At 36.4% G+C, this 1,153,433-nt stretch overlaps 2 protein-coding genes, 3 long non-coding RNA genes, 2 other non-coding genes and 2 pseudogenes across 14 annotated transcripts; 5 read left to right on the top strand and 4 right to left on the bottom strand.

The window, feature by feature from the left end:
* The first annotated feature begins 82,656 nt into the window (after positions 1-82,656).
* Positions 82,657-82,763, top strand: LOC123282759 (U6 spliceosomal RNA). The gene has a single exon (XR_006523000.1). It is a non-coding gene; the product is annotated as a U6 spliceosomal RNA (small nuclear RNA).
* Positions 82,764-94,658: 11,895 nt separating this feature from the next.
* LOC123282761 (U6 spliceosomal RNA) lies at positions 94,659-94,761 on the top strand. Its single transcript, XR_006523002.1, has one exon. It is a non-coding gene; the product is annotated as a U6 spliceosomal RNA (small nuclear RNA).
* Positions 94,762-184,974: 90,213 nt separating this feature from the next.
* Positions 184,975-220,464, bottom strand: LOC139042671 (uncharacterized). The gene is made up of 4 exons (XR_011499665.1): positions 220,332-220,464; positions 216,701-216,920; positions 210,615-210,752; positions 184,975-187,532 (listed from the first exon to the last, which is right to left on the bottom strand). It is a non-coding gene; the product is annotated as an uncharacterized lncRNA (long non-coding RNA).
* A 7,542-nt stretch (positions 220,465-228,006) lies between these two features.
* On the top strand, positions 228,007-293,708 carry LOC139042712 (uncharacterized). The gene is made up of 4 exons (XR_011499772.1): positions 228,007-228,045; positions 278,290-278,490; positions 285,271-285,426; positions 289,555-293,708. It is a non-coding gene; the product is annotated as an uncharacterized lncRNA (long non-coding RNA).
* Positions 293,709-306,528: 12,820 nt separating this feature from the next.
* Positions 306,529-350,061, bottom strand: FAM133A (family with sequence similarity 133 member A). Of its 7 annotated transcripts, XM_044763697.2 has the most exons (5): positions 349,949-350,061; positions 349,111-349,180; positions 345,761-345,821; positions 342,436-342,481; positions 306,536-309,516 (listed from the first exon to the last, which is right to left on the bottom strand). In XM_044763697.2, the coding sequence occupies exon 5, from the start codon at positions 309,411-309,413 to the stop codon at positions 308,664-308,666; it is 750 nt and encodes a 249-aa protein (XP_044619632.1). In that variant the 5' UTR covers positions 309,414-309,516; positions 342,436-342,481; positions 345,761-345,821; positions 349,111-349,180; positions 349,949-350,061; the 3' UTR covers positions 306,536-308,663. The 7 variants fall into 7 exon arrangements, with proteins under 7 accessions (XP_014707546.1, XP_044619632.1, XP_070358508.1 ...); XM_070502407.1 differs by lacking the exon at positions 342,436-342,481; XM_070502408.1 differs by lacking the exon at positions 345,761-345,821.
* Positions 350,062-350,157: 96 nt separating this feature from the next.
* Positions 350,158-352,767, top strand: NAP1L3 (nucleosome assembly protein 1 like 3). The gene has a single exon (XM_014852061.3). The coding sequence runs from the start codon at positions 350,518-350,520 to the stop codon at positions 351,925-351,927; it is 1,410 nt and encodes a 469-aa protein (XP_014707547.1). The 5' UTR covers positions 350,158-350,517; the 3' UTR covers positions 351,928-352,767.
* A 1,697-nt stretch (positions 352,768-354,464) lies between these two features.
* On the top strand, positions 354,465-980,521 carry LOC123282487 (uncharacterized). 2 transcript variants are annotated; one of them, XR_011499681.1, is made up of 6 exons: positions 354,465-354,724; positions 356,978-357,065; positions 491,815-491,887; positions 954,672-954,753; positions 962,062-962,150; positions 970,089-980,521. It is a non-coding gene; the product is annotated as an uncharacterized lncRNA (long non-coding RNA). The 2 variants fall into 2 exon arrangements; XR_011499680.1 differs by lacking the exon at positions 491,815-491,887 and having other exon boundaries at positions 354,497-354,724; positions 970,089-980,519.
* Positions 802,146-808,237, bottom strand: LOC139042705 (DNA polymerase epsilon subunit 3 pseudogene; annotated as a pseudogene).
* LOC139042727 (splicing factor U2AF 35 kDa subunit-like) lies at positions 935,642-937,378 on the bottom strand (annotated as a pseudogene).
* Positions 980,522-1,153,433: the final 172,912 nt, after the last annotated feature.

Here is a 1,153,433-nt window from a genome sequence, read left to right as displayed (position 1 = left end):
AATTTCCTAGGGAGAATCAAGGTTTCCCTTCACCTCTACATACACGCAACTATTCTCTCTCTCTCGGCCTGCCTTCCACCCTTCCTGCCTCCTCATCGGTCTTTCTCTTTCCCTGGGAAATTATCTTATAGGTTGCATTGGTAAGGATTACTTTCAAGATAAGCTAATAAAAAAATCTGACAAATAATGTGTTATATATGTAAACATTTATTATTTGCACTTAAAAAGATATCCATCCGTAAGTAAGCAGTCCAAGGCTAGTAATGTGGCCCCACTATGTCAAGTGTCTTCTCTTTTTCTGCTGTTAACTCTAGGCAGGACAAAAGGGGACGGGCAAAATACTCATTGCAGCTGAGTCTCTCTCTCTATTTTTATCAGAAAAACAATAGCTGCCCTAGAAGCCTCACAGGTAAAATCCACTTATATCTCTCTGACCGGAACAAACTTACATGGCATGCCTAGTGGCAAGTGGGTCTTGTAAATGTAGCTTTCCCTCATGAAAACGAAAAAGGCACTATGCCACTTCCTTCCAAAATTAGGGCTCTCTTAGTAAGGAAGAATAGGAGAACAGATGAGATGGCCCTGCCCTTGATTAAATTAGAAGACCCAAGTGAAAAATCAGTGAAAGAAAGCATGAAATGAGCAACTTATCCTAGATATTAGGGAAGAAGCGCATGTCTTATTTGCTTTTTTTAATCCTACCTCTGGAAAATGTGAGCGAGACTCAAGGATAGCCCATGGAAAAAGGGAGACACATCTCAAATTAGTCTGTGTGCTAAACAGATAGATGAGAGCTCATGAAATGGGAGATGACAAGATTGAGATTCAGAGCCCTAACCATTGGCCTATGCTATTCTTGGTGTATAACACTCTGAACAACTAAGCAGATTAAATAGTAAACATGGATGTTACCATTTTAAATTTTATGATTTGGATATCTCATCTAAGCCACGTTTAATATAACTAACAATGGGAACTGTAGGAGGAGATAAACCACCACTTCCCAATATAGTTTTCTGATTATTGTGTTCCTTACTTCAAGTTATGGCCAATTTATAAATAATATGAATATTTTCTTTAAAATTCTCTAATTTGGCCATGACTGGCCATTAGCAACATGGACGAGGGGACCTTACACTGACTTCAAAGATGAATAGGCCCATGGTATGAAGAGACCAGGAAACAGTGCAGGAAATGGCTTCATAAAGGGTCCACACTTACAGAAGGCCTTGGATTTTCTGATTTCACGTTTTTTTGGTATCTGATTTTATCCATGAAAATGTGAAAACTGACAGAATATTGAGTTAGCCTGACATTCTCTTACATCAACATGCATGGGACTCTAAGCATTCTTACCGAAATGATGCTGTGGCTTTAATCAAAGAGTGATGCGATAGAAAAGAAAGAAAATGTAAATGTCACAAGCCAATCCAGAAGCCAAAGCATCATCATTCCTTTGCAGCGGGCGGCGTTCATGGCTGCACTGCCACCTGAGGCAGTCCCCAAGTCGACAGGTGCTGCATGAAATCAAAAGAGCTAATATCCCTGCCGTTTCCTGTTCCCATTAAAGTGACTGAGGACGAATTCGTTCTCGATAACTACTCTTCTCTGCTTATCACAATTTATGGTCCATCATTAATTGAATATTTTTATAGTTGACCTTTCGAATATTTTGCATTTAGAATGACTGGTCATTTCACCTGCTCCCCATGGGTTAGTGAGAGTAGGCACTCTGGAAAAACTCGCATGGAGGTGCTATATCAGAACATTGAAAAGGTTAATGATTTAGTTGTTGATATTTTCTACAGAATATAATTCTCACATATTTTTAATGGGTGATAGAGCATTTAGTGATTAATGTTAAATACCTAATAATAATGATTAGGACTGCTGGGTTAAATTATGAACAATTCACTTATCTGGGAACAAAGCACTAAGGAGACATCAAGAGTACAATGCAAAAGCAATGGCCTATAATGGCCTCCAGCATTGCATACCTGTGGGAGAAAAGTAAGGTTGTGTGGCAAATTTATAGAATACTAAGATTTGAAGAAGCAGTTTGATTTGTATCAAACCACTCCAAACTCTCCGAAGTGAAATGACAATATGGCAGACTTCAGCATTTTGGCAGCTTTCATGGTAGAATAACCTGTCAGTAGGACTGATTAATTCATTCATTATTAAACAAACATTTAGTGCCTATTGTGTGTAGGACATTGTACTCACTAATTTGGAGTAATGGGTGTGAGGTGGTGGTGACATACCTAGTGGTGTGACTGGGGATAAGGATGAGGTGAGACATGGCTACATACAGAGGTTTGTTAATGGTGTCACACAGAATGTGCTGTGGCACAACTCAGATCCCAATGAGCATAAGTCCCCTCAGTCTTTCAGCCCAAAAGTGTTTGGGCTGAACACCTCCCATCACCATAGTACTAAAACACTGATGAGATACAGAATGTAGACACAATACAAAGTGCTCAGTTAGACAGAGCCACAGCAGAACTGCCATTTATGGGTAAATAAATAGAATTGGGCACAGCATGTTGGATGGAAGCAGAGCCTTAGGTAGAAGTAATTGGATAAAGATTTGATTTGGAGAAAGCTTTATGCAAATCTGTAGATAGAAACTCAGATTAAAGACAGCAATACAAGAACAAAACAATCCCAGTGTGATAAGAAGGGCACGCAACTCAGTAAAAATCATCAGTTCTTAGAAAAGAAGAACTAGACACAAGGAGACTAGAAATTATTGCATTCATCACCTGGCTAATATATCTCAAAAAATACTTAGCATGGAGAATGATATAATACACATGGAGACAAGCTCAATTTAACAATTCTTTTGTCTTCAAAAAAACACATATATATTATTGGTTTAGATAAAAGAAGTCTAGATAGTATTCATAGAGACAGCAAAACTCAAACTGTTCTTTTCTCTTCAAAATGGTCCTACAAGTTTTTGGTGTGGTGGAGTCAGAGGCTGGGTTGAGCTTCCTTTTACAGGCAAGGTTCTGGTTCCCAGGACTAGCAAAACAAGATAAGGAATATCTCTTACAGATTCTGTCATCATGGGGCTAATTTTTGTCTGAGTGTGATAAATATTAGACTAGGTTCTATGCAAAAATTCTTTAAAAAAATTTTTGGGGGGCCGACCATTTGGCCCAGCAGTGTACTTCTGAGAAGTACACTGGGAAGACAGATTCTAAGAATCTGTCCTGCTCCTGCATATGTGCACTATTATATATACATACAGATTCGTGCATTTTTTTTTTCCTGGTAGTATTTGCAATAGGGATAGACTGAGAATAGCCTGAATGCATATCAATAAGAAATGGTTAAATATTTTATAGTCTATCCGTACTTTTGTTTAATACGTAGATTTAAAAGATAATTCAGTAAATCCATATGTATAAAATAATAAGATTCCAAAGGTACATTACTAAGTGAAAATACCAAAATACCAAGTAGCAGAACAAATATTCTTTCTCTCTCTCTCTCTCTCTCTCTCTCACGCACACACACACACACACACACACACACCCTTAATCTGAGAGAAAGAGATCTGGAAGGATACACACCAAACCACAAACAATAACTACTTCTGGAAAAGAAAATAGGGTGGGGGGAGATGACAGATGACTTTCATATTTTTTGTTTCATGAATTTGTTCTGTGAATTATTTTAATTGAATCGTGTATTGATTTTGTAACTAAAATTATTTAACCAACAGAAGTTATTTGGAAATATCCCAATAAATGATTCATTTTTATGTGGTTTTTTCATTGGTCTCTAAGGCAGTGTATATCCTCATGGGTATAGCTTTATATGTGTTTACATATATGCATGTTTCACACAGCCTAAGCTCAATAAACCTATGCAAATGTGCATAAATATATAACAGAAATACTCAAGGATAGGACCAAAGAAGGAACAAAATCTTCAGAATTGTTGTTCTCAGTTAATGAGTTAAAACACAGAATCCATTATTTTGTTTTCCCAAGTAGTACAATAACCTTCAATACATGAATATTCTATCAAACAATAAAAAACAAAACCAAAAAATCTTCTCTTTTTTGTTCGGGAGTATTTCCTTGAATTTTCAATGGAGCATTTAGAGCTATTGATGAAGATATGCTTATATGCTTATTTTGTTTCTGAATGTTACAAGGTGTCTATTACTCCTTTAAGCAAAATGGCACATAAAAATTATTTTTATCACAGACGTTTTATTCTCTTTAAGAGAAAAAACCCACTTATTACTGTTCCCACTGTCTCACATAGTTATAAATCTTCTGAACAAATGACTTTTGGATTCTCGGTTCTCTTCTGGGTTGTGGATATAGTAAATGGCGTAATATTAATGGGGCCTAACTGAGAGTAAGTTGAATCATTTGCCTAGCACATTTCATCATTAGGCCAGTAGCATTCGTTGCTAATATCCATTCTCTATGCCTGTATCATCGGGCACTAATTAAAACAAAATGTTCTATGGGTAGGTAAGATTTCATTTTATCTCCCAGTTTCTGCCTCAGAAACTTATCTGAACGTATTTCTAAAATGCATGGTTTTAAAACACCATGATTTCAACCCATTCTTACTCAAAGACTTCTAATCATCTGTTTTGATATTTGCAAGTTTCTCGTACTACAAAAATGCTGTCACTTTGGGCTCTTCCAGCTATTCAGCTTTTCTTCCTCTATGTGTCTCACTTCTGCTTATCTGTAGAAACCACTATACATGAAAATGAAGGCATATTTAAACCCAATACATTAAGAATATCAATGAAGCAAATATTGCTTTTATGGAGTAAAATTATTTAATTAATATATCTTACTGTATGGAAATGGTCATCGTCATTCAAGTATACAGAACATCACTATTTTTTTCTATTTCTTTTCTTCAAGGTTAAAACAGGAGTAGAAATAAAATATGACAGTCCAATTCTGAGCAAAATTTTGGCATACTAATTGGTTTATCTGCATGTGAATATTTTATCCTCACCCTTTCTCAGTACAGTCATGGTGCAAACACGGAAAGAGTTTACTGCTCTGAGTTGCTACGCTATATTCTAAGCTATTATGTGAAAGATCCATATAACAGTACAGTCGGAGGGACAGTATGTCTGGTCTGAAAGCCATTTGCCTGCCGACTGTTTCATTTTGTTCAGAGGCTCTAAAACAGGGATAATGATGGAGAAGATCATGAATTTTTCTAGTTACATTTACACATTTATTGGAGGAGTTCAGATTTTTCAATTTGTATAGGATTTCCATAGCATTTTTATTTCTAAGATGTTTATAGGAAAGACTTTTACTTGAGGAATTTATTCATTGACAGGAACCTTTCAGAAAAGGCAAGTGACTAAAAAACCAAAAGAATGGCTTTAATTATAAAGCACAGTGTTCAAAAGAGGAGAGCCGGGGGAGGAGTGGCAAAAGAGGAGGAGAGGGAGCTTGTTTGCGCTTCATGTACCAAACACAACCAGGGAACAAGGAGGCCGTCAGAAATGCTCCTTGCTGCCGGCTCTCTGACCTCTCGTTTTCCCAGGAGCATATTCAGTATACTTCTAATGCACAAGGTAGATTTTTTTTATCTTGTTCACAGTAAAAATACAAGCAAGCAGGGTATACGAAGAGAAGGAAATGGGCACAAAGACCAATTTCTGAAGGGAGCAATCGTGCCCTTCACTTAATATATGCCAAGTAGCCAAGGACCGTTGATGTCCTTTGTTTTACCCTCACTCCCTCAGCGACAATAGATTGATTATTTTTTAAAGTATGAGTTGTTAGTTTTTGTACACATGTTCAGGGATGATTTATATGTATTTTAGAGCAGTTAAATTTTGAAAAAAATACATTCTGATTTCTTCTATTGTTTATTTTCTGGAACCTTTTCTGCTTTAAAATGGATGCCAGGACCATCCACAACATTCTGAAAATGCAGAAATTCCCTACACACATACAACTGTGCTTCTGGGAGTTTTTTTTAAAGTAATTTAAACATGTAAGTGATTGGAAAGGAGAGGCCAGGTGTTGCTCTGGATGACCCCTAAAATTCTTATTCAGTTCTATCGAACCCTCATTTTGCCTTTATCTTTAGAAAGCAGTTTACAGATTTCTCAGCCAGCCAACAGATGGCAGCAAAGACTTGTAGACGGCCACATAAATTTTATTTGCACAAGTAATTATCCCCAAGCAGCAATTAAATGTCTAAAGGCAGAGCTGTCATTTTTAAGCCTAGCAACCCTGGAAATCTTTAAAGTCTTTTTTCAGGCAAAAATTAATAATAAAAATTCTCTTTGTTCTTTAAGCATCAAGCCCAGCTTTGGTTTCGTGCTTATAATCTCCTTTTTGTGCATTTATGTAAGATTTACCAAAAATTATGAACATATCCATACCCTTTTTCTCATTTGCCAATTGAAACAAGAACCAAAATACGCAAGATTTCAGCAAGCCTCATATTTCTATTTAAGTTAAAACTTCAAAAAGTGCTATCGTAATGGGAGTTAGTTTTCAGTTCGTTTTCCTAAAGCTAAATAGTACTACATTTGCCAGAAGGTTCACATTAGAGTGTAATGCTAAAAAATCTGACTTCAGGCATACAACGATTACTGATACTTTTAACATACTCAGAGATGAACTCCTTAGAATAAAGATTAGTAAAAAACTTAATTTCCATTATTCATTCTTAATTTTCACCTCAGTTTATTGTACTCAATGAGTCTCAGCTGAAACACATTTGCAAGGAGGGGGAAAAAGTCACCTCCCAAAGACGCTAATATATTTCATGTCAGCTCTGCAAGGGGAACCTTGCCATTAGTCTCCAGTACTACTTCATGTCAAAAATATATATTATGCGCAGCTCTCAATTATTCAGAAACGTATTATCCAGGCCTTTTGTCTGAACTTCTTTACCTTTCTGCTGCCTATCAAATGAGTATTTTACTTTCCTTAGCTACTAAAATATCTGAAGGTGCTGGAGTCTCACCTCCCCACTTCCTCATAGTCCTTCACTACTTCCTCCGAGCTACTTCTGTCGCTTGTATTTCTGTTAGGCCCCTTAACAAGTTGATTGGATTTATTTACATATTTGTCTCCCCACCCTCAAACTGTGAGTTCCTGGAGAGATGGTGTCTTATCGGTCTCTATATTGCCAGTGCTAAGCACATGGTTAAAACTAAGAAATGATAGAGCGAAAGTGATCTCAAGCAACCTGACTGCTTTTCAGTACTGTTATTAAATGTTCATCACATTTAAAAAGCACTTTACTAGGAACTTTGGAAAGATGCGAAAGAAATGAAAAATTATCTCTGATCTAAAGATGACAATGGTCCTTAAAATACAGGCTTACTTAAGGAAAGGTACAAAAATCAACTCAAGGACAAATTAATGTGGTCCAAATAAATATGCCATGCCATGCGAAGAGCTGCAACATGTTTAGAGTAAGCCAGCTATTTGGGACAAGAGTCAATGATCAAGGCCGAAGTTTAGATTGTGGTTGACAGGTGGTAGTTTAGACCTTTTTGAGAGATGAAATCTCTGAAGTATTAAAAGATCAAAGATTAAACTGTGAAGGATATCCAGAATTAAAGGGCAGAAGAAGGAAAAGAGGCTAGCAGACATCAGAATGCACCAGACTGAGAAACAGAAGAACAAGACAACAGAATCCTAGAAGCAACTGATGGCAAGAATTTTTAAAGAAGGTATGGTAGCAGAGAGATCAAGAAGAATTGAAACTAACTAAAAAGAAAGAAAGAAAAAAGCATAATTGGCTAAGATAAGCTCCCTAGTGGATTTAGAGCAGCTTGTGGTAATTTGTGAAGAAAAGATAGTCACGTAGCAGGGAGCTGACACAAATTTTTTTACCTTTTTTATTTTGGAAGATTAGCCCTGAGCTAACATCTGCTGCCAATCCTCCTCTTTTTGCCGAGGAAGACTGGCCCTGAGCTAACGTCCGTGCCCAACTTGCTCTACTTTATATGTGGGAGGCCTGCCACAGCATGGCTTGCCAAGTGGTGCATAGGTCTGCACCTGGGATCCAAACTGGCAAACCCTGGGCCACTGAAGCAGAATCTGCACACTTAATCACTGCGTCACCAGGCCAGCCCTACCGTTTTTTTGTTTCTGTTTCTGGAGTATTTTGTTTGTTTGTTTTCCTGTTTTGCTTTGTTTTAGAGGAATTTTATTTAGACAACTAAAAACAATTAGATGCTCTGAAGCAGTGTACATTAAAGAAAAATCAAACCAGTTACTTCATCATGCATGCCCTTTTTACAACTAAAGCAAAAAATGGGCTTTCTATTTTAAGGTAAAAGACAGAAAAATTAGACTTGGCGTTTTTTTTCTTTTTAATATCATAAACAACTACAAGAATTTTAATTAAAATAAGAGAAACTGGATGTCGGTTTGCGCGTGTTCATTCAAAAACACAGTAGGCCATTGTGCTATAAAAGAGCATAGCAACTCCACCCAGCTTCTTCAGGTACCATGAAGTTTTCACTTATAGACAACACCAAGGTTGTTCCAGTGCACATAATTATGTGTGTGTGTGTGTGTATTATTTGTTTTGCATTTGTAGAAATTTAAGTATATGGTTAAAATAAGTCTTAGTGGTTTCTATTAATGTTGTTCATTTATAATAAAAATTTGGTCTATAAAAAATTAAAATATCTACACAACTTTTAACATACTTTTTGTAAGATATAGAAAAAGAAGAAACGAAAGTAATTATTTTTAGTTTTTTGAAAGACCCAATAAGAGTAAGTAACAATGTCTCCTTCTGGTCCCATCCCCATCTTTTGTGGAAGCTCTAAGTTTTTCCACTTCCTCCCAGCTAAATCTGAGAGTTCTCAGAGGGCATCTCATGTGCATTTATGAAATAATCCTCTTGTCTACCAGTCATCACTAGCCATTTGCTTCCTCTTTTCTGTGGCTGCCAACTTCCAATGCTATGACCACAGCCGCTGCAGTGCAATGGCCTATCCTACTTCTCTGGTTCAATGCCCTACTCAGACGAAGGGGCCCAATTCCATGCCTCCAAGTGCAGACGTCCCAAGAGAGTACTCTGCCTTTAGCTCCCACTTGTGCTTCTCTCAATGCTGTACTGTAGCTTGTGAGCTCACTTCCTACAAAGATGTTAGGAAAGCAAGTCCTTTAGAATTGACTCTCTTTTTATTTATTTATTTATTTATTGCCCTCTCTGTGAGAATTGGGCATGAATTTGGATGAACTGAGCTGGAGGACAATTTGAGTGCAGATGTCATGCTTCACTCAAAATCCTCTTCCCCTCTCACAATGGGCAATTCTCCTTGAGCATATGGCAGAGTTCTCAAGGCTTTGCTTTTGAGGGGAATGAGTTCTTTCTTAGGAAGTCCCCCCCCCCTTACTTCATGCAAATAAATCCCTCGTGATGATCCTATTGGCTCTGAAGGGCCAGATATGTCTTCATCCTGGACTGAACACAACTTAGTCTATCAATCTGGGATAACCACCACCGTATTATCTACAATTACTAGGACTCACTTTCATTCCTAAAATCTTCCTTTCTTTGGTTTTGAGTGGAAATTTCATATGTAAAACAAATCCAAAATAAGGTGTGGAGATTCACTATGCAGACAAAATAAAATTTTACCGATACAACTGAGCATGTGTCCTTTAGAAAACTGTATTTAAGTAAATTTATCATTAAGTAATAGTGAAATTGCTAAAGTGAAGACCTTCAATAGGAAAATCAGTACTTGTTCGCTGGAACAAAGTAGAAGTTATTCAAAAAGTTACTGTCTATTTTGTACAAAACTAAGAAAATACTAAAACATATTATTAAATGGAGATGTTTTCTTAGACCTGGAAATACTGAATAAGCTAAAGCTTGCCCTTCCAATGAAGGGACTTGAAGTCTGAAGCTTCAGCACATGACAACAGGGCGGTAACTGTGAACAGACATGTGAATCTGGAGCTGAGAAGAAAAAGCTAGGCAGAAGACATTCATCGTTGCACAAATGGTAGATGAAGCCGTGGACATGATGGTGATTGCCCAAGCAAAATGTGTAAGAGGAGAGAAAATGGCCAAGTACGGAACATCAGTATTAAAAAGATGTGAATTTATGTCCCGCTGAGCTTATTAAAATTTGCCTGCATACTTTCATGTAACAATGAATTTGGGGGATAAAAGCAAGTCAGTCAAGTATCTTTTATAACATATAAAAATATAGTTTACCTAACTGGGTGGGATGATCTTCAGCTTAAAGGCATTATAACACAGTGGTTAAGAATACAGACTCTGAAGCCAGATTGTCTGAGTCCACAGCTCAGCTCTACTACTTAGTAGCTGTGTAACCCTGAGAAAACCAGCCTCTCTGTGCCTCAGTTTCCTCATCTATAAAATTGGCATGATAGTGTTACCTGCCTCATGAAGGTCATTGTGAAAATTGAATAATGAATGATTGTAGAGTACTCAGAAAAGTGCTTGACAGATGTAATAAATATGTTAGCACAATACTAAGTACTAAAGACACAGTGCTAAATTAACAGAGTACTTTAATAAAGATAAATGAAATAAAAAATGGAAATCTTTGTCAACCAAATTTCCAACTGGGTTATTTTTTTCCCTCTGGAATTTAATTATTACATTAAACTTTTGTGAAGGAAGGCCTGGGTTATCAGTCTCTGTGTATTAATCCAGAAAGTAATTAATTCACTTTACACATATGATTTCAGGTACATTTTATATGATAGCAACATATACTACTTAAAACAAGCAGTTTCTGCCATGATAGAATATTCTCCAATACCAAATTTTTTCAACAAAGCTGTATGTACTTTGTCGATGTTTCTAAATTGGAATATGTACACCTTTTTAAAACATCCTTCCAATAAATACAATTGATTGTTTCTACTCATGGCTCATCAATTTTTATTCATGCAGTGAATGTTGCGATTGAAAAGTATGTGCTATAATAAGTTGCTGCAAAATAAACAAGCACAAGGTAATTTGGAGAAGAAAATACTAAATCCACTTTTAAAAAGACATCCGTTTTGATATGATAACGTTCTTTTCTGCAAATGAATAGTATTTTTATCCAAACTTTCTGTCTATTTTTTCCTGTTAAAAGCCAGAGGCTTCACCTGACATTTCATTTATGTGAAAGTCCAAGAATGTTAGAAATCATTCATTGGTTGGACTCATGCTGTCAAGAACAAATATTATGAAGGAAGATATTTTGAAAGTTTTGTGAATACTTTGAGAAACGTTATGGGTAAACATGTAATGAGTGACAAGAAAGTTATGAAAACAGCTTTTCAAACAAAACGGTTTTAAGAAGAAAGCATCTGATACCTGTGAAGGAAGATTAGTGAAATTCTGTCATTGAGGTTCTGATGGGGCCAAGCAATTAAAAATAAATTGATTTGGCTGAAAAATTATTTGAAATCTTATGTTGACATTCTTGTGTCATTAAAACCCTTTTCTGCCACACATTCTCCACGTAAATTTTGGAATATTTCTTTTGCATGGAGAGCATAACACATACAGTGTCAATAGTATGCTTTGTTTTTTTGCTATGGTAAAATTATATGTAACAAGCATCACTTACTGACAAATGTAGGAAAATTTAAGCTATAGTAAACTTCAAATCCATTGCCATTTAATCACTTTAAGATGTAGTAGCATTATGTGAAAATATTGAGAAAATCTGTGCTTTCAGAAAATCCTCAGAAATAGACAATTAAAAGTTACTGAAATGTGAAACAACTTGTCATATAGGAGTCCACAGTTTCTATGTTTTCATAATAAAATTTAGTTATAAATGTTCTCAGTGACTTTTAGAAAATAATTAAAAAATTGAAAAACCTATTTACTATGCTTAGTTCTTATTTTCTCATGCCTGCCAGTGCTACAAAAAGAAAGTAGATCCCACAACTAGAAGGACCTGCAGCTAAGATATGCAACTGTACGGGGGCGGGGGGCGGTTGGGGAGATAAAGCAGGAAAAAAAAAAAAAGAAAGTAGAGATAATCATGCATGTGCTTATGCCAACTTTCTTTCCCTATACCTCATGGGATTGCTAAATTCATTGAAAAATCTTACGTCCTTTCCTGTCCCAATGGACAACGTCCCCCTTGTTTACCAAGACAAACTCTTCCACATTATTCCTCATCTCATCGTCTCCCACACACTACAAAATTTATTTTCTCTTTATCTTCCTCTTTTCTGTCTCTTTTCGCTTTGTATTCAAACATGCTCAAGTATCTTTATCTTAAAACAAAACAAAACAATAACAGCAAAGTCTTTCTTCAACTCTGTTTCTCTGTCATACTTCTTAATACCATACCACCAAGCTTTTTGAAATAGAAGCCTACCTCTCACTCATCAACCGCAGGAATCTGACTGCCTGCCCCCTTCACAGCTCTACGGAAACCACTGATGTGGTATCCAAATTAAACGGTCTCTTTCTAGTACTCTTTCTACTTTATCGCTCTCAGCATTTAATGCTGTTGACTTTGTTTTCTTTAGAATAACTTTTTTTCCTTGGCTTCCATGAGACCACTGGATCATGGTTCTCCTTATACCTTTGTAATCAATTCCTTCATCTCCTTAATTTATTTTTCTTCCTCTTACTGCTTCCTAAGAGCTTCAGTACCCCAAGGGTCCATCCTCACACCTCTTCTCTCCTAATTCTATAAATCTCTCTGCGACCTCACCCATGTCTATAACTGGAACTATCTATACACCAATGACTCTTAAATTTCTAACCTTTACATTTCTCTGTGAAACTCAAGACTAGACCCACATATACCAATACCAACAAGACAGACATCTCTGCCTGTCTTACAGGCACCTCAAAGTAAGTCCAAAACCAAATCCATTATCTTCTGTTAACAAATGTTCTCCTCTTTACTCCTGCTACAGACTGAATGTTTGTGTCCACCTAAAATTCTTATGTTGAACTCCTAACCCCTAAGACAGTGGTATTAGGAAGTGGTACCTTTGGGAGGTGATGAAGTCATGAGGGCAGAGCCCTCCTGAATGGAATTAATGCCCTTATAAAAGAGATATCAGAGATAAAGGCCCTCTGTTCCTTCTACCATGTGAGGGTTCAGCTAGAAGACACAGTCTATGAACTGGGAAGCAGGTCCTCACCAGACACTGAATCTGCAGATGCTTTGATCTTGAACTTCCAGTTTTCAGAACTGTGAGAAATAAATTTCTGCTGTTTATTAGCTCCTCGGTCTCCGGTATTTTGTTATAGTAGCTTTAACAGACAAAGACAATTCCATATCTTAATGTGATCTCCATCTACACAGTTACCCAAATTAGAAACCTCAAAACCAGCCTTGTTTTCATTCTTTGCCTCACAATACATTCATTGTTGTAAGATTATTAACTTACCTGAGTTTCCTAAAGAAGAGAGACTATGCTTTATTTATCTTTTCTTTCCCTCCAGGTTAGTTCAGGAATCATAGAAGGCTCTTATTAAATGTTTGTTGGACTGAATTGCTGAAATTTTAAATATCATTCAAAAGGCTCCACTCAAAATAATGAGAACAGAGTCTCTAAGGATTGGGCAAAATTTGAAAATACCTTAGTGACTTAGGATACAGAACAAAGTGGAAATTTTTGCCTTAAAATTTGGGGGCTAATCTAACCAACAACAAAATTAAGATAATGTCCCAAGTCCCGAGGTGGAACAAAACTCAGACTGACTCAAGGGAGATCAAGTAGTGACCTCCTAATGAGAAATGGACCTGCCTTTTAATTCAGTTTTCATGAACATCTGCAAAAGTGTGTATGTGTATATGTCTTTGTGTGTGTGTGTGTGTGTGTGTGTGTGTTATAAGAGAAAGATGGTGTGGAGAGATGAAAGAGGAGAGATGAAATAAAGAGTGAAATGGGTGGGGAATAATAAGTTCAACCAAGAAAATTAAATCATTACTCATTTTAGTCCATGTTTTAGCCTCTTTCCCCATAGCCAATGCTATCTACCAACAGCAAAACCAACTTCTCTGAGTGGTACCATCTTTACTTTGGTCACTCTGAATACCCTTACGTCTCTGTTTACTCCACTATCCGCAGGTACACAAACACAACATTTAATAAGTAAATGCTGCTCTACATATTTTATTCTCTGTTCATCCTGCTTTTCTTTGAATCAAGATGCCCTGTTTCACTTGTCTCAGTCCTCCATTCCTCTTCCCTAGAGTCACTTCCAAAAATAAACTACCTGCACAAAAAGCCCATGGCACACACAGTGTCGGCTAAAGCAGGTCTCAAATCACAGCAACCAACTTTTGGAGAGAGTGAAAAAATAAACTGAGGCTAAACTGTCAAGTTATATAGTCCTGCTTCTAGAATTCACAGACCTAAAGCTTCTAAAGAAAGTGAGTCTTCAGAAAGGGAGATAGATAGATAGATGATAATAAATATAAAGATATAGGGATATCCATACACACACACCTGCATTCTAGCATTTAATAAGAACCTCTTTTTTTTATATTTTTTTTTCAGAAATGCACACCAGTTGTAGAGCCTCACTATAATATTTGGGCTTGGGCTGTATCTTTCAGAAACATAAGAAATTCATTCAATACGTTTATTAACTGCCTATTACATGTCAGGCATTATGTTAATGTTGGCAAAAAAAGTGATGAGCAAGAAACACAGGGTGCCTGGTCTCATGGATCTTTTAAGTAGGAGGCCAAATTACTGAGCCTAAATTCCAATAAACTTTGTCCTTGTTCTTCAGCAAGTGGTGATGACAATCTCCAAGGCGAATAAAAGTGGCTGAGAGTGGTTGTACACCAGTAAGCAGCTGCTCACATGACAGGGTCTGTTGTATTCAGGGGTGAAAACACATTACCCCAGGGGAAATATAGAATGGGTATTAATAAGCGTCATAATTTCTAAAAAGTAAACAATAGGGGAGAAAAAAGAGGAAAAGAGGAAACTGACATTTAAGTAATTGTTTGTACCAGGTTAACGTGGCAAGATAAATGCCTGATATGTCTTCTCTGATTTTCCCCTTCAAATACTTATGTAGATACAGAGAAAAAAAAGGTTAGCACAATTACAATGCTGCCATTGAACTCATCGAGGGATTTATAGCAGCACCAAGGAACCTGGATTAATGTTTCCTCCACATGTTCTACCTTCTGTCTCAGAACAACAGGGTAATTTTAGAAATGGCAGGGGGAGGTTTTAGCCTGCCCCTACAGGAAGCAAACCCCAGAGACGATAACCCTAGAAAGCCATACCAGTCAGAAAACCTGACCGCCACTTCCTTATTGAAGAGGAGCTACTTCTAAAAGAATAGGGGCATGTTCTTCTTCCTTACTCCCATCAATGCCTCTTTTTTCATGTCCAGGCCGAGACACCATCTCCTGTAGTCTATCACTGACCTACAGATGGCACGTCCTTATAAAAATGATATTTCTACGGGTCACTCTTTCCCTACTTTGCCCTCAGAGAAAGAAGCTGATCAGAAATAATACAGTTTTCAAAAAATTGGCTATAGAAGGAAACGAGAAGTTACTGGAGAAAAATGCCAGAGGCAAAATGCCCAGAAGGAACAAGAAATATCATTGTATAGGAAGGGCGGGATGACACCTGTCAGAGAGACACCTGCCATTGCACGCCAATGGCAGAATGGAGATGGGTTTCATTTGCACTTGGTTTTTAAGTGCCAACCCTCAGACAATGATGGGCAGAATCCAGGAAATTGACAGTAGGCACCAAATGTTACGTACTTCGAGAAAACGTGTTTCTGTATTTGTCTGGCTAAACAACTGATCCTCCTATATAACACATTTTAATTTCATACAAGTTGTGGTTTCTAGGGGAAAAAAATGTGTTTTCTATATATTTGAAAGGTGGGCCACAGGAATAGTGTCACTTGGGAAATCCTTTTTATGGTCAAGAGAGAAAGAAACACAGACAATGTGTTGCATAAGGAAACTGCCTGGAGGCACTCTGTGTGGGCTGCAGGCTCACGGTAGACCAGTTTAAGATCAAAGGTGTCAAGGTGATGGAGAATAAAACTCACTTGGTGCAGTCACCCTGGGAAGAGGGCAAACAGCCAGCGGCACCTAATCCTGGTTCTTTCCTTGACTTTTCAAATTCATATTTGCCACACATCAAATGCAGTAGCTGTTGTTCACGCGCATTAGTTCCACCGGAAAAGCTCCATGTGTTTTTTTTCTTTTCTTTTCTTTTGTCTCTGGTATTTAGATGTGACTCAGAGACGAGAGAGGCCAGAAAAGCCATTTTATTGTTGCAACCACCTCTTTCTCAGTAGAATTCAGAAGCCGGAACTAAGTTTTATAAAAAAATGGCAAACAAAATTCTCAAATTGCTTTGCTTTGGTACCTGCCAAAGTTGACTTACAAATGTATTTAGAGTTTACTTTATTGCATTGACACACAAAATTATGTTCTTTATTTTCTTTCTTAGTGCCTGTTTTTCTCAAGATTATGCACTATCTTAATAGTGCTTCCAATACAATCTTACTTTCTCAAAGTGTTTTTACAATCACATCATATGATCTTAGGTAAGGCAAAGATAATTGTTTTCTCTTTTATAAATGAGAAAACAAGCTCAGAGGTGGTGTATGGCTTGTAAAAGAATGCATGACAAATAACAAAGCTGGGGCTAGCACCAGGGTTTCTGACTCATAGTTCAATACAATTTTTAAACAGCTAAAGTGTGTTTCTGATTTAACAGCTATATAGTGTCTATGTAGATAGAGAACTGTGTGCCCTATTATTAAAGTGACACCATCGCTAAGATGATATGGAAGCTGACAGCCGCAACGTAAATTTAGGAAGTTATTTCCTAAAGAAAATTTCCTAAGGCCCCGCTCATTGAAACTAATTTCATTCTCCCTCTTAGATTGCTGAGGTTTACAAGTTTATTCTTGTTTGACCATCATAGACAGCTTATTGACTGCAAGAAATAGCCTTGAAGGACCTTGTAATGGCATTAAGGAAACTAATAACAGCTATGTTTTTAAAGCACCAAATAACTGCTAACATTTATCAAGCATGTACTGTGTGTCAAGCATTATACTAAAGGCTTTAATGCAGTATGTCAGTTAATCCTCAAAACAAATCATAAGTTTAGGTAGAATTTCCATCTCCATTCCACAGATGGGGAATGCAAAGCTGAGAGGTTAGGAAACCTCCCCAAGCTCATACAGCTTCTAAGTGGAAGACACAGAATTTGAGCTCAAGCAGTCTTTCAACATTCAATCACTAAAACACACGTGCTATGTGCCAAGTATTTTATAAGCATTTACTATCTCATCAAATACTCGCAATAACCCCGCATGTTAGGTATTTATATGGTATTTATATTCCAGTTTCACAGATGGGAAAACAGACTCAGAGACACTCAAGAGTATCATTTGCTTCAAGGCCACATTGGTAGTCAGTAGGAACATAGGAACTGAAACTCGGCTCTGTCTGACCTACCACACTTCTATTCACACCTGAGCAATTCACCCAATGTAGAAAGAGATTACTGGAAATCGTTTATCCTTTTCTGCATGAAAATAGTTTATTTAAAGATTACCACTCACAGTGATTGGTCAAAAATAGAAAACCCAAAAGACACGGTGGACCTGCAGCCAAAACTGAAGTTTCAGTTTCCTTTCTTGTCCCTTTCCAGTCACTTTCCCTTCCTGGTGTCTTCACCTCCAAGTACCCACTGTCCTCATTTATTCAAGTGTCCTGATTGTCCAGAGCCAAGTAAAGTACATCTCTCAAGCTTCTCTCCAAAATAAGTGGTCCACACCCCATAAATTCATTTGCCTGCACTACCCTCCACCTCCACTCACCCCATCTTAACCATTAAAATTTCTTTTTCTCAGGGGCCGGCCTGGTGGCGCAGCTGTTAAGTTTGCACGTTCTGCTTCTTGGTGGCCCAGGTTTCACCGGTTCAGATCCCAGGTGTGGACATGGCACCACTTGGCAAAAGCCGTGCTGTGGTGGGCATCCCACATATAAAGTAGAGGAAGATGGGCATGAATGTTAGCTCAGGGCCAGTCTTCCTCAGCAAAAAGAGGAGGATTGGCAGTAGTTAGCTCAGGGCTAATCTTCCTCAAAAAAAAAAAAATTCCTTTTCTTAGTACCCAGTTCTGAGAATGGTACTAGCAAGAAAAACTAATTCACAATAAATTGTGTATGACTAATAAACACCTAATGTTATTATTCCCTGCAATATTCATACTTTGGAAGACTCAGTCTGTCTTCAACCAAAAGAATGAATTCTGAATGTTGAAATCACAGAGGTGTGGCTAGTATGTGCATTCTTTATTAAAAGGCTTTCTAGAACTCCTCTACTCACATTAACTAGCTGCAATCGGTTCAGGATAATCCCCCCAAATCTAACTCACCTAAATATTTTAAATTTAAAATGAAAATTAGTATTAAATTAGTCTTTTCAGACTAAAGTTGATGGAGTTTTGATTTCCAAGAACTTCCTCTGCCTCAGTTGTCTCATCTTTCAAACTGGGGCTCCCTGGTAGACCAGGACCACTACTTCTCTCTAAATCTCAGGCCTTGTTGTTGAGTCTGACTAGCTTGGCCAGACTCTTTATTCTCCTTTCATTCATCAAACATTTATTGAGCATTCACTGTATGCCAGACATTCTTCTAGGAGTTGGGGAAAGTATCAGCGATCAAAACAAAGATATCTGCCTCATGGTACTTACATTCTAGAGAGGAGAGATGGGAAATGAAAGTAAACAATGAATAAGTCAATTACTAATATTTTAGTAGATGAGCACTATGGAAAAAATAGAGCAGAGTAAAGGAGGTTGGGAGTGAAGGCAGGGTTTGTATGTTTCTATTTTAAATAAAATGATTGTGGTAGTCCCCAATGAGAAGGTGGCATTTGAGCAAAGGCCTAAAGGAGGTGAGGGAGGGAGCCACGCTGATATCTACAGGAAGAGTGTTCCAAGAAGAAGGGATAGCCGTGCCAAGGGTCCTGAGGCAAGAGTGTTAGAGGAACAGCCATTGTTTCTGGAGCCAAGTGACCCAGTGATCCCCAGTCCAAGGATCAGTATATTTTTTTTTTTCTGTAAAGAGCAAGATAGGAAATATTTTAAGCTCATGGCCATACAGACTGTGTCACTACTCAACTCTATCACCGTACTGTGAAAGCAGCCATAGACAACATGAAAATGAATGAGAATAGCTCATTCATAATAAATTCATAAATAAGAGAGCATTTATAGACACTGAAGTTTGCATTTTATGTAATTTCACAAGTCACTAGATATTTTTTGTTTCATTATTTTCAATTATTTTAAAATATGAAAACCATTCTTAGCTCATGGGCTGTACAAAAGCATACTACCAGCTGGATTTGGTCAGAAGGCAGTATGTTGCTGACCCCAGATTCAGGAGATGAGCTCAGAGACATAAGGGCACAGAGAGAAGGGGAGGCAGCATGGACAGAAGGTGTCAGGTTGTGTAAGACCTTGTAAATCCATTGTAAAGACCACGGCCTTTACTCTGAGTGAGATGAAAAGGAACATCATCATCTGGCTAATATCTCTTGAAGCAACCTGGCCTCTCTCATCTCCATTGCCAAGCTTCTTGCCCAACACCATCAAAAAGAGAATGATAAGATGTGATTTTCAGGCAAAGAGACAGGGTTCAAATCCTGACTTTGCCTTTTTCTCACAGAGTGACTTGGAAAAAGTCATATGCCTCTTTGAAATGACAATTCTTGATTTGGGATTAATAATGACTAATCCACAGAGGTGCTTTGAGATTCAAAGAGATGATACGTATAAATCTCTTGGCACTGAGGCTGGACATAGTAAATAATACTTAGTAAATATTAGCTATAATTTTCATTTTTAAAATTATTTCTCCTTTGTTTCTCTTCTCCCTGCTTAACTTCATCTCTCATCATTCTTTATTTTTCTGTTCTTCCTTTTCTGCTAATTTTTATCTATCTTTCTGTCCTGGCCAATCCCAAATAAAATATAAAAGAAACTCTTGGATGCCTTAGTAAGCCTGTCACTTTAAACAAAAGTTGGAATATGAATTGATTTTTCTCTTTGATTTATTGTTCTTCCATATTCGCATGTGCATTTAGTCTCATTTTGTTCGGGACAGGTCAAAACTTATGCGTTAACTTATCAAATGTATGTAGCCCATTCTTTAAACATGAATTCCTGCCAATATCTTTCCCAGTAAATTATTTTTATGCATCACTTTATTTTCCTTTACTTAGGTGTCCATCTTTGTAAACCAACAGCTCTAAACTTTTCCACTATGTGAATCACCATTAAGTTCACTGTCAATCTTTTTTGTTTTCTGATTTTCACTGTAGCCTCCCCTTAATATCCAAACATTATCTTTTCAATCTTCATTACACTTATTAAATAATTCTATTTAACTACTTTGCCATTTTAATAACTAGCACCTTGGGACAGCCAGCCCTTAAGATGGCCCCCAGTTATTCTCATCTCCTGGTATTCACCCCCGCAATGTTGTCCCCTCCCACAGTAAATAGAGCTGACTTGTGGGTGGCAGCCGTGAGAATATCTCCTACAGTAGGAGCATAACTGACCAAGGTCCACAGTTGCCGTGCTCTGAAATCCAGGTTTGCCTAAGTCACACCTCGCACAAGCTGCTCCCAAGCAATGATTGAGCACAGCAGGGCTACTGACGCAGACCCATTCCTGGGAGATATGGAGCATCTCTGATGGGCTACTTTGGCTCAAGGACTCCCAGACAGCCTTGCCGAACTTTTCTTAGAACTGAACTGCAGCCTAAGATGCTTCCACCTGACTTCCTTCTTTCCATTCCTTTCCCCTTCTCTTGGAGGTCAGATTTGCATCCTGGTTTAATGGCTCTCTGAGCTTCCCCCAGCTCCTTCCTCATTTTCCCTCACAGGTATTTATCCTAACAAAATGCATTTCACATGTAATCCTGTTTTGACATTTCCTTTCAAAGGACCCAAACTAACAAAGGTAGGACCAGGAGTGGGCCAAGACAGCAAGTAGTAAAATAGGGATTTGGAACTGTTTTATCAACCATTTAGGAGCAAAGAGAATATCCAGTAGGCAAGCAGATCACATATAGTCACTGGCACAAGGCAATGACTGAACTGATAAATATTTTACCATGATTTGCTTAAAAAAATGTCCCAGTGGAGCAGAATGCAATGGCAGGGGCAACAATGTAAGCATTTGAAAAGTATGGCACAAATAATGCTATCTTAGTTCATTTGTGCTGCTATAACAAAGTATCAAAGACTGAGTAGCTTGTAAACAACAGAAATTTAATTCTCACGGTTTGGGAGGCTGGAAGTTCAAGATAGGCGTGCAGGCATGGTAGGGCAAGGGCCCTGTTCCAGGCTGCAGACTTCTTATTGCATCCTCACACGGTGGAAGGAGCAAGAGAACTTTCTTAGGACTCTTTTTAGGGCATTAATCTCATTCTTGAGGGCTCCACCTTCATGACCTCATCACCTCTCAAATGCCTCATCTCCTAATACCATAACATCGGGCATTAGGATTTCAACGTAAATTTTGAGGGAACACACACATTCAGACCAAAGCAAACACCTACAAAGACAGCAGAACTGGCTGGTTGATGTTAAGGCATACTGACACCTTGGAAAAGAAAAATAAGAGACTAAGGGCCATTAAGGAGTAGTTAATGGCTAAGTGTTACTGTCACATGGCTTCTGTGGGGGTTTTCCAGCGCTTAGCTCCTGCAGTAGAAGAGAAGACACAGCTGAGTGGCAGACTGAAGGTCTAACTGTTCTAGTCACAGAACTTTCATTGAAGGCAGGTCGGTTATGTAAAGGTCAAGACCCTGGTAGAAAAACCTGAAATCTTTGAACCTTGAGATGGGGGTATCTGAATGTATGCCTCCCAGTATGTTGGCTCTGCAGTCACTGCCTACCATATCCTGTGGGCCTGCAGACATGACCCCCCCATTCTTTAGTAAAGCTTAGCACTTCCTCTGTGCTAGAAGATGCTGATGAAAACTATTTCCCTTAAAGCAACAGCGACTCCTCTCAGAAACTGCCCACATCTTCTCTCCTTGCTGCCAGGCTGATAACTGGAATTGAGTCCCAGCATAATTCAGCTGAGAACACATTGAGCCTTCAAAGGAAGAGAAGAGATTATAAAGAGTTACAAAAATTATCTGTCGTGTACTGCAAAAGTGCTCCTGGGATTGGATTTTGAGGGTGTTTTATCCAAAGAGGCTGGAATGTAAGACTGGATATGTTAGAACAAATTGACTTGTGGGCACTTCCTTGGGACATGGAAGCAAATATCCCAGGGAATGGGGAGAGCTCTTTTCTAAGGGTGGTTCTTAAAAGCATGGAGAAAGCAGTGGCCTTTGCTGAAGAAGTGGAAATGACTGAGGTTCACTGGCATAAAATAGATCAAGAAATACAAAGTCTCAGGGAGGTGGACTGGCTGAAATGACTAGATTCTGAGAGGCCAGAAGACCTAGGTGAGGATAATGTTCCACAGAGTGGCTCAGAAGATACACCATTCATCGAGGTCATCAGGAATATGCTGGTGAGAGGGGAACCAGCATCACTAAGAAGTTCACTGGTGGCTCTCCTATGCAGACCAGGGATGATGGTAGGAGAGGTGGTAACAGAGCTGGGCTCGTTAATATCCATGGGAATGATAGGGCCCTGAAGTAACAGAACGGGGTAGGGCTTAACTGCCAAAAGCCAAGAGGCCACAATTACTGTAACAACCAGTTAAACAGGCAACAGAGGAAGCGTTACTCACAGGGAGTTTTGAATTTGATTAACAGAGGCAGATGGATGAATATATGGGTGAAGACACAGAGTGTGAAGATTTTTGAATTACGCATTAGTGCTTACCAGAAATCATCCACCACAGAGAGGCAATGAATAACCAAGTACTCAAAATGACTATACCAGTTGATATTAACTAGCATTCATCATCAGCCAGCCCAGAACTGGCACCATGGGTACATAAACATAGAGACCACAGTGGCATAAACTGCATATGGACCTAACAGCATGGACTCCCACTTACCAAAGCTAATCCAACTACTGCTGCCTCTGAATGTCCAACCGGCCAGTAACAGGAACCAATATGGAAGCCCCTATATGGCACTATTCCTCAAGGAAACTAAATTGAATACATCAGGCCCCTTCCAACTTGGAAGGGCCAGCAGTTCATCTTCACAGGAATAGATAGCTATTGTGGATATGAGTATGCCTTTCTTGCTCACAGAGCCTCAGCCTGCACCACTATTCAGGGGCTCTACAAAATACCTGCTCCACAGGCAAGAAATCCCATATGCCACAGCATCTGACTAGAGGACTAACTTCAAGGTGAAAGAGGTATAGCAGTGTGATCAACATACCACACCATCCAAAAGCAGCTAACCTCAGAATTCTGAACGGGGTTTATAAAGATGCAACACAAAGCATGAAATCAAACTGAAAGAATGGGGCACCATCCTTCAAGAGGCACTGTATTCATTAAATCAGAAACCATTTATGTCCCCGTTAGGAAGAATACACGGGTCCCAGAGCCAAAGGATAGAATTAGGAGTGGCCTCAGTTACCATCAATCCCAATGACCCATTAGGGGACTTTCTGATTCTTGTCCCCACAACTCTAGGCTCTGCAGGGTTGGAGACCCTGGTCACAAACGAAGGCATTCTCTTGCCAGGGGACACAGTAAATGTTCCATTGGACTACAAGTTGCAGCTGCTACTAGGGCTCATTTATTTGCACCCAGAGAACATCAGGCAGGAAGAGGAGTCACTATCTTGGCAAATGTCATTGAGTTTAAACAACAGAACTTCTTTTACAGAATGGGTATGAGGAGGAATACAGGAGGAAAGCAGATGACTCACTAAATTCCGCTTTTCACATCCTTGACCCATCATAACAGTGAACAGACAAGTACAGAGACTGAAGGCCGAGGAGTATGATCATCAAAGGTTCAGACTCCTTGAGAATGAAGGTTTGGATACCACCACTAAGACCTGCCAAATTGATAGCTCAGGGTGAAGTGAATTTAGAATGGATAGTGGAGGAGGGAGACAATGAGTTCCAGTTGTAGCCCCAGGATCAACTGCAGAGTTGGGCACCGTAGTTCCTTTCACTAACATGTGTATTCTGTTTCTCATCAGAAACAGAGGCCCATAGGAACCACAGATGAGCGACTTCCCAGAAGTGCGTGGAGAAATAAAGCTGTGTGGGTCAAGGGATTGACTGTGGTAGCCATGAGAATACATGTTGTAGACCTCTTACTATCGGGTGCATTATTGACTGAAAGCTCCAGCTTCTGTGCCCTGAAATCTATCACTGTGATTAGGCCAAAGTTACATTTCCCACGGGCTGTTCCCAGCCAGTGACTGAGTGCGGATGAAATATTAAAGCAGGCCTTTTCCTGGGAAATGTGGGATGCTTCTAACAGGCTGCTTTGGCATCAGGATTTCTTCACAGCTTTGCAGAACTTTCCTTAGAACTGCATTGGTGTTGAAGATGCGTCCACCCGACCTCTCTTCCTTCCTTGCCTCTTTCTTTCACTCAGAGTCAGAGTTGCATAGTCTGTCAGTTTTCCTATGGATGGTCAGTTCTCCCAGCCTCTCCCAGCTCCCTTCCCATTTTTGCTAAGAGGTGTTTCCCCTGATAAATTTCTTGCATGTTTGATTGCATCTTGGTGTCAATTTCTAGGAGGACAAGCAGTAACATATGACGTAATCAATAGGATCTTGCAGACGTGATGGAGTGTGACATCTGACAGTAGGCCAAAACAGGCATTGTGGCTTCCACCTTGCTCTCTCTTGGATCATTTACTCTAAAGAATCCACTTGCTGTATCATGAGGATACCCTAACAGCCTTAAAAGAGATCCATGTGGGAAGGAACTAAAGCCTCTGGTCCAAAGCTAACATTGATTTTCCAGCCATGTGAGTAAGCCATCTTGGAAAAGGATCCTGCAGTCCTAGTCAAGCCTTCAGATGACTGTAGCTCCAGCTGACATCGTGACTGCAGCTTCATGAGAGATCCTGAGCCAAGAAAGACCCGGTTAAACCACTCCCAAATTCCTGACCCGTAGAAACTGTGTGCAACAATATTTTCATTATTTTAAGCAGCTAAATTTAGGAATCATCTGTTTTGTATTCAATAAGTAACTAATATACTCCTGACATGAGATACTCCTTTTAAAAGTGATATAAATCAATGATCATATCCAAAAACAAATGGCCATGAGTGTATTTTCTTTTTCATGACTATAGAGGAGAGAAGATGAGTTCAAGGTTACACTGTGGTATGAGTTAAAGTCCATAGGCTAATTCCAAATTCAGTACTCCATTAATGACTTAGTTCTATGAGTGCTGTTAAAATGGTCTCAGGTAAAACTTAAATATTAGAATTGTGGATGTTTTTCAAATCTTAATGAAGGATAATGTTATAAGCACTCCTATATATAATTTCCCATCAGGCCTCAGGCCCTGTTACCTTACAATTATTCAAAGAGTATACTCTGAATTTCTAGTAATGATCATGTATTATTGATTTCTCAGGAACCAATGCCCGATCAGTAAAACATGTCAGTAAGAAATGATAGTTTAAAGAAGAAGGCATATTATATAGCCTTAGGATAGTAGAGTGAGAGAGAGTGAAACTAATGACTTCTTTGTATTCCTCAGACAGCCAGAGGAAAGCTGGAAAATGGATTTCAGCAGTCTTTTCCACTAATCTTTGGTTGGGATGCCTTAGTTCCAATTCTCTCTAACTATCACACAAAACCTTTTATATGCCCATGGAAAAAAAGTCACATTTCTTACTCAGAACTGATTGGTGTTATCCAGAAAAAACAGTGAAAGTATAAGCAACATTGCAAAACTCCTAAATTTAAAAAATCACGATTTTAACACAATTGATATATAAATTAGTGATATTTTAATGAATTCTTTAAAATAGAATTCTGAATGATTAGGGGTCATTACCAATTTATGGAAGCTGTGCTACTTTTATTCTTAAGCTGGCCATTTCACCTTAAGCAGTAGTTCTCAGTGGGGAGAGGGCATTTTGTCTCCTAGAGACATTTGTTAATATCTGGAGACATGTTTTGGCTGTCAGAGCTGGGAAGGAAATGCTACCAACGTCTAGTAGGTAGAAGCTAGGGATGCTTATAAACATCCTACAATGCACAAGACAGTCCTTCCACAACAAAGAATTATCTGGCCTAAAATGTCAACAGTCCCCAGATTGAGAGACCCTGAATTAGCGTCTGAATACTTTCTTTACGCTGTTTTGGAAAGCAAGTCCAAAGGCAAAGTTTACTCTCAATTGAGCATTATTAATTTAGCTGACAAGTATTCCATAGATTAAAAGGGCAAACAAAATTTCCACTACTAAAACTGTTAGATAAAAATGTTCAACTCCCTGGCAGAAGTTGAAAGACATGTTAAGTGAATGAAGAACTAAAATGAAAAGAAAATATCAGCTGTTTTTGGTTGTTTTAACATATCCGTATTAGTTTACCACAAACTTGGTGGCTTAAAGCAACATAAATTTATGTCTTACAGTTCTATAGTTCAGAAGTTTGGCCCAGGTCTCACTGTGCTAAAATCAAGGTGTTGGCAGGGTTGTAGTCCTTTCTGGAAGCTCTAGAGAAAAATCTATCCTTGCGGGTTCCAGCTTCTAGAGACCTTGGCTCATCACCCTCTTCCTCCATCTTCAAAGCCAGCAAAGGCAAGTCAAGTCTTCTCACACAGCATCACTCTGATCACTTCTTCTGCCTTTCCCATCCACTCGTGATAACATTGGGCTCACCCAGAGGACCCTTAATTCCCCTTTGCCATGTAACGTCGCATATTCACAGGTTCAGGGGATTAGGACGTGGACATATTTGGAGGGGACATTCTTCTGACTACCACAATATCTATCGAAAAGTGAAATATTAGAAGGTTCGGCATTTACCAATGAGTGTAAGACAACGGCAGTCTGTGTTCAACAAACTCGGGCTTAATTAGCTGTTTTGATATTACAGTCAAATACCAATGTATCATCCTTGATCTGATTAACTCCTTGGTTATAAATCCCATCAACTCTTTCTCACAGGGAGACGTACCCTGTAAGTTATGCACTAAGTCCTAATGAAGGAATAGTGCAGATCCAGGCACTATATCATTTTGCAATTAGAAACTATCTTCAACTTTTGAATTTAGTCCTCTATTTTGCTCTACAATTTGCTACTGCTGTTATAATTTTTTCTCTATCTCTATCATATCAGCTTGTCTAAGTTCATCACATTAGAGAGGTTGATACCACCTGAAAAATCCCTCTGACCTGCCTTATATTTCTGGAAATAATCCCTGTAACGTCTCTTTCTGTGATATTGGTCTCTGTGGACCTGAAAATATAACAAAGGCATCTTTGCTAAGGGAAAAAAGTCATCTGTTACTGACTGATGTCTGTAATTATAAATAAAAATATCAGAGGGGGGGCCAGCCAGGTGGCGCAGCAGTTAAGTTTACATGTTCCACTTCGACGGCCCGGGGTTCGCTGGTTTGGATCCCAGGTGCAGACCCACACACTACTTGTCAAGCCATACTGTAGCAAGCGTCCCACATATAAAGTAGAGGACTATGGGCATATAAAGTAGAGGATGATGGGCATGGATGTTAACTCAGGGCCAATCTTCCTCAGCAAAAAGAGGATTGGCAGCAGATGTTAGCTCAGGGCTACTCGTCCTCAAAAAAAATTTATATATATATATATATATATATATCAGAGAGGTAAAGAAGTGTCTGTGGTGTAAAAATGACTATAATTTCTACCAAGTTCTAGGTCTATATGCAATTACCTCCTTCTTACACATCAGGTAATCTAACACCAGATGGCTCAGGATGGTCATTATTGGTAGGTTATTGAGTGATCTCAGTACAAAAATTAGCGTACAAAAAACAAATTTCCTAGGTCCAGGAGAGAGAAAAGTTCTTAGGTGCTAATCGCCCTGCTACTCAGAGTCACTGCAAAATGGATAAAGTGACAGTTCTTACCATTTAACCATGTGTCTGTCTGAAAGGATGACTCAGACTTTTAAGGATGACTTCTTGACTTTAAATATCATAAGCAACAATCAATAAAAAGAGTTTTCATGTGTTCTTCTGTAAACTACTTTGAGTCTTATGGAATAAAAATGATTGTCCAAAAAAACCAGGTGCTGTCATAAACTCAGCCCAAAATAGACTTATCATCAGCAGAGACATAAAGCAAACAGAGACATATTTGGCATGCATCACCACACATCTCTTAATTCACTCATATTAGTAAAGAGACATATTCCTCATAAAAGCTTATGACATGATTTACATCCATATATAGGGCACTTGATGGCTAGACTTTCTCTATAACAGAGAATACTCGACAAGGCATAAATGCTAATACTGATAGATACTTTTATAGCATCTGCCTCTGTGTACATACACTGAATGCGGTGATTAGGAACGTGTTGGAAGAAAACATGCACACTTCATTATCTAATATAATTGGTGTTGGGCGTACGACCTAAGCTAGTTTTTATCATACTGTCAAAGCCAATGAATATCTAAGGCAGTTTCAAACTGAAATAAATGCGCTCTAGCAATAACTGCTTCAGGAGACTGTGACTTTATGTAATTCGATATTTCTATCTTGGAACAATTATGTTAGCAGCAACTTGTTCTTACCTTGGCTAGACAGGATGACATTGGTGTCATCCATTCTGTCAGAGCGACCTTCTGGAGATATTAGTTGGTTTGTCAAGGCCATTTGAGTGATCCACTTCTGACCTCTCTGGAAGAAGTCTTCACTGAACCAAATCATTTCTGTAATCATTGGTATTAGCTCAGAGAAAGGTTTAAGGCTAAGGGCCAGAAATTTATGAGATAGTCTCCATTTTAGGAAATAAATCTGCAATTCCCAAATGGCACTGCCTGCCAACTTCCTTCAATAGCAATTGGCCAATTACCAGTACCCTCTTATTAGGACCTTGTAAAAAAGACAGAACAAGGGACCAATACCATTGCCTGAATAGGTCTGATTTTGACATAATTTCTGTGGGATATATCCATTAAAAAAGCAGGTTAATATTATTTTCACCTTATTTCATTTTTGCTGCTTTATCAAAAAGATGAACTATAATGGGAAAAAATCTTGATATTTCATTGATTTAATGGTTTCCATTTAGTCATCTATGATTTCTCCAGTAAGTATTTGTATTTAGTTACTTTTCCCCTTAACTACCGATATGTGATAAGATTATATTAGAAAATTGGATTGCTATTTAAATATTCATGTATTCTTAAAAAGAGACTTTGAAAGATTCAGATCAGAGGAAAAGATTGGAATTTTTGTTTTCCTAGCTATCTTTTCTTGGCACATAGGCCAGTATCAATTTATGTTTCATATTGACATTACCCAATATTTATTTCAACTCTCCTCATTATGGTGCCCATTTTGCTCATTAAAATATAAAACGTATATAAACACAGATAGTTCCCACTATAACACCTGACATAGTAGGTGATCAACAAATTTTACCTATTTTTATACATCTATATATACCCTTAAATTAGACATGGCTTACTAGATAATTCATATAGAGAGTAAATGCCTTGTAACATTACCATATTATTTACCCTTAAACACTGCATCCATATCATTTTGCCAAATGTATCTAGAAAGGGTATTTTGAATGGAAGTAGGAAATAACAAAGCACTAGCATTTATTAAGTGCTTACTCTGTCAAGCATCATGGTAAGCCCTTCATATTCTGCTATAGATTGAATGTTTGTATCCCCCCAAAATTTGTATATTGAGACCTTAATCCCCAATGTGATGGCATTTGGGGATGGGCCCTTTAGGAGGTAATTAGGTCATGAGGGTGGAGCCTTCATGGTGGGATTAGTGCCTTTATAAGAACAGACAGAAGAAGGCTTGTTTCCTCTCTCTCTGTTCTCCGCCACCTGAGGATACAAAGAGAAGATGGCCTTCTGCACACCAAGAGGAGAGCTTCTATCAGATACAGGATCTGCTGGTACCTTGATGTTGGACTTCCCAGCTTTCAGAATTGTGAGAAATAAATGTTTGTTGTTTAAGCCACTCAGATTATGGTGATTCTGTTATAGCAGCCCAAACTGACTAAGACACATATATTATGTCATTTAGTACTCACAACAAAATTCTATGAGTTTGGTCTTATTATTAATGCCATTTTACGAAACTGAAGCACAGAGAACTTTAATAGCATGCCGAGGATCACACTATTTGATCACCAGGCTGAACGTGTGACATGAACTCTTGCCCATATGACCTCTGAATGAAGCCTATCCAAGAAGAAAGTCTAACAACCATAGACGCCTTTTGCAAATCATGTCTGATGAATTCTATTATAATCTACAGTGACAATCACTCCCAACTTCTCCACCAAGTTAGGATAACATTAAAGTTGAAATAAAAGGGCAAGTCAGAGCATGTCTTTTGTTTTTAATATGCCCTGGTTGTCCCTAGTGGGGTGGTTTTTACACACAAGAGTTTCAATAAGTTTGTGTGTCTGATGTCTTTTAGGGCAGAAGCAGGTTCTATCAGACAGACAAAACAATGTATTGAGCACTCACTCTATTCACAGCCCTATAATCAACCCCATAGGAAGGAATAAGGAAAGTACAAGCACAGTTTGCATCTGTTTGTATAAACCCAACCAATTTGACTGAATGAAAACTGTTGGAAACATTTCCCAAATATTTGTTTACTTTTAAGGCACTAAAAATGTGCTATCCAATATGGTAGCCACTAAGAACATCTGGCTATTGAGCACTTGAAATGTGGCTAGTGGCACTGTCGAAATAGTAATGTTTTGGATATATTAGCTTTAATAAAGTATATTCTTAAAGTTAATTTCACCAGTTTCTTTTTATGTTTTTTAAAGTGGCTACTAGAAATGCTAAAATTACATATGTGATCATGTCATATTTCCACTGGAAAGTACTATGACTAAAACATGATATGCAGCATGCAGAATTTTATTTTTGATGTTAGCGGGGTGGTAATTTCAAGACCAGTGCTTTCCTGGCTTGTTTTGCTAACTCTAAGCCTGTGTGGGCATGACTGGATGATATTCATTAGTATTGCTTACGCATTTTGCAATAACTTTATACTCTTCATCATGTGCTACTTTCCAGAGGATTAGTCTTCTCTTCTGTTTGTGGGATGCTCAAATGCCACTAATCAGGAAAAGCAAGGCAGGAAGGCATGTGTCTTAACTACTTCAATCAGGTACTGCAGATTTTTAACAGAGAGGCTGAAATCTTACACTCACTTCACTACAGAACAGTCCTGATCCCTAAGCCAGCCTTGGTTTTGCTAATTTATGACAGAGAATTGATTGTTCTTTCAGTTATGCCATGATCAAGTCATGCTGTTTTGCCTGATTATAAATAGAACATAGTAATTATGAAAGGGAGGGAGCAATTGTTTTTAACTGAATCATTATTCTCTTGCTTTCTCAATAGGGATACAACGTACAACATAACTGAGCAGTTTAATCTTCTATATGTTATTTTTAATTCTATTACCATCGGGACAATAGTCATTTATATTCGTTATGTTGAAGGGTATAACTTAGTTTAATAGAAGTCTCAAAATATGGGGGCACCATATCATCAAACGTTATATTTATTGAGAACTCTGAAAGTGCCAGGGCCAAACGACAGAAAGGAACATACCAGGATGTTTGAAATTTGGAGTGTATGTGTAAATTCAGTAAAGACAGAAATATGAGTAGAAACCTCAATAAAATGCACAACTCCATGAAAGAGTGCAGGGTAGCGGTTGGAAGCATAGACTTTGAAGTCAAAATATTTGAGTTTTAATGCAGGCTCCACCACCTCCTGTCTGACCTTTGGCAAGTTACTTATCTATGAAATGTGCTTCAAGTTGCTTGTCTGTCAAATCATGTAAATAATAGGACCTATCTCCAAAGATTACTGTAAGATTAAATGAGACGATAAATATAATAAGGCATACAAAGCATAGCACCTGGCCAAAATGTATTCCTTACTAAGTGATAGCTATTATTATTATTAATATTGTTATTATTAAGTGAAAAGAAACATGAACATAGTACATTTCAAACTACATATAATGTGATCAGATCAGGACTGTAACTGGTTAGCAAGAAATAGCTTCACTTTGAAAAAATATATCTAAAACAATTCTCAGAATTCTTATATCTTGTAGATCCTGAACTATACAACCCATGACCTGATTATTCACTGACTTGCATTGTTCTCTACTTGTTTAATTTATGTGTGTCTTTTTTCCAGTCAGTAAGAAGCATCTTGAGAAACATGCTGGGAACACAACAGAGGCATCGCCACCAGTCTCCTCTGATTAACCTCCTGAATTTGATTGGAAAGGGTAAAGCTTTTTAGCCCAACTCTTAACTTCCTAAATGGATCTCCTCTAGTCCTCCAACATGCCTGCACACCCGTCTTACGGTAAACATCTCCAACGTGAGGAATCTGACAACCTCATTTACAAGCTTACAAGCTTGTTCAGTGTTTGAGCTCCCTGCCATTCAAGATGGTCCTTCTGTTTTATTAAAATCTATACTTGAAGATAAAATATATCATTTAATCATCTTTCTTTCCATCCAAATATCTCAAGTCTTTTCCTTACTCTTTTTCCTGCTGTGCTCCTTTTAATACATTTTCTAACTACTTTCCTTATGGTTGCTTTTTGATCTTCTACTACCTAAAACTCCTTATTGGATTTTATTCATTTTTCATTTGTTTTTGACAGAGTTAACATATTTTTGAGGATTATTTTATATTTGGATTTTTGGCTACTGGGCAAATCTGACAGCAGCTACACACTTAATAAATATTTTTTCTTTTATCCATTCTTCTACTTTATGAATTATAGACAAGAGCCTCATGAATGCATAAACCTAAATTATTGAAGCAGTGGTCTCATGTTTTAGTGTGCGTGTAAACTACCTGGAAATCTGGATAAAATGCAGATTCCTGGTCTCAAGCCCCAAGGATTTTGACTCAAGTTTAGGCTCAGTTTCCAGAAATCTTCATTTTAATAGGCAGCCCCCAAATGATTTTAATGCAGAGAAGTAGTTAACACAAGGAAGACATTTTGAGAAATCATACTTTAAAAAGCATGATTTCCTAAAACATGTCAAATTCAAGAAAGCAAACACACACACACACACACACACACACACATTAGTCTTATAAGCCTTTCTTTCTCATGCTTTTGCTTACACTATACTCCCCTAGAATTCATTGGCAACTACTTTAGTGTATGAAGGAATCCACGCTTCTCCACCACCCTGGTTTTTCTTGTATCTGAAAGAAAAAGAAAATAAAAAAATATCACAAAGGATCTTGATTGATTTGGGGATTTTGGTTTTTTTTAGCTTTGGTTTAGGCTTTCGGTTTTGTGTTTTTGTTTGTTTGGCTAACATTTAATGATGACTTACTATTTGCAAGGCATCCTGTTGGGTCACTGACTACATACATTATCACATTTAATCTTTGCAACTATCTTATAGAGTGTGCGCTCCTACAAGCCCTGTTTTACAGATGAGAACTAAGTTTAAGCTTACCTTACCCTACCTGAACACCCCAAAGTTTCAAGCCACAAAATTGTCTAGAAATGTGTCTTTTACCAGAAACATCATGATACCCAATATCCTTCAGTCTTAAATCAATGAAAGTAAATTTCCAGTACATTTCAGGATTTCAGTAGAGGAATGGGAGAGTAAAATAAAATAAACAATGAGACAAAACCAGCTATTTAATAGGATATTTGCTAAATCTGGTGTGTAAAAACTCAGTTTGAGAATAGTCATAGCTGTGTAAAAAGAAAGTTTGTTTCTTTAGGGTTCGAAAGCAACAAACTGAGAGGAACTTGGTTTCAAGCCAAATTAATAAATTATTTTTTTTCCCAATGCACAGGTCAAATCCATGTAAAAATAACTCTGACTATTCAAACTTTTTAAATTATATTGTAATTTTTCGGCATTGAACATAGTTTGCAACAAGCAGGCTAATGTGAGAATCTTATCTAGTACATTGTGTGGAAAACTTTCCTTGGTTGTAGTTATTTATGTAATAATGGTATTTAAGCTATATCTTTGGTTGTGACTAAGAAATGCAAAATGTTTCTATTAAACTCAGATTAAATCAGAAATGTTAATCTATGGGCTTTAAGCTCAGATGAATAAATGACCAGTCATATTAAAACATACAGTGAAAATTTTGTTCCCATCAGCTTTGTATGGTTTTGATGAAAAAAATCAAAATAAAACAATGTTCATCTAACATAAAGACTGCATCACTGTTCCCTTATATGTCATTTATCTTGAAATTGTAACCTATTATTTTCGTTAAATGGAATAATAATGTTTCAAGATGCTAAATTGGTCTCAGTAGCCCCAGCAGGTTGAATCTTTATCAGGTAATTATCAATGGCAATTTTCCACTGAGAAATCAGTCCAGTCCTAGTATTTGCAGCATACAAAAAAATGATTAGCAGTTTGTTCCATATTCATTAAGAGAATACCTGGATTCTTTACTATTTCTTTCTTTGATACATTTTAACGTTATCTAGTTGAGCGGTCAGAGTAAGTGATGCTATGACCTTTCAGACACGATTTTTTTTAACCAAAAATATTTTTCTGTTGAATAGAAATGTTTCTAGGGCATTGGTAACATTTGATGTTTTAAATAGCTGGAAGACATCATTGTAATTTATTGTGTGTATTTGGTGGTTATTCATTATGAAAAGCTAGTAATTATAAAAAGTATGATCAACATATCTGTATTTCATCATCAGTTGTATTATAACAAGTCATACATTCCCAGGTTTGTTAAAGAAGGAAACAATTATTTTGAATCCTCATTGATGATGACTAGTGAGTAGTTCAGACTGGAACAGCACTGTCAACTGTAATACATACGGCACTACCAATATATATTGTTGATGCTTGGGCTCCGGGGCGCAGGTACACCAAATCTCATTCACACAAAATACATATTTTTTCTACTTTTTCTAAAAATTAAAGGATGGTTATTATCCTTTCATGCTATACATTTAGGAAAATGTGTTTTTGTAAATATTTTGCCACAGAAAAATTAAATTCTAAGCCTAGAATTTGCTATCTGAAGCAGAGACATCTGCAACGTTGCTTAAACAGACATTGAACCGTCATGGTGGATGCTCTGTATCGTTTTCCAGGTTAACAAAAAATCATCAAAATGAGGGCACACTAAGCTAAAATGAAGGTCTCAACATATCAACATTTTTTGAATGGTTACTATAAACATTTGGGAAAATCAAGTGTCAAAATCAAGGGTTCTTGAGCCTGCCTTATCTTCAAGAGCGTTTAATACTCAGTAGAGCTCTGAAGGGAAAGAGTTCCTCTTTCAGAGGATCTGGTGGTTATTATGAGTTATTATAATTAAGTTGACTTTAATTTGTGGAAATAATTGTCAATATTTTCCTATGGAGAAAAAGTAGCCAAATACATTAATCAAAATAACTTTATTATTGAATTTTGACACTGCAGACTAGTGGCATGAAAATACAAAGGAAACTAGGAATCTTTTGTGTGGGAGCGAAACTGGGCATTGAACTAGATGAAAGACCTTTGCAGAGGAAATTTTAAATTCAAATCATTTCTGCAAAGGAGTGAAGAAGAATAATTTTCTGTTGTTTAACAAGTTCTCCATTGTAGTTATTTATAGTCATGCTTACTCTCCTCATATGTTAACCAAATCTGTCATCAAGTCACAGTTCTTTGTTAAGTACATCCCTTCATGAAATGTTACCCTTTATAATCTTTTTATACATCCACCTGCTTGGTTACCTTTAAAATTACATGTAGCAGGGTGTTTAGGTACATAAGACATCTTGAAGCACACTTTGAAGTGAATATAACAGAGAATGAGAACAGTTATCCTAACTATTCTCTTCACTCTTTTGCTTACACTATACTCCTCAAAAATTCATCGGCTCCTGCTTCAGTGTATTAGGGTATACATGCTCCTCCATATCCATGGAAGGAAGAAGAATGAAGAGACCAAACAGGAGAGCTTAGGGTTTTTGTTTGTTGTTTATTAACTTTGGCTTTGCTTTAGACCTTGGGTTTTTGTTTTTTTGGTTTTTTTTTTTTTGGCTATCATTTAATAATTATGTCTTACTTACAAGGCACCACACTAGGCCCTTGACTACACACATTATCATATTTAATCCTCACGAATATCCTATGAGGTATGTGCTGTTATAAGCCCCATTTTATAGATGAGAACTGTGTTTAAGCTTGCCCTACCCTTTCCAAACATCCCAAAGACCTAAAACATAAAATTATCTAGAAATGTGTCATTTATCCCAAACATCCTAATTCTCAATATCCTTCAATCCTAAATCGATGGAAAGTACATTTCCAGTACATTTTAGCATTTCATTATAGCATGTACTCTCAGGTTTGTCTAACCCTCTATGCTTTCCAACATCCACCATAAAAATAAAATTATAATTGTAGCTTTCAAATAAGCAAACAAACAAAACAACGTGAAAACTTGCTACTTCATATGACAGTCGTATGAGTAAAGGCAGACCTGCTTCGTTTGGTTTTCATCTTTGTGATCATTAAAGGCAAAGCAAACTTTTAAATTTAACTTTAGTAATCTTTAGTATCCCTGATTGAAATAGACCTCTCTAACATACATCAAATCCTAAAAGTAATAATTACTAAGATCCTCTCTATGCATGGCTCAGGTCAGCCTTCAGATATTAATGCTGGATCAAACTTGAGGTAACTTGTGCCCACCAGGAATTAGCCATTGGTGTTGCTATCTCAGTTCTTACTCAGTGCCATCCTCAGTCACCTTCTTCTTCCCTGCTGGGACCCCAAAGCATGTTGCGCATCAAAGATCTCTCTAGTGTCCATATATATAGACTGTAGGACCTTGGGAAAATTACTTGGCGGTTCTGTGCCTCAATTTCCTCATCTGTAAAATAGGCATAATAATCATTCCTACTTCCTACAGCTGTTGTGACAAATTAGATAATAAATCTGAAAGCATCCAGCAAGCTGCCTAGAAAACATTGTACTCAAGTCTGATCTATTAGGGAATAATCTTACCCAAAATTTGTGTAACACCCAACAATGGGAATTCTAAGAGAATAATTCACCGAGGTTAAACCATAGCACAACATTGCATTCTTAACATTATTCTTCCTTGCCACCTCTTCACTCAATCAAAATGCCTGTTTAACGAGCAATAGGATACCCATAAAATTCTCTCTTATGTTCAGGAGAGCAGGAACATTAGGTGACTCCTCTCCTGTAATTGCTGCGGTCAGTGAAAAACTGGTGCTTGGTTCACATTCTCCAGAGAAGATTCAGACAAGAACTAAGCACCAGGTATCTCTAGAGCAGTATTTTTCCAAGGATCGTTATTGGACTCCCTGTTTCAAAATCACCTGAGGTACTTGTAAAAACATACAGATCCCTGGCCTCACCCACTTACGGAAACCACCTCTTGGAGTTGGGTCTGGACAGATATATACATATTTCACAAGCCCTCAGGTGATTCTCACGCACAATATTTTTTGGAACCATTTCTCTAGAGAATATTTTTAACCAGAGGACAGAACCAGGATCAATGGTGGTAAGCTCCGTTTCAGGAAGGGAACTTTCAAACATAGATAGCTCTCTATGTGAAGTTTCTAATGAATTTATTGCAGTCAAATCAGACCTGAAAGAAATTACCTGCTATGGGTCCATCTGCACTCTGGTCTTTGTAAATCATAAGCACTATAATTTCAATTATGTAAAATTTTAGAGAAGTCTAAAACTTGTGGTTTAAGAAATGAGAAAAAAGTTAATAAAGCAGTGTCTAGAAGGCATTGATTGCATTGTTCATCTCAACTTGAGGTTGGATGGAGATGGCTTAGGCAAGTCTGAAGACATTTGCACTTTGATAATTCAATGAGACTAATTCCCGCCATTTAGACTTGGAATGATGTTCTCACCTCTGGGAAACCTAGCAAGTGTTATTGAACGATCTACTCCTACAACATGCCTCAGCGCATCCTTAAGAGAGTGAACCTTTCTTAGTCTAATGTTGGGGCTATACAGCTTAATGGTAAGGACTTAAATAAAGTCTCTAGTCACAAATGTTCTTAAACTCAACAGAGATAACAGAGTCCCACTATCAGAAACAAAGATATGTACAGTCTATGTGTTTTAACTAGTATGAAAATGTACTCGTAGCAGGTATGTGAGATAGGGTTATGAGCAGTTTGAACCACTTTAAGCAGGCTACAAAAATCCAAAAAATTCTTCCCTGGATATTGTTCTACAAAATTGGTATTAATTCCTTGTTGTTTTGACTCTCCAGCACTCATTCACTCTCATTCCAGTAACTATAGCTTAATTTTACTCCATGTAAAAACTCTGTTCTCAGTCCTCATTATTCCAGTGGATTTGGTTCCCTCCTTGGCTTTAGGGTTTGCATGTTACACAGTACTGTCCAACAAGATCTTCCTATACCCCTGGCCAGTGTTATTGGTTCAGATATGACGATGAAATTCCATCAAAGTCAATGAGATTTTTGTTAGGACTTCTAAGACAAAGTGGGCTCTTTGCCCACAAGATTTGAAGCTGGGAGAATATAGGTAGGTCCTGGAACTGTTGGCGGCTATCTTGCTACCACATGAAACCTGAGACTGATGCCCACAGACAAAGCTGGATTGGAAAGGAATTCAATGTTAATTACAATGCTTGAACCCTACACTCAGCCTTGCCTGTCTGAGCCAACAAATTCCTGAAATTTCAGCTACATTAGTCAATACATCCCCTTTTTATCTAAAACACTCACAGATTCTATAAAGCTTCACCTATTGTTAATCTTTACTAATAGCACAACTGAAGCTATGAGTCAATATGAAGGCTGACGTTGTGAAAAAGCAATTTACCCAACAAACATCTATTGAATGCTTACTCTCTACCAATGGGTTTGAAGGTAACTTATTTGAGCACACCAGTGACTTTCATGCTGGATTCCACATCGGAGTTCTTGCAATGTTTTATTCTAATACATTTTTTTAAATAATATTTTGTTCATTTGAAAACTATACTAAAAAGCACACTTGAATGAATTGTTTGCATATACCCGATTTGAATGCACTAGAAGTTACCAGTGCATTAATAATGCTGGTTGGTCAATTCATTTTTGTCCCCTTTACTGTCACTTGGAATATATTAAAAAGTCTTATAAACATGTTATTAGTTAGGAGGGTGATAACTGTGCAAATGTCTTTTCTCCTAAATTCAGTCCCTGCCTATCCATTCACCATAAAATTGTTCAAGCAGGTGCACTCTTACAGCATATGGACACCATACACAGTTAAATGCCAGGCAAGGCTCAGTTCATCTGTTTTGGGCACAGAGTACATGCTCTCATTACATATATTGTTGTGTAATTAAAAACAAATGTAAAACATATAATAATGCTATATTAAACAGTTTTAGCTCATAAGTTGTTTTGAGGTGGTTTGTAGCCAAAATAAATATGATAAGAAGTGAAAGTTATTATTATACCTACTAATGACAATGATAACATCAAGGGTTTATTATGTATCAGGTACTACCTTGAGTAATTTACATGGATTATTCATTATACTCTTACAACATCATGAAGCATATACTATTTTCATTTCTATGTTGCAGTTGAAAAAACAGACTTGCGGAAGTTAAGTGACCCTTGATTGTAGAGATGGCAAGTAACAGAGTTATGGTTGAGTTTAAATCCATTTAATCACCATGCTAAAATGTCCATGCTCTTAAAAACTCTGCTATTCTATCTTTAAATAGTTAGTGATTCAACTTTGAAATCTTTAAGTTTCTAGATCATTTTAAATGGTTTCAAAAATTGTCAACAAATTTTCGAAGGTTAAGTTCTCTTCAGCACCAACAAGTATTGTTCTGAAATGTACAATGTAACAAAAAATTGTTAACAATGTGTTAACAATTCCTACAACTTATATGTGTAAATGAGGATTGTCTAGCTAACTTTTTTTTTAAGATTTTATTTTTTCCTTTTTCTCCCCAAAGCCCCCCAGTACATAGTTGTATATTCGTCGTTGTGGATCCTTCTAGTTGCGGCATGTGGGACGCTGCCTCAGCGTGGTTTGATGAGTAGTGCGGTGTCCGCGCCCAGGATTCGAACCAACGAAACACTGGGCCGCCTGCAGCGGAGCACGCGAACTTAACCACTCAGCCACAGGGCCAGCCCCTAGATAACTGTGAAAAAAAAGAAAATATACACAAATAAACTGGAAGCTAACACTCATATAAGACTGCTACCATCACCCATAGGTTTGGATTTAAAATTTTGGTGTGCGTAATGATAGCATCAATGTTTATATTGATTGACTTTCTAATAGGTGTATGTTGTCAATTTGAACTTTAAAAGTGTAGCAAATTAAAATTCCACCGTGTACATTTTCTTGTATTGATTTAATATTTTACTTTTAAAAGGTATTTTAGTTTTAAAGTGCCAATTTTTCTGCATCTTAAGTGACTAGCACAGTTGGCACACAAAGCAAAACCAAAATAAGTGTTGAATGCAAGAAAGAGCGATGCAAGTTCTGGTTTACAATGCTGTATGAAAAAGTCAAGATCACTTCAGAAGTAATAAGAGTGTTTACAGGAGTTTATGGACTTCTTTCTAATGGAATTTGAATACTTTCAGTTGATAAAATGGTCCTTTCTCTTGCAGAATCAGCATTACACATCTCTGAATCTGTAGACTAGACCTGGGCATAATCTTCTACATTTGACGCAAGAGGAATGTGCCTCAACTTCTCTGGAGTGTTTCCTATATTGTGTTGCCCTCGATAGCAAAGTGATCTCTACCTATAGTGGACAGTTTTTGTATTAGAAACAAGCTTTTGTTCTTTTACTATAATGATGCAATGTCACTGGTTAGGTCATTCTCATAGGCCATTGCACATTTCAGAACAATGCTTGTTGGTGATGAAGAGAACTTCACCTTCAAAAATCTTGATAAGTTCATTGTATACTCTAATTTTAGACAAAGTAGATATGCTGAAAGACATTATTTTTATACATGTCCAGGCCCCATAAATTGCCAGGAGGACAGCATGCCATTAGTTAACTAATGCTGCATTTTGTCATTATAATTCAGTTAGGTGGCTTTTATTCTATGCTTCCCGTCTTTCCTTTCTACCCTTTTATTTTGCAGAAATACTTTCAGGGCCAGCCCTGTGGCCGAGTGGTTATGTTTGTGCACTCTGCTTCGGCAGCCCAGGGTTTTGCTGGTTCGGATCCTGGGCATGGACATGGCACCACTCATCAAACCACGTTGAGGAGGCGTCCAACATGCCACAACTAGCACGACCCACAACTAAAAAATATACAACTATGTACTGGGGGATTTGGGGAGAAAAATCAGAAGAAAAAAAAAGAAAGACTTTCTCTCATTTTGAATTTCATGGAGTCAAAACTTTACTAAACATTTAGTTTACCAAAGAAAGACATTAATAACTATCTTAGTATGTCTATAGACAAGACACTGGATGATTCTTAAGCAACAGCCCAAATGATGAAATGTTTGCACAAATACAGTATAATCGCCATTTGGTATTTATTTCTGCAAATACCAAAGACTGAATCAATATTTTGACTTTCTATTTTATTTGTTTTTAAAATTTTCCCATGAGTGAGGAAATATAGTATGCTATGTTTACAAAACTTAATTATCTCTCTTTCTTATTGTGCTATCTGGACATTTCAGTGAATTAATGCACATGGTTTAAACACATTTGCATTAATTTTAATAACATGCTCATTGTAAACGATTTATAGAATGCAGAGGAGTAAAAGAAGAAAATCACCCAATCTCACCATCCAAAGATAAGCATTATTATATATTTTGGTATAAATTCTAATCTTTATTCCTATAAGTTTGGGGTCATTTTTAAAATTTTGCATACAGCTTTAGAACTTAAGATTTTTAAGCATTTTATGTTAATCAATATCCTTATATTCATCAAAAAAACATAATACTCAATGATTGGATATAATTCTACCATTTAGACTTCAGGGGAAAAACACAGAACTTACAGTGTATAAAGATTCAAAGATAAAAGAAGTTTAATTTCATTGACAAAAAAGTACAAGGTGGATGTTCCTAATTAATGGTATGGTTTTAGGGACCCTGGCTCCTACTGTCTTGTGGCTCTGCCGTGTCAAGTACACAGCTCCCAATGTTACCCTGGGTGCTCCCATCACAATAAGCCAAAAGAGGAAAAGATTAAGGAAGGAAAAGTGTTTATAGGCTAAGCAACGCTTATGTAAAACAAAATGTATGCAAATAAACTGGGTATTGACACTGACATAAGACTGCTACTATCCCCTATAGGTTTGGATTTTAAGAGACAAACATCATTTCTGCTCACATTACATAGAAGAAAACTTAGTCACATGACCATACCTAACTTCAGAGCATGCTGGGAATGTAATCTAGCTTCATGCTCAAGAAAAAAAGGGAAACAGTCTTTGGTCAACAGCTAGCAATGGTTTTAGGTATTTTCGCCATAAGAATCTTTGCCATAAGCAGTTTTGCCACCAACATTTTCACCACACAACTAATTGGCTATAAAGGCAATATTTCCATAAAAGATAAAATAACTAGTTGATTGATGGTTTTGGTCTCATTATGGTTTCATTTGGTTACAAATGGTTTTCATTTCATTTCATTTGGTTTATAAAGTTTTCATTTGGTTACAAATATGCATCCTGGTATTTGGATGAAACTGATACTTCTGTTAATACAGAAAGACACTTTAGCAAAAAAAAGGAAAAAAAATGAGATGTCGAAGGAGGAGACAAATCAACAAGCAAAAAAAAAAAGTACAATGCTATGAATGAAAGACTTGGAAGACAAAGTGCTTAGGATGTAACAATCCACAAAATAAAATCAGATTTTTGCACAGTATTGCCATGAATACACACAGATTTAAATATTCAAATATTTGTATTCAAATGTTTTTTATTTTCATTTTTTGTAGTCAAGTGTTTTTAATTTTGTTATTCATTTTTCATGCTTCATTATGAAAACCATCTGTAACCAAATGAAACCAAAACTGTCAGCCAATTATTTTATCTTTCATGGCACGATTCCCTTACTGCCGATTAGTTGTGCAGTGAAACTTCTTGCAGCAAAGATGCTTATGGCAAAAATTCCAGACACAAAACCAGACATAGCTAAGCAATATCTTCCATAACTACTGAAGTGAAGAATTTCTCTATGTTTGTTACTTAGTTAGATGTCTTATTTTGTTCATGATCTTACTCCCATGTTATCTAATGATGTATTTATCTTTTAGGTATGTATTGGGATATTAACAATTTATCTGTCTTATAAGTAGCAAATATTTCCATTTTTAATACCATTTCATTTTCCCTTATTCTCACAAATAATAGCTTCAAATATTTAAATTACAATTCTAGCAATATTTTGCTTTGTTTTTATTCTCAGGAATCCCATCTCTCTCTCTCAAGATGAGATAATAGTCACCTATATATTGTTATTTTATGTTTTCATTTTTTTAGATTTAAACCTTCAATTCATGTATAATACAGTATGAAATATAAGTATAACTACATTGCTTCCTCTCTATGTAACCATTCCTATATTGCCATTTCTTTCCCCCACTGATTTAAATTGCTGTCTAAACTTTTATATATTCTCCAGTTCTGCAAGGATATGGCACTGAAAATGAGGAGGGAAAGTAGTGGTCAGATTTCGGTGACATTTCAGGTAGAAGACACAGGAATTGGTGATGAGAGTAGGATGAAAGAAAGCAGAGTGGAGGTTAATCTGATGTTTGTAGCTTGTGAGACAATGGATGGGTGACACTATTAATCAAGTTTGTTAATATACGAAGAAGGTCATATTTGGGATAGAAGATAATTTCTGTGGTTTTAGACATTAAGTCAAGATGTCTTTTGAAATACTTAGTTTTAGATGTAAGGTAGGCAGTTGGATATAAGGTCTAGAACTTAGTATGGGGTGTGAGCTGGTGCTTGGAGAGCCATCAGCTTGTTTTATCTATGAGAACAGTTTGGATAACCTGAATTGAGCATGTATACATAATCAAAGAATCTAGTAATGAATCCTGGGAAACTCCAAAAGCTGGGGAATTGGCAATGAAAAATAACAAGCAAAGTTAATTGAATGGTAAGGTCAGAGTGATCAGAGGAAAACCAAAAATGGTATCATATATGGAAACTGAGGGGAGATTTTATTGAAGGGAGAGAGAATGAACAATGTTAAATGCTGCAGAGATGTCAAGTTGAAGGAGGAATAAAAATAAACCACTGGCTTTCAGAATTAGCAGGTACCGATGACCTTCTTAAGAACAGTTTACATACAGTAGTGGAGGAAGAAGCCATATTCTAATCATCATATAGATATTAATACGGGTAAGTCTCATATATCATGTGCCTGAAGTGTGCCCACTCAAATACATATTCATAACAGATCTATGAGTTGTATTACTAACAGCACTTTACAGATATTGAAAATCAGCTTCAAGAAATTAAAAAAAAATTCAAAAGAGGTCACTCAGTTAGGGAGTAGCAGGGCCAAACCAATTTATTTATTGAGGAAATCTCGCTTATATTCACAAACATCAGTCTATTTTTATCCTTCTGATAAAAGTATGAGGAATAAACTCATACTTTTTCTCTTTCAATCCCTCTTTCTGGCTTCAAAAATTATGTCCTTTCCATTTCACCACATTGTGTTTCTGGCAGACTGCTTTTTCAAGACCCTTTGGACTGGTGCTGAGATGGGGAGGGTAGTAGTTTGAAAGAAATGTAGGCTCATGGGAAAGTTTAAGATGAAGACTTAAGCACATTGGTAAATTTAGATTGGGGAGAAAGAAGCAATGGATCCAACTGAATATACAGGAATAAGGAGATTATTGATGGAGAGTGCAGAAAGCTGTGGAACGTGGAGTACAAGCTGACTCAGTTTTAGATGAAAGGATACATCATTTTTCGTCTGAGGCCGGAGAGAAAACGTCAGATAAGGGGATTACCTATATTATAGTCAAATTCAGAAGTAGAGAGAAGTTGACGTGGTTCCCTACTGAGCAACTATACTTTGTCTGTGATATAGGGGGCTTGCTGCTGTATATTGCGAGTGAGAGACGTAGAGAGAAGTTAAGGGAGAATGGTAAAGCTTTGGACCAGCTGCCATGGGATGTGTGATCAGGAGCTCTCTAGGAATAAGCAAAAGGATCATTAAGCAGCAGGGGAAAATTAGTGGAGTTTAGAGACCACCAATTTATAGTGGTTCCAATTTTGAGAACTGTGACAAACTGCAAAAAATGGTCCCTAACCTCCATTCCTCGCTATATCCCCTCCTTTGCAATGTGATATTGCAGCTCCTCCCTTCAAAAAGGGGAGTTCATGTTTCCACTTTCTGCATCTTTACTGACTTTGTGATTTGTTTTGGCTAATAGGATGTGGCATAAATGACATTGGGTCAGTTCTGAGTTTAGGTTTCAAGACTTCCACTCTCCCTCCGGGAACCCTGCAGCCACCATGGGAACAAGCCCAGGCTGCTGTAATGGATGATGACAGACATGAGATCTAGTCGCCCTCCATCTCCCCTTTACTCCAGCTGAGAGCCAGCCAACCCTCAGAAGCAGAGGCATCTTACTGACCTGAAGCTGACTTCAGATGCATGCGACAGCCCAGCCAAGGACAGAAGAAGCTCTCAGCTGAGCTGAGACTAACTTGTCAATACTCAGAATCATGAATTAAATAAAAGGTCCTTGTTATAAGTCATTGAGTTTGGGCATGTTTTTTAATACAATAAATAGCAAATAATTCAAAGGTATGTGATTTCCCCCCAAAATACTTAGAAGTCTTGAAGCAGGACTGGCAAATAAGTAGCCAAATTTATTGAGTCAGCATCTTGGACTCTCCCAGAAGGTGAGCAACAGGACAAAGGGACAAGAAAATTAAAGGAGCTTCAGAGAGTGTTTGTAAACTGATCAACCAGGGGGGCCAGATGGGCAAGGGATGGAAATGAAGCCATGAATCGGCTAATAGAATGGACTAAAATTGGGGGAGGGGAAGGAGGTAAGGGACTAGAGTCACAAACATATGCCTTGATTTTTCAGACATGCCCTGAATAAAAATACTGGATAAAAACAAACCTTCATTCTAAATCAAAACTGCCCGTTATTTATTAACAATCACTTTAGTTGCAAACAAGTGCTGAATTTGACTTATGTGTCTGAACATTGTAACAAGAATTCCTAAAAGAAATGGATGGTTTTTAAAAGATACATTACACTTGAAGAATTAGTGACATACTAAATGTATTCAAGTTAGCATTTATAATGAAAATGCCATTCATTCAAATGCAATTTTCAGGAAACATATTAATTAGTTCTAGCTTGCCTTGAAAATAATACACTACTGCTTTACGAAAATAGGAAAAAAATAGCATATGTGCCATTTGATGAAATTCTTTGGTCCAAACATGAGAAAGAAGTCAAAGGATTCATAATTTGCTCTCCATAAGCTTCTGAAAACGTTACAACCTCTGAAATATATTGAAATTAACAGTTCTTACCCACCACAGCTGGCTGTCAGTAAGCACATTTGTACGTTTATTTGCTGCATAAGAAGCACACGTTCACCAGAATTACTGAAAATCATGCACTGTACTTCCAAAATGCACTTCCAAAAATGGAAGGAAATGTAACTTTCAGTGAATGCCCTACATGATTCTCTCTGCTAACTCCCAGTCATGTCGTCTCTCTGGGCAGACTGGCATGGCCAAGACATTACAACGAGGATAAGGAAAGGTCCCTGGTGCCTTACAGCTAGTACGCAAACCTCCATCCTATATGCACAACAGAAAACTATTTTGGCAGCCACAAAATTCGTCTCCTGAGAACTGGCTGATTTTCACATTGTGAATGAGCCAGATTCATTTCCTTACTGAGAAAGTCCTCTTTATGTCCACAGGTACCCATCTAATTCTATTTCTTCTAGAAATAGACTAGGGGTGCTCTCAATGTCTCTGTAACACAGTAATTGTCTCAAGCTCTATCTCCATCTATTTCTCTTTATCTCCAAGTCAATCTCTTGCTGCCTCAATCTCTCTGGCCCAATTGCTCTACACACAAACACTCACACACACACACACACACACACACACACACACACAGTGGTTTGCAGCACAAAAGGTAATTATCAAATGAAACTCACAAATATGTCAGTTTGAACAACAAAGTCCCCTCAGACCATATGTTAACCTGAAGAGTTTTATAAAACATACAGACTCCTTGGTCCTACTCCTAGAGATATCAATCGAATACATCTGGAATTAGTTGCCAGTAATCTTATCTTTAGTTTTCCACATGATTTTCATGGTCAATCAGGATTGCAATTCACGTCTTGTTGGTATAAAGAGGCCGCTCACATCCTTTGCTACACTTTTGGAATATCAGCTCCCTCAGATATCTCTCTCCATGTCTGGATGGTTACTAAGAGAAGAGGTCAACAAATGGGAACTCTACATTCTGCTCCTCTTTGGGAGAACCTATCTTCTGAGGAAAAATAAGCCCCTCCCACAGATATACCCTTGGCAAAAGAAAAGAAACATAGAGTCTACTTCACTATGTATGTGCAAATACTTGCCTATCTACGCCATCCTTTCAATATAAAATAGGAAAAGAAAAGGGGAAAAGGAGGTAACATTTACTGAGCACTCACAAATTTGCCAAAAAATAGGCTAGAAGCGTTTGCACAATCTCATTTTATTTTTCTAACAAGCTTACACATTAGATATGAGCAACCCCAACTTACGGATGCGGAAACTGATGCTCAAAGAGGAGAAGGAGTCCACTCACAATTCCACAGCTAACAAGGAGCAGAACAGAGATTCAAAGAACGTTTCATTGACCTAGATTTAGGAGCACAGCCTGTTACTCAGAGCCTCTGAACCACATACACATGCACGCTCAACACGTATTTCTTTTCTTTCCCTAAACAGCGCATGCTGTAGTGGAAAGAACACTGAAATAAGACTACCGAACTCAGGCTTCCAGCTCTAGTTCTTCCCCTAATTAGCTCTTGTGACCTTTGTGAACATTCTGAAATTTTCCGGGCCTCATATTTCTCATCTATTAAATAAGGATGGGATATGATGTGATTTCTAAGTCTCTCGTCACACTAAAATGTCCTCGCTGCCTCTATTATCCTTAAACATTGCGAGCCCAGTATGGACTCTACTGCGTGCACTACCCGGCATTTTCAGAACCTGATCTTCCTAATCACAGAATAACTCTGAGATAGTAAATATTCATCTCCCCTTATATATTGGAAATCTTTTTGTCTTACATCCTGTTGTCCCTCATACAAACTCACCACCTCTAAAATATCTCAGCCCACTCACCCGTTTCAGGATGCATTCCAATTCTGACATCTATTGCTTACTTTGTGTTTGTAATGCACTTGACGGGCAAGTTATTGTAGAGTTTCTGCTTATAGAACCACTCTTTGGAGAAAGAGCTTTGTTTTTTTTGCAAGACTGTCAATGATGCAGAGCAGTGCATTGGGAGAAGGCCTCCACATCAAAAGGTATATTCTAAGCAGGAGTTTGAGCATCTGGAAAGGAAATACATTATGAACACACAAGTGAAATACACAGAAGTGTTTGATCAGAACGAGCACTGGGTCCTGAACTTGAGTTCAAATCCAGCTATTACCTAGATGTTTAATCTTGGATAAGACATTTGACCTTTCAGGCTTTCATTTCACCTCTATAAAACGATTCTCCAAAGACAATGAAATATTTTGCACAAAATAGGAGCACTTGAACAGCTCTGCAATCTTCTAGGTTTCCCCAGACTGTTCATTGTCCTTCTCTCCTCTCTACTCAAATCTCTAACACCTCTTCTTCACCTTCTATTTCATTAAGAAAACAACAATTAGAAGAAAATATCTGCAGCCTTCCCACACCACATCTCCTCATCTGCCTGCATCCGTGCTCATATACTCTGACTTCCTTCCTATTACAGTGAAAGATACAATTCCCAAAGAAGATCAACTACTCCATTGGTGCCCTGGATCCTGAGCCCCTGGTACTTAAGGACTCTGGTCCTGCAACTATCCTTTTCTCTCCTGTATCACATCTTTCTCCCTCCTCCTGGATCATTCTCATCAGAAAGCTGGTTCTCATGTTTTAGGACCTCTCCTCTTAAATTGAAAAATAAAAACATTTAAAATACAAACACTTTTGGCCCCATGTCCCTGTCTATATACCTCCCAATTATCTTTACAGCAAAGCTTTTCCAAAGAGTAGTCTATATTTTCCTCCAATCCCTTCTCAGTTGACTCAATGGTCATGTTTTCGTCCTTTAATTATTTCACCTCTTACCAGCATTTGACAGAGTGGACCACTCCATCCTTCTCTGGCTTTCTGACATGACCCTATTCTGATTTCCCTCCTATTTCAGTGGTTCCTCCATCTCAGAGCTCAATACTCTATTTATTTAACTCTACTCCCATGATGCTAAACACCATCAGTGTCCTAACAACTCGCAAATTTACATCTTCAATTCCAACTTCTTCTGTGAACACTGGACTCATACATCCACCTACCTACTCAATATGTGGAAAGGCATCATAGTGTAGTGCTGCACAATATGGGCTTCCTAGGCAGGCCCCAGCCAAAAACTGAACATGACAGTGATACAAGAACTCATCATTTCTGACCAGCTGACCAGTGCAGAGCCCCTCTGTGAGCAACCTTTGTGCTAGAGCTCCCTGTGGGGCTGGTCAAGTACTTTCTCAGAGCTTCACCCAAGTCTGTCAGCCAAATGTGCTCCCATAGCCAGTACTCTCTTGAAGGGAGACTTGATTGACTCACTTTCACGGCTCACATAAAGGCTACAACTTTGAGCTCAGAGACACCAATGCTGGCAGAGAAGCGCCTCTTCCTTAGAAGTCTGAATTTTAGTTGTGGGGGGATCCTCCTCTAAGCTTTGAGGTTTTAATCATTCAGCCTCTTTCCTTTTGTTCCACCAGTCCAAGAGGTGATAGCTACTTCCTTTATTCGCTACTTCCCTAGAATTCTCTTTTGATCCTTTCAGGCAATTTACCTGGTTAATAACTTTATACTTAGTTTTAAAAAAAATTGTCTTAAATTCTTTCTGATCAGATAAATGGTATTTCTCTTTCCTGATTTGACCCCGCCTGATGTCAGCATTATCTAATGACTTTCTCTTTTGGATGGTGAATATTCAACTTTCTTCAACCAATCCTGTACCACACCTCCTACATATAAGCATATTTCTCCTTAGTCTCCAACATTAGTTACATTCTATCATACATCAGTTCAATGTTAAAGTTATTTTGACTTTGCTAAAAGTAGTCTCAGCTTAACCTTATAGTCTATTCTTTGGTTATGTTTCCCTCCCTGATAAGAAGGTTTTGGGTTTTGTTTGAGTTAATGATTGTCTTGAATTCTATATATTATAATTTTCTTCACCTCAACCAACACCCTTCCTCAATTATATAAATATATTCTCAAAACATTCATACACATTTTGTATTTTATTATTATCATCCAAAGACTTATCTCTATACTCCATAATCAATCTATAAATCAAAATTGAGGTGAATTTATTATGCACTAATTTGAGGACTATAGCCCAGGAGGACTTTTCCAGCAAGGAAGGAAGCTCTCTGAAGAAGTGGGGTGTACAGAGTGGTTCTAGACCATCTTGGAACAAAGAGCATCCATCACATGTGACAGGAACATCTCTTTTACTACTGTCACGAGATGTTTTGCTAGCGCAGCAGGTCAGTGGTCACAAGGTGAGCACAGCAAGTTGGTGGTCAGCAGGTCAGTGGTCATGAGATGAGTTAAAGCAAGTCGGAAATTAATCTTTAGATTCTGGGAAGAAATGCTTATCCTCAAAGAAATGCTGATATGGAGGAGGCAACATTATCTTTAAGGGCACCATTCTTGGCTTTGGGACATTGTAAATGTTTGAAGCAGATGTACAACGCATGGTCAACAGGCTGCATCAGGCCTTTCTGGAAAAAAAAGGTCAAGCCGAATTAGTTTTAAACCCAATGTCTTCCTCATATACTCCAGTATATCCCATTGCTTTTCATTTATTCATCATCTCCCAGAGCCTTTCGGTCTCCTCCAGGAATTCTAGCTGTTCCCTGGGCTGCTGTTTAGCGGTTGTCTGGGAATTCCTGTCACTGGATCCCATCACCCTGAAGATTCTCGTAGACACCTTTTTATATTTTGCATCTCCTGTTTACACCTGCTTCTAAATAGACCAATCTCTAATGCAGAATCCAGCAGCTGATTAACAGGACCCGTCAGTATCATAAATTTTAAGGCTAAAAAAAATGAAGATGAAGTATGTAAAGATTTCAGCTGAAGTAATGAGAAAGTCAAGGCAGGCAAACCATACTAACAAAATGATAGATTATGATGTGATTTTTGGATCCCTGTACATATTCCATCTTCTTCAATGTCTGGTCCACAGGTGCCTGAATAACAGGAAGAATTTGCCAGGTGTTCACTCACTAGAAAAGCCATTTCAAAGAAACTGAGATGTCCATTTGGATTATGTGCCCAGATTATTTTCAGAGTAGCAATGCCACCATTAAATAAGAATGTTTTTAATTGTGCCTCATTATCTTGAATCTGCAGAAAATGTAACGGACCAGAAACCTGCATTTGTATGTATCTGTTTCTCTTTGGAAATTCAGATGTTGTCAGGGCCATGACAAATGTAACTAGAACACGAAATGTCTGCTACTTTAATAACTGACCTAACTTGGCCCAATTGATTTGGAAACTCATTTTAAAATATGTTCACATAGAAGTACATTCTAGAGCCAAAGTAAAAAGAAAACAAACAAAACAAGCAAAAAAAGACATGGGGAGCTGACCCAGTGGCATAGTGGTTAAGTTTGCCCACTCTGCTTCAGCGGCCCAGGTTCTCTGGTTCGGATCCCAAGGGTAGACCTATGTACTGCTCATCAAGCCATGCTGTGGCAGGCATCCCACATATAAAGTAGAGGAAGATGGGCACGGATGTTAGCTCAGGGCCAGTCTCCAACAGCAAAAAGAGGAGAATTGGTGGCAGACGTTAGCTCAGGGCCAATCTTCCTCAAAAAAAAAAAAGAAAGAAAGAAAGGAAAAAAGAGGAGGAAAAGAAAAGGCAAAAATGCCAACGAGAAAGGTATAATATCAATTCAGTTCACTCAAAAAATGATATTATGTCATGAAAGACAAAGACAAAATTAAACTAATCGCTTCAGATTGATTACAACAAAGGTTTGATTGGTTTGCTTCTTGATGAGAAAAGAGGAAAGAACCATCAGCTGCTTTGACCAGGAGAGAGGAATTATATACTTTAAACCACTGACCTGAGTTTGTGATACAATCATATTGAAATTAAAATGAAGCTTAAATAATAGTGCCAACTGGAAAATCATATTAGGACTTAAAAGTTACCTTTTCAAGGGAGCTGGCCCTGTGGCCGATTGGTTAAGTTCGCGCGCTCTGCTGCAGGCGGCCCAGTGTTTCATTGGTTCGAATCCTGGGCGCGGACATGGCACTGCTCATCAAACCATGCTGAGGCAGTGTCCCACATGCCACAACTAGAAGGACTCACAACAAAGAATATACAACTATGTACCGGGGGGCTTTGGGGAGAAAAAGGAAAAAAATAAAATTTAAAAAAAAAAAGTTACCCTTTCAAAACTAAACATTCTTCTCCAAAAATGGCTAGACAAGCTGCATCACTTTCTGTTATTTTAAAAGTTACCACGAGGGGGCGATATCTCCAGGCCTCACTGTGGCTTCCCTCCCACTCAAAGCCTCAGACCGTCAAGGTTTTTTCAGACAACCCTCCGGAGCTAGTTCAGATTTTTCCGCAGTGCAAGTGAGTCTGCGCGGCCTTAAAGCCCGCAATTAGGCAGCATCCACTGACGTCCAAAACTTACATAATGCTGTGTGTGCGTTATTGCAGCGGTTCTCAGCCCTGACTCTGCATTAGCGTCATCCGGAGTGCTTTAAGAAAAAACAAATCAGATGCCCACGGCATGTCTCAGGATGGGGCCAGAATCAGTACACTGTAAAACCTTCCACAGTGAGGCTGTCACAGAGGAGAACACCGTGCAGCCCAGTCTCAGGGTATCAGAAAACAGTGGGTATTGAGGCGTTTGAGGATTTCACATTTGTGTGACTGCCCGTTCCTTGTCTATAATACCATTGTTTCAGGGGACCTTATATTGAGGGAGACGTTTGAATCATCTTTCTATGACTATTCGTTTTATTCAGCCCAATATTTAAGATTAAGCTGCCTATAGCAGTCTACCTTTTATGATGTTTATTCTCATCTGGAAAGTTGAATACTTTTTAAAGGGGGCAATGCCATTTTATTATTAATGCTACTAAATTATAGCCAGGCAACCTTTGGCAGAGTACACTTTGCAAACTGTCATTTCAGCTCAATGCCGCAGAAATGGCTTTAATGTAAGAAGCATAGATGTGGATCCTCATACGAGCAATGACCGAGTTAATAAGGGGGCATCTGCTCTGATTAACGCGGATCCCATCACTTCAATTCTAACTTCAGGCACACCACAAAACGAAAATGCATTGGAACTCAGAGTGAGTCAAAACTTTTTGTAAAGAGTTAAAGGTTTGTCTTCAAAGCCATTAAAAACAAAATCTGAAAACCAGATTTTGGCATCCAGGAAAAAGAGAGGCATACCAAGGTTCTATTCCTATAGGTTGGGCGAAAATGACAGTCTGGTTTACCTAGGTTATCTATTGTACTACTGGTAAGTACTGCATGGTCAAAAGAGTCTCTGTACTCAGACAAAGGTCCTTTAAAATCCTAATTTTATAAATTGCTTACTATGCAGCATAGGCAAAAGACTTAACCTCTCTGAGCCTCTGTTGTCTTATGTTTAATAATAGGGACAATCACTATGTCACAGAGTCGTGTGAATGAAATGCGGCAACGAATGTAGAGAAAACGCCATGTTCATAGGTTGCTCAATACAAGGCAGCTGGTATTAGAGACTGTTTTGGTAACTGACATTTCAATTCTGGGACGTTCCATCGCCGCTGCAACTGCCACGGCTGCTGTCAACTGCTTGCTCCCTAGGTATGTCCAGGGAGGTTAATGCCGGATCTCAAGCCTCACCCTCACTATTTGGTATTTCCCACTTGGCTGCTATTCGCAGTACCCCCACAAGCCGCCCTTCACCAGGGCTTAATCATCATGCGTCAGGGAAACTACAGCCAGAGGACTGGAGAAAAAAAAAACCAGTGAAATAAAGTCATGTTGAAATGTTAATGGGGTCATGTTCAGCATTTGCACATCTCTTGGAATTCTTTAGCAAATGGATTTTCAATTAACATTTCACTGTCACATTGGGATGGGTCTGTCTTATAGTATCCTGTGACCCTTTCTCCTCCAGAAGCCAGGAGAGCAGCAGTATAAAATAGGAAGTGTAAATTATATTACATTGAAATTATATGTTTATCTTAATATTTACTAACTTGCATTTAAGTTAACTGGATAAGCTCCTCACAAGCAGAGACAGGTCTAATTCATCTTTGCATTCGGATCAAGCTCAAGAACTAGTACCAAAGAAATGCAAATTAAAATAAGGTTATCCATCCATCAAGTTGGCAAAGCCTGAAAGGCATGGAAATACCCAATGCTGGCTACAATCCAAACCTTTCTGGACTCAGCAATATGTTCAAGCAGCCTTAAAAATGTCCATGCCCTTCGACGTGGCAATTTCATTCCTGGTAATTTGATGTAAAGGGAGATTTAAGAAGTGTTCAAAGTTGTAGTTTCAGTGTTCACGTAGTGTTGCTTATAGTACAGAAAAATAAAATAGGACATCCCCAGAAAAATCTTGTCATGACACAGCTCATGGTTTTAACCTAAGAAACGAGGTTTGATTCATAATAACTTTCCTACTCTAAATGATAGGAATCTATTTAATAACCTAATAACAAAGCAAAATGAGAACTGCCCTCAGCCCTCCAGTTTCAATTCTACCCCGATCTCACTCCCATTCTCACTACAGTTTTAAAGCCCAGTGTCACATTCAATTCTTGTCGAGTTTCTTAACATTTTTGTTTTTCTCACATATGGCATTACCTCTCACACCATACCTAGATCTACCTGGCCTCTTAGATCAAGTCAGCACGTATCACTTAAAGCCTTAAAAGAGGTGGATGGGTGGCAATGAGTTGAGAGGGAAATGAAAAGTAATGGAGGAAGTGTTGATCACTTTGATCATTTTCACAGAGGTAGCCTGAGGATTGCTGAGTCTGTATGAAATAACTTTCAAAAAACTGCCGTAAGATGTGAAGTTATTTAAACAAGAGAGTATTAATTCTTTATTGACTTAATTTAAAGAAACCATACTTTAGACTCATAAAAATAGGGAAAAAAATGTTTTTACCCTAAACTCAGGCACTGTAGAATTGAACAGCCTTTTCCTTCTTTTTATAGTTTTTAAAGACAGACAAAGACGTGAATGTGGGAATTTGCTTTTAGGCTTTATCAACTATGATGTTATGTTCTAGTCAATTAGGATAATCTTGTAAAGAAATAAAGTTTGGGTGTCTGCTGTTGGCCTAAAGTGACAAAGTGTTTACTCCTATTTAGTCATCAACTATCACATTAGATAATATGTAATGATGAGTTATCTATCACCGAGCTGTTATGCAGCAAGATTAACATTTATACCTGTGAGGCCTAAAAATCTTGCATGTTAAAGTAATTCTTTTTATGGTAAGGGATGGTGAATGACTTTATCCCACAGCCTTTTCATTGTTCCAAGGAGCATTATAAGCTATAGTTTCAATATGTATGTTTCATGTTTTTTATTTAAAGACACACTTCTTTACAACAGTTAGTAGAAATCTGAACTGAGAATGAGATTTCTCATTCCAGTTTCTTCAGTATGTTTTTATAGTTTATTGAATCTCAAATTATGAAACTTACACTTTTTCAGTTGACTAAAGAATCGTTATCTTATAGAGGTTAAGAGAACAGACATTGAAACTAGCTTGCCTGGTACTGAATCACAGGTCTGCCTCTTTGCTGTGTGACCTTGGAGAACTTATTTAACCTTTCCTTGCCTTAAGCTACTCATCTGCAAAATGGGGTTAATGATAACATCTACTTCTAGGGTTGCTAAGTGAGTTAATAAGCACAAAACTTTGAATGTGGCACAGAGTGAGTGCTACATAAGTATTAGCAGTAGTAGGTGTGCTCTCCAATGACAGTCTTGGTTTCTGAAATTCCTTTAAAGAAATCCTAATTCTCAAGTGTGGGAGTTTCCAGAGTGGAATGATTTCAGACGTAGGTTTTCCACAGTTTTGATACTTTTTGATTTTGTGTTTTCTTTTCTTTCTTTCTTTTTTTGGGGGTATGTTTTGTTATTTGATTTACTCGTAGGTCAAAATGACCAACAAGGTCTGGAAATTTGTTCTTTAAGCCATTTTTAGTTGAAGAGTAAAATTTGCATGGATTTTCTCTTGTGAGAACAGTGTTATTAGTTGAATTTGTTAGCAGGAATGCTAGACACTAAATTGCCATTCGCGTTGCTTATTTTCTCTTGCTAGCTTCTGGATCATTTCCATTGCTATGCCTATGTTCTTCACCACGAATTTGCCTCCGTTCCAACACTTACAATTTTGCCTTGACATTTAGTTCTTCTGGAATTTTCTCATTCACAGCTGTCAGAATTTAATCTCACTGTCAAAAACACAAAGAAAATTTAATCTGCATTGCAGAAGATTCAAAAATATAAGATGTTCAGAAAAAGTAGAGAAGTTCTTAACAACATGTCTTCTTCTTAATACGTCTAAGCTTGACGCTCTTCTACTTGGATTGTGAAGGCCCACTTAAGATGCAAGGCAAGGCCAAAACAAGCTGCCTACAAATCTTAGAGGAACACCCACACAGTTTGATTTTTCATTTGCTTCTTTCTCACTGATGACCCTTTTCCTACTACTTGTTAAAGCTGGGAAAGAGTTGGAGAAACAAGAAAGATCCCTTTTACGTGACCCCTTTTGATCCTTGAATATCTCCTGTTTTTAAGTTCAACTGAAATCATAATAATATTATTAGCTATTTATTTATGTACATACAAGAAAGCAAGCACTGTGCTAGATAAATACTTCGCATATTTCAAAAAAGTTATTCTTGTTTTACAGAGGTCAAAACTAAGGCTCTAGAAGTTAAATAACTTGCCCAAAGTCATGTACCCTTGTAAGTAGCAGAAGCGTAATTCAATCACTGGCTGTGTTCTCTCCAGTTCACTGAGTAATGGTGACAGAGAAATTTAGAAAACGTGACCTGGATCTCAGACAATTTTAGTCAATTTTTCTCACGTGCACACACAGACACAAATAGCTACACATGCCTCACGTGAGTTTACTGCTACCATTTCCCTACAGAAATAGCTCTCTTCACCTAATCAAATTTTTAATTTTAAGTTTCAACCCATTATTTGTAGATTTTTTCAAAATATAGTGATAAGACAGTAAGACAGACTATACAAAGACTATATATATCTCTGTGTGTGTGTGTGTGTGTGTGCACTCCTCACACCCACCTCTCCCCATCTCCCGGCAGAAGACACAGAACACTAAACACTTCCCTTGAACATTCTTTGTTCTGGAACACAAGTGTGATTTTCTGTCTTTGTTTAGAGTTGAGAAAACTGAAACAAAGCAAGGTTATATAACTATTCAAAGGCCAAACAATGGTCAAACAAAATCTAAGAGTTTTTTTTCCCCTTTTGGCAGGGAAAGTTTCACCCTGAGCTAACATCTGTTGCCAGTCTTCCTCTTTTTTTCCCTCTTCAAAGCCCCAGTGCATGGTTGTATATCCTTGTTGTAAGTTGTTCTAGTTCTTCTATGGGAGCCCCTGCCACATTATGGCAACTGCCAGACGAGTGGTGTGGTTCCACGACCAGGAAGCAAACCCAGGCCTCCGAAGCAGTGATAGCACTGAACTTTAACCACTAGGCCACCAGGGCTGGCTCTAAATCTAAGAATCTTAATGCTCATAAGTCCAGTAGCAAACCTTTATATCCAAACCTTCATATCATCCATTTTTTCTAGTATAAACATATGATGCACTTTTTCCTTAATAAAGAAGTATATCTACAGTGTAGCTAGACTATAACAAAAATGGTAATAGCTTATAAGTTTGAACAAATATGTAACGGCATATAGGCATCATTATAATATCATACAGTGTATTTTCACTGCCTTAAAGATCGTCTGGGCCCTGATTATTCGTCCCTCCCCCAACAAACACCCTTGGCAACCACTGATCATTTTATTCTCTCCATAGTTTGCCTTTTCCAGGATATCATATGGTTAGAAACGTACAGTAGGTAGCCTTTTTAGATTGGCTTCTTTCACTTAGTAATATGTATTTAAGTTTCCTCCATGTCTTTTCATGGCTTTATAGCTTATTTTTTTTTAGTGGTGAATAATATTCCATTGTCTGGATGTTTTACAGTTTATTTATCCATTCACCTACCTAGGGACATCTTGGTTGCTTCCAAGAATGCACAACACCAAGAGTGAACCTTAAGGTAAACGGTGGACTTTGGGTGGTTATGATGTGTAAATGTAGGTTCATCCTTGGTTAAAAAAAAGTACCAATCTAGTGAGTGATGTTAATAATGGGGGGAGGCTATGCATGTGTCGGGGCACGAGGTATATGGGGAGTCTCTGTATGTTCCTCTCAATTTTGTTGCAAACCTAAAACTGCTCTAAAAATAAAACTTTTATAAAAAAGGTAAAATCTTTGGGAAAACAGATATACAACTGATTTAATGATTTAATGTTGAACAGGAAAATGATTTCAAATATAAATAACTACATAAAATAACGTCTTTAAAATATTAATAAGTCAATTTCATAGAAGCAAAAGTAATATCAAGATGTGAATGATGAACAAAGGAGACATACAAATGTGAACAGAAAAAAATTTAACCTCTGAAACCAAAATGAGATCTATTTAGTAACCAGTCAAGCGTGGCACATAAATTATTGCAACTAATAACAAGGGTAATTTACGCTCCTGACATTAATTTCAATTACGATATATTGAGGTATGACGATAGATTACGTGAGAGAGAGAGAGAGATGGGGGGATTGTTTGTTTTGTCTGTTGCAAGAGCAGGGGAAGAGGAGAGAAGAGTTCAGGAAGTAGAGATTGTTCCAGAAGCCTAAAGGTCATCAGTGAGCCATTTGAGGCTACCCACATACACATTTGGTAAGATAAACACATCCAGCTACAGTGCCCAGCAGATCTCATTAGTGATTTTTGGAGGGATTAGATATGAATCATCACCTCTATCTGCTTCCTGCAGAACACGGTCTGCCTGATACAATCTGCATGACTCATAGCGTGCTTGAGTCTTAGGTAAAATATGAAAGAAAATATATTTATGTATGGAAGTCAAGCTCATCCATATAGAAGGGCTCTCAGTTTATGGCTTTTATTATCATTATCACCATAGGGAGTTACTGCAAACACCTCCATCTGTTGACTGTAGAATGACTGAACAATATATCATGCGCTTTGATTTAAGAAAACTAGGGCATATAAAGTTATTACATAGGAGATTAAATCCTAAACAATAAATCTTCTAAATGGATAAATTTTAGCTAAATGTAAGCCAAATTTTCTGACAAATTTATGTTTCCAATGACAGGTTACAAGCGGTTTGTTACTTTGGTCCAGTCCGCAAATTTTGAGAACTATTTCTTTTCCTGTAAGAAATCTGGGTCTATAGCTAAAGTAATCCCCACTCCTCAGTGGGCTGCCAAAGCCACACAGACTTCTTACCATGCAGGGCTTATTTCGAGCACAGGAAAGACACAACCAACAACAGAGGCTGTCAGAAAACCAGCAGGGGAGAAACCACAATGGAAACATGTTTAAAATCATAAACACCCCCTATCACTATACAGTTGACAGTAAACTGTCCCCTGCAGGGAACAAGATTATTTGAAGTGTGGTCTTCCAAAAAAAAAAAATGGGTAGAGATCATTCCCTGTTGTACTGCTAGTGTTCGAAAATTGATTGCAACCGCTTACTTGTTGGGTAGAGATTGAATTAGGCAGTTGCAATCAAGCTTGCCAAACATCTTATAGCATATTAAACAGAAAAATGGAAGTCGTAAATTTTAAAATGAAGGAAAGAAAGAAAACCGGAGAGAAAGATAACCCGCCAGGGACATATGAGCTGCTTTTTGCTTTGTGTGATAAGGACAAGCTATTCGACTACTGTAAAAACAAGAGGAATAAAGAAAATAAAACTTAAAGATGGTAAATATACAACCAATCACCTCAATCTGTCAGCCAAATCAGTTGTGCATTACTTGCACACTAAGAAACAAATCAGGAAAGATTCGGGGATTTAAGAGGAATTGTTGGATGAAAAGGCATAGTGGGGGACTTTCTTGGAGCTGTTTTTGCATAATCAATGCTCTCTTTTACTTATACTGTCTGTTCAGTGTTGAATGCTGCCACTTAATTCTATATTACAGATCAATAAAAATAGAAAAGATTTATAAAGATACTTTTACTTATTTATTTATTTATTTATTTATTTATTTTGAGGAAGATTAGCCCTGAGCTAACTGCTGCCAATCCTCCTGTTTTTGCTGAGGAAGACTGGCCCTGAGCTAACATCTGTGCCCATCTTCCTCTACTTTATATGTGGGACACCTACCACAGCATGGTGTGTCAAGTGGTGCCATGTCCACACCCGGGATCCGAACCGGCAAACCCCAGGCTGCCGAAGCGGAACCTGCACTTAACCTCTGTGCAACTGGGCCAGCCCCAAAGATACTTTTATTAACACTCAACTTATGTTTGAAAAGAATAGCTATACTCATTTTCAAGGAGAACCCCAAAGGATAACTTGGGAGGAGGGTGTTAGTCAAAGTATCTTCTACCACAATCTATCTTCGATAAAAAAAACAAGGATAAGATGAAAACTAATGGCCAATTGTCAATTTTTCTATTGCTTTAACTTTACTGTTCTTCTATATACAAGTTTGTTTTTCTGATTTAACAACATGGACATTCATTTCATTCAACCAATATAAGCATTACATATAAATATTATATATTATATTGTGTATATATAGTCTGTTCTGCTACAATGCTATAACAAGGTTTACGTATTGCAAAAATCACTGCACTATACAAATGTGCAATAAAAACTGAAGGACTCATGGGGAAAATGGAGTTAGGATGAAGTTTTTTTTTTTTTTTTTGTTTCATTTTTGTGAGGAAGATTGGCCCTGAGCTGACATCTGTTGCTAATCTTCCCCTTTTGGCTTGAGGAAGATTGTCGCTGAGCTAACATCTGTGTCAATCTCCCTCTATTTTATGTGAGATGCTGCCTCAGCACGGCTTGAAGAACAGCATTAGGTCCATGCCCGGGACCCGAACCTGTGAACCCTGGGCCGCAGACGTGGAGCACACAAACTTAACCACTATGCCACCAGGCCGACACCAGGATGAAGTTTTCAAGTGTCGTGTGCCTATCCTTATTTTTTCCATGAGCCTTGTAGTTTTTACTGTATTATATGTATAGCACAGTGATTTTTAGGACTACATATGTATTAGAAGAAATTCATATTTTCAAAATAAGCATTATAGCAAAAACTCCTGGATATGTACATAATATATCCAACCTAGGAAGAAAGCTCTCCTTTCCCACCCCAGGACTCTAAACTTAACATGCTCATTTATGCATTAATCGCTTTATTGAAATGATAATCATCACAGTTTTGAGTGAACACCAAGGTCACTTTTTTCTTATAACCAGAGTACCCAGATGGCTAGTAAATAGATAGTATCTTTAAAGTAGAATGACCCAAATGTTTCTCTTCTGATTTATTACCAAATAAGTGATCTTCTGTTGACACAGAATGGTATATACCTTAATCCAAATTGTTCTACTGGGACTCTGAAATACAAGAAAATAGGAAAGAAAGTCTCAGAAAAATATAGATTGTGAAAGGTCGGTTCTTATTTTATATACAGCTTTTTCTTAATATATACTGTTATTCCATCAGCTGGGCTTAAAATTATACATGGATCTTGCATCATACTAAGCATATTTAGAATGAAATTAGCTCAGCTCTAACACCCCTGATTATAGTCTCACAGGGGATGAGAGGATGAAAGACCTGAATGCTCATGCACAAGATGTGAGCAAATGATAACATTACCTTTAAAAGCTTAAATTACACAGGGTGAGAGAAAACAAGTACCGGATCAACGTGCATAGTTTGTGACAGGAGTTAACAGAATTTGTTTAGTTATATCTTTGCAGCTATTTTCCCTAAAAGGAAGGATGGTTTTTTAGAAAAAGTATTATGATGAAAGTTAACGTGCTGACTAATTGCTAAGATGTGAAGCAGCAGGAACCATAAGACGTTGCCGGTGGGTGTGTAAAAACAGACAATCACTTCGGAAAACTGACTGGCAGCTTGCAATAAAATAAACATACGTCTACTCTATGATTCAACAATTCTACTCCTAAGTTTATAGTCAAGAAAAGAGGAAATCTATGCCTGCCAAAAAGAAAAAAAGTTTGTACAAGATTGTTCATAGCAGGTTTATTCATAATAGCCAAAAACTAAAAATAATACAAACATCATTATATGGGAAAATGGGTAAAAATTGTGGCATATTCATGCCATGGATTACTCCTCAGCAATAACAAGAAATGAGGAACACAAAGTAACATGAATCTTGTAGATATTATGTTGAGCAAACCAAGCCAGATACAAGAGAGTACATACCATACAATTACATTTATATGAAGTTGAGAAGCAGGTAAAACTAATCTATGGTGTAGAAATTAGAATAGTGGTTGCCGCTGCTATGTGACAATAAATTACTATAACCCAGCAATCTATTATATAATGTAAACATGTGATGTGAGGTAGAGAAAAGAGTCTATAGATTCATGAGAAGTTGAAGGCCTCAAAAGCAGTCAGAAGTGACCATTCCAACAAAAACTTAAGCCATGTGGTATGGCAGGAATTGCATCTGGAAAAGAAAAGAAAGATGGCAACCTTGAGACGAAGTAGTTAAGGCATCCTTTTTCTCTTCAGAAAATATGTCTCTGGGTGCTCTATATTTGATCTCTGGATTTCAAGGTAATTAAGGGAGACCTTTGAGTAACCCACCTATCTCAGCAGTCTCAGAAGGGCAGGAAGTAAATAACCTATGAGGCTGAAGATAAAAATGGTTGAATGTCAAAAGTCCACACTTCAGGGGTAGTGCAGTCCCAGTGGAATGACACCTCTTGTCTTTAGCTATTATAAGTGAGATGGAGGGCATTTAAAAGACCAGGAATCTGGCAGGCAAGTGATGAGGTCTTGCCAATTTCATATGCTAGAAACAAACATGATATGGTAATATATTACTTTAATTAAATTTCTTAATCTAACTTCATGCCATAATGATCACAAGGTAGAAGGAGTGGAAAAAGAATGCTAACTGGTTCACTATAAGAGATATTTTCAGGAATACTATATGCAAGACAAAGTGAAATATTAATAATCCTTTCATAATAAAATTACAGAGCAATGAACCAACTGGGAAAATATTTACAACATATACTATAGATAGTGTGTAAATATCCCTACTCTACAAAGAACTATTAAAATTCAGTAAGCAAAGTATGAATATCGAGATAGAACAATGGATTAAGAGCATTGACAAGCAATTCACAGAAAAGGAAATATAAAGACCAATAAATATATGAAAAGTATTCAGATTAACTAGTGATTAAATAAACGATGAATGAAAACTTAAAGACCAATAATATTCTATTTTTATTTCTTGAAATTATATTTATAAAATTATCAAACAGCCATGCAATATAATTCTATAAAAATATTAAATATTTTTGTTTTAGAAAAATATTTGATGTCATGGGAAAATGTTTGTGATATATTGTAAAATGGAAGGGAGATTTTCAAGACATTAGGTACAATATGAACAAATTTCATATTTTCAAAAGTGGAAATATTCATAGGAAAGGATGCAGGCAAAATAATGTAAGGAATATTTTTGGGCTGGAGATAACTCTTTATACTTTGCGATTCAACTGTTTATACTTTGCATCAATTTCTAATGATCTCTTTTGATTTATTAAGAAACAACTATTATTAAAATATGTAAGAATAGTAATCTGGAATTTTTGAGGTGCCAATAGGCAGCACTGATTTTACATGTGAAATCACATAATCATTCCTACTTACTTAACCAGAACGTTTTGAAGAAAAATAAAATACAATCCCTGCCTCATAGCCTTTGGTAATGTTATGAGCTGAATTTTGTTCCCTCAAGATTCATTATGTTGAAGACCCAAACTCCAGTGACTGTATTTGAAAATAAGGTCTTTAAAGAGGTGATTACATTAAAATGAGGTCATTAGAGGGGGGTCCTAACCCAATATGGCTGGTGTTTTAATAAAACAAAGAGACACCAGGAGCGCCTGTGCACAGAGAAACTACCGTGCAAAGGAGCAGCAAGAGAGTGGCCAGCACAAGCCAAGGAGAGAGGCCTCAGAGGAAACCAACCCTGCTGGTACATAGATCTTGGACTTCCAGCCTCCGTAAGTGTGAAAACATAAATTTCTTTTGTTTACACCACCAAGTCTGTGCTATTGTGTTATGGCAGCCTTAGGAAATGATACAGGTAATATATGTAAGATAGACATAAGAATTGAGTATAGTTCATCTTTTGAGATTGAAGATTAAAACCGAGTGTCTTCTGTGCCCTTCAGTTGAGTGGAGAAATCAGAGGCCTTCTGAGAAAGAGAATATTGATTCTTCAGAAAACAGTTTAAATAGCATTTAGAAAATTGTATAATTCCAAGTATAGAGATCTCCTTTCTTTCATAATATTTCTTACTCAGATGTCATCCCTACAAATTGATAAATAGCAAGTTTACAAGTAAAACAAGCATTCCTAAAATGATTAAAGTTGAAACAAATATCAATTCTAACCAAAGTCTTGAGACCCCTAACTAAACAAACAAATACGGAAAAACTAGTTTGGAACAAATAGCTAATAAGCTTTTAAAGTCAATGCAATATTGCTATGCCTAACTTGGCAAGGATCCTTTTAAAATAAAAATTGCTAAATTGGGACGACAGAGAAAGTGAAATTAAAATGAGGAATTATTTGTAACTTTCCCAGAAGTCCCCTGTGTCTAGAAAACCAGTAGGCTGACAGGGTATTGGAAGGCCCAGAGAGAATTCTAAATCCTCTGTTCACTGCAAGTTCAGACACATGTTGGGTATTTCTAGCTGGAGGGTCAACCTGTCATGGTTATTTGTTTGTAGGAGGGACTGAGCGTGGGCTTCATGGGAGCAAGAATACCCAGACATATTGAAGTAGAAAGCCAGTCTCTCAAAACTGTGATCCTTAAACTCTTGCGGAATAAAAACTCTCTCTTGTCGCCCATCTTGTCTCCTTCACAGGACATATGATGGATAAAGGAACTGGCCCTGAGGGGAGAGAGTAGTGGGGACGCAAACTTTATCAAGAACAATGGTTTGTGGACAGTGGGGCAGTATGACTTGGAACATGTAAGAGCTTGTATTCTCCAGTTCACAGGGGCTTGTTGTCAGAGACTAGGGAATGTGAAGAGGGATTTCAAAGGAGGACAATAGAAAAAAGTATTGATCATTTGTGGCCTAATAATATAAGAAAAACTTCAAATTAACAGCATGCATTGACTGAGCACCTGCTGTGTACCAGGCATCTTGCAAGGTGCTGTGTATACCAAGACCAAGAAGGCAGAGTTTCTGGCTTTATCCCTTGAAACAGATCTAACATGACTTTCCTTAAGAGACATCGAATAAAGATAACCATAAACTATTGAGTCCCTTGATCTTTCCATCTATTGTCCTAGCCGCTGGGCACTTCAAGAAAACTTCAATTTTATCAGTAAACAGTAAAGGAAGTAAGGAGCCAGTGAAGTTTCAGAGATCTTTCAAAAGATACATCCAAGATACATCAATACTACACTCTTCCCTTTGTACTCTGTTAATCCAAGCCACCTGTAGCATTCATTTATTCATTCAATAGTCATCTATTGGGCTCAATTGTATGGTCAGGCACTGTGCTGGGTGCTGAGGATATAACAGAGGACATAATGGAGCTTATAGTCGAGATTAAAAGCAAAAGAAGTCAATGACAACAGCCAAATCAAGGCATCGTCTATATGTATAATACAAAATTAGTAACCCTTGGCTGTTAAAACTTTAAATTTCAATTTTAAAACTTGATTACATTACCCCAACAGATTTTGTTTGAGGTATATTCTATGGAAATGAATGATTCCTTTAAAAAGAAACACAGTAGCTGAAATCAGAACTGTTCATTGAACCAGCTGTTAGATAATCAAATTGCTCACCACTATTCAATTCCTCGCCTGTAACAGAGTCGTACGCTCCCATGCTCACCGTGTAACTTGCAAGGCCCACTTGCAGGTGAAGTGCATGTTGCCCTCAGTTATCGGGGTTGGCCATGCGACTTGCTTTGCAATGTGAGTAGACATGATTTATATCATATCCTAGAAGAGGCTTTAAATGTGATCACATGTTTGGCTCTGCCTCTTGCCGTGAGAATGGCATGTATGAGTTAGGGGCGGCTCAGCTAAGGTCTGAGAACTAGAAACACGTGCAGCAGCATGAAGCAGAGCCACAGCTCATCTACAGCCAACACATAACACGAACAAGAAATAAATGTTTACTATCGTAAGCCCCTGCACTTTGGGGGTGTTTATTACTACAGTAAAGCTGACTAATACCTGACTTTTCCTTAAATTTCACTTGACATAAACCATAGTAGTTTCACAAGTGAACATGCTAAAGTAGAGGTAGAGAGGGGAGAAAGCCTCATTCTTTTTCCAAAAGGACCAGCAGATTAGAAAGTTTATATTTAAAATGGTTGTGTGATCCATGGTAATCAAGGTCTTTAAATAAGATTATTAATAGGAATAAATAAATAGTTACTTAATGATTTTTAGCTTTCCAAATTATACTGTTTCCTTAAAAATTTAGTATTTAGGCAATTTGTAGTAAATGATGTAGGTCTAGTTTTAAATGTTTAATTTTGCTACTTTAATAGAGCTTTAAAAAAATAATTTTATATCCATTATAGAGAGCCTGTAAGTCCATTGACCACAGCAGTGTTTCTCAGTGTATGGTTGAAAGACCACCGACATAGGAATCACTGGAGAGGCTTATGAAAAATGCACCTTCACAGGCGCCCCTCCCCTCAGACTTGTTCAATCAGAATCTGGCAGTGAGTGGGCAGAAAGCTACATTCTTAAGAAGCTCTCCAGTATTTCTGATGCAAACTAGAGTCTGAAAATCACTGTTTTAATTTTCCTTTTATTGTTCCGATCAGTATTAGTGAATTCAACTATCCCCTGACTTCACCCTAAGTGCAGTTTCAGTTGTTTTGACTAGAAAACGTCTTGAGAGTTGAATCAGCACACAAAGTGTTGGAAAACATAATGTTCTGCTTATAGACAGAAATTGTGGGGCTTGTAATGCTATTAATAATCACTTGAGGGGTGAAAAAGGAACAGTTCTGGGAAGCTTGCGACAGAAGGAGAGACCCGCAATTCTTTGAATGGTTTGTGGAAAAGCGGAACCATTAAATTACATAGATATGCACATAAAGTCTTATTCATTTTAATGATGTAGCAAAAGTGCACTATGAGCCCTGCCAAATTAAGTCTTCATTCCCTGAAAGTGCCTTCTTGTTGATTTGTGAGATATTTCATTATTTCTTTAATGAGCAAATATAACTCATTCTTCAAATGCACTGCCCTCCTAAATTATAGTCAGGGACCTAGGCTTGCAGAATTTTGAAATAAGAAGGGACCTTAGAGATCATCTAGCTCAACGATTTCATCTAATAGATGAACAAACTGAGATTTGGAGAGACTACGTGATAGCTTAACTGTAGACAAGCTACCAAATTATTCACCGCAATCTGAATAACATTGGGAATATTTTTATCGCAAAGCACTAGAAATGAAATCCAGGATCTCTAGATCACAGAATTCTAAAAAGCTCTATTCCGCAAGATAAAATCGGGAATCTGAATTCATTCTACAAACAAATATTGAGCTTCTACTCTGGGCCAGGTACCTTGTTAATCCCATAGCACGCAAAGATAAATAAAAGATAATTCCTGCCCTCTGAGAACTCCAAGTTGTCTGGAGAATAACAGTTAATACTCAGTGAGTGTTTTCCATGTGCCAAACACTATTCCAAAACACTTACGTGTATTAATTCATGTAATACAAATAACAACCCCACAGGGCAGGGACTATTATTATTCCCTTTTTACAGATAAAGAAACTGAAGCATAGAGAGGTTATGCAACTCACCTGAAGTTGCACAGCTAGTAAGGGATTGTATTAGTTGGCTAGCACTGCTGTAACAAAGTACCACAAACTGGGTAGTACTGACTTAGAACAACAAAAATGTATTGTCTCACAGTTTTACAGGTTAGATGTCCAAGATGGAGGTATCAGCAGGATTGGTTCCTTCTGAGAACTGTGAGGAAAAAGTCTGTTCTATCGCTCTCTCCTAGCATCTTGTGGTTTGCTGATCATCTTTGACATTCCTTGGCTTCTGCTGCAACACCCCAATTTCTGCCTTCATCCTCACACGCTGTTCTCCCTGTGTGCATGTCTATGTCCAAATTTCCCCTTTTTTATAAGGACACTAATCATATTAGATTAGGGGCTGTTGGTTCACAATCTCAGGAGTTCCACAAGTGAAATTCAAAACGGTCCCCCAAACACAGAGGGCAAGGTGAGACGGAAGAAAGAGGCAGACCACTCTAGATTGGTAGGTGGCAGTATGAACAAGCAAGGCAACTTACATACGTGGCTTGTCTTAGGAGGCCACAAGACGAGTAAATCTCTCCACTTGCCTGCCGGAATCTTAAAAGTTTATATAAAGGCCTTAATGGGGTTCAGTCACATGCCCAGTGGTGGTCTCAAGAACACATTACTCTCTCAAGGCTGTGTCTTTGAAAGTGCTCCTGGTGAGCATGGGCAGAACGTAGATTCCAACAACAGGGGAAGGGGTAACCAGCCTCTGATTGCCTGGGTCCAGCTCCTCAGTCAAACAGCGGTCACGTCCTCTTGATGGCGACCTCCAATAGGGGCCCATCCTATTTCAGTATGACCTCATCTTAACTAACTACATCTGCAAAGGCTCTATTACCAAATAAGTTCGCATTCTCAGGTACTACGAGATAGGACTTCAAATTTGGGGGGCACAATTTAACTCATAACAATCCATCCTCTAGCCCTCAAACACTCGTCCTTTTCACATGCAAAATACATTCACCACATTTCTACAACCCCCAAAGTTTTAATCATTCCAGTATCAACTGGAAGTTGAAAAACTCATCCAAATATCATCTAAATCAAATAGGAGTGAGATCTGGGGTATGACTCATCCTGGGGCAAAATTCCTCTCCATCTGTGAACCTGTAAAACCAGATAAGTTGTTAATTCCCAAAATACAATGGTGGAACAGACACAGGATAGACCTTCCCTTTCCTACAGGGAAAAATCTGAAGGAAAAAAGGGGCCACAGATCCCCAGCAAGTCTGAACACTAGCACGGTAAATGCCATTAGATTTTAAGGCTTGATAATAATTCTCTTTGGGTTGATGCTCTGTCCTCTGGACCCGCTAGGGTTGCAGCCCTGACCTCTGAAACCAAGGAGGAGCTAGTCTCTGAACCACCTTTGGGATCTTTCCTCCTTTTGTTGAAGATAATACAGTTTTCAGCTGAATATCTCTATAGACTCATTCCTATAGTATCTCAGAAGTCCAACGACCTTCCTTCATTTCCTTCCATTTCTGTCACCTTCAGTCCAAGCTGGCAACATTTCTCCTGGGATGATGATTAGATACACAAATCATATGCCTACTCTCTTTAGCAAATGGTTATCCAGCCATGCCATTTACTGTAGTTTCCACAGTATACTTTCTCATTTTTTGGTAATATGGATAGGCTGAGAATTTTTCAAATCCTCAAGTTCTGGTTCCTTCTTGCTTAATATTTCCTGCTTCAATCTCTCTTCTCTCTCTCTCTCTCTTTTTTTTTTTTTTTTTTGAGGAAGATTCGCCCTGAGCTAAGATCTGCCACCAATCCTCCTGTTTTTGCTGAGGAAGACTGGCCCTGCACTAACATCTGTGCCCATCTTCCTCTACTTTCTATGTGGGACGCCTACCACAGCATGGCTTGCCAAGCAATGCCATGTCTGCACCCAGGATCTGAACTGGTGAACCCCAGGCTGCCGAAGTGGAACGTGCGCAGTTAACCTCTACGCCACCAGGCCAGCCCCTCTCTTCTCTCTTATTTTACTATAAGTGGCAAGGAGAAATCAGGTACACCTTCAACACTTTGCTTAGAAATCCCATCAGCTAAATATCTAAGTTTATCATTTTTAAGTGCTACATTCCATCCAATAAAACAAAATTCAGCCAAGTTCTTTGCCATTTTATGTTAAGGATTGCCTTTCCCCCGGTATTCAATAACATGTTTCTCATTTCTGTCTGAGATCTCACCAGAAGCACCTTTAACATTCATATTTCCAGCAGCATTCTGTTCATGATGATATATGTATTCTCTAAGATGATAGGAGCTCTCTCTACAAATCTCTTTTGTTTCTAAGTCCTCACCAGAATCTCCCTTAACATACGTACTTCTATCAACAATCTCTTCAAGGCAATCTAAGATTTTTCTATCAAGCGCCTCAAAACTCATATCTTCTACCCATCACCCAGTTCTAAAGCCACTCCCACAGTTTTAGATATTTGTCACAGTAGCACTCTACTCCAATACCAAAATCTATTAGTTTGCTAGAGCTGTAGTTACCAAATACTACAAAATGGTCACTTAGAACAACAGACATTTATTGTTTCACAGTTCTGGAGGCTAAAAGTGTGAGGTCAAAGTGTTGTTGGGATTGGTTCTTTCTGTGGGCTGTGAGGGAGAAATCGGTTCCATGCTGTTCTCTTAGCTATCGGTGGTCTGCTGGCAATCTTTGCATTCCTTAGTGTTTAGGAGCATCACCCCAATCTCTGCCTTCATCTTCACATAGTGCTCCCTCTGTGAGCATGCCTTTGTCCAAATTTCCTCTTTTTTTAGAAGGACACCAGTCATATTGGATTAGGGGCCCACCCTACTGCAGTATGACTTTACTTAAGTAATTATTTCTGCAATGACACTATTACCAAATAACATCACAATCTGTGGTACTGGGGAGTTGGAATTTCAACATATGACTTTTGAGGTGACAATTCAACTTACAATAGGGGTACAGACAGGATTTCCTTTCAAACAATCTGGCTCCAAAGTTTTTACATGTTACCACTCTGCTAGGTATGCGGTATAATAAAGGTCATAAGAAAAATCGTATGAACCCAGATAAGGAAGCAATTAATTTTGTCTGATAGAGCATGGTTGGGAATTGGAGGAGGCTTTCCATAGAAGTAATGGTTGAGTTGAATTTTAAATTATGAATCAGGGTTCACCAGATAGAAAGAGCTGAGTGAGCAAGTGCACAGAAGTGAGAAGGTATCTGGTATGCCACCACCTCTCACCCATATTACTGCAGCAGCCTACTAATTGGTCTCCTTGCTATTGTCTTTGCTCCCCTGTGATCAATTATCCATCAACTGCCAATAATCTTTTTCACAAAGGCAAGTCAGATCATGTGATTTACCTGCTCTCAACTCTCTAATAGTTTCTCATTATACTTAGAGCAGTACAAAGTATTTACCGGACCTTCAGGACCTACCTGATCTGATCTTTCCTAACTTTCCAACATCACTTCCTACCATTCTTGCCCCGATTTTTAAGCCATGGTTACACTGGCCTCTCCCCTGGCTGTTCCACATTTCGGAATATTTTTCTTCTAGATTTTCACATGACTAGTTCCTTCTCATCATTCAGCAGTCAGCTCAAATGCCATCATCTCAAAGAGGCCTTCTCTGATCATTGGATCTAAGTGGCCAACCCCCAGGCATCCTCTATCACATCTTATGTTATTTTTCCCCTCGTGGCACTTGGCTGTGGCACACAAATAAATCATTGTGTATTTATTTGTTTACTTGTTTATTGTCTGGCTCCCTCTTCAGAAGATAAACTCAGTGAAAGCAGAGATTTTGTCTTATTCATGGCTCTATTCCCAGTACCTAAAAAGTACCTGAGACTTTATAAATAATTGTTAAATAAACATCTCTATTCAAGAGCGTTTTTGATGCAGTGATAATGGCAGAAACCACAATGCAATAAGATGAGGCGTGAATAGGGGTAGAGAAGTAGAATAGTGGGCATAGACCACTTTTCCAGGTAATCTGTGTGTTGCAGAAGAGAAATTGGGGATTAGGGGAGGTTTTATGTTTGGTCTGTGGTTATGATTGTCATCGCAGATAAGCACACACACAGGCTGACTAGAACAAAATGGAGAGAGAAAGAGAGAGAGTGGGAGGCAGAGAGAGAAGAAAGAAGGAGGAGATAAGAGAGATAGGGAGAGAAAGATTAGATAAATGGGAAAAACTGGGTAATTGATAATAAAGTCTCAGTGGAAATGGAGGGTAGGAGATCAAGAGCACCATGGATAGGTTATCTTTGGAAAAAAGCGAGGGCACATCTTCCTCTAAGACAAAATTAAGCAAGGCAGGGATAAGTGAACGTACAGACATGTCTGAAGGCTGAGGGAAGGGATGTTGAAGAATATCACTGAGGTAAGCTGCTAAACCCTCTGCCAAAAGGAAGGCCTGAAACGTCAGGGATCTTAATGAGATTGGTAAGGTTTAGAATGGCTACTGCAGGGTTCAGGAAAGGGAACCACTTAGGGGTGAGTAAAAGAATGGTTGAGCTGTGTTGACAGCTGAGGTCGGAGATCATAAATTTGTAACGGATCCAGTCTAAAAGGATATGTGCTTTTTCTCCAGTAGAACTCTACAGCCCTGAAGCAGAAGTGGGGAAAAAATGAATGTTGCAGAGTTGGTGATTGGCAGGGCAAGTTCAGCCGAAGATTAAGACAGCTGGAAATAATATAGGTGAAGAGTTACCATTTTAACTAGTTAGAGAAAGAAGCAGAGCTAGGAGGACGCTAACCATCAGGAGACCAGCGAGATGGTATTGAAAGCTGAAAGTAAGGGACTGGGGAAGACGGTGTGTTATGGTCATAAAATTGGAGTTCAGAGTTTAAAAAAAGGAAACAAAGGTGAGCTGAGGGAAGGATGGATTTCAAAGAAATAGAATTTTGGAGAGGATATTAGAAATGCTCTCTATCTCGATAGTGGTGGTGGTTTTATGGCTGTATTACAGCTGTCAAAACTCATTAGATTGTACATTTTAAATGGATGTGGTTTATTGTACGTAAGTCAATCCTCAATCTACTTGATAAGAAAAAAGTTTTTATTTTTTTAATTGAAAGAATTTTAGGTAATGGCAAAGTTCAGCTTGCAGCAGTGTTGCTAAACTGTAATGTTGGTAAAGGTCACTAGAAAAGAAATGTAGAAATTGTAGGACCAGGTATTCGCAGTAGCCAAAGATGAGTGAGGGTACTGGATGAGCCAGACTCAGTCCTCAATGCCTACTTAGTAACCTGGAAGCAGGGTTGTTGAAGAAAACATTTTAATCATTCATTTATCATGTTATTATTTTTCGTTTGGTGTTGGTTTACTTCCAATTGACAAGTAACTATTTTTAAGTCCAGATTATCTAACTGCAATACTGTCAAATTTACTCAAGGAATTCCAAATATTGCCAATAAAGGCTCGGGTTAAATGTGAAGTATTAAAATCAGGATTATTATCACCCATTGAAAAAACTGAAGTCATTCTATGAATCGATACAAAATACCATTTACATGACTATATTCCTTGGAACAAAAATTCTCTGTCTCTGGGCCGTTGTGGTTTCTAATCCTGCTGCTATTTTAGGTCTTACCTTTAATACCCATGTTCCTAACAAAATAAAAATGAAAATCGCACTCTTTCTCAGAACACTAAGCTTCCTCAATTCATTCTCATAATGGATTGAAAAGAAATAGTGTGAAATTTGGAATACAAAGAGAAGGAAATTAGTTGCCAAAAATAGAACTTTGTCTTTTTTTTTAAAACCATATCATGTTTCTTGCCAGAAAATACCAGATTTTTAATGCATTTCAATAAGATACCTGTCTTATAATTGGCAATACTTTTTAAAATAATAGTATTTCCCCCCAAGGAATAAAAACCTAAAAGCTGCCTTCCAGATATAAAAATCAGATGCTATTATTTTGATTAAAATGTACATACACACAAATACACACATTTCACAATGAGGAAATACCAGATATAGTATAAGAAGGAAATGAAGTGGTCATTTAATAAGGATTTGTTAAAACTGAAAGAAGAACCTCACTCCAGTCTCAATTTAATTGCATATCACAAAGTTTGAATATTTACCTAAAGGATTTTTCCCTCTTCCTACTCCTCCTACACACACACACACACACACACACACACACATGCGTGTGCACACACTTTTTTTCACCAAACTACTCTAAAAGCAACCCTTTTGAAAGAGATCATCTAGGCAGAAGCACCTAGGCATAAAAACTGTACAAAATTAAAATGTATCTTCATACTGTATACATTTGCTTTACATTATCTATATGAACATAAAGAGGAAAAAACGACGACACGATAGAAAAAAAGGAATTTAAGCTTATTGGGATCATTTAAATTCTTTTGCAGCAATTGTTAACTCAGCCTGTATTAACTTAAAAAATAAGATTTTAGAAACCACATATTTATGGGTAGCTATGATAAGTTAAAATGCTCTGAAACGATCAAGAAAAAATTAAGTGAACTTATTGCTAAAACCAGGTACAGTTTCCTAAACCAACCCTGAACTATGTCTTTAAACAGAATAAAAATATTGTAATTTAGAGATTCATTGTAATCTAATATAAAAACAGGGCTCAACAGTAAAATTGGCCTTAATATTCATACATTCATTCTTTCACTCACTAATTCATTGATCCATTGGTTAAACATTTGTTAAGCATCTACCATATGCGACTCTGTATCCACAGAGATGAATAAACCAAGTTCAAAATTCAGTAGGAGGACAGTCAAGGAAACAAACAACTGCAATAAAATGTGATGTGCACAATAAACTGGAAAGGTTTGCACACACTTTGAAAATTTTGATTCTCTCTTTCTAAGGCAAAGAAAAAGGAACAACGCAGGCTTTAATGCATTTTGAATTGTATATTCTGATTACAATATTAATTTTTTAAAAAAGACATAATGAAGAAAAGTCACCTGTAATGCTGCAACCCAGAGACAGTTTATGTATATCTACTTCCTATCATTCAATGGGATATATATACATATACATATATGTAGCATATAAGGTATATTATATATGTACAAAAAATGTATTATAGAAAATTGGAATCATACAGTACATAATTTTTGCAATTTTATTTTTTAAATTATTTTTATTTTGTAAGCATTTTCCATGTTATTAAATACTTTCTTAAAATGGCCGCATAGGATTTTATGATATGGATGTATTATAAGCTATTTAGCCATGCCCTGTGTTAGACATGTAGATTCTTTCAAATTTTCTGCTAGCATAAACAAGACTTAGATAAATATTCATCTACTTTTTTTTGTTTTTGAGGAAGATTAGCCCTGAGCTAACATCTGCTGCCAATCCTCCTCTTTTTGCTGAGGAAGACTGGCCCTGAGCTAACATCTGTGCCCACCTTCCTCTACTTTATATGTGGAACGCTTGCCACAGCATGGCTTGCCAAGCCGTGCCATGTCCGCACCTGGGATCCAAACCAGCAAACCCCAGGCTGCTGAAGTAGAATGTGTGAACTTAACCGCTGCACCACCAGGCCAGCTCCTCATCTACATTTTTATGCATAGCTCTGATTATTTAGCATAACTTCCTAGAAATATAATTTAAGGGACAAAGCAATAAGGAAGATTTTAGGTACATACTGTCAAATTGCTTTCCAGGAAGTTTAAACCAGTCTACATTATCACAAGTAGTATATGAAAGTTCCCATTTTCTCCATCTCATTGATACTACTTATTAAAATTTACTACTCTTTTACTACATGAAAATGGTATTGAGTTATTTAATTAACATTTGTATCATTATTAGTGACTTTAACTTATTTTTCATGTTTATTCATTTTTCTATTTTCATACCAATTTTCCATATTTCCATGTTTTCATATTGTTATTAATTTATAAAAGCTCTTTATATATTAAAATATATTAAGACGGTCACTATTTGTCATATATATTTGTCTGGCCATTTTTTACCACTTTTTTTCATTTGCCTTTCAATTCTGTTTGTGCTTTAAAAAAACATAAAAACTTTAATTTTTCATTATGCTAAATCCATTAGTATTTTCCTTTTGTTTTCTTTTTTATAAAGGATTTCTTTAACTGGCAATCAGATAAATCTTCTCTTATTATTTATATCTATTTGTACATAGCTTGATTTATTACACCTAATTAATTAATCCAGCTGCAATTCATTTTGATGCATGATATGAAGCAGGGACCTATTTATTTTCCCAGAATCATAATTATCCAATCACTACCTATGAAATTACTCCTACTCTCCTAGTAGTTTGAAATACCATCTTTATCGTGTATAAATTTTTATAGCTCTCAGTTATTTTGCTGGTTTTCCTTTTCAAGTAAATTGTTCTAGCACCAGGACTGTATCATTTAATTATTGTAATGCTACAGTACATTTTAACGTGTTGAACAGCAACCTCTCTCAATTACTTTCGATTTTTCAGATTTTTTCCTCATTATTTACCCAGCTTTATTTTTTCAGGTGAACTTAGAATAAGTCATCTTCTTTTTCATATCAACCATTTTATGGGAAAGAAGTTTGTAGGCCTGTCATCTTTCCTATTACAGTATTTTGACATCAAAAATAAAACGTTGAGCAGAGAAAGCAAGTCACAGAAGAATACATACAGTTTGAGTCCACTTACACAAAGCTCAAAACAAATGATACATTGTTCAGGGATACACATACCTATGGCAAATTTATAAGAAAAGTAAGGAAATGACTGGCTCAGGTCTAAGGATAATGATTTCCTCTATTCCAGGAAGTGAGATCAAATCCAGCACAGACACAGTAGGAGTGCCAAAGGTATTGATGAAGTTCTACTCCCAGAGCTGTGTGATAGGTACGTGGGTGGTTTATTATGATTATTATCATTAGTAACATTCTAGTTAGTTGTTATATTTCTTGGAAACTGCAATATTTTAATATGAAAACATTGAATTGACAAAACTAAATAAATCCAGGAAAATCAACACCTTTCCTTTGTACTACCATTAATCAGGAAAATATAAATTAAAATCATTACATTAATAGTAGCAATTCTACATATGACATACCTAGCAATAAACTTAATAAGATATATGTAGAAACTATTTAAATTTTATGAAGAAATCCATATGCTCTACTGAGAGAAATTAAAAAAAAAAACTTGCATTAATGAAGAGACATAACATGTTCTTCAAACTACTCTATAAATTTAATGCAATCCCAATTACAATCTCTACATAATTTTTTTTCTTTGAGGAAGATTAGCCCTGAGCTAACTGCTGCCAATCCTCCTCTTTTTGCTGAGGAAGACTGGCCCTGAGCTAACATCCATGCCCATCTTCCTCTACTTTATATGTGGGATGCCTACCACAGCATAGAGTGCCAAGCGGTGCCATGTCCGCACCCGGGATCCAGGCTGGCGGACCCCGGGCCCCCGAGAAGCAGAATGTGCGAACTTAACCGCTGCACCACTGGGCCGGCCCCTCTACACAATTTTTAAACTAAACTAAATGTCTCTAAATTTTGTCTCAAAAAATGATTATTAGATTTGCCTACCAAGAAAATCTTGGAAGAAATTATTAGTGAAGAGGGACTTGACCCACCTGATAGATATTACACCCTATTGAAAAGCTGCAACTATTAATACAATGGGACGCAACTGTCAGAAGAGATTGAGAACATTAATAGCATTTGGTGATTTGTAAGTACTTGCTACAAACTGTATATTCCTTTAACTCCTTTACATTCATTATGTCTTTTAATCCTCACAATTATTTCAGGTAGATAATGCTATTACTTCAATTTTTACAAAAGAAAAATCTAGCGTGGCTGACCATCCTGGTTTGCTCGCGACTGTTCCAATTTTAGCACTTAAAATCCAGAATCCCTGGACACATCTCAATCCCCCGCAAACTGGGATGGTTATGCACCCTAGAATTGAACTGGAGAGCTTATGTAATTTACTCAGAATATCACAACAGGTCACTGGTGGAGCTGAAATTTCAATCCCCCTCAGATTCCAAAGCCCGTGTTTTGACATTGCATACACTCATATGATTAAGGTGGCAATGTAAATGACCGCGGCAGAACATTGTGGAGCAACTGGCTAACCACAGACAAAACACTTAGACCAACACCTCACCCTTTACGCTAGAAAAAATTATCGACAAATAAATAATTTAAATTTAAACATAAATTGTGGATGAAAATATAAATGAATAGATGTGTAATCTTGGAGTAAAGATGGACATTCTAAACATGACACAAAAGCTAGAAACCGGAAATGAAAAGATGAATAAATATGTTTGCATTAAAAAACATATCTACAACTTAAAACATCACAACAAATTTTTCTTTAAAAAGGATACATAGGGAAAATATTTGTAACACAGATGATAAATACTTAATGACCTAAATATATAAAAATCCTCAAAACTTATTAGGAAATATCTAAACTACACAATAGGAAACTGGGCAAAGGACATTAGTAAGCACTTCAGAAAAGAAGTACGAATGACTAAAAACATGAGTAAAATGTCATACCTCGAATGGTGACAAAATAATGCAAAATTTAAAAAAATGCTATTTTTCCTGAAGCAGATTAACAAAGATTAAAAAGAATTAATAATACCTAATGTTGATGATTGCATGTAGGCCTTCCATACATATGTGGTTGGTAGGAATGTAAAACAGTAAAACATGTGAAGGCATTTTGACAATATGAATCAAAAGCCTTAAAATGCATACCTTTTTTTTGGTGAGAGATTGTCACTGAGCTAACATCTGTGTCAATCTTCCTCTATTTTGTATGTGGGACACCACCACAACATGGCTTGATGAACGGTGTGTAGGCCCGGGATCCAAACCTGTGAAGCCCACGCTGCTAAAGCAGAATGCGTGAAATTAACCACTATGCCAGGCTGAGAGAGGTTAACAGAAGGACCTAGACCCATATTTATTTATATGCTGGGCTTAACTTCCCCCAAGTAGACATATGTCAAAGATTCAACTACAGGGAATATTCAAATTTGTTTCAAGACATGTTTAATATGTGCTATAATCAGTCAAGCTCCTTATGATCTGTCTTAGAGATCAGAGCACACATGCCAGTCAAAAAATGTCTTTCCAAAATAACAGAGAATTCAGTCTCTACCCTGTAATTAACAGAGCTATCACCACCGAAGTCTGCCTGAATATTCAGACCGTGTGAGTTCTGCTCTGCCACAGCTCTCTCTGGACTACGCATTGACCACCTGCTCAGATTCTTCACCTTGTTTCTCTCTATATATTGATTTTTGATTACTTTCAAGGCATCTACTTCTAGTGTACTGAAAGATGAAATTGCTGATATTCAACCATTTTTGACCAACTAAAATGACAATTTCACATGTTCAACTTACTATTAAAAAAAACACAGTTCCTCCATGTCTGTATCCTGAACTACTTTGTTTGACCAGCCAAGACAAATGTCTGCCCCTCTGCTGCCCACATTGCAGGTGCTGTCAATGAACCATGAGCTGACAACGTTAATAGACTCCACTTACAACCCTCATGGCTCACCTACATATTTTCTTCTAAAGTCTGACATTTAAAATAACATGCTAGAATTTTACACTTTATTTTCATGATATCATTTATCTAGATGGCCGTCCTATAAGGAAGAGGATGGGAGGAGAGTATACTCAGCTGAATATTATTCAAGAAAGATCTATTTCTTTCAGTCACTTTTTTGGGGAGAACACTAATTAACTGTGTGAATTTCAAAGGTATTTGCCATGACCTCTGCCTCAATCTAGAAAATGAAGGGGCATTCATCAAATTTATTGTCCAAAATGTAGTATTTATAGACACTGCAGCATAGCTTAGCCACTACTGCTACAAACTTTGGAGTCTGACAAGCTCAAATGTTTGAACAAATTTGTGAGTCAGTGTCCTCATCTGCAAAAGAGGGGTAGGAATTAGACCTACCTCATAGGACTATTAGGATAATTAGATGAGCTAACACATGTAAAATGTACTCAGTACAGACAGATACATAATAAATGCTTAATTAAAAGTAGTTTTATGGCCTCTTAAAAATTTTCTTATGCTTTTAGCCTAATTCCCTAATCATGAGCTAGAACCAGGTCACCAGATTTGCAAAACAGTCTGCAATATGGGGTGAGAAAAAGCAGAGAAAATGCCTTACTGTAGATTCTCTATGAAGGAGCCCAGCGATTCCTCATTTGGCCGACACTTCTACTTGCCCTTCAGTTCCACTCATTACACAGCCAATTAAGGTAGGGAGTGAATGATAGGGTAGAGGAGAGTTCCCTCACCCCCAAATTGCATTCAGGGAACATAATTTTCTGTGTGCAGAGGAGAAACATTTAGCATTATTCTTAGTGGATTTTATATCACAGTTTATAAATAGAACTTTAAGATTGAAAAAAAATGCATCCCTCCCCCAGCAAGTTGGCCTTGAAAATACAGAGTGGATACAACTACAGTTGAAGCCACTTCTCTGGGCTTACCACAGATACCAGTAACTTATCCTGACCAGCTGAAAGGCAGGGGGCAGAAATTCGGGCTTTGGTTATCCTCAGCTAAGGCCAGACAGATGCTCAGCGGCCATCTAAAGCTACTGCTCAGCAGCCAAATAAGGGTACGCCCACATAGCAAACAGAGGACAAACTTGACAACTCTGCTTTCTACATGAGAATCCAAGATGTCAATCGCTAAGCCGGGTCAGCAAAACCCTCTGAACTCTGAGAAGTTTTTCCCTGAAAAGACTTCCAAGTATTTGTTCCGGAGTCCTAAGTGCAGGCATAGCCGGCGGCACCTGCAGCTGCCAAGGGCCCTTCATTCAAGGGATGCTAAAGGCCTAGTCTGACCACTTTGGGTACCAGAATGTTAACTGCAATTATCATTTTAGAAACTTTTTTCTTAATATCTGATCAACTTCTTCACAAAGACAGGAAAGATTATATTTCCCTGAGTCTACATCCTGTCAAGATTCTGCTTTTCTTAACTAATTCTGAAATTGTCCCCTAACCCTGACAGCTGGTCAATATAGCCCAGAAGAAAATAATCACATGCAGCAGGGATCAGATCCCAACTCTGCACTTACAAAGGATATGACATTGGGCGAGTTGTCTTGGTTTAAAAATCTGTAAAGTTGGGTCAGCCTGGTGGCGTAGTGGTTAAGTTTGTGCACTCTGCATTGGCGGCCCAGGGTTCACAGGTTCAGATCCCAAGCGTGGACCTACACACAGCTCATCAAGCCATGCTGTGGCAGCATCCCATACACAAAATAGAGGAAGATTGGCACAGATGTTAGCTCAGCAACAATCTTCCTCAAGCAAAAAGATGAGGATTGGCAAGAGATGTTACTTGGTGCTAAATCTTCCTCAGCAAAAAAAAAAAAAATCTGTACAGTAAATATAATAACAATACCTACTACATAGAGTTGTTGTGACAATAAATTATATATACTTATATATATAACTTATATACTTATATTATATTATATATATAACTTAATGAAGTGTCTGGCCCTATAACGCCACTTAATAAATATTGGCTCTTTTTATTACCTTTAAATTATTTTTTACTTGATCCCATCCAGATCCCCTCTTCTATCACCCAGCTCTGCATCATTCCTTGTCCTTTGCTGAATCCTACTGCAGTCCACGTTAATTACAGTCAGCAGAGAATTATAGCTTTGCGCACAGTCGCTCAAAGATTAGAGTCTTTGTTAACTCTACCACTCTGGCCATTTACATTCCCATTAGCTAGTGAACAGATTCACATATTGCTGGAACTTTAGGCGATGATGTGGCTCCGCTCCAATCAGCACTCTGGAAAGAAGAAAGCCTGCTGCTGTCCAGAAAAATCTTGTCTCCCTTTCAACTCCTCAGGAAAGAGGAGTTTTATGGTCTGCCCTGTCTTTGGCTACATGCCACCTAAAAGCATTCATCCATTATCAAACTAAAAATGCCTTCATGGTGCTCACTTCAACAGCATGTATACTGTAATCGGAATGATTCAGAGAAGATTAACATGGCCTCTGTGCTAGAATGGCACGCCAATTCACAAAGCATTTCATAATTTTGAAACAGGCACTTTTATATATTGTGCTGAAAGTGAAACTGGTAGAACCTCCAGCATGGTGAATCCAGCAATATCTTCCAAAATTACAAATGTATTTACCCCTTGATCTAGCAATCCCAAGTCTAGAAATTTGTCCTTCAGCTAAACTTTCACGCATATGAAATTATGTATTTACACCATCTTTCATTGGGCTTTGTTTGTGATTGCAAAGGATTAGAAAAATATAAGAGTCTATCAAATGGAGACTGATTAAATAAACTCTGTTACATCCATACAATGGGTTATAATGCTGACAGAAAAAATGAGGACATTCTCTATGTATTGATATAGAAAAATATGCAAAATATACAATAAAAAGTACTGTTTTAAGGTATGCAACAGTGGTATATCTTAGGTTAACTTTTGTATATGAAAGGGAGCATGAGAATATACACTCACATTTGCTTGTATTTGCATAAATAAACAAAATAAACTAATAAAAATGATTACCTAGAGCAGGGATAGAAAATTATGGCCAGCAAACCGGCTGCCTAGTTTTATAAACAAAGTTTCATCGGAACACAGCCATACCATTTGTTTCTGCATTGTCTGTGGCTGCTTTTGCACCACAATGGCAGAATTGGGTAACTGCAACAGAGACCAATTGGCCTGCAAGCCTAAAATATTTATTACTTGGCCCTTTACAGAAAAAGTTTGCCAACGCCTCACCTCTGGGCTAGGGGACGTGGATAGGGACAGGGATGGAGACAAGACTTCTCAATGTATACCCTCTTTTGTATGGCTTTGGGTTTTGAACTTCTGAATGAACGTACTGCCTTTTTATAAAAATAAAATAAAAAACAAAATCAACGAAATCTTGTTTGAATCTTCCGGGTAGAAAACAGACAGCAGTAAACCTAGAGCAAGGATTGGTGTTTGTGCTTGGAGTAACCCTATTTATTTCTGAACATATATGTGTGAAATTAAAAATAATCAACTTATAAAATTCATTTTAAAGGAAAAAATTGCATTATGGTTCCTTCCTGTGTTGCACTCTCAAAAATCCCCCACATAGAGAGTCGCCTGAAGTCTTGTTCCTCTTTGCCTACTTCATACATGTGTATGAAGCCTACTAAGTGCCAGGCACTGTGCTAGGCAGATAGTGAGAATTATAATTGTTGTATTATGATGAGATGATTTCAATCTAAAATATATTGAGTTTCATTATGTGTCACATATAGTTTTTGGTGCTTTATATACATTGACTTTAATCCTCACAACATCCCAAACTTATAACTTCAGCCCAGTCTTCTTTCCTGAACTCCAGACTCATATAACTGACTGTCTACTCAACTTTTCTACTTGAATATCTAATAAACATCTCAAACTCAATTCCTCCCAAAACTAAGCTCTTGATCCTTCTCCACACACATACACCTGCTCCATCCACAGCTTCCCCCATCTCACTGGATAGCAATTTCATCCTTCTAGTTGCTTGGGCAAAAATACTCAGAATCTTCCTTCATTGTCTCTTCTTCTCACATGGCATATCTTATCCTCCACTTGTAAAATTACCTAGAATCTGACAACTTCTCACCGTCTCCACTACCACCACCCTGTTCTGAGGTTCTGAGCCACTGTCATCCTTCCCTAGATCACCATAACAGCCTCCTCGCTTATTTCCTTGTTTCTCCTCTTGCCCCCTTATAATCTATTTCCAACATAGCAGCCAGAATTATCCCTTTAAATGTAAAGTTGGCCATGTCACTCCTCTTCACAGTAACCCACAGTGGGTCCCTTTCTCACTCCAAGTAAAGACCATTGTCCAACTCTTTATTCATCTGAGGCCTACCCTGACCATTGTAGGGAAGCAAAATTTGCCACCCCAAAATATGTCTCTTTGGCATGAGGATTATTTTAGGCTGATTATTTTTAAGAAACAGAAGACTCAGGAAGGTTTTCTTTTTACCTCCCTCTGAACTGCCTAAAATAATTTAGATAGAGGGTCTATTCCAGGAAGGAGAGCTATCACCAAAGATAATTGCAAAGAATATGAGATAGGTGTGGTAAACTGAGGGGAAGGCAAGGCCTGTTTTTTCACATTCCTCTCTTTGTCCCTTTGTCTCTGCACGGCATAGCAAACATTTCTTTACCATGCGTTTCCTCTTCTCATTTCCCTGTGAAATATCTTCCTCACCTTTGAAGTCCCAGACCCCTACTCCTTCTCCTTAGCTCAGGAGAGGCATATAAACCTCAATTGTCTGACTACCTTTCAGCCTCACATTCTTATGGAGCCTCTATACCTATGAAATTAAATTTGATTTTCTCCTGTTAATCAGTCTCATGTCAATTTAATTCTTAGACCAACCAGAAGAACCTAGAAGGGTGGAGAAAAAATTTTCCTCCCCAACACCATTTTATTTTTAAAAAAAGGTCTGTCCTCCCAACTCTTACCCCAGCACTATCCATCCGCTTACACTATTCTACAGTTTTTTCTATACTATTTCCTTACTTATGTCTTTTTGCTTATTATTCATCCATGTGGTAAAAAGTAGATTCAAATATTTGTTGAATTGATGAACAACTTCTTGGGATGTAGGTATTATTTCTTCCCCAATTGTACAGAAGAGGAAACAAAGGTTCAGCCAGGTTAACTGATTTTCACCAGGGTCAGAAAATTAATCAGGCACGGGGCAGGGAATTGAACCCAGATACCTCTGACTCTAAAGCTCATAGTCTTAACCACTCAACAACCTCATGCAATTTACAATATAGTGCAGGCCATGCTAACCTGTGTGTCTATCACTCAGACACAAAGGTAGTTGCAAAGCAGGAACAGCGATTGTCATGGAACTTGAACATAGCTCTCCAGAGAATAAAGCAGGCAAGTTGAAAAAGCACATGGGTGATGAAATGGTGCCATTCAGGTTGACAGTTTCTGATATAGCTTTACCTGGATAATGGGTGAAAGGCATACTTGAAGGGTTTTACCATCAACCTACATTTTCTTCTTCACTTACTCTGCACAATTGTGTTAATGATACTTAGGCCAAGTCAAATAAAACATTTCCAACTGCCTGAGTTAGAGTCATTTCATGAGTAAATATCCATTAAAGTTTCATGCCAAGGTATGGTGGGAGTGTTTAGGCAGGGTCCTTTGGGCAAAAGAGCCCCAGGAAGTGGAAACCTTTGTTAAAATGTGAATTGAGACTAATCCTTCAGCACCTCCCTTCAAGTGGGCTCCGACTTCTAATGCAGCCTAAGGGGCACAGAGTACACTGAAAGAATTCACAGTTTCCACAGAATTACTGTGACCTAGTAATTCTGCTCTCTTACAAATGCCTACTAAATGTTTTGTTTTGCTTAGTAAAAGCATTTAGAGGATGGTGGCACTCAGAATATGCTTATAGTGCAGTTCCTCCTGAGATAAGGCGCTGGTGGGCTCTAGGCAAATTTGCCCTTCATAGTTCTATGTAATTTGCCATTGTCTGCTCAACGCTCAGTGGGAGCAAACTAGGCCAGAGCCTTCTAAACTGGGTCCTAGCACCCCTATAGAGCTTAGTAAATTAATCATGATAGTTTACAGGTGAACTTAAGACTACAGATGATTTTATAAAAGTACTGATTTTTTAAAAAATAACATTTTGTGATTGCTGGTTCTATATACATTTTTTCCCTCACCTTAATATTATAGTCTTTTCTTTTCCCTGTAGTGCAAGCACTAGAATATAGTGGCATAGAAAACTGATCCTAGAGCCGGAATGCCCAGATTCAAATCCCGACTCTGCCATTTACTGTAAGTTCTTGGGCTTATTAATCATTAGTTAACCTCATTAACCTGTTCACTCGTTGGTAAAATGGGCTATTTTGAGGATTCAATGGGATTATGTAGCCAAAATGTTTAGTAGAATACTGACATATAGTGCTCTTATTTTCATATGCTCCCAAGTAGGAGACTCTGTGACGGAGGTGGTGCAGTGCAGTGAGAGGAAATGTAGACTTGGCGTCAGCAGGCCTGGTTCTAGAATCCCAGCTTTGCCACGGACCACTGTGAAACTTCAAGTTAAGCAACTTAATTTCACCCCACAAGTTTCTTTTATTATAAAGTGAGAGGACTGAACTAAGTTATCTCTAAAGTCTCTTCCAATTCTAACACTGAATAATGTTCTATAATATTCTATAGTAAAGACCAATCCAGAAAAAAGTTATAATGCAATAGTTTTCAATTCTAGACCTAAAATATATTTTTACTTCATAAAGAATACTGTGAAACGAAAAGAGAAATTTTATTATAACGCACATAAGATCTATTCCTAATTTTAGCCCCTTAATATTTGCCTTCTTATTGCAGATTATACCCTCCCCTTGAAATGGTTCATTGGTTACAACCAACATGGATTTTGTTTCATCACAATTTGCTTCATAAAAAGAGATGCACTACCAAACTTTACAACTCATAGTTCAACACATTTTTCTCTACAATATAAAGGTTATTTCACACACAAAAAAAGTACAGATCTCTGGGGGCTGGCCCAGTGATGTAGTGGTTAAGTTCGATGCTCCACTTCAGTGGCCCAGGGATGGTAGGTTCAGATCCCACTCGTCAAGCCACACTGTGGCGGCATCCCACATAAAATAGTGGAAGATTGGCACAGATGTTAGCTCAGCAACAATCTTCCTCAAGCAAAGAGAGGAAGACTGTCAACAGATGTTAGCTCAGGGCCAATCTTCCTCACAAAAAGAAGCGCAAGTCTCTGAATTCGAAAACAAATGAGTGATGTCTTATACTGTCTCGCTGTGATAAAGAATTTACCATATATTGAGAGCTTGGGAAGAAACCGAAGTTGGGTTGAAGCATTGCTCATTTCACTTAGTGAAAGTGATCCAACTAGAGACAAAAATGGGGAGAAGAATATCCTTCTGTGAAGATCTAAATGCCCAAACTCTTCAGAACTAGTCAGCTTTAAGAATGAAAAGCTCTGTATTAGTTGGCTTTGCTGTGGCCACAAATGATCCAAGAATCTCAGCAATTTACAATGACAAAGATTTATTTTTCACTTGCATTGCATGTTAGCTACAGGTTGGCAGCAACTCTGGTGCTGCTCCACGTGACTTCTTCCTTCCTAGAGCCAGGCTGAGAAGCAGCTCCCAATCTGGACCTACTACTCTCATGGCGGGGGGATGGCAAGAGAATTTACAAAACCACTTGATGGCTCTTAGAGCTTTTCGTTAGGACTGGCATGATGTCAGTTGTGCTTGTATTTGTTTATCCAAAGCAAACCACATGGCCCAACCTGATGTCAACAGGGCAAGGAAGTATGCTTCCTCCACAGAAATGTATTGCAAGTCACATGGAAATGACTGGGGATATAAACTCCTCTTTCAAGGAAGGGGCCAGAGAGGAATTGGGGACAGTGCTACTAACTACCACAATCTGCCTTCTGAATCAGAAATGTTTATCTTTCTTTTTTCCACATGCGAAATATTCTCATAAATTTTCATGTCTTCTCTTTGCTACCTTGGTAGGCTCCGTGAGGATAAAACCATGTCTATTTTACTAACCTGTCCTCAGCACTATACTTAAAACATAGTAGCTGCTCAAAAAATAATGTTTAATCGATGAATAAAGGAATAAATTGAAATAGCATATTTATGTTTTGTTTGGAAGAGTAAGGAGAAAGTACTCAGGATTTGGTGAAAGGCTCCATAAAGCTGACGCAGGGCTAGAAGTGGATTAAATGACGTGAGCCTAACAGAAGGCACTCGGAATTGATATGGCTGCTTCCTGTAGAGCTGTGGAGAAATCAACTTGATTAGAATGAAGCTTACATTTTGCAGTGATATTTATAGCTGGTTAACAATTAACCCCTCTCATCAGAAACATAATACCCCAAAGTTCTTTCCTGTGTTGCAAATAAGTCCCCATGGAGTCAGCTGACACTCCTTGAGGAAACGAGAAGGGGGAAGGCTTTCTAGGCCCATGATCCCTCGTTAAACTTCAGTATCCACCCCCTAAAAGAGAAAACTTTGAAATTAGCATTTGAGAGTTTTAGATTTTCAAGTCTTGATGCTTTTATGTAAAAAAATAAAATTTTATCCACAAGATGAAAACAAACTACCATTATTTCAAGAGAAACACTGCCTTTGTTATACCTTGAATTGTAAGGCATTTTCCTCCCACTTTTTTTGAGCTGTTGAATATGTATTAACCATCAATATATCCAAGGAGGCAGGAATCATTATGTCTTTTGTAATGATGATAATGCCAAGGGGACAAAATGACTTGCTGAGGGCAGAGCGAGTCAGTGAGTCAACAGCTGAGATAAAAACAAAGTCCTGGATTCCTAATTAGCAGGCTGGCAGTCTGACTGCCCAGGCTCATGGCTTAATCTCATGTCCCCTGGCGCTGTTGGCGCAGCTCGGATAAGGTGATCTTATTATTCTGCATTGCTGCAGCTCCAGTGGGCCCCTTTCGCCTAAATGTATTTGCTAACTATAATTACATATTAGTAATCTTGAAAACTAGCAAATGGGAGGGTGAGCATGAAGTCATGCAGATGCATATTCATATAATCAGTTGCCATGTCATTATAGCTCCTTTGAGCACACAAGCTGTGAAGGCAGCACCTAGCCAGAGCACGTATGCTGCAACTGCCATGTAGCATGAAAAGCCAGTGTGTGAGGGGCAAGGAAAACAGAGAGCTACAAAATGTTCATTCATCTTCTCCTCCTCTCCCTACTTTTTTTAAAAAAATTTTCTTTCTCTTCATACATGAGGACAGTTGAAACACAAAGAAAGTTGCTCTTGGCCATTTTGACCAAGCCAGAAATGCCTTTCTCCTATTAGTATGCTATAATAATGAGTTCATTCCCACTTTGCCCCATGGCTGTTCAATCCTGAATGAAGGAAAGAAAATTTGTAGTGGAAAATAGAAGACTCTTTTTGCATTCTTATTACAGAGCAGAGAAACGAGTGTCATGTTTTCTCCATCATCAATTTCTCTCTCTCTACTGGATTTTTCTGGCCAATATCTAAACATGTTTTTATTTCTCTCAAAAGCAAGCAAGTATAATGGTGGAAGAACTATTCCTCTACCCTCTAGGTCCTTCTGGCTGCTCTAAGAATTAAATTGATGTGAGACAGAATAACAGGAGAAAATCAAAGTTTAATAACATGTTTATATGGGAGAAACCCAGGAAAACTGGGTAACTCACCGAAATGGCTGAAACCACCACCTTAAATACTATCATCAGCTAAGGACAAAGGAGGATGTTGAGGGTAGTGGTTTGGGACTTCAAAGGGAAGGAAGGCAATTTACATGGAGACAGAAAAGCAAATGTTTGGTAAATAAATGTTTGCTGGGCCGTCTATAGACAATGTGACTGGAGAGAGAACTTGATGAAGATGGGCCTAGGGAGGTTCCTCCCAGTCTACCACACCTAGAGTTGTCTAAGGGGATAACTCCTTCCTGGGAGAGGGCGTCTATCTTAAATTCTTTTTGGCAGTTAGGGGAAAAGTCAAAGTTTATCTCTGAGTCTTTTGTTCTTAAAAATGATCAAGCCAAAGAGATACATTTTGAAATGGCAAATTCTGATCCCCCACACTAGCCAGAAAAAAGGAAAAGACCTATGTTGACCCCACTTCCTTCTCCAACTATGTCTCATCTTTCTCTTTCATTTTACATCAAAACTCCTCAAAAGTGTTAGCTATACCAGCTGTTTCCAATTTCTTTTTATTTTATCTTGAGTCCACTTCAGGCAGGCTTTGCCATGATCTCTTCATTAAATTGGCTGTGTCAAGGTTACTAAGAAGACCCATAGTGCTAAATTCAGTGATCAATGCTCACTGCTCATCTTAGTTGACGTTTCAGCAGCATTTGACACAGTTGATAGTCCATCCTCCTCTAAATACTGTTTTTCTGTTTGTTTTCAGGATGCCATATACTTTTAATTTTTTTCCTACCTCACAGATCACTCCTTCTCAGTCTACTTCGCTTATTCTTCCTCATCACCCAGACCTTAAAACGGCGAAGTGCAAAGGGCTCAATACTTGGTCCTCTTCTCCTCTCTAAACTCATGTCTTTAAAAACATTCCATATATTGAATAACTCCAAAATGAGTTATCTCCAGCCCAGACCTCTCCTGTGAAATTCAGGCTAATATAATCAGCTGTATACTCTATGCCTCTATCTAGATATTTAGTGGACAATCTCAAACTCAATATATCCAAAACCAACGGTAAACTCCCCTAAACCTGATATTTCAGAAGTCTTCCTCATTTAAATTAATGGCAATGCCATTCTTCTAGTTTCTTAGACCAAATCCTTAGAGTCATCTTCTACCCTGTTTCTTTCACACACCAAATCCAAATCCATCAGGAAGCAAATCCTCTCAGCTCTACCTCCAAAATATAGAGTATCCAGGATCTTACCACCTTTCATCACCTTCACTGCCAGTCCTCTGGTGTTTCATCATTGCTACAGCATCTTAACTGATATTTCTGCTTCCACTCTTGTTTCCATTCAGTCTCTTCTCAGCACAGAAGTCAGAATGACCCTGTCAAAACTGAATCCAACTCATATCATGGCCCTTCTTCAGAATCTTCCAGTGAAAGAGGAAAAACTAAAAAACATTTTCAAAGGCTTCTAATAGTACTCCAAGTAAAAGTCAAAGTAAATTGATACAGGATCTAGTCCCCTGTTAGCTATCTGACATCGTCTCCTACTACTTTCCCCATTGCTCACTCAACTCCAAGTGTTCCCAAAAATGTGCTCCAGGTATGGATCTGCCTAATGGCTTTGCACTTATTATTATCTCTACCTGGGAAACTATCCATCTAAATATCCACATAATTTACTCCAATACTTCATCCATATCTATATTCAACAGTCAACTTCTCAGTGAGGCCTTCTCTGACCACCTGATATGTAATTATAAACTTTACCGTGAAACTTCTAAAAGAAAACATAGGCAGCATGCTCTTTGACATTAGTCTTAACAGCATATTTTCAAGTACCATGTCTGACCAGGCAAGGGAAATAATAGAAAAAAATAAACAAATGGGATTACATCAAACTAAAGAGCTTCTACGCAGCAAAGGAAACCATCAACAAGACAACTTAACAATTGGAAGAAGATATTTGCGAACCATATATCTGATAAGGGGTTAATATCCAAAATATACAAAGAACTCATACATCTCAACAACAAAAAAACTAACAACCCAATTAAAAAATGGGCAAAACATCCGAACAGACACTTCTCCAAAGAAATGTACAGATGGCCAACAGGTACATGAAAAGACGTTCAACATCATTATCAGGGAAATGCAAATCAAAACTAAATGAGATATCACCTCACTCTGGTAAGAATGGCTATAATTAACAAGATAGGAATCAATAAGTGTTGGAGCAGATGTGGAGAGAAGGGAACCCTCATACACTGCTGGTGGGAGCGTAAACTGGTGCAGCCACTATGGAAAACAGTATGAAGACTCCCCCCAAAATTAGTAGCTCTACCATATGATCCAGCTATTCCACTGCTGGATATTTATCCAAACAACATGAAAGCATGGATGTGTAAAGGTACATGCACCCCTATGTTCATCACAGCATTATTCACAATTATTCACAATAGCCAAGACTTGGAAGCAACCTAGGTGCCCATCAAAGGACGAATGGATAAAGAAGATGTGGTATACCTACACAATGGAATACTACTCAGCTGTAAGAAATTATGAAATCCGGCCATCTGTGACAACATGGATGGACCTTGAGGGTATAATGCTAAGTGAACTAAGTCAGAGGGAGAAAGTCAAATACTGTACGATCTCACTCATAAGTAGAAGATAAGAATAACAACAAACAAACACATAGCAACAGAGATTGGATTGGTGGTTACCAGAGGGGAAGGGGGGAGGGAGGAGGAGGAAAGGAGTGATTAAGCACATGTGTGTGGTGATGGATGGTAATTAGTCTTTGGGTGGTGAACACAATGTAATCTACACAGGAATCAAAATATATAAGGATGTACACCTGAAATTTACATGATGCTAATAAACCAATGTTACCACAATTAAAAAAAAAAAACTTTACTTTTTCCCTTTGCACTTATTACCACCTAGAATATTATATATTTTAATTATATGTTGCTTATTTTCTGTCTCTCTCCACTAATCTCAGAAATATAGAAATATTGCTTTTGTTTTTTCCACTGCTGGCACATACAAGTGTTTATTCATATTAGTTGAAAGAGTCGGTGAATGAATGAATTTGGGGGGTAATAAACTAATATTTTATATAATGTAGCAATTAGCTCCTCCTGAATATTAAACCACCCCAAAAGTTGGTGGTTTAGAACAATAACTATTTATTTAGCTCATGATTTATGAATCAACGATTTTGTCTGAACTCAAACTAGACAGTTCTTCCTGTCTTGACTGGGCTAACTAATGTATTGTAGTGAGCTGTAGGTCAGCTAGGTAGTTTTACTTCTTAAATTTAGCTTGCTGTCAGCGAAGGAAACATTGGCAACTAGGCCACATCCCTGTCATCATTGAGATGGCTAGTCTGAACTGTTCACCGGGTACCTAAACAGGGTTCTAAGAGAGAGCAGCAGTGTACAAGACCTCTCAAGACCTCGGCTCAGAACAGTCACAACATCATTTCAGCCACATTCTGCTGCTTAAAGTCTAATAACCAAGATTCAAGGGATGAGGAAATAAACTCCTCCTCTTAAACGAGGGAGTTGCCAAGTCACATTGCAAAGGGGCATGGATCCAGTGAGGAGAATGACTTCAACTATTTTTGCAAATAATCTACAACTGCAGGCTACCAAGGAAAGATCAGAAATATTCTCCAGATAGCTTTCTGGAATAGAAACAGATGGCCAACTCGCCTGAGTGGTTTAGCTTTCTAAAACAAGAATTATTAATCTCTTACCATCCATGAATCTTTTGATGAGACAATACTTTCCATTCAAGTAATCTGATCTTCCACTTTTTGTCATTTATGACCCTAGATCAATATTGTGAAACAGCATAATAGAGTGGAATAAGAATGGTGATTTTTAACACTGAGGATTGCATTTTTAAATTCATCTCTTACCGCACGAATTTATGTGGGAAACAATTCTCCATGAGTCTCCAATGTCTCTGCGTGTCTTCTGAGCAGAGGCACTATCAGCTTTTGCTCTCTCCCATATTTTCAAATATATTTATATAGCAGCTGGCTTTGGAAGATAAAGATGCTGACTCCCTTCGGGGCAAAGAGCAGGTTTGTTTATTCTCCAGTGTACTAAAGATAATATCTCCTAGGGCAAAGTTCAGGCAGGTTTGTTTACAGACCATTGTAAAAGATTCTGGTTCCCTGAGCTCAGTGTTCTTCAGCTGTTATACAAATCCAGTACATGTGCAGAATTCACATAGGACCACTCCATGTCACCCCCATGGGACTTGGGGCAAAGGCAACTGACAGAAGCGTGAAGATCATGCTGGCTACTGTGCTGTAAATAATAAAGTCATTTGACTCTGACCCAGTAGTCTTTTGTTTTCTGCCAGTATCCATGAAATAGCAAGATAACTGGTTAGTATACAAGTATGGAAAATCCCAGAACCTTCACAATTCTTAATATTTTTTTATAATTTGCATCACTTAAATAATTATACATGTATTATTTTAATCACATGGGCACCCACTAGGTTGTTTACAAATATAGTGATAAAGACATCACCACTTTTTTTGAGTATCTATGATACAATCTGTTATTGTGGTTTGGCTACTTAGGGGAAAAAACATCTTACATGAAAGTGAACTGTTGTGGATTTTGCTTTACGTAGTGTATTGTCCAAAATAATGTCCACTTTTTTAAATCACAAAGTTACACTAAATCAAAACTTCTAGTTTAAAAAATGCCATTTTCACTCTAGCAGTACACATACTAAAGTTAATATGATACAGAGAAGATTAACAAGGTCTGTACTCAAAGATGACATGAAAATTCATGAAATGTTTCATATTTTGAGAAGAAAAGGAATAAGAGAATGTATTTGACTAGTATAAAAGAAGACAAGAATGCAGAGAAAAAGCAAGATGAAATAGTTGGGATAAATATAAAACTAATAATAAGATGGTAGATAGAAGCCACATATATCAATAATCACTTTAAATGCAACTGATAATCTAACTAAAAGACTACAATTGTCAGAGTGGATTAAAAAGTATATGTTCTTTAAGTAGAAATTGAAGGGCACTTATAAGGACACAGATGTTTGAAAATAAAAAAAGACGGTAAAAGACATACCTTGTAAGCAATAATCAAAAGAAAATTGGTATGGCTACACTATTATGAGACAAAAAAGATTTTATGGCTCGAAACATTACTGTAGAAATAAATTGGCATTACATAATAAGAAGAAGGCATCCCCAAACCCCACTCGAGGGGCATTCTGTAAATACCTGACCAGTACTCCTCAGAATTGTCAAGTTCATCAAAAACAAGAAAAGTGTGAGAAACTGTTATACTCAAAAGGAGTCTAAGGAGGTATAATGACTATCTTCTCAATTTTTCTAATTTAAATTATTTTAAAATGAAAATTTTATTGAAAAAATGATATATAACACAAATATACAATATTAGCAAAAACTCCTAAAAATCTATAAAGAAAGAGCAGACAAAAAAATAAAAATGAACAAAATACTTGAATAAATATTCACAAGTGGGACATCCAAGGGGAAAAAAACACATGAAAACTTTCCCTATTTCATTTGTCCTTCAGGTTATCTAAATCAAAATCACAGTGTGATACCACCATACACCCATGAGAATGGCTAAAATGAAAAAGACAGATAATACCAAGTAACTGTTTGAAAGTGTTGGAGCAACTAGAACTTTCATACATTGCTGTAGGAGTGTAAATTGGTGCACTTTGGAAAGCGTTTACTAAAACTGAACATATACCTACTCTGTGATATAGTAATTCTACTCCCAGATATATACCACCCGGAATGCTGACATATACTCACCAAAAGACGCACATGAGGATGTTCACAGCAGCACTATTTGTAATAACCCAAAATCGGAAGCTATCCTTTGATTCTGACTTTCAGCACACCCAACTTTGGCTAGAGAACCTGCCTGACTTTTTTTGGTCCTGATATTACTTTCTGTTTACAATCTCTGTTTAACTCTGGATCTTCATTCAAGTGTCTCCAAACCCCGCCTAAGAATGTTCCCTTAACTCAAAGGATAATCAGGGAACTCCTTTGGCTAAATTAGATGAGTTACCTTGAGGCACTGCCACAAAAAATAGGTTCAGGAGATTTCTTCAACTAAGTAGAAAATCTGCACTATGGATGATGTCAGAAGGGAAGACAAAACCAATACAAATCTTGTCTGCCTTAGAGAACTTTTGTGTAAGGCTAGGAATGTAGGCTAGTCATTTTGCTTTCACTCTTTCTTCAGGCATTGTTTCAAAAACAGCAAGGACAGTAATAAAAGCCTAACACCACGTAATGATATATAATGTCATGTGTTCACTTCATGTATACTTGGCTATAATTCTCCCAAATAACACATTATGAATGCAAATGAACCATTTTAATTTGTAGTGAAGTGGTAAACAGTGAATAGCACGTTTATGTCATGCTCTGTGGGACCTAACATGGGGAAAGAATGAAAAAAGGAAAAAGTTCTCCAGTGCCTACTGCAGTGTTTGGTATAGGGGGGTGATTAAGAAACGTATGTTGAAAAAAGGGGACTGGAAGAATCCTCTACCTATTTGTACAAGGAGAAAAGAGGCACCACCTGGTGAAAGAGTTCTTTTTTTTATGGACAGACTGCTGACAGCAACTGATCGCTAGTCTCTTCAAAGTACATTCTTTTGGATAGGTAAATCAAACATTTATAAAACGGCACCCTGCTTATTCCCTCTAAAGGATGATTAAAAGCAAACTCCCTCTTTTCAAGGTGTAATTATGTATAATTGTCAAAACTTCTGCTGCAACTATAATTCGTAATTCATATTTAAATTTTAATGTTAAGCCAGTGGAAGTTGCTACTTAAAATAATAGCAAAAGTTTGTTAGGGCTGTGAATAAATTTCTTCCTCCTGCACCATTACTAAAAGGTCGAGTTTAACCTTGACTAGTAAATACTCAATTTTCTTTTGCTTTCAGAGACTATAACAATGAACTTATCTGAAAATACTGATTGAGAATATATTAATTGCATCGTTTTTAGATCCATAGAATATTTTTGGGGGAGAATTACTCATTTTCTTCCAACTAGTATTACTAGATTAATTATACATCTGAAAAATTAGTATGCTTATTTGTTCCTGTGGTTGATCATAAAAGTTAGAAATATCCATGCCAAAAGGAAATCTCTTCTAGCGTGCATATTTATATTGGACTCAGTGATACAGTATTTAGCTGTTAATTTTATTTTATGTATGTATTGTTCTATAACTGCGACTCAAATGTGCATTATATCCATGTCAATAGGTAGCAATTACTTGTCTACCAAGTTTATTGTAGAGGCATCTAAAATGCAAAAGAGATTAAATCATAAATTCATGTTTCCCTAGAACCTAGTGAACCATAAAAATCTTGCAAAGTTTGCCAGACATCAACATTTAAAATTAAGCTCGACATTTCTGTCTTTTACTCATTAAATTTCCGGCCATGCATTTCATATGGTATATACAGCGAGTCATTGTGAAGTATCAAGCCAAATATAAAAGCTGTAATAGTCTTCCGAAGTGAAAAAACTTCAATCTCCCATGGAAAAGAATAAAATAGGATGCCCCAAAAATAGATAAAATAGAAAAGAGCCCACAATACAGATTGTAATTAATTTGGTGCTCTGCCAAGTTCAGTGAAAGAACCAATAGGAAAATATCAAAAATCCCAAAGTAAAGATAAGCATACAATAGATTGGGCTTTATTCTAAAAGATACATTGGATTCCTTAATTTAATTTCAAAAGAAAAAAATGTATCGATTAGGGTTGCAAATTATGATTCTATCATTAACTCTTTTTTTTTCTTTGTGGAAGGAAAGATATGCTATTGAAATTAAATCTAATATTCACATTAAGAAAGCAGGTCTGTGTTTTTAAACTATATTATTTATTTATTTCTTCCTATATTACCATAGGATCTTTCCTCCTCAAAATCCAAGTTCCCTTGGTTGTGCTAACATCATTGATGATCAAAAAATAAATATGCTTACTAAATGAATATGTTAGGAAGCACTTTTTTTGTCCAGATCACAATCTATTGCTGATGTCAATAAATGTCATAGATTAAAATAATGTCAAGCCACTTGACAATCCTGTGAGGAAATAAACTTAATTTTGAATTGAAATTTCCTCTGTCAGAGAAAATGTTCTTTCATGTGAGGTAAGAGTAAAAAATAAATAAATGTGTTTATTTCCATTCCCTTCCCCCAAAATAGTAGCAACTCTCCTAACCACCACCACCACTACAGAAACAAGAAAGGCAAATAGATGTTGATCCTTCTATAGTGGCCAAGGTGGGTGTTAAATGCTTATTTATTCACTGTGTGGATTTGGAAGATTTCTCCATGTAGACACACAAGGTATTAGGGAAGGGCCTCCAGTAAGACACTATGAAAGTGCAGCTCTTATGGGGAGCCATATGTAAATTTTATTTCCCCAGCTTAAGCATAAGCTTTAGTGAAGATATCCAGAATGGAAATGTCCAGTGAAGGAAGTTTCTGCTTTGGCAAACGTGTAACCCAGTGGCAAAGAGTGAGATAAACTTGCTACACCAAAAAAAAGAAAAGAAAAGAAAAATAGTATAATGTCTAAGATTTACAACAACTTTTAGACTTCCATTGTTAAATTAATGCAGTCTGTCCTATATTTTAAAGCTCCACCTGTGCCAAATAATGAAAGATGAAAGGTACAGAATGGGGAAGAGCAGTGATCTTGAGCTATAGCATCAAAACGTGGCTAATAAATCAATACATTCTTTTTCTTTTTCTTATGTGTCATCTCAAACTGCACACTGAGTCAGAGCATCTGGGCTGTGATCCAAATCAGATAGTTAGACAGCCCAAAACACCAGATCAACAGATTTCTGAACTAGTGTTATTCATCATATAGACATAATCGTTAGACCAACAAGATATGAAGCTTGTATTTACAGAATGATAAACTTCCAGATGAAAGCTGGAAAAATTCAGTCTGACTCACAGATGTTTTGCCTATTTGATGATACACATCTGGGTATTTGGAAACATCCAGATGATTAACTATATTCTTTAGTTTCCTTGCAACCGTTCTGTGTCATATAAACAATCTTCAAGCCTTCCTTAAGTTAAGACATTCCCTATAATTCACAAATATTATGCATTTATATATATGCACACAGAAAATAGGAAAACAGGAGCAATAGCCTCCCAGGGGACATCTGGCAATGTCTGGAGAAATTTAAATTGTCATATCTGGAGGATGCTACTGGCTTTGAGTAACAGAAGCCAGGGATGCTGATAAATATCCTACAATGCACAGGACATCCCCTTACAACACAGAATATTAGCTGAGTAGCTGGTGATTTAAAATTAATTGATCACTCTTTATCTAGATGTTTTCAGATTATAAATCCAAGTGCAAACTATGGAGAATAAGCGCAACTGTTGTTCGGCAGCCTCAGCATTAAATTAAACAATTATAAAAACCCAGATGAATCAAAGACCGGGTTGTGCTCGGGTTAGGACAAGTGGTGTGCTGCAGGCAGCTGGTGCTGGCTTGAGACGACTTTTAAATTTTCAGGAATTTTGCAAGCCAATTGATGTCATACTGATATTCTGAAATTGTCCATGTTAAGAGTATTTACATGGTGGAAATCGGCAAACACTACAATCAGGATTTTGCCCTACCCCGCCAAAGAGACAGTTGTCAATCATTTGCCAGCACACCACTGGTTAGGATACAGAGCACTGGTGATTTTGTAATACTATCTACCATCTACTTTACTCTATGAAAAACCATTTTTACTGGCCAATTTTAAATACTATTTTTCAGTATTTTTAAAATAATCTGTCCTAATGATGCTTTATATTTACATGTAGAACATCAATGTATTCCTTTTGACAATGCCAACCTCCAATTATACTATCACTCCTAACAGAAACTTTAATTGACCACTTTTTGCAAAATAAGGCTAATGAAAATATTCTGCAGTTTATTACCCAAAGGCTAATTGTATAAATGCATGCCATTAACTGAGATGATCAGTCTTGAAAAAGTGAAGATAAATTTTAGTTAAAAAAAGATTAGTTATTCTTTAAAAGCTCAAAGTTGACAGATTCAAGATTTAAATGGGGCTTTGATGTAGCTAAATTAATTTTCTCCCTAAAAGAAAGGTCAGCAGCATTAGAATGCCGATTTTGCTCAAGAAATTAAAGCTCCAGTTATCTTGGTTGGGGATGAATAGAGAATCATAACTTTCTCTCCTATTTTACCATATTAGCTCCTTTTGTTTCAGGCAGATATTAATTTCCAAATCCCACAGCGCGTCTGTGAAATACCAAGGCATCATTCTTTAAACTGACTTTGGTAGGTTTCACATATCTTTTTGAGAACTTGTTGCAGAGCACTCACCTGATCAGATAGTCCATTTTTGAGCCAAAAATATTTTGCTTTTCCTAATTTAACTTGGCACTTTGAGGTGGAAAGAGCAGTTTCATAATCACCTTCATTATTCTCATAGAATGTGAAATAAAAAGGATTATCTTCAACAGCCTAACTTTTCACTGCTCAAGATTAAAAGTGAATTGAAAAATCTTAGTTCTAAATGAATTTCAAAATGTCCTGTGAAAGAATCAAGATGCTACATAACTTCTAAACTGAATAATTTTAACCCTCACCACCACCCACAAAACATGGAACAAGTCCCTGGCCCACTGGTACACACTAGTCCTTAAAACGTGGTAACTATATATATCATCAATGACTTGTGATAATCTTAGTGACAACATAGCAAATCCGCTTGATTTGTGGATTTCCTTTTGTTAGCTTTAACAGTCTGTCTCTATATAGCTAAGAGATCTCTTGGATCATAAACTGAACGCTGTGCACAAAGATCAAATGTTGATCCAGGGGCCGGCCCCGGGCGGAGTGGTTAAGCTCACACGCTCTGCTGCAGCAGCCCACGGCTTCGCTGGTTCGGATCCTGGGTGCGGACATGGCACCGCTGATCAGGCCACGATGAGGCAGCGTCCCACATGCCACAACTAGAAAGACCTGCAACTAAGATATATAATTATGTACGGGGGGATTTGGGGAGATAAAGCATAAAAAAAAAAAAGTTGATCCAATCAGGTCACTGAGACCACAGATGCTTAACGGTAGTTGTGAGGAGGTAGGCAGAGGGGTTGATATTTCTGCATTTCTCTAAAACTGAAGCTCTACTGTAGTTAATTTTATTGCCTACCATAAAGGAAGGACAAGTCATAACAAAATTAGAAATCAAGCAAGACAACTATCAGCAGTATAGCGTAGTGGTTAGGGGTTTGGATTTGAATATTGCATCTGTCTGAGTTTGAATATTATCTTTACCCTTTATCATATGCCATATTTAATACGCCATCCATTTCAAGATGCATCATTATTTTATGTAGCACCAAGAAAAAGGAATAAAATGGGCAATTATACTTTTGGAAGCCAAAGATTTTAACGACGTATCCCAATTTCAGAGACTAAAATATTGTTTTAAAAAAGTATCTTGCAATCAATGAAAAATAGTCCTCATTGTGTGACCCTATGTGACCTGAACTTGGCCTCAGTTTCATCAGCTGTAAAATAGAGCAGGTAATACCTAACCTCATGGGGTTGTTTTGAGGATTAAATCAGATAATGTATGGAAAATGCCTGCCAACAAGTAGGAGCTCACTTTAGCAGGGCAAAAGATTTACTGCCTTGCAGGTACTTTTCATTATATTTTATTCAGTGCTCTGAATGCAAATACAAAATTATGAATTACAGTGAGGTCCACTGGCAGTTAAGAAACTATTTGAAATATTAATATCAGTATATCACTTTTTGACCTTAAACAAATCGACAGCCAGTTATTTCTCCAGCAAAAATGGGTTTATTCAGGATCAGCAAAGAATCGCAATTTAGGGTCTGCAATCATGGGGAACCACGTGCAAGTCCTGGGCAGCAAGCAGAGTGGAAACTCTTATAGAGGGAAGGAGGAAGTTGGGAGGGATATCATAAACAAAGCGTCCATTGGAGGAGACTGGGAGTTCCAGTGTAGTGGCTTTTCATTGGCTGAGTTGTGACAGACTCTCACTGCTTGAGCTTCCTGTTCTCAAGAAGAGGAAAGACTTTCTTCTTCCTGTTGGGTTCTGCTATCAACATAGGGTGTGAGAATTCCCCTCTTTGGCCTCCAGACTCCATTTTAATGAGGTTTCTGTTTACTATTTTCCACAACTTCAAGCCAATAGGTTTTGATTTGACAAATATTGAACATCTACTATCAGTGAGAGACAATATAGTGTAGTGGTCTGTCTATGAATCTTGACATCTTTACTTACTAGACATGAATTTGGACAAGTTAACTCATTTTACATCATTTTTCCATATCTCTAAAGTAGAAATGATAATAGTTGTGGGGATTAAATGAGTTAATGAATGCAAAAGATTTAGAAAAGTACCTGACACCTCCTAAGCACTCCATAAATGATAAATTTTATTTTACTATGTTTCAAGCACTGTTTGGAGGGATAGAAATACAGCAGTGAACAAAAAAGACATAATCACTGCTGAGTGGATTCTACAGGATAGTGAGGAAGGACGGTATATAGAGAGATTTAGAATAACAGGCAGTGTTATGTGCTATGAAGAAAAGTAAAGCATGATAGGGGATAGAGAGCGGTAGAAATGCTAATCTTAGAGTAGTCAGAAAAGGAATCTTAGAAGAGGTGGATATTTGTATAAAGGCCTAATAAAGCAAAGGAGCGAGCCATGGGCGATCTTGGGACCGGGCATTGCACCCAGGAGTAGGAGTAAATGCAAAGGCCTTTAGGAAAGAATGAAACTGGCACATTGGAGAAAGAGCAAGATCAGTGTAGCTGTGGGAGAGGAAACTAGGAGGAGAGTGGTTTTATGGACAGTTGAATACAGAATATTTTTTATGATTTTATTTTCAGCTAGACGTGGATCTTTTCCTTAGAGGTAGTTTTCATATTACTCAGATAATATTAAAACATTCCATTATGGAAGGAGCATTAAAGCAATGCCATATTTAAATGCAAAGAGGCTTTAAATGACATTCATTTTACTGAGCACCTGATTCAGAAGTAACATTTCTAATACGGGAAGAGCCGCAAAGCTCTTCATGTTCATTGGGGAAAGAAAGAGGCGTTGCACAGTGTCAACCTTTTTTTAAATGTTCACTGTAGGAAAGGTCCCCATAGCTCTTTTTGTCATGGTCTGACAGTTTGACTAATTCAATTTTATGTCATCATTGACTTTGAACTTCCTCTTATTTCTTCAGTTCTCTTTTGCTCCTCCTCATTCCTCTAGGCTCTTTCTAACTTTCCTGGCTCTTATCAAAAAGTAAGATACACTGATAATTCAAAAACATTCTTTCAGTAAATTGTTTTCCTTTCTTCCCCACCAAGGATTGTGCAGGGGCTAATATAAAGCAAAAACAAAACAAAACAAAACAAGACTGACTAAGGTTTGAAGTGGAAAAGTTCTAAGCAGTGAAATGGCCAAAAGTTCAGAAACAGTAATAAGCTAGAATATTAGAACCACAAGAATCATTCCTGATAAAGCAAATATTTAGCTATAAATTTAGTGATTTCCAAAGATTTGTCAGGTAAGTATAAACATACTAGATCATCTTTTACCTTTCCCTTCTTAACACCTCTAAACGAGGCTTTTCTTTTTAATTCCTTAGCTCACAAACATATTTATTACTCCTCCCTTCTTGGTCTAACCTCCTCCTCCCTAATTTTACATATTCAAAATGACACTTCCAATACTTAGGCAGGAGCCATCATATCAGAAGAGGACCTCCAGCCAAATGCATGAGCCAATTAGTATGGAGAATTCTATAGCTACTCGGGCCATAAGCATTTCTAAGGTCTTTCACTGATGAAGTTTTACAAGATTGGTTTTCTACCACAACTGGAAACCTGCTTATTGCCCCATTTCCATGGTGCAACTGCTATACCTCTGTAAGCTGAACGTATTTCCTGATCTCTAGGTCATCAAGTAGCTCATTTTCTTTACTTTGTATAGTTAAAGCTTGTTTTAGCTTGTTTTAAATTTCTCTCATCCAATGTGTTTTGTATGAAGATATGGAATCTTAGCTGAAGAACTTTGTATTTAAGTATTTTAAGAAAATGTTTTTCATTTAAACTTTTTAAAGAAATATTCATTCTATATTAGGTCATGTTTAGAAAGATCCTCCAAATGTATCTTTCGATCTAGGCAGAGGTTGACAGAATTACCTAACAAAAGAATTATTTATTTAGTGGCAAGCAATTGATAAATACTTGCCCAAATGCAAGAATATCATTTGGTCAAATGCAGGTGCAAAATTCTCTCTTATTGCTTATTGGTTAGTTAGTTAGTTGCATTTTTGTACAGACATTCCTGTAATTGAATTTCCATGTGAAGGTTGTTTGTTATAGCACTATTTGTAAGAGAAAAGCCTGAAAATGACTCAAATAGTTGTCAACAAAGTGGGAGTTGAAGAAACTATGCTAAACCACACAATGGAGTACTATGCAGCTGTAAAAAGTAGTGAAGAATATCTCAGTATACACTTATGGAGCAATCTCCAGGATATAATGTTGCATTTTTTAAAAATTACTATATATAGCATAACCACAGTTCCCAAAACATCCTTTATTCCACACAGAGCATTCCACATCCTTGTTGTTGCCACCTCTTTCCTCTGTTGCATGTATTTTGTTGTTGCTTTTGTTCTGTTGTGGTACAGGCAGAGAATCACACTCTACCCTCTCACCACTTTTTAGTCCCTCAACATCTTTCCTGTTAAAGATCATGGTACAATAACGCATTGATAAAATAAAGTATAAATGATGTTGACCAGGGCTGGTCCTGTGGCCGAGTGGTTAAGTTCACACACTCTGCTTCGGTGGCCTGGGGTTTCACCAGTTTGAATCCTGGGTGCGGATGTGGCACCGCTCATCAGGCCATGCTGAGGCGGCATCCCACATGCCACAACTAGAACCACCCACAACTAAAACTATACAACTATGTACCGGGGGGCTTTGGGGAGAAAAAGGAAAAAATAAAAAGAAAATCTTAAAAAAAAATAATGTTGACTAATAAATATGGTCTACCATGTACTCGACAATGTGCTATACACTGGGAAAAGAGAGGAATATAACATAGACTCTGCATCAAGAAACTCACAAACCAGTAGGAGAAGCAGTCGTGTTAACCAATAAATTGTCTTTTAGTGCAATATGTATAATATAGGCATTAGATAAAGGTTTCAGAAATATCCAAAATAGAGGCTAATTAATTCTGATGGTGAAAGGCAGTGAGAATGATTATGGGAGTCCTCCTGGAAATGACATTTGAGCTATGCTGTAAAGGATGAGTACAGTGGTGTGCTGGTAAATGTTTAACAGTTAACTCAGTGTAGGGAGAGGTGGGGACAAAACAAACAAACACGTGACTTGTATTGCTTGCTAATTTCTGTTGTACTCCTACCGTGGCTGATTTCAAACTACCATTGTGAAATAACTGAGAGGAAATGCACACAATTGGCTCAGGCGAGCCAGGGCAAGCCAACTCTAGTAGACTACAGGATGAATGGGATTTTCCTAGTGAACTAGTGGGTAACGGTACTCCAGAACAAGGGGATATGATGAAATATCAAGAGCTGGAGTATACAGTGTAGAGAAGCAAAGGTGAGTAATAAGGCCGAAGAGTTAGTCTGGCTATCATTCTATGAGTTGCTCAAGAGTTTGAACTTTTTCTTCCACAAGTAGTAGAGAGTGAGTAAAGAATATCAAAGAGTTCAGGGACAAGCTTAGATATTTTTTACGAAGATCAAGAGTAGAGAATACGGTTTATAGAGAAAAAGATTAATGGTTGGTAAATTAATTAAGACACTATATGATAGTGTAGGAGAGAGACGTAGAAGGCCATATCTAAGAGAGTAGTAGTGCGAATGGGAATGGAGAGGAAAAAACAAATTTGAGAAATATTTGGAAGGCAGATTTAAAAGGACGTTGCGTCCCTATGCACGTGGCAATGAGGGAGAGAAAGGAGCTAAGGATAAGCTTCCAGTTTCTGAGTGGATGATTGCTTGTAATCTTTTAATACTGTAGTAATGATTTGATTGAGCTTCATCTGAGATGACCCAGTTTAATCTAATTTGACCCAAGTTAACGTATGTATACTGGTTTGCTCCTATAAACAGGAATCAGCAAGTAGAAGATAACTAATTTGTTATTGTTTATTCACCTTTGAACCAGAAGATATTCCTCAATGTTTGGTGGTTGACTGAGGAATGCCCACATTCCTGGGCAGGGTAAAGGAGCCTGAAGAGGAGCGTGCAGAGAGGTGGAAGGAGAAAAAGAAGAGAGCAGAGTCATGAAAATCAACTGATGAGAGAATTTCCAGGAGCAGGGAGTAGTCATGCAGGCCAAAATATGCATTTGTTCAAGTAAATTAAGAAGTAAAAAGTGCTCATTTTTGGTTCAGAATCCAGTAATCATAAGTAACTGTACTAAGAGTAGTTTTAAGGGAGTAAGAAAGACAGAAGCTGCGTCATGCTGAGTTTTGGAGAGAACAGATGAGGTGGAGACAGATTAGTTCTAATATTAATAACTCTATAGGTGCCTGATAGTCAATTAAGGGGGTCTGGGAGCTTTGATAAATTTTCTCCCAATTCCTACTATTTGACATTTTAATTGTCTGATAGTTTCATAATGGCTTCATGGTTTTCCTTTGTTCTTATCAATTAAGGTAAAATGTCTACATTAGGGGCTGGAAAAATATTTGCTTAGAGTAAGTTATAAAACCCACAAAACCCACAGCCCCACCAACACAACACACACACACACACACACACACACACACACAGAACATTATAGATGAGGAAAGTGAAGAATAAGAATTTTCATTCTTGTCGCACATCATGTGGTGGTGGTGGTTTGCTTTGGCCTGGGGCACTAAGGAATCTGGTCACAGTCTACTTGTGTTATCTAAGGATGTGTTATCTAAGGACCAGGCAAGGCAGAGATCCCTCAGGACTAAAGGCAGAGGTTGTTTATAGCAAGGGACTAATTTATTGTTTGTCTAAAATGTTTCCTCTCTGTCCTTTTCCCCCTGTGGGTGGCCTAAGAGGTAGTGTTAAGGGGTGATGTATGGAAAGACAATTTTAGAAAGTTATTGGAGCACATTTAACCTGTAAGAAAGTCTCTCTCTGAGTCAGGTCTGGGCCAGGACATTCCCTGACTTCCACAGGATATCTCTATGCCATATGTCCAATAAAATATAAAATTCTGCCTGCCAAATAGTTTATGTTTTAATATACACGACTTCAAGCCCCCAGGAACTATGTGGAGAATAGAGAATGCATTTTGGCTGCTGTCAAAATAAGGTGTAGATGAGTGGGCAGGTAGTACTAGAGAGTGGACTGGGAGCCTGGCTGAATCTATGGGGTCAGTGAGCAGCATTGGATGTGTGGAGTTCCCACAGATGGGACTTGCTAAATGCTCTCTTTGACTTTGGTGTCTTTCGTGGATGCCTTATTGAAAAGTGATTTCAGTTCCTGAGGGAAGGGTCCTCCCAGGATTCCCAGGATGGATAGGAAGGATCTGAGGGTCTGTGACTCTGAACTCCAAATGCTCATGGCCCAAAAAGCTTTGATGGGTCAGTACAAACCTGGAAGTGTGTGTGTGCCTGTGAGTGTGTGAATGTGTTTGTATTGGGGAAGGGGTATTCAGGGCATCCTGTGGATTATCTTTTAATTCTAGTATGGAGGAGGGGACCCACCCCCAAATACAACAGGTGAACAAAATAGTTTGTGAAGCAATTATATCAACTGTGCTCTCACCTGAAATAAGTGACTATGGCAGTCTCTCACCCCTGGGAATAAGAGACAAGAGACTCTGTGTTTACATAGGCGTGAATTAGTCAAAGAGACAGAGGTTTTGGGAGTTCTGAGAACTTCAGTTTAGCTTAAAGACTGGCAAGCTGATGCAGAGGAAAAACACATAAAGATGAGTGTTATTAATAAATCTGATTTAAAATAAAAAAAACTGCTGGGGTCACTTGAGAATAGAAATAATGCCCCAGGTCTGAGCATTGTGAATTGGGCTCATCACAAATTGTACACTGAGCCTATACACACGTGCCAAAACGTTTTCCTTTACAAGTTATAGAGGAACCTTGAAAAATCTTTCTAGGAGGTGGGGGGCGGGGTAGAATAAACTTGAAAATTTGTATTTGGCTGAAATGTAAAGATATAGTCTATCCTTGGGCATTTAAAATGGCTTATTTGTAGACTTAATTCATGCCTTAAATAATCATATCTTTAAATTGGAAAAAGCAGCTCTAATTTTGCAAACCTTCAGAAACACATAGGAATATATATTTCAAAGGTGAAAATAATTGTAAAATATTCTTTCATCAGTGGCTAGTTTCCTAATTTGGGGGAGTTATAATGTGTGCCATTTGGATATCGTGAAGTAGGTTGTTATTAGGATGAAAAGCTATTACTACATTTTTTATGTCATACAAGAAAGTAAAAGGGACACAGGTTTTGAATGGGAAATGTTCAGTCCTGTGTAGGTTTGCATTGAATTCTTTTTAAAGAAATATTACTTTTAAAACTAATTTTGTGCAAGTCCATTGCCCTTTTTTTTTTTTGCTATTGAGCTGTAGGAGTTCCTTACATATTTTGGATATTAATCCCTTATCAGATATATGGTTTGCAAATATTTCCTCCCATTATGTAGGTTGCTTTTTCACTCTGTCGATTGTTTCCTTTACTCTCCAGGAACTACATCTCTCCAAAGAAGACATAGAAAGAGCCAACGAGTATATGAAAAAATGTTCAACATCCCTAATCAGGGAAATGCTAATCAAAACTACAATGAGATATCACCTCACACTTGTTAGGATGGCTGTTATCAAAGAAACAAAAGATAAAACATGCTGGTGAGGATGTGGAGAAATTGGAACCCTTGTACACTGTTGGAGAAAATCTAAAATGGTGCAGCTGTTATGGTAAAAAGTATGGAAGTTTCTCAAAAAATTAAAAATAGAATTGCTCTATGTTCCTGCAATCTCACTTCCGGGTATATAGCCGAAAGAAACAAAATCACTATCTTGAAGGGTAGCTGCCTCCCCATGTACACTGCAACCTTATTTACAATAGTCAAGACAGGGAAACAACCAAGTGTCCATCGACAGATGAATGGATAGGGAAAATGTAGTGCACATATAAAATGGAATTTTTTCAGCCATCAAAAAGAAGAAAATCCTGCCATTTGCGACAACAAGGATGGACTTGAGGGCATTATGCTAAGTGAAATGTAAGACAGAGAAAGACAAATACTGTATGATCTTAATTATATGTGAAATCTAAAGAAAATGAAGCCATGGAGACAGAGAGAAGATTGGTGGTTGCCAGAGGCAGGCAGTGAAGTGTGGGGAAAATGGTTGAAGGTGGTCACAATGTACAAGCTTCTAGTTATAAGATTAATGATTCTGGAAACGTAATGTACAACATGGTGACTGTAGTTAAGAATACTGTATTGCAGATATGAAAGTTGCCAGGACAGTACATCTTAAAAGTTCTCATCACAAGAAAAAACTGTAACTATGTGAGGTGATAGATGATAAAGAAACATTGTGGTTGTCATTTCACAATATGTACATATATCAAATCATTATGTTATACACCTTAAACTAATATGATGTTATATGTCAATTATATCTCAATAAAACTGGGAAAAAATAAATAAAGTTGATCTAGGGGGCTCTATGGGGGACCGGAGAGCCCAATACTGAAAATATGAATTTTTTTGTGTGTATCATTGCCCAATATTTAAACCTTGGTTACTGATTAAATTGGTAAAACACTCTGCAGGCCAAACAAAGTGGATTTTCTGGCCACATTTACCAATCCAGCTGCCTGTTTATAACCTGTTGGTTAAAATGGATGAAACAGCCACTAAAAGCTACCTGAAGGTCAGGATGAGAAGAGCAATGCTTAGATTTTAAATGAAAATTAAACTGTCAAAAAGATTTGGCTGACACTTTGGAAACTGAGTTATAAATTTTTGATTTGTCGATTCATATAAAAAGTGAAGATGAATACCTAGTATAATGAGAAACAATATTTTTCAGTCGTGAGTGGGTTTTTTTGTTTTTGTTTTTTGTTAACCTGGCAATCCTAATTAGAACAGAGAGAAACTTGTTTTGAGGTTATTTTAATTATTGGTATTTTTCAATGATGGACTCAAAAATCACTAAAAGTAGCATGGTGTCAATCTCTGGCATATTTTTTAATCCATACGAAAATTCAGCAATTTGCACTGAAACTGAAATAACTGCAACTTTTTGAATTTTCAGTGTTACTTTTAATCAGAAAAACTGGAACTAAAACAAAGATAACTGAGAATGAGTTATAAAGGCATGGAGACAAGAGCGTCTATGGAATTGCAAATTAGATTCCCTGTAATCAGCAAGATACAGCACAGGAACTGCCCTGAAATGAGCAATGAGACTCAGGAAAGAAAATATGTAGGAGAAGGAAATAAATTCTTTTTGTGGGCTTCAGATTGAGCAGCTTAAGTTCAGAATTTGGTCCAGAGAAAAGAGCCCTAGGATTTTATACAAAATCTCAAAAGCTAGTAGGAGTAAAAATTTATGAGGGCTCCTTGTGACTCTGTGAGCCTAAGCTATATAATGACTTCAAATTTCCTAGTATTGACTACAGTAAAGTAGACTTTGTGTTTCTTCCAGATATCCAATATTCTGCTGAGATGATGCACATGACGATGCATCTAGACTCAGTTGTAGAAAATCTTCAGCAATAGTCACGAAGTAGCAAGGTGGCGTCACCACACTGTTCTTGAGGTCTGCCCTATCTATGAACTATTGTCAATTATAAAGCATGCTAAGACATTAGCCCCCGCTGAAGCTTTGAGTAGGGCTAGGGGAATAAATAACACAGCAAAAGAGATGGCTTTCAGTGCAAAGGCCACTTGTTAGTAAAGGTGTGAAAAAGGGAGCATCTACTATGAGGAAACGAAGGCGATGTGAGATATGGAGAGGCTGAAGTAAAGACATTACCAATAACTAGAGGCTTTATAATAATTATAAAGAGTTTTGAGGAGTCTGCCAACGTATTCTAATCCCTATTCGCTGACCTTTAAGACAGAATGGTTTTGAGTGGCCAGGCATCTGTATAATGGATGTCCTTTGTTCCTTTCATTTACGGTAAAAAGTTTACTTGTGTTAAGTTCTGGAAAAAGGGGGAAACATTTGCTTAGAATCCATTACAACTCCCATCTACATCCTTCAACACACACACACAGAGCAACACAAATTATATAAATGTAAGAATTTTGAGATTTGGCTCAAGGCACCGAGGAGTGTGGTTATGAACAATCTGAAAAATCCAAGAATGAGTCAAGACTACGAAGATCAAGGACCTGGAAGCTCCCAAGACAAAGGGCATCAGTTGCAGCAACAAACTCCTTCACCCTATCTCTCCTTCTAAATCTCCCTCTGCTGCCTCCTCTGCAGGTGGTTAAGATACAGTATTGTGTGAGTGGGAGGAACTGGGAAATTGAGTAAGTTATTATACTTAAAGCTCTCTATAATGCTTATAAAAGTTTCTTTCTCTGTGGCTAATATGAACTAGAACATTGCTGTATTCCCACAGCTTATGGTTTGCACAATAAGTTTTCTCAGCTTCTGCTAGGCAACCTGTCTCTGTCTTAAATCACCCTAGTAGATAAGGAAAAGAGGAAGAGCTTTATCAGTTAAATGGCTAAGGCAGTATAGGGTAGAGAGAAAACAAGGATTACAAAAATAGTACTACCTTGTGTTTAGAAAACTCTCTGACACTTAATAAGTACTATGGATACACTTTATAAATAAAAATCATACTTAATGGACATCTTAAGTATAGACTATTATTTCTAGAATTCTAGCAAGGAAAGGAGAGAGAGAGGGATTTTGGGGATGGGAGTCGGGAAAGTTACAGGAATTAAGTTCTATTTTATTTTTTGTTTGATTTGACTTCAAGATTGGCTATATAAATATATTTATAAGCCAGAGTGAATGTCAGTGGACAGAGGTACAGACTCCTAGGCCCCACTCAGATATACTAAATTTGAAATTCTGAAGACGAGTCCACAGTTCTTATATATGATTCTGAGGACTTACTAAAGCCCACCCTGACTATATTGCTCTTCCCACAACACTTTCAACCCCTCTTGTCCTCTTTTTTAAAAAATTTTTAAGAAAGGCCTACTGCCACATGCAGTGCTTCATTTGGATGTGTCTCCAGTCTTAGAAGCTTCTCTATCCTATGTTCTCCTACAAATGGACCTTGAGAGCTTGTTTGGAGGTTCTAGCAGGGGAGCACAACTACTGGTATACTCTTGACCAAAGAATGGTACTCCTCTATCAGGGAAGGGAAGGTCATCCTCTTCGACCGAGCATGTAGCTTCCAGAAGGGCAGACATGGAGTGGTGAAAGAAGAAGGGGACACTTGCCTAGCCAGCCTGATCAGCCAAGTCAACTCTGGAGATCAATGAGGTGATAGATGTTATAGCAAGATCGCCCTCATATCCCTATTCTCTTCATTTTTAGCATAGAACCTATCACTTTCTAACATAATGCTATGGACTGAACGTTTGTGCCCCCAAAATTCATATGTTGAAGCCTAATCCGCAATGTGATGATATCTGGAGGTGAGGTTTTTGGGAAGTAATTAGGTCATGAGGATGGAGCCCTCATGAATGGGATGGCGGCCTTATAAGAAGAGACTGAAGACTGAAGAGAGCTTGCTGCTTCCCTCTCTCTCTGCCATATGAGGATACAATGAGAAGACAGCCGTCTGTGAACCGGAAGGAGGGCCCTCACCAAGAACTTGACCTGACTGGCACCCTGACCTCAGACTTCCAGCCTCCAGAACTATTAGAAATAAATTTCTATTTTTTAAGCCACCCTTCTATGGATTTTTGCTATAGCAGCTCAAGCTGACTAAGAGACACACCATGTAGTTTATTCATTTATTGTTTTTAGTTTATTAATCTGTCTCCTACCACTAGTATGCAAGCATCATGAAAGCATGTATTTTTTTTCAATGCTTTATCCTCAACACCTAAAATATTGCTTACTTATAGTAGGTGCTCAATAAATATCTGTTGAATATTTATTCCCATATCAGATAGGTGTGGGAACCACTATGCCAATGGATGTAGAAAGACAGAAGCCTAAAATGATGCTAGGGAGGAGGAACTGGAAAGCAAGACTCTGGCCATTTCAGAAATGGGCACTGTGTCACAGAGAAGTGGCTGCCTAGTTTTCTGGTCAATGGAGCAACCCTGGATCTAGACTGACAGTGGGAGGGAGGCTAAGTCTTTTCTTAACTTCTTTTTGCTTTAATGTATTATTCTGCTTCCAAATGTGGAGGGGCCTTTTTTTTCCCCTCATTTCAACGCCATTTACCATGTTAACTCCCTCCCTCATATTTTTCCTCCTGTCATTATTTTCATTATATGTTTGATGTTTTGGTCTCTTTGCATATCTACTTCAGTAATTTAGTGGAGAGTGGAAGAGGCATATCTGGGACTGATATCATGCTGTAAAGTTCATCTGGAAATACGAGGGGCTAAGTAAAAGGAATACATATTTTATGAGTACAATTATTTGTAAGCCCGTTTAGGATTCTCAAAGATACCTTAATTGATTTAAGTAATTTAATCTACTTTACATTTTACCATTTTTTTCCAAATTGCATCTAATCCAACTGGGTGAGATCTCAGGAAACGGTAAAGAAGTGTAAATTCGTAAAAAGTATTATCTGGATCAAACCAGAATGAATGAAAGCAAAACAGTAATTAAATCTCAATGATGTAATCTGGACAAAACAAACAATAATATGAAGATTAATAAGCCACTTGTCATCTGTTTTAAATAAGAAAAAAAAATAGTTTGTAGCTTTTTCTATACTGCTGAAAATTTAGACATAACACCTAAATAAGGTAACTTAGTAGAAGCATAGTGACAGTGAAAACAGAGGAATAGGTAAATTAGCATGTGTATTTAGAGAGCAGATCCATGAACAGTGCAATTCATGATTTGGAATAAATCTATTTTGAAATAGAGCCTTTTGTCTATCCATAGTATCCAGCCATTGTGGAATATTATTGTAACAGGTAGACATCTGTGATGGTTAATTTTGTGAATTTGGTTAGCCTGTGGTGATCAGTTGTTCAGTCAAACACTAGTGTAAATGCTGCTGTAAAGGTATCTTTATATGTGATTAATATTTACAAGAAGTTACTTTAGGTAAAGCAGATTACCCTCCATAATGTAGGTGAGCCTCATCTAATCAGCTGAAGGCCTTAAGAACCAAAGTTTCCTGAAGAAGAAGGAATTCTGCCTCCAGACTGCAATATAGAAATTCTCCCTGAGTTTCCAATCTTCAGACTCAAGACTATCACATCAACTCTTACCTGAATTTCTAGCCTATTATCTTGTCCTATAGATTTCAGACTTGCCAGTCCCTTACAATTACATGGACTAATTCCTTGAAGTCTGTCTCTTTTTCTCTCTCTCATTGTCTCTCTCTCCACATATATATATACACACACATCCATAATAAATGAATATATAAATTGTGCATAATATATTTATATATTAATACAATAGCAGTAATATTAATACATTAATAGCATTATATAATTATTAATATAGCAATTGATATATATAATTGATTATATATAATATTAACATATACAGAGAGAAAGAAAGAGACAGAGAGAGCAAGAGAGAACCCTAATACAGCATCTTAATATAATTTAATTTAAAAAACAAAACTTAGCTGAATATGACTATGTACGAGATACTGTGCTATACACCTGGGATGTGGTGATGATGAATAAAAATGCAGGCTCTGTGGCGGTAGGGCTTTTGGTCTGTTTCGTCCCCTGATGTATTCCTGGTACCTGCAATAGTACATGGGACACACTAGGCCCCTAATGGATATTTCTTGGAAACATAAATACAGTTCTTGCCTTCAAGGAGCTGGGAAATAACTGAAGAGCCAGAGAAGTAAATAAATAATCAAAATAAATAATCATATTGCATGATATGTGCAACATATAGTTATAGTATAATTCTGCTTTCCCTTTAAAAACAAGCACAAACCCATTTATAGATCACTCTGGAAGAAACCATGACAGCACTTGCTCCTAAGGGAAGGACCTAGATGACTAGGCATTAGGAGTGGGAGGAAAACTTTTCAATAGTATCCCTTGGTAAGCTTTGACCACAGCAAGTATTAGTTTTTTCCAAATTTATTTTTTTAAATTATAGATGAATTTGTTCAAAATTAAGGTTTTCTGTAGCTATATATTACAAAGAAAATACCTGAAAAGAAACAATCTAACAATTTGTGACTAAAGTAATTCACAATAGCTGAAAGTAAATGGGTTTTATTAACATATTCCCTAAAATAAAAATTGTTTAGTTAGATGCCACATAATTTCAGAGGCTATGTGGATCAAAATTCTTTAGTCAATAATTATTCTACTCACTTTGAAGGGAAAAGAAAGAAACTAACAGATATACTCATTTATGCCTTGTTGTTTTTCAGCATTTCAAACAAAATCTAATTCCGAAATCCAGCTTTTGGCATGAGTTTTAACCAATCTAGTGTACAAAAGGAGCACAGCTGCTTTTAAAGCACCACCCTACATCATTTACTAACTTTGGAAAATTAAACCTAAGTACACTGCATTTCTGAATGGAAATTAATTGGAAATATCAATGTTGCTTCAGTTTTGTGACATTCTAAAATCATCAAGCTGAATACTGTATTATTTTTTTCCAATCAAGCAATCACTTTTGTTCACTAAATATTTATGCAAATGTTCAGTAGAAGTTATCACATTAAATAAGTAGTGCTTTATACTTCATACTAACATTTCACTTTTTCAATGTCATTGAAAAAAAGCTGGGTGCAAATTGACAGTTTATAACTGGCTCTCTTTAATTATTCTTCAGCAGTAGTTAGGATCAGAATTATTTTCACAGGATTGAATAACTTCAGCTTTTTATGATAACCCATGAAAAAGAGGTTAATGATTTGGGAAAGTAAAAATAGAATTAAGCACATCAGATGGAGGAAAATGTACCATCAATGTTAAGTCACTAATAATCATATCTAATTGGCTTCTTTGGGCTCCCAAGGAATTCAGAATTCTGCATCATTGTCTATGGATGATTGGTTGTCCGATATAGGCTCACACTAGTCTTGCGAGATGTCAAAGGGTAAGAAGTAAATGAGCCCTCAAAGTGAGGAGAGCAGTAGATAATGCAGAACTTGGGCTACTGTTTTAGGGTTATTTTCTGCCAAGAGTCTAGGTATTCTAATCTCCTAAATGAAAATTTATTGGATATCCTTTATAAAGTGTCCATTTTTTAACAAATATAAATTTGAAATTCTTTTCTGTTTTAACCATCCCCATGTTTGAACACTGTTTGGTTTCAGCACGCCTCCACTACCTTAGAAAAGAGTCCTCAAATAGTAGGTGGCTGGTTGCCTCGTGTTTACTGGTTGGTACAGCTTTAGTGGCCTTGAGCTGGTTGGAAGAGAGGCAGAAAACCAAAGTGTGACCCTTAAATGATCTACTTCAGGCTAGTTATGTTCTTCCAGTTCAGAAATCATTACTTTTAAATGACATGAAAAAATGCGTACTCTTGCTTATAACCAAAGAAGTGGCCATTGAACTAAAAATAGATAGCATATCTATCAAATTAGTATACTTTTTAAATAAAAACTACCTAGAGCTGACAAGGATGTGAAGAGACAGTCACTCTCATTTACTGCTGGTAAGAGTGGAAAATTAAACAACCTTCCTGAAAGCAACTTGTCAAAATATATTGTCTTAAAAATATTCATATTCTCTGACCCAATAATCTCTCTTCTGCAAACTTTAAAGGACTCAGAGATTATCTAAAACAATTAGGACAAAAGATGTTGGTAGCAATGATATCAGTCATAATAAAGAAAAACCTTTTCTTTTTTATCTGATTCATACTTTGCTGTCTTTTCCAAATATCATACAAGTAGATATTATCCTGAGATTTTGAGAAAGTAAGCACATGAGCAAAAAAAGTCTTTCAGTTCTCTCTGAAAAAGAAGAAAATATTTTAACTGCTATTATCCTAAAGAGGGGGATATGATGATACTGAAATAGAGAAAGTACCAACATTATCCTCATGGTAGTTGCTCACAAGGACATCAAATTCTCAATGAAAGGATGTGTTAGACTAAAACAAAGCATAGTTTCCAAAAGAACATTCTTTTCTCTCATTCAATTATTTAAAAACTTACGTATTATATTGAATACATGAGGTTTATGTATTCTATTTGGCAAATAATATGGTGGACCAGCTTGGTCCCCACACTGACACAGCTACCCGCAAATCACCTTTGTTGTATCCAATCCTTCTTCATATCACTAGGTATTGCTTACTAATCACTACATATTAAAGGTTATCAGAAGTCCTATAGTAAGGAAACACGTTTGATGCTGTTTAACACAGCAGTTCCCAAACTTTATGACGTTGTGTCATTTCCCTTTCCTCCTCAAAAATCAGTAGTCCTAAGAATTAAACTTCTATGGAACACAGTTTTGGAAACATGGCACTTGGTTAATGATTCAAGTCCCTTTCTACAGTAAATGTAGCTTGACTGCGTCTCTTTGAGATATCTTTTCAAACAATCCCTTTATTGAAGTTGTGTCATAGCTTAAAAAATTCTTACTAAAATTATTTTAAAAAATTTTAGTAAAAAATTTAGCTTGTTTAGTAACAAAGAAAGGGAGCTTCTTCCTACTAATGGCATGTCCAGAAAGCATTTTGATGATTCACAGAGAATTTGGAACAATAATCCAGGGATGAAACAATAGATAACATGTACATTGGGAAAGATGGGTATAGCCTACTTAAAAAATTCAATCTCCAATTTGGCCAAATATTGGAAGATAGAAAAAAATATAATGGTTTCACAATTTCCAAAAATGAGTGGCAAAGTTTGTATTTATACCATGATATTATAAGCCCACTTTGACTTTAAATATTTGGAGACCTTTTGATGCTGTGGTAAACAGATGATTCACAGCTCTCCACAAACAGAAATTGCCTTGGAATTCAAGCAAAAACAAGAAAAAGTAAATACTACAGTTTATTCTAGACCTACTTTCAATCTCACTAGGCCTGCCCTGGTTTCATTTTGGCTCTTTGCTCGTGGGCCTGTGATTATTTCTATGTCTTGTATAGTAGCATCTCTTATTTAGACTACTGAAGCCACTAATCAGTGCTGTGAACATGAAAGTACTGCAACACAAACAATATGTTGTCACTCCTTTTTCCTTAGCTAAAGCAGAAAATAATATAGTGTGTTGGTAGGTAGCACAGCCCCTCCCTCCCTCCTTTCTTTCTTTCTGTCCTTTCATCTTTTCTTCTGTCTCTCTTTTTGAGGTTGCTAGCAATTTCTCACATAATTTTTATATTTTGTTTTTAAATAAAATTTCCATTTCTAAATGTAACATTAAAATTAGACACAGTGAATGAATATGCTCATCTGTTTCTTTTGTGATCATTTCAGCTCTTGCACTAAAATTCTCAAAGTGTATTCTGTAGCACCTTAGTCCTGTGAGATGCTTCTGGCCAATGATACCCAATCCCATTTGGAGATTCTCAATGCACATGAGTACTTGAATAGCTCTAAAAAGTTCTATAGTAAACAAACAAAAGAAATCTAACCAAGCTTCTCACAAATCAATTTGACCATGGACTCCAATCCACTCTTTTTTCTTCTAAATCTAACTGAACATGTCACCTACTAATGTGGAAAGAAACAACTATTCCACAAACTATCCTTTGAGAAACATCGATATGCACTATTTTCTCTGGAAATCTGGGAAAGCAGATTTGCTGTTCAGCAAGCCATCGCTGAAGAAATGGCTCACTGGGCAATCTTAAGATTTCTTTTATCAATACTTAAAATAATTCCCACGTCAGATATATCCATGGATACTAAATATCTTCAATGAGAAATATAAATTCTGTGGTTTGAAATTAGGAAGATTATATCCAAGGACCAAGTCCCTGCTAAGCCAAATTCACTACTTGATTAGTCTCCCCAAAACATCTCCAGAACAATCTCATTTGGTAAAATACTCACAAAACTCACCCAAAACACAAAGAACAGTGTTGCAATATTTTTAGGAGAAACATAAAGCTGAATAAGTGTGACATATGCACATGACCACGTATACACACAGCTATGATCGGAGCTGCTGTGAAGCAGTGGAGTTCAAAGGCTTTTGAGATTTGTAGATCTTGTCAAACTGCCTGCTCCTGGCAATCCTCAGTCACTAAAGTTTCTCACATTTCGCTTCGACATTTCGAATGACCTCATTCTCTAACTAAAAGCATTTGTGGGACATTTTTCAGTGGCTTGGAAATAAATAATGAATAAATTGAAAATGACCAGCATCAAAATCTCACAAACAGCTGATATTAGTTACCCTAAACTTTAAAAAATTTATTGGAGAATTAATAAAAAATTGAATTAGAATTGGTTAATTAACAAATTTTAATTGAAAACTCCTGTAAATTATGAAGGCCTGTTTAATGTTTCCTGCTAATGTATTTACAATAGAAAGAGAACATTCTGATGATTACGTTTTGGTTCAACGTTTAATAAAAAATACGTAAAACTTTGCAATCCTTGGATCTCTTTTGCAAACAATTAAATCTCCAACTTCAGCTGTGCCCATACATACTGAATTTGCTAGGCTCCTGTGCAGTAAGTACAGTGTTCATCATCCATCCTTGTAGAAAAATAATAACAAGGACGGAAACAAATATTTGGAGCAGCACCGTCCAACAGAAATTCCTGCTGTGATGGAAATGTGTTATATCTCTGCTGTTCAGTCAGGTAACCACTAGACATGTGTGTCTTACGGGCATTTAAAATGTGGCTAATGTGATTAAGGAACAAAATGTTGAAATTTTAATTAATTTTAATTTAAATAGCCACATATGGCTAAAGTGTACCATATTGGACAGCCAAGATTCAGAAACAACTTAATGTTGTGTTGTTGCAAACTAATCATGTTATCAAAATGTTTTAACCAATCGGAGCAAAACTAAGAGATCAAAAATCTTTTAGGAAATTAAAACAATGTTTACTTCTTAAACGCTACACAGAACCAATACGCTGATGCTAAATGCACAAAGATTAGAGAGTCTCCAACTTGGGCTTTTGGAGCTTGTAGACCAGTAATGTCCTCTATAAAGAGAAGAGAAGCTGTGTACTCAGGTTTCAGTTTCCATTCACCAATGAAGAGAAATAAAGAGTGGGATCTTTATTTCTATAGCTGCAGAAAAGACAAAAGGTTGTCACTCTTAATACTCTCATGATCCAGAACCCAGGCCACATTTTTACAGTGACATGGAGAAGCAGTCTGAAGAAGGAAATGCGTACCACCTTTGTTATAAGATGAAATGTACGTATTTCAAAGGCTTACACTACAGAATAGAGGCTTTGGAAATGGATGTTTTATGTCTAGGTAATCTTTATTTTGGTACCTCTAAATTTTCCCATTGGGTCTGTCTCATTCTTTATTCTCTTTGATTTTATTACAGCATTCGACAAGTTTAACCATCTCCTCCCTGAAGTCCTTCACTTGGCTTCCATGACACTGGTCTTTCCTCCTTTTAAATTTCTGTTTCTTCTTTATTATTTTTGAAAACCACTCTTCCCCACTTAGTCCTGTTTTCTACTTTCTGATTATTATTCATAGGACTGCCATTCTGCATGTCACAATAGGTCTACCTGTCTCTTCCCTTCCAATTCTCATTTCACAATGCCGCTAGAATAATCTTCCCAAAGAAAAGCTGCCAACCTCCCTTTACATCCCTATATGCTTTCCATCAGTGTATCTCAAACTGTGGCCCAGGAACAATTTGCATCAAAAAGCAGATTCCTGGTCTATGCTACTGGTACAGAATCTCTCTGAGTGAAGCCTGAGAATCTAAGTTTAACAAGCTTTCCAGGTGATTTGGATGCATTGTAACGTTTGAAACCTGCACTCTGTCTATTCTCTTCAACAGAAATTAGCCTGTTTGTTCACCCAGAGTAATTGGTAGTACAATTAGGTAAAACTTTAAGTCAGAATTTATTTTTTTTCGCTTTTTATTTATTTATTTATAGTGCAGTAACATTGGTTTATAACATTATGTAAATTTCAGGTGCACATTGTTACATATTTCAATTTCTGTGTAAATTACATCATATTCACCACCCAAAGACTAATTATAATCCATCATCATACACATGTGCTTAATCACCCTTTTTGCCCTCCTCCCTCCTCACTTCCCCTCCCGTAACCACCAATCCAATCTCTTTTGCTATGTGTTTATTTGTCATTGTTTTTATCTTCTACTTATGAGTGAGATCATACGGTATTTGGCTTTCTCCCTCTGCAAGTCAGAATTTCTTAAGCTGCTAATGACAAGATGAATAGAGGACGGTAATGAAACAAGCTCAATAAGAAAGATGGCAAGCCTTTGGCTTTTTTGGCAATAGATTCTAAAGTAAACTTTATTATAAAGATTAAAATGGAAGAGTTGGAAGGGGCCAAGAGAGGAGAAAACTCTCAGGAGAGTAAACTATTCTAACTGGTGATTTTGCATGTCTGTTCCTCATTCTCTTTCTTTTCTTTCTAATTCAACTAAAGCCATTGGGGGCAGATCTTGTTTATATAAAAGCAGTTGACTTTATGGGAGTCAGTCATAAATATGTTAATTTCAAGGAATTGCCACAGCTTAAATTAAATTGGCAGGGTTGATGAGAACAGAGAAGACATTTTTGAGCGGGAATAAAGGAACTGTCTGTCTTCCCATCAGAATAGAGATCAATGTGGGTTAGTAACTAGCAATTTCATTTTTCTAAGTGGCCCTTTATCCCTCAGGGTTCTGTAAAAATAGCCTTTGGTAGTGGGGTATGCGTTAGTTGATTACATTTCCCATTAGCTACTTTTATTTTACCAAAAGAAATAGACTTTAAAAATATATATGAAAAATATATTGGGGCCGGCCCGGTGGTATAGTGGTTAAGTTCATGTGCTCCACTTTGGCATCCCGGGCTTCACAGATTCAGATCCCGGGTGCGGATCTAGCACCCCTCATCAAGCCATGCTGTTGTGGCATCCCACATAAAATAGAGGAAGATTGGCACAGATGTTAGCTCAGGGCCAATCTTCCTCACACACACACTCATATATATATATGAGTTAGGGTCTTTTTCTTTAAGTATATTTAAGGACATCACAAATGACCAAGAATAAAACATATGTATTTTACGATACCAGTTGGATTGTACATCACCTACAAATAAAAATAAGAACATAGAATATACATCATGTATTCAAATGTTGAGATATCCCTTGAAATTAATGTTATGCACCATCTGCTCCCTGCCCAGCCCACTCTCCACCACCAAGTTTGTGAATTGCATCTGATAAGTAAATTTGGTCTTTCTCTTTTGAAATAAAATGCCACTCTCCTTAGGGTTACCGTGCCTAGTCAGTATGCAAATGTTAGTCAAACAGGTAAGAATCAAGAAAAACACATCCTTTACTTTCATAATATAATTTCTACAAATATGCTGGCTAGAAAGACGTTCACGTCATAAACAAGGCCATTAGTTACTAATGATTTCTCATGTCACTTATGAATTTTGGAATTCCTTTTAATTAAAATTGTTATACCAACCATAAAGATATAATTTGATAGCTCAACCTGAGTATTTGAGGAAAGTTAAAAAAGAAAGCTATTGATACAGAAAAAATTTATTTTTCTTAGCAGAATAGAAAACACACTTTCTTTACAGTTATAGTCTGGGCTGGTGTGTTTTGGAGATTTAAGACTTATTGTCTTCTAAATTTTTTGGTGGGAGGTGGGAGGCTGGAGAAGAGTGAAGTACGGAGAATAAAAAGTCCAGGCTGCATCCCTGCCCACATAACCTAAATGACCTGACCCAAGTTTGAGCATAGAATTCCTTTCAATGTTTTCAGCAGGGTTTGGGAGGAAAGCATGCTATAATAAAGGCTTTCGTAACAGAGATAGTACTTACCAGCTCATTACTTTCTTAGCTTCTTAACTGCCACTCTCCATTTTAACCACCCTCCCACTCACACTAGACATCACCACCACCACCACATCCACCACATCCACCACCTCTGGACTGCTTTGGTTATATACTTTTCTCTCAAATCCTTTAAAATTGTAAAAGTGTATTTTTTTCTGTGTGTTTGTGTGTGTGTGTGTGTGTGTGCACTAGGCTTATATCCAAGAGAAGTGATATTTATGTCTGTCCACACAAAAACTTATACATGAATATTCATAGCATCATTATGCATGATAGGCAATTTTGGAAATGACTCAAATGTCCATCAACTGATGACTGGATAAACACAATATATCCATATAATGGGATATTATAAGGCAATAAAAAGAAGTCAAACACTTATATGTGATTACAACATGGATGAACCTTGCAAACACTATGTTAAATGAAAAAAAAAGAGACAAAAAGCCACATATTGTATGTTTCCTTTTGTATGAAATAGCCCAATAGGGAAATCTATAGAGACAGAAAGTACATTAGTAGCTGTCTAGGGCCTGGAGGGAATGAAGAGTTGGAGGGATGATCGGTAAGGGGTCTTCAATTTCTTTTTGAGGTGGTAAAAATGTTCTAAAATTGATTGTTGTTATAGCAGTACAAATATGTGAATAAATGAAAAGCAATTAACTTGTACACTTTAAATGAGTGAATTCTATGATATGTAAATTACGTCTCAATAAAGCTATTTAAAATACATGCACGTGTGTGTGTGTGTGTATATCTATATCTATATCTATATATATATATATATATATATATATATATATATATATATATATTGTAGGGACCAGGAATTGGCCACCCCAAGATATGTCTCTTTGGCATCAGGATTATTTGAGGCTGATTGCTTTTGATAAACTGGGACAGGGAAGGAGGCTCTGAGGAATGGAACTTGCCCTTCCTTAGGACACATTTACATTTGTAAGGTAAATCTCTATCTGTAAAAGGTGCCTCCCTCTCTGTACCAGGAAGAAGAAAGGAGATGACCTTCTCTCTAGAAACTCTTAATCAATACCAAAGGCAAGGACTTAAATCTGCATTTTATTGTGCTTGTCTGGTAACCTCCTGTAACTGACTTCCCTCCCCCTCCCAACATTGGCATTTCTTTAAGGATTAAGCATCTTTCCTTAGGGAAGGAACTGATTGCTGTGCTCACCTGTGACTGCCCAGCTCCAGGCAATCCACTTGCCTCCTGCTACGCCCACCGAGATAGCAGACCCACTACCTGCTGTGTCCATCAAGCAATGTGCCGACAGGGCAATCTTGTGACTATTGTGGGAGGGACATTTGAATCACATGTGAAACACCCTGTTTGGGGGTATATAACCACTCTGTGCACCCCACTACTTCGGTGCCCTTTCTTCCCGAAGGAAGAAAGGCCCCGGGCCATGGTTCCTCATAAAGCTTTGTTTAATTTTCTCTTGCTATTCTGTCTCATGTGAATTTAATTCGTTCTCTGGCCAGACGAACCCACATTTGGGAAGAGGAAATGTCTTCCTCCCATACAATATACATATATTATATACATATATATATATGTGTGTAATCTGATTAAACCCAGGAAAATTGGAAATGCCTTTTGACATGCCATAACATTAACGCCAACACCATTTCACAATCTTTTCAACCTATGAAACTCCACTTAGTGGTTACCGCCTTCATCTCCTGAGCACAAGGGCCAAAATAGTTGGTTGGTTGGTAGGTTGGCTTCCTTAATAAACAGCTGACTGGTCTGTTTAAGCTGGATTTCCATCTTAGGTATCGTATAACTTTGAATTCTCTCTCTCTGGTAATTATTTTGAAATTTGAGAATACATGTTTCTTTCCTTTAGGCCGGTGCATTACCACAGGGGAATAAGGTGAGCTCTGGTAGAGAATGCAGGTCAAAGGGTTAGTGGATGTTCTATTTTCTGTGCTCAGGAACAATAATTCCCCCAAACATATGGAGACAATATGGTAGGTTTTCAGTTAAAATCGTAGGAAATTATCTCCGTAGGGCATACTGAGATCCAGAATATGACTGGTATGTACATGCCTTTAATTGTTTTGTGTGAACTCTATTAGCTTTTTCTTATCCCTACACCATGTACAGTGCATAACTCATCAAACAACTGTTGAATGATTTTCCAGGTGCCAATTGCAAGCAATTTGATCATCAAGTCTATTTATTTATGCTCTCCATTCTCTTAAGGACTTGAAGTGGCTCACTAGGTGAAGTCATAGAAAATAATAATGGTAAAATATAAATATGAATAAAGAAGCATGGCCAGAAATTTATCAATGAGATAAAAACTCAAAGCACTACACTGCACTGTTAAATGCAATGGTCAGCTCTCAGTTCTCTCCTAACGGACCTCTCATCAGCTTTTTCCCATTCACCATTTCCTCTTTCTTGGAACATTTTCTTCACTTGGCTTTCAGAACACTACCCTTATTTTCCTTCACTAGCCGCTGTTTCACCAGCCACTTCTACTCAAGCAACTTTGATGGTTTCTCTTCTTCCCAACCGAAAAATAATGAAGTGCCTCAAGGCTCAGTCTTGGGCCTCTTCTCTTTTATAAAGGCACTCCTATCCAGGTGATCTCATTCAAACGTGTGGCTCTAAATACCGTAAATATGCTGATGACTCCCAGGTGTATGTTCCCAGCCCAGAACTACTTCCTGCACTTCAGACTTGTATAACCAACTGCTTAGTCAATATCACCACTTGGCTCTCTAATAGTCTTTTGAAACATAATCTCTAAAGTTAAACTTTTAATTTCATCCTCCTCTTACCCTCAAAACCTGCTACTCTCCTAATCGTCCCCATCTTAGGAAATAGCACCACCATTCACTCAGTTGCTCACGCCTAAAACCTTAAGAGTTTTCCTTGATTTATTTCTCTCTCATCCCATATGCCTCAGCAATTCCTATTAGCTCTACCTTCAAAACTTATCCTGAATCTGACTTTCTGACCACCATCGCTTTTACTACCCTGGTCTCATTCACTGCCAGCTCTTGCCTAAATTTGGCAATATCTCTGTTTCTACTCTTGTCTCCTGCAATCTGTTCTCTTCATAGTAGCTGGAGTAGCCACAGAAGCTAGAGCCTCAGTTATATCATGTCACTTCCTGCTTTAAAACCTCTAAACATTTATCATCACTTATAAAGTAACACCCCAAGACCTTATCATGCCTGACAAGTCCCAGGCCACCTACGTCTCTGACCTCACGTCTCTTCACTCATTCACACTGTTTACTCATTCAGCCATACTAGTCTTCTTTGCTGTTTCTGGAACAGGCAAGCAAGATCCTGCCTCAGGGTCGTTGTACTTGCTCTTCTCCATGTTTGGAAAACTCTGCCCAGAGAGACTTTGGCTAGTTCCCTTAACTCATTTAGGTCTCTGCTCAAATATTGCCTCCTCAGAGAGGCCTTGCCTGACTATTCCATCTGAAAGAGCACTCCTGTCCCTCTCTATCCTCTTATCCTACTTCATTTTCCTTCATAGCAAATACGAATATCATGTATTTGTTTATTGTTTGCTCTCCACCGGAAATAAGTTCAATGAAGACAAGGATTCTATGTTCACTGCTATAACCTGTTACCTACAATGGTACTTAGCACATAGTACGTACCCTAAAATATTTTTTGAAGAAATAAATTAAGATGTCGCAAGCTGTTTACTAGTTTTTAGAAGCAGGGAATATATTGATTATAAATAAATAAACAAATAAAATATTGTCCCTAGCATTTTCTTGGTAATTAATTATTAGTAACTTATGACAAAATCTGCCATTTAATTTTTTCTTGTGTTCATTACATGTCTCTTCATCCAGATTTTAAGTTCCTTGAGGACAAAACCATATCATACTTTTTTGTGTTTATATTACTGGGTGCCTTGAATACAGGAGACACACTACTTTTACTGTATTTCCTGAATTCTACCATGTCATTGATTTTGAAATGCTCCACATTGATTTAATACTACCATTTTTTTGGCGTGGACATGAATGAGGATGAAGCGCTACTCTATATCAACTTTAAGTTATATCCAGATTGCAGAAGCTTTAAAGTGAAAGTCCTAGCAATAAGGAAATATAGTAATGGTTGATTAACTGGTAACTTAAGTGTACATATTTTATTTTCTTATTCAATAGAGTGAGTGACTGCGGGGCAGTAAAGATCTTTATTAAACATTTATGTTTTTAAGATATGTGGGGGCTGACCTGGTGACATAGTGGTTGAGTTCGGGTTCTCCACTTTGGTGGCCCGGGATTCATGGGTTGGGATCCCGGGAGCAGACTTGCATACCATTTGTCAAGCCGTGCTGTGGCAGGGTTCCATATGCAAAGTGGAGGAGGATTGGCAGCAATGTTGCGTGGGGACAATCTTCCTCAAGCAAAAAAAAGAGGAAGATTGGCAACAGATGTTAGCTCAGGGCCAATCTTCTTCACCAAAAAAATAGACATGTCTGTTCTCTTATGGGAATAAACATGTGTTTGTCTATTTGCGTGTGTAGATACATCCAGAGGGGGAATATGACAGCAGCACTGCATCTAATTCATTGGAGGCTGTATTATATATCCTTTCCCTAAATTCAGAAGTTTGTCATAAGCTTTCATAGGCAGGAGACGGGTGTGGGAAATGTGCGATCTGTCTTGATACTTACAGAGTCACTGAATACACTATTCAAACCATTGAATTATTTGTATTTGAATTTCCATTGTTAACATAAAGGAAACAAGATTTCAAAGCTTTGCACTTGTCATACTGTTGGTACTATCCTAACTGAGCAGGAATATTAGGTTGGTGACAACAAAGAGGATCAAAATTGGGACTGATAAATAGAAACTGAGGAAACTTTTTGAGTAGATGATGTCTTATCTGAATTCTGATTAACATCTGCTGTATGATTCAGCTGAAAACGGGACCTAAAATCTCTGAAGAGAATATATGACGATGATTTAGATAACCAACATCTGGATGTTCTACATAAATATAGCTGAATGGATATTTTCTTAGCAGCTTCAATCCTGACTAATAAAGTAAGCAGTTTGAGTGTTAAGCTTCAGGTGGCTCATTATGGCCCTATTGACAACCTGAATACATACATATAATATATATAAAATTTCCCGCATCTCATATCCATGATGATAAAACATGTAACACTCTTTATGCTGTAAGCACTGTGGATGTTCACTCATTATCAGCTTTATTCGATTTTTTAAACTTAAGACAATAAAATAACAGTTGCTAACCCTCAAAGTTTATTATTAGCATACCCTATGCTGAAAAGTATTGCTTCTAGTTTAGAAACAAGCTATTATATTAGAATAATAATTAAAAGCCTGTGGTACTGACAGAGAAACTGACAAATAGACCAATGGAACGGATTTGGGAGTACCAAAACATACGCTCATAATAAATGAGAAATTGGTATATTGGTTCAAATCAGTGGGGAAAATAATTTATAAATGGTGCTAATATAATTGCCTTACAACAGAGAAAAACAGACTAAGATCCATACCTTTTACAATATATAAAATAAACTCCAGATGGAGTACAGGCTATACTGTGAAAGATAAAACTATGAAATTTTTAGAATAAAATAGGTGAATATGTTTTTAATGGCATGGAAAATCATTTCTTAAATAAGATGTAAAAAGCATAAACCTTTGTAGGGAGATTTAATGGATTTAACATAAAAATGAAATATTTCTGTTTAATGCAAAACACCATAAGACAAAGTTCATAGGCAGATGAAAAGACTAGAAAAAGATATTATTCAAATATTTAGCAAATAAAATCATAATCTTTAGAATATATAAGGGACAAATCAGCAAGAAGACAGGAATCCCAATAAAAATGTGCAAACAATATGAATAGGCGATTCCCAACAGCAGAAACTCAAATGGCTAATAAAGAAGAGGAGTTGCTCAACTTCACAAGTAATCAAAGAAATGCAACTTAAAACAGTGAGAGAGCACTCTGATACCATCATATAACAACAACTGAACGTTCAGGTATTGTCAAGTATCGATGAAAACGTGAGGAACAAGGAATCTTTATGTATTGACGGTGGGAGTCTAAATTAATGCAGTCATTCTGGGGAGCAATCTGTAAGCATTTAGGGAAATTAAGCTTGCATATAATATTCCTAAGTATATATCCAAGAGAAACTCTTATAGAAAAGTATCAGAGAGAGGCACCAGTGAGGATATTCATCATTGCACTGTTTGTAATAACAAAAAGTTAGCAACAACTGAATTGTTAATGGACAATTAATAATTATGTTTTTATCTTTCTTTTTTTGCTCATTTCTCATAAACAATCCTGGGTAATATCCTCTTGACCCTCTGGACTCTCTTCTTGTACACGGCTTACATGAGCAGCCTCTCACCTGTCTATCCATGTCTTGGACAAAAATCTATAAAGGAAATTAGGCTGACACACTGCCCACTATCTCCTGCAAGATCTTTACACTTCAAAACTGAAAAAGGCACCCAGTCCTAGGCACAGAAACATGCCTATGCAGTATTCTGGGAGTGCTTTACAACAGCGTAACTCTGAACTAATATATAACCACCAGTCCTCCAAAATCAACAGAAATGGCAGATACACTTGCTGAAAAGTAAGGACTCTTTTTGGATTGTCTCTGTGTGTGTGCGTGTGTGTGAGTGCATGTATGCATATATGTGTGTTTATCAAGTTGATAACTCAGATTATGACTGAAAATGGCGAAAGCATCTGCGCAGGTTGGCTCTTTACCGCAATTAGGCTGTTTAACAAACCATCCCCAAACTCAGTATTTTAAAACAAAAATATTTTATTCCCATGGATCTGCAAGTCATCTTAGTTGGCCTTTGCTTCAGTCTGTGATGGCCAAGACAACTCTGCTGATCTCAGCTGGGTTCTTGCACATATCTGTGGGTCAGCTGAGAGTTAGCTGATCTAGGTGGGGATTGGCTGGGCTCAATGGGGTAGCTCTTCTTTAAGCTGCAGTTTACCAGGACCATTATGCAACTCTGACCCAAATGTCCCTCATCTTCCTTGGATCGGTAGGTTAGGTGGGGCATGTTCTCTTCATGGTGTTGAAGAGGCATACGAATATATACTGAATCATGCAAATACATTCCAAACTCTTGCTTGCACCACACATTCTAACATCAAAGCAAGTCATGAGGTCAGGCCCAAAATCAAGTGGCAGGAAAACACACTGCAGCCACACAGTAAACTGATGGCCAAGATGTAGATGCAGGGGTGGGTGAAGAACTGGATCCAACAATTCAATCTTCCACAGCATGCCATATCTGCTAAGTCAAAAGGTGACAGAAACAAAGAATAATACATAGTACATAATAGCTACCAGTTCTGGAATGACTTATACATCGAGTACATTACACAAATGATCTAATTTAACTCATACAAGGATCCTTCAAGATAGACAAGACTATATTCATTTCATTATTGGATTTGAATCTAGGTCTGTCTGACACTAAACTCTAGGCATGTTTCTCACTCTACCATGCTGCCTTTCTAATACACAAAATTGCAACAGCACCAAACACATGAATCCAACTGCTTGGAAGTGTTATGAGGTGCACGGAGCACCTGTATTGCAGGATATTTATTGGATGCATTTATTTGTCCTGAATGAATAGAATAGACAATTGGTTTCCAAACCTGTTATGCATCAAAATCACCTGGAGTGGTACATTTGTCTCTTTCTTTCTTATAAAGCAGGATTCCTTGACCTCAATACAGACCTATTGAATTAAAGTATCTGAGGGTGGAGCCCAGGAAGGTATTTATAACAAGCTTCAGTTGATCTTCATGCAGCCGTCTCAGCACCACTATTTGAGAACAGTTGTAATGGCTCATTTCGAAATGGTAATTACCTAGCAAATGTTCGTATCTGCACCTATACTGCTTCTGGCCAGCTCAGGAAGTAACCCCATATAAGAAGCTAAAAATTAGAGATATCCAAACAGAATATTTCTCCAAAGGTTCCAGGGAATTAGATGGAAACATGAATTGAAGATTTCAGAACTGATCCTCAGATGAGAAAGGGGCCAAGGCCTAAGTAGGGATCAAAGGAAAATATAAAATACAGACAGACAGATTGAAATGTGAGATAGAGTGGTGCTGTGGGTAAGGAGGAAAAAGGGTGAAAATCATAGGAAAATAAATACGTACCCCAAATATAACAGCTGCCATTATGTGTTAAATGTTTATCATGTGTGCATGCATTATCTCATTTTATTCCTTACAACTCCCAGCCCTGGTGGTCTAGCGATTAAAATTTGGCAATCTCTCCACCACGGCCCGGGTTTGGGTTGGTTTCCCCATCAGAGAGCCACACTACCCGTCTGTTGGTTGTCATACTGTGGTGGCCACATGTTGCTGTGATGCTGAAAGCTATGCTGCCGGTATTTCAAATACCTGCAGGGTCCTCCATGGTGGACAAGTTTCAGCAGAGCTTCCAGACTAAAACAAACCAGGGAGAAGGACCTAACCACCCACTTCCAAAAAACCTCGACGTGAAAACCCTATGAATAGCAGCAGAGCGTTGTCTAATACAGCGCTGGAACGTGAAAAGATGGTGCAAAAAGACTGGGCAGGGTTCCACTCTGCTGTACACAGTGTCGCTAGCAGTCGGAATTGACTTGTCAGCACTAACAACTCCTTACAACAGTCCTACGAGGTTGCTAATCTTATCCCTAATTCCCTAATTTAAAAACGGAGGAACAGAGGCTCTTAAAGGTTCTATAACAAGGTCACAGTACTAGTAAAAGCTGGGATTGAAATCAGGCCTCTCTGTCTCCAAAGTTTGTGCACTGAACCAGTGGTCAAGGTCACTTAAAGGAAGGAAAGGAAAAGAATGCATTCAGAAGATGTGAGAGAAATAAACAGCACTGCTTCAAGTAGCTGTTTCACTCAAAAAAGATCAAGAATTTTTTTTACATCTATGTGACTCATACAAATGTTAACTTTGTACTGGTATACTTTATACTCATATTGAAACATAAATATTGCCTTTGCCTCACTTCAAGATTATCTCATATGCTTAAATGGTTTCCCTCAGAATCATTTCTGAAAATAGCACTTCGGTTTCTCTTATGACCTTACCTGCAGTGATTTATTCATGCCTGCATTCAGTTACTCATTTATGCATTCCAAAAAATCTATGATCACTTATTATGAGCCAGGCATTGAGATGCCAAATTTTTCTTAGCAATATATCAGATGGTAAAATAAAGATAGCATTGGTACCCTCTAAAATTTTCCAAATATAGCAGAGCACATTACTGAAGAAAAGAGAGTTTGAAATGTGCTCCCTCAAAATACCAACTATAACAGGCAAGAATAAAAGACAGTAAAAACTGTCATCTGATATACAGTACTGAAATCATATTATAAAATATTGATATGTATAGAATAAGATCATCAAAGTCAGGAAAGAGAAACAAGAAGAAGAAAAATAATTTAACTTACTGAGGTATTTTAAATTCATCATTTTCTAAAGTGTGTGCATTTATCTTATTTATACATACTTCTTCAAGTTTTGCCACAAATGCCAACTTTCTTTGTTTTCCTCTTCTTATAATAAAGTACTATTCTAAGGCATTTTAATGGCTTTTTAACAGTTTTTGGGTTTAAGAAGCCTAATGAAAATATGTCTTGAAGGACCTTTTTAATGTAGTCTCTTTCAGAAACTACGTGGAGTATTTCTACAGTTTCCTCAGTAAAGGAAAGGAAATTTAAACCAAGTGGTGAATAATAGTCCTATGACTCAAACCTTAAATTAAGCCATTTCAGTGTGTATGTGTGCAGTCTTGAAATTCAGTGTTTATTTATTTTTTTTGGTTTGGCTGTCCTAATCCTTTTCATTTCTTTCTTTTTTTGTGGGGGTGGGGGGGTGAGGAAGATTGGCCCTGAGCTAACGTCTGTTGTCAATCTTCCTCTTTTTTTTTTTTTTTTCTCGTCAAAGCCCCAGCACATAGTTGTAGATCATTACGGTTCCTCTATTTGGGATGCCACTACAGCATGGCTTGATGAGTGGTGCATAGGTCCGTGCCCAGGATCTGAACTGGCAAATGCTGGGCTGCCAAAGAGGAGTGCGTGAACTTAACCACTCAGCCACGGGGCCAGCCCCTCAGTGTTTATTAATATAGTCTTTCTCTAGCCAATGTGGAATACATAAATGTGACCGGACTTTAGCTCAATAACATCTGATTTAAAGAGTTACACAAAAACAACTTTGAGAGATAGCCAGCAAAAAATTAGGTGTTTAAACATGTTTTCTGTTATCTTCTTCTGGGTCTGCTTGTGCTTTCGGAGCCTTCTCCTAAGGCCATGCAAGCCAGTCCCATTGTTATGATCTTGCGTAGTTCTGGGCCCCATTTCAGTGTACGGAAACAAAGAGGATGCCTCAGAAACCTCTCCAATATAACGCTGTTCCTGGAGAAGTGTCCTTTGTTTGTTTTGGATTGTTTTTTCCTGTATACCAATATAGTAGTCTACCATGGAAAACTGGCGCTATTGCCTTCAGAGATAATGTAATCACTGTGATGTCCTTGGTAAGTCCATTGTTGTGAATGTTAGCCTTGCTATGGTGACAAACATTTTCAACTCATCTTTGTTCTGTGAAGAATAAACAGCATGAAATAGCAGGTTCCCAAATGTCAGTGGTTATGATTTTTCTCACTCAAACCTTTTTAATATGTATTTTTTTTAGATCCATCATTCCAAAGCCACAAAAATGTAACTAGTTCTTAAATGTTAATTGGTGGTCAAAATCTTTTTGTTATAATTATTTCATGGTAGCATCCTTGAGGCCTCAGTTATAGTTTTTAAAAACACAAGACTACATGATTTAATTTCAGTGATTTCTACCAGTAAAAATATCATAAACATCTGACATCGTGAACTTTACTCCAAGCACTTACAATTGACATTTATTAATAAAAACATCTCACATATAACTTTAACTAGTCAAAGCTAGTTTAAATACTGGAGGAAGAATAGGAAGCTTTAGTACAGCACCTGACTTATGACTACTAAAACGTTGTTTTATCGCTGTTGATTGTTAAGGATGGTGATATTTAAAAATGCTTGCTTTGGCAATTGACTCTCATTTTTCCTCTGTGAGAATATATGGAGGGTGTGGACATAAAAAGGAAGGGTAACTGGCTAAAATTCAAAACTGAATTTAGTCATTAGGGAAATGCACATCAAAACCACATTGAACTCATATTGCAATATACAAAGAACTCAAAACTCAATGATAAGAAAGCAAAGGACCCGATAAAGAAATGAGCAAAAGGTGTGGATATGTCACCAAAGAATATATACAGGTGGCAGAGAAGCACACGAAAATATGTTCCACATCATATGTCATCAAAGAACTGAAAATTAACACAACAACATGGTACCACTATCTAGTAGAGTGGCTAAAATCTTAACCACCTATAAATACTGGTGAGGATGTAGAAGAAAGGAACACACATTCATTGCTGTGGGAATACAAAAAGGTACAGCTGTTTTGGAAGACATTTTGGCAGTTTCTCACAAAACTAAACATCCTCTTACCATATGATCCAGCAATCTCACTCCTTGGTATTTCCCCAGATGAGTCGAAAAGTTATGTCCTCAAAAAACCTGTACACAGATGCTTATAGCAGCTTTATTCATAATTGCCAAAACTTGGAAGCAACCAGCGTTCAATAGTTGAATGCATAAAAAAGTGGTACATCCATACAACAGAATATTACACAGTGATTTAAAAAAATTAGTATTAAGCCACAAAAAGACACAGAGGAACAGTCAAAGCATATTGCCAGGGGAAAGAAGCCAATCTGAAAAGGCTATATACTATATGATTTCAACTATACGACATTCTGGAAAAGATAAAACTATGGAGACAGTAAAAAGATCTATAGTTACCAGAGGTTCGGGGGGAGAGAGGGATGAATAGCTGGAGCACAGGGGATTTTTAGGGCAGTGGAGCTAGTCTGTATGACACAGTTGTGACGGAAACACATCATTACACATTTGTCAAAACACAGAATGGGCAGCACAAAGCATTACTCTAATGTAAACTATGGATTTTAGTTAATAATAATGTATCATTATTGGTTGCATCAATGACATCAACTTAGAGACAATGTTACCACACTTTTGACAAATTTACACAAGATGTAAATAATAGGGGAAACTGGGAGGAAGAGGAAATGTGTGGGAACTCTCTGCACTTCCCAATCAATTTTTCTGTAAACCTAAATCTGCTCTAAAATAATTGTCTACCAATTTTTTTAAAAGGTAGGGCAAAGTAGAGAGAATACACGAATGAAAATCAAGAAGCCTTATTTAAATCACACTAATGAGCTATATGATCTTGGACAAGTACTAATCTCCACGACCTTGTGCTTTCTTAGCCCCAAAATGAGACTAATCTAACTGATATCTTAGTTCTCCTTAAACCATGAAATCATCTCCCTCTAAGAAGTAAAGTGCTAATAGCCTCAAGAAGGTGAAAGGGTGAACTGTAAATTTCAGGCATAAATGCAGAACAACTCAAGCCCTAAAATCATCACAAAATCGAATTGCAAACATTTTGAATTAAATAAAGAGTAATGAGTAACAAATCAGGTGACTTTGTGAAAAAAAAAAAAAAGAAAAAAAAAGCCTAGGATAAGAAATGAAATGGACCTTGCCTCCAATTTTAGTTCAACCACCAATTAGCTGTGGGATTTTGGGGAAGTCACTTAGCCTTTCTGAACCTCAAATTTCTCATCTCTAAAACAAAGATGATAATCCTTTCCCTATTTCACAATCAACTGAGATGACAATGATAAAAGTGCTTTGTGAGTCTTAAAGTGCTATATAAATGAACACTATTAAATCATTCTTTACCAGTTCTTTAAATACGTGTTCACATTTACTGTGGTTGCATTGTCGAGAAATTGATTGGGCTGGGTGTAAATGTGATGTGTTCCTGGTTATTACAGTATTATATCATTTTATATTATATTGTAGTTCAGAGAGAATAGGTGTATTGAGCAAAGTCTTCATCAAATGTTGGAAAGAAACGATATGAAACACCTAGTGGAGTGTTTTTTCTGTTTTGGATTCTTTGACTATAGGGCTTTCCTGAAGGCAGGGAGAGGGACTAGCATACACATGCAATAACAATGTAAATATAAAAAGTATTAACCATAAAAATAATTAAATGAAAATATTATTTGATATTTGAATCTGATCTTGAAATGGGAAAGTCTCCTATAAAAAAGTAAAGAAAGAACACATAAAGTTATATATGTGTGCACATATGACTTTGCTGTAAATGCTGTCGAGTGATTCTGACTCCTAGAGACCCTGTGGACAGCAGAGCGGAACCCTGCCTGGTCTTGTTGCGCCATCCTCTCACCTTCCAGCGCTACATCACACGATGCTCTGCTGCTATTCGTAGGGTTTTCATGGCCAATTTTTTTGGAAGTGGGTGGCCAGGTCCTTCTTCCTAGTCTGTGTTAGTCTGGAAGCTCTGCTGAAACCTGGCCACCAAGGGTGATCCTGCTGGTGCCTGAAATACTGGTGGCATAGCTTTCAGCATCACAGCAACTTGCAGCCATTAACACCATGAGTTACAACCCAAATAATAGATTAGGATGAATTGTGTGTAATAGACAAAATGGTAAATACACTTGTAGAAGAAAAGCTCTTATTATCACTAAAATTATCTTTTTTTTTTAATTAGGAAAGGGCATGACCAGGTAATTCATTAAAGAGGAAACAAAAATGATCAATAAACATATAAAAATATTCAACTCTTACTGGGATTATAAAATGCTTATTATAACAGCCATGAGGCTATTTTATATAATCTCATTGTATTATATAATTGTTATAATAGCAGTCATATAGATAATTAGAAAATATATTTTTTAATTATAACATCTAAGGTTAATGAGAGTGCAAGGAAATAGGTATGTTCCTATACTGCTGACAGAGTGTAAATTAGTATAAATTACAGGAATTCATGTTGACAATATCTGTCTCAATTAAAACTGGGCATGAAATTTTACCCAGTAATTTCACTTCTGGCGTTTTTTTCAAGACAAATCTCCAAACTAATTAGAGCTCTACATAGCTTTAGACAGACGCACACATACGCAGATGTTTATCTGGCTTAGAGTATCAAAAAATTAGAAATCTTTAAAAATAATAAAGCTCATAATATATTTTATTATAAAAGGCAGGTTATACTCTATATAATAATAGCCCAATTTTTCAATTAAATTATTTATATATGTGTAGGCAAAAGACTGTCTAAACCTACATCAAAATGTTAATATTGGTTATATCTGGATGGTGGGATTCTAAGTTCTTTTCATTTTCTTCTTCATGTTTTCATTTGTATTTCTTAATTTTAGACAATGTTCATGCAGTATTTCTATAATTTGAAAATGGTTATTTAAAAAAGGAATAAAAAATTTTTATTGGACCTTTATGTTCTTTTTCTTAATGTGGTCTGCTTATACTCCATAGGTGTTATTTGAGTGTCTTTTGTGTGCCCAGTACCATGGTAAACACCTAGAAACATTTAATGTACAAACAGTATTTTATTTCCCCTCTCTCCCTCATTCCCATCCTGTCATTCTCATTTCGTTTCTTTCTTCCTTCCTCCCTTCTTTCCTTTCTTCCCAGCTCTATGCCTGAGACTGTGCAAGGTACTAGAAATACAAAAGAGAATAATCCTGAAGTTCTCTGCTCTCCTGTAACTCACCATCCAGGAAGGTAACAAACACCTAAATAGACATTTATAATATGGTATGCAGGTGGTATCTGAAAGCATGATGGAGACTGACATTGCTCCAGTAATGAGTGAAGGACTCAGAGAAGAAAGCTAAGGATATACATAAGTAATGGAGCATCTCTTCTGCATCAGGCAATGTACTAAATGCTTTACATGCATTTAAATTAAGCCTCAAAAACAGAACTCTCTGAGTTTTCCCCATCTCAGTAAATGGAACCACTATCTACCTGATTCAAACCGCACTAGAAGATTTCCCTTAATTTCTCTTTTCTCCTTATACCTCTCACTTCCTGCTTCACATACACTTCATCAGCAATGTTATCAACCTGACTTTTAAAATATAACCCAGGGCCGGCCTGGTGGCATAGTGTTTAAGTTCACACACTCTGCTTCAGCAGCTTGGGGTTTGTGCATTTGTATCTCAGGTGTGGACCAACATTCTGCTCATCAAGCCATGCTGTGGCAGCACCCCACATACAAAATAGAGGAAGATTGGCATGGATGTTACCTCAGGGACAATCTTCCTCACCAAAAAATAAATGAATAAAATAAAATATAACCCACATCCATCCCCTTCTCTCCACTGCAATGACTACCACTCTAGTCTGAGATGTCATCCTCTTTCATCTGGATTACTATAGTATCTCCCATCTGGTCTCACTGATTCCACTCCTTACCCTCTTCCAATTCAGTCTTCATATAGTAGCCAGAGTCATCTTTTAAAATGCAAAGTGGATCATGTCCTTTCCTGCTTGAAATCCCTCTAACGACTTTCCATTATACCACATGACCTGGACTCAACCTACCTCTTCAACCTCAGATTCTTCCATTAACCCCTTAGTTCACACATCTCCAACCACACTGGTCTTCTTCCTGTTCCTTAGATAGATTTTTCCACTTTAGGCCCTTGGCAACTACTGTTACTTCTTCCTGGAATGCTGTGCCCGATGATTTTATCACATTAGGGTTTCTTCTTCTCACTAAGGATCAGCTCAAATGACACTTTCTTCTGAGGCCTTGTCTAGTCTGCCTCAAATATAAGCTGCTCAATTGCATCCCAGTAACTCTGTAGAACATTACGGTTTCCTTTCTTTTTAGCACTTGTTTCAATCTGAATTTATTTTATACAGTTGCTTACTTATTTCCTGTTTTCCCACACTGGAATATAAGTTTCTTGAGGGAAAAGAAAGATCATAGCTACCTTCCTAACCACCTTATTGTCTGTATCCAGAGCAATTTAAGGCACATAGTAAGTGCTCAATAAATATTTGTTAAAATAACTCATAGATAAACAATACTCATAAGAAATTTTGGAGGCGGGCACCATTAGATACCCATTTTGCAGATGAAGAAGCAAAGGTTCAGGGAGGTTAAATAACTTGCCCAAGCTTATCAAACTTGTAAGTGGCAGAGCCAAGATATTAACTCAGATTTGTCTTGATACTAATGTGAAAACGGTGGAAGAATAGGAGGCTTCAAGAAAGATGGATAAATAACTCACAAAGTAGGAAATGGATCAGGAAAAAGCGGTTTAATGAGAACCAAGGAAGGAGAACTAGAGGAGTTTCAAAAAGGAAAGGTATTAATAGCATGCGATGTCACAGAGAAGTGAAGAAAGGGGAGGAACAATAATACTTAATGTTTATTGAGCCAGGAACTGGGTCAAGTCCGGGACGTACATTATTACGTTTAATCCTCACATCAACCCTATGAAGTAGGTACCATTATTATCACCATTTTACAAAAAGCAGCTAGGTTGCCAAAGATCATAAAGCTAATGCACGGTGGAGCAGATTAAATCTGGATGTCACTTCAATAGCCAATTAAATGATCATCAGTGACCTTATTACCAAGAGCAGTTTCAGAGGGGCAACAGCCAGACTGAAGTGGGTTAAGGAACGGATGATAAAAAAAAAAAAAACAACAAAAAACACGAAGTGCAGACTGCAGATTGTATACTACTCATCCTAGTTCACTGGTTTGAGGGGAAGGCAAGGTAACTGGAAATGGATACACGCTCAAAGATTTTTTTTCAATATGGAAGAAACTAGAGCATGCCGTGGTTAAATCAAATGTGGCTTAAATTTCTTAATTCTACATTTTTTGGTTGCTGCTTCCACAGTTTATATATTTTCTTTTTCTCTTTCATAAGTTGTAAAAAGAATAGTTAGTATTTTGTGTTTATCATTACAAACACAATGTAAGAAATCCAAGCCATTGGAGATTCCCCACACTAAACATTCATCTGCTTCCGTGTTATGTACAGTAGGAGCTCCTCCAGCTAGAGCAATGAAGGAGATCACTCCGTCTACCTTGAGTGACCATCATCATGAAAAGGTATTACAAAAAGACATTTCATTCCCTTCTTTCTTAGAGAAACCTTTTGTTTTTGTTTTCTCTGAGGGCATTGTAACATATGAAAATGAAGTAAAAACAAAACAAAACAAAACAAACATTTAAATTAAGGGAATAATTAGTTTACTAAGCCATAGAATATTACTGAAAATGCTCACCAAAATTCTACTTCTTTTGGTTATCTGCAGTTTGTAGGGGAAAAAAAATCAACAAGATTTCACGTGGAAAAATAAGCAATCTGAGACTTACTTCCCTCCTCACTGCCAGGGTCAATCAACTCTACCTTGTCCCAAGTTCCCGTATCACAAGTTGGGAGAGTGGTAGAGAGGGGCTGGAACTTTTGGCAGAAAAAGGAAAGGATAATGAAAGCAGTGGTCTAGAAAAGCATGAGTGGTTCCATAGATTGCTTCAGGGAAATAGGAGATCAAAGACCTTTAAATCTCATAAGCTAGACAAGAGGTCCTAGAGGAGGTAGGGCAAGGTCTAGACAAGGAGAAAAGAGGGAGTTGCTTAGTCACCACTTTCTTCAGCCTCTCAGCTCAGTGGAGAGAAATAAGTTGGGACATTTCCTCATGGTCGTTCCAACCAGCACAGCAGGAAAGGAAGGAAGGAAAGGGGACTACTCATTTTCACTCATGAATAGCAAGGAAAGAACAATGGGTACATTGCTCTTGATTTTTTTCTGAAGAGATACTACACTTTGGGAGATCAATGATGAAAGTAGGGCATGACATGCATGGAGAATCTACTGGTTGGACAAACTCAATTTTAATATTGAAAAGAAAATTTATAATAAAGAGCTAATATTTATTTTAAAGTTTTCACAAATGATTTTTTTCACTTTTTATTTAAGTACCAAAAAGTCATATCACTATTTTGTAAGAAAATTATAAACAGACATATGGAATCTGTGATACACTGAAAAAGATTCTGGCTTTTTAAAAAATGTGTAAATATGTGTCTGATACAAAAAATACACACAATATTGTGAAATTATAGCCCCCCCCCACTGAAAGCTTAAAGCTTCAATTCTTTAAAAATGTCATTAAAAATCAAAATCTAGGGGCGGCCGGCTCCATGACCGAGTGGTTAAGTTCGCGCGCTCCGCTGCGGCGGCCCAGGGTTCGGATCCTGGGCGCGGACATGGAACTGCTCGTCAGGCCACGTTGAGGCGGCATCCCACATCCCACGACTAGAAGGACCTGCAACTAAGATATACAACTGTGTCCGGGGGCGGGGGGGGGGGGGGGGGGGGGGCGGGGAGATAAAGCAGAAAAAAAAAAAGATTGGCAACAGTTGTTAGCCCAGGTGCCAATCTTTAAAAAAAAAAAAAAATCAAAATCTATAACTATCCACCTAGCTCTGGAAATTAAACTGCCACATCATTATAAGAAGAGTATATAATATAAATAAAATTCCAAGTATAATTTGAACAAGGTTGAAGTAACAGTCTAACTAAAGAGTTAAAGAATGTCAACAACCCAGATATTCCTACATGTATTAATTATTAAAGCTGATTTAGGATCTGTCACACCTTACATACTCAGAATTAAAGCGACATCTGTGCAAGAGTAAAACACATATTGAAAAGGAATTAACAGGTAGACGTGGATACATTCATTCGTGTTTTAACATGAGATTTTCCTAAATTAAATAAAACTTTTTATCAAAAGTTTGCTTCTTCTATGTTGAGATAGGTGCATGTGTTCTTAATTCTAGTTGTCCGTAATGGTCTCGCTAATTTCAGACGAGCATTCTCCTTCACCTCTTCACAGCTAAAGTGTACACAGGCTAAAATGGAAGAAACAAAAATCTTAAAACTAAATATTTTAGATGTCTGTCAATAATGACCAGGGTCTAGGGCTAAGTCTGAGAACAAGTTTATGACTCCGTCTGCCTCCAGGGGCTAGAAACTCAAGCTTTGGCCAGGAGCGCAGTGAAGCTAACTAGCCCTCCTGGGAACTGCATCCTCAACTTCTCCTTCGTTAAAATAAAACTCAAACCATGAACTAACCAGCCCCTGCAAAACGTTCAGTCTCAATGAACAAATTCATTTTAAATTTGGAAAGTGCTAGCGGAGCAGTCTATGTATGAAATGCACAGATGAGCTTAAATCAAGCTGTTCAGAATGAGCCAAGAGAGAATCTCAAAGGAGCCTGAGAAGTTAGAAATATGGTCAGAAAATAACTAAAATTCATCCTGAACCAAGGCCAGATAACCATATACATCTGCAGCCAAATACTTCCAGACAGAGACAATCGGGAAATGGGAGGCTTTTGGAGAACCGCAAAACCCAGGGAGACGGAGGGGCAGGAGTTTTCAGTGAATATGCAGGGATATATTAAGGGCCTGGAGGAGGCTCTGTATTTGAGGATAAGTGCAAGGACAGTACATTCGTCTGAGGATTGAGAGGTTCAAATACAGCAGATTTCACATTAAAGATAAATAAAGGAAAATAATATTGCATTGTCAAAAAGGCACAAAGTAAACCATTCACCCAAATTGTTATTATTGTTCTTATTATTTTTATTATTATCTTAAAAAGCACAATAATGAGTACTTGCTATGTGCCAGGCGCTTCAATAAAGCTTTGCCTGGATTAATCCTCAGAACAATCCCGCAAGGTAGGCACTATTTTGATCCCATTTTACTAATGAAACTGAAGCACAGAGAGATGAGACACAGAAAAAATGGAAGTAATTCTTTTTTGTTAATATAAGAATAAATTTATCCTTGGTGGAGCATTTATTCAAATTAAGTAAATTTACTCACTTAATATAAGAAATGTCTTTTAAATTTTTATGTCTGCAAAGCCATTGAGAATTTCTGTGAATTCAGGCTTCTCTTCCCACCGCTCAATAATTGTTTTGAAAACATCAGAGCTTTCAAAACAACTGAAATTGTCAAAGTGATCTTAAAAGCAGAGAGGAAGAGATGTCAAATGGGGACTCAGGTGACACAGTAGGCCGGGTTCATTCATGGGCATGAAACTTCTTGCTGCCAACAACGAATAATCGAAACTTCTAAAGCTTCCTTCCAAAAGCTCACCCTCCAGCTCACCCTCCCCACACTGGACCTCCCATTGTACTCCTAGAGGTCCCCATTCTTCCATTTGTAAAGTACAGCTTTCAGAAGTATTCAGCAAACTGAATAAATGAAGAAAAATATGACCCCAATTTTTCCATTCCACCTTCTAGCTTGAGTCACCATTTTATAATTTCTCCAACAATTTTAATACATTCTATCAGCTTAAAATTTCTCATGCTATTGAAAATGTAACACTGATTCTAGGAAAATACTAATCAAATATGAACATCCTATTTTAGTTAGCTATAAATGTATATTAATGAACAACTTTTCAGTAGGGTGACAAAATTGCCAAGGATGATACTTTTCTACTGAAGCATGTTCAATACTGACAATACATATTTCTCATACATATTTTCATAGTTATTTTGTTTGAATGCAACGACTTGGTATCCAGAGTGTTTGACAAAATAAATGCAAAAGTTATAATAGTAGAAGAGTATTGCTCTTCCCACCACTACCTAAGGTCAAATATTCTACTTAATTTGGCCTTACCTACGTTGCAATGCATTGAAATTTTTTATTTTATAGTATTTGATGTGAACTGTATAATATGTAGAGGAATCACCAAAATTTCAGGATATATCCTCGTTACAAAGAATGTTCACTTATAAATAACCGAGTTATTTCGTCTTATCAAGTAACAAGAACAGAATAAAGGTAGAGTGTAAAGAAATACTAAAAATGAAATGCAATATACATGCTGAAGGGACATTCATGTCAATTTTCATTCAGAGATGTGCACTTCCTATTGACTTGAGTGGGTTGCAGATGAATATATACAAAAGAATACATCTGTTCCACATGGTCATATTTGCTACAAAGAATATGGCAAATATGCAGGGCTCATCTAGAGGAACACAAACAACCTCACAAGGGATCTAATTTACAATTTCATTTCTTGACACTCAAGAATCACAAAGTAAATTTCTGCTTCAGAATTTTCCGTGATAAAGTACAAGTATATTTACCAACATACCTAATGTTTCCGTCAGCTTACTCATTCTGTTAGAAGCATGCTGATAGGAAATACATTGATATCAATTATATATGCCAGGCAAATGAAGCAATCACCCAGGTTCATTTCAATAAATATTTATGTAGAGCCTAATATAGGCATCACATTGCTCTACACAAAGAAAGGCAAAACACAGTCCATTTCAGAGGACTCTGGAATTACATACAGTGCTTGAGTTCAAGTCCTGACACTGCTAATTACCAGATGACTGAACTTGGGTAAATTGCAAAATCTCTTTCAGCCTCAGTTTCATCATTTGTAAAATGGTGACAATAATAGGGCCTACCTAAGAGAAATTTGATGAAATTAAGTAAAATAATCCATGAAAAGCTCTCAGTACAGTGCCTGGTACATACTAACTGCCCAATAAATGTAATTTATTGTTATTGTTATTCTTTTTAGTAAAATACAAATACAAAGTAGAATATGATAAGTGCTGCTAAAAATATACGTAGTTCTAGGGAATTCAAAAGAAAAAGAGTTGTGACCAGTTGTAGGATGGAAAGAAAGCAGTTTTTTTAATTTTTCATACATGAAATTCATATTTTAATTCCATATAATCCATTTGAGATGTAGAGGAGTCTAGCAGGTGGTATAAGGAACAAGAATGATCAGAATTCAGAAGTGATATATGCATAGTATAAGTGGGAAGTAATAAATGTTCCATTTTGGTTGGATTCCTGGGTAATAATGGGAGTCGGAAAGGACAAAGCAGAAGAGGTGGAGTGGGTCAATATTGTGCAGTGACTTTAATTCAAATTTCAGGCATCTATGCTTAATTTGGTATGCAATGGGGGAGCTACAGAAGAGTGCTGAGCAACGGAGTCTCATGATCAATACAACAATTGGTGAGGTAGATGAAAAGTGGGAGATCATGTAGGAAGCTATTGCAATGGTCTATTGAAGAAAAGATACAAGAGTCTGACCAACAAAATTGGTAGTGGGAATGAAAAGTACCAGAAAGTTAAGATGGACTTTGTTAAGGTAAACTCTGCAAGACTTGGCAACTTATATGGTAGACATGAGACAAAAGGAGAAGGGAGAGAAGTCCAAAAATTTCCTCATTTCCTCAGTTATGTCTAAGGCTGGTCTCAGCATCATTGGGAGAAATATCAACCAAGTTGTATGGAACTTGACATGAAAAGAGAAACCAGGGTCAAAAATGAGAACTGTAGCCCATTAAAGAGAAGGTGCTTTGTCTTACTGACCCAAACCAGGCAAACATACAAAACTATAAGAAACGGGCTTGGAAATAAACACAATATCTGTATTGTCGCTGTTAGCACACAGAGATGTTTCTTATTCTTCAGGAAACTATATTTGCCTTATAAACGTTTTTATTAAACCATCATTTTCAATAAATTAATTAGTGGTCTTCTCTTACTTCTCCTTTGTATAGCTGTTTCTTGACTGAATAGAGATCCTTTGGCAATATGTTAGTAACAAATAGTGGGTCCAAATGTCATCAGGCTCCAAGATTACTGGATCAATGGGCAAGATGTGTCAACATTCATATCTAGTGAGTTTTAGCCACCATAACACTTTGCCTTCTCTGTAATTCCATGGGGAAAATTGAAATAGAAAAAAAAAGGAAAAATTATTTCCAATGTTTCGATAGAAATTATTTCCCAAGAACTAGAAAAAAATGTTATCTCTATTAGATGGTGATACCATTTGGAAGGCATTATCAGGGAAAATTTTACTTTTAAAATATATTTCTGTAACCTTTTCCATTCGTAAGGCAAATGGCACATGTACAATAAAATCCTACAATGTGTGACCACAGTTAACTATGAAACTTCACATTCTTTTCAAATAAGAGTTGCAAAGCAGATTCCAATGACTGCTGTGAGTACTGTGTCCAACAGAAAAGTGACTGAGAGCCATTTCTAAATTAAATTATAAATACCTCTATTCAATATGTCATCTTTAATTTATTTTTTGCGAGATAGCTATCTTCTTAATAACTAAACCTTAAGTTATTAAACAGGAGTCAAATACAAACTTAGTCACCTTCATTGGGTTGTTTATGATTTAAAAAACACTCAAATTAAAATCAAAGGAAATGTTAACCAGATCAAATAGAATTTCAATATAGCTATATAAATATTATCTGAAGAGTCACGGTCCCTTATTGAAAAAAGTATAGTGAATTAATATTTAACTGCCCAAATACATTTTCCCATCATATGGGGATCATTAATATATTATTCAAAACTTACATTTTTAAAATTAGCATATGTTCATACAATAACATTGCATTTTTAAAGTCAATAACACTACAGCTTTTGCAAAGCTAACGTACGAAGAGAGGTGAATCTAAAATTTTCCAGTTTTGCAGAACTCTAGATTTAAGATCAATAATTAACTGTGCAAGTGGTGATTAAAATTTAAGACCACCATTTGGGTGGCTCTATAGTTAATCCACCAACTTATTTTCTTTTTCCTGGAGCATTCATTTTGGTTCACATAAGTTCCAACTTTTGACTCCCTACTAAGGTGGACAGAAAAGCATCTTTAGTTGTCAAAACTGTGTATATATTCTTCTCTTGCTTTTACTCTAAGGATTCTATGTTTCCATTCTGTACCAGAGGCTTCTGTTCCGTATTCTTTTTCCACGAGCCATAAAACCTATGTTTGCTTCTGAGGATATGACATTTCTCAGGCAGGCTGTCTGTTAGACAAATAGGTGCAGTAGAGAATTGAGTTAGCTATCGAAGTATCATTGTAATCCTATCCAGATAAGTGCCCATATTCCTCCCACACTTTCAGGGTCTCTTTCAAGTTCTTCTGGCTGGTTCTTCAGCTAAGCAGAAACAATAGTTCGATTCATCTCAATTAATAAACTTTATTTTATATTTCATCAAAATGACCCATTCCACCTGGCCATGATTTCACTGTTTCACTAAGATAGCTTCAACGATAATCTAGTCACTCTGTAGTCAATTCTAGTTCTTGTAGAGAGGTTTATCCAGGGGAATACTGATCACTGTAATGTAACTTAGGTGCCATCAGTAATTTTTAATACTTTCTTACTGGTCATATGGGTAGAATACATAATACATTTAATGTTTTATTGATTCATTTGAAACTTAATTTGGGATTGATATGTAGCTCATTATAACTGAAAACTGTGCAGATGTATCTTTTTCAGAATCAATGGCACATTGGTTTATGGCTGATATTAGATACATTATTCACTTAAATATAGACCTAAGACATGCAAGACTATAAGGAAATGGATACCATGTAAAGCCAAATAAAACAAATAGAAAACAGAATTATGTAGCCCTCCAAATGTCAAATAAGTGCACAAGTGTACATTAAAACTGATGGCTGTCACCCTTGATAGAAACTTCTATATTTTTGCTATTATGTTTAAGTTGCAGCTCTAATATAAAAATGTATTAAATTTAGCCATTTCTTCTAGATTATCCAATTTGTTCATCTATAATTGTTTATAGTAGTTTCTTATGATCCTTTGTATTTCTGTGATAGTTGTAATGTCTCTTCGTTCATTTATAATTTTATTTATTTGAACGTTCTCCCTTTTTTTCTTAGACTTAGTTAAGGGTTTGTCAATTTTGTTCATCTTTTCAAAAAAACTTAGTTCTGTTGATCTTTTCTATTATCTTTCTGGTTGTGTATTTCATTTGTTTCTCCTCTAATCTTTATTATTTTCTTCCTTCTGCTAAGTTTGAGCTTAATTTGCTCTCCTTTTTTTATCTTCATAGGCATATGCAAATTACACATACCATTAATTCATTTTTTTTTAAATGTTTTAAACATATTTTTTATTGCAGTAACATTGGATTATAACATTATATAACTTTAAGGTGTACATCATAATATATTTCAAATTCTGTGTAGATTACATCATGTTCTCCACCCAAAGACTAATTATAATCCATCACCACACATGTGCCTAATCACCCTTTTCGCCCTCCTCCCTCCCTGCTTCCCTTCTGGTAACCAACAATCCAATCTCTGTTGTTACATGTTTGTTGTTGTTTTTATCTTCTACTTATGAGTGAGATCATATGGTATTTAACTTTCTCCCTCTGACTTATTTCACTTAGCATAGTGCCTTCAAGGTCCATCCATGTTGTCACAAGTGGCCAGATTTCATCATTTCTTATGGATGAGTAGTATTCTATTGTGTATATATACCACACCTTCTTTATCCATTCGTCCCTTGATGGGCGCCTAGGTTACTTCCAAGACTTGGCTATTGTGTATAATGATGAGATGAACATAGGGGTGCAGGTATCTTTATGCCTTTGTGCTTTCAAGTTCTTTGGATAAATACCCAGCAGTGGAATAGCTGGATTGTATGGTAGATCTATTCTTAATTTTCTGAGGAAACTCCATACTGCTCTCGCTCTTCTTTTTCTAGTTCAATGAGGGGTAAAGTTAGGTTGTTTAATTGAGGATTTTTTTTTCCTTAATGTAGGTATTCATTGCTATAAACTTCCCTCTTAGAACTGCCTTGGTGAATCTCATAAGTTTTGATATATTGTGTTTCCATTTTCGTTTGTCTCAAGATATGTTATTTCTTTTTTAAAAATTTATTTCTTTGAGCCATTGGTTGTTCAGGGGTGTGCTGTTTAACTTCCACATATTTGTGAATATTCCAATTTTCCTCTTGCTGTTGACAGCCCACATGAGCCTCTGAAAACAGCACACAGATATAAGCAGGCAGGTCAACTCTGCTGGATTAGAAGGCACACAGCCTTGAACACTTTGGGCACTGCCCTGAAGACAGCAACACTTTAGGTTGTTACTTTTAGCACCCAAACTGGCTTTGCAGGATTAAGAGAAGGCACACAATCCTGCCAATCGCAACAACATGGAAGAACCTGGAGGACGTTAAGCTGAGTGAAATAAGCCAGACACGGAAAGATAAATACTGTATGATCTCACTTATATGTGGAATCTAAAATAGTCAAACTCATAGAAGCAGAGAGTAGAATGGTGGTTTCCAGGGACTGAGGGGAGGGAGAAATGGGGAGTTGATTGTCAAAGGCTACAAAGTTTCAGTGATGCAAGATAAATGAATTCTGGAGATATACCCTACAGCAGAGTGCCCATAGCGAACAATACTGTGATGGATACTTAAAATTTGCTGAGAGTAAATCTTATGTTAAAAGTTCTTAACATGCACAGACACAAATAAAAATAAAAAGGGTGGGAGGAAACTTTGGGAAGTAATGGCTATGTCTGTAGCCTTGATACTGGCGATGGTTTCATGGGTATATACGCATGCTCAAACTCACCAAGTTGCATACAATAAATACGTACAGCTTTTTATGTATCAATCACAACTCAATAAAGTGGTTTAAAAAATAAGATAAAACTGGAAAAGCTTTACTAAAATAAATCTCAAAATATTTCATTAACAAGTTTTGTCATGAAAAAGTAATGCACTTGGCAGAAAAATGCAAACAGAACACAGACTATACGTTAAAAAAAAAATTCTGCCCTTCTCCCTCTCTTTCCCCGGAGAAATCTACTGTAAACAATTTGCATTTGTATCATGTTAGATAATATATGTATACCAAAAATATAGATCATACATGGTGCAGATAAAAATTAGACTATTGGTGGTGAGCACGATGCAGTCTATACAGAAAATGATAAATAATAACATACACCTGAAATTACACAATGTTATAAACCAATATGACTTCAACAAAATAATTACCAAAAAAAGATACAAATAAATACATGTCACCTGCAAATATACAAGATATATAAACAGATTTGTACAACAGACTTGTACAAACAGGACTGTACCATTCATATTATTATATAAACTGATGTTTTCATATAATATATTGTGGACATTTTTCTGCAAAAGCGTATATAGATCATTCTAATTCTTTTCAAAGGATTTTAGTATTCATTTTTACGAGTATATTATAATTTATGTAATCAATCATCCGTTTTCAGACAAGTTATTTACAGCTTTTATTATTACAAATAATGGAATAATACTTGCACACGTATATTGATGTATATTTGTGAGTTTATCTCACAATGATAAACCAGAGCAACTGTGTAATTGTGGAAATGATAGGAAAAATTTGAATTTGAATTGACATATATTCACAAATTACCCTCTAAAGTTGAACCAATAATAATTCTACAAACAGAATATGAGTGCCTGTTTACATATATCCTCAGCAAAAATTGGGTGTTAAGTTTTCTTTATCACTTAGAAATAAAAACAGTATCTCATCATTGGTTTTAATTTGATTTTATTTATTAGTGATTGATGTTGAGCAAATTTTCAAATATTTATTTTCTATTGGTATTTATTTTTCTATAACTCTCTGAACATACCCTTTGCCCCATTTGTTTTTGATTGTATTATTCATATTGTTGGGGTTTTTCGCTTACTGGAGTTCTTTGTTCATTCAGAAAACTTTATTGTAAACCACAAATATTTTTCAGTTTTCCATTTGACACTTTAATAGTATTTTTCAATTAAATAAGTTTTTAGGTTTTTTTAGTCAATTTTATAGCATTTTATTTACGGCTTCTGAATCTTATCATATCATCCTTTATGCCAAGTTAAAAAAGAAAATGCCTGTGTATATTTCTAGTACTGCTTCTTTGTTTTGCTTTAACAGTGTTGTGAAGGTATAATTTAACTATGACAAACGACAATTTTAAAAGTGTACACTTTGATAAGGTTTGAAATATGTATACACCTGTGAAACCATCCTCACAACCAGGATAGTGAACATATCCATCACTCATAAAAGTTCCCTAGTGCCCTGTGGTGATACCTCCTTCCCACCCCGTCACCTCCCGTTCACAGGGAAATAACTACATGTTTTCTGTCATGATAGGTTAGTTTGCATTTTCTAGAATTTTATATAAAGAAAAACATTCAACATGTATTTTTTTTTTGCCTAGATACTTTCAGTCAGCACAATTATTTTGAGATTCATCCATATTGTTGTGTGTTGCAATAATTCATTCCTTTGTATTGCTGAGTTGTATTCCATTACATCGGTATAAAACAATTGGATTATCCATCAACCTGTTGATGCACATTTGGGTTCTTTCCAAGTTTTGGTTATTACAGATAAAGCTGTACAAATGGACAAGTATTTTTATAAACATATACTGTCATTTCTTTCAGGTAAATACCTAAAATAGGAATGGGAGAATCATAATGTAGGTAAATGTTTAACATTTAAGAAACTGCCAAAATGTTTTCCAAAGTTGTTGCACCATTTTATATCCCAACTATTAGAGTATGAGAGTTCTGGTTGCTCCACATCCTCACTAGCATTTGGTATGCTCACTCACCATTTTAGCCATGCTGGTATGAGTTTAGTAGAATCACACTGTGGATTTAATTTGCATTTCTCTAAAGAATAATGATATTGAGATTCTTTTCATCTGCATATTACAGGTGCATATTATCATCTTTAATGAGATATGTTAAAATATTGTGCCCATTATTTTAAAAACTTGGTAGTTTTCTTGTTTTATTTATTAATTGCAGTAACATTGGATTATAACATTATATAGCTTTCAGATGTACATCATAATATATTTTGAATTCTGTGTAGATTACATCATGTTCTGCACCCAAAATCTAATTATAGTCCATCACCTCACATGTGAGCCTACTCACCCCTTTTGCCCTCCCCCCCGCTTCCCCTATGGTAACCACCAGTCCAATCTCCAATGCTATGTGTTTGTTTGTCGTTGTTTTTGTCTTCTACTTATGAGTGAGATCATACGGTCTTTGACTTTCTCCCTCTGACTAATTCCACTCAACATAACAACCTCAAGGACCATTCATGTTGTCACAAATGGCCAGATTTCATCATTTCTCATGGCTGAGTAGTATTCCGTTGTGTATATATACCACATCTTCTTTACCCATTTGTCCGTTGATGGGCACCTAAGTTGCTTCCAAGTCTTGGCTATTGTGTATAATGTTGCAATGAACATAGGGGCGCAGATATGTTTATGACTTTGTGTTTTCAAGTTCTTTGGATAAATATGCAGCAGAGGGATAGCTGGATCATATGGTAGATCTATCCTTAATTTTCTGAGGATACTCCGTACTGCTTTCCATAGTGACTGCACCAGTTTGCACTCCCACACCAGTGTACCAGGGTTCCCTTCTCTCCACATCCTCTTCAACACTTGTTATTTCCTGTCTTGTTGATTATAGCTGTTCTGACCAGAGTGAGGTGATACCTCATTGTAGTTTTGATTTGTATTTCCCTGATAGCTAATGGTATTGAGCATCTTTTCGTATGCCTGTTGGCCATCCGTATATCTTCTTAGGAAACATCTCTTTTCAGATCTTTTGCCCATTTTGTAATTGGGTTGTTGGTTTTATTTTTTTTGTTGAGCTGTATGAGTTCTTTGTATATTTTGAATATTAACCCCTTATCTGATATATGGCTTGCAAATATCTACTCCCAAGTGTTATGTTGTCTTTTCGTTTTGTTGATGGTTTCCTTTGCTGTTCAGAAGCTTTTTAGTTTGATGTAGTCCCATTTTTTCTTTTGTTTTCCTGACCTGGTCAGACATGGTACTTGAAGATATGCTGCTAAGACTGATGTCAAAGAACGTACTGCCTATGTTTTCTTCTAGAAGTTTCATGCTTTCAGTACTTACATTCAAGTCTTTAATCCATTTTGAGTTGATTTTTGTGCATGGTGTAAGGGAATGGTCTACTTTCATTCTTTTGCATGTGCCTGTCCAGTTTTCCCAACACCATTTATTGAAGAGACTCTCCTTTCTCCATCATATGCTCTTGGCTCCCTTGTCGAATATTAGCTGTCCATAAATGTGTGGGTTTATTTCTGGGCTCTCGATTCAGTTCCACTGATCTGTGTGTCTGCTTTTGTGCCAGGACCATGCTGTTTTGGTTACTATGGCTGTGTAGTATATTCTGAAATCCGAGAGTGTGACAACTGTAGCTTTGTTCTTTTTTCTCAGGAGTCCTTTGGCTATTTGGAGTCTTTTGTTGTTCCATATAAATTTTAGGACTCTTTGTTCTATTTCTGTGATAAATGTTGTTGGAACTTTGAGAAAGATTGCGTTGAAGCTATAGATTGCCTTAGGAAGTATGGACAGTTTAACTATGTTAATTCCTCCAGTCCAAGAGCATGGAATATCTTTCCATTACTTTGTATCTTCTTCGATTTCTTTCAACAATGTTTTATAGTTTTCAGTGTACAGATCTTTCACCTCTGTGGTTAAGTTTATTCCTAGGTATTTTATTCTTTTTGTTGCAATTGTAAATGGGATTTTAGTCTTAATTTCTCTGTCTGCTACTTTGTTGTTAGTGTATAGAAATGCAACCAATTTTTATACATTGATTTTGTATCACACCACTTGACTGTATTCATTTATTGGTTCTAAAAGTGTTTTTAGTGGATTCTTTAGGGTTTTCTATATATAAAATCATGTAGTCTCGAAAGAGTGACAATTTCACTTCTTCTTTTCCCATATGGAACCCTTTTATTTCTTTTTCTTGCCTGATTGCTCTGGCTAGGACTTTCAATACTATGTTAAATAAGAGTGGTGACAGTGGACATCCTTGTCTGGTTCCTGTTCTTAGAGGGACAGATTTCAGTTTTTCTCCATTGAGAATGATATTGGCTGTGGGTTTGTCATATATGGCGTTTATTATGTTGAGGTATTTTCCTTCTATGCCCATTTTATTTAGGGTTTTTATCATAAATGGATGCTGTATCTTGTCAAATGCTTTCTCTGCATCTATTGAGATGATCATGTGATTTTTATTCTTCATTTTGTTAATGTGGTGTATTACGTTGATAGATTTGAGGATGCTGAACCATCCCTGCATCCCTGGAATGAAACCCACTTGATCATGTTGTATGATCTTTTTAATGTATTGTTGTATTCGATTTGCTAGTATTTTGTTGAGGATTTTTGCATTGATGTTCATCAGTGATATTGGCCTGTAATTGTCTTTTTTTGTGTTGTCCTTGTCTGGTTTTGGTATCAGGATAATGTTGGCTTCGTAGAATGAGTTAGGAAGCCTCCCCTCATCTTCAATGTTTTGGAAGAGTTTGAGAAGGATAGGTATTAAGTCTTCTTTGAATGTTTGGTAGAATTCACCAGGGAAGCTATCTGGTCCTGGACTTTTATTTTTTGGGAAGTTTTTGATGGCTGTTTTAATCTCCTTACTGGTGATTGGTCTATTCAAATTCTGTACTTCTTGGTCTAGTTTTGGAAGGTTGTATGTTTCTAAGAGTCTATCCATTTCTTCTAGATTATCCAATTTATTGGCGTATAGCTTTTCATAGTATTCTGTTATTAGCTATTGTATTTCTGAGGTGTCTGTTGTAATTTCCCCTCTTTCATTTCTAATTTTATGTATTGGAGCCTTCTCTCTTTTTTTCTTGGTGAGTCTAGCTAAGGGTTTGTCAATTTTGTTTATCTTTTCAAAGTACCAGCTCTTGGTTTCATTAATTTTTCTATTATTTTTTAGTCTCTATTTCATTTATTTCTGCTCTGATTTTTATTACTTCCTTCCTTCTGCTGATTTTGGGCTCTGTTTGTTCTTTTTCAAGTACCTTTAGATGCACTGTTAGATTGTTTATTTGGGATTTTTCTTCTTTGTTGAGGTAGGCCTGAATTGCTGTAAACTTCCATCTTAGAGCTGCTTTTGATGTATCCCATAGGTTTTGGCATGTCGGATTTGCATCTTCATTTGTCTCCAGGAACTTTTTGATTTCTTCATTGACCCAATCATTGTTCAGTAGCATTTTGTTTAATCTCCACATTTTTGTGGCTTTCTGGTTTTCTTCCTGTAGTTGATTTCTAGTTTCACACCTTTGTGGTCAGAAAAGATGCTTCGTATTATTTTGATCTTCTTAAATTTATTGAGTCTTGTTTTGTGGCCTAATATGTGATCAATCCTAGAGAATGTTCCATGTGTATTTGAAAAGAATGTGTATTCTGTGGTTTTTGGATGGAATGTTCTATATATATCTACTAAGTCCATTTGTCTAATGTGCCCTTTAAGGCCAGTGTTTCCTTATTGATCTACTATTTGGATGATCTATCCATTGGTGTAAGTGGAGTGTTACAGTCCTCTACTATTGTTGTGTTACTGTCTATTTCTCCTTTTATGTCTGTTAATAATTGTTTTATATATTTAGGTGCTCCTATGTTGGGTGCATAGATATTAACAAGTGTTGTTGGATTGTTCCCTTTATCATTATGTAGTGCCCATCTTCGTCTCCTGTTACAGTTTTTGTTTAAAGTCTATTTTGTCTGAATTAAGTATTGCTACCCCTGCTTTCTTTTCTTTGCCATTTGCATGAAATATCTTTTTCCATCCTTTCACTTTCAGTTTGTGAGGGTCCTTAGGTCTGAAGTGTGTCTCTTGTATGCAGCATATACATGGGTCTTGTTTTTTTATCCAATTGGCCACCCTATCTCTTTTGATTGGAGCATTTAGTCCATTGACATTTGAAGTAGCTATTGATAAACATGTATTTATTGCCATTTTGTTACCTTTTTTTTCTGGGTGATTTAGTAGTTCTTCTCTGTTCCTTTCTTTTTCTCTTGCTCTCTTCCCTTGTGGTTTGATGGCTTTCTTTAATAATATGTTTGACTTCTTTTGTCTTACTTATTTGCTTGCTTATTATAGGATTCTGATTTGTGATTACTGTGAGGATCCTATACAATATTCTATGTATATAACAGTCTATATCAAAAGGATAGACTCTTTAGCTTGATTTCTTTCTAAAAGCTCTTTTTCCCTCCCCTCCTCCCACATTTTATGTTTTTGAAATCATATATAATCTCTTGTTTAGTGTGTGTTGATCCATTACCCTCTTATCATTGAAATCGATAATTTTAGTACATTTGTCTTTTAACCTTCATATTATCTTAACAGGTGGTTGATCTGCCACCTTTACTATATTTTTACCTTTACCAGTTATTTTATTGCTTGGGTTTTTTTGGATAATTTTTTTATCCCTATTTGTGGTCATCACTTTCCCACTTAAGTCCCTCCAGCATTTCTTGTAGAACTGGTTTCTTGTTGACAAACTCCTTTAATTTTTGCTTGTCTGGGAAGCTCTTTATCTCTCCTTCCATTGTGAATGACAACCTTGATGGAGAGAGTATTCTTGGCTGTAGGTTTTTTCCTTTTAGCACTTTAAATGTGTCATGCCATTCTCCTCTCATCTGTAGGGTTTCAGCTGAGAAGTCCGCTGATAGCCTTATGGGCTTTCTTTTGTATGTCACTTGTGGCCTTTCTCTTGCTGCTTTTAGGATTCTCTCTTTATCTTTAATTTTGGACATTTTAATTAAAATGTGTCTTGGTGTGGGCCTCTTTGGGCTTATCTTGTTTGGAGCTCCCTGTGCTTCCTGCACTTGGATGTCTGTTTCCTTCCTTACGTTAGGAAAATTTTCATCTATTATTTCTTCAAAAGAATTTTCTGCCACTTTGTCTCCCTCCTCTTCTTCTGGGACTATAATATGAATGTTAGCACGCTTGATATTGTCCCGGAGTTCTCTTAGACTGTTCTCATTCTGTCTAATTCTTTTTTCTTTTTTCTGTTCAGCTTGGGTGATTTCCTCTAGTCTTTTGTCTAGCTCGCTGATCCATTCTTCTGAATCCTCTACTCTGCTATTGAGTCCCTCGAGTGAAGTTTTCATTTGCAGTATTGTATTCTTCATTTCTGATTGGCTCTTTTTTATATTTTCCAGTTCTTTGCTGATGAGCTCACTGTGTACATCCAGTCTTCTCCCAATATCTGTGAGCATCCTTGTGAGATTTTGTTTGATCTCTTTGTCAGGTAGGTTGCTTATTTCTGTTTCATTTAGTCCTTTTTCTGGGGTTTTGTCCTGTTCCCTTGCTTGGAAAGTATTCCTTTGCCTCCTCATTATGCCTCTTTCTCTGTGCCTATTTCTATGTATTAGGTGAGTTGGCTATGTCTCCTGATCTTGGAGAAGTGGCCTTATGTAAGAGATGCCTTATGAGGCCCAGCAGTGTTTTTCCCTCTTGTCACCAGTCCAAATGACCCAGGAGTGACCCCTTTGTGGGCTACTTGTGTCTTTCTGCTGTGATAGGGTTGTTCTTAATGCAAGTACCCAGGGAGTCTAGTTTTTCCTTCCCTGGCCAGCTGTTTGTACATCTGGTTTGGGGAGCCTCAGCACCATTGGCTACAAAGTCTGACAGCACATTCCTGTTGCAGTTTTCCTCTTAATTGGGTAGGTACTAAGTGTAGCTGGTTGCTAGGTTCAGGGGCTACAGTTGTGATAGGCCTCAGGCGTACAAGGCTTCTTGTCAGTTCTCTTAGGAGTGCAGCTGAGTGGGGCTGGCCTTAGGCATGGGAGCACTAAATGATTTCAGGCTTTGGAAGGTGATGCTGATCCTTTTTATGGCTATTTGTGAAGCACAGGTCTTCTGCCTCTGATAAGCCTCATCCCCCACAGGACCACACACACCGTCAACACAGTCCTGGTCCATGCACACTTCCCAGTCCCCTGGAGTGTACCCCGATGCCACACTGCAGAGGCCCCCACCTCTCCACCAATGCCCCCAACAGTTCATCTGGTCCTCACACACGCCCTGCCCCACAGTGGCAGACACACTTGCCTGCCAGTAGAGGATCAAGGCACCCAGTCAATGCAGGCCAACAATTAGCCTGAGGGTTTGCTGTTGGGTGGGGCTGGTCTCTAGGATGGGCTGCCTGCCCTGGCTGAACTGGATTAAATCTGTGCCCTAGTCGGTGTGGCAGATCCTTGGGCTAACAGGGCAAGGGAAGAACCTCAATGGCTTCCACTGAGGTCTGTGTCAGCATGCCTGGACCAGTTCAGAACAATGGACCCCACCAATGTTTCAGTCTCTGGAGAGGTCCCTCCTCTCAGTGAGATTCCCCCAGAGCCCACCAGGTAAGTCTCTGGTCACCAAAGGACTGTCAGCCTTCTCTCTGGTGATTTTAGGTTGCTGAGACAGGTGAGTTTGTGCGTGGGCCCTTTAAGATCTGGGTCTTTTTGGCTTTCGTTGGATAGCTTTTCTAGGGGTATCCTCTCTGCAGTTAATAGCCAGTAAAGCCAGATAGTAAGACCCTCATCTCAGTTGTGCTGAGTCTGAAGGGTGCTTATAGCAGTATGGGCTCCCACTCTGGACGTCACTCCTCCAGGGAGAGCTGTGTACCATAGGGTGGCTCCCACCTGGCCAGCTGATAAACTCCGCTGCTCCCGAAGGTGGCGTTTTTCCTCTATAGCAGGAATTTCTGCTTCTTTCACCTTAGTCAAGACTGTCCCTTGTTGTGGGGTTCTTTTTATCCAGTTTTCAGTTTTGTATCCAGGGTAATTTTTCCAAAAATAGTTGTAACCTGGTTGTGTTCGTGGGAGGAGATGCGTTCAGAGTTTGCTTACACTGCCATCTTGATGAGATCCAGTAATTTTCTTATTATTAAATTTTGAGAGGCCTTTATGTATTCTGTATACAAGTCCTTTATTAGCTATGTGATTCGCAACTACTTTCGCCCAATCCACAATTTGTATTTTCATTCTCTTAACTTTGTCTTTCAAAGAGCAGAAGATCTCAGTTTTGATCAAGTTCAATTTATCATTTTTTTCTTTTATGGATTGTGCATTTAGTGTCATAGTTAAGAAATTTTTGCTTAACTCAGTATCACAAAGATTTTCTCAAATGTTTTCTTTTAGAAGTTTTAAGTGTTAAGCTTTAGATTTAGATCTATAATTCATTTTAAGTTAATTTTTGTTTATACTATGAGGTATGGATTGAAGTTTTGTTTGCTTGGTTTTTTTACATTTTGTAAATGAATCTTAATTTGTTCCACCATCATTTGCTGAAAAGCCTATGTTTTCTCTACTGAATTCACTTTGCAGGTGGTTTAAATCTACCTTCTTGCTAATTTCTATTTGTCTCATCTTTTCCTTTGTTCTTTTTTCTTTTTTGCTTTTTTTTTTTAACTGAGTAACTGTTATGATTCTACTTTTTATCCTTTGTTAGCTTATTAATATGATTCTTTCTTTTGTTATTTTAGGGGTCACTTTAGCTTTTATGTGATGCTACTTTAACTGACCATACTCTATGTTCAAGAGGTATTATACTACTTCAGTGATTAGCCTGTTCATGGCAGACATTCAATAAATATTTGCTGAGCTGAAGAAAAAAAGAAACTTTTCTTTTAGTACTTTAAATATTTCTTCCACTGTCTTTTGATTGCATTGTTTGATGAGATATCTGCTACCCACCCCACCCACCCGACGGCAGCTGTTAAGATTTTTTTTCCTTATCACTGCTTCTAAGCAATTTGATTTTGATGCCTTGGTGTTTTCTTCATGTTTCTTGTGTTTGGAGTTTTTTGACATTCTTTAATCTTTGGGATTAGAATTTTCATAAAATTTGCAAACATTTAATTCTTCAAATATATATTTTTTTGCCCTACCTCCTTTGAGGACTACATTTGTACATTTATTTGGCTGCTTGAAATTGTGCCACAGCTCGCTCATGCTGTGTTGTTTCCATCTTTTTTTCTCTCTGTCTCATTTGCAATAGCTTTTATTGCAATGTTTTCAGGTTCGCTAATATTTTCTTCTGAATATCTAATCTGCTATTAACCCATTCAACATATTTTTCATTTCATACATTGTAGTTTTTATCACTAGCAGGTCAATTTGGGACTTTTAAAACCATATCTTTGATGTCCCTACTTAACAGATATAGTCTTTCCTCTAACTTCTTGAACATATGGAATACAGCCATGTTAAACGAATATTCCTGTCTAGTAATATTATCATGAGTCACTTCTGATGTGGAATTGATTTGTCTCCTAATTACAGGTTATATTTTCATACTTCTTACATGCCTGGTATTTATTTATTAGATGCCAGACATTGTAAATTTTTCCTTTTAGAGTGATGTATATTTTTGTATTTCTATAAATATTCTTGAGCTTTTGTCTGGGATAATTAAATTACTTGGACATAGTTGATTCTCTCAGGTCTTACTTTTAAGCTTACTTAAGAATTGCATTTATTTAGTTTGGGGTTATGTCTTTTCCAAGTACTACACAAGTCCCTTCTTAGTATTCTAACCAATGTGCCATGAGTTATGAGCTTTTCCACTCTGGCTGGTAGAAACCATCACTAGCTAGGCCATTCATGGTAATGGAATGATATGGTCAGACACACCATATGGGAAACACCAGTACTCAGTGAGTCTGGACTCAAAGTCACAAACCAGAAGCCCTGGAGCTCAATGCAGCTCAGAGATGTGTTTTGCTTGATCCACAAAAGATTTATTTTCTTTTCTGAATTCATTGACAATATTTTTAAATTGTAGATTTCAACTTAAAAAATATGTCTTCTCTTGAAAAATATAAGAATGTATAACAGTTAATTCACTTTACTATAGAGCAATATTTGGGCAGGGCATCTCATTTCAATTTATTGATTCTTGTTTCCTTCCTGGCCTTTATAAGCATTTGAGTTTCTTACCACTGGTCTAGAAAAGAAAAGTGCGTTAATCATGATGGTAGTGCAGAATAGTTGGAAATAAGACTGTAAAGGCATGATTGACTTCGAGCATAAAGGGGTACATATAGGGGAAAGGTAGCTTAGCATGTATTGAGTGCCTATTATGTGCCAGGTGTTGCAAAATTTAGTCATCCCAACACATTATAACTTAAATATAATTATCGCCTTGTGGAGATAAGAAGAGTGAGACATGTAGTGGTCAGATAACTTATACAAGGCCTCTCAGGTAGCAAGTTGCTAAAGCAGGATTTAAACACTTGTATAACAACCCCAAAACTCTTCCCCTTTTGATGGATTCCCAAATCTGGTTACGGCAACAGATTCATCTGCTGGACTATAAAAATGCTGATTTCCAAGCACTGCCCCAGAGTCCGATTCAGTAATTCAGTAGCCCTCGCTAGAATCTGCCTTTTACAAAGCTTCATAGATGATTCCGATGCAGCTAGTCTACAGACTAGCATTTGGGAAACATTTCATGTTTCAAGTATTTGGCAGAACCTTTCATGAAGGAATCTGATTGCCAGACATTCTTTGAACTTAATCCTGTAGGTTTTGAAGAAGTAAAAGAGATTTTTAAGCAGGTGAGTGGTATTTACAAATCTGTTTTTCAGAAATATCACCCTAGCAGCAGCCGACTGGAGGATAGATTAGAGGCCTGATACTGGAAACAAGCTCAGTAATAAGATTACTGCAGTAGTCCAAGCAAGAAATGATGAGGCTTGAAAGAAAGCATTGGCAGAAGGCTTCATTCTAGTCCTATCCTAAGGATTTATGTCATCAGAGACAAAATTGTGTTCTGGCAAGATCCTGTTGATACTCCACTTTAAAAAAATTAAGCCAGTAGTGCACCGGCGATGTCTCGCATCAGCTTGTGAGAGCCCAATTGCACATGTCTTCTCAACTCTGTTTTCTGTGACAGGATGTTGGTGGTTTGAAATCAGCCATGGTGGAGGTATTTACACCATGGAAATCAGTAAACGCTACAAATAACTTTTTTTTGGAGAAACAGCTGGTTGTTCAGTATTTATCAATACACCTCTGAATTTAAACTCCCTTGAACAGGCGCCAAAGTAAATTTGGGGATATTAAATCTTCAACTACAAGGAATCATGTTCTAATGTGGCTCAAATACTCTCTTCAATAAAAATATCATTTATGTTGAAAGTCCATTATGTACAAAATTATTAATTTTCATATATTTAAGATATTTTATGCATTTACTTTTATGTGCCATCATTCAAGAGCTAGATTCATTCTCATTTTTCTTTAACGCAATTTTTATTTTCCCATAGATTTATAAGGCACTGGAAGCTTGTAGTTTTTAATATTATAGATAATGTTTTGTCCAAAGAAACTTGGAAAAGTTTTTATTTTTCACTTTTTTTCTGTATCTGTTCTGAAACAGCACATCCAAGAGTAGCAGGGATACGACTCTACTACAACATTAGGATAGGGCTCTCCTACATTACAGAAGAGGGCAGGCTGTTCAAAATTAACGCTATACAAACATTTTCAGTTGAAAGAGCAATCACTGCAAATAGTAGCTTTTGTAAGTGAAATAACAGAGTAGTGTGGGGTTGTCATGAAATGTCTGTAAAATTGGCAAATACTGCCAGTTCACTTCCGGGGAGTTAATAACAAACTTTCTTTAACAGCATCTGCACTTCTTTGTAAACTATACCTTCTGAAAAATGATGTTTACCATTTCTTAGTTTTGCTGTGTAAACGTGCTGCTATCTCAAAAGTAAGTGAGATTTGTTACTTTTTGTTCTTCCTGTTGAACAAAATCTTTCTAAATGGTGTAAGTTAGGAATGAATAGCTCGAGGGATTATATATAATAGGATATCCAACTTCTTTCACACCAGGCTCGTTTTATTTTTCCCTTTAGAACAAGGTGACTGAGAATCCTAACTGTCTGAAAGGTGTTAGGTGATGGCAAAAGTTGCTGTTTTCAGCATATTTTCTATTAGAAAGTCCTACAATACCGTTCTTTATTAGCAGACCACATTCCTGGAAAAACATCACTTTTTCCAACCTTTGAAATTGCTACCTGCCTGTGAGTAAGAGTTTCTGCTTAGCAAATAGTAAAGGAAGCTATATGTTCCTTATTTTGGCTACCACTGTTGATACTCAGGAAAACAGGTTGCTAGCCACATTGGTAGATAGAAGGGTTTTAGGAACTCTTTGGCTAGGCTCTCCTCCTCACAAATATTAAAAGAAAAAATGACATTGATGATAAGACAGTAGGTTCTTGCTTCTCTCATTAAAAAATCTATCTCTAGGGGCTGGCCCCGTGGCCGAGTGGTTAAGTTCGCGCGCTCCGCTGTAGGCGGCCCAGTGTTTCGTCAGTTCGAATCCTAGGCGCGGACATGGCACTGCTCATCAGACCACGCTGAGGCAGCGTCCCACATGCCACAACTAGAAGAACCCACAACGAAGAATACACAACAATGTACCGGGGGGCTTTGGGGAGAAAAAGGAAAAAATAAAATCTTTAAAAAAAAAAAAATCTATCTCTAGCCAAGTCCATCCCTATAAAATACCAAGGATAAGATGAGATCATTCAAAGAAGTTTTAGTGAATTTAACATTTAAAAAATTATACACATTTTAAAATGTAGAATCAAAACTTACTTCAACAGTAGTAGTCACATTTTAAGTAGAATACTTTTCACTGAATTGTCTCCTAATATCTCAAAAGGGTGTCATCAATGTCAACCCATAAACACATATTACTGGTATAAATTTTCAAGACAACACAAGATCAAATATTAAATCTGCATTCCCTGGGTTATAACACTATTTTCCAGTGTTAATTATACCTCCTTACCTAAAAACATCATTCTCTTGTGGAATGGATATGACATAGAAGTATGTTAATCAGCTTTATGATACACTATACTATTCAGAATAAAGTATTATTATATTGCCTATACTCAATCATACAAAATGAAAAGACCACAAAATTAGTGTACATGAATTATGCACAGATCTGGATTTGAAGCCCAACTCTGCCTCCATTTAGGGGTATAATCTTGAGCTAGTCACTTTACCTCTCTGTATTCTCAGAGCTAGGTGCCTGAATTGCAATCTTGGCTCTTCTGTTTACTAGCTGTGTGTGATCCTTTTCTGTGCCTTTGTTTCATCAGCATAATTGTATTTAACACAAATAATTATTGTGAAGACTGAATGTGTCGTCATGTAAAATAGTAATATGCCTGGCACATAGTAAGTACTCAAAAGTCTCAAAATCTTCAAAAGTGGAACATTATTTTATTCAGAATAGCTAAAGTGTATCATAAAGCTGATTAACATACATTTATGATACAGAAGTTCCTAAATGGAATATTGGTTTTAGGTAAGTAGTATTTTGGTAAGTATTATTAATAGTAGATTATAGTTGTTATTATTATCTGAATTAGCTTGGCAAAACAAAGTTCTCCTTCTTGTTTTTGTGGACCATTCCTCTTCTTCATCCCTGTTCATTGGGGGTCAGATATACCAAAATGACAGTTCTGCCTAGGCTTTGTGAGATATTTGTAATTTACACAAATACCTGTGGCCTGTGGACAGGATCTAGTTTCAGAAGTGTTAGTAGGAGTTGGGTGGTTTAACTGGGCTCACTTCCAGGCTGGAGAAAAGGCCCAAGACCAAGCAGGGGACTAGAATTTCAGGTAACTGGGTAGACTTTATAGGTTCGAGTCTGAAGACAGCTAGCTTTATTAACTGAGTCAAAATAAGAGTGGAACAAAAGTGCTGACATTTAGGGACTATACAAATAACTAAGCATCACTCCTCATGGACTCCATATCCCAGGTACTAGTTGGCAGCTAAAACATTCAGGGGATGGGGATGGTAAACGAAGGTTGGAAAGCACGGGGGTCCAACACCTATGATTGGACCACAAGATCCTGAGGTTTATTCAATGGTGGGGCTAAAGCTATTTACATACTTTCTGTCTAGGTACTGGCAACAGATAGGACCACTCAACAAATATATTTAGAGAAGAAAATAAAGACAAGATAAATAAGATAGCAATTTGAAAATCCATTTCCTGGATCTCTTTGGCATGAGTTTACATACACAAGGGACCCATGAGATGCCACTTAATATATTCAAAATCCTATCTCTTATTCCCCAAAATGATGCTATCCCATTGTTTTATCCTATTTGGCCTATTTAAGGGTAAGTTGTTTCCTAAACAGCAATATTTTATGACCATACCTTTCTAGGTTTTCATCAAAAAATATTGTGCTGAATGAATTTAAACAAATGGAATCATTCATTCTCACTTGTCTATGTGGATCTCTGTGGACAGAAATTAAATTGGTTTGATATGATTGGCTTTTCACAAAGCTTGGTCAGTTTTTCCATAGGCCAAAGAATGTTAAAAAGGAAAAAGTACTAGTCCTTTTGCTAAGTGGTCCATCATAAGTGCAACAACCAGTGCAACAACTAAGACAAGCAAAGTTCCTCAGTCACGTGTAATTCAGTCATAATCACATCACTGAAGATATAGAGAAGATTCATAGGTGATAAAATCTTTAAGACTTTGGATTTGAAGTCTTTCTTAGTATTGTGATTTACATCTCAACTATATCTAAAAGTCAGATGGTACTTCTTAATGAACTATCTTTAATTTATAAGGCATTTACTAAAGGTAGAAAAATGAAAAGCATTTTAAATTATTTAATTAAAATATTGTCATTCCAATATATTTCATTAGGTGAAGATTCATGCATAATTTATATAGATAATTATGTGTATAAGAAAATATTCTTGACTTGTAATGAAGAAAATATTTTAAACCAATATTATATTAGATTAAATTTAATATGCTGAAATGATCTTATTGCTGTTTTACCTTTCCCTCAAAACCTGTTTTCTAAACAGACTCAAGCATTCTATTTCTAGCCAAGAAGGAAATTAAATATAAATCAAGACTCATACTTCCCCGAGATGGAGTAACAGAAAACAGATTTACCCACTCATCTGAAACAATCAAAAAGTTAGACAAAATATATGAAACAACAGTTTTCAAGGAAGTGGACATCAAGCAAAAAAGGACAATGATACTTGAGAGACATGAAACAAATGAGAGCTATAATTGTCTCAGCTTATTGTCTTGAGAGACTCTCCAGGTCATGCTACAAAGAAGGGGAACCCAGACAGAGTCCAGGAGACCCTCTGATTTGAGGATACATTGTTGAAGGCAAAGAAGACAAGGTGGCTAGAGCTCATAGGACAGACCAGAGAGGAGAGATTGGTACATAGGGAGAACTCTGGAAATATTCATAGGGATCTCCTCAAAAATCCAGTAGATGTGTATATGGTGATTAGTATATATGTGTGAGGAAACTACCTATGTCCAGGGAAAGAATCATCAGAAAAAAATAGATGTAATGATGTCTGGCACTCACAGAGAGCTGACAATACTAACTATTCCCATCAGTCAAATTGGAAAACCTCAAAACTCATGGAGCATTGGGTAAACTGCCCAAAATGATCTTGTCTCATTGTTGGGAAATAATTAGACTTAACCTAAATATTATTCTGGTCACATTCAACAAATCTTAAAAGCAAGACCCAAGATAATCAAACTGATTCCAAGTAACTTAAATGTGACCAAGAACAAAGCTCTAGAAGATTTACAGGAACACAAAAATCTACAACCCAATAAAGTCTTACAATGTATGGCATCTCATCAAAAATTACAAGGCAAGCAAAGAGCAGGAAAATATAAACCCATAATGAGGAAAAAAATAATCTGACCACAGCCTGACACAGATGTTGGAATTAGGTTAAAAGTACATTAAAGCAGTTACATCTGTATTCCATATGTTCAAAAAGTTAAATAGAGACAAGGAAGATTTTAAAAACACCTAAATTGAGCTTCTAAGGATGAAAGTTACAATATAGGAGATGAAAAATACACTGATGGGATTGAAAACAGATTAGATACTGCAGAAGAAAGATTAGTGACTTTGCAGGCATAGCAATAGAAACCACCCAAGATGAAACACAAAAAGAGCATTTAAAAAAAATTAAACAGATTATTTGTGAGCTGTGGGACAACATCAATCAGACATATATGTGTGATTGGAGTACCTGAAAGAAAGGAGAGAAATGAGGGGCAGGAAAAATATTTAAAATATAATAGCTGAAAATTCTGCAACTTAAATGACAATTATTAGATTAGTTTGCTAAGACTGTTTCTTAGCCTGTTCGGACTGCTATAACAAAAACATGACAGACCAGGTGGTTTAAAGAACAAATATTTATTTCTCACAGTTCTAGAGGCTGGAAGACCAAGATCAAGGCAGCAGCAGATTAGGTGTCTGGTGGGGGTCCACTTCCTGATTCACAGATGGCCGTCTTCTTCCTGTGTCCTCACATGGTGGAAGGGCGGAAGAGCTCTCTGGGGTCCCTTTTATAGAAGCACTAATCCCATTCATGAGGGCTCTACTCTCATAGTCAGATAACCTCCTAAAGGTCCTACCTACTAATATCATCACATTGGGAGTTAAGATTTCAACATGTGAATTTTAGGGGGACACAAACATTTAATGCATAACATTCTGCCCCTGGTCAAAGTTCTCCAGAGAAACAGGACCAATAAGATATATATATATACAGAGAGAGAGAGAGAGAGAGAGAGATTGATTATGAGGAACAGGTTCACACAATTATGGAGGCTGAGAAGTCCCACAATCTGCTGTCTGCAAGCTGGAGATCCAGAAAACTGGTGGTGTAATTCAGTCTGACACTGAAGGCCTGAGAATTAATGGAACCGACAGTATAAATCCCAATCTAAGGGCAGTAGAAGATCAGATAAGATGTCCCAGCTCACGCAGTGAGGCAGGACAAAAGGGGTGAATTTCTCCTTCATCCATCTTTTGTTCTATTTAGGCCTTCAGTGGATTAGATGATGCCCATCCACACTGGGGAGGGCAATGTACTTTGCTGAGTACACTAATTCAAAAGTTAATCTCATCCAGAAGCACCTTCACAGATACACTCAGAAATAATGTTTAATCTAGGCTCCCCATGGCCAGTCTAGCAGGCACATAGAATTAACCATCGCAAGCTGCCATAACAAAATACCACAGACTGGGTGGTTTAAACAACAGAAATTTATTTTCTCACAATCATGGATGCTAGAAGCCTAAGATCAGGCTTGGTTTCTCCTGAGGCCTCTCTTCTTGGTCTGGCAATGACCGCCTTCTCACTTTATCCTCACATGGTCTTTCTCCTGTGAGCACACATCCCTGGTATCTCTTTGTATCTCCAAGTTTCCACTTATGAGGACACCAATCAGATTGGATTAAGACCCACTCAAACAGCCTCATTTTAACTTAATCATCTCTTTAAAGGCCTTAGCTCCAAAAAGATTCTGAGGTGCTGGTGTCTGGGGCTTCAATATATGATCTTAGAGGACATAATTTAGACCACAACAACTATAAACCCACAGATCTAAGTTCAATGAAACAAACACACAAAAAAATGAAGAAAACTACACCAAGGCAAATAATAATTATACTGCTCAAAACTTGTGATAAATAGAAAATGTTCAAAGTTGTCACTAACAAGAAAAACCTTACACCTAGAGGGAAAAAAACAGAAAAGGGCAATGGCAAATTTATTGTTGGAAGCAACAGAAACAAAAAGACATTGGAGCAAGATCATTAAAGTAATAAAACAAAAATACAGTTAGCATAGAACGCTATGACCAAAGAAAATATCTTTCAGAAGCAAAGGTAAAATAATGACTTTTTCAGGCATAAAAAAGGTGAACGAATTCATCACCAGCAAATCTATACTACAAGTATAGTAGAAGGAATGCTTTTGTGCAAAAGGAAAATGATACCACAGGAAAATATGGATCTACACAAAATCTGAAGAGCACTGGAAATGGTAACCTCATAGGTGACTATATAAGACTTTTTCAAAATTATTGAACTCTATTCAAATATAATACATTCTCTAAACAAAAATCACAGTAATGTAGTACGAGGTTTATAACCCAGGTAAAAGTCAAATGTATGACAAAAATAGCATAATATACCTTAAGTTGTGTAATATCACTTAAAGTTAAATTGTGGTAAGTTAAATATAAATAGAATAAACTCTATAGAAACTGTTAAAATGCCAAAACAACTAATTATATGTAATAAGCCAAAATAAGGGGAAAAATAGAATCATAAAAAATACTTAATCTGAATAAGAAAAATGGAAAAAGTGAACAAAGAACTAGCAAGAAGGCAGAAAACAAATACCAAGAAGGGAGTTTTAAACCCAACCATAGCAACAAACACACTAAATAAAAACGGTCTAAACACCCCAAATAAAAGTCAGCAAGTGTCAGTTTGGACAAAAAGGGAGCACCCAATTATATGCTGCCTATGTCTACAAGAAACCGATTTTAAATAAAAACATACAAATAGGTTAAAAGTAAATGGGGGGGAATAGATGAACCATGCTAACACTAATCAAAAGAAACCTAGAGTGGCTAATTAACAACAGATAAAGCAGATTTGATAACTTTAGCTTTATAATAATTCTTGAAATCAGGTAGTATTACCCTTCCAACTTGGTTCTTCTCTTTTGAAGTTGTTTTGGCTATTCTAGGTCATTTGCAATTCCAAGTAATTTAGAATCAGCTTGTCGTTTTCTATTTAAAAACAGAAAACAAAGAATATTATAAGAGATAAAGAATGTGATGCCAAATGATAAAAGAGTCAAATCATCCAAGAGGACATAATTCTAAACATTTACACAACTAATAAAAGCGCTTCAAAAGACATGAGTTAAAACTTATAGAACTTGCAAGAGAATTAGAAAAATCCACAATTATAGTCAGACATTTCAATATCCCTCTCTCAATAATTGGTGTAATGTCTATATAGACAATCAGATGAGATCTACAGAAAAGCTACAACAACTAGTAAATGAGTTTAACCAATGTTAAAGTATACAAGATCAGTATACAAAAATCAACTATCTATATATTAGCAACAAATAATTGGAAATTGATATTAAAAATAATACCATTTGTTGGCGCCGGCCCTGTGGCCCGGGGTTTCACCAGTTCGAATCTTGGGCGTGGACATGGCACCACTCATCAAGCCACGCTGAGGTGGCATCCCACATGCCACAACTAGAAGGACCCACAACTAAAAATTACACAACTATGTACCAGGGGGTTTTGGGGAGAAAAAGGAAAAATAAAATCTTAAAAATAAATAAATAAATAATACCACTTGCAATAGCATCCAAAAATATGAAGTGCTTATGGACTAATCTGACAAAAAATTTAAGATATGTACACTATAAACCATAAAACATACTGAGAAAGATTACAGAAGAACTAATTAAATGGGAAGATATACCTTCCTTATGGGTGGGAAAACACATTTTTAAGATGTCAATCCTCCCCACAACGATCTATAGATTCAACGCAATCCTCAAAAACATTTCAGCAGACTTTTTCGTAGAAATTGCCAAACTGATTATAAATGCAAAGGACCTATAATAGCCAAAGCATCTTTGAAAAAGAAGAAAGTTAGAATACAAATATTATCAAATTTCAAAAACTATTATGAAGCTATGGTAATAAAGACAGTGTACATTTAGCATAAAGATATACAAGTAGATCAATGGAACCAAATAAAGTCCAGATAGATGCACACATATATGGAAAACTGATTTTTTACAAAGGTGCAAAGAGAATTCAGCAGAGAAACACTAGTCTTTTCATTAAATGGTGCTGGAACAATCATGTATCAATATACCAAAAAAACCCCAATAACTTTAATTCATATCTTGCACCACATACAAAAATTAACTCAAAATGGATCATAGAACAAAATGCAAAATCTTAAACTATAAAACTTCTAAAAGAAAAAAAAGGAGAAAATATTTTTGACCTTCAGTTAGGCAAAGACTTCTTATAGATGGTACCAAAAGGATAATTCGTAAGAGAGAAGAAAAATTATTGGACTTCATCAGAACTAAGAATGTCTACTGTTCAAATGACACGGTTAAGAGAATAAAAAGACAGGCCACAGACTGAGAAAAAATATTTGCAAATTACATCTGATAAAGGACTCGAATTTAGAATATGTAAAGAACCCACAAAACCCAAAAATAAGAAAATAAATGGGCTGGCCCAGTGGCACAGTGGTTAAGTTTGCACGCTCCACTTTGGCGGCCCAGGGTTTGCAGGTTCAGATCCCGGGCGTGGACCTACACACTGCTTATCAAGCCATGCTGTGGTGGTGTCCTACATACAAAATAAAGGAAGATTGGCAGAGATGTTAGATCAGCAGCAGTTTTCCTCAAGCAAAAGGAGGAAGATTAGCAACAGATGTTAACTCAGGGCCAATCTTCCTCACTAAATAAGTAGATAGATAGCTAGCTAGCTAGCTAGATAAATAAGTACACAGCCCAATAGTAAAATGAGCTAAAGATTTGAACAGACATTTTAGCAAAGATTTATGGATGGGAAATAAGCTCATAATAAGATACTCAAGATAATTCATTACCAGGCAAATATATATTAATATATATTAATACCAAAATGAGGTATACACATATTAGAATGACCAATATTAAAAAGACTGACTAACTGACTATACTAAGTGTTGGTGAGGCAGTGAAGGAACTGGATCCCTCAAACCCTGCTTCTGGGAATGTAAAATGATACAACCACTTTGAAAAACAATTTGGTAGTTTCTTAAAGAGTTAATGACTTATCTACCACATGATCCAGTCATTCCATAGCTAAGTACTCGAGAATAAGTACTTAAGTACTAAGAAGAAGAATAAAAGCCTATGTCCATACAAATACTTATAAATATTCATTCAGTTTTATTTGTAATAACCTAAAACGTGAAACAACCCTTATATCCTTCAACAAGTGAAGGGATAAATGGTATAAATCTATAATAGATACTACTCAGCAATAAAAGGTAATGAATTATTGATACACAGTATAACATGGATGAATCTCAAAATCATTTTGCTGAGTGAAATGAGGCAAAAAGAATATATACTATATGATTACATTTATAGAAAATTCTAGAATATGAAAACCAATCTATAGTGTCAGAAAGCAGTTCAGTGGTTACCTGGGCATGAGAGATGGGGGGGACAGGAAGGGATTGCCAAGGGGCATCTGGACACTTTCTGGGGAGAGATAAATATGTTCACTATATGGATTGTAGTTATGGTCTCACGGGTGTAAACATACATCAAATTTATCAAATTGACTACTTCATATATGTGTAGGTATTGTATGCCACATTATGCCTCAATAAAGATACATATAATATATATGTATATATGTATATACATCCGCACAAGTACAAGGCTATAAACATACTTGAGAAAGTAATTCACTATTTTTCTAAATGGCAAAATAAAATGACTAATTTAGAATTAGTAATGATTTCAGTTTTAGCTAACCTAATGACAAACATATCTCTATATGAAATCTTTTTATTTTGCCATTAATTAATCTAATGCTAAAAATATATTTATTTTCTAAGGATTTTTGAAAAGTAAAAATCACTCTCCTGCTGTGACAGACTTAAAAAATTCTCCAAGAGAAAAAAATGTGATTTTAATTTGTTTCATCTTAAAACTCTAGAGAACTTAATAAAAACAGTTATTCCTAAAAACAACACTTTATTGCTATATTGTTTTACTAGATCAGAATATTTTAGATTAATCCTTTAAAACACCTTTCGCAACCTGTTGAGCACCTTCACTTTAAACTTTATTTCCACTCACAAGAACTCAGAATTAGTTAAAAAACAAATAAATCAAACAAAAAACATACTATATCTCAGGTAATACAAGTTCGTGTGCATCTATCCAGCTATGAATAATACTATATTTTAAGAGTTACTAGCTTAAATAGAAATGGAGTATCTTGCACATCATTTCTCCTTCATATATACATTCAAGCAAAGTAAAACAATGATCCAGATACATTTAAATAAGATTTCATTAAAATTCTATAGCTAAACGATAATTTCTGGCTTTCATTCTTTAATGTATTCCTAGCCAACTATTTACTCAGGCATTGCACTCTGGAAAACCATTACAAGCGTGGATTCTACTTGGTTTCAAGTATTGCTTTCTAGTCAAGTATTATATATGAAATAACATAACTGATATTGGACACGAATGTTATTTTATAATCTTCTAAGCTACTTTGGCTCAACAGAAAGAAAGAAAAACACTCCCCTATCCGTACTGGAAAATAAACATGAAATATTCTGATTGGTTATCATACAGGACTCTTTTGCTTGGTAGTCTTCTAAAAGAGAATTGTTAAGGGTGGGCATAAAGACAACAATACTTCATACTCATATATAATAAGCCCTTATGATAGCCATGATTATATGATAACATAAGTTATGATTTTAAAAACATCCAGCTGTTTATCTACATTTTCCAGTGAGTGTATTTACTTTAAAGTATTTTCGGCCTCCAATATAACCAATGTTAAGTAACCAAAATGTTTAATGTGCACTCATGATGAGTACATGTACACTAGATTCTGGCATATTTGTCATGGTTTGGGTGATGCTTTGAGTTGGTAAGGAAGGTTAATGATATTTAACAAGGACAGCATGGGAACCAAGATTTGCTACAGAAACCTTAAGCCTGTATTAGGAGGTCTGTAACTACAAGGTACAAAGTTCTATCACACTGAATAATATATGAAAGACACTTTATCATACATTCTAAACAGGGGTGCTCTTTCCCTCAAGGGGGCAAAAATTGGTTCTTGGGTGACAAAAAATATTTGATATCACAATAGTTCGTGGCTCTCTAAAGGGCCACAGCACATAAACAGATATACAGTACATCTGTGGTATTAAAATTTCATGGGGGATGGTAATTATGAAAAAAAGTGTAAATATCTCCTTGGAGGGACATAACGAAAAAAAAAAGTTGAGAAATACTGCATTATAGATGGAAAGTCCAGTTTCTGGTACAAGAAATAAGAACATGACCACCACGTCTGTGTGAGTATTCCTTTTTGTAGTAGACGGTGAAATTGGGTATTTCATTTGGTATGGCTATCTTTATGGTTATGCTTATGCTTATGGTTACCTTTATCACTCTCCACTGAGGTGGATGAGGGATGAGGGAAAGGAGCAGAACTAAGGATCCCTGAAACTTGAAGTATTAGATGAATAATTTCCACGTCATCTATCCACCTCCACATCTTTCTCTGCACCACTATATTGAAGTCACATGACTGATTATTTGTAGTCACATAGAACTTTTCAATTTTTGCCTAGTACAAGAATATAGAATTAACTGACATAAATTCCCAAAGGCAAGGTAAATGATAAGACACTAAGAAAAATTCAGAAAAAGCTAAGAAAATTCTGCAATACAATGTCAATGTCAAAGATCTGAATTACTTATTTACTAAGGGTCATTCTCCAAGTAGTATTGTCACAGGGTTTTTTATGTGCTCAAAATTGACCAGGAAAGTTATAGGTGCAAGCTATTTGGATGGTTTATTAATGAGCCAGCTCTTCTTGAAGAAGACCTATGCTGTTGCAGTTGTAGACTTCGGCTCCGTTGATTAATCTGTATAAAATTCCTGTCCCAGGCCCCATAGTTGCCGATCCTCATGTTACAGTGTCTTACAGAACAAACAAGAGTTGAAACACATAGAAAAAGAAATAGGGTAAGGCATAGTCATTTTTTTTCTTCTTAGGACATAGTATATTAATGATATGCAGGTAATGGTTGCCAAAGGCAAATTATAAATAACAGAACAGCAAATAGCTAGGCTTTTAAGAAATGGTTTCAAATAGACTTCAACAGCATTCATGGTTGATTCAGGGAAACGACAATGGTTGGGTAGATTGAAAATGATTTTAAAAGCATTGGAGTGCAAACTCTGATATGAATGATCACTGGTAGTTGTACTCTAAGTGGAAAAAGCAGTTCAATACAGACTCAGTAAATTCATGATTATTCATGATAGGGCTATTTACATTAATAATTATCAACCCTTAGTACTCTTTCTCCTGGTTTCCCTACTTCTGGTCATTTCCCTTTTTATCTTTACCTTCACTACAGGTGAAGAGGGAGCACAAAAAAGTGGCGAAACACAATTCCATCCATTTTACTACTTATTAACAGAATACCCTAAAACAATAGCTAAGCAGTAGCTGAAGATTTTTATACATTCCCCTTTATCATGAACTTTTAAAAACCGTTTATGTATTGGGTTTTATCTGGATAAGTGAATTTTGTACTCCACATTGCTTATGAAAAGAAAATGATAAAAAGTAAACTTTTCTTTTTTTTAAAAAAGATTTTTTTTTCCTTTTTCTCCCTAAAGCCCCCCAGTACATAGTTGTATATTCTTAGTTGTGGGTCCTTCTAGTTGTGGCATGTGGGATGCTGCCTCAGCGTGGCTTGATGAGCGGTGCCATGTCCGCGCCCAGGATGCGAACCAATGATACACCGGGCCGCCTACAGCAGGGCGTGCGAACCCAACTACTTGACCATGGGGCCGGCCCCAGTAAACCTATTTCTAATCAGAATATAAATATACTGATGTCATATTAGTAACATCACCTTTGCTAAGGATCAAAACACATAGAATGGTGTCTTTAACAGCTATGTATAATATTAGATTAAGATAAACTAAGAAAGATTTTCCTTTCATTGGGTGGTGACATAAACACAGTTTGTTAAGAAAATAGTATAATTTTAGTAATCCTTTGCACAAGACCTGTGAAATTATCAAATATAATAACGTATCAAAACTAATATATTCAATTTGAAATGTGAAAATGTTCGTTAAGCCCTTAGTTTTTAATCTCACATCAATGAATTAAAATTGCACTGCCCTTTGAGAAAAGATTAGGCATTCTTCTTATAATACAAGATCATGGCTTGATAATAAATTATTCAAACACTGACAACCGTTCAAAAGAAACTTGGAGGTGGTTTAGGAGTATGTAGTATTTATAGATAACACTATGTTTAGTCCTGTGGCACTGCCGAACAGTTTAAATTGACTTCTTCATCTTATTAAAATCTAAAATTCATATCTTACTCTACGTCACGGTAGAAGGTTGTACTAGTTACCTCTTGCTGTATAAAAACTTGTCCTAAAACTTAGTGGCTTAAACAACAAATATTTCGTATCTCTCAGTTTCTGTGGGTCAAGAATCTGGGCATGACATCTCTGAGTCCTTTGGTTCAGGGTCGCTCCCAAGGCTGCAAATAACAGTGTGGGCAGGGGTTGAAGGCATCTCGAGGCTGGACCGGGGTGGTTTGGGGGAATCTGCTGCCAAGTTTAATCACGTGGTTGGTAGCAGAATTCAGTTCTTCTGGAGTTGCTAGACTAAGGGGCCAAGTTTCTTCCTGGCAGTTGGCCAAAGGACTCCGTGAGTTTCTTCATATATTGGCCTCTTCATAGAGCAGCTCAAAAGATGGTGCCTGGGTTCATCAGAGCAAAAGTGAGAGAGCAGTAAAGTGATAACAAGAGAAAAGGAAACTAGAGTCTTTTTGTAATCTACTCTCAGAAGTGACATCTCTTTTGTCATATTCTATTCATCAGAAGCAAGTCACAAGATCCAGCCCACACTCAAGGGGAGGGGGATACACAAGGGCCTGAACACCAGGAGGGAGGAATCATTGGAAGCTCTTTTGGAAGTTGCCTTCCACAAACTGATACAAAAATGATGTGAACTTCTATTTAAGAAAAAATTAATCAAATAATAACACAACTGCCTTAGTAGTTCTAGATGCCTTGCTCATAAATAAATAAATAAATAAAAGTTAAAGCTTCTGGTGAAAGTTTGTAGTTCAGTACAAAACATTGGATACCATCTTGTTTTCAGAATGATCTAAAGGTTGAGAAGAGCCAAAACCTTCAATGTTTTAATAGGAAAATGTCTAAAGCTTGCCTGCTTAAAATTTCTGGAGCCAATAATGTTTATTGAATTTCCAAAATGAATTGTTTATGAAAATTTCAATGATCTGAAGCAAATACAGCAAGTATTTGTGGATTTTGCGTATTTTATTCTCTGTACTTTTATGATATTTGAAATATTTCATCATAAAATATCTGATTCCTCAGTTCAGGTAAGTAAAATGACCATGGGGGAGTAAGTAGCTTCCAAAGAGGAATCTGGATACTGTGGTGACACATGGGCAAAGTAAATGACCTATCCCTGACTTTCCCTTCCTTTATCAAGGTACTAATTCACTAGCCCATTTTCAATTAGTTGAATTTGCAATACTGTTGATGAGTTATACTAATACATTCACAATTTCTTCTGTTTCCTTTTGTCTCTAATAGGACACATTTATGAGGATGGAGTTTATAACAGAGTTTGTGTTTATTGAATAAAGTTTCCCTTAGAAACTAATTGGTCCAAATGAGAATAGGAAGCTTTAGTAGTTTCTAAGAGATTCCCAAAGTTTCTGGTTTCATGCTACCCATAGTATCTCAGTAATTTCTTGATAACTCCTTTAGGCAAAAAGAAATGTCTCATAATTCTGCTTATTAAGAATATATATATGATATAATATATATGTAAAAGGTATTTATATTAAAGATATATATGTAAAGAGAGTCATATTATATTTTAGTAAAGAGTATTTTTATCCTAAAATCTTAGTAGCCATTTAAAACAAGACACATAAATTGAAAGAATTTATATTTTTATTTCATTCTGAAATAACCACAATTACTTACTAATAGGATGTGTTTGCCTGTTGGGCACAGCACAACTTCTCAGATCTTGGAATTGGATTGGTCACTGCCACCTTCATTTCCTGTTCCACATTGATTTTTGCGTGGTACTTGCTATTTATCAGAACAACCACTGAAATCCCAGCTTGTAAAAGATGTGACATCATAACAAGGAATGTAGTGATCTACTGTTGAAATGGTGAACTACTTCAAGCAGGTAGTTCACACAGCGTCAGACTGATGTTGAGTTTTGCTGTGTTTCTCTTGAAAATTTAAAACATCTTGCAGCACTACTATGAGCTTGCTGTTTTGCTCTGGGGTGTTTTGGTGCACACTCTGGGACTGGTGGGTCCAAAATAAAAGTTTCAAATAGCTCTTGTGACTATGAACAACTCTAATAGCCCCTCCAGAGTATCCCAAATCATCAGAAAAAATCGCATAAATCTATATGAAGCTTTATGGGAGTGATCTCAGAAGTGAATCACAGACATCAAAGAGAACATGGCTTGGGATATGACAAAGGTGCCCACTGAGTGGTGCAAGTATAGCTCTCAAAATTGCACTTGTAGACATCCAAAGACCTAGACAACTCTAGATCAACCCTGGGTTGTACATCAGACAGCCTTGTGGAGCTTTGGAAAAGCAAAGGTGCATGGATTTCATCCAAAATCAACTGAATCAGCTTCTCCAGGAGTGAAGATTGGATACCAATATTTTTAAACAGTGGTCTTCGATGTGCCTTCAAGATTGCTAACCACTGCTAGACACATGTGGCCAAGAACTCATCCTTCTAGCTGACCCTTGCCGAGCTTTTTCTGCCATACTAGTTGTTATCCTCTTGTACTTTATGCTCTACTAATCACTAATATGTTCTCCCTATAATTCCGTGAGCTCCAGTTCCTGGAATAATGGAATCTATGAAGAAGGTTTGCAAGCATGCTAACTATATCCCACACGTAGTTCAGGAAGCAATCTCTGGAAGCCCTTTTATACACGCTACTGCTATATCAATGCTTGAGTGATATGAATAATTGGTATTAGGTGTTTAAGAGCGTAGACTTTGGAGTTAAACTTGAGCTTGGATATTTCAGATCTATCACCCATTAGCTGTTGACCACAGGCAAGTTATGCACTCTCTCTGAGCCTTTACTTCCTCATGGAAATCATTTGTATCTACAATTGATTCTCATTATTCACAGATTCCATATCTGCAAATTCACCCATTCACTAACATGTTTTTTAACCCCAAAATCAAGACTCACGGTACTTTCCTGGTCATTTTTGGACATGTGAAGAGTGGTGAAAAATTTGACTCACCTGATGTGCATGTTCCCAGCTGAGGTTGATCAAGATGACCATTTGCCTTTTTGTTTCAACTCACACCATGTAAACGTGTCCTTTTCGTGGTCTGTTTAGTGCCATATTTTTCACTTCTGTATGCTGTTTGTGATTTTTCTATTTAAAATGCCCCCAAGTATAGTGCTGAAGTGATGTCCAGTGTTCCTAAGCACAAGAAACCTGTAATATGTACCAATTTGGGAGAAAATACCGTATTAGATAAGCTTCGTTCAGACATGACTTGCAGTGCTGTTGGCCATGAGATTAATGTTAATAAATCAACCATGTATACTAAATAAGCTGTCTTTAAACAAAAACACACATAAAACAAGACGATGTATTGATCCATTGATGAAATTTTGTGACCAGGAGTCTAACCCTGTATTTTGCCTAGGAATGACAGTTCAGTATTCACTAATTCGGTGTTTGCAGTGACATTAAAGAACATAACCACTAGAAATAATGAGAATCAACTGTATTTCCAAAGGTTATTGCTAGTATTAAAGGAAATAATATGTGCAAAATACTTAGCATGATATTATATTTTTGTATTAATACTTTGAGTATTAATAATGTGAACTTTGCAGACTAAACTTTTCACACAGTGCAGAAATCTTTCAGTTCATTGGAAAGGCATGTTCCTACTTCAATGCACTAAATGACTCCTTCTTGCCTCAGGCAATACGAGAATGTGGCTCAATAGCCCATGCATAGAAATAGCATTATACCAAGCAGCGACCTACTCAAAAAGAAATATTTCAAGTGCAATGCAAATTGTTGTCCCTTGTCAATTCTTGTCCTAAATAACACGTCCTGCAAATTCCATTGGATAGCTTTTCCTTTAGATGCATTTATTTTTCTGACAAATTTCTGTGGCCCTTTTATATTTTCTAATGTCTCTATGAGCTTGTCTTTAAGCCTTAGCAATGGAAGAGACTCAGGCTAATTTAAGTCTCATTCCTAACATCATAATTTAAAATAATATACTATTTATCTATCAATTCTTCCAGACTGCAAAAATACCTATTAAATACAAAGACAAAGTCAAAATAACTGATTAAAAGCAAGCCTTGTGTATATGTGAATGAGTGTGTGGGTATGTGTGCATAAAATTATTTTAGTGATTTATCTAACTGCTATAAGGAAATGTCATTTTTGAATTTTGAGAGATTAATGATTTATATAGATGTATGTAACAGACTGCTGCCAAGATAATTGTCAAAATTCTGCTTCAGACACGCATTTTTTGACAGCTGAAAACTCAGAACTTATTTTTACTGCTTTACTAGTTTGCAACATTTTATCGCTGACATTCATTAACTGCTTTGTTATATATTTTTAGTGCCAGAGCAAGACTTAAAAAGCAATGCTCTTTTGAAAGGCCATAAAATAATGACTTCTACTACTAAAAGCTAAATGCTGCCCATATTTTAGAACAAAAGTTGAAATCTCCATTTGAGCCTGGAAATCATGTATATAAGGTTTTGATTTTGTGCCTCACTCCCACCTGAATTCTAAGAACTACTAGTTTAATTTATTCTAGACATGCTGAGTGTCTTTCTCAAATATCTTAGAATATTGCTTTGAATCTAGCCATGGCAACTAACTGTGAAAATGAAAAACAAAAAGCTAGCTTGCTTACCAATTTTTAAGCTTTCAAACTCAGAGAAATCTTAAATAATTAGTGCAGATATTTAAAACACAAAGTACTTGGCACTTGATTTAATTCTGTTAAGCAGTCCAAGTCTAGGATTACTTGAATGTTAACCACAGTTTCTACTGATCTTAAGCAAATACTCAGTTATGTCTCCAGCAAAAATGGGTTTATTCTGGATCAGCAAAGAATTGCAATTCCACATCTGCAAGGCCGCCAGCCAGGTGCAAGACCCCAGCAACAAGGGGAGGAGAAACTCTTTTCATAGACCGGAGGAAGTTGGAGGGCTATTGTAAACAAAGGGTCCATTGGAGAAGACTAGGAGTGTCGTGCCTTTTCATTGGCTAAGTTGTGACAGTCTCTCATTGGCTGAGCTGTTGCTGGGCAGGAAAAGGAAGTCTTTCTTCCTCCTGTTGGACGCTGCAATCTTTGTAGGGGGTGAGAGCTCCTCCTTCTGGCCTTCTGACTCCAGTTTAAATGAGGTTTCTGTTTATTAATTTTCACATTTCTAAATCATACTTGAAGATGGACAGCAAAGCATATCCTAATTAACATTAAAATCAAGTCAAATTTATATTCTGCCTCATTCCTTTCTATTTTTGGAATCCTTCCCCATCCACCAAATGCCCAATGTCACTATGCTGCACCTATCCCTATTTAGGACTCTCCAGGTAATCCCACCAAGCTGAATAAACACGTATCTCAAAATATGGAAAACTGAACTCAATTATACGATTTGTCCTCTAAGTGACAGGTTCAGGGGTCACATGACTATGTTTGAATTTGTATATTTTACACAGAGAAAAATGAGAAAATAAGGGTGATATAGTGAGCATCAACATAAAGCTGTGTATTCAATTTAAAGAAATATGTTTTTTCTGAAGTAATATTCTTTGTACGTTTTTAGTGCTCGAAGATCCTTTCTTTGTGAAATTCGTGATAGTAAATGACATTTTAAAAATATAATTACTTGGAAAAATAAAAATTGGACAACTCTACATGAAATATAAACATCTGGGTACCCCTGCTCCATGAGACACCAAAATGACCAGGGGAAAACACACACACACAACCCACACACATACTCAACAAAAAGGATTAGGCCCACTGGCTGTTTAACATCATAGAAACAAAACCAACTGGTTAATAGACTTTTTGCCTATTTCTAAAGGCAGTAAATAAACACAACACAATATAAGTATTCCTTACCTTAACTACTGTGCAAAACAATAAAAATTTTAAGCCAAAGTTATGATTTCATCAACACAGATAATGATGTTCCTCTAAAAATCGCCTCTATTCTGGTGTTCAGTTGCACAATGCTTAGTTGAGCTGACATTGTAGTGTGGATGTTTAAAAAGAAAAGGCTAATATATATCCTAAAATAATAAAACAAAGAGTTACATGTAATGAGCCAACAAAAGAAATATGATGGAATCATTAAAATATTCAATTAATCCAAAATAAATCAGAAAAAGAGGAAAATGGGAACGAAGAACACATGATACAAATAAAACACAAATGGCAACAGGATAGATTTAACCCCACACATATCAATAATTACTTTAAATGCAACAGTCTAAATGCCTCAATTAAAAGTCAGAGATTCTCATATTGGATAAATAAAGCAAAACCTAACTGTATACTGCCTAATTGGAACCTACTGTAAATATAAATACACAACATACATTAAAAGTAACAGGATGCACATTAGTTTGCTGAAGTGTCTGTAAAAAAGTACCAAAATTAGAGTGGCTTAAAACACCAAATTTATTATCTTATAGTTCTGAAGGCTAGACGTCTTTAAACAAGGTGTTAGCATGGCAATGCTCCCTCTGAGATTCTGGGAACAATTCTTCCTTGCCTCTTCCTAGCTTCTCGTGGTGGCTAGAAACATTTGGCATTCCTTGGCTTACAGCTACATCAGACCAATCTCTGTTTCCATCCTCACATGGCATTCTCCCTGTGTCTGTGTCTTCACATCATCTTTTCTCTGTACATATCTGTCTCTGTGTCCAAATTTCTCTTTTTTATAAGGACACTGATCATATCGGACTAGGGCCCGCTATAAGGACCTCATTTTAACTCTGTAAAGACCCTATTTCCAAAGATCACACTCTGATGTTCTGGGCTTTGGGAGTTCAACGTATCTTTTTGGGAGGACACAATTCAACCCATAACATATGGAAAAAGATATACCATGCCAACGTTAACCAAAAGAAAGCTCAAGTGGCTAAATTAACATAAGCCAAAGTAGATTTCAAAGCAAAGGATATTACCAAAGATAAAGAAGGTAATTTTATAATATTAAAGTCATCAATACATAATGAGGACATAACATTACTAAACATTTATATATATAATAACAGGTGCCAAATACATGAAGCAAAAACTGATAGAACAGGAAGAGAAATAGATCCATAATTATAGCCAGAGATTCTAATACTGATCTCCTGGTAATTGACAGAACAAGTAGAAAGTCAGCAAGGATATAGTAGATGAACAACACTATCAAGCAATTTGACCCTATTGACATTTACAATACACTCCACACAACAACAGTAGAATATACATTATCTTAAAATGCACATGGAATGTTGACCAAGATAGATCATATTCTTGGCCGTAATAAAAAGTCTCAATGAATTTAAAAGGATTCAAGTAATATTAAGTATGTTCTCTGATCACATGGAATTAAATTAGAAATCAATAACATAAAAATTTTCTGTAAAATCCTGAAGTATTTACAAACTGTAGAGGAGGAGAAAGTTTTCTTCAGCCCTCTTAGGGTCCCTCACTGGTCTGAAAATTAAACTCGCAAGGACAGATTAATAGGAGAAAAGTATACATATCTTATTAAATTTTTACATGTACATGGGAGCCTTCACAAGAGAATGAAGACCTGAAGAAGTGACCAGAGTAGGAAGTTTTTATACCTTTTAGACAAAGAAACAATAAATTTGTGAAGAATGACAAAACAAAGGGGTTTGGGCTAGGCTTAATAAATGGTGAATAAGTAACTAGGAAGATAAGGCTTAGCTCAACAAGGTTTGTTTATACAGCTTGTTTTGGCCCCAAATTGCCTGTCTCTTGTGACAAAAATGTCTCCCTTCCTTCACCTGGGAGATTTATCTCCTCCTTTCAGGGAAGAAGAGCGAGGTGTGGGGGTGAAGTCAAAGTGACCTTTCTTCTGCTGTTTTTCTCAAACTCCTTCAGCTTAAGATATTCAATATGCCAAGGCGCCGTATTTTGAGGTAATGTGTCCTGAACTCCATCAAAACTAAACACCATGCGTCTAAATAATCCATGGGCAAACACTGATTTCAACAGTTACATTAGAAGAGATCGTGAATTAGGTGAAATTGAAAATACAACATACCAGTATTTGCGGGATGCCACTAAATCAGTGCTTGGGGGAAATTTGTAGCACTAGATGCTTATACTACAAAAGAAGAAAAGTCGCCACTGAAGGACCTCTGCTTCCACCTTTGGTAACTAGAAAAAGAAGAGTGAATTAACCCCAAAGTAGGTATAAAAGTGAAATATATTAAGATCAACATGGAAACCAATATGATAGAACAAAGAAAAACAATAGACATGAAAGACCAGTATAGCAAAAGCTTCGATATATCCCTGAGAGAAGTTAAAGAACTAAATAAACAGAGAGGTACATCATGTTCATAGGTTGAAACACTCAGAATTGTTAAGATTGTTAATAATACTGCTAACAATACTTAATGATAAGATTGTTGATATTCTCCCAAAATAAATCTATAGATTCCACATAATCCCAATTAAAATCTCTGTTAGCCTTTTGTATAAATTGACAAGCTGATTCTGAAATTCATATAGAAATTAAAGGAATCCATAATAGCCAAAACAACTTTGAAAAAGAAGAACAAAATTGGAATACTAATGCTATTTTATTTCAAGTCTTACAAGGCTACTGTAATTAAGACAATATCTGATTGACATAAAACAGGATAGAGTTCAGATATAAACTCACACATATACAGACAACTTAATTTTGACAAACATGCTTTGTCAATTCATTGGAGAAAGGACAGTCTTTTCAGGAAATGGTGCAGAAACAAGAAGCTTTACATATCTTAAAAAGTTAAACATATTCCTTCCATATGGTTCAGCCATTTCACTCCTAAGTTTTTATCAAAGAGTAATGAAAGTATATGTTCATACAGAGACTTGTACACAAATATTCATATAGCTTTATTTGTAATCCAAAACCTGGAAACAAATGTGCAGTGAGTGGATAAACAAACTTTGAAATGCATACAATGGAATACTACTCAGCAATAAAAATTAACAAACTGTAAATGTAGGTTACAACATAGAGGAATCTCAAAATAATTATGCTTAGGGAAAGAAGACATAAAAAGCATAAATACTGCATTATTTCATTTATTTAAAACTCTAGAAAATGCAAAATATTCTGTAATGGCAGAAAGTGGGTCAATGGTTGCCTGTGAAGGTTTAAGGGTGAGGATTACAAAGGGGTACTAGGGAGCTTTTTTGGCTAGGTGGATATATTCATTATGTTAATTTTGGTGATGGTTTCACCATTATAAATATATGTTAAGACCGTCAAACTATATATTTTAAATACGTGCAATTTATTTACATCAATTATACCTCAATAAAACTGTTAACATTTAAAAAAATATTACAGTCATTATTTTTAACAGCTCCTCAGATGGTTCTAATATGTACACAGGTTTGAGAACCAGAGAGCTACCTATTTCACCCCAAGGTGGAATACAGTTGATTGCCCAGACATCTACATACCATCGGTCCCTTTTTCTGTCTTCTATTTTTGCAATTATTTGCTTAAGAAGATTTAAGCTATTTTTCAGTTCAGCTAGATAAGGACCCAGTTTGAAAACAGGTATATTTTCAGTAATTTTTAACTCCCAGAAGTATTGTCTGTGATGTTGCTATAAATCATGGAATGTTAAAGGAAGAGACAAGCCTGTGGATCATCTTTCCTCAATCTTTTGTTAGCTGATGGGACAGAGTGAACTTTTAGGGAGACTGAAGAAGATACTATAATATTGGAATTAAAACAGTCTCTTTAAGTTTTCCTCTCTGAACCAGCCACAGACCAATAGAGGACAGATAACTAATAAAATATCCTAAGCTTCTTTGGGGGAAAAATATACCGTAGAGATCAAGTAATGCTGCGTACAATACTTTGGTCAAATTACGTATTAGGATTGTGTCCAACTCTGAACATCAGTTTTATGGAAAAAAATCCAGAGGAAGTCCAAACGGATGCTTAAAAATAAAGAAACCAAGGAATTGTCAAAGGAACTATGGCCATTTACCCTATGGAAGAGAAGACTTTGGTTGGACAAGGAGCATGATGTCTATTAAAATTTGAAAGAAAGTGAGGAGCATCTTCTATGATGAGGGTAATACCAATATCCCTGAAGCAGCAACCAAAAGGTGACTCTAGAGGAAATATTTTCATGTTATTATTTTTGTTTCATAATTGCATTTATGCAATGTGAGCCTAGGGAAGGACAATTTGTACACACTCCTACTTATATCCTTTCCCAAGGAGCTTGAGATCACCATGCATTCCTCCACATCATAATCACACAATTGACGTGTCTTGAAGCTGGGCTATGACCATGCAGTATAACTCCTCCACAAGAAAATCCCATTAGGAAATAACTCAAAAACCTCTTCGGAAAGAGTCACATGTTCCTACTTCCTAATTGAGAATAAGGACCCAAGTCATTTACACTTTTAGATTAGCCAGGCTTAACTGAAACTCCCAATAGGTTGCCATGCTGATTCAAGGTTACTATTCAGGCTCAGGCATTAACGTCTCAAGTACAGATGCCTTATTTTTGGTGAGAAATTTGACTTTGCAATCTATGATATATTTATATACACATAAAAGAAAACACTGATTTTGCCTAAATTACCCTTGTTATTTGTGTTCATTCACTAGAGAATCCTAATTCACCAAATCCAAAGATTCACTTTTTTTCTGGAGGCTTATCACACAAACCAATCTCAAATAAATCAAGTAAATGTATTCCTTTTGGAATCAAAAAATGGAGTTGATAGAAAATAATGAGTAACAGAGTATTCCAGATGATTAACTCTTGTGTTTAACTGTTATATACCATTAATGAATAGTAAATATATAAACATAAGAATTTTAATATCATGAAATATACTTTTCTGAAACTAAAATGGGAATGCCTGTTTGTTTTATTTTAGAATGTATCTGAATACCTAAAAGGTTATTGTTATGAACAGCAACAATTGTTCTATACACTTGTAAACTAAATTCTGGTTATTTCATTATTTTGGTGTTTTGGATTCTGGGTAAATGGAATTATACTATATTGGGCTCAGAATGCATGGATCTCTTCTATTCTCTTGGAGCTTGAGGATAGCATTATTCAGAAATTCAGGGAGATTATACACACACGCGTACATATATATGCATATGCACACAAAATATACTTTATCTGCACTGTTCGTAGGTTTCATGGAAACAAAGCTTTTAGAACTTCATGACTTTCTCCCATTTCTAAAGATGATTGGAAATGTCCTGTTTCTTTGACTGTCGTTCAGCATACACATATCCAGCATCTGACCAGGAATGTGTCTTGACATCTCCTGCCAAGGTAGTAATATTGCTTGTAATTGATCTCAGCTGGGCTTTCAATTCTCTGCGATAGGCAGGAACATCAACGAGGTCAACTCATTTATCCACAGCGGCAGTGGCACCAGCCTATTATAAGAGTACATGAGAATAGATGTACTTTAGAAACTTTAGGCTTTAGAGATAATGTTAAAACGAAGTGAAGTAAGAAAAAAATTAAAGTGCCAAAGGCTTTCTTTCAATAATTTTAAACCTGTTACTTACGATGAAAACAAATCAGAACACATAAATGGAAATTATTCTAATGGGTTTTCCAAGAAAGGAAACAGTATAGTGCAAAGTTCAGAGCATGGACTTTGACTCAGTTTATTCATCTGCTAAATGAGGTAACCATTTCTAATACCAGAGTGTGGTAAGAACTGAATTAGATATCACATATTAAGTGCTTAGCACAGGGCCTGTCATATAGTTATGATTGTGTATATTGAAGCTATTATAATTTAGAACAGGGGTGGTCTTCAAGCTTTTGCTTCCAGAGACCCAAACAAGGTGTCCTCATGTCAAGTTTTATTTACCTGGAAAGTATTTTAAACTATATTTTATTGGACAATACTTTGGAAGAAAGTATGGAAGTAGCATCATTCTTTGTTGAACCAATTGCCCTAAATATTTATTCATAATTAATTGAAGGTGCCTATATATGTACCATTTCCATTGCAAAATAAGTTCTAAGTATATTCATTTTATGCCTTGTCATAGAGTACATTTGTGTTTGTGTATACATGTGACACTGAAGTCTCTGTGTAGGGTAGAGTATCTTCATAAGTTAGTTGCCAGATATTTCTCCCTTTTGAACATATGTGATGTGAATGTACATGTGAGTGCAAACATATATGGACCTGTGTGTGTGTTTAAAGGCAAAAATCATGTAACTGGGGCCAGGTAAATGTTTGTATCAGAAACTAGAGAAAAATATGTCCAATATAACTATGTAATTGCTATAATAAGTGGCTATAAAGCCACCCTGCCCTTATGCATTGAGGCTCAGAAACATGAATAGCTTATTGATGTATTCTGCCTATCAGAAAATATACAAATATAACACATTAATTCCATGCCAAAAAAATAATTTATAGGATTCTACTGCCTCTGGGAGCCAGGAGAAGCTAATTCTCACATTGCCTTCATCTGCCTTTTGGTTAAAAGGAGTATTTCCCTGTCAGTATAACAGGTAGAGAAATTCCATTTCATTGCCAATTCTGATCCATTGTTTATGAAGTTCACCAACTTCCATAGAAAGATATTGAATATAACTTCTCTTCATCACTTTATTCTGAATAATTCTTTTTCACATAAAGGAATATAGCATACATCATTGGATTGATCTGTTTTTATGCTATTTATTCAACACTGAGCCTCTGGGCTGCCATTTCAAACTACCTTAATAAACCTAACACTACCTTTATAGTGATTCCTTGCTTAGAAGACTGGATACCACCAATGTCAGTTCAATAAACATAGCCTAAAGAGTCACTTTCTTCACAAACAATTCAAACAAAGTGTCAAGTAGAAACATCCTATATTGGACAACACCAAGCAAAATTATTCCAGGACTGAAAATGTCTGAGATGCTGATTGGCTTTGACTGAGTGATGAAAATGTGTACAGATCTGTTGCCCAAAAGCAATAGTGCTGATAATGAACTGCGAAGATTTTCATCCACAGTATTCTTAATAGTGATTCAGTGGATGTACACAGTGCCAGATGTCTAAAAGCAAAGAGTTGAAATGCCTTTCTGGCATTTTATGCATTATCTGTTACAAATTTCAACATAACCATTCTCGTAGATCCGGTCATTCAACATTAAGGCTGTTCTCCACAGAATGCAGGGGATATGACTTTTGTCTAACAATAGTCAAAATTCCTGCAACAATCGTTTCAATTTTCCGCTATCACTTACCGAATCTGTACTCTTGACAAAATAAAGAGAAACACTGGCTACCAAACATCTCTTCTTCCACTAAGATTAGTATTTTCATTAATTATATTTTAAGACATGTTATTGCATATACAGAAGTCTCGATTCTAGGCAAGGGCAGCATTACAATTATGGCCTTTAAAAAAACAATCAAATATTTAGTGAGCATCTACTGTGTATCCAGTGCTATGAAAATATTAAAGAGAATAAGGCTTTTCCTGATCTTATAATGTAGTTGAAGGGAAGAGGCTAACACTTTTCATCATTTAATAAGCATTAACTGAGCAACAACTATACACTAGGCCCACTGCAGGGATAGTAGAGCAACTACAGTACTATAATCCTGGTATGCTCAAGGTACTATGGCAGGACAAAGAAGAGACATCCAACTGAGAATGGTGGTGGAAAACATCAGAAAAGACTCTCAGGAGAGGTAAAGGTTGAGCTGAGCCATGAAGAATGATTAGGGATTCAGCTGACAAATTAGGATAGAAAAGAATACATGTTGAGAAATGAAAGGTGAGTTAAGAGAATTGAAATGGGTAATAAAGTCTGATGTTAAATGATGAATCCAAGATTTCCAACCTAGAAGACCAAGAAATTTGTGCAATCAACAGGACAAGCACAGTTTTAATATATGCTGCTTAGGAGAACAATAATGGGTTCCTTTTAGAGTGGTCTGTATTTGAAGTGATGTCAAAATTTCGTTAGAAAATGAAAATAAATGAAAGAAACACAGGTGGACAATCAGGCCTAGATTTGGAAGTTTTGTGAATACAATCAAATAGAAATAACTCATCATGCCTTTTTGTGTGCCAGATCAGCTATTTCAATTCACCAAATAATTTCACTATTATTTATTGAACTCATGCTTCTAGGTACCATACCAATGAGGCTCTTTAGTTGCAACTCTCATATAGGCCTGGTGTTTTCATAATCTCCAGATATAAAATACTCAAAGCAAATTTTGTAGTATAACATAATATTCCTCATCAATAGCTAAGTCTATGTGGCAAATATGCTTTTCTCTGACCAACCTACTATAGCTCTAGGAGAGGCAGATATCATGGAAATTAGTGTCTCTGTCGTTTTGTGAGTCTCAAGAAAACTAACCCATCAAGCATTTCACATTAGTCTAATGTTGGATTGGTTTTGTAAACAAAGTGTCAGCAAAAATTAGTGAAATTAACTGCATAGCAGAAGCAAAAATACTTTTAAAAAAGCTCTCAATTACCTGACACAATAATCACTGGAGCGCAAAATGATGCTCCAGAGTCACTGCAAGATGCTTCATGCAGTCCCTACAAAAAGACGAAATTGTGAGCAGCATTATTTTGGTTCTGTGAACTCCTTTACAGTTCCATTTTCTGAAGTTAAATCCATGTATGTCATATGTGATACCATCCTATAGCCTGAAATTGCACCCAAATATTCTTAGTGATAGAGCATAAAACACTTAAGCACTTCCTCTCCATGTCAGATAAGACCACTAATCGAACTAATATTTTACAAAGGAGGAAAAAAACACAATAAGTCTTCTCATATACAGGGAAATATATATACTTTTATAGATATTTTTGAAAAATATTCATTTGGTTAAGTTGAAAATATGAAAGTGATTAGTTCTTCCTCAACTTATTTTTGTCATCAAAGCCCTGAATTTAAACAGCTCTTTCACTCAAAGCTTTCTTTGTGAGCATCTGATGCTTTATTTCTTTTATCTAAAATCCCTCGCTTTAAATTGACACAAAGATCTAGTACCTGAATCTGTGTTTATTCTTTTTTAAAAAAAATATGAAAAGGACAGGCCTGGGTGTCATGCAGGCAAAAGCGCAGGCTATATTTAAGCTCAGAAGAGGTTCCATATCCAAGAAAGATATTGGAATTGGGAACAGCATAGTACATAATATAGTCAGAATAGGCAGCATAAATGAGTTTAAGGCTAAGATGGATATACGCTTGGAATCAATACAGTTGGATACGCTTGCTGAATAGCAAGATGCACCTGCTGAAAGGCAGCAGGATAACTAGATTGATACTGGCTCTTTCCAACAATAAATTTTGTGTTTCAGAGTAATATTTCATGGCTGGCAATTGGAACAGTGGTGGCACAGTTGGATTGATTGGCACTGAACACAAGGTTTTATTTGTCAACAAATGTGTTTCATGATTCATCTTGGACTCCCTGATTGATTGGATACTGACTGCATAGAAAAAAATTTTATAAGTCTATCACAGAAGGTTTTTGGAAATACATCAACAACACTGACTCATCAGCACAACACAGTCACATACTGAAGAATGCAAATGTTTCCTGGTACTCATTGCTATTCAGGATGGAGATTAGTAAATAGATTCGCATGCAGTAAATGCGAGGTACAAGCATCTCATTGATGGTACATCACTTTTGCTCTTAATGTCAAACTCTTCACCACCTTTTTTTTGTTCCTTATGACTCATCCAAGCACCAGTGGATACCAGAGGGCCATGGAAAGTCACCTAACTCACCTTTAATACATCAAGGTGGCCTTGGCCTTACTGTACTTGTGGTACATCAAAACAACTACAGTATAATGGGTAACAATGCTGGATTTGGAGTCAGACGAACTTGAGTTGAAAAAACCTCACCTTGTTACGAGATATCTCTGTAACGGGAACAAGTTATTTAATCACTCTAAGGTTCACTTTCTTAGTCTGTAAAATGAAAATAATAACCTATATTGCAAAGATTAAATAATACAACCACTCAAAAATATTAGCTACCATTCAGCAGTTTTGTTCATACATTAGGCAGTTTAGTCCACAGCTACTCATAGGTCATGATGCCCTAAACCAAGTAGCTATCCCCAGCAGCTCAAAAACAGTGTTATGCAATGCCAAGCCATCTTTGCACCTCTCAGCCATTTCCTGACTCATTAGGGAGGTGACTGGTCATTTCTTCGCCCAAACAAGGAGGCTACCGCTCACAAGAATTGGACAGTTTGACTTCTTAACCCTTCATCCTTTTATTTAAAGGTCAGTCAATTGATCCATCTGTCAATATCTCATTAATAAGAAAGTTTCAAAACTTTCTAATTTATCAGAATGATCAACAGAAACAGGCCCTCTATGGATATGTGCAAAATGCATGTTTGCTTAAGGTGCTGTCATTTGTGAAAATCTATACAAAACACAACAAAACCTGGGGGGAAATGGAGAAAAAAATTGCATAAAGCCACACCAGGGAGCAGCAATAGCCCAAAGTGGTGCACAGCCGTTTCCTCAAAAGTGTGGCAGACAGCAATCTACTGCCATTGATTTAAGGTATACAGATTTTTCAGTGCATTCTTCTACCCATACTGTTAAAGTAAAGGAACCAATCTTTAATTCTTACTTGGATAATGCCCTAGGATTTAAAATTCAATGAATAAAACAAGGAAAAAAGTTTTTTGTTGTTGATTAATTAAAACTATATCCACAAAAATCAGTACGAATTCATAAGTTTTCATCAATTAGATACTATCATTCATACCCAGTCTCCTGACCACTTTGTCATCACCCTTAGATTGGCCAGCCCCTTAAGTTTTCACAAAGAAATAAGGATCAGTCTTCTGGGTTGCTGTGCTGAGCTGGCCCTGGACCTATTTTACTTCCTATCTCCCAGGTTCTATGGTAGACTTCAGCTCTGAGTACTCAGTAAGTACCTCCTGGCTTTGACCTCTGGTTGCTCCCTACCTCCCAACTGTTCGCTTACCCCTAGTTTTTTTCTTATTCTTGACATACTGTTTAAGTCCTAGATCACAGGCTTGAGGCTGACTTGCAAACTTCCAAGAATATAAAGAGAATTCAGATGTATACACACACACACACACACACACAGAAGTAAAAAATAAAACTTCCACATGCTTTGTATGAATTATCCAAAAATTTGAGAACAAATAGGGTTTTAGATAAATCATTGGATTAGATCTCTAGGATATCTAAACTCACTACATGCGTTGCCAACCCTTTACTGGCATCCCTGTTGGAAGGATATAAAATTACAATTCTGGAATAATTCAACCCATTACGATGATAGGTTTCTAGTTTCTTGTGTTAAAAAAAATATGGATTCTCCTAAAGACTCAACCAAAAAACAGATCTAATCAATGACTCCAGTAAAGTTGTAGGATGGAAAATTAACACAGAAAAATCAGTAGCATTTCTATACACTAACAACAAATTTTCTGAAAAAGAAATCAATCCCATTTACAACAGCATCACAAACAAAATACTTAGGAATAAATTTAACTATGGAGGTGAAAGATCTCTACTCTGAAAACTACAAGACATTGATGAAAGAAATTGAATAAGACACAAATAGAAAGGTATCCCGGGTCCATGGATTGGAAGAGTTAATATTGTTAAAATATGAGTAGTACTCAAAGCAATCCCTTTCAAGATTTCAATGTCTTTTTTTTTTTTTTACGGAAGTAGAAAAAACACTCCTAAAATGTATACGGAACCACTAAAGACCCTGGCTAGTCAAAGGAATCCTGAGAAGAAAAACAAAGCAGGAGGCATCACACTTCTTGATTTCAAGCTATATTATAAAGCTATAGTCATCAAAACAGTATGGTACTGGCATAAAAACAGACAAATAGACCAATGGAACAGAATTGAGAGCCCAGAAATAAGCCAAAGCATATACAGCCAACTAATATTTGACAAGAGATCCAAGAATGTTCAACGGAGAAAAGACATTCTTGTCAATAATGGTGCTGGGATGATTGCATAGTCACATGCAAAATAATGAAACTGGACCCATATCTTATACCATTCACAAAAATTAACTGAAAATGGATTAAAGACTTAAAGGTAAGACCTGAAACAGTGAAACTCCCAGAAGAAAACACAGGAAATAAAGTTCCTTGACACAGGCCTTGGTAATAATTTTTTGGATATGATACCTAAAGCATAAGCAACAAAATAAAAAATAAATAAGTGGTAATACATCAAACTAAAAAGTTTCTGCACAGCAAAAGAAATCATCAATAAAGCAAAAAGAAAACCTGCAGAATGAGAAAAAATATTTACAAACCATATATCTGATAAGGGGTTAATATCCAAAATATACAAAGAACTCATACATCTCTAAAGCAAAAAACCCAATTTAAAAAAGGGCAAAGAGGGGCTGGCCTGAAGGTGTAGTGGTCAAGTTCGCATGCTCCCCTCCAGCAGCCCAGGGTTCATGGATTCGGATCCCCAGGGGCAGACCTACACACTGCTCATTAAGCCATGCCGTGGCAGCATCTGATAAACAAAAAATAGTGGAAGATTGGAGCAGCTGTTAGCTCAGAGACAACCTTCCTCAAGCAAAAAGGAAGATTGGCAACTGATGTTAGCTCAAGGCCAATCAATCTTCCTCACTCAAAAAAAAAAAAGGCCAAAGGATCTGAATAGACATTTTTCCAAAGAAGATATATGAAACGCCAACAGGTATATGAAAAGATGCTCAACATCACTAGTCATTAGGGAAATATAAATTAAAGCCACAATGAGATGTCACCTCACATCTCTTAGAATGGCCATCATCAAAAACACAAGAGATAACAAATGTTGGCGAGGATGTGGAGAAAAGGAACATTTGTGCACTATTGGTGGGAATGCAAATTGGTATGCCCGTTATGGAAAAGAGTATGGAAGTTCCTCAAAAAGTTACTACCATAGGACCAAGTAACCAAGTAATCCCACTTCTGGGTATATATCCAAAGGAAACAAAATTATTAACTTGAAAAGATATCTGCATGCCTATGTTCATTGCATCATTATTCACAATAGTAAAGATTTGGAAACAACCTAAGTTCCCATCAAAGGATGAATGGGTAAAGAAGTTGTGGTATGTATATATATATATATATATATATATATATATATATATACACCATGGAATATTTTTCAGCCATAGAAATAGTGAAATCTTGCCATTTGTGACAACATGGATGGACCTTGAGGGCATTATGCTAAATAAAACAAGTCAGACAAAGAAAGAAAAATACTATATGATCTCACTTATATGTGGAATCTTAAAAAAAATCGAAACTCATAGAAAAAGAGATCAGACTTGCTGTTACCAAAGGTAGAGTGTGGGAGAAGGGGGAATTGGAAGGAAATGGTCAAAAGGTACAAACTTCCAGTTATATGATAAATAAGTACTAGGGATGCAATGTACAACATGATGACTATAGCTAACAATGCTGCATGATATACAAGAAGTTGTTAAGAGAGTAAATCTTAAGAGTTCTCATCACAAGGAAAAATGTCCTTTTCTTCATTCTTTTATTTTTATTGTATCCATAGGAGAAGATGGATGTTAGTTGAACCTATTGTGGTAATCATTTCACAATATATGTAAATCAAACCATCATGCTGTATGCCTCAAACTTGTAAGTGATGTATGTCAATTATTTCTCAATAAAATTGGGAAAAAATAAAAGAAAAAAGTGATTTTTGTCATCAAAAAAATATATACAGAAATTCTAAAAACACAGAAAACATTAGCTTCCTTGTAATTTGTCATAAGGAATTTTCTAAGCTGGGGATTTTCTATCCAGGTGGGTCTATGTATCATAATCACCCTGGGAGGCTTCTCAAATTGCATATTGCCCATCCCCCACTCCAGGTCCCAACCTAAATTCTGACCTCCATCTCTTAGGACATACCTTACTCTCTACTTGAGAATTTCTTCTCAACCCTCTGTTGCTGATGAGAGTTTGGAATATCCTTCCAAGGTTCTTGGGCAGGGAAAATGTTGAGAATTGACTTAGGATTGCCATTTATTGCCATTTTTTGTTCATTCAACCAACATTTATTGAATGCCTACATGGTGACACACTTTTTAAACAAAATACAAAAAAAGAAATATAGAAACTAAGTGTTCATTACTCTCATAAAATATTAGTAGATTTCTCCTTTTTGTCCCATCCTCCTACTTCTACTCACAACAAATGAAGTCAAATTTCATGAGCTGATGAAAGTGAGTAATTATATAATTTATTCTTTGGCTGAAATAAACCATTTTATCCTATCCACTATGGAATATTGAGTATTCAAGAGTAATGCCCTTAATATTTCACTATCAGTTTGTGAATAATTGTAGAAAAAAATTAAAATAATTCATACTTTTTATAAATTACTGGTAAGATGATACAGTTACAAAGGGATTCAAAATCAAAATAGATGTATTGCAAAAATTGAAAAATTATTCCTTTTATTAACCCTTAATTTTATCAAAATATTGCTATTTATATTCACAATTCATATTTTATATACCCCTTTACATACAAAATAAATACTTTTCTATTATGGGCATGAGACCATTGTATGCTGACACAACAATTAAATATTTCACATTTCTTGTTTCACATTTCACATGGTATTTCAGATATTTTAATTATCTTACAAATTATGTTAAGACGTATCAAGCACAGAATTCTTTAATTCCAGGATTCAACTAGCATATGCTTCCTTTGATTTCTCTGAGAAGGAGATTTGGGGGCCTTGCATTCAAGGCCCAACTAAGAGTTATTAATTACCAAGAGGCTAAATTTGGTCATGTAGACATCTATCACAAACCACAGAGTCAATATGTACTGAGGTCACATATCAGTGATAATTTATGTAACTAAAAGGGTGAACAATGCAATCACCAAATAAATAGACATTTTTACTGTATACCTGACTGCTTAATGGCTCTTATTTTAATTGGGGTACTGGCATTTTCAAAACGATTTCTTTTGCTCCCTCTGTCTTTTTTATTGGTCTGTTTCTTCCACATCAGCTAGGAATTGCTTATCAAGTTAAATTTTCCTTCTCTCCTATTAGACACAACATATCCTCCAGTGATAATTGGTCTTCTTTCAAAAACTCAACCTTAACTAAAAACTGAACAAAATATCCTTTAAATCCCATAGAACACAACCCTGAAATATCTTTTCCTGTTTCTTCCTAATTTACACAGCAAAGAAATACATGCTTCTATTTCCCTCAGAGTTAAAGGTGAGGCAACACTTTCAAGGGCTGCAATAGGGGATACTGGACAGACAAGGACTAAGAACAAAGGATAACAAGAAGTCTGCCAAAAAATAGTGTTGAGGGGAGTGCTGTCTAGCCACTTACATTTTACATCATTGCCAAAGGTGGGCTCTGATTCTACTATGTAAAATGCGAAGTGACTGCTCCTTTGCACAGCTACCAAAAGCACAGGGCCCTCTTCTCTTGATTGGGTAGAGAAAGTGTCACTACCTCAACTCCAAATGCTTAAATCTAAGATAATAATTCTTCATTACATTAAAACCCAGAAGTCAAAAATTTAAAAAGTCAATATCTCCTTTGTTTGAATTCAAGCTTTGACCCTCAATTTGTTCTCGATAAATAATTCTTGAAAGACATAAATGACTGTATATATGCCTAGGCTGGAATAACACCTAGGTGTTCTGTGTTGGGTTAGTGTCCTCAGTGAAAGGGCCATACTGAAGACTTCCTGTGCTCAACTGCACATTTAGTCAGTTTTAAGGTAGTCAGATTTAAAGAGAAGGTTTTATAAAGGTTGCTGGGATATAAAAAGCAGCTAGTTGGTACTGCTGAGTAGCGAAATGACTAAATTGAGGCTTGGGAGTCACAGAGTCCCTTATTAGCTGCACCTGTAAAATTCAGGTAATACTGTGTCAGAGGGGAGTTCTGTGAGTGGATGAGATCATGCATGTGATAAATGTGCAAAGTGTAAAGCATAGAACTCTATATGACTCCACTCATAGGTGGAAGTTAGTATATTGATAAGGAGATCTGATCGGTGGTTACCAGGGAAAAGGGGGGGTGGGGGGAGGGCACAGAGGGGGAAGTGGTGTACCCACAACATGATTAACAAAAATGTACAACTGAAATCTCACAAGGTTGTAATCTATCATAACATTAATAAAAAAATTTAAAAAAAATAGTGCTTTATTATGTTTGCCAAGGTTCAATTACATTTGCTCTTGTTCTTGCTCTCACACTTTCCCTCTCCCCCAAGCTAAGTGCAGTCCAGCCCCTACTCTCGCCTTGGAAATCCCATCCACTCCCATGAATGTGTCTTCCAAATCTCTATGGCTAACTCTACCTTTTCTTCTGGTACTAGCTTTGTGTCTCTATATGCACATTTCCCACAAGATGTCCTGCTTGCACTGTTGACTGGGCTCATCCTCTCCTCTTCCAAAGAGCCTTTTCTTCCTGATTTTCCTATTTATGTTAATAGTCAGTCAGATTTAAAATCTGGAAGTCCTTTTTGGTTCCAACTTCTCCATCACCCCACAGGAAGACACGTGCCAAGTAATGATGGTTTTTTACCTCTGCTGCATCTGTCAACCTTATCACCTCTCTTCTATTCCCACTATCCCTAATTACCTCATGCTTCTGCTACTCTGATAGCTTCAGAACTGGTCTCTCCACTTTCTACCTCTCTATGAGTTCTGTTGCATCCTATACACTGCTTTTCACTTAAGATTCCTAAAGTGAAGTGAGACCTGGTTATTGATAAATAAATGAAAAGCAATAGGATATATTGGAGTATATGAAAAAGCCATTTGGTATAAAACTAATTTGGCCTGATCTTATTTTTCCAAAAGGGCCAGATGGGGCCTGTTGAGCATGCATTGTACATCTGCTTTAAACATTTAGTATGTCCCAAAGACAAGAAAGATGCCCTTAAAGATAGGGGTATAGCTTTCTCCCATATCAACATTTCTTTAAGGATAAACATCTCTTCCTAGAAACTAAGGATTAATTACTGACATGCTGTGCTCACCTTGCGACCACTGACCTGCTGACCATTGACTTTCTTTGCCAACTAAGCATCTTGTGACGGTAGTAAAAGAGATATTCCTGTCATATGTGATGTATGCTCTTTGTTACAAAATTCTCTAGCCTTTAAAACCCTCCAGCACAAATTACACTCTTCTTATACCACTTCTTATTAATTTCTGGTCGGTATCAGAGTTTCTTGTACTTGTAGCAGTTGTACCAAATTACTCACTATTTTGTACCTCTACAAGCCCCAACTTCACATTATAAAACAAGAGAAACAAAGAAAAAAAGATATAAGATCCACAGGCAACAGAGAATGTGGAAAGCACTGAAAAATCAGGAGACCTGCGTTCTAATTCTAGCTTTTCCCCCAATTTAAACAATATTATAAGCAAGTCATTTGACCTATATGGAGTACATCAGTTCCCTTCCACATAAATGACTACTAAGGTACTGTATGCTTCTAAGAGTATAAACAGCAACAATTAGTAGTTCTACCAATTGCTGTGTGGTCTTGGACTAATTACTTAGCCTCTCAAGGCCTCAATTTTCATATATGAAATAATAGTTCCTACTTGTATGACTGCTGTGAAGATTAAATGAGTTAATAGATTTAACTTTATTAGAACAATTCCTGGCACAATAAGGCCTCAATAAACATTAACTGTTATTATCATTCTGTGAAGCCTGGGGCATTTTTTTCTGTCTGGCATATTTCTGAAGTGGTTCTTGAATAGTGTGAGCATTCTGCAAATTAACCACAATCATTCAACAGTGTGTTTATACTCAATAACCAGTGGAGAGCGAACCACTGCTATAGTAACAATTGCCAGGACCAGATGTATGTGTATTAAAAAAATAAAATTCAACTGAGTAAATTAGAAGATCTGATCGGATTTATTGAACTTTTCATGAATTGAGCAGCATCCCATTTAGCAAGTAGAGAGGAGCTCCAAAGGACTACAGCAAGGGGAAGGCTCTTAAAGGCAGGACAAGGAAGTTATGAATGGAAAAAAACGATGATTTTAGATTAGATCATTTTCCTTTGAGAAGTGGAAAGGGCCCATGTGACAGATTACCTCATTGGTGTTAACCAGAAAATTTCATACTGAGTAGTTAAGACTAGATTTCTGGGGGTTATAACTGCAATTAGGTCAAGTATTCAGCTCTTGTTTGGTAATATGGCCAGAATAAGTAACTCCATTTTGGACCTGTGGTTTCCTTTTTAACATGTGAGGAAACTGCAGGGTTTTCTCACTCAAAAATACCATTTATCGCCTCTACCATCACTCCAATAAACACACACACACACACTTTCCTCTACAGTGCCTGAGATCACATGATCATAAAGTCAATCTTTTGTGTTAAGCACTGTTCTTTTTAGTAGATTTTCTATGAAAATGCAAATTCCCCAAGGAGAATTAACACATTAAGTGATTTACACCTTAATGTGACTGAACTTGTCAGTTTTTGTTTTCTCAGACTGAGAAAGGTTCTGCTGAATGAGGCTCCTGCATTGCTGGTGGGAAGTCACCATCTCAACATAAACTTTACTGCTTCAAAATTTGGCCAGGGGTTGACTAGCCCTGATACATGCTGCTATTTTTTTCATATGAGAAAATGCCCTTGCAGAAGTGGTATTTTCCAGGTTGTTTTTTCATATGCATTGAGGCAGAAAGAATAGATTTGCAAATCCATACTTGATGTTGCTGGAAAGTTTTCTTGAACAAAACTAATTGAGAACTTTGTTGGGAATGGTTCATACTTACATAAAGATTAACTTTCCTTTCTTGCCAAAAATCACCCAGACATTTTGTTATCTGCCAAGAAAGTGCTCAGAGGCGTCTTTAACTTGCATAGCTGTTTCCAGCTTTAATTCTGAATTGACATTTGCTCTTTAATTGCAATAAATCTCTTCACAAACCCATTTGCTTTGAACGTTTCTTGGATACGTAACCTGTCATTCTTTAAGTGAGGTTACTTTGTTCTTGCCTCAGCATAAGCACAGTAAAATTGAAATAGCTTTCTTCCACAGCACAGAAATTATCATCTGAAAAGGCATTGTTGGGGATGGCCAAGGGAAAGAAGAAAAAGAATATATAAAGCCCCAAGACAAGTGACACTTTGTGCCTCATCCTCCATCCTGATTCTGGCCAACACTTTTAGACAGATGAAATCAGAATATCAAGAACACGTCAGTCTGAGGGGAAAGGAGGAGAGGGAAGAGAAAGGAAAAAAGGGGGAATGGGAAAAATTATAGCTTTCACACCTGCCATTGCCTCCCACTGGAAGGGAAAAAATCTTGCTCTGTTGCCAGTCACGGCAGTAATATAGGTTCACTCACCACCACCACATCCAAATTCAGGCCCTAGACAGAAGTGACTCAATTTTCTATAATTTGAGAATATCTCTGGACATTGTTATTATGCCACTCTTTTTCCTCTGTGTCCATTTATTTCAGGATCCACCTAAGTGTAAACTTTTCCTTAGACTCTTTGTAAGTCATCTTTACAAGCTTGGGCAAGTCATCAACCATTTTTCCATTTACTCATCTGTAAATGTGGCCTAACGTTCTCCAGTGTTCCCCAGACTTCAGTCATGTGAATAGTATCTTCATAATTTCTGCCATATCTCTACACTATCTTATTACACTCTCATATATGTCATATATTTTATACTATATTATTACTAATACTTTTTCTTTAACAAGACTAACTATTATAACCTCATACTTATCCTAAGAAATGATATAAGCAAAATATCAAGTGTAATATGCTAGCTATATCTTTCCAACATACTTTAAAATAAATACATAACTTTTAAAATAAAAACTTTCCATAGATCACTTGAACTCATCTAATGCACTGTCACCCTTTGTGACACTCTTTTACTGTCAAAATGCTACCAAGAGTTGAAATCAGACAAGTCTAATTTCAAAAACTGGCTCTGTCCCCTAATACGTAATCTTGGCAAGCACCAATGCCTACCACATAAGTTGTAAAGAGGGTTAATTGAGAAAATGTATGTTTAGGGTTGGCACCAACAAATGCTGTTTTTGCTTTGTACCTCAGTTGTCATATCTATGAAATGCAACCTAGTATAAATGGAATGAGAATGGGCTTTGGAATCTGGCCCACTGGATTAAAATCCCAGCTCCAGTTACTTAAACTTTTTGAGTCTCAGTTGTCTCTTTTGTAACTGGAGATGATACCAGCTAAATTACATTGGGTCATTGTCATCAAGATCAAAGATAATACATATAAAATGCTTAAATCATGAAGCACTCTGTAAATGGTAACCATAAATATTATCAATATTGTCCTCTTCAGTGCCCTACCTACAACACAGGCAAAATGGAAGTAGATATTATTCATTGAAAAAGTAGAAAACAACCCCATTATCTTCTATCTCATATTATGCCCCTCTTCCTTTTCTGCCTGATAATTTCCTTGGTAAACAGTCAGGGATCTATCACTCAAGCTATTGCTGGAACCTAAGAGTGTCAATACCAGAATAAGAATGAGATGCAAAGTCAAGCAAGGTACTTCAAAATAAGGCTTAAGAGTTAATATTTGTAAGTGCTAAGAATAGAGCCTCACAGAGTATGCACTCTGTGTTAAATGCGCCACCTAAGGGCTAAATAAATTAACTAAAAATAACTGTGGAAATATAAGAAAGAGAAAAAGAGAAAAATGATGCAATTATTGAATAATCAGGACATACCATGACCCCAGATCAAAAGATTTATGTGTCATTGGGTGAGAAATGAGGTTAATGGAGAGGAGGTAGCGAGACAAAAGGAAACAGGAGTCCCCTGGCATTAAAGATTAAAAGGTAAACTCACACAGGCAAACTAGCCTGGATGAATCTTTGGATGCTTTTTAGCAAAGGAAAAACAAGCAAAACCAAATAAAAATAAAATAGGGCCTCACAAAGGGATGCCTCTTCCCACTCAGAGGTGAGAGTGCAGTAACTCAGAGGGCTACAACAGATGTAGTAATGAGCAATAACGTCATCCTTTAATTGCTCAATCTTAGTAGCAGCCATTGATGGAAAAAAATCATCCTATTTTTTTTCCTGAACCACATATCTTGCTATTATGAGTTGCTTTATTTTTGTTCCAGTGTAACGTCAGTGGGCTTACTATATGCAAATGATGAAAGCAAGCCTAGCTAATTAAAGAGAGGCTTAAAATCAAATGTAAAAGTAGCAAAGTATTTTTGTTAATAACGAACTGGTTCCCTAAGTATAAAATATCAAACAGCTTGATATAGTACAGCTTATTTTTTAAGGAAAAAAGAAAAATTCTGAAATTCATAAAAATATTTGTTTTGAAGTAAAAAAATACTTAAAAGAAAAGCCCTTTTGATTTTAGTGAGCAAATGTAGACATTATAAAGTCATTAGTGAAAAACACACTAATTAAAATGTAGCTTCATGAAGAAAATGAATGAGTAGGCAGAAAAGAGTTCACAGTAGTCTTTCAAAGCCCAAAACTACATTGCTTCTAAGAAACAACTTACATGAGATCAGTCATCACTAATCATCACACAGCAAATGGAATTCTGTTCTGAAAATGCATTAAGAAAAATTACTTCAAATATCATTTGGTAATAATGAGCTACCTAAATAATGATGTTAAAATATTTGGTTCATTTCTTTACTTTATGTTTTCCTTTTCCTGTTATTTTATTTTACTTTTTCTCTTATTGACTTCCTATTGAGTCTCTTTTTAGCTTTCTTTTCATTTTCCTCGTTTTTTATTCACCATGTAGAATTCGTTCCCTTCTGCTTGTTTCCTTATTTATAGCTGCACCTGCACCTCCTCCACCTGTGTTCATACTCCCTATTCCTTCATTGAATGCAAGAGCAGTACAATAAAGAAGGCAGAGAACGAAGCTCAAAAGTCCAATTTTCTGTAACTTGCTCTGCAGGATAATCTTAAAGCACAGAGCTTTATGACAAACCCTGGTAAATTGGTTCAACCTTTAAAAGCTCCAGTACAGTTTGCCCATGGTCATACTGATATAGATTTAGCATACAAGCGGCACAAGCTAGATCTACACAATCAAAATAAGGTAAGAGATTTGGGGGAATTATTGTACTGGTGCCAGACAAAAAGTCCATCACCAACTCCTCCTTTTGACTGAAATTCTTCCCAAAGTCACTCTAAGATTACATAGTAAATCAATAATATTTGAAGGCTTCAGACACTCACATTGAAGAGAGAATGAACAAATAAAATTTTATATGTGTTGTCTTATTTACTTTTGGCTTTAATAACAATAAAAATGAGTAATTTGTATGCATTATGTTATAGACCTTCATTAAGCCCTTGTCCGTTACTTTATTTTAACAAGGCCAGGCCATGAGTTAAGCAGTATCAATACAAATTCAACTTTTCTGCTAGAGGAAAGAAAAGCTCTGTGAAAACACATTAGAAATAACTTCAGTGTTCATCTTCAATAGAGAAATTGAGAAAAAGATACACTGATTCAACAAGTTCAGCCATGAAAATGTATGGTTATAGTTACAGTATCAATATAGAAACACTCTTATGATATATACTGGTAATACCTGGTGTTTATATATTGTGTGAAATACTTAAATATCACCTATTTTTGACCACAATTATAACTCATTCAAATACCTGAAAGGTTTCAACGAGGTTAAGGTACCATAACCTTGAAGATGAGTAGTACAGGAGCAAACTAAGAAGAAAATATGAGAAAATGATAATTGTGTTACAAAGGTAAAGTTATACTTTATTTCTATTTTAAAATTTTATTTTAAATTCTTTTCATATAGTCCATGCAGAGAAGGAAAAAATGTTCCTCTACCCTTCTAGATTCTTCTGGCTGGTCTAAGAATTAAATTGACTTGAGGCAGATTAACAGGAGCAAATCAAACAAAATTTAATAGCAGGTATACATAGGAGAAACCCAGGAAAACTGAGTAACTCGCCAAAATGACTGAAGCCACCACCTTAAATATCACCTTCAGCTAAAGACAAAAGAGCACGTTGTGGGTAGAGGTTTGGGACTTCAAAGGCAACAAAGGTAATTCACATGGAGATGGAAAAGCAAATGTTTGGCAAACAAATGTTTTCCTTGGCTTGTAGAGACAATGGGACATGGAGAGAACTCTGATCAAATGGGCCTTCCTAGGTTCTTCCTTGTCTACCCCACCTAGTTCATATTATACTGGAGTTATCTATGTGGATAGCTCCTTCCTGAAACAGGTCTCCTATCTTAAATTCTTTTAGGCAGTTAGGAGGAAGATCAAAGTTTCTTCCTGAGTCTTTTGTTCTTAAAAATAATCAAGCCAAACAGATACATTTTGGGGTGGCAAATTCTGGTCCCCTATATCTGTGAAGTGGTTAGATTCCATTTATAAATAATAAAATAAAATATATCCCAAATGTTTGAATAATAGTATGCTAGTTACTACATAGTCATTTCACTCCTTGAAATTTTAGGAGGATTATTAGATAACCAGAAATATTATAGATTGGGAGAAAAATTAATGACCAACATTTCATTCTAAACTGATTTGACCATCTTAACTGCCCCACAAGGCCTATGACTTTTGCTACAATGAAAACTCATTTGTCCCAAAAGCAAAACAAATATTTACTTTGAAAATCACTTTCTGAATCTAAAGAGTAAAATTCTGAAATTTGTATATATTGTAACAAATGTTTTATTTAGAAAATGCTTTTATTCTGCTATACTATCCATATTTACGTGCTTGAATATTTAGTTTATCTTAAAATAAAATATTTTAATTGCTTTATAATATTTGTATTACCTAAACTAAATCTACCAGAATTTACTATTATAAGTTCTATTAAAAAAAATAACAATAGAGCCACTGTCCTTTACAAATTTTCAATATGTTTAAAGATTAAGAGTTGTTGATTAATACCACAATGAGACAGCATTACACACTCACCAGATATGCAAAATAAGTCTGACAATACACGTGTTGATAAGAATGTGAGCAATGAAACTCGCATACACTGTGGATGGACAGGAACACTCATTCACTGAAGTTGAAAGTGTAAATGAATACAACCAGTTAGGAAATGAGTTTGTGAGGCCAAAGCTATACATAGCCCACCACCCCACTATTCCTCTCCTATGTGTACACACTTGTATATGAGAGGACACATGACATTCATAGCAACATTGTTACATAATATCTCCCGACTGAAAACAGCCCAATTTTCAATCAGTAGTGAAATGGATAAAAGAAAAATGTGTATTTATACGATGGAACACTGTACAGTAATAAAATGACAAACTATGGTCACTTGTAGATGAATCTCACAAACATACAAGAAGCAAACCAAGAAAAACGAGGTGGAGAAGGAGAAGGGAAAAAAAGGAATGCATTAAGTATGGTTCCATTTATCTAATGTTCAAAAATAAGCTATCCTGTTTAGGAGGGGCAGACAAAGACTTCTGGGGTGTTGTCTATGTTCTTGACCTGGGTGGTGGTTATGCAGACCTTTGCTTTAAAATTCTTCTTTAAACCAGGGATCAGCAAACTATGGCATATGAGCCTAATCTACGTCACTACCCGTTTTTACAAATAAAGTTACCGGAATACACACACAAGCACACAGAGTTGCTCATAAGAAATGAAGGAAAATAAAGATAAGAGCATATGCTTGTACAGGATATCACAGTTTAAAGAACCCAGTGAGGTCAGTATTTTTTAAATCCTTCCTCTTATTTTCTATAGATAAGTATATGAAAGTCACAGATTAAATAACTTGTCAAGATCACATAGATAGCCAGCAGCAGCACCACAACTTGAATGCACACTATCTGGATTCTATTTTGCTCTTGAATATATACAAGATACCCTTTGTACAAGTTTCCAAAAGAGAGCATTTTATTTAGGGCAAATTGTTTAGCACAGGATATATTGTAGTTCAGACTAAACTAAAATTTATGGGACATCTACTAAATAAACAATGCACTGTCTATAAATTCTAAATGACTTCAGTATGTCATGAACTTCACTAGCTCATTTAATCAGAGACATTGGTGAAGTCTTAATTAAGAAAATGCAACTTGAAATGGGTCTGGAAGGGTTTCACAATTGGTGTGGGGAGTTTTACATTTCATTTAGATTCAGATGAAGAGACAAGCAGAATTGAACAAAGGAAAAGCAACACTGTGTCCCTGGATAGGAAGACTCAATTTAGTGAAGATGAAAATTCTCCCTAGATTCGTTTATACATTTAACATAATTGAAATAAAAATCCCAATGAGATTTCTTTTGGAATTTAACATGTGATTTTGAAATGCATTTGGAAAAACAAACAGTTCATATTAGCCAGGTAAATATTAGAAAGAATAGTACTAAGGGTGCAGTTACTTTACAAGAGATACAATAAATTAAAGTAGTATGGATATGGCAAGGAGCAGACAGATAGAGAAATTGAACAGAATAGAAAAGACCCACATCTCTATTATAAATTCATATATAATAAAATTGACATTTCAGATCAGTAGGATGAGGATCAATTATTCAATAAATAGTTATGGGAAAAAAACTAGCTGGCCATTGAAAAAATACATACAGTGAACCTCTCTAATTTATAAATTCTAGATGAATTAAAAATGTATATGTTAGGGGTCAGCCTGGTGACATAGTGGTTAAGTTAGCACATTCTGCTTCAGCAGCCTGGGGTTCGCAGGTTTGGATATCAGGCATGGACCTAGCACCACTTGTTGGACCACGCTGTGGTGGTATCCCACATAAAATAGAGGAAGATTGGCACAGATGTTATCTCAGAGCCAATGTTCCTCAATCAAAAAAAAGAGGAAGAATGGCAACAGGTGTTTTAGCTCAGGGCCAATCTTCCTCACCAAAAAAAAAAAATATATATATATATATATATAATATGTTAAAAATTAAACTGTCAAATAAATATAAGGAAATATAAGGAGATCTATATCTATATCTATATCTATATCTGTCTATCTATATACATACACATCTTGGAATGGGAAAGGCAATTCTAAGCATAGCATTAAAGGCAGAATCCATAAAGGAAATGCAATAGTTATGGTTATATTATTTTAAAATGTTTCTATGTGAAAGAATTATAAACAAAAATAAAAGGAAATTACAAACCAGGAAAAGAAAATTGCAACATATATGACAAAGTTTAATAACCTAAATATATAAACAACTCCTAAAAGTCAGTAAAATGAAAATATAAAAAATAAATGAAAAGGTGATGCGAAAAAGAAGTGATACATGAAATAACAAGAGCCAATGTCTATTTAATCCTTATGATATGCCAAATATTGTGCTAAGAACTTTACAAGAATTTTCTTATTTGGTCCTTACAACAATCCTATGAAGAATATATTATAATTACCTACATTTGACATATGAGTAAACTGAGCCTCAGAAAGGTTAATTCACTTGCCTGGATCATAAAGCGTTGGTACTTTAGCCCAGTTCTCCCTTATTCCTGAGCTGTAGCTTTTAATCACTATAGTATATTGCATTTCCAATTGAAGAATAAAATTATGTTCAGCTGCACTAGAAATCAGATAAATGTAAACACCTAGTACCACCACTCACCTACCAAGTAGGCATTTTAAAGAAAAATTAAAATATACAAATATAGCCCTGGATGGGGGGAAATGGACACTCTTGTAAACTGTGTGTTGGAAGATAAACTGGTACAACTTTTCTCCAGGGTGGTTTGATAATAGATTGTAAGTAATAACAGTGTAGGAAACTGCAGCAGCTCAGGGTGACCCAGAATAAGCAAAGAAATGTGAAAATAAATTAAAAAAGAAACCCACGGCCCTTGTGCATGCTTGAGATATTGTTGTGTGAGAGGTTTAAAGGTAGAAGAATACATTTCCTTCTCCGTGGTCTCAAAATGGGAGGTGAGAAGCTGTGTAAATGCGGTAAATTGTCACCTTTCACCGTGGAGAGTCAAAATAGGGCGTCCAAAACTGATATACTGAGAAATAGATATTAAAATATATTATTTAAATTTACAATTGTTACAATTTGTAAAAGTAAAACACAGAAACTGTTTAAAAGTGTTTACCTCTGGGGAGTAGGCAAGTGTGAAGACTTTTACTTTTAGATTATTAATATGATTTGAGTTCTGCTTAATTTTTAATAATGTACAGGTACTATTTTAACTGTAAAAATCTACCTTAAAACAAAAAGAAAGGCAGCCACATTAATAGAAGATTAGATATATAAATTTAGTATACCTATACAATGGAATACTATGATGTCATTGGAAAGAATGAAATAAGAGCCTATGTAATTACATGAAAAAATAACAATAATGAAAAATAGCTAAATCATTTATCAAGCACTTACTCACTAAAACATTTATTGAGCACTTATTGAGTGACTTTTCAGTCACTGTTATAAGCTCTCCATGTGTATTCTAATTTAGTAATCTCTCAACTGCTCTATAAGAAATGTCAGACAGAGAGAGGCTAAGTAAATTGCTCAAGGTCACACAGGTAGCAAATGGCAGAGCCTGGATTAAAACAGTGCGTCTCCATAGCCTATACTTTAAGTGCTACACTCTACTGTTTAAATGGGAAGTGAAGAAGTAATTGCAAAACGTGTTTTTAAAAGCCATGTATGTATGTGTGTGTGTGCAAGCACACAGGTGTGGTGTGTAGAGGCTTTGTGGCATGTGTAGAGTATGTATGGAGTGTGCATGGTTTGTGATCTGTGTTTGTGTGTGCGTATACGTGTGCGTGCGTGCATGCATGTGTACAGAAGGCATAAGCAAATAGAATTTGGAAGGGTATACACCAAAGTGTTGTAGATGACATGAGGGAAAATATTTCTCTATTACATTCTACATTTTTGTGGTATTCTACTTTTCCCTCTGACTTTATATAATTTTGTGATGAAAGAATTAATTGTATCTTTAAAGATGCCCCAACGCTTAAACCAAATAGTTTCATTTCTATGAAGTGATTTTAAGGGGAAAAATCAAATATATGGGGAAAGGTGCATATACAAAAATTAATCACACTCTCCATTTCTTAAGTGCAGGCTGTGCAGAGTGGCTTCCTTCCAAAGAGTATAATATGGAAAGATGGGAAAGATGAGCAATTTTAGGGAGATATCATCATGGTGGTATGAGAGGATCCTTTTGTCTCTCCCCTTCAATCTACAGTGAATAAAACATCCATAACCCAACAAAGGCTACAGTGTACAACACACATTGGTACATACAAAGGTAGGTGAATTGAAGCACATAGAGGAGGTTAAATGGGGGAATAGCAGAGGCAGAGCCAAGAATCCTGGATCCCCAGCCACCATGACTGAGCCAGCTGCCCTCAACCCCAAAGAACTTGGTGGGCAGCAGTAGAGGCACATGTATGACTCCAGCCAGCCAGCTGAGGTGTCACTTACAGCAGCACCTGTGGTCACAAGAAGCAGAGCAGCAGCAGAGGCAGAGCCCTGTGATCCTGGGAACCCCGGCCTTGGCTCAGAGCTTGGTAGCAGCAGCGGAGGTACTCACAAACTCCAACATCCTGATCGCAGCAGCACCTATGATCACAAGGTAATGGGCAGCAGATGAGACAGTGCCCCACATACCAGGCTCCTTCCCCACAGTCCCACTTCCTCCAACCACAGTAGTGGAGATTCTGACCCAGGTGATCCTGGATGTGGCTAAGATATCAGTCATACCTGTGCCCACAGTGGCAAAGCCAGTGACCACAGCAACTCCAGCAATAGTAAGGCATCAGTGACCCTCAGAAGCTTAAGCAACAACAACAAGTGTTACTGGCAACACCCCAAATAGAGGTAGTGGAGGGTGGAGTATGCAGATTCTCAAACATAGCCAGAGGCAGCTCAGGTAAGAGACAGCCAAAAACTAGTGCTATAACACCACCTACTGAAAAACCATGAAGGGCCTCTAATCTAACAACCAGTTAAAAAGTTTGAATCAAAATGAAGCTATACCTAAATAAAAAATATTTGCTACAACAAATGCACCAGCAAAAAATTAACTCAGGAATCACCACAAAAAAAGCATAGTACCATGGCACTACAAAAAGAAAACAATTTTATCCAGAAACCAATGATAAAATCATGGAAGATTGTGATCTATCTGATAAAGAATCCAAAATAGCTGTTATGAGAAAACTTAATGAGCTATAAGAGAACACAGAAAGCTGGTTCAATGAGCTCAGGAATAAAATCAATGAACAGAAGGAATACTTCATCAAAGAGATTAAAACTCTAAAAAAGAATGAAACAGAAATTCTGTAGCTGAAGAACTCAAAAAACGAGATGAAGAATGCATTAGAAAGCATTGGAAATAGAGCAGAACACATGGAAGAGAGAATTAGCTGGCTCAAAGATAGAAAACTAGAAATAATGTAGACAAAAGAGGAGAGAAAACTAAGACTTAAAAAAAAGTAGAAATTCTACAAGAATTATCCAACTTCATTTGAAAGGACAGCATAAGGGTGATGGATATCCCAGAAGGAGAAAAGAAAGAGAAGGGAGCAGAGAGCATACTTAAAGAAACAATAGATGAGAACTTCCCAAATCTGGAGAAGGAACTGGATATACAAATCCATGAAGATAATAGAAAACCCAATTATCTCACTGTATAAAGACCTTCTCCAAAACTTGTGATAATAAAACTGAAAAATAAGTGAAAAAGAAAGAATATTTAAAGAAGCCAGGCAGAAAAAAACAGCCTACAAAAAAATCTCCATTAGACTATGAGCAGTTTCTCAGTTGAAATTCTGTAGGCCAGCACAGACTGGAAAGATATATTCAAAATATTGAAAGATAAAAACTGTCAAGCAAGAATATTCTATCCAGAAAGGTTATCTTTCAGATATGATGGAGAAATAAAAGCTTTCCCAGAGAAAAAAAAGCTGAGGGAGTTCATTGCCACTAGACCTGCCTTACAAGAAATGTTGAAAGGAGCCCTCCTACCTGAAACAAAAAGGCAAAGGTATGCAAAGCTTTGAACAATGTGATAAATAGACAGCATCAGAAAATGACAACTCTATATCAGAAATGGGATAGTATATATTTAATTTTAACATAAAAGTTAAAGGGAAAGGAATCATTAATAATAACTATAACCACATCAATTTGGTTATATATTCACAATGTAAATAGGGATAATTTGTGATAACAAGAACATAGAAGGGGAAGAAGAAAAGGATGGAACCTGAATGGGCAAATGAAGATAAAATGCTATCAGCAGAAAAAGAACTATCATATCTATGAGAAACTTTTATACAAACCACATGGTAGCCACAAAAAAAAAATTCAGAGCAGAATCACAAAACATAAAAACAGAGGAAACTGGAAAAAACATCACAGAAATCCACCAAACTGAAATCGCAGATGAAAACACAAAAAAAAGAAACATGGAAATATAGAGCAACCAGAAAACAAAAGATAAAATGGCAGTATTAAGACCTCAAGTATCAATAATCACCCTAAATAGAAATGGATTGAATTCACCAATCAAAAGACACAAAGTGGCTGGATGGATTAAAAAACAAGACCCAACAGTGTGCTGCCTCCAGGAGACCCATCTCAGCTCTAAAGACAAACATAGGCTCAAAGTGAAGGGACTGAGGATAATACTCCTAGCAAATGGCAACCAAAAGAAAGGAGGTGTAGTCATACTTATTTCAGACAAAATGGACTTCAAACCAAAAAAGGTAATAAGAGACTAAGATGGACATTATATAATGACAAAGAGGACAATCCATCCAGAAGACATAACATTTATTAACATATATGTACCTAATATAGGAGCACCAAAATATATAAAGCAATTATTAACAGACCTAAAGGGAGAAATTGACAGCAACACAATAGTAGTAAGGGACTTCAATACCCACTTACATCAATGGATAGAGCATCCAGACAGAAAGTCAACAAGGAAACATCAGCCTTAAATGAAACATTACAGAAAATGGACTTAATACATAGAGATGGAGCATTCCATCCAAAAGCAGCAGAATACACATTCTTCAGAAGTATACATGGAACATTCTCAAAGATAGACTATATGCTGGGAAACAAAACAAGTGTCAGTAAATTTAAGAAGATTGAAATCATATCAAGCATCTTTTCCAAACACAATGATATGAAACTAGAAATGAACTACAAAAAAAAGCTGGAAAAGTCACAAATATGTGGAGAATAAACAACATGATACTAAACAACTATTGGATCAATGAAGAAATAAAAGGAGAAATCAAAAAATACCTGGAGACAAATGGAAATGAAAACACAACATATTAAAATCTATGGGATAAAGCAAAGGTAGTACTAATTTTCTAGGGGGATTTTATAGCAATACAGGCCTACCTCAAAAAACAATAAAAATCTGAAATAAACAATCTAACATTACATGTAAAGGAACTAGAAAAAGAACAAACAAAGGCAAAAATCAGTAGAAGGAAGGTAATAATAAAAATCAGAGTGGAAACATATGAAATAGGGACTAAAAAGATAATAGAAAAGATCAATGAAACTAAGAGCTAGTTCTCTAAAAAGATTTAAAAAATTGACAAGTCTTTATTTGGACTTACAAAGAAAAAAAGAGAGAAGGCTCAAATTAAAAAATCAGAAACAGAAGAGTAGAAATTACGATGGATACCACAGAAATAAAAAAGGTTATAAGAGAATACTATGAAAAGGTATATTCCAACAAATTGGATAACCTAGAAGAAATGGATAAGTTCCTAGAATCATAAAACCCTCCAAAACTGAATCAAGAAGAAATAGAGAATCTACTTAGATGGGTCACTTGTAAGGAGATTGAAACAGTAATCAAGAATCTTCCAAAAAACAAAAGTCCAGGACCAGATGGCTTCTCTGGTGAGTTCTACCGAACATTCAAAGGAGATTTAAGACCTATCCTTCTGAAACTAATCTACAAATTGAAGAAAAGGGGATACTTCCTAACTCATTTTACAAGGCCAACCTTACCCTTATACCAAAATCAGACAAAGATGACACAAAAAAAGAAAATTACAGGCCAATATCGCTGATGAACATAGATGTAAAAATCCTCAAGAAAATGTTAGCAAATCAAATAAAATAATACATTAAAAGGATTATACACCATGATCACCTGGGATTTATTTCAGGGATGTAAGGATAGTTCAACATCTACAAATCAATCAACAATACACCACATTAACAAAGTGAAGAATAAAAATCACATGATCATCTCAATAGATGCAGAGAAAGCATTTGATAAGATTCAGCACCCATTTATGTTAAAAACTCTCAATAAAATGGGTATAAAAGGAAAATTCATCAACATAATAAAGGGCATATATGACAAACTCACAACTAACATCATACTCAATGGTGAAAAATTGAAAGCTATGCCCGTAAGATGAGGAATAAGACAATGATGTCCACTCTCGCCAAGCTTATTCAACATAGTATTGGAAGCCCTAGCCAGAGTAATTAGGCAAGAAAAAGAAATAAAAGGGATCCAGATTGGATAGGAAGAAGTAAAACTCTCACTATTTGCAGATGACATGATTTTATATACAGAAACCCTAAAGAATCCACCTAAAAAAGCATTAGAAATAATAAATCAATACAGTAAAGTTGCAGGGTACAAAATTGACATACAGAGATCAGTTGCATTTTATACACTAACAACGAGGCAGCAGAAAGAGAAATCAAGAACACAATCCCATTTACAATCGCAACAAAAAGGATAATATACTTAGGAATAAACTTAACCAAGGAGGCGAAAGACGTGTACCCTGAAAACTATAAGGCATTGCTGTAAGAAATGGAGGAAGACACCAAGAAGTGGAAAGATGTTCTGTGCTCATGGGTTGGAAAAATAAAAATAATTAAAATGTCCATATTGCTTAAAGCAATCTAAATATTCAATGCAATCCCCATCAAAATCTCAATGACATTTTTCACAGAAATAGAACAAAGAATCCTAAAATTTATATGGAACAACAAAAGACCCCGAATAGCTAAATGAACTCTGAGAAAAAATAACAAAGCTAGATGTATCACACTCACTGAATTTAAATTATACTACAAAGCTATAGTAATCAAAACAGTATGGTACTGGCACAAAAACAAACACACAAATAAATGAAATGGAATTGGAAGCCCAGAAATAAAACCACACATCTATGGACAGCTAATCCTTGACAAAGGAGCCAAGAACATACAATGGAGAAAGGAAAGTCTCTTCAACAAATGGTGCTGGGAAAACTATACAGCCACATGCAAAAGAGTGAAAGTAGACCATTATTGTACACCACACACAAAAATTAACTCAAAATGGATTAAAGACTTGAATGTAAAGCCTGAAACCATTAAACTCCCAGAAGAAAACACAGGCAGTATACTCTTTAAGATCAGTCTTATCAGTATCTTTTTGAATATGTCTCTTCAGGCAACAGAAACAAAAGAAAAAATAAAGGGGATTACATCAAACTAAAAAGCTTCTGCACAGCAAACGAAACCATCAACAAAATGGAAAAACAACCTACCAACTGGGAAAAGATATTTGCAAATCATATATCCAATAAGGGTTAATATCCAAAATATATGAAGAACTCATACAACTTAACAACAACAAAAACAGCCCAATGATAAAACGGGCAGAGGGTTTGAACAGACATTTTTCTAAAGTAGATTACAGATGGCCAAGAGGCAGATGAAAAGATGTTCAACATCACTAATTATTAGGGAAATACAAATCAAAACCCCAATGACATATCACCTCATACCCACCAGAATGGCTATTTTTAAAAAGATAAATAACTAGTGTTGGAGAGGATGTGGAGAAAACAGAACCCTTGTACATTGCTGGTGCGAATATAAATGGCATAGCCACTATGTTAGACAGTATGGAGATTTCTCAAAAAATTAAGAATAGAACTACCATATGATCCAGTTATTCCACTTCTGGATGTTTATTCAAAGAACAAGAAAACACTAATTTGAAAAGATATATGCACCCCTATCTTCACTGCAGCATTATCACAATCGCCAAGACTAGGAAACAACCTAAGTGCCCATTGACCTTAAGGGTATTATGCTAAGTGGAATAAGTCTGACAGAGAAAGACAAATACCATATGATCTCATTCATATGTGGAAGATAAACAATGAGACAAACAAATACATAGATACAGAGAACAGATTGGTAGTTACCAGAGGGGAAGGGAGGTAGGGGGAGGGAGGAAAGGGTAAAGCAGCACATTGGTATGGTGATGGAGGACAAGTAGATTTTTGGTGGTGAACATGATGCAGTCTATGCAGAAGTTGAAATATAATGATGTATATCTGAAATTTATACAATGTTATAAATCAATGCTACTTCACAATAGAGTAATTTTACAGTGGAGAAGCCTGACAAATATTACTTCAGCCACGTGATTAAGGTCAACATTAATAATCACAAATCATATTGATAGTATGGACCCTTGATATTATGTGATGATAGTGGCAACTTACCTCTGTAATCTTTCTCCCAAGAGAGCACAACTCCAGTCTGACTATGAGAAAGACATCAGACATCCTAATAGAGGGACATTCTACAAAATATCTGACCAGTAGTCCACAAACTTTCAAAATGTATCATCAAAAACAAGGAAAGTCTGAGAATCTATCACAGCTTATAGCAGCCTAAGGATAACTTGATGACTAAATGTAATGTGGTATTCTGGATGGGATCCTGAAATAGAAAAAGAACATTAGGGAAAAAAACAGGAAATCTGAATAAAATACAGACTTTACTTAATAAAAATGTATCATGATTGGTTCATTAACTGAGACAAATGTACCATTCTAATGTAAGATGATAATGATAGGTGAAACTGTGGGGTATATAGTAATTCTTTGTATCATCTTCACATTTTTTAATAAATATAAAACTGTTTTAAAAGTAAAGTTTATTTAAAAGTTAATCACACCATTATTTATAATGGCAAAAATAGATAAGTAAAAGGAGTAACCCAAATGTATAAAAATCAAGACATGGTAAAATAAATGCTAGAATATCCATATGATGGAATACAATGTAACCATTAAAAAGCATGCCAGAGTAGAAGCTTTATTAATTTAGGAAAACAACATATTGCTACATGCAAATTTTGGGTTACAGAAGAGTGTATATAGTCTGATGCTTTTTTAAGTGAAAAAGGTATGTCTATATAAGCAAAGGAAAACATAATTAAAGACAACGTAATAATTGTATACAGTTATTATTTTAGGACATTGAGATGATGGGCATTATTTTCCTTGTGTGCTTTTCTGTGTTTTCCAAATTATCTTCACTGAACATATATTACATTTGGAACATTTTTTAAATGTTTCAAAAACATATCAAAATCAGTTTGGAAAAAAATTAAGTTTCAACCTCTTATTCAGACCATACATAAAAAATAAACTCAAAATGGATCACAGACCATAAAAGCAAGCTGTAAATCTTCTAGAAGAAAATATAGAAAAAAACTTCAACACTTTGGATTAGGAAAAGGACAAAGAAAGTACTAACCACAAAACAAAATAATAATAATAAGCTGGACTTAAGCGAAATTTTAAAACATCTGTTATTTGAAAGATATTGTTAGGAAAATGAAAGAGACAAGCTAGAGATTGGGGGGGATATGTGCGCTACATATCTGACAAAGGACTATATCAAAATATATAAATAACTTATAAAACTCAATAAGAAGGGGACAAACAACCCAATTAAAAAGACACCTCATCTAAGCAAATACATGAATGACCAATTAGTACATGAAAATATGTTGAGAATCTATTAATCCATGGAATATCAACTTAAAACCACAATGAGGTACCACTAAACACCCCCGGAATGGATAAAATGAAAAAAAAATAAACTGGCAATACCAAGTGTTTGCAAGGATATAGAGCAACTGGAACTCTCATTCAAAGCTCAGGAGAGTATGCAATGGTACAATCACTTCGGAAAATAGCTTTGGCATTTGTTGTAAGTTAAACATGCACTTATCCTATGACCTGACAATTCTACTTTTAGATATTTACCCCCTAAAATGCAAACATATGTCCACAGAAAGACTTTTAAAAGAAATGTTTACAGCAACTTTAATCATAGTAGTCAAAATCTGAAACAACCAAATGTTCATCAACAGGAAAATAGAAAAATTGTGGCTTAGCCATATAATGATATACTATTCAGCAATAAAAAGGAATGAGCTACCAATACAAACAACAGCATGGATAATGCTCAAAAACAGTATGCTGAGTGAAAGAAGACAGAGACCAGAGTATACACTATACGAGTCCCACTTATATTGCGGTCTAGAAGAGGTAAAACTAATCTAGATAAACTGTTGCCTGGGGCAGGGGTGGGGGATTGATTGCAAGGAATCTTGAGGGAAGTTTTAGAAGCGATGCAAATATTCTATATTATGACTGGGATGGTAGTTACATGGGTGAATACATTTGTCAGAGCACATTAAACAGTATCTTTAAAATGGGTGCCTTTTATTGTATGTAAATTGTATCTCCATAAAGTTGATATTTAAAGTAATAGATGTGAATATACTACATCTTTTCTTGGAATTATGAAATCTAATTATTAAATTCAGGGAGACAGTGTTATTATTCAATCCACCGTTTCTAGTGGATAGAAATAGCTTCCCAGGAACACCTAATTATTGTGTGGTGACAGTCATTAAAATTAGAAACAAGGGAAAAACAATTTTAAAGACAAAGATGGTAGATTTAATTACTGTACAGTCCTTTGGTACTATAGCAAATGGGTCAAAAATCCATGGCTACAATAGCTATCTCTGGAAAAGAACAAATGAAGGAAGGAGCAATCTATTAGCCAGAAGAGGTCTCTACACTGCCCTTTACCAACAGAGATCCTGCACTGACCTGGCTACATGCCCATTTAATAATCCTACAACTCAATAGGGAAGCTACAGCACAGGCAGCATGCGTACGAAGGGACTGCTGAGTCATTCTCTGGGCAGAAAGCACAAGACGATTGATTTTTACATTCAGATTTTCACTCTGGTTAGGCTCAAGATCCTACAAACCTTATTGTGGTCAAATCTCATTATACAAGATATTCTTGCATGATTTTCGCATTAAAACAATGAAAAACAATTCTCAGCATTGGAATTTGCCCATGGGCATCTGATCGATTATGTTGATCTCTATTGTACTTATATTAAAGATAAGGTCCTGAAAAAAAATTTTAGGCTGTGAATATTAAATTCTGCCCAACTAGAAATAAGGCTAGAATAGGGGAACTCAAAAAAAGGTCAACTTGGTTATTATTCTCATGCAAGTGTTGCATTGTACAATAGCCTGGATGTGTTTCAAAGGGACTGTCTGCAGCTGACAATTCAAAAAAGCAACAACAGCAGAAAAACCACCAACAAAACAGACTCCAAAACCAGCTGCAAATGATCTTTGTTTGCCCTTGAACAACTTTAGCTTTTAGTTCCTAGTTTTGATAAACATACAGCTACATTACAAGCGTTATCCAATTTCATTTCCTGCACATTCAATTTTCTTTTGCATTTACATACTGTATGCTAAACATACCTACAATATTTTGCACTTTCAAAACCTTTAAATAAACTGAAAGGAGCAAGTCTGTTTCAGTGAAATAAGAAGAATGAGATTTCAGAGAGAGGGGTACAGAGGAAGGAGGGGGAAAGGCTGCATCATATTCATAAAGATGAAAAAAGAAGTCCACATCCTTAGGATGCCAAGTGGTGCAGTGCAGGCTGTGTCAAAATAAAAGCTCTCACAGCAAAGATCACTGTCGGATCCATTTATCCACCCCCAAAACCAACAACAACAAAAGAATTGTTGAAACAGCGTGTAACATATTAATATAATGACTTACATGAAACTAATTACAAATTTCCATTAAGAAAAAATATTTCCCTTCTTTAAGTTTTCTCCTTTCAGCAGACAAATGAATGAATAAAAAAGTCAAAAGCAAGGTTTCAGCTCATGCTAAAACATAAAGAGAAATCAAATGAATCATTTTGCTTAGCTTGCCTATTCCCCATCCTAACCTCTTCTAATCCCAGCAGATGGATTTATTTTTCTTCCCAAAACAATTCAGTCCTACCTCAGCACTTGAGCTCCTATTTGGAAAGATCTCTGACTCAGCTTCAGGTCACTGTGGCTGCTGCCTTTCTCTATGCCTAGTGAGCTTGGCTCTCAGTCCTTTGTGCCTCTGCCTTTCAAGGGCTGCATTTCTGCATCTCTGGGCTGGATTTTTATCCTCTGTAGCTCAGCCTCTCAATGACTGACAGCTAATCTCAGTGGATTCTAATTCTAGCTGACTTTAAGAGTTCTTGGGATCCTTTCCACCACTCCCTTTCTTCTCCCTAAGATTCTCAGATAATGTTTGGGGCAGGCCCTGGGAATCTATATATGTGTAAAGCTTTCCAAATGATTATGATTTGCATAAGTGTTTTGGAAATACTGTGTCTAAGTAGCTCAGCTGTCTATAGCTGGGTCTCTCACACCTACTTTCCAAGCAAGCTCTGCCCATTTACCTCTTTTCAATCTACCTAACGTGTACCTCTACGCCATTTGCCATTCATTTGGATCTTGTCTTGCCACTGGCTCTATACCTTCTGTATATAACTTCTGGACTCAAACTTGGCTTACTGGCATAGGCAGTTTTTCTCAATATGTGGTCCCTGGCATACCTGCATGAGATTTCATGAGGTGGGATGGTGGTTTTTGCTAAAATGCAGATTCCTGGAATCTCCCACAAATCTACTGAATCGGAATCTTTTCAGATGGGGCTCAGTAATTTGCGTGTTAAACAAACACCCTAGATACCTACTATGCACACTAATATTGAAGAACCACTAGCTTAGTCTTTCATGACCTAGTAAAATAAGGTCATATAGCAAAAAGATCTAGGAACAAGTCTCTTTCTTCTGTTATCTTGAGTGATTTGCTTAACTTTTTTCTTTTCTTGGCTTAATAACTGGTGATAATAATACCACATAGTTCCCAGGATAGTTGATGCCCATTTTAATATGGACAATTTAAATAGATTCAGCCCACCCATAAAAAAATGCAATCAGGAGAAACAATCTCAACAGAAAGATCCAATGAAGATCAATATCCCCCAATCTTTAGTTTCCATCCCACTAATATTTACCTCTCCAACCTCATCTCCCCTCACTCACTGCACTCCAGCCACACTGGCCCCTCCTTGCTTTTGCTCAAATGCCCCAAGAACGCTATAGTTTCAAAGCCTCTACAGATGTCTCTGCGTTGGGAATTGGCTCAGAAGGTTTTACTCACAGGTGTGATTAATTCTATCACTTCATTCAGCTCTTTGTTCAAATCTTATCTCTTAGAAAGGCCATCCCTAATCACCCCGTCTAAAATAGCACACCAATTTTTTTCATTCTATACCCCCTTACCCTGCTTTACGATATTTATGACTGTGACATTATTTTATTGGATGTGTATTTGCATTTTTATTGCCAATTTCACCCACTAATAATTCCCATGAATTCAGAGACTTTGACAGGTTGGTTCTTTGTGTATACACAGTGCTTAGATCAGTGCACAGCATATAGATGATGCTCAATAAATAGCTGACAAATTAAATAAGTGAACTATCAAAAACATAAAGTTCTTTTGCTCACCATCAGCTTTTTGACTACATTAGAACTACAAGCATCTACGCATCAAAATACACCATAAGCTAAGCTAAAAGAGAAAACACAGTCTAGAAGGTATCTGCAACACATATAACTGACAATAACAATAGTATCCATAATATGTAAAGAACTGAAATCATAAAAGACAAACTACTCATAGAAAAATGAACAAAAAAATTCTCAAAAGAGGAAACCATATTGGCCAATACATTCCTTTAAAAATGCACAACTTCACTAGGAATCAGGGAAATGAAATGGAGCCAGATATCAGTTTACAGTCATCAAATTGGGAAAAATGTAAAATGACTGACAACACCAGGTGTTCATGACTATGTAGGGAAAGGGGAATTCTTATACATTGCTGATGGGATTGTAAATTGTTATGGCCACTTTGAAGGATATTTTGGCTATATCTAATAAAGTTAGAAACATAGTAACTTATGACCTGGCAAGTCCACTTCTAGATATATACACTAGAGAAATTTCACCCATTTGTACAAGGTCGCATGTATAAGGGTTTTCACTGCAATACTTTTTAATGCAAATAACTGAAATGTTTATTAATAGAAAAATGGATAAAGTATGGTATAGTCATGCAATGGAATATTGTTTAACAGTTAAAATGAATCACACAACCAGAAGGACCTACAACTAGAATATAAAACTATGTACTGGGGGGCTTTGGGGAGAAGAAGAAGAAGAAGACGAAAAAAAGAACATTGGCAACAGATGTTAGCCCAGGTGCCAATCTTCAGAAAAAAAATGAATCGATTAGATCTATATGTATCAAGATGGACAATCTTTTAAAAGACATAACATTGAATAGAAAATTTGAATTTCAAAAGGATATGCACAGTGTGATACCATTTTTGTAAATTTTAAAAACACAAAACATATCATTTATGAATACATACATATACAGTAAAAGTATAAAAACACAGAAAGTATGCAAATCAATGTCGAGATGGTTATTACTGGGCAGAAAGAGGGAGGGGAGTAGTTTGGGCAGTGCTGTTAATCTCTTTGGTGAAATGTTATTTCTTTTTTAAAAAATTTGATGTTATGGCAAATGGTTAACGTTTATTATAACTGGTTGGTTGAATATACGGATATTTGTCATATTATCCTCTATAGTTTCCTACATGTTTAGAATATTTCCTTCAAAATAAAGAAAAAAGACCACCAGGAAATATGGGGGAACAAAGACCTATTATATCTCTAAGGTGTGAGATATGCTTTTTATTATTTTCTTCTATTTCTGCATATTCTTTATACTTAGCCAATTTCCCATACTAACCCTATAGATTGCACTTATCCTTAGGAAAAACTAAGTTAAAAACTAGATGAAATATACAACAAATTTTAATGCGTACAGAGATTTTCGCCCATTTATCTTGTGTGTATTATATTTCTTCCCTAAGTGTATAAATCTAAGTAACTGAAACATTAATTTTTAAAGAACAGCAGGGAACACAAGCAAGACATGCCTGTGTATATTACAGGTAATAAGGATGTCATCAGGGAACTAGTTCAATTTTGCATTCCTTAGCCAGGAGAAATGCATCCACCCAAACCTATGTGCTCCACAGCCTCTTTCAACAGAGGCTACTGCTTCTGACCGAAATAGTTTGCCATAATGCTTGTTCTTCATTATTCCCCCAGCATAGTTCTGCAGTCTTCACTTTAAAATTTATTCCCAGGTCGGCCCCGTGGCTGAGTGGTTAAGTTCGCACACTCCACTTCAGCAGCCCAGGGTTTCACTGGTTCGGATCCTGGGCGCGGACATGGCACCGCTCATCAGACCATGCTGAGGCAGCATCCCACATGCCACAGCTAGAAGGACCCACAGCTAAAATATGCAACTATGTACTTGGGGGATTTGGGGAGAAAAAGCAGAAAAAAAAGAAGATTGACAACAGATCTTAGTTCAGGTGCCAATCTTTAAAAAAATAAATAAATAAAATAAAATGTATTCCCTTTTGAAGTTTTAGCCGTATTTTAAAATCACTTCCCTATTTCATATTATATTCATCTATCAGACTCTAAGATGCTCTTCCATCCTCTTCACTGACCTTAGCATCTCATGGTCCTCAGAGAAACCTATCCTTCTCTTACCTATGTCATCACAGATTCCAACAGGTATAACAATGACACCTTGTGTTCCGCCACATGCCTATTTGGGTGAGCAGTCTGGGATAGGTTGCCGAGAGACCAAAGAAAAGACCTGGAGACAGAGAACAAGACATATGGGTTTATTGGGAGTTACTTACAGGGAAGGTCCAGTGGCGGCCAGCTGGACAGCAGTGTACACCCGCTACTGCCCCCTGAGAGAAGCTTGCTTAAGTAGGCAGAGGAACAAAGGCTGCATGCTTGCCAAGGGGAATCATCCCTGTATCACCTGTATTCCAAGGACCAGAGACCCCTCACACCCCAGAGGGCCTCTGTGTTCCCTCAGACTGTGAGGGTCTTGGTGCTAACTCTCTCACGAGAAAGCAACTGGGTTGGCCAAGCCCAGGACTGTTATCATCGTGAATGCTGGCACGTAGCCCAGACAGGAGCCTCAAGGACACATGGCTTTTAAAGGGGCACACCAGCTAATGCCCCTACACCTTGGCTCCTCAACTTCCACAATCTCATCTATTCCAATCAGTTGCCCAATAACACCACTATATAATTGCTCTCCTCATAATTGAATACTGCTCCACTTTGAAAATTATAAATATTGAAATACCCTTCTCCTATTATAAATTCCTGTCACACCTGTTCCATTCTCAAGAACAAATCTAATTGGCTTCCACTCTCAGGATAATTTACAGTTAATTGACTCCTCCCACTTTTCATAATCAACCACTGAAATTCACCATCAAATGATTGTGATGACTTGGGACAACTGAAACTACCTTTTGCTTCTAATTATGATGCCAACGGGTGGTAATTTTCTTAAAGTAACATTTATAAAAAGGAAAAGAATTTAAAGCCTTTGGCCAAAATTTTCATGAAATTTTTTTCACTAGTAATTAAACTTTAGATTTTCCCCACCTCCTTTCAATCTTTCAGTTTTGTCTAATATTTCAGACACCAAATCCTTGGCCAACTTTGTGTTTTCTTGAGGTTTCTATTCTAAAATGGAGCCAGGTTCTAACATTGCTGTGTCAGTTATACTATGGACTTTTGAAGCCAAGTGTAACACTTTCAAAAAGTCAGCATGTCTTTATTCCTGGAAATGGGCACCAGTCCAGAAAAAAGTTCAGTGGAAAAACTCTCATCTTATTGCAGAGTATAAGATGATGGGTTTTTGCTCATCTTAATTGTTGCTAGACATATTACTTTGAGAGGTGAATCCTAAAGCCCTCTAGGAAGGTCAGGAAAAAGCATATACTAGATCTGACTGAGCTTAAGTCCCATTTATGGCTCTTCCTTTCAACTGAGGTCTAGCATGGCCTGTCCTAACACCTAGGTGTTTTTACAATGAGCTTCTGGGATTCACACTACAAAATGATTCTTATCTACCTGCAGATTCGGTCATCCTTAAATCCATCTAGTCTAACTCTGACTGCTGATATCTGGGAAGCACATATGACTAAATGATAATTTTTGTGATTCACATCTTCACGTGTTTTATAGCCCTGTTTAAAAATGTTATTTCCACTTTAAGTACCAAGGCCTAAAGTGAAACTATGTTATATTTAACCTACTTTTTAATGCATAATACTGTCTCATTCACATCTGGCCAGATGGGTAAATTTTCTAGGTACTGAAGATGACCCATTCAAGTGAAAAACCCTGTATTTATTTAAAAATCTTTTAGTATTTCTATAGTTATCTGTCTATATAACATTATAAAATATATTTTGCATGTCTTTGCCTTATACAAAAGTTATTAAACATTATATCCAATTTTTCTTTTGGATAACTCAGGGTTATCATCATAAACATTCAGTATTGTACGCTACTATAACACACGACCATATTCTATGTCTGCTTTTTCACAGTACTATTTCTCTATAAGCTGCTAAAACTCACTACTCTCATATTGCTCGTCTCTATCATTTCTCTATATATTCTAAATTGGTTACTTCTAGTCTAGTAGGAAAAGAGATAATAGAGTTCACTTAAACTATGGTTTTGTTTTTTTAAAAGTAGGCATGAAATGATATCATGTGTGGAATTTGTTTTAAAATACTCCAGCAACACAAGCATGCCAACATAAAAAGGTAAATGAAACAACAATGGAAAAATGTTAATAGCTATTGAGGCTGGGTGATGAGTACATGGGAGTTTGTTATATTATTCCATTTTGTATATCTTTGTAAATTTCTTTAATGAGAATGTTCTTAAAAGGAAAGTTTCTTTAAAGAAAAATGCTAGCTAATAAATATGAAAGGAATAACGGAATTAGATAATCACCATTTTGCAACCATAATGTAATGAGGAATTCAGGCAAGGATCATGCTAATGATCCTATAGGCATGTTAAAGCCATTGGGTGAAAGTGCTTTGGGGAACAAGATATTTACATGGTCTCAAAGTATCACCTCATAGTTTACTTATTAATTTCTAAGGGAAAGGTACCTTTACAGGGGATAAAGGTATCTTTAGAGGCAGATATTATCTAAGTGATCAATCAAATTCAGCATCATCAATAATTGGTCAAATTGTCACTATGTGTTTTCTGATATTATGCAAATACGTAATATCGTCTATGTAGTAATCTTACCAAAACTATTTAATCTGAATTTAATAATGAGGAAACAATCAGACAAATCCAGTTTGTACTATTTTTACAAAATAATTGGCTTTAAAAATGTTAATGTTTTGGTTCAATATTGAATCAGTCAAAAGCAATACCTATAAAGACAATTAGGATAATTAGGGACATTTGATTGTGGTTGGCATAGTAGATTATAGTTTGTACACATCGAAATTTCTTGGGTGTGGTAATAATTTTGTGGATATGTAGGAGAAAGTTCATGTTCTTTGGAGGTACATGATGCTAAAGTACTTAGGGCTAAAGTGTCATGATGTCACCAACTTACTTTGAAAGGGTTCCAAAAATGTGTGTGTGTGTGTGTGTGTGTGTGTGTGTGTGTGTGTCTGCCTGTCTGTCTCTATCTAAACAGAGAAAAAGAGAAAGCAAATGTGACAAAATGCTAATTGGTGAATCTAGATGAAAGGCATTATATGGGTACTCATTATTCCGTTCTTTCAACTTTTCTATAGGTTTGGAGTTTTTCAAATCAAAAGGTTGGGGAAATGTATAAAAAGAATAAATAGTCAAAAAATAAGTAGGTTTATGAGAACACAGTATTTCCTTTGAAAAGTAAAGTGTATGGAGGCCATTTCCTAGTTACTTATAATTCTATCCTTTAGATGTGAAATTGCCGAAAATAAGTTGGATATTACTATATTTAAAAATCATGACAAATTTTACTTAAGCTCCAGTAAAAAAAAATGTAATTTCCTTTAATATACATCATAAAATTAAAATTAACAAGTTATTAAAATCATAGTTTCAATAATGAAGTTAGTCAATTGCTTTGCTATCTGATATCCATGTTATGCTTTTATTATTTTTCTTAAACTATTGTGGCTAGAAGGACTATAGAAATTCATCACCTAATCCTGCTCTTTGATTTTAAAGATTAGGAAACAGAACATATGAGTTTATATGACTTCTGAAGAAATTAAATTCCATTTTTTCAGGGGGTGAAGAAAAAGAAATGGCAATGGCATTAGACATATTTGAGAATGTTTTTCCTTTGGGATTAAAAATAGTTACAGAGTAATGTGAGCATTAAGAAAAAGTGAAAGCTATTAAATTTTTACTAAAAGTAAGAAAACAATTGAAAAATTGTAGCCCAATGCATATTTGGAATGAAATTTAGCTTCCTATTGGAGCACCCAAAGTACTAATAATAAAAAAAGGAATTAATACCTGAGTCCTCAGGAAGGAAATTATATATACATGCAGTTGATAGTCCTCAAACAAATATTTAATCTGGAAAGTTTTCCAGGTCATTTACTTCAGGGACTATTTCCTGAGTCAGGGACTCGAGTTACACATTAAATGAGAAAATCTGAAGTGTAACAGGTTTGTTATATAAAAGTTGTGGGAGAAAACAGACTGAAAGTAAAAGAGAAGACGTGTAAGGTAGGAAACTTGTTAATAAATGCTAAAGTGCAGTTAGAATCAGATAATAACATTAAAATGGTCCTCATTTTGCACTGATTTTCTTTCATTGATTTGATTTCACTCTATTTTTTTCCTGCCATTTAGTAGTATAAAAACATTTTATTCTAATTAATGTGTTAAGAGAGATTTAAAATTGGCCTAAATTACTTCTCTATCTTACTTCATTTATGTATTGGATTCTAATATAACAAATATTCTGATATGAGATTTCAATATTTCTGATGATATATCACACATACAGGAATTGTTGAATTTTCATAGAGCTGAAGATATTTTAAAAGAAAAGGTATGGATGATTTTCATTCTGAATAGTTGAAATGAGAACTAAAAAGGGGCCAGATTCTTATAGAGTAAGGACATTTTCAAAGCTTCTTTTATTGAGGATTAGCATAACGTGTCATTTGTTCTAGTGAAAACTGCGGGGTTTGATTCTTCCCACATCTGAAGAGTGTGTGTGATGAAGCCCACAGGGATGCGGAGGGAAAAATGTGATTTACACTAAAATGTAGTGACTAGCAGGTGCTACATCACCACTGCCTCAGGCAGTCCTGTGTTGATAACATTTTACATCTATCAGAATAAGGAAAAAAGAAGCACCCTCTTCATGACGTATTTTAGTTTCAAACTGATAAACCCAGCAGAACCAAAGAATTGTCATAAAGCATTTTGATAACATTTCTTCATAAAATATTCTACCCCTTTGGGAAATGGGGAGCTGCTTTTTGAGTCTGTATAATAATTTATTTCTGATAAAAGTTGCAAGTATTCAAATGCCTTCACTTTGGATATTCAGAGATGAACAGCTAAGCTAAAGAATAAAGATAGGAAAAGAGACCTCATTTTTTAAAAGTGAGTATGTCTAAATTTGGTCTCAGAATCTGAATATTTCATGATGCCAGTGTGAAGCCCTTGCAGTAATGTACAGAAGTTCCAAATTGTATAGAAAATAGAACCAGAAAAATACTTATTTCAAAATGTTCATGCATTACTTTGAATATATATATATAGCCCTAGGAACACTGGTCAACGAATGTAGGCATTCAGTAAATGGTACTTGCTCTTATTAGACTATTTCTATTTGTTATAACTTTTTATTTTAATTGTTCTCAAGTTTTTTGTAAACATAAGCAATTGTGTCTCTAGGTGGATATCCATTCACCCAAATGCATTGAAAATCATTGCAATAAATAAGATTGTGCTGGAAAGTTTAGGTGAAATCAAATAATAAATTCAGAGAATTTTTTGTTTGCTTTTAACTTGGTCCTAGAATCACTATCAACACAACCCTAATGTAGTAAGCGTTAGAAAATGTAGAAGATAAGCTAAATAATCTAGTATGGTTGGAAAACGCTTGCCACAGTGCCTCAGCTTGTGTCCCCATGGAAATTCTGATTTAATCGTTTGGACTAAAACCACTAGTAACAACCAGCTCAGCTGCAGCACACATTCAAAAGAAACGAACTTTTTTAAAGTCGACCTTTCAAGATGCTGAAGAAGTTTGACATGCTGGTTATTCTGAGCTGCAAATTGTGGAGACCTAAGTATATAGCCGAGGGATGATAAAGTACTTGCTACAGAACAGAGAGAAATGTAAGTTAGCAAACAAGTAAACAAATGGGCTTGTCTTCTTTACAGGGAATAACATTTCATCTTTAATGAAAACATTCTGAGGTGCTAATTGTCAAATCCACCCGTTCCAATATTCGTTTCATTTCCAAAACTGTTTTAATCTTATGTTGACATGGTAGACAGTCTCCATGTTTGGAGGAAGGGATGAAATGAGAAGTGTGAATATACAGATGTATATATCTCTTCCTAAGCATTATATAGAGTTTGTACTTTTTCCTTTTTGTGTCCATCACTGTGTTAGACATGTTACATGGTTTCCCTGATTAAATCCTCACAAAAACTTTGTGAAATAGGTATGATACCTATTTTAAATATGAAAGACTGGATTCTGAACCTCAGAGTGTTTAACTGAGTTTAGAAAAATCACATAGCTAGTTATTTGAAGAGTTGAACCTAGAAAACAGGTGTATCCAAGGTGTCTAGTAAATAGTGGATCTAGGATCTAAACCCAGATCTGTCACTTTTAAGGACCCCATGCTGCCTGGAAGGCCATCAAGTTTAGGCAAAGATTTGGATACTCAGAGAAAGAATTTCCAGATAATTTGTTAATGGCGAAACCAACTTTAGAACTCTAAGCTCTGTACTCATTATCCTAGATGGTAATGGATCTGAATTTACTTACAATAAATAAGGGATTCTAGGTAGCATGTGGACATTTAAAGTTTACACTGGATGGTCAGAAACCTTGGTTCACAGTCCCAACTTGCCTACTTACTAGCTTTCCTATCTTGAGAAAGTAACCCAATGGCTCCAGATTTTCGGTACCTTGTTTTTAAAAATGAAGATAACAACTAATTGGCACATATTCTCAAACAAGTTGTTTTAGCAATCACATTAGAAAAATGAAAACATTTGGAAAACTGTTTGTCAGTTCCAGTAAAGTTTAAACATAGTTATCACTTAAGCCAGCATTTCTACTTCTAGGTATATACCCAAAGGAAATGAAAATATACGTCCACAGAAAAGTGTGTACTTGGAAGTTCATACCAGCATTGTTCAAAATAACCCAAAAATGAAAACAACCCAAAATGTCCATCAACTACAATGGAATACTTTCAACAATAAAAAGGAATGAAGTATCAATACATGCTATAATATAGATGACACATGAAAACATGCTCACTGAAAGAAGCCAGTCACAAAAGGTCTCATATTGTATGATTTCATTTATGTAAAATGTCCAGAATGTACAAATCCATAGAGACAAAAAAGCAGACTAGCATTTGCCAAGGAATGGTGAGAGGGAGAATTGGGAGGTACAGGGTTTGTTTTTGGGGTGATAGAAATGTTCTGGAAGTAGATAGTGGGGATGGTTGCACAACTCTGTGAATATAATTAAAAACCATTGAACTGTACACTTTAAAAGGGTAAATTGTATGGTGTGTGACTTATATCTCAATAAAGCTGTTAAAAAAAGAAAAGTCAAAACAATCTGTGAACTAGAAATAGCTGTAAATTTCAACAATGATAGACAGATATAAAGTCAAACTATCTCTGCTCTTTTAATGTCATCTGGATTTTAACCTCCACTGCTAGTATTCAATCCTCAATCCTCCCTAAATACTTTTTACCAGCTGAAGCTCATCCTGCAAATCACTGTTGAGAACTTATTTCCTACTGCTCAGTAATGAAACTGACTACAACAAAGCACATATATGACCCATAGGCATAGCTTCACTATCAAGGAGGCAGCTGCTTAGTTATGAATCCAAATGGTTATGTATATAAAGAAAATAGACACATTTCAAAACACATCAATTTGGTAGGACTAAAAGTGCGAAGGCATAGATTGTGTAATCAGCCTCTCTAAAACCAAGGAAAATTGGGTTGAGTGTTAATTATAGCAGTATTTCTGAGAATGTTTAGTAGGGTTTGACCGTGTGTGTGGAGTAGAAGCTTAAAACTTTAAATCCAGGAGAGGGGCAGAGCAAAATGGCGGGGTGAGCTGACCTGGGATTCTCTCCCCTCCAAAATACAACAAAAGATTGGAAGAACTGAATTTCAGAGAATAAACATAATGCCAGCTCGTTAGAGACCTACAATACCAAGAAGGCGGAGATCATAAACCTAGCTTTACCCCTTTGGAGGCGCTGGAACGGTAGGAGAGAACATCGCTCCCTCCCCTAGAGTCTGCGATCGCTGCGGCGCGGGTCGGGAAGGAGCGGGGGAGGGGCTGCGCGACCAGGGGATCATCCAGGACTCCTGCCGCTGGTTCAGTGGAAACCTGCTGACGGGGGCAAAGCTTCCGTCCGCGGGGACCCTATAAATCAAGGGCCTTGGGAGACCAGAGAACAGAACTGATCTGAACCCAGACCGGTGCGTGCGAGTAACAGCCCCTCCCCCCTAACAAAGCCAGTGGGCGCAGCCATCTTGCCCTGAAGGCGGAGAGCTAACACGCCGCTCTCGACCCCCATCTAGTGGTGACAGGCTGTAACTGCAACTGAATTCTACCACCATGAGAAAAAACCACTCCTCTACCATCCAGCAATTTATAAAAGCCCCAGACCAGAAGGAAAACAATAAAAACACAGAATTAAGTCCTGAGGACTTGGAATTAGGTAAACTAAGTGATAATGAATTCAGAGCAGCTATAATCAAAAAACTCAATGAGGTAGAGAGAAAGATAGAGAAACAAGCCGAGTTCTGGAGTTACTTCACAAAAGAGATTGAAATCATAAAGAAGAATCAAACAGAATTACTTGAGATGAAAAACACAATGGACCAGATAAAACAGAATACGGATTCCCTGAATGCCCGTGTAGACAACCTAGAGGAGCAAATCAGCATAATCGAGGACAGACAGGCTGAATGGTGCCAGACAGAGGAAGAAAGAGAACTAAGAATTAAAAAAAATGAGGAAAATCTCTGAGAGATAATGGATTCAATGAGGAGTAAGAACATAAGGATCATAGGAATTCCTGAGAATATGGAAAAGGAAAATGGAGCAGAAAGTGTGCTTTATGAAATTATTGAAGAGAATTTCCCAAATCTAGGGATCAACGGAGAAATGTGTGTAGAGGAGGGTTTTAGATCTCCTAGATTTGTCAATGTAAAAAGACCCACCGCATGGCACATAATAGCAAAGTTGGCAAATAGGAATGATAAGGAAAGAATACTCAGGGAAGTAAGGAAAAAAAAGAGAATAACCTATAAAGGAGCCCCTATCAGACTGTCAGCGGATTTCTCTACAGAAACCCTACAAGCTAGGAGAGAATGGAGTGATATATTCAAAGCTTTAAAGGATAAAAACCTTCAGCCAAGAATACTCTATCCAGCAAGAATTTCCTTCAGATATGAGGGAGAAATTAAATCTTTTCCAGACAAACAAAAGTTAAGGGAATTTGCCTCCATTACAAGAAATCCTCAAGAAGGCTCTCATACTTGAAAAAAGAAAAAAGGGAGAAAGGGGACACAAGCCACAGACTAGGGAGACCGATGGATAGAACCAGAACAGGATAGCAAATATTCAACTATAGCATTAGGGTAAAAATAAGGAAACTACCAAAACAAGGACGATCTTAGCACTCTAACTACAAATTAATAAGATGAGTTGGAATAAAAAATGAAAATAATTATTTAGGAGGGGAAGAGCAAAGGGTCTAAATCAGTATTGGTCGAGTAAGTAAGAGACCACCAGAGAATAGACTATATTATACACGAGATTCTAAATACAAACTTCAAGGTAGACACTAAAATAAAGTACAGAACAGAGTCACAAATCATAGATAAGGAAAAATCTAAGAAACCCAGCATAAGAAATTGCAGTATTAAATGGGTAGTCTAAAGCACACAGGAAAAGAAACACAGGAAAACAAGATAATGAGCGACAGATTGACAGCATTAAGTCCACATGCATCAATAATCACTCTCAATGTGAACGGATTGAATTCTCCAATAAAAAGACACAGAGTGGCAAAATGGATTAAAGAACAAGATCCAACAATTTGTTGCCTCCAGGAAACACACCTCAGCCCCAAGGACAAACACAGACTCAGGGTGAAGGGGTGGAGGACAATACTTCAAGCAAATAGCAAGGACAAAAAGGCAGGTGTTGCAATTCTCATATCAGACCAAGTGGATTTCAAAATAAGACAGGTAAAGAGAGACACAGAGGGACAATATATAATGATCAAAGGGACACTTCATCAAGAAGAAATAATGCTTATAAATATCTATGCACCCAACACAGGAGCACCAAGATTCATAAAGCAACTATTAACAGACCTGAAGGAAGATGTTAAAAACAACACAATAATAGTAGGGGACCTCAACACCCCACTCACATCAATGGACAGCTCATCCAGACAGAAAATCAACAAGGAAATAGTGGAGCTGAATGAAAAACTAAAACAATTGGACTTAATAGACATATATAGATCACTCCACCCTGAAGGAGCTGAATACACATTCTTCTCAAGTGCACATGGAACATTCTCTAGGATAGACCATATGTTGGGAAACAAGGCAAGCCCCTACAAATTTAAAAAAATTGAAATAATAACAAGCATCTTCTCAGATCATAGTGCTATAAGGCTAGAAATTAATTACAAGAAAAAAGCTGAGAAAGGCACAAAGATGTGGAGACTAAACAACACACTACTGAACAAGCAATGGATCATTGAAGAAATTAAATAAGAAATAAAAAAATACCTGGAAACAAATGAAAATGATAGCATGCCATACCAACTCATATGGGATACAGCAAAAGCTGTATTAAGAGGAAAATTCATCACAATACAGGCACATCTTAACAAACAAGAAAAATCCCAAATAAGCAACCTTAAAGCACACCTAACTGAACTAGAGAAAAAAGAACAAATGAAGCCCAAAGTCAGCAGAAGGAGAGAAATAATAAAAATCAGAGCAGAAATAAATACTATTGAAACGAAAAAGGCAGTAGAAAGGATCAATGAGACAAAGAGATGGTTTTTTGAGAAGATAAATAAAATTGACAAACCACTAGCCAGACTTACAAAGAAAAAAAGGGAGAAAGCTCAAATAAACAAAATCAGAAATGAGCGAGGAGAAATAACAGCAGACTCTGCAGAAATACAACAGATTATAAGAGAATACTACAAAAAACTATATGCCAACAGAATGGATAAGCTAGAGGAAATGGATAAATTCCTGGACTCCTACAATCTCCCAAAGCTCACTCAAGAAGAGGCAGACAATTTGAACAGACCAATCACAAGGAAAGAGATTGAAACAGCAATCAAAAGCATCCCAAAGAATAAAACCCCAGGACCAGATGGCTTTCCTGGGGAATTCTACCAAACTTTCAGAGAGGATTTAATACCTATCCTTTTCAAGCTATTCCAAAAAGTTAGGGAAGATGGAACACTTCCTAACACATTCTATGAGGGCAACATCACGCTGATACCAAAACCTGACAAGGACACCACGAAAAAAGAGAACTACAGGCCAATATCACTGATGAACATAGATGCAGAAGTTCTAAACAAAATTTTGGCAACCAGAATTCAGCAATTCATCAAAAGAATCATACATCAGGATCAGGTGGGATTCATACCAGGGACACAGGGATGGTTCAACAGCCACAAATCAATCAACGTGATACACCACGTCAACAAACTGAGGAATAAAAACCACATGATCATCTCAATAGATGCAGAGAAGGCATTTGACAAGATCCAACAGCCATTTATGATAAAAACTCTGAACAAAATGGGCATAGAAGGAAACTACCTCAACATAATAAAGGCCATATACGACAAACCCATAGCCAACATCATACTCAATGGGCAAAAACTGAACCCCATCCCCCTGAAAACAGGAACAAGACAAGGATGCCCTCTATCACCACTCTTATTTAACATAGTACTGGAGGTCCTGGCCAGAGCAATCAGGCAAGAAAAAGGAATAAAAGGAATCCAAATAGGGAAGGAAGAAGTGAAACTCTCGCTGTTTGCAGACGACATGATCTTATATATAGAAAACCCCAAAGAATCCATTGGAAAACTGTTAGAAATAATCAACAACTACAGCAAAGTTGCAGGGTATAAAATCAATTTGCATAAATCAGTAGCATTTCTATACTCCAGTAATGAACCAAAAGAAAAAGAACTCAAGAATACAATACCATTCACAATCGCAACAAAAAAAATAAAATACCTTGGGGTAAATTTAACTAAGGAAGTGAAGGACTTATATAATGAAAATTACAAGGCCTTTCTGAGAGAATTGGATGACGACATAAGGAGATGGAAAGACATTCCATGTACATGGATTGGAAGAATAAACATAGTTAAAATGTCTATTCTACCTAAAGCAATCTACAGATTCAACGCCATCCCAATCAGAATCCCAATGACATTCTTTACAGAATTAGAACAAAGAATCCTAAAATTCATATGGGGCAACAAAAGACCCCGAATTGCTAAAGCAATCCTGAGAAAAAAGAACAAAACGGGAGGCATCACAATCCCTGACTTCAAAACATACTGCAAAGCTACAGTAATCAAAACAGCATGGTACTGGTACAAAAACAGGTGCACAGATCAATGGAACAAAATTGAAAGCCCAGAAATAAAACCACACATCTATGGACAGCTTATTTTTGACAAAGGAGCTGAGGGCATACAATGGAGAAAAGAAAGTCTTTTCAACAAATGGTGCTGGGAAAACTGGAAAGCCACATGTAAAAGAATGAAAATTGACCATTCTTTTTCACCATTCACCAAAATAAACTCAAAATGGATCAAAGACCTAAAGGTGAGACCTGAAACCATAAGGCTTCTGGAAGAAAACGTAGGCAGTACACTCTTTGACATCAGTATTAAAAGGATCTTTTCGGACACCATGCCTTCTCAGAGAAGGGAAACAATAGAAACAATAAACAAATGGGACCTCATCAGATTAAAGAGCTTCTTCAAGGCAAATGAAAACAGGATTGAAACAAAAAAACAACCCACTAACTGGGAAAAAAAATTTGCAAGTCATATATCTGACAAAGGCTTAATATCCTTAATATATAAAGAACTCTCGCAACTCAACCACAAAACATCAAACAACCCAATCAAAAAATGGGCTGGAGACATGAACAGACATTTCTCCAAAGAAGATATACTGATGGCCAATAGGCACATGAAAATATGCTCATCATCGCTGATCATCAGGGAAATGCAAATCAAAACTACACTAAGATATCACCTTACACCCGTTAGAATGACAAAAATATCTAAAACTAATAGCAACAAATGTTGGAGAGGTTGCGGAGAAAAAGGAACCCTCATACACTGCTGGTGGGAATGCAAACTGGTGCAGCCACTATGGAAAACAGTATGGAGATTCCTCAAAAAACTAAAAATAGAACTGCCATACGATCCAGCCATCCCACTACTGGGTATCTATCCAAAGAGCCTGAAGTCAGCAATCCCAAAAATCCTGTGCACCCCAATGTTCATTGCAGCACTGTTTACAATAGCCAAGACGTGGAAGCAACCTAAGTGCCCATCAACAGATGAATGGATAAAGAAGATGTGGTACATATATACAATGGAATACTACTCAGCTGCAAAACAGAACAAAATCATTCCATTTGCAATAACATGGATGGACCTTGAGAGAATTATGTTAAGTGAAATAAGCCAGCAAGAGACAGATAATCTGTGTATGACTCCACTCATATGAGGAATTTAAAACTATGGACCAAGAACAGTTTAGTGGATACCAGGGGAAAGGTGGGGTGGGGGGTGGGCACAAAGGGTGAAGTGGTGCACCTACAACATGACTGACAAACATTAATGTACAATTGAAATTTCACAAGATTGTAACCTATCAATAACTCAATAAAAAAAAAAAAAAACTTTAAATCCAGTCACTAAGCCAAGCCAAAAAAATTTAGGGTTAGGTGGGTTGCTTCTAGTGCTTCCAGTTCTCATGACAAGGAACAGCTGGCTCACAGGTTGGACTACAACCCCTCCGGGCTAGTAAACCACACATGCATAATAGGACATTAACTGCAGTGCTAATCTGTTCCTCTGGGCTGAAAAATCATAAAGTTCAGTTTTGTAGAGCAGTTAATCAAAAGGTAATAGAAAAGTAATCAAGGGCCGGTATGCTTTTAATTGACCAGACTGTTTCTCAGCAGCAGTGCGCTTCCTCTTTACCGCATTAGAATTTTCTGACTCTTCATGTGGTCATTCTTTGCTGGTTTTATTGATATTATTCCCTCATATTAAATTCACTAGCCCTTCTACTCTCAATATTAAAAGGTTTCATCTCTGAGGTTAACATCAAATGATCCCCAATTGCAGTAAATTGTAACAAAGTCATACTTTCTCTATTTAAGGAGAAAAGAAAAACCTGCTGAATACGAATGTCAATATTCATGAAGCCATTTAGGCAGTTTGTCCAGCTAAGCATAACCAAAATATATTATGCATTCAACCCCTTTTATTTCCAAAGGCAGAGTAAAATTTAAAAAGAAAATCAACACCACAGTCTCATAAAGGATAGCAAATAATTGAAAAACTCAACTTATTGTGACAAACAGGAAAATACAAAACTTTTTAAAATTGTCAACATAAATGTATGTTCTAAGGTCATAGTGATGATAATGACAACAAAATTATACAAAAATATTTTACTGCTTCTGAGAATCTGCATGTTATATGAAGTAAAGAAAAAGCAGCACAGGTCATAAACACATAAAGCTCCAGGAAAATGCAAAAAAATTTCCACAATTGAGCGAATCGAGTGGCTCAATTATTTTGTTTCTTAGATGAATCTTAGAAAGACTATATTTTATTAAGTTAAAATAACATAATAATAGTTACAATGCTTACTATGTGCCAAGCATTGTTCTAAATGTTTTCTAAATATCAATTAATTTAATCTTACAACAAATTGATGAGGTAAATACTATTTTAAAAATAAGGAAATTGATACACAGAGAGGTAAAGTAATTTACCAAGGTCACACAGCCAGAGAACCATAATTCAAATCTTGACCATTATGCTACACTGCCACTACAGTGCTAGATAACAGCTGACAAATGCTCTTTCCTGTCTCTACTATATCACTGAGTTAAGTCTGAAATTTAAAAATGTTCCAATGGCATATGGTAGTTTTTTACTTTATACGGATGGTAGTCAAGAATGGAACCTGTACCGTCAATGATTGCTGGCTTAGCTATAAATATGATATTTAGATGACATGTGAGACAATTCCCTGAGTTAAACTGCTGTGATTGGCAGACTTTATTCTCCTCTTCCTAATGGATTGCTGTACCATTCAGCTCTCACCAGATTCAGTTGGCTTCACCGGAAAACATGAGACTATTGATCACACACTTACCCACTGCCAACCATGTTTTTTCACATTCAATAAATCACGTGCTATCTGAGAGATGCTAGAATAATTCCTTTATTTTCAATATGCCCATTAGTATAGATTTTAAAACGCATGCTCATTGGAATATCAGGAGATCTAGACTTTTTGTACTGGCGCTAAAAGCAGAGTCCAGGCATGTCTGTGAGGGTGGTGACTGAGCTGGTTCATCTTTACTTTAACTCTATCTAAATTCTGATGGACCCAAAGAATGTAGAAGGACTCAGCAGCTAGTTGGTGATGTGAGATTAGCAATCTTTTATTGCAATACTTTATTCAGAATATTTTGAAAATAACACTGAATTGTAAAGCACAGTTGACTAAAAAGGTCAAAAGCATTAGTACGTTTCTCAGACAAAATCTGAAAATCCCCGAGGCCTGTATATTCTGCTATATTTGGATCTCTCTTCCTTCCGTCCTCCATTCTGTATATAATAAGCAGTACAGTGCCCTGGATAAGGGCAATAGTTTATAGAGTCAGCCTATCCAACTTCAAATTCTTAACAGCTCTGTGACCTTGAACAAGCTACTTAATCTATTTGTGTCCCCATTTCCTGAAATGCTAATGCCAATATTATATGTCTCATTCCTGGGGTTATAAACATTAAATAATATTTCAAAAATTATCAACACAGTACATGGCACATGGCATGGGCTCAATAAAGTTAGCTACAATTACTACTATTGTATGTGGTCACAGATGGTTTGTATGAACATGCACAAGGGTAATCCAGGATTCCTGGCCTTCCTAACACGTCAGGACAGATATACCACTAAGGTTCTCAAAGAGATGTTGTGTATGACACACTCAGGGAGATGTACAACACCAAGCGTAGACACTGGTGACTAGGAATGAGGGAAGATACATTCTGGGTGCTACCTTCTTGACCATCCCTACGAAAGAAAGCATAGTGCCATGGAAAACAGCGTGAGCCAAATTGCGTTAAAATCCAAGGTCTGAAACTCACATAGTGGTATGATGCTGATCAAATCACTTAAATTATCGAAGCTTCAGTTAATGGAAGATAGTAATATCTACTTCACAAAGTTGTTGTGAGAATGATATAACATATGTAAAATGCCTAGTACAGTGCTCAGCACCTAGTAGTACTCAGAAAATAGTCACTTTTTCTCATTTCATAGATAGCTATGGTCTGACTATAGAGATGTTTCTCTCCAGCCTACTGGAAGTGAGGGTTATTGATTCTGTAAGAGGTATACCTTCTTCCCTCCTCGCCAATATATCCTATCCCCCTGAACTAAAATATCCTTGAAGTAAAAACTGGAAAATCAGTGAGTAATTTCTTTACCCACAGAAGAAGTGAGAAAAGCATAAGTCTAGCTCATCACTAGGGTTGAACGACTGCAAGTCCAGAGCTGTTTGTAAATTAAAGACATTTCTTAATCTCCCACTGCTATCAATTCCCCAACCTTGGTAAGCCTTCCACTCAGAGGCTAAGAAAAAAGAAGGGATAAAAAGAAAACCTTTGATTCCTTTTGAACAGCAAAGAACACAGCATCAGCTTAAAAGAAAGAAACTGTTCTTTCACTCTACGAAAAGAAAAAAAAAGACTCTGATACTATGATGGACAAAAATGTCAAATAAAATTAGACCAAACCGTAGAGTTAAACCCAAAGGGAAACCTTTCTTCTAAATTACTGCATTTCTCTCTAGCTATCAGAGACTTTTTCCGTGGTCATTGCTAATGATCTGAATCAAAAGAAAAAAGCAATTTGAAAGCACATTGGAAAGTGTGTGCGTACGTGTGTGTGTGTGTGTTTGAAATCTCAGTACATCTTAGGCATTAGGTTCTAGGAGGGGAAAGGGTTTCGTGTACTACAAAGCAAATCTTTAAAGAATGTGAAAGGAGAAATGTTGCCTTTATGGTAGAGAAGGTTACCTTTTTATCTCAAGACTGTTAAAGAAATATTTTGTCCTTTATAACTGATATTTAGACACTTTCATCCTTTTGGCAGAAGAGCTTCTGAACCAGTGGAATTTAAAGTTAATGTTAAGGTATAGGTTTAATGGAAACTCTTTGAGCAAGGTGGTTTGGAGTTGATATGACACTATGCAGGCGGTTGTGTCTGATAACCTAGAAAAAAAATGTGTTCACAGAGTACTTTCACAAAGATATATTTCTGGTGTTCTCCAAAATTATATGGCATTACTGACATTTTAAATTCTAGAATCAAAGAATAAAGTAACTCCTAACATATCTTTCTCACCCCTCACTGAGTACACCTTCCTTTCCTCCAATTATATGGATTCACTATGCTTTTAGGAGATAATCATAACAATAAAAAATTTACCAGAATGAACCTAGACTTTTCAGAAGGCTACAGAAAGAAATGCCACATTCACAGGGAGAACTACACTAGGTTCGCCCATATGGGTGGTAGTAGAGAATTAGGTTTCTAGGATCAAGTAGGCCAAGTTTCTGGTGGTACCACATTCTACAACCTAAGCTCTAACTCCACAAGTACTTGAAACGGTATTTTCATTTAAGACAAAAGGTTGCTGAGGGCAAATAGTTTCCATACAACATTTTCCTCCAAAACGACCTCTTCTTTAAAATCATGTGATGACTTCTTATTGCACTTCAAATAAGGTCCAAACACATCCCTATGTAATCTGTCCATCACCTCCTTTTCCGACTTTATATCCTACCGTTCACCCTCTTGCCCACCATGCCCCAGTCACACTGCCCTTCTGCTGCACGAACACATCAAATTGATCTCTGCCTCAGAGCCTTTGCTCCATTAACCTAGAATGCTCTCCTCACTTTTCATCATTCAGAGCTCAGGTCAAATATCACTTCTTCCAAGAGGCCATCCCAAACCATCCTATCTAAAATAACCTGCAGTCCTATCCCCACCCCCACCATTCTCTGTCCCATTACCTTATTTTCTTCCTAACAGAAGATTCTCAATAAATATTTGTGGAATAAAGGAACACCTCATATAGTAGTTCTTGAAGTGCCATCACTTCTGATAACTGTGCGGAGGTCTCAGACTAAAGCAGAATCTACCAGGATAAGAAGGACGAAGGCAAGTCAATAATTTATATGTTCCAAAATCTTGGAATATGTAGTATCAAAAAGAAAAAAATTCCAGATCACTAGTTGATTGATTGTTTTTACTTTTATCCAATAGATATGATGGCAAAAACTCTGTCGTGATTCTTACAGAGAACTGTCTTCCTTTGGGAATAGGATAGGAAAGGAAAGGAAATCAAGCCTCCTCCCTTGAGATGTGACTTACCTGTCAGATTGCAATGATATTTCATCTGCTTGGCACTTACGAGTTGAATTACACTGAATGGACAGAGGACATAGGTTCTGCCACTAAATGGCTGGCGAACTTGAACAAATCACTTTAGGGTTTCCATCTGTTACATGGGAATGAGAGTTTCTGTTTTGTCTCACTCACAGGCCTATCGTGAACTTCAAATTAAATATGCTCGTGAGAGTACTTTATGCTGTCAAGCACCATAGAAATGTAAATTATGGTTTTTACAAAAGTTTTGAATTTTCTCAAAAGTAGAACTAGAATATTTTTGCATAATATTCCAAGTATTTCTAGAAAACAAGTGCCTTGGTTCACTATTAACATTCAAACCCAGTCAAGATTCCACCCTGCCATGTCTTTAGTGCCCTCTCTAGATCCATATAGACATATAAAAGAATTATTTTGCAATAGTAAGAACAAATTGGAATTGCTCCCCTTGTGTATAGCAGATCATAAATTCCCCTACTAAGATTATGCTGGATTCATGGGCTAAAAGACAGGACTAGCAATGAAGGATACCAAATAGTTGAACAGAGTCAGTCTTAAAACAGAGGCTATGTAATATGATTGAGGAAACAACGAAGGCTCTAAAAACATCTTCACCAGACTACCACATTGCCTTAAATTTCCACCATTAGAAGAAGCACTTTTCAAGTATCTGAGTATATTTTAATTTAATCGAGGCATTCATTATCTTCTGTGAGTAGAACAACCCACGGGCTCATTAACACTGTAGCAGAGACTAATGTATCTGATTAACCCACTCCTACCCACTGCCATTTAGTGAAAAGCTCTAATGGAGTCTCTGAGGAAACCAGAAGCAGAGGAGTAGGTAAATTTTCCTTGGGTAAAACAGATGAGGAACATGGTGTTCTGATTTGAAATTTGAGGCTTTAAAATGGGCCCCAGAAGCCAAGAGATACCAAGGAGGGTACCTAAGGGGGACATGGAAAGTCAATTTGGCCACACAACCAGCAGAAACTCAAAAAATTCAAAAGTAGAAGCCACTCAACCCAAACTTCCATGTAGCCAGACTTCAGTTTAACTAGAAGTTCATTAAAGCTAAAAAGGTTCTTGAGCCTCTTTTGCTCTATCACGTTTTGACCCCATTTACACATGAAGTGTCTTTTTTTTTTTTTATGAGGAAAATTGGCCCTGAGCTAACATCTGTTTCCAATCTTCCTCTTTTTAGCTTGAGGAAGATTGGCCCTGAGCTAACATCTGTGCCAGTCCTCCTCTATTTTGTATGTGGGATGCTGCCACAGCATGGCTTGATGAGCAGTATGTAGGTCCATGCTTGGGATCCAAACCTGCAAACCCTGGGCTGCCAAAGCAGAGCATGTGAACTTAACCAGTATGCCACCGGGCCGGCCCCAGAGTGTTTTTTTAAAAATTATCTTAACTTGATCTTCACTAAAACAAAAAAAATTGTCCCTACTTATGCTTGATAGATACAAGTATATCTTTGTCTTTTGCTAAAGAAAATATTCTTGATATTGTCTACTTCCATAAATTATGGATAATTCCAATTTAATAAAGAATAAAAGTTACAGTATGAATCCAATTGATCCAAATGCCCATTAATCATCAGAGAAATAAGCCAAATGTGATTCTTTTAAAATCTGACTCTAATTTCATCCCAGTTGATGGTTCACTGAAAACAATCTTATTGATTATTTTTGCCTGTCTTTTGAAAGAAATTTTTTTCTACATAAACTAACTTCAAGATGGCCTACTTTTTATTATAAAACACATCTTGAGGGTCTAATGAGGGTATAATTCTCCCAAACTTCATGATTTTCTAGCAATAATATTACAAAGGGCAAAGGTCTTGCCTGCCGTCTGATAGAGAAAGATGGTGCAAAACTGTTGAGCTTCCCTGGGTGACTATACTTTGTTTATTCATCAATATTTCAAATATCTTCTGCCATAAACCATCACTACTGTTTCTTTGTTGGCTTAGCTTGTTATAGAGGGTGTAGTAATGCATATGGATGATTATGAGCCAAGGTAATCACTAAACAGATATAAAACAGAGAGAATTTCTCTGACGGTTTTCTTTAATACCAGCAGTGAGTGCTGGAAGACCAGGGTGGAAAGAGAGGATAGTCCAGGGTAGGAAAGGAAGGTATCAGTGTGTGTCACCCTTAGTGGTCAGAAATGGATTGTATCAAAAGTTCATATCCAGGAATGCAGCAACAAACAGCTAACTGATATATAACAATTCTTGAAATGGCAAGGGGATGTTTTACAGGAATGACAATGCAAGCATAATAGAGAGGACCTAGATGAAGGATAAGACTGTTTTTCTGGTGGCACTTCCTAGAAACCAGTCCTTTCCCATCCAAATCATAATATTTCTTCCATATAGAGTCAGATTCCAAAAAAAGGAATGCAAGTATAGAAATAACAAAGAGAGTACTTGAATGCAAGAGCCCAAAACATGAAGAATATTCAGTAATAAAGTGGAAAACACAGCAAATTTGTGGTGAATGTGGAGACAGATAACGTAAAGAGGGAGCACACAATTTAGGCAGCAGAAGAAGCAAAGATAATATGTGAGATACATAAAAGAAAAAGCCCAAGAAGGATGGGGAAAAATGTACTAAGAGGAAGACTAGTTAATTATTACCAAAAATTTATTAAGATATTATTTATGATTAATTGAATTCGTTCATAACTTTTTCTAAATTGTTAAATATATGTATGTCAAAAATGCCATGATAAGGGGACACCCAGCGGCATAGTGGTTAAGTTCAGCCACTCTGCTTTGGCAGCCCGGAGTTCACAGGTTTGGATCCTGGGCACAGACCTAGCACCACTCATCAAGCCATGCTGTGGCAGCACCCCACATAAAATAGAGGAAGACTGGGACAGGTGTTGGCTCAGTGACAATCTTCCTCAAGCAAAAAGAGGAATATTGGCAACAGATGTTAGCTCAGGGCCAATTTCCTTCACACACACAAAAATATCATGATAAAAGATTAAAAGACAGGGGGCCGGCATGGTGGCGCAGCAGTTAAGTTCGCATGTTCTGCTTCTTGGCGGCCTGGGGTTCACTGGTTCAGATCACGGATGTGGACATGGCACCACTTGGCAAAAGCCATGCTGTGACAGGTGTCCCACGTATAAAGTATAGGAAGATGGGCATGGATGTTAGCTCAGGGCTAGTCTTCCTCAGCAAAAAGAGGAGGATTGGCAGTAGTTAGCTCAGGGCTAATCTTCCTCAAAAAAAAAAAAAAAACAGATTAAAAGACAAACTAGGAAAATATTTATAAATTTATGACAAAGATTTTCTATCCTTATATATAATACACCACTACAGATTTTTGAGAAATGGATGAATCTCCATTTATGCCCATGTTCAAATGGCATGAATAAGCAGTTCAAAAAGAGAAACCCAAATGAGAATAAATACATGATAATCAAAGAATGTAAGTCAAAATAAATTGGTAAGGTTGTGTGAAATTCCCCTGGACAAACAAACTAGTTTCTTCCTTAGCTAAACTGCACAGGGCATGGGAATATTGAAGAGGAAGAATTCATGGATTGAAAGAAATATAAGAGAACATCAAGCAGCTGCAAGATGTGGGTCATCTCTGTATCTCTCAAAAACACAAACTGTAAGAAAAAATAAAGTCACTTATGAGGCATCTGGGAAAATGTGAATACTGCCACGATATGTGAAATATGAAGGAATCATTGTGGTAACAGTGTTGTGGTTGTATATATTTTTAAGAATCTTTATCTTTTTGAGATTTTCTGAAGTATTTATAGGTGAAATTATACAATGCTTGGGATTTGCTTTAAAATGATACATTCGGGGCAGGAGATTAAAAGTGGGTAATGGTGAAACAAGATTGAAATGGTGATGACATCACACTTAAAAGGATATTTTAGAACACCATGTCTACTCAGACAAGGGAAACAAATGAAAAAATAAACAAGTGGGACTTCATCTGACTAAAGAGCTTCTGGAAGGCAAAGGAAACAAGATCAAAATGAAAAAGCAACCCACCAAATGGGAGAAAATATTTGCAAATTATATATCCGGTAAGGGGTTAATCTCCATAATATATAAAGAACTCACACAAAAGAACTACAAAAAAACCAAACAACCCAATCAAACAGTGGACAGAGGATAGGAACAGACATTTTTCCAAAGAAGATATACACGTCGACGAAAATAATCCATAAGCAATCTATAAATGAAAATTTGGATGAGTTTATTCTGAGCCAAAATGTGAGGACCATGGCCTGGGGCCTTTCTTCCCTAAGGAGAAAAGGGCACCAAAGAAGTGGGGTGTACAGAGTGGTTATATACCCTCAAAGAGGATGTTTCACATATGATTGAAATGTCCCTTTTACAACAGTCATGAGACTGCTCTGTCAGCACAGCCATTGATGGACACAGCAGGTAGCAGGTCTGCTATCTCAGTGGACATAGCAGGGTGGCAGTTCTGTTGTCTCGAGCTGGGTGGTCACAGGTGAGCACAGGAATCAGTTCCTAGCCTAAGGAAAGATGCTTATCCTTAAGGAAATGCCAATGTCAGGGGAAGTTGCACCTTTATCTTAAGAGCATTTGCTCTTGCCATAGTAAATGTTTAAAGCAGATATACAATGCTTGCTCGATGGCTATGTCAGGTCCTTTTGGAAAAACAAAGTCAGGCCAAATTAGGTTTACATTAAATGGCTTCCTCATATACTCCAATATATCTTATTGCTTGCCATTTCTATTTGTCATACAGAGGACCAAGAGGCACATGAAAAGACGCTCAGCATCACTAATCATCAGGGAAATGCAAATCAAAACTACACTTAGATATCATCTTAAGCCTGTTAGAATGGCTATAATCACCAAGACAAAAAACAACAAATGTTGGAGAGGTTGTGGAGAAAAGGCAACCCTCATCCACTGCTGGAGGGAATGCAAACTGGTGCAGCCACTGTGGAAAACAGTATGGAGATTTCTCAAAAAATTAAAAATAGAAATATCATACAACCCAGCTATCCCACTACTGGGTATTTACCCAAAAAGCATGAAATCAACAATACAAAGAAACTTATGCACCCTTATGTTCATTGCATTATTCACAATAGCCAAGACATGGAAGCAACCCAAGTGCCCATCGACTGATGATTCAATAAAGAAGATATATATATACACACACACAATGGAATACTACTCAGCCACAAAAAAAAGATAAAATCATCCCATTCGCAACCACATGGATGGACCTGGAGGGTATTATGTTAAGCAAAATAAGCCAGACAGAGAAAGACAAACACTGTATGATTTCACTCATATGTGGAAGATAAACAAACTTACTGACAAAGGGAACAATTTAGTGGTTACCAGGGGGAAGGGAGATGGAGGGTGGGCACAAGGGGTGAAGGGGCACACTTATATGGTGTCTGACAAATATTAATGTACAACTGAAATTTATCAATGTTATAAACTATTATGACCACAATAAAAATTAATTAATTAATTAATTAAATAAAAGATTGAAATGGTGAAACAAAATTGCCAATGTGTTAATAATTGTTGCAACACAAAGATAGATTCATGGGGTAAGAGGGTCATCATATGATTCTCCTTACTTTTGTATATGTTTAAATTTTTCTGTAATAAAAAGTTAAGATAAATTACTGTAATCTTTGTTTATGGAAGCTTGAAAATATATATTGAAAGGAATTTATTACAAGAAAATATTCAGATAAGTGTGAAAATATGTATGAAGCAAGATGCTTGTTCCACCATTGTTGATAATAGTGAAAAAGTAGAAATGACCTAAATATCTATCAAAAAGGAATGGGTTAAATAAATTACACCATGTTCATACAATGAAAGGGTATGTATCCATCTAAACTTATGACCAAGATATATATTTATTAAACAGAAAAGATGTTCATGATGTATTATTAGGAAAAAAAGCCCACATGATTGTTGGAAGATTAGCATAGCCCTTCTGAAAGAAAAAACAAGCAAATTAGTAAAGGATTTTAGGGCTCTTTTTTGTTCGAGAGCAATTTGGCAGTATCTACCAAAATGTAAAGATAATTAAAGGTAATGCAGTAAATAAATCTTTCTTATAATAGTTAAAAACTAGAAACAGCTTCAATGGCCATCAAAAGGAAAGTGATTTTATACAATGGAATACTAATACAGTTATCAAAAAGTCAAAGATAAACAATTTAATAAAAATAGACAAAATATTTAAACAGGCACTTCAAAAAACAAAGTATGTAAAAGACCAATAAGCACATGGAAAGATCTTCAAGGTCACTAGTCTTCTAAAAATACAAATTAAAACTCCAGTGAGACACACAGACCCACCTACTAGAATGCTCAAAATTAAAAAGACTAAAAATACCAAATTTTTGCTAAGATGTGGAGAAGCTGGAACTCTTATGCATTACTGTTGGAAATGGCAAATGCTACAACCACTATGAAATGTATGGCAACACCATATAAAGGTAAGCATACTACCCAGCAATTCCACTCCTTTGTATTTACCAAAGAAAATAAAAACTTATGTCCACACAACAACCTGTATATGAATGTTCATAGCATTATTTATAATAGCGAAAAAGTGGAAGCTACCCAAATGAACCTCAACTGGTGAACAGATAAACAAATTGTGGTATATTCATACCATGGAATACTGCTCGGTAACAAAAATAATGAAATGTCAGTAGTTGAAAGAACCTGGATGAATCTCAAAATCATTACACAAAGTGAAAGAAGTCAAACAGAAAAGACTATGATTCCATTTATGTGAAATCCTACAAAAGGTAAAAGTATAGTGACCGAAAACAAGTCAATGGTTAGCAGGGTGGGGGTGGGGAGGATGTAGCAGAATGGGATTTAGAAGTGAAAAGAGGCACCTGGAAACCTCTTAAAGCGAAGGAAAAGTTCTATAGTCTAATCATCATGGTAGTTACATATTTGCATACACTTACCAAAAATTATCAAATTATATAGTTAAAATTGGTGAATTCCATTGTAGGTATATAATAATTTAATAAACCATGAAACAGTAAAAAACAAAACAAAAGTTAGAGGTAGTTTCCCAACCTCTTGCCCCTAGTGGGGCTGAAGGAAGCAAAGGTAAAAATCCCAGGATCAACCCTGTGTCTCTGATTCAGGATGTGGAGGACAATGAATCCTCCAGGGCTTCTTTCCCCCAGCATCAAAACTTTCCAGTGAAGCTGTATGTTGTTTATTTGGCTAAAAGCAATTTTTAAAAAGAATTACTCCTCTAAATACATGGCTCTCTCTTGGTTTGTAGCATGCAGGCTTGTTTTACCAAATAGAAGAAAAAGAAAGAACTTTTGAATCTGTGGAAAATAGAATAAGTTAGCCTGGTGGTTCACTACAAAACTAGAGGAATTCCAAAGATATTTCAGCTAAGTCATAAGATTAAAAATTTGGTTATTTGACCAGATAGGGAAAATCAAAGTTGCTTGATGTTTATTAAGATAACAGCCTCCTGATTATTGACAAAATATCTTGTAAGGTTGCAGATCAAAGGGATTATTTCTAGATGTAGTCCATCAAAATCATCTTCACACAGCTATGAAACCTTATCAATGGTGTGTTTTAGCATTGGAACTGTTCTAGGTAGTAAGACAACACAAAAAGAAACCAAAAAGTGAAAAAAAAGTTCCTTTCAAAGCAGCAAGTTTGGAGACTAAAGATGTGCCTCTATTTTGAAAAGTTCTTGGTAATCTAATTAGAGTATCCCCAAAGACTGCAAAAAAAAAAAAAAACACCTGGGACGATCCAGTATTCGACAGTCACAGCATCAACACCACTTAGGATTATTAGAAATTAGAACTGCTTCAGATATGAATAAAGATTATTCAAAAGAGAATGAGGTATCATCAAACTTTATTTGTAAGACAGACCCCTTCTCCCCTAGAGAGTATTTAAAGATCAATACAGAGAACAGAGTCTGAAACATACTGAAGAGAAGACTTCAGGCCTTGGTAGTCCTCGTTCTCTTATGGCAGCAGGACTATAAGCAGGGAACTCTTTTCTGAAAAGTCTAACCTAGGTATGACTAATATTTCAAGCCAGATACCCTCTGCTCACTCTTCCCTGAAAAATGGTTAGGGTTTCACTCTCAGCCACCCACTTCCCATGTTTAAAAACAAAACAAAAGTATAACCAGGATCGCACTAAATGGAATAAACCAGGGGTCCTCTTTCCACTCACTTACAGCAACAATTGCAAGGCCAGTTTTGGAAAAACCAGCTATACGGATGCTATTTTACAGTCTCAGTTTTCATTTTAGTCATATTCTAATAATTTACCTAAGCAAGATATTTTATGGAAGAAAATCCCACTCAATGCCCTTATCAGGCTTTTGCACTCTTGCTTATTAAGAATATCTGTAGTTCTGACTAAGGAAGGTTTGCTTCAGAAGGTTCCAACATACCATTTCAGCTACTGCCAGAGACTCTGGTTTTACACAGAATAACACTTAAGATTTTTTAAGCTTTTATTATGGGAGTTTCCAAACACACATAGAAGTAGAACCAAGATTATGACGAACCCCCACAAATCCAACACTCAGCTTCAAAATTTATCAGCTCCTCCTGTTCAATCTTGTTACATCTGTGCTCCCTTTTTCCTTTGCTGAATTATTTAAAGTAAATCCTAGATATTGCATCATTTGCTGATAAATACTTTAATGCTCATGAGTTTTTTAATTCAGTTTTTGCTGTTATTAGTGCCATGGAGTTGATTCCAACTCTTAGTGACCCTGTTTTCAGCAGAGTGGAACCCTGCCCAATCTTTTTGAGCCATCCTGTCACCTTCGAGAGCCATATGAGACAATGCTCCACATACACATGGAATAATAATTTAAATATAAAAAGTATTAACCATAAAAATAATTAAATGAAAATATTATTTGATATTTGAATCTGATCTTGAAATGGGAAAGTCTCCCACAAAACAGTAAAGAAAGAACACATAAAGTTATATATGTGTGCACGTATGACTTTGCTGTAAATGCTGTTGAGTGATTCTGACTCCTAGAGACCCTGTGGACAGCAGAGCGGAACCCTGCCCGGTCTTGTTTCGCCATCCTTTCACCTTCCAGCGCTACATCACATGATGCTCTGCTGCTATTCATAGGGTTTTCATGGCCAATATTTTTGGAAGTGGGTGGCCAGGTCCTTCTTCCTAGTCTATCTTAGTCTGGAAGCTCTACTGAAAACTGTCCACCATGGGTTACTCTGCTGGTATTTGAAATACTGGTGGTATAGCCTTCAGCATCACAGCAACATGCAGCTGCCACAGTATGACAACTGACAGACAGGTGATGTGGTTCCCTGATGGGGAAACAATCTGGGCCTCAGCAGTGGGAGCACCAAATCTTAACCACTAGACCACCAGGACTGGCTTGTTTCTTAGAACAACTTAAAGAAGACACAACAAAAATAAATAAAATTTGAAAGATTAAACACATAACTTGCAGCAGAAAATTCATCATATATTTACATTACCAGAGAATAATGATATCACTAGTTTGGAATTTGAGGTTCAGTACTACATCATATGTAAAGTAAGTGGGGCAATCATTCCCCAAATAAAACAGTTTAATGAGCTCTCCTTTGACATTCCATAAAGGGGAAAAAAACTCAACACTGCCTCCTTGGTAAATTTAAGGTCCTCTAAATCTTTTCTTTGGGGCAAAAGAACTAGAATATTCCTAACAGAAGTGAATCCAGAAGTGCTTTTGTCATGCATAAATTTAACTGACTATGCAGAGTTCTTATTCTTCATCTAAAATATTATAGCTTAAATGTGACTTTCGCACTTTACAGAGTCTGGCCAGAAAGTCATCATTCCAAGATATTAGATTCTAACATTACATTGCATTCAAAATATAAAGCTGCCTTTTACCTCTGGGAGTGCACATAGTTCAGGATCTTGACCACCAAAAGCCTCTCACATGGTGAATACCTTCACTATTACCCTTTCGCACAGTCAAGGAAATCTAACTTCAAATCCCAGAGTTGCGTGGCTTTAGGGATTGATCCAAAGAATAAGAACGAGTTTACTAAAATCCATCTGGCCCTTAGCCAGAGTCTATGTGAAATGTCAAACAGAGCAGCAGCAGAAAAACCTGGGAAAAAGATTGCAATATGAAGAATAGAGTCCGACAAATTTATATTATAAAACAGAATTGAATGAAATGAGCAAGGATGAACATGCAGCAGCCATTTTAGATGAGAGAGAGAAGTCTCACCGTTTGGGCAGTGAAGATGATGATGAACCTGCTAGCAGCCCAGATATAGAATTTCCAGAGACTTATTTTCAAGTAATGCCTAAAAATCTAGAACTTATGAAACTGAGGAGCCCCAAGCAGTCACTGAGCCAGATCCAGACAGTTTGAATGAGACAAAGATTTTGATAAGGGTAAAGTAAAAAAGGGCATCAGGGAGAGAGTGACAGTACCAGGAGAAAGACTTAGAATAAGAGAAAATAGGGTAAGCACTTTAACAAGCACTTGGCTCAAAGCCCTCAGGAGTAAGAAAGATGATAACACCAAAATTGCTACAGAATATGCCTACAAATATGTTCACCAACTCTTTTCTGAGGTCTTTGGGTTCTGATGCGATCTCTGAATATTTATATTTAGATATAGTAAACAAAGACGAGCTGAGAAACAGAAACAAAAATCTGAAACTAGACGTTTTCCTTATTCCTACTGGCTTCTCAGTGTTGTCAACCATTGATTCTTCCTCTTCAGGTCATTATATCAGTAATGCATACAACATTTAGAAGCAGCCATGGTTCAATTATAATGATCCAGAGGTATCTAACATTCAAGAGGTCTCAGCGCAGAGTAATTGAGATGGGCGGTTATAACTTCCTTTACATGCACAAGGAGATATTTGGTGCACTGCTGAAAATAAAATTATTCATCCCTTATAAAGTAAGTGCATAGGTCTAATCATTAGGCCTTGTGACAAACAAAATCCTAGGTTTGTTTTATGTGTGCACTGAAATTTCCCTCTTATTTGTCCCCCTCCAACACACACACACACACACACACACACACACATACTTCCTTCACACGAGGATAACTCTGAATTCTATCTGATATATGAATAATGACCAGGTCAAGTCCAAACAAAGAATAAAAGAACAATCGTGGGCTTTTATTTTGAGCTCACACTTTTAACTCATTGATCTCCTTTCCTCCTACTTGACTAGAGTGGCACATTCTATTGTTCTGGGACTGTGTGGTGCACGTAGGTGTAGATGTGAGTGTAGATAGAGAGATAGAGGAAAACAGAATCTTAAAGAGTTAGGAATATGCACGCTAAAGACTAATAGCACAGTAGTATAGAGAATAAATGAAATAAGTAGAAGTAAGATAAAGCCCATTCATTAAGGAAATGCATGAAATTCACAGTCATTTGGCTTTCTGTCTTTATTTTCCTCAAACAGTTTAAGTAATAATTATTCTTATAATTTTCCTGCGTGTTTCTCATTAATTTTTTGAAATCACTACTCTCCATGTTACATCTATGACAGTTTGTCCTACTTAGAGAATTTTTTTGGTCACTTAAGGAGTGTAAATTACTTTTCCATGAGTTTTTAAGTCTTTTCTTGCTTATATATAATCCCAGAGAATGAGTATTGGTACTTTGTGAGGCTGAGGAGAGACTAAGGAAAATGGATTATGTTCAAAGAACTCTCATTTTGATTTAAAATTCTAATCGTAATTCTAAATTAAAATTGCTTGTATCAGAATGACCTGAATATGGGTGAACGTAAACAATGATCTGGTTACTACAGAGGTGTTTAGAGAGGGATAGATTATCCCTCATTAGCCATAACTTTACCCCTAGTAGACAGTAGAAAGGAGGGTGGAAGGATTTTGGATTTATCTTCTAAATAGCAATGGTTTTAAATAGGACATATTATAGACATGGTGGGTAATGTACTAATCCAAAATTTGAACATGAAAAAGACAATAAGGTTGACTAATAGTTTATGATTTACAACCTTGTGTATTACACTTGGACACTAGTTATGTCTCAATATTCAACAGTCACAACTGCATTTTCACTTCCCAAGAGGTCTTTTTTGTTATGACACAAATAATCTTCCAAATGTAAGATCAGGCAAAGAGACCAGAAACCCACATGTAGAAATTTGCTCAAACATTCTCGTGAACCTGCATTATCGAATGGGCTGCATGACTTGTTGATTATCAAGGATTGAGTGATCACCTCTTTTGCACAATAATCAGTGACATTTTCTTGCCTCGCTTGCTTTTTTTGACCTCTAAACTATTCTAAAATTATGAACCTGGGAGAAGAAAAGAAGGAAAAATGAGACAGTTCTGTTTCCTTTTAATAACTGTGGTAATTTTGCCAAATATGTATGTTGAAAATAGTGTTCAAAAACAAGAGTTTGAATAGGTCATTCATAGATTTCACTCCTCCATGTCCTTTTCCTCGAAAATATTAAAAGTTGAGAAACTAATTTAGAGCCATGGAATTTTAATCTGCTTTGGGTTTTGCATCTTTTATGGAATTTTCCTAAACCACTTATATTAGAAGATTGATCGTGAAAGAAGTAACTAGGAGCCCATTCTCTAAAGTGAAAATTGAATGGACATTTAATGCACAGAATTGCCCATATTTGATATCAATTTCCATTGCTGCCAATATTCCAGAGCAACAATCATGAAAGATTTACTTTGTCTTTTGATGTGAATGAGTGTGTGTTGTGTGTCTGTGTGTATATTGGGGGGAGGAGGGTGGATAGTGAGTGGGGTACAGGCCTAAGGTTTGCTTATTGAGCTGGTGGGTATTCTGTGGATATGTTCCACTTAGTCTCTAGCAATCTTTTGCCTTCTTGATGTTCACTTTGTGGCATTCTCAGTATCCCAGGCCTGGGTCATTCCTTCCTCTCTCTTCCCCAAAATAATCCTCTTGGGATCCTTGGAGTGATTTAATGCGAGAAATATACAAAATGAGTCTCAAACAATGTGTTGACAAGAAAGCAAGGAAACTACTCCTTGGGTCTTTCAGAAGCCAACTTGAAAGGGGTCTCACTGACCAAAATGGGACAATTTGAGCATTAACACTATTACCTACAACAGATTGAAACACATCAAATATGTTAAAAGTCCATGACTTCATAATTATATATTTTTTTAAAAAACTGACTTTCACTTCTAACCATAATCAAGTAACAGGGACTAGATTTACCCTCCTGCCAGAAATAACCAAAACACAAACAAAATATATGAAACAATGGTTTTCACCGAGAGACAGAAAACAAACAAGGTAATCCCTACAAGTGTCCAAGCTTATTGCCTTCAGTGAGTGAGTTTCCAGGCCATGTGCAGTGAAGGGGAACCCAGGTAGACCTCAGTGACTTTCTTGAGTCGAGCCAGTGGAGTTTAGAGACTGGGGACACCAATATGGCTAATTTCCACCAAGCTGGCTAAATTCCACAGAATAAAGTACTGGAGAGGAGAGAGCTTCATAGAGGGAGAACTCCAGACATGTAGAGGTCCCCTTCTTTGAGAATCCATATATATACTGATCATGCACGTAAGGAAATTACCCAAGTCTAGAGAAAGAGCCATCTGAGTAGAGGGAACAGTACCCATTGTTCACACATGGTGGGGAATGGTTCCTGTTCCTACCACCTAGATTGCAAAAACCTCAAGATTTCAGGGCATTGGAAACAATATCAGATGGGTCTTGCTGTAGTAGTGGGGAATCATTAGGCTAGACTGAGCACTATCTGGCCTGACCTAACAAATTTGAAAAGCAAAATATGAAGAGATCAAATTATTTCCAAGTAAATTAACCGTGTTCCAGAACAAAACTCAAGAATATTTGTAGGAATACAAAAAAAAAAAAAAATCAGCACATAACAGGGTAAATTTCAAAATGTCTGGCATTTGATCAAAGATTATCAGGTATGCAAAGAAGCAAGAAAACATGACCCATAATGAGGAGAAAAAATCAATCTATTGAAATGGACCCAGAACTGACTCAGATCCTGGAACGAGCCAACAAGGGCATGAAAACAAGTTATTATAACTGTATTTCATATACTTAAGTTAGTAAAGACATAGCAGATGTTAAAAAAAAAAGACCCAAATCAAACTTTTAAAGACAAAGACTACAATGTCAGATGAAAAGTACACTGGATGGGATTAATAATAGATTAGATATTGCAAAAGAAAATACTAGAGAACTGGAAGGCATAACAACAGAAACTATCCAAAATAAAACATAGAGGAGAAAAAAATAAATGAACAAAGCATCACTGAGCTGTGGACCAGCTTCAGGTAGTTGGAGTCTCCAAAGGAAAGGGATGGGGGACAGAAAAAAATATTTGAAGAAATAATGACTGAAGATTTTCCAAATTCGATGAAAATGATAAATCAATAGATCCAGAATCTCAATGAAATTCAAACACAAGAAACAGGAGGAAAACGACATCATAATCACATTGTCCAAATCACTGATAAGGAGAAAAATATTTTTAAAACAGCCAGAGGAAAAGAGATACATATGTACAGAGGAACAAAGATGAGAGCAATAGCAGATTTTTCATTGCGCACAATACAAGTGAGAAGACACTGGAGCAAAATCTTTAAAGTATTGAAAGTAAAAACAAAGGTCAACTTAGAATTGTGCACCCAGTAAAAATATCTTTCAAAAGTAAAGGCAAAATAAAGACGTTTTCAGACACACAAAAGCTGAAAGAATTCATCACCAGCAGACCTGCACTACAAGAAATGATAAAGGAAGTCCTTCAGGTAGAAGGCAAATGATACCGGAGGGAAATTGCATCTGTACAAAGGAATGAAAAGAACTGGAAATGGTAACTATGTGGGTAAATATATGAAGTTTTTAATTTAAATCTCCTTTTAAAAACTGATTGCTCCTCTTTGAATGATGCAAGAAAATGAATTAGTTATTCTAAAGACTGGTAAAAAAAGAGAAATCAAGCATTTATCCTGACTTTCTTTGATGACCTGTACATCAGGTAACCAAATAGTTGATAGGAAAGTTTTCTTTAAAAGAACATCTTAAGACTATTGTTTGAAGAATGACAGTTAATAAACAAAGTCATCATAGACTCAGAATGTCACCAATTTGAATCCCCTCATAAAATAACGAAAAGCTGATGAAAATCTTTAAACGCAGGGATCAACACCTGATTTCAATGATCAATCCTGACACGACTAAAAGAGAGCTAACTAGATGTTATATACCTTCCAACTGATACAACAAGAAAGTTAAAATATCACCAATTAAGTATTGTTAATAAACAAACAAGCCAAATAAACCTGAATCTGTTGAAGCTTCTAGATTAAATTCTCAGTTTACATGCAATATAGGGGATAGGGGGACATGTTTTTTGTTTTGTCTTTTGATACCACAAGACTGCAATTGGTAAAATCCAGAATGTCAGGAACTCTATGAGACAAAAACCCTAATTTTTTCAATAAATGAAAAGCAAGGGAAGAAAAAGTGGGAAATGAAATTTATAGACTAAAAGAGACTTAAGAGACCCGTAAAACAAATGCAATGTTTAAATAGACTTGTTTGAATCTTGATTCAAACAACTATAAAAAAAGTCTAAAACATTTGGGAAAATTTGAACATCAATTGTTTATTTTATATCAAGTAATTCATTGATTTTGTTTTACCAGTGTTATTGGTATTGAAATGTTTTTTTGACAAAAATTTCCTTTGTTTAGAGATTTATGCTGAAAATTTTATGGATAAATTAATGTGATGGTTGAGATTTTCTTCAATATAATCCAAGCAGGGGAAGGGTAGAATTACAGGTGAAACAAGATTGGCTATTAGTTAATAATGGTTGTGGCTGTGTGAGGTATACACGGGGGTTCATTATGCTATACTCCCTACTTTTGCACGTAATTGAAATTTTCCATGATTAACAAAATACCCTGTTTCATTTCAGCACTAGGTCATAGACTTCAGAGGGCAGTGAGTATAAGGAAATGAGCAACAAGAAGATTAGTGTTCCGATAGAAAATTTACTTCACTTATAAACAACAGAAAGAATAAGAAATTCAAGCGCAATGGCTTTAGAAGCTTGATTAGCTTATTTTGAACTATTATCTGATGCATATTCTGTAAGGGACTAAACTTTAATTCCATAAGGCTTTGACAATAAATACAAGTTTACCTATGCATAAATCACTACCTTAGCCAATTCAGTTCTGAAAGTCCATGAAGAATACTTCTAAGGTTTAAGAATTGCAATAGTCAAATAGTGTTATTTGATCAAGTAAAGTCTATGATAAAAACAGAAAGGAAGTTTCTGACAGCCACACTATAGTAAATTAGAAATCAATGAGAATTGGCTTGTTTTGAGCTAAATGTATGCCTTTTTGCTATACTACTTTTTTCTTTCTTTTGTCTTAATGCTTTTTTTCTGATATTTCATTACAGATCTGGAATGTAGTGCAGAATTACGTAGGCCATGCCTTCAGAATATAGCGCGAGAAACAATGTGTTGAGAAACTAAAATCAATGGGGAAATATTAGTTAAATTTTAGCTCACTTACCAGAGTCAATCCTTTCCAAAGCTGTTTCCATTTGGTCTCCCTGATACAAGGCTATATTTGGTGAAACTACAAAATGGAAAAAACAGGAAATTTCTGTCACTGTTTAAGCTATCTTAAATCAGGCTTAGATAGAAGCCTGGATATACCAGTCTAGACAAGAGCAGCAGCCAGAATTTGGCCTGAGGAGAGAAGAGCACTAAAGCATATGAGGGCCGTATACATTAGTGCTGCCTTCCATCCAGCCACAGTGCCAAACAAGCACACGAAGAATAAAAATTTCAGTTTGATCTCACAACAAAAAACATTCAGATATTTCAAAGGCTTTGCAATTTTCACTTTGCAGGAAGATATTAGGTTTACTCAGCTATAACAATATGATTCTATAGATAAGTCCAGAAGTCTATGATTTTATGCAATTTGTTTAGCTGTCATGCCATGTATCTAAGTGACAGCTTTTATCACTAGAAATGCCTTGTGCCCATGATTATTTTTTGAAAGCAGTGGAGCTTAGCAGGGATTTACAAAGAAGTAAATAGCCTCTATTTGAAAATAGAGATCCAGAACAGGGAGCAACAGAAAGAACACTGAAATGGCAGTCAAGACATATGGAATTTGGCCATAATTCTGGCACTTACTAGTTGTGCAATCATAAGCATGTCACTTTACCTCTTAACCCTGGTTAATATATTATTAAAATAAACCAGTTGAATTAGATTATGTGCATGATACTTTCCAGTTGTAATTTGTTCATTCAACACATATTTATTAACTGCCTACTATTTAAGGGTACAATATAGTAAAGAACATGTTTCCAAAATCACAATACCTAGGTTTGAATCCTGTATCCATCCTTTATTAGGTGTGTGTCAACAGACAAGATGTTTGAACTTCTCTGTGCTTCAGTGTCCTCATCTATAAAATGAGGATAATAATAGCACCTACCTCATAGAGTTTTTGTAAGAATTAAAGGGAAATGGTATATTTAAAGAATTTAGAACAGAGCCTGGCATTCAATGAGTGTCAGTTATTATTATTATGAGCTAAGCATTGGAGATACAATGGGGAATAAGAATGAAATAGTCTTTGTTCTCAGCGAGCATCCAGAAAACAAGGGGAAAAAAAAGAAATGGCAAACATGCATAAAGCTATGACAGCGGAAGTAGTTGCTAAGGAGAAACATAGCAAGAAGCAGCAGGGGGTCCTTAATGTAACTTGTATGGAAAGCTTAAACTGAGAAAAAATGGATAAATGAAAAACAACTAGTTAAGGAAGAGGGGAGGAATATGTTCTGGCAAAGGCAATGGCATGAGCTAAGGCTGTGGTTCAATAATTCCTATGGGCTAAGACATAGTATTTTCATGTAAGTGTAATCCATAAAGCAATTATTATACATTTAAAATGTACCATGACTTTCCTTCTTTTTACCAAAACATACCGTTAAGGGAGTAAAAAGATAAATGATTGAGTGAGAGAAAATATCTGTAGCATATATATCTGTCCTAGGACTCACCCAGAGTCTATAAAGAATAGACAACCCAGTAGAAAAATGAGCAAAAGACTTGGCCAACAGTTACCTTATAAAGATGCTATCCATATGGCCAATAAAGATACAAAAAAGTGTTCAACTGCATTAGTCACTGAGATAATATATCTTAAAACCACAATTCAGTACCACCACACATCCATGAGAATGGCTAAAATGAAAAAAGAAAGTCAAGTATTGACAAGATTGTAGAGAAATCTGGACTTCTTTTTTTTTTTTAAAAGTTTGGCACCTGAGCTAACAACTGTTGCCAATCTTCTTTTTTTTTTTTTCTGCTTTCTCTCCCCAAATCCCCCCAGTACATAGTTGTATATTTTAGTTGTGGGTCCTGCTAGTTGTGGAATGTTGGATGCCACCTCAGCTTGGCCTGACGAGTAGTGCCATGTCCATGCCCAGGATCCGAACCAGCGAAACCCTGGGCCACCGAAGCAGAGCATGCGAACTTAACCACTTGGCTACAGGGCCGGCCCCAATCTGGACTTTTATACACTGATGGTGGGAATGTAAATTTGTACAAACACTTTGGCACTATCTATTAAAGATAAACATGTGGATATTTTATGATCCTGCTACCGTACTCCTAGGTATATACTCCATAGAAATGTGGACATAAGTTCCCCAAAAGATATCTACTGTAATGGTCCTAGCAACATTATGTGTAATAGTTAAAAAACTGAAAATCTGAGTGTCCATCAGCAGTAGAACAGATAATTAAATCATAGTATATTCACACAATGAGATGCTATAGAGTAATGACAATGAGTGATCTACGACTAAATCCAAAAATATGAATTCTCACAAACACAATGCTGAGTGGAAAAATACAGACACACACAAAAATTAAATGATTCCATTTTATATAAAATATAAAACTGAAAAAATATACTATGCTATTAGATATTAGAGTAGAGGTTACTCTGAAGGAGAAAGTAATGACTTGAAGAGAATGGATGGGTAGTCACTAGGTTGCTGGTAATATTCTGTCATCTGATAAAAGTGCTGGTAAAGCAATCTAGGAATCATACTTGAGTCTTCCTATTTTAAAGTGGATTGGCAATGTCTGTTAATTGGAAACAGAATTGATATTCTTCTTGCAGATTTTCACCAGAGAAGAGATGATCATAGCAATTCCAAGAATTGCATAATTTGCACTTCCCTCTCCCTTATGAATCTAGGATGATGATGTTTTCAAATCCAGAATCATAATTAAAAAGTAATAAAATATTGAGGGAAGTCTGACCATGTTGTGTAATTTACAATAATGAAACTAATACAGCAAGGTGACCGCTGACATGTCAGATGTTATAAATGATAGCTTGGGCATTTTCCTTATGAAAATAATTTTATATTCTATACATCTATTAATTTATTCACTCATGAAAGCATTAATGTTGGTGATATTATCCTCCTTGTGACGCTCAACTCATGTTCCCCCGACCCTAGTTTACCCAATCTCAGGCAGGGACAGGAGTCTCTTCATTCTCCATGGGTAAATGCGAGAATCACACCAGATTTCTTTTACTTAAATTTGAGAGGATGGGGCTCTTCGAAAAGCTTTTGTAGTTCATAAATTTTCAACCAAATTAAAAGCCCAATGTAGTAGACTGAATAATGGTCACCCAAAGATATCAGGTCCTAATCCTCGGAACCTAAAGATCTTGACATAGTAATATTATTTTGGATTATCCAGATGGGCCCTAAATTCAATCACAAGTTTCTTTATAAGAGTGATGCAGAGGTAAGAGAGTGAGAGAAACAAAGAAGAGAAGGTCATGTGAAGACAGGCAGAAATTAGAATGATGTGGCCACAAGGCAAGAAACACCAAGGAATGCTGGCACCCACAAGAAGCTGGAAATGGCAAGAAATAGATTCGCTCCTAGAATCTCCAGAAGGAGTACAGCCCTGCCGACACACCACCTTGATTTCACTTTAGTGAAACTGATATGGGACTTTTGGATTCCAAAACTGTGAGAGAATAAATTCCTGTTGTTTAAAGTCACCAAGTTTGTGGTAATTTGTTACTGCAGCCACAAGAAACTAATACACTAACCCTCACAAATAAGGGGAAAATATATATACCATATTATGAATATGTGTGCGTAAGAAAGAGATAAATGGGCAGAAATTGAATATGGGTATATGCCACTCCTTTCTACCCTTTGGGAAAGCTGTTAGCTGGCCACAGAGATGAAGAGGTGCTATACATTACCCACCTCCCTGAATCCCAACGCCCAGCACCGTGGGTATACACTAAAGCTGTATACACTAGTTTGTTTTGGAGTAAATGAATGACCAGAAAGAGTATTGTGCATTTCTCTGACATCTTTAGGCATGTTATTCTCTAAATTGAAATTTCTAACATATTAAAAGTTTAGACACAAACCAAAAAAAAAAAAAAATGTGACCTTGCTAATCAAAGTGTGATCTGATGAACCAGTAGCATAAGCATCACCTGGGAGCTTGCCAGAAATACAGAATCTGAAGCTCCACCCTAGAGCTACTGAATCAGAATCTGCCTTTTAAGAAGATCCCCTGATGGGGCTGGCCCCATGGCAGTGTAGTGGTTAAGCTCAGTGCTTTCCATTTTGGCGGCCCTGGGTTCAGGTTTGCAGTTTCAGATCCCGGGCATGGACCTACACCATTTGTCCACCATGCTGAGGTGGCAACCCACATATAAAGTGGAGGAAGATCGGCACAGATGTTAGCTCAGGGTTAATCTTCCACCAGCAAAAACAAAGAGGAGGATTGGCAACAGATGTTAGCTCAGGGCTAATCTTCCTCAGCAAAAACAAACAAAAAAAAAGAGATCTTCTGATGATTCCTGTGCACATTAACATTTGAGAAGCACTTATCTGAGATAATCAAGGGAATCTGAAAAGATTATTTGATAATATTATGAATTACTGTTAACTTTTTCAGGTGTGATAATGGCATTGAGTTAAGAGAGTCCTTTTAGAGATACACACTGAAATATTTATGGATGTATTTATACGATGTCTGGGATTTACTTCAAATCATTCTTGGGATGGGGATGGGACATAGATGAGGGTATACAAAGAACCAGTTTGGCCATGAAAAGATAATTATTGAGGCTGAGTGATATATATATGGAGGTTAATTATACTATTCTCTCTACTTCTGGATATATTTGAAATATTCTATAATAGAAAAGTTTTAAAAATGTTTAAGTGTTGGGTGAGTCATTTTATCCCCCATAGATCTTATATGTGTTCACTGGTATTCTTCCCTAACAGAAACTGTCCAATAACTCAACTATAATTTAGATACAATTGATTCAAGAAAAAATGCACCGTAGTGATTTTATGTTTCTCTCTACTCTTACTGCAACCTGTTATCTTGGATGCAGAGTTAGGGAGCAGGGGCAGATACAAAGGACCTTGGAGAATGTGCTCATAAAGGATTCTGGAGAATTATGTGGCCTTCCTGGGCCTGGGTACAGAGCCTTTTCAATGCCCAAAACACATAATCTGAGCAGACAGTCTTCCAGACGCTGTATACAACCAGAATGCTTGATTAGGGAGTAAAGAACTCTAACTGGACAATCTTCAAGGGATAGATATTACAGCTGAAGGATAAGGAAAGGGATTTTCTGATATCCCTTTAAGGGATGGTGAGTGTGAAATCAAGCTAAGTAATAGCAAAAGGGATCCATTTTGTTGGCATTACTTTGGCATTATCACAGAGCAAGTATTTGTTTCAGTGATAAATATTACACGTCTACCACCTCACAGTCAGGAGTCTGAAAATGTGCGTCAAGTATCTTATTTAGCTCCATTCTCTTCTTTGGGGTTTTCAACAGTAATTACCATTCAACTATTTTACTCACCTGCCTCTGTTGCTACTGTGGGAAAGAGGCAACAGCAGCTCCTCCTGCGATGATTGGTCGGCAAGTGTGCTGAATTTCCATCTAGCTGCAGCAACACGTTAAGCCTCCCCTTTGCTAGGCAACAATGCCATCATCATTACTGAAGCTTCAATTCATCTTCCAGTTATAATTGGAAAATTAATTCAATTAAAATCAGTTTGCCTACAGAAAACCAGAAGATTTTATCCCTTTCCCCACAGCATTTCCTGAATACCTTAGTCTTATTGAGAAAGTGTAAATATTAACGTTCTTTTAAAAGGATGCTTAATTCTTCTGTCTACTTAGGACTCCTTCTTCTTGATAAATAATCAGGTCACATCCAAATTGGAAGCCTAAAAGAACTGACTGATAAATTGGGTTGAACAACATGATTGTGACAGAATTTATCTCCATCCAGCTGCTTTAGGAGCCTAGGAGTGTGTGGGTGGGTGGTGAGGAGTTGGGAGTTTCTATAGCAACATAAGTACATCAGGTACATCTTTCAGTTAAATAGCATTCGTTTTTGAAATTAAATTAATGAAATTGGCTTTGTAGTCTTTCGAATGTGAAATCTCTTTATCTCTTAAATGCACTATATGTTTTAAGCTTTGGGCTCAGTTTGTAGGAACTTCAAGTTCAAAGTAAATCTTTGTTATACCAGTATTTAGCTAAAAACTGAGATCAGTTACTGCAGAAGGAGATCTGTGGATCCTAACAGTGATGCCAGGCAAGATCCCAAGCAGATCCTTTACAGTGCGGAAGAGTCAGGCTGAGGCCAAATGAAATTTATTGGCCAGAAGTTCTGTATTATCAATTGCTGACTGGTATCTAAAGGGACAGATCCTGAGAGGAATTTCAATCCTTTCCTAACAATTCTCAGGCTCTCCAATTCCCACAACAAAAGGGTAAGGTAGATATTATTGTGCTCATTTTACAGATTAGGGAATTGAAGCACAGAGACCAAGTGACCAAAACACTCTTTGAAACTTCTATTCTAATTCACCTGTTGGGTACTCCTACATTATTTAGCCCAGTTTTCTTCAAAGTGGAGCATGTATACTCCCGATAATACATAAAGACTTTCCAAGGAATGCACAGGCATGGATTGTTTTAAAAAAATCTTTGTCAAAATCTCCATTTCCATATGTATTTTTTCCTGTCTTAATAGCGATCATTTGCCAAGTTCCCTTTTGCCATCACGCTTCTCCCATTTTACAGAAGAAAAGCATACATGTTCCGCATATCAGGTTCCATCCAGAACCTGATTTATGGTGATTGTCCCATACAATCTTCAGAGCATACAACCTTCAAGGAATGCTACCATATGGAGGAACTTAAAAAGACATTTTGCTCAGTTAAAGAAGCCTAACACAAAATACTACTTACTGTATGATTACAGTTACATAAACTTTCCAGAAAAGATAAATCCATACAGGCAAAACGCAGAACTGTAGCTGCCTGGGCCTGGGGTTAGGAGCAGTGATCAACTGCATACAGGCATGAGCAAAAATCTAGAGGATGACAAAAATGTTCTAAAACTAGATTGTGGTGATGGTTGCACAACTCTATAAATTTACTAAAAATCATTGTATTGTACACTGACAATGGGTAGATATTTGATACATAAATTATGCCTCCATAAAGCTGTTCGGAGCCAGTCCTGGTGGTCTAGTGGTTAAGATTCAGCTCTCTCGCTGCCCTGGCCCTGGTTCATTTCCCTGTCAGTAAAGCACACCATCCGTCTGTTGGTTGTCATAATGGGGCGGCTGTGTGATGCTGTGATGCTGAAAGCTGTGCCACTGGTTTATCAAATACCGGCAGGGCTGCCCATAGTGGACAGGTTTCAGCGGAGCTTCCAGAATAAGACAGACTAGGAAGAGGGACCTGACCACCCACTTCTGAAAAAGTTGGCCATGAAAACTCTATGAATAGCAGTGGAGCATTGATATAGTGTGGGAAGGTGAGAAGATGATGCAAAAAGACCAGGCAGGGTTCTGCTTTGCTGTACCCCAGGTCACTAGGAGTCAGAATCAACTCGACAGCACTAACAACAAACAAAAGCTGCTGGGAAAGAAAAAACTCCAAGGAGCCAAACAAAGGGACAATTAGAAATATCGGTGGCTAGTTGGACTGTAACGTTTGGGAACAAATGCATTTGCAATCTAGGTGATTTCTAATTGTTTGTTTTCACCAAAAGTGAGAGTACTCAATTCAATTATCAGCGGGTAGGTCATTAAAAAATAATTCTTGAAGATAGATCACCATGCTATTTTTGGCATATAATGTTGAAGGAAGTCAAAGAATTGAATGATGTCACTATAACAAATCTTGCATTATCATCTACTGAGTAAATTCTCTCGTTATTTACATTTATAAAAACAACAAAAGAGATATAGGTTTGATGATGAACTGTCTCATTATACCAGTAAGTATATTAATGCATATACATAAATTAATGACAAAAATTCATTACCTTTAGAAATGCATTTCAAATTACATATTTAGTTTTAATGTTTAATAATTAGTAATCAAAAGTTATATATTTTAGATTGTTTTGATCAATGTTCTGTGAACAATAATGATGATAATAACCCAATCTAGAAAAAAAGGTTTTAACATAGAGCCTTATAATGAGAGGATACATAAAAAATTAAATGTTGGGTGCCAGCCCTGGTGGCCTAGTGGTTTAGTTTAGGATGCTCCACTTCAGCAGCCCAGATTTGGTTCCTGGGCGCAGACCTATACCACTCATCAGCGGCCATGCTGTGGCAGTGACCTACATACAAAAAAGAGGAAGACTGGCACAGATGTTAGCTCGGGGTGAATCTTCCTCAAGCAAAAAGAGGAAGATTGGCAACAGATGTTAGCTTAAGGTGAATCTTCCTCAGCAAAAAAACCCAAAAAAACAAAAATCATAAAAATAAAAAATTGAATGTCAGCATATTTACATATATCTATTGCACAGAATTATGATAGTGTAATCAAAAAAAGCCTTTTCAACATAAAAGTATAATGTAATAACATTTGAATTAAATTCTCTGGGGGTAAGAGTACAGAAGTAAAAGTTCAAGGAGAAAAAGAAACTATGTAGAATTTTCAACTATTAAGAGCTTTTTGATGAATTTTAAATGGGTAATAATGGGTTTCATTCCAGTATTTAGCTTCTATTTGGAACATCGGTAATACTGATACACTACTTACGGACTGTTGTACATGTAGTTCAAGAATAGGCGAAACTAATCCTTTGTGATAAATCTCAAAACAGTGGTTACTCTGGTGTGTTTTGACTGGGGCCTTCAAAGAGTATGGAAATGCCCTAAATAAGCGGATCTGCAGGACTACAAAGCAGTATGCATATTCATCCAGCAGCATATTTAAGATCTTTGGACTTGATTTATTTATTTATACCTCAACAAATAAATTAAAAGACAATAGTGTATTTACAGAACCCTGGAAATTACATCCTTTGCAACTATTTAAACTCATGATAAAAAAAAAAATCAAGAGGCCACTTCAAAATGTGCAAAGGGATATATAGATTTTTGCAGTTTTTGTAGGAATCATGTGAGCAAAAAGTGTGAGGACCATTGAATCAAACTTCCTGACCCAAAGAGCTGTAGCCACCTCTTCCATTGTGCAGGTGCAGCTGTCTGTAACAGTGGTTTCATTCCCATCTCCATAGCTGCCCCCACCTCCATCTCTAACCTGAGCCCCCCAAGCAGTTGGGAGCTCACTGTTCACCTTCATTCTGGGACTACACTTCCCAGTAATGCAACCTGACTCCTGGGGGAAGTTTACATTTCTCACATTGCATTCTGGACTGTGAAGTCATAAATTCAATCGCAGGAAAGGGTAGAAATGATTTGGGAGCTTTGCTCTCTGGGAGCTGTAGTTTTCAGTGTGCACATTCTGGCCAGGAAAGAACTACATACTGTTTCAAATCTCCAGTGGTGGGGGGAAAAAAGCCAACCTCTGCCTAAAGAGAGAACCAGGCACAGCAGGAATAGAGACATGTTAAGTAAATCTCAGTAGACTCCAGCAACTTGGCTAAAGACTATGAACTACAACTGGCATCACGAGATTAAAAACTAAACAGAATATTAAAAACTAACTATTGTTTCTGGTTATAAAGGAAATGCTTACTCATGGTAGAAAATATTGAAAAGCTTGTCTATGAAAACAAAAACAACAGGCAATCATAACACTCAGAAACATGCATTTATATCATTTTACACACTGGAGTCTGTTTTGCCAAGTTCTAACAGATGCAATTAAACTCTGCATTACTATTGAAATGGAGAGGTGATCCTATTGAAAATGAAGAGACAAAATTGTTTGCAGATGATCTTACAGTATACCTAGAAAATCCATGATCATCAGTTGAAAAACAATCAGTCCTAATAAGAGAGTTTAGCAAGGTGGTTGCATATAAAATGCAAAAAAGCAAACAAACAAAAAAATAGCTTTCTTATTTGCCACAAATAGACATTTAAAAATTATAATGCGGGGGGTGGAGGGGGGTGGCGGCAGGATTCCATTCACAAAATACTAGAATTTGACAAGAAATATATAGTCTTATATGAAGACACACCATAATTAATTGAAAGTCATTAATGGGGAAGAACGCCATGTTATTAAATTGAAATTTTGAAATTTAAAAAATGTCAATTTTTCCCCAAATAAGTTTGCTTAAATATATCTTCTGTGCTTTGTGGAGTCTCACCGCCAATTTAACTCTCACACCTTTTTGTGTCTGATCCTAATAAACACAGTAATTTTTTTAAAAATTTTATTTTATTCTTCCTATCTCTTCCTTTTCTTTAAGCTTGGGAAAGGAAGAATGTTGTAAAAGGAGGAGAGGGAAAACGAAACTAACATGTGTTGGGCATCTACTATACACTAGGCACACTCAGGAAATTTACATACTTTACCTGCTTTAATCCCTACACCAATCTTATAAAATAGATACAAACTCCATTTTATAGATGATAAACTTAAGACTCAGAGCTCTAAATTAAGTGAAAGTTATGCAAAGTCTCATCACTAATAAATGCTAGAGGCAAGACTCAAACCTAGGTCTTAAATAAACCCATGTTCTTTCTACTGAGGCCTAGTCTTTTCACATGCTGGCTTTGTAGGGTTGCATGCGTTACTTATGTGTCTCAGTTTCCTCCCATTTGGAATGGAGATAAGAATATTATTATCCGTACCCCATAGAGTTGTTGTGAGGATGGGGTGATCTGATGCATGTAATAAGTACCTGGGACATAATCGGTTTTCAATACACGATTGCTATTAATATTATTATTATTATTATACTTATTGCTACTGAAAACACGTTGGGAGAACGAAGTCAATTTATTTTTTTAGATATCCATCAGTGCTACAGAGTGAGGTAGTGTGTAACTATTTTGTTTAATAAATAGTAACTGAGTATTTTCTTTGTGCCAACATTGTTCTAGGCACTTTTACATATGCCATTGATAAAATATAGAAATGAAAAGAAGTGAGGTTGGAGATCATTTACATAACCAGATGACTACTATACACCGGTAACTTATTGAAGCTACATGAAATGTCTACCTATTCACATGACCATGTGTCTAAATAGCACATGAACTCAAAATTCCTATTTTTTTCACTTCCATTTGGTAACAATCATTTTATTCATTTATCTGAAACATTTCAGAATCTATCTCCTAAGGAGGTGTTCATCCAAGTGCATAAATTTTTCATATGGAAAACTGAGATTGTTTATGAAATTTTTCTCATAAGAGAAATAATCTGTAATTAGCTTCATTGTGTTTTCGCTGCTTGTTTCGTGAGCTGGCTTAGGAAAATACATCTTATATGCATGAGAAATCTCCTGGCAAGTACTTGAATTTTAATTAAAAGCATTTAGTAATAAGGTGGTAAGGGAAGATGTCACACAATTGGTTTGGTGCCAACAGTTCATAAACAACAAATAATCTATAATAAGTTGCAAGAAGACCAAGTTCAACATACAGAAGTAGAAATTCATGCACCTTGTGAGTAATAAAAGTGGCAGCTAGGCAAGAGTTGAATATCCACTATCTCAGAATCTGATTCCAGCACTCCCTTTTGAATAATTTTAAGAAACATTTGTCAGAAAAGCATTAAAATATATTATTTATGGTAAAATTGTGTTCCTTTACAATTCCATAAAGATATTGCTTTTAAAAACCTCATCTGAAAATTGTCCTATATGAAATTGATCTGACTTTTCAGAAATCTCTTACCTACTTTTAAATAGTTTTATCATCTTCTGTGAGTGAAAAGCTAATTATCTAGTTTATTTTTTGTTTGATTGACTAGTATCTGTTTGCTAACATGCTCATGACCAAGACTAGCCTCTGTGACAGCAGGGTCTTTGTCATGTTCAATAACACATAAGCCTAGAATACTGCTTAGCAACAGTAGGAACTCAATACCTACTTGTTGAAGGAATTAATTGCATGCCAACCTACTTGGAATGTTTCACTTTCTAAAACGCAATATTTCAGGGGCTGGCCCCATTTCATAGCAGTTAAGTTCATGTGCTCGCCTTCGGCTGCTTGGGGTTCACAGGTGTGGATCCCTGGCGAGGATCTTGTCAATCCATGCTGTGGCAGCATCCCACGTAAAACAGAGGAAGATTGGCACAGATGTTGGCTCAGGGCCAATCTTCCTCACTGCAAAAAATAAATAAATAAAATACAATATTTCACCCAAACTTGTACTAAATGCCAATACTCAATTATTCTATTATTAGCCTGCATATCATAGTGTTTCAAAACACTTGGACACCTTGGGTTTTCCTTTGTGACTTGTCATTGCTCTTTTGGGATGGGAAGATCTGATAAAAGACTCATCTTGAAGATACTGGAAAGAATACAGGACTGGAAGTTCACAGATCATGATTTTAGTTCTGATTCCACTCACTGCATGACTTTAGGCAAGTTACTTTGCCTCTGTGCCTTAGTTTGCTCATCTGTAAAGCTGGTAGAACAAAAGCTTTTCTAACAACTTCTCTTGATGTCTGTGGAGATCGATGAAAATATGAGAGAGCACCCGTATGTGATTAGCATTGTGTCTGACACACAATAGGCACTTAAAATTCTCTTCCTCCCATCCTTCTTCCACCTTTCCTTCCTATGTACGATACGATTAATTCTCAGTGCAACATTGTAAATATGTTGATATTTAATTGACATTTGCAACAATCTGGCAGGGTTTGTGATGCATTTTTAACCCATCAAGTTGTCATTATCCATAGAAATAAACTTTTTTATTCTTATGTAGATTTGGAGGAGGAGGAGGGTAAAATGCATACTTACTCCCTCCTTTGGAGCCATAAAAATACTGGTTTCAGGTCCTCAACAAATAAAATAAAGCCTTGTTGATATTAGTCTTTTCATCTTCACAATCAAATATCCTTTAGAAATGCTGTACAGGACACTGAAAACGTGTACTACATTGTTATTTCAATAATCCTAATTTGACTTTAGTCGGCCATTTGCTGGCCATATGACTGGACAAATCAGTAAACTTCGATGAGCCTCACTTTCTTCCTCTGAAAAATGGAGATTATGTCATATGTCTAGCTAGCCTCTCTCACCAGAGAGATAATAAGATAACGCACGTGAAATCATTATCGTGCCATATAGATGGAAGATATTAATCTGAATATATCTCTGTTCAGCAGTGAATTTATGCAATATTTCTCTTACTAATGCATCTTTGCATATAATGTTTCTTTGGCTCTTGTCACTGTCTACACTTCACCTGTGTCAAAGACTATACTACTTGATTGAAGGGATTTTAATTTTGAATGCATAAACTCACTATATATCCCAATCTGGCTCTCTGGGAGTATCACAAGTGATCAACTAATTGTTCCAAAACAGGTAGCATTTACTTGTTCTAATAGATAAAATTTTTAAAACATTTCAACTAATATATGTATTAATATATTTCTTATAATGTATGCAAATATTGATATATTTATTAGTATATTTATAGGCTGAATTAAACAAACTAAGTTTCAGGGAATTCTCTCTGTCATAGACTATAAATACTACATTTCAAGATATAATAGTGAGCCATCTGTTTATCAGAAAATATATCTCAAGAAGGAAATATTACCAAATTCTACATAAGATATATCCATTTGAAAACATAATCCATTTGAAAATATATTTATTGCCATTTTGTTTTAAACAAAAACTATCAGTTAAACTTGTGGTGTTTCCTGCACCCATATCACATGCAATTTGGTCAAAATCTGTCCAATATTTAAAAATAGGAAAGGTCATAGAACAGATAAAAGCAAACTCCCAAGAGGTTGAGTTCAAAAATCAGTCTCACTTTGTTCAGTTTAATGAGTCCATATTTATCTATTATGGCAATTTTCTTCATATAAATTGTGGGTGTTAGTCATTATTAATGTCACTTTGTAAATTGCTAAGCTTTATTTATAAATCAACGAATATTACCATCAAGCTGTCTTTGAATAAAAAAACTGGAATATGAAATACTGGTTTGCAGTCTTTCATTCTCTGTGAAATAATTATGCAAATGTTGCTACATCTTTCTAATATAGTGAATAAAAATCTCATGATAAGTAATTCCATGAAGATCTATTAATATAATTTGGATTTCAGAGAGATTTTAAGAAATATGTGGAGGAACTATGGAATAATTTTACTGTAGAAAAGAACCAGCACAGAGCATCACATTTCTACTTTTCTGTTTCAGCATTTATTATGATATTATTTGCTTGTTTGCTGGAGAAAGTAAGAGACACTCAATTATTAGTAATGATTTCCTTAGTTGAAAAATCTAAAATGATTGAAACATTTGGCAGAGTTCTTAAATAGGAATTTGCATATTATTGATTCACTTTGCCCTAACATTTTAATGACACATACACAGTTAATATTCAAAGCATGGTTAATTATAATTATACTCCACAGATGTTCAGGAAAAAACAAAAACTGTAGTGATTTGAGGTTGAGTTGACATGCAAAGATTCTAATTGTTTGACTCCCTACCTTGTTCTTAAAAATAAATATCTAGTTTAGTATTTAGATGTCCAAATGCTTGGGCAATATGATATCTTACCTAAATCCTAAATATATAAATAGACTTATTGAAATCTGGCTATAAATATACAGAAACATAATATGTCAAAAAAACATTTAATTAATTTCTACTGAGTGACCATAGTAGCACTACTCATACAGTAACGTACATATGAATCAACTGGATCTTGTTAAATTGCAGTTCTGTTTCAGCCTGGGATGGGTCCTGGGATTCTGCATTTCTAACAAATTCCCAAGTGATGCAGATGCTGCTGATCCTGACTACACTTTGACAAAGAGCCAAAGGGTACCATTATATTAAATGTTGTGAAGGCAAATGTAGGCCATCACACAAGCATCTGGACAAAAAGTGAGACAATCATCCATATACTCACTGGATTTTGTATCATAGACAACGCAGAGGTGGGCTTGCTTCCAAGTGGATTGGATATTTTAGTTTCATGCCTTTCCTTTAGGGGAGTAATGAAATACAATCTCCAAACAAAGATGGATGAACCAAGCCTTCACAAGAGGGCCCACAGGAATAGAAAACTGTGTGGGAATTTTGGAACCCAAAGGACCTAGGTTAGAATTCTGGTTCTGATTACCAGCCAGGTGGCCTTGTGCAAGCCAATGTTTTCTGAACCTCTGATTTTTATCTCTAAAGTGGAGATAATAATAGCAGCTAACTGAGTGCTTCTAGGTTCCAGGCACAGATCTAAGTATTTTAAAGGTCTTATTTCATTTCATCTGCACAACTGTATGAGATAGGTACTCTTATATCTCCATTTTATATATTAGGAAATTAAAGGACAAAAAAGTGAAGTAAAATGCTCAAAATCACAATGCTAGTATATGGTATAAGTAGCGTTGAAAGTCTGGCAGTTTAACTCAACAGCATGCTCTTAACCACTATGCCATGTTGCCCTTGCAGGGCTGCTGTCAGCATCAGAACTAATTAAGAAATAGAGGCAGAGAGATGCAGCAGATGAACATTAAACGACCCCCTTTATAACTTATAAGACTGATATTGGAGAATACAGCCTTCACGAGAGGAAAACAATGGTTCTTAACACTGAACCCTGAATTAGGCAGACTTATCTGCCCAGGTAGTAGGCAGCCATGGAATAGCTAGGCCTTGTACATGGCGGCTTGGCCTTTACTGCAAAGCAGATGCAGACAGAACCCAAAGAGGATGAGTGAGGTAAGCACTGAACTACACACATGATCAGTTCCTTCTTGCAAACTCATCATTCAGGAAAGTCACTAATGGAGTTCCCCCTGCATAGAAGAAAGCAAAAGGGGTAGAGAACAAATGTTCTCCCCCAACAGTAAGATTCTGTCTTTAATATCCAGCTAAAAATTATACAAATGACATTTATTATACATTTACCTTATTAAATATCTGAGAATCTCAAATAAGACTTGCTATACTCCTTTCTACTACTAATTAGTCAGCCATTCATTTTGAACAATCAAGAGAGAGAACCGATCCTGAGAAGGATACAAAATGTTAGCAGGAAAAGAAACCTGTCTAATGTTATATATAATAAAATAATCTGCTCGATTTTAAAATTCAGAAAGGAAGATCTATTAGTAAAATCTTTTTCACTTAAGGACTATTAGAAGCGGCATTGATATCATTAATTAACATTCCTACAACACGTTTCTAAGTTTTTATATATAGCTCCGAATTTGAGAAAAAAATTCCTATTAATAGCATTTGTATAAATATTTATCCAATTAGAAAATAGTAAAAGTATATGAATTGGTAAATAGGAGTCTCAAATCAATGTGAAGAAACCAAGAAAGAGTAAGGTAATATAATACTAAATTGTATGTTTTGTGAATCAAGTTTATTTACCTATTGGTTGCCATACATGGGACCATACAATTGTTCAGGGCTGCCTCACTGAAAACCGACCTACCAACATCACTTTTGTCATTATTTCCTTATTCCCACTATATTTGTCTTTGAGGTTATCTAGGTCTCTAGTCCCTTCATCCTTTCCCTTTTCCTCATGTTATCAGCCCCCTTCTAATTTCACTTTCCTCCCTAGTTAACTCTCATGCTACAATCCATCTCTTCAACTACTATCTTGTTAGCATTCTCCACTCCCTTGTCTCTGTGTATTTGCACTGATATTGACCTGCAAATTCCAAAACCTGATTCAATCCAACGTACTAACTCCCTCACTCCCATCTTAGGTCATTGAGATTGGTCACCCCCCCACCCAAATATGAATATTAGTACAACCATAAATTTACAGATTCTAATCACAGCTGAGCTCTTAGCAAAGCAGGGTAATTTGTTCAAGTGTCCCTTGGAGAATCCTTTTTCCATCTCCCACATCATCTATTCTTCACAATTCTCTACTCATCTCAGAGGAGAATAGAAATCTTCACAATTCTCTATTCATCTCAGAGAATAGATGTCTTCAGGCAAAAACTACTGCAATTTCCTGTTCCCAACCTGCAAACTTATCTCTATATATAATCTTATTTCTATTGGTTCAGTCTCTTTCTTTCCAAGATGAATGTTTCTGCCAGTGCTCTGGGTTACATCTTTTCTTGTCTCCTCTGAAATCTTGTTCTAACACTAGTTTTTCCCTTTACTGTATCTTCAATCTATGCTTCTCTATTTTTCAGCTGGTTCACTTTGGCCTATACATATTTTAAAGTCTCCTGCACATTAAAAATATTAAGCTCTTGACCCCTCTAGATCCCCTTCTAGCTACTAGTTCCTCTCTTCACTTTCCTTAACTATTAACCTTAAAAGGATTTTCTATACTCACTATTTCTATTCCCTCACCTTTCATTTGCTTTACAGTTCCATCTAGTCTAGCTTTTGTCCCCACTACTACATCAAAACTGCACCAACCATCACCAATGTATCAGTCAGGGCCCCAGCAGGAAAGAGATGGCATCCTAAAATTTGGCGATCTAATGACAACTTAATAAAGGGATTATTTATAAAGATATGGGCAGAGGTGTAGGGAAACAATTGCAGAATCCTAGGACTAGTAACAGTGAGGTTGCTTTGCCACCCTCCAACCTGAAGGAGAAAGAGAAGAAAGCAGTTCCTAGAACCTAGAAATAGAGAAAGCTGTCCAGAGATGGACACTGGAAAGAAGCTGTGACTTTCTGTCATAGAAAAATCTAGCATATGCAGACAAAAGGAGGGAGTAAGGTGAATAAATATCTAAATCTCACTCTCCTCCTTCCCTCAGATCTCCTGAAAGGGCTTCCCAACACTTGAACCTAAATCAAAGTCCACTGATGAAGTTCATACACACCAGCAGCCCAGGCACAGATCAGAGTGGAGTGGAGAAAGGTGAAGAATAGCTCTGTAGAGGCCAACAGAGGATATTCAGCACATCCATGTTGCCAGATCCAATGATGACCTTGCAATTCTTACTTGATATATGCAACATTTGACACTGTAGGTTCCTCTGACCACCTTCAAATTCTCCCCTCCAATGATTTATGCATTTTTGCCCTTTAATATTTCTCTGACCTCCCTGATTGCTCTTTGTTTTTTTGTCACCTTTTCTTCCTCTACTTCCCTACCTCTTATATATAGGTGTGTCCCAGGATTTTTCTCTCACCCTATTTATCTCAAAACAGTGGTCCTTAGTTTGATCCCAATTACATCTAATATTTCATATTTCAACCTGTGTGCTGACAAATCTCAAATCTATTTCTAGAGGTCTATTTTTTTGTCAGAGCAGCAACCTATATTTTAAATTGTCCACCGGACATCTTTTTCCAGATGTCCCACAGATAACTCGATTTCAACATATCCAAAATATAACTTTCATCTTTACCCAAGTAAAGCTATTCCTTTACAAACCTACTCCCCTTTCTGTGTTCCCTATTTCACTCAGTGAAAACAATTATTCCACAATCTGTCCACGCCTGAAATCTGGGTGACATCCTTGTCAGTTCCATCTCCCTTACCCACATATCCAAACAACCCTCAGGTCATTTCAACACTACCTAGTTAAAATACTTTATTTTCTCATCTCTGTCCTACTGCTACTTTTTTATATTAAGTCTTTATTTCTCCCCTGGACTATTTCTGTAATATCCTAACTGATTTTCTTGGCCTCAAAGGTCAGTCTCCATTAACTGTGCTGCAGAATTAGCTTTTAAAAAGGCAAATATATTTATAAGATTCCTCTTTGGGAGCAAAGTGGACAGGGTCTTTTCTGATTTGACCATTGCCTATCAATATAACCTCATCATCCTTCTCTATGCAGATGTTCAGTAAAGATTTATGTAATAAGTATATAATCGACTGCATTCAGTTGTTTATAATAATTGTTACCACGTATAGAGGAATTACTAGGTGTTACACGCTGTGCACAATGCCAAGCGTGAGGTTTATTTCACTTAAACCTTATGAGAATTCTGTGATCCAGTTATTGTTTCCACTGTTTTACAGAGGAGGAAATGCAGCTCAGTAAGGTTATCTGCCTAAAGTAACAAGGCCAGTAATTGACAGTGGCTGCATTTTAATCTAGAGCTGTCTGAACTCAAAGCTTATGCATCTAGCAGTACACACAGGCCTATAGACTCAGAGCCCTGGAGTCAAACTACCTAAATTTGGTTCTCCATTGAGAAACTTACTAATAGTTATGATGATGAGAAGAAACTATGTCGAATACTTACAAAGTGCCTGGCACTTGATAAGTACGCCAAAAATGTTAGCTACTACTATTAGATGCTAGGCTTTAAGGCTTTCTGGGACCTGAAAGCGTTCATTGCTTTCTAAAACCTCTACATTGACTGCTCTTCTTCCCTCACCCTCAATTGCTTTTCTATAGGAAACTTGAACAAGAAATGGTGCTGATCCTCATTCTGCATACGAGGCAGGTTTTGCCTGAAAAAGAACTGCAGCGTTTTCTCATTAGGAATTCAAGACCACATTTGCCTGCAGCCTCACAGAGAGAACTCATCTTTTTGAGCAGTCACTTTGCAAGACAACCTGAAAGGCACAAGTCCAGATACAGTCACTCATTTTGTAGGTATGAGGGTGAGGGATTGTCGTTGTTGTTTGTCTATTTGTTTGTCTTTGGCAGAAAGGTAAACGAGGAACCAAACTGCCTTTCTGAGGGGAGAAAAGTATAACACATCTGTATTAGATCAATGTGTGTGGGTGGTATTGGCTTTATGGCAAACACACACCCACACCCACCCACCCACCCACACGCACCCCCTTCCTTTCTTTCTCCTAGCCCACTCTCTGTCCGTACAGCATGAGTGAATCATTCAGCACATGCCTACACAATAAAAAAACAGCAGTACTTTGTGTCCCTTCTGTCACTGCCAGCAGCCCTGGACCCCAGTGCTCTCTTGGCCTGCCACCTGCTGAGAAGGCAGCACAGTTGAATGACCCCTGAATTTGCTTTTTACCTGCATGTTCCTTTTCAACGTCTTGTCCTAGAGCTTCCTGAAAAACAGTGCACTTCAGTTTGTACTGGTGAAATAAATTAACCACGCATACTCTTCCTTCCATTTTTTTGTTTTTTGTTTTGTTTTGGGGATTTTTGGCTAAGAAATAGAATAGTTCTCTTTTCCATGACAGTTTTTCACTAGAAATGACTTCTCTGGCCGTAACTCACTTTTTAGATATCACCATCTCTTTTTATCCCTTTGTCCCTCTGTAAGGTCATATAAAGTAGTTAAAGCAGTTAATTCAAAAACATTTCTTGCTCCCTTCCACTCTGCCAGACACTGTACTGGGCACTGAGCATTCAGAGAGGGATCAGATCTACTCCCTGCCCTGAAAGAGCTTACACTTCAGGAAAACACGTTGCCATTTCTTAGATCGGTTTATATCATGGCATCAGTGAATTTGGTCATCTTGAAGTCATTTAAAGACAGGTATCCCCAGAAGAATACATTATGAGAAAGCTTTACTTTTAATTCAGGAGATAAGCATCAATCCAATCCAATAATAGCATAAAGTTTTCATAAATAGAATCAATGTGATTATAATAAACCAGAAACAAAGTTTTTGTTTGTTTGATTAGAAATTCTAACAATTTTTATTCCATGCCAGCATAATGATTATTTTCACTTAAAGAAAAGAGTGAAAGAGAGTGATGTGCTAATACATATTGTGGTGTCCATCAGAAAATTTTGATCCAATTCAATGTTTAATCATGAGGAAGCTCATTCTTCTCCTGCAATGGGAATGTGTTCCTTTTCATATACAGAGAGGGGGTGGTTATAGACCGTTCAGAGTGACTCCCAAGGGGATGAGGGGGATGGAGGTTAGACAGAGGTGCACGATACTCTACTCATGTCCAATTCCCTCTGTAATCAAAACCAGATATTTTTGTTTAAAGATAGCCAGTTGAGCCACAGCAAAGGTCACTAGGTCATTAGGAAAATAAATTGAACAGCCTCTAGAACAGCCTCTGGATAAAAATATAAATTATGTGACAGTGACCTTTGATGCAGCCTATCTTATCATCTCAAAATATTTGCCAGACTTCTTATTTCTCTTGTCTCTTAGATATCAAGTGCCTTCCTGCTACATGTTTTTTGTTCCTAGTTTTGTGTTTTCTGGAATCTCATATAAAGGGAATCATGCAGTGTGCAGTCTTTTATGTCTGGATGTTGTTACTTAACATAATACTTTTTTTTTTTGAGAAAGATTAGCCCTGAGCTAACTACTGCCAATCCTCCTCTTTTCGCTGAGGAAGACTGGCCCTGAGCTAACATCCGTGGCCATCTTCCTCTAAGTTATATGTGGGATGCCTACCACAGCATGGTGTGGCAAGCGGTGCCGTGTCCACACCAGGGATCTGAACTGGCAAACCCCGGGCCGCCAAGAAGTGGAATGTGCGCACTTAACCTCTGTGCCACCGAGCAAGCCCCAAGCATAATACTTTTAAGATTCATTTATGTTGTTGCATATTATTGCTGACAGGTACTACATTGTATGGCTATAACTCAATTTTTTAATTCACTGTCCGTTTCTATTGATGGACAGCTGGGCTATTTCCAGTTTTTGGTTGTTATAAATAATGCTGCTATGAACATTCGCATAAGGTCTCAGTATAGACATATGTTTTCTTGTGTAATTACTTAGGAGTTGGATGGATCATATGATAGGTGTATGCTTAACAATTTAAGAAAGAATTTAAGAAACAAAGTGTTTATCACAGCGAATGTACCATTTTTCATTCTGACTAGCAATGAATGAGGGTTCTAATTGCTTCACATCCTTGCCAAAACTTGGCATTTCTGTCCTTTTTAATTTTAGCCATTCTAGTTGGGCGTAGTGCTATCTCATTGGGAGGTGTGTCTTGTTTTTATAATAGTATTTGAGAAAGAAAAAATAATTAAGCATATACACCATAATTGTCCTATTTAAATCATTGAAGGCATTCATTCTAGTACAAGAGCTAGCCAGACATCAGAGCATACTGCTAAAACATTTTTCCAAATCTCTCTCTCCTTATGATGCAATGGGTCTGAAGCCCTAACTATACATTGATTTTCAATACATCTCCTTTGTGAACACTGCAGTGATATATCTAAATATTTGGCAGGTGTACAATTCAAACCTTCAATCCGCTATTTCAGAATGTGAGGTTTTGTTTTTTTCTTTAATATTTGACAGGTTTGAGCATGTAAGAGGGAATAGATCACAAACCTAAGTCCAAAGAAATTAAAACAAAACCACAATAACAAAATTAAACACTAAAGCAAAATTAGAACCCAATAGTTCTATTTTCTGATGAAAATACTGTCTAAATTGAGAAGGTTTAGGATTGGGGGAATCAAACAAAATGAGATTGGAAAGCAAGGTTAGGGCCAAAATGGTGCTTGATTTTAAATGCTATGCCAAGCAACCAAAATATTAAATGACTTTTACTTGTTTGCATGTGTGTGTGTGCATTCTACTTCATGCGTTGCTCTCCATTTATTTGTCTGTTACTTCTTTTACTCATCTAATAAGAATTTATTTAGTAAAATCTTCTATTGAAAATTCTACTCTCTCTCTAATCCCTTTATGCAGCTACCTTCTACTCACTATTTTGACCTTATCTGTGCTGTTTGTCTCAGCTCAGACATTACTTCCTCTCGGAAGCCATTCTTGACCCAGCCCCCATTTTGAGTTAGGTGGCCCTCCTCTGTGATCCTATAGCCACCTATACTTAGCCCATCACCCCTATACACTGCTCAACTTGCATTGTAATGGCACGTTTACTTGTCCATTTCTTCCACCAGACTAGAAATTTCTTGAAGTCAGAGAGCCAGTTCTGTTCATTGTTCCACCAACCATACCAGGCACAGCACCTGTTGCATAGTGGGTACTCAATAAATATTTGGTTAATGAATTCACGATTTCTACTCCTATCTGGCTCATGCATTTTAACAGGATCTTCGATGTCTTGCAAAGAAGTGTCTAATACTGAAATTTTAATCAGGCCATGAGTTGAGATATTCTTTCAGTAAGATGTCAGCTTTCTTCTTATCAAAGTGTAGTCCTGCCTCCACATGCTCCCCTACTCCCTCTAATGTTTGCCTTAGTGTTTTAAGTATCCATAAAGTACTTCAATATTATCCTTAACTCAGTCTCAGAGAGAGAGGAGCCTGATCCAAGGATTCTGCAAACCTGGCATTAGGCACCCCTAAAGGCTCCAGAATACCATCCTTAACTAAGGTCTTGCTTTCCTCTATATTCATCTATTTCTCCAGGTGTTATTTTAAGATGCATTTGTCTTCCCCTTTGTGTCTCTAAATTCATTTTATCTGTCTGTATAATGTCTCCCCAACTTAGTGCTAGCAGCTTGACATTAAAGGAAGCACGAATGCAAATTTTTTAGCCTCCTCCTATATCTCCTATGTCTGCATATTTGGCACACAACAAAAGTCATTGTCTAATTATGCGAACTCTCCTTGAGAACTGCTCCTCTGGTTTCAGCAGAATCTTCCTTCTTGCATAGTGTCCTCCTTGCCCAAATGATAGTCAAACTGCACAGAATCCTGGAGCTGAGAGAATTTAGATAAATGTGTTCTTACAAAGACAAAACAAATAAGACAGGCAAATAACATCCTGAAATTTAGATAATTAAGGAGAAAATTTAGAACATCATTTTTTTTTCTTCAAAAATTGTTAAACAATGTCGCTTCCATTCATTCAGGGAACTGATGAAATAAATGGCCAGAAAGAAAACTTATGATTCTAAGCCTCAGTCAATTGCAGCTATCAATTGGTTCTAACAAGGACGTTTCATAATTTGTTGCTCTTAAAATATTTTTCTTTTGTTAACATAGCTACATAAGAAGCAGAACTGATTTCCTCTTCCAAATGATTACATCTGAAGCAAAATTTGCTGCTGATATGAACATAGTTAAGAAACTCTGCTTGTTATGGGTTTCAACACTCCAGGTGGTTGCATTCTAAAGTATCAGTCAGAAAAATAAGGAAATAGTTGTTAAGCTAAATAGAAACAGATAAATAGCTAAGATGAGGATTTTTTATATCTGTATGGCATAATGAGCAAAAGAATAAATATCTCAGCAACTGAATATAGAAAACAAACTTAGAGAAAGCTGGAGTCCAACAGAGCTAAAGGCTTATGTGTGTGTGTGAGTGTGTGAATACTGTCAAGAGCAAGAAAAGAAGAAAAGCCCATAGATTAATGCTAAGAGGAAATGGTCTAAAGAGAAGCATGTTCGGAGGGGAGATTCAGGGAACAGAGCCTAGATTGGATAATCCAAGTCTCCTATTGTTATCAAGATAAAAGGTGGTATCTAAATAAAGGGCTGTGGGAGAAACAATTATTCAGAATACCTGCTTCTTACATTGTCTAGGCATAGATGTGAGTTACTCCTACATACAGAAGCTTAAATCCAGAAGCAAAGCCCAATACAGTGTGAGGATGAGGAAACACAAGGAACTTCTCACCCACAAAAAAAGGTACAATTTTAGAGAATGGCTTCTAGCTCTTCACCCGCATTTCAGAAAGTAAGAAACAGGCTCAGATGGAAAAAGTAACTTGCAAAGGACCATAGAGTGGCATAACTGGGATGCCACCAAGTCTGGCTCAAAGTTTATGTACTTGGCCCACTTTACATCATTGCCTCTTGGGAAGTACAGAAATGTTTTTTTCAATGGCATACTTAATAAATTTCATGTGTTTGCCTATGTTTATTTTAAGAAAGAAGAATTCAGACAGTGGATTATAGAATTGCGACGGAAAAACCATAACTGAGGTTGACTCAAAGAAGGGATAAAACTGAGGCACAAAAAGAAAAAACTGAGGGGAAGAGATCCACACTGAGAACAAGAGGAAAAGTACATTACAAAGTCTGTTTGTCAAGGGTGCTGAGGAGCCATGTGAAAAAGCCTGCTGTTTTTGTGTCCTTCAAAATATTAAAGATCTGCCTAAATAACCTGGTTTTCTTTTATAATGAAGGTTATGTCTGACCCTTTTAGAGCCCATTCCTTTATATACGATGAGGACCATTATCACCGCCTGTTAGAGAAGGAGGGAACAATTTATATCCCAAAGACAAAGGAGAAATGTACTTTTTCTTTGTTTTGAACATATAAAATGTTAAATATTTTATTCAACTGCTAATTATCTCAGATTTTAAAGGGCTGTCAGAAAAACTCTTTTTGAGCTAGCAACCAATTTATGAAATACAATATTAAAAATCAAAAGGAGAACTGATGTTAATTCTAGAGTGGTTAAAGGAATTTCATTCCTCCCCCATTGGCTCAGATTCTTTAAGGTATCTGCTTAAATGTCACTCAGCAGAGAGACCTTGCCTGACTATCCTGCCTATAAAAGCACCCCATCACATTCTATCCCCTTAGCCTGCTTGTATTTTCTACATGGCAATTTTGATAACTGATATTATATTTCTGTCTATTTCCCACATTATACTATAAGTTCCATGAGGGCACATACCTTATTTTTGTTTACCACTGCACCCCCAACACCCAAGATGGTGCCTGGAAGATAGTTTGCACAATTTTTTTGTTAGATCAGTGATGTCCAAAGTGTGGTCTCTGAATTAGCCTCAGCAGCGCCACCCTGAAACTTGTTAAAAATGCAAGTTATTGGGCCCCACCCCAGAACAACTGAATCAGAAATGCTGTGAGTGAAGACCAACAATCTGTGTTTTAATATGCCTTCCAGGATTCTCATCCATGCCTATGTTTGAAAATACCGTGTTAGAAAAATAAAGGGAGTGATGAATTTAAGGTCTAATTGCTTTGAATGGGCAGACATCTGCGTAATGACTTATCTTCTTTCCTTTAATTCACAATTAATTTAGAACACCACTCACATCCACCTATAAAGAAGGCTAAATATTAGGAAAAATGGATAAATATAGGACTTTCAATAGCTGGCTTGGGACTCCTAGATGTCTGGTCATGGCCTAGCTGGAATATCAAAGGACAAGGGGAAGCCTTTGAATAAGATAGGATTTCATATCTTCTTGGGATGATGGGGGAAATATGCTAATTGATTATCTTCACTCATGGAAGTAAGTTCCTGCTACTGTCTCCCTACCCCAGTGTCACATGGATGATGAGCATTATGTTGGAGGAGAGGTAGAACTGGGAGGGTACTTGGAACTGCTTATAACATTCATTCATTCAACAGACATTTAGTGGGTATCTACTGTGTACAAGGCACTGTTCTAGGAGCTTGTAATACATCCATGACCAAAACAAAGCAAAGCAAAATCCCTGCTTTCATAAAATGTACCTTCTAGTGGATCTTGGTAAAAACATATGTCTTTCCTTTTTGTCTCTCTCTCTCTTTCAGCATCAGTCGCGCTTGAACTAGAACCTTGCCTATGGCATTGAAGAAACTACGAAATCAAGAAAATATTTTAACATTGTGTTTGCCAAGAGTCTTTTCTAAGTTACCTGCAAAGTTCCAAAATGTCATGACTGAGGTGGAGGATAGGTCCTGCTGGTGGTATGTTTTCTTCTAGGTGCCAGATAAGTCTGCTTTTGCAACAGCCTGTGCCCTAAAGACACATAATCAGACTTAACTTCCTGCTTATTATTGTTGCTGGCTGCAGTAATAATAACTAGCACAGTGCTCACTATGTTGCAGGTACTATTCTAAGTTTCTACATTTAATCATTTAATCCTCACAATAACCTAATGAAGCAGATTACTATTATTAACCATCCCATTTTACAGATCAGGGCACTGAGGCACAGAGAGGTTAAGCAACTTGCCCAAGTATTCACAGATGGTTTGCAGGCAGAATTCAAATCTAGTCCATCTATCTCCTAAAACTGGGCTCTTCACCAGTGTACCAGTATTTCTTTGTCACGTCAAGGAGCATCATTACCTAAGAACTCAATACCAAAGAAATCTTCCTGAAGCACTCGTTACAAACAGTGGCAGTTTTCTCTTACAATATTGAGAATAGAATGGCTAATTCCTTCTGTGAACTGTTAATCAAATAACTAGCACTGTCTCTTTTACACTATTGACTCTGCAACTAAAGCCACTACCTTAGCCTTGGAAGAATTTCTCACATGTTCATTCAATTTCTCACTCTTTTCTTCCATCTCATTCTTTCTCTCCTACTTCTTTTCTCTAATATATATTTGTAAATTCCTTTTTGAATGTGTGCACTCTTCCTTTTAGCGCTCATTCTCCCCCCAAATTTTCACCCTCAAACTCACAAATAACCTTTCAGAAATGCTGAAATAAGGTTGTTTCTATAACAGCAGTTTTCAAATAACTTTGATTTTTTTTCTAATTGGTACAGACTTTTAAGTTCAATCAGAAAATTAAATTAGCTATTTCTGAATATGCTGATATTTCAAGAGCTGCATTGTTCTTATTCTGATGAACTTCTATTAATGAACTAAAGCTATGGGAGGACAGCGTCAAATAACTTTTAGAAAAATAGTTCTTCAGAAAAGGAATGTAGCTCAAATTTCCTGAATCTCAGAATTTAATGAGCTTTTATTCTTCGCTGAAAAGACTATCAGTTCTCTAAGGTCAGGAACAACATGCTATAATTTTCGCCTGGTATCTCACAATGCCAAGTGCATACAAGTAACTCAATGAACACTTATTTTTAATTAATTAATTAAAAATCAAAGATTAGTGATGAGGATTTTTAGGCTGCTTAATTTTAAAACGGTTTATGATGAGGATTTTTAGGCTGGTTAATTTTAAAACTACAGATGAGAGGCAGGCTCCGAGGAGTGGAATTTGCTTGCCCCTTTGTTGGGAAACATTTACACTTCCAAGGGAAACCTCTATCTGTAAAGATGCCTCCCTCTCTGTGCCAGGAAGAAGGGGGATGACCTTATCTCTAGAAACTCTTAATGCCATAGGCAAGAACTTAAGTTGGTTGCTGTCTGGCAATCTCACGTAACTGATTTAGGGTGGTGGCTTCTGACCTTTACTTAATCCGATTTGATTCTTGTCTAAAAGTCATGGGATCACCCAATGACCAGACCCCACCTGCACTGATACCATTTTAACTTTTTTTCATGTTCTTTCCTTTGTCTTGTGAAGAGATGACTTACATACCCATGCCTTATAAAATTAGCCCTAAGCCTCAACTCGGGGCAGCAGCAGGAGCTCTGACTGCCTGTGGGTCCTGTCCCCATGCACCAGCTCTGCCTGCCCATGGGTCCTATTCCCATACCAGCAGGGGGCAGCAGCAGTGGCTCTGCCTGCCCATGGGTCCTGTCCCCATGCCAGCAGGGGGCAGCAGCAGCGGCTCTGCCTGCCTATGGGTCCTGTCCCCATGCCAGCGGGGCAGCAAAAGCGGCAGCAGCAGGAGCTCTGACTGCCCGTGGGTCCTGTCCCCATGCACCAGCTCTGCCTGCCCATGGGTCCTGTCCCCATGCCAGCGGAGGCAGCAGAAGCGGCAGCAGCAGCAGCTCTGACTGACCATGGGCCCTGTCCCCATGCTATTCCACACTATTCTCTAAATAAAAGAGCACTACTGCCAGATCTTGAGAGTCCAAGAAATCTTTCTTTCAACTCCTCGGCTCACTGACCCCGCATCAGTTAGGACTTCTGGTGCCAGCCAAGATAGAATAAGTCAACTACAGCCTATCTCTCCCACTGATTACAACTAAAACCTCTGGGCAAAATGTAAAAATCAACTACCAGAAGGTAAATACATTAGTCTATTTTTTCTCCTGTTAACTTATTTAAAATATTGAGATGGATAGAATGCCCTCCCCAAATATCCATGCACTAATCCTAGGAACCTGTGAATATGTTATGTTACATGGCAAAAGGGACAGTGCAGATGTAATTAAGGTCATGGCTTGAGTCAGAGTCAGTGGAAAGAGAAGTCAGAGAGATTCAAAGTGCAGAGAGGGACTCAATGTGCCATTGCGGGGGGGGAGGCACATGGAAAGTATGAGAAGGAATGTGGGCAGCTTCTAGAAGCAAATATTGGCCCAGCTGACAGTCAGCAAGGAACTGGGGACATTAGTGCTCCAGAGGCAAGAAAATGTATTCGGCCAACAACTAAACAAGCTTGGAAGCAGATTCTTCCCCAGATCCTTCAACAAGGAATGAAGCTCTGCTGACACCTTGATTTAGGTTTTGCGAGGCCTTGAGCAGAGGACCCAGTTGAGCCATGTTGTGCCTGGGCTTCTGATCCACAGAACTGTGAGATAACAAATGAGTGTTGCTTTAGGATGTTAAATTTGTGGTAATTTTTTATGGCAGCAGTAGAAAAATAATGCATATTTTGGTACCAGAAGTGGAGTGATTATATAACAAATACCAAAAAATGTCTAAATAGGTTTGGAATCTGGTAGTAGGTGGTGGCTGGAAGAATTTTGATGAGCACAATTTTTAAAAAGCCCACATTGCCTTGAACATACTTTCAGTAGAACTATGGATGCTGTTTGTGAGGGCTCAGAAAAAAGAGAGGGGAATTTAAGAGAAATCGTAAATCACTTTAGAGAAAGACTACATCACCATGAAATCTGGACTTGGAGGATAATACTGGTGAAGCCTCAGAAAGAAGTGAGGAAGGTGTTTTTAGAAACCGGAGGAAGGGGGACCCTTGTCATACATTGGCAGACAGTTTAGTGGAATTCTGTCCTGCAGTTACATAGAAAGCTAAATTTGTAAATGAAAGTCTTAGTCATTTAGATGAGATTTCCAAGCAAAGTGTTAAAGGTGCAGTCTGGTTTCTTCCTATTGTTTATAGCAGAATGCAAGAAGAGAGAGAGAAATTAAGGGAAGTACAGTGAAACAAAAAGGAACCAGGTCTTAAGGATTTGGGAAATTTTCGGCCTATTCAGATGCCAAAAGGTCAGAGTATTCAGTCAAAGAAAATGCTCTTTGAAGAGATTAAACTTGCGACTCAGATCTCCTCAAACTAGTTCGGGAGCCTCTTGGAATTTTAAGGGTATTATCCCTTAGACATCTCAGCAGAAGCCAAAAGTAGAGAAGGAATCATCTCAGAAAAATTTATAGACCTAACTTCTGTCTGACAAATAAAAATGGCAAGCAATAGGATATTGGAGTATATGAGGAAGCCATTTGGTGTAAAACTAATTCGGCCTGACCTTGTCTTTCCAAAAGGGCCTGACCGTGGCTGTTGCGCATGCATCGTATATCTGCTTTAGATATTCCCTATGGCAAGAACAAAAGCCCTTGAGATAAAGGTGCAACTTCCCTCCCCCTCCCAACGTTGGCATTTCCTTAAGGATTAAGCATCTTTCCTTAGGCTAGGAACTGATTGCTGTGCTCACCTGTGACCACCCAGCTGGAGACAATAGGCTTGCCTCCTGCTACGCCCTCTGAGATAGCAGACCCACTACCTGCTGTGTCCATCAAGCGCTGTGGCAACAGGGCGATCTTGTGACTATTGTGGGAGGGACATTTCAATCATATGTGAAACATCCTCTTTGGGGGTATATAACCACTCTGTATACCTCACTTCTTTGGTGCCCTTTCTTCCTTCGGGAAGAAAGGCCCTGGGCCATGGTCCTCAGATTTCAGCTCAGAATAAACTCTCCCAAATTTTCATTTATAGATTGGTTATGGATTATTTTCGTCGACATGTCTAATGGCTGAATCCTTGTAACATCCACAGGAAACCCACATGGTTCTTGAAATTTTATGTCAGCAGAAACACTGCCAGCTTGGATTGAAAAGGACAGAGAGAGTACAGAATGAAAGAAGGTTGCTGAACCTCCAAAATGCTACTGGGCAGTAAGCAGACTGATAAAACTACTCGGCTGCAAACATGTGCTACCTCTCATGAAAAAGGAAAGATGCCTCGGAGGGCAGAGCCAAAAGTCGAGAAAGAAGAGCTTAAAGTACAGAGGGCAGAGCTGAGAGCCACAGAAATTTATTGCCAGGTATTGGACCATAAGGGAGCATGAATGGCTGGATTTCAAAACTGTTTTGGACTGGTGACTCTTTTTTACTATCCAATATCTTCTTTTGGAAATGGAATTTCTATATCTATATTGGAAGCAGAGAACTTGTTTGTTTAATTTCACAAGTCCACAGATGGAGAGGAACTGTGCTCTAAGAGTTGAATTAAATGGATTACAGCCAGAACCTCATCCACACATGATTTAGATGATGAGATTTGGGATTACTGAGCTGATGAGATTTATATGAGATTTTTGGACTTGGAGTGATGTGTAGTGGCATAAAAACTTAAGGACCTTTGGATGAGGTGAATATATTTTTCATTCGGGAGGGACATGGATCTTAGTGGACCAGATGTAGATTGTGTCAGATAGAATATCCCCCAAATTATCCACAATCCTAATCCCAGGAATTTATTAATATGTTACATTACATGGCAAAAGGGAATTTGCAGATATAATAAATGTCACCAACATTAAGATACAGAGATTATCCTTGATTATCTACGTGGACCCAATGTAAGTACATGAGCCCTTAAATGCACAGAAGTTTTTCATCTGAAGTCAGAGAGATGTGGCATAAGGGAATGTCAGAAAGATTAAAAGAATGAGAGGAATTTAACTCACTGTTGCAGAAAGGAGATACATGGAAAGCATGAGAATTAGTATAGGTGTCCTCTAGGAGCAAAGACTTGCCCTAGCAATCAGTCAATAAGAAAACAGAGACCTCAGTCCTGCAAGCACAATTGGATATCCATATGCAAATAAATAAACAAACTGTGATCTAACCTGGCAGTAAAGTAGAACAATTATCACAAGGAATGTAAGTGGCCTACATTCATCGATTAATCATAAAACACCTCAGACTGAATTAGAAATGAAATACAATAATATGTTGCTTACAAGAGACATGCTTTGAGCAAAAAGATAAAGAAAGGTGAAAATATATGAAGTGATAGTAGTTAAAAAATACTAGAAACAAAGAGAAATTGAGAAAAACAAAATTGTAGCATGATATGTTTAACTCATCAATCTACAACAGATAACACAAAACAAAAATTAAATAGCACAGAATGCATTAAATTAAATGACTAAAATAGAATTAAGACATGCTTTGAATTCTATCATCCACTAATTGAGATTATACCTTCTTTTCAAAGCTTTTCTCTTTCTATACCAAAATTTACAATATATCAAGTTATCAAGAAATTTTGAATAAAGTCAATTGTACAGAAATATCACAGGCTATCCTTTGATAACAAAACAAAATAAAATTAGTAATATCAAAAAATACCAAATGCTTAGAAACAAAAATGGTGCACTCCTAAATAACGACTTGGTCATCCACTCTATTAAAAATATCTGATCAGTGGCTGGCCCCGTGGCCGAGTGGTTAAGTTCACGTGCTCCGCTGCAGGCAGCCCAGTGTTTCATTGGTTCGAATCCTGGGCGGGGACATGGCACTGCTCATCAAACCACGCCGAGGCAGTGTCCCACATGCCACAACTAGAAGGAGCCACAACGAAGAACATACAACTATGTACTGGGGTCTTTTGGGAGAAAAAGGCAATAAATAAAATCTTTAAAAAATATATTAAAAAAAAATCTGATCATCTAAAAATAATATTTAGAAAATAACTATACATATGTAGCCCTTACTATACATAAGGCATTGTTCCAAGATCTTTACATATATATTAAGCTTTTTGTTCCTCTCCATGACCCTATGTGATGTATGTGTGTATAGTTTTAATTATTATAACAATTCTCATTTTATAAAAAATTATACAGGCAAAGAAGTAATCAAAAGTAAATTAATTAACTTTAGAGGCTTCTTTTACAGTCAACATAAGGCAACTATTGACTGCCCAGCTAGAACTCATCAAGTTGAGACCTACAAAAATTTGTGTAGGGCTATAATGAGTTCAGTCAGGGCATCGTGAATTAGAAGTGCCTGAGACTATGAAAATGAAGTTATCCAGCAGAGGTTTGGATATATAGTCTGAAGCGGAGGAAAGAGAGATCATGGCAGGAGTTGTAAAACTGGGGAACTTCAGCCCCTAGTTAATAGCTGAAGCAATTTACCTTGCTATGTTAAATCAATCTCTTTACATATATGTCTATTAAAACTAGACTCTGAGCTCCTTCAGGGTAAAGATTGTGTCATATTCATAAAGAGATATGATTCCTCAGGTAGAGAGTAAAGAGTGAGAAGGAACAAAAGCAAGACTCTCCAAAGACAGATAAATTTGAGGATGAATAAGAATGGAAATTGAGGTGCTTCATGCCTAAAGGTGTAGTTGACAAGATATCTAGGCTAGAATGGGAAAGAAGTGAAACCTGGAGACGCCTGGCAGACCAGGAGAATTGGGAAGTATCAAAGGCCTGCACAGAAGGTTGAAGAGTGGGAAAAGAGAAAGTGGAAGAAGTAGAAAGACGTGGGAATGTGATAAGAGAGAATAGTTTCAAAATTTAAGAATTCAGAGCCTGCACTCTTCCAGATATTTACAGGGCCTAGGGTGTCACCATGAGAAGGAATTATAGGCAAGTAGGTGAGAATCTTTGATGGAGTATAAGATAGATATCAGCACTGTGAAGCTAAGTTGTTAGATGAGTTATCACCATGAGTTTGAATTTGCTGAGAACAAATTTTCTCAAGATGACAAGAGAATAAATGAATGGGAAACAGTGAATGAAGTGCCAAATCCTTCCCTGGAGATGGGGAGTGCCCAAGATATTAGTTTTAAAAAATTGAGTCTAGGAGAAAAAGGTGGCAGCTTCAAAGAAGGAGAGGTTACAGAGCAAAAGTGGTAGGAAAATTGTCTAGAACTTATAAGCATTTTAGCTTCACTCTTCTACAAGCCAAGCATCCCCCAACATGTTCCATTCATTCCTGTGGTTTGGAATGCACGTACCTCAAACACCTCTCCCTTCACTGAGTCATCTTCTACCTATTCTTTAAGATTTAGCTCAGGTATCCAAAAAGACCCTGTTGACTTCCTCAGTCTGGGTTAGGTACCTCTCTTTTGTGCCTATCAGTATAAATTCATCAATCAAAATTTATTATAATGATCATCCTGCATATCTATCTCCTCCACTAAGACCATGTCATAATAATCACTCTATCTCTAGTTCCTAGCAGTGTCTGATACATAGTAGGGACTCTATAAATAGGTGTTGAATGAGTGTTATGCCTAGTCAAGTTCAATTTTATTAAGGTTTTGCTTCACTCACTCTCATGTAAAAACCCCAACATATAACAAACATTACCACTAATTTCCTTTTTATCTCATAACTACTTCTCAGTTAGAAGTCATTGTTTAAGTTTTGGCCTAGAAGTTTGTTAAAAATGAAGAATCTCAGGTCTACACCTGGAAAGTTTAATTCAGATTGTCTAGTATGAGGCTCAGAAATCTATTTTTAACAAGCACCTCATGTGATTCTGATATGTGTAATCTGAGCATCACATTTTGAAAAATATTTCCTTAAATGAAATGTTTGAGATAAATCTAGGTTAATGATGTATAAAGAATGTCCTGAAGGACATATTTGGAATGAGTGTTTTAGAATTTTTTATCTCTGACATGGATTTTGTCACAATTAACCATGATCTAGTCATGTCAAAGTTAGTTTTATAAGAATGGTTCATAAGTATCTATATACGGGTTGGGTAGTTGATAGCATAGTGTGTCATGCACACAATAATAGCCATAATTTACAACAAAAGTCCAACATGGTTGGATTTTGATTTCTTCAACAACTTTATCCAAGCATCAGTGGAAAAAGTTAGTTTGTTAATCAGCAAAATATTAAAAATTTTGTTCAACAGCTTATAAAGACAATTACTTAAATAAAGGGTTTTTCATGATTTCAGTTCTCGTTTATTATTATGTAATATGTTAGATATATAAAAAGGTAAGGGAACAGTACATACATACCCCAGTACCACCACTCACCGGAAGAAATAAACCACTACAAATACAGTTATATCCTGGGATACTACTCTCCAATCAACTTTCCCTCCTCACACTCAGAAGTAGTCAATATCCTGCATTTGGTGGTTATGCACGCATAACTTTCTAATTTCATCAGAAATGTATTTATCCATAAGCAAAACATGGAATTGTTTATACTATTTTATTGTATGCCTTACTACAATTTATTTTCCCTTTCTCCTGTTAATGTTACAGTTTCTTATTTCAATTGAGTTTTTTTTTTTAAAAGATTGGCACCTGAACTAACAACTGTTGCCAATCTTTTTTTTTTTTTCTGCTTTTTTTCTCCCCAAATCCCCCCAGCACATAGTTGTGTATTTTCAGTTGTAGGTCCTTCTAGTTGTGGGACGTGGGACACCGCCTCAACGTGGCCTGACGAGTGCCGTGCCCAGGATCCAAACCAGCGAAACCCTGGGCTGCAGGAAGCTGAGCACGCGAACTTAACCACTCGACCACGGGGCTGGCCCCTCAATTTAGAGTTTTAAGGTCTCCAGTTTTAACTTCCCAGCTCCAACATCTTTTTAGTGCTCCTAATTTGTCTAGTTTCCTTTTGATACACTTGAGAGGCTCAAATTCTTCCTGCTCTCTATGGCCACCATCAATTTTTCTTAGTTCTTTCTCTTTTTTCCTTTTTTTTTTTTTTGAGGAAGATTAGCCTGAGCTAACCGCTGCCAATCCTCCTCTTTTTTCCAAGGAAGACTGGCCTGGAGCTAACATCTGTGCCCAACTTCCTCCACTTTATATGTGGGACGTCTACCACAGCATGGCTTGCCAAGCGGTGCCATGTCCGCATCCAGGATCCGAACCAGCGAACCCTGGGCCACCAAAGCAGAACGTGCACACTTAACCACTGTGCCACTAGGCCAGCCTCTCTTAGCTCTTTCTAATTCCTAATTTATCTGAAGCCTTTTTGACAAGTGAGTGTTCAAAGTAGACATGCAAATGATTTTTCTATACATCAAAGTTGAGATTATCCTTAATTTCTGTTCATGGAAACTTCTTTGAATATACCTGGGATAAAGGGAACATCTGTGTTTGTAGGCAGACAGGGTGACTCTGCACTTCCAGGAGGTAAACAAGTGAAATCTTATCTTGTGTTTGGGAGGAGAACCATAAATATCTATTTAATAGCATTAATGACTACCAAACCAAGAAAAGTCCATTGGAAACTGGTAGGTTGAAAGAGTTTACAGAATCCATCAAGTAGTGAAGTGACAATATGTCAAGTGAGATTTAGGACCTAGGCAACAAGATGCACAAGATTTGAGAGCAGTCTGGAGAGGAGACCAAGTAGGGCTCAAGTTTCCACAGGAATAGACTGATCATCAACAAATGGATCGCTGTGCTCAATATATATTTGCCCCATCAACTCCACTCTCCACCCTTCTTCACCCTTTGCTTTCTATCCTGGGATTCTAACCATTATGGATTACATCAATAGGCTCCCATGCTCTCTGGCTTCCAGTTGGGTTTGGCTAAAAGGGAGCCCTGGAAAGAGATAGCAGAGAAGAGGCCAAGTGAGTCCCTAGTATTTATTCCCCTGACTATCCCTGTGAGGTCAGCTCAGGCTTCCTGTGTCCCTTAATCTCTCTTGCCAGCAGAGGCAAGATCTCTGCCTAAAACACATCCAGTGGTAGCACGAGGAAGGGTTGCCTCACAAACTGGAATTGTTCCTCCTTGTGAGTTACCACCTATCAGTGTCTTCAGGACCATAAAAGAGAGTGGAGGGCATGTATGGGAGTTGATTATAAAAATGTTAAACCAAAGTGGATAAAATTTAACACTCAAAGGACTGAATGCATTGACATGGGTGTATATACCTAGGATTCAGCATTTAATATGCTGGCTCAAGAACCTGGGAATAGTATTAACAGTCTTCTAGATTGACTAATTGAATTCTGGACTCAACAATGGCCTACAGTTAATGAGGTTAAAATGCTAGTATTTTCCTTGCATACACTGGAGCAGTGGTTCTCAAAAAGTAGTCCCTAGACCAGGATCATCAGCCTAATCTGGGAACTTGCTATAATTGCAAATTCTTGGGGACCACCCTAAAATTACTTAATTAGAAACTCTTGGTGTAGGACCCAGCAATGTGCGGTTTAACAAATCATCCAGGTGATTCTGATGAACACTGATGCTTGAGAACGACTGCACTAGAGGAAAGAGGCCAAAGGCCCAGGGAAATGAGAATGTTGGAATGGATTCATTATATGTAATCTTCTCAACGCTGTAGTGGCTGAACTTTGTAAGTCAGAGGTAACAAGAGGGGATGTTGTGGTGGATTAGGGTTCCCTGATGTCAATGGAAATAATGGGATCCTGGTGTGGTAGAGGTCAAGTAGCAGTATTTAACTATCGGAGACAAAGTGTGTGTAATTTCCCAATAAGCCCAGGAATGTAATGATAATCAGAGTATTTTTACCTAGAGCGAACTGTGGTTATGGCCAATTGATCACCAAGTCCCTAGAAATTAAATAGATTGGCAACTAGCCAATCAACTAAGTTGCTAATAAAGGTGGAAAAATTCCAAATCAAGTTAGAAGCCTAACTTGAGTCATCATAGTAGGAATCCATGACCTCTTCTCCAAATCCTCAGCTTTGATTGAGTCAAAGCCCTTCAACTGAGGGGCAAACTGTGAACCTTTGAGGAGAGACCCTGCAATGTGAGCACAGGCTTACAACATGAACCCTCCCTCAATCCTTCTCCAGTAAGACCTCCAGCCATTAACCCAAGGACTGTGCACTGAAGGAAGAAAAATATCCTGACCTTCTGGGGATTAATAGATACTTACCTGGGATTTAGGTTGATGCCTAGAGACAAATGTGCCACTGTAGTCTGTAGTCCACTGGTCAAAGAAGGGGCTTAGTGAAATCAGGTGACATATGGATTCTTGGCCCACATTCATTTCACAGTACATCCATTTGGAATGTAGACCTGCTCTGTCATTTTCCTTGTTGCAGAGTATATAGTGGGAATAGATATATTAAGTAACTGGCAGAATTTCACAGTGGCTCCTTGTCTCATAGAATTAAGTTGAAATACTTTATAGAATTGATCGAGTTGTGAAGTGATGATATGTCAAGTGGGAGGGCTATTATGGTGGAAAAATAGCCTCATGGAGGGCTATTATGGTAGAAAAAGTGAAGTGGGGGCCTCTTCCAAGATAACAAGCCAACAACTCTGGAGAATTTGCAGTGATTAGTGTTACCATCAAAGATTTTAGAGATGCAGGGGAAATGATTCCTATAACACTCTCATTTATCGTGCTTGTTTGGCTGGTGAAAAAGCCAGACGGATCATGGAAAACAACAGTAGATTATTGCAAATAATCAGGAGGTGACGCCAATTGCAGCTGTGGTTTCAAATGTGGCATATTTACTGGAGCAAATCAAAACAGCCCCTGAAATCTAGTATGCAGCTACTGACCTGTAAAATGCTTTCCTTTACCTACTAATCAGTAAGGAATATCAGAAACAGTTTACATTTACATGGCATGGATAATGATATATTATATAGTTTCACATCAGGACTGTGACTCTCCTGCTCTCAGTCATAATATAGTCCAGAGGGACTCTGGTCCTCTTGACATCCTGCAGAATATCATTTTGGCTCATTAGATTGTTGATATTATGCTAATTGGACCACTGAGTAGGAAGTAGCAAGTACCCTAGATCAATTCCTAGAAACTTCACTGGTGAAGGATCATTTCTTTATTTTTTTTCATTTCATCAGACTGATATATTTGTAAAATATAAATATGAATTACTAGAAAAATATTTATGCAAGTGCATGTTGCAAGTATGTCAAATTGCTATATAAGTTTTCAAACATTTCTATCAATTTTCATATTTATCTTGTTTCAGACTAACAACAAACAGTTTAGGAGCTGACACAGTCCATGGACCATACTTTGAGCAGCACTGCCATAGATGCCTTAGTATGACATATGAATGCCAGAGAGCAGGAGATGAACTATGCAAAATTTCAGGACCTGCCATGGTAGTCAAGCTTCTAGGAGTCCAGTGGTCTTGGGTATATTGGGCTATCTCCTTCCAAAATGAGAGACAAGTTACGTCACCTTTTACTACTGACCATAAAAAAACAGGCACAATGCTTGGTGGTCCTCTTTTGGATTTGGGAGGCAACATAAAACACATGTGTGCTGCTCTGACAGATCCACTGGTAGTCTGTGAAACTTCTAATTTCAAGTGGGTTCTAGAAAAGAACAGGCTCTCCATCAGTTCCAGGCTGCGGTACAAAATGCTTCACTACTGAGGCTTGACGAACCAGAGGTCCCAAAGTTATGGGAAGCTTCTGTGGCAGAAAGAGGCATTATATGGAGCCTCTGGCAAACCCCACTGGAAGGATAATAGCACAGAGCCCTTTGATTTAGGAGAAAACTCTTACCCTACTCTATTCTCCATTTAAAAAATGGCTCCTGGCTTAGGAATGGGTTCTAGAAAAGACTGTATTGTTCACCGTGAACTGGTGCTATCTGATTCACACAACCGTGAATTTGGATGTGCATGGCAGCATTTCATTATAAAATGGAAGTGGTATCTACCTGGACTAAACAGATCTGGAGGAAAAGGTGAAAAGTATGAGCAAATGATCCAGTAATTATGCTCCTTGGTATTTAACCAAGTGAATTGAAAATTTATGTCTACACAAAAACTTGCACATGGATGATTAGCAGCTTTATTCATAATGCCAAAACTTGGAACAACCAAGATGTCCTTCAGTAAGTGAATGGGTAAATATACTGTGGTACATCCAGAAAATTATTTCAGAATGTTATTCAGCACTAGAAACAAATGAGCTGTCAAGCCATAAAAAGACATGGAGGAAACTTAAAATGCATATTACTAAGTGAAAAAAGCCAATCTGGAAATTCTACATACAGTATGTTTCCAATTTTATGGCATTTTGGAAAAGGCAAAACTACAGAGACAGTAAAAAAATCAGTGATTACCAGGGGATAGGGGGAGGGAGGAATAAATAGGCAGAGCACAGAAGACTTTTAGGGCAGTGAAACTATTTTGTATAATATTATAATGGTGGATATATGTTATTACACATGTGTCGAGATCCACAGACTGTACAACACCAAGAGAGTACTCTAATGTAAACTATGGGTGATAATAATGTGTCAATGTAGATTTATCAATTGTAACAAATGTACTCCTCTGGTGCTTGATGTTGATAGTGGGGGAAGCTGTGTTTGGGGTGGGGGAGGAGTATATGTGAATTCTTTGTTCTTCTACTCAATTTTGCTGTGAACGTAAAACTTCTCTACAGATAAAGTCTATTAAAAATTATAAGAGATAGCTCAGATTCTCATGGTACCTGGTTTATACTGCTTTACCACGTCTCCCTCAAACACACCTATCACCTTATGAGGAGTTCCTTATGAGTAGCTAATGAGGAAAAAAAAAAAGCATGGGCCTGATTTACAGATGGACCTGCATGGTATGCCAATACCACCTAGAAAGAATAGCTGTGAAAGTCACCAGTGAAGGGAAATCCTTCCAGTGGGCAGATATTTGGTAGTATCTATGACTTTGCACATCAGTGGAAGGAGAGATTGTCTGAAGTATATATCTAGATCAATTCATGAGCAAAGGCTAACAGGTCTGTTAGGGATTTAGAAAGATCAGAAGTGAGCAATAAGTGACAAGGAAGTCCCAGGGGGAAGTATTTGGATAGACCTCTTAAAATGAGCTAAGAGTGTGAAGACACTCATAATCTATGCAAATACCAACCAGAGGGCATCCATGTTAGAGAAGGCTCTCAACAATTAGATGGACAAGATGCTCTTTTGGTTAGTCAACCTCTTTCCCCAGTCACCCTGATACTTATTCAATAGCCCCCCACACAAAGTATACACGGTGATAGGGATAGAGATTATGCATGGGTTCAACAATATAGTCTTTCCATTGCCAGACCTGACTTGGTTACCACCACTTCTGAGTGCCCAACCTGCTCACAGCAGAGGCCAACATTGAGCCCCTAATAATGGTATTTCAATGGACCAGCAGGCTATCTGATATCAGATTGATTACATTGGACCTTTCCTTTTTATGGAGGAGGCAACACTTTCTCCTTGATGGGATAGACATATATTCTGGATATGGATTTTCTTTCTTTATCTGGTAAGATTGTGCCTGCGCCACTGTTAACGGACTTAGAGAATGCCTTTATCGATTGCCATGGTATCTCATACAATATTAGCTCTAACCAGGGGACATAGTGTATAGCAAAGGGCTCACACCTATAGAATTCACTGGTTTTATTATGTGCCTTATGTGGGCTGCTGAAGATTCACTTGTTATGACAAATAGGAGAAAACAACATGCAGGTTTAGGATGCTGCTCTAAAGAATGTAATGTATGCACTACACCAGTGGCCAATAAATGGTACAATTTCTCCCATAACCAGGAACTAAGTGCTGGGTGGGAGTGGCCTTTCCTACTACCACAGCTCATAACATACTTGAAGAATTTTTGCTTCCATTCTCACAATCTTGGGCTTTGTGGGTTTGGAAATCCTAGTGTACAAGGGAGGAATACTTCCACCAGGAAACAAGGTATTGGGTTTGATGGTTGGGAAGCTGAGACTACTTCACAGCCTTTCTTGAGCTCTTCATGCCACTAAACCAATAGGCAAAGAAGGGAGTCACTGTACTGGACTAGGTTATTGATTCTAATTTTAGGGGCAAACTGAATTGTCACTACACAATGGGACAAAGAGGATTATGTTTGAAATCCAGGGGCTTCTCAGTTGGGCAAGGGAGTAACAAGAGCTACCCCCTCTTGTTACTCCCTTGCCCAATGGCAACAATCTGATAATGCAGGACAACAGGGCTCAGATCCTTCAGGAATGAAGGTTTGTTACACCCAACCAGGTAAAGAACCTCATCCACCTAGCTGCTGACAGAGGGTAAGGAGAGCATGGAATGGGAGAGTAAAGGCGGCTATGGTTACCAATTTAGTGTCATGAATAGCTACAGGGGAGAAAAATGTAGCACTATGCTTTATGTTCCTTTTTTCTCCTCCCCCACATTCTACCACTACTTTAATGAATTATGTCAGTAGTGGCTAATATTTTAGGTGGAGTATGATCAAAATGAAATCACTCTGCAGTGATATGGTAACTTGTGTGACTTCATGCAACCCCTTGAGGGGAGACACGAAATTTTCGCTCAGATGAAGGACAAGAATAGCGGCTGAGGTGCAAAAGGGGTGGGCAGTGCTGGGTATCTTTTATTTGCCCCACCAGTTCTACTCTCCACCCTTCTTGAACCTGCTCTGTGCCCCAGGAGGCTGACTTACATGGTCTATATCGATGAGATCCCATGACCTTTGATTTCCAGTTGGGTTCAGCTAATGGGGAATCAGACAAGAGAAGAAAGGAGGAACGTGAGATCAGGATATTTGTCCTCTGAACTGTCAGCTCAGGCTGACTGTGACCATGCTCAAGGTCCCCTTCTATACACAACTCTCACCTTCATCGTTCTAGTCCCTTCAGGCCTAGAAGTAGTAATAGGTCATTGTTACTAGCCTCGGGTTACTGCACTACCCCATGTGGTTCTCCTACATTCTGCCAACATCTTTGTAAATAGTCCTTTTGTAAATAAACCCTTTCAGATTATCCTAACTTGTGTGTGCCATCTGTTAAATGACTGCATCTCTGATTGATACAACCCTCTGGGCAGCGCTCTTGGTACAGCCTACTATCTATGATTGGGTGGGTATGTACCAGATGTCTATAGGCAGTCTTCACATGCACATATATGCACATTGGGGGTAATCAAATTTTCTCCCCTTACTTGATTGCAATTGTCTTTTAGAATTTGGTTGTTAAAGATTTATGCAATATTACAAGGGACTATTGGGCTTAGAGAAATCATTCATATGGGATTCTTGGTTAGGTCTAGAAATATATGGCCATCAGGCAGGAGCAGTGACTGCTTAATGGCCATAATATGCCTTTTTGTAAAGTTTCACATTTTTTGGTTGATATTTTTCTATTTTTATCTTGTTTTTACGTACTGAAATATTATGGAGGTTGTTTTCAGTTATACTAGGTCATGGATTTTATTCACTGGTTTCCTTCATGTTTGTGATAGATGTAATAGGGTTTTAATTATGGTTCCTCACTTTCTATTAAGCTTGTTGTACTCACAAAATCTTTATCTGAGTAAAGAGGCCACAATAAAGGAAAACATGTTCTTATGGATTATATCTGAAGATCTAGATAAATTAATTCTGTGAAGGTTGAGTTAGGAAGTAAACGGGATACATCTTAAAAACATATTTAGGTAAACTAATTGAATAAAGATTAGAATGTGAGGTGGATGGTTTGAAAATGAGATATATTGATAATTAAATAATTAAGCTATTTTGTTTCAGGGCACTAAAGACAAAAAGAGCATTATAATTACCTCTGTAAAAGGAGACAAATAATCTGCATCATAAAAACAAGACAGGAGAAAATGAAGTCTCAAAAAATACAGAAAATTTGTTTTACTATTTGCACTTTGGTGATAGATCACTGTAGACACATACACACATATGTAAGAATGGGGCAGGGTGGGTTGTGATATTGGGATGCAAGGGATGTCTGTTGCATTTGAAATGGAATAGATAGGAGTGGTTGAAAAGCTAGAGAGTTTTAACGCCTAAATATTTTCCACAGATTAACTCATTTAATTGTAGGGCTGCTGTGGAGCAGTCTGTCACCAAGGCCTGCACACTTAATCTCCACACTGTACTGCCTCTAAATTTGGCAGTAAGTGTTTTCACCTAAGTTTGCAAATTAAGTTTATGGCAAAAGCTGCAACATGGAGTAATCAAAACCAAATAACTTACACCAAGACCCTGTTTCACAGCATTTAACGTCAACTATATAATAACTGTGCTTAGGTAAAATGATTGGCAGCTAAGATCTGGCCTAGGTTCTGAGTTGGGATGGGAAAGAGGTAGTCTCATGGCTATCAATGGGCAGCTGCAATTGTCTATGTATAGGAAAGGCTTAGTACTACCCATATGAAAAGGAATTTCCAAGCCCAGAGACAAGGAAATATACATAAATACTTACTTTAAAAATATGCAGAAACAATCCTGCCAGGAGGTTGAGGAGGAGAGAATACAAAGTTCCTTTGTTTGGTGTGAGACTTGATTGCCTACAGTAGTTCTTCAGAGAGTAGGGGAGTCCTCTGGCCACACTAATGTATTTGATCCTCTAGGTTGATACAATGTTGTCAAAGGACAGGGGATGGGTAACAGGTGCAAAACCTTTAATTTTTAGTATAAGCTAAAAGTTTTTGGAGATAGCCTTTCAATTATTTCTGTGAAAAAGTTTTTTTGTGAAAGTAGTATGTAGTCAGACTGCTTAAGTAAAAAAATAAATAAAAGCTTCCTTGAGTTGTCGGTATTATTGTCTAAAGCTCTTTGATGCAATTTCATGGAGTCTAAAACTATCAGGGGATAGTCTGAATAGAGGGAACACTAACCTCATAGTCTGCAAGCCTGTCACACAGCAGGATGTACAAACCAAATGCAGAGACTCTCAAAGTATTCAGATTTTCCTTGTGTGGAGAATAAACTGGCTTTCACAAGGCCATGTTTTCACTGGCTATTTTTATTATTATTATTATTGTGTGTGTTCGTGAGGAAGATTGGCCTTGAGCTAATACCTGTTGCCAATCTTCCTCTTTTTGCTTGAGGAAGATGGTGGCTGAGGTAACATCTGTGCCAATCGTCCTCTATTTTATGTGGGATGCCACCACAGCATGGCTTGGTGAGCTGTGCTATGTCTGTGCCCAAGATCTGATCCCACGAACCCTGGGCCGCCAAAGTGGAGCACATGCACTTAAGTACTATGCCACCGGGCCAGCCCTTCACTGGCTATTTTTAGATAGTATTATTACTAAAAATATTTGGTCAAGATTTTTTGAAAAATGAAGTCCATCCAAATATTTTATGACTTAATATAACCATTTTAAGTACACAAATGGTTATTTTAATGGTTTAATAAGTTGGCTTCTATTTGTATTTCATAAGTTTCCATAGAGCTAAAGCATTTTGAGTTCTCAGGAAGATAGCAGAATGGGTGATCGTTTTGCAGTATATAAAATAATTCTGTAAACTTCATTTCAGCTCAAATTTAAGGAAAAAATAAAAAATATACTTCTTCTACATGAGCAACAGGATGCTAAAAATAACCAGCAATAAGATCATTTATGATGGCAATGTTATTAATAATGATAATCATTTGACTCTAGTAAACAGCTTCTGGGAAAAAGACATCTGAAAATACCATACAGAGTCCTTGATTATACCATTCAAAGTAGTAGCTTATTGGAGGGAATATTAGCATATCCATGCTCTCCCTAAAACAGTTCTACTCTTGTCAAGTTTCTGAGCACAAACTCATACTCATGTTGTGCTAATGTTATCAGCCTTCATCATAAAAATTGATCTGATTTCCTCTTATGAATCCTTATTTGAACATTTTACATCTATAAAATATAATCCTCCAAATATCCTGCTGTATAATCAGGAGTTTTAAAGCAGTGCAAGTCAGATTAATCATGCCCAGAATATCTAAGTATGGAAGGTGGTGTTTCTCCTGGTTCTAGCAGAAATTTGGTAAGACGCACTAGATTTTCTGTCATTTTATCTTGGTATAAACATTCTTGATACATGCTACAAATACATGACTCTTGAAAATATTATGCTAAGTGAAAGAAGCCAGCCACAAGAGACCACATACTATATAATTCCACTTATATGAAATGTCCAGAACAGGGAAATTGATAGAGACAGAAAATATGTGGGTAGTTGCTTAGGGCTGGGGAGGCTGGGAGGTGGAAAAGAGGATAGGATATGGAGTTTCTTTCTGAGGTGATTAAAATACCCTAACATTGATTGTGATTATGCTTGCAAATATCTGTGAGTATACTAAACAACACTGAACTGTATACTTTTAAAAGGTGAATTTTATGGTACGTGAATTATATCTCAATAAAGTTAAAAAAAGTGAGGCAGGGGCTTATACATAGCATTGGTACATTGCATGCATTCAGATTCTCCTTTGTCCCAGGGCCTGACCAACTAATTCAATTCAGTGAAAATCATGAGGCACCTATCATATGCAGAACACTGTGTACCATCCTTGCAAGAGACAAAAGATGAAACAGCCTCTATCTTTAAGGTTACAACGCAGTAGGGGGACGATGACATAACAAAAATGATAACAGTAATGACGATAGTGATAGTGATGATGATAGGAGGAGGAGGAAAAAGAAGAAATAACATTTATCGAGCATTTGCTATGTGCTAGGAACTTTGTTAAATGTTGTAAATACTATTTTGTCTTATTCTCACAACAATCTTAGAGACAGATCCTATTATTTTTCTGATTTTGTGTCTGAGGAAATTGAGGCACACAGAGATGAACTAACTCACTTAGTCACATATCAAGAAATGGTAAGGTGAGAATTTCAACCTAGTGCTTAGCCAAGAGCCAGTGCTCTTAACAACTAGAGTCCATTAATAAACACAAAATACATAATACAAGATGGATTCAGGTAAGTGTCACGAGAGAGTTAGTAAAAGTGATAGAGCCATTTGGAGAAAGAACACATCTTGTTTGTAGCTCAGGAAGGACTAGGAAAGTCAATTCTGTTCTAAAGTACACAGGTGTGTTTGAATGTTTGACTATAATCTTCATGAGTCCTGAAATAACTAAAAACCTACATCACAGATTAAATATTTCTTTTTTTTCTAAAATAAATCCAGTCAAACAGAAAATCACCTCAGAGTCACAATGTCAAAGGTACAATTTTCTCAAGATAAATTTATAATAAACAAAGGAACTATCACAAGATACAAAATCAGAACCTCAAATTTTATTCATTTTCCTTATCTCCAATCTAATCCTTTATCTGCAGCCTGAGAGCTTTCATATTCTTCTCTTTGTGCTTGCAATTACATTCCTAATCTATATTGTATTGATTTTTTTCCCCCTCTCTGGTCTACTTTCTTATCGACTTTCCCACTGCTTCCCTTCCCACAGTCAAAGTTAGTTGAATGTTATGGCTAAAGCTATTCTTTTTATGAATCACATAAAGCAAATCACTAATAACTTTAGTGCTTTTCACATAAAGGATAAATTATTTTGTTTTCAATCTAGAGGCTACATATTAAATGTTCACCTAAATCTATTTAATCTATTGTCATCTACATATTTCCACATCACTTTTCCCTACCATATTGTCTATACTTACATTTAAAAAATAGCATTCCCCTTTTCTCTCAAGTCCCCATGAGTGCTTTTTAAATTTCCTTCCCAAACCCCTTACTGGAAGACTGTTCAGGCTATAATCAGAGGAATAACAAAGTAATCTTACCTCCTAGACAGTCAGCATTGCTGATAAGCATGAAATATTATGGTAGACCACCCACTTCCTCAGTCATTACATAAAAGCCAGTGCAAATAAAATAATGTTTCTTTCTACTGTGGCATAAATGATCACCACCTCTGAATCAATCTGCAGACCACAGGAAGATGTGATAGAAGATAAGTGAGATATTTTATGTAAATAATGAAATAGACATTCTAGAGTTCTGTGTTATTACTCAAATTAGGTTAGCTGATGCTGAAGTAATAAAAAACACCTCAAATCTCAGTGGTTTAACACATAACAGTTTATTTCTCACTCTCAACGGTTCACTGCAAGTTCATCAGCTCTCCAGGGCAGGTCCCATACACACAGTGACTTAGAGATCCAGGCTGCATCCATCTTGTAAGTATACCATTTGGAGTACATTGCTTTCAGGTCACCATGGCAGGTAAAGAGAGAGCTGGAGGGTCATGCAGGACTTTTTGCTGCTCCATTATCAAAATGACACGTCACTTCTGTTTACAATCTCTCTGCTAGAAGTAATGAAATGGCATTGCCTAACTACAAGGGGCTGGAAAGTGAATGGGAGCACATGGATATTGATAAACTGTTAATGTCTTTGCCACATTCTAAAATAATATAAGCTTTTCCCATATTTTAATGAAAAACGATTTCAAAAAACTCTATATGGATACAAAATATCCCTTAAATATAATAGTTTTTATCAGTACATAGATATAGATATATTTTAGGAAACAGGTAAAGTTATGAAGCTTCAAGGTGATCTAGCATGGCAATACATTTATAATGTTCCAAGAACTTTACTGAGAGATTCTGGTATTTCAACAGCAAAAATTTGGGGAGCCAGTATGTTATTTATCTACTAGATGTTTTCTATCTTTATAATAATTTTACCTGTGATTCAAGAAAGCCAACATGAAATCATCTATTTAAAAAAAAATAGCTACTGATTCTATCATGCCAAAATAATTTGTACATATATTACAATTAGCACATCCTCTGTAACAGGTTTTTTTTGAGATATCAATTTATAATTCATATTACTCTGATATATAAAAATTTAAAGTAAAAATAATTTTCAACTCATTAGAGCATTAGTGGTAAATGTGAATGAGCAACAGACATGAGGCACCAAATCTTAGTAAAATATGACACAGGAAAATCAATGATGTCATTATCTCCTAAATTTAACTCTTATTTTAATTCAATATTAATGCTTAAGACAACAAAATTTTAAACAGCATACTTACTAAGATTTTGGCAGTAGCTTTATTAACAAGACACATAGTGTACTAGAGGTCTGGCACTCAACTTGGTTACAGTAAACCAGCTTCAATATGAAGGCATTAAATATTTTTTTTAAAACCTTCTTTTTACATGCTAAATATTTTGGCAAGTGTGCAAACATAGTAATGAAATTAATATAGTAGGATTAAGAAATTACAAACTTGAAACGTGTATCCTAAACATAAATCATATAAAAAAAAGGATTACTGGTTATATAGACTGTCCCTGGATAATCAAAACTTAACAGTATAAAACATGCAAAATATTTCAGAATCTTCATTAATCAAAAAATACCAGGGTCTATTTAAAATGATTCCCCTCCAAAGGGTACCAAAGGTAATTCAAATCATGTAACACTGTAATCCTAAATATTCTTCAGTAATGTTGAAGTAGAGGTAAATTTCATAGAATTGGGGGCTTACTTATACTGTAAATTCCTGTCTTTCTCGTTCACTTAAAGCAGCACACATTATTCCATAATTTCACTAAGTAAGAAAAGAATGGCTGCTGCACTGGCAAAAATAGAATGTGTAAGTATCAAAGGCACACTATTCAGCTAGCCAAAGTTATAGCAAACATTTTCCCCCACAAGCCCTTTCCCCATGTAAACAAAAGTTTATTAAGGAGAAAAGTAAAATAAAATACACATCATCAAAAGTAAGGATTTTGAGACATCAATGTTAAGTCCATGCTTCAAAAATGTCAACTATAGTCATCTGGATATTTCTGATTACATTTTAAAGATATATTCAAATTAGATACTTTTAACATTAGATACATTTTTTTGTCAAAATTATTTATTATCTAAAACATTTTACTCTAATTCCAAACATTTTAACCACTAGTATGACAACAGGGTTTTAGCTCTCAGAGGAATAAATCACTGGAAGAAAAAAACACACAGACAAAATCCTATACTTAAGCTGCAGGCAACAATTATGGCCCTTGCTGGCACAGTGGCATTTGACTGGCAACTCAAACTCGAGGAATAATTCTACTAACACAGGGAAATTCATACATTTTGGTAAATACGCCCTAACATTCACAGTTGAAATTTTCTTTAGATCTTCCTTTTTTTAATAGGAAAATCTTGCTTTTTATCTTAATATTATTCCGACTTGTGACTTGAACCTGACTTCTTTTTCTTCTTCTTACTATGTTTCTTGTGCTGTTTTTTTTTCTTCTTCTTTGCTTTTTCCATTGCTTTTTCTTGCTCTTCACATCTTCTCTTCTTTTTTGCTTGTACCTCCTCTTTATAATCTGATTCTGATGAGGACTCCGATGATAAAGGTTTATCCTCAGGATAAGTCTTCTTTCTTTTTTTGCTGAGACTTCTGACATCCTTTTCTTTCTCTGTTTCATCTTGTGACTTCTTTTTCTTTTTTACATATTCCTTGCTCTCTGACTCAGATTCATATGTAGAGCTTTGTGATGATTTGTGTGAACGATTCTTCTTTTTCTTTCTCTTTTTACCTTGTTTCTTTTCCTCATCTTCAGAATCTGAAGAACTGCTTGAAGAATCAGAGCTTGATGAAGAAGATGACGAAGACCGAGAAGACTTCTTCTTTTTCTTTTTCTTTCTCTCTCTTTTTTTGGATGAACTCTCATTTCCACTTAATAATTTCTCTCTGCTTTCTTCTAGTTCTTTCTTCCAATTCTCGTTCATTTTTTCTTCAAATTCAGCTAACGCCTTGGAGCCTTTCTTTTTATTTTCTAATTGTTTCTTCACTTCTTCCCATGTGGGCCTTGGTCGATTCAGATAATCTTGTATTGTTGGACCTGCAGATTGAGTTGGGCCCCTCCATCTGGCCATCGCTATAGGATTCATATATGCCACCCGATTATCTCGCTTCCCCATGGTGCCCGATGGTTCCCAGAGCAGACTCTCAGTTGCTAAGGAGAATAAAGATAGACATCCTCCTTAAATTCTGCATCTGCTGGTATAGCAAGTGGGTTCCATTCTGTGAGAGAAGCAGATGGAATGATTACAAATCACCTTAAAAATAAGACAAAATAAACATGTAAGCTTAATTGTTCACTATCACATAGTACAATAGAAATTGCATATTTGCATATTTTAGACATTGTGGTATGACTATAACATAAACTTAAAATGTATATACTTCATGTAAGGTTCTGACTATCTAAAATTTTTAATTACTATTTCCTTTTATATTGTATTACACCTTTTTTTCTTTCTTTAATTCTGCTTTAGATGGTATAAAAAGAAATTTCTATAGTTGAATTATATACCAGGCAGAAAAGTACAGCAGAATCCCTTCTATCTAGGTGTCATACCTGAAAAATCCTACTCCCTCAACTCTCACATCCAGTCCATTACTAAATCCTACTATTCAAACCTCCACAATAGGTCTCATATCCATTCACTTCTCTCCACACATATTGTCATCAACTTAGTCCAGGCTCTATCATCTCTCCCCTGGACTATTAATGTCTAATATTTATTAAGTGTTTATTATCTGCCAGGGACTACTCACTGTTTTGCAATGGATTATCTCATTAAATCTCTAGACTAATCCTATTACCTCTATTTCACGGAGAATTTGAGTAACTTGAACAAAGTAACAGCTAATAAATGGTAAAACCAGGATTTAAACCAAGGTAGCCTGACTCCAAACCTTGCATACCTAGCACAACACTATATTGGCTCCTTAAATCAACTTCTTAATTGATAGCCCTATTATTACCATTACTCTCTTACATTCCAGTCCAGTTGGATCTTAAAATACTCCAGTGGCTTTACATTATAATGAGAATTAAATCCAAACTCCAATAAAGGTCCTATTTGATCTGTCCTGTTTAACTCTCTTAGTTTCATCTAGAGTCACTCATCCTTTTTCTCAATTCTATCTTCTCCAGTCCTCTCTTGGTTTCTGGAACACGCTAAGCTCCACTGCATCTTTCAGGTCTCAGTCTAAATGTGAATTCCTCAGAAAGGCAATTATTAGGTTGAACTATATAAAATTGACAATTATACAGGACAAAAGCAGTCAAATACCAGCAATTTCATATGGCTCAACCTTGTATTAAAGTATGTTGCAGGGTACGTATCTACCCCTCATATTCATTATTCTGTAGGCTAGTTCCTTGTTTCTTTTATTCATAGTACTTAGTAAATTGGTGCTTATTTTATTTGTCTGTATTTGGATGCGTGTGTGTGTGTGTGTATGTGTACCCACTGCTAAATATAATGCCAAGAAAGGTAAAGGCCATGTTTGATGTGCCTTATTCACCATAGTGTTCCCAAAATTTAATATAGCATCTGGGCCACACTAAGTACTTAATAAATATTTGCTCAATGATAAACAAACAATGAATGGATAGATGGATGGATGGCTTACTCTGGGAGAGAGGGGCATTCAGAGAAGCCTCCTGGAGTTGGTGATGTCTGTATAAGATTTTGAACCATAAATAGGAGTTCACCCAGGAAATGAAGAAATGAAGGACATTCCAGGCAGAGGAAACAATATGTGAAAAAACAGAGGAATCTCAAAGAGCACCATGTATATAGTGTTGATGGAGCCTAAAGTGCAAGAGAGCAGTGGCAGGAGGTGAGGCTGCATAGACAGAAAATAGCCTGATCACAGAGGTCATCTTAGGTCATTTTAAAATCTTGCATTTGTTCTATAGTTGTTAGGAAGCCAACAAAGTCTTTTACATAGGAGAGAAAGATGATCAGACATACGGTGGATCTTTCTGTCAGCCTACATCCTGACTCTTGACTCTTTAAGTCAACCTAACATACCTACCCATCATAAGCTCAATGCCACAAATGTTACAGTGATTCTTGGTGATAGTTTCTTCCATTTGATTTGTTGTGTTCTTCATCTTATTCTCCTTACCCTTCAGTTTGGTCCAGCTTCTCTTAGTTCTTTCTGTCATTTTCATTCTTACTGCTACTCCAAAGATCTGTCAAATATCATTGTTTCTCTGACTTGATTATCAAAAGCGCTTAGGGACTTTAGTTCATATTTAACTTGTGGTTCTCTCTGCTACTGGACACTTAGAATAGCATAATCCACTAAAACTTCAGTTCCTTGAGACCTATTTCTGACATCATCTAGAAAGATATGCAAAGGCCAGTTCACAAAGACTTTGGATGTGATGCTAAGGAGGTTGGAATTTATTCTTTAGGACTTACAGTGAAGCTAATGGGGAGATATTGACTATTTTAAACAGGACAGTGATATGGTCATATTTGATTGTTTAAGAGACAATTATTTTACAGCACGAAAGATGGATTGGAGGCATATAAGACTGAAGGCAATGAGATCATTTAAGACAAGACAAGGCAGACAAGAAATGACAGAGTCTGAACTAAAAACAGTGGCACTGTGAATGAAAAGAGGAGGGAGGATTCTGGAAAGATAGTGGTACAGGAGGACTCTGAACTCACCTCCTCCCACGGACACAACAAATCTATAATTACTTGTGGAACAATTACCTCTGAGAAAGATCTGGAAACTGGATTAATAGGACCCCCACAACAAAGTACAACACTGACAGGGGTGGAAGGGGCAGAAATAAACCTGTGCTGAGGAAAAGATCACATCCTAGCCACAGTGCTTCATGGCCGGGAGCAATCTTAAAGATATGAAGCTTCTCCCAGAGGAACAGGAGGATCTGAGCAGGAGATCTATGCCACAATAGGTATCCCAGCCTTTAGATTCAGTACAACTGAGATGAGTTCCCATAATACGTGGCCTTGCTGGTTTTCAAAACCAATGAGGAATACTCCCAGAAAACTATCAAACTCAAGAAAGAGAAAAGCCTACTCTCAAAGGGCTCACACACAGATTTACCTGATCCAGAAACCAACACAAAAACCACACAAATAAAGATGCATAGTCCTTTGGTAAAAGAGAATCACTTGCTAAGCTCTGAGTGTATCTCAGAGAGACAGGAAGAGGCTAGGACCACTCCCCCAGGGACTGAGACACTAGTGGCAGCCATTATTGTGACCTGCTGACACAGATGCTGGCAGTTGCCAGTGGATTTCTTCCTCTGGCCTGTTAGCACAGGCATTTGCCCCACCCACTAGTGCACTGATTTAATCCAGTGCAGCTAGGCTAGGCAGCCCACCCTAGGGACTGGCCTTGCCCACCAGCAAGCCTGCAGGGAACTGGTGGGCCCATGGATATGAGGTGCATGGGACCTCTGAAGTGGGGCAAGTGGGTCTGCCCTGGTGGTGTGTGTGAGTCTGTGGGTGGTGGGGCACGTCAAACACAGCTGACTTGTGCTCCTGGCCAACTCAAACAGCCACACAGGGGTCTGCCCCACCTTCCAATACCTGAAACCATCCTGTGTTGCAATGCCTGGGTCTGGTCCCACCCATCTGTGCTCCTGAGAGAGTTGAGAACAACCTCACACCACTGAGAGCCTCACTGGAGGCCAGCAGAAACTGCAAGCCCCTGAGCCTAGCAACCAGCCATGCTGCGGGCCTGACTCACTTAACAACTAAACAGTAGCAGTTGTGTGCTATTAGACCTTGCAGCCAGCTGTGCTGTGGCTCTCTCTGCCCAATAAAGTGACTAAAGTGACCATAGCAGTGGCATGTGGCTGAGCCTTACAGCCAGCTGGCCCAGGGACCAGCCTAGCCTACCTGTATGCCAGTAGCAAGAGCAACCCCGCCACAACAGAAGCACACACGTAGCCCACACAAGGGACACTCCTGGAACATCTTAAACAAGTGATAAGAGGAAAGTGCACTGCTAGGCCCCATAGGCCATCTCGTACATAAAGCCACATATCTAAGATTGGGAGACATAGCTGATCTACCTAATACATAGATATAAGTACAGAGAAGCAGGCAAAATGAGGAGACAAAGGAATATGTTCCAAATAAGGGAACAGGACAAATCCTCAGAAAAAGAACTAAATGAAACAGAGATAAACAATCTACCTGAGAAGGAGTACAAACTAATAGTCATAAGGATATTCACTGATCTTGGGAGAAGAATAGAAGAACACAGTGAGAACTTCAACAAAGAACTGTAAAATATAAAAAAAGAACCAATCAAAACTGAAGAATACAATAATGGAAATGAAAAATTTACTAGAGGGAATCAATAGCAGAGTAGACGACAGAAGAATGAATCAGTGATCTGGATGAAAGAGCAAAGGAAATCACCCAAATGGAACAGAAAAAAGAAAAAAGAATGAAGACAGTATAAGGCACCTCTGGGACAACATCAAGCATACTAACATCCATATTATAAGTATCCCAGAAGGAGAATAGAAAGACAAAGGGGCAGAGTACCTATTTGAAGAAATAATAGCTGAAAACTTCTTTAACCTAAGGAAAGAAACAGATGTCCAGCTACAAGCAGCATAGAGAGCAGCAAACAAGATGAATCCAAAGGGCCCACACCAAGACACATTATAATTAAAATGTCAAGAATTAAATATAAAGAGAGAATCCTAAAAGCTGCAAGAGGAAGGCAACAAGTTACACACAAAAGAAACCCCATAAGGGTATTAATTGACTTCTAGAAGGGAGTGGTAAGATATATTCAAAGTGCTGAAAGGAAAAAACCTGCAGCCAAGAATATGCTACTTGGTTAGGTTACCATTCAGAATGGAAGGAAAGCTAAAGAGTTTTCCAGACAAGCAAATACTATAGGAGTTTACCACCACTAAACCAGCCCTTAAAAGAAATGTTGAAGGGACTTATTTAAGTGGAAAAGAAAAGACCACAAGTAGGAATAGAAAAATTATCAAAGGAAAAAATGGTAAAGGGAAATATATAGTAAGATAGTGTATCAACTACCTATAAAACTAGCATGAAGGTCAAAAGACAAAAGTACTAAAAATATCTATCTCTATGATAAGAGGTTAAGGGATACACACACACAGAATACCTTAAATATGATATCAAAAACATAAAATGTGGGGGGAGGGAAGTAAAAGCATAGGGCTTTTAATAAAAGGTCAAACTTGAGACCATCAACTTAATATAGATTGCTATTTACCTAGGTTATTTTATATGAACCTCATGGTAATCACAAACCAGAAATGTATTATGAATACAAAAAACAAAGAGAAAGGAAACCAAACATAATTCTAAAGAGAGTCATAAAATCACAAAGGAAGAGAACAAGAGAAGAAGAAAGGAACAGAGAACTACCAAAACACTCAGAAAAAAAGTAACAAAATGGTAATAAGTACATATTTATCAAGTTATTTTATTTTTTTATTCTTTTTTATTGTGGCAACAGTGGTTTATAATGTTATATAAATTTCAGGTGTATATCATTATATATTTCTATTTCTGTGTAGATTACAACATATTCACCACCCAAAGACTAATTTCAATCCATTGATAACTACTTTAAATGTCAATGGACTAAATGCTCCCATCAAAAGATATAGAGTGGCTGAATGGAGAAAAAAACAAGACCCATAGATATGCTGCATACAAGAGACATACTTCAGACCTAAAGACACTAACAAACTGAAAGTGAAGGGATGAATAAAGATGCTCCATGCAAATGGCAATGAAAAGAAAGATGGGGTAGCAATATTTATATCAGAAAAAATAGACTTTAAAACAAAAACTGCAACAAGAGACAAAGAAGGGCACAACATAATGATGAAGGGAACAATTCAACAAGAGGATCTAACACTGGTAAATATCTATGAACTCAACATAGGAGTACCTAAATATATAAAGCAATTACCAACAGCAACAAAAGGAAAAATAGACAGCAACACAATAACACTCCACTTATATCAATGGATAGATCATCCAAAGGGATATCAATAAGGAAACATTAGCCTTAAATGACACATTAGACCAGGTGGATTTAGTAGATACATATAGAATATTTCTTCTAAAAACTGCAGAATATACATTCTCTTCAAATGTGTCTGGAACATTGTCCAGGATAGATTGCATATTAGGCTACAAAACAAGTCTGAATAAATTTCAGAAGATTTAAATAATACCAACCATCTTTTCTGACTTCAACACTATAAAATTAGACATCAACTACAAGAATAAAACTGGAAAAGCCACAAATATGTGATGATTAAACAAAATGCTACTGAACAACTATTGGGTCAACAAAGAAATCAAAGGATCAATTAAAAAATACCTGGAGACAAATGAAAGTGAAAATGCAACATGCCAAAATTCATGGAATACAGCAAAAGTGGTACAAAGGAGGAAGTAAATAGCAACACAGGCCTACCTCAAGAAACAAGAGGGGCCAGCTCCATGGTATAGTGGTTAAGTTCAGCACACTTCACTTTGGTGGCCCAGGTTCACAGTTCAGATCCTGGGCACAGACCTATACCACTTGTCATGCTATGCCAGCAACCCACTTATAAAGTAGAGGAAGATTGGCACAGATGTTAGCTCAGGGCTAATTTTCCTCAGCAAAAACAAACAAATTAAAAAAAAATCTCAAATAAATAATATAATAGTACACCTAAAGGAACTAGGAAAAGAAGGACAAACCCAAAATCAGTAGAAGGAAGGTAATAGTAAAAATCAGAGCAGAAATAAGTGAAATAGATACTAAAAAAATAGAAAAAATCAATGAACCTAAGAGCTGGTTCTTTGAAAAGATAAACAAAATTGACAAACCTTTAGCTAGACTCACCAAGAAAAAAAGAGAGAAGGCTCAAAAAAACAAAATCAGAAATGAAAGAGGAGAAATTACAACAGACACCACAGAAATACAAAGGATTATAAGAGAACATTATGAAAAGCTATACACCAACAAATTGGATAATCTAGGAGAAATGGATAAGTTATTAGAATCATACCACCTTCCAAAACTGATCAGGAAGAAATAGAGAATCTGAATAGACTGATCACCAGTAAGGAGATTGAAATAGTAACGAAAAACCTCCCCAAAACAAAAGTCCATGAAAACATATATAAAGATATAGGCACCCTTATGCTCAGAGCAGCATTATTCACAACAGACAAGAGTTAGAAACAACCTAAGTGCCCATTAATGGATAAATGGATAAAGAAGATGTGGTATATATACACAATGGAATACTAATCAGCCAGAAAAAAGATGAAATCTTGCGATTTGTGACAACATAGATGGACCTTGAGGGTATTACGCTAAATGAAATAAGTCAGATGGAGAAAGTCAAATACTACATGATTTCACTCATAAGTGGAAGAAAAAAACCCCACAAACACAGAGATACAGAAATTACATTGGTTGTTACCAGAGGGGAAGAGGAGAGGGAGGAGGGTAAAAAGGGCAATAGGGCACATGTGTAAGGTGACAGATGGTAATTACTCTTTGGGTGGTGAACATGATGGAGTCCACACAAAAATCGAAAATAATGACGTACACCTGAAATTTATATAATGTTATAAACCAATGTTACCTCAATAAAAGTAAATAAATCCATAAAAAAAGAAAAGAAGGGAATATATATGAGACATGTTAAGGAGATTTTACTAAAATTAATGACCAATTGGATACAAAGGATGAGGGATAGAAAGGAATGTAGGACAAGGTTCTGGCTTGTGAAACTAGATAAAAGGCAATGCCAATAACTAGGTAATATAGGAAATGGCACAGACTTTGAGAAAAGGTCTAGGTTCAGTACTGGATTCATAAAGTTTGAGGTGCCTGTGAGACATCTGAATGAATCTGTGTGTAGGAAATCGGATGTACGAGTGTTGGCATTCTGGAATGTAAACTGAGTTAGAGATAAAGGATTGACAGTCACTGAGTGACAGCTAAAGTCATGAGAGAAAATTAAATTAACTTGGGGAGGATTTTCAAGTGAAAAGTGTTCGAGCACTGGATCCAACTTAACACCAACACGCAAGGGGTAGGCAGAGAAAGTAAAGCCTAAAAAGAACACTTCAGAAAATTAGCCAGAGTGGTAAGAGCTAGAACAGTATCAGAAGAAAAAGTCACAGAAATACAGAGGGAGAATAAAGTTTCAAGGTAAGGACCATAATTCTCAAAGGAGTATGTTCATGAATTTCATTTGAGCAATTATTAAATATCAAAATTTTGGGAAAAAACGTAGATGTCCATCAATAACGAACAGGTTATATAAATTATAGTATATGTATACAATGAAATACTATATCCACAACATGTTGTTGAGTGAAAAGTTCACCAAATGTAAACACTGGTTATCTCTGCATATTGGGGAGGCATTATTTCCTTTTGTATGTTTTCCTATAATGTTTACATTTTCTACAATGAGCAAGTATTATCTTTATCTTTAAAAAATCCAGAAAATGAAAGATGTCATGGACAAGAATAGTAAATGCAGCAGACAGGTCAAGTAAGATAAAATCTGAAAATGTACATTATATTTGGCTATAAAGAAATCACTAGTAACCTTTGCTAATGAAATTTCAATTAAATAGTGAGGGCAGAAGCCAGAGGACAGTGGGTTGAAGACTAAATGGGAGGTGAGAAACTAGAGACATAGGGTACATAAACTCATTTTAGAAAAAAAGTAGAGAGATAAGAAGGTAACTATAATGAGGGATGCAGTAGTAAAGAAAATGATTTTTTTGTTGTTTGTATCATAAAGAAACTTGAACATATTCACAGGGTGACAAGAAGGATAAAGTATAAAGAGAAAAAGTTTTAAGAAGATAGGAATGAGAGAGAATAACTGATGTGGCAAAACCACAGAGAAAACAGAGAGGAATCAAATTAAAGTCACAGGCAGATGATGCGTTTTCTTGCAAGAGCAGAGGCAAAATACAAAGAAAGAGTATGGGTGCAGGTTTTTCCTTTTTTTGGTGAGGGGAGCGATGAAAGGGAGAAAGTTGATGCATTTCTCACATAATAGCCCTCATCTTCACTCAATGGTAGGTTCCAAGGTCATCTGTTAAAATTAAGGCAGGTTGAGGTAGCATAGGAGTTTTGAGACCAATAATTAAAATTTGAACAACTGCAGAGGAGAATGGGAGAGGGTGCTGACACCAGACAAGTGTTGTAGAAGGCCTTCGGAACTTCAGACTCTGTGTTCTTTACTCAGAAGATAAAGCACACTGAGAAAAGAGAAAAAGTATCAACAACAAAGTCTCATGATCAAATATACTTTGTTTTAAAAGCATTGTGGTTTCCTTCTGTTTCTATTATAGAAGATAAACTTGATTTTCTGTATCTTTATTTATTTGCATGAACTACACTATTTTTTATTTTGTATAAAGATTAAATACAAATTATGAGAGCCTTGCTGGTAATCTGGGTGTTGTAACAGTTATTTGTTCATTCATTCTTACAACAACTCCCTTTTGATCATCTCTTATGTACCAGATACTAATGTTATATGCCATGGAGATAATGGTCTAGTAAAGGTTAACAGTCATTACACGAATATCAAGAAAATGAGCATATAATTATAATTGTGGTTAGAATGATAAAGTACAGGATGCTATGAAAGGTATAATGAGAGACCTAATTCAGAATGGAACGTCAACTCTGAGAAATTAACACAGCATTTGAGATCTGATAGATAAATCAGAGCCAGCCAGATGAAGGGGTTAAACAGGATGGGAGTAATAAAAGAGAATGTTCCAAGCAGAAGAAATATCAGATGCTAAGGTCCTGAGGTGAAAAGGAAAGGCCAAAAACAATGAAAAATATTTGCATTATTACACTGTTGTAAACCAGTCATCACATCAATTTCTCCTTCTTGAAAGTGATTGTATCTATGCCATTTTTTATTGAACATCCTCAGGCAAAAGTCACTAAGAATTTAAGCTAGTTAAAAGCATATTTTAATGTTTCACAGTGTAATTTTTATTGTAAATATCACTAAGGTTATTTATTTATTTATTTATTCTTGCTGAGGAAGATTTACCCTAAGCTAACATCAATTGCCAATCTTCTTTTTTGTACATGAGCCACCACCACAGCATGGCCACTGACAGACGAGTGATGTAGGTTTGCACCCAGGAACTGAACCCAGGGCACCAAAGCAGAGTGTGCAGAACTTAACCACTCGTTCACTGGAGCTGGCCCACTGGAGCTGGTTAGTTATTTTAGAGATCTTACTCTGTTTTACAAATCATTTCATTGAATTTTCAGTGATATGTGTAACTGTGGATGAATCCTCACAGACACACGCATGCCCTTCAGTTGAAAATCCTTTCCAAAATAGTTGGCAATCACGCCAAGTTTTAATCTGAAGCATCTAACTCTTCTGAAAGGTCTGGATATTTGAATGAGACCCCTATAAAAAGAAACTTAATGTTCTTTGTTCACACTAGCTAATGTAAGTTTAAGTACCACACTAGTGAAACAAATGCCTCTTACAAAGCTACTTAAAGGATTTAAGATAGTAAGGAGTCTATTAAATTATAAAATAATAATAATTTGCACATATATACTAACAATACCTTTAATTATCACACTACGTTTTGCCATTTGTTATTGAATAATAACATAGTGAACAGCCACAGCACAATCTAATTGACAGGCCAAATAAGAGACAAAGAGAAATCAGTGATATTTCACAATTTTCTGAAAATATCTAGCTGTAGCAAGTGTATGTAATGTGATATTTCTTCTAAATAAAACTCAAGCATGAATACATTCTATTCATGTTAAAGTTAACATGACTGTTTTGAAGGAGGAATTATCGTTCTTATCTTCACTGGAATCAACATGATAGAAAGCTGTGCTGTGTTGAAAGTATTGCCTGAAATGAATTCTCTAGCATTGTTGCGTCATGGAGCATTTGTCAGTCTAGGCTAAAGGTGCAGAATTTGAAATACTGCCTCTTTCTTTCCTCTACAGAATTGTCAAATGACAAGGGATCAGTCTCTGTCATCTTAAGGATGATACCAGAAAGCTTATAGCAGCAATAAAATATTGCAGGTGCAAGAGATAAAAGAGAAAAGAATCGTTATGAGAGGGTAGAAGCTCTAAGTATAAATTTTAGCTAAGTATTTATTTTAAAGAAATGAGTACTTCATCCTTTTACTTATCTTGATATAGTAATATAGTAATACATCTTGGATTTCATATTCAGAAAAACAAATCATCATTATTGTCTAGCTTTTATGCTAATGAAGTGAAACGCTTTTTTAAAACAAACTTTTTATTTTAGAATATTTTTAGATTTACAGCAAAGTTGCAAGTATAGTACAGAGGATTCTTGCATCCCCTGCACCAAGTTTCCCTTATTGTTAATATCTTATATTAATATGGAATATTCACCACAACTAGTGAGCCAATAACACATTCATAATAACTAAAGTCCATTCCTTATTAAAATTTCCTTATTTTTCAGCTAAAGTCCTTTTTCTGTCCCAGGAATTGAATCAGGACACCACATTACACTTGGCCATAATGTCTCCCAGACTCCTCTTAGACTGTGGCAGTTTATCAGAATTTCCTTGGTTTTGATGACCTTGAGTATTTTGAGCAGTGCTGATCAGATATTTACTTTTTTAGAATGCTCTTCAATTTGGGTTTTTCTGATTTTTCCTCATGGTTAGAGTTATGTTGTAAGTTCTTGGGAGGAAGAACACAGGTAAATTACCATACTCATTACATCATATCAAGGGTACATACTAACGTGATTTATCATTGAAGTTAACCTTGATCACCTGAGGTAGTATTTGTCAGCTTTCTCCACTGTAAGATTACCCTCCCTTTCTACACTGCACTCTTTAGAAGGAAGTCACTATTTGCAGCCCATACTTAAGGAATGGGGGCTTATGCTCCACCTCCTTGATGAGGGAATAGCTACATAAATTATCTGGAATTCATGTGTATGGGAGATTTGTCTATTCATCCCCATTAATTTATTTTTTCAATAATTTATTTGTATCAGCATGGACTATGAGTATTGATTTTATACTTTGGACAATACTTCAATACTACTTTATTTTACTGCTGAAGTTGTTCCAACTTTGGCCTTTGGGAGCTCTTTTGGTTCCTGTGTCCCTGTGACATACCCTCATCATTTTGTTTCTTAAGTGCTTCCTTACTTTCTGGCTCTACAAGATGCTCCAGTATCATTTTGTATATCCTCTGCATTCGCCCTAGAATCCCATTGGGGTATCATTGCTTCTAAGCCCTCTCAAGCAGATAGAGCTAAGAAATGCATGAAATGATTTTAATTTATTCAATCACATATCAAGTTTGAACTAAGTACCTGGCACTTGGACAAGTAATAAAAATTGTTTAGAGACGATATGCAGAACACTGCGTTGACTATAATGTGACATCTAGATGACATGACTGACTCATCTTCAATAGAATCCATGTTATAGTTATTTCTTAATTAGTAGGAATGGATCTCTCCTGCATACATTTCTGCAATTGTTTAAAAGGTCTAAAAGTATAGTCTAAAGAAAAGAGCAAAGGCTCTCAGAAGAACTAGCTTTGCCCCTTTAGAAATTTGCCCTACTTGAGAAGCCATGAAAACAATAACAGTACTGTTTTAGTGCCAGTGTCAATGTTCTAACAAATCCTCTGCAGAAAACCATTATACACGTAAGTGTCAAATTCAACTAAGCATTTTCCCAGAAGGTACTTATTTTGTCAGTGCATCTGATAAGTTTGAGAGACTCACTAGCAACTTTTTTGAGTTTTCCTTGACAACAGATTTTGCCCTATAATGTGTGTTCAGATGTGGTAAGATGTGGCTATACATGATGTAACCAAAATATCCTAGGATCACTGAAAATTCCAGTTCCTCTATTCAAGGGATAATCTTCCCTGAACCAAAGCTAATTGAATACTAGTTTCCTTCCATCTGTGTTGCATGACTGCTATGAAAATACACCCCAAAAATAAGATTTGTCACATACCTTCTCCCCATTGTCCCAGTTTCTATCTAACATATGACTCATAATATGAATTTTTTAGAAACCCTTGACAAGATCCCTCAAGTTACAAAGCTTGTTAAGTCAGTGTTTTTCAGCTCTGAACATCTTTAAGATTTTATTTTTTCCTTTTTCTCCCCAAAGCCCCCCGGTACATAGTTGTATATTCTTCGTTGTGGGTCCTTCCAGTTGTGGCATGTGGGACACCGCCTCAGCGTGGCTTGATGAGCAGTGCCATGTCCGCACCCAGGATTCGAACCAATGAAACACTGGGCTGCCTGCAGCAGAGCATGCGGCCACGGGGCCAGCCCCAGCACTGAACATCTACAACAAATTTTATTCACACTTGACCAGGGTGAAAATGCACTATCATTGATATATTAGACTTTCAAAGTGAGATAGAACTGCACCTTCCATTTATTCCTTATAATTCTATCTACATTTTGGTGTTAAAAAGTGATATATTTTATATTAGAGCCTTGTGAGATGCTTCTTCAGGCAATGCACTGTGTATTCAAACTGATTTGTAATCTAAAATCTGTTAACTTTTCCCTAGGATCTAGTTGTGCCAGGATACACTTCTCATCTCTTCTAACAACGTATAAAAGATAATGCCCTAAGTATAGGAAGTAAAATACCAAGGGAACTCCTCACTATTTTGCCAGCGAACAAAGTTCAAAACACATCTACTTATGCATGGCTTTAAATAGCCTTACTTGGTTTTACGTGTTTCAGTGCTTCAATCACTACCTTCTGTACCCTGCCACCCTGACATGAATTTTTCTATGTATGTATAAAAACAGAATAGGGAATTTGATGAAATGTGTATATATGAATATACTAGCTATGAAATAGCTAACAGTATCACAGTTATTTATTGAAGCTGGGTACATTTACACGAGTCACATCTCTTCTCACACTTGAAATGACTATATATCCATATTTTCCCAAAATTCAAAGGCCAGAGAGCATATGGACTAATTTGTTACAGTAACTAAATTATAGATGCTCATTGGAAACAAGAGTCAGTTGTGCTGAGAAGCATCACAAACTGTGAAAAATTGTATTAACATTACTTTATTAGGCTGAAATCAAAGGGGACTACATTTCCATGACTGGTCTGATTTGAAAAACCATGTGGAAGAGATGACTCAGTATTCATCCTCAGGTGGAGAAAATAAAGTTCTCAACACCAGTAAAAGTACTGAGGAAGAGTTGGCTTGATGAAGGCAGATAAAGTAGTAGCTTAGGAAAATTCGCTAGGCAGGCTATACTAACACCACCGATGCAGCAAATCATCATTAGAGTTCATTATCATTAGAGCTGAAGACCCAGCTCCCCCATCTACTTGCTGAGTGCTCTCAGACAAACCATATAACCTCTCTGTGTCTCAGTTCTCATATCTGAAAATTGAGCCAATAATGATCATTCTCTTTTACAATCCCATCCCCTGCCCCAGGTTCAAATTAAATATTCTTTGGCCATAGTTTTAAAACTGTAGAAGTCTATATAAATGTAAAGACTTGATATTCCTATGACTATTACCATTAATCATGTAACAATGATTACAACTGTTCAGTATTCACCATGAATGGGTACTGTTCCATGTGGTTCATATGTATTATCTCATTTAATTCTCACTACTCCATGAAGTAGGTACTATTATTTTCCCCATTTGACTGATGGGGAGATTCACTGTCAGGAAGGTTAAGTAATTTATCCAAGGTCTTAGATAGCTAGAGGGTGCTGGAGCCAAGACTGGATTCCTAGCAGCCTGATTTGAAGCCTGCATTAGTAAAGAATGTTGTAGCATGAAAAGTGGCTGCAAATTCCAGCTGAGGACTCGAATGAAAATACAACGGTTATTTGTAGCTGTACATCTATCCCTTAAGTTCTGAAAGTCACAGGACAAATGTTCGCCTAAAAGTGCAGAAGAAAGTCTAATGTTAATAAAATTTAAATTGGCTGATAATATCAGTTTCTATAAATTGGGACAACTTGAAGCAGGTGTTCCACTAACTGTTAAATCGATCTAAATTTTTCAGATACATGAAGCGTAAATCTCTCTTGGGGTGGGAGTGGAGATGGGAGTCTAGCTTAAACTAGTCAATGTATTTTTCTTCATTACCATGCGGCTGGATACAACTAACTGTTATGATAATGAGGATAACTTGGGAAAATAGAAATGTATAGAAAACTCAAAACACCATTTAAATTATTATTTTCAACTTTTTTCCTTACCCAACCTAATTACCAGAGCTGTTAAAATGGATTGATTCATTTTCTCTTCTCTCTTCACACCTGCAAGTATGGGTATGCTTAAAGAACAGTGTTAGCTATAACTAGCAAAAAGGAAATGGAAACTATACAAATCAGCCTGGATAACCCACAAACTCTACAAAGAATTTCTTCCTTTTATATTCAAGATTACTTACTTTTCCCTCATTGCATTGCAGATCCCTGAAGGGTACAGGCTATACCATTGCCCAGTCTACCATGCTCTATCCACTACTTTGGCAGATATTCTGAGTTACAGACTTTGCTAACCTGACACTGAACAATGTTATATCAGTTTATTTTTACCTATTTGTTATATCATTGCCAGTAGCAATTATCATGCAGTACTCAGGAATATAGAAAAGTTCCACACTAGGAAGTCAGCTGATTTCACCTATACTCCCCTGAATCTTTTTCACCTTTTGACTGACACTGAAATAATCTGCCTATATTATTACCTGATCAGGAATCTGAATATCTTGGTATGCTGGCTTTATTTACTCCAAACTCAGTAACTCTAGATAACTGTTATTCTCTATGGAAGAAGTCAATTCTAATCTGGAATCCCTCAACGGCCCTGAATATGAGTATACAGATTACTTACGCAATCCCTTAAATCTTTTGATAAGCAGTTCTATCAAAATCTTGTAATCTATTTGGCTTAATCTATTCCAAAAAGTTTGAGCATGAAGTTCCTCATGGTGGGAACAAATTTGATATCTTAAAAATTAGAGAAACACCTAAAATGTTTATGGCATGCTGAAACAGAAGAAAACTTGCTTTTCACCAGTCTGAATTACTGACTTAGAAAATAAATCATGGCTTTATAACTTTATTTTGACCATAATACAATTTAAAACAGAAAAAATATCTTAAAATAAGTTTGAATCTGTATGGCAAAAATATATAATATGAATGTAGGTAATTCACTTATGCACTCAAACATTTATTGAGATCCTACTATGAACCAGCACTAGTGTTAAACAAGACAGATGAAATTCATGAATTCGTGGGGCTTACATTTTAGAGGAGGAAGATAATTAACAAATTTGGGCTTTATTCCAAATATGTCAGAAGGGTCTAATCAAGACTTTAATAGAAAATACTGGATGGGGGAGAGAGAGGGCAACAAGTTAAATGACATAATGAGGAAACACACAGATAAATCCACAATGTGGCATGTTCTATAAAACAAACAGCTGGTCTTTTCTAAAAATTACATGGGGAAAGATGAAGACTGTTCTAGAAAAAAGATTTAAAAAGACATAATTAAATGCCATGCATTAACCTTGATTTTATCCTGGTTCAATAAAACAAAAGTTATATGAGGTTTCTTTTTGGAGTGATGGAATTGCTTTTTGGTTTTTGTTTTGTTTTGTTTTGTTTTTTGGTGAGGAACATTGGCCCTGAAATAACATCTGTTGCCAATCTTCCTCTTTTTGCTTGAGAAACACTGTTGCTGAGCTAACATCTGTGCCAATCTTCCCTCATTTTGTGTGAGATGTCGCCATAGCATGACTTGACGAGCAGTGTGTAGGTTCATACCTGGGATGTGAACCTGTAAATCCCGGGCTGCCAAAGCAGAGCACATGAACTTAACTACTACACCACCAGGCCGGCCCCAGAAATGTTTTAAAATTAGATTGTGGTGATGGCTGCAGAACTTTTGTAAATTTGGAGTAAATCATTGAATCTTAGACTAAAAATAAATGATTTTCATGGTATGAAAATTATACTCCAGGGGCCGGCCCGGTGGCACAGCGGTTAAGTGCACACTTTCCGCTTTGGCGGCCTGGGGTTTGCCAGTTCGGATTACGGGTGTAGACATGGCACCACTTGGCACGCCGTGCTGTGGTGGGCGTCCCACATATAAAGTAGAGGAAGATGGCATGGATGCTAGCTCAGGGCCAGTCTTCCTCAGCAAAAGGAGGAGGATTGGCAGTTCTTAGCTCAGGGCCAATCTCCCTAAAAAAAAATTATACTCCAATAAAGCCATTAAAAAAGATTTTGAGGGGAGATTTAGGGATATCTAACATTGATGAGTATTAGATGGTATCAGGGAATTATTTTCAATTACCTTAAATATTATAATATTGAGAGTATGGAAGAGACTGGCCCTTATTTTTAGGAAATGCATCCTGAAAATTTTGCATATGAAGCATCATGAGGTCTGTAACTTACTCTCAAATTGTGCAGCAAAACAGAGAAACTAAATACAACAAAATGGTAAAAATTCTTGACTAGGTTGTGGGTATACAGGTGTTCACTGCAAAAGTTTTTCAAGTTTTCTATGTGTTTGAAAATTTCATAACAAAAAGTTGGAAAATATCTTAATTTTTAAGAGAGAGAGAACAAAAAGAGAGCCATGGAAGGATATTAAGGAGTGATATGATTTTTTGTTTTTGGTGATCTTAACAAACAAATTGGACCTGCTCACTGTATGATTTGATCAGTTGGACAAAAATCTCTCAATTTCTGAAAACTAAATAAATTGAGTGTATGGAGAAATAACTGATTATGAAACTACAAATAATCTTGGCCTAAGGTCGCCTGCAGCAGTACAGTCCTCCCCCCTTATTCACAGGGGATAACTTCCAAGACCTCCAGTAGATTCCTGAAACCACGGATAGTACCGAAACCCTATATATACTATGTTTTTTCCTATACATGCATACCTATGATAAAGTTTAATTTATAAATTAGGCAAAGTCAGAGATTAACAGCAATAACTAATAATAAAATAGAACAATTATAACAATACACTGTAATAAAAGTTATCATAGATCTTAGCAACCAAAGCATATGGGTTTTTTTCCTTTCCTTATTAACTTTCACCTTTTCACTTAAAGGAAACACTTCACAGCTTCTCTTTGGCATATACAAATTTCCAGCATCACTCCTCTTGCACTTTGCGGCTAATATTATGTAAAATAAGGGTTACTTGAATACAAGCACTGCGATAGCGCCACAGTTGATCAGATGACCAAGACGGCTACTAAGTAATAAGTGTCTAGTAGCTTATAGAGCATGGATAGGCTGGAGAAAGGGATGATTTATATCCTGGGTAGGAGGGAGCAGGATGACATGAGATTTCATCACAATAGTCAGAACGGTGAGCAATTTAAAGCTTATAAATTGTTTATTTCTGAAGTTTTCCATTTAATATTTTTGGACTGCACTTGACCATGGGTAACTGAAACTGTGGAAAGGGAAACCAAAGTTAAAGGGAGACTACTGTATAAATAGTGGTCATGCATTTCACCTTTCTATTCTGCTTCCTCTCTCTTCTACTTTTACCTTTCAATTTTGGCTAGTTCACTTTTGTTGTGGCCAACACATAAAGTCAAGGATCCCTAATGCTCTTGGCATAAAAACCAAAGACCTTAATTGAGTCTATGGGCTCCAGTCTAAATAATCTGGCCACTACTTCTCTCTTCAAGCTTACCTTCCGCCCCATTCATCCTCCTCCCTCCCTGTATTTCAAACTCAATGATCTTTACTCAGTATCTCAGATATGCCATATTCCCTCTACCCAGGGCCTTTGCACGTAGTATTCCCGTCCCTAAGTGCAACCTGAATATTCTTTATTTAGAGAAACCTTTATTGATGTCCTTGAAAAAGTTAGGGCAGACACTTATGCCCTGATAGGATCTTGTATTTTTTCTTTTAATACTCATTGCAATGATAATTATCTAATTATTTGTGCAATAATAAATTTATTACCATTCTCCTCCACTAGATTATGGTTTCATAAGGAAAGGATCTATGTGTAGTGTACTTACTGCCGAAGCTCTCAAAAAACATTAACATATAAATATGTTATTGTTTCTTTCATTTAAAAACCAAAAAGATCACCTCTCTCAACCCCATTTTCCCTGTTATCTAATGCTCCCTTTCTCTGTTGCCCTTTTTTAGCAAAACTCTTAGAAAGAGCTGTTTATACAGTTTTCACCTTCTCTTCTCCCACTCTCTCTTGAATCTACACCAATGGGGCTTTCACCTCAATCACTTCATGGGAACATTTTTTGTCCAGGATACTAATGACCTCCACGTCACTAAAACTAATGATCAATTCTCATACTTTGTCTTACCTTCATCAATAAGCATCAATTCACAAAGTGGATCACTCCCTCATCCGTGAAACACTTACCTCAGTTGGCTTACAGAATTACACACACTCATGGCTTTCCTCTCACCTTCCTAACTGCTTCTTTCTAGTCTCCTTTTCAGATTCTTCCACTTTGATCAAAAATAAATGAGAAACGAGATAATATTTGTTAAAGTCCTTGCACTAAGTTGGCAGTAAGTTTGAGGTTACAGAAGTAAAACTTAAAGTAACCAAAAAATGTAAACAAATTTGAAAAGTCATGCTGACCAGAACAAAAGCTTCTTTTATTCAGCCAAAGTAATAATCCTCCTTAAAAGGTTATGATTAGCCCTTCTCACCATTATAGCAATTTATTCAATCATAAACAGCTGTCTACTATAAGTAACGACAGACTGCTCCCTGCTTTCACACTTTTCCTACCTATAATTGGTCCCCTAATGTATTCTCTCCTCATTGCCTACTGAAACTCCTCTACCCGCAATGGAATCATTGTTCTGAAACCCAACAAAATTCTGCCCCAACACCTGGACTCCTATTTTATATTTCTATAGTACTTTCAAATTTACAACGCATATTAACAAAAGAGCAATATTGAGGTAAATCTTATGAAATAATTTCACAGTCCAAAACAATCTAAGGAATAAATTTGTTTTCTACCAGTCTGGAGTCTGGAGTTTGATGGACTCAAACCCTAGTTCTGTCACTTCCTGGTTATAAACCTAGACTACACCACTATCAACAGATTCCTTGCTCTTACTTTCCCCTCCTCCATCTCCTGAATCCTCTTCCATCTGAACATCCTCAATTAAATAGTTCTTTATTTCCAGAGGAAGCTCAAAAATTTCTATATAAAAGGAGCTTGGGGAAGTAATCTGGTTCTTAGAGAAAGTTAGGGACTTAAAGTTGTACTTCCAGGGAAGCACACTTGTTTACTTAAGATTTTTTATTTGAGGTGGCTATGGGGATATGACGGAGACTTGAGGGGGAATAATATCTCCTAGGCTACTCCATAGCATCACCACCTACCTATTTCTTCTCTTCCTGAACAGGGAAGGCCTCCTCAGAGCATTTTATTTTCTATTATGCACCTTGCAAGACACAGCACGGTGAAGCTGGCAGCCATTTTGTTTTCCATTAGCTCTGCCCCAAATCAGTTATCCTTATAAAACTGCCATCTACTTCCTCAATACTCACTGTGATTTGCACACAGTTCTGACCAATTAGAGGCCTGGAACTGGTTAGATGTTATTGATTTAGCCAGTTAACAGAAACTTAACTGAAACCCATGAAATTTTTCCCAGCAGTGAACCATCACTTTAAGAACACAGGCTTATTTAAAGATGGCAAGGTTCTCCGTAGAATAGTGCTGCTCAAGGTATAGTCCACTAGCCCTCAAGATCAGAATCATTTAGGGTGTTTTTTAAAAACACAAATTCCTGTGCTTGATCCCAGACAAAGTGTATCAGAATCTCTGGGAGTGAGAATTAGGAATTTGTAATTTCAATAATTTCCTCAGGTTATTATGGTATAAATTAAAGCCTGAAAACTACTGCCATAAGGGAAATTTCAACAAGAAACAACAAGAAAAATAGGAAAAATAAGCATATTCTATATCACCACATAGTTCTTTTATTGATTGCAAGTGGATGGATGATGTCACCCACATGCCCTTCCATACAGATATAATATTTGCCTCCCTCCATATAGACACTATTTACAATTCTATTGATATGACAGTAGTACCAGGATTAGGGAGGCTAATTCAAACTAACTAAAGTCACAAGATATCTATGTATAAATCAGAAGGTCCGTCTATTAGTTTATAATGGGAAATATAGTAAACAGGGATATTCAGTTTGATAAGCAGCATATTCTGAATCTATTAGCCAATATACATACAAAACCAAATTATAATCAGAAATTACATGGTGAATCTGGAATCCTTAAAAAAAGGGGTTAGTAGATACTCTTAATGATTACTACCTCCAGACTTAATTTTATTTACCCACCCATCTCCACCATTGCATTGGGGACAAGAGTATTCCAATCTGATAATCAAGGCACTCTCTTTCCTAGACATTGCTGGAAGCTCACAGGTAGCTCTCTGATTTTCCCTAAAGTAGCAATTTTCTTTGAGATAATTCAGTCTTCTGTTAAATGATCAGATTTTACCTTTTCAATTTATGATAACATTCTATTCATACTTCCCCGAAACTCAACCAAAACTTTTGGTGTTTCCAAATTGAATTATATATTCACAAGAAGTCTCTTGGTTTAATTTTGCAGGTGGCTTATCTTAATATGGCTTTTAATTTTTCTTAATTTCACCTTGAATTTCTGACTCCATTGTACTGACCTTACAAGATACCTGGAATTTTGAAAATATAAGCAATAAAATTTTAACGAGTTCTTAAGAATGTTCAGTATGCTGTCTATACTATAGTCTAATGGTAAAAGTGTCATGGCAGAAGTTTTACATTATAAATGTTATATTATGGTAATTGGAGAATATTTTCAAAACTTTTTCCCGTGTTAAAAGACATTCCATAAAGATGGTAAATAAAACTATGAAAAGACGCTCAACATAATATGTTATCAGAGAAATGCAAATTGAAAGAGCAACAAGATACTGCCACACATATTAGAATGGGCAAAAATCTGGAATACTGACAACACCAATCTTTGACAAGGATATGGAGCAATAAGAACTCTCATACATTGCTGGTGGGAATGCAAAACAGTACAGGCATGTTGGAGGACATTTTGAGGGTTTCTTATAAAACTAAACATACTCTTATCATACAATCCAGCAACCACATTCCTTGATATATATCCAAAAGAGTTGAAAATTTATGTCCACACAAAAACCTGCACATGGATGTTTATAGCAGCTTTATGCATAATTGCCAAAACTTGGAAGCAACCAAGATGTCTTTCAGTATGTGAAGGGATAAGTAAACTGTGGTACTTCCAGGCATTAGAATACTATTCAGCACCAAAAAGAAATGAGCTATCAAGCCATAAAAAGACATGAAAGAAATTTAAATGCATATTACTAAGGAAAAGAAGTCCATGTGAAAAGGTTACGTAGCTGTATAATTCTAACTATATGACATTCTGGAAAAGGCAAAACTATGGAGACAATAAAAAGGTCAGTGGTTGCCAGGGGTGGGACAGTGGTGGGGGGAGATGAAAAGGCAGAGCACAGAGGATTTTTAGGGCAGTGAAAATACTCTGTATGGTACTATAATGGTGGAAACATGTCATTATACATTTGCCCAAACCAATAGAATGTACAATACCAAGAGTAAACACTAAACTATAGACTTTGGGTGATTATGATGTGTCACTGTTGGTTCATCCTTGGTAAAAAACCCACCATTCTGGTGAGTGATATTGATAATGGGTGAGGTTATGCATGTGTGGAAGGCAGAGGGTATACAGAAAAATCTCTACTTTCCTCTCAATTTTGTTGTAAACCTAAAACTGCTCTAAGAAATAAAGTCTTAAAGAAAAGGCATTCCAAATGAAATTACTATAAATAATAAGCATGCCATATCATCTTTCCTAAAACATGTTTAGCCATATTGGCATTTATATCTTTTTCATTTTGACTCATTTCTTTTGATCTTTTCTTCACCTTCTAAAGATAATAGATGATCTCTGTTCTGCCAACTCAATGCAATTCTTCTATGTGGGCACTCATTCCACTCATTCTTTCCCTTTTAAAAATAACCCCTAGATTTTTTAAAAGGTCTAAAATATAGGTGTTATTTTTTACTAGATAATAATCAACATTTGGCTTTTAATGAAGATTATATTTATCTAGGTATTTCTTTGTTCAGTCTTTGTTCAGGCCTTATAGATTGTGGAAATACTTCAAAAGGGCAACGGGAAGGAAGGAAATGCCAAACTTGTTACGTCAAAGTTATAAAAGCTTGATATGAAACTTACAAAAAGAATCCGTTATAAAAAGCAACAACAGTAAAATTACTACTAAAATGCCTGGATGTGTGCTGAATTGAGAAGGGCCTTGGACTTAGAAAATGGTTCTAATGTTGCACCTCACATCCACTAGTTGCATAACCTTAGGTCAGTCTTTTGGTCTCTGTGAGTCCAGTCTTCCCACTGATAAAATGAGAAAAGTTGTCTCTAGTTTATGGGCTTTGGTAAAAGTCAAATAAGGTACTATATGCAAACATACTTCAAAAAGATAAATGTGTTAGGCTGATGTGATTTCTTATTTTAGAATTGCTAGTATTAAAATTAAAGGGAGGATCTCTGACCCTATTTAACAAAAATTTCAAAGCAAATTTTGAAATTAAAGAATATACATATGATTGACATTACACATGCACACACACACAATGATAAGCTTTTAGGAGGGTCTTATAAATAATACAGATTGCTATGCAAATACTGTGCACCAGGTATGCCCTACTTGCTATATATAGATATATGTCATTCTTTACTCTTTTCTCTCTCTAGTCCATCTTCCACATTGCCAACTCTAGTTACATTCCTTAAAAAAAACCTCTAATTCAGTCACTTCCTAATGTTTATTTAATTAAACTTGAATTCCCTAGTTTGGCAGAAAGACCCTGCCTCAATCTGAGTCTCCAACTTCATCTCCCCTTAGCTCTCTTCCTCTTATTCTCTCCTCTTCCCCCATTTATCACTGAGATCTCTATGCTTCAGCTACAGAAAATACCTTACTATTCCTCAAATATCCCAGGACCTTTCCTAACTAACTCTTTGACTTTGAACAAACATGTTGTTTCCTTTGCCTAGAATAACTTTCCTTTAATCCCTGACTTTTCAGTTGCTCCTAGCAGGAAATAATTTTTTTCTCCCTTATATTTCCATGGCATGTTCACTCATTCATTCAACCAATATTTACTGAGTGTTTCCTATGTGCCCAGCACTGTGCTAGAAAATGCTGGTATTCAATCATGGTCCCTAACTTCATATATTTTAGAAATGCTCATATTAAATAAATAACCCACAAATAGCTACATAATTAAAACTGTGATACTGCTAAAAGAAAATGTATAGGGTTTGATGACTGCACATAACTAGTACTTAGTCTATAGGTTCAGGGAGACCTCTCTTTGAAAGGGGGATTTAAAATAAGACTTTAAAGATAAATAGTCATCAGCTAGGTAAAGAGGATGGGGGCCTGTTCAAGGCAGAATGAAAAACATAGTGAAAGTACTGAGAGAGGAATGAGTTTGACTCCTTCAAGAAACAATAGCCCAACATGACTGGAGGGTAATGATCAATGGTGATGGTTGTATGGGATGATGCTGGAAAAATGGGCAGGATCATTATCATGAACCTTGTAAGCAATATTAAAATTTTGAACTTTGTCCAAAAAGCTGTGGGAAGACTTTTGAATAGAGGAGAAAGAGAGACATGCTTACATCTGCATTTTAGAAATATTATTCTTTCTAGTATCTGGAAAATAGATAAGAGGTAAGATTGGATGCATAAGCAATGCTAATCTAGGTGAGAGATGATGGTTACTTGGACTAGTTTGAGGTTAGAATGCCATGGCTCTTGAATAATACCCTTAACTGAACATCATACTGTATATGAAGTGTGGAGCCACTGAAAATTTTAAGCAGGGAAGTGAGGTGATCATATTTTCATTTTTAAAAGATCACTTTGCCCCTTGTATGAAGAAATGATATTAGTGGGCTAAGAAGAAATGCAGAGTGATGAGTTAGACAATAGTCCAGTTATGATAGTTTGGAATGGGGTGATAGGAGTTGAGGAAAATGGTCTGGATTAGGATGTTGGTGCTAGAGTAGGAGACAAATGGGCAGATATGAGATACTATTTTGGAGGTAGAACCAAGAAGACTCAGTAACTGATTATCGGATACGGGATAAGGGAGAAAAAAGGAATCAAGGATGACTATGAAGTATCTGGAACTTGGCAGACAGGTGTCATTTATTGAAACGGGGCTCAATAAAAAAGAATAGTGGTAAAGGGTGGGTGAGCAAATTAGTTTTTGCATATTAATTTTGAGATTCCTGCTAGACATCTAAGTAGAGATTTTGAATACGTAGTTGATTACGTGAGTCTGGGGCACAAAAGAGATGCACACTTGGCTGTCTGCCTTATACCTCAGTTAGTTTAGACTCTGACACTACATGGAGAATTTCCTTAGGGCTGTAATAATGATTTATTCATCTATTATTTCCCATGGTATCAAATACATAAGAAGTGCTTGATATATCTGTTTATCTGAATTAAATTACGTAGTCAATCTCAGTCACTGTTTCATCACAACTCCAGACACATAATTAATACAAAGCAAAAAAATTATTCAGTAACCTATACATTTTGTATTTACAAGACAAGTGGTAGTTTAACATGTTTTTTGATTGAATTGGCATAGCTCAATAGATATCCTATCACTGGGCTTTTGGAGTTTGATGTGCTTGGAACACAAACTCTCATAAAAATACATGCATGCTAGAACTTCTGACTATGTCTAGGTGAGGAGACGAGGAAATCTTCTTCCCCAAAAGCACTATACACCTGACAAAATTAACAAAAGCAACCATTTCAGCACTCTGGAAATTGACCAATATCATACATCCACCTGAGAAGTGTTTATTCTTGAAAAATCACTGACATTGAGGTACAAAAGTTCGGAATCTATGCATTAGGGCCTGGAGCTGCTCCCATATTCCCCACTCTCAGTTCATTCAGCTCAGAGGTTCTGCCAGGACTTAGTCACTGAAAACCACAAAACGTTGCTGAGAGAAATTAAAGAATATCTAAATAAATAGAGAGACATTTTATGCTCTTGGATTAGAAGACTCAATATTGTCAAGATGGCAATTCTCCCCAAATTGATGGATAGATTAAATGCAACCCCTATCAAAATCTCAGCCAGCTTCTTCACAGAAATTCACACGGACAAGCTGATCCTAAAATTCATATGAAATTACAGGGATCAAAATAGCCAAAACAAACTTGAAAAAGTTGAACAAAATTGGAGAATTCACACTTTCAGATTTCAAAAATTAAGATAAAGCCACAGTGAATCAGACAGTGTGGTATTGGTACAAAGATAGGCACATAGATAAGTAGAACAGAACTGAGAGCTCAGAAATAAATCCTTACATTTATGGTCAATTGATTTCCCACAAATGTACCAAGACAATTAAACGGGGAAAAGAATAGTGTTTTCAACAAATGGTGCTTGGATAATTGGATACCCACATTAAAAAATAAACAGCAAAAGAAATCAGACCCTTATTTCATACCAGATACAAAGAATTAACTCAAAGTAGATCACAGTGCCAGCCCTGGTGGCCTAGGGGTTCAGTTTAGCACACTCCGCTTTGGTGGCCCACGTTCAGCTCCTGGGTGAGGACCTACACCACTGTCAGTGGCCATGCTGTGGCCGTGGCTCACACACAAAAAGAAGATTGGCAGCAGATATTAGCTCAGGGCGAAACTTCCTCAGCAAAAAGAAAGTGGATCACAGACCCAAATTTAAGAGTTAAAATTATAAAACTTCTAGAAGAAAATATAGGAGAAAATTTTCATGACCTTGGGTAGGGCAGAGAGTTTTTAGATACAATATTGAAGGCATAATCCACAGAAGAAAAAGTTGATAAACTGGACTTTATCAACTTTTGCTCCTCAAAAGTCCTCAATAAGAAAATAAAAATACAAGCCACAGACTAGAGGAAAATGTTTGCAAATCATAGATCTGATGAAAGTGCTTGTATGCAGAATATCTGAATAACTCTTACAACTCAGTAATTATTAGGAAGACAAAAAGCTCAATTTAAAAATGGGCACATGATTCGAATAGATATTTCCCCAAAGAAGATATATGAATGACTAAAAAAGACATGAAAAGATATGCAACATCATTAGTCATTAGGCAAATGTAAATCAAAACCTCACAAGAAAGTATTACATATCCACTAGAATGGCTATAATCAAAAAGACAAATGATACCAAGTATTGAGGAGGATATGGAGAAAGTGGACCACTTGTGCACTGCTGGTGGGAATGTAACATGGTACAGACATTTTGGAAAATATAGCAGTTTCTTAACGAGTTAAACCCAGATTTACCATATAACAGCAGTTTCACTCCTAGGAATCTAACCATGAGAGATAAAAATATATGTCCACTGAAATATGTATGTAAATATTCATGGTAGTATTACCCATAAGAGCAAAAATCTGGGAAAAAATCCAAATGTCCACCTCCTAGTAAATGGATGAACAAAATGTGATATATCCATACAAGGAAATACTATTAATCAATTAAAACGAACAAGCTACTGATATATCCTACAACATAGATATACCTTAAAAACATTATGCTCAGTGAAAGAAGCCAGAAACAATGAATCACATATTGTATGATTCCATTTATATGAAATGTACAGACAAGGCAAATGTACAGAGACAGAAAACAGAAGAGCATTTGTTGAAGCCTGGATGCGGGAGCAGGGATTAACTGCTAACGGGCCCCAGAGAACATTTTGGGATGATGGAAAAATTTTAAAACTGAATTGTGGTGATAGTTGTGCAACCCTATTGATTTACTAAAATCACTGAATCATACACTAATAAGAGAGAATTTTATAGTATGAATTTTATATTTCAATAAATCTGTTTAAAAAAGAAACCACAGGGATACAGTAAATGGGAGAATTTGGTGGATTTCATCTAAGCCCCCTCCTCTTGGCTTTCCTTAAGCCTACGTATGTACTAATCTTCATAAAATCTCCATCTACACTAACACTCCTTACATACCAATAAATTACAAGCCTATATTTCCAGCCCTGACTGCTAAGCTTTTTTCCAGTTCTAATGTCACATATCTAGTTACCTTTCATACTACTCTCTGCACTAGTTAACTAACTCCTCTTCTCTACCTCTTACCTCAATAAGCTTTCCTTCTCAATTTTTCCATAACTGTTAGTGGCATCTTTATCTATTCTGTATTCCTCACAATTTCAGTGTTGTTTTCAGTCTCACTATCTTAATCCCCACATTAAATTAGAAACATAGCAAACTAATTTTTCTCCCAAACATCTCTTAAATTTGCCCTTTCCACTATCTAATCAAGCATTCTTAGCATATTTTGCTGGTTTTAAATCTATATACAGATGCTAAAGCAATCTGCCTCATATGTTATTTTCCACATCACTACTTTCCTTGAAAACCTACAGTACCTTTAAGTGTACATATACATATATAGTTTTTCTTTCAAACAAAAAATCTGCTAAAAAATTTTCAAACAAAAATCAACCATGGAATACACCACCTACATGTAAGCACAGTTAATACCTTGTTGACTTTACTTCCAGATGTTTTAATGTGTATTTATGCCCTTTATTTAAAAAAATTAATTCATATACATAATATTTTGTAACCTGCTTTTGTGGCTGAAAACCATATTTTGATTATCTTTCTAAGTCAATAAATATTCATCACTGTGGATAGCAGATTAGTGTTCCTTTGTATAGATGGACTTTATTTTATTTAATCAAACAATTGTTCCCTACTACATTAAATCTAAATTTATAAAATTCTCTTTCAAAGTCTTCCCCAACCTTATGTGCTCTAATACCATCTCTTATTATTTTCCAATGTGAACCCTTCATCCCAGACAAGGCAATCCGCTTGGACCTCACATATACCTAGTTAATTCCTGCTCTTTACATCTTCTTGTACGCTTAGCACTGATATATAACATTTTCACATGTATTTTTTACTTACTAATATAATTACTCTTGGAGTGCATCATGCTTTTATTTTTCCTCTCCTAAATTAGACTGTGTGCTACATCAAAGTCAACTTTCAAGGTTTTATTTTTTTTCCTGTACCCTCAAAGCAATCACCATAGTGCTCAGTAGATAGTAGGTAATGATTAAATGAATGCTGATCTAAATTAATAATTCATGTTCTTGCATTCATTTATCATAAGTTTGTGAGCACTACTATGTACATAACACTGGATTAAGTGCCATCAAGGAAACAAAGAAATATATGGTACATGATCTCTCCTCTGAAGAAGTTTATAATCTTGCTGGGAGAAATAAGGCACACGAGGGATAAGACAATACAAGATTACCATTCAAAAAAAGATGTCAAGAGGCAATCTATGATTAAGAGGAAATGAGGAAATAGAAAATCAGTGATTCAGGGATCAGAAAAAGAGCCGAACTGAGCCTTAGAAGAGATAAGCTGAATATTAAAATGTGAGAGACGTTGAGAGCATTTCAGGCAGGGAAAATGGACTCAGAAGGAAAGAGATGAGAAATCAGGATTTATGCATAGGTTTGGGGAGACAACTAAGTTTGAAAAGATAAGTTGAGGCCAGAAAGTGGATGGCCACGAATGCCTGATTAAGTTGTCCAGAATTTATCCTGTTAAAGTAGCCATTTACTGAGCACCTACTGTGCGACTGGTGGTTTACATGCATAGTGAACATTTGTTGTATGCTGGATATTGGGCATCCATTTCCTTAATCTTATAGTACTCTGATTCTCTTTCGAGAAGAGTCCAGTGAGACTATAACTAGAGGCCTTCCTCTCCTGTAGCAAAGGGGCAAGCAGTTAAATTGAAAATCACCAAAGTTTCAGTTTATCTCATCCTTAACATCATGATTAGACTATTCTGGTTATGAGGCCCTTGTGTTTTCTGCTTCCTAGGTATCCAGAGCTACTTCAGTTCCCGCCTATTTCCAGACCTGACTCAATAGCCTTCCACAGACTCTGTGAGACTCTGTTATTTTTCCAATGAATTAAATTTTGGGTAAGATAACCAGAGTTAATTTATGTTGCTTACAACTAAAAAGCTCTAATTAGTACGGTTATATATTATTTTCTACATTTCACTGATAAGGAGATTGTGGATTAGTGAGACTAAGTAATTTGCCAAGGCAAGACAGCTAACAAGTGGCAAATGTAGGGATGTTTGATTCTTAAATCTATAAAATCACTTACCAGAGGCTGCATGGAATGACCAAAGCTTAAACTCTAGTCTGTCTAACTTCAAAGTTGGTGTTTTTTCCCTACATCATTCTACCTTTCAATGAGGATTCACTGCAGATTTTCAAGAAGGGTATGGCATAATGAAAATGGCATTTTAGAAAAGTTAATTTCACAGCAGAATATAGGCTGGAAGGGAAACAAGAGAGCTTGAGGTAGGGAGATAAGTGATGAGGATGAGGTAAATAACCCAGATGGGAAATGACAGAGGTCTGAAATAGTGAAATGAGAGTTGGAATGCAGGAGAGTGTAGAAGGGAATAGTTACTAGAATACTTTATCAGTCATAGCTATCTCTTTGAAATGTGCATTCCATTAAATTTTTTTTTATTATTTTATAATAACTTCGGTTCAGTGATTTCAAATTTCAGTCCAGTAAACATATGTCATTTACAGAATTAAACAGAATCTCTTAGTAAGCATATTGTAAACTTATAAGCAAATGTACATCATCAGCAGCTAAATTATGTATACATCACTTGTGGAAAAATGCAATTTGCCTAGTAATTTTATGATCAAGCAACATTTTATGGCTTGAAATTTATTCAGATCGTCACAAAACTACAGGAAAAAAAGGATACCACAAAATCCAAATAGATATTTGTAGGAATTGGCTAAAGTTTTTCCCACAAAGGTAAAAATAAACTTTTCAGAAGAATAATTGATCCACTCATGATCTTCATTTTCAAGGCAGCACAAGTCTTTAGAAGCAAGAGTCATTTTCTCCACTAAAAATGGCTGTACAAGTTAATAGGAGAAATAACATGAGTTTCAAACTAAAAGGAAACAAAATAATTTGATTGAAAGAAAATTTAAAATAGTTAGATTGTGAGCACAACGGAAAGGAGGGCAGTGCTGCCAGCCCCAGAATTTGTTTTCTAATGTCCTACCGGAAAGGAAAATTCAATGTGACATGTAGGTGATGCATAATTCAAATAACAAGGCTCTGATAATAATAAAAAAAATTAACCTGATCCTCCTGGTGGCCTTTTTAATAATTATTTGACTTTATTTTATTGTGGTAAAAACACAACATGAGATCTATCCTACTAACAAATTTTAAGCGTATAATACGTTATTGTGGACTATACGTACAATGTTGCACAAGAGGTCTTTAGAGCTTATTCATCTTACTTAACTGACACTTTATGAGTAGCCATTTTTATGACATCCAGAGTATAATTTGTTGAAAAGGGATGCCCTGATATTTTGATATATATTTTCCTTTAAATTCTTATTATTTGTAAAGCAATTTTCAGATAACAGTTCTCTGGAAATCTTATTAAAGAAAATGCCAATGACAGAGAGTTAAGTAAACAAACATTTTAATTTAATATTAAATATGGATCCTCATTAGATTCCAGAGTTTTCATTCTGAAGTCTCTGCATAGCCTCCTGGCTATTAATAAAGTGTGTAAGATGCTTCTATTTAGAAGTTGATTGCTAAAACACTAATTCTTTAAATTCTGAAAATTCAGTAAACTAATGTGACTTGCTGTATGGCAGTTATGCACCAGTAAATTTGGCACATTTAGGGGACAATTGTTGAATAAAAGTAGGATGTAATTAAAGGCTAAAAATGGTTTTTACTTCAGCAGCAAGTGAAAACAGTCCTGCTATGAGGAAGCCAGTTCATTAGTCCAAGAAGTTTCTTAGTACTAAGTGTGTTCTTGTGTAGAGCAACACTCTGTGCAAGGATGGAGAGTTATACACAAGAAAATATCTACGTCCTGTCTTAGGGAAATTTAAAATACACTTAGGAAAAGAACGTGTGTGTACATATAAGAAATGACCCATGTGGCTCTGTTATAATGTTTATCAAAAAGCATACAAAAATGTAATGTAGTCTGAGTAAATAAGCCTTAAAAGAAATGAAGAATTAAAGAACTACATTACACTAGGAAAGCATTCCTGGAGAAGATTAGTGAGGAAGATAGAATTCACTGATTGAGCACTTACCATCTTCTAAGCATTTTACATGTATTATGCTATTTAAAGCTCACCATGGCTCTGTGAGGTAGGTACTGTTATTATTCTCATCTTACAGATGAGGAAATTGAGGCAAAATGAGTGGAGAAATTTGCCGAAGGTCACCAAAGAGTAAAAGACACAGCTGATGCTTATACTTGTAGGTCTGATTCCGGACAGTAGAGTATCACTAAAATTATGGGATTAGAGCAGGGATGTGATAAGTGCTTTTAGGAAGATGTTTCAAAGAACTATGTATAACATATATTAGAAGCCAGGGAAGAGCACCGAGGCAGCTGCAAGCAGACTGGTCATTTAGTCTAATAATTTATATAATTCTTTCTTTACGTCATTTTTCACCTTTTTTTCCAGAGAAGGGTAGACACATTCTCATGATGTCAGATAATGAAACTGTATTAATTAGAGCATTTGGTTACCTCTAAACAGAGAATACTTAGTCTTTTAGACAGAAAAACATCAGTTATAAAAGAAGACAGATAAACCTGCTCAATATTATAACTTTGAAATTTTGGTTACATCTGTTCTAAGAGACTCACTCAAGCAAAGTAATGAATCTGGAGAATTTATGGCTCCATTTCTTGTTTCTTTCTCTGTATTAATCAGATTTTTTGATGAAAACTAAAAGCTAGTTCATCATTCTGTTCATTTACTCACTTGTAGTCAGTCGTGACGCAATTTCCTCACTTCTTCGCTTTCATTGCTGAATTAGAGAATAGTGAAGTGTTAGCTATCTTCACCTTGAAAATATTAATACCATATTTGCTGAAGCATTAGTCTTTACTACATGCTAAGCATATAATTTAATTGAAAAGCCTGCCACAGTGGAGAATAACTAAACCAAGGATATTAGTTCTCGCCTTAACAACAAAATGTGAGTTTGGGTCACAAGGCAAATTCAACTTATTTTCTAAGTTCAAATGGATGGTGCACGTATAAAACACCGCTACTCAAGCTGATTAAAATCATGAGCCTTTGCCCTGGATCATACTTATTTAACTGGGATAGGAATCCGTATGCGGCCCTGTGAATGGCATAATAATAGAAAACACTTATTGAGCCTTTATGCATCTGATAAATAATTTATATAGATTCTCCCCTTAATTCTTAAAAAACTACCCTATGGGGTACTTCCTATCATTATCCTCTTTTTAAAGATAACATAACCCATGAGAGGGTTGGAGATGTGTGACTTGTCCAGGGTCATACAGACAGCAAGCAGAAGAATTTAAATGCAGGTAGTCTGACCCCAGAGCCTCTGCTGTTGCCTGAAACTCACAGGAAAATGGATCAGATCATCATAGGACATCTTCCTGGGTGCCAATTTTACTCAGGAACAAGGACTCTTACATAAAAACTAATGTTAATAAATTATGGAATACAAGTCAAATACTGAAAAGAAATTTATAGTTAAAATGTATAGATTTCAAGGAGTTTCCTGCTTTCAATGGGCAGCTTCAGGCCATACCTTCAGGCTCCCCAAAGTACAGTTTCCTCTGCTGCTAGGGATACTTCAATGGAAAAATTCCTAGGATATTTTTCATTTAATTGTAGATTGGATACATTGGCATTTACTTTAAGCTCTGACCTCCCAGTGTTTGGCTGTTAACCAAAGTCATTAAGCATGTAAGAATTAATGAAAATCATCTTTTTCATTAAATTAGCTTGTTCTAGTATACCCTGTCAGTTCAAGTCAAGACTGTTGTGTAAGCCAGAGGAACTCAAAGACTGGTGCCTCTAAGGGTACTAACACCATGAGAACATAACTATTACCAGGGGAATGGAAGAGTGGCCACGGGTGTCACTTATCTCCAGTTTCAGCACCTCTGTCCAGAAGTTTATTCACTTTTGCTCATTAACGATGGTATAGTAGAGTGGTTAAGAACTCAAAATCTTGAATCAAACCATCTGGTTTCATATCTGGGCTCTTTCGATTATAAACTATATGACCTTGAACAAGTTATTCACTTAGCATTCATTGAAGATACTAAGGATGATATGAGGATAACATCATATAAAGATAGTATGATGGGCCGGCTTCGTGGCCGAGTGGTTAAGTTCGTGCGCTGCGCTGCGGCAGCCCAGGGTTCGGATCCTGGGTGCGGACATGGCACCGCTTGTCAGGCCATGTTGAGGCGGCGTCCCACATCCCACAACTAGAAGGACCTGCAACTAAGATATACAACTGTGTACGGGGCGGGGGGGGGGGGGGGTTGGGGAGATAAAGCAGAAAAAAAAAAACAAAGAGATTGGCAACAGTTGTTAGCCCAGGTGCCAATCTTTAAAAAAAAAAAAAAGTATGAGGATGATAATAAACCCCTCAGTGGGTTTATTAAAATGAAATAGTACAAGTAAAGCACTTAGTCTAGTGTCTGATACAGAGAAAGTGATAAAGTTAGTTATTATTATCCAGTCATAATTATAAACACTTACAACATAATTCTTAGGATAACTATCTATTGCTAGAGGACCTGAACAATCTTTACCCCTTAATCTGCCGCTAAACCAAAATCATTAACATTTGTGAAAATGACTTTTTGAATACCTAATAATATATGTGAAGTGTGTTAACTGTGAAATTGTAATGACAAATACCTGGAAACACCTAGAATGTCCATCTAATAGGCAAAGTGTCAATTTCCCCAGTCTGTTTAAGGAGATTGGACTAGATGATCTCTAAAATCCCTTCCACTTCTAATAAGGACAATATTTTCGCACAGTTGTTAGGCTTGAGATCATTACTCTAAGTAATAGAAAATAAAAAAGGAAATCTAAGGTATTAGGTGAGCATTTATAACTAAGTCACAATGCACAGTTTTCTAAACTTAACCAACACATAAAAAGTAAAAAACGTTATTAATATTAAAAAGTCATTATTTAACACATTGAGACTTATATTTTAAGATATATGTAGTTAATTGTATGTAAACTTTATACTCCTAGCCTTCAAATGTGATAAAAATAAATAGTATCAAAAATGAACATGAGATACAAGTTTGAGGTTTAGATAATGAAGATTGTATAATTTAGGACTGTCAGGAAGTTTGAAAGCTTTCAAGAAAGAAAGGGGTTTGTGTGTGATGTAAAATATTAAAACAACACTTGTCATTTAATTTTATTAAAATTGTGTTGATTTTTTTCTTCCTTTGAAATAGCAGGAGACATTCTGTGGGCAGATAATGCCAAGCAGGATGAGTGGCTATTTGACCTTAGAACTATCAAGACCTAATATTATTATTAATGTCAAGGAGTTGTCAACATCCATGAAATTTCCACTTTCATGCATATTAGAGTTGGAAAATCTCTATTTGCAGATTTCTATGCTGCTTCCAAAACAGAAGTGACAGCATAGTCAGAAAGAAATGCTGTGAGTGGCTTGCGACTATATAATATGAAAGCTCTCCTTACACATAATCTTGATAAATAATTATATTATGAAAAATATCAAACAAAATTGAATTTGAGTTTCATGTGCCATTATTAGCCCCATTTTAGAGAGGGAGAATAGAGATAATAAAAGTGAGGTAGCCTGTCCAATATCTAATACAACTAATGAGAGGAAAAACCAGGATCCATGCCCAACAATTCTGACTCCAGAACCTACACTAAAATCACTTAGGTTATAATGTCCCACTAAAGGAATCAAATACTGATTGACTTGATTATTATTGGGATTCTACTCTTTTAAACTCTAAGAAAGGGTTTTGTGAATTGTGTGTATGTTGTTTGAAACAAAAATGACCGTTATCTCTGAAGAGCTGAAGGATATGCATTTGTTCCTCCCAGCAGGAAGATTTGCAGTACCGTAAGACTCAGTTTTCCCCAGAGGACACTCTTAATCAAATTAATTAAATTTATTTTGGTATTCTGGATGAAAATTGGCAGAAAATGTCAATTTTGGCTTCTTCTACATTGTCCAAATAAAATGTAAAATTAAGAAATAGTTACTGTAGTCATATATACATGCGTGGATATTGCTCACCATTCAAATACTTCGAATTTTTCCTCCTTTTTTAGTAGAATTAAATAAAATGTTTCCAAACCTGCAATAAAAAAGGTTTGCTTTATTCAAATTTTAGTGTGGGAATTCTTCAAATGAGTACTATGGGAAAAAGATTCTTGACTGCCCTTGTAAAAGTGTTCCTCTGTGATAGGGATTTACATTTTTGAACAATGTATGCTATTTTTGTTGAAAACTAGCATTAGGACAAATATCCAAAAAAGTAGCTGATTTTCCTTCCCTGCCATTGCATTAATTGTAATTGCCCTTTTAAACTCCATGCAGTTAAGGCTATGGTGTCAGAAATGCAATTCACAAATATTTCCTTTAAAAATGAAATGTAATACCCACATACGATATTCTATTCATTTGTGTGTATCTGTACTTTAGGAATGAGTATGGAATGAGATAATTTTGCTTTGAAAACCATAGCGTGAAATAATAACCAACTTTTTATTGCTATTCCTTTTTTAACTATAACTTATCAACAGCTTGAGAATACTTTTTACTTACATTTTAGCAAACAGGTCTTTCTTATCAAAAGCGAGAACAACAAAGGCATTATTTGTGCTCCTGAATAATGGAGCTACCATTCCTGTGGCTGGACTGTAGACAGCCACACACTGGCAACTCCACAAAATAGAGGAGTATTTGTGTTTCTTGTTTCTATTTGTTTTCTAGGTTATTACCGCGGTTATTTGCCCCTTTCTCTCAGATATTTGAGAGCAGAAATGAAAGGTGAAGGATGAAGACTCAGCTGCTGTAACTGTCTGCACTGTAATGAAATTCTGTTATCCCACAACTTGGTTCTCGTTCTCTCCCAAACATAACTAACAAATATTTACCAAACAGGTGATTAAAATCAGTACGCAATGGAACAGAAAAAAAGAGGCTAACATATACCCACACATATATGGACAATTAATTTTTGACAAAGGTACAAAGGTAATTCAGTTGAGAAAGGACTGTCTTCAACAATTAAAGCTAGAACAATTAGATATATATATGTGAAAAAAATTCAATCCATATCTTGTACCACATACAGAAATAGATCATATCTAAATATAAAACCTAAAAGTGTAAAACTTCTAAAGAAAGTAGAAGCATATCTTTGTGACTTTGGGCTAGGCAAAGATTTCTTAGAGATGATACCAAAAGCATGGTCCATAAAGGAAAAAAAAAAGATGATAAATTGGACTTCATCAAAATTGCTCACCAAACTTCTGCTCTTTGAAAAACTGTGGAAGGCACTACTAAGAAGATGAAAAGAAAATCCACAGATTGGGAGAAAATATTTGCAGAGCTTATATCTGATAAAATACTTGTATCCAGAGTACATAAAGAATTCTCAAAACTCAACAGTAAGATGACAACCCAATAGAAAAATGGGCAAAATACAAACAGACACTTCACCAAAGAAGATATGTGGATGGTAAATCAGTACATAAAAAGATGTTCAACATCATTAGTCATTAGGAAAATGCAAAGTAAAACCATAACGAGATAGTACTACACACCTATTAAAATGACTAAATTTAAAAAGACTGACCATACTAAGTGTTGACACTCGTCATGGGAAGGCAAAATTGGACCACTTTGCCAAACAGCTAATTTCTTAAAAAGTTAAACGAACACATACCACGTGATTCAGTGTTTCTACTCCTAGGTATTTTTCTAAAAGAAATGAAAATATATGTCCATACAAAGACTTACATAGAAATGAACATAGCAGCTCTGTTCATAGCAGCCCTAAACTCAAAACAAAAATGTCTATCAATAAATTGTGGTATATCCAAGTAATGGATAACTATTCAGCAACAAAATAGGAAAATGACTCTTCATGCACATAGTGACATGGATGAATCTCAAAATAATTGTGCTAAGTGAAAGAAGACAAGTAAAAAGAGGGATATATTACATTATTCCATTTATATAACATCCTAGAAAATACAAACTAATCTACAGAAACAGAGATCTTTATTATAATTTTTATTTATTAGATTTTATTTACTAATAAAAATAAATATATTTTTAAAAATCTGGATCCATAACTCATTTCTTACTCCAAAATACTAATTCCTGATGGTACAAAGTTTAACTTATATATCAAACCATTAAAGTGCTATAAAAATATAAGAGCACTCATTAAAAAAAGATGTCCATCATTTTAAATGAAAATAAGTTGTAGAATAATATTTGTCATAACTCTATTGATTTAAATTATTTTCATAGTATATGTTTTGATTTAAATTATGAAATGAAAGTATAAGCACCCAATAAGTTTTATTAACCATTATATCACCATCCTCTACCACATGCGTTTGGCATATGGCAAGCACAACAACCTATTAGTTGAATGACTAAATGAACTCTTATGCTTTGTTGGTGGGACTGTAAATTGTGATAACTTTTCTGGAGAGAAGTTTGGCAATATGTATCAAAGAATAAAATGAGCATACAATTTATTCTGGCCCTCTCATTTCTAGGAACTCATCCCATGAGTAATATTCACAAGTGCATACAGTACGTATCCAGGGCTAATTTTTTTAAAAACAGGAAAAAAATATTTATGTTAGTGGAGAGATGGTGTGGGAAATAGCTGCCCTACAACAGGAATCTGGTTAAATAAATTAAGGCAAATATTTCCATGGAATATGCGTCTATTTCAAAATAAGATGTTGATTATTTATCATGAAAATATAGCCACAACTAATTGATAAGTGAGCAGATTACAAAATATAATATAATGTTACATAGATAAAACAGTATATATAAATAGGCAGATGTGTATATGTACAAAGAAATTTCTGGAAGGAAATGCATCAAAATGCTAATAATGATTATCGTTTAGTTGTTAAGATTGTGTATTTTTACTATCATTGGAATTTTCTATATTGTATTTTTTCTTTAAAACGCTTATATGTTTTCACAATCAGAAATAAACAATAAAAGTAAATTCATTTACAAAATAGAAAACGTGTTTCATAGGTTTTTATAAAATACATGACTAAATGACGAAGCACAAATCCTATAATAAAAAAGTAACAAAAGTTCATCTAATATTTCTCCTCATTTGAAATAAATAATTCATCATATTTTATATTTTAATTTACTACTTGTATTCTATAAGCCGGTCTAGATAGTGAATGCGATTAATTAGGCTATTTTCTACATTAGTATGTCAAATCACCTCTGTAGATTTTTCTCCTTCCATAGAAATATCAAGACATCTTCCAATTAAGTCTTTAAAAGACTATATTCTGTGAAATTTTATTCAAATACAGGTAGGTAATTCTTGTCATTCATAAAAATGGGCTAAATATGTTCCTTACCTTTCAATGAAAAGTAAACACTGGTCTTTTTGGTTCTACCAAGGGAGTTGTTCTGTAGCAGAAAAGAATCCTGTAAATAAAAATAACAGATACTTGTTTTTAAACTCATTTTGCAAAAGTTTATTCACATATTACTGGACTTGTAAATCATACTTTAGTATGGCTAGAATTTTACAATGCTAGAAGGAAATTGGTGGTACATGACACTGTGAAGTAGACGCTGACAGAGGATGCACTTTCATCAGCACAAATTCCCCCTCCCATTCCGCTGTTTGTGGAACTGAAAACTGCTGCACAGATGTATAGAGCAAACCTTCTGCTTTTCAATAATACTACCTAACATTTGAATGCCCTTTTATTTTATCTGCAAGGTTTGAAGGGTTACGTGGCAAGTCAGCACGGTTGGGGTACATTTTACGCCAGCTTAAAGAGAGAAATATAGTAAAAATGGTGCAACTGACTCACGGCAACATGGGCTCGCAAACCTTGAAGATGGATAGAAACCAGGCTTGCCAAACATCACAGACAGCACTTACTAAAACTGCGACGTGGAATGCCATGCGCCTGCTTTCGAGCCCCTCCCCCCTTTGCCAATAAACGACTCTCCTTTCTTTTCCAATGTAAAAATACATGCTCATAGAATATTTAGATAAAAGAGATTTTTTAAAAAAATCACCCATAATCACACTACCCAATGATGCCATTTAGAGTATTCCAATTTTTTAAAAACAAGATTTTTGTCAAGAGGCCCCTGACAAACCAATCGGGAATTAAGGATGAGCGGATGGGAGAAAGATACTCCTCTTCCCCTGTTAGAGGCTATGGCTAGTATTTTTACCTAATATATAAGCTTTTTTTGGAAGTATAAAACTATAAAGATAGAATTTTGAGTGGAAAAAACGTCTTCCAGGGGTGTGTGCCTCAGCTACCAAGGAGCGTCTGGGAAGGCGGGCGGAGCCTGAAGGGGGCGGTGCGTTTGGTCATTCATTGGGCTTAGGGGCTGTCAATCAAGCTTGCCCAGCAAATGAGGTGCGAGCTAAAGGCACACTGGGAACTAAATTAACGGGAGGTCTGACTGCGAGGGGAGGGGGCCGGCGATCTAAACTGCGAAGAGAACTTTGGGGTCTCGCACCGCGCTCTTGGGCTGCGGCGCGCCTCTCTCCGCCACAGCTGCAGCCTGGAGAGGCCTTGCCATCGCCGCTCTCGCCCAGGCCTCCGCTGCCGCTGTCACCTCAGCGCGATCGCCGCAGCCCAGCCCCGCCCCTCGCTACTGCTGCCTCCGCCGCTGCCACCTCCTCAGCCTGGACCGCCGCCGCCACCCATGCATCCGTGAGTCATTTTCTGCCCATCTCTGGGCGCGCGGTCTCAGCGGTAGTCACCACCTTAAGAGGTTTGCAGGCTTGCAAAATGGCAGAAGCGGATCTTAAGGTGGTCTCGGAACCTGCCGCCCAGGGGTTTGCTGAAGAGATGATGGCTAACTCCTCTAGTGATACTGGGGAAGAGTCTGACAGCAGTAGCTCGAGCAGAAGCACTAGTGGCAGCAGCAGTAGCCGCGGCCGCTTATATAGAAAGAAGAGGGTATCTGGGCCTTCCAGAAGGGTGCGACGGGCTCCGTCGGGTAAAAATTTCTTGGATCGGCTGCCCCCGGCAGTTAGAAATCGTGTGCAGGCGCTCCGAAATATTCAAGATGAATGTGACAAGGTAGACGCTCAGTTCTTAAAGGCAATTCACGATCTCGAAAGAAAGTATGCAGAACTCAGTAAGCCTCTCTATGATCGGCGATTTCAAATCATCAATGCAGAATATGAACCTACAGAAGAAGAATGTGAGTGGAATTCGGAGGATGAGGTGTTCAGCAGTGACGAGGAGGTGCAGGAAGACAGCCCTAGTGAAATGCCTGCCTTAGAAGGTGAGGAAGAAGACGACCCTCAAGAAAAACCCGAAGAAACGCCTGGAGAAAATGAGGTTCCTAACGACATTCCTGAGGCAAAGACTGAAGAAAAAGCAGAGTCTAAAGATTTTCTGGAGGGAAAGCCTGGAGTAAAAGAAGATCCTAAAGAAGTCCCCCAGGCAATGTCAGGAAGCAAAGAACAGCCTAAGGCAACAGAGGCTAAGGCAAGGACTGGAGTGAAAGAGGCTCCTAAAAGAGTTCCTGAAGTCAGGCCTCAAGAAAGAGTGAATCTTAAAAGAGCTCGGAAGGGAAAGCCTAAAAACGAAGATCCTAAAGGCATTCCTGACTACTGGCTGACTGTTTTAAAGAATGTTGACAAGCTCGGGCCCATGATTCAGAAGTATGACGAGCCTATTTTGAAGTTCTTGTCAGATGTTAGCCTGAAGTTCTCAAAACCTGGCCAGCCTATAAGTTACACATTTGAATTTTGTTTTCTACCCAATCCGTACTTCAGAGATGAGGTGCTGACCAAGACATATATAATAAAGTCGAAACCAGATCACGATGATCCCTTCTTCTCTTGGGGATGGCAAATCCAAGATTGCAAAGGCTGTAAGATAGATTGGAGGAGAGGAAAAGATGTTACCGTGACAACCACCCAGGGTCACACAGCTGCTACTGGAGAAATTGAAATGCAGCCAAGAGTGGTTTCTACTGCATCATTCTTCAATTTCTTTAGCCCTCCTGAGATTCCCCAAATCGGAAAGCTAGAACCACGAGAAGATGCTATCCTTGATGAGGACTTTGAAATTGGTCAAATTTTACATGATAATGTCATCTTGAAATCAGTCTATTACTATACAGGAGAAGTCAACGGTACCTATGTTGATGGTAAACATTACAGAAACAGAAAATATCGAAAATAAAAAATAGGCCCTCTGAAAGAATTTTTAAGAATCTCAAAACTTCATGCAGAATGAAGCAGGTTTATATGGCACTGTCGGGGTGGGGGTGGGGGTCCTGCCCTATAACCTCAACAGTAGTATTCCTTACAGTCTGGTGTTTTTGTATTTTCTTGGTAGTTAAAACATTGTCTAAAAGTGTCTTAAGTATCAGTTTATTCTATCTAGCCTGTTGTAGTGTAATATTCTTCAAAATATGTAAACTGCTGTCAGTTATCTAAAGCGTGTTAGTTTGGTGCTACAGAGTTTTGATTTTTGTGAAGTCTCTGTCATGTTCCTACCAGCATATAGCTATGAAAACTGTCAGAATTGTTAACTGAGACAAATAGTTGCTTGAAAAAAAAACCAAAGTTCCTGAAGTATCAATGCAAGTGTTTTTTTTTTCTTTTTCCGGCCCTGAAAATTTAGGGTTTAAATATGCTTGCACTAGCTGTGCCTTCATTACTTTGTTATAGAAATACAGTACTTATACTAACTAGAACAGTGCATTGTGAAATTTAATTGCTTGAAAAAAGATTAGCATACATTTAAGAATGTCCATCAAGACCATATATGATATGACTGTGAGCTTGTTTATGTGACATAGTGGTCTATGAATTTAATCATAATGAAGTTATTGTTTATTGCCAAGGTGTTAATATGACATAGTACTTAATATGTTTTCTCATCTTATACTGTGTAATTGTAAACTCAAGTTACTAACCATGTTTTCTTTGTGTATGTTCTAATTTGCCTTTCACTGAAAATGATCACTTTATGTTCTTCTATTGCAACCTAAAATAAATAAATGTCAAATAAAGTGCATCTTACTTTGAAAATCTAGCATTTCCTCCTAATTATAAAAAGTGGGCCTGTTATAGAAAAAGTAGAAAATACTGAGTAAAAGGGGAATTTTTAAAAAAAGGTAACTATTATTAACATTCTGATATATTTCTCAGATCTTAGCACTTCTTTGGAGCATACACATTCAAGTGATTGGAGAGAAATGGGACAGGGGAGAAGGAGGGAGGAGGAGGGAAAGGGGAGAAGGGTGGGAGAAGTGAAAGTGGGGAGAGAGAGAGAAGAGGGAGGGGAGGGGAATGAGGTGAAGGAAAGGGGAGGAGGGTGGAAAGAGAAAAAGGTGGGTGAGAGAAGGAAGGGAGAGGGCAGGAGGAGGGTGGCACTGCGTGGGGATGGGGAAGAAGAGGAAGGGGAAGGGAGGAGTACCTCACCCTGAAAAGACATCTATATAAGCTGTTGCTTTCACTTCCATGAGTAGGATGGGTAAATGACCCAGGGCCACCCTCCATCCTGACTTGGGAGGAGGTCACACTCTCAAATGTGGCTCATTTTTTCTTATAGATGACATCATGTTCTTACCTCTTCTGCACCATGCAGCTGGTTACAGGGTAATTAGATCCTGAGATTTGGGTTTGAAGTTAGTGTGAGGTGGAGGCCCCTTAAACTCAGTTTACCAGAGAGCTTTGCACTGGGCACAAAGGCACATACAACAAATAATAAAGTGGTACCTTATTTCACATTTGCCATTTCCCCGCCCACATATATTTTCCTTCAAGACCTTAAAGGAAGGAGCTGTGGCAGGAGGAAGACTGGGAATCTCTGGGTCTCGAGGCATAAAATTACCTAATAGTCTTCCCAAATCCCACCATATATAGTTTAGTATCTTGCTTTTATCCCTGCTTAACAACAATTTCCCCTCCGTGTCTATGAATGTAAAAATATTACAACCCATGACATACTATGTTAGTCAATCACCTATGTTTGGATATTTAGGTTGTTATAATTTATACAAAATCAGGAAGCAAATTATTGCTTTTAGCAATACCACAGCAATTTTGAGAGTGCCTTTGTTTTATTTCTGAGATTTTTGCATCCATCAAGAATGAGTATGGCCGCAGATTTACTTATACACCAGGGCCAAAACGACGACTATAATAGCGTGTACTGGCTCACTGCTTCAGAGGTTCCCAAATCGGATACATACTGTGCTTTGCCATACATCACGGATGGCAGAGACCTTAAAACTTCTACATGGACTGCAACATCCTTATTGCATCTTAGAACACCTACTAAAGTATTTAGCCCCTTCCAGCTGTATATTTTTCAATATTAAAGGAACTCATGTCATTATAGAATATTTGCAAAATAGCAGAAATGCAGAAAATAAAAATCATTCAGAAGCACACTACAGGAAGATATGCCCTATACACAGATTGGTGTATTTCCTCCCAGTCTGTCTCTTGAATAGGTTTTATCACAAATTCTTGGCTTAAATCAAAAGGTGAGTTCAAGTTGAGTGCGTGTAAGAAGCTAATTGGAAAGACAGCTTACTGGTATTTTTACCTTTTCAGTTTAAGCGGCGGCGGGGGGTGGGGGGCCAGGTGCCAAGGATTTTTGAATCAGTAAAGCTGGAATTCAAGAAACGCAAGCGGTCTGTGGGAGATGCTTCAACCACCTAGGCTAGTGGAAGGTGGATAAAGCCGGGAAACTCGTTGGGCTCGCATATTTGTTGGACTGCAGTTTTGTCCATCACACTTGCTCAGCCAATGAATGATGAGCCGACTGGGAACGAAGCTCACGGGCAAGGGGCAGGGGCGTGAGAAAAGCTTTTACGAGGTCTTCTTCCGCGCTTTTTTTCTAGTGCGCTCTTTCCTTTTGCTGTGATTCAGGGCTGAGGACAGCTGCCCCCTTCTCTGCCCCGAACCTGATCGAGGAGGTCGTCACCTCTTCCTCCGCTGCTGTCTTCGCCACCTCATCCTTTGTGAGTTCTTCCCATCCTGAATTGGGCACTGAGCCTCCGCGGTAGTCACTCTAAAAGTTTGCTCTTTTCCTTTAACATGGCCGACTCAGTAATGAGGGGCTTTCGTAAGTAGCAGCAGAGGCTGCTGAAGAGGCAATGGAAGAAACTGTTAAGTGAAGAAATGACAACACAGATAGTCAAATGATTCAAATGCCCCATTCTGCCGAGGTCTAGCGATACTGGTGTCCTTGCCCTCAAAAAGCTTCAGGGCCGTGTGATTAGAAGCCGGTTTTGAAATGGAATTGCAGGCTCTTGAAAAAAAGTATAAACTCTCACTTGATGAGATGTTTGTGTCCACCGGCACATGTATTAGGACAACCTGCAGTATAACAACTTCTATACACTTAGGCATTGCTTTAAATTTTATGTTGTGTGTTTTTCGTAGAGTATATTTTTTAAATTAAAAAAATGAAATATTTAAGTATTAAAACACATAGCATTTAGAAGTATACTTTTGTTCAAGAGATGCAGAACACAGCAAATTCTCTAAGGCATCTTTGTTTATTGCTAGGTAGTTTAGTCCTTATGGTGTCTTTTTGTCATATAGCTTTTAGAGAATAACTGGGAAAATTATCAGAACTCTTCACTGAAGCTGATAACTACTTGGGGAAAAACACGCTTTAGTGTGTGTCTTGCCTCCAGCTCAGAAGTAGGAAGAGTTTAAGTCAACTTGCACCAGGTGTGTCTTCAGTATTGTGCTATAAAAATGACTTACTTATTATGCTCTGGTACATTACAAGATATTCTAACTTGGATAAATAGCATAGAGTTAAGAATTTTCAAGAACAAAGTCTCCTAGATTATGCTTTTGAATTTTGCATGATGCAGGGATTTATAAAGAGAAAAATAAACATAATGAAGCTGTTATTTCCCTCTGTGGTGCTAATAAAAGTTATTGCTGTAAGTGTCTCTCTCATATGTTACTCATGAGTTATGTAAAGTAAGGTGATTAATTTTTTCACTATGCATCACTGAAAGTTGTCACTTTATTCTTTTATTTCATCTTCTTCTGATTATGAAATATGTTCTTTATAGAAAATTTGGAAAATATACTACAAAGTCAAAATATTATTTTAAATAATTCTGCGTCCAAGGATAGCCCCAGTTTATGTGAAAAAGTAATATCTATATTTATCTTTATTAACATGATAGCTACTCTTCTATCCCTTTCACTTTTCATTTAGTATATTTTGGGACCCTTTCTATATTAATGCACGTAAACCTCATTTTTTAAAACATATATTGAATGGATATACCATAATTTATTTCATCAGTTTCTTATGATGAGCACTTCGTTTAGAAGCATCTTTTTCTAATTGATTAGTAATTATAAGCGCTGTCTTTGCTTAAGGAAAAATGTTGCATATTTTGAAACACTTTCCCTTTTGATTTTGTTCAGTTTTTTTCTTTTTCCCTGCCAAAGAGTTTTAATATTACTATAGTCACCTTTATCTTTTTCTCATTATGGATTTTGAGTATGGCTTAGAAAGACCTTTCCACACCAAGATTATTTTTCTTAATTATTCATGTTTTTTTACAGTACTCTTATAGTTTCATTTAAAGCTTTAATCTTTCTGGAATAGCTTTGATGTAAAGATTGAGGCAGCTATAACACTTTTTTTTCTTAATGCAACTAACCAGTTGTTTTAACACCATTTACTCAATATTGAATATCCAATGTAATTGCTGCCTTTATTATATAATCCATTCCCTAATGTGTTTGGACCTGTTTCTGGACTGTTCTGTTCAGAAGTGTTATTCTTGCGCCAGTATAAATCTTTTAAAATATAAACTTCTCATATACATTTTATCTGGTGAGAATAATTCCTTATAAAATTTTTAAAGATTTTTTTTTGATATTTTCATATATTTATTTTTCCACATAAACTGCCGTATCACTTTTTTTCAGGCTCCCGCCCCAAAGCCTATGGATATTTTGATTGGAGTTTGTTTGAATTTATAGATTCATTTACAGAGAATCAGGAATTTCATATTATTCAGTTTTCTTATCCAAGGATAAGATGTCTTTCTATTTAATCAAATCTTGTTTACATCCTTCAGCAGAATTTTCAAGTTTACCTGTTAAAATTGTTAAAATTTTCAAAAATATTTAGAACCTGTTCCTCAGTTTCTTCCTTTGTCTGCCTTTTGCTTATGCTATTTTGCTGCTTATTTTTAAATTGTCTATGCTTAGGCTTTCTCCCTTTTTTTCAGCTTTGAATGGGGCCAACTGTTTGCTGAAGTGTGATGTGTGAAGATGTCAGAGGAAATGAGCTTAAGCGTCTCAGGAGCTTCAATTCAGGTTTGTCTCATATCATTCTCTCTCCAAATTGTAATATCTTCTGCTGGAGGCCGTTTCTCTCCTCGATTTATGGTGGTCTCTCCTTCCTCAGCCCTCATCATCGCCAGCTTTGGAATGAGCAGTAGGTCAGCATGACTCACTGAAATGCCTTAGAGTTAGAGGTGTTCTGTGGGGATCTTGTAGTTAATTTCTGCTCAACTGACTGGCCTGCATGTGTAGAGTTGCTTGTTGCTTGTCTCTCTCCTCATATTGAAGCAGTCTCCAGAGGCTCTCAGAAAAGGAAGATGATTTGCTGGTATAATTTCTCCTTTACTTCTGCTCCCCTTTTGTTTTGTGTTACCGAGCCGTTTTCCTAAGAGATCATTTCTTGCTGCTTTGACTGTCTACCACAGACCTAAATCAAATGTTCAGGGCTTGAAGGCTTAAGGGAATCTGTCTGCTGCCTGAGACCTGTGAAAGCAAGCATTCACTCAGAGTCCTGCACTTTTTTGGTTCAAATTTCATTGTAACTGGAAGATATTCTTTCCAATGTGTGGCTTGGAATTGTGGCTATTTCTTTGACTTGAAGTTCATTTCTGCCTTTATTTTTTATTTAGATGATTCTGATGCACAGGCAGGATTGAGAACCACAAAGCAATGTAGAGGGGAATCTCCAAGAGGGGAGTATGTAGTGTTCAGTTTATTAACAGTTCTCCTAACTGAATAGTATTCCTGAAATAACAGTTTGGTGAATTTGGCTTTGGCCAAATAGGTAAATTAGCCCAGCTTCGTCTATTGGTAAAAGCATCCTTAATCAACATTTTAAAAGACTTTTTATTTAGAGACAATTAAAGACTCACAGAAAGTTGCAAAAATAGTACAGAAAGGTCCTGTGTACCCTACACCCAACTGCTCCTAATGGTAACACCTTGCATGACTGTAATACAATAACCAAACCAGGACATTAACATTGGGACATCTACAGACCTCATTCAGATTTTGCCAGATTTTGCATGCATTCCTGTGTATATGTGTGCATGTGTGTATCTCTATGCAGTTTTACCACATGTTTAGATTCATGGAACTCCCACTACAATCAAGATTCAGAACTGTTCCATGACCACAAAGAAACTCCCTCGTACTAAGCTCCTCCCTCCTGTCCCTAACTTCTGGAAACCATTAATTTGTTCCCATTCTTGAAAGGAAAAAATTATACAGATGGTTATATAAATGAAATTATACAGTATGTAACCTTTTGAGATTGGCCTGTTTTCGCTTAGCAAAATAACCTTAAAATCCATCCAAGTTGTACCTGAATCAATAAGTTGTTCTTTGTTTTGCTAGGTAGTATTCCAGCGTGTTAATCACTGATCTGTGACTATTCTATTGGAGAATAAAACCAGGTGGAAAGGAAACAGGACTGCCTGTGGCCAGAACCTCCTGTAGGGACAAAAGAACGAATTACAAGGTTTTCTTTCCTAAAATCTGAAAGCTTAATAGTATCAATAGAAAGTGCTTATGCAATGCTTGCTACGCACCAAGAATATACAAATTATTATTCATGTAATCCTTACAGCCTTATGAGGTAGGTACAGTTATTGTCTCTATTTAACAAGTGGGGAGACTGAGGTACTGAGAGGTTAAGTAACTTGTCCAAGATCACACAACTGGTAAGTGACAAAGCCAGGCCTTAAACGTGGTAGTCTGGCTCAAGTCTATGTTCTTAACTGCTCTGTTATACCACCTCTCTACCATGTATACCACCTCTCTGCATGCTATGTCACCTAGAGAAACACCTTCCTTGTCCATATTCCAGACCAGATAGGGCCCGTGGGAAGCAGCTGAGAGGAAATAAGTATAACCTGGAGGCAAAGGGGATGCCCGTCTATAGAGGAAAAATAAGAATTCCATCTTATCTAGCAGTGGTGCCCCCTGCATCTACTTGTAGTTCATGGTGGAGTAACTTTATCAGGGTTTATAGCTTAGTGAGACCACAGGGTAGGGGTTAGACTCCAGGTCATATTCATCATACACAGGGGTGTGATGAGAACTGGCTTAGTAAATTTACATTTCAATTAAATGCAAGGTGATCCATTACTAGTAAAGATTTCTTTTGCCTTTCCAACTTCTTATATTTTTATTCCCTGTTTTCCTGTAGTTAGCAGCTTTTAAATCAATAGATGTAAGAAGGGAAAGAAGCTCAAAAAGTGATTTACTCCTCAGCATCCTCGAGCAGAACCCAAAGGGACATTTACAGGAATTGGGCATTGTAGGGGATGAAAGCATGGATTTGAAGTCTAATAGACTTCGTATTGACTCCCACTTTTGCCACTTATTGGCTGGGTGACCTTAATGCAAGTCGTTTAAGCCCTTTAATCCTCTTTTTTCAGATCTCTAAAATGGGACTGTTACCTGACTACTTCATAGAACTATTGTGAGGCTTAAATGTGGTACTGTTCATCAAACACGTAACATAGTTTAGCATGAAGTAACCATTCAAATGATAATTATTGTTATTGCTATAATTAAGATGAGTGAGTTTTACTTGGAATTCCAAGTAAAATATCATGATGATAAAGATGTTAAAATTGGTATTACCTCTTCCAAGCCTGTCTGTTTTCAAGGAAAAAAACCCCTTTCTTTCATGGATTTCATGTAACTGTTCTTGTTCTTTCTTTGGTTTTTTCCTCCTCACATCAATAGCTCTGCACTGATTCCTGGTAAGCACCTTACTTGCCTGCATCATCCCTGTATCTTCAGTCTTTCAAGGTCATTTTGAATTTTTATCCATTCCTCCAAAGAGCCAGTACTCTACCCAGTCCGTTGCCTGACCAAAAGTCTATGACATAAACTCTTTTTTTTGGTAATGTTGAATACAGCTGGACCTTTTCCAGACCCCAGATGCCCATTTCTATGTACGATAAGGATTTATAAACTATTTCCCTTGTGGAATGCTTTCCACAACCTCTTCTAGTTTGGGCCAGGATAGTAGCAAGGGACACACAAGACCGGTCAGTGATTTTCTTGCCATGGTTTCTAAAAATGTTCTTTTGGCCAGGGAATTTGTTTTTAAGAGTTGCTTGCAGAAGTTTAAGAGAACACAAGAGGTGAAAGGCAATGAACGGCATACCAGATAGCATCTACTTAAAACATATTTACTGCACCCCATATGAAATGAAATTTGAGGAAGGTAAAAATCTCTCATGTAGTATTTTCCTTAAACTGTCACCACTAAATACAAATTTAGGTAAAATATCACAATGTTAGATCTGCTGAAATTGTTATTAATTCACACCAACCTGTCTTGCTTTAAGGGAAAACATCCCTTTAAATGCAATAACAAAATAAAGATTATGGGAAGAAGATGCATTACTTATAATTATTTAGGTGTAATCCAAGTTTTAATAGAGTTTTTCAGTCTTTGTGTTGAAAGACATTTAAAAAATGCACCAGGATAAATAAATGACTTAAAATTTTTTTTTTGTTATTTTTGGCTGGGTTCAGGATGCAAGGAAAGCATTTCAACAAGTGTAATATACTTTTAAATATTGGAAAAGTTGAATTTTCACAGCATAATTACCATATCAGTGAGTTGCCAGTGAATTGTTTGAAATTCTTTTTGCAAAGACTACAGCTGTTTTAATTAGGCTAAAGAACTAGGGAAAGAACATAGCTATTTTTCAAAATCTGTATAGATGAAGAGGCTTTAGGAAAATGAATCCTGACTTATTGCAATTGGATCTATACTAATGGAACAATCTTTAAGCAACATGCGGGAAAGTATCAGAAAATTTCTCTACTTTAGGGAAATCTCCGGCTGATTTTCTGAACAGCAGTTTTGGAAATGTTAGATCTTTTCAAATGTTGTGTTTAGGTTTGTTTAGTTTGTGTTATTGAATATTCCCACATGTATAATTATTAGTGATAAAAATAACTTTTCAAGACCCAACAAAACAAATGCTATCTATTAAACTACATGCTTGAAGAAGTATTAACCCATTTCAAGATATTTTCATGAGGAAGCAAGAGATTACAAATGGTATTGGCATACCTCAATTATCAAAATATTTATATTTGAAAAGAGAATATTTAATTGTTTTATTTGGTACAGAAACACTTATTTGATATTAAATATGGCTTAAGTCTCTATATTGTCCGAATATTATCAATTTTTTGTAAACAAAAAGTGCGTATAGTAAAGTGCAGTAGTGTCAAAGTTTTGATACTCAGGGCAGATTAAAAAATTTTCATACACCAAAAATGTATTTGGTGATTTTTAAAAATATCAGAATTTGTTGATGTTTAAGATCCTTTACTTGGCCTGTTTTCTCTATCCAGCAACCTGCCTTGTGATACTTTTCCTGAGGGTATCTTGTATCTAAGGAAAAGTAGAAGAGAGAATACTGGGTGACATACCTCATTCAATTTTAGAATCTGTCTTGATATTCTCAATTTAAAACCATGCTAACACCATTTACAAAACAATGTATAAGATGAATGACAAACTTAGGAGAAAACTATTTGTAAAAGAAATGAATAGGCAATTCAGTAAAATATGTATTTTATGTCTGTTAGCCTTTTGGCTAATAAATATGAAAAATGGTCACCTGCACTACTAATGAAAAAGATGAAAATTAAAATAACAATGAGATACTGTTACTTACCTGTTTTGCTGGCAAAATTAAAATTTAAGAACGCCCATCGTTGTTCCATAATGTGAAGTAAATGCCCTGTCACATGCTGAAAGCGCAAAAGTAAAATGGTACACATTTTCTGGAGTACTATTTGGCAATACTTAACAAAAACCTTAAAAATATGCATATTCTTTGACCCAGAAAATCTTCAAGGAATTTACCTCAAGGAAATAATAGCAAAAATCAATGATAAGAATGTTCCCTTCAAGAAAAAAGAATGTTCATTTTGGTGTTGCTCATAATACTAAAATGTCTGAAAAAATTTAAATGTCCCAAGAGATGGAATTCAATTTATGTTATTGTTTATTCATACAGTAGATAATGTAAAGGCATTTAAAGTAATAATATAGATCTATACTGACATTCAAAGATAGCTAAGGTAAATTTAATAAAAAAAGTCTCAAAAATATGGAAATATACACATATTTATGTAAATTATGTATAGTACACAAAAATGTTGATGCTGGTTATCTGTATGTAACGGGGTCTTAGATAATTTATATTCACGTTTTTTGCTGTTCTAAATCTTAGATAATGATAAGAACTTACTGTTGGGATCAGAAAAAATGTAGTGGGAGAAACAGGAGCATGTTACAATTAAAGACAATTATGTGGACTGTTGAGTCGGAAAACAGATCAACAATTGTAAAGGTGTTGTACAGGCACATATTTTAGCAATATCAGAGACTAATTTTTAAAATAATGTGTTTAAAACATACACACGTGTTATTCCCTTAGCAGTGATCACCTTAATACCAAACACTTATTCCAGTAATGCTGACACTAACAGAGTGTTAAAGATTATCTACTTCCTCATTCCATAGGTGAGAAATCTTGGACTCTTTGCAACTAAATACCATCCAAGGTCACACAACAGTGAGGTAGTGGGAGGATCACAAAACCATGCTACTTTCCCTTTTCATTTTTTGGGTAATTAACTAATACTATAAAACCAAGTTTTTCCAACCTCTCGGACCTTCAGTGGTTGCTTTTGTCCTTTAATACCCAAACAACCTAGCCTGAGCCTCCCTTCCCTCAAATTACCTAAGTAACCTAAACAAGTAACCTAGTCTCCACCTGGTTTCCTTTCCCAAGTATTTCTGAGAAACACTAGAGAATGCTTGGTTATATGTTCCAAAGGTGTGTTTGCTTGTCACTTATCAGTTCTTTCTTAGGGCAAGTGCTTCAGACTTTTATGCTGGTCATATTGTGTTGTCTCACAACCGCTTCTCCATGCTGCTGCCACCTACACCTACCCCAGTCTGCATTACACTGAGAATTAACACATCACACTAAAAAGTAACTCCCTAAAACATTGTTAATAATCTGACTCTTAGGCTTAACAAAACTTTATTAACGGTTTGGACTCGCAGAAGGGAATTATCAGACAGAAAAAGGAAAATTTAAAACTAACCATCAGAGATCCGTTGTCTATGCCTCTGCACAGGGGTCCCTTAATGGCAGTCCTCCCTGATGCCATGTATGTTGCAAGTGCCAAACTTATTTCCCACATGGGAGTCCCTTGACCTCCTCCTCCTTTATAGGCGACTAAGGTTCCCATTGTTCTCGAGGATTAGAGAAAAAAGGAGTATCTTCTCATCTCCCAGTCAAAGGCCTGTTGTTTTCCCAATGGGAAAGTTGAAAAACTTATTTCCTTCAGCAGAAACTCCACGCTTGTCACAACTGATCTAGCCACCATGTGCCAGATAAAACAATTGTAATAGCACATTTGTCAGTCTGGATTTTTCAGATGTATGTGGAGTGTGTGAATTTCCTTCTGTGAAGCAACAAAAGGATTTTGAATGACAGAGCTAAATCATCTTTTCAACTGCCTCTCTTGGTTTCAGCTTCTCTCTCTCACTTTTTCTACTGTTTCTACTTTCTCTCTAGCTTTGTCTACCTTAACTCCTCTTTTCTCTTTTTCACGTGTTCTCCTGCTTTTGGCTTCCTGGACAGATGATTAAGTCAGTTTTGGCTTGGCTACTCCTTTTCTATACGGTGTTTTTCATAGTTAAGTGTACTACAATCTGTAAAGATGAATTAGAAGTCTTAGGCAGGGGGATTGTTTTTACTTCTAAATTGGGTGAGATAAATTTACCAATTAAATGAATCTGGTTCTGAAAATCCCGGCTGAGGAACTGACTATCCATGGGAGACTACTGTCTTCATAAAGGCACAAAATATGTTAATAGAAGCACCCTCAGAGGCAAACAATGCCTAAAAAAATTCAAACATCCCAAGTATAGAGATAAGAATAGAATAAATTTTGATGTTGAACATAGTTCATAGTTTTTTTACATTCTTCACTATAAGACTTTAAGTTCTCGTTAGTAATTGACAAGCTATGCTTTCTACAGCTGCTAAATCCCTGAGACAAGTCTATGACTTTCTATTTAAAATAATATTGAAGTAATTTCTCCTCTCTAGCATTTCTCCTCTCTACTCTCCCTCATTCCCCTCCAGAGGATCACAGAGGAAAAATTAAGAACTACTCTCCCTCCTCCAACCCTCAAAAGTAATTATTTTGCCCTTCTTTTGGAAATAACAGCTTTATTGAGATCTCATTCACAGACGTTGCAATTTACTTTTAAGGCATACAATTCAGTGGTTTTTAGTATATCATAGAGTTGTGTGACTATCACCACAATCACCAGTTTCATGACCACCTAAAGGAATCCTATACCTATTAGCAATCACTACTCATTTTCCCCAGCTCCCCTTTCCTTCAGTCCTGGGCAGCCACTAATCTATCTATCTCTATTAGTCTGTTCTGGAAATTTCATATAAATGGACTCATATTAAATGTGGCTTTTTGCGACTCTTCTTTCACTTAGCATAATGTTTACAGGGTTCATCTATATTGTAACATGTATCAGTACTTCACTCCTTTTAATGGCCAAATAATATTCCATTGTATGGATATACCATATTTTGTTTATCCATTCAGTAGTTGATGACATTTGGATTGTTTCCAGTTTTTGGCTATTGTGAATAAGGCTACTATGAATATTCATGTGGACATATGTATTCATTTCTCTTGGTTATATACCTAGGAATGAAATTGCTTGTGATAACTCTCTGTTTAACCTTTTGAGGAAGTGCCAGAATGTTTTCCAAAGTGGCTGCAGCATTTTACATCCCCACCAGCAAGAAATGAGGGATCCATTTCTCCATATCTTTGCCAATACTTGTTATAATCTGTCTTCTTAATTCCAAATTATGGTGTTGATTTGAATTTCCTTGATGACTAATGATATTAAGCCAATTCAAAGCAGACATAATTGTTGACTATCAGTTGGCTTTTCAGAGAGAAGAGGATAGAGTAGAAGATCTGCTTCCTTTTAATAATAATAAAGATCAATTTCAAAGCCAAATATAGATGGTTTGTGTATCTCCCCCTCTTTTTCTAAAGCACTACTTTAGTGCTATTTACATAGCTAATTAAAACTTATGTATAACTGAGAGTCTTCACTCAGGACAAGTCAAATGCCATTCATTTTCTTTCCCTCAATACCATTTGCATTTTTTCCTTAAGTTAAAGGATCTGCTGCTTGGGAATCTCCTTGGACAGAAGGGAGCTGAGTGACATTTCCCTTCTCTTTCTTCCTCTACTTTCCACACCCTAGTGGTGTGCATTATTTTCTTCTTGCTACCATACTGAATTTCTGCAAATTTGGCAGCTTAAAACAGCACAAATTTATTATCTTACAGTTCTGTAGGTCACAAGTCCATATGGCTAAAGTCAAGGTGTCTGCAGGGCTGGGTTTCTTGCTGGAGACTCTAGGGGAGAATAATTTCCTTGCTCATTTAGGTTGTTGGCAATATTCAGTTCCTCATGGTTGTCAAACTGATGTCTCCATTTCCTTGCTGGATGTCCCAGCTTCTAGAAGACACTCGTATGCCTGGGCTCATGAACTCCTTCCTCCATCTTCAAAAGCCAGCTGCCTTTTCCACTTTTATTTTTATTTTTTTCAGCTTTATTGAGATATAATTGACAAATGAAGTTGTAAGATGTTTAAAGTGTACATCGTGGTCATTTGATATATGTATACATTGTGAAAGGATTCCCACCTTCTAGTTAATTAACACATCCGTTATGTCACATAGTTATTTATTTGTTTTGTGTTTGGTAAGAACATTTAGGTTCTACTCTCTTAGCATATTTCAATTATATAATACAGTGTTACTAACAACTTTCATTTTTCTTGAAATTGTTTTTTTCTGTTTTTGTATAGGTTCCCTCTATTAGTCTGTCTTTACCTGTCGTCTAATATTCTGTAGGCTTTGTTTATTTTATCAGTCTTGTGTAAGGATCTGTATTTCTTCCTTAAAATGTTATTAATTGCATGTTTACTTCCTCTTGGAGAGAGTTAGAGAGGAAATTGGGCTCACCATTTGCACTGTAGTTGGTGATAATTTCTTCATTGAGAGTTCCCATTTCCATATAGGTCTTTCCTTTTGGATCATCAGAGAAATTTCTGACTTCTGTGATATTTTAGGTGATTTTTTCCCTGTCAGTTGCTTAAGTAGCTCTGTGCTAAAAGAGAGAAGTTTAGAGATATACTATTTTCTTGGTCAGTATCGGTCAGCTATACTATGTGAGGGCAAGACTCAATCTTGGAAGCAATATTTAAAGAATATTTACCTCTACAACTCTGCTGGGTCCGCTGCTGAGATGGTTATTATAAGGAGCTCTGTTATGGCAATTCTTTGCGGGTAATATTTAATGTCAGGGCCTTAATGTCCTGGCACACCTGAGCCCATTACTGTTCTATCAATCAGCTGTTTCAGTTTTTCCATACAACCATGTCCTGCCTGCCCTGGGATTACAGTGTTAAGAGTGTTAGTTCTAGTAACTGCCACTTTACTGACTTACAACCAGTATAACCAGTCTGGTAGTTAACTTTATGTATCAACTTGACTGGGTCATGGGATGCACAGATATTTGTTCAAATATTATTCTGCATGTAAGTGAGGGTGTTTTGGCCTGAGATTCACAGTTGAGTCAGTAGACTGAGTAGACGATTGCTCTCTAATGTGGGTGGGCCTCATCCAATCAGTTGAAGGCCTGAAGAGAACAAAAAGCCTGACTGTCCTGCAGTTAAGAGGACACTCCTCCTGCCTCACTGCCTTGGAGCTGGGACATAAGTTTTTCTTGCCTTTGGCCTCAGACTGAAACATTGGCTCTACCTGGGTCTCAAGGCTGCTGGCCTTTGGACTGGAGCTACAGTATCAGCTCTCCTAGTTCTCAAGCCTTTGGTCTTGGACTGAAACTGTGCCATTGGCTCTCCTGGGTCTCCAGCTTGCCCACTGCAGATCGTGGAACTTGTCAGCCTCTAAATTGTGCAATCCAATTCCTTATAATAAATCTCTTATGTATATGCATTCACATAAATATAAAATTTCCTATTGGTCCGTTTTTCTGGAGAACCCTGACTAGTACAACCAGTATCCTCACTTTTCTTCACAGTAACTCCTCTCCCCACCCCTACCTTGGGGAAACTTTTTTTTTCTTCTCATAACTCTTATGCAGCTATAACCACCTTTCTGATAGAGGCTAATCGCAGTGGAGTCTTGGAGGTCCAGCATTCCCCACCCTTCTAAGGAAGGCTTTACTTTATATATATGTTGAGGCTCTAATCGCTCTATCACTACATAAGTAGTAGCCCTCCATTCACTGTTTGTTTTGTATTTTCCAGGCAATTCCAACTTATTTAACAATATTTGGCCCCCTCTTGTATCTCCTGGCATCATAGTTGGAAGTCAACTCTGATTTAGCTGGCAAATTTTCTCACTGAAAAAGGATACATAAACCAGAAGTTTCATCATTGCCATGTTTTTTTCTCTGGTAGTGCCTTGCTTACACATATCTATGAGAAAAATGGTTTTAGAGTTTGACTGACCTCAGTTCAAGACCAAGATGTCTGAGGCAACTTAGTTTAATTTCTCCAAAGTCAGTTTTAATTAGGAATTAGTAGCTCACATATCTCTAGAATATTGGGTTCAACTGTTATTTGAAAAAAATCACTTTGACCATAATCGCCTGCAACCATGATTGTGGCCATGTATATGAAGATACAGAAATGTTGTTTTAGGAGATCTTCCCTAGGCAACTAACATACCTGTTGAACAAAACATTTTCATGAATGTTTCATAAGAGATATGTTCTCTGTCAAAATATATATTCTACTGTCTACTATCAGCTCTGACTAAAGAATGTGACCAAAGAATGTGGTCTTATTTACTGTGACACACTAAGATGACTGGGTAGAGTAGGTGGCACTGTGGTTTTTGTCTGTGGATCCATGCCATCCTCAGAGTTGGTGCTGGACCATGGCAAAGCAAAACAGCTGAATATATGATTCCTATCTTATCTAGTGTGTTTCGCTGTGCAGATATAGCCTAATAATTGCAACAACAGCATATCTTCTCTAAATCCTCTAATACTTCCATGGTGAATATATTTTGTTTCACAGAAGTATTCCATTTTATGAAATATACTGGGAGGCAATTAATCTTTTCCTGGAAGCTGGGACTGAGGATCTTTCTCAAAATTTCTAAGGTACAAATCCGCATAGAGATTTGCATGCAAATTGAAGATTTCCAGATTAGAAGTAGGGCAGAGAAACAAGTCCCATCAAATATCACTTTGGCTTTTCTTTCCCTTAACCAGCTCTCTGCACATGACAGGCTTTTAGTAAGGGGAAAATTTTGATATTTAGGGAGAAACATTCATGAAGATACCTAGTGTGGAGGGAATCAGTGTTCCAGGCGGTGATTATTATCCAATTGAGTGAGATGGTTCTGGCTGCTTTCACAGGACAGAAATAACAAAGTACATTTAGGAGAACAAACACAGGCATTCTCACATGGTGTTCCATATTTTTTAGTCTCTCTAGGAGTCACAGTATTCTTGTAATTTCTCTGTGGTAACATTTCTTTCAATCCTGTTGGCCCTCGGATCTGCATTTGCAATTTTTGTAAGAACTACTGGATAAGTTTAATAAGAAGACATAAAGCCTCCCTCAGTATCAGGAGGAAATAGAGAGCACATGCTCCAATCCAGAAAGTATATTGGTACAAGAAAACTCTTCTCCATATTCCTGTTTCAGTTTTCTGCGGTTTTTATCTACTCCAATAGTTAACATGGACTTGAATGCCTGGAATCTACCAGAAAGAATGCTTGACTGGCAGATGCTTGATCCTGCCATGATTGTGTGAGCTTGGCAAGGTTTTAACCTCTGAGTGCAGGAAATCATCATTTATTAACCTGTTTCACGTGTCTGTGTCTGTTAAGAAAACTTTAGCCAAGAATATCTTAGTCACCTATTATTATTGATATAAAAAATCCCAGTATATTTGTATGTGTAGAATTATACAGAGAAAATAAAGTAGTAGTATTTAGTGAGTGATTATTATATTTTATAACTTTAAGTCGTCACTAATAACATTTGTTTTCATATTTGCTTGGGGAGGACATACAGTATTGATGTGTGTTTTTGAATACTGATCTGGAAATTGTCTCAAGTTATTCCTGAGAAATTTAGGCTTGAAACCTCACGATTGTTTTGCGTGCTTCTCTTTCACACATGCCCCAACGGAATCAGTTACTAAGCCTGTTCTAATATTTCCTTTATACTAACTCTCAAGTCCATTCCTTTCCTTCAAGGCACATAGACTTTAGAGTCTGACTGCCTGAATTTGAATTCCAACTTGGCCATCTGCTAATTGCGTAACCCCGGGCAAATACTTAACCTTTCTAAACCTCAGTTTGTCTGTAAGATGCTTATAATAATGTTTGCTTCATAAGGTGGTTGTACTTCTCTATATCCCACAGAATGTAGCCAGGTATTTACTCTGCACAAATTTGTTAGATGAATCAGTGCCTCTCTCTCAAGTTTTTAAAAATGACTCATCCTAATTTAGCACTGTGACCCCGGGATTACTAACCAATGTCATTAAAGATTTTTACTATTCAGCCTTAAATGCTGTCCTGGTTTGGTATAATATTCTGCATGGCTTGCAATTTGTCTTTTTTCCTTTTTTTTTTTTTTTATTTTTTCCTTTTTCTCCCCAAAGCCCCTCCGGTACATAGTTGTATATTCTTCTTTGTGGGTCCTTCTAGTTGTGGCATGTGGGATGCTGCCTCAGAGTGGTTTGATGAGCAGTGCCATGTCCACACCCAGGATTTGAACCAACGAAACACTGGGCCACCTGCAGCGGAGCGCGTGAACTTAACCACTCGGCCACAGGGCCAGCCCCTCTTTTTTCCTATTTTAACAGAGTCAACAGAACCATCACAGCTGCAGTTATTTTTATTGCGTACTTACCAGGTGTCCAGCACAGGGTTAGACACTATGTGGAATATGGAAGAAGTAGATGCTGCAGTCCCTGCACTTAATGAGCCCAGCATCTAGTTAGAGAGGCAGGAAGCACGTCATATATGCATAAATTGTTTAAATAACAAAATAAAAATGTCTGAAGGATACACAAGACACTGTTAGCAGTAATTACTTGAGAGGAAGGAGGAGTTTTCTATTTGTGGATACTCTTTGTCATACATTGTTGTTATTACTGCTTCTGTACTATTTATTATTATTTTAATGAAATTGATGTAAAAACATCAAATTCAGTAATAGAATATATAAAAATGAAGTTTATAGATAAATTCTATTTTTTTAACATGGAATATAGGTGCATTTTCAAGGCGGGAGCGAGCTTCATTCACTCATTATTTATATGGAAAATATTTGTGGAGCACTTCTTTAATACCATGAATGGGGCTAGATTTTGGAGATGAAAAGTGGAAAAAGATCCTGACTTTGCCCTAAGAAAACCCGGTAGTGGGACAGGAAGACAAGCAAACAAATACAGTAAAATTAGATAGGGGCTATAATTAAGGTATGCACATGGTGTGCGTGGGAACACACATGAGCAGAGATAGAACTTGAGAGTCTTACTCATTAAATTGCTTAGCGTTCTGTGCTGGGCTCTGTACTGAATCAAGAGATTCTTGTAGGAGTACGTTGGAGAAAAGCAGTGCAAGATGCTTTGATGTAGCTTGGAAAGTCTGCATAAGCAAACAAGACATATTTCATCTTTCCTTATTTAGTCTGCATCACTATTTGTCTTAAAAAATAATAGCCCAGTTCTAGTATGCCCAGAATGTTTTGTGTTGAGCTAGTTACTTCTCTCTCTCATTGACCAGTTCACCTGATCACCAGAGCATTTTCTTCTAAGTCTTACAGCTGACTCTCCCCAAAGTCCCTCTTATTAACTAATTTGCCTCTGGAGAAGATGAAATACATAGATGTTCCAAATTCCAGAGAGAGAAATTGGGTTTGTCTCATATCCTGGCTAATTTTGTTGACAGCTGTTTCAACAAAAATGTTGGTATGATAAAAAATTAAGTCCTAACCAAGGACTTACTTATTTTAGTCAGTATCCAGTACAACAAATTTGTTGCAGTGTGTTGCCACAAGATTTAACCTAGATGAATTGCAGTCATTTCTCCATATGTTTTCTCTAAATATCTAGATATAGATATTGAAAAAGTCTGTTTTATGTTAGCTTAATCTACTCATAAACTAGTTTGGTTTGACCTACTTGTGCTGAAGGAATAACTATGAATTTTCTGGAATAAATACCTGTGAAGAAAGGATATCTGAGATTTTCAAAACCTAGTCACAATTCCCCTCTGAAAGTGTACATTGCACATAATTACCAGAATGTTATATTTTGAAGCAGAAGAAGATATACAAGGTATTTCAATTACATAGTGGTTCAACATTGAAAATGAAGGTTCTAGTGGTTATTTAGTGAGAAATTACACAGAGGATGATAGTTAAAACCTGAAATCAATTGATTCAGTTTAATCATCAGCTTGAATAAGTTGTTCTTATTGGTGGTGATCTTCTGCACTCTTTTCTACTGGAGTAAGACCAACATGCAAAGGTTTAGTTTATGGAATAAAATAGATAAGAATTTATCAAAACTGGTTTTAAGTGTACAATGAATTGTTGATAGACTTCAAGACAAATCTGGAAGTCTTCTGTTGACATAAATTGCAGAGCAAGATTTGTGGTTCTGTACATTTTATGCATGTGTTCAGAGTTCATTAAATCTTCATCAGTGCTGTTACCTACAGTATAGGTAAACTAAAATTTCTAGAGAGAAATTCCAACCTTGGGAACAGAAACTTTATCATAATAGATCTGTGGTGCCCACTCTTGAGGATGGGAAAATGTCTCAAGTCTTGGCAACGATGTGAAGAAATTGGAACCCTTGCACGCTGTTGGTGGAAATGCAAAATTGTACAGCTGCTATGGAAAACAGTATGGAGGTTCCTCAAAAAGTTAAAAAGAGAACTACTATAGAATCCAGCAATCACACTTCTGGGTATTTATTCAAAAGAATTGAAATCAGGATCAGAGATATTTGCATTCCCATGTTCATTGCAACCCTTTTCACAATAACTAAGATGTGGAAACAACCTAAATGTCCATGAACAGATGAGTGGATAAAGAGGATGTGGTATATACATACAATGGAATATTATTCAGCCTTAAAAAAGAAGGAAATCCCACTATATATAATAACATGGATGAAACTTGAGGACATGCTAAGTAAAATAAGCCAGTTGTTGAGGAAAAATACTACGTGATTCCACTTATATGAAGTTTTTAAAATCGTCAAACTCCCAGAACCAGAGAGTAGAATGGTGATTGTCACAGGCTGGGGAAAATGGGAAATGGGGAGTTGCTAATCAACAGGTATAAATTTTCAGTTATGAAAGATGAACAGGTTCTAGAGATCTGCTATATTTAAGAATACTGTATTGTACACTTAATCTGTTAAAAGGGTAACACTCATTTTAAGAGCATTCTTACCACAATAAAACAAAATTTTTCAAAAAGGTAGAGAGGGCCGGCCTGGTGGCATAGTTGTTAAATTCATGCGCTCCACTTCGACACCTCAGGGTTCATGGGTTCAGTGCCCAGGCACAGACCTATTCTCTGCTCATCAAGCCGTGCTGTGGCGTTGTCCCACATACAAAATAAGAGGACGATTGGCAAAGATGTTAGCTCAGCGACAGTCTTCCTCAAGCAAAAAGAGGAAGATTGACAACAGATGTTAGCTTAGGGCCAATCTTACTCCCCTCACAAAAAAAGGTAGAGGAAGGCAAGTTTTATTCAGAGTCCATTATAACACCTTTCTATTTAATCAAGGTTAATGCTCTCAATTTTTTTATCCTAAAAATATGTGTATTCTCTTCTAGATATGATAATATATTAGGTATTTTTTTCTTGTTTCATATGCTAATCTTGTTTTAAAACTCAAAACTTTTTTCCTATTTTATTGAGATATAATTGATGTATAGCATTGTATTAGTTTTAGATGTACAATACAATAATTTGATATATGTATATATTGTAGAATGATGACCACCATAAGTTTTGTTAACATCCATTACCTCATATAGTTACAAAATCTTTTTTTCTTTTAAGATTAACTCTCATAGCAACTTTCAAATATACAATACAGCATTGTTAACTGTAGTCACCATGCTGTACATTATATCCACAGCACTCATTTATCTTATAACTGGAAGTTCATACCTTTTGGCCACCTTCACTCAAGCTGCTTCTTGACTTGGAGAGGGCCTTATAATGGGCCAGAAAATTTAGAAATCTTTCTGGCAAGAAATGAAAAATTCTGTAACCAAACTGTTACATTCAAAGTCTTTTAAAATTCTGAATACAAATATCTAAGCAAGAAGAATATGCACACAGTAACATCTGTCATTTTGGTTTCAAAGAGCTGAACACCTACATTTCCATAACACACTCCTCTGAAATAATTTGGACTCTGCTTAACAGCACATGCATTACGTAGTTGCCCATAATTCTTTTTATGTTGCTAGAACACAAGTTTGCTGAATACTGTGTGACATTAAACTGTTAAGAGTTATTTACATTTCCCTGCATCATATGTGCATTTTAGGTTGAGGAAGTTGACTTTAGCATATTTAAATTATATATATATATATATATATATATATATATAAACTGAGTCCAAATTCCATTGCTAAGAGAATAAGTTATTAATAAAAATCTTTGTAATAGGAAGTTGTATATTCACACGAGATGTTACATCAAATCTGTGAATTTAGAAAAGAAAAACCTATTTTGAAATCAGATTTGAAAGTTCATTTCTTTAAAGTTTTGTCTTTAAAAACGTATATAAGATTTTAATATTACACTGAAATAATTGACTAAATTCTATGACAGATATATTGAACAGTTAGTATAACCTATACATTTACTTCTATTCAAAAGGTATTTATTATGTATTGTCTAATATGTGCTTATCTAACATTCATGGAGCACTTCCTATGTGTCAAGTTCTGTGCTAAATGCTTAGCACTTCAGCACTTAGCACTTCACATACTGTGTTAGTTAAATGGGATCTACTGTGACACTGTGAGTAGAAATAAGAATAGGAGGCACGGATGGACTCAATGTGCCGGAAATTGTTCTTCATTTTCTATAAAAACAATCTCTGCTTCTTAGTCTCCATTTCATTGGGATAGTGGAAATTTAAACTCTCATGTTTAGGGTTCCCTCCCCTATGGGGTTTATGTCGCACTTTCAGGGTCTTATAATGCACCAATATTTCAGGTGAGAAGCTCTGGTCCTCAGATATCTGACCGTACAGATACCACTGGGATGCCCATTATCCCAGCCTGAGTGACTCTTAGGGATGGGGACAAACAGATGACTTTGTGCCAAATCTGGACACAAGAATCCTTGCTGAGGCTTGACTTCGTGGGTCTCACACACACCCTGTAGCCATTCCTCTCTAGGACTTGTTACTTCTTTGACACCGATGATAGGAAGCCGAACTCAGAGAACCTCGGGCATCTTTCCCTCTCCTCCTCCAGATGTTAGGAGTTTTTTTCCCCCCAGGTGTGTAGGTGTATGGCCAGACTTCAGAGGAACCCAGGAGTCTCATTTGTTCAGAATGATATAGTAGCCAGGTACTCAGGCCCTGGAAACAGATAAGATCTAAGTTCACATTCCCAACTCCACCATTTACTGGCCGTCTGACATTGGGTAAGTGATCCACCTCTCTGGATCCTCATCTTTAAATTGTAGGTTTTAAAAAATGCCTATCTCATAGGCCTGTTGTAAGGATAATCTGAGATAATGCACATATATAAGAGGCCTGTTGAAGGTGATATTTAGCAAATGGTAGCTATTCTAAGAAATAAAAAGTAACTTCACCTCAAAAGATTGAAGGCCTCAAAATAGACCGTGTCTGATTTTGCTAAAGACTTTGAAGGACTATAATGAGCTGGAAGTACTATTGAAAATAAGTTAAAGGCCCTGATCCTTTTTTACATTGCTTTTAAATTAGTGCTCTTTAGATAGTACAAATTACTCGATCCTCTTAGCTCAGTGATTAATTCTGCCTTCTGATTGGTGCAGGCCTGCCTGGCTGATGATAAAATCTTTAAGTTTGGAACTCCTCTGGTCTTTAAGAAGGGTTCTTATAGATTAACCAGGCTGCAAGAAATTGTCCTCCATTAACATGCTTGAAACAAAATATGTGCTTGTTAATGGGATTACTAGATTATGGATATCTGTAATAAAAAAATTCAGCAAAGGTGGAATGGATGTAATATGCATCTTTCTGGTGCACTTTTACACAGGCTAGAAAGAGGCTATAAATATTAAATCATTAAGGAAAGATGTACTTGTGTGATTGTGTGCAAAGGCTAAGGGTTTGGAGATTCGGTGGAGGCTGCCTCTCTTAGTACTGAACAAAAAACAGGCCAGGGATGATTTTCTTTTCTGAGAGTTATACATAAGGTTATGTTTCAACCCTCTTTGAATATACATGTTTCTTAATGTATATTTGAAGAAGCCATATGCCTAGAGGCATGTTAATAAGGCTGTAAGCCCACCTATACATTCTAAATCCAAGCCAAATATCACTGAAGCAATATTTCCATATAAATAGAATACCAGAGTAGTGAGGTCAGTTACTACTGAGTACCATGTTGGCAGTTTATTTCAAAGATAGTAATCTTGTCGTTAGGAACACTAATGTTAAGTGAGTTAATGTGCTGATGACTTAAATCTTAAAAAACCTATTGTTAATTGTTAAAATCAATTTACTTGGCCAAAAATCTGTTAAAGATTGAGATGGGTTAAGATATAACCATATTTATTTATTGTTTCGCATTCCTACATATAGTCTTGAGTTTTGGCTGTTCAAAGTGAGGGACAGGAGGGAAAGAAGGGTAAACTGCTGTTAATAAAGGGATCTTCAGAGGATGAGGAGTCCTGTCTGGTCCTTCACATCCTTTCAGGTGCTTTCACTAACACTTCAGAATCTCAGCACTTTTCTAATAGATGATTTTTGGGAAGGGCATGGCCAAGAGAAGAGGGATGGTGTGAAGATGAGAAGAAATGAGTAAATATATTTTATGGATAATTAAAGCCTTTTGTTTTCCTTGGGGTGCTGTTCTAAACAAAAATAAGCTTATGAGAAACTTGAGCATTAGGTCACCCAGATATATGTTTTCCAAAGCACTCTCTGTACAACTTGTATTACCTTACCCCTCATATTTGTTCTCTATCTTTCCTATGAAGATCCATGAGGCTTATTCATTGTAACATTCCCACATCCTACAACACGGCCTGAGATCTAGTAGGTGGTTACAAAGGAAAGTGAACTTTGGATAAGCTAATTAAGAAAGCTCATGGATTAATCACAAAGCAATTCTTTAATTATTGTGTATCAGTTCTCCTGAATTTGGAGTTTATAACCCATCCCAGATCAAGCAATTTCACTAACATAGCATCATAGAAGTCCCTTTCCTGTATTTTTTAAGTAAAAATGGCTAATTTAATAAAAGTAACAACAACAATGGTGAAGCACTTTACATACATCATCTCATTTGATGCTCGCAACAACCCTGGTAGGAATGTACTGTTATCTCAATTTGAGAGATGAGGAAATTGAGGCTTAGAGAAGGTGAGTTCCCACAATTAGATTGCAGAACAGCAGACACTGAGCACTAAATCAGGACATCAACCTGATTCACTTTCTTCATGTGACAGCTCATCCTGTGTTTGAAGACCACTGTCCCAGCTTTCTTAACCCCCAAGTCTTTTTTATTCTCTTATGTATTTTCTATTTCCAAACCATAAGCCTCAATAATTAAAATGCTTTAATGCCACAAAAAGAACTGTAGAAGAATTTTATAGCACCTTTATTCATAAAAACCAAAATATGGCAAAGCCCAGGTGTCCATCGATTGGACAATGGATAAACAAACTGTGGTGCATTCATATAATGAACTACTGCTCAGCAATAAAAAGGCATGCATTACTGATAGACACAGTATAGATGAATAGTAGAAACGTTATGCTGAGTGAACTAAGCCTTACACAAAAGAGTACATACTGCATGAATCCATTAATTTGAAGTCATAGAAAAGGCAACACTAATCTGGTGGAAATAAACCAGAACAGTAGTTGCCGCTGGGGGTTGGAGGTGGGGGCTTTATTGGAAACAGACATGAGGGAACCTTCTAGAGTGATGGTAATGTTCTGTATCATGAGAGGGGCTTGGTTTACACAGGTGTATGCTTTTTTTTTGACAGGGAAGTATGGAATAGTACACAAGATTTGTGCATTTCATCGTATGCGAATTTTAAGTCATAAGAAAAAAGAACTATAAACAAATACTGAACTCTGGTTAATGTTCTATGTGATGGAGTATTTTGGGAAAGTGTACTGATATCTACAACTTTGAAATACATAAAAATAAGATGGAATGATGGATGAATAGAAGGATAAGTTAGTGAACAGATATGGATTAAAGCAAGTATAATAAAATGTTAATTGTAGAACCTGGATGGTGGCTATGTTGGTATTCACTGTAAAATTAAACTTTTATGTATGAAAATTTCTGTTAAAAAAATTGAGGAAAAATGCTTCTAATGTATAACTTAAGAACAAAATAAAACTCCCCAAAGCCATTTCACAACCTAAAACCATAAGCAGTAGTTAAGTACGTGAGCTCAAGAGTTAACCAGACTTGAAGTCAATTCTTAGTTCTGTCACTTTCAAGCTGTATGACCATGGGAAAGTGAGTTGATTTTCTTGAACCTCCACTTCCTTATTTATAAAATGATGATAATGAGATATGATCTAATATAAATAAGTCACTTAGTAGTGGCCTGGTATTCTATTATTCTATTAAGTGTATATCTGACTATAAAGTAAAAGTATGTATTTATCTCCACCCATGAAATGTATGAGTAGTGAGGGAGGGTACAGAGAACTGTGAATAAACCTAGAATAAATAGATCTACCAATAATAGACATAGATAGTGACATCCAATGAAGGAAGGTTCAGATGAGTGTTTTAATAAGATTTATTATCCAAATCTTAGAAAAGAGCTGCCTGTACAGATTTGACCCACCATATCTTGGAGAGCTTACTAGTTATCTATGAAATGGTAGTGAGGAAAAATGAAAAATGAAGTTAATATCACTGAGGTAGGACATTTGGTGACCAGAACTTAATGACACAGGAAATGAGCTGGATGTGAAGAAGTTTAAAAAAAAAAAGACTAGCTCTCTGACATAGTTAAGCCTGGCTCCCTATTTTTCTGCAGTTTTGGCAAGATGGCAACTGGTTTGAGTGTGTTCTATGAAAGATAAAAAGTGAAAGAAGTTCCTGCGATACTGCTACATTTTCCCAAATGACTCCTTTTCTATGGGATGACTGGCAATGAATCCTCTGGGAATTTTAGAAGGGAAGAAAGTCTTCATGTCTTCCAGCACCTGAGTTCAGGAACAAGTGAGAGAGATGGAGAGCGAAGTGTCTATGTTATTCACAGCAAACGCTGGAAGACAGGACATGGCTTATATGTGCAGCCATAATGAACTTCTTAATATTTTACTCTTGAGGAAGATAGACTTACTGACTCAAGCACTGGCACAGCGGGACAACTGCAGGTGTGCACAAAGTATACCAGAGTGCACCTCTGCAGAAAACAGGACCCCAGAAAGCATTGAGCCAAGCATGTTCAGTTCCTTGTCTTCAACCCACCTATCAGGGAGGTTGCTCCACCTCTCCTAGGAGGAGTGAGTGAAGAGTGTGCTTTCATATGTTTCCCTCCAGGGGAACGGAGTGGAAAGTTCCTGCCTCCTATGGACCTATGAGGCATTGGGAATAAGGGTTCCATTTGCAGCTCTTTCTGGTGAGTCTTGATTTGATTGTGTGCTCCTCTGCTCCAGATCATTGGCCAGGGTTCAAGTCACATATACCCTGGACATGGAGTAAGTGCTTCTTAAGTGATTAGTTTATCTTTAAAAACACCCATATGTAAGATATTTGTTTTGCCCATTTCACAAATGAGGTATTAAAAGTTGAGATTCACTGAACCATTTATTGAGTGGCAGGATTAGAACAGACTCCTGGGTAAGGCTTTTATGCAAGTTCATGAATTATGTCATTTATTCAACTTGGCACCACCTCATTCACTCAATTTACCACAGATTTTTTCACTTATTCATTTATGTATTAATCACTTTTTATGTATCAGATATGGTACTAAATACTACATTTATTTCGGTATATATTTCAATGCAGAGATCTGTTGTATTAATGTTTGTGCCTTGAATATAGGTTATCAGTTCCCAATACTTAATGAGTTAAACTGTGCTTTGATTTCACAGATATGATTTCATACTGTAAACTGAGATTTCACACTGGTGATTTTTTATTTTCACACTTCTGGGGAATGGAAACATCAAAATATAAAAATAACAAATTATATTTTAGAAAAATTGGACAAGACAGAAAAGAAAAACTCCTTCCTATCAGTTATCTCCCATGACCAGTGTTATTCTTTTGATGTAATTCTTTCAGAAAACTAACATTGTTGGGTTTCTCCTAGGTACCAGGCCCTGTGTGAATCCCTTTCATATTTTATTTAATTCATCCTTGTAATAATCTCCATGCTGAGCAAAACTGTATTTCAATTCTGAAAATTAATTGTAAATTTAAAGGAGAAAGAAGGAAATTTATGCTGATTGTTTTCCACGGAGGCAGACTAAATAGCTGTTAAATGACAACTTCTCTCTAGTGAAAATACAGCCACATTTCCTGAAAAAGGAACATTCTATTTTGACTTTACTTCCCATTAACTGTTTAATCCATGGCAGCCTGGCCTCTTCCACCATTAGTCTACTAAAGCTACTCTTGGAAATGTCACCAATGACTCAGAAGCACCAAATCCCATAGGCAGTTTCCTGTATTTATTTTACTTGACTGCTGGTCTATGGAAATTGAAACCCTTAATCCTTCCTTCCTTGAAATTCCTGTCCTGCATTGGTTTAGATGAAAGGAATCGCTCCTACTTCTTCTACCTGTCTGGCTGCTTGTTATTAGAATTTTTTGGTGGTTTACTTTCTCTCTACCTTGGTTCCTAAATATTAGTATTTCTCAAGATTGTTACTAGGCTACTTTTCATCAAGTATATTCTTATGAGCTAGCTCATCCATATACCTAGCATAATTTGTAACTTAAAGGCTAATGACTCCCAAGTCTAGACCCATCTTCAAAGAGAATATATATTTGTAAGTGTTACAAAATTATTTGTTCATTGTAAAAAACTGGAAAATAAATATAGAAAGAAGAAAAAATCATCCCATCAGCTAGAGATAACCACTGTTACTTTTTGGTGTTTTATTTTTTAAAATTCTTTGTCACTGTTTTTACATAATTCTTAATCATACTGTTTATATATTATTTTCATGAGCAAAAACTGGCTGGCTTGCTCTTGTTTTGAAGTTCTAGTACAGAGTTACGTTCAAATAAATGTTAAAGTAGATATTTCTAGGTCGTCTTCAAGGAGTGTTAGAGTCCAATCCACAGCACAGCTCCTGAAATTCCTCTTTAGGTCTCTTCCTTCTCAGTGCGCTCCACTGCTCTCCCTTTTCTTCTTCCTCTTTCGTACCAGGCAGCTCACAAATGACCCTTTGCCCAAATGATCTCCACATAGCAGTCCCTCTTGCACTGTTTTCCTATTTTTCTACAAATAGGTAGTAGTTCTCCCAGTACCCCACCCAAGTCTTGGAAATAAAAGCCTCCAACTTGCTTTAGTACTGTCTTGCTTATTTCTCTTAACTTATATTTTAAAACATCTTCATAAACATAATTCTTGGAGCAATTTTTGTAAATTACCAAGTTAATCATGTAACTTCCCAGCTTAAAATCTCTCATTGACCACTCCATCTCCACCTCCCATTGCCTCAGTGGTAAGTTTCAAACTTCTAGCATAGAGTAGAAAGCCCTTCACAACATATACAAAATTGTGCCTAGTGCTCAGCACATGATTGCATAGTCCAGGTTACCTTTCCTCTTCATGATTTGGCCCTTGTGTATCTCTCTAGTATTGTTTTCTGTCATTCCCAACTGAACTCTGTACTCCAGTAGTTCTGAACTCTTTCAGATTTCTGACAAAATCCTATGTTTCTCTTGCCTCTAGTAGTTCTGGAATACTTTTCAGATGCTTTTCCCTTCCTTGAGTCCCACTACCCATTCCACCCTATCAACACATTCCATTAAGATTCAGTAGAAATATTAGCATCTCCAGAAAGCCTTCCTCTGTTGCTGGCTGCTTGCCATATTTATAGTGTGCTACCATGCAGTTATTGAAAGTTATGATTGTTAAGTATTGTAATAATATGAGAATTGCTTATAGTATAATGCTAAACAACAAAGAAAGCTGTATGCAGAATCGTATCAATAATATTCTAATTGTATAAAGACCAGAGAAAATGCATCAAAGTGTTATAGGAGGTTATATCTGGATAGTGCAATATTGAGTAATTTTATTTTTTCTTTATGCTTTTTACCCGTTTCCAAAATTTAGACAATGATCATGTTTTATTCTGTTAATAAAAAAAATTTATTTTAAAAAGCCTTGTACACCTCACCCAGCCAGAATATTTAGGGACTGCATCTTACTGATCTTTGTATCTCTAGCAGCAGTTAACTCAGGTCCTGGCAGAGGATAGGAACAGGACAATTAAAAAGGAAGAGAAACTTATTTACTTTTGAGATTTGCCTAAGTAAGGTTTGCTGTGAATTTATGGTCACATAAAAGTTTGGGGTAATAAAATTAATCTCATGTGACTTCATCTGTCTGTTATTAAACTGAACTTTGGATGCTGGGAGAAGAAATTAATAAGAAGAGGATGACCTTATGTTGAAGAATTGGTTGGCTAGAGACAAAGAAAGCACTGCATCTTAGCTTTAAATGCAGGAAGAATGTGTTAAGGACAGTCATGTTGTGTGAGCTAAGATTAATTGGTTTCATTGACAAGACTATTGGTCTGGTCATTAATGATGGTGTTGGCTGAAAAGGAGATGACTGTCAAATTAGAGAATCATGACAGGAAAGTAGAGCCCACTTTTAAAGATGTAATCTTGTTGCTTTCATTGCTTATAGGAGAAAGCATGATTGATCATTCAGATTTAATTTTAAATCACATCGAAAATGCTTTCATTGACAGCCATTTCACACTATTAAAGCCCCATGGCATTTGTTGTACTTTGATTCCATTCCAAATTCTAAAAAAGTCATATCCTTTTTATTATTTTAATTAAAAAGTTTGTTAGACAGGTACTATATTAGCTTATCCTCACTGTAAAATATTCGGAAGTCTACAGAGTGATATGTGAAAGTCTTTTCCTACTGTCTGCCCAACCCTATCTGACCGCCTTTCCCAAATTCCTTTTTCTTTTAAGAGGTAGCCGTTGTTAAGTTTGATGTGTATTCTTCCAAACAGTTCCCTATATAATTACATAACATATATGTGCAAATCAAATATATACATTCGTCTATCTGCCTACCTACCAGCCAACCCACTCACCCTCTCTCTCTCTCTGTCACACACACACACAAATATCTGTATGTATGTGTATCTCCTCCACAAATGGGTACTTTTTGTATATGGTGTTCTGCAACTTAGTTTATGGATTTTTTTTCCATGTTAATACAGACAAACAGCTCTACCTCACTTTTGAAACTACGGCCTATTAGTTCATACTATCAATGTGCCACAATATAGATATACATACATACACACATATATATCTGTACATGCTAAAGAATAGTAATAAGAAGAACATCTATGTACTTGGTGCCCACGTTGAGAAACAGAATATTTCCATTACTGTGGAAGGCCCCTGTGGACCTATTGTATCCCCCTGCCATCTCCCACGAGGTAACCACTGCCCTGAATTTTATGTCAATTGTTCCCTGCTCTTCTTTGTAGTTTTACCACTTGTGTATATATTACAAAATAGCATGGTATTTATTCTTCCTATTTTGGGACTTTGTATAAATGGAATCATATATTATATATGGTTATATATTTCATATACATATACTTTATATATGCATATATATACTTTATGTATAAAGTACATATATATACTATATGTATAAAGTATATGCATATATGTACTTTATATATGATATATATTTTATATATATATATATGTAGAAAAATGTTTGTTGTAGGGAATTGACTCAGGTGATTATGGATGCTGGCAAATTCAATATCTGGAGAGCAAGCTGGCACGTTGACACACCCAGGAGAGCAGATGCTCCAGTTTGAATCTGAAGGCTCTCTGCTATCGAAGCAGGAGAAGCTAATGTTGCAGGTGAAGTCCAAAGGTAGTCTGCTTGAGAATTCTCTCTTGCTTGGGAGGTTGCTCTTACTGTTCAATTCAGGCCTTCAACTGATTGGATGGGGCTCATCCACATTATAGAGGGCACTCTGCTTTACTTAAAGTCCACCAATTTAAATGTTAATCTTATTCCAAACCACCCTTGCAGCAACATCTGAATAATATTCGACCAATATCTGAGCACCCTATGACCCAGCCAACTTGGCATATACAGTTAAATGTCACATCTATTTATTCCTATATGGCTTGCTTTTTTGTTTTATATTATATATTTGCAATGCATCCATATTAATATATGTAGAGGTGGTTTATTTTCACTATTGTATTCACGTTTTTGAATACATGACAATTATATGTCCATATCACTGTTGATGGACATTTAGGTTGTCTCATGTATTTATTATGTGAGCAGAGCTATAGACATTTTTCTACACGTCTCTTGATGTACACGTAGAAGAGTTATTAAGGTAGACCGCAGAGAAGAAATGCCGACTTATAAGGTATGCACATATTCAACTTACTAGGTAATGCTAAACTGTGCTTTAAAAAATCAATGTTGAGGGGCTGGCCCCGTGGCCGAGTGGTTAAGTTCGCGCGCTCCGCTGCAGGCGGCCCAGTGTTTCGTTGGTTCGAATCCTGGGCGCGGACATGGCACCGCTCATCAAACCACGCTGAGGCAGCGTCCCACATGCCACAACTAGAAGGACCCACAACGAAGAATATACAACTATGTACCGGGGGGGGGGCTTTGGGGAGAAAAAGGAAAAAATAAAATCTTTAAAAAAAAAAAAAAATCAATGTTGATATTTGGTAGGGCACACCCTTCCAACTTCTTCTTCTTCTAGATTGCCTTGAGTCTGCCTGGTCCTTTGCTCTCCCACATATTTTTGGGGCTCAGCATGTCAAGTGCCACAAAATCTCGCATTCTCCCTTACAGCTTCTGAGTTCTGTTTTGCAACCGAAGATCTTTCCTATATCAAGATTATAAATAAATCTTTGCATTTTCTTCTGATACTTTTGGCTTTTTGCATTTAAGCCTTTAACCCCATCAGGGAATTATTTTTGTGGTTGGTTTAAGTTTGGGATTGATTTTTAAAAAATAGTTGTCCAACTGCCGCAATATAGTTTATTGAATACACCATAATTTCCCTACTTACATGAATAATCACTTTTATCGCTCACTAAATTCCTATGTAAAAATGAATCTGTTTTCTATTGAGCTATTTTTCTATTTTGTCCTAGTAGTATATTATTTTAATTATTAATACTTTTATTGTGTGCTTTGATCTTTGAAAGGGTTTATTAGTTTACTGTGGCCTCTGTAGTGTATTACCACAAACTGGGTGGCTTCAAAACAGAAACTTATTCTCTTACAGTTCTGGAGGCCAGAAATCCAAAATCAAGGTATTGGCAGACTCACACTCCTGCCAAAGGCTCTAGGGGGGATTTTGTTCCTTGAATCTTCCTGCCTGTTGTGGCCTCAGGCTTCCCTTGGTGCGCGGCCGCATCACTCTAATCTCTGCTTCCATCTTCACATCGCCTTCTCTTCTGTCTCTGTAATTGTCCTTTGCCTCACTCTTTTTTTGTGTGTGTGTGAGGAAGATTGGCAATGGCTGGTAGCTCAGGGCCAATCTTCCACCATTTTGTATGTGGGATGCCACCACAGCATGGCTTGATGAGTGGTGTGTAGGTCCGTGCCTGGGATCTGAACCCATGAACCCCCAGCTGCTGAAGCACAATGTGCGAACTTAACCAGTGCACCACCGGGCCAGCCCTCTGCCTCACTCTTATAAGGTCATTTGTCATTGGATGGGCCCACCCAGATAATCCAGAATAATGTTCTCATCTCACAACCTTTAATTTAATGACATCTTCAAAGACCCGTTTTTCCAAATAATGTGACATTTACAGGTTCTGGGGATTAGGATGTGGACATATCTTTTTGGGAGTCACCATTCAACCTACTACAATGGAGAACATGCCTGCTGTTGTTTTTCAAAATTTTCTTGTGTATTTTTTGTTCATTTTCTCTCCTGGATAAATTTTAAAATAAATTTGTGAAGTTAAAAGATTCACATTGATATTTGTAACATCAGTGGTTGTAATGGAATTTAATTTAAAGAATAATTTGGAAGATTCACCTTCTTTATAGTACTAAATCTTCCCATCTAGTAATGTGCAATATCTATACATTTTTTTCTGGAGTACTTTTCATTTGTTAGAAAAGTCCTGTTATCTTCTTGTACAATCTTACACATTTATTTTTTTAATTGAACCCTTATTTTTAAGATTATTTTAATAGTTATATGTAGATTTGTTGCTATTGAGAATGGGATCTGTTTTCATGGTGTTATCCAATTGGTGGTTGTTGGAATATAGGACAGCCATTGACTTCTTGTATTTTTTAAATTTTGTATAGTTTAAATTGCTTTTCAGCTTTTCAACTGATCTTCATGGATTTTCCAGGAAGATGATCCCAGTGTCTGCAAATAATCACGGTTTTTGTCTTACTTTCCAATATTTATACCTCACCATTTCCTTTTTCTCTTTGATTGCATTAGCTATGGCCTCCTTTACAATGTTGAATATATTGGATACGAGAAGCATCATTGTGCTGTTCTTGATGTTAATGGGAATGCTTTTAATGTATGATCATTGCTGTAGTTTTCTTTTAGATATCTTTAATCACATTTAGGAAGTACCTTTATTTTTTACTCATTTGTTTTCTTTCATGTGGTTCTTTAAAATCAGGAATTAGTATTGAATTTTATTAAATGTTGGCACCTACTGAAATGTTCATGTGAATGCTTTTCTTTAGCCTCCAAATTCATTTCCTTAATGTTGAGCCACACTTGTATTCCTATGAGAAACATTTAGTCATAATGGATTATTCATTATGTATTTTAAATTTCGTCATCTATGTTTCTAAATGAGGTTAAACTATTATTTTTTTACTCCCACCATCTCTGTTCTTTCTTTTTGTGTTCTGTCCAAATTTGCCATCAGGGTGTGCTAGCCTCATAAAATGAGTTGAGTAGCTTCTCGTCTTTTTCTATGTTCTGTAATAACGGTGTCTGGGCCTGGTGTAGTTTTGAGAGGTAGATTGTTTATACTTTGACCACTTCTGCTCTAGTTATTACTATCTTCAGATTGCCTGCCTCTTAGTGAATAACTTAATTTAAATTTCCCTATAAAAATTGATTTAATCTAACATTTCAAATGGTATAAAATAACGCAGAGTTATTTTTACTCTTTAAAACTTCTCCATATCTGCCATTATTAATGGTCTCTACTTTTCCTAATGTAACCTCCTGCACTTTCTGAGTGTTCTCACTGCATTTGGAGTTTCTCTTGCCTTCAAAATGCTTTTTCCTGATCGTGTTTTAAGCAGTGATATTGTCCTCTCAGTTCTCGGTAGATATGATACCATGCCATATGCTTTTAATTATCTTAAAAGTTCTGTTTCTAGTACCTTATAGTCCCCTCTCTTGTTTTCCACTGTTGCCAGGGATTTATTGTTTAAAAAAATCTTTTCTGGTGCTTTAAAGGACTTGGAGCAACAAAAGAGATGAACTTGCATTTTTAATCTTACCTGCAAATATCCAACCCCATCTGCTAAATGCCCCTAAGTCTAGTAATTCGTTTTCTTTGGATTATTTGTTAAGCCACAACACTCCATTCTTTTAGTATCCCGGATAATTGACTTTACTGTAGTCCTTTGAAAAATAATATGCAATCATACCTTGTTCTATGTAGAGAAGCTAGAGTGTTAGGCAAATATAAGGGAAGATTTATTGTAACATGTATTTGAAAGTGAGTGATAACTAGTATGGCTAAGGTGCTAAGTGACTGAGGTGTTTATACCTAGATAATTTATATTTAAAAAAAGTTTGGTTTTTAGGCTAACACTAGCTGCCCTTGGTTCTGCCTCTCGGCTTTCAAACAAGACACCTTTTCTTCTTAAAGGCCTTGAGCAGCCCCTTAATGCCATCTCTGCCAAGTCCCATCATACTATGGTGCAATACTAAAAAAATAGTATATACAACCGCAGCATTTTATGTTCCTTCGACACAGGGTCGTCTTTGTGACTTGAAGCCTCCAGCACAGGGACTTGCATGCAATAAATATTTGTTGCACTTAAATCTGCTCTTTTGGATATTTGCAACCCAGATGCCAGCTGGGATCCCTCTGCCCATTAAATCTAGATCAAATCAGCTCAGATTTCCTTTGCTCATCTTGTGGAATGTCTAATGCTCTTGCCAAAATTTCTGTAAATTCCTGGAGGCTTATATTTCTCCCAGTCGACTCTGACTCTGATTTCTAACTTCTGCTAAATTCTCAGTCTCCGTTCTGCATCTTCCTTTATTTCCACATGGTATTGGCCCCCCAAATGACACTCACATGAAATGACTTTGTGTTGTGGACTTTGATTAAAGATTCAGGACTATTAGTGAGAAGAGTTACATTACACTAAATATACAATTTAAAATAGAATATTATGTTCCCATATTTTTTAAAATTCCTTGGCCATTTCTGTTAGTATAAGTATTGCCTTTCCATCATATTGCGTGGCCCTCTCTTTGTCTTTTTCTAGCTCCTTCACTTTTTCTCACTCCTCTGCTCTCTCTCCCCAACCTCCAATTCTGTTAATGTATTTAACAGAACAGCTTAAAAACCCTATTATCGTCTCCTTCCAACAGTTGTCTGGAGCTTTGTAGTTGTAATGACTTGAGTGTGTCAGTTTTTTCAGAGGTGATCAGGTTCCGGGGAATCAACTATTGCTAACCAAACTCACATGAATCTGACGTATCTAAAATGTCTATTTAAATATTTCTAATAGGGGATATACCTTTTCAGTGATCTGAGAACATGTTCTGAATCTCAGGTTAGTCTCACTGGCTCCAAAAGTTAAACTTAACTCAAACCCTCCTCCCTATCAAGGGAGTTCAAAGATAACGTCTCTGGAGGCTTAATTAGATTTTAGTTTCCTTAAGCTCATAACATATCCACAGACTATTCTTAATCTCCAATAACATGACGGTTTTCTTTCAGCTGGTTGCGATAGTACATTTATCACATTTATGTTGTGTGTCATAGAGGAGAGGCCCTCTTATCTTGACCCTAGATTTTAGAGTCCATGTTTTTTTTTTTTTTGTGGGACCTAAATCATCCTATTCATCTGCGTCAGTAACCCTAAGGTATTAATATTGATGTCCATGTTCAAAATTCGAGTTCATGCTCTTTGAGCTCAGTATCAGCTGTTCTCTAGAAATTACAAGGCCAGAGAAAACAATCAGATATGCTATTCATGTGATTCAATCCATCAAATATATGTGAAGTGTCTGGTATCTGACAAGTACCGAGGAGAATTAGTAAGACATGATTCCTCCCTTTGAAAAAACTTTAGCTACTAGGGGACAGAGGCATTCCATGAAGGAGCATCTGAGAAAAAGTGCCTGTTCTTTGGATACCAAAGTCTCCATTCTCCTATTCTTTTGAATTATAAACATTCATATTTATTAGGTAACTCAGAGTGTTTCCTAACCTTTTTTCTTCTTCTCCCCAAAGCCCCCCAGTACATAGTTGTATATTCTAGTTGTAGATCCTTCTAGTTGTGCTATGCGGGCTGCCACCTCAGCATGGCCTGATGAGTGGTGCTAGGTCCATGCCCAGGATCCGAACCTGCGAAACCCTGGGCCACTGAACTGGAGCACATGAACTTAACCACTTGGCCACTGGGCCGGCCCCTAAAACCATTTTTACCACCTTCCTATTCCTTGAATATGTGAACCATGCTCCTGCCTTTGAGCCCTTGTGCTGATCATTCCCTCTGCCTGGGACATTACACCCCCAGATAGCCACATGCCTATCCCCTCACTTTTTATTTTTCATCTTGACACTTATCATCATGTATTTCTCATCCTCACTTGAATATAACCTCCATAAAAGAGACTATCTATATATTTTCACTGCCATATCTCCAGCACTTAGAATGATGCCTGACATAATAGGCACTCAATGTTTGCTAAATGGTGAATTATTAATATATAATTCTTGGACCTGCATAGGAATTAAAAAATCATTTTGTCATTATTTGTATGATGTATGATAGAAAAGTGATTTTAAGTTAAAATACTTTAAATCAGTCTATTGTTAAAGATTTATTATATAAAATATATTTTAAAACAATTTTTGATAATATTAAAAATACAAAGAAATTTCTATTTGTTTCCATTTAACAAGCCATGCATATTCTCTAATTTACTTAAATTAATTATGTAAGAAGTGTGATGTGTGAACTGATTTTTTTAAATGATGTATGAAATTGTTGTATATTGCTCTTACAAATATAACTAGTTTATTTTTTATAATTTTCCTTATATGAAAATAATGAGCCAATAATGATAGTAGCTAACACTAATATATAACTTATTTTCAGGCACTGTTCCAAGCATTTTGGATAATGACTCATTTAATCCTCACAACAACCCTGTGAAGTAGATGCCGTTATTATCCTCATCTTTAAAATGAGGAAGATAAGGCAAAGATATGTTAACTGTGCCCAAGTTCCCACAAGTTCAAACTCAGAATTGAGGCTAGTATTTTTTGGAGGAAGCTCTTTACAAATAATAAATTGCAGGTGTGGATGGTTATTCCCAGTAAATGAAAAGCAAATGGGGTTCAATCATCACTGCATTTTCTCTTTTTAACAGTAGTTTTTGAAATAGAGGTATCTTGATGTGCCGAATGAGAATTTTGATTAGATTATTGCAATGTGTGGGTCTGGTAAAGATAATTTCAAAGCAAATTTGCATATATATTATCAATATTATGCTCCATATACCCTCTGTCTTTCAACCCAACTGATTCTTGTGCTTCGTGTATTTAACCAATAGTCCACTGTGGGTACAGATCTTTAAAAATAATACAGCTAAGAATGAAAAATATTTAAAATAACATAATATTCAAAACCACTGCCAAAGCAAGCATTGTTAAGCTGTGTGATAAACCAATTGAGAATCTGAGTTATGGGCATCATGAACATGCTCACCTGATCTCCACTAACTGCCGCATATGCTAACTTCTTATTGGCTTGAAGTCTTCAGTTCCATTTTTTTTTTTGAGGAAGATTAGCCCTGAGCTAATATCTGCTGCCAATCCTCCTCTTTTTGCTGAGGAAGATGGGCCCTGAGATAACATCCGTGCCCATCTTCCTCTACTTTATATATGGGACTCCTGCCACAGCATGGCTTGGTTAGTGGTCCGTAGGTCCACACCAGGGATCCAAACCAGCAAACCCCAGGCTGCTCATGTGAACTTAACTGATATGCCACCAGGCTGGCCCCTCAGTTGTTCCATTTTTTAAGGGAACTATTTTAATAGAATTTTATGTTTTAAATTAACAATAATTAAAATCAATCTCCAGGAATACTATTGGTTATGAAATGCTGCTCTTGTATATTATATACAAAATATGTATATAAATATATCCATATAAAAATGTGTGTGTGTATACGTATATAATTGCTGGGTTTATTGGTATGTGAATGTTCAATTCTCAAGGCTGTGCTTTTTTCACGTCTACTAATTTATACTCCCATCAGTAATGTCTAAGAGAACCTTGAGGTCAAAAGGTATTTTCTTATATTTTCTGCTAAAAGTTTTAGTTTTGCTTTTGAGAGTTAAATTAAATTTGGAATTTATTTTTATGTATGGAGTTAGGCCAGGATACAGTTTCATGTTTTCCATAAAGATAACTCTTTTCCAGGTCTCTTTATTGAATGATTCTTCCTTCCCCACTGATCTTCTATGCCACCTTATTCATAAATCAGCTTTGTACATATGCGTAGGTCTGTTTCTCTGTTACATTGTGTTGGAAAATTTGTCGATTCCAATGACAGCACCACAGTGTCCTGACTACTATAGCATCATAAATATACCTAATATTTTGTTTGGTATTATCCCTCTCCTTATTCTTCCTATTTCTACTTAAATTTTAGAATAAGCTTGTCAAGTTCCGCTGAAAAACACTGTTGTGGTTTTGAATGAGCTTGCATTATAATTCAATTATAATTTATTTGGAGAAAACAGACGAGTCTACAATATTGTCTTCTAATTCATGAACATGTGATATTTCTCCATTAGTTAGATCTTCTGTAAAATATTTCAATGCTTTTTAATACTTTTTTCCCCATACAAGCTAAGTACATCTTTGTGAGATTTATTTGCATATACTTTATAGTTTATTGCTATTGTAAGTGTTATCTTTTTTAACATTGTTTTCTAATTGTTGGTTGCATGTATATAAATGAAGAGTTGACATTTGTAAATTCATCTTTTTTTCAATTTTATTGTGGCATAATTTACATAGAGTAAAATGTAAACACCAGCAAAATCAAGATATAAGAAAGTTCAATTACCCTCCAAAATTCACTAATGCTCCTTTGTAGTTAACCCCTGCTTCCAGCCGCAGGCTCTGGCAGCCACTGATCTTTCTTCTGTCTTATAGTTTTACGCTTTTGAAAATATGACATAAATGGAATCATATACTAGCCCTTTGAGTCAGCTTTCTGTCACTTAGTAAAATGCATTTGAGATTTATTTATGTTGTGTGCATCAGTAGCACTTTCCTTTTTCTTGCCAAGTAGTGTTCCATTGTTTAGATATACCACAGCTTGTTCATCCATTCACCAGTTGATCTAGTTTTTGGCAATTATGAATAAAGCCATTAAAACATTTATATGCAGGATTTCTTTTTTTTGTTTTGCTGAGCAAGATTGGCCCTGAGTAACATCCATTTCCAATCTTCCTCTTTTTTGCCTTAGGAAGATTTGCCCTTGATGCGGGGTCGGTGAGCTGAGGAGTCAAAAGAAAGATTTCTTAGACTCTCAAGATCTGGCAGTAGTGCTCTTTTATTTAGAGAATAGTATAGAATAGCATGGGGACAGGACCCATGGGCAGTCAGAGCTTCTGCTGCCCCAAGTTGAGGGTTAGAGCTAAATTTAAGGCATAGGTATGTGAGTTATCTCTTTACGAGACAAAGAAAAAAAAGTTAAAATGGTACCAGTGCCGGTAGGGTCCGGCCATTGGGCGGTCCCACAACTTTTAGATAAGAATCAAACCGGATTGAGTAAATGGCAGAAGTCACCGCTCAAATATTATCTTCAGCTAAAGACAAAGGAGGATTTTGGGGTAGGGGGTCAGTTACATGAGGTTGCCAGACAGTAAACAACTTAAGTTCTTGCCTTCCCCATTAAGAGTTTCCAGAGATAAGGCCATCCCCCCTTCCTCCTGGCGCAGAGAGGGAGGCATGGAGATTTCCTTCACAAATGCAACTGTCTCTGATCAAAGGGCAAGCAAATTCCACTCCTCAGAGCCTGGTTCTCATCTGCAGTTTTAAAATTAACCAGCTTAAAAATCCTCATCATAAACCGTTTTAAAATTAAGCAGCCTAAAAATCCTCATCACCCTGAGCTAACATCTGTGCCAATCTTCCTTTATTTTGTATGTGGGTCACCACCACAGTATGGCCACCAATGAGTGGTGTAGGTCTGTTCCCAGAAACCAAACCCAGGGGGCCGGCTCTGTGGCCGAGTGGTTAAGTTCGCATGCTCCGCTGTGGCAGCCCAGCGTTCGGATCCTGGGTGCGGACATGGCACCGCTCATCAGGCCACGTTGAGGCAGCATCCCACATCCCACAACTAGAGGGACCTGCAGCTAGGATATACAACTATGTATGGGGGTGGTTTGGGAAATAAAGCAGAAAAAAAAAAAAGAAGATTGGCAACAGTTGTTAGCTCAGGTGCCAATCTTTAAAAAAAAAAAAAAGAAACCAAACCCAGGCTACCAAAGTGAAGTGCGTTGAACTTAACCACTAGGCCATGGGGCTGGACCTGATGCAAGGTTTCTTAATGAAAATAAATTTTATATTTCTTTGGTAAATACCTGGGAGTGGGATTGCAGTGTTGTATGGCACTCGTAAGTTTAACTTTAGTAAAGAAACTATCGAACTGCTTTCCAAAGACATTGTACTTTTGCACTTCCATCAGTAATGTATGAGAGTTGAGAACTACAGAATTCTTAGCACGTAAAAACTCTGTGCAAACCTCTGCACTAAGAGATGAACCAACTCTGGCATGGCTTCTGGAAGCAGAAAACCCTTTCCCTGTAATGACCCCAGGCCCAGGAGAATTCTCTGTTTGTTCTAGCCAACACCTGATGATAGGCTTCTGACTTCCCTTTCTTAGCACATTTATTAAAAAGGGCTTACAATTGTGAATCCCTCCTCTGTCCGTTTGAGATGTAAATATCTCTCTTGAGATCCAGGAGTGTCTTTCTGAAGGACCTGAAAGTGATTCTTTTGAAATATAATCTTCAGGAAGGATAGAGCCTCTGTTTCCCAGTCTCTGTGGCAGGATAGAATCCAAACTTCCATAATTGCCAGCTAGCAGGCTCCGGCTGGCCTAATCACATTTACACTGACCATCCTTTTGTAATTTTATGCTTGAGCCCCTCCCTTTCCCTACTCCCTCATTCTCCCTTTGAAACACCCAGCCACCTCTGCACAAATTGTGATGGAGCTCAGCTCTTTGCCCTATTGTCAGTAGTTACTGAATAAAATCTGTTTTCATTGCTTTAACTTTGTTTATCTTTAACAGAGTTCCATTTGCTCTGCATTCTCCCTAGCACTTGGTATTGGTTTTTTTAAAAAATTATTTTAGTAAGTGAACACTGGCATCTCATTTAAGTTTTAATTTGCTTTTCCCTAATGACTGATGATGTTGATTATTTTTTCATGTGCTTATTTGATATTTGTTTATGTTCTTTGGTGAAGTGTCTGTTCAAATCTTTTGCCCATTTTGTCATTGTGTTGTATATTTTCTAATTATTAAGTTTTGAGAGTCCTTCATATATTCTGGATACCAGTCATTTATCAGATATGTGTTCAAATATTTTCTCCTAGTCTGTGTGTTATTTTCTCATTCATTTTTTAAAGAGCAGAAATTTTGAAGTTTGGTGAAATCCAATGTATCTGATACCACACCTCTTAATCTCAAGTTCATGTGCCCAGTGTGCAATAAACCAATCACTAAGTTTGGATATGGAGAAAGGTTTATTTGAATTGGCCAAAGTGAAAAGGTGAGAGGAGAGGTTCCCTAAAATCCGCCTTAACCAAAGAAGAAAGCAGGGGGTTTTATAGAGCTAGTGGGCTTGGGAGGAGGAGTTTCAGAGAAACAAAGGGGAAATCTGTGTTTCTTTCACTCCAGATATGCCCTTGGGCAGTCAGACTTCTGGGCATCAACTGCAGCTGGGGGCTGGTTATCTCATGATCGTAACTTCCTTAAAGGCATTCTTTTCTGCTGCAAAACAAGCTCCTAAGTATTTCTGACTCTTTTTTTATCAATTGATTTATTTAAAAAATTTTTTTTATTGCAGTAACATTGGAGTATAACATTATATAACTTTCAGGTGTACATTGTAATATATTTCAAATTCTGTGTAGATTACATCAGGTTCACCACCCAAAGACTAATTACAGTCCATCTTTGTGAGTCTTGATTCACCCCTCAAGTTAAACAAGAAAACAACAAATTAACAAGATTAACTTCTTTTCATCTCTGTGTTGGGAACAAGGTTGAAGGGTAATCATGTTCTTATTGAATATTTACAGTGACACTCAGGTACCTGGCTTCATAACTGCTTTTTTATCGATCTTGCTTTTGGTGTCATAGCTAAGAAGTCTTTGTCTAACTCAAGGTCACAAAGATTTTCTCTTGTGTTTTCCTTGAAAAGTTTTATGGTTTTAGGTTTCATATCTAAGTCTGTTACCCATTTAGATTTAAATTTGTATGTGGTGTGATGTATGGGTCAGTCGTTTTTTGGGATATGGCTGTCCAATTTTTCAATCACCATTTGTTACATAGTGGTTGAAAATCAAGTGGACGCATACATGCAGATCTAATTTTGGAATCTCAATTCTGTTCCCTTGATTTACATATTTATCTTTTCATCAATACCACACTGTCTTGATTAGTGTAGCTTTGTAGTGTCTTGAAATTATAGTCTTGATAATATGAGTTTCTCAACTTTATTTCAAAATTGTTTTGGCTGTTCTAATTACTTTGCTTTCCAATATCAATTTTAGAATCAGCTTGTCAATTTCTATAAAAAAATTTCACTGAAATTGGATTCAAATTATAGATCAATTTTGGGAGAATTTACGTCTTAACAATACTGAGTGTTCCAATCTATGAACACAGTTTATCTTTCCTTTGTTTTAGGTCTTTTTGATTTCTTTCATTAGTGTTTTGCAGTTTTCAGCATAGAGCTCTTGGATATATTTTGTTAGATTTATACCTAAGTATTTAATGTTTTTTGGTGCCATTGTAAGCCATACTATTTATTTTGATTTCCATTTGTTCACTACTAGTGTATAAAAATATAATCAATTTTTATATATTGATTTTTTTTTTTACTTGCAGGGAAAGATTCACCCTGAGCTAACATCTGTTGCCAATCTCTCCCTTTTTTCCTCCTAATATAAACCATCCTCAAATTCCTGGGATAAGCCTAGCTTGGTCATAGTGTATTTTCTTTTTTGTGTTCTGTAGGATTTAGTTAGCTTTCTGTTTAGGATTATAGTATATGTAGTCACATTTGAAGTCACCCACAGTGTCTTTTCTTTTACTATCCTTGTTGCATTTGTTATGGCTAATAAGTTGTGTAATATTTGCTCTTGTTCTATTCTGTGGAAGAGTTTGCATAATACTGGAAAGATCTATTCCTTGAAAGTTTGATAGATTTTACTTGTAGAATTCTCTGGGTCTGTTGTTTAATTTGTGGGAAGTTTTTAAACTACTGCTTTTGTTTCTGTTATAGTTATTGAAATCTTTACACTTCTTATTACTTCTTGAATCAGTTTCGTAATCTATAAATTTCCAGAAAATTTTCCATTTAATTTTTCAAGTTTGACATAAGATTTTTGACGAATCTTTCTAATAGCTTTATAATATCTTACTTAACCGTTATCATGTTTCATTCTTATTTATAATATTTTATACCTCCTATCTTTTGGAAGGTAGAACTTGCCAGGAGTTTTTTTCCTTAAGGTTTCTATATCTGAATCCTGTTTTTGATGTCCATGGATCACAGTGACAGGCTACATCTGACATCTACTAAGCTCTACTGATAGCTAGAGGCTATCAAACTTCATCCAGAAAAAAATGGATCTGTTTATACTGGGATTAAAAGACTGAATGCAAGGATTATAGCTCATGGTTTTTAGGAATTTTCTTGAAATGTTATAAAAATTCTTCCTCCTCTTGTCTCTCAATCCTTCAGCTATCAAGTGTGAGAAGCAATAGGGCATTTTACTTCAGCTACAGTAAAAGAAGAACTTTTAGTGAAATTGAAAGTAGATCATTAATAATAGATGTATACTGCAATCTTTTGAGGGCAAATATATCAATGGCACTAGAATTTTAATGCACAGTGTACATGGGATCCTTTTCACTTGCAACATTAACAACATAAAATACACAAGCCCCTTTTCTTCCTATTTCTTCAACTTGCTATGTGCCAAGCAGGATACCTAGGACATACCACTTTAACAATTCAGGAAGTTGGCACTTATTATTAGTTTTTGAAAAACACATAGACCAAAATGAGTTGTGACATGAAAAACTTACACCTGAGCAAAACCTGTCCATTACTGTGAGTGCAAATAAGGAATGAGATAGGTATTGTTTGTTCTTCAGAAAACTGAAATCTAATACATTATTATGCTTTCTTACACATTATATAATCTGCCTGGAAATCTCATTGTAGTGGACTTCACAGTACCACTTACTGTCTTATATTGCAGGTCATATAATATCAATATTTGCATAGTGTTGTGAAGATGTCTCTTTCACTAGTAGAATGGTTATGCATGTGGGCTGTGGATTCAGACCATCTTGGCTTGAATCCTGGCTCCACCTCTTCCCAGCCATCTGACTGCTGGCAACTTACTTAAACTTTGATTCCTCGTCTGTTAAATGGAGGAATGGTTAAATGGTTAAATGGAGATAGGCATCTTACCTGATTGTTGTGAGGAGTAAATGAAATCATTCATGAAAAACTTTTGGCCTGGTGCTTGGTACACAGTAAGATCTAATAAACCTTTACTGCTTTTAATACATGAAACACATGAAATAAAATGCTGTTTATTTTTGTTCTCTCATATTAGAATTAGTGTAGGGTTCTGTACATTTTTTTTTGACTTTTAAAAATTCAGCCCTATCCAGAATGTTAAAGTCTAAAAGTAAAGAAGATGTGAACTACCTAAAATACAGATAATAGAAATCATATTAAAAAGTTTGTAAGAGGATATTTAGAAATAATACTCCTGAAGATAAGATGCCTTTTTAAGTAAAGGGCCAAACTGATGATGATGTGGTTCTAAGTATGCTGTCATGAAAAGATGTCCAAATTGTTAATTTGAAAAATTAAAATATATGTATTTATGGACTGATCTCATTGTTTTAAAATATATGTGAAAGTATTTTTACATATAAATGTATCCATAAAAATCTGGAAGGTAAGTCAACAAGATGTTAACAGTTCTTATCTCTAACTGGCTTATTATAAATGATTTCCCTTTACTTCTTTAAATTTATACATTAATTCTTAAAAAATTCAGAGCGTACAGATAAAACTCCACATTCTTATTAAGTAATAAAACTATTCATACTTTGGCCAAGAAGCAAAGACATTTAAAATCAGAGAAGAGAGTAAATGTTCACTGCTTGTCAAAAGCAAACCAGAATAATCCTTTACAAGAAATAATATATACTACTTCTGTTAGTGAAGGAATCACATCCTCATGACATCTTTCTTTATCCAGAATGTGTTTAGCAGAGATCAAATTTGTAAATAACATGGCCTTGTATCCCAAGCTAATAAAGAGGTCATATTTGAATGTATTAAATACTGTGCAAATGGTCTAGAAAATATCCAGTGTGCATCTGGGAGTTTGAAGGAGAGGGGTAGGATGTGTTGGGTTAATTTGGCCTAAGTTTGAACAAAGTTACCCCAAATTGGAAATGGAAAAGGACAATCTATACAATGGTGGTTTGGTTATACTTTGCCTCCAGAGCACACAACTGTATTTTATGTTTAATATTTTTTATTATTTCTTAAATACAGAGCTTATTATAAACTATTTTTTTACTGGAGAATCAGCATATAAATGTAATGAAAATGCCTAGCATAGAAGGGGTTACTTGTCTTATTTTCACCTATAAGCCACTCTCCTGTAACACAGTGCAAGTCTATGAAATCAGATCACCACACCTCTGAAATGGTCAAATCTTAGAAGACAATTTATGTTGAAAAAAGCCACTGACCTTGCGATGCTTAAAGATTATCAAGCCAATAGTTCTTAGGTCAGTTATACCAAAAGTGGAGTGTTTAAGGTACAGGTGAAAATTAGATTTAATTAAAAAAGAGAAAGGACCATCTGGAATGTCCTGTTTCAAAGTGCTACTTCTTAAATTCAAACCTATATTACTTACTGTAGCTTTTGGAGCACATAATATGTGCCAGGCATTGTGCCAAAAGCTTTACATATATTTTCTCTTTTAGTCCTCATATTAACCCTGAGAGGTTAGGAAAATTATTACCATTAGCATGTGAAAGATGAGGGAATTGAGGTGCAGTCATAGCATTGGTTAAAATATTATTAAGGCTTTCAAAAGAATTTTGTTTGACTGCAGAGCATCATTGTATTATACTACCAAAGAACTATTTTTTTCCTGGTTCACTCAATGCAAGCTTATTTTTTTGGGTCACATTACACATCCAGCACAGTTCAGAATAACTTAATACTTTAAAAACAATAGATGTAGCTAAAGAGGTAGAGAAGTTCAGTGACCCAGGGATGAAGCGTGCCTAATTAAATGAGAATATTTGCACTTGGAACTGTGCAGTGTTCCTTGAGGATGGCCTGTGCCTAATGTAAATACAAGGATGTTAAATCTCATCAAAGAGAGACTGCAACTTAGGAACTTATGCAAGTCAACAGCTGTGACCTCAGTCATGCAGGCAGTGGAGTTTTCATTCAGCAAGCTGTGCCTCATGCTTCTTTGGCTAGAGCTGTGTATATTTAATTAGTGTCCTCTCACCTTCACAGTACATGTTTTTCCACTTGACAGTTTCTGGCACCAAAAGAATGTCCTTGAGAAAAGAGTCAGGCCTATTGACTACTAAGCATATTATTTGACTTGGTGTTCAACCATTCTGAAGAAAGAATTGGGAATAATGAAAGACAGTGGGGCATAGAGCCGCTTTAACTGACAGTGTCAGGTCGGTCGAAGCTATTGAACAGTTCCTATTAAATTAGCTTAGCTTCATCTCGCCTGGGTAAAGCTGGCATGCTGACAAATTAGTTTCTATCTGTATAGAAAAAAGAGTGAAGAAGAGCAGATTTACATTTGGGGGCTTAGTGACAGTCACATCACAAGGTCAATAAGAATATGTCCATCACAGAACTGTGTTTGTCCCATGTCAATACATTGGATGATCAGCTTCAAAATATTTAGCCCTTCGTGAGGTTTAGAACATATTCTTTTTGATGAAAATTATTTCATTATTTCTTTGAAGGAATTTTAACAGATAATTTCACAGTTTTTGTTGCTTGTTGGAAATCCAAATGTAACTTTTTTTTAGCATTTCCACTTTTAGAGATGTGGGACAAGATTGTGCCCCTTCTTGGAAAAAAAACATAAAGATGCTCATTTTCTTACCAAAATGTTTTTATTCTATGGCATCAAAAAACTGTATATATTTCTTGAAATGGTGTCAAGAATAACTTTGGATATATGATTTAAAAAAGAGACAAAAGTTTATCCATCTGATTTTTTCATCCTAGGAATCAGATTGTAAGTCCTGTGATGTTTAGGATTTCTACCAACACAGGGAAAATAACTGTAGTGGAGGGTAATCCTAGCCACTTCTAGGAATCCTTTTGGATGTGGAAAAAGAGCCCTTAACTTTCCTTTAACTAACTGCCTCTTATAGAAACCAGTGTCATGCGTGCAAAAAATAGCTCGCTTCTTTAGGTTGCTCATAATCAATGGAAAACTTATTCTGGAGAAATCAGAAAATGAGACATGTCAAAATAACTTTCTGTGGTGCATAGGTATGGTGAGAAGACGGTTTCTCTCATCACTTGGTACTACTCTCTCTCTTTATCCCCCGTTTACCTGGTCCCCTTTTTGTTTTCCAAAGTTTTCAATTGTGACATTCTCCAGACCAAATCTTTTCATGCTTGAAAATTCTCTCTTCCTCTCTCCAGTCCTATTTATTGCCAAACCACATTTTGGAGCTGATTTCAGTATTTAATCAGATTGCTCTATTGCAAGAGGTTAAGTGGCTGATAGCTCTCCATATTTTAAACGAGAGGAAGTGAATAAATTTCTAACTCGTAGAATTTAGAAACTGTCACAAAACAAATTCTTCTTCAAGAAGAATTCAAAGGCAAAAGGGCTCACCTGGCACTTCTGAATTATCCTACCTACTTTCCTGCATGCCTACTCTTCTCCTCTCTTTCAACCCACTCCCTGCAGATTGTGAGAGTTTGTCCTTGGGCTTCATACCTGCTGTATTAATTATACCACTGGATAACAAATTTTCCCAAAACTTAGGCTGAAAACAAAAATAAAAATTTTTACTTAACAGCTTTTATAGATCAGGAATCTGGGTGCAGTTTAGCTGAGTGGTTCTGGTCCGTCAAGGTGTCAGCTGAGGCTGCAGTTATCTCAAGGCTTCGCTGAGAGATGATCTACTTGCAGCCTCAGTCATGTGGCTGTTAGCATGCTTCAGGGCTCACTGGCTGTTGGCTGGAGATATCAGTTCCTTAGGCTTCTCATAGGGTAGCTCCTTAATTCACACACGCACACACGCACACACACACACACACACACACACACACACACAGATTGAGATTGAACCTAAAATGGAAATAACCTAATCTTGTCAGAAGCGACATCACATCATTTCTGTTCCTTAGAAGCAAGTCACTAGGTCCAGACTATCTATACTCAAGGGGAGATGATGACATAAGGGCCAGAATACCAGGAGGTAGAGAACATTGGGGTCTATCATAGTGGCTCCTGCCACATTTACACACACCTAAATAAAGAGACAGGAAGAGTGACATCACTTTGTTAGAACATTTATCATGCTTATAGTAGTATATAGATTTTAAACTTGGCTGTATCTATAGATGTCCATGTGACCTACATCAGTTACTGTTAGACAGTCTGCTTTTTGGAAGTGCCTGCTTTTATGAAGATATAACAACAGTGCATATTTTAAGGAGTTATTGGGATGGGACTATATTCAAGACAGAGAGGAGTGAAAACAGAAGTAGTTAAGTTCACCTACGCAAACAATTGTTTTGTTAATTTCCAATTAAACACTCATGTTTAAGCTCCTGCTATATGTCAGGCATCGTACAATATACTGTAGATACGAATGTGAATAGAACAGTCTCTGCCCTGCAGATCTCCTGGTCTAGTGAAGGTGACTAACAGGTAAACAAAGCTTGCCATAGTAAAGCATGTGCAAGAATAGGGGGTTGACTAAAATATTATGTATAATGACATGTATACCTTTGCCTGGATAGCCAGGAAAGGAGTTGCATCTTGACCTGAGTCTTGAAATAAATGTTTCAGGTGAGCAGAGTAGGGGAATGAATTACAAGCAACAATAACAACATGAGCAAACATGCGAGTCAAGAAGGCATAGGCAAGTTTAGGGAGCCCAAGGTGTTCAGCACGAGGAGTCTTGAGTGTGTGAGATGAGGAGAGGCAATTCAGGAAGCTTAAAATGTAGGCAGGAGCCAGGTCGTATTAGGCCTTGAGTGCCATGTAAGGCCTTTGGATTTTATCCTGAGGTTAATGTACTACTGGAAGGCTTTAAGCAAAGGTTTAAGAAGACCAGATTTGTGATTTAGAAACATCACTTTAACTTTCAGTGTGTGTTTCACAGTGGGAGTAGAGGAGGGAGCAAAGGGGAATGGGATTGTACCATAGGGTTTAACAGCCTCTGTTATGGCCTCAGACAATTTCTGCTTCACGGGTTACATATAGAGAAAATAACTAAATCTCTTTCAAATCCTCAGATTCCCCATCAGCCAAATGGGGATGATTATAGTACCTACCACACAGGGTTGTGATGGAGGTTATAGGAACTGGTAGATACAAAGCACTTAGGCCGATTCCTGGCACATAGTAATTCTCCATAAATGGTGGCTCTTGCTATTCAGCCTGTTTTAAAAAAAGACCAAGTAGGGAGCTTTTTCAATAATTCAGGTGAGAGAAGACAGTGACTTGGGTTATGGTGATGGCGTTACTGATGGACAGAAGTGGATGCATTAAAGAGACATCCAGGAGATAAAAATCAATAGGTCTTAGTAACCAACTGGAGTATTCCACTATTCACCATTTCTGAGCAATCTGTTAGGGATCACTTAGGACTGCAGCTTTTATTTGACTGGATGGGGAACTGGTTATGGGCTGAACTTTATGTGATCAATATAGACCCTTTGTTACTTGATGTTAATAGGAAACCTGCACTTTAATCCTGCTGTGAGAATCAGGGTTGGCAGAATCTGTTCCTTTCTCTCTCTTTCTTTAGATTTGAAATTATGTAATGATACTTGCCTGCTTTAGGAAGAAAAATAGAAAAATATATCAGAAAATAAAAATCACTCTTATCAGTTCAACTTTTTTTTTTTTCAAAGATTGGCACCTGGGCTAACAACTGTTGCCAATCTTTTTCTTTTTTTCTGCTTTATCTCCCCAAACCCTCCCTGTACACAGTTGTATATCTTGGTTGCACATCCTTCTAGTTGTGGGATGTGGGACGCCGCCTCAACATGGCCTGACGAGCAGTGCCATGTCCGCGCCCAGGATCCGAACCCTGAGCCGCCACAGCAGAGCACGTGAACTTAACCACTCGGCCACGGAGCCAACCCCCATCAACTTTTTTATATATTCCATATATAAATGACATCATGAAATATTTGTGTCTGGCTCATTTCACTTAGCATAATGTCCTCCAGATTCATTCATCCATGTTGTTACAAATGGCAGGGTTTCCTTCCTTTTTAAGGCTGCATGATATTCCAGTGTGTGTGTGTGTATCTTTATCCATTCATCTGTGGAGGGACACTTAGATTGTTCCCAAGTCTTGGTTATCGTGCATAATGCTGCAGTGAACATGGGAATGCAGCTTTCTGTTCAAGATAGTGATTTCATTTCCTTTGGATGTATACCCAGAAGTCAGATTGGTGAATCATAAGGTAGTTCCATCTTGTTAATTAGTTTGAATATGATGACTATTCCACTATATATGTCACATTATCAAATTTTATACGTTAAATATATGCAATTCTTAATCATCAAATATACCTCAGTTTTTTAAAAATCACCCTTATAACCCTACTAACTAGAGAAAAAAAATTAATGTATATTGAAGGAATTATCTCTTATAGATAATGATGATGATAATAATAGCTTCAGATACTTCTTACTAGGTACTTGCTGTGTACCAGGATATTTTCTAAGTGCTTTAATTTGATATGCATTTACTTATTTCATCCTCACAACAATCCTATGGGCACAATACTGTTTTTATCCCCATTTTATCAATAGGGAAAATGGAGATTTATTTAATTTTTTAACATGCCAAAATCTTTTTTTTAACTTTGTAGAAAAAGTAAATTCTCTACTTGAGGCAGTCATCTCCTCACTATCCTAGCCCAGTAGGCTCTTCTGTTTTATATTTTTTCCAGCTTTATTGAAGTATAACTGACAAATAAAAGTTGTATATATTTAAGGTATACAATGTGTTGCTTTAATATATGTATACATTGGAAAGTGATTAATACAATCAAGCTAATTAATACATCCATCACTTCACATGGTTACCTGTTGTTTTGTGGTGAGAAGGCTTATCGACTCTCAGCAAATTTCAAGGATACAATACAATATTAACTATAGTCATCATGCTGTACATTAGATATCCAGAACTTATGCGTCCTATATAACTGAAATTTTGTACATTTTGACCAACATCGGCCCATTTCCTCCATCCCCTACCCTCTGGTAACAACCTTTTCTGCTTTATGAGTTCAACTTTTTTAGATTATGCATATAAGTGAGATCATGCAGTGTTTGTCATTCTGTGTCTGGCTTATTTCACTAGCATATCCTCCAGGTTCATCCATGTTGTTGCAAATGGCAGGATTTCCTTCTTTTTTAAGGCTGAACAGTATTCCTCTGTGTGCGTGTGTGTATCACATTTTTTTTATCCATTCATACATTGACAGATACTTAGGATGTTTCCATATATTGGCTATTATGAATAATGTATCAATGTATATCTCACAATATATACAAAAATCAACTCCAATTGGAGAAAAGACTTAAATGTAAGAACTGTAACCGTAAAACTAGTAGGAGCAAACATAGGGGAAAAGCTTGTTGACATGGCCTGGCAGTGACTTTTTGACTGTGTCACCAAAAGCACAGGCAACAAAAGCAAAAATGTACAATTATAAAATATTAATATCCAAAGTATATAAAGAACTTAATAGCAAAAAACTCCACAAATAGCCAGATTAAAAAATAGGCAAAGGACCTAAGTAGACACTTTTCCAAAGAAGACATACAGATGACCAACAGGTACATGAAAATGTGGTGCTCAATATCACTAACCCTCTGGGAAATTCAAATCAAAACCACAGATAGCACCTCACACCTGTTAGGATGACTGTGGTCAAAATTTCAAAAGATAACATGTGTTGGTGAGGATGTGAAGAAAAGGGAACCACTGTTGGTGGTAATGTAAATTCATACATCCATTATGGAAAACAGTATGATAGTTCCTCAAAAACTTAAAAGAAGAACTATGATGTGGTCCCTAGTCTCCCTTCTGGGTACATATTCCAAGGAAATGAAATCAGTATCTCAGGGAGATGTCTGGCTGTGGCTATTAGATGCCCTTTGTCAGGTAGGGAAACTTCCCTTCTATTCATAGTTTGTTGAGTATTTGTTTGTTTGTTTTTACTGAGGATGATTCACCCTGAGCTGATGTCCGCTGCCAGTCTTCCTCTTTTTGTATATGAGTCTGCACCACAGCATGGCCACTGGCAGATCAGTGACATAGGTCTACACCTGGGAACTGAACCCAGGCTTGCTGAAGTGGAGTGCCCTGAACTTAACCACTAGGCCATTGGGGCTGGCCCTGTTGAGTATTTGTATCATGAAAGAATGTTAGATATTGTCAAATGCTTTTCTTGTGTCTGTTGAGATGATCATGTGATTTTTGGGGGGAGGCATTTTTTTTTTTTACTTTTTATTGAGATTATGATAGTTTACAACATTGTAAAATTTCAGTTGTACATTATTATTTGTCAGTCATATTGTAGGTGCGCCACTTCACCTTTTGTGCCCCCCCACCCCCTTTCCCCTGGTAACCACTAATCTGTTCTCTTTGTCCACGTGTTTAACTTTCACATATGAGTGGAGTCATGCAAAGATTGTCTTTCTCTGTCTGGCTTATTTCACTTGACATAATACCCTCAAGGTCCATCCATGTTATTGTGAAGGGGGTGATTTTATCCTTTTTTTATGGTTGAGTAGTATTCCATTGTATAGATCATGTGACTTTGAAAAATTCTATTGATATGATATATTATGTTAAACCAATTTTGCAGTCCTGGGATAAATCCCTCTTGGTCATGGTGTGTAATTCTTTTTAAATGTTGCTAGATTTGGGCAGTTAGTGTTTTGTTGAGTACTAGTATGTCCATATTCATAAGAGATATTCATCTGTAGTTTTCTTGTGATGCTGTTTTCTTGTTTTGGTATCAGTGTAATACTGCCCTAACAATAGTTGGGAATTGTTCTCTTCTTTTCTCTTTTTTGGAACTGTTTGTGAATAATTGGTATTAGTTCTTCTTTGAATATTTGGTAGAATTCAGTGATGAAATCACCTGGGCCTGGACTCTTCTTTGTAGGTAGTTTTTTGATTACAGATTCAATCTCTATTTGTTATAGGTCTATTCAGATTGTCTATTTCTTCTTGAATTAGTTCTGGAAGTTTGCATTTTTCGATGAGTTTTTCTACTTCATTTAAATTATCTAATTTGGTGGTGTAAAATTTTTTATAGCATTCCTTTCTAATCCTTTTTATTTCTGTTAGATCAGTAGTAATGTCTCCACTTCTATTTCTGTTTTGGTAATTTGAGTCTTTTCTCTTGTTTTCTTGGTCAAACTAGCTAAAAGTTTGTCAATTTTGTTGATCTTTTCAAGGAACCAGTTTTTTTGTTTCATTAAGTTTCTCTATTGCTTTTCTGTTTCCTATTTCATTCATTTCCATTCTAATCTTTATTATCTTCCATCTACTGGCTTTAGGTTTGATTTGGTCTTTATTCTTCAGTGTCTTAAGGTGGAATGTTAGGTTATTGATTTGAGACCTTTCTTCTTTCTCAATGTAGGGATTTATAGCTATAAATTTCCCTCTAAGTGTTGCTTTAGCTGCATCTTAGAAGTTTTGGTATATTGTGCTTTTATTTTCATTTGTCACAAAATATTTTCTAATTTCTCTTGTGATTTCTTCTTTGATCTGTTGACTATTTAGTAATATGTTGTTTAATTTCCGCATAGTTTTTACTTCTCAAGTTTTCTTCTATTATTGATATCTAATTTGATTCCTTTGTAGTCAGAGAACACACTTTGAATAATTGTATTATTTGAATCCTTTTAAATGTATTGAGCCTTGTTTTATAGCTAGCATATAGTATAGCCTCTAGAATGTTCCATGTGCACTTAAGAAAAATATGTGTTCTGCTGTTGTGGGTGGAGTGTTGTACATATGTCTGTTTGGTCTAGTTGGTTTATAGTGTTTTTCAAATCTTCTATTGCATTGTTAAACTTTTGCCTAGTTGGTTCTACCCATTATTGAAAATGGGGTTTTAAAATCTTGGAACACTTTGGAATAGCTTTTACTCCCATCAATTTTGCCAGTTTTTCTCATGTATTTTGAGGTTCTATTGTTATATGCACCTATGTTTATAACTTTCTGATGGATTGACCATCTTATCATAAGTGTCCTTCTTTGTCTCTCCTAACAATTTTTGTCTCAAATTCTATTTTGTATATTACTGTATCCTGTACTTCTCTCTTTCTCTCTCTCCCTCTTTTTTTTTTTTTACTGCTACTTAGTATATTTTTTCCCATCCTTTTACTTTTGAACTATTTTTGTCTTTGAATCTAAACTATGTCTCTTCTAGACAGCACATAGTTGGATCATGTTTTTTGTTTATTTTTCTTTACTCCATTCTACTAATTTCTGACTTTAGATAAGGGTGTTTAATCCATTTATGTTCAACGTAGTTCCAGATAAGGTAGGTTTTACACCTGTCATTTTCCAATTTATTTTCAGTATGTCTTACATATTTTTGTTTCTCTAATGCTCAATCCTTACCTTCTTTTTCATTAAGTAGATATTCTTTTAGTGTACTTTTTAACTTCCTATATTGTTTCTTTTGTGATATATCTTTTAAACATTATTTTCTTATTGGCAATTTTGGGGAATATATTTAGCGTCTTAACTAAAAGCTATCACATTCAAATACTAACTTATTTCAATAGTATACAAAAATTTTGCTCTAATCAACTCCTATCTCTCCCTCATTCTTTGTACTATTATCATCATGCAAATTATAACTTTTTGTTTTATAAGACTGACAACACAGTTTGGTAGCTATTATTTTGTTTTCTTCTAAAATAGGTCCAAGAAGAAAAGAGTTAGAAATAAACATACATATATTATCTTTCATACTACCCATATAGCTGCTTTTATAAGTTCTTCTCATTTCTTCGTTTGATTTGAGTTACCATCCTTGTCCTTTCATATCCACCTGAAGAATTCCTTTTACTGTTTCCTCTGAGTCTGATCTGCTGTCAGTACATTTTCTGTTTTTATTTATCTTTAAATGGCTTAATTTCATTTTCATTTTTGAAGGAGATTTTATAAAGGAGATTTCTTAGGTGATTTTATAGAATTCTTGTCTGGCAGTCATTTTCCTTCAACTTTTTGAATCTGTCACCCCACTATCTTCTGTTATTCATGGGTATTCTGATGTTCATGAGAAGTTAGCTGCTAATATTGAGAAACACTTGTATCTATTAAGTCATTTTCATTTTGTTGCATTCAAGATTTTCTCCTTGTCCTTGATTTTTGTCACTGTGACTATGGCATACCTTGGTGTGTATTTCTTTCGGTTTATCCTCATTTAAAAAGTTTGTTGTGGTTCTTGGATCTTTAGATTAATGTTTTTCATCAAATTTGGCAGGTTTTTCTCCATTATTCCTTCAAATACTTTGTCTGCCCCTTCTCTTTCTTTTCTCCTTCTCTGATTCCCATTATCTATATGTTGCTTTGCTTGAAGATGATGTACCATAGGTCTCTGATGCTCTGTTTATTTTTCTTCATTATTTTTGTTGTTCATCAGACTGGATAATCTCTACTGATCTGTCATCAGGATTGCTGATTATTTTTCTGCAAGTTCAAATCTTTTGTTGAGCCTCTCTAGTGAATTTTTTTCATTTATAGTGTTTCTCACCTCATGAATTTCTATTTGATTATTTTGATTATTTCTAAAACTTTATTAATATTGTCTATCTGGGGCGACGTTTTTTTCATACTTTCCTTTAATTCTTTAAACATGGTTTCTCAAGTCTTTCAAGGTCATTGTATACTAAGTCTAAAATCTAGGCCTCATTCATGAATGTGTTCAATTGGCTGCTTTTTTCCTCCTAAGTATTTGGCAGACTTTTGTCTCTTTACATATCTAGTAATTTTTGGTTGAGAACTGGACATTTTAATTATTTTATCAGTTCTGGTATCTTATTCCTATGTCTCCAAGATTTGTGATTGTTGCTGATTTTCTTGTTGTTGTGCTGTTGGGTGTTTTTTGGTTAGGTTTTTTTTGAGATCTTTTCTTTTTCTTAATGTGGGCATTTATCACTATAGACTTATCTCTTAGAACTCCTTTTGCTGCCTCTCTTAAGTTTTAGTATGTGTTTTCATTTTCATGTGTCTCAAAATATTTTTTGATTTCCTTTTTGATTTCTTCTTTGACCTGTTGATTTTTCAGGAATATTTGTTTAATTTCCTCATATTTGTGAATTTTCCAGTTTTCCTCCTGTTATTGATTTTTAATTTCACACCATTATAGTCAGAAAAGATACTTGATATGACTTCAGTATTCTTAAATTTGTTATGACTTGCATTGTGGCCTAACATATGATCTGTCCTGGAGAATATTTCATGTGTGCTTGAGAAGAATATGTACAGTCATCTGCTGCATAATGGCATTTTGATCAATGATGGACTGCGTATACAATGGTTATTCCATAAGAAGAGTACCATACAGCCTAGGTGTGTAGTGTGCTATGCTATCTAGGTTGACGTAATGTACTCTATGATGTTTCTACAATGATGAAATCACCTAATAACATGTTTCCCAGAATGTATCCCCATCGTTAAGCAATGCATGACTGTATTTTGCTGTTGTTGGGTGCAATGTCTCTTAGGTCCATTTTGTCTAAAGTATAATTCAAATCCACTGTTTCTGTATTGATTCTCTGACTGGATGATCTATCCATTGTTGAAAGTGAGGTATTAATATCTCCTTCTTTTGTTGTATTGCCATCTGCTTATCCCTTCAAATACGTTAAGATTTGTTTTATATATTTAGGTACTCCAGTGTTGGGTATGCATATATTTACAATTGTTATTTCTTCTTGATGAATTAATGCCTATTTCATTATAATGACCTTCTTTGTCTCTTATTATAGTTTTAGACTTTGTCATTTTTGTCAAAGTATAGCTACATCTGCTCTTTTTTGGTTATCATTTGCATGGAATATCTTTTTTTATCCCTTCACTTTCAGTCTATGTATGTCTTTAAGGCTGAAGTGAATCTCTTGTAGGCAGCATATAGTTGGATCTTGTTTTTTAATCCATTCAGCCCCTCTGTCTTTTGATTAGATAATTTAGTCCTTTTAAATTTAAATAGTTATTGCTAGGTAAGGACTTTACTATTGCCATTTTGTTAATTGTTTTCTAGGTGTTTTTTTAGTATTTTTTTTCCTCTCTTTCTGTGTTCCTTAATGATTTGATGATTTTCTGTAGTGGTTTGCTTTGATTCCTTTCTCTTTATCTTCTGTGTATCTAGTGTAGGTTTTTCCTTTGTGGTTACCATGAGTCTTACATACAATGTCTTGCAGTTAAAGCAGTCTGTTTTCAGATAATAACTGTTTAACCTCAATCACATACCAAACCTCTACACTGTTACTCTCTACCCTCACCTTTTATGTTTCTTGTCACTGTTTACATCTTTTCATATTGTGTATTCATTAACAAATTATTGTAGCTATAGTTTTTCAAAAAATACTTTTGTCTTTTAACCTTTATACTAGAGTTTTTGTTATAAGTTATTTACACACAACGGGCATGCAGTGGCTCCAGGTGTGTGTGTGTGGGGAAAGGGTTACAGTGTCTCTTTGGCTCAGGCAGCTGGGGTCCTTGATGTCAGCAACTGTGTGGTCCTTGGTGGTTAGAGCTGTGGATGGACACAGTGGCTGAAAGGGCTATTGGGACCCTCAGTAGCACCTCTAGGTCCAGCAGTGAGGGGCAGAATCAGCCAGCAGTGATGGTTCAGGGTGGTAGCCTGCTCATATGTGGCCATAGGAGCTAGCTATGGGCATGCGTGCAGTGGTGGTGGCTAACAATAGGAGTTATGGCTGGCTGCGTGTATGTGCACACCTGCAGGGTCCAGGGTCAGTTGTAGGGGGCAGGGTGGAGACTCAGGCAGCTGGAGCCTGCAAAGATGAAAACCTGTGGGGCCTTCAAGGGTGAATAGTGCAGTACATCTGTGGCAGCTGTGCTGGCTGTTTGTTTCCTCAGTGGCAAAAGCTGCTGGAACCCTCTGTGGAGCAGGCCACTGGGTTCCATAGCTGATCCCACCATGTGACTGATTCTGATAGCCCCTGCCATTCTTCTTTGTTCCTAGCCATCTCCAGATACCTCAGCTATGCAAGTATCCCTGGTGATATGTTGGGGATAAGCTAAAGCAAGTCCTTCATGCAGTGCCCCAAAAGGCTGGGGAAGCTGTTTACTCACTCTGCAAGAGGAATTCTTGGGCTAGGGAGTTCCCTTTTGGAACTGAGCAGTACTAGCCTGGGGAATGGAATGATGCAGGCAAATGAAATGTTCTTCCTACCCTTTTTTGGATTCCATCTTGATTTACTTATAGTACTTATCAGTATATTCCTTTGTATGTTTGTCTTCGTGGTTGTTCTAGGTATTACGATGTGTGTGTGTGTGTGAATAGATGTATATATGTGTGTATATATATAACTTGTCATAGTGTACTTATATCAACTCTACCATTTAAAGTGAAATGGAGAAAATGTTAATTCCATATAGGTCCCTTTACTACCCCTGCTTTTTAAATACAATTGACAAGTATTTCCTATATACACATTGAGTGGCTCACCAGGTTTTAATTGTGTTTTTCTAAAAGTGTGTGTGTGCGTGCACACATGCACGTGTGTGTGTATAAAGAGATTTATTATGAGGAATTGGCTCACACAATTATGGAGGCTGAGAGGTCTCACTGTCTACTGTCTGCAAGATAGACACCCGGGAAAGTTGATGGTGTAGTTCAGTCTGAGGCTGAACGCCTGAGTATCAGGGGAGCTGATGGGTTTAATTCTCAGTTTGAGGGCAAGAGAAGACCAAAGTTTCAGCTCAAGCAGAGAAGCAAATTCTCCCTTTATCCACAGTTTTATTCTATTTAGATCCTCAACTGATTGGATGTTGTCCACTCTCATTGGAGAGAACAATCTGTTTTACTCAGTCTGTTGATTCAAATGCTAATATTGTCTGTAAACACCCTCAGAGACACACCCAGAAATCATGTTTAGCCAAATATCTGGGCACTTCATGATCCAGTCAAGTTGACACCTACAATTAACCATCACATGTCCACCCTTTCTTAACTTAGCACCTATATGCATCTCCTTAAACCAATTATAATTAATTTCCAAATAAAGACAATGGCAAGGCCATAATTCCACCTAAATAATACAACTATGTTGCCTACAACCGAAAATACACTAAACTCTTCCCCAGAAGAGTAGGTCAAGTCCTTGAGTGATGTTTATTCTTCTTCTTGATATTCCATAACTTAAATAATATGATGTAAAATTAACAGTACTTAAATATAGTGATATAAAATCAGCATATCTTATATTACATGGTAAGAGAATGAGAGGGAAGAAAAAATATGCATATATTTATCGTTACACATATATACATATGCACACACAGATAAATTAGTAACAAAATTAGGAGGAGATACTCATAAGAATTATATTCCTCATTTCTGAAACTAGTCACTGGCGATAACTGATATTTATAACTACCTTCTTCAACTACCCATTCTGTATTCCATTTGACTTCAGCAAGCCCCTCAGTTGATTGTGTTTCTTTACCTGGTGGAATGACTCAAGTCTTCATTCCTGAAGTTTCTGGGCCATTAGTATTCTTACCTGGATTGGTTTCTTGTAGTTTTCCATTGACCTTAATCATAGGACATCATAATACTAAGAGACACCCTATGAGATTTTCTGTTTTCTAGACGTTCTCTTACTTACCTCCACTGTGGAGCAGTAAATCCAGTTTCCCTTTGGGAGTTGAGATCAATCACCTCAGCCAGCACCATAACTCCATTTTTTGCCCGTTGCTTCAGAGGCATGAGGAGTGCAAATTGGCAAAGTGGCATTCTTAACTTCCAGCTTAATGGAATCATTGTTGTGTCTCCTGGTGGAAGCATTCCTCCCTCTGGAACTAAGACCTCTAGGCCACCAGAGCATTAGGTCACAGGAACAGAAAGCAAAACTTTTTCTAGTGAGTCAATGGGGGTATAAGTGAGTGGTGCCACTCCCATTTCTACCTCTTGATTCCTGGATCCATGAATCCTGGCTATGGGAGAAACGGCACTGTATATGGGATGCTGATTCAGAGCATACACAGCCTTCTGGAGAAGCTTTCCCAAGCCCAGCAAGGTATTGTCACCTAGCTGGTTATGTAACTAAGTCTTCAGAAGGCCATTCTACTGTTTTATCAAACCAGCTACTTCATGGTGGTGGGAAACATGGTAAGACCAGTGAATTCCTTGAACATGGGCCCATTGTCGCACTTCTTTTACTATGAATTGAGTTTCTTGATCAGAAGCATTGCAGTATTGAATACCATGACAGTGAATAAGGCATTCTGTATGTCCACAGATGGTAGTTTTGGCAGAGGCATTGTATAGGGGAAGGAAAATACATATTCAGAGTAAGTGTTTATTCTTGTGAGAGCAAAACAGTGTCCTTTTAATGATGATAGTGGTTCAGTGTAATCAACCTGCCACCAGCTAGCTGGCTGAGCACCCTGGGGAATGGTGCCATATCAGGGACTCAGTGTTGGTCTCTGCTGCTGGCAGATTAGGCACTCAGCAGTGGCTTTAGCCAGGTCTACCTTGAAAAGTGGAAGTCTGTGTTGCTGAGCTCATGCATAACCTCCATCCCTGCCACCATGGCCACTTTGTTCATGAGCTCATTGAGCAATGTCTTGCGGGGGTGGGGAAAGAGTCTGACTTGTATCCGCAGAACAGGTCATCCTATACACTTGATTATTAAAATCCTTCTCTGCGCCCTTTGGTGAGCGTTCACCATGGAACACATGGGACACATGGGACACAAATATCTTCACAAATAGCTTTCACATTCAGAGAGGCATATCCACATACCTCTATCCCAAATTTCCTTGTCACCAATTTTCCAAATATGTTTCTTCCAAATCCCTGACCGTTGAGCCAAACCATTGGCCACATTCCATGAATCAGTATATAATTGTGCGTCTAGACATTTCTCCTTCCAAGCAAGTGAACAGGCATGTATACTGCTCTACGTTTTACCTGCTGGGAGGATTTCCCTTCACCTCTGTCCTTCAAGGATGTCCCAGAAAGGGACTCTAGTGCTGCAGCTGTCCACTTCTGGGTGGTGCTTACGTATCTTGCCAAACCTTGTAAACTAGGCCTGAGATTTTTCTTCCTCTGTCAGCTGATCATAGGGAACTCCCTGTGAGGCCAGAAGTGCAGCCTGGGAAGAAGATAGTGTAACAGGAGTGAGGATAATGGGCATTTAGGCAACATCTTTGTGAAACTTACTTGTACTTTCAGAGCCTGTTTAGGCCCAATCTCATATATTTCACTTCCATTTGATGATGGAGTGCTGCTGTGCATGCCAACTTTATGGCTTGGTGGGTCAGATAACACCCAGTTCGTGATGATCAGCTTGAGTCACATGGTAACTTTGTGGCTCACAGTTAAACGTTCAGTGTCTACTCAGGCCCAGTAGCTGGCCAGGAGTTCTTTCTCAAAAAGGGAGTAGTGATCTGCAGTGGATTGCAAGGCTTGGCTCCAAAGTCCTGAGGGCCTATGCTGCAGTTCATCTACAGGGACTTGATGAAGGCTCCAAATAGCTTCCCTATGTGCCACTGACACTTCAAGCACCCTTGGATCTTCTAGATCATATGTCCCAAGTGGCAAAGCAGCTTGTACAGCAGGCTGAACAGGTTGCAAAGCCTTCTCTTATTCTTGGCCCCACTCAAAGCTAGCAGCTATTTGGGACAGTTGGTAAATGAGCTAGAATAACACAACCAAGTGATGAATATGTTGCCTTCAAAATCCAAAGACGCCTACTAGGCAGTGTGCCTCTTTTTTGGTTCTAAGAGGGACCAGATACAATATTTGTCCTTCACTTTAGAAGAGATATTTCAACATGCCCCAGACCGCTGGAACTCTACAAATTTCACTGAAGCAGAACGCCCCTGGATTGTTGTTGGATTTATTTCTCACCCTCTGGCATGCAAATATCTTACCAATAAATCTAGAATAGTAGCTACATCTTGCTCATGAGGTCCAGTTAGTGTAATGTCATCGATGTAAAGGACTAGTGTGATATTTTGTGGAAATAAAAGGTGATCAAGATTCCTGTGAACTGAAGTATGACATAAGGCTAGAAAGTTGATAGACCTGTGACTTAGGATAGTGAAGGTATATTGCTGGTCTTGCCAGCTGAAAACAAATTGTTTCTGGTGGTTCTTATTGGCAGGTATAGAAAAAATAACTTGTCAGATCAATAGCTGCATATTAGGTACCAGGAGGTGTGTTAATTTGCTCAAGCAGTGAAACAACATCTGGTTCAGCCACTGAAATTGGAATCATCTCCTGCTTAAGCTTACAGTAATTCACTTTCATTCGCTAAGACCCATTTGTTTTCTGCACAGGCCAGATAGGTAACTTGAATGGAGATATGGTGGGAAACACCACCTATGTATCCTTCAAGTCCTTGATGGTGACACTAATCTCTGCTATCTTTCTGGGGATGTGGTACTGCTTTTAGTTTACTATTTTCCTAGATAGAGGGAGTTCTAGAGGCTTCTACTTGACCTTTCCCACCATAATATCTCTCACTCCAGGGGTCTGGGAACCAATGTGGGGATTTGGGCAGTTACTGGATGTGTGCATGTGTGTATTCCAATTATACATTCCAGATCTGGGGAAATAACCACAGTATGGGTTCAAGGACCACTGGGTCCCTGTGAGACAGACCTGAGCTAAAACTCCATTGATCATCTGACCTCCATAATCCTCTACTCAGACTGGGGGCCCACAGTGACATTTTGGGTCTTCTGGAATTAGTATCAGTTCAAAGTCAGTGTCCAGTAGTCCCTAAAATGTCCGATTATTTCTTTTTCCCCAAGGCACAGTTACTTTGATAAACGGCCGTAGGTCTCTATGAGGAAGTTTGAGAAAAAGAGTAACCTCATAAATTTTCAGCAGTGTACTAGGATCCTTCTTCAAGTTCACTTGGCTTCTCCCTCATTCAAGGGATTCTGTGGGTATAAACTACCTCATGTCTTGGAATTGATTGAGGGCCCGTGACTCTCTATTTTCATGTTTCAGGTTAGATTTTATTGTCTTGACCTAGAACTTTTCTGTTTATACAGATCAAATAAGAATTAATAGGCTTCCTATCTTTATCATTCTAGGAACATCATGATCGTGTAGCCAACATCATTGGTCTGCATGAGTCAGACTGTTCTGATTGCTGCTCTGAGTCTGCTGTCCGTTATAATAGTCATGCCTACCTTGCCTTTGGCAATTGAATGCTGCCATTTGGACCCCACCACCCCAGGATCCAATTACTCCCATTGCATTTAGTTTTCCCAGTTTAGTGACTGCTGTTCTCACTGTGAGGTCTGGCCTACAAACAAGAGCATACAGAGCTCTTCACGAATTCTGTTTCTTCCCTCAGAATTTTATTTCTCTCAGAATTGGTGAAAGGTGTGTCTTCTGGACCCTCCTATTGTGAGTGAGTAGGTCTTAAATGAGAAATCCACTCTAGCAATCCAATCTCCCTAAGCCTTTGAATCCCCTCTACTGCATTAAACCAGCAATGCAGGTCCAGCACTTCAGGTTCACTCACTATAGGCCACCTTTTAGTCCATGTTTCAGTCAACCAACCAAACAGACTTTTAGAGCCGTTTCTCATTCCTTAAACTGCAACATTAAGTGCAGAATCTCTGCTTAGTGAGTCTATATTAATACATTGGCCTAATCCACTTTATTTTCCTTCCATCATTGCCCCACGCGCTTAGTATTCATTCCCATACACGTTCCCCAGATTTCTGTTTGTGTAAATTAGAAAACTCAAGTAGTTCTTTTGGAGTGTAGCACACCTCTTCACGGTTCCCATTTTGTACCACACCTTTAGGGGCCTGAAGGGACTTGAATCAAGGTATAGATCTAGAAGCAAAGAGAGGTGATGGGCTTGATTCCTGAGGAGAATCAGCATTGTCTTGCATGCCAGCTGCCTCAGGGGAGGCCATTAGAATTTCCTTAGGCAATGCAGGATTTATCCCCTCGGATGGGGGTGGAGAGGCTACTACCAGTGGGAGTGGGGAAGCTGTCATCACCAGGGGTGGGGAGGGTGCTTCCCGTGGGGTATAGATAGGCCTCTTCCACTGGCAAAGAAGATTCATCAAAATTTAGGGGCTCAATGTCCCCAGCTTCATCAAGGTTTTCTCATACATCCCCAGCTCAACTTACAGGATCGCATTCTTTCCCAATCAATGTCCTTACTTGAAAAGTAGACACCCTGTGAAGATAGGGGTTCAACTTACATTGCCATTCAGACAGTTGCAGGATGAGATTCTGCATTTGATTTTCGGCAATCTTATCTCTGTGGCTACAGGAGCTAAGGGTCTTATTCAGGGCACATTTAGAAGCTTTCAGATCATTTATGCGGCAATTGAGCTGGGAATTTGAGTCCCTGAGCTTATCCTTTTCTTGTACCACTTTATCCAGCAATATTAGAAGCAGACCAGCCTACTTTATTATATTCATTAGTTTTTCAAAAATGTTCTAAGGTATCATACATGTAGTATTCACTCCTTGCTTCTTATAAGTGTTTTATTAGGACTATCCAATGTAGATATTTTGCATATCTTTATTGCCAGATAACATCATGAAAGATCAGTGCTCTCTTTACTTCTGGAAGTAGTGTCATTAGCATCTTTAAATCTAATCAGAGTAGAGAGCCAATTCTAGAAGCCCCAAAAGCAATTTAGAAAACTCATTCTTAATATATTCTGTCCCTCTAGAACCATTCTCAGTACTAGGATTTATATTAGACTTCTCCAGAGAAATAGAACCAATAGTATGAATATATATATATATATGTATATATAGAGAGAGTGATTTCTTATGAGGAGCTGGCTCACACAGGTCTGGAGACTGAGAAGTCCCATGAGCTGCTGTCTTCAAGTTGAAGACCCAGGAAAGCTGGTGGTGTAGTTTAGTTGGACTCTGAAGGCCTGATAACCAGGGGAGATGATGGTGTACCTTCCAGTAGGCAAGCAGAATACATATTTCACAGTTCAAGCAGTCAGAGAGGCAAATTCTCTCTTCTTTCACTTATTAATTCTATTCAGGCCTGTAACAGATTGGATAATACCCACTCACATTGGGGAGAGCAATCTGCTTTATTCAGTCTACCAATTCATATGCTAATCTCCTCTGGGATCACTCTCACATATACACCCAGAAATAAGGTTTAGCCAAATATCTGGGCATCCCATGATCCAGTCAAGTTGACGCATAAAATTAATCATCATAGTATTTCGTTAAATTTGGGAAGTTTTCAGCCAATATTTCTTTGAATACTTTTTAAGCTTCATTATCTTTCTCTTGTTCTTGGACTCTCATGATAGTGTAGGGGAAGAAGACGTTTCCTCCACCCACTCTGGGTCCTTCTGGCTGAACAATGAATTAAATTCACATGAGACAGAATAATAGGAGAAAATTACACAGAGCTTTATAACACATATACATGGGAGAGGCTCAGGCAAACTGAGTAACTTGCCAAAATGGCGGAAGCTCTCACCTTAATTACCATCCTCAGCTAAAGACAAAGGAGGATGTTGGGGGTGGAGGGAGCTGGTTATGAGAGATTATCAGAAAAGCACAGTAAATAAGAGTAAGATTATTATGCAGATTTAACTCCTTGCCTTCTGCATTGATAAGAGTTTCTAGAGATAAGGTCATACCCCCTTCTTCCTGGTACAGAGAGGGAGACATCTTTACAGAATGGAGATTTCCTTTACAAATCTAAATGTCTCTTGAGGAAGGGTTAAATTCTACTTTTCAGAGTCTCTCTCATGTCCACAGTTTTCAAAAGTAACCAACCCCAAATAATCCTCATGCCAGAGAGACGTCTCTTGGCGTGGCCAATTCCAGTCACCCACAATAGAAATGTTGGATCTTTTGTTATTATCCCACAGGATCCCAAAGCTCTGTTCATTTTTTTTTTCATTCTGTCTTTTCTCTGCTGTTCATGTTGGGGAAATTCTGTTGTTCTATCTTCAAGTTCACTTTTTCTTTTCTTTTTCATTTCAGTCTACTATTGAGCTCATGCAGTGAGTTTTTATTTCAGTTAATGTGTTTTTCAGTTCTACAAATTCTTTTTGGTGCTATTTTATACCTCCTATTTCTTTGCCAAGATTTTCTGTTTTTCATTTATTCAAAAAATATTTTTATTTGCTTATTGGAGCATTTTTATGCTTTTTGCTTTATTATTTTTGTTGAGGCAACATTTGATTATAACATAATATAAATTTAAGATGTACATCATTATATTTTGACTTTATATAGACTACATCATGCTTACCAACAAAAGTCTAGTTTCCGTCCATCTCTGTACAAATGTGCCCCTTGACCCCTTTCACCCTCTCCCCACCCCCTTCCTGTATAGTAGCTATAAATCTATTCTCTGTGTATGTGTGTTTGTTTGTTGTTGTTTTATCTTCCACATTTTAGTGAAATCATATAGTATTTGTCTTTCTCTGTCTGACTTATTTTGCTTAGCGTGATACACTCAAAGTCTATCCATGTTGTTGCAAATGGCAAGATTTCATCTATTTTATGGCTGAATAGTATCCTATTCTGTATATATATATATATATATATATATATGTATGTATGTATACACACCACATCTTCTTTATCCATTCATCTATCAATGGACACTTTAGGTTGTTTCCAAGTCTTGGCTATTGTGAATAATGCTGCAATGAACATAGGGTGCATATGTCTTTTCAAATTAGTGTTTTTCTGTTCTTTGGATAAATACTCAGAAGTGGAATAGCTGGATCATATGGTAGTTCTATTCTTATTTATTTATTTATTTTTTGCTGAGGAAGATTTGCCCTGAGCTAACATCTGTGCCAATCTTCCTCTATTTTTTTGTATGTGGGACACCGCCATAACATGGTTGGTGAGTGGAGTAGGTCCTCAACTGGGATCCAAACCTGCAAACCCCAGACAGCTAAAGTTGAGTACATGAAATTGTAACCCTTTGGCCACAGGGCTGGGCCCAATTCTATTATTAATGTTTTGAGGAATCTCCATACCATTTTCCATAGTGGCTGAACCAGCTTACATTTCCAACAGCAGTGTATGAGGATTCTCTTTTCTCCACATCCTCTCCAACACTTGTTATTTATTGTCTTTTTAGTAATAGCCATTCTGATGGGCATGAGGTGATATCTCATTGTGGTTTTGATTTGCATTTCCCTAATAATTAGTGATGTTGAACATCTTTTCAAGTGCCTGTTGGCCATTTGTATATCTTCTTTGGAAAAATTCTGTTCAGATCTTCTGCCCTTTTTCTTTTTCTTTTCTTTTTGGTGAGGAAGATTGTCCCTGAGCTAATGTCTGCTGCCAATCTTCCTCTTTTTGCTTGAGGAAGATTGTCCCTGAGCTAACATCTGTGCCAATCCTCCTCTAGTTTTGTATTTGGGATGCCACCACAGCATGGCTTGATGAGCAGTGTGTAGGTCCGCGCTTGGGATCCGAACCCACGAACCCCGCTGAAGCAGAGCACATGAACTTAACCACTGTGCCACTGGGCTGGCCTCCCTCTGCTCATTTGTTAAGTGGATTGTGTGGGTTTTTTGTTCTTGTTGAGTTGTATGAGTTTGTTATATATTTTTCACATTAACCCCTAAATTTGCACGTCTTCTCCCAGTTGGTATGTTGTCTTTTTATTTTGTTGATAGTTTCTTTTGCTGTGCAGAAGCTTTTTAGTTTGATTCAGTTCCATTCATTTATTTTTTTCTTTTGTTTCCCTTGCCTGAAGAGACATTAAAAAAGATACTACTGAGACTGATGTGAAAGAGCATACTGCCTGTGTTTCATTCTCGTGTTTTATGGATTCAAGTCTTACATTCAAGTCTTTACTTCATTTTGAGTTAATTTTTCTGTATGGTGTAAGACAATGGTCTACTTTCGCTCTTTTCCAGGTGACTGTCCAATTTTCCCAGCACTGTCTGTTAGAGACTTTCCTTTCTCCATTGTACCTTCTTGGCTCCTTTGTCAAAAATTAGCTGTGTGTAAATGTGTGGATTTATTTCTGGGCTCTCGATTCTGTTCCATTGATCTCTGGGTCTGTTTTTGTTCCAGTTCTATGCTATTTTGATTACTATAGCTTTGTAGTATACTTTGAAATGAGGGAGTATGATGCCTCCAGCTTTGTTCTTTTTTCTCAGGAATGCTTTGGCTGTTTAGATCTTTCATGGTTCCATGTAAATTTGAGATTTCTTTGTTCTATTTCAATGAAAAATGTCATTTGGACTTTGATGGGTATTGCATTGAATCTGTAGGTTGCTGTAGGTAGTGTGACATTTTAACTTTGTTAATTCTTCCAATTGATGAGCACAGAATATCTTTTCATTTCCTTGTGTCTTCTTTGATTTCTTTCAACAATGCTTTATAGTTTTCAGTGTATAGGTCTTTCACCTGCTTGGTTAAACTTATTCCTAGGTATTTTCTTCTTTTTGTTGTGATTGTAAATAGGATCATATTCTTGATTTCTCTTTCTGCTAGTTTGTTGTTAGTATATACAAATGCAACTGAGTTTTGTGTGTTGATTTTGTATCCTGCAAATTTACTGTATTCGTTTATAATTTCTAATACTTTTTGCTGGATTCTTTAGGGTTTTCTATTATAAAATCATGTCATCTGCAAATAGTGATAGTTTAACTTCTTCCTTTCCAATTTGAATCCCTTTTATTTCTTTTTCTTGCCTAACTGCTCTGGCTAGGACTTCCAATACTATGTTGAATAACAGTGGTAAAAGTGGGCATCCTTCTCTTGTTCCTGTTCTTAGAGGGACAGCTTTCAGTTTTTCACAATTGAGTATGATGTTAGCTGTGGATTTGTCATATATGGCCTTTATTATATTGAGGTACTTTCCTTCTATACTCATTTTACTGGGAGTTTTTATCATAAATGGATTCTGAATCTTGTCAAATGCCTTTTCTGCATCTGTTGAGATGATAATGTAATTTTTACTCTTCGTTTTGTTAATGTGGTGTGTCACGTTTATTGATTTGTGGATGTTGAACCATCCTTGCATCTCTGGGATAAATCCCAGTTGATCATGGTGTATGATTCTTTTAATATTTTGTTGTATTTGATTTGCTAGTATTTCATTGAGGATTTTTGTATCTATATTCATCAGGGATATTGGCCTGGAATTTTCTTTGTTTGTGATGTCTTTATCTGGTTTTGGTATCAGTGTGATGTTTTCCTTGTAAAATTAGTTATGATGCATCCCCTCCTCTTCAATTTTTTGGAAGAGTTTGAGAAGAATAGGTATTATGTCTTTGAATGTTTAGTCAAATTCACTGATGAAGCCATCTTGTCCTGGACTTTTGTTTTCCGAGAGGTTTTTGATAACTGTTTTGATCTCCTTACTAGTGATCACTCTACTCAGATTCTCTATTTCTTCTTGATTCAGTTTTGGAAGGTTGTATAATTCCAAGAATTTATCCATTTCTTCTAGGTTATCCAACTTGTTGGCGTATAGCTTTTCATATATTCTTTTATAATTCTTTGTATTTCTGATATCTGTTGTAATTTCTCATCTTTCATTTCTGATTTTATTTGAGCCTTTTCTCTTTTTTTCTTAGTGAGTTTAGCTCAAGTTTTGTCAATTTTTTTTATCTTTTCAAAGAACCAGCTCTTAGTTTCATTGATCTTTTCTGTTGTCTTTTTTGTCTCTATTCCATTTATTTTCATTCTGTTTTATATTATTTCCTTCCTTCTGCTGATTTTGGGCTTCTTTTTCTAGGTACTTCAGGTATAATATTAGACTGTTTATTGGAGATTTTTCTTGTTTCTTCAGGTTGGCTTTTATTGCTGTAAACTTCTCTCTTAGTACTGCTTTTGCCGTATCCCAGATTTTGGTATATTTTCATTTTCATTTGTCTCTAGGTATTTTTTGATCTCTCCTTTGATTTCTTCATTGACCTGGTAGTTGTTCAGCAGCATTTTTCTTAATCTCCACATATTTGTGACTTTTCCAGTTTTATTCTTGAAGTTGAATTCTAGTTTCATACTTTTGTAGTTGGAAAAAATACTTGATATTATTTCAGTCTTCTTAAATTTATGAGACTTGATTTGCAGACTAAAATGTGATCTATCTTGGAGAGTGTTCTGTGTGCATTTGAAAAGAATATGTATTCTGCAGGTTTTAGATGGAATATTCTGTTAAGTCCATGTGGTCTAATGTGTCATTTAAGGCCACTGTTTCCTTATTTATCTTCTGTCTGGATGATTAATCTGTTGATGTAAGTGGGTCTTAAGGTCCCCTACTGTTATTGTGTTACTGTCAGTTTCTCCTTTATTTGTCTATTAATATCTGCTTTATGTATTTAGGTGCTCCTATGTTGAGCGTATAGACATTTACAAGTGATATATCCTCTTATTGGAATGTTCCCTTTATCATTATGTAATGCCTTTCTTTGTCTCTTATTACAGTTTTTGTTTTAAAGTCTGTTTTGTCTGACATAAGTATTTTTACCCCAGCTTTCTGTTTATTTCCATTTACATGGAATATCTTTTTCCATCCCTTTACATTCAGTCTGTGAGTGTCTTTAGACCTGAAATGTGTCTCTTGTATGTGGTATATATATGGGTCTTGTTTTTATATCCATTCTGCTTCCCTATGTCTTTTGATTTTGATTGTCTGTTTAAATTTAAAGTAATTATTGGTAGGTATATACTTATTGCTATTTGTTAGTTTTTTCTGTTTTTTTTTTTCCTTGTAGTTCTCTGTTCCTTTCTTCTTCTCTTGCTCTATTATGATTTGATCACTTTCTTTAGTGTTAGGTTTGGTTTCCTTTCTCTTTATATTTGTGCATTAATTATAGGTTTTTGTTTTGTGGTTACCATGAGGTTTATATATAAAAACCTATGTATATAGCAATCTGTATTAAGTTAATGGTGTCTTAAGTTTGACCTCATACTAAAAGCCCTACAATTTTACTCCCCCCTCAACGTTCTGTATTTTTGACATGATATTTTACCTCTTTTACTTTTATGTATCCCTTACCCACTTATTGTAGATATAGATGATTTTTGTACCTTTGTTTTTTGACCTTCAAACTAGCTTTGTAGGTGGTTGATCCACTATCTTTACTATATATTTGCCTCTACCAGTGATACTTTTGTTTGATAATTTTCTTATTTCTATTTGTGACCTGTTCTTTTCCACTTGATGTCCCTTTAAAATTTCTGGTAAGGTTGGTTTAGTGGTGATGAACTCCTTCAGTTTTTGCTTGTCTGGAAAACTCTTTATCTCTCCTTCCTTTCTGAATGGTAAACCTGCTGGGTAGAGTATTCTTGGTTGTAGGTTTTTTTCCTTTCAGCACTTTGAATATATCGTGCTACTCCCAACCAGCCTGTAATGTTTCTGCTGAAAAGTCAGCTGATAGCCTCATGGGGTTTCCTTTATATGTAACTTGTTGCCTTTCTCTTGCAGCTTTTAGGATTCTTTTTCTTTAATTCTTGACATTTTGTCTTGTGTCTTAGTGTGGGCCTATTTGGGTTCACTTTGTTTCTTATTGTCTGTGCTTGCTGTACCTGGATGTTTGTTTCTTTCCCCATGTTAGGGAAGTTTTCAGCTATTAATTTTTCAAATAAGTTCTCTGCCACTTTCTCTCTCTCTCTCGCTCCTCATTCTGGGACACCTATAATGCAAATGTTAGTATGCTTGATGTTGTCCCAGAGGTCCCTTAGTCTGTCCTCTTTTTCTTTAATTCTTTTTTCTTTTTCCTGTTAAGCTTGGGTGATTTCCTCTTCTCTTTCATCCAGATTACTGATCCATTCTTTTGTGTCATCTACTCTGTTGTTGATTCCCTCTAGTGAATTTTTCATTTCCATTTTTGTATTTTTCAGCTCTGATTGGTTCTTTTTTGTATTTTCTAATTCTTTGTTGAAGTTCTTACTGTGTTCATCAATGCTTCTCATGAGTTCAGTGAGTTTTTTTTTCTGAGGAATATTAGCTCTGAGCTAACATCTGTTGCCAATCTTCTTTATCTTCTTCTTCATCTTTTTTTTTTTTTTTGCTTGAAGAATATTAGTCCTGAACTAACATCAGTGCCAATGTTCGTCCACTTTATATGTGGGTTGCCACCACAGCATTGCTGACCATTGGTGTAGGCCCACACCTGGGATTGAAACCTGTGAACCCAGGCCACCAAAGTGGACTGTGCCAACCTTAACCACTATGACATGGGGCTGGCCCCTTAGTGAGTATTTTATGACAATTAGTTTGTACTTTTTATCAGGTAGATTGTTTGTTTTTGTCTGTTTTGTTTAGTCATCTTTCTAAGGATTTTTCCTATTCTTTTATTTAGACCATTTTCCCTTTTCTCCTCATTTTGCATACTTCTCTATGCTTATTTTTATGTAGTAGGTAGATAAGCTATGTCTCCTGGTCTTGCAAATGTGGTCTTATGTAGGAGTTGTTTTATGGGGTCCAGTAGCATGCTACCCTCTCATGACCCATGCACAATTCTCTAGAGATGTTCCTTGTGTGGATTGCCTGTGCCCTTTTGTTATGGTGGGGCTGCTATTCCTGCAGCCATATGGGTATGCTGGGCTGGCTCCCGGACCAGCTGGTTGGGTTGGGAGGCCCAGCAACGTTTGGCTGTTATGGGCACAATATTGGGTGGGGCATCCCCCTGGCACAGCTGACTGTGAGACCTGGTAATGCACAACTACTGTGGGTTCACTGGTGAGTGGGTCAGGCTTGTGATGTGGCTGGTTATGGGGTCCAGTACTGCTGTGAGCTCACTGGTGGGCAGGGCAGGCCCCTGGTGTGGCTGGTTACTAGGCCTGGGGGTGCAGGACTAATGCAGGCCCCTGGTGAGTCTTGCTGCTTGGCACACAGCTGTTACTAGCTTGGTCTTGAGTAGGGCAGGCCTCAAGCCCAGGGTGGCTCTGCAGCTCAGTGGTGCATAACTTCCTTGGGTGCTGTAGTGGGTGGGGCAGGCCGTTGTGCTAATAGACTAGAGGGAGGATTCCAAATGGTGTCTGCCAGTGTCTGTGTCAGCACACCTGAACTAGGTCACAAAAATGGTTGCCACCAGTGTCTCACTCCCTGGGGGACTGGCACAAGCCACCTCCTGCCTCACTGGGATATGCTCTGAGCTCAGTGAATCTCTTTTACCAATGAACAAGCACTTTTGTATCTCATATTTTGGTGTTGGTTTCTGGGTTGAGTGAATCTGTGCATGGATCCTTTAAGAGCAGGTTTTCCTTTCCCTGAAATTCTATAGTTTTCCTGGGCATATTCCCTGTTGGTTTTCAAAGCCAGCTGTTTTGGGGTCTCATCTCTCTTGTGCTGGATCTAAGGGGTTGGGTGCCTCATGTGGAGCTTGAATTCCCTGCTCCTCCTGGAAATGCTCCATACCTTTGAGATTGCTCCTGACTGTGAAGTGCCGTGACTACAGTGTGGTCTTTTCCTCACTGGGTCTCTATCTCTGCCTCTTCCACCCCTGTCAGTGTTGTCCCTTATTGTGGAGGTTCTTTTTATCCGGTTTCCAGATATCTCTCAGAGGAAATTGTTCCACAGGTAGTTGTGGATTTGTTGTGTCTGTGGGAGGAGGTGAGTACAGAGTCTTCCTATGCAGCCATCTTCCAAAGTCTCTGATTTTTGCTTTAAAATGTTTGTTAGATAATTCAGTATTTGAATCAACCCCATGGTGGTCTGTGTTTATTGTTTTTGAGGTTGTGATTTTCCTGTTTTTTGGTGTGATTTTCTATTTTATCTTAGACATTTTAGGTGTTGTATGAGACTGCAGATTCTATTTAAATCTTCTCTTTTACCAGGATTCACCCTATTTAGTTTTAGTATGCAAGTCCTGACCTACTTGTTTGGGCTGTGGTTCCAATGATGAGTTAATATCCGAAACCCTTACAGTTCTATTCTGCACTGCTTAGTTTGTGTTCTCCCTGGAGGCCGTTTTGAAAACTGATGTGATTTCTACATTGTAGTTCAGTTCTCAAACCTTTATGTATGTTGATACTAGTCAGCTTCAGGTATGAGTCATTTAGAGGCCTTCCTGGAACTTTCTATGAAGGTATAAAGAATCCCGTCCTCCAACTCCTTTTTCTCTGATATCTTTACTTTACTCTCTCTTTGGCAAAGTGAAGGGCACCATTTGAAACTGCTGGGCAATGGGTGCAAGTCTGGACTCTTTACTTGATCTTTTGTTGTAATGTGCCCACATGGGAATGGAGCCAGGTTCTCAGGCACCCACTACTGATGCTTGGTAAATACGAGTCCAGACTCCCTACTCAGCCTTTGGAGATTCTGCCAGTGAACAATTGCCTCCTCAGGCCCCCTGCTACTGCCTTGTGAGGGGGTATAAACCAGATTTTCCACTTTGTCTCTGCAGATGTTGATACTACGAGAGAGCAAAGTACCTCCTCTAGCTTCCTATTGTCACCAACTGGGAGTCATAATACCAGACTCTCTATTTCATCCAGTACAGAAGTGGGTGCCTCCCCAGACCACCTGGCACTGCTAGCAGGGGAGAAAAGAGCCTGCCCTTGCCTCTTGCAGCCTCTCCATTGTCACTGTTGTTGGGGTTGGAAAGTGCCACCCTGGGTTATGTGCCACACCAGGTGAGGGGCCAGGAATCTAGACTCCCTGCTTTGTTTCCACTGCAGTGCTCATGACGGGGAGGAACACACTTTCCTGAGCTGTCTGCTACAACTTGGGGGCATGGGAATCCACACAAAGGAGAGGTGGTAGGCGGAATTATCCATATTTTTTGTCTGAGGTAGGACAGGTTTCCGTCTTTCTGGGCTGTCTCTTTCCCAGTCCTTTGGCTAGAGAGAGCAGGCTTTTCTTGGGACATATTTTTGTCCAGTTCTGATAGTGTCCTGGGTTGCAGGCTTCTCTAACACCTAGTCCAGAATAAATTGAAGAGAAAAAGAAAACTCCAGGAACTCACTGCTGTGTTTTTCCTCAAGTGCTGAGGTCCCTAGCCCGTCTCCCTTTGTCATTTCCCTTTCAGTATCCTCTTATGATTGTTGTAATGTGGCCAGTTTTTAGTTGTGCTTAGCAAGGATGAGCAGAGATAATGAGTCTGCATCATTTTGTCCAGAACTAGAAGTCTCTATGTTATCTCTTTAGCTCTTAACATTTTAAAATGGATTTTAAAATATCATTTCCCAGCATATTTAATATGCATATTTCAGCAAGAGGGTTAAACCAAATTATGTGGCCTGCTCTTACTGGAAATTCTTGTTGGATTTTTTTCATTTTAAAAGTTTAATTTGGTCTTTTTTCAAATATGCTCATTTATTTTTGATAGCTTCTTGGCCTTTATTCGTTTTTTCATCCCTCTTATTTATTTGTTTAAACATATTTAACCTACTTTTTTTACATTTGTGATTTCTAAATCCTTTGCAGATTTAATTTGGCTGTTTTATTTTTTTCTGCTGGCTCTTACTCATAATGTCTTTTATTCGTTGTTTATTTTGTGGTTCTCACAGTATGATCATATTCATTGGTGCTTTAAACATGGGAATTATTTGATAATTGTGTTGTAGTTTTTTAGAGTTTGTCTTGAATATTCTTTACTTTCTTCATGCTCCTTTAAAAAAAATTATCCATCACTTTCAGTTGTTTTCATTGGGAAGATTGGCTAGTGTACTTAGAATGCCATGTAGCTGGAAATAGTAAATGAGTCTTGGGCTTTTTAATTTTTTTTCAGACTAAATTTGAATCTGCTCAGGAAATTTACTGGAATTTAATGTGCATATTTCAGAGAACAAAATCTAAAATTGATACATATCATATTTTGCTTAATAAACACAAGCTTCTTGATATTCATTAAATCCTATCACACTTCTCTCAATTTATACTGTTTTGCATAGTTGTTAATTGTTTTAGATTATGTAGAAGAATAATGGTCCTCCAAAGATGTTAACATCCTGATTCCCAGAATCTATGAATTTGTTACCTTACATGGCCAAAGAGACTGCAAATATGATTAGGTTAAGGATCTTGAGGTAGGGAGATTATCCTGGATTTGTCTGGATGGGCCCTAAATCCAACCATAAGCTCCTTGAAAGGTGGAATAGGGAGGCAGAAGGGTCAGAGAAAGAGGTGATGATGGAAGTGGAAGTCAGAATGAAATTGCAGGCTTTGAAGATGGTGGAAGTAGCCATGAGCCAAGGTCTGCAAGTGGCCTAGAGAAACTGGAAAAAGCAAGGAAACAGATTCTCCCCTTGAGCCTCAGGAAGGAATGCAGCCCTGCCAACACCTTCACTTCAACCCAGGTCTGGGTTCTGACCTCCAGAAGTGCAAGAGAATAAATTTATGCTATTTTTAAGGCACTAAGTTTGTGTTAATTTGTGGCAACAGCTATTGGAAACTAATACTGAGAGGTAATCGTTGCTTAAAATTGTTTAATGAGTGCCTACTTATTTTCTGTGACTCTCTTGGATCACTAAAACATCTGTTTTAGTAAAATGTCCAAGCCCAATGGTTTGCATGCATATCTATGGTATAAAACTCTGGGGTCCTGGTTATCCTTTTGTCTTTGTTTTGGAGCATATCCATAACTCAAAAAAAAAAAAAAGCTGCTCTGGTTCACAAGTACCCTTTTCCTAACTATACAGTTGCAGAGGTAGGTCAGCCAGCCATTTATTCAGGCATAGATCCCAGTTAAAGTCCTTAATATTAAGAGAATGTCCAGTTTACCTTCTAATTATCAAGTGAGGGTTAAGAGCATGGGTTCTGGAGTCAGAGTATGTGACCAATTCCTGACTCCACAACTTAACAACTTAAACTGAGGAACTTGGGCATGTTACCTAAATTTCAGTTTATTGGTGATAATAAGAATAATTATGTTATGAGATCATCCATGTAAAACACTTAACACAGTGACTAACATATAGGAAGCACTCAAAAATATTATTATAACCTTTATTTAATAATACAGATTTCTACACTCCAGATCATTCCAGAGAGTATAATCATGAACCCTCTACTGCTCAATTCTTATTAAAAGCCTGGCTATGAGAAATCACATTCATGAAGGATTTCTCGAAGGATAGGCAGTTCTTCCATTAAGGATTGAGGCCTCCAACAACTTTAAGGCGAGGAACTTCAAATCGATAAGACAATGGGGAGTGGTAGGCATTCTAGGGAACTGTGCACTACATGGACTGTTTTAATATATTCAAATTAAAAAGAAAAAAGCACTCTGTGGATTAAACCAAACATATATGCAAGTTGAATTTAGCTCTCCTGCTGCCAGTTTATGACTATTGGATAGTCAGCTTTTGTCTTCGGATTAATCTAGACCATCAGAGAGCTGTATTCTTGAATCACCTTATTTTGACCCCTTTTCTAACTGCTAGTACTGAATATTCCTTGGTTTTATGAAATTAACTTTCAAAGAAAAACATTTATTCAACCAACAAAAGTTTATTTAGTGCTTACTTTGCTACAGGCACATATTAAGGCAATATAAGAAAGAACTATAAAAAACTCACTATTATCTTCATCATGGGATGTTACAGAGGATGCAGACTACTATGTCAATGAGTTTTTCCTTGATGTGGATCTGTTGGGGAAATACCTCTTGGGTTCTCAGAATTTCAGTTTGCAGAAAATGCTGTCTCTCTCCTGAGCAGTTGCTTTCACTCTACATTATGAAGTTGTTAAATCTGATAATTAATTGTTTGCCTCTTCACTCAGAAAAAGACTAAACGTTAGAGAACTCAGAGCCAAATTTTTCGCCCACTGGCAGTTATAGAGGAATGATGGTCTTTTATGTAGGGACTCTATTACTGACTTTATCTCATTTTCCTACTGTTGTTTTCCTGTCACTTCCATTTCCTTATTCATCTTATTTGTTTTTATAATAATAAAAATGAGTGAAGCTAACATTTATCAAATGTTACTAAATAATATGATTTCATTTTACATGTGAATAAACGAAGCTCAGAAATGAGATTAATTAACTTAACCAAAGTCATGTACTTAGTAAGTGATAAAATCAGGGTTTAAACTCGGTCAGCCTGACACCAAAGTTTACATGCTTAAATATTACATTACATTGTCTCTATTAATTCAGTATGATATTTTTTCAAATCCACCTTTGGAATTAAGTGGGAGTGTGTGTGTTTATTTCCTTTAGGTAACGGTTGGATATAAGGGTTGAGGAATGCAGGATGCTTTGCACAAATGTTTGGGTTCACCTCAATCTATTGTGAAATATCCTCAAAACCTTCTTTGAACCTGTTATGTCCTTTTGAATTGAGAGAGGAGGATTTTCAGATGCCATACCTCATGATTGACTGCCAGTGATTTACAAGGTGACAAACTGAGGGGAAAGAACAGTAGTGACTGAGTGATAAGAGTTTTAAAGAATGGTAAATCCACTTTTTTAGGGTAGGGAGGCAGTATGCATACAGATTAAGAGTGGAGGCTCAAGAGCTAGACTGCCTGGATTCAAAATCTGCCTCCACTATTTACAAACTGTGTATTTGGGCAAGTTACTCAATCCCTAGAAGGCTCAGTTTCTCTAAATATGTACAGGTAATAATAGTATGCAGTGTATAGGCTTGTTATGAGGACTAAACAACATAATGCCATGTGCTTATTCTAATGCCTGGCAAATAGTAAGGCCTTAGCCGAGAGATCAAAGTTAACAGTACCGGTGATGAGACATATCAACATCATGTACCTAGTGGTAAGGGCCACTGGAAGGGGCTCAGACTCACTTCTTTGTATTCTTGTGCAAAATGCATAATCTGAATTGAATCATAATGAAATAGCAGATAATCAGACAAATCCAAAATGAAGAGCATTCTTGAAAATAACTGGTTAGTGTTCTTAAAAAGAGTCAAGGTCATTAAAGAGAAGACAGAGGCACTGTGCTAGATTAGAAGAGATCAAGGAGATATGACAACTAAATGTGATGCGAGATCCCCAATTAGAATCCGGAAGTGAAAAAGGACATCAGTGGAAAAACTGGTGAAATCTGAAAAAAGTCTGTAGTTTATAGTGCTGAATCAGTGTTAATTTCCTGGTTTCAGTAATTATACTATGATTATGTAAGATGTTAACAATGGAGGAAGCTGAGTGAAGAGTATATGGAAATGCTGTAGACTGTTTTTTTTTTTTTTGAGGAAGATTAACCCTGAGCTAACTGCTGCCAATCCTCCTCTTTTTGCTGAGGAAGCCTGGCCCTGAGTTAACATCCGGGCCCATCTTCCTTTACTTTATATGTGGGATGCCTACCACAGCATGGCGTGCCAAGCGGTGCCATGTCCGCACCCGGGATCCCAACTGTTGAACCCTGGGCCGCCAAAGCGGAACGTGTGCACTTAACTGCTGCCCCACCGGGCCGGCCCCTGTAGACTGTTTTTGTTAGTCTAAACTTATTTTAAATTAAAAGGTTATATTAGGGATGACATAAATAGAGGTATGGTACTAGTTGGAATAAATGTTTTTAGCTTTTAGTCAGTGCTGCCAATTTACAACTAAAAGGCATAGTTCATAATAAATGAAGTATATTCACATATATTTTGTAGTTTATTGTTGAACTTCATTTTGTTTAAAAGTCTGGGAGCTATTATGAGTTGAATTGTGTCCCTCCAAAAATTCATGTGTTCAAGTCCTAACCCATAGTACCCCAGAATGTGACTGTATTTGGAGATAGCCTTTAAAGAAACTAGCAGTCATTCACCATTCTCTGCCAATTACATTTTAATGAATTTAGGATAGTATGTGAAAAGTATGATAGTAAAATTGCAGTATACTAAAATGTTGGGAAGTGTGCATTCTGGTTAACAGAATTTTTGCCTGTGTACATACTTGAAACAATTTTGTTTCATTTCTTGCTTTTGTAAATATTTTAAACATATTTTAGTTGTGTTAGTTCACTTTTCTGCATCAGTGATGATAATTTAGTGAAGGTAATTGATTCTTTCTTTGGTAATTAAGGCTCTTACAGGGGCCTTAGGCCATTATCCTTAACATAAATCATTTGTGGATGTGACTGTACCTGTATATAAAGATGTTTGGAGATACTTGGTCTGAACATATACAATTCAGATCCCAGCATCTACTAGAGAAAGTATTTTATTGCACTTTTTCTCTCTTATGTGCTAGTTACCAACATGCCTCTTCCTCCTAATAACAGTGGAGAACAAAATGAAAATGGGATTACTAAGGATTATAGTTAGCTGGGTTTTGGCTAATCCGTGTTTTATTGTATTAAGGCTGTTGTTTTCATAGTCATGAAAAGAGAACTGGTTTAGGATTCAGAAAACCTAAGTTATAGTCCCAGTTTTCTGTTTTACTAGTCACATGATCTGGGTAGATTACTTAAACTTGGTTAAGCTCAGTAAATACTAACTAAGGAAACTTGGTTAGTCTCATCAAATGTAAATAGATATATTCAGAAAATGGGCAAAAATAAATGTATTCGTCTTCACTGCTTACTTAAAAGGGTTGTTGAGAGGATCAAATAAGATAATGCATGTAAAAAGTTGATGTAATTTACAAAGTACTATGTAATGATAAGGTGATAATGATTAACAATGAAAATGATTAAAGTATCAAGATTTTAATATTTTATCCAGAACAGTTTCAAAGAGACTTCCAGGGCATTTGTTAATGTCTCTTTTCTTTCATATAAGCTCATGAGAGTCAGCCAACAATATTTATATCCAATTAACTATTCTTATGAAATGAAAAAAGCATTTAATCTTTACCTATATTTTGCTGGGAAAAAATATGATGTTTTTAATAAATAAATAAAATTCCAAGTATAGGTAGTCTAGTAGGCGATGAGTTGATATTTCTACTTAATGTGCCTCATACACCCACAGGCACAAAAAGAAAACTGACTGGTCTTCTGTGCATAATCACTGAACATACAGTACTGCAATATGGAAATCTGGAAGTACTAGGAGTGTGTCAAAATAGAAATCTTTCATCTCACAATTTACAACAAGGCTTTTTCTCTTGGCAATGTCTTGTCCTTGCCCTTTGCAAAGAAAATAATACCTATTTATTAGAAAATCTGAGTATCAGAAGGTCTCAAGATTAGGAAAAATATCACGTTGACCCTAAATTTTCTGTGTAACTAAGTTTCTTACCAATTTATATACTATGCCTGTAGATAGCATAAGAAGGAGTATAGCATATTGGTTAGACATGTAGGCTCTGGAGATGTAGAGACTAGTTGAGAAACCAGCTCCATCACTTACTAACTGTACGAGTTTGGGCAGAGGCCCATGTATTAGTTTCCTATGGGTGCTATAACAAATTATGACAAATTTAGTGGCTTAAAACAACATAAATTTCTCTCTCACAGTTCTGGTGCTAGAGGTCTGAAATCAGTGTCAATGGGCTGAAATCAAGGTATTGGCAGGGCTGTGTGCCCTCCTGGAGGCTCTGAGTGAGAATATGTTCCTTGACTCTTCTGGCTTCTGGTGACTGCCACCACTCCTTGGCTTGTGGCTACATCACTCAAATTTCTGCTTCCACGGTCACATTGTCTTCTCCTCTGTTTCAAATCTCTCTCTGCCTCTCTTATAAGGAAAACTGTGATTGAATTTAGAGTCCACTGGGAAAACCTAAGATAATCTCCTCTTCTCAAGATTATTGAGATCCTAATCATATCTGTGAAGACTCTGTTTCCATGTAAGGTAACTGACAAATTCCAGGAATTAGAACCTGACGTCTTTGAGGAGACTATTTTTCAGACTGCTTTAGCATTTAAATCTTTCTGAGCTTTGTTGTTTTCCTCTCTATCTAATGGTGATAGTAATAGTACCCACCTCGTAGGTCCATGGGAAAGATTAAAAGAATGCAACAATTTATGTAAGTTGCCTGGCCATACATGCTAGATATATATTAGCTACTATTATCATAGCACAAAGCCCCCATTCCAGATAATTTCTAAAATACAGCATATTCAGAACCAAGCCCGTATTCTTGTAATGGCTGAACACACATAACAGGAAAAAGAGAGAGGAACATGTAAAATGGACTTGTTTCAGTGTCCCTTAAATCTCTGAACATAGTTACCTGTTCTCCCCTAGACTCTGCTGAATTCAGTTGCTAGTACTGAAGATAAAAGATATAACATAGCAAGACATGCTTTTCTTCCGGCTACAAATACCACTGACAAAGGTATGTCTCATGGAGTGGGAAGCCTTGAATCTGTGTTGTCTGCTTTCAAAAAAGCAATAAACTTTAAAAAATTTTCAAAAGTTTTAGATTTATAGAAAAGTTTCAGTGATGGTAGGGTCCCCATATATCTCATACCCAGTTCCCCCTATTGTTAACATTTTGCATTACTATGATACATTTGTCACAACTAATGAAACAATTTTGATGAGTTATTATTACTTGAAGTCCTACTTTATTTGGATTTTCTTAGATTTTTCACGAGTGTTGTTTTCTGTTTCAAGATCTCATCCAGAATATCATGTTACATTTAGTCATCATGTCACTTTGGCTTCTCAAAACTGTGATAGTTTCTCAGACTTTCCTTGTTTTGATGACCTTGACAGTTTTGAGGAGTACCGGTCAGATATTTTGTAGAAAATCTTCAATTTGGGATTGTCTGATGTTTTTCTCATTATTAGACTGGGGCTGTAGGGTTTTTGGGAGGAAGCCCACAGAAGTAAAGTACCATTTTTATCACGTCATCTCAATGGTACATGCATCAGCATGGCTTATCATTGATGATATTGATCTTGATCACCTGGCTCAGGTAGTGTTTGTCGGATTTGTCCACTGTAAAGTTATTCTTTTTTTTACCCCACACTTTTCATATTGTACTTTTTGGAGAGAAGTCACTATGTACCACCCACATTTTTTAAATTGTGATAAAATACACATAACATAAAATTTACCATCTCAAACATTTTAAGTGTACAGTAGTGTTAAATATTTTCACATTGTTGTGCAGTCCATCTCCAGAACTTTTTTATCTTTCAAAACTGAAACTCTATACCCATTAAACAGCCACTCCTCATTTCCCGCTCCCCTGAGCCCGTGGCAGTGACCATTCTACTTTCTGTTTCTGTGCGTCTGACTAAACTTGCTACCTCATATAAGTGAAATCATACAATATTTGTCCTTCTGTGACTAGCTTATTTCATTTAGCATAACATCCTCCAGGTTCATCCATGTTGTCGCAAATGGCAGGATTTCCTTCTTTGTTAAGGATGAATAATATCCCTTTGTATGTATGTACCACATTTTGTTTATCCATACATCCTTTGGTAACATTTGGGTTGCTTCCACCTTTTAGCTATTGTCAGTAGTGCTGCTTCTGTGACCAGGGGTTGTGGTACTCACATTTAAGGAGTGAGGAATTAAGTTCATCTGTATTTATGACGGAATGTCTACATAAATGATTTGGAATTCTGCATTGGGAGATTTGTCTACCCCAATTATTTATTTAGTCATTTGTTTAGATCAGTATGGATATTAATTTTATACTTTGGGTTATAGTCTAGTACCTTTTTGTTGGTGAAATTGTTCTAGCTTTGGTCATTGTGAGTTCTTTCAGTTGGTGCCTGTGTTGATATGATATACTCCCATTGTTTAATTTATTTTATTTTTTTTAAAGATTGGCCCTGAGCTAACATCTGTTGCCAATTTTCCTCTTTTTTTTCTTCTTCTTCTCCCCAAAGCCCCCCAGAACGTAGTTGTATATTCTAGTTGTGAGTGCCTCTGGTTGTGCTATGTGGGACACCCCTCAGCGTGGCCTGATGAGCTGTGCCATGTCCGAACCCAGGATCTGAACTGGGGAAACCCTGGGCCGCCAAAGCCGAGCACACCAACTTAACCATTTGGCCATGGGGCCAGCCCCTCCCATTGTTTTATACTCTCATTTTTTTGTGTACTTCCTTTCTTTCTGGCACTATAAAATGCTCTAAGCTCATCTTATATATTCCCTTCCCTAGTCCTAGAGCTAGCCGTTTCTCCAAGGAGCCCTGGTTCTTTTTATTGGATAATAGCATTCGAGATCAAGATCTAGACACTAGGTGTGCTTGTTGCTACTGGAGTGTCATTGCTTCTAGGTCTTCTCAGTGGACAGAACTTGGAAATATATCTGTTTAGACCAACGCATACGTATACATGTATTGACAATTATTTCTAATTTATTGATCTGTATCTATATTAATCTAAACATGCGTTCATTCTGATGTCTCTAATTTTTTCCCAGTATCATATCATTCATCCTAGCTTTGCCCTTTGGTTTATCTATAACCTCCCACTCCAACTGTGAGAAACCTGACTTGTACCATCCACCATTCACTTATTTGTGTGGTCCCAGTATACATATAGAGTGATTTCAGAATTAATACGTACCCCTGAAAGAAACAACTTAATCTACTAGAGTTCAATGCTGCCTTTTGCCTTTAGTGTTACATTCTCTACTCATTTGTAAAGTTCCTGCAGTCAGCACCTTTCCCCCCGATCTCCTTTAGTGAGATTTTTTTCATATATTTGATAATACATTTAGATTGTTTTGTCAAATATGCATTTCATCCTGGGATCCGCTGACTTCCTAAATGATATTTTAAATATCTTCGTATATTAAGGTTCACTCTTTGTATTGTAAATTTCTGTGGTGTCAAATACATAGTGTCATGCATCTACCACTACAATAGTATACAAAAATAGTTTCATTCTTTGGTTTATGATTTTAAGTGAGTTATAAACTAATGCCATTCTTTTTTCTTAAAATATTCACGAGAGTTATGGGATCTAGTACCTAGTGTCCTAAGTGTTTTTTGATGGATGCTGTTATGTAACTAATAATAAGAATATGACATTTAGGTTTTACAGTTTCAAAAGACCCTTCATATACATTGTCTCCAATGAGTCTTTAGAGAGTCCTAAGAGTGAGGTATAAAAGTAATAATATCCCCCTTTCACAGAAGAGAAAAATGAGGCTTTGAAAGGTTCGAGAAGGTTTCAAAATCATGCAGCTGATAATCAGAGGGGCTGAGACTAAAATCAGGTGTTCTAGATCCAAGACTAGGGCTCTTCCCACTGTGGCACACTGCCTATTGCTACTATCGTATTTGTAAAATTACTTTTGGAAAGTGTTTTCCCTTTCCTTTCTCCATTGTTGGATATGGTACCACTGGTTGAGGGAAGATGTAAAAATTGTGCTCTCTGGGATTTGGTTTCTATGATGTTATCTGCTAACCCTTCTCTATCCTGGTTAACAGTTCTATATATGAAAGCTGTTTAAGTAGGTCAGATTCCAGTACAGCTTTGTGAAAATTAGGTGCTAAACAATTAATTTAAAGCAATTAAAAGGAGTGTCTGATGAAAAGGGGGATAGGTTAACTACTTGTTAGAGCAGTATCAAATTATAATATTAGTGTTTTGCCCTTGCTTTGTGATATTCCCACAACTATTTTTGGAATCTTTAAACTGCAGTTAAAAATTCTAGCAAAATTAGTGGCCACAAAATTTGACATGAACTAGAATAAAAAGCATGAGACTTTTCAAAGGATAATAATGAAAATTAAAGAATATTAAAATATTAGTTTACAGTACTATGGAAAGACAGGGCTTTTAGATTGAATTGAATATAGTGCCCCACGGTTAATTCCCTCCCTAGAATTTCTCTTACAACTTTTGAACATGTGTTTTCTAGTGATGCAAAATTTGGCTTTCTGAATTCAAGAAACATTTAGTGCTGGTTGTCAAGTGCCACAGTCATTAGTGTTGCTTACCGTCTCTTTTCGTCCACGCAAATAGTAAGATTGCACTTTCTTGGCTCTTTTGTGATTGGGTGTGGCCCGAAGACCAAGTTTGCCAATGGATTTTGAGTGGATGTACAAGCCTCCCTTCTGATCCTAACGTTTAATTTCTACATGACACCCTTTTTAAGCATTTCTTTTCCTTCTGGCATGATGACTAGCAAAATTCAAGACAGTGGCTGCTCTGTAAACTCTGAGTGATTGTGATGAAAAGGTCTTCCCTGTGAATCTGTGATATTTATGTAGTGTGAGGTATAAATAAACCTATGTTGTTTTAAATCTATGTTTCTACGATATAACCCCAGTGATTCTGACTGATACACATTGCAAAGCAAACATCCAAGCAACATACCTTTCAGTTACAAGATACACTGATTCATTTTCATTCATTCATTCATTCAACATACTTCCTATGTACCAGCAGACACTGCACTGTCTCTAATTTGCAAAGCTCACAAAGACATGATTGCTGTTCTCAAGTAGCTTATAGTTTGGTGGGAGATACATACAAGTAAACAAATAAATTAAGCCTAATATGAAAAGAAATAAAAACCTCTGTATGCAAAATACTATGGAAACACAGATTAGGGAACAATTAACTGCCTGAGCAGGGATAAAGGAAATCTTACCAGAGAATGTGACATTTGAATTGTATCTTGAAAGATGAGTAGGATTTTGCCAGGTGAACATCAGTGGGGAAAAAAGTATTCTAGACAAAAGTTATATTCTACGTGAAAGATATGAAAGATCATAAAATTAAAAGAAAGAATAGGTTTTTTTCTTTCAGTGTTGTGAACAGTTTTGTAATTCAAAGCTAGACTTTATATTGGTACCTTGACTGACTTGCAAGCTAGAACACTTGGTGGCATATATTTTATATGCATATTATATCTTTATACACATGCTTACACACATATACATGAAAGTAAGCAATTTATTTTTTGTGGTACTCAGTGACATGGAGTTGCTATGATACACTCACGTCTCTCTACTATTAATATAACCTCTACAATATCAGAAAAGAGTCTTCTTTTTGTTCAACCTTATATGAGTTGCTATTACTTTGCACAGTCCCAGCCCATAGTAAACACACAATAACTCTTGAATGTATAAACATTCCTGATCCTTAATGAAACATGTCATCTGATGTGACTACTAGTTTATGGGATCTTCAAAACTCTTTGAGCCTTTTGCTTTGATTGAATTTCTGAAACATCTGCTTTATGTTTTAATATCTTTACATAACTAACTGAAATAGCTTCCCTTCAAAATAGTTCCTCAATGAACTCTTCCCATGCTCTTATCTCGTTTAATATGTCAGGAGATGAAGCTAGAAGTGTTCATTCTGATGGTAAACCTATGGTCTTTTCAAGCACTTAGTTTGTATTGAATCTGACAAACAGGTCCAGGAAACTGAAGTTTGAAGGAAAACAAGTGACTGAGCGCTCACAGTAGTGCATTTCTAACCCTCTGCTTCATCTTGACTAATTTTTAATCAGGCTGCTTTTCTCTCCTTGAGATCCTGGACTTTGGCTTCCCCCAAGTCTGAAAAAGCACTAAAATATAAAACAGCCCCCCTTAGCAGCGTGTGATGCTTAATTTTATGTGTCACCTTGGCTGGGCAATGATACCTGGATATTTGGTTAGTCATTATTCCGGATGTCTCTGTGAAGATGTTTTTTGGATGAGATGAACATTTAAGTGGGTAGACTGAGTAAAGCGGACTACCCTCCATAGTGTGGGTAGGCCTCATCCAATCAGTTGAAGCCTTTATAGAAAGAAGACTGACCTTCCTTGGGCAAGAAGGCATTCTGCCTGAAGACTGCCTTTGGACTCAAACTTCAACTCTTCCCTGAGTCTCCATCCTTCCAAGCCTACCTTGAAGATTTTAGGCTTACCAAGCCCCTACAGTCATGTAGGGCAATCCTTAAAACAAACGTCTCTCTGTATATACACAGCCTTTTGGTTTGGTGTCTCTGGAGAACCCTGAGTAATACACGGCACATCCATAGAATTGAAATGGGCCACGCACAGTGAGAAACATTTCCTGTCAGGCTACCTCACACATACTGTCTGCCTACTTTCACTCCTTTGACTAATTTCCCCTCAAATGTTCCTGTTAGCCTTGATTATTCCTCCTATAAAAGAAAAGCCTTTTTTGGTTTGATTTTGAGACACTTTCAGATCCTGCAGTTGGAGCGTTCTCCCTATTTGCAGTCATCTTTTTGAAAAAAGTTTCTTCTTACTTATGTCTGGATTTGTTTTTATTTGATGTAAGAAACCATCAAGGAAGAGCAGGAGGATTAGAATATAAAAATAGACACCTGTTTAGGGGAAATTAGGGATAAATGCAAATGAACAACACCAGTAACAAAAGCTCAGAAAAAACAGTTGAAGATGAGAATACAAATGAATTTAAGATATACCCAAAGAAGAAGAGAATAGATAAAATGATAAAAACAGCTAAGATAGAGAAGTTAAAATAGTTGCTTCTTGGTTGCTAAAGTATACTTTTTTATCCCCTAAATAAGCATGATAGATGTTCAGTGAGGGCTGGCTCAAAAGGAATGTGTATTTAGATTATATTTAGAGAATTGTTTTTGAGATTATTTACTGAATTATTCATAGTTCTCTTTACAATAGAACCATATGGTAATGGAATTACCTATTGGTAATTACCTAATGGTAACCTATTGGTGAATGCCTTAATCTTAGTATCCTCAGTGGAATTAAAGTGGAATTCCCTTAATAACCATGGCAGAAATCATGCTGGTGTCAATATTCTATACTTAAAACAGAAAAAAAAACACTAGAGAAAATCCTTTCACTCTTCTGCTTCACTCAGAAAAATACCTTGAGTTTCTTTAGGCAAAGAATTTTTTTTTAAAAAACACATTTGTGTAATGTGTCCAGTTTACTATCTTGCAGATTGTAAGTAGAATGGAAGAAAAGATGACAATAATTGTGTAGAAGATAGGAAGGAACTTCTCTCTAGTATACAGACAGAGTGACTTCCTAGGCCATACCTATCCTACCACCCAAGTGTCCCCACTCCTCAATGGGCATTACTCTAGTGGAAATGAATGCATCCTAGGCAGGAATTCCATGTTGAAGACTGCCCTCAAGAGAACGTTTGGTTTAGAGTTGTTGACAATCTTTGCTAAGTCCATTTCAAGAATGTAGTAAAAGAAAAGTGCAGCATTAAACTCATTAATTAGTTTTCTTGTAGATTTCAGTGAGGGCAAAATGTCAGACACACATAGTAATTAGAAGAGAGTTTTAATTTTTCATTAACTCTGATTAATGTTGACTCTTCATGTTTCATTAACATTACTTCTGCTGACTAGGGAATTTATCAAAAGTACAGGAAGGATCATCACTCTACACTAGATAATATATTCTGGGTGTGGAAAGGGAGATGATACTTTGAAATATATTTTACTCTGGAATCAAGTGAAGTTCAATTACTTCAACCACAGGAAAATTGTAAGGGTCAGGAGAAACCTTGGGAAGCAATTGTCTTATTGTCTTAATGTTAGGGTGTTATCTTTATCATTTTATTATCTAGTTAATGCCCTTTGCTTATTGAAGAATCCACCATTCCTTGTGTTGAAAGCAACAGCTATGGGACAACACATTTGCTTAATGGAAATCTCTGTGGTTGTGGTCAGTGTCTTCATCAAGCGTGAGTGAATTTTCCCAGTGTACTTCCCTTAGTGCAGGAGAAAAGCTGATCCTTCGTTCTCCTTCAGTTGCTGCTGCATGTTTCCTGGGAAGGTTGAAGGACAGAACCCCAAGGGGGTGGAGAGATCCAGAATGTAGGGAGACAAAGAACCTCTTTTGAATATGTTAATAATAGCTAAAATTTAATGAGCTCTTACAATATGCCAGGCACTCTATGTGCTTTACATGAATAACTGATTTGATCACCACAACAGCCAATCTAATGATGTAGGTGCTACTGTTATACTCATTTGACAGATTAACGAACCAACAGATAGAGTTTTAAGTAACTACCCAATGGATACAAAGGTATTGATTGTGAGAATCAAGATTCAAATCCAGGTGGTTGAGCTCCAGAGCCCATCTTCCTAACCACTATACTATTTAATAAATGCAAAGTCTGGGTAGATACTTGAGGTTAAGGTAGCACTGGCGGAATGGGATGATCTGTTTAACAAAATCTTTTTGGAGAAGATTTCTTTGAGACACGAAATGGAGAAAGGAAAGGTGTGGTTTTCTGGGCTAGGGATGAAGAGATTCTCTATGCATGTGAAAAAATTAGTAAAAAATAGTATAAAAAAAAAAAAAAAAAAAAAGAAGCAAAAGGGCTAAATCCAGGAGATAGCAAGAAGGCTTTTTTGACCTGTGTAAGTCACTGAACTTGAATGGATTTTATCAGATTCTGTTCCTACAGATGAAATATTCAGTGCATACCTTTGTAATGACCATAGAGCTAGTAACTTTGCCAAAGTGCATTGCTTTCCAGTACAGGAAAGGCAATGAGTCAAAACATTCATTTTGAAGTCAGTTGGCCTGGGATCCGTTCTAGATTTCATCACTTATTAGCTGTGTGCACTTGGACGATGGGTGAATTGCACTTCCTGAGTAAAATGGTGCTAAGAATAGTGCATACCTCACGGGCAGTTGCAAAATGAGATGATGAGATATTGTTTTTAAAAATCATAGCAAATACTCCATAAGTGGCAGTTATTGTGAAGAAAGAAGGAAGAGGAAGAAGTGAAGAAGGAAGAAGTGAGGGAGGACTTCTACTATTAAGGCTATCTTAGCTTAGGTTGTGGTATACCACGGCTGTAGATAACTAACTCTTCCTAAAAGAAAAGTTTGAAAGGCCGTAATTTCCAAAGTGTGTACGTGCATCCTTTCTAATATAAGATAACTTCCAAGTATTTTTCATTTTCAGTCAACTATATTCAAATATAAATTGAAATATATTTTCTTCAGTTGAAGACATGTCCCATTTAACTTTGGACAGTGCATAAGGTATTATCCTTGTAACCACATAGTTTTTCTTTTCTCTAAAAATTAACATGTTGCTCAGTATTCACTTCTAGTACTATGCTTTATTGTGATAAAAGACAAGCCAATTAAATGTGACAGACGATATGAGATTTTAAAAAAAATTGAGCTCAGGTCTAACTTGTTTAAAGATTAAGTGACCAACAAAAATGAGAAGTAAAGAAAAATTTAAGATATTTTCTTTTTGTTATTTTCTTTTTTTCTCAGCTTTCACCTGTATTTCACATACTGTAAAATGCACCCATTTAAAGTGTGCAGTTTAGTGGTTTTTTGTATGTTCATAGAATTGTGCAATCATCACCATACTTTAATCTTACAACATTTTCACTACCCCAAAATAAACCACATCCTCCTTAGCCATCACTCACCAACCATCTTCCTCTCTGGATTTACCTATTCTGGACATTTTGTACAAATGTTATCATATTATATGTAGTCCTTTGTCACTGGCTTCTTTCAGTTAGCGTGTTTTCAAGATTAATCCATGTTGTAGTATGCATCAGTACTTCATTTCTTTTTGCTGATGAATAATATTCCTTTGTGTGGATATACCACATTTTATTTATTCATTCATCAATTGATGGACATTTGGATTATTTACACTTTTTGGCCATTATTAATTCTGCCACGAACATTCTTACACAAGGTTTTGAGTGTACATATGTTTTCACTTCTCTTGAATATATACCTAGGGTTGGGTTTGCTGAGTCATATGGTAACGCTGTTTAACATTTTGAGGAAGTACCAACATTTTCCAAAGCAACTGCACCATTTTACATTCCCACCAGCAACATATGAGGGATCCATTTCTCTGTATCTTTGCCATTTCTTGTTATAATCTTTCTTCTTGATTCCAGCCATTCTAGAGGGTGTGAAGTGGTATCTCACTATGGTTTTGATTTGACTTTTCCTGATGACTGATGTTATTGAGTGAGTATCTTTTCATGTGCTCATTGGCCATTTTAACGTCTTTTTTGGAGACATACATATTCAGATACTTTGATCATTTTTTTTCTTGTTAGTGCAATTGAGTTGATTCTGACTCCTAGTGACCTTGTGTACAGCAGAGTGGAATCCTGCCTGGTCTTTTGCACCATCGTCTCACCTTCTGGCACTATATCTCACAATGTTCTGCTGCCGTTCATAGGGTTTTCATGGCCAAACTTTTTGGAAGTGGGTGGCCAGGTTCTTCTTCCTAGTCTGTTTTAGTTTAGAAGCTCTGTTGAAACCTGTCCACTGTGGGTGACCCTGCCAGTATTTGAAATACAGATAGCATAGCTTTCAGCATCACAGCAGCATGCTGCTGCCAGAATAGACGAGTGGTGTGGTTCCGTGACTGGGAAACGAACCCGGGCTGCAGGGTTAAGAGCACAGAATCTTAAACACTAGACCATCAGGGCTGGATCATTTTTTTACTTGGATTAATTGTCTTTTTATTATTGAGTAGTAAGAATTCTTTATATATTCTGGGTAAAAGTCTTTTATTATAAATGTGATTCGCAAGTATTTTCTCCCATTTTACAGGTTGTCTTTTTATGTTCTTGATGATGTCATTTGAAACACAGAAGATTTTTAGTTTTGATGAAGTCCAATTTATCTAATTTTTTTTGTCACAAAATTTTTGGTGTTGTATAACAAAACTATTGCATAAGCCAAGGTTGTAAAGATTAACTCCTTTGTTTGCTTCTAGGAATTTTATAATTTTACCAGGTACATGCAGGTCTATGATCCATTTTGTGTTAATTTTTGTATATAGTGTGAGATAGGGGCCTAATGTCATTCTTTTGCGTAAGATACCCAGTTGTCTGAGCACCATTTGTTAAAACGATTATTCCTTCCCCATTGAATGATCTTGGAACCCTCATTAAAAATCAGTTCACCATAGGGGCCAGCCTGGTGGCACAGCAGTTAAGTGCGCACGTTCCGCTTCAGCGGCCCACTGTTCGCCGGTTCAAATCCCGAGTGTGGACATGGCACCGCTTGGCAAGTCATGCTGTGGTAGGCGTCCCACATATAAAGTAGAGGATGATGGGCACGGATGTTAGCTCAGGGCCAGTCTTTCTCAGTGAAAACAGGAGGATTGTCAGATGTTAGCTCAGGGCTAGTCTTCCTCAAAAAAACAAGCAAAACAACAACAAGAACAACAAAAAATCAGTCGACCATAGATGTATAAGTTTATTTCTGGACTCAATTCTATTACGTTGATCTCTATATATCTCTTTTATGTCTCAATCATTGTATCTTTGTAGTAGGTTCAGAAATTGTGAAGTGTGAGTCCTCCAGCTTGTTCTTTTTCAAGATTGTTTTGGCTGTAGGTTCATTCACTTTACTAAACATAAGAGACCTATACATTTCTAAATAAATACTAAAGTGCTATAGGTATTTTGCACCGTTTCTAGTTTTCCAGCTTTTTATAGTGCATGCCGTTGGTTAATAAAATACCTTCTATTGAACCAAACTCCTAATAGAAAATGGCCAAATGAATACATTTTAATAGAATACAATTATCTTAGGTTGGGCTGCTATAACAAAACAATATAGACTGGGAGGCTTAAACAACAGACATTTATTTCACACAGTTCTGGAGGCTTGGAAGTCCAAGATCAAGCATGGTTGGGTTCTTGTGAGAGTTCTCTTCCTGGCCTGCAGACAGCAGGCAGTCTTCTTGCTGTTAGCATAGCAGGTGGGGGCTAAGGTGGGGTGTGGGGTGGAGAATAAGGAGGGAGAGATTGGGAGAATCTAAGATGTTTCTCTTGGCTGAAGTTTGCTTGCTGTTGCTGAATATTCTGTTAGGATGACTCTCTGCTTTCTTCCCTCCTGTAAGATGAAAATAAATCATAGTGGAACAATTGAGCACATGAACTTTGAAATTAGATAAGACTGGGTGGAGCACAGGCTCTGCCTCCTTCCCCTGTGATACTGGGCAGGTCCTTTAACCTTTCTGGCAGGGAACATCCTCATTTGTAAAATGAGATTAATGATAATAGTGTCTTCCCCACGAGATTGTTGTGACAATTACATTGTTAAATCATGTAAAACCTGTAGTATAAGGGCCTGGCCTACAGTAAATGCGCAATAAATTCTAGCTATTGTAATTTATTATAACATAAAATGTATTGTAATCAGAGAAAACTGTCTATTTAGATACCCTAAAAGGTAATAGCCTGGATTCCAATTTTGAAATTCCTTTTTGGGAAGGGCAAGCTGAATAAGAAGTTTGTCACATATGCACACAGAATTTTTCATTCAAAATACTCAATACTGCTTAAAAAAAGATGCACACACAGGGTTTTGCTTTCCCTATTCTCCTCTCTTGACAGATTTTTCTCTAAAAAGGTAGCTGACCATGGAAACCAATTAATCTCTCTCCTGAGGCAAAGCAATCATTTGCAAAAGAATGCACTCAAGTGCCAGCCCCAAATATTCCAGAATAGCTAGAGGGGAGAAGGCTGCTTTTTCTTTGATTTTCATCACTGATTAAAGCAGTAATTGGGGAAGCACATGCATGTGTATGTGTGTGTATGTGTGTATATTTGTGTGTAGTGGGAGGAGAACATAACTCAGTCATTCCTACACACCTCCCTGAAGCTTTCAGAAAAAACTTATGTGCATTACATGTGGTATGAGAACTTGTCTAGACACACACATTTACTTGCTACACATTTTGTGTCTTCCTCCATGTCCATGGACGTTTTTTTCTCTTGGCTTCTCCAGTGGCAAGCACAGTATATAGCACATAAGAAGCAGAAAACATGAATTATTGCCCCCAAATAGTTTACATTCTAAAGTAGTTCAGAACGTGGATTTTGGAGTCAGATAGGGGCTGAATTCCAGCTTCACCATTTACTGGCTCTGTGATCTTAGGTAAATTATTTAACTTCTCAGAGTGCCAGTTGCCTTACTTGTGAAATTTAATTAGTAACATATAAACCATAGTGTGGATGCAAATAATCCATAATCAATCTACAGATCAAAACTAGGGTGAGTTTATTATGAACCAGGTCTGAGGGCTATAGTCTGGGGCCTTCCTTCCCCAAGGAAGGAACGGCACCAAAGAAGTGGGATGTACGACTCGTTATATACTATCTTGGAACAAAGAGCATACATCACATATGACAGGAATACCTCTTTTACTACTGTCATGAGATGCTTAGCTAGCTGGCACAGCAGCTCAGTTGTTAGCAGGTCAGTGGTCACAAGGTGAGCACAGCAGGTCGGTAATTAATCCCTGGTTTACAAGAAGAGATGTTTATCCTTAAAGAAATGCCAATAATGGGGGGAAGTTACATCCCTATCTTTAAGGGCATCATTCTTGTCTTTGGGACGTAGTAAATGTTTAAAGCAGATGTGTAACACATGCTTAACAGGCCATGTCAGGCCCTTTTGGAAAACAAGGTCAGGCGAAATTAGTTTTAAACCTAATGGCTTCCTCATACTCTCCAATATATCCTATTGCTTTTCATTTATTTATCAAGAGGTTGTTTTGCAATTTAAGTGAGGCAATGTAAGTAAAGTATGTAACAAAGTTCTTGGCATGTAATAATAAGCACACAGTGAATGACAGCTATAGGTACCAAGGAAATTGTCAATTGAATGAATACATAGTCATTTACAAATCATTTATCTTAGGATTTATTTATTCAAAATACATTTTAAAATATCTGCTGTGTGTTAGTGTGGTAGACATCATGAATACAGAGATAAGACACAGTCTCAATCCTTAGTGGACTTCCAGTAGAGCGTAGAATATAGGAAGGTAAAACAACTAAAGGCTATAACATTTAAGAAGTACTGTGGTAGAAGTCCGTATAAGATACAATAGGGGCCCACAGGTATAACTCGACCCCATCAACATCTAGAATATTACCATCACCCCATAAAATTCCTTTAGATACTTCCCAGTCCGTCCCTTTCCATGACCCTAACCCTTCATCCCCCAACTCCAGATTTATTTTTGATTTTGTTCACAATAGATTAGATTAGCCTCTTTTGGAACTTCACATAAATAAAAGCATGCAAGCATGTATTCTTTTATGTAAGGCTTCTTTCACTCAGAGTAATGTGTTTGAGATAGATCCATGTTTTTGAGACTCATTCAAGTTGCTCCATATATCATTAGTAAATTCATTTTCAAAAGTTGTTTTTAAAAAAACAAATAACATAAGATTTACCATCTTAATTTTTAAGTTTATAGTTCAGTAGTGTTACGTACACTCAAATTGTGTAACAGATTCCTCAAACTTTTTCATCTTGCAAAACTGCAATTCTGTGCTCAATTGAACAACAGCTATCCATTTCCCCTCCCCTAGCCCCTGCGAACCACCATTCTACTTTCTATTTTTATGAATTTCACTATTCTAGATACCTCATATAAAAGGAATCATACAGTACTTGTCTTTTTGTGACTGATTTTATTGATTTTATTTCACTTAGCATAATGTCCTCAAGGTTCATCCATGTTATAGCATGTGGCAGGATTTCCTTCCTTTTTAAATCTGAATAACATCTCGTTGTATGTATATACTACATTTTGTTTATCCATGCATCCATCCATAGCTACTTGGGATGCTTGTACCTCCTGACGGTTGTAAATATTGTTGCTGTGAACATGGGGGGGGGGGGGTGCCAATATCTCTCTGAGATCCTGTTTTTCGTTCTTTTGGATATATACCCAGAAGCGGGATTGCTGGGTCATATGGTAATTCTATTTTTAATTTTTTGAAAAACTTCCAAATTGTTTTCCACAGTGACTGCATCATTTTATATTCTCACCAGCAGTGAAAGGGTTCCAATTTCTCTACATCCTTGTCAACACTTATTATTTTCTGGGTTTTTTTTTTGATCATCCTAATGTATACAAAGTGATGTCTCATTGTGGTTGTGATTTGCATTTCCCTAATGACTAGTAATGTTGATCATCTTTTTATATGCCTATTGGCCATTGATATGGAATCTTTGGAGAAATGTCTATTCAAGTCCTCTGCCCAATTTTTAACTGAGTTATTTGCTTTTTTGTGGTGGTTGAGTTGTACAAATTTTTTAATGTATTCTGGATATTAACCCCTATTCAGATATGTGATTCTCAAATATGTTCTCCCATTTCATAAGATGCTTTTTCACTCTGTTCATCATATCCTTTGATGCACAAAAGTTTTTAAGTTCGATATAGTTCCATTTATCTATTTTTGGTTTTGTTGCATGTGCTTTTGCTGTTATATCCAAGAAATCATTGCCAAATCCAATGTCATAAAGCCTTTCTACTATGTTTTCTTCTAGGAGTTTTATGTTTTTGAGTATTACATGTAGGTCTTTGATCCATTTTGAGTTATTTTTTGTATATGGTGTAAGATAAGAGTTCAACTTCATTCTTTTGCATGTGGATATCTACTTTTCTCAGCACCATTTGTTGAAGAGATTGTTCTTTCTCCATTGAGTGGTCTTGGCACCACTGTTGAAAATCATTTCACCACGTGTGTGAGGGTTCGTTTCACTACTGTCTATCATATTCCATGGTCTATGTCTGTCTTTACACCAACACCACACTGTTTTAATTACTATAGCTTTGTAATAAGTTTTGAAATCAGGAAGTATGAGACCTCCAACTTTGTTCTTTTTCAAGATAGTTTTGGCTTTTTGGGATCCTTTGAGTTTACATATGCATTTTAGGATAGATTTTTGTGTTTCTGCAAAAAATGCCATTGGGATTTTGATAGGGATTACATTGAATCTATAGATTTATTTGGGCAGTATTGACATTTTAACAATATTAAGTCTTCCAATCCATAAACATGGGATGTTTTTCCATTTATTTGTGTCTTCTTTAATTTCTTTCATCAATATTTTGTAGTTTTTAGTGTACAAGTCTCTTGCCTCCTTGGTTAAATTTATTCCTAAGTAGTTTATTGATGCTATTGTAAATGAAATTGTTTTCTTAATTTTTTTTTTCAGATAAATCTTTGTTAGTGTATAGAGATACAACTGATATTATGTATTGATTTGGTACCCAGCAACTTTGCTGAGTTTTTCTGTTAGTTCTAACAAAATTTTTGTGTGTGGAATCTTTAGGGTTTTCTACATTTAAGATCATGTTTTCTGTAAACAGCTATAATTTTACTTCTTCCTTTCCAATTTGGATGCTGTTACTTTTTTTTCTTGCCTATTTGCTCTGGTTAGGTCTTCAGTACTATGTTGAAGAGAAGTGGTGAATGTAGGCATCCTTTTGTTGTTCCTGATCCTAGAAGAAAAGCTCTCAAGTCTTTCACCATTGAGTATGATGTTAACTGTGGGCTTTTCACATATGGTCTTTATTATGTTGAGGTAGTTTCCTTATATTTCTAGTTTGTTGAGTGTTTTGATCATGAAAGGGTATTGAATTTTGTCAAATACTTTTTTGCATCAATAATCTGTTCATTTTTATTACTGAGTATTAGTCTGTTATATACATATACCACAATTTTTTTTTATCATTCTCCTGTTGATGGACTCTTGAGTTTGTTTCCAGCATTTGGTTATCATGAATAAGCGACCATATTTTAAATTCTACCAGTCAAATTGAAACCACCTAGTCCCATCTGCTCTCTATTTCTGGTGCAATTCATAATTGTATTTGTTGGGTTTCTTACCTGCTTCTCCATGGCATTTGGCAGTCAGTGGGATATGTGCCCTCTAAATAGCATTCAAACCTTTCCACAATGTGAACCCACCTAGCTTTGTGTTTTACACCTCCACATTAACAACATTATGCCTGCCCCCTTGCTATCCCCTAAATAGGGAAAATCCATTTCCTGCCTCCGTCCATGCTTTCATTCGTAGTAATAATAATAATAAATAATAACAACAACAATAACACCGTCCTTCTGTCTCTGTGTTAAAAATACATTTCTCCCGGTGAATTTACTGGAAGTGTGTATATACCTCCATGTGTCTAAAATATTATGTTATCCATAACTCAGTAAAGATTAACACACAGCATATATCGGCCCTCTTTGAGCACCAACATTTGCTGTTCATCCATTCGTTCTTCTGTTCATCCATTTAACATATCCCCATTGAGTACTTACTGTGTGTCTTTCGGCATAAAATGGTGACTGAAATATAGCTTATGTCCTGAGCTTATAGTCTAGTGAGGGAGTCATACATCAATCTAAAAAAGTATACAAATATGTAATTAAAAACAGTAAATAACAAGAAAAAAAATACATGGAGCTATAATAATATATACCAAGGATGTGATCTTTTCTTCAGGGGGAGGAGATTCAAGACAGATTTCCCCAAAGAATTGACATTTCAGAAGAAATTTGACTGTTGAGTAGAAATTAAGCAGGTGAAGCAGGGGAAAGGTGCAGAAGTGCAATCTAGGCCGAAGGAACAGTGTATGCAAATGCCCTGAGACATGAAGGAGCTTGGAGAGTGTGAGCACTGACAGAAACCCTGTGTGGCTACAGCACAGAGAACTGTGGGGAGAGTAGAAAGAGATTAAGCTGGAGAGCTAGGCAGGGCCTTGCAGTGTTTTCATAAACCAGGTTGAGGATTTTGGTCTTCACCCTAAAAACAATTGGAAGTCATGAAAGCATGTGTTCCTAAAATATCACTCTAATTGCAATAGGGGGGATGGATTGTGATGGACAAGTGTGATGCAGGGAGGAAAGTTAAGAGGCTGAGGCTGTGTTGTAGTCTGATGATGGTTCTTTAGACTCTGGTGCTGGAGGCAGAGATAGAAGTGGACAGAATCAAAATTTATCTGGGAGATAAAATCAATGGGAATTGGTGGTGAGGTGTGGCTGTGGATTGAATGAGGGAATGTTAAGGATTATTTTTCAGGTTTTGGCTTGCATGAGTGGGTGGTGATAGTGCCATGTACTTCCACACACATGGCAACCCCCACTAACATGGTCTTGCACATACTCTTGCATACTCAATCTCTCATGCCAACAAACTTTATCCTGGATATACTACTCAGCCCTTAAAGTTGTGACAGAAGTTGTATAAAGGTACTCTAGGGTTATTAGACCCTGGTAATGTGGGTTGAGACATTGCTAGGGGTGAATGATGCACTCTATATGGACCTACCCCAAAGATACTTTAAGTAGAACTGGTAAAAGAACACTGAACCCTATCTTAGGGCACACAAAAGGGAGAATACTGTTATATGCATAATACTTTAAAGACTTGCTGCCCTAGTGTGGCTCTAGAGAAGCTTGAGCAGTTTTGTAAAAGAGTAATTCCTTGAGATACCTGAGCAATTTGGTGGCTGTTGTACCATTTGGCAGGGACTTTGTTATGCATGAGCTGCCTCCTAGTGGCCTCTAAAGGAAATTGCCCAACTGCTCATGGGAAAAGGAGTTTTATGGAGTGGAATAGGTTATTCATTCAAGAATAGCTGGGGGGCCGGCCCCATGGCTGAGTGGTTAAGTTCGTGCGCTCTGCTTCGGCGGCCCAGGGTTTCACCGGTTCGAATCCTGGGCGTGGACATGGCACCGCTCATCAGGCCGTGCTGAGGCGGCATCCCACATGCCACAACTAGCAGGACCCATAACTAAAAATACACACTATGTACCGGGGGGCCTTGGAGAGAAAAAGTAAAATCTTAAAAAAAAATTTAGAAAAAATAAAGAATAGCTGCACCTGAGACTGCATTTGGAAGTTGTGGAAGAAGGTGGTGAATTCCAAACTAAAAAGAATATAAGGATCTACTAGATAAGTTATTAGGCTAAGGAAGGCCTTTACTCCCTGGAGGCCTAAATCCTGCTCTGTCACAGCGGGGATTACTTGCAAGGGAAGAAGAGACATGTCAACCAAAGAAAGCAAGTTAGATTTAATTATTTGGTTCTAAATCAATATTAACATTACATGATATATCACCAAGCTTGGTACCTGCAGAGACCTCCTTAGCAATGCATCAATATCACAAAGATGACACTCTTTCTAACTGGAAATAGGATGCTTTATTTCATTATGACTCTTGCTTTCTTCTGGGTTACTTTTTGTCCTTTGTCTCAAGGGGAAACCTTGTGACGAGAAAGATCATGAGGTTTCTGAATAGTCCATCTGCTCCTTACTTTTTTTTTCCCTAGACAATCTGGTTGCTTTCAAACTGATACTGAAACAAGACAGGCATCCAGGTTTACTTAATGCCAGCCAGCGTCAATGTTGTTAACATAAGTCAAAAGGTTATGAGTCACAGTAGGAAATTTATTCATCTCTTAAAAAAAAAACAGTGTATCTGCAATTCATATCAGGGTTAGAAATTCAAGTTTAAGAGCAGTATTTGAAATTCTTATTATTCAAAATCAACACAGGCAATAGTAATCAGCCAGGTACATTTTGCCAGCTTCCCCAACATGTTCAAGTGCTTAAGGCAGAGGCTGATTTAGGGACCCCTTATTGTTGCCTGAATCCAGAGAACATCATAGGAATGAAAGGCATCTTACAATCATGCGCTAGTTAATTTACTAAAAGAGTTGCACATAACTTGCTACCAGGGAGGTTATGGAACACAGAATAGCTCACGGAAAGAAAACTGTAATTGAGAGATATAATCCCTATGTGCAAGTAATGGTCCTTTCCAGAATTGTGTGTTATCCTAATAAATTCCCAGGAGGAAATATCTCTATCACCTTGAACAACTATCAGGAGAATTTGTTTGAGACTTGTGAGTTTGGGCTTGATTGATGCCTTGTCTTTACTCGTACCTTCTTCTTTCTATATACGAAAGAGTCACCTTTAAAATCTAATCTTTAATGTTTTTTAGGCACTGAAACATCCTTAATTCAAAAGGATATTTACAAGCTGTTTTCTATGTTAAAAACAAGATAAAGAGGCATTTTAAGAGTATTGCAACTGTGCTGTCTAGTCAGGAAATTGATATAAGTGAAAAACATTCCTTATGGTCCCTTTCAAATAAAGCTCATTCACCACTCCTGGAAGGGCTTTGGGGTTACCCCAGCTAGCAATGTGCTTATTCTCATATTTTCCGTACCTTTCCCCCACACAGAGAACCGTAACAGGTTTTAAAGCTCAGGGCGCAAATGTCTGTTCCTGTTTTATGATTCAAATTTTGCCCATCTTAATTAGCTAAGTTTTATCATTTTCATAGTAAAGACTTTCTAAGATTGAAGACTCCCTGGCCATATGGCCGTTGCCGCCACAGGAACTACAGAACAAAGTTGACAAGTGAAAGGCACTTATTTTAATATAGCGTTTCTGTTTGTGACAGTTAGATTTTTGCCTGCAGCTTGCCCTGTACGGTGTTGGGAATAGGTTGGTAGACATCCTTTCACCTTTGCATCAAAATCTGTTCATCAAATAGACAGAACCCTTAAAAAAAGGGGAAAAACTTTTAGGTAATAAATTTGATTTTATGAATCACCCTGTCTTCAGTGGAGATAGTGTGCTTATAACATATTGCGATTGCTGAACAAAAGAAGTGCTTTTGCGCTATATAGATGTAACTTCATTCTCTGCAGTCCAGCTACTTCTCTTCACTTTTCATGGAAATTAACAACTTTGGTACCTGATACTGATGTGATGCCATTTACTATGGTTGAAACCACAACAGAATTGCTTCACCCACCATCTATCTTACTCTTCTACTTAGATTTCTTTCCATCCTACAGGAAAATGACTAGGTAATGCACAAGTATCACATCAGTATATTTCATCCTTTTCTGTTCTGTAACATAATCACATATAGTAAATCCTGAGTTACAATTGCAAACAGGCTGATAGTTGCTAGGTGATAGGAGAGATATAGATCATCCTGGAGAAGGTATTCCAAGGCATTTAAAGCACCAGCATCTGTTGCTGGAGGATTAGCATTATGCAATCATGATAATCAATTTTCCTTTTTTAAAGGCCTCACAGAAATTTACCTAAGTCATGAAACTAGATAAAGAGTGACTGGACCCACATCATGAAGAGAAGGGATTACCTACTTAAGTTTGAGATGGTCACAGGCCCATTGGAAATTTAAGATAGTTTGTATATTTGTCTGTGTTTCTGATGTACTTTGTTTGATAAACTTAGTGTACAATTTTTTCCCCGCAGGAGAAATCAAGGATAGGACAAGTAATGCTTCTACTGAACAGTGTTTCAAGGTGCCTCTACTGAACAAATGGGTTTGTTCTTGCACAGTAGATACAGTGAATGATGTAATTGTGTATCTTATGTTGCATGCTAGACAACTTAGAGCCAAGGTTGTGGCCCACCTTTTCCATTGTATAGGACTTTAGTTTTGCTGGCTAACTAGACACACTTCACTCTCTCCTACTTTATAGCTTTTATTTCCCCCTTGCTTCATTTTCTCACTTATTTTCAACTTATTATTGATATCTTACTGTATTCCATGCATCTTTGTGAACTCTTAACCTGCCTTATAACTTTTTTTGGAACAGGAATGGTGGGAGTGGAGGGGGTGAGAGAGAGAGAGACAGAGAGAGGGAGAGATTGATTGACTGATTGATTGTGTGAAAGCAGCCTGGCTGATCAATGCACTTTAACTATCTCCATGGTGAATTCAAATTGCTGACAAGCACACATGGTGACGATAACACTAAAAAAAAAAAAAAAAAAAAAGGAATCCGACCCACTTCCTTCTAGCCTAGTACCTCCATCAGTTGCAGGTTCTTAAGATAAAAACAAAAACTTGGACCATATTTCATGTACTGCCGTTAGAGTCGCCCCCTCCACCTCCTCGGCTAAATTCGTTGTTGTTGCGTTAAATCCTTAATTACTCAGCCTTCTCACTTAACTGGCATTGTTCTTCATTTGGCTTTTAGGGAAAATGGCAGATAAGAAGAAAGAAAGCAAATTTCCATGATTTGTTTCTTAAAACTTAGCTTCCACCACTATATGGTCTTGTGTGTGTCACCTTCAACCTATCGTTCGTGGTTCATGCCATCTCTAAGCTCTGCAGTTGCTATTTTCTCTGCTTAGAATACACTCTTCCGCCAGTCAACAGATTGGCAAACTAATAATCTTTTAAGCCTTAGCTCAAGTATCCTTTTAGGAAGTCTTTATGGCCCATCTCCAGGCTGGATTGAATGCCTGCCTAAGTACTGCCATAATAAGATCTCATGCCCACCTCTGTTGGCACACACTGTGTTAATCTGTTTATGTCTGTCCCCTACTAGATTCTGAGCAGCTTGAAGGTAAAAAAAAGTGTGTCTTGTTTATTCATTGTTGTGTCCCCAGCACCTTTCGCAGTATCTCCTTCTAACAGGTATTCCGTTGAATGAATTAATGAGAGAGTTGTCTCTGTACTTTGTTTAGCAGTCTAAATGACTAGAGGTTCAGATGATCTAAGCATGTTTAGAAAACAATTGTCTCTTTGACCATTTTATAATTTGGCTTATTTTGAAATGGAAACAGCCAGAATCTCACTTCTAAATATATCTATCTATATGTCCATTTAGTGACGGGGCAGCTGGAAAACTCCTGTGATAGCCCCTAGTTGTTAGGTAAGCTTACAAGGGCATTCTTCTGTGGGTGAGCTGTCCCACAGAGCACCTCCTTTGGCCTATCTTCACTAAGCCCCAAATCATTGGGTAATTTTCCCTCACTGTCTTCCTACATTGAAAAAAACCTCAGTAATTGTTTTCAACCCTGTGGAGGCAGTTAAACTTTTCACTTGGTAAGGACACAACTCAATTATAGGGAGAACTGCTGAATCCTTCAGATAAAATCAGTAATGCCGAGACTAAGGCACTGGATGCTTGGATTTTGCCCTATAGTCTAGATGAATTTCTCGTTATTTTCAACACAGTGTTATCAGATCCATTTCTGAAATGCAAATGTCATGAGTGACCTGATGTGCCAAGTCCTTAAGTATCACCAGTTTTGTAATGGAAATCGAAAGTTCTGAATCTCTTATGCAAATAGACTAAAAGAAGCCTCATTATTTTAAAGCCAGTTCAAATAGGGCTGGTGTCAGAGTTCATCTCCTTGGTGAATTTCAGAAAACACTTGTCGTTTACCATGGTCACATAATTATACTACTAGAAAATAATTTTTTCCTGAACATGTGGCAGAGAAAATTATTGCACAGGAGGGGGTTAATGAAATTGTCTGCCAGTGGAGTAAATAATCGAGGGACAGAGAGCTGGGTATTAGGTTGATTAGAGGCTTGATGCCCTAAATTATGTCTTGTTAGAGGTAGGGTGTCTCCACATTGTGTTTAAGTGGAAACAGATGACTTGAATTTAAGCAACACTGCACACCTAATTGATGACAATAAGATAGTTTGTGTTGTTTTTCTCGTAAATTATGTGATTAAAGCTGTAAACACATTTTAGTGTAGTAACATTAAAACATTTTCTTTCTCATCCTGTCATAATCTATTCACTGTGCTATGAGTGACTACTTTTTAGAGACATTTACAAAAGCATCATGGTATGTATTCTGCTGAAGACAATATTTTTCCAAGTATATATTCCATAATTTTCAAAAACAGAGTGAGAAAAGTCTGTGATTCAAATTAATTGAATGTAAAATTCCAAATCATGTTATTTAAGAGTCAGGAGGTAGAGATTCACATATTTTCGAGTTTGAATGAACTTTAGAAATCCTTTAGTATGTCCTCCCCTCCACCCCTAATTTATAGATGAACTCAGAGGTCCCACACAGGCAGCTGCACGATAAACTTTTCTTTCTTGAAACATAGATCTTTGCTTTCTTCATATAGTTTTTGAACTACCATCCTTCTAGCTCTCTATTAATGGGGAGGCCTATAACACAAGGGTAATATTGTTGAAGGTGTGCAAGTATCAGAATATTTATATTTGGTTTATAATATCAGTTCATTCCTGAAATATTAAAATGAAAATTTTAAAGGTCCTGGGATTATTTCTGGAGAGAAGAGAAAGTTGAGGGATGCTTGAACATCTGTCCTCTAATCTCCACAGGTGTTTTAAGATGAAGAACAGTAGCCAGTTGTTTTTATATTTTTTTAGGGAAATAAGTATTTTCAAGGAAATTAACTTCAACATCAGTATGGAAAACTAAGATAAGATGTGAAAGATATGCTGATAGTGAATAATTAAATATTAGAATGAGGGGTCAGCCCTGTGGCCTAATGGCTAAGTTTAGTGCACTCCACTTTGGCAGCCTGGGTTTGTGGGTTCAAATCCCAGGCACAGACCTACACCACTCGTCAGCCATGCTGTGGTGGCGACCCACATGTAAAGTAGAGGAAGATTGGCACAGATATTAGCTCAGGGCTAATCTTCCTCTGCAAAAAAAAAAAAAAAAAAAAGAATGAGTTAGTAAAAGAATATGTATAATTTGAGGAGCCATCAAGTTTGAGGAAATTTTTTATCTATTTGGGATAAATCTATCTACATATTTCACTGAAATAGTATTTTTTCATATATGTACATAGAGAAAAACAATGACTGAACAATGGTTTGGTCTAAACATGTAGCAAATATATGAATTTTTTTTAGTGTTTTTATGAAAAAAAAATCTCATTCTCTGATTTCAAGGGTCAATTAAAAGAGGAAGTTAAGGGAGAAAGCACGACGTGGCAAAGTGAATATGGACTTTCAAGGGAGGGAGCCTGTGTTTGATATCTAGCTTGGATCAATAATAGCTCTACAGTCATGGGGAAGTCATTAAACCACTCTTGAAGGTAGTGTCTCATCTGTAAAATAGAGATAATAATGCCCACAATGCATTGTTGTCTTTAGGATTAACACTAATGCATGTAAAATATTTGGTATATAGTAAATGGCCAAAATTGGTAAATCTTATTATTTGAGAAGTAAAAGGAGCTATGGTTAAAAAAACATGTGGATTATGAAACTCTGTGAATGCCAGTAGTTCTAAGGCAATATGACATCAGGAGATTCTGTCTTGGGGGAAGAGAAAAAGGGTCAGACTGTAGCAGAGAAGAAAAGCCACTAGTTAAGCTAAAGAGCTATTGAACAACTCATTCATTCAGCAAATATTTGAGTTCCTGCTCCAACAGTGGTATACACTGTTCTAAGTTCTAGGGTTTCAGCAGTAAACAGGACAGAAAATGGTCAAATTAGCAAAAAGGAGACCTCCAATGCATTTATCTTAGTCTTTTTATTTTAGCATTGGTAAATTGTGTAATCAGTATTTAGAGGATTGGCAGTAGTTAGCTCAGGGCTAATCTTCCTCAGAAAAAAAAAAAAGATATATTTAGAGGAAAACATTTGTCAAAGTAGGAGTCTGTTTTTGTTTGAAAGTTAGTTAGCTATTACCTGAAGTGACCAAATTATCTTGGTTATTATTTCATAAAATGTTACCTCCACCATCTCATGAATTTTAGATACAGAATTCATATAGTAAGATGATAACTAAAATGGGTCATGCATGCATTGATATAGTCAACAAATTATTTTGAGTATCTTCTAAGGTCCAGGCCCTGGATTTGTAGTGATGAACAAAGAGAAATAATTGGTATTTTACAGTGTAATGTCAGAAATAGACGTTAACATATTAATGCACACATTTAAATATATGTGCAAATTTTATGAAATTAAGGAAGAAAATCAAAGTCTATGAGAGAGAAGAATAAGCGAGACCTGATTTAGAGTGTGGTGTTGAGCAAAGTCCTCTCTGAGGAAGTATTTAAGTTGAGAATTGGAATATGAATAGGAGTTAGCTAGGCAGAGAGAGAAATGAGAGGGAGAGAGAGAAAATGTGCCTAATGGGGTAGGATAGGGGGCATATTCTGAGAGAGGGAACATATGTGTGAAGCTTCTGAGTCAGGAAAGAACATGACCTATTTGAAGAACTCAAAGCAAATGAGCATTTTAGGCAGTAGCAGAAGAACAAGCTGGCCTATCAACACAACTTGAGGAACATGAACATCGTATCCTCTAATTCTAAAATTTGGGGCAACAGCTCCTTGGTCAAGCTCCTCCTGAAATTTAGACGTTGGGTAGGTCCCTTCATTATCTCTGCCACTTCATATTGGTATAGGCAATGCAGTGCTCTGCACCTATGTTATGCCTAGACAGTATGATGTTAAAATCAACTATTCACAAACACTCAAAACATTTCAAACTACTTCTCTCCTCATACCATGCTGTTGCAGCAAATAAATATTTGAAAAATTGGCAAGTTTCTTAATTTACCTGTTGTAACTACTAGCTTGACTATACCCCTTAGATTTTTAAAGGCATACACCTGAGAAAACCAGATATTTTTATCCAGGTAGCAACCCTTACCACCACACACACACACACACCCGTTAATTTTTACTGTGAGATAGTGAGAGACCTGTAAAATAAATTAGACCTGTTCAAAGCTCACTTTCTGAATGTGGCCTCTCAAAGGGTACCTTGGATTTGTGATGTCGGAAAAAAATGGACTACATAAACAGAAATAGAATTTTTAAGCTAAAATTATCACTTTGATAGAGGGATTGGGCATGGCAGAGGGAAGGTGTCAGGGGACTGTGTAATAAGACTTGTAATGTCAACTAAAGCCTCGATTATTAAAATCAGGGGAGTAAGGGGCAAATGGAGGTCTCACCATTTCACAGCCCAGAATACTGACCTATTTTTATTGTTAGATTAAAGCTGTTTAAAAGCTATTTAAGAAGACTGGAGTAATATATTATCCAACAAAACTTGAGAAAAATGTAACATAGTGAATGAATAAGGCACTTAGATAATAAGATACAGGGAGAGGTGCAACACCTTATTAGGTATTCTTCAGAAGACTTTTCAGTTTTGACTGATGAGGCAAATTTAAAAAAATGTGCTCTGCTTAACATCTATGCACTACATTCTTTTTGTAAAGCTTTTATGCCTATTACTCGGCAGTCTAATTTGATTAAAATTTTATTTGACTATCTACTCTGAGAAACCTGGCCTTTCTTTTGAGCTTGGCTGCGAACTAGAAAAAGTCAAAAGGCAAATCTAATATGCCAAAAGGAAAACCTGCAGAACTGTGTGGCCGGGGCCAGCTGCAGATGGTACACACCTGGTGCAAACTTGGAAGAGTATGAGGTCCAGCTGTTATAAAGCAACCTGTAAAACCTTTAGAAGCATCACCACCACTGCCTGAAACCCCCATCCCCTTCCGTAAGCTTAATTCACCCCTGGCATATGGAAGGCTTGATATTGATTTCTTCTCTTAGTCATTCCTTAAGACCTTTAAGAATTACCAAATTGCTAAACAATAAAGCCTTATATGAAAACATCTCCAAGGGTAGGTCAAGTAAACATTTCCCAGAGCATATAAATCTATTTGAAATAGTTAACCTAATCACCAGTATGTTTGTCAGACCTTAAGGAAAGTGATAAGTAAGTCAAGTAATTCCATGAGATACGAACTTTTACTTTGCTGGCTTGACCTTCCTCTTTGCTGTTTAACCTTTCTGTCCTTCAAAACTCAAAGAATGTGTGTTCAATGAAGGTTCTTGTAAAGTTCTCTTCTGTTGCATCAAGCAGGGCTAATGTATTATGATTCTCCTGGCAATAGTATATGGAAGCAAGACAGTGAGATGCAATTAGAAACAATATTGCTGATCTTGAACATTTGGTTATTTCATGGATGCTATCATTAAATCATGGATATTAGGAATGCTTTAAAAATAAACTGACAACAGATGTTATAGAAAATAAAAGAGAAAACTTAGTTGGAGAATGTTTTACAAAACATATTTATATTTCTTGGAATATAAAAATTTCTCGCTGTGCATTGTAGCCTGGCAGGATTAACTTAGACTTTGCTGCTGTTTCATGTTTTTGAATGTAGTCTTAAGAAGATGAACAAGAATGCCTTGCTTTTTTACAATTATATACAAGGGATGGTTTGCTATATTCACAATCCTGGCAAAAATATAGTGTTTTATGTGTCTTTATATTCTGAATGTTTGGAGCATACAAGTAAAGAAAGAATAGGTGAACATGATTCAGTCACCACCTTCTGAAACTTGCATTAGACTTGCACTAAAAGCAAACCATGGTTCTTGATTTGAGGCAGAACACACTGACTCCCAGCCCACAGCCAAATGAGCGCTTCAGTGTGCTGCCTCGCATTATTTTGGAGAAATCGATGTGTGTGAAATATAATTCCTGTGGGGCAGTAGAAAAGTCAATTCATATATATTAGAGAGCAACTATGGCAGTTTATTTTGAAAAGAGGAAACAATTGACTATTGTAAGTTCTTAGACATGCAGACTATGTTTATTCCTAAATCATTAACTTCCTGAATGAAAAGACAGCAAAGACTGGAGAGTCAGAAGATCCTGGATGCAAATTCAAGATTTCCCATATACTAGCTGTGTGACCTTGAGCGGATTACTTGACTGTTATGAGCTGAATTATGAGCCCTCCTCCAGGAATTCATGTTGAAATGCTAGCCCCCAGTACCTCAGAATGTGACTGTGTTTGGAGACGGTGTCTTTAAAGAGGTAATTAAGTTAAAATGAGGTGATTATGGTGAGCCCTAATCCAATCTGACTGGTGTCCTCACAAGAAGAGGAAATGTAGACATAGGCAAGTCCAGAGGGAAGAGCATTTAGAGACAGGGAGAGGCTGGCCATCTGCAAGCCGAGGAGAGAGGCCTCAGGAGACACCAAACTCGCCTACACCTTGATGGGGAACTTCTGGCCTCTAGAGTCCTGAGAAAATAAATTCCTGTTGTTTAAGCCACCCAGTCTGTGGTGCTTTGTTAGGGCAGCCCTGGCAAACTAATGCAGATTTGACCCTTGTGGGTTTCAAAATTTGCATTAAATAAGGATTGTAGAGCACCTGGCCCACATTAGGCACTCAATGGATGTTGGTTTCTATGTGATTATGTGGCATAGACAGACACTTCTTTTTTCTTGTTTTATTTTTTCCCTGTTCAAAATGGATGATATGCTTATTGATAATAAATTTGTGATACTGTTCTTTGAAAATGATAAAAGATGCTATGACTGAGGATATTTCCACGGAAGTTGGGTTATTAGAACAGTATCCTTGACCTCTTCTATACAGCTTGCTCTTAACCTTTTGATTGTTAGTTTACTGAATTGCTCCAGAACTCAGTGGAGCAAACTCACTAATGGTATAGAACTGTTTCATAAGTTAGCAAATTATAGTTGAGAAAATTATAAGCACTTGAGACTTGAAATATAGATGATTAGGACATGAACAGACTATCATATAGTAAAAACCATTCCATATCTTTCATTTTAGCTGGGCACAGGCTGAGGAGATGATAAGAAAAAAGGATTCTGCTTTTTGCATCCTTCATGTAGCCTGAAGTAACCACTACTTTGCCATCATATTAAGAAAAATGAGCTTTTGGTACTCAGTTAGCTAAGTGGAATACCAGATATTGAATCCACTTAACTTCAGTAATTTTCTGCTGTGCAAGAGAAGGGACAGAAATCTGGGCAGACCAGAAGAGACTCAAGAAAAAGTTTGATATTAGTTGTACCACAATCCTGAGATATGATATTACCAGGCCATTTTATCAGATATAATGCTTTGAGAGCCAACTCAGTCCTGTTTGAGCTTTATATTGGTAATAATTTCTTATGGAAGATGGTTTATATTTTTGACTTGTCTACGTTTAGTTAAATGAAGAGAAGGAGAAGGCCAGTATGCTACTAAAAAAAGCCAGATTATCTTTTAGTAAAGATTCCCTAACTACCCAGCACAGTGTTCTGCACTGAGTGGACTCTCAATAAATACTTGCGTAAAGAAAAATGAGGGAAGGGTGTGAGGTAGGCTAGTTTTGAAAGAGTTTACCTGACAAATTAAATTCATGTACATTGACCTGATATTCATACTCTCTTTAGACCAGTTAGCTGTAGATCCTGGGAGCTGAAGTGGAGGGGCTCAATTGTTGTTGATAGTATGAGGATCAATTTAGGAAAATACACTCACCTTCAAGATCAACATAAAGCATAGCATTAAGTGCTCTACGATCAATAAGTTCCGTTGGTTAAAAAAATAAAAGAAGGGGCCGGCTCTGGGGCCAAGTGGTTAAGTTCATGTCCTCCCCTTTGGCAGCCCAGGATTTCGCCAGTTTGGATCCTGGGCATGGACATAGCACTGCTCATCAGGCCATGCTGAGGTGGCGTCCCACATAGCACAACCAGAGGCACTCACAACTAAAATATACAGCTATGTACTGGGGGTGCTTTGGGGAGAAGAAAAAGAAGGAAAAAAACAGATTGGCAACAGTTGTTAGCTCAGGTGCCAATCTTAAAAAAACAAAAGAACACAGCTTTCATATCCACACAGTCTCTGAATGTGTGGGGAAGTGCAAATACAGTAAATTATTTTTCTTGAAAGAAATGGTGATTATCTGCTTGGTGCATTTGTTTAGTATTGCATTTATTTATTTATTTATTTTAAATGTGGCTGAAGATCTAATACTAAATATCATGGGCTTCTGTCGCTTGGGATAACTGTCCTCCTCTCCTAGATAGTGTGAGTCCTCTTTTCACATTATTTGGATAAAAGTAGATGATATTGAATTGAATTGTAGCAGGGGTTGCTGACAGAGTCTGACCTTTTGACCCAAACTTTTCTATTATGCTTTTTTTTTTAGCTTTCATGTGGATGCTCTTTTTTCTTTCACAGTGCTTCAGGACTCACTACTACTGTGTGATGTTTAATTTATATTCTTTATCAATATGTTCCTTCTTATAAACAAAAGAATCAAATATGTATAGTGCTTTATATAATATTCATTATTATTTTCAGTCCTCTTTAAGAAAAGGCATACATGTCATTTTTTGGGTTATCTTTTTGGTAGATGTTTTACTGAAGGAAATATAAGTATTTTCAAAACTTTTCACAAAAATAGAAATGTAATCTCCTCCCTTCCCCAATTCATAATATTGTTTGGAACGGAGTGAACAAATTGTTTCAGCTTAAAATATCTTTATTGGAAAAATACGCTAAAAAGATAAATATTAGTGGGTTTGAAATATATCCTTTTCAAATAGGGCTTTATTTGGTCTCCAGGGTATTTTTTTTTTATATTCAACTTTATTTTTCATTTCTACAACCTATAGGAAAAGAAAGCATCCTGGTGGTAATTATTTGACAGTGGTTGCATAGCTTTGCATTGTGATTGGTGGTTTTGATGACATGGATTATAGTGAGGGCACAATGAAGGATCCATTCAGAGAAGATAAATGACTTGCGTTGTCTCTATATACACGAACTATACCAGTTGAAGGTGAAAAGGCGACCAAGCAGCTCCACTAAACCAAATTACCATTCTGACTCATTTTTTCACTAAATTGTATGATTTCTTTAACCTTATTGAAATCACCAAATCAATCATGCCTTGGCATCATGTAGACACAGTCATAAAATACTTTCCTGGAGAAATGAGACCATTTTAATAGCTTCATTTTTCCCCCTTCAGTAAAAAGCACTCATTTGGACTGTGAAAGAGACATTTTCCTCTTATAAATCCTTCAGAATTCAAAATATTGGAACACTCAACTGTCACAATGTCATTTCCATCCACACTTTTCACTATTGTGGTGATTCTCATTGCCAAGTAAAGATTAGCACTAGATACTCTATAGAATTTTTTCCTATATTTTTGTGAATGTAAAAGGACATTTTCAAGTGTATTTTTACAGAAATATGTTGCAGTAAGACCAAAGAGGAATTTAGTAACTGTCTTCAAGAATTTGGTGTATATTATCATGAACAGCCTGTCTAAAAAGATACTCTTGTATCTTTTTGAGATAGTTAAAAGCAAAGAGACTTTCACCTTATAAATTCTGTAAATAAACAATTACGTGTATTAAATAGAATCATGAAATTTTAATTGAAAAACATAAAGCTATTGGAATAGCTTTTTAAATCATTTTATCAGAGTAAGAAATTATTTTTAGATTCATGAATAAAAGATTCCTAAACCAATTACTGTAAAAGTAGATGCCTCTAGTGCAGTGATAGCTTGAAAGAGTGACTTTTATTTGAAATTTTAGAATAGTGAAAGATCCTTAAAATTACCATTATTAGTATGTCCAAAAGAGCAATGCTATTTACCTGTAAATAAAAACCAAAGTGCTTGTGGGCTCGCTCAGTGGCGTAGCAGTTAATGTCACGTGTTCTACTTGAGTGGCCTGGGGTTTGCTGGTTCTAATCCTGGGCACAGACCTATGCACTGCTTAGCAAACCATTCTGTGGCAGGTGTCCTACATATAAAGTAGAGGAAGATGGGCACGGATGTTAGCCCAGGGCCAATCTTCCTCAAAAAAAAAAAACAAACCCAAAAACCCAAAGTGCTTATAAATTATAAATATGTAAGATAGCATAGAGGTAAAGAGCACAAGCTTTAAATTTCACAGGCCTGGGCTGAAATCTCAGTTCTACTACTTGTTAACTGTGCAGAAGTTGCTTAGTCTCTCTGAGCCTCAGTTTCTTCATCTGTGAAATAAGGATAATAGTTCCCATTTTAAAATATTGTATGCAATTGTGTGTATTACAATAAATGTGTATATGTTAGGCTCCAGATTAAGAGCTCAATAAATGTTAGATGTTATTACAAGCACCATAGCTGTTTACTTGTCTTTCTCAAATTTATATTAATATAAAGATATATAGTTTATAAAGTAGAGTAAAAAATGCATATGAATTTCAAAGATAAAAGGTGTGTGTGTGTGTGTGTGTGTCTGTGTCTGTGTGTCTGTGTGTGTCTGTGTGTCTGTGTGTGTCTGTGTCCTTGTGGCTGGCTATTTTAGGCTATGCCTTTTGGATTACTAGGGATAGGAGTTTACTAGCCTTTGTTGTTAAGGATGCATTGATGGAAAAAATTTTGTCACTCATAGGTCTGAATTTAACAAATTTGCACCAAACATTAGTTCATTTTTGGATATGCAGCATCCATTCACTCTTCCTGAATGTACCGCACTTTCCTTTTGAGGAATCGCTTCTTCCCAACTTGATACAGTTTGGTGGTACTCTAATTGGGCCCCTCTTTTCCTAAATAAAGGGCAGCCATATAACCCAAGCTAGACAAGCAGAAGCTCCATTCCTGGAACTTGAATTTCTAATAGAGGGTAACAAAAATGAAAATCAGTGACCTTCATTCACTCCAAACAGTACTGAGGCCCTGACCAGATTGTTTCTGCAGTTTGCTTCCAAGCTCTCAAGATTCCAGATGAGATCTCCAGTCTCCTGTTGTTGTGCTCTCTTTTAAAAAAAATTTTCCTTTGCCTAAATTACCCAGAGTAATTTTCTGTTACTTGTAACCAAATAATTGTAACTGATAAAGGATGATAGATTATAAATTGAAGGGACTGTGCTTTTTGTTGTTGCTGTTCACTATGATGTCACTAGCATGGTGTCTCTAGGCATCTTTAACTTAGTCACTGGAACCTAATACAGTGCCTGGAACATAGAGGGACTCAATACATATTTATTAACTTATTAATGGCGCTGAGAGCAAAGGAACAACCTTCTAATGGTGGCTTTGTGGCTTCAGCATAGTAAAACGTATGTGTGTGTACACACGTGTATTTGGATGTATTAGGGCAGGGTGCAGTATGCAACTCTTGCTTCACTGCTTGTGTGTGAAGCCGCTCTGCATGCAGATTCTTTACATGGACTCCAGCATGTTCTGAATTACATTCAGATGGATTTGATGTTCAAGAACCCTATTTTCCATTACTTGCCAATACCAACACCCTGTTTCAGGGAGGCCATTCTCCTCACTGTTCCCCAGACACACCCTGTTCATTCACAAGTCCAAGTTAAGACATGCAATTTCCTATATTGATTCTTCTACTTCTCGAATAAGCCGAAGAGTTGTCATGTGTGTCAGCATAGCAGAACACTTAAGAGAGAGCACTGTAAAGCCGGCATACCGAAGGTTCAAATCCTAATTCTATCATTTATTAGCTATACGAATTTGGACAAGTTTCTTACCCTTGCTGTGACTGTTACTGCATCTGTACAACAGGACTAATAATGGTGCCTAACTCATTTTTTTCAGCAAAATTTAAAGAAGTTAATATTTACAAAGGACTTAGCTTAGTGCTTGGCACAGAGTGTTGTAGATGTTACAACAGTTCAGCAATATTTGATCCCCTTCCACTTCTGGGCACACAGGAGGCTCCTAGTTATCTGCTATTGCCCACATCACCACCACCTTGAAGTTAACCTCCTGACTTGCTCTGCCAGAGAAGAAAAAATACCCTAAGTCTGAAGAATTCTAGAATTCTAGCCATCCTGTTGCGGACATCTGTTCTCAAGAGTCGTCTGGACCTGCAGTAGACTTTTTTTTTTTTTTTTAAGATTCTATTTTTTCCTTTTTCTCCCCAAAGCCCCCCGGTACATAGTTGTGTATTCTTCGTTGTGGGTTCCTCTAGTTGTGGCATGTGGGACGCTGCCTCAGCGTGGTCTGACGAGCAGTGCCATGTCCGCGCCCAGGATTCGAACCGACGAAACACTGGGCCGCCTGCAGCGGAGCGCGCGAACTTAACCACTCGGCCACGGGGCCACCCCCCCTGCAGTAGACTTTTATTGGGTTAAGTGACAGCATCAGCTAGCCTATCCAGACTAATATACCTACTACTGTACTACTATACTGTAAAAGCCTTAGCTGATTTTGGTACATATTCACCTATTCTGGCAGTCACTTTCATTAGATCGTATATTTTCAGGTTTGCATCTTTTGTCTTCCCAACAAACTATTAGAGGGGAGATGTCATAGCTTGTATTTCTTTCTCTTATCCCTCCCCAGTGCCTAACATCATATGAATACAATGCACCCTGTGAACAGAAATCAAATGAAGATATTTCAGTGTTTTAGCGCTGTAGGAGACTTTGTAGTTTCCCCACAGGATCTTTTAAAAAGGCCAATGACAACTCATCAGAGGGGATTACAGCAGGTATATATAAATCCGTAATCTCCAAAATCTTTCTCTTAGCCTCAGTTTTGTATCCATCAGGGGGTCTGAAGCAGAAACCTAAAAGTCATAGTTGATTCCTCCTCCTTCTTTATCTCCCACATTGAGTTTCAAAATCCTGTCATTTCTACTTCCCAAATCTCTCTCAAATCTGTTCCTCTCTCACCATCTCCTTAGCCACTATTTAAGTTCTGTTCACCATAATTCTTTTCATGGATAATTGAAGCAGCCCCTAGCTGTTCTTATATCTACTCTTATTCCCTCCCCATCTGTTTTGTTCTCTTCATCCAGAGTGAACATTTTACAAAGCACACAAATCTGATCATGTCACCTGCTTGCTTAAAATGAGTCTCCCATTGCCTTCATGGTAAATTGCAAATTCTCTAATTTGGCAAATAATGTCTTCCATGGTCTCCTAATCTTTTCACCATGGTTTCCCCTCACTATCCCTCTTAAACACTATGCTTCAGCTGCATTGAATTATTCACAGTTCTTAAAAGAAACCCTATTTTTCTCTTTACTCTAGGCCTTCTCATACGTTTCCTTTAGCCTTCCTGTTCCCACTTTACTTGACTGACTCCTGTTTGTCTTTCGGGTCTTAGCTAAGATGAGCATCTCCTCTGGGAAGTCTTGCAGATTTCCCCAGAACTGTTCATCCACAGAACTGCCTCTTACTTTCAGATGATGAGGCAGGATAGCGTAGTGACTTGTGCTCAGACAGATCTGGGTTAGAGTATCAGCTTTGCCAGTTGTTAGAGGAGTGACCTTGGGCAAATTACATGGTACGTGATGATAATAATAGTATCTTCCTTATGTTATTAGGATCAAAAGCTTTTAGCACAGCACTTGGAGCTTAATAAATGCTAACTATCTTTGTTGTTGCCTGACTTAACAGAGACTGTCTCCTAGAGTCCTAAGTGAACCATCCCATTCTCAGGTCTGAGAAACAAGTTTCTCATCTTTTGTAATATCCACCTTTTTTAAATGAATGAAAGCAACTCTATTTGTTAGTGACAAATAGAGTTGAAGTCTGTTTCACTCAGTGCCTTTGGGAAAATGTTTAATGAACCTGAGTGAGAAGAACTTCGAATAAAGTTTTCTACAAATATAATTATCTTCAACTCTTACATTTTGAGGGGCTCAGATCCTTGTGTCTCCTAATCATAGAGGTGCCATTTAAATAGCGAAGGCTTTCTGTTTCTTGTGCAGGGATATTAGGATGCTATGCTGAGTGATTGCCTTGGTGCATTTCCTGAGTTGTCTGTTCTTTAAAGAATAATTCTCTTGTGCTTAAGTAAATCCACAGAGCCTCTATTTACTGGATCTTTAGAAACCATCTGGTTGATCAACACTCAGGAAAAGTCTGTATGTAAATGAGTCAAAGATGTTTGTCTTACTTTTAGAGATCTAAAATGAAAGACAGTTCCTTTTAAGATATACTCGCTGCTAAAAGCGAAGCATATCTCCCCAGTATGCTAGTTCTTCCTAGTTTCCATGTAATTAATCAGTTTAATAGTGGCAGTGAATTATTAAAATTATCCTATGGTCTCAGCCTTATGAAGACTACATTATAGAAATTCTTTTGATTGTTTATCATCCAACATTTCTTCTCTGAGTATAATCATGTGATTCAATACTAGAAAACAAGAGACCTATTTGTACATGTGTCATATTCCTAGCTTTTTAAAGAACTCAACAGATTCTTGTTATTTTATAGTATTTCATTATTAATCCATCATAGAAGTAGTGTGATCAATGGTGTTGGGAAAGGATGAGGTGATAAAAAGGGAAGAAGGTTGTAAATAAGTGGAATGTTCCTAGGGTTCTGGGACTCAAGAATTTCTCCTATATCCAGTGTATCCTCTTTATCAACTTATTCTCAACTTGGATATGATGCTTTGTGTAGACATGAAGAATCCTGATGCAGATATCTCTCTTTTTCTCTCTTGCAGCAGGCACTTCAGGCTTTTTTGACTGCTTTGAAATCAGCAAAGGGCTAGCAGTGAGCTCTTTACCCCCAGCCGTGGATAGGAAGTAGCTTCTCTAAATTGTTCCTATTCAATCCCATGTCTTACAACCATAATGAGAGGGAACACACCTGGGAGATCCACATTCACATTACCCAGGTGCTGGGAGTGGCTCCCAGCCCTGAACTCAGATCAAGAGTAAAAGAGTTATCCCTACAGAGATGAGGAACACAGATTATTCTAGAACTAAATCTCTGTGATTGTCAACTGGTAGCCCCTCTGTCCACTCCTTCAGCTTCATGCGAGGCTACGTGTAAAACTTACCAAATGTAGGTCTTCAAAACTATGTGCTGATTTGCTATTTCCTTGGAAAGGACATAGTTGCCCTACAGAAGCTTTCTCTTCGTGTTACAGAGAAGTAAAGTTCTGCTCATTCTTCCTCTAAACCGGGAAGCTCTAATATAGAAGCCCAAATCATCCATTTTTATATTTGTGTGGTTCCCCAGATCTAGGGAAATGGATTTACTAAATAACTGCCACCAAGAACACATGAATCCAATACTTTGGATGAAAAAATAGTGAAAAATGGCGCCAGCCCAGTGGCGTAATGGTTAAGTTTGAGTGCTCCGCTTTGGTGGCCCAGGGTTTGCAAGTTCGGATCCTGGACACAGATCTACATCACTCATCAAACCATGCTGTGGCAGCGACCCACATACAAAATTGAGGAAGATTGGCACAGATGTTGGTTCAGTGACAATCTTCCTCAAGCAAAAAGAGGAAGATTGACAACAGATGTTAGCTCAGGTCCAATCTTTGTCGCCAAAAAAAATAGTGAAAATGATTAAATTTTGCCTTTTTCCTAGGGATAAATAATTCTAAGGGCAAAAGAATGATCTCTTTCTGCTGCCTATCAAACTTCACTACCAAGTGAAGTGAGCTTTAGGCATATTTCTAGAAGTTCTAAAATCTGCACTATTTCTGATTTACCAATAGGTGGCAATATAAGATAAGGAAGATCAATTAGCTGCCAAAGAACAAAAAAGTATTAGGGAAAGATAACCTAAGTAAGAAAAATTCAGAAATAAAAAGGTGATTTCTGTATTTAAATGTTATTCTTTTCCTAGCTAGATAAGGCAAAAATATTTTTTCCAAAGAAACATTTTAAGATATGAGGAAATGTACATTTTCTTTCAGATATTAACAGTAGTACTTGTCGGTACTGAAATTCCCTATACTGTGGGTGAATTAACTTTGTACCGAGGATTATATTATTTAGAACTCTGTATGGAATTTCAGCAATTTGGAACATGTCGGACTTTTGAAAATGTGGGACTTCAAATGAACATACACACACAACACACACTATCAAAGATGACCTTGGTAGCTTTGACATTTAAAATGACTTACAAGCTAAGAGATCTAGGCAGGAAAATGTGTTACTTAGTCATTCATTTCAGCAGGACATCTTTTCTTTTTTTATAATTTGGGATGAGTTTTTCTAGAGTCAGATTTGTTCCCATGTATATTCTACATCCCCCTTCCTTCTCCACGAATTTATTTACTTGTAATCATCCTTTGACCAGTTGGCTTTATTGATTAGGTTCAGGTTATTTTGCAAAAATATGTAATCAATAGGATGGAATGGGCTACATATTTTTGGAATTTGTTTCTTGCCCATATTCTTAGCAATAATGTCGTTTAACTGAAGAGAATCCAAACAAAACATACTTCATGCTGTGGATGCAGGCAGCTAGCTGCTTATATAACCCAGCACTGAAAAAACTCATTCATGAGGAATACTGACGGAAAAGTAGCCTTAGCTTAAGAACCACTTGGTGATTTGGGCCCTGTGATCTCTTGGCTCTAAGACGACTCTTTCTTTTTGGTATGGCTTTTGAAATAGCTTCTTTTCTTTTGTCTGTTGCATTTGTGAAAACTGGCACAAGAGAAGAAAGTTAAAACAACTTAAATAATTAAGTGTTTAACTTTCTTAAACTTCTAAAAATACACTCAGTCTATTTCTTTATGTGAAGGCACAATTAAAAAGGGGGAATTTCATCTAGTTTTGGAAAGACGTGGCAGAATGTTAAGATCTCATATGGTTTTCCATTCCCAGTCCTTCAGGCACCGGGTCTCAGGAGATTACTCCCTTGGAACCATTTTAGCTGGTTCCCTTCATCTTGTGGCCCCAATCCTCAGAGGTACCATTCTACTCTGAGAGCAAGCAAGAAAGAAGAAGTATCTTATGTATAAATGGCTTCCCTTTGTCTACTCCTGCCACACATGCCCTAATGCAAGTAGGTTTTTGAGGACAGGTACTGTTTTGTTTTTCTTCCTTATTTTTAAGAGCTTTTTTTTAAAGTTCTGTATCATCAGCATCTAACACAGCGCCTGATACATAGAAGTGGCTCAGTAAATGTCTGATAGATGAATGTGTAAATGAATGAATAAGTGTCTACTCCCCCATCAGACCAATTTTTTGTTGCAAAGAGCTGATAGTGTATAAGTGGTCCATTGATAGCTGGGACAGACAAGAAAATAAACTTAGTCAACACACATTGCTCCCAAACACATCTAGAAATAGAAATAGAAACTAGGGAACTGGCCCGGTGGCGCAGTGGTGAAGTTCACACGTTCCGCTTCTCAGCGGCCTGGGGTTCGCTGGTTCGGATCCTGGGTGTGGACATGGCACTGCTTGGCACGCCATGCTGTGGTGGGCGTCCCATGTATAAAGTAGAGGAAGATGGGCACGGATGTTAGCTCAGGGCCAGGCTTCCTCAGCAAAAAGAGGAGGACTGGCAGTAGTTAGCTCAGGGCTAATCTTCCTCAAAAGAAAAAAAAAAAAGAAATAGAAACTGGGCCAGTCCTCAGCAAAGTTGTGAATTCCATCAAAATGGTCTTTGCCACTCTGTCTTCCCTACTAGTACCCACTTCTCTCCATCTTAGAAACAAAGTGGTTTAGTGGGAAGGTGCATAGGCTTTGTGACCATGCAGATCTGGGTTGGATTCCAATCCTAGATTTACCAGTTACTATCCTGTAGCTTTGAGTAACTCACTTCTCCCTGAACTTCAGTTTCCTCATTTTTAAAATGAAGGAGGTTGATACCTATCTTATAAGGTTGCTAAGAGGACTCAATGAGAACCTAGTACAGGACCTGGCGTACAGATGGTCAATAAATGTTTCTTTCCTGTGCGTGATGTTACCTTTCCTCAAAACAACTTCATGAAGTATTGTTCTTGTTATTACTGTACTGTAGCTGGGGAAATGGAGGCTTAACTAGGTTAAGTAACTTAACTCAAGTATGTAAAGGTAAAAGATGGAGGAGTTGGAATTCAAACCTCGACTATCAGTCTATGCTTTTAACCACCACACTATATTACCTAGGAATTTTATTTTGCTTTAGCACTAGCAAAGAAAGGCATGACGTATTTCTAATCATGTTATCTTTTAAACTTGGCACACACATGTGCATGCACATATACACACAGGTATATAGCCAGAAAAGGAAACAATATAATGGTTAAAGGTGTGGGTTGTGGAGTTTGTCTGGGTTAAAATCTTGGCTATTAACTTTTTTAGCTCTGAACTTAGCCAAATCACTGACTGTCTGTGCCTCTATACTCTCAGCTATATAATGGGGATATTAATGGTTCTCACTTCATAGGGCACTTGTGAGGCTTCTGTAAAACATATGTAAAGTACTGTCCTTAGCACATAAGTGCTCAACAAATATTTTAACTATTATGATTATTATTGGGAAGAGAAACATGAATAATAAATGGTAGATAACCAGAAAAATATTCTCAAAGATATTTTCCAAAGAAAGATTGTATATATTTTTATAGATACTATCACATCATTTACTACATTAATGTGCTGTTCTTCAGAAGCCTCTCTAAAAATATTTTTCCTACTTTGTTAGGCAAGTACCAACTTAGCCTGAGTTATTGGAAATTCAAGCTAAGTTAGACTATCATTTGTTTTCTAGCTCGACTCCATTCTAACATCTTTTAGCCCAGTAACTTAATGCACATTCCTTGCATAAATTTAATTAGGACAGACTTACGTAAACTAAAATTACATCACATTTGTTTACTGGAGTGTAAGGTAGCCATTAGGCAAACCAGTCTAATTTAGAGAATGTTGATGCACCCAAAGTTTAGGACTGAGAATAAGTGTGAGTCAGCGAAAGTGTAGAGACTTGCTAATAAAGACAAGGTACTTTAGAAATAACAGACCCATTCAGCATGAGTACTTGAATTTTTAAAAAGTTCTGTTTAAGACTATCAAAGCTTCCAGATGATTGTTTGACAAAGTGCATTGGAACATTAAAAAATAAGTACAATCATTTAATGAATACGATTTTGGGGCTATGAATTTATTAATGATTCTGTGAAAGAACAGACCAGTGAATTTCAAAAGAATAAATGTACAGGGCAAATTTCTGGGCTATCCAAATGGTTTCATAGTGCAATTCTATCATGACTATGCTGCCAGAAATCACAGTTCTAGTCAGGAAGCCTAGAGATAAAACAGTGGAAGCCTCAGTAATGAATTAGTGAGTTAAAACAACTTTTTGCACATTTCATAGGGCAGTTATGAAGATTCTACAAAATACATGTAAGTTAAAACTGGGTATAGGCAAACTAAGTGAGTTAGAGTAAGATGTTGAAGATGGAGGAGTGTTTGAGGGGAGACTTCCTTCTCTTTTTTCTAAGCCCGAAATTAATTAACTTACTCTTTCTTTTATTTATAAGGCAGAGAATGATAGATTTAACACTCTGAGACAGATATGAATCAAATGAGTTTTTCAAAAAAAACCTTTAAGTTTCCTACTCAAGATGATAATGAGTATTAATCAGGTAATATCTGTTCTGGTTTCTCAGGTTTCTCCTGGTAATTTATCTTTCTTTGAATTACTTCAGAAGTTCAAACACTGAAGATACCCCTGCTGTACTCGACTCTTTCTGTATAGGTTGACGAGACAAAGGATTTTCTCTGAACCCAACCTTATGACTGCTACCTAGGGAACAAGTCCATCTTCTTTTCTTTTTGTACGTGAGTTAATTGACAGTGATATCAGGTACTAAAAGCATTCACTTTCTCACTTGGGGTTTCCTATGGTCTCTAAGAGAAATATTACAAAGTAGAAGTGTGCAAATATTCTCAGAACAGAGAGCAAGATATTAAGATTTTGAAGAGCGTGTTAGGTTTTTTCCTGTCTTGGCCATAATATTAAATTACCACTGTGAGTGAAACAGCCTGTGTATGAAGCCCCCTTACTGACAGTTTATCAAGTCCATCTATTTTCCCAGAGGAAGAGAGGATTATCACTTGGCAAATGGCCATTAAGCCATGGCTTGTAAGGTAGTATTTCCCAAAGGTCTCCTGGTGCAGAACAGTAAGGACTATTGAAAGAGAGTGGCCGCCTGATGACAGAACAGAGCTGAAAAGTTGCATTCTGTTTAGTTTTTCTCTCCCCTGACTCTTTATCCTTAGAAAATTGGACATTTTACCCACATCAATAACACACTGTTACTATGGAACAGCTTCTTAAAGTGCAAAGCTTTTGTAATCTAGAAAATGTCTTTCTAATGAAGGTTGTTGAAAATGACATTTTAACCTCTAAAATAGCATATTTATGGACCTGATGGAGATATTTACAATTCATTTATTATATTCCAGTTATCTACATGTGCAGAATATATCTACAGATGAGAACTGTACTCATTCTGTATCTTTTTAGTCCATTCTAGTTTATTGGTGCTATAGCTGTTTCTGTCTGGGAGAATCTTAGATTTTATTGGCCATATGGTTTAACTCATGTCATGAGAGTCAAGCTAATGTCTAGGAAAGAGTCAAGACATTTTTTATACATGTAGAAAATAGTAGAATTATAGAAGGCTAGTGCCTCTATCAGGATTTACTGACTCATCTGTTCTGGCTCCTGCTGCATGAACCTGCTTCTGTCCCTCACCAAAGTATTGTTATTTCTCCCCTCATTTTGCTACCACAACCTTCCCCATTCGATTCTATGACAGTTTTGTAAAAGACTGGGGAGCCTCCATTAGTTCATCTATCAAGGTTCTCCATTAATTGCCTTCCATCACCTTATCCACTCGAACCAGAAGATCCTTATTTGCCCTAGTGGTAAATAGAATGAGAACATGGGGAAGCGGTAAACGTGCAGAGGAGAGTGACGACAGAGTGAAGTATAGAGGGAGACAAAGCAGCCTTAACAAGACTTGGGTCAAATCTTGTGTAGTTTATGTTAGAGGGGAATGATACCTTTTCCCAACTTCTGTGGATTCCATGAGGAGAGAATTATCTAAACAAACTCCTGGCAGTTCTACACGCCTTTTAATCACTCTGCCTCAGTTGAATCGGAATGACTTAGGTGACTGGTAAACAACTGGCACACTTGGCTAAGCTCGCTCTTTCTCCTTTTTGAGACTAGGCCCGTCTGCAGGGAGACATACTGTGCTCTGCCCCTACAGGGAAGGGGCCCGATCCACGTTCAGTGCTGCTATGAATCAGTGAATTTGCTTGTCTGATTCCAGGGTTTATAATTAGTAAGTCCACCTGATGAACAGAAATAAAGCTACATCCTTCAGCTTATACTCCATCAATAACAAAGGTGATATTTTGGTTCTTTCCCTTTCCTTCCTGTGTTTTAGTTTTCAATTTGTTCAGAACCTGGGCAGGAAGCCTCTCAGAGACCTCAAGAGTATACAAGAGGGGGAGATAAAAAGTTCCAATGAATAACAGATTTTATGGTTGTCTTTACAATCACTACTCAATTTTAAATCCCAAAGAACAGATTCCAATTTTAACTTTACTATCTTCAAAAATATCAGAAAAACAGCATCTCTTACATGTAAAACACTTGGACAATTCAAATATATGCTGATTCTGGAATTCTTATCACTCTATTATTTAAACTTTGACTTATGTTGAAATTACACATTTTCATAGGAAAATAAAGTATAGTTAGGGTATATTTGGTTGGAAAATATCACGTCATTGATTCTTAATATTTTCAGACTTCCTTTATGTAAAAGGGGAAATAATTCTAATAATGGATAGATGTTTGGTTTTTAATGGAGATAACCTTAAAGAATGATTTTATAACACTCCAGTGTATGAACAAATATAGCCTCCCAAATTCTATAAAATAAAATTTTATTTTAAAAATAAATATATCTCATAGAGTATTTTTGAGGGAACAATGTTGGGAGTCGATCCCATGGCTGTACTCAAGTTCCTGAAGGATTGCAACTCATTATTTTGAATAATAATCATGAAAAAAAGATTCTCATAGTCGAGAAAAAATTTTTTCTCCTGTGTGACATGATATGAGCAATAAAATCTGATACTATTAGAAGTTGTCAACAAAATGATGTTGACCCATACAACAGTGACCTTTGCAGGAATGGACGGACAGAGAAATCAGAAGAGAAATTTTACCACATGAATCATCAGCTAGAATGGGGAAACGTTTTCATTAAAACCTAAGTGAATCTCTATTTCTACTTACCAATCAGATACCCCTATTGGGCTTTTCAAATTTATAAATGATTTAAGTAGATAGTTTCTTGCCAGAAAAGTTACCCACAGTGGCTCACTTAGGAATTTTGAAATCCTTGTCAAACAGCCTTACAAATATCTATTTTCTAGAGTAGTCCAGAGCTTTTCTGCCTTTTTGGGTGATGCCTGATAAAGAATGGCAACATTCTAATGGTACTGTCCTAGGGAACAGCTTAGACACAGGGTACACCTGCTTCACCATCTCATAGATCTCTATAATTATCTTCTTAAACTTAGCTGACATATATTAATTCATTGTTATAGAGAGCACTGAACAAGGATTCAAAAGAACTTGGTTCTAGTCTTGGTTATGTTATTATTGAGCTATATAATCTTGGGCCAACCACTTAGGGTCTTTGGGTTTCAAGTTCCACATGTATAAAATATGACAGCTAAGGTCTTTAAGATTCTTTTCCATTCTGAACACATCAATTTTATTTTTACTTATTGTGGAACAACAAAGAATATAAACAAAGAGACAAAATTATATGATTTAATTATTAATAGACGTGGCCCATGGGAATCTGAGGGCACATATCTTCCACTGTCAGATTAATTTCATGGCATTAAAACTGAGTCTGCACAGAAGATGAGATACCTCTGTTTAGCAATATTTATATGCAAGAGGTTTTATAGGCATAGCATTTTGGGGATGCTCAGGAACTCTTAGAAACTCTCACTATTTATTTAAATTTTTATCCGTAACATTTCTTCTGCATTTTTTCAAATGCAAATTAAGACACCCGGTTGGTGGCAGTAATAATTTAATTTTACCTTTCATAAAAATAAGCATAAGATTTATAGGCAATTAAGAGGAAAAAATTTAACTATATAGAAGCTTTTTCCTCTTCCAACATGTTGAAACACATTTTAAGCTATTAATTTGAGAAAGTTAGAAAGGTATTTCATTGTCATCCATGCTACAAACAATAGTATACAGTCATGTGCTGCCTAACGACATTTTGGTCAAGGATGGGCCACATATACTATGGTGGTGCCATAAGATTAGTATCATATAGCCTGGGTGTGTAGTAGGCTATACCATCTAGGTTTGTGTAAGCACTGTAGGGGAGGAAGAAACTTTCCTCTACCCTTCTAGATCCTTTTGGCTGGTCTAAGAATTAAATTGACATGAGACAGATTAACAGGAGAAAAACAAAAGTTTAATAGCACGTATACATAAGAGAAACCCAGGAAAACTGAGTAATTCAGCCAAATGTGCAAAGCCCTCACCTTAAATACTATCCTCAGCTAAAGACAAAAGAAGTTGGAGGTGGAGAGAGTCAGGAACTTCAAAGGGAGGGAAGGCAATTCATAGGTAGGTGAAAATGAGAAAACGTTTGGAAAACAAGTGTTTGGCCATGCAGAAACAGAAGAACACAGAGGGGTGCTCAACAAACAGGCCTTTCTAGGTTCCTTCCTGTCTACCATCTAGTTCTGTTATGCTAAGGTGATAGCTTGCTTCCTGAGACAGGTTTTTTTAAACTGAATTCTTTTACGCAGTTAAGGGGGAAGTAACAAGAAAAACTTTCTAAATTAGCCTAAAATAATCCTCATGTTAAAGAGACGCATTTTGGGGTGACAAATTTTGTTCTCCTTTAGTACACTCTGTGATATTCACACAACAATGGAATTGCCTAATGAGCCATTTCTCAAAACACATCCCTGTCATTAAGCAACACATGACTATCCATTTACATCTCCTTTCTGGCTCCAGAGAGTACGACGCAGACCCATACTGGTGAACCTTTCAATGCTGCAGAGATGCTAAAATTCTTTCTCTGTATCCAGTCCTGATTATTCCTTTTGTATTGCTCTCTACATAGCTGGGTGTTGTATTGTGGTAGGTTTACAAATGGAGAGACACAAACTGGTTTGAGCAATACTGGGCAGATAGCTTAAGGGGCAAATGTTTGAATTCAGTAACTATTTCGAATCTCCACTGGTCTTTTTCTTTTCCCTTTGTTTACATTGACAGTGCTTCTATAGCTCTTGAATATCCTAAATGTCCTTATTTATGGACAGAACCACCTGCTTATGACCAGCATTCCTTTTGGCAATGCCTATATAGTTTATATTTTCTCCTATGTATTTAATTCTGGTATTTGTCGTAACTATAGGTATTGGATATTGGTAATGAAATGCATAGGTCTAAGCCAAAGATATGCAACAAGTGTACCAATGGTGTTCAGCAAAATGGATCACAGAGCTGAGACGTCATTTCTCTCTGTCCTGGGGTGGCTGGGTAGGACCTGGGGCAGCTATGTAGGGCCTGAAGCAGCCAGAGCCTCTAGAGTCCACTTGTTTCTTGCTAGGAGCAGCCTTAGCTGGAAATGGCAGTGTTTTACTAACATATATTATCACTTTCTAGAAATAGGGAAGCTATGATTTTGGGTCTTGCTACTCAAAGTATAGCCCTCAACAGCCAGCAGCATCATTATTTGGGGGCTTGTAAGAAATATAGAACCTCGTTTCCCACCTAATGAATCAGAATCGGTATTTTCATAAGATCTTCAGGTGATTCACATGTATATTAGAGTTTGAGAAGCTCTGGACTAGGCTATATCCTTGGTACCCAAATGGTTTGCAACCTTATCTACACTTAATCCTCTTGTGCACACAATACCACAGACTAGAATCTCTGGGGCTAGGTCCCAGGCATAGTGTTTTTAAGATTTCTTCAGTGATTCCAATATGCAACCAATGTTGAGCACCACTGATCTAGCAACTTCTCTACTTCTAATAGGTGGGCACTAGATGTCATAAGATACCAAGAATCCAAAAGAAAAGTATAATTTGGTACTTAGCTTCTCATTGTGTGTTGTACAATGCTAATATGTGTGGAGGTGTGTGTGGAAGTGAATGAAGAGGGAATTGTGTACCATGAAGATGGGCATGATTCATATAAGCCTTTGCAAGTATCTACAACTTTGAGTTGGGTTTGAAGTGTCCTATTGTCAATAAAATAATCTAAGATTCTTCCCCAAACAAACCATGCATCTTTTCTCAATTATATTACTCCTGGGCCATGACTATTGGTGCCCTGGTGTGAGTTCCAGGGTAATATCTTCAAGCAGTGCTAGCTCTAAATACATTGTTTCCTTCAATAAACTTAGGTTACCTCTTGCTTTTATCTTTCACTTCGTCTCTGCTATCAGGTTTGAAAAGTAATCTCCCATAACTGACTCCCCCCACGCTCAACATCCTCCTTTGTCTTTAGCTGAGGGTGGTAATTAAGGTGAGAGCTTCCGCCATTTTGGTGAGTTACTCAGTTTGCCTGAGTCTCTCCCATGTATACATGTTATAAAGCTTTGTGTAATTTTCTCCTGTTATTCTGTCTCATATGAATTTAATTTGTTTCTGGCTGAAGGACCTAAGGAGGGTAGAGGAAATGTCTTCCTCTCCTACACAGGGTTATGACCTTAGGAACTCATCTTTTGCTCTTTTTCTCACTCATTAATGACTTACCACCCAGACCAGCTGTTGGTCATGTAAAATATTTGTATAAAGTTTTCTGTGACTGCTGCAACAAATTACCACAAACTTGGTGGCTTAAAAAAATGGAAATTTATTCTCTCACAGTTCTGGAGGCCAGATGTCTGAATTCAGTATCACTGGGCTGAAATCAAAGTGTGGACAGGGCACGCTCCCTCTACAGGCCCTAGAGGAGAATCTGTTCCTTGCCTCTTCCAGCTTTTGGTGGCTGTCAGCATTACTTGGCTTGTGGCTACATCACTCCAATCTCTGCCTCTGTCTTCACATTACCTTCTTTAAACAGTGCAAAGCAACTCAGGTTACAGATGATAAATCACAGGCATATATTATAACTGCAGTGTATACCTAAGAAAGTTTCTTAGGGAAATCATGTTTCTGGATAGCTTTGTTCATCACTCATGGTTATCATTGTCAGGCCAGCTCTTTCTGTCTAGATCCCCATTGTGTCTGATTTCATCTGCTAATTTCACCCTGGTTCTATCAATATCCCAAGCCAGCATTTTTGCTTTCTCAATGTCCTTTGCCCCAGCTCCAATAAAATGGTCTTATGTGATGCTGGTATCACTAAAATAGGGCTGATCTAGCAGAAGTTTGCAGCTAATGAATGCTTAGCTTATACATTCATGTAGCTACCTCTAGACAATGCCTATAGACAATGTATAAAACTGAAGAGATCAACACTTTATATATAAAATCATTGTTAATATATCATTTCATTAAGAGGTAAACAAAACAGCAACTCTCCTTTTGCTGTTCAACGAGTGTAAAGTCTCAGTTATGTAAGGTGAATAAGTTCTAAAGATCTGCTGTACAACATTCTGCCTAGTATTACTACTATTGTATTGTATGCCTAAAAATTTAAGAGGGTAGATTTCGTGTTAAATGTTCTTACCACAATAAAATAAGGATATTAAAAGAGAGATAAACAACACATATGCAAAATGTACACTAATTACATCACGCAACACAGAATGCTATGAAGAGCTAGTGCCCTTTTTTACCAACCTCCCATGGCCTAATTTTTTAACTCTAGAAGCTAATATTGTCCTTGTTTCAGCCGTGTTATTTTACTTTGTTAATACTCCCAGGGATCAACAGAGCATGACAACCATGTTTCTTTAACCAGAGTGAGCCTTTGAGCATCCAGGTTATGTTTCTCAGATGACTCCTAACCCCTCTTCCCCGACCTTGCTTATGACTGTATTGCCAGTGCCTATCGAAGTGCCAGTCACATAGTAGGTGCTTACAAACTACTTACTGAATGAATGAAAAGAAAGGCTATCTTGTGATTTGGAGAGGGAGCAAACAAACTGGCTGATTACTGATTAAGCTAGACTGGTAGCATCTGGTAATGATTATGAACCATTTCCCTGCCTAAATTATTTATAGAAATGCATCTTAAAGGTGCTGGACTTTCTCTCCCTTGAGAACATTCCAAATATTTTGAACATAATCAGTTTTTAAGAATGTTCTTAGTATCTTCCCCATACCCATTATCTAGCCTTAGTTCTATGGACTAACCAATACTCGATTGAAATAGCGTGAGGGAAGATATGGAGTAAATCATTCTCCTCATTCTGACTCATTGCTGCTTTTTTCCACTTGCTCACTGGTTTTCTATTCCATGAAGATTTGCATCTGTGTTTTTTATCTGTTACTGAGTATCCATTAGAAATTTACATATGTAGACAACTTCATTTAACACAGTTTTATTTAAGATCTCTGTCTGAAAATATATATAATGCATATGTTAGAAAAGATTCATCATCTACCTAGCTTTGTAAAAAAAATGTATTTGTTGAAATGAAAGACTGGTGTCCAGCATTATAGAATAATATTTCATAAATTACAACCACAGTAAATGAAAATGTGTTTGAATTACTATAAAGTCTTTTTGCATTTCACAGCATAAATCTGGGCTCACCTCTCACTTTATAGGTTGAAACTTGTAATCATGGCATAGTGGTAAATAAAAGAAAAATGTATCTGTGGTAATAGAAATCTAAAGATAATGATTGCAAACTTGTTTATTTTTCTTTGTGCCAATTCCCAGATGGAGTTGCATAGAACTGGTATACTCGGGGAGAATGTTAATATCTTTGTATCTTGCTTAACTCTTTAGTGTAAATAAGAGTTAAACTAGTTGGTTTCTTAGGACTCATTAATGTAGCCAAATGAAGCAAAGGGAATGCAATTGCTTGGTGATAGTGAGGACAGCTAATCCCAGTATGTTCGCTTCACACAGTCTATGAAACTTATACCCAAAGAACTAAGAAGGACATTTTGTATAACTAAGATTTCCATATAGCAGAAGTTAACTCTCTGAGCGTTAGAGCTTTATTTAACTGATTTCATTTAGTAGAAGTTTCCAAAAATGTGACACATGTTTTTCCTACCTCATTAAGTATGTTACACTGTCATCTAATCTTTATTAGTGGTCAGAATCATTTCAGACCTGGAAGTGTAGTTTTGGTTACAGTTTTGATGGTGTAATGACCTCAGCTATACTTTCGACTTCCTTTCTGGAAAAAGACCCTCATGTGAGCTTTCATTTTAATGTCTTACCTCTCTGTATAGAGATGGCACAAAGGAATGCCTTGAGCAATAATGATATGCCTATCTTTATGCACAATTAGTGGATTGAAACCAAGTGGTTTTCTTATTCTCCAGAAAATCATCTTCATTTCTTCTTGACTTGACTGCGGGATTCAGAACACTCTCTCTCTCTTATTTCTTCATCTTTTAGAGAACAGATCATGGACTTATATTCATCAGCTCATATGTAATTCTCTTACCTGCATTGTTTGCTACCAGAATATAAGAAAATTAGTCATCACCATTTTAAGAATTTGTGAAATTGTGCTCTGCTGGAAGGTATGTCTCAAGAGTGATAAATTGTTCCTCATCACCATCAGGTGACAGCAGTCCTGCTGATGAAATACCACACCTCAGTATTCTCCAAGCCTTCCATAATATTTGACTTCTAATAGAATCCCAAGCAAAAATATATTAAAATGTCTATATTCTATGTTAAAATCAGAATGAAAGCCTTGCATCATCTCTGCATAATGCATCAACTCTCCCAAGAAATTTCATCTATCATAATTTATCATATTCTGAAAAGCACCTAGTTTTATAGGATCAGTGAGGTAACATTCTGGGAACTGAGAGGTGGTAAAAAAATATATATATATATATTCCCTGGAGAAGTAACCGGGCGTTTTTAAAGTGAGCTCTTCAAAAGTCCAGAGCAGTGGTTCTCAAACTTAGTGAGCAAAACTATCACTTGGGAACTTGCTAAAAAATGCCCCCTCCCAAATCCTGATTTTGTAAGTGTGGTGTGAAATCCAGGATTTGCATTTTTAATAAATCCTCTAGATAATTCTGATACAGGTGGTCCAGAAATTAAATTTTGAGAACCAACATCAGATTGGTAGTTTCCAACCCTAGCTGCACGTTAGCATCATCAAAGGGGATTAAAAAAATTGCTAGAGTTTGGGCCCCACCCCAGACCAGTGAAATAGAACCTCTGGGGGTGAGGCATAGGCGTTGGTAGTTTTTAAACCTCTCCAGGTGATTTCATAGTGCAGCTATGATTGAGAACCAAGAGTATAAAGGTAGTTATTTTCTTATCTTCTGCTTATAAAGGACACAAAAGATAGTGGGACAAGAAAAAAGAGCATGTTTCTATCCATGCACTGTCTTATGATCTATTAGCGAAAGACAAAGCGGTATGCTTTTGAAAACTCTACGATTGATTACCTTTTCCAAATTTTATTTCTTGGGAGCTTATATAGTATTAAGCTGTAAAGATCTATACCACAACTGCTTCCAGCTGAATCAGGCTTTTACACTGTGCTGCTGTGTAACACTTCCCCCAAATCTAATTGGAATAATATACTTGGTTCCCAGCCCATGCAGCCTTCTTAGCTTTGCAGGGCCATGCAACTCCTCCATGTATGTTCAGAATCTTGAGTTAAACCTGTAACCAGACAGGAGGACTGCACAGAGCCTTACACTAGTAACTTACCTGCTCAGCACTGAGTTAGCTGTGCTGCTTTTTCTCTTTTGACTCTGGTTTGTCAACTGAGTTCTTCCCTTGTTCCTTGCCGACAGTCTTTGTTTTACACTCTACTACTAAAAACTTGGTTCCTTTACTATCCACTGCATGTCTGGGCCCCTACCTAGTCTCTAGATTCAGTGCCTTCATACACTGGATGTTCAGAAGCATTCAAGCCCTAAGATGGAATCCCAAGAATCTTGCTTGAGGTTTTTAAAATTTGTTTTAAATGTTTATTTTCATGTAAATTCATATTTACAGATAAGTTTCAAGAATAGAACAAGAAACTTTCATATATCCTTTACCCAGATTCACCAATTATTTCTATTTTTCTTCTCTCTCTCTCATATATATCTATGCATTTGTTGAGAGAAAATAAGTTGCAGACATCATGCCCACTTTCCCCTAAATACCCCAGTATCTATTTCTTAGGAACAAGGGCATTCTCCTACATTACCACAGTTGTTGTAAAAATTAGGAAATTTAATGTTGATATACTACTGTTATCTAATCCATAGTTAATATTCAGATTTCATCAGTTTCCCCAATAACATCTTGTATAGTTCTTTTTCCTCGTCCAGAATCCAATCTTGGGTCAGTCATTGAATTTAGTAGCCATTTCTCTTTAGTCCCCTTTAATTCAGAACAGTCTCTCTGTCCTTTGTGTTTCTTGTACATTTTTGAAGTGTGTAGGCCAGCTACATTGCAGCATATCCCTCAATGATGTTTCCTTATGTTTAGATTCATGTTATGGATTTTCGGCAGGAATATCTCACAAGTAATGTTGTGTCCTCCTCAGGGCATCATATCAGGAAGCTTATAATAGTGGTTTGTCCCAACATTGGTGATGTTAGCTTTGATGATTTAATTAAGGTAGTGTCTGCTAGCTTTCTCTACTATAACTTTATAATTAATAAGTAATTTGTAGGGAGGTCCCTTAAGACTGGATGTATACATTCTGTTTCTCATCAAACTTTCAGTCGTTGGTTTTAGCATGCATTGATAATTTTCTAAATCCACAATTATTTCTACATTTATTAGTTCTTAGCGTAGAAGAATATAACGTCCCTTATCCCCCATTTATTTATTTATATCCATTTGGGATCATGGATTCTTATTTTATTAAGTGGGATATAAGCCATCACTATTATTATATATTTGAACGTTCATATTGTCCCTGTGAGCTGTCTCCTGTGTCCTTTGACACATCTCCCTTATTCTTGAAGTACCTCCTTATTTTCTGGATCTAAAAGATGTTCTAGGCACATCTTTTACTTTCTCTGTCCCAGCCCTGGAATCAGCCATTTCTCCAAGGAGCCCTGGTTCCTTTTATTGGAGAATAATATTTAGAAACCAAGATCTGCCTTGAGATGTGCCTATTGTTATTAGTGTGTCATTTCCTTTAGGTTATTTCAGCAGACTGAGCTAAGGAAATGTATTTTTGTATGGGCATATATTTCTCTCTCTCTCCATATATATGTGCATCCGCATGAGTTCATATTGGTACTTTCAATTCCAATTCAGCAAAACAGAGTACATTTCAGAATCTTCCCTTTCCATATTTGTAACTCCCTCAATAGTGAGAAACTTAGATCCCACCATCCTCAGTATATTTAATCATTTGCTCAAGTGGAATATACAGAAGATAGTTTCAAAATTTCTAACCCATGCCACGGTAAAAACCTTGCCTGGGTTTAAAATTTAAGTTACAAGCCTCTAAAAGTGAGATCCTAATGAACAGCTTCCCACTTTGCTCTCCAAGAGTCTTCCTAAGGTTAGAGTCTTTTTTAAGTGCAGTTTCCAAGTTCTAACTAACTCCCATAATTTGCTGATAGGCTTGTCTGAAGTTGAAGGTTTGCTTCCATGAATCTTTGACTACTGCCTACTTTCAGGAGCATTCTCAGTCCCCTAGCACTATATTGCACATTATTTTTTGCTAGAGCTTCTTCATATCTCCAGCAGGTCTGTGTGATCTCTGACCCAGTGCACTTACAGCCAGGCCCTCGTTTAGACCAGTACATAGAACAATTGGTAGTCTGTCTTTATTGTGCTTAAGAGTTAAATATTACTGTGTGTTTATGTACATGCACACCTATGTGTGTCTGTGTGTTCGTGTGTGTGTGTGGAGCAGGTTGTGGATGTGTATGGAAATGATTCTTTGACAGGCACTTATGAAATTCAGAGTTAGCAACTATTGCCAAAACCGTTCAGTGTTATCAGCATTGCAAATATATAATATATTCAGGTAATTTTCAGAAGACTTTTTTTCCTGGAAAAAAATTACATTCTTTTGCAGCATCATAAATTGCTGTCTTTTTTTAAATACCAACTATATGTAGCCTTCTAATGCTCCATCTCATTTTGAAATGTCAAAGTCATCCTTCTGAAAAGTCATACAATTAGGTCAAATATATTGCCTAATAAAAATCTTTCACCTTCTCAATGAGCACTGGGACAAAGAGAAGAGGCCTTTAAGAACCATTCACACAGGATATGGCCTGGGTCTTCTAATTAGAATATCCAGAATTTTAATGATTCAAAATCTATTTTAAAAATCAAATACTATGCTTTTGGGGAAGACACTGAGAGGAGACAATATAGCATTTAGCATGGTGAACTCCAAATTCAGAGAGAGCTCAAGCTAAGTTACTTAACTTTTCTCAACAATTCAGTTTCTTCATCTGTGAAATGGGTATAATAATAGTACTTCACTTGCAAGGTTGCTGCATTAAATAATATATTGCAATTAAATATTTAATAGTGTACCTGACACCTAGGAAATAATAAATGTTAGCTCTTCTTATAAATATTATTCAGATCTATAATCCTTTTCTGTGCCTTTAGTTCTTGGTTGTTTTTCCTTTCCTCTTGTAGCTGTTTTACAATTCTGTTCCTTGCCCTTCATTGAAGGGCGACTGTTTGATAATTTCCATGCTGCATCCCTTTCTGCTGTGTTGCTTGTGCACATGCTCTTGGCCGAGGTTTATTGCTTATTCTAATATAGTTCAGCTTGTGCCCATAGAGATGTCAGGTCTTCAGAGGCACTGTGTTGAGGCCCTGGTATGTGTTTACCTGCTTCCCATATCCCTCATATGTGAGGGACTCTTGGTCTTTGTCCCAACCCTAACTACACTTCCAAGCTGGTTTGTCTTTTGTCTCTTTATTGTTGGTTAATTTCTTTCATATGATTTCATAATATCATATTGGCTATAGCCACTGGTTTCTGCTCCTCTTCAGAGCTGAGCTCTGTGAGTTTGAACAGAGCGTCAGGCATGTGCCTTAGTTGTGGAGGGGAGCATGAGAACCTGCAGAGGGCTTCCTCTAAGATAACGATTTCGAAGGTGATAAAAAACAATAATGTTCCTATAAGAGCAGCATTTATTTGGAATTTACTGTGTAGCAGGCATTCATAAACACATGTAGTTTTGTAAAAACTTTGAGTTATTATTGTTGTCCTCATTTTTACAAATGAGGAAACTGAAGCCCAGAGAGGTTAATTAACTTGTCCCAAGTCACAAAGGCAGACAGTTGCAGAGCAGGATTCAGATTCACTGCTGTCTTACTCTAAAGCCCATGCTCTTTTTTTCACACTAGGCTGCTTATAGACCTACATGAGTACTGCATACTCTCTCCTACCTGAGAAGGGATCAGACTGGATCTCGTTTGCAGAAGAAAGGTTCCAGATGTCTAGCTGAAAAAGAGATATATTTATTATTCACCCACATTCAGAACCAATTGAATAATAAACATAGTGGCCAGAAGATAGAGATCAAAACATCAAATTTATTATTAAGTTATATTTGAGGCACTGGTTTAGCACTGTCCCCCCTACCCCACAAACTGAAAACTGCCCACTTGAAGGTAAATTTGGTTCCACAGAGGATACCGCTTACCTAAAGTTGCTGCCTTACACTGGTCTGGTGTGAGGAGGGAAGGAGAATGCTTACAGATTTAGATTATTGGCCCACTAATATAATTTTGGACCAATGGCTATAACCCACCCACCAGGTAACTCAGTGTAGCTCAGTGCAGAGGAGTAAGGGGTACAGCAGGAGGCCTAGAGGTTTAATCCCTCCTCAGGAAAACCAGAGTGTTGAGGAATAAACATTCTCCCTAATATCTCTAAGGTTTAGAGATTTTACCCAGGGACTCATACATTAAAAATGACAGAGCAAAGTATAGTCAATCTGTAGCTTTGTTTGAAAAGAAACATAAAGGCTAGCCAAAAAATTTCTTCTTGTTAGAAATATAACACTTTCTGTGGGGCATGCAGACATGGCCGTGAGGTCAATTTCCTTTTCAAATCACTGAAACTTATATAAGTGCTACTCTGCTGACTCCTTTAGCTGTTTAAATTTCATGAAGAATCCATTTTCCCAAGAAAGTCATATTACAGAAATGCATTCTCTTGGTCTTCCAGGAGCATATATGCCCAAGCCTGTGGGAATATGGAGGACAAACAGGGCAAACAGCAGAAGAGAAACTGTGTGAATGTATGTACACCTCTTTTGTCCATCACAGAAGTGAATAGATACATCTGTACAAATAAATGGAAATTGAGCTCAATGAGTTTCAATGACTGACAATTTTTATAAAATGGAAGAAGAATGGCAATTTTTATCTATACACTTTTTACTGGAATTTCATGAGGTTAGCATTTGCATACTAAATCGAATGTTGATACTACAATGATAGTAATAATGATATTATTAATAATCCTGCCAACAGTACTGTGTCCTTTCTTGTATTAGGAACCATGCGAAGACTTTTACTTATATTATCTTATTTAATACAACATCTGTATAATGTATATACTACTGTTATTCCCATTGTACATAGAAAACTCAGCATCAGAGAGTTGAAGTGGCTTGCCTAAGTTTACTAGTCTAAGTGACATACTAGTAAGTCACTTACATTTTTCTCACTTCAAAGCCTGTACTCTAAACTACTATGCTGTAAGTCTTCGTAGGTTAAGGTACATAATCCTAATCTTCTAATATTTCTGTGCTTTAAAAACCTGGAGGGTTTAGGTATAATTGTTTATGTATTTATTCTAGAGCTTTATTCATGTTTATCTAGAGATGACTATGCTAGGCCCTAGCAAAATCAGCACAGGCCCCGCCTTCATGCACCTCACTGTCCAGTGTCCTGTGGAGACTCATCTCATTCTGCTAGACACTTTAGTCATCCTAGTCTCCCTCTGGATTGAGAGGAGGAAGGGGCTTTGTAAAATACTACTAACTCATTGTTTAAGAGACACATCTTCCCCTTATTCTTTGCCTAAATTTATGTAAGTTAGGTAGATTCTATGACTTGAGAGCAACTAATTCTGTGCAGGGAAATCATGCCTAGGTGATGTTGCAGGTGGGAGTTGGATGGTTAATGTCAAGAGAAGGGTGCCTGCCAAGTCTGGTGTAGCAAGGAAGTGAGGAGCAGAGTGTGTGGTGATTTGGTGCTGTGTTTTGTCAGGGGCACAGTCAGATTACTGGCTCCATCCCCAGGAATTTCACTAGGAGCAGACTGGTTGCTTCTACACAGCTGTGGTACTCCTCAGGGCTGGCTTGGAGAAGCATCTGAGCCAGCCCCAACAATGGGAGAGAGTGAGCGACAGGGTGGTATTTGACTGCGGGATGCTGGTTTTGAGCGCCACAGTGTGGAGGGCGAATGGAACGCAACAGATACACAAAGGGCTCATGTATTAATGTGACCCAGTTTGATCCAAGTGGACTGTGGCTTCTGTTCTGCTTATGTACCTCATTGAGGCAAGGCTGCACTGATACATCTGCTTCCCAGCCCCTGCCCTCATTTATTATTACAAACATTATCTTATGGCTGGTATACTGATCTTCCCTTCAATACTATAATTTCAAAATAAGGTCTACAATTTTAATTTTGAATGACATTTGAAGAGTAGTGTAATCTAAAGTGATTTTCTATTAATACATAGACTATAATATTAAAGACTTTATTCTTTTGGTAGATGTTAATAGTTCTGTTACCATGGAACATTTATTCCTTTAATTTCATGTAAATTTAAATTTTATGATTGCTTCTGCAAGATTATATAATCCTTTTTTATTATTGAAAAGAATCACAATTATGCAAATGATTATATCCAAGAAGACAAGCAGCAATTAACTGTGAAAGACAGGCTGTTACTGTAAGAATTGTATTCACACTGAATGGAATTGGACTTTTCTTAAAATAAACCTTTAATAAGAAAATTCGGTTGGTACAGACTTTAAAGGCAAGCAGTGCTTTGAGACAAGTTTGTACTCTTGCCATAATAGTTTTGCATTTTAATATTTATAGTTTTCTTTTACTCTAGTATGCTTTTAGCTTCTGCCTTATAAAAAAATGACTGCTTTAGTAAGTAAGAAATATGCGTGGAAAAACATCTCACTCAGGTTTATATAACTTTAATCTAACTACTCACTCTCATTGTTAAGAAAACTGGGCAATAACCATTTTAAAGATTTTTTAAAACCTAATTGTGCTTCCTTTTTATTTATAGCTTTTCTAAAATTAAAACTAGTTATCATTATGATTCTTAAACATGTATTGAGCCAGAACTTCCCTTGGGTCTACCCCTTGGTAGTGAATTGTGCATAGAGGGAAGGGCTCTTACTGCTTTAAGTGGTGAGGTTGCATACTGCATTTCTTTTGCTGCTGTCACCATTCACAAGGGTCCAACAAGACATTGAGGTGCTGTAGCGTACTGCTTAAAAGCACAGATTGTTTCAGAACCCAGCAAACCTGGGTTCACATCCTGATGCTTCCACTTATTAAGTATGTGGCCTAGGGCGAATTCCTTAACCTCTTTGAGTCTCAGTGTGCTCATCTGCATAAAGGTTTTAATAATAGAACCTGCTTTATGAAAATTAACTGAGTTAATCCCAATTTAGCACAGTGTCAAGCACATAGTAAGTACTCATTGTGATAACTGCTATTATTATTACCTGCCTTACTGAGTAGTTTGTACTCTGGAGAAGTGAGTCTAAAAAAGGAACATTTTAGTGCTTTCTTTGGTGAAAAAGCAGACATGGAATAAAGTACCAAAGTTTGCACTCATACTGAACTTCTTCGGTAATCCGTTTGCTTACATTCAGACAGTGATTTCTCACATTTGCAAGGGAGAGGAGGAGAAAGAAAAAGATGTGATGAAGAAATCTGTCATCGATTGCACCAGGTCTTCACAGGGAAAGCAAGATGACTGCATATGTTGATTAGAACAAGAAAACCATAAGGCACCCACCAGCATGCTTGAATTAGCATTTAAATTCTCACTGGGCCTGGGAAGTTTAACTGGAAGGAATTGCAGAGGTAGGCACATATGGTGATAATTTGGCCTAGAGGCTTTATTTTAAATTGAGAGCTCTCAGGTTTTCATGGACTCTCAGGCTGGAAGGGACCAGTTAAGGAAATTCAACCTCACTTATTAGCCTGGGATCAGTGGGGTCAGATTCTAATTTAAAACATCAAATATAAATAGGTTTGAGGATCAAGGGATTTAAAGGGCAGCATCAACTCTTGCAAACCACCAGTACCACCACCACCGCCTACATAATCGTTTACCAATTATGCATACTGAATTCCAGTTACCATGGGTCTTGAGGGCAGAGCAAATAATGGAGCAGAGGCAAGTCACTGGGGGGCCCAGCCACAGACTTTAGAATGAAGCATATCAGGAGAAAAGCCACTGTGTGTTTTTTCCTTTCTTATCCTCCATCCTTTATAACTTGCTGCTTGGGTTCTAATCCTGGCTCTGCCACTAATTCAGTGTCCATGGACAAGTCACTCATATCCCCTCTCTCTTAGTGTCTTCTGCTATAAATAGAGAGGGTAGAATTTCTAAGGTTCGTCCTAGCTCTGACAGTTTATGATTCTAGTAGAAGATTAAGAAAGAATGGGAAACATGAGAATAGACTACAAGAGTATCTACAGATTCAATGCAATCTCAATCAGAATCCCAATGGCATTCTTCGTGGAAATAGAACAAGGAATCCTAAAATTTATGTGGAACAACAAAAGACGCTGAATAGCTAAAGCAATCCTGAGAAAAAAGAACAAAACTGGAGGCATCACGATCCCTGACTTCAAATATACTACAAAGCTATAGTAATAAAAACAGCATGGTACTGGCACAAAAACAGACACACAGATCAATGGAACAGAATTGAAAGCCCAGAAATAAAACTACACATATATGGAGAGCTAATCTTTGAAAAAGGAGCCAAGAACATACAATGGAGAAAGGAAAGTCTCTTCAATAAATGGTGTTGGGAAAACTGGACAGCCACATGATAAACAATGAAAATAGTCCGTTATCTTACACCATACACAAAAATTAGTTCAAAATGGATTAAGACTTGAACGTAAGACCTGAAACCATAAAACTCCTAGAGGAAAATATAGGCAGTAAAATATTTGATATTTGTTTTAGCAGCATCTTTTCGAATACCGTGTCTAGTCAGGCATGGGAAACAAAGAAAACATTAACAAATGAGACTACATCAGACCAAAGAGCTTGTGTAAGGCAAAGGAAACAGTGAACAAAGAGAAAAGACAACCCGCCTACTGAGAGAAAATATTTACAAACCATATATTTGTAAACCATATATCCAAATATTTGCAAACCGTATATCCAAACCATGAAATTTGGGGTTAGTTTCCAAAATATGTACAGAACTCATACAACTCAACAACAAACAACCCAATCAAACATGGGCAGAAGATATGAACAGACATTTTCCCAAAGAAGATAAACATATGGCCAACAGGCACATGAAAAGATGCTCAACATCACTAATTATTAAGGAAATGCAAATCAAAACTACAATGAGACAGCACCTTACACCTGTCAGAATGGCTATAATTACCAAGACAAAAAATAACAAAATGTTGGAGAGGATGTGGAGAAAAGAGAACCCTCATACGCTGCTGGTGGGAATGCAAACTGGTGCAGCCACTATGGAAAACAGTATGGAGATTTCTCAAAAAATTAAAAATAGAAATACCATATGATCCAGCTATTCCATCACTGGGTATGTATCCAAAGAACTTGAAATCAACAATTCAAAGAGATTTATGCACCCTATGTTCACAATATGAACATCCCTATGTTCGCAGTTCACAATAGCCAAGACATGGAAGCAACCCAAGTGCCCACTGACTGATGAATAGATAAAGAAGGTGTGGTGTATATATACAATGGAATACTACTCAGCCATCAAAAAGACAGAATCGTCCCATTTGCGACAACGTGGATGGACCTTAAGGGTACGATGTTAAGCGAAACAAGCCAGACAGAGAAAGACAAACAGTGCATGATTTCACTCATATGTGGAAGATAAACAAACACATGGGTAAAGAGAACAGATTAGTCGTTACCAGAGGGGAAGAGGGTTAGGGGGTGGGTGAAAGGGGTAAAGGGGCACGTACATATGATGATGGATAAAAATTAGACTATTGGTGGTGAGCATGATGCAATCTATACAGAAACTGATCAATAATAATATACACCTGAAATTACACAATGTTATAAACGATTATGACCTCAATAAAATAATTGAAAAAAAGTAGTATGGGTAGATGAGTATGGATAGCTCTCTGAGTCTGATTCTGTGAGTATGATAGTGGGTGAATCATCTCCCCCAAAGAGTATTATTCTCGCATGCAAACTCTGATCAGTAGTGGTGATGGTGGTGGTGGTGGTGATCATGTGTGTCTGGGTTTGTGAGAAAAAAGAGAAAGAGACAGAGAGATAGTCAGAGGGACAGAAACATAAAGAATCAGAGCGAGATGAGAGAAGAGAGCAAGAGCGTGATTGTACATGTTGGAGGGAAGGTGGGGCTGGGGAAATTCAGACTCAGAATCTTTTGAAATGTTTTCTTATACTTCTGTTCCTTCTGAGTCCCTGTAGAAACTCTAACTTTAGAATCACACACAAATTTAATTAGTTTTTTTTTTCCAAATTATTAATAAATTATTCAAATCAAACCAGAGCTTTAAGCCCAGTGAGCTTCCCCAGACAACTGCTACCACAGAAAGCTCCTACAGCCTGATAAAAGAGAAGCAACTGAAGTGCTCCGGGGCTCTGCCCCTCATCCACGAATAGACCTAGCTATGTGCTTTTTAGCAAGACCAATTTATTAACAGAGAAAACTGTTAATAGTGCTGGATTAGCTACCTGAGAGACCATCTGTGCCTCTTAGACTGAAGCAACTGAGAATGACTGGGTTGGGAGGCCTGTATCATTTTCATACAGGTCAGAGTCAGGACGTGGGAGAATTAAATGTTTGAGACTGCTCTTCCTCTTAATATTTACTGAAGATTCCCTTTTGTCTCTCTCAAGTCAGCAGTCTTAAAGTCACATACTCTTTCAAAGTATTTGTTTTCATAAGCCGTGGACCTGACTCTCATAAACCGTGACGCGTCTTCATACAGTAGGCATTACAATAGGAGATTTTTACTGGAAACATCCCGAGGCATTGCTGCTTATTCTATTTATTCATATGTAGGGTAATTGCAGTAAGGTTTTATTCAGAAGAATCGTGTTTTAAGTGGCTCCAACTCTTTTCTATATCAGGTCTCAATAGCCCAAAATGCCAAGCCAAGCTCGTCCCATGTTGTTGGGAGGTACTTCAGTAAACTGGTTATGTCCTTGGAGTGTTTGAGCCTTGGAGAAAGACAGATCTGGGTTCAAATCCTGTTTAAGTCACTAATTTCTGAGCCTGTTCTCTCAGCTGTAAAATAAGATAATAATAACATCTACCTTGCAAGGATGAAGTAGGATGTAAGAATTCAACGAGATAATATAAAAAACAGTGTTTTGGTAATAAGAACAATAAATCTTAGCTTTTATTGTTTCCATAAAATTATCTGAAGTGCACCTATGGTTTCAAAAATAGATTGCAAGCTTTGAAACTTTTAAAAGATATCCAACTTTTATTGGATATGAAATGGCATCTCCTTATTAAAATAACTTTTAAATATTTATTTTCTTATTTATTAAAATGTTTGTTCCTTCAACTTTTAATTTTCTGATAATTGAAAATTCACATGCACTTGTGAGAAATAATACAGAGATGCCATGTAATCTATACCCAGTTTCCCCCAATGGTAACATCTTGCAAAACTATAGTATAATATCACAACCAAGATAGTGACGTGATACAAGTCACCAGTCTTGCTTGAATTACCCAGTTTTATTTGTGCTCATTTGTGTGTGTGCGTGTGTATTTAATTCAATGCACTTTATCATCTGTCTAGGTTCATGTATCCGACACCACAGAGAGACAAGACACAGAACAGTTTTATTACCACATGGATCCCTCATGTTGGCCTTTTATAGTCATACCAATCTCCCCCATGTTCCCTGTCCCTAACCCCTGGCAACAAATAATCTGTTCACCGTTTCTATAATTTTCTCAATTCAAGATTACTATATAAATGGAATCATACTGTATGTAATGTTTTAGCATTGGCTTTTTACACTTAGCATAATTCCCTGGAGATCCATCCAAGTTGTTGCGTATATCAAATTCGTTCCTTTGTACTGCTGAGTAGTATTCCCTGGTGTGGATATACAATATTTTAACCATTCACCCTTTGAGGGACACCTGGGTCATTTCTAGTTTTTGGCTGTTAGGAATAAAGTTGCTTGAACATTCTTGAACAGGTTTTTGTGTGAACATGGTTTTCATTTCTTTGAGATGAATGCCTGAGTGTAGCTACTGGGTCATATAATGGTTGCATTTTTGGTTTTATAAGAAATTGCCAAACTCTCTTCCAGAGCAGCTGTATCATTTTACTTTCCCACCAACAGTGTATCAGTGATGCAGTTTCTGTACATTCTCTGCAGCATTTGTTGTCTTGACTATTTTTTATTTTAGCCATTCTGATAGGTGTACAGTGATACCTCATTGCGGCTTTAATTTGCATTTCCTTAAGGGCTAATGATGTTGAACATCTTTTCATGTACTTATTTGCCATCTGTATATCCTCTTAAGTAAACTGTCTGTGTATATCTTTAGCCCACTTTCTAAGTGAATTGTTTGTTTTCTTATTGTTGAACTTTAAGAGTTCTGTATATGTTCTAGATACAAATCTCTTTGTTAGATATGTGGTTGCAAATATTTCTCCCATTCTGTAAATTGTCTTTTTAGGCTCTTAACATTGTTGTTCACAGCGCAAGAGTTTTTAATTTTATGAAGTCCAGTTTATCAACTTTTTCTCTTATGATTGATGCTTTTGATATCAAGTCTAAACTCTCTGCCTAACCCTAGATCCTGATAATTTCTCCTATTTTTTTAAGTTTTATGGTTTTATGTTTTACATTTAAGTCTGTGACATATTTTGAGTTAATTTGTTAATTTGCATATAAGGTGTAGTTTAGGCCAAGGTTCTTCTTCTTTTTGCCTAATGAATGTCCAGTTACTCCAGAAACATTTGTTGAAAAGGCTGTCCCTTCTCCATTTAGTTCCTTTTGCCCCTTTGTCAAAAATCAGTTGGACATATTTGCATGGGTCTATTTCTGGGTTCTCTATTCTGTATAATTTATTTGTGTTTATTCCTCCACCAATACCACCTTGTTTTAAATACTACAGATAAGTATTAGGTCTTAATATCCCACCTGATTCTTCTCTTTTTAGGATTGTTTTAGCTATTCTAGGGATTATGTCCTTCCATATAAATTTCAGAATAATCTTGTCTATGTCTACAAAAAACATACTGGGATTTTTTATTTTTTTGCTGAGGAAGATTTGCCCTGAGCTAACATTCGTTGCCAGTCTTCCTCCTTTTTCTTTTTTATGTGAGCTGCTGCGACAGCATGGCTGCTAGCAGAAGAGTGGTGTAGGTCCATGCCTGGGATCCAAACCTGGGCCACTGAAGTAGAGGATGCTGAACTTAACTATTAGGCCACTGGGGCTGGCCCCATACTTGGATTTTGATAGGGATTGCATTAAAAACCTATGGGTCAATTTTGCGAAATTTGGCAAATTTACTGTGTTGTTTTCCAGTCCATGAACATAATATGCCTTTTATTTTCTTTAGATCTTTAATTTCTTTCATCAGCATTTTTAAATTTTCAGCATACAGATCCTGTATATGTTTTGTTAAATTTATATCTAATTGTGTCATTTTCTTTGGAGTAATTATAAATGGTATTATGTTTTTAATTTTAATTTCCATATGTTCAGTGTTAGTATATAGTAATTCAGTTGATTTCTGTGGGTTGATACTATATCTTGTTAACTAACTAAACTCACTTTTTAATTCTCAGAGCTTTGAGGATTTTTTTTTATATTTAGAATCCTTGATCTTTTCTTGTCATCTTATGTAGGGAATGTTTTATTTCTTCCTTTACAATCTGTACGCCTTTTGTTTCTTTTTCTTGCCTTTTTTCAGTGGCCAGAACTTCCAGTACCATATTGAATAACAGGGACATCCTTGCCTTATTCCTGATCTCAGAGGAAAGCGTTCAGTCTTTGACTATTATGATGTTACCCGTAGGGTTTTTGAGATACTCTATATCAGGTTGAAGAACTTCTCTTCTATTTCTAGTTAACTGAGATTTTTTTCTTTTTTTTTTTGAGGAAGATTAGCCCTGAGCTAAAATCCACTGCCAATCCTCCTCTTTTCACTGAGGAAGATCGGCCCTGAGCTAACATCTGTGCCCATCTTCCTCTATTTTATATGTGGGGCTCCTGGCACAGCATGGCTTGATAAACAGTGCTTAGGTTCATGCCCAGGATCTGAACTGGCAAACCCCAGGCTGCCAAAGCAGAGCACACGGACTAAACTGCTACACCACCGTAGGCACATTTGTCTGTAATTAGTCTCATTCCTTAAATTGGGTTTGCCTGAGTAGTGCCACTAAAATTGCTTCTCTTTGTTCTTATTCCAAATTCTCCCTACCACCTATATCTTACCTTGCTCAATTGCATGCTATTCTGGGAACTTTAACTGAAAACAAGAAGATGACGGCACATGGCTCACAATCTTCAATATCTTGTGAATGACAAAACCAGCATAGTCTTCAAGGAATAAAGGTGTGCTGAAGGCTACTCATATTTCCTTGGCCATGATAACTCCTCTTTCTTAATTCTCATTTCAGTCAGCCTCTTGCAGGAATCTTTCCCCAATGAATACCCATCATTCTCAAGCCATCTGCAGAATACCTCATCATACCATCCCTCCATTCATATATTTGACCATCATTTATTAAGCATATATTACACATGAGGAACATTTTCCCTCAAAGATTTTTTACCTCTTCATATTCAGTGATCTTCACCTCTGTTCTACTTTGGCTACTCGCCATCAACCAGATCTTCACTACCTGTCAAATCTTTAAGTTTCAATATTCCTTTCTCTAACCATGCCTTTTTATAATTTCCAGTTCTCTCAAAAATTATGTACCAAGACCCCTCCCCCAGTTTTTACTCTCATTAGGCCTCGGGCTCCTTTGACTTCTCCACTTTGTCTTAGTTCATCAATTTCCTTTTGGATTTTTTTCCTTGTATGTCCAACCTGGACCCAATGCTAAATTTATTCTCTTCAAAACACCCTCAAATCCCTTCTCTTATGCTTCTGTAGGACCTGTTCAGCAAAACTCCAATGATGAATTAATTCTAAAATACTTCTCATCCACACATATATGGGGGAATGGAGCACTGCTGAAATAAGCTAAAAACTTATGAGTGCACATTGGGATCGTTATAGATATGTAATAATCAACTCCAGCTGGGCCTTCAGTGTTGTCCTTTAGTCCTTTTCCTTGATCTAAGTCAACTTTTTCCAATTCACTCCATGGATTTTCCAAAAATTGTCAGTTCTTTCAACCCTGTATTCAAACTTTGACTCACACCTTTTTTGACAGATGACAGAAGGAATCGGGATGTCCTCTCTCAAATCCTAATCCTCCTATTTAACCTTTCTATACCTGCAGCCCTCTTCATATACTTTCCTTTAGTCTCAAAGAAAGTGTCCTGTTCAAGAAAAATCACTCCACTTTTACCCTTATCCTCACTCCTCACTACCTCCCATGTAACCTTTCCAGTCCTCTCCCTCTGTGGTGATTCCTTCTTCTCAATCTATAAATATACTAAAGTTTCTCCCCAAACAAACATCACTCAACCCTTCCTTGATCTCTGTCGCTGTTCAGCTTTTTATCTGAATTTTTCAGAAGGGTAATATACTATCTCTATTTAGTATCTCTCTTTTCTATTGAATAGATATCACTATTATATTCGGATCTCTATTTTCTAACTTCACATTTGGTCTGCAACTGACTGTAGTCTAGCTTTTACCTCCATGTTCCACCAAATAGTTCTTACATATATTGTTAATCATCTTCTAAATACCAATGGGTAAGCTCCCCACAGTTTGTGTCTTACTGGATATCAATCCTGCATTTAACATTGTTGATCAAGCTCCCCATCCTGAAATATCAAATCCCTTGGTTTCTGTAAAGCTATGTATTTAAAAACTTTATTGTGATATATAATATTCCCTTGGCTTCTGTGACACTGCAGACTTTTTAAAATAAACTTCATTGAGATGTAATTTACTTACCATAAATGCCCCCATTTTAAGTGTACCATTCTTTGACAAATGTGCCCAATCCTGTAATTACCGCCACAATCAAGGTATAGAAGATTTCCTTCATCCCCAAAAGTTTTCTCTTGCCCCTTTTCAGTCAGTCCTCTTTCTCTCCCTATCCCCAGGCAGCTGATGATCTGCTTCTATAGATCCCTGTAGATGATTTTTGTCCTTTAAAATATTTCATATAAAAGAAATTGTATAGTGTTTACTCTTGTGTCTGGCTTCTTTTACTTAGCAGGGTGTTTTTGAGATTCATTTATGTTGTTTGGTGTATCAGTAGTTCATTCCTTTTTATTGCTGTGTTATATTCCATTGTATGGAGGTACCATAGTTTATTTATTCATTCGTCAGCTATTGGACATTTGAGTTTCCAGGTTTTGGCTATTACAAATAAAGCTGCTATGAACATTCAAATGGCACCATAGACTCTTAAAGTTTTCCTACCTCTGACTGCTCCTCCTCTGTTTCCTTATGGTCTCTTTTTGGTCTGTCCAGCCCCAAACATTGTAGCCTAATCCCACTACAACTCTAGTTGTAGCCTAGTCCCAAAGTTATTCTTACTTTATAAATTCTACATTGGAGTTCTCATCTACTTTCACCATTTCAACTCCTACCTATATGGTGATCATTTCCAAATCTATGCCTTTCCTGGCTAAACTCTACATCTGTCTAAACTCAGTTTAGGTGTCAGCTCTTCCACAAAGTCTTTCCTCATACTACCAGGTTGGTAAGGTGCCCTTCCTCTGAGTTTCTAAAATAACCTGTTTATCTCTTCCGTTATTCTTTGCTATATTTCCTGTAAAGCAATAATGCTTATGGGTGTCTTCCCAACTAGGTTGTGAGCTCTCTGAGAGAAGCATCCTGGGTTCGTTCATCTTTGTATTTCCAATGATTAGCATAGTGCCTGCTGCTAATAGGTACTTAATAAATACCTGTCTGGGGGATCAAAGAATAGTGTGTTCCCTTCCTAAGAAGTTAGGAATGAAAGAAATAATACGTTAGCCACTCCCTAAGTTTTTCGGCTTTGGCATTGATGTTATTGTCATTATCGGTTTGTGTGTTGGGAGTGTGAGAATCATGAGCCAATTATCCCTGGGTGGATGTAGAATTTTTACTCCCAGCAGTGCAATGAGATCTCTCTTAGCAAATCGTAGACCAAGCTAAGTGTCCAACTGTTTCCACTACTAAGGAAAGCCCTTGATCAGCTCCAAAATTTTTTCCTTCCTCCCTCAAACCTTATTGAACCTCTATCATGAGTCAAGGCTTATGCTTGGCATTGGGGATACTAAGATGCATAACATATAGTCCTCATCCCAAAGAATCCTTCAGTTCTGTTTTTCTTAATACTTTGATGCTCCCTATGCCCCTACCTTTACCCTGGGATTAAAATGGAAAGAATATTGTGATAAATTTCCAAATTGAATATTGCTATGTGATGAGAAGAACAAAAGTGCTTTAAGGAAAAAATAGCCAGGCGGCATGATTGACCTATACCTTTTTATAGGTATAATGCTGTGTACATCTAAGATGTAGTGTGGTATGGTGAAAAGGGCCTCAGGTTTAGAGCCAGACACACCTGGGTTTGAATACTGGCTTTGCTACTTTTACTGGCTGTGTGACATTGGGTAGGCAACTGCCATGAGCTTTATATTTTCATCTACAAAATGGGAATAACAATATCTTTCTCTAGGGCAGTCTTGGACATTAAATGAGATGGTATACATAAGGAGCCTGGGACATGGTAAACATTCAATACTTGTTAGTCCCTAAACCCCAATCACCCATCTCTCTCCGAGTCTCTCTCAGTGGTTGATAGTTTCACTTTTTAATAATAGTCTGGTTTTATAACAAGAATGTTTATTTAAAACTTAGAATGGCAGGCCTTAAAAACTTCAAAATGTTAATCCCTCTGTGAGAAAGCAGTCTGCTTTTTGCAAGCATGAATTCTGGCACAGGATGCTACATGCTTCACCCTCACACCCCATCCTTGAGTGACTGCGTGGGTGGTCACTGTGCCAGGAAGGTCCGCTGTGTGTTAGGGTCTAGGGGAAGAAGTCTGCCAATATGAACTTGTTGATATCTACTTATCTCAGCTTTAAGAAAAGAATATGTCACCTGCGTAAACATATTCAGTACACTTTCCCCAACTAGATCTGTCCATTTCAAAGATGGAAGACAGCAAACTTGTCAGTTTTGTCAGTTTATAAGCCTTAGAAGAGAAAAGTAGAGCCATTTAGCTGACAGTTTCAGGAAAACACATCTTAAAATCTTGAACTCTCAGACTTTAGTGTCTGCTTTGTGTGCTCACCTGAAATAGATTTACAAATGAAAGGATGACACGCTGTGAGATGGCAGCCCATCTTAGAGGCTCAGTCAATCAGGGCAGGCTGGTGGCCCTGGCAGGGTGGGACAGAGGCCAAGCTTGTGTTGTGTTTAGATTCTACTGCCCCTACCCCTGTTTTCACCTGGTCCTCCTCCACTCAGTCACCCACTTTCCTTGGCTCTCTCCCTACCCATCCAAATGTGCTTTCAGGTGGGAATGAATAACAGTTATTTAGATCTTCGTGTGAACTTAAATCAAGTTGATTACCTCTTCTAGGGATACTTTTAAATTAAGTCCTACATTAACATTTTTTCATTCATTCGATACATATTGAGTAAGAGAATTGTGTCAGGCACTCTGCTAGGTGCTGGGAATATAGACACAGTCTCTGCCATCATGGAGTGTACAGTTTAAAGAGGGAGACAGATACTTTTTAACCTCGTGAAGTATATATAATGACATACTTTGATAAATTCAGTGAAGAAAACAATGCAGGGTACTAGGAGATAAGTTAACAGAAAGGCCTAAGACTGGGAGGCCAGGGAATATACCCGTTGGGCAAGTTCATGTAGGCTGAGATTTGATGGAGAGGTAGGAAATCATCAGGCTAAGACGATAGGGGACAGAATCGGGGCTTCATGTTGCAGGCAGAAGGATTAGCAAGTGTAAAGGGCATGTGGTGGGAAGGGGCTTAGAAATTTTACTGAACAGAGAGAAGGTTAGTGAGCCTGGAGGGCTTTGCTTCTAAGGAATAGGAGCCTCTCTAGTGCCTTTGAAGTGAAAATGCTGCTCATGGCTACTTATTCTCCCCTACGATATACTGGGTCTCATCCTCCTATACACATTTTTTCCCTAATACAGTCTATTAGAACTATATTTTTCCTAATATAGTCTATTTTCAATTAGGCCTGGCTGGCATCAGATTATATCTTGGGGCCTTTGTACAATGCTTCCTATGTGGGAACACTGTGAAAAGCATGATCACCTTTGATCCTCACATCAATCCTATGACATAGATATTATAATTACCACACTTATTTTATAGAAGAGGGAACCAAGGCCCAGAGAAATTAAATGACTTGCTCACGGAAAAAGGGATTCATATTTGGCACCAAGCCTATTCTTTCCCCTCTCTGTAATAATATCGACTCCAGACTGCAATTTTATTTCAAAGCCAAATTTCATCAAATTAGGTCTCTACATAACAACAATAAATAATAATGCTCCGTCTGTTAATAGAGCTTAAAAGAGTAGTCTTAATGTTTCAGTGGTTAACATTTTCTTGGTGAATGACTGAACATATATGTTTTAAGAAAATGCCGACCTTGTTGGCAAATTATAATATTGTGAAATTGTCAGGGAAGATGTGACAATGCCTCATATAAAATCTTAATTATCCCCAAAGAATTATGCTTTACTATTGTGTGAAATCCTGAAGAATCCCTTCTGCAACCAGATTTAGTTTTTTTGCTGACCCATTCAGTAGAAGAGTACATATTCAGATGAAACATAAATTAAAGCTGTTATCTGAAGCTACCAGTGATATAAGCTTACTGTTATGGCCTGAATGGTTGTGTTCCTCCAAGATTCATATGTTGAAATCCTAATGCCCAATATGATGATCTTAGGAGGTGGGGCCTTCTGAAGGTGCTTAGGGCCTGAGGGTGGAACCCTCATGAATGAGATTAATGCCCTTATAAAACAGGCCCCCAAGAGCTAGTTTACCCCTTCGACCATGTGAGGATACAATGAGAAATCTGTAATCCAGAAGAGGGCCCTCACCCAACCATACTGTCACCCTAATATCAGACTTCCAGCCTCTCAAATTGTGAGAAATAAATTTCTGTTGTTTATAAGCCACCCAGTTTATGGTATTTTTGTTATACCAGCCCAAATGGCCTAAGACACCTACCATTAAAGTTCCACTTGTCTGGAAACATTCCCATGTAAGAATAAGTTGCTCTCTCCTATCATAGGTCAATATGACACATAGTCAAGGCACAGATTAACTAATTCAACGTCTTTTAAAATCTGGCCATAGTGGGTAAGGTTTGATGGAGAGGTATGGTTAGGTTACAGGAGTAAAGCCATAGCTGGAGGGCCAGGAATGGTAGGCAGAGTTGGGTCTTCTCAAGTGTTAGTGGATAAAGGCTGAAGAATCAGAAAAGATTATGGTGATATGAAAGACAGTGATCACAAGAAGTGCAGTAAGTGGGAAAGACAGGGGTATAGCTAAGGAGCAGAGATTAGACAGAGAAATGGCATCGGCAGAAGCTAAGGCTAGAATTTTAGAATAACTCTAAGTGGATCCTTTTAATGTCACAGTACAATTTTACAGGTTATCTGAGTCAGAGGTTGCAAACTGGCTGTCTACAGGACAGATCTAATCCAGAGTGTTTTGTCTGGCCTACACTGTGTTGTAAAATAATTCAGATTAGTTGCTACCATTAGAAAAGGGGGGAGCATTTGCTCCAAATCTGGATATCTAGTTTCTTTTGAAGAATCAGGAAGTTTGGCAAAATGAAACCTGTATTCTCTCAAAGCAATAATCTCTTGGAGAAATGAAATGATCTCAGCTTTAACTCAAGCTCAGGCTCTCTAGTTTACCTCTCTTCCCACCACTCCCTGTTGTTTTCCTTGATTCTAATGCAGGACATCAATTGCTATAACCTCCTTACTTGGACTATTGCTTTTCTTACACTAGATCCATTTACATGATCTGCTTTACGTTGCCTGCTTTGCCTTTTCAGGCATTTGACTTTAGGACACCTGGATCGATGCCAAAGCCTCTATTTTAGAGATACTAAGGTCCACAGAGGTCAAGTGGCTTGCCCCTGGTCTCACAGCTATGAAACAGCAAAAACGGGACTAAAATCTGACTCACAGTTCAGACTGACTGCATTAGTTTCTACTACATCCCATTGTGCAGTTAGGCTTGTGCAGCACATTGTGGTCTTTTAACCGGGAGAAGTTACGTTTCCCTCTTCAGTGATTTCTCCTTCTTTCCTCTTCTTCTTTCAGACAGGGAAGAAAAACTCTTCTCAGTTATAGATTATTATGGTCTGTCAGGATGAGTCTTATTTCTTTCTATATGCCCTATTATCCATGAACAGCCCATAGCTCTGTCAGGAAGAACCCGAGTTCCTTATAACAGAGTGAGCTGTAGCAAGGGTTTAAGAGACTGGGTCATTGGAGCGTCTATAATTATCGACATTGGATTTGTGCTCCTGAGCCCTGCTGGCTTCTGAGACCCAGATCTTAATAGCTGTAATTTTGACCAGAGTCCTGATACTTTCCCTCATGAAAGCACTGGGCAAATTTCCCTCCACATTTCTCCTACTAACGCTTCTAAAAATAAAGATTCCTTATTAAAAATTCTGTAAGATCTATTCTCATGTCCTAAGATTGAGCCTGCATATATTTTCAGCATAAATAGAAATATCTAATACAATTCACATTTCATATCTATGCTCAATCATTGTTAATATTTTCTGTATCACCAAGGTGATTCAACAGAGCTAGAGTTAAAGGGGAAGATTTTACTTGCTCGAAATGATCAAATTCAGCTATGTACACATATGCCAGTAATGATCAATATTTCAAGTTACATAGATTTGGACTTTGAGGTCCAATTAATTCTGAAGTGTCCATTAGTTTCATATCAACAATAAACCATGTGAAATTTAAATTGTCAGAGCTCCTTCTCAACTTGGTGATCTATAAAGGCTTGGGATTTAGAACTTCCATTCCAAGTCTTGCATTGCTGTTCTGAGCAATTTGGGTACTGGGAGCAGAGATTGCACGAAGGACCCTTAGTAGACATCAGGGAAGAGAGAATCTGCTAACATTTAGGGTACAGATTTATCTCATTTCATTTCTATAAATGCCAAGAATTTTACTGCCAAGGTGTATGCATTTTATATAGCTTCTAATCACAGGAGGAGAATATGAAATTGGCTCATATCTGGGAAGCTACAGGTTCTTTCAGAAATTTGTTAAAGGGGAAACAGAAACTCTCATACCATTTAACTTCAATACAATAGCCTACATAAACATAGCAGTGCTTGTGTTCATAAAGTGGATGCTAATCAATGAGCCAATCAATTCAAAATGTATTAGCCGATTCATATTGGATTTCATATACTGGATATTGACATTAAACATTGATCTTTTAAATTGTCTACTACTAAACTAAATGATATATTAGCTATAGATTAGAATAATAGAATTTAGGTTGCTAGAAACAGAATTTCTAAACTCCTGGGGGAAGAATTCATATTGTCAGAGAGAGAGTATGGAAACTACCAAAAGAGTATTAAAACAGTGAATATCAGTTTTCCAGCAGAGAGCTGGTTAAGACAGAACTTTACATATCTGAAATTTCAGGATTTGCTTTGACATTAAGAGGGTGTATTTGGTCCAGTTTTCTCTCTCTGACTCTTAACCTCACTGACTGACCATAAAATAGAATAATTTTATTTTTTGCTCTGCCTGAGGTTTGTTTGAATTGTACTTTCTTTCTTGTCATGAAAATTGATCAAATATGCGGATGCTGAATTGTGGTTCTCTTTACACACACACATACATTTAGTAGAAAATTAGCCTGGAAATTTGGTTGTGTGTTTTGGCTCTTGGCCTTTAAAAGTTTGTTAATATGTAGCTTTTATCGCTAAAGGTATTTAAGGAGAGAAATACCACTGTCCACAATGATGTTTAGATGTTATGCAAAGGTATGACACAAGATAAGGTGACCTCTTGAAAAAATGAGGCAAGAGATTTTTCTCTTCATGATCATCACACATCTCCCTGTGGAGAGAAAGTCATTTGATATATTGGAAGACCATGATGAGATCCAATATCCTGACACCACACATATTAAGGGTAGGTTAGAAACATTCAAATAATTTCCTTTATATTTCAACTATTAATCTGGGACATCAGGCCATCAATCATGATTTTCCTTGTGTTATTGGTAACGGTAAGTTGCTTCATTTTAACAATAACCCAAAAAATGGTGAGAATATTAAAAAAAATAATTCCATCATTATAAGATAGTTGTTGTTAACACCTTGGTTTATTTCCTTCCAGTATTTTTTCTATACTTGGGGGTGTGTGTGTGTGTGTGTGTATGGATACATACAACAGTTTAGCAAATATTGGGATATAGTCAATGTAGGTTTGTGTCGTGGAGTTTTTATTTAAGAATATACTGTAAAGATTATGGCACAGGCAAACATGTTTTTAACAGCTGCACAATGTTTCATGACCATGAATTTTTTTGCCACTCTCTTATTGTTAGAGATTTAGGATGTTTTCAGTTTATCGGCATTATAAATAATGCTTCAATAAAGTTCATATACATAAATTTTTGTCACAAATGTTTAGTTTCTGAGGATACATGTTTAGAAGAAATATTACTGTGTTAAGAGAATGGACAATTTTAAGGTTTTAATATGTAAAGCCACATGGCCCTTCAGAAACATCATTTGACCTAACTCTAGTACCAGCAGTGTCTTTTCTTGGCACCTTTTCCAGCACTAGAGTGTGTCTGTGTGTGTTTACACACACACAAATGATCTTTGTCAGTGTGGGAAAATGCGATAGGCAAAATTAATGTTTTATTACTTTAATATCTCTTTAGTTATTGTTTGTACCCACTGGGACGTTAAATTTTGGGTAAATTCTCCATCCCTAAAGATGGCTCCTGTGGAAACTACCAAGCAATGCATCTTCTTGAATGAGGAGTGAAAAGTCTCACTGCCTGATTCTCTGGAATGTACCTAGTAGGGTAGAGTTGGGGAAAGAGGTAGTGATAATAAAAGCCACGATCTATAGACTTATTAATGTATGTTAGATGCTTTAAGTTATTTCTAACTTTACCATACCATTTCAAAGGACTTTCCTCATTATACTAGTGAGGAAACTAAGGCTCAGGAAGCACTGTAGTATAATAGAGAAACGAAAAGTATAGATGTTAGAGTCAAATAAGCCCAGTAAATTAGCTCCACAATTTACTGGCTGTATAACTGTGTGTGAACTCATGTAAAATGTGGGCCATTAAACCTACCTCATAGGGTTTTTATGCAGATTCATGAAATAATGACTTGCAACCTGGAACTTAATAATGCTCAATTAATAGCATTGATTATTGCTATTTTTTATCATAATAATGGTGGAGAGTATAGTAGTGATTAAATTTGCCTAAAATCACATTGCTGTAACTACTAAATCTGAGATTTGAACCCAAATCACATGCCCCAAGTGCCATGTTCTTTTTATTGCATTCTATTGGTCAGAGCATCACAGTACTGATTGATGATTTGCAGCCAATGAAATAGCAGAATTTGAACCCAAGATACTATGATAGATGTCTTAACAATGCTATTTTCAGCTCTACTTCTCTTCCTCAGTCTCTTCAACCTAGAAATGTATCCTAGTAGGACTGCACAGACTTTAAAACACAAGGCTAGAAAAGTCATGGTGATTCTTTCTTCAGAAGACTCATTCTTTCCTTCCTTTGTGTTGGGTACCAAGGCTTCAACAATAATAAATTGTATATTGGACACACCACTATATTCAGTAGCAGTTTTCTTGCTCTGAACATGTTCATTTACTTTAGCATGTTCTTAAATGGGGTGTTGGACTCAGAATCACAGACTCTTAAGTGAGAAGAGACTTTAGAGATTATGTATTCCAAGCTCTAACCCATCGTGAGAAAGTTTTCTACATTATCCCTGACAGTTAATTAATCCCATTTTAATTCAAAAGCTCACTACCACATGCAGGAGCACATTTATAGAACCATAAAATTGAGAATCGAAGGGACTTTGGAGATTATATAGTCTACCAACCTCTCTTGCCCAAAGGTACACAATCATTTTATTTAGGGGAAAAACAAGAACTACAAGTCACTTCTCTTGATTTCCAACAAGGCTGCTATGTACAGGTGTTTACACTACAATGTGAATACTGTCCCCCTGTGCAACATGGTGGACCTAATACCCAGTCTCTATTATGTCCTACTTTGCTTTTTTACTCCCTCTTGTAATGCTGGCCATCCTCTTTTAGATATTGCTTTGTGACATTCCCTCTTAAAATTCAGTGCCCTAAATTTAGTATAACATTGAAGAAGTGAGCTCACCAGAGTGAAGGAACATTGTCACCTATTCTTGTTGTTCTTGTAGTGGAATCTACACTTTCGTTACTGTAGCCTAACTTAGCATTTACTTCTTCTTGGCTGTATCACATTTCAATGTGTCAGTGAATCTTTTAGTAAATTAAAAGTCCTAGGTTCCTTCTTTTAAAATGACTGTTAATCAGGTCTCCCTCTCTTAGTAAGCTCAAGCTGCCATAACAATATGCTGTATACTGAGTGACTTAAACAACAGAAATTTATTTTCTCACAGTTGTGGAGTCTAGAAGTCCAGGATCAAGGTGCCAGCATGGTCAGCATCTGCTGAGACTTTTCCTGGCTTATAGATGGCAGCCTTCTCGCTATGTCCTCATATGGTAAGGACAAAGAGAGAAAGCAAGCCCTTTGGTGTCTCCTCTTATAAGGACACTAATCCCATTACAAGAGCCCCAGCCTCATGACCTCATCCAAACCAAATTATCTCCCAAAGGCTCTATCTCCAAATACCATTACAGTGGAGGGTAGGGCTTCAATTTAGGGGGAGGGCAGAAATTCAGTCCATAACACTATCATATCATATGAAGTAGTTTTATGAACCTAGGTACTGGACTTTCTATATACTTCAATTAATTTGACCTTCATTATTTCACTCCCATCTTTCTTGAGCAGGTTGAAATCACCTGAACCTGAAGATTTAAATTCAGTTATGATAAACTTAGTGCCCTCTTATGATAACCTCCTTGATCACTGGGTTTTAATTTCCTCTCCTTAATTTTTGTTCTACTGTTTCCAGTTTGGAAAACCACTCTACTTGATACCAAATTTTATTCTTTAGTCCACTTGGCTGAATCTAAATTACTTCTAGAAATGCTATTCTACTCAATTAATTATTTCTACTAAATGACGGAAATTCTCCTTAGCCAGAGCACAAGTTATGTACCACTGTTTCAAAGAATGGTAAGAGATGTTCTTGTTACAGATTACAACTGAACGTTCCTTTTAGCCACTGAAGATCAAGAGAGATCTGAGCCTTTTATGCTATCAAAGGTCCCAGTGCAAAATTGGAGCTGTTGATGTGCAACAGAGCCATGAACAGCCATATAGGTGTTAAAGCACACTTTTATCTTGTTTTCTGTAAATTGTTCTAGCACTTTCCTCAGGCCTTTAATAGGTGAAATGGTATTGACCATTTATATGCCTCATTTGTTTCTAGCTTGGTTCCAAAAATTGTTTTACTTTAAAATCTTTGTGTCAATGATCAGTGCTTATATGCTATATGATTTTCAAGGCAGAACATTTTTTTTTTTTTGGTGAGAAAGATTCACCCTGAACTAAATTCTGTTGCCAGTCTTCCTCTCTCTTTTTTTTTTTTCCTCCCCATAGCCCCAGTACATAGTTGTATGCTCCAGTTGTAAGTGCTTCTAGCTCTTCCATGTGAGCTACCGCCACAGCATGGCCACTGACAGACGAGTGGTGTGGTTCCACACCTGGGAACTGAACCCAGGCTGCTGAAGCAGAGTGTGCCAAACTTTAACCACTAGGCAAACAGGGCCAGCTCCAGAACATTTTTTAAAATGTAGATAATTATGCATCCATACACACATGCATTGTGTGGACATGTGCATACATGCATGTGCACGCATACACACATTAGATTTATATATTCTTTTCACTTTCAAGTTGCTGTTTCCTATTGTAGACCAAAGCTGGCTCCAATTTAAGTTTTGAGTGCTATCTTTGTCTCCCTTCTCCCTCCTATTTCCCTTCTTACTTTTGCTTGTCTTGTCTAGGCATCTGTGTCCCCATATTACTGAAGAAATCTCACAGGAAATTTCAATATAAATCTACTTTTCCTGCACAGTAAAAACTTCCTTTCTATTCCCTCATCAAAATGTAGCTGTTTCTCTCCTTCCAAGCTTTTCTTGTGTCTTTCATTGCCATTTCTAGATAACCAGTGCAGACATTTTAGTAAGTGCTAATGGTTTTATTCTTTGTCGGCAATATACTTTTACTTAAATTGGGACTTCCTTAAGATGCTACCCTAAACTAAAAGAATTGCTCTGATGGCAGGAAGGTCAGGCATTACAGTGAAGAAGGCAGATGTTTCTTTGGTACCTAAATCTGATGCACCAACTAAAGTTTTTCTCTAGATCTAGTATGCTCACCTTTACTACAGGAAAAAAACAAAAGAAACAAACAAAACAATTGTAAATTAAGAAAGTTGGAAATAGAAGGTTATAAAGTTAATATGATTGATTAGAGAGGATGATAGCATATTTATAGAAGGAAAATGATCTTAAATGTAAATTGCACAGATATATAACTCTTTCAGCCATTAGTGATCTGGTTGGTTCCAAAAGACTTTTGAAACAGAACTATGATCAGGAAAATAGCACTTTTTAGATTCTGTGACTGGTATTACTGTCTCTGTGATTGTATCCTGGAAGAAACTATGACTCTTGGCTTGGACCTTTTTCCCAAATAAAGCAGCAAAGATGTAGTAGCATCTCAGGAAATAGAAAGGAAATGTTAGGATATAATCACTGGTTATTTCCCGATGAATTGCAGGTAAAAAGCCCTTATGCCCTGCACTAAGATTTTAACTCTAGATTTAAAAGCAGAAATGTGAAGTTAAAAGCAAGTTAAACTGACCAAGGACTACATTTAATGGTTAATTAAAATAAGTACCAGTGAACTTGTACTTGATACTTTAACCATTAAAATAACAGGAAGTAGCACTGATAGTAGAAAAACAAATTCAAACCATATGTTACTACTTTGATTGTACAAAAATTATGTCACGTCTATGAAAACCTGATTCCTAAATAGGACTTCAGCTGCTGATAGACTCATGAAAATAAACACTAGAACAGATGTGTTTATCAAATGAAAATTAGGCAGTGGGCCTCGCCACAATCTGCTGCTCTTTCCTGGTCTACCCTGGCTTTCTTGTTAGGGGAGTGTATGCAGGCCAATTTAAAGGAAGTAAAATAAAAGTGATTCCTTGCATTACAGAACATACAGTACTTGATAAACATTTATGAATGAATGGAAAGATGGAGAGAAGGAAGGAAGGAATAAGGAAGGTGAGCAGGCACACAATGCAATTTAAATGAGAACTAAAGTTTTGGGGTTTTTTTCTTCATCACTTGTTTTGACAATGTAGAGATAGAGCATCTCAGTCATTTTTTTGTTTGTTTTTTGTTTTTTTTTTAAAGATTTTATTTTTTTCCCTTTTCTCCCCAAAGCCCCCGGGTACATAGTTATATATTCTTCATTGTGGGTCCTTCTAGTTGTGGCATGTGGGACACTGCCTCAGCGTGGTTTGATGAGCAGTGCCATGTCCGCGCCCAGGATTCGAACCAACGAAACACTGGGCCGCCTGCAGCGGAGCGCACAAACTTAACCACTCGGCCACAGGGCCAGCCCTGCATCTCAGTCGTCTTTGAACAAAATGCTTATGCTCTTTTACCCTAATGAAATAGAAATACTTTTGCCAGTCTTACTCATTTTCAAAGTTTTACAAAACTTTGTTATTTTTATCCTCATAATCATTTGGAATTTAGTATACCAATTCAGACCATTTGATCCATCAAGTCTTTCAATATCCTTGCCCAGCAGAGGTCCATTTTATGCCTTCTCAAGAGAAAGCATGGACCCGACACACTTGTCACAAAGTTCCTACTTAAAAAATTGGAATAACTGAGGAGTTAACCAAATATAACATGTTTATCAATAGGATGGGGAAATTCCTTTTTGACTGTAAATCTAATTAACAAATGTCTTAAGACTTTGTGGAGTTATGAAAAAATGACGTAATTTGCTCTCAAGGAGAAATCCCTTTAGGTTGACTTTGGCCAACAATAAAATCTCTGAGATATGATGCTAACAGGAGAATTTGTATTCCTATCTGGAAGGCAAGTGAAGCAATCAGAAAAGACTTCTTAGAGGAGAAGAATTTTGGCTGGGTCTTGAAGGTAGAAAAGGACATAAATTAATGCAGAGAAAGAAAGGATTCCACATGAAAGAAGTAGCTAGAAAAAGACACAGATCTGGAGGTTAAGGGAGATGAAATGTGCATACATGCCTTTACAGAGAATAGTTTGACAGGGTGGAGTAGAGGAATGTTTGGGGCTTCATAAGAAACTTAGATATGAGCTTGCAAATGTATAAGGGTGAAGCACGGATTAGGGATTCTGAATTCAAAGCCAAGGAGTATTTCTGCTTATGAGAATGCAAGGGTAAATCATTCTAGCATTAAATTACACTAGATTATACAAAAGACCTTGCAGTGTCCTTATTGAAACTTTGAGAACCACTTTCAAATTTCTCAAATCTGTAGAGCAATGGAAATCATCTTTATCACTAAAGCCTGACAATACATGAATTCTGAAAACGAATGTGAAATGGTGAGATAATCCACCCTCCCAAACTGTGGAACTCAAGCAGCCTAATTTCATGCAGGTCACAACACTGTTGATAGGGCCCACTCGCAAGGCCAACTTTGTTCTCCAGCAGTCTGTATCAATCTGCCAACTGTTTCCTTTCAGTTTTGTTTTTTGTTTTTTTAACAATCTTGTTTAGAGGTTAGGATCTGTTATCTAAGGTGAAGTGAGTGTTGGGTTTGTTGTTTACCCTTCTTGGCCAGAGCAATTACTAGGTTCAGTGATACAAAGGAACAGAGGCAGACCTTTGATCTTGAGTGAAAAGTTTAAAGAATATAGTTGAACAGCTGCTGTTTGGAAAATATAAAACATTTTGTGTACTATAGATCGGTAAACTAGAATATTCAGTGATCTTCAGCTAGACAGGAGGTCAGTCCAAAAGCATAGGCAAGATGTATTAGAGTCTAAGGGAAATTCTGAGGCAGGAGAGAGAGAAGAATAAAAGAGGACTAATTGCAGAAACACTTTACTGCTAAAAGTTTTAAGTTAAGCCTCATGTAAAAGAATCGGGCAGCTGTTACCCTATTGCTGCTGCTGCCAGTCTCCAGGGAGGAGTTTTGGTGTGGTTTTCTTTACAGCAGTAAATTAGAAGAACTGAGTGGAGTTGGAGCAAGGGGACGTATAGGGCCTTTTCTCCTACCAGAGTAGTTCACAAACCAAAACATTTGAGAAGTACTATTGTAGATATAACATCTAGATCTGAATTCTACTTTTCTATTTTCATTTGGGTCTTTAGCATTATGTGGATTTGTTCAAAAAGTAGTTCTTGCCAATTCTTTTCTTAAACAATAGCTTATTAAGGTATATTATACAAATCATAAAATCCACCCATTTTATGTTTACAATTTAATGAATTTTAGCATATTTAGAGTGTTGTGCATCCATCACCAAAGTCACCAAATTTTTGAAGATTTCAGTCATCCCAGAAAGAAACTTTGTACCCATTTATAATTTATTCCCCTTTTTCTTACCAATTCTTATTATGCTCTGATCAGAAACTGGGCTTATATATGAGGCACACAAGCCAGACATGAGCCAGGCTTTTCTCATTCCTTGTCATCACAAAGCAGTTCTTTAAGTGTCTTTAATAAGACACTATAAGGCAGGCGCTCCGTGAACAGTATTTATACGCCTGCATACATATGATAAAAGCAGATGGGCTGTGAGTAAGTGGCAGGGTGGAATTGGGGAGACAGCACCATTGCAGTGAATCAAGGAACCATATTGTTTTTCTTTTCCTTCTAGTTATTCTGTGTGTCTTGTAATGAGATGTTTTTGCATGAGTTTTACCACTATATGGTGTGGAAAAGATGAAGATAACATATGTATTTACTGCTACAGAACAAGATGAACTGAGGAGAGAAGTAGATGTTAGTACTCTGACATATAAATACATTTTTTTAGGTTCTGCTATGGATTAATGACAAACAGAACATTCCAAGTCTCCCTTTCTGCCATGTGTCCAATCCACTGACCCAGACAAAATATCCCCTCTTTTATCTGGGTTCTTGATAAACAACCAAATTATTTTGCAGTTTATCTTCTTTGGATCTGATTTTCCTAAGAGAGTGTTTGTCTCAGTTGAAATCTTTCTCCTTTCCATAGCATCTGTAGAAAATCAACGAGCCTCTCTTGGTGTGTGTGTCAGGAAACCAGAATGCCTATCCAAAAAATTGGTCTTTGAGATGGATACATATACCAACCTTCAATTAGGCTCCAGGTTAAGACAGCATGAGAAAATCAATAGCTTATTTTCTCTCCCTCTCTGTCTTTTTCTGCTCACATTTTGATATTTGCTAAGATACAGAGTCATAACACTAAAGGCAAGCATCTCCACTTGAACATCCAATGAGGTTAACATGGGCTCAAGGGGTCATGCATTGTAAATCTACCAAATCAGGTTTCTCAATATATACCCATTCCCACTGTATACAATAATATTTACTCCCCTGTTGGAATCAAAGATCACTTCCCCTTGCAAACCTTGCTTCATCCTCCACCCTCCATCCCCTAGACTCTTTGCAATGAGCTTTACAAGGAAGGTGTTAGGTAGTTGGTACTCTGATCCTGGAGGAATAAACCTATGGTATTGAAAAATGTTGTTCAATTTTATCACTTTTTGCAAGTGTCAAAACTTACTTCACCTCCCAAAGGGAGGGAAGAAATTCTGATCCCTGTCAAAAATGTCCACGGACAAGCTTACTGCAGTAAAGCTGTAGACCAAAATAATTATGGAATGGCTATCAGTCTGTGATAAAGAAATCATGCCATGCACAGTTTTTCTTCTTTGCCTGCCAATTTTTTCCCTACTTTCTTTACGTGCAGTTTGTCAACTAAATGCCTGTAGCCAAGCTAATCAGCAGTAGCATTCATAACAGAAACATATACCATGGATGTTGAGAATAATTAGGAACAAGCCAGTAAAATCTGAATGGAAGCTTCTAATCTGTCACTGGTAAGTGATAGAGCCAAGATTTTATTCACTCTTACAGCACGTAGGGTATTTAACACTGCTCCTATTTCTGACACAGGAAAATTGGAAAGTGAAACAAACTGAGGCAGCCATTATGTGTAAAGTTTATATGTTGGCTCTTCTAATTAATACAAAGAAGACTCAATGACTTAATGGGGAAATAATGTGAAAATCGTAGCTCTTGATGTACAAACTGTACTTTATCCAATCTTCCTGGAATAATAGCTCCCATTTATCAAATTCTGTGTATTCCAGGCAATGTACTAAGAGCTTTAGATTTGCATATATTAACTCACCTAATCTTCACTATTTGAAGTAGATGATGTTAGTATCCCTATTTTAAAATGATGACGCTGTGGCACAGAGTTGTTAAGTAACTTGACCAAGGTAAACACAATTACTGTGGAGCTGAAATTTGAATTCAAGCAGTGCGGCCCAGATACTGCACTTTTAACCACTACACTGTGCTGCCTCTTGGACTTAGAATAAAATGAATTCCTCACTCCAAGTACAACATGTTTTCCACGGTAGTAAGTTGGACTTCTAAGGTGCTATTTAATACCCTTAAGCAATAAACAACTGATTGTGCCAGATCCTTCCCATACCTAAGTCATTCCCTTATAGGAAGTCAGACTTTAGGAGAAAAATGAACACTTTTAGGCCATTAGGACAACATTTAATTTACTGCTGAGGTAATGTGGTACTGCATTAAACAGTGACCTTGAATGCAGTGTGAGAAATATAAGCCTCCAAAATAGGGTATATAGCCCTCAAGCAAAAGTCATAATGATAAGGTCTTCTTTGTTAAATCCTTATCTAGTATTAACTTTCTATCATGCTTAAGACACTTTCTTAAGCACTATTGTAATTGATATTAGTTATTTTGGTCATAACATGAGAAAACTTATCTGATATCTCTTTGCTGGGAAAATTCAGAAACAGCTACAATATAAATAACATTATGGTTAGAGACTTGAATTGGGTATGGGCTTTGAATTTTTTCGTATTCTTGGTAATGCACTCCATCTAGCACCAAAAAATTGAATGTATCATTTATTCTCCATCTCTCCACTTATTTAAAGCAGCAACTCTTATGAAAGGAACATCAAGTATTTTCATTGCCTTCAACTCCTGTCTGTCTTGCCTGGATGCCCTTATATCTATCATGGTATAGTTAAGATTATATTCACAGAGTGGATCACATCATGTCACTTACCTCCTCAAAAGCCATTGTTACTCCCTAATCTTACCCCAGTCATTAATTCCATAATGAAGTGAAAAATCCCTTAGGTCGATTTTTAAAGTCTTTGATGATCTAGTCCCAAACTATTCTCCTAACTTCTCTCATTATTTACACTTAATTCTATCACATGCTGTGCCCTAGTAGCTCCAAATAATTGACATGCTCCAAACACATGGTTATATTTTTTCCACTACTGCTTCTTTACTCGTATACTGTGAGGGAGTAGTTAAGGATATGGGTTCTGTGCTCAAATTGCCTTATTTTGAATCTCAGCTCTAATACTCACCAATGGTGTGGCCTTGGGCAGGTTATGTCATCTTTCTGATTTTTCTGTAAATCATTTTCCTCATCTATAAGGTGGGTAATGATAGTGCCTACTACATAGGGTTGCAGTAAAGATCAAATGAGCTAAAGATATGAAATGTTTAGAAAAATTCCTGGCAGATAGTCAGCTCTCAACAACCATTACATTTTATTATTGTTTTTGTTATTATTATTATTATTCCCACAGCCCAGAATATTTTCCTGCCAACTCCACCTGTTAATGTTTTATGTTCCTGTCAAGGATCGGTTCAGATGCCACTAACTATGTGAAGGCTGTGGAAGTTTCCTCATTTGTTATTAAACACTACCTCAGTATTTTGAGGTTAGTTATGTACTGGCTTCTTCATCTACAATAGAATCTATTTAGGTCCTTTACTGCACATAATTCAATATCTGGCGTCTATTAGGTGATCAATAAGTATGTGTTGAATTGTTCGGAAAAATCTTGCAAGGTTCCATACTCAAGAATTTTTTTGCATGATTATGTAGGTGAGAACTGTAATACTGACAGTAATTTTTGCCTTGAGTTCTCCTATACTAGTGTAGAAAAGCTCATTGGAAGGGATATCATGTCATTTAACCTAGCTGCCTTTTCCCCACTGCTTTTCAATAATCTACCCAGCATGCCACAGACTCACTGCCACTTCAAACGTGTGCCATGTGGGCATAGTTTTCTCGTTGCCCAAATTGGATAAGATATGCACATATGGTATATGACAATTTGTTCTGAGTCTGACTTTCTAGTGGTAGTGCCTGCACAGTCGTAATGCATTTTGTTTGCTGTATAGGGCTAGGGTCGTTTGACATGTTTGGGGTAGAGGGTTTCAAATAGTTTCTACCTATCCCACCAAGCAGCTAAGATACCAAGGGTTTATTTAAGACACTAGTCTTCAGCCTCTACTTTTGTTTAACCCAAGGGAGAATTGAAAGTTGACAGGTTGGTAGATGTTACACATTTTACAGGGCACTGAAGAGATGTAGGAATGAGACATGCTCCAAAAATGTAATTCAGCTCTCTTGAGGATATGCTTCAGTGGATCACTGAGGCTAGAAACCCGCTCCCTGAGACTGAACAGATGAGATACAACAATGTGCTCAACAGGATAGTCTTGTTGTTAGAGTTTTACTTAACTACTGGCAGTTCCTCAGATGTACCATACTCTCTCTCTTCTCCAGGTCTTTATACATAATGCTCCCTCTGCCTGCAAAACCAGTCTTTCTGCCACCCCCACCTCTCCTTGTTTATATACCTCTTTCCATCTACAAGTTTCACTGGGACTTCTGAGATACCTTCTCTGAAACCACCAAACTTGGTTTGGTGTTCAGCCTGTCTGCCTCTGCAGCAATCTATGCTTATACCCCATAGCTGCTACCAGTCTGAATCATGACTGTCTGTTTACTTGTCTGCTCTCCCCAACCAGACTGCAAAGGACTTGAGACTCATATCATATCTTATTCATCTTTGTGTTTCTCATGCTTTGGCATATAATTTCTAATGCTTCCTCATGATAAATGGAAGCTCAGTAAATGCGAAATAAATCAATCAGTTTTGCCATAAAGACACCAACATTTACACCTGATCTCATTTGCTTCTACCCTAACCCAAAAGAATATGCATGAAGATACAGCATTCAATATAGAAGTGGTCCCAAACTGACTGACGTGGTTAGTGGTTAGCACACAATCTGTAGATTCACAGAGAGATACAGATTCAAATTCAGCTGTATCACTTGCTGCCTTTGTGACCTCAGGCAGATTACTTCTCTCTGAGCCTCTCTGTTTCTGCATCTGTGAACTGTGGACCATTTGCTATACTCACCTCATAGAGCAGTTGTAGGGATTTTATGAGATGTTGCACGCAAAATTTGTCACATAGTTCCTGATGTATCATAAGCATTCCATCAATAATAATTATCTATTATCATTATGTTTAATTATAGCAAGAAAATAGATAATATGCTGTTAACATAAGAAATTTGAAAAGAATACCTTCATATCAATTTTCCAAGTTACTAAAGACATTTGTGGTGGAATACCTACTAAAATGTATAGAATTAGGTGGTACCTGAAGACAGCCATTCTTAATGAACCTGACTTTGTCAGTACTTTGATATTTTTAGTATAATTGTCTCTTTTTCTTCATGCTGCTAAATTTTCTCTTATTTCTTTCTGATAGATTTTTCCCTTAGTTTCTTGATTTTCTTTGCTGAAACCTCTAGATGTTGGCATGGGGGGAAGACCATAAAAATGTTAGTGCTAGGGATTAATTATCTTCTCTGTTCCAGTAACAGTAACTAGAAGTTACCATTTTTGTTAAGGCCTAGTTACCACAACCATTTTTCCTAGAAAAGTGTGAGTGGGTTTTACTCTGATTTTTCTTATGGTCACAAATATATGCGTATTTACCTCAAGCCTGTGAAGCCCGTTTTGGGAACTCTAAAATTATATTTAATTGTTACTATAAACGTGTTACCTCTCGATCTTTCACTTCTCTATTTTCTTACTCATCTGCCGTAAAAAAAGGCCAAGGTCTACCCAAATAATGAGTCAATACTATTTTACACATACCTCCTGGAAATGAAGCACTTCATACATGAGGCATTCCACAGGAATTTATATTATAGTGAGATAGAAAGGATAAATCTATGTAAGCCCAGAAGGGCATAATAAACTGGGCTATGGGCAAATGTGCCTAAATATGTTTAGCAACTTTTAAAACCGCTAAGATTGGTCTTTGTGATGTCACATGAGTAGTATTGACCCACTCTCCGCCTCTTGGGAATTTGCTCTGCTTTCTCACTTACCCAAAGTAAAATTCATTTCCTAAACTCTAAGTATGTCACATACCTTGTTTGTTCCATTCATATCTAATGCAGGTAACTTAAAATTGCGACTTCTCATAGCCTTCATTCAAAGGGTATTGATATTTTAGTTTGGTTTAGTAATTGTTATTGTTTTATTCCTATTTGAAGATGGGCATAGGCTTGACAATCATTTAATAATCAGTTTCTGCAGAAGCTGCACTGCGTAGACACAATCCATTTTGGCAGTAGAGAGATACAGAGAAGTCTTTGCAGGCCTTTAACAGATCACAGCATAGACAACAGGGGAAGAGAAGAGCAAACAAGAATCTGTTTTCTAAGAAAGGCCCGTATTACTTGAAGAAGGCTTCATTTCAAAGTGCCTTCAGGTATGAGAAAAAATTTAGGATGCCTTTTAATGCATTATGAACAAATGGAGATGCATTGTATAATGTTGGTATTCTGGGAGACCTGGATCAAGGATAAATCAATACTTCATACATATATAACTTCCTCCTTTCAAGAAGCTCAAAGCCTTGTTTTCTTCATCTGAACAAAGTTAAAACAACTCAAAAACTCTGATTGAAAACTTCATTTTCTTTTAATGAGTTTGTATAAATATCAGATAATCTTTCAAAGTCTTAGTAAGCAGTTCTGCATAGTTGACTCTAGTTTTGCATAAAGAATGCCTACGAGGTTAATGAGCCTTCAGGTTTTTGAATGCGTAATGATATTTCCACACGAAGGCCAGAGAAAAGGCAATTTGTTTGAATGCCCCTTTCTTTCCTCTTTTCTGTGCATGTGTGCTTATATATTAGGATTTTGGAAAATGTGAGGAACAGTAACACTCCACTTACCCACCTATCAGATTTCTAGCAAAAAGAATCACCTGGGGTACAACTGAAAGCCAAAATTAAATGAATCACCTGAAAACAACACGTAATGAAAAAACCAACGGTTTTAGAGCCTGGCTTTATACTCTTACAAGAGTATTACTGTATAGAAAATTAAAGTTATCATTTTGCTTAGCTTGGCTACTTGGTTTCCTCTGAAAACATTATGCCTACCTCACCTTAGAATGTACAGCTATTTTAGAGGTATCAGCAGATGCCGTTCAAAACTTATGTCCACAGCTGTAAAAATTGATAGTTAACTGCACGGAAGAGATAAAAAACCTAACATTTAAAAAGAACATCAAACTGTAGTCATTAGTTGGCCACAATGATTTGATGATTCATTTAATCATTCAACACATATGTACTGAAAGAACACTTTGTGCAAATGGAACAGCATGCACAAATCTATGGACATATGAGAGCATTCCTTGTATGGAGAACAGAGAGGCACTGAGTGTGGCTAAGTTAAGGACACATTAGGGCAGAAGACTAGACAAGAATGTTGATAGTCTTAGGTTGGGGCCAGAGTATGAGGGCCTTCAGTTCTAGGAATGAATTTTATTCGGGAACGATGAGAATCTGCCATCAGAAGCATTTAAGTTTGAGAGTGACATGATTGGATGTATGTTTTGGAAAATTCATACTGTGAAAATGCAAAGTGCAATGAGCATATTCTGTTTTTGCTTGTGTAAAAAAGGGGAATATTCATATATATGCATGTATATAATATTATATAATATTTATGCATGTACATAAGCACACAAAAACTGGTAATAGTGGGTGCCTCTGTGGCAGGAAAATGAGGATCTATTGACACAGGTTTTGTCTGGTGGTGGAGACTTACTTCTTATGTCTACCCTTTGCACTGTTGGATTTTCACTATGTGTCTTAGCTCTGGTTCTCCCCGTAAGCAGAGCCTGAGGCTAGATTAATGTTCAGACACTTTATGTGGAGGGCAAGTCCAGGAATTCGAGAGTAAAGAAAAAAAGAAGTAAGGCAAGGGAAGGTATAAAGCAGTGTGAGGCAATGTATTCCTGAGCTGGTTTCTGCTTTATCGCTGGTGCTGAGAAGAGACACAGCAGGTTATTCTCAGCAGGTATATTTGTTTGGCACCACTGTTGCTCCACTTTGCTGGAAAGCTGGAAAAGAGAACCTGCTTCTTGGAACAGTCCTCAGAAGGCAGAAGGTTGAGGGGGTGGTGTTTACCTGCGTGACTCACTTATCGCTCAGGTTCACCTCACGGGGAGCTAACAATGAATACTTCCAGGTTCTATCATCCGGCCACTCAGAGGCCACTCAGGAACCAGATCGTGCAGTGTGGTATGGCATTTCATCCATGGCCAGAAACAGAGGAATGGCTTAATGCATGTAGGCTTGGAGTATGAGATGTGATGGATATACAGATCTGGGGCTTTAACTTGGATTCTGGCTAGCTCAGTGAACTCTACAAAGTGGGTGGCTGTGCAATCCAAGAGGTGGGCAAACCTATTTGGAAAGCAAGCTATTGATGCAACTTGAGAAGGTGCACAGATTTATATCCAGAGGTTTTTTTAAATATATCATTAAAAACAAAAACTATTGGGAAAAAACAGCTTGCTTCTTCTGGTAGCAGTGTGAAAGGTGATTTGAAGCAGGAAAGAATAAAGAGTCTACTTAGGGGGGAATATTGTGGTGGTTTCAGTGACAGCAGTTTAACTAAAGCAGTAGAAGTAAGGAGAGAAGCCATATTCAGAAAGTAGTATCAATAGGACTAGGTTACTTATTGGAGGTAAGTAATAGGGTGGAAGGTGTTAAGACTGACTGTAGGGCTTCCAGGTTAAACTATGAATCGGGAAAACTGGAGGAGGAACAACTGGACTTGGTTTGTGAGGGAAGACAATGAGGTCAGCTTTGTCCATGTTGAATTGGAGGTGTGACAGAATATATATTCTGATAAAGATACTCTGTGTATAGTTAGAAAGATATATCTGGAGTTCAAGAGAGAGCAAGGCTAGAGAGACATCTTGGGTCATATGGATGTACATGGTAGGTAAATTTGAGTTGTTTGAATCTGAGAAAATGAAGGAGATCATCAAAAGGTATTTTCATTATGCTCTGTTTAAGAGGCAGAGATACATGCACTACATTTTAGAAATGCATCCATCATAATGATTTGTCTCAATACTTTGTATTGCTTTTATTAGTCAGAAACATAGAAGCCACCCTACCAGTAGTCAGTCAACATATATTGGATCCCCATCATATACAGCTCACCATCCTAAGTGCTCTGAGGCGATAATGAAGGAAATGCTAGGCAAAGTACCTCACCCAGATGCTGCCAATATAAGGCAAAGACAAGCTAGATGCATGAAACATAGACATTAACCACTTCATCAAAGCTACTAAAGACATCATTAATCAAACCTGTATATCGCTAAAGAACAGAAACATATATGCAGAGTAGCCACAAATATGCCTTATGTTAAAAAAGCAGGAGTTATTTATTAATCTGAACAGAGTTGTTCTGTAACCAGTCTTTGCTATGTTTAACACAGAACAATAATTACACCAATGGTAGTAGTATCTTGATCAATCATAAATTATCTTTCCTCAGGCCTAGAGGGTCCAGATGGAGACCAGTATAAACACTGACATTCTCAGGGCAGAGGTACAGTGATGGAAAGAACTGGCTTTAAGATAATGAATCTTGTTCTAGATAATAAACTGGGGTAATTTAAGGTTAAGTGATAATAGCTGGCTATTTTCCCATGAACTAAAATGACCATTAGTTATCAAATATTTACTATGTGTGGGATACTCTGTGCAATACTTTAAAAGTTTTATCTCATTTAGTACTTATAATTACTTCAAGGTAAAAATTATTATCCCCATTTTAGAGTGAGGAAACTGAAACTCAGAAGGGTTATTTTCCCAAGGATATGCAAAAGTAGTAGTCATGATTAAAACTGTGGTAGCCATTACTAGCTGGAATATATTGGAATGCTCCAATATATTCAGTTCTCTTTTCCTTCTCGTACACAGAGGATTATACTTTCTCACCTCCTTGAAATTAGAAGAGGCCATATGACTAGTTCTGCCTAATGTAATGAGATCAGAAGCGACACGTCACTTTCAGGAAGAAGCATTGAAATGCTTGTGCACAGCTCTCTAGCTATGTCTTTCCATGCTGCAGTGGACCCTGGAGTTTTGTATTAAGATGACAGCATTTTAAGCTGGTGGAGCTTCCATCAGCCTGAGTGACAATTATGTGGAGATAGAGTTTGTCAACCTCCCACTCTCCACCTTATGGTCAACTTACGTTGGATAAGTAACAATAATAAGAAATAAGCCTGTAATATTTTGTTTAAGCCACTGAGATTTTGGAGTTTGTTGATACCACAGAATAACCTAGCCTATCTTTATTGAGAAACAATCTACACATTTTTGCTCCATATTTTGATCTCTTTCCATTATGTACTACTACTTTTTGGAATTGGCTGTTTTATAGCCTAAATATACCACATAATTGTTCCTTTTTTTCATTTTTTTGCCACAAATATTTGGTTTCTCATTATTTTCATTTCTTAAGTAGAATGGTGAGAGAGTGGTCTTGAAGTAGATTTCTTCAATTAAGCTGAGAGAAATCACAGTGCCCTCAAGGAAATCACCTTCCTTATACAGAATCAGCTGCAAATCCATGAACACTAAACCATTTTATGTCATGTACTTGATCTGAAAGCTGCCAGGAGAAAGAAATATGTATTTGACTAGGGATCCAACTTCCTATTCAACCTGCCAAAGCAACCTGGAGGCTGAACGGTGCTCACTGGGTACTTGTATTTTACCGCATCCTTGGGGCCTGAACATGTCAGTGTGTAACTTATGATGGAAGCTGATCTTCAGCTAATTGACAAATTCGCTGGTAAGTTCTGGTGCGAAAGTAGTCACAGTCCACAAGAACACTGGTGTTTTCCTTGAAGTATAACATGACATTTTGGGACTCTGCCAAATTATATGCTCCTCTCTTATTGCTTGCATGCACCTTAAAAGGCATCTTGAGTAGTGAAATGAAAATTAAAGTAGCTCTGTGCTCCTGGAACTGAGTTAGGATCAACATTTAAAAATCAAGTTTATGTCAGCAGACTAGACTTCAATGAGGAAAACTACTTGATTATGACTCATCTAGGTTCGATTCTAATGAATAAATGTATTATGGAGCATAGCTATTCTGATGATGACTTCTGATAGCAATGGTCAAGCTAAGTTTCTCTGTTAGCCATCTTGATGTGAGTATATTTATTCTAGAAATGTTTGACATGACAGTGTAAGGTTTCTATGGCAGTCCTATCCAGGGACCAGAAGAATCAAGTCATCTTCCTTATGGATTTGACTTTAAATGTTAGCAAGTCTGAATTTATTTTGCAAGTACACTGGGGTATTTAAGTGTCAAGTTTTGAGAAACAGTTTAAAAATCATGCTAAACATAAATATTTCCCGATAAAGTCTTATTTCCATTAAATACCTGCAAATAGACCCAATTCTAGAAAAATCACGTTGCTTTTGTCAGGAGAGCAGTGTGTCTTCGTTTCTTTTAAATTCTGCTTTGCCTTACATGTAGTTTGTTTTCATAATTTTTCTTCCCCTAAAACACTTTTTAATCGAGTATCATCTTGTAATGCAATCTTGAGGCTCTGTTAATGTCAAAATGCCAGAATGAAGTGTGTGTGATTTAGAAACAGCTACAGAATTCATAGATTGAATTACGGCCGAAATACTCTTTTGGGGCTCAATGATGCTATCTGAAACATCTTATTTAAGTCATATTTATAAGCGGTTAGTCATTTTACTCTTAGCATGGAACATCTCTTATGCACCACTTCAAATCTCTCAGCCGTGCCTCTTCTTCCAGCCATATCTGTGGTAAACAGTTCCCCACAGACTTGGACCAGCTTGGCGCAGGTGAAACCTGACAGCACCTCACCTCCAGCCTGCACTAAATGTCTCTTGCTTGCTGCCCTGGGCTTCTCTGATACCACAGCACAGGCCATGTTGGAAACCTGCTCATTGCTCACACAAATGCAACCTGAAAGTACAGGGAAGTTAATGCTTCATAGGATAAGTCTTGACTGATGAGGAATGAAATTCAATGGATAAATGCTTCTCCCCCTTTCTTCTCCTAAGTAGAAGATTTTGAGAAGAATTTCCTGTCTTCTCACCAGCTTCAGTAGGAGCAGGCAACCAGTCATCTGTAGGAGTGGCCACCTTGATAATGTATCCTTGGACAGGCTTTTCTCCCTCCCTCTTTCACACTCTCTGTCCTCACTCCTGTTTCCTGAATCATAGTCCCAAATAAGCTGTTGTCTCTGGCTTTGATTTTAGGGAAACTGAGGCTAAGACACTCTATAAAGTGATTAATTGTATTTAGATGAACTTCAAGTATTTATCATAGCTTACTTACCACATTATGATAGAAAACATCCATATTATGCCCCCCCCGAAAGAAATATATGATTTATCAACTTCTCTTAAAGAAAAAGTAATTATATCAGGGAGAGAACAAGTTTATACAAGGTAGATAACAATGGGGATTGCATACAAATGACACAGAATGCTGAGGTGCACATACCAAAGAAAGTCCTTGGTCTCATTCATCCATTCATTCATTCGTTTAATTAATATTTATTGAGTCTATATCAGGTGCCAGGCGCTATGCTGGGTATTAAGAATACGGGATAAGTATAACAGATATGGTCCCTGTCCTCGTGGAGCTTATAATCTATAGATTTTACAGTGGTCAATCAGATATACATATCAACCCAAGAAATCTGATCAGCAGAGGAAAAATGAAATTTTTTCCTCAGGACAATCTCCATCCTCACCCCCAAGTAACTCTGGGAGTAAATACATAGGTAAAAGTAGAGGCCACAGAAGGGAGAATAGGAGTTGTTAGCAAAGCCAAGAGCTCATGCCAACAATAAAGTCAGAAAACTTCCCACTTTCAGTCCCTGAAGCAGTTCTCTATTTGGCTTTGATATATCGTGACTTTAACTTTTCTCTAGAAACTTCATTTGTGAATGGTTCTGCTCATGGACTCTCTTGCTCCAACAACCCTGAGATTTCCTCCCAGTGAAGTTCTTACCAGGCTATTGCTGACGTTGACTCGGAACTTAAGCTCAATGAGGTGTTCATCACCTACACCAGACTTGCAGCTGTGCAACCAAGGAGGCAGTTACTCAAGAAACTGCTTGAAGGAGGGGGGAAAAAAACCCGACTCTTTTAAGACTACACGGTACTCTAGCTATCCAGACTAATTTGGGTCTGAGTTTGAAATATCATCTAAATTATGCATCTTTGCTCTGGAGTTCACTAACACTTTTCTCAAGCTCTGAGGACTGTCATCTCACCTTAACCTCATGTGACTAGATACAGCTAACAGTGCTCAGTGTCGCAGTATGTTAGAGCATTTACATCTGCTTCTAAGTGTTTAATCTCAGGGTCTCTGAAGAGTTCCCAAAGCGAAGGGAAGCAAAAGGGAATGAGGAAATTAAGTTTTAAAAGATAATATATTAAAATAAAGTTTGTTTAAATAAAGACTAACCAGAATGCTTATAAAATGATCTATTTATTGGAAGGTTAAAGAAAATATTTTGCATTGAGATAGTTTCCAAAATGAGAGTCCCCTATTCTGCCTTGATAAATGTAATAGAGTAAATATCTAATTCTCTCAATTTTGTGTTTGAAGTCTTGAATAATAATAGCTAATACTAATACCAGCTATAGGCCACTGTGCTAAGTGCTTTACGCAATTATGTTAGTCAAACCTCACAACAAACCTATAAGGCAAATTCTATTATTAGTCACATTTTACAGGTGGCTCAGAGAGGTTATGAAACTTGCCCAAGGCCACACAGCTAGTCAGTGGCAGAATTGAAACTTGAATCTAAATTCAAAAGAAGATGTTACAGACGACAGACAGTGGAGATCTAACTTGTAATAATTGGTCTCATTGAAAGATGGAACATAAATTGCAAGACATAATAAAACTTTTCTGAAAACCTCAGACATTGCAGATCAAAAGGATTCTTGGAAAAAAAATTAGGAAATGCTTAAGATCAAGATATAGTCTTATAAAATTATTGAATATCAAGGACAAGAAGGAAACTTACAAGTATTCCAACACAAGAAACAGATGACTTAAAAAACAAAACAAAACATAAACAAAACAAAATCTCAGGCTGGTCTCAAAATTCTCATTAACACTGCATTCAAGAAAACAATGGGGCAAATCTACAAGGTGTGGGGTATGAAAGGCCATAGACTAAAAATTCTGTATCCATCTAGGATGGTATTTATTTTAAAGGTAAAAGGAAGGCATTCACAAATATGTAAGAATTCAAGGATTTCAGCATCTACTCACTCTTCCTGAAAAAATCCTGATAAAATGTTCCCTGTTAATATAAAGTTTCACGTTACAAGAGAAACAGCCTTCTTGGCACTTTCCTGGAGGGTTAATTTGTAGTGCACCAGAAAAGTTGCTCTTGCCAAGTAGATTTTTATTGTAATATCTGGTATTAGAGATTCCTTTAGGTTAAAACGTGACTCTTTTAAACTGCAAATACTTCTGGGAAATCTAACATATTAAGCATTTCACAGTCATTGATAATATCTTAATGAACAACTTTAATTGATCAAATATTTTCCTCCTAACAGTTAAGCTGGGGTCAGGTGAACCTGCTGCATAAGAATTTTGATGTGGTGAGAAGATTTTAGCAAGAAGGTAGATAGAAAAGCCTGAAATGGGTTGCCAAGCAAAGCCAGAAAACATTTATGTGCCCTTAAGACAAAGTGACTTATCTGACAGTTGCATTTTAAGACTGGCTCAGCACAAGATGATGAATGAAGAAAATTGAGCAAAATCTGGACTGAATCCAAAACATATGCTGAAAGTACTTTTAGACATGAATCCTTCATCTTATCTGTGATTTGCTTTTATATTCTCCCTCAGAAAGTACAGTTCACAAACTGTCTTGTTAACTGAGGGTCCCAGTTAAAAAAATTTTTATGTGAAATTATCCTTTTTAATTCAGCAAAGGAAAATCTATGCTCAGGTTGAACTAACAATGTATTTTAAGGATGGCCGACAGCAAATAAAAAAATACCTATGTCGCCTTTTGTGTATTTTGTATTAACGTTAATGGATTCCCCCTTTTCGTCTTATATTTAGCTAAGGCATAAAACAAGTTTATTGTAGCCTCCTTAGCTTTGTAAGAAATTAAATATAACAGTATATGGACATGGACGTTCATGTCTGTCTCACATTTAATATAGCAACAGGACTAAACACCTAAAAAGGTGACCCTGTCTCCGTAGTATTTAAATTTTAGTACTTAAACAATTTATTGCATTCTAATGAATATGTAAAATAGAAATTTCACTTGGAACCCTATGGAGTTGTCTGACTCCCAACAGCTTTGAAAGGGAAAGAAAAAAGTATAGGTTCATTAAGGAACCCAGAATTTAAATGACACCCTCCTAGATACTCAGCACCAGGTCATATCATAATGTTCAGAAGCTCAGAATTATGTATAGATAATATCAGAGGTCAGCTCTAGCAGGAAATGTAAGTTAGTCTGCATTGCGAGAAAACACATTCTCTGAAAAAGAAAAAAGCCACTGTATTATTTACGAAGCGGGAAAAAAAACAAATCCTAACTGGCATTCCACCACTGTTCCTAAGATGTTTCTTCTTTTCTAGGTTCTGTCATATTAGATGTGGTATAGGATAGTGGTTGAGCGCATGGATTCTGAGCCCTGATTGCCTGGGTTTAAACCCCACCTCTACCATTTAGTAGCTGTTTGACGTTAGGCAAATTATTTAACTTCCCTTTGCCTCGGTTTCCTTATCTGTAAAAAAGGGACAATACGAATACTAACCTCTTATTGTTGTTGCAAAAATCAAATAAGTGAAAATGTATAAAGTTCTTAGAACAATATCTGCCATACACTATTATATGTGCTAGCTATTATTATTTAGAATTAACTATAATACTTCTTAGTAACTGTTATTATCTTGATCCTTAAGTCTAGTACTTTTATACTGCATTCCACAATTTTAAACTGTCATTAATACTCAAATGACATCTATGCTTTTCAAGTAAGATGAGATTTATCATCTTCAGCTATCAAAAAATTAATCATTATACAGTTAACTCAATTATCCATGAAAAGGCAAATGGCACCAAAGCTGCATTAATGATAGCTGTGAGGAAAAGGCAGAAGTGAGAATGTCTCGTGATTAACACCTTGACAAAGATGGCTAATATCATAATGTTTGCTAACAGACATTTTACTTCCAAGGAAGTATTTGTTGGGGAGTAAAAGAAAAAGGGGCAATCCAGATGGTCATATACAATACCTTGAAGAAATACCTACAATAGATTTTTTTTTTTATCATTTCGGGAAGAAAATCCAAATCTAGAATGTTCAATATTGTTTTCATTGGTCATTAAGTCAATGAAATCATTATGAGATTGGGGGGCTGGTCAGTTAAACTATTTCTAGACATCTAATGAATTTCCTTAAGTTTTGCTCTAACACAAGGATTGTTCTCAGTTCACTTACTGATCTAAAAAAAAATCATTTTTATGCCACCTACAACTTTTGGTAACAATTGCCCTTAAGCACCTTCTTAGGTGTGTCAGATAAGAGAAAATGGCATATTAGTAGCCTTAAAGCTATAGCCTGTTTTTCATATCTTACTGTTAGATAAAGTAATTAATTCACTAACTACTTCAGCACTGTATTTCTACCAGCTTCGGGGTATCCCTTTATTACACAAAAAATATAGTATCACATTGGAAGCATTTGTTGCATTATTCCTTAGTCCCATAATACCTGGGAAAGAAAGAAAGATATGGTCCGTTACCAGAAATAAGTCTTACTAATAGCTTGTCATGTACAAATATGGAATCAATGCACGATTGTTGTTAGTGCCGTTGAGTTGATTCTGACTCCTAGTGACCTTGTGTACAACAGAGTGAAACACTACCTGGTCTTTTGCGGCATCCTCTCTCCTTCTAGCACTGTTATCAGACAATGCTCTGCTGCTATTCAGAGAGTTTTTCATGGCCAATTTTTTTGGAAGTGGGCGGTCAGGTCCTTCTTCCTTGTCTGCCTTAGTCTGGAAGCTCCACTGAAACCTATCCACCATGGGTGACCCTGCTGGTATTTGAAATACTGGTGGCAAAGCTTTCAGCATCACAGCAATGCCCAGCTGCCACAGTATGTCAGTATGACAACTGACAGACAGGTGATGTGGTTCCCTGACTGGGAAACAAACCCAGGCCACGGCAGTGAGAGCACCTAATTGTAAACACTAGATCACCAGGGCTGGCTGCCAATGGATGACACAGCGTATTTATTTTTCATTTATTAACCTATACAGAATCTTCCTTGGTCATCCTGTGTCTTCTTAAGATCCGCCCACCCACCTTGCCTCTCTTCCTTTACTCTTTCTTCATGACTGCTCAGTCTTTATTGATCTCTCTGCCCTTCCCCCCTCCTGCTCACCACTATTCTGGCTCTATCGTGGATGGTGCTGCCAGATCCTTTCAGTTGAGTTTTCTCCTGGATCTTTTTGGAGGAGTGGCATTAAACCCCTAAGATCTTGAGCATCCTAGAGGCTTTAGGGCCCCATATTATGCCATATAAACAAATCTTTCCTTACAATATTTTCAAGGTATTATAACACTGGGATTAATAATGTAGTAAATGGAGCCAGACTGTTGGGGTTCAAGTCTTGGCTGCCTCACTTCCTAACTGTGGCCTTGACTAGTTACACAATCTCTGTGTGCCTCACATTCCTCTGCTATAAAGTAGGGATAATAATGGTACCTACCACCTCATAGGATTGATGTGAGGATTGAGTTAATACATGTAAGAAGCTTTGATTAGTGCCTGACACATAGCATCCACTCAGTAAATCATGAACAATTGTTATTACTACTGGCTGAAGAGCCCAAGGCTCTCATGATGCTTGAAGGTGACTCTGGGTCCCCCAAAATAACAGTTTACACAACAGCCTAAAGCGCCTACCCAATCAATATTCATTTAATGTCTTAAGCACCATTCTCACAGGTCTTTCTGCTATCTGATAAGAGCTAATTTACCTAATCAATTAATCGATATTGTAACTAGAGATAATTTTCATTGATGAATTAATACTGTTTCTCACAGGAAGCATTTGCTGTGAGAGTTGTCTTCTGGAAACAACGCCTTATGATAAATAAATAGCCAATGTAGGGTTTGGTAGCCATCTCTATATAGGCACAGCCCTGTTTGCAGCTTGAGGCATTACTACGTTTATAGAGTGAGATTTGCAAATTAGCATTGAAGAAGTTCATTCATCTCAAAAGGATTGGGTTTTCAGGTGAAGTAAACTTTTACCAGCTGAGATTAGTGCCTCAGTCACAGGGTCTAGAAAAAAGCCATGGTTTCCCATGAGATGATCATATTCTCTCCGTCTCACACTCCTGATATTAGCAAACCACTTGATTCTGTCTAATCTTTGTTCACAATCCGTCACATCTGTCCGTTTCCTTACCGTTTCACATTTGTTAATTAATGCAATGATCTAATTAACTCTCTATCTCCAGTTTTTCTCTTATTCAATTCATCCTGTCTGCCTCTGTCACATTAATCTTTTCAAAGCTCTGCTTCCAGCAAGTTACTCTCCATTTCAAAATCTCCACTCCTAAAGGACATTTTCTCTGGATTATCATTTAAAACCCCCCACCTTCTCCTACAGGAATAAGTGACCCCAGGAGGCTGTAGAATTGGATTTCCTGGAGGTAGCTAAGAAACGATTCATTTTTACAGGAATACAGAAAGAAAGAAGAGAGAGATCCCAAGAATCTCTGTGATGTTACTGACCTTGCTTATTGGGCACAAGATTCCTGGATGATGTGCTTTCCAAGGTCATGTACAGCAACTGAGTGGGAAGTGAAAGGACAAATCCCAACCTTTTCCACAAGGGGGCAGCAAACACCGACTGTGGGGTTGTGTAGAAGCTAGCAAGTCTGCAGGAGGGAAAAGGGGAGTGCAAGGTAAGGTGAATTCTAATCATATTTTCTCATTGCGATGGTATCCGACTGCCCCTTAGGTGAATGTCAAACTCCAGAATCACCCTGAGAGCTTGGTAGAAATGCAAATGTCTGGTCCTCACTCAGGTGATTTTGATGCAGTTCTTCTTCAGACTCACTCTGAGAAGCACTGATGCAATATAAAAACATCTAATATTGTGCTTTTCACTTCAACACTAGTCATACCTTTCCTTAAGCTGTTGCCACTTTTTTAAATGCCATTTTATTCCATCTCTACACCTATGAAACTCCTTTCCATCCTCAAAGGCTATTGCAAATGCAACCTTCTCTCTGATGTCTTTTCCAAAGCCGGTTCCCCCACCCCCAACAAATTATTGCTCCTGCTGCAATGGATAGGATGGCACAGAGAAGTCTCAGTACTGGGCTGGGGGTGTGTTAGGGGCATTGTGATGGGACTGCTGGGATGCTGCTGAAAGCTGGGTTCTAATTTTTGCATTGAGGTTTTACAGCTATTTGTTGACTTGAGCTAGAATTAACCCAAGGGCTAGCCAGCAGCTGGCTAAAACATTTGGGAAGTAGCCCAGATATCAGGGCTACCTTGGGTTAGGGCGCTGGTTCCCAATGGTAGTGCAAATTGGAGTCACCTGGGGGTATTTAAAAACTCTTGATATCTGGACCCCATCCCCAGACATTCTGACTTAATTGGTGTGGAGTGTAACCTGGAAATAGTATTTTTAAAGCCTCCATATGAGATTCTAATGTACATCAAGGTTTGCAAGCTTTGGATTATGGCAAGAGTACCGGACTAACAGTTTGAGAGAAAGCCTGTTAGCTATGTCAGAGCAGCAGGCTTGGGATGGGAAGAAGGGGAGATGAACTGGTTTGCAATAGTCACCTCCAGAAGAACGTAGGGGAGAGGCATTGGTCACACTGAAGGGGCAATCTAATTGAGCATGTGCAGTTGAAGTAAATTATATAAAGGCAGATCATTCGCAATGATGCACATGATGGGTTGGGAGATATTGTTACACTTTAAACTGGTAGATTTGAACCTATGAACTGGTAGATTTAAAATCTAAGAATGCCAGATGCATCTGATTCGAAGCACATGTTATGTTTTCTACCATTTATCAAATTTAATATTCACCAGGATCCCTGGAAATATTGTTAAAAACACAGTTCCTTGGACTGCATCCCCTAACAAATGTTTGTGCAGGTGGTGATGGTGGTTTTTAGTAACAGAACCACTTAGTCCTTTTGTTTTCCGGAGAAAACTTATCTTGAACTTCAATATATAAAACAAAACCAGAGCTGACTTAGTTCAAGCAGTAGTTTGGGAATTCAGTTTAAACCACTAAGCAGCTTCTCCTTCCCCCGAACTCATTCTCCAAGGCCAGTCCTTGAGGCTTCTTACTGTTTGAAATCCGCTTCCTGAATCCTTCCTAAATTTTAAAATGCAATTCTATAATTCTAGAAAAATAACCTACAGAAATACTCGCACAATTGTGGGAGAGTAAATATACAGGAGTGTTAATTCAACACTGTAAAAGTAAAAACATTTTTAGAGATAAAAATGTCAGTGAATGTGGGAATGGTTAAATCAGTTATGGTAATTAAAATAACTGATAGTTACTGAGCACTTAATATTGGCCAAGCACTGCACTGGATGCTTTATGTCTATTATCTCATTTATCCCTCTCAACTATATAAAGTAATGTCAAAGCAAAAATTGCAATGGACAGAGTTAAACAGGTAGGCAAGACTTTATTCAAGGCTATTGCAACAGAGAAGAGAGAGGTCAGAACTCCGTCTGAACTCAACTCTGCTGAAACAAAAGGTGGGCAGGGTTAAGCTCCAGAGTGAACTAGTGGAAAAGTACTGGAGGGCATTAGTGGGGAGTCATAGGCCATCTGTGTTTGCTAATTGGCTTTATCCAAAGGGGAGATAAACTCATATCTTTATGACAGCTTGGTAAGGCACCCACCAAAGTTAAGCTCCCATTCTCCCACAGAGATTGGGAGAAAGGGGTGCTACCTTTCTTGATGATTATATTTCAAAGGGATAGCTCCTGGATCCTTGAGAAAGACATTCCTGGGTTGTAAAACTGGCAAGAGGCTTTTAAAACGATTTACATCTCAAAGGAGCTCAAAAACAATTTACAATTAAAAGTTTTCTAAAGTAAATGACCTAAGAAAAGGAAGGTCAGGGGTGTAGAGTCAGGAAGAAGCAGCCTGTTTAAAGTTTAGTTAAGCTGAGGGGAACATAAGGCCATCTGGGGCAGTAGATACTATTATTATCGCCATTTTACCGGTGAAGAAATTGAAACTTAGAGAAAGCAAGGGTTTTTTTTGAAGATTACACTGCTGGTAAGTGTAGGAGTCAGATCAGACCCTGTCTCTCATTCAAGTCACAGCAAGTTTAAGCACTTTGTGGCGCTGCCTCGCCATTCAGACAATGGTATAGCACAAAGCTTTTAAAAAGCATGCAGTAGATCTGTATATACCAACATAGGAAGATGTCTTCAAAAGGTTAAATTTTTTAAATGCAGAACAATTAATTACTATTTTGGTCAAAACAGACAGTAACAACAACTGAATGGAGAAATCATAAAAGTAGGTCAATTTGTCTCTCTCTCTCTCTTTGTAAGTCCAAAAGAAAAGGTGTGAAAAGGAAAAAAAACTGCGGTTACTTTGAGGGAATTAGAAGTGGGTGGGAAGGATTTTGATTTCACACAAGTCCAAATCATTTAGTTTTCTTCTTCCTCTGTCTTGAACTTGTATGTTTTGTTTTTGAACTTAAGAAGGCAGAGGAAAAATGGAAAAGGAGAGAGGAAAAGAAAAGAAGAGAAAAATGGGACAGGAAGAGGACAACAGGAGACAAATAAAAGAAGGGGGAAAGAGAAACGTAAAAAGGAAAAGAACAGGCGAGAGAGGAAAACGAGAGTAATAAAAAGCAATGAAGAAAAGAGAAACAGAGAAGGAATGAGAGAGGGAGAGACAAGAGGGAGAGAGAGAAATAAGAGAATTGTAAAATGGAAAAATAAAAAAGAGAAAGATAATAAAGAGTATCATAGGGGAACAAAAGAATAAAATGAGGAGAAGGAAAGGGAAAGGAAATAAGAAATACAAGAAAGAGAAAGAAAGAGCCGGATTAGAAAACCTCTTTAAGTCTGTTACTGTAGAGCTGAGGGTTTGGCTCTAGGAATGAGGATAGTTTCCTTCAAATGCTGATGTTCTGTTGACTTAAGAGTGGGCACCTAGTCAGGGAGGCCTTCCTGTACCTTTCAAACACTCCTGCTCCCTCTTGCTGCTTCCACAGGCAGAGTGCCTAGAGCACGTGCCAGGTGTGAGTATGGCGCTGAGATGACTTTATGCATCTTAGTTATTTTTCTCCTAATCACAAAGGAAGGGATCATCTGATCTACTCAGAAAAATTGTCTTAATCCTAACAGGAATTTACTATTCCTAGCTCTTCCTATTGATTTATGTAAATACTATCATCATCTCTCGCTGAAGATGACCCCAGCAGTAGCTTTGGTCCATCTGCTTTTACTGTTTTCACCTAGAAGACAAAGGTTTAGAATTTATTTTCAAAAGTATCTGTATACTTACCATAACAAAAGATTTAAAGGAAAACTAAACCTATTTTTAAGACAATTTTAAACTAATTTCATAAAATACCAATTTTTTCTCTCTCACACACACACAATTCTGCCTCTGCTCTTGTCGAAGAAAACACTTTTGTTACCTGAATCTTCCTCCACATTCTCATTACTGATAATTTCTTTTTTATTCCTGTGACTTGTTACTTCTGTCTATAGTGTCCATTCCCATTGTATTTAAGGCAAAATTCATTATAGAGTGAGAGTCTCTCTCTAAAGAAAAATTTTGTTGCTGTAAAGCACATCTGTAATGGTGAAAAAATATATATGTATATATATGTTGGTACACTTCACAATGGGGAATTTCCCTCAGTTTTTTCTGCTTATACCATCCTCGACAGACAAGGTGCTTCTTTAAGCACAGTTACGAAGGAGGGTTGTTTAACTAGTTTTACTCTCAACTCTAAGTCAGGGAGAGCCCACTGGGTATAGGTTTCCTTTATAACAGTCCCTCAAAGGTGTCTTTTAGTTTGGAAATTTATGAAGACCATGAAAGGTTTTGTTGGGAATGACTATAAAACATTGGTTCTCAAAACTGACCTTGCCTTTGAATCAACCTGGGGAGCTTGTTAAAGGATTCTCAGGCCTCACATGGTTTTTGTTACACCTGGCTGGTATTTCTTTTTTGCTTCAGTATTCTCATTACTAGGTCTTAAAACCTCCTTATGCAGGCTTTAGGTTTTAAGTTCTTAGCAATCAATCTCTATTGAAAGGTTTGAGTCATTTCAATAGGCCATAGAACAGCACTGTTCACTAGAAATATAATGCAAACAACATATGTAATTTTATATTCCAGTAATTCATTTGAAAAGTAAAGAGACAGGTGAAATCAATTTTAGTAATTTCATTTAACCCAATATAACCAAAATATTATCATTTCATCATATAATCAATATCAAATATTTATTGAGATATTTCACATTGTTTTTTTGTTCATACGAAGTCTATGGAATCCAGGGTGTATTTTACACTAAGAGCTCATCTCAATCTGGACTAGCCACATTTCAGGTGCTCAATAGCCACATATAGATACAGTCTGCTATATTAGTGCAGATATAGAAGACCATGGTTGTGGCTCTAATCTGATTGCTTCGGATCTTTATCTATATTTTCTTAATGCACGGCATTCCTCCACACGGTAGCAAAGTGCAGTTTAATGGTGTCTCAGCTGTAAAAGCTCTCTCATGGTGGATGGAAATGGTTAGCAGATCATTTCATGTACAGTAATATTTCTAAATGTTCCCTGGAAAGCAGTAGCTCTCGTTTTTCCTGTTTATTCATTCTTGCCCACATTATGTGGATTATATAAATAATGCTTCACAATGTATGTTGGATCTGTTGTAAAAAACTGACTTCTAACATTGTATCCATTCATAATATGAGATATATATCTAGCATCAGAGAGTAATGGTCAGCAGAACAGTTATCTGCAAGTAGAAGCAGCGTTAGGTGAGCCTGGAGAGACTAGGCAAAGAAATACAGCCCAGGGAGGCATGAAACTGGAGTGACAGATAGAACATATAAAATCACATACAAAAGAAATGAGATGAGCGTAAATATAAAGTCCTCATGTTACAATGGATCTGTATGCTTAAAAACATTGGATTCGAAGAATAACTCAGTCAGTCTAGTGTTTTGGGACATTTTATTAAATAAAAGAGTGAATTTCATTGTAAACCCATTGAGTTATGTAGAAATCAGATATTCTAATAAGCAGCACAATCAAACCGTGCATTTTGGCATTTTAAAAGGTCAATTCGATGTGTTGTAATATTAGTCCCCAATTATGAAGATTCACCCATGCAAAATATTGCCTATTTACAAATTTAGACCAACATGGCTGATGAAAATCTGGGGAGTAAGAGGAATCTAAAGACTAAAGATAGTCATGCCAAATTGTAATTGATGAGGATCTTCTGATTGAATTGGGCATTGTCCAGGGATAGTGATGACAAATTATAAGGGAATGGGAGATTAAAAAAAGGCAGAAAAGAGAGCAGAGAAAACGTACAGAAAATGCTAAGATTGGGAAAGAAGAATAAGAAATTCTATCAAACACCCAGAGAAGCTTTTACAGTAAAGTATAAAAAAGAAATCAAGGAAAAATTACAGGTATTTCAGTTTGGATGCTTTTGAATCTAAGTAACAGAAAATTCAGCTTAAATTGTTTTACACAAGTCTAGGGGCAGGACTTCAGGCACAGTTTCATCAGGCCACTAGCTCAGTTTTTCTGTGGTTCTTTCCACTCTGCTCTCCTCCATGTTCTGTAATTATTTTCAGGCTATTCTTCCTCATTGTGGCAAAATGGCTGCATCAGTTACAGACTTTACATCAGTACCTTACACTTATGCAAAAGTCCTGGGCTTCATTCTAAACCAATCTGAACCAATGTGGTGGTCAGGGGAATACCATACATTTATTGCTTTATATTTTTATTGAAGTATAATTGAGATACAACATTATATTAATTTCAGGTGTACAACATAATGATTTGACATTTGCATACATCGTGAAATGACCACCACATTAAGTCTGTTTACCATTTGTCGCTATACAAAGTTACAACTTTTTTGTTCTTGTGATGAGAACTTTTAAGATTTACTCTCTTAGCAACTTTCAAAATTGCAATGCAATATTATTGACTATAGTCCCCGTGTTGTATGCCACATCCCTGTAACTTATTTTATGACTTCGGGAGTGGGCAAAATGGATAAAGGGGATCAAGAGGTACATGTATTGCTTTAAATCAGTTATCGAGCATCCACCATTTAATTGGGATTGCAGAGGAGGTGAGATTGTGCTAATTGGATTATGCTTCTCAGGGCTCATCCTTATAAAGAGGGTCAATTTCACCCAAATTGCATGACTGCCACTCAACAAGAGAGGGATGGAATGGATGCTGTGGAGACAAACAAACATCCACTTCAATGCAGATGGGAAATACGTCCCTGAATGATATATCTGAGAGTCCAGCCGGAGAAATTTCAGTTAATCACAATCTGATCTAACGAAAAAGGAAACCTGGCTTTCATCAACATGATTAGCAGATGCCTACGCCCTTTGCAAATAAATAGGCCATATTACATTTAGGCACAGTTATTGTGAAGACTTTGGAAAATTATTCAAAACTAAATAAATACTTAATCATTAAATGTAATATTTTTAAAAATCCTTAATTAAACAGAATTCACCAGTATCTATAGCACAATTTTAATGAGCATTTCATGATATTAATCTCGTTTGTTTATGAAGTCTCATGGGTGAAAACCATCTTCCATTTTATTTCTTCCTAAATAAATTGTTTTCTATTATGTAGACATATATAATAAAGTGGAGAGTTAATAATTATCTAGTAAATTTTGAAATATCTACAGAGACAATTTGTGTAATTTGGGAGCCTTAACAAACTCTAAAATGTTTATCTTCAATGGTTTTCATTTAAAGCAAATCCTGATACTGGATCACAGTCAATCAAGAGTATTACTTTTGGGGTCGGCTCCATGGCCGAGTGGTTAAGTTCACGCGTTCCGCTTCAGGGGCCCAGGGTTTCACCGATTCGAATCCTGGGCAGGGACATGGCACCGCTCATCAGGCCATGCTGAGGTGGTGTCCCACATAACACAACCAGAGGCACTCAAAACTAGAATACACAACTATATACTGGGGGGCTTTGGGGAGAAAAGGAAGAAGAAAAATAAGATTGGCAACAGTTGTTAGCTCAGGTGCCAATCTTTAAAAAAAAAAAAAAAAAAGAGTATTACTTTTGTGGGATTTTCTGTGTGTGTGTGTGTTGGTCTAGGACAGTGCTGCCCAATAGAAATATAATGTAAGCAGCATATGTAGTTTCATAGTTATTAGCCACATTAAAAAGCAAGAAAGATAGATGATTTTTAACATTATATAATAACCCAATATCTCCAGAAACATTTCAACATTAATCAAATGAAAATATTAATGAAATATTTTGTCATTTTTTTCCTACAAAAGTTTTCAAAATGTGGTGTGTATGTTACACTTCCAGCACGTATCAATTCAGACCAGCAGCATTTCTTGTGTTCAATAGCCCCATGTGGCTAGAGGTTATCATATTGTATAACATAGGTATAGAATTGTTCATTTTTATTCTCTGTCCAGTCCAAAGGCTCTTGATATCAGCCAAGAGTACCGTGCACCTTTTAAAGTATAGAATTTTCCTCAATATAGTGTCAATCTTGGCTGCTACTTATTTTAAAAATAGACTTCTCTTATTTTTGTCTGTGACCCATACTTTCATATAGTTTATTAATGCTGTGTTGAGGCTTTGATAATCCTCTTTCTGTAAATCTTAATTTTATTACCTGGTTCTTATTACCCTTTTATTTATTTAGAATTTATTGGGATGAATGCCAATGACTGGCTTAATTCCAGTTTCTTCAATATTTTTTCGTTTTCTACAGTAATTTTATCCATATCATTTTCATCTGGATTCTTTAAACCTTTTGCATTAGCTCAAAATCCGTTTTCTAAAGTATTTATGGTGTTCTCTCCTTTGATGCATACAAATTCACTTAATAAGCCTTAAAATTGAATGATATTTCAAAAATTCCACATCTGTAGCCTCATGTATATGACTTTATTCAGATTATTCTACAAAGCATATTTGTGCATTGATAGTACAATAACCAAATTAACAAATACAATTTCGTCTTCTTGCAAGGTGCGAAAGTATTTCCGAAAGTCTATTTATTTAGATAAAACTCATTTATGGTTAATATCAATAGTTCAAAGACTGTACTGATATTAAAATGAGGTTAATGTAACACATGTCATAGGATTGTATTTAGAAGACAACAGATGGAAAAACACATAGCACATTCTGTGACCTATTACCTTGCCAATATATGTTTGCCTCTCTCTCTTCTTGTCCCATCCTGATATCATTATTTCAGTGAAATAGGCTTGGCAGCAGAAAACAGTAGTTAAGATGTGAGCTCTCGAGTCAGTCTTGAGTTCTTAGCTCTGCCACTCACTAGCTGTGTAAGCTTGACTGAGTTTCTTTACTTATTATTAGATTCTTTGTATGTAAGTTAGGAATGATAAATTTGACTTATCTCACTGACTATTGAGAGGATTAAGTGAAATATTTTATGCTTGCACACAATTAGCACTCAATAAAATTCTCTATTATTATTAATAGCCGTAGTACTTCAAGGTAAATTGTCTTCACTGGAATATATCTACATATATCTGTCATTACTACTGCAACTTAAGAAGTATTTTTCCTTGAAAAGGTATCTGGAACTGTGTGGCAGGTAAAACCCATTACCTTAATCATGTTCTATTAGTACAAGAGACATTTTAGACATTAATGAACCAAATATTTGACTCAAGAAGCTAGAAAAAGACCATCAAAATGAACCAACAAAAGTAGGAAATAGTTATTTAATAAAAATTAGTTAGAAGCACTTCTATAGAACTGTTAAATAAAACCAAAACCAGTAGTTGTTTCTGTGAAAATAAATCCACCCAACACAGGTCTACCCAAGAAAAAAGTAAAAACACACATTTGAGCAAAATTAGAAGTGAGAAAGAGGATATGTAGAAGAATTTAAAAATTGAGAGACTATTACATAAAATTCTGCATCAAGAGATTTGCAAATCTAGATTAAGTGAAATTGTGAAAAATAGAAATTGTGTGTTTAAAAAAAGCCACTCAGTAAGAGGTAAAACATAATGCCTGAATAGACCAAAAACAAAAAATGAAGACAATTATAAAAATTATACCACCTAAAAGACAATAGAGCCAGTGATTTTACAATCAATTTCTGGTAAGCTTTCAAGGAACAGAAAATTCCTGCTATTTTAACTATTTCAAAGCAAAGAAACAGATATAAAAGTTTCCAATTCATGTCACCAGCCTAGTAGAACTATGACACTAGATCCCTTCAAGGAAAGCAGATCAAAAACAAACTTAAGACCTCTGGTACTAGTTAATATAGATGACAAAACTGATTTTTTCAAGTTTTATTGAGAAATAATTGACATGCATCATTGTGTAAGTTTAACGTGTACAGCATGATGTTTGATTTACATATATTGTGAAAGGATTGCCACAATAGGTTTAGTTAACGTCTATCATCTCATATATATATACAATAAAAAGAAAAAGATTTTCTCCAGGTGATGAGAACTCTTAGAATCTACTCTCTTTAACGACTTTCCTATACATATTATACAGCAGTGTTAACTGTCGTCATCACGCTGTACGTTACATCTCTAGTACGTATTTATCTTATAAGTGGAAGTTTGTACCTTTTGACCACCTTCCTCCAGTTCCCTCTCTCCTTCTCCCTGCCTCTGGTGACCACAAATCCGATCTCTTTTTCTATGAGTTTGATTTTTTAAAAATTAGATTCCACCTATACGTGAGATTATACATTATTTATCTTTCTCTTTCTGGTTTATTTCATGACAAAACTGATTTTTGAATGGGAGGACTCGATATTGCAAAATATTAGTTTCTCCCAATTTGCTTCATAAACTTAAATGCAATGCAAATCAGACACCTGGTGAGATTTTTTTTTTCAGAACTTGATAAATTAATTCTAAATTTTACCTGAAGGAAAAGGGTGTGTGAAATTAGATATTTTAAAAAACTAATTAGATAGCACGGGGCTTGTTCTAGCAGTCATCTCAACATAAGAAAAGGTACAGTAGTTAAAGTCATTTGGTGCTGGAAGAGGAATAAACAGATAAATCAGTGGAAGAGAAGAGAAAGACCAGAAATGATGTGAGTTCTCATAGCATATGATTAAAGTAGCATTTCCAATTAACAAGGTAAGGATGGATTGTTCAATATATATTGTAAAGATAATTGCATACTTGGAAATAAATCAGTTAGACCCCCCGCTTCACTCTGAAATAAGAATGCATTTAAGAAGAGTAAATCTTTTAATGTATAAACAAAAACTATAAGTGGAAAATATAGAATGTTTTAATATTGGACTCAAGAAGGTATTTCTAAGCATGGTGTGAAACTCAGAAGTTTTAAAGGAAAAGACCAAATATTTGAGGACATAAAATTATATTTTTTCCTCACAGGCAAAATATGCTATATGCAGAATTAAAAGAAATGTCAAACTAAGAAAATAGTTTCAACACATAGGCTAGACAAAGGATTAGTATCTTGCTATGTAAAGATATATTAAGTGACTATTTCCTCGTAAGTTAAAATTCTCTGGCAGTTAGTGAGTTTTCAGGTTGTCATTAGTCTGCATCCCAAACTGACAGTTATGTGAGGCCTGAGAAATCTTTCCAGGGTAACTATGTCCTGGCCTTTTTCCTTTTCCTCCAACAAAAAAGCATGCTTTACCATGGGCTTTGTGCTTTATTCATTTATTTCACGTGCCATTTATTGTTACTTCCGTGGCTTTACTTTTGCACAGTCAACGTTGAAAGGTGTTTTTACCTATTAAAACAAAACAAAAAACCCATAGCTGCAAATTTGGCTTTACTGCTACCAGAGAGTAATGGATGACCATGACTGCATCATTCTGAGAGTAAGACTTTGTCACAGGTATGTTTAAGACTAGTTATTAGCACATTTTAAAACTTTTTCAGAGTTGTAACTCTTTATTAGAGCAGTCACAGAAAGGATTTTAATCAGACAACATAATTTGTGTCTCAGAGCACCTTTACAAAGACATCCTTCAGCGCTGAAAATAAACTGTCCCGAGAGCCTGCATCCCAGCCCCTCAGAGCCCGCTTCTCTCTGCGTTTAGCAGTGGGGAGATGTGTTAGACCAACGTGAGGAACTTTTAGAAGTTTCCGTCTCCTCTTATCTATGAAAAGTTTTTCAACATTAGTCTTTTAAAGGCAACTCCCTCCATTCTCCATGTTTACTATCTGTCACCTAGAAGTGATTTTAATGGTTAGAATTGAAGTTCCTAGAAGGAAATAATGTCTAGTGGGAAGCTATCTTTGGACAGATGACAACACCTATTTATATCCGGTCCTTAGAGCATCTACCATAAATAGGGCCTTGCTTTAGATTAACAACAATCTACAACTTTTGAATCCAGTTTAAATAAAAATAGATCATAGCTATCTTATCAGTACTCAGGAAGGGAATATCTAATCATGAGAGGAGTCATTACAGGAGAGAATTCTGAGAAAGTGAGACTAGAGTCATAAAATAATTAATAGTCCCTATGAATAAAACCTCCTACTGTAAGTGTAGGCTTGTTCACTAATTTGGCATTTAGGACTAAAAATACAACATCTATTTCTCAAGTATAGAGATGTAATTTGCCTTACTGCTAGTGTCATCATATACAGGCATGGAAAAATGTTAATATTCTATTTAGAAATTGATACATTACATAAAGCAGATTTAAATGTGTTAAAGTGTAATTCATTAAACAACCCACTGGAACTAAAGAGCTTACAAAATGGGCTATTTCTTTAAAATAAAATTCTTATATGTGTAATTTCTAAATTTGTAATAGAGTAGAATACAGCATAAACTATGTTTCTCTGAATGGAATATATGGCACACTTTGGCATCTATGGTGTTATTGCTGACTTATTTTATTTGATACTCTAACTAGATTCATATAAACTGTAAACCTTTAAAAGGAACTCTGGTGAATTTATGCAAGAAACAAAATATGTACAATTTTATGTGTAAGAATATTTATTTTTATATATCTGCGTCTATATTTACATCTATCATCTATCTATATTATAAGCACTAACTGTGGACTAGGCACTGTACTAACTGCCTTATTTATTTTTTTTAAAAATTTTTCTTTTTTCTGTTTTGTTTCATTTTGTTTTGAGGAAGATTAACCCTGAGCTAACATCTGCTGCCAATCCTCCACTTTTTGCTGAGGAAGCGTGGCCCTGAGCTAACATCCGTGCCCATCTTCCTCTACTTTATATGTAGGATGCCTGCCACAGCATGGCTTGACAAGCGGTGCATAGGGTCACGCCCGGGATCCGAACTGGTGAACCCTGGGCCGCCGAAATGGAATGTGCGAACTTAACTGCTGCACCCCCCGGCCGGCCCCACTAACTGCTTTATTTGAATTATTTCATTTAATTCTTGCAATAATTATTTGAGTGAGAATTAGAACCACGATCTGACTTCAGATAAAGCCCAGGCACTTTATCATTACGTTTTAGGTGCAACCACTTTTTTTAATCCAGCAAGCACATAAGGGCTTTTATATTCCTAGTACAGCTTACACTCTGGGGGAGAATCTTTTCAAGTTTGGCTTTGGGAAACAAATGGAGAAAAAGTGTGCACTTTATGTTTAAAATAAGTGAATTGTGAATTCCTGCTATTATGTTATCAGTGCCTTTCCACTTTTGATTCCATTTTATATTCATCTCAGGCTGCAGGGAATATGGGATAAAATCACAGGTTCCAATTTCCCACTTTGACCTCAAGAGGCAATTTCTGGAGTATGCTTTAGGTTGGCTCCCTGTACCACTTCTTAGAGCATCTTTAAAAGTGAACAGACCTTATTTGTTTCTACACCTCTTCATGTGGAAAAACATGGGGGCTCTTAAAAATGTAGATCTCTATTAAATTATTGTGAAAGAAAAAAAAAAAGATGTGTGGTTCATAAGTAAGCAAAACAAATGATAAAGCACTAATTTGCTTTAATTTTCTAACATCATGATTGTTAATGTCATTGCAGAGACTAGGGAGAGACAAGTGAGGCACTCACTTTAGGCACAAAATGTAAGGGATTGCCAGAAAGCTCAGCAATGAAGATAAAGAATATTTTAATGCAATATTTTAAAAGATAAAATTAATATAGAAAATTCCATGATGAAAAAAAATATCAAAATTTCAGATAAAGTTTCCCAATTTATCATGGCAAAAAGGCCCTCAGAAAGGAGTTCATCTTTGCCTCCAGTTGAAACTACACATAAAGTTAACGTATTTGGGCCAATGTTTTCCTAAGCACTCCAGCACAAAGTAGTGAAAATTTTTATTCTCATCAAAACAAAGCAATATTGCTTACCTGTCCTAGTCCATTCAGGCTGCTGTAACAGAATACCATAGACTAGGTGGCTTGTAAACAACAGACATTTATTTCTCTGGAGGCTGAGAAGTCCAAGATCAAGGCACGAGCAGATTCGCTGTCTAGTGAGAGCCCACTTTCTGGTTCACAGGGCCTTGTCACTGTGTCCTCACATGGTGGAAGGGAACTCTGTTAAGTCTCTTTTATAAGAGCACCAATCCCATTCATGAGGGTTCTACCCTCAGGACCTAAGCACTTCCCAAAGGCCCCACCTCCAAATACCATCACATTGGCATTAGGTTTCAACGTAAGCATTTTGGGGGGAAACAAATATTCAGTCTATAGCAATACCATTTTTAAAATAGAGAAAATAATTCTGTTCAGTAAAACCAACTTTGCACAACTACTGTCATTTTGTGGGTTTTGTGTCAGTCGTTTTCCATATATACATGCTTATGTTTCTGTAATTAGGATCATATATACCATTATTACAAGCGTTATTATATCTTTCAAAATATTATAGCTTGGAGAAAATAAAAATTACCCTTAGTGCTTTTAATAATTTTTCTTTAAACTCTTGTTTACCTATTATCTATATGTTTATAAAAGCTACATATTATTAAATGCTACTACATTCCAGAAACTGTGTTCAGGGTCGGCTAGATAATTTTCAGGGCCTGGTGCAAAATGTAAATGTGGCGTCCCTTGTTCAAAAAGCAGGAAAATTGCTGTGTCCTTTATCTGAGATCCCTACTGCCAAACAGTTTTCCACGGCAGCCACACCATTTTATATTGCCACCAGCAATGTGTGAGTTCTGATTTCTCCCCATTCTTGCCAACATTCGTTCCTGTTTGTCTTTTTTATTATAGCCATTCTAGTGGGTGTGAAGTGGTATCTCATTGTGGTTTTGATTGGCATTTTCCTAATGATTAATGATGTTTCCTAATGATGACTAAACCTTTTCATGTGCTTATTGATCACTTGTAAGTCTTCTGTGGATAAACATCTATTCAAATCCTTTGCCTATTTTTTTTCTGAGGAAGATTAGCCCTGAGCTAACATCTCTGCCTATCTCACTCTATTTTATATGTGGGATCCTGCCATAACTTGGCTTGGTAAGTGGTGCTACGTCTGTGCCCGGGATCCGAACTGGTGAACCCCCGACCGCTGAAGCAGAATGCACGAACTTAACCACTACGCCACCAGGCTGGCCCCTCCTTTGCCTATTTTAAATTGGGTTATTTATCTTTCTATTATTACATTGTAATAGTTCTTTATATATTCTGGATACAAGTCTCTTACCAGATATATGATATGCAAATATTTTCTCCCATTCCATGGGTTATCTTTTCACTTTCTTGCTGTGTCCTTTTTGAAGTACAAGTGTTTTTGATTTTGAAGAAATACAGTTTATCTATTTTTTTATTTATTTTGTCAATTATGCTTTTTTTCCAGATGACCAATAATTTTATTGAAACTAGCAACTAAAATTCAATCGTGCTTTTACTGTTGTATCTAAGAAGCCTTTATCTAACCCAAGGTAACATAGAATTACACCTACATTTTCTTCTAAGAGCTTTATAGTTTTAGCTCTTACATTTAGGCTTATGATATATTTTAAACTAACTTCTTTGTATGGTATAAGGAAGGGGTCCAACTTAATTCTTTTACGTATGACTATACAGTTGTTCCGGTTTGTTTCTTTTTTAGCTTGATTTTGTAAGTGTTGCTGTTATATCTAAGATATCTCAGTGAGATATTTTTTTAAAGCTTTGCCACAGTGTTCTACCTGAATGTTGAAGTGCTGGCAGATGTTAAGCTGGCCTCAAACTTGTTTTCTCCCTCCCATCCTTCAGTTATGATTGATAAACAGATTTCGAGCCTTGGCCAAAATGAGGGTGATGGGGTAGCGGAAAGCAGAGGAAAGTTGCTAAGCATAGCCACAGTAGCTTGGAAGTGTAGAGTTAAATATCCTAAGTCCCGCATTATTTAATTCAACCTTCATTAAAATGAAAAATTGAAACCAGAGTCACAGAGTTTTAATAACAGGAGTCATTGCAAGATCTAGAGAGTTTGAGAATACAATGAAATGAACTAGCCATTAGACTAGAAAATATTTATCAATCAGATACTTTAAAAATGTGAAGAATAAAAACATAATCCAGTCTGGGAGCGAAAGTCCTTTCTTATCATATTTATACCTATTCTTTATTTTATAAAATTGATTACTTAACAAAGAATCTCGCGGGATTCTACGCTAACTTCATTTTTGCCCATCAAATGGGTGTAAACTGGTATTTCATTGTAACTTTATTTGCATGGCCCCTACTAGTGAATTCGTATCTTATTACATGTTTGTTGTCCATTTATACTTCCTCTTTTGTGAGTTTCTCATAGATATAAGAGGCTTCTTAATGATTTACCACCAGTACAGAAGATTACAGAATATTCCACAAGAATCTGGTGTAGCTTTACCTTTCATTACTCCTAGAAGTCACTGCCAAGAATTCTTTTTTTTCTGATGGTTTCATGGGTATTGTTTTTAAAGAATTCTTTATCAACTTTGTAGAAATGATATATTCGCATCATAAAAAAATTCAAAAAACACACAAAAGTACATAGAAGTAACCCAAACTCACTCCAAATCCCACCACCTTGAAATATCCATTATTAACATTTAGAAACCAGCAGTCTTGCATGAATATTTTAAAAGAAATTACAGATGGAAGGTTCCTGCTGCTTCAACTCAGTGCCATTTTCAATGAAGTCATCAAAAATTTGTCAATTTGGTGGTACAGAATGAACACAGACTAATACACAGATTAGTACGGTTTCTTTCTAGTTTTAAACTAATGTTTGCAGTCTGTCTCATTAACAGCAAACATCTGGATAAAAAGTAAGCAGTCATTAGACATTTACAGCAACTTGGCATCATGTCGGCAATATACCTGAATGGTGTGTATGAACTGTATGTGCACAGGTTCTTTTGTAGCTGACTGTTTAGAAACACCCAGATAAATGTGTTTGTGGAAAGATAGCATCCTTGAATATAGCACATGTTTTCTCTTTATTTCTATATTATTAAACTAACAACTTATCCTGGTGATAATTCAGTTTTAAAATATATTCAATGAAGGGCCTGTTGACTTCCAACAAGAAAATAGTGTACTACAAATCATTTTGTCCCATAGTATACTCTTCACTGGTTTGTAAAATTGTGCATGCAGTCTCCCATGGAGGCATTGTTCAGTTTTATATTAAAATAGCTCCACGCATCAAATAGATTTTCTGGAAACCACTTGGCTATATTGTTCTCACTCTCAAGAAAATTATGGGCAAAGTAATTTATTATTAATAAGGCTGTGATTCAGTTTTTAAATATGTATATAGCTGATTCTTATTGATTTTATGCTTAGGAACAAAAAGAATCATAATAATGGAAAAGTCCTCAAATATCCCTCCCTGATATTTAGGCACTTTACATGTAATGTTTTTCATCAATTTAAAGCTCAAACTACTCCCTAAGGAAAACAGAGCATTTATTTCTTGAAGAGTATGCTCGCCTACAAGTTTTCTGTTTTTTATAAGTGAAGAAGGAAGAAAAAAGAATACTTTACATTCTACCTATTAGCCTGTCTTCATGTGAATGTGCCAAGTCTGAAACTTGTAGAAATTATATTAAAGCAAACCCAGATTGCATCTAGAGAAAGTTTCCTGTCACTGAAGAAAGAGCAGTCTCCAACAATTCCTACTATTGTACGATACAGTTAATGATAGTATCTGCTTCCTAGGGTTGTAAGCATTAAGTGAGATAATCCATATCTAGCACTTAGAACAGAACTTAGCACATAATAAGAACTCAATAAATACTAGCTATTATTACCTATCCCTATACAGATAGATTGGCCATTTCCTTTTGAAGTGTACCAGGCAGAGTTCTGACTAGTGAGGTCCTTTCTGACCAATGGAGTAGGAGGATAAAGTTCTCTTTTGTATGCACACTTTTAATTGACACTTAGTTGTCAACTAAGTGGTTTGAGCAGTGCTTTTGTTGATTCTAAAGGTTATCACTTTTTAGGATCCCAATTTCACTTTCTGGAACGTTTTATGATACCAACAACCAAAGTGTATACAAGACCCTACTAAAGAATAGCAAGGACAGGCCTTCAGTATAGGCGATATAACTCAATGCCTTTTCGTGAAATGCCTCTTTTTAGAAAGTTAAAAGTAGAAGTCACTGTCTTCCTTAAAAGAATTCACTTATTCCTGTTGTCATGTCTTTTCTACTGTCATTTGCCTCGTCTGGATTGGTCATACTTCTTCTCAACTGTCTAAATTCAACTCAACTTTTTTTTCTTAATGGCTCAAATAAAATCAAAGTTTATTTTTTGTTCAAAACAGATATTTCTTATTATTGGACGCTCCTCCTTCAACTGGTGATTCAGAGACTCAGGTTCCTGCCACTTTGTGGCTCCACTGTCCACCATCTTCAGAGCTAGACATCCAAGATTTTCATCTGCATCAAGCCATAAAAGAGCTGTGGAGAGGCGGAATCGAGACAGCCATAAATTCCTGTGAACCAAAGATACATTAAAACCTCTAATCAATGACTCCCATTTAGTTAAAGTGATATTCGCTGCACACACACTCTTGTACAAAAATTGTGAGTCAAACAGACCTGGTTTTGAATCTGGAGTCTGCCATGTGCTGACTGTGTGACTTCACCACATCTATTTCCTCATCTCTAAAATGGAATCTAAAATACCTTCTTCACAGGATTATTCACTAATTCCTTGTAAATCTTAGACTTTATTCCAAATATCACATCTGACTGGGAAGGAACCATTCTCTGTGACTTACACCTATAACAAAACTTTTTCTTCTTCCTCCTGGTCACACAGCTAGGCTGTGTTTCCCAGCCTCCCTTGCAGTTCCATGTGTCTCAGTGACTGAGTTCTGGCCAAACGAATGTTAGCAGAAGTGATGCATGTCACTTTAAGGACTGCCAATAAAATTCTTCTGTGCACTGTACCCATCTTTAAAAGCATAGCTTAATGCCATTCTCTTCCATGGAGTTTTCTTTGATTAATTCAGTGCTCCTTCTCAAAACCCCTATAGCATCTAGCGTTTATTACACAATTTAGGTCCTTGATCACATACTGCCTTGTATCATTCATTTTGTTTTCATTGTTTTAGGCCTGCTTCACTAATCAAATTATAAGTTCCTTAAAGGCAAGGACTGTATCTTCTAATTGCTTTGTACTTTCCACAGAGCCTAGCCTGTAGTAGATTTTCAATATCTATTGATTAAACTGTGTGACCTTGGACATTCTCATTCCTTAATGATAATTTTCTCTTTATAGTATTGCATACGGCTGTCATAAGATAGAAAAAATACACGTATGCCTGTATAAAGATAAAACTACCATGAGATAAGCTAATTTGGAAGTAGAAAATAATGTATTGCCACATTTGTTTTAATGATAGTCTCCTACTTGTGTTTTGTCTCAAAGGTGGCTTTCCTGGATCATGAAGGCACAATGAATTACTTTGACCTCTGATACAATCTGAAAATTAGGCTCAACAATTTAAGGTCTTGTAAACACTTCTTAAAAGCTTGGTTTTATATTTTCTTGAATGATAGGTTGCCACAGTAAAACTACTGCTAAAGAAAGAATATTATGAAATTTTAATATCTCATTCAATAGCTTGGTAGCTTTGGGCTATTGACATTATAGGAACTACACTCATATCCATTAAGAAAGTGATGAAATTTGAAACTGGCTTTTCTTTTTCATAACACGTAGCAGTTTAAATCTGATATATCAGACTTGTAATAAACCACACTCATTTTATTTAGTTTTTGCTCTGTATAACTACACTTTTCAGAAGCAGTTTCTATTTCTGTCATCTTTGTTTCTTATCAGAAAAACACTATCCATTTGTTCTAAAAGTTGTACAAAGACCTCTACTCTATTTAAGAATAAAACTTTTGCAGTGTAGACTTATATATACTTTCAATCTTCTTCCAGGTCTTTGCCTTCACTATTATTTAATGCATTATTCAAGAATCAAAGCATTGGATAGGTTACTTTATATAAACCATTAAGCTATACATTAAATATTTATTAGAGGGAAGGTAAATCAGGATATACTATCATTTTTCTAGAATTACAGTACAAACTCAATTTAGTCCACTATCATAATAATTCTTAGAAATTCAATTGCCTTATATGCATTTCTTAGAAGACATTAATCTCTCAATTATAACTTTTAAAGAAAGGTACATTTTCTCTCTTGCAGAAATTAAGACCTAGAATGTTCGGATTTGAACCTTTAAGAGCTTTTAGTTACCCACAGTAACTTCATTTTGATATTGGAAACTAAGGCTCTGAATGATAAAATGACTTGTCCAAGATTACACAGCTGCATAGTTGCAAAGGCAGGACTAGAATCTATGTGTTCCAATTCCTTTTCTCCTGCTCCTTCCACTACATAATATGGTAAAATCAAATTGAAGTGATTTAAAGCCCTTATTGTTATAACTCTCCCAATAGTCCTATTTTTGCTCTTCAGAGCAAGACAGAATTAAATGTTTCTTCCACGTACAGTTGCTCATACCGCTAAAAATTGATGGCATGTTCTTTGTTTCTGTTTCCTCTAAATACCTCGTCTCCCTGGTCACTCTCTTCTGGACAATCTCTAATTTGTCAAAATCTCTCCCAAACTGTATGTACACATAAACATAGATGTGGTAGGGACCTGAACCTTCTTAATTTCCTCTCATGCTTAGATTTTTCTTTCTCCTACAATAACATTTTAAGATAGGTATTATTATTGCCATTTCCATTTTATGTATGAGGAGTTAGAGATTCAGGGATGTTAAGACACTTGTCCACAGTCAAGTTGCATTTTAAACATGTGTGATCATTGTATATTGTTCTAGAATATCCCTACAAATCCCAAAAAATCAATTGACAAGCTTTTATTTATTAAGCACCTACTATGTGATAGATACTGCTGTATCTACAAAGAAGTCAAAGCTGCCTCCCCCCTTGCCTTCAAGGAAATTACAATCTAGGTGAAGTTCCATAAAACATACAGATACAAAAAGATCTCTTAGAATGTAATATACTATAATTGGCAGGAATTATGATTGAGGTTTAGAGGAAGGAAGAAGACAGGAAGAAAAGAAAAAAAAGCTCTAGCATTTAAGCATTTTTTTATAATTAATCACGTGCCAGATATTGTATTGTCTGTTTTTTCCATACAAAATACGTATCCTTACAAAAACCCAGGAATGTAAGCACTACCCACCTCATTTTAAAGTAAGAAAATTGAAACTGAGACTCAGAGGGAGACTGGAAGAAGGAAGGCAAGAAATGTACAAGGTGCGTTTGTTAGGCACAGAATTAAACAGCATAACTGGAGGGAGTTCAAATTGGGGAACAGCGGGAGATAAAACTAATCCACAGTAAGGAAATGAGTTGGATTCTAAAGATGTCAGTGCAAAAGCATTGGAAACAATCAGTTTCAATGTCATGTGCTATAACACTTTAGTATATCTGAGTCTAGTAAAGACCAAGAACCTTGCAACCCTGCTCTCATCAATATTCAGTTTTGCTGAAGAAGGGAATGAGGGAAAGGAAGAGTGTTGAAATGTCAGAAAAGAGAATTGCTTTGCATGACTAACTGTAGTACTGGGACTCTTTCTTCCTAAGCTCACCTTTCTCTCAAGATTATTACTAACATCCCCAAACTGGGGATCTCAGAGCACGTGCGCTTTTTTTTTTTTTTTTGATATAGTTTAATGACGAGTAGCACAGTTTGGGCTTGGGAAGCAGATGGTAATGTCAGTATGTTGATTTCATACACTAGGGAGGTAAGACCTTTGGCTTCTCAATAAACTGAGACTCGAACAAGTCAGCCTGTACTATCGAGGTCAGTCTTACATGCAAGCATAAGGGACTGTTGCCTATATAGTGAAATTTCCTGGCCATCATGTAAAACCTATATCCCAGAAAGTTCCTACTGTGTCAGCTTGTCAAAGTTGTTTCCATTTCATCATTATAGAATCATTCCCTTGTGTTAAAGCATTGTACCTACAATGTTGCCCTAAAATGTTACCTTAAAGTGTAGGCATCTTGAAGGGGCACATCATAGATCAGCCATTAACCTGTTAGTATGAATTATGTTTTTAGATTATCTAACAAGGTTGAGAGATGTGTTCTTCAATATGAGAGCCACTAGCCACATATAATTTCCTTAAATTCAAATTTAAATTATTTAAAATTAAAGAAAATTAAAATTTCAGCCCCTCAGTCATGCTAGCTTTACTTCAAGTGATCAAAAATGTGGCTGGTGGCTACCATACTGGGCAGCGCAGATATAGAATGCTTACATAATTGGAAAAAAGCTCTATTGGACAGTGCTGTTCTAATGATCATGTTTTCTGAGCAACAGAAAGTTGGAAAGGATCAGAGCCTGGGGATGCCGTCTGAGAACAACAGACATAGCTGGGGTTCTGCTGTAAAGGATCCCAACTCCTGGCTTAAAGTAAAGTAGTTTAATGCACTGATCATAATTACTCTCTGTTCTCTGGTCATGATCACGTCCTTAGCCTAGGCCATCTACCCAGAAACATCACTCTGCTGCTTAATATGAGCATCTTACATGTGCACTTTATGGTGAATCCATAGTATCACCTTCACATTTAAAGCATATTGATTAATATCATGAATGTGTCAACTTTAAGGACTCTTAGAGACCAATCTTTAAAAAGTAATAATTTTTTAAGGTGTGCTTTTTTTTTTTTTTTTGGTGAGGAAGATTAGCTGTGATCTAACATCTGTTGCTGCCAATCTTCCTCTTTTTTTTCCTCCCCAAAGCCCCAGTACATAGTTGTATATCCTAGTTGTAGGTCATTCTAGTTCTTCTATGTGGGATGCCACCATGGCATGGCCTGCTGAGCTGTGTGTAAGTCCCACCCGGGATCCGAGCTGGTGGACCCTGGGCCACCGGAGCAGGGCGCAGGAAATTAACCACCAGCCATGGGACCAGCCCCCTAAAAAATAGTAATTTTTACTCCATTGCAGAGTATACTCTGTTTTCTATAACTATTATGAAGCATGAACTTAAACTTCTCCATGAGTTTCATTAATGAGACATTATTCATTGAGATGAATTCACAATGAGTACACTGGAGTCACATTTTGTCCAGTTGTTTACTTGAAACTAGGTGATAATCTGAGAATGCCATACACATACTTAAATTTAGTATTTGTTTTCATATTGTTTTGTTTGCCAGGCATTAAATTTTGTTTCTCGTGGGGGCCGGCCCTGCGGCAGCGTGGTTAAATTCACATGCTCCACTTTGGCAGCCCAGGGTTAAGTGGTTTGGATCCTGGGCATGGACCTACACACCACTCATCAAGCCATGCTGTGGCAGCATCCTACATAGGAGAACTAGAATGACTTACAACTAGCATATACAACTATGTACTGGGGCTTTGGGGAGGAAAAAAAAGAGGAAGATTGGCAACAGATGTTAGCTCTGGGCCAATCTTCCTCACACACATATATAACTGTATATATGACATAATGTGGTGTCCAGCTATATTACCTACTAACATCTTCTGCCTTTCCTTGCCATCTTTATCCTTTGATGTTTTAGCCACTTTTGAAGATTCTGGTACCTAGATCACAATCTTTCTCTCCATCCCAAATACTGATATTTTTATTGATAATGTTAAAGTCCATGTTAATTCGTCTACCATCCTAACATCACACTATCTTCACCTCAACTTTCACAACTTTCACATCTCAGTCATTTACCTATGCCCAGAAGTACTCCCCATTTGAAATCTTAAAACTATAAGGTGTCACTATACAATCCAAACCTGCTATTCTTCCAGCTTACTTCCTTTCTTATCTCATCAAAAGCTAGCTCCCTAACCTGTCCATTTGCTCTCAACATATCAGCTCTTTGTAGCCTTCACTTTCTTTTCTATCCATAGTATATCGCATTTCCCATTGCTTTTCCTCTTGCCATGTTCTATTCTTCTTCTATTGCCTTCCCTATTCATGCCCTAAAACCCCAAATCATTTTATCTGCTTTCTCCCCATTTATGTCCAGATTTATGAGCACCGCTGGAGAAGGACACAATAGTGCATGTAGGCATCACTACAAATCTGTACCTGCTCATTTTGTCTGTGCTTCCAACACTGCCCAATACTAACTTTTATAATATCACTAGTCAGCTCCTTATCTTGTTCTTCAGAACACCTAGTTCAAATCATCACCATTTTTATCTATCCCTCTACATCCTCATTTTAATAGGATATTTTACCTCTTATTCTGTAAAAAGGAGTCTGTCAGCCATGGACTCCTTCATCTTCCTGCCTGACACTGACAATCTTATCTGTGTCTACTCTCATCTTGTCTTCTTTCACTCCAATTTCAGTGAAGAAAGTGTTTGCATTAGTTTGATAGGGCTATCGTAACAAAGTACCACAAACTGAATAGCCTTAGCAACAAAAATTGGTTGTCTCAGAGTTCTGGAGGCTGGAATTCCAAAATCAAGGTATTGGTCAAGCTGGTTCCTTCTGAGGGCTGTAAGGGAAGCATCTGTTCCAAGCCTCTCTCCTTGACTTGTACATGGTTTTCTTCTCCATGTATCTCTTCACATTGTCTTTTTTCTCTGCATATCTCTTAAAATTTCCCCTTTTTATAAGGACACCAGTCATACCCGATAAGACCCACTCTAATGATCTCATTTTAACTTGATTATCTCTGTAAAGACCCAATATCCAAAGATGGTCGAATTCTGAGGTACTGGAGTTAGGGTTTCATCATATAAATTGAGAGGGCACAATTGAGCTCCTAACAGTGCCCTTCCTCTTATCAAAGCACACTGCTTCCTTCCACCTATGCTGTGGATCTGTTCCACCTTTTCTCCCCAAGAACCTCACTCCTTCATGTATTCCTCTGTTACTGGGTCTTCAAGCCTCTTCTCTCACTGGCCCTATCATGGAAATCCTCCTTTGACCATGTGTTGCTGTCTAGCTATCTCTTTCTTTCTCTTCTTACCTTGAATTAAAACTTCTTCAAAGAATGGTTTGTATACACCCTTACTGTGTATTCACCTTCATTACCTTCTCGGTGCACTGACTTTCATCCTCATTGCTCTACTTAAAGCACTCTTGTCAAGATCATAAATGACCTTGTATTTGCTAAGTCTAAAGAGTGCTTTGAAAGCATTATTAGACAAAATTAGTCCCACCTTGCATGCTAAGTTCCTCCGTTGGTTTCCACATCACTTCTGGGTTTCCTCCTATCATTATTACCATTCTTTCTCAAGGTCCTGAGCTGCTTCTTCTACCTGTGCCTTGAATGTTGCTCATCCATAGCGTTTTCTTTTAAAGATCAGGTTTATTGAGCTATAATTGAACTTTACAAAACTTTACCCTTTAAAAGAGTGCCTTTAAAAGTGTGCTGTTTTGACAAATGTATACTATTGTGTAACAACCACTAAAACCAAGGCATAGAACATTTCCTTCAATTCCAAAAGTTCTCTTGTTTTCCTTTGCAATCTGTCTTCCCCCTCTCCATCCCTAGCCCCTGACAACCATTGATCTGATATCTGTCCCTATATTTTAGCGTTTTCAAAATATCATATAAATGAAATCATGCAGTATGTAGCCTTGTGTGTCTGACTTGTTTTATTTAGCATAATGCTTTTTGAGATTCATCCTTGCTGTTGCCAAATAGTATTCCATTGTATAGATGCATCACAATTAGTGTGTTCATCTACCAGGTGATCCACATCTGAGTTGTGTCTTGTTCCACAAAGTTTTATCCTTGTCACTGTACTCTTTTCAGTGTATATGTTCCCTTTTGATTATTACATTAGTACTAATGGTAAGTATTTTAACCTTTACAATGCCGATTGCGCAAACTCCATAATCAATCCAGACTGATCTCCCTAGCTCCAGACACCACAGAGGCACTTCAACTCATGTCTCAAATTGAATTCATTTTCTGCCTTTTACAGTCATTCACCTGTCCTTCTCTTGCCTTTATCTCAGTAAAATGTACCTACCACCTACCCAGTTCTCAAAGCAGGAACCTGAGAGTTAGCATAGGTTCCTCATGCCAATTCATTATGAAATCCTTAATTGAGTGTGTCTTTTTTGTATTTGACACAGTTTAGAGATTCAACCACTCCTATTTTTTTAACCCATATTCAAGTGGCAAGGACCTCCATTATTGGGAACACTTGTCATGAAGCCATCATAAGGAATCTAGGTAAATGATTGGACTGGGTTTTGTCCTATTCTACTGCATGGAGTGAATAGAGACTGTTATTATTTCAGCCCTTAATAGGAAACTCAAGGATATGAAACCCCTGGGTTTTAACAAAAATAGGACTTCTATCTGATAATATCATCTACCCAGGTTTAGTATATATTTGAGTCTAGTTATAGTCATTAGTGTTGTTTACCAAATATGTCTGTCTCTCCATCCGTTTTTTTTTTTTAAAGATTGGCGCTTGAGCTAACAACTGTTGCCAATCTTCTTTTTTTTCTGCTTTTTCTTGCCAAAGCCCCCCGGTACATAGTTGTATGTTTTAGCTGTGGGTCCTTCTAACTGTGGCATGTGGGACGCTGCCTCAGCATGGCCTGATGAGCGGTGCTGTGTCCATGCCCAGGATCTGAACCAGCAAAGCCCTGGGCCTGGGCTGTCAGAGCGAGCGTGCGAACTTAACCACTCAGCCACAGGGCCAGCCCCTGTCTCTCCATCTTCACACATGGTAGGATTGCACTTCCTGGCCTTCTTGCATTTGGGTGGGGCCACATGATTAGTTTTGGCCAATGGTTTTGAGAAGAGACATGTGTCACTTTCAGATCAAAGTATTTAATAGCAGGTGTGAGATTCTCTAGTGCTGTCTTTTTCCCTTTGGCATGGGGACTTACAGTGTTGTGGTGGCTACTCTGTTAGCCTGGGATCTTTAGTGATGGTGGTGAACAGAGAATCCTTCTTGGCCTGTAATAAACCTGTGGAATGAGTAAGAAATAAACCTTTGTTGTCTTAAATCACTTAGGTTTGAGGATTGTTTGTTGCTGCACTATAACGTAGCCTATTTTGACTGATACATGTTCTCTTTTCCATACTTATTTCTCTTCTCTTCAAGGTCAAGTCATATCAGTTACAATTAGGACCCAAATATTATTATTATTATTTAAAACCATTGATGAGAGGGGGGCTGAAAAATTAGAAAGTAGTTAATTAAATTTAAAAAATATGTTGTAAGGACCTCCCCTTAGAAGGTATGTGAAAATCATAATAATGATAATAATGACAGCTAATATTTAATGAAACTTACCATGTGATAGGAGCTGTGCTAAATAATGCACATGCATTATATTATTTGGTTCTGACAACAACCTTATGAGAAATTTATTATTATTATTATCATCATCACCTTATAGATGAACAAACTGAGGTGCATACAGTTTAAATGATTTGCCCAAGGTCACTCATAAGGACATTTCAAAAGTTTAAAATTAGAAATCAGGGCTGATGGGCTTAAAACAGGAAGAAAATCTCACAGAGTTTCTAGGGGGTTACATACTTGTTCTGATTGTACAATCTAAACGTTTTTGTATTCAAAGATTTGGCATTCTGCAGAAAAGATGGAAAATTAAGTGCAAAAAACCTGTTCAAGGACATTCAGATTCATTACATAATTACCACTGAAATGGCATAGCACCTCATAAAAAAGGAGTTTTGCTACTAACAGTTTAGAGCAAGCACAAGTATATGTGCAAATTCAGCTATTTAATGGTTTTCAAAAAACATTTTTTTTTTTTGCAAAACGTTACATCAATGAAAGAAGTTCTTATGACTGTGTTATACTTGGTCTTTAAATTTACAAAATATCACATCCAACTTGCTTCTTCTGTAAACATTTTAATATGACCAACATAATTTTTATTCACATATTTCATAACTTGCTGGTATAACAAGGCAGATTCTTTTAAAGTGTAAACAAATTCATAAAGTGTAGTTAAAGTAATTGTAGAAATACTGTTAATTTATTTCAAACCATTATCATTACAGTTTGAATTTTATACTATTATCAATAGGGAACCATTGAAGAATGGAGGCCTAAACTAAGGCAAAGGTGCTTTGGACAAAAAGGAGTAGACATATTTGATATGCATTGGTTGGTGGAACTGATAAAACCTAGGACACAGAACAGGGAAGACTGAGTTGAAGGAGGAGGGAAAGATCGGCACAGAGTACGTGTTGCTGTCCAGGCACAACAAGCCTGAAGAGAACACCATTATAGGGATCTTGAGGCAACCAAAGAAAAGCATGAGAACATCTGGTACATAGATACACAGAATAGTGTATACATGAAGGGGCTGGGACTGATCATAGAAGATAGGAGTAAAGTGCTAAAAGGGCAGCGGGAAGCTGTTTTCGCAGGGTCAGCTTTATTGTTAGGTCTCGTGTAGAAAACTTGCTTGTCAGCAGATAAGTTTTACTCCACAGAGGTAGCACAATTCGTGTTAAAACAGGAGATTCCTCTCAATTTCTCGCTCCTGTCAGTTGTTAAATGTCCCTTTCACACTGATTATCCTTCTTAGTCTACCGTTTCTCTAGCTTCTCTGTCAGTCTCAGTCACATGGCTTCCTGATTGGACATCTTTATGTCCACCTTGTATCCAGGCTCCCAGTTTTCCTCACATACCTCTGTTCTCTGCTCCCTTCCTTTCTTTGCTGTGATGAAATAAGCTCATTGGATTAATTCATGCCAGCATCATGACCCAAATATTGTGTAGACTGCCAATTTGAAAAATAATTTTTTTATCTTTATGTTATAAAATAAAATGTGTATTCCAGACACAGCAGGTCACATTTTCTCCCCAAAACAAATCATGCTTTTTAATGCCTTCCTTCTAATGCTAGTGCTATTTTCTCTGCTGTGAAATTCCTCATCTTCCTAAAGAACTCCTACTCCTCTTTCAATGGCCCGTTCCATTGTCACCTCTTCCAGGAAACCTGTTTTGGCTTTCCCTAGGCAGAATGAGTTGTTCTTCATCTGTACTTGTAACAACTTGTACATTTATCTGAATACCTTAGGGTCCAGAAAACTGCCTGGTACATGCCTAATTAATCTCTCTCTTTCTCTCTCTCCCCCTCCCTCCCTCCTTCCCTCCCCCTACCTCTTTTCTCTGTCTCACACACACACACACACACACACACACACACACACACAGAATTGTGTGTCCAATTCAAAGGTGCACAGCATAGAAAGAAAAAAATAACTCAGGTAATCCATTCAGCTGAGTCAGGGATCCAGCCTCACTTTATTGTCATTAATTCATCTGGGATGTGTGGATTTTTGAGGCACTTGAAACCTCATTCTTTAGCAATAGCTTCAATGCCAGATTTTCTTCACTCTCTCTCTCCAGCTTCTGAACCTGCCCCATATTAGCACTTGTTCAACTTCATTTCATGCCTGTGTATTTATAGTAAAGTCAGTCAATAGCCATTCATCTTCATATGCCAGTTCCACAGATCTGTTGGTTTATATGTCCATGCAAAATTTGCACGATGCCCTCTTAAAATATAGCTTAATTCTTTTTCCCATGTCTTGTTTTATAATTTGCCTATATTAGAGACTGTACGTCATCAAATAGCTTACTCAGTGTGAAGTTAGAATATATTTTTCTTTAACTATCCATTTGCCTCTCTTCTTTCCTCAAAATAATATTCAGCATCTGCCCTATCCTCTGAGTAGACAGACTGACAAAACAAGACAAAACTTGAATAGTGATGCAAGTGATGTTCTTAGTGTTTTCATATAGAAAGATATGTTGCTATAAAAATGATTTTTCTTTGCTTCTATTTATAAACAAAAATTGTTTCAACAATATAGGGTATTGTACATCTTGATATTATGAGGAAAATGGCAAATACATGTTTTTGAAAGTCAGATATTAAAGGGAGAAAAATGTGCTAGCATACTCCTCCAACTAGTTACCTGTCCCATTTGGCACAAATGTGCTTATGCTAAACAGTTTCATAAAGTTATTGGGTAAAATAATATAAGAGAAATAACTAATTTAAAGAGCATTAGGATTTATATGACTTAATGGAAGGTTTCCTTTTAAATGTATTAGGAGAGAAATTAGAGAAAGACAAGTTAGAAATAAAGGAGAACTTAGAATGATTCTATAATACAGTGTCTCTCTAACTTTGTCTTGCATACCACACCATGCGTCAGTTCCTTCAACACCAAACAAATACCTGAAAGAAAACTGAAAACAAAATAATTCATCTAGATTTTGGCATCAGGTAGGGAAAACTTGCTTATTGAGCTGCATGTGCTTTTCATTGTTGCTTTCCAGGTTACAGTCCCTGTTCCCTATGTCAGAGAACAATTAGCATTGTGACTAGTAGTTTTCCCTTCTCTGGAGCCACCCACCTTTGCTGTAAGATTCAATAGGTTCTCCAACTCTAGCTAGCCTTATTTTCCTAGGAGAGTTAGATTCCTAGATAAAAACTGTAGGATGAAGAAAGTCATCACAGTGCACTCTGTACATAGGAGAACAAAATACCCTTTGTAGAGCCTTAAGTCAAATTCAATGATATGTTCTTGTAGAGACCAAAAGTTTTTGAAGGTAATGAAGAAACTTCTCTAATTCCATAAGATATAAGCATTTCAAAAAGGGATGAAGCTCTCTATAAAGTACGATAGAGTCACACGAATAGTTTTGGTACTCTGAGAATAAAGATAGATCAGCATCAGTCATTCGGAGAACCCACTCCGTGACAGTTTATTCAGGGGTACTAGACCACCTTTGCCTGGCGCTGTCTGATCCATGGAACCAGAGTTGTATGTCTCTGCCTGATCTTAGTCTTAATCTACCTTGGACATTTCCCTCTAACCATCAAAAACTTCTGAATTAATTCTGCTTTCTAAATCAATGCCCTTACTGGCTAACCAGTTGAAGTGTTAAAGTAGTGAGGCTCTCCATCTGATCTGCCCTTGAATTACTCTATTCTGGTCTCTAGACTCCTGTCTTCAACCACTCCTGTCCTTAGACGCCTGCACTGGGAGACCAGTCTCCAGGCTGTTTCCACTCCACTGTGGCCCATAATTTCAAGAGAAAGCTACCATACACTCTCTTATAGATCTACCTAAAAAAACAAAGAAATGAAGAAAGAGCAAACAACAATAACAACAAAAATTATTGATGTTAACACATTGGATAATTTGTACCTAAAAGGAACTTTTCTTGTGCTAAAATTCTGAACCAGCATTTTTCATGTTCTTGATGCTTGAAGAAGATTCTGATAACATTTTGCACACTTACTGCTTTTGGTTTAGAATAATCTAAAGGACACCTTTATTGACTGGACATTACAATTCTATTAAAGAAAATACTAATTAAAAGTTGAATTAAGGTGGTGGACACGCAGAGGCTTTGCTTCTGCAGCACTAGAGGTGCCCTTTTCAGGTATGTAAATATTTTCGTCAGCAATGCCTTGACCAAAATATGGTATGCACTGTCACAGTGCTATAATTTTGGCCACACAGATGTAGCCTAATTGTGTCTTTTAAAAAAGATATAATTCACATAGCATAAAATACTATAGCAAATTGTAGGATTCAATGGTTTTAGTATATTAACAAGGTCGTGCATCCATCACCATTATCTAATTACAGAACGTTTTCCTCATCCTAAAAAAGAAACACCTTGTCCATTAGGAGTAAGTCTCCTCCCCCTCCTCCCCATCCCCATCCCATGGAAACCACTAATCTACTTTCTATCCCTATAGATTTGCCTTTTCTGAATATTTCACCTATAAAGATTCATTCATGCTATAGCATATATCATTACTTTTTTCCTTTTTATGGCAGGATAATATTCCATCATATGGATATACCACATTTGTTTATCCAGTCATTTGATGGACGTTTAGGTTGTTTCCACTTTTTGGCTGTTATGAATAATGCTTCAATGAACATTCATGTACAAGATTTATGTGAACGTATGTTTTCAATTCGCTTGGGAATATATGTGGGAGTGGGATTGCTGGGTCACAGGATATGACTGTGTTTAACTTTTAGAGGAAGTGCTGAGCAGTGTTCTATGGCGGCTGCAAGATTTTACAGTCACACCAGCAATGTATGAGGGTTCCAATTACTTCATGTCCTTCCAAAAACTTTTTATTGTCAATTTGTTAAATTGTAGCCATCCTAGTAGGCATGAAGTGGTATTTCATTGTAGTTTTGATTTACATATCTCTGGTGGCTAATGATGTTGAGCATCTTTTCCTGTGCTTATTGGCCATTTGTATAAATTCTTTGGAGAAGTGTCTATCAACTTCTTTACCCATTTTATAATTTGATTATTTGTCTTTTTATTGTTGAGGTGTAAGAGTTCTTTATACATTCTGGTTCCAGGACTCTTATCAGAAATAGAATTTTCACATATTTTCTGACATTGTATGGGTTGTCTTTTCAGTTCCTTCATAGTGTATTTTGATGTGTCAAAGTAGTTTCGGTGACGTCTGATTTATCAATTTTTTGTTTTGTTGCTTGTACTTTAGGTGTCATATCTTAGAAAGCATTGCCTAATACAAAGTAAAGAAGATTAACCCCTATTTTTTCATGACTTTCATAGTTTTAGCTCTTCCTTGTAGATCTATGATGCATTTTGAGTTGATTTTTGTATATGGCGTGAAGTAAGAGAACAAACTCATACTGTTCCATGTGAATATCCAATTATCCCAACAATATTTGTTGAAAAGACTGATTCTTTCCCATTGAATGGTCTTGGCACTCTTCTGGAGAATCAGTTGAGTGTAGATAGATAGGCTTATTTCTGGACTCTCAGTTCTGTTCCATTGATTTATATGCTTATCTTTATGCCATTGCCACACTGTTTTGGTTACTGTAGCTTTGTAGTAAGTTTTAAAATGGGGAAGCATGAATCTTCCACATTTGCTATCTTTTTCTTTTTTTTGAGGAAGAGCAGCCCTGAGCTAACATCCGCCACCCATTCTCCTCTTTTTGCTGAGAAAGACTGGCCCTGAGCCAACATCTGTGTCCATCTTCCTCTATTTTATATGTGGGACACCTGCCACAGCATGGCTTGATAAGCAGTGTGTAGGTCTGCACCCGGTATTTGAACCAGCAAACCCCAGGCCGCCAAAGCGGAGCATGCAAACTTAACTGCTACACTAGTGGGCTGGCCCCATACTATCTTTTTAAAAGATATTTTAATGGCTATAATGGATCCCTTGCATTTCCATATGAACTTAAGGATCGATTTGTCAATTTTGGTAAAACTAGCAATATTCATAGAGATTACATTGAATCTGTAGGTCAATTTGGGGAATATTTCCAGCTTAATATTCACTCTTCCAACCCAGAAACACAGCGTATCTTTATATTTATTTAAGTCTTCTCCAATTTCTTTCAATAATGTTCTGTAGTTTTCAATACACAAGTTTTGCACTTGCTTGGTTAAATTTGTTCCTAAATATTTTATCTTTTTGATGCTATTTTAAGTGTAATTACTTTCTTAATTTGTTTTTGTGAATTTTCACTGCTAGTGTATACAAATACAATTGGTTTTTCTGTGTTGATCTTGTATCCTGAAACCTTGCTTAACTCATTTATTAGTTGTAATGTGTTTTTTTAAATGGATTCTTTAGTGTTTTCTCTCTATATATGATTATACCATGTGCAAATAAAAATATTTATACTTCCGTCTCCAAACTGAATGCCTTCTGTTTCATCTTCTTTCCTAATTCACCTACTAGAACCTCAGTACAGTGTAAAATAGAACTGGTGAGAGTGGACATCATTGTGTTCCTCCTGATTTTAGCAGAAAAGTTTTCAGTATGTAACTTCTATGATGTTAGCTGTGAATGTTTTTAGACGGCCTTCATCAGGTTGAGGAAGTTCCCCTCTATGCCTACTTTGAGTGTCGTTCTTTTATTTTTAAATCCTGAATACATGTTGGATTTTGTCTAATGCCTTTTCTGTGTTCATTCAAATGATCTTGTAGGTTTTCCCTTATTCTATTAATGCTGTTTATTACATTGATTGATTTCTGTTTGTTGAATCAGCCTTATATTCCTAGGATAAATTCCACATTGTCATGGTGCATAATCCTTTTATATGATGATGGATTCTGTTTCCTAGTGTTTTGTTGAAGATTTTTATGTCTATTATTTATCAGCAATATTAGTCGGTAGTTTTCTTGAGATGTGTTTGTCCAGTTTTGGTCTCAGGGTAATACTGACCTTATAGAATAAATTGGAAAGTTTACCCTCCTCTTCTATGTTTTGGAATGATTTTTGGAGAATTATTGTTAATTCTTCTTTAAATAATTATTAGAATTCACCAGTGAAGCTATTTGTTCCTGGGCCTTTCTTTCTGGGAAGATTTTGATTAATCATATAATCTCTTTACTTCTATAGTTCTGATTTTATTTTTCTATTTGAATCATTTTCAGTAGGTTGTATCTTTCTAGGAATTTATTAATATTACATAGGTTATATAATGTGTTGGTATAAAATTGTTCATAGTATTCTCTTACAATCCTTTTTATTTCTGTGAGCATGGTAGTAATGGAAATATCATAAAAGGGACATTCCACCAAGAGGACATAACACTTATGAATATATATGCATCTAACACCGGGGCACCAAAGTACATAAAGCAACTATTAACAGATCTAAAGGAATAAATCAACAGCAGCACACTAATAGTAGGGGACCTCAACACCCCACTTAGATTAAAGGACAGATCATCCAGACAGAAAGTCAACAAGGAAATAGTGGATTTAAATGAAACACTTGATCAAATGGACTTAATAGATATATAGAGATCATTGCATCCAAAAACAGCAGAATGCACATTCTACTCAAGTACACAAGGATCATAGTCAATGATGGACCATATGTTGGGAAACATGGTAAACCTCAATAAATTTAAGAAGATTGAAACAATATCAAGCATCTTTTCTGACCACAATTTTATGAAACTAGAAGTCAACTACAAGAAAAAAACGGGGAAAGTCACAAATATATGGAGCCTAAACAACATACTACTGAACAACTATTGTATCAATGAAGAAATCAAAGGAGAAATTAAAAAATACGTGAAGACAAATGAAAATGCAAAATGCCAACTCTTGCAGGATGCCACAAAAGCGGTCTTAAGAGGGAAATTCAAAGCAATACACGTCCACCTTAACAAACAAGAAAAATATCAAATAAGCAATCTTAAACTACAACTACTACAACTAACAGAACTAGAAAAAGAACAAACAAAACCCAAAGTCAGCAGAAGGAGGGAAAGAATAAAAAATGAAAGCAGATATAAATGAAATAGAGACTAAACAAACAGTAGAAAGAATCAATGAAACTAAGAGCTGTTTCTTTGATAAGATAAACAGAATTGACAAACCTTTAGCCAGACTCACCAAGAAAAAAATAGAGAAGGCCCGAATAAATAAAATTAGAAATGAAAGAGGAGAAATTACAATGGATACCACAGAAATACAACAGATTATAAGCAAAAACTGAAAAACTATGTGCCCCAAAATTGGATAACCTAGAAGAAATGGATAAATTCTTAGATTCATACAACCTCCCACAACTGAATTAAGAAGAAATAGAGAATCTGAATAGATCAATCACAGGCAAAGAGATTGAAACAGTAATCAAAAACCTCCCAAAGAACAAAAGTCCAGGACGAGATGAGTTCTCCAGAGAATTCTACCAAACATTCAAAGAAGATTTCATACCTATTCTCCTCATACTATTCTGAAAAATTGAAGAAGATAAAATGCTTTCTAACTCATTCTATGAGGCCGACATCACCCTGACACCAAAACCAGGCAAGGACAACACAAAGAAGGATAATTAAAAGCCAATATCGCTGATGAACTTAGATGCAAAAATCCTCAAGAAAACACTGACAAGCCAAATAAAGCGATACATTAAATGCCCCATGCACCATGATCAAGTGGGATTTATTCCAGGGATGCAGGGATGGTTCGACATCTGTAATCAATCAGTGTGATACACCACATTAACAAAATGAGGAATAAAAATCACACAATCATCTCAATAGATGTAGAGAAGGCATTTGACAAGCTCCAACATCCATTTCTGAGAAAAACTCTCAATTAAATGGTTATAGAAGGAAAGTACCTCAACATAATAAATGCTATATATGATAAACCCACAGCCCATGTCATACTCAACAGTGAAAAACTGGAAGCCATCCCTCTGAAAACAGGAACAAGACAAAGGTGCCCACTCTCACCACTCTTATTCAACATAGTACTGGAGGTTTTGGCCAAAGCAATTAGGCAAAACAAAGAAATAAAAGGAACACAAATTGGAAAGGAAGAATTGAAACTCTCGTTGTTTGCAGACGACATGATTCTATATATAGAAAACCCCAAAGAATCCATCGGAAAACTATTAGAAATAATCAAGAATTATAGCAGAGTTGCAGGGTACAAAATCAACTTATAAAAATCATTTACATTTATATACATTAACAACAAACTAGCAGAAAGAGAAGTCAAGAATACGGTCGGATTTACAATTGCCACGAAAACAATAAAATATCTAGGAATAAACTTAAACAAAGAGGTGAAAGACCTGTACACTGAAAAGTGTAGGACATTATTGAAAGAAATTGAAGAAGATATAAAGAAATGGAAAGATATTGCATGCTCATGGATTGGAGCAATAAACATAGTTAAAATGCCCATGTTACCTAAAGCAATCTACAGATTCAGTGCAATCCCAATCAGAATCCCAGTGGCATTCTTCACAGAAATAGGACAAAGAAACCTGAAATTCATATGGGGCAACAAAAGACCTTGAATAGCCAAAGCAATCCTGAGAAAAAAGAACAAAGCTGGAGGCATCACAATCCCTGACTTCAAAATGTACTACAAAGCTATAATAATCAGAACAGCATGGTACTGGCACAAAAACGGCACACACATTGATGGAACAGAATTGAAAGCCCAGAAATAAAACCATGCGTCTATGGACAGTGAATTTTTGACAAAAGAGCCAAGAACATACAATGGAGAAAGGAAAGTCTCTTCAATAAATGGTGTTGGGAAAACTATACCGCCACATGCAAAAGAATGAAAGTAGACCATTACCTTACACCATACACAAAAATTAACTCAAAATGGATTAAAGACTTGAATCTAAGACCTGAAACCATAAAACTCCTAGGAGAAAATATAGGCAGTACACTCTATTACATTGGTCTTAGCAGCATCTTTTCAAGTACCATGTCTACTCAGACAAGGCAAACAAAAGAAAAAAATAACGAATGGGACTTCATCAGACTACAAAGCTGCAAGACAAAGGAAACCATGAGCAAAACAAAAAGATGACCCACTAACTGGGAGAAAATATTTGCAAATTACATATCCTACAAGGAGTTAATTTCCAAAATATATAAAGAACTCATACAACTCAACAACAAAGAAACAAACAACTCCATCAAAAAATGGGAAGAGGATATGAACAGACATTTTTCCAAAGAAGATATACAGATGGCCAACAGACACATGAAAAGGTGTTCAACATCGCTAATTATTAGGAAAATGCAAATGAGAACTACAGTGAAATATCACCTTACACCTATCAGAATGGCTATAATTACCAAGACAAAAAATAAATGTTAGAGATGATGTGGAGAAAAGGGAGCCCTCATGCACTGCTGGTGGGAATGCCACTTGATGCAGCCACTATGGAAAACTGTATGGAGATTTCTCAAATTATTAAAAATAGAAATGCCATATGATCCAGCTATCCTACTACTGGATATTTATCCAAAGAACTTGAAATCAACAATTCTAGGAGATTTGTGCACTCCCTATGTTCATTGCAGCATTATTCACAATAGCCAAGATGTCAAAGCAATCCAAGTACCCTTCTACAGATGAATAGATAAAGAAGAGGTAGTACATATATACAATGGAATACTACTCAGCCATAATAAAAGACAAAATCATCCCATTTGTAACAACATGGATGCACCTTGAGGGTATGATGTTAAGTGAAATAAGCCAGACAGAGAAAGACAAATACTGCATGATTTCACTCGTATGTAGAAGATAAACAAAAACATGGATAAAGAGAACGGATTAGTGGTCACCAGAGAGGAAGGGGCTTGGGGGATGGGCTAAAGGGTTAAAGGGGCACATGTGTATGGTGACTGATAAAAATTAGACTACTGATGGTGAGCACGATGAAGTCTGTGCACAAATTGATAAATAATGTACACCTGAAATTACACAGATATAAACTATTATGATCTCAATAAAATAATTGGGAGAAAATTTTAAAAGTGGGTCAAAGTCAACTGTACAAATGATACATTCTCAATGTTGCATAAATTGATGTTGCCCGTCTTTTTTTTCCTGTTTAGAGATAAGGACATTAGTGGGTTTACATGGCAGGTGAATTACACTCCTGAAATTCTGAAATTCATTTTAATGGGCAAATTATATGGAAGAACAAAGTAAAATATTCGAATTTTAGTTTTGATTTAGTTCTGTGGATGCAAAGTAATAAACTAAATTTCTGAAAACAGCAAAAACCAACAACAATTCAAATAGTACTATCATTTAGCTTACCATAAAAAACAGTATTATTAATAATCTCTTGTAAATAAGATTTATAGCTATAATATTGATATCACTCAAAACTACAATTGTCCTATACAGTAGCCTTATAAAGCATACTTAAGATATTATGCCATTTAATCACTTACGTTGAGAAGGAAGCTAATATAATCACCTGCAACTTCAAAAGAACAAAGATCTTTTCCAGTAAGTTCTTTGTCTTCAGTATCATCGAGCTACTTGTATATCTAAATTGCAATAATGACCTTAAACCATTGGTTGCAAAGTTCTCAATAACCTTTGAGATAACGGTACATTTTTTTACTGATACTTAAAGAAAAAAAAAGCCAGAGAAACAGGTTTTTTTAATGTGATAAGCTAATTTAGCTGTTTATAAATGGCAAAGCTGTGTGTTTCCAGTAATCACCATGGAAAACAAATATACTATATATAATTTATTAGAGCACACCATGATGTTAAAGTTTAATGAGATTTATTATTTTTTGAAGTATGCAAAATTACAGAGAATAAAAAATTAGTTAAGGCTAATTCTGTTTACCAATACATACTAAATTCCACTTAACTTGAAGTGATTTGGTTCTTTGTAGATCAGTCATCTCAAAGTGGACTAGCTCTCTGGATACCTGACCTTTTGGACATTCATTTTAGTTTTTGATCCTCTGTGATTAGGATGGTGAGAAATGTCTGATTTTACCCTAATAATGTTGAGTCAGGGTTCCACATTAGACAAGCCAATGTATTACAGAGGATACAGAACTTTATAGGAAAAATAAGATCTGCCTTCTATATTTTATAACTGAAACAAAAATTCAAAGTGATACAGAAGTTTCACTTTTTAGTATTCACCTTAAGTAAAGGTCTTAGCTACCTTGGGAAAAAAATGACTTTTAGACAATACCAGGATATTCTCTAGTATGCTAGAAATTTTTACCATGTCTGGTTCCTTTGTCATCTCTATGAGATTTATAGAATTCTTGAAAAATGCTTACAATGAAACATAATAGTTCTAAAATAAGACTTGTTTTATGGTGGTCAGTTTTCATTAATTTTCAATGTGTGTTTTCTGTGTGTTTGTTGCAGTGTTGTATATAAGTCTAATAAATCAAGCTTATTTTGTTTTTCAAATCTAGTATATTTTTTCCAGTTCCTTTGAGAAAGCTGTATTGACTCACTCACTATGTTGGTGGAATTGGCAATGTCTCCTTGCAATTGTACTAATTTTTGCTTCATGTAATTTGAAGCTATGCCATTAGGTGTGAAGGGTAACAAAATGTGCCGCCCCAAAATCTGCCACTTTGGCATGTGGAGCCGAAGGCAATCAAGAACTGGCCGACTCAGGAAAAGCTTGTTACATCCTCTTTAACAGCCAAGAACCTAGAAAGTTATAGAAAAAATTATTTTTCTTCCCCTATAGGTACATACAAGTTTACAATTCTAACTTCTTTGTGCTTTGACCCTTTTAATTTTTGTAGTGACCCTCCCTGTCCCTGGTAATATGTTAATCTTGCCTAATTGTTTGATGTTAATATAGTTACCTGAGCTTATTGTGTTTAGTATTTGACCAAAGTATAGCTTCTTTCATCCTTTTGTTTTCACATTTATCGTGCCCTTACCTTTTAAATACAGCCTGAGAAATTTTTTAAACATTCTAATCATCTCTGTCTTTTAATTAGTGAGTTTAGTTCTGTGATTACTTTTATATGGAAATTTGCCACTGCTGTCTTGCTTGTGCTTTGTATTTGTCCTGCTTTTCCTATGTCCCTTTTGTCTTTTTTCTTGCCTATTGAGCATTGGGGTTTGTTTGTTAATTCCAATCTTCACCATGCTAGTTTACAAGTTGTATACACTATTTTTATTCTCCCCGTGGTTTCCCTAAAAATTTGACCGTGCGTTCATAACAAAATTTGCACTAAGTGTCTCATCCCCTCTTGAACAAAACATAAACCTTGGAATGCTTTTAAAAATTCTTATTCATTTCCCAATTTACATACTATTGTTTTTCAGTATTTTAGTTTTCCTTTGCCCCAGGGACTTATTGGATGTCCCCCTTAATTCCAGCAACAAAACTTACACTTTACTCAGAATCTAGAAATTTTGTGGCAGAATACTAGTCCTGGGCTATACTGGCCACAAAAGAAGTCTTGAGAAAACTCAGGAGTTAATAATTCAAGTCATCTTATTGACAAATACATTTTTTAAATAAGTAAGTTCAAAATAGTTTTCTTGAAAATAAATGACCTTTATATTCAAAGTACATATAAAGCAGAAAAAATAGAAAAATGAATTTATATGACCTTATTGATTTCTCTTTATTTATTTAGTTTCCCTTTAAAACAAGTATATTAGATCTAGTAAGTTATAGACTGCTATCTATGGTAATGACTAGATATGAATTAATAGAGACTTACTTGGTATTTGGATTCATTTTTTTTAATGTGGCTTTTACATATTTTGGCATTTGATCTATGGTTCATATCTCACTTAGGCAAACATTAAGTCTATCATTGGGGTAAATAAATTATATGACATTAAATAAGGATTTCCTTCTAATTTCTATACCTTTTCCTAAATTCCTTCACTTAACAGTTTTTTGCTCAAGTAAACTGATATGTAAGGAAAATAATTAAGAAGATTTCATTTTCCTTAAGTGTAAAAAATGATTATTTCAGTCTTCTTCAATATTCTGTCACTATGTCCCAACTTAAGAATGAGTGTATTAATGTTGCAATTAATTTCATTTTAACACAATTAACATTCATGTTATTTCTGTCTAATTTCTTAGCTTTGAAATAGATTGGTTTAGTACCACCATTTTACTAATAACTCACCTCAACATATTGATTTTTGCCATATGCCCACTTTTGCTTTCTCAGAAGCAAATCTTTCTTTGGTGAAATTTAATTGCTTTAGATTTAGATTGTAGGTGGGAAAACAACCTAGTTGATATGCTCTAGTGGATATTTCTTCCTTGAATATTCAGTCACACTTATGCATGTGCGGAGGGGGATGACATTTCATTGAAATAGATAATGATGACTATTTCTCTCTCAGACAGGAAAATATTCACTGACTTGTCTTCTCTTCAAGTCCAGGAGTAAGAAAAACCAAGGGCTTTGGGAAATACTTAAGATTTAGGTTCACATCCTAAGAGCAATGAGGAGCTGTTGATGGGTTTTAAGCATAGGACTGATATGGTAAGGTTTATGTTCTAAAAATATCATTGGCTTAGACTTCTGGCTTCTGGTCCAGCATGTAAGAAGTTCGGATATCAATTCTCTCATTCACACAACAAGAAAAACATTGAACAAACTGAAAATCAACAATCCTTCTTAGATTCATCTATAGAGTGAGGTCATAGGGCAAAAACTGCCCCTAGAATTGAAAAGACAGGTGGATAAAGAGAATCACAACTTGTCAGCGCAGAAGCCCAAAAGCAGGAAATTCCGTGCAACTGGTACCAGTGTAGGAAGAACCTAATCTGTAACTGACGAATTACTGAAGGCCAGTATGGACAGCTCTGAAAGTTAAAAACTCCAGGGAGTGCAATTTGAGGGGAGCCCTCACATTTCATGACTCTTTGAACATCAGAGAAAAATCCCTTTGTGCCTCTAGCAGGAAGAGGGGAAATGTAGCCATTTAAAAATATACCCAGAGTATTCAGTTCTTCTCAACAAGGCCCACCCTCAGGAGAAACTATCTTACCAGAGTCTAACCTACTTGAATTTTACCGGGACCTTGACAACCAGGGGGAAAGGAAATACTCAACTCCACTACCTTCTAGCTTTCCTGTTACTCTTATGGAAGAAAACAAACAAACAAATAAAACTGAGAAGCACTTTTGAAAGTCACAGGCCAGGGTCAAAGACTCGTTAAAAGACTAAGACATAATCATAGGAATATAGAATACTTCCCTTCCCCCACACCTTACCACCACATCAATACGGATCTTGTATAGTAACAGAGGAATACACCTGACAAAAACTGCATCTCAAGTGATATTTTAGAAGCCTCTAGGGAAACTTCAAGACAATAGGAGAAAGCAAGGACATCAGGAAATTTTAGTCTCTGACATCTATTGAAATGTTTGGGGTACATCAAAAGGTCTCAAAGAGATATTTGCACACACATTTGATAGCAACATTATTCATAATAGTCAAAAGGTGGAAGCGACCCAAATGTCAATTTATGGATGAATGGATCAACAGATTGTGATATATACATACAATGGAATATTATTTAGCCTTGAAAATGAGGGAAATTCTGACACATGTTACTTAGACAAACCGTGAGGACATTATTCTAAGTGAACTAAGGCAGCCACAAAAAAGGCAAATACTATTTGATTTCACTTATGTGAAATATCTGGAGTAGTCAAATTCATAGAAACAAAAAGTAGAAAGGTAGTTGCCAGGATCTGAGGGCAGGAGGAAATGAAGAGTTGTTGTTTAATGGATATAGTTTCAGTTTTGCGAGATGGAAAGTTCTGGAGATTGATTGTACAACAGTGTGAATATAGTTAACAACACTGAATTGTACACTTAAAAATCATTAAAATTGTTAGTTTTTTTTAAGATTTTATTTTTCTTTCTTCTCCCCAAAGCCCCTTGGTACGTAGTTGTATATATTTTTAGTTGTGGGTCCTTCTAGTTGTCACATGTGGGATGCCGCCTCAGCATGGCTTGATGAGCGGTGCTAGGTCTGCACCCAGGATCCGAACCTGCAAAACCCTGGGCTGCCAAAGCAGAGCGTGCGAACTTAACCACTTGGCCATGGGGCTGGCCCTAAAATGGTTAATTTTATGTTACACATATTTTATCACAATTTAAAAAATGTCTTTGTTCAAAGGTGATGTAGAAAATCCCAAAGAGTTGACCCAAAATAAACTCATTGAACTAATAAATGACTACAGCAAATTTGTAGGATACAAGGTTAATATATAAAACTTAATCGCTTTCTTATAGATCAACAGTGAGCAATTTGAATTAGAAGTTAAAAGCACAATACCATTTATGTTTGACCCCCCCCGCGAGTGAAATATTTAGGTATAAATCTAACAAAATATGTACAAGGTCTATTTGAGGAAAACTACAAAACTCTGAAATCAAAGACAATCTAAACAATTGAGAGAGATTCCATGTGCATGGATGGGAAGACTCAATGTTGTCTGTTCTTCCCACCTTCATTTCCAGACTCAGTGCAGTCTCAATCCAAATCCCAGGCAGTCATTTTGTACATTTTGACAAACTCATCCTAAAGTTTATATGGAAAGCAAAAGACCTAGAATAAACAACGCGATATTAAAGCAGAAGAACAAAGTTGAAGTATTGGCACTATGTGACTTCAAGTCTTATTATAATTTACAGTAATGAAGATATGTGATATTGATGAAAAAAATAGGCAAATGGATCAATGGAATGGAATTGAGAGCCCAGAAACAGAACCACATAAACATAGTCGACTGATCTTTGACAAACGAGCAAAGGCAATTTAATGGAGAAAGTGTAGCCTTTTCAGTAAGTTGTGATGGAACAACTGGACATCCGCATGTGAAGGAAGGAAGTAAATTAATTAATTTACACAGACTTTACACCATTCACAAAAATTACCTCAAAATGAATCAAAAACCTAAATATAAAATGCATAAGTATAAAACTTCTAGAAGACAACATAGGAGAAACCCTAGGTAACCTAGTGTTTAGCAATGACTTCTTAGATACAACACCAAAAGCACACTCCATTAAAGAAAAAATAGAAATTTGAACTTCATTAAAATTTAAAACTTCTGGTCTGCAAAAGACACTATTAAGCAAATGAAAAGACAAGTTAGACTGGGAGAAAATCTTTGCAAAACGCATATCACATAAAGGACTATTATTCAAAAAATAGAAAGAACTCTTAGTGTTAGTGGTTGCAAGCTTTTCAAAAGATGCCTTTGGAGCCGGCCGGTGACGCAGTGGTTAAGTGTGCACGTTCCGCTTCAGTGGCCTGGGGATCACTGGTTCGGATCCCGGGTGCGGACATGGCACCGCTTGGCAAGCTATGCTGTGGTAGGCGTCCCACGTATAAAATAGAGGAAGATGGGCACGGATGTTAGCTCAGGGCCAGTCTTGCTCAGCGAAAAGAGGAGGATTGGCAGCAGTTAGCTCAGGGATAATCTTCCTCCAGAAAAAAAAAAGATGCCTTTGGTAATTTTTTTCATAGACCATGTGTATACAAATATTTTGTCTAATAAATGGCACTTTAATTTTTTCTATATTTATATTAATCACGTGTAAGTGATTAATCAGAACTTCTTATCACCATTAGATGACTTAAGTAATGCTATTGAGGGAAGTTACTTCTCTTCTAAAGCAAAGAAACTTGACATTCAGTTAGACTGTGCCAGTGCTGTAAATTTCTTCCCAGCTTCCTTCTGTAATGCCACATTGGTGGCTTGAAATTGGCCATTGTAGGAGAATTTACACCGCAAAATAGACAAACAAATCGAAGCTCTCTTTTTTTTTTGGAGAGCCGCTTTACCAGCACATCATTGGCCTGTGCTGTCATCATACTTGTAAGTATATGATTTCTATTATGACTTTTGAAATAATGAAAATAGCTTGTGAACCCTGTTATTGCCTTTGAGACTCTATAGATATCTAAAGGCTTCCAGGTTGGTCCACATAAAATCAAGGGAGTGATTTAGCTTCCGCACCACGTGAGGGAGTGCAATATAGTCTTTAAAAGCAGAAGTCTTAGAGTTAGATATACCTTGGTCTAAGTTGTTTTTTTGGGTGTGTGATTTTCTGTATAGGCACTTTATTTTATAATAAAATGTTGAAAATCAAAATAATAACTAGTTGTCAATCTACTGCTTAAAAGATTTAACAAGTGGACAACTAGTTTTGGTTTGCCTCAGCTGCCTCATCTTATATTCTTTTTTTATGGTTTTAATTCTAAGTAAACTTCTAAGTTTTGACTCCAACATTTACAAGCTATAAGACCATCATAAATTTACGTGTTTTTTATGAATCTTGGTTTCCTTGTGTATAAGATTGGGTTAATAATTGAACCCAACTCTATCTTTACGGTAGGGTCTGGGTGGAGAAAGATAGAGGCTCTACTCCAGGAATAACAGCCTGAGAATACTGGGACCCTGATCACCCTCAACTCATTTCAAGTTCAACTCACTAATAAAAAGGCAACCCATTAACGTGGCCAAAATATATGAATAGACAGTTCTCCAAAGAAAATATACAACTGACCAATAAGCACATGAAAACATGCTCAACATCATTAGGCATGGATGATGTATTAACCATGTAAATCTAAACCACAACGAGATACCACTTAACACCCACTAGGATGGTTTTAATAAAAAAGACAGATAATAACAAGCATTTAGCAAGGATGTAGAGAAATTAGAACCCTCATAACACTGATGGTGGGGGTATAAAATGTTGCAGCCACTTTGGAAAACAGTCTGGCAGTTCCTCAAAATGTTAAACATCAAGTTACCATATGGCTCAGCAATTCCGCTCCTACATATACACCCAAGAGATTTGAAAACAGTTGTTCAAATAAATGTTTGTGCATGACTGTTCATATCAGCAGTATCCACAATGACAAAAAGGTCTTAACAACTCAGATATCCATCAAGTGATGAATGGATACACATATTGTGGTAAATCCATACAATGGAATATTATTCGGCCATAAAAGGGAGTGAAGTACTCATGTATGCTACAACATGGATAAAACGTGAATACGTTATGTAAGTAAAAGAAGCCAGACACAATAGGTTACATAGTGTATGATTCTATATATGTGAAATGTGCAGAATAGGCATATCTATTGAGACAGAAAGCAGATTAGTGATTGTCTAGGGCCAGAGGAAATGGAGGATTGTTAGCTGATGGCTAAGTGGGGACAGGCCTTCTTTTGGAGAACTTGAAAATACTAAATCTGATGGTGGTGATGATGCACAACTTTTTGAATATACTAAAATCCATTGAATTGTATACTTTAAATGGGTGAATTTTATGGTACATGAATTATATCTCAATAAAGCTTTTAAAATGCTATCTGTTATTAGTAATGACTCAGATTTAAGGATGAAAATAAATTTATTGAGTGATCAAGATTGCTATACATATTTATATTTAGGGCAAAATATATATATATATTTATTGTTAAAATAATAATTTTATTTTATTTTTCATTCCACAAATATTTATTGAGCACTTAAAGGATGCAAGATAATGTTTGGTCAGTAGGTTATTTTTGTCCACTTTTCGCTATCCCCCAAATTTTCTTTCCTGAAGATACATTACTTTGACAATAAGTAAAATAACGTTTCTTAGAAGTATACATTCTTTTTGGCAGGGGTAAAAAGCTGGCTAGACGAAAGGAAAAAAGGCTACTTAACTAGTTTGCTATGTTAGGGACTAAAGGAAATGAATACTGGAATGGCGAAAAGAAATATCTTTTTTCTACTTTTTTGGCATCCAAAAAGTTGTATGTAATTAATGTATACAATTTAATGAGTTTGGAGATAAGCATAACACCTGTGAAACCATCACGACAATTTATGCCATAAACTTATCCATCTCCTCCAAAAGTATGTCTGCCCTCTTATTTATTATAATTATTACTTTTTGTGATAAGAAAATAACATAAGATATACTCTCTTAGGAAAATTTTAAGTATATAGTAAAATATTGTTAAATATAGGCACTATGCTGTACAGTAGGTCCCTACTACCTCCCTGTTTTCCTGTCTTATTTTATATTTCAACATATCTATTCTATTTATTTTTAATGAGGAATATTTGGTATACAATGAAATTCACACATCTTAATTGTTCAGGTCAAATGAGTTTTGATGAATGTGCATACCCACGTATCCACGACCAAAAACAGGATGTAGAGCATTTCTGTCATCCAAGATGCTCCCTCATGCCCCTGTCCAGTGCATCTCCACCATCTCCCCAGGACAACCACTTTCTGATTTCTATCACTATAGATAAGTTTTTGCCTGTTCTTGGCCTTCAAATAAATGGAATTATATAGTATGTATGTTTTTGTGTATGGATGTTTTAGAAATATATTTTTATATAAAAATATAAATAATTTTTTTTTAGATTCATCTATGTTGTGTTTTTGTCAGTAGTTTCTTTTGATATCAAAATATGTTTGTTCTCCTGTTTATGGATATTATTTTTTTCTAGATTTTGGCTATTATAAACAAGGCTGATATGCAGATCTTTTCATGAATTGATATTTTCATTGCTCTTGGATTAAGACAAAAACAAGGAGTGGAGGAATTCTTGGATTTTAGGGCAAATATATTAACTTCCTAAGAACCTGCCAACAGTTTTCCAAAGTTATCATTTTATATTTTAACCAACAGTATATGAGAGTTCCTGTTTTTCCATATCCTCACCAACTTAGTATTGTCTTTTTTTCTTCAATTTTAGCTATTCTGCTGCATATTTGCTGGTATCTTATTATGATATTAATTTCCACTTTTCTTACTGAATAATGGTGTTAAGCATCCTTTTATATGCTTATTGGCTATTTGTATATTTTGTGAACTTTCTGTTCAAGTCTTTTGCCTATTTCGCATTGGGTTGTATGTCTTTTTATTATTTATTTGTAGGTGTTTTTATATATTCTGGATAAGATTGATATTTGAATATGGGATGTCAAACCTAATCCTATATTAGACTCTTGCTATGATATAGTAAACTATTCAAGCTGAATACATGAAGATATAACAATAATTAACTGTTTAAAAAACAAACTGGTATGCTAATACCCCATAAACACACCAGCTGAAATTTTTATTCTTTTAAACGTAGATCCAGTTACAGGATTTTCCTCCCCTCTGATTAATCTTAAGCTTCTAGGACTGATACTTCTATCCAGGAGAGCAGTGAAGCAGTTTTCTCCAAAACTGATTAATAGCCTCGGTCCCCTCAGCCCTCCAATATCTTTTTACTGCTTGTGGCTTCAAAGCAGTCTTAGCTGTTAACCAAGAGGTAGTCCTGTCCTGAATTTAGGAGGAGAATTTACCATTATTGATGATTTCATAACTTATTTCCCCCTAAAATGATTCATAAGCAGCTTTATAATGACTATATACAATAGAAAGTAACATGACCATTTTATGAACTCAGAAAAAAATTGCTGGAAAATCAGTTTTAAGAGGAAAATTGTTACAGCTAGAGATAACCCTGGCAAATAAACTGTTAGGGAGAATTAAGTTCCATTCCATAGAGACAGTTTAGGGTAACAATATACCTATCAGGAGGCCCCATCTCCCCAGGGTAGAACATGAACCTACAATTGCCTCATGTGCTTTTTTAATATCTGGTAAATATATTTGAAAACTGTGTTATTTATTCTTGATAATAGCAATTTAAATTGCTACAGCCTTCTTCATCTTTCTCAAGTACAGTACCATTTTGTAGGTGAAAAAGAATATTATTTTTGAAGGAAAAAATAGCCACTGGCAAAGAGACTGAACTAGATTAGAAAAGGATCAAAATAAGAAATAGAAAAAGACATTATTACAAAATTGATTATAAACCTCCAAAACAATCTGTATTGGTAGAATAAAAATATTTGTAAAGATAAAAGACTTCTAATGAAATACAGGAAGGTCTGAATACTTGTATTTTTTCCCTCTGATATATAGCAATTGAACAGACAAGTAATCAAGGAACCTTGTTTCCATTTCTACCTTTTGCATATGGAGAGTAAGATGAAGTGTCTTTCTTTCCCAGGGCTCTCCTTGCATTTCACCCTCTTCCCAGTTCTCTTCATGGTTACTTGATGACAATCCTCTGTCTCCCTGGAGTGGAGATGAGAATACCTGAGGAGCAGCCAGGTAGTTCATGGAGTCTGAATCACTGGTTTCACTAAGAGCATGTAAAGTGCCGAGTATTGAATTAAGTCTCCCAGGAAATGATTCTGTATAGAGGCTGGAGACTACACAGATGATGACTAGAAGTCCAGTGCTTTCTATCAACTCTTAGACTAGGTAGACACCATGAGTTACCGAATCCATTCTTCTTAGTGTAATATCTAGTTCAATATTACAAAAGAGAAAATGTTCCCTCTGTGTTGTCTAGCAAACAGTACACCATAGGTCCTACCACATACGTTGGAATAAGACCATTTAGCAGAACCTAAGTTTAACAGATTGTTGTTGCTAAAATCTTCAAAATAAACATCTATTCTCTGACCCTATAAAAATCTCATCATAATGCAATAACCACTTATTCAATATTAGATCTTCATATCATATCAGTGCAAAGTGGTCTGGAACACAGCTCCTCAAAGAAGAGCAAAACTTTTCATTTGTAGACCTTTAATTTTTGTCTTGGAAACATTATGACTTTGGAAATATTTAATATCTTTTCATACTATAAAATTGGTGCCCAGGATAGTGAGAAAGTAAATACCTTAATGTCTTATACCTTTAACCTCCCGCATATATGATTAAAGCTTCCAAAATAATCTTAAGAACTATATGTACATCCAAATAATAAGGATTGCTACTGTATTTTCAGGACTTTCTCATGCTTTCTTTATTTCAATTTATAATAATATATCATTTTGAATGTCTTTCATCTGTATCATAAAATATTTATTTAAAAGCTCTTGATTATCAAATGTTTCCTCACTAATCATATAGAATGATTTGTAGTTAAACATTTCATATCTGAATGAATATAGGCTAGGCATCTTCTGGGTATATAAAATCTCAAGAGATCCTGGAAGGGCTACCATGGAAGAGCTACTGGGCTCCATCTAGTGGATAAAAGAGGTAAGTTTTTTTACCCTGTTGAACAAACTAGAGGCATGTGCCAGTGTAGTAATGTTGGCACCACCTAACAATCCAGAAAACTAGCGATCCAGATGCTCAGAGTGAGTAGAGTTACATATAAACACAATTATAGCCTGCTGTGTTAAAAATATAACCTATTTCTTATGAGATAGAGCATTTAAGAGTTTACATACCTGTAGTAATTTTTACTCCTAGATCTTATAATTTATGAAAACAGAAATCATAAACTATGTGCAGTGTTATTTCCCATTTGAGAACTCTGTAGAAAAATGTACATTTTCTAAGAGCTAGAAATTAGGGAATTTGAGAAAAATTAATAATTAAGACTTAAGTATTTGAAAATGCCTAGAGAAGATAAATGTAATTCCAAAGCTAAGCAAATACTAGACTGGTTCAAAATTCAATAAGTACTAGTTGTGGCTAATTTTATATTACTTCTGTACTTCAGATTTCCAGTTTAAACATTAATTCAGTGATTTCCATGGGAGAAGTACACTAAAATATTAGGACAAGACGTATTTGACCAGGCAACAGATAGGGCAATAAAGCTGAGGATGAAGAAAACACGAGAAAGAGGAGGAATTGAGCAACTGAAAAGTAGCCATATTTTTTGCATGTAAAATGTTAAAGCTTTGAAGTCTTCAGATAGCTCCATAAGACTGAAGTAATGCAATCACTTCATGACCTCTCAGATCGAGGGAAGGCTCAGGGTCTTGTTCCAACAGAAAACAGAGCCATAGCAAGTATTTGCACCCTCTTCTTTCTCTCTCTCTGACTTTCTCTCTCTCTCTCTCAATCTCTCCAACAAACTGACAGTGTGTGAGTGAGTCAATTTAAGCCTTTCCTAGCTATCATGAAAATTAAATACCAAGGAGAAGATTGTTCACCAAATAGCTAATCTCTTTTGATTGTGTTTAAATTGGTTATTTGATGATCTGCACTGCACAATCTGTGGAAATTGTTTATCATGTTAGAGAACCTCTCTGCATTCCTTCCCATCTTGTTCATTTTCTTCTGTCAGTATGCATTTTAACCCTAGCGTGCCAGTGATCTTCAGAGTTGGGCTACCGTACTTTAATTAGCCTTGGAGTTAGTTTTTTTTTTTTAAATTTAGTTTTCCTCACTATATTTGTGAACCATAAAAATATGATTCTCCCTTATGCTTCTAGGGTCGGGGAGATAAACAACTGATAAAAACAAACACCAAAAACCCCAGGAAAACCAAAGGATATGTGATATATATTTGTTTCCCTTTTCTAACTAATGTCTTTAGATGATGGCCCTGTTGGTCAGTGTTACTTAATAGGCAAATTTAGCAGCACCAATTGTGTGCAGTAATGTTATAGGCTCCTTTCTGTCACACTAAGATAAGTGGAAAGCATATGGAGCTCAATTGTTATCCATATACACAATTAGACCAAGGCCTGAAATATTCTCCCCAAGCAGGCAATTAATAAGTCTCACGTAAATATACAAGCAGTATTTCATTCAGTCTAATTACACCCTGTCTAGTAAAAAAAATGCTAACTAGTGGTTTTAGCTCAAGCTGCAAGTAATATGACCTACTGATATCCAATTAAAAGAAAATATCCAAAAAACACCTCACAAAAATAGAAAAATCAGATATTACCACTTGACCAGAGGAAATCAAATGATCTACTCCACTGAGAAGTGCAAAACCTTGGGGCCAATTATGATAACTCTTACCTTGCGATCTTCAGCCATTTGTGTATCATGACATAGACATTATAAACTGCTAGTTTACTGTTTCTGGATATATCCTCCTCTTTCTTTACCACCTTCATGTGTATCTCACCACCTTAAATATCAATCACATAATCTCACCTGTCAAAATTATACGCATCCTCTAAAAAACAGTTTCAACAATTTCACTTCTCTTAGGTCTTTTCTGATCCCCCATAACCAGCAAAGATGGCCATAAATATGTTGGCACTCCTCCCACTGAGAGGTTTGCCCTCTCATAGAACTATGTGCCCTTCTCTTTAATTTCTCCGGGCTCTGTGACCACTTTGATTAATATAAGATGATAGAAGTGACACTGTGTCAGTTTCCAGGCCCAGGCACTAAGAGATCAGCAGTTTTCACTGTGAGATTTGGATTTTTGCCTCTGAAGTAAGCCTACTGCCATGAAAGATATCTGACTACCCTAAGACCACCGTGCTATAAGGAAGCCCAAGTTACCCACATGGATGGGCTATGTGGAGAGAGAGAGATGCTTGGCCAGTCCTTATTAGTCCACCCATCCTATTCCAGGTACCAAACATGTGAGTGAAGGAGCCATATAGGACATTATGTCTCAGCTGACAAGATCGAAAAAACAGAAAAACCCAGCCAGTAACCAGAGTCAAGGTCCAGACGTATGTTACCTGCTAAGTTACCCAGCCACATGTAGCCATTTAAGGAACCTCCAGCTATTTAAGCCACTCTAGCTAAGGCCTCAGTCATTGTGGAAAACAGACAAGCCATCCCCACTACACCCTGACTGAGTACCGATTCACCAGTAATAATAAGCGTACTTGAATAGTTGGTGTCTTAAGACATGGGGTGGATTGTTATTCAGTATTTCTTAACCGGAACATCCAACTAATTGGATGTGATCTACCTTGTTTTTGAGAATTAATAGTATGCACCATATGTTTAATGCATGGAATTTGTCATATTATGCCTGTGTTACATTTATAAATTTGACTTAAGCCCTCTAATTTGGTTTGAACTTTTTCCTGGTAAATAGTTGGCATTCATCCAAACATCTGGCTTAATATTCCTTAGACAAATGAATTGTTCAAGAAATATGTATTGAAATAAATTTCCTAAATATTAGTTTTCAATGTAATTTGCCACAGATTCTTTAGTTTTCAATAGATGGAGAAAAATACACTACTATGGAGCCTATATTTTACTGTAGATTTAAATCTTTGCAGAGGGATTCAACTTTAATTTGAAGCATTATTTCAGTAAATATCACCAAATAGGCAAAACTAAAATGGGAAGCTCTGACCTGAATTTCAAGGCATATGAGAGGAAAATCTAAAAAGTCAGGGAGTCCAGATCTCAGCCCAAATGAACAATTTACAAAGACTGGTTCTTCAGGTCAGTGTGTGATGTGTTAATATGCGGTGAATCAAAGTGTGGAAATGACAGGCAAAATTGCTTGCTTCAGAGAACGCTGATAACATTCTGTTGAAACTGATGACGTTCAAAATAGCAAACTCAAAAGCAATTTCAATATGCTTCTAAGTAATTATAAAAATGCATTTTATGATAATTTAGCCTAGGCAAAAAGTCCATTTATTGGATGATCAAAACCCCAGCAGCCAATTTGCCCACCCCCCAAATATAACATCTTATCAATATAAAAAAGAATCCTTTTTGAATACATGAAATAACAATTACTCGTCTCAAAAAAGAATTTTTGTCTTATATATTTACTTTTTCTGTAGCTTTTTAAGGTGCATGTTCAAGTACCATAAAATAGTTCCAAAACATTTCTTTCTTCCGTGTCAAAGCAAAGTATGTCTGCTTCTAAGCTGCTCTTGTTTTTTGCTTATAAGACATTGTAAGAAAATAGCCATTCATTGCAAAAGTATGCCTGGTATCAATCTACTTTTAAAAACTTACACATACTTTGAAAGCATGTAGGCTAAGTCTCTCCTTGGTTAACAGTTCTAACTTTTATTATCTATATCACAGTTATTTATATTTTTTGTGACTCCTCTATTGGTTATACATTTAACATCAAGTTAATTCCTTCAAAAATGATTAAATGATTACTGTGTGTCAGGCTCATAAACTAGACTTTGGGAAATGAAAGATTAATAATATTAAACACATTCCCCTACCTTGGAGGGATTTGTAAGCACATACTGGGCCTTTTCTCCTCACCTTTACTCAGTGTCTCTTGGAAGCAGGAATGGCTCGTTTGATTACTAAATTTGGAAATAATAACTAGGAATGCATAAGCTGCACCCTTCTTTTGCTTTATACAAGTAAGTTGTCCCCCAGGGTTTACCAGTTCTCCTCTGCCTCAGTTCTTACCTGAGTAATGCTTCCATGTGGTGTGGACAACTCTGGCCCTGGAGTGACTGATGGGATGGATAAATCTGCCTAATTTTAGGGTTTACTTAGCATGTCCGTTTTTCTCTTGCAGTAGGTTATATCTTCCAGCTTAGCCTCTCTCAGCAATAAAAGCAGTAGTTGGACTGCCAATTTTACTATTTGTTTTGATTCTCAGTGTTTTCAGAACCTGGGTGAAGAATATGAGAGCTCTTTTTTTGGGATCTCTCTTGAGGATCCCCCAAATAAGAAATGATTCTTGCCTTCACAATCTAATTGGGTAGACATATACAAACAAACAAATTATAAAACAAGTGATAAGTGGTAAGTACACTGATCTATATAGTATTAAAGTGATACTGATTTTACATATATATATATAGTGTTAAAGTGTGTTATGTGTGTGGAGGGGTGGGGTACAGCATGCATAAAATCAAGAAAAGAGAACCATGAAGGTTTATGTGGGGATCACAATTACAACAGGTTTGATGCTGCTAGAAATCAAAAGTGTGGGGTAGGGAATGGTATAAGATAGGACTAAAGATCTAGGCAGGGCCTTGAATGCTATGTGAAAAAGCTTGTACTTTATTTTGACAGAGATGATAAAATACTTAAAGTTTTAAGCATAAACGACACCTGATCAGTTTTGTTCGTGACATCTCCTGGTGGCATATATAATGGATTGGAAATAGAAGAGTAGAGATAGGGAGACAATTTAGGAAGCTATTGCCAGTAATATAGACAAAAAATAGCAAATATTTGGATGAATAGATAATAGTAGTGAAAAGACAAAAGTAGGAGGTAATTTGGAAAATGCTTATGAAATAAAATCAACATGACTTGATAATTGAACAACTGCGGTTAGGACAGGGAATGAGGAATCTAAGGTAATTCTCTGTTCTCTAGGTTATGCAAATACTTGGATTATACTGTCATCAAGTAAGAAAAATTAAAGAGGAGGACATATTTGGGCAATGATAATAAGCTTTAATTTTGGAAATGTTAGCATTTGGTGTGTCTCTCGGAAATCTAGGCTTGAAATATCTCCAGATCCTTGGATAAATGATTCCAAAAGTTTGAGAGGAAGTAAGAGTTAGAAACATATTTGGAAGTTATCAACCTAAAGATAGGGAATAGATAAGATCAAACCTAACTGTGTAGTATGAGACAATTATTGCACCAAGGATGAGACTGTCATTGCTACCATTAATAATTGGTAGATGGAGGAAGAGGAGCCTATGAAGGAGACAGATGAATAAAAAGTAGTCAAGAAGACACAGTGTCACAGAAGCCAAGGGAGTAGAGTTTCAAAAATATAGGACCAATTAACAGTGATGAACGTAGTAGAGAAATCTAGTAAGGTAAAGACTGAAAACAATCCACTGGGTTTTGTAATTTAGAGGTCATTGAAAACTTCAATGAAAGTAGTTTTAACTGGAATGATTTGGACAAAAGCCAGATTAAAGAGAAATGAGAGAATAGGAGGCGAAAAAGTAAAGAAGAGTGAATATAAATTACAATTTTAAGTTTGCATGAAAATGGGAGAAGGGTGATTGGAAAGTAGCTAGAAGGAGCAAGTATTAAAAGTATTGTTTATTTTTTCTTATAAGATACCTTAGCACTTTTATAGAATGATGGGGAGGAAATCCAGAGAGCAGAGAGATTAAGGATACAGTGGAGAGTGATGGATTGAATGAATTAAGATCCTGGGGGCAATGAGTAAGGGGATAGGCTCAAAAGCATAAAATGGAGTGGCCTTGAAGAGAAGAATGGGTATCTTTGAGACTGTAGTGGAATGTTGAAGTGCATCATGGCAGATAGTTACACATTTCTCCATATTCTTGAATGCTAGGTCATCTGATGAAAGGGTTGAGGATGCATTAGAGGACTTGAGGAGGGGGTTGAACGTTTGCGAAAGTATTTACAAGAAATAAGTAACTTGCTAACTGTAGTATACATCTATTGTTTTTGTTGTCCATAACTTCCCTCTGGTTATCAACCCCTCCCACACCTCAACTCAGACCTTGTGCTTTGGCCGAATTTATGATGTAGGTTTAAGCCAGTAAGTTCATTGATTAGTTTAGAAATTGTCATAGATCCCCATGTAAGTCAATTAGAACAAACCTTCAGACTTGGACTTTGGTGTCCAGAGAGAGAGAAAGGCATGTTTGTACTCAGGGACACATCAAAGAGTTGCATAATCTGCACATCACCCATTTTCAGGGGCTCTGTTTATGTGGATTATAACTTGAGAAGTACCACCTGGGGTTCTGCAGCATGGTTCTGCTGGATCTCCCTTTTGGATGTGGTCTTGCAAGGACTTAAGTTTGTATCTAACAGCAGCCATCTTGTCATCACTGGGAGAGCCTGTCTGAGAACGGAGCAACACAGAGGATGCAGAGTTTAGAGAAAAACACAAACCAGGCCCCAATGACATCATTCAAGTCTCTGCTTCAGATCGCTCTGAAGCTCAGATCTATTCCAGGATCTTTTTATCCGTTGGACATTAGTAAAAAAATATATCTTTTTATTTTCATACACCAGTTGGATTCAAGTTTCTGGAACTTGCACAGCCATATATTTCATTTGAAAAGCCAATGTTGTCTGTTGTCAGTTGTCTATGAATTAATAGAAAGGAAAATCTTAATTTGCTAATTTGATTCTAATTCCCCTAACAGTGTTCCATTTTCAGAGAGAGAGGGGTAATAAATGCCTTAGGATATGAAATTACTGCTCTAAATCAATTTTTATCCACAGAGACAGAAGAAATAGTATAAATAATGTTAAATTATGACATTGTTTTGTGACTTTCTTTTGTTTGAATTTTCTTTCCTTCTTCACTTGACACTTCAAGTTAGTTAAATGAGAACATTAATATGCTGTTTCTTCTATGCAAAGATGGTGCTACCAATCCACTAACAGGGTAAGTGCTTATAGCTGTGTACATCAAGGTTCCCTCTGGGATACCAATATAAGGAGGCAGTGTTATAAGATTGAATTGGCCTTCCTTCTGTCCCTCAAACAAGTCAAGCTCATTCTTGCAGTGGAGCCAGTGCACTTCTTGTTGCCTTCAGTGCTGAGCTCCCAGATCTTCAATTATGTGTCTCTTTCTCCTAGTTCAGGTCACAGCTCAAATGTTACCTCCTCAGAGAAGCTTTCCCTGACCCATTCTATCTAAAGTAGCATCCTTATTTCCAGCCACTCTATCCTCTTACAGTCTTTTTCCCTAATAGCTTCTAGCATATATATTTATTTGTTAATTAGATGTGCATATATCTTCCCTACTAGAAGATAAGCCCCACTGAGGAGAAGGACGTTGTCTTGATTTCTGCTGGATTCACTAGCATCTCTAAAAGTGTGTTGACAAATAGAAATCACTCAACAAATACTGGTTAAATGCATAACTGAACAATATACATGGCAAAATGAAAGATGTACACACACAACACCAACAACAAAAGACTGTTATTTGTCAAGTATTATATGGCCACAATATACCTATCCATCTGGACTGTCATTTCATAAATGTTAGATCATTCTGAGGAGAAAAAGGAAAAACTTTGCTTCTTACTTATTGAAAACTATCATCTCCTCGGGGAAAAAAATGTTCCAAAAAGTCACACTAATAGTTAAATGAGGATATATGTTTAAAAGTATTTTGTAAACTATATCATTCAAATATTGGTCATTACTTTTATGTTAGATTAGTGGTAGAATAATTGTCACAATGTGTACATAGTAAACAAATAAATGTTAGCTATTTTATCTCTTGGATGTTAGCTATTTTATCTCTCTTTTTTGCATGCCTTTATTATAGCACTTATCACATCATATTGTAAATATTAGCTGGGCACCGCTTAAAAATATAGTTGTTGATATTCGTAACTAGTGGATTTAGCAATTCTGCATTATTTTATGTAAGTGCTTCTTTGGGGCCTCAGAGACCCACCAATCCTAAAAGAAAGTGTCATTTAACAAAACACTGCCTAACTTTTCCCATCATATTCAATATACGTTTGAGTCCAAATTAGAGTTGTGTCATTTGCCTAAGGAAAGAAAGCTGCTGAATTGCCCAAACTACTGTTGACTTAATAAGAGGCTATACATTTATGAGAATCATTCCTTTTGAAATGGAGGGACAATAGAATAGCTTCTACTCTTCATAAATTAGAGCAGGGACCCAGGCACGAATATGTTCAAGTTCAAAAACTCTTTATCCAGTTTGAATCTTAGGTTATTATACAGTTTCTACATTTACCTTTGATGATAGTAGTTATCACTTGCAGGTCCTATCAAAAATAAATACACATTTATATCATTAAGATTTCTCCATGTTTTTTGTTTTCAAATGGAATCAGATTTAGTAAGGCCCAACAATACCTCTCCCAACCTCCTACTAAAGTAAATCTAGACAGACTCAGATAAATGGGAAAATTCACAATAACACCTAAAGCTAATACTGACAGTCCCCATAATGCCATATTTGGGGAAGATTTTCCAGTGCATCATTTTTTTTAATAACCAAGTTGCAGTTCATCATTTTTTTTTAATAACCAAGAATAACCATCAGTGATTGACACATGTTTTGTTGTTTGAAATTGTATAGAGCTTGAGAGATTACGAGGGGTACTTTTTCCCTCCTGGTAGCCAAATATGCCTTGGATCACAAATGCAGAATTTGTCCCATCTAGAAAATTGCATTATCTGTCCTTTAAGTCAAAAGTAAGAGTTTTTGAGTTGGCCAGAAAATGATCCTACCTCCTTTCCACCCCACAACAAAACTTCTCTATCAAGGTAAATAATAGGAGGAACTGAGCTAGCAGATTGCTTTCTGAGATGTTTATTCTCAACAAGTTAAGTGCTAAAGCTGGATAAGAGACTGATAAAACCCTGGTAGTAGTGCATGTTTGAGATTAAAGTTTTCATACATTATGTCAAGTCAGTGTCAGAGAAATGGACAGCGCATGGAGAGGAATGTTAAGGTTTAATTTAGCAGGAATACACTAGATTGCTGGGAAACATTGGGAAGTGGCTTTGGACTTCCTAGAATACCTGATAGAATGTATTTAAAACATATGAAAATTCAGTAAAATGATTAAATATAAAATAAACATACATATTTTTGCTATATAGCGTCAGTCATTTAGAAAGCATAATTGATGCATTCAACACATATTTATTGAATATTATCTGCAGTGCACAGTGAATATTCTAAATAAAAATATTCTGTGCAAAACAAAAAAATATAAGCAGCCTAAAATGAACTGAATGAAGAATGTAAAGGACCTCTAAGAAGAAAACTGCAAAAAAAAAAAAATGTCTGCTGAATGAAAAAAATATACTTAAGTATATGGTGAGGTGTTTTGTTTCCTTTCATGGGAAGAGTAATATTATAAAGATACGGTAGGCAGAATAATGCCTCCCAGGAGCCGTCACCAATTATGTCCGTATCCTAATGCTTGAAACCTGTGAGTATATTCCCTTGCGTAGCAAAAGAAAATAAAGACTGCAGATGGAATCAGGGCTACTAATCGTCAGACTTCAAAAGAGGGAGATTATGCTGGATTGTCTGGATGAGCCAAATGTAATCACAGGAGCTCTTAAAATTGAAAGAGAAAGGCAGAAGTATGGATCATGTAGATGTTACCTGAGAAGGACTCAACCAGCTGTTGATGGCTTTGAAGATGGAAGAAGGGAGCCACAAGCCAAGGAATGTGACAGCTTCTAGAAGCTGGGAATACCCATCTGCATACAGCCAGGAAGAAAGTGAGGACCTCAGTCCAGAAATCACGAGGAGCTTAATTCTGCCACCAACCCAAATGAGCAAGGAAATGAATTCTCCCCTAGACCGTCCAGTGAAGAGTGCAACCCTGCCAAACCTTAACTTTAGCCCAGTGAGATCCACTTCAGAAGTCTGTAAGATAAATTTGTATTTTTTTTACGCTGCTAAATTTGTGATAATTCACAGCAACAGTAGAAAACTAATACAGAAGATATGAACTCTTTCCAAATTGATTTACAGCATTTAAGCTACTATTCTAATCAAAATCCCAAGGTGGTGGTTTTTTCAATTTTACAGTATAGCCTGAAAATTAATCTGAAAGGGTATATGAGAGAAATAATAGTTAAAAAAAATTTTGAGGGGCCCAGCTCCGTGGCCGAGTGGTTAAGTTCACGCGCTCCACTGCGGCGGCCCAGGGTTCGGATCCTGGGCGCGGACATGGCACTGCTCGTCAGCCCACGTTGAGGCGGCGTCCCACATCCCACAACTAGAAGGACCTGCAACTAAGATATACAACTATGTATCAGGGGGATTTGGGAAATAAAGCAGAAAAAAAAAATAAAGATTGGCAACAGTTGTTAGCCCAGGTGCCAATCCTTAAAAAAAAAAAAAAAAGGAAGATTGGCAACAGTGTTAGCCTAGGGGGCCAATCTAAAAAAAAAAAAAAATTTTGAGAAAGAAAAGTAATAAAGACAATGTGTATTAAAATCTCTTAAAATATATTAAAATTCTACAATAATGAAGACATTTTGGAAGTAGCACTGGGACTAGACAAATTAACAAAAATAATTGTGTGTGTGTGATTTTATCTTCATAGGCTAATAATCTTAATACATGAAAACTCTACAAATCAATAAATGAAAATGAACACACCAATAGAATAGTAGTAGTTGATACAAATATGAATATATAAAAATTGTTTAGTATAAGAACAAGGAAAATTAAAATAATATATCCTAACCATCAAATTATCAAAGTTTTTAAGTACTTATTTTTTTATTGTTAAAACATACATCACATAAAGTTTACCATTTTAAACATTTTTAGAAGTATAATTGTGACATTAGTATATTCACAATGTTGTGCAACTATTACCACCATCCATTTCCAGAACATTTTCATCATCCCAAGGTGAAAATTTGTACCCATTAAACGCTAACCACCTATTTCCCCCTCTCCACAGCCCCTGGTAACCTGCATTCTACTTTCAGTCTCTGTGAATCTGCCTATTCTAGGTATCTCATGTAAATAGAATCATACAATATTTGTCATTTTGTGCCTACCTTATTTCACTTAGCATAATGTCTTCAAGTTTCATCCATGTTGTAACATTTAACAGAACTTTATTCCTTTTTAAGGCTGAATACTATTCTGCTGTATGTATAAACCACATTTTGTTTGTCCATTTATCTGTCAATGGACATTTGGGTTGTTTCCACCTTTTAGATATTGTGAATAATGCTGCTATGAACATTGGTGTGTAGGTATCTGTTTGAGTCTGCTTTAAAATTTTTTCGGTATATACCTAGAAGTGGAATTGCTGATCATATGGTTCTTCTGTTTAAATTTTTGAGGAATCACCATATTGTTTTCTACAACAGCTGTACCATTTTACGTTCCCACTAGCAATGCACAAAGGTTCCAAGTTCTCCATATACTCACCAACACTTCTTATTTTCCATTTTGTTATAACAGCCATTGTAATGTGTGTGAAACGGTATCTCATATGGATTTGATTTGCATTTCCCTAATGATGAATGTCAGTTTTAGCTCTTAGGTTTAGGTCTTTGATCAACTTTGAGGTAAATATTATATATGGTTTAAGATAAGGACCCAACTTCATTTGTTTGCATGTGGATATCCAATTTTCCCAGCACTATTTGTTGATGACAGTCCTTTCCCTATTGAATGGTTTTGGCACTTTTGTTAAAAATCAATTGGCCATATATGTGAGAGTGAGGATTTATTTCTGAGATTTCTGTTCAGTTGAGCTATATGTCTGTCCTTAGTCAATACCACACTATTTTAATTACTGTACCTTTGTAGTAAGTTTTGAAATCAGGAAGTGTGACTCCTTCAACTTGTTATTCATTTTCAAGATTGTTTTGTCTATTTGGGTCCCTTGAGTTCCATAAGAATTTCAAGATGAGTTTTTCTATTTCTGCAAAAAATGCCATTGGAATTTTTACAGAGATTGCATTGAGTCTGTAGATCACATTAGGCAGGACTGTCATCTTGTTTTCTTGATTTCCTTTTTGAATTGTTCATTGTTAGTGTATAGAAATGTAATTGATTTTTGCACGTTGGTTTTGTATCCTGCAACTTTGCTGAATTTGTTTGTTAGTTTTGTACAATGTTCTTGTGGAATCTTCATAGTTATCTACGTATGGAATCAGGTGATCTGAAAACAAAGATAATTTTACTTTTTCCTTTCTAATTTGGATGACTTTATTTCTTTTTCCTGTCTAATTTCTCTGGCTAGAACTTCCAATGTTATGTTGAATAGAAGTGGTAAAGCAGTCATCCTTGTCTTGTTCCTGATCTTAGCAGAAAAACTCTTAATCTTTCACCATTAAGTATCATGCTAGCTGTGGATTTTTCATAGATAGCTTTTATCATGATAAGAAAGTTTTCTTCTACTCTTAGGTTATTGAGTGTTTTTATAAAGAAAGGGTGATAATTTTGTCAAACCATTCTTGCATTTGGGGAATATATCCTATGTGGTCATGATGTATACCCCTTTTTAGTATGCTGCTGTTTTTGGTTTGCTAGTGTATCTGAGGATATTTGCATTAATATTTGTAAGAGATTGTTCTGTAGCTTTCTTTTCTTGTAGTGTCTTTGTCTAGTTTTGCTATCAGGGTAATGCTGGCCTCATAGAATGAATTAGGAAGTGTTCTCAATTTTTTGCAAAGAGTTTGAGGAAGATTGGTGTTAATTCCTCTTTAAATATTTGGTGGAACTCACAGGTAAAGCCGTCTGGTTCTGGACTTCTCTTTGTTGGGAGGTTATTGATTACTATTTCAGTCTCCTTGCTTGTCTATACAGATTTTCTCTTTTCATCATTCAGTTTTGGTAAATTATGTGTTTTAAGTAATACTCTATTTCATCTAGGCTATCCAATTTGTTGACATACAAATGTTCATAATATTCTTTTATAATCCTTTTTATTTCTATTAAATTAGTAGTAATGTCCCCACTTTCACTTTTGGTTTAGTGATTTGAGCCTTCTCTTTTCTTTTAGCTTTATTCAGTTATAATTGATGTATAAAAAATTGCCCACATTTAATGTATATATTTTGTGAATTTGGACATGTGCCTACACCCATAATACGATCACTACAGCAAAGATGCTAAGCATATCCATCACTCCCAAAAACGTCCTTGTATCCTTTGTGGATTTTTTTTTTTTTTTTGGTAAGAATGCTTAACATGAGATCTATCCTCTTAATATACTTCAAAGTGCACAATACTGTATTGTTAACCATAGGTTCTATATTGTACAGCAGATCTCTGGAATTTATTCATATTATGTAACAGAAATTTTATACCTATTGTAAAACAGTTGCCTATTTCTCTGTTCCTCCAGCCCCTGGAACCCACCATTCAATTCTCTGCTTCTATGAGTTTGACTGTTTTAGACACCTCATATAAATGGAATCATGCAGTATTTCTCTTTCTGTGACTGGCGTATTTCACTTAGCATAATGTCCTCGAGGTTCATCCATGTTGTTACAAATGGCAGAATTTCCTTATTTTTAAAGGCTGAAACTATTCCTCTATGTGTGTGTACGTGAATATATAAATGTGTGTATATATATCTTTTTCCCTTTGGGTTATTTCCATATCTTGGCTATTGTGAATAATTCTGCAATGAACGTGGAGGTACTGGTATCTCTTTGAGATCTTGATTTCAATTCTTTTGGATATATACCCAGAAGTGGGATTGCTGGATCATATATGGTAGTTCTATTTTTAATTTTTTGAAGAACCTCCATACTGTTTTCCATAGTGGCTGCACCATTCTAAATTCCTACCAACAGTGTTCAAGGGTTCCAATTTCCCTGCATCCTCAGTAATATTTATATTTTTTCTTTTAATAATAACCATCCTAACAGATGTGAGGTGATGTCTCATTGTGATTTTGACCTGCATTTTCCTTGATGCTTAGTGATGCACCAAAAGTTTGTCAATTTTGTTGATCTTTTCCAGAAACTAAGTTTTGGTTTTGTTTATTTTTCTGCTGTTGTTTTTATCTTCTCTATTTTGTCTATCTCTGTTCTAATCTTTATTATTTACTTCCATCTGCCAGCTTTGGATTTAGTTTGCTTTTCTTGCTCTAGTTCCTTATGATGTAGAGTTAGGTTATTGATTTGAGATTTTCCTTCTATTTAATGTATGCGTTTGTAGCTATAAATTTCCCTCTTAACACTGCTTTTGCCACATCTCATAAGTTTGATATGTTGTGTTTTCATTTTTATTTATCTCAAAATATTTTCTAATTCTCCCTATGTCTTCTTTGATCCATTGATTGTTTGAGTGTTGTTCGGTTTCTACATATTTTTGAATTTTCCAGTTTTCCTTCTGTTATGGATTTCTAATTCATTGCACTGTTCAGAAAACATACTTTGTATACTTTCAGTCCTTTTAAACTTATTAAGACAAGTTTTATGGCCTAACATATAGTCTATCCTGGAGAATATTCTATGTGCACTTGAGAAAAATGTATATTCTGCAGTTGTTGGGTGAAGTATTTTGTATATGTCTGTAAGGTCCAATTGGTCTGTAGTGTTGTTCAAGTCCTCCAGCTCCGTATTGATCTATCTGATTGTTCTACCCATAATTGAAAGTAGGGTATTGGTCTCCTACTGTTATTGTATTGCTCTCTATTACTGTTACTGTGTTACTCTTTTTTCACTTCTGCCAGTGTCTGCTTCATGTGTTTTGGTGCTCTGGTATTGCTGCATATATGTTTATAATTGTTAGGTCTTCTTGGTGCGATAAACCTAGATAAATATATAATGTCATTCTTTGTCTCTTGTATCAGTTTGACTTAAACTCAACTTTGTCTGATATTAACATAACCACCCCTGCTATCTTTTGGTTACTATTCACATGGGCTATCTTTTTCTGTTCTTTCACTTTCAACATATTTGTCTCTTTAGATCTAAAGTGAACCTCTTGTAGATACCATATAGTTGTATTGTGTTTTTTTATCCATTCTGCCAATCTACCCCCTATATTATAACCATTTTGCCATTTGTTTTCTTTATGTCTTATAGCTTTTTTGTCCCTAATTACCTCAATTACAGCCTTTTGTGTTTAGTTGATTCTTTGTATTAAAACTTTTTGATTCCTCTCTCACCTCCTTTTGTGTATATTATATAGATATTTTCTTTGTTCTTACAATGAGGATTACATATAACAACCTGTTATACTATCCAATTTGAATTCATAATAACAACTTCAATCATGTGAAAAAACTCTACTCCTATAAAGCTCCATCCTGTTTATGTAATTGATATCACAAATTACATCTTTATATATTGTGTGACTAATAACATAGATTTATAATTTTATGCATTTTATTTTTAAACATGTAGGAAATAAAAAGTGTTACAAATCAAGACTACAGTAATATTAGATTTATTACTTGCACATGTATTTATCTTTACTAGAGATCTTTGTGTCTTCCTTTGTCTTCAAATGCTATTGAATGTCACCTCATTCCATCCTGAATGATTCCCTTTAGCACTTCTTGTAGGGCAGATCTATTGGCAATGAATACTCTCCACTTCTGTTTTTCTGAAAACGTCTTAATTTCTCCCTCATATTATGCTTCAAGTCTACAGCATAGAAACCCTGCCTATATTTCCATATTGCTAGCCTTCCCTGCAGAATTTGGACTCAAGATTGTAACATCAACTCTTACCTGAATCTCTAGCCTGCCAACCTTTCCCGTAGGTTTAGGACTTGCCAGCCACCACAATCACATGAGCTAATTCCTTAAAATAAATCATATATAGTATAGTCATATGTTTTTGTTTCTTTGGAGAAATGTAATACACAGATATTTGAGATTTCTTAATGACCAATGATAGAATGGTGAGTCTGTTCATATTGGTGATGCTTATGGGAAACAAGTGTACCTTATTGATAGCCTATACAAAGGACCACATATTTTGAAGATGATGGACACAGAGATCATATCTTTTAAATTAATATATTCCTTAATTCTTTTGTTCACTCACAGAAGTCTCCAACCTCCACTCAACTTGCTGCATTACTTCATTGTATTTTGCAAGTCTTTTCCCTAAGATACTTAAATATCTTCCTATGGATCAATGCTAAAACCCTTAGAACCGAGAAAATCCTGCATCCTTTTAATGAGCTTCCTTTCTTATAGGCCTCCAGTTCTTCTAGATAGTACTATGATAGCTAATTGAATCTTAATATTTCTCATCGCTTTATGTGATTTTGCCTCCCAATATATGAGATCATTCTATAGGATCACTGATTTGTACCATAGGAGATCTGAACCATATATTGAAAATACCTCTGTGTGAGCATGAGGGTCTGTCTGTATTTGTGTGTATAGAGATGTCTGAATGGTGCTCAATAAGTTTTAACGATGGTGCTGGTATTTTAGAGATAAAATGTACTCTCTTCTGTCTATTTTTCCTGTATTATTTAAATTTTTTCAGAAGCATATTGTTTTTATAAAAACATGTATTTACTTTATAAAAAATGTATCAAATTTCATAAAAACAAGAAAAAGTGAAATAAAAATAAAATACAGAGATACTTTTTCTTTTAGGGCGTCATATTTTTAGAGATTTTTAAAAATTGCTTAATCTTGAAATCTGAAATGATGAAATCTGAAATGATGAACGTGTTACATGAATGCCCAATTTAGACGTTAGTTATTTATTTGATATTCAATGAAAATTAAAATAATGAAAATAGCTAGTCACCATCTTAAGCACTTTACATGCTTTACCTAGTTTGATCCTCAGTCAAATGACTCCTCTTATAAATTTTAATAAGCTTCAAGTTCTTCCATCATCAGCATACTCTCCTTTCCTTAGCCCAGGACATGATAGATCAATGCAATTATTAGCCAGAGACATATGTCAAGACGCCATGAATATTTTCACATGAACTAAATTGAATGGGACAGAAATCAATAACTATGTCAAGAAAACCAGACTCAGTACCTGAAATACAGCACATTTCAGTGGAAGGTGACAGGTAGGGATTGACAGAAAAAGAACAACATATTGTGAACAAAATGCATTCGACCACCAGGAAGGTTGTTCACTGCTCCAGCAGCCAATATAGTGAATGTAATATGCTTATACATTCCCTGGTCTCCACTATTGCTCATCTTCATATTCACCTTATAATACGTGCACAGTATTTGCCTCATAGATTGCTGTATGTAGGAAGAGCCATCAAATATCAAGTTACAGAGTAGAAAAATATTTTTGCCTTGTTTTTTGCTGCCATCCTGCTGCTTTAGATCCCTCTAAAGCAATTATTGCATAATCTCATTGAAAATAACATAGTGGTTTGTTGCTGGAAATGCATGTATTAAGTGTAACTGATGTGCTGTGGGTGTTAACCTAATTGCACAACCAAACTTGTCAACTGAAAGGCCAACAGATCCTCTCGTAATATATCCAAATCCACGCACTATTTACAGCTGATGTGCATGATATGTGTTTTTCTTAGAAGCTGCTTGTATTTGATTTTCTGACTGTGACTCTGTTTTTTATCCAGGATAATTATGGAATGCTTATTGAGGCTTTGCAGATACTTTAGCTGTTCATCCTCTTGTACTGTTAAGAGTACCACCTGACTGGACTTCCTGGCCATCTAAAGGCACCAAGCATGTCCATCCTTTTTTATTTAATCTCTTCTATCAAAATTAAGTTTGGTTTAGAGGGCAAGGTAGTCTCTATATTCACACTCCTATAATAAGAGAGAGTAACCACTGTGATTAACATTTGGTTAGGTTCTGTAGTTGCATCTATTTGGAAAGTGTATCTGAATACTTGACTATGGGCCTTAAAGTCGAGAAGAACAATTCTGTACTTTAAATTTTCTTCTTAAATACCGTGGTAGGATATCTTTGGTATACTAAACAATGTATTTCTCCTAGCTTTGGTACCACCTCTTTTAAAAAAATCACAGGACGCTTCTCTCTAGGGAAACTAGTCAGGGTCCTGACAGGAAACAGAATTTACTCTAGATGGTGCAAATGAAGAGATTTCTAATGAAAGGACTATTGGTGAAATGTGAGCAGGGCTAAAGGGATAAACAAGGGATATTACAGCACTTACAGACAAGCAATAGTGGAAAACCACTACCACCCCTAAGAGCAAGTGGAGGAAATGATGCTATTAAAACTCAGTAAAATGTGTTGCAGTGCAGGAGGGTTTCCCAGTCAGAACTTTGTTCAAGGGGCGATGCAGCTACTATCAAAGGCATGGTGCCAAAATAGGGGATGTATTAGTCAGCTCAGGCTGCCATATCAAAATAGCATAGACTGGGTGGCTTAAACAACATAAAGTTTTTTCTTACACTTTTGGAGACTGGGAAGTCCCAGATTAAGGTGCTGGCTGGTTCAGTTCCTGGTGAGGCTCTCTTTCGGGCTTGTAGTTGGCCACATCCTTACTGTGTGCTCACATAGCCCTTCCTTAGTGCATGTGCTTGAGGGGAGAAAGAAAAAGAGAGAGAGATCTTCCTCTTCTTATGAGGCCCCCAGTCCTATCAGATTAGGACTCCACTCTTATGGCTTCATTTAACCTTAATTACCTCCTAAGAGCCCTATCTCCGAATATAGTCACATTAGGGATAAAGGCTTCAACATACAAATTTTGGGAGGACACATTTCAATCCATAGCAGTGAGGGAGTAGGGAAGAAAAACCAGGAACTCTATCTCCCTCTGTCCTCCTATTTCTTACTGGTCTCTACCGTTAGTCACCAGAGGTCAGCTAGCAAGAGATTCTGGATGATGCAGTATACAAGGGTCAAGATCTAAGGACACAGAACAGGCAAAGAAGGACAGAAAATGGATTGCAAATGTGGGGCAGCACATGGAGAAGTTACAACACAGCTGATCCATGTGGCATCTTTGCATCTGGAAAGGAACGTTGCAGCGTAAGCTTAGGTTCTGATATTACTCAGGGAGAATGACAGGAAGAGAGGTTACCGAAGCCCTGGACAATGGTACTGGGTATGGTGAGCTAATGTGGATTTGAGTAAAGAAATTGTACTCTGATTGCTCAAACAAGTGTTTTCCAGAAGTTTATTGGAAACTGAACTAGCTACCATGAACCTGAAATGAAAACCAGGCAAGGATAGAACAAGAAAAGCATAAGAATCATAATAGAGTTTAACCTTACTTATGAAGGTGGATATGGAAATCCTGAATAAAGTATTAGCAAATTGAGTCCGGAAGTCAATATAAAAACAATGCATTATTACCAAGTAGGATTTATCCTATCAATGTAAGATTGACTAATATTATCACTAAAATCATAAATATTAACAGGTTAAAGACAACTAATTCAAATGTTCATTGCAATAGATACTGAAAATTATTTGATAAAGTTCAAGAACATTCATGACTTTAAAAAATCATCTTGGGAGTGATGTCAGCAACATGGCTGAATGAGACATCCTTCGTCATCTCTGTCCCCTCAACAACAATTTGGCATTCCTCTATGGACAAAAATATCTTTGTGGGAAGTGTGGGATCCAACACTATACACCAAGGGACCAGGGAGGAGTCTTGGCCACCTGTTCATCGATTAATAGGCATACAGACCTTGGTCCCAGGTGTGGACACCGGCATGGCCTGTTAACTGGCTACAGCCTCTCTCTGTCACAGTCTGGGAGCCCTTGGAGAACACTGTCTTTGTGAATCACCCATGGATGAGAGAAGTCTTGTGGAAGTCCACGTTTCCAGCAAGGAAGTGCCAGCACATTGTTGGAGAACAGTAGTACAAGTTTGGACACATTGGAGAGAGTAAGAGGAACAGTTTGACTTCATCCATTTTGCTTCTTCCCCAAGGCAGCATAGCTCAGTGCCAAGCAAGACCTTCTCAGCCCATGATTTTTCCCTTGGGGGAAAGTGAGTGTGTGTGAGTGCATGCCTGGCTTCCCCAGCTGTGTGGGATATTACCAAAGAGGCCCATTTCTCTCTCACCCCATCCAGAGTACTGAATTGTGAGCTGTGTGACTGAGGGGAAGGAGGGGGCGGGGAGAGAGGCAGATAGGATGCTCGGAGGACCTTAAAGAAATACAGATCCTACTAACTGTTGCAGACTCCATCAAGAAGCCTGCCACAAGCCACTGGGGATGCCTTGCCTGTGTATCCCCCCAACTGGCCCGTGGACACACAAAGTGCTCTGTGCACCTCACCCACACATCCCTCGCCCTGTGACCGGCACTTTGTGTGTGCTCCTGACAGTGGTGAGAGTAAGATTTCACAGGTGGCTAGTGAGCACTTGCAGAAATTTGGACTGAATCTGTGGTAGAGGGAGTGACCACGAACTTGAACTTTAGCTCCACCATTGGGAAAGCAAAAGGGAGGCTCTCAGCACTAGGACTGGTGCATTGCAGGACTGGGAAAAGGCATACAAGCTTAAGAATTCTGCCACAACATGGAACAAGAAGCATGGATCAGGCATATCCATAGAAGGTCTGAGAAAGCATCAGAATCCCTAGCAGGGCTGATGAAAGTTATTTCTTTCTCAAAGTCAGTTAGTAAAGACTGGAGGAGGAGACTACTACTGTGAATGCGAAGACAACACCAACTTCAAAGAACACAAGGAATCAAGGAAACATGATGCTACCAAAGGATCATCATCTTCTTCCAGTAACCAGCAACAAAAGCATGAAGATCTGTGATTTACCTGATAAAGAACTCAAAATAGCTGTTTTAAGGAAGTTCCATGAGCTACAAGAAAACACAGAAAAACAATTCAATAAAATTAGGAAAACCATACTTGAACAAAATGAGAAGTTTAACAGAGGTAGAAATCATAAGAAACAAGTAGTAATTCTGGAGATGAAATAGACAATGAATGAAATTAAAAATACCATAGAGAGCATCAGAATCAGAATGAATCAAACAGAAGAAAGACTCTATGAATGAAAACAACTTTGAAATTATCCAGCCAGAGGAGAAAAAGGAAAAAAAGAATGGAAAATAGTGAAGAAGCCTAACATGATGCATGGGATACCATCAAAAGAAGAATCTGTGAATTATTGGAGTCCCAGAAGGAGAAGAGAGGAAGAAGGGGGTGAAAAGATTATTCAAAGAAATAATTGCTGAAAACTTCCCAAATCTGGGGAGAAATTTGGATATCCAAGTTCATGAAGCTCATAAGTCACCAAATAAACTCAGCTTAAATAGATCTTCTCCAAGACATATTGTAATAATAATGCCAAAAATCAGACAAAGAGAGAGTCTTAAAAGCAATATGAGAATAAAAGCTTTTAACTTACAATGGAATCACCATAAGTCTATAAGCAGATTTCTCATCAGAAACCTTCCAGGCTAGGAGAGAGTGGGATGATATATTCAAAGAGCTGAAAGAAAAAAAATTACCAACCAAGAATACTTTATCTGGCAAAACTGTCCTTTACAAATAAGGGAGAGAGAAAGACTTTCCAGACAAACAAAAGCTGAGGGAGTTCATCGCCACTAGACCTGCTTTACAAGAAATACTGAAAGGAGTTCCTCAAGCTGAAGTGAAAAGACGTTAATTAGTAACATGAAAATATATAGCATACTGGTAAAAGTAAGTATATGGTCAAATTCAGAATACTCTAATACTGTAATCTGGTGGTGTGTTAACCACATAACTTGAGTATGAAGGTTAAAGGACAAAACTATTTTAAAAAGCTCTAGCTGCAATAATTTGGTAATGAATACTCAATATAGAAAAAGGTAAATTGTGACATCAAAAATACAAAACAGGTAGAGGAAAAGGATAGAGTTTTTGTATGTGATGGAAGTTGTCATTATCAGCATAAAATAGATTTATATTTTGATATGTTGTGCTTCATTTTTGTTTGTTTCAAAAGATCTTTTGATTTCCCCTTTGATATCTTCTTTGACCCATTGGTTGTTGAGGGGTGTTTTGTTTAATTTCCACATATTTGTGAATTTTTTATTTTCCTTCTGTTATTGATTTCTAGTTTCATACCATTGTGGTCAGAAATGATATTTGGTGTGGCTTTAATTTCCTGAGACTTGTTTTGTGACTTATCATATGATGTATCCTGGAAAACGTTCCATGCGCACTTGAGAAGAAAGTGTTTTCTGCTGCTTTGGGATGGAATGTTCTGTATATACCTGTTGGGTCCATTTGGTATAAAGTATGGAGCAAGTCCAATATTTCCTTTTTGATTTTCTGTCTGGGTGATCTATCAATTGTTGAAAGTGGGATATTGAAGTATCCTACTATTATTATATTGTTGTCTGTTTCTCCCTAGAGATCTGTTAGTATTTGTTTAATATATTTAGATGCTTTGATGTTGGATGCATATATATTTATGATTTTGGGGGAGTTAAATTGGCCCCTTTATCAATACATAATGCCTTTTTTTGTCTCTTGTTACCATTTTTGGCTTAAAGTCTATTTTGTCTAAAATAAATATACCTACCCCTGCTCTCTTTTGGTTTCCACTGTAGTGGAATATCTTTTTCCATGTCTTCACGTTATCCAATGTGTGTCTATAAAGCTGAAGTGAGACTCTTATAGGCAGTATATAGTTAGGTTTTGTTTTGTTTATCTATGCAGTCACTCTCTGTCCTTTGATTGGAGCTTTCTATCCATTTGCCTTTAGAGTAATTACCAATAGATGAGGACTTACTAATGCCACCTTATTAATTTTTTTTTTCAGACTCTTTTGTAGTTCCCTTGTTTCTTTGTTCTTTTCTTGCTGCCTTCCTTTGTGAATTGATGATTTTTCTTAATGGTATGGTTTGATTCTTTTCTCTTTAACTTTTTGTGAATCTACTGAAGGTTTTTGCTTTGTGTTTACCATGAAACTTACATAACATATCTTATTAATATTAGTCTGTTTTACACTGATAATAACTTAAATTCGATCACGTACAAAAACGCTATCCTTTTACTCCCCTCCTCAACATTTTATGTTTTCAATATCAGAATGTACCTCTTTTTATATTGTATATTCATTACCAATTTATTGTAGCTATTGTTTTTTTGAATAGTTTATATTAGAGTTAGTTGGCACACCACCATATTATAGAATGAATGTATTCTAAATCTGTTTATATGCTCACCTTTACCAATGTGTTGTATGTTTTCATATGTTTTCATGTTACTAATTAGCATTCTTTTATTTCAGCTTGAAGAACTCCTTTCAGCATTTCTTGTAAGGCAGGTTTAGTAGTGATGAACCTCCTCAGCTTTTGCTTAGTAGAGAAAGTCTTTATTTCATCTTTATTTCTGAAAGACAGCTTTGCTGAGTAATGTATTCTTGGTTAGTAATTTCTTTCTTTCAACACTTCAAATATGTCATCTCATTCTCTCCTGATCTGCAAAGTCTCTGCTTAGAAATCCGCTGATAGACTTATGGTTGTAGGGTTCCCTTGTAGGAGAGAATTTTTTTTTCTCTTGCTGCTTTTCAGAGTCTGTCTTTGTCTTTGATTTTTGACAGTTTTATTATTATAATGTGTCTTGGAGGAGGTTGTTTTGTGTTGAAATTTTGGGGTGGTCTCTTAGCTTCATGAGCTTGAATGTTCAGATCTCTCCCCAGGTTATGAAGTTCTCAGACATTATTTTTTTTTAATAAACTTTATATCATTCATTTTTTCCTTCTTTTCTCTTTCTGGAACTCCAGTGATGCATACATTGTTTCTCTTAAAAGTGTCTCATAAGTCCTGTAGGCTTTCTTCATTTGTTTTCATTCTTTCTTCTCTTTGCTCCTCTGCATAATTTCAATTGATCTATCTTCTACCTTATTGTTTCTTTCTTCTGCCTTTTCAATCTGCTGTGGAAGCTGTTTATTAACTTCTTCAATTGAGTCATTGTATTCTTCAGCTCCAGAATTTCTATTTAGTTCTTTTTTTTTATGTTTTCTACTTCTTTGTTGAACTTCTCGTTTTGTTATTGTATTGTTTTCCTAATATCATTACATTGTTTGTTCTCTTGTAGCTCTCTGAGCATCTTCAGAAAAATTATTTTGAATTCTTTGTTGAGCGATTCCTGGGTCTCCATTTTGGGAGCCAGTTACTGGAGGTTTTCTGTATTCCTTTGATAGAGTCATGTTTCCCTGATTCTTCATGATCCCTGTAGCCTTTTATAGTTATCTGCATATTTGAAGAAGGAATCAGCTCTTCCTGACTTTATGGACTGACTTTACTAAGGAAAAACTTTCACCTGCAGGTGGGGGCACACTGGAGTGTTCTATAACCCCAGGTCTGTTGGTACATGGGGCTAAGTGCAAGGGTGTGTGGTGGCACCATGTCCAGGTGGGCATGTTGTCCTTTCAGTTCAGGCCACTGAGGTCCACAGCATTGACAACTGTGTGGTCCTTGGCAAGTACTGCAGGTGTCTGCAGTAGTTGCGAGGACTGTTGGTGTCTTCAGCGGTCCCCTCCAAACCATTTGTTAGGGACCAGGGCTGGCAGCATTGGTGGCCAGAGCCAGTGGTGTGTACACACTCAGCTGCGAGGGCCAGCTGCAGGTGTCTGTGTAGTAGCAGAGGCTGGTTGCAGACACAAACATAGTTGGGGGGGGGGCTAGGGTAGACAGCAAGGGCCAAGGCCAACTGCAGGCATTTTGGCAGCTTTGGAGCCCTTGGCTGTTGTTATGCAGTACCATGGCTGTTAGGTATCACTCTGCCACATGGCAGTAGAGGCTGGTTATGGGGGTCAGGCCAGGGGCATCCAGGTGTGCAACTGGAGGTGGGTAGCTGTAGTTGAGCACAGTAATTCAGGCCAATAATAGAAGACAGGACCCACAAACAGCTGCAGGGGCCCTAGTGTCAGCATGCTCTCCTCTGGCTGCATACTTTGGCCCCAGACATGCACACAGCAGTGGAAACTGGTGACTGGCATCACGCTGATGGCATGCAAGTTCACAGCTGGAGTGAGTGGCCTCAAGCATGCACATGGTGGTAGACATCATCCTCAGAGGTTTGGGCTGGTGTCTTACGCTGACTGGCTGGCTGCCTGTGAGGTTCCTGGGTTTCAGCTAGGGTAAGGGGAGGAAGTGAAGAGGAACTCAAGAGGCTGGCATCAGTGAACACAAATACCTGTGGGGTGAAAGCTGGTGAAATCTCCAGAGGGTCCGTGGTGGCTTTGCTGCTCATTGGTTGCTTCACTGGCAAAAGCCGCTGTGTTTGTGTCCAGAACACGTCACTGTGAACCACGATTGCTTCCATTGTGTGGCTGCTATTGGTGGCCCCTGTGGTTCTTCCTTGTTCCTAGCCATCTCTGTATATCTTATCTTTACTGGTCTGGATGGGCTGATACCAAAGTGGGACCTTTGTGTGGCACCCTAAAAGGCTGGAAAGCTGATTGGTCACTGTACTCTTCCCTTCCTGGAGAGAAAAACTTTTTCAAGCTGGGAGGTTCCCTCTTGGCACTGAGCAGTGCCATATTGGAGGATGGGATGATGCAGGCAAAATGAAGATGTCTTCCTGCTTTTCTTGTCTAGTTATTCTCAGGTTTTTTGTTCTACTGTTTTACTAAAATTTCTTAAGTAGACTGCAGAGCTCTCCTAGCACTATTTTCATTCATGGATGGCTGTCTCATTGTTAATCTTTGTTGGGGGATGGAGCCTGAGGTCTTCTACGTCACTGTTTTGGCGACATTACCAATAAGCTGGGGCCTTTGTCTTCTTGATTTGTAGGAATTCTTTACGTATTCTGGATTCTAATCCTTGAACATTTTATGCATTGAAAATACCTTTCTAATTTTGTAGTAAGTCTTTTCAATTTTATAGGGTATGTTGATAAAGAATTGTTCTAATTTTAATGTATTCTAATTTAGTGTTTTATTTTATGGTTTCTTTGGGTCTTATTTACAGAATTCTTCTCTAATCTGGCTTAAAAAGTGTAATTGTCTGTCTTCTAAGAATTTTAATGGTTTGCCTGCCACACTTCAGTCTCTCAATTTTCTAGAATTTTCATTATTATCATTGGTATACTATGATACATGCATCTGGTTTTCTCTATGTGAATAACCGCTTGTTCTGGCATCATTTCTTGAATTGTTCTCTTGTTCCCCATGACCTGCACCATCACCGCAGTCATATGAAACCTTGCTACGTATATGGATGTGTGTGTGGGAATCTGTTTTTTCGATTTTAGTCTGTTCAGTTGATCAGTTTTACCCTCCACTAGCCAATATCATTCTCTTTTTTTTTGTTTTTTGAGGAAGATTAGCCCTGAGCTAACTGCTGCCAATCCTCCTCTTTGGGCTGAGGAAGACTGGCCCTGAGCTAACACCCATGCCCATCTTCCTCTGCTTTATACGTGGGATGCCTACCACAGCATGGCTTTTTGCCAAGCGGTACCATGTCCTCACCCGGGATCCGAACTGGCAAATGCCAGGCCGCTGAGAAGCAGAACATACAAACTTAACCGCTGTGCCACCAGGCTGGCCCCGCCAATATCATTCTTAATTTTCATTGTCTTTTGATGCAATTCACATAGTTCAGCCTCTTAGGGTGCAGAGAAGTGTGAAGAGTGGACAATGGATCTAGAAGGGCTTAGACTTTCACTGCTCTGCCCCTCTCCATTCTCCTCTCCAAGATAGTATTTTCATGTAAGAGTGGGCTGACTCTGTCCTCCTGATGCTGAGGAAAAAGGAGTGAGAGACTTAGGTGTTGTCTATTGCATAAATACTTATCTCTGTTGTTATGCTGTGGCTACACGGGCTTGCTAACTATACTAGTGATTGCTTAGATGTGGCTAGTCTATTTGGTCTTTTAAGGTGACTATACCAATTTTTTTTTTTTTTGATGAAGATTAGCCCTGAGCTAACTGCTGTCAATCATCCCCTTTTTGCTGAGGAAGACTGGCCCTGAGCTAACATCTGTGCCCATCTTCTCTACTTTATACGTGGGATGCCTGCCACAGCATGGCTTGCCAAGCGGTGCCATGTCCGCATCTGGGATCTGAACTGGCGAACCCTGGGCTGCCAAAGCGGCACGTGCGAACTTAACCTCTGCACCACCGGGCTGGCCCCTGACTATACCAAATTTAAGAAAAATTTTATTTCTACCTTTAAATATTTTCTGCATACCTCTAAAAATTTTCTGCATAATTTCTAGTGCATTCTTTAAACTTAAGTATTTATGCATCAGTGTTAATTTTTGTATATCTTATTAGACAAGAGTACAAATTTATTTACTTCCAGATGAACCGAAGCACTTTATTTAAATAAATCATTCTTCCCCACTGAAATGCAACAATTCCTTTTCACAGATTAAATTTCCATGTACGCACAGATTTATTTCTGGGCTCCTTATTGTGTGCCACTAATCTGCCTATTCCTAATCCTAATCAATAATACATAAGAAGACAAATAGCTGAGTAGAAAAATGGCAAACGATAGAAATGGATGATTCATTTAAGTGCGAATTAAAACTGGCTAAAACGTGTGAAAACAAGTATGTGCCTTCCAGTAACCAGGGAAATGCCAATTAAAATTAAGGTAGAATTTTTCACCCAAAATTGTAGCAAAAATAGGGCAAGTTGTGCTAACACCCATTGCTAATAGAAATGTAAGCGAAATGTACCTTCCTGCTTTGCTGATGGTAATATGAATTATTCAGGCCTTTAGGGAAAGTAATTTGGCCCTTGTGGAAATCTACCACAGATATAAAAGTACCAGTATCTAAGGATATATGTTACACTGTAATACCAAAACCAACAACATCAACAACTAGAAAGAAAGGGAAATGAGTGAAGAAAATGTGGTTCATTGATGTAATGGAATATTATGCAGATGTTAAAATACTAAGTTGTATTTATACCAACTGACTTAAAAGACTTCCCATTATATAATATTAAGTGAGAAAAATGAGATGCAGCAAAGCTTATATAATTCATTTACATAAACCAAAGAATGAAATCCTGTGTATGCAAATGTGGGTTGTATAGGTTTGTCGATAATTTTCTGAAGATAAAGTATAGAGGACTATATACCAGGCTATAAGAATTGCTTATCTAGGGTTGGAGTAGGGTGATAAAGTGAGTTGGAGTAAAGTAGAGGGAGAAGAAGGAGGAGAAAGGATAAAATAAAGACAATATTTACAGGTAGAACTTTGAGCACATGAATGAGTTTAAGTGCAGAACTCAGCAGTAAAAGGCAAGGAAAGAAGACATCAACTATATGGAACATTTAAATCTAGTGTGAGACACACAAAAGAGGATTTAGAGTGTTTACAACTATTCTGTCAAACTAAATGGCTAAGAGTTATTGCCTGTTCTCTAAGCAGAATGAATTGGGGACTGATATCAAGACCCATTGTGCACCATTTGTGTTTAGTTTTGTATAATATAAATTGTATAACTTTCTAATTAGACAAAAATAGCACTAGAAGAAAAAAATGACTTAGATTCATCTAAATTTGACTACGTAGTTAGTTTTCAGATTGTACTGATAGTGTGATAAGGGTATCAATGTTATTTTTTTATTTTGATGATGTTGAATAACATTAATGCTTTTCTCAGTTTTAAATATTTTGAACTCTATATACAGTACATTTCACACATTTTGCTGTGCAGGTCTATGTATATAGATAAATGCATAGTTGTGTAACTACCTCCACAGTAAAGATACAGAACAGTTCCATCACACCTCAGAAATGCCCTCATACAGTCCCTCTGTCAGCAGCCTTCTCTCCTATCCCTAACTCCTGGCCACCGATCTGTTCTTCATTCCCATAGTTTTGCCTTTTAAAGAATGTCATGTAAATGGAATCAAACAACATGTAGCCTTTTGAGTCTGATTTCTCTTATTTGGCATAGAGAATTTGAGATTCATCCAAGTGTGCCATTTATTAATAGTTTGCTGCACTAATAACTGTATAATAAAGTATACAAGCATACCTTACTTGATTGTGCTTCACAGACATCACATTTATTACAAATTAAGGGTTTGTGGCAACCCTGTGTCCAACGAGTCTATTGGCACCATTTTTCCAACAGCATTTGCTCATTTCTTGTCTCTGTGTCATGTTTTGATAAGTCTCACAGTATTTCTAACTTTTGCACTATTGTTATGTTTGTTATGGTGAGCTGTGATTAGTGATATTTGATGTTATTATTGTAATTGTTTTGGGGTGCCATGAACTGCCCTCGTATAAGATGGCAAACTTGATAGATATTGGGTATGTTGTGAGTACTCCTCCAACTGGTCGTTCCCCCATCTCTCTTCCTCTCCGTGGGCTTCCGTGTTCCCTGAGGCACAACACTATTCACACTAGGCCACTTCATAACTCTACAGTGGCCTCGAAATGGCTGGAGTTGCTAAAGAAACAATAGGGCTGTTGTTTGACTTTCAACAGATGGACTTCTAAACCTAGGACAACTATAAGAAATGTCTGGGTAAATAAAAGACTGCTGGGTTCCAGCGTCTGCCTCTGTGCGTGTATGTGCATGCACGCACATATGCATGCGGGGTGAATAATGGCAGCCTAGAGCGGTTGTGGGCTGGGTGATACAGTAAGGAACATCATTGCTTTTCCCACCACCACTGCAGTATTGGAAAGCATTAGTGCTAGACAGAGATAGCTGGGAATTCTCAGTAAAGTACAGGAGCCCAGCTAGAGTGGGGAGAAGCTAATAGGTTCAGGTCTCTGTGGATTTCCTCCTCCAGACCCTCCCCCCTTTGAGAAAAGATATTGGGAGGCTTATGAAATTCATAGGAAAAAATAAACACATATATTAAACTCAATAACTGAGAGACAATGAGTAATGTCTCCAAATGGAAATAAAAGGAAGGAAAAAATAGAAAAGAGAAATAAAAACAAAACATAATAAATTCAAAACATGATTTACGATGGTAGAAATACCCTAACATAACAGCAGTTACCACCAAGTTAATGAATGGGATATAATCAATAATAACAAACAGGGCAAAAGAGGGAATTACCCAGGAAATTATTAAATATTTAGAACTGAATGACACTGAAAACATAACACTTTATAAATTGTGGAATGCAGCTAAAGCAGTGCTTATAGGACAATTTATTAGTTTTGAATACATTTCTGAGAAAACAAGCATTGAAATTTTTTAAGCTAAGCATTCAACCCAGGAAACTGGAAGTGCTGTAACAACTGTGTAACTCCAAAAGAAAAAAGAATCATGGAGATAATAAAACAAAAATCAATAATATTGAAAACAAATAAAGAGCAAAGACTAACAGATAAAAGCATACTATTTCAGAAACATTAATTAGATAAATAAATCTCTGGAAAAAACCCTCAAGATAAAAGAAAGATGTAAATAATCCATGATCCAAAATCAGAATAAAAATGAGGCAACAACTACAGACACAATGGGTACCCTAAAACCTTGTTAATGGAAGTGTGTCCTGGCACACTTATTCTAGAGAACAATCTGGTGCCGTGAGTGGTGGGGAGAAATTAAGAAAGCATGTAATTTGCGACTCAGCACTCCCACTCCCGGACATACACCAGATCCACTTTCACCTAGAGTCATAAGGGTATATGTGCAAGGATGTTCATCACTGCATCTTTGGTTGTAGCAAAGAGTTGAAGACAACTTAAGAGTCCACCAGTTATCCTCTTATCCTGCTTTATTTTTCTTCATAGTGTTATCACTATTTGACATTATGGGTACTGGGGATACGGTGGAGAAGAAAGCAAAGTCCATACCCTTGTAGAGCTTTACATTTTAATGGAGAAATTCATATGGTAAACAAATAAATATCTCACATAATAAACAAATACACAAATTCTATAATGTCAAGTAGTAATAACGCTTATGCAATTTATTTAAAACAGGGTGGGAGGAGGGAAGCCTCAATGAAGAGGTGATCTTTGAACAGAGATCTGATTGTCGTGAGAGGGAAAGATGTAAAGATGTGGAGGAAATGCCTTCCGCATAGCAGGAAAAGCTAGCACAAAGGCACTAATCCAGAAGAGGGCATGGTATATTGGAGGAAGAGGATGGAAGCCAGTGTGGCTGGATGGAGTAGAGCAATCAATACAGAATGGTAGAATTTTAGATCAAAGAGCTAGCCAGGGAGACACAAGATGTAACGCCTGGTTGACCATTGTAAAGACTTCAGATTTTAATCTAAGGATGATGGTGAGTTCTTAGAGAATTTCAGGTGAGGGACTATCATTATCTGAACTGGCTGTTTAAAGAATCAGCTGGCTAGTGTTTAGAGAACCAATTGAAGGGGGAAAAGTGGAAACAGGGAGACCAGTCAGGCAACTATTGCAGAAGCCCAGGAGAGAGAGCATGGTAGCTTGGACTATGCTGATAATGATGGAAAAGTTCAGAAACGATCAGATCCTAGATATATTTTGAAGGTAGAGCCGTCCAGATTTGCCGATGGACTGGATATGGATTGTGAGAGAAAGAGAGAAGTCCAAAGTTGTTTCCCAAAGCAACTGATGAATTACCTAGTGTCACATATTGACATGAGGAAGATTGAGAGAGGAGCATTTTGGAGAGTAGGTTTGAAATTGTTCAGTTTGGGATAATGAGTTGAACAAAAATCGGATTCCCTCAATTGCCTCATTTCTCTCTTATGATTGGCAGCCCTGCTGCGTCAGGTTGATGCTCTTTCACATCTAGATTTAAATGAAATTCCACACCAGGTGGTGTGAGATCTGTCTTCCTGAGTAGGGTGACTGATTATCATGGTTCATCATGGATTATCACTCCTCAGGAATGAGGAGTTTCTCAAGAAGCAGGACTTTCAGTGCTAAAACTAGACAGTCCCAGGCCAACTAGAATGATTGGTCACTCTATTCTTGAGTAACTACTGATGGGCCAGATGGTGCAACCCAGAAGATTGGGAAAGGTAGCTCTTTATGGGATGAACTTTGACTAATGGGAAACGAGAGCAGAGGGTGTTGTGGGTTGGGTTTTCATGATGTAAATGCTCAGATGGTGTTTAGCATGTCATATATTTATTATGGGTTAACACATGTGCAGGGAAGGAGGCAGAAGCAAGATTAGATAGAGGGAGAATTCAAACTGTGGGAAAGACTCAACAGAGCTTTGACTAACCCCATGGTTAGAGCATCTAAGACCCATTAAAGTTGTCCTGTAGTAGGCCAAAATGGCTTGGCCTTTAAACCGCTGTAATCAACCTTTGGTTGTGAGCTGCCCCAGAAATGATGTGCTCTTGGGTGAGATGGTTCTCTGAGGGAGCTGACAGCTGGAGTCTGACTCCTGACAGCAGTCCCAGCAGCTGGGCAACAAATCCTTTTTTTGAAGGCAGTTCTGAATAATAAGCACATGTTCATGCCCACCACAGAAGGGACTTAGCATATAAATTTCCCCATCTTTATCCCCTTTGTGGGCTGCTCTGAGGTATAATTTTTTCTTGCAAACCTTGAGATGTCTGTGTTGAGTGAACATGCTTATTGAGGGATCTGACCTGCATTTCTTTGCCCTTTTACTCCTTGCCCTTACCGACTAGGATTTATCCTCCCAAATAATGCCAGCACTTTGATTTTTACCTCCGGCTTTGTTCCCTAGAGTACGTGGACTTAGATAGTCGTGTTAAGTATGAGATGCCTGTTAGACATTTAACTGGAGATATTGAGTGGGCAGCTAGAAGGTCAGGGCTGCAGTTCACATTTAGAAGTCACAGATGGCCTTTAAAACCATGGGAGTGGATGAAATGACATAAAAAGAATGTATAGATAGAGACGAGAACAACACTGAGCTCAGAGTTAAGTTGTCAATAAATAGAAGCTATACATAATCAAAGTATCATTTCCTTATGTATTAGCATTTACAAACAAAGGGATATTCCCAGATCCCAATACATATTGCAGTTTACACCACATTAATTTTGCCATTCATACACTACAGCAGAGATTTAGTATTATCTGAGAGAGGGGGACAGGCAGAAACATGAAGTGAGGAAAAGGGAACTTTGTCTCCAAAAGATCAGTCTGTTACAATGTTCTTGAGTTTGAGACCACGGAACATAAAACTGAATTAGGAAAAATATTCCATCAACAGTTTAATTGCAATATTGTGCTTCCTACACCCAGGAGGAATTTTTTTACCACCTATATACTGCCTCCCTTGTTAGGAGAATATTGTCTGAAGTCACAGAAGGCCTCAGAGAACACAGTAACACATTCTTGGCCTTGAGTTCCAAAAATAGACTCTTATCTCATAGCAAAGAAAAAAAAGTCTTGAAAGCTAAAGTTTTTATTTTACAAGAGCTATTCCTTTTACAATTCAAAGACTAAACCCTGAAAGAAGCTATTTATAATTCTTATGCCATATAATAGATATAAAAAAGAATAGATAAAGAGCCATGTGTGCAATATGGGGGAGGGGATTGGAATTGCCTGATTTTAAAATTTAATTGAGAAAAATCATAATAATTGATTTTATTTCAAAATAATTAAATTAAAATTTTATAAATCAACCATAATTTGGGACTTGGGAAATAAATTTAGTTTAGTCACTGAAAAACAAAGACACACAATCAACGTGTAAACTTTAATGTTGCTGTGTGCCTTCATTGTTTATTTTTCTGTTTGTACAAGTAATACGAAATCATTTTATACATAACAATATTTTTGGCTTGGTAAGGATATTTTAATTTGATGATATGTGTCACCTCCTCCCCAAATTTCCATGCACATTTTATTTTGGCAGCTGTAGGACTGGGATGATTGCCTCCCTCACATGTCTGTTTGTAGCTATCTATTTGCAGTGGAACAGATGATCCTCCTGGGGGAAAATGAATTAGGACCCCAGTCCTTTTCCTGTGAAACTGAAAGTCATGGAAACACAGATAGGTGAGTGGTGTGAGCTGAGCAGGCATGAAATGCAGTGGAATCCCATGAGAGACAATTCAATATAAACCAGAAGGGAATCTGGACTACTGGCCCAGGCTTCACACAAGGATCTGGGAGGCAGCAGACAGGAGTAACTGATTTTCGGTGCTCTGTGCAGCTTATACTGGGACTTCATAACTCATACACTCTGGTCGTGATTATACTTCTTATTAATGATGAATTGAAGTTGATAATATTTCACTTAGGTTTTTAAATTATCTGTAGTCATAGTGAAAATTGGTTTTTGGTTTTCTTTTGTTTGGGATTAAGGTTTTAGTCAGAAATATGCTTCTAAATTCCACTTTGTTTTGTACGCTTTGTAACACTTTAAGTGGTATAAAGATAATCTTTTTGTTGGAGATATAATACACCTTACCCATTAAACCGTCTAAGCCGGGGAACGTTTAGTGGAGTTGGAAGTGGTGATAATTCTTTTTCATCCATAGGTATTAAACTTCCAGGTTTCTACGTATTTGGGGGCTTTTTGGTTTATTTCATTAAGACTTGCTAATAAGTTAGCATTATGTTTCACATATCACTCCTCTACTTCTGTGGTTTTATCCTTTTTCTCAAGTTATATGATTGTGTTTAATCTTTGTTTCCCTTGATTTCATGTTTTCACGATGTTTTTTAAAGAACAACAATTTTACTCTTTTTCTATTTCCTATTTTATTTCTCCTTTTACTTTATGTTCCATTCCCCAGTACCTACAGTTGATTCCTTTTGACTGCTGTAAAATATTGCATTTTGTGGATAACCCCGGTGTATTTTTTCCTCTATGTTGTCATTTGAGTTGATCCAGCTTTTCTTTGCTATCATTGATATTGCTGCTTTTACAGGTCTCATGATATATATTAGCAAAAATATCTTTTTTATATATAATTAATTTAATGCAAAATTATTTTCCAAAAAAATGTTTTCCCACCAGGAATGTAGAAGATAGCCAGCTGATCCACGATATCTCTAAAGCTTGGCGGTGGCCTGCTTTTAATTTTTTTCCCAATTGAATGAGTATAAAGTGTTTTCTCATTGTAGTTTTACTTCGTGTTTTCCTGATCATTAATAAGATTGATGATCTCTTCATCTTGCTTATAAATATTTCCTTTGCTTGAAATGCCTTTCTTTTTTTTGGCTAATTTTTCTATGAGAGTATTTGTTTTCTTCTTATTGATTTATAGGACGTATTTGTATATTTTCAATTCCTATCCCTTTCTGATTATGTGTTGTAAATACATTTTTCTCCCAGCTTGTGGCTTGTGTTTTCACTTTCCTAAAAGCATTACCTGATGGACAGAAGTTCTTAATTTTAGTATAGTCAACTTTGTCATCTCTTAAAAAACAGTGTTTTGTGTTTTGTTTGAGGTCCCTCTCTACCCCAGCGTCAGAAAGATATTCACCTATATTTCCCATTAAACATTTCACGGTTTTATTTTTTATCTTTAAGTTATTGGATCACTTATCTAACGTTAGTTTTTGAGTGGTGTGAAGTAGAGATCCAATATCAGTTTTTCCTTATGAATAAGCATTTATTGCACCTGCTTTTATTGAATAGTCCTTTCTTTCCCTATTTATATACTATGCTATATTTGACTTATATCAAAGTTCTATACATGTGTGGGTGTGGGGAAATGAAACTTCTCTGGATTTCTCAATTCTCCTGTTGAAAAACCCTAGCCTCCTGAGACACAGAAATATTAAGATAGAGAATATTTGTCTTCATTTCTCCTAGAAACATTTTACTCTACACATACCATGAAAATGAGATGTGTAGCCATTTGTCTCGTTAATTGCTTTGATCCAAAGGGATTATAAAACATCTCTTATCTCTTCCAGAGAGGCTAAAATGCTTACAGTCCTGATTAGCTCCCTAGGTTAAGTCCCAAGGCTCCAGGAAGACTGGAGCACTATCTCCTTTGGTATTTACATGCCAAAGGGATGAAGCCCAGCACTTGGCGACATCTCTAGGTTATAAGAGCTGAAGACAGCTGGGGTTTATTTGGTCCTTAGAAGATGTGTTTACATTCCAAAAGGTGAAGGTGAGAACCCAGGAGCCTTTTCATCACATCTCAAATGAGCAGAAGGTTTTTCTTCCCTGTTTTTTCTCTTTTAGGGAGGGGGGCACAGGGGCAGAGGATGGTTGTCTCTCTCCTGTGTATAAATGGAGAAAATTCTTGTTTTCCATCCCATGTCTATGGCAAGTAACCTGCCACCCAGGTAGAAAGATTCTGTAAACTCTCATTGCATCCTCTGTGGGTGTGTGGGGACTGATGCTGCAATGTTACTCTGACTGTTGATCTGTTTGTATCAATAAGGAACTCTTTTTACCTGACCTACGTGCCTCATGTTTCATATATATATGTGAATTATGTATATGTATGTATATAATACACACAGATATTTTGCACATATATAGCATATATATGTGGCATATATTATATACTATAATTATGTGTTATATAATGTGTTAATAATTATATAATATATTAATATATAAACATAATATAATATACTTATGCATATATATAATTATTGTGCAAGTGGAATAACATATCAGACCCTTCAGTTTTTGAGAAAACAGTAGGTCCCTTTTTAATCTCTCTATTCTATCCATTGGTCAATCTTTCTGTCCTTAGTTACTATATCTTCATAATAAGTCCAGGTAGCTGGTAGAGCAAATCTGCTGTCTACTTCGGAAGTGTCTTGGCTAATCTTGAAATTTAACTTTTTCATAAAATTTTATGACCAGCTTATCAACCTACATGAAAAACTATTGAAATTTTCATGAAATTACACTAAATCTATACATGAATTTGATGAAAATTGCCGCCATTATGCCATTGTCTTCTGTAATGAACAAGGATATCTCTCCTTCTACTTAGGTCTTCCTTAATACATCAGTATAATTTTATTACTTTCCCTACAGAGATCTTCAATATTATTGATGAGATATATATTTAGGGACTTGGCAATATTTGATGCTATTGTAATTTTTAAAAAATGTTTCTAGTTGTAGTTTATAAAAATGCATTTGACTTTTGAATATTGATTTCTAGTTACCTAATAGACCTCCTTTATTTATTTTAATACTTTGTAGATTCCTTTGGGATTTATACATAGATAATTAAATTGCCATTATTTTCAGGTGAAATAATTATCACCTTTTCTATCCTCATGACTTTAATTTCTTTTTCTTTTCTGATTGTGCTGGCTAGATCTCCATTATAATGTAGAATAACTTTGGTGATAGTGAGAATCTTTGTATTGTGTCTGATTTAAAGTTTCTCCATTCCCTCATTTTGATATGTAATGCTTTATTGTGGTTAAGTTCTACGTATTTTTAAATTTCTCTTAAGATTTTTCCTTTGACCTATGAATTAGACTTTAGAATTTTTTTCTAATTATAATTGATATTTAAATTTATCTTATTATTGTTAACTCCTAACTTATTTCTGTCAAGGGTTGAAATACTGTCTATATGTTATCTGTTCTTTCAAATTTGTTGAAGTGTGCCTGACAGACATATCCTAGGTAACCCCAGTGAGTCATGCTCTTGTATAGTCAATTTTCTGTGAATGTGGATAGTACCTGTGACTTGCCTCAAACCAACACAATATGGCCAAGGTGATGGGTCGTTGTTCCCTTGATTAATTTCTCTTATAAGGCAAGGATGAAAATATTTTGAAGATGTAATTAGAGTCCCTAATTACTTGAGTTTAAGTTAATCAAAAGGGAGATCATCATGAGTGGGCCTGACCTAAAAAATTAAGCCTTTTAAAAGAAGATCTAGAGGTCAGAGACTTGAATGCAGAGAATCTTTCTCCTTGCTGGCTTTGAAGATGGAAGTTGTCATGATTTGTACAGCTACGAGAAATAAATTCTGCCGATTTTCATACGGGCTTTGGAAGCGAATTCTTCTCTAGTTAAGTCATCTGAGGAGAATGTAGCCCAGCCAGCACCTTGATTTGTTATGAAGCATTGAAAATTAATACACTTTGTGACCTAGTGCATGTTCCAATTTTGAAAATATCCCATGTGTTCTAGAAGAATATGTATTCTCTAATTGTTGGTTGAAAAATTCTATATGTATCCATGATATCAAATTTATTATTCTTCACCCCTTCCCCATCCTCTGTCCCGTTCAAAATAGCTTTTGGTGTCTCTAGATTTTTTTATTCAATTTCCCCTGTATTTCCTATATTCCAGGGTATTCGTTTATAAAATTCCTCCATGGCTGAACTTGGTGGATAGTGGGCTCTGGGTGATAGGTATCTAGCATCTTGTGCTAAATTGCCATCTTGACAAGACCAAAATAATCCATTTTCCACTCAACTACCAGCATAATCCTTTAAAAATATAGATCTTTTCAGGTCAACTCTGCTTTAATATGTCATCAAGAATTCCCATGGCTCTAAAAATCAAGATCAAAAGTCATAATATATGCTACAAGGCCTGGCCTGATCTGGCCTCCGCTGATCTCTCCCATTGTCTCATACTATTTTCCCACTCACCCTCTGTACTTCTGAAAATTGCTCAAATTGGTCTTTCAAGTGCTTGAAGGGGCCATATTCCCTCCTATAACAGGGCTTTTGCACGTGCTCTTTCCTCTGTTTGAAATGTTTTTACCTCCCTTCTTCACCCAGTTAAATCCTATTAATCTTTCAAATTTCAGCTTGAAAATCTTCAAGAAATCCTTCTGTTACCTCTTGCACTAGGTCAGATGCTCCTGTCCTCAGAGCACACTGGACTGCTCTTTCATAGCACTTGTCAAAGTTGCACTTTTCCATTTGATTATTTGATAAATGTCTGTCTACTCCTTTAGATTATAAGGTCCATGAGGTCAAGGATATTGTTTATTTTTGTACCGTACTACAGTCCTATCGTCTGTACTATGTCTGTCATATAGTACTTGCTCAACTAATACTGAAATGAGGCAAAATTGTATGTTAGCAAATACCAGGATTTTTGATTTTTGGTCCAAATATAACTACCACTTACTGAGACCAAATTACTCAACATCTCTGTGCCTCGGTTTTTGCATCTGTAAAATGGGGATAATAATGGTATCTACTTTATAAGGTTGTGTGAAGAATTAGATGAGTTATTACATGTAAAGCACATGAAATGGAACCTGGCTCATCATAGATGTTGTATTATTGTTCATTTTTATTAAATAAAATGAAATATACTTTCAAGTTTACAGACTTATAACCTTCTAATCTAAAATATAAATAAGTAAATAAATATATACATTGTGTTTTTACATTTAAAATATAAATCTGATTGACCAAAATATAGGAAACCCTATTGTTCTAGGAGGGGACTAGGTCACTATTAATTTGATCATCCCTCTACCCAAGACAGATTTACCTGACTGATGATGACGGTGCTGGAATAGCGCACCTTGGAAGCCTCTGTATAAGTTTATAAGTATGTTATCATCATGTGACTCCCATAACAACCTGGTCAAGTAGATATTTTTGTCGTCTCCATTTTTCAGATGGGGAAAATAAGTTTCATAGTGTTTATTTTTTCTTGGAGCAATACAGAAATGAAATTAATGCTTTCAAAAAATTTGTATTATCTCTTTACGTGGGGAAGGCTCTTCCCAGTGCTATGTTGAACACTGTGAAAAAGAGAGCTTATCAGCAAAACTGCAAAAAACATACATGTGAACAGAAGACATGTGACCGGACAGGTAATAAGGTAGTTATTAACTTAGATTTAGAGCTTTCAGGTTTATCTATCCTTTTTGTTTTGTGTGGTTATTTACGGGGGATGAAATCTTGAGGTACCTCTAAAATTGAACGTAGCCTCTAAAACTGATGTACCTCTGCCTGAAAAGATTTTGTCCGTGATTTGTTATCATTGTAGTCATTTAATGTCCTATTTTGCTAAATTCAAAACTCTTTATAAGATGTTCAGTTAAAATAAGAGAAGCTTGTGCTTGTACCGTATTCTTAAAAATACATTTCTTATTTGATTAATTTATATGAACCTTCTTTCCCATTTATTTTTATCTATTTCCATCTATTCTTTCTAGTATTTTTTCTCACTTAAGGTTATTTCACAGTGAAATATCCAACTGTTTTTAACTTCTAAGTTTCCTTATCATTGTGCAGTTTATACACTCAAAATAGTTTTTCTTTCAGAATGTGAAGCAGTCTGTTCTGTTTGATAATTAGTTGCATTTCTTCTTTTCTAATCTGCTATTTTTCACTATCATCTGTGATTTCTCCCTAGAGTATGCCAAGAATGAAGAAGGTTAAAACACTGTTATCCTCATTAACTTTCTCAGGTCAGGCCCGTGGGTGGGGAGCTGTTTATTTTTCAAAATACCATCTGAATGTTTCATAATTATGATTACCCAGAAATTCAAGTGAAGTGCAAATGCGATAATGGCAGAAACCTGTTCATTACTCTAAATTATAGTAATCTTTCTAATCCAATGACCTCTACCACACACTGGCCACCAGCCAAAGTGGTTTTCACTGGTTTGCTTTTGGCTTGTTATTTTTTGTTGTTGTTTTGAATAGTTTGTAGGTAGAGGACAAATGGTCATTTACTTTCACAATAATATAAATAGAGTCATATAGAGTATTATAGAAAGCCAGAGACTGTCTTTTTTTACTTTCTACTATCACCCTTTTAGGAAGATTTTTTGAATTTTAAATTCCCATCTACATTGATTGTGTAGAAGTTTTTTTTCCATGGGATTGTAGGGTGGTTTATTGCAGTTGTAGGAAGCATTTTCAAAAGCTATGTTTTCCTCAGTGCTTTCCTCTATATTGCTTCCCCTCTCACCCTCACTGACATTCTGTCTGTCACCTCTTTACCCATTACCAAGTAATGAATTACAAGGAAAACATGGTGGATGTTGTTACACAGTGAGTGGAACTTTAGAGTGGACCTTAACATTACAAAATGCTTTTACAGTCTGAAAGTGAGATGCTATAGAGAAATGAGCAAAGACGGGCAATTTATTTTAACAGTGGCAGAAAAGTAAAAAGTAGGAGTCAACGATAAATAGAAGGTTTTGAAAGACTGGCAATAAAACAACAGAGTAATGGTTTCATAGGCATTAAGAACAGAGGAAAAAAGAAATAAAAATTCATACAAATGCAGCTCTACAAAAAGGACCCAGAAGTTAGGAAGCCATTGAAATAAAAGTTGAGACTACACATGAACTTGAACTAAAATGATTGTTCCACTAGTTGCATGGGGTGGAGTGGGGGTAGTGAGCAACTAATTTTAACTTAGTAAACATTTATGAAACACCTCTTACATGCAAAGCACTGACCTAAATTGCTGTGAGCGAGCAAAGGAAATTAGAGAATTCCTATACAATTCTGGGTGAAAAAGGTTTGAAATATCAATCCCCAGAGTGTAGTAAATGCTTAACCCTTCCCTATGGATATTATCAAGAAGTTCGGAAATCCAGTCTATTCTTCTCCAATGTTCCAAGTCTCTCTCTCTTCTCATTTGGTTATCCAGGGATGTCTAAGCTTTCGTGAATATCTTTTTGGGGGATTGAGAGTGAGAAGAGTTCTGTTTTTATTGGTCCTCCTTTTTATATTATGCTGATTACAAACTAAGGGCTTTGGCCATTGATGAATCAAGTTCAACAGGAAAGCTGAGTTACCTCACCTGCTTTCTTGGAAATTATTCAGAAGGAGATGCTATTATAATTAGTGAGGGGTCTCCCCACCAAACTGGTAAAAACTCTTTGGAATAAAGTTATTTTCTGCTATCCAGACATATATCAAAATCTGTCCTGAGGTGTTGGAGATAGTATAAGCTCTAGTGTCAGCTGCCTCATGGACATCAGTAGCAATATGGGATGTTCTATTCATTCTCTGAATGATAAGATACAATCTATTACCGAGGGAGGTGTGGAACATTGCTTAGGGCATCACAGCTCAGGGCACTGTGAATACTTGTGCAGTTATGCACCCATAGCTCTAGAGGACATGTTTCATATCATAGTCTTTGTAAATAGTGTCCTGTGTAATCTTAAATGGTGACCCTGGGAAAGCTATTTGTGAAAGTTGGGAGTGAATTATGAAGTGGATTGGAGGCTGAGTTTTCTTCACAGGATGTTGCCGTGGTTCATGGTTTAGTAACATAGACTTATTTTTTTAATAGTTCTTTGCAAGATGATGATCCCACAGTTATTTTCAGCTAAAGGCTTTATGCTTTAATAAACCAAGTTTTGCATCTCTTGGCAATCATCTCCTTCAGTGTAGTTGCCTCATAGACCCAGAACTGCTGACCCCTTTTATTTCTGGAGACCAGCTTCCCGCGGATAGGAAGATAGCCTTTTCCTAGGTAATTCAAAATCTCCTGAAAGTCTCCTTATAGACGTCTTCTTGGACAATGGGGTCTACTTATCCCACTCTTACATAAGTGAGACAACACAAGTGACTCTTCACAAAACAAGCAAGATCTGCTTCAAAATGGTTTACTGTCCTTGAAACAGCTAGCAAATCTTTTCACTAAAAATGTTTTTTAAAAAGGCACATTTTAATACTGTTGGGTTGCCCTTCTAGTAGATGCCTTATATAAATAGATACAAAAGATAGCCCCTCAAACCATGACATGGATGCATGTATGTGTCATAGAAATAGTAGTACAAGGCAATGCAATAAGTTGTATGAGAGATAAAAAGTGCTATGACTATACAGAGGATGGAAAGAGGCTCTTTGTCTTAAGGAAACCAAAAGACATCACTCAGGAAATGGCATTAGAACTGGGCTTTGAAGGATGGATACAGTTTTAGTTGGAAATGATCATGTGGATGATATTTCCAGGAAGAAGGAACAGCATGGGTAAGGACATGTAAAGAGAAAAGCAAGGGCTCTATTTGGGAGATAACAAATAATACAATACTCCTAGAACGTAGGGAAAATGATTGAAAATAATTATCAGTAAGTTTGTAAAAGCATATTGGGGAATACTTTGAAAAGATCCATCATTTTATTGATTTAACCAATATTTATTATGTTGCTACTATATATCAAATACTCTTCCTATACTGAGAATACAGTGGAGACCAAGACAAAATCCCATCCCTCACAGATCAGAACTTCTTCTAGGTAAAGACTTTTTTAAGTAAACAATTCAATAAATGAGATGATTTCACTTCAGGTAGTGAAGTGAAACTAGATAATGTGATACAGGGGTTGGGAAGTGAGGGAGGCAAGATCTACTTCAGACAAAGGTATAAGAAATGTTCTCTTTGAGGAAATGACATTTCAACTGACAAGCTTGTTCAATTTGAACTGCCAATTGATGAAAAAAGGCAGAATTGCATAGAGCCAGGACAAGATCGACAAGGCAGAGGAAGCAGCTAGTTCAAAGGCCCTGGAACAGAAATGAGCTTTGATGTACTCCAAGAACAATAAAAGAGCCAGTATAGCTAGAGGGCATTGAAGAGGTAGGGGAGTGGTATATCCTGAGGTAGGCCGAGCCCATATCTTGCTGGGCACAACAGGCCATGTTAAAGGGGCCTTGCTTTATTAAATGAGTAGTAAATACCCATAAAGCATATAGAACAGGGCCCAGCACAGGGGAATTGCTCAAAGTGTTAGTGATAATGATGGAGTGTGTGATGGGAAGCTGCTTGAGAGTTTAGATCAGGACCCTGATTGATGCGTCTTAAAGATATCACTGTGGCTGCTGGGCATGTGGAGAATGGATTTTAGAAGGGCAGTAGGGGTGGATGCCCAAAGTGGAAGCCCCAAAACCCATTAGTGGATATTGCAGTGTTTCACTTGAGAGGTGTGTTGTTTAGGAGTTTGTACGTTTTTCTGGTTTCAGTAGGGAGCCACTAAAACTTTCTGGTCAGGGAAGTGACATGATCAAACCATATCTTCACAATTAAATGCAGTACCCTTTAATTTTATTGAGAAGTTTCCTGTGTACAACATTATAATTAGACTTCTGCATACACTACACTGTGCTCACCACCAAAATCTAGTTTCTGTCTGTCACCATACAATTGACCCTCTTTTGTGCTGCCACCAGTTCCCTCCCCATCTAGTAACCAACAATCTGTTCTCTGTATCTGTGTGTTTGTTTATGTTTTGTTTTGTTTGTTTATATATTCCACATATGAGTGAGATCATACGGTATTTGTCTTTCTCCATCTGACTTATTTTACTTAGCATGATACCCTCAAGGTCCATCCATGTTGTTGCAACTGGCAAGATTTCATCTTTTTTATGACTAAGTAATATTCCATTGTATATACATATACCACGTCTTCTTTATCCATTCATCCATCTGTGGACATTTAGGTTGTTTCCATCTCTTGACTATTATAAATAATGCTGCAATGAACATAGGGCTGCAGAATTTTTTTCAAGTTGGTGTTTTTGTGTTTTTTGGATAAATACTCAGAAGTGGAATAACTGGATTATACAGTAGTTCTATTCTTAATTTTTTGAGGAATCTCCATACTGTTTTTCATAGTGGCTGCACCAATTTACATTCCCACCAGCAATGTACGAGGATTCCCTTTTCTCTACATCCTCTCCAACACTTGTTATTTCTTGTCTTTTTGATAATAATGGCCATTCTGATGGGCATGAGGTGAGGTCTGATTGTAGTTAGATTTACATTTCCTTAATAATTAGTGATGTTGAACATTTTTTCATATGCCCATTGGCCATCTGTATATCTTCTTTGGAAAAATATCTGTTCAGATCCTCTGCTCATTTTTTAGTTGGGTTGTCTGTTTGCTGTTGAGTTGTGTGAGTTCTTTATATATTTTGGATATTAGCCCCTTATCAGATATATGATTTGCAAATGTCTTCTCCCATTCAGTAGATTGTCTTTTCATTTTGTTGATCATCTCCTTTGCTGTGTAGAACTATTTAGTTTGTTGTAGTGCCATTGTTTATTTTTTCTTTTGTTTCTCTTGCCTGAGGAAACATCCAAAAATATACTGCTAAGACAGATGTCAAAGAGTGTACTGCCTGTGTTTTCTTCTAGGATTTTTATGGTTTCAGGTCTTACGTTCAAGTCTTCAATCCATTTTGAGTTAATTTTTGTATATGGTATAAGATAATGATCTACTTTCATTCTTTTGCATGTAGCTGTCCAGTTTTCCCAACACCATTTATTGAAGAGACTGTCCTTTCTCCATTGTATGATCTTGGGTCCTGTGTCCAAAATTAGATGTTCATAATGTGTGGTTTTATTTCTTGGCTCTCAATTCTGTTCCATTGGTCTGTGTTTCTGTTTTTCTGCCCATACCATGCTGTTTTGATTACTAGAGCTTTGAGTATAATTTATGGAATACCCTTTTAATCATATTTTAAGTAATAGTTTTCTAAACAAAATTCTAAAGTGGCTCCAGACCTTGCTACTTTGGTTGCCTTTATGAATTCTGTATGGAGATTTCTTTCCTTGGACTTAAAGTGCATTTATTTATGTAATGAATTTATTAACTCCCCCCGCTCCTACCCCATGGGCTTACGAGCTTATAGATATGCCATCGAAATTGTACATCAATGTTTTGCTTGGTCATTGTAAGCACAGGCTTTTCAGGACAATGCTCTACATGAAAGCAGATAGTCATGATAGTCATGACTGATGTACTAATCTCCTTACCTCCTTGTGGAGAAATCTGGGGTGAGTAACACAAGCCAGCAATAGCAGTAGTCTGCTTATTCTTTATGCAAAGTTACCATGCTTCTTGTAGAGATTTCAACCCATCTGATTATCTTACCATTATTTAAATTTATAAGCTGGCATTCAAAATATCTGTGTTAAAAAGCTGATGCTTAAATTCAGAGTCAGCTCAGATAACCACCATTCCTTAAGCACGTTTACTTTATATGTATGTTAGTGGCAGATTTTTTAAGTAGCTATCTTCATAGAAATCATTTAGGGCAGGTTTTTATTTAGCCGATTTCTAACTGGATATACATCATTTTATAACATCTTTTCAAGATTAAATGAGTCAGTGAATTAAATTAGTGCATTTAAGGGGAATTGGTTAAGAGATTTATGTGTGAACCAGTTCTCTAAATTGTGAAAACTCAGCAACAGTATTGTCACCATAGTAATTGTCACTTCCTTAGTAATTGTCTGATAATTGAGTATATTTAATAACAAGTAGTTAAGGTAATATGATAGTTATTGAAAACTAAGTCCATTAAAGGGAACTTTCAAACCCTAAAGAACACAGATCTTAGTTTTGTCACATGTTTAACTAATTTCATCTCCAGTTTAGAAAATTCTCCAGATTTTATACAATTGCAAGATTTAAGCACCATTTATTGTCAAGTTTCCACACTGACCGATAATAAAACCTCTATTTTCTGCCAAGAAAAAAAAAACTGCCGTTTCATTTTGCAACCCAGAAGACAGTTGCTAGGGTATGATCAAAAGCATGACATATTAACAAGTCACCATCTGTTGTGGTAGCATAGCTTTGCTCTTGCATGACTCAGCTAGCTGCAAATTGGACTTAAGTCAATTGTTGCCCGGGTCCAGTTCAACAAAGAACCAAAAAACATAATTTGCCTTAAAGTGCTAGCTGGTTAAAGAACACGTGTCACAATGACCTTTAAGGAAATCTCTTTCAAAGGCTCTGAAAGTTGTTGAATATCTTTGTCTTCTAGCTGTGGGTTGCATCAGCCTTTGCTATCCCCCTATTAAATACTTGGATTACTCACAGGTAAATTGTCACTAGAGATGAAATATCAAACAGGGCCAGAGACTGCCAGTGTCATATAAAACCATCACCTTTATATTTTTTCAGACAGAACAGTGCAGTAATCTCCACCCGAAATTCCACAATGTTATAAACCATTATAATCCCCATAAAATTACTTGGGAAAAAAAAAAGACAGAATAGCGGGCTTGCTGTCAGTTTTTTCTTTAACTTTATTTGATCTGTTCCTTCAACAAACTAAAAAAGACTTTCTACTGGTCTAAGTTAATATGTGCTTGCTCTTATCATAGCACTTGAGCTGCTTATTACAAAGGAGAAAAATAACTGCCAAGAAGGAAAACTTGGTGCCCATCAGAGATCACGTTAAGGTGATAAACTTTAATGGAGAAAGTATAACCCATATTTTTTGGTGTTAGATTGCGTTCCCATTGTCTATCTATCTGCTTAGACTGACAGGTCTGAAAATTAATGATTTTTGCTTCCGTCATGGTGGATATCCTTCACAGACATATTGGAGTGTGATGGAGAAATATCTTCTTTGGAGACTTGCTATACAATTTCCCTCCCCACCTCAAAAAATCGCATGTACCTCAGAGACAGATATTTCTATCAATTTGTAGTTGGAATACTGAGGCTCGTGAAACAGATTTTGAGACAAAATACTTTGCTCTATTCTTATCTCTTCTGTCCAGATAATGCAAGAGAAGACTGTTGCATGTGCAGAGAATCAGACAACCTGCTATAAAACCAGAGAGCAGAAATACGTTCAGCTTAAAATGCCACTTATTCCTGTCAAATGTTTTCTTCTACCATTTATCAATTTATTTCTTCTAAACTGCCATAGATGCTCTGTGTATTGAAACCGTTTTTGTATAGTACAGTGATGTATTACAGATGGATTCCATTTATAACATTGACATTCAATAACCATTTGTAAGATCAGGACTTTTAAAAATTTTATTTTAAATCATTTCAGTATTCTTTTCTTAATAGTTTGAGAAGCCAAATTTTATTTACCTGTTTTGAAAGGGAAGCTTAATGCTATAGGATGCCTATATATATTGATTATTGCATTTTATTTATCATGAGAGTTCATTATTTTTAGTTCTGCATTTTTGCTTCCTACATCTCTGCTCAATCTTCCCTACACATTTTGAGAAAAGAAAAATGAAGATGTTTTCTCATATAATTCCCATCACCCCAATCCCACTTTTCATAATGAATCAGTATAGAGCAATAATTACTGCTGCCAGGGGTAACATAGAACTAAATTAACATAGGAACTGGCTTGGTTGCTTCCTTCTCGAAGCTACTATTGCAATTTTAAAAAGTAGTGTAGAGTTTGGCACTTCTTTGTGCATATTAGTTCAATCTCTGAACTGTTAAATTTGCTTAATTCAGATAATGAAATTTACCTAGGGATGGATCAAGGGGAGCTAGAAACTAAGAGTGAAATAGAAAATGTCATTCATTGCTAGTGGCTAGCCCATTTCTCCCCCATAGCATGCCTGCCACCTCAGTCCTAGTTCTTCCTCTTTTCTGCATCTTCACTTTGCCTTACTTGCTAAAAAGAAACGTCACTGTCAGCCCTCCAATGCGATTCCACTTTTCTTGATGAGATATAAGCAAGAATTGGATGCTGTAGCTAAAGTGTCTGGATTGGTCTCTTTCCCTTATATCCCAAAGCTAAAGCTAATAAAGTCTGAAATGAAAGCAAGTATGTCATATTCTTTCACTATGTTTGTGTCTTATAAGCACAGCAGTATTCATGTTTAATGAAGTCATCTTTTATGGGAAGTATTGAGGACAGGTAAAATGGATTATAATCTGTAGAATCACTAGAGAGAAATATGCCTTATTAAGAAAAACATCTTATAGTAGGGGTTACTTCTATTTGCCCATTGTGGATACCTGAGTGTTGACTTTAATAGTCAGGTATAGTAGTCTGGTCCAATGAACTATATGTGAGTACTTGGAGTGATTGATTAACTCTAGACTTTACAAAGATAAGAGAACTTGTCTAAGTTAAGTAGTAGATAAGGTCTTACTATACAGACGTGTATATATAAACTCTGGGGGAGGAAGAACTATTCCTCTACCCTCTGGGTTCTTCAGGCTGGTCTAAGAATTAAATTGACATGAGACAGAATAACAGGAGACAATCAAACAAAGTTTAATAACATGCATACATGAGAGAAACCCAGTAAAACTGAGTAACTCACAAAATGGCTGAAGCCACCACCTCAAATATCATTTTCAGCTAAAGACAAAGGAGGATGTTGGGGTAGTAGTTTTGGACTTCAAAGGGGAGGAAGGCAATTTACATGGAGATGGAAAAGCAAACATTTGGTAAACAAATGTTTGCTCGCCCATCTATAGACAATGTGACCAGAGAGAGAACTTTGATAAAAATGGATCCAGCAAGGTTCCTCTCAGTCTGCCACACCTAGAGTTATCTATGGTGATAGCTCCTTCCTGGGACAGGCCTTCTATCTTAAATTATTTTTAGTAGTTAGGGGGAAGGTCAAGGTTTCTTTCTGAGTCTTTTGTTCTTAAAAATAATTACGCCAAAGAGACGCATTTTGGGGTGGCAAATTCTGATCCTCCACAAAACTATAAAATATGTTCTATGAACTCTGATATTAATCTCTAGTTTACCCTACTAAGGAACCAGTAGTAACCTTTGTCCAGTGTGGCCAAGGGAATAGCTTCTGGATAGTTCAGTCGGTTCCCATGTGCCACATCTTGTATAATTTTAGTTTCACATCATCTCATCTTGTTGAGATACTGGCTTAATGTTTATTTGCTGATTCTTAGTCATTTATGCACGTGCTCAAAGAACAATCATTATGTACCAAATCTGCAATCACTGATGTTTCTGGAGGGGTTTGCTTCCCTTTACTCTTCTCAGCTGAATGCCATAGATGTGCTTTTCTATCTTTCCATTCTGAGAACCTATGTTCTCTATGGCAACTGTGTGCTTTTTCTGTGGTAAAGAGTCACTGTTATTGTTGCCAATTTTAAAACCTTATTCACTGTAAATATTCATTTTCCTTCTTAGAGTTTTTGTTTTAAATGAATATTTTACTATGTAGAAAAAACAGACTCCAAGGCATTTTTCTGCTAACCAATTAAAGACCTCTCCTTCTGTTGACCACTGCTCCCCATCAGCCCCTTGTCACCATCAGCAGTAATCACTCAGAATTTTCCCAGAAAAGGCACAATTGACTCACTTCATGCTCACAAGAGTTACAGAAATGTTATATTTTGATTCCAGTTTTCTCCCCAGCTCTACACATTTATTATGGAAGTAACCGCTGGTGGTACATGTTTTTCGCAATAAAGTAACTTCACATTCCACTGGGCTGAAACATTTATAGAATACCTGAGAAAGTGTAATACATCCTTCTCTGCAGGTTCCAGCAGTATATTCCAGACTACAGAGAGTCTACCAGGAGGCGTATATTTGGAAGTGGCTTCCCTATTCTATTAGATTTATTGCTCATCTTTGTGTGTTGAATTGGATTGTTTGCTGAAGACAATTCAGATCTTCCCTCCTGATTGCATTCCTTCTGGGCTTGTCTTTCCTCTCTCAATCACAGTCCCTCCTCTCCCTTCAGTTTTGTTGAGCTCTTCACACCAGAGTCCAGCCTCTTCTTGCATTCAGCCTCTAATGGGATTTGTCACTAGTTTTTTTCTGTTGCATCTGTTTTTATTGCTGGATAGAGTTCCTCATCATGGTCTGAAGCCAGTTTGAAATATCTCAAAATTAATAATTTCTTTTTCTGAAGAAGATTAACTTCTTGCCAAAATACCTCCTGTATTTTATTGTACTAAAATATGTTTCTTTTCCTATACTTCATTTTTAAGTGCTTATTATTATATTCCAGACATTGTGCTAAAGTGGTTTATAAGTACCATATCAGGAAATTCTCGCAGCAGCTCTGTGAAATAGGTAGATGGTCATATTTCTGTCTCCATTCTACAGATGAGAAAACTGAGACACTGGTGTTAAATAACTTGCCCAAAGTCACACAGCTACTTAGTGACACAATTAAGCTTTTATCCCAGAAATTTGACACGACAGTCTTCAGTTTTATTTTCCATGCTTTACAACATTTGGCGTTTACTTCTATTGTTACTATAGGCTCCAGTCATACCAGTACTATTTAGGCTTCTGCTAGGTTCCAGTGAAAGCGGGAGCATTAGGAGCTTAGTGAGGGAAGGAATGTGTTCTGTCTCCCACAAGCATGTTGCTCTCATTTGCTGTAAAATTCTTTAGGAGTCAGTATTTTTTAGTAAATGGGGTATACTTCATATTTATATTATAAATAACTAATGAAATATAGAATGATTTGGCAGTGATTGTGATAAACATTTTTTAACTGGCAATTATTTGAAATAGTCTGGAAAGAGTAGCTTATAGATAAAATATAACAAGAGCAAGGGCAACATATTTGGACTTGTTCACCCTTGACACTGAGTTATACCAATTAGCATTATAAACTTAATTCAAGAAACAGTTTAACTTATGGTGGAATTGCTAAGTGTTCTTTACTACTCCTCACACACACCCCACACAATGTATTCTTTAAATAATAGTGTTGTCAGGTTATTTCGTGAGTGTTAGATTTGACTTCCCAACTAGATTTTACTCTCTGGGTAACAATTCTTGTTCTATATCATTCTTTTGTTGTAGCACAGAATGTAATAGATTAATAACAAATTGCAACTTCCCTCTCAAATAGTTTGTCTTAGTTTCCTAGGGCTATCATAACAAAGTTTCACAAACTGGGTGGCTAAAACAACAGAAATTTATTCTTTCACAGATCTGGAGGTTAGATATCCAAAGCCAAGGTTTTTGGCAGGGTCAGCTAATAACTGTTGCCAATCTTGTTTTTTTCTTTCTACTTTTCCTCCCAAAATCCCCCCAGTACAGAGTTGTATATTCTAGCTGTGGGTCCTTCTAGTTGTGGCACATGGGATGCCACCTCAGCGTGGCCTGAAGAATGGTGCCATGTCTGTGCCCAGGATCCGAACCAGCGAAACCCTGGGCCGCCACGGTGGAGGGCGCGAATTTAACCACTTGGCCTTGGGGCCGGCCCCTGGCCTTTCAATTCTGTTCCATTGATCTGTGTGCCTGTTTTTGCACCAGTACTATGCTGTGTTGATTACTGTAGCTTTGCAGTATATTTTGAAGTCAGGGATTGTGATGTCTCCAGCTTTGTTCTTTTTTCTCAGGATTTCTTCAGCTATTCTGGGTCTTTTGTTGCCCCATATGAATTTTAGGATTCTTTGTTCTATTTCTGTGAACATGTCATTGGGATTCTGCTTGGGATTGCGTTGAATCTGTAGATTGCTTTAGGTAGTATGGACATTTTAACTATATTTATTCTTCCAATCGGAGTGCATGGAATATCTTTCTATTTCTTTATGTCGTTATCAGTTTCTTTCATTAATGTCTTACAGTTTTCCTTCTATAGGTCTTTCAGCTCCTTGGTTAAATTTATTTGAAGATATTTTATTCTTTTTGTGGTGATTGTAAATGGGATTGTGTTCTTGAGTTCTCTTTCTGTTAGTTCATTATTTGAGTGTAGAAATGCAACTGATTTTTGTAAGTTTATTTTGTACCCTGAAACTTTTCTCTAGTTATTGATTATTTCTAATGGTTTTCTGATGGATTCCTTAGGGTTCTCTCTATATAAAATCATGTCATCTGCAAACATTGAGAGTTTCACTTCTTCCTTGCATTTTAGGAGTCCTTTTACTTTTTTTTTCTTGCCTAATTGCTCTGTCCAAAACCTCCAGTACTGTGTTGAATAAGAGTGGGGAGAGTGGGCATCCTTGTCTTGTTCCTGTTCTCAGAGGGATGACTTTCAGTTTGTCCCTGTTGAGTATGATGTTGGCTGTGAGTTTGTCATATATGCCTTTATTATGTTAAGGTACTTTCTTCCATACCCATTTTATTGGGAGTTTTTATCATAAATGGATGTTGGATCTTGTCAAATGCTTTCTCTGCATCTATTCAGACGAACATGTGGTTTTTATTCCTCATTCTGTTAATATGGTCTATCACATTGATTGATTTGCAGATATTGAACCATCCCTGCGTCCCTGGTATAAATCCCACTTGATCATGGTGTATGATCCTTTAATATATTGCTGTATTTGATTTACCAATATTTTCTTGAGGATTTTTGCATCGGTGTTCATCAGTGATATTGACCTGTAATTTTGCTGCTTTGTGTTTTCCTTGTCTGGCTTTGGAATCAGGGTGATGTTGACCTCATAGAATGTGTTAGGAAATATTCCATCTTCTTCAATCTTTCGGAATAGTTTGAGAAGAATAGGTATTAAGCCTTTGAATGTTTGGTAGAATTCTCCAGGGAAGCCATCTGGTCCTGGACTTTTATTTTTGGGAGGTTTTTGATTACTGTTTCAATCTCTTTACCTGTGATTCATCTATTCACAGTCTCTCTTTCTTCTTGATTCAGTTTTGGGAGATTGTAAGAGTCTAAGATTTTATCCATTTCTTCTAGATTGCCCAATTTGTTGGTGCATGGTTTTTCATAGTATTCTCTTATAATCTTTTGTATTTCTGTGGTGTCTATTGTAATTTATTCTCTTTCATTTCTAATTTTATTTATTTCAGCCTTCTCTCTTTTTTTCTTCGTGAGTCTGGCTAAGGTTTTGTTAATTTTGTTTATCTTCTCAAAGAACCATCTCTTTGTTTCATTGATCCTTTCTACTGTCATTTTTGTTTCAATTTCACTTATTTCTGCTCTTTTATTATTTGCCTCCTACTGACTTTGGGCTTTGTTTGTTCTTCTTTTTCTAATTCTCTTAGGTGTAGTTTGAGATTGCTTATTTGAGATTTTTCTTGTTTGTTAAGGTGAGCCTGTATTGCAATGAATTTCCCTTTTAGGACCACTTTTGCTGGATCCCCTATGAGTTGGTATGGTGTCTTTTAGTTTTGATTTGTATCCAGATATTTTTTGATTTCTCCTTTAATTTCTTCAGTGCTCTATTGGTTGGTCAGTAGCATGTTGTTTAATCTCCACGTCTTTGTCCCTTTCCCAGCTTTTTTCTTGGAGTTGATTTCTAATTTCATAATTTTATCGTTGGAAAAGAGGCTTGATATTATTTCAGTCTTCTTAAATTTATTGAAGGTTGCCTTTTTCCCAACATATGGTCTATCCTTGAGAATTTTCCATGCACACTTGAGAAGAATGTGTAATCTACTGTTTTTGGATGGAGTGTTCTATATATATATATATCAATTAAGTCCATCTGGTCTAGTTTTTCATTTAATCCTACAATTTCCTTGTTGCTTTTCTATCTGGATCATGTGTCCATTGGTGTAAATGGGGTGTTGTCGTCCCCTCCCATTGCTGTATCATTGTTAATATCTCCTTTAGGTTTGTAAATAGTTACTTTATGTACTTTGGTGATCGTGTGTTGGGTGCATAAATATTTATAAATGTTATGTCTTCTTGGTGAAGTGTCCCTCTTATCATTATATACTGCCCCTGTTTGTCTCTATTTGCCTTTCTTATCTTGAAGTCCACTTTGTCCAATATAAGTATGGCAATGCTTGCTTTCTTTTGTTTACCATCAGCTTGGAGTATTGTCTTCCATCCCTTCACTCTGAGCCTATGTTTGTCTTTGGATCAGAAATGTGTTTCCTGGAGGTAGCACATTGTTGGGTCTTTTTTTAAATCCATCCAGGTACTATGTGTCTTTTGATTGGAAAATTCAATCCATTTACATTTACAGTGATTATTGACATGAGGGCTTAATGCTACCATTTTATCACTCATTTTGCAGTTCTTTGAATTTCCTTTGTTTCTCACCCCATGTGTTTTGGACTACCAGTTTGGTTAAGTAGTTTTCTATGCTTGTTTTATTAGTTTTCTCCTTATTTATTATTTGTGTCTCTGTTCTAATTGTTTGTTTGGTGGTTACCATGAGGTTTGTATAAAAATCTCGTAGATGAAATAGTCCATTTTCTGACAGCCTCTTATTTCCTTAGACTAAGCCACTTCCGTCCCTTACCTCTTCCCCTTCTAAGTTGTTATTGTCACACCTTATTTCATCTTGTGTAGTGAGTTTGTGGTTAAAATGACAAGATTATCTTTATTTATGATGTTTTCCTTCTCTTTATCTTTAATGTTATAATTAAGTGTTTGCTAACCTGTTCTGATAGAGAACTGCAATTTTCTGATTTTTTTCTATTTATCTCCTTGCTCAGGGTTTTGTAACCCTTTTCTCTTTTTTTCAGGTGTGAGGGCCTTCTTGAGGATTCCTTGTAGGGTGGGGTCTTTTGATGAACTCCCTTAGCTTTTGTTTATCTAGGAGAATTTTTATTTCTCCATCATATCTGAAGGATATTTTCACTGGATAGAGTATTCTTGGCTGAAAGTCTTTGTCTTTCAGAATTTTGAATATATCATTCCACTCTCTTATAGCCTATAAGGTTTCTGCTGAGAAATTGGCGAAAAGCCTGATAGAAGTTCCTTTGTAAGTTATTCTCTTCTGCCTTGCTGTCCTTAATATTTTTTCTTTGTCATTGACTTTTGCCACCTTTTCAACTATATACCTTGGAGAAGATCTTTTCACATTGATATAATTTGGAGATCTATTGGCTTCTGTCACGTGTATTTCCAGCTTCTTACCCAGGTTTGGGAAGTTCTCAGCTGTTATTTCTTTGAACAAGATTTCTGCTCTGTTCTCCTTCTCTTGTCCCTCTGGAATACCTATAATCTTTATGTTGATTTTCCTATTTGAGTCAGATATTTCTCATGGAATTTCTTCATTTCTTTTTAGTCTTAGTTCTCTCTCCTCCTCCTCCTGAATGATGTCTATATTTCTGTCCTTAAGACTGCTGATTTGTTCCTCCATAATATCAGCTGTGTTGTTCAGGGAGTCCAGATTTTTCTTTATCTCCTCCATTGTGTTTTTCATCTCCAACATTTCTGATTGGTTCTTCTTTATAATTTCAATCTCTTTTGTGGAGAATTCCATCTGTTCATTAAATTTGTTCCTGATTTCATTGAATTGTCTCTCCATAGTTTCTTTTAACTCATTGAGTTTCTTTATGATAGCTATTTTTAATTCTTTGTAATTTAGATTATAAACTTCTGTGCCTTCAGGATTAATTTCTGAGTTCTTGTCATTTTCCTTCTGGTCTGGAGATTTAATATATTTTTTCAGACTGCTTAACAGTGTGGATTTGTGCCTCCACATATGTATACTGTTTGGTTTCTGCTTCCATCTGCCACCACTTAGGGGAGGGGGCAGGAGCTGTGTAACCTGAGACCAGTAGGCTCCCCATCAGCTGTGCCTGTCCAAGCCTGGGCCACTTCCTGGCATCACAGCGGCCCTGTGGGGTCTCCTACCAAATGGGGAAGCAATCATGTTGGGGCCCCAGTCTGCTGCTGCCTGCTCCCACACACCTACCAAGTCACACTCCCCTATTCAGGGCTGCAGTGGTACTGTGGGCATTTGCAGCAGCTAGGAGCTCATTCACCAAGGCCACAGTTATGCCTCTGTCTGCTCCTAGGGCACACTAGCTGTTGTGTCTGGTGGGTGGGGACCCCCACTGGGTCCAAGCCAGAGCCACTCCCTGGTACTGCGGTGGGGCTATGGGCTTTCCCACTAGACCAGAGAGTGATCACACAGTGGGTCAAGCCTACTGCTGATGACTCCCACAGTCCTGCTGTGTTGCACTACCCCCTTTGGGATGGCAGCAGTACTATGGACATTCATGGCAGCCCTGAGCTTGTTTGCCTGGGCTTACAGCTCTGCTGCCATTTGCTCCTTGGTTGCACCAAACTTTGTGCTTGGTGGGCAGGGCCTCCCCACTGGGTCTGAGCCTCAGCTGCTCCCTGTGGACCATGTGCCCCTGTGGACTCTGCTACCAGATGGAGAGACGATTACATGAGGGCTCAAGGCTACCATCGCCTGTTTTCACAGTTGTGCTGAGGCGCATGCCCACCTCGGGGCCACAGCGGTGCTATGAGTGCCTCAGCTGGGAGAGCAGTCACACATGGGTACCCAGCTGCCTGGGGAGAGTGCTCACCTGTCTCCACCACCTCCCCAAGGGTAGTGCATCCACCGTCAGATGTATAGCAGCATGGGTCTCTCAGGATCCTGATGTGCTTTGTGAGTATCCTCCACTGATCAATGAGTGTCCATTTAGTTGTAGTTCAAAGGTGGAGAGACAAAGGGAACAGCTCACTCCACCATGTTTCTGACATCACTCTACCTATAAAACAGTTTTTATTCCCTAACACCTTCTGGAAAGTTAGTGAAAACAATTAGGCATACATAACTTTGTTTTCTTTAAATCAATTCTATGAATTGCATCTATACTTCTTTCTTTATTGAAAACTAAATGATTTTGTCTAGGCTATCATTAAACTCTAGGATAAATACCAGCAAATTGACTTGATTAATATATAGTAACTGAGATACCACTAAATAATTGGGACCAATTACTTGGTGGCAATTCAGGCTATGCAGTAGTGTCTTTAGAACATTAATTTGTTTGAGAGGACCTTTGACCTGTTTTTAGAATGACACTGCTTCTAGAAGGATGATTTTCTCTCCTCAGGCTCACACCACTGCCCAATATAATGAAAAGGAAAAGTGAAGGGGAAGATGGAATTCTCTTCTGATTGAATATAAAGGAGGCCTTTTGCCTGGGAAGAGCCTCTCATGCACCCAGCTCTGTCTACTGTTTCAGTATGTTCCTTTTCTAAGCTACATAAAGATTTCCTCTTGAGATATTTTCCTTGATTTCATGATAAGCAAGTAAATGTAATGAAATAAAGGTTACTTTATGTGATTGGGTGACTAAATTAAAAGTTATCTATCAATGCTACACTTTGTATCAAAGCTTTTAATAGGCACTCAAAAAGACCAAATTCTTTACTTCAAAAGGAATACCTCTTTTCAATAAATCGTCCTAGGAAAAATGGATATCCACATCCAAAAGAATGATGTTGGACCCTTACTTTACACCATATATAAGAATTAACTTAAAATAGATCAAAGACCTAAATGATAGGGTGAAAACTATAAAACTCTTAGAAGAAAACCTAGGGAAAAGCTTCATGACATTGGATTTGGTGATGATTTCTAAAATATGTAACCCAAAACACAGTTAACAAAAGAAAAATGGATAAATTATACTTTGTCAAAATTTAAAACTTTGGGCATCAAAAAAGTCACTATTGACAGAGTGAAAGTCAACCTACTGAATGGGAGAAATTATTTGCAAGTCATATATCCAATTAGGGATTAATATCCAGAGAATATAAAGAACTCCTATAACTCAACAATAACAAACAACCTAATTAAAAAATGGTCAAAGGACTTGAATAGACGTTTCTCTGAAGAAAATACACAAATAACCAATAATCAATTCCACTTCTCGGTATATACTCAAAAGAACTGAAAGCAAGAACTTGAACAGATGCTTATACACCAATGTCCATAGCCCATTATTCATAATAGCCAAATGGTGGAAACAACACAAATGTCTATCTACACTTTAATGGATAAACAAAATGTGGTATATACATACAATAGAATATTATTTTTATATTCATATATTTTTATTGAGGTATAATTGACATGTGAGTTTCAGGTATACAGTATAATGATTTGATATTTGTATATATTGCAAAATGATCACTACAATAATTCTAGTTAATATTCGTCACCATACGTAGTTAGGATGAGAACTTTTAAGATATACTCTCTTAGCAACTTTAAACTATGCAGTATCGTATTATTTACTATAGTCACCATGCTGTACCTGTGGAACCCCTTCACTCATTTAGCCCAGCCTCTACTCCCCACGTCTGGCAACCATGAATCTGCTCTCTGTTTCTGTGAGCTCGGGTTTTTCTTCTTAGGATGAGAACTTTTAAGATATACTCTCTTAGCAACTTTAAAATATGCAGTATCGTATTATTAACTATAGTCACCATGCTGTACATTACTCCCCATGTCTGGCAACCATGAATCTGCTCTCTGTTTCTGTGAGCTCGGGTTTTTGGAGTTTTGTTGTTGTTAGATTCCATGTAGACGTGAGATATGATTTTGTCTTTCTCTGACTTTATGTCACTTAGCATAATCCCCTCAAAGTCAATCCATGTTGTCACAAATGGCAGGATTTCATTTGTTATTTGGCTGAAAAATATTCCATTTTATGTGTGTGTGTTTGTGTATGTGTATATACATACATACCACGTTTTCTTTATCCATTCATCCTTTGGTCAACACTTAGGCTGTTTCCATGTCCTAGCTATTATAAATGATGCTAGAATGAATGTGGGGGGGCATATATCTTTTTAAATTAGTGTTTTTGTTTTCTTTGGATAAATACCCAGAAGTGGAATTGCTGGATCATAGGGTAGTTCTATTTTTAATTTTGGCAGGAACCCGCATACCGTTTTCTATGATGGTTGCACCAATTTACATTTTCACCAAAAGTGCACAAGGGTTCCCTTTTCTCCACATCCTTGCCAACACTTGTTATTTCTTGTCTTTTTGATAATAGCCATTCTAACAGGTTTAAGGTGACATCTTGTTGTGGTTTTGATTTGAATTTCCTTGAAGAATAATGATGTAGAACATCTTTTCATGTACCTGTTGGCCATCTGTATGACTTCTTTGGGAAAATGTCTCTGGATCCTCTGCCTATTTTTTAATTGGATTGTTCATTGTTTTGCTGATGAGTTGTATGAGTTCTTTATATATACTGAATATTAACCCCTTATCAGATATATGATTTGGAAATATTTTCAGTAGGTTGTCTTTTCATTTTGTTGTGATTTTCTTTGCTATGCAGAAGCTTTTTAGTTTGATATAGTCCTATTTGTTTATTTTTGCTTTTATTGCCTTTGATTTTGGTCAGATCCAAAAAAGCATTGCCAAGACTGATGTAAAAGAGCTTACTGCCTATTTCTTTTTCTAGGAGTTTTATGGTTTCAGGTCTCAAGTCTTTAATCCATTTTCAATTAATTTTTGTATATGGTGTAAGATAGTGGTCTACTGTCCTTCTTTTGCATGTGACTGTCCAGTTGTCCCAAGACCATTTATTAAAGAGATTGTCCTCTCTCCATTGTATATTCTTAGCACTTTTGCCATAAATTAATTAACTATATATGCATGAGTTTATTTCTGGCCTCTCTATTCTGCTCCATTGATCTATGTGTCTATTTTTATGCCAATTCTGTACTGTTTTGATTACTATAGCTTTGTAGTATACTTTGAAATCAGGGAGCATGATGCCTCCAGCTTTACTCATCCTCAAGATTGCTGTGGCTATTCAGGGTCTTTGTGGTTCCATACAAATTTTAGGATTGTCTGTTCTATTTCTTTGAAAAAAGCCATTGGAATTTTGATAGGGATTGCATTGAATCTCTATATTGCTTTGGGTAATATAGGCACTTGAACAATATTAACTATTCCAATCCATGAGCATGGAATATCTTTCCATTTATTTGTATCTTCTTCAATTTCTTTTATTAATGTCTTATAGTTTTCAGTGTACAGGTCTTTCACCTTCTTGGTTAAATTTATTCCTAGGTATTTTATTCTTTTGGATGCAAAATAAATGGAATTGTTTTCTTAATTTCTCTTTCTGATAGTTCATTATTAGTGTGAAGAAATGCAACAGGTTTTTGCATATGGATTTTGTGTCTTGCAACTTTACTGAATTTGTTTATTAGTTACAACAGTTTTTTGGCAGAGTCTTTAGGGTTTTCTACATGTAATGTTATGTAATCTGCGAATAGTGACAATTTTACTTTGTCCTTTCCAATCTGTATGCCTTCAATTTCTTGCCTAATTTCTGTGGCTAGGGCTTCCAATAATCTGTTGAATAAAAGTGGTGAACGTGGGCATCCTTGTCTTGTTCCTGATCCTAGAGGAAAAGCTTTTAGTAGCTTTAGCAATGGAATATTATTTAAAAAGGAATTTTTAAAAAGGAATAAAATTCAGATATAAGCTACAAAGTGGACGAACCTTTCAGACATTATGGTAAGTGAAATAAGCGCAGACACAAAAGGACAAACATTATATTATTTTACTTAGATGATGTTGTCAGAATAGTCAATTTCATAGGGACAGAAAGTAGATGTTGGTTACCAGTGGCTAGACAGAGGGGAGAATGGAGAATTACTTTTTAATGGGTACAGAGATTTAGTTTTAGATGATGAAAAAGTTCTAGAAATAGATAGTGGTGATGGTTGCACAAAAATATGAATGTACTTAATACTACTGAACTGTGCTCTTAAAAATGCTTAAAATGGTAAATCTTACATTGTATATATTTTTCCACAATAAAAAGAGACAAAAAAAGGAATTCCTTCCATTATTCCTGTATTTTCTGGTCTCTAGTTCATAGGGAAAGAAGTTTTGTACATTTGCTTGAATACCATAAAGATCCCATTATTTGACACTATTTGTAATTGCTGATTTCAACTAGGAAATAAGCTAAGAAATTAAAGTGGCTCAACTATTACATAATTCTTTCATCTGAAAAGGCTTTCACCTAAATTATCTAATTCATCCTCAAGTCACCATAATAGTGGCAGAAATAGATATTTGTAGTGCCATTTTTGGATTCATTTCTTCATTTATTAAATCCTTACTATACTTACTATATGCAAAACACTGAATTTGCCTGTGAAGCCACAGACATGGCCCTTAAGTTGTTTAAAGTCTGATAGACTCATACCACTGAAAATATAGTAGGGATCCTACAGACCACCTGTTTTAATATCTCATTTTGTAGGCTCAGAGAAGTTAAGTTACTTACCTATGGTCATATAGCTAGTTACTGGCAATCTGGACAAGAATCTCCCACTCTTTAAAACCAGAACAGTGCTCGTTTGATTTCACCAAGCTGCCAGTGAAATAAGATATGTGTAGGGGCAATCATGGGTTAAAAAATGTCATAAGAAAGGTTCAAGGGACAGAATAACTGTTCTCATATAAGAGGATAAAGGAGAATTCTTCCTGAAGGAAATGATTCTTGAGGAATGATAAGAATTATATATAATGTCTGAGAGAGAGGAAGAGAGTGAAAAGGAATTTGAAGCAGAGGGATTAGTATGAATAAAAGCACAGACTTAAGAAAACATGGAGTATGTGCTAGGAAAAGCAAATTTTTTCATTTAGCTTAACGTGAAGAGAAATAGTACAAGATAAGGCTGAAAAATTAGTTTGGGGTCAGGTCATGGAGGACCTTCAATACTGAATTTGATTAGTTGAGCAAAGTCAAGGTGGATGAAAGTTCTTTTATGGTTTAAGGGAGAAAAATCGAAGGCAACTGTCAGAATTTACACAGTAATCTCTTAGTAGAGCCGAGTCAAGGATTTAGGCCAACAGGCTCCTAGTAATCTACTGTATCTTCTGATATGCTCCATTGTTTTTAATTTTGGATATTATTCTCTATATTTGTATGTCGTGGCATAATTTTAATGTCTTTCTCAAGTCTTTTCCCAAACTTGGAAACTAATATGACTTCCTAGTATATTGGAAAGAAGAGTCCACTATTGAAGTCTCTAGTGGCAATTTTAATGCTGACTGGAAGTTACATGTTCTGTATTGCTCTTACCAAGATATTTTGCTTTAAATTTCGTTAATTGTCTTTGCAAATGAAATGTTTCCCTTGAGTGACATTTTTATGTTAAAATTATATTATATTTGATTTCAAAAGCAACCTAATTAAGGTAGACATCCTGTATGAGATTTAAGCCTCACCTCCCAATGGAATCATGAAACAGTTAGAAAAATAATGAATTGCATCTTATATAATCTTTATTGCTACTTTAAAAATGAGTAATATATTCAGTTTGGGTTGAAATAACATATCCCCAAGGAGCAATTTGTTTCCACAAATTAGATTGGTTCCTCGCATCCAAGATTATTAACCATGAAGGAGAAAGTTATTGGACATTGTATGCCCTGTAGGAATAGTTCTTTTCTCTTTTCAGAACTGAGTTCAGTTCGCTGATTGAAGGCAAAGATATTTAATAATGAAAAAAAAAGAGAATGCTACTCTTTCTCTTAACAACTTGCTCTTTTCACCTCCTTTCCTTTTTTGTTTGTTATAAATCAGATGAAACTTAAAACTTGACTCTGCTTCAGGGACTCTTAAGATTCCTCAGGTTAGTGGCATAGTTATATGGTTATCTTTAGTAAAAATTTGTTTAGAGACATAGTCATGCCTATGACTAACACAGTATGGGTAAATGGCTTTGTTTTTGTTTTGTTTTGTTTTGAAATGGAGAAGGCAGAAGTGCCACTTTTCCATCTTTCATTTTCCATCATCCATTTTCCATCATAAAGGATAAGGTTTTCAAAATGGCAGTAAGCTAATCTACCAAAATTTTGGACTAACTAAAGTGAATAGAATGTTATTTAGTTGTTAAGAAGGTTGAAATCATTGAATTGTTTAATTCAAACAAAGTAATTTGGGATGAATTTAATAAAGTTTTTGGCCTTTTATCTTTACAATAGCTAAGACAAATAAATAAAAATCACAGAATGTTATAGCAGGAAGTAGCATACAGACATGGATAAACTAAGTCCTGAATGTTTTCTCTGAAGAATCAGGGAATCTCTTTCTCAGAAGTTCCCAGCAAACTTATTCTGGTATCTATCTTACAGGTAGGGTTCTCATATGTTCTAGTTTTGGACAGTTCCAGTGTATGCTTCATGTTTTGGTGTAATTATTAACAGTACCCTCTTTTCTCTCTTAAATAGGTCTTAGCTAATTACATAGATTATTATGTATATAGTAATGATTACCTACTTATTGCACTGAATTAGGTCATATTCTTAGCCCTAAAAATAACTGTTAGCAATAAATGGTATTACACTAATTATCTTAGGCTTAATTCACATGACCTATCCTAGAGGCTAGAGGTGCAGTTATCTTTTTCCAAAGCACAAGGGCAGCATGGGATAGGTATGGGTAGCTGAATAAAAATCAGAATATTTACCAAGAACAGAGTTAGGTGGTTGATGGGGAGGTGAGCACAGAATCTACAACACCTTCTCTTGCTCTTGTTCTAAGTGATCTAATATCTGTTTAATCTTTTATCATTCTAATCCCAAAGCACAGCATACTTTCATCTCTCAGTGTCATCTCCCTGCTTTAAAGCACTTATTGCAGAAACAAACTCTTTAATTGGTGATAGGTGGAGATATTTGTAAAGTTCAGTTATAGAAAAATAACCTTGCCTAAATATAAGGATAAAAATAGCATTTCTAATAAAATATCTTTTATTATGAGGAGTACATATGGTTTCAGCCAGATAGGTTTCTAAATGTGGCAGGGTGTTTATGCTAGAGACCATACCAGAAATTCACTTCACTGTTTTCCTTAGAAGTATAAATTATCTTTTAGCCACTATATGTATTAATATTCCTCAGAAGGAACTGCTAAAATTTAGAGAAGCTTATTTATTTATTTTATTGGAGTAACACTGGTTTATAACATTATATGAATTTCAGGTGTACGTTATTATATTTCGATTTCTGTGTAGATTACATCATATTCACTGCCCAAACACCAATTGCCCTCCATCACCACACACATGTGCCTAATAACCCCTTTCACCCTCCTCTCTCCCCCTTCCCCTCTGGTAACCACCAATCCAATCTCTGTCTCTGTGTTTGTTTGTTGTTGTTGTTATTGTCTATTTATGAGTGAGGTAATATAGAATTTGGCTTTAGAGAAGCCAATTCAGAAAGAGGAGCTGGTAGCCCTATTATCTGTCAAAGGTAGTGAAATAAGATTCTTTGTATTTTAAGGGTGGGTTATAATGAAAAAGCTACCTATCTCTAATGTGTATCTAGTAGCCTGGAAATAGAGATGCTAGTTGCAAGTTCTCAAAGGGCAACACCTTAACTCATGTAGACATGGTGATTCTAAGGGCAATGGTAGTTTTGGAGAGGAATGGTTTTGGGAAGATGCAAGATTAGAGGTCTAAGAACTGCAACCCTGGAAAACCAATGAGAGATATCTTAGGATGTTTTTAGGACAGTGAACATTGTACCCTCAGAATCATCTTTTCTTAAAGGACAATACTGGCTTGGGCTGGGGAGCTGGGGCCAGTAAGACATTCCTTCAGTGTAGACCTACAACAGAGGTCAGTTATGGAAGATCATTGTTGAACAGTGATTCCATGTGGTAGCAAGAAGCAAAGGCAGCAGTAGTAACAGAAGCTTAGGTGCCAGAGCTCTCTCGGTTTAAGTGTGGCAGTTAAATATTCCTCGTGTAGACTGTGTAAAGATTGTAGTTCTTAGCCAATGCAGGGGAAGTGGGAGCTCCAAACAAGGGACGTTGGACTTTCTGTTAATTTACTAATGTGTTCTCAAATCAATTTTAATTTAATTTAGAAAAATAAGCAAATCAGCATTCAAAAATCAAAGAATGATGCATACTAGCTACATTAAAAGAAAACGGAACAGTTGTAGGATCTCGGGGATGAAAGAATCCTTAGAGACGATCTCTTTACCCATTCATCTAATGTGCATTTATGTTTCCATTATCTCGCTGAGTGGACCCTGCGTTAACCTATGACTGAGGTAAATTCATCATCTCTTGTTAGAGCCCTGCTTATTAGAGGGACCTTCTTTAAATTGATCTGAAATATATTTCTAGGGTACTTTGAATTTGTTAGTCTTGATTCTACCCCTTTTTGTCCTTCAGACAAACTCTAATTCCTTTTTGTACAAGATGACCTTGAAAATATTTGAGGGCAGCTACGACGTCTGCTGTGAATATTCTTTTTCTTTCTCTTCCCTTCCTTTCTCCCCTTCTCCCTTCCTTCTCCTTTCATATTCAAACTAAACATTTTTGTTTCTTCACAAATTCCTCAAGTGACATAATTTTGATTTCTATTACCATCTTGGTCACTTGTTTTAAATGTTTCAGCTTGCCTACAATCTCCTATCATATAATACCCAAAGGGAACTAAACATAATTTTCTAGATACTACTTGACAATTCATTTTGAGTATATACTTTTACTAAAAGAACCAAGAATAAATTAATTATTTGGCAACCACAGCACATTTTTGTCTCAAAATGGAGTTCCCTCCTGATTAGAAGTCTAAAAACTTGTTCATATGTTTTCTCTAAAGTGAGGTTTTCTTGATCCTATACTAGTGACTTTGGGGCTTTGAATGCAGGTACGGGATTTTATCTGAGATTCAATTTATCATCTTAGCCCAATAAGAACTTTCTTGATTCTGATTTTATTATCCAGGGTATTTGTTACCCTTTCTAGCTTTTAGTCAGCTTAAAATTTTGTAACCATGAATCCTCAATCTTAGTTCAAGCAATTGGTAAAACTGTAAGAAAAAAATTGTTGTACTTTGACATGCTATATGATACATCTCTCCATTTGACATTGACTAATCAGCGTCTTTTAAATAAAATCATTCAACCAGCTACAAATCCACCTAATTTTATTAGCAAGTAGCACATATATTTTCGTCCTGTACTCAAAGACATCCAAGAGAGCTTGCCAAATGTCTTACTGAAATACAGATAACAGTCTACAGAATTTCCTTCATCTATCAGTCTAGTGACCCTGCAATAAAAGGGAAATAAGGTTAGAAATTATTACAAGATGAAGTCATTCGAATCTATCCTGGATCATTAGGCAAGCCTCAAGAAGAGCAGCTATAAATGAAATCAAGGAAAGCAAATTTAGTTAGAATTGTGTGGACATGAGCATAGACTGTTAGCAGTCAAGGCTTTCTCATATAACTCACTATTAAAGGTGCTACTAGAATTCAGAAAGGATTCCCCTTTACTGGACCTCTCAGGGTACAATTTGTCCCCTAATTCCACTGGAAATGCTTTTGGTGATTAACCTTTTCTCTGGTTGCCTTCCAGAAATCAAAAAAGTTAAGTGAAGCAACTCTTTTGCTATAAATTCCCCAAAGAATGTCTAATGATTATAATTCTACATAAATAACCTTGTTTATTTTCACTGTCTGTTTCCTCTGATATCATAGAAAAACAGAAAGCACATGCAGTTGGAAGAGCTTTAATAAAAATCCATGTTGTAAAAAGAGTCCCTGTGCTTTTCAGTGTTTATATTCTGTTTGTCATCACTCTTGTTAATAACCTCTTCTTGGGTAACAGAACAATGCTTTGGCAATGACCCAGGGTATTCTGTAAAGATGTCATGGTTAATTTAGATAAATATTAGATTTTTCCACATCTTCTGGCAGCAGAGGTTGTTGTTCAGTATCAATGCTTATAGCAGTACTAAATATTCTCTGTGAGTGTGTGTTGGCCGGAAGATAACCTGAATATAATATAGCCCATCTAGTTAAGGCTAGCAAGAGAGTGATTGCTTTCCCATGCCACTTTTTCAGAGTGTCTTTATTCTTCTGTCTATGACTCTCTCTTTAGAGATTTTTCTCTGTTCATTTCAATTGCTATTGGCTCTGGAAGTGGAAGAGATTGTCACCCCTTTGACTCTAGGCTCAAAATATGAATAAACAGCCTTTTTTTTTTCCTTTTCTACTGATTTCTCTCTAAATGTCTGTATTCATTTCCATAGATTTAACCTCCCTTGTTAACTCTTGAGTGTCTATATGAGTTCTTAGGCAGCTCCTTATACACATATCTATTCCACTGAATATTGCTTACTTTTTCCTGATGCACAATGCCTTCCTACCTGTTTTCCAATTTTTCATCTCTACACTCTTGGCTGTTAATTTTTTAATAGTTTATTTTTTTTAACCTTTTTCTCTACAGATATTTGATTCATTAGTGTCATTAATTTTCTTATTATTTCAACTAATTACAATAGGATAACTGAATTGCTAAATTAGAGGTGTATGTTATTACTAGAAAAGGGCATTGGTGACATAGAAGAAGGGGCATCTAATTGCCTGGATCATCAGGAAAGGATTCTCAGAGGAGGTAGCATTTGTGCCCAGACTTCAGGGATAAATAGAACTTTACAAGTATAAAAAAAAATGGAGGACATGGGAGGCAGAGGAAATGCTGTATGTAGGGGTATGTAGGCATGAGGCAGGATGGTATGTGTGGGGAAATCTTAACAATTCAGGATGACTAGTATAAAGTGAAAAGGGGAAAATGGCTGGAAGTGAGGATAGATGAACATAGAATCTAGATCATGGAAAGCCTTATATTTAAGTGGATGATGTGGAACACTGAATAAATTTTGGGAAGAAAGTGACATGATTAAAGTTGTATGTTAAAAGTGTCATTCTGTGGCTAGGTTGGAGAATATATTGGGAGTGTCAAAACTGTAGGCAAGAAAGGAATTATTGAAATAATTCCAGTGAGAGATGATGAGGACTTGACCTAAGGCAGTGGCAGTGGACATGGAGAGAGTAGGGTAGGTACAAGATAAATTCAGAACTTGATGATTGCTTCTGTTCCAGGGGATATTTAAGAAGGAAGAATATAAGATCACTCCCTAGTTTCTGGCTTAGGTGACAGGATGGATGATGATGCCATTCAGGAGGGTGGGGCGATATGTAAAGGGAGGACAGAGTGGGGAGAGATGAAAAATTCAGATTTAGGGATATTTGTTATGAGAGGATATTGGGACAAGCAGAGGGGAGATATTAAGTAGAATTTAAGCCTAGAAAGTTTTAGGTACAGATGTGGGAATCATTAGCATAATCATGGTATTGAAGCTCAAGAGTGTATTTGAGATTGCTTAGGCTGAGTGTGTGGAATTGAAGAAATAAAGGAATGAGGATAGTGTCCTGGAGAATTTCTCAAAGTACACAGTAGAGTTACTCTTCATCTTGTGGAAATTCTTGATTATTTTAGAGGGTCCCTAATTATTAATATATCATTATATCACAATTTCATTTAAAAGTTAAAAATAAATGACCATGTATCTCAGGGTTCTGTCACTTTTCCACATATTTAAAAACAATTCATCTTCAGAAAAAATTGCTTAAATTATTCTAGTGTTAGAAACTTGGGTATACCTTTGTCCTTCAGTGTTATAGGATAACACTTACCTAATATTTCAATTAAAGTGGCTCAGGTCTTTATCTCAAAAATGATAAGGTACTCCGCATTCTGCAATATCTAAAGATTCTCATGAGATTTTTTTTTTCTTTTAATTCTTTTCCTCTCTGCTTCTGAATTTTCGATACATTCCTCTTTTGTCTCTTATTTCTCTTTCTTTTTTTCTCAGCTTTGTGTACCTAAACATAGAGCATTGTCCTTTTCCCCTGGTTTCTCCAAAGTCCTTCACATATGGTGGTTGTGTATGGTACACATTTACTCAAGTTTCAGGGGGATAATGTGTGGGAGTTTTTATCACAAAACTACACAGCAAAGAAGTAAAATTGAATAGTGGAGACTTTTGTCCTTAAAAACTTGGGGGCTCTATCAGTCACAGGAGATATTTTTGGCTGACTTTCTTCCTCAAAAGTCCTGGTCTCTTTCCATATTTTTTGACTCATTCCCTATCCATGTGTACTGATTAAGATACAAATTCTGCAGCCTCATTGCATCAGTTTAAATTCTGGCTTCACCACTTGCCTGTGGTCTGATATTGAGAGAATCATCTAATTTCTCTAAGGCTCACTTATCAGTAAAATGAATATATCACATTCCTCATAGGATTGTACTGAGGATTAAATGAGCTAATATACGTAAAGTGTTTAGAATGATGCCAGGCAAATGCCCAGTATGATGTTAGCTATTATTATTTTTATTGGTATTATTGTTACCTTACTTATTACCTCTGATTCTTACCACTTCCTTCCTACAAAGTCCTCTCTCTCTATAAAATCCCAAATCCCTACAAGTTTTTATGAAAAAGAAGTCAGTTGCCTATAATAGTAATGGGCCAAAATGTGTATTAGACATAAAAAAAATTTTAAAGAGATATTTATAAAGTTGTTAGGCACTCCTCCCAGTCAGGAACCTTATAAATGTTTTATAATTTATAGATAGTTTTTTTGGTTATAGAAAACATATCTAAAAGATATTTGGTCCAAGAGAAGTTAGTTTTTATCTGAACATGAAGAATTATCTCTTAAATAACAGAGAATGGGAAAACTAAGAAGAGAAAATTCTATTTACATTAGATAGGTTCACAACTGAAAAATTCACTTGTTACCACTTTTTTCACCTGAGGAAATGCACATCTCTTCTCTGTCCTCTGCCGTGTCTGACCTGAGTTTCACTTATCAAAATGGATGCTGCTTTTTTAGGCATAGTATGAAAGAGGAAGTGTCCAGGGAGACCTGTCTGTATGCTGGCATTTACTAAGATTTTCTAAAGTATTCATATTATATCACAAATACATTTTACTCAATCTGATATACAAATCACATCTCAGAGATGTTTTGTTTTTCATTTAAAGGGAATTTTCAGAGAGAAGAGGAACAGTATGATAAGAATAACACTCTTTTCCTTAACGTATCTACTTATCACAGCCCATTATAGCTCAGATGTACTTCTTTAACATTAACAATTGAAGGTGGTATTATTCAACAATAAACTACTCTTTTATACCTGGTTTTTGGTGAATGAGTAACTAAAATTCTACTAAACTGCTATTAAGAGAGAAAATGACATAGGGAAAAATGCCCGGCTTTGTAGTCAGGCAGACTTGTATTTGAAGTTAAGTCCTACCACTCATTAGTTGTGTATTCTTGAGCAATTTAGTTGATTATTCTAGGCTTCAGTTTCCTCATCTGTGAAATGGAGGTAATATTACATACTATAAAAGTTTTTGTAATGATTACTATAATGCATATGAAGTACCTAGCATAATTTCTGGCCCATACCAGATGCTGAAAAAGTTCTAGTGGTGAGTATTATAAAGAATATTTATTTGTTTGAAAATATTTATTTAGAACATCCCATATGCTGAGTACTGAATTAGCTAGTAGATGAATAAATTGGACATGTTCCCCAGCTTTGTAGAAAGTCATCATCATTATTATTGTTGTTATTAACTCCCATATTTAGATTATCAATTTTCACAGACTAGGAGAGTAAAAGAAATTCATTATAATATTTATAATGAGCATAACTTAATTTGTACGAGTTTCAGATGACTCTCCACCAATTTTAGGGCATATCCTGGAAGCATATTTTTTAAAGAAAGTTTTACTGAAGTGTTTTGAAATACAGAATAAAACATTTTCAGGATATTGTAAGTTTCTGATATTTTGGGTTCTGGATAAATTGAAGTACAGTAATATTTTAAAGAAAATTACACATATGGGATTAACAATTATTGCCTTCAAAAGCAAGAACAATAATATAAATTTTTTAAATATCTTTATTTTGTTTGAACATTATTTATGTTTTTCAGAACCTATCCCTGAAAATGTATCTTGTAACTAAGCATTTAAAATATGTTTAAGGACCTCTGAGAAATGAAAATTTTTCTAAGTTTGAGATATCAAGTGATATTATGCTTATTATTAAGTAAAATACGAACAGCTAAGTTTTTTTTAGCTTCTTCTCTTTTCAGTTATTGTATTAAGTGCTTTTCATGGATTTAAGTCCTTCATTCAAAGTTCACAGTGCACCAGAGCCCTTCAAAAGTGGCTTCTTCCCTGCCCAAACTGGCAGATGGCCCCGGCCGGCAGCAGAGCTCCTCCAAAGTGGCTCCTGCCCCAGGTGCCAGCCCCGCACACCAGTGCACCAGCAGCAATTGTGGTCCAGGCATAATAGAATGTCACAGGCAGCCGACACAGGGGACACACCTCAGCACCTGGCTCTGGTGACCAGGTAGGATGGGGCTACTACATCCTACAGGATACCTTCTATATAAAGCCACCCTTTCATTATTGGGAGATGTAGCTGATCTACCTAATACATAGAAACAAATACAGACAGTTAGGCAAAATGAGAAGACACAGGAATATGTTCCAAAAGAAAGAACAAGACAAAACCTCAGGAAAAAATTAAATGGAGATAAGCAATCTACTAGACAAAGAGTTCAATTTAATGGTCATAAAGTGGCTCACTGAAGTAGGGAGAAGAATGGATGAACACAGTGAAAACTTCAACAAAGAGCTAGAAAATATAAAAAGGAATCAATCAGAGCTGAAAAATACGGTAATTGAATTGAAAAATTCACTAGAGGGAATCAACAGATTAGATGATGCAGAAGAATTGATCAGCAATCTGGAAGACAGGGTACTGGAAATCACCCAATCTGAATAGCAAAAAGAGAAAAAGAGTAAAAAGCAAAGGATAGCTTAAGAGACCTCTGGGACAACATCAAGTGCACTAACATTAACATTATAGGGGTCCCAGAAGGAGAAGAAAGAGATAATAGGACTGAAAACTTACTTGTAGAAATTTTGGCTAAAAACATCCCCAGCCTTTCAAAGGAAACACACATCCAAGTCCAGGAAGCACAGAAAGTCCCAAATAAGATGAACTCAAAGAATTCCACACCAAGACACATTATAATTAAAATATCAAAAGGTAAAGATACAAAGAAAATCTTAAAAGCAGCAAGAGAAAACAAACTAGTTATGTACAAGGGAACCCCCATAAGACTATCAGCTGATTTTTCAGCAGAAATTTCCAGGCCAGGATAGAGAGGCATGATATATTCAAAGTGCTAAAAGAAAAAAACTTACAACCCAAGAATACTCAACCTAGTAAGGTTATCATTCAGAATTGAAAGAGAGATAGAGTTTCCCAGACAAGTAAAAGCTAGAGGAGTTCATCACCACTAAACTGGCTTTACAAGAAATGTTAAACAGACTACGTTAAACAGAAAAGAAAAGACCATAACTAGAAGTAAGAAAATTATGAAAGAAAAAATCTGACTGGTAATGGCAAATATATAGTAAATGTAGTCAATCAACCATCTGTATAGCTAGTTTGAAGATTAAAGACAAAAGTAGTAAAATCATCTATATCTATAATAATTATTTAAAGGATACACAAAATAAACAGATGTAAAATATGGATTCATTTGAGGAAGGGGTGGAGCAAAATGGCGGGGTGAGCTGACCTGGGACTCTCTCCCCTCCAAAATACAACAAAGGATTGGAAAAACTGAATTTCAGAGAATAAATCTAATGCCATAACGTTAGAGACCTACAATACCAAGAAGGCGGAGAAAAGAGACCTTGCTGACAGCCTCGGAGGAGCGGAATGGGGTAGAAGAGAACGTCACTCCCTCCCCTAGAGTCTGCGATCCCTGCTGCATGGGTCTGGGAAGGAGCGGGGGAGGGGCTACGTGACCAGGGGATCATCCAGGACTCCTGCTGCTGGTACAGTGGAAACCAGCCACCGGGGGAAAGCTTCCGTGCGTGGGGACCCCATAAACCCAGGGACACAGGGATGGTTCACCATCCTCAAATCAATCAACATGATACACCACATCAACAAACTGAGGAATAAAAACCACATGATCATCTCAATAGATGCAGAGAAGGCATTTGGCAAGATCCAACAGCCATTTATGATAAAAACTCTGAACAAAATGGGCATAGAAGGAAACTACCTCAACATAATAAAGGCCATATGTGACAAACCCATGGCCAACATCATACTCAATGGGCAAAAACTGAACCCCATCCCCCTGAAAACAGGAACGAGACAAGGATGCCCTCTATCACCACTCTTATTTAACATAGCACTGGAGGTCCTGACCAGAGCAATCAGGCAAGAAAAAAGGAATAAAAGGAATCCAAATAGGGAAGGAAGAAGTGAAACTCTCGCTGTTTGCAGACGACATGATCTTATATATAGAAAACCCCAAAGAATCTATTGGAAAACTCTTACAAGTAATCAACAACTACAGCAAAGTCGCAGGGTACAAAATCAATTTGCATAAATCAGTAGCATTTCTATATTCTAATAACGAACTAACAGAAAAAGAACTCAAGAACACAATACCATTCACAATTGCAACAAAAAGAATAAAATACCTTGGGGTAAATTTAACTAAGGCAGTGAAGGACCTATACAATGAAAATTACAAGGCCTTTCTGAAGAATTGGATGATGACATAAGGAGATGGAAAGACTTTCCATGTACATGGATTGGAAGAATAAACATAGTTAAAATGTCCGTTCTACCAAAGCAATCTACAGATTCAGCGCCATCCCAATCAGAATCCCAATGACATTCTTTACAGAATTAGAACAAAGAATCCTAAAATTCATATGGGGCAACAACAGACCCCGAATTTCTAAAACAATCCTTAGAAAAAAGAACAAAACAGGAGGCATCACAATCCCTGACTTCAAAACATACTACAAAGCTACAGTAATCAAAACAGCATGGTACTGGTACAAAAACAGGTGCACAGATCAATGGAACAGAATTGAAAGCCCAGAAATAAAACCACACATCTATGGACAGCTTATCTTCGACAAAGGAGCTGAGGGCATACAATGGAGAAAAGAAAGTCTTTTCAACAAATGGTGCTGGGAAAACTGGAAAGCCACATGTAAAAGAATGAAAATTGACCATTCTTTTTCACCATTCACCAAAATAAACTCAAAATGGATCAAAGACCTAAAGGTGAGACCTGAAACCATAAGTCTTCTAGAAGAAAACGTAGGCAGTACACTCTTTGACATCAGTATTAAAAGGATCTTTTCAGACACCATGTCTTCTCAGAGAAGGGAAACAATAAAAAGAATAAACAAATGGGACTTCATCAGACTAAAGAGCTTCTTCAAGGCAAAGGAAAACAGGATTGAAACAAAAAAACAACCCACTAACTGGGAAAAAATATTTGCAAGTCATATATCTGACAAAGGCTTAATATCCATAATATATTAAAGAATTCTCACAACTCAACAACAAAAAATCAAACAACCCAATCAAAAAATGGGCTGGAGACATGAACAGACATTTCTCCAAAGAAGATATTCTGATGGCCAATAGGCACATGAAAAGATGCTCATCCTCTCTGATAATCAGGGAAATGCAAATCAAAACTACACTAAGATATCACCTTACACCCATTAGAATGACAGAAATATCTAAAACTAATAATAACAAATGTTGGAGAGGTTGTGGAGAAAAAGGAAACCTCATACACTGCTGGTGGGAATGCAAACTGGTGCAGCCTCTATGGAAAACAGTATGGAGATTCCTCAAAAAATTAAAAATAGAACTACCATACAATCCAGCCATCCACTACTGGGTATCTATCCAAAGAGCTTGATGTCAGCAATCCCAAAAGTCCTATGTACCCCAATGTTCATTGCAGCATTATGTACAATAGCCAAGACATGGAAGCAACCTAAGTGCCCATCAACAGATGAATGGATAAAGAAGATGTGGTACATATATACAATGGAATACTACCCAGCTGCAAAACAGAACAAAATCATTCCATTTGCAATAACATGGATGGGCCTTGAGGGAATTGTGTTAAGTGAAATAAGCCAACTGGAGAAGGATAATCTGTGTATGACTCCACTCATATGAGGAATTTAAAAATGTGGACTAAGAACAGTTTAGTGGATACGAGGGGAAAGGTGGGGTGGGGGGGTGGGCACAAAGGGTGAAGTGGTGCACCTACAACACGAATGACAAACATTAATGTACAACTGAAATCTCACCAGATTGTAACCTATCAACTCAATGAAAAAAAAAAACGATGTAAAATGTGACATCAAAACCATCAAACGTGGCAGCAGGGGGGAATGTAGTGTGTTTACCATGTGCTCAAACTTAAGTGACTATAAACTTCAAATAGACTGCTATACACATAGGTTATTATATATGAATCTCATGCTAACCACAAGCCAATAACCTATAATAGACACATGAAAAATAAAGAGAAAAGAATACAAACATAACACCAAAGAATGTCATCAAATGACAAGGGAAGAGAGCAGGAGAAGAAAGGAACAGAGAAGAAATACAAAAGCAACCAGAAAACAATTAAAAATTTGCAATAAGTACATACCTATCAATAATTGCTTTAAATTTAAATAGACTAAATGCTCCAATCAAAAGACATATGATGGCTGAATTGATAAATCAATAAGACCCATATATATCCTGCCTACAAGAGATTCACCTCAGATCTAAAGATACACACATTCTTAAAGTGAAGGGATGGAAAAAGATAATCCCTGAAAATGGAAATGAAAAGAAAGCTGGGGTCGCAACACTCCTATGAGACAAAATAACTTTAAAACCAAAACAATAACAAGAGACAAGGAAGGGCATAACTTAATATAAAGAGATTAATCTGACAAGAGGATATAACACTTGTAAATATCTATGCATCCAACATAGGAGCACTTAAATACATACAGCAAATATGGACAGGCATAGAGGGAGAAATTGACAGTAATACAATAATAGTAGGGGACCTTAACACCCCAATTACATCAATGGACAGATCATCCAGACGAAAATCAGCAAGGAAACATAGGGCTTAAATGACACATCAGACCAGATGGACTTGATAGATGTATACAGAACATTCTGTCCAAAAACAGCAGAATACACAATCTTCTCAAGTGCGCATGGAACATTCTCCAGGATAGATCGCGTGTTAAACCACAAAACAAGTCTCAGTAAATTTTAGAAGATTGAAATCATATCAAGCATCTTTTCCAACCACAACAGTATGAAACTAGATATCTGTTACAAGTAAAAAACTGGAAAAAACACAAGCATGTGGAGGCCAAGCAACATGCTACTACACAATCAATGAGTCAATGAAGAAATCAGAGAGGAAATCAAAACTACCTTGAGACAAATGAGAATGTAAAGAGAACAGACCAAAATCAATGGGAAGCAGCAAAAGTGGTCCTATGAGGAAAGTTTATAGTCATACACACCTACCTCAGAAAACAGGAAAAATCTCAAATAAACCATCTGACCTTACAGCTCAAGACCCTAGACAAAGAAGAAGAAACAAGGCCCAAATTTAGTAGAAGAAAGGAAAGAGTAAAGATCAGAGTGGAAATACATTAAATAGAGGCTAAAATAACAGTAGAAAAGATCAATGAGACTAAGAGCTGGTTCTTCAAAAAGATAAACAGAATGGGTAAACCTTCAACCAGACTCAAGAAAAAAAGAGTTCAAATATATAAAATCAGAAATGAAACAGGAGATGTTACAACTGACACCACAGAAATATAATGGATCATTAAGAGATTACTACAAACAAATATATGCCAACAAATTGGACAACCTAAAAGAAATGAATACATTCCTAGAAATATACATTCTTCCAAGACTGAATCAGAAAGAAAAAAAAGTCTGAACAGACTGATTACTAGAAATGAAATTGAATCAGTAATCAAACAACTCCCAACGAACAAAAGTCCAGGACCAGATGGCTTCACAGATGAATTCTAACATCTGTGAATTTCCAGATGTATCAGGGTAATGAATAATTTTGGAAACATTCCTTCTTCTTCAATTTTTTTTTTAACTCTTTAAGTTAATACCTATCCTTCTCAAACTATTCCAAAAATTGAAGAAGAAGGAATGTTTCCAAAATTATTCATTACCCTGATACATCTGGAAAGATGCTGATATCAAATTCATTACCTTGGTAGCAAAACCAGACAAAGAACTACACAAAAAGAAAATTACTGGCCAATATCCCTGGTGAACATAGATACAAAAATCTTCAACAAAATATTAACAAACAGAATTCAACAATACATTAAAAGAATCATACAAGATGATCAAGTGAGATTTATCCTAGAAATGCAAGGATGGTTCAATATCCATAAATCAAATGACATGATACATTCCATTAACAAAATAAAGGTTAAAAATCATATGATCATCTCAACAGATGCAGAAAAAGCATTTGACAAAATTCGGAATCCATATATGATAAAAACTCGCAACAAAGTAGATATAGAGGGATTATGCCTCAGCATAATAAAGGCCGTATATGACCAACCCACAACAAACATCATACTCAATGGTGAAAAACCGAAAGCATTTCCTGTGTGGTGAAGAACAAGGAAAAGATGCCCACCCTCACCACTTTTCTTTAGCATAGTATTGGAAGTCCTAGCCACAGCAATCAGACAAGAATATGAAATAAAAGCCATCCAAATTGGAAAAGAAGAAGTAAAGCGGTCATATTTGCAGATGACTTGATACTCTATATAGAAACCTTAAAGTTTCCACCAAAAAAATATTAAAACTAGTAAATGAATTCAGTAAAGTTTCAGGATACAAAATTAATATACAGAAGTCTGTTGCATTTCTATAAATTAATAAACAATCAGAGAGAGAAATTAAGAAAATCCCATTTACAATTGCATCAAAAAGAACAAAATACCTAAATTTAACCAAAGAGGTGAAAGACCTGTACTATGAAAACTATAAGACTTTATTGAGATAAATTGAAGAAGATTCAAATAAATGGAAAGATATACATGATCATGGATTGGAAGAATTGATAGTTAAAATATCCATAACCCAAATCAATCTACAGATTCTATCAATCCCTATAAAAATGTCAATGACGTTTTTCACAGAACTAGAAAAAATGATCCTAAAATTTGCAGAACTACAAAAGAGCCTGAATAGCCAAACCAATCTTGAGAAAGAACAAAGCTTGAGGTATCGTACTCGCTGATTTCAAACTATACTACAAAGCTATAGTAATCAAAACTGTATGGCACTGACACAAAAACAGAACATAGGTCAATGGAATAGAATAGAGAGCCCGGAAATAAACCTATGCTTATATGGTCAATTAATCTATGACAAAGGAATCAAGAATATACAATGGGGAAAAGAGAGTCTCTTAAATACATGGTGTTGGGAATACTGGACAGCTACATGCAGAAGAATAAAACTGGACCACTTTCTTTCACCATATACAAAAATAAATAATAAAATAAACTAAAAATGGATTAAAGACTTAAATTTAAGACCTGAAAAAATAAATGTCTTAGAAGAAAATATAGGCAGTCAGCTCTTTGACATCCATCTTAGCAATATTTTTTTGGATTTGTTTCCTCAGGCAAAGGCAACAAAAGTAAAAATAAACAAATGGGACTGCATTAAACTAAAAAGCTTTTGTATAGTAAGGGAAAGCATCAGCAAAACAAAAAGACAACCTACTAAATGGGAGAAGATATGTGCAATGATTATCCAAGAAGGGATTAATATCCAAAATATGTGAAGAACTCACACAACTCAATATCAGAAAACAAACAATCTGATTAAAAAGTGAGCAGAGGACCTGAATAAACATTTCCAAAAAAGACATATAGATTGCCACAGACACATGAAAAGATGCTCAACGTCATTAATCATCAGGGAAATGCAAATCAAAACCACAATGAGATATCACTTCTTACATGTTAGAATGGCTTTATCAAAAAGACAAGAGGTAACAAGTGTTGGCGAGGATATGGAGAAAAGGGAACCCTCATACACTGTTGGTGGGAATGTAAATTGTTAGAGCAGCAATGGAAAATAGTATGGACGTTCCTCAAAAGCAAAAAATAGAACTACCATATGATCCAACAATTTCACTTTTGGATATTTATCTGAAGAAAATGAAAATAATAACTCAAAAAGATATATGCACACCTATGTTCATTGCAGCATTATTTATAATAGCAAAGATATGGAAGGAACCTAAGTGTCCATTAATAGATGGATAAAGGAGATGTGGTACTTATAGCCAATGGAGTATTACTCAGCTATGAAAAAGAAAGAAATCTTGCCATTTGCAAATACATAGACAGATGTAGAGGGTATTATACTAAAAGAAATAACACAGAGAAAGACACATTCCATATGATTTCACTCATATGTGGAATCTAAAAAACAAAACAAAGGAACAAACAAAAAACGGAAATAAACTGATAGATACAAAGAATAAACTAGTGGTCACCAGAGGGAAGGGATGTGGGAGGATGGGTGAAATAGCTGAAGGGGATTAAGAGGTATAAACTTTCAGTTATAAAATAAATAAGACATGGTGATGTAATGTACAGCATAGGAAATGTATTCAATATTATTGTAATAACTTTGGAGACAGATGGTTACTAGACTTGGTGTGGTGATCATTGCATAATGTCTATAAATGTTGAATTAGTATGTTGTACACTTGGAGCTATTAATTTTGTATGTCAACTATACTTCTATTAAAAATGAATAAATATATAAAATATCAACAACCAAAAAAAACAAAGTTCACAGCAACCTATTAATAGTCCTATTAATGCCCCAATTTTATACTTGTTTTCCAAACATATTCTATACATATAAGGTACTGTTCTGGATATTTATACTAAGACATGTCTGACAATCACATGGAAAAAAGGATGTAAAAAGAAGTTCTAGATAAGTGGAGAAGAGGTAAAAATCACCTTCTTGAAGACTAGGATTCATTTACTCCATATTGTGGGACAGGAATGTGATCTGAGCCTGAAGGACAGATTTGACTTCACTAGATAAAGAGAGTGAGGGCAGGCACTTCAGTTAGAGAAATGTCATGAACAAACATGTAAATATAAGAAGTACAAAGCTCCAGTATGAATGGCATAGTGTAGTGTTTGTATTTTGGAGTAATGGGAACTTATGTTGAAAATAAAGGCCTGGACCAGAACATAGGAGACCCTGGATACTAGTGTAGGGGAGAAGGACATTTCCTCTCCCCAAATGTGGGTTCGTCTGGCCGGAGAACGAATTAAATTCACATGAGACAGAATAGCAAGAGAAAATTAAACAAAGCTTTATGAGGAACCATGGCCCGGGGCCTTTCTTCCTGAAGGAAGAAAGGGCACCGAAGAAGTGGGGTGCACAGAGTGGTTATATACCCCCAAACAGGGTGTTTCACATGTGATTGAAATGTCCCTCCCACAATAGTCACAAGATTGCCCTGTCGGCACATTGCTTGATGGACACAGCAGGTAGTGGTCTGCTGTCTCAGAGGGCGTAGCCGGAGGCAAGTCTATTGTCTTGAGCCGGATGGTCACAGGTGAGCTCAGCAATCAGTTCCTAGCCTAAAGAAAAATGCTTAATCCTTAAAGAAATGCCAACCTTGGGAGGGGGAGGGAAGTCAGTTACAGGAGGTTGCCAGACAAGCACAATAAAATGCAGATTTAAGTCCTTGCCTTTGGTATTGATTAAGAGTTTCTAGACAGAAGGTCATCTCCTTTCTTCTTCCTGGTACAGAGAGGAAGGCACCTTTTACAGATAGAGATTTACCTTACAAATGTAAATGTGTCCTAACAAAGGGCAAGTTCCATTCCTCAGAGCCTCCTTCCCTGTCCCAGTTTATCAAAAGCGATCAGCCTCAAATAATCCTGATGCCAAAGAGACATATCTTGGGGTGGCCAATTTCAGGTCCCCACACTAGAAAAAGAGTTTGGTTTTAGCCTACAGGGTATATTTATTTTTTATCTAAGGAAGAGGATAACATAATAAAAAAAAGTTTGAGAAACATAATTTTATAGATAAATGGATGGATACAAAGATCCAAGTTAACTGGATACTGTAATAGTTCATCTTAAAGAAATAGAGACCTAAACTAAAGAGGTGAACATGAAAATGGACAGAAAAGAAAGGTAAACCTTATGGTAGGAAAATAGGGAGAGAGTCTTAGATGAGAAGAAGTAGGGAGCAAATCTGAGATGGTGCGCATGTTTGGTGTCCTAGTGGCTGAATGAAATCCTTAACCAAAATAAGAAATGAAAGATTAGTTGAATGTGGGAGAAAGAAAAAGTTGTGTTTTATACCTGCTGAGTTTGAAGTGACAATCCAGAAATGCCCAATAAGTGTATGAAAACATAAAAATGGAGCTCAAAACAGAGGATAAGGGTGAATGAAAATAACAGCTGAAGGAGGGTTCTCTTAGAGATAGCAGAGCGTGAGAGGACTCGCTAAGAGAGAAATCACAAGAAAAGCCAGAGTCCGGGTGAAGACGTTGATAGGATGTCCAATTTGCCTACTTGAGATAGAAGGCAGTATTAAAAATTGTTTTATACTTAGGGTCTGGAATCAAGGAGCCGTTGTCTAAATCCTGGCTCTGCCTCTTACCAGCTGTATAAGGAGGAAAGTTACTTACCTTGTCTGAAACTCAGTTTCCTCGTCTATAAAATAGAGATCCTAATGTGATAAGAGAAGTTTGTTGGATGGATTAAATGGAATAATGCATGTCATCAGCACAATGCTTTAAACATAGTATGAGTTCAAAAACTTTATTATTATTATCCTTAAGATTCAATGTCCTTTAAGATTAACTTTAAAAAAGATTTTGTCCTCACTACTCAGCCACAACCACCCTTGTCATGGTTATGGATGACCTCTACCTTGCCAAATCCAATGGGCAATTCTCAGTCCTTATCTTGGCTTCTTAACAGTATTTAACGGACTTAATCATACCCTCCTTCTTGTAATACTTTTTTCATTTGGCTTTGGGGACACCTGGTCTCCTTACCTCAGTAGCTGCTACTTTTTAATCTCTTTTTATGGCTTTTTCTTCTCTGTACACCTCTAAATATTAGAATATCCTAAGGCTCGGTTTTCAGAACTTTCCTTTGTCATATGCACTCCCATGGCCTTTAATTTAGTCTATATACTGAACTTCTGAATTTATATCTTCAGCCCAATCTCTCCCTTGAATTACAGACTCATATATTCATACATCTACATGACCTTCCTATTTGGTTATCTAGAGAGTAGCTCAAACATAAAATGTCCAAAACCACAGTCTTGATTCCTACCCCCCAATCTGTTCCTTCTACAATTTACTCCTTCTTGGTAAATGGCAACTATCCAAGTGCTTAAGCTTAAAACCCAGGAGTCACTCTTAATTCCTTGTTTTCTCTCCCACCCTATACTTAAACCATCAACAAATACTTTCAGCTCCATTTTAGTAATATATCCTGTCTGACCACTTCTCACCACTTCGACCATTATTATCCCAGTCCAAGCCACCAGTATTTCTCATCTAGACTATTGCAACAGTCGCCACCTGGTTTCCTCTGCTTCCTTTCCTGCCCCATTTAACACTGTTTTCCATACAACAATAAGAATGATCCTTAAAAAAATTACAAATCATGCCTCTCAGATTTGCCCATGACTGTCCAAACACTCTCACAGTAAAATCCAAACTCTATAGCATGAGCATCAAGGCTCTGATCTAGCTCTGGGCTGTATATTTCACCTCATCTGCTACGATTCTCCTCTCACTCTGTCCATGCTGGATTTCTTCTTGTCCCATGAAAAAGACCAAGTTCTTTTCCAGCTTAGGAATTTTTTGTTGCTATTGCCTTTGCCTGAAATATTCATCACCGTCAAAGCTCCCTCATTTCATTCAGATCAGGTCTCTGCTTAAATGTCACTTCCTCAGGAAGAGTTTCCTTTACCATCCTATATAAAATAGCTCCAGATTCACTATTTTCTTATCCTCACTTGTTTTCCCTCATAGCACTTGTTGCTGCCTGACATTGTATGTTACGTTGTACTTTATTATATTACATTATTTTGTCTCTTAACTTTATCTCTTTATCTTTACTTCTTGTCTTTATCTTATCTTATTTATGACCCTATTTTATTATAAATAATAAAATATGTTTATCATTATCAAAACATAAGCTCCTTAGTCAAACTATTTTGGTTTATGTTAGTTATAAGTCTCAAATTTTTGCTAGAAAATTTTGTCATAATTTCCTGGAATCAAGGAAATGTTGAAGCTGGCATACATTCTGAGTTAATGAAAGGTGATTATTTTTTAAAATTCTAATTGTCTGATAAAAGAGTTCTAATTCTTCCTTGATGGTAAAAAAAATGCACAAAATAAATGCTTCAAAGAGTTTAGCATCTAATCATTTCTGCTTTTTTTCTATTTACGTAGACTCCTTTATAAAAAGATCATCAATATACAATCAAAGAAACATAGAAACATTTACACACATGAAAAAAAAAGCCACCCTAGATTAAGGCTAATCTAACTTTCTTCTCATTTTTATTCATGACGGGAAACAATCTCCAGACCAACCTCTGTGTCTGAAGAACAGTGTAGCTGCAATTTCCCCAGTTTTATTATTCTTTCCAAAATGGATTCCTTGGTCCTAGCTTCTTTTGCTGCTTCTTTTTTTTTTTTTTTTTTTGCTGAAGCTGTTAAGGTCAGAGGATATGGCAATATTTTCTAAATAAAGCAGACATATCTAGAAACTGACTGACCACAATATCCTTTGAGTGGAAGATGCTATTTTGAGGCTATCTATATACCCTTTTTGAAATAAAACTTTCTGAAGGAGAAACATGTAATGATTTAATGATTTTCTCTGGGTCAGCTTCTGCAAGGAATTCCATGATCAATGATCAGTTCCTTCCACTTATGACATTCCTTCCACTTATTACTTTTTTTGTTTGTTAAAACGTAAATGCCTCTAAGAAGATATTACCATTATGTGTGGTAATAATAAATTTATTAGGTCACCTGTTAAAAAGTTTTCAAAAGTAAAGAGAACTTGAAGGCATGAAGAACTCTTAAGAGGGAGACCTTTGAGGAGGGTATAGACGGAAGACCGAGGAGTATGGAGGATAAAGATAAGCTTAGCATGCTTAGGTTTTTCTACCTTCTCTTCCTTTGTTTGTTCGATTGTTCCTTCCATCTTTCCTTTCTTCCTTCTTTCTTTCCTTTCTTCTTCTCTCCTTCCCTCCCTTCTTTCTCCAAGGCATTTATTTTGCACTGTGCTTGGGTGATAGGAGGACAATCATGAATATAGTCCTTGCCCTCATGAAACACTACTTGGTGAGAGGAGACAGATATTAATCAAATAGTTAATAACTAATAAGTACATAATTAAAAACTGGATAAGTGTCTTGAATAGTGATCAATTATGTTGTCAGAGTCTATAATGGTGGTTTATCAGGGTTAGATTTAGCTGAGAGTAAGAGAAATCTATACATGGTGAATGAAACAAGATAAATGCTCTCTCTTATGTAAAAGTTCAGAAGAAGGCCATCAGGACTGATCAGGACTGTGGCTTTGCTCCACAATGTCCTTAGAGACTCAGATTTCTGTCAGCTCATCACTCCTTCCTCCCTAGCTAGGATAATGCTCTCATTCGTATGTTCTAAGATGGTAGCCATCATATCCAGTCTCCAGGCAGCAGAATAAAAGAGGGAAAGAAGACAGAAGTGAATGATGTATTTTATGTCACTTCAGCTGAGAACTCTCTGAGTTCTGTCACTTGAACTAAGACTTGAGTAAGGTAGGAATAGAATTTAATTTGTGTAAGAAGTGAGGAAAGAACATTTCAGGCAAAAGGAACAGTAAGTGCAAAGGCCCTGTGGCAAGATGAAGCATAGTGAGTAGAAGGGCCTTTGTTTCTGTTTTTGTGTATCTTGTAACATAGTAGTTTTGTAGCCCAAATTGTAAATAATCATGTTGATTAAAATCACTCAATACAAAAAGGATATCTTGATAGCTTCTTCTATTTCTAGAAGCAGTTGGTTTAATTTTTCAACGTTATTATTTATATTGCTTGTTTTTTTATATGTAAAATCTCTGATTTTACATAAGATATTTCTCTTGCAACATGACTTTGTCACATATTACACTGAAAAAATTAAAACACATACACTGAAAAAAAACTCCTATGCATATCTTGAAAATAGTATTTTTCCCTCATAACATGGATCAGGGCTTTTTCATTAATGTAAACAATATTTTGTAATAGAGTTATTTGAAAAATGGTAGTAGTCAGATGAGATATTATTAAATATCATTTTCCTTTTAATATGTGTCTTTTATTAGTCGATAGCCTAACTCAAAGTTGAGAAAAATTGCTCTGCTTAATTTGTTAATAGTTCTTTCATTACTAGGTAGTCCTTAATGCTAAAACTATTAATGATCCTAACAAGAAAGGGAAATTTTCAGCATTTTCTGAAGTCTGGACTTTTTAGGATTTACTCTGTTTTCAGTAATTAATTTCCTTTATTACAAACTTTTTAAACTGCCTGATAGTAAGTACTGGGTCACTATGTTTATTTTCCCAATTTCAGCACAGTGCCTTGCTTAAATCTGTCACTCTAATGGAAACAATATTGAATAGTCAAATTTGGGAGCCAGATAATGTATCAAATTAATATGGAATATTTTCAGAATTATTGTCTAATTTTCAGGAAAAGTTAATATATATATTTTTATTTTTGGAAAAAATTTTTGTTTTAAAAAAGAACAATCAAATCAGGCAAGCAGGATGATCATGACACTAGCCATTAAAGTACATACTGCAAAATTTTTCAAATGTCTGTGGCTTCCCCAGGATTATTATTTGTGATGAGGACCTGATCATAAGTGCAATGTTTTATTTTTTTTTTAATTCCAGGGAAGGTCAAAGAACTTTATTTACTGCACAAGGCATTGATTTATTTTTGTCTTAGTTCACCTTTTTAAAATTATAATGTTAAGTCTTACAAGATGTTTTCTATGACTTTGCTGTTAAAGACATAAGCAGCCCCATTTTTCTTTATTAAATCCCTTAGAAGGAAAGGAAGAGAGATGGACAACAAGGAAATTAAACTAATTATTTTTAAGATAATACAAGGTCATATATGTGAAGAGAATATATGTTGTTACACTCCTAAGCTTAGAATCGATGGAAATTTGATTTTTTAGCATGTCCAATAAGGTCTAGATACAGTAATCATCTTGACAAGAATTGATAGGAATAGTCATATAGTTAATGGACTTAGGGATAGCTGGAGAAAACTGGATTAGAAGTTCAAAGTCTGCCATATAACAAATATGATGACTGCCGAATTTTCAAAAGCTCTAGTTCAGGTGTCCTATAGAAATCAGGTAGCGCTAAGCAGATTTAATAGAATTTTGTCATAACATTAACTAGCTTTATGACCTTGGATTGGTGGTTCTCAAACACGCTTTTAGAAATAGAACCCTGATAAAATAAACAACTGAAAGTGGTGATGCTTTGGTTGAAGTAGAGTGAAAAAGTCTGTAGTCCTAGCACTTGTCCTTGCCATTTCCCTCTACAGGCCCCTGAGAGACCTCTGAGGACGCTAGAGGTGTTTCTACAGTCTGATTTCTGGCTAGCCCAGATGCTAAGTAGGGAAATCATAGCAATATCTGGATGGGAGGGACGATGTGTTGTATCAGCACGAAGATGTAAGAGAGAGCATTCTGGTGATTTTGATTTTTTTTTTGCTAAGATTTTCACTTATTCATTCATTAATGAATTATAGAAACAGTATTGGGGAATTTAAAAAATCCCCTTTCTAATCATTCTTCTCACCTCATTGTAATGGAAATGGAGTGGACAAGTGAGCGAAGCTACTTTGGAATCTCTCTCCTTGAATTTTGGATCCTGAGACAAGTAAAACAAGAATGAAAGGAAATCTTTGAGTTCATTGAACTCAGCAGTTGTTCCCCAACAATTGAGGAGTTTTTCCTTTCTTCACAATAATTCCTGTCTTTTTTACAAATCTGTTTCTCCAGTTTTCCTATCCACCCTGTGAGCTCTCTCTCTCATTCAACAAACTGCCCCTAATTGATATGCATCCTCAGTAGCCATGACTATGAAAAACTGATGTTCAAGGGCCAAGATTTGCACAAGTGAATTCTGAGAGATCTTGGGCAGTCTATAAATATAATATTTGAGGTATCTATATCTATGATTTATTTTTAGTTAAGTTATCCCAATGAAATTATTCTGAACTCTAGCAATACCTGTGGTTAATGGGACTCTGCCTCTCTATTCTGGAGTGGACCCTTGGTTTAGTTAACTGAAGATATGCATAGAAGAGTCTTTGATTTTAATAGCATAGCATTCAGTCACAAATTGGGGTTATATAGGCCAGACTCTCAAAGACTGCCCCAAGTTACATCTTTATTCTTTCTACATACTGCCTACTAATAATCTGGTTATATTTTGGGTACAAATTCCAGACGTTATATTTGTTTCTCTTGGGACTCTGAGAGCCCCTCCAAAGTGCTTGCTTTCCATAATATTCAGAATTCCCTTCCTCAGGGGCATGCCATCTTGGATAAACCCAGATCTATAAGAGCTCAGTGGGAGGTCTCAAGCACTCCATAAGTAGGATAGCTTATCACCATTCTCCCTAAAGTACCCCACAAGCTGTTTGAATTAAGTGTGATGGGCACCCATACTCAGAAGTCTACTTTGTAGTGGAAGAGGAGATGAACAGTCCACCGGATTAATGAAGTCCAAATGATTAATCTGCGACCAAAGGCTTTATTTATGTAGAACTACAGGAAATAGACAATTAGTAGATAAATCTGGAATTTGACCTTATGTCTGTTTGATACAGTTTCAGGTTGTTAGACAACTTCATCATTCTTAATATCATGTATCACAGGAATTGGAAGAAAGACACAAATATTTTGCAGCATAGACTCCTTTCTCTGATTAAATGAAGTTAGGGAAACTTGTTTCTCTGACTCGCTTGTGTGGATAATTTCTGTAGCTGGCTCCTTTTTACAGTCAATTTGGATAGTAAGTTTGGGCTACTGACATGTTATAAAGACAGAGAAATAAACATTTTGGGATATTTGCATAAATAGTAATTGTCTAAAATCAACTTTCACAATTTATTTGAAGTTCAATAATCAGGTAAGAGAAAGGTTTTATCATTTAAGCTGTTGGGAATCCTGGGGGTTGCATAAGCATTTCATGGCAGGAAAAGTAGATATGGAAATATAAGACTCATCATTAATACAAATTAAAATGTAGTAATTGCATCCTTTGTTCAGATTTATGAATAGAACTATGACTTCAATATAGAAGAGATGAAAAAAATTATCTACATGCATACACATGCACACACACACACACACATACAAAGAAGAGGCAATGTTATGGAAGAAACATGATGTTTCATGTATAGCATTGTCTGTAGTAAAGGTGTAGTTAGGGAGAAAACTGTGAGTCAAGATGAAGAAAATCGTTTAGGCTGTTCGTATTTCCATTTCCTTTTGATTGGTTATATCTATCCCGTTTTTATTGCAAAAAGCTGAAAGACTGCCTCCCTCTCATACATCAAAGAAGAGGAGGAGCTCTGTAAGAGAAGAAACACACATCCTAAATATCTTTAAAATCATAAATTGGATCATTACTTAATAGCAATAGCTCATGCAAACAGAGTTATGCTGTGACATAGTGAATAAATTACACAAATCACACTTTTTACCTTTCATTGGAGAGATATAATTTCCCTATTAAAAATTTAGTATCAGTCCTTAAGGTTTTGAAGATTAAATTGGATCTGAACTGAACCCCCATGAGCAATTAAACTTACTATACCACATGAATTTTATGATCTTTGGGTTGAATACATTTTTTTGACCTGGAGTTTCCATTTATTTTCTCAATTAAGGGAGGAATTTTTCAATTAATTATACCTATAAAGAATGCATCCTCATTTTTACATACATTGTGGTGCTGAAACTTGCGTCAGCACTTTGTACAGCTGCTCATCTCAGAAACAAGCGGTATACGTTAGCTTTTTGCTAAATGTATGATGCTGTTCCTTTGACCACTTAAGATTGGTTGGAAACAATAGTAAAGCAATTATCAGTAATATGTTTTTTGTTTCAAAATATTATACATCACTGAGTCACTGTGAAAGAGAAAATATGCAAAGATTGCTTGGGTCTTTTATGACACTAATGTTTTTCTTTAGATGTGTAAAACATTTGAACTCTAAAATCAATTATTAGAAAGGGATAAGAAAAGAAAGAGAGAAAACAAAGTCGTCAGTATCAGTGAGCAACTCGAGTTGTAGAAACACAGCAAACACGAAAAGGTGCTTGGCAATAATGAGAATTCTGGAGTAAAGCTACTAAACATCCCTTCAGGTGAGCTGTACGTATTTGCTGAGTTCAGGAGCTGTATCCCCATTTCCACAGGTAGTCGGAAAAGAATTGCTATTAAAGGAGGCTTAGTGCTAAAGGGTGAAGTGGGTAGGAAAGCATTTTGTTTTCTGCTGGCAAAGGACAATCTCATAATCCAAACGAAAATCTACTCAGTCTGGGGGAAACCAAATCTATCCCAAGAACTCTGGTACATTCACACTTTCCTTGTCTATTTGTCACTGAGTTGTCATTTGTACCTAGAACACCACCTAGATCAAACATGACGCTCAGATAATATTGTAATTGCTGTGCCTTTTTTTTTCTTTTCTACTTCTCTTCTTATATTCTTTAACTCTGATTTATATTTTCTTTTAAAATGCTTCACTTTCCTTTATTTTTATTGTCTAGTTTTTACTTTTGACTTTTCAAATTTTCTCCTTTTAATTAATCGAGCCTGCTTTTTTTTTTGTTGTTTTGTGTTTTTTTGAGGAAGATTAGCCCTGAGCTAACATCGGCTGCCAATCCTCCTCTTTTTGCTGAGGAAGACTAGCCCTGAGCTAACATCCGTGCCCATCTTCCTCTAGTTTATGTGTGGGACACCTGCCACAGCATGGCTTGCCAAGCGGTGCTATGTCCACACCCAGGATCTGATCCTGCGAGCCCCATCAAAGTGGCACGTGCGAACTTAACTGCTGTGCTACTGGGCCGGCCCCGCGAGCATGGTTTTTTTATATATTGAAATGGTTAGAGGTACAGACTCTGCAGATGGAATACTTAGATCTGAATCCCAGCAACTCTGCCGTTAGTTGTATGACCTTGGGCAAGTTACTTAATCTCTGTCTACCTTATTTTCCTCATTAGTCAAATGGAGATAATAGTAGCAACTGCCCCATAAAGTTATTATGAGGATTAAATGAGTTAATATATGTATAACATTGAGAATATGCCTGGCACAGAGTAAGCACTATTTAAGTGTTAGTAATAATAATAATAATAATTACTATTATTATTTTCATGGTTGTGTCTTTGTTGGTCTTCACTGATTCTTTTTAATATATAATCTATTTTTTAAATCTCTTACAAAAATTCAAACTTATTAGAATTTTGACAACAATAATTTCTTTTACACAATTCCTTTTCTCTTTGTTCTCTCTCTCTATATATATACATATATAAATTTGGAGTTGCTTCGTGACTTCTGATGATCTAATCCTTGTATGAGGAGTTGTGCATTTTAAAAGTCATTAAATAGCCATAGAACTTTGGCCAAATGATACAAAAAGTGTGTCACAAACCATTTATTATGCTAGATATTAGAGTAACTAAAATAAGACATTAACAGAAGTTATTAACCAGAAGTGCCCATTAGAATCGACTTAAGGAGCTTTCTCAAACTGCATATCCCTGGACCCATTCCTTACAGGTTCTAATGTGCATTTTCTTTATTTTAGTCTTTGACATAGTTGTCCTGGAGATATCTCCATTTCAAATATATTTTTTTTAATACTAAAGGATATAGAGATCTCACTTTATTTTTTTTCCACATCTTGCAAGGCGGTTTTCCCAACAGAAAACAATTTATCCTTTGCTCATTGATTTTTTTTAAATAGAGTTTATTTTTAGAAGAGTTTTAGGTTCACAACAAAATTGAGCAGAAAGTACAGAGTTAACATATAACCTTTGGCCCCAAAACACAAAGCATCCATCACCCACCATCACCATCCTGCACTAGAGTGGTACATTTTTTACAATCTATGAACCTGCATGGACTCATCATTATCACTCATAGTCCGTAGTTTACCTCAGGGTTCACTGTTGGTGTTGTACATTCTTTGGGTTTGGACAAATGTATAATGACAAGTATCCACCATTATAGTATCATACAAAGCACTTCTACTGCCCTGAAAATTGTCTGTGCTACCCCTATTCATCCTTCTTTCCTCCCAACCTCTGACAACCACTGATCTTTTTACTGTCTCCATAGTTTTATCTTTTCCAGAAAGTCATATAGTTCTTATCATATAATATGTAGCCTTTTCAGATTGGCGTCTTTAACTTTGTAATATGCATCTAAGGTTCCTCCATGGCTTTTCATGACTTAATAGCACATTTATTTTTAGTGCAAATAATATTCCATGTCTGGGTGTACCACAGTTTATTTATCCATTCATGTACTGAAGGATATCTTGGTTGCTTCCAAGTTTTGACAAATAAGAATAAAGCTGCTATAAACATCCAAGTGCAGATTTTTGTGTGGACTTAAGTTTTCAACTCATTTGGGTAAACACCAAGGAGCCTGAGTTTTGAATAGTATGATAAGAGTATGTTTACTTTCGTCTGAAACTGCCAAACTGTTTTCTGAAGTGGCTATACCATTTTGTATTCCCACCAGCAAGGAATGCAAGTTCCTGTTGCCCCACATCCACGTCCGCATTTGGTGTTGTCAGTGTTTTTTGGATTTTAGCCATTCTAATGATTCATAGTGATATCTCATTGCTGTTTTAATTTGTAATTCCCTAATGTTGATCATCTTTTCATATGCTTACTTGTCATATGTGTATCTTCTTCAGTTAGTTGTTTGTTAAGGTGTTTGTCAAGGTGTTAACCCATTTTTTAATTGGGTTGTTCATTCTTTTTGTTGAGTTTTAAGAACTAATTGATGGTTGTTGAGTTCATCTATGTCCTTATGGTTTCCTGCCAGCTGGATCTGTCCATTTCTGATAGAGAGGTGTTGAAGTTTCCAACTATAAAAATGGATTCATCTGTTTCTCCTTGTAGTTCAATCACTTTTCGACTCAGGCATTTTGACTCTCTGTTGTTAAGCACATACACATTATGAATTTTTATGTCGTCTTTGACAATTGACTTTTTATCATTATGCAATGCCTCTCTTTATCCCTAATAATTTTCTTTGCTCTGAAGTTGGCTTTGTCTGGAATACCTACTCTGGCTTTGTTTGGATTACTGTTAGTGTGGTATATCTTTCTCCATCCCTTTACTTTTAATCTACATATGTCTTTATATTTAAAGTGGGTTTCTTGTAGGCAACATAGTTTTCTTGATTTTTGATCCACTGTGACAGTCTCTGTATTTTAACAGGTGTATTTAGGTCATTGATGTTTAAAGTGACTAGTGATGTAGTTGGATTAATATCCACCATATCTATTATTGTTCTCTATTCATTGCCTTTATTCTTTGTTCCTATTTTCGTCGTCAACTCTTTTTCTGCCTTTTGGGGTTTTAACTGAGCATTTTATATGATTCCATTTTTTCTGCTCTCTTAGCATATTGGTTATACTTCTTCTTTTATTATTTTAATTGTTTTCCTAGAGTTTGCAATATACATTTAGAAGTAATCCAAGTCCACTTTCAAATAACACTATAATACTTCATAGATAGTAATTACCTTATAATAACAAAGTGTTCCTTATTCCTCCCTTCTGTCCCTTGTGTCATTGCTATCATACAATTTACTTGCACGTAGGCTAAAATTAGTGAATATATTGTTGCTAATATTACTTTGAACAAAACATTATCTGTCAGATCATCTAATAATAAGAAAAATAACAGTTATTTTACTTTCACTTATTCCTTCTCTAATGCTCTTCCTTTCTTTATGCAGATCTGAGTTTCTGACCTATCTCGTTTCCTTTCTCTATGAAGAACTTCTTTTAACATTTCTAGCAAGGCAGGTCTACTGGCAACAAATTTTCAAGTTTTGTTTGATAAAGTGTTTATCTCTCCTTCCCTTTTGAAGGATAACTTCACAGGATACAGAATTCTAAGTTGGTGTCTTATTTCTCTCAACACGTTAAATATTCTACTCCACCCTCTTCTTGCTTTTATAGTTTCTTAGGAGAAATCAGATGTAATTCCATGGGTAAGGTGTTTCTTTCCTCTGACTTCTTTCAAGATTTTTTTCTTTAACTTTGATTTTCTCCAGTTTGAATATGATATGCCTAAGTGAAGTTTTTCTGGCATTTATCCTGCTTGGTGTTTTCTGAGCTTCCTGTACCTGTGCTTTTGTGTCTGACATTTATTTGGGGAAAATTCTCAGTCACTATTGCTTCAAATATTCCTTCTGTTCCTCTCTCTCATTCTTCTCCTTCTGGTATTCCTATTACCTGTCTGTTGCACATTTTGTAGATGTCACACAGTTCTTGGATATTCTGTTCTTTATTCACTCTTTGTTTTTTCTTTGTTTTTTAATGTTGGAAGTTTCTATTGATATATTCTCAAGCTCAGAGATTCTTTCCTCTGTCTTGACCACTCTATTAATAAGCCCATCAAAGGCATTCTTCATTTCTGTTATGGTATTTTTGATCTCTAGCACTTCTTTTGATTTCTCTGCTCATATTGCCCGTCTGTTCTTGCATGCTGTCTACTTTATCCACTGGAGCCTTTGGCGTATTAGTTATAATTCGTTTAAATTGCTGGTCTGATAATTCTAACATTCCTGCCATATCTGACTCTGGTTCTGATGCTCTTTCTCTTCAAACTGTTTTTGCAATTTAGTATGCTTTGAACTTTTTTGTTGAAAGCCAGACATATTGTGCTGTGTTAAAAGACCTACAGCAAGTAGACTTTTAGTAATATGATGGTAGGGTGTACGGAGAGGGGAAGTGTTCTGTAGTCCTTTGATTAGGTCTCAGTCTTTTAGTGGACCTGTGCCCCTGGACTGTAAATTTCAAAGGTGATTCTTGGCTCCTCTCCCTGCTAAGGTGGGACTGGATTGCTAGGAGGTACTGGAGTTGAGTATTTCCCTCCCTCCACATGGAAGACTAGAGGGCTCTTATTTTCTTTCTGATATTGATCATTTTTAATGAGGTAACATTGGTCGATAACATTATATAAATTTCAGGTGTACATCATTATATTTTGATTTCTGTGTAGATTACATTGTATTCACCACCCAAAGACTAATTACAATCCATCACCATACATATGTGCCTAATCACCTTTTTTGCCCTCCTCCCTCCCTCATTCCCCTCTGGTAACCACCAGTCCAATCTCTGTCTCTATGTGATTGTATGCTGTTATTTCAATCTTCTATTTATGAGGGAGATCATACGGTATTTGACTTTCTCCCTCTGACTTATTTTGCTTAGCATAATAACCTCAAGGTCCATCCATGTTGTTCACAAATGTCCAGATTTCATCTTTTTTTTTAAGATTTTATTTTTCTTTTTCTCCCCAAAGCCCCTGGTACATTGTTGTATATTTTTAGTTGTGGGTCCTTCTAGTTGTGGCATGTGGGATGCCACCTCAGCACAGCCTGATGACCACTGCCATGTCCGCACCCAGGATCCGAACCAGCGAAACCCCAGGCTGCTGAAGCAGGGTGCACGAACTGAACCACTTAGGCATGGGGCCTGCCCCCAGATTTCATCATATTTTATGGCTGAGTAATATTCCATTGAGTCTATACACCACATCTTCTTTATCCATTTGTCCCTTGATGGCCACCGAGGTTGCTTCCAAGTCTTGACAATTGTGAATAACACTGCAATGAACATAGCGGTGCATGGATCTTTATGCATTCATGTTTTCTTGTTTTTCAGATAAATACTCAGCAATAGAATAGCTGGATCTTATAGTAGTTCTGTTCTTAATTTTTTGAGGACTCTCCATACCGTTTTCCATAGTGGCTTCACCAGTTTGTACTACCACCAGCAATATGTGAGAGTTCCCTTTTCTCCACATCCTCTCTAACACTTGTTATTTCCTGTCTTGTTAATTATAGCCATTCTGACAGGACTGATGTGATATCTCATTGTAGTTTTGATTTGCATTTCCCTGATAGCTAGTGATGTTAAACATCTTTTCCTGTGACTGTTGGCCATCTGTATATCTTCGGTGGAGAAAGGTCTGTTCAGATCTTTTGCCCATTTTTTAATGGGGCTGTTAGAGTTTTTGTTGTCGAGCTGTGTGAGTTCTTTATATATTGTGAATATTAACCCCTTATGAGATACATCTTTTGCAAATATCTTCTCCCAGTTGTTAGGTTGAGTTTTCATTTTGTTGCTGGTTTCCTCTGCTGTGCAGGAGATTTTTAGTTTGATGAAGTCCCACTTGTTTATTTTTTCTATTGTTTCCCTTTCCCAATCATACATGGTACTTGAAAAATATGCTACTAAGACCGATGTCAAAGAGCGTTCTGCATATGTTTTCTTCTAGAAGTTTAATGGTTTCAGGTCTTAAAATACAAATCTTTAATCTATTTTGAGTTGATTTTTATGTATGGTGCAAGATAGTGGTCTACTTTCCTTCTTTTGCATGTGGCTATCCAGTTTTTCCAACACCCTTTATTGAAGAGACTTTCCTTTCACTGTTGTATGTTCTTGGCTCCCTTGTCGAAAATTAGTTCTCTATAGATGTGTAGGTTTATTTCTTGCCTCTTGATTCTGTTCCATTGACCTATGTATCTGTTTTTGTGCCAGTACCAGGCTATTTTGGTTACTATAGGTTTGTAGTATATTTTGAAATCATGGAGTGCGATGCTTCCAGCTTTGTTCTTTTTTTCTCAAGGTTCCTTTGGCTATTCAGGGTCTTTGTCGTTCCATATTGATTTTAGGATTCTTTGTTCTCTTTCTGTGAAAAACGTTGTTGGAACTTTGATAGGGGTTGTGTTGAATCTGTAGATTGCTTTAGGAAGTATGAACACTTTAACTATGTTAATTCTAAAAAGTCTACTCTTTTGGTCCCCTCCTCCCACATTTATGTTTTTGATATCATATGTAACCTCTTATTTTGTGTGTGTGTATCCATTACCTTCTTATCATTGAAATAGGTAATTTTAGTACTTTTGTCTTTTGACCTCCATATTATCTTCATAGATGGTTGATCTGCTACCTTTACTGTATTTTTGCCTTTATCAGTGATTTTATTGCCCTTTTTTGGGGATAATTTTCTTATTCTTATTTATGGTCTTCTCTTTCCCACTTAAATAAGTCCCTTTAGCCTTTCCTGTAAAACTGGTCTCTTGTTGATAAACTCCTTTAATTTTTGCTAGTCTGGTAAACACTTTATCTCTCCTTCCATTCTGAATAATAACCTTGCCTGGTAGAGTATTCTTGGCTGTAGGTTTTTTCCTTTAAACACTGTAAATATATCATGCCACTCTCTTCTAGCCTGTAAGGTCTCGGCTGAGAAGTCAGCTGATAGCTTTATGGAGTTTCCTTTGTATGTCACTTGTTGCCTTTCTCTTCTGGCTTTTAGGATTCTCTCTTTATCTTTAATTTTGGACATTTTATTATGATGTTTCTTGATGTGGGCCTCTTTGGGTTTATCTTGTTTGGTGCTCCCTATGCTTCCTGTACTTGGATGTCTGTTTCCTTACTTAGGTTAGGAAAGTTTTCAGCTATTATTTCTTCAAATAGATTTTCTGCCCCTTTGTCTTTCTCTTCTCCTTCTAGGACACATATAATACGAATGTTAGTGCACTTGATGTTGTCCCAGAGGTCCCTTAGACTGTTCTCATACTTTTTAATTCTTTTTTCTTTTATCTGTTCAGCTTGGGTGATTTTCTCTAGTCTTTCGTCCAGCTCACTGATCTGTTCTTCTGTATCCTCTACTCTGCGATTGAGTCCTTCTAGTGAATTTTTGATTTCCATTATTGTATTCTTCATTTCTTATTGGTTCTTTTAAATATTTTCCAATTCTTTGTTGGCATTCTCACTGAGTTCATCCATTCTTCTCCCAAGATCAGTGAACATCCTCATGACTTTTTGTTTGAACTCTTTGGCAGGTAGATTCTTTATTTCTGTTTCATTTAGTTCTTTTTCTGGGGTTTTATCCTATTCCCTTTCTTGGAAGTTATTCCTCTGCCTGCTCATTTTGCCTCTTTCTCTTTGCTTATATCTATGTGTCAGTTGAGTCAGCTGTGTCTCCTGATCTTGGAGAAGTGGCTTTATGTAAGAGATGCCTTCTGGGGTCCAGCAGTGTGCTTCCCTTTCATCACCATTTCCAAATGTTCCAGGAGTGTCCCTCCTGTGGGCTATATGTGTCCTTCTGTTCTGGAAGGGTTGCTTTTGCTGCAGGTACCTGGGGAGGCTCAACTGTCCTCCTGGCTGGCTGGTTGTCATGCTCAGCTGCATGTGGCTGCTATGGACCCTTCAGTCACTTTTTCAGGTATATGGAGCCCTAGCACAGTTGGCTGAAAGGTCTAATAGCACAGTCCTGTTGCAGTTTTTCTGTTAAATGAGTAGGCCCACAGCGTGGCTGGTTGCTAGGTTCAGGGGCTTACAATTGCTGTAGGCCTCTGGCCTGCAAGGGTGTTGTCAGCTGTCTCAGGATTGCAGCTGAGTGGGGCCATCCTCAGGCATGGTTGCACCCAATTGTTTCAGGCTTGGAAGGTGGGGCCAATCCCCTATATGGCTGTTTGAGAAGCACAAGCCTGCAGCTGACAAGCCCCGCTGCGTACAGGGCCATTCCCCATGCATATGCCCCAACCCACTGAAGCAGAGCCAGTCACCTCATTGCAGAGGCCCCACACACTACACAAATGCCCCCTTATACTCCACTAACTCCTCCTGCACACCCTCCCCCACAGAGACAGACCCACTTGCCTGGCTGCAGAGGTTCCAGGCACCCCATCTATTTGGGTCCACAAGTTATTTGAGGGCTTACTGTTAGGTAGGTCCAGACCCTATGTTGGGCTGCCTACCCTGACTGAGCGGGATTAAATCAGTGCTCTAGTGGGTAGGGCAGATCCTGGGCTAGCAGGCCAGGGGAAGAACTTCAATGGCGTCTGCCAGCATCTGTGTCATGCCTGTACTAGGTCACAATAATGGCTACTGCCAATGTCTCAGTCCCTGGAGAGGTCTCACCTTTCACTGAGATGTACCCAGATCCTATCAGGTGAGTCTATTTTCACCAAAGGACTGTGTGCCTTTCTTTCTGGTGATTATAGGTTGCTTTCTGAAATGGGTGAATTTGTGCAAGGGCGCTTTAAGAGCAGGCTTTTTTCCCCTTATGTCTGATATCTTTTCTGGGGGTATTCCCATTGTTAGTAGCCAGCAAAGCCAGATATTATGATGCTCATCTTGGTTGTACTGAGTCCAAAAGCTGCTTATAGAGGTAAAACTCTCCCACTCAGATCCCCTACTCCTTCAGGGAAGGCTTTATACCTAAGGATTGCTCCTGACTGGGTAAGAAGTGCTGTGGCTCACAAAGTTGGATTTTCTCTCTCCGGAAAGGAATTTTTGCCTCTTCCACTTCAGTCAACACTGTCCCTTGTTTCTGGCGTTCTTTTTATCCAGTTTTCAGTTATCTCTCAGGGGTAATTGTTCCAAGAGTATTTGTTAATTTGTTGTGTCCATGGGAGGAGATGAGTTTAGAGTCTACCTATGCTGCCATCTTGACACTGTATCCTAGAGGGATCTTTAGTTGTGTGTTTTCTTTCTCCCAAGTGGCGGGCTAGAGTGGACTAGAGTTGAGTATTTCCCTTCCCCAAGATCATTAGACTATGATAAAACTCAAATAGTTAGGCTCTGATAAAATAGTTTCTCCTGAGGGCAGGCCCTGTTAAGGACAGAATGCTCTGGCATATTTCCAAATACCTCCCATTCCTCTCCCCTGCAGGAAGTACAAGAGGATTAGTCTCCAGTCTTCACTTTGAGAACCTGTTAGAGCTCCTGAACTAAAACTCATAAAAGTGTAGGCACTCTCTAAGAGTTTTTAACTCTTAGAGGTGTCCATGCTGAGCCTCCAGCAATTGATCGATTATAGCTCAGGTTTTCCTACCCTAGTACTGGTTCCCATGGAGATTTTCACTCACAAGTCTCGTCTCTGATAAGTTGTGATTTTCTTTATATGTCTATCTGTCTCTCCAATTTGGGGGGCAGCAATTTGCCTTGTAACCTCATTTCTCTGACAGGTCTAAGAAAAATTATGAATTTTCAGTTTGTTCGGCTTTTTGCTTGTTTTTAGGATGGAGTGATGACTTCAAAGCTTCTTACATGCTGGACCAGGAATGGAAGCAATTTCCTTATTGATTTTTACCACTTCAGTTATATACATAAGTCTTCCTTTGTCACCTTTAAGATATTCTTTGGTTTATTTTCTCTTTCTGAACCTGTTTAATTACTATGATGTGGTGTTACGTATTCAAATCTGGTAGAATCCATTTGCTCTTTCTCTTCCTTTTGGTATTGCTGTCTTTGCTATTTGTGCTCCTTTATTCTTCCATATACATTTTAGAATTCTTCATAAAGTTATTGCCACAAAAGTGTGCAGTTTTTTAATTAAAAATTTATAGGTTGAGTTTTTAAGAATTAAGAGATGTAAAATGTTAAGTCATTTCTTCCATGAACATGGAATACCTTTTCATTTATCACCTTTTTTATGTCCATTAATAGAGTTTTAAACTTTTATTCATAAAGACTTTATTTCTCATTAGGTTAATTCCTTGATATTTTGTAGATTTTGTTACTATTTTGAATGGTATCTTATATAAAATTTTCTCCTTGATTTTTGTAAATGTAGAGAAATGCTATTGGTCTTTGAATATTTATCTTTTATCCATTGACTGTGCTGAACTCTCTCTCTTGATTTAATAGTTCATCTGTTACATATTATATAATATATATGTTGTATCTTTTCATGTAGATTATGTTGGCTTTTCTATGTAGATGATCATGGCTACTGCAAATGATAAATTTTTCTTCACTTCTAATCTTTATACATCTTTTTGTCTTGTCTGATTGTCTTGACCTGCATCTCCACTATGTTTTCAACCTGTAATTGATGTTGAAATTCATCAAATGAATTTATTCTGTTAAATGGCCATATGATTTTTATGATTTAGTTTATTAATGTGGTAAAGTATATCGATAAGCTTTTCTCTTATTGAAGCATTATTTAATTCCTAAGATAAATCCTAATTGTGATAATGATGGATGTTTTTCTGTAACTCACTGATTGTTTGAGTTAGCTGATATTTTCACAAAGTGTTTATAAGTAAATCAGACATCATTTTCATTTTTTTGTATTGTCCTTTTTTTTAATAGAATGACTCATATATAATGGAGATTATCTGCCTGAATTTTTTTGACATGTAGTCCTTTGGGCATTAACTTCTAATCGTCCTCAAAAATTATCTTTCATTTTTTTGACATTCAAAAAACTGTACATAATTAATATATGCCATTTGATGAGTTGGCCATAAGTATACACTCAGGAAACCATCACCACAATCTATGGCAATATGCCATAAACCTATCCATCAGCTCCAAAAGTTTCCTCTCACCCTCATTTATTAGTAGTAGTATTTTTTTATGATAAAAACACTTATTATAAGATCTAACCTCTTAGCAAAACTTTAAGTATACAGTATATATTATTAGCTACAGTCACTATGCTATCCAGTAGATCTCTAGGACTTATTTATCTTTTGAAACCAAAACTTTGTACCTTTTGAACCAATATGTCCCTGTTCATGCCCTTCCCCAAGCCCCTGTCAACCACCATTCCCTTCTCTACTTCTGTGAGTTTAACTGTTTTAGACTCATCATATAAATGGTATCATGTAATATTTGTCCTCCTGTGTCTGTCTTATTTCACTTAGCATAATGCCTTCCATATATTCATCTGTGTTGTCACAAATGTCAGATTTCTTTCTTTTTAAAGGCTGTATAATATTCCATTGTATGTATATATGGCATTTTCTTTATCCATTCATCAGTTAATGGACATTTAGTTTGCTTCTATGTGTTGGCTATGGTGAATAATGCTGCAACAAACAATGGAGTGCATATATCTCTTTGAGACTCCAAAGGAAACAGTCAACAAAATGAAGAGGCGACCTACCAGAGGTTGCTTAGGGGAATAGAAGAAAATATCTGTAAACTATGTATCTGATAAATGATTAATATCCAAAACATATAAGGAACTCTACAACTCAGTAACAAGAAAACAAATAACCTGATTAAAAAATGGGAAAAGGAACTGAATAGATATTTCTCCACAGAAAACATGCAAATCGTCAACAGGTATATCAAAAAGTGCTCAACATCACTAGTCATCAAGGAAATACAAATCAAAACCACAATGAGATATTATCTCACACCTGTGATGATAGCTATTATTAAAAATAAAGATAACAAATATTGGCTAGGATGTGGAGAAAAGAGAACCATTGTGCAGTATTTATGGGAATGTAAATTGGTGCTGCCATTATGGAAAACAGTATGGAGCTTCCTCAAAAAACTAAAAGTAGAACTACGCTATGATCCAGCAATCCTCCTTCTGCATGTATATCCAAAGGAATCAAAATTTTTCTCTGATTTACACTTTCAAACAAGAGGTATTTAGAGTTTGTGTGTGTGTGTGTGTGTGTGTTTTGGTTTCCACATACATGGGATTTTAAAACTATATTTTTGTTATTGATTATTTTATTGGTGTTTATTTTATTGGAATATATTTTTTACAAATATGATTCTTTGAAATTTATTGAGATTACATTTTGATAAGGTAAATGAAAATTTTGAAAATATTAATGGTATGTGTGTACACAATACATATTCTGTGTAGGTTGGGTATAAAGCTCTTTCTTTATATATAATTTCAAAATTACTGAATTAATCTACAATTTTGCTTATTTTTTGTCTTCTTGATCTATGTCTTCATATCCTAAACTACAATCATTGATTATAAATGTCTATTCAAAGTTCTCTCAGCTGTAGCTTGGCAAAGTGCATATGTACTCATTATGTTCTGTATATGTTCTTAACCATTTTCCTTTTACAGGTATAGAATATCACTTTTTGGCTCTGAATAGTTTGCTAAGATATTTATTCACACCCACTTCCCATATTTCATAATATCCTTGTTAATAGTTTGTCTTCTTGCTGGAATACTCTCTCCAAATGTGTTTTCAAAGACAATATTAATGTGTTAAACATTCTGAGACTGTGGATTTAGGGAAGCCTTTTTATTTCACTGCTAACATTTAAATAATATTAGAGCTAGATATAAAATACTAAGTTGAAAGTTTCTTTCCTTCAGTACTTTTTTTGTGTTCTTGTATCTAGTGTTGCTATTGAGAACACTAAGCACCTTAGTAGGTGATCTCCTTTTCTATCCAGTTTCTCACCCCACCATTTTGCTTTGATGTTCTTAAATTTCACTAATATGTTATTTGTGCAGATTTTTTAAACTGTCTTGTGTTGTTCCTAGAAATCCTTCAAGTTAATTACTTTATATCTACCTTCAATTTAGGAAGATTCTTAGGCATGATTTCTTCAAGAATATCCTTGTTCCATTTATTTTTTTCTCTTTTTCTAAGGTTAATATTATACGTGTTGATATTTTTACTCCTATACTTCATATCTCTTAAGTTTTCTTTTATATTTTTTTCTTTCTGTTGCTTCCTAGAAGAGTTCTTAAACCTGATCTTCCAGGTCATTAATTTCTTTTTCAGGGATATCCTTGGTTGTCAGCCCATCATTTCAGTACTGTATTTTAATTTATGTATTCTTTCTTCATGTTTCCTATAAACTCCTTTATATTCTTGAGGATTTATATTTATTTTAATTATTTTTATAATGATTCATTATTTTTACTTAGTCTGGCATAGGGTTTTTAGTTTTTTACATTTCTTTTATAATGTTTTGTCTCCTCAGGTGTCTTACTATTTTTTCCTTTAGCTCCTATATTCCTATGAATATTAGCTGAATTGTCCAGTGATGTGTGACCAAGTGATGAAGGAAATCCCTGGCCCTGATTTTGCCCCTTTTGTGGGATTTGGGGTATGTGTGTATGTGTGGTGAATCTTTGGGTGGAAATCTTAAAATATGGGCTCAACAACTTTCCTTGGGAATACCTGCCCCTCACGAAACATATATTCTGACATCAGGCACTGTTTTTCTAAGAGCTGTCTTCCTTGTTTAATAAACAATGTTTATTTGGGTTACTGTCTAACCCAAAGGCTCAATGTAGAGAATACTCAGAAGCCTGGTTCACCTGAACTTATTAGTAGGCACCCTCATTCCAGCTGGGATCGAGCACTGCCCTGATATTACACAGACAGTTTTGGTTGCTGCTGGGATGGCACTGCTGTTTTTCTCTCCCGTATTGGTGACAGGGAAGGTGGGGATTCACCCAGGTCAATGTAAAAGAGGAAAAAGTGTACAAACAGTGTTATGGACTGAATGTTTGTATCCCTCCCAAAATTAATATGTTAAATCCTAATGCCCAATGTCATGGTATTAAGAGGTGAGACCTTTGGGATGTGATTAGATCATAAGGGGAGAGCCCATATGAATGGGATTAGTGCTCCTAATGGGATTAGTGACCTTATAAAAGAGACCTCAGAGAGCTTCCTCATGCTTCTCCGCAGTAAGGACATGGTGAGATGACCACCATCTATTAACCAGACGGTGGACTCTCACCAGAAACTGAATCTGCCAGCACCTTGCTTTTGGACCACCCAGCCTGCAGAACTGTGAGAAATAAATTTCTGTTGTTTATAAGCTATCCAGTCTGTGGTATTCTGTTATAGCAGCCTGAATGGACTATGATAAAGAGAAAGCTTTATCTGGCTTATCAGCTGCCCTCTTCTTTGGAAGCTGTTTATTTGTACTCCTACACCGGGCCCCAACCCGATTCTAAATCTCTGGGTGTTTCTCATTTTTATATTTGATCCTGGGATCCATCAATGTCTCTCTCACTTTTGTGACATCCACATAGTTTGGGTTCAGAGGAGTAAGTTATTAGCTTCTGTTAGTTCACTGTCTTGTCAAAAACAAAACTCCAATCTATTTTCATTTATTTGTTAAAGAGATCTTGTTCTTTCAAGGTATTTTTGAATTAAATTACAGAGAAAAAGTCACAGAATCCATACTTTAAAAAAAAAGTATAGATCAATGGAAAAATAATGCAGCAACATTTCTGCTTTAAGTTATAAGAAGAATGTACTAGTCATTAAATCAATTAGAAAAGCAAATGCTGTGAAAATGGATACTCATAAATTGGAGTAAATAAAGGGTTTGCTTTGTTCCACCCCCTTCACTTTAAAGCACAGTGTAAGAATAGACTAAGTGGCTTACAGTTGAAGTTTTAAACGCATGATACCCATGGAAGAAGGTAAGGAGCTTTCATCCTCGTTTTTTCTTTACATATTCATTTCACAGTCCAGCTTTATTATTACCATGAAAGTGCATGCGTATGCATTTTAGCTTTTGCACAACAGAGAAAATTGTAATGTCATCCCATAATTTTCATGTGTGCAATTCATTGCTTGTGTTTCTTACCTCACACTACCAATGCAAAGCACAATGAGAAATATCATATATAAACAGATATATATGTACATACTACTATTCAGTTTTAAGTACTTAGAATTAAAACTAAAATATTGAAAGGAGAAATTTAAAGCTATATATCTTTAGATATAGTGAACAAACCAAAAGCCCCTTCAGGCTTTGTATGTTTTAAATTTATATAGAATCCATATTCATTTTGTGTGTATATTTTATTGATACATTGAAAGTTTTATGGTAAGAAAACCTCCTGTTTTTTGGAATATAAGCATAATCATGACTATTTAATTCCACATGGCTTGGAAACTCTGAGTAATACTAAAAAGTCACCTTGGGACCTACAATATTGATTTAAATCAGTCACACCATATTATACTTTAGTGGTTGTAACAGTTAAAAGTCTGGATCCAGCAGTAATATAAATCTCTTTTTCCAGAGATTTGTGACGATTTGCTGAAAACTGTGCACTTGAGGCTAAAATATAGAAAATAAAATTTTACCATAGACATTCTTCAGCAGATTTTTCTAAAAGCATACATTTTAGAACTAGAAAATTAGAATTATTCTCTTCAAGTGAGTTAATGGTAGATTTTATTGAGTTATCCATATAGACGAATTATTATTAACCACATAGTTTAGAATTTTCTTTATTGCTTTGCTTTACTGACTTGTTTCTGATTTTGGTTTAACTTAGTTGAAGATTTATTTGAAGGAAGCAAAGGCTATTTCACATCGATGTTTTATAAGAATAGAACATAGGTAGAGTTTTAGGAGGAATGTCCATTTTTCCTTTGTGCATATTACTTTAACAACCACTGTCTTTTAAAATTATACACCCCGAATCTAGTCAGAAGACAACAAAAAGACAAACCATTTCAAATTGAGGGCCATCTTGTAAAACAACTGTCTTAGACTCTTCAAAAATGTTGGTCATGATAGACCAAAAAATAAAGGGCAGAATAATTGTACTGGCTATAAACAGACATAATTAAGGGCAATGTGCAATTCTTATGTGGGTCTTAGATTAAAAATAAAGACAGTTATAGAAGAGATTACTGAGACTTTTGGGGACATCTGAATATCGCCTGTGTATTAGATAATAGTATATACTGTAGCAATGTTAATGTCTTGAATGTGATCATTATAGCATAGTTATGTAGGAAAATATCTTTGTTCTTAAGGAACACATGCTGACATGTTTAGGAACAAAGTGTCAATTTGTGTGCAACTTCCTTCTATATGATGCAACAATAATATATATACATATATCAAAAGGGAATTAAAGTTCATGTGGCAGCATTTAACAATCAATGTATTTATAGTAAGGGTATATAGATATTAGTGGTACTATTCTTTCAACTTTTATGTATATTTGGAAATTTTTTAAATGGAAGTTTGGAAAAGAGTGAAAAGAGCCATAAATTAATAAAAATGATATATGCAGTTTTGTAGAATTCTTGAAAATATGACAATAAAGCTTTAAGTACACATGAATTTTAAAAATATTTATAGTCTTCTCCATTTTTGAATCTGACATCAAAAGCAAAAGCAACAAGTAGGACCACATTGAACTAAAAAGCTTCTGCACGGCAAAGGAAATCATCAACAAAATGAAAATGCAACCTACTGAATGGGAGAAAATATTTTCAAATGATATCTCTGATAAGGGGCTAATATCCAAAATATACAAAAAAACTCATACAACTGAATAGCAAAAAACCCAAACAATCCAATTAAAAGATGGGCAGAAGATCTGAATAGACATTTTTCCAAAGAAGACATACAGATGGCCAACAGGTACATGAAAAGATGCTCAACATCATTAATCATCAGGGAAATGCAAATCAAAATCACAATGAGATATCACCTCACACCTGTTAGAATGGCTATTATCAAAAAGATAGGAAATAACAAGTGTTAGCCAGGATGTGGAAAACAGGGAATCCTTGTGCACTGTTGATGGGAATGTAAGTTTGTGCAACCACTATGGAAAACAGTATGGAGGTTCTTCAAAAAATAAAAAAAATAGAACTACCGTATGATTCAGCAATTCCACTTCTGGATATTTATCCAAAGAAAACAAAAATACTAATTCAAAAAGATATATGCACCCCCATGTTCCTTGCAGCATTATTTATAATAGCCAAGATATAAAAACAAGCTAAGTGCCCGTTGATGGATGAATGGATAAAGAAATTGTGGTACATATACATAGTGGAATATTATTTAGCCATAAAAATAATGAAATTGTGCCATTTGTGATGGCATAGATCAACCTCAAGAACATTATGCTGATTTAAATAAGTCAGACAGACAAATACTGTATGATCTCTCTTATATGTGGAATCTATGGAAAAAAAAAAAAAACCAAGCTCATAGATACAGAAAACAGTTTGGAGGTTACAAAAGTTAGGGGTTGAAGGGTAGGAAAAATGAGTGAACTGGTTTTTTAGTTTAAATAAATTGAAATGAAAATTATAAAAAAATAAAAAATGTTTGTAATTTACCTTCTGTCTGCCATACATTGGCTAGACTTCGGGAATAGAAATATAGAAAGAAGAACCTTTCCCTCAAAGAGCCATATATGTTAGGATCAGAAGGATGCATAGATAAAAAGTCTGTCAGTTTCCATGCTGTAGTGGTGGCTCATATAGAAGAACTAGAAGGACTTACAACTAAGATATATAACCATGCACTGGGGGACTTTGGAGAGAGGGAAAAAAAAAGGAAAGATTGGCAACAGATGTTGGCTCAGGGCGAATCCTTCCCTGCAAAAAAAAAAGGAAGCAGCAGCTCAGTGGTGCTCGTCCTCTGTAGGCTAGGGCTGACAGTGGGAGAAACTGCCATTGAACTGAGCTCCCTAGTTTCCAGGGGCATGATAGGATTATGGAATGCTAGAGGCCAGGTGACAGCATTTAACTTTTAAATACAAGATGAACAGAAAGTCTCATTCTGTCAATATCAGGCTGAGTCCCTTCTTCGTGATCCCAAATGCTGGCCAAAACAGAGTGTGTGGGGGCAAAGATCAAGGTTATGCATAGGCTCAGTAACATAGCTTTCCCTCTCTTCATTGCTCATCTAGCTTCTGCTACTGCTGAGTGCCTCATACTATTTGAATATTTGAATTTGTCATGATTTGAGGTGAGTTAAACCCTAATATTATTGTTGTGCTTATATATATTTCCCTTTCTTTTTTATATAGATTTGCTTTATGGATTTTTGATGCTTTTTTGTTTGCTGCATTAAGATTCCTGACAGATCTTTACTGTGAATTTTGTCATTATTATAAGGTGTTCTTCTGTTATGGGCTAAATTATGTGTGTCCCCCATCCCCCCAATTTGTAGGTTGAAGCTCTAATGCCCCATGTGACTGTTTTTGAAGATAGGGACTTTAAACGGGTAATTAGGGTTAAATGAGGTCATAAGGGTAGGGCACTAACCTGATAGGACTGGAGGTCATGTAAGAAGAGGAAGAGACACCAGAGTTGCTGACACAAAGAGAAAAGGTCGTGTGAGGACAGGGAGAAGGCAACCATCTGCCAGCCATGGAAAGAGGCCTCAGAAGAAACCAGACCTACCAACGCCTTAATTTTGGACTTCTAGCCTCCAGAACTGTGAGAAAATAAATCTCTGTCGTTTAAGCCATCTAGTCGATGGTATTTTGTTACAGCAGCCCTAGCAAACTAGTACATCTTATTTGTCTCATGTAATGATTCTTGCCAAGAATTCAAATTTTTGTCAATATGCAATCCCTACTTTTTATTGGTTTGACTTGTCTATCTGTTTTTGCCCGTCCTTTAACTTTCAACCCTTCTGAGTCACTTTGTTTTACATATGTTCTTGTCTATGGACTATAATATTTATAAATATTGATGTTTGGTCTTTTATTTTCTACTATGATGTCTATTTTTAATGCACTTTTATCTTTTTTCATTTGTTCTCTGGTTCACTGCTGCAATGCTTCTGCTGTTGTAAATCTTTATTCTAATACCATAGGTAGTTCATATCATGTTTTCAAATTGTTGAGGGATTACCTCTTTATTGATAAACCATTATAAAGGTGAGGAAATTATGTACATAAACCTCCTCCACCTTCTGATTTTAATTGAAGCACTTTATTATTTGTAGATCTGCTACTGGTTATCATTAAAAAATTATGTTCCTATTATTTGATTTGGTAGGTTTAAACAGTTTCAAAGTTGAGGGAATCAGGTCACGAACATTTTCCCACTACTTGTCCCTTCATAGCCACTTATTTTTATTATTTATATCATACTTTCTACTTTGCTGTGGTTTAAACTATTTACATTCTGTTCTATAACAATAATTTAAATAACAATAAATAAATATTGTATATTTACATCAATGTGTTGTTTACCACCACTCCATTTATCATAGCTTTGGCATTAATCTCTTTGTTGTATGGAGTTTGTCCATAAATAGGGCTCTATGTCCCCTGAGATCGTGTGCATATAAAAATCTATGTGTCCTATTCTTATACTGAAATACTAACTTGCTGAGTATGAATTGGAGGGTCACAGTTTCTGTCCTCAAGGACTTGGTAGAATTGTCCCATTCTCTTCTAGCATTCTAGGCTGCTGTGGAGAAGTCTGAGGCCAGCTTATATTTTTTATCTCTTTAGTGATATTTTGATTTTATAATTTTTTCCTCATCTACGTGGTGTTCTTTTTTATTTACTCCTTGAAGCTTAATGAACTTTACCAAGATATATCTTGGTGATAATCATTCTCTGTTAATGGGTTAATCAGGCTCTTACCACCTTCAGCTTTAGGTCTCCTTGTAAAAATTTTCAGTAATGTTTTCTTCTATTTTTTCAAATTTTTTGGAATTCTTCTTAAGGGACACACATTTGGCATACATTTTATCTCTAAATTATAGCATTTTATTTTGTGCTGTTTTTTCAAACCTGTTCTCAATTCCTCTGTTTAAATTTTAAGCATTTTCTATTCTCTTTTTTTTGCTTCTAATATCACATTAATTGTTGAGATGACTTTAAAGACTCTTCAGTTATTTCCTGAACTTTTCATCTCTATCTTCTTTAAAGATTTATTTCAAAGAGCTAATTGTTTTATTAATTTCTTTGAGATCATTGGCACTTGTTTTATCTAATTTTTTCATATGGGAGAAATCAACCAATACATTATCATTGTAAAAAATTCAAGGAATTCACACACATTTAAAGTAAAATATTAAAGTCCCCTTTGCCACCCTTCTCCAAATGTCACTTCCCTCACTGGTGATAATAATGAACAGATTGGATTATTCAATAAATAGTGTTGGGGAAATTGGATGTCATTCAAACCTGTGTTTTACATAGTTACATACATATGTACGCACCTATAGCGTGGAGTTTACCTGCATAGGTACAAGTCCTAGCTCCACCACTTCTTAGCTTTGTGTCCTTGATTAAGTTACTTTGCAACTGTAGGGGAGGAAGACATTTCCTCTACCCGCTGTGGGTTCTTCTGGCTGGAGAAAGAATTAAATTCACATGAGACAGAATAACAGGAGAAAATTAAACAAAGCTTTATAACATGTAAACATAGGAGAGGCTCAGTCAAACTGAGCAACTCGCCAAAATGGCTGGAGCTCCTACCTTAAATATCCTCCTCAGCTAAAGACAAGGGAGGATGTTGGCAGTGGGGGGAGTCAGTTACAGGAGGTTACCAGACAAGCACAATAAACAGGAATAAGATTGTTATGCAGATTTAAGTCCTTGCCTTCTGCATTGATAAGAGTTTCTAGAGATAAGGTCATCCCCCCTTCTTCCTGGTACAGAGAGGGAGACACCTTTACAGATGGAGATTTCCTTTACAATGTAAGTGTCTCTTACAAAGGGTAACTAAATTCTGCTTTTCAGTTGCTTTCCTGTCTGCAGTTTATTAAAAGTAACCAGCCCCAAATAATCCTCATGCCAAAGAGACATATCTTGGGGTGGCCAATTCCAGGCCCCCACACCTCCTTAATCATGTATAAAGTGAGAATAATAATAGTGTCTACATTATAGTATTTCACTTGTGTTATTTTTTCATACTTATGGAACATTTAGAACAGTGCTTGTTACATTCTAAACTTTCAGTAAATGCTAGCTAGTAGTAGTAGTAGTAGTGTTTCTCTAGGATACAATAGCCAACACTTACAAGGCACTTACTACATTCCAGCTATTGTTCTAAGTGCTTTACATATATTAATGTAGCTCACTAATATATTAAGTGGCAGAGCCAGTATTAGAACCCAACTAGTCAAGCTATAAAGTCTACACTATTAACCATTAAACTACCTTTCCCTAGATGTAGAATTTCTAGATGAAAGGGCATGCAAATTTGCCTTAGATAAGAATTAGTATTCAAAAAGGCTTTGCCAAAATGTATTCTATGAAACAGTATAAGGACATGCCATCCATCCTCACCAAAAATAGACATTGAAATAGATATCTTTTAATTTTACCCTCAGTTTGATGGATGAGAAATAATATTTCATTGTTACTCTAACCACAGGACCAGAAACAGAATTTGCCACCCCAAGATATGCCTCTTTGACATAAGGGCTATGTTGAGCTGATGATTATTAAAAAAACAGCAGACATAGGAAAAGCTCTGAAAACCTAGTAGAAGTTACCCATTTGTAAGGGAAATTTACATTTATAAGAGAGATCTCCATTTGGAAGGGTGCCTTCCTCTCTGTGCCAGGAAGGAGAGGATGACTCTAAATCTCTAGAAACTCTTATCAATAAGAGAAGGCAATGACTTAAATCTCCATAACAATTTTACCCTTGTTTACTTTTCCTGATAACTGCCCTTGTCTGACTTCATCTTAACAACAGGATGTTAAAGCTATTTTTCTGGGGTGATGAGCCAGCCAGGAGCATATGCAGAAGAGAAAATTTTGATCTGCCAAGTGAAACTCATCTTGCTGGTGCTCCTGCATACCAGCCTGCCTTCCTTGATCCCTCAAACCTTACCCCATACCCTGGATCAGGGAGACAGAGGTGAGAGCCTGTCGTTCTATCTCCTTGCCAGTCAATTGCATAATAAACTGCTGCTATCTTTCAAAGACTAGTGTGTCATGGTATGTATTGGCTTCTGCATGCATCAGGGTGGCAAGCTGTTGCTCAGTAACCTTACAATTACTGAAAATAATCTGATGATTATTCATGTAACTGAGCATTTTTATGCTTATTGACTATTTTATATAATCTATGAATTTCTAATAAACCAATGGATGTTTTTCTCTTTTATTAATTTATGGGAACTTTTTAAATATTGTTGACATATCTAATTTGTCTGTTAAATATGCTTCACTTATGTTCTTTACATCTTTTTGTTGGCCTTTAATTTTTTCAAATACAATTTTTGTTTAGCGATACCCTTTAATTTTTGACTGTGTATATGTATCTAACAAAAGTCACCTCTTCTATATTTTGAAAATATTGTTTTATATTTTCTTTTAATTCCTTTATTTCCTGTAAGGGCAAAAAAATAATTTTCCCTCTACTTTTCTAGGTTCTTGGCTGAGACTACCCTGTAATAAAAGACAGATTAACAGAAAAAAAAACAAATAGAAATTTAATAACATGTATATCTCCTATATACGTGTGAGATACCCAGGAAACCTGAGTAACTCCCCAAAATGGCCCAAGCTCCCACGTTAAATACCATCTCCAGCTAAAGACAAAAGAAGATGTTGGGATGTGGGGGAGCCAGTTATGTGAGGTTACCAGAAAAAGCGCAGTAAATAAGGATAAAGTTGTTATGCAGATTTAGGTCATTGCCTTCTTGATTGATAACAGTTTCTAGAGATTTAGTCATCCTCTTCCTGGTACAGAGAAAGAGAAGTCTTTACAAATGGAGCTTTGCCTTGTAACTGTAAATGTCTCTTACAGAAGGGTAACTTCTACTCAGTTTTCAGATCTTTTCCTATGTCCGCAGTTTCTTAAAAGTAACCAGCTCAAAATAATCCTTATGCCAAAGAGGCATGTTTGAGGGTCACATGTTCTGTTCGTCTTCATCCTATATATGAATATTCAGGAAATGTATGATTAATATGTATGTTTAAATTGTGAGAGAGCATCTATTCTCATTTTTTCCCAAATAGATATTTGATTATCTCAACATTATTTATTGCATAGTTCGTCTTTTCTTTTGATTTGAAATGCTTTTTCATAACCTAAGTTCCCATATATAGGAGTGTCTATTTTAGATTTCTCTATTTTATCAATTGATCTGCATTTTTCTCTACACTAATACCTTCTTTACTAAAGCTTTACTTTACTAAAGCTTTTCTTTCTTTACTAATACCTTTCTTTACATGCTTCTTTACTAAAACTTTATATTTTGATAACTATTAAGAAAAATCCCTTTCATTTTGTTTTTTATACCAGTTTTTTTATTTGTTTTTGTGCATTCTCTTCTCTGTTAATATATATTATTCTAGAATAGTTTGCTAAATAATATTAAAATACTTTTTTTATACATTAATTTTGGTTAAGATTGACATATTTATAATACTGAGTTTTCCATCCAATAATATAGTTTGTTTTTGTTTCCTTTCCATTTTAGATGTATTTTATGCCCTTGATAAAGTTTAAAAAGTGTCTTCATAAAGGTCATGTACATGCTTTCTTCAATTTATTCTTAGCTAGTTTCATGGTTTTCATCTCAATTGTAAATAAGTTTTTATTTTCCACTATGCTTTTGAACTGAGTATTGCCAGTGTATAGATATGATATAAATTTCTGTATGTTGATCTTAAATGTGCATCCCCTTACTAAATTTTATTATGTGGAATAGTTTTCCAAGTGAATTTCTTAAATTTTCTAAGTGGATGTTCATATCACATGTAAATAATGACACTATTTCTGTTTATAATATTTTTACGTTTTTTAAAACATTGTCTTAGTACATTGACTTGGACCTGAAGTGCAATGTAAAATAGCAAAAGCGATAGTGGCAATCCTTGTTTTGCTTTAAACTTCGGTAAAATTGCTTCCAATGACTCATTATCGAATGAGATAATTCATGTAGTGTTTAAAACAGTGCCAAGTACTTAATAAGTGTTCAATAAATAATGTTAACTACATCAAGTTCAAGACCATTATAACTTACTCTAGAAGACATTTCTCTGAATCTTAATTTTTAATTATTATTTATTACTCAGGGAATTTGTTATTTTTTACATATTTGTGAATTAGAAACATTTTATCATTTTTATTCTTTATTTTTTTCTAATTAAGGAAATTTAGGCTCTGAAATTTCCTTTAGCTCTGACTATAATCCATCCTCTCAAATTTTAATATGAAGTGTTCTCAATGCCTGTAATTTCCAGATAGTGTATAATCTCAATTATAAATTTTTAATCCAAGGGTTATTTAGATTAATATCTAAGATACCATATTTTCCCAATGGTTCTACCTCAATGGCCATTCCTTCTTTGATTCCTTTATTGGTTTCTCCTCACTCCCAGACCCTTAAACTTCTATTTTCTATTAATACTCAGTTTCATGGCTTAAAATGCCATCTGTGCATTGACAGGTCTTAATATATTCCTCCATCCTGGCCCTTACTCTTCAATTCAAGTCTTGTGTGTCCAACTATGTAAATCTCTTCTTGGCATTTTTACCTAGGTGTCTAATGGATATCTCAAACTTATAACCCCATGCAACTTCTGATATTTCTCTACATTCACCAAGTCAAGCTCCTCGCACAATCTTCCTCATCTCAGTGAATTTTAAATTCATCCCTGTAAATTGTTCATGCTAAAAACTTTGAATCAATCCTGATTCTTCTCTTTTTTCTCACACTTCTCATACAATTGTCGGTGTCGCAATCCAATGTACACATCAGGATAGATGCGGAGAGGGCTGATGGCCACTCTGAGTTTATTATAACCAGCGTTTCAATATATACATAGCTTACATCTGTTAAACATACACAGGTGTTCTGGATGAAGTAATTAGCGAATGCCAAGAATTTTTAGTGATTTCTCAAGGAGCCCTCCCTTGGCCTCTGTTTTGATATTATCATGTTGTTGCTGTGCTCCTATATTTTTATCTCAGAGCAGGCAAGGTCTCTTAGGCAACGGTCCCTCTTGCTCCCGATATCGATATCGTTTCTCCATCTGTGCCCCCGGGCGGCCACCGCCTGACTTAGGTTGCCCCCCAAGGGGGTCTTACCCGTCATTGGCTAACCGGCCTTCTCACCTCCGGGGTCACAGTTTGTTGGCAAGCTTTTTCCAGTGATTATTAACCCTTCCTGTGTCAGGGGCGGCTACAACAATCAATCAATAAATCATATTAGTTCTACCTTAAAAATATGTCTGTAACCACAGGACCTGGAATAGAATTTCCCACTCCAAAATATGCCTCTTCATCATAAGGTCTGTTTTGAGCTGATGATTATTTTAAAAAAAACAGCAGACATAGGAACAGCTCTGGAAAACTAGTAGAAGTTAACCATTTGTAAGGGAAATTTACATTTATAAGAGAAATCTCCATGTGTAATGATGCCTTCCTCTCTGTGCCAGAAAGGGGAGGATGACTCTAAATCTCTAGAAACTCTTATCAATAGAGAAGGCAGTGACTTAAATCTACATACCAACTTTACCCTTGTTTACTGTGCTTTTCCTGATAACCTCACATAACTGACCTCATCTTAACAAGAGGATTTAAAGCTATTTTTCAGGGGTGATTAGCCAGCCAGGAGCATGTGCAGAAGAGAAAATTTTGATCTGCCAATTGAAACTCATCCTGCCAGCACTTCCACATACCAGGCTGCCCTCCCTGATCCCTTCAACCATACCCCATACCCTGAATCAGAGAGACAGAGTTGACAGCTTATGCTTCTGTCTCCTTGCCTGTCAATTGCATAATAAACTGCTGCTTCTCTCCAAGACCAGTGTACCACAGCATCGGCTTCTATGTGCATCAAGTGGTGAGACCTTGCTCGGTAACATATCCACAATCTTGTCCCTTCTCATCACTTCCATTGCACACCCTGCTCTAAGACATCATCACCTCTTGCCTGGATCATTGCAATGGCCTCATAGCAGCTCTTCCTACTCCTCACTTACAGGCTGTCTTGCTTCAACTGAATAGATGCATACCTCAGAGCTATTGTGGGTTTGGTTCCAGACCACCACAATAGAGCCAGTCACACAAATTTTTTTGCTTTCCCTGTGCATATAAGAGTTATGTTTACACTATTCTGTAGTCTATTAAGAGTGCAATAGCATTATGTCTAAATAACAATGTATATGCCTTAATTCCAAAATACTTTATTGCTAAAAAAAAAATGCTATCATCATCTGAACCTTTGGGGAGTAGTAATCTGTATGCTGAGGGAGATCTTGCCTCGATGTTGATGGCTGCTGACTGATCAGGGTGGTGGTTGCTGAAAGTTGGGGTGGCTGTGGCAATTTCTTAAAATAAGACAATGAAATTTGCCACATTGATTGACTCTTCCTTTCACAAACGATTGCTCTGTAGCTTGTGATGCTATTTGATAGCATTTTACCCAGAATAGAACTTCTTTCAAAATTAGAGTCCATCCTCTCAAACCTTGCCCCTGCTTTATCATCTAAGTTTGTATAACATTCTAAATCCTTTGTTGTCATTTCAAGAGTCTTCACAACATCTTCACCAGGAGTAGATTCCATTCCATAAACCAATTTCTTTGATCATTCATACGAAGCAACTCCTTATCCATTAAAGTTTTATCATGAGATTGCAGCAATCCAGTCACATTGTCAGGCTCCACTTCATCTTTTGTGTGTGTGTGTGTGAAGAAGATTGGTCCTGAGCTAAATAAAATCTGTTGCCCATCTTCCTCTTTTTGCTTGAGGAAGATTGTCCCTGAGCTAACATCTGTGCCAATCTTCCTCTATTTTGTATGTGGGACACCTCCACAGCATGACTTGATGAGCAATATGTAGGTCTGTGCCCAGGATCCAAACCCGCAAACCCCAGGCCACCAAAGCAGAGCATGCAAACTTAAACACTGTGCTACTGGGCTGGCCCCCAGGCTCCTCTTCTGATTCTAATTCTCTTGCTGTTTCCACCACATCTGCAGTTACTTTCTCCACTGAAGTCTTGAACCCCTCAAAGTCATCCATGAGGGTTGGAATCAACTTCTTCCAAACTCTGTTAATGTTGATATTTTGACCTCTTCCCATGAATTGTGAATGTTCTTAATGGCATCTAGAATGGTGAATCCTTTCCAGAAAGTTTTCAGTTTACTTTGCCCATATCCATCAGAGGGATAAACATCTATGGCAGCTATATCCTTACAAAATGTATTTCTTGAATAATCGGACTTGAAAGTCAAAATTACTCCTTGATCCATTGGCTGCAGTGAATGTTATGATAGCAGGCATTAAAACAACATTAATCTCATTGCGCATCTCCATCAGTGCTCTGGTGCACTGTCAATGTCAATATTTTGAAAGGAGTCTTTTTTTCTGAGCAGTAGGGCTCAACAGTGAACTTATAATATTCAGTAAACCATGTTGTAAATGGGTATGCTGCCATCCAGGCCTTATTGTTCCATTTATAGGGCACAGACAGAGCTGATTCAGCATAATTCCTAAGCGTCCTAGGATTTTTGGAATGGTAAATCAACATTGACTTCAACTTAAAGTCACTAGCTGCATTAACACAACCAGAGAGGTAGCTTGCTCTTTGAAGCTTTGAAGCCAGGCATTGACTTCTCCTCTCTAGCTGTGAAAGTCCTAGATGGCATCTTCTTCCAACATATGCCTGTTTTGTCTGCATTGAAAATCTGTTGTTTAGTTTAGCCACCTTGATTAATTATCTTGCCTACTCTTCTGGATAACTTACTGCAGCTTCTACGTCAGCACTTGCTGCTTCACCTTGCACTTTTATGTTATGGAGACGGCTTCTTTCTTTAAATCTTGTGAACCAACCTCTGCTAGCTTCAAACTTTTCTTCTGCAGCTTCCTCCCCTCTCTCAGGCTTCACAGAATTGAAGAGAGTTAGGGCCTTGCCCTGGATTAGGCTTTGGCTTAAGAGAATCTTGTCGCTGGTTTGATCTTCTGTCCAGACCACTAAAACTTCCTCCATGTCAACAGTAAAGATGTTTAGCTTTCTTACCATTTGTGTGTTCACTGGATTAGCACTTTTAATTTTGTTCAAGAGCTTTTCCTTTGCTCTCACAAATCGGCTAATTGGTGCAGGAGGCTTAGCTTCCGGCCTGTCTTGGCTTCCTCGCTAAGCTTAATCATTTCTAGCTTTTGATTTAAAGTGAGAGATGTGTGACTCTTCCTTTAACTTGAACACTTAGAGGCGATTGTAGGGTGATTAATTGGCCTAATTTCACTATTACTGTGTCTCAGTGAATAGGGAGGCCTGAAGAGAGGGAAAGAGATGGGGCAATGAGTGGTCAGTGGAGCAGTCAGAACACACACTACATGTATTAATTAAGTTTGCTGTCTTGTAAGAGCACAGTTCACGCTGCCCCAAAACAATTACAATAGTAACATCAAAGATCACTGATCATAGATCACCAAAACAAATATAAGAATAATAAAAATTTGAACTATTGCGAGAATTACCAAAATTCACCACAGAGGCATGAAGTGAGCAAATGCTGTTGGAAAAATGGCACCAATAGAGTTGCTCTATACAGAGTTGCCACAAACCTTCAATTTCTAAAGAATGCAATATCTGCAAAATACAATAAAGTGAATCGCAGTGAAGCGTGTGCCCCTATAAGCTCATTGAAAGTTCATCTTTTTACCTGTTTTGTTTACTACTCTTTTCCTAATGCCTAGAAGACTACCTGGTATAGGTTAGTTTAGTAAATATTTATGAAATCTATGAAAGAATATTTATTTTTTTTTAACTTCAAAGTAGATAATTAGAGTTGGGCTGTATATTTGTTGTTGATTTTTACTTTTATTGTATTTTACTATTGTGGAATTTATTCAATTTTGTTGTAGCCTTTTTTATTTAAAATTTACTTTGTGACCTTTTACATTTAAAACTTAATCTGGTATTTAAATAATATCATGCAAACATGTAAGCCTATTTCCTTTTTATTATTTTTTTCCTGGTACATAATGAATACACAGTGATCCTTTTTATCTGATACATAATAAATATATAGTGATCCCTTTTATCTGAAGAATCAGATGGTTATTCATATCAATAGCATATCTTATGTTTGGAACTTTTTGTCTGTCATTTATTCTGTTTTTTTACACAGAAGCATACTGGTCAACCATGTGTTAAAGCAGCCTTTTCTTTCATTCATATCTGATGTCTTCTTTCCAATCACCTTCCTTTTTCTTTCCTCTTTTCCCCTGAATCCTAGGTGATCACTTTATGCTTATCTACTGTGTCACTGATTCTGTTTTGTATAGTTTTGTTTCTGTACTTGTTTCTTCTAAATAAGTTCAAATTTTTTCATGGCATATATTTTTCTCATTATTTTTGTTATGTCCCTTGGCTCTGACCACTCTCTTATCTTAATCCATTTTTAATTCTTGTTTCAGTATTTTTATTTTTCAAATCCATGTTCCTTTACTTTGACAGTCCAAAGCAATTACTGTGTAAATTTGTGTCTATTTCCTTGTACAAATCTTCTTTCAAGGTATGCTCTTTGTCCCAGCTTGCATGCTACATACCTGTCCTTTTTTTGTGTTGCAGAAGTTTTTATTGATGCTACTTTTCTCACTCATCTTTGAGTGGAGCAGTTACACCTATCTCTGCCCCTCAAATGATTTTAGCAGTTTCTATTTGATCTCCTTCTGTCTATCTGCAGACCATTTGTATACTTAGACTAGAGAGCTGATGTGATGGTTTATATTTTCTGTTTAGTCAGTCAATTGTCTGAAGTAGATGGGAGTGGTAGCTGACAAGACCTGAGCTTTTTGGGCAACTGTAATCAGGTAATTCTCTTGTGTATTCTTTCTAAGCTTATGGAAACTCTTGTATCTGGGGCCAGTTTATCACTTTGAGTATATATTTTCTCCACTGGAGTTATCCTTTGGTTAAAATTTTGAATCGGCCCTTTTAGATGAGCTGGCCAACGTTTTAAAAAGTCAGGTTAGATGTATTTACCTTGATTTGTGAACATTTTGTTTGGTTTGGCTACATGTATTTTTCTCATAAAAACTTGCCTTTGTTTTGCTGCCATTTATCTTCACCATGAAAAGGTCTCTGATGAAACTGTTTTATTTCTCTCATACCTCTTATTCTCTCTTCCAGTCTTCATCCTTTCCCTTTAGGGATCATCACCCCATATCAAAGCAAGTCTATCATTCTTTTTGGAATACATGTTATAAAACACCAGAAAAAGGCAAGACATGGTAGCAGTTTCTCTGTAGCGCTGCCAACATAGCTTTGGAGTGCTGTTGCTTTCTGGTTGGAACAAAGACTCTACAGGCAGAATTCTTCATTGTCCCTATTATCTGCCCATAATTCCAAAAATTTCCTCTAAATTAAATGATATGAATATGTTGTTTCTCAGAAGTTCTTCCACTTACTTTCCACAAAAGTTCTCGTCTGTTTTCAGAATGATGGCTGTTTTTAAATTCCCAGAGTTTTATCACAATTTGGTTTAAACTGTATCACGTTTGGCAAGTATTGCTTGCAGTTTGTTGCTGAGTTGGGCATGATCCTTAATCTCACTGTTAATAATGTTACTTATATTTGTAACTTATTTGGTCAGTGTGGTGGTTTAAAAAGATATTCACAAATTCTTTGGTGCGTTTTCCTTCAAAAGGTAGAGTTTAATTCCCCTCCCGTTGATTGTGAGCTGTACTTTATCACTCACTTCTAACAAATAGAATTAAGTAAAAGTGATGGTGTGTAACTTCTGAGACCAGGTCATAAGAATCACTATAGCTCCCTCTTTTCTCTCTCTCTCTCTTGAATCACTCGCTCTGGGAGAGAACAGCTAACACTTAAGAACACTCAATCAGCTTTATGGGGAGGTCGACCTGGCAAGGAACTGAAGCCTCCTGCCAACAACCAGCATTAATTTGCCAAGATGTGAGTGAGCCATCTTGGAAGTGGAACCTCCAGTCTTGGTTAAGCCTACAGATGACTGCAGACTGGTCAGCATCTCGATTGCTCAGTTGAGACATTGAACCATAACTAGTCATCTAAGCCGTTGCTGAATTCCTTACCCACAGGAACTGTGAGATAATAAATGTCTGTTGTTTTAAGTCACTAAGTTTTCAGGAGCAATGAATAACTATAGAGTCAGCGTTTATATAGATGACTGGTTACCTGCATGAAGGCCACCTTTTTCTTACCACTACTCTTGCTATGAAATTTACTACTAGTAATACCTCTACTATTATAGGCATATGTGCATGTGTGTTTTTGGGTGTGTACATAAGCATGCACGCAAATGACAGCAATGATTTTTTTCCAGGTTGTGGGATTATATCTTCTTTTTTTCTTTTTTTCTCTTTGCTCTTTTGCATTTTTTCATATTTTCTGCAGTCATTCACTTATCCAACTAATATATCTTGAGCAGCTATTATATTCTAGACATTGTTCTAAATACTGGAAATATAGCAGTAACATAAACAGATAATTTCTAGCCCACATTTACTTAAACATACGACTACCATGCATACTATTTCATAGGATGATAAATGCTATGGAGAGAAAGAAAATCCGGGAAGGGGAATAGAGAGTGCTGACAGTAGAGCAGTGGTGTTGCTATTTTAAATGAGATTGACAAAGAAGATCTCCTTGAGGAGACAATAATTGAAAAACACCTGAAGGAAATGAGAGAAAGAGCCATGAAGATTTCTTGGGCAAGAGCATTCCGGGCAGAGAGCAGAGCAAATGCAAAGTCCTTGAGTTGGATGCATACCTAACGTGGTCAGTGAACAGTCAGGAGGCCAGTGTGGCTGGAACAAAGTGAGTGAGGAGGAGAGTAGTAGGAGATGAGGTCAGAGAGGTTAATGTGTGTAAGATCACAGTGTGCAATCTGGGTCAGTGAGTATTTAGTACTTTTGTCATTAAAAAAATATGCCATGAAAAAAGGAAAAGAAAAAAACCCTCCTAAAACTGTTGAAGTAAACATTGCACAGAGAATTATAAATGTAGTCATCCAGTAAAATGAGAGCACCAAAATTATTAAAGAAGACCTTTGTCAAGGTTTATAAGTGTGATATCACAAAGCTGAGGAAATGTAAGGAACATTATCAAATTATCTTGGATAAAATTAGTCCATTTTTATTAATAGGGTTTTCTCATCTACTGGCTATTTTAATACAAATTAAATCCAAATTAAAAGCTAAGATTAGGCTTCAGCACTCAGACTGGATATTTCCTGACATTACCCATCAACAATGTCTCCATCTGAAAAAATCCTATCTCCAGCTACTTCATTAGAAATTCAATTTTCAAAATAAAAGTGATCATTTCCATTTATAAAAACTCTTGCTGAGCTGAGAGTATATTCCAAACTTCAACTTGAATTAATTTTACCTGCAGAGATAGTAGACTGAGAGTCAGAAATTAAAAATAAACATTTCTACTGGAAAAGTATAAATAAATTCCAAACTGTGAAGATAACACATATATTATCTTGACAAAGTGCGAAAGCACGTCAGTTGCCTACATGACATGACTATCATTCACTGTGGGTTCAAACATGTCCTAAGATTAATGAAACAATACAGAGGCTTTTTTCTCTCCACTAGCTTTCTTTACATTGGTTTACAGGGCAAGAGGAGGGAAAGGGGCAATGGCAAGAGGCATCTGGGGATTTCTCATAAAAATATGCACTCTGCCTTCAGAAATAAACATTGAACGGCGCTCTGTGGACTACATTTAAAATAACATTTGTGTTTATTCCCTGCTCCATCCTAAGCCTCTGAAAGAACAGTAGATTAATAAGAAAATATAACCTTTGTGTTTTTTTCCTTCATGACATCCTCTATTCCTGCATGCATGCAGCTTATTACTGTTGAGTAAAGTCTTGCAACCCTAGAGACTGGTACCTCTCCTACTTCATAATCTCCAGCCTCATTAGAGGCTTCAAAGCCTGTTGGCAGTCCTTTTACTCACCCCGTGATCAGCTCCCATTCATGTTCTTCTCAGCCAACTGTTAGGTATCGTCACAACTCTATGCAAAATCTCTCCCCACTTGCTCTTCGTATTTAAGTGCAGTTCAATTCAGTGTTTGCTCAGTGCTTACTCTATGCCAGTCACTGTGTTAGCACTGAAGATACAAAGGTGAATGTCATGATCCCACCCTCAGCACACCTATGGTCTAGTTTAGCACTTCTCAAACTTTTTTTGTCTTAAGAGCCCTTTACAGTCTTAAAAATTATTGAGGACCCCAAAATGATTTTGTTTAATGGATTATATCTATTGATAGTTTCCACAGTAGAAATTAAAACTGAGAAACTTTTACAGTATTAATTTATTAATTTATTTTAAATAACAGTAATAAACCTGTATAACAGTAATAATATATAACAGTAATAAATGACATTATTAATATATATTCTATAAAAGAAGACCACATTTTCAAAAACAGAAATAATTAACAAGAAAAGTGGCATTATTTTATGTTTTTATAAATTTCTTTACTGTCTGGTTTAAGAAAAAGAGCTGGATTGTCATAACTGTTTCTGCATTTAATCTGTTGCAATATGTTATTGATTGAAGTGTAAAGAAATCTGACCTCACACAGATATATGCTTGGAAAAGGGAGAACCTTTCAGACCTCTGGAAAGTATCTTGAGGATTTCTGGGTGTCCTAGGTGTTCTTGAATTTAAGAATCTCTGGTTTAGTGGGTGAAAAATTACATAAATAATTTCAATGTGCTGTGTGGAGTGCAATTATAGATATAAGCACAGGGTGCTGTTGGAGAACTTCTTACTTCATCGATAAAATCTAGGCAATCAAGTGCAACTTTCTCAACTTTCAGCCCCACACACCTACAGATGTATCCCTACTTACACTCCAAATTATCTCCTTTCACCAATCTCAGAAGATGAGGTATTTTTCCTCTTCTTTAAAACTAACTTTTCAACCTGTACTTCCTTCTTATTTTACATGCGTTTCTTAGATGACTCTGTTCCCCTTCAAGGTTTTTTTTTTTTTTTTTTTTTTTTTTAGGTTGTGTATGTATTCCTTTTTTGAAAAACATCTTTGTTAAGATATAATTTGTGTACTATAAAATTCACTGCTCTAAATGTACAAGCAAATTTAGAGCTATGCACCTATCGCTACAATTCAGTTTTAGAGCATTTCCATCACCACAAAGAGATAGGAACCCTGTAACTTTTTCACTGACACTATTATCTAGCAACTCTGCAAACTATGTCTTTATACTTGATGTGCTAGATATGGTCTGTTTGCTTCTCCTTCTAGATTCTCCATTCTTTTCCACTTTTCTGTCTGTCCTAGGAGTGTAGCATATGTAGATAATAGCCACAAATGGGCTTACATGTGCTCTGGCTTCCAGTTGGGTTCAGCCAGTGGGAAGATCCACAAGAGACTGGATGAAGGAGGAAATGGAGAGTCAGAGCTCCTGATTCCTTATCCGTGAAATCGCATGTTGTATGTACCCCTCCACGTAAGATCATGGGTACTTGCAAGGTGTTTTGCTTTACCAGACTCTCTCCTTCCAGCTTCTGGCAACCATTCCCTACCTTTGCTTCTTTAAACCAAAGAGTGGTGACAGTTTTATTTCTTCTACCCTTGATTCCAGCACAATCCCCGGTAATTACCATATATCTCCCCCATATCTTTGTAATTAGACCCTTTCTAAGTAGTCCCTCCTTGAATTATCCTAATATTAATGTGGCATCTATTTCCTTTTGGGACCCCAGTGGATATGCCTGACTCTCCATACTACCCCAACCCAAACACCAGACCAATATTCTAACTTGTTACTGGGCATCTCCATTTCAGGAGCGGAGAGCAGAGGTGTTGGGCTCTAGCTGAGGTTCTTCCTGTACATACAGTTCTTTACCATTGACAGAAAGAACCAGCACTCCTTCCTGTCCCTTCTGACTGGTCTTTGGTGTTGCTTGATGAAGCTCAAGCTGCTTTTATTCTCACAATTTATTTTGTCCAACCTCAGTGCTTCATTTGTAGTTTTATTTGCCCACTGGGTTTCTCCTTTGGCAATTTATTTATGAATATTTTAGAAGCAAATCTCTCTTAGTCAAGCACTCAAAATAAAAACATAAAAAGGTTAGTTTTTATCATGGGGCAGCCTTTTTTTTAGTTGGATACTCTCATTTGACTTTCTGCCACGTGAAGTGTTAACACATTTTGACAATTGCTTTTGTTCCAATTTGTTGATAGGAAACAGCATTTAGTCTGATTGACAGCAAAGAATTGTGCACTTCGTTTCGGAAGTGTAAGCTAGTCTTTACAAAATACTTCATTTACATTAAAAAAAACAGACTGAGATAGTTGTTGCTAACCAGAGAGGTGTGTGTACAGGATGTGCTTTCTTTCCAAGTGGACTGTTTAAGTGGAGGAGATGATCGGGGTGAGAGCGGGGGTGGAAATGGCACTGGGACGAGGAGCATTACCAGAGACTGCTCTGACTGCAGCAGGAAGGCGTTTGATTGACTGACTACAAGAGGGAGTTCAATGAATAATGAGGCATCAAAGAGGAGCACTTTCAACAGTAGTTATTGAATGATGCTTAATGAAGGACATAACTGGAAATTGAGAAACCTCAAGTATATTTAAGAGGCTTAATCGTATATTAGGTTATGGTATTCAAACAAATTATAAAATGTAAAAATAATGTGACTTTTAAATTCATATTTGAGCAGAACTAATGTAACAATTAACTATGCAGTTTGAATAATGCAAAACCAGCAATGTTGATTAATGTTGATAGGAAAGCAGTTTTCATTGAAGCTATTAGTGTATAGATATTATACTCAGTTTAAAACAGTCAACAAATGTTATTGAGTCCCTGAGTTCGAGGTACATAAAACCACATGGATGTACCTACTACATGCCAATTAGGTGGATGGATACAGAAACATTTAGTGTAATCATTAGGTGGCATTGAGACTGGTTTTACCTTATGAAAGTGTCACACCTTTTTCTCTTGGCTCAAATCCCTGTCCAGAATGCTGGGGAAATCTCTCTTCTAAAAGTTATCGGTAACTATAATTTTCACCTTGTAAGCACTCAGGCTACTTTGAATGTGAAAGGATTTCTTATTAAGACAGGAAAAAAATCAACAGAATCTCTTTCTTAGTACCCCAAGCACTATCACCAAAAATTCTGGCCAATAATTACGACTCTTCTAGTGTTCATAGCACTGGAAATAAAATATCAGATTAAATATTACCTTCTCTTCATCAGTTTGCAATCCAGTAGCTTATACATGCAAAGCACCTTACTCTGGATCTGGATCATTTCCTTCCATAGAATGATACGCTCTCTGTGGCAGAGAAACTGTTATGTGCTCAACAAATCCATTTCTTTTTTGGCAGATAGCGAAACCACATTTCCCAAGCACTCCTGCAATTGGATGAGGACATGTGGTTGAGTTCTGGCCAGTGGAATATGGGCAGAAGAAATACACACTACTTCTGGGCCCAACCACTAAAACCTCTCCCGAGATCCTTCATATGGTCCTTCTTTGTCTCTTCTCTGTCTGCCAGAAAAGCAGATGATGTAGTGGAAATCTCTAAAGCCCTACAGGATGGTCAATCCACTTGACAGAAGAAACCTGGGCTCCTGATTAAAAGCATAGAAAAAAGTTCCCACTCTTCACCAACCCATATTGGACTGGTAAATGAGCGACAACACTTTATTGTGCTTAATCACTAGTTGTTGGAAGTGTTTGTTGCTGTGTGTAGTCTACTCTTTGGAGCGCTACATCCACCTATAGAATAAAGGAGACTTAGTAGTACTGACAGCTACTGAGTGCCCGGAAACTCACCACAACCTAGTGCCTTACATCCCCACTTAGTGTTTGGGTACACCACCTATAAAAGATTGCCTATTATTTGTTCCGGGCTAACAAAGCCTTTTATTACCCTACTCAAGTGCATATTTATTAGCCACTCATTAAGAATATCTAAATCATCTTCAGCTTTCAGTGATAATTATAATTTGCCACCCTCCATTTTCTTCATTCCTGTTGAAGCTGTATTTGCAACCTGTATACCTCTTTATAGAATGCTCCTCTGCCCTTCTGTACCCCAGTCCTGCCTGTATAGTGCTTACTCACCCATTAACACTCAGCTTAGGGGTCAAACCCTCCAGCAGACTTCCCCTCTCTCCTCCCTTTCATATTAGTTTTGGCTGGCTGCCCTTCCTCTGCCCTCACAAGATATCCTGGACCTACATATTTGTTTCACAGCACATCTTAGAACAGTTCCTTTTAGGCTGTGAGCTTTTTGAGGCAAGAGTTATAACACCAGAATTTAGTACAGTATATGTGCTGAGTAAATGTTTGTTGAATAAATAAAATGATTGATGCTACTCCTAAAACATTCATTCACTCTCTTCAATTCTTCCTGGCAATGCTGGTAAAAGTCTCACAATCTTTGCTATAACCTCGATATATCTGGACACTTTATTTACATGTACCAACTATTTCAGTATTTACAAAGTTATATATATTTGAACTGTAATATGCTCACTTATTTTTTGGAGCTTATGTAAATTCAGTCTGTTGTATCAGTCAAGAGTTTTTCTTGTATTAGCCAGTGTCTGGTAAAGAAGTCATTACCATCGCTGCAAGGCAATACTAATATTGGACATCTCTGTTGTAGCTCCAGAGAGTAAAAGGCCCTGGCCAAGTACAAGTCTCAGGGTCTTAGGTTTGTGGCCTTGCTACCTAATATGGTAGGGAGAAGGAAACCTGCCTACTTCTACTTCTGTTTGTAGGGGGAAAGCGAGCATTCTGATCTACCATTACTGTGTATGACACAGGATTCCTCCTAAGTAGGAATGGGCGTTTGGATGCTGGACAGTATCCCCCACTCGGATGGAATGAAAAAATATCATTTGTACATATTCTGAATCTTTCCCAAACACTAAATACTGGACTTCTCCAGGAGGCCTACCATACCCCAGTGTATCTACCTATTCATTGGGTGTCAGTCCTTTTGGGCCTGACTTATCCTGACACTATTTGAGTACCGTATTTTGACAGAAAGAACGTTGGAGATTATCTCGTCAAACTTTATAAGAACTAGAACTTGTTGACTCTAAGTTCAGTGCAAAAGAACACTATCAAATTGCACTCTTTTACAATATTTAAAAGGGAGAGATGTGCCTCCTGTAAGTAGACAATTACATAGTTTTAAAAAACAATTTTAATCTTCTTGCATGTTTTCTCATTTTAAATTGGTAGCATAAAACTTTATTGAATACTGCGTCATGCTTATTTTCAGATCGCATTGTTCAAAGTAAAATGTCTAACTGTAAGAATATATATTAAAACACTCTCCCTATGAACTGAGGTAAGGCAGAGTAGATATAATTTTGTAATACCTGGCTTAGACTACTTATTAATCTCATTTGCTTAGATTATTTTTCTTATTTTTAATAGACAACATTGTACCGAATAAATTAGAATAAATTGAAATACCTTGCAATGCAGTTTTGTTCATTAGGGTTTAGGGATTCGGTGCCATGTGCTGATGCTACATCATCGTCATCATCCCACATTGCTTTTCCAAAGTATTCACTGTCATGTTTCTCCGAATTTCTTGGTGAAATCAATAGGGCCATGTTGATTATTCCCATTTGCCAGATGAGGAAACTGTGGCAACTTTCAGTGACTTGTCTAGGATAACAAAGTTTGTAAATATGCTAAAACACCAGCCTTCTGGCTTGAAACCAGAGACATTTGCATCTCAATACAAAGTATGCAAAGTATATATGCTGCAAATAGGTAAGATAAAGTAAAGCAAAAGAAGTACCTAAAAACGTATTGTTGTATACTAATAGCAGCTTGATTGTTTCAGTAGTGGAAAAGATAAAAGTCTTTTGGATAAAAAATGTTAATCTATGGGTTTTCTGCGTCTTATTGACTTAATCCTTTAAATAGCCAGGTACACATAAAAAGGGTATTAGTGACCGTGAAACTATGAAATGAGCCATAGTTGCTCAGATCTTTCAAATATTTTAATAATAACATAATATTAGCTAACACAAACCTAAAACTTATGGGCTGCACACTCATCTTTGCACTCTATATAAACTAAGGCATTTGATTTGCACTATAATTCTATCAGGTAAAAACTACTGTTACGCCGCTTAAAAATCAGGAAACTGAGGCTCAGAGAGTTAAAGTAATTTTCCCAAAGTCACAGGAGTTGCAGAACCAGTATTCAAACCTAGGCAGTCTGGCTTCAGTATCTCTCCTCTTAAGCACTATAATATGTTATTCTCCACATTTTAGGTAGAGGAGATGAGGTGCAGAGGTTAAGTTCTCAAGGTCAGGAGTCAGTATATGCTCTCCAGAGAGGATCGTGACAATTATACCATACTACAAAAACAACTGCTTTTAATTCTTAATTACACAGAGATTTCTTTATCTCATTGGTTCACAACTAGGGGTAATTTTGCCCCCAGGGGACATTTGGCAATGTCTGGAGATATTTTTGGTTGCTACAACATGGAGGAGGGGGATAAGGGCGAGGCATCAGTGGGAGCTAATAGGTTGTTAGTGCCATTGAGCTGATTCCAACTCCTAGTGACTCTGTGGACAACAGAACTGAAGCCTGCCTGGTCTTTTCGCACCATCTTGCCAGCTTCCAGCACTATATCAGACAATGCCCTGCTGCTATTTATAGGGTTTTCATGGCCAATTTTTTTTTAGAAGTGAGTGGCCAGGTCTTTCTTCCTAGTCTGTCTTAGTCTGGAGGCTCCACTGAAAACTGTCCACCGTGGGAGACCCTGTGGTATTTGAAATACCGGTGGCATAGATTTCAGCATCCCTGCAACGTGCAGCTGCTACGGTATGACAACTGGTAGACGCGTGGTGTGGTTCCCTGACTGGGAAATGAACTTAGGGCCAGGGCGGTGAGAGCGCCGAATCTTAACCACTAGACCACAGGGCAGGCTCAACTAGTAGGTGGAAGCCAGGGATGCTGCTAAACATCCTACTATCTAAAGTACAGCCCTCCACAACAAAGATTTATCCAGTCCTAAATGTCAACATTGCCAAAGTTGAGAACTTTATTCTTGTTGCTATTATCTTTGTTTAGATATATAAACAAAGTTAGGCATATTCTTAGATACCATTTTGTTTATAGCAGAAAATAATTTTGGAATATTCTCATAATATCAAATGAAACACAAGCACAATTAAAAAGTCTAGAATTTGAAAAACTGTAAAATTTATATTTAAATATTCAGTGAATTATATTTTTAAAATTCTAACCTGATGATAACAAAATTCTCATCCAGGCAAAGTTTCAGTTATGTAAAGCGGGGGAGGATGTGGAAAGATTTATTAACACCTTCCCATAAGTTCAAACCCTACAACATAACCATCCCAGAATATGAGAACTAGTTTTGTTTTGTTTTCCAGTAAGTTTCCAGTCATTCCTATAAGCATGTTCCAGTGCTTTCCTTTATATGGAAAAAGTGGTATAAAGGCAAACCAGTCAAGCCAATAATTACTTCAGAATCAATGAGAGGATTAAAGTTAGAATTCTCCTTCCTGCACAAATCCAAAGGGTAAATTACTACATGCTCCTGAGCTTAAAAAGGAAATTTTGAGTTGATTTGTTTTAGCATCATTTTCAGAGAAACTACGTTTTAATTATCGAATTGCTTCATTGTTGGTCATACTTCAACTTTAGCAGTTTGATATAAGTTGCATACACCTAGGAACTCAATAAACATTACTGGATGATGATGAAGATGATGACGACGACAACAGTGATGGCAGTGAAATATCGTTGGGAAAATAAATTCGTATATAACAATATTAATTCAAAATAGTTCTTGTATTTCAAGCCGTGGAAGAAATAAACCCACTTACAAAGCACAGTAGGTGGCTAATTCACTGTGTACATGGTAGTTAATTTATAACACACATCATAACCTCAGTAATTTGGAACTATAAACATGCAAATGATGCACCAAAATGTTTTGCAGGGTATTTTAAACAAAGGAATTTCTTAGTTCAGTGCTCGCATAAATAAGACTTTCTTTTTAAAATGTATAGCATTCGGTCAGCAAAGGCCTTGAGGGGCAAAACTACTGAGCAATAATATAGCTAGCTCTTCTTAGTTATTATAAAGCTATTTACAAAATAGCTACAGATAAATAATTGAGTAAGTAACCAACTGATAATTAAAATCAGAATAAATTACAAAGAATTATAGTTTAATGGGCATCGCCTTATAGGCTTGAATACACTATGTCAAGGGAAAGAAAGAAAATTTTGATATTTGATAGCCATGATTTTATTTTCGTTGAGTGGAAAACATTGATTTAACTGAAAGTGCTTGGGTTATTTAGTATTGTAGTTCCATGTTATCTTGCAAGTTTATAATAGAGTGTACTTTATTTTTCCATTTGTTTCATTTATAGTTAAGATTATTTTATGATTCTCTTTTTTATTTTTTTATTTTTTGTTTTATCTTTTTTTTGAGGAAGATTAGCCCTGAGCTAACATCTGCTGCCAATCCTCCCCTTTTTGCTGAGGAAGACTGGCCCTGAGCTCACATCTGTGCCCATCTTCCTCTACTTTATATGTGACCTGCCTGCCACAGCAGGGCTTTGCCAAGTGGTGCCATGTCCGCACCTGGGATCTGAACCAGTGAACCCCGGGCCGCCAAAGTGGAACGTGCACACTTAACTGCTGCGCCACGGGACCAGCCCCTATTTTATGATTCTTGATGATGCTATTCTAAGACAATCTAGGGATGAAGAATAAGTAAGTTGTCTTTTTCCTATTTCTCTCCATCTGTCAATGACCAGCCTTACTACAAACTTTTCTATACCAAATGATAAAAAATATTTTTAGATCATCAATACAAAGGCTTTGAAAGAGGTCATAGCAAATAGTTCTCATAGAAGAGACTCAGAATGATATATATTTCTCTTATATGTGTGTATGCACTTTAAATACATAATGAGAATGAACTACTCTCACTTGGATCACATTGAAAAGACAGGTACATGGTCATCTACCCACTTGGAACAGATACCTAGTACCCTTCCTTTACATAAGTTCAGGAATAAAAACCCCTCATTTGTGTCTCTGGTCATTTCTCTTGCTTCATCTGTTTCCCTTGAACTATGGCTACCAAAAAGCCTTTGATATGTAGAATGTGGACTGAAATCTATAACAACTCGCCTGGCTTGATAGCACAAAAATACTAAATCCATTAATGAAAATGTAAAACAAGTTCACATGAAGGAGGGGAGAGGGCAGACAGGAGACAATAGTGTGGTCAAAACACAATATGGTGGAGTCTTTCAAGAGAAGGAGGAGCTAGTCTCTTTTAGGCAAATTAAATTCTTTACTACACACACGGTCTATGAGATTAGCAGCAATATAATGAAATATGTATCTTCTCCTCAGTAACTTTTAATCTTCTTACTTATTCCCTGTCCATTGCAGAAATGCCAGGATAAGGATAGGTCCGGCACAGTTGCTTTTCATCCACTTACCTTCTGTTAATTAATTCAACTTAAGTATCATCCAAACCAACACCCACCATTGGTCTCATCAAAATATTTATTGTTGGGCAGTGATAATCCCCATATAGTAGCAATAAAGAACACAAAGTAAATTGAACAGGGGGAGGGGAGAGGATTAAAATAATTGTTCCAAACTTGTTTCAGTTTCTGGATCTAGAAGTTGTTTATAATGTCTGAGGAGTAGATGCACATGTTGTTCAGAAGTTTATCAAATAAGGTTAAAAGAGTTTCTGTTCCTTCTCTCGTTTAACAAATGGAGTTACCCCTACAGATATGCCAGTACTTTCAACACAATTTAGCTATATTGTTCTATATAAATCGAGGAGCAATTTTGGTCATTTTTTTTTTAAAGATTGGCACCTGATCTAACAACTGTTGCCAATCTTTTTTTTCCTACTTTTTTCTCCCCAACCCCCCCACCCCGGTACATAGTTGTATATTTTAGTTGTGGGTCCTTCTAGTTGTGGCATGTGGGATGCCACCTCAACATGGCCTGATGAGCGGTGCCATATCCGCACCCAGGATCCGAACCAGTGAAACCCTGGGCCGCCGAAGCGGGGCGTGCAAACTTAACCACTTGGCCACAGGGCCGGCCCCTTGATCATTTTTGAAAGTTTATTTTCCTCCCTTCCTGGCCAGAAAAAGAAAAAATGTAACTCTCCTTTCTGAGGCTAAACCTTCTTCCTGTGCCTTCTAGGATTTTACCTCTGTCATTCATCTCCTCCTGCTTTTAATCTGTTCCTCTCTGCTAAATTATCTTCATTACTCCACACTGTGCCCAAGACTTCTCTTCCCAACAAAGCAATACAAAGACTCTAGCACCTTGGGGCTGGCCCTGTGGTCGAGTGGTTGAGTTTACATGCTCCACTTCAGCAGTGTAGGGTTCTCTGGTTCACATCCCGGGCGCAGACTTAGCACTGCTCATCAAACCATGTTGAGGCGGCATCCCACACAGAGGAGCTAGGACCTACAACTAGGATATACAGCTATGTACTGGGGGGCTTTGGGGAGGGAAAAAAAAAAAAGAGGAAGGCTGGCAACAGATCTTAGCTCAGGACCAATCTTAAAAAAATAAAAAACTCTACCTCCGACTCCAACTCTCAATTTGACTTAGGTATTATTTACCTGCAAGGAAGAGAAATCTACTCAAAAATGTTCAGGTGAAAAATGAGTTGTCTTAAGAAACTAAGAGTGATTGTGAACCTTAGGGGAACTGAATATTTGTAAGGCAACTAGTTTCTTCCACACACGTGCACATGTGCATGCACACACACATATGAACATAGACACATATAAATGGGATTGTACTATGTGTATTTTTCTGTGACTTGAATTTTTAACCTCATGATGGATCATAGAAAAATTTTCAGTAAACTGCTTAATATTCCATACCTTAAGTGTACCATAATTTAGTTAACAATTTCCCCATTGATGGACATTTAGCTCACTTTTAGTTTTTTAATCTATTACAAATATTACTGCAATAATTTGTACTGTATCTTTATGTACATGTACAAGTTTCTTTATGAAATATAATCCCAGAAGTAAAATTGCCTGATTTAAGGCACACGCAAGGATTTTAATAGATGTTGTCAAACTGCTGTTTTCAAGGGCTTTATGAACTTATGCTCCCAGTGATCTTCTTTGAGAAAACCTATTTCCCAGTATTCTCATCAAAGTGGATAGTATCACTCTTTTAAAATTTTGCTAATGTAATGAAAGAAAATCAGTAACCCTCTGATGTTTATTTTCATTTTTCAATTTTATGTTCTCAATTTTCATTTCCTTAATTACTAGTGATCTTAAATAATTTTCGTCTGTTTATTGCTCCATATTTATTTCTAATGGGTTGTTTCTTTCTTTGTTATTTGTTTTATAAGACTTCTGTATATGTTATGTACAGTACCCATCGTCTGATACATATATATATATATATATACACATATATATATACATATATATATATATATGGCCAATGTCTTTGCCCTTTATTTTTACCATATATAAGTTTTAAATTTTTATGTAGTCAAATTGATTAATTCATTGTCATGGATTCTGGGTTCTATATCATAATTACAAAGTCCTTCTTGACACTGAGGCTAAAGCACACAATGAGTTTCTTATGATTATGGTTTTGTCTTTTACATTTAAATCTTCAGTGCATCTGGAATGTATTTTGGTCTAAGGTGTGAAAGATGGGCTAACTTTACTTTTATTTCTAAATAGATAGTGAGGTCTCCAAACAACATTTATTCACTAGTCTACCCCATTTTTAATTATTTGAAATGCCACTTTTATTTTACACTGAGTTCTTAGATACACGGTTGTTTGGGAGGATATTTTTTTTTTTGTCCACTACGATATAGGAATTGAGATATAGGAACTCTGCCTGTTGCTAAGCCGTTATCTCCGATTGTATATAATGGTACTTCAATTATCTCTTGTTGAACACAGTATTCATTTTTTCCTCAAACATGCTTTTCACACAATTCTTATCACATGTAATGACATCATCATTCCTCTGGTTACCTCACCAAGAAACTGTGTTGGCATCTTTGTTAGTTCCATCTCTCTCTCTCCCATATCTCATCAGCTGTCAAGTCTTCTGACCTCTCTCTCTAAACTCTCTCTCCAAACTTCTGTTATGCTATTTCCATGACCACAGACATATTTCAAGCTCTTGTCTTCTCTCTCCAGGATTATTACACTATTACTACTCAGTATATTCAATAGCCTCTTAAGTGGTCCTCTAATAGATTTGAATTTCAGAACAGCATGATAGATTTTTTTCTTGCCTCTCCAATGTACCCCAAATGAAGCTTTGTTAAAGTCGATTATACAAGTGGTAAATACATTTAATTTTAAAATGTTAGACATTATAAATGATCAAAATGATTTAAAAATAAAATGAGAATACTTCTGTCTAATAAAATTAGCAAACATCAAAAAATGCCCAATATTTGGAAATAATCCAGTAAAGCAGGTTTATACTGGTGGGTATGTATGTTCATGCAGGCTTTCTAGAAAACAGTTTGGCAATGTGTGTCTGTAATTCAACTTCTAATAATTTATTCTAAAGAATAAATCTATGGTGTTCTCCAAAGAATATATGCAATGACATTTACTGTAATAATTTTCTTGCAAATTAACTGTCCAGCCATAATAAACTGGTGTAATAAATTATGATATCTCCATATGATGGAATGTGGCCATTAGGATTAGGTTATCAAGGAATATTGAAATAATGTTAAATGAAGAAAACATGAAAAGAAACTATATTACAATGTAATATTTTGTTTTTTAAATTTGCAATGCTCAAGCACTTTGAAAAAGTGACTAGAAATGCCCTTGGATAGGATATTATAGATGTGTTTTTTCAAAAATTCTTCTTTTTGATTTTTCTATTGATTTCAAATTTTCTAGAATGAATATACAACTACTATTGTAATAAAAGCAAAGAGGAATATCAAAAAACAAATTTTACTTTCTATCAAGAATCACAAAGCAAAGTGCAATGTCAAAAGTTTAGGAATGGATTATATTTTATATGTCTATTTGCACAAGCAAAAGACATCCACCGACACATTACAGAAGAGAAAATACATTTTTAGGACACATATATGAAACAATGTTCAAACTTTGTAAACAAATATAAAATAAAATGTCTTTTCTAACCTATGAAAAGAGAAAAATGTTGTATATTTGTTTATTTGCTTATTTGTTTTAAATTCTGGCAAAGCTATTGTGAAACTGGTACATTTCTAGTGACGTTGTTAATGAGGATAACACTCCTTGAAAGCAATTTTGCAGTATGTATCAAGAGCCATGAAAAGTATAATATTCCTTGACTTAGTAATCTCTTGTGGGAATCTATCCTACAGAAATAATAATAAATTTTTATGAATGTGTTATTTATAAAAATAAAAACAAAAGAAAGAAAAGAAACAATCCAAATTTCAAATAAAAGAGGATTAATTAAATATTTTATGGATTATATATTTAATTGAGTATCGTAAACACACTAAATATGATAACACTGTGAAGACTATGTAGTACATAAGAAAATATTGATAATATAGTAATTCCTTGGTATCCACAGAGGATTGGTTCCGGGACTCCCTGTGGGTACCAAAACCCTCAAATGCTTAAGTCCCTTATATAAAATGGTGTAGTGTTATCATATTTAGTGTGCTTCTAATACCTAATACAATGTGTAAATGTCATGTAAATAGTTGTTATACTGTATTGTTTATGGATTTTCCTTCCTGCCCGAAACAATGCAAAGTTGAACAAAGCATATTGATCAATAGTTTGCAAGACATTGTACAATAGGTAGTGAAAGACAGTGATCCATGAGAGATAGTGAACAAATGAGGTGAGGTCTATGATCACCCCAGCTTACTGATGTGAAGAGTTTCCATGTCCAGTGGACTTTATGAATTTAAGAAACAGGAGTAAGTGCTCAGAGTCTGGGGAGACGAAAGCGGCTAGAATTCATAGGAAAAAGTTCTAGAGAGGAGATCACTGCACAGAGTGAGAAGTCCAGGCATCTGCCGAGGATCCCCCTTGGGTTTTCAAATCTGTATTAACGTATTAATCAGCACAAGTGTGTGAGGAAACTAACCAAGCCAAGGAAAGAATTGCCAGAAAGGATTTGAGGTAATGGTGTCTGGTGTTCACATAGGGCTGTCATTAGTGCCTGCTCCCACTAGGCAAACTGAAAAACTTCATTATTTTTGAGGCATCGAATAAAGTACACAGAAAGGTATTCCCTCAGTGGGAACTAATTAGCTTTCCCTCCTAGAAATAAAATAATGAATTGTTATTTTAAGCACTTCTGTCTTCCTAACAAATCTTAAAAGAAAGACCAAAAGGAGAAAACTGTTTCTAAGTAATTAAATCGCATCCTAGAACACAACTCAAGGATATTTATAGCACTACACAATTATTCAGCACTCAACATGATAAAACTCACAAATGTCTGTTATCCAGTAAAAGATTACCATGCATGCAAAAAAGGAAAATACAACCTGTACTTAGGTTGTATTTTATAAATAAATCAATCAATAAATAAATAAATAAAATCAATCTTGAAATTGACCCAGGACTGACCCAGATGTTAGAGTTAACAAACAAGGACGTCAAAAAAGTTATTATTTCTGTATTCTGTATGTTCAAAAAGTTAACTAGAGACATTGAAGATGTGAAAAAGACCCAAATTGAACTTCTAACCATGAAAAATACAACATTTGAGATGAAAACTGCAATGCCTATGTAGGGGAGGAAGACATTTCCTCTTCCCAAAGTGGGTTCATCTGGCCAGAGAATGAATTAAATTCACATGAGACAGAATAGCAAGAGAAAATTAAACAAAGCTTTGTGAGGAACCATGGCCCGGGGCCTTTCTTCCCAAAGGAAGAAAGGGCAGCGAAGACGTGGGGTGCACAGAGTGGTTATATACCCCCAAACAGGGTGTTTCACATGTGATTGAAATGTCCCTCCCACAATAGGGACAAGATTGCCCTGTCAGCCCAGTGCTTGATGGACACAGGAGGTAGTGGTCTGTTATCTCGGTGGGCGTAGCAGGAGGCAAGTCTATAGTCTGGAGCTGGGGGGTCACAGGTGAGCCCAGCAATCAGTTCCTAGCCTAAGGAAAGATGCTTAATCCTTAAAGAAATGCCAATGTTGGGAGGGGGAGGGAAGTCAGTTACAGGAGGTTACCAGACTAGCACAATAAAATGCAGATTTAAGTCCTTGCCTTTGGTATTGACTAAGAGTTTCTAGAGAGAAGGTCATCGCCTTTCTTCTTCCTGGTACAGAGAGGGAGGCACCTTTTACAGATAGAGATTTACCTTACAAATGTAAATGTGTCCTAACAAAGGGCAAGTTCCATTCCTCAGAGCCTCCTTCCCTGTCCCAGTTTATCAAAAGCAATCAGCCTCAAATAATCCTGATGCCAAAGAGACATGTCTTGGGGTGGCCAATTTCAGGTCCCAACACCTAAGAAGAAAAATACAGTGGAGGGGATAAAAAGCAGATTAGATATTGACAAAGAAATTTGTGAACTTTAAGACAGAGCAATAGAAATTATTCAAGATTACACTCAAAGGAAAAAGATAAAATGGACAGAGCATCAGTAAACTTTGGGATAACTCCAAGAGGCTTAATATATGTCTCATTCAAGTTCCTACAGTAGAGGAGAGATAGGCTGTAACAGAAAAAATTTTAGGAAATAATGTCCAAAATTTTTCAATTTTGATGAAAAATAGAAACCCACAGATAGAAGAAACCTATAGTAACACAGGAAACAGGAAGAAAAGTAAACCACCACGGCACGCCATTATCAATTGCTCAACTCCATTGATCAAGAGAAAATTTTAAAAGCAGCCAGAAAAAAAAAAAGACATTTTATGAGAATACAGTGACATTCTCTGGTCAATCACTTACCCAACCCCAGTCTCAAGAACAGCTATAATCCAAATAAATGCCTAGGTGTGCATGCCCTGGGAGCTTACCCTCAAATTTACTAGGTTTGGGGATTGGTGGAGTTGGTAGTGGTGGTGAGGACAGTCATTCCTCAGAAATCTGTCTATCTAGGTTACTGGGTCTCTGGGCTTAAATTATATAAAACTTGCCAATTTTCTTTACCTGCTGCTACTAATGTTTTCAAAAATAAATCTGAATTTCAGACATAGACATACTGTATTTTTTTAAAGCCACATATATACATTTCTACTATTGGAAGGATATGCAGCATAATGTGAGATAATATATAATTCCTTATTAGTTTCCATGACTGTCGGCTGCAAATTACATGGATAATAAAGTTCAAAATACATCAAGATATTGCCTCTAATAGAAAAAAATCTAACAAAAATCTCCCCTAAAATCTTCTATATAAATAAACATATAGATGAAAAGGATGAAATGTCCCTTGACTGTAGATTTTCTGGCATTCCTCTAATAAAGTTTAGTTAAACTATAGTGAAATATTAATCAATGGAGTCATTTTTTTTATTAGTTTAATTTTAATCCTATAACCCCAAAAAAGTAACCTATATACTAGGATGGAATTTCAAAGAAAATTGTTGCTGTGTCTTATTTTCCTACCCTACTCCTTGGACGTATATCTGATATCATTCAATAAGTCAGGAGTTTAAAAGTCATGCCTCCATAGCATAGACTTAAAATATCTTGTGGATGAAAAAAGACTATTTCCATTCTTCAGGATTAATAAGAAAAATCAAACAACCAAATAGAAGTATCAAAGAGCAGTTAATAGAAAACAACAGATGTCTTAAAAAGGTATGTAAAGATGTTCAGCCATACTTACTTATAATTCAAGAAATATAATAAAAATGCAACAAGATAGTAACTTTTACCTTCTAAATGAAAAAAAATTAAAGTCTGATAGTACTTGACTTTCATGAGTAAGTAGGAAAAGAAGTGTTTCTATACTTTGTTACTAGGAGTCAAAAATCGATGTAATCTTTTTGGGGCACAATTTTACAATATTAATTCAAACTGTAAAGTGCACATTGCCTTTTGACCATCAATGCATGGCTACTTAAATAAACTGTGACACATCTATAAAATGGAAAACTATTCAGCCACTAAAAGTGACATGGATCTGTACATGCTGAATCTGGATGTGGTGAGAAGGAAAGCAAGTTCCCAAACACTTTGTGTTTGGAAACAATTCTTTATGATTTTTAGCATTGGGGAATGAAATGGCAGAGTGATGTGCTTACACATTGTATTTTCCCACTCCTCTACCATCTTTGAAATCTCCATCATGACTACATATAACTTTTATGGTAAAAACACACATGATGGAGGGTCAGGAATTACTTTGATGGTGTGATGGTTAGTTTTTCTTTTCATTTTGTTGGAAAAAAGTGAATTTCACAATATCATAGGAGAAATAGAACCATGATGAACATTTCAAATTTCTTGCATTTTGACAATTCTATTGTTTTTCTTAAAGTTATAATACTTCCACCTAAACAAAGTGGAGAATGCTTAGATTTCCTCTAATCCAAGTTTCCAGTGTGAAATTAGTGACTGGCTTTTTCTCTGCTCAGTACAAACTCTGGGTTTCTTTTTTTCCCTCTATTTTCAGTTGTAAATGAATTCCTTCTAACAATTAGGCACACATATGCATTTTTCACTGGATTTTAAACTCCACTTGAAACTAAGGGCAGTATTTTCTATCTTTGTGACTTCCACAACTTGTGGTTAGGGGCAGAAATTTTAGAGTTAAGATTTTCTAGGTTTAAATCTGCTACTCATTAGATTGTTGAGGGAAGATAATCTCTCCGAGCCTCTCTATCTTTGGTTCTGTAAAGTAGGGATAACAATAGCATCTACCTTAAAAGATTGTTGTAAGGATTAAATTAACATGAAGATTAATATATGTAAAGTTCTTAGCTCATAGTAAGGGATAACAAAATGTTAACTTCTATTAGTATTCTTATGGATTAATACATATTAATTAAATAATATCCATTATAGGATTTTAATTATCCATTTCATGAAAAGAATTATTTTTTCAAATATTTCACAAAAGTTCTTTACATTTTCATTCGTATACAGTTGATATCTTTAACCCCTGCCTTTATAAATGGTATACGCAGTAAACTAGAATGAAATTAGATATCATGTATTTGTGCAAAATTCCAAGAAACGTAATGGATTGTTACATCAGCAATTGGATATAGCATTTTGGTGGATTAAATTCATTAGCATAGAACTCTAAGTTTTACACTGAGATAATTTAGAAGGTAAGCATCAAAATAGGCCCCGGTATAACATAGATGGTGTGCATTTCACATGTAATAACATGTAATTATATCTTCCTAGAATATTCTTGTCCCTTTGTGACTTGGCAAATTCTTACTCTTCCTTTCAAACTTAGTATCAAGAGAAAAAACAAAATAATGGAGACCTACTCTGAGATAACTGAGATATTGGAATTATCAAACGGAATTTTTTAGCTTTTTATTTTATTTTAAAGACAATTTTTTAAAGCAATTTTAGGTTCACAGCAAAATTAAGAGGAAGGTACAGAGATTTTGCATGCACCCACACAAGCATAGCTTCCCCCATTATCAACATCACCCACCAGAGTGGTACATTTGTTGCAGTTGATGAACTTACATAGACACATCATAATTACCCGAAGTTTGGTGTTTACATTAGAGTTTATTCTTGGGGTTATATATTCTATGGGTTTGGACAAATGTATAATGACATGTATCCATCATTATAGTATCATACAGAGTGTCTCCACTGCCCTGAAAATCCTCAGTGTTCCTCCTGTTCATTTCTCCAATCCTCAACCCCTCCGTTATTCTTTTTAATGAAATAGAACAAGAAAGGATAGAATAGAATAGAAGTGAACTGTTCAGAGTGCACCATATCTAGAATGGCTCTAATGAGTAACTGAGTGTGTGTATATACTGGGTCACTACATAAAATACATTTTTTACTGGGGGTTACAATAAAAAGTTTGAAATCTACTCTTCTAGATTATGGTGAATTCAACAAGGTGCCCCCTCGTGAGAAAGCTCTGTGGACAACTAGCCAGCTTTCCAAAGGTGATTGACAGTTCATTGCTAAATCATGCAATGTACTCCTTTCAAACTGAAATACAAAGCAAGGTAATACATAGTAATGTTAAGTACACGATCGTAAATGAAAATGAATGAATACCCAATATGCTGACCCAGCAGAATAGATTATGTAATATGAATAGAAAAGTGAAATGATTCGATTAACATTATGGCCGGTTTTAAAACCCAAACTAGACTACAGTTTTCCTGGTCTAAAGCATTACTCTTCCCACTACTCCTGGAGCTTTCGAAGTTTATCTTTCTGAGCACTAGAGGATTGTAGAAATATGTGAGGGCATATAATAAGAAGAGAAAGGAGGACAAAAATATGGAGCCTGTGCTTTCTAACCTATTTCAGTCAGAGAGGCTTGCTTATGACTGTATTATATTTTGAGATTTTACACACTATTTTTTTAAACCACTGCAATAAACCTTGCAGCTTCCCTATCCTCACATGCTTTAATTGGAGAAAACTGAAAACTTTAATCAGTATAGCACCTGTACCACACACTGTTCTCCCGCTGAGCTATGCCCTTAGAAACTAAAAGCCCCAAACCCTCTTCTCATGTGTCATTAACCTTTTTATGAATAACGGAAGCATGAGGACCTCAGGGAGATGCCCTAAAGGAACTTTGAGATAATTTAGTTTAAAACCAGCCTCAGATGCACATGAAAGATTCAAATTAGTTCTTAAATGCAAAGATTTACACTATGGAATAAATATCAAATACATCCCTTTTCCAGTCCACAGGCCCGTACCTCTATTAGCTTGCTTCTGTTAGCCCCCTTTGGGCAGTAGAACCTTTTTACTGTTATATTTCTAGCATGAACACATTCTTTCCTTTAAAACTATCTTCTTATGGCACCCTACTCTCCCTATAATACACATATGTACCCTTGATCATTTTACGTTTCCTCCAGATTTTCTTCAGCCTCATTATGTCCTTTCTCAGGGGGCAGTGACTGAAAGAGCCAAATAAGTGTGGACACACCATGGTTTTATAGTATTGAGGATAATGTTTCCATTTTGGTTTTCAGCATCCTTTCTGATGCTTCCCAGCGTTTCACTGACCTTTTTGAACTTACACAGTGAGCTTCACTTTTGAAGAACCAACAAAGCTACCACAGAAAAATGTCCTTTTCCCATCTAAATTTGCCTTGGCTTATCTGGATCCAGTTTTGATAAAACAAATCAAAATCTTTCAGCTCATTCCTCTGATCCAAGGATAGAATGATAAGAGTTGTAATCTGTGAGATTGTAAAAGACAGGGAAAAATCAGCACCCAACATGAATTGAGGATTTTTTACACCATAGAACTGAATGAATGCCATATAATACTTTTGCCAGCTGAGAAGACAGCATCAGACTTAATGTTTGTTAGTCAAAATTAACTCTATATCCAGATATACTTTATGTCACATATACATATGAGATATATATATATTAACTTATTAATTAACTATAATCATATATTCAGTAAGTATAGTTGAATCCTATCTTTTATTTACTCATATTTTATAATTCTACAAAGCCTTACTTGATATTCTGGACTACAACTCTTATTATGCATAGGCGAGAGTCTCCAAACATTTTTTACAGTCACTCTAATCAGTAGAAAAGTTTTTTAAACATACACTCCAATATATAAAAATGTATTTATATCATATAGACATATTCTATAGCAAATCATAAGGCATACAAAAATAGGACTTAGAATGAAATAAAATTATTTCAAAAGTTATCTTTTAATATTTAAAATATCTTGCTATACTAAAATATCATTAATAGTTTTAAGAATGGGTAAATAAAACAAAACCCAACAGTATACAGCTTACAAGAGAATCATCTTAATTATGAGGACACAGAAAGATATAAAGATTAAGAATTTAAAAGAAAAAATATACTATGGGAACACAAATCAACAAAAAGACAGTACAGTTACACTGAAGATAAATTGACAATGCCCTACTTTCAGTCCACTGTAATAAAACAATTATAAATTTTACACACCTAATAAAATAGCGTCAACATATGTAGGCAAAAATTAATAGAACTAAGATGAGTAATAGACAAACCGGCATTCATGGTAGGATATTATTTTAATTATTGTTTATTTTTATTTTACTGAGGTCATAAGAGTTTATAACTGTGAAATTTCAGTTGTACATTATTTGTCAGTCACCATACATGTGTGACATTTAACCCTTTATGTCCACCCCCCCAACTCCCTTCCCCTCTGGTAACCACTAATCTGTTCTCTTTGTCCATGTGTTTGTTTATCTTCCACATATGAGTGAAATCATACAGTGTTTGTCTTTGTCTGTCTGGCTTATTTTGCTTAACATCATACCCTTGAGGTCCATGTATGTTGTTGTAAATGGGATGATTTTGTCTTTTTTATTGCTGAGTAGTATTCTATCGTGTATATATATATACCACTTCTTCTTTATCCATTCGTCAGTTGATGGGCACTTGGCTTGTTTCCCTGTCTTGGCTATTGTGAATAATGATGCAATGAACATAGGCTGCATAAATCTCTTTGAATTGTTGATTTCAAGTTCTTTGGATAAATACCCAGTAGTGGGATAGCTGCGTCATATGGTATTTTTATTTTTACTTTTTGAGAAATATCCATACTGATTTCCATAGTGGCTGCACCACTTTGCATTCCTACCAGCAATGTATGAAGGTTCCCTTTTGTCCAAATCCTTTCCAAGATTTGTTGTTGTTTGCCTTGGTAATTATAGCAATTCTAACAGGTGTAAGGTGATATCTCATTGTAGTTTTGATTTTCATTTCCTCGATGATTAGTGATGTTGAACATCTTTTCATGTGCCTGTTGGACACCTGTATATCTTCCTTAGAAAAATATCTGTTCAGATCCTCTGCCCATTTTTTGATCAGGTTGTTTGTTTTTATGTAGTTGAGTTGTATGAGTTCTTTATATATTTTGGAGATTAACCCATAGTTGGATATATGATTTGCAAATATCTTCTCCCAGTGGGTTGTCTTTTCATTTTCTTCATGGTTTCCTCTGTCTTGCAGAAGCTCTTTAGTCTGATGAAGTCCCATTTGTTTAATTTTTCTTTTGTTTCCCTTGCCAGAGTAGATATGGTATTTGAAAAGATCCCTCTAAGACGGATGTCAATGAGTGTACTGCCTATATTTTCTTCTAGGAGTTTTATGGTTTCACATCTTACCTTCAAGTCTTTAATCCGTTATGAGTTAATTTTTGTGTATGGTGAAAGATAATGGTCTACTTTCTTTCTTTTGCATGTGACTGTCCAGTTTACCCAACACCATTTATTGAAAAGACTTTCCTTTCTCTATTATGTGTTCCTAGCTCCTTTGTTTAAGATTAACTGTCCATAGATGTGAGGTTATATTTCTGGGATTTCAATTCTGTTCCCTTGATCTCTGTGTCTCTTTTGTGCCAGTCCCATGCTGTTTTGGTTACTATAGCTTTGTAGTATATTTTGAAGTGGGGGATTGTGATGACTCCATCTTTGTTCTTTTTCCTTAGGATTGCATTAGCTATTCAGGGTCTTTTAGTTGCCTCATGTGAATTTTAGGATTCTTTGTGCTATTTCCGTGAAGAATGTCATTGAGATTCTTATTGGGATTGCATTGAATCTGTAGATTGCTTTAGGTAGTATGGACATTTTGACTATATTTATTCTTCCAATCCATGTACATGGAATAACTTTCAATTTCTTTATGTCATCATCAATGTCTTTCAATGATGTCTTATAGTTTTCAGTGTACAGGTCTTTCACCTCCTTGTTTAAATTTATTCTTAGATATTTTATTATTTGTGTTGCCATTGTAAATGGGGTTGTATTCCTGAGTTCTCTTTCTGTTAGTTCATTATTAGAATATAGAAATGCAACTGATTTTTGTACGTTCATTTTTACCCTTCACCTTTCTGTAGTTGTTGATTATTTCTAATAGTTTTCTGATGGATTCTTTAGGGTTTTCTAATGTAAAATCATGCCATCTGCAGCAAACAGTGAGAGTTTCAGTTCTTCATTGCCAATTTGGATACCTTTTACTTCTTTTTCTTGCCTAATTGTTCTGTCCAAACCCTCCAGTACTATGTTGAATAAGAGTGATGAGAGTGGGCACTCTTGCCTTGTTCCTGTTCTCAGAGGGATGGCTTTCAATTTTTCCCCATTGAGTGTGTTGTTGGCTGTGAGTTTGTCATATATAGGCTTTTTTATGTTGCAGTACTTTCCTACCATACCCATTTTATTGAGTGTTTTTATCATAAATGGATGTTGGATCTTTTCAAATGCTTTCTCTGCGTCTATTGAGATGATCCTGTGATTTTTATTCCTCATTTTGTTAATGTGGTGTATCACAGTGTTTGATTTGCAGTTGTTGAACTAGCCCTGCATCCCTGTTATGAATCTCACTTGATCATGGCGTACAATCCTTTAATATATTGCTGTATTTGATTTACCAATATTTTCTTGAGGATTTTTGCATCTGTGTTCATCAGGAATATTGGCCTGTAATTTTCCTTTTTTGTGTTGCCCTTATCTGGCTTTGGGGTCAGGCTGATGTTGGCCTCATAGAATGTGTTAGGACATCTTCCATCTTCTTCAATTTTTTGGAATAGTTTGAGAAGCATAGGTACTAAGTTTTCTTTGAATGTTTGGTAAAATTCTCCAGGGAAGACATCTGGTCCTGGACTTTTATTTTGAGGACGTTTTTGATTACTGTTTCAATCTCTACTTTTGATGGTCTATTCACATTCTCTATTTCTTCTTGATTCAGTTTTGGGAGGTTGTATGAGTCTAAGAATTTATCCGTTTCTTATAAATTGTCCAATTTGTTGGCATATAGTTTTTCATAGTATTCTCCTATAATCCTTTGTATTTCTGTGGTTTCTGTTGTGATTTCTCGTCCTTCATTTCCAATTTTTTTTTATTTGAGCCTTCTCTCTTTGTTTCTTAGTGAGTCTGGCTAAAGGCTTGTCAATTATTTTTATCTTCTCAAAGAACCATTTCTTAGCTTTGTGGATCCTTTCTACTGTCTCTTTAGTCTCTATTTCATTTATTTCTGCCCTAACTTTTCTTGTTTTCCTCCTTATGCTGACTTGGGGCTTTGTATGTTCTTCTTTTACTAGTTCTGTTGGGTGTAGTTTAAGATTTCTTATTTGAGATTTTTCTGGTTTGTTAAGGTGGGCCTGTGATGCTACGAATTTCTCTCAGGACCGCTTTTGCTGCAACCCATAAGAGTTAGTATGGTGTATTTTCATTTTCATTTGTCTCCAGATATTTTTTGATTTCTCCTTTAATTTATTCAGTGATCTATTTCTTGTTCAGTTGCATGTCGTTTAGTCTCCACATATTTGTGACTTTTCCAGCTTTTTTCTTCTAGTTAATTTCCACTTTCATAGCATTGTGCTTCGAAAAGATTCTTGAGATGATTTCAATCTTCTTAAATTTATTGAGTCTTGCCTTGTTTCCCAACATATTGTCCATCTTTGAGAACTGATCTGTGTGCACTAGAGAAGAATGTGTATTCTGCTGTTTTTAGATGGATTGTTCTATATATATCTCTTAGGTCCCTCTGGTCTGGTCTTTCATTTAATTCCACTATTTCCTTGTTGGCTTTCTGTCTGGATGATCAATCCATTGATGTAAGTAGGGTGTTGAGGCCCCCTACTATTATTCTGTTGCTGTTAATTTCTCTTTTTAAGTATGTTAATAGTTGCTTTATATACTTTGGTGCTCCTGTGTTAGGTACATATATATCTACAAGTGTTATGTCCTCTTGGTGGAGTGTCCTTTTTATCATTATATACTGCTCCTCTTTGCCTCTCATTGCCTTTTTTATCTTGAAGAAGTCTACTTTATCTGATATAAGTAAGGTGACACCTCCTTTCTTTTTGTTTGCCATTAGCTTGGAATATCATCTTCCATCCCTTCACTCTGAGCCTGTGTTTGTCTTTGGAGCTAAGATGTATTTCCTGGAAGCAGCATATTGTTGGGTCCTTTTTAGTTTTTTTTTTTAGATTGACCCTGAGCTAGTATCTGTTGCCAATCTTCCTCTCTATTTTTTTTTCCTCCCCAAAGCCCCAGTACATAGTTGCATATCCTAGTTGTAAGTCCTTCTAGTTCTTCTATATGGGATACCATCACTGCACGGCTTGATGAGTGGTGTGTAGTTCCATGCCCAGGTTCTGAATCGGCAGACCCCAGGCAGCTGAAGTGGACCACATGAACTTAGCCACTATACCATTGGGCTGGCTCATGGTGTTTCTTTTTTAATTCATCCAACCACTCTGTGTGTTTTGATTGGAGAATTCAATCCATTTACATTTAGAGTAATTATTGATATATGAGGGCTTAATACTGACATTTTATCACTTATTTTCTGGTTGTTCTGTATTTCCCTTCTCTCTTATCCCTTGTATTTTGAACTGCCAATTCAGTTTGGTGGTTCCTTATGATGGTTTTCTGTTTCCTCTTTATTTACCATTTGTGTGTTTGTTCTGATTTCTTTTTTTAGTAGTTACCATGAGGTTTTTATAAAAGACCCCATAGATGAGATAGTCCATTTTCTGATAGCGTCTTATTTCCTTTGTCTAAGCAGGTTCCATCCCTTTCCTCATCATTATCTAAGTTGTTCTCACAATGTATTCCATTTTTTGCTGTGAGTTTCTGGTTAAAATGATTATAGTTATTTTTGATGTTTTCCCTTTCTTTTATCTTTTTTTTCTTTTTTGAGGAAGACTGGCCCTGAGCTAACTAACGTCTCTGCCCATCTTCCTCTACTTTGTATGCGGGACGCCTACCAGAGCATGGCTTGCCAAACGGTGCCATATCCGCACCCGGGATCCAAACTGGCGAACCCCAGGCCACCAAAGCAGAATGTGTGAACTTAACCACTGCACCACCGGGCCTGCCCCTCCCTTTCTTTTATCTTTAATGTTGCAATTAAGTGTTAGCTAACCTGTTCTCATAGATAGCTGTAATTTTCTGATTTTGTCTGCCTATTCATCTCCTTGCTTAAGGCTTTGTAAACCCTTTCTTTTTTTTTCAAGTATGAGAGGTTTTTGATCATTTCTCATAGGGGGATCTTGTGGCAGTGAACTTCCTCAGCTTTTGTTTATCTGGTAAAGTTTTTATTTCTCCATCATATCTGAAGGATATTTTCCCTGGATAGAGTATTCTTGGCTGAAAGTTTTTGTCTTTCAGAATTTCAAATATATCATTCCACTCTCTCCTAGCCTGTAAGCTTTCTGCTGGGAAGTCCTCTGAAAGCCTGATAGTGGTTGTTTGGTGGGTTACTTTCTTCTGCCTTGCTTCCTTTAATATTTTTTTCTTTGTCATTGACATTTTCCAGTTTTACTAATATATGCCTTTGACAAGGTCTTTTTACATTTATTTAATTGGGAGTTATATTAGTTTCTTTTACTTGTAAGTCCAGCTTCTTCCCCAGGTTTGGGAAGTTCTCTGCTATTATTTCTTTGAACAATCTCTCTGCTCCTTTCTCCCACTCTTCTCCCTCTGGAATGCCTATAATCCTTAGGTTGCATTTCCTAATTGCATCAGATATTTATCAGAGTGTTTCTTCATTTCTTTTCAGTCTTGTATTCTCTCCTCCTCCATCTGAAGCATTTCTATATTTCTGTCCTCTAAATTGCTAATTATGTCATCCATAATATCAGGTCTGTCATTTAAGGACTCCAACTTTTTCTTTATCTCACTCATTGTGTTTTTAATCTCCAACATTTCTCATTTTTTTTTTTATGATTTCAATCTCTTTTGTGAAGAATTCCCTCTGTTCATTCATTTTATTCCTTATTTCATTGAACTGTCTTTCTGAGTTTTCTTGTAACTCACTGAGTTATTTTTTTTTTTTTTTTTTTTTTTTGCTGAGGAAGTTTCACCCTGAGTGAACATCTGTTGCCAATACTCTTTCTTTTTTCTTCATTTGAGGAAGACTAGTCTTGAGCTAACATCTGTGCCAATCTTCCTCTATTTTGTATGTGGGACAACTCCAGAGTGTAGCTAGTGAGAGGAGTAGGTCTATGCCTGGGATTCAAACCCATGAACTCAGGCCACCAAAGTGGGGTGCATGGAACCTTAGCTGCTTGCCTACTGGGCCAGGCCCTTGTTGAGTTTTTTTTTTTTTTTTATGGTAGCTATTTGGAATTCTCTGTCATTTAGACTGTAAATTTCTGTGCCTTCAGGATTGATTTCTGGGTGCGTGTCAATTTCCTTCTGGTCTGCAGTGTTAATATACCTCTTTATCCTATTTGATGGAGTGGATTTATGCCTTCACATAGTGGTAGTATCTAGATGCAGATTCCACCTGCTGCCACTGGGGAGTTGCAGGAGCTCTGTGTTCTGGGCCCACTGTGATCTTTAGCAGCTGTGCCTGTCCTTTGGAAGCTATGCTAATAGGCCCTGTCTGTGTTTGCTCACTCGCTGCCCCTGCTTTACAAACATAAATGCAGGTAGTCTGGCAGGGGTCCCTTGCTCTGGCCAAGTAGCTGAGCTGGTATGCCAGGCTTTTGGAGGGGCACTTTGTTTTGTGTGTGCAATCCCAGAGGTGCTCCCGCTCTGCACTGTTCTTTGCTCTCTTGGGGCTCTAGGTTTGGTGAAGATGCCCCTGCCATTGCTTAGCCTCCTCATTGTGGAGCTTTCCCAAGGGCTGGGAGGCAATTCTGAGAGTGAAAGTGTTCCCATGAAGGGCAACCCCCTCCCCCGTCTCCTCCCAGAGCCATGCATGGTCCCAAACATAGGTTGTTGCTGTTGGGGGAGGGAGAGGAGATCCCTTTCTCTCCTTCCACTGCCTCCCATGGGGTCCAGTACCTTCACCTTCAGATGTATGGCTGTGTGGGTCTCTCAGATGTCTTTTCTGTGAATGTCCTCTGTTGGTTTATGAGTGTATTTTTTGTTGTATCTTAAGCGGGAGAGTGTAAGGGAAGAGCTCACTCCACCATGATGCTGACGTCACTCCCTCTGAAAGTCCATGGTAGGATATTTTTAACATATCTCTCTCAGCATCTCAGTAACTGTTAGAACAGACAAACAAAAGTATCAGTGAGTGTATAGGAAATTTAAATAAGGTGATTAACAGTTAACCTATTATACACACACTCACACACACACACACATACACACTACAAGTAACTGTAACAGAATATGCATTTGTTTCACATGTACATGGATGTTTTATGAAAAATTAAGCATATCTTTGGGCTATTAGCCATGTATAAACTTTTTCAAAGGATCAAAATCATATAGAATATAGTCTCTGGCCACAGTGGAATAAAAATGTGATCAGAAAAGACATTATTTTATGAAAACAAAACAACATACCTCTAAGAATCCGTGGATGAAGGAAGTTATCTCAATGGAAATTAGAAAATCCTTTGAAGTGAATGAAATGGAAATAGCATCATCTAAACTTGTGGAGTGCAGCCAAAGCTGTGCTTGGAGGGAAATTAATGACCTTAATTGCATTTATTAGAAAAGAAATGCTGAAAAAATTATGATATAAACATCTATCTTGAGAATTTAGGAAATTAATAGGAAATGAGACTCAAAGATAATATGAAGGAAGGGAAAAATAGGAATCTCTGTTCTTACAGAAATACATGAAATAGAACACAAACATACAATAAAGAAAGTCAATAAGGAAAATTGTTTTGAAAAGACCAATAAAATTGATTAACCCCTAGCAAGACTGATCACTTAATAAAAAAGAGAAGACACAGATATCAAGAATGAAAAAGGAGACATAACTGCAAGACATACAGACATTGAAAAAGTAATGTGAGGTTATTATGAAAATATCTTATGCCAATACATTTAAAAATTGAAGTGAAATGACATATTCTATGCAAAACACTAATTACTGAAACTGACGAAAGGAGAAAAAGAAAATCTAAAGAGTAATATATTTGTTAAATAAATAGAGTCTATAATAAAAACATTACTACAAGAAAATTAAGGCTGAGGTAGCATCACCACTGAAGTCTTCCAAGTTTTTAAGAAATAATTAAGAGAAATTTTAATAAACTCCTCTGGAAAGTAGAAAAAGAAGAAGAACTTCAAAACTTGATTTAAAAGACTAGCATAAGCTGGATGTCAAAACTGGTAAATGGCATTACAAGAAACAAAAATACTAAGCCACTCTTTCTTATGAATATAGATTCAAAAAAATGCAAAATGAAATGTTAATATATTGAATATGATAATTGTATTAGTTTTCTGTTGCTATGTAACAAATAATCACACACCTAGTGGCTTAAAACTGCATACTTTATTTTTATCAATTTCTATCCATTTCTTTGGGCTAGGAGTCCAGACACAGCTTAGCTGGCTCCTCGGTAAGCCAGCAATCAGGTGCTGACCAAGGCTCAGTTCTCATCTTTAGGCTCAACTTGGAGTGAATCCACTTCCAAATTCACTGAGATCATTGGCAGAATTCATTTCCTTGCAGTTATACAATTGAGGGCTCTGGCTTCTTGCTGGCTGTCAGCCAGAGGCTCTTAGAAACTGCGTAGTCGTCTCTTTAGTCTCTCTCACAGCCTGGAAGGTTGCATCTTCACAGTTGGCAAGGAAGAAAATGAATTGGCCAGCAAGACAGAATCTTTATATAACATAATGTAATCACAGGAGTGACATCCCATCACCTTAGCTAAATTCTATTTTTTAGAAGAGAGTCACCAGTCCCACCCAAACTTGAGAGGAAGGGATTATATAAAGGCATGAACACCAGGAGGTGGGGATCATGGGAACCACATTAAAGTCCATCTGCCACAGTAATATGTAAAATGTATAAATTATGACAATATGTGGTTTATTGCAGAAATGCAAACTTGGATTTATTTAGTATTTGAAAATAAATCCAATGTAATTCATCACATGAGAAAAATCCTATAATCATCTCACTATATGCCAAAGAATCTGATGAAATTCACCATTTATTCATGAATTTAAAAAAACAAAAACCTCTTAGCAAGATAGGAATAGAAGAGAACTTCTTTAATATTAAAAAAAAGTCTTTGAAACAAAAAGCAAACAACAAGCATGATAATTAATGGTAAAATATTAAAAGCCTTTTTCCTGAGATAAGGAAAGACAAGAATACCTGCTTTCACCATTTCATTTCAACATTTTATTGGCCATTTATTGCTGCATAAAATATCACCAAACAGCTATTGAAAACAGCAAACGTTTATTATCCCTCTGTTTCTGTGGGTCAGGATACTGAGAATGCCTTAGTTTGGTGGTTCTGGCTCAGCAGCTCTCATGAGGTTGCAGTCAAGCAGTCAATAAGGGTTGCTATTATCTGAAGCTTCAGCTGAAACTAGAGAATCCACTTTCAAATGCATGGTTGTTGGTAGATCTCAGACTTCGCCATGTGGGCCTGAGTTTCCTCAGCACATGACAGGTGGCTTCCCCCAGAGCAAGTGATCCAAGAGACAGCTCAAGATGGAAGCTGTAGTCTTCTGTGAACTACTTCAGATGTGATATGTCATCACATATTTATTGGTCACACAGACCAACCCTGATGCCAAGTGTGAGGGGAGTATGTAAGGGTGTGAGGGTATGAGGACCAGGAGTAGGAGAATTATTCAGGACCATCTTGGAGGCTGGCTATCGCAAACACTGTTGTGGAGTCCTAGCCAGTACAATAAGGTATGAAAAAGCAATAAGAGTTATAATGACTATTTTATGACAATAAAATCAGAACACTGGTTGTCTCTAGTTGGCTAGGTTTTCTGCAAAAACCATGAGAGAACTTTTTGGTGGTAATGGAAATGTTCTAGACCTTGATGCAGGTGTTGGCCAGTTACGTGTATACAATTGTCAAAATTCATCAATGTGTGCAATTAAGATATATGTATTTTACTCTTTGTAAATAATATTTCAACAAAATAAAGTTTTTATAAAGGTATAAGGATTTGCCTTGTTTGCAAATCAACGTTACATTTACCCTTAAAATGGATGTTCACCTCTTTTCCCAGTATCTAAAATAACTTGTGTGCGAAAGTCGCTGTTTCTTGGAAAATGATAAAACTTGGTATAAAACCACCTTGACATGGTATTGTCTAGAGAATGAGATTTTTAACTACCAATTAAATTTCATCAATATTTCTTGATTTATTCCAGTTCTATGAAATGCCTGTTCATTTATTAGGCAATTTTGATGATTTAATATAATTCATTACATCTAAGTTTTCAATATTAATTTGTTTTAACATGCTCATGAGTTAGAAAATCTCTATAGTACGTGTAGTCTTGTTGCCTCTTTTTTTATTGTAAATGTTTTGAATTTGTGAAATCTCTACTTTCTAACAGTCCTGGAAGATGCGTGCGTATTCCATTATTTTTTGTTTCATTGATCAGTTCTATGTTTTCTATTTTTACGTTACTAATTTCTGTCCTTAACATTTTATTTTTTCCCTTTATTTTATTTGGGTTTACTCTCATTTTTTTTCTAGCCTCCAGTTAAACATTTATCTCTTTTTTTCTAATAACATTGTGCTTGTAATAAATATATTCATTGCCATATATTTTTCTCTAGGGAATATTTAGCTCCATCCCACAACATTGAGAAATCGTATTTTAATTATATTTCAGTTCTAAATATTTAAAATCCATTGTGATTTCCTTTTTAACATGAGTTAATTAGGAGTAGTATTTTTTAAAATTTTTCAAATGTATTTTTGACTATATTCTTATTTTTACTTATAATTACTTGCTGTATGTTCAGAGAATTTATTCTTCATAAAATTAACTCTGGAAATTAAGAGCACTCTGTTTCATAATAGATAGTCAATTTGTATAAATATTGCATGTGTGATTTAACAGAATATATGTTCTCTGTTGTGTTGTTTCTGCTCTTTTGCTATTATAAATAGTGTTCCTATCAATATTCTTCTACGTATATTTTGATGTACATGTTCAGAGATCTGAGGTGATAACTAGGAGTGTAAGTGTTGAATCATAAGGTTGTTGCATGCCTCACTTTACTACATAATTTTAAAATGTTTAAAAACAAAGTTTAAAATTACTGTTGATCCACCTTCTTTCCAACCTTTTTTTTTGCATATTTATTGAGTATAAAATGGTATTTAATTGTAGTTTCATCTTTTATTTTCCAAGATTACTAATAAGGTTAAGCATCTCACATTTTGGCTAATTGTGTCTTGTCTTTTGTGAAATGCCTGTTTGTGGCTTTTGTCCAATTTTCTATTGTGACATTGTTTTCTTATTGATTGACTTATTGATTTGTAGTAAGTTTTAAATATATTCTAGATACTAATCTCTGGTCAGTTACATATGTTGTAAATATCTATTCCCAGTTTGTGTGATATCTTTTGCTCTCTTTCATGGAAAGAAGTTCTTAACTTTAATGTAGTTTTATTTGTTAAAGTTTTTTCTATATATATTTTGTGCTTTATTTGTGTTTATTATTCAAAAATTCCAACTCTTCATTGAGGCCGTAAACACATTACCCTATATTGCCTTTCTTTTTTTTAATGTTTATTTTGACATAATGTGAGATTTACAGAAAAATTGCATAAATACTACAAAGAATTTTTATCCCTTTACGTATTCCCCAATGTTAACCACTTAATATTTACATTTGTTTTATACTCTCTCTCTTTTTTTTCTGTGTAATTGTTTTCTGAACTGTTTGGGAGTTGACAATAGACATGTTGCCCCTAAATACTTCAGTGTAAATTTCATAAAAAAAAGCATATCCTTTTATATAAACATACTGCAATTATCAAAAGCAGGAAATTAACATTGTTGCAATACTGTTATCTAAACTATAGATTTCACCAATTGGCCCAACATTGCCATTTTTAACAACATCACCAAAAACTCATGGGTCATGCGTTGTGTCAATCGTTTTGTACCTTTAGTCTCCTTTAACCTGGACCAGTTCTTCAGTCTTTGTCTTTCGTAGATAGTGTCTTCTGAAAGTTTAATTGTTTTGATTTACACATTTAAGTCTTTAATTTACCTGAAAGTGACTTTTGTGTGTAGTGTAGGGAAAGCATGCTATATGCATATATCTGCAATCAATTGGCCCAAAATTACTTACTGAAGAATTTATCTTTTCCCCAGTGGCCTGCACTGCTTACCCTTTCATAAAGCCAGTTTCATAGACAGGAGCACTGGTTTTTAGTCTCTCCATTCTCCTCTTTTTGCCTAGTTATCCATCCCTGAACAAATGCCACACTATCTTATAACTAAAACTTTATAATGAGATTTATAATAAGGGAAGGCAACTTGTTTATCTTTTTCTTCAAAAAGAAACAAAGATCATTTGCTTTACTGCGTGACTTTTTTAGAATTACCAAATCAAATTCCATGAAAAACTTTGTTGGAATCTTAATTAGAAGATTACTGAATATAATGATAAATTTGAGGAGACTTGGCATGTTTAAAATACTGAAGCTTCATATCTTTTACTTAGAGTTTCTTCAATATCTTTCAAAAGATATTATAATTTTCTGTATTAAGGGCTTAATATGTTTTGTTAGATTTATTTATAGGTGCTTCATATTTTGACTATAAATTGCATACTTTATTTAATTACATTTTCTAACTGATTATTTTTGAAATATAGAAATGCAATTGACTTTGGATTATCTGTGCCATACAACCCTTCGTAACACTCTCATTAATTTATTTGTTTATACATTAACTTGAGTTTTCTACATAGCTAAATGTATCATGTGCCAATAATGAGATATTTTTCCCTTTAAAATCCATAAGCCTTTAACTTGTTTGTCTTTTCTTACTCTTATAGCCATTATTCCCACTACAATGTTAACAATAACAGTGATGGCAAGCATCCTTTGTTCCCTATCATAAAGGAAATGCTTTCAAAATCTCATCATTAAATATGACACTTGCTGTAAGTCATTTTTGGAGATGCCCTTTACCAAGTTAACAACCTTCTACTTCTAGTTTTCTAAGGATTTTTATCATAAATGGATGTTGAATTTTATCAAATAAATTTTCTGCATCTATTAAAATGATCCGTTTTTCAGTAAATGTGGCAATTTACATTAATTGCTTTATTCTGTTAAACCAATTTTATATTCTTGTGGTAAACCCAAGTTGGTCATGATGCAGTACATTTTTTATCCAATACTGGATTTCATTTCCCTGTAATTTAATATTCTTTGTGTCTGTGTTGGTGATTACTTTTACCTATTCAGTTATATGATAAAGTACAATATAATCTTTTATAACAAACATAGCCAGAAAATACAATAGTTTTAAATAAAATAGAAGTTTATTTTTCTCCCACATAGCAGCCAAGAATTAGGTAGTCTGAGCTAATAGGGTTACTCTGCCATAGTTGAAACACAGCTTCCATCTTGGGGTCCAAAGTGACTCTCCCAGTTCTAGTTATCCCTTCCACATTCCAGCCAGCAAGAAAAGAGAAAGGAGAAAAGGGAATACATGCCCATTATGTTTAAATTCGCTACCCAGAAGTGACACAGGTAACTCCTATTCATATCTCATTGACCGGAAATTGGTTATATACTGCTCCTAGGTGCAAGGAAGGGCTAAGAAATGCAGTTTATCTAGGCAATTATGTGTCCAGCTAAACCTTGGGAGTTCTGTTATAATAGGAAAAAGGAAGGAAAAGATATTGGTGGACAACTAGCAATTTTTGAAACAATTTCCTTTCTCCTAGTCTCCTTATCCAATTTGGTATCAAAATTATACCAGTTTCATAAAATGAGTTAGGAATGTCTCCTTATTTTTGATTCTCTGGAAGAGCTTGCTTAATATGGAGTTATCTTTGAATGTTTGATGAAACTCTACTGTAAAGCCAACTGAGCCTGCTGTTCCTCGTAGGAAGATTTAAAATATTGATTCTATTACTTTGTTATAAAACTATTGGAAATTTCTATTTCATCTAAAGTCAGTTATGGTAAGGTATAGAATTTTAATAATGTACTAATGTCATCATACTATTTAGGTTTATTGGTATATAGTTTTTAAAAATTTCATTTTACTTTCCTTGAAATCTCTGAAACATCTGTTTCCCTCGTTTTTCAGAATTTAAGATCTTTTGTGACTCTTCTGCCTTTTTTTCATAATTAATTTTACAGAACATTTTGACTATTTTATTGATATTTTCAAAAATTCATCTTTTGGCTCTGTTGATCCTTTCCTTTGAATGTTTATTTTCCTTTGCCTTTAATTTTTGTTATTATTATTTCCCCCCTTCTATTTTCTTTAGTATTATTCTGCTGTTCTTTTACTAACTTCATCAATGGAAGCTCAGCTAAGTAATTTCAAGATTTTCTCTTTTTCTAATATAAACACTTAAGGCTTAGTGCCATGTAGCTGCATCCCACATTTGGGATATGTATTTTTGTATTCATTCAATTCTAAGTATTTATAATTTATAATTTGCATTATGATTTTCTCTTTGAAAGTGTGTTTTATAATTGTCCAAACACAGGGGATTTTCTAATTCCTTTTGTTATTTATTTCTAATTTTATACTGCTGTGATTGGAGAAAGAAGTTGAATGGTAAAGATTAGTTATTAAGGCTAGCTGCATGGCATACAGTGTGGTCAATGTTTAAAATATTTAGTGTAGGCTTGAAAACATTCTGTGTTCTCCAGTTATGGCATACGATATTCTATATATGTCTATGGATAAAGTTTGTTAAGTGTGACATTCAAACTTTCTGTGTCTTCTATAACTATTTTGTCTTTGTCATCTAGTGATTACTGAGAATAGTATATTAATTTATCCTATACTCTTGTCAACATTTGCTACATATATTATAATTCTGTTATCAATTACATACATATTTAGAATAATTTCATGTTCCTAGTGAAATTAGCTATATGCAGGAGTAACCATATTTTATTTGTATACATATTTAACTCTGAACTGCTTATTTTCCTTGGACCTTTATCGGTGGGAATTTTCTGAGGACTACATTTGAGTTGAATTCCCTCTGATAAAGTTAGCATTTGCTTCTGCCAATCACATGGGAACATCACAGACCCAGAACCATGGGAGCACACTGGTATCATTAATTCACACTGCAAACTTGCGGGAAGATCAGCTTGTAGTTACAAATTCCTAGGGGAGACTTTTGTTTGTTTTCTACATAATGAAATGGTTGAAACAAGCAAGTGTTCTTGCTGTGGCTTTTAAATAAGTTTAAGGTTTATTTATTATAAACTTTTGCCCTGAAGTGTAGCCCTTTGGGGACCTAGATTAATAAGCATGTTGCTGATTAGATTTCCCACCTTGGCCTGGTCCTAAGAGTAAAACTCTTGCAACCTGTGCTCCGTACAACCATTGAAGTGGAAGCTCAGAGTCTCCAGGGCTTAAGAGAAACCCTCAGGGTGAAATCTGCCTTCGGTACTAGTGTTCCAGGATCCTTCCTTCACTTCCTTTTTTTAGATCTTCACATTTTTTATTTTCAGGCCAGCTTAGTGACACATTTAAAAAAAATGTTCTTTTTGTTCTTTACTCAGAATTTTGTTTCATTTGAGACAGTCATTCAGGACATTTAATGCATCATAATGCCAAAATCAAGTCCTCTTTTTTATGAATTTTAAGAAACACTGATTTTAGGTTTTCATTATATGTCTAAAGTTATTCACCATCTTTGCCTACTCCAAAACAAATATATTCTCCAAACTCCTCTCATTTTCTGGATTGCATATTTTTTATAGACAATTTTATTCTCATTTGTTTTAGATGTGATAATGAAAATAGTTATGATTTTTAATAGTAAATACTCAGACTTACCAATATATTATATCAATACTGTCTTAGTTTTTGAGCTGCTATAACAAAAATACCATGGAATGGGTGGCTTAGACAACAGACATTTATTTCTCATAGTTCTGGAATCTGGGAAGTCCAAGATCAAGGTGCCAGCAGATTTGCTGCGTGGTGAGAGCCCTCTCCCTGGCTTGTAGATGGCCCCCTTCTTCCTGTTTCTTTACGTGGCAGAGAGCAAGATAATCTCTCTCATGTCTCTTCTTATAGGCACACTAATAATGCCTTTCACGAAGGTTCCATCTTCATGACCTAATTACTTTCCAAAGGCCCCACCTCCAATTATCAGGACCTTGGGGATTAGGGCATCACTATATGAATTTGGGGAGTACCCAAACATTCAACTCATAACAAATAACTTTGCTTAATATTGATTCTTCCTAATCACCCATTTCTCTGAATTTCCTTTTCTTTTTACTAAATTGTCTTCTTTAGAAAAAATTTTAGCGAATGTCTGTGGATGGTAAAATCTCTTATTTTTTTGTATCCTGAAAATTACTTTAGTTTGGCTCACACATGAATGATAGTTTACCTGGGTATAGAATTCTAGGTTGACAGTTATTTTCCCTTAACGTTTGGAAGGTATTATACTACTGCATTCTGGCATTAATTGTTACTAGTAGAATTCTAACATTAGCTTTATAGTCATGCCTCTGTAGTTAATCTTTTTTTCTTGATTCTGGATTACTTTTGAAGTCTTTCCCTTTACCCATGATTTTCTATAGTTCCATTAATTTACAACAAAGAGGAAATTAATTTTTATTTATCATGCCCAGCACACATGGTGCTTTTTTTTGTTTTTTTGCAGGGGAGGATTCACCATAAGCTAACATCCATTGCCAATCTTCCTCCTTTTTCTTCCTTATTTCCCCCCATAGCCCCAGTACATAGTTGTGTACAGTTGTAAGTCCTTCTAGTTCTTCTATGTGAACTGTGATCACAAGATGGCTACTGACAGAAGAGTGGTGTGGTTCCATGCCTGGGAAACAAACCCAGGCAGCCGAAGTGGAGTGCACTGAACTTGAATTGCTAGGTCATCAGGGCTGGCTCTCAATGTGTATTTTTTATCTGGAAATCCATATCTTTCTTTAATTCAGGAAATTCTCAGCCACTTTCTCTTCAAAGACTGACTTTCTATCACTCATTCTGCCCTCTTTATCACTCTGTTATGGATTTAGGGTTAATTGCTCTGTACTATCTTTTAATTTACAGTTCTTTCTTTGAACATGTTTTCATGTGTCTAGGAAAGTCTCACTGTCTTTCCCTTTGTTCTCAGACTACTGCAAACTCACAACACTTCTGACACCACATGTGTGAGGTTTTTTCTCCACACCAATAAATTCTCCAACACCGGCTGGGTGTCCTGCAATTTAATTCAATTCTGACACTAACTGAAGTTAGCGCAGACCCCACAAGTTAAGGGCTCAGTGCTGCAAGACTGTCCCCCATTTCAGATGCCAATGAAAGTAGTAGTTCCCCAGGTTATCCACAACTTCTGTCTGACTTGGCTACAAATCAGAGGTTCCCATGACCCCCTCTTTGGATTTGATCATTTATTGGAACAGCTCACAGAACTCAAAGAAACATTTACTTATATTTACCAGTTTATTATATAATAAAGGAAATGAAGAGGTTCATAGGGTGAGGTATGGAAGGGTCCTGAGTGAAGCAGCTTCTGTCCTATGGAGCAGGGGTGCACCACCCTTCCAACACATAGATGTGTTCACCAACCTGGAAGCTCTCCACACCACTTATTTTGGGATTTTTATGGAGGCTTCATCACGTAGGCACGCCTCTCCAGAAAATTAGAGGAGGCACTGAAAGTTCCAAGCTTCGAATCATGGCTTGGTCTTTCTGGTGATCAGCCCCTATCCAGAAGCCCACCAAGAATCACCTCATTAGAATAAAAATGTTTCTATCACCCAGGAAATTCCAAGTGACTTAAGAGGTCTGTGTCAGATGCTTCTATCACTTAGGAAATTATAAAAGTTTTAGTAGCTCTGTGTCAGGAATCAGGATCAAAGACTAAATATTAAAACAAAATATTTTCCTAGCATCCTTATTTATAAGGGTTTTAGGAGCTCTGTGTCAAGAACTGAAGGCAGAGAGACCTACATGTATGTATATTATATTTCACACCATAAACATTTAACCTTTTAAAATTTTAGACTTTAACCTGTTAAAATTTTAATTTTAATTTCAATAAAATGAAAATTTCATCTTTATTCCAATGACATAAATTTGTCATTTCTAAAATTTCCAGTATTAGTTTTTTATCTTTAACTGTTTTTGATTTATATCTGTTTATTTTTGCTTAATAATCTATTGTTCTAGCTTGATCCTTTTTTAAGGCATTTTCCTAGTGGCAAACTTACTTGTCTCTCTTTTTTTTTTTTACAACAGCTTTATTAAGACAAAATTTACATACCATAAAATGAACCATTTGATAGTGTACAATTCATTGATTTTTAGTGTATTCACAGACTCATATAACCATTACTGCTATCAGATTTTAGAACATTTTCACCACCTAAAAAAGAAAGCTTCTACCTATTAGCAGTAACTCCTCCTTACTTCCTTACTCCAGCCCCTGGCAATCACTAATTTACTTTCTGTCTCTATGGATTTGCTATTCTGGACATTTCATGTAAATGGAATCATACAATATGTATCCTTTTGTGTCTGGCTTATTTCAATTAGCATAATGTTTTCAATAATTACCTGTGTTGCAGCACAGATCAGCACTTCATTCCTTTTCTTGGCAAATACTGTTTCGTTGCATGGATATACCACATGGCGTTTACCCATTCATCAGTTGATGGGCATTTGGGTTTTTTACACTTTATGACTATTATAAATAGTGCTGCTATGAACATCCATATACAAGTATTTGTGTGAGAGTACATTCTAGTTCCCTTGGGTATGTACTTAGGAGTGAAATTGCTCAGTCTTGTGATAATTTTATGTTTACTATTTTGAGGAATTATCAAACATTTCCACAGGAGCTGTACCATTTTACATTTCACCAACAATGTGTGAGGGTTCTGCCTTTTCCACATGCTTGCCAACACTTGGCCTTTTGATTATAGCCATCCTAGTGGGTATGTGGTTTATGGAGATGTTTATCTAATTTTTGATAACCACAGATGACTTTTTAATTATTTAATAATAATTTATCTATCATTACCCTGTGTTGGGAGTGGCAGGGTATGAGCCTCCATATAAACTTACAAGTCCATCTTGACTGAATATCTCCTCCATGATTTATAGATAAACACAACAGGTATTTACAGAAAACAATTATATGATCTCACTTTTGTAAAATTTTACATGCAAACTCATACACATACATGTGAGTGTATATGCTAGCCAATTCCAGTCTGCCCTTTCCCTACCCCCAATTCATTCTTCAAACTGTCTCCAAAATGATTTCGTAAAAATCAGACGTTAGATAAGTATTACTGAAACTGAATCACCCAAGCTATCTGTACCATTTCTACAAACCCTAATATAGTACTTCCGATGTTTTTTTTCTAGTCAACTTAGAATACAATTTCTGGTGTTCCTCTCGAGCACTTATTCTTTAACTAGGTAGTGTGTCTTTGATCTACACTAGTAAATTGGTTTCGGTGAGGTTTTCACTTTTCTAACTGATCTCCTCTTCATAATCACTATTATTTCACTTTTATGTGAAATAATTATGGTACATCAGTTCCACAGTGCCCGTGTCCACTTTATGCTTTGACATTACATTTCCAGCAAACAATTGCAGAGAAGCTTCTTATATTTTCTAGAAACAATTGGAGCTATTACTTATATATGTATTTCTCTGTAATATTAAGGGCACCAAAAGTGTTTGGCCCAGCCATTAGACAAGGGGAACACCACATACTTTGGCTTTCTGGTGCTGTGCATTTTGCTTGTGCTCTGACTGGAAGTGTCTTACTTGTAAGGCTTATTTTTCTGACGGCAGTCATTTTTATCAAGCACAATTTTTCTGCAAGTGTGACATTTGCTCTCTTATAATCATAGTAATTTGGCTTACAACATTTACAACATTACACTACCTTATATTGTGACACTTCCTCATATAGTGTTTACTGCTCCATTGGTATGTTGCCATTTTGCAACCATTAGCCACTTCCACAGTAGCTACAAAATTAACATCTCTGGAAAAAATAAAGTTTACTACAAATTAAAGTTACTATCAATGACCGAGATAAATCACTCAGATTTAATCAGATAGTCACCCTATTACAAAGGAGTCAGTATAATCTTCCTTTATAATCAGTTGATAACATCTGTCACCTGAAAATTTTTAATGAAAAAAATAATCTTCACAAGACCTTCTTCCTCATTGGCATCTGAAATTCAGAGGGCATTTTACTATCACTGAAAAATCTAATAGCCACCTGGGCTAAAATCGGTTAAAAGATCAAACCATAATACTTTATATTGACCTTCTGTTAATTCATTTACCATATTTTGCATTTGCTACTATAACCAGTGGAGTGTTAGTTGAAACACATCAATAATTATACAATAATATAATATGAATTATAAATTATAATTCCAGGACCCTATGAATAGTATAGGGTAGTCTGGTTAAAAATCCATTTTCGAATGTTTTAGTTTAGTCTCTGATGTCCTGAGAAGGTCAATATAAAGTTGACTTATGGCTCTGTTAAGACTTTCTAAACATAGTTCAATTACAGCATGCTAGCTTGGAAAATTATGGAACACTTGCAGCACTTTAATGAAAAGATGATATTCAAATAATGCAACTGTGGTCATCATGCTTCTCTTCTCTTCTTCTTTATGTTAGTCACCTGCATTTACTTTGTTTCTATTCATCACTGATCCAATAATACTTTCTCCTAACTATCACTTTTAGCTTATCTCTCCCTCCCCTCAAGTTATTGCTCTGTTTTCATATTTTTTTCGAATCTTCTCACAATATATTCCGTAGTTCACCTGCTTGGTGATCTGAATTTTATTGATATCTTAATTTCTTATTATTCAATTTCTGATCTCTTTTTGAAAAATAATTTCTCTACATACAATATGCCTCTTATTACTTCTGCCATGACTGTCTTTTTCTCTAGACCCAAAGTTTAGTTCATCCATCAAATTAATTCACACTTCATCTTTACTTTCATTTAAATTATATTGATTCTCTTACAAAGAAAAGTTTATATAGTTAATTAGTCATCTGTGTTTCTAGTTTTGAAAATTTCCAGTTGAGAACATGAACTCTAGAACTATCTAGGTTTGAATCACGGCTTCACTATTTTGTTGTTGTTGCTTTGTTTTTCACCTTAGCAAGTTTCTCTGTGCTTCTTCAATTCTGAAATGTGGACAATGAGGGTAGTATTTGTGCCAACATCATAGAGGTCTTATGATGCTTACATGGGTTTATATATATATAACATTTAAAAATACTCATCTCAGGGTCTGGCCCTGTGGTGTAGCAGTTAAGTTCTCATGCTCCACTTCGGCAGCTCAGCGGTTCACCAGTTAGGATCCTGGGCACAGACCTATGCACTGCTTGGCACGCCATGCTGTGGCAGGCGTCCCACATATAAAATAGGGGAAAACAGGCATGAATGTTAGCTCAGGGCCAGTCTTCCTCAGCAAAAAGAGGAGGATTGGAGGCAAATGTTAGCTCAGGGCTAATCAACCTAAAAAGAAATAAAAATACTTATCTCATGTTAAGTATTACATAAGTACTACTACTATTATTAGTAATATCATTTCTGGTCAATTATTGATCTTTTTCATTTGTATGTAGAAAATGTTAAGATCATATGGATATTAATTTTTATTCTTTGATGTAATTAGTTTCATTCAGAGCACTGACTGTCTTATTTTGTTTTGTTTTTACGTCTTTATTTCTGGTATTATTAACCAAACAGAAGTTACTTTTTTATTTAGCCAATTTTGTCACTTGTTTTCTTTATCAATTCTAGGTTTTTTGCTTTTTTTCTGGAAAATTTCCTTCATTCCCCTATCATAAAAATATTCTCCAATATTTCTCTAGTACTTTTTAAAATTGCCTTGTATATTTGTATCTTTAATCCAGAAGTTATTTGTTTTTATGCATTGTGTGAGTTAGGATTCTAACCCTAATTTGTATTTTTATATAATATTTTAATTTTATTATTAAATTTTATTATTAATATATTATTTATTTATTATTTGTATATAATATTTTTATATCTAATTAATATTTTTTCCTTATGTGACTATTCAATTTTCCTAACACTTAGACAGGGCATCCTTATATAGTTTCTAGGTTCAAAGAACCTAGGTTCAAAGAACATGCTTTTCATGTATGATACTTTCTGTTCCATTCCAACCAATATGCTCTGTCATGTTATAAAAGTATATTTCTTTTCCTAGTTTACTCAATGTTTCTATAAAAGAGAAGTCTTAAATTTGATTAAAAGCTTTTTGATCACTTATTGGTATTACAATAATTTTTCTTTGGTATCTTTATGTAGTTTTAAACAACAGTACTTTGACCACTGTTGCCGCATTCATCAATTTCAAGCTAATTCTTTGCAATTCCATCCTGGTCAGAGGTAAAGTGCTCCTTTTCTGATACCATACACACATAATTGATAGAAAACTTCAGTTCTCCCCTGTGTTTCTCCTTTACTCTCACTCTTTACTTCCATGTTCTCAACACTTATGACACCAGATGTGAGGGGATTTTCCCCACACCAAGCAATTCTCTGTGACACCAGCAGTATGTCCTACAATTTAACTCAATTATGAAACTATTTACGTAGAGATAGTGTCAGATCTCACAGGTTAGGGGCTTAGTCCCACAAGACTGCCCCCCAATTCAGATGCCAATCTCAAGTAACAGGTTCCCAGGTCACCCACAGCATCTGTCCAATTTGGCTGCAAATTGGAGGTTCCAAGGACCTCTTCACCCTTGGATTTGATTATTTGCCAGGACAGCTCACAGAACTCAGCCAAACACCTATTTATGTTTACTAGTTTATTCTATAATAAAGGATATCATAAAGGATACGGATGAGTAGCCAGATGAAGAGATATATAGGGAAAGATTTAGGAGGGTACCAAGCACACGAGCTGCTCTCCCCATGGAGTTGGGGTGCGTCATCCACCTGTTGTGTGAATGTGTTCACCAATGTGGAAGCTCTCTGAACCCCATATTATTGGGATTTTATGGAGGCTTAATTATGTAGTCATGATCAATCATTAACTCTATTTTCAGCCCCTCTCCCTTCTCTGGAGAATGGGGGGCTGGGTCTGAAAATTCTAAGCTTCTAATCATGGCTTGGTCTTTCTGGTGACGAACCCCCATCCAGGATCCCACCAAGTGTCACCTCATTAGAACAAAAGACACTGCTATCACCCAGGGAATTCCAAAGATTTTAGGAGCTCTGTGCCAAGAACCAGGACAGAGACCGATATATATATTTTATATTATTTCACACCCATATTTTGTCTCTTGATTACGAATATCCAAGACTATTCCACAGACACCTCTGAATCAGTGAGGAATCCATACTCAAGGACAATCTAGTCAACATAATTAAGGAGTATTCCCTCCACTCTGCATCCTGATTCACTCTCTAAAAATTTCCATCACAACTCTGCCTTTTCTCTCCCCTTCTCCCAGGCTAGTATTACCTAGTCTAATGAAGCAAACCAACTATCTCTGCAAGTATGCATGAGAAAAACCATTTGACAGTTAGATTATCTGTGCTGTTTTAATCTTTATTTCTGCTTCAGTGTAGTCCAGGAGAAGGAAAATAGTCCCTGAGAACTGTTGACAGAAAGGAGGATCAGAAAAATACACAGACAACACACAGATTGATACTTTGAGATTTAACTCTGTCACAAAATGAATTACAGCACCAGATTTAATAATATTAGATTTCTTATTAAACATGGTGAATTGAACATATGCATTTATATTTGTACCCTTTAAAGCACCACTAAAGTGGCAGTGAAGAAATAAAGCAACATAAACAGATAAAAGAAATAGGTGAGGAAATGATGGAAGATATTCGAAATCAACAATTTGGAAACAGAAAGCAAATGGAGTAATGGCAACTAACTCTGATGACCAAAAAAGCTGAAACCTAAGCCTGCTGAGGAAAGCCAACAAAAGGCAAGCCATTGCTCCGACAGAGTCTATAAAAGGCTCGGGAATAGCCTTGTGTGGCTATTTGAAGGCAGGAATACAAGGCTACTTAGAAGGCAGGGTTTCAAGGCAAAGTTGAAAACATGAAAACTAGTTGAAAGTCTTAAAAAATAATGTCTGGATCACCACTTTCCCTCCTATCCCCAGGTAGCTAGATCTTCTCCCAAACTTACTTATTCCTGGCAGTGTGCTTGAGGTTTTATGCCTATACAGGTTGAGCTGGATAACCTGTGGACTCGATGCACCAAGCAGGGTTCAAGATGTAAGCGAGATGCTACACTAAAAACAGAAGCAATAAATGGCTTAAGTGAAAGTCTCCATACTGAACACTGAGATCCCCTAGGCTTCTTTCTCCATCAGCTCCATAACTGCTAGTAGCCAGATTTATAGCTCAGGCAGAAAAGTGAAGAATTCCAATCTGAGGAAACCGACCAAGTAAAGAAAAAAATATCTACCAAGAAAAGGACCTCTGAATAAAAGGCCAGGTCTCCTGAACACCTTACACTGAAGTTAACCAGTTAACAAAATCAACCCTGCCTCTAAAACTTCAAATTATTTATTCTCCCTGCCCCCCAATTTTTATTTTGAAAAAATGTTAAGCTTACAGAAAAGTTGAAAGAATAATAAAATGAACTTTTATCTAGACTCATGTATTGTTACCATTTTGCCTCGTTTGTCTATCTTTCTGCCTCTTTCTGTCTCTATCTCTCTCTCTGTCTCTCTCTCTATATATATACAGCCATGCACTGCATAACGACGTTTCAATCAATGATGGAACACATATGCGATGATAGTCCCATAAGATTATATTGGAGCTAAAATTCCTATTGCTTAGTGATGTCACAGCCATCATAACAGCATAACACAACACATTATTCATCTGTTTGTGGTGATGCTGGTGTAAACAAACCTGCTCTGCCAGTCGTACATAGTAGCACATGCAATTATGTACAGTGCATAGTACTTGATAATGATGATAAAAGGCTATGTTAGGGTTTATGTTTTTACTGTAGTATATGTTCTATCATTATTTTAGATTGTACTCTTTCTACTTAAAAAGTTTACTGTAAAACACTATGCTGCGTTATGCCGGCAGCAGTCTCATACATCTCATCCTTACTGTGTTTCTTGATTGCCTCTCTTTCTCTTGCGCTTGATTTATCTCATGTTGTTTTGTTCATCATGTCCCTTAAGTGTACAAAATCCACTGCTAATGTTGCCAGTAAGAGGTAGCCTCAAGTGATTGGTCTGGAAATAATATTAAAAGTGATTAAGGACTACAAAGGTGGAAAATCAGTGATGGTTATTGTTTGCCAGTCAGGCATGTCCCATTCCACCATAGCAACAATCTTGAAGGACAAGAATAAAGTGATGGAAGCTGTTAAAGGATCTGCTTCTTTGAACTCAACGAGACTGACAACAATTTGGAAAGGGCTTATATCAGACACGGAGAAACTTTTAATGACCTAGATTGAAGACCAGACACAGAAGTGTATTCCTCTCAGCACCGTGATGATCACAGCCAAAGCAAAGAGTTTGTGATGTTGAAAGAAAAGGCTGGGCCAACTATGATACTGAATTTACTGCCAGCTCTGTGTGGTTTAAGCAGTTCAAGAATCATTATTCATTACATAATATGAAAGTGAGTGGTGAGTCTGTGAGTGTTGACATGAAAGCAGCTGAAGAATTTTTGAAAATTCTAGATAAACTGATTGTGGAGGAAAATTACTTGCCAAAGCAAATATTCAATGTGGATGAAATCTCCCTATTCTGGAAATGGGTGCGTGAAAGGACTTTCATCCATAAGGAGGCCAAGTCAATGCCAGGTTTCAAGGCTTTTAAGGAGAGAATAATAGTCTTGCTTGGGGACAATGTTGCAGGCTATGAATTGAAACCTTTTGTGATCTGGCACAGTGAGAACCTCACAGCCTTCAAGCATATCAATAAGCACACACACTGGCAGTGTACTACAGGAGCACTAAGAAGTCATGGATGACCCAGCTCATTTTCTAAGATATCCTCCTGAATTTCTGTGCCAGAAAAATGGAGAAGTAATATATTGAGAATAATACCTTTCAAGATTTTTCTAATTGTTGATAATGGTCCTGAACATCCTTTTATTGGTGATCTTCTTCCCAATATCAAAGTGATGTTTCTCACTCCAAACACCACCTTTTTGGTCCAACCAATGAATCAAGGAATTATAGTAGCTTTTAAGAACTGCTACCTGAAGAGGGCCTTTGCCCAGGCTACTGCTGCAACTGAGGAAGACACTGATGCAATTCTGAAAGGATTACAACATCTATGACTGCATCAAGAACCTTGTTTGTCTTGGACTGATGTCACCAAGGAGTGAGTGAATGACATCTGGAAGAAGACAAGAGGTTCTTTCATGAGTTCAAAGGATTTTCTCAGGATGAGGAGGTTGCAAAAATCAAGAAGGCTGTGGTTGAGACGGCAAACAGCTTTAACTTGGGTGTGGATGAGGATGACATTGAGGAGCTCCTAGAGGTCGTTCCTGAGGAATTGACTAATGAGGACTTGTTGAAACTGGAACAGGAACAGATAGCTGAAGACCAGGCAAAAGACAAGGAAACTGCAGAAGGAGAAAAAGGATAACCTCTAAGGAAATTCACAGTAAAAGATTTACCAGAAGCTTTTGTAGACCTCAAAAAGCTCCTTAAAAAGTTTTGAAACACGGACCCCCAACACCAAAAGGTTCTCATTAATAGAGAGGAATGTTCATTATCTATTCACAAGCAAATCTTTGATGAAAAAAGAGACACCAAGCAAACCACCATGGACATATCTCTGAAAAGAGTGACATCTCCTCAAGAAGAGCCTCAGGCAGGTCCTTCAGGAGGTATTCGAGAAGAAGGCATTGCTATCATAGGAGATGACAGCTCCATGCATGTTATTGGCCCCAAAGACCTTCCAGTGGGACAGGATATAGAGGTGGAACACAGTGATATTGATGATCCTGGCCCTGTGTAGGCCTAGGCTAATGTATGTGTTTGTATGATTTTTAACAAAAAAGTTTAGAAAGTAAAAAAATAAATAGAAAATTTTAAAAGTAGAAAAAAGCTTATAGAATAAAGATATAAAGAAAGAAAATATTTTTGTATAGCTATACAATGTGTTTGTGTTTTAATCTGTTATTACAAGAGTCAAAATGTTAAAAAATAAAAAAGTTTATAAAGTAAAAAAGTTACAGTAAGCTAAGGTGAATTTATTATTGAAGAAAGAGAAGTATTTTTTATAAGTTTAGTGTAGCCTCAGTGTACAGTGTTGATAAAGTCTACGGTAGTGTACAGTGATGTCCTAGGCCTGCACATTCACTCACCACTCGCTCACTGACTCACCCAGAGCAACTTCCAGTCGTGCAAGCTCCATTCATGTTCCCTAAACAGGTGTGCCATTTTTTACCTTTTATACCATATTTTTACTGAACATTTCTATGTTTAGATATGTTTAGATACACAACTACTTACCCTTATGTTACAATTGCCTACACTATTCAGTACAGTAACATGCTGTACAGGTTTGTATCCTAGAAGCAATAGGCTGTACCATATAGCCTAGGTGTGTAGTCGGCTAGACCAGCTGGGTTTAAGTAAACTCCTTCATGTTTGCACAATGATGAAATTGCCTAATGATGCATTCTCAGAACATATCCCCGCCATTAAGCAACACATGACTGTATATATATGTGTGTGTGTATATAACTGTTGAATCATTTGGAAGTATGTTCCAAACATCACGATATTTCACCTGTTTTCTTAGAACAAAGACATTCTCCTGCATAGCCACACCACCATTATCAAACTGAATACATTTGATATTGAGACAATAATGCTACCTAATACATAGTCCAATTATGCCTGTAATCTTCTTTATGAATGTGCTTTCATTTGTTAAATCTAGGATACATTCAAGAGTCATAAATTACATGTAGTTATCAAACTTCCTTTAATGTAGAACTGTTGACCTCTTTTTGTTTTGTTTGTTTGGTTGGATTTTTTGTGTTGTTTTGAAGATTCTAGGCCACTGTAGGAGAATGTCTTAGAATCTGGAATTTTATGATCGTTTCCTCATGATTGGATTCAAGTTAAACATTTGTGGCAAGAACACTGCAGAGGTGATGTTGTGTACCTACCAAGGCATCGTGTCAGGAAGTATAAAATATCAATTTGTAGTTTACTATTTATTAATAATGCTGACTTTGATCACTTGTTATCCCCACATTTCTCCATTATGTAAAAGTACATTTTCCCTTTGTAAGGTCTTGAATTATTCCTTCACTCTCTCTCGTTATGTTATAAACTGGAAAGACATTTAGGTTAACGTCTTTCTTGTATTTTCACTGATTTTATGATTTAAAAAATGATCTTTATCAACTTAATTGTACTTTTTGAACCATGTAAAGACATTTACATGGTTCAAAAATAAAAACTCCATAAAAATTCAAAGACAATTTTCTTCCTTCTCTATTTTTTCCACACTGTTCCCACCTATCCTCCACATTGTCATTAGTTTCTGTGTTATTTTTCTTGTGTGTGCATGTTTGTTTTTTTATTTAATGTTTGTGGAGATGTGTCTGCAAGGCAAATTACTAATATAGATATGGCTGAGTTAAAGGTATATGCATATGTTGCTTGGTTAGACATTGCCAAATTCCCCTCCTTATGTTTGTACCATTTTACACTCCCACCAGCAATGTGTTAGAGTCTTTATTTGAGCACAGCCTCCCCAGCAGAGTGTATTGTCTTGCTTTTGAATTTTTGCATCTATTATGAGTGAAGTCGAGCAACTTTTTCTATGTGAAAACCCATTTGCATTTCTTTACCTTTGAATTGTCTGTTCATATAATTTTCCCTCTTTCTTTTGTTTTCTTGATTTTAAGATTTATTATATATTAGACATATTAGCCCTTCATCTATGATAGATGTTGCAAATATCTTCTCTTGGACTATCATTGTCTGTCGGCTTTGCTTTCGGTGCTTTTTACTATTTTTGTTTTCCTGAAAAGTAAATCTCACTACATTGTTGTATCAAAAAGATCCCAATACCTTAGTGGCTTAAAACAACCACCATGTGATTATGGCTCCTAAGTCTGTGACCGCGTGCCTCTGCAGTCAGCTGGGAAGTTAGCTGGGTGCTGGTAGGTCTAGGATGCACTCGCGTGCTTGGTAACAGGGACCGGATGGCAGAACTGGCTGTCAGCTGCGGCGGTGGGGATGAATATGCCATGTGTCTCCCATTGTGCAGCAGGCTAGCCTGAGTGATGATTGCAAGAGTCCCCAAAGCCCTGAATGTGGACAAACCCCAGTGCACAAGTTCTTTTAAAACCTCTACTTGCATTGTGTTTACTAACGTCCCATGGGCAAAAGGAAGTATTGTGACCAAGCCCAGATTTAAGGGGAGGAGGAATAGTTTATACCTTTTGATAGAGGAGTGCCAAAATCACACTGCAATGAAGTGCGTACTTGGATGAAAGGAGTATGTGGCCATTTTTGTAATCTATCCCAGTTATCATGTATTATGATTTTTTAGTGTGGTGTTGGATTCTGCTTGCCAAAGATGTATTAAGGATTTCTGTATTGATATCCATCAGTGAGAGCTGTAGTTTTCCTTTTTTGTGTTCCCTATATTGTTTTCAGTGTCAATGTTATACTTGCTTCACAAAAAGAACTTGGAGGTTGTTCTTTTTTTTAAGTTTTTGAAAATGAATATAGTATTAGTATTATCTAGTGTTTGAAGATTTGTTGACATTCATGTATGAAGTCATCTGAACCTGCTGGATTTATTTTGCAGGGGAGACCAAGGTAGTTTTTAAGCTTTCTCTTGCTTGCCATTTGCTTAGAATATCATCTCCCATCCCTTTACTCTGACTTTTACTCTATGTTTGTCTTTAGAGCTGAGATGTGTTTCCTGGAGGCACCATGTTGTTAGGTCTTGCTTTTTAATCCATCCAGCAATTCTGTGTCCTTTGATTGGTGAGTTCAATTCATTTACATTTAGAGTAATTATTGATATATGCAGGCTTAATACTGCTATCTTATCTCTTGTTTTCTGGGTTTTGTATATTTCCATTGTTTCTTTTTCCTTGTATTTCTGTCTGCCATTTCATTTTGGTGGTTTTCTGTGATTTTTTTCTCAGTTTTCTCTTTATTTATGATTTTTGACTCTGCTCTGATTTTTTGTTTTGTCATTACCATGAGGTTCGTAGAAAAGATGTTATAGATAAGATAGTCCTTTTTCTGGTAGCCTCTTATCTCTATTAGCCCATCAGGTTCCATCCCTTCCTCTTCCCCTTCTATGTTTTTGTTGTCACAAATTACTCTTATTTGTGTCATGAGTTGTCACAAAATTGAAGTGTTTACAGCTGTTTTTGATGTTTTCCTTCCCTTTATTCTTTTTTTTTTTTAATTTTATTTTTTCCTTTTTCTCCCCAAAGCCCCTCGGTACATAGTTGTATATTCTTTGTTGTGGGTCCTTCTAGTTGCGGTATGTGGGACGCTGCCTCAGCGTGGTTTGATGAACAGCGCCATGTCCACGCCCAGGATTCGAACTGATGAAACACTGGGCTGCCTGCAGCAGAGCGTGCGAACCCAACCACTCGGCCACGGGGCCAGCCCCTCCTTCCCTTTATTCTTTATGTTTTAATTAAGTGTTTGCTCACCTATTCTGATAGAGAGCTGCAATATTCTGATTTTGTCTGCCTATTTATCTCCTTGCTCAAAGCTTTGTAGACCTTTGCCTTTTCGTTTCAGATAGGAGGGCTCCCTTCAACATTTCTTATAGGGCAGGTCTAGTGGCAATGAACTCCCTCAGCTTTTGTTTGTCTGAAAAACCTTTTATTTTTCTGTCATATCTAAAGAATAATTTTGCTGGATAGAATAGTCTTGGCTGATAGCTTTTGTCATTCAGTATTTTGAATATGTCATTCCACTCTCTCCTAGCCTGTAAGATTTCTGCTGAAAAATCCACTGAAAGCCTGATAGGGGTTCCTTTGTAGGTTATTTTCTTCTGTCTTGCTCCCTTAATATTTTTTCTTTGTCATTGACTTTTGACAGTTTTAATATTATATCCCTTGGAGAAGGTCTTTTTAGATTGATGTAATTAGGAATTCTATTAGCTTCATGTACTTGCATGTCTAGTTTCTTCCCCAGGTTTGAGAAGTTCTCAGCTCTTATTTCTTTCAATTAGCTCTTTGCTCATTTCTCCCTCTCTTCTGCCTCTGGGATACCTATAATTCTTATGTTACTTTTCCTAACTTGAAGAATTTCTTCTTTTTTAAAAAATCTTGGTTCTCTCTCCTCCTGAACCTGAATCATTTCTATGTTTCTATCTTTGAACTCACTAATTCTCTCCTCTGTAAGGTCTTCTCTATTTTTAACACTTTCTACATTATTTTTTTATCTCATTAATTGTGTTCTTCATATCCAGAATTTCTGCTTGGCTGTTTTTTTGTAGCTTCAGTCTCTTTGGTGGAGTATTCCTTCTGTTCATTAATTTTATTCCTGAGCTCATTGAACTGTCTTCCTGAGTTTTCTTGTAACTTGGTGAATTTCTTTATGATGGCTATTTTGAATTCTCTGTGAGTTAGATTGTAAACTTCTGTGACTTCAGATTTTGTTTATGGAGAGTTGTCATTTTCCTTCTGTTCTGTAGTGTTACTGTTCTTAATGGTGCTTGATGAATTGATTGTCTCCCAGCACATTTGTGGTAGTAATCACCTTCTCTTACTTGGGTATGGCTTTGGTTACTTTGGTTCTAGTCACCTGGGCCTCATGTTCCTCCACTGGCTCTGTGTGGGTTTGGATGCTGTTGTCAGATCCCGAGGACCTGGAGATTTGTATGTAGCCCCTGCTATTGGTGGAGTTGGTGTCAGGAATGCCACCAGTGGGGGCTGGGTGCTTCTGCCCTGTCTGTTCACAGTTGTCTGCTTCTGCCATCGCTCCACCAATCAAGGAAGGGCCACTGCACTGCTGCCTCCCCTTGGGCATTTGCATGCATTACACGCAGGGCCACTGCTGGCTCCTGCTGCTGCCTCCTGGGTGTTTGTGTGTGTGCAGGGCTGATGCTGCCCCACCAGCATTAGGAGTGTCAAGGGCCAGGCCACCCTGGCCACTCACAGTCACACAGACTGCTGTATAAGGATCTGTGCCCTGGAATGCTGCTGCTGCGAGTCAGGGAGGGGACTGCTCCCCTAGTTCCATTGCTTCTTGAGAGTCCAAACTAAAAATCTTCTGCAAGGCAAAGGAAACCATGAACAAAATGAAAAGACAATCCACTAACTGGGAGAAAATATTTGCAAATCATATATCTGACAAGGGGTTAATTTCCAAAATATATAAAGAAATCATACAACTCAACAACAAAAAGCCTGATCAAAAAAAGGTATATTCTCTATTATTGGATCATAAATGTTGACACATAGCTATAATATTTACATTTTTGATTATGTCATTTGGATCTTCTATATTCTTCTTATTTTTTATCTACTTAACCTTCTTCAACTAAGAATGATGATCTGATCACATTGGATTATTGGTCATAATTTCTCACTACTCCGTAATAGGATTAAGCATTCATGCCATTTTCCTTGTAACTAGACAGTATCTGTAGTGCCTCCTACTGTGAATGGAGTACATTTCCCCACCTCACTGATATCAGGCTTGGCCACGTGACTTGTTTTGGCCATTGGAATGTTTCTGAATGTGACATCAGCAGAGTCTTTAAAAGTACTTTCATGGTTTGGCTTGCTCTTTTGCAATCCTGTGATGTGCCATAAGAAGGGTATACTCCAGGTAGTTGTTGTCACTTTAGCCTAAGCTTCAAAATGAAGAAAAATGGAGCAGATCTGAATTCAACCTGTAACCAGGACAGGCTTCATGGGTGTGTTAACCTGCAATGTTCTGTTGTCACTGTTTTGAAAATGTTAATAATTTTATCTGTAAACATATATTTTGAAAGTGAAATCTGATGAGATGGTGGAGCACACACATGATCATAGGAGATACTCTGAGAAGCAGTGTGCACATGCCAAGGCTCAGGCCCACAGGCAAGGCAAACAGTGTGCATACCAAAAAGTTGGCCTGGCCTCTGATGTGGGCATGACTGAAGCAATCTCAGGGAGTGGCCAGGCTAGTGTCTGGGCCCAGATTGGTGGTGACAATGGCTGTAGCAGCAGCAGAAGCAACAGTCATTGTGCAAGAGAGGTGAGCCTTTGCACGGGGGCAGCACCAACCTGTGGTGGGAGGATGGCCTGCTTGTCCATTGCAGGAACTGCCCCCTGTGGCATCTGCACAAGTATTAACTCTTCAGCCTGAGTGCTGGGACAGCAGCTGCCCGCACACAAGCAGTAAATTTTGTCAGTAAATTGTTAAAAAATAAATGCATACCCATGGACATTGCAATAAAACATATCAGAAAGTTATTAGAATTCATTGGGGTCTGGCCTGGTGGCATAGTGGTTGGGTTCACTTGCTCCACTTTGGCGGCCTGGGGTTCACAGGTTTGGATCCTGGGTGCAGACGCACACACCCGTTCATCAAGCCATGCTATGGTGGCGTCCCACATACAAAATAGAAGAAGATTGGCACAGATGTTAGCTCAGGACCAATCTTTGTCACACACACATACAATATTCATCAATGAATGTATAATCTTTGGTTTTGAAAACTGCTGCAACCTTGCAAAGCAAATATTCACAGGCTTAGAAACTGAAATTTAAAGATCATTGCATTAGATGTAAAGTACATTATTTTTATATGAAGCTTAGAATAGACTAATTATTAATGAGGAAGATAATTTTTAAATTATGTTTTCCTTATAATTGAAAATATAGTGATAGACTGTATAAACAGATCATTTGGATTATATAAAAATCATGAAGCCAATTTTGGTTTCATGTACAAACTCGAGAAGCTTCAGAAAATGTCAGAGGAAACTATAAAATTCCATTGCATGAATTTACATTTAAAATTAAATTCAGACTTACATGAAACTGGTTTGTACATAGAGTTAAATCTTTTTAGAAAAATAGTTCTACAAAAATCATAGGCTCTAGATTCACTGAAATTTATATTTGAAGAAAATTGTCAGAAATCTATCCTAATGCTTTCACAGCCTATAAAATACTCTTAACAACATCATTAACAGCTGCATCAGCAGAACCGTCCTTCTCAAAATAAAAAATAAATCAAAACTTATTTGCCATCTTGTATTTGCCAAAAGCAACTGACAATACTATCAATTATATCAATTTAAATGAATATTCTAAAAATCTACATTTCGATGATGTAATAAATAAATTTTCAGAATGGTGAGCCAAAAATATCCTATGATTAATAAAGATATCCAACTAGTAAAGCCTTATGATTTATTGTATTACATACAATGAAGATACTAAAATATTTTTTTTACAATTTGTGATATTATATTGTTACTCATGTATCTATTAATCATATTGCATTTTGTAAGTAGTAGAATATCTTTTTTTTTTTTGAGGAAGATTAGCCCTGAGCTAACTGCTGCCAATCCTCCTCTTTTGGCTGAGGAAGGCTGGCCCTGAGCTAACATCTGTGCCCGTTTTCCTCTACTTTATATGTGGCATTCCTACCACAGCATGGCGTGCCAAGCGGTGCCATGTCTGCACCCGGGATCTGAATCGGCAAACCCCAGGCTGCTGAGAAGCAGAACGTGCACACTTAACCGCTGTGCCACTGGGCCGGCCACAGTAGTAGAATATCTTTAAAGAAAAAGATGATTGTAAAGAAAAAAGCTTTATATTTTAGTACATTTAATGGCAGTTTTTTCCCCTGGCTTTGAACAGAGGGTCTTATATTTTCATTTTGCACTGAGCTCTACAAATTACGTACCCTGCCTAGACCTGTCAAACCAACCCACAGGCCGAGGTAGAGCATCCTTAGCTGATGCAGACCTGCAAGCAAGGAAATGACTGAGAGCTTGAAACTGTTTTATATGCAGCATTGTCGCAGAAATTGCTGACATGATACAGGTGTTTTAAAGGTTTCTTTTGTGAACATGTCTCTATTTCTTCTGGCATTTCCTGTAGTTTCTGCTCTATGGAGGTGGTTGCTGTGTTTAATGTATTTCGGCCTGAATTATACTTGCTTGTCTCTCTGGACCATAACCGCTGCTTTCTCATTGCTTAGGCTACCTTTGCCGTCTTTTTATTGTTAGCTTCTCTGAATTACTTTGCTAAGTGGGTTTCTTATACAGACAGAGTTGCATTTTTTTTTCTTTGTGAACCAGTGTGACCATACTTTAGAATAGGTGAGGTAAGCCAATTTATATTTACCAATTTGACTAATACATTTGATTTCAACTGTCATATTATTTTGTTTTGTTATATGTGTATTGTGTGTTTACTGCGTCCTTTTTTTCTTTATGCTGTCTTGTTTCTTTCCTCTTTTTCTGTATTTCTTTTGTATTTATAAAGGGCTAACTTCTTTTTCTAGAAGTAACCTGTATAAAAATAATTTTTATAATGCCTTTGACCTTTTCGTTTATCAGCTTTAAAGTATATCATTTGACTTCCATCTACTACATAGGAGAAAATTAGTGAAATTTCAGCTTACCATTCTCTGTTCGTTATCCTTCCATGGTTTCAGTGCATTATTTCTGCTTTTTCAGAACATATAACATATACGTATACTATTTGTACACAGTTATGTACGCTTTTGTATCAGCAGCTTTCATGCATCAGTCTCTCTAGTAAAGTTTCCCCAGTCATCTCTTGGCTTGACGAATATAGTTATATTAATTTCCTACGGCTACCAGAACAAAGTACCACAAACTGGGTAGCTTAAAACAACAAAAATTTATTCTCTCGTGGTTCTGGAGGCTAAAAATCCCAAATCAAGGCATCAATGGGGTTGGTTCCTTCAAAGGTCCTGAGGGGGAATCTGTTCTTTGCTTCTTTCCTAGCTTCTGGTGTTGCCAGCAATTCTTGGAGATCCTTGGCTTGCAGATGCCATTCTCCAATGTCTGCCTCCATCTTCACAGGGCGTTCTCCCCGATCTGTGTGTCTGCGCCTGTTCTCCTCTTCTAATAAGGACACGAGCCATATTGAATTAGGGCCCACTCTAATTTAATGTGACCTCATCTTAACTTGATTACATTTTCAGTGACCCTATTTCCAAATAAAGTCACAGGCACAAGGTACTGGTGGTTATGATTTCAACATATTTTGACAGGAGATACAATTCAAACACAACCATAGTCTTTTAGTAGGTTCCTCAGGAAGAGCTTATGGAATACAGTATACCTTGACTTCTTATATATTTAAAATTGTTTTTCTGTGGACTTCATACTTGAAATGTAGTGTGGTAGGATAAATATTTGGCTCATGTTTTCTTGAAAATGTTGTTTCATTGTTGTCTTGCTTTGTGTATTACTGTATCGCAATCTGATACCAACATCATTTTTTTTTGTAAGTGATTTGGTGTTTTCGCTTGGAGTCTAAAAGGATTTTTCTAATCATTAAATTTTAATAGTTTAGTAGTATACTTTTTGAAATTGACCATTCTGTTGTATTTTCCGAGGTGGGTTGTTTCAATATGTAGATTCAGGTGTTCTTTTATTTCTGGAAAGTATTCAAGTTATAGTTTTCTAAAATGTCAGTTATGTTTCACTGGTTTTTTTTTTTCTTCAGGGAGTTCTGTTACGTATTTGTTGGCTATTCTTTGCCTATCTTTTATATCAACCACTTTCTGATCCTTTTTGCTGCTTTCTTTATGTTGTTTTTTTCTCTGCACTTGTTTCACCTTTCTTCAATTCCTTTCATTATATATTTCAGCTAAATCTATTCTCCTTTGAGCATCTTGTAATTGAGTCTTCATTTCCGAGATGACTTTTTTCTTTAATATCTCTTCTGAGTTCAGTCAACTCTAATTTTACATCATCCATTTTCTTCCACTTCTCTTCTAAATTCTTGCATGTCTGATGTACAGAGTTTATTTTTTATCTTTATGTGTATATTAAAAAATATTTAATTCTGGTTGGAGTGTTATGTTATAGTTTTTCTCTACTCTGGTTTTATTGGGAGAATTTTCATAAGCTGAAATATTTTGATTCCCATTTCCTGCTCTCTATTTAAAGTAGCTTTCTATGGATGATGCCTGCCATATTCAGTACATTTTGCAATGCCTAATGTTTTCCTGATCCAGCAATAACAGATGATTCTATATATGCATAGGTGAGGAACTTTGGTAGGCTACTGGATTCAAGAATGCTTTCTTTCGCCCTTTCCTCCACTTCTTTCCTTATGACACCCACCCTTGAAGAGGTATCTTCCCATTCCAAATTGACTTATTCTCCCTCTGAAACAGTGCCTGACCAAGACTGCATCCTCTGCTCCCACTCATTATCTTTTTTTCTCCTTTTGAGGAAGATTAGCCCTGAGCTAACATCCACCACCAATCCTCCTCTTTTTGCTGAGGAAGATTGGCCCTGAGCTAACATCCATAGCCATCTTCCTCTACTTTATATGTGGGACGCCTGCCACAGCATGGCTTGATAAGTCGTGTGTAGGTCCACAGCCAGGTTCCAACCTGGCAAACCCCAGGCTGCCGAAGCAAAACGTGCAAACTTAACCACTGCACCACCTGTCTGGCCCCTCCTCACTCATTTTCAAGAACTCTTGATTTCTATGTCTCCTACCTGTCCTCAGTATTTCTCTTCTTGTGTTAGAGCTTTCTCTTTGGAGTAATGGCATCATTGTTTCACCAGTCCTAGGCACTCTGCTCACTTCTGTTTTCTACTAAAGCTCCACCTGACTCTGATCCAGTGTGGACTCTTTATACATAATTTATGACTCCCTTTGTGCATAATTTGAAGTTGATGGTACTCTCTGTTTCCTAGTCATGTTGTGAGTGTAAATTTGACAGGCTTTATCTGCTTTCTGTTTTAATCTGTATGTTTTTGTGATGGGAGAGGGGAAGGTGGTGATATTTAGAGAGATTTGCCTTTAAATGGACACCATTACCCTATGTTAACATGGAACTAATGCCTCACTTTTAGGTATGAGCAGTCAAGAATCCAGATTGTTGGGGGCCGGCCCAGTGGCGCAGTGGTTAAGTTCACACGTTCCGCTTCAGCAGCCAGGGGTTTGCCAGTTCAGAGCCTGGGTGCGGACATGGCACCACTTGGCACGCCATACTGTGGTAGGCATGCCACATATAAAGTAGAGGAAGATGGGCACAGATGTTAGCTCAGGGCCAGTCTTCCTCAGCAAAAAGAGGAGGATTGGCAGCAGATGTTAGCTTAGGGCTAATCTTCCTCAAACAACAGCAAAAAAAAGAATCTAGATTGTTGTCAAAAAGCTTCAACCATGAACAATAGAGACCAAAACAAATAGGAAAAAATCAAAGTAAATAAACAGAGATAATTCTTGGAATAGAAAAAAACTATTATCTTCAGAGAGATGGAAAAATATATCAACAAAGGAAGATGAGGATGCTATTGAACACAATCACAGTACAAGACAGAGCTCTAAGCAATTAAATATATTACAGTGAAATTAAGCAACCAAAAATCCCCCAGACAATTATAATTTTCCCTGATGTAAATATTTGCATTTCTGAGTTGAAAAATAGTAGTTATGATCTATTGCTGGATTAGATTTCATATTTTAATTTATGATTTTTGTAGTTTATACTTACAAGTGAGATTGATCAGTAGTTTTCTTTGGTTGTACTATACTTATTCGAGTTTTGGCCTGGTGGTTTTATCAGTTTAGAAGAATGAATTGAGAAGTTTCTGAGTTTTTTTCCTATTTTCTAGAATAATGTAAATAACAGGAATTTATGTTTGTTGAAGATTTGCTAGAACTTGCCTGAGAACCATAGCCTTTTAATTACAATTTCAATGTTTTATACTTATACTAGTTTTCCACCCCATTTTGAGTTATTTTTAAATAACTTATATTTTCATTGAGGTGTCTTTTGCATCAAGAACTTGAAATTTATTGGTATAAAGAAAAGCATATTTTATCTTATAATTTTATATTTCTATATCTGTAGTTATATTTTTTCTTATACTATTGTTTGTATTTAATCTCTTTTTAGAAAAGATCCAATCCATACTCAAAACTCACTTCTTCTAGTAAATACTTCCTATGTGGCCTCTGAAGCTACTCTTCCATTATCTGCAGACTTTCCAGTATCCTCAACCATTTTCCAAGATTTCCATCAATTTCCTTGTCTTATCTGAAACCTGAATTTCCTCTGAGCGCACTGCATTTCCTATGGCCATGTGAGAGGCAGGCTTTGCATTCTCACTCCCCATGCAAATAAGGGCAGTGTCTTCCTAAATCCCCAGTTGTCAGCGTCATGGTGGGTGGTAGTAGATCCTACAGACAGATGATCTAAACCTGAAATTAGTAGATGTCTTATAGGAATATACAAGAGTAATGATCTGTTTGTGGCATCAGTGATACCTGTGTGTCACTGTTCATTTTTCCCTGGTATCTTTACCAGACCCCAATCCAAGGGGTAATTTCAGAACTCTATGCATAGACTTTTCCTAAAACAACACAGTGAACTGGCCTAAGGCTTCCCTTAATATTTCGTGGACTGTGTTACAGACTAAGCTGCTGTGATAATGAGAATCTAGAATTCAGAGTTTTATATGTTAGAATTTTATTTCTCTCTCTTACAACAGTCCAGAGGAGAGCTAGAAGTGGTGGTTCTGCCACATTTCAACATGGAGTTTTCATCTCTGAGGCCTAAGTAGCTGCTCCAAGTGCTGCCATTTCCCAGCTAGCAAGAAAGTGAAATGATGAAGAGGGCAAGCAGTTTCCTTATTAAGGATGTGACCCAGAAATTACACACATCACTTTTTTCACCTACACCTGACTGCAGGGGAGACTGGACATGTGGTCTCTATGTGGGTGGTAATATGCACTGATAAAACTTGATGATTCTATTATTAAAAAAGAATATAGGGAGAATGGGTCTCGCAGGATGGGGAGCAGTCTCTCACACAGGGTAGGACCAGCCCTGTGGGTTAGGGCTACCATTGTGCGGTGTTAGGTGACTGCAGGTATGTGTGTGTGATAAAATCCAACTTCCTTTGTTGTTAATTGGCAGAAAATGCAGGCACTAATGGCTCATTTAGTGAGCTCAGCCTCTGCCAGGGCATTGTCTTCTGGGAGCCTAGAGTGGTATGTATTCGGTTAGAGCAGTAATCATTAGTGAAGAAGAAGGAAGATGCTATGGTGGCAGAGCTCTATTAGAGTTTGCTGCCTGCCTAGTCTTTTTTTAAACTTCTTTTCTGTCGTGGCAGTTCAGTCAACTGAGTCTTGGAATCCTTCCTCACATTATGAGTCTACAGTAAAAATTCTCTACCTTATTTAGCAGGCAGCCTATGGGAGTAAATCCTTTGAATAGCTGCCCGCAGTAAGTATGAGGGAGGGAGATTTTATGAGGTTGGGGCATTGATGCAAATCAATTTCTTATTATCGTGCTGGTTGCTCTAAGACCTATTTTTGCAATTATGAGCTTTAGCCTTTTCTATGGTATTGTGTTTTCTTTTTCTTTTAAAGAAAACCAGCCTAATTATGTCTCAGGTGGGGGAACATGGCTTTGCTTTTTTGCTGTGGATTTATCACTGGTGATTATATTTTTCCTTAATTTGGTCCCATTTGTTTACTTTTTATTTGTAAAATATTTCAACATACTGGAAAGTAATCTGTTTTTTATTTCCTCAAAATGTCTTCAAATTTTTTGTATTTTTGAGAGTATCCTTCCCTGCTTTTTAGTTCTATGGATGTTTTCCCTGATTTTTTCCTTTAAAGAGAGGGGGGCTTATCAGTTAGGAATAGGTTTGGCTATGGATAACATAAATATGAAGTAAGAGTGGCTCAAGCAAGATAGAAATTTTTCTTTTTCACATGACAAAAATTCAAGGGTAAATAATCCAGGGCTGACATTTCGGGTCCATGATCATTGGGGACCCCAGCTCCTTTGATCTCTTTTCTCTAACCTTCTCAATGCATGGCTTCTATTTCATGGTTCAAGATGACTGGTCCAGCCCATCAATCCTATCTGTATTCCATCCAGGAAGAAGGTAGAAGTGGCAAAGAAGGGCACGTTCATTATATTACATTCCACTAGCTAGATCTTAGTCATTCAGCCACATTGAGTTATGGTAGTGACCGAAAAACGTAACCAGCTCAACAGTAGGGGTCCTATTACCAGGGAAGAAGGGAAAATGGATATTGGGAGAAAATAGCTATATATGCCACAGAGGGTGGAATAAATATTTAGGTTCAATTTACTGTCTTAACAACATCAACAACAAAACAAATTATTTCTTAAAACTCCTTAAAAATAATTGCATTTATCATACTAATAGGGAAAATATCCACATTAGTATGCCCTTATGCTGATTATGCCATAATTTTACGTGGACGTGATGTGCCATCCATGAGTTCCTTTTCAATTCTGTTTTTACTTCAACACGGCAGTAAGCATAGGTAACACATAGGAATGTAGTCTGTGAGGGGCTTGAATTGTATTATTTAGCATTTGAAATCCCCTTTATCTAATAGTTTATATCACATGCATATTTTCCTACGTGGGCACACTTAGCAAATTCACACATTTTAAGAGGAGAGCGAATTTAGCCGGAAGGAACCAAACAAGTTCTTATTGTAGAAAGCATCGTTATCATTATTGTGTAGAAATTTGTCCTAGAGTCACCTTTCTCTTCTGGGGGTGGTCTTGATATGCTGAAAGTTAAAAAACTGTCCAGGGAGAAAGTCGTGCTAAAGCAGCAGTGGCATACACTTTTTTCATTGTAAAGCTTAGGGAACAGGAGGCTAAGACATTTTATACTGATGAACATTGGGTGAAAGATCTTGGCATGAACACTGCAGTTTTCAAATAATAAGCTTTTGAACTAGTACAGGGCCATTATGGCAGAGCAGCAGCCTAGCCTTCTTGTCATCTGTGATAAGGACATCAATATTAGCCATTGTCAACCCTCATTAAGTTCAGATCTTACATTCTTCCATCCCTAAGGGTGTGTTTCATTGATGTTTTTCTTAGCAAACAACACAAGGACACAAGGACACAAGCTCACATCAGATTGGCACTTAGAGCAGGATTTTTTTTCTCTGTGGGCCATTTACTACAAAAGAACAAAAATGGTTTTCAACAATTCTTTCAATTTTATTAAAGTTATCATGGATGCATAATCATTTTCAAGTAAGTGAACTAATTTAAGTAATGTGGGAATAAATATTATAATTTAAAATATGTTTTGACATTATTATTATATGCATTTTTATTTTTTAAGTCTCACATTTAAAAAGCATGGTAAGCATAAGCATGTGTTTCTATATTATTACTTTTCTTTGGTATTACATTCACTTATTAAATTTAATTGGGATTTCATTTTCCACTATCACACATGTACTAATGAACTTTTTATGACTGTCTGATCCCTTGCTGAGAATGAAATCAACTTGTACTTTTAAGCTATATGAAATCCCCACTTCTGTGTGGATAAGATGTCCCATCTACTCACCGTCTGACTATCAATGAGAGATGCCCCATTGGAATAGCTTCAAAAGCTAAGTCCTGGGCACTACTTCAAGGGACTACCATACAACTACACATCAAGGACCCAGACACAACAGAGTGTGGGCAGCCCTGCAGGTTTCTGAAAAGGATCACATGAAAAAGGAAGTGAACAAAGGACAGAGGGAGGAAACAAAATAAATAAAGTGCCTTCCAGATCTTTGTATTTTGAATGCTGGGTAATTTAGCTCAAATTCTTACCAAATATGCAGAATTCATTCAGCTGTCAGCCAGGAGGCACTTTCCAAATATTTGAAAATAAAAGAGAGCTTCTGCTCCACTCATGGCTGCTTGCTCAAGGTGTAGATCATGTCTGATTACAAGCACCTCAAATGTTCAGGTTCTGAAGTGAAATCGTCATGGAATTAACTAATGATTAGAAAACTTTAAGCCTTCCCATTTCAAATGTGCTGGATTTACTAGTGGAGAAATAAGGAAGGAACAAAAGCCTGCTGAAGAGTGAATAATACCAATACAGAGAGAGTAGAAAGGGAGAATGTTAAACCATGCAAAATAAAACTAGAAACAAAGCTGTTCAATGAAGTCTTAAATTATTTCTGGTGCTGAATACGTTTGTTCCTATTCTTAAACGTGAACATGTGCTCCGATTGTGTGTTTACTGGGTCTTCAGAAATTTCATCCATGTGACTGTCTGACTCAGTGTGGCTGTGGCTTAGCTTCAGCTTCCTTTGTGCACATATCTATTTACATAAATGCTGTATAACAAAATGGGAGCTGATGAGAGTTAACTCTGGCTGCTGCTCACTTGGTGCAGATTCTCAACTCATTTTCTCCTGCAGTAGCCCAGAAGAAAGTGCTTTGTATAGGAGGATGGTGCTTCCACTCACCACTGCCTTTTATAAAGCTGCTCCCTATTTCCAAGGGGAAACCTTTGCATAATTCATGGTTCTCTTTATGGATACTAGCATTAAAATGCTTCATTCTAATTACAGTAAGAAAACCGATATGTATAAGAATATTCTCTGAGGCACTCAGTCATACATATTGATTGAGCTCCAACTCTCTGCCAGGTAGAACATGGGCAGTAAGGCATCTCAACTTACCCCTAAGGAGTAAGTAAAATTGTAAGAAGCAACAACTATGAGGGAGCTTGACTCACCCGAGCTACCAGTCAAATTTAGGCCAATGCCCTGTTCATTCCTTCCGTCCTTGCTACAAAATCCCAGGGACCTAGCCTGTTTTATCCCTCTTTCTGTGGCTACCACTCTGTCCTTTGGGGTTCCTCACTCTCAAACTAACAGCAGATGCATTATATTTTACGCAGCTCCCCTTTTTTTCGTTGCTACTCTTGAAGAAAAACACACCAGCCCTTTTTATTTCAAGGACTTTAATACTAAGTACTAATGATGGTAGTTACAGCAAATATCAGAAAGATATTAAAAAATTAACAAATAATTTAAAAGTTCAAATACTTACGGCCCCTGACCTGGGGCCTGAGCAACCTTAATGAGCTGACACCTGGAAGCTTCCTTGGATGTCTTTTCTCTTTTGTTTTAAACAGAAGAACCTAAGAAAAGATCCTGTTTTGGAGGGTAGGACACATGATTTGAAATGGACAGGAAAATGGGCACAAATTAGCAACATCAGGCATCAACATGTTTCCTGGAGCTGATTTTCACTTCTGGAAACTACTGACTAAGAGACATTCTTTTAGGTAGATTTATTGCTCCCATCCCATATGACAGTGGTTTTCAATCTTTTTCCTTTTGGCAAAGGAACTATCTTGTTTTTGTTTTTGTTTCTAAATATAATATTTTGATGTATTCTAATATAGGAAATTGAGAAAATCTGAATATTTTTGTTTGAAATCTAGATAGAGGCCTCAAGTCCCACTTACTTGGCCTTCCCTCACAACCACCCACTCCATGAAATTTTAGAGCTTCATGGAACATAGTTGAAAACTACTGCCTTATGTTATTTCTTGAAAGTCTTCTTCCTTAAAAATAAAGTTAGGCTTGGGGACCAGCCTGGTGGCATAGTGGTTAAATTCACATGCTCCACTTCAGTGGCCGGGGATTTGCAGGTTTGGATCCTGGGCGTGGACCTAACACCACTTGTGAAGCCATGCTGGGGCAGCATTCCACATAAAATAGAGGAAGATTGGCACAGATGTTAGCTGAGGGCCAATTTTCCTTACAAAAATATAGATAAGTAAATAAATAAAATTAGACTTCACTATTTTAAAATACACTTAAAAATAATCTGTGCTCATTTAAAAAATCTTAGAAAGTACAGAGAAGCATTTTAAAAGCAAGAGAAAGAAACAGTCATTCTCCTAGCACTTAGCAATGTAACCAGTATTCACATTTGCTGTATATATATTTCTAGCCTTTACTTTTTAATGGTAACTCTTTTTCATCCCTCCCACTTTGGGAATTTATATTATAACTAAGACGAAGCTTAATGTAGTCTGAAGAACATGTGCTTTTGAATCAGATAGTTCTGCATTCAAATTTTGGTTTCTAGAGTATGTTACTTAACCTCTATGAGCCTTAGTGCTGCTCTCCCCTACCTTATTTTTTAAGTAGATATATAAAATCTTTGACAGCCCTGACACAATAATTATCCATCTCCAATCTTGTTCTTTTCCTTAAATAAATAAAGCTTCTCCATTAAAACAATGGGCCATCAGATAGTCAATAGATGGCTGAAAACATTTTTAAAAGAGAATTTGAGTTGAGAAGCGTTTTTTGTGTCTTCTGAAATCACATCATGTGGATCACCTCTGCTCCCTATGCTAAGGAAGAACTTGAGCTATCCCTGGCCTCGCCATGAAAAATGACTAAGGTAGGTCAATACAGATGTCTTTGCTATTTGTGCTCACCAGTGTTTTTACTGTTCACGGGTATGGTTTATATAAAAAGTGTAGTGGTTAATAGTTCTAATTTTAGCTCTTTCACTTACTAGCTCTGTGAACTTGGCAAATCACTTAACTTTTCTAAGCCTTAGTATACTCTTGTAAAATTAAGATAAAATATGATAATATATGCAAAGTATTTGGAATGGTGCCAGGCATATAGAAAGTGCTAAATGACTAGCACTAGTGATCACCATCAAAACTTTTTGAAATTTAGTATAAACTCATAGATCGCAAAGGACTGTGTACTGTACAATTAGCACTTAAAGCTGTTTTCTATTTTCATAAATGCTTTATTTTGTTGGTGCTGTATGTATTAATGATAATATTTTACAACTAAAAAGACATAAGGAAGTGAACTTGGCCAAAGGAACTGCAATTTGTATCACAAGGACAACAAAAATCAACCTGGAAACTACAAACTAGTTTCTCTCGCCCTTGTCCAATAAGAGTCAAGGGCATGCTTAATTGAGAGTTGATTAACCAGGTAAGAGAGAAAAATAATCCAAAGAAAAGGACCTTTCCTTAAAGAAAGTGACAAATGGGCTTCCCAAAGTCAAACCTGAGATCTCCTCCACCTAACAATTATTCACTCTTTTTGACTGAAAAATGCTTTTGAGATGCAGTACAAAGTTTCATCATTTTCAGAAAATAAAATGCTACACTGGAAAGCTATTAACTCCGGAGCGCAGATCAAGATGTTGTCTGAAAGATTCCTTCCACAAATCCTGCAAGGACTTAACCAGTTGCTGCTCTCTCCATATATGTGACTTGTGTTCAGCAGAAATGCTCATGCTAAGTGATCCCAAGCTTCTAACTTGAAGGATAAGATACACATACTTTCTAGGGCAGACAGAGCTCAGAAACTCTCTGCCTATCTTGATTTACTAGCCTGAGTTTCAGGCCTTTAGTATATGGAATAATTCTTGAGTTTATTTCTGTATATACCCTCACGACAGCAAGGGGCGAGTTTACTGCAACAATTATCAATATGTGTTCTCAGAGCATTGGTACAGTTAGAGCGGCTCGATCTTTAGTGTACATATAAATCAACTGAAGAAACCAGTTTAAATGCAGATTCCTAGGCTATATCCTGGGATTTTGTATTTGAATATCTTTTGTGGAACCAGGAATCAGCACTTCTTATAAGCTCTGGAGGAAATACAGATAGTCTACATACATTTTGAAAAAAAAAAACATTACCTTTCGTATGATATGACGTCGCAAGAGTCTGGCTGCCATGTAAGGACAGAAAAGTAGAGGGAAAAGGAATTTAAAGGCTGCCAACTAGAAAATTGCACCTGCATATTATGGGGTAAGGGGACGAAAACCTTCACTGAGGAGGTTCCCTTACCCAGGATCACAAGAGGATAAACATCCATGTAACTATTCACTAATTTGGAGTGGAAAGTAGTTACATAACAGAGGAGCAGGAAAGGGGACATTAAGAGCAGAGGGTTGACAGGGACATGTGAGAAGGGAGGAGCCATGGATATAGCTAGTGAGTGGCAAACCTATGCTTTAAACTCAGTTATGACTCCAGTTCCATTCCCTAACCACCAGACTAGTGGTTCACAAACTTAGAGTGTTTTAGGATCCTCTAGAAAACTCATTAAAATGAAGATTCTTAAAACCCACTGCTGGAGATTCTCATTGAATAGAGCTGAAATGGATCACAAGTGATCCTGATGAAAGTGAACTTTGTACTAGATAAGATCTTTACCCAAAGCCAGTCTGCTGTAATGAAGAACTCCCCAAAATGAATGAGAGAAGTTTATTTTTCTCGCATAGATAGGTACTGATGCACAGTAGATATGTGTTCTGATCCACAAGCTAAGGCAGACACCTAGATTCCTTCTATATTGTTGCTCTGCCATATCCTAGGTTGTTGTCTTTGTCCATAGCATTTGAGGCCTTGCTCACCAGCTGCCCATAGAAAGGAAGGATGAGAGGAAGTTAAGGGGCAAATGATTTTCTTTTTAGGATGTGACATAAGAGTTGAACACATCACTTTGGCTCACATAACACTGATGAAAATTTAGTCACATAACCACACCAAGCTGCAAGGGAAGCTTGGAACTGTAATCTCTACAAAAATAGCATGTGCACTGCTGAAACTGAAGGGGCTATCTACTACTAAAATGAAGAAGGGGAGAATAGATATAAGGGGGGAGCTAGCAGTCTCTCCCATAGTATTCAGATTCTACTTTTTGAAAAAGAGCAAATGTTTATAAAATACTTTGTATGAAGTCAATCCTGGTAGAGTGCTATAATAGATACCAACGTGAGGGCTAGTTGTTAGCAGAGGCCCTGAGAAAATCTGTAGGAGCAGCTTGATCCTAATTCCAGAATAGCTAGATTAGTACTAATAATACTGCTGTTTAAGTAGAAAAGACGTCGCAGGGACCCGACGCCAAAGGGCACAGTTTATGCAATAGGTTCAAAAACGCACCCCCTGAACTTTCACACCTGATGTGGTCTCATTCCCAAAGCTCTTGACACTGGAAAAGAGATTAAAAGCTATAGAAATACAAAGAAAAGAGAGATCACACTCAATTGGAAAAGCTCAAAGGAAGCTTCTTGAAAGAAGTGACATTTGAGATAGATCTTGAAGGATGGTAGGATTTTGACAAGTTGAGTTGAAGAGGAGAGTATTCTAGCTCCAGTTCAAAAAACAATGTGACAACATGAACAGAGCCGGCAAAAAAAATAAAGAAAACAAGACATTCTTAATGAACCTCTAATTCAACTCAAGGATACTTAGAATAACCCCCAACAAAAAAGTATTGCTGAGACAAGATGGGGAAATTAACTTCAAAATAAAAACCAACAAGTTGCAGTTCTTCCATTCCTTTATCTACTTACATATTAATTTAATTTTTTCATGGGTTAAGGATGCTATTACAAACTTGCAACTAAATTCAGCGTTCCACTGACTTGACACCAAGAGACATATATGCTCTATCAAATTAAAGGAGGGAAAGTTTAAACACACCAGAGACTCTGCTCCACTAAGCTTCTCCTAAATTATCATGAAATTATCTGCCTTGTGCTTCTGAATTTGTGCAGTGGACATCAATTCTGTCTTTTTTCCAGCTTTTGATGCTTTCTAGTCCAAACGGTAACATTTTAATATATTACTTTTGCTATATGAATGTACAATTTATCTTTATTGATATTTCTAGTCAGTCAGTAAAGAGGCTGCATAACAGAAATAGCTGAATTTCATGTGACTGTGTAAAGAGCTCGTTTGACAGTAGCTAGGGGCAAAGCTGTAGAGTGTTGCAGAAATTGTCAAATGTCCTTAGTCTACGTTGATATAAGATTCACACACCACCCTTCAAATATTATTCTCTTTCTTTCTAATGTATTGATCATTCCTCCTTTTGATAAAGCACTTTCTCCATATGTCCTTACATCTTTCTTTAAAAATATACCGTGAACCACTGTCAGTCACTTACGTGGATAAGAGTAGAAAACATTGGAACAGTTCATGTTAAATTTCCCAGTTAGCAACATCAGAAAACTCCATACTCACTAACTTGACATTTGTGAAATAGAAAGATGACATTGACCATCAACTGACATACACTGTGTTTGTTTATGTAGCAAAACATGTGCTTCAGAGTCACGCAAACAGTAGTTCAAAGCATGTGTCTGTCACCTACTAAGTATGTGACCCCGGACAAGTTATGTAAACTTAAAGAAGACAATGCATGTAAGACAATTTGCACAGTGTCTGGCACATATAAAACACTCAATAAACTGTGATTATTTTTTTTACTACTTATATATTATATGTGAGAAATAAATGACAATCATTTTATCAATGAGATGATTTGTAAATATATGTGGGTGACTTCAATTTTTTTAGCACTCACTTTTTAGAAATTCTAAGGGCAGCAAAAGATCTTAATATCATTTTCAGAAGAGCTAATAACGGATTCAGAAATTACTGCCCCAGGGTTGAATCTCATTTGAGTCAAATGTTTCAAATGACTAAAATTAAGTCATTTCTGTTATAGTTAGAAATAAAATAAATCATCTGAGTACTGACTTTTCTTCTAAAAAGCTTCCACATCAAATGCACCTCGTTGTTTTCTTTTTCAAATGGGCTATTCCGCTGGTTTTTTTTCACCTGGAATAAATTTGCTTACCTTGTTTTAGACAACAGAATATTTTATACTACAATAAAATTTCAAGTAATAGTAAAGATTTGAGGTAGAACTCATTACAAAGTAGCTAGAACAGCCCACAGAAAATTTCAGAAATAATCCGTTTCAATTTGTTTGATAGATTTTTTTTAACCTCCAAAATATTTTCACAATAACGTGTAACTTGAATGCTCTTTTCATCTGTCTTTGGCAGCTATATATACCAGAGTAAAATATTTTTCTTCACATTTTTCCAAATAAAAATCTTGTTCATATTCAATTCACCTTTCTTAACTATAGATACGTTATTGTTTGTGTGGTTAATATAAATCCTTCTTAAGAACTCCCCACCCAAAGGGAATACTGCTATGAACATTTCTCTATGTTTCATTTTTAAATATTATTCCTAAGTCACATCCATTTGAGAATACAATATGTAGAAAACAATATGCTAAATGTTATATGGGGGTAAGACAGGATAAGGTAGTGTGGTGTAGTAGAAAAGGATTGCCTTTGAAGTCTGACACTCTTGGGTTCAAATCCCGGCTCTTGCTATTTACATGACTGTGTCACTTTCAGCAAGTTAATTAAGCTCTCAATTTCTCTGTAATAATGCTTACTGTTAATAATGACTTGTGAAAGAGAATTTCATCTTAGCAAGTGACATAATGAATGGCAAATGTGGAGTAGATATTTATGCAATTAAGCCTTGGGAGTCTCAAAGAAAGATGGGACAAGATAGCCCAAAGCTTTGCAACTGGTTCCCACTGGTTCATAAGGGCCTGATAGAGCCGGATCAAATTTTGTATGGTCTGCGGGGCTGTAGAATGGGATTATCATGGACTAAACAAATTTCATAATTCCTCATTCTAACTCACAACACCCTCCCTCAAATAGCCAGAATTAATTGTTAAAACATAATCAATCCTTTCACTAGTGCAAGTTTTTCTGCATCTGCAGAAATGTGAGTCCTCAAATAAAGAGACCATGTTCTATCAAAGATGTGACCAATTTGTGTAGTATGGCAGAACTGATTAAATAAAGGAACTATATAAAGTTCCTATCATTAAAAAAATATGTAAAATTTATTATTATCTTAGATTAGGTCAAAGAAATTAATTTAGATCCCAGAAATGAGATATAACTATCAGACTTGACAAAAGATTATATAATTAGTTTCTAAAGTAACCCAAATATGTGTGTGTATAAATAGAAAATTTCTAGAAATATGGGAAATAATTTTGAGTGATTATCTCTGTGCTATATTATTGGGAATTTTGAGAGAATGTGAAAGAGAATTTTACTTGAGTATTTTCTTTCTTTTTCTTTTTTTCATTCCTTCTTCCTTCCTTTCTTTCCTTTTTTCTCCTATGAGTTTATATTTATTTTATTATTTAAAAAATGGTAAATAGAAGTGGCATGCAGAATCACTGAAAAAAAGAAGGATAATCCAATGCCTAGTTTGGAAATAATTGACTCTCTATTGGAAAGAATAACACTAGATTCCTATATTTCGCTAAACAGAGAAAAAATTAACTTCTGTATAGATGAAAGACCTGAGCATGTAAAACAAAATTCTCAAACTACTTGAAAATAATATTAAAAAAAAATTATGGGGGCCAACCTGGTGGCATAGTGGTTAAGTTTGCACACTCTGCTTCAGTGGCTTTTGTGGGTTTGGATCTCAGGCACAGACCTAGCACCACTTGTCAGCCATGCTGTGGCGGCATCCCACATAAAACAGAGGAAGATTGGCACAGATGTTAGCTTAGTGACAGTCTTCCTCAAGCAAAAAGAGAAAGATTGGCAGTAGATGTTAGCTCAGGGCCAATCTTCCTCAAAAAAGAAAAAAATTCTGTTCTCCAGGTAAGGAAGAGTTTTTTTTTTTTTTTTAAGACTCAAAAAGCACAAATCATAAAGGAGAACAGTTACTCTTAACTACATGAAAATTCAAAATATTAGGAAAGCAAAAATATAACAAAAATATGATTTAAAAAGATTTCCACTTCTAGCCATGATGGAGTAATGAGGACCAAACTTGTCAGCTCACCATAAACAACTAAAAAACTGGGCTAAATATGTGAAACAATTATTTCCAGTTTGGACAAGAAGTAGCACAGGATTGTCATTCCTGAAAAAGGGGGAACTAGTGAGGACAGCATTATCACTGCCTAGCTTTCTACTTAGATGCACATTCCAGACCAATTTTCAAGGAAAAAGAACCCAAGCAGAGCCTTGTGGTCATGCTGAGTTGAGGAGACAGAGAACAGAGTTGAGGGAGGTTGCAGTGGCTGGAGTTTGTGAGTCCAGGAGAGAGATATGCAGAGCAAAAGCTCCAGAAATATGCATGAGGATTTCCATGTCTGCTGCTAAATTTTAAATTGAACACGCATAGGATGAAATTCCAGGAGGTTGAGTAAACAACAACTGTGGAGCTGAATCTGAACAATTTCCAGAACTCATAGAGTGATGGGGGACAGCTGAGTGCTAACCATCCAGAGTGTAGAGTCCTTGGAAAGCCGGGACAATCAGTAAATCTCCCAAAAGGGTCATGTCTTAGCAGCAGGGCTAGCTTAGCTGTGGAATCACCATCGCAAAGCTTGAAATCAGACCTCAAAGGGCTCAAACTGTTCCAAAAGTAAATTAATTTCCTGTCAAAATAAAGCTCTGCACCATGAAATGTTAAAGAAAATCAAGTACTCCACAATGTAAAACTCCCAGAGTTCCACATCTAGTAAAAATTTACTATACATGTGTAGAAGCAGAAACCTTTCACGAATAAACGGAAGAAAAAAATCACTCAATAGAAACAGATACAGAATTAAGAGATGATAGAATTAGCAGACAGACTTTAAAATAATTGCAGCAAGATATATGCTCCAGGATTTAATGAAAAATGTGAACATAATGAGGAAAGAAATGGGCGATTAAAAAAACAAAGTGGAGCCATACTATGGTATATAACAATTCGTTTAGCCAATCACCTGTTGATGGACATCTGGGTGCTTTTTTCCCAGTTTTTCACTATTATATAGATTTCCTATGAATATTTGTGGACAAGTCTTTGCGTGAGCGTACGTTTTCATTTCTCTTAGGATAATAGCTAGGAGTGGGATTTCTGGGTCATGTGGTTATATATGTTGAACTTTATAAGAAACAGTCAAACTGTTTTTCATTTTGCATTCCCACCAGCAATGTTATGAATTGTTTGACATACTCAACAACAATTGGCATTATCATTTTTTGTAACTTTAGCTATTGTAGTGAGTATATAGTGATATTTTTTATTGCTTTAATTTGCATTATTTGATGTTGATCAAATTTTTATGTACTTTTGACCATTTGTAAATCTTCTTTTGTGAAATGACTAAGTCTTTTGCCCATTTTTTTAATTGAATTGTCTCATTATTGAGTTGTAAGCACTCTTTGTGTAATCTGAACATAAGTCCTTTGTCAGACCTACACAGTGCAAATATTTGTTCCAATCCAGTGGCTTGTTTTTCATTTCTTTACCAGAGTAATTCAAATACTAAAATTTTTCAATTTTGAAGAAATCGATTTTATCATTTTTTCTTTTGATTCATGTTTTCTCTATAATATCTAAGAAATCTTTGCCTAAACCATGGTCACAGAGTTTTTTCCTAGCTTTTCTCCTAGAGGCTTTATAGTTTAGTGTTCACATTTAGTTTTCTGATCTATTTGGAGTTAATTTTTGTGTATGATATGAGTTATGGATTGATGTTTATGTTTTTCCCTATGTGTATCCAGTTGTTCCAGCACATTTGTTGGAAAGACTATCCTTTCTCGGTTGAATTATTTTGCCATTATTGCAAAACATCAATGTGGGTCTATTTTTTAATTCTATTCTGTTTCCTTTATTTATATGTCCCATGACACATTGTAACTACTGTAGTTTCATAGTAGTTCTTGAAATCAAGTAGTATAAGTCTTCCAACTTTATTTCTGTTTCTTAGCATTGTTTTGGCTATTCCAGTTCCATTGCATTTCTATATATAATTGTGAAAGAAGTCATCAATTTCTACAAATCATCTGCTGGAACCATGTTGGATATTGCAATAAATCTGTAGATCAACTTAGGGAGAATTGAGATCTTAACCATATTGAATCTTGTGAGCTACAAACATAGTGCATCTTTCCATTGATTTCTTGAATTTCTCTTAATAATGTGTAATTTCGGTATATAAATATCATTTTTGTAAATTTATGTGTAATCCTTTCATGTTTTTGATGCTATTGAAAATATTTGTTTTAATTTCCAATTGTTCATTGAAATTATATAGAAATACAGTCAATTTTTGTATACTGACTGTGTATACTGCAACCTTGCTAAATTCACTTTTTGTTCTAATGACTTTTTTGTAGATTTATTGTTTTTTTAACATGTGCAATTATATCATCTGTGAATACTTCTTTACTTTCAATCTCTGTACTTTTTGCTTCTTTTTACTTCCTTATTGCACTGGCTGGCACCTCTAATAGAATGTTGAATAGAAATGGTGAGAATGAACATTGTCATGTTTTTCCTGACCTTAGGGGGAACGAATGCATTGTTTCACCATTACGTATGATGTTGGCTGTAGGTTTTTCATAGATGTCCTTTATCAGGTTGAGGAACTTTCATTCTATTGAACAATCTTGTCAAATCTTTTCAAATACTTTTTGACATCTATTGAGATGATATAATGGTATTTCCCCTTTATTCTGTTAATACGGTGAGTTACAGTGACTGATTTTTTTAAATGCTAAATCAACCTTTTATTCCTGGGATAAACCTCATTCATTCATGTTGAATTGTCATTTTATATATTTTTGGATTGAATATACTTATATTTTGTTATGGACTTTTGTGTCTATATTTATGGAAGTCATTGGTCTGTGATTGTGTTTTGCTTGTAATGACTACATCTGATTTTGGTCTCTGGGTAATTCTGGAATCAAAAGTTAATTTAGGAAGTGTTCTTCCCTCATTTTCTAAGAGTTGTGTAGATTGGATTTATTTTCTCCTTAAATACTTGACAGAACTTACCATCTGGGCCTGGAGTTTTCATTATGAGAAGGTATTTAATTACAAATTCAATTCATTTAATAAATATACTTCTATTCAGATTGTCTATTTCCTCTGTCTCCATTCTGAGACTTTGTGCTCTTTAAGGAATTTGTAGAAGTTATTGGAAAAAAGTTGTCCCTCGTATTCCCTTATTATCCTTCTATTAGCTGTAAGATATGTAGTGATGTCCCCTGTTTCGTACTGATATTGATAATTTGTATCTTGTCTCCTTTCTTTTTGATTAGTCTAGTGAGAGGTTTATCAAGTTTATTGACCTTTTCCAAGAACCACCTCTATGTGTCCTTGATTTTTCTCTATTGGATTTTTTTTTTAGTTTCTCTAGTAGTATTTAATAGTTTTTCTATTTAGTTTTTTTTTTGCCTTTAATTTCAATGATTACTGCTCTTTATTATTTTCTTCTTTCTTTCATTGAGTTTAATTGGATCTTTGTTTTCTAGTTTCTTAACATAGAAACTTAGATCATTCATTTGGGACCTTTCTTCATAGGTATTTTATATCCTAACATAAGTATCTAAGCACTCCTTTAGCTGTACCCCACAATTCTGATATGTGTTTTGATTTTAGTCTAGTTCAAAATATTTTCTTGTTTCCCTTGGAAGTTCCTCTTTGATCCTAGAAATGTCTTTTATAAATTTCAAAGTATTGAGGAATTTTGCAGATTTTTTTGGACAATAATTTTAATTTCATTCTTTTTTGGTTACAGAGCATACTTTTGATGATTTAAATTCATTTAGATTTATTGATATTAGTTTTATTGTCTAGCTTAAGATATATCTTGGTGAATGTATTATGTGAACTTGAAAATAATATATAATCTTCTGTTGTCTGATAGAATGTTCTACAAATGTCATTTAGCTCAAGTTGGGTGATAGTGTTGGTTGTGTTAAAATTAACAATGTCCGTTATTAGTTAAAGCTATGAAAACAGATTTTATTCAGTAACTGCTGACAGTAGAGAAAGAGCTGAGCTCCATTCCAATTTGTGCAGAGGTGACTGGGTGTTTTGGAGAATGAAGGAGTCGGGAGGTTGGGTGAGCAGGGGCTCAAGTGTAATCAGAGAAGTGAAAAATTCAAAGGGTTGTTCAGCGTAGATGCAATTAGGCAAGCTGTGTCTGCTAGCTAGCAATTATGGAAGTTAGGGTTCTATCCTCCCACAGAGACTGGGAGACAGAGACCCTTTTCTTCCTAATGATTACATTTCAGAGGAACGGTTTTCAGTTGATTGAGAAAGATACTCCTGAGTTGTAGGAGGTAACATATACATCTCAAAGAGACAGAGGAAGAATTTATAATTGTAAGTCCTGTTTAGTAAATGCTTTAAGAAATGGAGGTCAGGAACCTATGTCAGGTGTTGGCTAGAACAAACAGTAAATTTTTTGACAGCCCTGAGCTTTTGCAGATAGGAAATCAAAAGGTTTCTGGGTGACCCCAGGAACCCAGCCTTTAGGCTGCTAGAAGCAATGCTAGAGTTGGTCAAGTGTCTTAGTGCAGGAGTTGGAATGGAGTGTTTATGTGCTGAGAGTTCTTTGCAGTTCTCAGTCGTGTGTTCTGTATTCTTACTGATTTTCTGTCTACTTGTCCTATCAATTATTGAGAGGTGGATGTTTATATTTCCATTAATAATTGTGAATTTGTTTATTTCTCCTATCAATTCTATTTTTTCTTCATGTAATTTAAATCTCTGTTGTCAGGTATATACACATTTAGGATTGTTATGTACTCTTGATAAATTGATTCTCTTATCGCTATTAAATGTCCTTCTTTATTCCTGGTAATATTCCTTGCTCTGAAGATTATTTTGTATGCTATTAATATAGCCACTCTATCCCTGTTTGGAATATGCATATCCAGTTGTGCTGGCAGCATTTGTTGAAAAGACTACTCTTTCCCTCATTGATTGGTCTTGGTACCTTTGGCAAAAATCAGTTGACCAAGATGTCAGAGAGGATGGCAGCATAGGTAATACCAGGAATCTGTCTCTTCACCTAGACAGCAACTGTACTGGCAGAAACTGTCTGAAGTAACTATTTTTGAACTCTGGTGTCTATCTGGACACTTGTAGCTTCTCGCGGAAAGCTTGGCTGGTAAATCGCAGTTCATTTTGATCAATTTCAGCCTTTAGTACCCTAGCCACTACCTATCTCTCACCTCTTTAGCCACATGACACGTGGCCACGCCCAAATTTTGGTGTGGCTTGCTGGATCCAGGGTGGGCAATAAGGATGTCGTAAATATGACAGGAATGCTTAAAAGATTAAGCTCAAACATGAGCATACAAGAACAACTGGATATCCACGTATAAAAGAATGACGTTTGGGCTGGCCCCATGGCCGAGTGGTTAAGTTCCCACGCTCCGCTTTGGTGGCTCAGGGTTTCACTGGTTCGGATCCTGGGCGCGGACGGCACCACTCATCAGACTGTGTTGACGTGGCATCCCATATGGCACAACCAGAGGCACTCACAACTAGAATATACAACTATGTACTGGGGAACTTTGGGGAGAAGAAGAAGAAAAAAAAGAAGAAGAAGAAGATTGGCAACAGATGTTAGTGCAGGTGCCAATCTTTAAAAAAAAAAAGAAGAATTAAGTTGGATCCTTTCCTTATACCATATGCAAAAATTAGCTTAAAATGTATTATAGACCGAAATGTAACAGCTTAAAGAATAAAACACTTATGAAAAAAATATGTGTAAATCTTTGTGACCTTGGGTTAAGCAAAAGCTTCTTAAGTATAATACCAAAAACACAATTAAATTTTATTTGCTGGTTCCAATAAAATGTTCGGTCATCTGGAGAAAAAAACACAATCAACAAAAGAAAAAATATAAAAAGGATAAATTGGACTTTATCAAAATCAAAAACCTTTGTGCTTCAAAGGATACCATCAAGAAAGTAAAAAGACAACCCACAGAATGGAAAAAATATTTGCATATCATGTATCTAATAAGGAATTTGTTTACAGAATATAGAAAAAACTCTTACAACTCAAATATAAAATGACAGCCCAATTTAGAAATGAACAAAGGACTTAAATAGACATTTCTCCAAAGAAGACTTGAAATGGCCAATAAGCATATGAAAAACACTCAACAGCATTAGTCATTAGGGAAATGCAAATCAAAATTACAGTGAGATACTACTTCAACCTACTAGGATGGCTTTTGTTAAAAAGAAGGCAAAGTGTTGGTGAGAATGTGAAGAAACTGGAAGTCTCATACATTGCTGGTAGGAATGCAGAATGGTACAGCCACCATCAAAAACAGTTCGATGGCTCCTCAAAAGTTAAGCATTGAACTACAATAGGACCCAGCAATGACACTCTCAAGTATGTATCCAAAAGGATTGACAGCAGAGACTGGAACAGATATTAGTGCATCAATGTTCACAGCAGCACTATTCACAATAGCCGAAAGTGGAAATAACCCAAATGGCCTTCAAAAGATGAATGGATAAACAAAATGTGGTATATACATACACTGGAATGTTATTAAGCCATAAAAAATAATGAAATTTTGATATATGCTACAACATGGATGGACCGTGATAACGTTGTGCTAAGTGAAATAAGCCAGACACAGAAGGACAAATATTGTATGATTCCTTTTATATCAGGTACTTAGAAGAGTCAAATTCATAGACAGAAAATAGAGGATACCAGGGGGTGAGGGAGGGAAAATGAGGACTTTAATGGTTTAATGCGTACAGAGTTTATGTGTGAGATGATGAGGAATATTTTTGGTTTAAATAGTGGTGATAGTTACAAAACATTATGATATATTTAATGCTACTGAATCATACATTTATAAATGCTTAAAATTGCAAATATTATGTTATATATATATTTTACCACAATAAAAAATCATTTGACCATAGAAATATGGATTTATTTCTGTACTCTCAATTCCATTTCATTAATCTATGTGTCTACCATTATGCTAGTACCACACTGTCTTGGTTACTGTAGCTTTGTAGTAAGTTTTGAAATTAAAGTATGAGTGCTTTAACATTGTCATTCTTTATCAAGATTGATTTGACTATTCTGGATCCATTGAATCTCCATTTGAATCTTAAAATCAGCTTGTCAATTTCTGCAAAGAAGTCAGCTGGGATATAGATATGGATTACACTGAATCTCTAGATCAATTTGTGGAGTATTGTCATCTTTTTTTTTTCCTTCAAGGAAGATTAGCCTTCAGCTTACATCCGCCACCAATCCTCCTCTTTTTGCTGAGGAGGATTGGTCCTGAGCTAACATCCATGCTCATCTTCCTCAACTTTATGTGTGGGATGGCTGCCACAGCATGGCTTGATAAGCGGTGCATAGGTTTGCACCCGGGATCCAAATTGGCGAACCTCAGGCCACCAAAGCTGAGCATGCAAACTTAACCGCTATGCCACTGGGCTGGCCTCTGGAGTATTGTCATCTTAATTATATTGAGTTTTGCAAACCATGAACATGGGTTATTTTGCCATTTACTTAAGTCTTCTTTAATTTTTTTCAACATTTTGTAGTTTTCAAAGTATAAGTTCCTGTTAAATTAAATTTCTGCAAGCCTTCTGTTAAATTTATTGCTAAGTATTTTATTCTTTTAGATATTATTTTAAATGAAATTATTTTCTTAATTTCATTGTCAGTTTGTTCATTGTGACTGTATAGAAATATAATTAATTTTTGCATATTAATCTTGTATCCTGAAACTTCCCTGAAGTCGTTTATTAGTTTCAATTGTTTTGTAGCGGGTTCCTTAGGGTTTCTTATATAAAACATCAGACCATATGCAAATTGAGATAATTTTCTTTCTTTTTAGTCTAAATGACTTCCCCTCCTCCATTTTCTTGCATGATTGCTCAGCGTAACACCTCCAGAGCAATCTTGAATGGAAGTGGTGATAATGGACATTTTTGTCATGTTCTTGATCTTGGAGGGAAAACATTCAGTCCTTCACCACCAAGTGTAATGTTAGCTATGGGATTTTTGTCAATGCTTTTTGTCACATTGAGGGCATTTCCTTCTTTGACTAATTTGTTGAGTAATTTTATCATGAAGGGGAATTGAATTTCATCAAATGCTTTTTCTGTGTCTTTTGAGATGATCATGGGGGTTTTCCCTATATTCTATTGATATGGTGTATTACATTAATTGATTTTTCACATGTTTATTGAAACTTGCATTTCTAGGATAAATTCCACTTGGTAGCTGTGTATGATCCTTGTTATACACTGCTGAATTTGGTTTGTTAGTGTTTTGTAGAGGATTTTTGCATCTATATTCCTAAGAGGGATTGGTCTGTGTATGTGTGTGTGTATGATGCCTTTGTCTGGTTTTATTATCAGGGTAGTACTGGCCTCATGGAATGAGTTAGAAATGTTCCCTCCTCTTCTAAATTTTGGAAGTGTTTATGAATAACTGATATCAGTTCTTCCATATATGTTTGGCAGAATTCACCAGGGAGGCCATTTGATCTTGGGATTTTCTTTGTAGGTAGTATGGGGGATCAGGATTGGCTACCTCAAAATATGTCTCTTTGCCTTGATTATTTTCAAGAACAAATGACTCTGAAAGGAACTTTGACCTCCCTGCTAACTGCCTAAAAGAAATTTAAGATAAAAGGCCTGTCCCCAGGACAAGTCATCACCATAGATAACTCTGGGTATGGATAGTCTGTGAGGGTCCTTGCTAAGCCCCTTCTTATCTGCCAAACATTTGATTTTCTATTTCCATGTGAATTGCCTTCCTCCACTTTGAAGCCCTGAACCACTACCCCCAATATCCTCCTTTGTCTTTACCTGAAGATGGTACTTAAGCTGGCAGCCTTGGCCATTTTGGTGAGTTACCCAGTTTCCCTGGATTTCTCCCATGTATACGTGTTAGAAAGCTTTGTTTGATTTTCTCCTGTTATTCTGTCTTATGTCAATTTAATTAGTAGACCAGCCTGAAGGACCTAGAATGGGTAGAAGAATTCTTTTCCTCTCCTACAGTAGTTTTTAAATTACTTATCAAACAACATTACTTGTTATAAATCTATTCAGATTTTCTGTTTCTTCTAGTCAGTTATGGTAGTTCATCTCTTTCTAGGGATTTTTTAATTTTACCTAGATTATCTAATTTGTTGGCATACAATTTTTCATAATATTCTTTTATAATCCTTTTTATTACTGTAATATCAGTAGTAATGTCCCTTTTTTCATTCCTGATTTTACTAATTTGAGTCTTCTAATTTTTTTTTCCTGTTCAGCCTAGCTAAAAATTTCAAAATGTTTGAAATTTTAAAGAAACAACTTTTTTTTTTGAGGAAGATTAGCCCTGAGCTAACTGCTGCCAATCCTCCTCTTTTTGCTGAGGAAGACTAGCCCTGAGCTAACATCCATGCCCATCTTCCTCCGCTTTATATGTGGAACACCTACCACAGCATGGCCTGCCAAGCAGTACCATGTCTGCACCCAGGATCTGAACCAGCGAACCCCAGGCTGCAGAAGTGGAACGTGCGCACTTAACTGCTGTGCTACCAGGCCGACCCCTAAAGAAACAACTTTTAATTTTGGTGCTTTTCTATTCTTCATCTTATTTATTGCCCCTCTACTCTTTATTATTTTCTTCCAATTGTTTGCTTTGGGTTTAGTTTGCTCTAGTTTAAGTTTACTAAGGTGGAATGTTGAGTTATTGATCTCTGATATGTCTTCTTTTTTAATGTATGCATATACAGTTATAAGTTTTCCGCTAAGCACTACTTTATCCCTTTTCCATAAGTTTTTGGATGTTCTTTCTTCATTTTCATTTATCTCATAGAATTTTCTGTGAATGGTTCTGTGATCCATTGATTATTTAGGAGTGTCTTACTTAATTTGTACATATTTGTGAGATTCCTAAATTTCTTACTGTTATTAAGTTTCATTTCCCTCTTGTGATAGGAGAAAATACTTTGTGTCATTTCAATCCTTTTAGATTTATTGAGGCTTTTCTATGGCTCAGAATATTACATATCTGGGAGAATGTTCCATGTCTATTTGAGAAAAATTTGTGTTCTATTATTGTTGAGTGGAATGTTCCATAGATGTCTGTTAGGTCTAGTTTGTGTATAGTGTTGTCCGAGTCTTCTATTTCCTTTTGTGTATCATGCCTACTTTGTCTGTCCATTATTGAAAGTTAGGTATTGAATCCCTAAAAGTTATTGTTGAGGCGCCAGCCCCATGGCATAGTGGTTGAGTTCAGTGTGCTCCATCTTGGCAGCCCATGTTCATGAGTTTGGATCCCAGGCACAGACCTACACCACTCATCAGCCATGCTGTGGTGGCAACCCAAATATAAAGTGGAGGAAGATTGGCACAGACGATAGCTCAGGGTTAATCTTCCTCAGCAAAAAAAAAAAGAAAGAAAACTTTGTTGAAGTGTCTATTTCTTTTTTAAATTGTGTCTGTTTTTGCTTCACAGAATTTGAGGCTCTACTGTTAGGTAAATATATATTTATAATTTTTATATCATCCAGGAGAATTGGATGTTTGTTGTTATAAAATGCCCCTCTTTATATCTAGTAACCTTTTTTTTTTTTTTTACAAACTCTAGTTTGTCTAATATAAATATAACCACTGAAGTTTTCTCATGGTTGCTGTTCACATAATATATCTTTTTCTACTCTTTTCCTTTCAAATTATTTGTTACTTTGAATTTCAAATATATCTTTTGTAAACAGCATATAGTTGGATCATTTTTTTAAAAATCCAATCTAACAATCTTTTTGATTGGATTGTTGAATCCATTCTTATTTCATGTTATTGTTGATAAAGTTACATTTATGTCTGATATTTTACTTTTTGTTTCATATATGTCTCATGTATATTTTGTTCCTCTATACCTCCATTACCGGTTTTCATACTGAGTGTTTCCTAGTGGAACAAATTCTTGCTTTAATTATTTTGTTTTGTTTTGTTTTGTTTTTGTTTGTTTGTTTTGTTTTTTTGGAGGAAGATTAGCCCTCAGCTAACTACTGCCAGTCCTCCTCTTTTTGCTGAGGAAGCCTGGCTCTGAGCCCATCTTCCTCTAGTTTATACGTGGGACGCCTACCACAGCATGGCTGCCAAGCAGTGCCATGTCCGCACCCGGGATCCGAACCAGCGAACCCTGGGCCGCCGAGAAGCGGAACGTGCGAACTTAACCGCTGCGCCACCGGGCCGGCCCCTTGCTTTAATTATTTTTTAACTGTATTTTTTATTTATTTCCTTAATAGTTACTCTAAGGCTTACCATATACATCTTACATTATCAGAATGTACTTCAGCTTTATATAATTTAATTACAGTGAGATATAGAATCATTGCTCCTAAATAGCTCTATAATTTCTATCAAAATTTTGTGTTATCATTGTTGTACATAGTATATCTAAATATCTAAATATGTTAGCAACCCTATAATACATTGTTATAAGTAATTCTTTTCTTTCAGTCAATTCATTTTTTTTAAATTAAGGTTTAATTGACATATAATATTACATTAGTTTCATATGTACAACATAATGATTTTATATTTGTATATATTGCTAAATGATTACAATAAATCTTTATATAATCTTATACCTATTAAGGAATCTTAGAAAATAAGGGAGTTATATTTACCTTATTATTTATCCTTTATGGTTCTCATCATTTTTCCTGTAGATTTGAATTACCATGTATGGTCATTTCATTACTCCAATATAACATTGCTCTCTTCCTCCTCCTTTGTGTTCTATTTATTCTGTTCTGTTATTGTCAAATATATTACCTTTCTGCATGTTAGAGACCCACCAATACAATTAAAATAATTGTTTTAGAAAAAATGTTTCTTAGCAGTTAAGAGCAAGAAGACGAAATATGCATTTATACAGTCTTTTATAATTACATAATAACCTTTACTTGTGCTCTTTATTTCTGTGGATTTGAATTTCAATCTGTAGTCATTTTCTCTCAGCCCGAAGAACTTCTTTTGGCATTTCTTATAGGGTGGGTCTACGACCAATGAAATTGCTGTTTATTTTGTAATGTCTTTTTTTGTGTTCCCTTTGAAAGATACTTTTGCCATATATAAGATTCCTGGTTGACAGATTTTTCTTTTCTCTTAGTTCTTTGAATATGTCATTCCACTGCTTTCTACCCTCCATGTTTTCTAATGAGAAATTGACTGCAAATCTTACAGGGGTTCCTTGTATGTGATGAGATGTTTTTCTCTTGCTTCTTTCAAAATTTTCACTTTCAGTGTTTTTACTATAGTGCATCTGGGTGTATCTCTTTGTGGAGTTTGTTGAGTTTCTTGGATGTATAGATTAACATTATTCACCAAACTAGAGAACTTTACAGGCATTATTTTATCAAAGATATTTTTCTGCTCCTTCATCTTTATCCTGTTCTTTTTGTACTCTCATTACATGTGTGTTGGTGTGTTTAAGGATCTCCCACATTTTTCTGAGACTGTTAAATTTTCTTCATTCTCTATGTCTTTCAGGCTGCATAGTCTCTATTGATTTATCTTCAAGTTCTCTGATTCTTCATTCTGACAGGCTAAATCTACTGTTGAGATTCTCTAGTGAATTTTTCATTTCAGTAATTACACATTTTAACTCCAGAATTTTCATTTCATTCTTTTAATTTCTAATTATTTATAGATACTTTGTATTTGATAAAACATTGTCATTATAGCATCCTTTACTATTTTAAGCATGGTTTTGTGTCATAATTTTTGTTGAAAATTGTTTTAAATTTATTGAGACTTGGCATAACATGGTCTATCCTGGAGACTATTCCACATGCATTTGAAAAGAATATGTATATTCCCCTTGCTGAGTAGAGGGTTCTATAGATGTCATATAAAAACTGCATAAACATGTCAATAGATGCAGAGAAAACATTTGGTGAAATTCAACACCACTTCATAATCAAAACACTAAAAATAAATAAATAAAATGGAAAAAAAAACTAGGAATAGAAGGGAAATTCCTCAATCTGAAATAAGGCATGTATGCATACTCCACAGCTATCATCAAAAAGGAAATTTAAAAAACAATTCCATTTACAATGGCATCAAAAAAATAAAATTCTTTGGAATAAATTTAATGAAATGAGTGCAAGAAAACTACACTATGCATGGAAAACTGTAAAACATCATTGGAAAAAATTAAAAATGACCTAAATAAATGAAAAGACATTCCAAATTTATGAATTGGAAGATTTCTTATTATTAAGGTGATAATACCTTACAAATGTATGTACATATTCAACATAAGCCTTGTCAAAATCCCAACTGGCTCTTTTTGCAGAAATTGACAAGCTGATTGATTCATATGAAAGTTCAAGGCACCCTGAATAGCCAAAACTATTTTGATAGTAAAGAACAATGTTGGAGAATTCACATTTTCCAATTTCACTACTTACTACAAAGCTAGAGTGATCAAGACAATGTGGGAATTGCATAAGAATATTCAGGGGCTGACCCTGTGGCCGAGTGGTTAAGTTCCCATGCTTCGCTTCAGCGGCCCAGGGTTTCACTGGTTAGGATCCCGGGCGTGGACATGGCACCACTCAACAGGCCATGCTGAGATGGCGTCCCACATGCCACAACTAGAAGGACCCACAACTAAAACATACAACTATGTACTGGGGGCATTTGGGAGTAAAAAGCAGAAAAAAAAGAATATTCATAAAAATCACTTGAGAGTCTAAAAATATATCCTTCTCTTTATGTTCAGTTGATTTTTAACAAGAGTGCCAAGACAGTTTAACGGGGAATTAATAGTCCTCAACAAATGGTGCCACACTACCCACTGAATTTCCACAAAATGGAAATGAAATTGAAAATGAAAAATGAAATTGAAACCCTCACTGATATCATACACAAAAGTTAAATCCAAATGGATCAAAGACTTAAATGTAAAAGTTAATTTTCTTTAATCTTAGAAGAACATATAGTTGTAAATCTTTGTGACCTTGAGTAAGGCAAAGCCTACTTTGTTTGACATCAAAAGTAAGCAAAAAGAGAAAAAATAGATATTAAATAGAAATTAAATCAAAATTTAAAAACTTTGTGCAGCAAATGATACTATCAGTGAAAAGATAACCATCAGAATGGGAGAAAATATGTATATATCATATATCTTATAATGAGCTAGTATCCAGAATATATAAAGAATAGGAATAAATTTAACAAAAGAAATAGAACGTTTGTATAATGAAAACTACAAACATTGTTGAAAGAAATTGAAAAAGAGCTAAGGAAATTAAAAGATATACCATGTTCATATATTGAAAGACCTAATACCATGAAAATGCCAGTATTTATGAATTTTATCTACAGAGTCTATAGAATCCTTATCAACACCCTACCTGTTTTATTAGCAGAAATTGAGAAGCTGGCCTTAAAATACATATGAAAACACAAGGGACCAAGATTAGCCAAAACAATCTTTAAAAAGGAACATATCTGGAGAACTCACATTGCTCTATTTTAAAACATAGGGATAAGACATACATATCATTGGAACAGAATGGACAATCCAGAAGTAAAATATCACATTTATGGTCACTTGATTTTCCACAAGTGTTCCAAGACAATTCAATAAGGAAAATAATAATCATTTCAATAAATGGTACTAGGACAACTGGCTATCCACTTGCAAAAGAATGACATTGGATGGCTCCCTCGCACCACATACAAAAGTTGACTCAAAATTGATCATCGGTGTAAATCCAAGAGCTAAAAGTATAAAACTCAGAAGAAAACATTGGAATAACCTTGAGTTAGCCAATGCTTTCTTAGATATGATACCTAAAGCAAGTGCCAAACAAAAAATAGATAAATTGTATATCATCCAAATTTAAAACATTCATGCTTCAAAGAACACCAGCAAAACAACCAACACTGTGAAAGTAATATTTTCAAATCATGTATCTGACAAGGGACATGTATCTTTTTTTTTTTTTTTTGAGTAAGATTATCGCTGAGCTAACTACTGCCAATTCTCCTCTTTTTGCTGTGGAAGACTGGCCCTGAGCTACCATCCATGCCCATGTTCCTCTACTTTATGCATGGGACGCCTACCACAGCATGGCTTTTTGCCAAGTGGTGCCATGTCTGCACCTGGGATCCGAATTGGTGAACCCCAGGCCACCGAGAAGCAAAACGTGAACTTAACCACTGCGCCACTGGGCCGGCCCCTGACAAGGGACTTGTACTGAGCATATATAAAATCTCTTACAACTCACACCCAATAGGATGGTTTTAATCAAGAAGACAGATAACAAGTGTTAGTAAGGACATGGAAAAATTAGAGATCTCATATATTCATTTCTGGTGGGAATGTAAAATATTGTAGCTACTTTGGAAAAAGTTTGAAAGTTCCTCAAATATGGTAACATACAGTTACCATATGACTCAGCAATTCCCCTCCTAGGTGTATACTCAAGAGAACTGAAAACTTATTTCCACACAAATACTTTTACATTAATATTCATAGCACCATTATTCATAATGAGAAAAATGTAGAAACAGCCAAAATATTTAGCAACTGACGACTCGATAAACAAAATGTGGTACAATGGCCTATTATTCAGCCATGAAAAGTAATGAAGTAGCTGCAATATGCTGCAACATGGATGAACTGTGAAAACTTTATGCTACGTGAAAAAAGCCAGGCACATACTGTATGATTCCTTTTATATGAAATGTGTAGACTAGGAAAATCCATAGATAAAGAATGTAGATTAGTGTTTTCTAGGGGCTTGTTGCATGAATGCCATGTATTGAGTAACTGCTGATGGTTGTGGGTTTCTTTTTGGAGTGATGAAAAACATTCTGAAATTAGATAGTGGTAGTGGTTGTACAATTCTGTGACTATACTAAAATCCACTGATTGTACACTTCAAAAGTATGATTTTATGGTTTATAAATTAAATCTTAATAAAGCTTTTTTTTTAAAAAAAGCAACCTGAATCTGAAGAAAAAGTGCATTCTAAGAAAGCATAACTCAACAAGTAATAACCCCTTCCTCTGGCATAGCAAAAGCCACATTCCCTAATACTAGAATCCTACAAATATTCATAACATTGATTCTTGCATAGCCTTTGTGGGGGTAGAACAATCTTGAGCTCCTAGCTTCAGACTGTGCTTCCAAGGGAAATGACAGGACTTTTCAAGGACATTAAACCATTAACTGATCTTCAATAATTATTTCAGCTCTCAACACTCTGAGTGGATCTAGCTCTGATCACAACACTGGGTTCCAAGAATGTTTTAACACCTATTAAAATATATAATAATAGGGGCTGGCCCCGTGGCTGAGTGGTTGGGTCTGTGCGCTCCGCTGCGGGCGGCCCAGTGTTTCGTTGGTTCGAATCCTGGGCACGGACATGGCACGGCTCATCGAGCCACGCTGGGGCAGCGTCCCACATGCTACAGCTGGAAGGACCCACAACGAAGAGTATACAACTATGTACTGGGGGGCTTTGGGGAGAAAAAGGAAAAAAAATCTTAAAAAAAAAAAAATTCTTAAAAAAAAAATATATATATAATAATAACAATCTAATGTCTTTGAGCAAGAAGACAGGTACAGGATAAATTTTTGGCCAGAGGTTAGAAAGATATATGCTATAAATGAGAAAGCAGTACAAAGAAACATTTGGAAATCCAGGAGTGAAGGGAAAGAAAGGGGGAGAAATATGTGAGTAAATAAGTAAATAAAATAATTTCAGAGTGATAAGTGCTACCAAAAAAATAACAGAACAAAATGTGATAAGAAGTAACCTGGGTTTGTTTTGCTACTTGGATTTGGGTGATTAAGGAAACCCTTTCTTAGTAAATACTATTTTAAACTAAGATTAAGATAAAAGGAAGTAGTCATTTGAAACTGGAAAAAGAGCATCCCAGGCAGAGGAGGAGAAATTTAAAAATCCTTGAGCAGGAAAGAGCTTGCAGATGAGTGACCAGAACCATGGCCAATGAAGCTGCTGCATAGCTGGCAAGTGACAAGTGCTATGAGAAGAGGTATAGAGGTAGATAGTGATAGGTAAGGCAGGGTGTTGCAGGCCATGTCAGGAGTTTGAATTTCATTCTGCTTACAAGGCGAAGTCATTGTATGGTTTTAAGTCTAAGAGTGTTGTAATCTGATTTATGTTTCTAAAAAAGCCAGAAGCATATGTAGTCAGAGACAGTCTTTTCAGAACTAGATGTTTTATATGGCAACGGAATATTTGAACTTCGATGAAAAAGAGGAGTTATAAATTCAAATTAATATCAATGATACAATCTAAAGTTTTATTGTGTCTCAATAGAGAAACTTTGTTTTTATACAATTCAGTGATTGCTACACTAAGATTTAGAAGTCAAATGATCAATTTCATGAGTAATTTTTAGTTTTGAAGGTAGGCATACATTAAAATTTTTATGATCATATATTTGAAATGATGGTGCTTCACATACGTTTTAGGGTCTATTTCACTATAACTTGGACCTGATTGCTCTTAGAACACATGCAAAATATGATAAGTCCAGTGCCAGTGGGTATCCACTTTATACTGTTTTGTAAAATGGTGGGAACATCATCTGAGGGGATTTAGTTTAGGCAGGTCTGAAACAATCTGTTTGACGTGGTCAGATGCCAGGGACTCCTGGATTCAACTTTTGATTCAACCCAGCCTACCATAGTTACTAAAAGTATGCTGGGACTGACTTATACCAGCTCCCAAGTAGATAAGTGGTATAGAGATAATTATTTCCAGGGCAAAATACATCTATACCTTGACATGACTGCATCACAGAAGCAAACTATTGACAAGTAAACTATGACCGTGTGGCTCTCGGAACAGTTTAGGATGTCTATAGGGGTATAAAGACACCCTTTCCTGCTGCTAGAAATGCCTAGATTGAGTTTCTCAAAGGGCTTCATGAATCCTGATATTAGACATATGTTATTTTCATCAGTGGATACCTTCATGGGGTCTTAAATACAATGGGATGTTGCCTCTACAAAGAGGAAAATGTTCCTGGGTCTCTTGTTTTATGCATCATCTTCATGCAGGTATGTTTGAGTATCTTTTACTTACATTAAAGAGATTTGTATCATTTTTCAGTGTCTCTCGGTACCATCAACTCTACTTCAATCACACACCATCTGTCAGTAACAAATATCACCTTGTTTAATATCTGAGTCTCTCTTATTATCCCCAAACAGAAGGCCTTGTTTAATTTAGGTTAGTTTAAATAGGTGTGAGATATCACTTAAACTATGCTCCAGGGAACTCCTGAATATCTATAAGTAAGAAAATATGCTAGAGCCAACCCTGATTGCCTAGTGGTTAAAGTTCAGCACACTCCACTTGGGCAGCCTGGGTTTAGTTCCTGGGTGTGGAACAACCTCTGTGTCAGTAGCCATGCTGTGATGGCAGCTCACATAGAAGAAATAGAAGGACCTACAACTATGTACTGGGGCTCTGGGAAGGGGAAATAAAGAAAGAGGAAGTTTGGCAACAGATGTTAGCTCAGGGCAAATCTTTCCCAGCAAAAAAAAAGAAGACAGTCTATTCTTGCTTCCCCTTGGCAGAACATTGGATATTTGAACTTATTCAAAGACATATTATAATTTTATAATAAAATATATAGAATCTAGTAAAAGTACACTTAGTACCTGTGCTTAAGACTTACTTGCTTGAAGGCCATTAATATTTGAGGCTAAGGACAAGTATACTGAGTTTAAAAATTCCCAAAGCAGTGTCAGTTTTAAAATATCCTACAGCAGAGGACAAGGTATATATTTACTTTACTCACCTCCAGTTTTCAAGCACTTGGTGAAAGCTGCTGGCTTTGAGAAATGACCAGGTCAATCTGAGCTGAAGGCTGCAAGGAAGGGAATTAGGTAACAGGTGTGAGTCACAGTTATGACACCCATTCCATGTGCTCTTCTTACAGTGTGACTAACATGGTGTTCCCACCTCTTGAGTCTTGGTGGAGACTTATGACTGTTCCAGCTAATATGGCATGGTGGAAATGATACTATTTGACTTCCAAGATGAGTTCATAAGAAGATACAGCTTCCACCTGGATCATTTTCTCCCTCCCTCCCCTGCCCAGGATACTTGCTTTGGGGATCCAGGTAGAGAGGCCATGTTTGGGTGTTCCAACCAATAGCCCTAGCTAAGGTTTCAGTCAACAGCCAGTATCTACCAATGATATGTGATTGACCCTCCAGAATATTCCAGCCCCCAGACGTCAAGTCAACTCAGCTGATGCCACGTGGAGCACAGACGTCTTCCTCACTAATCCCAGCCCAAACTGTAGATTCATGAACAGAATAAATGCTGCCATTGTTTTAAGACACTAAGTTTAGAAGTAATTTTTTTTCAGAGCCATAGTAACTAAAACAACTCCAGAACGTATATCCAACTGCCTACTTGTCAAATGCAATTTTAATATGGTAAAAGCCAAACTCCTTCTTATCTCTCCCTCACACCTGTTCCTTCAGCAGTCTTATTTATCTCAGCAAATGACAACTTTATTTTTCCAGCTTCTCAAATCATAAGGCAGTCATCTCTGATTCCTCTCTCTGCCTCTGATACCCAATGTTATTGTTGCCTCCACCTTCACACCATATCCCAAATATGACTATTTTCCCCACATCCGCCACTTCCACCTGATCCAAGCCATGAACATTTTTCACCTGGATTATTTCAATAGCCTCCTAAATGGTTTTCCTGTTTTATCCCTCAACTTCCTACACCTAAATCTCCACACAGGCTCCAGAGGAATCATCTTAAAATGTCTGATTTTGTCATTTCACTGCTCACTCCTAGTAAATATCAAGGTGTTTAAAATTGGCCCATAGTTTTCTCTCTATCCTTATGCCTCACACTGTCCTCCTTGCTCACTTAGCAGCAGTTAAACTGGCCTCCTTGTTATTCCATGAGCACATCAGGTACTTACTTGTCTTTCATATTTTTGCTGCCTGGAATGTTCTTTCATTAGTTATCCTATTGCTCAATTGCTGAGTTCCATCTGCACAAATATTATACCTTCAGAGAAGCCTTCCTTGACCACCTATCCCTTTAGGCTGTTTTATTTTCTCTTTATTACTTACTAACATCTGACATTGTTACCCATTGTGCATTTGTTTAATCTTGTAAGACACACTAGAATGTGAGGTTCAAAAGAGCAGGGACTTTGTCCATTTTGTTTACTGATATACCCCAGCACCTAGAACAGTGTTTGGTACAGATTAGGTGCTCAGTAGGTATAAGGCCAGCAGGTTCCTAAAATCTTCTTATGTGGTGGTTTTGAAAAACAAGCAGCAAGCTCTGTTATGGTCTTTCTTAAAGCAAGGAAGAGGATGATGCTAAACATTTCTAAGAGTCATTAGTTTTACCTTTTATTGTGCAACTGCAGTGTGCTGAGCACTTATGTCTAGATGAGAGTGGCACGGAGAAAACACTGTTGATTAAGATATTTTGAAATCAAGGACTTTAAAAACAAGTGCAATGAAATGCTATAGGTCCCATGATAGACATTTTAAAGGAACACAAACAAGGGAACTCAAATAAAGGAGTTGTCGGTTCTATCTGAAGAAGGGGTTTTAAGGAAACTTCATATGGAGTCTTGAAAGATGAGCAGTTTTCCAGATAAACGAGAGAGGCAGTATTGGGGGTACAAGAGGGCATTCCAAGATGCAGTAACAACATGAACAAAGGAATGCCTGAGTGAAATAGGTTGAATAGCTCTTATGGATGGAGCTTATATAAATGTAGGGTTATATGAAAGAGAAAGCTGAAGAGGTAAGGTAGGCAGGGGACAATTTGAGACAGGCCTTTTATGCCATATTTGTTTGGACGTTATTGTGTAGTGAATCAAGATCCTACAAGGGTTTTAAGCATAGCTCTTTCCTGTTTTAAGATTCTTAATGACAAATGATGTGGCTAAAGAAATAGGTCAGCCCATTTCCCTATGTTCTATCCACATAGCAAAAAGAGTTTCCAGAGACACAGAAATACTTCTCTTAAATAGTTCTCTATGAAAGGAATTAGACCAGCTAAATCCATCAAATCTAAGCAGGCTGTGGTCATAAGTAACACTGTATTTTTTGTTAAAACAAAATGTGCAATTCGTTTTGTGGGGTTAATGTGCAAAAAACTGCTAAGTACTTCTATAAAAAAGAAATAATTAAATGTCAAAATTATCTATTTTAGAAGGAGTCTAAATGTCAAGAATAGTGGAATTGCCTATTAAATTATGATGGGGTACTATGTATTCATTTAAAGGGGTGATGATGATGCTGATGTAATAACAAAGAGAAATGGTTTTATATATAATGTTATTTTAAAAATAGAATTCAGAATTGTATTTATGATGAGATTTCAACTAAGTAGGAAAAAAAAAAAAGCCATTATGATAGCCAGGCTTCAAAATGGCCCCCAATGATATTGTCTCCTGGTATTTATGCCTTAATCATCCCCTCCTGCACTGAATAGGGCTGACTTGTATAACCGACACAATATTGCAGAAACGACAGTGTATGAGTTTTGGGCTAGGTCCTAAAAAGACATCATAGGTTCTGTTTTGCTTTCTCTTTGATCACCCACTCTGGGAGAAGCCAGCCATCCCATCCATGAGAATACTCTAGCAGTCATATAAAGACTTCCACATCATCAGGAAAATTGAGGCCCTCTGTGGACATCCAGCAAGGACTTGCCAACCATGTTCGCGAGCCTTGGAATCAGACCCTCCAATCTTAGTCAAGCCTTCAGAAGGCTGCACCCTAGGCTGACATTTGGACTGTGTTTGGAGGAAAACTTTTCCTCTACCAGTTTAGGTCCAAGCAGTAGTGATGGTGGTGGTGGGGCTGTGAATGAATTGGTAACAGATTAACAGAAGAAAAGTTTATTTTACATGCATGTGGGAGCACTTTACAAGGAGTGGCTCCCCAAACAACCAAGGGTAAGGGTTTATACATCAGCTTAACAAAAGGGGAGAGGGACTTGGAGCTTCGGTGGGAAAGTATGGAAGGTTCTATTGGGCTTGTTTACACAGTTTTTCATCCTGGTGCTAATGGGCTGTCTCCTTTTTGGCTGGAAGCTTCCCTGGAGGGGGGTTTATGGCAGTATGTCAGAAAGCCCTGCTTTAATCATCAATCAAAAGGATGTTCACATAAGGCTTTTTCTGCAGCTGTTTGTCCAAAACTTTTCAGTTTATAGTAGTCTTCATGCCACTCTGGTGGGTTATTGGACCCTTCAACTGCAACATTATGAGATACCTTGAGTCCTTACTACCAGTTAATTCACTCTTTTTTTTTTTTGAACAAGAATGTTCTTTATTTGTACAAAGCATTATTTTCTCAACATTCTTCACTCATTAGTCAACAAACTTTTCACTGTATTCATTTAACATATTAACAGTGTCAAACTACACTTGACTGTCAACCTCCAAGCACTCAACTTAGAGACAAACAAAAAGTGCTTGGAGTACCAAATGGAGAGAGAAAAATGAAGAAAGTTCAACTGAGACACCTTAGAAGCAGTTAAAGGGAGTAGCCTGCTGGGAGGGGGAGGGTGGCTGGGGAATTCCTGAGCACCATCAGATTGCCCTTAAGGTTCAGAGAGGTTTACAAAACCATTTTTAAAAGACTTGAGATTAGAACTAAGGAATGAGAGGAACCTGCCATTTGGGATATTAAGCAGGTTATCAACATTCCTGGATTGCAGAAGTGAGACAAAGAGAGAGAGAGAGAAAGTGGGAATGGGGAGCAGAGGAGAGGCAGAAGACAGGAAGCGAGAAGCACACAGGGAGGAAGTTGTGCTCAGAAGAAACAAAGTTTGGAACCTGTCAAGAATTGGAAGAATGAAAAGCCATAGTCACAAGTCTGGAAGGACTACAAGAGAAAGCCTGGAATTTTATACCTTCCAGGAGGTAACAATAAATCCTAAAGCTGTATAGTGGCAGACAGCGAGGTGCATTTAAGACTAAACCATATGTTTTGTAAAAGACTAGGACATTGGCACACTTGCTTGACTAATTCCACTCTACACTGCTGATTTAAAAACATGTGTGCCCAGAGCATAGCCACCCCAGCAGGTCAAACGCCTACAGGCGATATAGAAGGGGTCCAAGCCAAGCAGATCTGTGGAAACCAAAATTCAATTAATGTTACTGTCAAGTGAAGAGACAACAGAACAGATTTCATTGTTCTTTTAGTAGTTTCCTAAAGCTAACATTTTGACCACTTGTAATAACCTGGTATTTCCAAACACTGTATGATCAAACAGGCTGACCATGATCAAAGCCCCAGTTTTTCCTGAGCCTTGACTGCCTCTGTGATCTGGAACACAGCTGGCAGCACAGAGTTATTACTTTTGGGGGGCAAGGAATTTCTAGAGGGGTAGAAGGGCACTGAGGATCAAAAACTGTCTAACCATATGTATATGTATGTAAAGAAGAGAGATCAAATTGACTAATTGTATTAGTCGTTCAGAGTCCATCATGCTAAAAAGTAACCTTCAGGATGGTTAAGCAACAGGATTCTGCTACTCAGATGCTCTGAGTGTGGGAAGCGCTGGTTTTGATCATTTTAGTCAGTTTCTATTTTGATCTTCTCAGGCTCTTCTGCCTAAGACTACCCTGCCCAGCAGGGGAAAGCTTCACACGAACACATACCATGTTTCAGAGTGGTACCTTCCAAAGTGCCAGAGTCTCCCCACCCTATTCAGTTGTCCACTTCCTCGTCTTCATTCTGTTCTTCTTCCAGCCTTTCCTCGTCTTCATCAGTGTCCTCATCTCTGCTCTTGTCTGGCTCTTCTGAATCTGTTTTTTTTGCCTTTGTCCCTCTTCTTTTGCTCTGAAGCTTCCTTCTTGCCTTTCTTCTCCCTCTTATATGCTTCCAGAGCTTCTTTTAACAGGGTGATGAACCGCTGGAACTCCATCTCCTCCATGGCAGAGAGCACATCGCTGGCATTCAGTGGCTTGCGTTTCCCTTTCATCGCGAAGTTGTTGGCCCAGTACGTGGCTGACAGCATGAAGACGCTGGCAGCGCGGGAAATGGCGCTCCGGGCCTCCTTGGAGATGTTGACTCCGTCCAGGAGCGCCTCCTTGATGATTCTGGTGACGACAGCGTTGGGGAAATTTAGGTCCTCAGGGCTCTCTGTCATTGCCGTCGCGGGGGCCCGCGCCTCCGCCCCAGGCCTCCTCCTCAGGCTGCTACAGCAGCCGGCGTCGCCACGGTCTGACCCAACAAACCTTCCGTCCCATCCCACGTTGCCCACTCTGTGTCCCACAGTGCCCCGCGCACCATACCTTCCTTCCTCCCCGAGTCCCGCCTCTGCCTCAAGTTGCCTGTGCGTCAGAACTTCACGCGCTGCTATGGTTTTGGCCCACCAGGGCTTCCGTCTGACCCCAGGGGCACCTGGCGTCCGTTCGGGAGCTCGTTTCTCCACTCCATGCCACCAAGAAGTCTGGAGCGTTCCCCTCAAATTAAGTATGTCTCGCTCTAAGTCACTCTTAAATGCCTGACTCACAGAAACTGTGTGTGATAAAATGTTCACTTGTGCTATTTTAAGCTCTTAAATTTTGGTGTAATTTGTTGTACAGCAATTGATAAGTAATTCATCTGTGCATTTTATTTTCAAAATTTTCTGTAGCTTGATATTAATTTTATAATGAAAAAGCATAATAAAAGTAAAATATTTGATTTTTGTTGACAAAATATAGTGCTAAGGTCTCTAAAGTGAGGAAGACTATAATTTAAAAGATTTAAAATTCTGAAACAGAGATGCAATAAAAAACTTAAAGCATTGCACTTCATTAGACCTACCGTTAACAAAAGACTTGCATGTGACAAATAAAAATGGCAAGCAATAGGATATATTGGAGAATATGAGGAAGCCATTTGGTATAAACCTAATTCGGCCTGACCTTGTCTTTCCAAAAGGGCCTGACTGTGGCTGTTGAGCATGCATTGTATATCTGCTTTAGATATTCCCTATGGCAAGAACAAAGGCCCTTGAGATAAAGGTGCAACTTCCCTCCCCCTCCCAATGTTGGCATTTCCTTAAGGATTAAGCATCTTTCCTTAGGCTAGGAACTGATTGCTGCGCTCACCTGTGACCGCCCAGCTCGAGACAATAGACTTGCCTCCTGCTCTGCCCTCTGAGATAGCAGACCCACTACCTGCTGTGTCCATTAAGTGCTGTGCTGACAGGGCAATCTTGTGACTATTGTGGGAGGGACATTTCAATCACATGTGAAACACCCTGTTTGGGGGTATATAACCACTCTGTGCACCCCACTTCTTTGGTGCCCTTCCTTTGGGAAGAAAGGCCCTGGGCCATGGTCCTCAGATTTCAGCTCAGAATAAACTCACCCAAATTTTCATTTATAGATTGGTTATGGATTATTTTCGTCGACACATGAAACCACAAGGAACACTGAAACCAGTAAACCAAGACCTCAACCAATAGGATCAGCTTCACCAAAAAGAGAGAGATGTTGAAACACTTTGATGCCAAGAATTGTTTAATGTAGAATCCAAAAATATTAATATAAAAATGAAAAATACCATAAAATATGTTTACTTGGCCAGCCCAGTGGTGTAGTGGTTAAGTTCGCGTGATCCACCTCTGCGGCCTGGGGTTTGTGGGTTCGGATCCCAGGCACAGACCTACACACTGCTCATCAAGCCATGCTGGGGTGGTGTCTCACATACAAAATAGAGGAAGAGTGGCACAGATGTAACTCAGGGACAATCTTCCTCAAGCAAAAAGAGGAAGATTGGCAACAGATGTTAAGTCAGGGTCAATCTTCCTCACCAAAAAAAATGTGTTTACCTGATACACCAGATCACAGACTGCAAGAGATTTTTAAAGTATAAAATAATTCTGTTTTTCCCTTCAATTTAGCAAAGAGGTTATGCCTAATCTTCCTCTGACTATAAAAACAATAAACGAAAGATTTGGGAATATCCTCAAAGTAATCAGTGATATCTAGAATCAATAAGAGGGCTTTGGTAAACTGCTAAACTGGTATACAACCATATTCTATACCATAAATAACTTCTTTTAGTACCTTGCTTATCTGGTATGTCTAGCTCTGAAAGAACTCATAACAGCCGTACAAAAGCAGCCCAAAATGTTAGGATATTGAAGGGAACTTGCAGCATCACATCATTAAAAAAGATGGGGAAAGTGACAAAGAAAATGTATTCAGTAATTTGAAATAAGGAAATGAGGTGATTTGTATGACTGACTTTGTCTTGTCCTTTTAAAAAAGAGAGCTGAACCCTTCATTGGCATTTTCTTTTCTTCTCTTAAAAACAAGATATGAAAAAAATAGAAGTTTTTACATTCACCTTGAATCTCATCAGCTATTCTTGGCAAATTTGGAGACATGAATTGCATCAGGAACTCATTATGGCTCCAGAGGAAAGTTAGCACAAGAAGCATGCAAAACTTAAAAAAAGAAAAGGTTTGTCCTTTTTTTCTGTAATCTATTTCCATAACTTAGATATATTTGACATTTATTGGTCATTTGCTATGTTCCAGATAATGGAATAAGGGCTTCATTTATCTTATTTATTTACTTTTTAACCCTAGAAATTATTCTATGACATAGGTGGCATTAGTAATCCCATTTTACAGATGATAAAACAGAAAGTTTAAATATCTTGCCTAAATTGATACCAGGACTTTAACCCATTTGTGTCTAGCTTCAAAGCCAGGGCCCATAAAACACTGTGTGATATAAGAAGTCAAGGCTTTCTTAAAATGGTGCATATTTAAAATTGAAGCAGGACAAACTGCTATTTCAAAGACATTTCCAGTTTTCCAGAGGGGAGGCCTACTTGAATTTATAATTAATTTACTTACTTTGATGGTGATTGTGGTAGAAGACTCAGAAAACCTTCCTTTTCTGTTTTGGGATAAACACTTTAATAACTTGCAGTTTATGTTAATACAAAGCCAAAATCCTGTGCTAGAATGAGGAACTTAACTACTTTGGTGATTAACTACTTAAGCTCAATTAACTATTTAAGTTTGTCATTCTAGTTAAGAGCTTGTCTACTGAGTATAGTAATGTAAAAATCTCCAGGGTGGCCTGAGTTGCTGCTTTAAAAAGTGAGCAGTTATTAATTGTTCACAGAAGAAGAGGAGAATTTCCTTTTCTCCTGCAGGTTGGGGCAGGGAGGGAGATCGAGGGTGGGGACTCTGGAGAGAGAAGACAGGGTCAAGGCAATTCCAGTAAATGAACTATATAGAGTGTTCCTTGCGCAGGGAAACAGGTGGGGGAGGGCAGACGGAAATAGCCAATTAGGAAGCTCCTGTGGTAGGCACTAGCCAACAAACATCAGGTAAAATATGATGCTGAGTTTTCAGTTATTTTTCTCTTCATTGCCATTTTCATTATTTTGATTTCCCAAACCTCCATATGAATAATACTTATATATCACTTCCCATGTGCCAAGCACTGTTCTTTTTTTTAACACTAAGACATTTTTAATTCCTTGATCCTTTTTAGACAATCTAGCACAGTAAAACAATTATAGTTTATCCATGTTGACTTTTAACTTCCTAAGAGTGTTTTTATCATGATCAATTATGCTGTTTTAGTGAGGTAAAATTGGTATATAACATTATATAAATTTCAGGTGTACAATATTATCATTTGATATTTGTATACACTACAAAGTGATCACCACTGTAAGTCTAGTTACCATCCATCGCAATACAATTGATTCCCTTCTGGTAACCACCAATCTACTCTCTGTATCTATGTGTTTGTTGTTTTGTTTGTTTATTTCAGTTTTTAGATTCCAAATATAAGTGAAATCATACGATATTTGTCTTTCTCCATCTGACTTATTTCATTTAGCATAATATCCTCAAGGTCCATCCATACATTTACAAATAGCAAGATTTCCTTCTTTTTTATGGCTAGTAGTATTCCATTATATATACATACCACATTTTCTTTATCCATTCATCCGTCAATGGACACTTAGGTTGTTTCCATATTTTAGCTATTATAAATAATGCTTCGATGAACAATGGTTTTGATTTGCAATTCCCTGATAATTAATGATGTTGAACATCTTTTCATGTGCCTATTGGCCATCTGGATGTCTTCTTTGGAAAAATGTCTATTCAGATCTTCTCCCCATTTTTTAATCAGGTTGTTTGTTTTTTGTTGTTGAGTTATGTGAGTTCTTTATATATTTTAGATATCTACCTGAAAAAGAGTTCACAGTAATGGTCATAAAGGTGCTCACCAATCTCAGGAAAACAGTGGATGAACATAGATTGGTGAGCATCTTTATGACCATTACTGTGAACTCTTTTTCAGGTAGATTACTTATCTCCATTTCATTAAAGTTTTTTGTCTGGGGTTTATCTTGTGCTTCTGTTTGGAACGTATTTCTTTGTTCCTCATTTTGCTTGATTTTCTGTGTTTGTTTCTATGTATTAGGTGGAACAGTGGTCTCTCCCAGTCTTGAAGGAGTGATCACTGAAAGACTGGGAATGTGTTTCAGTCTGTTGTCTGTGCAGTGCCCTGGGGGTGTTAGCCTGCCAAGAGCTGTCTCTCTGATTATTTCAGTCATGTGGGGCCCAGAAACACAAGCCCCCCTGTCCACCTCTGTCAGGTACTCAAGGGACATCTGTGTGGATTGTTGGCACTTGCTGGGACTGGCAGGTTGGGGGCTCTGGTGAGGAGTGCCAGTCTGGGGCAACCCCACCACCTGATCTGGCAGCACATGGGCCACAGTGAAGGAGCACCAGGCCGGGGGCTTCAATGGAGGAGTGCTGGATTGGGCAGGGCACAGCCACAGTGGAATGCTGAGGTGTGGTGAGCAGAGCTAGAAGGTAGATGGAAAGTACCAACAATGGTGCACACCACTCTTGGAGTAGCAAGGTTGAAGGAGAGCAAAAAAATGGCATCCGCCAGTGCCCCCATCCCCAGAGAGAGTTACAACAGACCCCTGTCCCTCCAGCATATGCCCCACGATTAGTCAATGTATCTCCTTCACATATATCCCAGGCACTTTTCAAGCTGCTGCCTCTGCACTGTGACTCAGAATGAGTGAGTCTGTGCATGAGCCCTTTAAAAGCAGAGGCTTGGTTTTCTAAAGCAGTTTGATTCTCCCAGACACAAGCCCTGCTGGTTTTCAAAGCCAGACATTTTGGTGGCTCATCTTTCTTATGCAGGTTCCAAGGTCTGGGGTGCGTGATGTGGCGCTTGAATCCCTTGAATCTCAGGGAAAATCTCCATGTGTGATATCCTTCCCACCTGTGGGTCACTGCCCCGGGGGTGGGGGTCCCGGTGAGACCCCATTTCTGTCCCCCAACCTATATCAATGTAGCTTTTTAAAAATCTTTTATTGTAGAAGAGCTGTTCTGCTACTCTTCAGGTATTTCTTCAGAGAGAATTATTCTGTATGTAGCTGTAGCTTTGGTGTGTCTGTGGGAGGAGGTGAGCTCAGGATCTTCCTTTGCCTCTATCTTGAACTGCCCTCTTCCCAAGCATTGTTCTTAATGTTCACTTGGAATTAGCCCATTTAATCCTCAAGAGAGGCCCATAAGATGGGTACTAGTATTATCCCCATTTAGAAAAAGGAAATTAAGGCACAGAGAGTTCAAGTAACATCCCTAAAGTCCCACAGCTAGTAAGTGGCCAAGCTGGGATTAGAACCTAAGCAGTCTGGTGTCAGTGTCCATACACTTAACCGGATGCTATGGTAATTCTCAGAAGAGATTTAACTTCTACAGCTTAGAGTTAGCAAAGATTTAGGACATTAAGAGAGAGGTCTTTGTCCACACTGGAGTGAAGTGACACTGGGAAAGACAAAGCAACCTGGTCCAGAGAAGCCCCGTGCAACTGTTTCTGGGGAAGAGGTGATAAGTGACAACCAAGATGAATTTGTGGAACGTGTAAGTATTTCCCAGGGGTAATCGGAAATACTAGGGAAAGAGAATGCCACAGAAGACAGAACTTCTTACAGTCAGGTAGAATGGGGACTTGGATTAATTTATATATGTACTAAAGGGAATTCCTAGGGGCTTGAGAACATGGAACTTGGGAGCATTCCAAAAAAGTGTTTGTTATTTAAAGGTTCCTTATGTCCTGAAGAGTGCTTGGCTAGGCACATCAAGTTTTGCTCAGTGCACCTCTACTTTTTTAAGTTTTCTGGTTTAAGCCCTTCTACCCCCAAAAGAGCAGGGGAATGTTGAAAACTTTAAGCTGGTTATTATTAAATCTTTCCTGAGAGCTATTGTTTCCATTTCTTTAGTTGTGAAGTGGAGGAAAAAGTTTCCCTAAATCCTCTTAGGGTCTCTGGCTGAGTCTGAAAAGTAAATTGACAAAGATTAACAGGAGAGGGGCTTGCCCGATGGTGCAGCAGTTAAGTTCACTCATTCGGCTTCTCGGTGGCCCAGGGTTCACCGGTTTGGATCCCGGGTGCGGACGTGGCACCGCTTGGCAAAAAGCCATGCTGTGGTAGGTGTCCCACGTGTAAAGTGGAGGAAGATGGGCATGGATGATAGCTCAGGGCCGGTCTTCTTTGGCAAAAAGAGGACTGGCAGTAGTTAGCTCAGGGCTAATCTTCCTCAAAAGAAAAAAAAAGATTAACAGGAGAAAAGCATACAAATTTATTTAATATAAGTTTTATGTGACATAGGAGCCTTCATAAGGAAATAGAGACCCAAAGAAACAGTTAAACCTGAATATTTTTATGCTGGGTTTGATGAAGAGTGGACAGTCCTAGAGGAATATGATAGGTTAAGGAGTATGAGGTAAGTGTCATAAACTGGGAGAAAATTACCAAGCCCAGTTTGTTTGGATCCTTTCAGCATCTCTTTGTCTGTGGAGATGAGGATGCTCCTTGCTTCCAGGTATAGGGAGGGCAGCTCTCACATGAGGATTTTATGACTTGTTTCAGGGGAGAAGGGCAGGGGTAAAGTCAGAGTGACCTTCCTGCTTCCGCTGTTTTCTCTAACTCCTTTGGCTTAAAATATTCAGTATTCCAAGGTGCCATATTTTGGAGTGACGTGTCCTGAATCCCATCAGTTGGCACATCAATGCTTTGACCTATTCAGTGTTGGTATTAACTGAATTTACTGAGCAGTTTCTACATTGATCCTACAGCTGTGTCACTGTACATCTGACTTACCATTTGAATCTTTGTCAGAGATGTTTCCAACTTGTGTCAATTTGACTTATTAGAATACTGGGTATATATTTTGAAATAGCATTTTTATGAATTATGTATATACTATTGTTAAAAAACAGAATTCAACTGAGTAAATTTTAAAGATCTTATTGGCTTCATTCAATTATTCATGAATCAGGCAGCATCCAATCTAGCAGATAGAAAGGAGCTCCAAGGAGCTGTACAAAATGAAAGACTTGTATAGACAGAAGGGAGGGAGAACAATGAAATTATACCAGACAAAAAGACTGGTTGGTTATTGCAAGGTCACTTTACTATAGGGAACGGCAGGAATCTGTTAGCCAACCTTGGTGATCTAGTGGTTAAGATTCAGTGCTCTCAGGGCTGGCCCCATGGCCGAGTGGTTAAGTTCGTTGTCTCGAGTCCTGGGCGCGGACATGGCACTGCTCATCAAACCACGCTGAGGCAGCGTCCCACATGCCACAACTAGAAGGACCTACAACGAAGAATATACAACTATGTACCGGGGGGCTTTTGGGAGAAAAAGGAAGATAAAAATCTTTAAAAAAAAAAAAAAGATTCAGTTCAGTGTTCTCACCACCACGGCAGCCTGAGTCTGTTTCCTGGTTAGAGAACCACACCACTCATCTGTTGGTTGTCATACTGTGGTAGCTGCATGTTGCTGTGATGCTGAAAGCTATGCCAGCAGTATTTCAAATACCAGCCAGGTCACCCATGGTGGACAGGTTTCAGCAGAGTTTCCAGAATAAGACAGACAAGGAAGAAGGAGCTGGTCACACACTTCCAAAAAAATTGGCCATGAAACCCTATGAATAGAAGTGGACCATTCATCGTCTGATATAGCACCAGAAGGTGAGAGGATGGCATAAAGATACCAGGCAGGGTTCCATTCTGCAGTACACAGGGTCTCTAGGAGTTGGAATTGACTCAATGGCACTAACAACAAAGGGGTCTATTAGGCAGATTACCCAACTAGTGCTGATTAGGCAATTCCTGATTAACTAGTTTAAGATTCCACATCTGGGAGTGCCGAAACTGTAATTAAGTCTCAGTTAGGTGACATGGGGCTTAGCATAAGTATCTCCATTTTGGACCTGTTGTCTTGTTTTTAACAATTTTCCCCTTTTGATCAGACTCTTAGCCTAGCTGAGAGATGTGATCAAAATGGAAAGTATTATTGCTGCTCCCAGCTACTTCTCTGGAGTTCTCTTTCTCTCTCTCTCTTTTTTTCCCCTGAATCTCTGTGTGGTATTCATAGGTCATGATGTCTTTTTTCTGAATCTGTGGTTTTCACAGGTCATGACATTGGATTCACATTCTTTAAGTTGGTCATTTTCTTCATTCCTTTTATGATGTTTTATTCTTAGGGAGATCATTTAGTTGATGGTTAGCAGCTGCAAACATGCATTTAAAGCTTTTGAGAGAATCCAGCACAACAGGAAGACTACTATGATTATTATAAGCAGGATAATTTCCAATGTCTGGAGTGCTATTTGGACCCATGGACCCTAAGACCCAAACCAATCAGAATCTAATAAGTCAAAGACCTCATTGAAGAAGTAACTTTTGGAAGCCAACTGGCTTGTTCAGTGATCTTATGTAGTTGAGTTTCAACTTCCCCAGAAGTGTCAATCCAAGTGTTGGTCATACCACAAACACCTCCTTGCTCTGCTAAAAGATAATCAAGGGCTACCCTGTTATCAAAAACAACTTTGGCAAGAGAATCTAGATATTTTTGTTGGGCAGCTATTGCTTGAAGATTCTGCAGTGTCTTCAAGAGTTAAGGAGAGGTTCCTGATCATAGTGTCTTTGCACTTACTGCTAGCAAGAGGAGTAGTAATCTGCCAAAGGAAGCACATTTTGAATCATGAATGCTTTCTGGTAATTCCCATTTGAGTCTGTGGCTAAGGAGTGGAAAGGTGACTGCCATAGAGGCCAGTAAAATTTAAGAATCTGTAGACTGCACAGGCAATTTTATTCTGGTTACCCATGCCTTGTGTCCCTTTCTTTGTAAAGAGTCTGGATGCAAGGTTCCCAGGTTTGGAGTTGTTCAGCAGAGATAGGGAAATGGGCCCCCAGGTTTAGGGAGTCTGATATGATAGAGAGGGGACTGAGTTTGTTCCAGAGAAACTGAGGCATTGGAAATCAGGGAGAAGTGTTTGATGGGCAGAACTATAGGATCACCAGCATTGTAGCAAATCCAATAGTTGTTTGGAGGTTACATTACCCCCTTGGCAGTGACCTGAGATATGTGAACAATGGCATTATCTTTTCAGGCCAGAGCAAGGCAAAAGGTGAACAAAAGAATCATAGAGACCTTCATGGTGTAAGAATTAGGAAAAGGATCGTCAGAGAGGGAAAGAGAAATGGAAAGAATTATTCTTGACCTGACATATTAGGAGGAAGAAGTCTACATTCATGTCAGCTACTTCTCTTCTTAGTTTGATTTTAAGGTCTCTGGCATTTGCACAGCACTAGATATGAGGTGGGGTCTTCTTCAGCTGTGAAATACACACCCAAGATTTGATACCTTGTCATTTGTCAGTGGTGTCAGGGGTCAAGAGTACTTTGTAGGGTCCTTACCATGAATCTCACTTCTGCAAAAGCATCAGACTAAAACAATAACTGTATGTAAATAATAAAAGACTTAAAAATGCCCATGGTTAAAGATCTGATGAGAGTTTATTATAAAGTAATTGACAAGGAAATTTGGTTATTTCTGTGATATACAACATTTTAAGATAACTGAAATTGTGACTGATAACTTTATACAGGCCATATCAGATTTCTAGGAATTTCACACAATTTCTAGAACACATATTAATAACATACATACATGCACATAAAAGCTAAGAAGGCTTAGTGTCACTTATTTGATTGTGCTTCCCATGTAATTTAACATATCAAGTAAACGAATCACTTTAGCATTTTACCAGGTGAGAACAAATCCTTTGAGATTTTTCCAGAAACCCTCCATTTAGAATTTGATTTTGAGGTCAAAAAGACTCCATTTAGAATTTGATTTTGGAAAGTTGTCAGAACATCAAAATGTTTGAACATTTGACTAAATTGGATCACAGATCATTATGAAATAATACTTAAATATCTGTTTAAACAAAGTAACAATAGAAGATGTTAAAGGCAAATTCAGAAAGTTACATAATTGTGAATAAGACTTAGGTCTTTTAATATTGATAAGATTGGATTTTCTTAAATAATAAAAGACCTGATATAGACAATATGAAGCACAGTAAATTATTTTGGTAAGACACAAAATCTTTGCTGTCCAGGCAGATTACTTAAAAAGTAAAGAAACTTTCACAATCTCTTATCAAAAGGAGACCAAAAGTCCAAAAAAACTTTGTCCTTTTATCAGAGAAAAAACTAAATTCTAATTTAGCACCAATGTACTTTTGATATGAAAATTTATTTTAAAAGAATTAAATAAATCCATTCCAATCTTAGCCAGCTTGACCACAGGTAAAATTCCCTTCCCAAGATTTCTTTTTTACAAACCTTCTACAACTTTGTTATATTCGTTCAGATTTTGTCCTGTTTTTTTTCTCATTCCAAAACAACTAGTCATTTTACTTTCCTTGCCTACTTTTCATAAACAGTTGTTTCCTTTCACCCTTTATTTCTAAGTAATTTTAACTGCGTATATTGTTAGAATCCTTAACCCTTAAAATCTTTAATTCTTAATGCAAACTAAGAAGTAAGCAATTGTGGACTGTCTTTTACACTAGCATTCTGTGGATTGGCAAACTTATAAATACATTTCATAATTTCTGGAAGTATATTCTTCCTCATAGTAAATTTTTCAGTGTGGCACAAAACATGTTCACTAATAGATCCAAATATCTTAAGTTTCTCTGTATAAGAAGCCAAAGTAGAAAAAAACTATGGTCAGTAGTTAATGGTTCATTATTTTATCTTATTTGGAAGTGATGTAGATATTCAATGGCTACCTATCGTTTAACTTAACTTAGCAAAACCCTAAAGTCTCAAGTAACCAAAAAGATTTGCGGAAACTATTTAATTAGACATACCATAAAACATAATCATTGTTGAAAAGGTCACCTAAAAACGGTAACATGGACTTATTTGACTAGTAAACACAGGTAGAATAAAAGCTATATGTCTACATTGTATTTAACGCTAATAACTATGAAGACATACTTAATTAAACTAAAGAACTTAAGCTAGCTTTTATTTACCAAAGATTGTCTCAGATCATCACATGAGCTTGAGAAACATTGACATTTGTTTCTTTATTTCTGAGAATTTTAGGAATACTTAATTTGATAAGCACTTATTTTGAAACCAATTAAATTTTACTACTTAACATTGGCAATACTATCTAGAGGTGGGAAAATATCACACATCTATAACATATACACATAGAGATAACTAAACAGACAGACACAAACAGAGATCTTATAGCTTCTGTTTTAAAATTTTAGCCATGAGACAGGTATGACAATGCAAAACTCACTAGTTTGTAAGAGAACAGTTGGATCTAAATTGTGTTTCTGACAGATGGAAAAAGTTAAGTTTACCTGCTCAGATGGCTTAAACTTTTTACTAATGTTTGTGGAGAAGAATTTTAAGATTTTTCATTTACCTAGTTTCCAACTAACTTTTCCCCTTTTTTTCCTTCTGATAAGAATTACCTCAGTTCCTAGAGGCTAGGTAGAACATTTACATCCCAAAGACACAGAGAAAGAAGGACTTCCTCCAAGAAGGGCTTTCATTTCCTGAGGTCGGATTTTTACAATACCTACAAAACTCTTGAGAGGAATAGGGGAGATTTGAGGATTGGTAAAAAGGGGTAGGTGGGCTGTTTGTGGGCTTTGGAATATTTTTCTTTCCCTCTGGATACATTGTTTCATTTAGCTTAGGGAAGAAGTCCTAAAAAAGTTCCTATCAGATTCTGAATATCAGCTTCCAATTTGGCAAATTCTGAACATAGAGCTACTTTAAAAAAAATATTTCCTTCAAATATCTTGTCAGATTTCAGCTGGGACAAAGACTAAATATCCCTGGCAGTGTTGAACAACCCCCCTTGGATGCAAGAGGCATCTTCAAAGAGGGTGCAAAAGATACTACCCTCCGAAGATCCAGAGCCATTCCTAAAGATTGCCAAAGAAAGAAAATGAGACATAGACAATTCAAAGGACACAAAATGAGACACACAACAAGGCAATAGCTGTCCCTAGGAGAGAAGGAATAATAACCACTTGGTTTAGATTTGGACAGCAAGGGACAATGTGAAATTTTACCTTCCTTTCTGAACTGGGCACTTAAGACAGAGATCCAGAAGAGCTGACTCTGGTAAGAATTCTCACCCTTTGCCAACTTCTGCCAGTTTTCCCAGGATCCCATCTACAGGCTTCAGAGTGAGTGGGGTTTAAAGTAGAGTGTAGCTTTGGTATCTACCAGAATTTGGCAGGGTTTTCCATTAATTTTAACTTTAGTTTTCCCTTGGCTGTTTAGGGGAATAACTAATAGCAGTTTATCAGTGAATCCCTTGGAATCCCATCAACCCTAGGATGGGCCCATATGGGAACCCACCTTTGAGGGTAGATATGGGGACATCTGTAAGGCCACTAACTTGACAGGCTTTTTTTATGGTCTTGTAGTCTCTTCAGAGTGGAGACATTTCAGATAGAGGATTAGTAGACTGAGTGCTCAGGTAAAGGAGGACAAAGGGGAGTCGTAGGAGTCATGTCAGTCTTATAGTCTTTTGTTTTGGATACCTTTTGTGTCTTTTATTTTTTATTAGCCTTTTGCAATGAATCTTTCAATAAAGCTATTTTGGAATCTTAAAGCCTTTTGGAGGCTTCAGTATGCCAATTAAAATATGTATCCCGTTCTATTTCTTTGATTTGGGAGGCTTGCTTTCAAGTGCACTTGTTAAATGAACGATTTTGTCTAGTTGGAATGTTCCCCATGATGGCCATTGTAATTCCAGGTTGCCTCAGTAAGATTTTGCCATGTTTGCAGACATCTACAGCTTTCAGGATCACAGTTCTTAGCTATAAAATAAGCAGTTGTGCCAGAAGGTGGCACACTCAATTCTTTGAAATTTGAAGATCCCATTTCTTTAGCTAAGCCTTAGGTTTCTCAGAGCCAAATTAATACCTAAGAGGGATATGCCACTGGGTTGGAGATTCTGTGGTATTTTACAGTGTACTTCATTGCACGGAAATTTTCTTGAGGTTGATGGGCGGCCTAGTGTCAGGCTAACCTGTTCCATGACCAACTTATCCTAGCACAGGAGTCTTAGAGTTAGAACTAGAATTAAAACTAACAGTTTTTAAGTGCTTGACCCGGGCCCACCAATTTTGTGGCTTTAGCTTCCAAGATTCTCATTAACAATAGATCTATTATTCCTTTAGCTCATGTGCACATTAACAGAAACCAACAGTGACCAAGGAAATGGAACTGTGGACACCAGCAGTAACCAAAGAGATGGCACTGTGAACTGGCCAAGAGAAGATCTTAAGTGTATGCCACCAGCTGTTCCCAAAGTGGAACTATGGACTGAACCAGCAGACTCCAACAAATAGGGACTACAGACTGAACCAAGGGCTAGGGACTCAAATTCCAGATGGAACCATCTACCAGCTCAAGCTGATGCACTAAGTCCTGGTCTGGGACCACAGACTAACCAAGGGCTAAGGACTGGTGCTGTTATTGCCTCCTGTCAGTCTAGACTGACCCATTAACCCTAGACTGGAAAGTCAATTAGATCAGGAGTTCAATGTAAAGAGAGTGGAGCTCAAAACCAAAAGGAACTTACCCATGCCTCTTGGAAGTGGTGAGAAAGGCAGAGAACTCAAAGGGTTTCTGGGTTATGCCACTGTTTCTTGTTTGTCCCCACAGCATCAGAAGTCTCTTTCAGATTCCATCACTGCCATCAAACTGTTAAAAAACAAAATTTAACTGAGTAAATTTTTAAGATTTGTTGGCTTTAGTTAATGATGCATGAATCATTGACTATCATCCAATCATTGAATAATCATCCAGTTTAGCAGACAGAAAGGAACTCCATAGGGCTGTACAAAATGAAAGACTTTTATAGGCAGAGGGAGAGGGAACAAGGAAGTTATACTAGACAAAAAAGCTGGTTGGTTATCGCAAGATCACTTTCCTTTAGGGCATGGAAGGGGTCTATCAGGCAGATTACCTAACTAGTGCTGATTAGGCAGTTCCTGACTGACTGGTTTAAGTTTCAATTTCTGGGAGATCTGAAACTGTAATTAAGATGTCTTAGTTTGATGATGTGGGGCTTAGCATAAGTGACACCATTTTGGGCCTGTTGTCTTGTTTTTAACACTATCTTTTTTTTTCCTCCCCAAAACTCCAGTACATAGTTGTACATCCTAGTTGTAGGTCATTCTAGTTCCTCTATGTGTCGCGTGGCCACAGCATGGCTTGATGAGCAGCGTGTAGGTCCACACGCAGGATCCGAACCCCAGGCCACCAAAGCGGAGCATGAGAACTTAACCACTTGGCCACGGGGTCGGCCCTTAACACTACCTTGTATTCTTTGCAACATCCAATAAATTTATTGATTCTGTACCCAGTGCTCACAGTATCTGTTTCGTCAGTCAGATTCCTCTATTCTCCATCTCCTCTAGCCACCCTATAGTGCCAGGGGGAATTCAGATGACATCATAAGAGTTGAACCTCTCTATTGACACTCCTCCTCTTCACACTACGTTCAGGTCGTTTATTCAATATGCCACTTCACTTTCTCTGTGAAAAATTTCACCTCTTTGCTTTGCTTTGTGTTTCTGACTGTTCCCTATGTTGTGATACTTATGACTCTAGATCATTATCCACTCAGTGAAAGAAGTCTCATTTATCTTATTAAATTTTATAATTTATATAAAAATGTTTGTTCTTCTGCTCTTCAAGCAAAATAAAAACAAACAAGTAAACAAAAAATCCACATAAAGCCCTATACATAGAAACTATTGGCAGAAAGAGAATGTTTTTGAATTTTAAACCTTAATTTATTAATTCAATATTTATTATGCATTTGCTACATGCAGGCAGTTTGAACCACGTAATCCTAGTTTCATGGAGCATGTTTTACAGTTGGGGGAGTCCCAGATAATAATCTCATTGTACATTCACACTTACAGTATGTCAAAAAGTATTATGATGGAGGCAAAAAGGTAAATAAGATATTTAAAGATCTTTCTCTCATGCAAGTGTATTATATTCAAAAATATAGTCAAAAATCTCATGCAATTATATTATAATAAAAAATATTTCAAGTGTTATAAGTGCTATGCAGAAGACAAAACAGGGTAAGTTCTTTTCAAATAAACGTTATGGTATAAGCAAACGGTTTTATTGACATTGCAGAAGAGAGAACACTGCATGGGCAATTCTAAAATATTATCTCCTTAGAGAAAGCGAGTACATAATTTTTTTTGCTCATGGTTTGGGCTAGGAAGCTTTTAGGTTGAGATAGGAGAGGCCAGGTGAGGCTTTGGATTGGTTGATTTCTTAAGACAAGGTAGATGCAACAGAATCATGTGAAAATGTTATATGAGTCACAAGACATTCTGTGATTGGATTGCTTAGTGAGAGTGTGGCTGTTCCAATCCCTCACCCCTTTGGCTATCCTAGCCAGACCATAGGGTTAGTCATAAAGTCATTCTTACAGCAGTTCCCCACCACTCTTGTGATCACTAGATAGGCTCATTGTCTCAGAAACAACAGTCTGGAGTTGGACCAGAGTTTGACCTTTATACTCCTTTTGTCAAGTGATAAGTTGTTGGGTCATTTGATATGACATTAGTGGCACAGCAGCATATAAGACTCCGGAGAGTACACACTTGCCAATGACAACACACAAACAGTAACAAGAAAATGAGGGTTAAATTATGTAAAATGATAGGAGGCCATGATTAAAATGAACAAATTCAGTCCAGGAAAACAAGCTCCTATGTGGTCAGCTCCTTTAATTTACAGATTGTGATACTTGGCAGTAGTATTTATCTGAATGTAACACTAGACACCATCTTGGCTAATAGACAGTCTAAAGTTAGTCATTTGTCCATTATCTCTTGGACAAAAGGAATTAAACTTGTCTGTTGAACCTTGAGAGTTGTGGAATTATCATTTATAACTTCAGCTAAGATTATTGATAATTGTCTGACCATTATAGGAATCACTATTTGGATGGTGGGCATGAAAAGAGAACTAGTGAATTTTCTGGGTAGTTTTCCACAGATGCTTTTATTTTGTAGGTTACTGGGCTCATACCTGAATGAGAAATGGTCCACAGGGTGTATATTGGTCTTGAATATGTGAAGTCTCTGACAATTATCCCATATACACAAGTCAGGTTTATGTGTGGTAAACAAGGAATGAGCTTGGTCCACATAAAAAATAGTACCCTTGTGGGGTACAGATTGTATTGGGAGTGTACACATTATTTAACATGACAGGAGTGCCCCAGTTAATTTCCTGGGTGAAGATGAATAATTTCTATATAGCAGGTTGGATATTTTCTGAGGAAAACAAATAGACTACTATAGAAAAATAGTGTTAATATTTAATCCTAGCCCTGTTGTGTTTCTGGCCCCCATGGACAGTGCTATAATTATATTTGCAGCAGTTTTTCTATTCCATGATCAGAGCCCAATTTTTATATGACTGGATGTTGAAGTTAATAATGTGAGGATATTTCTAGTACCAGAAGTGTCCAATGGAGGGAACATGGTTTTCTGAAATGTTTATGGGAATGCCAATTAGATTGTTTATGCTCTTTATGGAGTTTAATTTCTCTATATAAAAGTGAACATAAGTGAACAGATGAATGCATTTTTAAAAACAGAACACACTCACGTAATCAGTGCCAGATAAAGAAGCAGAATATGCAACAGCATCCCAGAATACCCTCTCATGTGCTCTTCCAGTCTCCACTTCCCCTCAAGGATAGTGTAGGGGAGGAAGACATTTCCTCTTCCTTCTCTGGGTTCATCTGTCCGGAGAATGAATTAAATTCACATGAGACAGAATAGCAGGAGAAAATTAAACCAAGCTTTATAACATATATACATGGGAGAGGTCAGGCAAGCTGAGCAACTGGCCAAAATGGCTGGAGCCCCCACCTTAAGTATCATCTCAGCTAATGACAAAGGAGGATGTTGGGGGTGGAGGGGGAGTCAGTTACAGGAGGTTATTCAGAAACAGGAATAAGATTATTATGCAGATTTAGGTCCTTGCCTTTGTCATTGATTAAGACTTTCTGGAGAGAAGGTCATCCCCTTTCTTCTTCCTGGTACAGAGAGGAAGGGACCTTTACAGATGGAGATTTCCTTTACAATGTAAATGTCTCTTAACAAAAGGAAAGCAAGTTCCATTCCTCAGAGCCTCCTTCCCTGTCCCAGTTTATCAAAAGCTACCAGCCCAATAATCCTCATGACAAAGAGACATATCTTGGTGTGGCCAAGACCAGTCCCCCACAATAGCACTATCTTAGATAATTACTATAAAGTGAATACCTTTATACCCATCACCCAGTTCAAGAAATAGAACTTTGCCACTCACTCCAGAAGCCCTTCCATTTGCCTCATCTCAATCATAGTCCTTTCCTCTTTCTACAAGTAACCATTATCCTGACTTTATAGTATTCACTTTCTTGCATTTCTTTATGGTTTTATCACCCGAGGGTGTGACTGTAGACACTATAGCTTAATCTTCCCCAATTACAAAATTTGATATGGCTTTTAAGTCACTTTTAATCAATAGATGCCTTCTCTACATATTTTACTTTCTTAGAATTAATTTGTTGTATGACCTTTTCGCAAAGTTCCAAATGCTATAAGTCTGTTAGGTGAGCTATTTCCTCTTCTAGCCTTTGTTATGACTAAATACCCTTTTTTTATCTTAAGACCTAAAGGAGAACAAAATATACCACCCCAAAATATGTGTCTTTGGTATAAGATTTATCTTGGGCTGACTATTTTTAAGAAACAGCAGACACAGCAGAAGCTCTGAAAACTGAGTAGAAGTTACTCTTTGTAAGAGATATTTACATTTATAAGGGAAATCTCCATTTGTGAGAGTGTCTTCCACTCTGTACCAGGAAAAGAAAGATGACTAAATCTTTAGAAATTCTTATCAATGGAGAAGGCAATAGACCTAAATATGCATAACAACCTTACCCTTTCCCATAATCTCCCATGACTGGCTTCCCCCACCTCAACCCCTCCCCCGCCCCACACACACACACACACACACACACACACACACACACACCCCTATCAACTTCTTCTTTTGCCTTTAGCTGGAGTTGGTATTTAAGGTGATGCCTTGGGCCATTTTGGGGAGTTAGTTTTCCTGGATATCTCCCATGTATACAGGACATATACACGATATTAACTTTTGTTTGTTTTTCTCCTGTTAATCTGTCTTTTATTATGGGTTGGGATCTCAGCCAACAACCTAGAAGGGTAGAAGAAAAATTATTTTTCTACCCCTTACAGACTGTTCACAAAAGAACAGTGAAGACAGTGTGGCAGAAGCATCTGCCTCTGTATCTACCCTAAATATTGTCTGAAGGTATTGAAAAGACATTCACTAAAACTTCCAATACATTTGTCTTTTATTTGCTTGTGTTGAAGCAAAGTAACCAATGACCATTCTATAGATAAGAGAAATAAAATGAATTTACTTGAGCCAGAGTGAGTTTTATAACCTGGGAAGCCTTTTCCAGAGAATAAAAAAGCATTTCAGAGAAGCATGGTTTTCAGTAAAGTCTTATATCTGTTTAGAACAAAGAACATACATTAAACATGCCCATGATACATATTCATCAAAGTTTCAAAGAAGTATTCAGTTGCAAATTAGCAGGTCAACAGGACTCAGATGTCAGGAGAGGGAGTAAGGTGGGTGGTATTACCAATAGGGCGTAGGAGGGGAAGTATGCATTCTTATCTTAAGAGAGTGGACTCTTTATTTTAATGGTTAAAACAGATGTACAATATATGTTTGATAGGCCATAAGTCAGGCTTCTTTATTTCAAGCCGAATTAGTTTTGAACCTGACTAGTTACCCCATATAGTTCAGTATGTGAAAATCTCTTGTCACTTGCAAGACTGGAATAATGCCTACTCAGTCTTTTTTTTCTTTCACTCGAGGTAAAATTTACTTATGGTGAAATGCACAGATCATAAAATATTTTCTGACTTTTGACATATACACTCATGTAACCAACACCCCACTCTAGATATAAAATATTTCCAAAATCCCAGAAATTTCCCTTATGCCCCATCCCAATCAATTCCCATCCCACACTGTTCTAATTTCTACTGCCAACTACTGGTTTTGCCTCTTCTTCAAATTCTAATAAATGAAACCACACAATAGGCACCCTTTATTTCTGGCTTCTTTTTCTCAGCAGAAATGATGCGGGGTCGGTGAGCCGAGGAGTCGAAAGAAAGATTTCTTAGACTCTCAAGATCTGGCAGTAGTGCTCTTTTATTTAGAGAATAGTGTGGAATAGCATGGGGACAGGACCCATGGGCAGGCAGAGCTGGTTCGTGGGGACAGGACCCACGGGCAGTCAGAGCTCCTGCTGCTGCCAGTTGAGGGTTAGAGCTAAATTTAAGGCATAGGTACATGATTCATCTCTTTACAAGACAAAGGAAAGAACATGAAAAAAAGTTAAAATGGTATCAGTGCAGGTGGGGTCTGGTCATTGGGTGATCCCATGACTTATAGACAAGAATCAAATCGGATTAAGTAAAGGTTAGAAAGGTTAGACGCCACCACCCTAAACCAGTTACATGAGATTGCCAGACAGCAACCAACTTAAGTTCTTGCCTTCCCCATTAAGAGCTTCTAGAGATAAGACCATCCCCCCTTCTTCCTGGCACAGAGAGGGAGGCATCTTCACAGATAGAGGTTTCCCTTAGAAATGTAAATGTTTCCCAACAAAGGGGCAAACAAATTCCACTCCTTGGAGCCTGAATCTCATCTGTAGTTTTAAAACTAACCAGCCTAAAAATCCTCATCATAAGCCATTTTAAAATTAAGCAGCCTAAAAATCCTCATCACAATGATTATGAAATTTATGCATTTTGTTGCTTGAGTCATTAATTCAACCCTTTTTTAACCCCTGAATAATAGTTCATTTTATAGATATACTACAATTTGTTTATTCTTCTGTTGATGAACTTGACGAGATTTTCACATATTGAGGTATATTGCATAACTATCAGGTTCAAAACTGATTCAGCTTGAAAGAAAAAGCCTGACTTATGGTCTATCAAACATACATTGTGCATTTGCTTTAACCCTTAATGTAAAGAGTGCACTCTCTTAACATAAGAATGCATACTTCCTCTCTTATGCCTTATTGGTAATACCCTATTGATAACATCCAGGTTACTCCCTTTCCTGACATCAGGGTCATGTTGATCTGCTAATTTGCAACCAAGTACCTCTTTGAAACTTTGATGAAAATGTATCCTGGGTGTGTTTAACGTATGTTCTTTGTTCTAAAAAGATATAAGATTGTACTGAAAATCATGCTTCTTTGGAACGCTTTCTAAGGCCTTCCCAGGTTATAATCCTCACTCTGGCTCAAGTAAAACTCACCTTATTTCTCTTATCTATAGAATGGTTATTGGTTATTTTGCATCATCAAACTTTTGGATTGTTTGCACTTTTGAATTATGAATACAGCTGCTTTAAACATTCTTATACAAGACATTTTTGTATATGTATGGTATCCAGTAAATATTTAGTGGAAATACGAGTATAACCTTCAGAAAGGACTCTCACACATCTTGAGTTTTCTCTAGTATCTGTTCTGTTCAGTGGAATAGCCAAATTCTTTGCCAGGTCCTTGCAATCCACTTTGTTGAGCCAGGTTTTACCATCTGAATGTCCTACTAACATCTATACTAGTTGTTAAAGGTCAAGGAAGCTGAGATTTTAGACTCCCAATATTATTCAAATTCCCCGGTAAATGTCTTCTTTTTTCTCAGAGTTGAAGAAAATCCTTGATGATTGCCTTTAACTCAGACTGAGGCAAGGGTCTAAAATCTACCTGCCAGAGTTTACCTTTGTGCTTCGGCAATCTTATTTTTAAAGAAAATTGTGGATTGAGGACAGAATCATATATGGGAGATGATTAGAGATGGAGAAAGTCAGGGGGAAAGGGATGAGAATTTGAATGAAAGGAGAAGTTCCAATTGGCAATTGATGAGGATCAAGGCTGCCCCTGACCCACGGAGAAGCCCAAGGCGTCCTGCCCTACATACTGATCTCTATCATCCTCTGGGAAGCATAGGATGTCCTGGCTTAATCCGATCTGATTTCTATCTAAAGTTTTAGGACCACCCAATAACCAGACCCCACTTGCACTGATACCATTTTAACGTTTTCATGATCTTTCCTTTGTCTTGTAAAGAAATAATTCACATACCTATGCCGTATAAATTTAGCTCTAACCCTCAACACATTGCAGCTCTTACTGCCCATGGGTCCTGTCCCCATGCCTGCAGCTCTTTACTGCCCATGGGTCCTGTCCCCATGCTACTCCATGCTATTCTCTGAATGAAAGAGCACTACTGCCAGACCTTGAGAGTCCAATAAATCTTTCTTTCGACTGCCCAACTCATCGAGCCCGCATCAGCAATGAGTATGTGTAAAAAGGAGGAAAAAATATTATTAAAGGCAATGACTAGAGGAACACAATCACAATGGAGTCAAAAGTCAGATTGTCTTAAATTTTTCACATCTTCATTAGCTGTGGCTAAATAATCCTTTAATGAAACTATTTTGCAATCAGAATTTTATTTAGAATCTTCTGTACACCAATCTGAAAAACAGACAACTGAATAGAATAGTCTGGCTTGGACTGAGATGATTCAAAGTATGCTAATAATGATCAGTTGAATGTATTGATGCTGCATCTTGTGTCTTGAGTCCCTTACCAGAGGTCAGCCATCTCTAACCACAGAGCAAATAATTTGTGTCCCCTGAAAGATCTAGTACTTGAAGATTTTGTCACAGAAATGTGATCAAGAAAAAAAGACCTTTTAAGGCTTTTGGATGGTGACCAAGGCAAACTCCTTCCACCTAAGGAGCATGGCCTGGCAAAATCTTTGTCAGTCTTTAGGACTAGGTTTTGGTCATTTATTTACAGGTCTCTGTGTTTTTACCTTTCTATGGTCTCATTTAACTTTATAGACTAGTGGTGCTCATGGCAAGACAAGATAAGACAAATTCGAGATTAGATGAAGGACACAATTTCTACAAAATCTTTAGGAGGACAAGTCTGATGAGAACAACAAAGAATTTAATGAGTGACACCTAATTTTCCTTGGAAAAAATAAACCCAGTACTTGTGACGCTCAGCAAAATTGTATCTCATAGACAGTATATGACTCCTCTGTCTGCCTTGAGTTGGGATCTGCCAGTTAAAGGGATGCAAAGGGCCTCAAGATATACACACAGAAACGGTCTGGGTCAAAGGTTCCACTTGAAGGCAGGGGTCTTGCAGTGCAAACTTGGGTCATACAAATTATGGAAACGACCCTTCTCCAAGTAATAATGTGTCATGAAATAAGCAAACCAAGTTTTATAGACTTACTTTAGTAAGGTAGAACACCATATCAACGATTCTGAGATGACCTCTTTAGGAAAATGAGTTTTTATTGCTTATGAGTTTTCATATTTTTCATTAGTTTTGGCCAAAGAATTTTTAAATAAAGCTATTTCATAGAAGCCTTTAGGGAATAACACCAGAAGCAGAGTGAGTCTTTGTATTGGGTGACTGCATAAGGTGAGGGCTGATATAAGAGTGGTGAGGTTCTGGGAGGAGATGGGTCCTGCCCTGGGCTGTGGCATCTGACTGACTTGGTTAGGTCAGGCTGTAAACAGGGCATTACTAAAGAAAGTTGGCCTGGGTAAAAGTATACTATATGTAGCTTGAGCCTTGATGAGCCTGTAAAGAGAGAATGAAGTCCTTTGCTTGCTATATAAAGAATTGCTCATAAATACACACACAAACACAAAAACACACACAGACAAAGCTAAGGTTATGAAAGAGGGACAAAGTGTTATGCAAGTCACCAGACGTTCTGCAGTTGTAATTGTATAAATGATGGGAATGGTTATTCAAGTTATACAGAGTTAAAAATTGAAGAAATCGGGGAAACTATGAACTGTTTTGGATAGTTGCCTATGGAAGGCCTCTGAGAAAGTGAAATTTGAGCAGAGACCTGAATACTATGAAGGAAAGAGCCTTTCAAATATCTGTGCTAAGAGTATTCCAAGCATATTAACCAAATAAAGATTATTGTGGCTAAAGTATAGTGAGCAAGGGATAGTGTCGTAGCAGATAAGGTCAGAGAATTAGAGAGAAGTCACATCTAGCAGGGTCTTAGGCCACAGTAAAAACTTTCAATTTTACTCTCAGCTTAGTAGAGAAGTATTAGAAGGTTTTGAGGGGCCAGCCTGATGGCGCAGTAGTTAAGTTTGCACATTCTGCTTCGGCAGCTCTGGGTTTGCTGGTTCGGATCCTGGGTCGGATGTGGCACCACTTGGCAGGCCATGCTGTGGTACGCCGTCCCACATATAAAGTAGAGGAAGATGTGCATGGATGTCAGCTCAGGGCGAGTCTTCCTCAGCAAAAAGAGGAGGATTGGCAGCAGATGTTAGCTCAGGACTAATCCTCCTCAAAAAAAAAAAGTATTAGAAGGTTTTGAGGAGAGGATTGATGTGATCTGCCTTCTATCTTAAATGGACAACACTAGATGTTGTATTAAGAACTAATATAGGAAGACTTGTTAGGAGGTGTATCCATCAAAGTGCCGACAGGAAAATAATGGCACAATCTAAGGGTTTAATTGCAGAGATATTTACAGGGGTGTGGGTAAGTTTAGGGAAACCAAATAAGTTGGTGAAGGATCCACTGAACAACAATAGTAGAAAGACATTCCCACTCTGTGCTGGATATTTTACATTTGTCACTTTAGATCTACTCCCCACTCTTCCCCCCACAGCTTTGTGTCCTAAGAACCTGATCTATATAAATTGCAATCAACAGGCTTTCTTGTCATATGACATCTGTTTAGGTTTGGCAGATGGGTGGTGATGGTAAAAAAAAAAAAAAAAAAAAAAAAATCCAGGAAATAAGGCAGTCATAAGATAGGGGTATTTGTTCTCCCTGCTTTCTACCCCCCAACTCCTGCTGGGCCAAATTTTGGCAGCGGCTGCATTCCTCTAGGATCACAGCTATTTCAGATATCTCTTTATATAGCTTCCTCTTCTAGGTATCCTCTCTTACTGGCTCAGGGTTTATGCTTCATTTCGTGTTACTTTCCATACACCTTGACGATACCTTTGTGAACAGTCCCATGTAATAATACCCCTTACTAAACTGCCATCAAATTCCCCAATTTGAATATGCTCTTTCTTGTTGAGACTGATGCTTCCCAGCCCTGAAGTGACAATGGTGGAAAAGGTTACTGGAACACAGAGAGATTTATAGCTGATAGGAGCTGTAATCCTAGAGGAATGTAGCCACTGTTAAAACCTTGGAATAGTAGGAAAGGGGAGCAGGTCATACATGTCCCTGATTTCTCTCTATTTGTCCCATCCGATTTCTTGCTAATGTCTCCCATTGGCTGAAGCTAACTTGAAGCTCTGGGGCAAGAGAGCCCAGGAAATGCCATGCATAGAAGTCAGCCCCCTAATATAGTAAACAGATCTGAGAAAGGTAGAAAATGACTCTTGGAGAGGCAAAAGGAAATTAACCATCTCAGGAAATTATTGTAGTATCCTGGACAGGAAATGCACAAGATAATTACAAATTGTGATGGAAACTACAAAGGAAATAAATCTGGTGATGATACAGAGTAGCTCAAGGAGGCTATTTTCAAAAAAGATAGTCAGAGAAAGCCTTTTTAACAGGTGGCATTTGCACTGAGACTTGAATGATGAAAATGAGTGAGTTTTGTATAGAGCTTGAAGAAGAATATTCTAGACAGTGGGAACTGTAAGGCTAAAGACCTGGTTGTAGCTAATGAAATGGAACATTTAAGGAACAGTATCACAGGCCTAAATTTTGCTAGAGGCTAGAATAAGGCGTGAGAATACAGTTTCTATCTATAAACATCTACATCTCTGTAAAAATGAAGAAACCTACCTTTGAACCTTGGAAGTCATATAGCATTATTTCTGCCATAGTCATAGGACTTCTTCATTTGAAGAGGAAGGAATGCTTCTCCCAGTGGGAGAAGAGTCAATGTCACATTATAAGAAGAGCATACAAGATGAGAAGTCTTGTCACAGCCATCTTGGAAAATATAATCTACCTCAGTTTGCCATCTAATGGTAAATAATATTAATGCATTTGCTATGAGTGTTGAATATAAAATTCTTGGAATATTATAAGTATCCAAGAAATATCAATTACCCTTCAATTAAAAAAGGGAAGAAATCTACCTTTGAATTAGCACACAGATAAGAATTCTATACAGCTTATATAGGTACATTAATATTTACATTATTTCATCACCAAGTTACCTTTTTTCTCTTTAAGAAGGTAACACATTACTGCAGAAATCCAGATGTACGTACTTTTGTTCTAGCAAGATTATTGTTTGACATGGCAATGGAAAATTACCTATGTCTCACTTTCTCCCCTGAAATAGAAAGAGTACACGTGCTGCTGACTGAATATTTTTCACAACTAGTAATATGAGATAGAGAAAAAACAATTTTTACCTAAAGCTAATCATTGGGGAAGGCAGCCATGCTGTGATCTGCCACCCCTCTTCAGGATTGCCCAGTTAATGCCCTGCATCTAGGACATTTCCCTCTAAGGAAGCCAGATGTTGAGCTGTCACTTGGCTCCAGATTCTTCTTCCTTATTAGGAGAACCTTTCCCCTATTCTGGGTACTCAGTGCGCGTCCTTGTCCTGCTGTCTCATATGGCACCTAGCCAGCCCCACCAGCATATCTGCCCCCTGCAGGAAGGCAACAGGTCTTTGTCTGCAGCACCAGAAGCGTGTGTGCAGTCCATCACCATGTGCTGGCTATCAGGAGGGACTCACTGGGCATGGGAGACGAGCGCACACTACAAATACTAATTTTAATGTGTCTCTTCTCCTTTCTCTGAGTAAAGCATTGTTCCAACCAGCGCCTTGTGTGTTGAATCCTCTTTGGCAATTCCGAACCTGAGGAAAATACGTTGGGCTGAGCTCTGTGGGCCCCTATTTCTCGTGTTGGCATTGTTATGATCTTTGCCATCCTCCTCACTTGGGATTTGTAGCTGGATCTTTCTCCTCAACACTAATGCAGTATTCAGTGAACGAGCGGTTAGTTTGACAATACATTTTCTTACACATAGAGCTCTGAATCAGTCGAGATAAAAGTTTTTGCATTGATATCAAAAAATTACCAATAATGAGGGCCAGCCAGTGAGTGGCACAGCAGTTAAGTTCATACGTTCTGCTTCGGTGTCCCGGGGTTGGCCAGTTTGGATCCCGGGTGCCAACCTATGCACTGCTTGTCGAGCCATGCTGTGGGAGGCATCCTACATATAAAAGTAGAGCAAGATGGGCATGGACGTTAGCTCAGAGCCAGTCTTCCTCAGCAAAAAGAGGACTATTGGTGGCAGATGTTAGCTCAGGGCTAATCTTCCTCAAAAAGAAAATTACCAATAATGAAAAGAGCAGAATATTTGTCAACTGTACATTTGTCATTCAGTCTACAAATATTTATTAAGCATCTACTATGTGCCAGACACTGTACTAGGTCCTTATGATGTGGTGAACTAAACAAAGGCCTTGCCCTCATGGAGTTTAAATTCTAATGAGGATGACGGACAATAAACAATAAAGAGATTAATGTCTAGTAAAATGTCAGACAGTAATAAGTGCTATGAATAAACATATAACAGGGCAAAGGGATAGAGAGTGATAAAGTTGGTGGGGACGATTTTAGGGTGATCAGGGATAGCCTTTCTGAAAAGACTACATTTGAGCAAATTATAGCGTTATATACAAGTTTAATTAAAATTACCAAACTAGCCACAGTTTTAAATATAAAAATCAGATATTGTGTAAAACAGTACAAGCAAACAGCAAAGAATTTGCTGTTTAAAATGCAACTGATCAAAGCTTTTCCTACTACTTCAGAGGAGTTAGAGTTCTTAGTTGGCTGCACATTTGAATCACTTGGGGAGCTTTAACATTTACTGATGTCTAGATCTCACCCCTAGAAATTGATTTCATTGGACTGGGGAGCAGCCTGAAAATTAGGGTTTTTAAAAGCTCTCCAGTTTATTATAATGTGCAGTCAATGTTGAGAACCATTGAATTCTAAAGGATTCAAGAAACTACACCTGAAATTGATATATTTAACTTTAATCACTTCTCCCCATTCCTATCTGCTTTCTAGTGAAATACTAATCATCAGTAAAGTGGACAAAATGTAGGCAAAGTCTGTAGAAGGATACAAAAACACTTAGATAATTATCTTGAAAAATCAAGAATTAGGTACACTGCAAACTTTCTCTTTCAAACGCAGAAGTGATAACATTGAAGCAAAACCTAAGTTTGAAGATTGTTTCCACATGCCTGGAATATCCTATATGATGTCTGCCTCATAGTATTCAGATCCAAAAGATGAAGACAATCACCTTATCCATCTTCCTGTTATCATTGTTCTTCATCTTGAGCTTATCCCAGGGGCTTTACGGACTTTAGTGTTCATTTGGATCTTTGAAAATTTTTTGCACCAGTCTAAAAATCAAAATAATCTATAGTCTAAAAGAAGTCATTTTTTTCAAGAGAAATAGTGAAGCTGTTCTCCATGCAAGATCAAAACTCTAGAGTCCAGATGGCTAAAGCATCATTTCAGACAAGTCATCTGCCACACTTAGGGCATGTGCAGTTTTCAAAATCTATATTCACATGCTTAGGGAAAAGTGACTTGAAGAGATACAGCACCTGGTTTAATCTTGCATCTTTAGCTTTAACTTTCTGAGTAATCATCTCAATCACACATAGGGTGGAAACTAAATTGACTCCAATATTCCGGTGGGTGGGAGGAAAAGATAAATAACAGCTGTTTTTTCTGTAGTCTTCTTAAACCAATAGATCATTGAAAGCTTTTTGATATTTCAGAAACATGTCCAGGGTATACTACAAACTTAATAAATGAGGCAGTCTGTTATTAGCATCTCTATTCAACTAAATGCTTGCTGCCAAGAAAGTAACATAAAACTATATTTTAAGGTATACCATGAATACATCTTCAGCAGTGTTTTCAAGATAGATCATATGATTATTTTGAATAAAAAAAGAACTTATCTCTACAAATGTGCTTTGATGTCAAAAGAAGTGAAGTTTAAAAATGTAAACATATAATCATTCCCAATAGTACCCATCATGATCTTGAAAATGTCAAATATATACTGTACTTATTTTTAAACCAATTAATGACCTTTCTTTTTCAAGCTAGTTAATTAAAAGGAAGTCTGGTGGCTTTTTTTAAAGACTATTTTGAGCTTAGTTAGTAAAATGCTAAGAACATCCTTTGCTTTTCTGACTGCATTTCTCTCCTGATGTAGAGACAAGACATTTTGCAGCTTAGCAACTGGATTCTCTAGCTTTCCCCACATCTCCTTACCTGGTGGCTAAGATTTTCCAAATTCATTTTCCACAACACATATCCAGAACATGAACTAAAAACTGTAACCATGTTCGAACCAAAATATAATACCTTAGAAATTATTTTTCTTCTACTAGTATCTCACAGTAATAGGGGCATCTGGAAAAGAAAATGAACAACATTGAGCATCTATTTATTTCTACTATTTTTATTTTATAGGTGAGGAAACTAAGACTCAGAAAATTTATCTTGTCCAAGGTCACACAGTAAGTGGTAGAAATAATATTCAAACCCAGATCATTCTGACTTCAAAGCCCAAATTCATGCTCCTTCCACTGCACCACCTCGTCTTTGGATCTGTTTTCAACCTCACTGGCAGGGCTGAGGGTGGAGAGGGAGGACAGGAATGGGGACATAAACACATACCACCCTTGGAATTTTTAAATTGATTCAGATTTTATCCCCCACCAATCTAGGGATATATATCCTGTTTTGTCATCATATGTAAGATAAAGTGTGTTGTAAGAGACTCTTTCCTTTTCTTTCCTCTTAGTGCCAGCTTTATTTGTCTACTGCATCTTTTACAATGCAAATCTTAGGTCTTTTACTTTTTTTCTCAGTATTGCTTCCAACAAAGTTGAGATCAAAGTTAATTCAGGTACCATTAGTGATAGTTCTTTTGTATATGCACTGATTAGAACACAGGCTGCAGTATTTGAAACACACATGCATGTGCGCTCAAACAACTTTCTTCAAATTTGAGTGAAACCAGTAAGATTTTATTGAGAGAAGTAATCATCAGTAAATCAAACAGTATCTAGACATTCTTTACTCTGCCTTAATGACTGGAGATTTCCTTAAGAAAAAAGGAGTTGTTCAACTTAATACTTTCCATGAATTCCAACAACATAACTGAACGTAATTATGCGAATTAGTAAGAAATTAGTGTTCTGCTTCATACAATATATTAAAAATGTTGAATTTGTGTTAATGCCTAAATTTTCTAATGCTATAAAAGACCAAAAATGAATGTTGCTACATCAAATTGGTCCTTTTTAAATGATTTTTTTTGTATGAATAAGCTAGAGTGAATAAGATTAAACATTTGTCTAGATTAATAAAAAAATCTTTAGTTACAAAATATGTAACTGTGTTTTATAAATAAAAACCAACACTTCACAATGAAATATTACAAATATTCACAAGCAAAGTTCTAAGTTTTGCATATATTGACCTTTCAAACAAAAATTTTATTATAAACAAAGTTGCAACTATATTAACTTGCAGTGGTAGTGACAAGGAGACAGTCTCATCTCATTGATTTTTTAGTATCATAATTTTTCCATAATTCAATAAAATCACTCTAGGTTTTTAATTTTTTTTCTTTCACGCTTTCCCTAGTTGCTATGAATTTACTGCCCGTGTAGCTGTGGTAAACCTACACAGCTGATTTTATTTTTTATATGAATAGCACATTCACATGTTTCAAGATTCAAAAAATGAAAAGGGGTATAGTGATAATTTTCTGCTTCTGTCTCCAGCTCCCCTCCCTCCTCACATGGTACAAATATTATTATTATTTGGTTTATGTCATTCAAGGAATATTCATTTCAAATAAAAACAAGGTCATGCGTATGTATCTTAGTCCCTCATCTTTTTCACACAAATAGTAATATACTGATCACACTGTTCTGTACCCATTTTTTCCACTTAATATATTTTGGAGATCTTTCCAGATCCACCACATAAAGTACTCCCTCATTCTAGTTTATGGATGCACAATGTTCCATTATATGGATATACTATAATTTATTTAACCAATACTCTCTTGATGACTGCAATGAATAACTTTTTACATTAGGCATTTCATCCATGTATAACTATATCTGTGGAATAAATTCCTTGAAGGAAATTCCTGGGTATAGGGTTAAATGCAATTGTAACTTGCCAAATTGGTTTCCATAGATGTTTTCTCAGTTGATACTCTCTCTAGTAATGTATGAGAGTCTGTTATTCATCCTGAAGCCAACATATCTTTGCCAACCTTATAACCAACTCCTTCAGTTTCTCATCTAAACTTTTGGAATCATCATTGACAACTTTTGATTTATACATAATCTCAGATTCATTGGGCACTCTTCATGGCTCTACATTCAAACTATATGGATGGTCTGACCACTTTTTACCACCTCCACTCTGGTCTGAGCCACCATCAACTCTTATTTGGAAAATTGCAATTGACTTATTACTGGCCTCCCTGTATCAGTCTCAACCACCTACACTCTCCTCTCCTTAGAACATCTGGGGTGATTTTTTAAACATTTAAACCTAATCATATAAATTCCTTGATAAAAAACTTTGACTTGCTTGCAATATGACTAAGAACAATAGCCAAAGTCTTTAAAATAGGCCTCTATAAGATCTGGATATTTATAAGGAACAAATCTTGCTATTGTCCCTATCTTGGGCCACCTGATCTTTTATCTCAGTTTCTCTTTGACATCTACTTGTTTCTCCTGTTTCTCTATGTAGATCTCCTTTCTGCTCATCAATTCACATGGCCTAAAAGTTGACCTCCCGTGGCCGGCCACTGGCCAAGTGGTTAAGTTTGTGTGCTCCGCTTCGGCAGCCCAGGGTTTCACTGGTTTGGATCCTGGGCGTGGACATGGCACTGCTCATCAGGCCATGTTAAGGCAGTGTCCCACATAGCACAACCGGAAGGACCTACAACTGGAATATACAGCTATGTACTGGGGGGCTTCGGGGAGAAAGAAAAAAAAGGCAAAAAGAAGATTGGCAACAGATGTTAGCTCAGGTGCCAATCTTTAAAAAACAATTGACATCCCAGGTCTTTCCTAAGATTCTCTAATTAGTAGCCTACAAATTGATTACTTTAAATTATAAGGAAAGAATCATATTGGCTTGTCTTGGTTGAGGAGGGGGTATGGATTTGGCATAAACTAGTGAAACCAATTTCTCAGCTGGGGATATGGAAGCTACCTACAAATGAATGGACATGGATTTGGCAGGCATTCCGCACATGTCCAACGCAGCCTGAAACATACTAGCAAATAGTGATCCCTTCCATAATTCTAACAACTTTTCAATTAAAACCTTCTCATATCTTTATACAGCTCTCTCAGAAAACCTTTGCATTTTAACATGTCCTTTAACATCTCTCAAAAGAGCAAATGTCATAGAAAAGTAAGGCTTTGAAACAATTAGGAAAAAAAGCAATAGCCTTAAGGCTAGAGAAGATTCATTTATTTTTTTATAACCTCTACTGACCATATGAACTGATAGCCACTAAAATGACAAAATATGCTGCATGTCTGATTTTCACAAAAATGTGTAAGAAAGTCATTGGCTTTTGCACTGTGGTTTTGGTATAGTGTTGCCTAGAGGTAGGGGGAATGAATGAAGATGATCTTTTCAAGTCATTTCTGATCTGACTGCTTTAGATGTAATTTAAAAGAAGTATTATGAAATACTTAATATATATAAAAAGTATAAAGAATGATTACATGAACCTCCACTTACTAGCTTAGAAAATAAAATACCACAAATACAGTTGAAAACTCCTCTGTTCTCCTATGTAATTACTTTCCTCTCCAATTCTCCATGCTTGTCCTCCTCCTAACACCAGGGTAATCACTATTCTGAATTTCTTTTTTATTATATATTCATTGGGAAGAAAAGACAGTTGTTCATCATTATAGGTGTGTTTTCCCCTGCACCAGTCTATTTCATCAAAATATATTTATCTTGCCCCTTTTTAATTAAAAAACATCTTTTCAAATTACCTTTGCTCACTTCTTACCATTAAAAAAACTTTTTTAAAAAACAAAGATATAGCAATGCATCTCAATTTTTGAAAATAATTTTATCTATTGGTTATTGTTTCTTTTTGGTCCCAGCTTAAATGCAAGTAGGAGAGACTCAAGTAGTTTATTGGGGTGACTGAGATTTATCTTTTCCCCTTATTGAGTGTGATGTGATAACTCAGGAGAAGCAATAAGAGGAGTTGGTAATTGAAATTTTTTCTGTCCTGGGGGATAAATGAAATTTCTTATTCCAGCACTCCATACAAAATATCTTATTTTTTTTTTCAGAATATAAGGACTTAGTCCCTATTTGTATTTTCTCTTTTGGTAGAAGCTGTATTTTTTTATTCTCTTTTCTTTTAAGGTGTATATAATCATTAAGAGTTATATTGGTTTGCATAAATATGTTGTATTTTTTAATCTTTGATTACTGATTTGCAGAATGGTTTACAGAAAAGTTTGAGTGTTTTTTCCTGTATTATTTTTTTTAATCCAGAAATGATCGATTTACTAAACTGTTTAATTCACATTGCCATTATTTTCTTGGCTTGGGCAAAGAAATCACATTTCTGTTTTTATATAGTAATCAACAGATATAAAAAGAAAGGTTAATATGTGCTTTACAGATATGAAGAGCTTATTATTATTATTATTATTATTATTATAGTTATGTCCTGTGAAAAGTTATAACCGAGATATACTGTAGACATCCTAAATTGCAATTTCCACACGAACAAGACCTCATTTACTTTTGCAAGTTTTTTTCAGGTTCTAAAAAACAATGTCCTGGTCTGTGGCTGTTTGAAATGTTTATGTTCAAGACAGATTTTTGTTTCTTATCATATGGATAAACTTTTCCCCCTTTAAGATTGTCAAGGATGAGTTTCCAGTCCAGCGTGTAAGGAGCTTAGAATTTGCCACTCTGATCTAACAACAAATAAGAACCTGATCAAACTGAAAAATTAACAACTCTTCTTAGATCTCTCAGACAAGTGAGATTACGGGGCAAACTGCTGCCCCCCAAATAGGAGAAACAGACAGGAGGATACAGAGAATCACAACTTACAAGAGGGAAATCCACATTCAGAAACTTTCGCAGGAACTGGGAAAGGGGCAATTGAACTGTTATTGAACTAAGCCATTGCTACAGTCTCATTGTGGACAACTCTGAGAATTAAAAATTCCAAGAGAACCCAGTCATAGATGGGGCCCCATGCTTTTATGAGATGTACCTTTAGGAGTTCTACCAGGTCTTTGAAGTGAATATTAGAGAAAAACCCCATGTGCTTCTGGCAGGGGGAGTGGAAAAACAACCATTTTGAAATATGCCAGAGCATTCTGTTATTCTAAAGAAGGCCTGCCCTCAAAAGGAACTATTTTACCATAATATAGCCTGCTGGGGTTTTATCAGAAGCTAACCTGAGAAGAGGAAAAGAAATACCCAACTCCAGCTCCCTCCAGCCTTTCATGTGAGAAAAGGGAAATCTCCAACTACAGTCATCCTGTCCCTCGTAGGAGGGGGAAAAATAAACTAGGAAGCATTGTTGAAGTTCACAGTCCAGGGGCATAGGTTCAACAAAAGACCAATGTAATCATAGACGTATAGAGTGCTGACTCTGTCCTCACACCTTAGCACCACATTACTAAAGGCTATTTAAATTAGTTCTTTTACCAAGTACATCATGTCCATCTTTCAACAGAAATCAGAAGGGAAACTAAAAGGCAAAAGCCACAATTTGAAGAGACTGAAAAAACATCAGACCCAGAGTCAGATATGGCAGGAATGTTGTAATTATCAGACCAGGAATTGAAAAACATTATGATTAATATGCTAAGGGCTTTAGTAGAAAAAGTAGACAACATGCAAGTAATATAATAATGTAAACAGAGAGATGGAAATTCTAAGAAAGAATCATAAAGAAATACTAAAGTTCCAGAACATTGTAACAGAAATGAAGAATGTCTTTCATAGGTTCATTGGTAGACTGTACATGGCTGGGGGAAGAATCTCTGAGCTTGAGGATGTGAGACTAGAAACTTACAAAACTGAAAAGCAAGGAGAAAAAAGGCTGAAAAATGGAATAGAATATATAAGAACTGTGGACAACTACAAAATGTGTAATGTACGTGTAATGGGAATATAAGAAGGAGAAGAAAGAAAGGAACTTAAGAAATATTTGAAGTGATAATGGCTAAGAATTTCTCCAAAATGATGTCTGACACAAAACCACAGCTTCAGAAATCTCAGAGACCAACAAGCAAGATAAATGATAAAAAAAAAATACTACACCTAGGCATATCATATTCAAACTTCAGAAAATCAAAGATAAAGAAAATCTTAAAAGAAGCTAGATGGATAAAACACCTTATTTACAGAGAACCAAAGATAAAAATTATATCCAACTTCTTCTCAGAAACCATGCAAGAAAGAAGAAAGTGTAGTAAAATATTTTAAGTGCTTAGAGAAAAAAATCCAAAAAATTAGAATTCTTTGTCCTGCAGAATTATCCTTCAAAAGTGAAGAGTAAAGGCTTTCTCAGACAAAAAAACATTGAGGGAATTTGTTGCCAGTGGATCTGCCTTAGAATAAAGTTAAAAGAAGTTCTTCAGAGAGAAGAAAAATGATTTAGGTCAGAAACTTAAATATGCATAATGAAATGAAGAGCTTTATGTAGCATTTCTACATAAATGAATAAGTGAAGGTAAAATAAAAAATTTTATTTATATATGCTTTTTATATATACTATATATAATCTTATATATACATATGCATAAGTGAAATGAATGACGGGAATAATACAATGGATGGGAGGGAGTAATTAGGAATGTTTTGTTATTATATGGTACTTGCTCTACCCATGAAATGGTATAGTGTTATTTGAAAGTGGACTTGGTAAAAAGTAAATCAATATTACAAACTCTAGGGCAACCACTAAAAAAAGTTTTAGTCTTGGCAATGATATTTTGGATATGATACCTAAAACACAAGCAACAAAATCAAAAACAAAGTGGGACTACATCAAACTAAAAAGCTTCTGCCCAGCAAAAGAAACAATCAACAAAGAGAAAAGACAACCTATGGAAAAAGATATTTGCAAATCACATATCTGATAAAGAGTTAATATCAAAAATATATTAAAAAAATCATACAACTCAATAGCAAAAAAACAACTAATCCAATTAAAAAATGGGCAAAATGAATAGACATTTTCCCAAAGATGATATATGAGTGGCCAACAGGTACATGAAAAATTGCTTAACATCACTAGTCACTAGGGAAATGCAAATCAAAGCCACAGTGAGATATCACCTCACACCTATTAGAATGGCCATCATCAAAAAGACAAGAGATAACAAATACTGGCGAGAATGTGGAGAAAAGGGAACCCTCATACACTGCTGTGGGAATGTAAACTGATATAGGCACTATGGAAAACAGTAGGGAGGATCCTCAAAAAATTAAAAATAGAACTATCATATGATTCAGCAATTCTACTTCTTGGAAAATATGCAAAGGAAGCAAAAACCCTAACTGAAAAAGATATCTGCATCCCGATGTTCATAGCAACATTATATACAATAGCCAAGACATGGAAACAATCTGTGTCCGTTGTTGGATGAATAGATAAAGAAGTCGTGATACATATATATAAAATGGAATATTATTCAGCAATAAAAAACGAGGAAATCCTGCTATTTTTGACAATGTGGATGGACCTCGAGGGCATTATGCTAAGTAAAATAAGTCAGAGAGGAAGACAAATACTATATGATCTCACTTATATGTGGAATCTAAAAAAAAGAAGAAGAATCAAATTCACAGAAAAAGAGATCAGATTTGTGGTTACCAAAGGTAAGGGGTGGGGAGAGGGGGAATTGGAGGAAGATGGCCAAAAGGTACAAACTTCCGGTTAGGAGATAAATAAGTTCTAGGGATATAATGTACAACACGATAATGATGGTTAACACTGCTGTAGAATGTATATGGAAGTTGTTAAGAGAGTAAACCCTAGGAGTTCTCATCACAAGGAATTTTCCTTTCTTTTTTTCTTATTTTTGATTGTATCTATATGAGATGATGAATGCTAACTAAACATATTGTAGTAATCATTTCACAATATATGTAAGTCAAACCAAGTTTCTGTACACCTTAAACTAATACAGTGATATATGTCAATTATATCTCAGTAGAACTGGAGAAAAGTTTTAAAAAGTCATATAATTGATATACTAAGAAAGGAGAGAAAATGGAACCATATAAAATGCTCAATTAAAACGACAAAAGCAGAAAAGTTGTGGAAGACAAAAATGGAACAAAGGAAAAGGCCAACAAATAGAAAACAGTAACAAATGTGATGGATATTAATCCAATTCTATCAATAAGCACCTCAAATGTCAGTGGTCTAAGTACACCACTTAAAAGACGAAGATTGTCAGAGTGGACCAAAAATCAAGACTCAACTATATGTTTTCTACAAGAAACCCACTTTAAATATAGAAAGATCTGTAGATTAAAATTAAAGGAATAGAGAAAGATATACCATGATAACAGTAATCAAATGAAAGTGGTATTAGCTATATGAATTTCAGACAGAACAGACATCACGCCAAAGAAAATTATCATCAATGAAGACAGGCATTGCATAATGACACATGGTCAATACTCCAAGAAGACATAATAATCCTTAATGTGTATGCATGTAACAACAGAACATCAAAATACATAAAGCAAAAACTGATAGAACTGAAGGAGAAATAGATGAATCCACTATTATAGTTGGAAACTTTAGCACTCCTCTATCAGAAATAGACAAAGCCAGCAGACAAAAGAATTAGTAAGTACATAGTTGTACTCTACAGCACAGTCAACTAGATATAATTTACATCTATAGATTACTTCATCCAGCAACAGCAGGTTATCTATTCTTCTCAAGCTCACATGGAACAGTCACTAAGATGGACAACATTCTGGGCCACAAAAAAAACCTTATCAAATTTACAAAGATAGAAATCATAAAATTTCTGCTCTCAGACTGCAAGGGAATTATAGGTGTGTTTGCTAACATATTCTGATGTAGAGGTGCAATTTTCTGATTCTATTTATCACCTAGCTCAAAGCTTTGTATACCTTTGCCTTTTTGTTTCAGGTAAGAGGGTTCCTTTCAACATTTCTTGTAAGGCAGGTCTAGTGGTGATGAACTCCCTCATCTTTTGTTTATCTGGGAGAGCTTTTATTTCTCCTTCATATCTGAAGGACAACTTTGCTGGACAGAGTATTCTTGGCTGATAGTTTTCTCTTTCAATATTTTGAATATATCATTCCACTCTCTCTTAGCCTGTAGAATTTCTGCTGAGAAATCCACTGAAAGCCTGATGGGGGTTGCTTTGTAGGTTATTTTCTTCTCTCTGGCCACTCAATATTTTTTCTATGTCATTGACTTTTGGCAGTTTTAATATAATGTGCTTTGGAGAAGGTGTTTTTTCATTAAGACAATTAGCAGTTCTATTATCTTCATGTACTTGTATATCCAGTTCCTTTCCCAGGTTTGGGAAGCTCTCTGCTCCTTTCTCCCTCTCTTCTCCTTCTGGGATACCCATTGTCCCTATGTTGCTTTTCTTAACTGAGTCAGCTATTTCTCAGAGAATTTCTCAGTTTTTAAAAATCTTAGTTCTTTCTCCTTTTCCACCTGAATCATTTCTAGATTTCTATCTTCAAGCTTACTAACTCGTTCTTCCTTATGGTCTGCTCTATTTCTAATACTTTCTACTTTATTCTTCATCTCATTAATTGTATTCTTCAGCTCCAGAATTTGTTTGTTTTCCTTTTGAGTTTAAATCTTTTTCTGAAGTACTTCTTCTGTTCATTAATTTTATTCCTGAGCTTATTGTACTATCTCAGTTTTCTTGTAATTCATTGAATTTCTTCATGACAGCTATTTTGAATTCTCTGTCAGCTAGATCCATATCTTTTGTGACTTCAAGTTTAGTTTCTAGAGAATTGTCACTTCCTTTCTGTGCTACCATGTTACTGTAGTTCTCATGGTGCTTGATGAGTTGCTCCTTTGCTGGTGCATTTGTAGTAGTAAAAACCTTTGCTATTTGGATAAGGCTTTGCTTATCTTGATTCTGAGCTCCCTCTGGTTTTATTTGAGAGCCTGTACTTTCCACCCTCCACTGGCTCTGCCAGAGGCATTGTCAGTGCCCTCCTTGTACTGCTTGTTCCTCCAAGGTTGTTGTTGCCTTGCTGTTTATGATGTCACTGCAGTCACAGGGGTTGCCATTGGGGTCACCAGGCTGCAAGCACCACTGCTACTTCTGTAGTTGCCTGGGTCTCATATTCTCCCACTGGCTTTCCATGAGTTCTCCATGGGCTCAGTGCTGCTGCCACAGGCACTACCTGTGCTGCTGCTCTCAGGTTATCTGGGGGTGCTGGCAGTGCTGTTGCCAGAGATATTGAGTTCACAGGTGTCACTGCCACATCCAGAGGCCTGGGGTCTTATATGCAGCCCCCACTGCTCATAGGGCCAGTGTCAGGGGCGCCGCCACTGGGGTTTGGGTCATGGGTTCTGCTGTGGCCCCTGAAGCCTCAGGTTGCAAGTGCCATCTGCCACTGCTGGGGGAGTGGGAGAGGCTAAACCACAAGTGCTGCTGCATTTCCTGCAGCCTCAGGTTACCACTGCCATCTGCTTCTGCTGGGAGTGGGGTAGGAGCTGAGCTGTGAGTGCTGCTGGTGCTCCTGAAGCCTCTGGTTTCTGGAAATAATGTGCTTTTTGAAACCCCAGGTTGTAGACACCACTGCCACTGCCAGGGGTATCGACAATTTGGATGCAACCCTTGCTGCTGGGAGTGTCGGTGTCATAGTCGCCACTGCTGGGGGACAGGGAGAGGACTGAGTCTTGGGCACTACTGTGTTTTCTGAAACCTCAGGTCACAGCACCACCTGACACTGCTAGGGGAGGGGCAGGGACTTAGCCATGAGTGCCATGGCTGCTCCTGCAGCCTCTGGTCTCTGGTGCCACTGCACTTTTTGAAGCCTCAGGGCACCGCTGCCACTGCTGGGGGGTCTTCTTCACATTTTGGATGCACCTCCTGCTGCTGGGAGTGCTGGTGTTGGAGTTGCTGCCTCTGGGGGAGGTGGAGGAGGCTGCTCCCCTAGTTCCACTGCCTCTCAGAGGTCTAGTCCATGTACCCTCAGATGTATAGATGTATGGATCTCTTAGGCTTTCTGGTGTGCTGTGCAGGGAGTACTTTTTTGGTCAATGGATGTCCTACTAGTTGTAACTTAGAGGGGAGAGACAGAGGGAGAAACTCACTCTGCCATGATGCTTACATCTCTCCACAATGGAACTAAACTAGAAATTAATAACAGAAAGATAGCTGGAAAACCCCAAAATGTTTTGAAATTAAACAACACACTTCTAAATAACACATGGATCAAAGAATATATATCAAAATTTTAAAAATTTTGAACTAAATGAAAATAAAAATAAAATCCAAGTAAGTTATTTGGTGGATATTGCCAAATGGATTCTAAAGTTTACATGGAGAGGCAAAGGATCCAGAATAGCCAATTCAATACTGAAGGAGAATAATAAAGTCAGAGGACTAACAGTACCTGACTTCAAGACTCACTATAAAGCTACATTTATCAAGACAATGTGGTATTGGTGAATAAATAGACAAATATATCAAGGAAACAGAATACATGGCCTAGAAATAGACCCATACAAATATAGTCAACTGATCTTTGGCAAAGTAGCAAAGGCAATACAACGGAACAAAGAGAGTCTTTTTCAACAAATGGTGCTGGAACTACTGGACATCCACATGTTTAAAAAGATGAATCTAGACAAAGGCCTTAAACTCTTCACAAAAATTAACTCAAAATGGTTCATGGACCTAAATTTACAATGAAAAACTATAAAACTCATAGAAGATAAGATAGGAGAAAACCTAGATGACCTTGGGTATGGTGGCGACTTTTTAGATATAATACCAAAGGATAGATCCATGATATAAATAATTGATAAACTGGAATTCATTAAAATTAAAAACTTCTGTGTGAAAGACAATGCCAAGAGAATGAGAAGAGAAGCCACAGACTGGAGAAAACTTATTACAAAAGACATAGCCGATAAAAGGCTGTTATCCAAAATATAAAAAGGACTGTTAAAACTCAGTAATAAGAAAATGACGATCCCATTAAAAAAAGTGGGCACAAGACCTTAAGAGACATTTTGCCGAAGAAGATATACACATGTCAAGTAAACATATAAAAAGATGTTCAACATCATATGTCATTAGGGAATTGCAAATTAAAACAACAGTGAGAACCCACTAGACACCTAAAACACTGACCTGAAACACTGGCCTAAAACACTGACAACAGCAATGAAAATTTTTTGTTTAAATGACAAGACAAAAATACGTGTATTTAAAATGCAACTTCAAATTACCTACCCCATAAAAGATTACAAGTTTTGATCCAATTGGGTATGTTCACTAATTAAAAACATTTTGAACCACCAATAAACCATTTAAACCACCTGCAGTAACACGAAAGACCAGGATGGAGTTTCAGTTTCAACCTGAGCTTACTTCTTACTCCGTAAGGAATACTTGTTCCAGAATGAACAGCAAAGAGCCTCATCCACTGCTGTGGGAAATGGAAAATGTCACAGATACAGTGAAAGCTTTAAATGAGCTAGATTTTGGCATGAAAAGACTGGTGGAAACACCTTCTCTTCTCACCTGTGTTTTATTTAATTGGTTTACATTCTACATTTTTTTGTTGTTGTTTTCTAGAAACACACTTTTCTGAGCAAGCCCAAAAGCAGTGCTCTGGAAGCATTAGATTGATTATAAGGGATTCTTCAAATCTGCCCAGATATTTAAGACATTCTAAAAAGATAGAAGTGGGATTCTAATTGGCCTTTAAAACTTCCAATAAAATTTTCCTACAAAGTGCTGCAAACTAGGGGACGTCAACACTGCATTTATATAACATGACGTTCAGAGCTATCCCAGCCCTCCACCTCTGCCCATGTCTAACATTAACACTGTTAAATGTAGAAATCAAAGTGCTCACACTGGAAATAAAAGTTTTTATTCAGGTTATATTTACACATTTATTGTTTTAAAGATATACCAAAAAACCTTTCAAGCCCTGAATTAACACTTACCTCTATAATAGAAATTTATTAAAGAAAAACCTCAGTACAAAAACAAAAACAATGAGACCCCACTATACACCTATTACAATGGCTAAAATCTAAAACACTGACAACACTAAATGTTGGCAAGGATGTGGAACAACAGGAGTTCTCATTCATTGCTGGTGGGAATGCAAAATGGTACAGCTACTTGGAAGACAATTTGGCAGATTCTTACAAAGCTAAAGATACTCTTACCATATGATCCAGCAATTATGCTCCGTGATATTTACCCAAATGAATTGAGAATTATGTTCACACAAAAATCTGCACATAGATATCTATGCAGATTTATTCGTAATTGCCAAAATTTAGAAGCAACCATGATGTCCTTCTGTATGTGAGTGGATTAATAAACTGTTGTACATCCAGCCAGTAGAATATTATTCACTGCTAAAAGAAATGAGCTATCAAGGCATGAAAAGCCATGGAGGGACCTTAAATGCACATTACTAATTGAAATAAGGTGATCTGAAGAGGCTACATACTGTATGATTCCAATGATATGACACTATGGAAAAGGCAAAACAATGGAGAGAATAAAATGATCACTAGTTGTCAGGGATTAGGGAGGAGGGAGGGGTAAATAGGCAGAACACAGAAGATTTTTAGGGTAGTGAAAATATTCTGTGTGATACTATAATGATGGATACATGTCATTATACATTTGTCAAAACCCATAGAATGTGCAATACCAACAGTGAACCTTAATGTAAACTATGAACTTTGGGTGATGATGATGTGTCAATGTAGGTTCATTGATTGTAACAAATGCAAGATTGCAGTGTGAGATGTTCATAGTCGGGAGAAGATTGGGCATGTGTGGGCACAGGTGGAAAATGGAAACTCTCTGTACTTTCTCCTCAATTTTTCTATGAACCTAAAACTGCTCTAAAAATAGTTTATTAATAAAAACAAATTGTCAAAGGCAAATGAGCAGTCAGTTCCTTTTTTCTAAAACAATAAGAGATATAATTATTAAATTTATCAGAAGATGACATGTTTACAGCAATAGTATTGTTATGTGTACTGCAATTACAACTCTACTTTTCAGCTAGCCTGGCCGTTATTTATCCACCAACTTTTAGAATTATGATCTGTTCTCTAAGACTTGGCCAATCAAAGCTCAGTAATTGAAGCCCAGCTGATGGGGGACACTTGAATACAAGTAATTCCATCATATGACTCCACAGGAATTTTTATGTGCTTTTATTGTTCAGGCAACACTTGTATCTACCATTCAAAATGCCTACTGCCATTGGATTAATTGGCATATGAAGAATCTGCCCCTCTGATTGTTATCAAGAGATATGATGTAGCATAATTAGCCATTGGTTAGACTTAAGGTGAAGTCAGAAATCAGAAACAAGAATAGTTCAGAATTAGTTTAATCTTATCTCAACCAAAATAATTGTAAATATATAATAAAGATATTAAAGAGATACACATAAAAACATCAGCTAACAAGAGAGTTGATTTCAGACAGAAACATTCCCTCTATCTATGGTTTTTTGAAATAGAATAATTTCTCTGAGGTGTACTGGCTAGGAAAAGGACAATGTAAAGATACAAAAGTAGGTAGACATAAAAGGCCAAGATTTATGTTTGTCAATGTGAGATTAAGACTTCAAACAAGCTGCTTGGATCACTGTATAGTCACATACTCCAATTACCTCAAAGTATATTGGTGAAAGTTCAGTTGCAGAGAAGGAAGTCAATTGTACCCACTTTAAGCAGAAAAAGATTTATTAAAGGGTGTGACTTACAGACTTATTAGGAATGTTGAAGAACTAGACTCTAGATTAAGCTTTCAGGAACAATTTCAAGAGTCACATTGCAGAACTAAACTACCAAAGGAGCACTGCCTCTTTTAAGATTAAGAAGCCACGTGTTAAATTTTCACTGCCAGTGGCATGGACCTGCTTCCCAGTGAAACTGGTGAAAATTATATTTACAAGAAAGAGACATTTAAAATCTTGGGAAATGGTCTTAAGGGCAGATAGCAAATGAAGAAACATTTATTCAAGAAAGCCTACTAAAGGACAGTAAGATCAGCAAGTGTCTATATCATTTCAAACATAATACACTCCCTCTCAACTCAGCATGGCAAGAACTCTGCTGAAGACAAATACAGCCAAGAACAGGTCTTGCTCTCTCTCCAAGCTACTGGCTGGAGAGCTGTGGTATCTTTCCAGGAGTGACAGGTAATCAGCATTTCTCATCCTACTGCCCAGTTACCTGTTGCAGAGACTAAGCACTGTTAAGGGCACTGTGAACTGAAAATACTGGGGCTTCAATTGCCCTTGCCTGGCTCATTCATAAAGTGGAGGTTCTTCATTTAGAGAAGCAAGCTGAGAAGAAGAGAGGATATAGCCAACTCCTGCTTCTAATTGCCCATCTCCAAAAACAGAGGTGTCATTCAGAAAGAAGTGCACCACTGTCCCTACCCTCACGTCCAGAACCATGTCTTGGAAAATTTTCCCAGGAGAAAGACATACTATAAAAAAGAGAGCTCTGACACTCTTCCCAAAGGAATTGATTTTATTTGTAACAGAGTGTGAGGAAGTTCAATCCTAAGAGTACTCTCAGAAACAGTGGAGGTTGTTATAAAGGTAAATGGGGGGAGATTGTAGATTCACTGGAGATAAGGACTAAGGCTAGCTACAGTTTACCAGAGAGAACCAGAGAAAGATACAGATAAGAGCTTTCATGGGATCAGAGCCAATCTCAAACACTGACCTCAAAAACTGTCCTCGTAAGGGAGTTTGCATTTAATTGGATCAGTTAGTGGAGCAAGTAATGTCCCAGGTCTTTGCTGGAAACAATAGAGAAATCATCTAGCAGTTAATGGAGTTTAACAGATGGATATGATCAGGAAAAGAGGGAAAGTGCTCTTCTCAAACTATTGTGATAAAATCCCAATTACTCTTCACAATCCCAAGTCTACACCTTCTGAGGAGAAGCATCAAGTGCTTCACACTGAGGGGAGCCTAGACTTCACTAAAATAATTCAGCCAGTAACTAAAGAAATAATCAAATAGCAATAACTAGCTTTGGAAGTTGGGGGAGACTAGTACCCAGAGTTGCCATAATATACTACCTAAAGAGTCTAGTTTCCTACAAAAAGTTATGAGACATACGAAAACATAGGAAAGTCTGACCCAAACATGGGGGAAGATAAGCAAGGACAGAAACTACCTGTGAGAGTAACCAGATTTCAGTTTCATAGGGAGATATTTCAAAGTAGCCATTATAAATATATTCAAAGTAAAGGAAATCATGCTTAAAGAAATAAAGGGATATATGATCACAATGTTTCACCAAATAGAGAAGATCAATAAAGAGATAGAAGTTATTAAAAATGGAAATTCTGGATTTGGAACGTACGATAAATCAAGTGAAAAATTGCTAGAGGTGTTTAACTGGAGCTTTAAACTGGCACAAGAATTAGCAAGCTTGAAGATAAAATTACTAGAGATTATGAAATTCCAAGAATTAGAGCAAAAACAGGATGAAAATAATGAACAGATTCTCATAGAAATGTAGGATAACATTAAGCACACAAACATACAGATAATGGGAATACTGGAGAGGAAAAAAAGAAACAGAAAATATATTTGAAGAAATAAGGTTAACAACTTCCATTATTTGATGAAAAATTTTAATACACATTCAGAAAACTCAGCACACTCCCAGAGGGATAAATGCAAAGAGATACACAGAAACATTATAGTAAAAATGATGAAAGCCAAAGACAAGGAGAAAATCTTGAAAGCAACAAGAAAAATGATTCATCACTTACAAGGGAATTGTGATATTGTGATTTTAATAAGAAATATATGTTTTGTCTTTGTCCAGTTTCTGGCACAGAGCTTCTAAAACCCTTGGAATTTCCTAAGTGAGAAGAACCCTAGAAGTGTCTTTTGTTATGTTAACAAAGTGATTTTTGGAAAGCCCTCAGGGAACCTAAGGATGGGGGCTGGTTGCCAGGGGACCCAACCATGCAATTAGAGCATTGGAACTTTCAGTCCCACTCCCCCCATCTAGGAAAGGGAGATTGGCTGGAGGTCAAATTAATTGCCAATGGCCAATGATTTAATCAATTATGATTGTGTAATGAAGCCTTCACAAAAACTGCAAAGCACAGGGTTCAGAGCTTCTGGGTTGGTGAACATGTGGAGGTGCTGGGAGAGTGGTGCACTCAGAGAAAGCATGGAAGCTCTGGGCCCTTTCCCCATACATCCCCATACATGACTCATGCATCTCTTCCATCTGGCTGTTCCCGAGTCATAACCAGTAATTTAGTAAGTAAAATATTTCTCTGACTTCTGTGAGCTTCTCTAGCAAATTAATCAAACCCAAGGAGGGGCTTGTTGGAACCTCCAATTTATAGTCAGCCAGTCAGAAGCACAGGTGACAATCTGAACTTGTGATTGGCTTCTAAATTAGGGAGGAGGTGGGTTGTATTGTAGGACTGAACCCTTAACCTATGTTGTCTGATGCTGTCTCTAGGTAAATAGTGTCAGAAGTGAGTTTAATTGTAGGACACCAACCTGGTGTCAGAAAATTGTTTGGTGGTATATGAAGAGAAGCCCTCACCACATGTTGGAAATTGGGGCCCAGAATCCCCTCTTAGAACCCCAACAAGATTAATAGGTGACATTTCATCAGAAACAAAGATCAACAGGCAGTGGGATACATATTCAATGTTCTCTAAAAGAAAGTTTGTCAACCAAGAATCCTATATCTTGCAAAAATATAATTAAAAGTGAAGGCAAAATGGAAACATTCCCAGATAAGTGTGAACTTATTGTATGTTGTTAGCAAAGCCACCTTATGAGAAATACTAGAGGTAGTTCTTCAGGCTGAAAGCAAGGGACCCCAGACAGTAATTCAACTATGCATAGAAAAACAAAGAGCACCAGTAAAGGAAATTAGGTAATTATAAAAGATAATATAAATGCATATTTCTTCTCCTTTCTTCTCTTAATTGACTTATAAATCAATTGTATAAAACAGTATGTATATAATTTTATTTTAGGATGTATAGTGAATAAACATGTAATATATTTGCCAATAATAGCACAAAGAAGATGGATGGGAGCAAAGCTGTGTTAGACCATGGTAATTACGGTAGATGGTAACTAAAATCCACAGGAACAAATGAAGAGAGCAAGAAAAAATAAATAAGCTTATAAGGAGTTGTTACTAATTATCAGAGAAATGCAAATCAAAGCCACAATGAGATATTGCCTCACATGTGTTTGAATAGCTATTTGAATAGCTATTAGGGAAAAAACTACATCTCAAACAGAAATTCAGAGCATCCATGAGGTTTTCATTCTGAACTGGTCTCAGAATCCTGACAATAAGAAACCCTTATTTTAGACTTGGAGACAGATTATAGAGCTCTTCAAATTGCAGGAACCTTTTCGTCTCCAGATTAGCATGAGAGTATGGAATAACATGCTTGAGTTGTTATTTTTATTTTCTCCAGTATGAGTTCTTCTATTTGTTATATGTGATAACTTTCTGTTATGGTGGTGGGATTTTTGGGTATTTCATAAGTTTGGTTCATAAGCTCATCCTCCTGGGACTGATTTTCTTAGTTTCTTGGCTCAGATAACTTCTTTACACTCATGCTCCAGAACAAAAATTCACTTAAATCCATTGTTTTGAGAAAACAGAGTCTTTATGATCCACATTGGGGTCAAATGTGTGACAGCCCTTTCCAGATTTCTGGATTTATGTAGCAAACCAGTTTCAGCAAGCTGACGTGCATACAGATTGTAGACCCAATTCACATTCCTACATGAATATTAAAAGGCCTTTCCCTTAAGTTATTGTTTCTCAGTTGGAAATGTAACTGCCCTCCATCTCCAGCCTGAAGAAGTTTGGAATGCTCTAGGGCCAGGGTAAGATCCAGGTTCTGGAGGTCCTTTTAAAGTAAAATACAAAATTACAAGTACAAAAGTAACTACAAGGCTTTGGAAGGATCTCATGTAATGAAGAAACCCTGAAATTTGAGTTTCATTAGCTTCATGATAAATCGTTTTCCCGTTGGGACATTATTACTCGTCACAGTGACTCGGAGGGGTGTTATCGGCATTTAGTGGGAAGCAGTCCAGGAAAGTCAAACATCCTGCAATGCATGAAATAGTTCCTTCCAAAAAAGTAATTGTACTAGACAAAACGTCAATTACCTTATGTACCGCACAGCTTTACCTCCTTCTAATTACTTTGCCTGAGTTTCTTATTAGGTTATAGCACCTGTGAATAGATTGTCTTTTCTTGCTTTCAAGCTTATCTATAGATTTTTTAAACTTTAAAAAGATTTTTTGATTCTGGGTTTTAATGTGTTTAGTTCCAGACCACTGCAATAAAGTGAATATGGGAATAAAATGAGTCACATGAAATTTTTGGTTTCCCAGGGCATATAAAATTTATGTTTACACTATACTGTAGTCTATTAAGTGTGCAATAGCATTATGTCTAAAAAAAATCTACATACTTTAAAAATACTTTATTGCTAAAAAATGCTAACCATCATCTGAGCCTTCAGTGACTCATAATTTTTTTGCTGGTGGAAGGCCTTCCATTGATGTTAATGGCTGCTAACTGAACAGGGTGGCTGTGGCAATTTCTTAAAATAAGACAACAATAAAGTTTGCTGCATCTCTTGACTCTTTCTTTCATGAAAAATTTCTCTGTAGCATATGATGCCATTTGATAGCATTTTACCTATAGTACAACTTCTTTCAGAATTGGAGTCAATACTCTCAAACTCTGCCACTGGTTTATCAATAAATTTATGTAACATTCTAAGTCTTTTGTTGTCGTTTCAATAATTTTCACAGCATCTTCACCAGTAGATTCCTCTCAAGAAACCACTTTCTTTTCTCATCCATAGGAAGCAACTCCTCATCCATTAACGTTTTACCATGAGATTGCAGCAATTCATTCACATCTTCAGGCTCCACTTCTAGTTCTCTTGCTAGTTCCACGGGATCTGCAGTTACCTCCTCCACTGAAGTCTTGAACCTCTCAAAGTCATCCATAAGAGTTGGAATCAACTTCTTCCAAACTCCTCTTAAGTTGATATTTTGACCTTTTCCCATGAATCACAAATGTTCTTAATGAGATCTAGAATGGTGAATCCTTTCCAGAAAGTTTTCATTTTACTTTGCACAGATACATCAGAGGAATCACTATTTCTGGCAGCTATAGCCTTACAAAATGTATTTCTTAAATAATGAGACTTGAAAGTAAAAATTACTCCTTGATCAATGGGATGCAGAATGGATGTTGTCTTTGCAGGCATGAAAACAACATTAATCTCATTGTACATCTCCATCAGTGCTCTGGTGCATTGTCAATGAGCAGTGATATTCTGAAAGGAATCTTTTTTACTAAGCAGTAAGTCTCAACAGTGGGCTTAAAATATTCAGAAACCATGTTGTAAATGGATATGCTATCATCCAGGCTTTGTTGTTCCATTTATAGAGCACAAGCAGAGAAGATTTAGCATAATTCTTAAGGGCCTTAGGATTTGGGGAATGGTAAATGAGCGTTGGCTTCATCTTAAAGTCACCAGCTGCATTAATACATAACAAGAGTCAACCTGTCATTTGAAGCTTTGAAGCCAAGCATTGACTTCTCTCTAGCTATAAAAGTCCTAGATGGCATCCTATTCCAATGTAAGGCTGTTTCATCTACATTGAAAATCTGTTGTTTGGTGTAGCTACCTTCATTAATTATCTTAGCTAGGTCTTCTGGATAACTTGCTGCAGCTCCTGCATCAGCACTTGCTGCTTCATCTTGCACTTTTATGTTATGGAGACAGCTTCTTTCCTTAAACCTCATGAACCAACCTCTGCTAGCTTCACACTTTTCTTCTGCAGCTTCCTCCCCTCTCTCAGCCTTCATAGAATTGAAGCGAGTTAAGGCCTTGCTCTGGATTAGGCTGTGGCTTAAGGGAACATTGTGGCTAGTTTGACCTATTAGACCACTAAAACTTTCTCCACATCAGCAATAAGGCTGTTTTACTTCTTATCATCTGAGTGTTCACTGGAGTAGCACTTTTAATTTCCTCCCAGAACTTTTCCTTTGCATTCACAACTTGGCTAATTGTTTGGCACAAGAGGCCTAGTTTCCACCTATCTCAGCTTTCAATAGGACTTCCTCACTAAGTGTAATCATTTCTAGCTTTTGGTTTAAAGTGAGAGACATGTGTCTCTTCCTTTCACTTGAACACTTAGAGGGCATTGTAAGGTTATTAATTGGCTTAATATCAATACTGTTGTGTCTCAGGAAATAAGGAGACCTGAGGAGAGGGAGAGAGATGAGGGAAGGGTTGGTCAGTGGAGCAGTCAGAACACACACAACATTTATTGGTTAAGTTTATATGCATTTATATATTTATAAATAAATATATTTATTGATTGTTGATCAGTGTGTTTATTGATTAAGTTTGTGTGTCTTATATGGGTGCAGTTTGTGGTGCCTCCAAAATAGTTACAATAATAACATGAAAGATCACTGATCACAGATCACCATAACAAAGATAATGAAAAAGTTTGAATTATTGTGAGAATTACCAAAGTGTGACACAGAAACGTGAAGTGAGCAAATGCTGTTGAAAAACGGCACTGATAGACTTGCTTGATGTGGAGTTTCCACAAACGTTCAATTTGTAAAACGTGAAATATCTGCAAGGCCTCATAAAACAGCACAATAAAATGAGAGTGACTATACTCTCCAAAACAATGATAAACAATATAGTATAGCAAATACAGTAACATAGTCATTTATTATCATTATTATGTATTATGTACTGTACAATAATTGTATGTGCTATACTTTTATATGACTGGCAGCACAGTAAGCTTTTGTACACCAGCATCACCACAAATGCATGAGTAATGTGTTGCACCATGATGTTATCAGGCTATGATGTAACTAGGTGATAGGACATTTTCAGCTCCATTATGATCTTGTGGGACCACCATCATATGTGCAGTTCATTGTTGACTGAAATGTCATTTGGGGCGTATGACTTTAAAGTGATTATTCAGGACAATTGATTGAATCCATATGGCTATTGATAGATCATAGCACATCATTTCTCTGGCACAAACTTGTAGAGCATGTCACTATACAAACCCGGAGTTGAAGGACCCGTGAGCTGCTAATCCTGAGACTAAGAGAGAAGAAAATGTAAGAAGCTTCCATTCATAAGCCCTTGTGAGAAAGACCCTGGAAACTGAACTCTTCTAGAGGAGTCGGAGAGCAGCCATTATGAAAAAACAGGGAAATATTGCATTCTTACTGTTACTGTGACCTAATTGTATGTCTGGGGAAATAATCACAGGTTACATGAGGGAGGAATTAAATAGGTAGACAGTATGTGGAATTGATATATCTAGTTCATGTTTTCAGTATGATTATGAAGTTGAAATTTGCATTTGGCCCAAGTGCCAGGAATCATTTAGAAATAATTACAATCCTACTGTAATACAGTTAGAGTAGATCCGTTTCAAAATCACAATGTTAGCAGTCTTAGAATGTGCAGGGTCATTTTTGGAATACACACTTTTTTCTCTGTGCTTCTAAAATATCTTTATAAAAAAATAAAAACTGGAAAGATATAAAATGTTTGTCAAATGTTTCCCTATATATAAATCAGAATATCTAGACATGATTATGACACAATTCTCTGAATGCTTTTCTATAAGATGTGTTAAAGCACACCTAAGACAAAATGCATTTTATAATATCATTGATCTTTAACTACCCAAAGGTACTGAACATAAGCATCAAAACTGATGAACTGCAGAGCCATTCCAACCAAGGCAACTCTCAGTATAACACCATAAAAAACAACTTTATCAGATCTTTCTCTCACCTCCTGAAAAATCTTTACAATGACTAGAACTCTACCACTTCCCAGGGATTTGAACAAAAAAAGGTCTTTAATAACAACTTCAAGTGCAAAATCTCACCAGTAGCTGGAGAAAATATTGCCTAAGATTAACTCTGGTCAAATTCAGTTAGTTATAGACTCTTAACACAACACTTTTTAAATTATACCGGGTGAATTGCAAAATGATCCTTTTACTAGAAAATAACCTAAAAGAAATTGTGAGCCTCCCAGAAGAATGTCAATGTAGCATACACTTATAGCTCCTGCGCCAACCCAAGGTGTTTACTGATAGTGATCAAAGACTAAATTATAGCTTTACTACTCATTACACATGGCTCATTGTCAGCTGGAAGTTGTCATTCAGAGAAGTCTCTCACAATCACCTCTTACTAACCACAGGGCATTTTTAAAAAATCCAGTAAGAAGTCACAGCCTATTGTGACCTAATCGAGACTGCCACTGGTACATGCGTTAACTGGAAATTTCTCCTGGCTGTTAAAGTAAGGAAAAATCAAACAGTATAGTAAAGATTGCCTGTAGTAGAAATTGGTCTTATATGACTTATCCTGTTATCTCTGATAAATAAATGAAAAGCAATAGGCTATGTTGGAGTATATGAGGAAATAATTGCGTTTAAAACTAATTTGGCCTGACCTTGTTTTTCCAAAAGGGCCTGATGTGGCCTGTTGAGCATGCATTGTACATCCTCTTTAAACATTTACTATGTTCCAAAGACAAGAATGATGCCCTTAAAGATAGGGATGTAACTCACCTCCCCCATACTGGCATTTCTTTAAGGATAAGTATCTCTTCTTGGAAACTAAGGATTAATTATGAACCTGCTATGCTCACCTTGTGACCACTGACCTGCTAACCACCGACCTACTATGCCAGCTAAACATCTTGTGACAGTAGTAAAAGAGATTCCTGTCATATGTATGCTCTTTGTTCCAGGATGTATATAACCACTCTGTACACCAACTTCTCTGAGTGTGCTTCCTTCCTTGAGGAAGGAAGGCCCCCTGGGGCTATTGTCCTCAGACCCGACTCAATTAAATTCATCCCAATTTTGATTTATAGATTGATTATAGATTATTTGTGTCAACATCTCTAAACATTGACCTCTAGCAGTGTTCTTATTTCTTTGCCCCCATTCTCTCCTAATTCCTCTCACTGTCCCCTGTGTTGTCCGCAATCTGGACCTGCCCTTTTTTCTTATTCCTCAGGGCTCTGTCCTCACATGATTTATCTGATTAAAAATAGCATATATATTTTAATATGTCTGATGGATTAAATAATATCCTCCTAGGTAGCATGCATTTTAAAAGAGATCCCCTGAAAATAGTAACTTAATCATAGTAAATAGGCAAAATTTTTATTGAACTCTAGACTGATAAGAGCACAGTTTTCAGCTCCACATACTAAGAGGAGCATTAGAAATCTATAAAATGCATAAAAGAGGGCAAAGGGGATAATAAAACTCTAGATTCAATACCTGACTCTGTTACAAATTAGTTACGTGAACTTGGGTAATTTACTTCTTTGAGTTTCCTATCTGTAAATTATTATTAATAATGGTACTTAGTCACCTTATCAAATTGTTGGTAAGGATTGCATGAGAACATTTATTTAGTTATGTCCTGTTACTGTTTCTGGAAAGCAGCAGGAGCTAAATTCTCTTAGTTTCCTTTTTCCACATCATGGAAAATGTTCAGGGAAAGGCTGAATGACTATTAAGACTGAAAGTAGACCCAAGGCCATGGGGAGAACTTGGACTTCTTAAATAAATGAGAGGCCACTACTAAGAAGAGCTGCACTCACAGTTACCTTAGTTAACAGGGTGGCAGTTGCCAGCAAGCCTTTCAGAAGACATCACCTCTCTAGCAGAGCTAGCTCTTTGGTTAAAGTACTAGAGCTGTTTGGTGCTGCCTTCACTGAGCCTTCAGTTTCCATGATATTGAATCTCAGCTTTCTGACTACTGACTTAACGTTAATTTTTCTGTCACAGTTCACAGACCTGACCTTTCCAGTTGCTTTGCTTGCTCTCCTAGTTCACTTTGTTTCACCATAAGTTCCTGTTTCATCTGTTGGTCTGCTGTTTTTCTGCTTTGAAATTTGACTTTTGTCTGCCACACACAACTTAGTTTATTCTGCCCCAGCTCCAATTGTCTTAGGCAACTTGGCCCTCCACTGAATTCATGTGTTTATGGAATATTACTGTAAGTACTGCCTTCTCCATCCCAGTCCCTGCTCCAAAACCATTAATAAGCTCTGTCAGGTTTTCTTTAGAAGGATTCCTTGTTAGGAGTCAAATTTCGATAAGATGATTCCTGGAACTGTTCTGTATATCTTTCTTATTCTATATACATATATGGATATGTACTAAACATATATGTGTATGAACTAAATACATATATTACTATGTACTATACGAGGTGAGTGAGAGAGAGAGACACTTGGAGGTGGAGAGACCTTCTTATGCCTCTCATATCATTCTACATGGATAGTGACTTTCCCTTCCTATAAATATGCACAGGCACATACTGGGTAGATATTGCATGTTGCTCCTGAATATAGATAAAAATCTGTTGTTCAAGGTAGTGGTTTCTAAAAGATTTTAAGTGGAATAAAATCTTTATTTGAGTAAAGAGTTAAGTGAAAAATTAATTTACTAAACACATACAAATATGCTGTTTTGTTGAAGGTAGAGAGATGGGAAAGCAGGGGAGAATCCAGACTCCCAATCACCTGTTTTCCACTTTACCCTTGTCTCACAAATCAAATGGTCACTTCTGAGAACCTTTAGAATTTCATAGTATTCTGTTTAATTAATGGAAGGTGATGAATCTGAGAGCTTAGAGGATAGTTTATTTAAAAATAAGGACAAACACTAGGCTTCTTTAACAATTTTTTTCTCAAAATTTATCTTTGGACAGAGCTGCTCTGCCCAACAGAGTGACCACTAGCCAAATGCATTTATTTAAATATAAGCTAAGTAAAATTAAATAAAATTAAAAATTCAGTTCCTCGGCTACACTAGCTTCATGTCATTTGCTCAAAAACTCTATCTGGCTAGTAGCTACTCCAGCACAGATATATAACATTCCCCTCATTGGGAAAGTTCAAGTGGACAGCATTGCTCCAATCAATGGTGCGTTTTTAGTGATAACCCTAAAATCCACTTGGCTATTTCAAATAAGTCATCACATAGATCCTAGGACAGAGAAAATCAATATTAAATGTGTCACATGGATTAAATATAAGAACAGTTACACAGTTACAGAATTTTTCTGTCTCTCTCTCTCTATAAATATATATGTATTTCTCTCTGTTTCTTTTATCCATTTATTCAAATTTACTAAAGGCTTAATATGTGTCAGGCACTTCAGTAGATAACTGTGTATGCAGAAGTGGGGAAAATAGTCACTGTCTCTGATTTCATGACCCCTAGAGACTAGTTGGAGAGAGAAACATTAATCGAATAATCCTACAAATTAAAGTAAAATACACTGTGTCAAGCACCATGAAAGAGAAATACATCTTAATATGAAATCATATAATAAAGAGGTTTAATCTGTCAGTAAAGCCAAGGGTAGGAAGAAGGATCTGGCCACCCACTTCTGAAAAAATTGGCCATGAAAACCTTATGAATAGAAGCAGAACATTGTCGGAGATAGCACGGGAAAGTGAGAGGATGGCACAAAAAACCAGGCAAGGCTCCACTCTGCTGTACACAGGATCACTAGAAGTCAGAATACACTCAACAGCAGTAACAGCAACAAAACGTCTAGGAAGATTTCAATGGGAATTGATGATTAAATAGAATGAGATTGTATGTCAATGGGGGAAGGGCAGTTTGGGAGATTTCTAAGCAGAGGGAAAAGCACATGTGGCCTGTGGTATAGATGAAAAACTGAAAGAAAACCAACATGACTTGAGCAAGGAGAACAAAGAAGAATGTGGTGCAAAGAGAGGCAAAGGCTAGACTATATAAGATCTGTAGGCAAATTTTAAGTTGTTTTGCTTTCCTAAGATAATTGGGAAGTCCTTGCAAGGTTTCCAGCAACTAGGTGACAAAATTTGCATTTTGTAACAAACTTTACAGATGCAGAGTAGAGAATAGATTGGAGAGAGAAAAGAGTAAATGCAATTATATCAGTCAGAGCACTAATGCAGTAATCCAGTTGGGAAAAGATGATAGCTTGGGAATATTTTACAATTGGAGATGGCTAAAAGTGGGCCTATGTGAAATATATAGGATGTAAAATCTACAGAATTTGGTGGTAGATGGAAGAGGGGGAATGAGGAGGAGGAAGGTTGTTAAGAATGACCCCATGCTTTTTAATTTTGGCCAGTAAAAGTGCAATGCACTGGATAATAAAAACTATATTTGGATTACAGAGAGATAGATCATAAATTCAGTTTTGGACGTGATGAATTTAGGTGACTTTGAGACACTTAGGAGATATAGAGTAACCAGTTGACATCTAATATTTATTTCTCACTTTGCACCGAAAAAGGACTTAAAGCTACTTCTGAGATGATTAAAAAATAGTGCAAGATAACAAATTATAAATATGTGACAAAGAAAAAGCTAAACAAGTGTAGAAAAAACATATCTGAAAATACGGCTAATGTGAAAAGTATATGCCATTAGATCCCATATACTTGCCAGGAAAACCCAATCCTAGATCACACTATCTATAAGATAAAAGCAAACAAATGACTCAGGAAAATGTGCAAATATTTTTGATATTAAGGATAGGAAGAAATTTATGCTAAAAATCCTCATGAAGAAGGCAATAAGTAATATGATGACTAAATGTCTTTAAGATCATCATCAGAGTGGATACAATACAAGTCTTATAGAATGGCATCTTATAGAATTCTTTAATATGGAGCAATATATCTTGCAGCATTTATACAAAAATTTGTTTTGTTTTGTTTTAAACCAATGATATTCGTATGGTTACTTTTCCATTTTGCTGTGAACACTTTGAAGAGGATTTTGGCTATATGATGTGTTTGCTTCAAGTACTTGGTAAATGCTGGAACTCACTAGTTACTCTTGTGAACTTACCACAATCACTCTGGTTGTCTGATGTTTCATACAGCTTCTTTTCAAATTCAAGCACATACTATGACATATAATTTTGTTTCTTTTTAAAAATATAGATTTTTTGAAACATTTTTGTTTGATATTCATAAATTCTAAAATTATTGGACAGAAAGGAAGAAAATGAGGAGTAAAGTTGATTGTTTCTGACTGTGGATTTTTAATTGAATCATCAATCATCAAATATCAATTTAATTTTGGATTAGATTTAAAATAAGTTGGCTAAATAAAAGCCTCCTGAGGGTGGATTGACTGGCCCTCCAGGAAGTGGTAGAGATAGGTGAAGACTCCCTGCCCTCCCCCCAGTAGCCCTGTGTACATGCGTGAACTCTTTTCAGACTGGCACAAGTGCCCCGAAAGTGGGAACACACATCAGAGAAACTGTAGGAAGAGGCAGCTGCAGCCCTTAGCCCACTCGTGATTGCTTTCCTGGTAGGAGTGGGAGCCCACCATGCCCTTGCAGCTGCAAGGAGTGGCCCTAGTTCAGTCCTGGTGAGGAAGCCCTACCCACCAAACAGCAGCTGGCAGGACCACAAGCAGAGATGGAAGCAGATCTACATGCTGGGGTGAGCACACTCCAGGCCTGCATGAGTGCCCATAGTACTGCTGAGCCCTAAAGAGAGAATATGCCCCAGGGTGACTGTAGGAAGAGGCAGCAACAGCCCTTAGCCTGCTCATCATCACTTTCCTGGTGGGAGGGCAGCCCACAGTGCCCCTGCAGCCCCAACGAGTGGCCCTAACTCAGTCCTGGTGAGGAAGCCCTGCCCACCAAGCATAGTCCACACAAATGCCTGAACACTCCCCAGGCTGGCACAAGCACCCATAGTACCCCCACAGCTTCCAGCAGATGGGATGGGACCAGAAACTCTGCTCCTGTTTCTCCCCAGAGGTAACAGGTGGAATTTGCAACCTAATACTACCACAAATGCCCTGACAAAAGATTAGTTCATTAAACACCATGAGAAACTACAGCAAGAATTCAGACCAGGAGGAAAGTGACAATTCTCCAGAAACCAACCCTGAAGGCACAGAAAGTTACAACCTAAATGATAAAGAATTCAAAATAGCTGTGAAAAAAACCTTAATAATTTACAAGAGAACACAGAAAGACACTTCAATGAGCTCAGGAATAAAATGAATCTCTTCACCAAAGGGATTGGAACTATAACACAAAATCAAGCAGAAATTCTAGATATGAAAAACACAATTAATGAAAGAAAAATAAACTAGAGTCTTTAAGAAATAGAACTGATGTTATAGGGGTTGGAATTAGTGATTTAGATAATAAACATATGGAAATTCTACATGTGAAGGAGGAGACAGAACTAAAATTTTTAAAAAATGAAGGAATCCTTTGAGAAATATCCACCTTAATTAGGAAAAACAACATAAGGGTTATAGGTATTCCAGAGAGAGAAGAGTGGGAGAAAGAACCACGGAGCTTGTTCAAAGAAATAATAGCTGAGAACTTCCCAACCTGGGAAAGATATACGAAGCTAATCAGACACCTAATTACATCAATGCTAAAACAACTTCTCCAAGGCATATAATAGTAAAACTGGCAAAAGTCAACAACAAAGAAAAAAATGTTAAGGACAGCAAGGTGAAAAAAAATAAACTACAAAGGAAACCCTATCAGGCTTTCAGCAGATTTCCCAGCAGAAATCCTACAAGCTAGGAGAGAATGGAATGATATATTCAAAATACTGAAAGACAAAATCTTTCAGCCAAGAATACTCTATCCAGCAAAACTTCCCTTTAGATATGATAGAGAAATAAAAACTTTCCCAGATAAACAAAAGCTGAAGGAGTTCACCGCCTCTAGACTTTGCCTACAAGAAATAATTAAATATGCCCTCACCCTGGAAACAAAAAGGCAAAGGTCTACAGAACTTTGAGCAAAGAGATAAATAGACAGACATAATCAGAAGCTCTCTACCAGAACATGGAGGCAAATACTCAATTATAACTTAAAAGATGAAGGGAAAGAAAGTATCAAAAGTATAAAGACTTCAATTTAGTCACAAACTCACAACATTAAAAATAGAATAATTTGTAACAGCAATAATTAAGAAGGGGAAGAGGAAAGGGATGGAACCTGCTTAGGTTAATGCAGATAAGAAGCTATGAGAAAATGGACAATTTCATCTATGAGATCTTTTATACAAACTTCAAAGTAATCACTAAACAAAAAATCAGAGCAGAGCCACAATTCAAAAATAAAGAGAAAACTGAGAAAACCTCCTCAGAAAACCACAAAAGTGTAATGGCAGTAAGAAATACAAAGGAAGGAGAGATCTCATCAAGATGGCAATGTAAGCAGACTCTGAACTCAACTCCTCCCATGAACACAATCAGGTTACAACTATTCTTGGAAAAATTACCTTGGAGAGAAACTTAGAACTGGATAAAAAGAATCCCCACAATAAGGGACAGTCCTGACTGAGGCGAAAGAGGCAGAAATTCTTTCTGGAGAGAAAAGAGCCACCTTCTTGAGCTGTGGAGCTTCACAACCAGCTGAGCAGGAGCCACCCTAAGGTACACAGCCCTCCCTGGGGAAGTGGGGAACTTAGTGGGGGTGCATTAGCACTATAAGCATCCTTCAGACTCAGCACAACAGAGACAAGTGTCCTACCATCTGGCTGTGCTGGCTATTAAGTGCAATGGGGGAATGCCCCTAGAAAAGCTATGTAATGAAAGCTGAAAAACCCAGCTCTTAAAGGACCCATGCACAAATTCACTCATCTCAGAGAGCAACCTGAAATCACCAAAAAGAAAGCTGTACAGTCCTTTGGTGAAAAGAGACTCACCTGGTAGGCTCTGAGTGCATCTTGCTGAGAGGTGAGACCTCTCCAGAGACTGACACATTGGTGGTGGCCATTGTTGTGACCTAGTACAGGCGTGCTGACACAGACCCTGGCAGACACCGTTGAAGTTCTTCCCCTGGCCTGTTAGTCCAATGGCCTGAGCACACCCACTAGAGCACAGATTTAATCCAGTTCAGCCAGGACAGGCAGCCTGACCTAGGGACCAGCCCCACTCAACAGTAAGCCCTCAGGCTACTTGTGGTCCTGCATAGACTGGGTACCTTGTACAGGCAGGCGAGTGTGTCCATCTCTGTGGGGCAAGGCCTGTGTGAGGACTAGGTGAACTACAGGGGGTGTTGTTGGAGAGGTGGGGGCCTCTGCAATGGGGTGACTGGCTATGCTCCAGGGGGTCAGGAGGTGTGCAAAGACCAGGGTTGTGTTGATGGTGTGTGTGGACTAGTAGGGAGTGGAGCTTATCAGTGGCAGAAGACCTGTACTTCACAAACAGCCAAAAAGAGGATTGGCCCCACCTTCCAAAGCCTGAAACAATTGGGTGCTCCCATGCCTAGGGAAAGCTCCACTCAGATGCAATCCTAAGAGAGCTGACAACAGCCCTGCAGGCCTGAGGCCTACAGCAACTGTAAGCCCTTACGCCTAGCAACCAGCTACACTGGGTACCTACTCAATTAACAGGAAAACTGCAACAGGAGTATGCTATTAGACCTTGTAGTAAGTGGTGCTGGGGCTCTCCAAACCCGATTTACAAACAGCCAGCCAGGGAGGGAAAGACTAGACTCCCTGGGTACTTGAAGTAAGAGCAGCCCTACAATAGTAGAAGAACACAAGTAGCCCACACAGAGGTCACTCCTGTATCATTTGAACTGGTGGCAAGAGGGAAGCATACTGCTGGGCCTCAAAAGGCATCTCTTACATAAGGCCACGTCTCCAAGATCAGGAGACATAGCTGACTCACCTAATACATAGATATAAGTACAGAGAAAGAGGCATAATGAGGAAGCAAAGGAATACATTCCAAGCAAGGAAACAGGACAAAACCCCAGAAAAAGAACTAAATGAAACAGAAATAAGCAATCTACCTGACAAAGAGTTCAAACAAAGACTTATAAGGATGCTCACTGATACTGGGAGAAGACTGGATGAGCAGTGAAAACATCAACAAAGAATTGGGAAATATAAAAAAGAAGCAATCATAAATGAAGAATACAATACTGAAAATGAAAAATTCACTAAAGGGGCTCAATAGCAGAATAGATGATACAGAAGAACAGATCACAGAGCTGGAAGAAAGACTAGAGGAAATCACCCAAGCTGAACAGATAAAAGAAAAAAGAATTAGAAAGAATGAGAACCATCTAGTGGAAGTCTGGGACAATATCAAGCACACTAACATTCATATTATAGGTGTAGGGGAACTCTGGGACAATATCAAGCACACTAACATTCATATTATAGGTGTCCAAGAAGGAGAAGAGAGAGACAAAGGGGCAGAAAATCTATTTGAAGAAATAATAACTGAAAACTTTCCTAACCTTAGTAAGGAAAGAGACATTCAAGTATAGGAAGCACAGAGAGCACCAAACAAGATAAACCCAAAAATTTGCATACCAAGATACATTATAATTAAAATGTCCAAAATTAAAGATAGAGAATCCTAAAAGCAGCAAGAGAAAGGCAACAAGTGACATACAAAGGGAAGCCCAAAAGGCTATCGGCAGACTTCTCAGCTGAAACCCTACAGGCTAGAACAGAGTGGCATGACATATTTAAAGTGCAGAAAGGAAAAAACCTACAGCCAAGAATACACTATCCAGTGAGATTATCATTCAGAATGGAAGGAGAGATAAAGAGCTTCCCAGAGAAGCAAAAAAATTAAAGGAGTTTATCACCAAGAAACCAGTTTTACAAGAAATGCTGAAGGGACTTAATTAAGTGGGAAAAAGAAGACCACAAATAGGGATAAGAAAATTACCAAAAAAAGAAACCAACAAGGCAATAAAATCACTAGTAAAAGCAAAATTATTGTAAAGATAGCAGATCAACCACCTATGAAGAGAATATGAAGGTTAAAAGACAAAAGTACTAAAATTACCTATTGTAATGATAAGAGGGTACTAGATAGACACACACAAAACGAGATTAGATATGATTTCAAAAACATAAAATGTGGGAGGAGAGGAGTAAAAGAGTAGAGCTTTTAGAAAGAGGTCAAGCTAAAGAGACTATCAACTCAATATAGATTACTATATATGTAGACTATTATATAGCAACACCATGGTAATCACAAACCAGAACCCTATAACAAATAAACAAATAAGTAAGAGGAAAGAAGTCAAACACATTACTAAAGAAAGCCATCAAACCACAAGGGAAGAGAGCAAGAGAAGAAGAAAGGAACAGAGAAGAACTACTAAAACACCCAGAAAAAAAAGTAACAAAATGGAAATAACTACATATTTATCAATAGCTACTTTAAATGTCAATGAACCAAATGCTCCAATCAAAAGGCATAGGCTGGCCAATTGGATAAAAAAACAAGTCCCATATATATGCTGCATACAAGAGACACACTTCAGACCTAAAGACACTCACAAACTGAAAGGAAAGGATGGAAAAAAATACTCCATGCAAATGGCAAAGAAGAGAAAGTGGGGGTGACAATACTTATATCACTTTAAAACAAAAAGTGTGACAAGAGACAAAGAAGGGCACTACATAATGATAAAGGGGACAATCCAATACATATATATATAACACTTTTGTAAATATCCATACACCCAACATAGGAGCACCTAAATATTTAAAGCAATTATTAACAGGCCTAAGAGGAGAAATAGACAGTAACACAACAATACCAGGGGACTTTAACAGTCCACTTACACCAATGGATAGATCATCCAAACAGAAGATCAATAAGGAAACATTGATCTTTAAGGACACATTAGACCAGATGGACTTAGTAGATATATATAGAACATTGCATCCAAAAACCACACACTACACATTCGCTTCAAATGCACATGAAACATTTTCCAGGATTGATCACATATTAGGCCACAAAACAAGTCTCAGTAAATTTAAGATTGAAATATTACCAAGCATCCTTTCTGACCACAAAGATATGAAACTAGAAATCAACTACAGGAAGCAAATCAGAAAAGCCACGAAAATGTGGAGATTAAACAAAATGCTATGGAACAACGATTGGGTCAATGAAGAAATCAAAGGAGAAATCGAAAATACCTGGAGACAAATGAAAATGAAAATATAACTTGCCAAAATCTTGGGATACAGCAAAAGTGATTCTAAGAGTGAAGTTTATAGCAATTCGGCTCTACCTCAATGAACATGAAAAATCCCAAATAAACGATCTAACAGTGCACCTAAAGGAACTGGAAAAAGAAGAACAAACAAAGCCCCAAATCAGCAGGAAGGAAATAATAAAAATTAGAGCAGAAATAAATGAAATAGAGACTAAAAAACAATAGAAAAAATTAATGAAACCAAGAGCTGGTTCTTTGAAAAGATAAACAAAATTGACAAGCTTTTAGCTAGACTCACCAAGAAAAAAGAAAGAAGGCTCAAATAAGTAAAATCAGAAATGAAAGAGGAGAAATTACAGTAGATACCTCAGAAATACAAAAGATTATAAGAGAATACTGTGAAAAACTATATGCCAACAAATTGGATAATCTAGAAGAAATGGATAAATTCATAGAGTCATACAACCTTCCAAAACTGGACCAAGAAGAAGTAGAGAATTTGAATAGACCAATCACCAGTAAGGAGATCAAAACCATAATCAAAAACCTCCCCAAAAATAAAAATCCAGGACCAGATCGTTTCCCTGGTGAATTCTACCAAACATTCAAAGAGGACTTAATACCTATCCTTCTCAAACTCTTCCAAAAAATTGAAGGGGATGAGAGGCTTCCTAACTCATTCTACAAAGCTAACATCATCCTGATACCAAAACCAGACAAGGGCAACACAAAAAAAGAAAATTACAGGCCATTATCACTGATGAACATTGATGCAAAAATCCTCAACCAAATTCTAACAAATCGAACATAATAATAGATTAAAAAGATCATACGTCATGATCAAGTGGTTTTTATTCCAGCGATGCAGAGATGGTTCAACCTGCACAAGTCAATCAATGTGATACACAACATACACAAAATGAAGAATAAAAATCACATGATCATCTCAATATACGCAGAGAAAGCATTTGACAAGATACAGCATCCATTTACGATAAAAACTCTCAATAACAATGGGTATAGAAGGAAAGTATCTCACCATAATAAAGGCCATATATGACACACACATAGCAAACATACTCAACAGGGAAAAACTGAAAGCCATCCCTCTGAGAACAGGAACAAGACAATGGTGCCTACTCTCACCACTCTTATTTAACATAGTATTGGAGGTCCTAGCCAGCACAATCAGGCAAGGAAAAGAAATAAAAGGGATCCACATTGGAAAAGAAGAAGTGAAACTGTCACTATTTGCAGATGACATGATTTTATATATAGAATACCCCAAAGAATCCACTAAAAAGAATTTAGAAATACTAAATGAATACAGTCAAGGCGCATGATACAAAATCAACATACAAAAATCAGTTGCATTTCTATACACTAACAATGAACTAGCAGAAAGAGAAATCAAGAATACAATCTCATTTACAATCACAACAGAAATAATAAAATATCTAGGAATAAACTTAACCAAAGAGTTGAAAGACCTGTACACTGAAAACTATAAGACATTATTGAAAACAAATTGAAGAAGACATAAAGAAATGGAAAGATATTCCATGCTCATGGGTCAGAAGCATAAACATAGTAAAAATGTCCATACTACCTAAAGCCATCTACAGATTCAGTGCAATCTCAATCAGAATCCCAATGACATTCTTCACAGAAATAAAGAATCCTAAAATTTATATGGAAAAACAAAAGACCCCGAATAGCCAAAGCAATCCTAAGAAAAAAGAACAAAGCTGGAGGCCCCACAATCCCTGACTTCAAAATATACTACAAAGCTATAGTAATGAAAACAGCATGGTACTGGTACAAAAACAGACATGCAGTTCAGTGGAACAGAACTGAAACCTCATAAATAAAATCACACATCTATGGACAGTTAGTCTTCAACAAAGGAGCCAAGAACATACAATGGAGAAAGGAAAGTCTCTTTAATAAATGGTGTTAGGAAAACTGGACAGCCACATGCAAAAGAATGAAAGTATATCATTATCTTGCACCATAGATGAAAATGAACTCAAAATGGATTGGAGACTTGAATGTAAGTCTTGAAACCATAAAACTCCTTGAAAAAAATATAGGCAGAACACTCTTTGACATTGATCTTTTTAAATACCATATCTACTTTGGCATGGGAAACAAAAGAAAAGTTTACCTAATGGGACTGCTGCATCAGACTAAAAAGCTTCTGCAAAGCAAGGGAAACCATGAACAAAACAAAAAGACAACCCTCCAACTTGGAGAAAATCTTTGCAAATCATTTATCTGACAAGGGGTTGATCTCCAAAATATATAAGGAACTCATGCAACTCAACAACAACAAAATAAACAACTTGATCAAAAAAAAATGGGCAGAAGATATGAACAGACATTTTTCCAAAGAAGATATACAGATGGCCAACAGACACATGAAACAATGTTCAACATCACTATCAGGGAAATGCAAATCAAAACTACAATAAGATATCACCTTACACCTGCCAGAATGGCTATAATTACCAGGACAAAAAACAAGAAATATTGGAGAGGATGTGGAGAAAAAGGAACCCTCTTCCACTGCTAGTGGGAATGCAAACTGGTGCAGCCACTGTGGAAAACAGTATGGAGATTTCTCAAAAAATGAAAAATAGAAGTACCATATGATCCAGCTATCCCACTACTGAGTATTTATCCAAAGAACCTGAAATCAATGATCCAAAGAGATTTATGCACCCCTATATTCATTGCAGCATTATTCACAATAGCCAAGATGTGGAAGAACTCAAATGCCTTTCTATGGATGAATGGATAAAGAAGATGTGGTATATATATACAATGGAATACTACTCAGCCATAAAAGAGACGAAATCGTCCCATTTGCAACAAGATGGCTGGACCTTGAGTATCTGATGTTAAGTGAAATAAGCCAGACGGAGAAAGACAAATACTACACGATTTCACTCATATGTGGAAGACAAACAAATACATGGATAAAGAGAACAGATTGGTGGTTACCAGAGGGGAAGAGGGTTGGGGGCTGGGGGAAAGTGGTAAAGGAGCACATATGTATGGCGATGGACAAAAATTAGACTACTGGTGGTGAGCACAATGAAGTCTATTCAGAAAATAAATGTACACCTGAAATTATGCAATGTTATAAACCATTATGATCTCAATAAAATTACTAGGAAAAAATGTAATTCTTAAATGTACCTAGAGAAATTACGTCACAGAGCAGTCAGGGACAGTCATCATTCATGACGGCCCAACACAAAATCCCCTCCAATCCAGTTTTGCTTATCACTTTACAACCAACCTGTGGGACTTGAAAATTGCTAGCAATAATGAGCCAGAGGTGAATTCATTACACAAACTCGAGGATAATTTCTTATGAAAAAAGTTTGATATCAAAATTTTTATTTTGAGTACATGGTTTTGAAACAATTTACAAAGAACAATGAATCTCAAATTCTTTCTTTTCCTTGAAGAATAATAGATATGCCTGAGAATAGAAGTATCACTGTTATAGGCACTTAAACAACAAAAAAAGCCATTTATACAGAGCTATTGACATTAGTTTGTGAAAAAGAGCTTAAATGAGCTCTTCTGCCAGTTTAAAATCTTATCAACTATGTATTCGTGGGATTACTATTCATCTGGGTATTCTTTTCAAAATACACCCATATATCTAAAATTAACATGTTGTAATTATATACTTAGAAAATAGAAAATAAGATAATACCATGAATATGGTTTCAAAAGATACAATTAAGTTTTACAAACAGCTCCTCTAGGCTTACACTCCCTGAAATGTAATTTGGTATATATATTTTCCTTGCTACTTTCCAAACTCATCTCACAGAATGTGCTATTGTACAGATTTGAATAATTAGGTCACTGGAAGCCCAAAGGGAGGCTGGATATTAGAGACAAGTTTGTGTAGTAAAGAAGGTTGTCTTGCACTCTGGTACATTTAGGAAGAAAACAAAGCCCCTCATTTTTCTTTTAATTCAGTAAAACACTTCAGCTGGTGTCACGTGGCTGCACGAAAGTGGATTCCAGTGTTGTGTGTACTCTTCCCTGGGGAGCCATCCGTAAAATGCATTGGTGGTGCTTCTTTCCTAGTTCCACAATGTGAGCCAGTGAAGTGCGTTTTTAAAATCAAAAATATACTGCAAAGAATATTTGCTCTGAAACAAATGCATGTGAGGGAAACAATTAGAAACATTCCTTCTCTGCCATCTGGGCTGCCCTCCTGCCAAAGCAGGAAATAGGTGACTTATCCTTAATGTCTGCTTATCTGAGGATGCCTACTGATGTTTCAGAGCTTTCAAAAAAAATCTCCATGTTATAGACTTTTCCCTAATTTCTCTTCTGTGTTCCATTACTTTCATAAAAAATTCCCTTCCCTATGTTCAGTTCTTTTACATTCTATGTGACAGTGGATGTTAGTTTCTGCTGACATGATTAGTGTATTAGGATGCATTCAGTAAGAAGAACAGATAACCCAACTTAAATAAGGTAACTTTCAGTCTCTCATAACCAGAGGTTCAGAGTTAGAAAGAGTTTTAGGGTGTGCTCGATGCTGTCATCAGGTTCTAACTCTTTCTTGGCTTTGTTATGTTATAGATAGCATTTGTAGTGAGGTTGTATTGCGTTAAATTAGCTAAGCTGGAATTCTGTTTCCCAGAATTTCCTTCCCTGCGTAGTTCTAAGTTAGCAAGGGTCACAAGTCATTTTGTGTGAGATTTGGAAGGCAGAAATGAAGTAGCAGCCAAATTACTTTTACACTTGGAAGATTGATGTAGGGGTGCCAGGTGCTGTTGCAGGTCACATATGTTGTCACTTATCTACTGACTAATCACTTTGGCGGGGAGTTGGCAGGGGGCAGGAGCAGGCCTTCAGCTATTCCTCCTCCCCCTGGATCCTTAAGGTTCTCTGACCACTGGGCCAGATGAGTGTTTAGCTCCTTGATGAAGGACAGCAGCTTCTTCTGCATGGTACCCACATCATTGAAATTGTAGTCAGTGAGAGACAAAATGAAATCCAGTCCATCTTCATGAGTTCCAGTTTGCCCTTACTCTCTCCCACTTCACATTTATCCCCTTCCCAACTGCCTTCCCTGTAGATTTCAAGCTCCAGCACCAGATGTAAAATCAACAGACTTAAAGAGAATCTTTAATGAGGTTCCACAATTGCCTATGCATAAGATAAAACATATATATATATATAAATCATTTCCTGGTGGTGGTTCAGTTTCTCTGATCAAACCCTGACTAATACAACATTTCTTTAATCTTAAGATCATTGTAATTATAAGTACAAGTGAAATAATAATGGATGTTGCACAAGATTTCTTAAACTGTAAAATATGAGTGTCTAAGACAGTGATAAATATAAGGATGAAAAAAGGATACAATAAATCTTTAGTTGTCATTGCAAGGGCCTAAAGAATGCTGGCACAACCTGAAAATGTTTGAAATAAAAGTAGTAGAAGGGCTCTGTGGTGAAAGAGTAGGTGCAATGGAAGAGAAGCTGTATAATGTAGGGGCTAACTCATAGGCTCTTGCATCAGATTTCTAGGGTCCAAACTCCAGCTCCAACCCTTACTGGCTGTGTTACCTTAGACACATTATTTACTCTCTCTGAGCCTTAGTTTTCTCACTTTTAATTTGGGGATAATGATACTAGCTCTTCATTGGATTGTTGTGAAGACTATATCAGATAATATGCATGATGCAGAGAAAGCATTCAATAAATGCTAGCTATAAAATTATAATGGTGATAACCATAAGAACATTTATCCATTATTATGTTAGCTGGACCAACCCTAAATAGTAAGCGTATGAGAAAGGGGAACTTTATATTAAAAATTAAATTTGAGAAAAAATAAAACCTACAATTTCACTAGAAAGTGAAAACTTGGAATGTAAAATTAGCTGCTGTGTTTTCAAAAAAATTCATTATTCTAGACTGGATCACTTCTTCCTAAGTAATGATCTGGTATAAATCATGTATGCCTCAGAATACACGCAAAATTGGTATGACACAGAGAAGTTCATCTTTTGGGATCATTAAAAAGAATTCGTTGACTTCGTTATGATGTCATTTTGAAATTTCTACAGAAAATGTACTCCCTTATTGCCTGCACTGAAGATGGACTGTTCCCACCATCCCCCCTTGGTGTGCTCCTGTTATCCTCCAGGAACTTACAGTCTCGTTGGGATGTAAATCATGCGCATGAAAAGTTACAAAGCATTACAAGGCAATTTATGATTAAATGCCAACTGAAAAATAAAAATAAAAATTGCATATAATCTAAGACTTTAAAAAAAAAGCCCATTTTGAACTTAAGTTGTTAGGGAAGGATATTTAATGGAGATGGAATTTCAGCAAGTCTGAAAGGATAAGGTGGATGTTGATGGGTTGAGATGTTAGAAAAAGTTTTGGAATTTGAAGGTAAGCTATAAAATATGTTATTTAATGTTGAACACAGGGCAGATAAAATTTCATTTTTATGACTCACATTTACCTGGAATATAAAGCAAAATAGCTCTTTGAATTTTAGAGAGCCAAGAAATAAGCTATGTGAAATGCATAAGAAAAGAACAAAAAACTTGATGTTAACCGACTTCGGCTCAAGACCAGGCTTTGGCACTTGCTACCAATATCATTAAGGGAAGCCATTTAGCATTTCCAAGCCACTGTTTGCTCAACTGTGAAGAAATGAGATAACGCTAGCTTCTTCACAAGGTTGCTGAGAGGATCATATGAGCAAATGTATGTAATAGTAAGCACTGTAATTATGCAAACTGCAAAGTTAAATTAATATTGTCTATATATTTCTCTCCCACAAGCTGTTGCTGCTGAGACAACGTTCTATACTTAGACTTTCCTATGCAAGTGGCACAAACAATGAATCCAAGATGTAATTCTAATAACTTGGAAGCACCAACTCAAGCAAGTTGCTTTATCCCAATATAAAACAAGTAAAAATAAACTTGAACTTTTGTTCTTGAAGAGATGATGGGTTTGTGTTAAGCTTTTTTCACATGCTTTCTCAAGTTGCCCTTGGGATCAATACAGGATATTTGTCTTGGCTTAGGAATATGGAATATTTTTGTGAAGAGAGGTTTCCTGTGGAAACCAATTGGACCTTAAGAGTTCTGAATTGCAACCTTGGTCTTATTAGCACTGTGCTGCAACCAGTTGAGGAAAAATGGGAATTGACAGAAAGAATATAGGACAACCGAGATGAATATCTGTGGGATGGGAAAAGATAACTCTTAATAGACCAAATGTCACTCTAGGAACTTTGAAGCTGATGTTTACTCTCTGAATTGTAACAACAGGGAATAAGCAGCTGATACAATTTTCTGGACTTCTGATGGTAATGGTCTGCTCCGTAAGTACACTTAAATTTCAGGGAAAAAGTGCTGCTTTACCACCATTGTAAGGAGGAAGGCACCTGGCACATAGAATGAGCTCCTTTTGAGGTTTTGTTTGTTGACTGAGTGTACAATTAATAAATGTAATTGAGGGACACTGGATGTCATCAAATGAGTTTGCCTGGCGGGATGGACAAGGAATTGTTGGGTTTTAGGGAGAAGATATCGGTGGGTTGTCTTTTCCTTTTCCTGAATTAGTCCTCAATTTCTCTTTTAATATCTTCTTTGAACTATGGGCTATTTGGTAGTCTACGGCATAATATCCAAATACTTGGGGGTTTTCCAGATATGTTTTTGTTATGCATTCGTTTGGATAGTTTCTATTGCCTTGTATTCATGCTTCTTTTTTACTTATAATCTGTTATTAAGTTTATCTAGTTATTTTTTCCAGTCAGATATTGAATATTTTAGCCCTGGTAGTTCCATTTGGTTCTTTTCGTAGTTTTAATTTCTCTACCGAGATTCCCTATTTGTACTCTCATTAACCCCCCTAAACTCTTGAACAAATTTGTAAGGCTATTTTAAGATCCTCATCTGCAAATTCCATCATCTCTATCATCTCTGGGTCACTTTATATTGATTGGTTTTTCCTTGTTATAGATCACTTTTTTTTTTCTGTCACTTTGCATATCAAATATTCTTTTTTTGTATGTTGAACATTATGACTGGTATATAGTTGAGTGTCTGGATTTTATTATCTTCATTAATAAATTGTTAAGTTTGTTTGGCAGAAAGTTAACTTATTTGCAGATCACCTCTACCCTTTTGAGGTTTGTTTTTTAAGCTTTATTATTACTGAGCCTAGGGTAACCTTTACTCTGGAACTAGATTAGTTCCATTTGCAAAGTGTGGCCTTTTGAGGACTCTACTGAGCATCCAGCTGTTCAAAAATGTCTCTCCATTCATAATGGTCAACAATCCCACACTTCCCAGCCCTTTGGGAGCTCTGATAATCCTTCACCTCATAGCTCCCTCACAGCATCGCATTTCTGAAAGATGTGTTGTTTCCTCAGTTGGTGTTCTTGCTCAGCCTGGAGGACTCTCAATGTGCACCTGCAAATGCACAACTTAGTATTGACCAAAGTGAAAAAAAAAATGTCCAAAGACTCAAAGGGTCTCCCATGCAAATTTGTAGAGTTCTTTCTTTGTATAGCTCTCCTCTCTCTGATATCCTGCCCTGGCAAGTCGAGTCACTTCAGTAGTCCAGAGCTCCAATTTTTGTCTCCTCAAATCTCTAAGATAACAGAGCTCTTTTGGGGCTTCCCATTCCTGTGCTACCATCTAGAAAGTGCTTAAAAACAGAAATCTGGAGCGATCATGGAGTTCACCTTGTTTGTTGCGTTTATTTCAGGGATCACTGCCCTCTGCCACCTGTTGTGTAACATCTGAAAACAGTTATTTCGTATATTTCTTTTTGTTTTAGAGTTATTTATGAAGAGAAGAATATTTCAGAACAAGACACTCTATAACAGCAAGAAATAGAAGTTTGAATCATTTCCCAAATAAATGTTTTCAGCTCAGTATTAATGTGGCAATTTAAATTAGTGAGGAAAATATGGATCATACAGTAAGTGATGTTGAGACAACTGGGTTGCCATCTGGAAAACAGTTAAATTGTATTTCTACTTCAATTTTTACAAGAAAATAAATTCCAGATGGTTCAAAATTGGAATATAAACAAAGAAATTTTTAAAATACGCAAACATGGGGGAATTAATAATACCTCATGTTAGAAAGCGCTTTTCTTTCAAAAAATGTTTTACTATGGAAAATTTAAACATATGCAAAAGTAGAGAGAATAGTATAATGAGCCACTGTGCACCTATATCCCAGCTTCAACAATTTGCACACCATGGGCAATCCTGTTTCAGCTCTATTCATCAACTGCCAATCCCCACTGTGCCCCCTGCCCCACACAGAAGGGATTATTTTGAACCAAATACAAACACCATATAATTTCATCCATAAATAGTTGTGTGTATATATAAAAGATAAAAACTCATTAAAAATACAACCTTTGAAACTTTATCACACCTAAGTTAAATGTGTCTCTTTATGATTACAAAAATTCATTCATTGTCTAATTTTTTTTTTCTACTATGTGTTCAAATCAGGATCCAAACAATGTCATTCGGTTCACATGTCTCCTAGTTTCCCCCTCCTTATTTTTTCTCTTGGAATTTATTTGTTGAAGCAGCCAGGTAGTTTGTCCTAAAGCATGTCCCCTCATTCTAGATTTTACTGATTGCATTCCCATGATGTTATTTAACTGGTGCTTCTGTCCTTTATATTCCCTGTAAACAGCTTGTTAGTTCTAGAGCCTTAATCAAATTCAGTTTAAAATTTTTTGCAAGAGGAGGTTATAGATGGCGTAAAGAATGCCTAGTTGTCTTTTGGGATGTTAAGATTGATTTATGAGTTGAGATGTAGTTTTTTGGATCCATCCAATATGAAGTCCCTCATCAACTTTTCACCCACTGTTTTTAACGGCCATAATCATAATCAAAATTGCCTAGATTTATTAGTTTATTAGAGGTTAAAGAATGCTGATATGCTAATAGCTAGAAAACTTTTATGAAGAAAATTCTCCCTTCATCAGCTAAATCATTGATGGTACTGTTTGTATTGTAGATGTGGAAGAAATGCTGAATCTTCTCACCTTTGTCAGTTCTCAGAATAACAGATTGGTTCCCTAGCATCCTGCTAAGGTGATCGATGAAATTGTTACACTATCATGAATTCCCACCTTTTAACACATTTGATGTGCTTCAATTATTGCAGTCATTTTTTGTTGATGCTAAAATTTTATCGCATTTATCCAGTTAGAGCCCCTTCAAACTGGATAGGGGTCCTGAGTCGTTTTGACATCACTCGAGTAGTGTTTAATAGTTTCCTTGCTTTCTAAACTTTTCTTATACATTTCCTAAGCAGACCTTGCATTAGCCATTTTTTCCAAGGACCATCCTTCCTTTAAGTGGAAAGTGGTATCTAGAGACCATAATCTATGAGATTATTGACGCTGAGCTGGTTAAAGTTTCTGGGGTTTTTTTCAGTGGATCAAGTTAAGAAATGCACATCATTTAAGAGAAAATATATTATGATATGCATATAGACATACTGATAACTCATTCAAATCTAGAATCACAGGTTTTTTTTTTTCACTTAACATCTTTGATTCTACCTTTATATTTCTTTTTCCCTTAAGCTGAAAACCCTAAGAACGTTAAATAATTACTGATTTGCTTTAACCTTCAAATGCTATATAATAGTTTCAGAATAACAGTGTCAACATTGTTACTAGTAATAAGATTACCTTAAAAATTAAGATTTATTGGGGCCGGCCTGGTGCACAGTGGTTAAGTTCACGCACTTTTCTTCAGCAGCCCAGGGTTCATTGGTTTGGATCTCAGACCTGGACCTACACACCACTCATCAAGCCATGCTGTCACAGCCTCCTACATATAGAAAAGAGGAAAGATTGGCACAGATATTAGCTTAGGGACAATCTTCCTCAAGCAAAAGAAAAAAAAAAAGAGGAAGATTGCAACAGATGTTAGCTCAGGGCCAGTCTTCCTCACCAAAAAAAAAAAGTTAAGATTTATTTTTAGTTATTTTGGTCATTAAGATAGCTCTCACAGTTATACAGGCAAAATACTATATTATAAAATAGCATGAACTATTTCCTTTTAGTGTAATTAAGCCACTAACGCTATACACAGTTGAGTTCCTTTTTCTTTCAATTAAAGAAATTCCAAGCTTTATTTAGAACTTGTTCTTTTTCAGTTATTTTATTGAGATCACAATCATTTATAGCATTGTGTAATTTCAGATGTACATTATTATTTATCACTTTCTGTATAGACTTCATGGTGCTCACCACCAGTAGTCTAATTTTTGTCTACCACCATACATAGGTGCCCCTTTGCCCCTTTTACCCAACCCCACCCCCTTCCCCTCTGGTAACCTGTTCTCTTTATCCATGTATTTGTTTATCTTCCACATATGAATGAAATCATGCAGTATTTGTCTTTCTCTGTCTGACTTATTTTGGTTAACATCATACACTCAAAGTCCATCCATGTTGTTGCAAATGGAGCTATTTTGTCTTTTTTATGGCTGGATAGTATTCCAAGTATATATATACCACATCTTCTTTATCCATTCATCAGTTGATGGGCACTTGAGTTGCTTTCACATTTTTGCTATTGTGAATAATGCTGCAATGAACATAGGGATGCATACATTGGCAGAGGTCATGAACAGAGATATTTCCAAAGAAGATATATGGGATTTGTTTTTTTTAATTCTGATTAATTTTTGCTTTATACTTGTGCAAAATATATTCTGTGGTCTGCAAATCAGATTTATAAAGCTAGGTATATTCAGAGAATTCTAACATCCATCCTTGTCACTTTTACCTATCACTTTCCTCTTTCCTCTTTCAATGTATATGTGTGTGTGTGTTAGTTTTTGGTTTAGCTTTACATTTAAACAAATTTCTATTTCTTTTTAATATAAAGTAATCTGTACATGTATATGAATCCATACCCCCATTTTATTTGCTCTATGACAGCATATCATACACAATTTTCTCCACCTTGATTTTTCACTTAATAATATTTCCTAGAAATCACTACAGAGCAGTATATAGAGACAATTCTCATTCAATTTTTTTATTGAGGTATAATTGACATATGACATTATATTAGTTTCAGGTGTATGACATAATGATTTATTTGTATATATTGTGAAATCATCACCAGGATAAGTCTAGTTAACATCCATCTCCATACATAGTTACAATTTTTTTCTTGTGATAAGAACTTTTAAGATTTACTCTCTTAGCAACTTTCAAATATGCAATACAGTATTATTAACTATAGTCACCACGATGTACATTACATCCCCAGGACTTATTTGTTTTATAACTGGAAGTTTGTACCTTTGACCCCTTTCACACATTTATCTCACCCCTGACCCCCCACTTCTGGTAACCAACAATCTGTTCTCTGTATCTATGAGCTCTTTTTTTTTTCTTTTAAGATTCCACGTATAAGTTAGAGCATATCGTATTTATATTTTTCTGTCTGACTTATTTCACTTAGTATAATGCCCTCAAGGCCCATCCATGTTGTTGCAAATGGCAAGATTTCATTCTTTTTTATGGCTGAATAATAGTCCGTTGTATATACATATCACATTTTCTTTATCCATTCATCTATTGATGGACACTTATGTTGTTTCCATGTCTTGCATAGTGTAATTAATGCTGCAATGAACACGGGGGTGCATATATCTTTTCAAGTTAGTGCCTTTGTTTTCTTCAAATACCCAGAAATGGAATTGCTGGATCATATGATAATCTGACTATATTCCCTATGCTATACATTACATTCTCATGACATTTATTTTATGACTTGAAATTTGTACCTTTTATCCCCTTTACCTATTTAGCCCCTCCCCCCACCTTCCTCACCTCTGGAAGCCACCAATTTCTTCTCTGTATCTATGATTCTGTTTCTGTTTTGTCTTATTTGTTCATTTGTTGTTTTAGATTCCTCATATAAGTGAATGATGCATTACTCTTCTTTCTCTGCTTCACTTATTTCACTTAACATAATACCATCTAGGTCCATTCATGTTGTTGCAAATAGGAGAATTTTATTCTTTTTGTGGCTGAGTAATATTCCATTATGTGTGTGTGTACATATATATATATATATATATGTACACACACCCCACATCTATTTTATCCATTCATGTACCAATGGACACTTAGGTTGCGTCCCTGTCTTGGCTATAGTAAATAATGCTGCAATGAATATAGGGGTGCATATATCTTCTCAAATTAGTGTTTTTCTTTTCTTTGGATAAATACCCAGAAGTGGTATTGCTGGATTGTGTGGTAGTTGTATTTTTTTTATTTTTTGAGGAAACTACATACTGTTTTCCATAGTGGTTGCACAAATTTACATTCTCACCAACAGTGCATGAGCATTCCCTTCTCTCCATGTTCTCACCAACACTTGCTATTTGTTGTCTTTTTGATAATAGTCATTCTAACAGGTGTGAGGTTGATATCTCATTGTGATTTTGATTTGCATTTCCCTGATAGTGATGTTGAGCATCTTTTCATGTACTAGTTGGCCATCTGTATGTCTTCTTTGGAAAAATATTTATTCAAGTATTCTCATTTTTTAATCAGATTGGGTTTTTTGCATTGAGTTGTATGAGTTCTCTATAAATTTTAGATATTAACCTCTTAACAAGTATATGGTTTGCAAATATTTTATCCCATTAAGTGGGTTGTATTTTCACTTTCTTGATGGTTCCCTCTGCAGAAGCTTTTTAGTTGATGTAGCCCCACTTGTTTGTTTCTGCTTTAGTTGCTTTTGCCTTTGGAGTAAGATCCAAAAAATCATCACCAAGACTGATGTCAAGGAGCTATGTTTTCTTCTATGTCAAGGAGCTGTCTATGTTGTCTTCTAAAGGTTTTATGGTTTCAGATCTTAAATTAAAGTCTTTAATCAACTTTGTGTTGATTTTTGTGCATGGTATGAGATAGTGGTCCAGTTTCATTCTTTTACATGTTGCTGTCCAATTTTCCCAACACCATTTATTGAAGAGACTCTCCTTTCTCCATTGTGTATTCTTGTCTCCTTTCTTGTAAATTAATTTTCCATATAGTGTGAGTTTATTTCTGGTTTCTCTGTTCTGTTCCATTGATCTATGTGTGTTCTTTTTCTGTGTATGTGAAGAATATTCTCCCTGAGCTAACATCCATTACCAATCCTCCTCTTTTTTCACTTAAGGGAGATTATCCCTGAGCTAACATCTGTGCCAATTGTCCTCTATTTCTTGTATGTGGGATGCCTCCATAGCATGGCTGATGAGCGGAGTAGGTCTGCACCTGGGTTCTGAACCCGGGCGGCCAAAGCAGAGCATGTGGAACTTTAACCCCTCAGCCACAGGGCCAGCCCCCTCTATGTGACTGTTTTTATGACAACACCATACTGTTTTGTTTACTAAAGCTCTGTAACATGTAACATGTAACATGCTTTGAAATCAGGGAGCATAATGCCTCCAGCTTTGTTCTTCTTTCTCAAGACTTCTTTGGTTATTCAGGGTCTTTTGTGGCTCCATACACAAATTTTAGGATTGCACAACAGTGTATACAAGACAATTCTCATTCATTTTTGCAGTGCCATAATAGTCCATTAAGTGGATGAACTAATTGATTCAACTAAACCCCTATGGATGAACATTTAAGTTCTTTACACTCTTTTGCTATTAAAAATAGTGCTGTAATGAATAGTCTTGGCATATATCATTTTTGGTTTTTGCCATGAAATATTTAGAACGGTAGAATTGAGATTGCTAGATCAGAGTAAATGCACAGGTAGTTGTTTTAGGAGGGAAATCTTTTCTATGCATGATGAAAAAACCTAAGAATCATGAAAAGAAAGATTCATTACTTTAAATAAGTAAAAATTAAAACCAAAGTTTTGTATGGCAAAACCTCCATAAATAAAACACAAAAGCAAAATGTAAACTCAGAAAAATATGTGGAACTCAAATCTAGTCAACAGACAAATATCTGTTCTTTTTAAAAAACATTTATGAATATGAAAAATCCAGTAGAAAAATGGGCCAAGGAAATGAGCACTTTACAGAAAAGGAAATGCAAATGGCATATAAACCTATGGAAGGATGTATAATATGACTGATTAGAGAAGTGCAAATTAAACTACAATAGTGTAACACTTTTTGCTGATAAGATGGGAAAATGTAATTTAAAGGTTTGATCATATATTCTGTTAGGGTATTGGAAAATCAGTTCTCTGATATATTGTCAGTGGGAACTGAAGTTGTCACAGCCTCTGTGGACAGCAGTTTTGTTTTATCTATAAGTGTTAAAACTATAGATATTCAGTGTATCATATTCATTTCAGCCTATGTTCCCTAGAAAACAGAGTCTGAGGTAAGGATAAATTGCTAAAATTTTATTTGGGAAGTCTAATAGTAGGACACTGAGAGTGAGGGACAATGAAAGTGAGGCCAGGAAGGATGGAAAGCAATTGCATTAATTCCTATGCAAGCCACTGCTTCACAACAGACTGTGAAGCAGATACCCTAGCAATTAGACCCAATTGGCCACATAGGTCATCTTCGGACAATCTGTACAGAGAAACCATACCTCTGTAAGTCCATCAGAATGAGAAAGGGAGAAGGAATTTATTTGCCCAGTTTCTATCTCCCACTAGTAAAAGTTCACCCCATTAATTTTTCTAAACTCCCAGATTACATCATCCAGCTCCTTCAGAAGCCGTGCAGCAAAACAGATTGAATGCCCTGTGGTGTTGCAATTCATCTGAATACAGGAAAAGCCAATAGAACTGAAAACTCGAGGCCAATGGCTGGTTGTCCTTAGGCAATGTATCTGACCAGGCCCTGAAAGGAGCTGGCTTTGTTTGGTGGCACCTGAGGTAGACCAAGCAGCTAAGAATCCAGGAGACACATGAGGCCAAGAGAAATTGAGAATATGAATAAGACGTGCCCAATAGAGTCCACCTTTGTGCCACTCAGATTCACTTGTACTCTGCCACTGTATCTAGCTCCTATATTACATTTTCAGACCCCACTGTCTGTGAACAAGATGCCCTCACTCGTTTTCTAAGAGGGAAAGTATAAGTCTGATAAGTCACAGAGTCCTCTTCAAGGAGATAAACCGACAGGATCACATTAAAAACAAAACAAAAACCAAAAGCAAAGCTTCAGGCAACAACAAGATTAGTGAAATAGGCTACAGTCTCTGTTGTTTTAACAAGTCTTAAGACTGTAAATATTATTCATTATCTCTGTCCTCTATCACCCTTTTAGAGTTTCCTCACCCTCAGCCAGCCCCTGTACATAGTATATGTTGAAGCTACTTAATCTCCCAATGCCTGATCCTTTCAGAAATGTATGCATATTCTACCAAAAGATATGTACAAGAATGTTGAAAGCAGTACTATTTCTTAGAGTAAAAAATGGGAGTGTTCAAAAACACCAAAAGACATTATTTCATATTCAAACAATAGAATACTATGCAGAAATAAAAATGAATGAGTTTGTGATCCGTACAACAACATGCATGAACCTTCCTAATATAATGCAGAGAAAAAGAAGCCATACATGTGGGCACATGCTGTATAATTCATTTTATATACAGCTTAAACACAGAAAACTCCAACCTGTGGTTTCAGAAGTAAGGATAATGACTATATTTGGTAAGCAAAGTGTCTTGGTCCTTTGAATTTCCTATGAACTTTAAAATTAGTTTGTCAATTTCCGCAAAAAAAAAAACATTGAATTTTTACCATGATTCCATTGAATTTTCTTGGTGATTTGTTTGAATTGATGGAAGGTACTAAACATTTTCAGAGTTGCCTGTAGTTCTAAATGTTATACTTTGCCATACAAACATACTTAAATAGTTGCATTTTTGTCTTCCTTCAATTAACCTTTTGGGGGAAGGGTGTTCATCTGTTTTAGGTTGAGGGGAGCACAGAAACCGTGGCTATAGAGATTGCTCAGAGCTCACTTGATTTCTTGATATGAATGTGTGTGTGTGTGTGTGTTTGTACAGAGAGAAAGAGAGGGAGAGAGATTTTTCATTTAGAGCATGACTCAGTTGGTGGATAGATTCCCACGAACTGTAAAAGCTCATTGTGAGACTCATTCCTGTCACCGTGTGCCAATTACAAGTGTAATATATAGAGAAATATATATGGATTCTATAAATATACATACATATATATATTCCATATATATAAATGTGGATTACTATTGGATGTTATTTGGCTGTAGCGTAGTGGATTATATTAAATTGGATATAGTATATCCATTATATATGAAAATATATATAATTTTACAAAAGTTTCAATACTAATTTTTCTTTATTATGTATTTTACCTTTACTTTTCTTTGTTTAGTTTAAATTACTGTTTAAAGGTCTTTTGCTTTAAAAATTTATTTTTATCTGATAATTCATATTTCCACCATGGCTTTTTAAAAATTTACTTTTGATTTCACCCATCCTTTCATTTAAAAGTGTATTTGCTTTTACTGTGGCATTTGGTTTCAGTCTCATGCCTTGTAAAAGCTGAACTACAGGAAGTATGGTTGTTTATTTGTTTTTAGTGACTGTCAATTTCTCTTCCCATTGAGATAATTGTGTAGCACAGTCAGGTCCTTCTTGAGTTAAAAAAAATTAAAATAATATATACATTTTGTTGTAAACTACACTATGAAGTTCACCAAGAGGCAAACCAGCAACCAGTTCAATCTATTAAACTGTCGGTTTCAAGTGAGTTTTAAAAAGATCTCAAGGAATATGGCAAAATAAAGGTTAAAGTACAACCGTCATAGAAAAACTAATTTAAAATACCGTGAATCTGTTTGCTTTTTCATTTTCACTTGCCCATTATTCCTTATAATATGTACTTTGGTGAAGCTCTTTACCAGCCACTCTGGCCTGTGTGATAGTTACCTGCCACATTGTCTATGCAAGTGATGTGAACTGATTTGACCAGAAATGTACTTTGATTTTAAGTAGTCAGTGAAATGTCTCAAGTTTGGAAGAATATATATTTAAACATTAACAGAAGCTATCAATGGGAGGTGTAATTATAGGTGAGTCTAGTTTTCTCCTTTACATTCTTATGTATTTCCCAGATTTTTTATCAGGTACATGCATTTTATTAAAAAAAAAATATAGCCCTCTAAGTAACCTGAAGCTTACTTTCTCACTCAGCAGCAGCAAATTCAGAAAACTTCGTTATCTGAATGAGGACCTAATTAACGAGCTACCTGTTTTGTGCACCCACTAGAATCTGACCTGGAATGGATTTCTGCAATAGCTGAAGCATTTGATGGGGACCTTACATCTACAACGGAAAAGGAGATTATCATATCATATGGCTGTATTTTCCAATAGATAGAAAGTTAACTGAGTGAAGGGAAAGTTTCACTTTCACTGTCAAGTCCCTAGTACTAGTAAGTGTTCACTAAAAGTTTGATAAATGGAAATGAATCAAGTTCCATGAGTACCTTCAGTCTTATCTCTTTTCAATTATATGAGGCTTATCTTTGTTTGTTAACTCTTATTTCAAGTATAAACTCTTTTCTAAAATCAACATCAGTAGAGATATTCTGGAGATCTTATTTTAATTTTCTAGCCTTATAAATATTTCTGAACCTGGAAATAAAATCACATATTCTTTTGTTAATCTGAATATAACAGAGATACAGGAACATAGAGGTTCAAGCAAAAATTTCACCAAGGTTATAATTTGCAAACATATATAGCAAAGTACCGTTAAAACTAGAGTGTTCATGACTTAGAGAAAATGGTGTAGTGTGCATTCACATGGCATCATTTGCTCACTGTAACATACAAGATACTACACAATCCTTTATTTCTCAGCTTGTAAGATTCTAGCATAGCAGCAATTTTCAGGCAATTATTTTAGATGAGAGATTCAAACGACTATTTGGATTATGTTTCTCCTTTAACTTTAATCAAATTTACAATAACAGTTTTTGCTATGTTTTTATTGCACAGGAATCTTTTATATTTATATTTAAAAAGAAAAATCCTCAGTTACTATTCATTAATTTCAGCTCTCAAAACAACAGTAGTAAATTTTATTCTAGACATTATTAAACTTTGTTCTTATCTCTCTGCACCTATTATCTCACATGTTTAAAAAATTAAACATTGATGATGAATGGCTATAATCTCTTTTGAGTGTTGTATTGACTTCTGAAATTCACGTGCCAAAACTAATATGTTTAAATATTTTTAAAGTGTCAGAATTACATCTAAAATGGAGGAAAATGTACATTAAAAAGCTGGCTTTTGTAAAACTATTGCTACTGTTGGCTTAAAGCTTGGATCATACTGCTTGTCTTTGAAGTACACTTGTACCTTTTAGACAAAATTATATATTTTATACAAAATAGCATACTTCCTTAACTTTTTCTCAAGTCAAATCCAAATAAGGTAAAGAGAAAACTAAACTCAAATGTTTAAAATAAAGGAAAACTTGTTAAATATGCATCATTGAAAACCTGTAGGAACATTGCAGATATTTATTAGATATTTTATTATCTAAGATAACCAATAAAAATGAGTCAAAATAACCTATTTTTAAAAAATAGATCATGGGGCCCGCCCAGTGGCATAGCGGTTAACTGTGCATGTTCCACTTCGGCAGCCTGGGGTTCACTGGTTTGCATCCCAGGTGCAGACATAGCACTGCTTTGCAAGCCATGCTGTGGTAGGCATCCCACATATAAGACAGAGGAGCATGGGCACAGATGTTATCTCAGGGCCAGTCTTCCTCAGCAAAAAGAGGAGGATTGGCAGCAGATGTTAGCTCAGATCAAAAGATCAGAAATTTTGAACCATATTATTGATCTCTACTTCTTAAATGCTAATAAATGGTAGCTATATTAGTATAAATATTATGTTTTTGATATCTTTAACTTTTTCTTCTAAATTATTAAATGCAGCATTTTTATATGCAGTACATATGTTTAAATCTAGCTATTAATTACTGGCAGTAGTCTTGTCTCTCCCTGTGAGAAGAATACATAAAATAATTTAATTTTAAGGTATATTTTCATTTCATTTTTACTCTATTAAAACTCAAAAAGTCTGATTTGAAGTCCCAGCTCTTCTCATCATTAGCGATGAAATCTTAGGCAAGTTATTTATCCTCTCTTGACCGCAATTTCCTCATCTGTAAATGGAAATAATAAATGACATAACATAGGTGAAATGACTCTAAAATCTGTCAATTACTAACTCGCTAACTGAAAAAATAAATTTAAGATAGCATTTTTCATCCTCTTTTCCTTATTGTTTGTAAATTCACCATAATATATTTTCATTATGGAACCAAGCTAACATTTGCTGACAAGACCTCCCTTCTTTTTTTTTTTTGAGGAAGATTAGCCCTCAGCTAACTACTGCCAGTCCTCCTCTTTTTGCTGAGGAAGACTGGCCCTGAGCTAACATCTGTGCCCATCTTCCTCTACTTTATATGTGGGATGCCTACCACAGCATGGCGTGCCAAGCGGTGCCATGTCCGCACCTGGAATCCGAACCGGCGAACCCCGGGCTGCCAAGAAGGGGAACGTGCGAACTTAACTGCTGTGCCACCGGGCCGGCCCCAAGACCTCCCTTCTTTCCCTGCATTCTTAGGCTTCTCCCCAACACTTGATTCAAATTCTTCCATTTCCTCATCCTCCCATCCTCTTATTCCCCACCCCTTTTCCAAGCCTGCTTTTGAACACCAATGAAAGAGGATGGTGGGTAGAAAAACAGAGAGTTAGGAGTAATGGGAGGATTTAGCCAAAAAGGTGATCTACAAAATAAAAGCCAGAAAAGAGGAAAAGATTGAGAAAATGGGAGAAATGACAGACAGAATTGAAGGGAGAAGCATTTTAGAGATTTTCACAAAGGAAACTTTTAGTCTTTTTCTACCCCTTTCCTCTTTTCCAATGAGCTAAGAAATTATCAAGCCTGAATAATATTCTTTCATTCCAAATTATATGATTTTTTACAATTTTAAAAATTCATCCTTTCAGCAAAAATTATCAAGCATCAGTGACATCAGCAAAACTTCAGACTAGGAAGCTCTAGGCCCTCATTCTCATACTGGATCATTAAAAAAAAACCACTAGAGATTAGCTAAAATTATAGGAGCTCTGGGAAACAGTGAAAGGTCTACAGAAACCAAGCAAATGCCCAATCAAGAAAAAAAAAAAATTCAGAATCAGAATATTTCTTGGTGTTCTTATTCACCTTTCCCCATCCCTACTTCTATGTGGCTTGTTCTTGGACTACAGGAGATGGCAGCCAATCCCTAATTCTCTCCTTCAAACTAGAGGGAGCAGAGCAGACCTTGTTTGTAGCATTAAAACCTGTCTGTGGGCTACCCAAAGAACTAATATCTGTTTCACCTAGCTTAGATCTTGTTGGGGAGAGCAGCATACTTTGGATCTCAGAAATGGAGAAGCAGTGGGCACAGGAACAATAATACCAACAAATGACTGGGGCAAGAGATTATGGGTCAAGATACACAATAGAACATCCTTTGAGATTCCTTATGCATTTTTGATAAAGATTTTTTTCTATTTCTGCAAAAAACATCACTGGGATTTTGATAGGCTTTGCATTGCACTGAGTCTGTAGATTGATCTAGGGAGTATTGATGTCTTAACAAAATTAAGTCTTCCAACCCATAAACTATCTAATCAAAAGGCAGAGATGGGCAGAATGGATTTAGAAAAACACTTGGTCCAATTATATGCTATCTAAAAAAACTCACTTTAGATCCAAGGATACCCATAAGTTGAAAATGAAAGGATGGAAAGAGTCGTTCCATCAAATAGTAGCCAAAAGATAGCTGGGATGGCCATAATAATTTCAGACAAAGTAGAGGTTAAGTCAAAAACTGTCATAAGAGACAAAGCAGGACAGTATATATTGATAAAAAGTTTAATTCATCAAGAAGATATAGCATTTATAAACATATATGTACCAGTTATCAGAGCTCCAAAATTATATGAAGCAGGTAGACAGAACTGAAAGAAAAATAGATAGCTCTACAATAATAGTAGGAGACTTCAACATCGCACTTTCAATAATCAATAGAACAGACGGAAGATCAATAAGGAAATAGAGGACTTGGACAACACTATAAACCAACTGGACCCAACAGACATATATAGAACACTCCACCCAACAACAGTAGAATACACATTTTTCTGAAGTACACATGGAATGTTCTCCAAGACAGGCCATGTATTAGGCCAGGAAACAAGTTTCAATAAATTTTAAAAGGTTGAAAACATACAAAGCGTCTTTGACAATCTCAATGGAATGAAGTCATAGATCAATAACAGAAAGAAACTGAAAAATTCACAAATATGGGAAAATTAAAAATCACACTCTTAACCAACCAATGGGTCAAAAAAGAAATTACAAGAGATATTAGAAAATATCTTGTGACAAATGAAAATGAAAACACAACTTACCAAAACTTATATGAGATGCAGTGAAAGCAATGCTAAGAGGGAAATTTATACCTGGAAACACTTACATAAAAAAAAAAGATCTTAAATCAACAACCTAACTTTATGACTTGAGAATTGAAAAAAGAGCAAACTAAACCTACAGCTAGCAGAAGGAAGGAAATCATAAAGATTAGAGCAGAGATAAATAAAATAGAGAATAGAATAACAATAAGGAAAACCAACAAAACCAAAAGTTGGTCCTTCAAAAAGAACAACAAAATTGTTAAAACTTCAGCTATGTGATTAGGAAAAAAAGAAAGAAAGAATTTACTAAAATCTGCAATGGGAGCGGGGATACTACTATCAATCTTACACAAACAAAAAGGAGCATAAGAGAGTACTATGAACAATGGCACACCAACAAATTCAATTACCTAGATGAATTGAGGAAATTCCTAGAAACACACAACTTATCAAAACTAAAATCATAAAGAAATTTAAAAAATTGAAGAGATCTATAGTTAGTATGGAGGTTTAATCAGTAATCAAAAACCATACAACAACAACAAAAGGCCTGAATTAGATTACCTAATTGGTGAATTCTTAAAAACATTTAAGGGGCCGGCACCATGGCCGAGTGGTTAAGTTCACACGCTCCACTGTGGCTGCCCAGGGTTCGGATCCTGGGGGCGGACATGGCACCACTCGTCAGGCCACGTCAAGGCGGCATCCCACATCCCACAACTAGAAGGACCTGCAACTAAGACATACAACTGTGTACAGGGGAGGTTTGGGGAGATAAAGCAGAAAAAATAACATTTAAGGAAAAATTAATGGAAATCCTTCTTAAATTCTTCCAAAAAGTTGAAGAGAAGGGTTACTTCCAAACTCCCTTTATGAGACCAGCATTACCCTGATACCAAATCCAGACAAAGACAGTACATAAAAGAAAACTACAGACCGATGTATGTTATGAATATTTATGCAAAAATTCTCAAGAAAATACAAGTAAGTCAAATTCTGCAATATAGTAAAAGACTATACACCATAACCAAGTGACAGTTTTGCCTGGAATGCTAGAATAGTATAACATACAGAAATTAATCAATGTAATACATCACATTAAGAGAATGAAGTTGAAAAAAATTATCTTAATTGAGGCAAAAGAAGCATTTGACAAAATTCAACACTCTTTCATGATAAAAGCACTGAACAAATTAGGAAAAGATGGAGACTACTTCAACATAATATAGGTTATATATGAAAAACCCACAGCTAATATCATTCTCAATGGTGAAAAACTGGAAGCTTTTCCGCTAAGATCAGAAACAAGACAAGAATGCCTGTGTTTACCACATCTATTCAACATAGTATTGGAATTTCTAGCAAGAGCAATTAATCAAGACGAAGAAATAAAAGTCATCCAAATTGGAAAGGAAGAAGTAAAATTATTTCTGTTCTCAGATGACGTGATCTTATATTTAGGAAACAATGAAGATTCCACAAAATATTGTTGGATTCAATACTGAATTCGGCAAAGTTGCAGAATCAACACACAAAAATAAATTGTTTCCATACACTAAAAACAATGGGGAACATGAAAAGGAAATTAATAATACAATTCTATTTACAATAGCATCAAAAATAATAAAATAGAAATAAACTTACCCAAGGAGGCAAAAGACTTTTACACTGAAAACTACAAAACATTGCTGAAAGAAATTTAAAAAGACATAAATGTATGGAGAGACATCTCATATTCATAGGTTGGAAGACTTAATTTTTTTTGTGAGGAAGATTGGCCCTGAGCTAACATCCATTGCCAATCTTCCTCTTTTTGCTGAAGAATATTAGCCCTGAACTAACACTGGTGCCCATCTTCCTCTATTTTGTATATGGGATGCCACCACAGCATGGCTTGATGAGTGGTGCATAAATTCACACCTATGATCTGAACCTGCAAATCCCGGGTCACTGCAGCAGAACACACAAACTTAACCACTACACCACCAGGTAAGCCCCTGGAAGACTTAATTTTGTTGTTCAAGTGTCAGCACTCCCCCAAACAATCTACAGATTCAGTGCAATGCAAAGCCTATCAAAATCCCAGTGATGATTTTTTGCAGAAATAGAAAAAAACTGTAAAAAATTGATAAGGAATCTCAAAGGAACCAGAAGTAAAATTATGTGTGTTCTCAGATGACATGATTTTATATATAGAAAACAATAAAAATTCCACAAAATACTGTTGGATTTGTTAAAACAATCTTAATAAAGACAGACAAATTTGCAGGACTCACAATTCCTGATTTCAAAACTTGCTGCAAAGCTACAGGAATCAAAACAGTGTGGTGCTGGCATAAAGACAGATACATAGTCTAATGGGATAGAATAGAGAGACCAGAATAAACCCTCACATATATGTTCAAATGAGTTTTGACAAGATGCCAAAATCATTCAGCAGGGGAAAAGACAGTCTTTTCTGTAAAAGGTGCTGGGAAAACTGAATAGCCACATGCAAAAGAATAAGTTGGACCCTTACATTACACCATATGTAAAATTCAACTCAAAATGATCAAATACCTAAGCATAAGTGTTAAAAGTATAAAACTCCTGATGTAAATATGGGAGGAATCCTTTATGACGTTGGATTTCGCAAGATTTTTCAGATATGACAGCAGAAGCACAAGCAACAAAAGAAAAAACATGTTAAATGTACTTCACCAAAATTAAAAACTTTTGTAAATCAAAGAACAATATCAAGGAAGTGACAAGGCAACCCATAGAATGAGAGAAAATTTTCGTAAATCATATATCTAATAAGGGATTATTAACTAGAGTATACAAAGACCTTCTCCCACTTAACAAGAAAGCAACCTAATTTAAAAATAGGCAATGGACTCAATCAGACATTTCTCCAAAGAAGATAAATAAATGGCCAATAAACACATGAAAATATGCTCAATGTCACTAGTCATTAGGGGAATGGAAATCAAAACAATGAGATATCACTTCACACAGATTAGGATGGTTATTATTTAAAAATAATAATCAAAAATAACAACTGTTGATCAGGATGTGGAGAAATCAGAACCCTTGTGCACTGTGGGTGGGAATGTAAAATGCGGCAGCTTTGGAAAACAGTATGTTGGTTCCTCAAAAATTTAAACAGAATTTCCATATAATCCATCAATGTTACTTCTTGGTATATACTCCAAAGAATTGAAAACAGAGACTCAAACAGATATTTGTGCACTAATGTTCATAACAGCAACATTCCCAATTTAGTAGCATTCTTCCCAATAGCCAAAGGTGGAAACAACCCAAGTGTCCATCTTCAGATGAAGGGATAATCAATATTTGGTGTGTACATATACACAATGGAATATTACTCAGGGATGAAAAGGAATGAATTAATGATTCACCCAACGACATGGATAAATCTCAAAAACCTTATGCTGAGCAACAAAAGCCAGACGCAAAAGAATACCTATTATGTGATTTCATTTATTTGAATTTCAGGAAGAGGAAAAACCAATATTTGGTGATAGAAATGATGATAGTGTATGGTGGGAATTGATTGGAATGGGGCATATTTTGCATACCCATATTCATAGCAGCATTATTCACAATAGCCGCATATGGAAACAACCCAAATGTCCATATTTGGATGAATTGAGAATCAAAATTTAGTATATACATACAATGGAATAGTGTTGTACCTTAAGAAGGAATGAAATTCTGATGCATGCTACAATATGAATGAACATTGAAAACATTATGCTAAGGGAAATAAGTCATCCACAAAAGGACAAATTTTGTATGATTCCACTTCTGTGAGTTACCTAGAAGAGTTAAATTCATAGAGACAAAAAGTAGAATAGTGGTTACCAGGGGCTCAGGGAGAGGGAAATTGGGAGTTAGTTTTTAATGGGTATGTTGGTTCAGTTTGGGATAAGGAAGATCTCAAAATGGATAGTGGTAATGCTTGCACAACAATGTGAGTGTACAAATGCCGCTGAACTGTTACACTTAAAATGGTTAATATGTGAATTATATATTTTGTATACTTTAACACAATTTAAAAAAAATTATCAAGCACTTGCTATACACACTATCATATATTGTATTAGGCAGTGGACCCCAAAAGATCACAGTCTTTTGGATAAAATTGAAATATGTGTCTCCATTATACTGTCATGTATCCATTTCATGGTATCTTCTTGACAACAAATTGATATTTAGAAAAAGATTAAAACAGTATATATCAATTTTATCATTTCCCATCTTTTTTTCCTATTCATATATTCTACCCCAAGGAGAAGTTTTATGATTGATTTGATTTGTCATTCATCCCATCAGGTTCATAGCTGTGAGGTGCTAAATTGCTTTTTCATAGGAGATATTCTTACTCTCTATTATCGGTAGATGTTTCTCTAGGGAAATAGTACTAGAGGAAAAACAAAACAAATTTAGGATCAAGTAACAAAAAATATAGATGCCTTTACCGCACACAGACTCAGGATACATATGCAGGTATATAGTATTGTGTTAAAACAATTCTTTCTGCAGTGTATTTGGCCCCAATCAAACTGATGGAAATCTACTGTGAAACTCTAACATTAAACATTCAATATAGAACACAGAAGCTGACATATTAACACTATCTGAATAGTTAAATGTTTTAATCAAACATTGCATTTTATCAACTGAAAACAAATAATACATTAATTAGAACTAAAAAATGTTGCCAAATATAGAAAGGATGGGTTTCGGGAAAAGCAATTATTTGCATAATACCTGATTAAGTTGATAAATTTAAGCAGTCCTCCAATACGTGAACACATCAACACCTTGAAGTATAAATTACCTGATTTGGCCATCTACATTGATGAAATTAATCACTACAGTCAGTGTAGACAAAGTCAATAACTCCTGCTCTAAGAGGAGAGAACTTAATCTCCAGACGCCAGCAATGTTAATAAATCCACCTGAATCCAGCAGATGAAAAGCAGAGCTACAGAAGAGAATATATTACCAACCTGTTATATCATCCAAGGAATCATAGAAGCTTTACAGGACTCATCTAAGAGGATTTTTGAAACATAAGGTTTTGCCCTCTGATTTGTAACTACAAGCAGTTTCACAATAACGTAGTAACTAAGTTTTCCCCATAGTCTTTATTTCATGAATTAAATGATGCACTCTTCCATTTAGTAATTATCAATAAATGATGAATTTGATGCGTGTGAATATGCAGCAGCACATTTTTTATTTTGCAATTCTTAGTGCTGCACATTCATAACTTCTACTTGTGATTTCATAAATATGTATAGCTCCACAGGGATTGAGCTAACAGATGACACTGGGCCCTGGTATATTCATAAACATAAACATATGACATCAGTTCTCCATTGAACATTCAACTTGATTTTTTTATGAGTTGCTGGTTAGAAAGTAGTTTGTGATTTATATGCCAAGATTTAAATTATCCTTCAAGTAATAGTATATAAATATTATGATATATGAATATGTTATGGAAAGTTTTTTCTTGATGAAGTATTTTCCCAAACTTGGTAGTTTTGAATTTTTTAAAAAATCTCTCTGGGCTCAAATTTCATTTCTAGGCTAAGAAATTCTTATCTTTAGAAGAGAATCACTTTGTCAAGCCATAGGCCTACTTTTTCTTAATACATAAGGGGGGAAAAATGCAAGCAGTGCAGAGTTTCTACAGTGGAAATAAAATTTGCCCTACACCCTGACCCTCAATCTCTTGGTTTGTTGTGTATCTTTTGAGATGTTCTATGCCTATAAAAACATATTAGTATATAGCTCCTTCTTTTGTTTTACACAAATTGCAGGATACTATACACATTGTTCTACATCTAGCTTTTAGATTGAACACAAATTTCTTGGAAGTCTCTCCATATCAATAAATATAGGTCTCCATTCCTTTCAACAGCTAATCAGAACCCTGTTGCATGTGTTTACCATAATTTATTTAACAAGTGCTATAGCCCTATTTGCCAATGGTTAGGTGTGTTTTGTTGGTCATTTGAGCAGAGGAGGATATGAAACAAAGATATGAGGCCCTGGATTTAGTGTCAAAACATCTATGTTAAAATCTTTGCTGGCCACTTAATAACTGTGTGACTTTGGGAAGGTCACGTACCATGTAGTTATGGAGATGAGAAAATGTTGGACATAATCCCTGCCCTCAAGGACCTCTTATAAACTATTCAGGAGAAAAGATATAAATATATGAAATGGAAAATAGTACAATACTAGATTGCTGCATAATAAGTAACATATATTAAAATATCCCTACCATGTGGATAAAACAATAGAGATGCTATCTGTAGTTAAGAAAGGTTATCATTGTTGGCTGAATTTACTTTTCCTTTGGGAGATAAATTTAGAGAGGGTGGTTAAAATGGACCTCAAGCATAAAGGACTTTAAATAGGCATAGAAGAGAGGAAAGACACTCTGGGAGGGAAAAGAAATGATTTGTTATATTTCATATTAGGATATTTGAGGAATTTATATTATTAAATACAAAGTCTCTCTCACTGTTTTTAAAAAAGATTTTTACTTTAAATTTTATTTGCAAGTACAATTTTTCCAAATAGTGTTTGACTCAGAAACAGGTAGGGTATTACCAAAATCCTCTCCCTATTAACCACTGCAAATTTCCCTACTTGAGACACCAATCAAGCAAAAGTTCTAAGTTCAATTGGAAAATTTTTACAAATTTTCTTTTCTTTTTTTTTTGAGGAAGATTAGCCCTGAGATAACATCCACCATCAATCCTCCTTTTTACTGAGGAAGACTGGCCCTGAGCTAACGTCCGTGTCCATCTTCCTCTGCTTTTTATTTGTGGGACGCCTACCACAGCATGGCTTGACAGGCGGTGCATAGGTCCGCACCTGGGATCTGAACCAGTGGACCCTGGGCCATCAAAGTAGAATGTGCGAACTTAACCGCTGCACCACTGGACCAGCCCCCAAATTTTCTTTATTGTTATATAAATCACACTATCTTAAGCACAAATTTCGTTATAATGAAAATGACTGAATAACAAAAATTCTCGGTCTAAGTAACAGCATACATACGTATTGGGTTAAATAAAATATCTGTGACGGTAATTCTAATGTAGTTATCTATTTATATTCAACTGTTGGTGACACTAGAAATTACATTTTTGGTACTATAGGCTTTTTCCAAAATCACATCATCTTTCTTTCAAAAAATTATAGTTGTCAACATAGTGAGTCAAAAATTAACCTAAACGTGCAGTTTTGTATATTTTGTACAGTTATTTTAGCAATGGTCCTTGTTTCCTAGGATGAATTGCATTTTCATTTTCCACTTTGGAAGAAGTAAATATGAAGTGTAGCTTTTTCTAATAGTATGAACCACAGGAAATTAGTTATATGGAGTATTCATATGTCTTTACCTGAAAAAGAGGTGTTCAGCTAAATAAATTTGGGAAACTTTTGGTTAAAGAAAGTTTGAGTATTTTTTTAATTCAACTTTGTATTTTGAGATAATTGTAAGTTACATGCAGTTGTAAGATGTCATATGGAAAGATCCAGTGTACCCTTTACCCAGTTCCCCCCCAATGATAACATCTTGCAAAACTACAGTTCCATATCAACCAAAGTATTGGCATTAACACAGTCAAGATACAAAACAGTCCGTTAACCATGAGGCTCCCTCTTATTGGTCTTAACATAACCACACTCACCTCTCTCCTTCTTGCCTTCCCCTTTGCCACCCCTGACTCTTGGCAACCATTAACCTGTTCTCCATTTCTACAATTTTATCATTTCAAGAAGGTTTTATAAATGGGATCATATAGCATTTGACCTTGTGGGATTGCATTTTTTCACTCAGTATAAGTCCCTGAAAATTCATCCAATTTATTGTGTGCATCAATAGTTTGCTCCTTTTTATTGCTGAGTAGTATTCCATCATATAGATGTACTACAATTTGTTTAACTATTTATTCATTGAAAGACATCAGGATTGTTTCCAGTTTGGGGCTATTATGAATAAAATGGTGAGAAACATTCATGTGTAAGTTTTTGTGTGATCATAAGTCTTCATTTCTCTGGGATAAATGTTTTGGAGTACACTTGCTGAGTAATATGGTACTTTCATGTTTATTTTTTTAGGAAACTGCCATACTCTCTGCCAGAGTGACTGTACCATATTATAGTCCTACCAGCCATATATGAGTAGTCTAGTTTCTCCTCATCTTTGCTAGCATTTGGTCGTGTCAGTATTTTTTATTTTAATTTTTCTGATATATTTGTAATGATTTCTCATTGTGGATTCAATTTGCATTTTCTTAATTTCTAATGATGTTGAACATGTTTTCATGTGCTAATCTGCAATCTGTATATTCTCTTTGGGAAAATGTCTCTTCATACATTTTGTCAATTTTCTGATGGGTTGTTTTTTCACTGTTGAGTTGTGAGAGTTCATTACATATTCTATATACTAGTCATTTGTTGGATATGTGAATTGCAAATACTTTTCTCCCAGTCTGTAGTTTGTATTACCATTCTCTTCAAGAGTCTTGCAAAGCAAAAGTGTGGGCAAGTTCAATGTTAGTATGTAGAAATGTCATTGATTTTTGTGTATTGTTCTTAAATCCTGTGACTTGATGGAAATTATGTTTTTGTTTTAATTCTGTGTGGTTATCTATGTAGACAATCATGTCATCTTCAGAGAGGGACCATTTATTAGCTCTAATAGATTTTTTCTATATGCAAGATCATGTCATTGCCTTATAGAGAGAGTTTTTTTTCTTTTCCAATCTGAGTGCCTTTGTACTTTTTTCTTGCTTTATTACAGTGGCTAGAACTTCCAGTACTATCTTAAGTAAGAGTTGTAAGAGAGGACACCTTTGTCTTTTTCCTGATCTTAAGGGGAAAGTATTAATTTTTTCATCATTAAGTATGATGTTAGCTGTAGATGTTTTCTAGATGCTCTTTGTCAATCTGAGGAAGTTCTTGTAGTCCTACTTTGCTAAGAATTGTTATAAATGGGGAATGGGTTTTATCAAATGATGTTTTGGGGGCATCAATTGATATGATCATAGTATTTTTCTTTTATAATCTATCGATATGGTGGATTACATGGATGGATTTTCATGTGTTGAAACAGCCTTGATTACCTAGAATAAATTCATTTGTTCACAGTGTATAATTCTTTTTATACATTGCTGTATTCAGTTCAGTCAAATTTTGTTGAGGACTTTGCATCTATATTCATAAGAGATATTGGTCTGTAATTATATTATTTTCTTTTCTTCTTCATATTTTTTTCATCCTGTCTCTGGGTTGGGTAATGCAGGGTGATACTAGCCTCATAAAGTGAGTAAGGAAATGTTCCCTCCTCTATTTCTACAAGATATTGTTCACAATTGGTGTTAATTCTTTAAATGTTCAGTAGAATTACACAGCAAAAACATCTGGACCTGGAGATTTCTTTTGGGGGGAGTTTTAATTACAAATTTAATTTCCTTAATGGTTATAGGACTATTCAGGTTATTTTTTTCATCTCAATTGACTTTTGGTAATTTGCAGATTTTGAGATATTCATCCATTTCTTCTAAGTTGTCCAGTTCATGAACTTAAAGTTATTCAAAGTACTGTCATATTATCTTTTTAATTGCTGCAGAGTCTGTAGGGATATCCCTATCTCATTCATAATGTTGGTGATTTGCATCTTCTCTTTTTATCTTTGTTGTTCTTGCTAGAGGTTTATTTAATGTTTTCATTGAAGAATCAGCTTTTTGTTTTAATTATTTTGTCACTGTTTTCTCTTTTCAATCTCATTGATTTGGTTCTTATCTTTAATAGTTCCTTCCTTCTTCTAGCTTTGAGTTTATTTTGCTTTTCTTTTTCTAGTTTCTTGAGGTAGAAATTTGTGTTACTGGCTTGAGAACTTCCTTCTTTTCTACTGACAGCATTTAGCATTATAAATTTTCCTCCCAGCACTTACTTAACTCTATCCTATAAATTTTGATTTGTTGGGCTTTCATTTTCATTAAGTTCAGTGTATTATTAAATTTCCTTTGAAATTTCCTCATTCACTCATGGATGATTTAAAACTGTGTCCTGTAATTTCAACATTTTTAGAGATTTTCATATTGCCTGTTATTGATTTCTACTTTGATTCCACTATTTTCATATAACATACAGTATATTTCAATTATTTAAAATTAAGAGATTTGTTTTATGGCCAAGGATATGGTTTTTCTTGGTGAATAGTCCACAGTTTCTTGAAAGAAATGTATATTCTTCTCTTGTGTGGAATGTTCTATATACATCAATTATTAAATAGTATTTTTACTATAGGATTTCTCAGGGTCATTAATATGCTTATGCATGTTGTACATTTTTCCTCCAACAATTTTTTAGACCAATTAGACAATAATTACCCCATTTTGGTTTTTTATATGAATATTTTATTTTATTTTTTATTGAAATATAGTTGACATGCAACATTATGTTAGTTTCAGGTATACAGCATAGTGATTTGACATTTATATACATTATGAAATAATCGTTATAAGAAGTTACATCTGTCATTCTACAAAATTATTACAATATTATTTACTATATTCCATATGCTGTACATTATATCCCCATGCTTTATTTATTTTATAACTGGAAGTTTATACCTCTTAATCTGCTTCATCTATTTTGCCCAACCCCTCTGACAACCACCAGTTTGTCCTCTGTATCTATGAGTCTGCTTCTGCTTTGTTTGTTCATTTGTTTTGCTTTTTAGGTTCCACATATAAGTGAAATCATATGATATTTGTTTTTCTCTGTCTGACTTATTTCACTTCGCATATTACCCACTAGGCCCATCCACGTTGCTGCCAATGGCAAGATTTCATTCTTTTTTATGGCTAATGTTACCTTGTGAATATATGCCACATCTTCTTTATGCATTCATCTATTGATAGATACCTGGTTTGCTTCCATATCTTGGCTATTGTAAATACAACTGCAACAAACGTAGGGATGCATGCATCTTTTTGAATTAGTGATTTTGTTTTCCTTGGGTAAATACCCAGAAGTGGAATTGCTGGATCATATAGTAGTTCTAATTTTAATTTTTTGAGCAATCTCCCTGCTGTTTTCCACAGTGGCTGCACCAATTTACATTCCCACAAGCAGTGTATAAAGGTTCCCTTTTCTCCACATCCTTGCCAACACTTGTTATTTGTTGCCTTTTGATGATAACCATCATTAAAACATCAGCAAAACATGATAGGTGTGAGGTGATGTTTCACTGTGGTTTCTATTTGCATTTCCCTGATGATTAGTGATGTTGAGCATCTTTTCAGATGTCTGTTGGCCATCTGTATGCCTTTTTTGGAAAAATGTCTAATCAGGTCCCTGACCCATTTTTTAATCAGATTGTTTGTCTTTTTGATATTGACTTGTAAGACTTTTTTACATATTTTGGATATTAACCCCTTATCAAAGATATCATTTTAAGATATTTTCTCCCATTCAGTAGGTGGTCTTTTTGTTTTGTTGATGGTTTCCTTTGCTGTGCAAAAGCTTTGTAGTCTGATGTAGCCCCATTTGTTTATTTTTGTTTTTGTTGCCCTTGCCTGAGGGGACAGATCCAAAAAATATTGCTGAGACTGATGTCAAAGAGTTTACTGCCTATATTTTTTTCTAGGAGTTTTATGGCTTCAGATCTTGCACTTAGGTCTTTAATTCATTTTGAATTTATTTTTGTATATGGTGTAAGAAAGTGGTCCAGTTTCATTCTTTTGAAAGTAGCTGTCCAGTTTTCCCAGCACCATTTAGTGAAGAGACTGTCTTTTTCCCATTGTATATTCTTCCCTCCTTTGTCATAGATTAATTACTTCATTTTCTTTTATGCTATTATTCATTATTACTTTTATTTACCATGTATATGCCTCTCTGTAATTGGAATACTATTAAAACTGAGCCTGGAAAAAATTCCAACCTGAATGAAAAAAAATACATAGTCAATATTTTTAAAATATTCCCCCTTTTAAACTTTGATACATTTCATTACAAGATTAGAATCTTACCTTTTTTGCCCTATTCTTTAAAAACAATCATAGCATCTCAGTGTCATAAATTTACACATTGTGAATTATCTTCTGAAGAAGATAACAATTAACTTTGAGGTAAAAATGTAACTCTTAAGTTTTATCTCCAAATACATACCTTATTTTATATTTCCCTTTATTTACTGTTCTTTGTTAAATGCCCCTTCATTTCATTTCTCTCATTTATTCTAAACAAGGTGAGTTTGTTACTGCCAAGTCTTTGCCTATAGCATTCTTTTTACATAGAATTCCTGTACTTATCTTCTAAGCCAATCCATATCAAACTCCTTCTCCAAGATCAAGCTAAAATCTAATAATTTCTAGCATATGTTTTATCATGAAGTATATACTCTATCCATTAATTTGACTATTATTTTACTTATATTTAGGATGAAAGTAATACTCACCAAGCATTCTGCTTTATGCATTTTAGTATTTTTCCTCTTGTGTTGAACTCATCTCCAGTATCTATATTTTGTCTCACTAACTATATTATAAAATTCTTCAGAAGAACAGTAAATGATGTTCCTGTTTAATATCTGCTTTACTTCTTGCTTCTCAATTAATGTTAATGACACAACCATCTACCATTTCTTCCAAGATAAAAAATTCTCACTTCCTCTTTTACTCTCACTCTTCATATCAATTCAATTAACAGTGTCGTATTTTATTCAATGACTCTGCAGATGGAATATATTTGATTACCACCTGAAAAAAATCTCTCTTCTCTTGGCTTTTGTGACACTAACTACTCTTCTGATTCTTTTCTTTACTTTACTAACTGCCTTTTTCAGGTCCTGTTCGCTGACAATGTCTAACCTTCTAGATCTCTATAGAATACAGTGACACAAAGTTCAGTTTTCCCAATCTTCTCTTCTCTAGACTCTCTACCTAAGTCAGCTGCTTTAAAACGTTTTCTATTGCAGCCCACACTAAAAATTACATATTATATCCTGATCAAACATACACATGTTCATAAAGTATAATTTTCAGTAAACAATACTTATCCACACCAAGGGTGATGCACTCGGACCTTTTCTATTCTATTTTTTTTATTCTATTGTATTTATTTTTTTAAATATTTGTCACAACCCACTAAATTTATTTTTCAATGCTACTACCCACAATACCCTGGGAGTTAGCATCTGCTTTCATGACTTTAAATATACCATAATAGAGAGGTAACATCCGCATCATGGCAGAGTGAGCTCTTCCCTTGGCCTCTTCCCTCTGAGATACAACCAAAAGGACATTCATACACCAACAGAGGATATATACACATCACAAAAGATGTTTGAGAGACCCATGCAGCCATACACCTGAAGGTGGTGGTGGAGCTGGATCCTCCAGAGGAAGTGGAAGTTGATCTGCAGGAGCTCTGTGGAGAGAGACAGGCTGTGGTGGTGGGAAGAGTGCAGGTGAAAAGGGTACCCTGTCTGCACCTGGTACTCCAGCTGCAGAATCATCTGGAGCATGGTATAGTGAGTGTGTTAGTGGTGGCAGGGAAGGTTTGCAGCCCCAGCATCACCCAGAGCAAGGTGCAGAGAGCTTGGCAGCAGCAGCAGCAGGAAAAGTGCGCAGCCCCAGAATCATCCAGAGCACAGTGTGGAGAGTGTGGCAGTGGCAGAGGAGAAAGTGCATAGGAGAGGGAGGTGCCCCATCCCAACCTGACACTCCAGCCCCACTATCACCTGGTGGATAGAGCAGTGAGCAAGAGAGTTGTGGCTAGGAAAAAGGAAAGTGCACAGTCCTGCAATCGCCCAGAGCACCATACAGAGAGACAAGTGGCAAATGGAGGAAGCACCAGGGAAGGAGAGTACCCCTCCCCTTGCCTGGTGCTTCAGATCTGCCATTGACCAGTCACTCAGAAAAGCAGTCAGTGGCTGGAGCTGAGGAGCCCCTGTTTGTGCTGGGCCCAGAATACACAGCGCCTGATCCCCACCCAGTGGTGGTACATGGCAGCTGTGACCAGATAAGAGCACCATGAGGAAGCAAAAACCCATTCCATTAAGCAGTATGAGTAGGTTTATTAAATTTCCAGACCAGAAGGAAAGTGAGAAGTACCAAGAAACCAACCCTGAAGGCAAAGAAATCCATAACCTAAATGACAGAGAATTCAAAACAGCTATCATAAAAAAAACTCAACGAGTTACAAGAAAACACAGACAATTTTACAAATTCAGAAACTTCTTCACAAAGGAGATTGAAACCATAAGGAAGAACCAATCAGAATTGTTGGAACTGAAAACCACAATGGATGAAATAAAGAAAAATCTGGATTCCCTAAACAACAGAGCTGACAATATAGAGGACAGAATCAGCCAGTTAGAGGATAGTACTATAGAAATGCTTCAGAGAGAGGATAAGAAAGAACTAAGACTAAAAAGAAATGAAGAAGCTCTCAGAGAAATATCTGACTCAATCAGGAAATGCAATATAAGGATTATAGATATTCAGGAGGGAGAAGAGAAGGAGAACAGAGCAGAAATCTTGTTCAAAGAAATAATAGCTGAGAACTTCCCAAACCTGGGGAGGGACCTTGAGATCCATGTGAAAGAGGCCCCCAAATCTCCTCACTTTGTCAGTGTAAAAAGACCCACTCCAAGGCATATGATAGTGAAACTGTCAAAAGTCAAGGACAAAGAAAATATACTAAGGGCAGCAAGGCAGAAGAAAATAACTTAAAAAGGAACCCCTATCAGGCTTTCAGCAGACTTCTCAGCAGAAACCTTATAGGCTAGGAGAGAGTGGAATGATATATTCAAAATCCTGAAAGACGAAAATTTTTAGCCAAGAATATTCTATCCAGCGAAAATCTCCTTCAGATATGACAGAGAAATAGAAACTTTCCCAGATAAACAAAAAGCTAAGGGGGTTCACTGCCACAAGACCCCCACCCCAACAAAAAAATCCTCAAAAAGGCCCTCATACCTGAAAAAGAATAGGAAAGGGGCTACAAAGCCCTGAGCAAGGACATGAATAGGTAAGCAATAATCAGAAACTGGCAGATCTCTATCAGATCTGGTATAAAGAAAAGGAAAACAGCAAAACAAAAATGATCTCATCATTTTCACCACAAACTCACAATGCAGGATGGAAAAAGATATGACAAAATAACTTAGAAGGGGAAGAGGAAAGAGGTGGAATCAGTATAGTCTAAGGAAATAAGAGGCAATCAGAAAGTGGACTATCTCAACTACAAGATTTTTTATACAAACCTAAGTGTAACCACTAAGCAAATAATTAGCATAGAGACATTTACAATAAACAAGGAGAAAACGAAGAAAACCAGCAGAGAAAACTACCTAATCAAATTGGTAGTCCAAAGCACACAGGACTGAGAAACAAAGGAAATGTGGAAGAACTGGGAAACGTGTGAACAGATGTCAATATTAAGCCCTCATATATCAATAATCACTCTAAATGTAAATGGATTGAATTCTCCAATCAAAAGACACAGAATGGCAGGATGGATTAAAGAACAAGACCCAACAATATGCTGCCTCCAGGAAACACATCTTAGCTCTAGAGACAAACACAGGCTCAGAGTGAAGAGATGGAAGACAATACTCCAAGCTCATGGCAAACAAAAGAAAGCAAGTGTTGCCATACTTATATCAGACAAAGTAGACTTCAAGATAAAACTGGTAAAGAAAGACATAGAGGGGCACTATATAAGGATAAAGGGGACTCTCCCCCAAGAAGACATAATGCTTATAAACATGTATGCACCCAACCAAGGGGCACCAATGTACATAAAGCACCTAATAACAAACCTAAAAGGAGATATCAATGACAACACAGTAATAGTAGGGCACCTCAATACCCAACTTACTTCAACAGATAGATCATCCAGACAAAAACTCAACAGGGAGATAGTAGACTTAAATGAAAAGCTAGACCAGATGAACTTAATAGATATCAAGAGAGCACTCCATCCCAAAACAGCAGAATATATTCTTCTCAAGTGCACATGGAACATTGTCAAGAATAGATGATATATTGGGAAACAAGGCAGACCTCAATAAGTTTAAGAAGATTGAAATCATATCTACTATCTTTTATGACCATAATGCCATGAAACTAGAAATCAACTACAAGAAAAAAGCTGGAAAAGGAACAAAAATGTGGAGACTAAACAATACGCTACTGAACAACCAATGGGTCGTTGAAGAAATAAAGGGAGAAATAAAAAAATATTTGGAGACAAATGAGAACGAAAACACACCATACCAACTCTTATGGGATGCAACAAAAGTGGTCCTAAGAGGGAAATTTGTAGCAATACAGGCCCATGTTAACAAACAAGAAAAAGCTAAAATAAACAATCTTAAACTATACCTAACAGAATTAGAAAAAGAAGAACCAACAAAGCTCAAACTCAGCAGAAGGAGGGAAATAATAAAAATTAGAGCAGAAGTAAATGAAATTGAAACAAAAAAGTCTGTAAAAAGGATCAATGAAACAAGGAGCTGGTTCTTTGAGAGGATAAACAAAATTGACAAACCTTTTGCCAGACTCACTAAGAAAAAAAGAGAGAAGGCTCAAATAAATAAAATTAGAAATGAAAGATGAGAAGTTACAATGAATACCACAGAAATAAAAAGATTATAAGAGAATATTATGAAAAGCTATACACCAATAAACTGGAAAATCCATAAGAAATAGATAAATTCTTAGGCTCTTACAACATCCCAAAACTGAATCAATAATAAATAGAGAATCTGAATAGACCAATCACAAGTAAAGAGATTGAAACAGTAATCCAAAACCTCCCCAAAAATAAAAGTCCAGGACCAGATGGCTTCTCTGGAGAATTTTACCAAACATCAAAGACAATTCATTACCTATTCTTCTCAAACTATTCCAAAAAATTGAGGAAGATGGAAATATTCCTAACACATTCTACAAGGCCAACATCACTCCAATTCCAAAGCCAGAAAAAGGACGACACAAAGAAGGAAAATTACAGACCAATATTGCTAATGAACATAGATGCAAAAATCCTCAATATTGGCAAACTGAATACAGCAATACAACAAAAAGATCATACACCATGATCAAGTGGGATTCATACCAGGGACATAGGGATGTTCAACATCCACAAATCAATCAATGTGGTACACCACATTAACAAAAAGAGGAACAAAAACCACATGATCATCTCCATAGACACAGTGAAAGCATTTGACAAGATCCAACACCCGTTTGTGATGAAAACTCTCAATAAAATGGGTATAGAAGGAAAATACCTCAACATAATAAAGGCCATATATGACAAACCCACTGCCAACATCATCTCAATGTTCAATAACTGAATGCCATCCTGCTGAGAACAGGAACAAGACAAGGGTTCCCACTGACCCCACTCTTATTCAACATAGTAGTAAATGTTTTGGTCAGAGCAATTAGGCAGGAAAAAGAAATAAAAGGAATCCAAATAGGCACTAAGGAAGTGAAACTCTCGCTGTTTGCAGATGACATGAGTTTATATATAGAAAACCCTAAAGAACCCATCAAAAAACAATTAGAAATAAGCAACAACTATAGCAAAGTTGTAAGATACAAAGTCAACTTACAAAAATCAGTGGCATTTCTATACTCTAATAACAAACTAACAGAACAAGAACCAAGAATACAACTCCACTTATAATCCCAACAAAAAGAATAAAATATCTAGGAATAGATTTAACCAAGGAGTGAAAGACCTATACAAGGAAAACTATAAGACATTATTGAAAGAAATTGAGAGTGACATAAAGAAATGGAAAGATATTCCATGTACCTGGATTGGAAGAATAAACATGGTTAAAATGTCCATTCTACTTAAAGCAATCTACAGATTCAATGCAATCCCAATCATAATATCAATGACATTCTTCACAGAAATAGAACAAAGAATCTTAAAGTTCATATGGGGCAACAAAAGACCCCAAATAGCCAAAGCAATCCTGAGAAACAAGAACAATGCTGGTGGCAAGACAATCCCTGACTTCAAAACATATTACAAAACTATAGTAAGCAAAACAGCATGGTACTGCTACAAAAACAGGCACAGAGATCAATGGAACAGAATTGAAAGCCCAGAAATAAAACCACACATCTATGGATAGCTAATCTTCAACAAAGGAGCCAAGCACATTCAATGGAGAAAGGAAAACTTCTTCAATAAATGGTGCTGGGAAAACTGGACAGCCACATGGAAAAGAATGAAAGTAGACCATTATCTTTCTTCATACACAAAAATAGACTCAAAATGTATCAAAGACTTGAAGGTAAGACCTGGAACCATAAAACTTCTGGAAGAAAATATAAGCAGTACAGTCGTTGACACCAGTCTTAAAAGGATCTTTACAAATGAGATGTCCACTCAGACCAGGGAAACAAAAGAAACAATAAACAAGTGGGACTTCATCAGACTAAAGAGCTTCTGGAAGTGAAAGAAAACCAAGATCAAAATGAAAAAAATACCCCACCAACTGGGGGAAAATATTTGCAAATCATATGTCCAATAAGGGGCTAATCTACATAATATATAAAGAACTAACACAACTGAAATACAAAAAAAAAAAAAAAAACCAATCAAAAACTGGGCAGAGGATATGAACAGACATTTTTCCAATGAAGATATACAGATGCTCAATGTCACTAATCATCAGGGAGACGCAAAGCAAAACTACACTTAAATATCATCTTACACCTGTTAGAATGGCTATAATCACCAAGACAAAAGATAGTAAGTGTTGGAGAGGTTGTGGAGAAAAGGGAACCCTCATCCACTGCTGGTGGGAATGCAAACTGGTGCAGCCACTGTGGAAAACAGTATGGAGATTTCTCAAAAAATTAAAAATAAATAAAAATACCATATGACCCAGCTATCCCACTACTGGGTATTTTTCCAAAGAACTTGAAATGAACAATACAAAGAGACTTATGCACTCCTGTGTTCATTGCAGCAGTATTCACAGTGGCCAAGATGTGGAAGCAACCGAAGTACCCAGCGACTGATGATTGGATAAAGAAGATGTGCTATATATATATATATATATATATATATATATATATATATATACAATGGAATACTACTCAGCCATAAAAAAAGACATAATCATCCCATTCACAACCACATAGATGGACCTTGAGGGAATCATGTTAAGCGAAATAAGCCAGACAGAGAAATACAAACACCATATGATTTCACTCATATGTGGAACATAAACTTATGGACAAAGAGAACAACTTAGTGGTTACCAGGGGGAAGGGGAGGGAGTGTGGGCACAAGGGGTGCAGGGGCACATTTACATGGTGTTTGACAAATATTAATGTACAACTGAAATTTCACAATGTTATAAACTATTTAGACCACAATAAAAATTTTTTAAAAAATACAAAAATAAATATACCATAATATACCATCTATGTGCCAGTAATTGCCAAACTTTAAGGTCTAACACAATCTATCACTGAGCTCCAGATTTACTTACCTAGTTTCATACTTGACTTTCAACCTGAAATTCTAATGGGCATCTCAAAATTAAAATCTCAAAAATGGAGTTCTTGATTTCTCTCCTACCTCCACTGACTCATTCATCGTCAATATGCTTCAACTCCCCAAATACCATAATTTTTATACACACTAGCTCAAACCCAAAACTTAGGCACTATCCTTGATTTTACTTTTTTCTTCACAACCACTCCCTCAATAAATTTCTTCATTAAGTCTTGTCCACTCTTCCCTCTTACCATCTTTCCCATGGACTACTGCAATAAAATTTCAACTAGTCTTTCTACTGACCCCACTATGCCCCCACATCCATAGCATCCAAAGAGATCTTTTAAAAATGTATATCAGATTATGTCACTTACCTGCTCAAAACACTTCCCTTTGTACTTAAAATAAAATTCCGTTTGCTTGCCAGGTGTTTTAGTTTGAGTTCCCTAGAAAACAGAGCCTGAGACTAAATCTTATTTGTTACCCCTTTACTTGAGCTTGAAATCTCAGGGAAACAAAAATGAGGGAAAAGGGAGAGTGATACAGAGAAGGAGGAAAGAGCAGATACGGGGTGGTGCTTTACCAGACTGCCCAAAGTTTTGTAACAAGTGCAGCTGACTACTCTGCCAGCAACTCTCGCTCAATCTTCTAAAACATCTTCAGAGAGGCTGCATGAACTACTGTGTTTCAGAAAAGTCCATCTTGGGGGAAGAAGGAAGAATTTATTTGTCAAACTTTGTCTAATGGGATATGAACCCACCCTACTTCTAGTTTGCATAATCTAAGCGCACTAGAAACCTGGAAGAAAAACCAAAATTTCCACAGGTTCATTCCAGCCAGTGAACAAGCAAAACAGTCTTGCTTTACCAGTTAAAGTCTGCATTATCACATTTGATCTGTAGCAGTGGAAGTGGCAGCAACCACTACTTGGCTCCACGAGTGTGGGAACAGCACAAGCCATTGCTAGGACTGCTCCAATTAGAAAGCAAGCCAAATTCTTAGATCTGAGGTAATCCTTAAACTGAGCCTCTAACACATGGTTTATAAGGTTTTAAATGATCTGATCTCTGCCTTTTTCTTGACCCTCATCTTTACCACTATTTCTCTCATACGCTATACTTCAGCTACATTGTTTCTTAAAGTAGCAAAATTTGTAACTGCTTAAGGATATTTTCACTGCCTTTTCCCCGTGTAGAATATCTGCCAAGTATTTTCAGGGTTAGCTCCTTATCTCTTATAACTCAGCTCAACTATCACCTCCTTAAAGACCTCTCAGATTCCGTAGATAAAAATATCTTATCAGTAGCTCTCCAGGATTTTTATCTTCGTTTATTTTCTTCAGAGCATTTATCACAATCTTGTTTATTTATTTGTTTGTTTATTTTTGTTCCTTCCACCCCTAGAACATAACATCATGCAAACAGTGATATTATTTTTCCTGTTCACTGCTGCATTCATAGTACTTATCACAGATCTGGCACATCAAAATTATTATCATAAATATCTATATTTTAAAGTCTTATTCATGTTTTTCTAGTGGATACATAGTGAGCCAGTTCAATTCCCTTCCAAGATCAAGGCATTCATTCTTTCAACTGCTGGGAATGTTGGATACTGATGGCTTATATTGAGTCCCTCCAGGCGAATTGCTCTCTGGTGAAGGAAGATGCCTCACCAAGTCTGTGTCTCCTCTCTAGAGGTAGCCTGCATCCTATCATGGGTCAATACAGGAGTGAAAATACCCAGCCCTATTGCCTCATTGCAGCACATTTTTGAGGGGTCATACCAGGCTCGAGCTCCTCCTGAGATTGGAAGGGGCCTCTGTTGCCATTGTATTACAATTATACTCCTCCTTCTATCCAGTCTTGCTTCCTTCACTGTGTTTCAAAGTTGTTTCTAAGAGCACTCCCCAGTGAAGCTTCTGAATGAAAATCTCTGCCTCAGAGTCCATTTCCTAGGGTACTTGACATAAAGCAGCTAATTCAGAAATATTTTTTTTAAATCTAGCCTCTCCATTTCAACTGCCACTAACCTATTCTCAGCTTTATCACTTCCCACTTGCATTATTTCAACAGCCTCCAAATTGTCTTTTGTCATCTATACCTTCTCTCCACCAGTTTTAGAATTCTTATTCCTGAGCCACTAATATAGGTTAAGAACCCAGTAAAGGGCATGGACCCCTCTGCAAATATGATAAAGATCTTGTCTGCGCCCCGCTCTGCTCCTTGTCCCATGAAATAAGTGTACTTTTGCACCTATATATACATTTTTGCAAATAATTTTCTTGGGTTAGGACTTCCTACAACTCATCTATGGAATCTAGCTTAAGAACTGCTGTTTAAAAGGCTTAATTAGAGTAACTGAGCAGGCAAAATATGCAATTACTTAAGCACTTATTTCTTAGAAAAATAGAACCGTAAAACTATTTTATATATATATTTTTTGCTTGCTTTTGTTTGGTCATAGGAACAGCATAGAAAGTCATCTAAGAAGAACAGGAAGCCATGCTAGAAGAAGGAAGAAAACTTCAAGAGGTGGTAAAAGGCAGCAATATTCCTTGGTTAAAAGAACCAGGGGGAAGATTGTACAAGCCATGCTTAGGAAAGGCTCATGCTTGGGAAATTAGCTCTTCCTTAGATCAGACTCGTGGAAAATAATTAATTTGTTTTATTGAGATATAATTGACATAACATTATTTTTATTTCAGGTGTACAACAGAATGATTTGATATATGTATATATTGTGAAATGATCACCACAATAAGTCTAGTTAACATCCATCAGCACACATAGTTACAAATTTTTTTCTTGTGGTGAGAACTTTTAAGATCTATTTTCTTAGCAGTTTTCAAATATACAATGCAGTATTATTAACTACAGTTACCATGCTGTATGTTACATCCCCAGGACTCATTTATCTTATAACTGGAAGTTTGTCCATTTTGACTCCCTTCACCCATTTAACCCACCCCCCCACCTCTGTCAACTACCAATCTGTTCTCTGTTTCTATCAGTTCAGTTGTGTTTTTTTTAGATTTCACATATAAGTGAATTCATACAGTATTTGTCTTTCTCTGTCTGACTTATTTCACCACCGTAATGCCTTCAAGGTGTATCCACGTTGTCATATATATTTATTCTTATAAACCTTTCAAAGCTTTCTTAAAAAGCTTTTTTTCTCTGAAAGAGATTGGTAGTACAGTAATAATCCTAATTTTTGCAAAGGTAAATAATTCTTCCCTCATCAATTATGTATAATGTAAAAATCAGGAGAATTCTGTGATGCAGATGAACTAATAAGGAAGGCACCATTAAAATGGCTAATCAAATTAGTTAAAATCAAGATAGTTACAATAAACCTAGCAAGCCAGTTTTGCTTACTAGGAAAGTGAATGCAGAACAATTTACCTATTAAAGTTATTACAATGATATTTTAAGCACTGAAGTATATGTCTGATTAACTCACAGTCATTGACTCAAAATGGGTGAAAATCTTCTAATTACTGTATAATGACATTGAAGCTCAACTTAGTTTTTGCTATGAACCCTTTAGATTCCAAATTCATTACAAAATTATTCAAAGAAACCATCATTTTTAACATTCTGAAAAATTTTGTAGATAATGCATTTCATAATAATAACTTACTACATTTATTCAGCATTTATTAGGTATCAGGCAGTTTGTTACGTACTTTAAATCAGTCAGTCCATTTCATCTGCACAACTACCCTGAAAAGTAGTTTTACACCCCATATTACTGATGAAGAAAGACAGCAATTATATAATTAGCCTAAGATCGCACAGATGGAAAGTGAAGAGCCAAGAATCAAACTCAAGACTACTGCGTCTCTATCATGTAAAAAGTCCTTTAAAATGATATATATCTATATGCACACTCCATTGTATCACAATATATATTTTTATGATCTATATATCAGTTAACTAGTACTGCATAACTAATTACCTCAAAACTTGGTGGTTGAAATAACATTTATTTGTTCACAATTCTGTGGGTCAACAGTTTGGACTAGGCTCAGCCAGAATAGTTTATCCTGGCTCTATGAGGTGTTGGTTGGGTTCAATGTTAAGTCTAGGGTCACAGATGGTATAGCTAGAGTGGCTGGTTTTACTGGCCCTCTCTCCCTACGTAGTCCATCATCATGCAACAGACTAGGCTGGTCTTGGTCAAATTGTGACAGCATTCCTAGAGGGAGAGAATGGAAGCTATAAGGCCTCTTGAGGCCTCTTAAGCTTAGAATGGGTACCACATCAATTTTGTTTCATTCAATTGGTCAGAGAAAGTCACAGAGCCAGCCCAGATCCACATGGTTTGGAATTAGATTCCATCTTTTGATGGAAAGAGATGAAACTAATTTGTGATCATTTGTGATTTGCCAAATTCCCATTAGTAGTAATAGGGAAGGTCTGTTACTTAATAATTACTTGATATTTAGTGTAGTAGTCAAAATAAAGATTCTTGAAATGATCAAGATTAAAAAGTAAAAATATCTAAGAAATGCTATTATGGGTAAATTAATATGATAGACACAAATGTAGTTATTTGTTCAGCAGAAGCAATAGAGGGTTCTTTAGAATATACTCTCTAGCAAAATTCCTTTTTTAGCTTACTGTCTTATTCTTGAAGCAAATTGAGAAAATACATCTTTTATAACCAGTTTCTAATATATAAGAAAAAAAGGCCGTGGAATTTCAAATTTATCACTGCTTTCTGATAGACTTATAAATTGTTTAAAAATTCTTCATCCTTGGAATCCCTAACTGAATACATTGAAATATTCAGGAAACAGAAACAAAAAGATTCAACACCTAATGTAATTATATTACCAACAATTTACAGAAAATCATGTCTTTCTCTGAACACTTTAACTCTGAAAAATTTATTTTTCTTTTTAAATTTTCCAGTAGATCAACAAATAGCAGTTGACAAAAATCAGTGTTAAAAGGTAACTTTTTTCTTCACAGAATGTTTAAAATGGTGAAAATATTAATGTATAAATATTATGTCTTTATTTCCCTTTTAGAAATAGTTTTCTACTAAAATGAATGAAAACATTTGGTACTAAGTACTTCAGCAGTTGGCAAGCCAATATTGCTCTGTTTGTTTTCCAATAATTAAGACTAGGCATTCAGATGATTTCTATTACAATTTCTCTTCCTGGGGTTAACAAAAACCACTTTGTTTATAAAGTCAAATACTGAGGTTTCTTTTCAACCTGGGTATTGACTTTCTCCTTTGTCTGATGGAGAGCAGTAACTTCTACATCGCAGAAAAAATACCAAGCATGGGATAATCAAACTGAAAAATTGCTGTGCTTGTTCTTTATTTATTGACCATCAGAGTCCAGTCAAAATTCCAATTAAAGTACAAAAGAAAAGGAAAAATTAAGACTAGATCAGCAAATACATGAAACTTCCCATGAGATCTAAATAGATTTGGTTCTGGTATCTTGTGCTTAACCATTTGTGAAAAATATATGTTACCTTCTTACCCAACCTAATGAACATGTTTCATTTTGAAGAATGATTATATCTTAAACTCAATTAACATTGGCAATTTCCAACTGAAATCATCCATGCCCACAATACATGTCCTTTCAGGTGGCAGACATGCTGATAATTTACTTTGTTTTTTTAAAATTAAGACAGTTAGTACCAAGGACACAGGAGGGCTAAATAGAAACTCTTGGTGCAAAATTTTTATTTTTTTCAGGGAACATAGTTTACCAAAAACCATCAGACATTTTGCAACCTTAAGCTGGGTAACAATCACATAGTAAGAGTGAGAGAATTAATATTCATGAAACACCAGGACCTGTGCTGGAAACTGGGAAATAGATATAGATATAGATATAGATAAAGATTATATAAAATATATATGAGATATATATATATAGAGAGAGAGAGAGAAACAGAGAGATCTCATCACATTTCTTTTAATCTCCACAATCCTCTGTCACAGAAATTGCTATTTTCATTGCACAGGCAAGAAAACTGAGGTTCTGAGAATTCAGTAAGTTATGGAGCTAAGATTTAACTTAATTCTCTTGCAAGAGTTAGGGGTTCAGTGTGTAGCAAATTAGATCAGAGGCTAAGGGATCAGATTCACATGGGGGCTTTATCCATGGGAAACATTGTAAAGTAGGCTGTGACTCTATTCATACTAACCTAAGTCTCAAAAGGAAATTGAGACAAATTTTAGCTCCATACCCCACTAAGTTTTCAAAACTGACCAGCACACCTTCTGATCTTTGAAGGTACATTCCTATATATGTGTCTTTGTGGGCATGTGTTGATCTCTTTTAATGCAACAAAGTATTTCATTAACTATAAGTAAAGCATGCACAAGGAAAATGAAGTGATTGGGATAAGAATCAGGTAATATTTCTAAATGTTTAACTCATTTACTTTAATTGAAGATGTTATATCTTTGTATTACTTGGATTCAATTCATGAATTGAATTCAAACATTTCTTTAAGGTAAAAAAATATATTTTCTAAAGTATCCAGATAATAGTGTGGCAAAGGTTTTTTAAAAGTTATAATTATCTAAATAACTTTCTTCATTCACTGCTGTTTACACACATTAGAGTAGATTATATTATAAGCATACAATTCCACTTATAAATTATTATTTATTTTATGGCCTTTCTCAAAACACATAATTCTAAATACCAACTTTACAAGCAGAACTGCTTCAATACTAGTTACACTTTGATATTTTAAATGTCAGAAGCCCATCTTTGATGAGAGCTTAACAATTCTAAAACAGCATGCACATTTATAAAAAAAGAAAAAATCAGTATGCAAACTCATGTCAATATTTTATTCTACTGCATACAAAGTGGCTATTGTTAAAAATGGTAAGTTGAAAAATATCTCGCCAGTATCCTTTTCAAACCTATAACGTCCTAGTGAATTTAACTATAATATATTTAAGCTACTGAAGACTCATTTATGCCCAGACATGAAAAGAATATTAATGTAGCACTGGAAGGTTGAATATGAGCATCAGAATGATGTTCTTTTCTTGTAGACATTATATCATATGAACAGATGGCTTGCTTTTTTGCAGAAGAAATTTTCTATTGCCACGCAAAATACTCATGCTATAACCAAATATGCATTGGACTGTGAGTGAGGAGACCTGGTTTTTACTTCAAGCTTTTTCATCATTCTACCTGTGTGACTTGAGATAAGTCAGCTTCAGAAACAAGAAATTTGGGAGGTGTGGATAACAACACATTAGAAGATTATTAAATCAATTAAGTGGACCATAATGAACAATTTTTAGAGAAATAAATAAGAATGCAGTGAAGTAGAAAATATTTGTGTCCCACAGATAGCAAGTATTTATACTCTGTGAAAGTTCTGTTTCAGTTATATAGATGTCTCGTGGCTTGCCATAGAGTGTAGGATCAACCCTTCTCAAAAAAAAAGAATTGTTTCAAATGTTGAGACACCAAGAAGATATGTGAAAAGGTTTCTTACTCATATAATGAGGTTTTCTGCGAGTAGTATGGCAGGCACCCAAGTGGGTCCAAAATGGGTTGAATGAAGAAAGGAACAGGTGGTTTTGTTTTTCATTGTGATTTGAGGGTGGGACTAGAGTAAGGGTTCCTGGGGCTTGAGCGATTTGCACTTCCCTTGGCACCAAAGGAGAGGATATGCATGCTTTCTTATCAGCCTTCCTGGATTTGGGGAAGAAGAGAAAAAGGGAGTGGTTGGGCTTTAAAGTTTTCATGGTTAAACATCAAAATGGTCAGAATCTTTGTTACAACAGACACATATGTGTAGACCTAGTCACTTCTTATTGAGAAGTGCAATCAAAAAAGTATAGCTTCTACTCTTGTGCAGTTTTTACCATTTAATATTAAGGAAAATAACGCTGATAAAATTTCAAAATGTTTGAACTCTTGAAGGGATGTTGTGAGGGTAGAGTTCTAGTATATGTGGTTCCCATCTACTTCTTTTACTGCAGTACAAGGGGATTTGTGCAACTGGAAGGAGACCTTTATTACTAATGGGTACATGGGTCTTACACAAGACCTATGGTGCATGTTAGCCATTGTTCATATAAAATTCTTTTGCAAGATATCCTGCCCATTGGTAGGCATATGATTCCCTCTCAACTGTATGAATATTGTGGGGGACTGGAATTGGCCACCCCAAGATATGTCTCTTTGGCATGAAGATTATGTGAGGCTGATTGCTTTTGATAAACTGGGACAGGGAAGGAGGCTCTGAGGAGTGGAACATTTACATTTACATTTAGGAGACATTTACATTGTAAAGGAAATCTCCATCTGTAAAGATATCCCCCTCTGTACCAGGAAGAAGAAAGCGGATGACCTTCTCTCTAGAAACTCTTAATCAATGCCCAAGGCAAGGACTTAAATCTGCATTTTGTTTACTCTACTTGTGTGGTAATCTCCCATGATCACTCCCCCTCCCAACATGGCATTTCTTTAAGGATTAAGCATCTTTCCTTAGGCTAGGAACTGATTGCTGGGCTCACCTGTGACCACCCAGCTCAAGACAATAGACTTGCCTCCTGCTGTGTCCATCAAGCGCTGTGCTGACAGGGCAATCTTGTGACTATTGTGGGAGGGACATTTCAATCATATGCAAAACACCCTGTTTGGGGGTATATAACCATTTTGTGCACCCCACTTCTTCGGTGCCCTTTCTTCCTTCGGGAAGAAAGGCCCCGGGCCATGGTTCCTCATAAAGATTTGTTTAATTTTCTCTTGCTATTCTGTCTCATGTGAATTTAATTCGTTCTCCGGCCATATGAACCCACTTTGGATAGAGGAAATGTCTTTCTCCCCTACAATATCATATCTACAAATATCACAGGATGGTCAAGGAAACATATATATATATAATGTATACCAGATATACATATGATATATCTAGTAATATATCAGAACTCTCAGCCAGGGATGGTGCTACCTTTGGGAAGTCATACTCCTGACCCCAATGGATATCCATTTCCTGAAAGATCTTCCTGATTTGGAGCAGCTCTAGCTCTCTGTTGTAGATGCTCCTGCATTGTGCCTTGGAGAAAGTTATATTTTGGGGCATCTTCCTCCTTAATCTCACTCAAAGTAAGTGATTGTTGATGCCAAATACTTATAACATTTTAAATTACCTCCTTAAAATCCACAATATCGTTAATAAAAACAACCATCTCAGACTTTCAAAGTCATTGTGTAATATGCCTTACTACATATATTGTACTTTTACTTATAAAAAACATGGTGTTCTTTTTAATTTCTCTATATAATGAAAAGTATAAAAGATTCTTCTTTCTAATACATGTTTTATCCCTAACCAATGGTAACCCAAATATTAACTAAGGTTTTATTGCCTGGTAAGACCTAGTTAGAATGAACTTGACTCTATCTTCCTTGTGGAAGTCTCAAATCATCTCCAGGAATTGTATGAAATCCTAGAAGATCTAGGTTCTCAGAGTTACCATTAGCTCCAGCCTTCTACTTCTGCTGAAATACTTCAGTTTATAAATTCTCTCTTAAAGTGCTATTCCTTCTATTCCTATTTTGTATTGCTTTATATGAATAAAGAAGCAATCTTTGTGAGAATAGCAGGTTTTAATAATAGTTTTATGGAAAAGTGTTTCTTGTGGGGTATTTGAACACTGCAAATAACTTTTATTATTATTATTAACTAAATTCCATGCTTTATTCAAATTTCTTTAGCTTCTTCCTTTAATGTCCTTATGTTCCAGGGTCTCATCCTGTGTATCACCTTCATTTAGTTGTCATGTCTCCTTAGATTCCTCTGGGCTGTGACAGTTTCTTAGGCTTTTTTTGTTTTTGGTAACCTTGACAGTTTTGAGGAGTACCAATCAAGTATTTTGTAGAATATCCCTTGATTTGAGTGTGTCTGCTGTTTTTCTTATAGTTAGACTGGAGTTATGGGTTTTAGGAGGTAAAGTACCATTCGTAACACATCATATTAAAAGTACATAATATCAAAATGACTTATGACTGATGATGTTAACCTTGATCGACTGGCTGAGGTAGATTTTGCAATATTTCTCCACTGTAAAGTTACTTGTCCCTCCTTCCTTTTGCAGTCAGACAGCCAAGCCCACACTTTAAGGGTGAGAGGGAGGTATGCTCCACCTCATTGAGGGGATAGCATCTAAATATATTATTTGGAATTTTTCTGTATGGGAGATAAGTCTTTCCTCCCTCATTTATTAATCTACTTATATCAGTATGGACACATAGATATTGTAGGAGAGGATGACAACTCCTCTACCCTCTAGGTCCTTCTTACTGTTCTAAGAATTAAATTGACATGAGACAGAATAGCAGGAGAAAATCAAACAAAGCTTTATAGCATGTATACATGGGAGAAACATGAGAAAACTGAGTAACTCACCAGAATGGACAAAACCACCACCTTAAATACTATCTTCAGCTAAAGACAAAGGACGATGTTGGTGGTGGGAGGTGTCAGATATGGAAGATTACCAGAAAAGGTACAGTAAACCAGAATAAGGTTATTATACAGATTTTAGTCCTTGCCTTCCTCATTGATAAGAGTTTCTAGAGATGAGGTCATTCCCCTCTTCCTGGTACAGAGAGGGAGACATCTTTACAAATGGAGATTTCCCTTACAAATGTAAATATCTCTTACAAAGAGTAACTTCTACTCAGTTTTCAGAACTTCTCCCATGTCTGCAATGTTTTTTTAAAAAAATAACCAACCCAAAAATCATCCTCATGCCAAAGATACACATCTTGAGTTGGCAAATCTGCTCCTCTACAATATGCTACCTTACATATTTTATTGCTCAAATTGCTCCAACTTTGGCCATTGAGAACTCTTTCAGTCAGTTCCTGTGTCTCTTTGACATATCCCCATCACTGTGGGGTGTGTGTGTGTGTGTGTGTGTGTTTTAGCACTTTCTTGCTTTCTGGCACTACAAGATACCACAGGCTTATTGGGAGGAAGACATTTCCTCTACCCATTCTAGGTCCATCTTGCCAGGCTACGAATTAAATTGAGATAAGACAGAATAACAGGAGAAAATCAAACAAAGCTTTATAACATGTATACGTGGGAGACACTCAGGAAAACTGACCAACTCACCACAATGACAGAGGTTTTCATCTTAAATACCATCTTCAGCTACAGACAAAGGAGGATGTTGAGGGTGGGGGGAGTCAGTTATGGGAGATTACCAGAAAAGTACAGTAAATAAGAGTAAGGTTATGATGCAGATGTAAGTCCTTGCCTTCTACATTGATTAGAGTTTTTACCAATAAGGTCATCCCCCTTTCTTCCTGGTACAGAAAGGGGGACACCTTTACAGATGGAGATTTCCCTTACAAATGTAAATATCTCTTACAAAGGGTAACTTCTATTTTTCAGAGTTTCTCTCATGTCTGCAGTTTTTTAGAAGTAACAAGACCAAAATAATCCTTATGCCAAAGAAACGTATCTTAGGGTGACCAATTCCAATCCCCCACAGGCCCATCTTGTATATTCCTTGCCCCAGGCCTAGAATTGGCCATTTCTTCAAGGATCTCTGATTCTTTTTATTGGAGAATGGAATTAGAAACCACCATCTGGGCACTAGATGTGCTTGCTGCTACTGGGGTATCATTGAGTCTATGGTCTCTCAGCAAACCAAGCTAGGAAATATATGTATATATACTAAACTGTGTATACACACATATCTATAAATAATGTACACATATATCCAACTATATATATTGAGGCTGTATCTATATTATATATATCTCAACTATGTCTATACTGAGTTTGTATAGATATTGAGCTTGTATCTAAGCATGAGTTTGTACTGCCGTCTTCAGCTCTAATTCAGTACTTAAAAGCTCATTCAAACCTTCTCTCTTTGCTTATGTGTAGCCTCTCACTCACTCCCACATTAAAAACCTGGCTCTTACCATCCACCAATCAATTCACTTATTTGTTCAATTCTGGTATACATATTTAATGGTTTTGGAATTGATAACTCATATCCATGTGGGAAATGACTTTTCCAACCAGAGTACAGTGCTTATGTGCCATTTCTTAGTCTTTAGTCTCACAGGTTCCACTCATTTTCAGAGTTACTCAGGTCAGCATCTTTTTCCCCACCCTCTTCTCTGAGATTATATCATGCACTTGTAATGCAGTTAGGTCCTGTTGTCACAGTCTGCATTTCATCCTAGGATACCTTGCCCTCTCAGTCGATGTTTTAAAATTTGCATACATTAGGGTTTACTCTTTGAGCTGTAAAGTTCTACGGATTTGACAATGTATCCACCACTAGATATATGACAGTGTCACTACCTTAAAAAAAATCCCCTATGATTCACCTAGTCCCTCTCCCATGTCTCAAATCCTGAACAACCATTGATATGTTTACCATCTCTATAGTTTTTCATTTTCCAGAATGTTATATAAATGGATCATATATTATGTGGCCTTCTCATACTTGATTCTTTTACTGAGCAATAGGCATTTACAATTCATCCATGCTGGAGAGTGGATTAATAGCTTATTCTTTTTAATCACTGAATAGTATTACATAGTATAGATGTATAGTTTACCCATTCATCTATTGAAGAATATCTTGGTTGCTTTCAGTTTTTGGTGATCTTGAATAAACACTATAAACATTCACATGCACGTTTTCATATGGACGTAAGTTTTCAAATCAGTTGGGTAAGTATCTAAGAGTTCATTACTAGATTGCATGGTAAGACTATGTTTAGTTTTGTACAAAAACTGTCAAACGCTCTTCCAAAGTAGCTGTACCATGTTGCATTCCTACTAGAAATGAGTGAGTCCCTATTGCTCCAAATCCTTGCCAATAATTGGTATTTCCAGATATTTGGTATTTAAGTCATTTTAACAGGTGTTTAGTGGTATCTCCTTGCTTTAATTTCCATTTCCTTAGTGGCAAATGATGTTGAGTGTCTTTTTATGTATTTATTTGCCATTTCTATATATTCTTTTGTGAGCTGTCAGATATTTCCCCATTTTTAAATGGGTTATTTTTTTCTTGTAGTTAAGTTTTAGGAGTTTTTTGTGTACTTTGGATACAAATCCTTTATCAGACATGTATTTTACAAATAGTTTCTCCCAGTCTGTGACTTGTCTTTTCATTCTCTTAATGGTGACTTTCAAAGAGCAGAAGTTTTTAATTTTAATAAAGTCCAACTTATTGATTTATTCTTTTATGGATCGTGATTTAGGTGTTATATATATAAATGCTCATTATTGAAGCAAAGGTCATGCAGATTTTCTTCTATGTTTTCATCTAGAAGTTTTATAGTTGTGCATTTCACATTTAGATCTATGAAAAGTGCATGCTGTGATGGTATTTCAACACTGCATAGAACTTTTGCATTAAGTATTTGAAAAGCCTTATTTTTAAAGTCTTTTACCAATCTATCACAAGGAGTATTACCTGCATACTTCACTCTACGTATATCACAACCTTGAATCATCTTCTTAGCTCCTCTCTCTCCTTTCCATGCTCATTTATAACATCCAAAAGTTATAGACCACTTATCATGTGACAGTCACTGCTGTAAACTCTTTCCAGGTGTTAACTATTTTGATCCTCACAAAATCCTATGAATTAATTGCTATTGTTCTTCTCATTTTACAGAAATGGAAACTGAAGCACAAAGAGTTTTATCAGCTTTGCCCTGGCCCTATGTTGAGTTAATGGTAGAGTTAGAAATTTAAGCCCAGTCTTTTTCTTAACTTCTCTAATACTATAAAAATTATACTAGGATAACATAATAAAGCAATAATATTTTAATATGGTTAATATAATTTCAAATATAATAATAAAAAATAAACTTTTTCAGTGAATAAATGTGCCAGTTATTAAATATATATTTTCTGGTCATACACAACATTTATAAGAATTGACCATATTCTGGATCATAAAGCAGGTTTCAACAATTTTCAAAGGACTAAAATCTTACAAGAGTATGGTCTTTACAGTATATTTAAGCTATAAATGCATAACAAGAAGCTAAATACAAAATTCTCCTATGATTGGAACATAAGCAGTACACTTCTAAAGAACTCATGGATCAAGGAAGCAATCACAACATGGATTGTAAGATATCTTAACCTGAATGATGATGGACATATGACTTCCAAAATCTTGTGGAATGAGTTAAATATTTGAATAGAGAGATGTTAAAAGCCTTAAATATATATTTTAGAAATGGATAAAGTGGAAGTCAGTTATCTAAGCATCTATCACAAGGATTTGTAAAAATAACAAAATTAAACCAAAAGCAAGTAAAAGAAAGAAAAATTAAAGAGCAGACATTTTTGAAACAGAAAACAAGTGAAAAACTGCTGAAATTTGGATCTTTGAAAAAACTTATTGAAAGTCTTGGTGAGGATGGTTAGAGAAAAAAAAGAGAAAACAAATAAATATCAGAAATGAAAAAATTATATTGCTACAGAATAAACATACATTGAAAAGATCATAAAATGTGAACAACTTCATGTCAATCAATTAGAAAATTAAGCTAAAAATGGGAAATTCCTAGATCGTACAACTTTTCACATTGAGTCCAAGAAGGAATGGAGAATGAGAATATTTCACTAAGTATTAAAGTAATTGAAATTGTAATTAAAATCATTCCCATAAATAAAACACCTAGCTCAAGTGGTCTGCCCAGTGAATTATAAACTATCTAAAGAAGAAATAACACCAATCATAAACTAATCCTAAGAACAAAAAGACCAGAAACACTTCTCAACCCAACCTGTTTTATCAAATCCTGTTGATATCAAAACACTTTAAGAAATTTACATGACAGGAAAATTATAGGCCACTCTTACTTTTGAGGCTAAATGGAAAAATTCACAAATAAGATATACATTAATGAATAACAACGTACCAAATAATACAGCAACCACCTTCACACAGCAGAAATTATAGGACATACAAGGAGAAATAGAAACACATTAGTAATTGCTGATTTTATTGCATCCCTCAAAGTGAAGTACAAGCCAAACTGACAATAATAAGTAAGAATTTAGAAGACTTAAATGGCACAGCCAATAAAATAGGTTTTATGGATATATATCAAACATCATGCCCCAGGAATAACAGTTATGTCTTCTTCCATAGTGCACATAAAATATTTACAAAAATCAACAATATGTTAGGTCAAGAAGAAAGTATGCATAAATTCACAAAGGGAAAGCAGTGCAAATAATATTCTGTGATAACAGTGCAACAAAATGAGAAATTTATAATAAAAACGAAAGGAGCCTTCCTGTTGAAAATTTATAAATGTGGGAGGGTAAACAACTTTTGAGTGAAATAGAAACTACAACCCAAAACTTATCTGTTAAAAGAGATGATCAGATTGTGTTATAAGAATTGAGCTACACACTTCAAAAGGACACAAAATATTTGGAAGAAAGAAATGGAGAAGAGATACTGAACAAATATTAACTGAAAGGAAGTTGATGAGTTATATTAATATTGTATTTAATTGAGTTGAGATAGAATATCGTATTAGGAAAAATGATGAGAGGAATAATTCACCTAGAGAGTTCAATTTTAATCTTATATTCAGTTGATAAAAGTTGAATAAAAAATAATATGAAGCAAACTAAAATATTATAAAGACAAATTGACAAATCCACAATTATAAAGATTTTAACATATTTCTCTCAGAAATTGATAAATCAAGGAGATCAAAAATAAGTATGAATTTAAAAGATTTGAATATTATAATTCTGCTTGATTTAATTGAAATATAGGGATCTTTGAACCCACTAATGCTGATCCCATTAATGTAAAAGGTCTTTATTAAATAGTCATGGCTTCTCTTTACCCCTTTCCTCACTTTTCCCCAAGATGAGATCAATTGACACCTGATTATTGACTTTGCCTAAAGAACTGAGTGAACATTTTCTGCTCCTCTGCCCACACAGTATAGGACTGCAGTCTTCTATTACTGCTTGATACTGAATGGATGAGTCTCATTCTGAGGTTCAGCATGAGGAAGCTCACTTTGCCCCAGTCATTAGCCATGTTCTCCGTATCATCTTTACCAATAACAAAAGTTATATTTTTAATCACAATCTGGTTTTCTCTTTGTCTTTGAAGGGAAGAATGAATGCTACATATTGGACCTTCCCAAAATCCCAATAACAAGAATTAGAGACTACACAATGCTTTCAAACAAATATATGTTACTAAAATAAGTGGCCTTTAACAAGATCAGAGTCTAGAGTTGCAATTGTATAAAATTTATTCTCTAACTATAATGGAATTAGAAACCAATTACAAAATGATCTTTAAAGACTCCTTTATACATCTGGAAGTAAGAAAACACAGATTTTATGTATCTTATAGATCATAAAGGAAATAACAATGCAAATTAGAAAAATATGTGGAAATAACGTCAAAAACACATCGCTCCTGGGGAATGCAGCTAATGCAGCATATAGGAGAACTTATAGCTTTAAATTTTGTATATTATAAAAAGGATGAAAATTTGAAAATTAATGATTTAACTTTCCAACTCAAGAAGTTAGAAATAGGACAATTGAGTAAACCTATGGAAACTGGAAAAAAGAGAATAATACAAGGGAATAAATGAACAAAACGAACAAAAATAATAATAATAATAGATTGAATTAACAAAGCTATATGCTGGTGCTTTAGAAAGGCAAAATAGATAAACTCCTAACAATACTGATCATGAGAAAGGTAAAACTGATATAAATAATATTAATAAAGCCAAAAGGTACATAAATACATGTAAATAGATATTAAAAAAATAAAAGGATGCTATGAATGACCTTATCCAAGGATTTTATAAGTAGTTCCACAAATGTATAATTTGATTCACACCTTTCTAGTGGAATCACATCTTTAGAAAGTTAATTTAGCAAGAAATAATTTGGCCCATTTCCCTCCACCAAGATCAGTTTCCAGATATGAAATTAATTTTATAAAACTTCTCAAATTTCAGTCAAATACAAAATTCCAAAAAGTTCCATTGATTTTAATATCTTTGAAAATAATCTAACATTGTTCAGTTCACCCAAATCAATTAATATTGATAGTGTCAATATAATGGAAAGTTATTGAACTTGGAAATGGAAGCCCTTCAACTAAGGGCAAATGGAAGTTATTGAACTATAGTATAAAACTATAAATGATGACATTGTGTCGCCTTAAATACAAAAACTATAGTGGAAAGATTTTTATCCCTGGTTGTAGATATCTATGTTTGTGAGCAGTGGTTTCTGTTGAAAAACAAGAATAAAATCAAATTTTGTCCTCAGATAAATACTTCAAATTTAAATTCCATACTATACATTATGATGTGAAATCAAAAATGTCAGGTTTTCAGTTTCAAATCAAATCAAAATTAATAAATATTCTCATTTTTCAATGTGTATGTCCTTAATTTTTAAACTTTTAACCTTGAATATCAAACATTTTTGCATTTTGATCCATGCTTATATTTTCTGTTAGTGAAGAAAGCCTCTGGCAGTTGACAAACAAAAATCTGCCCCAGCCAGTGTATTTGTTAGGCTTTGTTGATCTCTTTCCATCCGGAATTTGAAATCAGGAAAACCCCCTTTAGACTGAGCTAATCAAGACCTGGGCAAATGGGATTTAAAGTAATTAATGTTAAAATAAAAGAGATTTGACTCTGTTTTCACTCTGAGAATGTAAAGAGAATCATATTGATCTGGTTTCCTATGGAAATATTGTATGAAAACAGAACTCCCTATTTACCAAATTCTGGAATGGACAGTGGAAACAAACAAAAAACCAAAAACGTACAAGGCCACACCATGTAAATATGCAAAGTATCTTTGTCTTGGGTTGGGTTCTCTAAAAGCAGACCCTGAAATGGGAGATTCTTCTTTTTTAAAGAAGTGCATGCATGGGCTACCTGCAAGGGAGTGAGGGCGGCAGGATAGGGAAGGAAAAGGGGCTGTGCAAAGATGCTGCTGTAGATGAAGACTAGTCTCAATCTGATCCCTTGGGGAGATCTGGGATGCAAATTTCACCTCAGAGTCATTCCACCCACCTTGAGGCAAGGGAGTGGAGCATTTTTAGTCCTGTGCTATCATCTGAGGGCTGACCTGGGTGGACGGCAGAACTCAGGCACCTCTGCTGGAGCTGGCTCCAATCTTTCAAGGGCAATCTTCCAGTTAAGCTTTTAGGTAAGAGCTGTTAGCAAAGGCAGCAGCTGGTAAAAGGCATTCCCAGGCCATCAACAAAGTCTACTACAAAAGCTAGAGGTAATTCAATAAAGAGAAAATATATGGAAAAAATGTTTACCTTTACAAGGACAGAAAAAGTGAGAATTAATGATAAGGAGGTATCTCTACTTTTTACCAATCACATTAGCATACATTTAAAAATGATAATTTGCTAATTTGCATTACTGGAATGTGACAAAGCAGATGCATTCATATATTGCTGACATCATCACAGATTATTAGAAACATTTTGGAACGATCTATATTGAGAATCTTAAAATGCTTAAAACTTTCAACATAATAATAACCACTTTTGGTAGTATTGACCTTAACCAATAATGTAAAATATAAAAAAGATAATGTGCATGCAGATGTTCATCATAGCACTACTTATAATAATGTAAACTAGAAAGCAATTTAAGTCTTTAACAACAACAATGGAATCACTAAATAAATGCTTTGCACATTTACTGTGTAGGCTATTTTTAACCATTAAAAAAATGCAGTTGTGTAGATTAAATTATAAAATGCAATGGTGCTTATTGCACAAAGTGACGTGAAAAAAACCCAGCATATAAAATTACAAGTACACTCTGTTTTCCAAAATATCAGTGCCTATGTATAGGTAATTTGTTATGAGTGATCTGTTTTTGTTTCTCAAATTCTCTGTAATATAATTTTGTCTCTATGATTCAAATACATTTATTTAAAAATAAAACAGAGAATTTTCCTTTAAAAAATGAAATAGGGTTTTTAGATGTTCAATTCCCTGCACTTCTCAGTGAGTGTTTAAAAATTTATTCATAAAACTTTCTCAGAATTAGTTGTTCAGACCAGTTCTTTTGTAAGCACTGTGCTAAGTGATAATGAGAAACAGGGTTCCTTCTCGGTCCAATCTAGGACATAGGGAGTTTTCACTCCTCTGAATGTTCACATTACTCTCTTAGAGTGCTTTCATTCATTTAACCATTCAAAAACATTTCTACAGGTCTACTACACACAACACATTATGTTCACTGTTAGAAATATATAGAAAAATAAGAAAGAGTTTACCATGAGGAACTCATATATCAGTGGAGAAGAAATAACTAAAATGGGTTAAGTGATAGGATAGAAATAGGACTAAGCATTACTGGAACAAAGGGAAACGAGCAAGGATACTCACATATCATGTCTGAATATCTGCAATCCTGTTATCCAGTGTCTCTATCATTGCATGTTTCTAGTACAGTGATTCTGTAGGGTGACTCTCATTTGGTAATTCTCTGAGTGTATGACTCAATAAATAGGTTTTGTAACCTGAGAATATTCTAATTCTTTCACTTCACAATTTTCAAGTTAAATTAATTCCATTTTCCCCAGTATTCTGTAACTGCTATGTGATGATTCTGGCTCTCTATTTGGGTTTCTTAAAAACATTTGTTCTGTTTCTATTAATATCTCCCAAAGAAACATGAAATGACATAAAGTTACAATTAGATTAATACCAACTGAAAGACTGAGGCACAAAAGAACACCTATATATCAGGTAGGGTTTTTTGTTTATGAGTAATAGGAAACTCAATTTAAAATGACTTTAAAAAGTAAATGATATAGATGGGGTTAGAGATAGGGTGGACTGCAGGATTGGTTGGATCCAGAGATTTGTGATACTATGAGAATTGCAGCTAGGTTTTTCTATAATTATCTTGGCTCTTCCCTTCTCATATGTTGTGTTTATCTTCAGGCTGGCTACTCTCATTTTAGCTAGGTGGCTTACAGCAGCTCCCAGATGTACATGCTTTCTTATTCTCATCAAGGGGGGAAGAGAGGAGCCTCTTCTTCAAATATTGAACAAAAGTCCTGGACTTCCCTCTGGTTATACTTTCTCAATCATGTACTCGCATTGAACAAATAACATTAGCAAAGTAAATGACTTTAAAAGATCAGCATCCATTGCCTGGACTACGTATAGTGTTAATCCCACCTAAATCAAATAGTTGTGACAAAATGAAAAGAGAAAAAATGCATGTTAAAGTGGCAACCAATCTGCCCAATACAAACTGACACAGTATCTGATGCTTACCAAGTGCTCAATAAATATTTGTTTTACTTTATTTAGTTTCCCTTATATATCTAATGCTTTCAACAGGAAGGAGAAAAAACCCAGCCATACAGGGATTTTGATGCCAGCAAAAAACTGATCTTCAAAGGGAATAAAATCCTTTATAATTATACATTGCTGCATAAATGCAAATTATTGGTTAAAATTCTGTGACTTGATTTATAAATCTACTGTTCTCCTTGTGTTCTGATGCCAATGCATTTCAAATGTATGTGTAAAAGATTCTGAAGACATGTAAGAAAAGGGTGGATGGCAGGGTATTTCCCAAATGGAACATATTTTTAGTCTCTGCTATCAACCCGTGTGGAGAATCTTTTTCTGAGTAGGATTTTTCAATTTCCTTTTCAATCTGTGCACTTAACCAATACTTTTTCTCCTAACTACATCAAATTGAAGTTTGACATGTTGACGTTCCTGTGTTAATATTTTTATAATATTATATCACGGTCAATAGAATCAAGTGAACACTCTGATGCACGACACGAATGCCTGGCAACTCTTTGTTGTATGTGAGAACGCTTGTAATACCGCATCATTACTCAACATCCATTTCCCTGGAGTTTCCTGCTGATTTACTCTGAAATCATTAAGAAAAGAGTACTCATTAGTTAGATTGTACTTTTATTTTCCCAATATAATTGCTTAAATGTGTCACTTATGATTTGCTTAAGGGTAAAATCAAATGAAGTAATTTTTTCCACTTTTCTTGATGACCCAAGTCTGAAAACTTCAAGTCTATGCAAATGTAGCATTTATAACAAATTATTTTGGGCAAGCACCTTCTAAAGAAGATGCAATGAATTTCAGCCTTTAGGAATTTTGAGCTATTAGGAAGTCTGGCATAGCACTAATAAAATACAAATGCTTATAGTCAAATCTTATTTCTCATACTGCTAAATGGGAAGTTACAGCTTAACATAATAGGCAATTTAGCATATAAATGTGTCCCATAAAAGCTAGATCTTGGCAGTTCAAAACAATAAATGTTAACCTTCGGGCAGGCTGTTACTGAGGTGTTAAAGGCCCCTGAAATTTTAATGAACTTGTTTATACTAAGAATTTCCTATACTAAGTATCTTGCCTGAATTTACCCACTCTTGTTCTCATGCACAGCTACAGAAGGAGACATTCAAAAAGTTAGACCTGAAGTAACAACTGACCTTTTCATGAATTCTTTTGGCAGAAGTTTTAATTTAACCTTTTCCCTTAACTTTAATGTTTGCATCTGTCATCTAATCTTATAATTCTCTAAATACATTCTAGTGGCAATCTATTCCCCAAGACCAAGAGAAGGAATGACACTTTCTAAACTTGAAGGGCCATTTTCAGTGCAAGTACATCACATTTTTTATAATCCAAATAATATAAAGATGACTTTAATTCTTTCTCATTTTTCTAAGCAGATATAGATCATGGTCGCATCTACCCAAAAGACCTCTGCCAGTTGCTCTAACCTTCAGGAGGGCTAAAACTATCTTGACAATGGAATTCATTGAAAGAGGAACCCAGTTTGAAATATGTTAAATCAGGTCTCCAGAGGAGATTCTTCCATGTGGATAGAAACTCTAAAAACTCCATAATATCAAGAAAAAACTGTCCAGAATTTCTACAGCCATTCGTGCTGTTGACCAATGATTTCTCGCCAAACTTTTCTTTTGTTTTTGAGTCTTCACCATCCTCTTAGTTCTCTTAACAATCTTGCTGATTGTTTTCTGTATCTTCAGCTGGCTCCTTTCCCGTGGTCCCCTACTTCCTAAAGTTAGACATTCTTCCAATTTCATCCTTGTTCTTCTTTGCCCCTCTTTGTTTTAATTTTCTTTTGATACATTTGTTACACTTACTCCCAGAGAGCTTCAGTTATCCCTGTGAAGTTGACCCCAAAATCTGTGTATCAAGCCCTCATTATCATTTGAGCTTTAGATGTCATTTTCAACTTCCACTGCTTCTCATTACTTAGATAGATTATTAATTAACTCAACATTTCCAAAACTTAGCATATCATCTTTCTTTTAAAACCAGTAAATAATAATAATAAAATGTCAGATATTGTTCTAGATGCTGTACATAAAATAAGGCATTAAATTCTCACAACAACCTTTTGAAGTAGATACTATTTTTACCTCCACTCCTGTTTTATCAATAAGGAAACTGAGGCACAGAAAGTTTCAGTGACTGCCCATGGTCATATAGCTGGTATATAGTAGAGTCAGGATTTAAGCTTGAAAAATCCAGCACTAGGCTCTTTGCTCTTAACTACTTTGCTTTACTGGATTGCATCATTTCCCTTACCTTTTTCTATTGATTTTATCTCCATTCTCCTCACGTCAACCCTGATAATCATTTTTGACTCTCTCTTTTCACTCTCTACCCCTCTCCCATCAGATCAGTTGCTAAGTTATCGAGTCTTGTACTTCTACCACTTCAGGTTTGTTTTTATTTTTTTGTGTGGGTTGGACTGAATTTGTTTTCCTGAGTTCAGCCTTTATCCATTCTAATTCAGGAGTGGGGAGATTAATTTTCCTATAGCATAACTCTAATGGAGTTTCTAAGAAGTTTCTTCCTACAAATAAGCAAAAGAACAAGACTCTTCAAGTCGAGAGTCATAGCTCTTATCAATATATGGCCCCAACTCCCTTTTCTAAACTTATTATATTTTTAATACATAAGATTTGTATCTCAGCCATGTTGGCCTGCTCATTCCTATCTCTGGCAACCTCCCCATTTAATTCTATCTCTAATCTCATAGTTGTTCATTTTGTGGTCCTTATGCACAACAAATTTAATCTCTCTGTTAGTCTCTACTTTTCCTAATTACAACTCAGCTGCTAGCACTAGTGATCTCCAATATGGAGGCCCAACCCTGCCCATTTTAGGGGCCAGAACCACACAATCCCCACAAAAATTAATAAACAGAAACCTCACTTTATTAAAATGGAGTTGGGAGGTCAAAAAGGGGAGCTCTCGTGCCCTACAACATTGCAGAGGCCAACAGGAAGAAGAAAGACTTCCTCTTCCTGTCCAGCAACAGCTCAGCCAATGAGAGACTGTCGCAACTCATGAGTTGTGAAATGAAAAGCCACTACACTTCAGAGTCTCAGTCCCCTCCAATGGACACTTTGTTTATAATAGCCCCCCCAACTTCCTCTTCCCTTGTATAAAAGAGTTTTCCTCCCCTTGTTGCTGATTTGCACATGGCTCACCATGATTGCAGACCCAGAATTGCAATTCTTTGCTGATCCCAAATAAACCCATTTTTGCTGGAGAAATAACTGGCTATTTTTTAAGGTCAACACTACTAATATATTACGAATGCTACTTTGTGGCAAAAATATGAATAGACAATAAGTAGGAAAAGAAATACAAACAGCCATTATCAAATAAAACATTCAATACTGTTTATAATAAAAAATTAATATTAAAACAGTATGCATGTGTATGTGAGATGGTCAGCCTTATGAACTTACGATGGGAAGTTTTTTTTAATTGTATCACTAAAAAATTTTCTTCAGAAACCCATGTTTGTTTTTTGTTGTTTTTAAAAAATTTCTAATTATGAACTGGTTTGATCAATCAGCTACGTTTTCTAGCAGACATATGGTAAAAATGGCATGGGTCAGACTTGCCCAGATCTTCCATGATTTCTCCACTGCCTCCTGTTGCACTCTCGTCTCCCACCATTGCCATCACTCGGGAGACCTGGACCTTGATCTATGCTTCTTGGGATAGCACCCATATAACTCTTGCTGCAGTTCCCTAGAAATGGGCTTCAGGGTGGCCTGGTTGCACAGCAGTTAAGTGCGCATGTTCTGCTTTGGTTGGCCCAGGGTTCACCAGTTTGGATCCCAGGTGCGGACATGGCACCGCTTGGCAAAAGCCATGCTGTGGTAGCCGTCCCACATATAAAGTAGAGGAAGATGGGCATGGATGTTAGCTCAGGGCCAGTCTTCCTCAGCAAAAAGAGGAGGATTGGCAGCACTTAGCTAAGGGCTAATCTTCCTCAAAAAAAAAAGAAAAAGAAAATAAATGGGCTTCAAATGCAGGAAGTTGCAGAAGCCTCCTTGTGTACACACTCCAATTTCATACTGTGAGCAGCAAGCATCTCTGAAGTCGGTCACAGGGGAGAGCTCAGCATGGATCGCTGTCCATTAAACCAACAGCTATTTAAGTCAATTACAACCTTTTCTGCATCTTCTTCATGGAGAAACTTGACATACACGTCTCCAACTAGGTGATCTCCAAGGTTATCACAGACGTTCATCTCCTCAACTTAACGATACTTCACCATTTCTATAAAAACCTCTTCAAAAAATTCATCATAGTGTTCCTGCATTTCAACATAGCGCACCATACAGTGCAAAGAGCAGACTGGGAAGAGTTTTGAAGGTTATGGTAAATGTTCAAGAGGGCAATGGTCTGGCTAAAGGTCAGTTTATTGTGCAAGTGAGAACATCTGTCTCCATGACGACACGCTCCAATTTTCAAATAAAATGAACAGTTGATTTTGGCTTTCTTGGTGCCCAAGATGGAGGTCAAGTACTCTGCCATTTCCCACCACTGCTGACATTGCTGCCCATGCAGCCGCCCTTCTATGATGGGAATTTAAATTGGTACAACTTTTTGGGAAGCAATTGATCACTTTAAAAGAAAAGCCTATAATAGCAAACAAATAGAAAAAACAAATATTCATCACTATAACAATCACTAAATTAAATGTGGTATATCTATTCTATTAAATTCTGTACATTTAAGAATAATTTACATTTATGTGCACAGAGATAGAAAGGTCTCTAAGATATATTGCCAAGTGAAAAAGAAAAGTTTCAGAATGATGCATATCGTATTTGTATCAACATATACAGATAAAATACCCAGTACTCTGTATTTCAATGATGACATTTACTGATACATAAACACCCCCCAAAATTCCTTGTAATATTAAAATTATATTTTTAAATGCTTATATGCTTTGTTGTGATTGATCTTATTTTAGGAGAATGTTTTGGATAGATAATCAGAAAATATGCAAAAATGTATGCAAATTTATGTGTGAATTGTAATGAGGTAACTCTAAAGTCCAATATTAGCGCAATGTTAAATAAATTTTGGTACATACATATGATACTTTGAAAGTCATGTGTAAATGCTTATAATGTTACATAAATAAAATAAGCTATGGTTTATATTTCCAATGTCTAAAACAGAGCCTGACTGTCAAATAAATGTTGAATGAATAAATGTGTATACATTATAATATTAATTGGAAAAAGAATGGATAGTATGCATGCCCAGAGTTTAGAAGGAAGTTGACTAAAAATTTAACAGTGATTATTGATGATTTATGGGCATAATAATAATTTTTAAATATCACCCCATACACATATTTCTCCCATAAAAGGCCATTTGTTGTGGTGGATAGAATAATGGTCCCCCAAATATGTCTATGTCCTAATTCCTGGAACTTGTGAATATGCTATCTACATGGCAAAAGTGACTTACAGATGTGATTAAGGTTAAAGACGTTAAGGTGGGAGATTATCCTCGATTATCCAGGTGGGCCCCACCTAATCACATGAGTCTTTAAAAGGGGAGAACCTTCCCCAGCTGTGGCTAAAAAGAGATGTGTGACAATGTAAGAGTCAGAGATATTTGGCATTGGTGGTTTTAAAGATGGGGAATGGGGGCCACAAGCCAAGGAATGTAGGTGACCTTTAGAAGCTGGAAATTAATTCTCTCCTAGACCCTCCAGGAAGGAATGTAGCCTTGCTGACACCTTGATTTTAGCTCAATGAGACGCATGTTAGACTTCTTACGTATAGAGCTATAAGGTAATAAATTTTTATCATTTTAAGCCAGTAAGTTTGTGGTAATTTGGTATGGGTTGCAATGGAAAACCAATACATTTGTTGAATAAAAATTTAAAGTATAGATACACACACACACAAAAAAAAATCATCTCTAATCCCACGTTCAGATATAACTACTATAATATTATATATATATATATACACACACACACACACTTCAAAACATTTTCCCATGTACATGTGACACATCTCAGTAAAAGGCAACTCTATTCTTCCAGTTGCTCAGGTCAAAACCCTTGGGCTCATCATTGATTTTTTTTTCTCATACACCACATTCAATTAATAAGCTCTGTTTGTAATAATCTGACCATTCTCACCACCTCCAAATACTCCCTGGTCCAAGCCACCGTTAGCTCACTTGGATTGTATTTCAGTAGCCTCTAAAGTTTCTCCCCACATCCACCTTGCCCTGCTAGTCTCTTTACCATAGAGCAGCCAGAATGATCCCTTACAAATATATATCAGTCACCTTCTAAAGATGCCCTCTTTCATTCAAAGTAAAAGCTAAATAGCTCCCAGTTGCTTACAACCTCCTATAAAGATGTGACCCTCAGCTGTTTCTCTGATCTCATTTCCTATTGCTGTTGCTGTCAGTCACTCCACTCCAGCCATAATATCCTCCATGTTATTTTTCCCCCAAAATATCAATCATGGTCATAAAACAGGACCTTTCCATTCTCTGATTCTTTTGCCTAGAACATTGTTCCTAAGGGTATCTATATGGCTCATTTTCATTTCCCTCAGGTTCCTGCACAAATATCATCCTATCAGAGTGGCTTTCCCTGACCTCCCACTACAAAATAACACTGTCCTCCCCATATTCTCTATCCCCTCACCCTGCTTTACTTTTCCTCATAACACTCATCACTTCCTCGAATATATTATAAATACTTCAGATATTTTATATGAAATTGTATGTTATATGCTTATTTTATTTTGTATGTATTTTATAAGCATTTGTATGTCTTTTCTTCTCTTTCCAGAATATGGAACACTGTCAATAACAAATATTTTTCTCTTATGTTTTTGGAAGAATATGTATATGACATTATCTCTTCCTACTACTTTTGTTATGTTCACTTCTTTGAGTTTGAGGCTATTACATATAATGCCACTGTCAACACTCTTGGTGTCTTCTGGTAAACATATATGTGTGTTTGCTTAGGTATATAGCTAAGTCACTCACTTACTTTTTAAACTGAGTCCCTCTTGTACACAGGCTTTAATTGATTTTTCCTCAGATCAAGTCTCTTTATTTTAGTAGGCAAACTCTTTACCCTTATATTTATTGTTTTAATATATATTTGACCTTAGGTCTGTCATTTAAATTTATTCTTTTATTCTTCTTTGATATTTTCCATGGTTTCTCTCTGTTAATTTTTGTTCCTTTTCTTAGAATTTCTCTGTATTCAAAAGTTATAAATCTTGGTAATTATACCAGCTACTATTGTTGACTGCAAGCAATAGAAACTGGTCTCACTAACTTGATCCAAAAATGCAATTTTTTGGAAAGGTATCAGTTGTGGAACTGATAGGAAGGCAATAGAATCAGAATCAAAAAATATTATAGTTTCCAGGGAAGACATAGGGCTCTAGACATCAGGGAATACTCATCATGATGTATCAATGGAATGAATTAACTTCAAATGTTTTCTGCCTTTCTGTTCCAGATCTGAAGTACCTAGTCAGGGACATACAACTACCTCTTGGCTAGGAAAGGACAGGGCATTTTATTTACAGTCTCACAATAAATTTACACAACTGGGGAGAGAAAATAAGGGTATAATTAGGAATTGTAGATGTAATGGATACTGTATGCAAAAACTAAAACAACAATGGCAAGCAAAAACATATTCATTTACATAAGGGGTTAATTTCAACTTTTCAAAAACTACTTAAACCTATATTTCTTTGGTTATCAACTTAGGATGAGACAGTAGTTATATAGAATGGGAACATTTTTACGCATCCTCTTATTCTATAATTTCTATAATTTGATTTGGTATGATCTATTTCCTGATTATTTTTTATCTTTTCCAAAAAAGGTAAGACAACTTTAAGAAATTTAACATCATATTTTGTAGCTGTGCTTACCATTGTATTTATATTAATTCTTTGTATAAATAAGAATTAAGAATAATAAATAGGAATAAAATAAGAAAAATAAAAAGTTTTTATTTTACTTTCACATATTCCTCCTTTGATGCTCATCTTTTCTTTGTGTAGACCCGAGTTTCAGACCTTTATTATTTCTTTCTATCCAAATAACTTAAGATTTCTTACAAGGCAGGTCAATTGGCAACAAATTCCCTCAAATTTTGTGTGAGAAAGTCTTCACTTCTCCTTCACTTTTGAAGGATAATTGCACAGAGTACAGAATTCTAGGTTGGTGGGTTTTTTTCTCTCGACACTAAATATTTCATTCCATTCTCTTCTTGCTTGCATAGCTCTGAGAAGTAAGATGTAATTCTTATCTTTGTTCCTCTGTAGTCAAAGAGTTTTTTTTTTTTTCTGAAGACTTTCAGGACTTTATCTTTAATTTTCTGTAGCTTGAAAATAACATGCCTAGGTGTAGTTTTCTTTGGCATTTATCCTGCTTGGTGTTCTCTGAGATTCCTGTATCTGTGGTTCAGTGTCTGACATTAATTTGGGGGAAATTCTTAGTCATTAGTGTTCAACTAGTTCCTCTGTTCTTTTCTCTCTTTTTTCTCCTTCTGATATACCCGTTATGTGTATGTTACACCAGCTGTAGTTGTACCAGACTTTGGATATTCTGTTCTCTTTTTTTCAGTCTTCTCTTTGTTTTTCACTTTTGAAGGATTCTATTGAGATATCCTTAAGGTCAGAGATTCATTCCTCAGCCATGTCCAGTCTACTGATAAGCCCATCAAAGACATTCTTCATTTCTGTTACAGTGTTTTTTATATTTAACATTTCTTTTTGGTTCTTAGGATTTCTATTTCTCTGCCTATATTGCCCATCTGTTATTGCATGCTGTCTGCTTTATCCGTTAGAGCCCTTACCATATTAATCATAGTTGTTTTAGATTCCTGGTCTGATAATCCCAACATCTCTGCCATTTCTGGTTCTGATGCTTACTCTGTCTCTTCAAATTATGTTTTTTGCCTCCTATGTATGTATGCCTTGTGATTTTTTTCTTGATAGCAAGACTTTATATCCCAGGTAAAAGGGATTGCTGTAAATAGTCCTTCAGAAATGTGATGATAAGGTGTGGGGGGAGGGGGTGCTTTCTAGAGTCCTATGATTAGATCTCAGTCTTTTAGTGAGCCTATGCCTCTGGACTATGAACTTCACAGTATTTCTTAGTCTTTTTCTCCCCCCTTAGGTGAGACAGGATGGCTAGAGTGGGCTGGAGTTGGGTATTTCCCTTCCTCCATGTGGAAAGCTAGAGCTGACTGGAGTTGGCTATTCCTTCCACCAAGTCAGTTAGGTTGGGATAAAACCGCAGCAGGTTTGACTCTGGTCACACTAGTTTCTCCTGAGGGTAGGCCTTTTCATTTATTTATTTATTTTAGGATAGCCCTTTTTAAAAGAATAGAATGCTCTGGTATATTTTAAACTGACTGCTTTTTCATGCCCCCTGCTGAAAGCGCAAGAGAATTTTTCTCTAATATTTACTGTGAGAACCTGGTGGAGCTCCTGGAAGTAAATCTTACAAAATTTTGCCCTCACCTCTCATGACTGGATCCTGTATAATTTTTGTCCACAATGAGCCTCTCTAGCAATTCATCAATTACAGTTGAGGTTTTCCTACCCCAGCACTGCTTCGCTTGGTTGTTTCTGCTCGTGAGTCTCTGCTCTGGTAAGTTGTGACTCTCTGTATTCCCCTGTCTGTCTCTCCAATTTAGGGGGCAGCAGTTTGCCCTGTGTCCTCTCATCTCTTACAGATCCAAGAAGAGTTGTTGGTTTTTTAGTCTGTTCAGCTTTTTACTTGTTAGCATGGAGTGGCAACTTCCAAGCTCCTTACATGTAGAACTGGAAACCAGAAGTCTATAGAGGATTTTAAAATTCACTCTGATTGTTTTATATCTGAACATTTTCATCTGAGAGGTTTTATTTTTAATGCTTTTCAATAACATGAAGTATGTCAAGAATTTACCTTTTTCACAAAGAGTACGTGGGTTAAACAATCTTAAGTCCAGGCATATCCAATAAGTCCTTTTAGATATCTTCACATATGAACAAAACCTAGATGGAGTATAAAATTTATGGGTAATAGCTTTTGCTCATCAAAACTCTATAAACCTTGTTCTATGCGTCAAATACATTTACTATTTTTAAAATAATCTATTTGTATAATTTTATAACAATACCATACTGTGTTGACGATATGGCTTTATGATACATTTCAGTGGCTGCTGAAGCAAGTCCTCATTATTTGCCTTTTCAATTATTTTATTGGATATACTCAGGCATTTTTTATTTTATATAATCTTTTAAAGTATTTTAAATCAATTTTAAGAACTGCACCCCCAAACACTTGTATTCTAAGTGAAAATGCATTAAATTCATAAATTAGTTTTGTCAGAATTAATATTTTCGTGGTATTGATTTCCCTTCTAAAAATATGGCACTCTTTTCTAGTTGTTCCGATATGATTTTATGCTCTTCAATTTGACTTTTTGTAAGTTTCATTGATATAATTCGCATACCATGCAGTTTACCCATTTTACATATACAGTTCAGTGACTTTTATTATATTCACAGAGCTGTACAACCATCACCACAATCAATGTTAGAATATTTTCCTCATCCTAAAAGAAGCATCATATACTTTAGCTATCTCTTTACAATCCCGCATCCACCCTAGCCCCAGGCAACCACTAATACTTTGTATCTATAGATTTGCCTATTCTGGATATTTAATACAAATAGAGTCATATTATATGTGGTCTTTTGTGACTGCCTTCTTTCCTTTAATATAATATTTTGAAGGTATATCTGAATTGTAGCGTGTCAGTATTTCATTAATTTTTATTTCTAAATAATATTCCATTGCGTAGACATACTACTTTTTGATTATCCATTCATCAGTTGATGGATGTTTGGGTCGTTTCCACTTTGTGGTTATTATGAATATTATGAACATTCACGAGTTTTCACATACCTATATATTTTCATCTCTCTTGGCTTTATACCTAGGAGTAGAAATGCTGAGTCATATGGTAAATCTATGTTTAAGCATTTGAGGAACTGCCAGGCGGTTTTCCAAAGTGTCTGCAGCATTTTACATTCCCACCAGCAGTGCATGAGGGTTCCAGCTTTTCCACGTCTTTGTCAACACTTATCTTTTTGATTATAGCAATTCTATTGGTTGTGGAATAGAATCTCATTGTGGTTTTGATTTGCATTATCCTAATGATTAGTGATGTTGAGCATCTTTTCACATGCTCATTGATCATTTGTGTATTTTCTTTTGAAAAATGTCTATCCAAATTCTTTGCCCATTTAAAAATTTCATTATTTGTTTTTTTATTATTAAGTTATGAGAGGTATGATTTGAAAATATCTTCTCCTATATTTTTTTCCCATTCTGTGGGTTGTATTTTCGCTTTCTTGATGGTATAATTTGCAGCAAAAACAATTAATTTTCATGAAATCCCATTTATCTATTTTTTCTAGGCTTATTCACAGTGGGTACAGAAGGGTCCCCATTAGTAAAAGAGGGCATGCTCCAATCTGTGAATACCTTTCAAGCCTCTGCTTGTATCATATGTAATAATATTGTATTATCCAAAGCAGTTCACATGACCAAGGCAAAACTCAAAGGATAGAAAGATAAACTTCTTAATGGGAGGAGCTGACAAGTATTGTGGCTTATTTTAGCAATCTATCACATCCTTAATTAAGTGAATCTTCTACTGTGATTTTTCATTCCACAACTAACAACCAGGACACTGAAAATTATCTAAGCCCAGTTCACAATATTTTTTTGAACACTGAAAATTAAACTTTGGCGTTTCAATTTAAGAGTCACTTGTGCAGTTCTGTTACTTTTGGCTCATCTATGACTAGCTTGTCCTATTACACATCACTAACAACCCAGAATACTTTCAGACTGAGTCACCCCAGATATAACACTTTCCTATCACCATACCTTTTTTAGGACACCTAACTTTTTCCAATTTGTCTCACATTTGTTTATATTCTTGTCTTTGCTACCAGATCATAAATGTCCTTGAGGGAAGGGATCATATATTATTTCTCTATCTCTAACAGTCTTGCACGAGACCCTGTCTCTTGCATTTTCTCTATATTTGTAGAAACCACTGAACCAGGGCCCAGATTCTCACTGTATTTTTGTTCGTTTAGCCTTGTCACTCCTCCAGGTATAAGATTTCATCATATAGATGTTCCATAAATCATTGTTCACCACAATTGCAGTTTAGATTAGGGCTGTGGTTGTTACTATAGATTTCCCATACCTATGGAAACTTTATTCAGTAAGCTGGCCAGGGAAGAACATCCAACTGCCGCATCATTGAACTTTATACACTGCTGTTCTATGTATTTATTTGAAACAATCAGCTCATTGTAGTTTATTCAGATGAAGGGCATATGAAAAAGCTGAAGTGAATGAGATTCTAATTCCATCTTTCTTAAGGAAACTTTCTTCATTATTGGTTGCTGATGATTCTCTCTCTCACTATTATTATTCTTTTTTAATGCCAAATTACCCTGTCTTTGGCCAGTGTGAGCCCCTTCAAGTTGACTTCTATGGGTTTTTTTGACATCATCCTAATAGTTTTTAATAGTTTACTAGATTTCGAATATGACAAGATGCTCCAAACTCATTTTGTACATTTCCTGATCTATGCTGGAATTAGCTATTTCTCCAAGGATCCCTTCTTTCAGTAGATCGTGGTATTTATAGCTTGCTCTCTTGATGCTAGAGGTGCTCATTGAAACTTTGTAGGTTGTTGCTTCTATTTTATTATCTAAGACCTTTATACAATAGTAAATAACAGGACTGAAAAAGTGTGAACTTTGTCTTGTTCCTGACTTTAATGGGAATGCTTCTAAAATAGTAACACTAAGGGTGATACTTGTGTGTTTTTAATAGGTTGCCTTCATCAGGTTAATGAAGTATCCTTGTATACATAAGTTTGTATGCAACTCTTAACAGGTTAGATGAAGCCTCTTTGTATCTTTATGTTCTTAAACAAATTTTTAATGTGAATGTGTGTTGAAATGTAATTAAATGCTTACATCTATTATTACAGTCGTACAGTTTCTACTGAAATCATTTTATATGATATATTGGATTAATACATTTTCTGACCTTAAAAGATCTTTGCTTTTTTGGAATAAACTCTAATGAATCATGATTAATATATATTTTAAAGTAATGGAAAATTAAATTTGTTCATGTTTTATGTGAAATTTTTGTATCTATATTCATAATTGAGATTGGTCTATTATTGCCTTTCTTGTACTATTTTTTGTCCTGTTATATTTTCAAGATGCTATATCCTCCCAAATAAATTAGGGCTATATCTTTCTCTACTATCTGAAAAAGTTTCTATTTTATATTATCATTTTGTCTGTTTGGTAAAAATCTGGAAATTTTATGTATGCTCTTTCAACTGTTGATTAAATTCCATTGATTTTCTATTTTATTTTTAATCAATTTTAGTAACTTATCTTTTGAGATATTTATCTCTAGTTTCAAATTTTTGACCAACTTTTTTCATGCTGTTCTCTAATGAATTTTTAATATCTGTACTTTCCTGGTAGTTATATCCCCCTTTGTCCTTAATTGTATTTATTTGTATTTGCATTTTTTTGTTTCTTAATGATCAGTGTTCATTTTTGTAAGTCTTTTCAAAGAACTAGGTTTTATTTATGTTGATATTCTATATTTTTAATTAATCATTGTTTTTATCTTTATAATTTTTTCTTCTTTTATATTTAGGTTTAGTTTCCATCTTCATGTCTCTAACTTGAATTTTTAATCATGTATTTTCAAAATTTATTTTTTTAAAAATGGATTTGTCTATAAATTGCCGTCTAAATAGCAATTTAGCCGCACCCCCTAGAGTTTTTTTTTTTGTAGTGCTCCTTACCATTCAGATCTAAATATTATGTAATTTTCAGTATGACTTTCTCTTTTTAGCTCATGATTTATTGATAAGGACATTTTAAAGTTTCTAAATGTTTTTCAACTATCTTCGTATTGTGATATTTTATTTACTTGCATTGTGGTCAAATGATGTTATCTGCATTATGTAAATTTTATGGCTTTTGCACTCCTCTTGACCATTATGTGTTGCTTTTCATTCATGCTCCCTGTGCACTGTTCTTGAAAAGAACACATACATATATTCTATATTTGGAATGGAGTGTTCTCTCTCTCTTTCTATTTCTCTCTTTCTCTCTCTTTCTGTCTCTCTCTCTCTCTATATATATATTTATAAACACATATGTGTGTGTATGATGTGTATGTGTATGCATGAATTAGATCAAGCTTATTAAGTTTGTTAATCCAATCTTCCATATCCTTACTAATTCTGAATGTTGGTTGTTTGACCTATCATATTGGAAGAATATGTAGGTAACAGTCATATTTCTGTACCTAAGGAAAATGATATTAGAGGAGTTTTACTTCCTGGTATGATATGAAGAGTCCTTCAAAAGTCAGGAAAAAAAATAGGTATTGGTGAATGTGATATGACATGTTTTTAATTATTATTGAAGTTTTATGCAGTATATAATAATGGCATATGGTACTAACAGTTTTTTTGTCTAAAGCTTATACCAAAAAATAATTGCAGTATCATTATCATTATTATTATTATTATCATCATCATCAACATGATTATCATCATGATCATTGGTACCATTTATTGAGTTTTATTACATGGTAGACACTGTGCTGAATACTTTATGTACACTACTTTATTCATTTCTTACCAAAGTCCTCTGAGAAAGCTACTACGATAGCTAACATTCGTAGATGAGGCAACTAAAGCTAAGACACTATGTAACATATTCTAAATCAAATAGTTTAATGTACCGGAGCCGGGATTGGGAGAAAGTGTGTCTGATTTTAAAGCCTTTGCTATTTAGTTCTATTCTCTATACTTTAATGCATAACAAACTGGGTTTTTCACACATTTTCTCACAAACAGCATCCTTCCATTTATAGCTATAGTGCTCTGTGTGTGTGTGTGTGTGTGTGACTTCTTTTCCAGCCACAGTCACGTTTGTTTTCTTTGATCCTGATACCTGAGCCTGGTTCACACGAACCAGGCTGATCTGTTCAAGCTGCGCTTTCCTTGCGTGGCTGGACACAGAGGTAAAACTTCAGAAAATGCAGTTTTCAGGCTCCCTCTCCCTGCCTACCTAGAAGTTTCCTCCAGGCTATAGCCATCTCAGTGGGGTCCAAATCAAGCTACAGACGGTGATCTGAAGTTACAACATGAGAAGTGGTGATCTGAAGTTACAACATGAGAAGTAAACAAGTTCCAAATAAGGAGTCTGTTTCAAAACTGTTCCTCCACACTTCTATAAACAAGTCAAGTAAGGAACGGTTTTTTCCCCTTAGGGTAGAAGCATCACTCCTCCACAATCTAGGCAAAAAGCAAGATCCTAACTATATCGAGGTGGATAACCCCAATCTCAGATGGGTGTTTTTCAAACAAATGAGTAAAAGAATCCGACCTCGGGATTTCTGGATCACTCAGGTTTTACATGACACTCTTTCACACTGAATTTGACTTCTATGTGCTTTCTTGAGTTTAAGAACCTATTTACCCCTAATAATTTATATAGTTCACCCATCAGTGCCATTCTTACCCAAATACTCTTTTGACCTATGACAAATACGTTCTCAATTCCTTAGCTCACACTAAGATAAATGTATCCCTAACTACTTGAAGCATTACCAACACAAGGATATTTCTATGCCAGTAAAACTCAAAGCCCAAAGTTTAGAGACAAAATTATGGAATTTCAAACATTAACCTCCCTGTAAGCATTGATCTTCTTGCCAACCCTTGAATTGTATCATTCAATGGAATCAGTTACAAAGTTTACTGACAAGACCACCCCTTCAAAACAGACATAGCATCTTCAGTTGCCCTTAAAATTTTTCCTTCTCTACCCTGCTTAAGATTGCTTCACATTTGATCACCAGGAATTAATTACTTCAGTTTCTTTCCATTACCATTTCCATGCACAATATCTATCTTTATGGAACTGAATAGCTTTGCTTCAGGGTTAGTGGACAAATATGTATTATAGATATCTGCTATTGATAAGCCTATATTATCACTGTTTGCTCATGGAAGATGCAGAAGAGCTGCTGAAGATAATGGAAATATTAGATGCAGTCTAATTTAGCGAGTACAAGCTTGGCTATTGAAATCAGACAGATCAAGATTAAAGCTGTATGACAGCCCTTATTATAGGTATAATGTCAAATAAATCGTTTTAACACTCTTATTCTCATAAGAGGGTTAAATAAAATAATGTATATAAAGTTCTAGGCAAATACTAAAGACTCAGTAAATGTTAACTAAAACAGAACAAAACAAAAATCCTGATGAAAACTTAAGAGTATATCTGGATTTCATGGCCCTATTGAGTAGTAGATTGTGTTATTAATCAATTAAACTTTACTTTCCATGGCTAAAATTATATTTGTAAACTATTTATGCTTTATAAAATTGAGTTTAGGTAATGACTACAACAGCTCAGAATCTAAAACTAAATTTCCTTCATTTTAGATGTTTGAATTTTTCATATAAACTCACTGTGTCAGAACTCTACCAATGTTTGTGCAAGTCACATGCTAGCCTTCTTAGTTCAGTTTTACACTTTTGATCATTCATTCAATAAATAAATATTTATGTAACATCTGCTATGTACCATGACTGGATTATTTGTGACTAGTATAAAGTTGCATATTTCCCCCACTCTTAAGGTGTGCACAAGTTTAGTAGAGAAGGCAGATATTTAAACAACTAATGATAATACAAAGTTATGTGTATGCAAATTACTTGTTATAGAAAGTGCAATTGACAAATTTCAGAAAACAGGTTGACCTGAGCCATGATAATAAGTGTGGAATAGTAAGATTCATAAAATTTATCGCATGTACAATATTAGGATGATAGACTAAGACATAGGGAGAAGGGTGCCAGCTTGCCCTCTTACTTGCAGTGTGATATAACAGAGCCAGACAGCGCTTTGCCACTTATTAGTTGTATGATTATGTCCAACTACTTTTCTAGTTTTCTCTTCTGTAAATTGGAATAATAAAACTTTCATTTCAGTATTCATTTTGAGGACTTGTTCTTTCACCCAACAAATATTTATTAAATCCTTATTCTGTCAGGCATTGTGGTAGGTGCTGGATTAAGTAAGACAATGTAAATAACACACTTCATACATGGCAGGCTCTGATTGAAAGACAACTATATAAGTGGGGCCTTGAGTAGTAATAATAAGCTAACAATAATAACAATTATAATTTATTGAATATTTTCTTTGTGATACAAGTTATACCACTTTTGAATACTGACGATGATGAAAGGAGATAGTTAATGTATTTCAGATGCTAGTCCAGCACTCATGTTCATTACATGGAAATGTTTCCCATAACTCCCAATATCAATATTAATAAATTCATTATATTAACATATTAATATTATATATAATTATGTTTCAAATACTGACATAACATTTCTACTAATAAATAACATTAATAATATTTGTAATATGGTAAATAATATATAATATGTTAATATACATTTATAATATAAATATTGATATTTCCCTTATACAGGTTAGTTAACAAAAAAGTGAACCTTTCTCCCTAAAGTAACATAGGCTAAAGCACTACTTTGCTGAAGTTGAGCCTAACATTTCTTCTAATGGAACATGATGCTTTTTTTTTTTGTTTTTTAAGGATTGGCACCTGGTCTAACAGCTGTTGCCAATCTTTTTTTTTTTTCCTGCTTTATCTCCCCAAACCCCCCTGTACACAGTTGCATATCTTAGTTGCAGGTCCTTCTAGTTGTGGGATGTGGGACGTCGCCTCAACGTGGCCTGATGAGTGGTGCCGTGTCCACGCCCAGGATCTGAACCCTGGGCTGCCGCAGCAGAGCGCGTGAACTTAACCACTCGGCCACGGAGCTGGCCCCAAATGCTGCTTTTGATAAATAAAATTTTTAGCCTCTTACCTAAAGACATAGTTTCAAGTCTAAAGTTTAGTTTCATTTTTTGGAGCATAAAATTTGGGATAACTGTTAGTGGTTGCAAATTCCTAACCTTTTTCCTTGAATTTTTCATTTAAATGAACAATCTCAAAGAAAAGTAACTGAAAAATATTATAACATTATCCAACATTTTCATTATTTTTAGCCAATATTATCTTGTTTATTCATTTGTTTGCTTTTCTACATATGTTCAAGTAAGAAATTTAAAGTAATTTCTAAATAGAATGGAAGCTATTTAACATTTTAGAATAAATTATCTCTTTTTGAAATTCATACCCTCAAATATATTGCTACTAACCTTTTCTTTGTGTATGTTGGCAAATCAAAGCCTTATACATTAGGTTTCATTTTTTAAAAATGCAAAATGCTATCATTGCAAGATATTCACATTGAGTCATGTAAGATAATTTCAATCAAATTCTGATTCCAAGATAAATGAAAGAAAATGTGAATGTCAAATATTTGCGCAAGCAAAATAAAAGAACTTCCAGGCTTTCTGAGAATTTTCTCCTTATTATTAAAACACTCTGCTGGAAATAAATTATCAAAGATTAGCTGAATTTTATTGTGGTTCCCCAAAACCCATTGTTGCTGATTGGTTGTAATATTTAAGGAATCTAAATTAAATGGTGACATAGATTAATATTGAATCCCAATTATTGCCTCCCAAAAAAGGTATTAGCAATCAACTTCGTTCCAAAAATGAAATGTCATCACAAAATATTCAGAATTTATTTGGTTATGGACAGTAAAAACAATAATCATTTAGAGCATGAGTTTGCAAACATTTTCTGTAGGACCATCAGGTAAATATTGTGGACTTCATAGTCTCTTTGGCAAGCTACTACTCACCTCTGCCATTGTAGTGGGAAAGTAGCCAGACACAATACATAAGCAAATGAGCATCAATGTGTTCTAATAAAACTTTATTTATTGACAGTGAAATTTGAATTTCAAATACTTTTCATGTGTCACAAAATATTCTTTTTTGATTTTTTTCAAGCACTTAAAAATGTAAAATTAATCTTAGGTCAAGGGTTGTATACAAACAAGTGTAAGGTCAGATTTAGCCTGTTGGCTACAGTTTTCTCACTCCTTCTTTTGGTAGCTTTCACTCCCCATAGCAGGACACCCTCTATTGAGTGGAACAGTAGCTAATTAGAATTAATATAAGATCATACAATTAACCATAAATTATTATTTCTAAGAATGCCAGCATCTCATTAAATTATAATCAAAAATAAGGTGGAAATGTGACTAAAGTCCCAGGGCTAGCAACAGCTCTTTCACCAGGACACAAAAACCTAATTCTCAACTTCTGTTTTTCTGTGGAATGGCATGAGTAACGAGAATTACTAGACCTTTTATATTTTTATTACGGGCAAGAATTTAAATCTTCTCCTTAAGACATTTTAGAGACGCTGACAACATATAGGAAAATTAACTGATCCAAATACCTTTTCGCCTTCCCCATTTTCATGAAAATGCTGATAGGTGATGTAGAAAATAGATGAACAGTATAGAAGAAAATTAACTTTAGAAATATCCACCAGTAGTCACTCAATTGAAAAACAGTGGGCTGTGTATGAACATATCTGCAGCAAAACATTAAAAAATAGGGAATCAACATGCAACAGAGTTAGAACAATCTTTTATACCGTGTATAGATCAAGAAGGACTAATTTTTATTGCAGTACCAAACAATTCCAAAAATACCATTGGCTTAAAGTAACAAAAGTTTACTTCTTGCTCATGCTACAGATCTATCAAAGGTTGGCTGGAATGTATGTTCCATTTTATCTTTACTCCAGGCTCCAGGCTAAAAAAGAAGCTATCATCTGGGATGCTGCTGGTCATTGAGATAAGGGTTAAGAGAATGTGGAAAAATCGTGTACTGCATCTTCAAGCTTCCACTCAGAAATGAAAAAACATATCTTTTCACATTTCATTGATTGAAGATAGTCCAGTGGTCATATTTAATGTCATGAGGATGAGTACAACCTCATACAACTGGAATGAATGTGGAGAACCTGAAAAAATAGTGAAAAACAATGAGTACCGTATTACCCTTTTGTTCACAAAAGATTCAGCTCGTTCTCTTCCTTCGCACACAATATTTTCACTGCTCCAACGAAGGCAACACAAAAATCTCATCTGGTGACTATGTCAAGCTCTAAATCCAAGCACTCTGAGTTAGGCATAGTTAATCCCTATATCAGATCCAGATGTGATTTGTTCTTATGAAAAGAAAAATTGAAATATAAAGAAAACTTATTGTACATTGATTTTGTATCCCACAACTTGACTGTATTCCTTAATTATTTCTAAAAGTTTTTTAGTGAACTCTTTAGGGTTTTCTAGATATAAAATCATGTCATCTGCAAAGAGTGACAGTTTCACTTCTTCTTTTCCAATGTGGATCCCTTTTAGTTCTTTTTCTTGCCTGATTGCTCTGGCTAGGACTTCCAATACTATGTTAAATAAGAGTGGTGACAGTGGGCATCCTTGTCTGGTTCCTGTTCTTAGAGGGATAGCTTTCAGTTTTTTTTCCATTGAGAATGATATTTGCTGTGGGTTTGTCATATATGACTTTTATTATGTTGAGGTATTTTCCTTCTATACCCAACTTATTTAGAGTTTTTATCATAAATGGATGCTGTATCTTGTCAAATGCTTTCTCTGCATCTATTGAGATGATCATGTGATTTTTATTCTTCATTTTGTTAATGTGGTGTATCACGTTGATAGATTTGTGGATGTTGAACCATCCCTGCATCCCCGGAATGAAACCCACTTGATCATCATGTATGATCTTTTTAATGTATTGTTGTATTTGATTTGCTAGTATTTTGTTGAGGAATTTTGCATCGATGTTCATCAATGATATTGGCCTGTAATTTTCTTTTTTTGTGTTGTCCTTGTCTGGTTTTGGTATCAGGATAATGTTTGCTTCATAGAAGGAGTTAGGAAGCCTCCCCTCCTCTTCAATTTTTTGGAAGAGTTTGACAAGGATAGGTATTAAGTCTTCTTTGAATGTTTGGTAGAATTCACCAGGGAAGCCATCTGGTCCTGGACTTTTATTTTTTGGGAGGTGTTTTTAATTGCTGTTTCGATCTCCTTACTGGTGATTGGTCTATTCAAATTTTCTACATATTCTTGGTCCAGTTTTGGAAGGTTGTATGTTTCTAAGAATTTATCCATTTCTTCTAGATTATACAATTTGTTGGCATATAGCTTTTCATAGTATTCTCTTATTATCTTTTGTATTTCTGAGGTGTCCGTTGTAATCTCTCCTCTTTCGTTTCTGATTTTATTTATTTGAGCCTTCTCTCTTTTTTTCTTGGTGAGTCTAGCTAAGGGTTTGTCAATTTTGTTTATCTTTTCGAAGAACCAGCTCTTGGTTTCATTAATTTTTTCTATTGTTTTTTTAGTCTCTATTTTGTTTATTTCTGCTCTGATTTTTATTATTTCCTTCCTTCTGCTGATTTTGGGCTTTGTTTGTTGTTCTTGTTCTGGCACCTTTAGGTGCTCTTTTAGATTGTCTATTTGGGATTTTTCTTCTTTGTTGAGGTAGGCCTGAATTGCTATAAACTTTCCTCATAGAACTGCTTTTGTTGTATCCCACAGATTTTGGCATGTCGTGTTTTCATTTTCATTTGTCTCCAGGAATTTTTTTATTTCTTCTTTGATTTCTTCATTGACCCAATCATTGTTCAGTAGCATTTTGTTTAATCTCCACGTTTTTGTGGCTTTTCTGGTTTTCTTTCTGTAGCTGATTTCCAGTTTCATACCTTTGTGATCAGAAAAGATGCATATTATTTTGATCTTCTTAAATTTATTGAGACTTGTTTTGTGGCCTAATATGTGATCAATCCTGGAGAATGTTCCATGGGATAAAGAAGATGTGGTATTTGTACACGATGGACTACTACTCAGCCGTAAGAAATGACGAAATCCAGCCATTTGTGACAACATGGATGGACCTTGAGGGTATTATGCTGAGTGAAATAAGTCAGAGGGAGAAAGTCAAATGCCATATGATCTCACTCATAAGTAGAAGATTTAAACAACAACAACAAAAAACACATAGCATTGGAGATTGGGCTGGTGGTTACCATTGGGGAAGGGGGAGGTGGGAGGGCAAAAGGGGTGATTAGGGTCACATGTGAGGGGATGCACTATAATTAGTGTTCGGATGGTGAACATGATGTAATGTATCCAGAATTTGAAATATGATGTACATCCGAAAAAAATAAAAATTAAAAAAAAAAGAAAAAAAGAAAATTTATTGTGACATCAGCACCGTGGCAGTATGAACTGATCCCTTTTTCTCTTCCTTCTATGTTACAACCAGCAAGACATCCATAGACCAAGAAGGGGTCCTCTTCACAGCACACCAGAACATCTGAGAGATCCATACATCTATAATTCTGAAGGTGGGTAGAGTGAACTTCACGGAGGTGGCAGAACCAGGGAAGCAGCAACAGCAGCTCCTGAGACCAGAGGCTCTAGGAACTGCAGCAACACCTGAAAACAGAGGCTTCAGGAACTGTGGCAGCACCCATGACCCAGCTCCCTCCCTTTCCCCTGGCAGCATTGACTCCAGCCCTCCTGGCAGTGGGAGCTGCATTCAAGACCCCAGTGTCTCCAGCAATGGCAATGATGTTCATGAACTGAGGTTCCAGGAACCATGGCGGCACCTGAGACCAGAGGCTCTAGGAAATGAGGCAACACACCACCCAGCACCCCCACCTTACCCCCAGCACTGGCAGTAGTGCCTGTGACCTGAGGCTCCAGGAACCACTGTGGCACATGTGACCAAAGGCTTCAATAATTGCAGATGTGCCCATGACCCAGGTATTCCACCCCCATGGCAGTGGCAGTCATGCCTGAAATCCCAGTTTACCTCATAGTGGCAGCAACATCTATGAACCCAGCACCCCTGGCAACAGTGGTGCCAGCAGCCCTAGAAAACCCGGGAGCAATAGCAGAGGTGGTGTGCATGACTCTAGCCCCTGAGCCACTACAGCACCTGAGGCCATGGAAAGCCAAGTAGCAACAACAGTGGAGCCCACAACCCCAGCACCCCCTAGCTGCAGTGGGGCCAACAACCCTGGTCCCCCACCTGAAGTAGCAGCATCTATGGACCCAATAACATCAGACATGGCAGAGGTGCCAATGAACCCAGCTCCCATCCCATCCTTCTCCTCCTCCTGCCATGATGGGGGAACTTGCAAACCAGGCCATCCTAAAGCAGCAGAGGCATTCACCAGCCTGGTGACCTCAGTGGTGATGCCTGTGACCATAGCAACACCACAGCAGCAAGGCACCAACAACCTTGGAGGCACAAGCAGAACAATGAGGGCATTGACAACATGTCTGGCAGAGGTAGTGGAGGGTGAAGAGCCCTGGCTCTCAAATACAACAACAACAGACTCAGGATCAAAGTAAACAAAGCTTAACCTGAAGAAGAAAAGTGTTTGCTGCTACAAATGCACCAGCAGAGGAACAACTCTTCAAGCACCATGAAAAATTACAGTAATGTGGTATCACAAAAAGAAAATGACAATTCTGCAGAAACCAAGCTTCAGGTCATAGAAGACTGTGATCTAACTGATAGAGAATTCAAAATAGCTGTCATGAAGAAACTCAACAAACTTCAAGAAAACTTAGGAAGATAGTTCAATGAGCTCAGGAATAAAATTAATGAGAAGAAGGAGTACTTCACCAAAGAGATTGAAACTCTAAAAAAGAACTAAGCAGAAATTCTGGAGATGAAAAACTCAATAAATGAGATGAAGAATACAGTAGAAAGCATTGGAAATAGAGCAGATGATATGGAAGAGAGAATTAGCAAGATTGAAAATAAATATCTAGAAATGATTCTGGTGGAAGAGGAGCAAGAACTAAGATTTTAAAAAATAACAAAATTCTACAAGAAATGTTCAATTACTTTAGGAAAAGCAGCATAAAGATAAGAGGTATCCCAGAATGAGAAGAGAGGGAGAATGGAACAGAGAACCTATTTAAAGAAATAATCACTGAGAACTTCCCAAATCTGGGGAAGAACTGGATATACAAATACATGAAGCTAATAGAACACCTAATTATCTCAACACAAACAGACCTTCTCTGAGACACATTATATTAAAACTGTCAAAAGTCAATGATGAAGAAAGAATTTTAAAGACAATCAGAGAATAAAAGACAGTAACCTATGAAGGAACCCCTATTAGGCTATCAGCAGATTTCTCAGCAGGCCAGGAGAGTCTGGAGTGACATTCAGAATACTGAAAGATAAAAACTGTCATCCAAGAATACTCTATCCAGCAAAGTTAATCTTCAGATCTGAAGGAAAAATAAAGGCTTTCCCAGACAAACAAAAGCTGAGGGAGTTCACCATCACTAGACCTACCTTACAAAAAATGTTCAAATGAGCTTTTATACTGAAAAAAAAAAGGAGAAAGTACACAAAACATTGAGTAAGGTAATAAATAGCCAGACAGAACCTGAAAATTGCAAAGCTATTACAGAATAGGGTATTAAACACTTGATTATAGCAGAAAGGTTAAAGGGGGAAAAAAAGCATTAAAAATAACCAAAGTTGGGGCTGGCCCCTTGGCCGAGTGGTTGAGTTTGCGTGCTCTGCTTTGGTGGCCCAGGGTTTTGCCAGTTCGAATCCTGCGTGTGGACATGGCACCGCTCATCAAGCCATGCTGAGGCAGCATCCCACATGCCACAACTGGAAGGACCCAAAACTAAAAATACACAACTATGTACTGGGGGGCTTTGGGGAGAAAAAGGAAAAATTAAAAAAAATAACCAAAGCTACTTAAATATGGTAATGAACACACAACATAAAATGGATAATTTATGAGAACAAAATCATAAAAGGAGAGACGGAAAAGAATGGAACTTGTATAGGAAAATAAAGATAAGATACTATCAGCAAAAAAAGACTCTTTTATATATGAGACCTTTTATACAAATGACATGATAAACAAGAAACAAAAATCTAGAACAGAGACATTAAACATAAAAAAAGGTAACAAAAAAAAATCATAGAAAACCACCAAACTAAAAATGGCAGACAGAAACACAAGGAAAAAGAAACAGTGGAGATATAGAACAACCAGAAAACAAAAGATAAAATGGCAGTATTAATTCTTCATATATTAATAATCACTCAAAATGTAAGTAGATCACTAATCAAAAGACAAAGAGTGGCTGGATGAATCAAAAACAAGACCCAATAACATACTGCCTGCAGGAGACCCATGTCAGCTCTAAACACAAACATAGGCTGAAAGTGAAGGGATGGATGATACTACAAGCAAATGGCAACAAAAAGAAAGCAGGTGTAGACATGTTTATATCAGACAAAACAAACTTCAAGAAAAAAGATAACCAGAGACAAAGATGGATGTTGTATAATGATAGAGGTGAAAATTCATCAAGAAGGCATAAACTTTGTTAATATATATGAACCCAACATAGGAGCACCAAACTATATAAAGCAACTATTAATAGACCTACACCAAGAAATTGACAGTAAGACAATAATAGTAAGGGATTTTAACACCCCCACTTACGTCAATGGATAGATCATTTGGACAGAAAGTCAAAAAGGAAACATCAGCCTTAAATGACACATTAGGCCAGATTGACTTAATAGATACACACAGAACATTCCATCCAAAAGCAGCACAGTACACATTCTTCTCAAGTTCACATGGAACATTCTCAAGGATGGACCATATGTTGGGACACAAAACAAGTCTCAATAAATTTAAGAAGCTTGAAATCCTATCAAGCATCTTTTCCAACCACAATAGTGTGAAACTAGAAATAAACTACAAGAAGAAAATTGGAAAAATCACAAATATGTGGAGATCAAACAACATGCTACTGAACAACTATTGGTTCAACAGAGAAATCAAAAAATACATGGAAACAAATAAAAACAAAAATATGACATGCCAAAATCAATGGGATGTAGCAAAAGCAGTACTAGGAGGGAAGTTTGTAGTAATACAAGCCTATCTCAAGAAACAAGAAAAATCTCAAATAAATAATATAACCATACACCTAAAGGAATTAAAAAAGGAAGAGCAAGTGAAGCCCAAATTCAATAGAAAGAAGGCAATAATAAAAATCAAAGTGGAAATAAATAAATGAGACTAAAAAGACAATAGGGAAAATCAATGAAACTAAGAGCTTGTTCTTTGAAAAGACAAACAAGATTGACAAACTTTTAGCTAGACTCACTAAGAAAAAAATAAGAAGGCTTAACTAAATAAAATCAGAAACAAAAGAGGAGATGTTACAATGGATATCACAAAAATATAGAGGATCATAAGAGACTACTACAAACAGCTACACGCCAACAAATTAGACAATCTAGAAGAAATGGACGAACTTTTAGAATCATACAACTTTCCAGGACTGAACCATGAAGAAATAGGAAGTCTGAATAGATCGTTTATTAGTAAGGAGATCGAAACAATAATCAAAAACCTCCTGGGGCCGGCCCGGTGGCACAGCGGTTAAGTTCGCATGTTCCGCTTCTCGGTGGCCTGGGGTTCACCAGTTCGGATACTGGGTGTGGACATGGCACCACATGGCAAAAAGCCATGCTGTGGTAGGCATCCCATATATAAAGTAGAGGAAGATGGGCATGGATGTTAGCTCAGGGCCAGTCTTCCTCAGCAAATAGAGGAGGATTGGCAGTAGTTAGCTCAGGGCTAATCTTCCTCAAAAAAACAAAAACCACCCAAAAAACAAAAGTCCAGAACCAAATGGCGTTACTGGTGAATTCTACCAAACATTCAAAGATTTAATACCTATCCTTTTCAAACTTTCCCAAAAACTTGAAGAGTAGGGAACACTTTTTAACTCACTTTATGAAGCTGACATTACCCTGACACCAAAACAAGATAAGGACAATGCAAAAAAAAAGAAAAAAGAAAATTATAGGCCAATATCTCTGATGAACATAGATGCAAAAATTCTCAACAAAATGTTAACAAATCAAATACAGCAATACATTAAAAGGATGGTATACCATGATCTAGTGGGATTTATTCCAAGGATGCAAGAATAGTTCAACATTAAAATCAACCAATGTGATACACCACGTTAATAAATTAAAGGATAAAAATCATATGACCATCTCAATAGATGCAGAAAAAGCATTTGACAAAATTCAGCATCCATTTATGATATAAATTCAATAAAATGGGTATAGAAGAAAAGTACCACAACATAATACAAACTATATAACAAACCCACAGCTAACATCATACTCAAAGGTGAAAAGCTGAAAGCTATCCCTTTAAGAACAGGAACAAGACAAGGATGCCCACTCTCTCTTACTCAACATAGTACTGGAAGTCCTAGCTAGAGCAATTAGGCAAGAAAAAGAAATAAAAGGTGTCCAAATTAGAAAACAAGTAAAGCTGTTACTATTTGTGGATGACATGACTTTATATATAGAAAACCCTAAATACCCCATGAAAAAACAACTAGAAATAACAAACAAGTACACTAAAGTTGCAGGATAAAAATTAATATACAAAAACCTATTGTGTTTCTATACACTAACAATGAACCATCAGAAGGAGAAATTAAGAAAACAGTCTCATTTACAATAGCAACAAAAAGAATAAAATACCTACAAATAAATTTAACCAAGGAGGTGAAATACCTGTATACTGAAAACTATAAGACATTACTAAAAGAAATGGAAGAGGACACAAAGAAATGGAAAGATATTCCGTGCTCATGGATTGGAAGAACTAACATTGTTAAAATTTCCATGTTACCTAAAGCAATCTAAAGATTCAATCCAATGCCTATCAAAATCCCAATGGTATTTTTCACAGAAATAGTACCAAAAATCTTAAAATTTATATGGAACCACAAAAGACCCCAAATAGCCAAAGTAATACTGAGACAAAGATAAAACTGGAGATATCACACTCTCTGATTTCAAACTATATTACAGAGTTATAGTAAACAAAACAGTATGGTATTGGCAGAAAAACAGACATACAGATCAATGGAACAGAATTGAGAGTCCAGAAAAAAACCCACACATTTATGGAGAGCTAATTTTTGACAAAGGAGCCAAGAACATACAACAGAGAAAGGAAAATCTCTTTGATAAATGGTGTTGGGAAAACTGGGCAGCCACTAGCAAAAACTGAAACTAGACCACTATCTTCTTACATCATACACAAAAATTATCTCAAAATGGATTAGAGACTTAAATGTAAGACTTGAAACCATAAAACTCCTAGAAGAAAACACAGGCAGTACACTCTTGATATATCTTTTTAGATGTCTCATTAGGAAAGGGAACAAAAGCAAAAATAAATAAAAGGGACTATATCAAACTAAAACACTTTTGGCACAGAAAAGGAAACCATCAGCAAAACAAAAAGACAACATACTGAATGGGAGAAGATATTTGCAAATCATATATCCCATAAGATGTTAATATCCAAAATATATAATGAACTCAGACAACTCAACAACAACCCAGCTGAAAATGCCAGAGGATCTGCATAGACATTATTCCAAAGAAGACATAGAGATGGCCAACAGGTACATGAAAAGATGTTCAAAATCAGTAGTTATTAGGGAAATGCAAATAAAAACCACGATGAGTATCACCTCATGCCTGTTAGAAAGGCTATTATCAAAAAGTGAAAAAATAACAAGTGTTAGGGAGGATGTGGAGAAGAGGGAATCTTCATACACTGTTGGTGGGAATGTAAATTGGTGCAGCCATTATGAAAAACAGAGTGAAGATTCCTCAAAAAATTAAGAATAGAACTACCATGTGTTCTAGCTATTCCACTTCTGGGTATTTATCCACAGAATATGAAAACACTAATTTGAAAAGATATATGCACCCCTATGTTTATTGCAGCTTTATTTACAATAGCCAAGATATGGAAAAAACCTAAGTTCCCATCAACTGATGAATGGATAAAGAAGATATGGTATATAAACACAACGGAATACTACCCAGCCACAAAAAATGAAATCTTGCCATTTTCAACAACATGGATGGACTTTGAGAATATTATGCTAAGTGAAATAAGTCAGATGTAGAAAGACAAATACTGTATGATTTCATTCACATATGGAAGATAAAACAAACTATCAAAACCCCCAAAACTCATAGAAGCAAACAGATTGATAGTTACCAGAGGGGAAGGTGGGGGGAGGGCAATGGATAAAAGGAGTCAATTATAGGGTGACAGATGGAACCTAGACTTTTGAAGTTGAGTAGGCTGTAGTATACACAGACGTCAAATTATAATGTTGTACACCTTAAATCTATATAATGTTATAAACCAATGTTACCTCAATAAAAAAAATTATCTGCTTCCCACACATATTCAACATACAATGGTCAAAGAGACGTAAGATAGTAGCAATAAACACCTTCATTAGGAAGGGGAAGGATGGGAAACGTACACATGCTAGCTGTTAAAGCTTCCACCTAGAAGAGATATGTAGCAGTTCTGCTCATATTTCAATGAGCAAGCCAAGTCACCTTAAAAGATTTGGAAAAATGGAATTCTAATGTGACTCTGGAAGGACGAGTCTGAGATAACATAGAACACTAATTATTACTGTAAATAAATGCATAGGGATATCAGAAACTACAATATAAAAGTAAAAAAGGAAAAGTCTTAATGACTGTTTTTCTTCCATTCCCTGAAATACAGGTCTTGTCAGACTTGGAGTACATCCAACTTTTTTGTCAGACCACAAGAAGAGAAGAAAAGTTGACTTCATTATATAAGGCCAGTCGCAGGTGAGTTTTACACAGCGTTTTTATATTCTACATTAGAGGTAGTATAGACAACAGATGAGGCGCTGTGAAAATTACGACAAAGGAAACATCAAGTTTAGAGTGCATGATAAATTTATTTTTCATGTTTAGCAGAACCTCATATTTTCCTCTTTTTTGCTTAATATATCTTGTTTATTACATCTCAGAGTTTTCAAACTTTATAAAACATAATGCTATACATAAAAATCACACTGGATCCTTGTTCTATATACAGCTACTGGGCCCTCTTCCTTATTAGGTCTGTGGTGGGTCTGAGGAATATGCACTTTTAATAAGCATTCCTGATTATTCTGAACAGGTGTTCTATGCAAACTCCATTTATAAATGAATGAAATCATTTGTAAGTAATGATAATGAAAATAAGTCAAAGTAATTCAGGAATTTCTGAATTATTTTGCAGTGAAAATCTATATTAATAATAAAGTTCATATCCCATATACATAAATAAATAACACAGAACATGGCATAGTTCCTGCTAAAATAGATAAATCAGTTATGAGTAAAACTAATTACTTACTGGAAAAAATGGATTACATTTTGAATCTAACATATTAGCTGCTGAATTAAATATATCACCTTCTGCATCAGATCCATCATGCATTGAGTAAGTTATATCATCTGCTGCATTGGATGTCCTGCTGGAATCTGATGCATCACGTCTTGAACCAGAAACATAACCTTCTAAATTAGATACATAACTTACTAAATCTAATATAAAATACACTAAATCAAAGTTACCACCCACTAATTCATGAGTATTGAAATGAATCTATTCTCAGGCTCCGTGTGTCTTTAAAGAAACAGTGCATGACCCGCATCGTCCCTATTTCAGATTTTACTGGAGCAAGCCCCTAGAAACTTTCATTTTGTTTTACAGCTCTAAGAGCTCAATTTTCTTGTACTTGGTGTATTTAAGACCACCAGTTATTAATGAGTTCTATTTACACTAGTGATAGTTTGGTAGTCTATAAAGATCCTCTAGGTAAGGTTGTGACTGGTTTAAAATTCATATTGAATGAAAATGTTGCTATTATTTAATCAATATACTTAAATGTATGGATATGTTTTTAATGCTGTGAAAATCGTATTTTAAGTAATATGATTGTAAATTCAAACCTATTGCATTTGATCAGTATACAATCTATGCAACTGTACCTATTGTCCTCTGTATGTCATGATTAATGGTCTCCCAATTATGTGAACTACCTAGGCTTAGCATGATCCTCAATAACATCCTATTATTCTTGTATGATCTTTGGTAATGTATAAGAATTAATTGGTGTATTTAAAAGAATGATTATGACAAGTATTTTCTCAAATATACCACCTGCTGTATAACTATTCTGTCATAGTCAGTGTTTAATAATTTGAGTTTTTTGTGAGCTATTTTAAAACATTTTAAACAGGAAACATGAACAACTTTATGATAAAAAACTAATTTTAAAGCAATGAAATAATTTCACTTTAGTGTACTCTCTTTCAATTTTTGCTATAAATTATTTTTCTAGAAAAAATAAAAAACACAAATAAGACACTTTAAATCACCAAAAATATTATGAATCAGAGATTACCATTGTCATTACTCAGATATCTCCTCTGAAAATATATATATTGAACTGAATATTCTTGAAGTCATTTTAACAGACATTGCAATATGAGGCTGATTTGAGGCATTAAAGCTTTTCATGTTTATGCTTAGTAGCTTAATTACTTCTTATAGCAATCATGTGAGTTAAGATAAGAAGTCTATTATTCTCTCTTCCATTTTATAGATGAAGAAAAGATATAGACATTTTCATGTTGGCATGTTGAAAATATTTTAAGTAGGTTGTTTCATCTGTTAAAAAATTCATATATGAATAAGGTATAAAAAGTCAAAAATGAATCATTCTTATTTTTCTTTTGTCGAGGCAAATACTCTTCTTTCTTCATCAGGTTTTGTGCCTTTTAAAAATATTCTATTTACTTTAGTGCTCTATAATTGTGAGAATAATGAGTTTTTCCTCATCTTTCCTGAATTAATTCCATAAATCATTAATTTTACTATAACTTTATCTCACCTTCTAGAAACTCCCTTCAAGTCTATGAGTTCTCTGAACTCCTTTTACATTTCTTGAGAAATGTAGTACTGGATCTATATCATGATTAGGGAAGCCAGGGGGCATGAGAGATTAGCATCCAAAACACTGGTGGAAATACTCATCCACTCTTATGGTTTTTTCCCCCAGAAATGGCAAGAGAGTAGGTAGTATATAATCTACTTAAATTTGAAATAAAGTACAGAAGAAGGCTGATATAGGAAGAAGTGAATCAGTCAAACTTAAGACAAAAGCAAAGTGAGACTCATACTGGCAATCCTTTCTCCCTGTTAACCTTCCTCTTGGAAGAAAATCATCAGTTTTGATTTAATGAATTCGCTTTCTCATCCCATTCTTTAACACTCAAGGGTAACATTGAAATTGTATATCAACTTAGTGTTTGAAATGTCCTTGAATTCCAAGAAAATAAAATCCTACACAGAATACTTAAGCATAATGATGGGTCAGCTGGGAAGGACATTCAAGTAAGAGTCAGAAACCTTGGTTCCCAATGCGGGACCCATAACTATATAACCGCAAGGACGTCACTTTACATTTCCTGGCCTCATCTATTAAATAGAATTACAGATCTAACCTTCCCAAACACTGTAGAATGTTATGAAAATTAGTTACTTTCCATTAGGTAAAGATTGTGAAGTTCTTAGAAGGGAAAGGAGGCGGTATATAAGTACAAGGACTACTTTTAAAAGTTATATGGCAGAAATAATAAAACAGCATCACAAGCTTCAGTTGAAAATCAAAGTTTCGTAAATTCTCTTATTCTATTGTCCTGAATTGTTATAAAGTTCCTTATCTTAATTTGTGGTAGGGGAAGGAGTATTGATTGAGAGACAAAAAAAATCACCTGTGTGACTAGTGCTCAGAAAGAAAGGAGGTGTTTGGTAAAAGACAAGGCTGGAGAAATAGGGAGAGACCAATCACACAAGGTCTTGGAAGCCATGCTAAGGATGTTGTTCTTTATCCTAAGAAGTAACTGAAAGTCACTGAAAGATTTTAAGCAGAAAAATGAAATGATCAGATTTGCATTTTATAAAGCTTACTCTATCTGCAGTGCAGAAAGTTGATACGTGGTGGACAGAAGTAGACACGGTGAAATTACTTAGGAAACTACTGCAGTAACTTAGGTTAGAGATGATGGGGAATCTGCCTTGGGTTTTATTAATGTAAATGAGGAGAAGTGGGCCACATACTAGTTTTCTTGAGTCAAGGGAGTCAGAGTGATCAGAAATAAGAGGAACACAGAGATAGATATGAATTGTCAATGTTCTTAGATTACAGAGGATGGTTGGTTCATGTGTATTCATTATAAAGCAAATAAACAAATTAAAAGAGGGTGATGCATAGACCAATGGGGACAGGTTTTCATGAAGCAAAGACTATGACTAATCTAATACTGAAAAACTGATACCCATAAGAAATAAAAAAGGAAATTATTAAATAGAAAATGTAAAATTGTGACAAATATATAGTAATATAACAGCAGTTTCAATCAATATAAATGGGATACTCATTAATTTTAAAAAAAGACAGATAGTTTAGAAAATGGAAAAATAGGATCCAACCAGATGTTGTTTAAAAGTACGTAGAAGGGCCGGCCCCGTGGCTGAGTGGTTAAGTGTCTGCGCTCTGCTTTGGCAGCCCAGGATTTTGCCAGTTTGAATCCTGGGCACAGACATGGTACTGCTCATCAAGCCATGCTGAGGTGGCATCCCACATGCCACAACTAGAAGGACCCACAACTAAAAAGAAAAAATACACAACTATGTACCGGGGGCTTTGGGGAGAAAAAGGAAAAATAAAATCTTAAAAAAAAAAAAGCACATGGAATACTTGGAAATAGAGGAAAGAAAAAGGAAATATCAAGCACTATGATAAGGAAAGCTCAATAGGTGATATTAAATATCTGAAAAATTAGAATTTCACCAAAAAAAATAAGGGAACAATGAGGATGTTATATTATGGTAAAAGGAACAATTGAACAAGAAGATATATCTATTATGTATGTATATGTATGTGTGTGTGTGCATATATATATATATATATATATATATATATACTATTAGGGGTATACCCCTAATAGTGCAACCTAAATATGTTCACCAAAAAGTGTCATAACTTCAGAGAAACAGATAAATCAACAATTTAATTAGAGACTTTAGTACATCCTTCTACAAAACTTAGAAATAAATCTGTTTTATATATGCTCTACGTGTGTGTGTATGTGTATATAAATATAACCCCATAAAAGAAAAAGAAAATTATTTTCAAGCACACACAGAATATTTAAAATAATAGAACATTTATTTTGTCACATAGAAAGCCTCCATGAATCCCAAAAGATCAGTAAAGTGTGATAACATTAGCATCAATAATATTGGAAGAATAGCTTAAAATCACAAGCTAGAAATTGAAATGACATATTCATAAATAACCCATGGCATGCAAAGAGAATCATAAGAAATAAAGAAATATTTAAAACTAAGTGATAATGAGCCAGCCCTGATGGCCTAGCAGTTGAAATTCAGTGTGCTCTGCTTCAATGGCCTGGTTTCAGTTCCTGGGCATGGAACCACTCATCTGTCGGTAGCCATGCTGTGGTAATGGCTCACACAGAAGAACCAGAAGAACTTACAACTGTACACAATTATGTACTGGGGTTTTGGGGAGTAAAAAGAGGAAGATTGGCAATAGATGTTAGCGTAGGGCAAATCTTCCCCATGGGGGAATAAAACCCCTAAGTCATAATGAAAACACTAATTGTCAGAATTTGTGGGTCACAGATAAGCAATTATTAGAGGAAAATGTGTACTGTTTGTATTTTATAAAGAAATAAGGATAATTTTTTTGTAGTTTTTTTTTTTTTTTGCTGGGAAAGATTTGCTCTGAGCTAACATCTGTTGCCAATCTTCCTTTCTTTTTTTTTCTTCCCAAAGCCCCAGTAAATAGTTGTATATTTTAGTTGTGAGTCCTTCTGGTTCTTCTCTGTGAGCCGCCACCACAACATGGTTACTGACAGGCGAGTGTTGCTGTTCCACACCTGGGAACTGAACCCAGGCTGCCAAACTTTAATTGCTAGCTCAAGGATGATTTTTAAATTGCTAAGCATTCAGCTCATTATTTTGGAAAGATTGCAACTAATTAAAACTAAAAGACTAATAGAATAGAAATGATAATGGGCAGAAATAGTAGGAATAAAAATAATAATAACACAGATAAAACTTGTTCTTTAAAAAGATTAATGAAATTGACATATTTCTTTCAAAACTGACTAACAAACCAGAAATAAAGAGAAAAAGAAAATAAACCATAATGAAATAAAGAATAACTACAGACCCAAAAGAATTCTAATAAATAATAAAGAACACAATTAATGACTCTACCTCATCAAAATGAATAAATTCATAGAATTATAAATGCCAAAAGTGGTAAAAGAAGAAATAAAAAATTTGAGTCGTTCTAGAAGTATCAAAAAATAGAAATAGTATACTTTTGTTCCCCTAAATCTCAGGCCCAAATGGTTTTACAAGTGAGTTCTATCCAACTTTCAACTAATAGTTAATCTATATTTTTTAAAGTTTTCCTGAAAATATAAGAAAACCATAGTTCTCTAGCTCTTTTCATGATGCAAGTGTAGCATTTATTCCCAAAACAGATGTGAACAGTTCAAGAATGAATATATATTGACCATTTAACTTATGAATGTAAATGCAAAAATTCTCAAAACATATATTACTGAATCAAACAATATATTAAAAAATACATTATGTTTAATTCTCAAAGATGCAAGGATGTCTGTACAGCAGAACATTGATAAAGCTGAGGATGGCAGAACAACCAAATCGACCAAGCCTGGTTTTCCAACAGAATGTAGGCACCATTCTAGACTACTTACACTTAGATTGTTTTGGGAGAGAAACTAAAGCCTCTATCTTGTTAATCAACTACATTTTTGTTGTTTGTTACAGAAACCAGACCTGTATCCTAACAAACAGCCCCACTGTCTCCCAAATCCTTTTTAATATTTCCTAATTACCAGTGGGTTGAAAAGTAATGTAGCACCAAAATCCCCTTTTAGAGTTTGCTTCCTAGGCTCACACCTGCCACCAACTATGTTGATCCAATTCCCTAGATAGATAGATTCTGAGATGGGAATTAGCATGTAGAAAGTTTACTGAGAAATGCATCACTTGTAGTAAAGTGAGAAATCCAGGATTAGGGAGAGGGAGAAACCAAGCACAATGTCCTTATAACTGAGTCCTCAACTAATAGTATAGTAGCTCTGGAGCTGGCATGACCATTCAGGGTTGCTCCAATTGAATCAAGGCTCTGGTCATTTATATCCCTGTATTGACTTGTCATTGGCTACAGGTTGCTTCCTTTTAGAGAACATAACCTTGAGTAGGGCAGTTCCCTATGAGCGACTGTAATTACCCATGAGGAATGCAGCTTCCACAGTAGCCAGTTCAAAGCCAGCAGCTGGGGGATGGATGCAACAGCACTGAAGAGCACCTAGGCATAGCACCATAGTATTCACTAGAATTCTCTACTATAACTACCAGCCTTCCATTTAACTATCTTCCCAACTACAAAATATCTTATTCTACTGGTATAGAATTTAAAATGACCCTATTTAATGAGGTCCTTTGCTTTTAAATATGAAATGATGATAAAAATTCTCTCATAATAAGAGAAATGAGAAATAAATTATGATGAGGTGTTTTTAGAACTTTTGATAACCACTGTGTTGGGTAGTATGAACTGATAATTGCACTGTAATATTCTGTTGGTGGGAGTATAAACTTTTACAATTCCTAGGCAGAATATCCACGTTTTCTGACAGTAATTCTTCTAAGAATACATTCTATAAATATGCCTCACATATGTGCAAAGCAAAACATACAAAATATGCTTTGCAGTATTGTGGTAATGTCATAATATTGGAAATAATTTAAAAGTCCACTAACAGCATTTTTGGTCAAGTAAATTATGATATATTTAGTCAGTGGAAAGATGTACATCCTTAACAACAAGATCCCCCCAAAAAAACAGAATGAGGAAGTTATTAATTTATTGAGACAGAAAGAAAACCAAGATAAATTATTAAGTAGAAAAGTAATGTGTTGAAAATCTTGGATAGTCTGAGACCATGTATGGCAGAAAATATTTGCATGTATATACCCAGACTATCTCTGGAAGGATATAAAAAAGTGATAATGTTTGTGGAAGCAGGATAACTTTTAGAGAATGCTAATAAATTTAGTACCATGTCAGTGAAAGACATCAGAATATTCTACCCCAAAATATACCACATTGGCATAAAGATTATATTGAACTGAAGGCAACTGAGAAAAATCAGACACAGGAAAAGCTCTCTGCCCTCCCCTTGTCTGCCTAGAACAGGGTCTAAATTTTCCTCGTGAAGTGGTCCCCCGCTCTCATCGGGAGAGGAGGAATCTCATTATCACCAGAGATGGAGAAGGTGCTGAGATGAGTCTACACGAACAAAACCTCACTAAATGACCTTTATCTCCCATTAGTTTCCCCTGTATATTTACCTTCCCACAAGTTACTGCCCCTAGAAACCCAGACCCTTTTTTCTTTGTCTTGTCTTCTCCATAATTTATTGTCCTTTGTTAAGATGGTATATAAATTCCCCAAGTTTAACCACTTCCTTGAGTCTTCATTTCTTTTCTACTAGTCAGTGGAAAATGCATGTAAAAACAAATAAAAATATTAAGAGCAAATAAAATTTGTATGCCCTTTATCTCATTAATTTGTCTTTTGTTGGTCTAATTCACAGGCCCAGTCACAGGAGAAAAGAAGGTAGAAGAAAGATTTTTTTCCTCCTTTACAGCTATAGAGACCATGAAGGGACAATATCAGCTGGGACAACCTGCTCACTTTGGAGACTGCAGCTAAGATCTCGGGATGCCTGATAAAGCTGGCAAAAGATAAAAATGCTTAGGAAGTCAGTCTACTGGATTTCTGTCTGTAGGGTTCAATTGAGAGAGGGCAGTAAGAGTTGTCTCTCCCTGTCTTTTCCTTTTCAAATTTAGATCAGTGAGAGAAAACATTTGTGTGAACTACTTCATTGGGTCTTGTAACTTTTGTTTTGGCCGTTGTTATTGATCTATTCCCTCTCAAGAGCAGCCATAATTTTCCTTTGTCTTTGTCTTCCATGCCATTTGTTATAAGGGGAAGAATCATAGGGCAGAACATAGGCATAGATCCTCTAAGCCTGTTGTTAGAGCCAGCCTCACAGACTGCTTAGTTTATGGTTCTCATCAGACTGGTGTTCATTTGGACAAACTTCGCTGTGCAACAACAATAAAACTGGATTGAGATTCTCCTTCCATCTCCTGTTACATTCTGAGAGCTTGGATTGGATCCTGTGAAAGTGTTCTTTCCATTTTGTCTGCCTTCTGGCAGGTGCACATTATCAAACCTGCATCTGGTAGCTAGCTGTCAGGCTAAAAACCCAAGACATGAGGTACACAAGCAGCATTGTCTGTCCAACAGCGCCAACTCTCAGGGAAATTTGTCTAAATAGAGGGGCTATACCCATAAGGGGTCCTTGTTGTCTCTCTCCTTCATGGTCTTGTTAGTACTGAGAAAATTCCCAACCGAGTATTGCCTGCCCAAATTAGAGGGTCTGTGATTAAAGGCATCTCACTTTTGTAGGAGACTAGAGACAGGAATTTTCATCAACATCATCCTGACCACCTGTGACAATGAGAGTGCTTTCCATGGCGTCTGCATCTTCTGCATCTGCTCCAGAGATGCCTGTTGTGTCCATAATAGCAATTTACTCTAAGCCTGGAACATCGCCACTGGACCTTTCCATAAAAAGGCTTCCTGGTTTGAACTGCATTTGAGATGGGTACGTCCTTAGAGATTTTACTTGTTGATAGCCAAGTGATGGATGGATCTTTTGATTTGGAAAATCTTTTATATCAAAAAGGATTTTTAGAGAGCTCTCATCCTAAACAAATGCCTTATTGCTTTAAATGGGAAGATCAGATTGAAAGAAAGACACAACAAGCATTACAGCTAGCCTGAGGAACTCCCTTAACAAAATTAAAGAACAAAAATTAGGCTTAAAGTAAAAGTTAAAATCCACACCCACCATAAAGTCTCCTCTCCCCTCTCCTCTCTATACTTCCCTGTACCTCCAATTCCTTATCCCTGACTCTTCAGAAGATCTTTTGGCTCTCTGGATCCCTGCCACAAATCGACTTCCCCAAACTCTGGCCCTACCTCCTCAAGAAATTTCTTTAATCCCCAAAACTCCTCCAAACTGACCCCCTCAAATCCCTTAAACATCCAGCTGCCCATTTAACTTCCCTTTATTTACAAGAATTGCAAAAAGTACTCTGGCCTGACCTCCAGGCATGGGCATAAAGTTACTCACTAAATGCTGATAACCAGGAAATCACTTTGACAGAGGCTCTGGGAACCCGAGGCAAGGCTAATTTTTCCTATCCCTCATTACTCCACCTACTTGCCAGGGCTCTCTACTCAAACCCCATATGTTCCATGCCTTCCCAGGAATGTATCTTTCTGAAAGTATCCTTGAATTCCTCTGCAAAGAATTCACGTTCCCCAGACAGAAGCAGATCTTTTACGTTGCAAAGCCCTTTTACCCCCACTTTTAGAAGATCTTACCAAATTTAGAGAGGAGCTAGAAATATTAATGGTCATTCACAATTTCATCTATAGGGACATCAACTGGCTACTAACAGATGTTCTTCCCACTCATTGTTATACTGTAATTATATACCAAGCCAAATATCCTTCTGAGGAAGTCCTCCCCCTCCCGGCCCCCCACCACAAGGGAAACTAGTGGCCAGATTCTCTCCCAGGACCTCCTACAAATGACTAGGAAATGGCTCAGCTGGAGGTCAGTATACAGGGCCTGATAGGAACAATCACAGAGGGCTTTTCCCCTAAGGTGAGTTGATCTAAGGTTGAATTGTGTGCTCAGAAAGAAAGTAAACAAACCAAGGCCTTTGTAGAACACTTTATACAGACTTTCCCGAGGCACACTACATTAATCCCAGAGGTCCCAGAGCATAGAAATCTTTTAATGTCTGCTGTAGTCAGAAATCATCTCCCTAATTTTTAACAAAATCTAAAATAGTTTGGTTGGATTGGTAGGACAACCTCTCAGCATTATTATTGAGGCTGCTACCCAATTCTTTGAATATAGCATGCAAGAAAGCAAGAAAAAGAAAGAACTAAAAACACTAGTCTTTGACTTGCAAATAGAGTCATTTTTTTAAAAAATATTTTATTGAGGTTACATTGGCTTATAACATTGTGTGCATTTCAGGTGTACATTATTGAGTCTTTACAAAACAAAAAGGTGACTGAAAATAACTCAAAGCCTTGCCAACCACAAAGCTTCCCGTATTCATCTCAAGACTTTTGCAGATGCTATAAAAAGCCAGGACATTGAAAGTGGAAATGTCCTGCACTTAAAAGAAAGGAAAGCTTACAGAGAAACTCCCTTAGGTTCCAGCACCCTTGCAAGGTCCATTTTTCCTGTTCTGTGAGACAACTCCTGATAAACCTCACTGATTGACGGAGTCAGCTGATCCTTGGTTGTACCTCAGTATCCATTGTTAAAATTAAAATAGAAGATTGGGAACTGGATTCCTTTATTGATACTGGCACAACTTTCTCTACTATCTGCTCAGAGGATTTCTCTCTACCCACCAATTCCAATTCCATCGGAGTCTCTAGGCAGCCTATTTTACTGCCCATGTCTCAGGCTACCCCAATATCCGTAGGTCCTCTTAACACCCACCATGTCTTTCTATTTTCTGACACCTCACTGGCTAGCCTTTTTGATAAAGATATGTTATGTAAATTGAATGCCACTATACAGTTTAATGAGATGGGCTTTTTTATCTCCCTGCCCTCACACTAAATCTCAAACTTCCTACTTTCCCTAATGTAGACACATTTCGATTCAAAATCATCTGAAGAGGAACCAAACTTAACAGGTGCCCCAATTAGTCTTTGGAACTCACATGCAAATGAGACTGACTACTACTAAATGCAGAACATGTGCACATTGCCTAGACAAGGAATATACCTTTCTCATTAGCAGCCCAACACCCTCTCTCTTAAGATGCAGAACAAGAAATTAAACTTATAATAGACTCACTTTCACAGCAAGGTATTCTCATTGTTACCTTCTCACTCTGCAATACCCCAATCTTGCCAGTGAAAAAAGGAGAATTCGATTCAGAAGGGAATCAATATGTACAAGAGCTAAGGGCCATAAACTCTTGTAATTTCTTGCCATCCCACACTCCCCAACCCAGCTACTGTTGTTACCTCAGTCCCTGCTGACGCAGCCTCATTTACAGTAACTGACCATTCCTCAGCTTTCTTTAAGATTCCACCCTGACTCTGAATTTTTTTATGCATTTATATTTAGAGAAAAACAACAAGGACTTGCACACCTCTGCGTTACTGTGAGTTCACCTCAAAATTTTCCCCAACGCTTTAAAACTGATGTAGACTCTATAGCCGTTATTCAAGACTCCTCCTTTGTGCAATATGTTGATGACCTCTTACTTTGTAACGGAACTAAGTATGGTGCTCCTATAGACTCCCTCATTCTTCTAAATGCACTAGCCAAATGATACCACACGCTTCAAAATCTAAACTTCAATGGGTACAAACAACAGTTACCTACTTAGAACATGAGATATCTCAGCGTACTCAAAAACTCACCTCAAAGTACCTTGAGTCAATCTTGTTCTTCCCTCTGTTTCTTTAACAGTTAAATATATTTTTAGGGGCAGCTGGCTATTGTTGTCAATGGATTTCTAATTTTCCACCCTTGCTAAAACTTTATGTGCCCTCCTCCCAGTCAGTCCTTCAGAACCCATTTCCCGGCCCTTAGAGGCATTAATCACCTTTGAAGCCTTAAAAGTAGCACTGTCCACATGCCTAGCTCTTGACTTACCTAATTTTGGCAAACCTTTTCACCTATATTGCCATGAAAATAATGGGATTGCTGCAGGTGTTCTAAGACAAACTTTTATGTCTCATATATGTTCTATAATATGTTTCTCATGTTAATTAGACCCTGTGGCATTGGGCATGCTCCTGTGCCTGTGTATAGTAGCTGCAGCAGCTGCTTTAATTTACAAGGCCAATACCCTAATATTAGGCTCTTCCATTCACCTCTATGTTCTCCATGTAGTCTCTGCTCTTTTACAAGTCCATAAAACACAGCACTTCTCTATGTGGCAGCATAATATCTATGCACAGGCCCAATGAACAAACTCCTCCATCAACTTACATTGCTGTTATTCTCTAAATTCAGCTACTCTGCTACCCTTCCCTGATGATGGGGAGCCCTACTCCATTCCACATGATTGGCTTGCAACTATAAAAATGGTCTCAAACCCACAAGAGGACCTTTTAGATACCCCTTAAACAACCCAGACATTCTTCTATTTTGTGATGGCTACTATAAATGAAATTTCTGGGGAAACATAATAACTATTATGCCATAGTTTCCCCACATGAGACATTTGAAGCATACTCTTTGCCAAATGTAAAATCAGCTCAATAGGTGGTAAACTCCCTGACATCCATCTTGGCCATGATTATTGGATTTGATACCAAAAGCAAAGTCAACAAAAGCAAAAATAAACAACTGAAACCACATCAAACTAAAAAGTTTCTGCACAGCAAAAAAAACCATCAGCAAAATGAAAATGCAACCTCAGAATGGGGGAAAATATTTGCAAATCATATATCTGATAAAGAGTTAATATCCAAAACATATAAGGAACTCATACAACTCAATAGCAAAAAAACAATCTGATTAAAAAATGGGTAGAGGAACAGAATAGACATTTTTTTCAAAAAATACATATAGATGGCCAATAGACACATGAAAAGGTACTCAACATCACTAATCGTCAGGGAAATGCAAATCAAAACCACAGTGAGATACCACTTCACAGCTGTCATAATGGCTATTATCAAAATGACAAGTAACAAGTGTTGACAAAGCTGTAGAGAAAAGGGAACCCTTGTGCACTTTTGGTAGGAAAGTAAATTGGTGCAGCCACTATGAAAAACAGTATAGAGTTTCCACAAAATATTAAAAATAGAACTACCATATTATTTGGCAATTCAACTTCTGGGTATTTATTTGAAGGAAATGAAATCACTGTTGCAGAAAGATATCTGCACTACCATGTTCATTCAGCGGTATTCATAATAGCCAAGACGTGGAAATAACCAAAGAGTCCATCGATGAATAAATGAATAAAGATAATGTGGTGTGTGTATATATATATATATATATATATATATATATACACATACACAAATAACATGGAATATTATTTACCCATAAAAATGAAGAAAATTCTGCCATTTGCGACAACATGAATGGAACTTGAGGGGCATTATGTTAAGTAAAATAAGTTAGAGAAAGAAAAATACTGTATGATCTCACTTATATGCAGAATCTAAACAAAAAAACAACCCGAACTCATAGGTACAGAGAACAGATTGGTGGTTGCCAGAGGCAAGGGATGGGAGATGGGGGGCTGGGAAAATGGGTGAAGGTGGTGAAAAGGCACAAACATCCAGTTAGAAGATCAATACGTTCTGGGGGTGTAATGTACAGCATGGTGACTATCGTTAACAATACTGTATTGCACATTTGAAAGTTGCTAACAGAGTAGATCCTAAAAGTTCTCATCACAACATTTTAACTAAATTTATTGTGGTAATCATCTTGCAATATATACTATATACGTATATCAAATTGTGTTGTGCACTTTGGACTAATACAATGTTATATGTCGATTATATCTCAATAAAACTGAGAAAAAGAGAATTTTAGTACTCTGGAATACACCTTACCATACCAGAAAAAAAATCAGCTTCAAACACTGAACTCATAGCTCTTATCAGAGCCTGCACATTGGCAAAGGGAAAAACTGCCACTATTTACATTGACCTGGAGTCAATGTTAAAAAGCATATCTGGAATATGCTTTTGGAGTCTGCTATGCTGTTGGCACAATCTGGAAATCTCATGGATTCTTAACCTTTGCAGGTACTCATTGCCAACAGACATATAATTGCTGTCCTATTTCAGGTTATTCATCTCCCTGCTAAAATTGCTACTATTCACTGTCCAGCCCATACCAAGGAAACTGACATTATATCTCTACAAAATGATAAGGCTGACAAAGCTGCTAAACGCATAGTTGAAAGCGGACCCCCTATCCTTTTTCCATCCAATTTATAAACCTGTTTTTATTCTTGACTGATTTTACTATCAGAATGCCCCACTATCTGAAAAGGACAGAAGAATGCCAAATAATTATGACCAATTATACATAGAACCAAATGGATTTCCTGTAGTCCCCTGTCGTTTGATCTTTTGGCTTGCACTAATATCCCATCAGATAGGATGTATGTTCAGACAGGAAATAGCTAAGGAACTAAAAGATAATTGGTGCTATCCTGGCATTCACAAAAATTCTGCACAAGTTATTTCCCAATGCACAGTTTATAAATCTCACCAGATTTCCTGCAGAAACCAGTATACCTCAGGAAATCCTCCAAGGTCAACAGTGCCACTTGTGGCACTTCAAATAGATTTTATAGATTTAGCTCCAGATTTAGGATATTCTCCCTGTTTGGTTATTATTTGCATGCTTAGTGGAGAGATTGAATGCTCCCCAACTAGACATGCTAATGCCGCTCAGTGGTAAAGAAATTAATAACTCAGATTATTCTTCATTTCGGCATTCCTTGATGGTTTGAATCAGACCAAGGAAATCATTTTACTGCAGAAATAAACCACTTGCTTGCAAAAACTCTGAGGTACTCATTATAATTTTATACCTCACACCATCCCCAATCCTCAGGGCAAGTGGAACATAAAAATCTAGATATAAAAAGGACTTTAGGAAAAACTGTCAAGAAACAGGTCTTAAATGGCCAAATGCATTGTCTCTGACCCTTATAAAAGTCTAGAATATTCCAAATAGTAGACATGGATTAGTCCCTTTTGAAATAGTTTTTGGTCTCCCTATTGCTGCCGGCATCTCTAAACTTTCCATACCTGGATTAAGTGAACATTATGAAGATTTACACAAACAATTTGATATCATGACTAGCTGTATACAAGAACAAACTAGTATGCTTGGATCCTGTCATCAACACGTGAAAGAGGCACGGTCTCTGCCTACTGACAAGCTTTGCCATCCCTTTCAACCAGGAGATTGAGTGTATATCAAGGTTTTTAGACAAAACCAGGTACTGTCACATCACTAGGAAGAACCTTACAAAATATTGGTAACCATCTACACTGCCGTCAAAATAAAAGAAAAATCCTCCTTGATTTATGAGAGACTTGCCAAGCTAGACCCATATCATCACTCCCAGGACAATAGGAGGCTATCCCCAGAAGCGACTTCAAATTGAGAATTTTCAGCGCCAATTCCTAGGCTCCAGAAGCAGATGACACCTCAAGGTAGATAGCTTTCCCCTAGATCACAGATCAAGAATATCATCTCCACCTATTTTTTCCCCCTTGAAATCTTTCTCCTACCTGAGGGAAAAAAAGCAAAGCACTCTTTTGACCTTTTAAGTGAACACCCTCCCCCCTCTTTTTTCTCATTTATTGAAAGACTGACCAGAGAGATTCCTTGTCTTAATCTATTTTAATCTCCCTCTAATCCTCTGCTATGGGCTCTCTTTCAAACTGTGTCGTACTCCTATTAACACTTACTGCCTCCTCAACAAGTCAAGGACAAACTCAACACCCTCTTGCAGCCATCTTCCAAACCCTGATCGCATTTACAAATCAATTTGATAACTGCTTATGCCAACATCTAGATAGTACAAAAGAATCTGAACTAGATTTATTTCTGCCAAAGTTAGGACCTGGTGAACCAACTATGGAAGATGGGTGAATGAAAGGATATGGCATCCACAACCAGAAAAACAGCATCACTTTATGTATGCTTCTGGTGAGTTAATTAGGCCTGAGAAAGTTTCCATGGAATCTCAAGGACTATCCTTTGCTCAAGTAAAATGGCTGGAAGGGAATTTTTTTCCCTTTGTCTTAAAAACGGTCATGGTGCTGAACCCCTCCTAGGTGACATGCTAAGACAATATTGTAATCAAACCCTGTGGCTTGATTCCATAGGCAGCATCTTAAAACGTCTCATGGAAGTCATAAGTGGTTTCAGCACTAACTCTTGTGACACAAACACTTATCAAATCACCAAGTATTTCAGCTGGTTCACAGGTCACTCTTGCATGACCTGAGGTAGCTCAGCTATTTTCCTAATTAGGTTTCCCAACACCAAGAATTATATAAGAACAGACCAAAGATCCAGACTAACTTGGTCAGGTGATAAAATCAAGCTTTTATATAACTGCCAAAATCAGACTGCAGGCGTCCTCTATCGGATGTTTTTCAACCTGTCCTGCTCTTACAGACTAATGGGGAAACATGGAAAATGGATGTGTGAAGATGCCAAAAGAACAGATGACAAACTCCAACATGGTGGGTTGCAGGTTCCACTTTGACCTTGTCCACGAACAACACTGGACTTTTTGTCTTATGTGGTGACAAGGAATACAAAGGGTTCCCACCAAGTTGTTGGGATCATGTGGACTTAGATACCTGGCACTTCCCCTCATGAGGTACTCTTCCTTAAATGCTAGTTAAATTACAAACTTGGGTTCCTTTGTTCATAAGATAATACCACGTAAATGTATGAGGTGAGACACCAAAGAAACCCACTTTGTTATGTCGGCTTCAAGTACTTTTCAGTGGTGAGGGCCTTTTTCCTAAGTTTTAAAACTTATGATTTGAAAAGGGTCACCCTAAATATTTCTGTGTCAATAGAACAAGAGTACAATGCCTCTATTAAATCAGATGGGAGAAATAGTGTCCAATTTACCCCTGTTAAAGAAGAAGATTAATACTCTCCATCAGATAAATGAGGCTCATCAGTTGTATTTAACTGCCCTGTTCCTAGGATTGGGAGACTGGTTTTAACAGGATGTGGGGAAGTGTGCTTAGACTTGTTCTTTTCTGCTTATTCATCCTTGTTCTAATCGATGTTCTCTCCCTTTGCAGATCTCTTACCACTCAGCTGTTAAGCTGAATCTTCTCTTTACAGCCATCAACTCAACTTTTAATATGTAAAACTTCCTATAAAGGTTCATACAGGGGAAATGAGGTGGTCAGAATATGTCACCCCAAAATATGCCACATTGGCATAAAGATTATTTTGAGCTGAATGCAAGTGAACAAAGGCAGTTTCAGGGAAAGCTCTCTTTCCTCCTCCTATCTGCCTAAAAGCAGGCTGACATTTTCTTTATGGAGGTGTCTCTCTCTTACTTGCCAGGAAGGGAAGAACAACCTTTATCACCAGAGGTGGGGATGACACTGGGATGAGTCAGCATAAGCAAAACTTGAGCAAATAACTCCTATCTTCCATTAGTTCTTCCATATATTCACCTTCTCCAATTTGCTATTCCTAGAAGTCCAAATTCCTTTCCTTTGTCTTATCAATTCTCCACAGTTTATTGCCCTTAAAGATGGTATATAACGCCCCTTTCCACCCACCCCAAGTTTAACTGCTTTTTTGGGTCTTCATTTATTTTCTGTGAATGCCTCCGTGTGTGTAAAATATATATACATACATACGTATATATATATAAACATCAAATAAAATTTGTATGCTTTTTCTCCTGTTAATCTGTCTTTTGTCAGTCTAATTTGTAGGTCCCAGGCAAAAAACATAAGTGGGTAGAATAAGGAGATTTTCCTCCTCTACAATAGAATAAGTAAAAAAATGTTTAAATGAATATAGAATATATTCATGTTTGTATTCATGCATACAGAGCAACAAATAACAGTTTAGTTCTAAAATAAATATAGTCTTAAAACAAGTGTAGGGGCCAGCCTGATGGCATAGTGGTTAAGTTTGCTCACTCCAACGGCCTGGGGTTCGCAGGTTCAGATCCGGGGAGTAGACCTACACACCGCTCATCAAGCCATGCTGTGGCGGCATCCCACAGACAAAAAATAAAGGAAGAGCGGCAGAAATGTTAGCTCAGGGACAATCTTCCTGACTAAAGTTTTAAAAAAGTGTAGATTTTTTTTGTATTACATTTTCAGAGACTCTAATTTACTAGATCATGGGTCAGCAAACTGTAGCCCAAACACTTAATCCAGCCCATCAACTGATTTTTTAATTAAAATTTATTGGAACAGAACCACACCCATTCCTTTATGTATTATCTACGATGCTTTTGTTTTACAAAAGCAAAGTTGACAGAGTTGAGCAGTTGTTGTAAAGCCTCAAATATTTACTATCTGGACTTTTACAGAAAAAGTTTCCAAATCTCTGTACTAGCTCATCAAGATCCCTTACAAAAAAGCTTATAAACCCTCTATAATGATAATTGTTTAGCCTCTTTCTATTCACGGGTAGAAAAATAATTTATTCAAACATAAAATGCATTTTCGTAAGTTTCTCATCTGTATAATGTGTATATACAAGGAATAAGCCAAACCTGTAAATAAATATGTTCACTCCTACATTAAAACCATTTTTGTATCTAATTCTTTCTAACGTAACTTACCTGTGTGAGTTGATTACCAAAAGACTATGGCAGAGGATATTACAGGTTAGTCTGAATAGTATTCTTTGTGACCTTGTGTCCCTCTTATTAGTCTCAACTTTAGAATCTGCATAAAAATTCAATATTTTATCAACTTTCATAGCCTTCTCAGGAATCTCTCAAGGGGTCCTCTCAGCATTTTGTTGGAAAACTGTGGTTCCATATCAAAGTTTTGTCTAATATAAATTTTTCTATTCCTCTTTTCTCATTTTGGCCTTAATTAAATTGCTTGTTTTTAATTCTCTCCTCTAAGCCAAACATCAAAATTTATATATTTTCCTTGGCTTTAATGATGCATATTTTGATGCCTTCCCATGATTGCCTGAAACTCATTCTGAGGAGCCATGCTTATCTTTTAACAAATATTTAATAAAAATTATGTGCACTGAATTCACTCCTCAAAGTAAACATTAGTAATTTGGCTTCTAGGAGTCTAAATCTCCTTATTAAGAATACAAATCCTAAATCTTAGGATCTCTGTCAACCTGTTTAACCTCAGTTTCTACCACTCTTCCCTAGAACTTACTTCCAAATTTATTTGCAGTTTTTGCTTTCACAACAACTTTTTCATACTATTCCACTGTTCTTTCTGCCTAGAAAGTATCTTTTCCAATTCTCTTCCCCCTTGTCAAATCTTTATTCATCACTCAAACCACAATTATAACCTTACATTCTGCTCCATGAAACGCCCTTTGACCAGGCCCCCACTATCCACAAGTCAGAGTTGGGCTATATCTCTCTGTGATCTTCCCATATTCTGTAGCACTAATCAACCCATATTTTCAATGCAAATGATATCTAATACTTACCTAGTACTAATGAACCAGGCACTGCTCTAAATAATTTATACATAGCCATTCCTTTGTCTTCATAAATCCACAGTAAACTAGATACTTTTTATTGTCCCCATTTTTTTAGATAAGAAAACTGTCACATAGACAGCTTAAGTAACTTTCCAAACATAGCAGAACTAGTTAGTGGCAGAGCTCCAATTGGACCCAAGGAGCCTGTAGTCAGAGTTCACGTTTTTAATAACTTGTCTATGCCACTACACTTGTCTGTCTTTCCCTCTAGAATATGAGGTTATTGATTTGTCACTTTTATCACTCACACACTATAGGTACTGGTATGTAATAGACCATCAGTAAATATTTTTTTAATTAACCAATGAGTGAACAGATAATTCTGAGATTAAGGATATATCTGTCTTGAATCTTATGATACTAGTATAAGAAGAAATTCACACAGGCTAAAAAGAAGTTAAAACTTGGCATTGCCTATAAGAATCATGGGTAGGCCTCAGTCATTTCTGATTTGAACATTAGAAAAATGCAGAGAGCTTTAAAAATAATATGTTTTAATCTATGGGAGTAAAATTTAAAGTTATATTCTTTCTTAATTTATCACCCATAAATCTTAAATCCAATATATCAGCATAATAAGCTCAAGAGTTTTGTAAAAACATATAGATTCCTAGATCATGACATTGAATTAGGTGAATATTTCTTGGATAGGACGCCAAAAGCACAGGCAACAAAAGAAAAAATAGACATATAAGACTTCATCAAACAAAAAAAAAAATTGTATGTTAAGGGACACTATCAACAGAGTGGAAAGGCAACTCACAGGATGGGAGAAAGATTTGCAAATTATATATATGATAAGATGTTTATATTCAGAGTATATAAAGAACTCTTACAACTCAACACCAAAACAAACAAGCAAACAAACAAAACAACCCAATTTAAAAAATTGGCAAGGAAATTGAAAAGACATTTCTCCAAATAAGACATAGATGACCATTAAGCCATGAAAAAATGCTCAAAATCACTAATAATTAGGGAAATGCAAATCAAACTACAGTGAGACTACAATTCACACCCATTAGAATGACTATTATCCCAAAAAACCCAGAAAATAACAAGGGTTGGCAAAGATTGACAAGGATGTGGAGAAATTGGAAGCCTTGTGTATTGCGGGTGGAATGTTAAATGGTTCAGCTACTGTGGAAAACAGTATGAGAGTTCCTCAAAAAATTAAATTAGAGTTACCATATGATCCAGCAAGTTCACTTCTAGGTGTACACCCAAAAGATTTAAAAGCAGGGACTACAAAAGATATTTGTTCACCAATGTTAATAGCAGCATTATTCGCAATAGCCAAAACGTGGAAACAAACCATGTGTCCATCCATAAATGAATGGATAAACAAAATGTGGTATAGTCATACACCACATAATGATTTTTTGATCCATGATGGACTGCATATATGACAATGGTCCCAGAAGATTATAATGGAGCTAAAAAATACCTATTGCCTAGTGACATCATAGTCATTGTAATGTCATAGCACAATGCATTACTCACAAGTTTGTGGTGATGCTGATGTAAACAAATGTCCTGTGCTGCCAGACATATAAAAGCACAGCACATGCAATTATGCACAGTACATAATACTTGATAATGGTAATAAAGGACTATGTGACTGGTTTATGTATTCGCCATACTTTTTATTGTTATTTTAGAGTGCACTTTTTCAACTTATTAAAAAAAAGTTTACTGTAAGACAGTACGTTGTGTTATGCTGGCAGCAGCTTCATACATCTCATGTTTACCACATCTCTTGATTGGGGACAACAAATCTCTTGTGCTTGATTTAATCTTGTGTTGTTTTATTCATCATGGTCCCCAAGCATACAAAATCCACCGATAATGTTGCCAGTAAAAGGCCACATCAAGTGACTGACTTGGAAATAAAATTAAAAGTGATTAAGAACTACAAAGGTGGAAAATCAATGATGGCTATTGCTTGCCAGTCAGGCATGCCCCATTCCACCACAGCTACAATCTTGAAGAACAAGACCAAAGTGATGGAAGCTGTTAAAGGATCTGCTTCATCGAAGGCAACGAGACTAACAAAAATCCAAGAAGGGCCCATGTCAAACATGGAGAAACTTTTAATGACTTGAATTGAAGACCAGAGACAGAAGTATACCCCTCTCAGCACCATAATGATCATGGCCAAAGCAAAAAGTTTATGATGTTGAAAAAAAAGGCTGGACTTGACTATGATGTTGAATTTACTGATATTTCTGAGTGGTTTAAACAATTCGAGGATCATTATTCATTACATAATATGAAAGTGAGTGGTAGGTCTGTAAGTGCTGATGTGAAATCAGCTGAAGAATTTTTGGAAACTAGAAAATTACTTGCCAGAGGAAATATTCAATATGAATGAAACCTCTCTATTCTGGAAACAGATGCCTGAAAGGACTTTCGTCCATAAGGAGGCCAAGTTAATTCCAGGTGTCAAGACAATCAAAGACGGGATAACAGCCTTGCTTGGGAGCAATGTTGCAGGCTAAAAATTGAAACCCTTTGTGATCTGGCACAGTGAGAACCCCAGGGCCTTCAAACATATCAATAAGCACACATTGCCAGAGCAATAAGAAGTCATAGATGATCCAGCTCCTCTTCTAAGATGTCCTCCTGAATTTCTATGCCAGTGAAATGGAGAAGTACTGTTTGGAGAATAACATACCTTTCAAGATTTTACTTATTGTTGGTAATACTCCCAGAATCCTCCTTTTTTTAAAGATTTTATTTTTCCTTTTTTCTCCCCAAAGCCCCCAGGTACATAGTTGTGTGTGTGTCTTTTTTTTGTTGTGGGTCCCTCTAGTTGTGGCATGTGGGATGCCGCCTCAGCATGGCTTCATGAGCAGTGCCATGTCGGTGCCCAGGATTCCAACCAGCGAAACCTCAGGCCACCGAAGCAGAGCTCGTGAACTTAACCACTCGGCCACAGGGCCATTACCCCAGAATCCTCCTTTTAATGGTGATCTTCATCCCGGTATCAAAGAGGTATTTCTTTCTCCTAACACCACACCTTTGATGCAACCAATGGATCAAGGAGTTATAGCAGCTTTTAAGGCCTACTACCTGAGGAGGACCTTTGCCCAGGCTGTTGCTGAAATTGAAAAAGACACTGAGGAGACACTGATGCAATTCTGGAAGAATTACAACATCTATGACTGCATCAAGAGCCTTTCTTGGGCTTGGGGTGATGTCACCAAGGGGTGTACGTATGGCATCTGGAAAAAGACACTCAAGAGGCTTGTCCATGACTTCAAAGGCTTTGCCAAGAATGAGGAGGTTTCAAAACTCAAGAAGGCTGTGGTTGAGATGGCAAACAACTTTATCCTGGGTGTGGATGAGGATGACATTGAGAAGCTCCTAGAAGTGGTTCCTGAAGAATCGACTAATGAGGAGTTGTTGGAACTAGAACAGGAACACATAGCTGAAGAAGAGGCAAGAGAAAAGGAAGCTGCAGGAGAAGAAAAAGGATAACTCCAAGTAAATTTACAGTAAAGGATTTAGCAGAAGCTTTTGCAGACCCCAATAAGCTTCTTAAAATGTTTTTTTTTTTTTGAGGAAGATTAGCCCTGAGCTAACTGCTGCCAGTCCTCCTCTTTTTGCTGAGTAAGATGTCCTGAGCTAACATCCATGCCCATCCTCCCCCACTTTATATGTGGGATGCCTACCACAGCATGGCTTGCCAACCAGCGCCATGTCCGCACCCGGGATTCAAACTGGCAAACCCTGGGCCGCCGAAGCAGAACGTGCAAACTTAACCACTGCGCCACCGGGCTGGCCCGCTTAAAATGTTTTAAAACATGGACCCCAACACCAAAAGATTTCCTTAATAAAGAGGAATGTTTATGGTACATTACTTGCTTACAAGGAAATCTATGATGAAAAAACAAACAAACCAAGAAGACCACTACGGGCATATTTTGGAAAAGAGTGACATCTCCTCAAGAAGAGCCTCAGGCAGGTCCTTCAGGAGGTATTTGAGAAGAAGGCATTGTTATCATAGGAGATGACAGTTCCATGCATGTTACTGCCCCTGAAGACCTTCCAGCAGGACAAGATGCGGAGGTGGAAGACAGTGATATTGATGATCCTGATCTTGTGTAGGCCTAGGCTAATGTGTGTGTTTGTGTCTTAGTTTTTAGCAAAAAGTTTAGAAAATTAAAAAAAATTAAAAATAGAAAAAGTTTATAGGATAAGGATATAAAGAAAGAAAATATTTTTGTACAGCTATACAATGTGTTTGGGTTTTAAGCTAAGTGTTATTACAAAAGAGTCAAAATGTTAAAAAAATTTTAAAGTTTATAGAATAAAAAAGTTACAGCAAGCTAACGTCAATTTATTATTGAAGAAAGAAAAATGTTTTTTATAAATTTAGCGTAGCCTCAGTGTACAGTGTTGATAAAGCCTACAGTAGTGTACAGTGATGTCCTAGGCCTGCACATTCACTCACCACTCGCTCACTGACTCACCCAGAGCAACTTCCAGTCCTGCAAGCTCCATTCATGATAAATGCCCTAAAAAATGATGTCTCATTTTTTATCTTTTCTACCGTATTTTTACAGTGCCTTTTCTATGTTTAGTTATGTTTAGATACACAAATACCATTGTGTTACAATTGCCTACAGTATTCGGTACAGTAACATGCTGTACACATTGGTAGCCTAGAAGCAATAGCCTATATGCTATAGCCTAGGTGTGTAGTACACTATAGCATCCAGGTTCGTGTAAGTACAATTTATGATGTTCACACAATGACGAAATCACCTAATGACTCATTTCTCAAGAAGTACCCCTGACATTAAGTGACACATGACTGTATATACATATAATGGAACATTTTTCAGCCTTAAAAAGGAGAAAAATTATAACATACGTCACAACATGGATGAACCTTGAAGAAGTTATGCTAAGTGACATAAGCCAGACACAAAGGACACATTTTGTATGATTCAGATTATATATGGTATTTAGAGTATTCAAATTTATAGACACTGAAACTACAGTGATGGTTAACAGGGCCTGAGTAGAGCGGAAAAGGAGAGGTTTTTTTATGAGTGCAGAGTTTCAATTTGCGAGTGATGAAAATTTCTGGAGATGGAACATGGTGATGGCTGCACAACAATGGAATGTACTTCATGCCACTGTATACCTAACAATGGTTAAAATGGTAACGTTTATGTTATGTATCTTTTAACACAATAAAAAAGTGAGAACATAAGAAATGTGTAAACATGTCCTTTTGTCCAGTTGAAATGTTTCAGAGATAAAATTTGAGAAATGTTGGAATTGTCTGATGGATAGATTGGATTTAATAACTATGCATTTGCTTATTCAATATTTCTTGCTTGACATAGTATAAAAACAATATAAAAAACTTACACAAACCTGGATGGTATAGCGCACTTTACTACACACGTGGCCAATGTTTTATTTCAAGTCATAAACTTGAAGTATTCAGTACTCAATAAGATCCAAGATCTGATTAGATTCTCCAAGATAACATTCTTTTTTTCAAGTCAGGGAAAAAACATCCATCCTTTTGGATTATCATGAGAGAGAATGGCTTTAGAATTCATTGACAGAAAAAACTATTTTGAATGTCCAGGCTTTATGGTCTTAAATCGAAGTACAAGTATTTCAATTGACAAGTAAAATCAAATATAGAATTTTGTAGACAGAACTACTTGCTTCTTTGGTGGCAACTGGGTAATAATCGCCTTTTTTCAGTTGCTCTTAGAATGTTCTTTAGAAGAGATGATAATATCTTTGAGCTTTCTCTCACCTCCTTGTTGCCAATAATCTTGGGAATGTTAAAGGGAATTAATGTCATGGCAATAATGATGATCACAGTTTATTTTTCTTAATCATGGCATGCATAAAACAGACCTCAAAAATTTATGAATTGGGGGGCTGGCCCCGTGGCTGAGTGACTGAGTTCCTGCACTCCACTTTGGCGTCCTGGGGTTTCACTGGCTTGGATCCTGGGTACTGACATGGCACCACTCATCAGACCATGCTGTGGTGGCATCCTACATAGCACAACCAGAAGGATCTACAGCTGTGTACTAGGGGGCTTTGGGGAGATGAAGAGAAAAAAAAAAAAGATTGGCAACAGATGTTAGCTCAGGTGTTGATCTTTTAAAAAAATTTATGAATTGGAAGTAATACTTTTAGTTCTATCACAATTTACATAGATATGGATTAGTGATGATTTATCTGGTTTATAATTAAAATCGGAATCCATTGGGGCCCAATATACTGAATGTGCATGTAAGGCAATTTAAAAGGATTACAGTATGTCCACTCCACCACCAAAAACAAACAAGCAAACAAAATACATACAGACCATGTATATATGGTATGTACGCATGTGCATATGGATTTCTATAAAACTAACAGTATACTAGTTTTATGAATTTTTATTTACTTCTAATTTTTGAATGATGGAATTAGGAGATCTTTTCTTCCAAAATTACTATGTAATATCTGGTCAAAGCTGTACTACTTTCATCCTAAGATTAATTAGATTAATTTTATTGGAAATGTTCAGTAAACATGCAAAATTAATTCTACCACTTATCCAAACCAGTAGCATGAAATAGATTTGAGTAATACAATTTATTCAGGATGCCTGGTGTATAGCATATTCGTTTTCATCTCAGGGTCTAAATATCCAGTAAGTTCAAAATTTAAATATTTGCTTCATTCTTACCAATAACATAAGAATAATGTTTCAGCATCTAAACGTCCCACATTAAGTTATTAGACTTATAAGTTAATTTATTAAATGGTTTTAGTGTACATTGCACTAGATGCATGCCATAAAATTTTCAGTGGCTCACATTGGAGTCCTAAGCAGATATTTTCCTGCATCTTCTTAACTTAAAAGGTGCAAATATACAAATTATCCTAGATAAGTAATTATAAGACTACTATCAAGTAATACATACACTGAGGTTTTGAAAATTAAGCATCTAATAACCCACAAATATTTGAGGTAATATTTTTATTATAATTTTGAGAACAACTGAAATGAGTTTTTCAACCAGCTATGTTTGTGTGTCCATTTGACAAAAACAATGAAGCAACTTTATGAAACATATACCTTTTCAAGCTGGAAATATTAAACATAAAATTTCAGCCTTAAAAATTTGGAAGGTGTTTATATTGACCCCTTTCTGGAAAATGAAGTAAAACCAAATGCATCAAGGCCTTGTAAAGCTGAAAGTAAGACCATGGAAATGGAAGATTGTTGACAAGAACAAGAATCTGCTAAAATTAATTTTTAATGGATGATTATTTACAAGTAAATGTAGATAATCTGGAAAAATACTCAGGGAAGTTCTGCATGAAGATTACTACCAAAGAAGATGGAAACTTTTGCTGTGTCCAGCTGAATTTACATCTTTGATGGTTTCTGAAGAGTTTATGATTTCCCAAATTAGACGGCCTGTTGAATGGACTGACTCTATTAGTATGAGAGGGTATTCCAATTGTAAATTTTATAATGTGTTGCTCTAATTGGCAAATTGCAAGAAAATGCAGAACACATTGATATTGGAAAGGGATACATCCTATAACATGAGAAAATTCTCTTATTGTGAATACTATTATCCTCTATAATATCCTTTTGAAGAGATATTTAAAATTTCTGTTCATGGTATCTCCTCTTAACTAATGGGGCCAGTTTTATTGTGGGAGAGACAGGAGTGGGTGTTATATCCATGAGAGCTTGGCAATATAGACACCTAACAAGAACTAAAACAGGTTCCACCATACTCTTGTATGTTTTATGAATATAAACTGAAAATCTTTCCAATACCAAATACCTCATTGATGCAACTTAAACTATTGTTTCATGGAAATACATACAACACGCACACACACACATACACAACTATCCTTATTATTCCTCCAGGGTGCACCATAGTTTAGACAAGTAATGGCCTGACTAGAAGTTGGAATTATATTGAAATCTAGTATGATTCTGGACTCTGAATTAATTATGTGAGTGGTTCACATTTCTCCTCCATTTTTTGCTATCACTTTTCATCATTTTATGTAATAGCTGCCTTTGCTGTGACTGAAAATATACTAGCGTCCTTACTGCTGAGCATATTCCACTTCATTTCTCCTGCCAACATTGGCATTGTGGTTGTATGCCACATAAGGTTTTGCCTTTCTCCTATTACCTATCCCACTATTACCACAAATATTATCCAAATTGTAATTGTCCCTCAGTGAGCTTTTGTGTTCTCTCAAAAGTGAACGTATTCTTTTAGCTTTTTGAATACTTCTGAGAAGCTTTGAACAAGGTACTTTGAGATGTGACTTCAGTGAGTGCTGATCGAACTGATTTTGATTCAAGTAGCCTGAGGACCACACTTTGAAGAACATTTGAATAAAGTGTGTTTGAAAGCATCATCTGACATAAACTCTCTTTACTATTTGATCAAACGGTGACTCAGGGTTGTGTATGTAACTCCTGGCTCTTTTCTACATCCTGGGGAGTTCTCTGCCTACTCAAATTACCTTCCTTACAATTTGCTAATACTGTATGTCTTCTGAATTTATTTAAAAGACTTTGGTGTTTGACAAGTGTCCAATTCAGTCCATTAAGCTCTTTATTTAATTACCTTTTAAAGATTGGAAGAGATGATGCAGTGGCCCTATGGAACCCAGTGCCGTAAACTCCAGTTCCTCTGCAAAGCTCTTAGTGCTGAGTAACAGAATAGAACTATGTTTGACTTGTATGCAGTCTGCTGTGCATGAAAATGAAGGACAAAATCTAATCCACATAAACTGTAGAAGTTAATAGTCAAACAAAAGAATTTAGGCAGAGAAAAAATAGGTAAAAGACAATGAGGACCTTAAAATTATTTAACCCTGATCACCATTGCCATTCGCATTACAGATTGTTGTTAAAGTATCTTTAATCTGTTTTACTTATGACTACTCCACCAAATTGGTATTTATTTTTACTTAGATTTATCCACACATTTACTTTTTTCTAAGGTCAACATTCTCTTTCATCTCCCGTCTTCCTTCTGAGTTCAACTTGCCTCTTCCTAAGGTACATTTATCAGTAGGTCATTAACTGAGGGTCTGTGAGTAACAAATTGAAGTTTTGTTTAGCTGGGTTTAGAATTCTAAGTTAAACTTATTTTCTCTGCAGATATTATTTTATTGTTATATGGCCTCCATTGTTGCAGCTGAAAGCTTTGCTCTCATTTTAATTGTTTTCCTATGTAGGCAATCTGTCTTTTATCTGTGTTTGCTTTTAAGATTTCCCTTTTTCTTTGATGTTCTACAGCTTTACTGTGGCATCAAACGATATGAATTTTTAAAGATTGCTCTTGCTTAAAAATGTTATACCTTTTTAACCACAAGATTTATGTCCTTTATCAAATCTTGAAAAATTCTCAATCATTATATCTTTAAATCTTGCTTATTCTCTCTCTTTCAAACAACTGTTATATAAATGTTAGATCTGTTTATTCTATTCCCCTTTATTAACTGGTCTTTTAGTTTCTCTGTCCTGCATTATGGGTAATTTTTTCAAAACCATCTTTCAGTTTACTAATTTCTCTTTAGCTGTGGCTAATATGCTATCTAAATCACCATTATTTTTTCCATTTCAGCTACCTTCTTTCATTTTTAAAACTAATATTTGACTTTAGTCCCTATTTTATTTATATAAAGCAAAATTTAAACCAAATTTATTTTTCCTTTATAGTTATATGTTTTTAAAATGCATAGAGTCATGTAACTACCACCACAATAAAGGTACAGAACAGTTCCTTCACTCAAAAAAAATTTTCTCAAAAGGCTACCTATGGCTTGATTTTATTTATATGGTATTCTGGATAAGGCAACACCGGAGATATGAACAGGTTAGTGTTACCACGGATTAAGGTTGGGAGAAGGCAGCATTTGATTACAAAGTAGCAGGAAAAAAGATTTTTCTATTATTGAAAGTAGGGTATTGAGGTCTCCCACTATTTTTGTAGTGCTATCTATTTCTGTTTTCACTCAGTTGATTCTGTGCTTTGATACCCAGAAGTTTTTAATTCTGATAAAGTTTCTTTCTTTCTTTTTTTGTCCTTCTTTGTCACTTGTGACAGTTTTTGACTTAAAGCCTATATTGTCTGATATTAGTGTAGCCACCTCTCTTCTCTTTTGGTTACTATTAATGTGGAATATCTTTTCCCATATTTTCACTTTCCATCAATATGTAGTATTACATTCAAAGTGAGTCTCTTGTGGACAGTATATAGTTGAATCTTTTTTTTGATCCATTCTGTCAATCTATATCTTTTGATTGAGGCGTTTAATCCATTTACATTTAAAGCAATTACTGATAGAGAAGGACTTGATGCAATTTTGTTAACTGTTTTCTGTATGTCTTATAGAGTTTTTGTTCCTCATTTTCTTTCTTACTGTCTTTTAGTTGATTTTTTTTGCAGTGACACATTTTGCTTCCCTTCTTTAATCCTCTTGTGTACATTCTGTACATATTTTCTTTGTGGTTACAGTGGGGGTTACATAAAAGACCCTAAAGTTAAAACTATCTATTTTAAACTGATATCAACTTGACTTAATTGAGCTTACAAAACGGTCTTCTACAGCTCTCCTTCCCTTTTTTGTTATGGATTTCACAAGTTACACCTTTTATTTGCATATTCATTAACATAGACATAAATTTTTTTATGCTCTTTAATTCAAATCTTATAAAAGAACAAAAAGTTGAGTTATAAACCAAAATTACAATATATGGCTTTTAATATTTGATCGTATGTTTACCTTTAAGAGGTAACTACATATTTTCCTACTGGTTTAAGTTACTCTATGGCATCCCTTTCTTTCAACTTCAGGGATTCCTTTTAGCATTTCCTGTAGGGCAGGTCTGATGGTAATGAACTCTTTTCTTTTTTGTTTATGTAGGAATGTCTTAATTTCTCCCTCAGTTTTGAAGGACAGTTTTGCCTGATATAGAATCTTGGATGACAGGGTTTTTTTCTTATTTTAACACTTTCATATATCATCTCATTGCCTTCTGGCCTCCAAGATTACTGCTGAGAAATCTGCTGATACCTTACTGAGGATCTCTTGTATGTGACACATCACTTTGTTTTGCTGCTTTCAAGATTTTATCTTCATCTTTGATTTTAGACTATCTGATTATAATGTGTCTCAGTGTGGGTCTCAGAGTTTTTCCTATTTGGAGATTGTTGAATTTCTTATATTTGTATATCCATGTTTTTCCTCAAATTTGGGAAGTTTTGGGTCAATATTTCTTTAAATAAGCTCTCTGCCCCTTTCTTTTGCCTTCTTCTGGGACTCTCATAATGCCTTTATTGTTCTTCTTGATGGTTTTCCACAAGTCCCTTAGGTTCTGTTCACTCTTCTTCATTCTTTGTTCTTTTTGATACTTCAGACTCAGTAATTTCAAATGAGCCATCTTCAAGTGTACTGATTCTTTTTTTCTGCCTGCTCAACTCTGCCATTGAAACCCTCTAGTGAATTTTTCAATTAAGTTCTTTTATTTTTCATCTCTAGAATTTATGTTTTGTTCTTTTTAAATTTGTATTTCTTTGTTGAATTCTCATTTTGTTCATGTCTAATTTTCCTGATTTGCTTTAGCTCTCTGTTCATGTTCTCCTTTACATTTGTAGCATATTTAAGAAAGTTGTTTTAAAAATTTTGTCAACTTCAAGACCTGTGTTGCTTACAATTGGTTTCTGGAGATTTAATTTGTTCCTTGAAATGAGCTCTGCTTCTCTGTTTCTTGTATGACTTGTCATCTTTTGTTAAAAACTAGGCTTTTGAAAAAATAGCCACCTTTTGCAGTGTTTGCAAACTGGCTCCCATTAGGGGAGTATCGTCACTAATCACCCCTGCATGAAGGATCAAAGACTGCTCTGGACTTTTCTTGGGATGTATATTCCCATGGCCTGTAAATGTGCCTTATTGCTTAATTCCCCTGTTTACACAGCTGCTTTTTAAAGTCATCATTTTCTTAAAAGCCTCACCCTTGTTTCTTCTCTGGTTCATAGATGTTCTATGTATTCCTCGACTTCTAACCTCTTGTCTCCAGGTGCCTGCCAGTCTGCAGTCTTCCTGCAATTCTCATGAACCACCGTGCCCACCACCACCTTCAGCGGCTTTCAATTTGATATCTAAACTATATGACTGTTTTCATAAATGCTCCATGTCAGGTGAAACAGAAACCAGTCCTTTGGGCAAGCCAGATCATTGCAAAGCAGTTCCACTCTTCTTTCAGTTCTGAGGGAGGAATCAGGAATTGGGGGACTTGCTCCCAACCATGTTGCACTATGCCAGGGATGGGATGGTGCACAGGCAAGCACAAATGCCACAAAATTTCCTTTAATTTTGACTGTGACTTTCTTTTTTCAGGGTTTGCTTGGTTGCTGCAGCTTCTTAGCTGGTTTCTACAGTTCCCACTAAGTTACTTTGGTCCATATGTTGTTGACTACTTGGTGTTTCCATGGGGCAATGAACATCTGGATCTTCCTAGTCCACCATCTTGCTAATATCACTTGCTTGAGCTTGCTTTTGTGTTACTAAAAAATGGCATAATAATTGAATTTTTCTTTTTAAATAAAAAATTATGTCTGTAAAATTCATCAATGCTTTCAGTTGTACCTGTATTTCATTAGTTGTCATTGTTGAATAATATTCTGTAGAGAGACTATACCAACATATATATATATATGTCCGTTATACCATTACAAAATTTGTTAGGCCATGTTTTTGCTATTTCAAGCATTCCTGCTATGCTGCTATGCACATTCTAGAAAATGTCTCCCAGTGTAATTTAATTTTTTAGGTTATGAATACTTCATTACTGAATTGCAGTATCAAAAATGATCAAAATATTCAACTCGAGAAGACAGTGACCACTTATTTTTCAAAATAGATTTGGTCATTTAAATAATTTTTACCAACAGATTATGGGAAGTTGAATCCACAACTTTGCCAACATTTCACTAATGTTTGCCAACTTAATGGATGTAAAATGGAATCACATCATAATCTTAATATAAATTCTTTGATTAACAATATTACTGAGCACATTTTTATAATTATATCTGTTTCCATGGTGTTAACTCAGCTTGCTCAAGTTGTTTCATCCTAAGTATACACCATTGCATTTCTTTTTTTTCAAAAACAAGTATCTCCTTGTTAATATCAGTCACATGTTCCTGCAAATCAGATCTTCTGTGTGAAAATGTTACCTGGGAAGCATTCTTTAAAATTAGAAGTTTCACAGTGCACCACAAATCTATCTTGAAATATAAAATAAATACAGTAAAATATCTATTCAAGGGTAAAAATCTGTCATGTTAGGATGTAAAATGCTTTAAATATCACTTTCTTTTTTCCAAACAAGTACTATGGCATTAGCAACAGTTGCATTGTTTGTAATAACATGGACCCTTTTTGTGCCCAAAACACCTTCTGGCATTGCACCAACTTTGTTTAGAAAGCAATTTGAGATTTTTCTCACATATTATTCTGTTTAAACTATTTTATTGTAATTGAGAGACATTAAAATAATTTCTTTTATATTTGCATTGACCAAAAAGTTATACATATATACATATATTCTTTGTGTCAAAAAATTTTAATTTTAATATTAAAAAAAATTTTATACATCTCATTAGAGGGTGTTAGGCAGAGAGAAATTCTGCAGACTCTGTTTAGTAGTTTTGAAATCTTCCTTCAGGTTTCTACAGGAATATGGTATAATTGTATTTTACTTTTAGTTGACTTCTCTTTTCACTGTGACTGCTTTTAAAGTCTTTATCTTTTCACTTACATAATTTCACTACAATGATTTTGAGTGTTTATTTTTATTTTTTTGTTCAGATTATTACTCTTATTTCTGAGGATTGTTCATTTATTAAAAAACATTTATAACATACCTAATTCTTGCCAGGCAGAGCTCTACATGCTAAAGATAGAGTAATAACCAAAACAGAAAAAAACACACTGAGTTTTTGGAGTTTTGGTTCTTTATGTGTTTGATCATTTCTGGAAAATTCTCAGTGAGAATATTTTCAAATATTGGCTCTCATCCATTCTCTTACATCTCCCTTTTTGAGACTCTGACTAGATAAATTTCAGACCTGCTCATTCTGTCTTCCACATGTATTATCCTCTTTTTCACATTTTCCAATTCTTTGACTCTCTCTATTACATTCTGATTCTGTCTTCCGATTTCTCTCACAGTTCACCAATATTCTATTTAACTGTGTTTAATACACTTTTAAATAAATCTTTTCAAGTTGATATTTTCATTTTTTATTATTTTATTTATTATTTTTATTGAAATAAAATTTACATACAAAAACGCATAGCACTTAATTGTTTATTTGGATAAACTTTCACAAATATATACACTTCTGTAACCCCCACCCTAGGTAAATTGCAGAACACTCTATGACAGAAAGTTCCTTTGCATTCCTTTCTGGTTACCACAGATCCCTGAGAAGCTTCACAATAGATTAGTCTTCTCTGTTCTTGTATAAATAGAATGATAAAGTATGTATTTGAGGAGAGTAGTTTGGGAGGGGTGAATGTACTTTGGATGTGGGTGGGATGTAAATAATTTGCAACCTGAGGCCAGAGTATGGTCATTAAAAATGTGCACAGAGAAGAGTGACATCGTCATCATGGCAGAGTTAGTTGCTTCCTCTGTCTCTTCTCTTTAAGTTACTACCAGTAGGACATCCAAAGACCAACAAAAGATTCTCTGCACAGCACACCAGAACACCTGAGAGATCCATACATCTATACATCTGAAAGTGGGTGGACTGGACCTTGTGGAGGCGGTAGAACCAGGGGAGCAATGGTAACAGCTCCTGACACCAGAGGCTCCAGGAACTGCAACCGCACCTGTGACCAGAGGCTCTAGGGACTGCAGTAATGCCCACAAATGGAGGCCCCAAGAACCAAAGCAGCCTACACTCATGGAAGCTCCAGAAACTGCTGCAGTGCCCATTACCAGAGGCTCCAGAAACCACAATGGTGCCTGCAACCCAGCCTGATCCCCCTCCCCCGGAGGTAGTACCTCTAACACTAGCCCTCCCAGCAGAAGATGCTGCATCTAAGACTGCAGTATTCCTAGCAGTGACGGTAGTGCCTGTGACCTAAGTTTCCAGGAACTGTAGCAGCAGTTCTCTCTCAGCTCCTACCTCTCCCCCAGCAGTGGCAATGGTGCCCATGACCTAAGGCTCCAGGAACTGCAGAGGTGCCCACAACCCAGGCCCTTTCCCCAGTGGCAGTGCCTCTGACACTGGGCCACCCAGTAGCAAGGGCTGCATCCAAGACCCCCAGAGCTGCAGGAAGTGGCAGCAGTGCCCATGGCCTGAGGTTCCAGGAACTATGCCAGTACCAGAGACCAGAGGGTCCAAGAACCACAGTGACACCTGCACCTCAAGTACCACTCCTCCCATGGTGTTTGTAGTGGTGCCAGTGACCCTGGCCCACCTGGCAGCAGCAGTGATACCAACAAACCCAGCACCTGAGCAGTGGCAGTGTCAGAACCCCCAGAAAACTGAGGAGCAGCAGTGCAGGTGGCCACGGAGAGCCTGATAGCAATTGTGGAGCCCACAACCCCAGTCTCCTTCAGCTGCAGTAGTGACCACAACTCCAGGCCCCCCATGCACAGCAACAGCACTTGCAAATGCGACAAACCCAGACAAGGTGGAGGTGCCCATGAACCCAGCTACCACCCCACCAGATCCCTCTTCCCACTGTGGCAGGTGAACCCATGACCCAAGCAAATTTGGAAGAAGTACAAGTGCTTGCCACTACAGTGACCCAGGTGGCAATGCCTGTGACTGCAGTGACACTATAAGTAGCAAGGCAGCCTCAAAGTCACAAGCAACACAAGGGCAGTGAAGACACCTCTGGTAGAGTCGGTGGAAGTTGGAAAGCACAGGCTCTCAAATACAATCAAAAGCAGCTCATAACCAAAGTAAACAAAGCTTTAGCTAAATAAGAAAAGTGTTTGCTACTACAAATGTGCCAGCAGAGGAACAAATCATCAAGCACCATGAAAAACTATGGCAATACGATATCACAAAAAGAAATGACAGTTATCCAGAAACCAAACTTGATGACACAGAAGATTGCAATCTAAGTGATAGAGAATTCAAATTAGCTGTCATGAAGGAACACAATGAGCTATAAGAAAACTCAGAAATACAGTTCAATGAGCTCATGAATAAAATTAATGAATAGAAGGAGTAGTTCACCAAAGAGATAGAAACTCTAAAAAAGAACCACACAGAAATTCTGGAGTTGAAGAACACAAAAAATAAGATGAAGAATAAAGTGGAAAGCATTGGAAATAGAGCAGACCATATGAAAGAGAGAAGTAATGAGCTTAAAGAGAAACCTAGAAGTGATTCAGGTGGAGGAGGAGAGAGAACTAAGATTTTTTAAAAACAGAGAAATTCTATCAGAAATATCTGACAATTAGAAAAAGAAACATAAAGATAAGGGATATCCTAGAAGGAGAAGAGAGGGAGAATGGAGCAGAGAGCTTATTTAAACAAACAATAGCTGAGAACTTCCCAAACCTGGGGATATAACTAGATATACAAGTACATGAGGCTAATAGATCACCTAATTATCTCAATGCAAATGACATTCTTCAAGGCACATTATATTAAAACGGAAAAGTCAGTAACAAAGAAAGAATATTTGAGGCAGCCAGAGAGGAAAAAACAACCTCCAAAAGAACTCCCATTAGGGTATCACCAGATTTTTCAGCTGAAACTCTACAAGCTAAGAGAAAGTGGAATAGTGTACTCAAAATATTGAAAGATAAAAACTGTCAGCCAAGAATTTTCTATCCAGCAAAGAAATCTTTCAGATATGAAGGAAAAGTAAAGCCTATCCCAGGCAAACAAAAGCTGCAGCAGTTCATTGCCACCTGACTTACCTTACAAGAAATCTTAAAATAAGATTTCTTACCTGAAACAAAAAGACAAAGGTATACAAAGTTTTGTGCAAGTTGGTAAGTGGAAATATAAAGTCAGAAAATTGCAACTCTATATCAGACCATGTTAGTAAGCACTTAATTATAACACAAAGTTTAAAGGAAAAGAAAATAACTATAACTACTTCAATTTGGTAACAAACTCAAGTACAAAAAGGGATAATTTGTGACAGAAACATAGAAGGAAAAGGATGGAATTTGTGTAGGCGAATGAGGATAAGATGATATCAGCAGAAAATGAGCTATCTCATCTATGAGATCTTTTATACAAACTTAATAGTAACCACAAAACAAAAATTCAGAGCAGAATCACAAAACTTAAAAAAAAAAAGAGGAAACTGAGAAACATATCACAGAAAACCACCAAACTGAAATGGCAGACAGAAACACAAGAAAAAAAAAGAGTGGAAATATAGAGCTACTAGAAAACCAAAGATAAAATGGCAGTACAAAGTCCTCATATGTCAATAATCATCCTAAATGTAAATACATTGAATTCACCAATCAAAAGACACAGAGTGGCTCAATGGAATAAAAAAACAAGACCCAACTACATGCTGCCTCTGGGAGAGCAATCTCAACTCTAAAAGCAAACATAGGCTCAAACTGAAGGGATGGAAGATGACACTGCAAGCAAATGATGACCAAAAGAAAGCAGATGTAGCCATAATTATATCAAACAAAATATATTTCAAGCCAAATAAGGTAAGAAGAGACAAGGATGGATGTTGTATAATGATAAAGGGAAAAATCTGTTAAGAAGAGATAACATTTATTGATATATATGCACCTAACGTAGATGCACCAGAATATGTAAAGCAACTATTAACAGACCTCAAGGGAGAAATTGACAGCAACATCATAATCGGGCACTTTAGCACCCCACTTACATCAAAGGATAGATCATCCAGACAGAAAATCAACAAGGAAACATTGGCCTTAAATGAAACACTAGACCAGATGGAATTAACAGATATATACAGAACTTTCCATCCAAAAGTAGCAGAATACACATTCTTCTCAAGTGCACATGAAACCTTCTCAAAGATAGGCCATAAGTTGGAAAATAAAACAAGTTTCAATAAATTTAAGAAGACTGAAATCATTTCAAGCATCTTTTTCAACCACAATGGTATGAAACTAGAAATCAACTACAGGAAGAAAGCTGGAAAAGTCACAAATATGTGTATACTAAACAAAATGCTACTGAACAACTACTGGATAAACAAGGAAATTGAAGGAAAAATCAAATGAAGATTGGAGACAAATGAAAATGAAAACACATGCTAAAATCTTATGGAGCAAAAGTGGTACTAAAAGGGAATTACATAGCAAGACAGACCTATCTCAAGAAACAAGAAAAATGTCAAGTAGGCAATCTAATACAATACCCAAAAGAACTAGAAAAAGAAAAAAGGAAGCCAAAAGCCAGTAGAAGGAAGGAAATAAAAATAAGAGCAGAAATAAATGAAATAGAGACTAAAAAGACAATAGAAAAGATCAATGAAACTAAGACCTGATTCTTTGAAAAGATAAACAAAATTAATAAACACTTAGCTAGACTCACTAAGAAAAAAAGAGGTAAGGTTCAAATAAATAAAATGAGAAATGAAAGAGGAGAGATTACGATGGATACCACAGAAATACAAAGGATTATAAGAGAATACTATGAAAAGCTATACATCAACAAATTGGATAACCTAGAAGAAATGGTTACGTTCTTAGAATCATACAATCTCCCAAGACTGAATCAAGAAGAAATAAAGAAGGTGACTAGACCAGTCACTAATAAAGAGGTTGAAACAGGAATCAAAAATTTCCCAAAGATCAACAGTCTAGTACCTGACAGCTTCTCTGGTGAATTCTACCAAACATTCAAAGAAGATTTTATGCATATCCTTCTCAAACTCTTCCAAAAAATTGAAGAGGAAAGGATACTTCATAATTCATTTTATGAGGCAAAATTAACCTGATACCAAGATCAAAAAAGGAGAACATAAAAAAGGAAAGTTACAGGCCAATATCACTGATGAATATAGATCCAAAAATCCTCAACAAAAGTATTAGCAAATTGAATACAACAATACATTAAAGGGATCATACACCATGATCAAGTGGGATTTATTCCAGGAATGCAAGAATGGTTCAATGTCTACAAATCAGTTAATATGATACACTACACTAACAAAATGAAGAATATAAATCACATGATCATCTCAATAGATGCAGATAAAGAATTTGACAAGAATCAGCATTCATGTATGATAAAAACTCTCAATGAAATGGGTATAGAAGGAAAGTACCTCAAAATAATAAAGGCAACATGTGACAAACCCACAGCTAACAACATACTCAGTGGTGAAACACTGAAAGCTATTTCTTTAAGAATAGGAACAAGACAAAGATGGCCACTCTCACCACTCTTATTCAACATAGTATTGGAAGCCTTAGCTGGAGCAACTAGGCAAGACAAAGAAATAAAATGTGTCTAATTTGGAAAGGAGGAAGTAAAACCGTCACCATTCGTGGATGACATAATTTTATATAGAGAAAACCCTTAAGAATCCACCAAAAAACTATTAGAAACAATAAACAAATATAGTAAAGTTGCAGAGTACCAAAATCAGTTGCATTTTTATATACTAATAACAAACTAGCAGAGAAACAGATAAAACAATCCTATTTATAATCACTGTAAAAAGAATAAATAACCTTGGAGTAAATTTAACTAAGGAGGTGAAAGATCTATATACTGAAAACTATAAGACATTGTTGAAAGGATTTGAAGAAGACACAAAGAAATGGAAAAATATTCTATGCTCATGCATTGGAAGAATTAACACAGTTAAAATGTACAAATTACCTGAAGCAATCTACAGATTCAGTGCAATCCCTGTCAGAATCCCAGTGACATTTTTACACAGAAATAGAACAAAGAATTCTAAAATATATATCAAACAACAAAAGACCCCAAGTAGTCAAAGCAATCCTGAAAAATGGACAAACCTGGAAGTATCACACTGCCTGATTTCAAAGCGTAGTGCAAAACTATAGTAACCCAAACAACATAGTCCTGGCAGCAAAACAGATGCACAGATCAATGGAATAGAATTGAGAGCACAGAAATAAACCCACACATTTATGGACAGTGAATTTTCGACAAAGGTGCCAGGACCATACAGTGGAGAAAAGAAGTCTCTTCAATAAATAATGTTGGGAACACTGAACAGCCACAAGGAAAAGAATGAAAGAGGACCATTGTCTTACATGATACACAAAAATTACCTCAAAATGGTTTAAAGACTTGAAGGTAAGACCTGAAACCATCAAACTCCTAGAAGAAAGCATAGGCAGTATGCTGTTTGACATTGGTCTTGGCAATATCTTTTCGAATATTTCTCCTTGGGCAAGAAACAAAAGAAAAAATAAACAAGTGGGACTACATCAAGCTAAAAAGCTTCTGCATAACAAAGAAAACCATGAACAAAATGAAATGATAACCTATCAATTAGGAGAATATATTTGCAAATCATATATGAGGTAAGGGGTTAATATCCAAAATGTACAATGAATTCCTACAAGTCAATAACAAAAGAACAAACAGCCTGATCAAAAAATGGGCAGAGGATCTGATAGACATTTTTCCAAAGAGGATGTACAGATGGCCAACAGGCACATGAAAAGATGCTCAACATCACTAATTATTAGGGAAATGCAAATCAAACCACAATGACATATCACCGCACACCCCTCAGAATCACTATTATTAAAAAGAAAAGAAATAAGTGTTGGAGAGGATGTGGAGAAAAGGTAACCCTCATACACTGCTGGTGGGAATGTAAACTGTTGTAGCCACTAGGGAAAACAGTATGGAGATTCCTCAAAAAATAAAAAAATAGTACTACCATATGATCCACCTATTCCACTCCTGGATATTTATCCAAAGATCACAAAAACACTAGTTTGAAAAGATATACACACCCTTATGTTTATTATAGCATTGTTGAAAATAGCCAAGACTTGGAAATTACCTATGTGCCCACCAATGGGTGAATGGATAAAGAAGTGGTATATATATATATATACAATGAAATGCTACCCAGCCATAAAAAAAGATGAAATCTTGCCATTTGCAACAACATGGAGGGACCTGAGGGTATTATGCTAAGTGAAATAAATCAGAGAAATACAAATACTATATGATTCCACTCAAATGTGCAAGATAAACACATAGATACAGAGAATAGATTAGTGGCTACCAGAGGGTAAGTGGGCAGACAGGAAGTGAAAGGGGTAAAGGGTCACATGTGTATGGTCAGGGATGGCAACTAGACTTCTGGAGGTGAGCACAATGTAGTCTATACAGATGTCAAAATACAGTGATGTCCACCTGAAATTTATATAATGGTATAAGCCGATGTTACCTCAATAAGAAAAAAATAACGTCTGCAGATACTTTTTCAGTCCTTCCATCATAAGATTAAGCTAGTCTACCTCCACTTCAATATAGTCTGGCCCTGAAACTTACTTGGTCAATACATTGCAGAAGAAAAGAAATGGCATATCTTCAGAGACAAAATGAGAAGGAGTTGTATTGGATTTTTGATGTATCAACTTGGCTAGGCTGAACTACAGCTCCAGTAATCCCCATTCTAGTTTGATTTCATTTAGGGAAGGCTACAAGGGATATTCCTCTTGTGAGATTTGGCGGATCAAAGGGAGGGCAGCAGCCATTTATTTTAATATACACACTTTCTCTTAGTTATTCCATCAAACATTAATCTAAGTGTTGCCATGAGGAATTTTTCAGGTGTCATTCAAATCCTTAATTGATTGACTTTAAATTAATCCAAAGGAGACTATTCTGGATGGAGCTGACAATCTAAGTCAATTTAGAAATCTTTTAAATCTTTTAAACCAGGAAATCTTTTAAAAGTGGTCATAGATCTCCAGTGTGAGATAGGTTTCAGACACTGAATCTACAATCGCTCTCTCTTTCCCTTGGACCTTTCTTTCTCACTGCCACCTGTGGACAGAAACTGCAGCCAATGCCAATAAACTTCAATCCTGAGCATGACTTTCCCTTCTTGACTATCTGTCCAATGGACTTTGGACTTGTTTAGTCAGTCTCCACAATTGCATGAGATTCCCTGTAGCAAATACATATATATGTATATATAATTTTCTACCAATTCTGCTTCTCTGCTTGAAACCTAACTGATACAGAATTTAGGCAGCAATAGACAGCTAATACAGATTTTGGTTTCTGTAGTGAGGTGCTGCTGTAACAGGTATCTAAAAATGGGAGAACCATTTTGAACAGTGAAATAGGCAGAATCTGGAAGATTTTTAACAGTGTGATAGAGAAAGTCTAAATTGCTCTGATTTAGGCAGAAATCTCCCTTCATCTCTGCCTAATCGGAAGACAGAAATCTGGACTTGGAGGATGCTGCTGGTGAGGGCTCAGAAAGAAGGAAGAAACATACCATTGGAAAGTAGAGAAGGTGTATCATTGTTTTATAGTAGCAGAGGGCTTAGCAGAATCGTGACTTGCAGTTATGCAGAAAGGACTTTTAAGTGATAGATACTCAGTTAAGGAGATTTCCAAACAAAATGTTGAAATTACAGCATGGTTCTTCTTGTTGCTTATAATAAAAGAGAGAAATTGAGGGAAAACTTTTTATACCAAAAGGAAGCAGGACTTGATGATTTTGGAAATGCTCAGTTTATGGAGATGGCAAAAGATGCTTAAGAGATTCACTGTCAGGAAAGTGTGCTCCAGAGAAAAGGCTGAGGGTGACTCTACAACCCTTTCCTGTAACCTCAGAAACATCAAACAGCAGAGTATTTACACAAAATGCTCTTTGAAGAGATTAAGGGTGTACCTCGCAGATTCTGACAACTAAATCAGTGGACCTCTTGGAAGTTTAAGAACATTGTTCCTCATCCATATCAGCAGGAGCAGGAATTAGAGAAGGGATTATCTTGAAAAAAATCTGTGGATTTGTCTTTTGTCTAATGGAGTAAATCCCTATGAAATACACAGAATGCTGACAAAGTTCCTAAGAAAATTTATTTTAGCAGAAACACTGCCAGGTTGGACTGAAAGAGACAGAGAGAATTGAAAATAAAAAGTGTCTTTTGAACCCCCAAATTCTACTGGCAGGAAGCAGACTGAGGTGCAAACAAACGCTACTTTGCATGTACAAGGAAGTATGATTCAGAAGGCAGAAATAAAAAACCCAGAGGACAGGGTCAAGAGCCACAAAGGATTAGCCCTAGTCCTTGAACCTGATCAAGAGAATTTGGCTGGAGTTTGCCTGTCTGGAGCAGTGACTATTTTCACCTTCCATTTTCCCCTCATTTGAACTGGGATGTCTATAGCTGTTAGCCTATGCTTTTCTCACTATTGTGTGTTGGATGTTGCATTAGTCTGAGTTTTTCAGAGAAAAAACAGAACCAGTAGGCTATAGTATATATATATATATATATATATATATATATATATATATATATATATATAAAATACAGTATATCTACAGCATATAGTATATCAATATCTATCTGTATGTAAATATACCTATATGTACTATATCTATACACATACTATCATGGTATATATCTATACCTATATAGTATATAGTATATCAATATCTATCTATCTATATATGGTATCTATCTATACATACAGTATATATCTATATCTATACCATATGCATAGTTATACTACACTATATATATATTTATATATATATACACTATTGTTGACCTTAAACAAATAGTCAGTTATTTCTTTAGCAACAATGGATTTATTTGGGATCAACAAGGAATTCCAATCTGAGATCTGCAACCACAGGAAGCCACGTGCAAGTTCTGAGCAAAAGGGGAGGAGAAACTTTTGTATAGAGGAGAAAAGGAAGCTGAGCAACTGTTGTAAACAAAGAATCCATTGGAAGGATTGCAAGTTCAATGTATAGTGGCTTTTTATTGGCTGAGTTGTGACAATCTCTCATTGGTTGAGCTCTTGTCAGGCAAGAAGAAATCTTTCTTCTTTCTGTTGTGCTCTATCATCATTTTAGGGCATGAGAACTCCCCCTTCTGGCCTCCCAATTCCATTTTAAATAAAGTTTCTATTTATTGTTTTGCATTTTCCTCTTCTGATCAAGATCTTTCTCTGAAAGCATGGCTAATCAAAAGTCAGGTTTTTCCAGTTTCATTGGCGCTTTGTCCCTCAATGCTAGGAAGGACCTTTCCTGGGTGTCATATCTCACATCAGAGGGAAAGTGCACAGATTGAAAACCTACTGAAGTCACATTTGAGTAACAAGCGGGGTAGCAGGGAGAACTCTCGGGCATTTTTTAGGTCCATATGTTATCAAGATGATAGACGTTGGGGACCATCTGAAGTGTTAGGTAATACTCAAAGGTTTGGTAGGCAAATGGTCAATAGGCCTGGTCTCAACATCTTAGGAAAGCTGTCTCATCAGATGTCCTCTGCTTCAGTTCTGGGAAATCTTTACTTTCAGGTCACCAGTCGTTATGGAGGTCTAGTCAGGTTTGGTGATTTCTTTAGGCATGTTACATGAATCCAAGAGTCTATTCCCTGGAGTTCTGTGGCACAAGGACTTGTTAGCAGTACCTGATAGGGGCCTTTCCAGTGAGGTTGAAGAGAGTTCTTTTGGGGGGGGGGTCATTTCCAACAGATAAAGTCTCCAGGTTGAAATGTGTGATGCTTAAGGTCTTTGTCTTCCTAGAAGACAGCGTGAAAAGAGTGCTCTACCAAAACATGGTTATGTTTAATAGAAGCAATTAGGCCTTTGGAATATTGGAGTATATTTCCTTTTAGCAGATGTGGGCCAAAAAAGGTGGATGCCAAGTGCATTGGGTGTCCTGTGATTATCTCAAAAGGTGAGAGTTTATGAGTTTCAAAAGAGTTTGATCTAGATTTATGAGGACCAATAGCAATCCATTTGGCCAAGGTATTTGGAGGGTTTCTCCAAATTTTGCCAGTTGTTTCTTAACTATGCTATTAGCACATTTGATTAAACCAGATGATTGAGGGTGGTAAGTGCAGTGAAAATGTTGTAAAACTGGCCTAACAGCACAGATTTGTCAAAGTACCTGACCAGTAAAATGTGTTCCTCTATCACTATGAAGTTCAAGAGGGGTTCCCCAGGTAGGTGCAATATTCTCCAAAAGAGCTTGAGCCACAGAAGAGGCAGTAGGCTGTCTGAAAGGTAAAGCTTCAGTCCAGTGAAAAAGCATACAGACCATGAGTAAAACATATTTATATTCATGACACAAGGTAAGTTCATGAAATCCATTTGCCAAACCTCGAATAGTCCATTAGGCAGTTTAAAATGTCCAGGAGAGGGGCCAGCCTGGTGGCATAGTGGTTGAGCTTGTGTGCTTTGCTTCAGCAGCCCAGAGTTCACGGGTTTGGATTCCGGGCATGGACCTACACACTGTTCACCAAGCCATGCCGTGATGGCATCCCACATACAAAATAGAGAAGGATTGGCATGGATGTTAGCTCAGGAACAATCTTCCTCAAGCAAAAAGAGGAAGATGGGCAACAGATGTTAACTCAGGGCCAATCTTACGACAAAAACCAAAAACCAAAAACCAAAAACCAATGTCTAGAAGCAGTACAAACAGATTTCCGTGGATTGTATTTTGGACAAGTGTGACAAGTGAGGTAGGCACTTTTTTCAGCCTTGTTAATATTTCACCACCAATATTGATTCATGAATCCTATCATTTTGTCAGTAGACCAATGATTAAATACATGTACAGTGGTTAGGAGTGGAAATTTTAGAGTCTCTGGTAGGACTGGGTTGTTAATTTGGTCTGAACCAGAACTTTCTCTTTTTATCAAATGAACAATTATTGACTTTATACTCATGTTTTTTTCTTTTCTGAGGCCAATTGTTGGGCTTCTCTAGCCAGTTTTTCTAAGTTATCATTTGGGGAAATATCACTTTGGACCATGGCAGAAGTTTGGCTGTTCTTGCTCCTTTAAGGGCTGCATTCCTTGCAGAAATATCAGCAAGTTGACTTCTTTTAGCTTCCAGAGAGCCAAGTTTAGAATGCCCAGGTATCTTAATAATAGCTAAAGCAGCAGGTAAAATATAGCATCCAATAATTCCTGAACATAGGAGCCATTTTAAATTTTATTTCCACTGGAAATAAGGAAGCCACATAGATTCCACAACATTCCAAAATCATGAACTATTCCAAAGTGTATATACTATCAATATAAATTTTGACAGTTTTGCCCTTGGCTAAAGTAAAAATCCATCTAAGAGCATATAATTCAGCTTGTTGGGCTGAAGTAGCCATTGGGATAAGTGCTACCTCAATCAAATCAAAAGGAGTTGCAATAGCATACCTAGCACAATATTTACCATTGTCACCTTTACATAAGAACTAATGAACCATGAGAAGTCGGCTCAAAGAAGTTTCCTGCAGATCATCATGAGGGGTCAGGAGGTGATCCATCAGTGTTAACCAGTTTTGAGGGGCTTCATTGGTTAACAGAGAGGAAAAGAGTGGCAAGGTTAAGGTTATTACAACATGAAAGAGTTATGTGAAGAGTAGTTAACAAAAGGATTTTATAGGAGGTGAGGTTGCTGGCTGAAATATGTTAAGTGTCATGAGAATTTAGGAAGGCTTCTACTGCATGAGGTACAAAGATTGTTAAAGGGGATCCCACAACGATTTCCTCAGGGGCCTTAACCAGAAGGGCACTGGCTGTAATGACTCTAAGGCAAGGGGAGTATACCTGTGCCACAGGGTCCAGTTGCTGGTTATCATACCTTATCGGTTGATGGTGATCCCTCTGTTTTTGGGTGGGTATTCCAAGGGCATTCCCTTCCTTTTCATGTACAAAAAGGAAAAAAGGAATCTGATAAGTGGGGTGTCCAAGGGCAGGTGTGTTCTTCAAACTCTCTTTTAATGCCTTAAAGACTGTGTCATTGGGTTCTTCCCATAAAATTGAGTTGAAGTTGTTATTCTTTAGTATAACATACAGAGGTTTGGCCATAACAGAGAAATTTGAAATCAAATTTTTGCAATGGCCAACTAAGCCAAGAAAACCTTGCAATTTGAACTTAGTTTAGGGTTTGGGGAAACTTAGAATACCATGTCTGGATCTGGGTGTAACCCTTGTTCCGATATAAGATGTCCTAAACATCAAACCTGGGTTAGGGCAAACTGCAATTTCTCTCTGATGACCTTATCTCCCTTTAAGGCTAAAACCTTTAGTGAGTGGGTGCTGTCTTCCTATGAGAGACTTGGGAGAGAGAGAAAAGAAGCAAATATTCCACATTTTGCAACAAAGTAGAACCCCTAGGAGACTTTTAATCATCCAGATCAGCCATCAGAGTGTGTGAGAAATAAGAAAGGCTCTCAGTAAAAGCCTGAGGCATTGCTGTCCAGGTGAACTGTTTTCCCTCTCAAGTGAAGGCGATAGGTATTGACTAGCTTCATCGATTTAAATACTAAAGGATGCATGGCATAAATCAATTACAGGAAAGAATTTACTTTCAGGGGCAATGGATGTTAGTAGTGTATGAGGGTTAGGAACAACAGGGTATTGAGGAAAAACAATGTTGTTTATTGCTCAGAGGTTCTGGACAAACCTCCCAACCTTGGCCCTCAGGTTTTCTCATAGGTAAATTAGGAATATAACTGGGATTAGTGCAAGGGATAGTGAAGCCTTGAGCCAGGTAATCTTCTATTGTGGGCTTTATACCTTGAAGGGATTATTTACTTATAAGGTATTGATTAATTCTGGGGAGAGGTTTTGAGGGATTTATTTGAATCTTGCTGGGAGGTGGGCTGTGAATTTTACCAACATCAGTTGGACATTTTGCCCATAAGCAGGATGGTAGCTGATTCAGCAGGGACAGATGATCAGTGTTTCCAGAATAAGCTCCAGTACCGTCAGAGATGGAGCAAATAAAAGATATCAAAAGATCATTTAATTCACTTGGTTGGCTGTTTTTATTTTATTTTATTTTTTTGAGGAAGATTAGCCCTGAGCTAACATCTGTTGCCAATCCTCCTCTTTTTGCTGAGGAAGACTGGCCCTGAGCTAACATCTGTGCCCATCTTCCTCTACTTTATATGTGGGACGCCTGCCACAGCATGGCTTGACAAGCAGTGTATAGGTCTGCACCTGGGATCTGAAGTGTTGAACCCCGGGCCGCCGCACCGGAAAGTGCGAACTTAAGCACTGCACCACTAGGCTGGCCCACTTGGTTGGCTGTTTTGATCACTACTGTCAAGTTCTAGAATTATTTCCCCCTTTTGGGAGAAAGAATTGTGGCATGATACTTTCCTAAGAAGTCTCAATGTAATAAATGAATAGGGGCCAAAGAACTAAGGAGAAAAGGGTATGTGTGTGTGTCAAAGGGTCTAAACAAAAGGGAATAGGTTCATAGACAGAAACTTTCTGAAGTTTATTAGAAAGCCCCACTATGTGACCTGTTTTAGTACTCTGAGAAGGGGCTGCTTTATGCTAGTGGGATTGAGCACCAAGAGTGTGGCTTTGGTGTCAATTAAGACAAAGAGATTCATCTCCAATCTGAAGAAATGTTTCTCGAAGCTGATTAAGAGGGAGAATTTGGAAGAGCCCCTGTAGTTTCTTAGAGCCTGGTCATTGAGAATTTGGAGGACACTAAAAGGGCTGGTTAAAGGGCTGAGGGCACCTGAAGTGCTTAAATCTGCAACAATATTTTTCCAATGTCCCGGCTCTTTGCAATAATAACAGAAACTAGGAGAATTTTGGTTTCATTTGGAGGCCTTCATTTGCTGGAGTGGAAGATTAAGAATTTTAGTGCTCATTCTTTTAGGTGGCTCATTAGGGTGTGAGAGAGCTGGTTTGCCAGATTAACTAAATCTTGAGTGGATACGGTTTCCCATTCCATCCTGGTCATTCTCCAGATTTGAGAGGTTCCAGTTCAGCCCATTAATAAACATAGAGTTAAAAGCTACCTGGCTGGAACCAACATCTGAAACAAGACAAGAATTTCCTTTAAAAACGATCCGAAGTAGATTGTAATAGCCATGAACAGTTGCATCAGGTTTTTGTGCAGAAGCTTGAATTTTGCAATCAACAGGCTTTGGAAAAGCCCTAGAAATTGCCCAATGAAGTTGCCTAGCAATTGCCTGAGCCTGATCATATGAACAGGTCAGTGGGTTGGACTCCCAGTTGTAATTCCAGAGACTTTTCAGGATTTTCCCAATTTTCAGCTTTTCTCCAATGCCTGGCCTGGCCTTCACTGACAAGCACATGAACTAGCTGATACCAGTCAGAGAAACCAGGTTGATAAGTCTGAATGGCTATATTAAATTCTTCAGCAAATCTGTAGGGATCTTTGATTACTTGGTGAAAATCTGTGACTATGGCTTACAGTTCAGCTTTCATCCAGGGAATATAAGAAATTAAGGCTTTAGCTTTTGGATCCTTAGAAGACTTAATTTTAAAGAGACAGATTCTAATATGCGCAGAGGAAGAGGGATTGGGGAGAGGTTCAGGGAATAGGGCAGGTTTGGTAGGTAGAGAGAGTTAGTGTGGAGGAATGGAGAGCAGAGAGGGGTTGTGAGTGGTATAGCATGGAAGGAGGCAGATGGCACAAATGCAGGGCCAGAGCACGAGTTGCTGGGGGAAAGGAACATGATGGTGCCCGAAGGTGGAGCCTGAGACAAAGATGTCAGAGAAGAGAAACATGAGGCTTTGGAAGCCATTTAATCTTTCCTTAATCATTTGTTTGCCTCGGTTAATCTTAAGATTTTATTTTGCAAAGAGGTAATTTTGGGCTCCTGACTGCACTTGGAAGCTTCAAAATACCAATTGAAATAGATGTTCTGTTCAGTTTTGGAAACTTCAGAGCTATAGGTGTCCAATTTGGTTTTAAGAAAAGTAAGTTTGGGGAGTTGAAACGTTTCCCATAATGGCCATTGGTGTTCTAAATTACGTTTGGTTATGTTGATCCATTTAGTTAGAAATGCACATGAGTGAGGACCATGGTTTTCAAATATAAAATTGGTCAGGGTCCCTGTAGGGGGTGCCCTCAAAATATTTAGATAGCTGAGATACTATTTCTCAGAAGTTCTTTCTAGAGTTAAAGAATAATTTTCAAACAACCCAAATAGCTTAAACAGCTTATAACTCAAACAGCTTGAACAACTCAAACAGCTTAAAGTCTTAATACCAGCACATTTTTGAGGAAACAGCCTAATCTCCAAAGAATCAGGCCAAAGCCTGAACAGCACAGTTCTAATAGAATAACCTAATTCCAAAGGAGTGAGGCCAAAGACCTCAATGGTACACCTTCAATGGAACAGCCTAATCCTGAAGGAGCTAGACTGAAGGCTGAATGCGCAGCCTAATCCAAAGGAGTCAGGCTGAGGGCTAAATAGCACGCTTCCAATAGAACAGCCTGGTTCCAAAGGAATCAGGCTAAAGGCTGAATGGCACAGTTTCAGTGAAAGAGTCTGATTCCAGAAGAATCAGATGGAAGTCTGAGCAGCATAGTTCCAATGGAACAGCCTGATTCAGAAGGGTCAGGCCAAAGCGACAACTGAGTACTCTCAGACAAAACAAGGCCTTAACTAGGAAAGGACAAAGCCATAAAATAGATGCTGAATAGAGCCTAGAGAGCTTCAAAACCCAAGGAGCGTGGAAGCTCAGATCCAGGAGAAAGACTTACTCTCAAACCCCAGGGTCAGTGAGAAAAGTGAGCTCAATGAGCTCTGTGGGTGCCAACACCTGTTTGCCCATCAGCCTCAGAGTTGTCAGTGGTCTTCTCCAGATTCTCCTATGGGCCACCAAGTGTTGGCCTTAAACAAATAGATAGGCAGTTATTTTCCAGCAAGAATGGGTTTCTTTGGGATCAACAAAGAATTGCAATTTGGGATCTGCAACCATGGCAAGCCATGTGCAAGTTCTGCGGAATGAGGGGGAGGAGAGACTCTTTTATAGAGGAGAAAAGGAAGTTGGGGGGGCTATTGTAAACAGAGTCCATTGAAAAAATTGAGAGTTCAAAGTATAGTGGCTTTTTATTGGCTGAGTTGTGACAGTCTCTCATTGGCTGAGCTCTTACCAGGCAAGAAGAAGTCTTTCTTCTTTTTTGGACTCTGCCATCATCTTGGGGCATGAGAACTCCCCTTTCTGGCCTCCCAACTCCATTTTAAAGGGGGTTTCTGTTTATTAATTTTCACACTATAGTTATAAATAGACTACATCTTATACTTACATCTATCTTATAAAGAATTGACTCATGCAATTATGAAGGCTGGGAAGTCCAAGATCTGCAGTCAGCAAGCTGGAGACCAGGAGAACTGATGATATAGCTCTACTCAGAGTATGAAGGCCTGTGAAGCAGGAGTCACTGGTGTAATTTCTAATCCAAGTCCAAAGGCAGAAGACTTACAGCCCAGCTTAGGATCAATCAAGCAAAGAAAAAGAATTCTTTCTTATTCAGCCTTTTATTCTATTCAGGCCTTTAGTATATTGAATAAGCCCCTCTCACATTGAGGAGGGCAATCTGCTTTGTTCAGCCTACCAATCCAAATATTAATTTCATCCAGAAATATTCTTATAGACACACTCAGAAAAAATATTTAACCAAATTTCTGGGTATCTCATGGCCCAGTCATGTTGACACATAAAATTAGCCCTCACAGGTGTATTGAGGGAAGACCACTTGTCCCTTACTTTCTCTGTACTTTCACATGTCCCCAAAATGGAGAGGGATTTTACCTCAGGAACAAAATGGATTAAATCCATGAAGTTTACACTGGGTCTAGATTTAGATGATGCGATTTTGAACTTTGACTCGATACTGCTGTGGTATGTGACTTTTGGAGATTTTGGAATGAGACGGATATATTTTACATGTGAGAAAGTCATAGATCATTGGGGACCAGAGGGTGGACTTTGGCAAGGTCTCCCAATGATTCGTACCTTATACAATCCCCTCCCATCAAGTGTGGCAAAACTTCTGACTTGTTTCTAGCCAATAGAATGTGACAAAGGGTATGAGGCAGTCAGCGCCATGATATATTATATAAGAGCTTGTCTTAGCTGGGTGGAAAGAGAGATTCTCTCTCTGGCTTTGAAGTATAGGAGTAGTTCAGTGCATAGCAACAGATCACTAATATTTAGATAGAGATATAGATAAAGATTTAGATACACATGCTTTTTAAAAGGTCTCCTGCATTTATCCAGATATTTAATCTTTTTGTTGTTCTTCCTTGCTGCAGAGCTGGCATTCCATCTGTTTCCATCTGGTATCTTCAGCCTGAAAAACTTCTTTCAGCATTTCTCATAGGGCAGATTTGCTGAAGACAAATTTCATCTGTCTCAAAATGTCTTTAACTTACCTTTCATTTTATAAAAATAGACTATTAATGTATAATTTCATACAATAAAATGCATATATTTAATTTATAGTTCAAAGATTTTGACATATATATACAACTGTGTAATGTATCACCATAAGCAAGGTATAATACTTTTCCATCACCCCCAAAGTTTCCCCTATGCCTCTTCCCAGTAAATCTCTGCTCCCCTTCCCAGGAAGCAGGCAACACTGATGTACTTTCTATCACTGGGTTAGAATCATCTTTCCTAAAGTTTTGGATAAATAAAATCTTACAGCATATTCTCTTCTGTGCTTGGTATATAGTGATCCTGAGGGTCATACATGTTGTGTATGTCAGAAGTTTGTTCATTTTTATTACTGGGTAATGTTCCTTCGTGTGGATATACCACAATTTGATTTGTTTATCTTTTATTTTGTTGATGGGTGTTTGAGTAGTTTTCACTATTTCCCTATTAGGACTAAAACCACTAAGAACATTTATTAACAAGTTTATTTGTGGACTTACATTTTATACATCTTGGGTGAGTACCTAAGAATGGAGTTGCTGAGTCATAGGTAACTGTTTGTTTAAACTAAGAGATGAGTAGACCATTTTCCAAAATAGTTGTACTATTTTCTATTTTCATCACCATTATTATGAGACACTCTGTTGCTCCATATCCTTGCTAATATATGGTATTATCCAATATTTTTAATTTTAGCTTTTTTATTGGGTACTTAATGTCATGCCATTTTAGTTTTAATTTACATTTCCCTGCTGACTAATGATGTTGAGCACTGTGGTAGGCAGAATAATGATATCCCCAAAATATCCACATCCCAATCCCTGGAACTTATGCATATGTCACCCTACATGGCAAAATGGACTGTACAAGTGTGATTAAGGTTTCAGGACTTTAAAATAAGATTATCTTGGATTAACTGGGTAGGTACAACCTAATCACATGAGTCGTTAAAAGTGGAGAAAATTTCCCAGCTGAGGTTAGGGTCAGAGGGAGATGTGGCTACAGAAGGAAGGTCAAAGAAATGTAAGGCTGCTGACTTTGAAGAAGGAAGAAGGGGGCCATGCATCAAGGAATGTGGAAGTCTTTAGAAGCTGAAAAAGAAAAAAAAAAGGACACTTTCCTAGAGACTCTAGAAATAATGCAGTCCTGCGCATACATATTAATTTTAGCCCAGGGAGACTCATGTCAGATTTCTAACCTACAGAACTCTAAGATAGTAAATTTGTGTAGCTTTAAACCTCTAAATTTGTGGTCAGTTAGTATAGCAGCAATATTAAATTAATGCCAGCATGTTTTATTGTGCTTATTTGCCATCCATATATCTTCTTTGGTCAAGCGCCTGTTCAAATATTTTATCCAAATATTGGGTTGTTTGAATTTTTATAATTGAATTTTAGAAATTGTTTATAATTATTGGACACAGGTCCTTTGTCAAACATATTACATTTGTTTCCTATTGCTGCATAAGTTATCACAAACTTCTCAACTGAAATCAACACGTTTATTACTTCACAATGTCCACAGACCAGGAATTGGTGAATGGCTGAACTGGGTCCACTTTTCAGGCTATAATCAAGGTGTTCGATGGAGCTGTGATTCTCACCTGAGGCTCAGTGTTATCTTCTGCGCTCATTGCTTGTTGGAAGAATTCATTTCCTTTTGGCTGTGTGACTGAGATCTCTGTTTCCTTGGTAGCTGTTTTCTGGGGACCACTCTCTGTGCCTAGAGACCGTCCATGGTTCCTTGCCTTGTGCCCTCCATAGGCAGTTTAAAACGTACATGTTTGCTTTCTTCCAGGTCAGCAGGAGCTTGTCTGCTGCTGCTTCTTGTTTCTTTTAAAGATTCATCCACCTTATTGGGTCAAATCTACCCAAGTTGGCCTCCCTTTTGTTTAACTTAACATCAACTGACTAGTAACCTAATCATGGGAATGACACCCTGTCATATTCACTTGTCTTCCCCACATGTAGGGGAAGAGGATAATAGAACTTATGTACACAAGGGGGCAGGAATAGGGGGGCAGCATCTTAGACTCCTGCCTGTCGTATGTATGTATTGCAAAGACTTCCAATCTGTGGCTTCTCCTTTCATTTTAAAATGTTATCTTTCAAAGAGCAGACTTTTCTAATTTTTGTAGAGTCCATCTTCTTTTACATTTATGGTTTTGCTTTTGTGTCCAATTTATAAAATCTTTATCTATCCAAAGTCATAAATATTTTTCTTATGTTTTCTTCTAAAAACTTTAGAGTTTTAACACTTCATTTAGATCTATGACATTTCACGTTATTTTCTCTGTAATGATGTGAGTTAAAGGTTGAGGTAAATTTTTACAAATATGGTCAACCAGTTATTCCAGCACCATTTATTAAAAAGACTATTATTTCCACATTGAATTACCTTTATTCCTCTGTAAAAAATCAATTGATCTTATATGAATGCGATCTGAAAAGGCTACATACTGTATGAGTCCGACTATATGACATTCTAGAAAAGGCAAAACTAGGGAGAGGGTAAAAAGATCAATGGTTGTCAGGCGCTTGGGAGGAGGCAGGAAAGGAGAAATGAATAGTTCTAGGTCAAACTCAGGGGACTTTTAGGGCATTGAAACCATTCTGTATGATACTGCGTTGGTGAATACGTGTGTGTTAACAATGTGTTTCTGATGCTTTGACACCTAAGGTCTAGCTGACACTGGAAAGATTGTCCCTCCCAAGGCTGGCCAATTCCCGGAGACAGTAAATGATTCCCCTCTGAACACACCTTCCACATGTAAACTACTCAATCAAGGGCTCATACCTGGACCCCCTCCTTTGTCAGGCTTTCACAGGGCTCTCTACCCTGAGCTACTATCTACCTGCCCTTAAAAGCTCAGGGCCAGGTACCAGACAATTAGAGACAACTCCTATGCCCCATAGCAGGCTGAAATTATCCAAACTTGCAAATCCTAGACCTACTTACTCTGCCTTGTCTGTTCCTTCCCATGGAAACTACAATAGAGGCTCTTGTTTATGTTTCCCCTTACTCCTCTTGCTTCCTGACTGACCCTGGTGCTTTTCTGTGTGGTTCCTTGTGGCATGATGTACCCCTCTGCTTGGGAACTATCAGTAATGAACTACCTTTTAATGACAATTGTATCCTTATCTATTGGCCTCACCATACCTGAATAATACCAAGCCTACATTTTAAAACAATGTGTCATTGTACGTTTGTCAAAATCTATGTATACAATGTAGAGTGAACTCTGATGGAGAGACTTTAGTGAATAGTATTGTGTTAATATTGGCTCATCAATTGTAATAAATGTACTACACTAATGCAACATGTAAATAATAGGGGAGAAGTGTATGTTGGGAGGCTGAGAGGGTATATGGGAACTCTGTACTTTCTGCTCAATTTTTCTGTAAACCTAAAACTACTCTGAAAATAAAGTCTAGTAATTTTAAAAAAGGGTTTATTTCATTTGTTCCACTGAACTATACGTCTATCCTTAAGCCAATACCACACTGTATTGATTACTGTTGATTTATAGTATGTCCTGGAATTGATTATTCTAAATCTTCCAAGTTTGTTCTTCTTTTTCAAAATTGCTTTGGCGCTTCTTGCACCTTTCAATTTTCATATGAATTTTAGATTCATCTTATTAATTCCAAAAAATGCCTTCTGGGACTTTGTTTGGGATTGCATCACCTATATAGTTCAACATAGAAAGAACTGATATTGTAAAAAATATTGCGTCTTTCAATTCATGAAAATGGTATGTCTTCCAACATATATATAAGTCCTTCCATTTCTTGGAATTTATTTAGATTTCTTTGTTTCCTCAGCAATCTGATGGGTTAAAAAATAAAACTGTTATTTTGTAGTTTATCTGGATTTTTCTCATTGTTTCTTGGAAGGTACAATCTTTTAACTTTCTAATAGTAATGGAAGTGGAAGAGCCCATTGAGTTTTAAATTTTTCCAAATAAAAATGAGTGCTTGTGTGTCTATACACACATTTCTAAAAATTTTATTTGACTGTTTTCAAAAGTCAGGTTATTTTGAGGGCCAATCCGGTGGCATAGTGGTTAAGGTCACGTGCTCTGCTTTGGTGGCCGGGGGTTCACGGGTTTGGATCGTGGGTTCAGCTCCTGGGTGCGGAGCTACACACTGCTCATCAAGCCATGCTGTGGTGGCATTCCACATGCAAAATAGAGGAAGATTGGCAAGGATGTTAGCTCAGGGACGATCTTCCTCAAGCAAAAAGAAGAAGATTAGCAACAGACGTTAGCTCAGGGACAATCTTCTTCACCAAAAAGAAAAAGTCAGATTATTTTTGATGGTGCCAATTACTGTTCATTTTTTGGAGTATACACCTTATTTTGTTTAACACAATAAATAATTTTAGTTTGTTTATGATAATTCTAATTTTCATCTTAAATATGTACACTTCTTTTGTGTTTTTAAATTTCCTACTGCCTCTCACATATGTCAATTTATTTCCTTCATTGTTTAGTGATCTTTAATAGTGAATTCATTTCTCTTGGATCTTTTTCTGTGGTCATATAAAAGCCTGTAGAGGGCATGCTTTGATTTTCAGTTGCCTCTGCCTGAGGTGAGGCAACATTAATGACCTTGGACCACTTTAAACTTTCAATGTCCTTGATAAAATACAGTGGTCTCAGATTCATTTCCCTCCTTTGACGCCTTCTCATGTCTTAATCTCTAGACGGCAGTGCTGATTTTGGCAGCTGCTTTTAGAGTAACTCTGCTTTTTTGCTTTCAATGGCTACTCAGAACCCCTTGTTCTGGTTTCATATCAAGCTTATTACTTTGTTTCTGTGGTGGTGAAGGATGGTGTTTAGAGATTTTGTTTCCTTCTATTAGACTAGAGTTGCATTAAGATGTGTATTTTGTAAAAAATTTCTTCAGTTTTATAGTGGAAGGTATTCTGTGTATCTGTTCTGTTTTACTTCTCAATAATACACTCTTTACCACCTTTCCAGAAGGCCTCAAAAGCCTCATGCAAATAGGACTATAAAACCCTTGAAGGAGACCTATTTCAGTATTACATAGATTCCTTGCATAGACATATATACTATAGATCCTCATCATGATTATAAATATATATATATATAATTGAGTATTTTATAGTCAATATGTATATTTACATACATAGTAAATATGTATATTCATATATATATAATCATGAAGCGGATCTATAATATATGTGTCTATTATGTATATCTATAAAATACCAATTTTGTCAGGTTTGCTTTTAAGCCACCATTTTCTACATCATCATTAACAACTCCTAAAGTAAAAATGCCACATAAATAGTTTGCTCATAATTCTTCCCCAATTTTTTGGCAGTATAAACTAAAGGATAAAATGAAAGCAGAAGGAGCCATGAACTAGTCATACTTTAATTGCAAATGTGCCAAATTCAGCCCAAATCTTTTTAAGAAATAGAACAGATTATAAATACAGCAAGTTTAAGATAACTGAGATAATGGATGGGAAATAAAAATGGTTCCGCCTACACATTTGTATGTGTTATTGAAAAAGACAAAAGGCAATTGTATTAGTAAGCATGTCTCTGTAGTGTTGTATAATTAACATGCATCCCTATTATACAAGAAAATCCATCATTATAAGTACCTCTGTTGGATCAATCTGGTGCATGGAAATATATGGAAAACAAGTATAAACTGGGACTTAAAAGATTCTAAACATCAGAAGTAATACATCCCTTCACCCATGCTCTCTTTTGATATCTGTTTTCTGTCTACTTTCTAGAGCTTTCTTCAATAAGAATTGTTATTTCCTCACATAGATTTCTTTTTCAGACAGGGGGAATTCATATCAGAATTTATAGAAACCAATGATTTCTGCCATGGTTTTTTCTGCTCATTTCACACTTCCAAGAAAATGGTATTGAGGAAGAATTTAAAGAAAAAGAGACTTATTCCTTGCTGTTAGGAGTGCCCAGCTTTGTATGTCTCCTCCTTCCGGCAATATAACTTCACACTTTAGTAATTTTCCTTTAGATATGATTGTACTTCTCTGGAAAGTCTTCAAGACAGTTCTAAAATATTATGTATTCTATATGCATGTGCAAGCTGTAGAAAAAAGTTAACTAAAATTTCATTAATATGGAGTGTTCTGTGAAACTGAATATTTAAAAATCAAATCATTACAAATGGTTGAAACATAGTTTTAACACACTAAGGATAAATAAATGTTATATTATCCATACAGAAATATTTCAGAACCATGAAATGTTACAATTTATGATTTTTTGTAAAGAAGATTATTCAAGTCTTTAGATAATTAACAATGTAAATAAATATGAATTATTGGTAAATGAAATTATTTTTTCTGGAAATATGTAAATAAATACACTTGATGAAGCACTGAAATAAAAAAAATATTGCAGGACATTTATTTAGCCTACTTTAAGGACATAAAGTGCTGTATAAAATATATACTTATAAATAAATTTAAAAGTGAGAATAATTTTTAGAAATGTGGACAGTTTGGACATAAGGTATGACACATATGTTTTTCCACAGACTTCCTAACATAGAACTAACACTCACTATGTGGATAAGTGTCTTCTCTTTACCAACCTGGCTCCTGTCCTGAAGTAGACCTGAGGTCTGGGACAGAAACCTCGATCTGAGAGCCAGCAATCTATTTGTCTCAAGGACACACTGGGAAAACATAATAATGTAACTTGTCATTAGGGACTATTACTTTGCCTCAGAGGGAAGTACTACCTGTGTAGTTGTAGGAAATAAAGCTGGAGAAGACAAATCCTTTCTACCCTGTATTAGACATGGAAAATTCTTTCTACATTTCTCCTAGTCAATCTGATTTATACTTTCTTCCTTGCATTTTATTCTAGCAATACAAAGGTTAATAAAGTTAAAAGTAAAGATTTGCTCTTGTTCCAATCCAAGTGAAAAACAAAACAAATAAATTAAATGCATAAAGGATTGATTAAAAAGTGACATGATTTCTAATTTTTACATAACTTTACCTTTGACTTTTCATCTCATATTCATATATACAGCCTCATCTCAACCTTATGTAACTTGACCTTTATTAATGCCTCTTTCACTCTGAGTTCTGGCTATTTTCATTGATTAAGATTGACACTCACTCCATTTCCCCCTTTTTGAGTTGTTCTTCTGTTTCAGTTTGGTATCCAGGACACTATAGCTCTGTGCAGGCTCCAAGGACTGCCACTATAGAAGTTCCTATTGGCTTTACATTTTAAAAGAAGTACAAGGATTTTCTTCCAAGTTTGAAAGGAAGGTTATGTGAACAAGGATCTTAATTCTTCTGCTTGGCTGTTGGCTAGTTTTGAAATATGGTTTTGAACTAGGGTCTACTACTGGATGTTTTAGGGTAGCAGCTTTTGATATGAATTGTAACTAATTGGACTGCCTCAAGAATTAGTAAATATCATTTGATGATAATTTATGATTAAAACATCAGGTAGATGTCAGGCAGATGTCCTTAAGGTTCCTTCCAACCTTGAGATTTTTGATGTGCTTTCAAGTGAACTGTCACAAGTCAATATTAGTGTGCATATGCTCGCTCGCTGTATGAATCTTCTGCTTGGAGGTCATTAAGCAGTTTGGCAAGAAGTCTACAGATTAATTCGGGAAGAACAGGTTAAGGCAGGGCTTACGCCCTGAGCAAACAGAAAGCAGGTACATCAAGTAATGCCAAATCAGCCAAAGCACTTGTCACAGAAGACAGTGAAAAGCAGAATCACACAGGCACAAACAACAAGTCCAAAGGGCAGCAACAGAATCACTATAAATGAGAGATTGGTCCAAAAGTAAACAACCAGAATGGAACTGGATCAAAAGAGGAACAGTTCGGAAACAAGTGTAATCATTTTGAGACAATTGATGAAAACGTTATGTAATTTCTCTTGCTTGTACTTATGGAGAGTGATTACATGGGTCTCTTAGACTTGCATAAATGCCAAGGACCAAAAAGGACGGTATTCTCCTGTTTCCTAATACACTTTTTTAGTAATAGCGTTACAGAGAAAAATTAGTCCATTCTCGTAACAGAGAAAACTGGTTGTTCACCAATACCTATCCTTTACTTCCTTTAACAGACAGATCTCTCAAGTTTTATCTTGACACATGATCACTCAGCTAAAGAATGCATTTCTTTGCCTCCTTTGTAGTTGGCTATTTTCATTTGACAAAAGTGTCTCACTTCTGAGTCATGCACTTAAAAGGAAAGGGATTTGCTCTCCTTGCCCTTTACACTTTCTGTAGGCTGGAGTACAGGCATGATAGGGAGAGTTGAAGGAATTGTGTTAAACCACAAGATGGAATCCAAACATTGAGGATGGCAGAGCAACTAGATAGAATGCCACTGGTTCTCTCTACAAACTCCAGGGACAGAGCTGTCCCACAATATCCAGACTGCCTACGTCAGGACTACCATGTAGGACATAAACAAATTTCTCTCTTATATAAATCATGGTATTTTGTCGTCTCTTTTACTTTTCTTTAGTGATTTAGACTCTATGATAATATACCTGAGATCTCATCTGTTCAAAAAAATTCCTCTAGGGCAAAAGAAATTTGGAAAATGGATGAAACAAAGTTAAACTGAATACACACACACACATATATACACACACACAAGTATAAAATGACTTTCATCATGGTAATATGCATTGTGATTCCCCAGTTGTATAGTATGCTGTGCATTTAAAATCTCATGAAACATGAAATCATTTTTAGAAAATGTTAAAATGTGTTCCATGGAACAAACTAGCAAAAGGCTGCTGCAAAAAATGTATGTAGGAGAACCACTCCATTTGGCAGGCACATTCTCTCTGTCCATCACAGAGCTGAAGAGAGAATTTCTGTGGTATGCCAAAGAAAAAGAGAGCAAGAGAGAGATTTACTGAGTAGTTACAATGATGCTCTACTAAATAATTAAATATTCAGTTTATTGGTGGAAGGGAGAATAATATTTACACTGGATACTGTACAAAGGTATATATATTATACATACACACACTCACACATTGTATACATTTTATTTGTATATGCATACACACATGTATACACACATATAGATAGTTCCTTCTTTCCTCACAAAAGTTTTTCAAAGTAGACCTCATTGTACCCATTTTATAGCTGAGAAAACCAATTCTCATTTAATGACGTGTTAAAATAATATTGGATAACACCTCTAGTAGGAGTGATGAGGGGTAATATTATGTATCTTCTTATGAAGGTCCTTATAGAAAACCCTTAAATGTGTATGACCTGCTTTTCACTGATTGAATTATATAAAATTGTGAGCTCCTGGAATGCAGCAATAGATACCCTCTTGAGTCACCACCAAAAAACAGAGACATAAAGGAATGGAAAATGACGCAAAGCAATTCTGATGAAGCACAACTATAGGAGGTGGAGGTGGTATAAGGTCTTGGTAATCAAGATGGTTGGGATAGCCATAGGGTCCTGAGAACAAGGAGGTAGACAGTGAAGGATGGGAGAATAGTGGCACTCTAAAAAGACTAAATCTTCATCAAAATTTTGCTTTGGGTCAGTCCAAATAGTTGCCTGTCTCTATGTACAAACAAAATGCCAGCCAACTGTTAATCTCATTTTTTACTGTTTTCATGCTGGCTTCTTTAAGATATTGATTTAGTTAAATAATAAACTAGTGTCTTTAATAAACTGATTTGTTAATTAAGCGCATTGATCTGTTTCCTGAGTTTACAGGTTTGTGAAAAATTGATTTGTGTGATAAATACACCAGTCCCCTTGGCAGTTTAATTATTATCTGTATGACACCTATTGATTTATGATTAGGGAGTATTTCTTGGACTATGTATTAAGCAGTAATTATACTTTGTAGGTAGTATCTTGTAATTTGCTTTATGCACTGGTAGGAGGTACAGAAATATTTATACATATACACACACATAGGCCCACACGCGTTTCAGTTTAAATTAAGGCACCATTCAAAAAGAACCCACTACATTGTTGGGCACTAAGAATACAAAATTAAGGTCCAGTCTCTGTTCTCTAAGTATAACTGGGGAGTAAACATATAAACACATAACTATAGAATGAATTAAACTGCTTTAATAGAAATATATCCCATGTGACGTGCAAGAGGGAACAATTGACCCATACTGGGGAGGATTTAGGAAAGCAATAATATTTGAACTGGACCTTAGGACGATTAGCATTTCAACAAATTTTAAAGGTCATTTAGGTGGAGGAAACAATGTTGTTGTATGCCTATCTTTGTAAAGTCACAAAAATCTGATGAACCCAATGACAATCAAACTTTTCATTCTTAAACACGAATGCTCTTTGACCCCCAAAAATCTTTAGATCGCAACAGTGCATGCAGATCTTTTCTTTACAGCATTGTGACTCCTTAGTTAAAGTACAGCACCACATAATGAAACAATGGAAGTTTTGCCCATAGTGAATATATTGTGCTGACCATTCACTCTATTATACTATCCTTCAGATATGAGACCTAGAAATAATGACTTGTATGTTTACTATTCCATCTAATCAACAACAGTATTTATTGTGCTCCAGCTATGTACCCAGAACTGCACAAGATGATGAAGATGATGAAGAATTTATAAGGAAAGAAAACTTAAGGCATGGTCCCAGCTTTGATTATTTTGGAGTCTATTTGTCGGAAGCAAAGTTAACATATATGTAATAATCAGAGAATATAAAAGTCCTAATCCAGTGTTTAAGATTCATAGCTATTATAACTTAGATTAAATTTCAAGACATTCTGAAGAAGAAATACCATGATATAATAGAAAGAACACTGACCACACATCCAAAAGCTTGGGCCTAGTCTCAGTTCTGTCATGAACTTATTATATGACCTTGGTAAATCATTAAAGAGTTTCCGTAGATGATCTTTAATTCTCTTCTAGATATAATATTCTAGCATACACAAAATTTTAGTTTAGTTGGCCTATGAATCTATAATGATAAAATATTGATTGCTTTTAAAGTCAATACTATATAGTACCAAACCATGAAGCTTGTTTGCCAGCTGAAGAAATAAACTTGACAATGGAGATAAGGAGAGCCATGATTTGTGTGCAACACAATGGAGCTCGTGTTAGGGTCAAGGGTAAGATAAGGTTAGATATGTGAGTTTGACCCAGAAAATGGACAACCATGCTAATCAGATAAGGCATTATTTAGGTTGGATTTGGGGCATAAAGACCAGACACAGAAAGATTAGCTAGAATGATATGCTAATCTGGGAAGAGTTATTGAGAGCCTGGACTAAAGTACTAACAGTGGAATGAGAGAAAAAAGGACGAATCTGAGACATTTTGTGGGAAAAATGGACAAGGCAAGATATAAAGGTAAGTGAAAAATCAATGGTCATCCTGAGGTTTCTAGTTTGAGATGCTAGGGGAACAACGGCATTGCTGACAGAACTAGGATAATTAACTAGAATGAAAGGGGAGATAAAGTCTGCTTTCATACTTATGGGGTTTGTGGTAATGATGACAAAAACCAATAGGCAGTTGAAAACATGGGCATGCTGCACAGATGAGAGAAGTCAGGGCTACAGATACAGATTGGAGAGCCGTAAAATCAGTAGAATAAAAGTCATTGTTGAAGCCATAAATTAAGTACACCAATAATAACAGTAGCTCACATTTATTGAGGATACTGGCTTAAGCTCCTTATGTGTACTAATTCATTTAAACCTCACAATGAACCTATAAGTTAGGTACTATTATTATGGAACCACTGTTATTATGGCACCTCTAAGTTAGGGGCTGTTACTATGGAACCACTACTTTAGAAGAGAACACTGAGGCAAATAGTGCTTGAGTTACTTGTTCCTGGTCACAGCTGGGCCATGTGATCCAGAGTCTACACTATTAAATAAATATGTGAGAGTGAATAAAGTTAGAAAAGAGAAGGGAGTTGAAGAGCTACCACAATTAAGGAACAAGAGGAAGAAGGTGAGATAGTAAAAAAAGAGAAAGAATCGTCAAGAGAGTAGGAAAAGATTTGGGAAAACCGTCATATCACAAAATCCTAAGTAGCCATTAAGAACTTACTATTTTTAGGGTCGCATGAAATATAAAGAAATTCATAGTTTCAAGAATTCTGCTATTCAGTTGTATGAGTTCCTTATGCATATTGGAGATTATATATATGATTATACACATTTGAGTAAAACACTTGAACAGATATGTCTCAAAAAAGAAGACATACAAAGGACCAACGGATATATGAAAAGGTGCTAAATGTCACTAATCATCAGAGAAATGCAAATGACTATTATGAAAAAGACAAAAGACAATGAGTATTATCAAGGATGTGGAAAAAAGGAAGCCCTTGTACACTGTTGATGGGAATGTAAATTGGCAAGGTCATTAAGGAAAATGGCATGAATGTTCCTCAAAAAATTAAAGATGGAATATATGCTCCAGCAATTCCCCTTCTGGATATACATCCAAAAGAAATAAAATCTGTATCTCAAATAGATATCCATACTACCATATTTATTGCAGCATTATTCACAATACCCAAGATATGGCAACAACCTAAGTGTCCATCAATGGATGAATGGATAAAGAAAATATGACATATATACATATAAAGACATATTATTCAGCCTTAAAAAAGAAGGAACTCCTACCATTTGCAACAACGTGGATGCATTTAGAGGCTGTTACACTAAGTGAAATGTCAGACACAGAAAGACAAATACTGCATGATCTCACTTATATATGGAGTCTAAAATAGTCAAACTGATAAAAGCAGAAAGAACAGTGGTTGACAGAGAAGGTGGGGAGGGAGAAACAAGGAAGTGATAGTCAGAGGGTAAGAAGTTTCAGTTACATAAGCTAAATAAGTTCTAGAGATCTAACGTACAGCATGGTGACTACAGTTAACAATACTTATATTGTGTACTTGAAATTTGCAAAGAGGGTAGATTTTCAGTGTTCTCACCATACACACACAAACAAACAAAAAAAGAAAATACTAACCATGTGAGGTGATGGATATGTTAATTGGCCAGATTGTGGTGGTTGTTTTATGATATATACATATATCAAAACATCAAGTTGCACACCTTAAATATATACGATTTTTATTTGTCAATTATACTTCAATAAAGCCAGGGGGAAAAATAATGCAGCAAATTAATTGAAGATAGGAGACACAAACATGTAAACTGGTATGTGTGGTAAGTTGTATTTCCCGAAGTAGTAACATAGATAGGAAGTGCTAAAGGGTGAGAAAGGAGAAATTCTTTGTGAGCTACATTGATATTGGAACAGTCCCCAGAGGAAGGGTCATTAGATTGAGCCTTGTGAAATGAGTCTACATCTAAGAGATGTCTAAATGATTGATGAGAGATGAAAAGAAGACTATGAACAAAAATACAGATGTAATATATCAGTTAACTATTGACACAATAATGGTGTGTAATAAAGCACCTCAAAACCCAGTGACCTAAAACAGCAATCATTTATTCTCTCATGCATTTGTGGGTCAACAGGAAGTTGGCTGCTCTCAGCTGAGCTTTGTTGGCTTTAGCCATAGCTGCATCTTCCTTAGACCAGCATGAAAACCAAATATCATGGTAATAGTAGAAACAGAAGAGGAAAAATCCAACTTTGCAAGCACATTTCAAGCTTTTCCTCATGTGACATCTGCTAGTGTCACATCTTTTAGCAACTCCCGGACAAAGCAAGTTATATGGCCAAGACCAAGGTCAACTGATAGGCAAACACACACTGAGTGTAGTGTGAGGAGCTGGAAAAATAAGTTCAAGAATGTGGATTGAAGGTAGGTGAAGATTAGAACCAATTAGTCAATCTACTAACAGGTAAGAATGCACAAGCTATTTGGAGTTCTGTGATTTTCAGGCCACTTTGAACGATGCAAAAGATTCTTACAGGGAAGCAGTAGGAAAACCATTTTGAATGATAAGTTGGGGCCACACAGTGGAAATCCATGGATGGCAGAGTAAGGAATTTGCAGCTTATAAGTAATAAAGAACCAATAAATATTAATGAGCATTGTAAGAGCTTTACGAAAGTGATATTTTATGAAGATTGTCCTGGAAGTGTTATTCAGACACGATTAGAGTAGAGAAAGACTATGGCATAGGAACCCAAATGGGAATCAGAAACCCTAATCATAAGAAAGCTGGAGTGGATATATTGATATCTGAGAAAGCAGATTTCAGGATAATGTAAATTAAAATACAGAAAGAGGAATATTTCACAGTGATAAAAAGGTCAATTCATCAATAAGATATCCTAAATGTGTATTTAATAAATAATAGAGTTTCAAAATACATGAAACAAAATATAATTGAAGTAAAGGGAGAAATAGGCAAACCCATAATTATATTTGAAGATTCTCACCTTCCTCTCCCAGGAACTGATAGAGCAAATAGACAGAAAATCATAAGGATATATAATACTTGAAAAACACTATCAACCATTTCTAACTAATTTCCATTGATAGAATAATAAACCTAACAAAAGAAAACACACATTCTTTCCAAGAGCACAGGAAAAATTCGCTATGGTAGACCATATAATTTGCTATAAACAAGTCTCATTTTAAGGTGTTGAAATCATGCAGACTATGTTCTCTGACCAAAATGCAACCAAATTAGAAATCACAACAAAAGGTATGTGGAAAATATGAATATTTTGAAATTAAGCAACTTACTTTCAAATAACCCATGTATCAAAGATGAAATTACAAGAAAAATTAGAAAAATTTTTGAGTTAAATGATATTGAAAACACTACATGTCAAAATGTGTAGGATGCAGCTGGAGGAATAATTAGAGGGAAATGTATAGCTCTACATGCTTATATTAGAAACTAAACGATCTGTAGACTATTGCTTGTGGACAAAATGCAGTACAAGGTACCAGATTTACTCTCCCAACTGAAAGAACAATAACAACAAAATCAGCCAAAAATACATGATTAGTGCCTCTTCTCGTCTGCCAGACTGAAAGTCTCAATATTAGCAGGGAATTGGGTAGGGTCTCGTCTCAGAAGCAGCAAATAACTAGCTCAAAATTGAGTATTGTTCTGGTCATGCCTGTCTGGATACTAATGAGAAATAAATGCAGGAAAAGTACTCAATATCACTGATCTTCAGGGGTAGGTAGATTAAAACCACAGTGATATTTAGAATGCTTAAAATTAAAAAGAATGACAACATTAAATGTTGGCAAATACGTAGAACAACTGGAACTATCATACATTGATGGTGGGAGTGTAAATTGTTTACTTTGGAGAGTCAGCTGTCAGTTTCTCCTAATGATGGACATATTCCTACCTTGTGGCTCAGCATTTCTTCTTCTAGGTATTTATGCAAGAAAAATGGGGGGAAATGCACATAAAAAGACTTGTACAAAGATGTTTTTGTTGTTGTTGTTAGTGCCAACAAGTCAAGTCTGACTCCTAGCAACCCTGTGTATAGCAGAGAAGAAGCCCGCCCAGTGCTTTTGCACCAACCTCTCACTTTTTGGCATTCCAGCCCACAGTGTTCCACTGCTATTCATAGGGTTTCCATGGCCAATTTTTTCAGAAGTGGGTGGCCAACTTTTTCTTACTAGTTTGTCTTAGTCTGGAAGCTCTCTTGGAACCTGTGAACCATTGGTGACCCTGCTGGTATTTGAAATACTTGTGGCCAAAGCTTTCAGCATCACAGCAACACACAGCCACCACAGTATGATAACTGACAGAAGGATGGTGTGGTTTTCTGACCAGGAAATGAACCCAGGCTGCGGTAGTGAGAGCACCAAATCTTAACCACTAGACCACCAGGGCTGGCTACAAGAATGTTTATAGCAGCTTTATTCATAATAGTCCCAAACAAGATGCCACTCAAATGTCCATCAACAGGGGAATAGATTAAAAAATTATAATATATCCATACAATGAAATGCTATCTCAACAATGAAAAGCAATAAACTACTGTTACATGTAAAACATGGGTGACCACAGAAACAACAGGCTAAATGAAAAAAGTTGTACAAAGAATAGTACATACCGTATGATTCCATTTATCTAAACTTTCAGTACAGGAAAAAACTTATCTCTGGTCCAAAAAATCTAAACAGTAGTTTCCTAGGAGTGGGACTGGGGTTCAATGGAGAAGAGCATAAAGAATCTTCCGTGGGTGATGGAAATGTTCAATAATTTGACAGGAATGATTATGAAATCATAAAAACTCATCGTGCTATACCTGTAAGATCTATCCTTTTCTCATATATGTAAATTATACCTCAATTTTAAAAAATACTGAAAACATGTTGACAAAATTTCTTCTAGAAAGGTGATATTCAAGAAAATGACAATGGGTCACGGAAATAAGGTCAGGAATGAGTTTAACAAAGTTGAGGTATTCAAGAGTGTCAAATACGCGACTATCACCATCACTAAATGCACACATTAGAAAGATAGCTCTATGGGGGCAGGATTTTTATCAGTTTTCTTCTTTCATTTAACCTTGGTACAGGGCTTGACATATAGTCATTGCTCAATAGATATCTCTTGAGTGAACAAATATCATCAAAGTTGAAGCAGATATGATATGCAGAAAAGTCACCAGATTTTCAAGAGCAGTCACCAATGAATTTTGAAAGAAAAATTTAGATAGAATAATGGATTTGAAATAAATCTATTCTTTACTAAACAAATTTTGGCTATTGAATCTACATGGAGGAAAAAAGATGCATGACATGAGTTTCAAGTAATGTTGAGGGAAATGTTCCATATTTGACAAAGATGTTTAATTAGTAACACAAATTACACTCAAATGTTGAGTAAGAGAAGAATGATTTTTGTCTCCCATATGAAGTTACAGAATGAGTGAAGAAAATTGTATGTTGATATATATAATTACTGTAGTAGATTGTGAATGCAGTTTGGACTGCAATTATGACAACTGTCAACCCATGATTACAAAATTGGTCCCACAGAAAAGACCTTGTAGAGATCTTTTTGTTTAATGCTAAACTGAACTGTTTAATGCTGATCCTGAAACAAGAATGTGTGGTACCAAATTTAGGGACACTTCTAACTGAAGGAGAAGGCAATTGTGAGTTAACGTGATGTCCATTTTATAAGTAGAGAAAGAATGTTACTCAAAGCTATGTATTTATTAAGATTTTACTATTCCAACTGGCTACTTATACTTAAAGAAAGAAACAAGGTGAAACATAAATAACAAACAAGGTAGTTCAACTACTTGGTGCTTGCAGATCTAAAAATTAAAGTTTATTGGGAAAGAGGGTTAGAATCAAAGTTTTGAGTCAACTGCAGATTTCAATTATCTATGATATCATTGGAACACATGAGTTATCAATAAATGTTTCCTTAAGTAAAGAATGAATGAATCAATCTCTGTACTGTATCACAGGGAGAAAAAAAAACAGAATTGGCTGTTGTGAAACAAGAAGAAATGTTCTTGTCATCATTGTTTTGCCATCAACATTTTCCAGCCCACCCAAAAAGTGATAGCTTTGGGAAATTATCAATGGTTTAAAGTCTGCAGTATCCAGAAAACTGATTATACACCATCAGACAGCCCTCATTTATCAAAGTCTGAGTTATACTGAGAATGGTGAAAGGCATGGTAGGGTGGAAGGGGTTGAACAAATTATTTCCCAAGGCTTAATTCAGTTTTGTGGGCCTGACTTGACAAATTATGGAAAAGTGAATATTTACACATTATCAGGAAGAAAGAGGGAATGGAATGGTATTACTATGAGTCCAGCGCACTAAAATTTATTTACATTTTAAAGTGATATTGACAATATTATTAGGGTATAAATATATTGATTTCCCACAGGAATGAGGATGTGATATGGTCTCAAATATTTTTTAATACAAGAGAAAGAGTTCCCTATCTGCAAAAGGGCTTTGTCTTGTTTTGAAAAATAACTTGTTCATTATCATTTGCATTTTATGAGCACTAAGCATAATAAGATAGGTACGCTGTATGCACAAGCTCTTGATATATCTTTGTTGTAAGCTAGGGTAGTATTTATTCACAAACATTAGAAATTCATTATAAAGGTTATTTTTCATGGGATGCGATGAAACTCGAAGTAATTGCTTTCATTTCTTTCACAAAGAGCTGGAAAATTCCAGGTTCATCTCACCATCTACTGTTTTAAAGTAGTGACAAGAAAAATGGTACGTTCCTGAGAGAAATATGCCATCAGTGATAAACAACCTCAAAGTCAGTCAAGCAAGTAATGCATTGCAGGTCAAAAACTACACCCCTGACAATACTGCACATGCAGGTAATACACCACATGTCATATTTGAAGGAGGGAATGCTTTTTTTACTACTACATCCTCAACAAATTGTAGTACTTGCTGACATAGGGATGTGAAGGATTTGCAGAGGTAGAGGAATGCATTTACAAGTAATAGGAAACGTAGCACAACAAAGAGGGAATGCAATTAGCAACCCAAACTCATCAGGAGTATTAGCCAAACAGTAAATCATCGTGGAATTTAATTATAAAGGAGAGAAAGTCTTCAGTATAACTGAAGATTAAGTCCTATGAGCAGAAAAAACTCCAAATTCACTGTCTATAAAATTGTACTTGATATTGGTTGAAAGGGCAGGGAGAGGAGATTCTTCATTCTTGATTTAAGTTCATTCCATTTCCCCTCTATCTATTCAACTGTAGATGAATTAATCATGAATATAATAACATACTCCTACTCCCACCCTACTCAACTAATACAGCTGCAAAAGCAGTGGGGAGGATATTACCTTCAATGTTTAATTAAGTATTTAACCAATAGAGCTAAAGTAGTCGAATAAAAAATCTAGATATAGAGGTTATCTATAGCTATTCTCTTTCTAAGCAAAAACTCATGGTATTTTACTGAATAGATTGGTGAACAAGATGACTCTATTATTTATTCCATGCAAAGTCCAGGATACAGCCATATGGAATAATTTCACAGGTTTGGGGCACACGAGATGTTTCTGCCTCGCCTATTTTGGCAGAATCAACTTGTAAATAATCAACCCTATTTCCACATTGCTGGAAGCCATACTATTGGTATGTTTTATCATCCAAAGTCTATAAATAAATGGGAAAGATGGCTTCTGCAGAATTTATGCACTTTTCCTCCAGGATATTCCTAGAACCACCTGCTGGACTGAGAACAGCTTAGAATTGTGTTATGTTTGCCTATTTTTGTTTAAAAAAGCAAAAAGGTGAAGGAACAGGAGATCACAACTTATATAATAACTAACCCATATACAGTTTTTATTCTACACATTGTCTTAAATATAATACATAACTAATTTCATCCTAAAAACAAGGCTAAAATAAATACTGTGATTATCCCTAAGTTATAAATGAAGGATCTTAAGCATAGAGAGGTTAAATATCTTGTTCAAAGTCAAAAGCCCACTTAATGATGGAGCCATGATTAGAAGCCAAGAAGCCTGGTTCCAGAGTCTGCGTTCTTAACCTTTATGTTGTACTATTAGAAGCTAAAGTACTGAGGAATGACAGGAAACAGCAACAGAGAAACATCAGCAGAAACTGAATCACCACTCTAAGAAATTTGATTCCACAGTGCAAGACTGAGAGTTTCACTGTGATATTTCATGGAAATAATGAGGCAACAACAGCAATGGTTTATTGAGCGCCAACTGCATTACAGATGCTTCCACAGTGTTTTGTATTTGGTTTATTCCTCATAACACCGCAAAATGAGTTAAGACCTTGCTAGTAAGTGAAAGAAATGAATTTGAACTAAGAACTGTCTGACATCAAAAGATGTTATGACTTCTAATAGATAATGCTGGCTGGTCATAGAAATGCTTTTCACTGGCCATGGATGGCCATGGGTTTCCAAAAGAAAATGAAATTGTTCTACTCTGTTAATGAAGACAGGATATGCATAACTGTAGTATATGTATTGTTTTTCCTGAAACACTCAAAATCTAATTTAATTCAACAAGTATTTGGTGATGCCTCATATAATTAAAGTACCAGATTAGATTCCTCAGGGGAAACAAGAATGAGTAAGCAATGAGACAGCCTGTCTTCATGGAGTTTATAGTCTACTGAAGGAGTTAAGACAGCTTTGCAAAAAAGAATGCTGCATAAGAGTACAGCATAAACATTTTCAAAGAAGTACAAAATGTCATGAAGCTGCAGCTGGGTTTAGGATGACAAAATGAAGGATTTTTACATCTTTATCCTCTGATAATCACCCCCAAATAAGAAAAGAAACATGAGGAAATGAAAACACAAGCTCCGTGTTTGACGAAATTGGAACGTTGCTGTAACATCAAACCCCAGGATAGGAAGATGGAAAGTAGATAAAGGGATTGAAATTGAATCAGCAGTGCTAATAAAAATCTACACACTTGTCTTCTGGGTGGAAAACAGATCCAGAGGTGGAAAGGGAAAGGGGGCAGGCTATGGGCTAGGAGCCTCCATTTGTACTTTTGCCTCTGGCCTCCAAATCCTAAGGGTGAACCTAAGTACACAGAATATTATTGTATTTAAGACTTGTTAAAAGTTGTAGAAAGACTTAATAGATACAAAGAAAAGTAAATGAAACACCACAATATACCATTTGAATCAGCAGTAAATATTTACTTAGTCATAAAAAAGAAATAGGACTTTTGTGTTGGACTCAATCCACACATTTTGTGAGTTTTTTCTGTGCCTGGGTAGTAAGAAGAGAAAAAACAGAAATTGAGGATTGCCCAAATGTAGTCTAAAATTGCGTAGCTTAAACAAGTACATTTGGGCTATTGTGCACAATTTCTTTCTTATCATCATTTTTTACAATTTATGCAAAACATAAACTGAATATTATTGATTTTTATTAACATACTCTTGTTAAATTCCTTAATATAATGTATTTTGAAAATGTTTTCATATCATGAAATATTGTTCTTAAGTATTAAAGTATAATTTACATAAAAATACACATATCTCACGTTATGACTTTTGACCATTGTACACCCCTATGTAAGTGCCAACCATAAGAAGTTATCGAACAGTTCCATGGTCCCAGAAAGTTCCCTCCTGTCCTTTTCTACCTCACTTACCTCATGCCCACCTGAGCAATCATTTTGTAATTGTTATGACCACAGGTGAGCTGTGCCTGTTCCTGTATTTCATGTGAATAGAATCATACAATGTGTACGCTTGAGTCTGGCATCTTTTACTCAGCATCAGGTTTCTAAGAGTCATCCATATTGTTATCTGTATCTGTAGATTTTTTTTTTCTTTTTATTACTAAGTAGTATGCTTTTGTATGAATATATCCAGTTTGCTCATCCACATCTGTTTTTGGACACATACACACAATTCTTTTTTGTATGTTATTTTATTACCCATCAAGAACAGAAAGAGTCAACATTATTGCATATGCCAGCACCTAACCCCTCATGCCTACTTTCATGTTAAATACTATTACGTTTTTTTTCTTTCCTAGAGTACGAAAATATGACTGATTAGGAAGTCTCCAAATTTGCTGCTAAAGTTATTAAAATAATATCTGTGCTATGAATTCAGTTAAATCGAAAAATAGCATCTAGCCCCTGTTAGAAATATATATAAGCCCAAACATTCCGTTATAATCTTCTGTATTAAAATGACTTTTACTTTGTTTGGAAACTAGACTGAAAACTTTATATGAAAAAAAGTTGGTGTGTAAAATTATCACACGGTAAAATTGACCTTTTTCCCTTTGGTACACATTTCTATGAATTTTAAGGCATATATAGATTTATGTAACTACCACTACAGTCAGAATACAGAACACTTTTATTATCGCCAAAACCTGCCCTGTGCTATCTTTTTATAGTCACATTCTCCCCAAACTCTAACCCATAAAAAGCACTAATCTGCTCTTCATCATCCTAATTTTGTCATTTCAAGTATGTCATATGAGTGGAATCATACAGTTTGTAACCTTTGAAAACTGGCTTCCTTCACTCAGCATATTGCCTTTGAGATTCACCCAAGTTGTTCTGTGTATCAGTGGTTTATTCCTTTGTATTGATTAGTATTTCATTATTTGAACATAACAGAGTTTATCTGTTCACTGGTTGAAGGACATTTGGGTTGTTTCCAGCTTTTGACAATCATGGAGAAAGTCGCTGTAAAATGTGCTAGGAACTTGGGACAGTTCTTTATTTTGTCTGAGACTCAGTTTCCTCATTTATAAAATAGAGATAATACTAGAAATCACCTCACAAGGCTGTTTAGAGAATCTGATTAGAATGTATATAAAACATACCATGAATTTTAAAAGTTCAAATAATTACTAATATAAGAAAAATTATATGACAATGCAAAATTGCATTGCAAGTCAGGTGTCCTCTATCTTCTATTTTTGCAGCCGAGTTTTAAAAATAACAATTGCAAAACATTACATTTATTTCTACTTTATGTCATTTCATTGGTTTCTGTGTATCAGTAGAGGAATTCCAGTTTTCTAATCTTGCAACATTAACTACAAATTCACAAGTGGGGCTACCTAAAAATTTGATAAGATGTGGTATATATACAATGGAATACTATTCCGCCATAAGAAAGAATATCCTGCCATTTGCAACAGCATGGATGGATCTTGACGGCATTATGCTGAGAGGTCAGACAGAGAAAGATAAATACTGTATAATCTCACTTATAAGTGGAATCTGAAAAAGCCAAACTCATAGAAACAGAGAGTAGAGTGGTGGTTACCAGGAGCTGGGGGGTGAAGGAAATGGGGCAATGTGGGTCAAAGGGTACAAACTTGCAGTTAGATGAATAAGTTCTTGAGGTCTGATGCACAGCATTGTGACTATAGTCAACAATACTGTGTTATACACTACTGAGTTGCTAAGAGACTAGATCTTAAATGTTCTCACCACAGAAAAGAAATGATAATTTTGTGATGTGATAGCGGTATTAGCTAATGCTATGTTGACAATCATATTGCAATATACAAATGTATCAAATCAACTCATAGTAACCTTAATCTTACACAATGTTATATATCAATTATATCTTAATTTAAAAAAAGAAAATGTTCTAATAAGGGTCAAGTTTGCCAGATTTAGCAAGTAAAACTACATGATACCCAATTAAATTAGAGATTCAGATAAACAATTAATAACTCTTTTAGTATGGGGCATATTTTCACTAATACTGTATGAAATATATTTATACCAAAAATTATTCATTGTTTATAAAACTCAAATGTAACTGGGCATCTTGTATTTAATCTGGAAAGCCCTGAGTGTTATATAGTGTTTTAGACAGTAAACCAGAACTACAACCTAGCTTTCCTGATTATTACTTTTATTTTTTTTTAACCCAGACATTGACACTTCAGTAGTTTATGGAGAAAAAAATCAAACAAAGAACAGAAGGAGATAATTTGATACCTCCATCACGTAGATGAGGTACAACATGATGCTCAGGGTTTCCTTTTTAGTGGCAGGATACAAATAGTCTGAGAAAACCGTTGAGCCCGGATAATGGCTAACTGGTAAGCTCTGCCGAAGTAGAAATCACACTTCAAATCAAATTTTTATCTTCAGAATTGAACATATAACTTTGCACATACGAGGTGCTCAATACATATTCACCGGAAAAACAAGTAAAATGGTTCTTATTTATAGTAGATGTTAAATTTCCCATCAATTTAATCAGAAATTTTACGCTAACAACTAACTCAGTAAAGACCACATAAAAGCTCTGACAGATAAATTAAAATTACAAAATATGCGTCAGATGTAAAAGATTCATGGTCCTCAGAACATGAGGCAGAACTTTGCCAATTAAATGGAACTCCTGAAGATATGTTGAGTAAATGAGTCATTTTGAAAATAAACATGTTTAAAACGTTTAAAAAGATTTCAAATCCAAAATAAGGTGTACAGACTTTTGAGTCATCAGGACATACATTCTTTGTCAATTGTAGTCTCTTGTTTCATCTATGAGATACGTAAGGCTTTATCCAAAATTGGAGGGATGAAGAATGCTTTGGCTGGAAAGGATGACAGATCCATTTACAATAATGAACTGCTATTTGAAAATTTAAGTATGTCCTTATTATGTCTGAAGCCAAAGAAAGACCTGGAGGCTTTCTGAAACCTCATTTGTCATACTCGGGAGGTAATTCTATTAATGAATTTAGGTCCAAGCTTTATGCAGTGTGTTTTAAGCGTGTTTTAAGGATCACTTGGTCAGACAATTCCCTAAGGACAACAGAGAAGAAAAATGACTAAGTGCAACTGAAAATGACATTCGGTTAGCATCAACTCTCCCTCACAGTGGACTTGGCAATATCTTTTCCTGGTGGACTATTTGTTCTGTGAGTGTGAGCTGATCAACCGTTATCTCAAAAAAGTAGTCTTGCTTGGTTAGCACTGAATTCTAGCCTACAAGAGGAAAAAAGGCCAAAAGGACCAACTGGAAGATTTCTTGTTTACTGTGTTTGTAACGGCGCATTTGGTTTCCTTCAGCCTCTAACTCAAAAGTGTTTCATTACATAGGAGATATGAGAAAACTTGGATCATTTCTTACAGGCCTGTAGCTATGGCAGACACCTAGAAGACTCTTAAGCAAGAATGAGGCAGATGTTGCTTTTACAAAGGCCATAATAATCCCATTGAAGAGTCAGTTGCATCTAATTACTCAAATCTCTGCCACATTGCACACAGGAGAAGCAATATGCGTGTCTTTGGGGATATTCTTTCTTACTAATGTTATTAATATGGGACAAGATAGTCAACAAATGAGCATCAAGAATCCCCACACCCAGCAGAGAACTAATTGAGTGATGCTTCAACACTGGGCAATACTATTTGTTACAGGCAGCTGTTCAGTATAGCATTTCTCCTGTAGAAATTAGGACTATACTACACTATGGACAAAAGATTCCACCAATAAGGGCTTCTTCACTGCCACACAAGAAAAATGAGGAATAGATTTAGAATGTAGTGTTTAAAAGCATGTATCTGAAGATTGCCAGGTTTCAAATCCCAGCCTTACTACTTAATAGCTGCATAAGTTTGAGCTTCTCATCTCAATTGCTTCAACTATAAATGGAGTTATTAAAGTCTATTTCATAGATCCATAGTGAAAACTAAGTGAAGTAATATGTGTAAAGTGCTCAGCACTGTCAAGCTCAATTCATGTTCACTGTTATTATTATTATTATTATTATTATTAAACACCTAGGTACCACACACCATGCTGGGCACTTTACATTTCTTATCTTTTTTAACACCACAAGCACCTTGTCAGGACAATATTATTCATCATTTTGTCAAAAAGGTCCATTGCTTGCAAGCCAAAAAATTGACTTTGGGTAACACATATACATGCTCACACACACATGTGCATGCTCGATACTGCACAGCTATCAGAATCAAAAGAATTCTGAATAGAATAACTGAATGACTAGATACAGAAAGGGTGAGAATCGGGATGGCTCTAGTGATCCACGTAGCAGATATACTATGCTGTTTCTGCTGGGGTGAATCAAATCCGGCCATTTTTAAATTCTTTTATCATTCTACTCAAGAAAGACTCCAAATGATTGAACTTGGATTTTTAACCACAATTTGCCTAGGAAATGGGTGGACCCTCTATTTGACAGTTCCATAAAAACCACTCACAGTGGAGAAGAGGTAATCCTATAAAAGGAAGGCAAGGTGCTGTTACTTGAAGAAGACAAAAGAGGATGGATAGCCACAGACAGAAAGTTTCTATGAATTTTATTCTAGAATTGAAAAGAGTTCTTTCATGTTTTCACATTTAAGGAGTGGGAAAAGGTGTTGAATAAACAAAGAAGACCCAGTAGATGATGTGGAAGTCCAGGCTAGTCATCAGTGCTAGTGATGTGTGAGAGATTTATCTTGGAAATTTATTTTCTGAAATTCCTGTAAAGTCCTTTAACATTTCCTCTGGAGGATTTATCTCTGGCAAAAATTTTATAAATTTGCCTTTAGGTTGCGTTCATGGAGATATGTTGTTATAGGCTCCTCACAATACTTTAGAGCCTGTGCAAGTAGAAATCTTCATAGGACTAATTTTTTTTTTTAATTTTATTGTTTTCCTTTTTCTCCCCAAAGCCCCCCAGTACATAATTGTATGTTCTTCGTTGTGGGTCCTTCCAGTTGTGGCATGTGGGATGCTGCCTCAGCATGGTTTGATAAGCAGTGCCATGTCCGTGCCCAGGATTCGAACCAATGAAACACTGGGCCGCCTGCAGTGGAGCGCGTGAACTTAACCACTTGGCCACAGGGCTGGCCCCTTATAGGACTAATTTTTTATGGAGATTATAGATGAGGTTTCTTACCCTTTAAACCATCACTTTCCCTTCTGCTCTCAAATGGAATTTAATTGTTCCTGTAACTAAGTCTGAACCTAACATAAGAAACTATCAAGTAGCTGTCAATCTTTTGAAATATCTTCCAAAATCAATAGTGATAGTGATAGTAACAGAAAATGCCCAAATATGTGAACACCTAATAATATGTTTCTAAACTTTATCGAAAATGTCCATTGATAAATATAAAAATTTTACACATAAAATGACGCATGTGGAGAAGTGGAAAGTAAAATTCCTTTGGGGAAATTATTTCAGTTATTGTTTTTTTCTCCAGCAAGTAAAGATCGTCTTATATTAAACATTTACTTTCAGGTTTAGCCAATTTGCTTGAAATACTACTCACTCAATTTGACCGGAGAAAAAGACGAGGCAACCGAACTATAAAACTTTCATAAAATAACCAGAGCTTCGGTTGGAACTGAATTTGGACATTTTTTTCCTATTGCTTTTTTTCCTGTTCTGGTAAGATAATCGAAGCAAGTTTTCTTCCTAAGCCATATTCTTTGGCTGTTGAAATACTCTGAAGTATCCATTTTGATTCTTGGACTTGCTTATTGCTTGGCGTTTCATTCCAGCCTTTTAGAACGTGTTGCGGCACCCGTTTTGTTTATGACACGTCTAGTGTAATATGAAGTCTTATGACAAAATTTAGTTCCCTCGAACTCAAAGACTGCTGTAACTTTATCTCTGCACCTGCTTGGAGAGAAATGGAAGGCATCTTTATTCAGCTCCGAGGAAAGAATTGGTTCCTCTGAAGAAAAGTTTCGTCTATTTCAATAGTACTTACTCTAAATAGTCATAACGGAGGAATGATTTTACAGTTACATAATATAGTATCACTTTAAGCCAGACACAGATGTTTCCAATTAAAGTGGTCCATTTATAGAAGCACAAAACCAAAGAAAGTTTTTAAATGGTAGGATGACAGACGGCCTATTTATCAATGAGCCTGCTTCAGAAGCCCTAGGTGTTCTCTCATTATAAAAGACAAAACCTTTAAAAATGTATATGCATCATAATATTTCTAAAAATGAGGGGTTCAAAACTGCTGGCACTTAAGACCATTTGCTTCCAGAAATAAAGCCTTGGTTGTGTAATAAGCTTCCTTTGAGTGGTACATTTCAGCTCTGCACATGATTAGGATTTAAAAACATCAAAATGGCAAAAATCATGAAGTAGCACCATTACCAGTGTACTAAAATTGTACCGTAAGAAAAGATGTGTTTATACTTGTATAACTGAGGAGGTCAGGCAACCTGCATAGCCAGTAATATTCACCAAACCAGCCATGCCAAAATTTTCCACCATTAGTCAATCCTTTGTGTTGAAGTATTATTACTCCTCCTCTATCAGATTGCATATATTATCTGTGAGAGACGACAACATTCGGCCATTAAATGTAAACTTCAGGTTGGCTGGATTTAAGGAAATGAGACACAGCTCGGTTTTTTTTAATTGAGGAATTTGAATTTATTCATTTATTTATTCATTAACATAAAATGAGATTGACCATTTTAAATTTAATAATTTGTTGTCATTTAATACATTTACAATGTTGTCCAACCACCACCCCTATCTAATTCCAAACATTTTCACGACCCCGGATAAGACTGCATACGGAGTGAGCAGTTCTTACCCGTTCCCTCTTCGTCCAGCTCCTGGAAACCACCAACTTGCTTTTCATCTCTATGGATTTTCCTATTCTGGACATTTCATACAAACAGAATTATACAATAAGCAAACTTTTTTGCCTAGCTTCTTTCACTTAGTATAAATGTTTTTGAGATTATGGTGTATGTCAGCATTTCCTACTTTTTTTAAGGCTAAATATTTTCTATTTTATGTATACATTACAATTTCCTTTCCTCTTCAGCCATTTGTAGACATTTGAGTTGCTTCAAATTTTTGTCTATCATGAGTAGTGATACTGTGATCATTTGCGTACAAGTATTTTTTGAGTACCTGTTTTTAATTCCTTTGAGTACATGCCTAGGAGTAGAATTGCTGAGTTATACGGTAATGTCATGTTTAATTTTTTGAGTAACCTCTAAACTTCACCACAGCTACTGAACAATTTACATTCCAATCAGCAATGTACACGGGTTGCAATTTCTTCACATCATTGCCAACAGTATTTTGCATTTAAAAAAAAACTTGTTATAGCCATCCTAGTGGGAGTGAAGTTGTATGGCACTGCGGATTTGATTAGCATTTACCTAATGACTAATAATGTTGAGCATCTTTTCATGTGCTTGTTGGCTATTTGCATACCTTTGGAGAAACACCTATTCAAGCCCTCGGATGGATTATCTTTGGGTTGTTTGGGTTTTTTTTGGTTGAATTATAAAAGTTTCAATTGGGTTGTTTGGCTTTTTGTAATTGAGTTATAAGAGTTCTCTATATATTCTGGATACTAGACCCTTATTGGCTATGGGATTTGTAAATATTTTCTCCCCTTCTGTAGGTTGTCTTTTGCTTTCTTGATAATGTCCTTTGATGCACAAAAGGTTTTTAATTTTGATGAAGTGCAATTTATCTATTTTCCTTTTGTTGCCTGCATTTTTGGTGTCATATCTAAGAATCCACTGCCAAATCCAAGGTCATGAAGAGTCTGAAAATCTCTATTTTTTCTAAAAGTTTTAGAGTTTTAGCTCTCATATTTTGGTCTTCAATCAATTTTGAGTTAATTCTGATATATGGTGAGAGATACCACTCCAACTTCATTCTTTTGCATGTGAATATCAAGTTGTCTGAGCACCATTTGTTGAGGAGACTATTCTTTCTCCATTGAATGGTCTGGGCATCCTTGTTGAAAATAAATTGACCAGAGATATATGTGATTATTTCTCGTCTGTCAATCCTATTCTGGTGGTCTAGTGGTTAAGACTCAGTGCTTTTACCACTGCAGCCCGGGTTCATTTCCTGGTCGGAGAACTCCACCACCCCTCAGTCGGTTGTCATACTGTGTCAGCTGTGTATTGCTGTGATGCTGAAAGCTATGCCACCAGTATTTCAAATACCAGCAGAGTCACCCATGTGGACAGGTTTCAGCGGAGCTTTCAGACTAAGATGGACTAGGAAGAAGGATCTGGCCACCCACTTCCAAAGAAGTTGGCCATGAAAACCCTATGAATAGCAGCAAAGCGTTGTCTGATAATAGTGCCTGAAGATGAGAGGATGGCACAAAATGATCAGGCAGGGTTCCGCTCTGCTGTACTCAGGGTAGCCAGGAGTCAGAATCGATTCAAGGTGCTAACAACCAAACTGTTCTATTTTATTAGTTCCTATGTCTATCCTTATGCCAGTATCACACTGTTTTGATTACTGTAGCTTTGTAGTAAGTTTTGAAATCAGGAACTGTGGGTCCTCCAACTTTGTTCTTTTTCATGTTTTTTTTTTTTTGATATTCAAGATCCCTTCTATTTCTATATGAATTTGAGGATTGGTTTTTCCATTCCTTCAAAAAGGCTGTCAGAACTTTGTTAGGGATTGCATTGAATCTGCAGATCACTTTGGGTAGTATTGCCATCTAGATAACAGTCTTCTAATCCATGAGTTTGGAATGTTCCACTTATTTATGTCTTTAATGACCTAAAGCAATGCTTTGTAGTTTTCAATGTACAAGTCTTTCACTTCCTTAGTTGAATTTATTCCTAAGTATTTAATTTTTGGAATGGTATTTAAATGAAATTATTTTCTTAATTTTCTTTTTAGATTATTCATTGCCGTATGGTGTATAAAAACACAATTGGTTTTTTTATGTTGATCTTGAACCCAGCAAATTTGCTAAATTTATTATTAGCTCTAGTATTTTTTTGTGGATCCTTTGAGCTTTTCTATATATAGGATCATATTATCTGTGAATCAGTGAAGTTTTGATAGGAGCCTGAATAAGCAGAACGGGGAAGAAAATGTCCACAAAATCGGGGTGCAGAAGATGTTAGTCTTGTGTAGGATGCCACAATTAGGGTAGGAGAAGAGAAAGACGAAGGCAGAAATAAAATCTTAGACCCCCAAGAAGTGCACAGAAAGCAAGGAGTAAAAAAAAACAGACTAAAGGAGTTTGAAAGGTCAGGTTTTTATACTTTGCAATTTATTCCGTAACCAGCTTTATTCACAGCAGAAAGGAAACACTACATTTAATCAAAATTATTATTGTAAGGATGATGCTTAGAGACATGTTTTTATTGTAACAAAGGCTTGAACTTCTGGGGGTCAACTAAGTCAAATCCTTAAATTTTGTCTGCATATATATTTTATAGCCTTTAACATACTCATTAATGTTTTATTTCAGTTGATACTTCCATTCAATCTTTCTAAGCTGTCTCATATAAAGCAATACGGAGTTTGAAGCCACTTACCAAAATATGTCTGCATTTTGAAGAATTCTGTAGTAGATAGCTTTTTAAAATTTTTTCTACCTACTTCAACGCAATTGAGTTTCAACTGTTTCCATTTTGATTTATGAGGACAAAAATCCAAGGCTAGAATCCTCAATTCCCCAGGTGCTTTTATTTTTTAGTCATGTCTGGATAATCATGAGCAGAAAATGATCCAAGCATAGGTCATTCTAATCCACTACTCAATTTCAACCTCATCATAAAAGAATGTCAGTAGATGAAATAAATTGCCATTTTGATCGTTTGAGTCTCACCTGCCAGGTTGATTAAATTGGTTTTCCTTTTTAACCCTATTCTTTAATGTACTTATTTGGCACGTCAAGTAACTGCCTAAAGTAGAAATCCTGCTTCTTTCTGGACACCTTTCTCTCAGTCTTCACCCACATCTAATCTATTAGCAACTCCTGCAATTTCTACTTTCAAAATATATACCACATGTCCATTTCTCTCCCTCTCCACTACCACCAGCCTAGGACCTAAGACAGGCCACCCTCATCTCTTGGCTGGATCTTTTTTTCTTTTTTACCAGGTGCCAATATTTTTTAACCCCCCCCCCCCCCCCCCCCAGGTTATTCCAGTGGGCATGGAGGATTGAGAACCACTGTGTAGCACAAGCCTGTAACCTCTACATGAACCAGCCTCACTTCAGGACAAACACCAGGCAGTAGATAATGGAGACCCCTCTACATACCCCTTTATTAGTTTTTGAAAAATTGAACTGGTTATTCCTGAAACAAGTGAGATGCAGTACAACAAGCATGTTCTTGCATTCCAACTTTCTAGTGCGGTCCTGGATAGGTTACTTTGGCACTCTGGCCTTCAGCTTCCTTGCTTGCAGCAATTTTTGCCTCACAGTTAATAAAATAAGAAATTTTATTTCAATTTCTTAGTGTAGCACTTAGCACATAGTAAGGCTTTAATAAATACCAGATGGCCTTATCACTGTATAGCCCTTAGAGTTTTCAGAGCATTCCCCATATGGTATTTCTCATTCTTTGACTCCTTTCACTTGGCATAATGCCCTCGAGGTCCATCCATGTTATCACAAATGGCAAGATTTCATTCTGCTTATATAGCTGAATAGTATTCCATTGTGTTTATACCACAATTTCTTTATCCATTTGTCCATTGACACTTAGGTTGTTTCCATGTCTTGGCTACTGTGCTGCAATGAACGTGGAGGTACAGATATCTTTTCAAGTTAGGTTTTCATTTTCTTTGGATAAGCTTTCTTCAGCTGGATTTTGAACTAGTCTCATCTTTGGGCTTCCTGCATCCAATCTGCCTCAACACCCAATTCTACTCTCCACACAGCAGCCAGAGTAATCTTTTAAAAACGTACATCAGATAATTTCATTGTCCTGTTTAATCCTCCAGTGCCTTCTCCCTTCGCACTTAGAATTTAATATCCAAACTCCTTACCACAACCCACATAAAACTCTGCACAATATGGACCTTCAATGACTTTCTCATACCTTCTACTACCACTTTCTCCTTCACACAATATGCTGCAGCCCCTTGGTCCTCTTTTTGATTCTGAATATCCCGAACTTGTTTCCTTTCAAGAGCTCATTCTCTTCCTATCATTTCTACTTGAAATGCTTTTCCCCCAGATCAGCACCTTGTTCAACACGTCCGTTGAGGTCTCAGCTCCAGTGAAACTTCCTAAAGCAGAACTTGTTTGCCAACCTGATCTAAATTGGTCCCCTAACCCATGTCCTTCCCCATGTTATTCTTTTCTTGCAGCATCCTGTTCTTTTCTACAGAAATGTTATCACAATATCTATTTATTTATTGCCCCCCACTAGACAGTATGCTCCATGATGGCAAACCCTGTATTTATTGATCACAACTCTATAATATGGACATAGGTATATTAAAAAAATTGTCCACCGTAGAAATAACTTTTGTAAAGGAAAATGTCATCTTAACTTTATTTCCTCCCATTTACTTCATTACTTCCCTTCGTAAATTTTATTCTTTCTTTTGAATGTTTAATGTCTTCTATTCAACTATTGCTTTTCCCTCTGTCATGCGTAGGCTCAGGTTACCTTTAACAAAATAAAATTACCTTAGTCCATCTGTCAAGACATGCTCTTACTCCTCAGCCTCTGCCTTGCCTGCTCTTCTTAGCTAGATACCTCTGATCTGCAAGCTTGCTCCTTAGCAAACCCCAGTTGATATAGACATCATATCAATGACCTTAGCTCTTCTGGTAATGTGAGTAGCAATAGCTATATGTAGATATATTGCTTCCGCCTCTCTAAATCTTGCTGCCAAACAAGCTAGAACGTGGCTCACTGATGGATAATCCTCAGAATCATGCATTGCCCTGAATTCACAGCTGCACTTTCCACCCCCAAGTTAGTTCATTCAATAGAGCTGGGTTTCAGTCTTTGCCTATGTTTGTTAATTCACGCAGATTATTCTTCTGTCAAATTCTTATTCTAGTACTGGAGTCTTGCCCTAGCTTTAGATCACTGACTAGTCTCCATGCTGTTTTGATTGACTTATACCCTACCTTTGCTGGAACTGGAGACTTACTCATTAGCTCAGTCTAGTACCTGGGGAATGAGGATTTAGTTCTTTCCTTTTCATGGAAAAATGTCCTAGATAAGGACTGAACACACCTTAAATGTCCTACAGTTGAGACACTTCTGTTTGAATGATCTCCTCAGGACCAATTGTTTCAAAAATTGCTATTGAGACTTCAGTGGGTGGCATAATTAACTTCACCACCAGCCCATTAATCCTGTTCTCATGAAGCAGCCGTAAGTGCCAAGTCCTGCCTATCTCTGGCTTCTTGTTCACCCAAACATTTTTAAAGCAGTATGCAATCATTCGTTCTATTTTGGCAATATCAATCCACTCTTTAATTCTTTGCAATAAGATTCCTTCCTCTATCTCAATACTAAAACTATTCTCTGGAATAATCTCCAAATGATAAAAACAATTTCTTAGTTATGATTAAAATTGATTTCCCCAGTCTGGCCCGGTGGCATAGCCATTATGTCTGCATGCTCCACTTTGGTGGCCCGGGGTTTGCCGGTTCGGATGATGGGCTCAGACTTAGCACCGCTTATCAAGTCATTCTGTGGCAGATGTCCCACATATAAAATAGAAGAAGATGGGCACAGATGTTAGCTCAGGGCTAATCTTCCTCAAAAACAAATTTTATTTCCCTGCAGTAGTTGACTCATCAACCTGTTTTTACTGAAATGCTTTTAAACTTTGTGACCATTCATTCCTGTTTTTTTCTCTTACCTTTTCAACTGATCATTTTGCTTTTTCTAATAACTCTTTTTTTTCCTGCTCCTTAAATATAAGGTGCTGTCCTTGATTCAGTTTCACTTTGCTCCTTAGAGAATTAAATTATCTCAATATCTCATTTATCACTTCTATGTGAACTTTATGTACTTAGTCCACACCTTTCTGGAACATTCTTCTCAAATTTCTCTTTGATAGCTGGCTATTCTTGTTTTGATGTTCCACCAAGACCTCATTCTCAACATATTGAAAACCTGAACCCATAATCTAATACCCAAAACCTCATTTCTGTTAATTGTTACCAGTCTTTTTTTCATTTTTCAGTATTGAAACTTCAGAATTAGTTTTTTCTTTAGATACCACTCTCTATGTCCAACTACACAATAAGTATTATGAATTTTTCATTACATTGCTTCTCACATAAGACTCTCTATCCAGAGTACATTCCAGAAACTTAGTCCAGTCTTTCAGAATACTGCATTAACGATACAAATAGCTTCCTGTTTTCCCTATTTTCAATAATATTTGCTCCAGGGCAGTCATCTCCAAGCTGAGATGCAATAATCAAAAAGTACTCAAAATGTCCCATTAGAATTCAGGACAGAACATTAGAGATTTTTTAAAATATTTATTTGATGTCTTAAATCAGAAAGAAATTTATTTTTACTAATATTTAACATATATATCGACACTGGCCTCAAACTCAATTCATATGTCATACGTTTATTTGGCAATGCTGGGAGGCACGCTGTCTTGAAGGGAAAGTGGGGATACCACAACATGGAGGGATTGATGACTTCACTCTTCATTTATCTTCAGCTTTTATTGAATATTGTGGTTTACCTGTTCCAGTTTAGTAACTTTAAATATGACATTATCCGTTTTTAACAAAATGAATAATCAAACAATGGCTAAGGAACCTAAAAATATTTCAGGGGTGAAATTGAAGATTGAAAATTATATTGGTATTGCAAATGCAGATGAATAATGTGAAAATGTGCAGTGACACATCTAGAAGAAGCACTTCTTCAGTCTTGTTACAAGGTAAAAATGACAATAATTAGATCAGATATAAAAAGTCATTCAAATTTTGCTAATATTAGCAAAAATATTTAAAATACGTATTTATAGCCACTACTGTTAATGATGAACCTTTCCCTAAATGTGTATCTGCTTTGAGACATTGGATATTGATAGTGTAAAGCATCACAATTGGAAATACATTATAAAGTATTATATCATTTAAATCTCATCCTTCTTAAACTTTTATTTTTGAGTGTACTTTATAATGTGCATCTGGTACAAGCAGAAATATATATACTCTATAACCAAATAAATATCTGTATATCAAAAAGTATATAATGAAATAATTTTTATTAATAAGAGCACATGACCAAAAAAATTAAAGGCCACTGTTCTAGTATAGCTTTCATATTATAAGTTGATTATTCTTCATGAAATACTACTTAAGTCTTGCCACTTCTATGTTAAAAATCTCTGAAACTTTCCCATTGTTTATTGAATAACTTATAAGGCTTTAACAGAGCTTCCAGTACCTGGTTCCAGCTAATATCTCCAACCTTTTTTCGTTTTTACCATTTCCATCAACACACACTTCGATGTGTATCAGAAGTCACCAACTATTAGGCCAAACTGCCCCCATGGACTTTGATAGCTTGATATTAACAATATTGAGTTGCATGGTATTATTTTAACATTCTTTATTTCTTTGTCAAAAATCAGATTTGTCAGAAACATCCGGATTTTTGGCTTGCCTTAAGTATCAAAAGATGTGCCAACACCAGGCTTTTTACTTTTGAATGGCAACAGGAAGTGGGAGCTGAGTGGCAGATGTTCCCTTTGTCTTAAACATGCTCCGTGCCATCAAATTTGCAACCTCTCCTTTTTGTCTCCGCAGCTCTACAGCCAAGTGCCAATTGATATTTCTCACCATGTTTTTATTGTGGTAAAACAAGTATACATGAAGATTGTAATGTGTTTTAAGAGAAATGGAAGAAAGCACATATGTATACAGAAGAGAAGAATTTCCTGAGTTCTCTAGGCATTTGTATTTCCTAACACCTACTTTAGATGAACTTAGACAACTCAGAATTACATGAAACAGGCTTAAACTTCTCATTCTTGTGTTTTTATTCATGCTTTTTTTCTCTACCTAGAAAATCTTCCTTTCTATCTTTAATAATTAAAAAATCTATGTAACACTTCGGTTTCTTCATTATAGATAATTAGATCCTTCAAGTGACCCTTCAGCTCTATAACAACTGAAGCTTTGCAGGATATTATTTGTGAGACACTGAAGTTCTCACAGAAGATAGAGAAAGGTCCCAAGTACTCCTCACCCTTAAAAAAGAAAAAGAAGACTATCAGCTGAGAAAAGAACATAAAGAACTGTGGTTGCGGGGCCGGCCTGGTGGTGCAGCGGTTAAGTGCACACGTTCCCCTTCTGGGCGGCCCAGGGTTCGGCGGTTCAGATTCTGGGTGTGGACATGGCACCGCTTGGCACGCCATGCTGTGGTAGGCGTCCCACATATAAAGTAGAGGAAGATGGGTACGGATGTTAGCTCAGGGCCAGGCTTCCTCAGCAAAAAAGAGGAGGACTGGCAGTCATTAGCTCAGGGCTAATCTTCCTCAAAAAAAAAAAGAAAAGAAAAGAACTGTGGTCTGTCTAGAGCCAGAATCAAAGAAGCAAGTGGAGAAATTACAGATGACTTAGGCAGAGTTGCTATCTGAAAACTGATCCCTAGGCTGCAAGGTGAAAGGTAAACGTGGACTTAAGCTCTGAGCTGCGATCATGTAGGGAAGGCTTTTTGATTCTAGTTCAATGGTCTAGATAACCGTTAGATATAGAAGAGGCAGCAAATCATTTCTGCAGGAATGATTTTCCATGTCCATTTAAGATTCCAAACAATTAACAAGTACTAAAGTCCTTATAATGAAAAATCATAACACATGAGAGAAAACAAGCCACTATTACAGAAAGTAAGTGGAGGATAGAAAACTAATACATTTAGAGCCCTAAGGACTTCAGATATTGGATTACTCACATATATAACATAGAACAGATATGCACATAATAGTTAAAAAAGTAAAAGACACAATCATAAAAGCCAACAATGAACTCTGAAATATTGGAAATTGACATACAACTTCAAAACATAAAGGGAAATTTTAAATTCAAAAAACAACATAATTATTTGAATTTTAAAACTCATCTGACAGGAGAAACAGCAGAATAAACAACTAAAAACAGAATCAAAGAAGTGGAAGATGTACCAATAGAAATTGCCCAAATAATAGCTCAGGAAAACAAGGATATGGCAAATTAAAAATAAAAAGATGTGAAAATATATAGAAATTTTAATTAAAATGTCTTGCATATGTCTAACAAAAATCACAAAAGGAGAGAATAGAGATAACTGAAGGAGAGACAATATTTAAAGAGAGAACGGCTGAAAACTTTTCCAGAACTGATAAAAATAAGAATCTATAGGTCCAGAAACCATAGCATACCCAAGCATCCAAAAAGGAGAGACAGCTAAAAAGGAACAATAATCATAATTACAACATATTAAAATATTGAAGCTAGAATACAGCAAAGCCATATCTTCAAATTTATGAGAGAAAATAATTCAACCTGGATGACCATACCATGTTAGATTTTCAGTAATCTCCCTACATGAATTTTTCCTTCCTATAACCATATCCTTGTATAGCCCTCTCCCACATTAACTTTGGGATTGGTTCTGTGAATTGCTTTGACCAATAAGACGTTATAAAATCTAAGGCTTTGAGAGCAATTAGGCATTAGGGCTTAGCCTTTTGCTTCTTGAAACTCAACCTCTATCCTATGAAGAAGACTGGCATAGCTTACTGAAAGATGAAAACACGTAGAACAGAGATAAATCATCCCAATGAGGTCCTCGTAGACCAATTGTGGTAGGCAAAATAATGCCCTCCACTCAAAGATGTCTACATCTTAATCTGTGGAATGTGTGAATATGTTACTTTACAAGGCAAAAAGGACTTTATATACAGATGTGATTAAGTTAAGGGCCTTGAGATGGAGCTATTATTCTGGATTATCTGGGTAGGCCTAATGTCGTCACAACGTTCCTTAAAAGAGTGAAAGAAAGAGATGTGACAACAAAAACAGAAAGAGAGAGAAAAAAGAGAATGAAGATGCTACATTGCTTTTGCTACACTGCTGGCTTTGAAGACAGAGGAAGGAGCCACAAACTCAGGAACACATGTGCAGCCTCTAGAAACTAAAAAAAGCAAGGAAAGATTCTTTCTTAGAGCCTCCAGAAGGAAGGCACCTCTACCAACTCACTGATTTAGCCCAGTAAGATCCATTTTGGACTTCCCATTCCCAGATCTATGAAATAACAAATTTAGGTTGTTTTAAATTACTAAGTTTGTGTTAATTTGTTTGGGCAACAATGAGAAACTAATACATAAGTGTTTCTCAACCAGAGACAGTTTTACCTCCCTGCAGACATCTGTCAATGTCTGAAGATATTTTTGATTGTCACAACTTTGAGAATCTATTGTCATCTAATAGAAAAGAGGCCACTGATACTGCTAAACATTCTACAATACACAGGAAAGCCCCACAAAACATAGAATTATTCCATTCAAAATGTCAAAACTGCTGAAGTTTATTAACCTTACCCTAGACAAACAAGCCCATGCTGATCCACAAGCTGAAGGCAGCCCCATGAATGAGCCCCAAGAAGAACAGCAGAGGAACCTTCCAGTTGAACACAGCCCAAATTGATGACTCATAGAATCATCATCAGATAAAATAAATGGTGTTTTGTTATTTGGCAATAGATGACTGACACACACTCAGCAAATCAATAAATGAAAAATTGGGGTGGAATAAGGATACTTTCAGATGAAGAAAAAGGTGAGATTACCAAGAAGAGATCTTTGCACCAACAAGACACCTATACTAAATTAACTTCTTAAGGATGAACAAATGATGTCAGAAGAATAGTCTGAGAAGCATTATAGTGAGCAAATAAATGAAATGATAAGCAGGAACATAAATCCAAAGTTTTCTTTATAAATTAATACTAATAATTTATTAAATATGTTGTTAGAAGACAACATAAATAAAATAATAGATAAAAAGTGGCATATGAGTCAGGATGCAGATACTTGAACTTAAAGTATTCTAAGTTCTTTGTACTATTCAGAAAGTGAGGTAAAGTAAAAATACCTTTTTATATCTGTTTTGTTCTGCAGTGTTAAGAGGGAAATTTATGGCTGTAAATGCTTACAGTAAAAAGTAAGAAAGGTCTTGAATCAACAACTTAACTTTACTTTAAGGAACTAGAAAAGAAGAATAAATTTAACCCAAAGCCAGCAGAGGAAAAAATATAAGAAAGATGAAGGCAGAGATCCACAAAATAGACAATAGAAAAACAATAGGGAATCATATTGTTAATTCATTGAAAAGATCAACAAATGAGAAATCTTTAGCAAGACTGAGTAAGACAAAAGAGACAAGACTCAAATAACTAAGATAACAAATGAAAGTGGGGGAAATTACTACCATACCTACGGAAATGAAAAGAATTAAAAGAGAATACTATGAACACCTGTACCCCCCAAAATTAGATAACCTAGATGAAATGGACAAATTCCTGGAAACACACAACCTACCAAGACTGCATCATAAAGAAATAGAAAATCTGAAAAAACATATAACTAGTAGGGATATTGAATCACTAACCAAAAACCTCCCTACAAAGAAAATCCCAGGACTGGATGGTTTCTCTGGTGAATTCTAACACACATTTAAAGAATAATTAACACCAATTCTCCTTAAATTCTTCCAAGAAAATGAAGAAGGAACACTTCCAAACTCAATCTATTAGTCCAACATTACCCTGAAACCACAGCAAAAGATGCTGCAAGAAAAGGAAATTGTGGACCAATACCCCTGATGAATATTGATGGAAAATTCCTCAACAAAATACTAGTAACTAGAATTTAACAGTACTTTAAAGGGATTATCTACCAGGACCAAGTGGGATTTTGTCCAGGAATGCAAGGATGATTCAATATATGTAAATCAATCAAAGTAATACACAACATTAACAGAATGAGGGGAAAAAACCCACATGATCCTTTCAATTGATACAGAAAAAGCATTTGACAAACTTCAACACACTTTCATGATAATAAAGCAATCAACAAACAAGGAATAGAAGGAAATTATCTCAACATAATAAAGGCCATATATAAAACATCCACCGTTAACCTGATACTCAAAGGTGAAAGACTGAAAGCTTTCCTCTAAGATCAGGAACAAAACAAGATTGCCTGCTTTTGCCACTTCTAATCAACATAGTACAGGTAGTTCTAGCTAGAGCCATTAAGAAAGAAAAAGAAATAAAAGTCATCTAAAGTAGAAAGGAAGAAGTAAAATTATCTTTGTTTGCAGATGATATGATCTTATAAGTAGAAAATGCTAAAGATTCCACAGAAAAACTACTAAAAGTAATAAATTCAACGAAGTTGCAGGATACAAAGTCAACACACAAAAATCAGTTGCATTTCTACACACTAACAATGAACAATAAGAAAAGGAAGTTAAGAAATCCGTTCCATTTGCGGTAGCATCAAAACGTATTTACTAGCATAAAATCAAATATATAGGTCAATGGAATGAACTAGAGAGCCCAGAAATAAAACATTACATATAATATCAAATAATTTTCAAACAGAATGCCGACCGAGGTTTATGCTTTCCACAAATGGAATATCACATGCAGAAAAGTGAGGTTGTAACTGTACCTTACACAATATAGAAAAATTAAATTAAAAAATCAAAGATTTAAATATAAGAGTTAATCTATAAAACTCTTAGAAGACAACTATATTAGTTTCCTAGGGCTGCCACAACAAAGCACCACAGACTGGGCGGCTTAAACAGAAATTTATTTTTTCACAGTTCTGGAGGCAGGAAGTCCAAGACCAAAGTGTTGGTGGGTTTGACTTCTCCTGAGATCTCCCTTGTTTGTCTGTATATGCCTACCTTATCACCCTGTCCCCCACACGGTCATCCCTCTGTCTGATTTGTCCTTTTCTCTATGCAACGATATCCCTGATCTGTCTCTCTCTTTCTGTATGTCCTATATGTCCTAATCTACTCTTATTATAAGGACATCAGTCAGATTGGATTACGGCCCACCCTTAAGCCTTCATTTTAACTTAATTACCTCTTTAAAGGCCCTGTCTCTAAATACATTTACATTCTAAGGTACTAGAGCTTAGAGTTTCAACACATGAATTTTAGGAGTAAAAAAGTCATTCCATTGCAAAAACACAGAAGATAAGATTCATGACATTGGATTTGGCAATGATTTCTTAGATAAGACACCAAAAGCATATGCAATAAAAAATAGATAAATTGGACTACATCAAAGTTAGAAACCTCTGTACATCACGGGACGCAATCAACAGAGTGATTGAATAAGAGATAATATTTCTAAATCACATATCTGATAAGATGTTAATACTCAGAATATGCAAAGAACACCTACAACTCAACAACAGCAAAAACCAGAAATAACCCAAGGGAAAGGGACTTGAATTGACATTTCTCCAAGGAAGATATACAAACGGCCAATAGGCACAGGAAAAGATATTCAACATCAGTAATCATTAGAGAAATGCAAATCAAAACCAAAATGAGATAGCACCTCATAAATATTAGAATGACTACTATAAGAGAAAGACAGAAAATAAAGTTTGTAGAGGATGTAGAGAAATTGGAACCATTGTGCACTGTTAGTGGAAAGGTAAAATCATGCAACCCCTTTGGAAGACAATATGCCCGCTATAGACTGAATGTTTGCATTCTCCTCAAATTTATATGTTGAAATTCTAATTCCCAATGTAATGGTATTTGTAGATGGAGTATTTGTGAGGTAATTAGATCATGAGAGTAGAGCCCCCGTGATGGAATTGGTGCCCTTATAAAAAGAGATAGGAAAAAGCTTGCTTCCTCTCTCTCTGCCACTTGAGGATACAGCTAGAAGGCATCCCTTAGCAAACCAGGAAGAGGGCCCTCCCAGGAACCAAGTTGGCTAGCACCTTGATCTTGGCCTTTCCAGCCTTCGGAAATGTGAGCAGCATTATTCACTAGCCAAAAGGTGGAAGCAACCCAAATGTCCATTGATGGATGAATGGTGAAGAAAGTATAGTATATACACTCAGTTACAAATTGAATGAATGTATGGAAGAAAAAAAGATCTAGATAAATGAAGATATAGTCATTGTTCATGGACAGGAAGGCTCAATTTTGTTCAGATATCCTTTATTACTACTTCATCTATAGATTCAGTGCAATCCCAATCAAAATCCCAGCTACTTATTTTGTTGATATCCACAGATTCCAAAGTTTATATGGAGAGGCAAAAGATCCAGAACAGCCAATACCATATTGAAGAAGAATAAAGTCCAAGGCAAGAAACCACTCAACTTAAGGACTTACTATAAAGCTACAGTAATTAAGATAGTGCATTATTGGTGAGAAAATAGACCAATAGCTCAATGGAACAGGATAGAGAGCCCAGAAATAGAGCAACACAAATATAGTTAACTGATCTTTGAGAAAGGAGCAAAGGGAATACAATGAGCAAAATTGACTTTTCAACAAATGGTGTTGAAACAATTGGACACCCACATGTCAAAAAAATGAATCTAGCCACAGACCGTACATCCTTTATAAAAATTTATTCAAAATGGGGGGCCTGCCTGGTGGCACAGTGGTTGAGTTCACACTTTCTGCTTCAGTGGCCTGGGGTTCACCAATTTGGGATCCCGGGTGCGGACATGGCACTGCTTGGCAAACCATGCTGTGGTAGGCGTCCCATACATAAAGTAGAGGAAGATGGGCATGGATGTTAGCTCAGGGCCAGTCTTACTCAGCAAAAAGAGGAGGATTGGCAGCAGATGTTAGCTCAGGGCTAATCTTCCTAAAACAAAAGAAAAATTTACTCAAAATGGGTCATAGACTTAAATGTAAAATGCAAAATTATAAAACTTCTAAAAGGTAATGTAGGAGCAAATCTAGATCACCTTGAGTTTGCTGACGACTTTTTAGATGTAACACCAAAGGCACAATCCATTGAAAGAAACAACTGCTAAGCTGGACTTCATTAAAGTTGAAAACATCTTCTCTGTGAAAGACGATGTCAAGAGAATGAGAAGACAAGCCACAGTCCTGTCTTCACAAATTCAATAAATCAGATATTTTAATCCTTTATTAATTTATTGCTTCATCTTTTTCCATGTTTCTGATTTTCATAGATTTCCCATCAAAATTAGTTTGGAGTGTGAAAAGCAAAAATTAATAATAAATCATAATTATTAATATTCAGTGAATCTAATGTACTTTATTTTATTCTAAGTATATGTCACTAATAATATAAATGTGATTTGAAAATACACCAGCTCTTTGTAGAGCTGGAAGATATAACATCTATGGTAGTGATTCTACCAGTTAACCTGGCACTGAGGGGTGGATTAACTAGTCGTCTGGCACAGAGAACCCATCTCTCACTCAAATATGATAATATCTTTGGAGCCTATGGTTGATTCAACAGAAATTAGGCAAAAAGATTTTGCTACGCTTGAGAAAATTTTAGAAAATCCACACTATCCCCAGAGATTCTGTGATGCTGGTTTGGGAACTGACGTGAAGGCCCAAATGCATTACCAAATGTGCCTGAAGTATTTGGATTTCCTTTGATAATTGTTATAGTGTAGACAGAACTCTTAATTTTATGATGAGCCTATGAATTCTAGAGCATCTTATACTGTAAGGAAGAGGGGATCAGTGTCTTTACAGGTACTGCATATAACCCAGTACCAATTTACACCACGTAATAATGAATTAGCAGCCGAGGCAGTTATTCCAAGTAGCACATTTTAATGCCTTTCTATACTTCAGTACCACATTTTCCTCTTGTGTCTTAAAGAAATTGTACTGGCCATGGACGTACCTATTTAAAATATAAACAGCTTTTGTTTCCTCATTTACCAATCTGTGTTCGTTCTAAATGAGACTACCTGATTTTAACTACATGTGAAAATAATTAAATTGAAGCGTAGTTCATTAAAATTAAAAGCTTCTGCTCTGTGAAAGACGATGAAAAGAATTAAAAGACAAGCCACAGACTGGGAGAAAATATTTATAAAATACATATCTGATAAAGGATTTGTATCCAAAGTATACAAAGAACTTTTAAAATTTAACCATAAGAAAATGAACAGCTCAATTAAAAATTGGGCAAAACATCAGAACAGAAGCCTTACTAATGAAGATATATAGATGACAAATATGCATGTAAAAAGTTGCTCCACATCATGTCATCAGAGATTTGCAAAATAAAACAAAGAGATAACACTACACATCTATTAGAATAGTCAAAATCCAGAACACTGACAATATCAAATACTGGTGAGGACGTGGAGCTAGAGGACCCCTCATTCACTGCTGGTGGGAATGTAAAACGGTACAGCCAGTTTGGAAGACAGTTTAGCAGAGTCTTATAAAATTAAATATTCTCTTACCATATGATTCAGCAATCACACTTCTGGGCATTTACCCAAATGAGTTGAAAACTTATGCCAATATAAAAACCTATAAACAGATATTTATAGCATCTTTATTCATAATTGCCAGAACTTGGAAACCACAAAGATATCCTTCAGCAAATGGATAAATAAACTGTGGTACATCTAGACAACAGAATATTATTCAGCACTAAAAAGAAATGAGCTATCAAGCCATGAAAAAGACACAGAAGAAAATTAAATGCATATAACTAAGTGAAGGAAGCCAATTTTAAAAGGCTACATACTGTATGATTCCAACTAGTTGACATTCTGGAAAAGGCAAAACTATGGGACAATAAAAAGGTCAGTGGTTGCTAAGGAGGAATGAATAGGCAAAGAAGAGAAAAATTTTAAGGTAGTGAGACTATTTTATATGATACTATAATGCCATATACTTATCATTATACATTTGTCCAAACTCATAAAATGTACAATACCAAGAGTGAACCCTACTGAAATTATGGGCTTTGGATGATAATGGTGTGTCAATGTAGGTTCATTAATTGTAACAAATGTACCACTCTGGTGAGGTACGTGAATAGTAGGGGAGGCTAGGTGTATTTGGAGGCTGGGAGGATATGAGAACTCTCTGTACTATCTTAGTTTTGCTTTTAACTTAAAACTGCTCCAAAAAGTAAAGCATATTAAAGTGAAACAAACAAAATAGCTCATGTGCCATTTAGAAATATGTTGTTTAATCTCCAAATATTTAAGGGTTTTCCAACTCTATTAGGTTATTGATTTTTAGTTTCATTCCTTTGTGGTATGAGAACATAGTTTGTATGATTTTTATTCTCTTAAACATATTGAGGTGTATTTTATTGCCAATAACGTTGTCTATCTTGGTGAATCTTCTACAAGAGCTTGAGTAGAATATATATTCTGCTATTGTTGGATAGAGTATTCTATAAGTGTCAACTTGGTCAAATTGATTGATAGTACTATTCAAGTCAACTATATCCTTACTGATATTCTGTCTGCTTGATACATCAATTACAAAATGAGGTGTTGAAGTCTTCAATGATAATAGTGGATTTGTCTATATCTCTTTTCAGTTCTATTAGATTCTGGCTCACGTATTTTGACACTGTTTTTAGGTGCATGCACATTTAAGATTGTTATGTCTTCTTGCATATTTGGTCAACTTGTTATTATGTAGTGTCTCTCTTTATCACTGATAATTTTCATTGTTTTGAAGTCTGCTTTTGTTGAAATTACCATATTTATTCCAGCTTTCTTTTGCTTAGAATTAGCATAGTATATCTTTTCTCAATCCTTTCTTTTTAACTCATCTGAGTTTTTTAATTTAATGTGTCTTTCTGGTATACAACATATAGTTGTGTCTTTTTTTAATTTCACACTATCTCTGTATTTTAATAGGTATATTTAGACCATTCACATTTAAAGTGATTATCGATATTACTGAATTAATGTTTACCATGTTTGTAACAATTTTTAATTCATTGTATTTGTTTTTGTTTCTTTTGTCACCTCTTTTTCTGCCTTCCCTGAATTTAACTAGTGTATATGATATCATTTTAACTCATATCTTAGCATTTCAATTATGTTTCATTAAAAAAAATTAGTGGTTGCCCTATAGTTTCCAATATACATATTAAAATAATCTAAGTCCACCTTCAAGTAGTATTGTATTACTTCATGTGAAGTGCATATACCTTATAACAGAGTATTCCCAATGCCTCTCTTGTGTCCATTATAACATTGTCATCATTCAATTTACCCATATGCTGTAATCATGAAATAAGTTGTTAATATTATTTTAAACACAATTATCTTTCAGATCAGTCAAGAATAAGAGAAATAAAGTATTTTATTTTACATTCTTCTTTTTCTCTTTAATGCACTTCCCTTATTTTGGTAGATATGAGTTTCTGACTGTATTATTTTCTTTCTTCCTGAAGAACTTATTTTTAACATTTCTTGCAGCACATGTCTGTTGGGAATGAATTCCCTCAGTTTTTGTTTTTCCTGATAAAGTCTTTATTTCTCCTTTACTTTTGAAGGAAAATTTCATTGAATATGGAATTTTAGGTTGGTTATTTTTTTCTTTCAACATTTTAAATATTTCATTTTTCTTTTTTTACTTGTGCAATTTCTGCTGAGAAGCCCACTGCAATTCTTATCATTGTACTTCTATACATAAGATGTCCCTCCATTTTCTTACCACCCCCCACCCAGCTTCTTTCAAGATATTCTCTTATTTAGTTCTCTGCACTTTGAGTATGATATGCCTAAGTGTAGATTTCTGTTTTTTGGGTTTTTTTAAGGAAGATTAGCCCTGAGCTAACTGCTGCCAGTCCTCCTCTTTTCGCTGAGGAAGACTGGCCCTGAGCTAACATCCGTGCCCATCTTCCTCTACTTTATATGTGGGATGCCTACCACAGCATGGCTTGCCAAGCAGTGCCATGCCTGCGCCCAGGATTTGAACTGGTGAACCCTGGGCCGCCAAAGTGGAACATGTGCACTTAACGCCTGAGCCACAGGGCTGGCGCCTAAGTGTAGTTTTTTAAATATTTAACCTGGTTGGTGTCCTCTGAGCTTCCTGGATCTTTGATTTAGTGTTTATCATTACTTTTGGAACATTCCAGGACATTATTACTTCAAATATTTCTTCTGTTTCTTTCTCTATTTCTTGGTCTGATATTTTAATTACATGTGTGTTACACCCTTTGAAATTGCCCTCACAGGTTTTGGATGGTCTGTCTGTTTTTTGTTCACTCTTTTTACTCTTTGCATTTCCGTTTGAGAAGTTTATATTGACATATATTCACACACATGATTCTTTCCTTGGCCGTGTCCAGTCTACTGATGAGCTCATCAAAGTCATTCTTATTTCTGTAGAAGTCTTTCAATTTCTAGCATTTGATTTCTAGCAGTGACTTTTGATTCTTTCTTAAGATTTCCATCATTCAGTTTATATTTACTCACCTATTCTTACATGTTATCTGCTTTTTCTACAAGAACCCTTAACCTATTTATCATAGTTATTTTAAATTCATTGCCTGATAATTCTCAAATCTGGATTATATCTGAGTCTTTTTCTAATGTTTGCCTTCTCTCTTCAGCCCAAGGTTTTTCTTTTCTTTTAGTATGCCTTGTAAGTTTTTGTTGAAAGCTGTACATGATGTATAGTTTAATAGGATCTGAGTTAAATAGGTCTTTAGTGTGAGTATTTATGTTAATATGGGTGAGACTTGGGTTGTGTTTTTGATAACTGTAGCTGTATTTGTAAGAGGCTTCAAATTCTTCTAGTGTACTTGTTTTTGTCTCCTCTGTTAACTTTGGCCATCACTTAGCACCCCTTCTCAGAAAGTGTCTGTGTCTTGCAACTCTGAGCTATAATCCCATGCTGCTTCACTGGAGCCCTGTTGCTGTAGTGGTAATGTGCATCAGAGGAGAAGCATTCTATAATCTTGTGATTAAATATCAATATTTTCGTGGGTCTGTGTCCCCTAGCTTTGACTTTCTTAGTTCTCTTCCCACCCCTTAGGTTAGACAAAAAATTAGAAGAGGCTGGAGTGGAAGAAATCTTCCTGCTAGGATAGGCTCTGAGAAAGTATTTTCCCTGGAGTGTAGGTCTTTCTTATGGAGGATGCTCAGGATATATTTCACAGTAATTACTCTTCCCTCTCATTATCTGAATGATAAGGGGATCTTGCTCTGATCTCCACAATGAACATCTGGTGGGGTTTCTAGAGGTAAAATCCATGAAAGTATAAAGCACCCCCTAAAACTGTGGCCTCCAGGAAATTCTAAGTCTCATGCCAGTCCACAGTCTCAAAAGTCTCACTTGAATTCTCAAAATTACCATTTAAATGTTCCTTCTAATTTATAGCTCTAGTGACTTTTGCTCCAGGTTAGCAGATCTCAGCTCTGACCTTCTGTATTCCATTTTCTCTCTAGATTTTGGGGTAGCAGTTAGCCCTACAATCTCGAGTCTCTGATGGGCCTAATAAAAGTTGATTTTCATTTTTATCAACTTTTTCTTGTTTTAAGGATGAGTGTAATAACTTCTAAACTCTTTACATGTTGGAGCTGAAACTGGAAGTCTCCACTGAAGCTTTTAAATTTTTTTAAATTGTATTAAAATATCCATGACAAAATTTATCATATTAACCATGATTTTCAAGTGTACAGTTCAATGGCATTAAGTGTATTCATATTGTTGTGCAACGATCGCCACCATCAATCTCTAGAACTTTTGAAATATGGGGATTGAAGATGATGGTGTAGGAAGATCCTGAATTCACCTCCTTTCATGGACACAATAAATATATAACTATGTATAGAATAATTTACTCTGAAAAGGACCTTAAATCTGGATGAGTAGAGCCTCTACAACAAAAGATAAAAGGACAACATCAACACAGGCAGGAGAGGCAGAGAAATGGTCTCACCAAGGGAGAAAAAAAACAACCCAGCCACAGCGATCCATAAATAGGAGGGATCTCAAATGTACATGAATTTTCCCTGAAGAGTGAAAGAATTCAAGTTCAACATCAGGCAACTCAATCCTTAGATCCTGCAAAGGAGAGATAGGCCCCCTAAATGCCTGGCTTTAAAAACCAAATGGGATTATGCCCAAGACAACTATAGAACTGTAAAGAATGAAAAATCTGCTTTTAAAGGGCTTGCTTTCAGACTTACTTGACCCATAAACCAGTGCAAAAACACCAGTTTGAAAATCACAAATACCATACATAAAGGAGACCTATTTATTAATCTTAAAGCATCTGTCAGAGAAGCAAGAACCAATTGGGACTTTCCTTGGGGACCAAGACACTGGTGGGACCCACTTTTGAGATCACACTCCATCTTGCTAATGCAGGTACTGGCCATATGTGACAAACCAACACCTAACATCATATTCAATAGTGAAAATCTGAAAGCTTTTCCTCTAAGATCAAGAACAAGACAAAGTTACCTACTCTCACCACTTTTATTTAACATAGTATTGGAAGGCTTAGCCAGAGCAATTAGACAAGAAAAAGAAATAAAAGACCTCAAAAATTGGAAAAGGAGAAATAAAACTGTCACTATTTGCAGGTGATATTATACTATATACAGAAAACCCTAAAGAATTCACCAAAAAACTATTAGAATAAATAAATTCAGTAAAGTTGTAGGATACAAAATTAATATATAGAAATCTATTGCTTTTCTATACACTAATAACAAACTATCATAAAGATAAATTAAGAAAACAATCCCATTTAAAATTGCATCAAAAAGAATAAAATACCCAGGAATAAATTGAACCAAGGAGGTGAAGGACCTGTACTCTAAAAACTATAAGACATTATTGAAAGAAATTGAAGGTGACACAAACAAATGGAAATATATAATGTGACCATGAATTGGAAGAGTTAATATTGTTAAAATGTCCGTAGTACCCAAATCAATCTACATATTCAATGCAATCTCTACAAAATATCAATGGCATTTTCCACAAAAGTAGATCAAATAATCCTAAAATTTGTATGGAACTACAAAAAGTGCAGAATAGACAAACCAATCTTAAGAAGAACAAAACTGGAGAAATCACACTCCCTGATTTTACTGCAAAGCTACAGTAATCTAAACAGCATTGTACTGGCACAAAAACAGACACATAGATCAATGGAACTGAGGAAAGAGTCCAGAAATAAACCCATGCTTATATCGTCAATTAATCTGTGACAAAGGAGACAATATACAGTAGGGAAAAGACAGTCTCTTCAATAAATGGTGTTGGGAAAATTGGACAGCTACATGCAAAAAAATGAAACTGGACCAGTATCTTACATCATATACAAAAATCACCTTAAAATGAATTAAAGGATACAATGCAAGACCTGAAACCATAAAACTCCTAGAGGAAAGCATAAGCAGTAAACTCTTTGACATCAGTCTAGTGATATTATTTTGGATCTGTCTCTTCAGGCTAGGTCAACAAAAACAAAAACAAACAAATCAGACTACATCAAACTAAAAAGGTTTTGCACAGTGAAAGAAACCACCAACAAAACAAAAAGGCCACCTACTGAATGGAAGAAGATATTTGCAAATGATATATCTGATAAGGGATTAATATCCAAAATATATAAAGAACTCATACAACTCAATATCAAAAACAAGAAGCAATCCTATTAAAAAACTGGTAGAATATCTGAATAGACATTTTTCCAAAGAAGGTATGTAGATGGCCGACAGACACATGAAAAGATGCTCAACATCACTAATCATCAGGGAAATGCAAATCAAGACCTCAATGAGATATCAGCTCACTCCTGTCAATGTGGCTATCATCAAAAGGATAGGAGATAACAAAATCCATCAAGGATGTGGAGAAAAGGGAATCCTTGTGCACTGTCAGTAGGAATGTAGATTGGTGCAGCCAACATGGAAAACAGTATGGAGGCTTCACAAAAAATTAAAAATAGAACTACCATACAACTAAGCAATTCCACTTCTGGGTATATATCCAAAGAACAAAAAGCAATTCAAAAAGATATATGCATCCTGTGTTCATTGCAGCATTATTTACTATAGCCAAGATATGGAAATAACCTAAGTATCCATCAATAGATGAGTAGATAAATAAGATGTGGTATATATACAATGGAATGCTACTCAGCCATAAAAAGAATGAAGTCTTGCCATTTGTGACAACGTGGTTGGACCTTCATAGTATTAGGCTAAGTAAAATAAGCCAGACAGAGAAAGTCAAATACCACATGATTTCACTCATATATGAAATCTAAAAAAAAAAAAAAAAAAATGAGCAAAATAAAACAAAAACAAACTCATAGATACAGAGAATAGATTAGTGGTTAACAGAGGGGGAAGGGGTTGAGGGTGGGCAAAATGGATGAAGAGGGTCAAAGGCACGGTAATGGATGGCAACTAGATTTGTGGTGGTGATTACTTTTTAGTGTATATAGATATCAAATTATAAAACTGTACAACTGAAACTTATACAATAAAAAAAGTCAAATACAAAGAAACAGAGAGGGGATTGGACATCAGCATCATGGCAGAGTGAACATTCCTGTAATCTCTTTCCTGCACCATACAACAAAAAAGACATTCATACTCCAAGAGAGGACATCCATACAGAGCACAAAAGATGTGAGAGACCCATGCAGCCATACGATGGAGGGCGGAGAGGCTGAAGCCCCTCTCAGAGGAGGTGGAATAAGGTAGGAGAAAACTTTGCTCCCTCCCCAAAAGACTGCCATCCTGGACTGCACACAGCCTCCAAGACAGAAGGAAGGGGGGAGGGAACATTCATTTGTGGGAACGTCAAAGATCTCCAAGGACACTTTCAGCCTAGAGGGAAGCCCTCTACCAAGGTGAAAACTATCATGGGGGATGACTTCATCAAGCCAACACCCTAGGAGAGAAGATAGCTAGAGCAGAGTGAGAAAACCCCAGGTGCATGCAGAAGAAAGAGCCACTGTCCCCACATCTGGCCACTGCTGGCTCCAGTGCCTGGGATCCCGGCAGAATGCAGAGGGCTCACAATACATGCCTCTTGACCCCAACTCAGTGGTGATAGGTGGTAACTGCAACCAAATAGTACCAGGATGTGAAAGAACAAAGTCACACCCTCTGGCAGTATCAAAAATTATATTAAATCTCCAGATCAGATAGAAAATGATGATTACCCAGAAATCAGTCTTGAGGGCACAGTAATATGTAATCTATATGACAGAGAATACAAATTAGCTATCATCAGAAAACTCAATGAGTTAAAGAGTTAAAAGAGAATGTAGAGAAACAATTTAATGAGTTTAGGAGCTACTTCACAAAAGAGATTGAAACTATAAACAAGAATCTATCAGAAATATTGGAGAAGAAAGACACAACAGATGAGATAAAACAAAATATGGATTCCCCCAACACTTGAGTGGACATCATAGAGGAGCGAATCAGCATAATATAGAATAGACCTGTTGAAATGCTTCAGATAGAGGAAGAGAGAGAACTAAGACTAAAGAGAAATCAAGAAAGTCTCCAAGAAATAGCTGACACAATTAGGAAATGCAGCATAAGAATTATAGGTATTCAAGAGGGAGAAGAGAAGTAGAATGGAGCAGAAAGCTTCTTCAAAGAAATAATAGCAGAGAATGCCCCAAACCTGGGGAAGGAGATGGAAATCCATGTGGATGAAGCTAACAGATCTCCTAAATATGTCAATGTAAAAAGATTTACTGTAAGGCATATAGTAGTGAAACTAGCAAAAGTGAACAACAACAACAAAATACTAAGGGCAGCAAGGCAGAAGAAAATAACCTACAAAGGAACTGCTATCAGGCTTTCAGCATATTTCTTTGCAGAAAACTTACAGGCTGGGAAAGACTGGAATGACATATTCAAATCTTTGAAGGAGAAAAACTTTCAGCCAAGAATACTCTATCCAGTGAAAATATCCTTCAGATATGATGGAGAAATGAAAACTTTCCCAGATAAACAAAAGCTAAGGGAGTTTGTAGCCAGGAGACCCTCCCCTACAAGAAATCCTCAAGAAGGCTCTCATACTTTAAAAAAAAAAGGAGAAAGTGGTTACTAAGCAAGGGGTAAGAAGATAAATAGGTAGACAAAGTCAGAAAATTGTAGGTATACATCAGAACAGGTTAGCAAATACTCAAATATAACATTAAAGGTAAAGGGAAGGAAAACACCAAAAACAAAGATAACCTTGTCATTTTAACCACAAGCTTACAATACAAGATGGACTAAGACGTAAGAAAAACAACTTAGGAGGGGAAGAAGAAAGGGACTGAATCAGTTTACTCTAAGGAAATAAGAGGCCATCAGAAAATGGACTATCTTATCTGTGAGATTTTGAATACAAACCTCATGGTAACCACTAAACAAAAAAGCAGAACAGAGACACAAAGAATAAACAAGGAGAAAATAAAGAAACACAACATTAAAAACTACATAACTGGATTGGTAAACCAAAATACACAGGACGAGAAACAAAGGAAATGCAGGAGAACCAGAAAACAAGTGATAAAATGGCAGGATTAAGCCCTCATATATCAATAATCACCCTAAACGTAAATGGATTGAATTCTCCAACAAAAAGACACAGAGTAGTGAGATGGATTAAAGAACAAGACCCAACAATATACTGCCTCCAGGAAACACATCTCAGCTCCAACAGCAAACACAGGCTCAGAGTGAAGGAATGGAAGATGATACTCCAAGCTAATGGCAAACAAAAGAAAGTGAGTGTCACAGTACTTATATCAGACAAAGTACACTTCCAGATAAGACAGGTAAAGAGAGACAAAGAGGAGCCATATATAATTATTGAAGGGACACTCCAGCAGGAAGACATAACACTTACAAACATATATGCACCCAATACAGGAGCACCAAAGTACAAAAAGCAACTATTAACAAACCTAAAAGAAGATATTAATAATAACATGATAATAGTAGTGGACCTCAACACTCCACTCACATCAATGGATAGATCATCCAGACAGAAAATCAACAAGGAAACAACGTAATTAAATTAAAAGCTAGACCAGTTGGACCTAATAGACATACATAGAACATTCCATGCAAAATCAGCAGAATACACATTCTTCTCAAGTGCACATGGAACATTCTCAAGGATAGCCCATATGTCGGGAAACAAGGCAAGCCTCAATAAACTTAAGAAGATTGAAATAGTAACAAGCATCTTTTCAAATCACAATGCTGTGAAGCTAGAAAATAATTACAAGAAAGAAGCTGAGAAAGAGACAAAGATGTAGAGACTAAAAGACATGTTATTGAACAACCAATGTATCACTGAGGAAATTAAAGGAGAAATCAAAAAATATCTCAAGACAAATGAAAACATATCCTACCAACTCATATGGGATGCAGCAAAAGCTGTATTAAGAAGGAAATTCATCATAATACAGGCTCACCTTAACAAACAAGAAAAATCCCAAATAGGCAATCTCAAACCACCTAACTGAATTAGAAAAAGAACAAACAAAGCCCAAAGTCAGCAGAAGGAGAGAAATAATAAAAATCAGAGCAGAAATAAATGCTATTGAAACAAAAAAGGCAGTAGAAAGGATCAATGAAACAAAAAACTTGTTCTTTGAGAAGATAAATAAAGTTGACAAACCCCTAGCCAGACTTACAAAGAAAAAAGAGAGAAAGCTCAGATAAGTAAAATCAGAAATGAAAAGGGAGAAATAACAATGGATATCACAGAAATACAAAGGATTATGAGAGGATACCATGAAAAGCTATATACAAACAAAATTGACAATCTAGAAGAAATGGATAAATTCTTAGCCTCTTACAACCTCCCAAAGCTGAATCAAGAAGGAATAGGTGATGTGAATAGACCAATCACAAGTAAAGAGATTGAAACAGTAATCAAAAGCATCCCAAAAAATAAAAGTCCAGGACTAGACGGCTTCCCTGGAGAATTCTACCAAACTTTCAGAGAGGATTTAATACCTATCCTTCTCAAGCTATGCTAACAAATTAGGGAAGATGGAATGCTTCCTAACACATTCTTCAAGGCCAACATCACTCTGATACCAAAGCCTGACAAGGACAACACAAAAAAGGAAAACTACAGGCCAATGTTGCTGATGAACATAGCTGCAAAAATCCTCAACAAAATATTAGCAACCCAAATACAGCAATATATCAAAAAGATCATACAGCATGATCAAGTGGGATTTATACCAGGGACACAGGATGATTCAACATCCACAAATCAATCAATGTGATACACCACATTAACAAAATGAGGAATAAAAACCATATGATCATCTCAATAGACACAGAGAAAGCAATTGACAAGATCCAACAGCCATTTGTGATTAAAATTCTTAACAAAATATGGATAGAAGGAAATTACCTCAACATTAATAAAGGCCATATATGACAAACCCACAGCCAACATCATACTCAGTGGGGAAATACTGAACACTGTCCCTCTGAGAACAGGAACAAGACAAGGATGTCCACTATCACCACTCTTATTCAAAATGGTACTGGAGGTTTTGGTAAGAACAATTAGGCAAAAGAAAGGAATAAAAGGAATCCAAATAGGGAGTGAAGAAGTGAAACTCTCACTGTTTGCAGATGACATGATCTTATATAGTGAAAATCCTAAAGAATCCATTGGAAAATTGTTAGAAATAATTAACAGCTACAGTAAAGTTGTAGGGCACAAAATCAATTTACAAAAATCAGTTTCATTTCTACACTCTAATAACAAACTTACAGAAAGGGAACTCAAGAATACGATTCCATTCACAATTGCAAAAAAAAAATAAAATATCTAGGAATAAATTTAACCAAGGAGGTGAAAGACTTATACAATGAACACTGTAAGACATTATTGAAAGAAATAGATGATAACATAAAGAGATGGAAAGATATTCCATGCACATGTATTGGAAGAATAAACATAGTTAAAATGTCCATGCTACCCAAAGCAATCTACAGATTCAATGCAATCCCAATCAGAATCTCAATGACATTCTTCATGGAAATAGAACAAAGAATCCTAAAATTCAAATGGGGCAACCAAAGACCCCGAATTGCTAATGCAATCTTGAGAAAAAAGAACAAAGCTGGAGGCATCACAATCCTTGACTTCAAAATGTACTAAAAAGTTATAGTAATTAAAACAGCTCAGTACTGGTAGAGAAACAGACACACAGATCAATGGAACAGAACTGAAATCCAAGAAATAAAACTGCACATCTACAGACAGCTAATCTTCAATAAAGGTGCCAAGAATGTACAACGGAGAAAAGACAATCTCTTCAATAAATGGTGTTGGGAAATCTGGACAACCAATTGCAAGAATGTAAGTAGACTATTATCTTACACCATACACAAAAATAAACTCAAAATGGATCAAAGACTTGAAGATAAGTCCTGAAACCATAAAACTCCTGGAAGATTATATAGGTAGAACACTCTTTGATATTGAACTTAAAAGGATCGTTTCAAATGTCAACTCTTCTCAGAAAAGGGTAAGAAATGAAAAAATAAACAAGTGGGACTTCATCAGACTAAAGAACTTCTGCAAGGCAAAAGAAACTAGGATCAAAACAAAAAGATAACCCGCCAAGTGGGAGAATATATTCTCAAATCACGTATCTGATAAGGGGTCAATGTCCATAATATATAAGAAACTCACACAACTGAGCAACAAAAAAACAAATGGCCCGATCAAAAAATGGGCAGAGAATATGAACAGATATTTTTTCCAAAGAAGATATACAGATGGCCAACAAACACATGAAAAGATGTTCAACATCACTAATCATCAGGGAAATGCAAATCAAAACTACACTAAGATACCATCTTACACCTGTTAAAATGGCTATAATCACTAAGACTAAAAATAACCAATGTTGGAGAAGATGTGGAGAAGAGGGAAAGCTCATACATTGCTGGTGGGAATGCAAACTGTTGCAGTCACTATGGAAAACAATATGGAGATTCCTCAAAAAACTAAAAATAGAAGTCCCATATGACCCAGCTATCCCACTACTGGGTATCTACCCAAATAACTTGAAATCAACAATCGAATGTAACCTATGCACCCCTATGCTCATTGCAGCACTGTTCACAATAGCCAAGACACGGAAACAACCCAAGTGCCCATCGACTGATGTTTGGATAAAGAAGATGTAAGGTATATATACAATGGAATATTACTCAGCCATAAAAAAGGACAATATCATCCCATTTGCAACAACATGGATGGACCTGTAGGGTATTAGGCTAAACAAAATAAGCCAGACTGAGAAATGCAAACACCATATGATTTCACTAATATGTGGAATATAAACAAACACATGGACTAAGAAAACATCTCAATGGTTATCAGGGGAAAGGGGGTGGGAGGTGGTCACATGGGGTGAAGGGGAGCACTTATGTGGTGACAGACAAGAAATAATGTACAACTGAAATTTCACAATGATGTAAACATGAACTCAATAAAAAAATAAAAGCAGAGAGTAGAATGGTGATTACTAGGGGTCGGAAAGTGGTGGAAATGGGGAGATGTTGGCGATAGAGTACAAAGTTGCCGTTATATAGGATGAATGAATGTAGAGCTGTAATATACAGCATAATGACTATAGCTAATAATGCTGTAATATGTATTGGAAATTTGCTAAGAGAGTAGATTTTAAGTGGTCCCATCACAAGACAAAAGGAACTATGTGAGGTAATGCATACATTAATTAGCTTGACTGTAATAATCATTTCACTATGTATATTTATATCCAAATACTATGTTGTACACATTAAATATATACAATTGTTATTTTAAAATAAAAGTAAATAAAAATTTAAAAAGTAAAAAAAACTCCAGAACTTTTTTCATCTTGCAGAACTGAAATTCTGTACCCATTAAATAACAACTCTCCATTCCTCCCTCACCCCAGCCCTTGGAAACCAATCTACTTTTTGTCTCTGTAAATTTAACTACTCCAACTACCTCATATAAATGGAATTATACGGCATTTGTGTTGTTGTAACCGGCTTATTTCACTTATAATGTCTTCAAGGTTCATTTATGTTGAAGCATGTGTCAAAACTTCCTTCTTTTTAAGGCTGAATAGTATTTCATTGTATGTACATAAGACATTTTGTTTATCCATTTGGGTTGCTTCCATGTTTGAGCTATTGTGAATAATTCTGCTATGAACATGTATGTGAAAATATTTCTTCGAGATCCTGCTTTCAATTCTTTTGGGTATATACCAAGAAGTGGCATTGCTGGATTATATGGTAATTCTATTTAATTTTATTGAGTAACTGCCATACTATTTTCCATATCAGCTGCACCATTTTACCTTTTCATCAACAATGCTGAGCCAAATTTTTTATATCCTCTGCAACACTTATTTTCTACTTTTTTGATAATAGCCCTCTTAATGAGTGTGAGGTGCTTTCTTATTGTGTTTTTGATTTGCATTTCTCTAATGATTAGTGATGCTGAACATCTTTGCATGTGCTTATTGCTCATTTGTATATCTTCTTTGAAGAAATGTCTATTCAAATCCTTTGCCCATGTTTTAATCTAGTTCATTGTTTTGTTGTGTTGTTGTTGAATTTTATGAGTTCTCTATGTTCTGGATATTAATCTTTTGTCAGATATGTGATTTGCATATATTTTCTTTCATTCTGTGGGTTGCCTTTTTATTCTGTTGAAAGTGTCCTTTGATACACAGGTTTTTTTCATTTTGATGAAGTGCAATTTATCTATTTTGTTGTTGTTGTTGCCAATACCTTTGGTGTTATATCCAAGAAATTATTGTCACAACTAATGTCATGAAGCTTTTCTCCTATGCTTTTTTCTAAAAATTGTATAGTTTTAGCACTTACATTTAGATGTTTGACTCATTTTGAGTTAATTGTTGTATATGGTGTTAGGTAAGGGTTCTACTTCATTCTTTTGCATGTAGATATCCAGTTTTCCTAGCACCATTTGTTGAAAAGACATTTCCCCATTGAATGGTTTAGGCATCCACGTCAAAAGTCACTTGAGGGGTGGCCCGATGGTGCAGCGATTAAGTTCGCACATTCTGCTTAGCAGCCTGGGGTTTACCAATTCAGATCCCAGGTGTAGACATGGCACTGCTTGGCACGTCATGCTGTGGTAGGCATACCACATAAAAAGTAGAGGAAAATGGGCACGGATGTTAGCTCAGGGCCAGTCTTCCTCAGCAAAAAGAGAAGGATTGGCAGCAGTTATCTCAGAGCTAATCTTCCTCAAAAAAAAAAGTCACTTGACAATATAAACGAGGATTTGTTTCTGGGCTGTATTCTATTCCATTGGTCTATATGTCTGTCTTTATGCCAGTTCCACACTGTTTTCATTACTGTAGCTTGTATTGATTTTTTGTATTGATTGTATTGATTTTTGAAATCAGGATGTGTGAGAATTCAACTTTGTTTTGTTTCAAGGTTGTTTCTGCTTTTCAGGGTCCCTTGAGATTTCATATGAATTTCTAGATGGATTTTTCTACTTCTACAGAAAACATCATTGGCATTTTGAAAGTGATTGTACTGTATCTATATCTCACTTTGACATCTTAATTATGACGTCTCCCAATCCATGAGCACAGGCTCTCTTTTCATTTATTAGTGTCGTCTTTAGTTTTTTTAGCAACATTTTGTAGTTTTCATTGTACAAGTCTTTCACTTCCTTGGGTAAGTTTATTCCTAAGTATTTTATTCTCTTTGATTCTATTGTAAAAGGAATTGTTTTCTTAGTATCCTTTACTTATTGTTCATTTTTAGTGTATAGATACACAACTGATACTTACAAGTTGATTTCAGATCCTGCTAGTTTGTTGAATGTTTTTATTATAAGAGTTCTTTTTTGTGGGATCTTTGGAGTTTTCTACATATAAGATCATATTATCTTCAAACAGAGATAATTTTACTTCTTCCTTTCCAATTCGAATAATTTTATTTTTTTTTTTGCTTAATTTCTCTGGCTAGAAATTCCATCGCTATGTTGAATGGAAGTAATGAAAGTGGGCATCCTTGTCTTGTTCTTAATTTTAGGGGAAAAGCTTTTAAGTCTTTCTCCATTGTGTATGATGGTAGCTGTGGGTTTCTCATATGTGTATTTAATTATTCAAGTTAAGATTCTTCTATTTGTAGTTGTTGAATGTTTTTATCGTGAAACTGTGTTGAATTTTGTCAAATGTTTTTTCTGTATCACTTAAGATGTTGGTTTTCTTCTTCATTTTGTTAATGTGGTGTATTCCTTTGATCAATTTTTGTATGTCGAACCAATCTTGCATAACCATTATAAATCCCACTTGGTCATGGCATATAATCATTTTAATGTGCCGTTGAATTTTGTTTGTTAATATTTTGTTGAAAATTTTTGAAACAGTATTCATGAGGGACATTGGTCAGTAGCTTTCTTGTAGCATCTTTGTCTGGATTGGGCATTCATGTGCTCCACTTCGGCGGCCCAGGGTTTTGCTGATTCCGATCCTAGGAATGGACCTAGCACCACTCATCAAGCCATGCTGAGGTGCCATCTCACATAGCAGAACTAGAAGGACCTACAACTAGAATATACAACTATGTACTGGGAGCTTTGGAGAGAAGAAGAGAAAAAAAAGATTGGCAATGTAGGGGAGGAAGACTTTTCCTCTATCCAAAGTGGGTTTGTCTGGCAGGACAAAAAATTAAATTCACATGAGACAGAATAGCAAGAGAAAATTAAACAAAGCTTTATGAGGAACCATGGCCCGGGGCCTTTCTTCCCGAAGGAAGAAAGGACACTGAAGAAGTGGGGTGCACAGAGTGGTTATATACCCCCAAAGAGGATATTTCACATATGATTGAAAATTCCCTCCCACAATAGTCACAAGATTGCCCTGTTGGCACAGTGCTTGATGGACACAGCAGATAGTGGTCTGCTATCTCAGTGGGCATAGCAGGAGGCGTCTATTGTCTTGAGCTGGGTGGTCACAGGTGAACACAGCAATCAGTTCCTAGCCTAAGGAAAGATGCTTAATCCTTAAAGAATTGCCAAGGTTGGGAGGGGGAGGGAAGTCAGTTACAGGAGGTTACCAGACAAGCACAATAAACAAATGCAGATTTAAGTCCTTGCCTTCCCCATTGATTAAGAGTTTCTAGGGAGAAGGTCATCTCCTTTCTTCTTCCTGGTACAGAGAGGGATATCTTTACAGATGGAGATTTCCTTTACAATGTAAATGTCTCTTAACAAAAGGGTAAGCAAGTTCCATTCCTCAGAGCCTCCTTCCCTGTCCCAATTTATGAAAAGCAAACAGCCCAATAATCCTCATGCCAAAGAGACATATGTTGGGGTGGCCATTTCCAGGTCCCCACAGCACCATATGTTAGTTCAGTGCCAATCTTTAAAAAGAAATTCCTTAAGGAGAGAAAGAAAGAAGCTCAATTCATACAGATCATGAAAGTTGGGGTTAGTACTAGCAAATGAAATAAAAAGAATTGCTTCTTTGCTACAGTCTTGTGGGACTCATGAATGGAAGCTCCATTGGCTAGCAGAGGCAAGTAATCTGGGTACTCATCCCTTGGGCAGCAGGCACAAAAGCTAGGGAGTTGGCGTGAGTACAGGCTTCCAGGGCGATATTGACCATTTGGAATGGGCTCCAGGGAGAAGGTGAGGGAGGTATCTGTCAGTTTCCCCCGTCCTTGGGGAGAATCAAAGTCAGCCTCTAGATGGGTGCTAAATTAGAAGACAGACCCTCAGGCATACACTTTTAGAATATGCCAACAGACTCCTTTCAGGAAAAGACTGAGAGGTGGTTGTTTTTGCCTGATCCCTCTGTGCTGAGCCCTGGGGGAATAGCTGGTTAAGAACTCCTTTGTTTGTTACAGTCCTGTGGGACTCAGGAATGGAAGCCCTGCTGGCTCTCAGAAGCAGGTAATCCTGGGACCCGTCCCTCAGGCAGCAGTGCAAAAGCCGGGTGCAGACATGTGTACAAGCTCCTTTCAGAGAGATACTAGTGACTTGGAGTGGGCTACAGAGAGATGGCAGGGTAGGTGTCTGCCAGTCTTGCTGGTTCATGGGGAGGATTGCAGCTAGCACTTAGATGTGTGCTAAATTAGAAGTCTGACTTTCAGGTAGCAGATTTCAAAGTATGCAAATGGACTTCTTTCAGGGAAAGACTGGGAAGTGGGAGTTTCTACCTGTTCCTTCTGCCCTGAGCCCTGAGGAGAGAGCCATGCTAAGTGATTGTCACCCATTAACAACTGCTCCTTTGTTTGCTACAGTCTTGTGAGTCTCCTAAATACAAGCCTCATTGGTTTTCAGAGTTAGGTGTTTTGGTGACCTATCTCTCAGGTGGGTGACTTAAAATTTGGGGTGCTAAATGTGTGGTCCAAATCCTTTGCTCCTCAGGGAGAAGCTGGAACTTGGGAGTTCCCTCTCAATTGTATGGCACTGTGCCAGGTGGGATTTTAAGTGCCAGTGGTGAGAGTGTGCCTCAAATTTTCCTACTTATTTTGATGTCTGTATTTTCTCATTTGCCTGATGTGTAGTCATCACTCAGCTAATTTCAAAATTTATTTTACAGGTAAATATCCCATGTGTAGCTGTACATTCTCTGTGTCCATGGGAGGACGGGAGTTCAAGAACCTCTGCTGTTGCCATCTTGGCTGACCCCACTCGTATAACCTTTTTTATTTAAACTTAATTTTGTCTGATACTTGTTTAGCACCCCATCACTCTTTGTCTTTTGATTACTATTTCCATGGAATATCTTTTTTCAACATTTCACTGATGCGAGCTCGGTGAGCCGAAGAGTCGAAAGAAAGATTTCTTAGACTCTCAAGGTCTGGCAGTCGTGCCCTTGTATTTAGAGAATAGTGTGGAATAGCATGGGGACAGGACCCATGGGCAGTTAGAGCTGCTGTGTGGAGACAGGACCCACAGGCAGGAGGATCTGCTGCTGCCTCTGCTGCTGCTGCTGCTGGCATGGGTTGAGAGTAAGGCTAAATTTAAGGCATAGGCATGTGAGTTATCTCTTTACAAAACAAAGGAAAGAATATGTAAAAAGTTGTTAAAGTGGTATCAGTGCTGGTGGGGTCTGGTCATTGGGTGGTCTTATAACTTTTAGATAAGAATCAAACCGGATTAAGTAAATGGCAGAAGCCGCCACCTTAAATATTATCTTCAGCTAAAGACAAAGGAGAATGTTGGCGGTGGGGGGAGTCAGCTACATGAGGTTACCAGACAAGCACAATAAGTAAGACTTAAGTCCTTGCCGTCCCCATTAAGAGTTTCTAGAGATAAGGTCATCCCCCCTTCCTCCTGGTGCAGAGAGGGAGACACCCCTCACAGATGGAGACTTCCTTCACAAATTCAAATGTCTCTCATCAAAGGGCAAGCAAATTCCACTCCTCAGAGCCTCCTTCTCATCTGCAGTTTTTAACAGTAACCAGCCTAAAATAATCCTCACATCACTTTCAATGTATTTGTTTCTTTGGATCTAAAAGGAGTCTCTTGTAGACAGTATAGAGTTGGATCATGTTTTTTTTAATCCATTCTGTCAATCGCTGTCTTTTGATTGGAGAGTTTAATCCATTTATGTTTAAGGTAATTATTTACTTAAGGTACTGATAAGGAAAGACTTACTTCTATAATTCTGCCATTTGTTTTGAATGTGCCTTATAGCTTTTTTGTCCCTAATTTCCTGCATTATTGTCTTCTTTTGTGTTTAGTTGATTTTTTTGTAGTGAAACATTCAAATTCCCTTCTTATTTCCTTCATGTATATTCTATAGCTATTTTTCTTTTTGGTTACTATCGGATAACACTTAAAATCCTAACCTTATAAAAATCCAATCTAAATTTATAGCAGCTTAACTTCAATAACATAAAAAAACTCTGCTCCTACCTACTCAGCTTCATCTCCACCCCCTCTTAGTTATTAAAGACACAACATTATGTCTTTATACATTATGTGTCCAAAACATAGACCAATAGTTATTTTTATGTGTTAGTCTCTTAAATCACATAGAAAAGAAAAAGTAAATTTACAAACCAAATTACAATAATACTAGCTTTTATAATTTTTTATGTATTTACCTTTAGCAGACTTCCTCATTTCTTTTTCTTTCTAGTCTCCTGTCATTTCAGCCTGAAGGACTCCCTTTAGCTTTTCTTTCAGGGTAGGTCCCTGTGGTAATGAACTCCCTTAGTTTTTGTTTATCTGAAATGTCTTAATTTTTCCCTCATTTTTGAAGGACAATTTTGCCAGATAAAAGATTATTGTTTGACAGGTTTTTTTCCCTTCAGTTATTATATGTTTCAGTTCTAAAATTATCATTTGGTTCTTCTTTATAACTTCTGTTTCTTTCCACAGGCTTTCAACTTTTTATTTGTTTTGAACAAGCTTGTAATTACTTGTTGTTGCATTTTTTTGATGGCTGCTTTAAAATATTTGTCAGATAATTCTAACATGTCTTTCGTCTTAGTGTTTACATGTTTTGATTCTTTTTCCATTTAAGTTGAGATTTTCCTGGTTCTTGTTATATTGTGTGATTTTCTATTAAAGCCTGAATATTTTGGATATTATGTTGTGACATTCTGGATTTTACTTTAATTTTCTTTTTTAGCTAGATTTCTCTGCACTGCTCCAACAGAAGAATAGCAGGAGAGCCAGCTGTTGAAAGTAGAAGTACAGTTTCCTTGCCTGATCTCCACTGACACCCAAGAGAGGAAGAGTCTCTCTGTTATCATTGGACAGGGTTTGGTATTCTGGCTCTCCACCAGACTCCACTCACATGTCTCCCCATGTGAAAGGTAGGAGTGCCTTATTACTGCTCTCAAGTGGCTTCTACTGACACTATGGTGAAGGGGTAGCCTTGTCATTTTGGGCCATGTGGCAAATGTCCTGACTAATAGGACTTCTCTGACATGACTCCAGTATGGAGGGAAAGGAGTCTTTTTTTCCTTTTTTTCTGCATCTGTTGGCATTCCTTGGTTCCAGACTTCTTAAACTCCAAATCTTGGATATGCGAGTTAAAAACAAATCCAGGGAAATGGCCACCATATCTTTCCTTGGGTTCTGAGATCCTTAGCCAGTCTGCCTTTTTCTTCCCATTTTTTAAAGTTTCCTTATATTTGCTTTATATATAATGTCTGGAGTATATTTGTACTTACTGAAAGGACTAAGGTAAACTATGTGTATCCTATCTTTCTAGAAGCATTTTTTAAATCTATTGAGATTTTTCTATGATATTTGTCCTTTTTTTCTATTAATATGGTGAATTAACTTGAGTGATTTTTTTGAAAATGTTAAACTATCTGGCATTCCTTGAATAAATCCTATATTGCTTTATATTATCATTTTTATATATTTTATACTCAATATTCTAATATTTTATTGTAGATATTTGTGTCTCTGTCATTGGCAAGGATTGAAACACACTTTTCCTTTTTTGAAAATTTTCTTGGCATGTTTTGGTACCTGGGATGTGTTGACCTCATAAATATTAGTAAAAAGTGCTCCCTCTTTTTTACTATTTTGTGGAAGAATTTGTCTATAAATACTGTAATTTATTTCTTAAAAATTTAAAATAATTTAAAAATGTAACTATCTGAACCTGGAATTACTGTGTGAGAAAGTTTTTAATAATGGAAATAATTACTTTTAATAAATATGGGGCTTTTGAGATTCTCTATATTTCTATCCACTTTAGTAAGTTTCATTTTTCACAATTGCTCATAGCATCTTATTGAAATTTGTAGGGTCTGGATTCTGTCTCTTATTTCATTTATTGTATTTGTAATTTGTAACTCTTTTTAAAAAATCATTATGAGCTTTAATCTTGTATGCATTGTATTAGTGTTCTTTTGCTGTCTGTTATATACTGAACATTTGTATCCTCCCCAAATTCAAAGTTTTACACCCCAGTGTGGCTATATTTGCAGATGGGGCTTCTAAGAAACTAAGGTAAATGAGATCATAAAAGTAAGGCCCTGATTTAATAGGATTAGTGTCTTAGTAAAAAGAGGCACCGGAGAGCTTGCTTTCTCTCTCCTCACACACACAAAGAGGTTATGTGAGCACAAGCAAGAAGGAAGCTGTCTGTAAGCCAGGAAGAGTGTCTTCTCAAGAAATGAAACCCTACTGCACCTTGATCTTGAACTCTTCAGCCTGTAGAACTGTGAGAAAATAAATTTCTGTTGTTTAAGCCATGAAGTTTGTAATATTTGCTTATGGCAGTCTTAACAGACTAAGATGCTGTCATAAAAATTACTACAAATTTAGCAACTTAAAACAACACCAATTTATGATTTCTCACTTCTTTAGATCAGAGATCTGGGTGGACTTTAGTAGTTTCTTTACTCCTGGTCTCACAAGGCTAAAATCAGGGATAGAGGAGCCTTGTTATATACTAGTAGCAATAAAAAAAAAACTAATATATATTGTAGGGTCAAGAAGAGGATTCCACTGTAACAAATACCCAAAAATGTGAAGATAGCTTTGTAATTAGAGTTTGAGCAGAGGCTGGATGATCTTTGAGGAGTATGATAGAAAATGTCTAAATTACTTTGAGCAGATTGTCAAACTGTTTTCCAAACTGGTTTTACCATTATACATTCCTACAAGAAATATATGAGGATTCTAGCTGGTTCTCTATGATTTTCATGATGTATTTAACATATGACTCCATACTTCCTGAGACTTGTGGGATCTCATTGTCTCTTTCACTTCGGGGCTTTGTCTTAGAAGACAGATTTTGTTGGCTCGTTCTGATAGCTTATATGTCCCCCTGTTCCATCATCTCACTGTAGTCTCTTTGCCCTCAGCTGTGAATTCCCCATGTAATGAAGTTTTCAAGCACACTAAGGAGATTAAAAAAATTGCTTACAGATGCTAATCATTTTCCAATACTGTAGAGAACTAAGTTACTCACAGCAAAATTAGCGACAGTGGAACAGTAGAGTTACTGATATGTAATAATTGGGCATTCAAGAAAGACCAGAAAAATATACAGTAAAGTCTAAATCTGAAAAAAAGTGTTGTATCTTCCATGTAACAACAAACACCCAATATTTATGCTGCCTTTTTTAAAAAAGGAAATCTTTTATTTATTACATTTTAATAAAGTACAAGGCTCATTATTAAATCATTGTGTGAACACGAGATGACATTTTTCAGGGCTTTCTCTTTTGACACAGTACAATGTATTTGCTTAAACATCTTCGGAACAATTTTCATTTGATATTGACCCTATAACAAAATATAAAACGTGATACAGGCACTTTAAAGTCACACACAAAACAAGAAAAGAGAACGTTCAGTAAGATTTTAGAGCACTTGCCCTCAAGTTGTTAAAATATTAATAAATGCGTAATGAGATCTGTAACAGTGAGGTAAAGAGCATGTCTTTTTTCCATTTGGAAAGTTTTATTTAGAAGGATTTAGAAGCATACAATATTAATGTTTGTGGTTGTGCAAGCAGTTAAGATTTTATCTTAGAGATGACTTTCCATGATCAGCTACATATGTAATCCAAATAATGAGAACCTACTCTTTTCCATCAGATCAGTCAAAATTAGAAGACAATCCTTACGGAGTCATAAATAATAATTCCTGTAGGTTTTCTCAGACCCACTATTTAAACATACAAAAATATATGGCTACCATTAATTTTATTTCCCAGAAAGTGAGTGCTGTTATCATCCACTTTCAATTACTGGAGGTAAATAAAGCACTATTGTTTGGATTCATTTTTATTTTCCAAAATTTTCAGTGTGTTTCAAAATTCTGTAATTCCAGTAACAGAGCATACTCTAGAAAATGTTGATTGTCTCTAAAGTAAGTCTATCCTTTTATTACATTGAAAACCATCATATCAAACATTTGGGACACTGTTTTAAATTGATAGTTAACATTCATTGTGCATGGATCACATTTCTCATCCAAAATTAAAACTGCTTGACAGCAAGAACCACAGTTTTCACTTGTTTCCTCTTACATAGCACTGTGAAAACATGAAGCTTATTAGTTGCTCCAAAACAAGCATTGCACGTGGTGTATACTAAAGAAAAGAAAATTACTCTGTGCTTGTAAAGGCATATCTGCCATGGAAACATAATCATGTGTGTCCTAAAGATGCAGTACACTGTTGAAATGATTAAAACATTATCTCCATATCATATAGATCTGATGGTAATTTAAATCTGAGTATTGAGTTTAAAAAGAGATACCTCTTATATACCAATAGTAACGGCTAATTAACACTTATTACTGCCAGGCAAAGTGCTAAGCATTTTTTCAGGTATATTTCACTTAATCCTATTAAATATTTATGAGGCAGATATAATTGTTATCCCCATTTTACAAATTTAAAAATTGAGGGATAGAGTTTATGTAACTTTTACAAATCTTTCAACGAGTAAGTGGTAGAAACAGGCTTCAAATCTAGATGACTCTTTTGACTTCAAAGTGTACACATTTAATCTCTATACTGTATTGCCTTCTCAGTTGTAATACACTGAATGAAAAGAACTCAGGTCATACAATTGAACTGATTATAAAGAATTGAGGGCTTACACAATAGCACAATAACCTGCTTCCTGAAGTACCAAATCCACTAAATATTTTGTCACAGACCTGAAGCAGAAGGAGCTTATTATATAGTTCTCTATCAAATAGTGACTATAATTTAGTATGCTATTAAAGTAACATCTGATACTAATTTAATATATTACTAAAATGATATATTTTTATATAGAAAAATAATGCAGTTTCTTCAAGACTCTTTGACCCAGGGATCAGCTCTAACCCTGAGAAAACATAACTCAAATAATATTCTTCGCTAGTCTGAATTGCCTGTGTGCAGCTCTGCCACATTCATTCCATTCTTATTTGAGATCCCATCTGCAGAAATTTGACATCTGTTTCCCTGTGGCCACAAAGAAAATGTATCCATGTGCTCATATAAACAATTTGAAGCAGGGAATAAATTATCACAGAGAGCACAAACTGCAACTGAAGCAGTGACATCTGTAGGAATATGGGATACAAAAGTTAACTCGCTGATTTCCCAATAGAATTTTCTGATTGTATTATTATAATTTATTTTTAAAGTATTTCATATGGATTAATTTAAAACACATTTTTGACAAACGATTGCTGATGCTGATGTCAGCTCCAAAGAACATGAGGATCATTCCAAATTTAAGGCATTAAAATATAGTTTCCACAGTAGAGTGAGGCCTAATTCAATGGAAATAAAATATATCATGTAAAGAGTTAACTAGGATTTTCTTTGGTTTACCTCGTATATCAACTGTATGTTTGTCTTACGTATCTGTATTAATTACATAAGATCTTTCATTTGATGGAGGAAGGAACTGTGGGATTCACAAATGACATCAATACCAGTAACAGAATTTTAAAATTTAGCTAACATAAGAAGTAACTGAAAATAAAGATATACAACTTGAGAGACAATCTGAGTTCTCTTAAATATGTCTAGGTAGATTCTATATGACATGTATCACTGGGAAGTAAAACTATTCACCAGAAGGTTCAGGATTAACTAAACATTGAAGGGCATTTGAGGAAAAAGCCTGTGTCAGAGAGGGGATAAGTGTGGGAGTGGCATATGAACCAGATGAAACACATCGGGAATTCGGAAATCATCTTTTCAGGTTGCTATTTAGATCCATTATGAGAATAACTACAATATAATTTCAGTGGTGTCAAAAAACAATTAGGCAAGCTTGAAAGAAATCACACTTTTAGATAGATTTCTTAAAATGTCATCCTGACTTCCAGCAGAAGGGCTACAGTTCTTTAAGCTATGATTCTGCACTGCCAGATATGCTGTTATCATAACATTGACATAATTATAATATTAGTATGTTGGATAGGGTAGGGAAAGTTCATTAAAATTATGAAAACTGGCTTATACTTCCTCAGATTTAAAATATAGTCTATTGTTATTGATTTAACACAAATGCAAGTCCACAGGATTAGACAGATGGAATAAAAAGGATTTGCAAAGTCCTGCAAGACTGCAAAGTCTTACAAATCATATTAAGTATCATGATCTAGAGTGTTTTAATTACAGAAATAATCCCCAGGGCCATAGAGCCATCAGATTTTCCAACCATATTAGAATGCTCAGAGTGACTGGTGAGCAGAGGGGCATCTCCCAAGGGCACTACAAGCTGAGCAGTAGTAAGGACAAATGGTATACAGCAAGAGAAGAAGGTGAATGGGGAGAAGATATGGTAAGGAGAGAACCATGGGAATGATGTGGATTATAAGATAGATGGGGCCATGGTCATAAAAGTCAAAATTTGAATAGAAGAATCAATATGGAGAGAAAATGTCAGCGACACATGGTATAAAACTCCTTTAAGAAACTTTAAAGATAAACATATTTTCCAACGTTGCTGGACAGAGGCATTTATAAATTCTTGTGTAAGGTAAAGCAAGCTTGAAAGCAGTGCCAAGTAGATGGACGGAGCCTGCTCCATTCGTAGGTGGGAGAGAGCACACATAAAAACATTGCCACTCATTGACTACTTTCCCCATTTACACTATGTTTGCTTTAATATTGTTTCATCTAATGGTTTTTCAGCAAAATCTTAGGAGTGGCTTAACATATGTTAAAATTGTTGAAAATTCTATACAATTTACTCAGTATGAGTGACCATGTCCCTCTTCCTCCTAGCTACACATATGCTACCACTGTGCTGGAAGTTTTGGCTATCCGCAAGGCCTAGAGTTGTTCTCGTAGATAATTAAACCAGGCTGAAGTGACAGGTGGGACTTGGACAGATTTGGAACTTACAGCTGGAACTCTAAAACTCTATGCTAGCTGGGCAGTGGACCGAAATAATTTACTTAACTTTGCAATAATGTGACCCAGCAATCTTAAGTGACTAAGTACTTTGGATCTCACATAATATCATTGTAAAAGGTTTGTACTCAAGTACTATATCTCTATCCCCAAACCATGACACACACAACACACACACACACACACACACACACACACACACACACACACAAGCACCCCCCCACACACAAACATATGCTGGGTACTGTGATAAGAGGTTTTATATGTGTAACTCTCCATGCTGCACACTTTCCTTGACCTCCTGGGATTTTTGGAATAGTCTTAAAATATTTTTTCCAACTATTGTTGTTTGATTTCCTCAGATTGTGCTTTTTACATCTAAGGACTCTTTCAGAACAATAATTGTAGTCAATAATTCTATTAAGCATCTTAAATTTATATTTAACTTTAAACTCTTTTGGTCTACTTTACCTCCCTCTATCTTGAGATCTTTGTTCTAATTTAATTTTTAGTACAGTATTTTGTAATTTCTTCCAAAAGTGTTTTTTTTTTTTTTGCTTGAGGAAGATTAGTCCTGAGCTAACATCTGTGCCAATCTCCCTCTATTTTGTATGTGGGTGGCCACCACATTGTGATGGATGAGTGGTGTAGGTCCTTGCTGGGGAACCGAGCCTGTGTGTGAACCAGGACTGCTGAAGCAGAATGCACCAAACTTAACCCCTATGCCACAGGGCCAGCCCCAAAAGTGTTCTTGAATGAGTTCATATTTAAGCCTTATGAAGACTGTGATGGTTAATTTTATGTGTTGACTGGAACATGGGTACCCAAACATTTGGTCAAACATTATTCTGGGTGTGTGTGTGAGGGTGATTCTGGATAAGATTAATATATGAATTGGTACACTGATAAAGCAGATTACCCTCTCTAATGTGAATGGACCTCATCCAATCAATTGAAAGCTTCAATAGAACGAAAAGAGTGACCCTTCTGTGAGTAAGAGGGAATTCCTTTTGCCTGACTATCTTTGACCTGGGACATAAGTTTTTTCTTATTCATACTAGAACTGAAGTATTGACTCTTCCCACATTTCAAGCATGGCCACTTTCAGACTGGAAATATACCATCAGCTCTCCTGGTTCTCAGGCCTTCAGACTCAAACCAGAATTATGTCAATAGCTCACTTGGGTCTCCAACTTGCCAACAAGAAATCTCTTTGTATATATATATGTATGTATGTATGTATCTATCTATACACATTCATCATATATATATATATGTTTAAATATATATATATATACACATACATACATGCATCCTATTAGTTATGTTTCTCTAGAGAACTCTGACTAATACAGATGTTGGTACTGAGAAGAGATTTTCACATATTTGGGGTATATGGAGTAGCTATTCTTGTTCAAAACTGATTTGGCTTGAACTAAAGAAGCCAGACTTATGGCCTATCAAACATACATTGTACATCTGCTTTAACCATTAAAATAAAGAATGCACTCTTTTAAGATAAGAATGAATACTTCCCCTCCAACACCAGTAACGGTGACCCCTATTGGTAACACCCTATTGGATAATGTCTCTATTAGTCCCTTTCCTGACATCAGGGTTGTTGATGAAAATAATCCATAACCAATCTATAAATGAAAATTTGGGTGAGTTTATCCTGAGCTTAAATTTTAGGATTATAACCTGGGAGAGTCTTTCCACAAGGGAACAGAGCACTCCAAAGAAGTGTGGGTACACAGGGTGGTTATATACCCTCAAAGAGGGTGTTTCACATATGATTGAAATGTCCCTCCCACAATACTCACAAGATCACCCTGTCAGCACAGCGCTTGATGGACACAGCAGGTAGTGGGTCTGCTATCTCCGTGGTGGGCGTAGCAGGAGGCAAGTCTATTGTCTCAAGCTGGGTGGTCACAGGTGAGCACAGCAATCAGTTTCTAGCCTAAGGAAAGATACTTAATCCTTAAGGAGATACCAACATTAGGAGGGGGAGGGAAGTTGCACCTTTATCTCAAGGGCCTTTGTTCTTGCCATAGGGAATCTCTAAAGCAGATATACAATGCATGCTCAATGGCCACGGTCAGGCCCTTTTGGAAAGACAAGGTCAGGCTGAATTAGGTTTACACAAAATGGCTTCCTCATATACTCCAATATATACTATTGCTTGCCATTTTTATTTGTCAGGGTCATGTTGACCTGCTAATTTTCAGCTGAATACCTCTTTGAAACTTTGATGAATACGTATCCTGGGAGAGTTTAATGTATGTTATTTGTTCTAAAAAGTTATAAGACTGTACTGAAAACCATACTTCTCTGGAACACTTTCTTCCTTTGTGGAAACTGCCTTCCCAGGTTATAATCCTCACCCTTCCTCAAGTAAAACTCACCTTATCTCTCTTATCTATAGACTGGTTATGGGTTATTTTGTATTGACAATACCAGGAGATGTTTTAGAGGAACAGAATTTTAAGGATGAGTTTTCTGAATTGGTTCTGGGGTTTCTGGAGGTGGCTTTCTCATCTGATTAGATTTATAGATGCTGATGACTCTATTTCCAGTAGTAAACACAGCACTGATATTTCATGACATGATCTGGCAATAGAAATACCACCATTGGATATTCCTAATCAACCACTTATAGGAAACAAGGAACTAGGTAACTGCGTATATGGTACTTTTAAAGATTTTTCTCAAACTAGTGAACATAGTGAGATTAGCTGGTTGCTCTTAATGTCACTGGACAAAGTGAGGAAAGAAAAGAACCAGCTCAGGAATTCAAATTCTCAGCTGAAGTACTGCATAAATAACCTGAAAGCTTCTGTATGTTCCCTGAAGGAGATCCCTATATCCTACAGCCTCAGGGATGAGACTGACAAAAACCAAAAGCGGAACTGCATCTTGTGATTGGGTGAATTACAACACAAGTTGAACTCCCAGCCTTGCAGGATGTCTGCTGTTAAAATGAAGGAATTGATTGGGAAGAAATAAGATTCTGAAAGTTGGAATAGGGATGTGTATGAAGATTCTGATGAAGCTGGGGACTTTGCACCCCTAAATTCTGATGTCTTCTTTGCCAATAGAAGCACCTTCTCCACCTCCAGTAGCAAATGCTTCTCCACCCACAGTGGAAGCAATCTCTCCACTTCCAGTGGAAGCAGCCTCTCCACCATTGTCTAAGGGGATTAACCATGCATTGCCTCAGGAAAATTTAATGGCCTCCCCAGAGGCAGTAGCCAGGCAAGACAATGCTGATTCTCCTTAGAATCCACCACCACCACCACTCTTTGTTTCTAGACCTAGAACTAGACTCAAGTCCCAGCAGACCCATAAAGGTGAGGTGCAAAGTGTGACCCATGGGGAAGTGCACTATACCTCAAAAGAATTACCTGAGTTTTCTAATTTATACAAACATAAATCTGGGGAACATATATGGAAATGGATAGTAAGTGTGAGATAATGGTAGACGGAGCATAATGTTAGATCAGGCTGAATTTATTGATGTGTGTTCACTAAGCAGAGCTACTGGGGAGTAGAACGGGGTCTAATAGTTTGGTTGTTTGGCTGAAACATGCACCAAAAGGTAGCCCACAGTAAGTTGGAAGTTCCATACCTCCCTTGGTTTAATGTAGAGGAAGGGATTCAAAGGCCTAGGGAAATTGGGATGTTAGAATGGATTTGTCATTTAAAACCTACTCACCCCCTTGGGAGGGTCAGGAAGACACATTTCACCACAACTGTGAGAAATAAATTTGTGTGGGGATCTCTGGCATCCTCGAAAAGCTCCATGATCATTCTCTGTAGGCCAGAACTTACACTATGAACTGTGGTCATTGAATTGGGAACCCTAAGTACAATGAGAGTAATTGAACCCCGGAGTGGCAGAGGCTAAATGGAAGCACTCAACTGCCAAAGGCAAGGTGGGCATCATTACCGTAATGGACAGCTCAATCAAAGCAAAATCAGAACAGTCTGATTTATGCAGATATGGCATTGGCTGGTTGGTCAAGGTGTCCTAGAAATGAAAAAGATAGGAAGCCTAGTAAATTCTTACTTGATGTATAAGCATAAAAGTTTTAGATTAAGTGTACAAAAGTCTAACATGAATCATAGAAAGAGATTCACAGTTCATCAACTAATTCTCAGACTTGAGCTAGTTTACAGACCTATAACCCCTTGAATGAAGGCGAGGCTGTGTCCCTTTGAAGAAGGACCTAAGTACATTGCCAAAATTTTATTCTGTCAATCTTTTCCCCAGCCTTCCTCAGAAGGCCCTCCAATCTTTTACCAATGTCACTGTGCACTGGGGAAAAGAAAATAATCAGACCTTTCAGGGACTACTAGATATTGACTCTGAACTGACACTAATTCCAGGAACTCAGCGTCACCGTGGTCCACTAGTCAGAGTAGGAGCTTATGAAGGTTAGGTAATCAATGTAGTTTCAGCTTAGGTTTATCTCGTGGTGGGTTCAGTGGCTCCTTGAACCAATCTTGTGTTTATTTCCTCAGTTCCAGAATGCATAATTGGAATAGACATGCTCAACACTTGGCAGAATCCCCGCATTGATTTCCTGACCTGTGAAGTGAGGGTTATTATGGTGTGAAAGGCCAACTGGAAACCACTAGAACTGCTTCTACCTAGAAAAATAGTAAACTAAAAGTAAAGCTGCATTTGTGGAAGGATTATAGAGATTAGTGTCAATGACAAGAACTTGAAGGGTACAGGGTTGGTGATTTCCACCATATCCCCATTCACCTCACCTATTTGGCATGTAGAGAGAGATGGATCTTGCAGAATGACAGTGGATTATCATAAACTTAACCAGGTAGCAATTCCAATTGCAGCTGCTGTACTACACATGGCTTCATTGGTTGAGCAGATTAACTTATCCCCAGCTATTGATCTGCAGCTATTGATCTGTCAAAGGCTTTTTCTCCATACCTGTTAATATTAACACATCCTCTGCTATTGATCTGTAGCTATTGATCTGTCAAAGGCTTTTTCTCCATACCTGTTAATAAAGACGACCAGAAGCAGTTTGCTCTCAGCTGGTAAGGCCAGAAATACACCTTTATTGTCCTACTTCAGGGACAATAAATGATGCCAGCCCTGATATCAGTTCCCTACATTAAACCCAGCATATATGGGATTAAAACCAAAGCACTTTTTCTCTGCTTACTCCCTGGCTCCAGAATCCACTATCCGCCATGGAGACAAACAGCCAAGTTTGCCCACCTGGATTCATTATCATCTCCTCCTCCTCCCTGCAGTGTCCCAAGGCTGAATGCTGGCTGGTGGGAAAGTTGCGACCAGCAAAGCCACCGACTTCCCCCACCACTCTACAAGCATCCACATTTCTCACAAACCTTTAAAACCCCTCACCTCCCCTCTTTCAGGGAGATGAGACAAAACAAGACAAATTTGAGGGCTCACTCTTGTCTCCTGGCTGATATCACCCGGAATAAAACCCTTTCCTTGCCATGCCATAAGCCTGGTGTTCCAGTCTTTATTTGGCCCCTCTTGTGAGGCATGTAAAGAACCTATGTTTGTAGGTGGTAACGTCTCAACTCTCTGGCTCTATGGCATTATTTACTTCACACAGATCTTAATGGTCATTCCTATCTCCAAGATATCATACTGCTCCCTTACATTGATGAAATTATGCTGATTCGACCTAGTAAACAATAAGTAATAACTTATTTACTGGCAAGACACACGCTTGTCAGAGGGCAGGAAATAAAGCTGACAAAAATTTGGAGGCCTTCTACCTCAGAGAAATTTCTAGAGATCCAGTATTGTGGGGCATGTTGAGATATCTTTTTTAAGGTAAAGGATAAGTTGTTGCATATGACCTCTCCACCAACCAAAAAAGAGGCAAAATACTGAGTAGATCTCTTTGGATTTTGGAGGCAACATATTCCTCATTTGGGTGTGTTACTCTTCTCCATGTACTGGCTTACCCAGAAAGCTGCTAGCTTTGAGTGGAGTCCAGAGCAAGGGAAGGCTCTGCAGCAGATCCAGGCCGTTGTGCAAGCCACTCCATTACTTGGGCCATATGATCCAGCAGATCTAATTGTGCTTAAAATGCCAGTGGCAGATAGGGATGCTTGTTGGAGACTTTGGAAGGTCTCTAGAGGTGAATCTCAGTGTAGGCCCTTAGGATTTTGCAGCAAAGTTGTGTCATCCTCTATAGGTAACTATACTCCTTTTGAGAAACTGCTTTTTTGTCTGCTACTGGGCCTTCATAGATACTGAACACTTAACCATGGGACACCGAGAGAGGTCTAGGGAGCCAGATGGAAAAGTCATTTTTGCTCTGCATCTTTATTGAAAATCTAAGAAGTAACAACTTTGTGGCCTATCACTGTAGGGTAGAAATAAGCATGAGATTAGTTTCCTTTGGAGGAGAGTAACTAAGTTTCTAGGGGACAAAGCTGAGAAAGAAACTTTACTGTCACACTTAAGTATACCGTGAAATTTAAACTATGTGAATGTACTACCTCTTCAATAATTTTTAATGAGTATATACATATATATACTCATTTAAAAAACCTATATATATATATATGTACATATATATCAGTTTGGATATCTGAATTTTGTGAACTGTTATAGCTTGGAAAATTCCTAGTCAATACCTAAACATTTACACATTTACTGATATTTCAGAAAATTAGTTAAGTAGTGCTAAACTAGTTCATCATATATGAACATTAGTGTTGATTTGTTCTGTTATGGTAGAGCATTTAAATACTTATTTCTTTAGGCTAAACCCATTTCTCCATGATGTCCTCAAATAAAACACTTTAGCCAAAAATATTCTGATGCTCCTTTACATAACATTTTCGTTTTTCAGTACTTTTATACAAAGACAAGAGAAGATGCAGTTATTTTGAAGGTAGTTGATTTATAGGCTCAGATTTTTTGCAATCTGTTAAAATTGTAAACGCAAGTGAGCAGATGGAGCATTAAGATAAGTAATACTTTATATTTATGTAAACATAATTGCCTATTATAAAAGGCATATATACAATTTGTGTTTCTCTGTTAAAAAGTACCAATTGTTGACCAAAAGAGGAATAAAGTTAAGAGGATGTGCAAGAGAGGAAAGAAAAGTTCAAGCCACTTTGCTACAAATTTCCTTAAAATAGAAAAGTAAACAAAATAAATGAAGAGGCTGTAGTGTTTTTTAATTTTTCTATTATTATCTGGCTACTGAACATCCTTAAACCCTTTCTATTCAAGGAAAAAGGGTCATAATGGGAAGCAGAACTCTGCCTCCCATTGTGAAAGTCAGAGGTGATATATGTCAAACTCTGGGTATGTTGGATATTCCCAATAAGAAATTTGTAAGTTGAAAGAGTAACACAAAAATACAGAGATATTTAGAAATTATTCAGATTGTGGAATTTGAGATTCCAGGCATGACATCAGGAGTGGCCAGAGGTGGCAGGTCCAGGGATATTATCCTAACCAAACTTCAATGAACTTCACTTTGTAGATTTTTAGCTTCCTTTGGTTTTTCCTTCTTTTTCAACCCTGATTATTCATCTTCCTGTTGATTTTGTGCCTTACATATTTTCCTTCTAACAAGTTCATTTTCTGTGTAAATTAGCCAAGTAGATTTCTACTTTTTTTAATCCAACAAGCCATGCTTATAAAGTGGGTTTAAGGTTGTAGGATATGAGTGGTGTTTAACTTAATAGATGTGTTTAGATGACTTGCTATGTTTTTTCTTGTGTGTTATGTGTGATTTGGTAAAAAAGCAACCCAATTTTGCCTCTGGCATAAACTTATGTGTCCTTGAGCGAGTCATTCACCTCTCTGATACTCAGTGTCCATATCTACAAAATCAAGTGACTAGAAGTGACAACATGGAAAATGGCAGAATAGGGAGCTCAAGAATAAGTCTCTCCACTGAAGGAACCATCAAGCTGGAAAATCTGTAGAATAAAGTGTTTTTGAGTTCTGGAATATAATTAGAAATTTACGTCGACCAAGGAGGTGCTAAATAAAGAAAGAGACTGCTAAGTTTCAGTAATAAAGCACAGTGGCATTTTTGTTCACCCATCTGCCATCTCTCATTCCCCAACCCAGTAGTAGCTGTGGGGACAGAAGCCTGAATTCCTGCTACAGCTTGCTGGCATCAAGTAGGGAGGTAATGTAGATCTTGTTCTCAAAAAAATTGTGGTTCTACACTCTAACTAGTCTGGTGAGTTTTAAAGAACTAGCATACAGGTTTGCCTTTGTTTAATACCCCTTGGAACTCTCTCAGCACTGAAGAAGATTCCTGGGTGGCATTTGTTGGAAGTATTTAAAGACATGTACTATCTTCAGATGCCTGAGGCAAGGGATGGGAGACAGCAAACCCAGCAGACAGACAAAAAAAACCTGGGCTTTGAAGGGTTCCTGAATACATCAGGGAATCCATAGTGTAATGCCTTTGCCCAGTGCCAGACATAAGTTCAGAAAATATCTGAGAGGGGACTAGGCTTACATCTGTGGCTGACCACTGAACTCTATGTGGGCAGGAAGTGAAGGCTGTGGAAGAGTTGTAGGAGGCCTAGCTAAGCATTGAAGGACTGTCTAGCACAAAGCCAATCTGCAGAGACTGGCATAATATACATATATAGTATACAAAATATAAATATTTTAGCTGAAAGCATCTAAGAAAATTTCTATCATGTCCTTGGCCGATCCCTGAAATAATGGAATGGAGACTTCAGCAACCACACATCACAGAGAATACAGACTTTACAAAAATAGTTTGGGTAAGTCACTAAACAAAGGGATGATTGCAGCCCTCAACAAGCAACAACAGCAAGCCCTGGAAAGGGGGGGAATCTGATTTCCAGAGTTACAACATTATAATATTTAAAATTTCTAGTTTTCAATCAAAAATTATCAAGCATTCAAATAAGGTATGGCTCATTCATAACAAAACAAAAAAGAAGTTAATAGATACTGTCCCTGAAGAAGCCCAGACATTGGATATACTAGATAAATATACTCAAAAAACTAAAGGAAACCAGGGCAAAAAGACTAAAGGAAATGAGAAGAATGATGTCTCACCAAGTAAAGAATATCAATAAAGAGATATAGATTATTTAAAAAAAATCAAATATAAATTCTGAAGCAGAAAAGTACAATACCTGAAATGAAAAAAAAAAATTAACTAGAGAACTTGAACAGAAAATTTGAGCAGGCAAAAGAATCACCAAACTTGAAAATAGGAAAATTAAAATTAGCCAGTTTGAGGAGCAGAAAGGAAAAAGAAAAGAGAATGAAGAAAACTAAACAGAGCCTCAGAGATCCGTGAGGCGTTTTGAAACATACCAACATATGCCTAATAGGAATCTTAGAACAAGAAGAGAGAGAAAAAAAGAGCAGAACAAATATTTTAAGACTGGAAAGTTTCCAAATTTTATGAAATACATAAATCTACATATCCAAGAAGCTCAATTAATACCACATAGAATAAACTCAAAGAAATTCACACTGAGACACGTTTTAAATGAATTGTCAAAAGCCAAAGACAGAGAATCTTGAAAGCATCAAGAAAGAATTGACTCTTCATGCACACTCCGCCCTCTATAAGGTTAACAGCCAACTGCTCATCAGAAACCAAGAAGGCCAAAAGGCAGTGTGATGACATATTTAAAATGCTAACAGAAAAAGTTGTCAAATAAGAATTCAATATCTGGCAAACAATTCTTCGAAAATGAAGAAGAAATTAAAATAGATCCAGGTAAACAAATTGAGGGAGTTTGTAGCTAGTAAATTTGTTTGACAAAATTGCTGATGAGTCAATAATATTCCATTGTATGTAAATACCTCAGTTTCTTTATCCATTCATCCATCTATGGACACTTAGGTTGCTTCCATGTCTTGGCTATTGTGAATAATGCTGCAATGAACATGGAAGTACAGAATCTCTATAAGACAGTGATTTTATTTTCTGAGATATAGACCCAGAAGTGGAAGTACTGGATCAGATGGTAGTTCTATATTTAATTTTTTTGAGAAACCTCCATACTGTTTTCCATAGTGGCTGTACTAACTTACATTTCTATCAATAGTGCACAAGCCTTCTCTTTTCTCCACAGCCTCACCAATACTTCTCATCTGTCTCTCTGATAATAGAAATTTTAACAGATGTGAAGTGATATCTCATTGTGGTTTTGATTTGCATTTCCCTTATAATTACTGACGTTGAGCATCTTTTTATGTACCTGTTGGCCATTTGGATGTCTTTTTTAGAAAAATGTCTACTCAAGTCCTCTGTACATTTTTAAATCGGATTATTTTTTGCCTATTTGGGTTGTATGTGTTCAGGGTGGATTTTAAAAAATAGAACCTAATTATATATTTCCTACAAGAAGCCCACATAAATATGAAGACACAGATAGATTAAAAATAAAGGGATGGAGAGATATATAATGCTAAAACAGTAATCAAAAGAAAGCTGTAGTGACTAAATTAATTTCAGACAAAGAAGATTTCAAGGTAAGAGATGTTATTAGGAATAGGGTGTTACACAACAATAAAGGAGTCAATTCTTTAAGAAGACATAATAACCATTAATATGTATATGCTTAACAGACATCATAAAACATGTGAAGTAAGAATTGACAGAACTTCAAAGAGAAATATAAAAATCTGTTATTACTAGTTGGAGATTTCAATACATCTTACTATCATTAATTTACACATCCAGCAGGCAGATAATCAGTAAGGATACAGATGAACTGAAGAATACCATCAACCAACCATATCTAATTGACATTTATAGAATACTTCATTCAACAACAGCAGAATAAACAGTTTTTCTCAAACTTACATGGAATATTCACCAAGAAACACAACATTCTGGGCCATAAACACACCTTAACAAATTTAAAAGAATGGAAAGCACACAAAGTATACTTTCCAACCACACAGGAACTGAAATAGCAATCAATGAGTAAAAGACTGAAAACTCCAAAATATTTAGAGACTAAACAACACACTCCTAAATAACATATGGGTCAAAGAAGAGATTTGAAAAGAAATTTTAAAAATATTTAAAAATTAATGAATATAAAAATACAACTAATCAAAATTTGATGGTTGCAGAAAAAGGATGCTTAGATAGAAATTTATAGCACTGAGTGTATATATTAGAAAAGAATATGATTTAAAATTAACAATCAAACTTCCAAATTAAGAAATTAGAAAAAGAAGAGCAAATTAAATCCAAACTAAGCAGAAGAAAAGAAACAATAAAAATTAGAGAAGATATCAATAAAATTGAAAATAGGAAATCAATAAAGAAAATCATTGAAAACAAACTGGTTCTTTGAAAAGATCAATAAAATTGATAATACTATGTTTGCTCAGACATGACATGATAATCTATGTAGAAAATTCCAAAGAATTAGAAAAAAGAGCTTGGAACTAATAAATATTTATAGCAAGGTTGTAAGATACAAGATTAATATACAATAGTCAGTCAACATTCCATACAGTAGCAATGAATATTGGAATCTGACATTAAAACACACCTTTGGGGTTGGCCCAGTGGTGCAGTGGTTAAGTTCACACTCTCTGTTTCAGCAGCTTGGGGTTTGAAGATTCAGATCCTGGGTGCAGACCTACACACTGCTCATCTAGCCATGCTGTGATGGCATCCCACATACAAAACAGAGGAAGATTGGCACAGGTCTTAGCTCAGCAACAATCTTCCTCCAGCAAAAATAGGACGATAGGCAATGGATGTTAGCTCAGTGCCAGTCTTTCTCACCAAAAAAAAAAGATCTTTTACATTAGCAGCAAAAAGAAATATTGACATATACATCTATCAAACTTTGTACAAGATCTATATGAGGAAAACTTCAAAATGCTAAGGTAAGCAATCAAAGAAGATGTAAACAGAGACATATTTCAAGTTCATGGATAGGAAAACTCAGTATTGCCCAGATGTCAGCTCTTCCCAACTTCATCTATATATTCAAAACAATAGTCAAAACTCTAGCTAGTTACTTTGTGGATATCAATAAAATGATTCCAGAATTTATATGAAAGACAAAAGACCCAAAATAGTGAACGTAGTATTGAGGAAGAAGAATAAAATCAGAAGATTGATGCACTTGTCTTCAAGACTTACTATAAAGCTAAAGAAATGAAGACAATGTGGTGTTGGCAAAAGAATAGATAAATAAGTCAATGGAACAGAGCATAAAGCCCAGAAATAAACCCACACAAATATAGCCAATTGATCTTTCACAAGGTGCAAAGGCAATTTGATGGAGAAAAGATAGTCTTTTCAGCAAATGATTTTGGAACAAGTGGGCATCCACATGTAAAATTAAAAAAAAAAAAATCTAAACAACGACCTTACCCCTTTCACAAAAATTAGCTAAAAGAAATCTTAGACCAAATGTAAACCCCAAACTATGAAACTTCTAAGAGATAATATCTGAGAACTTGGGTTTAGTAATGATCTTTTAGATACAATTCCAAAAGTATGATCTATGAAAGATATAATTGATAAATTTGACTTGATTTAAATTTAAAACTTCTTTGTGAAAGATTTTAAAAACAAACTAAAAAAAACACACCATAGAATAGGATATTATGTTTGCAAAACATATCATAAGGGACTTGTATCCACAATATACTAAGAACACTTAAAACTCAAAAAAAAAAAAACAAATCAAACAGCCTAATTAAAAAGTGAGCAGAAGATGTGAACAGATACTTTACCAATAGAGATGGCAAATAAGCATATCAAAAGGTGCTTAACATCATATGTCATTAGGGAATTGCCAATTAGAACAACAATCAAATACTACTGCACATTTATTAGAATGGTGAAAATCCAAAACATTGACAATGCTACATGTTGGTAAGGATGTGAAGTAATAAGAACTCTCATTCATTGTTGATGAGAATGAAAACTACTCTTTCCATGTTGGAAGACAGTTTGGGAGTTTCTTATAAAGCTAAACATAGTCTTACCATACAATCCAGCAATTGTGCTGTTAGATATTTACCGAAACGTGTTGAAAACTTACATCCACACAAATACATGAACATGAAGGTTTATACCATCTTTATTCATAATTGCCAAAATTTGGAACCAACCAAGAGGTCCTTGAACAGGTAAATGGGTAAACAAACCATGCTACGTTCATTCAAGGGAAATTTAGGACAGTAAACTATTCTGTGTGATACTGTACTGGTGGGTACATGAAATTATGCAATTGTCAAAACCCATAGAACTGTACAACAGAATCTTAATGTAAATTATCAACATTAATTAATAATAATTCACCACACTAATGAAGGACGTTAATAATAGTGGTTACTATGTACGAAGGAGCAGGAATATATGGGAACACATATCTTCTGATCAATTTTTCTGTAAACTGAAAACTGATATAAGAAATAAGTATAATAATTTTTTAAAGCACAAACAACATATTTATGACATGCAGTGAAAGCAGTGCTCACAAGGAAATTTATAGCTGTAAATGCCTTTGATAAAAAAGAGAAGAAAGATTACAAAACAACAACCCAGCTTTAGACTTTAGAAAAGAGAAAAAGAAGAGCAAACTAAACTCAAAGCTAGCAGGAGCAAGAAAATAATAAAGATTAGAGTGAAGATAAATGAGGTAGAGGACAGAAAAACAATAGAGAGAACCAACAAAACCAAAACTTGGTTCTTTGAAAAGATCAACAAAATTGATGATTGTTTAGCTATACTCACTAAAAAAGAGAGCAAAGACACAAATAAATCAGAAATGAAAGTGAGGGCATGATTACCGAGCTTTACAGAAACAAAAGGGATTATAAGAGAATACTATGAACAAACGTACACTAACATATTACATTACCTAGATTAACTGGAAAAATTTCTAGAAACACACAAATAGAAAAACCAAAACTGACTCAAGAGGAAATAGAAAATCTAAACAGACTTATAACAGGTAAAGAGATTGCATCAATAATAAAAACCTTCCAATAAAGAAAAGTCCAGGACCAGAAGACTTCACTCGTGAATTCTGCCAAATATTCAGAAAATAATGAACAGCCACACTTCAAAAATTCTTCCAAAAAATAGAAGAGGGAGCAATTTCTAACTTACTCTATTAGGTCAGCATTATCTTGATGCCAAGGCCAGACAAAGACACCACAAGAAAAGAAAATTGCAGACAAATATCATTTATGAATATAGAGGCACAACTCATCAACAAAGTACTAGCACACCAAATCCAACATCAGGTTAAAAATATATGCACTATGAACAAGCGGATTTCATCCCAGGAATGCAAGGATAGTTCAGCGTAAGAAAAGCAACTAATGCAATACCCCACATTAGTAGAATGAGGGGAAAAGCACACATGATCATCTAGAAAAATGCATAAAAGAAACTTTACACAATTCAATACCTATTGAACAATAAAAATTCTAAAAATAGAAGGGAATTTCCTCATGATGATAAAGAGCATTTATGAAAAACACACAGCTAACATCATACTTTATGGTGAAAGACTAACACCTTTCCCTCTAAGATCAGGAGCAAGACAAAGAATCCCAATTTAGCTACTTATTCAGCATTGGAGAGGAAGCTCTAACTTCAGCAATTAGACAAGAACAAGAAATAAAGTACATCCAAATTAGAAAGGAAAAATTAAAACTATCTTATTTGTGGATAACATGATCCTATGTATGGAAAATCATGAAGAGTCTATAAAAACTACCAGAACTAAGAAATGAATTCAGCACATTTGTAGGACACATGATCAACTCACAAAATTCAGTTGTTTCTATACCAACTATAAACAATAGGAAGGGAAATTAAAAAAAAAATTTCCATTTGCACAAGCATTTAAAAAGTGAAATATCTAGGAATAAATCTAACAAGGAGGTGATGAACTTGTACACAGAGAACAATAATAAATTCTGAAAGAAATTAAAGTCCTAAATAAATATAAAGACCTCTTGTGTTCATGGGTTCAAAGACTTAGTATTATTAAGATGGCAATGCTACACAACGAGATCTATAGATTCGATGTGTTCCCCATCAAAATCCAACCAGCTATTTTGCAGATATGGAAAAGCCTTTCCTGAAACTCATGTGGAATTGCAAGTGGCCATGAATAGCCAAAACAACATTAAAAAAGAACAAATTTGGATCACTCATACATCTCAATTTCAAAACTTACTACAAAGCCTCAGTAAGCAAAGTAGCTTGGTACTCTCATAAGAACTGACATATAGATCAATGGAATAGAATTGAGTGTACAAAAATAAACCCATACATCCATGATAAATCAATTTTCAAAAAGTGTGCCAAGATCATTAAAGGGGAAAGAATAGTCTCTTCAACAAATAGTGCTGGGACAGCTGGATATTTATAGGCCAAAGAATGAAGTCGGTGCTCTATCACACACCATATTCAAATATTAACTCAAAATGAATGAAAGATCTAAATGTAAGAGCTAGAAACCATAAAACACTTTGAAGAAAACATAGGGGTGAATTTTCACCACCATGGATTTGGAATTTGTATCTCAGATATACAAAAAGCAAAAGGAACAACAGCAAAATAATACATAAATTAGACTTGATCAAAATTAAAAACTATTGTGTGTCAAAATATACTTTCAAGGCAGTGAAAAGATAACCCATAAAATTGGAGAAAACATTTGTAAGTCACATACCTGACATTCTGATATTCAGAATACATGAAACAACTTACACCTCAACAGGAAAAAAGACAATCAAATTAAAAAATAGACAAAGGAGTTCCTAGGTATTTACCCAAGTGAATTAAAAATTTGTGTCAACACAAATCCCTGCACATGAATGTTTATAGCAGCTTTATTAATAATTGCTCTAAATTAGAAGAAACCAAAGTATCTTTCAATGGGTAAATGAACAATCCATGGTACATCTATAAAATGGAATATTATTTTGTGATAAACAGAAATGAGTTATTAAGCTATTGAATGAAAATACATGAAGGATTTAAATGAACATTATTAAGCAAAAATAAACCAGTATGAAAAGGCTACACATTGTGTGATTCCAACTGTTTGACACTCTGGATAAGGCAAAACTATAGAGAAAGCAGAAAGATCAGTGATTGCCAAGGGTTCAGGGAAGGAAGGGAGGGAGATGAATTGGTGAAACACAGGGGATTTTTAGAACAGGGAACCTATTCTGTATGATACATTAATGGTGGATGCATAACATTATGTATTTAGCAAAACGCATAGAACTATACAACACAGAAAATGAACCAAAATGTAAATTGTGGACTTTAGTTAATAGTAATGTACCAATATTTGTTCACAATTTTAACAAAAGTACCAACCAACGCAAGATGTCAATAATAAAGGAAACTGTGGGTGGGGAGAAATGGAGTATATTGGAACTTTCTGTATTTTCTGTTCAATTTTTCTGTAAAACTAAAACTGCTCTAAGAAATAGACTATCAATTTTTAAAAACAGAAAAGAACTTGAATAGACATTTCTCTGAAGAAGAAATGCAAAATGGCCAACAAGCAACATGTAAAGATGTTCAACATAATTAGTGATGGAGCAAATGCACATCAAAATAACAATGAGATACAATTTCACAGTCACTAGGATGGTTATAAAGGCGGAAAGAAACAGAAAATAACAAGTGCTTGTGAAGATATGGAAAAACTGCATACATCATACATCAATGGCAAGAATGGAAACTGGTGTGGCCACTTTATGAACTGTTTGGCAATTACTCAGAAAGAAAAACATTGAATCACCATATCATCCAGGAATTGCATTTTTGGGTTTGAATGGGTGTTCCAAAAATAGCTTGTTTAAAAATATTCATAGTAAGGGTGGGCCTGGTGGTCTAGTGGTTAAGTTTTCATGCTCTGCTTTGGTGGGCTGGGGTTCACAGTTTCAGATCCCAGGTGCGGACCTAGCACTGCTCGTCAAGCCATGCTGTGGGTGGCATCCCACATAAAGTAGAGGAAGATTCGCACACATGTTAGCTCAATGGCAATCTTCCTCAAGCAAAAGGAGGAAGATTGGTAACAGATGTTAGCTCAGGGCCAATCTTCCTCACACACATATGTAAATGTTCATAGCAGCCTTATTCACGATAACCAAATAGTGGAAACAACCCAAATGTCCATTAACTAAGAAATGGGCAAAAAATGTGGTATATCCATATAATAGAATATTACTCTAGTATAAAAAGGAAGGACATACTGATATATGCTACAATGTGAATGAACCCTGAAAACATTATGCTAAATAAAGAACTCAGACGCAAAAGGCCACATAGTGTATGATTCCATTTACATGAAATATCCAAAGTTAGCAAATCCATAGAGATGAAAGGCAGATTCCTGTTTGCTGGAAGTTTGGGAGAGGAGATAATAGGATGTGACTGCTTAATGGATACAAAGTTTCCTTTGGGATGATTAAAATGTTCCAGAACTAGATAATTGTGGTTACAAAACATTATGAATATACTAAATGTCACTAATAGTGAATTTTATGTTATGTGTTTTTTCTACAATAAAAAAAATCATGTGATCATATTAAATTTTTTCCAACTTCTGTTTAAACCTAAAAATTTAATGTAAATTCAGCCTAAAACTTTTGCATATGTAGAATACCTTATAAACTGTATAGATGAGAGCTCCTAAAAATATGGAGGTAATATTTGCTTAAAATAAATTATAAATTCAGCAAATAAGCCCTGTAAGTTCTATGAGAAAGGCTGTGACTCTCTTTGAAGTTGTATTCTCAAACGCTTCACACAACAGGTTTTCATTCAATATTTGTTGACTGGAGAATGATTTATTAGTGCAGGAATATTCAAAGTTATTTTGAAGGCAATACACAGCTCCAGGATATAAGACTGGGAAATTTAAATTGATATTAACATATGTGATAAAATGGATTAGAAAAAAAGGAGAGAGATCTTCGATCTTAAAAATATTGTGAACTATCTGGCCTGTTAGCTCCTTCGCCAAATTCCAACATGTAGTAGAATCAGGAGAAAGGTTGACCAGATTTACAAAATTAACACTTTAATCATTAGAAATCTTTGGGAAGGTGGAGGTGGCTTGACGCTACAGAAGGGTGATAGATTCAAGGACAACTTTTCAGTTAGGTTCTTGTTCCTTTGTAACATCTCCCTAAAATGATCTTAGAAACACCATCAACACTGCAGGACAGAAAAACCTCAGTTCATCCAATCAATTGCTAGTGACAACAGGCTATTGTCAAGGCAACGCTGGATCCCAGCCTGGGTGGGGAGCACATAACAAAGTGAACTGAAACAGCCCTAACCCATAAATTTTATCTTCCTGCCCACCCACTTCCCTCCATACACACTCAAATTAAGGAATAAGGTACTGTAACGCAACAAGACAGTTTTGTAAAAGAGAATTTACCTAGTTTGTAGGTAGTGGTAAGTTCTCTGAGAATCAGTCACCAAATGAAGTGGTCAAAAGTCAAGCCCAGATTTTCGTGCCAGAAGTTTCTCATTTTGACCTGCATTACCTACCACCTACGTGCACACACACACACACACACACACACACTGAAATTCATCAGGAGCATCACAAGTTAGGGCCTGTGCTTTCATATCCTATCCAGGTAAAGGTAGATGATAGTCTAAAACATCTGGGGAATTAAAGTCCAGTAAAAAATTCAAAAGTTGAACAACACACAACCAAGTAACAGAACTAATAGACCAGTTGAAGCGAGAATTTAAAATAGCCACTGTAAATATCCTCAAAAGAATAAAGAATGACAGTGGCAACTTTAGGCTGGAATGAGCCTCAAAAAGAAGAACCAAGCAGAAAAACTGGATATGAAAACATAATAGCTAAAAAACAGAACTCAATGGATGAGTTGAAGAGAAGAATAGATATAGACAAAAGAAAAATTAGTGGACTAGATAAAGTTGAAGCATTTACCCAGAAGGCATCATGAAAATGTTCTAGAGGAAAAAAAAATAAAAACAAAAGAACTAAAGCCAGATAGACATAAAACTTCTAAAGAGCAATACTGGATGCAAGAAGACAGTGCAGAAATGTTTTCAGCAAATTAAAAGAATGCAAATTCAATCACAGAATTCTCTTTAAATTACCATTCAAACAAGAAGATGAAATAAAGATATTTTTAGTCCTACAGGACCTCAGGTGTTTAACCACATAAAAACCCTCTTTGCCAACATTGTTAGAGAAAGTTTTCCAGCCTGAAAGGAAAGAAATCCAATAAGACACTAGGAGATGTGAGGAATGAAAGAAAAAACAAACTTGGTAAACGTTAATGTCCACTAACATTAAAACAGGAGCAGACCAAAAAATTGAACATTGATAATGATACGAAAACAAAACCCAAGATGATATCGTGACAGAGAAAAGTGTGGTCACAGGGGAGGTCAGAATACCGTGAGAAATACTTGATCTTTCCTGTTTGGGGGAGACGCGGTAGTTGACTTGCCTGGGCAGCAGATAGAGATATTGATTACTTAAAAGAAGCTGCTAGGGAAAACATAAACATGAGTAAGAGCTTATCAACAACAAAAGTTAAATTAATGTATTTACCTTCCAAAGGAAACAAAAACTTAATCTCCCTAATGGAAAGTTAGAGAGTAGGATAAAAGGGGCCAAAGGAAATATGACATGGCAATGTTAAATATGGCCTCAAAACCACCTTGTTATACCTCCCATCAGGAGGTGTTTTTGTGTCTCCTCCCATTGAATCTGGGCAGGCTTTGTGACTGCTTTGACAGAGTACACAGTTTTGTTCTTACAAACAAGAAGAAAATGCTTTCAAGCTAACAAAAATATTTTTGTCCGTGCAATACTGTAAGTAAAATATTGGCATTATGGCAAATCTAGTTAATATACATTATTTCCTGAGAAATGAATCTGCTCTGAGTGCTGACAAACTGTGGGCCTTACAAGGGTCAAACATTATAAGGGTTAGATACTCCTCTATGATAAAATCTCCAAGGATTAAAGAGTTACGTGTAACAAATGAAGCTATAAAAACTAGAAGAAAATATTCATGGATATTAAAGTGATTCCAGGATGGGCTAGGAGAGTATATGTAGTCTAATTTATTTAAGAATTATCTTGTTATTACTCATTATACTGAGACAAAACATACAAACTGAAAAGTGAAAGTTTATAAATATATGTATATACACTATGTCTATCAATTATGCTAAAATGTCTGTTAAATAAACTAGTTGGACGATTTGATAAGTTTTCATGTAGAACAGTTTCTCTGCATACCTACTTAATTATACCCATGCATATGCCCACTCAGACGTACACACAATCTATATGACTCACACGTACACACAATATATATGATTACCCATGGTGGATAGTCTCCAAGGATTGCAATCAGCCCTGTTTGCACAGGCTACTACCTGCCTGAGAAGCAGTTTGTTTTCACTTTGCTTGAATCTTGACAGGCCCCATGACTGCTTTAATCAACAGAATGGAGCACAAATGATATGCTGAAACTACTGAGCCTAGAGTTAAATAGGCAGTTAACAGTTAAATACTTAAATGGCAGTTTCCATTTCCTTCCTTTGGCAAAGCTTGTGTTAAAGTCCCTCTTGGAATCCAACCACCATGCTATGAGAAGCCCAAGCTTCGTGGAGAGACCACATCAAGCAGAATAAAGTTGGTCATCAGCCACAACTTAGATCACACTCAACATCAATCCCCAACTACCAATCATATGAGTGATCAATCTTTGATGTTTGAGTACAGTAGAGCTCCCTAATGTCTGCAACCCCGTCCAATATCCAATGGAGTGGAGGAACACCCAGCTGAACCCAGTTAACCCATATATACATAAGATATGATCAAATGTTGTTTTAAGTCCTTAGGCCATGGGGTGATACGATACCCAACAATAGATACATGAAACAGCTAGAAGGCTGGGAACTGGAATTATCTGAACATGTCTGGAAGTCCGGGCTGTCTCATAGCTGAGACTTTAGCTGAGGCTGTCGTGTAGAACTACTGTACATGACCTCTCCATGTGGTGACTGGGTTCGAGAAGCAAGTGTACTGGGAGAAAGAGAAATACAAAAATGGAGTCAAGTGAAAGCTGTAACTTTTCAATGACCTATCCTCAGAAGCCAAATAGCATCACTTCTGCTGTACTCTATTGGTTGGAGCAGTCAAAAGCCCTCCAGGTTCACGGTGGGTAGGAGCATAGAATCCACCACTTTATGGGAAATGGTAAGATTCTGGAAAATAATGTGAGACAGAAAATATTCATGTGGCTATTTTTGTAAAATTAAATCTGCCACAAATATTTCTTAAAAGGATATATGTGGTCACAAACTTAGTGAAACACATCAAACTTTTTTTTAAAATCTTGCTTCTTTGTTTTAAAGAAAAGGCAGGGGCTGGCCCCGTGGCCGAGTGGTTAAGTTCACGCGCTCCACTGCAGGCAGCCCAGTGTATCGTTGGTTCGAATCCCGGGCGCGGAAATGACACTGCTCATCAAACCACGCTGAGGCGGCGTCCCACATGCCACAACTAGAAGGACCCACAACGAACAATATAAACAATTATGTACCAGGGGGCTTTGGGGAGAGAAAAGGAAAAAATAAAATCTTAAAAAAAAAAAAGAAAAGGCAGCTGAAATATCACGCCTTATCATAAATTGCAGATTAACATTCTTAATATAAGGAGTACAGTATGAGTTTACTAAGAAAAGATTTTACATAAAAGGAATATTTCCAGTGCCTGGATAAAAGCAGTACAGAAGCTAACAGAAACATTTGCTTCAAAAACATGTAAATCATATTTTCTCTTTTAACATTATTGTTTCGTTTAGGAATAAACATATGTCATGAATAAAATGAATAATTGCAATTAACAGAATATCTATTAAACAGCTTCCTGTTGACTCTTGCTGTATTACTCTACAATAATTGACTAAAATAAGTAAATAAAGGCCATTTTATAATTATTTCACAGTGATAATATTCTTCAGGAAGATATTGGAAAACTGATTTTAAAAACTCAACGATGAATTTGATTAGCTTCCAAGCATAATTTTAATGTTTCCAAAATACGTTCACTTTAATCTGTACTTTTCTAAGAGATAAAACAGAACCATTTTGTGCTTAGAATCTTACTTGTTTGAAATCCATTGCTTAAGAGAAGACACATTTTAATGTTCTGGAAAATATATTTGCTACTCCGTATTTGTACCATATTTACTGTTTAATCTTCTCAAGACTCCAGATGGTACTATCCTGTCCTGATAGAAAAGATATCACATTTCTGATATTATATCCTGTTCTTCTTCAGATCACTTTTAAAGCCATTGGAAGAGCAAAGGCTTTTGTAACAGCAATAGTGTATTAAGAAAAGAGCAGAAATAAACTGACAAAGTTTGGAAAGTTCTGAGGCCCTCTCTGGTTGGGTCTTTATACCAAATTTATTTCTAGGAGGCATGTTCAGCAGTCATTGACTTATAATTGTTTCTTGTCAGTTTCTCTCTTTTATTAATTTTATCTCCTCAAATTTTCTTGCCCCCATAATAATGACATTCTCATTAGATTAAAATTCTTCATCTCTTATCAAAGTTTGAGTCAGTGTAGCTTTTAAAGATTTATTTATATGAAAATTCAAAGTATTTTTCCAGGTATAAATAATATGGTGTTTTTAGTAGCTCTTATAGTTATAGTTTAGCTTTTATTCAGCTTTACCATAATACAAGGAATACAAGGTTTAATTGATATTTTTCATTTTCACAGAAGCCTTGTGGTTGTTTAGAATTGTATACACAGCTTTCTAAGTACCATACACACATGAATTCTCCACACATGTTAAATCCAAAATGTTAAAAGTGAACTTGGATGCAAGGCAATAAAATTCACAGCCAGTTATTTTGTGGATATTGAAAAATTGATACTAAAGTTTATATGAAGAGACAAAAGACCCAGAATAGCCAATACAATATTGAAGAAGAACAAAGTTGGAAGACTGATACTAACCAACTTCAAGAGTTATTATGAAACTATGGTAATCAAGGCAGTATGGTATTGGTTTAAGAAGAGACAAATAGATCAATGAAATATAACAGAGAGCCCAGAAATAGACGCACATAAATGTAGTCAACTGATCTTTGATAAAGGATCAAAGGCAATACAATGGAGTAGTATTGGATAGTAGTATTGCATAGTCTTTTAAGCAAATGGTGCTAGAACAATGGACATCCACATGCAAAAAAATGAATCTAGACTTAGACCTTACACACTTCACAAAAATTAACTCAAGATAGATCACAGACCTAAATGTAAAATTAAAAGCTATAGAACTTCTAAAAGATAACATAGGAGAATATCTTGATGATCTTGGATTTGGCAATGACTTTTTAGGTGAAATACCAAAAGGCATGATCCGTGGAAGAAAAAATTGATAAGCTGGACTTCATTAAAAATACAAATTTCTGCCCTGCAAAAGACACTGTCAAGACAACGAAAAGACAAGCTACAGACTGGGAGAAAATATTTGCAAAAGACATATATAATAAAGGTCTTGTACCCCAAATATTCAAAGAACACTTAAAACTCAACAATAAAAAACCGAACAACCTAATTAAAAGATCTTAACAGATACCTCACCAAAGAAGATATTCAGATGGTAAATAAACATGAAAAAATGCTCCACATCATATGTCATCAGGGAAATTCAAATTAAAACAACGGTGAGATGCCAATTCACACCTATTAGAAAGGTCAAAATCCAGGCCACTGACACCACCAAATGCTGATGAGGTTGTGGAACAACAGATAATCTCATTCATTGCTGGTGGGAATGCAACAAGGCACAAGCACTTTGAAAGACATTTTGGCAGTTTATTACAAAACTAAACATACTCTTATCATATCCATCCATCAGTCGTGCTCCTTGGTATTTCCTCAAAAGATTTGAAAATATTTACACACAAAAAGATGCACACAAATATTTATAACAATTTTATTCATAATTGCCAAAACTTAGAAACAACGAAGATGTCCTTCAGTAGGTGAACGGATAAATAAACTGTGGTGCACCTAGACAATGAAATATTGTTCAGCTCTAAAAAAAATTAGCCATCAAGTCATCAACAGACATGGAGGAAACACAAATGCATATTACTAAGTGAAAGAAGCCAATCTGCAAAGGTTACTTACTGTATCATTCCAACTATATGACATTTTGAAAAAGGCAAAACTACAGAAAAAATGAAAAGATAAGTGGTTGCCAGAGGTTAGGAGGAAGGGAGGGAAGAAGATGTGAAGCACAAAGAATGTTTAGGGCAGTGAAGCTACTCTGTATGATACCATAATAATAGACATATGTCATTATACAGTTGTCCAAACCCATAGAGTTTACAACACCAAGAGTGAACCCTAATGAAAACTATGGACTTTGGATGATAATGATGTGTCAGTGTAGGTTCATCAATTGTGACAAATGTACCCCTCTGGTGGAAGATGTTGATAATGGTAGAGGCAATGCATGTGAGGGAACAGGGAGTTTACGGAAATCTTTGTACCTTCTACTCAATTTGCTATGAATTGAAAGCTGCTCTAAAAAATAAGGTCTACTTTTAAAAAATAATAATTTTCAAGTTGTTAAAAAAAGTGGATTTGGCATTTCCTATCACCTTAGCTCTTTTATTTCCTCCCATATCAAGAGTGACACAATCCACCCATTTTTCCCAAAATGGAGCCCTGTGATTCATCCCAGACTTGTCCATCTTCCTCATCACCTGCATCCATTCAGTCATGAAACCCTGTGATATCTAACTCCTAAAAATTCCTCAGACCTCATTTTTGCCATCTTCATAACCACTTCCTTAAATCAGTATCCATCACTTTGTTCATTTATTGATTGTTTTCTGATAATTCTACTTCTAGTCCTATTCCTTGCCTGCTATCAAATTACTCTTTTTAGAAAATCACAAATTAGTTTTCGTCATCCCTTAATTTACAGCTTCCAATAGCTAACTCTACTCGTCAGGACAACGGTTCAACAAAGCACACAAGGCACAGTGAGGTAGCTCCTGTTTTCTTCACCACGCTCATCTCTGGCTACCTACCCATAACAATTTCAATTTTCCTGTATATACCATATTCTTTCTTGCCTATATGTCTTTGCCAGTGATATTCCCTTTGTCTGGAATTCTTTTCTCTCTCTACTCTCTTCTTGCCTTATTTCTTTGTCCTTCAAGATTCAATTGAAGTGTCATGTTCCCTAGGAAGCATTTCCTGATTTCTTCACACTCACATTCCCATCCCAGCATAGTTATGTTTATATACTTCTCTGTTTTCTTTACAACATTGTACTCATCACTGTGATAGCCTGTGTCACACTGCATTTCAATTTTCTACTTAGTTGTTTTCCATCCTAGACTCTGGTCTCCTTGAGGGCAGAAATCCTCTATCACTCATTGCTGTTACCTCAGCACTTAGGCCTGTGCTAGCATAAAACAGGCATTTAATAAATATGTGCTGATGACTGAATGAGTAAATTAAGTACCATAAAACAGAACAGGCACTGGACTAATTGCTAGAGATCTCAGTTTCCAATCCCATTCTTTTACCAAATAATTGTGTAATCAGGGACAAGTAAACTAATCTTTCTGAACCTCAGTTGCCATACCTATAAAAGAAAAGATTTCTATCCATTTTTCCAAAAAAATTTCTAAGGCATCTTACAACATAGGTATACCATCATTTTTTTCCAATTTTTTCTATGATCTAATATGGTATAACTAACCCAGTGAAATAAGTCAGAGCTGAAACTTCAATTACGTCACGAAGAAGTAAGGCTTCTATATCAGCTAGGATGATTTTAGCCACAAGTAATGAAAAACCTCAAATCAGGATGCTTTATACAATGAGCAATATTGATTACTTCATATATCTGAAAGTCTCCAGTTAAGGAGGACTTCAGGGTTCATCGATTCAGAGAGAATCAGAACTCAGAAGAATATTAACTCTCCAAAGCCCCAGTACCTAGTTGTATATCCTAGTCGTAGATCATTCTAGTTCTCCTATATGTGATGCCACCACAGCACGGCTTGATGAGTGGTACGTAGGTCTGCACTCAGGATCCGAACTGGTGAATCCTAGGATGCCAAAGAGGAGCACATGACCTTAACCACTTGGCTATGAGCTGGCCCTTCAAAACTTTTTTATTATCCAGACACTTTGTAAACATTAAGCAAAAACTCCCCATTCCTCCTCTTCCTAGCCCCTAGGAACTTGTAACCTACTTAGTATCTCTATTCTATTCTATATGCTACCTCATATATGTGGAATCATACCATTCCATATTTGGAAAAGGATCATATTTGTTCTTTTGTTTCTGGCTTTCACTTAGAATAACGTCTTCAAGGTTCATCCATATTGTAGTATGTATCAGAACTTCATTCCTTTTCATAGCTATACAATATTCAAATCATTGTATGGATATACCACATTTTGTTTGTCCAGTCATCTGTTGAGGGACACTTGTATTGTTTCCACCTTTTTGCTATTATGGATAAAGCTCTAATGAACATCAGCACACAAGTATCTGTTCATGTTCCTGCTTTCAACTGATTTGAGAACATACCTTGGAGTGGAAATGGTAGGTCATATGGTAATTCTATGTTTGGTTGTTAGTACCATGGAATCAATTCTCTTTGTGACTCTGTGTACAGCAGAGCAGAATCCTGCTTAGTCTTTTTGCACCATCCTTTCATATTCCAGTGTTATATCAGACAATGTTCCACCTCTATTTATAGTATTTTCATGGTCAATTTTTTTGGAGCTGGGTGGCCAGGTCCTTCTTCCTAGTCTTAGTCTGCAAGGTTTGCTGAAATCTGTCCACCATGGGTGACTCTGCTGGTATTTGAAATATTGTTGGCACAGCTTTCAGCATCACAGCAACATGCAGCCATCACACTATGACAACTAACAAATGGATAGTGTGGTTCCCTAACCAGGAGATGAACTTGAGCTGTGGCAGTGAGAGGAGCAAATCTTAAACACTAGACTAACAAGGCTGGCTAATTCTATATTTAGCTTTTATTACTTTGAGGAACTTTCCTTCTATTCCTAGTTTGTTGAGTGTTTTTATCATCAAAGGGTGCTGCATTTTGTGAAATACTTTTTCTGCATCAATTGAGTTAACCATGTAGGGTTTTTTCTTATTCTGTTAAGGTTCTGTATGACACTAACTGATTTTTATATAGTAAACCATCCTTGTATTCCAGGAATAGATCCCACTTGACCATGGTGTATAATCCTTTTAACGTGGTGCTGAATTTGGTTTGATAGTTTTTTATTGGGGACTTTTGCAAAAATCTTCATAAGAGATATATTAGTATATTTTTCTGGTTTCTGTATAAGAGTAATGTTGGCCTCATATAATGAAGTTGGATTCCTTCCTCTTCAAATTTGGAAGAAGTTGGAGAGCATTAGTTTTATTTCTTCTTTAAATATTTGTTGGAATTCATCAATGAAACCATCTGGTCCAGAGTTTCTCTTTGTTGAGAGGTTTTATATTACTGATTCAATCTCCTTACTAACTATAGATCTGTTCAGATTTTGTATTTGTTAATCATTCACTCTTGGTAGGTTATGTCTTTCTAGGAATTTGTCCATTTCGTCTAAGTTATCCAATTTTTGGCATACTATTATTCATAGTATTTTCTTACAATCCTTTTTTCCTGTAAAATTGGTTGTAATGTCTCCTCTTTCCTTTCTGATTTCAGTAATTTGAATTTTCTCTCTTTTTTATGTTAGACTAGCTAAAGGTTTGTACATTTTGTTGATCTTTTTGAAGAATCAACTCTTGGTTTCATCATCTCTATTTATTTTTCTCTTCTATGGCTTATCTATCACTGCCTAATTTTTATGATTTTCTTCATTCTGCTAGCTTTAGGTTTGCTTCACTCTTCTTTGTCTCTCTAAGGTGCAAAGTAGATTTTTTATTGGAAGCATTTCTTTTTTTTTAATTTAAACATTTATAGCCATAAGTTTCCTTTTATTTCGGCTTTCACTTCATTCCATAAATAAATTTATGGTATGCAGTATTTTTAAATCCATTTGTTTCAAGGTTTTTCTAATTTCCTTGTGATTACTTCTTTGACTTTGTAGTTGTTTAAAAATGTGTTGTTTTATTTCCACATTTTTGTGAATTTTCCAGTTTTCCTTCTGTTACTGACTTGTAGTTTCATTTAATTGTGATCAGAATAAGTATTGTGTATGACTTCAATCTTTTAAAATGTAGTAAGTCTTGTTTTGTAGCATAACATATCATCTCTCTTGGAGAGTGATACATGTGCACTTGAGAAAAATGTGTATTCTGCTATTGTGGAGTGGAGTGCTCTGTATATGCTTGTTAGAGCCAGTGGGTTTATAGTGTTGTTCAAGTCTTTTGCTTCCTAATTGACCTTTTATCTGGTTGTTCTACCTATTATTGAAAGTGAGGTATTGAATTCTACTAACGTTGTAGAACTATCTATTTGTCCCTTTAATTTGGTCCGTATTTGCTTCATATGTGTAATGAGTCTTTTTTTTCTCTTGTCGCTTTAAATATTCTCTCTGAGTCTTTGGATTTTTGACTGATTATAATATGTCTCAGCACTCTTGTTGGAGTTAGTTGAACTTCATGAATTTGGAAATTCATGTATTTCATCAAATTTAGGAAGTTTCCAGCTACTATTTCTTCAAATAGTCATTCTGTTCTTTTCTCTCTCTCTTCTTCTTCTGGGACTACTATAATGTATAGATTGGCCTGCTTGGTGGTGCCACATAAATCTCTTAAGTTCTGTTCACTTTTCTTCATTCTTATTTCTTTCTGCTTCTCAGATGCAATAACTTCAATTCTCCTAACTTCAAGTTCACTTATTTTTTCTTCTGTATGCTCAAACCTGCTGTTGAACTCCCATAGTGATATTTTTTTAATTGATCATTTTATTTTTCACCTCTATAATTTGTTTGGTTCCTTTTTATGATTTCTATTTTTTGTTGAAATTCTCATTTTGTTTTTCGGTTTTCTTTTAAAACTTTGCATTTTCCTTTAGCTATTTGAGTATCTTTAAGATAGTTGTTTTTAAATCTTTGTCTAATAAGTTTGGTGCCTGAGCTTCCTCAGGGATGGTTTCTGTGAATTTATTTTGTTCTTTTAAATGGGTTGGTTTTCTGTTTCTTTGTGTACCCTGTGATTTTTGTTGTTCTTGTTGAAAATTGGGTGTTTGAAAAACATCCTAGGGATCAGTCTCAGGTTTAAGCTTAAGGTCTTCTAAGGTCTTTTCTGAACATGCATCTTGCTTGGGTCTGTGTGTGTGGCTCTTTCAACATTCTCATATATTCTCTTGGCTGCTTTTAAATATCTTGATTTCCCAAAGGGTCTCAGTTCACCTTCTCATTGGGACTTCAGATCCTCTATTGCATGCTTTCATTCAAAATCTCTTGCCTCAGGCATCTGAAGGTCTGTAGTCTCCCTACAGTTTTCACAAACATTGCCTGCCACTTTTTCTGCTGATATCTGATTAGGTGAAACAGAGATCAGTCCTTCAGGCAGTTCCCAGCAGGTTAAAATGTTTCAAATAATGTCTACTCCCTCCAGTTCAAGAATTGGCCTGCTGCCTACTCCAATCTCAGACTGCTGCCATGTCAGGAAGGGGCTGGACAAGAGTGAATTAAAAATTCCACAAACTATTCTTATTATTTTGAACATTGCTTTTTTTCCATTGGGCTTTCACTTATTTGCTGTAAACCTTTGGCTATTTTCCAGAGCTCTTATGTGGCTAATTTAGCCAGTTTTTGTTGTTGTTTTTCATCTTTCATTGGGGGAATGATAGCTTGGAGCTTTCTAGTCTACCATCTTGCTATTGTCACTCTCTTCTCAAAAATAACTTTTTTTTATTGCTGAGGAAGATTCTCCCTGAGCTAACATCTATTGCCAATCTTTCTCTTTTTGTATGTGAGTCACCATGACAGCATGGCCACTGACAGATGAGTGGTGCAAGTCTGCACCTGGGAACCAAACCTGGGTCTCTGAAGCAAAGTGGGCCAAACTAAACAACTGAGGCTGGCCCAAAAATAGCTTTTACATAACTCTGAAAATTAACTAAAGATTTGCAGTAATCCAGGGAGTTTTTATTCAAGATATATGGCTGAATCTCAAAAAGAACAGTGAGTTTTGTATTGCTTTATCTTGCTCTTATCCTGTCCTTCTATCCCCACTTTTGTGGTAACTTTGACACCTAAAAGCTTGGCATCTAAAGTAACTGTGAAAACCAACAAGGTAGTAGTCACCAAGAGGGCAGAACAGGTTAAAATCATCATTCAGGCTTCTCTTTATTTGACTGGGTTAGTAATACAATCTGTGTGTACAACACTATCTGCAAGGCATTCATTAAAATCAGTCAGCAGCATTTTTTAACATCTCAACTTTCTGAGATAGCACTAGAAATTATGAATAAGAGAGTATGACCAAATCTTAAAAGGAAAATATGGCAAGTGAGATACCAATATGGGATTTGAAAAGCTCCAGCGTATTCTTGGAAATGTAGAGAGCCATGCACATTATGTAGGGCTTTGCCCATTACCAAGGAAGGCATGAGAAAGCCCTAATCACTCACCTCTGGCTGATCTTGAGGTTTGAAAAATCACGAAGTGAAGCCTAAGTCCAAGTTGTAAATTACTTGCCAAAGCATTGAATAGACACCTCAATGCACAGAAAGCCTCTCAGCAAAGTCTGTAAGATGTATTGATTTCAGACATTTTGAAAAATTTCCATCTAATCATTAGCTCACCACTACATCAAAAAATATAAAGAATAAAGACTATGGAATTAGTCAAGGAAAATCACCAAATAATTAACAATTAAACAAAAAGCAAGTAAAACAAAACCAGAAAAGCAACAATCACTGGGAAATGGGGAATCTTATTTCCAGAATTGCCATATTATATTATCTTGTGTCTAACAAGGAAATAGGGAAGTATGACCCATACACACAAAAAAAGCAGTCAAAAGAAAGCATTCCTGAAAGGGCATATATGTTCAACCTACTAGACAAAGACCTTCAATCAGCTATTATAAATTTGTTAAAAGATCTAAATGACTAAAGAAAATCATTTCTAAAAGGTAAAATGATATCTTAAATGAGAATATCAATAAAGAAATAAGAATTATTAAAGAAAAACAAACTCTGGCATTAAAAAGTAAAATAACTGCATGAAAATTATGTAGGGGAGCACAAAAGCATATTTGAACTTTATGAAACTTGATCAATTAGGACTATCCAATCTGATGAACAGAAAGAAAAAAGAATGAAGAAAAAGGAACATAGCCATAGAGACCCATAGGACATGATGAAGTGTACAAACATATGCATAGTGGGAGTTTCAAAATAAGCAGAGAAAAAAAAGAGAGAAGGAAGAATATTTGAAGAAATAATAGTCTACAATTTCCTAAATTGGATGGAAAATATTAACCTGCATATCTGAGGAAAACAACAAATTCACAGAGATCTACACTGAGACACATAATAATCAAACTGTCAAAAGACAAAGACAAAGAGAGAATCTTGAAAGCAGCAAGAGAAAAGCAACTCATTACATTGAAGGCATCCCCATTAAGTTTAACATCAGACTTATCATCAAAATCCATAGAAGCTTGAAAGTAGTGGGATGGCATATACAATGTATTGAAATGAAAAGAGTATCTGCTAACAATTCCACATCTAGACAAGCTATCCTTCAAAATTGAAGGAAGAATTAAGACAAACAAAAACAGAAAAATGTTTAGTTGGAGACATTCCTTGCAAGAAATATTAAAGGAGTCCATCAGGCTGAAATGAAAAGACAATAGATAGTATCTCAAATTTCCATAAAGAAATAAAGAACACTAGTAAAAGTAATTATATAGTTAAATAACAGTATGGGATAAATGTATCCTTGTTTGTAGCACTTTAGTTTACCTATCAAATTTAAATAAGTACATCAGTAATAGTTATAATTCTTTGTTTATGTACTTAGAATGTATAAAGATGTAATTTTTATTACAATGTTACTACAAGGCATGAGTAAAAAAGCTAGATTGGAGCAAACATTTTATAATATTAAAATCCAAGTGAGTTTTTTTAAGTTAAGATGCAAATTATAATCCCTACGACAAGAGCTAAGAAAAAGTGTAAAAATATATAGTAAAAGAAACAGCAAGGGTATTAAAATGGAATACTAGAAAGTATCTGCTTACCAAAAAAGGGAGAAATATTGAAGAATTAGAGGAACAAAAAGACTGAAAGAAAACAAATAGCAAAATGATAGACATAAATCCTACATTATCATTAATTACGTTAAATGTAAGAGGACTAAACACTGCAGTCAAAAGGAAGAGATTGTCAGAATGGGTAAAAAAGTGATCCAAATGTATGTTGACTACCAGAGGCAGTTTAGATTCAAAGACACAAATATGTTGATATTAAAAGGTTGGAAAATATAGTTTAGTACACAGAAAGAGCTGAAGTAGCTATACTAACATAATACAATCGGTAGGCCAAAATTGTGACAAAGACAAAGAAGAATGTTTTATAATGATAGAAAGGTCAATACATCAGGAAAACATAACATTTATAAGCACATATGCATCTAACAACAGAGCTCCAAATTACATAAAGCAAAATCTGACAACATTAAAGGTAGAAATTGACAATTAAAAAATATTATTTGGAAATATCAATACTGATTTTCAATAATGAACAGAATACTAGACAGACTACCAAAAAGGAAATAGTAGATTTAAACAGTATTGCAATCAGCTAGACATAGAAGATATCTAAAGAACAGTACACCTCAAAACAGTAGAACATACACTTGTCTCAAGTACACGTGGAACATTCTCCAGGATAAACCGTATATTAGGCCTCCCATATTAAGCCTCAAGGAATTTAAGAGGATTAAATTTTACAAAGTATCTTCTCAAACCTCAATAAAATGAAATTAGAAATCAATAACAAAGTGGAGAGGGAGGAGGGAGAAAGGGGTAATAGTTACATATGTGTATGGTGACAGATGGTAATCAGCCTTTGGGTGATGAACATGATGTAGTCTACACAGAAACCAAAATACAATGATGTACACCTGAAATTTATATAATGTTATAAACCAATATTACCTCAATAAAAAATAAATGAATAAAAAGTTTAAAAAAAGAAATCAAGAACAGAAAATAATTTGGGAAATTCACAAATGTGTGTAAACTAAACAACACACCTTATAGACCAGAAGATTTACCATTGTTAAGATGGCAGTATTCACTGTTTATATATAGATTCAATGCAATACCTACCAACATCCCAGCCATATTTTTACATAAATTAAGAAGCTGATCCTAAAATTCACATGGAAATGCAAGCGTCCCATGATTCAAAACAATTTTGAAGAAAAAGAACACATTTGGAGGACTTATGCTTCCTGATTTCAAAACCATTACAAAGCTACAGTAATCAAGACAATGTGGTACAGTTGACATCAGCAAGATGGAGGGCTAGGAGGTCCCAATTCTCCTCTCCCCCACAAAACAACAATTAAAGCAATAAATAAAGAACTACAAACTGAAGAAAATATCTCAGGGAAAACTCTGGACTACAAAGAAGCAGTAAAAACACTGCAGAGCTCAAAAATTAAGGATATCAGCATAAAAAAAAGTACAGGAAGCATATTACCTGAGTCCTCCCATTCCACAGTCAAGAACAGCTCAGCACCAGGGGGGATCCCCTCAAAGGAATTTTACCCCAGGGGGAAAATGAGAGCAGGAGAACCGCAGAAAACTCCACCACTGTGAACATTTGCAGCCTTTGCTACACAGGTCTCTCATGGTGTTTATCAATACTGGTCCCAGTTGATGATGCTGCCCTGGAGTCCCCCCGACCCCACTTCATTTATTCCCTTGGGGCTGGAGCTGTCACTGCAGTGAGAACTACCCTCAGGGGCCCAGTTGCTGTTGCTTCCCTCTCTCCAGGATTGGGACATCACAGCACCTCACCACATACAGGACCAGAGCTGGCACTGCTCTGTTCTCCACCTCCTCTTCCAGGTTGTGGCTTTTTCCCACCACTACTGGGGCAGCCTCTGCTGCCCTGAGCCATACCCTTTGGATTCCAGGTCATGGCTCTGACTGGTCATTGCTGAGACCAGGATGCCATTACCCTGTCCCAGGTCACACCTCTTAACCATCATTGCTAGTACACTGCTGGTGCCCTGAGCCCTGCACCCCATCCCAGATCACAGCTCTGAACCGTTATTCCAGAGGCACTGTTGTTGCCCTTAGCCCCACCCCATGGGTCCCAGGTCACAACTCTGAACCACCACTGCCCAGGAGCATTGCCACTGCTCTAAGCTCAGCTCCGCATGTTGCTTTAATAGACCACTACTGGGGTTATGCTGTTGCTGTCTTGTGACTGCCCCCTGTTACTAGAGTTGAGACTGTAACTCACCATCGCCAGGCTGTACTGCCATTGCTCCATGCCCCCGGGCCCAAACCACTGCTGCACCTTGTTAGCCCAAGGATGCTATATCTTCTCTCCACCCTCACTAGCCAGAGTCACTGCAGTAAGACTGTAAGATCAAGGTACCAGATCTACAGGAAATCTGTATACACCCTCATCTTAGCTGTGTTCCAGGATCCAGGTGCTGTAGATCTGGCTGTGCTTAGCATGTGCCTGATCCCAGGATGTGAGCTCTGATACTTTTCTGAGGGCCAACATACATATCAGGTGTCAAGAGGGATCCCCTCAGCTGGAATTTCCTCCCACGGGCAAAAAAGAGCAGAAAGACTTCAGCAGCCTTTGACTCCAATGATCCCAATAACACTACCCACCACTGCCACCCATAGAACCTACGCAGTCTTGGCCACAGAGGACTCCTACAGTCTAGTCAATGTTGACCTCAGCTGACAGAATGGCACAGAGACTACACCATTGTGCCTTGCCAGGAAGCAAAGACACTTCACCCCACCCAAGTAGCACCCTCACAACCACCTCAAGGTGAAAGTCTTTCCAAAGACAGTCCAAAAATGCTGGAAGAGTTAAATAACCCTCATATGTGCAGACATTGATGTAAAGCCATCACAAACACAAAAAGGCAAGGAAATGACACAAACAAAGAAACACAATAATTTTTCAGTAACTGACACCAAAAAAAATGGAGATCTGTAAGTTATTTGAAAAAGAACTCAAAATGATTATTTGAGGTAGCTAAGTGAGATTTAGGAGGACACAGATAGAAAACTCAATGAACTCAGGAAAACAATACATGAATAATATGAGAAGTTCAACAAAGAGAAATCATAAGAACCAAAAAGAAATTCTGGAGTTGAAGAATACAATGTATGTAATAAAAATGCAATAGAGAGCGTCAAAAGCAGATTCAACAGTGAGAAGAAAGAATCTGTGAGTTTGAAGACTGATCTCCTGATATTATCCAGTCAGAAGAGAATAAAGAAATTAGAATGAAAAGGAGTGAAGAAAGCCTATGTGAATTATAGGATACCATCAAGAGAAGCAATCTCTGCATTATGGAGTTCCAGAAGGAGAAGAGAGAGAGAAAAAGACAGAAAATGTAAAGAAACAATGGCTGAAATTTTTCATAATCTGAGAAGACATATTGCCATCAAAGTATGTGAGGCTCAAAGATCCCCACACAAATTCAACCCAAAGAGATCTTCACCAAGACACATTATAATCAAGCTGTCAAAAATCCAAGACAAAAAGAGAATTTTGGAAGCAGCACAAGAAAAAAAGCCCATCACATACAAGGGAACACTAATAAGGCTATCAGCAGATTTCTCAGAAGAAACCTTGCATGCTAGGAGAGAGTGGGATGATATATTCAAACTGCTCCAAGAAAAAAAGTCAACTAAGAATACTTTACCTAACAAAGTTGTCATTCAGAAATGAAGAGATAAAGACTTTCCCAGAAAACATGCTGAGGGAATTTGTAACCACTAGACCTGCCCTACAAGAAACGTTAAAGGAAGTTGAAATGAGACGATGCTAATTTGTAACATGAAAACATATGAAGATACACATTTTTATAAAAATTCACTAGTAAAAGTAAATATACAGTCAAATTCAAAATACTCTAATACTGCAATGGTAGTGTGTAAATCACTTTGAACACTAGCATATATGTTAAGAGACCAAAGTGTTAAAAATAATGATAGCTACAATATTATGTTAATGTTTGCACAGTACAAAAAGATGTAAATTGAGACATTTACACATTGTGGAGGGGAAGACAAGTAACTGGGTAGAACTTTCTTATACAATTGAAGTTATTAACTTAAAATATATGGTTATAACAATAAGATGTATATAAAAGCCTCATGGTAACCACAGAGCAAAAACCTATAATAGATACACATGTGATAAAGAGAAAAGAATCAAAGCACACTACTACAGAAAATTATCAACTCACAAAGACAGCAAGTGAAGAAGAAAGGAACAAAGAAACTAAGAAACAAGCGGGAAACAATTAACAAAATCATGACAGAAAGTGCTTAGCTATCAATAATTACTCTAAATGTAAATGGTTTAAATTCTCCAATTAAAAGACATAGAGTGGCTGAATGGATAAAAAGACAAAGCCCAGGGCCAGCCCTGGTGGCCCACTGGTTAAGTTCAGTGCACTCTGCTTGGTGGCCCAGGTTCAGTTCCCGTGGGCGGACCTACACCCATGCAGTTTTCCACACATCAAGAAAAAGGAGAACCAGATGTGACTGAATGCAGATAGTATTTACCACAGTGAGTTTTTATACCAAGTCTTTGTTTTTCTCCCTCATCTATCTCTGGGCCCTAACTTATTTCACTATAGGAATCTCAGCCCATTTGCAACTGGAGGTAGCAGGGTAATAGGAATGTGCTATATCCTGGCTCAAGCAGGAAGCAGGTTAACAGTGGATAGGTTAGACTGTGGATATTCCTTTCTCTTCACCACCCCTCCCCCCCCAAAATACTTTGATAGCTTGGGGAGCACAACTGACTGAGGTGGGCTCTTGTAAAGAGTAGTGCCAAGGGCAACATTATTAGAACAATCAAAAGCATTAGAAGTTTCTGTAAAGGAATCTTCTTGTTTGTAGACGTGTATGTGCAGGGTATAGGGAGGGGGGAAGAAGCATAAACAGGAAATGCTAGAGCTTAGATTCTAACACGAGAGACTCTCTGTTTTGAGGTGTGACCTTCCCTCTAAAATCTCCCAAGAGTGTTACAAACTGGGGCCTGAGCTTTAACTCTTGCTTAGGTCCGTTTTATAAGCTGGCATAATTTATATCTGGAGATGTGGAGTGCTAGTTCTATTAAAGGAAGACATAAAAGAATCAATCAATCACAAAAATTGTTACAAAATCTGGGAGGAGAGGTTTGTTACTTGTTGGACCCTCCGCATTCCAATACACCAATTCCAATATTCTAATTTGTACCTTGAGATAGGAAACGTGAGATATAAGGCAGAGAAGTTGAAGAAGCAGGACAAAATATTACTGTTAGTGTTGTTACAGTTGGACTAAAATTATCGACCTCATTACTAGCATGACTCTTTGTGACCTGGACATTGGCTATATCTGTAGCCCTTCTTCATAATGCTCCCTCTTCCTACACCAATAAACATATTGTACCCTCTCAGTGTACAAGCTTACACACATCTGGTCTTCCTGGTTGAGCTAGTCTTCACAGATTTCCACTTTTCTTCCCTTTTTTTCTAGGATGTTCTTCCATGCATTCTATATATAATTCTTATAAAATTTTCAGGAATCTATATGCTCTGTCTCCCTTGGATTATTAGGAATTGCTTTGATTACAAATGATAGAATCTAATGCAGATTAGGTTAAAAAAATATATTATCTTTCTTGGGCATCCTTGTTTGCAGCTGGATTCAGGGGCACCTGGAGCCATAGGCACAAACAAAATCACTGGATATTACCTCCTTGTCTATCTCTCAAAATAGACTTCTTCCAGATAGTAACAAAGTCGGCTGCTGGTGCCTTCAGATATATATCTTGCTAGTTTAACCAACTCACTGGACAGAGTTTTCCTCAATAGCTCCAGGAGAAGTTTGTATGGTCAGACCTTAGTCACAAGGCCATTCCTGTGTACAAAGGAAAGGAGACTAGAGGACATCAGTCCCATCTCACAATATGAAGCAGGTTTAAAATAAAACAAACATTTCTGTGCAGTGTAAAATAAGAATTCTTCTTCCTAGAGAAGGAGTGGGGAAAGGAATGTTGAACAGACAAAACCCACAGAGTCCCTCTACACCATTCACTATATTTCTATTGCACATGGCATACTTTTATCACAGTAATTTCCTCTCTGTGTTGTACTTTGGGCTTCCTTATCTGCTCGATCCACTGTCCTTGAAGTCAAGGTGTGGTACAGACTTCTAACGTTCACTAATGTCTAGTGGAATTTTCTCTTCTTTTGGGCACATAAGAGGATTATATACTTCCCTTTCCCTTAGAATTAGGCAGGAGATTGTGCCACAATTATGACTAATGTGTTGTTTTAAAAAACCCAAAAGAGAAAAAACACTTCTAGTCTTTTCTTCCTCTGCCATAGTAACGTAGAAGGGCACATATTCCAAATGGTGCAGCTTCATGGTGGTGGAACATCTATGACCCTCTGTTTCTGGGTCATTGTGCTGAACCACAGAAATTCAGCAGTTTTTGTAACTGCAGCATAGCCCTGCCTACTCTGACAAATACAAAAAAATTCAACCTGATTTTGGAGACAGCTGTGGCAAAAATAAAACATTATAACGGAGACTGAAAAGACTGCTAACCACATTATACAGTGACAAAGCATTTGGAAGAGCTGTCATCTTTGATAAATTTTGAAGAAGAACATGGAACAAATGAACTCGTAGCAAAGAAAAGAGGTTGGAAAGCAAAATAGAAAACCAAAATGTTAGTAATGTGTTAGCTGTTATTTGTTGTGTTTGCACAGTACAGTATTACAAGGAAAAGAGGAGTCTAGAAATAATTGACTAGTTTCCAAGCAAAAGAAGAATGGGAATAGAGAAGTCCAGAAATCGTGGACGTTTCAGTGCTTGAAAAGGCTACTGCTTCTGGGCTCTAAATAAAAAAAGGTAAGAGTGATAAAGGCTTTGAGGAACAACTTCCCAGTAAAAGTTTTAATCTGATTAAAATTGCCTCTGGGAAACGTTCTATCTAAGTGCGTGGCACCCAATAAAACCTTTCCATTAAATAAAGTGACTAACAACAAAGATCCTATTAAGCGTGTGGCCTTCCAAGAGTAGACTGACAGACTCAAGATAGTCCCATTTAAGTTGAGGGAGAGAGAAGAGAGGGGCAGGAATATATATATACATATACATATACATATATATTTATACATAATTTATATAGCATTTGAGAATCTATCTTGCAAATAACTGAGGGTATAGCTACTGATTTTTTAAATCAATATTTATTTTAGAAAATTTCAACCATATAGAGAAGTAGAAAGAATCATATAAAAACACCATATTTTCAACACCTATCCTATAATTTTATCAATAATGCTTTAGTATATATCTCTAAGATACACACATTAAAAAAGACATAAAACATAAAACTTTCTTATCATATATAAACATGTAACAGTAATTTCTGATATTAAATATCAGTCATCTAATTTTTCCAATTTTCTCATAGATATTTTTTACGAATTGGTTTATTCAAATCATGATCCAAACAGGATCCACACATGACATTTTGCTGGCATGTTTCTTAAGTGTATTTTAATCTATAGGTTCTACATATTTGTTGAAGACACTGGTTCTCAAAGTGTAGTACATGGACCAGCAGCATCAGCATCATCTGGGAACTTAAAAATGCAAATTCCTCAGGACTCTCCCAAACCTATTAAATCAGAAACTCTGGGGGAGCAGCCCAACAATATGCTGATGCACTCTAAAGTTTGAGACCTGCTACTGTAGTCAGACACACTCAAGAGTTTGTAGGTTGTATTTTCATGGTATTGTTTAACATGTTCCTCTCTCTCCTGTATTTCATGCAGACTGTAATACCCTCGGGTACCTAAGATCTAAAGACTTAGCAGGTACAATTGTTTGGCAATAATATTTCATAAACAATGGGTTTCTTTAACTTCCCATCTAATCATATCCAAAGGCTCACAATGTCTTGTTATCGCTTTTGTGCTGATAAGATTGATCAGTAGGTCTGACGCATCCGATGCATCAGCTTGGTGCAGTCATTATAAAGTCCTCCATCAGCTTTTCACATAATAATTTCAGCATCCATTGATGGTCATGGCCCCAATCCATTATTTCACTAGGGTTTGCCAGATGGTGATATTCTAAATCTGTCATTTCTTCTTTATTTATTGGCTGAGAGAATTCTAAAGATATGAAGTTTCTGCATTGACTATTTGGTTACCCTTGGGTATATTTGTACAAATGAAGCAGCATAAATACCTGACTCTTTCCTTTTATATGCCAGTTTTCAGAACAATATTTGGTTCCCTAGAAACTTGCAAAGTAAACCAATAAGTTGCTTTTTAAATTTACATAATTAACTCCTGGATTTTTAATGCATTTGTTGTGTTTCTATCCTTTGCAGTTATTATTGTTTTTGATGCTCAAATTATCCCAACTTTGGCCAGTGGGAAACTCTTCAAGTAGGTTACTGAATCTATTTACATGATCCTAATAATATTTTTATAGCTTCCATGTTTTCTGTTATGACAATATGCTACAGGCTCATTTTGTACATCTTGTGCCCCACACATATTATTAGCTATTTCTCCAAGGATCTCTGGTTGCTTTAATTGGGAAATCATATTTAGAGATCATAATCTCAATGTTAGGGCTACTCGTCACATGTAGGTTTACCTTTGCTTTCAACAGAAATCAAGGAAATTAGATACTTTTGAATAAAAAATACATCATAAGTTCTTACTGATATTTCCAATTTAAAATTAGGAATTCAATGTTTTTGTATCTCTGCTCTTTCTAATGACATTAACAAAAGTATTTATTTGCTTCATCTTGCAATGTCTATTTAAAAGTTTCAGATTAAAAATAGCAATACTATTAGTAAAAAATATGATTATGAAACAGTTTAAGGTTTCTTTGCACTTTCTTTTGCCTTTATGATATTCCCTGTTCATGATATATATACTATGTTTTAAAGTCATTTGAAATAATTCTTCTGAGTGCATCAGTGACACCAAGAAGATACACAGTGCATTTAATTTGAAGTATTTTGTTTTTTACTTTTAAGTGTTGATATTTGCATTTTGATTCAATTTTGCTTTGTAATACTTAAGACAGTTATGTACACCCAAAGTCAAATTTACAAATTTACAAACATAGTAGTCTAGTTTCCATTTCTATCCCCTACACCATGTCCCTGCTTCCCTTTTTAGGTAAACTTTCTGTTAATTTATTTTAGGATTACCTTGTTTTTAAAAAATTTATCAACAAATAGCTATAGATATATAGATACACATCTGTCTTACTTAGATGCTAGTTGGCATACTATACCTTCCGTTATGCATCTGCCCCTTTTCACTTGAAAATATATTTTAGAAATCATTCTACAGCGGTATATAGAGATCTTCCTTAATCCTTTTACATCCGCACAGTATTTCACTGTGTGGCTGATCAATCATTTTCTCAATCAGTCTCCTATTACTGGGCATTTAGATTGTTCCCTGCTGTTTGTGATTACAAAACTAGTGCTGCAAGAAATAAACATATGTGTACATATTTTCATATTTTTCGTGGTATAGCTTTAGAATTAACTCCTAGAGGTAGACTATGAATCAAAAGTAAATAAATGTGTTTGGCCATCTTACAAAAATAGAATGGACTTCCACCCAAAAGTTGGTTTGGATGTCAAAACTGATGATACCACATATACCCCACGAGGGTATGAAAAGTTTTATTATTCACATAATGAAGATTTCTGAAGTGACCAGGGCAGTCAATCAAGTATAAATAAGAATGGCTTGAGAGTGTGGGAAGAAGACTGACTTGGCTCTTATGCTGGCTAGGGGATGGGGCTAGGATGAGGATTTCTGAGTGAGGGCTAGCGCTTGGGTGGTTAGAATTTAACCACGGCACTAAAAGAGAGAGCACCCAGGCTTTCTTATCAGCTTGCCAAGATACGGGCAGAAGTGTTAGGGGGAGTGATGGGGCTTGAAAGTTATCAGTAGTCAAACATCAAAAATTGAGTCAGACTCTATTAAAAATGCATATGCCATTTTGCTAGATTTTAACAAATTCTACTCCAAAGTGGTTGTACCCTTTTGTAGTCCCAGATTGCCTATTTCTCCATAGCTTTGACAAAAAGTGTGCTGTGGAGATTTGAATTGTTCACAATCTGATAGGTGTGAAATGGTATCTCAGTGTAATTTTAATTTTTATTTATCCTAAGTGAGGTTCTCTATATTTCTATGTGTTTAAGGTGTGAACAATTTATTTTTTCTTTGCCTATTTTTGTATAAGGTTATTGTTCTTTCCTTTTCTCTCTCTCTCTCTCATTTTTTAAAATAAAGACAATTTTTTAGGGCGGAATGAGATTCACAGCATAATTGAGAGGAAGGTACAGTGATTTCCCACATACCTCTGGCACCCACATATACATAACTTCCCTTCATTATCAAAATCCCCTACGAGAGTGGTGCATTTGTTACAACTGATGAACCTACATTGACCTATCATAATTACACAGTCCTTAGTTTACCTTAGAGTTCACTCTTGCTGTTGTCCATTTTACGGGTTTAGACAAATGTATAATGACATGTATCTGTCATTATAGTATCATACAGAATATTTTAACTGCCCTAAAAATCCTCTGTGGTCCTCCTATTCATCCCTCCACCACCCAGACTAATCTTTTTCTTAGAAGCTCTTTAGGTAGTATTATTGATATTAACTCTTTTTCTGTGACATAACTTACAAGTGTTTCCCCCTGTTGGTCAAAAGAACTTTCTTTTTAACATGATGTTTTCTTCCTAGTAAAATATGTTTTTTTGTTAAATATAATTTATCAATATTTTCGCATTTCACATTTATCAATATTTTCTCTTATAACATCCGGATTTTAAGTCAAAGTTAAGAAGATATTCACAAGTCCCAGGTAATAGACTAATTCTTTTTATTTTTCAATTTCTCATATACTTCAACCTGTATAGGTGTATGGTGTGTGGAGCAGATCAAAATTTTTTTTTGTATCACTGTTCTGGAGTTCCAACACTACCCATTTAAAAAGTCATCTTTCCCCCCAGTGTTTTGAGATTTCATATTTATCATATACAACATTTCCATATTTTTAATTTTTTTATTCTCATCCATTGATCCATGGATCTATTTATATGCCAATGCTACACTGATTTAATGAAGAAAACATAATATATTTTGATATTTGGTAGGATTTGCCTTTCTGTCAACATTGCTATTTTTTGTGGGTCCTCCTAGGTATTCTTACTTGTTAGTTCTACCAAATGAACTTTAAACTCTAGGTTCAGAAAAGTACCTAAGGATACTTTTATTGGGGCACTTTAAATTTAAATAACTCAGGAAGAATTGGCATTGTTATGATGTTGATTCTTCCTATTTAAGCCAGAGTACTGTACTAAAGATATCAGAAATCAGCACTAAAAATATATATTTTTTTGAGTTTTAAAATGTACCTTGGGGACCGGCCCTGTGGCCAAGTGGTTAAGTTCATGCACTCCACTGCTGCGGCCCACGGTTTTCCAGGTTCGGATCCTGGGCGCGGACATGGCACCGCTCGTCAGGCCACGTTGAGGCGGCATCCCACATGCCACAACTAGAAGGACCCACAACTAAGATATACAACTGTGTACTGGGGGGATTTGGGGAGATAAAGGAGAAAAAAAATGTACCTTCAACCATCTATATTTAGCAAGAAGGCTGGGAAAGACACATTCCCGAACACTCACTACACATAGAGACAAGAAGGAAATTGTAAATGGAGAACATTCCAAAGTTTAGAGCCAGGACTATGGAGAATGATAGACAAAAGAGCAGAAGACAGGCCTCAACAAGGAGCATTCCCCAACCTCAAGTTAGCTCTATCTTATTTTAAAATTTTTGTGTATCAAAGACTTGTATGTATTTCATTACTTTCCATTCTTTCTCAGTGGAAACAGTTATCGCTATTACTCTTTGTTATTCTGATAGGTCATGTTTGTATGTTTAGTTCAAAGACCTCTGGAATAAGAGAAGCCACATCTGACCGTGATATAGAGACTATCACATACAAAACAGAACTTCTAGACTTTAAGAGGAACAGTGTGTGTTGTACATGAGAGAAGGAGAATGAATCAAATATTTGGTAATAAGAAGAGAGGAATCCTGCATGGACTTCTGTGCCACCTATATTCAATTTTCCTCTGTTTAAGGGGGCACGTGGGGTTAATTTTTCCACCTCTTGTAGTTAAGTGAAATTGTTTGTTACCATGACATGTGTATATGTATTTTGACTAGTACATAAGGACTGTACATTTTCTTTTCTGTATCCCTGGTACTCTGGTACATTTATAACACTTAGCAAATTTGTATGAAAAGAATGAAAGTTATTACATCAGAAATTCTATCGAAATCATCACATGGCCTCACATATTTTTGCATTGTAAATAGAATTAAAATTCCAAAGTTTTATGATTTCTTAGTTTTTCCTTAACCTCCCACCTTCTGAACATTTCTAAATATGCATTTGAGGAGATTATTTTAGTTTTTTTCTGTATTTTACTCATCCATTAGGAATTCTATTCTTTCTCTAGCAACCTCTTAGTCATGTCCAGGTGTTGAAGTGCTGTTTTGTTAAGTAAAGTAATATATTAAATGAAGGGTGAAGGTTTCCAGTCTTGTAGTAAGAAAACCCACCACCTCTTTTGCTGAGATGAGTTTAGAAATCAGGTAAAGCTCAGCAATAATTACAAGGTGGATTAACTGTGCCCATGTGGATTATTCTACTTCCAGTCTAATGGTCTATTTACTTAACTGACAGCTAGTGTTTCCTTTTAGGATGTTTGGAACAATAATAAGTACAAATTGAACTTGATAAAGCACTGATGGGGAAGAAGATTGCATGGATTCCCAAATTCTGTACCTTTGGGGGAGTCTATTTTTTACAGTGAGTGTGGTACAAGGAAGTTGTCATTAAATTCTGTTGATCCAAGGACACCTGGACTCATAATTTGTAAAGGACTACATAGACAAATAGTATTCAATCTTTTGGGGGAAAACAGCTGTTTTTTTAAGTCATGACATATACTTTTAAAGTAAAAAAATAACAGTTGCTCAAACTATCCTTTTAGATGCTCAGAGCACTTGTTATTTCAAAAATAATTATTCTACAAACAAGATGCAGTATGTTCTGATCTGAAGTAGACTTTCAGTAATTTTGACACGGTATTACAAAAATCTACTTTTGAGTTACCTAGCTTCAGAAATCATCTGAAAAAATTTACATCTGAAAAACACATTGAGACAACTGAAATGGGATATTACATTACAGCAAAGCTTTTCTATGAGCTTTTTTTCTAGGAACAAGATGGAAATTGAAGTTGACAACATGATTAAAAAGCTGCACATAGTACTTATGCTAAGGAAATCACACAGCAGACTTTCGATTACCCACAGTAATGGGGTCCAGGGTGGGGCACATAATTAAACTCTGCAGATCATCATTTTAACAATGAATTTCAACCATCTAATCTATCAGTAAGTAACCAATTTTTATTTCACTGCTACCATGGCTATCCTTCCCAGAATCATTAAAAGACTTAGCCACTGTTGAGGAAAAATAGAGAGTTATTAACGATCCCAAATATTCCAAAACCTGAGCATTTCCTGAATAATGTAGGATTTACATTGAGAAACATGATTTACATATGGATCAAAAAGATAGGAACTGTTGAAAGGAATTTGCTTGAGGGCCAGAGAGGAACACAAACAGGACTGGTCAGCACACTCAATGGACAAATAGCTAAACATTTCTTTAATTTTTACCCCAATGGAAGGATTTATGCAAGTCCTTTATGAACACACTGTATCCTTGATGTTTCTATAGCCTAGAAACATTATTTGAAATTGTCATTGACCTTTGAAGAATCATAAATGATCACATGACTATTATACTTTATCACAAATCATAAATGGAAAGACTTTTTTGAATTTTTACAGCGTTGTTGTGATATGTATTATATCAACACCTTGAAAATTTGCAATTACTTCTTGTAAATTATTTTCTGCTTATGGAAACTGCAAATTGGTTCTTTTACTGATATTTACTTCATCCCCAAAAGGATTACTCAATTTTCATCAGTAGCATATTTTACCCTAACTGATTCAAGGTAGCACGTCAAAAGGTGATTTAAAACCTTACCCTCATTGTCAGAAATGCAAGGGGTGGTAAAGATTATGGTAAACTAGAGAGCACATCTTTCACCCCAGCAATACAACTGCTACTCAGCTCCAGTCAGTTATCCCCATTCGAAACCATACAGCAAGAGTTGTCAGATCTTCCACTAGTTCAAGAGAAGCCACTAATACCATAATTATCATAGTTACACAGATTAATATTTTCATCATTTTTGTGTTCTTTATTCTTATGGAACAAAATGGCGTAACACAGGTTTTCTGTCCTTTAAATTTTTAAGCAAATTTTTCATGCAGCCACATGGTTTTCATACCGTGCTTCATTAAATAACCATATGTTTTAAATTGCCCTTTCTCATTGTTAAATGCCATATGCTGACCACAAAGAGAATACCTGGTTACTAAGATGATCTTATTATACAGAATAATGCTGTTCATTTTGCTCTGGTACACAATTTCACATTGCTCTGTTGTACTCATTTCTTTTTGCATGGTACTCACAAAACTAGACACATTTAACAAAACGTGTTTCCAATTTAAAAAAGAAAAAGAAATAATGAACTCATATTGATGTGAATCAAAAAATTAATAAAATCTGTTTCTATGAAACACTCTGAACAAACCCTATGATGCTAAGCAGAGGAAGTAAGCATAAAATAAGTATGACATCCCAAGGACATATTGATTCCCTCATAGCTTAGTGAACACATATGCTGATGGTGACAGTTATAGGGACATGAAAACCAGGAGTGTGTGTGTGTGTTAGAGAGAGAGATCTCTCTTTTTAAATCTGCAAAAGATAAGTCCAAATAGTTCATCTGTTATACATGCATTAATGCACATACACACACATTGATTTTCATGTAGTCCCTTTTTATAGCAGCATGCTATAGAAGTGACTATCAGTGCAAGATTCAGGAGAAAATATTATAACATCAATTGTTTTGAAGAGTTGCTTTATAAAAATAGCTGCATATGCTATATAGTAGGTAGAGATTGTTTAGATAAACTTGTGTAATTCAAACCTTGAAGAGAACTAAAGAGTAAACATAGAGCAAAGATTTCGAGTCTAGATGATACTAGTTGTCTCTCAAATCCTTATACTTACACTCCATAAATATAGTATGTAATGAATTTTTAACATATTAAAAAACATAGTAATATTCAATATTAATTTAAGATGCCCATTAAATTTAAATAATAATCTCTCCCCGATACATACCTGCAGAGTGGATAATAGAAGCTGATGCTACAGGCATCAGACTGCACAGAAGAACAGAAGAAAGTAGAAGCATCTGAAAACTAAACTCCCATGTGTTAATTGGGACCAAAATCATGCCTCACATTTAAAAAAATAATATCACGCTGATTGTATGAGACGTTGGGCTAGGCAGAGAAGTTCAACTCATGAATAAATCCAAAAATCGGCTACCACTCTCCATCTCTTCAGATAATATCAACCTTCTCTCTAAGGGTGTAGGAAATAGAAGAGTCTGGAATCAGGGCAGTATGCCTGTTGTCCTAGGCTTGGCATTTATGTTATTTGTCACAAAAAAACCTTGACTCTGCCAATACAGAACTTATTTCTTATCCACATACCCTCATAGACCAGATGCAATCAACTATAAAATTGTGAGACAGGAAGAAATCCCACTCAAGATGAACTCTTTAAAATATCAATACACAAAAGTGAAACCAACAGCATCAATGGTAGCCAACAAACACAATATGCAAAAGAATTTACTCCTAAGGAAATAGAAATAATAAAACAGTTTGAAAATGACTTTAAAATGAAAATATTTATCTACCACAGAAAATGGAAGAGTCAATATCCAAAAAATAATAATAAATCATTATACAAAAGAAACAGACCATTAATAAAAATTAGATCTCTATGATAATAAATATTTCAGTTAAAACTCTAATCATTGAAATATAAAATACATTGAAATCTGATAAGTTTTAGAACCCAGATAAATAAAGAATTATCTATTGGAAAACAGTACTGAAGAATTAACACAGAATGCATTACAGAGCGAGAAAGATACTTAAATTATGAAAAATAAACTAAGAAACATAAAAAATAGTTTGAGATTAATTTTGTGACTGGAAGGAATTTCAAATATAGAGAATTGGGGAAATGATATAAAGACGTTATTTGAAGAGATAGTCAAATTTTTTGGAGTTGAAGACGTGAGTCATAAGCTTGAAAAATCATACCAAACTTTGAACTAAATTATTCTTTTTTGAAGTATACATCTAGGTACATAACAGACTGCAAATCATCATGGACAAAGGCAAAATCTCAAAATCTAACTGCAAGTCGCAGCACTTTTCTCAATGGCCGAAAACTGGAAAGTATTTAAATATCTATCAATAGTAGTGTGCACTAATAATTTGTGCTTTAATCACACACTGAAGCACTATATAGCAATGATTTTGAATTCACTACAGTCATACGCAACATTTTAAATTCTTAAAATGGCAAATATTTATTTCTTGCTCATGTTGCGTGTATATGCAGGTGAATAAGAGCCCTCTATTCATCACAGTCACTTGGAAGCACCCCTCAGTGTGAAAAGTTGGTGGATAAATATTCTAGCTTTCTCACTCTTCAGTTGGTTTAACTAAGCATGTCTCTCACTGTCTCCCAGAGATCCTCTGCAGTTGCCGCAGTGAAAACTGGTTTGATAATGTAGACTTTCTTCATTTACATTCCTCCCCTGTCTTACTTTCTCAGTTTCCTGCCCTGTTTACTGAAATCATCTTCCAAATAAACTGTTTGCACTCAAATTCTTTTCTGTCTGGTTCTATGGGAATCTAACTCAAAGTTGTGCTCCTTCTGGGTAGAAAACTTATAAAAAAGGCATCCCTAGAGGAAGACAAATTAGAAAACTCATGCTTCCTTCAGGTTTATGCAGCTTTCCACCAGATGCTCTGCTTAGTGGGCAAAATACAGGCTGGATTTCAGTCTCTCACTTGCCTCATTGGAAGGGAGGCCTTCTCACAAAACTATCCTATGAATTGTGCACATTAATTCTGTCTGGTATGTTCTTTCATTAAATAGCTACTTGACTGGCACCCTTACTCCTTCCAGTTTTCTGCTCAAACATCATAGGATAAATGAGGCCTTCCGTGCTAGAACCTTCCAAATCACTGATAACACGGCAAAACATTAACTACTGCTCATGAATCACTGTAGAGCCTTGCTTTTGTCCATCTTTTCTCTTATGTATTACTCAAATTCTGCCCTTCCATTATCTTCTTCAGAGCAACATCCACTTGGTGACAGAATATGATGTAGGACTATCTGCTAAACAGGCCCAAATATTTTTTCAGTCAACAGGTTATAGGGAGCCTCTCATGAAGCAGTATGATGTTTAAAGAGAGGGGATATTTATTGAATCGGTGCTAAAGCCCAAGAGGCAGAAGATGCTTGCCTTACAACTTAAATCCTTTTGGGGAGACTTTTCTTTCTGATTGAAGCCTTTTATTGGTCATTTGGTAAATGGGTTGAAGTAAACACAAATGTACTATATATTGCCCACAAAATAAAAAATAGTTCCAACAAAAATTGTGTGTATTTCTTAGTGGAAGAGGTGTAAAGTGCAATTCGTCATTCATAAGGTTGAGATTCACTACTCTGAACCAATCGGAGCTGAATTTAGCTGATTTGTTGAGGGTTGGCCCAGATAGAGAATTTGCAGGTGCTATAACCCACATATACCCACTTTGATGGAAAACCTCAAGGCAAACCTGTCCAATTACGAGCTGCAAAACTCTAATTTCCCTGTGACGTCCCAGTTCTGTCCCTTATTTGACATTTGCTTTTCATGATACCCTGTGAAATGCAAATTAAATATATATGGGGAACTGTATTAGTCTGCTAGCACTGCCATAACAAAATACTAGGTGGTTACAACAGAAATTTATTTTCTCACAGTTCTGGAAGCTGGAAGTCCAAGATCAAGATGTTGGCAGAGTCGGTTTTTTCTGACGCCTTTCTCCTTGGTTTGCAGGTGGTCACAATGGGGGCTAGATATGAAGACACTATTTTGTAGGGGACATAACTCAGTCCATGGTAGTAACTGAACAACTGTCAATTGTATATGCTCACTTAGGTTTGTGTCAGTTCCTTTGTCCTGGCATGATGATTGACATTTTCATGCGCAGAACTACTCTTAAGAAATGTTAAATTATGAGCTATTTTTACATTAATCATTTAATGCACAGGTATAGGTACTGTTATGGATTGAATTGTTTTCCTCTCCCCAAATTCATATGTTGAAGTCCTGACACTCACTACCTCAAAATATGACTGTGTTTGGAGATAGAGCCTTTAAAAAGGTAATTCAGTTTAAATGAGGTCATTGGGGTGAGTCTTAATCCCATAGGACTGGTGTCTTTATAAGAAAAGGAAGTTAGAAAACAGATACTTGCAGAGGGAATATCATGTGAAGACACAGGGGGAAGACAGCCAACCACAAGCAAAGAAGAGGGGCCTCATAAGTAGACAACCCTGCCAACACCTTGACCTTGGACTTTTTTAGAAAATGAATTTCTGTTGCTCAATCTACTCAGTCTATAATACTACGTTATGGCAGCCCTATCAAACTAACATAGGTACCCAGTTTTTATACTTTTTTCACATTTGATCCAGGCCCTTGTCCTTCTCCTGACCTGAATCATTGTCTACAGATTAATCTGCTGTGGGATTTGGCTTCACATCTCTGAATCAATCAGAGACTTGATGTCAACTACTCTTTTGGAGTGGTTTGCCCAGATTACAACCTTGCAGAAACCCCAACTCAAGCACACCAGATTAGGTGCAAACCTTAGAGAAAGTCTGTGCAATATATTGTTATCACGCTCTGTCAATTCACCCGAAATGTCCTAGTAACCCAGTAATGACAGAAAAACCTCTCAGGAAGATTTCAATTCCCCTGTCACTTTCCGGGTAAAAGCTGCCATCTAAAGTCCTGTTTTGCATGATGGAAAGTAAACGGAAAATGTGGAACACATTTTGGGAACTGAGAATCTCTCTCGATTTTACAGACTCACTTATATTTTAGCCATTTCCTTTGACTGGGGTTGTGGATTGCCTCCTCACTGTGCCCAATTGCCCTTCCTCTTTTTAAAATGAGTATCTAAAAAAATAATAACATACAAACAGTAATGTTACCGAATCAGAAGGGTGCAGGTGGATGACTTGACCATTTAAGTCAATACACATTGAATTCTTCCAGTATCTAAGTCGTCTTTGTGTCGCATACCTATCACTATTCCCACCCTCCTTTCTAACACTCTTAGTTTTTCCTGTTTTTGAAATTTAAATCAATTGAATCATAAATTATGTATTCTCTTGTTAGTGACTTTTTTGGTTCAACATTATATTCGTGAAATTCATCCATGCTGTTGCATGTGGGAACACTTTGTCCTCTTTTTAACTCTTTGTAGTATTCCGTTGTTTGAATCTCCTGCAAATGAACTTACTGGTTGGCTCATTCCGCTCTTAATGGCCATTAGGGTGATTTCTAGTTTCTGGATATTATGAACAGTTGTCCTGTGGACATTTATGCACTTGCCTTCTGGTGCATATGTGCATCAGTTTCTGTTGGTCATATACCCATGAGTGGAACTGCTGATTCAAAGGCCATGCATATCTTCAGTTTTACTAGAGACTCATGAAGAATTTTACAATGTAATTTTACCAATGTGGATAGCTTCTTTCCAAATTGCCTTCATAAGTCTATTTCCCATTTTCTTATTAGGTTGTCTGTCTCTGTCTTTTATTAATTTATATAAATTTTCTATATATTATGGACACAAGCACTTTTGTCCATAACATATTTGTCCAGTTAAATGTATTTCAAATGTTCAGTCATACTCTCGGTTTGCATTTTCTTTCTCTTAATGGTATGTTTTGATTAAAATAAGTTCTTAATTTTTATGTGGTCCAATTCACCAATCATTTCCTATGGCTAGTGCTATTTGTTTTCCTTTATATAAATCTTTGCCTATGACAAAGTTATGAACATATTTTTCTATGTTATAATCTCAATGCTTTCTAGTTTTACATTTCACCTTTAGAGTTTACAAACTCCTGTTAAAGACCACCAGGAACAAGCCAGTACTCTGACAAAATCAGATTTATTGACTCACTGCAAGGGAAGGGCATTCAGAGGAACTGTGGAATGTCATTTGACAAGATGGAGGAGAGAAGTGTCTTTTGTAAGGTTTGGATTACTGCTGAAGGACTTGAAGGACTGTCTAAAAGAAGCAAGGATAAGTTCTAGAGTGGTTGCTATATCTGAGGTTGGATGAGAAGAAGCACAGATTAACGAGGGGGTTTGTTACTGGCAACAGGTGAGGGAAGTTTAGAATTGGGGTTTCCTTGTAGTGACAGATAATGAAAAAACTGGCCCAGGTGTGTCAATAGTAAGAAAGTAGCAGTCACTCAAAAAGGTGATCCTTTGGTCATGTTATAGCTATTGCATGACCTTGGAAGAAACAATGTTTCTTTTTAACTGCAGCTGACATTGTGTCTATCCTTCCAGCATGATTACCACCAGGGCTGCCTTTATTTTTAATACCCAATTGGTTCAACACTGTTTGTTGAAAGGTAATTTACTCCATTGTTATCCTTGAAGTAAATCACATGACCTTATGTGGGTCTGTTTCTAGGCTCTAGATTCTTTGTTCTGTTTCACTGGTCTATTCATATTTTTAAAAAGTACCACACGATCTTAATTACGATATCTTTTTAATAAAGCATGATTTTCTCCCTCAAGATTATTGACTATTCTTGACTCTTTGCAAATACACATAAATTTATAATCACCTTGTCACAAATCGCCTTGCCACAACTGGCTGTGATTTTGATTAAGATTGCTTTGACTCAATGCATTGTTTGGGGGGGGAACAACATTGAATTAAAACTAGATAGGCTGTACAATGCCAGTGATTGGACCCATAGTACTCAGGTTGAGTTGTTGGCTCATCATCATTTTGCTATAGTGCCAGGTTTGACAGGTAGGTGGGATCAGTTTATTAGTGGCAATGCCAAATAATGAGATGTTGGAATTACCAGTTCACATTGAAGATGATGATTTTAAATCAGAAATGTTGTGCAGTACAGAAAACCCATAGTAAGACAATCATGCAAAATACTTAGGATGAGCATTAAAATAGAGGACACTAGCAGGAAAATGAACAAAACAGACTTAATTCTGGAAAAGGTGGCCAGCTGGATATCTCCTGAATAGGCAAACTAACCATTTACTGATCATTTTGGACGTCAGTGAATCAAAAGGATTGGTGCCAAGAATTCAGCTGAACCAACTGGTATTGTTATAAGTTAGAATTTCATCTGCTATCTGGCAGAATGAGATGATCTTCCTTTTCAGTTCTCTTCTGATTATCTGAAATGTTATTTCCTATCATTTTCCTCTAAATTCATTCTTTCTATATTTAAATTTCATCCTTACTCCCTTCCATAAGAAAACTCCTTCTACTTATCTCTATCTGGAAGCATAACTTTTTATCAGTGTTCTGCTAGGAAATCCTGAGTCACCCAGGAGAATTCTCACTATGACACAGATAATAAACAGTATTCGCGGCTCTCAAATGACTCAAATCATTTGCCTTATGCTAACATTGATATTACTTCAGATCTTGAGACTGATTAATCCTGCATGCTTGTCTTATTCATCTGCCTTCCTCATCACTGAAGAATGTCCACATCAATAAAGTAATCATATTTCAATATGATATGATTTACGACAAATCACAAAAAAGAAAATCACTCATGACTCTCTACTTTTTCTTTGAATCGTATGAAGTTGTATGGTTTGGTACCATCCACATATGCTCATCTTTTCATGTAGCATTATTTCCTAGTGTCCTCTTATAATGAACTGTATTTTAGAAAAATTAAACCAGTTAAATGTATCCCCTCCTTCCTTAAACATTGTTAATTTGCAGCCTTCCAACTCCAAATCTTCCAGGATGGAAATTTCCTTGAACAACATAACCAATTTCTTTGATCAACCTTGAGTGTCAAAATTGACATTCTTAAATTATTTATCAAGATAAGGATTGTTAAAGATCAAACAAGAGGAAAGCATCGTTTAAATAACTTTAGCTCCCATTTAAGAAATCAAGCAGCAGACAAGGTAATTTGATTACGAAGTTTCATGTAACAATATTCCCAAGATGGAAAAAAAGAGGAAAGCCAGCTTATTCTGATGCTGGTAAATTCTGGGGAAGAAAATTGAGATGGAAGGAGTGTTAGGAGCGTTAGGAGTTAGGACTTCACTACCTCTACTAGAACAGGCAGATAGGGATGGAGGAGTCAGATGGATGAAAAGATTGACTATTGGCACACTTCTCTAAAAGAATCTCCACATGCCCTTAGTTTCAACACAAATTTTGAGCTATGATGTTGAGGTGTAAGTATTAGGCAAGTAGTCTGATAAGCCTGAGGTGAAGTCCCCAATTCCCTGTGGCTTGAATAATACAGACCCAGATGTTCCAGTGTGTCTCACTGAGGGGGCTATTTAAGGTTAGTGAAACACTTTTGCCACAGCAGAAACCTGGGATTGTGATGAAGAGAGAATATCATGGATTTGGACTTCAAGATCAGGGGCCAATGTCCAAGAACATGAGCTCCACAAGTAGGTGCAGCACATACCCCTTAGGAAAGCAAATGAGATCAGTTCACCTCAGCACTAAAAATTCTAGGAAGCAGCAGAGATTAACTACTGAGAACCCGGAGAGACCAATGGGAATTCAAAGGGATCTTTAAGGTGCAAGAAATCCCACAACCCCTTTAGTGCCCTGAGGGTTACATAAACAGTCTACCTTCCTTCCAAACCCACCCACAAGCCATTTGAGAAAGAAGAAAGTAGAACACTAAAAATTAAAACAGGTATTTGAGTCTTCCAAGCAGAGACTGATTGAATTACCTGAAGAGACAGTTATTTGAGTGGAATGAGATTCCAGGACTGAACTCAGTCTTGGAAGGGGATTAACTTTTATTGTTTCTATTCATTACTATCCAATAGAGTTACGGACACAGTAAGGATATTCAAATAGTGAGGATGAAGGTCAAAGTTCCTAACTCTTGACTTTTACATGTATTGTAAAGAATGGCACCAGATTTGGTGTCATTTTTATGTATGGATGTTTTAAAACCATATATGTCATATGAAAATCTCTTCTATGATTTCTTCTTTGTTTGGAAAGCCAGAAATGCCTTCCTCAACAGATATCAGATATGTATTTAACTACAGTTCTTTCATTTATTTTGTTATTTTATTATTAGTATAATTAAAGAAAATCCAAGAAATCACATAATTTCATTCATCAATACTTCTATGTATATTTCAAAAATAAGAACTTTAAAAATATAATCATAATGCAGTATTTCAACAAAAAATCAATAGTAATCTCTTAAGCTCATGAAATTTCAGTCAATATAAAAATTCCCTTACAGATTCAGTATGAATTTTTACAGCTGGTTTTTCCAACCAGGGTCCAAACAAAGTTCACACATTACATTTGATCAATATGTCTCTTGTCTCTTTTATTCCATAGCAGTTTCCTTTCTACTACTTCTTGATGAGACCAAGTTATTTGCTTGTAGAATTTCCCATGTTCTGGATTTGCATGATTGCATCATCTTGTTGTCATTTAACATGATTCTTTTTGTTCTGCATTCCCTATAATCGGCTAGGTAGATTTAAAACTTGATCAAAATTAGGTTTCTTTATTTAAAAACAGTGCTTCACATTTGCTGCCTAGAATTTCTGCTACATCATCTCAGAAGGCATATGATATCTGGTTGTTTTACTTTTATGATGTTATGCTTAATTAAGTTCGTGTGTTATAGACCTAGCATATCAATTATAAAGTTACTAATCAACATTTCACCTTAACATTTTAGTGAATATTGATTATATTAATATACACATTTCATTTTTCATTCTTTCATTGCCAAACTATCAGTATTCTTAAGTTTTAGAGGTATCTCTTTAAAACAATGTATATGTGGATTTTTTTTTCTCTAGTCTGATAATATTTTGCCTCTTAAATGGAACATTTAATCCATTTATAGTTAATGAAATTACTAACACATTTGAGTTTAAATGAACCATATTATTCTGTGTTTTCTATTTGTGCTATCTATCCTTTGTTCCTTTTTATCTCCTTTTTTGCCTTGTTTTGTACTGATTTTTTATCATTCCATTATTTTCTCTACTAGTTAGGAAATTTTACTTTCTGTTTCTATTTTTTTGGGTAACCTAGAGATTACATATGTCTACCTAGTGAAGTCTTGATATAATCAAAACAACAAGAACCGCAGAACTCTTCCAGTCAATTTAACTGCCTCCTAAAGCATTTGTCATTTTTCTCACTTATTTTAATACTATTTTAACACCCAAAGATGTTGTTATTGTTGTTGTTGCTTTTTGGAGCCAATGCTCATTTAGAAATATCCCAGATTCATTGCCTACAAAAATCTGTTTTCCCTCATTCTTGAAATATATTTACTTGGTTGGGAATTGTGTTTGGCAACTGTTTTCTTTGAGCACATTAAAGACCCATTCCACTGTCTTCTAAACACCATTATAGTTGAAAGGTCAGATTTCTAGCTAACTCACTTTTTCAAGGCAATATGACTTTTTCTCTGGTTGCTTTTAAGAATTCTCATCTTTGGTCTTCTGAAATTTTATTAGAATATATCTAATGTTAATTTCTTTATATTTATAATTCATATGCAGTTTATCTGGTGTCTTAAAATTTTTAGAAATATCTCAACCCTGTTCTCTTCAAATGGTTTTAAGTAATATATTAAGATTATATTTAAGATACATATGTAATATATTTATATTTGTATAAGATACATATATGTATATTCAGTAATTTTATTTTATCAAATATCTATAAGACCATTACTGGGAATGGAGATTTATTTCAATTTTTTATTTCAAATATTTATTTCAATTTTGACTTTTTGCATCTTGTGCTTTTTTCTTGATTTTCTATTGGTAAACCTAATCAGTTAAATGCTAGACCTCCTGAGTCTGTTCTCCATTTCTTTTAGCCTCTCCTTTATACTTTCCATCTTATATTTTTAACTGTATTGTGAATAAGTTCTTTAAATATATCTTCCAATAATCTTTTTAGCTGTATAAGAACTAAAATCTGCCATTTAACTCCTCCGTTGGGGATTTGTTATTACACTAAATACATGGTTTTCCATTTGAGGAAGTTTCATTTTGCCAAGTATTTCTATTGTTTTCTGATAGTTTCTTATTGAATGATCTTTGTAATTTCATCCTTTCTTTCTTTTTTTTTTTGCAAAGATTGGCACCTGAGCTAACATCTGTTGCCAATCTTTTCTTTTTCTTCTTCTTCTTCCTCTCCCTAAGATCGCCCAGTATATAGTTGTAGATCCTTCTAGTTGAGCTGTGTGGGATGCCGCCTCAGCATGAGCTGAGGAGCAGTGCTAGGTCCATGCTCAGGATCCAAATCAGTGAATCCCTGGGCTACCAAAGTGGAGTGCATGAACTTAACAACTCAGCCACAGGGCCAGCCCCTCATCCTTTATTTCTTTAAACATTTTGTGCTTAGCTATTTTATATGTGTCTGACAATGTACATATCTGTAGGCCATGGAGTTCCAAATATATTGTTTCTTCTTTTTGCTCACCAAAAATCATAACTTGCCTTCTCACATGTTTATTGTTCTTTCAGAAATCATGCTTACTTTTTAACTTTTAATGTGGTAAAATATACATAACATAAAATTTGCCATTTTAACCATTTTCAGCCATCGTGGATACACAACCACAATGTTGTGCAACCATCACCACTATCTATTTCAAGAACTTTTTCATGACACCAAACAAAAACTCCATACCAGTTAAGCAATAAACTGCTATTCCCCCTCCCACCAACTCATGGTAATCTCTAATCTACTTTCTGTCTCTACGAATTCGTCTATTCTAGATATTTCATTTTTGTCCTTTTGTGTCTTGCATATTTTACTTCATATAATATTTTCAAGGTTGATCTATATCATAGCATATATCAAAATTTTATTCTTTTAATATCTGAATAATGTTCCATTGTATGGATATATAGCATTTTTTTATCCATTCATCTGTTGATGCACACTTGGGTTATTTTCATCTATTGGCTATTGTGAATAATGTTCTTATGACCATTTGTATAGAAGTACCAGTTTGAGTCCCTTATGGCAATTCTATGTTTAACTTTTAGGAAACTCTCCGTTTTCCACAGAGGCTGCACCATTTTGCATTCCCACTAGCAATGTAAAAAGATTCCAATTTCTCCACATTCTTGCCAATTCTTGTGATTTTGGTTATTTTTTAATAGTCATTCTAGTAGGTGGGAAGTTGTATCACATTGCAGTTTGGGTGTATGTTCCCTAAGAATAATGATGTTAAGTATATTTTCATGTGTTCATAGGCCATTTGTACATCTTCTTTGGAAAAATGTCTGTTGAAGTCCTTTGCCCATTTTCTAATTGAGTTATTATTTTTTTATTGTTAAGTTGCAAGAGTTCTTTATATATTCTGGATATTAAATCATTATCAGATATATGATTTGCAAATATTTTCTCTCATTATGTGGGTTATTTTTTTCTCTTTTTTAATAGTGTGATTTGATGTATGAAAGTTCTTAATTTTGATGAAGTCCAATTTATCTATTTTTTTATTGCCTCTGTTTTAAATGTCATATTTAAGAAACCACTGCCAAATGAAGGATCATGAAGATTTGCCCCCTGTGTTTTCTTCTAAGACTTTAGAGTTCCAGCTCTTAAATTTAGGTCTTTAATCCATTTTGAGTTATTTTTTGTATGTGGTATAAAGTAAGGTTCAATTTTATTCTTTTGAATTTGGGTATCCCATTTTACTATCACCATTTGTTGAACACTGTTCTTTCCACATTGAATGGTCTTGGCACCTTGCCGTAAATCAATTAACCATGTATGTGAGGGTTTATTTACGGGCTCTCAATTCTAGTCCATTGATCTTTATGTATATCCTTATGCAAGTGCCACATTGTTTTCATTACTGTAACTTTGAAGTAACCTGACTTCACACCTCAAGGAAATAGAAAATGGACAAACTAAGCCCAAAGTTAGCAGAAGGAAGGAAATAACAAAGATTAGAACAAAGATAAATGAAATAGAGACTAGAAAAGCAATAGAAAAGACAAATAAAGCTGAGTCAGTTCTTTGAAAAGGTAAACAAAAGTAACAAACCTTTGGCTAGCCTAAGAAAAAAAGAAGAGAGAAGATTCAAATAAACAAAAATATTAATGAAAGAGAAGAAAATACAACTGACGCCACAGAAATACAAAGGATCGTAAGAGACTACTATGAACAATTATATACCAACAAATTTGATATCCTTGAAGAAATGAAGAACTTAGAAATATATACTCTACTAAGACTGAATAACGAAGAAAGAGAAAATCTGAACAGAACAATAGTGAGTAAGGAGATTGAAGCAGTAATCAAAAATCAACCAACAAAGAAAAACCCAGGACCAGATGGTTTCAAAAAATTAGGCTGATTATTTTAGATCTTTCTTTTTTTATGTTATGCATTTATCATTATAAACTTTCCTCTTAGAAATGCTTTTGCTGCATCGCATATGTTTTGGTATGTTGTGTTTCCATTTTCATTTGTTTCAAAATATTTTTTTATTTCTTTTTTATTTCTTTTTTGACCCATTGATTGCTCAGGGGTTTGTTGTTTAATTTCCACACATTTGTGAATTTTCCAGTTTTCCTCTTGTTACTGATTTCTAGTTTCATACCTTTGTGGTCAGAAAGGAGACTTGATATAATTTTAACCTTCTTAAATTTACTAAGATTTGTTTTGTGGCCTAACATATGGTCTATCTTAGAAAACGGTTCATGTGCACTTGAGAAGAATGTATATTCTACTATTATTGGATAGAATGTTCTGTATATGTCTATTAGATCCATTGGTCTATAGTGTTATTACAGGTTTATTATTTCATTATTGATTTTTTTATGTGGATGATCTAGCCATTGTTGAAAATGTGGTATTGAGGTTCCCCCTGGCTGAGGAAGCTGGTCATTCACTCGCACATTCTAATCCTCTCCAGTGGGAGAAATCATGGGCCAAATCATTGGGACTGAGCTGTGCCAGCTTTGTGGAGGGTGTAGCAAAGGTGAAATAAAATGTCCTCTTACCCACTTCAATGTGTCAAATCTTATATTTTTTTTTGCTTCAGTCATGTACTGGAACTTCACCAGACTCTCAGACTTCCACAAAGGCACTCTCATGTGTGGGTGATTGTCAAAATTGTTGTTCTTCAGGGACTGGCCCTGTGGCCGAGTGGTTAAGTTCGCGCGCTCCACTGCAGGCGTCCCAGTGTTTCGTTGGTTCGAATCCTGGGTGCAGACATGGCACTGCTCGTCAGACCACGCTGAGGCAGCGTCCCACATACCACAACTAGAAGAACACACAACGAGAAATATACAACTATGTACTGGGGGGCTTTGGGGAGAAAAAGGAAAAAATAAAATCTTTAAAAAAAAAAAATTGTTGTTCTTCAGGAGGGAGGAGGGAGATGGTAGAAAACTCCTATTCTGCCATTTTGCTGACATCCATCCTTTCAATATATTTTCAAATCAGGAAGTTTGACGCCTTTAGCTTTGTTTTTTCTCAGATTATTTTGGCTATTCAGAGTCTTTTGTGGTTACATATGGATTTTAGGATTGTTTTTTGTATTGCTGTAAAAAGTTCCATTGGGATTTTCATGGGCATAGTATTGATTTTGTAGATCACATTTGGAAGTATGGACATTTTAATAATATTAAGTCTTCCAATCTATGAACGTGAGATATCCTTCCATTTCTTTGTATCTTTAATTTCTTTCATCAATGTTTTATAGTTTTCAGAGTACAAATATTTCACCTCCTTAGTTAAGTTTATCCTTAAATATTTTATTCATTTTGATGTTATTGTAAATGGGATGGTTTTCTCGGTTTCCTTTCTGGACAGCTCATTGTTAGTATATAGAAGTGCAACTGATTTTTTAATGGCAATTTTTTTATCCTGCAATTTTACAAAATTCATTAATTAGTTTGTGTGCGTGTGTGTGTGTGTGTGCAATCTTTAACGTTTTCTATACATAAAATCACGTCATCTGCAAACAGAGATGATTTTACCTCTTCTTTTCCAATTTGAATGCTTTTCATTAATTGTTTCTTCCCCAAATGTTCTGGTTATGACTTTCAGGACTATTTTCAACAGAGGCGGGGAGAGTGGATATCCTTGTATTCCTGATCCTAGAAGAAAAGCTTCAGTTTTTCACCATTTAATATGTTAACTGTGGGCTTGTTCTATATGTCCTTTATTTGCTTGAGATACGGTCATTTTATACCTAGTTTGTTGAAAGTTTTTATCATGTAAAGGTGTTGAATTTTATCAAATGATTTTTCTGTATCCATTGAGAAGATCGTGTGATTTTTATCCTCGATTCTGTTAATGTGGTGTATCACATTAATTGATTTGCGTGTGTTGAATCAGCCTTGCATTCCAGAGATAAATCCCACTTTATCATGTTGTATAATCATTCTAATGTGCTGTTGAAATTGGTTTGCTAGTATTTTGTTGAGAATGTTTGCATATATATTCATCAGGGATACTGATTTGTTGTTTTCTTGTAGCGTCTTTTTCTGGCTTTGGTATCAGTGTAATGCTAGCTTTATAAGACCTTCTCTCTTAATTTTTTAGAATAATTTGGGACAGATTGTCACTAATTCTTGAGATATTTGGTAGCATTCATCAGTGAAGCTCTCTGGTCTTGGGCGTTCTATGTTGGGAGGTTTTTGATTACCAATTCAATATCCTTACTTGTTATTGGTCTGTTCAAATTTTCTATTTCTTCATGATTCAGTCTTTTAGGTTGTATGCTTCTAGAAATTTATCCATTTCTTCTAGGTTGCCCAATGTTTTTTTGAGGAAGATTAGCCCTGAGCTAACATCTGCTGCCAATCCTCTTTTCGCTGAGGAAGACTCGCCCTGAGCTAACATCCATGCCCATCTTCCTCTACCTTATATGTGGGATGCCTGCCACAGCATAGCTTTCCAAGAGGTGCCATGTCTGCACCCAGGATCCAAACTGGTAAATCCCAGGCCGCCGAAGCAGAACGTGCGAACTTAACCACTACGCCACCTGGCCGGCCACAAGGTTACCCAACTTGTTGGCTTATAATTATTCACAATATTCTCATAATTCTTGATATTTCTATTGTATGCACTGTAAAGTCTCTTCTTCCATTCTGATTTTAGGTATTTGAGTCTTTTCTCTTTCTTTCTCAGTTATTCAGGCTAAAGATTTGTCAATTTTGCTTCTTTTTAAAAAAAATCAACTCTTGTGGTCTGGCTTGGTGGCGTAGTGGTTAAGTTCACATGTTCTGCTTTGGTGGCCTGGGGTTAGCAGGTTCAGATCCCGGGCATGGACCTAGCACCGCTTGTCACACCGTACTGTGGTGGCATCCCACATAAAATAGAGGAAGATTGGCACAGATGTTAGCTCAATGACAATCTTCCTCGAGCACAAAGAGGAAGATGGACAACAGATGTTAGCTCAGGGCCAATCTTCTTCACACACACACACAAAAAAACCAACCCTTGGCTTCATTGATTTTTGTTTTTTGGTTTTCTATTCTCTATTTCATTTATTTCTTCTCTAACCTTCATTATTTCCTTCTTTCTGTTAACTTTGGTTTTAATTTTTTCTTCTTTTTCTTGCACTTCAAGGAATAAAGTTTGATTGTTTATTTCCTAGCTTTCTTTTTTAATGTAGGCATTTATGATTTTAAACTTTCCTCTTAGTGCTACCTTTGCAGCATCTCATTTTGCAATGTTTTGTTTTAATTCTTTTTGTCTCATGATATTTTCTGATGTCTCTTTGGTTTCTTCATTGACTCTTTTATCATTCAGAAGTGTGTTATTTAATTTCCTCATATTTGTGAATTTGCCAATTTTTTTCTCAGAGGATTTCTAGTTTCATTCCATTTTGGTCATAAAAGATACTTGTTATTAATATGCTTGTATAACAAATATTTTTGTTTTCTTCCCTCTTTTAATCTCTTATTATGTAATTTAAAATGTATCAATTTCATATCATAGTATTTAAGTATTTTTAACTTTCAATCATAGTATTTTTGTCACAGAATATCCAAGAGAAGAATAAACATCAGTCAAAGACTGTGCCTCATCTTCTGGGGAAAGGGTTAGTATATTTTTGGTTATACATAGGACAGTTGTATCATGTTAGGTGGAATTATGGCCTTGTTATTGTCTTTATTTGGAGATTAAGTATGATTTAAGGAGATGCATGAGGGTGGCAAGTTGACAAAGAGTAGATTTGTGATTGTTAATTTAATGTGTCAAGTTGACTGGGCCAAGAAGTGCCCAGATTAAACATTATTTTGGGGTGCGTCTCTGAGGGTGTTTCCACATGAGATTAACATTTAAATTGGTGGACTCAATAAAGTAGATTGCCCTCCACAATGTGGGTGGACATCACTCAATCTATTAAGGGCCTGAATAGAACGAAAAATTGGAGGAAGGAGGAATTCATTCCTTGTGCTTTCTGCCTACTTGCTTAAGCTGGGACATTGTTCTTCTGCCCTTGGATTGAGATTTATACCATTCACTCCCTTGGTTCTCAAGCCTTCAGATTCAGACTGGAATTACACCACTGACTTTCCTTGATCTCCAGCTTGCAGACACCAGATTGTGGGACTTCTCAGCCTCTACAATCACATAAGCCAATTCTTCATAATAAATATCTTCATATATATATATATCCTATTAGTTCTTTTTCTTTAGAGAACCTTAACACAGGTGCATACGTGTTAAGGGTTGTAATGTCTTCTTCAAGAATTGACCCCTTTATTATTATATAACGCCCCTCTTTATCCCTGATAACTTTTCTTGCCATGAAATCTCTATCTGAAATTAATTTGGTTACTCTCACTTTCTTTCGATTAAGGTTTGCATAGCATATTTTTCTCCCTCCATTTACTTTTAATCTACATGTGTCCTTATAATTAAAGTGGGTTTCTTGTATACACATGCTTATTTTAATCTGAAAACATCCTGTGGTTATAACTTCGGGAAGCTTTTCTCTAAATAGAATTTATTGAGGTTTCTGCCAGTAGCCAGTGGGAATCCTTTATCCTATAATACCTCAGTCCCTGCTAGAGGTTTTAGCTCAAAGTAGAAATCCCAAGCCAAGAATTTATAAGCCTGAGCGTAGCACTTTATTTCCTTAAGTTCTCAAGTGCAGTCAGAAAAAGACATTCAACCCACAAACCTTGCATTCCTTATTCCAGCAATAACAGTCCATCATAATACCTCTTCATTACAGTCATCCAGTGAAAATTTAAGTAACTATTTGCCACTGTGTGCGATGAACTAACAGTGATGCATTCTCAAATAGTAACAAGATTGTTGCCACTTTTATATATACTCAATCAGGTCTAATGACCAATCCTAAATTCTCAATCTTGAAGTTTTATTGCTTGAAATTGCTTCTGGTATCAAACACTTTATCTGTCAGAACTCTGTTTGGGTAATAGAAACCACTCTAAGTATTTTAAGTAAAAAGGAACTTAATATAGTAAACTTGATATTTATGAGGTTATTGCAAGAGTTGGAGGAGGAAGCTCAAAACTAGACCTCCACTAATGAAACCTATAGTTCTCAGAACAGATACATTAGAAGCACCAATACCTTCGCCGTAACTAGAAAAGTGGGGAATCAGGTGACCCCATAAATTCCGAACTTTGATGTAACACCGTTGTAGTCATGATCCAGAGATTAGAAAGACTGTTCAAGAAGCTATGAGGTCTGTCTGAACAGACAGACACTACAAACACTGGGTCTGTCTGAACACTGGAATGTGGAATCTAGCCACCATGTTAACAGCGATTTTTCTCAACACCCATAATGCTAATGATTGGATTTAGAAATGCTGAGTCTGTCCACTATTATTGCTATAGTTGCCACTTTTATGAAACTAGAAATTGAGCAATGATATCTCCAAAGTCATTATTTTTGCCAGCTAGAAAACTGTAAAGTCATTTCAGAGGGCCTATGCCTGACTTCTGCCTTCCAAATCTTGTGTGAGTGCAACTCATTAACAAAACTTAATTTGACTCTGTAGTAGTTTTCTATTGCTACATAACATGTTACCACAAACTTAGCAGTTTAAAATGATATCTACTTTTTAGCTCACAGTTATCAGTTCAGAAGTCTGACATGGCACTACTAGGTTCTCTGCTGATTGTATCACAAGGCTGGAAAAGTGTCAACCATGCTGAGTTCTGGTCTGCATAATCTGGGACAATATCTGCTTCTAGCTCATTCAGGTTGGCAAAATTTAGCTCCATGGGGATGTGGGACTGACGTCTCCATTTTCTTAGACTGCCAACCAAGGGTCACTTTTTGTTCCTAGAAACCAATCTCTGGTCTTTGGACATGGTTTTCTTCATCTTCTAAGCCAGCCACAGTAGGCCCATTAAGTTCTTCTCCTGCTTCAAAACCCTTTGACATCTCTTTTTGCCACCAACTGGAGCAAATTTTCTGCTTTTAAAGGACTCACTTGATTCGCTCAGTTCTATCCAGATATTCTCTGTACATTAATGCCAAGTGACTTGGAACTTTAATTACATCTGTAACATCCCTTCACAGCCATACCTAGATTAACATTTAATTGAATAACCAGTGTATGGGAATCTTGGGGCTGGAGAGAAGTTAGAATACTGTCTGTCATAGCCTCCATAACTTCAGTTGCAAGAGATTTCTGAATATTTAATTTTTAGCTTTCCCAGTTACTATAGTACTAAAAATCACACTAGAAGGAACTTAGAATTTTGTCATTTAAACATATCCAGTCCAGGGTGTTGGGAATAAACAGGAGACATTTTTTAAAGTAGCATGTTTAGGACACTGCAAGAAGTTCAGCATGGTTAAATTGCTGAGTAGGTACATGACAAAAGAAAGAGGCAAGAGATGAGCCTCTCAATGTGGGTTTGGGAAAATTGTGAAGAATTATGTATGAATGTATAAGAATTTTGAACTTCTTTCTGCAGGTGAGGAGAAGTTGCATAGGATAGAGTTTAAAATCCTAAATACTGAAATGATCTTGAAGTCAATAAATATTGGTTCACATCCTGGTTTCACCACGTACTAACTTTATATTCTTGTGCAAATTACCTGATTTTCTGAGCATCAATATCTTTAATATGTAGATAAGGATAATAATAGTAATCTATTATTTGAAAAGGATAAAAAAAGACTACATAAGTTAAGTGACTAGGATATAGACAGCACTTTAAAATGCTAGTTTTTATTGTCATTAAATATATTGTACAGGAGAGTTGCATGATTTAGAAAAAAACTACAAAATCAATGTGGAAGATAGTTTAGAATGGAGAAGGAATCAGAGGCAGTGAGGCAAGTTAGCAAGGTTCAGATAAGAGATAATAAGAAGGTATAAACCAAGACACTGTTGATCAGACTAAAAAGTAAGACAGAACTGAGAATCATTTCAGAAATAGATTTGGTTTATCTGTGTTAATTTACTTAATTCATAGGTGTCTCAGTTGGTCAATTATAGTGCTTACTAGATCAAAGTCATTCCCCTGCCAGAAGAAATGGTGATTGATTTTTCTTGATTAAGTCCTGCCCACATGATGTCCGACTTCATACTTCTCCACAACCAATACCCAGCTGTAGGGGATTAGACTGTGAATGGTCACTTGATCATAACAAACCGTTCCCTAAGCTCCCTAAGAACCTTATGAGATGACAAATCATGAACAATTCTGGCCAAATAGGAATAAACTGGGCCAATTCTATTCTCTTTTTAAGAAATATAGACTGGGAGTCCCAAGAGGATGGTGTAGTCAGTAGGGAAAACTGAGACTGAACGCATGTACAGAGGGATGAAAAGTCAAGGACCATGAGAAAATGGTTGAACTGAAGTTCATGGGTTGGTCAAACTTATAAACAAGCAGAAAATTTGAATAAATTAGAGATTGTTTTATAGGATGTCAATGTTACACACAAATAAAAGGTATTTATTATAAAATAAATTTATTTATATTAGAATATTGTGAGTTATGCATAGTATTTCTGGTTAACATCTCTGGCAGAGAGAAAATATACTAAATAGAGGGTAAAACAATCAATGCATAGAAGGAGGGGAAATGAGTAGAGAGGAAGAAAACATCAAAAAACAAAAGAGGAGCAGTGTCACATTAATGATAGAACACTAAAGTGAAAATCCATGAGCAACCGGTGCAGAAGTTCCCGGAAGTCTTGACCGTCCATAACATAGGCTCAGAACTATGTTACAGTTCTTTTCTCTGTGAAACCTGCCTTCTCTACTGCTCCTCTTTTGGGATTCCCATGAAACCTTATCATGAGTTTTTCCATATTTCTCCTTACATGGATGCCCATAA

Source organism: Equus asinus, chromosome X (genome assembly GCF_041296235.1).
Source record: "Equus asinus isolate D_3611 breed Donkey chromosome X, EquAss-T2T_v2, whole genome shotgun sequence".
NCBI lineage: Eukaryota > Metazoa > Chordata > Mammalia > Perissodactyla > Equidae > Equus > Equus asinus.
This window is presented reverse-complemented; position numbering and strand designations above follow the sequence as displayed.

Coding starts and splice junctions, on each gene's coding strand:
- FAM133A (XM_014852060.3), bottom strand. CDS start 309,413: ATGGGGAAGCGAGATAATCGGGTGGCATATATGAATCCTATAGCGATG.
- NAP1L3 (XM_014852061.3), top strand. CDS start 350,518: ATGGCAGAAGCGGATCTTAAGGTGGTCTCGGAACCTGCCGCCCAGGGG.